Source organism: Macaca thibetana, chromosome 17, assembly GCF_024542745.1.
Source record: "Macaca thibetana thibetana isolate TM-01 chromosome 17, ASM2454274v1, whole genome shotgun sequence".
NCBI lineage: Eukaryota > Metazoa > Chordata > Mammalia > Primates > Cercopithecidae > Macaca > Macaca thibetana.
The window spans coordinates 81,217,547-82,358,390 of record NC_065594.1 but is presented as its reverse complement, the minus strand read 5'-3'; the positions used below and the strand labels follow the sequence as shown (position 1 = coordinate 82,358,390).

At 37.4% G+C, this 1,140,844-nt stretch overlaps 3 protein-coding genes, 1 non-coding gene and 1 pseudogene across 8 annotated transcripts; 3 read left to right on the top strand and 2 right to left on the bottom strand.

The window, feature by feature from the left end:
• The first annotated feature begins 183,937 nt into the window (after nucleotides 1-183,937).
• Nucleotides 183,938-862,126, top strand: FGF14 (fibroblast growth factor 14). Of its 4 annotated transcripts, none has more exons than XM_050766682.1 (5): nucleotides 183,938-184,951; nucleotides 705,066-705,176; nucleotides 711,386-711,489; nucleotides 852,515-852,713; nucleotides 855,919-862,126. In XM_050766682.1, exons 1-5 carry the CDS (start codon nucleotides 184,744-184,746, stop codon nucleotides 856,053-856,055), a joined length of 759 nt encoding a protein of 252 aa, XP_050622639.1. In that variant the 5' UTR covers nucleotides 183,938-184,743; the 3' UTR covers nucleotides 856,056-862,126. The 4 variants fall into 4 exon arrangements, with proteins under 4 accessions (XP_050622639.1, XP_050622643.1, XP_050622642.1 ...); XM_050766686.1 differs by lacking the exon at nucleotides 183,938-184,951 and adding an exon at nucleotides 215,562-216,969; XM_050766685.1 differs by lacking the exon at nucleotides 183,938-184,951 and adding an exon at nucleotides 413,144-416,429.
• Nucleotides 190,686-192,390, bottom strand: LOC126940650 (uncharacterized). The gene has a single exon (XM_050766695.1). The coding sequence runs from the start codon at nucleotides 191,859-191,861 to the stop codon at nucleotides 191,463-191,465; it is 399 nt and encodes a 132-aa protein (XP_050622652.1). The 5' UTR covers nucleotides 191,862-192,390; the 3' UTR covers nucleotides 190,686-191,462.
• LOC126940651 (60S ribosomal protein L39-like) lies at nucleotides 322,484-333,142 on the top strand (annotated as a pseudogene). The gene has a single exon (XR_007720850.1). The product of XR_007720850.1 is annotated as a 60S ribosomal protein L39-like (transcript).
• Nucleotides 798,529-798,694, top strand: LOC126940919 (U1 spliceosomal RNA). Its single transcript, XR_007720985.1, has one exon. It is a non-coding gene; the product is annotated as a U1 spliceosomal RNA (small nuclear RNA).
• On the bottom strand, nucleotides 858,026-1,132,722 carry ITGBL1 (integrin subunit beta like 1). The gene is made up of 13 exons (XM_050766680.1): nucleotides 1,132,663-1,132,722; nucleotides 1,105,605-1,105,943; nucleotides 1,104,437-1,104,654; nucleotides 1,004,473-1,004,619; nucleotides 996,847-996,969; nucleotides 992,991-993,131; nucleotides 989,265-989,405; nucleotides 973,986-974,132; nucleotides 887,285-887,401; nucleotides 871,807-871,953; nucleotides 864,415-864,528; nucleotides 863,307-863,414; nucleotides 858,026-862,275 (listed from the first exon to the last, which is right to left on the bottom strand). The coding sequence occupies exons 2-12, from the start codon at nucleotides 1,105,700-1,105,702 to the stop codon at nucleotides 863,323-863,325; spliced, it is 1,485 nt and encodes a 494-aa protein (XP_050622637.1). The 5' UTR covers nucleotides 1,105,703-1,105,943; nucleotides 1,132,663-1,132,722; the 3' UTR covers nucleotides 858,026-862,275; nucleotides 863,307-863,322.
• Nucleotides 1,132,723-1,140,844: the final 8,122 nt, after the last annotated feature.

Here is a 1,140,844-nt window from a genome sequence, read left to right as displayed (position 1 = left end):
GGGGAGCAATAGGGTGGAGACAGGCAATAGTTTCAGTCAACAGGAAGTGAGTTGTTGGCCATTCCGTCGCCTTTGTAGCCAGTAACAAAGCACGAGACTGAAATGGGCCCCTCCTATCTGCTGATCCTTACCTTCCAGGATTTCTGAAAAACATCTTTTTTTCCCCCCTCTTACACTGAAGTTTCTGATTGCTCTTTACGGCTCTCCACTCAATTATAGAGCCATAATTTGTAGTTTTCCAAACTCACAGTGCCTGCTGTCAGTTGCTGCAAGCTGCGCAGTGGTCCTCTAATGATCTTTATGTCTATGCTCATGCCAGGGTAATCTTAGCCTTTTATTGTGCCAAAGACCCCTTTGACAATTTGGTGAGGCCTGTTTCTCAAGCAGTGTTTTAAAATGCATACAATGAAATATATAGGGTTACCCAAGAAATAAATTATATTTAAATGCTGTTATCAAAAATAGTAAAGGCAATTTTGTTATATAACAATAGCTTTACATGTGGTATATAGTTACAGGTGTGCTTCTTTTTCATTAAATAACAGGAGCTAGGGCCAAGGCTAATAAACTACCATAACTTCAAAACAATGAAGAATAAAATTATTTGGAGATAGCAGTGAAAACTGCACTATGATGAACTGATTTTTATTGGTAACATAACAGCAAATGCTACCCTGGTTTTGCCTACATTCATACTTGATGTGAAAAAAATTAAGAGGTTTGTATCTTTTTTCTACAGAAGTTTTTGAACCCCTTGGATTCTGTCTATGGACACCAAGTTAAGAATACCTGGTATAAAGGAAAGCCTTATGCATGTGGTTTCCAACCCACAGAATTTCAGAGATCCTCCATGAAGTCTCAAAAATTATTCTCATGGCTGTGAGTTTCATGCAATGGTTTCAGCTGATTCCTTGATCATTTATTCAGTTCATAAGTCTTAGAGAAGCATGTTCTCTTTAGTGCAGAGGAAAAAGAGAAAAGTTGAATGTTTTTCTTCTTATTCCCAACTGTTTACCTCTAGAAAAGAATTCAAATTAACACAGAGGAAAACAGAATAACAAACTCGCAGAAGACATTCAATATAGAGCTTACAGTGACAGAATAGATTGGCTCCCAGTTTCAAATGAACCATAGTCCAATCACTTCATTTTACAGATGAAGAAACAAAGTTAACTGTCATGGCTTACAAAACAGGTTAATGAAAACACTGGATATGTCTTCTCACAATCTCTCCCCAGTATGTTCTGCCACACCATGTGCGTGACTTTGCCAGAGTATCACCCAATGAATAAATGGGGAATGAACAAACAGTTCCTTATGAAACCTAAGTGGCAGACTTTTTATTAGACTGCTGTAACCATGTTCTTTAGATTTTTCTTTTCTTTTCCTTTTCTTTTTCTTTTTTTGACGCAGAGTCTCACTCTATGGCCCAGGCTGGAGTGCAGTGTCACAATCTCCGGTCACTACAACCTCCACTTCCCGGGTTCAAGCAGTTCTCCTGCCTCAGCCTCCTAAGTAGCTGGGAATACAGGTGTGTGCCACCACACCCGGCTAATTTTTGTATTTTTAGTAGAGATGGGATTTCGCCATGTTGGCCAGGCTGGTCTTGAACTCCTGACCTCAGGTAATCCACCCACCTCGGCCTCCCAAGGTGTTTGGATTACAGGCATCAGCCACTGCGCCCAGCCAGATTTTTCTTTTTTTGCTTACATATCTCATAAACATGTTCTTTAAAAAATTATGTATCCCTTTGTACAGCTGTAAAATGAAGTCTAAATTTGTCCTTTTTTTTTTTTTCTTTTTGAGATGCAGTTTTGCTCTTCTTGCCCAGGCTGGAGTGCAATGGTATGATCTCGGCTCACTGCAACCTCTGCCTCCCAGGTTCAAGTGATTCTCCTGCCTCAGCCTCCCTAAGAGCTGGGATTAGAGGCATATGCCACCACACCCAGCTAATGTTTGTATTTTTTTAGTAGAGATGGAGTTTCTCTATGTTGGTCAGGCTGGTCTCGAACTCCTGACCTCAGGTGATCTGCCCGCCTTGGCCCCCAAAGTGCTGGGATTACAGGCGTGAGCCACTGCACCTGGCCTGTCATAAATTTTAAAAATTATAAAGGATGTAATTTTTGGCGTAGTATAAATATCGTCTTTCTTTAAGGAAACTTTCATGTTTCTCATGTAAATATACCCAGTTGAATGTAACTCAGATAGCTACCATCAACTATTTATAAAATACCTGAACATTTAAAATCAGACATTTTACATCATTATTTCTTCTGGAAACTTTATTTCCATTCTATACAGAATTTTTTCCCAATGTAATTTGCATTTATGATGGAAAGGCATATTGATAATTTATCATCATCTGCAAAAAAAATATTAATTTTTAAAATTTTCCTGGAAGAAAAATGTTAAACTTATTCTCTTGGGTTATCTTTCAGTTATTACAAAGTTGATTACAACAACATGAGTAAGTCTTAAGCTTTGATTAAAAATTATAGGACAGAAAATTTTTTATTGAAAATAGAGCTCTTAAAAAGATGCTTGGTGTAAATAAGTCATGCTTCCATTAATGACAGGACTAGTTAAAAGGATAAGATTTGTATGTCTGTGTCTCTTGTAAAATTGAATCATTGATTCTCAAGAAGCAAAACCAGGATATGTAAGTATTACATAATATGCCCAGAAAGTGATGTGAACAAAATTCAGACTTAGGTTGAAGCTCCCATTTTAAGGATCACTCATGTGACAAATGTCATCTTTTGCTATATAACCTTTGCTTAAATTGGAGAAAAGATGGATTTAATGAGACAAATGAAAACTGGTTTAACGTAACACACAGCAGAGCATATGCTGTTATGCTTTGGTGTTTGTTCCCTAGCCCTTGTTCCTCATAATAGATTCTGGGATGTTTCAAAAATGCTGTCTTTTTCGCTAATTGTGGTCTTAACAAAAATTGTTCTTGATTTAAAAAAAAAAAGATGAATAGAACTGGTTATTGGACTTTGATATTAAATAGAGTTTTACTGATGGTATTTCAAATTGTCCCTTTATTTGATGCCCCAGATGCTATTACACCTGCAGGTGGTACATAATAGTAAGATTCAGGATGTGTTCCTTTTCCCTAAAAAGGTGCAAAAGATAATCACATCTTTCCACCACAGGCACGCTCTCAGGCAGATAAGCTTAGAAAAAAGTGGATGACTTCAGGCATCTAGAAATTGATTTCGTTGGCCGGGCGCGGTGGCTCACGCCTGTAATCCCAGCACTTTGGGAGGCCGAGACGGGCGGATCACGAGGTCAGGAGATCGAGACCATCCTGGCTAACCCGGTGAAACCCTGTCTCTACTAAAAAATTCAAAAAAACTAGCCGGGCGAGGTGGCGGGCGCCTGTAGTCCCAGCTACTCGGGAGGCTGAGGCAGGAGAATGGCGTGAACCCGGGAGGCGGAGCTTGCAGTGAGCTGAGATCCGGCCACCGCACTCCAGCCTGGGTGACAGAGCGAGACTCCGTCTCAAAAAAAAAAAAAAAAAAAAGAAATTGATTTCGTTGAAACTATCTATTACTTTGTACCAGTTTGAAACCCACTATTTTATATAACCCCTGAAATCTCAATACAGTCATTTACTGTTTTTCTTCAAGCCAAGTATTATACATAATATATGTGCTTACATTTTTTCCTCCTTTGATTTAATGACATTATCACTGGGGGGAATTTTTAATGCTAAGTCAGTTTGTGTGACAGTTCATTGGAAACAAATAGAGAATATAAGTAGAGAAACATGGATAATCTGTAATAATAGATAATAATAAAACAAGGGCTTAGACATAAGAGGAGGAGGAGGAGAGGAGGAGGAGGAGGAGGAGGAGGGGCAGCAAAAACAAGGTCAGTAGGCCTAGGCGTTAGTCACCTTATGGAGGGTAAAGTATTAATAATAGGCTGGACGCACAGCAACTTCTGTCACCCAGCATTGTTCAAAGCAGGAAGCGCTGAGTCAGATGTTTTTCCTATCACCTGCCCCATTCAGGCTGTAATCCAAGGCACAGGTGCGGTGGAAGGCAATAGCTTTCTATGAATCGCCTTCTTTGTAACTATTGCTGCATCCTATCGTTTAGAGAATATTTTAAAATTCAATTTCCCAAGACTAGAGATTGCATAAGCATCCTACATATGCCAGCCTCTGGGCTTTGAAATCTTCCTCAGCATTGCAGCGAGGCCGCACCTCCCGTGGGCGGCTCCCAGCCTGTGATTGATGCGGGAGGGATGCTGGAGCATATCTGTTCCGGGAGGCGGGCAACTTCGTGGACAGCTGTCTCAGGCTCCAGGACTCCCCAGCCGGCTTTGCCAAGTTGGACTGCGTGGACCTCGTGGTGGTCCAGGGCGCTTCCACCCAGCCTCTCTGCCTCTCCTACTTACTCGGGGTCGGACTTGCATCGCGACCTTATGCCTCTCCCAGCTTTTTGTGAACCCTTGACTACCTCACCTCGCGCAGGCACTAACGTGAATCCTTGCTTCTTAGAACCCATCTGTCCCCACCCCAAGGACCGGAAACTAAAATAGCTCATACCAAAGCAGCAGGTTCAGAAGCATGAAGCTTCGCCACTGCTGCCGCCCAAAGGCAAAAGCCGTTGTTACCATTTCTACCAAAGGTAACAGAGTCCAAAAGCCAGGGCGACCTGATCAGCAAAGTTTCAGTCACAAGGCTGTGCCTGGCTGTATGGAAGCCTGATCAAGTAGTTCTGATTTCTTACATGGAGAGCAGGACTGAAAATGTGGGAAATTCCGTCCACGTAGGAAGGACTTTCCGGTGATTCCAGCAAATCGTGACAAATACCCACTTTGCTAACAGATACACCTCCAAACCAAAGTAAATTATACAACATCAAGTTCCAGGTACTTGAGCCTCCAGTAATAAAATGGTAAACTAAGCAATTTGGACCAGGTCTTCTGGTGAAAGTGAGAACTGGACAATGTATGAAAAATATCTGCTTGAAAGATACCTCCCTGAAGGATCAGAGAGCTAACAGCGCGGTGAAGAGTTTGTGTAAAAGACATAAATTCAGAGACTTAAGCTTAACATTTGAGACAGCTTTGCCTTTCAGGGCTTTTGCTAGTGCATAAAGAGGTAGCTGAGAGGCAGATTTTTGTTTGTTTGTTTTTTACAGCCTTGCAGGGCTATGGGTACAAGGGTGGAGGCTAGAGCCTGCCAAGAGTGGGAACAGCATGGAAAACCTGTATTTTGGGTTGAGGCTGCAAAGTCCACACCTGAGAAGTAGGAATAAATTGAAAGTAAACTTCGACTGGCCCCCAGAGGGATATCACATTATAAATAATATTAAATCCTGAACTTGGATCAAGGTGATTATTCTCAATGGTATATGTTCATTGGAATCATCTGGAGAGCCTTAAAAATATTGCTACTTGAGCCCACAGATTCCCAGAATTCCAGATATTCTGATTTAATTGGTCTGGGTTTTTGCCTGGGCATTGAGATATTTTATATCTACCAAGATTATTCTAATGGGTAGCTAAGGCTGAAACCCACTCAGCTAGTGCTACTTGGCAGAAGCAAAAAACTTTAAAATACCTACATTTACTCCATTCAGGAAGATAAAGATATAATTGAGCATTTGGGCAGAAAATCAGAAACTTAAAAAAGACTAAACCAATTTAGAAAGAGCCAAAAGGAAATTTTAGAACTGAAAAATACAAAAGCAAAACAAAATTAAGAACTCAGTTTCTTAATTAAGAATGAGTTTCATAGTTACTGTCATTTAGCCAAAGAGAATTATAGATTGGAAGAAAATACTAAAAAAATACCTGGAGAAATAAAAGGATGAAAAACACAGAAGAGATGAAAAGAGTGATAGATGTAATAGTGGGGAGTTCTAACAAACTTTTAGGAAATGAGAAAGAAAATGCTTTAGAAGCAATAGCTGAAGAGATAATTTATGAAAATTTTCCAAATTGGTGAAAGCCTATATATTCAAAAAGTTCGATGGCCCTAAAGCAAGATAAATTTTAAAAAGCTACATCCAGGGACATCATAGTAAAAAAAAAAAAAAAAAAAAAAAGAAAGAAAGAAAAGGCAAGAGTAGCTGGAGAAAAAAGATTATTTTCAAAGGAGCAGCAATTGATTGACAACTGATTCCAAACAGAAATGAAGAAAACCAGGAGACAATGAGACGACAGCTCACCCATGCTGAAAGAAAATAATTGCCAGCCCAGAATTCTGTAGCTAATGGAAACATCCTTCAAGAATGAGAATGTGATCAAGTGATCTTCAGAGATACAAAGGCTGAGGCCATGTGTCACCAGAAAGGCAGCAAAAAATAAATACTAAAGGATAGTCTTTAGGCAAAACAAAAATGGGCTGGGCGCAGTGGCTCACACCTGTAATCCCAGCACTTTGCGGGGCTGAGGTGGGCGGATCACGAGGTCAGAAGATTGAGATCAGCCTGGCCAACATGGTGAAACCCCATCTCTACAGAAATACTGAAATTAGCCAGGCATGATGGCAGGTGCCTGTAATCCCAGCTACTTGGGAGGCTGAGGCAGGAGAATCGTTTGAACCTGGGAGATGGAGGTTTCAGTGAGCCGAAGTCGTGCCAGCGCACTCCAGCCTGGGTGACTGAGTGAGACTCCATTTAAAAAAAAAAAGACTCAGACACCCCAAAAGCTATGTCAAATTTGAATCAATTTCAAAATGGCGTCCCTTATTGTCAGTTAATGCAAGAAAATTTTTAAAATGCCTTCCTAGGCCAGAGATGGGGAGATGTACTTTTAGCATTATAAGGTTAGGGTTATTACTTTACACAAAAAATAGCCAATGTTATGTAAATAAGAGAAATGTGATTTTTTTCATACAGGAAAAATAGGTGCTTTTGATAGGAAATTAATACTTGGAGTGGTGAGGTGTGTTTAATTTCAGGTATCTCACAAAACACCGTGAAATCTCTCACCATTTTCCTCTAATCTGTGGGACCAGAGCTGCCTTTTCTCCCTTTCTCCCCAACGGCTCTGAACGGCTGTCCCAGGGACCAGAGGCTCACCCTTTCCTCTGCAGAACCAGTAGAAACTGGGCAGAACAGTGAATTCATTTACTTCCAGAGGACACTAGAGACTGTAGGTTGAAAGACATAAGAGAATTATGTGGCAGATGGCCTTGATTCTTTGTGTAGGGCAGATGGTATGTACGGGGAAACACAGAGGCTTAGGCAGGGGCTTCCCTTCGTGGGCAGCACAAACAGATGCAAGCTCAATCCTGGGCATGAGGCCCACTTCTATGCTCCTCTCTGTTGCCTTCTCCAGTTGTGAGACATTCACTGGAATTTTCAGTAAATAACTGCTTGGGACCTCTGTCAATCAGGGATAGTCCAGGCTATGCTGTGGCAGAATATAAGCCCAAATTCCGGTGAGCTGAAGAACATTGCCCATGTCTAGTCATGCAGCATCTCTGCTCCGGTTGGCTGAGAGCTCTGCTCCAAGTTGTCACAGCCTTGGATCCAAGTAAGGGCTGCACTGTCTGGAATGTAGCTGGTCACCACGGCAGGAGAAACAAGAACATGGGGAAACAGGCATCAGCTTACAGACCTTCCATCACTTCTGCTCACATTTCATTAACCAAAGCAAGTTTCATGGCCATGGCCAAGTTCAAGGAGGCAGAGAAGTGCAGTTCTATCATGTGCCCATGAGGACAGTCTTAATCCATTCAGGCTACTATAACAAAATACCGTAAACTGAGTGGCTTACAAATAATAGAAATTCATTTCTCACAGTTTTGGAGGCTGGGACATCCAAGAGCAAGTTGCAGGCAAATTCAGTCTGGTGAAGCCCCATTTTCTGGTTCATAGACAGCTGTCTTTTCACTGTGTCCTCACAGGGGAAGGATTAAGGGAGGTATCTGGGGCCTCTTTTATAAGCGTGCTAATCCCACTCTTGAGGGCTCCACCTTCAAATACCATCACTTTGGGGGATTAGGTTTCAACACATGGATTTTAAAGGAACACATACACAGTCCATAGCAGGAACAGTAACTCAGACTTTTGGATGGTCCTGATTGCCCCCACACCCTCACTGGTGTCCACTTTGTTTTCACTCTAGTGAGCATTGGTCATGGAGGATCTGTGAGGTGGGGGACTGGCAGGACTTATTTCCTGGTCCCAATGAATGAGGTGAAGAAACTGGTAGGAATCAGCAGATGGTGACAACAGTGATTCCTTGCTGCCCTCATTGCTCATAACATAAAACAGTCCCACCAGTGCCATGACAATTCTCAAATGCCATGGCAACAACCCAAAAGCTACACCTCTTTCCATGGCAACTACCAGGAAGTTACCTCCCCTTTCCTAAAAAGTTCGAAATAACCCAACCCTCAATTTGCATTAGCCCGCCCCTTAATTTGCATGCAATTGTAAGTGGGTATAAGTGAGTATAAACACAGTTGCCAAGAGCCCATATGCTGCTGACTCTGGGTGCACTGCAAGGAGCAGTGCTGTTCAATAAAAGGTTGCTGATACGACTGGCTTGCCCTTGAATTCTTTCCCGGGTGAAGCCAAGAATCCTCGCAGTTTTGGTGCTGTCTTGCCCTGCATCATCCACAACAGGAAGTGCCCCCCCTCCATGGTTAGTAACCTTGTGTGAACTGCTAGACAGACAGTGGGAGGCTTCTACTCATGGATAATCCCCTGGATAGAAGAAACTACCCCAGGTCATCTGAGAGTCCTATCTTCTCAACTGTATACCCCCTAGCACTTGAGTGCTTCAGAAATAGTGGTTGAACTACACTATGTCCTCCCTGCCCAAAGAACTGTGTTCTACGATACCCAATGATGTCTCATACTGCTTCTAACTCAGAATAGGTTCTCAAATCTTTGTGCAGTCGCACAATTTATTTTAATATCAAATGTTTACACTATTTGTAATTACTGATTGCATAGTCTCTAACTTACTACTTGGTGTTTTTAGAAGTGAGAAAAAAGAATAATACGAAAACAGTATAACATTATGCGTTGTAGTATCATAGAGAGAAAGGAATGCCCAGAAACATTGCAGCTTGAAGAGTGGAAAATTCTCTAGACTTCAATTTTATATCCTTCCAGAAATGTCGTATGCATACAAAGAATATTATATATATATTTCCTCTTTCCTTTTCTACGCGAACTATAGTATACTATACTCACTGTCCTGCACTTTATTGTTTTCTTTGTTTTTTGCTTCACAATATTTGCTAATGAACATTCGTACATAGAATTTCATTCTTTTTAGTCATGCGTACTATTAATTTGTTTGGATATATCTGTATATTTAACTCTATGTGTTTGTTTTTAAATCTCTTGAGAAGCTGGAAATGGGTACCTTCTTGCAAGAAGTGTTGTTTCCAAAACATAAGCCTTTTGGGTAATAAAAGTCTTCATTTACTTTAGTTCTGACATAGTTAGATGCCTGTATATGGCTTAAGTTCCACTGCCATCCTTAGAGGCATGCAACCCACAGTCCCTGCTAAGTGGGCAGGAAGAAAGTAACCCACTTACCTTCTGGCCACAGATGATGGACCAGGAGTAGAGTCCTGACCTGAGGCAGAGAAGAAGCAAATGGGTATGCAGTGTGTGATGGGGGCTTACAGTGAGCTTCTGGTCCAATCAGCTTCTGCTTTTGGGTTGACAGGTGATTCCTTTGTATCCTTACATTTGACACTTTTATTTGACATCATATGGGATTTTCCCTTACTTAAAGCAGCTTTTGCTAGAACAGGGCATATAGTACTTATTTTGTTTCCTTTCAATTCCTGATGTATATTAATCAGCAAAAACATTCTCTCACTGAATTCTATAACAATAAATCACCATGAGGATGGCAGACATGTATTAAATCAGACAGTGAAGCCATTGTTCCAGGTGTAGTTCCTGCCCTGTGGTGTTTCACTCAATGGGCTCATGCCTGGACTTGCCTAACTGGGACTGTTGTCATTTGCTGCCCCTGCATGGGACTTCATAAAACCTGTCCATCTGCCCACATTTGGAGTGTCAGGAAAACTTGCCAGGTTTAGGATTTCAGTAAAAGGTGAATCTCAGTGATGATCCCAAGCATCCTGAATTGAACAAGAGAAGCCAAGAATATGGTAACAAAAGCATCTAGGCAGGAGTTAAAGTGTTTTGTCTTCTAGGTCTAGGTCTGCCACTAATTAGCTACCTGACCTTTAGCAAGGCCTCTGTTTCCTCTGCCATCAATCTGGAAGTTATATGAGTTAAATGAGGCCGGGCGTGGTGGCTCATACCTATAATTCCAGCACCTTGGGAGGCTGAAGCAGGCCAGGAGGCCAGGAGTTCAAAACCAGCCTGGCCAACATAGTGAAACCCGTCTCTACTAAAAATATAAAAATGGATGTGGTGGTACACACCTGTAATCCCAGCTACTTGGGAGTTTGAGGCATGATAATTGCTTGGGCCCGGGAGGGGGAGTTTGCAGTGAGCAGAGATCATGCCACTGCACTCCAGCCTGGGTGACAGAGTGAGACTCTCTCAAAAAAAAAAAAAAAAAAGAGTTAAATGAGAAAAAATAGCTTCCACGTGCTAATAACTATTTGCTGTTAAAATTTGGCTGTATGCATAAAAAAGGACGAGTTCGTGTCCTTTGTAGGGACATGGATGCAGCTAGAAACCATCATTCTCAGCAAACTATCGCAAGAACAGACAACCAAATACCTCACGTTCTCACTCATAGGTGGGAAATGAACAATGAGATCACTTGGACACAGGAAGGGGAACATCACACACCGGGGCCTATCGTGGGGAGTGGGTCGGGGGAGGGATAGCATTAGGAGATATACCTAATGTAAATGACGAGTTAATGGGTGCAGCACACCAACATGACACATGTATACATATGTAACAAACCTGCACGTTGTGCACATGTACCCTAGAACTTAAAGTATATATATACAAAAAATGTGGTTGTATGTAGTGGAGACTCAATAAACAAAACCAAAACTGGTCAGATTTAGCATTCCACCACCTCAAGTTAAGACTTACTAAAGTTACAGAATTTTTTTTAAAAGAGGACTTTTTAGTTTGCAAGAAATGTTTTTAAAAATCAGCTTAGCCATATAGTAAAGGGACCTTGTTTTCTTGAGGTAAATCATCAAAATTTACTTCATAATTTGTCAAATATTTTATGGACAGATACGTTTATACTGTTTTTAGAATCTAATTTTTTAAACAACATACATGTCTGATCTTGCAGCACTATTCTTTTTTCTTTAATAAAATAATGACAGATAGAGAATTGGTTATAAAAATCACTTTGTGTGTGTATTCATGTGAACTGGGATGGTCACATTTTGGGGCGCCAGATAGAATTCTCTGAAGTCTTCTAAAACTGACTGTAAGTATTCATTTACAACAAGCCAATTCTCAATGAATTCATAAAGCTGTTTTTTGGTGTTTTGGGGGTGGTTTGGGGAAGATAAAAGGAATTGGGAGAAGGTAGGAAGGAAAGAGAAGAGGCTTTATAAAAAATTAAATAATTAAAATTTTTTAATTAATTGATTTCTTGAAGATTTTGTACACATTTTTTAAAACAAAATGTTTAACAAAATTACATTATATAGGCATGTGTGTATACAGTATACAATATATAAAATACACTCACATTTACACATGCACATGCAGACCCTATACACATTTTAAAATCAGCTGCAGATATCTATTACTTGAATGCTAAGACAAATATTTCCTCAACTAGTGTCTCCAAACCTGTCCAAAGATCTGAATCACCCAGCACTCTTGTTAAAAATACAGTTTACCTTTGGGAGGCCGAGACGGGCGGATCATGAGGTGAGGAGATCGAGACCATCCTGGCTAACGCAGTGAAACCCCATCTCTACTAAAAAAAAATACAAAAAACTAACCAGGCGAGGTGGCGGGCGCCTGTAGTCCCAGCTACTCTGGAGGCTGAGGCAGGAGAATGGCGTGAACCCGGGAGGCGGAGCTTGCAGTGAGCCGAGATCCCGCCACTGAACTCCAGCCTGGGTGACAGAGCGAGACCCCGTCTCAAAAAAAAAAAAAAAAAATATATATATATATATATACACACACACACACACACACACACAGTTTATTTACCTGGATTCCAAATCAGACCTATGGAATCAGAAGCTCTTGTAGAAATGCATCATAATTTGTGTTTTAAACAAATATTCTGGGTGATTCTCGTCATCAGGAAGTTAGGAGAACACTGAGCTAAACTATTTATTTGCTGTACTTAGTTCCGATATAGCAGCGCAGTACAGAGAATTAAAACTGGGAAGTTTCTCTAAGATATTTTTATGCCATAGGGCAGTGTGCCAATTGTCAGCTTCCTGCCTCTCCCCTTCAAATTCACCTTCTTTGCTCTGCTTTTGATACTGGAGCTGGACCCTGTACACTTGTCTCCCTTCCCAGATGGCACAAGGTTAAGCTTTACGCACTTTTGACTTGTGTTTTCTCTAATTTAACACCTCTTATTTTCTTAAGAATCTACTAGGATGAAGTTCACCTTTGAAACTGTCTGTTCAAGGACCTCCACAGTGCTGACTCCGAAAGCTGAGTCTCATCTTTTTACTTGACCGTTGTCCATAGCATTTGACATAGTTGAGTGCTGCTTCTTCCTTGAGAGACTGTCTTTGGTTTTGAGAACACTGCTGTCTCCTGGTGTCTTCCTGTTTCGTGGCTTCAGCCTCCTTTGCTAGTTCCTCTTTTTTTTTTTTTCTGACCTCTGAATGTCAGCATGATCTAGGACTCAGTCCTTGAATCTCTTCTCTTTTCTGCCTACACTTACGCCTTTGATGATGAAATCTAATTGCATGGCTCTGAGTACCATCAGCATCCTGAAGATCGTAAAATGCAAGTCTCCAGCTCGATGTCTCTCCTACATTCTAACTCCTGTTTGATATTTCCACTTGGATGTCTAATAAGAATATCACACTTCACATGCTCCAAACTTAACTACTTGTCTTCTCCAGATCTTTTCTTCTTCTAGTATTCCTCTTCTCAATTATAGGAAATTTTAAAGCTTCTAGTTGCTCAGGCCAAAAATCTTGTCTTCTCACTCTCTTGCCATCCATCCAATCCATCTGCAAAACCTGTTAGCTTGATCTTCAGAAAAAGGTCAGAATCTGATTACTTTTCATCACCTCCACTGCTAACGTTTTCATCCAAGCCAACACGACGTTTTGTCTGCATTATACCGGAGCCTTCTCTATCAGGATAGTCTGGGTTATGTTGTAATCAAAATGACCCCCCAAATGCCAGTGACTCCAAACCATGTGTTCTCTCTCTCTGGCATGATCATCACTGATTTATTCCCTGACATCTTCTGTCCAGGCTCTGGCTCATGGAGCAGCTGTAGACTAGAACATTGCTAGACGACCATGTGGTTAATGGAAAACAGAGCATAGTGAATGATATAGTGCTCTGAACACTCTGCCTGGACCTCCAACATGTCCCTTCTGCTTCCATTTCATTGGTGAAAGCATGGACATGCCCGAGTTAAACATGACAGGGAGGTACAGGTGATCCTTGTTAGTCACAGTACTTATATTCTATAAGGTTGTAGCAAATACTGAATTAGCAAGTACTGAAACATTGCTCCCACGCTAGGAAATACAGGATCAGGTTCCTGTGAGCTTCTGGCTGAAACATTTTTGTCAACTGAAATGCCATCCTGTTAGGTAGGTTTATTTGCCAGCTACGTTGTAAAACAACCAAGCCTCACTGATGTTCAAAACCTGTTCTTCCACACAATCCTTTTCCTGCACAATACTTAAATACTTAGCAGGCATTTTTAAATATATATATTGAGGGAGTAGAAAAGATATCAGCCTTATCCTGGGACTGAGTCAATGGCAGCTTCTTGTTCCACAGGGTTGGGGAAAACTATGTGGAAATACAAGTTGTTTGGAAAAATCCAGGTGGCATTGCTTTGTATGTTGTGATGGGGAGAGGGCTGAAGTGAAGTGTGAAAGCCCCTCACACCCTCCAGCTCACCTCAGACTGTGTCCTGGAACCCTGGGCAGAGAAGCCCCACTCATACTCCTGCCTCTTGGGATTACTGGTGGCCGTGTAGTGATGGAGAATGAAAAGTAAGAAGAGCATGCCGCCTGGCATGTGGGTGAAGATGGCGAGCTGCACTGTTGTGGTTGTCCTGGTCAGCTCTGCTGGGCACTGACACTGTCTGAGCACACACTGGAGGCAGGATACCTGGACAGCATCTTTGAAGGCCAACTGAATCCCAAGGGAGGCACTTCGGCCTCGTGGTCAAATCAGAGTGGCCTTTCCAGCCCTGCTACCTCACCTGCTCCAGCAGAGGTTTTAAACATTCTTCCTCAGCCTCTTGATCTGCAGACCCTGCCTCAGCTGCAAGTTCAACATCTCATGCCATCTGGCCTTTTGAATGAATGAGTGAGCCAGCCAGTAGCTGAGAAAGGTTTAACATTTTCCTTGTCTTAAGGAACATGACATAAATGTCTTTGGCTTTCAGCCTCGCAACAATGCTGTCCACATGCTTTTTAAATCAGTGGTTATCTCATCAATCCATGTTTTCCATAGTGATATGGTTTGGCTCTGTGTCCCCACCCAAATCTCATATTGAATTGTAATCCCTTCATGTTGAGGGAGGGATCTGGTGGGAGGTAATTGAATCATAAGGGCAGTTTCTTCCATGCAGTTCTTATGATAGTAGTGAGTTCTCAAGAGATGTGATGGTTTAAAAGTGTGGCATTTCCTCCTCTCCCACTTCCTGCCACCATGTAAGACATACCTTGCTTCCTCTTAGCCTTCCACCATGATTGTAAGTTTCCTGAGGCCTCCCCAGCCACGTGGAACTGGGAGTCAATTAAACGTCTTTTCTTTATAAATTACCCAGTCTCAGCTAGTTCTTTATAGTAGTGTGAAAATGAACTAATACACACAAGTTTATCATACACTGTAGACATAACTCGAGCACTTTCTGGAGTGGCCTTGTATACAGACTGATGAATTTCCACTTCCTTTTCCTGGATGTACCATACTGTTGATTCATTAACATTGAGGTTGTGGCCAACAGCACTGAACTCATGCCTGAATGAAGTTTCTCTGTGTGTTTTCTCCATAAGAGCACATTACAGTCTTCTTGTGCTTAAGAACGGTAGGCAGCACTTCTACTTGGGGGCCATTTTAAACAGCACAATTACCAACAAAATGTGCAAAAAAAAAAAAAAAAAAAAAAAAATGCAAAAACAAAACAAAACAAAAAACTTTGGCATTAAATAGAACCTGAAAAAGATGTGGATTGTTTTCCTGCTTTCCTTTTTGGATAGCTTGTTGTGAGTGTGTAGGAATGCAACTGTGGTTGCCATGAGGCTTGCATATGAGCCTCAGAGCTGTAATAGCCTATTTCGAGATAACAACTTAACTTGAATTGCATGTGAAAGCTCTACGTGTTTACTCCCCCTACCTTGTGTTATTGATGTTAGAGTGTATTTTTATATTGTGTACCTATGAACAAGGTTATAGTTATTCTTAATAGTTTTAACTTTTAACTTTAATACTAGAGTTAAAAGTGGTTTACACAGGGCCCTGTGAGGGAGAATTAAATTCAGATCACAACTGGGATTCAGACAGACATCGCTGCATTTGTAGCACTAATATAAGCGAAGGAAAGAGAGTGATGATGGGCAGCATGTGGTCTACTATGGAGTTAGAAGGGAAAGGGGAGAACCAATCTTGCAGGTTACCTTGAGCCTTGCTCAGAGTGGAGGCAGTGGGTGGGGGTGATTGGCCCATGGATCGCTGATGTGTGCTCATGTTGAAGAGTGGGATTCCTCCACTGTCCTGTCGGAGTAGCCAAGGAAGGCCTTCCGCTTCCAGTGGGAATGAGACATGATGACCTTTACAGTTCCTTCTAACTTTCAGAGGTTGCACACTGCAGTGGTTAAGTGCACAGAGTGGAGTTAGCCTGGCTGGGTTTGAGTCCTGGCTCTCTCACCTATCAGCTCTGTGACTTGGGGCCAGTGACTTAACGTCTCTGTGCCTCAGTTTCCTCATCCAGAAAAAAATAGAGATGCTAATCCAACAATAATACCAATTCCATAGGGATGCTGCAAAAATTAAATGACTTTGTATAAAATATTTAAAACTATCCCTAGCACATCATGAGAGGCAGAAAAGCCTTTTTGCTTAAACGGCTGTGATATTTACAACAGGCCACGATCGATAACTGCAAATCTACATATTGTAAAGAAGCAGGCTGTCCTGAGAGTAAACTTTTAAAATATGTGTTCAGTTTTACAATTATAATTGCACTATAGTTATCAAAAGCAGGAGTACACATTTCTTTATTCTTTTATTGATATACAATTTGGTTCAATATTTATTTTTTGTGTATAATTAAATCCTAGAAAATGCATCTTCAAAGCAATTCATTTAGATTTTTTTTACAATAGCATTGGCTTTGCAATAGTGCCACCTTCTGGTTGAATTCCTTATTTACAAGCCAGCATCTTGTCTAGACTTAACCTACTGTGCTTGGTAAATTGTGATTTTGTTCTAGGAGATACTTGAGTGAGGCATGGTAAACCAGTCCCAGCAGACCACTCCCTGAAGATGTTGGCTTGATATGTGCTGGAAGATGAAAAAGCATACAGAATGCAGGACAACATAAAGAAAATAGAACCAAGAAGTTATGCTAAACATATAAACAAACCTAAAGTATGGATTGGAATGCTGTTTTCTTTGGACTGATCAATGCTCCTTTGGAAATATACAATGAAGCTGGATAAGTTGCAGAAAAGGTCAAATAAAATGATTGTGTCCAAAAGACTAGGGTTTTTCCACAATTTGGAACAAACAGACAGAGGCAATGCAGTGTTTTGTGACTGTTCTGAAAAAGTAATTATGATATTGTGGGATGAAGAAGACTCTCACAGTCAAAAGTTATGAAAGAGAGCCACATTCTACAAATTATAGCAAATTTGGGGACGTATTAAGGTGAAGGGAGAAGGAAAATAAAGTGCGAACATACGATATACTAGGTATTTTACCTATATGATCTAAATTTGTCTAGACAACCAAGCCTTACAGCTCGTCTTATCATCCTTTCAGATATCAGAAAACAGAAGCTCAAAAAGTTAAGTATGTTGCCGGGTGCCATGGCTCATGCCTGTAATCCTAGCACTTTGGGAGGCTAAGGCGGGCAGATCACCTGAGGTCAGGAGTTCAAGACCAGCCCGGCAAAACCCCATCGCTACTAAAAATGCAAAAATTAGCTCGGCATGGTGGCGGGCACCTGTAATCCCAGCTACTCCAGGCTGAGGCAGGGAGAGCTGCTTAAACCTGGGAGGCAGAGGTTGCAGTGAGCTAAAATTGCACCACTGCACTCCAGCCTGGGCAACAGAGCAAGACTCTGTCTCGAGGGAAAAAAAAATGCTACTATCTTAGTCAATTTCATAGAATAACTGACAACTGTGTCTCTGATCCCAAAAGCCATGCTGATGCCAATGTACCATATGTTCCCCCATTTTCATTTTATTCTAATTAAATAATTTTTATTTATTTTGAGACAAGGTCTTGCTCTGCTGCTGAGGCTGGAGTTCAGTGGTGCGATCATAGCTCACTGCACCCTCAAACTACTAAGCTCAAATGATCCTCATGCCTCGGCCTCCCAAATAGCTGGGACCATGCCACCGCGCCTGGTTAATTTATTTTATTTTATTTTTTGAGATGGAGGTCTCGCTTTGTTGCCCATGCTGGTCTCAAACTCCTGGCGTCAAGTGATCCTCCCACCCTGGACTCGCAAAGTGTTGGGATTACAGGCGTGAGCCACCATGCCTGATCTATTTTACTATTGTTTTTTAATTTTTAGAGAAAGAAGAAAAAAGAGGTAATATGAGCTAATATCCTTTCAGTATTTACTTTGTACCATGCACTACACTAAGTTCTTTTACACTTATGGTCTCAGTTACATTCATTTATTTATTTATGGAGACAGGGTCTTCTTACTCTGTAGCCCAGACTGGAGTGCAGTGGCACCATCTTGGCTCATTGCAATCTCTGTCTCCTGGGTTCAAACAATTCTCCCACTTCAGCCTCCTGAGTAGCTGAGACTGCAGGCAGACACCACCGTGCCCAACAAATTATTATTATTATTATTTTTTGTAGAGACAAGGTCTCACTATATTGCCCTGGCTGGTCTCAAACTCGTGGGCTCAAGCAGTCCTTCCGTCTTGGCCTCCCAAAGTGCTGGGATTACACCTGACCCCTCAATTGCTTTTAAAGTTATTTATTCAGTTACTTTTCGTCCTTGCCTATAGCCAAAATTCTCACTCCCATCCTCACAGGGTGCAATTCTAAGGAGTGCAGTGCACACTCTTTTGCATGTGTGTGCTATTGGCAAAATGTGTATTGCTGTTGTATGGTCCTTTATTCTAAGTTATGTTTGTTGTATTGTCTTATTTTGCTTCTTTCTTTGTTCACTCAACACTGTTTAAAAAATATGTGTTGTCCTGTGTACACCATCCGACTACCTCCAACAGCTGGCTAGTGCTCTATCATGAGCTTGTGGCTCGGTTTACCTCTGAATTTCCCAGGAACAGCAGAGCAAGGACCGTCCCCACTTATGCTTCATACAGAGCTGGGTGAGAATTCCTACGAGGGTCACACCCAGGATCCGTCCTTGCTAGGCCACCGTGAGCAGTCTACCTGCATTTTGACAGGGACCAGTCTGACTGCTCCCCAGAATGGCTGCTGAGAATCGGGCCAAGGCTTACCAGCAGCACAGGCAATCCTAGCTCTGTGTCTCTCTGCTGGCAGCGAAATTACCCAGTTTTCTAAGTTCTTCCTGTCTGATTAGTCTACAATGAAACCTCATCATTGCTTTAATTTGCAATTCTGATACCCAATATATTTGGAACGTTCTTGATAAATGTAGTGACCCTTTGTTTCCTAGTCAGATCTTTTGTCCATTTGACTTGTTCTTATTGATTTACAGGAGAGTGTCACATAAGGTTCTATTATTCTCATTTTTAGAGATGTAAGAACGGACTCTCAGTGAGGTTCAGTGACTCGTCCAAGGACATCAGAGTAAGTGGTGAAGCAAATGTTTGAATCCAGAGTCATGCCTCTGAAAGCTGGGTATTAGGGAACAACTTGGTGAGTTGTCTGTTAACCTTAACCTTGTCTTTCTTAACCTTGTCCATCAGGTTAAAAAAACTTCAGGATTTTGATTGTAGAGAAAGAAGATGGCTCAAAACAAAAGAGTGAATTTGTCTTTGATCTATTTGATATCTCCTTTGCTTTCTCTCTCTCTCCCATATTCTTCTTTAGGAAATAGTTTATTTTTCATAAATTAAAACCAAAAGTTTAATCACCCACAATTCTATCAGTGCTAGATAAGTACTATGTCATGCTAAGCGCCATCCTCCCTTACCTTGAAAATATGTATAAGGGTCTGGGAGTGGTGGCTCATGCCTGTAATCCTAGCACTTTGGGAGGCTGAGGCAGGCAGATCACCTGAAGTCAGGAGTTCGAGACCAGCCCAGCCAACATGGTGAAATGCCATCTCTACTAAAAATACAAAAATTAGCCAGGAGTGGTGGCGTGTGCCTGTGATCTCAGCTACCCGGGAGGCTGAGGCAGCGGAACTCGGGAGGTGGAGGCTGCAGTGAGCTGAGACCACCCCATTGCACTCCAGCCTGGGTGACAGAGTGAGACTCCGTCTCAAAAAAAAAAAAAACATATATATATATATACACACACACACACATATATATATGGTATCTAGGATGTGCCATCCCCTGTTCTAGAAACCATGGAAAACAAAGAACACAAAATTTCAGTTAGACTGGAGGAATAAGTGTTCAAGAGATCTGTTGTACATCATGGTAAATATAGTTAATAACAATATGCTGTGTACTTGCAAATTGCTAAGAGAGTAGATTTTAAATGTCACCATAAAAAGATAAGTATGTGGGTTAATGCATAGGCTAAAGAGCTTGATTTAGCCATTACTCAATGTACACTTATATAAAAACAGCAGGTTGCATACCGTATAGATACACGCACAATTTTTACTTGTCACTTAAAAAGAAAGACCACTTTCCAAAAAAGGTATTTAAAATTAAGTAATCCAGTAAAGAAAACAGAATTTTAAAGGCATTAGAATATTTTAAGGAAAATTTAAGTTCTAGTTTGGAAACTGTTATCTTTGTAAATATTATGGCAGTGATAGTTTATAATTCTGTCTCTCTACTTTTCACTTCCTGATGTGTCCTGGATTCAAATTTCATTGAAATGTGTTGATTATATTATTAAAACTATTAATTTAGAATTTCTATCTTTATTTAAATGTTAAACAAAACTTTGAAAAAAAATCAGTCTCCTATAAGAGTTAGGAATGGTGTTTCATTGCTAATAACAGATCTGAAATAACAGTGGCTTAAGCAAAATAAAGGTTTATTTATTTTTTCTAAAACATTATGGAAGGCCAGGCATGGTGGCTCACGCCTTTAATTCTAGCACTTGGGAGGGCCTAGGCAGGTGCATTGCTTGAGCCCAGGAGTTCAAGACCAGCCTGGGCAACATGGTGAAACCCCGTCTCTACAAAAAATACAAATAATTAGCTAGGCATGGCGGCACCCACCTATAGTCCCAGCTACCCAGGAGGCTGAGGTAGGAGAATCACCTGAGCCTGGGAGGTCAAGGCTGCAATGAACTGTGATCATGCCACTGCACTCCAGCCTGGGTGACAGAGTGAGACCCCGTTTCAAAAATAAAAATAAAATAAAATAAAATGTCACAGTCAGATGTAGTTGGTTCTCATTGGCATGCTAGTATCAGAGAGTCAGGCATCTTCTTCTGCATTTCTGCTTTGCACCTGGATTTTTATCCTTAAGGTTTATTCCTGGGTAACAGAGGCCACTGGGGCTCCGGCCTTTTATATCCATGTTTCAAGAAGGAAGAAAAAAGAAGAGAGGAGGAGAAAACGGATGTGCTTGTCAGTTGAGTAAATATTTTAAAATAACTTTCTACTTCTTACACGTTGCTGATCTTCTCTGTTTACAAGGGAGCCTGGGAGATGTTTAGCTGCTTTCACTGACACAATGCAGAGGTTGTTTAATAAGAAAGAAAAATAACTATTGGGTAGGCAACTAGCAGTATCTGGCACAGCTCCTAATTATCTTTTATTCAGTACAAGATCACCCATTGTGAATGTGTACTTAAATATATTGAATAACACATTAAGAAATAAAAATTTTAAGCTGGGCACCATAGCTCATGCCTATAATCCCAACACTTTAGGAGGCCAAGGCAAGAGGATCACTCGAGACCAAGAGTTCGTCACCAGCCTGGGCAACATGGCGAGACCTTATCTCTACAAAAAACAAGCAAACAAACAAACAAACAAAACAAAACAATTAGCTGGGCACGGTGGCTTGTGCTTGTAGTCCCAGCTACTCAGGAGGCTGAGGAGGGAAGATTGCTTAAGCCGAGGAGGCAGAGGTTGAAGTGAGCTGAAATTATGCCACTGCACTCCAGCTTGGGTGACAGAGTGAGACACCGTCTCAAACAAAACAAACAAACAAAATTTAAAGTTCCAAGTATTAAATAAATGTTCAAACCTATAAAAAATCTCTCCCTCATACTACCTGATCTCAAAATCTACCAAACTATAACAATCAAAACAGGATGGTACTGGCACAAACGCAGACGTATGGGCCAATGGAACAGCGTAAGTAGCCCAGAAATAAATCCACCCATGTACGGTCAACTGATCTTTGACAAACTTGCCAAGAACATACAAGGGAGGAAGAATAGTGTCTTTAGTAAATAGTGTTGGGACAACTGGATATTCACACCCAAAAGAATGAAATTAAACTCTAATGTCACACCACATAGAAAAATCAACTCAATATGGATTAAAGAGTTAAATAGCCAATGGGATTACATCAAACTAAAAAGCTTCTGCACAACCACGGCAACACTGATCAGAATGAAAAGACAATGCACAGAATGGTAGAAAATATTTGCAAGCCATACATCTGATGAGGGGTTAATATCCAAAATATATAAGTAACTCAAAGAACTCAATAGCAACATACCCAAATAATCGAATCAAACAGTGGGCAAAAGACCTGAACAAACACTTCTCAAAAGAAGATATACAAATGGCCAATGGGTATATCAAAAAATGCTCAACATCACTAATTATTCAGGAAATACAAATTAAAACCACAATGAAATACCATTTTACATGTGTTAGAAATGCTATCATCAAAAAGATGAAAGTTAGTAAGTGTTGGCAAGGATGTAAAGAAAAGGAAACACTTGTAAACTGTTAGTGGGAATGTAAATCAGTACAGTCATCGTGGAAGACAGTATGGAGGTTCTTAAAAAAATTAAACATAGGATGACTACATGATCTAGCAATCCTACCTTCTGGGTATATATCCAGAGGAAATAAAATCAGTATGTTGAAGAGATATCTGAACTCCCATGTTCATTGCAGCATTATTTATAATAGCTGAAATATGAAATCACACTAACTGTCCGCTAATGGATGGATAAAGAAAATGTGGTATATATATAAACAAGGAAATACTATTCAACCTCAAAATAGACGGAAATTCTGTCATTTGTGACAATGTGGATGAACCCGGAGGTCATTATGCTAAGTGAAATATGCCAGGCACAGAAGACAAATAAAACATGATCTTACTTATATGTGAAATCTAAAAAAGTTGAACTCATAGAAGTAGAGAGTAGAATGGTGGTAACCCGGGCCTGGGGCTGGGGGTGGGGATGGGGAGATCTTGGTCAAAGGGTAGAAAGTTTCAGTGAGAAGGAGTAAGTTTTGGAGATCTACTGTGCAGCCTGGTAAGTACAGTTAATAATAATGTACGGTACACTTGAAAACTGCTAAGAGATATTTTAAATGTTCTCACCACAGAAATGGTAAGTGTGTGAGGTGAAGGCTGTGTTAATCAGCTGGATCTAGTTATTTGACAAAAGCTTCTCCTCCTTTTATTTTGGTAAAAATAATGTAGTGCAATAATTTGTATTCAATATAGCTATTAAGGTTCAACAGTAATGATTATTTACTGCTAAATTCAGATACAAGATATGCATAATTCCCCCACTTCATCATTCTCTTTCTCCCTCAGAAAAACTTATTAACACGAATGAGAATTTCTTTGTTTAAGGAAAACCTTTATTTCCCTCTGACTTGTAAAGCTCAATGACTTTGCCACTGCACTGAATCTTGAGTCCAGTCTCACGATAAGAACCGCCCCCTGCCTCCCCCTACCTCACCTCTCAAACTGCTCCTGGTAACACTTCATTAGGAGCAAAAACTTTCTCGAGACAAATCTCACAAATGATCAAGAGAGTTTCTATTGAGACATATAGATCTCTGATCTAAATGTCCTGAACTCAATGAGTATAGATGCACTATTTATTTTCACTTACTCAGCCTTTCAAAATGTACTTAAAATATCAACATTGTTACAGCAAAGACCACTAGTGGTTTCCTCAATTAATGTCTGGATGCATGAAATTCTTTGTCATACTTTGATACTTTTAAGCAAAAAGGGCATGCTAATTCTCAATTATGGAAAATAATAAAGGGTTTTTTTGAGACAAAAATTTTGAGACAAAAATGGATACTGCAAAAGAGTTAACCAGTAATTTTTTTTTTGTTTTAATGTTGTTGAACTTCTCAATAGAAAAAAAGCAGGCAGAGTTTCTGCCGATCTCACTGTGGGGCACACAGACTGAAATTTAGTCTCGTATTGATATGTAAATATTAAAAAATGCATATGTTTTTTTCCTTTATTCCTTCTCCAAATCTGATGACAAGCAAAGATCTTAAATTGCATGCACATATTTATGTGTCACATGTGAAAACTGTTCATGTCATCTGGATATCAGTCAGTCAGCAAAATGAAAAGTAGATTTGACAGGCCAGATCTGGAGGCTCATAAATGTAGATTTCCTTCAAAGAACAAAGACCTAAGCAGTGTTCCTAACAAGGAAGATCCTGTAGACGTCTCCAGTTTATCTTCTATATTTGCACTTGTGAGATCATTAGTCAACTGCATTATTTATCTCCTACACAAAAGTATTTCAAGGTCTGTGGGAGTTTTCTCCAGTTAAGGTTAATCGATATTTATTACTCTGAGTTTACAGCTTCCCAGATGCTTAAGTTGGTGAAGACTTTTTTGTTTTTAATTTAAGAAAAGAGTTCTTTATTTGTCCCCTTTCAACCATTCTTGAAGACTTGAAGTCACATGACTATTAAAAATGATGAACAGAGAGACTTAGATTTTCATTGAATGTCTCTGAGAAACATCTGCAGCAGAGCATATCATGGTAAAGCAAGAATAAGGGAGGAATGTTAACAGGTTTAGGCTTTGAAACTTAGTATGTTTCCCCTGAACCTTTTGAAAACCCATAAGCTCTACATTTAAACTGAGGAGAATTACAATGTAATTTGTTCAGCTAAATAAATCATTTATACAGGAGGAATAATATTTGTGCTAAGCTCTAATTTACCATGAAACAAAGAGCTAGATTTAATATAATTGTGTTTCTGCATAAAATAAAATCTATACATATATTTTGTCCTAAAAATAAGTTATTAAGGCCGGACGTGGCAGCTCACGCCTGTAAGTCCAGCAGTTTGGGAGGCCGAGGCAGGTGGATCACCTGCGGTCAGGAGTTTGAGATCAGCCTGGCCAACATGGTGAAACCCCATCTCTAGTAAAAGTACAAAAATTAGCCGGGCATGGTGGCACATGCCTGTAATTCCAGCTACTTGGGAGGCTGAGGCGGGAGAATCGCTTGAACCTGGGAGGCAGAGGTTGCAGTGAGCCGAGATCGCGCCATTGTACTCCAGCCTGGGTAACAACAGCAAAACTCAGGCTCTAAATAAGTAAATAAATAAATAAGTTATTAAGCAAGCTTCTGGGCTTCCATGAGACTCTGGGTTGCTACTACAAATGCTCCAGACTAAACTGGATTCCTTTTCTAAAATTGCAGATCAGATTTCCCCACCTTGCCTTTGTATCCTCAGATATTATCTTTTCCAATATTTTCTTCATTGTTTCCCATAAATCAATGATGCAACTAATATGATCTGCAATTTTTTCACCAACAGAGGGAACCATCCACCTGCATTTTTTGCCGCGTCCTCCCGGGGACCCCAGGGCCTCATATCTTCTGTGGATTGCTTTCCGGCTCCTCCTCTGGCTCCTGAACGGGTCCTGCCTCTGTGCTCCAGCTGAAGCAATGCCATTTGTCTTTTCCCCTGCTCTCGCCAATCCTGTCTCCAGCAGGTCCCTTTCAGGATCTTTTTTTGTTGTTGTTATCAGCCAGCTCCAGCAGTGAAGAATATAGATTTTGATGTCTATGCCTGCACTCTAATTCCACTTTGCAGCAAGCCATGGGATTTACTTAACTTCTATATAAAGCTGCTTTAATTTTCTTAAAACTCATGACTTGCATTTAAGTTGATTCTGTCAGTCAACAAATATTCCCTACATACAGCATTTAAACCTTCCTGCAAATGCAATCCAAATGAAGAGTTCAAGTTAAAAGCGGCTTTCAATACACCATCTCAGGAGACTCGGTGGTAGAATCTCATGGGATACAGGCATTCATACACAGTCTGTGGTAATAGTTTCCTGCTGTGGAGACTTTTCAACATCTTTAGATTGAAAAAAACCCATCTTTATATATAAATATTATAATTTTTTGCATGACTTTCAAGGAAAAAGAAATGGATGATATTTTTTATTAGCTCCAAGCCTTAATGGGGGTGAAGTAGTGGAGGAGGTATTTTCTTTGACACAGTAGATGAATTAGGAAAGTGTTACTCACAGGTACATTTAAAAACATGAACATGCGGCCGGGCGCGGTGGCTCAAGCCTGTAATCCCAGCACTTTCGGAGGCCGAGGCGGGTGGATCACGAGGTCAGGAGATCGAGACCATCCTGGCTAACACGGTGAAACCCCGTCTCTACTAAAAATACAAAAAACTAGCCGGGCGTGGTGGCGGGCGCCTGTAGTCTCAGCTACTCGGGAGGCTGAGGCGGGAGAATGGCATGAACCCGGGAGACGGAGCTTGCAGTGAGCCGAGATCGCGCCACTGCACTCCAGTCTGGGAGACACAGCGAGACTCCGTCTCAAAAAAAAAAAAAAAAAAAACATGAACATGCAGAAACTTGCAAAGCAGGTAAATACATAGGAGTTAGAGACTGACAGATAGAGCAAAGAAATGAAAGCAGGAGATAGAGCAAGTGCATTTTTATCTTAGTATTTAGCAAGTATAACCAGGCAGTGCAGGTGACGGCATTGAACATAACGCCGTCATCAGGGTGCTTCAGGATCTTCGTGCTGAGCGAGAGGGAGGAGCACAGCTGTCAGGAACAGCTGGAACAAAATGGTCCTTGAATCACGTGACTACCATGTAACGAGATTGGCATGTATCACTGTTGTACATGATCCTTATTAGACTGTCACCCACAGGTCTTGTGTCTTTTTTATCTTTCACAACTCTTCCTTGCTAGGGATTGCCCTCCCTCTGCCCCAGATTGGACCATTTAACTGAATTCCCCAGGATGCAAAGCTCTTAGTTGAGGATTAAGGAGTGCAGTCACACTCGGAGGCACGCCTTCCAGGGCAGATATCAGCACAGTAAAGACCGTCTTCTTTGCAATTAGGCAAGGCATGGACTGTAGTAATAGCTGCTGCGTGTTGTTAAAACATCTTTGATACAGCAGATTCTCTGATTTTCTGAGCAAACTGCCTTGAGCGGAATAGGTACTCCATAAATATTTATGGTTAATGGTTTCTAGGACTTTCATTATCAATGTCACCTTTGCAGTTCACCATTCTGGCTGGAGAAATGGAAATTCAGAGAAAACAAGCAAGCAGTCCTGTCTTTCCTAGTATGAATATACCTACAGAAATGAGCTAATCATAAATTTCTTACCAGACTGCAATTTCCCAATTGTTTATGCTGAATTCTGTTGAGCATACATATGTGATGACTGCTCAAACGATTCCCTGTGACACCCCCTCAAATGAGAAGGCATCTGTTTGGCCCCAGTTGGGAAAGCATGCTAAAAATGCCTCCACTTTGGCATTAAATCAGCTTATTGCAACAGTGTACACTCCCAAGTAGATGTTTCTTGCTTTTTCCCTTTCAGAGAAGTTATTTCATTTATAATCTATTTCTGGGTAATCCAGGGACTTTACATGTTGCATTTGACCTAAATGCTAAGGTAAGGATAAGTTTCTGCTAGTAAGAAATGATAACTGTGTTTTTTTTTTCTTAGAGTCTCGTTCTGTCGCCCAGGCTAGAGTGCAATGGCGCAATCTCGGCTCGCTGCAACCTCCACCTCCTGGGCTCAAGCGATTCTCCTGCCTCAGCCTCCCAAGTAGCTGGGATTACAGGCATGTGCCACCACGCCTGGCTAATTTTTGTACTTTTAGTAGAGATGGGGTTTCACCATGTTGCCCAGGCTGGTCTTGAACTCCTGACCTCAGGTGATCCACCTGCCTCGGCCTCCTAAAGTGCTGGGATTACAGGCGTGAGCCACTGTGCCTGGCCGGTGGTTGTTATAATTTTAATATAAAGCGATCATAAAGAAGAGTTTCTTAATGTTTGGAAAGACTCCTGAGATAAAAATCATAATGACACATGGATATATTGGTTTAGTAGAAAAATCACTTGTCATTCTAAGCCAACAATATGCTATTTAACAAAATTTAAGCCAAAAGTGGGACTTTCATAGGTGATTTTAAATAATAGTTGAAAGTTTACTTCTAAGCAATAATAATTTAAGCTTCTTATCGCTCCCTAAAGTAATGAAATCACTTATTTAGTTAGGATAGCTAGAACTTCTATGATATGGGTGAATTAACAAGTTATGTTTTTAAAAATTATTTTATTTTATTTTATTGAGATGGAGTCTTGCTCTGTTGCCCAGGCTGAAGTGTAGTGGCATGATCTTGGCTCACTGCAACCTCCACCTCCTGAGTTCAAGAGATTCTCATGCCTCAGGCTCCTGAGTAGCTGGGATTACAGGTGTGTGGCACCATGCCCAGCTAAATTTTGTATTTTTAGTACAGACAGGGTTTCACCATGTTGGCTAGGCTGGCCTCGAACTCCTGGCCTCAAGTGATCCACCTGCCTCGGCCTCCCAAAGTGCTGGGATTACAGGCGTGAGCCACCACACCTGGCCACAAGTCACATTGTAATACTTTAGTGACACACTAGAATTAACTCCTTAATTGATAGCAGCGATGCTGGAGTTTAGTGATAGAGGAGAGTATATGTTGATGTGACAAGAAGAATGTACATGAACATAGTGACATTATAGGTATACACGGTGACTAAAGTTTTGGCAGTGTTGGAATAATAAATATATTCATAGTAGAAGAAGGTCTTTCTCCAAGACAGCCCTGGTAGTCCTCCAATTTTGTTTGCCATCATGAGAACATTTATTACTTTTATACACTGACATAAAACTGAACTCACACTTCATAATTTGGTAGGTGATTTCATGCCCTTTTGTGTTTCTGCTGAATTTAGGGCAGTTACAATTCCCTCCACGGGGCAGCTGTGTTCTCTCAACACCAGGTGAGTGGTCATACTGATGAGGGTTGAGATGTGGGGACCACGGACAGCAGAAAGTAAGCACTCAGGGCAGAAAGCAGTCATCGGTTGGGGAGAGAGAGTGCCTCCAGACAAGGGGAAGCAGCACTGGAGCCTGTGGAAGAACCTGGGAGAGGGAGGAGGAGCTTCACTACAGCACAAGCAGCCTTTGCAGCCAGCGGTGCCTCGGACCATTCCTGATTTCCCTGCCACTTTAGGGGTGTTACCATTATGGCAAGACACCTCAGGACATACCTCTGTTTACTGAAATGTGTGCAACTAGGCTGTGTTACTTAGGAGATTTGTTAAAGATGCAGCGGCTTTCACCTGGTTAGGTGAGAGCTGTCAGCCTCAGAGGGTATCCTCAGAGCTCAGGAAGTATTGAGCTTCCAAAGGTCTTATCAGGGAAGAGATAGAGCAGAGTCAGAGAACTGATGGAACCAGGGAAGCAAGTATCACCAGGGCCTTTTGCCCAGGTCTTGACTCTATGTGTCCACTCAGTAGGTGGGCTTCCTTCTTTCTTATTTCATGCACTTTCTGCACATGACGGGACACGTGTCCACTGAATTCTTGAGTTTTACATGTCATGGTTTCACTAATGAAAGACTGCCCTTTTTTTCTCCATAATCAATTCAAAAGTTTTTTTTCAAATTTTAATGCCAGAGAGGAGATAATTTGGATTTCTGGGTCAGAAAGTCAAAAATTCCAAGGAAATCCCATTGATACAGCCTAGCTCAGGAAGCCAAGCCTGCATAAATCAACTGTGGCCAGAGATTTGGGGTCAGTGAGAGAATGGAGCTGCCATTCTAGCCATGGGGCGAGCAGGCCAGCTCCTCGAAGGAGGGGGAAGCACTGGCAAGAGGCATCACAGATTTCTGGCTATAGGAATAGGGTCAGTCCATTTGGTCATGATGTAGAAAGTTAATTTTTGTTATTACTATTACTGTCATATGAATGATCCCAATTTTATTTTCACCAAATTCTCAGTCCCATCTTTTGTTTCTCTTGTTCTTACCAAAACTCAAGGTGCATAATATGAGCTAAAAAGATATTTGCTAAATTGAACAAGATGTATTTTCATGTCAATTATGACATATACATATTGTTTACCATTTTCGATTAAGAATTACAGAAATTAGTATTCTAAATTTTCTTTCAACATCTGTTACAAAAAGTCTCTTTTGTAAGGAGGCATATTCACTATCCTTTGTATTTGTTTTACGTATACCCATGAAGTTTAGAGATTAAGGAGGGCATCAGCCTACTTTCTTTTTGATATTTACAGTAAGGTGACCTACAGTTTGCAAAGTGGCTATTTTTTCTGTTCCCTGCTGGGCTGGATGGTGGTCCACACAGGGCACCAGCATCACACATCAGGGCTGAATGCCAAGTCCTATGAAGTAGGCTTTAAAGAGAATGGAAAAACAAGGCAGAATCATGAAGAAGAGCAGTCATGGATCCCCCTCCCCACCTGCTTTGTCCAGAGAGAAATGTTCTCAAGTCTGCTGGACACAAAACAGGGGATGAATTTCAGCAGAGTCCCCTTTTTTATGGGATAAGAGTTAAAGCATCAGTAGGGAACACAGCATCTGTTTGAAAACCAGGCAGTCTAGATTTGGATGCCAACTGAAGATAGGAGTTTTTTTGAGGAAACAAGCTGCTCAGAACCTGGTGACTTTGGGGACCTGGGGAAGTGAGGCCACCAGAATTATGGGAAGATGAGATTGGGAAAGGCTCTTGCATGGGGAGAAGAGGATGCTTATGCTACTTGCTTAAGTCAGCTCATTGTCAGGTCATCCAGAGTGGGACATCAGAGTCATGGTGGGGGCTAGGGAAAATAAGGGTGTAGGTGAAAAAAAGACTGCTTCTAAACAGAGGGACCAAGGTGCACTGGATGTTTTCTATTTACCACTCCAGGTCCACTTTCTGTCCTTCTTCATCCTTCTCTTCGCTCTGAGAGAATGACCTTTCTCATTAATGGGTTTCCTTCCTTCCTAGCTCCTAGTAAATGGGAGGCCCTGGCAGAGATGGGATGGAGATAAGACAGGAAGGCCAGGGTATTTATTTCCATAGCTTCACCCTTTAGGGGTATCTGTGGTTGGCTTCATCCTCCCACCAAAAGCTCTTGTTGGTTGTCCCTCTTCTATTGTAACTGTGACTGCTCCCTCTGGTTTCTTCACATTCTCCTTGACCTTACTCCTTTGCCTGTAGTGATAACTGCTGTTGAAGGGGCTGACCCTGAAGGCAGCTGCTGGGCTCTGAGTCACTGTTGTGGGACCTAACTGGCATGTTGCCATGACCTCTGCACCCTTATGGCTTCTACATCTGTATTCTACTTCCCCCATGGTCTTAAAAGTCTTTTCTAAATTAAAATGTCTTTGGTTCTAACTTTAACTTTTTGTTCGTATTTAGTAAGCTAAACTTCTACTGTAAACCTAAAAAAATGGTATTTATTGAAGGCCAACTATGAGTCCAAAAGTATGTTAAACATTTCCATGTATTGTGCCTTTTACTTTTTTCCACAATAACTATGTAAGATGTGTTGTGGGAAGTCAGGGACCCCTAATGGAGGGACCAGCTGAAGCCATGGCAGAAGAACATAAACTGTGAAGATTTCATGGACATTTATCCCTTCCCCAATCAATACTCTTGTGATTTCCTATGCCTGTCTTTACTTTAATCTCTTAATCCCATCATCTTTGTAAACTGAGGACGTATGTCACCTCAGGACCCTGTGATGATTGTGTTAACTACACAAATTGTTCGTAAGGCATGTGTGTTTAAACAATATGAAATCTGGGCACCTTGAAAAAAGAACAGGATAACAGCGATGTTCAGGGAACAAGGGAGATAACCTTAAAGTCTGGCTGCCTGTGGGCCGGCCAGGACAGAGCCATATTTCTCTTATTACCAAAAACGGGTAAGAGAAGTATTGCTGAATTCTTTCCCTAGTAAGGAATATTAATAATTAACAACCCTGGGAAAAGAATGCATTCCCAGAGGAGGCCTCTGAAATGGCCGCTCTGGGGGTGTCTGTCTTATGCAGATGTAGATAGGGATGAAACATGCCCTAGTCTCCTGCAGCGCCCCTAGGCTTGCTAAGATTAGGAAATTCCAACCTGGCAAATTCTAGTCAGACTGGTTCTCTGCTCTTGAACACTGACAGTGTGTGCACAGCAGGACAGGGAAGTTCATTAGTGATTCTAGTTTTTCCCTGACCTTCTGCCTTGTGATCTTTTGTTGCCCTTAAAGCATATGATCTCTGTGACCCACACCCTATTCATACACTCCCTCCCTTTTGAAAATTGCTAATAAAAACTGGCTGGTTTTACAGCTCAGGAGGCATCACGGAACCTGTTGATATGTGATGTCTCCCCTGGACACCCAGCTTTAAAACTTCCCTCTTTTGTACTCTTTCCTTTTATTTCTCAGACCAGCTGACACTTAGGGAAATAGAAAAGAATGTACGTGAAATATCAGGGGCTGGTTTCCCCCAATATGTGGCACCCAACGTGGGAACCTCATGAGGAGGCTCAGAAAGATTGAGATTAAGACACGTGTCTTTTTGACTTGGATACCTGCATGCATAAACACTACATCATGCCTCTTCAACCTTTCATGAAACAGGCAAAAAAAAGCTTACTTTAATTAAAAACAAGGACATAACTAACTCTGTATTTGTCAGTACTGAGCATTGGAGGAAGAATGCTATGGGAAGTCAACGCCAAACAACCACGTTAGAACCAGGGAATTTAAGCTACTCTTTAAAAGATGCGACTTTTTTTTCCAAAAATTATTTTGGGTTTTATCCCTAGATAGAGAGACTTTATTGCTTCTGACTGTCTTGCTTCTATCCTTTCACATATTCAAGTATCTTAAAATTAATCCACCATGGCATCTGAACTTCTTCTTGTTTCTTCATCATAAGCACCCATCTATTTGCCTTTAATTCGATCCCCCATCTCTTCCTTGGCTCTACTCTGCTCTTGTAACCTTAGTATTTCAGATCTCATGTAACAGCCAGTACCTCCTCTAGCTTTTGAGTGAAAGAAGTCACCTCATAGGGGTAGATGTGGTTTCCTTGGCACTGGGCTTGGTTAGAAGATGTTGTTGTCCTTGTAGAAATTAGGATACAGTCCTGAGCTTGGATGGCACATAGTTTGGCTGGAAAAGCATGGGCTGAGTGCCTGTCCCACTTCCCACCTTAGTTGGGTGTCCTTGCTCAGGGCCATACAACTTGTACAACCTTGTATGGTGATCCTTGCACCAGGCAGCCCTAGTTTGGGTCAGCCACCTAACTTTCAGGGTTTCTTTGCTGCTCTACCTCCTATTATATCTATTTGCTTATTTCTCTGAACCTAGAACCTAGTGATCTTGTGAGCAGACCAGGTAGCAAAATGCTCTTGTACTGAAGATTATCCACTAGTCTTTTTCCAGTTGTCTGGTTTTGTTCCTAAACGTTTTTTCATTATGTGCCTGATACGTTTATTATAATTTTCTTTGTATGAGTAAAACAATGGAAACAAACTAGCTATCTGGCTGTTAGAGAATAAGTAAATGATTCACTTGATGTCATGATAAAATAAGAATTTTGAAGTTTTTGGATAATTGTTAATGATAAATGCTAAATTAAAAAAATTCTTTAAAATCTATGTATACTATGATTGCTCCTATGTAAAAATGTGTGTATAAGGTGATTTGAAGGAAATGCTTAAATTGTTATTAGTTGTTGTATTACACAGTTATGGGTGGGCTTTTCTTCATTCTCTAACCTTTTGTGTGGAGAACATTAGAAAAAAACCTAATGCTTTGCTTTTTCCAAAAATGCTCCTTTTGGAATTTAAAAATAAAGTATTTACTTTAAATTACTTTTCTTATTTTTGAAAAGGCTCTATTAAGTTGCCTACCTATTACTTGTCAACATAATGACTAATGAATAGTTGTTCATAAGCTATATCAAGTATAGAATCTCATAAAATACTGTTATATTAGAGTGTTGCAACTCCAACTTGAGGGTGTGGAATTTAGTGTACTCAATTCAGACTGTAAAAGTATAAGTTGGATTTGGATAGATATTGTAGATTCTTAATCACAAAAAGCTGTGTAAGTAAGAAGTTACGTCTGCTAAGTTATTTTTCTGTAAGAAGCTGCTCAGAGAATGGGTCACATTGAATCATCCTGGAAGAAGCTCTCAGCCCTTGACAAGGGATTAATACCTCAGAGGTTGATAAAGATTATCCTCAATATCCATGGCCTCTACTGGGCTTTCTTTCTCTCTAGTATTTCCCTGCACTTACCAGGGGCCTTGTGACACCCTCTCCTTGACAACCCCACCCCCAAGGATGCTACTTATTGGGTTCTTCCTGGAGACACTTCTTATATCTCTTGGCCCTTTATCAGAATGTGCCTGTCCTGTGCCTACTTTTCTTAGTTATTTATGCTCCTAATACCTGTTAATGAGTTTTAGAAATATATTTTAATATCTAAATTTCTATTGTGTTTAGAAAGGATTATTCTTACTTGTGTTGTAAATAACATGTAACTTGTTAAAAGTTTAATTTTAAACTTTTAAAAAATATAGCCTTTACTATTTAAATTATTTAAACTCTTAGATGTGATCAATTCAGTAAAGCTGCAAGATACGAAATCAACATAGAAAAATTAATAGTGTTTCTATACATCAACTATAAACTAGCAAGAAATCAAGAAAGCAATATCATTTGTAAAAAATCTAATTAAATTTATAAAATCAAATTAGTAAATGCTATAGAAAAACATGAACAAAGTTATCGCTGATTCTTTAATGAATATTCAATTAATTTGTAAATACAAATTGATTTACCTTAGGTAATCAACACTACTTATGTACTTCAGACATTCCCTAAGATATTTTAAGTTACGCTTACACAGGAAAATATATGGTTCTCTCAAATTCTTCAAAAGACAGAATTACAAATCTAATAAGAAAGATTTTCTGAGGTTCTTAGGAAACATCTATGTCTTTAATAAATCAGACAAGAAAATTCAATAAATCAAATTATCTTAACTTGTTAGTTTTCAGACCTTTTGGTCTCAGGATCATTTTAACTCTTAAAAAGCTTTGAGAATCTCAAAGAGCATTTGTGTTTGTGTGTTTTTCTGTTGACATTTACTGTATTAAAATGAAAACACAAATTTCAAATTTTATTTATACACTTAACATGAAATGAAGTTTTAATTTTAAAAAAACTATATTTTCAAACACAAACATAATGCGTGAGCAGAGTAGCATTGTTTTAGACTCTTGTAAATATTTTTAAGACTGGAGTTCTGCAGCTACAGGCCAAGGACTCCAAGGAATGCCGGCAACCACTAGGAGCTGGAAGAGGCAAGGTTTTAATCTAGAGCCTTTGGAATGAGTGTGGGCCTGCAGACACCTTGGTTTTAGACTCCTGGCCCCCAGAACTATGAGAGAATAATTCTGTGTTATGTTAAGCCACCAAGTTTCTGATAACTTGTTACTGCAGCTTTAGGAAGGCCTCTAACATATGGTATTTTATTGGGATAAACTCTTATCCATAATTGTATGCCTCTTTAAAAACAGGGTCTAATTTTCAGAATTATATAGATCTGTTGCCTTCAAAGCTATATTTAGGAGGTATAGTCTTATGACTCAAGTGATTCTCTTGATATGGATAACAAATCTCTCATGATGGTCTAATATTTAATCAAGCTTGAATGCACATTGTAAATTTTTATCTTCTATCTTTGCAAATATTTCAAGGTGGTAACGACATTTTTTCCAAATAAACTATCAGGTTTTTGACCAGGTTTCATCTCACTTATTTGTAAAGTCTACTCATATTTCCTGTCGACATCGATCCCCTTCTTCCTAATGGCCTGTCGTTTTTCAGTGTCTGAACTATGTATTTTGGCACATCAATCAAACTTGCTCCTGCTTTGTATAACATAGTACAGGTTAGTCATGACTGGGTAACGATAGCTACCATTTATAGAGCACATAGTATTTATGGATGCTTAGTATATGTCATTTCTAAATCCTTTAGCTATAGCAATATATCTATCTATCCCTATTTATTATATATCCCCATTTATATAAAATATATATGATATGATATATCTCTAGATGTATATATTATATAATATATATCTAGATGTATAAATATATATTTCTATATATCTATAGATATAACTATAATCTGGACTTTACACACATATAAATATATATCTATATATTTACATTACATATTATATATAAATATATATCTATATATTTATATTAAATTTATATATAAGTATATATCTATATTACATATTATATATAAAATATCTCTATAGACATATAAGAATATGTATTTATATTACATATATTATATATAAATATATATTTATATTAAGTATAGTATATAAAAATATATATCTACAGATATATAAATATATTTATATTACATATGTTATATATACATAGATATCTATAGATATATACATTTATATTATATATTATAAATGTAGGTCTACATTTTATACTGTATCTATATAAAACGCATCTGTATTTTATAAATAAGGAGGCTGAGATTCAGAGAAGTTAACTGACAGCAAATATAGGGCAGAATCACAATTGAAATTTACTGTCTCTTTGACGTCAGTCTCAATCCTTTCTAGCAGGCTATTCTGCTTCCTCAGAAATTTCTGTAAGTCCGCAATTTGAAATTTGAACAGAGAAACCATAGCTCCCATATGTTTATTTAACCTACCTGTACAACAATATACGCAGCCATAGATAAATGTTCACACATGAATTCCAACCTGACTTATGTTGAAAATATCCTCCCCAGTGGGGGCAGCAGAGTTTGGGAACTTAAGCTCCCGATCTCTGGAAACCAACTGAGTTCTTCTCGGTAGGATTTCTTGGCAGGATTTCTGATGAGGTAGGGGCTTAAGGTCTTGAAAGAGATCCCAAGGGTTTGGGGAGCAAACTGCTTTGGAGAAGCACCTCACCATCTTTGGCTGGATTAGACCCCGGGCTCCAGAGTGTCTTCCTTCTGCCTGCTACTTCACCGAGAGTTTTGAGGTGCAGTGATTTTGTTTGCAGGCTTTCATTTCCACTGCATTTAACAGTTGATTCTGACGGAGGGTTCTTTCCTCTGGCCAACTGCTAAGTAGAATAAAATCTCACAGCCTTTCCCAAATAATTGATATAGGCACAGAACCCTTTAAGCATGTTTAATGATTTTTAACCATAAGCAGTTATGGAGAAATACAGGGCAGAAATAGGAAAAAAGTAAAAACTTGTAAGAAGTCTCCCTAAAGCAGCTGCCCTTGATGTTTATTGCATATTCAGTCTCTTATCTTTCCCTTGCTACAAACTCATCTCTACTCTTAGGAGCTCCAATCTTCTCCCCTTTTTCTTGCAGAATTAGGGGCTCAGGTCTCACTTTCTTCTATAAAAAAAGCTCCAGCCCACGTCTTCCCTTCTCAATCGCCATCGCCTAGCTCTTGAACGTCGTCCTTTTTCTTTTGGAGTTTTTTGATTAGCCTCTTGGGGGCAGCAATCCCTCAGTACTGGGTGACATTTTCCTGGACGGATGATATTAAATTTCGAGTGAATCAGCGGCGGCTAATTTGTTTTGTCTTGTCTAGTGGAGTTTGTTGTGATGTCACTGTTTTAATTCTATGCTTCAATCCACTAACTAAAATAGTAAACCTATGAATCAAAGTCAGATGTCCTTGTAAATTAACAAAGAACGAATTTGCATGTTCAATGAAAGGAGCAATTGATGAATTGGCTCACAGCTTAATTTAGCTCATTTTCATTTTTCTGAAAATCTATAGAGTAAAATTCAGTTTTTTCATGAAATCACCCAAAGAATTGGATTGTTAACTGTCTTATGTGTTTATTTCTATACCTGACTATAACCTCCATGACGTCAAAGGCGATAAGGTATTTTTTTCATTTGTTTTTTAACTAGCCCAATGCTCATGAATGCATAGGTAATTAGTAATGTGAAAGCTACTGGCTTGAATTTAATTCTCGTTTGTTGTTTGTTTGGTTGTTTGTTTTAGAAACAGGGTCTTGTTAGAGTTGCCCAGGCTGTCTCGTACTCCTGGTCCCAAGCAGTCTTCCCGCCTCAACTTCCCAAAATGCTGGGATTACAGGCATGAGCCACTGTGCCCCACCTCAATTCTTTTAATGAATATTTAAGTGTCTCTTTCAGGGCAAGCATAATGCCAGATAATTGAGCCACAAAGATAAATAAGATATAATCCCTTTATTCTCAAAGACTTCACATGTCTTATTTATTTTTGTGTCCTAAATCTTCATGTATTGATTTGAATCAGTAATAAGGACATGTGATTCCAAATTAGAATGATAGTTTCTATTTATGTCTCCATCCAACCCGCACTTCCAGTCCAATCAATCCCCATTTGGTATCATCTTCAGTAATTCCCGGTGTATCATTTTAGGGTTTCTTTATGCAGATAGAGCACGTGCGTGTACACACACACACACACACACAAGCATTTTCCTCTTTTCTCTTTCTTTCTTTCTTTCTTTCTTTCTTTCTTTCTTTCTTTCTTTCTTTCTTTCTTTCTTTCTTTCTTTCTTTCCTTCTTTCCTTCTTTCCTTCTTTCCTTCTTTCCTTCTTTCCTTCTTTCTTTCTTTCTTTCTTTCTTTCTTTCTTTCTTTCTTTCTTTCTTTCTTTCTTTCTTTCTTTCTTTCTCTTTCACAAAAGTTAACAGGTAAACTATCCTGACCTTTTTTTTTCACTTAATGTATTATAAAGATTTTTAAATATCTTTACACAGAAAGTATTCCTACTCTGTTTTTTAATGGCTGCATAATATTCCTTTGTGTGAATGATTGTTTAACCCAAGATTTCTCACTCTCAGTCCTAGTGAGAATTAGGGCTGGATAATTTTTGTTGTGGAGATTGTCCTATGCAATATAGGATGCTTAGCAGCATCCTTGGCCTTTACCCACTAGATGCCATGAGTGTCCCTCTCTCCAGTTGTGACAACCAAAAATAAATCACTCCTGGTTGAAAACCCCTGATTTAAACAATCCTCTAACGAGGAACATTTTTGTTGCTATCAAATTTTTATCATCACAAACTATGCAGTAATGAGTAATCTTGTACACATGCTATTTTGCACATGTGCAAGGATATTTGTAGAATAAATTACTAGCTATGGGATTTCTGGGTTAAAGTGAAAGTACATTTTTAATTTTGGAAACATTGCAAAATTTCCCCCATAGAGATTGTGTCATTTTGCACTCCCGTCAACAACGTAGGAGATGCAATCACCTTTCTATGTGATAACTGAAAACCTAAAGAAACGTGCATGAATGAGGTATGCCAAAAGGTCATTGCACCCCTTTTGGTAAAGAAATCTGTGTTTGTGCTAAGGAAGTTTGAATGACACACAAATTCCATGTTTTTGTCCAGGTATCCTTCTGCCTAGACTCACACCATCAACCTATTTAGGGAGAGGCCAAAAACAACGTTGAGGCTTTGCCTTCCAGGGATGAATGGGAGGCTTTGTGACTGGCTTTGACCAAGAAGCTGTAATTTCTAGTCTCTCAGTCTTGAAACATAATAAAAAGAAACCTGACTTCCCTCCATTTAGGTACCAAGTGGATGTTCCATGAACTCTAAGCTTAGTAGGAAGGACGTTTCTCTCTACCTTCAACAAAAGTGAGCAGGCAGTACCTCCTGGATGTTCAAACAATTGATGTTTTCCACCTGTAAACAGAAGGCCTGGAGCAAAGCTCAGTATTTCATAAGGAATAAAAGAGTCTAAGGAAACTATGACTAGTTTCTTTCTTTTGGTGTTCTGACATTTCCATCTTATTGAGATCCAAGGCCTAAAATATAGCAATATGTAGTCCAAGGAGGAGAAGTACATCTAATTGGGCAGATCCCAAAACACTATGTAAAATACAACATAGACATACAAGAATGAACACAGTTCTAGGGGAACACAAATAATGGATCAAAAGAGCCTGGGGAAGTGATGAAGGAGAAGGGGAGGAAGGCATTCGAGGCAGAAGGAATGATATCTTCAGCCACAAGAATCAAGACTGGTGCACCTAGACACTGAAAAAGGCTCATAGAGAAGTGGGCAATGATCGGGAACAGTCTCAACATTCTTTATATTTATATTTATATTTTTTTGAGACAGAGTCTCGTGGTCTCCCTCTGTTGCCCAGACTGGAGTGCAGTGGCACAATCTTGGCTCACTGAAACCTCTGCCTCCCATGCTCAAGCGATTCTCATGCCTCAGCCTCCCAAGTAGCTGGGACTACAGATGCGTGCCACCAGGCCTGGCTAATTTTTGTATTTTTATTAGAGACAGGGTTTTACCATGTTGCCCAACTGGTCTCGAACTCCTGAGCTCAAGTAATCCGCCCACCTCGGCCTCACAAGGTGTTGGCATTATAGGCGTAAGCCACCGTGCCCGGCCTGGAAGTCTTTCATGACAAACAAGTGGGTCAGGATTTTATGATATAGGAAACATGGAGCTAATAAGAGTTTGTTAGCATGAGAGTGGGACAGAATAGAGTTCGGTCTGTGTGCAAGACAAAGACGGTGGCTCACTGTCTTTGGAAGAAACTCACCTGAGTGGGAAGAAACTTGTGGCCTGGACTTAGACAGCCGTTGCAATGACCCAGCAGAGAGAACATGGGAAGTGGGCTTAAGCCCACATGAGAGACCAGGGCAGAATCCTCATGGGAGAGGTTTCTCCTCATTCAGCAGGCCGCTTCCATCCTCCTTCTCCAATCTGAGGCTAGAACATAAGTTGGATCATATCACTTCTCTGCTCAGACCCCTCTGGTGGTTCCCACCTCATTATGAGTAAAGACCTAACTGGTTAAAATTGCAACAGGGCCCTATATGATCTGCTAGACTGAGACCCTAGAGGGAAACAGAAGTTTTCCAGGAAAGAGGGCATGTGCACAGGCTTGACTGCTTCCATCCTCACTGGCTTCTCTCCCTTTCCATCTCAGTTACACAGGCCTGGGAAGCACCAGGATAGTTGGTTTCTGGACCAGTCAGGACAGTAGTTCATGTGAGCTTCTTGGGAGAAACAGGGGATTGGGAATTCAATGTGTGTAAATAGTTTCCATCCTAGTGTTTAATGTAAGTGGTAGTGATGGAAGTAGCAAATGAGGGGGAAAAAAGCAAATTAATTCTGATTCTCTAATAGTTGAGATCCTTGGCATGCTGTTGTAACTAACAAAATATATTTTATTCAGACTTTGATTGCCACTAAGTCACAAATAACGTGTGCATTTATTGCAGTAAACTTCTTACCCAGTTTTCTTTTGTGTTTATCTTCTTTCATTCACTATGTTAGTGACCTTTTGTCTTGGATTGTCTTATTGTGGTGGGATGAATGATGGCCCGCAATGATGTCCACATAATCACCTGGGAGTTACCTGTGAATGTTACAGGGAAAAGGGACTTTGCAAATGTACTTGAGTTGAGGATCTTGAGATGGGGGATTGTCCTGGATTTCCCTGGTGGGCCCAGTGTAATCACAAGGTCCTTATGAAAGAAAGGAAGGAGATATGAGAGTCAGAAAGAAGGTGACGCGATCATGGAAGCAGATTGGAATAAGGTGCTTTGATGGCAGAAGGGGCCGTGAGCCCAGAAATGCAGGCAGCCTCTAGAGGCTGAAAACACAAGAAAATGATTTCTCTTCTCAGAGCCTCTGGGAGGAATCAGCCCTGTGACACTGTGCCTTTGGTCCAGTGGAACTGACTTCCTACTTCTGGTCTGTGTTGTTTTAAGCCAATAAGTTAGTGGTAATTTATTATAGTAGCAATAGAGAACTAGCAACCTATTGACAGCAGTTGATTGATTGATTGATTTTTTATGCTGATCTACCTAAGAGGTATAGTCTAGTGATCAAAAACATGGTCTTGGGAGCCAGGATCCTGGCTCTACTATTCACCATCCATGTAGACTTAGCCAGGCTATTATATCGCTTCAAGTTCCATTTTCTTTTTTCTTTTCTTTCTTTCTTTCTTTTTTTTTGAGATGGAGTCTTGCTCTGTTGCCCAGGCTGAAGTGCAGTGGTGTGATCTCGGCTCACTGCAACCTCTGCCTCCTGGGTTCACACCATTCTCCCATCTCAGTCTCCAGAGCAGCTGGGACTACAGGTGCCCACCACCAAGCCTGGCTAACTTTTTTTTTGTATTTTTAGTAGAGACGGGGTTTCACCGTGTTAGCCAGGATGGTCTCGATCTCCTGACCTCATGATCTGCCTGCCTTGGCCTCCCAAAGGGCTGGGATTACAGGCGTGAGCCACCGTGCCTGGCTGTGCCATTTTCTTCATCTATAAAATGGCATATTGATTCGTACCCTACAGAGATTTGTGCAGATTGTACTGTGACACTTGTGAAAATGCTATACCTAATATCTAGTGTGGAGTAGGCCTTCAAAAAATTCAAAATACCAGCAATGGAGAAGTAGCTAAGTATATTAAGTCGCCTTCATCCAGTCTGCTGTGCATTCAAAATAGGGTTCAATTTATTAAAATTCCTTTTGATTCATGTTCTCAGGGACCCAGATAACCTGCAGATGTGATATGTTTTCAAACTATTTTATAGTTGCTTCTTTCCTTCTTTCGTTAGCTATGAAAACCAAACATTTTCAATTTTTGGATCAATAGAGAAGTTACAACTCATTTTGGGGAAGTTGCTGCCTCCCTAACATGTCATTTTTAATGGCTTAAGATAGTAATCTCACTTGCAATATCCCTTACTTAAAAAACAGCACACTAATTTAAACCCAATTTAAATGACACCTTAATAATTTCTTTATGTCTTAAGGATCCTTTCAGCTTCAAGTAACGGAAATCCCAATTCGATAATACAGAATGTATAATCTCACCGTCACAGGACTTCCGAGGCAAGGTAGCTTTCAGGATTTGGCTCAATAATATCTTTGTTGAGCCCTTTCTATCTGCTCTGACCTCTTCAATGCTGGCTTCATCCCCAGGCTGGTGACATGATGTTGCTGCAGGCCGTCCCTCATGTCCCCCAGAGGTCAGAATCCTGAGCCAATGGCTGGCGAGGAGAATGAGATTATACTGAAGACAAAGGCAGAGTCAGCTTTCCCTGTGACCCCTGTGGCTGCCTGAGGAAAGGTACACACTTTGCAGATGTATTCCGGAGGAAGAATGGGAGAGTGAATGCTGGCTGAGCAACCATGATCTTTGGAGAGTTTTTCTCTTTTTCATTTTTCTAATGGGATCCCTCTGTGAAAACTGCTTCAAACGTTTCTAGGAAATATTTCTACTTGAACACTTATAAATGGTTAAGCACAACTTCTGAAATCAAATTTTTAATCTCCTAATACTTTTAAATTTAAAGAGACACACATGCTTTTCTAAAATTTAAGCAAATTCCTTGGGTTGAGATATACTATAGAAAGTTCATGTGAGAGGGTGATTTAAGAATAACTAAGAGCTTATTCAGGGAATATTTTATCACTGTAGTTATAGAGCACTGATGGTCATTGCATACAACAACTCCACTATTAAATAAAAAAGTAAAATTTTCTCTGTGCAACTGGGAAGTGACATGGCAGTGATACACACACACACTCTATGTATGTGTATGCACATACGTGTGTGTGTATACTATACATGGAGGATATATATACCTATGTGTATATGTATATACATCATTATGGTTTCATTGCAATGACAATAGGACTCTGTTCTCATGTTGATAAAATATCATGTACTCTCTTCTAATACTCTCACATGATTGACAAGTTTTAGTTTTCTACTTTGTGGATTTTTCCTCCTATTTCTTCTGGTTCTATTCGACTCCATCCCAAGGGTTGCTCTCTTTGGACCATATTCTAAGTCTGTTATGGTCTTTTATGCTTTATGTATTATAAAAAGAGACTAAGGAGTTAACAATATTTCACTCAGAAAAATAATGTTACAATGTCAAGAAATATTGAAGGGAATTGAAGAAATGTAAAATAAGACCATTTTTTGGTTCTTGTTTCACTTAACTTTGTTAGCAGCCTCAAATTATTCTCTGTTTTTCCATGGAGGGATTATTTAATCACAATAATTGAGGTTTTCCATTTCCAGGGCAATTTAAAGTGTTTGTGAAGGTTTCATTTTGACTCAATATTATTAACTTCAGGGAGCACACAAATGTAAAGAAACAATGTGTAAGTGGAGAAGGCTCTTTAAAACTGCAGAGACAAACATATGAGAATATCAGCTATTTCAAAAATGAGGTGTTTAAAATAAACAGCCTTGGAAGATTCATAAACACAGCAGCTTGACACACAACAAAACTGACTCCGGCAGGCTTTAAATATCGCCGGGACAAAATCAACATGTCTGAACACACTTCAGGTTCCAGATGGTCTTTAAATCACTTTATGTGTAGTGCCCCCTCTCAAAATATGAATTAGCCATGCCAATGTGTATACATGACACCTCTTCATAATCACTACAGTGAAAACGTCAAGGCTAATTACACATTTTTTATATCACGCCATTGATGTGAGATCTTTCCCCACCTCTCTGTGGAAACCTCACTCCCCTCAACCGTCCCCTCTCAAGAGTACTTTAGGGACCCCCAACTCTGCTCTTAAAGATAACTGGGCATCTTTACGTATGGTCAAAATCAACATCTACAATGGTTGGTAATTTTCTTGTCTGTTTCTCTTGAGCATGGAATATCTGAAGGCAAAGGCTGTCTTACTTTTGTGTCTGTCATCATGTGCATCATTTGTGACACATGGTGTTCGGTAAACATATTGAGGAAAGAAAATAAAGGAAGGCGTGAAATACTTTTTCCACTTCAGTTTTCCTTTTAAACACTTCTAGGGTTGTCTTTGAAATATTTGCGTATTAAATAGTACCAGGATTTCCTTGTCACTTTAGCAGATGCTATAAAGGTGTGGCTGGATCTTTCTTTTTGTTGAATTCCTGGGATGGAAAGAACGCGGATGTGATGCCTCTCTGGCTCTCTACAGCCCCAGTGGGAATTACATAGATGTTTAACATAGAAAAGAATTTCCCTGAAATATTCAGATGATCGAGTTTGAGCATATTCAAGCTGTTGTGGAGAGGTGTAGGTTAAGCATTATTTGTTTAATTTAGGTTGAATAGAGAGCACAAATGACTAATTCAAGATAAAGTACACTTTGGGTAATGCCCACATTTTTTTTTTTTCAGTTTTTAGAATCTAACTTTATTGTTTTTAACTAAGAAAAGAATTTTGTGGACATTCTCTGCATGCAGCTGCTAAACTTTAAGATCTCAGGTTCAAGGGAAGAAACCCAAGTAATGAGAGTACTGCACAGTCATTTGGTTAAATTACAAACCCTAAAGCATATTGGTGTGGGGTTTTCTAGCACACTGAATTTAAAATTGGAAAAAATTAATCCTAGTATTGCAGTATGGGTTTCTAAGAATTATAATCGTTCTACTAATTAAGTAACAAGGTCTTCATACAGTCCACATTCCATGACTACAATGCCATTAAATGTACATAGAAATCAGTAATAAAAAAAGATATCCTCACAGGCTTGGGGCAAAAACACTTCTAAAGAACTCAGGAGTCACTGAAAAAAAATCACAATAGAAATTAGAAGACACTTATAAAAAAAAATAAAAACCTTATATAACAAAGCCTGTGAAATATAGCTAAAGCAGTACTAAAAGGATAATAAATGGGAATGAACTTCCATTCACAATTGCTTCAAAGAGAATAAAATACCTAGGAATCCAACTTACAAGGGATGTAAAGGACCTCTTCAAGGAGAACTACAAACCACTGCTCAGTGAAATAAAAGAGGACACAAACAAATGGAAGAACATACCATGCTCATGGATAGGACGAATCAATATCGTGAAAATGGCCATACTGCCCAAGGTAATTTATAGATTCAATGCCATCCCCATCAAGCTACCAATGAGTTTCTTCACAGAATTGGAAAAAACTGCTTTAAAGTTCATATGGAACCAAAAAAGAGCCCGCATCTCCAAGACAATCCTAAGTCAAAAGAACAAAGCTGGAGGCATCACGCTACCTGACTTCAAACTATACTATAAGGCTACAGTAACCAAAACAGCATGGTACTGGTACCAAAACAGAGATATAGACCAATGGAACAGAACAGAGTCCTCAGAAATAATACCACACATATACAGCCATCTGATCTTTGACAAACCTGAGAGAAACAAGAAATGGGGAAAGGATTCCCTATTTAATAAATGGTGCTGGGAAAATTGGCTAGCCATAAGTAGAAAGCTGAAACTGGATCCTTTCCTTACTCCTTATACGAAAATTAATTCAAGATGGATTAGAGACTTAAATGTTAGACCTAATACCATAAAAATCCTAGAGGAAAACCTAGGTAGTACCATTCAGGACATAGGCATGGGCAAACACTTCATGTCTAAAACACCAAAAGCAACGGCAGCAAAAGCCAAAATTGACAAATTGAATGCCCACATTTTTTATTTTAATTTATTTTGTTACCAAATAATCACCAAGTCTGGTTTCTTTTCTATTAGGCAGATGCAAGGGAAACCTTCGCTGTTTTTCAGTTACCCAGGTAAGTGTTTTCAGGTTCCTTTTTTCTTTTTTTTTGATCAACAAGTTTCAGGAAATTAAATTCACTTTCTATGACAAAATGGTAACAAACCAATTGTTGAAACTGGTGAGCAGGTAAGGTGAGAACCCTACAACAGATGTTTCAAGAGAAAAAGAAGGAGATGAATGATTGATGTGGAAACAGTGGCTGTGAGACTGATCTTCATGCTTTTTTGCAATAGCAGGGTTTAGAAATCTCTTTGGCACTTTGGAAAGTAGTGTGAGGCTTAGGTCTTATCAATAATGACCAGATTAAGAAAATGTGGCACATATACACCATGGAATACTATGCAGCCATCAAAAAGGATGAGTTTGCGTCCTTTGTAGGGACATGGATGCAGCTGGAAACCATCATTCTTAGCAAACTATCACAAGAACAGAAAACCAAACACTGCATGTTCTCACTCATAGGTGGAAACTGAACAATGAGATCACTTGGACTCAGGAAGGGGAACATCACACACAGGGGCCTATCATGGGGAGGGGGGAAGGGGGAGGGATTGCATTGGGAGTTATACCTGATGTAAATGATGAGTTGATGGGTGCAGCACACCAACATGGCACAAGTATACATATGTAAAAAAAAAAAAAAAAAAAAAAAAAAAAAAAAAATGCTCCTTCACCAAAGATAGAGAACAAAATAAAAGACAGTAGGTATGGGGAAAAAATAAAATAAAATAAAATAAAATAAAATAAAATGAAAGAAAAAAAAAATAATGACCAGAGAAGTACTTGAGGGAAGATTCAGGGGAGCAGGGGCTCACAGCACTTCCTTTACCATAGATCATTGAAGACTGCCATGAAAACGTAGTTATTGTTTTGATAATACAGCACAGAGGTGCATAGAGGTGAATCAGGTATCTCTGGTGGGTCAGCAGCAGACAGAAGGTTGATGCAGCCACTTAGCACTGCAGGACATCTGGGGGCAGACACCCTGAAGGAGAAGGGAAATTACAAAATAATTGTCAAAATTAAATTTTGCTTTAATTTTTTTTTAATCTTGGGATTAACCTGAAAATTACCAGGAATGGCAGATAGCTCTTCTATGAAATGAGTAAGTGGTAAAATATTTGCTTGAATTTTTCATTTCACATTTATGCCCTAGTTAAATATACAGTGAATTCATTTCAAAGAAATAATTCTGCAAATTTTTCTTACTTTAGCCTTGTCATTTTGTTATTTTTTCATATAAAACATCCAATTAATTATAAGACATTTGTCCTGTGCTATTACTTTTCAATCATTTAAACATATGCAGACTCTAATTACATAATTATTTATTGTTAACATGTGGATACTTAGTTTTTAAAATGTTAAATTAGATCCAAAAAGGATATATGCAATAGAAATGTATTTGTTTTATCTCAATTAGCACCATCAAAGTAAAATAATTGCTAGTCACATTCTACATTGTGTTTTTTTTTCTTAAGGTAGAAGAAGGAAAGCAACTGTTTATCAATTATTCTCATAGTAATTTCAAAATGTTTCAAAACCTATAGGTGTTGACCTACTGAATATCTTTTCAAAAATAAAGTATACAGGAACAAAAATAATATATTAATAAGGAAATAATATTTCCTGTTTGCCTATTTGTGTCTTTTTGCCTATTTTGTGTCTTTCGTTTCATTTTGTTTTTTAATTTTCCATAGGTTATTGGGGTACAGGTGGTATTTGGTTACATGAGTAAGTTCTTCAGTGCTCACTTGTGAGATTTTGGTGCACCCATCGCTTGAGCAGTATACACTGCACCCTATTAGTAGTCTTTCATCCCTCGCCCCCTCCTACCCTTCCCCCCAAACCCCCAAAGTCCATTGCATCATTCTTATGGCTTTGCATCCTCATAGCTTAGCTCCCACATATCAGCAAGAACATACAATGCTTGGTTTTCCATTCCTGAGTTACTTCACTTAGATTAACAGTTTCCAGTCTCATCCAGGTCACTGCAAATGCCGTTAATTCATTCCTTTTTATGGCTGAGTAGTATTCCATAGTTTCATACTACAGTTTCTTTATCCACTCGTTGATTGATGGGCATTTGGGTTGGTTCCATGATTTTGCAATTACAAATTGTGCTGCTATAAACATGTGTGTGCAGGTATCTTTTTCATATAATGACTTCTTTTCCTCTGGGCAGATACTCAGTAGTGAGACTGCTGGATCAAATGGTGGTTGTACTTTCAGTTCTTTAAGGACTCTCCACCCTGTTTTCCACAGTGGCTGTACTAGTTTACATTCCCTCCAGCAGTGGAGAAGTGTTCCCTGATCACCACATCCACGCCAAAATCTACTGTTTTTTGATTTTTTGATTATGGCCATTCTTGCACGAGTAAGGTGGCATCGCACTGTGGTTTTGATTTGCATTTCCCTGATCATTAGAGATGTTGAGCATTTTTCAATGTTTGTTGGCCATTTGTATATCTCCTTTGAGAATTGTCTATTCATGTCCTTAGCCCACTATTTGACAGGATTGTTTGTTTGTTTTTCTTACTGATTTGAGTTCCTCGTAGATTCTGGATATTAGTCCTTTGTCAGATATGCAGATTGTGAAGATCTTCTCCCATTCTGTGGGTTGTCTGTTTATTCTGCTGACTGTTCCTTTTGCCATGCAAAAGCTCTTTAGTTTAATTAAGTCCCAACTATTTAACTTTGTTTTTATTGCATTTGCTTTTGGGTTCTTGGTCATGAAATCTTTGCCTAACCCAACATCTAGAAGGGTTTTTCTGATGTTATCTTCTAGAATTTCTATAGTTTCAGGTCTTAGATTTAAGTGCTTAATCCATCTTGAGTGGATTTTTGTGTAAGGTGAGAGATGAGGATCCAGTTTCATTCTCCTACATGTGGCTAGTCAATTATCCCAGCACCATTTGTTGAAAAGGGTATCCTTTCTCCACTTTATGATTTTGTTTGCTTTGTCAAAGATCTGTTGACTGTAAGTATTTGAGTTTATTTCTGGATTCTCTATTCTGTTCCATTGGTCTATGTGCCTATTTTTATACCAGTACCATGCTGTTTTGGTGACTATGGCCTTATAGTATAGTTTGAAATCAGGTAGTGTGATGCCTCCAGATTTGTTCCTTTTGCTTAGTTCTTGCTTTGGCTATGTGGGCTCTTTTTTGGTTCCATATGAATTTTAGAGTTGTTTTTGCTAATTATGTGAAGAATGATGCTATTATTTTGATGGGGATTGTATTGAATTTGTAGATTGCTTTTGGCAGTATAATCATTTTCACAATATTGATTCTAACCATCCATGGGCATGGGATGTGTTTCCATTTGTTCGTGTTGTCTATGATTTCTTTCGGCAATGTTTTGTAGTTTTCCTTGTAGAGGTCTTTAGCCTCCTGGTTTAGGTATATTCCTAAGGATTTTATTTTATTTTTTATTTTTGCAGCTTTCATAAAAGGGTTTGAGTTCTTGATTTGATTCTCCATTTGGTTGCTGTTGGTATATAGAAGAGCTACTGATTTGTGTACATTAATCTTGTATCGGGAAACTTTGCTGAATTCTTTCATCAGTTCTAGGAACTTTCTGGAGGGATCTAGGATTTTCGAGCTAAACGATCGTGCTATCAGCAAACAAACAGTGACAGTTTGACTTCCTCTTTACTGATTTGGATGCCCTTTCTTTCTTTCTCTTGTCTGATTGCTCTGGCTAGGACTTCCAGTAGTATGTTGAAGAGGAGTGGTGAGAATGGGCATCCTTGTCTTGTTTTGTTCTCTTTGAAGCTATTGTGAATGGGAGGTCATTCATGATTTGGCTCTCTGTTTGTCTGTTACTGGTGTATAAGAATGCTTGTGATTTTTGCACATTGATTTTGTATCCTGAGACTTTGCTGAAGTTGCTTATCAGCTTAAGGAGAGTCTGGGCTGAGACAATGGGGTTTTCTAAATATACAATCATGTCATCTGCAAACAGGGACAATTTGGCTTCTTCTTTCCCTAATTGAATACCAAACCAATAAGAAATTTCTGATTTATCTGACGAAGAATTCAAGAGGTTAGTTATTATTGTCAAAAATAAGAAAGATTGCAAGTGTTGGTGAGGATGTGGAGAAAAGGGAACCCTTTCACACTGTTGGTGGGAATATAAATTAGTACAGCCATGTGGAAAACAGTATGGAGGTATCTCAACAAATTAAAAATAGAACTACCATATGATCCAGCAATCCCAGGACTAGGTATATAGCCAAAGGAAATGAAATCAGTGTGTTGGAGAGAGATCTTCACTCCCATGTCTATTGCAGTACTATTCATGATAACCAAGATATAAAACCAGCCTAGGTGTTCATCATTGAATGAATAAAGAAAATATGATATATATACACAATGGAATAATGTTCAGCTACGAAAAAGGACTTCCTGTCATTTGGGACAGCATGGGTGAACCTAGAGGACGTTATGTTAGGTGAAATAAATAAGCCAGGCACTGAAAGACACATATTGCATGTTCTCACTCATAAGAATTTCATAAAGAGATGAGGGAAGTAAGAAGTATGAGAGATTTCACACTGAGTAGCATAAGAGTACGTTCCGTTTAAATAATATTCAAAGGTCAAGTATTAATAATGGAAACCCCATTTGAGCTTCAACTTCAGCTTGGTGGATGTATGGAAAGAAGATGTTTTCAGAGCTGCTGTTTTGTGGGATTATTTTTTTTTTGTGTAATGAAATATTTGAAAAAGCAAACATATTTTTTATGAATATATTTTCTTCACAAATGGTTTGGCTCATTGTTTTTCAAACTGTGATCCTCAAAGCAACAGCATCTGCATAACTTGGGAACTTGTTAGAGTCGCAGGTTCTCAGGTCTCTTTCAGACTTATTGAATCAGAAATTCTAGGGGTGGGGCCCAGCAATCTGAAGTTTAACGCTCTCCAGGTGATTCTGATGTACACTAAAGTTTGAGAATCACTTGTTTAGTTAAAATAAATCTCAAGGGGATGCTTTTACCCCACAGTCCCTCCTGCGGACATTTGGCAACGTTTGGAGACATTTTTGGTTGTCACAACTTGGGGGTAGTGTAGGGCAGTGCTACTACCATCCAGTGGCTGGAAGCTAGAACTGCTACTTAATGACAAATGCAGCCCCCCACAATTAACCACCCCCCAAATGTCAGTAGAGCCGAGGTTGAGAAATTCTGGAATAAATCCTTCAGGAGGAATTTCACAAAAGTAGCTAAATTTAGTCAACAGAAAGATCATGGATTACCAAAGGCCTAGAATTCAAATTCTGCCTCTGCTAATTAATAGTTGTGTGGTTTCATGTAAATCCCTTAATCTCTCAGTTTCAGTTATCTCCTTTATAAAACGGGAATAATTTCTGCCTATTGCATGGATTACTATGAGGTTCAAATGAGATAATGTGTATGAACACACATTGTAAACTGTAATGCTAATTAAATCGAACTGAAGGATTTTTCCAGTGGGAGGAAGATATAGACCAGAAGTGGGCGTAGGATGCTAAAAAAGGTTTGAGCATCTGACTCAGCTGTCTGAAAATAACCAGATTCTTTAATGTAAATCTGATTTGTGTTGGAGACTTTTTCCCTTAGTGTGTCTTACTTCCTTTCCTTTAACTACTTCATCTCAGCTTTTTTTTTTTTTTTTTTTTTTTTTTTTACTTTCAGTCACTGCATGATACAGAAATAACTTGCTCCTGGCTTCTCTTTATACTAAGGGTTCTCTAAGTTTAGCCTGCGTCAGACCCACCAAAAGATTCTTGTTAAAGCTTGCCAAAACGAAGATTACCGGGTTCCATCCTCAAGTTTCTTACTCAGTAGGTCTGGGAGGAACCCAAGAAATTGCGCTTTCTGACAAATTCCCAGGTGATGCTGATGCTGTTGGTCTGGTGAACACATTTTTAAAAACTACTCTCTGCCCTATTACTAACTGGAGGACAGAAGATAATGGTTAGATTGCTAATTTCTAATTGTCACTGGCAAGCTTCGGCTATGCACATCTCAATGGTTTATTGCCCAGTGTCTTTTGACATAAAGAACAGCTTTTATTTTCCTGGCAAGTGAAACCATTTCCATTATTTATTCCTTGTCTGAAGGCCCATTTATTTCTCTTTCCTATTCTCAATGATGTTAACAATTTTAGCAATTTAGTATTGATAATGACTTTGGCTTGTCCTCGGTTAATTGAGGCCACTGTGCTTTAACAATCATATTTAACAGCAGAGGAGGCACATTTGGATGAAACAAAGACAGAATGTGCTAGTGTGCTTCAGATAAAGAATAGTTTAGTTATTCAGTGTTTGTCCTCAATCCAGGAATCGCTGCACTGTCAGAAAAAGCAAAACCATGAAAATGAAGGGGCAGGTCTGATCTGAAATCTTTGTATTTGGAATGTATGTGTACATAGTAGGGCTTATGTACTATTTGCCTCCAAGTAATTTGGGGTATTTGCTTAAAATGCCCCCCCCCAAAAGTGAGGATGGTTAAATATCAGATGCTATAGAGGGTTTCTGAGAAAGGGCCTTGAACCTGCTGTGCCTCAGATTGAGCCCAGGGTGGGGAGTACAAAGCCCTCCAGATGGTTCGGGGCAGTGGTGGCCCATGGCACTGGGTGGAGCACGCTTCTACCAGCAGAGAGAGTCCTAGATGTCAATGGCACCGTGCCAACACACAGAGGTGCCAAGGTGGTAACTGCTGGCCCAGTCAGAAGGGGCCTTAGATAGTTCTGGGAGTCTCTGATGTTTCTCCTGTGGCACAAGCAAGCCTCCAACAGTTCCTCAGATTCCCAGGCAATAGCTAAGAGACACCTGGTAGGCCTGATGTGACTTTGCCATCAAATAAAGAAACTGTCATGGGCTGGCCAGAAGTTCGTGCCAGGGGATGTAGGTTCTCAGGGTGCTTGAGTTTTGCCTTTGGGTACAGATGAGCTTCCTCTGGGTGGAGGCGAGGTGGGTATAAAAGCTAGAAAACATATGAGCCACCTGGGGGCAAAGACAAGTGACCTTCAGTGGTGCCAGCTGAGAACCTCCATCTAGGCTCACACCTACATTTCTGGGCGCACTGGGGACACATGGAGCTCACAGCCACGTCAGGATCTGCAAGTCCATGTTCTCACATATTTGAGGAAAAAAATAGATTTGTGGGCAACCTTTTCCAAGGGAGGGAGTACACATAAACTAGAAACAAATGTACAAAGATTTATTTTGATAGAATAGGCATCTTTTGGATCAAGGTTATAAACTCCAAAAGGAGTCATCAAAGATATCAACAGCTTGAACCCATTACAGATAAACTGTGTGTAAATTGAAAGTATCTTATTAGGCTGAACATAGCCTCCTGGTTTAATGTGCCAGGTGTGCCCTATTAGGTGTTAAGAACCACCTGAGCCTCACACACCATAAAGAGGGATCTAAGAGAGAGGGTGTGTGTGTGTGAATTTCTGTGCCATCACAGTTGTCAAGGAGGCTGCAACAGGAACAGAGCGCATTCCAGGTATTGAAACTGAGCTATGAAACTGTGTTGCTGTATTGAAAGCGGAAGATTATATCAGCAGTTCTGTGAAATGAATAGGTCTGTCACATGGGAGAGAAATGTGGTGAAGTAATGTCAAGTATTCAGAGTGTGAAATATGTAAGGTATTCAGTGTGGCTTGCCCCCCATGGTCTTGTTTCCGTGGCTTCTCTCTGTATAGGCTTTGAGTCATGAGATGTGCACCCCTTGAAATGAGGGAAAGGAGAAAATCTGAAGAGACTGACGTGGCCAGCAGAATAATGTTCCCCAAAGATGTCCGTGTTCTAATTCCTGGAATGTGTGGACATGTTCCCTTGCGTGCCACAGGGGACTTTGCAGATTTGAATAAGGATCTTGAGATGCAGAGGTGATGCTGGACTATCCGAGTGGGCCCAGTGCAAATGCAAGGCTCCTTCTGAGGGGTAAGGAAGCAAGAGACTGAGAGAAGGGGATGTGGCAGTAGAAATTGGAGTGACGTGGTTGATGATTCTGAAGAAGGATGAAGGGACCACGAGCCAAGGAATGTGGCAGCTTCCAGAAGCTGGGAAAGGGAGATGAATAGACTCTTCCCTAGAACCTTTAGAAGAAGCACAGCTCTGTAGATGCCTTAGTCTTAACCCAGGGCAGCTCCTTTTGGACTTCTGACCTCGAGGAGTGTAAGTTGATAAATGTGTGTTGCTTCAAGCCTCTAAATTTGTGGTAATTTGTTACAGCAGCAATAGAAAGCTAACACAACTGAATTTCAACCTTAACTTCAAACTCACCAATAGTATTCTCTGAACTTTAACAGAGGTTTAAAGTAGAAATTCAGTTCATCGATAGAAAACTGTATTGAGAACTCACTTTAGAGACACTAATTTATAATAACTGCTGGCTTGAAGGTTTAAAATAGAAAATATCAAGCAGGGCAATAATCTTTCCCTATTTATTTGAAGGTGTAGTCTGTTAAGTTAACCATATTCATTTTGCAGCGTGCTTCATCAACTGTATTTCCAGTAAATTGAATATTTAATAATACATATTCCTTCATCCACCTGCCGAGGATGAAGGCATGCCATGCCGCCACAGATATTGTTACAATATTCTGCAATTTGGAGACTTAAAAAATTATTTTACTTGATATAGTGCAATAACTAAGTCTTCAATTCCACTGGCCGTTTAAAATGATCTAGAATGGTGCATTAATGGGTGTTTAATATTTTCAAAATCATATCATCATCTATTAACTGTTCTGTGATGAGGGCAGTCATAGGCAAGATAAGAGTCTGTATTTCATGTAACTTTCAAGAACCAGGTTTTTTGTTTTTTTTTTTTAATCTCAGGGTGTCCTTTCCCATGTACTTCTCCAACTTCTCTGATGAATTAATAGAAATTTAGCATTGAAAAATGACTCTTGAAGACCAGCTACCTCATTTTACCAAGTTCATAGTACAAGGCCATGGATTGAGTATCTTCAAGTGTTCCCAACTAGAAGGTAGATAGGCCAAGGGCAGGGAAGCTGTGATCAACAGGAAGAAGCAGATAGCATTTCTCCTGGCATCCAGGTTACATTCCTGTTTCCCCGCAACATTCAAAGTTGCTTGTCTTTCGCAGCAATTTAGATGGAACTGGAGGCCATTATTCTAAGTGAAGTAACTCAGGATTGGAAAACCAAACATTTATATGTTCTCACTTATAAGTGGGAGTCAAGCTATGCGTATGCCAAGCCATACAGAGTGGTATAATGAACACTGGACACTCAGAAGAGGGGAGAATGGGGGAAGGGTGAGGGACAAAAAGCTACATATTGTGTATAATGTACACTGCTTGGGTGATGGGTGCACTAAAATCTCAGACTGAGCCACTATAAAATTCATCCATGTAACCAAAAACCATTTGGACTCCTAAAGCGATTGAAAATTTAAAAAGTAGCTTGTAATTTTCTCCCAGACTTTTCTCATCCTTGCTCCTCTCTATAACCTGATAAAACTGTGTTCACTGGTGTGCCAGCTGCTCCCCGCGGATGGAGTTCTCCAAGGCAGCATGGCCAGAATGGTATTTGCATTTTAGGGGAGAGCTCTCAAGCACAGAGTAGCCCTGCTGCTCTCCTCTCTAGCTTCGTGCCCTATTTCAGGCACTCGTCATCCCTCACCAGTTAGGGTGGCTTTGCTTTGCTTGCTTTGACTCTGCCCTGACAATATATGTTCCACATTTCTGGCAGGGTTTTTCAATAGTTATAATGGCAGGATCCTCACGTGTCAGACATACTTCAAAGCTCGTTATATGTATTAATTGCATTCTCATAGCAACCCTGTGGAGGAGATTTTATTGTCTCCATTTTATGCATGTTCCTCCTTCGAAATTCAGAGAAGTTAAGCAACTTGCTCAGGATCACAAAGTGGTAATTTTAGGATTTGAACTCAACAGTCTGGTTGCAGAGACTGTGCTAAATTTGCATCTTTTGCCCCTTTAAGTCACATCGCTACTCTGCTAAAAAATCTGTGATGGTTTATATAGCATCCATTTCGCAGTAACTTTGACATTTGGAGAGCAGACTGACCTCACTGCATGCTTGCTTTGTTGTATTTGCTGAGGCACTAAACTGCTCTGTGCTTCTGGCTTGTGTCTGCAAAATGGGAGTAATAAAATCCATTTCAGAGTCATCACCAGGAACTAACCCGACAACACAGGCAAAAACTTTAGTATTGCGCTTAAAGTGCAGAAGAAATCAACAAATGGTAGCCATTTTAATGCTATAAAGTTGTGATTATTTCACATTTGAACTAACCCACTCTCTGCCCCAGGCAATATATTTCTTGCAGGAATTACTCTTCTGCCAATGTTCCTAGTTAGAACTTAGTGTGAATTACTGGCAATCTTTTCAATTTGGGATAGAGCCTGTTTAACTCATTTCCCAGTTGGTATTGATTTGCCTGATTGCTGGGTAGACTTAGTCACCAGTAGTCAAAATTCCCATGGTGCATTGGATAGTTCTAGGTCTAGGTATAAATTTTGGATGGATTAATTGATAAGATTTGAAACTAAGAGATATACTGAAAGGAAAAAACAACCGTAAATGTCAATCATAAAGAGGCTACAGAATAGGTAATTTAGGTATCTAATAATGCATTGAAATATATTTTAGGTAGAGTCACTTCTTTTTTTTTGAGATGGTGTCTCGCTCTGTTGCCCAGGCTGGAATGCAGTGGCACAATCTCAGCTCGCTGCAACCTCTGCCTGCCAGGTTCAAGCGATTCTCCTGCCTCAGCCTCCTGATTAGCTGGGATTACAGGTGTGAACCACTGCACCTGGCTAATTTTTGCATTTTTAGTAGAGGCAGAGTTTCACCATGTTGGCCAGGCTGGTCTTGAACTCCTGGCCTCAGGTGACCCACCTGCATCGGCCTCCCAAAGATTCACTTTTAAGTAATTTAGTTATCTCATGCCACGTACCTTCTCAACTTCTTCTCTCTTGCTTTTCTCCACACAACCTAGGCTTATGCCATAGTTAGTTACTAAAAATTTTCTAAACATGATGAGAAGTTTTATGTCTGTCTGTGTCCATGATGTTACTTCTACCTGAAATGAAAAATCTGAGAAATCCTCTTCATCTGAAATGTACATCTGCCTTGCCCCTGCACCCTCTTTAAAACATTCTATCTCCAGCTAGCACTTACCATAGCGTGGCAAGCATTACATTGGCTAAGTTCAATACAATTAAATCCAACAATAATTTCTCAGTACCTGCTAGGCCATTCTAGCGCTGAGGGGACAAAGACAGACATGCAGCATCTTGTTCAAGGATGTTTGAAATAAATGTTAAGCAAAGCAATTCCACATATTGTGATAGATGCGTACATACTTTTATTGTGGAGATGAAGAGAAGGGAGTAAGTGACTCAACTTGCAAAGGCAGGGGCAGCTTCATAGGAGAAGTGGCACTTGAGTCTTGAAGAATGGGCAGGAGTTTTCAAGGCTCACAAAGGCAAGAGCAGTCAAGTTTGAGGGAACCCCTTTCCAGGAGCACAGAAGCGTAAAGGAGCTTCAGTAAAAGAGGTATATCTAAGGGAATAGCAAGAGGCGACTCTAGAGAAAGAAGCAGGGTAGAGGCAATTTCAGCATCTCAGAAGTGCCCTGAACGAGGGTAATGGCAGCCAGCATGAGGCTGAGATTCGGAAGTGGAATTGACAGGCTTTGAGGCTGCTTAGCGGGTGGTGGTGAGTGGAATGGCGGAGCCAGGAATAATTTTCAGCCTTTTCATTTGGATGAATAAATGATTGCCATTAATTAGGTTTGATAATAGAGAAATCGATCCGATTTTAGGAGATGAGAATTGAATTTGGTTTCTGCCAGTTTAAGTCTGCTTTAACTATGAGATACTCAGGTAGGGGGGTCTGGTAGGCAGTTTGTTGAATGACTCTAACATCCTGGGACCTGGGATGAGGATAGTTTTGGAATCATCTGCAGATTATATATTGATGAATGCAAATTACTTAAAACTAAAGCCTGGCACATGGCAAATGCTATTATGCATGTAGGTGATAGCAAAATCCACAGTAGTGCATGAAATTTCCCACAGCCATCAAGGAGCTTGCTGAGCAGACTCCAGTGGACCTGTGATATCTGGGGACAAGTTTGATGACCTCAGGCCAGCCTGAGATGGAGAAGAGATGGTCAGAGGGAAAGGAGACCACAGAGCACGCAAGAGTCAGGTAAGCTAGACAAAGAAAATACTTGAAGAAGGGAGTGCTGTGTGCCTCTGAGCTGTCTAGTGTCTGTTTTTCCCATCGTGAAAAGGCATTCTTTCCCTTTCTTCTTTTTCTCTCTGTCCTAACCTGGGGCTTTCAACTGAAATCCATGGCAGCTTTGTGTTCCCTACAGAAACAACTCTGGGAATCGGGGATGGATAATAGAGTTCCACTTTATGGGCTGCTAGAAGTTCTACTAGGCATGAACAGTTTGACTGCCCATTATTTTGCATTGTTAATCCTCTGTTTTGTTGTGTGGGATTTCATTCTGCATTTCTTTGTGTAAAATCTCCCTTAGTGTAATTTATGAACACTTGAAGCCTCTAAAACTCAGGCATAAGGGAAATGATCTGATGTTAGAATTTCAATGTTTAGTCACTAGTAGCTCTGAATTAGATCTTTGGGGCATCATCTCTAAGGAAGTGGAGATGATTACATCTCTCACTTTGCAAATTAGGTATTTCCTTGAAGATAGGAACTCTGAACTACCTCTGTCTTGCTCACCATATAAATCCCCAGTGATTATACCTGAGCAAGTGATAAATAGTTTTTGAATAAATCAATACATTTTGTGTTAAAATAATTTTTTCTTCTTACTAGTATTTTTCACAAAGGCAAGATATGGAGGTCTAAAATGGATTTTTTCCCAGTTGGTGTAGTCTGTTGTAACTTCTATTCCTATTTATTTATTTTAATAGCTTATTGGGGGTATAAGTGATATACAAAGAACTGCATCCATTTGATGTGTGCAATTTGATTAGGACATACGCAAGCCCCTCTGATACTGTTACCACAAATCAAGGGAAAAGACACATCCAACACTTCTCAGAATTTCTATGTGTTCTTCTGTTTTTATTTGTTTGTTTTTTAATGGTAAGAACACTTAGCATGAGAGCTACCCTCTTATTAAATTTTGAAGTGCACAATGTGTAATGTTAATTTTGGCACTGTGTTTTACGGTGGGTCTCTAAAATGTATTCATCTAGCATAACAAACTTTATACTTATTGAACAACAACAGGGCTGTTTTTATGTAAGGTACGCAACATAATCAGTAACAAAGCACTTGAACTTACAAGATGTTTGATAGGCCTCCAAAATCAACGAAAGCTCTTGGAGCATTGCTACCTGGTTTCTAATTTTGTTCTTTTTGCGTTATGAAACACGTATGTTGTCCCGCACTGTCAGTGAAGTTCCCTACAGTAGTCACCTGTGGTTGGCATGTGGAGAGAAAGGGCTGTATTCGCACTTTGGGCAGAGATGTGGGAAGGTATAATAGTAGTGCTCAGAATGACTTGTGAAAAATGTCACCAAGGACTTGTGAGAACTTAGCCTCAGAAACATGCAAGGAGGTGCCTGAATTTCCATTGTTACACACAATGAGGCTTAAGCTTAAAGGGCATTAAAGAAAGAGCAGGTGGCCCTGGAAGATTAGAAAACTTGATAGTGCCTGGTAGATAAATGGGAAGAAATTCAAGGGCATGACATGTAGCAGGCGAGCAAGTGCTCACTAAAAGGAAGCGACTTAATAAGGACATACTATCACGATGATTCTCCAAAACTACAACTTGTGTTCGGGTCGCACCTTGCCATGTACATTGTGATGTTTCTTACTGTAGTCCCCTAATAAGCCACATGGGAAAAGCAGGATTAACAATTATCTTGATTTTCACAGGTTTTGAGATAGTGAATCAGAAGTTGTAACTAAAGCCATGGTCACCAAACTTTCTTTGCAGAGAGGACTCAGAGGACGACTTCCATCTCAGTAACCTTAGTGTGTTTTAGTGATGCATTAATAGAGGAAAATGCAGAATTTGAAAGTTATTTACAAGTGCAATTTAAAGAAGGCTTAAAAACCCTCCTTGAGGAAAGGCTTGTGTTGATTTCATTCTTGTAGCCTCACTCTGCTCTGTAGATTATGACATAATGTGTATTTGTTGAGTGAATATTGGTTATATATTAAGGTACATTTTTCATACCTTCATCTCTTAAAATTACTGACTTTTTAAATTGAAAGCTGTTCTGGAGATCCTTGGCTCTCATTTCAGATATGGGGAGGACATAGATGCACAATGATTGAGGTACTTGTTCAAGGTCCTACCTCAAATTAATGAGAGACAGAACCACATCCCAAACATTATTACTTTCCATAGCATTTTGCTGTCATTTCACACAGTTTGGACACAGGACAATACCATTGGCAGTCTTTTAATTAATGTTTCATTACACGCTTATGTTTAAGTAAGGTGTTTTTCCATTATTAAAGGCCTTAATAATTATCTTGCAAATCTGCGACCCCTTCTCTTTGTTTTTTAGCCACATCAAGCTACTCACTTCCAGTCCCTGAACAAAACATTCTCCCATTTACTTATGTGGTCCTGCTCCTCAGAAATGTCCTTCCTTTCTCCTACTCAGTCTTCAAGTCCCAGCTCCGTAAAGACTTCCTAACCTAACCCGATTGATTACTTACTTTTTCCTCTGAGCTCCCGGGCATTCCAAATGTAACTCTAGACTTGGTTATAGCACTTGTCATGACATTGTCTGACAGACACCATCCCCTCTCATAGCCTACTATTGCTAATAATAAGTTGAGGTCTGGAAGGATACAGATGTGCAAACAATTCAGGACCCTGAGTCATTTATTTTGAATCCTTTTTTTTTTTTTTTTTTTTTTTGAGACGGAGTCTCACTCTGTTGCCAGTCTGGAGTACACGGTGCAATCTCGGCTCACTGCAACGTCCACCTCCCGGGTTCAAGAGATTGTCCTGCCTCAGGCTCCCGAGTAGCTGGGACTACAGGCATGTGCCACCATGCCCAGCTAATTTTTGTATTTTTAGTAGAGACAGGGTTTCACTATGTTGGCCAGGATGGTTTCGATCTCTTGACCTTGTGATCGGCCCACGTCGGACTTTGAATCCTTCTTATATAGAACCAGGACCACTAAATTTACCCAAAAAAACCAGATTCTCCTTTTTTTGTCTTTTTTTTTTCTTGCTCTGCTCTGTCACCCAGGCTGGAGTGCAGCGATTACAGGCATAAGCCACTGTGCCTGGTCAGATTCTCCTTTTATGTTGATATGTGGCATATTCAGGTCATGGGACCCTTCTAGACCTTGGGACACAGTATTTTATACTGGATACTTGACTATGCCTCCCTCTTTAAATCCGGCTAGAACAGTATCCAGTACTTAGGAGGTACTGTGGAAGAAATGGCTGTTCTTATTGTTCAAAAGCCAGAATTACCAACATTTTGAATCAAAAGCAGATCTTTTCCCATAGTTTCACTTTCTGTCTAGGAGACTATCACTTTGACACCGACTTCTGCTTTCTGCTCTAGGCCAGCCTTGAGGAGGCAAAAACTGGGGACCACTTCCTAGAGGAGGACATGCTGGAGCCGAGTCTTGAAAAGTTACTAGGAGACATCTAGATGAAGAGGGTGGAAGGGAGAAAAGGATCCTGGTATTCCAGGCAGAACAAAGTTGTGGAGGCACCCAAAAGCATAGTGGCATCTGGAAACCACAGAAAGTTCAGTATAGAAGGAGTGTAAGAACCAAAGAGAAAGAGAAGCTGCTTGCGGAGAAGAGGGAGGGCTGGGTGGTTGGCACTTGATGGAGGACTAGGATTTGATCTGGCAGATTAGTGGCAGTCAAGAATGGACTTTAGGCAGAGAGAATTTCATTGATCAAATTTCCATCTAAGACTTCTGTCAATATTTAGAAATGATTGTAAAGAGTAGGCTTTAGGCTTTAATAGAAGATATATAGCTACAGAAATAGGAAGACTTTTTCTTGCCAGAATGTATGTAATTCATTCTTACTAGAATGTAAGCTATGTAGCTTCAGAAATAGGGAGAATACCTTGCTAGAATGTAATGTATAGTCTTTCTCTCTTGTTTTATTATATACATATAATTTCTTTTTTGAGATAGTCTCATTCTGTCACCCAGGCTGGAGTGCAGTGGCATAATCCTGGCTCACTGCAATCTCTGCCTCCTGGGTTCAAGTGATTCTCCTGCCTCAGCCTCCCGAGTAGCTGGGACTACAGGTGTGTGCCACCACGCCCAGCTAATATTTGTATTTTTAGCAGAGACTGGGTTTCACGATGTTGGCCAGGCTGGTCTCAAACTCCTGGCCTCAGGTGATCCACATGCTTTGGTTTCTCACAGTGCTGAGATTACAGGCATAAGCCACCACGTCCGGCCTCTCTCTTGTAATATTAATGTGTACAGAAAACTCTTAAGTAAACTTTACTGCTATTTATTAACTATTTATGGTAGGCAATTGTTTTTAAAAAATCAATTTGTTGGGCTGAGACGATTCTCTTGTCAACCATTGCCTCGCCTATCCAGTCAAATATTTATTGAACTCCTATAATTTACAAAGAGCTGAAACTGATGAGGAGAATACAACAACAAATATAAGAATTGACTGAGGTTTTGCTGTGTACCTGCGTGCACTATGCTAAATGCTTTATACGCATTTTCATTTACTCTTTGTAAAATTAATTGTATACTTTATTCTGTACAACCTCCTACAGAAATGTTAAATAGCCCATTATCTACAAGCTACTTTTAAACTCATTTAAATGAGAATCACCTATTTGACCTCTATTTCAACAATAGTATCAATACATTACTGAGGACCTTGTATATATAAAGCGTGAAAGTGTAATTTCTGACTATAAAGGTGTTACGTAATCTGGTTGAGTAAATCACATAATTACAAACACATGTGTTATAGGGCATCTTAATGGTGCTATATGTACAGTTGTTGGAGAAATTCAAGGGAAGTAGATATGCATACCGAATTAGGTAATTCATTTGGTTCTCACTAATTTTGACAGGCTCCCCAATATCATATTTAAATAATAAAGCTGTAGCCTGGTTAAAGCTTTTCTTCAGTAATATAAGTAAAACATAAACAAACCTTACTTTTATTTATAATCTGGACCTTAGAAATATACTTTTTATCCACTGGCCTACCAGGTTTATTCTGGCATTCAAACAGAAGCCAAAGATGAAACTGGTGGTAAGTGTTTGCTTGTAACTTACAGGGGAATGTAGGGAGGAAAAGAAAAGAATTTAATTTCCTTGCAGAAACATAGAGCAGCTGCTCTTTGCAGTAAGAGCATTGGCTTCAGAAGGCCATTATATGCAGTATGTATTATGTGCAAGACTGAAATTGTAGAACCTTATAATTTGTATGTATATATGTGTGGACATGTGCCTGTGTGTTTCCAATTGGCCTCCTTGCTGAATGACTCACAGTATAGTTGTCAGGGGGGAAAGATGGAAAGATGAATCGGATTAACCAGCTCCTTTAAGAAGCAGTATTTCCACCTACAAATATGCCAGTTATGGTGATTCTCTTTCCTCAAAGCTTTTCCTTCTTGGAAGTAATTCTTAATAACCTGCAGCAGCACAGGCCATTAAAGTTCACGTGGAGTTTTGAAGAGTTATTTTGAACCTGGGACTACCCGTGTTTTGTGGAGGATAAGTCAATGTTTTCAACAGAATGAAAGAATAGAACAAAATAATGGTTCCATGTCCCTGTGATTGGACAGGTTCAAATGTTAGTCAAGCAAAGTGTTGAAAACTAGTTGCATCCTGAAATTATTCTCGCTAAATAAGCAAACCGAATTTTCCTTTTAAGTTTTTGTATTTTCTTCCTTCCTAGTTATTTTATATATTATGCTAAATGAAAGTAAGTTTCCTCAAATTCTAATATACTCTAAATTTTCTCATTACTAAAATATTATCCTTTTGTTTCATATTTTTTGTTACATTATTACATTATGCATCACAGATCAGTCAAAGTCTGCTAGCTAGATAATAAAGTTTAACTGCTTTCAAATTTCTGTAAGTTTAATTTTATAATCAAGGATAATATAAGAATGTGATTTCTTCTACAAACTGGGCTGATATCCAAGTTGTTACAGAATATATGTGTATAACATATATATCTTCATACATATATAAATATGTATGTGAACATATGTATTTAAAGCTCTGAGTAGCTCCAAGACACTCCTGGATACAAGGTTGTTAGCCTAAAGTCCATGAATCACCTGAAATTTTATGTATACTTGTGTGAATATGTATTTTTATGAAAATTGAATTCAAAGTTTTCATTACTTTCCTCAAATGATTTGTGATTCAAAAAAGATTATGAATTACCATACTGAATAGTATTTAAATGCCTTGATAATGCTACCAGGAATTATATTAATTAGGGAAATATGTTTTTTCTATTAATGAAACTGAAGTATTTTCCCCCCAAGTCTGTGTTATAATAAAAACTTACACGAAGAAAAATATGATTTGACATTTTCATCCCTTTTCTTCTTACAGTTATGATACCTCTCTGTATTCATGATGTGCGCTGACATTTCTGTAGATCAGAGCTTCAAGTTTTATGGCTCAGTAGTTAATTTAAAATAGTCTGGATTTATATCCACACATTTCATATCTTTGAATCTACAATGTCCTGATAGATTCCTCATTATTTAACTGTCTTGATGGAAGATGTCTAAAAAATTTATCAGAATGTATATGCAATTTATCTGGTTCTGTTCTTAATATTGTCTAAAACATAGGACTGACCATTTCTGCTTCAAAATAAATTTTGCCAATACATAAACTATGTAGTGATTTTTTCTGAAAAGGATTTTCCCAAGGTAGTTTCTTAGCAGAAAAGATATTTGTAGAATAGACCTGACCAATTCTGACATTTAAAGATGGTTATAAGATAGTGAAAATTTTCTACTTCAATATATTGAAGGTCTCAGACATTTAGTTGTTCAAAATTTGAGTTCCTGGTGTATTGCTGGGCAGTTTTAGGCACTGAATACCCAGATTAGTGAAACTCAAAGGTGTCTTGCTCCAAATTGCTCATTTTATAAATAAAGAAACCGAGACCGTCCTAGGATGGTCCTAAGTTAGCCAACAGAATTGGAGATCACCTATTTTGGCTTTCTTTTAACCCACTCCCATGCACCAATAGGTTTGGAGATTCACCACCTGGCACTGATGTTATAAGAAAAAAGACCCAAATATTCTGTGTGGTGAATAACAGTGGACGTGGTACCAGCCAAGCAATCCCATGTTTTTCAAGCCTTTGTCATAAACAAGGACACTCATTTTCCAGACATTCTTCCGCTTTTAAGGGTTTTGGGCCACTATATGGCCATTCCAGGTCTCCACCCCTCCCCGACCCCTTCCCAAATGGAATTTAAGTAAAACTAGAGTACTTCAGAGGCTTCAAATACTGTTGTTTGTGAGTTAAGATTATTGGTTATCAGAGTTTCTAAATTTAAGGTCAATGAAAGAATACCAAAACTTATGCACATGTAATTAGAAATGTTCGGAAGCTTATTTTGGAAAACATTTAGGCATATTAAGGATTTAGGTGGTTAACTCACCTCTTTTCAAAATGAAACTTTGAGGCAACTGTGTCATAAAATGTTCCCACCATGAGAATGAAGGCACCATGTCAGGTGGGAAACAGTGGCAGCGTTGGAATTGTTCAGAAGTGGGTTAGAATCCACTTCAGGGCTGTTTTATCCTTAGTCAAATTACTGAATCTACCTGAACCTGTTTTCCATCTGTTAAACAAAAAGTGGGGATGAACAAGGTTTAAATTAAATGTTTCTTGACTATTCAATGGTATATACATTCTTCTCCGTGATAAATGGAAGATGTATAGCCCATGATAGGCACTCCATGGACAGTGACCATGTCTCATTCTATATACTCAAAAGGTCAGACTTAGGATGAGAGAAAAAATTATTTTAACATTTATTTGTATGTCATAAATTAAAATCAAAATTAGGCAAATCAGACTATTAGACTGGTACTTTCGTAATACTTAAGATTATTTAAAGTAACGCATGGACTGAACATCATTAGCAATACATCTTTCTAGCTTCTTTTAGAAGCTGGTACAGATTCTCTGTCTTGCTTAGAATTGAAAAGTAATAATAGCAGCAAAACACCCCCACCTTTATCGGGTAGCTAATATAAATGTCATTCTACAACTTTTGAAATTTAGTTAGATGTAAATAAAATGAGTCTTTGTAACTATAGTTCAGCCAGTAAATAAAACGATTTGCAGCAAATATCATTGCTAAGTACTTTTGTTAAACCTAGACACACAATGAAAAGAAAATTGCATAAATATATGCCTAGAAAACACGGATAATAGCTCCTGGTGCTCTTAACACCTAGTAAAATACTATTAGGATTTACTAAATTGTACTATGTTTGCTTTATAATAGGAAAACTCATAGCAAGTTAAAGTAATATGACTAATGACATAAACAATTGACATTATTCTGCCCAATTTCTGTATAATCATGCCCAACATGTTTTCAGATTTATTTTTATTTTTTATTTTTGGCAGGGGGAAGTCAGTAGGGGTTGTTGAGACTGATTAAAAAGACAAGCTTTGTTTTATCATTCATTCTTGCTCCTCTTCCTTCTTCTTTTTCTGTTCCCTCTCTTTCCCTCTTTTTCTACTTCTCCTACCCCTCTCTTTTTTCCTCCTCCTCTTCTGCATTAGTATCCTAACAATTCAATGTTTATTCAAGAAAGGTTATTTTATGCAATTAGACATGTACCTGGATTCCATGTTTTTAAAATCCAGCACTGACTCTAACACAGTGTCTAGTAGGCATTGAGTAAATAATGTAAAGGTTGGAAGGCTGCTGACACAGGAAGAGGTGATATTTCCACTCGAGCCTGAAGGCAGGGAAAAGCTGAAGTCCCACCTCAAGGCAATCAGGCAAGAATTATTCCCTATTTTCTGGGGGAAGATCAGACCGTTGTGCTATTCAGGTCTTCATCTGATTGGACAAGGCCCCCACCCACATTAGAGAGGGTGGTCGGTCTCCTTTACTCAGTCTCTCCATTTAAATGTTACACTCATCTAAAAATACCGTCATAGAAACACTCAGGATAACGTTTGACCAAAATTTGGGCACCTCGTGGCCCAGTCAAGTTGACACATAAAATTATCCATCACAATGATCTTTACAGTTTTCAAGAATACAGGTCAGAGATTTTGTAGCATGTCTTTCAGTTTGAATTTATCTGATTTTTTCTCATGATTAGCCTGGGATTCTGGGTTTTGCAGAGGAAAAATCACAGAAGTAAGGTGCCAGTCTCACTGCATCATGTCAAGGGCATGTGCTATCAACATGATTTATGGAGGTGGCGTTAACCTTGGTCACCTGGCACAGGGAGGGTTTGTCAGGTTTCTCCATTGCCAAATTTCTCTTCTCCCCTGTTTGTCCTGCAGTCTTTGAGAGGAAGTCACTATGTGGAGCCCACACTTAAGGAAGGAAAAAGAGTTATACTCCACCCTCTTGAGAGTAGAGTAGCTACATAAATTATTGTGAATTCTATCCTCCCCCATTTATTTATTCAATCACTTATTTATATCAGTATGTACTCATAGCTATGTATTTCATACTTTCGTTATAATCTAATGTAATTTCATTGATTTTGTTCCTCAAATTTTCCCAAGTTTGGCCACTGGGGACTGTTTTGGATGGCAATTGATTATGTTTTTAACCAATCTGATCTGGGAAAAATATTTTATTAATTTTGATTTTTCAGGTTACAGATGAGATTGGATAGTTTTCATAGGCTTATTGTTCTTCAGTGTTTGTTCTGTAAAATAATTTACCATCCTTTGCCCAAATATAAATTTGATTGAATTTATATTTGTAATTCATAACTTATATATTTTATGTGTGTATATACACATACATGGCTTATATAATCTTATTCTTTATATTTTATTAAATATGATACAAACATATTATCCTATTTCTTGTCTTTCATCATATAGAAATTACAAGTTTTATACAGTCAAATTTGCCAATACTTTCTTTCAGGGTTACTGTTTTTTTTTCTTTTTTGTATTTAAGATCATGAAAATGTTCTCATATCTTCTTTTATATTCTGCTTTATGTTAGTTTCTATATTAATTTGAAATTTACTTTCTCTGTAGATAAGGATTAAATTTTATTTCAGCTTTTTTCATGGATATACCCAGTTGCTTCAGTAGTCTTCGTCAAACAGACCATTCCTTTTCCAATTATTTGGAATGCCATTTTTTTCCCCTCATAGGCTCAACTTTTCTATGTACGTGGATCTGTTGCTGCAATGGCTACTTTCTTCTGTGATCTATTCTCTTTAGAATAAAATGGTGTGTGTCACTGCAAATTCCAACTTTGTGAAACTGAATTAAAACTTCTATGACTTGACTTTGGACTGCAGAATTCTTGGCCTAGTTGTTGAATATAAGATATGGCATATGGAGTCTTTTACAGTAAAAAATATTTCTGTATGGTACATTTTAAGATGACATGCAGCCTACATTTGTGAATAGCATTTTCCTGAAAAACACAATTATTCTTGGCTTTGTTTAGTGTCCGATTAAGTTTAGTCAGGGTTCAGGTGGGAGAACAAAACCCATGCCAGGAAGAGGAAATTTAGCACAGGAAACCAGCAAAGGGGTTAGAAGTGCTGAGAGAGTGAACAGAGGAAAGAAAGGCAGCCCAAAGAATAGCAATTAGAAGAATGAAAGGAAAAGGGAAGAGGTGGTATTGCTGGAAGAGCTCGAGCCACCTGGATGATACTAGGGTCACCTGACGGTAGTTAGACCTGTGGTCTAAAGGACTGGGAGAAGGAAGCTGGACTGAAGGAGATGCAGCTCCCACTGGAGACTCCTGAAGCAGAGAGAAAGGTGAAGAAATGCTCTGGCTTCTTCACTCTTCTCACCATTCAGTCTACCATCCCTGAGTATCAGAGAGCCTATGGAATACAGACCTGCAATGCTAAGCAAGCAGGAGAAGTTTGGGAATGGATCCAGGTTTAAACAGTCACTAATCACCAGCCATGGCTACATGGTTGTATTACTCTGCCTGGGCAACCATAGGGGCAAAACACTGGGTAGCTTACATAACAGAAATTTATTTTTCATGATCAGGGAATGGGAAGTCCAAGATCAAGGTACTGGTGAGGTAGGTTTCATTCTGAGGCCTCTTCTCTTGGCTTGCAGATGGCCACCTTCTTGCCATGCCCTCACATGGTAGAGAGAGAGAACTCTGGTCTTTTCTTCCTCTTCTTATAAGGACACTAACACTTAAGACCTCATTTACCCTTCTTTTTTTTTTTTGAGATGGGGTCTCACCCTGTCGCCCAGGCTGGAGTGCAGTGGTGCAATCTCCGCTCACTGCAAGCTCCGCTGCCTCCCGGGTTCATACCATTCTCCTGCCTCAGCCTCCCTAGAAGCTGGGACTACAGGTGCCCGCCACCACTCCCGGCTAATTTTTTTGTGTGTTTTTAGTAGAGACGGGGTTTCACCATGTTCACCAGGATGGTCTTGATCTCCTGACCTTGTGATCCGCCCACCTTGGCCTCCCAAAGTGCTGGGATTACAGGCGTGAGCCACCACGGCCGGCCCTCATTCACCCTTTTTTAAAACAATAGGGCCAAAAATTAAAGCCCGTAATGACCACTTAGATCAGTATAAGGTTTTACACTTTCAAACTCTTTTGAATACATCTTTTTATTTGACCTTCACGGTTAACCTTGGCATTATATAAAGGCAATGTACCAGTTAGGGTTACGTTAGGTAACCTAAAGAATAGCGATAACAAGAACGAAAGGAAAAAGGGGGGAGGTGTTACCACTGGAAGAGATTGAGCCACCTGGATGGTGAAGTTAGATCTATGGTCTAATGGCCAGGCAGAAGGAAGCTGGGTTGAAGAAGGAAGTTATTTTAACTTGCTTCTAAGGACACTATCTCCAACTACGGTCGCATTGGGGGTTAGGGCTTCAACACAAGAAATTTTGGGGGAAGTGGGGCACAGTTCAGTCCATAGCAATAGTAATAGGAATATCATGAGTAGAGACTCAGCATACTTAGATATCACCCTGCCTTTTCCATTCACAACTTTTGTAGTTTCTCATCTGAAAAATGAGCATCTAACATCAACCTGCAGAAGAGTCTGCTGGTTCTCCCTCAAAATCCTTTCATCTTTTCTTCCATTGTAGTAGAAACTTAAGTTTTTTTTTAAGGACACATGGTCTCTCATACTAAAACCAAATACATTTGCCAGTCACCTTTGCAGTTCACTGAGGTTTCGAGACTACATGCCAGTCAATAGGATGTGAGCAGAAATGTCATGACGCCACTTCTAGTAACAATATCCCTTATGATACTTAGGATGTGCCCTTTTTCCTTCTTCCTTTTTATATCTTCTTCTGTTTCGCAGTCTCCAACCAATTGTAAATGTAATGAATAGAGCGTTAGTCCTCATCCTGGCCAGGAAGATGAGGGCTCTACCCTGCTGATGTGGAAAGATTGGTCTTGAAGGAGCCTGGAACTCAGAGAATTTCTCAGAGGAGGGTCATGATAACAATTCTGGACTTCATCATGACAGAGAAATAAACTTCTGTCTTCAAGATACAATTATTTTGATCCTTGTTAGCGATGATGAATGTAACCCTAACTGGTACATTGCTCTTATATAACTCAAAGGTAAACTGTGAAAGTCAAATGAAAAGACATATTCAAAAGACTTTGAAAGTGTAAAATCTTATACTAATCTAAGTGGTAATTATTGCAGACTTTAAGTTTTGGTCTTATTTTAGAATTTCCAAATAGATTCGTTTGGTACTCTATAAAGTCATTTTTTCATATATGTATTTTCCAGAGGACTTACTAACATATGTGTCACCCAAGTATGTGTTATCCAAGCAGCAGTTAAATATTTTTATCTCTTTCATTCATATTCAGAAGGCAAAACTCTAGAACTTTGATGTATTTCCAAATGACCTTACCCTAGAATTGTTTGGTAACAGTACATGGAGAGTTATGGAAGAATAGAGGGAGGATATAACCACTGGATGTCAGAGCTGTGGTATTAATTAATGATTCATAGTTCCATATTTATTAAGTATATATGTGCCAAGTACTGTGCTAGGAACTCAGGATAGTAAAGTAAATGAAATAGCTAAGGTTTTCATGGAGCTCAGATGCAGGGTTTAGACAGACACTAGCCAAGTACTCAAACTAAAGGAGGAAGTACCAGAGGTTTGGGGGCTAAATCAGTATAAAGCAGGGAGCCCTAATCACATCTCATGGGTCAGTGAAAGTCTTCTGTAGGAAGTACTATTTGAGTTGAGACATTAAGCAAGAGTAAGAGTGAGGCAGTTAGAGAATAACATTTTAGGAACAATATTTCAGGCACGTATTCTAGGTAAGAAAATAGTTGAGGTAGCAGCATCAAGGGGAAGGAAGTTAGGGCTCCTTTGAGGAACTGAAAAGTCTCGAGCATGACTGGAGGTAGTGTGAGTGGAATACTAAGTCTGGGTCCAGGGAAATGTGCAGGGGCAAGGCCCTGGAGATTTATTATCTGTATGACTACGTTACAGAGTTTGGATTATGTCCTGGAGACTGTGTTGAGCCACTGAAGGGCTTTAAACCAGGAGGTGATCTGAGCAGATTTTCATTTATGAGAAGTCATTTAGTTAAAAATAGAAAGAATGGATTAGGGAGTGAGAAGGAGGGGAAGAAGAAGGAAGGCAGAGAGAAAAGATAGGAGGTCATTGTAATCAGTCTTTTACTGAAAAAGATTCATTTATCATTTATTCAGCTGAGCAAGAGGTGACAGTCTGGAAGAAGTGAGGAGGCAGAGGTAAAAGATAAATGTAGGGATTTGACTTGACAGAATTGGATTGTGTTCGTCTGTTTTCCATGCTGCTAATAAACATATGCCTAAGACTGGGTAATTTGTAAAGGAAAGAGGTTTAATGGACTCACAGTTTCACATGACTGAGGAGACCTCACAATCATGGCAGAAGGCAAAGGAGAAGCAAAGTCAGTTCTTACGTGGTGGCAGGCAAGAGACTGTGTGTAGGGGAATACCCCTTTATAAAACCATCAGATTTCATGAAGCTTATTCACTATCATGAGAACAGCCTGGGAAAGACCCTCCACTATGATTCAATTACCTCCCACTGAGTCCCTTCCATGACACGTGGGAATTATGGAAGCTACAACTTAACATGAGATTTGCACGGGGACACAGCCAAACTATATCATTCCATCCCTGGCCCCTCCCAAATCTCATGTTCTCACATTTCAAAACCAATAATGCCTTCCCAACAGTTCCCCAAAGTCTTAACTCATTTCAGCATTAGCTTAAAAGTCCACAGTCCCAAGTCTCATCTGAGACAAGGCAAGTCCCTTCCACCTATAAGCCTTAAAATCAAAAGCAAGTTAGTTACTTCCTAGATACAATAGGGGTACATGCATTGGATAAATACACTCATTCTAAATGTTGGCCAAAATGAAGAGGCTACAGGCCCCATGCAAGCCTGAAATCCAGGGGGGCAGTCAAATCTTAAAATGATCTCCTTTGACTCTGTTTCACATCCAGATCAGGCTGATGCAAGAGTGGGAGCAAGAGGTGAGCTCCCACTACCTTGGGCAGCTCTGCCTCTGTGGCTTTGCAGGGTACAACATCCCTCCTGTCTGCTTTCATGGGTTGGCTTTGAGTGTCTGCAGCTTTTCTAGCACATGATGCAAGTTGTCAGTGGAGCTACCATTCTGGAGCCTGGAAGATGGTGGTTCTCTTCTCACAGCTTCACTAGACAGTACCCCAGTGGGGACTCTGTGTGGGGGCTTCAATCCCACATTTGCCTTCTGCACTGCCTTAGCAGTGGTTCTCCATGAAGGTCCCACCCCTGCAGCAAACTTCTGCCTGGACATCCAGACATTCTCATACATCCTCTGAAATCTAGGCAGACCTCAATTCTTGACTTCTGTGCACCTACAGGCTCATACCTTGGCCCCTTTTAGCCAGAGCTGTAGTGGCTGGGACACAGGGCACCAAATCCCTAGACTGCATACAGCAGGAGGGCCTTGGGCCTGGCCCATGAAACCATTGTTTCTTCCTAGGGCTCAGGGTCTGTGATGGTAGGGGCTGCCATGAAGTTCTCTGACATGCTCTGGGGACATTTTCCCCATTGTCTTGGTGATTAACATTTGGCTTCTTGTTACTTATGCAAATTTCTGCAGGCAGCTTGAATTTCTCCTAAAAAAATAAAAATAAAAAAAGGGTCTTTCTTTTCTATTGCATTATCAGGCTGCAAATTTTCCAAACTTTTATGCTCTGCTTTCCTTGTAAACATAAGTTCCAATTCCAAACCATATCTTTGTGAATACATAAAACTGAATGCTTTTAACAGCACCCAAGTAACATCTTGAATGCTTTGTTGCTTAGAAATTTCTTCTGCTAGATACTCTAAATCATCCCTCTCAATTCAAAGTTCCACAGATCTCAGCAGGGGCAGAATGCTGCCAGTCTCTTTGCTAAAATGTAACAAGAGTCATCTTTATTCCAGTTTCCAACAAGTTCCCCATCTCCATCTGAGACCACCTCAGTCTGGATCTTATTGTCCATATCACTATCAGCATTTTGATCAAAGCCTTTCAGAAAGTCTCTAGGAAGTTCCAAACTTTCCCACATTTTCCTGTCTTCTTCTGAGCCCTCCAAATGGTTCCAACCTCTAAGTTCCAGAGTTGCTTCCACAATTTTGGGTATCTTTACAGCAACACCCCACTCTACCAGTACCAATTTACTGTATTAGTCTGTTTTTGTGCTGCTAATAAAGACATACCAAAGACTGGGCAATTTATAAAAGAAAGGTTTAATGGACTGACAGTTCCACATGGCTGGGGAGACCTCACAATCATCAAAGGAGAAGCAAAAGCACGTCTTACATGGCAGCAGGTAGGAGAGCAGCATAGGTAGGGGAACTCTTCTTTATAAAACTATCAGATCTTGTGAGAGTTACTCACTACCATGAGAACAGCCTGGGAAAGACCCTCTCCCATGACTCAATTACTTGCTGCTGAGTCCCTCCCACGACCCATGGGAATTAAGGGAGCTATAATTCAAGATGAGATTTGGGTGGGGACACAGTCAAACCATATCGTGGATGAATGATGGGATATCAGCACGAGGATGTGGGGAGAAGCAAGACTGCCCCAGGTTTGTGACTGTGGTAGCCACTGGAGGAGAAGCAGGTTGGAAGGCTGGAGAGTGGCTGGAGGTAATGCTGGTAATAACAACCAGAGTTGCTGAGGGTTTCATATGTGTCAGATACTGTTTAGATATATAACATGTGCAAGCCAATTTAATGGGCACCAGAACCCTATGAAGGAGATGCTATTATTATTCACATTTTATAGTAGGGAAAACTGAGGCACAGTGATTAAAGGCTGTGTTCTAGATTACATAGCTAAGAGGTGTTTGTTAGTCCATTCTCATGCTGCTTTGAAGAAATATCTAAGACTTGGTAATTTATAAAGAAAAGAGGTTTAATTGACTCACAGTTCTGCATGGCTGGAGAGGCCTCAGGAAACTTAAAATCACGGCAGAAGGCACCTCTTCACAGCGCAGCAGGAGAATGAGTGTCAATAGTGGAAATACCAGATGCTTATAAAACCATCAGATCTCATGAGAACTTACCATCATGGGAACAGCATGGGGGAAACTGCCCCCATTTTTCTGTTACCTCAACCTGGTCCCACCCTTGACACATGGGGATTATTACAATTCAAGATGAGACTTGGATGGGGACACAGAGCCAAACCATATCAATCAGCAGAACAAGAATCGAATCCAGGCAATTGTTCTAGAAGCCATACTCAATCTTTTCTCTGTAAATGAATTGGTTTTGGAGTCTGGATTTGGACCTGGGATTAAACTCTGGGCTGCCTGTATGTGAATGATGAAATCACAGAGAGCAGCTTCAGTCATAATCACAGCATTTTAGTTTTTATTCCACCCTTTGGCAGAAAAATAACTGGATGATCCAGGGGAAAAGCATGAAACAAAAATATCAAAGAATTTTTGTTCTAATAGTATCTTACATTTGTTCATAACATTTTGTACTTTTCAAACTGTTTCCATGAATGCTATCTCATTTATTTTGCAGAATGATTAGCAAGGCAATTATTATTATCCCCATTTTACATGTATGAGGAAATTTCAGCTTGGAGGGATTAAGTAAACTCCAAGCCCAAATATCTTATAAAATGGAGCACCCAAATTTAGATTCAAGTCTTCTGATTTCTTTCTATTCAGGATTATTAGGAAGAAAATTGTGAAGAATGCAATACTTTCTAATCTCAGTTAAAATAGTTAATTTTAGATAATTTTCTTCTCACTACAATCATCTTCAAGTGGCTGCTGTGCCATGTCTACTTTATTAATTGGAATTATAGTCAGCCAAAATAATTGAACATTTCAATATATAGAAAGGGAGCTTATGTATTTTCGACATGATTGAATCCAACTTATTAATCACAAAAGCCATCTGGACATTGGCATTCATTATTTCTCTTCTTTGGGTAGATATTTCTAAATTGACTTTAAACAATTGTCTCTCAATCTGTTTTGTTCTTGAGTCAACATTTAAGAAATGCTGTTTGAGAGTGGGCTTTGGCTTTGAATTGTAAAGAGGGAGTAAGGGGGAAGCAAAAAGCTTGACTCATTTCTCCAAATTATACATGTTGAGGAGAGCAGCACAATCAGCATACTTCTCACAACATTTGCAGTGAGTGCTGAAGGAAAGGGCCCATGGTGGTGAGTACTGTCCACCAAGATCACTGTCATTTTTCAACTGGCTAGAGGTTGGACCTTTTGTTCTTGATTTCTGCCAAGGTCCTAGTTTCCTAGCCTGTACACAGTCAATGAACATATACAGAACAATATTAAGGGATTGCAACTTGGCATATGTTTTAATGAGAGCCCTAGGAAGTAGGACAGGATTAGGGTGTATCACAAAATTGAAGATAAGGTTGTGAAGTTAATATCATGTTTCTCTGTCAACAAGAAGCTTAACTAAGGCCTTAGAACCATTGACTAAAAGGTTTATGTGCAAGTGGATCTCAGAGAACTGATAAAAAATGTTTTTAATTGATTAAATATTTATCCACCATTTTCTGTGTACTGTGCTCCATGAGGAGCTAGGGAGATGATGGAATATGAGACAGACTTAATGCTTATACATATACAGTTTACAACTTAATGGGAAAGACACACAATTAAACAAGGAAGCATCTGTTTGGCTTGGCTGCCAAACCACTGGTTATCCAACCCTATCATTATCCCATCTAGTGACTGGACTATCCTCATTACATAATGTGGTGGTATAAGGCCTAAAATTGAGGCCTAGCATTATAGGTGCCTTGACATTTGGGGAAAACTGGGAGGGTCTCAAGTGGCCTAATTGCAAGTTCCACTACTTCTCTGCTCCCACGGATGAGGCCCCCTAGTCAAACAACCCTTCTTGATCATGGGGACTATGCACAGTGGCTATTAGTCCTTGAGTTCTGGACTTCAGTTTCCTTCCAGCCTGCAAATTTATTCAGACAAGCAGTTACACCCTCTGCTGCAAGTTAGGGGTCACCTCCCTTTGCCTCCCATAGCCCCCGATTGTTCACTCAGTTCCAGAGTGCAATCCCTGTGTGGCCCTGCATTGTGTGGCGTCCTTTTCTCCCAGGTTGTGAGTACATGTAGCTAATACACTGCTCTAAATCTCATCTGTCCAGTGCCAGATGGTGTGTGTTTGGTCATAATCCTAGGGTAGGAATCCCTTCCTCAACAATGGGCTGAAGAAGAGGTGATCAAAACAAAGGTACTTTAGACATTGGGTTAAAATTCAGTTTTTAAAAATAATATTCACTTATTGCAGTGAATTGAGAAGTGAAAGGGAGTTCAGAAATAATTGATACAAATGTAGACTACTCTTGGAAGTGGTTGAACTCCAAACAACATACAAAGGGGAACGCTTAATACTGCTGCCCCCTTCCCTCCAAACCTTATTATCATGAACTCAGAAATGGTTAAACAACATAGACACTTGTTTGTTGATTAGTTGTATTAACCTGAGATATAAACCACTAGAATTTAGAGACTTTTTAAAAGGACAGAGATTGAAATTTCATTGTTCAGTTCAAATGGTTGGCTTACTTGGAAGGTTCAATTTTTAATCTGTCAGTTTTCAATCCTAAGTTTGATTTAACAAGTCTTGCAGAAAATTATTCATCTTTGTGTCAGAAATCTGCTGGGAATGGTTGACACACACTTATAATGCATATCAGGATAAAAATGTGGTGGCTTATGCCTGTGGCAATATTACCACTTGCTTTCCTGAAGCAATACTTCCCTGTCTAAGGACAGACTCATCACTTATCTCATCTTAATTAACTTATATTTTCATTTCGGTTAAAAGCAAACACATCTCAGTCTGGCAACCCTGAAGATGGATGCTCTTCAAGTCAGATGCGTGCTGTGTGTGTTTGGCTACATGCCATGGCATCCATGATGATGCTGGTTTATAATTATCAAGGACAATTTTTATTTAACTGGACAAACAGTGATTGGAATAAAAATGCATAACGGTTTAAAAAAGTAATCAAAACAGCTATATTGTGCCACACAGTAATTAGAGTTGAAAATGGCAAATCAAAATTGTACCCCCATTGTCAGCCTTGTATAGTCAGTAGTGAGGAAGGGTCTTATTGAGAGGCAGTGGGACGACACCTTGATCTCCAGGCTGCTTCACTCTTTGATTGTGAAATTCTACTTTGAGTTGTTTCTACCCTGTCCTGGCATCTTTAACTTTAGGGGTATTAGAATGGTATTTTATTAAGCGAATAGATGGGACGCAGGGAGGTAAGAAAGGAGGATCCTAAGGGAAAAACAAGATGAAGCTGGGAGGAGGGAGGCTCTAAAGTCAATTTGTACTCACTTTAACAGTCTGTCTGGAGACCTGCAGATAAGAAAATGGAAAGAAAGGGCAGACGAAAAGACACAGTGAAATTGGATAGGATAGAATACTTATAACTACCACTTACTGAAAGTCCGTGCAGGAACAGGCAGTATACTAGATATTTACACAGACAGTACTAACTCAATAGGGTTTTAAAGCTTGACAGAACCTTGGCATCACCTGGGAAGTTAAGAAAACAAAACAAATCTGACATTTGGGTTCCCTCCTAGAGATTCTAATTTAATTGGCCTGGGGTTAGGCTCCAGCATCTGGATTTTGAAAAGCTTCCCAGGTGATATTAATGTTCAGCAAAGTTCAAGAACCACTCAAGTTAATTCTCAAAACAACCTCAGAAAATAGGTATTATGATCCACATTTTAATAGTGTCACAAATAAATAAGATTCAGCAGGCAAATTATTAAAAACCAGGTGGCCAAAAAGTGTCAAGGCCAGGACTAGACACCTCCTCTGCCTGACTCTGGCCTGTGCTTTTCCTGAGCTAATCTCCTGCTCTGATTATATTGGAGGGCAGGGCAGGCAGAGGAAGGAGACCCTGCTTTGGGTAAATGAGAGCTGACAATATAGCTTTGCTACTCATTATTCATTTTTTATATTAGGAGCAGATTGTACATGTAGAAACTGGGACTTCAACAGCTTAAAAAATGCTACCATCATTTTACATCCCCATGTTCCTAAGTTAAACTGACTTTTCTATATTTAGAGATATCGGAGCTGAGTTTGGTTCTCTGAGCTCCTTGACTGCAAGAAAAGAAAGGTTATATTGGAATTATGCTTCAAAGATTGAAATCAGTTCTCTTCTGTTTTATGAATGAATTGCAGTGAATATATTTGGCATTTTATAATTTGTCTTACCACTCCCATTATCTTTTTTCTAGTTCACTTTTCAAGTGACAGAGTGATTTATTGACTGTCTTTTAAAAGTTCCATTTCACTGAGCAAATGGTGAATATAAAAATCTGCCACTTGACCTAACACTGACTCAGATATTCAAAAGCTTCATTTGATTAAAAAGAACTCATGGAAATGGAGGCCAATAAATGTTAGAATGTAAGGAAATTGAGAAAATTCCAAGATCTGTTCTTTCAAAAATCAGCAGGAGGCAATCTAAATTACATTTTGTTTTGGGGTGACCAGAGGCTGGGTTTGCTTATGCTTTGTAAATTACATGTTTTATGTCACATTTTGTCTATCTCCATTGACTTCACCTCAGGAACCAGAACATATTACCACATTTCAAGAAACACTCTCAATAAACATACCTCCTCTATCCCTCGTGCCCAAATCCAGAGCTGGTTACTTGCAGAAGGACTTGAATGTGTAGCTCTAAGCCAAAATTAAACTTCTATATTCTTTTAGGAGGTATTTCATTATGAAAGGTCTGATAATGACTTTCAAAAGTCAGACTGGAAATAACCCAAATGATCCTCGGTAGAAGACTAGTCTACAACTATAAAATACCCTTATTACAGACTACTATGAAGCATGCATTATGTTATGTTTTTTAGGTGTGATAATGGTATTGTGATTTTGTAAGACAATAGAAAATTTGTGTTACCAACTCCATAAGTGGAGAATGTTCTAGTTTCCGTTGGTCTTGGGGCAATATTACCTATAACCTTTATTGCTTAAAGTAGCCAAGGCACTGTTTAACTGACATGATTCAGTTTAGACTGGCTGAGATTTTAGCAAAACAACGTCCTGTTATTTTAGTGCTGTAAATAACATTGGAAAGGAGACTTGCAAATGTCAGCAAGCTTCTAGAAAGGACTTTTTCCAGGCCAAATTTGAAAGAACCAGTTTGCCTTTGGAAACTTCCTTTGATTCCTATACTATTTGTTTTCTTATTCTGCTTCTTCCAATGCAGGGAGCAGTATGAATTTTCGGGGCACTTACCTGGGTCTATCTCTTTTGTCAGTGCTATGCCACAGGTCCAAGCCACTCAGGACTTCCGTGCTCTTTTGCTACACTCCTTCCTCTTTACTTCTGCTTACCTTTATCTTAAATATATCTGTATTTAATTGGAAGAGTAAGATGTGAAACAAATGCAATTTGGGGGAGCAGAATTGAAGTCTTAGACGAGGTGACACTGTAAAGGAGCTCAAAAGGTCTTAGGCAGGTAATACCTCTGGTTTGCTGCAGACACAAAACATAAATCCTCTCTGAGCAAAAAAATCCTCAGTTATAGCCTCCAGTTTTCTACAGGTTAAGATCAATGAAATATGAGCTTATAATAATCACATTATTAGATACAGAATATAAAATGTTTGTAAAATGTTTAGCAAAATAAAGAGTAAAATTTTAAAAACTCAATGAAGTTATTCAAAAAATGACCAGTAATATATAAATGTAATATAACATGATAGTTAGGTTGATCTTACAAATGCAATGTTAAATGGCACAGACATACTCTGGAAGATCATTTGGCTGTTTCGTATAAAAGTAAGCGTGCACTTACAATGCAAACTAACAATTACACTCTCGGGCATTTACCCTAGAGAAATGGAAATTTCTATTTACACAAAAACATGTGCATGGATGTCCATAGCAGTTTTATTCATCATAGTTCCAACTGGAAACAACTAAAATGCCCTTCAATGAGTGAATGGGTAAACATATGTACTTCCGTATCACATATCACTATTCAACAAGAAAAAGAAACTTGATACATGCAACAACTTGAATGGATCTCAAGGGAATTATGCTGAGTCAAAAAGCTAATCCATAAAGGTTACATAAGGTATGATTGCATTCAGATTGACATGACCACATTATGGAGATGGAGAACAGATAGTGGTTGCCAGGGCATAGGCAAGGGTTGGGGGATGGGTAGGAAGCAACTCTGATGTGTATGCAAAAGGGCAGCCTAACGGATTCTTGTGGTGATGGAATTGTTTTGTATCTCAAATGTGGTGGTTACATGAAGCCACACGTTGTAAAATTACATAGATCTAAATACACACAAACACACATATGTGCACAAATGTGTGAAATAACTGGTGAAATCTGAATATGACAGGGGAAGACTATCAAGGTCAATTTTCTGGTTGTCATATTGCACAATGATTCTGTAAGATGTTACCCTTGGGGAAACTGAATGAAGCATATATAAATTTCTTTGTATTATTTCTTATAATGGCATGTGAATCTATAATTATTTTAAAATGAAAAGATTAATTAATATTACAAAAAAGATACCTTTTTAAAGGAATAAAAATGTAAAGTATGTTGACATAAATTTAACAAAATATGTGCATGAGCTGTATGGACAAAATTATGTTTTTCTGTTGGATTTTTAAATTAAATTTATTTTTAATCTTTGTGGGTACATCTTAGGTGAGTATATTTATAAGGTACACGAGATATTTTGATATAGGCATACAATGTGTACTAAACACATCAGGGTAATGGGGGTATCCCCCTCAACCAATGATCATTCCCTTTTGTTACAAACATTCTAATTGTACTCTCTCAGTTATTCTAAAAAGTACAACAAATTATTGTTGACTGTAGTCACCCTGTTGTGCCAGCAAATATTAGACCTTATTCATTGTATCTAACTATATTTTTGTACCCATTAACCATCTCCATTTCCTGCTCCCTCCTCACTACCATTCTCAGGCTCTGGTAACCATCATTGCACTTTCTACCTTCATGGGTTCACTTGTTCTAATTTTTAGCTCCCACAAATAGGTGAAAACATGTGATATTTGTTTTCCTGTGCCTGGCTTATTTAACTTAACATGATGACCTTCAGTTTTATCCATTTTGTTGCAAATGATAGCATCTCATTCTTTTTTATGGCTTAATGGTACTCCATTGTATATAAGTACCACATTTTCTTTATTCATCTGTTGATGAATACTTAAGTTGATTCCAAATCTTGGCTATTGTGAATAGTGCTGCAATAAACTTGAGAGTGCAGATATCTCTTTGATATACTGATTTCCTTTCTTTGGGGTATAGACCTAGCAGTGGGTCATATGGTAGTTCTAGTTTTACTTTTTTGAGGAATCTCCATACTGTTCTCTATAGTGGCTGTACTAATTGCATTCCCATCAACAATGTACAAGTGTTTCCCTTAACATTCTCACTGGTATTCATTATTGTCTGACTTTTGGGTATAAGCCATTTTAACTGGGATGAGCTGATATCTCACTGCAGTTTTGACTTGCATCTTTCTGGTGATCAGTGATATTGAGCACCTTTTCATATGCCTGTTTGACATTTATATGTCTTCTTTTGAGAAGTGTCTATTCAGATCTTTTGCCCATTGTTTAATAGGATTATTAGATTTTTTTCCTGTTGAGTTCTTTGAGCTCCTTACATATTTTGGTTAATCCCTTCTCAGATGGATAGTTTGTAAATATTTCTCTCCCATTCTGTGGTTTGTCTCTTCATTTTGTTGATGAAATGTTTCCTTTGCTGTGCAGTAGCTTTTTAACTTGATATGATCCTATTTACCTATTTTTGTTTTGATTGTCTGTGCTTTTGGAGTATTACTCAAGAAATGGTCACCCAGACCAATGTCCTGGAGAGTTTTCCCAATGTTTGTTTGTGGTAGTTTCATAGTTTGAGGTCTTAGATTTAAGTCTTCACTCCATTTTTATTTTATTTTTGTATATGGTGAGGTATAGGGTCTAGTTTCATTTTTCTGCCTATGGATATCCAGTTTTCCCAGCACCATTTATTGAAATAACTGTCCTTTTCCCAATGTATGTTCTTGTCACCTTTGGTGAAAATTAGTTCACTGTAGATGTATGTATTTATTTCTGGATTCTCTATTCTGTTCTATTGGTCTAAGTGTCTGTTTTCATGCCAGTACCATGTTGTTTTAGTTACTGTAGCTTTGTAGTATAATTTGAAGTCAAGTCATGTGATTCCTCTAGTCTTGTTCTTTTTGCTCAGGATGGCTTTAGTGGCCCCATGCATATTTTAGGATTACTTTTTCTATTTCTGTGAAGACTGTCATTGGTATTTTGGTAGAACTGCATTGAATCTGTAGATTTCTTTGGTGAGTTTGGACATTTTAACAATGTTGATCTTTTCAACCCATGAACGTAGAGTATCCTTTTGTGTGTGTGTCCTCTTCAATTACTTTCATCAATGTTTGATAGTTTTTGTTGCAGAAATCTTTTACTTCTTTGGTTAAGTTTATTCCTAGGTATTTAATTTGTAGGTATTACAAATTGGATTACTTTTTTGCCTTTTTTTCAGATTGTCTGCTGGTGCCATATATAAATTCTACTGATTTTTATATATCGATTTTGTATTCTGCAACTTTACTGAATTTATCAGTTTGAATAGATTTTGGTGGCGTCTTTAGGTTTTTCCAAGTATAAGGTTATATCATTAGCAAACAAGGATAATTTTACTTCTTCCTCTCCAATTTGGATCCCTTTTATTTTTTTCTCTTGTCTGATCGCTCTAGCTAGGACTTCTAGTACTAATAACAGTACTTCAACTAATACAACTTCTAGTTGAATAACAGTGATGAAAGTAGGCATCCTTGTCATGTTCCATATCCTAGAGAAATGGCTTTCATTCTTTCCCCAACTCAATATGATACTAACTGTGGGTCTGTCATATATGGCTTTTATTGTGTTGAGATATATTCCTTCTATACCCAAGTTTTGAGGTCTAGATTGCCCTTCAGGTTTGTTTGGAATGCCAGAGTGCTTTATCTCACAGTGGTGGAGCTAGCTGGAACTCAGACTCTGACTGCTGGGTCGGACTATTCCCCTCTGGTTAGGGCCGGACTTAATGCTCCCTTAGTGAGTGCTGGTCAAATTCTCTCCTGTGTATGCTTTCTATTGTAACACAGCAGCACTGGGTTCCAATGCAAAGTTCCACAATCACTTTGCTCTTTCTCCCCCAACCACAGAGATTCTCTCTGCACCTGATGGCTGCTGCTGGGGAATGAGGGAAGAGTGGTGTTGTCAGTTCAAGACTGTTATACCTACCCTTTTAGTGTTTCTTTCCTTGATATATTTTTTTTTCTGACCTCCAACCTCTCCTCTCCTCCCCTCCTCTCCCCTCTACTCCCCTCTCCTCTCCTTCTATCCTGTTCCCTCTCTTTTCCTCTTCTGACCTCCTCTCTCCCTCCTTTTCCTTCTCTTCTCTCTTTTCCTCTCCACTTCCCCCCTCTTCTCTCCCATCTTCCCTCTTTTGTCTCCTCTCTTCTTCCCTCTCTTCTTTCCTCTCCTCTCCTTTTCCCTCCCATCCCCTTTCATCCTCTTTCTCTTCTTTTCCTCTTCCTTTCTCCTCTTTCCTCCTTTCTTTCTCTTCCCTTTTCTCCTCTCTTTTCATTTCTACCTCTCCCGTCCCCTCCCTTCACTTGCCTCTCTCCTTCTCCTCTCCCATCTTCTCCTTTCTCTCGTCTTCTCTGTTTTCATGCCCCGTATTTCCTCTCCTTTTTTCCTCCTCTCTTCTCCTTTCGGTCTGCCTCCCTTTTTTTTTTTTTTTTTCCTTCCTTCCTTCCTTCCTTCCTTCCTTCCTTCCTTCCTTCCTTTCTTTCTTTTTTTCTTTCTTTCTTTCTTTCTTTCTTTCTTTCTTTCTTTCTTTTTCTTTCTTTCTTTCTTTCTTTCTTTCTTTCTTTCTTTCTTTCTTTTCTTTCTTTCTTTCTTTCTTTCTTTCTTTCTTTCTTTCTTTCTTTCTTTCTTTCTTTCTTTCTTTCTTTCTTTCTTCTTCCTACTTTCTTTCCTTTCTCCCTTCCTCCCTCCCTGTCTCCTTCCTTCCTCCCTTCCCTACCTCCCACCCTCTCTACTTCCCTCCCTCCCACCCTCTCTACTTCCCTCCCTCACTCCCTTCCTTCCCTCCTTCCCTTGCTCCTTCCTTCCTTCCCTCCCACCCACCCTCTCTCCTTTCCTCCCTCCCTTACCCACTTCTTTCTTTCTCTTCCTTCCTTCCTTCCTTCCCTCCCTCCCTCTTTTCTTTTCTTTTTTTCTTTTCTTTTCTTTCTTTCTCTTTCTTTCTCTCCTTCTTTCCTTTCTTCTTTCATTTTTTCTTTTTTTTTTAAATCATACTTTAAGTTCTAGGGTACATGTGCACAACGTGCAGGTTTGTTACATATGTATACTTGTGCCATGTTGGTGTGCTGCACCCATCAACTCGTCAGCACCCATCAACTCATCATTTACATCAGGTATAACTCCCAATGCCATCCCTCCGCCCTCCCCCCTCCCCATAATAGGCCCCGGTGTGTGATGTTCCCCTTCCCGAGTCCAAGTGATCTCATTGTTCAGTTCCCACCTATGAGTGAGAACATGCGGTGTTTGGTTTTCTGTTCTTGCGATAGTTTGCTAAGAATGATGGTTTCCAGCTGCATCCATGTCCCTACAAAGGACACAAACTCATCCTTTTTTGTGGCTGCATAGTATTCCATGGTGTATATGTGCCACATTTTCTTAATCCAATCTGTCACTGATGGACATTTGGGTTGATTCCAAGTCTTTGCTATTGTGAATAGTGCCATAATAAACATATGTGTGCATGTGTCTTTATAGCAGCATTATTTACAATCCTTTGGGTATATACCCAGTAATGGGATGGCTGGGTCAAATGGTATTTCTAGTTCTAGATCCTTGAGGAATCGCCATACTGTTTTCCACAATGGTTGAACTAGTTTACAATCCCAACAACAGTGTAAAAGTGTTCCTATTTCTCCACATCCTCTCCCACACCTGTTGTTTCCTGACTTTTTAATGATTGCCATTCTAACTGGTATAAGATGGTATCTCATTGTGGTTTTGATTTGCATTTCTCTGATGACCAGTGATGACGAGCATTTTTTCATGTGTCTGTTGGCTGTATGCATGTCTTCTTTTGAGAAATGTCTGTTCATATCCTTTGCCCACTTTTTGATGGGGTTGTTTGTTTTTTCTTGTAAATTTGTTTGAGTTCTTTGTAGGTTCTGGATATTAGCCCTTTGTCAGATGAGTAGATTGCAAAAATTTTCTCCCATTCTGTAGGTTGCCTGTTCACTCTGATGGTAGTTTTTTTTTTTGCTGTGCAGAACCTCTTTAGTTTAATTAGATCCCAGGTATAATGTTAAAACTAGGTACTGTGATCACTCACCTGACTTTTGGTTCCTATGAACGTGCTTTCTTGTGTGAATAGTTGTTCAGTTTGGTGTTCCTGTAGGGGTGATGATCTCTGGAGAGTCCTATTTGATCATCATTCTCCACTTTCCTCAAAATTATTTGCTGTATTAGGAGACACTACGAAAGATATAAATAAATGGAGAGATAAACTCATTAATCTATTAGAAAGCTTACTATTGTAACAAATCACATTAATAGACATTGTACATAAATGGAAATACAAATGTTCAATATAGTTATAAAAAGAAGCTTAATCTTATTAGAATTAGGAAATGCCAGTTAAGACAACAATGAGATACCATTTTATGTTCACTAAACTGGAAAAAGAAAAGAAGTCTGTTAAAATTAAATGTTGGCAAGGAGGTAGAGTCATGGAGGTTTTTGCACAGATTTTATACTGGTATAAAAAATGTACATTGCAACAATGCTTTTTGTTTGTTTGAGATAGGGTCTCACTCTATCACCCAGTCTTGAGTGCAGTGGCATGATCTCAGTTCACTGCAGCCTCGATCTCCCAGGCTCAAGTGATCCTTCCACTTCAGCCTTCCAAGTAGCTGGGACCACAGGCATGCACCATGATGCCTGGCTAATTTTGTTTATTTTTTATAGAGATGAGGTCTCACTATGTTGCCTAGGCTGGTCTTGGACTCCTGAGTTCAAGCAATCCTCCTATCTCCGTCTCCTGAAGTGCTGGGATTAAAGGTGTGAGCCACCACAGCCAGACTAAAACAATACCTTAGAATGCAATTTGGTACTAGCTGGTAAAGTTCAGTGGTCACATAACCTCTGATATGGTTTAGATTTGTGTTCCAATCAAATCTCATATGAAATTGGAGGAGGAGCCTCGTGGGAGGTGATTGGATCATGGGGGCAGATGTCCCCCTTGTTGTTCTCGTGATAGTGAAAAAGCATGTGACACTTCCCCGTTCGCACTCTTTCTCCTGCCACCATGTAAAGAAAATCCTTACTTCCCTTTCACCTTCTGCCATGATTGTAAGTTTCTTGAGGCCTCCCAGTCCTTCTTCCTGTTAAGCCTGCAGAACTGTGAGTCAATTAAACCTCTCTTCTTCATAAATTACCCAGTCTCAGGTAGTTCTTTCTAGCAGTGTTAGAATGGACTAATACAGAACTGGGAGTGGGGCATTGCTATAAAGATACCTGAAAATGTGGAAGTGATTTTGGAACTGGGTAATGGGCAGAGGTTGGAAGAGTTTGGAGGGCTCAGAAGAAGACAAGAATATATAGAAAAGTTTGGAACTTCCTAGATACTTGTGGAATAGTTGTGACCAAAATGCTGACAGTGATATAGACAGTGAAGTCCAAGCTGAGGAGGTCTCGGAGATGAGGAACTTATTGGGAACTGGAGCAAAGGTCATGCTTGCTATGCTTTAACAAAGAGACTGGCTGCACTGTACCCCTCCTCTAGAGATCTGTGGAACTTTGAACTTAAGAGAGATGATTTAGGGTATCTGGTGGAAGAAATTTCTAAGCAGCAAAGCATTGAAGATGTAGCCCGGCTGCTAGTAAAAGCCTATGCTCATTTGGATAAGTAAAGAGAATTTATATTTAAAAGAGAAACAGAGTGTAAAAGTTTGAAAAATTTGCAGCCTGACCGTGTGATAGAAAAGAAAAACCCTTTTTTTCTGAGGAAAAATTCAAACCTGCTGGAGGAATTTGCATGAGTAAAGGAGAGCTGAATGTTAATAGCTGAGACAATGGGGAAAATGTATCCAGGGCATTTCAGAGAACTTCACAGCAGCCTCTCCCATTACAAACCTGGAGGCCTAGGTGACAAAAATGGTTTCATGGACCAGGTCCAGATCCCAGATGCTCTGTGCAGCCTTAGGACATAGTGCCCTGCGTCCCAGCCGTTCCAGCTCTAGCTGTGGCTTAAAGGGGCCAAGGTATAGCTTGGGCTGTGGCTTCAGAGGGTGCAAGCTCCAGGCCTTGGTGGCTTCCACATAGTGTTGGGACTGTCAGTATGCAGAAGCAAGAATTGAGGTTTGGGAGCCCCTGCCTAGATTTCAGAGGAAATGCCTGGATGTCCATCCAGAAGTCTGCTGCAGGGAAAAAGCCCTCATGGAGAACCTCTACTAGGGCAGTGCAGAGGGATAGGTGGGGTTGGAGTCCCCACACAGAGTCTCCACTGAGGCACTGCCTAGTGGAGCTGTGAGAAGAGGGCCATCATTCTCCAGACCCCAGAATGGTAGATCCACCAACCACTCGCACTGCACACCTGGAAAAGCCTCAGACACTCAAAGCCAGCCCATGAAAGCAGCTATGGGGGCTTCACCCTGAAAAGTCACAGGGGGAGAGCTGCCTAAGGCCTTGGGAGCTCACTTCTTGCATCAGCATGCCCTGGATGTGAGACCTGGAATCAAAGGAGATTGTTTTGGAGCTTTAGGATTTAATGACTACCCCGCTGGGTTTCAGATTTGCATGGAGCTTGTAGCCCCTTTGTTTTGGTCATTTTCTCCCATTTGGAACAGGAGCATTAACCCCATGCCTTTACCCCTATTGTATATTGGAAGTAACTAGCTTGTTTTTAATTTTATAGGCTCATAGATGGAAGGGACTTACCTTATCTCAGATGAGATTTTGGAGTTGGACTTTTGAGTTAGTGCTGAAATGAGTTAAGAAGGTGTTGAAAAGGGATAATTTTTTGCAAAGTGAGAAGGATGTGAGATTTGGAAGAGGCCAGGGGTGGAATGATCTGGTTTGGATTTGTGTCCCCACCCTAATCTCATGTTGAATTGGAGGAGAAGCCTGGTGGGAGGTGATTGGATCATGGGGGCGGATGTTCCCTTTGCTGTTCTCATGGTTGTGAATGAGTTCTCACAAGATCCTGTGGTTTAAAAGTTTGTGGCACTTCTCCCTTCACTCTCTCTCTGCCTCTCTATCCTGCTGCCACGGGAAGAAGTTGCTTGCTTCTCCTTTGCCTTCTGCCATCGTTATAAGTTTCCTGAGGTCTCCCAGTCATGCTTCCTGTTAAGCCTGTGTAACTGTGAGTCAATTAAACCTTTTTTTTCCGTAAGTTACCCAGTCTTAGGTAGTTCTTCATAGCAGTGTGAGAATGAACTGATGCAACCTCTTTGACAGAAATTCCATCCTTAGAGTACATACTAGAGAAACTCTTTCTCATGTGTCAGATGTGTATACGAATTCTCTTGACAACATTGTTTGCAGTATCAGAAAACAAAGTAAACCTAAATGGTTAGTGATTAGAAAAAAGATAAACTGTTTTACATTTTATACAGTAAAATACTACATGGCAAACAAATGAAATATAGCTACATTTAATAACTTCAATGAATCTTAGAGAAATCATAGAGTGAAGAAAAGGTAAGCTATACTAGACAATCTTTACTATGCCATCATTTTCATAAATCTTCAAGATAAGCAAAATTAAACATTATATTTATTATGTGTTTGTCTTAGTCCTTTCAGGCTGCTATAACAAACTTCCATAAACTGCATGGCTAACAAACAAACAAAATTATTTCTCACAATTCTGGAGGCAGGGGAAATCCAAGATCCAAGCTGTAGACTTGATCACTGTCTGGTGAAGGTCCACTCCCTGGCTCATAGATGGCCGTCTTTTTGCTGCAACCTCCCATGGCAAAAGGGACAAGAGAGCTCTCAGTTATCTCTTTTATCAGGGCCCCCATCCCATTCATGAAGGTCCTTCCCTCATGACTGAGTCATCTCCCAAAGGCCCCACCTGAGAAAACCATCACATTGGGGATTATGTTTCAACACATGAATTTTGGAGGAAAACAAAAACTTAGTCTTTAATGATATCATTATGATGTATTTTAAAACAGAAATAATAAACAAGAGTAATGATTACCTCTGAGTGGGTGTAGGAACAGGGAGATGCCAGGTAATAATATAAGGAAAGACCACATAGAAAGATGCAAGCTCTCGGCAATGTTCTAGATTTTCAGTTGTAAGTTTATAGTGTTACTTCATCAGTTACATATGTGTTACATATATTTTCACGTATCACATATTAAATAATACATTTTAAATAGAAAAAAGAAATGTCCCATATAGAAAATTTCAAAGACAAGTTCAAATGTCAATAAAAATGTATGTTCCTACCTCATAGCATAATATCTATTGATTGAGAAATTACATAATAAAAATATATTGTGATTCATACACTTTTTGAATGGATTAATACATCATCAATCATAACCATATATATATGTATTTGAACAAAAAACTATGACATAGCTCCTCATACAGTTCTTTGAGGGTTAAAAGAGATAATAGATGTGGCATGCTTAGAATGGTGGCTGGCACATATTAAATGCTCATTAAATGTCAGTTGCCAGTGCTGTTACTTATTCAGTTTAAAGACAAACTTTGGGATACCTATGGGTTCAGCATTTCTGTAAAATCCTTCTAAAGTTTTAGCTCATGTGCAGGGAACCAATGAGTTAAATGCATCTGTAGTAAGCAGAATAATGATCCCAAAAGATGTCCCAGTCTTTAATCCCGGCACCTATAAGTATGCTGGGTTATATGGAAAAAAGGAGTGTTTGATTTTTTAAATCTGCTCTTTTTGTTTCCCCCATTTTGAGGTATGTAGCCTCATAGTCATTTTGAGAATCTGTGGGGGCCCCGGGGAGCAATTACTTTCAATCTGGTGTTCACTTCAGATGCCCACATTTTTCTCAGAGCTGAGTCCAATTGCTGACCCAGTGAGTAAAAGAAACTCCCCTAAGAGACACGTTCTAAAAGGCCATCTGCCCAGGTGCATCTTTTTTGTTTTTTAAGATTCCATTTCTGTGTTCTAAAATATAGGGATGTCCAGATATAGGCATGAGGGCATTTAGGGCCATTCCCAGGCAAAATAATGAAGCTGAGTCTCACAGCTGTTCAGTCTGTGCTTACCCATGCAGCCTCCCTCCCTGCCTGGACAGTTTAATTTTGGCATTCTGGTCCCAGCTCCCTCCCAATGCTGGGGCTGCCTGTACTGCACCTCCTCCCTCCCCCTGCCCAACTCAGACGTGCCCATCCTTCTAAGCAGCCAGGCCCACAGGCTTCCCATTGATTGTCTACATTTTGGAACTTTCTATTTTTTTCCCCTTAATCAAGAGTTATGTATGGATATAAATTGAATTTAATATAACCTGAGTGAATGAAATCTGGTTTTAAGTCTAGAAATGTCTCTAGTGTGGAGCTGAGCTGCTTTCTACCTGCTGGAAGAGCCTGCAGAGGAAAGATAGAGAGACTTTGGGGGTGGGTTCAGAGTCCTGGAGTTAAACGTAACAGTTGCTAGGAGCAGTACTGGTTACTCCTGTCAATTTCTCAAGCAGTCAGGCGAGATTTGCTCGACCTGATGGTTAACATTTTCACAAGGGATAGAACAGTGTTTGGGCAAAAAGAAGTCTTGCACTGTGGCTGAGGGTAAAATTAGGGGTGAGACAGAAAGAAAATTGGTCATGAGAGGTAAATGGACTCTTCTTCTCTGTGATGTGTTTTCCAAATTTTCTACAATGGGCATCTATTACTTTTACAAAAAAACAGTAAAAATATTCAATGGCTGTGTATATATGTCCCAACAATGAGTTGAAGAATGAGAGTTTCAGGCCATATGGAGTCCCATAGGGAAGCTACTATGGAAGGGCATCTGGTATCTTTCTTCTTTTTCTAAAGTATACCAAATATAAAGTGCCTTTCTCTTGAAAAATCAAATTAAACTTGTTCTATTTGCAATAAAGTTGCCCACTGATGTCCATTTGGAAAGCACACTTGACAAAAAGTAAATGCAATATGGATTTAGTGGTAGCTAATGACAAATCATGTTATTTATCTGGATATTAGTAAAGTACCAATAACATGGTTAAAAGCTACCAAGTTTTCCTTTAAAATGTTATATTTATTTCTTTAAAAAGTATACAAGAAGTCATTTTAATTTTTAATTTTTTTTATTTTCATAGGTTATTGGGGAACAGGTGGTGTTTGGTTACATGAGTAAGTTCTTTAGTGGTGATTTGTGAGATTTTGGTGCACCCATCACCCGAGCAGTATACACTGCACCCAATTTATAATCTTTTATCCCTTACCCCTTTCCCCCTGAGTCCCCAAAGTCCACTGTGTCATTCTTATGTCTTTGCATCCTCATAGCTTAGCTCCTACTTATGAGTGAGAATATAGTATATTTGGGTTTCCATTCCTGAGTTAAGGAAGTCATTATTTTGAGTTAATTCCATAGCACTTTAACTTTATAGTCTTTTTCTTTGATAGGTCAAAAATTAATTGTGTCATTCAGTTGAAACATCAATATTGCATAAGAAGGCAAGACATTTTGCAAACCTAAAAATAGTTTACATGTAATTCTTGAGTTGTAAAGAGGCTTACTATTAATTATTTAGAGGCTTTTTGAATTTTTGTGTTGAAATGTTAGTCATTGTTTACAATGGATCACTTATATAATTCTTTCAGATACTCATTTATGCATCAAATATATTTTAGTTCTCAGCTATGTGCAATATATTCCTTGAGATATAAGAATGGGTGCTTCTCTTCAGAGAGCTTACAGTCTAGTAGAGGGGATAGGATGCACACAAAGAATACTGTTAGAATTGGAAAGTGGTAGGTCCTGCAGGAATTAAGATAGGTTAAGGTGGTTGCAGTGTGTGGGCAGGATAGGGACAGACATAGAAAGATCATTTTAGCAAGAGAAAGAGCACAGCAAAGGAAGGAAGGCAGGAAACCCAAGATATGATCTGGGAACAGCAAGTAGAGGCTACATGTCTATAGAAAAAATGCTACTGGCCTCTAGCCACTATGTTTATATAAAGTTAATGGTAGATTTGTGGGTTTATGGTTCCTGTTTTGTAATTACCTCTAACCCACTAAATACGACAAGTAGATTTTCATTTGACACAGTAGACATATACCACTCAGCCTGGAATTTCACTTTGCTGAGGAGTGAGTGTCATTGTTTCATTCCCAAGGCTGTCTCACTTTCTCTCATGGTCGTTGATGAAGCAAAATCCTCTTTCTTGATTTTCATACCTGTGATGGACAGTTTTGCAGGTCAACATTGCCAGGCTATAGATCTGAGCTACTCAATCAAATTTAAATCTAAGTGTTGCTGTGAAGGCATTTCATAGATGTAATTAAAGTTTATTATCAGTTACTCTAAGTAAAGAGGTATAATCCCAGATAATCTGGGTGGGCCTGACTCAATCAGTTGAAAAGCTTTAAGAGGAGAGCTGAGGCTTCCCTGAGAAAAAAGGAATTGTACCTGTCGACTGGAGCTCCAGCCAGTGCCTTCCCTGCCAGCCTTCCCTATTGATTCTGGGCTTGCCTAGCCAGCTCCTGCACGTGTGTAAGCCAATTCCTTTCAATAAATGTCAATATGTATCTCCTAATGGATGTACTTCTATAGTTGAACCATGATACAACACAAAGGTTCTTCTACTCCTTTTTGAAGTTATGCTCCTTGGTTCCCTTTACTGAATGTTTCCCTTTCCCAGTGGTCTAATATATGTAAAATTCTCCAACTTTTCTCTTCCCACGCTTTATTTATTACTTTCCATTGCTAGCTCATAATTCTCTTGCTTTTTGCATGTTTATTTTACTCCATTAATTTCATCTTTACTCCTGTATTAGCCCGTTTTCACACCGCTATGAAGATACTACCTGAGACTGGGTAATTTATAAAGAAAGGAGGTTTAATTGACTCACAGTTCTGCGTGGCTGGGGAGGCTTCAGGAATCATGAAGGAAGGCAAAGAGGAAGCTAGGCATATCTTACATCGAGGCAGGAGAGAGAGAGAGAGAGAACAGGAAAAACTGCCACTTTTTAAACCATCAGACCTCGTGAGAACTCCCTTGCTATCACGAGAACAGCATGGGGGAAACGACCCCCACGATCCAATCACCTCCCACCAGCCCCTCCCTCCACATGTGGGGATTACAGCTGGAGATGAGATTTGGGTGGGGACACAGAGCCAAACCATATCAACGCCCTGGCAATCCTTGGCTCTAGTATGTTCTTTCTCTGTTTTGGTCTTTCTCTTTCATATATTTCAATGTATGTTTACCTTTGGAAAGTCAGTTCCACAGGACAGGGAGTCTTTGATTGGTTCATTGATGTTTGCTAAGCACTTTAGAACAGTGCTTCACACGTAAGAGGTGCTTTTTGTTTATGAAAGTATAGATTTTATTAAATTAAATATTCATTAAAGGACATACTTTATTTATTTGTAAATGTCTTTACACCTGAACATTGTTCCTTGAATGATAATGGCACTGCATGAAACATTTCTCTCTCCCTCACTGTGGGGTTTGTTGGTGCAAGGCAGTTATTTTGGATGTTTCTGCTTTGAAGATTCAAACTCTCCATCAGGTGTATAATCTCAATATCTAGACATAGGACCAAGTATAAGGCAGGTAGATACCCACTGTAGATCTGAGCTCTTCCTTTCATTTCAGCATTAGCGATAACACAGGTAGCTTAACCCCTATCCATCTGCTGTCTTTATTTCTCTCTCAATAAGTTCTAAACTCAGAGACGGTTGAAGAGGTATGCTTAATTCTATCCGCCAAATTTTACAACATGTACTGTGGAACAAGTCTATTTTTAGTCTTCTCTGGGAATACATGCTTTTTCTCTTTTTGGAGAGATCCAATTCCTTTTCCTACTTAAATTTTGTTGTTGTTGTTGTTATAGTAGAATGGCCAATCACACAGTAGTCTTTCTTTCCTCAAACGTGTGTATGATTGCAAGTGAGAATTCTTCCCAGACAATTTTTTTTTGAATTGGGATTAAGAAAAGTGAGGCTGCTCTTCTCTGGTGTCATTCTGATGTTTTATATTTTACCGTTTTTCATAAAATTAAAGGTAATAATATGGCCATCTTTCTGCAAAATTAGTTATGAATTTTGGAAAGCCCCCTGAAGGAAACTGTAGAGGGAAGTGACCAAGCGCAACCTTGGCACTGTATTGGCACCAGTTGTAATGAGACATAATTGCTTCAGGAAGGCCCCAATGCATACTTTTACAGGGTTTTTCTTCACTAATGCCGAAGACGTAAGGACAGGGAAGGAAGTTGTGGGGTGAAACAGGATCGAGGCTCCTAGCTAAATTCAACTTTTGAGTGGTTCAGGTGGTAGGTGGTAAGATGTCACGCAGCCTGGATTATTGAAAAAGAATTTGCACAGTAAAATTCATTGAATGACACCAGTCACTATTTCCTGTGCTCCAGAATGCCTATATCTTTGTCTGCTTTCTCAGGTAAACAATCTGTGGTTACTGTCCTTGGAAGCCTCCCTAGAATTCCCAACCTAGTTATCACATGGGGCATCCTGTTATGGTCTCTCCTCCTGGTTCATAAACGGAATCTGGCACCCACTCAATGTTTCCTTAATATCAACTCTTACAAGCCAAAACCTCTGCTGGGTATGTTAATATCCAGGTTCTTTTACCAGACATAATATTACTTAGTTCCTTTAGTAGTTTAAATCTTTCAAATTGTTCTCTAGTAATAAAATAACAGTGCATTTTTGTTTGGGAGAATATGAAGATTTATAGTCTTTTGAAATATTGAGCTTGTCTTACTTTCATTCAATATAATATTTATCACTTTCGGTCATTAGAATGTAATGTTCATCTCAAAGAAAGTCAATACTTTTGTATGCCTGTGAACATGAAGTGCTGTTAGATTCTAAACTGATTCAAGTAGACAATAGAGTGACTAAGCAATGTGAGTTTGCCTCTTTTTTGAAAACCTCCCACTTGTAGAAATTTGTGATTTATGAGGCAAGCTGAAAAGGCTTATTAATCTCTCTGGTAATCAGATAATTATAGCAAAGAGTACCATAGTTAGAACTTAGCAGAGCGTTATTTGAAGTCAAGTATAGCACAAAATCAAAGGAAACAAAAACAAAACATTAAATTCTTCCAGGTAGATGTAATAAAATTCCTTGTGTTAAGAACAAGAGGCATAAAAGTGTCCCCCGGCCACGTTCCTGCCATCCCTTCTGTTTCTTTGACACTGGTGTACTTTCCAGCAAATGCATTGTCAAGGCAACGTCATTGCTCATTTGCTGAATGTCTGTTGCATGCCTGGCTCTGGGCCAAGAATTCTGTTAAATGTGAACATGCGCAAAACATGGCTTCTTTTGAAGGGGAGCTTATGGTCTCCTGAAGGAGATAGACAGATACGAGGTTTGTAAGTCAGAAAGGTGTCAGCACGTCTGATTCCACCTTGAGGAAAGGGCCAGCCAGGTTGTCCCATGCCGCTGGGAGATTTGGGCCTGCATGGAACAGTGTAATTCCTTGTTATTCTACTGATTAGCACTTGGGGAATTTTCAGTTTTTGGCTATCATGAGGGAAATGATTGTAGTAAGTGGACCAGGAAAAAGGCTAAGGGCTAAGTGAAAATGGCTGCAACTGGAAATCTCAACATAGAAGGTAAAACTGGGGGCCAAGATCTGGGGAATACTGGAATATGATAGGAAGTAAGCAAAATGTCAAGAAGGAGGCAAGAATCTTTAAATATGGCCATGATTTGAACTCAGGTATCAGAGGTTTTCTATTTTTTTCTTTGTTTAAACAATGTTTTCTTCACTTTTTTATTGAAGTATAACATGAAGAGGAGTAACAAATCATAAAATACATGAGTTGTTCAATGAGTTGCTACGCTGTAACCATACCTGTGTAACTACTAGCCAGGTGTATTAGTGAGGGTTCTCTAGAGGGACAGAACTAATAGCATAAATGTGTGTACATAGGAAGGGAGTTTATTAGGCAGATTGACTCACACAGTCATAAGGTGAAATCCCACAATAGGCCGTCTACAAGCTGAGGAGCAAGGAAGCCAGTCTGAGTCCCAAAATCTCAACAGTAGGGAAGCCAATAGTGCAGCCTTCGGTCTGTGGCTGAAGGCCTGAGAGTACCTGGTAAACCACTGGTGTAAGTCTAAGAGTCCAAAAGCTGAAGAACTTGGAGTCTGATGTTCAAGGGCAGGAAGCATCCAGCGTGGGAGGAAGATGAAAGCCAGAAGACTCAGTAAGGTCTTGTGCCTTCTTTTGGCTGCTTTATTCTGGTCATGTTGGCAGCTGATTGGATGGTGCCCACCCAGATTGAGGGTGGGTCTGCCTCTCCCAGTTCACTGACTCAAATATTAATCTCCTTTGGTGACACCCTCACAGACACACCCAGGAACAATACTTTGCATCCTTCAATCCAATCAAGCTGACACTCAATATTAACCATAGCACCAGAACATTACCAGAGCTTTACAAATATTACCAGGGCTTTACAAGCAGCCCTCTCCATCCTTACCCACCTCCTCCTTCCGACCATTACCAGTAGCCCCATGTTTACTCATTTTTGAAATCTGTTTATTAATATATATTTTTTTGATACAGAGTTTATCTCTGTCACTTAGGTGTCACTGGAATGCAGTGGCACTATCTCAGCTCACGGCAACCTCCACCTACCAGGCTCACATGATTCTCCTGCCTCAGCCTCCCGAGTACCTGGGATTACAGGCACACGCCACCACACCGGCCAATTTTTGTATTTTTAGTAGAGACAGGGTTTCACCATGTTGGCCAAGCTGGTCTTGAACTCCTGACCTCAAGTGATCTGCCCACCTCGACCTCCCAAAGTGCTGGGATTACGGGTGTGAGCCACCATGCCCAGCCTGTTTGTTAGTATTTTTGAACAGCATTCCACAGTGCAAATATAAAAACGTTCTTTAAAATTCATTCTATTGATTAGCATTTGGGTAATTTTCAATTTTTGGCTATCATGAGTAGTACTGCTATCAATTCTTATATGTGTCTTTTGATGAACATACAAGTGCTTTTCACATTGAGTAAATGCCTAGAAGTGGAATTTCTGGGTCATGGGATATGCACGTTTAATTTATTAGATGATGCTAATACGTTTTCCAAAATGATTGTAGTAACTTATACTTCTACCAGCAGCAGATGGAAATTCCAGTTGCTCCACATCCTCGTCAACGTTTTTGTTTGTTTGTTTTAGCCATGTAGGCAGATTGTAGTGATATCTAGTGATCTTATTTTGGTTGCAAATTATATTTCCCTGACAACTAATACAGTTGAGCACATTTGGCCACTGACATGTCATCTTTTGTGAAATACCATTCAAATCTTTTGCTTCCTGCCCTTCTTTTTAAAGATTGGTTTAACTTTTTTCAAATTAATTTGTGTGTTTAAAAAAATTCATTCTAGATATGAGTCCTTCAGTCCTGTGTTGAATATGCATACCAAATATTTTCTCCCCCTATCTGGGTTGCCTTTAACTCTCTTAATTGTGCTTTTTTGAACCGAGGTTCTTTACATTAAAAATTTTTATTTTTTTTACGTTAGCACTTTAGCACTTTTTGTGTCTGTTTAAGAAATTTTTGCTTACACTGAGGTCATTAAGATATTCTCTAATATTTTTGCCTAAGATGTCATTGTTCTACCTTTCACATTTATATCTGCAGCCCACATGGAGATAGATGTCAAATTATGTTTTTTTCATGTGTGTGTCCAACTGTCCCAGTAATAATTTATTTAAAAAATCATCCATTCTCCCTCTACATTGCAAAGTCACCTATGTCATAAAGCAGGGCACTGCATATGTGTGGCTCTATTTTTAGACTTCTTGTTCTGTTTCATAAGTCAGTTTGTCTATCCTTGTACCAATTCCATTATACTTCTGTATTTTTATAATAGGTCTTAATATCTGGAGGTATAAATTATCCAGCTTTGTTGTTCTTTAAATTGTCTTGACTATACTTGGCCCATTGGATCACTATTTACATTTTAGAATCAAACTGTCAATTTCAAGAAATAAAATTCTACTGGGTTTTGAATGAATCTATTGTATTAGCTATCTATTGCTGCCTAACAAATTACAAATTACCACAAAACTTAGTGGCTTAAGCAACAACATTGATTAACTCACTCTTTCTGCAGGTCAGGAATTTGGGCATGTTTTAGCTGAGGTCTTTGGTTCATGGTCTCTTGTGGGCTTCAATGAAGGTATCAGCCAGGGCTGTAATTATTTCAAGGCTCCACTGGGGAGCAATATTGTATACTTCCAAGCTTGCTTCTGTGGTTTTTGGCAGGATTCAGTTTCTCACTGATAGTTGGATAAAGGCTGACCTCACTTTCTTGCCATATAGGCCTCTCCAGAATGGCATCTTGCTTCATCAAAGCATGCAAACCAAGAAGGCAATAGAGAGAGAATACCAGCAAGATGAAAGTCTTTAATGGAAGCCACACATCCCATCACTCTTGACATATTATACTGATTATGCACATGTCAGTAGGCACAATGCAGATAAGAGTAAGGTATTTAAAAAGAGTGAGAATAGTAGCAGATTGGGGTCATTGGGAATGTTGTTGAGTTGTAGGCATTTTTAATATATCCTGAATACTAAACCGTAATCAGATACATGGTTTGCATGTCTTTTCACATTCTTTTTACTGTCCTTTTATGCACAAAAGTTTTAAGTGTTAATGAAATCCAATTTGTCTATTTTCTTCTTTTGTTGCTTGTGCTTTTGATGTCATAGCTAAGAATCTATCGAAATTGAGAAATGTGGGCCCTCCAACTTTGTGTTTTTTTCCAAGAATGTTTTAGCTATTTGAAGCCCCTTGCAATTCCATCTGAATTTGAAAACCATATTTTCTATTTGTGCAAAAAAGGCAATTGGGAATTTTGACAGGCATCACATTGAATCTGTGGATTGCTTTGGGTAGTATAGACTTCTTAACAATATTGTCTTCTAATCCATGAACATTAGATGCTTTTCCATATATTCAGGTCTTTAATTTCTTTCAGTAATGTTTTGAAGCTTTATATATACAAGTCTTTTACTTTCTTGGTTAAATTTATACCTAGGTATTTATTCCTTTGGATGCAATTGTAAATGGAATTTTTTTTAACTTCCTTTTTGGATTGTTTATTGTGGTTATTCTTTTGCCTTTTGAGTCTCATGAGAACTCTGCTCAATTTGAGCCTCTCATTTACAATCTCCAAAATTTTCAGATGCCTCTAAAGGAAAAGTGGTCCAAATGCTGCACTTAGCACTTTGGGCTTCCCTCATCTTCTGAATTTTGACCCCGAAATTCCATGCCTATTCTATAGAAAAATATGTTGTCAAGTAGGACGTAGGCCCTGTGGTATTTGGTTGGGTCAACTATGGTTCAGAGCAAAAGGTCAGACAGTGATAATACAAGTTTAGCACATAAAAAGTGGGAAAGATAGAGCAAACAGACCCCTAAGCATCCTGACCTCATCACTCTATTTATGTTTCAAGGAGGAGGTGTTAAAACCCTTTCAGTGTCAAGTTTGTTATCTGAATGGAAATAACTGCCTCATAGAGTTGCTTAGTAAATTAATGATGATAAAGTGAGTAAAACTCTTTGCAAATAGTAGTTATCCTTCCTAATTGCCATGTTAGAGACAGAAAGTAGTGTGAGATTAGGCTGATAAACCCAGAGTAGGTTCAGTTGATCCAATTTGATATATGTTCTTTATTATTTTATAATGCTGCCTATCCATCCTAAAGAATTCAGCATTTGCCAAATTGATCTAACAAGATGTATTTAAAATTAAAAAATAATCTTTTAAAAAATATTACATTCGATAACATTCTAAAATAATTTCAAAGTGAAACGTTTTTCTTTTGAACAAAACTGAATATAAGCGAGTCTTAATTTGGTCCTATATACTGGAATTGGTGTCACATTGGGGACATCCATCAGATATGTGGGCATCCAAATGCTCTATGCACAGCAATAAATGTTTAAAACAGGAAATGGAAGAAAAAAATTAAAAAGAAGCATTAGCACTTAATCATATACATATGGATTTAGATCTCAATTGTAATTATGTTGATTTTTGAAATGTTCTGCAGATATGTTGTACGTTGGTACATTAGAAATTAAAAAATAAGTAGGCAAGCTGGAGCACAACACTTAGACATGAAATATAGAGATATTTTCTAAAGCCTTCAATTTTATTTATTTATTTATTTACATATTATCTATCTATCTATCTATCTATCTATCTATCTATCTATCTATCCATCTATGGGACAGAATTTTTCACTCTTCTTGCCCAGGCTGGAGTGCAGTGGCATGATCTTGGCTCACTGCAACCTCCAGTTCCCAGGTTCAAGTGATTCCCCTGCTTCACTTTCCCAAGTAGCTTGTATTACAGGCATGCGCCATCACGCCTGGCTAATTTTGTATTTCTAGTAGAGATGAGGTTTTACTATGTTGGCGAGGCTGGTCTTGAACTCCTGACCTCAAGTGATCCGCCAGTCTCAGCCTCCCAAAGTGCTGGGATTACAGGCATAAGCCACCATGCCCAGCCAGCCTTCAATTATTAAACAACACTTACAAAATCAAAAATTCAAAAAATGATGGTTTTATTTCTATCCCTGCTTCTGTAAATTTTGCCTGTCTCCAACCTTTGCCAGCTGTAAAAGCAAAGTGTGTCACTTGTCACATGGGCAAAGGGAGAGTAGATGAATTTGCTTATCTCCATCACTACTGGTGGAAAACAATGTTTATCCTGTCCAAATAGTGAGTTATTTTCTCTGTTTTCTTATATAAAAGATAACACATCATTTTTTCATTAGTTCAGCTACAAACCTTTTGAACAACTATTGATAAGATTAAGTGACTTACTGACAATTTCAGCCAATAACATAATGAGGGTGTACATCAACCTCTGACTATTTATTGTTCAAAAGATCTGACTTAACTACATTGAAAAGAAAGTTAAGAACATCTTTAAAAATGCTTTCTTTGTCACTTTATGATTGAAGTCTTAAAAATATTTAAGCATGATACATTTCCCAAGTTTATTTGAGATTTTGGTTGTTATTCTTAAAACATAAAAGAGGTTTCTAAGGTAATGAGTTCTAGAACCTTGGAGAATTCAATCAAGATAACATTTTCTATTTTCTCTTCAAGACAATGCAAATCTGTCATATGAATGTCCACTCTGAATCTCCAGGAAAGTGAGTTTGGGGTGGAACTTACTAGGTATCAGTTCCCAGAATCACAGACTATGTTTCTCAACCTCTTTTCTTAGGAACATTTAGGAGAATTCCTATAAGAACTTGAATTTAAGAGAAAGTTAACTTAGTAATCAATCATCTACAAATTGATCCACTTCAAAAATTTTGTGCTTCAGAATCTAGCAAAAATGTTATTGAGATGTTTTAATTTGATTTGCCATTATCTGTTAGATTCAGTTATAGAGAAAACTCATATCTCAGGATCCTGTATAGTAAGAAATTCAGCATCAATATATGATGAAATGATATGCTAAAAATGCTTTTTTAGTGAATATATTGGCTATGACTCTTTCAATGGCAAGTAATAAAAATTACTTGAACCATATTAAACAACAAAAGAAGGATTTATTGTAATGATACAAATTTATTCTCTATCTAATTTGTTTTCTATCTTGAGAACCCACAGGCAAGAACGTAGTTGGGTGTCAAGATTGTCTAGAACCATGCTGTCTGATAGGAAAATGATGTGAGCAACAAATGTTGGCATATCTGTAATCCTGATTTTTCTAATAGCCGGATAAATTTAATTTTAACAATATTTCATTTAACCCAATATATCCAAAATATTATCATTTCAATATGTAATTAGCCTGGAAATATTTATGAGATATTTTCTATTCTTTTGTTTTTGTACTAAGCCTTTAAAATCTAATGTGTATTTTTATGTTTAAAGAACATTTTTATTTTATTCTATTTTGAAAGAACATTTTAATTCTAAGTAGTTACATTTCAAATACTTACAAGCCTTATGTGACCAGTGGCTATTGTACTGCACAGTGCAAGTCTACAGCAAAGAATGACAAAAATTTAGGGAACCCAGGTAATTCTCTCTCAGGTTTAAAATTGCAGAAAAGTTTATTTTGGTGAAAACATTCTAAATTTATTTATACCTGTTCAAAGGCAAAAAATGGCACATAAGATTGAAAAAGAAATGCATCTCTATGTTGTTATTTTCAGGAATTGCACCTAGAATAGAGGACAAAGTTTGAAAAATAAGAATGCAGAAAAATATTTATTAGGCAAATATTAATTAAAACAGATTAGACTATCACATGACATAAGCTCTCAGGAATAAAGAGGTATGAAACATAATAATAAAGTTTTCAATTCACCAAAAATGTATAATAACTCCACACTATGTACATAACATAGCCCAACACATATACAGGAAAAATTGGGAAAACAAAGACATTCACAAAACAATCGTTTTAGTGGAATATTTTAAAACACTTCTCATTGTAATTGATAGAGGAAGAAAAAATTAGGGAGGATATAAAATATTTAAACAATGCAATCAATTAACAATCTTGAACTAATGGACATAAATAGAACTCTGCACACAACAATCAGAGAATACACATTTTTTTCAAATGTACATTTAAGCCTTTCATTTATGAAAAGGAGCAGCAGACTACACCATAAATCTCAAAGTGACTTAAGAAATGTTATTATACAGAATACAACTCAGTAAAAACTAGTAATAAAAGATAATTAAAAAGTACTACACACTTGAAAAAGTAAATATGTAGCTTTAAATAACATATGAATTATAAAAGACATTTTAATGGAAATTAGAAATCACCTAAAACTGGTAATTAAAACCATACATAACAAAATTTATAGCCCTACATTTTTGTATACATGTTACAGAAAAAAGGATAAAAATCAGGTCTAACTTAAGAAATAAAAAATGAGCAGCAGAAGTTCAAAGAATCCTGGGAGTCCAATTATAGCATTTAATTTTCTTTCCCATGTAAATTTCTCACATAATATTGTTGATTCTACTTTCTCATTTTCTCTGATATCAGTCTTTTCTTCTTTATTTCCCATGCTGTTGTATAGGTTCAGTCTTCCTCATGGCTCCCTCATTTCACTGGCTTTTTTTTCTTTATCACCTGTGTACCTCATGCTTTTAACCCAATCTCCATAACACCAGAGGATCTTTCTAGATCATGCATCTGATAATTTTAATCACCAGTTTAGATTTAGTCTTAGTGTAAATTCTTTACACACTAAAGAGCTTTCCTGCCCTGGCTCCATGGGGTTGTATCATGGTCGGGCTAGTCATGGTCTTACCATAATTTTTCTCCCATCCAGGGATTGATTGAATCTTGGGCATGTGACCAACTCTGGCCAAATACTCCTGAGGATAGTTCTCAAGGGGCTCCTGGGAAATATGCAGCTCTAATAAATAGGCTTAAGAGAAAATACTTCTTTTTATTTGATGGACACATCATGTCTGCTTAACTTGAGAGCTACTGCTACCCTAGTGGATCATAAAAGAGTGTGCTCACATGCTGAAGATGGCAGCCTGAAAAAACATAAGGCTATCTTGTTCAGTGACGTCCTTGTGGCACTGAATTGCCCTATTTCTGAGCAACTTACCTTGTTTAAACCACTCTTAGTTGAGGCTTCTGCTACTGGAAGCTGAAAACATTCTAACCAATTTAGGCTCTCAATGACTTACAGGATAAAGTAAGTTTTTCTTAAAACTGTATGTGAAGACCTGAATAGCCCTATTTTTTCAGCCTCATTTCAGCTCTCTAACTAGTTCTATTGGTCTATTTGTCTGTTTTTATGCCAGTACTGTTTGATTACTATAGCTTTGTAGTCTATTTGGAAATCAGATGGTGTGATGCCCCTAGCGTTTTTCTTCTTACTCAAGATCGCTTTGGCTATTCAGAGTCTTTTGTGGTTTTATACAAATTTTAGAACTTTTTTCTATTCAAATAAAAAATGCCTTTGGAATTGCGATAGAGATTGCATTGAATCTACAGATTCCTTTGGGTAGCATGAACATTTTACAGTATTAAGTCTTTCAATCCATGACCAAGGGATGTCTTGCCATTTGTTTGTGTCTTTTAAAGTTTCTTTGATGAACATTTTGTAGATTTAGTGTACAAGTCAATTGATTCTCAACAACAGTGCCAAGAACACACAGTGGGGAAGGGTATCTCTTCAATAAATGGTTTTAGGAAAACTGAAAATCCACATACAGAAGAGTGAAATTAGACCCTTATCAAATACCATATATAAAAATCATTTCAAAATGGATTAAAGACTTAAATGTAAGACCTGAAACTGTAAAACTACTAGAAGAAAACATAGAGGAAAAACTCTATAATATTGATTTGGGCAATGTTTTTTGTATATGACCCCAAAAGTGCTCAAAAGCATAAGCAAAAAAAGTAAAAATAGACAAATGGGATGACATCAAATTAAAAAGCCTGCACAGCAAAGGAAACAATCAAGAGAATGAAGAGACAACATATGGAATGGGAAAAATATTTGCAAACTATATATCTGACAAAGGATTAATATCCAAAATATATAAGGAACTCAGACAACTGAATAGCAAGAAAAGATAACGCAATTTAAAAAGTAGGCAAAAGATCTGAATAGACATTTCTCAAAAGAAGATTACAAATGACCAATAGGTATTTGAAAAAATGCTAAACATCACTAATCATCAGATAAATTCAAATCAAAACTCAATGAGATATCATTTCACATCTGTTAGAATAGCTATTATCAAAAAGACAAAATATGGCGAGTGTTGGTGAAGATGTGGGGAAAATAGAACCCTTGTACTCTGTTGGTGGGAATGTAAATTAGTAAAGCCGTTATGGAAAAACAGTATGGAGTTTCCCCCCTACAAAATAGAAAATGGAACTATTGTGTGATTCAGCAATTCCACTATTTCATGTATATCCAAGGGAAATGAAATCAGCCTGTTGAAGAGCTATATACATTCCCATGTATGTATATTGCGGCATTATTCACAATAGTGAAAGTATGGAATCAGCCTGTGTCTATTGACAGATGAATGGATAAATAAAATGTGATTATGTATATATCACCCTCTACCTATATGTGAAAAGTGATAAGTATATAACATGTACACACACACACACACATATATAATGAAATATTATTCAGCTTCAAAAAAGAAGAAAATCCTGTCATTTGCAGCAATATGCATAAACCTGGAGGAGACTATACTAAATGAAATATGCCAGGAACAGAAAGATAAATGTTACATAATCTCACTTATATATATTATCTACAAGTTGAACTCAGAGAAGTGGAGAGTGGAATGGTGGTTATGAGGGGCTGGGGGGGTTGGATGATGGGGAGATATTGTTCAAAGGGTACCAAGTTTATTAGACAGAAGGAATAAATTCTGGATGTCTACAATAAATTGTTATTATGTTAATAATAGTTAATAATAATGTGTGGTACACATGAAAATTACTAAGAGAATATATTTTAAGTGTTCTTATAAAAATGTGAGGTGATGGACATGTTAATTAGCTTGATTTAATCATTCCACATGTATACATACATCAAAACATCACATTGTACAGCTTAAATATTTATAATTTTTATTACTTACACCTCTATAAGTTTGGGAAATAGTTCTAAAAAAGTTTACTGTGGTGGATTTTAATATTTTCACATTCTTTATATTAAAAGGGTAGTATCAAATTAAAAAAACAAAATAATAAACATTTAAATCCTTATTTTGGAATTTTCTTTCTCAAGGACCCAGACAAGAAACCCTTTCTTTTTGGTAGCTGATATGGTCTGGCTGTGTGTCCCCACCCAAATGTAATTTGAATTGTAATCCCCATAATCCCCATGTATGGAGGGAGGGGCCTGGAGGGAAGTGATTGGATCATGGGGGCGATTTCCCTCCTTGTAGTAGTGAGTGAGTTCTCACAAGATCTGATGGTTTTATAAGTGTTTGACAGTTCCTTCTTCACGAACTCTTCTCTCTTGCCTGCTGCCATGTAAGACATGCCTGCTTCCCCTTCCACCATGGTTGTAAGTGTCCTGAGGCCTCCCCAGTCATGTGGAACTGTGAGTCAATTAAACCTATTTTCTTTATAAATTACCCCATCTTGGGCATTTCTTTATAGCAGTGTGAGACTGAATTAATACAGTAGCTTTTCTGATTTTATTTTTTCCCTGATAGGGTGAAGTTCTATCATAGTTATTTCCTAGATTAGGTTTTGTTTTTCTTCTGTTTCTCCTGATCATACTCAGTGGGCCTGTTCCAACTGAAAACTTAGGTCTTGCCATAATTATTGAGAATATCTGCTTATAGTACTTTGAATATTGCTTCTTCTACATTCTCTCTAGTCTTTCCTTTGGGTGTCACTAATAGATGGATATTGAAATTCTAAAGTCATCTGTTTTATGTCTGTTAACTTTTCCCCTCACTCTTTCCTTCTCTTTAATTCTGTGAACTGTGTACTTGAGTACTTCCTTAGTTTGATTTTCCAGATAGCCAATTCACTTCTTAGGTCCAGCCAACTCTTCATTTATTGAGTTTTTATATTTGTAGTTTAAATTTTAAACAGATAGGTTTTTTTGGCCTTTTTTATTGTGGTAAAATATGTATAACATAACATTTACCATTTGAACCATTTTTAAGTGTACAGTTCAGGGGCATTAAGTACCTTCACAATGGTGTGCAGCTATTACCACGATCTAGTTCTGGCACTTTTTACCCTAAACAGAAGCTCTGGCCCATTAAACAATAATTCCTTCTCCCTATCTCTCCCAGCCTCTGGTAACTTCAATTCTACTTCCTGCCTCTATGCTTGTTCCAGGTATCTCATATAAGTGGCATCATACAATATTTGTCCTTTCTTGTCTATGCTTATTTCACAAAGTATAATGTCTTCAAGGTTCCTTTAGGTTGTAGCATGTGTCAGAATTTCATTTTTTGTAACTAAATAATATTCCATTTTATGTATATACTCCATTTTTGTCATCCATGGATCTGTTAATGGACATTTGTGTTTTCACTTTTTGGCTATTGTGAATAATCCTGCTATGAACTTTGGTGTATAAGTGTCTGTTTGAATCCTAAACAATTATTTTTTTAAAAGAAATGTTAGGATCTCTAAGCAGTACTTTTCCATGAAAATCTACTTTTGTTTTATAACTTCCTGTTCTTATTTATTATTTGAGTTTCCTTTATGTCTTTACAGTCTAAAGGACACTTTCTTTAAATCTTTCGTTGTTCTCTTATTTCTATTCAGATGTAAGTTCCTCAATTTGTTGGGTGTTGTTTTGTTATTGTGGTTTTAGATACATGCTTTCATGGTGTAGGCATCCCTTATAGGCTTGTTGGTTCTTTTGAGCTCACCTTATGTAATGGAGTTTTCCTACCGGTGTCGTAGTCCGTGTCATTTCAATGGCCTATGTCACTAAATAGTCTAGTCATAGGCCATTAAAGGTACAGTTTCCTGCGAAGGTTGTGGCATCTTATTGGGTGACGATTTGCTGGAGTAGTTTTGATTTAGCTCTGAAGCTAATGTATTAGTACTTCCTCTGAAGTTGCCACAAAGCCTCTGGTGTAAGAATTCCTTCCTTTGCATCTTGAAGGCAAGTATGTATTCATTAATTAAGAATTTACATATATATTTTTCTGTCTCTAGGTATAGAGCAAAAACAGATTTTGCTTTGTTCATTTCTTGATCTTGAAGCTGTCATCCTTTTTCTTTATTATGCCAGACTTTTCTTGCATTATTTTCTGCCTACTTTCTTAGTGACTGTATCTTCTTGAACTCTATCCAGGTATGCTGATTACTCAAAAAGTTTCTTCTGAAGCCTTCAGGAGTGTGCTTCCAGGAGAATGCTCTTCCCTAGAATTTGAGGTTTGGATGTTAACTTTCTCTTGCTCTGCAGTATGATTTCATGAGACTCTTGCTTATCTATTTTAATATATCAAGATCTGATTAGACCCAATGATTGTAGACACAAACAAGTGGATTGTTCTCTGCACCACTCTGTTTGTTGATATTCAGATGAAATTCTCACCTTAAGTCTAGTGTGAGTCTGAGTTGATGTGCTTAGTGGTTATCTTGTCCATTTCTAGCATGTTTTTTACCTCTGACACTACTTTTTCACTATGTTTTTATCTTCTCATAAGGCCAATTCTTGGTTTTATGATCTGACAAAGTATGTAAAAAAAATTGTCAATATGCAGGGGGTTTCCTGTATTTTTTTTTCTTTTTTTGTAGTTCCTTTTTTCTGCATCACGAGTCATCAATCAATCTTCCTATATTTTCTAAATACCCTTTTATCCTGTTTCCACCCTATGCTTTACTCATACAAATTATTTGCTCCAGAGTAAGCTAGCTCCCTTAACCTGCTTGCGTTCTATATGCACACATTAAAGGCAGAACTTCCAGGGGATTTAGTTCTGGTTGGTACCAGATCTGGGTCTTTAAATTCAGGAGCAGATCATGGGAGATAAAAAGCATCTCTTTACAAATTTTTTGGAGTGGATTCAGTTTAGTCAATCAGAGCTGGTTGTATTATTATTATCATTATTATTATTTGGAGACAGCGTCTTGCTCTGTTGCCAGGCTGAAGTAAAGTGGCACAATCTTGGCTCACTACAACCTCTATCTCCTGGGTTCAAGTGATTCTCATACCTCAGCCTCCTGAGTAGGTGGGACTACAGGCATCCACCACCATGCCTGGCTAATTTTTTGTATTTTTAGTAGAGATGGAGTCTCACCCTGTTGCCCAGGCTGGTCTCAAACTCCTGAGCTCAGGCAATCCATCCACGTTGGTCTCCCAATGTGCTAGGATTACAGGCGTGAGCCACCATGCCTGGCCTGTATTGTATACTAAAATCTGTATAGTTTTCAACGTAATTTCTGTACTTTATCAGTAATTACTTACAGATTCTGGTTTTAGGTTGAATGTTGTCTTAGTTTTTGATACTGCAGATAGCTTTCTTAATATCTTCATAATTATTTAGAGCTCTTAGAAAAGACCACATAGGAATGTGCTAAATATACATGAATTTAAAACTGAAAATCAGTAATTCTTTTTGATAGAATAAAGGGATAAAACATCAAAAAGGAGATAAAGTACCTTTTTTAAAAAATAAAAAAGTACTGCTTTTGAATTATCAGGAAATTTCAAGTAACACTGAGTAGTTTTATATTCTGTTGTTCTCACTCTTTGCCTTTTTTTTTTTTCAAAAGGAAGTGTGAAATTACTCCTTTCTGAAAATAGACAGTTATGGTCGGCTTCCTCTACTGCATGTATATACTATATCATGATAATGATTATTCCATGGATATTGAAAAAGGAAGGAAAAATGAAAGAATCTGTAAGAAAGACAGGGCCTAAAATTTATGAGAAATGATTTCAGCAGTAAGCTAAAATCTATAGCAATAATTTCTTTAAAACTCATTATTTAGGAATTCTTTATTTCATTCCTTAATGTTTAATATTGAACTTGGTCTCTATAAGAGATTTTTCTTCAAAATGGTTATAATCATGCAGAAAAACAAGGAAGTATCTCTCTGTTTTTGGATATCTGTTTCAAGTAAAGAACCATAAATAGGGAACCACCTCTTAGCAGGTGGCAAGGCCCCCAGGGTGATTTCATATATATGAGACACTAGCAAGAATAACAGGTATCACAATTCCATTCAGCTGTTTTTCCCCATTAAATAAAAGCGCTTAATAAATGTTGCCAAATAGTTGAAAGTGAATTATTGACTAATAGAGGGAGATTATTTTTCTAATTAGGTGGCTTAATAATAATTTGTTGTTTTCAGCTTTATTGGGAGCTTTAGAAGTTTTATAGTGTTTTGAGTGCAGGTTTTTTTTTTTGTGTGTGTGTATATATTTATACATATTTAATAGCTTTATTGAGGTATAATTCACATACAATATAATTTACCCATTTAAAGAGTACAAGTCATCAACTAACTTTTTTATTGTGGTAAAATACATGACATAAAATTAACTGTCTTACCCTTTTTTTTTGTTTTTGAGACAGAGTCTCACTCTGCCACCCAGGCTGGAGTGCAGTGGCGCAATCTTGGCTCACTTCAACCTCCGCCTCCCAGGTTCAAGCAATTCTCCTGCTCAGCCTCCCGAGTAGCTGGGATTACAGGAACCTGCCACTATGCCCGGCTAATTTTTTAATATTTTTAGTAGAGACAGGGTTTCACCATGTTGGTCAAGCCGGTCTCGAACTCCAGACCGCAGGTAATCCACCCATGTCAGCCTCCCAAAGTGCTGAGATTATAGGTGTGAGCCACCGTGTCCAGCCCATCTTACCCATTTTTAAGTGTATGTAGTTCATTGGCGTTATATGCATTCACATGGTTGTGCAACCCTCACCACTATCCATCTCCAAAACTCTTTTCATCTTGCAAAACTGAAACTCCGTACCCACTGAACAATTACTCCACACCCCTCTCTTCTCCAAGCCCCTGGCAACCACTGTTATTCTTTCTGTGTCTATGAATTTGACTACTTAGGTGCCTTAATAAGTACCTACCATATAGTATTTGTGTGTGTGTGTGTGTGTGTGTGTGTGTGTGTGTAATTGGCTTATTTCATGTAGGAAAATTTCCTCAAGATTCATCCACGTTGTAGGTCATATTAGGATTTTCTTCCTTTTTAAGGCTAAATAATATTCCATGGTATTTGTTTATCACATTTTATTTATTAATTCACCCATCAAAAGATGGATTGCTTCCACTTTTTGGCTATTATAAATAATGCTGCTATAAACATGGGTGTTCAAATATCTCTTTGAGTCTATGCTTTGGATTCTTTTGATTACACCCAGAAGTGGCATTGATAGGGCATATGGTAATTTGATTTATAATTTTTTGAAAAACTGCCATGTTGTTGTCCATAGTGGTTGCACCATTTTACATTCTCACCACCAATGCATAGAGTTCCAGTTTCATCACATCATTGCCAACACTTGTTATTTTCTGTCTTTTACAAAAATGGTAGCCGTTCTAATGATGTGAGGTGGTTAAGTATATTTTTGAGCACATAACATTCAACAGACCTCAGCCAATATTAACGTTTCATTGATTTCTAAATGAAATATCTTCTCAAAGAATTACATAATGAGAATACTAAGTTCAGGAAGCCACTAGTCTACCAACTCTGTGAGGGTAGGGACTGCACCCTCGCATGTGCCTGTCATGTGCCTGCATCTGGGAGAGATCAAGGCGGTCCATTTGCTGAATAAGCGGAGGATGTGTTTCTATTGACAATGAGCTTGGAAATGAATGATGTGGTGCTTGTCATCCTGGGTGGAGGAGACCAATGTTAAACATGCAACTGATGGCAGCAGCCATACTCCAGGTAGCTTGCCGCTGCCATCACGCCAGCTGCAGCAGAGAGGCATGGCTGGGGCTGCATGCTCTGTGGAGCTGGTGGGAGCACCACTCCTTCCAAGTTACGGCAGGAGTTCCCCAGGTGGCACTGCAGTCACCCAAACCATGGCTGTGGATCTGAGCTTCCCTGTGCTCTTGGTAGGCTGGGAGTAGGCAGCTACCCAGACCAGAGCTGCATGGCTGCAGACCCAGGAACAGGCAGGAGCCCCCCTCCACCATCCCTGCACTCTTGGGGGCCCGGGAAGGCCTCCCTGCTCTCACAGGCTTGGTAGTGCCTCCCCCTGCTGTCTGGCTTCTCCCTGCTGTAGGTATCTGCTCCAATGTTGGAGCAAAATCCAGTGAGCCCAGGACCATGAATGGCAGCAGGAGGCAGACAGATTCCTGGGTGAAAAGGGGTAGGTCCCAGTGAGGCCCCACCTTCAGGCCAGGGGGTGCCTGAAGGCTAGTGGCCAGGCCGCCTGTCCCAGTGGACTGGAGTGGGGACCTCTGGTCCCTCTTTTGGGCCACCTGTGGCTGACCATGGACCAATCGGCATGCACTTCCTCCCCGCTGAGGTTCATAAAACTCCTGGGCTCAGCCGGAGCAGGGCAGAGGACAGAGAGGGTGGATGGACAGATGTCTGCAGAGGGGAGTTACCCTTTCTGCTTAGAGCTGAGATGTCTATGGTGACCTGCCTGCAGAGAGGAGCCACCCTCTCCAGGACCTCCTCTCTGCTGAGAGCTGCAGAGACCACAGGGAAGACCTACCTGCAGAGAGGAGCCACTCTCTCCTGGGCCTCCTCTCTGCTGAGAGCTGAACACTGGATGAGATGACCTGCCTACAAAGAGGAGCTGCCCCCTGACGGTCTCCTCTGAGTTGTCCTGACACTCAGTAAAGCTTCTCTTTGTCTTGCTCACTCTCCACTTGTCTGTGTACCTCATTCTTACCCTCGATGCAGGACAAGAACTGAGGCAAAGGCGCCACTGGACACAGAGGTTTCTAGTCAGAAAAGCGACACCCTAAAGATCCCATAACACAATCAGTGACAAACTTTGGGATCAGGCTTATTACCCAGGGCAACAACAGCCTCGAGTTTCTCTTTAGTGGTGGGTGACGTGAATGACTACGCTCCTTGTTGGCATCAGTTGATTTTGAACTCTCAATGGGTAGTAATGAGTTGCCATTCCTTGTGTTCCCTGAGTGCCTGGCTGGTTTACCTTTTAGAGAGGCAGCATAGCGGAGTGAGGAGAAGATGTGGGGAACAGGGCTCTATACCTGCTGGCCGTGTGACCTTTAAGAACTACATCATCTCTCCAATGCCATCTCCTCGCCTGTAAAATGAGATTAGTAATAGCCACTCCAGGAGATTGTTGAGAATTTAAGTGAAATAATGTATGTAAAGTGCAATGCATACATATATAGAGTAGACATTATTGTAAACATATTTTATTTTTTGTTTTAGAACTAGTTATTTTATTAAATGATATTAACACACATTTCAAAGAGATTTCATTGTTGTTGCTTCCAAAGCATATACTTGTTTTGCTTTCTACATTGAACTCATGAGAATATGAATTCAATGTATCTAATTTTGATTTTAACAGGCATCCCTGCTCATTTTTCAAAAGAGGGAGGAAAGCCAGGTGGTGAGGGTGACAGGGGTGGGAAACAGTAATTTACAATGGCTTCAAAAAAATAACAGCTGAAGCTGAATTCTGCATAAACTGGTAACTTCAAGACTGACAGTGAATTTTAATTGTTGTTTTTCCTTTAATGTGTGACTTTTTTTTTTTTTTTTTTTGCTTGGCCTCCCCTTTGTGCCATGAAACTCTCTGATAATTACAAAGTATTTCACTACTTTTATTAACTTATTCTTTTTTTTTTTTTTGCAAGTTACTCTGAAGACACAGGTTGCCACACATAAAGTCAGCGCTCAAGAGATGTTTTATTCGCCAGAGTTCCTCACAATGTGTACTTCAAACACATCCTCAGGGGCTTTGGCTGAGGACATCTGCTAGTTCTGAAGACCAGATTTCAGTGTGTTGGTGACTGGACTCATGCATATTCTGTCCTGTGTTTTGCAGCTCCTCCTATAACAAAGAATCTTCCTCTTAGAATTTAGAAGGAAGCCCAAGTCTTTTATGTTTTATTATCTTTACACCAGTTCTGCTTTGGTTATGCTCCTTTTGTTTCAGCTTCTGCTGTCTCCTGGGTGAGGCAGTGAAGTGGACCCATTCTTCCATCACTGTTTATTGAGAAATGCAGAAACATTTGTAGAGAAACTACTATGGGTTCAACAGATTTCCTGGTAAAAAAGTAGGTAAACCAGCCAGCCAAAGACATTTTGAGATGAGATGTTATCATGTAGCCAACAACTACAAATTTCTAAGAGCTCTTGGTTGAAAATATAATTGTGGCTTTCAAAAATCTCGTGAGAAACATCTGAGCTAGAATGATTTTCAGAGGGCTGTCCCAGAACGCTAAGAGTTTTCTCGGATGATCTCTGTCAACTCCTGAAAACAAAAATAAAAGTTTCTGAAATACCATAATCTTTTATAAAGATATCTTAATAACTTTTAATATAAATAACTTCTGTTAAATATAAAGTATACAATCATATATAAATGATACATATTTTTTTTTTTGAGATGGGTTTTGCTTTTAAATGATATGTATTTCTATAAAAATTATATACAAACTCATATAGATGCAAAGAAGATAAGCTACTACGAGTAAAATAAAGCACATATCACATCATAAATATTTCAGGGTGAGATTGGTCAAACTATGCCTCACAGACCAAATCTGACCCACAGCCTGTTTTTGTATTGCCTGCAAACAAAGAATTGGGATTTGCATTTTAAATGGACTACTTTTAAAAAGAATATGCAGCCCCTTACGGAAAAAGTCTGCTGAGCGTTCATGTAAAAGGTAATGTTACTAAAGCAGCAATTATCTATTAAAACACATATTGTATTTTTCAGAAACATGAAGTGGAAGCTTAAAAATAGCTTGCTCAAATGGGGAAAGGATTCCCTATTTAATAAATGGTGCTGGGAAAACTGGCTAGCCATATACAGAAAACAGAAACTGGTTTCTGGACCCCTTCCTTATACAAAAATCATCTCAAGAAAGATTAAAGACTTAAATATAAAACCCCAAACCATACGAACCCTAGAAGAAAACCTAGGCAATACCATTCAGGACATAGGCAAGAGCAAAGACTTTATGAATAAAACACTGAAAGCAATTTCAACAGAAGCCAAAATAGACAAATGGGATCTAATCAAACTAAAGAGCTTCTGCACAGCAAAAGAAACTATCATCAGCATGAACAGGCAGCCTACAGAATGGGAGAAAATTTTTGCAATCTATCCATCTGACAAAGGGCTAGTATCCAGAATCTATAAGGAACTTAAACAAATTTACAAGAAAAAAACAACCCCATCAAAAATTGGGAAAAGGATATGAACAGACACTTCTCAAAAGAAGAAATTTATGTGGCCAACAAACATAAAATAAAGCTCATCATCACTGGTCATTAGGGAAATGCAAATCAAAACCATGATGATATACCATCTCATGGCAGTTAGAATGGCAATTATTAAAAAGTCAGGAAACAACAGATGCTGGTGAGGCTGTGGAGAAATTACGAATGATTTTACACTGTTGATGGGAGTGTAAATTAGTTCAACCATTGTGGAAGACAGTGTGGTAATTCCTCAAGGATCTAGAACAAGAAATACCATTTGACCCAGCAATCCCATTACTGGGTATATATACAAAGGATTATAAATCATTTTACTACAAAGACACATGCACACATGTAACACTATTTACAATAGCAAAGACTTGGAAGCAACCCAAATGCCCATCAATGACAGACTGGATAAACAAAATGTGGCACATATACACCATGGAATACTATGCAGCCATAAAAAAGGATGAGTTCATGTCTTTTGCAGGGACATGGATGAAGCTGGAAGCCATCATTCTCAGCAAACTAACACAGGAACAGAAAACCAAACACCACATGTTCTCACTCATAAGTAGGAGTTGAACAATGAGAACACATGGACACAGGGAGGGGAACATCACACACCAGAGTCTGTCAGGGGGTGGGTGGCAAGGAAAGGGAGAGCATTCGGACAAATGCCTAATGAATGCGGGGCTTAAAACCTAGATGACGGGTTGATACTTGCAGCAAACCGCCGTAACACATGTATATCTATGTAACAAATCTGCACAATCTGCACATGTATCCCAGAACTTAAAGTAAAAATTTAAAAATCTTGCTCAAAGTTGTCTCATTGATAATAATCTTGTATCAGCACCTTTAACATTTCACTTCATGTAACTTCTATGAGAGTCAAATAGTGAAATATTAGTTCTGAAGGAGTAAGTTGTGACTGATGAGAAAGAGACTTGTAATCTGATTAAAAGAAATGTCAGTTCAGGTCAAGAAAATAGCTAAAGTAACATTGAAGTAGAGTATTATGCTCTGGTGATTGTTGAACTTTGGGTGGGTTTATACTCAGATATTTTTAATTCAACCATCCCCCAAAGTGTGTTGATGTAAGATGACAACCTTACACAGCTCAGCTTGGATGCTGAAGTCAGCAGGTCTCTGCTGCCCGCCAGCTGCCCACACTTTACAACTGTCTCCTTCCCCACCTGACTTGACCTCTTTGCAGGGGTCCCTTCCTCCTTCCAAAAATTCGCTTTTGCTTTGTCATCGCAGCAACTGATATGTAGGAGAACCACAACCCTGATTCTCCTTCTACTTATCAGTGTCAGACCCTGTAACCAGCTTCCCTTCCTCAACTGGACCTCTAGGCACAGGAATCCATCAACCTGTGCTCTCTTCCTGCTCGTCCTTGCCTGGCTGACCTGAGTCAACAAATCTGGTGCCTCCCACTTCTGTCTGTGCTTCCATACACTCTTCTCAGCTTCAAATCTACTAACTCTAATATCTAGACCATGTGTGAGTCTGTTTGGTGTCTTTTTTTCTTGATTATCACTCATATAGTCTTGTCTTTTTCCATTTCTGGTAATTTTTTGTTGTATGCTTAACATTGTTTATAAAACAAGTTCAGAGGCTCCAGATGACATATATCCTACAGGAGAAGATTCTCCTTTCCTCTGTTAGTTAGGGTAGAAGCTTGATCACTTCATCCCAGTAAGAATTTAGGTGGTTGGCCAGGAGGCTGAGGCAGGAGGATTGCTTGAGACCAGGAGTTTGAGACTACCCTAGGCAACATAGTGAGACCCTGTCTCTCCAAAAAATAAAAAAAAAGCTGGGTGTGGTTGATGTACCTATAGTTTTAGACACCTGAAGGTTGAAGTGGGAGAACTGCTTGATCCCAGGAATTCAAGGCTGCAGTGAACTATTATTATTGCACCACTGCACTTGGCTGACAGACCAAGGCCCTATCTCTTAAAAAAAAAAAAAAAAAGAAAAAAAAAAAAAAAAAAAAAAACCCAGAATTGAGGTGGGTTGAAGCAGGATTGCGGTTTTGGCAAGACCCAGCCTACTTCTGGCTTCACTCCAATTTTAGGGGTTGGCCTCCCAGACTTTATTGGAGGTTTTCAGCTTAGTTCTGTAGCCTCTCACTCCACAGAGTTCAATTGCTGGAAAATATATAGAGAGGGACTCCAGGTCTGTGTTGCCTTCCACGCAGCCCACAGCTCAGCAAATGCCCTGTTGTCCGTGTGTTTGAGGCTCCCCATGTCCCTAATTAGTCAACCCAGACCTTGTTAACTGCCAAACCTTTGCTGAGTTTTTTCCACCATGAGATCTCTTCCTGGATTCTGGCCAATCCTCAGTTTATGCACAGAATCAACACAGATCTTTAGAGGGAAGAATTTCTGGAATATGTTAGCTCAACTGGAAATGGGTCTCTCTCTCTTATGCATATAGCAATGTGAAAATTGTAATTTATCAGGCTTTTTTCTCATTGGAGTGTTAAGTTTCCATGAAAACTACAACCTGCATAGAAGCAGAAAGCTTCTGGGAATGACATTTACAATTGAAACTTTCCTTTCACCCCATCTCCCCACTTGTGAGAAGTTACCAAGTTCATCAACTTTACTTCTAATAACTCCCCGATCTGTTCACATCTTTCCAATTTCACTTTTGTCACATTGTCCAATACCATCATATCCTGTCTGGACTTTCTCGATACCTTTTAACACATTCTTTCTCCCTTCAATGTATTCCTCATTCTTCACTGACAGTTACTCTTTATAATGCAAGCCTTTATGTCACTTCCTTGGTTAAATCCCTTCAGCAGCTTTCTATTCCCCCTAAGTTGAAAAACCCTTAAAAATTCTTACTGATGTGGCACCTTCAAATCTCTAGGACTGCAGCTCACAACCTGTGTCCCTTCTCTTTTCTGTATTTCTAACTATGGCAGCTAAGCCCTATTCTGACTCATATGCAGATTCTTTCAGATATGATTTTCTGTTTGTCTTGAACACTCTCCTCACCCTTGCCTTTTCTCCTAGCTAACTCTTACTTATCTTTCAGTCCTACTTTAAACATAAATTTTATAAGGAATCCCTTGTTAATCCCATTAAATAAATCACATATTCATAATACATGCTCTCATAACACTGTATATGTTTTCATTTTAGGATTTATTATGAGTGTAATAATTATGGAAACACATGATTCATTACTTTTCACAAAGGGAGGTACCATGCCCATGTTGTCCTCCACTAATACCACCGTTACAGGGTATCTAGCACTGACTGATTAGGCATTCAATAACTCTTGGTGGAATGAGGGAATAAAGAAATAAATCAATGAACAAATTCGTAAATATTATAGAAACACATCCAACTGTATATTAAATCAAATCAACTTGTGGTGATGAAATGTATTATTTGAGGGTTTTTAGGAGCTTACTATTACTCATACATGGACAGCCATCTTTGCCAGGAAGAAAGCCACTTAGTCTGTTCCCTTTTATATAACCCGTGTTCCCACCTCTTCACCTATAATTTCAACATCTGTCCCCAGCACTTATTCACACACTCAAATACATGCGCATGCGCGCGTGAGCGCACACACACACACACACACACCCCGTGTCATACAGACGGTAGAGGCTGCAGGCAACTCCCCATTCTGCCCTTCACATCCGACTGACTACCCCATCACCCCCTCTCACTGATGCCATGGATCTATTACGCTCTCCCTGCTACTTTCTATTTTTTGCAGCTGTTAAGGCTCTCCTTCCTCTCTCCTCCTCACAGTAGCCAGTTTTGTATACAGAATAAAAGGAAAGAGAAGCTCTCCATCTAACTGAATTGTAAAAATTCCTGGTCTCCTAGTTGAATTCCTACAATAACAATGTTAAAAATCTTGGTTAGGCCTAACACTCTTAGAGTTTAGAGACAGGAAGAAACGAAGGGTCTGTGACGGAAATTCTGAAATGCATTGCTGACAGAAATCCTACCCTCTCTTTGAATGTTTGCACCAGCATAGATTCACAGCGTGAAGCCTCATAACTAGAGAGACCCAGTTAGTCAGTTCCCTGTGTAAAATATAGGATGAAGAATGTTCTATTTTATGGTAGACTTGAAAATCACAAAGAAAGTAGATTTTATGTGTTCTCATCATAAAAAAAAAGTATGTGAGGTAATGCATATGTTCATTTGCTCAATTTAGCCATTCCACAATGTGAATATATTTTAAAACTTCACATTATACCATAAATATATACAATTTTTATTTGTCAATTGAAAAGAAATTTTAAAAGAATTTCCATTTCATGAGATACATTTGGAGGTCTTCTCAAGACCTCCAAATTCTCAGATTCTCCGTTCTCTTGACCCATACAGTAAAATCCTCCCTATGTATTATAAAAATCCTGGCCATAAAAACTATATGTAGGCCTGCTGTCTGATCCCTGCCCCTGTATGTTTTATCTTCTACTTAAGGAACCATCTTTGGCATCCATGGCCAATGATCAGTTCAATCTTATTTTTGGTCCTGGCCAGGGTTGTAGACATCTACAACAGTGATACATATCGCCACTTCCCTTCTCTTTTTAATAATCTGATAGGTAATCACAAGTCTCAATGGAACAAGAGAACTTGAAAAAAATAATGCTAAACACAGCTAAATCAAACTTTCGAGAATGAGAAATGTTTCGATTTTTGGGTGACAAGTTTAGATTTTCTCCTTATATCTCTGGGTCTTTATACATTCCGACATCACCAAAATAAATTTTTGAACATTTTTATTTCTACAAAAAGTGTCCTGTACCCATGAGCAGTTACTGTCCTTCTTCCCTAGTCTCACCAGACCTAATCAACCACTAATCCGCTTTCTGTCCATATGGGTTTCCCTGTTCTGAACATTTCATATCAGTAGAGGCAGACAATATGTTTTCTTTTGTGTTCGACTTCTTTCACCTAGCATGTTTTCAAGGTGCATCCATGTTGTAGCATGTATAAACACCTCATTCCTTTTTATTGCTGAATAATATTCCATTGAATGGATATATCACATTTTTTCATTCATCAGCTGATACACATTTGAGTTGTTTCCATGTTTTTCCCCTTATGAATATGCTGCCATGAACATTCATGTACAATATTTTGTACATATCATATCTCTTGGATATATGTGTGTGTGTATGTATATATATGTGTATATATCTATATATATAGAGAGATAGATATAGATATCCACTCAGGTAGAGAGATATATATAGATATTTCCATGTATCTCTCTATATATACATACATATAAAATACATATATACTATCTATCATCTATTTATGCATTATCTATCTATCTATCTATCTATCTATCTATCTATCTATCTAATCTAAGAGTAGAATTGCTGGGTTACATGACAACTCTATATCTAACCATCTAAGGAATTGCCAGACTGTTTTCTTTTTCCTTTCCTTTTCTTTTTTTTTTTTTGAGATGGAGTCTCGCTCTTGTTGCCCAGGCTGGAGTGCAATGGTGTGATCTCAGCTTATTGCAACCTCCGTCTCCCAGGTTCAAGTGATTCTCCTGCCTCAGCCTCTCAAGTTGCTGGGATTACAGGTGCCTACCACCATGCTCAGCTAATTTTTATATTTTTAGTAGAGATAGGCTTTCACCATTTTGGCCAGGCTGGTCTTGAACTCCTGACCTCAGGTGATCCATCCGCTTCGGCTTCCCAAAGTGCTGGGATTACAGGCATGAGCTACTGCACCCAGACCAGACTGTTTTCTAAAATGGCTGCACCATTTTACATTTTCACCAGAAATGTATGAGGCTTTCAATTTCTCCACATTCTCACCAACACTTATTCCTGAATTACTCTTGTTAACAGCCATCCCAGTGGGTGTGAAGTGGTATCTCATTACGGTTTTCCTGTGTATTTCCTTAATGACTAAGGATCTTGCTCATCCTTTCATGTACCTATTGGTTAGCTGTATATCTTCTTTGGAGCTATGTCTATTCAAGTCCTTTGCTCATTTTATAAACGGGTTGTTTGCCTTTTTGTTGTTGAATTGTAATAGCTTTTTATATTTCCGTATTCTGGGTACTAGACCCTTAGTAGAGTATTTGCAAATATTTTATCCCATTCCATGGGTTGTATTTTCACTTTCTTGAGGGTATCCTTTAAGGCCAAAAGTTTAAAATTTTTTTTCTGTTTTTTTTTTCTTTTATTTTGCTTTGGTGTCATATCTAAGAAGGTTTGTCTATCTAATCTTTTAAAAGCAGCCAGAAGCAACAACACGCTATCTCCTAGAAATGTTTTCCATTTTTGGATACATGTTGCCTTCTTTCTGACTTTTTGCAAAATTCCTAATGAGGATTCTAATTTTATAGCCCCTATTTTGAAACCTTGTGCAGTATCTATGGCATCATCATCACCCTTCCCCACTCCCTGAGTGTCATTATGCTGTTAGAACCTCTTCAGTTCTTCTCTTTCCAGGTCCAACCCCTAACAAATCTTCTTTCAGTCTTTGATTGGCTTCTGACAAATAGTAGATAAATCAGTTGACCCACATAAATCCTTTCCCTTAAATGCCATCCTGACCACCAGCAAGGCAACCTTTCCTGATACCTTGCAAAGTAATTTGACTCTTCTTTATCCTAAACCCCTCTTTCTATACCAGACTCTGGATACTACTTTGTATAATAAAAATGATCATGAAGGTATTTCCCATATGCCCTACACTTCAAAAATGTTTCCACCAAACATTCACTCTTAGAATGGTAAGAGGATGGCAATTAAAAAAATAGTAGTTTTTTTTAATTTTAAATATACCACGTGTCTTTTGGTAGGAAGGAGGGGGACATATGGCAAAAAAAGGAGTAATTTTTTTCGCATCACAATAGAGGTGTCATCAGTGCAATGTGGCTTTGGTATAGTGTCTCATCTTGGGAAAGAGTCACTTGAAAGTAACAGCAACAGTAGAAGAGGGCACCCGGCACAGTGGCAGCATACCTAGTTAGAGTTTTGCAGGCATCATGAAAATAGCTGTAAGACATTTTTACCTTCTATCTGAATATAAGAAAAAAAGAAGTATGTTGAACAAGTTAAAGGAGAGTTCTTGTTCAGAAATGCATGTGAGACACCCCATTGTAATTTGTAGAAATAGTTGGGGAGACTGTGGAAGCAGAACTGCTGATTCTGAAATGACAAGTGGGGTCAAATAAAAATAAAAAAAGGATAATTTCTACAATGCTTCAGAGCCTGCAAAAGGATGGCTTCATGCAGAAGTGAGCCCTTGGATGAAGCTCAGAGGTGGATTGCAGTCATTTCTAATTTAGGAAAATAATAAAATGGAAAACTTTTAAATGTTTTTACACTGACTTACTATAAAACCTGGAAATAAAATTTATAAGTTCCAGGACAATAATTCATTAATTGAATCTGACAGTAGCACCTTGCAGAACATATGTATTGATTTCTCAATTTTTTGAAGTACAGTTGCATTTACTATGATGCTTTCAAGGCTAGACAGAAATTAAAGACTGACAATTGAGAGAACTTATGTAAAATTAAATAAATCAATATGTTCTATCATGCACTTGAATACTTGCTAAAAAGAAAAATCAGCATTAGAAGCATTCTATCATTTTATATTAAGAAAACTATATTTTCTGTATATTTTTGTGGAAAAATATGAAAATTATAGGGCTATAGGCATTCCTATGCACTGATTCAAACAAGGGCCAGTTTGGAAGCATTGTTTACCCTGTTATGGTAAAAGACAAATGTTTTGAGTAATACAGTCTGTCTTCATTTCTGTCTTACTATCATTTCATGAGGTATTATAAATAAATAACAATTCAAAGGCAGGTGAATCAGAACCCCTGATTGAACCATCTAATTCAGTAGTCACTAGCCACAGGTGTCCCTTGAGTCCTTGAAGTGTGACTGACTGAGCGATGTATTGTGAGTGTGACATGCCCTCCAGGCTTCCAAGAAGTAGTATTTAAAAAGATACAAAATGTAACATTAATCATGTTTTTATATCAATTACATGTTGAAAATGTATTGGCTATATGGGATGAAATAAAACAGATTATTAAAATTACTTTGACCTGTTTCTTTTATTTTTGTTAATGTGGCTACAAGATAACTTCAGATAACTTAGTGGCTTGGATTATGTCAGTTGAACAGTCTGCCTGCAAGAATACCAAATGTTTTAAGTATTGTTAGGAATTGGAGGGTGCAGCAGGCCAGCGTGGCTCAGGCGTTGCAGCATCTGTGAGTCCTTCTGCCTCGGTTATTTGGTGGAGAGGAGCTGCCTGCCAATTATACCCACCTGAGCTGTAGATCTGGTTTGATCCAAGACCTTCCAGAAGGGACCAAGAATGCATTGGTTCTACTCTTGTCCAACAGACCAGAACAGGCAACCGTTTGAGGACCTTGACCAGCACCTGCTCAGGCTGCTTTTGCGTTCTCGACAACAGCTTCAAGATGCTCATATCTTGGGTAAAGCCCAAAGACGGCAGTGTTTGCAAGTGGACAAAAAAAGTCTACAAATGGATACGCTGGTATCAATCTAGTAAGAATTTTGAGAAGATTAAAGTAAATTATATGTTGAAAGTCTAGATCAGTTAATTCACTTTTGATGCCTTAGGAGGAAGTATTAGAAACTTTGGGAAAGAATAATAAAGAACCCTGGGTGGTGAAAATATTGTGAGCCATTCAGTCAATGAAGCAATGGTTAACTGTATTGTGCAGAGTCTCAGAGTCGCCTTGAAATGGAGAATGGAGGCCACACCTGCATCAGTCCCAGAGCAACCAGGAAATCTGCTGTTACCCGTTTACATATTAATGCACGTCGTTTGTACATTTCATCAAATATCAACTAAAAAGTCCTCTGCCCTTTACAAAGTTGGATAGCCATTGATTTAAAGAGGTTAAAATATGTATTTGATGTAAACTGAACTGAGTTTTTCAGTTTAATAATGTCATTTTACCTCTTTCTTAATATCTAGGTAGAAATATTTATTTGAGGACCCTGAAATCTGGCATTAAAAAGTTAAAAAAATCAAATGTTTTTACCATAACGCTAAGAAAGCATTTTTATTTTATTTTGTTTTTGGTTTAAGAAGAAAAGGAGCTTATCTAAGGATAGTTCACAGTTCTTGGCGTTTCTGAGAATGTCACAAGAGCATAATGGAGGTGGGGTGTATCCGTCCCATAAAGCCCCCAGCTTCGGCCGCTTAGTGTGAGTGCTTAGGATCACCACCCCGATGATGGCTGCTGAGTGTGGGTTCCTCTGCCACCCTTTCCTGGAGTGCACCTTGTCAGACCCTCCTCCAAATTCTCCAAACCAGCCTCTTGAGCAGGTGCGTCTGATTGGAGGAGCCCGTGCCCTGTGCCTGTTGCAGCTGCGATGGAGGTGTGAAATGTGAGAGATTCCAGCGTCTGCTTTGGGGACCCGTAGCTCATAAAACAGAGTTGCCCAAACATGGGAGAGGCTTCAAAGCCTTCTTCCATACTCATGTAAGCACCTTCTCCGCCATGTTTCTGTATTTCCTGTGCAGAGCCTTGCTTGCCCTCTGGGGTCCCACGGTATTCTGCATGGACCTCTGCCACATTATTCATCAAGTTAATAGTCAAGTGGTCTGCAGCAGTCTGCGAACTCCAACTATTCATGTTTGGATCCTCATTCCACAGCATTGTGCCTGGCACAAAGAAGAGATTTAGGAAGTGTTCGCCAGTGAACAAAAAAGTGAATTAACTGCAGTAGATTAATTTTCCTAAAGTAACTGCTTGCCTCACTGCCAGCTTACCATCAAAAATGCTAGGGGACACCAAACAGGTGCTTGGAGAGAGGGCCACATATGTTCATCTAGAACTACAAAAAGATTACTTTGGGGACAGAAGAAGAAAGTTCTGAGAAAGGCGGATCATGTTTTATTATTACTACTATTTTAAATAAATACATGTATTTAGTTATTACCAACATAACAGCTTACTTGCCACGGAAGGAGATGAGTCTTAGCCCTCTCAGATTTGGCATCATTCAGAGTCGTCAGTAAATAAAATTCAAGGGAAGAAATAGAACTTCGCAAGTTTCAGACCCAGGGTGGCATCCCCTAGTACATGGCCAAGAACAACTAGAATGTGGCCAAGAGGTTGAAAGACTGTGTCCTCCCTCGCCTTTCCTCCTTCTTTCACAGACCCAACCTCTTTCTCTGTACATTTATCTAAAGCATGGAGACATAAGAAAGAGAAAATGAAGCCCCAATCTCACGGAACAGTAGCTGAAATTACACAGAAAAGCCATAAAGCAATGCTTCTATTTTGTTTCATTTTTAAAAAGCTTTACTTTATGACTATAAAATCAGAAGATATTTCTCCTCCCAAATTAGAATCCCATGAACTAGAGAGATGAGTTACTAAGATTTTTTATTTTTTAATTTTTCTGAGACGTAGTCTTGTTCTGTCACCCAGGCTGGAGTGCAGTGGCATGATCTTGTTTCACTGCAACCTCTGCCTCCTGGGTTCAAGTGATTCTGCAGCCTCAACCTCCTGAGTAGCTGGAACTACAGGGGCATGCCACTGTGCCTGGCTAATTTTTGTATTTTTATTAGAGACGGGGTTTCACCATGTTGGCCAAGCTGATCTCGAACTCCTGACCTCAGGTGATCTGCCTGCCTTGGCCTCCCAAAGTGCTGGGATTACAGGTGTGAGCCACAGAGCCCAGTGGAGTTATTAAGATTTTTATATCTCCTTTAAGCACCTATTTCAATGCCCTTTGAATTCCATATATAAGGTATATATTTGGATATGAATACTGTATGAATATATGTAAATATGATCCTGGTTAAATTACACATGATGTAAGGCTTGATGTGCTGTCTTTTTCACTTAATATTCTGTCAGTGCTTTCTAATGTCATTGGAATGTGCTGAATGCTTTATTTTTAATGCCTGCATAGTATTTCTGAATATGAATTCATCATATTGATTTATTTCCCTTTCATGTAATTTATTCCAAATTTGTCATTGTTATAAACATTCAGAGATGAAGCCAGTTGTAACCTTGGCTGTAAACTTTTATGCTGACAGCCAAATCAACAATTCAATGTATCCTGAGAAGAGGAGAAAGGAAGTGAAATTTCTCACCGTGGTAACACTTGATGACTGCAATTATGACATTGATCCTATATCTCATCTCCATTGGTAGATATAGAAACCAAGGCTCATGTTGTTAAGAGAAATGTCCTAAGTCACACAATTAATCAATGGAAGAAGTGAGATTTAAACCCAAGTCTACCTCACGTCAAAATCCACACCTTTTCCTCTGTGGTGTATGTCCTCGTTCTGACTTAGGAAATTTCCCTCCGTAACTCCAGTGGGCTACTGAGTGTAAATGGGTATTGTGAAGGAATGTCTTAGAGCTGCAATCAGTATGACCTGCTCCACCAGGGGTACAAAACAGTTAAATCTCTATTATTCTCCAAATCAAAGGTATGGGACCTCCTCTTACAATATTCGAAGATCTTTTTGTTTTCTTACCCCTGGCATTTTACTTCTATCAATTTTCATAGCTGAAGCACTCATACATGCGTGCACACCACACACGCACGCACACACACACACACACACACACACACACACACACACACACACTCTCTCTCTCTCTCCACATGACAGGTCAAGAATCTCAGGCTATCCCAGTTGAAGTGTCAATCACCTTGCACAGAGGAAACCAGAAATTTAAAGGTTGTCTGCCATCCCTGTAGCCATTGCTGCCACATGGTGTCACTGTTGAAGCACAGGCAGACCAGCTGCCCCAGTACTGTCTCCTTTGTCCCCAGAGCTGGGCATGGGCCTCCCTACCTCCATGTCCCCTCTCTAAATGACCTGGTCACCTGGAAATCTGATACAATCCCCGGCTGTCTCTGGCTCAGACACTTCTTTCCATGGGGCAGAGTCGCCATCATTCATTACACATATATACAAGACACACAGGTATGTGAGCTGCCTGTCTCAGGTGTACAAACTTAGCCCATAGCCTCTTGGACTTTACATACCAGTGATCGAGGTTCAACTTCACCCATTGGTAATGTGGCTGCTTGAATTAAGACAAGTAGTGGGGGTGACCTGCTAAAGATAGTGCTATCAGTTTCTTTCCTCCTTCGGCTAAAAAGCGTTCTTTTTGGCTGTTGGGTACGTGGAGAGCTGGTTTACTCATCCATGGGGAATGATGGAGATTTTTTCACTTCAACCCCTTCTCAGAGAGGGGATAAAAGCTCTTATGTTTTTAGGGTCTAAATCTTATTTTCTCTTAGAGAAGAGAAAAAAATTTCTCTGTGTCTCAAAAGCCCAGGGTCTTGTCTTGGGCAAACATGTTTACTTTTAGAGAGAAAAGGTTGGTGTTTCAGGGGTTGAAATGAAAAGCAGTGAACTGTGGTTATCCCCAAATTCCAGGAGAAAGGGTGAGGCGGGTGTGGATTTTGTTATGGGCAGGTGAAATGCATGTTCTAGCACAGTAATGCCGAACACTGTACCTAGCGCTGTGGCTAGGGTGCCTGATGCAGGTACCACGTGGAAGAGGAGGTGAAGATACGAGCCATTAAAGAACCTGACTGGTCTGAGCCGGCAGGTGGTGACAGCCCTATTTTGTTGTGATTGGGAGGGCAGGTTGCAAAATCAGAGAAAGAAGGGGCACTAGTACCTGTGGGAGCTCAGCGACATCAAGATTTTTCCCTTCTTAGGAGTGCACATTTGGAGGAAGTCATCTCTGGGACACGGAAGATATTCCTTTTCTTTGACTATCTAGTGGGAAGTGGGAGAATCCCCAAGAGTTTAAAAATGGACTTTGTGTCAATCTGCCATTTGGATGCCAAGCCAGATTAAATTTAATGTGGAGACATTAAAGCGATGTGAAATTGCACCCCAGTGTTGAGTAATAGTCTATAGAATTACCCCACATGCATACAACCACCTGTCCAGATTCAAACCTCTACTATACTGATCAATTTTACCTACCTCTTGTCAGAATGGAAGAGACCCGTCTCATCACTGATGTTCAGGATTCCATCCTGTCCAGCTGGCTCGGGGACTTCTCAGTCATTACCTTCTCTTTCTTCTGTGTCCTCAACCCCTTGCTTTGCCTTGATCTCTTTCCCAACAGCTTTTTAAATATACCCTAGTCTCTTCCATCTTAATAAGCTTTCATCATTTGCCAAACTATCTTTGCATTAGCCCCTTGTTTGTAACTAGAACACTGACCAAAGCCTTCAGGAGTGGTCCTGCTCTGTTGTCTGCTAGAATAACTGCTTATGACCTGAGCAACCAGTAGCAATATCAACAATAGAAATGTCTGGGAGCGTAATGGAATGCTAGAGCCCAAAGCCAATCTGCCTTTAAGACATAATCATGACTACCTATAGTATGCCTCAATTCACAGTCTGCTTTGGTTATCCCCAGAAGTCCAAACCTCTGAGAACGTTCGCCACCACTTGAACTTCCATTTATGTTCCTCTCTGTATACCCCTAATGGGTCCCAATCCCACAACCTTCCCCATCACCTCAAACCCCGTCACCGTGCCTTCTGGAATTCCTGCTCTGTGACTGGCCAACTCCTCTTTGTCTCAGCCAGCTCAAGTTGCTATAACAAACCATTGACTGGGTCTCTGAAACAGCAGACACTTATTTCTCGCAAGTTCTGGAGTTTGAGAAGTCCGAGATGAAGGTGCTGGCAGATTTGGTCCCTGGTGAGGGCTCCCTTCCTGGCTTGCTCACGGTTGCTTTCTTGCTGTATCCTCACATGGTGGAGCGAGAGCGAGCTCCAGCCTCTTCCTCTTAAATGGACACTAACACCATCATGAGGCTTCACCCTCATGACCCTATCTAAGCCCAATTAACTCCCAAAGGCCTTACCTTCATATACCATCACATTGGGGATTAGGACTTCAACATATACATTTTAAAAACATTATTTGGACACATACATTTTGAAAAACATTTAGTGCACACATTAGATCCCTGGCTCCCCCCTCTAATTCATGTCATTCTTGCATGCAGAGTACATTCATTCCATCCCAACAACCCCAAAGTCTGAACTTGTTCCAGCATTAACTCTAAAGTTGGAAATCCAAAGTCTCACCTACATATCATTGAAATCAGAGATAGGTAAGACTTGAGGTACAGTTCATCCTGAAGCAAAATTCATCTCCAGCTATGAAACCGTGAACTTGGATATGTTTTGTGTTTCCAAAATACAGTTGTGGAGAAGGCATGGGGTTAGATATTTCCGTTCAAAAAGAGATAAACAGTGAAGTAGGTGGTGATGAGTCCCAAGGAAGTCAAAAACCTAGCAAGGCAAAATCCACTGCATCATTTTTTTTTTTTTTTTTTTTTTTTGAGATGGAGTCTCACACTGTCACCCAGACTGGTGTGCAGTGGTGCAGTGGTGTGATCTTGGCTCACTGCAACCTCCTTCTCCCGGGTTCAAGTGATTCTCCTGCCTCAGCCTCCTAAGTAGCTGAGATTACAGGTGCCTGCCACCACGCCCAGCTAACTTTTTGTACTTTTAGTAGAGATGGGGTTTCACCATGTTGGTCAGGCTGGTCTCAAACTCCTGACATCAGGTGATCCACCCGCCTCAGCCTCCCAAAGTGCTAGGAGTACAGGTGTGAGCCGCTCTGCCCAGCCCCCACTCCATCTTTAGATGGAGAATAATCTTGTGGTTTGATGCTCTGCCTTCTCAACCCACAGGACCCACTGGGGCTGCTATCCTGTCTCCTCAGCTCTGCCAGGAGGCAGGGTGGGGGTTGTGCTCCAAGACTTCCGGCAGCCCCTCCCTCAAGGCTCCAGGGGACCACAATCTGACCTATTGAAATAGAAACTCACTCTCACCCTTCAAAATAGGAGGAGGCAGCCCTGATGATCTCTGCAGAGCCTTCATGGTCATTCTTCCCTTGTATGAAGAAGGGTGAGTCCAGTGGAATAGCTCTGTGGTCTATTTCTGCAGGGTCAAATAAGTCTAAAAACCTTCTTTCATTTCCTCCCATTTTCCCCTCCATCCTCAAATATTTTTTAACTATTTCTTCCAATCAGGGCCTCTAACAGAAACCTGGCTGGTATCTCAGCATACAACTTTCCCCGAAGGCTTTCAATTGGAGACATTTTTTCCTCTTCTTAATTCTTATCACCATTTCTGAATGATTAGGCTCTCTCTCTGTCTCTCTTTTTCTTTTGCAAAATTTCATGCTTATACCATCTGATTGATTCTATCATGGTATCAGTCAGAGTCCCAGCTAGGAAACAGATGGCACACTCAAAGTAGGAATATTCAAAGTGGGGTTTAAAAAAGGAGCATTTACACCATACAAGTAGACTATAGAGAAACTACGAGGAATAGTGCAGGAACCTGGAACTAGTAAGAGTGGTCACCTCAAGGGAGGCATTAGGGAGTTGTCATCAAAACCTAGAGTAAGAGACCCATGTAGAATTGGCTGCTGTATTAGTCCGTTTTCATGCTGCTGATAAAGACATACCCAAGACTGGATCATTTATAAAGAGAAAGAGTTTTAATGGAATCACAGTTCCACGTGGTTGGGGAGGCTTCCTAATCATGGCAGAAGGTAAAAGGCACCTCTTACGTAGTGGCAGACAAGAAAGAAATGACAGCCAAGCAAAAGAGGAAACCCCTTATAAAACCATCAGATCTTGTGAGACTTATTCACTACCATGAGAACAGTATGGGGGAAACTGCCCCCATGTTTCAATTCTCTCCCACCAGGACCTTCCCACAATACATGGGAATTATGGGAACTATAATTCAAGATGAGATTTGGTGGGGGCACAGAGCCAAATCACATCAGCTGCCTTGAGCATTTAATGAACCGTAGCCAGGGAACAATTTGATGCAACCTGGGCAATAAGATATCAGGCCTTCCTCCCTTCATTCTCCCAAAAGTTTCCCCATTGGCTGAACCCCACCAGAAACCAGAGCGCAATGGAGCTTTTTGTGGTGTTCCATGGGGGACTCAGTGGGGCACAGAGCAAGTGCAGAGCTGATCTGATGAGCATACAGACATGGCTCACAGCAGTCATTCTCTTCTTTTCCTCACTGCTGTGGTCTACTGACCTTCTATTCTATTAGACATTTAATAACTTATTATTAAAATTTAAAACCTTATTTTCTCTCTTTCTGTCATGTTTTTTGGCCTGGTAAAACCCCAGTCTGTGATGACTCAACCATCCACGCACGTTTCAGTGCTTACAGACAGACAGCTGAACATTGCAGGAGGAGAGTGATGTAGCCAGGCAGACTCGTGGCTTCCCTTTAAATAAATCGTATACAACTCCAAGGGGCCACTCAACCCTGATTGACAACTCCCCTTGCCTGCATTTGTTTTGTAAGTTGATTTTCTCACTCTTTAAGTGAACTATTTTCTGCCTTTTCCTTTCTCCTTAAACTTCTCATTTCTCCTTCCTATACATTCATGTCTATTCTTAACTTTGCCTCCTATTTCATTTAAATGTAGCAATCATCAGCGAGGAGTCTCTTCATCTTTACACTTCCAAGTCCAGAAATCTACCTGCATTTAAATCCATGTCCTTCTCTCTAGAGGGAGAAAGATCATTTTTATAAAATGCAATGCCCATGTTTACCTATGTGACAAACCTGCACATCTTGCACATGTGTCCCGAGCTCAAAATTAAAATTAAAATTTAAAAAATGCAATGCCTCTACTCTTTCATTTGGGCTCTGAATCCCATATCTTTTTGGCCTTCTCACAAACACTGATTAGATCTCCACCTTCAGCTTACTTCTCTCTCTTTCAACTGGAACCATTTCTGCACAAATATTAACGATCTTTTGTACCTTGTATCTGAAGGAACTAGAGTCGGTCTTCTGACTTTGCCCTTCCTTCCACTATAACTTTATTTCTCTACATCACTTCTTCTGAGTTGGTTTTTTATACTCCTCTCCTTGATTCCCTTCTATGTAATTGGCAGCTTTTCCTCAGGCTCCCTTTTTGGAATCTCCTGCTCTATCCACCCTCTAACTGGATGCGCATCCCAGAGACAGTCCTGTAATTTCCCTTCTTCAGAGCCCCCATTCATTCTTTTAAGTACAGAAAGCCCCAGACTTACACTGGTTTGACTTAATGACTTTCCCACTTTATGATGGTGTGAAACTGATATGCATTTAGCAGGAATGGTACTTCAAGCAAACACACAACCATTCTGTTTTTCACTTTCAGTACAGTATTCAGTAAATTACATGAGATATTCAATACTTCATTATAAAGTAGAATTTGTGTGAGATGATTTTGCCCAAGTGTAGGCTAACGTAAGTGTTCTGGGCACGTTTAAGGAAGGCTGGGCTAAGCTGTGATGTTTCGTAGGTTAAATGTACTGAATGCACTTTTGATGTACAGTATTTTCAACTTAATGATGAGTTTATCGGGGCATAAGGCCATGGTAAATCAATGGGCATCTGCTTCAACTACATATCAATGATATTTTTTCCTCTAAGATTATGCACTGGCACAGGGACAAGAAGGAGAGGAGGAATACATGAACTTGAAAACTTGTTTTCTTGAAAACTTCTGCATACTTCCTGATATTATGCCTTTCTGCGTCCCAGTAGAACCCTCATGGATCAGGAGTCTTACAAAACTCCAGTCATTTTCCTGGAGAGAACAGTTTGCATTCTTGTTGGCTAATCTTCATGGCCAAAGGCACAGAGGGAGGGCAGACCTTGGTTTCACCAGTTCCCACTCTTTCCTCCCGTCATGGCAGGCACATGCCAATACTCTTTCCCAGCTAATTGGAACATAGCCCCATAACCTTTCCCCAAAGAGCTGTCACGTCATCCACTTCCAATTTATTTGGTCTGTCATAGCAGATGAACCTAATTTTCCATCCTTGGCCCAATTTCCTAAATTTAATGATCTTTTCATTAAAGAATCTTTCTACTTCTCCAATTTAGGGAGTCCAATGAAATGGTAAAAAATGTTTTAATATTATGAGTCATTCCATAGAACATCTCTAATATCTACATCAACTAACAACTCATTTAGGTTGATAATGTGAGTTTTTCTGTAGATTTTTTCCTTTCTGAAGGCTTAAGTTCACAATTTATAAAAATCTATAGCTCTTTCCATCATAAAAGGGGTCAGCCATTGTACTAGTCCATTCTCATGCTGCTATGAAGAAATAACCAAGACTGGGTAATTTATAAAGGAAAGAGGTTTAATTGACTCACAGTTCACCACGGCTGGGGAGGCCTCAGGAAACTTACAATCATGGCAGAAGGCAAAGGGGAAGCAAAGCACCTTCTTCACAATGTGGCAGGAAGAAGTGCAAGCAGGGGAAATGCCAGATGCTTATCAGATCTCATGAGAACTCACTCACTATCACAAGAACAGCATGGGCGAAACCACCCCTATGATCGAATCACTTCCCACTGGGTCCCTCCCACAACATGTGGGGGATTATGGGAACTACAATTCAAGATGAGATTTGGGCAGGACACAGCCAAACAATATCAGCAATACAATATCTTTGTTGAGATGTACCAAGCTTGCCTACTATAGGTCTTAGCACAGCACCAAAAACAATAGGCCGGACACAGTGGCTTACGCCTATAATCCCAGCACTTCGGGAGGCTGAGGCAGGTGGATCATGAGGTCAAGAGATCAAGACCATCCTGGCCAGCATGGTGAAACCCCATCTCTACTAAAAATACAAAAATTAGCTGGGCGTGGTGATGCGCGCCTACAGTCCCAGCTACTCGGGAGGCTGAGGCAGGAGAACTGCTTGAACCCGGCAGACGGAGGTTGCAGTGAGCTGAGATAGCGCCACTGGAACTCCAGCCTGGGCGACAGAGCGAGACTCCGTCTCAAAAAAAAAAAAAAAAAAAAAAAAAAAAAAAAAAAATTCCGGGGGTCCTCCTTGCCAGGGCCCAGCAGGTAAGACTGGAATATAGGAAGCTTGTCATATTAATAACAATGTGAAATCCTAGTGCTGATATCAGTCCTGTGCTCTAGCTTGGTGACAGAGTGAGACTCCATTAAAAAAAAAAAAAAAATCCATGTAACCTAAACTACACAGAGGTGTGGAATCTTGTTTGCTCTGTTGGATTCCTTGGAGTAAATGTAATTCTCTTAAAGAAAAAATAAGGAGTCTAAAGCAAAAAGTCCAATCTGCTACTTTTCCTTTGGGTTATCAAAAATGTTTCTAGAAATAGATTCTAGAAAATAACTTTTTTTTTTCATTTCTCAGCCTCAGATCTTCTTTCCAATTACATAAGAAAATATTCTTGGCAGTGATAATATTTGGTGAGCTCATCAATTTCAGTTAAGAAAAAAAGTTCAGAGAATAATTATGGAGCTCTGTCCTCATGCAATAAGAGCTTGTTTCTCTCTATTTTGATTCAATTCCCATTTCCTCCTTAAAATGGATGTGTTTTAAAACTCTCATTCACTAAATAAGATACACTTGGATTCTTTGGATGCTTGATTTAGTAATCATTGTCCCTTATATTCTAAACACTTTAGGTCTGAGAATAAAGATGTTTGCCAATCTACATACCAGGACAGTAGCAGTAATAGGCTTCCCAGAAATAAATAGAGGTTTTTACTTTACGACTTCTATTTCTGAAGTCATGGCATGAAAATTTATATCCCCAAATCTATTTGCATTATTGTTTTCTTATCCAGCTTAATAAACACTTCCACTAGTACTTCTTTGTTTTAAAAATTTTTCTTTCTCCATACTTTATTGGGGTACAGGTGGTATTTGGTTACATGAGTCAGTTCTTTAGTGGTTATTTGTGAGATTTTTGTGCACCCATCACTGAAGCAGTATACACTGCACCATATTTGTAGTCTTTTATCCCTTGTCCCCCCTCCCACTCTTTCCCCTAAGTCCCCAAAGTCCATTGTATCATCCTTATGCCTTTGCGGCCTCATGGCTTAGTTCTCACACATCCGTGAAAACATACCATATTTGGTTTTCCATTCCTGAGTTACTTCACTTAGGGTAATAGTCTCCAGTCTCATCCAGGTCACTGCAAATGCTGTTCATTAATTTCTTTTTATAACTGCATAGTATTATATCATATATAGAATATATATATTATATATTTTATGTATGTACATATCGCAGTTTCTTTATCCACTCATTGATTGATGGGCATTTGGGTTGGTTCCGCGATTTTGCAATTGTAAATTGTGCTGCTATAAACGTGTGTGCAAGTACCTTTTTCAAATGATGACTTCTTTTCCTCTGGGTAGATAGCCAGTAGTGGGTTGCTGGATCCAATGGCAGCTCTACTTTTTGTTCTTTAAGAAATCTCCACACCGCTTTCCATAGTGGCTATACTAGTTTACATTCCCACCAGCAGGGTAGAAGTGTTCCCTGTTTACTGCATCCATGCCAACATCTAGTTGATTGATTTTTTGATTATGACCATTCTTTCAGGAGTGATGTGGTATTGCAATGTGGTTTTGATTTGCATTTCCCTGATCATTAGTGCTGTTGAACATTTATCTAAATGTTTGTCAGCCATTTGTACATCTTCTTTTGAGAATTCTCTATTCATGCCCTTAGACCACTTTTTGGTGGGATTATTTGTTTTTTTCTTACTGATTTGTTTGAGCTTGTTGTAGATTCTGGATATTAGTCCTTTGTCAGATGTATACATTGTGAAGATTTTCTCCCACTCTGTGGGTTGTCTGTTTACTCTGCTGACTGTTCCTTTTGCTGTGCAAAAGCTCTTTGGTTTAATCAGGTCCCAGCTATTTGTTTGCTTTTATTGCATTTGCTTTTGGGTTCTTGGTCATGAAATCATTGCCTGAGCCAATGTCTAGAAGGGTTTTTCTAAAGTTATTTTCTAGAATTTTTATGGTTTCACATTTTATGTTTAAGTCCTTAATCCATCTTGAGTTGATTTTTGTATAAGGTGAGAGATGAGGATCCAGTTTCATTCTCCTACATGTGGTTAGCCAATTATCCCAGCACCATTTGTTAAAAAGGGTGCCCTTTCCCCACTTTACGATTTTGTTTGCTTTGTCAAAGATCAGTTGGCTGTAAGTACTTGGGTTTATTTCTGGGTTCTCTATTCTGCTCCATTGGTCTATGTGCCTATTTTTATACCAGTACCATGCTGTTTTGGTGACTATGACCTATAGTATAGTTTGAAATCAGGTAGTGTGATGCCTCCAGATTTGTTCGTTTTGCTTAGTCTTGCTTTGGCTATGCAGGCTCTTTTTTGGTTCCATATGAATTTTAGAATTGTTTTTCTCTAATTTTGTGAAGAGTGATGGTTGTATTTTGATGGGGATTGTACTGAAGTTGTAGATTGCTTTTGGCAGTATAATCGTTTTCACAATATTAATTCTAACCATCCTTGAGCATGGGATGTGTTTCTGTTTGTTCATGTCATCTATTATTTCTTTCAGCAGTGTTTTGTAGTTTTCCTTGTAGAGGTATTTAGCCTCCTTGTTTAGGTATATTCCTAAGTTGTTGTTGTTGTTGTTGTTTTGCAGCTATTGTAAAAGGGTTTGAGTTCTTGATTTGATTCTCCACTTGGTCTCTGTTGGTGTACAAAAGAGCTACTGATTTGTGTACATTAATCTTGTATCTGGAAACATTGGTGAATTCTTTTATCAGTTCTAGGAGTTTTTTGGAGGAGTCTTTCAGGTTTTCAAGGTAAATGATCATATTGTCAGCAAACAATGACATTTTGACTTCCTCTTTACCAATTTGGATGCCCTTAATTTTTTTCTCTTGTCTGATTGCTCTGGCTGGGACTTCCATACTATGTTGAAGAGGAGTGGTGAGAGTGGGCCTCCTTGTGTTGTTCCCATTCTCAGAGACAATGCTTTCAACTTTTCCCCATTCAGTATTATGTTGACTGTGGTTTGCCACAGATGGCTTTTATTACATTAAGGTGTGTCCCTTGTAGGCCAATTTTGCTGAGAGTTTTAATCATAAAGGGATCCTGGATTTTGTTGAATGCTTTTTCTGCATCTTATTGAGTTAATCACATGGTTTTTGTCTTTAATTCTGTTTATATGGTGTATCACACTTATGGACTTGTGTATTTTGAACCATCCCTGCATCCCTGGTATGAAACCCACTTGATCATGGTGGATTATCTTTTTGATATGTTGTTGGATTCACTTAGCTAGTATTTTGTTAAGGATTTTAGCATAAATGTTCATCAAGGATATTGGTCTCTGGTTTTCTTTTTTGGTTATGTTCTTTCCTCGTTTTGGTATTAGGGTGATGCTGACATCATAGAATGAATTAGAGAGGGTTTTTTTTTTCTCTTTCTTGTGGAATAGTGTCAAAAGGATTGGTACCAATTCTTCTTTGAATGTCTGATAGAATTCCGCTGTAAATCTGTCTGGTCCTGGACTTTTTTTTGTTGTTGGTAATTTTTAAATTAGCATTTCAATCTCACTGCTTGTTATTGGTCTGTTCAGGATATCTAATTCTTCCTGATTTAAGCTAGGAGGGTTGTATTTTTACGGGAATTTATCCATCTTTTCCAGGTTTTCTAGTTTGTGCGTATACAGGTGTTCATAGTATCCTTGAAAGATCTTTTGTATTTCAGTGGTGTCAGTTATAATATCTCCTGTTTTGTTTCTTAGTGAGGTTATTTGGATTTTCTCTCTTCTTGTGTTGGTCAATCTTGCTAAAGATCTCTCAATTTTATTTATCTTTTCAAAGAACCAGGCTTTAAATTTATCTTTCGTATTTTTTGTTTCAATTTCGCTTAGTTCTGCTCTGATCTTGATTATTTTTTTCTTCTATTGGGTTTGGGTTTGGTTTGTTCTTGTTTCTCTAGTTCCTTGAGGTGCGACCTTAGATTGTCTGTGCTCTTTCAGACTTTTTGATGTAGGCCTTTAGGGCTATGAACTTTCCTCTTATCTGTATCCCAGAGGTTTTGATAGGCTGTGTCATTATTGTCATTCAGTTAAAGAATTTTTTATTTCTATCTTGATTTTGTTTTTGACCCATGCTCATTCAGGACCAGGTTATTTAATTTCCATGTATTTGCATGGTTTTGAAGGTCCCTTTTGCAGTTGATTTCTTTTTTTTTTTTTTTTTCCCCCACTGTGGTCTGAGAGAGTGCTTGATATAATTTCAATTTTCTTAAATTTATTGAGGCTTGTTTTGTGGCCTATCATATGGTCTATCTTGGAGAGAGTTCCATGCCCTGTTGAATAGAATGTGTATTCTGCAGTTGTTGGATGAAATGCTCTATATGTATCTGTTAAGTCCATTTGTTCAAAGGTATAGTTAAATCCATTGTTTCTTTGTTGACTTTCTTGCTTGATGAGCCATCTATTGCTGTCAGTGGAGAACTGAAGTACTCCACTATTACTGTGTTGCTGTCTATCTCATTTCTTAGGTATATTGGTAATTGTTTCATAAATTTGGGAGCTCCAGTGTTAGATGTATATATGTTTAGGATTGTGATATTTTCCTGTTGGATAAGGCCTTTACCATTATATAACGTCCCTCTTTGTCTCTTTTAATGGCTGTTGTTTTAAAGTTTGTTTTGTCTGATATAAGAATATCTACCCCTGAACACTTTGGGTGTCCATTTGCATGAAATGCCTTTTTCCACCCCTTTACTTTAAGTTCATGTGAATCCTTATGTGTTAGGTGAGCCTTCTGAAGGCTGCAGATAGTTCGTTGGTGAGTTCTTACCCATTTTGTGGTTCTGTATCTTTTTTTTTTTTTTTTTTTTTGAGACAGAGTTTCGCTCTTGTTGCCCAGACTAGAGTGCAATGGTGTGGTCTTGGCTCACCGCAACCTCTGCCTCCCGAGTTCAAGCAATTCTCCTGCTTCAGCCTCCTGAGTAACTGGGATTACAGGCACCTGCCACCATGCCTGGCTAATTTCTATATTTTTAGTAGAGAAGGGCTTTGACCACATTGACCAGGCTGATCTCGAACTCCTGACCTCAGGCGATCCACCCACCTTGACCTCCCAAAGTGCTGGGATTACAGGCATGAGCCACCACACCAGCCGGTTCTGCATCTTTTAAGTGGAACATTTAGGCCATTTATAATCAATGTTACTATTGAAATGTGAGGTACGGTTGCATTCAACATGCTCTTTGTTGTTTGTGAATTTTGAATTTTTTTGTTTTTGCTTTTTAACTAGTATTTTTGTCTTACAGGTCCTGTGTGATTTATGCTTTATTGAGGTTCCGTTTTGATGTGTTTCCAGGATTTGTTTCAAGATTTAGCAGTTCTTGTAGTGGTGGCTTGATAGTGGTGAATTCTGTCAGTATTTGTTTGAAAACGACTATATCTTTCCTTCATACATGATACTTAATTTTGCTGGATACAGAATTCTTGGCTGATAATTGTTTTGTTTGAGGAGGCTGAAGATAGGGCCCAATCCCTTCTAGCCTGTAGGGTTTCTGCTGAGAAATCTGCTATGAATCTGATAGGTTTTCTTCATAGGTTACCTGGTGCTTCTGTCTCACAGCTCTTAAGATTCCTTCGTTTTAACTTTGTGTAACCTGATGACAATGTGCCTAGGTGAAGATCTTTTTGCGATGTATTTCCCAGGTGTTCTTCGTGCTTCTTGTATTTGCATGTCTAGGTTTCTAATAAGGCTGGGGATATTTTCCTCGTTTATTCACCAAATATGTTTTCCAAGCTTTTAGAATTGCCTTCTTCCTCAGGAGCACTGATTGTTCTTAGGTTTGGTCATTTACCATAATCCCAGACTTCTTGGAGGCTTTGTTCATATCTTCTCATTCTTTTTTCTTTGTCTTTGTTGGATTGGGTTAATTTGAAGTCCTTGTCTTTGAGCTCTGAATTTCTTTCTTCTACTTGTTCAATTCTATTGCTGACACTTTCTAGAGCATTTTGCATTTCTAGAAGTCTGTCCAATGTTTCTTGAAGTTTTGATTGTTTTTTTCTTTAAACTAGCTATTTTCTCAAATATTTCTCCCTTAATTTATTTTTGGATTTCCTTGCATTGGGCTTTTCCTTTCTCTGGTGCTTCCCTGATTAGCTTAATAACTAACCTCCTGAATTCTTTTTCAGGTAAATCAGGAAATTCATCTTGGTTTGGATTCATTGCTGGTGAACTAGTGTGATTTTTTGGGGATATTGAAGAGCTTTGTTTTGTCATATTACAAGGGTTGGTTTTCTGGTTCCTTCTCATTTGGGTAGACTCTGTCAGTGGGAAAGTCTAGGGCTGAAGGCTGTTGTTCAGGGTTTTTAAAAAATTTTTTATTTTTTCCCCACAGAGTGTTCCCTTGATGTAGTACTCTCCCCCTTTTCCTATGGATGTGGCTTCCTGTCAGCCAAACTGCAATAATTGTTGTCTCTTTTCTGGGTCTAGCCACCCAGCGAGTCTACCCGGCTCCGGGCTGGTACTGGGGGTTGTCTGCACAGAGTCCTGTGATTTGAACCGTCTATGGGTCTCTCAACCATGGATACGAGCACCCGTTCTGGTGGAGGTGGCAGAGGATACAATGGACTCCGTGGGGCTCCTTAGCTTTGGTGGTTTAATGCTCTGTTTTTGTGCTGGTTGGCCTCCTGCCAGGAGGTGGTGCTTTCCAGAGAGCATCAGCTGTAGTAGTGTGGAGAGGCACCAATGGTGGGCAGGGCCCTAGAACTCCCAAGATTAAATACCCTTTGTCTTCTGCTACCAGGGTGGATAGGGAAGGACCATCAGGTGGGGGTGGGGCTTGGTGTGTCTGAGCTCGGACTCTCCTTGGGCAGGTCTTGCTGCAGCTGCTGTGGGAGATGTGGGTGAGATTCCCAGGTCACTGGAGTTGTGTACCTAGGAGGATTATGGTTGCCTCTGCTAAGTCATACAGATTGTCAGGGAAGTTGGGGAAAGCTGGCAGTCACAGGCCTCACCCAGCTCCCATGCAAAGACATAAGGGCTGGTCTCACTCCCACCATGCCTCCCCCAACAGCGTGCTTCCAGGTGGAGGGCAAGGAAGAGCTTGAAAACTTTCCTGAGGCTTTCCGCCTCCCAGCTGCAAAGGGAAAGGGCCTCAGTTCTTCCCCTTCCTGTGAAGTCTGCATGCCAGATTCACACCCTCCCCCAAGTTCCGGCCAGGAGGCTTCTTGCCCAGTTCAAATTGTTACAAAGGCCAGCTAGAGAATTCCTTCTCCCTGTGGAGTTTTACCCCCTGCTCCTCTGGCCACCCTCCTAATGGATCCCTGTGGTACCAGGCAGGAATGGGCTGCTTGGGGACCCAGCAAGCTCCCAGGGCCTTTCTGCTGCTTCCTCTACTCCTATATTTCACTGGGCTTGGCTTTTTAACTTGACTCAGTACCAGGGAAAGTCGGAAACTTCTCCCACAAACAGACCTCAGCTTCTCCAGTGGGGGTGTGTTTTCAGGAGAGGAGGGCCTCACTTTCCCACTTCCGTAGTTGGGGTACTCACAGTATTTGGGGTGTCTTCCAGGTCCTGCACGAGCAGTCAGCTTCCTTCAGAGGGTCTGTGGGTCCTCTCAGGATTGCTGGTTTGTTCTTGCAGTTGATCTGGAGCTAAAATTCACATTGCGAGCCTCCACATGCTGCTCTGTCCGGAGCTGCAATCTAGTCCTGCCTCCCGTTCACCACGATCCCTGCAAATCCCAACTGGTACTTCTTAGTTTAAAATTTGTCTTGGCTATATGAGGTTTAAAAAATAATGTAACCAAATGATTTGTGAATATTCTATTTTATATGCTGTCTTGTTTAGTATGTCAGAATTTATTATTTTTTACTCTTTCCCCAAAGCCCGAAAGAAGGGAAGAACAGTTTCTACATTTTCCCTATGAGACCTACTCATGATATATTCAGTTGTCAGTAATGTCTGACACCAGGAATGTTGGGGGGCTTCTAAAGAGAGCTCATTAAAGTAAAGCTATTGAAGATATGTGGAAAGAAAAAAATGTTAATCAGATTAAGTCAACTTAATTATTTAATTTCACTTGTTGAACTGTCAGTATAAAGAAATCTGGGTCTGATATGTTAAAGGTTAAGATAAATAGCAACCAGTCTATTTCAAGGAGATCTAATATTTCCATACCAATCATAGGAGGTAAGGAAGAACTAGGTACTAGGTAACCTGCAACATTAATCCTTTATTAGAAAATATTTTTCCCAAACTACCATTCAGTAATACTAATTTATGTTTACAAATCAACGTGGGTGGTTTCCTTGTTTGATCCAATGAGCCATGTCCTTAAGATTTGACACAGGGATAAATAATTCCAAATTTTTCCCAGGTAAGGCTTTAATACCAGCAATGATTTGTCTAATTATTTCTCTGGTTTTGAACACAAATTAACAATTTCCTCCTTTTTAGATATAATAACAAAATCATTTTAACTTTTTCTAGTTAAATAACACAGCAATGAGCATCTTTGCTTATGAAATCATACTCCGGGTAAGTTATTTTCTTGACAGTGCAATTTCAAGTCAAAAGTTAGTATCTAGAAAAAAAATCCCACAGGAAAAAATAGGTCAAGATTATAGTGAGGCAGGAAAACAAGAAAAAACTCCCAAAACAAGGTGCTATTTTTAAAATCTCATAAAAACAAGAGAAGAGAAAATTCTGTGAGCTTGAAAAAAAAGTTAGTAAAGCTAACTGACCAATCTTTCTTCTAAAATTTGGGAAAATAAAAAGAAGCAGTAAAAACGTATTGTGATGAATCCCAGGCTATAACAAAGAGAAAAGAAGGTGCATGCTGGAAAGACATGTTCAGGAAAAGAAAAAGGAGTGTGTGTGTGTGTGTGTGTGCGCGTGCGCACGCACGCAGTTTCTAGCTCTATCCATAAAGAGGTCAACAAACAATGACCAGTCCACTATGAACACACATTCACAGCATCCAGACTATGGTCTCAAAGATCATTTCCATTTTTTAAAAAGAGGGGTTCTTGGAAAATTGACTGTAGACAGGAAGCGTACAAAACGAAACTGGAACATTTTGACATACCAGATAGCAAAGAAGCTATAAAAAGCTGCTAGGTTTGTGTCAAAAGGACACAAGAGTCAATTCAAAGAGGCTTGTATTCACCAAGGGTAGGGGAATTTGAGCCTTAATAAAGATACAGCTTTCAATGGGTTAAAAACTATCAAATATGTTTAAACCTGAGTGTTCATAATGGCTATCAACAAGAGAATATCAATCATTTATCCTGCCTTTTCTATATAGCCGCTATCCCTGGGTAATCAAGTAGCAGATGAGCGGAAGTGTTGTTTTACAAAATTATTACAACCAATAAGTGAAAACAAAATGACAGAATTAAAATATTACCATTTGTAAACTCCAGTGAATTAAAGCGTCTAGGCATTGAGCATCAAAGGCTGCTAACATCAAGAAAGAGAAAGACATAATGTGCCTCATGATGAATGAACACACCACCACTCTAACCTTGCCAAAGGGATCAAACTGAATCTGATCAAGACTCTGGATCCAGCTGCCAATATGCAGACAAAGGCAACATGTTGCCCTGAGGCATGAGAACTCACTTAGCAAAAGCCAAGTAATGGGAAACTACAGCTCACATGAGTAGGCTCTTCCAACAAATGAGTTAGAAGAGAAGAAAACAGATAGATTGAAAGGAAGTTAAAGGTATCAATATTAAGAAATGAGAAGGCTAAACTAAAGTATCTAGGGATGTAAATTAGGATAACAAAACAATACAGAAATAATGTAAGGAAGTGAGTCCTCTAAAAGCTGTGAGAGTAATTCCTTATGGAGGGAGGAGCTGTGGTTGGTCCTGGATACTCTGGGGGCCTTCTGGAGTGGCTGGAGAGTTCTTTTTCTTTTTTGTCTTTCTTTCTTTTCTTTTCTTTCTTTTTTTTTTTTTTTTGAGTCAGGGTCTCACTCTATTGCCCAGACTGGAGTGCACAGATGCGATCTCAGCTCACTGCAGCCCCTGCCTCTGGGGTTCAAGCGATTCTCCTGCCTCAGCCTCCTGAGTAGCTGGGATTACAGGCGTGCACCAACACACCTGGCTAATTTTTGTATTTTTAGTAGAGATGGGGTTTCACCATGTTGGCCAGGCTGGTCTTGAACTCCTGGCCTCATGTGATCCACCTGCTTGGCCTCCCAAAGTGCTGAGATTACAGCGGTGAGCCACCGGGCCTGGTCTCTCTTTTTTTTTTTTATTGTTTTTGAGATGGAGTCTCACCATGTCGCCCAGGCTGGAATGGAGTGGGGCAATCTCGGCTCACTGCAACCTCCACCTTCCAGGTTCAAGCGATTCTCGTGCCTCAGCCTTCTGAGTAGCTGGGATTACAGGTGCCCATCACCTCACCCAGCTAATTTATTTTTATTTTTAGTAGAGACAGGGGTCTTCCCATGTTGGTTAGGCTGGTCTCCAACTCATGACCTCAAGTGATCTGCCCGCCTTGACCTCCCAAAGTGCTGGGACTACAGGCATGAGCCACCGTGCCCGGCCTCGATAGTTATTTTTCTTCATCTGTGAAGTGGATACAGAGATCTTAAAAGAGACAAAATCAGAAAAAAAACTGGCTGATTTACAAGCAAGAATGGAAAAGTATAGTGTAATGTAAATTCAAGTACTTGTAGGATTGAAAAGAGAACTGTTTCTCAAACCTAATCATTAAAAGATAAAATTGAGGATTTTTTTTTTTTTCGCTTCATCATCCACTGACTCAGAAGCCTAGAGGAATTTTTGGAATACAACCTAACTTTACATCTCAAGGAACTAGGAACAGAAGAGGAGACTAAATCCAAAGTTAGCAGAAGGAAGGAAGTAATAAAGATCAGGCAGAAATAAAGACTAGAAAAACTACAGAAAAAAATCAAAAAATAAGAGTTCGTTTTTTGAAAAAATAGAGAAACCCTCAGCTAGACTAAGAAAAAAGGGAGGAGTTTAAATAAATAACATGCAAATAAATGTGGTGACTAATTAAATCTTAGCATTAAGATGAGGTTCAAATAAGAGCATGGTTGTCACATACATTGTTAAAATTTCTGAAGTGATTAAGGTTTTCCCAGTAAATTCTTTTAGTTGATAAAATGGCTGAAGAAAAAGAGACTAAATATTTAACTCTCTATCTCTGTCTCATAAACACGATACACATGCACGTATATTAGGTGTGGGACATGGAACAAGAAAATTAACTGGAATAAAATAGGCAATAAACTATCTAGATTTTTGAGAGAATTTGGTGTGCAAAGGGCCATCACTTGGACTAAAAGGGGCTGTAGGTGACACTTAAAAAGCCACATGGGCACCCATACTTCTACTAGAAGGAAGCTGGCTAAGAAAGCTGCTCAGCTCTCAAGGAAGACATTTTCTTCTATGCTCTCTCAAGCTGTGGTCAAGGATGATAATGGACAAAAGGAGGACCCCTCAGAGAGCTGAGCAAAGGGGCACAGAGAACAATGGGCTGGGAAGGTCATGCCAGAGAGGACAGCACATCTCACCCTGAATACGAGCCCCTTAGCACATATGCTCTGCACAACTTTGGAATTGTTATTTACTAGTGACTTCCCCTATTGCTGTTCTTTCAGGAGAAGATAGTGTACAGGTGTTATCCCTTCCCATTGCCTTTTCGGAATGTAAAGGGCAGATACTTTGTCTCTAGCTATCAAATCTCCAGATCAAAAGTCAGGTCTAGACTCAATGTAGAGGCTGCTCTCTGCGTCACTCGGAGATCCTGAACTTTGAGAATAGTGATTGGATAGACATTTTGGATATGTCCTTTGGGGAAAGGTTGAGTGTGATTTGCACTGAGAAGGAAGAGGAAAATAAATATTTGGCAGGCCCTGAAAAATTGCATGACCGCTTATCAGTTTCTGGGTTTCTATTTTATTGGATAAATTGCATTTCCTAAATCTATCAAGCTCAAGTGCAGTTATGAGGTTTACCTTAGGCAATGTAGTGTGAGTGGAAGTGATGTGTTTCACATCTAAGAGGAAGACTTTAAATCTGGTGTGTGCTTCTCCATACTCCTCCCCCCCCCCATTCTGCTATAATTACTGAAAATATTCCAGTAGTATGTCATACTATGTTACTGACTGAAGACACAGTGATGAAGTTATCTGAAAAATATTTTGAGGGAAAAGATAGCATTATCTTCCTCTGGAAAGGTTTTTTCGTTTCCTTTTCAGGGGCACTAGAAACAAGGATTCCTTTAATCAGTTCCACAACTTGAGATTATCTGCCCTTCCAGTTGATTTGAACTTGGTTCAGTCATGCTGACTTAGACACAATCCTTGGCTGGCTGGGGACTCTCTGACATTCCCCTACAGCTCTGGCATGTTTTCACAATTGTGACTCAGTCCATGAATAGCTACTTTTTGATAACAAATGCTTCTAGAGAAAGAGGTGCCATACAGAGAGCTAAAATCTCTTGATTCTTTTCAATACTCTCAACCTAGCAATTCTTTACATTTTGTTATTTATTAAAAGGAAGTTGATTCTACAAAGTATACATATTTCAAAACAACATGTTGTACATGATAAATATATACCATTTTTCTTTGTCATTTAAAAGTTTGTTTAATGTCTAAAAAAAGGAAGACACCTTTCACTGGAGTGGTGGAATGACTTATCTAGTCTTCTGTTACCATTAGCTGAAGTAAACTTTTGTGATCTGTATTTCCAAGTTCTCTAGGGGGCATTCACTATGTTGTCCAGGTAATGACTATATTTGGTTTCCTTAATGATCACCTGTGCATTATTATTTACTATAACAACATTTTTCTAATTTGTCATGTTTTTGTTTTTCCCTTGCTTTCTAAAAACTCAAATTTGAAGCTTAATCACATTGGTCCAGCTGAATCTTTGTTGATTTTACACATAATTTTATTGTTCTATATTCTTGCAAGTGCCCTGTAATAAATCAATTTTAAATACAAAGATAAAGAGGCAAGACACAAGTAATTCACCAAAAACACAAGATGCAAATTAAAAAATGGAAATGGTTGATCTTATTTTGAGGGAGCAGGATTAAACATCACACAAATCAAATGAACATGCAAAACATAACTTTGAATATTCAAGAAGTCATTGATAATATTCCAGACATTACTCAATATAATTTTTATCTGAGTATCTCCCTCGCTGCATTTGTTTCTTCTTAATTTTTTGAAAGAAAATAGAGAGTTTCTGATAATACTTTATTAAGTTGTGCATTAACCAGAGAAATGACACTAGCTGTTATCATGCAATCGTAGTCTAAATTTTTAGTCTAGATTGCCTAGCACTTATATAATTCATTGCCGTATTTGTCCCTGAAGTCAGTAGTTCTATGCCAGCTCAGTTACGCCATCTGTTTCATGACTTTGTAAGCTTCTAATTGCCTATATTAAATTCTCTCTTTTTTTTTTTTTGAGATGGAGTCTCACTCTGTTGCCCAGGTGGGAGTGCATTGGTGTGATCTCAGCTCACTGAAAGCTCTGCCTCCCGGGTTCATGCCATTCCCCTGCCTCAGCCTCCCAAGTAGCTGGGACTACAGGCACCCACCACCATGCCCAGCTAACTTTTTGTATTTTTAGTAGAGACGGGGTTTCACCATGTTAGCCAGGATGGTCTCAATCTTCTGACCTCTTGAACTGCCCTCCTCGGCCTCCCAAAGTATATTAAATTCTTAATTCACACAGAGTGATTTCTCTTTCCTGAATCAAACATTGACTGATATAATCTTTGTTTCCACTGAATTTACTTTAATGTTTATTTGAAAGCCATGATGGAAATGTATTCTTTTGCCTGCTAAAATTAGTACTCGCTTCTTTTTTTAACCCCCTCCTATTTTATCTATGTGATTTGAACGAGTGTTGCCATGTTATTAGATACCCAACACCCAAGACTACTTTTAGTTGGCCCAGGGATGGCCAACTCAACTGACCAAAGATGAATCAAGCAAAGCTGGAATCCTTAAATTTGAGTCTGGAGAACAAGTTTTGAGTTTTCTCTATTGGTAAAGCTGTGAGATGTAAGACATAGCAGTTTCCAGCAGCCATTTTTCCCACCCTTGTGAAGGAAGATGCTCTGATAGAATAAAGCTGACACATTGAGAGGAATGGAGATAAAAGGCAGAAAACCCTTTTCCTTTCAACTTTGAGAATCAGTGAAATTTTGCTCTTCTCAGACTTAATGGAATCAATAGAGATGTGTTTCTATCATGTACAACCAAAAACATCTTGAATTAGAAAAAAATCAGGTCATGTGAAACAACTCAGTGGAAATGACCATTCTTCAGTTGGCCAATATATGGATGCTAGACTTTCAGGAAAAGGAGTTTATTAAGTGATAGCAATTACTAAGTGGTCAGTAGAGATGTTAGAGCTCATATTTTTCTTTTGTTGTTGTTGTTGTTGATATGATAAAGTTTAACTGGCAGTATTATTTCTTAATGATACAAAAAATAATGGATCATATAATAATCAAAGGAATCACAGATTTGATGAAATACGGAAGATGCTACCAGAATACTTTGGGAAAGCTGGTAACTAAACATCTCAGGGAATGAATATGAGATTGATCCTTATCCATCTTAACACTTAATTCAATACCAACCCATATACCAGGTAAAAAAAAATCCACTGGTCCTATAATTTCACAGTTGCATTCTAATTCCCAAAAGAGCTTATATTTTTCATATTAGTCAGAAAAGATAGATGCACATCCCTTGGTGCTTCTTCCATTTAATCTTTATTGACAAACACTTATGATTAAAGGTGGGTGAAATTAAGATGGTAGAGTTTAGATGGTTAATAAATGTGGCACAGTAAATAACATCTTAAATTATTCTTTTTGTCCCAATAACATGATTGTGATGGATGCAATATAAAAACCAGAAACCAAAAATTACATAGTCAAGGTAAATATTAAATATTGAAATTTTCAAAGACCAAGGCAGGGAGTGGTGGTTCACACCTATAATCCCAGAACTTTGGGAGGCCAATGTATGTGGATCACTTCAGCTCAGAAATTTGAGACCAGCCTGGTCAACATGGTGAAACTCCGTCTCTAGTAAAAATACAAAAATTAGCCAGACATGGTGGCTTATGCCTGTAGTCCCAGCTACTCGGGAGGTTGAGGCAAGAGGAACACTTAAACACGGGAGGCAGAGGTTGCAGTGAGCCGAGATCACGCTGCTGCACTCCAGTCTCAGTGACAGAGCAAGAGTCTCTCAATTAAAAAAAAAAAATATTTCACAGACCGGAAGTAGAATAGAAACTCCCCAAAGAGATGGAGGCTGAAGCCACAGTGAGATTCAGATTGGGCAAAGGCATCTGGGAGTTTGGTTCTTGAAGGGTAGCAGGGCCTGGAGGCCTGGAGGTGGAATGAAACTTCCTGTTTTGTCAAAGGACTCTGACACACAATTGTGCTTGCTACTGAGACTTGGGCATTTATGAGCCTAGGAAGAAGAGGAAGATAAAGGCAAGTCCTCATGGCTAGGTATTGCCTTGGGGACTTAATTTAATCCTGAGTGTCACTGCATATTGTGAGCACCAGCAATTCCATGCCTTTTATTTTAGACTATGGTGCTAGAGGATGCTAGAGGGAGGCAACCATGTGACAGGGTGAGAGAAAACAAAGAACAGAGAGAACAAAGAAAAGTAAACAAAAATCTTTCTTCCCACTTTCTTAAAGCTGAAATTTGAACACCCATTTAAATTGAATGCTAAGAAAGACTACCAATGATCTCAACAATCAGAATATGAATTCACTCCATATTAAATTTACTTGATGGGACAATGTGATGAAAACTTTAGGGAAGCAAAAGAACAGCTTACATAAAACACAAACAAAAAAATTAGAAAACAAAGACAAAGTAAAAGAGAATCAATATTTCTGATTTAGAATTTCCAATAAAAGAGAATGGAGAGAATGGCTAAGAATAAATATCTGAAGAGATAATATCCAAGAATCTTGGAATTGAAGAAGAGTACCCACTGAATAGAACATAGGCTCAATAAAGATAAATCTACTCATAAGCACACCATAGTGAAACTGCAGATCCTCAAAGAGAAAGGGGGAAAGCTTAAGAGTTACCAGAGAGTAAAATCAGATTACTTTCAAGGGAAAGACAGACTGTGAGTGAGCAGACATCTCATCAGGGACAAGACTGGCCAGAAAACAATGGAATAATAGTCTTAAATTGCCTAGAGAAAAAAGTGTCAACCTAAAATTTTATAGCTAGCCAAACTATCATTTAAGAGTCAGACAAAGAAAATACTAAGAGCATTTTCCAATAATTGTCATTCACTAAAAGAATTGTTAGAGACTACACCAGCAAGATTAAAAGTGACCCTAGAAGAGAGATTTGAGATGCAGAAAACAAGTTTGGCACAGAAACTAATAAAGTATATCAGCAAGTAATTATTGACCACTCAAATAGTAACTAGATTTTGTTCAGCTACAACCAAAACTGTAATTAGTTTTTTTTGTTGTTGTTGTTGTCTTTTGAGACGGAGTCTCGCTCTGTCATCAGGCTAGAGTGCAGTGGCGCGATCTCGGCTCACTGCAACCTCTGCCTCCTGGGTTCAAGTGATTCTCCTGCCTCAGCCTCCTGAGTAGCTGGGATTACAGGCGCGCGCCACCACGCCTGGCTAATTTTTGTATTTTTAGTAGAGACAGGGTTTCACCATGTTGGCCAGATGGTCTCAATCTGTTGACCTCGTGATCCACCCACCTCGGCCTCCCAAAGTGCTGGGACTACAGGTGTGAGCCACCATGCCCGGCCACGTAACCCTGTCTTTATAATGGAATACTAAACAGCAATAAGAATGAATAAACTACTGATTCACAGAACCATGGGATGGAATCCCAGAAGCAATGTTGAGCGAAAGCAGCCAGTAAAAGAGTGTATACTGAGTTAGTCCACTTATATTCAGTTTAGGAAAAGGCAAAAAAAAATAAATAAATAAATAAATAAAATAAAATAAAATAAAATGGTGTAAGTTAGAATAGCAGTTATTTCTGAGGGAGGGTAATGATTAAAGGGGGCTAAAGAGGTTACTATTCCATATCTTGATGACAGTGCTTGTTGTGAAAATTCATCGAAACTTGTATTATAATTTGTGCCTTTTATGCATGCCTGTTATACTTCGAAAAAAGTTTACTGAAAAAATTACTATGTACCAAGTCCTAATGGAAGTCTGAAGACATCATATTCTCTGAGCATAACACACTTAAATAATAATAATAATATAGTCATCAGAGATAATGAAAATATAGAAATTATAATAAAAAGATAATTGAAAGTTTATAAATTATTGTGAAGAACAGCTTAAAAATAAATATTTACTTAATGATTTCCCCCCACAAATTAGTCTAATTTTTAATATACAAATATAATATCGGACAATGCAAAAGGTTAATGAGGCATTTTCCTTAGGACTTGCTAGTTAACTTTCTTCCTATAGTTTCATTGTGGATGGAGGTGGTGGAGAGGAGGTAACAGAAATTATTTGTTGGCCTTGGGAAATGATGTAAAAGCCAAACCTCTGGGATTTTACTCAGCTCCATTTTGCGGAAGTGATCCCAACCTGTATCACGTCCTTACATCACAGTGCCAAGGTTTCTAGAGAGACGTCTGTGAAAACAGTTTCTGCAGACGTCATCATGCCTTTTTTTTTTTTTTTTTTTTTTTTTTTGGATGAGAAAAAAAAGTGGTCACCATAGGAAAACTTAAGTTCAAATAGCTGTGTTTATGTGTGCTCTCATGCGAGTTACACGTTACAGGGACAGAGAGGGGGAAGAGACAGAATTAATAGAGATAGTCTGAGTTTCAAAACTTTCATTGGTTGGTGTTATAAACTGAATGTCAGTGTCTCCTCTAGATTCATAGTTGAAGCTCTAATTCCCAAAAGATAATTATGTTAAATGAGGTTATGAGGAGGGGTCCTCATGATGGGATTAGTGCCCTTTATAAGAAGAGACACCAGAGAGTCCTATGCCCCCGCAACCTCCCGCACCGAGGAAAGGCTATGTGAACTTACCTGGAGCATCTGCAAGCCGGGACTAGAACCGTCACCAGAAACAAAATTGGCGGGAACTTTGTCTTGGGCTTCCCAGCCTCCAGAACTGTGAGAAAATAAGTTTCTGTTGTTTAAGCCACCCAGTAAATGTATTTTGCTATTTCAGCTTGAGTAGACTAAAATAGTTGGTCTCATGTAGACAAAGCCAAAATCTTCTAGAGCCTCAGAAACAGATTTTCTAATACTCCCAGAGACTTGCCAGATTTAATTCTAATGAATTGGCTGGCTAAATGTTGGAGATAAAATCGGCAGACATGGGTGATACGGATTTGCAAAATTAAAAAAATATAAACTATCAGAACTATTAATTCTCCATTACTTTAGTTACAGATAAGTGTTAAACTCTACTTTGGGTTAAATGCCTTTCAATGCTGATTTTTGTATGTTTAAGATAAATATTCTTCACGTACAGAAGATGACGTACCACAGGTTGGAGAAATGTGGTGTTTGAGAATAGACTTGGATACAAAGAATTTAAAAATTTTCAGTGATTAGCACTCACTTTTAAAAGAATGACAAAGAACTTATTAGAATATTATCAGGCACATTATCTGAAACTCTATGATTTATCTTTGAGGCTCATCTTTGTAAATTGATTGAAAATAGCTGCTTCATTTAAGTAGCTGCTTCCTTGTGACACCTGAACACATTAATGTGCAAAGAAATACTCTGAAAGCCAAGTATTTCTCCATTTCCAAAGTGGTAATAAAGAGCATCACCTTTAGAATTTAGTCCTGGATAGAGTGTCTGCTCTACTGAGATGAGTGACATCGGGCAACTCTAAACTTTAGTTTTCTTCTCAGTGAAAAAAGTAGTAGTAGCTTTAGTGTTGTTGAAATTTTAAGTGAGAGATGTACAGATCACTTACCATTGTGCCTGGTACTTAGTAAATGCTCAAAAAGATTTAGTGATTATAATTCCAACATTATCATCACCATCAAGTAGGAAAAGTCTGAATTATAATAGTTATGTATTCTCCCTTCTGAATAAGTACATTTCTAAAATATTAGACACCAATATAGTTATATTTAAATATAAAAAGGCTCCCAAGGCTAACTTACCTCTTAAAAATGATTCATCCTTTTGGAGACATCTTTTCCATTAGAGTAATATTACTGAATTGGTTTGATGAAATGTATCTCGCTATTTCACTTCTACTAATCCTCCATGAACTCTCTGAGAAGACATCAGTTAATTGTACTCACCAAGGGTCTTTGGGAAAATAACCTATCCTGGATGATGGCTCTTCCTGGGAGCTTTGTTACTTTCCTGTTTTGACTTTCAGAGCTCTGCCTCCAAAGCTGTTTTCCATGGCCAGCTGTCTTTCAAGAGCACAATATGCCAAGAATGGTTCCTTCTTTCTTATGGTTCTATTAATTCCAGTGGCTTCAGAATAAAGATTCCAGCATAGGTGCAGGATATGGGATACAGGAGCATTATGGGACATCAAGATATATACTAGGTTTCCAAAGGCTTTTTCTCCTTGTTTTTGCTTTTAATGGATTTAATTTTTTGTTTTAGTTTTTAATTGAACAATTAACAATTAATTGAACAAAATTAATTTTAACAAAATCTAGAGAAGTGCTCAAATCACAAATGTTCAATGAATTTTAAAACGTGTATGTGTATGCCTGTGTAATCAGCACCCAGATACCTTTCTACATTTATTAGTTTTGGGAAGTAGAATATCTTATCTTCTAACAACATAGATTGGTTTTCCTTGCTTTTGATATTTATATAAATGAAATTATACAGTATATACCATTTGCTTCCATTTTGTGTTCTTTTGAACATTATTATGTTTGTGAAATTTACTCAAATGTCCACATGAACATAGTTGTAGTTTTCCCTTATTATTGTTATAATCTATTCCACTATGTGACTGTAACAAAATGTATTTATCCATTCTTCTCTTAATGGCCATTTGGATAGCCTCTTGTTTTGTGCTATTACAGTTGGCATTATTAAGAATGTATTATTAGGTGGTTGGTGCAAACGTATTGCAGTTTTTGCCATTAAAAGTAATGACATTAAAAGTAATGGCAAAAACCATGATTACTTTTGCACTAACCTAATAGTTGCACATTTCTTTTGGGGGACATATGAGCATAATACTTCTGAGTATGCATGTAGGCATGGAATAACCAGATGATGGGCATACCTATGTTCTACTTTAGCTGATACCAACAAGCAGTTTTCCAAAGGAGGTTGTTTAATTTCCACTCCCACTCACTGTATGAATGCTCTAATTAGTATTTTCTCAATATTCTCTGTCTTTTTATTTTCATACTCATATACAATCATTTAAACTATTTTGTGGGGGTGTATAATCTCAATGCCCTTTTGAATGCTGAGTAATTCTTTTGAGTATATTTTCAAATGTTCATTGACCATTTAGATATTCTCTTTTGTGGAGAGCCGGTTCAAACCTTTTGCCCATTTTTCTATTGGGTTGTTTATATTTTCTGTATTGATATGCAAGAGTTCTTTATGGATTCTGGATATGATTCTCTCAATAGGTACATGTTTTGCAAACAACTTCTCCAACTCTGCTGGTTGTCTTTTCACTCTCTTAATAGTGAGTTGTTGACAGGGGCTATTATCATTATCATTTATATTTTTCCCTCATGGTTATTTGTCTTGTTTTTAAAAATGTTGTGTACACCAAGGTCATACAAATGTTTTCCTATGTTTATTCAGAAAGCTTTATTATTTTACCTGTTACATTTAGATTTGCAGTAAATCTTGAATAATTTTTGTGTAAAGTATGATGTATGGGTCAATCTACAGTTTTAAAAATATTTATACAGTTGATCCAGCACAATTTTGTGAAAAGATCATCTTTTTACATTGTAGACAGGCCCACTTTGTCATAAATCAGGTAATAGTCTAACTGTAGGTCTGTTTTTGGATTCTCTGGTTTGTTCTATTGGTCTATTTGTTTATCATTGCACTGACACCACCTTGTCTTGATTGTTATGGTTTAGAATAAGTCTTGATTACTCATAGTATAAATCCTTTAGTTTTATTATTCAGGATTCCTTGTCTATAGTTGCCCCTTCATATTTTCATTTAAGTTTCAGAATCAGCTTGATCATATTATTTTAAATGATGCCAAAGTTTTATTTGTGATTGCCATTAAACTTTGTGTAAAATTGACAAGTTTACAATTTGAGTCTTCAATTACTTGAATACAATATATCTCTCTGTTTATTTAGACCTTTAATTTTTTAAAAATCATTTAACAGACTGTGTGTAGAGGTTTTGCACATCTTTTATTATATTTATTCCTATATAACTGATGCTTCAGGTACTATTGTAAAGAGTACTATTTATTAAATTTTATTTTTCATTTTAAAATATAGCCACCTTAAATTTAGGGACCTTGCTAAAATCACATATTAATTTTAATCTTTTTATAGATTCTACAGAATATTTCTTTTGCCTTCTTGTGTAATGACAGTTTTGTTTCTTCCCAGTAAAACTTTTTACTTAAGTCTCTCTACATTCTACAAGCCCATAACTAGTTCAACTTCCTCCTGTCTACTATAACAAGTTGTACCTCATGAAATGCAGCAGGTGCACTGTCAGGAAATAGAAGACAAATGAAACTTACAGTGACATCTCTGACCTAAATTCAAAACATTTATTTTTTTAAATGCTATTTTTTTAACTTTTATTTTAGGTTCAGGGATACATGTGCAGGTTATGTAGGTAAACTTGTGTCATGGAGGGTTATAGTATAGATTATTTAATCACCCTGGTACTAATCCTAGTACCCAATAGTTACTTTTTTTTATCCTCTCCTTCCTCCCAACTCCTCCCTCAAGTAGGCCCTAGTGTCTGTTGCTCCTCTCTTTGTGTTCATGAGTTCTCATCATGTAGCTACCACTTGTAAGCGAGAACATGTGGTATTTCGTTTTTTTCTCCTGCGTTGTTTTGCTGAGGGTAATGGCCTCCAGTTCCACATATGTTCCTGCAAAAGACAGGATTTCATTCTTTTTTATGGCTGTATAATATTCCATGGTGTATATGTACCACATCTTCTTTCACCAATCTTTGACGGGTATTAAGGTTGATTCCATGTTTATCCTTTTGTGAAGAGTGCTGCAATAAACATTTGCATGCATGTATCTTTATGGTAAAATGATTTACAGCCCTTTGAGTTTATATCCAGTAATGGGATTGCTGGGTCCAATGGTAATTCTGTTTTAGCTCTCTGAGGAATTGTTACACTGTTTTCCACAATAGTTCAACTAACTTACACTCTCACTAACAGTGTGTAAGCGTTACCTTTTCTCTGTAACCTTGTCAGCATCTGTTATTTATTTATTTATTTTTTACTTTTTAATAATAGCCATTCTGACGAGTGTGAGATGGTATCCAATTGCAGCTTCGATTTGCATTTTTCTAATGATCAGTGACATTGATTTTTTTTTCATAAGCTTGCTGGCTACATGTAAGTCTTCTTTTGAAAAGTGTCTGTTCATGTCCTTTCCCCACTTTTTAATAAGATTTTTTCTTCTTGTAAATTTGTTTACATCCCTTATAGATGTTAGATATTGGACCTTTGTCAGATGCATAGTTTGCAAATATTTTCTCCCATTTTGTAAGTTGCCTGTCTACTCTGTTGATAGTTTCTTTTGCTATGTAGAAGCTCTTGAGTTTAATTAGGTCCCACTTATCAATTTTTGTTTTTGTTGCAATGGCTTTTGGTGGCTTCGTCACAAAACTTTTGCCTGTTTTTATGACCAGAATGGTATTGCCTAGGTTGTCTTCCATGACTTTCGTAACTTTGGGTTTTACATTTAAGTCTTTAGTCCATCTTGAGTTGATTTTTTTATGGTGTAATGAAGGAGTCCAGTTTCAATCTTCTGCATATGGCTAGCCAGTTAAACCCAGTACCATGTATAGAATAGGAAGTCCTTTCCCCATAGCTTGTTTTTGTCAGCTTCATTGGAGATCAAATGGTTGCATGTTGGAGATCAGATGGCCATATGTGTGCAGCCTTATTTCTGTGTTTGAAATAGATTCTGTTCCATTAGTCTATATGTCTGTTTTTGTATGAGTACTGTGCTGTTTGGTTACTGTAGCTCTGCAGCGTAGTTTGAAATTGGGTAATGTGATGCCTCCAGCTTTATTCTTTTTGCTTAGCATTTCTTTGGCTATTTGGGCTCTTTTTCGGTTCCATATGAATTTTAATAGTTTTCTCTAGTTCTATGGAGAATATTATTGGTCGTATGATAGGAATAGAATTGAATCTGTAAATTTCTTTGGGCAGTATGACTGTTTTTAATGATTTTAATTCTTACTAGCCATGAGCATGGAATGTTTTTCCATTTGTGTGTTTCACCTCTAATTTCTTTGAGCAGTGTTTTGTAATTCTTCTTGTAGAGATATTTCACCTCCCTGGTTAGCTGTATTTGTAGGTATTTTATTTTCTTTGTGGCAGTTGTGAATTGGATTGTGTTCCTGATTCAGTTCTCAGTTTGACTGTTGCTGATGTATGTAAATGCTAGTAATTTTTATACATTGATTTTGTATCCTGAAAGTTTGCCAAAGTTGTTTATCAGCTGAAGGTGCTTTTGGGATGAGACTATTGGGTTTTCTAGAAATACAGTCATGTTGCCTGCAAACAGGGATAGTTTGAATTTCTTTTTTCCTATTTGGGTGTCCCTTATTTCATTCTCTTGCCTGATTGCTTTAGCCAGGGCTTACAATACCATGTTGAACAGGAGTGACAAGAGAGGTAAATCCTAGATATTTTTAATTTATAACACATGTTCACAACTATTAAAACATTTCCAGACAGTGTCATATTGTCCAGACTTCATATTACCAATGACACTGCTTAGGTCTTTCCCTGGATTTATAATTGATAAATGAAACAAAAATAAAACTTAATAAATCTTGTACTGGAAACCTAGGAAAAAGATAAAAGCAAAATGTTCAAGGAAAAAAGGAAGTCCAAGGCATCACTGGGTAGCTCTTTTTATGGACAAGGAAATAGAGTCTGGTGCATATCATGACAGAGTAGCTGATGTGGAATGAAGTCTTCTGCCAATAATAATTATAAGAGCTGGACAGATCCAACTTAAAAAATCTGAAGGCACTGGAGAGCCATGAGAGATGGCAAAAACGGAAAGGCGTACATCCTTAAAAGAATGAGATCCACATTTTCACAGCTTTCTTTGAGGGTACTTTCTAGTTTTCCATGCTATGAGTGAGTTCTGTGCAATGGGAACAGTTTTTCTTGATTGAGACATAAACAGGAGATCAAGACTGTCAGGGCGGCCAGAAATTGAAAGGCAAAACTTGCAGAAAGGAGAAAGGCACAGAGGAAGAAACAACAAAATCTGCGTGTAAATTTTCTTCTAGTCTTGACTTTTAAGCTACTCAAATACAGCATACGACTACAAAAAACCCAGTAGAATGCATCAAGTTGAAGGATAAATAGCTGAGCAAATATTTTACCATCTGCTTTGTGCTGTAGAACCAGAGATTGCAGTTTAAGTTTCATAAGTTATGAGAGGCTTAGAAAAAAAAACAACCAGGGCTTATAGTTGTGACCTCAGAAGGGCCATACTCTTGACAGGATTAAAATGATCTGCTAATATTCTATCTGTCTTCCAAAATAAAAATAGTTTTTTTTTCAGGAATAAAACAACAGTTACAGTTTCCCCAAGTTTATATACACAATGTGGCATTCAATTAGAAATACAAAGCAAGATATAAAACAGAAACAATGCACTTGAAACTAAGAGAAATTACAAATGATAGAAGCAGACCCAGAGAAGATTTACTTACTGGAGTTTTCAGACAGGTATGTTTGATAATTATGATTCATATATTCAATATAACAGAAGAGAAAAAATTTCAGCAGAGAACTAGAATCCATAGAAAAGCAAAACAAATTCTATAAATAAAACTTAAAGTAACTAAAATTAAAATTTCAAGAGATGAGATTAACAGCAGTATGAAAACAATAGAAAAATATTTGTTATCTGAAAGATAGGTCAGTAGGAAGTTTTCATACTGACACACTCAGAAAAAGACATGTAAAACATAGAAAAGATTTTGAAAGGCACATGGGAAGTTTTGAAAAGAAGTAGCAAATCTGTCATTGGAATCCTAGGAGAATAGAAGAAAATTAATGGGATAAAAGCATTATCTAAACAAATTTCCCAAATAGCTTAAAAGACATCAACTTACAGGTTTAAGAAGGCCAAGTCAAATGAATTCAAAGAAAATCACATCTAGTCACATTAAGTTCAAATGGAAGACAATAAAACAAGGAGAACAATGTAAAAGCAGTCTCAGAAAATAAAACACATCGCCTTTAGGGAGACAGCAGTAAGGATGTTGCTCACTTGTCAAACAAACAAACAAAAAATAGCCCAGGGAATATAAAAAATAGTAGCAATATATTTAAAGTGTTTAATGAAAAACTTAACCTATAATTTTATAGCTAGTCAAAATATCCTTAAAAAGGAAGGTGAGATAAAGACAGTTTCAGACAAGGAAAACTGGAGAATATAACGCAGAAAAGAACAAAGAGTACCCCTGAAAAATAAAAAATAAATATTGATTATAATTACAATACATAATTAAAAACCTGTGTCAATGTAAACTGTATGCAACATTAGTGCAAAAGATGAGAAGGAGTTAAATGAATTTAAAGTGTTATAATTTTCTTGCATTCTTAGTGAAACCACTAATAATGTACTTTAAGTTCACTTAACTACTTGAAATTAGAAATAAATGTCTTTAAAGAAGACATTGTGTTACAAGTAAATCACTTGAAATTAGAAGCAAATGTCTAAAACATTTTTAAGAATTTTTAAAAAAATTATACTTTAAGTTCTAGGGTACATGTGCACAACGTGCAGGTTTGTTACATATGTATACGTGTGCCATGTTGGTGTGCTGCACCCATTAATTCATCATTGAGACAGAGTTTTGCTCTTACTGCCCAGGCTGGAGTGCAATGGCGTGATCTCAGCTCACTGAAACTTCTGCCTCTTGGGTTCAAGTGATTCTCCTGCCTCAGCCTACCAAATAGCTGGGATTACAGGTGTCTGCCACCATGCTTGGCTAATTTTGTAATTTTTCAGTAGAGATGGGGTTTCATCATGTTGGTCAGGCTGGTCTCGAACTCCTGACCTCAATCGATCCACTCATCTTGGCCTCCCAAAGTGTTGGGGTTACAGGTGTGAGCCACCGCACCCAACCTTTAAGAAATATTTTTAACAGAATCTGAGCTTATTTTCTTGGTCCCCTATAAGGAAGCCTATATTTTTGAACACACATACCCAAAGAAAACGATTTTGTGATGAAGAGATGGCAAAAGAAATTACTATTTCACTTATGTAAATTTGGTTACAATGTTAAAAGAAAAATACTCAAAGAATTATTTTACAAAAGTGGAAAGATCTTCAATTAAGCTACCAAAAAATTACCTGGAGAATACAAGATGTTTCTAACAATAGCAATGATCAATTGATTCAAAATTTTAAACATTTCAAGTTTATTGTTAAGCTTTAGATGAGTTGTATAATATAAAATACTGCCCATTTAACACTTTGGCTATGCTTTGTCTCAAAATATTTAAATATTTTTAGAAAGAAATATCAATTTGCATTCTAAAAAATTAAACTCCCGTAATTAATATTTTTGGAACTTTTATATTTTTCAAAGAATGATTTCAGATAGATATAAAAAAATTAGTTCTATCACAGTGGTCAATGTTCCAGCTATGTTAGGTCAAAAATAAAGATTTACTAATATTTAATGTGGGCCTGACATTTCTCCAATTGCTTCATTCTACTGCATGACTCATACTGAAAATATCTGTACTCCAGTTTTTGAAGCAAACTATCAAAAGTGTCATGGATATTACTATTAAAATCATTTAGTATATATGTACAAATGTTATGGATCACCAATTTGCAATTTGTAGAACTGTTGTAAGAAATAAGACAATTAATCTAATAATCTTGGATTTTTTTCTAATGCTCACTTGTTAAATGGTGGAAAAGTTTTAAATGAATTTGCTATAGTTTTGAATCTAATTCTGTATTTTCTTAAGGCAAAAGAAATGCTTGCTAAATATTTAATAGTCAAAGAAAAAAATGACAGTAACTTATGTTTTCTCACTAATATTATACCGCACTTCAATGAGCTAAATTTGAAGTTCCAAGGAAAGGAAAAGATAATTTCTGACCTAACTAGACAAAAGCAAAAATATATGTTGAAATTAAAACTTTTCATCATACAAATGAGCAATAATTATTTCATATATTTTAGCATAAATCAACATAAAGAATATTTTAATTGTTATCAATGACATTATGTAAACTGGCTTCAAAATCTTTAAGCAAAATTCAAAGAATTATTTTTGAAATTCATAAATTTAGAATAATCACTCAATTTACGCAATACTCTTTGAATTAAATATTAAGAATATTGTATTGACACAGATTTAGTAAACTTAACTTGGAAAACACAATTTTGAAACTAATATTCTTTTGCTTAAAAGTCAAGTCAATTTTTATAGAAAAAACCTCAACAAATGCTGTAAACGTGAGTGAGATTATTAAAGGAAAATGATTCTTAGTATTAATTCAGTTACTGGAAAGTGTTTAAGTATATTTTGAACATCTTGGGTATATGAATCTACTTTTTCAACTGTAATTTTATGACTCAATATAAATCAAATAGTTCAGATAAAAAGTTAGGATTTTAAGTGAGGTGTACTGTCAGTGTAAAACACATGCTGGATTTTAAAGACAGGAGAGGAAAAGTAACATATTTCTTAATAACTTAAAATTGATTAAATATTGCAATAGTATTTTGAATATATTGTTTCAAATATAATATATTATTAAAATCAATTTCTTTTTAAATTTTACCTTTTTAAATATTGCCACTAATATTTTAAAATTACGTATGTGGCTCACATTATATTTCTATTGGACTGTTCCGATATAGATTATTTTTATGACAGTATTAAAGGAATGAATCTTATCAACATGTAGAGAACACTTCACCAAACTACTGAATAATATACTATTTTTTAATGGGTTCATGGAACATTTACCAATTAGAACATATTCTGAGCCAAAGTCACTCTTAAACATATTTCAAAGGATTCAATCATATAAATGTTTTTCACTGATCACAGTGGAATTAAACTAGAAATTAGCACCAGAATATAAATAATGCTTGAAAATTAAATAATATACATATTAATAACAAAAAAATCAAAGAGGAAATCAAATAAAGTAGAACTTTTTTTTTTTTTTGAGACAGAGTCTCACTCTGTCACTCAGGCTGGAGTGCAGTGGTGCACTCCAGTGATCTTGGCTCACTGCAAACTCCACCTCCCAGGTTCATGCCATTCTCCTGTCTCAGCCTCTTGAGTAGCTGGGACTACCAGTGCCTGCCACCACACCCAGCTAATTTTTTTTGTATTTTTAATAGAGATGAGGTTTCACCATGTTAGCCAGGATTAGAACATATTTTTAAGTGAAAAAAAATAATATGACTTCAAAAACTACATGATGTAGGAGAAGTCCTTAAAGTGGAATTTATAGCACTAAATGCATATATTAGAAAAATCACAAGGTTGAAAATCAGTAATCTAAGCTTCTTTCAGTATATTGGAAAAAGAACATTAAACCAAACTAAAGAGGTAAATGGAGATAAGAAATCAATGAAAATTAGAAGTTTACCAACAATAAAGACAGTAAAAATAAACAAAAATAGCTTTAAAAAGATACTAATAAAATTAGTTAACCTGTGGCAATAGTGATTTTTTTAAAAGATAAAACTTGAGTGACTTTACTAGAAATAAAATGGGGCATCATTATAGATCCTACAGACACTAAAATCATAGGAGGATGTTTTAAACAACGTTATGTCAATTCATTTAGATAGTGTGAAAAATCCCTTGAAAACAGCAAAACAGAAATAGAAGAATGGAAATAAATGAAAAAATGTGAAGCATTCTATAGTGTTAAATATATTGAATCTGCAATTAAAACCTTTTGACAAAGAGAATTACAAGTTTAGATGAGTTTGCTGGTGATTTTTTTTCATGCATTAGTAAAGAACAATATCAATCTTACATAAATTTTCCCAGAGAAGAAAAAACAGAGCTCACTTTCTAATTCATTTTATGAGTCCAGTATAACCTGATACAAAGATTGAAAGATGGTATTTCATTAAAAATTAAGAACTTCTAATAATTAAAATACAACCTTAGAAAACTGAAAAGGCAAATCACAAGCTGGGAGAAAGTATTTGCAGACCTGGCACGGTGGCTCATGCCTGTAATCCCAGCACTTTGGGAGGCCAAGATGGGCGGATCACCTGAGGTCAGGAGTTTGAGACCAGCCTGACCAACATGGAGAAACCCTGTTTCTACTAAAAATACAAAATTAGCTATGCGTGATGGTGCGTACCTGTAATCCCAGCTACTCAGGAGGCTGAGGCAGGAGAATTGCTTGAACCCAGGAGGTGGAGGTTGCAGTGAGCCAAGATCGTGCCATTGCACTCCAGCCTGGGCAACAAGAGCAAGACTCCACCTCAAAGAAAAAAAAAATGTATTTGCAATACATATACATAACAAAAGATGTGGAGCCATTATGTAAAGGACTCCCATACATCAATAGTAAATACTAGACAACCTAATAAAAAAAAAATCACATGATTTGGAAAAACACCTCATAAAAGAAGATAAACAAATGGCTAATAAGCATATTAAAAGGTGATAAACATGATTACTCATCAGGGAACTGTAAAATAAAACCACAATGGGGTACCACTACACTAGAATACCTAAAATATAAAAAGAGATTATTCCGATGTTAGTAAGAGTATAGGGAAATTGTAACTCTTGTATGCTGCTGGTGGGAATGTAAATTTTCAGTCATTTTGAAAAACTGGTAGTATTTATTAAAGTTGACAATATTGCTAATCTGTAATCTAGGTAACTACCCAAAGAAAATGGGGTATCGCATCCACCTAGACATAAACAAGGATGTTCATACTCCTGATATGTAAAATACTCTAAAGTTAATAACAGAGTGGACAAACAAATTGTGCATATTCACAAAGGAATAGATCACAGCAATCCAAAGAATGAATCACTGCTACATGTAACGATATGGATGGTTCTCAGAGATATAATGTTGAGCAAAATATGCCACCCATGAAGAGTACACTTATGATTCCATTTGCATGAATCTCAAGCAAATGTAAGTTTTGGTAAAAGAAATCAGAATAGTAATTTCCTGTGGGAGTAAATTTACTGGAAAGGCACACAAAAGAGCCTGTGGGGTACTACAAATGTCTGTTATTACAAGTATTGTGGATGCCCAAATATAAACACATGCAAAAAGATCAGTGTACATTTAAGATTGTATACTTCTCTGTTGTATGTTATACTAATTTTAAAAAGATAAGGATAGGCCGGGCGCGGTGGCTCAAGCCTGTAATCCCAGCACTTTGGGAGGCCGAGGCGGGTGGATCACGAGGTCAGGAGATCGAGACTATCCTGGCTAACATGGTGAAACCCCGTCTCTACTAAAAATGCAAAAAACTAGCCGGGCGTGGTGGCGGGCGCCTGTAGTCTCAGCTACTTGGGAGGCTGAGGCGGGAGAATGGCGTGAACCCGGGAGGCGGAGCTTGCAGTGAGCTGAGATCACGCCACTGCACTCCAGCCTGGGAGACACAGCGAGACTCCGTCTCAAAAACAAAACAAAACAAAAAAAAAAAAACAAAACAAAAGATAAGGATAGTAATCATGCCCAATTTTGAAATTAAAGCAGTAAAAAATGCTAAGCAAACATTTTTATTCTCAAACTTTGCCATTTAAAGAGATATTCCAGTGTGGCTTTTTCAGTTTAGTATTTGCCCTGCTCTATACAGCATCCCCTAAATTCATGTAGCTTTTACAATTAAATGGCCATTTTTGGTCTGGCTCTTTTTCTCCAGAATCTCTTCCAATTGTGGATTCCTTGGGCCACAGAAGAAAACTTCCACCATATCCTGCCTCCTCTCTTTCTTCATCTCCTTCATTCAGCAGCTTTTCTGCAAGGTTACCCCAAGTTCTAAGCCAGCTTGCAAACTCCATCTGCTTCCCAGACTCAGAGAACTCATGACTCAAACACTCAGAGCAGGGAGGCATAAAGGAGTAAGAACTATGGAATGAGAGCACACATGTGAAATTCTGACCGTACCACTTACTGGCTGGGATTCTGTGGGTAAATCTTTCAACCTTGTCGAAACTCAGTATCCACAGTTATAAAATGGCCTCCTATTTCATGGTTATTGTGAAGTACCAATTTATACACAGTGAAATGTCTGACATGTATTAATAGTAAATAAATGCTTAATAAATATTAGTTATTGCTTCCTAACATTGTGATGTAGACTTGATGACAAGGGAGATTAAAGCTGAAGATATACACTAACTGGATCCGTGACTAACAGTTTATGAGGCTCGTATGTCAGGGTTCAGGGACTATTATGGTTTCTCTGTGGCACAGACCACGACCCTCCAGGATAAAAATAAGGTCACCATCAAAGCCCGTCTTTAATAATGACTAGAATTTCTCAGAGGGTACCTTGGAAATGATCCTTAGTAAAGTCTTCTTGGGGCTACCTATGTTATTTCTTTTGCAGCCATCTTGAACCAATCAAAAGAGAGACACCAGGAACCAAGGCTATGCTGTGTTTCCCCATGAAAAGGGATGTCATGTTCCCTAACTTTGAGTTATTCTGTGTAACATGCATCCCAAAGTATATGACTGTGTATCAACCACAAAAGAGTACTTACTGGGTGAATGTCACTTTGGACAAGTTACTTAACTTCTCTGTGCTACAGTTTCTTCATTTTTGTGGGATGAAGGGTGCCTATCTCATGAAGTTGTGGTGAAAACAATGTCTAGCATAAATTAAGCCATTGCTAAATCTATCATCACCCTCATCATTATTATTGTTATCATCATATATTGTGGTAGTAACATCCCACATTGTCATTTCTTGTCTGTTAGCTCTACAGATGTGTTATCCATCTTTCTCTGCTCTGTGCCCCACGAGCCTGGACCACAAAGACTGCATCACCTGGGATCCCCTGTCTTCTATTTTCAAGTTGGGTTTGACAAGAGGAGGCAGTAGCTGGAGAACAGTGGCTGGAAGGAAAAAGAAAAATTAGAGTTTTTTTTGTTTTCTTTGTTTTTTCTTTTTTCTGTGTCCTCTCCTCTGTTCCTCCACTTTGGTCTTGGAAGTAGACTTTTCTCTTGACTCATACAGCTCATAATATCATTCTCTTCTTCTACTATTCTGGCTCTCCCTGCAATCCAGTAATACTATGTCCTCGATTTCCCCTTTGAACAGGGTAGCAGTAATGATTTTCCACTGTTGCTGGTGTCTGGTGGACCTCAACATCACTTGTTGGTTTCCTTAACCCTGCTTCTATTGCTACAGATAGTCTCTTCAATAAATTCTCAGTGGGTAAGCCCTTCTGAATGGAACTGACTTCTTACTGAGATTTATTATGAATATAGTGAATGGGAGCCAGCCTCATTGGGATGAACCAGTTAGAAAATGGCAGCCCCTTTGGGATGAGCCTATTAGAAAAAGATGCCTTTCCTAGGCTAGGCCTTTGCCACCCCACCAGAGCAGTTGCTGGGCAAATGGATGCAAGCTGCATTTTAGTTATAATTCGTGCCCTGTTGGTCAGCTGATGCCTTTGAAGTTTCAATATTCAAGAGTTAAACGGCAGTGTTTTGCTGTAAATAGTTCTGTTTCCCCCAATATTGTAGGAAATAAAATAGAAACATTATTGATTTTTTTTTGTCAATATTATTTTTTTTTTTATTTTTATTTTTTTTAAATTTATTTATTATTATTATACTTTAAGTTCTAGGGTACATGTGCATAACGTGCAGGTTTGTTACATATGTATACTTGTGCCATGTTGGTGTGCTGCACCCATCAACTCATCAGCACCCATCAACTCGTCAGTTACATCAGGTATAACTCCCAATGCAATCCCTCCCCCCCCCCCCTCCTCATGATAGGCCCCGGTGTGTGATGTTCCCCTTCCCGAGTCCAAGTGATCTCATTGTTCAGTTCCCACCGATGAGTGAGAACATGTGGTGTTTGGTTTTCTGTTCTTGTGATAGTTTGCTAAGAATGATGGTTTCCAGCTGCATCCATGTCCCTACAAAGGACACAAACTCATCCTTTTTGATGGCTGCATAGTATTCCATGGTGTATATGTGCCACATTTTCTTAATCCAATCTGTCACTGATGGACATTTGGGTTGATTCCAAGTCTTTGCTATTGTGAATACTGCCGCAATAAACATACGTGTGCATGTGTCTTTATAGCAGCATAATTTATAATCCTTTGGGTATATACCCAGTAATGGGATGGCTGGGTCATATGGTACATCTAGTTCTAGATCCTTGAGGAATCGCCATACTGTTTTCCATAATGGTTGAACTAGTTTACAATCCCACCAACAGTGTAAAAGTGTTCCTATTTCTCCACATCCTCTCCCACACCTGTTGTTTCCTGACTTTTGAATGATCGCCATTCTAACTGGTGTGAGATGGTATCTCATTGTGGTTTTGATTTGCATTTCTCTGATGGCCAGTGATGATGAGCATTTTTTCATGTGTCTGTTGGCTGTATGCATGTCTTCTTTTGAGAAATGTCTGTTCATATCCTTTGCCCACTTTTTGATGGGGTTGTTTGTTTTTTTCTTGTAAATTTGTTTGAGTTCTTTGTAGGTTCTGGATATTAGCCCTTTGTCAGATGAGTAGATTGCAAAAATTTTCTCCCATTCTGTAGGTTGCCTGTTCACTCTGATGGTAGTTTCTTTTGCTGTGCAGAAGCTCTTTAGTTTAATTAGATCCCATTTGTCAATTTTGGCTTTTGCTGCCGTTGCTTTTGGTGTTTTAGACATGAAGTCTTTGCCCATGCCTATGTCCTGAATGGTACTACCTAGGTTTTCCTCTAGGATTTTTATGGTATTAGGTCTAACATTTAAGTCTCTAATCCATCTTGAATTAATTTTCGTATAAGGAGTAAGGAAAGGATCCAGTTTCAGCTTTCTACTTATGGCTAGCCAATTTTCCCAGCACCATTTATGAAATAGGGAATCCTTTCCCCATTTCTTGTTTCTCTCAGGTTTGTCAAAGATCAGATGGCTGTAGATGTGTGGTATTATTTCTGAGGACTCTGTTCTGTTCCATTGGTCTATATCTCTGTTTTGGTACCAGTACCATGCTGTTTTGGTTACTGTAGCCTTGTAGTATAGTTTGAAGTCAGGTAGCGTGATGCCTCCAGCTTTGTTCTTTTGACTTAGGATTGTCTTGGAGATGTGGGCTCTTTTTTGGTTCCATATGAACTTTAAAGCAGTTTTTTCCAATTCTGTGAAGAAACTCATTGGTAGCTTGATGGGGATGGATGGCATTGAATCTATAAATTACCTTGGGCAGTATGGCCATTTTCACGATATTGATTCTTCCTATCCATGAGCATGGTATGTTCTTCCATTTGTTTGTGTCCTCTTTTATTTCACTGAGCAGTGGTTTGTAGTTCTCCTTGAAGAGGTCCTTTACATCCCTTGTAAGTTGGATTCCTAGGTATTTTATTCTCTTTGAAGCAATTGTGAATGGAAGTTCATTCATGATTTGGCTCTCTGTTTGTCTGTTACTGGTGTATAAGAATGCTTGTGATTTTTGCACATTAATTTTGTATCCTGAGACTTTGCTGAAGTTGCTTATCAGCTTAAGGAGATTTTGGGCTGAGACAATGGGGTTTTCTAAATATACAATCATGTCATCTGCAAACAGAGACAATTTGACTTCTTCTTTTCCAAACTGAATACCCTTGATTTCTTTCTCTTGCCTAATTGCCCTAGCCAGAACTTCCAACACTATGTTGAATAGGAGTGGTGAGAGAGGGCATCACTGTCTTGTGCCAGTTTTCAAAGGGAATTTTTCCAGTTTTTGCCCATTCAGTATGATATTGGCTGTGGGTTTGTCATAAATAGCTCTTATTATTTTGAGGTACGTTCCATCAATACCGAATTTATTGAGCGTTTTTAGCATGAAGGGCTGTTGAATTTTGTCAAAAGCCTTTTCTGCATCAATTGAGATAATCATGTGGTTCTTGTCTTTGGTTCTGTTTATATGCTGGATTATGTTTATTGATTTGCGAATGTTGAACCAGCCTTGCATCCCAGGGATGAAGCCCACTTGATCATGGTGGATAAGCTTTTTGATGTGTTGCTGAATCCGGGTTGCCAGTATTTTATTGAGGATTTTTGCATCGATGTTCATCAGGGATATTGGTCTAAAATTCTCTTTTTTTGTTGTGTCTCTGCCAGGCTTTGGTATCAGGATGATGTTGGCCTCATAAAATGAGTTAGGGAGGATTCCCTCTTTTTCTATTGATTGGAATAGTTTCAGAAGGAATGGTACCAACTCCTCCTTGTACCTCTGGTAGAATTCAGCTGTGAATCCATCTGGTCCTGGACTTTTTTTGGTTGGTAGGCTATTAATTATTGCCTCAATTTCAGAGCCTGCTATTGGTCTATTCAGGGATTCAACTTCTTCCTGGTTTAGTCTTGGAAGAGTGTAAGTGTCCAGGAAATTATCCATTTCTTCTAGATTTTCCAGTTTATTTGCGTAGAGGTGTTTATAGTATTCTCTGATGGTAGTTTGTATTTCTGTGGGGTCGGTGGTGATATCCCCTTTATCATTTTTAATTGCGTCGATTTGATTCTTCTCTCTTTTCTTCTTTATTAGTCTTGCTAGTGGTCTGTCAATTTTGTTGATCTTTTCAAAAAACCAACTCCTGGATTCATTGATTTTTTGGAGGGTTTTTTGTGTCTCTATCTCCTTCAGTTCTGCTCTGATCTTAGTTATTTCTTGCCTTCTGCTAGCTTTCAAATGTGTTTGCTCTTGCTTCTCTAGTTCTTTTAATTGTGATGTTAGAGTGTCAATTTTGGATCTTTCCTGCTTTCTCTTGTGGGCATTTAGTGCTATAAATTTCCCTCTACACACTGCTTTAAATGTGTCCCAGAGATTCTGGTATGTGGTATCTTTGTTCTCATTGGTTTCAAAGAACATCTTTATTTCTGCCTTCATTTCGTTATGTACCCAGTAGTCATTCAGGAGCAGGTTGTTCAGTTTCCATGTAGTTGAGCGGTTTTGATTGAGTTTCTTAGTCCTGAGTTCTAGTTTGATTGCACTGTGGTCTGAGAGACAGTTTGTTATAATTTCTGTTCTTGTACATTTGCTGAGGAGTGCTTTACTTCCAATTACGTGGTCAATTTTGGAGTAAGTACGATGTGGTGCTGAGAAGAATGTATATTCTGTTGATTTGGGGTGGAGAGTTCTATAGATGTCTATTAGGTCTGCTTGCTGCAGAGATGAGTTCAATTCCTGGATATCCTTGTTAACTTTCTGTCTCGTTGATCTGTCTAATGTTGACAGTGGAGTGTTGAAGTCTCCCATTATTATTGTATGGGAGTCTAAGTCTCTTTGTAAGTCTCTAAGGACTTGCTTTATGAATCTGGGTGCTCCTGTATTGGGTGCATATATATTTAGGATAGTTAGCTCTTCCTGTTGAATTGATCCCTTTACCATTATGTAATGGCCTTCTTTGTCTCTTTTGATCTTTGATGGTTTAAAGTCTGTTTTATCAGAGACTAGTATTGCAATCCCTGCTTTTTTTTGTTCTCCATTTGCTTGGTAAATCTTCCTCCATCCCTTTTTATTTTGAGCCTATGTATGTCTCTGCATGTGAGATGGGTCTCCTGAATACAGCAGACTGATGGGTCTTGACTCTTTATCCAGTTTGCCAGTCTATGTCTTTTAATTGGAGCATTTAGTCCATTTACATTTAAGGTTAATATTGTTATGTGTGAACTTGATCCTGCCATTATGATATTAACTGGTTATATTTTGCTCGTTAGTTGATGCAGTTTCTTCCTAGCCTCAATGGTCTTTACATTTTGGCATGTTTTTGCAATGGCTGGTACCGGTTGTTCCTTTCCATGTTTAGTGCTTCCTTCAGGGTCTCTTGTAAGGCAGGCCTAGTGGTGACAAAATCTCTAAGCATTTGCTTATCTGTAAAGGATTTTATTTCTCCTTCACTTATGAAACTTAGTTTGGCTGGATATGAAATTCTGGGTTTAAAATTATTTTCTTTAAGAATGTTGAATATTGGCCCCCACTCTCTCTTCTGGCTTGTAGAGTTTCTGCCGAGAGATCTGCTGTTAGTCTGATGGGCTTCCCTTTGTGAGTAACCCGACCTTTCTCTCTGGCTGCCCTTAAGATTTTTTCCTTCATTTCAACTTTGGTGAATCTGGCAATTATGTGTCTTGGAGTTGCTCTTCTCGAGGAGTATCTTTGTGGCGTTCTCTGTATTTCCTGGATTTGAATGTTGGCCTGCCCTACTAGGTTGGGGAAGTTCTCCTGGATGATATTCTGAAGAGTGTTTTCCAACTTAGTTCCATCTTCCCCCTCACTTTCAGGCACCCCAATCAGATGTAGATTTGGTCTTTTTACATAATCCCATACTTCTTGCAGGCTTTGTTCATTTCTTTTTTTCTTTTTTCTTTTGGTTTCTCTTCTCGCTTCATTTCATTCATTTGATCCTCAATCGCTGATACTCTTTCTTCCAGTTGATCGAGTTGGTTACTGAAGCTTGTGCATTTGTCACGTATTTCTCGTGTCATGGTTTTCATCTCTTTCATTTCGTTTATGACCTTCTCTGCATTAATTACTCTAGCCATAAATTCTTCCACTTTTTTTTCAAGATTTTTAGTTTCTTTGCGCTGGGTATGTAATTCTTTCTTTAGCTCTGAGAAGTTTGATGGACTGAAGCCTTCTTCTCTCATCTCGTCAAAGTCATTCTCTGTCCAGCTTTGATCCATTGCTGGCGATGAGCTGCGCTCCTTTGCCGGGGGAGATGCGCTCTTATTTTTGGAATTTCCAGTTTTTCTGACCTGCTTTTTCCCCATCTTTGTGGTTTTATCTGCCTCTGGTCTTTGATGATGGTGATGTACTGATGGGGTTTTGGTGTAGTTGTCCTTCCTGTTTGATAGTTTTCCTTTTAACAGTCAGGACCCTCAGCTGTAGGTCTGTTGGAGATTGCTTGAGGTCCACTCCAGACCCTGTTTGCCTGGGTATCAGCAGCAGAGGCTGCAGAAGATAGAATATTTCTGAACAGCGAGTGTACCTGTCTGATTCTTGCTTTGGAAGCTTCCTCTCAGGGGTGTACTCCACCCTGTGAGGTGTGGGGTGTCAGACTGCCCCTAGTGGGGGATGTCTCCCAGTTAGGCTACTCAGTGGTCAGGGACCCACTTGAGCAGGGAGTCTGTCCCTTCTCAGATCTCAACCTCCGTGTTGGGAGATCCACTGCTCTCTTCAAAGCTGTGTCGTTTGCGTCTGCAGAGGTTTCTGCTGTTTTTGTTATTTTTACTGTGCCCTGTCCCCAGAGGTGGAGTCTACAGAGACAGGCAGGTTTCCTTGAGCTGCTGTGAGCTCCACCCAGTTCGAGCTTCCCAGCAGCTTTGTTTACCTACTTAAGCCTCAGCAATGGCGGGCGCCCCTCCCCCAGCCTGTTGCTGCCTTGCCACGATATCGCAGACTGCTGTGCTAGCAATGAGGGAGGCTCCGTGGGTGTGGGACCCTCCCGGCCAGGTGTGGGATATGATCTCCTGGTGTGCCTGTTTGCTTAAAGCGCAGTATTGGGGTGGGAGTTACCCGATTTTCCAGGTGTTGTGTGTCTCAGTTCCCCTGGCTAGGAAAAGGGATTCCCTTCCCCCTTGCGCTTCCCAGGTGAGGCGATGCCTCGCCCTGCTTCAGCTCTCGCTGGTCGGGCTGCAGCAGCTGACCAGCACCGATCGTCCGGCACTCCCCAGTGAGATGAACCCAGTACCTCAGTTGAAAATGCAGAAATCACCGGTCTTCTGTGTCGCTCGCGCTGGGAGTTGGAGACTGGGGCTGTTCCTATTCGGCCATCTTGCTCCATTATTGATTTTTTAAAACTCAATTTTAAGTTTTCTCCTAAATTCTACTTGATATTTTGGCACCTGCTGCCGCTAATTTTCATACCATAATCTGATAGAGATGGTATAAGTTTTATCACAAAAGTACATTTGATAACTTTAATTTTACTGTAACACTATTCCATATGCCTCTGCGTTGAGCATCATTACTTCCAATCTCCCACTACTTGAACATACTTGAAAACCTTACTTTAAAATATTACCTTAATGGAATGAAATCAGACCCAACTGACCAATGGCCTTTTAAAACAGATACATTCCTGAACATGGGAATATCTATATAAAGTATATGCCTATTTTAAAAGGTAAAATGACAACAAACAAAAACATATATCTTAGTGTGTATCAGAGTTTGAGAAATATATATTGATTAAGGGAAAGTAATTGATATTGAGGTTAAAATATGATTTTTGCATACTTTTATTCCAATGTTACCCAAACTATAAATTCCTTAAAAGCAACCTAATATATGAGTCAAGATATCCTTGACTAATTACTTATATACTGTTTATTTTAATATTTATCAAAACAATTAAAACTGAATGCTAAGTAGTATTCTGAGCCATCATACGTATGTGTGTGTATTCTATTATTTATGTCATTTGGACCAGTAATAAAGTAAAAGTGCATTGTTGTCAAGATGCCAGTACTACATTAAACCCAATCAATGTTCAAATGTGACATTTTAAGCATTTTTCACACCTTCATAGACAATTCAATTATGTGCACTTAAATCTGCAATATTATAAATGCTCAAGAGGATCTCTGTTGACATGAAATAGGATTTTTTTTCTCATAATGTAATCCTCTGGATCTATATTGTTGTGGAAATTAAATATTTTGAACAGGAGCAATTAAACGTGTATATATCCGAGATTATTCGGGTGCTGCATTAAGCAAGTTCAATAACCTTAACTTTTGACCTCTGGAAACTTATGGTCCAATGGTCTCCTACCATTTATTTTTTTGAGTATAAACTCTGAGTTGGCATTTTTCTTCATTAAGTTTGTAACCTAAATGTTACAATATATGACACATTTTTCTGAATTGCAATTTTTACATTTATTTTGAATAATAGCTTTATGAATGACTCATTTTAACTTTATGACAGGAACTGTGAGTTTACAAGTGCAATGATTTTCATTTTTTTAAACGATTTAAATGATTTTCATATATTTTCTTATGTGAGAGTTGAATTTGATTTTATAAATCTCTTATTTGAAGAAATATGATACATAAATCCAACTAAGTCATTTTCATTCAATTCAAAGTGAAAAATGCTACAGCTTCAACCTGATTCTTTCCGAAACTGACCTGTTGGAAGCCTATGCTAGGGTTTTCAGTAAGCACTTATAGAAGGAAATAATGCATGTTTACATGTTTCATATTGTATGGTAAAATATGTGCTTATTGGATTGAAGGTCTTATTGTCATACTAGATGTTTAGGGATCAAGTAAACCATTGCAAACTCAAAGCAAATTCCTTATCAGTAAGCTACCAGGTACCTTTAATGGCTTAGAACCTAGGCAGAGAAAACACTGTGTATCCATCTGGAATCAGTTAGAAATACGTTATTTGTTATTTTCTGGTTTAAAAGTGTATACACAGAGGAATTGGAGACTTAGAAAACTGTTGGGAAAGCTGGGAAATCAAAGTCAGGGAAACAATCATCCATGATCTCAGCCTGAAGCACTGAATGTGGGTGCTCTTAAGAGTTAATTGGGAAGTGGCTGAGATTTTTGTCTGCAGCAGCAGAGCGATGGTTTTAAAGAATGTGCCAAGAATTGACTGTGAATCTCACACTGGTTCTGGCAACTGCTTTCAGAGAATAATGACTTCTTCTCTTCTGCCACCCAAATCTCTTGTTTGAGGGCCTCTCATTGGAGAAAACTATCCTGCAAACACACGGAAAGGGTATTCTGGGAAATTTATTCCTGGCTTCTTTAGGTGTGCTTGGAAGGGGGTTGGTGCGGAGTTGACCACAGAAAATTCATCATTCAGAGGGAGGCTCCTCTTCCATTTAGGTACATATCCAATAATGTTATTTTTATTCTCCAGTTATCCAAGTTTTATTACCTATTTTCAAGGGTAAATAATATTCTAAATTTTGAAATATATAAATCTCTCTTCAAATGGAAAAAGTTCAGCTGACAAATTTCTCCTGTAATTTAAAGATGATATATCCAAAGTTGTCCTATGCAATGGATATAGAAATTAAGAAACTGGACTCCATGTATGTAAAATATTGTCTGCCCTTAGAATACTTCAAATCACAGACAACAATTATTTTCAAATGGGAGCATACTTGCCTTGAATAAGGCATCAGAAAAATTTGGATGAGTGGGAAGAAAGTAGAGTGTAGTTTGAATTAGTTTACAAGAGTTACTGTTGCTTTTATTTGGTTTTAGTCAAGGCCTTAAATTCATATTGAAATTTAAATCACATTAATGAAGGTTTAGTAGGTTTATTAATAGGAGGCATGGGTTATTGGGCCTAGAGGCAAAGAGCTATGCTGCATATGTCTGCAAATTTTTTAGGGCCAATTCAACTTGTAAAAAGATCCCCTCACCTGCCTCAGAGGATGCAGAGGGGGTTCTCTGAACTCTTGCTGGGCTGTACAGGGAACTGGGGTTTTATTGTCAGTCATATCTATACAGACTGTGATAAAGTTCATTTCAGTGAGAAGAGAAGCCTGTAGAACATTGCCAAGAGAAGCTCATATTTCTGAGGACTCAAGGGAATTCACCTGCTTTTATCTGTATCTCTTGGCAGGTTCTTCACTGTTTTATTATACTTTCTGAACATAATTGGAACAAAGAAGAATTTTTTTTCTTATATTGTTTTCTAGTATTTGGGGGTCTTAAGAAGTGATCATTAATTTTGCCTTTTCATCCTACTTCTGAATTCAGATTTAATTAAGAAAAATGGCCACACAAGTTAGAAAGATGAGAAAAAAAATATTATTTATATTACTGATAAGGTTGGTTGAGGGCTGGAAACTTGGCCTGAGGGCAAGAATTTGAGTCTCTAGATACTTCCTCAACATCTGGAAATTGCAGTGGCCATCTAAGGAAGGGTTTGGATTTGGAGAGCAGATACATTTATCCAAAACCCCTGTTGTATCTGTTCAGCCCTGTCTTGGCTTGATTTTCCTTAGAGGACAGATTCTGGTGCAAATAATTTACTTGGGAGGGAATAGAGCAGGTGAGTCGGGAGTGGATCTAGGGAAGGGGTGGAAGCCAATAGTGTGGTGATAAGCCAACTACTCCAGTGGAAGACCGTGTCTTTATCCCACAGGAAAACTGTGGATGGATATAAAACACATGATTCATCATTATCCCTCCCAAGAGGCAATGGAACTGGAATATTTAGTGATGGAGAAATTCTCCTAGGGAGTGTTAATCCCCAGTCTTTTCTTTGAGTGCCTAGACAAAGGGCCTTCTGTGGTTTGAATAAAAACCCCCAGAGATCAAATGAGATCGGGTGCATTCAGGGTGGTATGGCAGTCAAAGCAATTGCAACAAAAAACTGACAAATGGGACTTAATTAAGCAAAAGAACTCCTGCACAACAAAAGAAACAACCAACAGAATGGATAGACAACCTACAGGATGGGAAAAAATATTTGCAAAGTGCATCCGACAAAGGACTAATGTCCAGAATTATAACGAACTTAAATTAACAAGAAAAAAGACAAATAACCCCATCAAAAAGTGAGCAAAGGACATAACAGATACTTCTCAAAAAAAGACATAGCAGCCAACAAATGTAAGAAAAAATGCTCAACATCACTAATCATCAGAGAAATGCAAATTAAAGCCATAATGAGATACCATCTCACACTAGTCAGAATGGCTATAATTAAAAAGTAAAAAATGGCTGGGCTCAGTGGCTCATGCCTGTAATCCCAGCACTTTGTGAGGCCAATGTAGGTGGATCACGAGGTCAGGAGATCAAGACTATCCTTGCCGACAATGATGAAACCCTGTCTATACTAAAAATACAAAAATTAGCTGGGTGTGGTGGCACGTGCCTGTAATGCCAGCTACTCGGGAGGCTGAGGCACGAGAATCGCTTGTACCCAGGAGACAGAGGTTGCAGTGAGCCGAGATTGTGCCACTGAACTCCAGCCTGGTGACAGAGCGAGACTCCATCTCAAAAAAAAAAAAAAAAAAAAAAAAAAAAAAGTAAAAAAATAAATGTTGGAGAGGATGTGGAGAAAAGGGAGCACTTATACACTGTTGATGGGAATGTAAATTCATTCAACTCCTATGGAAAACATTTTGGAGATTCCTCAAATAACTACCATTCAACCCAGCAATTCCATTAGCGGGCGTATACCCAAAGGAAAAGAAATTATTTTATCAAGAATACACCTATACTCTTATGTTTATTATGGCACTATTCACAATAGCAAAGTCATGGAGTCATGGAATCAACATAAATGTCCATCAACGGTGGATTGGATAAAGAAAATGTGGGACATATACACCATGAAGTACAATAAGCTATAAAAAAGAATGAAGTTGTGTCCTTTGCAGCAATATGGATGCAACCGGAGGCCATTATCCGAAGTGAATTAATGCAAGAACAGAAAACCAAATACTGCATATTCTCACTTGTAAGTGGGAGCTAAAAAAACGGGTGCACATGGACATAAAAATGGAAACAACAGACACTGGGGACTCCAAAAGAAGGGATGGAAAGAGGAAGGGGTCTAAGGGCTGAAAAACTACCTATTGGGTATGATGGGCACTATTTGGGTGATGGGTTCACTAGAAGCCCAAATCCCAGCATCACACAATATACCCGTGTAACAGACCTGCACATGTACTCCTGAATCTGAAAAAAAAATGAAGAAATCTCAAGCTCAGAGATAGACATACTGGCAGTTAGAGGTGACTCAATGCTGCTCACACGGAAGAGCTGAAGCTGAGGAGTCTAAAAGCTTTTGCAGGCAGGAAAGCTTCTTGCAGACAGAGAGAAAAGAAGGGGCTGGGCCCCTTAAGTTGTTTCTCCTTCACTGAGAAGTTGGGAGGGGAAGAGAGATGAACTCAAGTTACCTTCCTAGACTGTACCCTCCAGGAGAGAGGAGCAGAGGTTTTTTACATCATGGGTAAATGTAGAAACATGGGGAGAGGAAGAACAGGTACTAAAGAGTAGTATAGAGATGTGAAATTTAGAATTATTCCTTAAAAGGTGAAGATAATTGTTAGCAACAAAAATAGAGAAGGAACATGTGTGCAAACAACATAGCTTCATTTTTTTGAAAAAGGTTTACAAGATAAATATAGTCACTGAAGTCCTTATATATACATTGGTCTTTTTTTTTTCTATCTCTAGTCCCTTGATGACCAACTCTTTCAATCACTTTGCCCTTCTACTTCTTTCAGTGATCAAAGCTTTTTTGTCATGGTCATAGGCTCTGAACTGCCATAGGTTATATTTGATGAGCAGGGAGAAGGGCAGAGAAGGAGGCAGGAAAAGTAAAACCTGACAGTGGGATGTTTGCACAAGTGCTGGAAATAAGCAAGGGTGGTTTGCAAGAGGCAACTAAGAGATGAGCAGCTGCTGTAGTGAATGGAAAAGAGAGTGGCAGACTGTGGATAAAGCCATAGGTATATGTTATGTACTTAAGTTCTTTATTCTTTTAAAATAAATAACTAACCCAAATATAAGTGTGTTGTTATTAACACAAGGCCAGCCCATAAGATAGTAGAGAGAATAAGCTGCTGTAACAAATTCACACAAAAACACGTGGTCTGCTATAGATGGTTATGTTCCTCCAAATCCAGATGTTAAAACTGAATGCCCAATGTGATAGTATTGAGAGGTGGGTCCTTTTGGAGGTGACTAAATCAGGAGGGTGGATTTCTCATGGATAGAGTTTGTGTCCTTATAAAAGAGACCCAGGGGAACTTGTTGTCCCCTGCCACCATGTGAGGTGAGGACACAGCTAGAAGTCACTGTATATAGGAAGCAAGCCCACACCAGACAGTGCTGGTGCCTTGATCTTAGACCCCCTGCCTCCGGAACTGTGAGAAATAAATATGGATTGTTAATAAGTTACCCAGTTTATGGTGTTTTGTTATGGCAGTGAGAATGAACTAAGACAACCTCAAACAAGATAAAAGTTGCTTTCTTTGTCAACAGGGCAGAACTTGGTGGGCAGGGTAGGTTGGTGGCTCTGTCCAAGGTTCTAGCTTTCTTGAATCTTGATACTACTCCACTCTTGGTGTATGTTCCTAGTCAAAGCTACTCACACCATTTTCTTTCCAGCTCACAGGAGGGATGCAAGAGAGATGTGGAAGGTGAGCGGCTTCTTTTGAAGAATATGACCAGGAAGTTGAACATGTCACTGCTGCTCACATCTCATTGATTAGAATCTAGTCACATGACCATAGTTAACTATGATGGGGCTTAAAATTATATTCTCCATCTGAGTACCCATGTGCCCTTCCAAAACTGTAGAGGGGGTGGGGTTCAATACTAAAAGGAAGAGTGCAATAGAAGAGCAAAAATTGGAAGCAAATAGTAAAAGCATGCTGCAATAGTTTTACAGATTTTTGCTGACCAATTTCATGGAAGTTCACATGTCCTACATTAAAATAAAATGCAAATGTGATTGTGTCATGAAATTCTGGTCATTATACTTACTTTTAGAATTGTTTACTATAATATGCTGTAGGTAAGTTTGATTTTTAAATGAACTTGTTTATGAGTACTGGGTTTATTTTTAGCCTTGTGAAAACAGTCTTACAGATTTTTTCTCCCATATACTATGAATTTTACTATCAATTCTTACAGTCCCAGATTTTTAAATCCTATTTCTACTTACATGCATTTCAAAACTTGCATTTTCCCCCATAGTTTTCTTTTTTGTCATCTAATATTGATTTGAATGTAGCATGGCAAAGGGTAAACAAACATTCTGATATCTTCCAAAACAAACCTTAACTAATTGTCTGGAATTCAGGTCCGCATCATATGTATCTTTGAATCATCCGTGATCTGGAGGCCCCAGAAACATGGGTTAACTCTCAGACCACCCTTGGTTTTTATTGTATAACTGCAAATCTGGTTCAAGTTCATCACTTAGTATCCAACATGGAGTCTTGTACAGTTATGTTCACAGAGCGGATGCTTAATAAATACTGGTTGAATGACTGAATTGAGCTACTCAGAAAACATCAAAAATTGAGGGTCTTTGGACCAAAAGTAACTTGAATTGGTGTTAGACATCTTTTCCAGACAAAAACAATTGCTTTTTTTTGGGGGGGGGGTTAATGATGTGAATAGTAGTCTATGTAACCTAAGTAAATAATATATCAATAAATATAGAAAAGAAGTGTAGAAAGAGCAAAATGTTATACATCATAAGAAAGTTTCTCATTCCTTTAAATAGTATAAAATATGAGAAGCAGCTAACACATTGCTTGGCATAATAGAGTCTCAATAAATAGTAGTCACAGTTAATTGTGTTTTATGTTGTTCCTTAGGTCCCAAGTCAAAGAAGTTTTCCAGCAACATGTAGCAAAGGAAATGCTAGTTTTCTGGCAGTTATTCTTTATTGCAATAGGGAACAAATTCACTGTCACAATGCAGAGAAGAAAGTCAAATTTTGATATTCAAGAAGAGTTGGTTTGAGACATACTGTCTTTATACACACTACCATTTAAGAAGATCCAATAATTATAGAACATTTCCGCAAATTTTACTCTACTTGTGAAATACTCCAGGGAACTCAGAAAGTTTTAACATAATATCAGAGCCTGTGAGTTTGGAAGGCCATATTTATATTTCAACTCTTTCTCTGGCATTTGCCCAGTGATAATATATTGGCATATTCTGGAACCCCCTAGGGGACACCAACATGTTATAGAAGCAGCTTATGGTATCTGTCTCTGATTGATATCAAAAATTATTTTCTAATTATTTGGCAATGCTCTTCCATTTTTCCTCTTTCAAAAAAGAATTCCACTTCATTTTTTTTCAGTCTGTTTCTTCTTAGTAAGTTTATGGCATTAAATTCAGGTACTTTTAGTCTTCTCTATTTCTTTACCTCACAAACCTTTTTAGACCATATTTAAATCTTAGTAATTTTTAAAAGCTGTATGATATGGTCCTTTTGACACATCAAGGCCATCACCATATAGCTTTCCAATGTCTTAACCTTAATAGGATTTACTGGTTTTAAATTCTTCTATCTTACCTAGAATTGACTGACATTTCCCAGAAGGTCAGGATATCAATGCTAATTTTAGCATCCTAACTAATAGAAAACTCTAGGAGTGGTAAAGATGATTATTCCATTTTTGTTTTATGACAACTGTTAATCAAGGAGTTAGTTGATTTTCTTTAAAATCAACTTTTAAAATCAAATCAGTCTTTTCCGTCAAGCTTCAACTATATAAATCTACATCTAAGTTTATATACCATGCAATAGAGGCAGTAGTTTTAATTTTTTGAAATTATGAAGAAACTTCTAAATATATTTGTTTGAATTAGAGTTAAAATTTTTGTGTCAATTTACCTATAAAAATAGAAATAAGCTGGCATAAGTTTAATTCCTGTACCCACAGAGAATGGGAGTGGTCAATTTTACTTCTCTAAAATCCTTATCTCAAAAATATGATGAAATGCTAATTTTTAAGTTAATTTTGAGTAGCGGGTATGCTGGAGTTTGTTATATTACTTTTGTAATTGTTTGTATTACTTTGCACATTGTATTTTCCTCCAAGTAGAATAAAATAAAATAACACTTTGGTCCAAAATCCTTTGATATTTCTGGGCAAGTAGGAAGCTGGGTTATATCTTGATGAAAACAGAAAATTTGCCTGTTTTGTTAGGTTGGGTTAGTGTAGGTGAGATGTACAGATGAGAAGTAAATGAGGGTGAATTTAATATTAGCTCAATTAATGAGTGCAGAAACATGCAAAGAATTAGGGCGTGATTTCAGCAGGGACTTTCTGCACAATTATTTAAAGGTAATGTGTTGTCTCTCTATAAAAGGCATACATTTTCTCATGTATATATGACCCTCCCCACAAAAGTACAGTTTGCCACCTAGATTTTAGTGGTTGTCCTTTTAAGAGGCTGTTTCTGGTAATATCTGTTATATATCTAGTTTATATTTTTCAAACAGCCCCTTAAGTAGGAGTCCAATAATAAGAATTAAAGGAACTTGAGTTTTCCTTAATGTTTTAGATGCATTCTATGCTGCTTTTGAAAATGTGAAGGTGGAACTAATTTTGGCTGGGTGGAGAAGTATTAAACCCCTGTTTCTCTTTATTTCCCTCCCTCCTCACCTCCAACCTCCCAACATGCATTTTCTAAGGTTTACTCATTGTAATTTTTAATTTTTACTTTTCAAAATTCACTTTTAACACAAGGCTGTTAGATTGGCTCCAAGAGCAAACAGCAGGCCGACTGGTGCTTGCCGGAGGAGGGAGAGGGTCGCGCATTGGGTCTGGGTTTGGGGCTGGGGCTGGGGCTGGGGCTGGAGCTGGCGTGTGGGGAGACTTCAGGAGGGGCCCTAGCAGAGAGACTGCAGTGACACTGCCCTCCCTGGGCTGGTTGAAGCATCTCACTGGTGACGGGTCTGAAAGCACGTGGCTACGTCATGGAAAGCCAGTCTTTTCAATGCAAACTTCAACTCCTCCTCCTCCTCCCTCTAATGCCTGTAACTCACATCCGAGGCTGGGCGAGGAATCCGGAGGGGAGATTTTCCTCATGCTCACGGTTGTTGGAAACTGGAAGAGTGAGAGGAAGGAGGAAGGGGATTTGTGGCGCTCTCTACCTACTACAAGACTGACAAGGGGAGGGGGCACCTAAATTTGCATCTTTTCTTCATGGTGATTGAGAACTGCAGGTTCAAACCGATCCCACTGAGCACTGGCGATTGATTATAAAAAAAAATCGACACTGGGAGAAGGGAGGCTCTGTCTTCGGCTGTCAGACTCAATCTCGGAGGTGGTATTGGTGTGTGAGTGTGTGTGGTGGTTTTTTTTTTTTTTTTTTTTTTTTTTTTTTTTTTTTTCTTTCTTTCTTTCCTGTTTTTTTTTTTTTTTTTTCCTTCTCTCCTAGGGGCTACACAATGGCAGTCTTCTCTCAGTAAGATGAATCCTGCTTTGCCTTCTGCAGATCCACCCATCCTCATAGCGATCAAGTAAAAAGGCTATGGTTTTCTCTTTGGGGATCTTTTGTGCATTACTGTTCTCCCTGATTAGTTTTGATCTCAGTTGGGATCTCTTTGCTTTTTTGTTTGGTTTCATGCTGAAAAAGGATTTTTTCTCCGACCCTTTGGTAATAATCCGGTGGTGATCGAGGGGGGATAAATCATTCACCCTGGCCGAAAAAAAACAATCACTGAGAAGTCTCAAAGAAATATACCACGTGAGGGGAAAAAACTGGGAGAAGATCCGGAATATTATCGTTTTTCCTATGGTAAAACCGGTGCCCCTCTTCAGGAGAACTGATTTCAAATTATTATTATGCAACCACAAGGATCTCTTCTTTCTCAGGGTGTCTAAGCTGCTGGATTGCTTTTCGCCCAAATCAATGTGGTTTCTTTGGAACATTTTCAGCAAAGGAACGCATATGCTGCAGTGTCTTTGTGGCAAGAGTCTTAAGAAAAACAAGAACCCAACTGGTAAGCAAAACATGCATCATGTTATGTTTTTCCTCATAATAACCTGTCTGTTGCTCATCGAGCTAGATCTGCAGTTCTGCTATGCAGGAAGGCAGGGGAAACAACAAGGAACCAGGACAGTGTTGCATATAGAGGTGTTGCATGAATAAACAAGTAACAGCTGGATCGGCGTCTACGAACCCCAAAACCATTATCGGCGTCTCTTGGCTGTGACACAATCCATCACTAGGAGGGAGGAGGAAACTTTTTTTTTTTTTAAATGTATTTGGTTGCCTATGTTTGGTGGAATAGTGAAGGGCTCTGGCTTAAGGTTGTACCCCAGGCAGCTGAAGCTTCGGTAGTTGCCAGGAAAAAGAACCCCAAGCTCCCCTGACTTCTGCAGCAGGTTCGGGGGACGTAGCTGGGTTCCGAGAACCTGCTCTAGACTTTCTGATTAGCTTGCACAATATTCGCCACCACGATCACCTTTACCAAAGTACAAGAGGCCCCCTCCCTCGCGGCCCCGCTCCTCCGTCAGCCCCCGCGCCCTCCCCCGTCCAGCTCCGGGCGCCCCAGTATTAACTCATTCCCCCTGTCTGCCTCTGACACATCCTGCCACTGGGAATACTTGACCAAGGCTTGCGCCTGGAGGGAACTCCAGGCTGAGAAGACAAGCCCAGCCCCTCTAATATTTGTAATTTAATTCCCCCCCTTCAGAAAGCAGTGTCAAAGCCCTGTGTCGGGATCCCACGGGGCAGGGGGTAGGGATGAGCCAGGCCGTGGGTTCCTGCTTTTAAGCCTACTGGTGATCATGCGCCCCGATTCCAACGGGCTCCAACAGGGGAACTTGCAGTACATTACATAAGAAATGCAAATGCATCTGATTTGGGGAGTCGGATCCCAGGGGTTCCCGTCCCCGCATCTCAGTCTGAGGCGATTGGGGGCGGCCGCGGAGCTGTGGGCGAACAACCCAGGGGAGGCCGGCCGGAGGGCTGCATGGTGGTGGTGGCGGCGCTGGCGAGGAGGCTGGGCGCAGCCTTTCCGGGAACCGCTCACGCTCGCAGCCGGGAGTGTGTGGTGTCCCCTGGCTCCATTCAGGGTGGGGAGGGACCTGGGACCGGCTGTTTGTGTCTGGGGTTGTGTTTGAAGCGGGGAGCAGGGAGATCGCCCGTCCCGCAGTGGCGGCCCGGGCTCTGGAAGCTCCTGACACTGGCACTGCGGTGCAGTAGATCATGGCTCTTCACGGCCTCCCTGACACCCTGGGCTCTGCTGGGGCCGCACTGGCACCCAGAGCCCCGGCGACTGGGGCAGCAAGTGGCTGGTGCCCTCCAGTCTCCGAACCTTGCCAATGCAATGTAGCTGGGGTGGCGCGCTCCGAGGGGGCTGCCGCCTGCGGGTGCAGCGGGAGGCGGAGGAGGAGGAGGTGTGGGTGGGCGGGGACGGAGGCGGTGGGTGTGGAGGCTGAGACAGCTTGCGGCCACCATTCCTGCAGCAAAGGAGAAACTGCGAGTTGTTACACAGTTCAAAAGGGCAGAGGCTTCTGTGCTGGGGTCGAGAAGGTTGCCCCCACTTGGTACTTTGGGGTGGCAATTGAGGCTCTGGTAGTAGCCTCTGGATGCTCCTTGGACTTGGTGCTGCAGTGGGCTCTGGGCTCTGCCCTGAGTTCTCCTCCCTGTGTTCTAGTTCTTACACCCTTTCTATTCACCCCCTCTGTTTCCTCCTCCTCCGTCCTTTTACCCTTCTTTCTTCTCAACTCCTCAGCTTTTAGCAACTCTGAAACGACACACCAACCTGAGAATTGCCCAAGGAGAAAACAGTGTTGTCACCTTTCCACCCGTATGTCTAATTCAGCTATGAAGTGTACCCCAAGATGTACTCCAAACCCCCCACATCAAACCTAAAACTTGCTGATGCTTGGTTCATACAAAACCAACTTACGACTGCAACACTATCTCACAGTCTAATATGAAGACCCTTTTTACAAGACTTCTCAAAGTGAGACAGACCAAGGGCTGCAGTGGGAAGGGGAGGGGTGTGACTGCTTTACACGGTAAAAAACAGTGGTCTTTTGAATCCTTCTTGTGTCCTTCTGTGAAAAGATTTAACTCTCTTCTGAGAAAGGAATACTGTAAAAACATTTTTTATTTAGATGTGACCATTTGTCTTAGGGACCTTGAAGTTAGTCCTTCCATAGAACTGGAGAGTGGGAAATAATTTAGCACAGAACAGTAAGTTTCTTTGTAGGCTTTTATAATTTTTTTTTGTATACAATTTTACCAGAAACACTAAATTTCTCCCTATACACAATTCACAATCTTTTTATTACACGTCCTCCATCCCACCCACTTTCATCTCTCTGGAATAGTTTTTTCCCCCCTTCCAAGGCATTTTTGGAAACTGTCGAACAAATGACTATTTTTAGAGCAATGTATTTTGCACCTTATGAATGCTAAAGTATTTTGGTATGAATTGATGGGTTAACACAAAGTGTATCTAAGAACATTACCAACTATTCTAACGGATAATTTAGTCTTAGATATCCAGGGATATGAGTTCCAACCTGGGAGTTAGAGCATTTAGTATATATATATAATATATATATAAAATATATATATTTAAATGGGACATTAATGTGCCACATTATTTATCTTACCTTCTAAAAGTTTTAGTCTGTTAAGCTTGAATCAAACCCATGCCAAGCCATTCCCTTTCAGTATTGTACTTGGTGAGTTCCATTCTCCTGCTATTAACATGAAGCCTAAAATCTTTTGCAGGTTTTTGATCCCAAAATAGCAGTAGAACTAAAAAGTTAATTGGGTAATTAAAATGAAACAAACACTAAAATTCTTGTAACTGTTACAGCCAAAAGGAACAGATTGACTACTACCTATTATGTTATGTTAAATTTAAAAAGAGTACAATTAACTGGTTTCAAACTAAGAAACTTGGGAGAATACTGCCAAATACCAGTGAATTTGGTATAAAGCACCTATTATTATTTCAGAGATAAATATTAGGTTAATTTTGCTTCCTACGTCTTTGGAAGTTATGAAATAATTTACTGATTATTTCCAATTCTTTACACTGTCAACAAGTGTAGGTAGTTCGGTCAAGGGTTCGTGGAATTTCAGAGCACTGCTATATAATCGAGTTGGTGTGAAAATAAGCAGATAATAGAGTTACGAATTTAAGGACAAAGTTATTCATCTACCCAAAAGTTATTGATTAGCTCATTATTAATACTTAAATAAGAGGCATTCATTGAATAGTGTTTTGGGCTTATTTTATGTAAAATTTAACTGGAAGAGAACATGAAAAATGTGTTTGCACAATACATGCTTTTTAAAATAAATTCCAATAGCTTAAAAGTCCTGGATATAAAGTAAATTTGCTATCTTCATAAAAACACCCAGTCTAACAACTATTGTCATAGAACACACACACACATACACACACACACACACACACGCACACACACTTAAATGTCCTACTTTCTTAGCGGAGCAACAGCTATGCATTTAGAATAAATGTTACCTGCTTCAGCTTTCACTGTATGAGTCATGCAAGGTGACTGTATTTTAGTCAAATCATTAAATAGGGAATACTAAGTCCAATGCATTTATTTTGCCTGAAGGAGGCTTCATAGCTTTCTTTAAACCAGTATCATAGTTTGGATTGACCAATGTATATAATAGGCCCATTCTGGAAATAATCTAGGTCACTGCACTTTAAGCTAAGGGTACTAAGGAAAGAAGTGTGGTTGAAAAAAGAAAATCCACAATAAAGATAAATACTAAGGTCATGTCATTGCTGTCTCTTCAGACACATAAATGTAAAACAAGCAAAGGAAGCCACAGACCCTCACATAGATACAGCCACTCAACCATACACAGGATACACCCAAACTTCCACGGCTTGGTAGGATTTTGGAAAACACAGATTTTAAGATAAGTCATAATCTAAGAGGATTTTATTGAGTACAAATGTCAGTGCCAAGTGTTAGTACGAAGCAGATGCCCTAGACCTAGTTCTGCACAGCACACTGAGAACATTCCATCAATTCTCTTTTTCTGAACTCATTCTCCCACTCTGTCATATAACTTCGAGATGGAACACGCAGGGCTTGGTGGGACCAATGATTATGTCCTATTTCCTACTTGTCTGGCTGCCTTTCAGCTCTGCTTTTACCTTTCACTAAGCTGTTTTAGGTGCCAAAACACCTGGTATGCCACTGTTACTCATTTAAATAGACGTTATTTTTAAAAGCTACTTGCTTTACATCTAGGGCTGTCATGGTGTTTGGAAGTGAGAAAATACCAAGAGAGGGAAGAAGAGTGAGCACTTTTTACTCCTCCTCCTTCTCAGCCTACCAACTCATCCTAGGTTCCAGTAGAGCCGGTTGAGCCACAAATGGGCCACAACCTCTGCATGTCTAAACACTGAGTATATTTCAAATGAAAACATCAAATTCAGACTGCATGACTGGAACACCAAACAGATGTAAGTTTCTTCTAACACGCTTGGCTTTAGAGTGGGATTCAATGTAGTATGAGTTGGCCTTGGACTCCATCCAGGAAGCTTTAGTTACTGAGGTAACAAAATGGGTTTTGTAGAGCAGTGCCACTCCATGAACCAAAGGATGGCATTTTAGGTAGGCTCCCGAGTACTGCCTTGTTGGGAGAGTATATTTTTCTTTTTTGAAATGCATATCCCAGTTAATAAGTGTAAAATTCAATGCATGATAATCTAAACTTAGTTTTAACAATGAAGATGACTTTGGCTGTACAACTTGTTCTAATTGTAGACAGCATCCATAACTGAGAAAATTTGTTCAAATGATGCATTGCTTTCTGAAGGTGCTAAAGCTAATTCTATACTATACTTCACATTTCCTACAATGAACCATTCCTTTAAAATGTTCGAACCCAGTCTTCCATGTTTTAGCAACACAAACATTGGAGACTTTTGTGAAGTGTTTTTATACATATGGTAACAAGGACAACAACCAATGTTTTCACTCCTTTGCACATTTTGGCATCATACCTCACTCAAATTGACTCATATGCTTTCTATAAATACCATGTAGATGTCTCAAAATGGAAGCATTTATTCAAAATAGTTTCTTTTGCCTTAAGGGGAAACAGTTGGGATATTTGAACAGTCTAACAGGAGCTCTTCTATTCAGTGTTAAGTCATTGCACTGTGCCTATATTTTTAATAAAATCTTTGAGCCCAACTCGGTATTACCTCCAGGAGGGACTGTGGGACAGGGAAACAGCTATTTACATGTCCGCCTGCTCAGTGCCACAGTCTGTGTGGTCTTCCTTAGGACTTGTGTACCAGGTACAAGGTTTAGTTATGTGTTGAACCTGGGTACTGAAGGGCATGGAGTTTTCTGAGGGAGACTTATTAGTTCCCCGGATACCTCTAGAGATGCAAGAGCTCTTTCGTATCAGGACCGGCTATGTCCTGATGCTTTCCCTGTGTAGTTCTCTAGTTGCCACTATTTGTTTTTTTACTTTGGTCAGAATGTAAAAGGTAAGATGATGAAGGGAAGGGAACAAAAGGAGAGATTCTTAGGGACTTCCTAAACGTGAAGGCAAAAAGGAGGAATGTCGCAGACATGTTTTATAGGGAAGAGTGAAGTTCTTGTTTGATTCATCTGGTAACATCATATAAGAAAGTCACTCAACAACTGCTGGGCACCACTGCCTTTGTCATTGCCTCTTGACAAAAATTCTGTTCATGACACATGGTAGGCTTTCAATACACTTTAATAAAACTAATAGTGAAAAGCAGGTATCTCTAGGATAGTGAACTATGGGACTACAACAGGCAGGACTATACATTTTACTTGGTTAAATTCGCTTTGTTTACTCCTTCCTCAAAGGGCCAAAAATTTGGCTACTAAATAAAGAAAAAAGCTGTTAGTGGCTCTTTATCTGCCACGATAGGGTGCTCTGAAATCCGGTCCTGCAGACGTTCCCTTGGCCCACATTTTATAGCTTCCTTCTCAGTCTCAAGGCCTGTAGTCTACTGTTCACACTCGAGCCTCTCGTAAAATACACAAGCTCAAAAGCTCATGGCGTTCTCCCCATCTGGCATTCTTGGCCTTAAAATAGCAAATGTTAGGGCACCATTAGGTTCATAGTTGCCAGACCCTTCATTTTCTTTTTTAATCTTTAATTTTCTTCTTAACCAGGAAGACATTCTGCAAAGAATAAACTGTTCCTCTTTTGAGAGCTCCTTTCTCTGAAGATGGTAACTGGAACTCTCATTTGTAAAGAACCTCGAGTTACAGTTGCTTTGGAAGGAGTTTCTCGCTTAGTATTTTGTTCTTTCGCAGTTTGAAAAGCAGTCATCTTCCAACTTCGCAGCTCTCTGCACTCGCGCCCACCACCCTGTATTTGGCCTCCTCCTTTTTGGAGCCACTTTAAAAGGTGCAGGGTGCTGGGCCGCTGTGGCCTCGGGCTGAGAGGCGGGGAGTTGGTGTCAGGGACCAGAAAGTTTGGCAGAAGCCACGGCTATGGGCTCAGGCCCCGGGCTTCCAGAGAAGCGTGTCATTATTTGTTTTCTGCAAAGCCTCGAGTGGGCCCACGCTGCAGCTCTGTCTCCAGGCGTGGAGCCCCTCGGTAATCTGAAGCTGAAGCTGGGTTCCGAGTCTGGATTGCTTCGGTTCTGAAGAGTGGGGAGCCCAACGGGCCAGGCACGGGCTTCCTCCTGGCTTTACCTGTTGGCCCACAGTCCTCGCTCCTGCTGCCGCTGCCCTCTGCTCACGGGGACCGCCCCTCACTGCACTCCCAGCCTCGGCTCGCAGGGGGCTCCGCAACGCAATGCGGCGGAAGCGGCCCGTTGGAGCCGCCGTAGCGCGGGAAGTTTCCGTTGCCACGGAGATGACCTCTGACCCTAGGGCGTCTCTGGGACCCGGCATCCGGTGCTGTTGTTGCTATGGAAACCATGGCTGCCGGAAGCCGACCCGCAGGTGCAACTTGGCGCGCGGGTCGGGGCTAGGGCTCACGGTCGGGTCGAGATGGTAGCTCTTCCATGGTGGCCGGGGACCGGGCAGTGAGCGGCCAGCTCTGTCGCCCGCGGGGCGCGCGTTTGCCTGTCACTCCCCAGGCGTTGACGCGAGGGCACTCCGTGTGCACTGCTGGACCTGAGGGATGGGAAAGCCACAGGTGGCTGCCTCGGCCCGCCCGGTCTCGCCTTGAGCTAGCGACCGCTATCTCTGGACTCGAGACCGATCTGTAGGAAAGGGAAAGGAGCTGGCGTTGCTGGTGATGCTGCCCAAGCTCAGGACTGGGAGAGAACGAGCCGAATTCTGGTCTCAGCTTCCCCGCTAGGTACTGGGAGACCCTGGGCAGGTCCTGAAGTTTTCTGGGCTTCAGTCTCCTCGGCTACTATAAGACGGATATTGATTAGAATAATCCCAGATCAGCCCCAGCTGTAATATTCTAGGTTCCTATGACGTTCACACCCAGTCCTGATTGTAAGTGAACTTCCCTCACCCCTTCCCTGTATCTCTCCCGGACTATGTTGGCTATATATTTAGATTGTACTCTAAATTCAGAGACTATCAGAGAGAGAGGGTGACCTTAGCGATCACGAACTACCTGTTCCTTTTACAGGTGTGGCAACTCCTTCCCAGTGGAGGAAGCGACTGCTCCAAGAGCCAGTTTTGGAATTGTAGGCACAAACACAGGTAGAAGCTTTGGAGCCTTGGGTGAAGAAACACATATTTTACTGGTGACACTAGGAAGAACTCCTCATGCGCTTCATAGAATTGTGTGGTTGGTGCTGAAATAGATGGCATTCCATTTATCCATTATATTCCCCAGACACCTTTTCCTTAGAGAGTTTTAAGATTTTCGGGGTAGGGGAGTGTGTCTTCACTAGTTTTTCTTTCTCTCATCTCCATGCTATTGGGAAAAATCTCTTAAATCTTTTCTGTAAACCTCATTTGTAAATTAAGAAGTTGAAAAAGATTATTTTCAGAGTTTATTACAACTCTGAAATTTATGAAGTATTTATTTTAGGTCCATATGCTTTTTATCACTTTGTCAGTAACTACAATCTCAAAACAAAACAAAACAAAACAAAACAAAAAAACCCCAACACTTAAAAAGTGCTACTGTATTTGAACTGTTGATGCTGGAGAGAAGGGTGAGGAAGAGTTCTTTCAAGGAATTGGCAGGAAAGACAAAAGACAGGATCAATTATGATGTGGTGAACAGTTCTGTGTAGGTGGACGAAGGTGCTATAGGGCCGAGGAAGAGGGCCATGGAAAGGTTTCTGGAGGGAATAAAACTCAGACTGAGTCATGAAGAATGACTAAGAGTTAGCCACGTGGGAAAGGCACTGGTTAGGCTGTCAAGGAAGAGAAAAAAGCATACTTTAAGCTTTGGGGGCGTCGAAGATTGTGGTGGAGACCGAGAATATCAAGTACAACTGAGAAATAGAGGGTGTTTGCAGGGAGTGGCGGGTAGTGAGTGGGGTTGCAAGGTAGTGAGGCACTGATCGTGAGCTCTTCCGTGACATGATCGGATCTACCCTTTAGACAACCATTATGACCACAGCGTGGAAAACAGCTCTGGGTTGGGCAAGGTTGAAGGTGGAAAGACCAGGGAGGAAGAGCAGTGAACAGTGGTGAGAGGTCCAGAATAAGGCAGTGACAGGCACTAGAGAGGAAGTGAAGTCCATCCGTCTTAGTGGCCAGTTTGAATTTTGGAAGGAAGTTGAAGGAGGAGTCTGGAATTTTCTGATTACAGGTTTTTGATTTGGACAGTTCTGTTGAGCTAGTCTTCTGGCCGGTTGCCAACAGAACACTTCCATCTCCTTGAGACATGGTTGGCTGTCTTCTGACTGTTTATGCTGAGGGGCCGAGGTATCTTTTAACAGCAAGTAGGAGACTTAGATAAACTTCTCTTTGTAGATTAAAATTTAAATGGACAGTTCTGGGAGAGTTGCTGTGGGATAAAAAGTTCATTTTGATTTCAAACCCGAAAATCCTTAGGACTGGGAAAAAATGTTTCACAATAAAGATAAGCCAAAATGATTTTTAAAAAATGATTATATACAATTCTTTGTCAATAACAGATGTTTTTATGGACACAATACTTTGTTTAGTTTGAGGAGTCAAGTAGTGCAATTAAAAGCCAAGTTTTCAGGTTAACTATTCAGGTCTGGCAAGAAAAGAGAAGGAAGTGTGCACTTTATTGAATTTACATATGTAAATGTGCGCACCTGCTTTTTTAGATAGGAATGAATGTAGTTGCACTTAAAGTGCCTTTTTTTTTCCTTCTGTAACATTTTGTTGTCTGCACAATTATAGTGGATCACTAAAGTGTGTGGTAACCTTATCTGTAATGCTGCATCTTAAAGGTGTAGCTTGGGAGGGATTGTAATATCTTTTCTTTCCACTTCCTGTGTGGAGCACATGGTATAACATTGTACTTTAAAAAATAAGAAATGTGAACATAAGAAGGCTTAACTACTAAAAGAAAAATAGTATCTTATAATTGTAGTCCTTTTTGTTTCAACAGCCACTTATTTGTAGTCTGAAACTCATCTTCTTTAGTGGTATTACTGCTGTATACCAGGTGTTGTAACTTTTAAGCAGAGAAAGGACCCTGTCTGCTAGGAGACCTAAGTCAGTTTTCTATGTAAACACTTCGTTGTAACCATCATTTGGCCTTAGCATTTTATCGTTGGGACGCATTGAAAGCAGTAACACAATATGCTCTTTCCTCCTTCATTGCTAAATGACTTGATTTGTTTACTGAGAATTGATGTTTTCCATTAACTTGATTATTTGTTCTTGTACCTTTAAAAATTTTTTCAACTGACATAACAATGAACATACCTCACATCTCAGACAAATAATAATGACTGTTAAATATTGGACATACTTCTAATGAGATCAATACTAAATGTTAGAGATATTTTAATGATGTAGTTAAGAAATTTGATACAGGATAAAAATTTTACATCATTATTGCTTAGTATTATCTCTTTTTTAGTTTCCTTTTAAAATGTTGGGAATAATTTTAAAGAGCACAATGCTGAGGCCATTCTGGCACATGTGTGGCAGACGTGCCTCTGTATGGGGGATACTAACCCAGACCCCTTGCCCTTTGTTGTAGCAAAGTGCTTTTCCAGCACTGATATTTCTTCCCTTTGTCTCCTTCTCCCTGTATTTGTACTATCCGATTCTAGATTTTGTCCTTTTACATATTTTTTAGTAATGTTTTTCAAAACTTTTGTCATCAACTTACTCTTCAGGCAAGATCAGGATTAGTATTCAGTTGGATTTACGTTCATTACATTAGGAAAATAGACCCAAAATAATAAAATGGTTGTCGGAGAGTAAATGAGAAACATCTGTCTGAACTTGAAACGTTTACCCAAAGTGATGTTTATTTGACTTAAATTTTTTCTTTCTGTACTTCAAATTAACATGTACAAGAACCGTGATGTGGCTGTATTGCATTATTTGATTATATAATTAAATGACTTTTAGGGCATTATAAATATCCCACCTAGTTTTCCCATTAATGAATATATATTATACTTACTAGATTTTAAAAATTATGTTACTCTTTTGCTTTAACAGAAATGTCCTGGATTATTTTGAATCCTGTATTATTATTAGTTGATAACAACTAATATTTAGAGAATGCTTTTATATACTAGGCACTCTACCTATGCTATCTAATTTCATCTTTAAAATCACAGATAGGAAATTCTTTTATACTTCTGTTAAAAATCGTGAAGCCCAAGCGTGAAAAGATTAAGGAAGTTGATGGAGAGTACCTAGTTAGTAACTGAAAGATCTGAGTATAAAACCAAGTAATCTGACTCCAGAATACATACTCTTAAATCCCTGAATTGCAGCTACCACTCTAGAAAGGATGTTGAACAGAATGCTTGTGAAAGTGATCAGTATTTCTCCTAATGTTTTTGTGAATTATTCTGTCCTGAAACTAAAAGAGACTGTGATCTATTCACTGTTTAGCTACCTAGAATTTTTAATGCTTTCTTATTGAGATATAATTTATATACATTAAAATGCACAGTATTTATGACTTGATGTATTCTAACAGTTGTGTGCATCATTGTAACCACTACCCTAGTCAAGATATGGAATATTCCTATCACCTCCCCCAAATTTTTTCTTATTTCCGTTCAGTTCCTACCCATCTCCCCTCTGAGAAGCAACCACCATTCTGATTTGTCTCCACTTAGTTTGGGTTATATTTGTTATGCAAATATACCTATAGTAGAATTTTATATCATTAAATCATGAAGTCTTCACACTTTTGAGTTTGTCTTTTTCACTCAACATATTGTTTTGGGGATATGACATTGCTTGTTAGACATGGAGAATTCAACGTGGTAGCTTCTATTTTATTTTGTGAACTGGAAACTCCTAACATCTAAAAATTTCAGGAACTACCAAGGGTCTCACAGTTTACCCAGTTTGCTAGTCTGCTGCAGTTACATGATGCTGGCAGAAGACAGCGGACTCCTGGGTCAGAGACAGGGGATTTTTTACTCAGAGCATAGCAGACAGCATGAGCTTCATGTGTTTGTGAGTTCCCCATACGTCCCCAAATCCTTTCAGGGGCAATGCTGAGTGTCCCAGATGGATGCTTGCTCACAGCGGATTTGTGTCATCGCTCAGTGGTCTGATATGTGGCCATATCAGGAAATTCTCAATCTTTTAAGGGGCTTCTGGCAAAGCTGCCTAATCTTTCTCTGCAGGGAGGTGTTATCTTATTATCCTGGTCAGGAAACAAATCTGTCCTTAACCTGGAGGGAGGCACCATCTCTAGATGACAAGGTGGTTTGTTATGCAAAGATTTTTGCAAAGACAGTCTGGTACAAAAGCTCTTAGAAGACATGCAGAAATGCCATTAGAAAATTCTCATTTAAATCTATTTCTGCAAGGCAACTCTTTCTTTCTTTTCTATTTCTCTTTGTACTGCCATGATTACTGCTCTATTGATGTATTACTCTTTAGAAAAATAACTGTTATTTGGAAATTATCTTAAAATCGATCATGAAGTTTTGAGAAGATAGTATACAATCCTATATGATAAACATCTGCATTTATTAAGTCATTAATATGTGATATGTGTTAATATTATATGTTAGTTACTGGGGGAGATTTAAAACATTCTATAATGGTTTGGTCTTTGACCCATAAATAATAAAACTACATGTATGGAGAATACTAGATATGAGAGAGAATTCTGCTAGAAGACTCATCTAGGATGAAAGGGGAAGAAGGAGAAGAAGGGGAAGAGGGGGAAATCTTTTAGAGAAGCATGACCTAAGTTGACTCTTGAATGTGTGTTTCCATTGGTAGGAGAGATAAGCATATTCTTGGCAAGAGGAGTAATGTGAATGAAAGTCAAAGGCTCGGCTTATTTATGGATAGAGTGAAAGGTACATGATTGGGGATTTGTGGAAACTTAATGGAATCGTATTTTAGAGGATTAGTGAAATCATATTTTGGAGTCCAAAAGCTTTGTAGAGGAGTTAGCTGGGATGTGGTGAAAATTAGTGAACTAGGGAACTTTTCCAAAAAGAGAAATGACATGATTGAGAATTGCTCAATTATTGGGGTGTGTAACTGATTGTGGGGAGGGGCAGTATGAGGAGGAAGGAGGGATTTTTATATTAAGAAAGCAATAAAATGAAAATGTTTTTCTGGTAGTTCGAAATGGGAAACAGGAGCTTGTATGAAGGGATGGTTCTGGGTATGTAATATAAGCAGGAGAGAAATTGCTCAGTAATTAGGAAGGGATGAATTGAAGGCATATGTTGAGAAATTGTGGGCCAGGAAGGGCATTGCTCTCTTGGAACCTGGAAGGATGGGTGAAACAGAAGGTGTAAATGAGAGACATGGGAGTCACTGTGGTCACTGTGGTACCTCATGGGAAAGTGGCCTCCATTGAATCTTGGAAGTCATAGATGGTTTGTTGAGAATATGAGATAGGAAATGTAGTTAGCAGCTACATTTATGTTGTTGTTACATGTAGTTGATAGTTGTCTGAGCATACATTATACATCTTTCTGTACAATTTGAGCCCACTTTGCACTTTTAATTTTCTTGTGTAATTTAAAGTTACTTTGCTAGCCCTGATGATGCTACTAGCTTTCTAAATAAGGGGAGAATGGCATTAACTACTTTCTTCAAGATGTACTGAACGACTTTGTAGTACTGACATACTCTTCTTAGCATTTTATTTCCCTGTGAAATGATGTGTTCTACATTGAGTACACATGGACACAAAGAAGGGAACAACAGACCCCAGGGACTACTTGAGGGTGGAGAAAGGGAGGAGGATGAGGATCTGAGGATCAAAACACTACCTATGGGTCAGGTGCGGTGGCTCACGCCTGTAATCCCAGCACTTTGAGAGGCTGAGGCATGTGGATCATGAGGTCAAGAGATCGAGACCATCCTGGCCAACGTGGTGAAAATTCGTCTGTACTAAAAACACAAAAATTAGCCAGGCATGGTGGCGTGCGACTAGTCCCAGCTACTCAGGAGGCTGAGGCAGGATAATCGCTTGAACCTGGGAGGCAGAGGTTGCAGTGAGCTGAGATTGCACCACTGCACTCCAGCCTGGCAACAGAGCGAGATTCCATCTCAAAAAAACCCAATCCCCCCAAAAAAAACCAAACAAAAAAAACTACCTATGGGGTACTATGCTTATTACTTGGATGAGAAAATAATCTGTACACCCAACCCCTGTGATACACACTATTTACCTACATAACAAACCTGCACATGTACCCCTGAACCTAAAATAAAAGTTTAAAAAAAAATAAAACATGATGTTTTCTAGCATAGCACTGCAACTAAGAAAGACTAAAAATGTCATAGGCTATTTGGATATAAAGAATTTTTTTTTTTTTTTTTTTTTTTACCAGTTTGGCCCATAATTTTTTCTGTAAGAATTCCAGCATGCTGCTGTGGCTGTAGTATTGATCATATGTTTTAGTAACCTTTGTGATCATTGCCTAGAGGAGATATGCATTAAGGAACAGTTGGCTGAAAGCACAGCTTTTAGAAATAATTTTTGCTTTCGTATTCTTTTCTGTTATAAAATTTGAATTGTGTTTCAAGGGGTCAGTATCTGTCTCCTGGATGTTTGAATGCTTAAGAATGACACAAAATTTATAAAGTGATATTTTAAGGAAGGTAACTTTTGTGAAAATAAGAGCAACTAAATTATTAATGGCTATCCAAACTTTATAAAAATGTAACTAATAATGCCTTATTCTCAGCAGTTGCAATTTCTTTGATTTAGAACTAGAATCCTTATTAGAAATCATGGTTTATAAGACTAGTATTTATAGGGCCACAAGCGTGATTCATAGAAGAAGGGGAAGGGGTCCATTTTAGGTGGTGATAGCAGTAGTAGACATACTGTGGTGGGAGCAAATTGGCAGCACAAACCCGAATTCTGTCATTTTTGTGGGTGAGCGAGTAGTGATTTAATCAAACTTTTTGCATTGAGTGTGAATGCAATAGACAGCTGCACAGTACTAAATCCTGAAGCATTAAATACAAGGTTTGAATTTTGTATGAACATAACTGAATGAAAAAGTAAAATGTACACCCTTTCCCTGTAAAGGTGCCACTTCAGAGTCACGAACCAATCTGTGTCATATGGAAATGTGCACAATTTCCTACCCAGCCTCTCTGGTGCCAACTAACTTGTATTTGTGAGAGCCTGAGGAGAGGAAGTTAGGGTCATTCAGTTCCCTCTGTGTCTCACTTTTTTATTATTGAAACCTGAAGGAGGCATTATGTCTGCGTATCTTGATAACAGTTTTTGCCTAACTATGCTTTTTCCTTTTAGTGTTACAGTTTTAATGTAAGACAAATCTTTGGCCATTTTTTATGTAGCCTTTAAATTTATAATTGGTAGAAATACTTTTAAATATTATTGTAGGGGCCAGGCACAATGACTCATGCTTATAATCCCAGCACTTTGGGAGGCTGAGGTGGGCAGATAACTTGACGTCAGGAGTTCGAGACCAGCCTGGCCAACAAGGCAAAACCCTGTCTCTTCTAAAGATATAAAAATTAGCCTTGCTTTGTGGTGCACACCTATAATTCCAGCCACTTGGGGGGCTGAGGCAGGAGAATCGCTTGAACCCAGGAGGTGGAGGTTGCAGTGAGCTGAGATTGCTCCACTGCACAGAGCAAGCCCCTGTTTAAAAAAAAAAAAAAATTACTGTATATTTTTTTGGGAGCTATTCTTATCTCTCTCCCCTTTAGAATTACAAGAAAATTAAGGAAAATAATAGTTAATAGTGTTAATAAATATGCCAGTGTAAGTTCAAGGAACTTCAAAAATTGTATAAAAGTGACGTTCAGGTAATACACATTGTTTTGTTTTCCTAAATGATGTATTACATTATGGCAAAATGCCTGTATTTTAAGCTGCTAAATAGAGAAATACTGCTTTAACATAGTACGTTACAGTTAAATTGTATTTGAGTTTTCCCAATTTTAAAGGCAAATACAAAGCAAGTTGAATGTATTTAAGGGTGTGCATGTATGCCAGACATTTAGCTTGGGACAAAATTCTAAGTGTTTGTGCACTTACCCCATCTGTTGGCCATTAGAATCTTTCACCCAAGAGAGCTACTCAGAAAGGATTGATATTAATAGTAATTTGAAAACAGTAATAAATAGCTCAGAAGTGGATTCAGTACAAAAATAACTTTTTGCATTTTAAATTTGTGATTTTGAAAATAAAAAATGATATTTCATATCCACATCAATTCATTTCATGGCTTTCAAGTAGCTTTTGTTGAGATTATTTTAAATTAAAATTTAAATGCTGAGATCTACAGAATCTGATGTCATTGCAGAACAAGACATTTTTAAGCATGTCTGTTTCCTGTATCAGGTTTGCTAATCGGGCATCTTGGTTATTGGTATTTATTTATTGGTATGGTATAACCAGCTATTACTTACTTCTTCTCACAGGTAAGTAAGCCACATAGACAACTTAGAAGTAAGAGTTGGAATCTTCAGACATGTGGTATATTTAAGTCACAGTATAGGTTCTTCTATAGGTTCAGGGTTGTCTGATACCATGATTTTTCTGTATACTAGCAGGTATTAGATGAAAGGCAGAAAATAAGATGCAAAAGAAAAAATATGTAGTCAATAGGTCTTTAGGCCATTCAGAACTTCACAGGGAGGAAACAAAAAACGTTCTGAATAATTCTGTTGGCTGTTGTCTCCATATGGTTATTGCAGGAGTTTTAACTTATCCTATATAATTGATTTCTATTGTATGTGGTTAGACATACTTGACAATAGTTGCCAATACTTTTACCTTATAATCCCTTAAGGACTGCTGTGACTCTTTCATATCTCCTTATTAATCTTTTATCTAAAAGAACAAAAGGTGAAAATCTCTGGTTTAGGTGCTGTCCTGCATTATTTTTTGTTTATTTTGTTTGTTTGTTTTTAGTTTTCCTTTAGATACTTTGTAAGCAGGGAGGAGATTCAAAGGCTTTGATTCTAAGACTTCCTTAAAATTAATCAACTTGTGATCACTTTGAGAGCTGATCTCCAAGTTGATCAGAAGCAATGGTTTAATAAAGCAGTAAACAAAATATGTAGACTGTGGCGTGTATCTGTAAGGGTAACATTTAACATTTTTTTTCTGATTAATATTGTAGGGTACCATAATATAGAGTAATCTTTCATTTTTGTGGCTCTGATGCTATAGGGCTCAAGAGGAGGGCATGGCAGGCTTCCTGCGGGGCGTAACATTTTGACTGAGTCACAAAGAATGATTGAAGATTAAGTCAGGTAGGAAAGGCACAAGGTAATTGTTCAAGAAAGAGAAAACAGTAAACCTTAAACATTTTTAGGGGCATGAGAGAGTGTGGTGAGTACCAAGAATGACAAGTATAGATAAATGAGGGATAGGAATTTGAGTTGATTTGCCTTCCAGTAGACCTAATGATATGTGAAATCTGGGAGTTTTGCCTTATCAAGAATATTTATCCTTTGTATCTCCCAAATATACCTCTAGTAGTTCTTTATCATGTAATACAAGAGACAGGTTTGCAGCCATTTTTTTTTATTTGCCACACATGATAGATAATAGTCTCATGTTTAATGAACTTTTATAAATATTTTTTCCTGCCCACAAGTTTTAACTTCCCTTTTTCGCTACATCTAAAAAAATAATATTATAAATCAGGAAACAAAAACGCTACTAGAAAAATCGTTTTGAATATATTTTGATTATAGAAAAAACAAACATTGAAAAACACTGAAACTTTTTTTATTATTAACAAGTTACTTGAATAACATCTTGCATCTGATCATGGCATGTGAGTGATGGGACACCATGATTGAACTGATATTAGATTTTAACATATGACAGTTGGTCTCCTTTTAAAAAAAGATACTAAATTTTTTTGTAACATTTTTAATGTGTGATATCCTATTTCAGATAGTTGATTCAACACCCAACCCTTCCTGAATTCCTTCTACATGAAGGGCAGTGTGCTTGGCCCCGTGGGTAATACATGAATCAGACAGGATCTTAAGCTTTCCAAGGGGATTAGAGGGCACTGGAAAGTTGGATAAAGATGAAGAGTTGCTGGGGATGGTCAATCCTGGAGCTAAAGCAGTGATTGATAGAGGTGGAGGATTAAACGGATCTATCCTCATTCCCCCTTTTTCTCCCATTCCCTTTCTCTCCTTGTCACTGCCAGTCATGGCAGGAGATTCTACTCATTGGACTAGATTAGGAATAGATTTGGACTAGAATATTTCCAAACAGAATGAAGAGTACACGGCTGTCCTTAGATAGCATTTCATAAGTTGGGTACATTTGTAAGTTGAAAAGATAGTAATATAATGAAAATAGTAATAGTTATTACTTCTGTAAAGTAAGTTATAACTAGAAATTGGTTTATTGTCCAACAAAGCTGATTGACAATGCCTTTAGGGCCTTTGTGCATTTTTTCTTTTAAATATGCTTACTTGACCACAAATTAACATATTTGTCTCATGAATAATAAAACAACTTTAAATAACTTTTTTGTTATATAAAAAATCTAAAATAATTTGTGATAACAATTCAATTATAATTGTAATTGCATTTCTTAAACCCAGATTATGAGTTACAAATCTCACTTTTATAACAGCTTTACTGAAATATAATTCATATACCATATAATTTACCCTTTTAAAAGTATACAATTCAATAGTTTTTAGTATATTCACATAGTTGTGCAACCATTACCATTATTCAATTCTAGAATGTTTTCATCAACTTAAAAAAGAAATCCTATAACCTATTAGCAGTAACTCTCTATTTCCCCATCCCCTATCCCCTGGCAACCACTGATATGCTTTCTATGTCTTATGAATTTGCTTGTTCTAGATATTTCATATGAATGGAATCATTCAATATGTGGCTTCTTTTATTTAGAATAGTGTTTTCAAGGTTCAAGCACGTATCAATATTTCATTTTGTTTCATGATTGTATAGTATTCTACCATGTGGATATACCCATTTTTTAAATTCATTCTTCAGTTGATACACATTTGGGTTGCTTTCATTATTTTGCTACTATAAATAATGCAGCTATGAACATTTATGTATATACTTTTACATGGACATATGTTTCAGTTCTCTTGGGCATGTAACTAGCAATAGAATTACTAGGTCAGATGACAATCTATGTTTAACCTTTTGAGTGACCACCAAATGTTTATCAAAACAGCTGCACATTTTACATTCACTCTAGCAATGTATGAGGGTTCTAATTTCTCCATATCTTTGTCAACACTTATTATGATCTGTGTTTTTGATTGTAGTCATTTTGGTGGATGTGAAGTATGTCATTGTGGATTTGATTTGCATTTCCTTAGTGACTAATAATGTTGAGCACCTTTTAGGTGATTACGGACCAATTGTATATCTTCTTTGGAGAAATGTCTACTCAAATTATTTGCCCTTTTTTAATATGGTTGTCTTTTTATTTTTGAGTTGTAAGAGCTCTTTTTGTATTCTGGATAAAAGTTTCTTATCAAGTATATGATTTAGAAGTATTTTATCCCTTTCTGTGGATTTTATTTTCACTTTCTTCTTGGTGTCCTCCAAAGCACAAAGTTTTTAATTTTGTTGAAGTCCAGTTTATGTGTTTATTCTTTTGTCACTTACATAGTTGGTATAATACCTAAGAAATCATTTCCTAACCCAATATCATAAAGATTTGGTCCTAAGTTTTTCTCTGAGAGTTTTAGCCCTTATGTAGGTCTGTGATCTATTTTGACTTAATTTAGTAGATGTTGTGAGGTAGGGGACGAACTTCATGCTTAAGCCTGTAGACATCTAATTTTTCAAGGAACATTTGTTGATAATCTCATGGGACATTAAATTTCATTTTGAGTTGACATATAACCAAAATACCTTTTTAACATTCTTAATTTGTTTTACCAAGGAACAATCTAAAAATGTCCTGGTGTTTCAAAGAAATAAATTATTGTATATTATATGAAGTGATAATCAGGATGCTGTAAACATTTTTGCTAGCAATGCCTGCCTACTTTTACTGTAGCTTAGCTTAGAACTTTTAAAAAATTAATACTCTTATGAAACATATAAGTACTTTCAAGAAATTAATACCCTCCTGAAACTAGAACATATTTTAGCCCATTCAGGCTGCTATAACAAAATTCCTTAGACTGGGTATTTATTAATTTCTCATGTTCCTGGAGGCTGAAAAGTCCAAGATCAGTGCACCAGCAAATTCAGTGTCTGGTGAGGGCTTGCTCTCTGCTTCAAAGATGGTGCCTACTTCCTGCATCCTCACATGGCAGAAGGGAAGAACAATCTCCCTTGAGCCTTTCTTACAAAGACACTAATCCCATTCCTGTGGGATAGCCGTCATAACCTAATCACTTCCTAATAGTAATTGCATTGAAGATTAGGTTTCAACATACTAATTTTGGGGGAATGCAGACATTTAGACCACAGCAAACACTTAGACTATTTGTAGGTAATGGAATGAACAATTTTTATGTACAGATGATTCCTGACTTAGAATGGTTTGGCTTACTATTACTCAACTTTACAATGGTGTGAAAGCAGTACACATTCAGACTGCCCATACAACCATCCTGTTTTTTTACTTTAAGTACAATATTCAATAAATTGTATAAGATATTCAACACTTCATTATAAAATAGGCTTTGTGTTAGTTTTGCCCAACTGTAGGCTAATATGTGTTATGAACGTGTTTAAGGTAGACTGGGCTAAGGTAAGATGATTAGTTGGTTAGGTGTATTAAATGGATTTTTGACTTACAATATTTTACAGTAGGTTACTGGGACGTAACCCCATTGTAAGTTGAGGAGCATCTATATTTATCTTTGATTAAAAATTGTTCTGACTCTTTATCTGTGTTTATTTTTCAAAGCATAGGCATTTCATTAATACACTGACAATATGGTGCTATATTTACTTTTAATTTGTCTGCTTAGTTTTAAAGTTAAATGTAATGAAAGTCAGGATTCACTGTGAGATGTAAATTACACTTCTTGTATTTAAATTTATTCTGGTTTCCTTATTAAATATCTCTTGCAAAACATAAACATTCCTTGATTTGAATGTCATCTAAAGTTGTAACAGACCAGCCTCTTCTGCTGCAGCTCACTGTGCTTTGTTAGGAAAATACCCGATTCAGTAGATTAAAGCCCTGTCATCATAAGTAGGTAGAGCCTTCCTGAAGTAGCTAGACATTCTCAGGGTCAATCATCTGAGAAAAAGTTGCAGCCATGAACTTGAACCCTGAAAGTGGGAGTTAACTAGATAGCAAAAGGGACTTCGTGCTCTGTCTCATACATTTCTTGGGTTTGGATATTTAAGTTGCTAGATATAATTGGGCATTTGGGGCAGGTTAGAGCTGAATAGGAGGCAGTCATGTGCTGAACTTTAAACTGAAAACAGGTAAACTGTATGCCAGATGATTCAGTTCTGTGACATTCTATGTTTACTTCCTTTGTATTATGTCCAAATATTTGGTTATCTTGCATTTAAAGATTTCAGCCTTGCCTTGACTGTGCTCTGAGAATTTAAGAAAAGGGATATTTACCTTTGCTTAAACCAGAGTATTAAATTCAGAGAGTATTAAATTCAGAGCCTCACTCAGTATTCTCTCTTTTGAAACCATCATTAGTGAGCTACCTAAAGGGGAAGATGAATTTGGAGTCTTGAATAAGGCTTTCAGAGACCTAGCTGACTTTCCAGTGACAACTTTGGAGGCTCTTGGTTTATTTTCTTAAGGAAAATGGAAATTTTTCTCTTAAAAGATAAAACTTGTGTTTTATGATAGCAAAAAATATTTTCTTTTCAATTACATTGCTAGAAAAAAGTACAATTATGTGAGATGAGTTGCTTTACCTTTCTAACTTGTTTACTGGTTAGATAAGTAAACAAAGTTGGCCTCAAACTTTAGAAGAGGGTGGACTTGTTAACATGAACATGTTAGCATATACGTGTTCTTTTACCTTAATCTATATGCACATGAACTCCCGACCACAGGTGATCCACCCACCTCGGCCTCCCAAAGTGTTGGGATTACAGGCATGAGCCACCACACCTGGCCCATTATCTGTGCTAGAATATTAAGATACCTGCTTTTCTTGTATGTACTGTAGCATTAGTCATGTGTATATGCTGAAATGGATATTTGAAAATATTATCTGGCTTTTATAATGTATGTATGTCATTTGATTTTTACTATTCTCTTCCCTAATTATTTACACCTAAAAATAATTATCTTAAAATCTTTGAGGTAAATTTTATGGTCATTCCCATTCTCTGATGCTTTTTACTCTAGTTATAAACGAACAAAGCACATATTAAAGCAACCTAAGTATTGAAGCCTTGGCTATGCTCTTGGTGATTCTGCTCACACCTGAACACTATAAATAGCTTGTCCTGTCAATTTTTTATATTCATGCAGATTGTAGCCTTTCCTTTATTCCTACTTGACTACTTTGTGCTCTGTCATTCACTTCTTTTTCTTAGGAAAAAAAAGTGACCTAGATATTTGAAGTCTAGCTTGAATTTGCCTTTTTCAAGGACCTTGTAGGAAACTCTCTGCTCCATAAATAAGCATCCTGTCTTGGGTGGTAGAGAGGTTGGGCCCAATGAGCACATTTCTCACTGCAGGCTTCGGGTCACTAAGGCTGTTCCTCATACCTCTCACACCTGGCACCAGCGGGCTTGTGCAACAAATTTCTCCCTTTCTTGGGAATGTTGGAAAACGTGGAATTCCAATGTGCTCAGAGAATATGGTTTAGAGAAACTCGCATGTGAAGATGACCTGATTCAAAATGCCAGTCAACTAATTAAATAATTGATTTCCTATTGAATATTTAATATCCCAGCAGCAATTAAATTTCATTTCAAGTTACTTCATACTTCCTTGGATATTTTATTTATTTAGAATGTTACAGAATTATAGCAAGGGCTTTCTTTTTCCAGGAGAGGCAATGGGTGAAAGGAAATGTCTTTAAGAGAGCTATAGACTAGACCATTGTGTATGGAGGCCTGGACTATGGAGGCCTGGACTATAAAAGCCATGATGACATCATCAGTATCTGACTGATCGTTGAAAACCTAGGAATGAATGAGGGCATGGAGGAGAGGCAGACAGTGGAAAGAAAAGAGCACAGAACAGGGTTGTATTAGTCTGTTCTCATACTGCTAATAAAGACATAGCTGAGACTGGGTAATTTATAAAGGAAAGAGGTTTAATTGACTCATGACTGGGGAGGCCTCACTATCATGACAGAGGTGAATGTGGAGCAAAGTCACATCTTACATGGTGGCAGGCAAGAGAGCTTGTGCAGGGGAACTGCCATTTATAAACCATCAGATCTCGTGAAACTTATTCACTACCACGAGAACAGTATGGGGGAAACTGCCCCAATGATTCGGTTATCTCCACCTGGCTCCACCCTTGACACATGGGGATTATTACAATTCAAGGTGAAATATGGGTAGGGACACAGCCAAACCTGAATATCAAGGGTGCTTACAGATTCCATTAGTTAATGAAATAAGGGACCCAGCTAGGCATTTTTATTGACAGTAGAACCAGCAGATTTATTCCTTAAAATTTGGATGTCAATGTGGAGATGTACTTTAGATACTACCGCTTCAAAATTAACAGTTTTTTTCATTTCAGTTAGGTTTGACCTCAAGAAGATACTTTCAAAGAAAATATATATTAGTACATCCTGTTCTTTTGGTTATGATTTTTGATTTTACATGTACAGTTTTAAATTTGTTGTTGATCTTTTTAAGGAACAAGATTGGAAAAGCAAACAAAACAGGTAGCTTTTATTGATACTTTAATTGCTGATTTGGGGTTGGGTTCTCTTGAGACTAGAGTTTTTTCTTGCATGAAAAGAAACCCACATGAATATTTTTCCTTACTGGAATTTGGAAGATATAACCTAAAATGGAAACTAAAGTTTATATTTAAAATTGTAGCCTCCCATATAAGCAGTCTTATTTATTGAATTTCAAGTATTCATTTTATTTCACTCAGAAGTTGGGTTTTATATGTATACTTTTTATTTTTTTTACTTATAAAGCCTTGCCTAGTCTTCTACATCATTGTTATTAAATAACGGTAAATTGAGCCAAATAATTTCTTTCCAGTCATTAATTTACTACAAAGTCTTATACTTTCAGTTAAAACATTTTATTATTTGTATTACACTATATGCTGGCTGATTTGATCACCGCTGTGACTTGTACACTGTGCTAGAAATTAGGGTACAGGAGCACAAAATACCTAATCCTGGCTCCAGCTGAGCACCTGCCCCTAGATCGATGCTGCCTAGTAGTGAAGATTAAGACAGTATGGATGTAGATTTCATTGGTGGGTGTAACTGTGGCAGCAGGGCTATTACTTTTTACCAGCATGAGTGACCTTTCCTATCACGGTGTGTTTCCAATTCCATTTGGGTACAGTGAGCTGAAATGATTGGCCAGATGTTATGGCTCATTTATCTAAAGTCTCCCTTTAACTCTAGTTGTGTTATATTACTCTGCCTTTTTGAACTCTGTTTTGTTTAGTTCAAACAAACAAAAAGTTTAGTCATCTGAAGCAGAATTTAGCAAATGTGTATTTATTAATCGAAATTCTCTCACATCTCAAATATTCTTTATCTTGCAGAATCAGCATAATTCTCTAGCAAGCTTGTATTTTTATGACATTCTTTCAAGTTATTGGAAATTTAGTTAAAATTGCAGAAACTACCAATATATCTTGAATCACTTAAAAATTTACTTTAGCCCTTAATTGAAAAACCGCTAGAAGAAATTGATTTGGTTTTGTGTAATGTAATTCCTTTTGGTGAATGTTCAGTGAGGCTAAATAATCTGACACATCTGCTTACTGACATATATGTATTTTATATGTAAGATATATATTTAAAATATATGTGAAATATCACCTGAAACTTTAAAATTTACTTTTACATTTATTATTCTTCAATAAAATGAATAAGGTATGGACTTTTGCACTGATAAAAAGCAAACTTCTGCCTGCCTTTCTCCTTCACAGCTGAACATAATCACTTAAATGAACCATCATGCACTTAGACTTCATACTCACTCCCCTTACTTTTGTAGTACAACCATTTGTGCCCATTAAATTGTAAGTTCCAAAAAAATCTGACTCTGGCTGACTCATTAATAAATGTTCAGTACCCACAGGAGTGTTTTGCTGACAGGAGATGCTCATTATATTTTTAATAATTGAATTGTTTATTTTAAGGTCTCTTCAATAGATAATCAGAACCTGAAAGAGAAGTGTAAATAATAGCAACATTTTCTTTGTACTTTGAAACTACATCTAGGAAGAATGACTGTAACTCTGTATTCCTAATTTGTATATCCGAAGACATTTCAGGTCTATTCTAGTACGATGTCATAGTAGGGTCACATGTACAATTAAACATAGACTTTCAGAGTTGAAAGGATCCTGAAATGTTATTATTCCAGCTTTCCATCCAATGCTTGAGTTCCTTCGATAGCAGTTGTTCCCAACTTTTGCTGTATATTAGAATGAGTTGGGGAGGTTTAAAAATCCCAGTGCTCAGGCCCCATCTCAGCCCACTTATGTAAGCATTTCCAGGGGGGAGACCTAAGCATTGATATTTTCTTAGAACCCCATAGGTGATTCCAGTGCGCATTCCAGGTAGCGAGCCGTTGTTCTACAAAATCTCTGCAAAATATTTTTCCAATCTAATTGAACTCCTCTGAAGATGAGCACCTCACTACCAAAGTTTGACTTGTGTTTATTCCATTTATTCGAATAGTAACTTAATTATAAGTGTGTTTAAATTATAAGCTGGTTAAATGAAATAACACAAATCAAGCTCACCAATTTTAATACTCAGCTGTTGATAAACAACCCTGAAGAGTGACATTTACATTTAAATTATCTTCTTTGAAGTAGCATTGCAGCACTTTTGAATGACTTCCAAAAGGCTGATCATAAAATCACTTCAATCACTTTCAAATTTTACTTTAGCAGCAATGAAGTTATTTGGTATGACTCAGATGAACAGTCTGCTCTGTCCTGGAGTTATTATGGTCATTTCATTTTCTGCAACCTGGGGAAACAGACAAGGAATGAGCAGACTTGTTTTTACATGTACCTTACAGATTTGCCTTGTAGTGTTTATGATTAAAAGTTAGGTAGGCACCTTTAGAAATGTGCTAGCTTCACAGGAAGGTAATTTACCCTGTAGACAATTTTAAATATACTGAAAGAATTGAGTGGAATAGTGAAGGCTTGGCTTTATAAAGCTCTTTGATTTTAGAGTAGAATTTTCAGAGGAAGCGCCATGTGACCACACACACAAACACACAAACCCGTATTCTTGGTTAGGAACTTATCTGTCCTGAGACCATCCACCTGCATGTCAGTTCTTTTGAGCACCTTTACATTTCTTTTGGTTCTTTAGTAGGACCTGGCTTCTAAAAGTCAGTATATGACATAACTGATAAATACTTAAGTAGTTCTAGGGTCTTAAGAGCTGTGTTTGAGTTTCACCTCCCTTCCTACTCATGGTGTAGCCTTGGGCAAATTATTAATTTCAGCCTTAGTTTCCCTATTTTTACAGTACAAAGAATGCCATATATCTTGTAGGAATGTTATGAGGATTTGTAGTAATAATGCATATAAAACTTCACGGTAGCCCCTTCATTATAGAAAGGCCTCATGGACTTAAATTTTGTGATACATTAGAATACCAGCATTGCTGGGCATACTACGATGATAATACATTTTCCTTTTTTTCTCTACAGTAGTAGGAAAAAATCCCGAGGCTAGTTCTGTAGAGAATGTCATCTTTATGCTCTTTTATAAAAAACTATTCTGAGACATGATCTTAGATTGTTCCTTTACCAAAATAAGTTTCCTCTTGGAAGTCCTAATGCTTCAGCACATGGGTAAGCATGGGTCTCTTTAAGGATATAGAGGATAGGGGATGGTTGAAGCCCCTCGATTTTCTCTGGGGAACCAGGAACGCTAGCCTTTCTAGTAGCATACGTCAACCAAGACTTTCCTGGCAGGTCTTCATTGCTAGTCTTCTTGTCTGTTACTTTGTAGAGTTGCCAGATAAAGGACAGCCATTTAAATTGGAATTTCAGATGAAGAACTAGATTTCTGTTAGTATAAATATGCCTCAAAGGCTGCATGGGACTTTTATATTTATTCATTATTTACCTGAAATTAAAATTTAACTGAGCATCCTGTAGGTTTCTTAGTTTTTCTGAATCTGACAACCCCTACCTACATGCTTTGTAGGAATTTTGGGGTTAGATGTTGGGCAGGGTTTATCCTAAAGTAATATATTACTATTTTTGAATGAAGTAGAGAGGAATACTTCTTAGTAAGTGAAAAGGCTAAATTACAGCATTAAAATGTCTTCATTTGTTAAAATACTACAAATATAATTGTTACAAATTAATATCAATAAATAAAAGTAGACAATGCTGATCCACATAGAAGAACATCTTCCTACTTATCTAATCCCAAGAATTTAAGGGAATCTTGAACCTAAGCATCTTCCAACTACATACTTAAGGCATATTAAAGAGAATGTATGATAGTATAAGTGTATCCTTTTTAAAGAAAGTCTGAAATTAAAAAGGGTCGAAGTGTGATTATTCTTTGTTTAAGACATGTACAATCATTTTATTTATATATATTTTACATATTAGTGTAGCAATTCCTAATTACTCCATAACACACTGAATTCTCCCTTCTGTAAACTTGTAAAGCATTTACTTTGTTATTCATTTATTCATATTAAGTAAGCATCTTCTATGTGCCAGGAATTGTGCTGAGTGCTAAGGGTATAAAAATAAGAGCAAATCTCTGTCCATGTGGAGCTCATCATACAGCTCTGGAAACAGATACAATATTGACATTATAATGCAACGTGACAAGAGCTATAACAATGAAATGAATTGCTTCTAAGATCCAGAAAAAGTAGTCTGATGGAGGCTTCACTGGAGAAGGGACATTTAGACTGGATTTTCTAGGAGTAAGAAGCAAATGAGGCTATTTTAGGCAGAGAAGGAGAGAGAGAGATAATGAATAAAAAAGAATAAAAAAAACCCCCCTCAAACCCAACACCCCAGCCTGTGAAATAACCTGCTGTAACTTGGAACTAGTGAGAAGACGGCATGGGGAGGAGCACCCTGGAAACAGGGTAGAATGTAAAGAGTTGGCGATTCGATTTAAAGACAGGCAAGAGGAGCCCATGAAGAACATTTTATATCAGGTTATAAATTCTGTTTTTATTGTATAGTCAACAGAGTTTTAAATAAGACTGAGGCCTTAAGTCAGTAAGACCTAATTGTTTGTTTCAGGAATATATCTGGAATTTGAAATAACACGCGGCCAGAAATTGTTGCAGTAGTTCATGGGATACATGAGGACAAAAGGAATAGTGTGCTTGCACTAGAAGTGGAGAGATCTTGAATGTGAGACATTTCTAAGTTAGAATTATTAGGATTTGAACACTTTTTCTGTTGTTGGTTTAATTTTATTTTTATTGTTTTGTTTGAGGAAGAAGGTATGAGGATAAAAAATAGGGATAGTTCATGTATGTGTGTGTTATTTCCCTAAGGCCTTAAGGTCATTAGAGGAAGGGTCTCTCTCCTAACAAACAATAGTCAATACAGTCTTGTTCAATTTAAACCAGAAACACAAAATGTTTAAGATGGGTGTATTTGTATGTCTGTACTTCATTATTATTTTGACAAATCTAGTCAGTATTACAAGAATAACAGGATGCACATTGGCAAACCCATTTTTATCCCACTTAGTTAAATAAAATAATCCAGTTGTCTGACACATAATGATTTTATCAAAATTAACCTTTGTCTTTGATAACTTCTGCCCTGTGATTGGTATCGTTTACTTTAAAATATAATCATGGCCAGGTGTGGTGGTGTATGCCTATAATCCCAGCTACTCAGGAGGCTGAGGTGGGAGGATCAAGACCAACCTGGCAACATAGACTCCATTTCGTAACAAACAAACAAAAATGTTTGTATCAAAATATCACATGTACCCCATAAATATATATATGTATCTATTATGTACCCATAATCATTAAAAATTTTAAAAAAATATAATAATGTATAGTTCTTTTCATTTTTTAATGTGTCAATATAATTGTTCTTTGGTGCCAGGCATAGGGGCTCACAATTGTAATCCCAGCACTTTGGGAGGCCAAGGCAGGAGATCACTTGAGGCCAGGAGTTCAAGAGCAGCCTTAGCAACGTAGTGAGACCCTGTCTCTACAAAAAATTTAAAGAATTAGCTGGGCATGGTGGCATATGTCTGTCATTCTAGCTCCTGCGGAGGCTGAGGTGGGAGCATTACTTGAGCCTGGGCGGTTGAGGATGCAGTGAGTTGTGGTTGCAGCACTGCACTCCAGCTTAGGCAACAAAGCAAGACCTTGTCTCAAAAAAAAAAAAAAAAAAAAAAAAAAATTTTGTTCTGTTTCATAGGTAAAGAATTCAATGCTGAATAAGTCTGAGATAGACCAAATGTGGACTTTGAATTCATAGTTTTAGCTTTGTCGCTCAGTGTTAAAATCATAAAACCTGCAACAAAGAAGCAACAAGCAGTGATGCTTTATATGGAAGGACTTTCTTGTTCCAAGAAATGTATCACTTTATATACAACACAATGTACTATTTAAATGTAACATAAATTATATATTCCTATGCATTATTTCTCTGTTTATATATATTTTTATACTAAAAAAATGCTATTTGTGAGTTGAGTTTTACATGGTTGTATTAAGGGAGGCGCACCAGTTGATGAGGTGTTGTATGAGGTCTTTAAACACACCCAGACTCTAAGGCGGCAATGAATAACCTTGAACAGGTAAGGAGCCAGGTGGCCCTAGGGTAGGGAGAAAGTGCGACATTGTAACATCCCTTTGAATAATGTCTGCAGCCAGATCCTGTGTCACCATGACTCAGCATCACACAGACATTGATTGCACAGCACAAGGAACACACAGGAAGCAAAGCTGGTCTGTCACATGGCAATTAGTTTGAGACACCACACCTGTATTCCCACCGCACATGTCATTCCTCCATATCTTTGGCTACCACAGAGGAAAGCAGAATGGATCTGGGAAATTTATTGTCTTACTTTCGCTGAGGAGAGGGAGAGCAGGAGAATGCATGCTATTCCACTTTTTCTGTGCTGCAGTGGGCATGTTGGTCATTGCTGGGAGCCCTTCAGTGAAGGAAAGTTACAGAACACCAAAAAGTGTCAGGAGCTTCCATGTGGCTGAAAAACCACATTCCATGGACATCAGCCAGTGTTGTAGTGTTAGGCTGTGACTTAGGCATGTAACTGGGCCAACGATTCCAGTTTTGCATGGAAAAAGCACACATGATTAGTTTTTCAATGAGGAAGTAGACAAGTTGTACTAATCTGTTGACTGAGAGCTTATAATATACTCATGATGAAATCTCTCTGGAGCAAGTCCTATGAAACAGTGTAATGACTTGGCACAGGATGGCTGGATTTGCTTTAAAAAAATTCTCATTCATGTTTATTTAGGTCCAAAGGATCCATTATACTTCAGCTTTATATGCTATTAAATTTAGAGATGACACAATTCAGGACACATCTTACCTTTTGGTGGAACAAAAGCCCTGATAGAATAAGGTGACATTTATGGGCCTTTAATATCAACATTACAGAAGAAGGGGAATTGCATTTTCTTTGTATTGAAAATATGACTAAGTAAAAATGAAATCATGGCATTATTGTCAGGATTGGTAAATCTTTTTTTTTTTTTTTTTTTTTTTTTTTTTTTGAGACGGAGTAGGCTGGAGTGCTGTGGCCGGATCTTCTGAAATGAAATCTGGGACTGCCACCTTAGTTTTTTTGTATTTTTTAGTAGAGACGGGGTTTCACCGTGTTAGCCAGGATGGTCTCGATCTCCTGACCTCGTGATCCGCCCGTCTCGGTCCCAAAATCTTTTTAAATCTTTTTAATTAAGCTATTATCATTTCCGTCATGCAGCTGCATTTAATGTCTTAAGTAGGCAACATGATATTTTCACAGGAATTATCAAATAAACTCAGTATGTTAGCTTCCCAGGGACATGGAAGCTTTGAATATAGAGGAGGAGAAGGTCCGATGAGGGGAAAAAGACCTTCTGAACCCCCTGTGGTCATAATTCCAGGGAAAGAAGGAGAAGAAACTTAAATATTTGTTAACTGCTTACTGTCTGTTAAGATTTTTAATGTATTTTATTCCCTTTAATTTTGAAAGCAATTCTGTGAGTTGAATAATTATTTCCATTTTTTTGCTAATGAGAAAACAAGCTCCTCAGAGAAGGTGAACAGAAACTGACCTATTAAAACCCTATCATGTAGGCACTGTGTAGGAAGTTAAGATGTATTTTCTCATTTAATTATCAAAATAAGTATCATTTTATGAACATGAATTAAAATAGGCTAGATTATACTTTGGTAACAAATAGACCCAAAATTTCAGTGGCCTAATAATATAAAGGTTTATTTTTCACTCACACAAAGTTGACTTTGATGCCAGGGGACTTCCCAAGCCAGTTCCTCCTGTGGTTTCTTGGCATTCGAGGCCAAGGGAAGGGAAGTAGCACCATGATGCGGTCACACTGCCTGGAATGAGGACTCCTTGCTTGTTGCCGCAGGGAAAAGTGACAGGAGAAGACTGCATGGGTTCTTAAGGCCTCAGCCTGGGACTTACGCACGTCCTCTTCCCTCTTAGCCCATTGTCCGGGGTCTAGTCACATGGACTCACTGCACAGTGGGCAGGTTGGGAATCGCGAGGGAGAAGAGGGATAGCAGTGACCCCAACTGGGTCTGCCACGGCACTGTCACCCCCATTTTAAAAATGAGAAGACTGAAGTTCAGAGAGGTTACATTATGTTCCTTGATCACTTCCTTGGTGATCTGTAGACTTAGTTCTTGAAACTAGATCTCTCTGAGTCTAAAGAATCTGTTTTTTTGCCCTCTACTCCATCTCACCCCACACACACTCTGAGTAATTTCGTGGTTTGGAGTTAGGTATGGATCTGTGGTCGCCAGCCTTCAAGATGGCTCCTGTCATCCTCGCCTCCTGGGATTCATGCCCTTGTTGTTCCCTCTGTCAGTGAAGAGGGCTGACCTGTGTGACCAGTGTGGTATTGCAGAAGAGACAGTGTGACTTCTGGGACTAGGTCATAAAAGACAGTGGTGTTTTCATGTGTCAGTGTTTCTCTGTTGGATCCCTTGCTCTGGGGAAAGCCAGCTGCCATCAGGTGGGGACGCTAGAGCAGCCCCAGGGAGCCCCGATGTGGCAAGGAACTGAGATCTTCTGCCAACAGCCAGGACCAACTTGCCATCCATGAGAGTGGGCCATCTCGAAAGTGGGTGAGTCAACCCAGGTCAGCCTTCAGATGGTTGAGCCTAGGCCAACATCTTGACAGCAAACTCATGAGAGACCCTGGGCTAGAACCACTCAACTAAGCTGCTCCCAAATAATTCTTGACCCACAGACATTGTGTGAGGTGATAAATGCTTACTGCCATTTTAAGAAGCTAAGGTTTGGGGTAATTTATTATGTGGCAATAGATAACAATATAAACCTTTTTGGATTATTTCTTTGTGTTTTTCCCGCAACTCTGAGACAATTCCTACTTTTAACGGTGAGTTTTTAAGAGCTAAATGAGAAAGTAATTGCCACACAATGTTATTAAATTTTAGCTGAATACATCTTATTATTTACTTTAATCTTGTAGTCCTAGGCAAGCTCTGTGTGAAGGTCTACACTAAAAAATGATATACTCTGATCTAGTTCAGAAGGGAGAATTTTTGAAATTTACTTTCCATCAAATGTGTATTTTTCTGTTTTGAGATATTACCTGCTTGAGATTATTTTATAGTTTAAATAACATCGTGAAGTTTTGAGAAAGAACAAGCCAAGTACATTTTTATTAAGAGTTTACTGTCAGGAGGAAGACAGAATCTAGAAGTAACTCCTTGCTTTTTTTGCAAGGAGAGTGTTGTCAGTGTTTCAGTCAATGCTTGCTGCTGAGGCAGGAGAGAATAATTGTGTAAAGAGGGGCTCCCGCAGTGCAGGACAGGAAGCCACCATGTGAGCACCACGTCCACGTGCAGGTTGCAGGCTTCATTATGTCCTGAATACCATGCCTCAGCATTTCATGTGAGTAGTCTTAGATTATTCATCAAAGAATGGGTTATGTTTACAAATATAATGGTTTTAAGGAATATTATAATTCAGCATCTTGACCACTGGTACTGGTACAACATGTTACAATATACTGTGCGTTTAAGTTTTTCAATCACACATGATTTACTCTTTAATGTTGTGCAATCTTTCTGAGATCATCTTTAAGCTGGGAATCTTGTGTTTCCCAGGGTACCAGGAGGGGAAGACTGGGTACGAGTCAGTAGTCTGAACTCCAGTGAAAGGCAGCAGGATACAATTTCTATTTGATTTAACATTCTCTTAATATCACTGTTTTAATAACCTTGTGTTGGGTGAGATAAAATTTTCTTAATGAAAACCTTTTCACTAACCATTGATGCCCATTTGCCCCTACCCCCATTAACAAACACTTCCCATATATACACTCTGAACTTTTTATCTTAGCTTACTTTTTGACAGTTGGGCAAATGACAGTGGAGAGAACATTGTTTAGATCAAACAACGTATTATTGTTGGAAATATGGCTGTCTCCTAGAAATATAGCCAAGTCAGGGTAATAGTGACCATATATTATATTCACATATACAGATTTTGTAGGTCTACATATACAAAAATATAGACACATATACATTTCCACATATAACTATATATAAAAAACTGTTAACTGTAATTATAATTACACACACACACATACACACACACACACATATACATAAACAGGTTGGAAGTAGGAGATCCCCAAGGAAGTGGAGACTGAAATTCAGACACAGAGACCTTAGCAAGGTGAGTCAGACAGTGAGAACTGATGAGAGATTCCCTGAAGGAACATCTAACAGATTTTAGTGGACAAAGCAAAACAAAGAATCAAAGATAATGCAAAAGTTTCTAATGAAAAGTCATACTTTAACAAGCATGGGGAAATATAATTATAAACTTTTGATATACATAATAATTTTTATGAGTAGAATCCAGAGAGGTGGCTGCAGCAGGAATTACTGTCACCGTTTTGTAAATGAAGAAACTGGCTCAAAGAATTTTGATTGATTTTTTTTAAGGTTTCATAGTTAGTCGAGGATAAAGCCAAAATTGGAATCTGGGGGTTTTGACTTCAGATCTTTCCATTTCCATGGATTCCTCAACTGGGGGTCTGGGCGTGGCCCTCTAGGATCCATGCAGCGCTATCCTGTCATGCATAGGCTGTGTGTGTCCGTGAATTTTCCCGGTTAGAGGACCCAGACTTTGAGATTCTCAAAGGGGCTGTGACTCGATAGAGCTTAAGAACTTTGTTTCTCCCTAGTGACTGCCTGGCTCAAGGGACCAGAAGGTTGACGAAATGAGAGGGATGGTCCTGCTGAATCATTAGATCATGGAAAAGTACATTCCCACAATGGAGAGACCTAGTTGTGTTGAGAGTCCTGATTGCGGGACAGAAAAGAGCAAGAGTGTTGGAAGTTAGGTAAATTTTTAAGGGAAAAATCTTACTTGGGGCTGGGCTAACTCTGCATCCCACTCAGGAAAACAGGTCAGACTGAACAGTTTAGGCCACATGGGTGTTATGACTAAGCAACAGTTTCGCAGCTCGCCCATGTGCATGTGCTTTCCAGTTTTTTGGATATTTCTCCCATAGACAGTTGTTCTTGTGCTCTGTTGCATGCTGATGCTCAACTGCAGAGGAACTGAATGGAGAAGTTCAGAGAGACAGTGGTTTCTGACCACTGGCTGCGGTGCTGTGGATGGTGCCAGTGAAGGGTGGATGCCTTTTGTTGAAAACTCGCTTCGACTTTGTCATCAAGGTGTCTCTGCCATTTTATAATCTAAAGTCAGATCTGTTTACACTTCATAAGTATTGTTGGGTTTACTTGGCAATATATAGAAATGTCTATTGAGAAGTCCTTCGATTGCCATAATTCCTTTTTTCTCAAGCGTAGTAAATAGGAAATATTCTTAAGCATGAAATAGTGAAGAGCTAAAGTGGGAGGGCTGGAATTTGAAACTGCCTGAACAAACTCAGTCTCTAGAAGAACCCCACTACTGTTGGAGTTACTGTGAATATGTGAGCAACCTTCTAAGGCTGAATTGAGTCCACTATGAGGTTGTGGCTTGTTATACAAATTTCAAAACCATGAAAACAAATCGGCATGAAAGTAGTGTCATGCTAAAGCATCCTGGTTGCCTTAAACCTCAAGCATGGTGCCCAGAAACATATTTTACAGCACAACTGCTTTTGATCATTTGAGTGTTCACTAAGGAAACCATTGCATCGCATTAATACGGATGTGCACGTTTGTCCTGTTGAAATTGACTTAAAAAGTTTAGTGCGAAATCCAGTGGCACTTACAGCATCTTCCTTATAATAAAAAAGTAGCAATAACACCATTTCCTTCAGATCCACAACCACGTACCTGGGTATCCAAATGATCTAAAATTGTTAGCTTAGCTCTGTCTCCATCTCAGGTGCAAACAAGGAAGCTGAAAGTGTGTTTTGGGGTTAAAATATTCAAATGCAACAAAATAATAGTCAAGACCTTTCTTCAGGAAAAGATCCGTTGAAAGACACTTGACAAGATCCTGCAGGACATTGAGTTCCATTCCCCTGAAAAATGGAAATATCTCTCTGTTTAATGTTAGACATGAAGGTAAAGAATCTTGCCTATACATTTGTGGAAGCAGATAGAGAAGAAATCAATCAAACTATTCAGAGTGGCAACAGGACAAATAAAGAGCTCCTGACAGCGGTCACAGGCAGATGATGGAGACATCACATTAGAGAATTAAAGAATAATAGATTTTCTCCGGTTCAAGAAATGCCTTTTTTTCCCCTTGTGGCATAATAATAATAAACATTAATCTTAATGGCAGAATCCTGCTATGGGAAAAGAGCCTTTTCTAACAGAATGCAGTGGCAGTGTACTGGAACACATAGTGTTCTAATTGAGCATGTACCACACCTACATTTTTAGAGCACTTTACAGTTTACAAAGCTCTTTTAACACTTCTTATCTCATCCAAATAGGCTGGAGTCCTATTTCTGATTTCCCAGTTGACCATGTGAAATACAAAAACTTGCTCAACCTCTCCCAGAATCACTTTCTTTTCCTTGCAAAATGAGGAAATTAATGCCATCCCAAATGAATATTTTCTTTCTAAATCAGTGGATGAGAGTATGTTTTCTCTATAAATAAATTAGCAACTCTAATAACTGGAGGTCACAATTAACTGATCTAAATGTTAAGTCGATTAGCCATTCAATTTGAATTTTGGAGTGTGTTAATTTTAACTGTGATTGGTGCAAAATTACTGTACATTTTGATTTCTTTGTTACTTAAATATTTTTCTTTCAGATGTATATCTCTCTTAAAACCATGAATTTTATTGTACTTCCTGTTACCACAATGAAATATTATTAAAGTCAAGTCAGTTTTTATGCCTTAATGGTTTAATATTCTTAACATGCTCACTATTTTTAATGAGTTTTTTCCTATAGAAAGTAAATCATTCTCTTTTTCAACACTTCAATAAAGTAACCTTTTCCATGTGAATTTAATTAACATGTAAGTTTTTTCCCTTCATAATATGATTAGAAAAAGATAATTCAGTATTTTTTTAATCTGATTTTGAAAATTTTACCCTGCAAAATCATTATTTAAAATTTGAGGTTTTTTTCTATACTTGTATGGACTTTAGAAATGAATATCAAAATAAAATCCTTTTTCTTTCTTCTTTTGGCATTGGATAAAATAGTGGTGTGGGGACCATGGGTTCTGTTCTCACTAAACTCATAATTTTTATAAGAAAGAGAGACACAGATTTATTGAATAAAATCTGTGCTGTGTCAACGAAGTGCTATTATACATAGAGGTAAACAGCTGATTTTGCCTGCAGGCAAGATTAACTTCCCCATATCATTCTGTTCATATTGCACTTATCCTGTTGATAAGGTATTATAATGAGAAAAGTTTCCATCTCCTCTGCTAAATATTTAACCTCTTAGAGCAGAAGCACTTTTATTTATCTCAATATCTCTATTCCTTACCTTGAATTATGCTCATTAAACATTTACTGAATTCAGTTTGGTGGAGAGAAGTTAGAAGAGCCCATAGAGGAGATAACATTTAGTAAATGAGATAATACTCGACATAGGCTTGAATAATAATGAGCCAGAAAAAGATAAAATAGGGGTGAGGAGGAAAGTAAAGTCCTAGCAAAATCATGAGGGAATGAAAGCTTGTAAAGTATTTGGAAAAGGGTGACCTAGTGTTAGGGAGTGGCTAGAAATGGAGATGAAACGGTTTGACCCAGGCCATATTTATAAGGGCTTGGACTATCGTGGCAATGAATTTAGATTCTTCTGGAACAAACAGATCACATCAGTGTCTGGCAGTAGTGAGAACACTTCTAGCAGCAGCGGCCCCAGAAAGAAGGGCACGACAATACTTCAAATAAGAAGATGAAGTCCTGAACCAAGGCAGTGGCTGTGGAAATGGAGAAGAGGACATGATACCAAGAGACAATGAAGACTGAAGGAGACTGGGCCACTGGCACCATGAAACCACCATGTCAGCCCGGGACTGCTTTTCACGTCCACACTGTTATTTGAGAGATTAAAAAAAAAAAAAAAAGTCCTATCTTGTTCAAGCAAATGCTATTAGGTTGTCTGCTATGTCAGTTAAAATCGTAACCTAATGAATACAAGGAAGACATCCGATGGGTTCAGTTTGGAAGATGTGAAATCTAAAGTTGTTTTAAGGGTTTAGAATTCAAAATAGTGTTCAAAGGTAAAGATAAAATTTTGGAAACAAATCCCACATGAATTCATAGCTGAAACCATGGAACTGAAGAACAACAGCATTTACAGGGAAGGCAAATGAGGGAGTGGCAAACAGTGCAGGAAACACTCAGGAAAAACGGAGCAGCATTTCTGGAAGTGGATTCTGTTACAAATTCCTGTAGTACTGGCCTGTAGGTGTGCTACAAAAGAAAATTCACAACCAATACACAGCGTGGTTGGAGTCTGAGGACTAAAATCCCCATGGCCAGTCTACATCTCAGGCACCAGTTCCTAAGACATTTTGGCACCTGAATGCTTTCAACATTTTGGGCATCAGGCTTTGATGCCAGGTTAACTTCTGTTCTTCTCCATGCTGTCTTTTCCAACTTGATGTCCTTCAGGTGAATAATATTCTGCCTGTTCTTGGCTCACCTCCTCTCCTGGACCACAGACAAGTCCAAGTGAAGAGTGCTGAGCCTCTGACATGCTGTTGATGGTGACATTTGTTTTTCTTTGAAACCGCTCTGATTTGATGGTCTGTCTTGAAATGAGATGCTCAAAAAAGAGCATATCAATTAATATTGCTGTGTTATATAACTTTTTAATTTACGATCAAGACACTGAGATACTATTTGCTTAGTAATTTCTATTTGGAGATCTTAAGACACACTCCTGTTTTTTCAAAGTTCTCCGATTTAGACAAGCATATAATTTCACTGGTAGATATTTTAGAATTACCTTCAAATGAAACAGCAATCTCATCCCTTCTTTGCTTTGTAATTTATGGCCTTCTTTGCTTTGCAATTTGTGGCTCGTGTGTGTGTGTGTGTGCGCGCACACATGTATGTGTACTGTCCAGCGTTTAGAATGCAGTATACAGTGGGAACTGTCTACTTGGTTAAGACACGAGAATATAAGAATTGTATTCTGACTGAGGGTAAAAGTCCATCTAAGAAGAAGTGTTCTCAGACAGGTGTGAATGGTTAGTTGGACCGTCTGATGATTTTCCTCCTTGAAATTGACTTCAAAAGGTGTTTGTACTCTTCTTGCTAATTTTTCCCAACTTACTGTGGAGGTATTACCTGTGATCTATGTAAACTCTAATTGAGAGTTTATGTTTTCATCTTGTACTACCCCTTAAGGGTAATCATTTTACCAATAACTAGTACTACATGAGATACTATTTTATTTGTCTCAAAATTATTTCTTTAATTTTTAATGGACACAGGCAAGCTCTGTCATTTCTTTTTAACCTGCTCTACCTCATCCATGACAGGGAAAATTTTCAATCACGATGCTGCCATCTAGATCAACATGCTTGGGTTTATTTACCTTTGAGCAGATGTAAGTAGCACACATTTTGGGGCAAGTAATTTAATTATTTTGTAGGCTAATTTTCAAATATGTAGACTGTTCCCAACAAGATCATCTGGAAATTGTATGTTGTGCCATGGTTTTAAAATCACCACAAGTTGACAAAAGGCATGATCTTGATCTTTGATCTTTCTTCAAATGAGGATTTTGCACATAGCATATCCTTTTTGTGTGTATGCCAAGATAGTGACTTTAAATAGTATTAATTATTGCTTAATAAAAGTGAAGTTAGAATGGCTGAAGGGGCAAATGAGTAATGAATCTGTATTTTTATGTGTTATAGCTACTTCTGATATTTATAGCTCTCTAGCTTTGTTTTAAATACATCATCGTATTTTTTTGGTTGAAATTATATTTTTATTCAAAATCCAGCCTACTCATTCTATGTTATTCTATATACTATAACTATATCTATAACTTCTGTTATTTTTAGAGCTTGGAAAAAAATTGTAAACACAGCAAATTATTTTCCCCTTGGACTTTTTATATTTTTTTTAAAACATAAAGTTGATTTTGGTTGATTTCTCTTCTAAACCACTATAGTAGTTTTCCAATGGAATCATGTTGATATTTTCAGAAAGTTAACATATAAAGGAAGTGAATTATCTTTTTCCTACTCTACTTAATGCAGATTTTCACTTAATAAGAGAATTTCACTGAGATCTGAAGGGCTAAAAATGAAGTTTTAATTTGGAACAGCAGTTTGTAACTTTAAACCACTGTACATGTACATTTTCAGATGTACTGTTACCAGTTTTCAAATTCATCATATTATTTTTCCTTAGGACAACCGAATGGTAGAAGAGCTGCCTTTTAGCTGGTGTCACACAGAAAGAAATGCAAAAGTTAAAACTAGCAAGATGTGTAGGAATTCAGATTTCCATGGTATTTTGATTAAATCATCAAAATGTAGCCAGAAATTTATATACTAAAAATTATAATATGAAAAGAAATATTAAGGTGCAACAATAGTGTATATGCTTGTTTGTAGTATGTGAAGCACATATTCTTTTTAATTTAATGTAATTTTAAGTTCTGGGATACATGTGCAGGATGTGCAGGTTTATTACATAGGTAAACGTGTGCCATGGTGGTTTGCTGCGTCTATCAACCCATCACCTAAGTATTAAGCCTAGGATGCATTACCTATTTATCTCGATGATCTCCTTCCCCCCACCCCCACTGACAGGTCCCAGTGTGTGTTGTTCCCTTCCCTGTGCCAATGTGTTCTTATTGTTCAGCTCCCACTTATAAGTGAGAACATGCAGTGTTTGGTTTTCTGTTTCTGCGTTAGTTTGCTGAGGATAATGGCTTCCAGCTCCATCCATGTTCCTGCAAAGGACATGATCTCGTTCCTTTCTATGGCTGCATACTATTCCATGGTATATATGTACCACACTTTCTTTATCCGGTTTATCATTGATGGACATTTGGGTAGATTCCATGTCTTGGCTATTGTGAATAGTGGTGATGCACATTTTCCTTGCAGCTGACATGTATCAGATGATTATAAATCTTATCAGAATCTGACTAATGAAGATTTTTCTAGGGTTTAACTCCATTCATTATAGAGTTAATCTCAGATGATCATTTAAAACATTTGAAAAAGAAAATTTTATTGTCTGCATCCTTTTCAATATCTTCATTATTTTTAATTTTTGGTAAGAAATGTATTTTGTGGTCCATGCAGAAAATGGCTTTGTGTTAGAGAAGTAAAAACAAATACACAGTATATTGTGTTTTTAGGTGGAGGACAGGTCAGAATACACACACACAAACACACACACACACATACACGATACTACTTGTAGATTAACTGATGACCTCAAATCATAAAGTGAACTGGGCCTTAACAGCTTGTGCAGTCTTCACTGTACTCTTGACCTTTGCTAGTTTATTGGAACCAAACTGTTTTCAATCCCCCTAGCAAGACAGTATGTAGTTACAAGCCTGTAAGTTAGGGAACCTCATAAATTTACTGGGATGTATTGGAATATAAAATCGTTATAACTGTGATGGTGTCAATGTCTACTAAGTACAAACACTAATTAAAAATGGCCCTCAGTGAAGGTCACAGACAGTGATGATAAATTACTTGTTTCATATAATTAATGTATTCCTGAAAATATATACATGAAACACATTTTTGTTAATGATTCACATTTCAACTGTTTATATGCAATGATTATTTACAGGACACCAAAGGTTTAAAAAATTGTGTTCTCTGATAATTGTCAAAGGTAAATACTTTTAATATAAAGTTCAAGATTTTTAAATATAAAGTTCAAGATTTTGCCCATTAAAAATAATATTTTCCTGATGTGAGGTCAAATTGGAAATGACTCTGGTTGAAATAGAAATAATTGGATTGCTTTTGGCGAAAAATCTTTCCCTTCTGAAATCTCTACCCATACGATTGTTTGGTGTGTAACTGCTGGTATAATTCCTGTATATCTACAGATATGTACATTTTGCTCTAGAGGACGGTAAGCTAGACCTTGAGGGCTATTGTGTGTATTTCTCTGTGAATGTGGCTATTCTGAGACATTTGTAAAGCGAGTATAATCAGTGAACCCATTTTCAGTGATAACACCTTGCCCACCAGACAAGAACACTAGCAAAGAGTGACATTTATTGAACACATGATCGTCCAGGCACCATTCTAAACACTTCTTCTATACTAACTCATTGAAACCCCACAATGTCCCTGTTATTACTGTCCACATTTTGTAGGCTGTGGAATGAAACACAGAGAAATTACTTAATTTGCTCAAAGTCCCCTAGCTAATAGCTGGTGGATTCAGGGTTCAAATTTAGGCAGTCTGACTGCAGAACATACTGTTTTAACAGCTACATTGAGTTGCCTTTTAACAGAGAATAAGAACTCCAGAATTAAATTAAAATATTTAATATTATTTCTGAACTTTGGCTACTGCTATTGGTAGAACTTCTATGTATCCTGACGGATATATTGTCAGTGTCCTCATACACTCTCCCAGAGGAGACCTCTGGGCCCCACTTCAGGAAGCTCTAGAGTGTGCATGCAGGTGTGGTTCCTTCCTCCTGGAGGAGATCTTGCATGGTACACTGTACCATGAAGGACCATAAGGGACGTAAGATACATGATGTACATCCTACAGCCTCGAGATGTGCAACCTGGTGTCCCTGATGGAATGTGAGGAGTTTACCATGATTAAGAGCTCAGAGGCTTTCATTAAAAAAAAAAACAAAAAACATTATAATGGAAGTAGCCTGTGTTAGAATCAAACAGCTCAGGTTTTATGATTTAGAATGTACACTGGGCCCTGCTCCTCCACCACTTCCTAGCGATAGTCTCTTTTAGCAGTGTGAAATGGAACTTTCCAGATATTTAAGAAGTATCAGATATGAATATCTGTGTGTGTGTGTGTATATATATATATGATATATATATGCATTTTATAGATTAAAATCATACTTTACATGTTGTTCTGGCATTTTGCTTTTACTTAATAAATTAAAATTATCTTCCAGTCTCAGAAGTCCATGTCAGTATATTGGGAATTAGCTCATTTTAAAAATAGCTGCTGGGTATTCCAGAATATAAATCTATGTAGTATAAATAATAATGCCATTAAAAGTAATCAAATAATTTATGTAACCAATGCCCTACTATTGGAAATTAGGTTGTGTCCCAGTTGTGTGATTCAATGGGACAGTAAACAATGGGACTTGGACATTGAGGGTAGAGAGGCATAATCTTGCCCTCAGGCATTGGTGCATTCCTGCCTCTTAGACCATCAGATCCTTATCTAGCAAATTTTCAAGGTTTTTCATTAATAATAATGACAGATTTTAGATAACATATAACTTTTTGGTGGGGAACCTTAATGTACTCTATGTGGTTGATTGACTTATGAACCTTCACTATATTTTGTCAGTCAAGAGGTAGGCATTAACTTTCTGAATCCTATATTTTTAAAGCAATTACAAATGTTTCACACCTGAAGCTGTAGATTTATGTCTAATTGCTTCAGAGTTATCCTTATCTTGCAAAGAACTCTTCAGTGTTGTGTAAAGTTGCATGGTTGGGTTTTAAAAAGTTTTGCTCTTAGTAAGGAGCAAAGAATTCTATTAAGGAAGAAGTGATGTTTTCTGGGTCTGGCTTTGCATTCAACTGAGATGTTTTAAGTGCTTATCAGCAAGTAATCGTTTAAGTCTCCTTTCTTTGACCTTTGTTAAAATGTTCATCTCTTTCTTTTTCTCCAATTCTCCACTTAAAAATCTGTTATGACCTAACATTAATAGTGAAACTATTTTGTGAAAAGTTCTAAAAATAATAATCGTGAGCAAGTGACTTCTAAATGGCAATTAAATTGATGTCTGGGAGAGACGAGGACATTGTGCTAACTCAACTGCTACTCTCTCTGTGCAAAGTCACATGAGATTTTAATAGCATAGGTTGTTACCTGAGATGGAAAAAAATCTTAGGCTTGAATTAGTCCTAAGATAATCTATAATTGCATTATTTTGTTGAATTGATATGAGTAGTTTCTGTAATTTTTAGAAAAATTAATCCAAGGAAGAATTATTTTAAATATATTCACATACATTATGTTCAAAATATTCTGCATAAGGTTTTCAGAGTATGAAGATACAAACTACGGTAGAGACTCAAGTTGTAATTTTTTAACAATTTGGGTAGAGTTACTCAAAATTCTGTTCCTTCTACAGAATACTTCATGCTTGTATGAATTCATGGGAGGGGCAGATTGTGTTATTTGGAGTAACAATTTCACACACCTTGTGACATACGAGATGGGGAGTTTAGACTGTCCTAAGGCAAACATTCCCGTGTGTCAAAGCTGCAAACTTCCAGCCAGCACCACATACTTAACTTTCCAGGAATCGCCATCTGAAGGAGGCCTCAGTAATACAGCAACACCTTGTTAGTCTGGACATATCTCACTGACTCATTCTTTGGAATGTGTCACCAGCATCTGGGCAACTTTAGATGGAGGCCTTCAGTATTGTGAGTGCAGGGATACCTGTGAAATATAATGGTTGTGCAAATTTCATTGAACAGTAGTTGATGTGACCTACAAAGCCTAATACATTTGTTTTTCGTCATGATCTATGTAAGCCCATGCTTTATTGGAATCTGTGTTAGAAAACATGTCAGTCTATTATTCCATTATTGTTACAGCATTTTGCTACTGCCATCATTCATCCCTCACTCAACGAACATTCATTGGGTACCTTTAAAGTAATAGGTATTAGATACAAAAATACAGACGTGAAAAAGATACCTTTTTCCCTCAAGGCTGTCACAAAGGCAAATAGTTCGATGACAATGTGAAACGGGCTACAAAATATGTAACAATATGGGTCTTGATTGCGCAAAGAAGGATATGACGAGCTGCAGCTGAGATGTTAGGGGAGGTCAAGGAGGTTTTTACAAATAACGTAACTCAAGCTAGGTCTTGAGGGCTGAACAGATTTTACCAAATAAATAGGAAGGAAAATACTTTCTCTCTAAAGAGAGAATAAGCACAGAGGTGTGTATTTAACACATTCTATAAAGGGAAGTGCAAATGATTCTTTCAACAGTATTGATGAAATTGTGAATCAAAAGTATCTGAGATAGGACTCAATCAATTTATTTTGCCAAGGTTAAAGACACACCCATGACACAGCCTCAGGAGATAAAAAAGCTACAGTTTGCCTACAAGGAAATTCTTTGTGGGCTTCAAGATGATGACATGTGCCCAATGTGGCTGGGGTACAGCTTGGGTTTTGTCTTTTAGGGAGACACAAGACATCAATCAATATGTGTAAGATGTAGATTGGTTTGGTCTGGAAAGGCAAGACAACTTGCAGTGGGTAGGAGGCTTTCAGGTCGTAGATTGGTAAGAGACAAACAGTGGCATTCTTTTGAGTCTTTGATCAGCCTTTCACTGAATACAGAATTTACATGTGAGAGAGGGGGTAGAGGAAGAGTCACTTTTGTCTTAGTCTGACGCAGTGAATCTACATTTTTATATAAACAGTAGGTGAGAAGAAGCAGTCAGATACGCATTTGCCTTAGATGAGCAGACGGATGACTTTGAGTTCTGTCCTTTGTCCCACACCTGTGAAGGTAAGCTATCAATTTACATTGCCAGGGTGAAATCAACAGAACTCTTTTAAGGTAAAGATCTTGAGTCCCAAAAGGAATTTCCTTGTGGGAAAATTGTGAGGGAGGTATGTAGCTCTTTTAATCTTTGTAGTTATTTAGGAATAAAATGGGAGGCAGCTTTGCCTGAGCAAGTTCCCAGCTTGACATTTCCCTTTGGCTTAGTGGTTTTGGGGTCCTGAGATTTATTTTTCTTTCAAAAAGTGTATACACCAGACATGGTGAATGTAGTCTCATGGTGGGAAGCTACCAAAAGGGAACCTAGAGAGGAAATGAGAATGAAGTCAAAGTAGGCTTCCCCTAACTATCAAAATGAACTTAGAAGAGCCTGATGGTGGAAGTGGAAGCCACAGAAGGATTTTAAATAGGAGACTAATACAGTTTGGAAAAACACGCTGCCGGGTGGAGGATAGATTTGAGGGGTCGAGAGTGTAGGATGGGAAGAGTGAATGAAGAGACTGTTGCAATCAGTAGTCTTAAGTGGGAGGTAGCGAGGTCCAGGAAGTGAGGATGGATTGAAGCGATCCATCTACTGTGCAAGAAAGCAGAGTGTGGGAGTACTGGGGACTGATTCAATTTGAGAGGACTGGAGGTGTGAAAGCTTGAATTACAGCATGATTGTTCCAGGAGGCACCTGACGAGGTACTTCCGTGGAGAAGATAATGCTTTCAGCTTAGGACATTGTGGTAAAGCTTTTCAGAAGGCAGTTGGGTGTATCTATGTCAGAAGCTTAGAAGAGGGGCCTAGGTTGGGGGCACGGCTTTGGGGTGATTACATTGAGCTGGTATTGAAGCTACAGGGGTTGATGAGATCACCAAGTATTTTAGGTGAGAAGACAAGAAACGATACACAGAACTTTGAATGACACCATTAGTGAAGACTTGGATGGTGAAGGGGAGCTGGCAAAGAGATTGAGAGAGAATGCACAGCAGGACAGAAAAACAAGAAGTCTATTAGCAAACTGAATGTATTTTCTTTATGCCTCACTGCTTTCATGACTGTGTCTAATACTTTTCCATGAGTCCAATATACATTTTTACTAGGTATATTGCTTTTATTTTTAGATATAATGGTTTTCAATTCCTTGTGACTTGACACTGGACTCCAATTTTTATAGACAAGACACTTTGGAATTTAAACTATATGCATTCACATAGTGTTTATAAAGGGTGAAAGTAAATCTAAACTCTTGATTCAAGACTCAGGATAGCAGAGATGCACCAGGGGAAGGGGAAGAGGAGTGAGAATTAGAGCAATCTATTATAAGGGAGGATATTTTGAGAGGAAAACTTTTCTCTCTTAAAGACAAATTGTTTTCTTGCTAACTGTATCTCAACATCTTAAAAGAATCCCTAGTTTATGTAATTGCTGATGGCTAATGATAGACATGTCCTGGTGTGTGAGTAAATGTGGATAAGGTTTATGAGCCATTTATTAAAACAACTTGTCTCCTTAGTGGCTAAAATTCCCCCCCATGTTTTCCTCAAGGAGTCATCCAATGCTGTTGTTTTCTATGGAACCCTATAGCTATTCTGTAGGTATTTCAATTTTCAAACGAATGTTGCAGGTGTGTGTGTGTGTGTGTGTAAAGATATAGATATTGTGGTTGTTTGGGTATTTTATAATGGTGAAATCTATAAACTTACAGCTTTCAGTACATTTCAAAGGCTCAATAATAAACCATAATGTTTGACAACTTCCCAGCCATATTCATATAATATGAGGTGTATCTCCTTTAACCAAAAAAGCTGCGTTTTAAACATTTGCTTGTAGTTAGGTTGCAGAACACTTTTCCCCCCATGGAAATAATGTCATAAGTGGGACTTGCATTCAAGCCCTGCTTACTGTGGTTGTTTGAAATATGTTCAGAAATTCTTTGACAAAACCTTCAAATGGTAGAGCTAATTCCTCTCCCTTCAGCATGGGCTGGATTTAGTGACTTACTTCTAACGAATAGAATAAAAAAGCAGAGGCAACTGAATGTGGCTTCAGAGACTAGATGACAAAAGGCACCTTGGCTCTCTTTTCTCCCTTTCTCCTGGATCCCTCGCCCTGGGGCCAGGCAGCTGTCACGTCCTGAGGATGCTCAGGCAGCCTGTGGAAAGGCCCCCATGGTGAGGAACGGAGGTCTCTGACCAAACGCCATGTGAAGACTCCAGCTTGGAAGTTGACCTGCCAGTCCCTGTCAAGCCTTGAGAAGACTGCGGGCCTGGTGATAACCTCACTGCCTAGAACCACCCAGCTAAGACGCTCTGCATTTCTGACCCACAACAACTGTCAGATAATACATCTTTGTTGTCTTAAGCCACTGAATTTTGCAGTAACTAGTTACCCATAACTAATACACCCACAAAACCCTGTTTAATTCAATTTGAATACTCTCTAAAGATTTCCAACAAAAAACTATTAAAATATAATTTCAGGCAAAGGAGACACTGTGAACCTGAATAAATAATGTAATTTGAAGATATGTTTGAGGGGAAAGAAAGCACATTTAATTAGAGAAAGATGAGGAAGAATTTTTGTTTGTTTGTTTACTGTTTTGACTTAGGTTCCAAAGGGAAATCCTGGGTTTTTAACTGGGTATAATTTTATCATACTTGTAACTGTACTTTTTACAAAATTTTTAGTCTTTTTTGATTCACGTAGGAAAGACACATAATGAGAGACTTAGAAGGGAGGGAGAATAATTTTCCTGAGGCAAGAGTTAGAAGAGAGGTAGAAAGGGAGATGGGGAGAGAGTTCCATGAGGCCTGAGAAAGGAGAGGAAGCCCTTAGCAGTTAGTGGTGAGAAGCAGAAGAGAGTGCCCAGTGCTGGCCTGCAGGTCTGAGGAGGAGCAATGTGGGTGTTGTGGTGGATACCTCCACCCCCAGAAGAGGAGAATCTGTTGCTTCCCAAAGCAAGTTAGGTTGGAATGACCTGGAGTTTCCAGTGGTGAGAGGGAGGCCGTGTCCGGTAACTATGCTTATGTAGAAAGCTTGCAGAAGTTGAATGGACATTCAAGGGAAACTTGGATGAATATGGCTGGCTGCATCTTACGCCACTCCCTACTTCAGTGGCAGCTCTGTTATTCCCACATAGCTTCCTTTGAGTTTCCATATCATCATTTTACACCTGACTACCTGGGCAATTGTCAAGAAGTACAATACTTGGCTGACTGGTCAGCCCCTTCCTGTGTTCTGTACAAAGGCCATGGCAGGAAGCTTGACTTTTGCCAAGTACAAAAAGGACTTTTATTTGTCCTAAAAAGTTCTGCAATTTGCTAAGGAGGGTGTGCAAGTTAACCACACAAGATAGGAAGAGAGTTGGGAAAACAAGATCCATCACAGTTTCCACATGGGCAGGAAGTGTAGCAAGGCATCTGCCTTTGCTCCACGTGAGCTTAAAGGACATTTTTGTGAAGCCGATAGATTCTTTCTTTAGACCTGTTGGGGAGGTGATTTTTTCTTTTTTAAAGAGGGTTTCACTCTGTTGCCTAGGCTGGAGTGCAGTGCGATGGCACAATGATAGCTCCCAGCAACCTCAAACTTTTGGGCTCAAGGGATCCCCCTGCCTCAGCCTCCTGAGTAGCTGGGACTACAGGCATGCGCCACCACACTGGCTGATTTTTAAATTTTTTTTGTAGAGACAGGGGTCTTACTATATTGCCCAGGTTGATGTCAAACTCCTGGCTGAATTTTTGAGGTTAAATTACCTGCTATATGCTATCATATAAGGATCTGGTAAATGTGTGTTAATTTATTATTAATGAATGTTTTCACGAGTGTGTGTTTTTAACAGTTCACCATAGTCCATGTTCACTCTTGTCTCTCTTCTCCATTTTCTTCTCAGGTTTGTATTTGAAAACAGTGCAGCATAATTCATTGTGAATGCACATATATAATTATAATTTTCCCCCCTTAGTATCAGCTTTATTCTGAGGAGAAAAATGGGGTTCATCATTTCCATGGGACTACTGATCAGTGAAAGTAATATTTTAAAAATATTTATAGATTTGTTGCACCACAATTTCCCATATAGTGAAAGTACAAATTCCCAGAATTTGTCCTACTTTAACCTAAAACCATGGGTTCATAATATGTTATATTTAGGTAAAACCAAGGAATCAAACACGCTCAGGGTTTTTAACTTTCTTTCTAGAAAAAATCACTTCTCAGCCTTCTGGCTTTGAAGTTTCTATTGATAAAAAGAAAGAGATGCATTTTTATTATCTTTCTGGAGCTAAAGTTTGCAGATTTTTATGACTCCCGATCAAGTGGCATTATTATGGAAACTCTCTTAATAGGCTTATTCAACATGTTCAAATCAGAAAACATGACCTGCTAATAACACGACATCAATTCTCTTTTGGAGTTTGTAAGCAATAGAATGAATATTATATTCATCATTGACATGGAGAATACAGCTGAGAGGGTTGTGTCACCTGAGAAGAGCCACATGTAATTAAATTGAGTGTATGGAGAGCAGACATGGAGAAGTTTGGGTATAAAGGGAAGTTGACTATGTCAGCACAACCAGGATTTCACAGTGCTGGTGGAGCCAGTTTGGGCTGGAGGAGTGGAGGAGCAAAGAGATGATGGTTGGTGTGAATTTAGTTTCCGGGGCAACTGATCTGGATCATGGTTTCTGAACAGCAGCACTAGTGACATTTTGGGCTGGAGAATCCTCTGTTGTGGGGAGCTTTCCTGTGAATTGCCGAATGTTTAGCAGCATCTCTGCCCTCTACCCAATAGGTGCCAGTATCATTACCCCAGTCTCCCAGTTTTGACAACCAAAAAGGTCTCCCACTTTGTGATATGTTCCCAAGGGGCAAAATGGCCAGAGTGGAGAACCAGTGGTCTAGATAAAACCAGAGGGCAGCATTGGGATAGCAACTCGGGCTTCAGTTTTCAGGAAGAGAAGATTGTTGAGTACGAAGTACCTTTTTGCTAAAGGAATGCAAACGAAGTTGGTAAAGAAAAGTGGCCTTGTGTCTGATGTGGCCTCCTACAAACCCAACACCTGGCTAAATTGCTCAGCCTGGGCTGGGGGAGGATTCTTCTTCAGTTTCCTGGTTTCTTGATCTCTCTGATTCATTTGATCCCAGGTGGGGCCGAGAGGGGTTTTATATTTCAGACTGTGGTTTCCAGGTGATGCTGATGCATTGCAAAGATGTCACATTTTGAGAACCACTGCTCTGGAATAACCACCTTTGGTGCTATCTGGTGTTAGACTTTTCTTGATTATCTTTGTGATTTTCTCTATGCCCAGGCTTGCTACCCTTAGTTTTTCTTATGTTGGCTCCTTCTGTTTCATCTTGGCATTGCTCACTTCCTGTAGTCCTTAATTATCTTCCTTAATTCACATTCTGCACTCATGGATGAAGGGAGAAATGCCTCTTCTTTCTTTTTCATCTCTCACTGGTTGTCTGTTTTTTCTTTGCTTCAAACTACAGGAGACTCAGTTTCCCTCATGCTGTATCCCATAACATCTCCCAAGGCTGCTCATCTTTTAGGAAACTGGTTACTTAAGGTTAGGCTACATATATCACAGTTGTCAATAATGTAGAGTTCTTAACATTTTATATGCTGTTTGGACTATAGTAACACATTTTTAGGGAATATCTGACTTTTAGATCCTTTTCTGAGCTGTAACTGATTTCTTGGAACTCATCTTTCTACAGGGGACATTTGAATTATTTTGCATAAATGAATAATTTTACACTTGCCCACATCAAAGCTTATCTGCGAATTTCTTGCCCACTCACACATCCTCATGAGATGTGCTTATCAGATTGCAATTTTTTTTTACCCAGAAAATCTTACTTAGGGTCATATGCATTCTTAGAGATATTACTGTATCTATTGTTTCTTAGTTATTAATTTCTTTTTTTGTTTTAGATAGAGATTGGCTCCTGGGAGATCATTACTGTTTATATTTTTATAAACATTCCCTTTGCTGCATGTTGCTAAATGACTCCCTGTCCATGACAAAACAGAATCATATGATTCCATTTGAGTTTCGGGTTAAAAGCAGACTGTTTCCTCTCTAGCATCACCTAGTGTTCTGGGGCCTGATTCCACTTCAGTAGCTGACCCCAGTGACCCATTGTAAAGCTGACAGTTCTGTCACTCTGGATCTTGCAACATGCTCCTGTTAGGTGTGTTTCATGCCATGCTGTTGGCAACATGCTGGCAATGCCAGGAGTTGGCATTGCCAGCGCTATTAGGAGTCATTGCTTCTTATGCAAAAGCGCCAGAGGACTTCATTAATTTCTGCATCAGGCCTTACTCCCTCCTACTCTACACACTTCCTAAAGCCTCCTTCCACCTTTACAAACTCAGCCCCCTCCTGGCCATGTCAGCTCCTGATCATGTGTCAGGTGTCAGCTTGCACACCTCCACCTCACCACCTCAGGGGGGTCTTCTGTGACACTGAGGACAAGCTGTCACGCTGGGTGCTCCTGGAGCACCTGCATGTCTCCTTTAGGACACTTTGTAGAGTAGAATTATTTAATTATTAGCAATAATGTGATGAGTTCCTCACCCATGAGTTCTCTGAAGGCGGTGATTGTTTCTTCAGTCATTGTAAATGCCTGATGTCAGGCATAGGGCCTAGTACCTAGAAGGACCTCAATATTGACTGACTGGCAGGTCTGCTTCTCCTGTCCACTTCTGGAATAACACTAAAGAACCCAGCTTCTGAACTTTGCCATTTTAACTGGCCATGGTCATACATCTCTCCATGTATTTCCCCTTTATTTTCAGGCTCTGCTAGGTTCCTTAGCTTTTCTTCATAGAACGTAGTCTCCAGACCTCCTACCACCCTGGCTATCCACTTTTGGATGTTCTATTGAACGCAGTGTTCTGGGCATCAGCACAAGACACATGACAGTGGTTTTCTACTCCATTAGAATATGGCTTTTCTTAAATACACAACAGAACTGCTTTAATGATTGTAGCACCTGAGTCACATTGTTGACTAATGCTAAAATTCTGATCACTGCAATGCCTCAGCTATTCATAGGATGCATTTTAACTATACAAGCAATACATAATCACTATAAAAACTAGAAAATTAAGATGAAAAATAATAATTTAAAATCATCAATTAATGCCACTACCAAGAAACATCCAGTGTTGAAATTTTATAACCTTAAAGACTTTTCCCATGAGCCATCTTTATTGATATATATGCATACATGTTACGTGTAATGTATATATGTATATGTATGTGTGTATATTCTGAGCTTATATGTTCTCTCTCTCTCTATATAAATATATATAGCTCTGTAGGCTGCCATGTATGACAAAGTCTCTTTATGTCAGTAAACAGAGTTCCACTCTGCCTTGAGAAGCAAGGTGGCATAGTGGATAAGAATCTAGGGTTTGAATTCAGATGGCCCTGGGCTGTACATCCCATTGCTTACTAATTATATGACCTGGGATGGGTTACTAATCTTTTCTAAACTTCAATTATATAGTTATTTATAGTTAGTTATACACTTATATAGTGTATAGAATTATGTAGTTATAGAACATATTTATAATAGCCATCTGGTTTATTTAGCTATATAGTATTTCATTTTATGAATATACCTATTTATAACATCTTTAAATTAGGTCTACTTTATCCTACCATTCAATTTTTTAATTCTGAAGCTGAATTTTTTATTTTTGTGCTTGTTAAATTTTATTTTATTGATTTCAACCAAAATGCTTCAGGATTTGGGATAATTTAAAGATAGTTTTCAATCTTTATCTTTTGAATCTATGTGTTACTACACATTTGATAATCATTTAATCCAAATGATAGACAAAAATGTTAAGTGTAGTAGAGAACTATATATCCCATCATTGTTACCATTATAGTAACTCTCCCCATTGTTGTCCTAGGGATATGAATACACTAGTAACCACTACACTTTGATTAATGTTATTAATTGGCTATTGAATCTATCCAGCTGATTGGTCTGCTCCTGATTAACACCCTTTTCCGGTCCTAAAGGAGAGCAAGAGAAATCCTGCCTGCAACCCTGAAGGAATAGAATACATAATCTTTGTTGCATTCTCACATTTTGCCTCTCCAAGAAGAGTTTCATAAAAGTAAATAAAGTGAGGTTTGTCTAATACATTTTTAGTAAACTCATACTGCCTCCCTGAAATGTTCACAACTTTCTTAATAATGTAGAAGCCGTGGTCCCATGGGTGAAGATGCTAACTCTTCTAGAAAAGAACAACCCATGGCAACAAATCTATGCCAACATATACATATGAGATAAGCATGCTCTAGCTTTTTACTTTAGAAAAGGATGGGGAAAAAGGCATGCTTTGTAGGGAAAAAGGAAAGAGTGGAAAAAAAAAGATAGGTTGAGAGAGCATGGAGAGAAATTTTATTTGCTTTGTTTTCCCTTGGGGCAGCACTGGTTCTTAAAAAAAGAATGGGAGGACATACCAAAGTAGTGCCATGTTTAATAAACTCATCATCGCATTTGCTCTATAGAAATATGTGCTATCCACTTATGCTATAAGATGTATGTGCTTGCTATTTCTTATTCACCTTGGGTAGTTTGTGTGATGCGTAATACTTATTAAAATGACAATACTCTTAAATAATATTGTGGTTGTGTTCTGCAAATCCTTTTTACTTCTTCAATGTACCTGAGTAGGTAGGTAGAGGGAAGGGAAAGAGGGAAAAGGGAAGAGGGATGTAGAAAGACTAAGTGATTTTCCTCAGATGTTTACAGCAAGTTAGTGCTGGAATTAAGACCATAAACCAGAGGTTATATTATACGGCCCCTCACTTGAAATTCAGTAAAATGTTTCCTCATCCTGTCTTAGGAGAGTGAGTCAGCCTCTTGTACTGGTTCTAGAAGAACATCCAGGTTCCATGCCTTCCCTGCGTCAACAGCCTGGTTTCCCACAGTTTTTCATTCCAGGCACATCAAGCTACCAGTAGTTGTTCCCTGCACCAGTCCTGCTCCATACTTTTGTATGATATTTTAGGCCATGTAGATTCATCTAAATAAAATTCCCTTTGCACCTTCCTTTACCTGGACACATTGCTGTGTGTCAAACTCTAACTCTTCTTCTCCAGGAAACTTTCTTTGAACCTCATGTGTGTGACTATGCTAGCCCTGGACCTTGTCCTTGAGAAGGAAGTGATCTCTTATGTGCCTTTCTTCTTCCTTACTGCAAATCCTTTGTACATTCAGAGACTGACAGGCAGTGAGAGCTCAAATACTGTGAAAGTGGCCTAAACTGACAGATTGTCTAATAACAAGCAGGGTATGAGAGCAAATCTCAATCAACCAACAGATAAATACTCTTGGACTACATTCTACTTAGAAGGAAATTTAGTTTGATTTTTAAAAATACATTTTTCAAATGCTCTGGTAATAGATGTTGTGTTGTTACACATCTAATTAGTGTTTTGCCCAAGTGGGCAAACACAGGTGTTCTTTACCCAGAAGCAACATGTGTTACAATCTCAATAGCTAATAGGTTTAGTAGGGTTCTTTAGGGAAGCGGTTCTATTTTAATTCAGATTCCTTAAGAAATTGGAGGATCTTTACAAGAAATCGTAGCATTTTACAGTATCTATCTTTTTAAAAATATTCTGACATCTAAGTGATTTGATTAATTTAGTTTTTAATAGGTGTGAGGTAATTTTAAAAATATCATAGCCGCAGGATAATTTATTCATGGAGAATCATTTTGTAAGTGACTGAATTTCATTCCTTCTTTTCTGGTAGAAGTAGAAAAAAGTACGTAGATTGCTGCTAACTTAATAACTTTACTGATAACTAAGAATGGAACAGATCTTGCTGTGAATTATATAAGCAGCTTTAAAAGTACTCCATATTCTTTCTGTGACAGAGTATGAAAAACACAAGGCAGAGAATATGGTTATGAGAATGTTTTCCTGCAAAAGCTTAACCACGTTGTATTTAGTAGTATAGTCAGAGAAAGATTGGGTTAGAATGATCATAACAGTCGCTTGAAAAATGTATCTTAATGTCAGCCTTGAATGGGTTTTCTTTTTCCTGCTAAGGGAATCTAACAGGATATTAAAAAACATATTAACCTTCAAAATATGTTTAGATTCTGCGATGCTTCTAAAGAGGCAATATGAATGTGAGAGCTATGTTTAGTACAAGTTTTGACCCATAGAATTCGTAGAAAGGGGTCACTTAAATTTAGTTTAGAAGTCAACAGTCTCGCATATGACTGTCTGTAATATCACACCCTTCTAATCCATTCTCCATGCAGCTGGTACAGTTATCATTCTAAAAGCAAATCTGATTATGTGATTCATCTGTTTAAAGCCCTTTAGTGGTGAAATCTAGATGCCTTAGCTTGGCAGACTAGGTCCTGCTTGAGCAGGCCTTGCAACAACTGTCCTGAAATTCATGCTTGAGCTATAAGTAGGAACTCACAGTGCCCAGAATTCCTCAGCCAGTGGCTACTTATTGCAGCCATCCCCATCTACCTGAAATGCATGGTCTCTGTTCGTCCTCCCCAGGGATTGACCAATCCCTCCTTTGCACCGATAATCTGCCCCTACATCACGGTTCTTTCAAGCCACTCTTAACAATTAGTGTATTCAATTACCCTTCTCTCTTAGACCCTAATCTCTTATTATCTCTGTGTGGTCATTACCCTTCCCTCTTTGACTCTAAGCTCTTATTATCTCTGCATGGATACGCCCTGCATGGCACTTAGTTGAGCTGATTTATAAATAGATTCACTGATACCCAAGAGACATATTGACTATGCCTGCTCTCAAAAACAGTATCCTTCATGGAGTTTTGCCCGCAATTCCAAAATAGTCTTGATCTTACACTTAACTGATTTTGTATTAATGTTGTAGTTGAAAACATTGGCGGTTAGTTGCTTGGGTTTCTAATTTCAATTCTTATTCAAATACTTATATTCCTACAGAAGAAAATACTTTAGGCTAAGAAAAACAGCATTGTTGCTAAAATTCTCAATTTTGAGCCCCACCCACCCCACATTTTATCCATGGAAATGTGCCTATTGACCCATTTTGCCCTCCACTGGTGTTCCAAGGTGGGTTTAGAATTTTGTGGGAAGCATGTAGAGGAAAATGACATCAATATTTTTTAGCTAGATTCCTGTTTGGCTTCCTGTGACTATTAAGATTGGTTCTATGTTATTTTGTTCCTTGAGTTATCACTAATCTTGATTACTGGATTATTGTCATTTCTGAGTTACTTAAATAATATAAAGTCATATATTAGTATGTTTGGTATTCTATGTAGTAATAGAATTAGTCATTGCCTTTGCTGCAGGCTTAAAAGTAATTACCAAAGTAGACACCATCACTGGAATGTAGGTCGAATCAGAGGGTGTTAATTTTGTCCACTTTTCTTTTGTATTTTTTTTTTTAAAGTTTAGAAAGCTGAGGCCCAGAATCTTAAGTAACTTATGTAGGATTTCATGGCAAATTAAAAATGAAGTCCTGTGTCCCATGCAAAACATTTCCAAAGTGCCTTCCTCCCCTTTTGTATTTGAAAATCATTCCAGTAGCACGTTAATGTAGGGACTATTCAGAGACACCAGGCTGGGAGCTGGGAGTTATGCCACTACTTACTTTCCATTGCTTTTCATTGTCCCCCTGCAGAAAAGTGCCCCAGGAATGATAAGTCCTCAATGAATGGAGAGATCGAGCCACGTAACTCCCTTGTAACGAATGGCTTTATCTAAATGGCTTTACACTTGTAGGTGTTGCCTTAAAAGTATCAGAAAACACTGATTTTCTACTTCAATCAACAGAAACTTTGACTGAGTGAGTGAAGATTCCCAGTCTGTTATTACTTGTGTTGACGAGTGGGCTTGTTGTTTCCCTGTAGCTCAGGGGCTCCATATCAAGTAGGTTCAGTTTGGTTGACAACGCGGAGCTATGGAGAAGCTAACCACAGAAGCAAAGGAGAGAAAGCAGCCTCAGAGACAAATGCAAATAGTCTTGGGAATCCTTTCTAAATATATTCACTCATTAGTCTCTCCAGGGCACCTATCTGGTATTCAAGAGGTCAACTATTGTTGCTTGATGGCTTTAACTGTTTTGCAATTTCAAGTAAAACTAAAAGTAATACTATAGCTGTGTGTCAGCTATCTATGTCTTATTCACAGGAGGAAGGACATAAAAAGTTCTTGAAAAACGCCCTGTCTTGGAAACCTTGAAAGATGGTGGCCTTCTCAATCATACAAATATTTCAAATAACAACTTTGTCAGCCTTCCTGCTTTGAGCTCACAATAGGGACGGGAGGTAGGTTGGGGAAGGGGAAAAGAACAGCCCTTAATTATACATCAGCAGCACTTTCAGGGAAGGAACTATATGTTGTTTGTATTCTTCAAAGCCTGCTGTTGTCTTCAACACAAAATCTGCACTTTGAAGGATCTGCTGAATGAATGAATGGGTAGATGAATGGATGATGGATGGATATTGTATATCTACTTTCTGTTATTTGGAATGAAGCAGGAACCCAAAACAAATTTGTCTCCTCATAATGGAATGATTTTTCTTTCTTTTTTGTTTACATAAATAATTGTCCTCTTACTCTTTTCAAGTCTCATATAAAAGCATTTTCTCTACTCTGAAAGCTATTTACCTTTTTTTCTGGATTGCATCCCATCCTACTTCTTTTTTTGTTAGAAAATTGTCGGAAATAAAAGTTTGGTTTCTTCCCAGGCTAGGGGAGTCTTTTCTTCCCCCTTTTACTTTTGTTAATTTTGCCTTGAAGGCACAGTGAAAGTGGCATCTCCTCCTTGAAGCTTCTCATTGGTTATTCTACTTTACTCCATTTCTATTTAACACATATTTAGTTTTCTTACCATAATTACACAGGCAACAAGTGTAATAGCCCATATTTTGCTTAATAAAAATCTCAGCATTAAATTCAGTGATGAGCACGTAGTAGTTGATTAGCAAATCCTTCTTGATTGAGTAAACTATTACGCATGCATGGGATATTCTTGCTCTCTTGAGTAAATCTGATTGCCATTTTATTACAAACTCTGAATGCCCATGAAAGTACATTCATCATGGTAATTTAACTGATTTCCTGGCCTTCAGCTACTGTAATAAGAAGCCCTTTGCTTTTTATGACTGCCTTCTTGATCCACATATAGATTTTAAGTTTTGTTTGTTGGACACTTTCTCTGTTTCTTTTCATATTTAAAGGTCATTCTAGTTGTGAGTTATTGTTTCAGAATCAGGAAATATGATTGTTAGACAAAAGGGCTGATGAGCTAATATGGAATCTCTGATGGTAAATTAAAAGATATTTTGGGATGGCATCACAAGGTTTTAGGGTAAAAGGCTTGTATATTTTGTGAACCTTCTGGAGCTGATGAACACTTTTTTTGGCTTGTGTGTGTGTGTATGTGTTTGTACTGTGGCAAGGATGTGCGGGCAAAGAATTGCTAGCAATCCTAGATGTAACTCAAAAGAGAAGCAAGATTATTATGGCTATGCTTTTCTGTCTTAGTTTCTCTCAAAGAAAAATATTTTTTTGATGTGAAACGCAATTGCTTCTGATTCTAAACTACATGGCTCCCCTCTAAGGGATTCGCCAAAATGGCAAAAGATGTGGGGACGGGCAATTTGAATCTGAAAACATTGCAACGGAAAGAAATTCAGGGCTGTGCACTACTAGACAGAATTGTAAAATGAGCTGAATTTGGTTGAGTTTCCATTAGTCTAGTAGGAATCTGAAGATACTAATTATTGTGTTTTTTATTCTCTCTTTTAAAAAATGAACTAAACAAGTCGAATTGCCTTTGAAATTCTGTTAATCTCTTATCCAAACCGTAGTAGGCTCCTTCCTTATTTCGTGTGTCATTACTCTCAATTTTGCCTCCACTTGCCTCCTAGCAAGCTGGTAAAAATGGAAAATGGAAAATGAATTGTGATGACTGCTTAACTCACACAGTTAAGCAGTCCTTTTTTATTCTTGTTTACTGTGAGTTACGTAGCCCATGTGATCATTTTGCAAATTTCTTTAACTCTTTTTATGTGGGACCTTCTGTCTCTAGGATCTCCTATTGTCTCTTACCACGATGACTTCTTGATAAAGGAAAATAATATGTGATATTATATGTCTAAAACTGTCTTTTTCTATCCTCTTTTTGAAAGGATTGATAATTTTGCCAGGTGCAGACTTATAGAATGAAAATTGTTTTTCCTTGGAATTTTGAGGATATCACTGCATTATATTCTAACTTTCAATAATATTGAGAACTATGATGCCACTTAAAAAAATCCTTTGTATGGGACCTTTGCTCTCACCTCACCGCTTGGAACTTTTAAGTATATGATGTAGATATTTATGGATTTTGTTAGACATTTTCAAGGACTTTTAATTTTAGAGATTTACATCTTTCAGTTATAAAATTTTGTTTTTAAAATTATGTCTTTGATCATTTCCATACAAATTATTTTGTTTGGTCTTTCCTACTCAAACTCCTGTAAGATTTTGGACCTCATAGCTTTTCTAAATAATTTCTTTATGTTTGTTTGTTTGTTTATAAGCCCTTTGTTTGTCTTTTTGTTCTTTTTTGGAACAAATTTCCTTGCAACTAATTAACTTTTACATTTTTTTACTTTCAATTTTTGTTGTTACAGAGTAGGTGTATATATATATTTATGGGGTACATGAGATGTTCTGATACAGGCATGCAGTGTGAAATATGCACATCATGGAAAATGGGGTGTCCACACCCTCAAGAATTCCTTGCTTTTAATCTTCTAATCTTATTGGATTAAAAAATTACATATTTATATTTCTATTTTCAGGGAACTTTTCCTTTTTTTTTTTTTTTTTTCGAGATGGAGTCTCACTCTGTTGCCCAGGCTGGAGAGCAGTAGTGCAGTTTGGCTCACTGCAACCTCTGCCTCCCAGGTTCAAGGGATTCTCCTGCCTCAGCCTCCCAAATATCTGGGATTACAGGCACATACCACCATGCCTGGCTGATTTGTTGTATTTTAAAGATGGAATTTCGCCATGTTGGCCAGGCCGGTCTTGAACTCCTAGTCTCAAGTAATCCACCCACCTCAGCCTCTCAAATTGTTGGGATTACAGGTATAAGCCATGGTGCCTGGCCCTTTTCTTATTTTTTTGTTATTCCTTTTTATGATGTCTTGTTCTTAATTCATGGGTACAACATCACATCTTTGATGATATCAATGACAGATTATTTGAATTTTTCATTTTTGTTTCTTGCTTTTATTTCCTATTCTCTATTTTAAATTGAAGGCTTTTCTCAAACACATGGTAATCCTTGCTTTTCTACTTATGTTCATTAAACATGGATGGGAAGCTTTATGAGAAAGTTACATTAGTTCATTGATCAGCTTTTCTGTAACCAGCCAGATTGTTTTTGGTTGGGGCTCCCCAAATGTCAGTCAGTATGTGTACATTTTCCTCCACTCTTTCCAGAGCGGGATTCGCCAGTCTCCTTCTAAGGAAGCAGAAACTTAACTGTTCACATCCCAAGCTGGGCAGAAGGAGGGGCATGGATGTCAATGTTTCTCACCGTCACCCTCCAATGTTCCTAAGAATCTCAGACTCAATTTCTCCACCTAATATTTCTCAGCATTCCTGAGGGAAGGAGCAATGGGTAATCATGTAATAGATTGTGTTGGAAGTAGGGATGCAAGAAATTAAATGTTCCTTATGGAGACTTTTAAAATATTCCCTTGTATGCATATCTCATCTGATTTTGAAAAAACAACAGCAGCAGCAACAAAAAACCAGACAAAATATTACCATGTTTTTCAATCCTTTCCCTTGAATGTACAGGTATACCTTGGAGATATTGCAGACCACCAGCACAACAAATTAAATGTAGAAATAAAGTGAGTCACATGAATTTTTTTGGTTTTCTAGCGCACATAAGAGTTATGTATACACTATACTGTATTCAATTAAATGTGCAAAAGCATTTTGTCTAAAAAAGCAATGTATACATATTAATTTAAAAATACTTTATTAGTTAAAAAAAAATTGCTAACATCGTCTGAGCCTTCTGTGAGCCATCTTTTTGCTGGTGGAGGGCCTTGCCTTTATGTTGATGGCTGCTGACTGGTCAGGGTGGTCGTTGTCCAAGGTTGGGGTGGCTGTGGCAATTTCTTAAAATAAGACAACAATAAAGTTTGCTGCATCAACTCTTCCTTTCAGTAGAAATTCCTCTGTAGCACATGATGCTGTTTGATAGTATTTTACCCCCCATAGAACTTTCAGAATTTTGACTCAATTCTCTCAAACCCTTCTTCTGCTTTCTCAACTAAGTTTATGGGATATTCAACATCCTGTATTGTTGTTTCAACAATGCTAACAGCATCTTCCATCAGGAGTAGATTCCATCTCAAGAAAACACTGTATTTGCTCATCCATAAGAAATGCCTCCTCATTTGTTCAAGTTTTATCATGAGATTGTAACAATTCAGTCACATTTTCAGGCTCCACTTCTAATTCTAAGTTTCTTGCTATTTCCACCCCATCAGTAGTTACTTCCTCCACTGAAGTTCTGAACCCCTCAAAGTCATCCATGAGGACTGGAATCAACTTCTTCCAAACTGCAGTTAATGTGGACATGTTGACTTCCTCCCATGAATCAGGCATATTCTTAATGATATCTGGAACGGTGGATCCTTTCCAGATGTTTTTAATATATTTTGAACAGGCCCATCAGAGGAATTACTATCTGTGGTGGCAATAACCTTACAAAATGTAGGTCTTAAAGGATAAGACTTCAAATTTGAAATGATTCCCTGACCTATGGGCTGCAGAATACATGTTGTGTTAACAGGCATGAAAACAGCATTAATCTCCTGTACAATTTCCACCAGGCTTTTGCGTGACTAGGTGCGTTGTCAATGAGCAGTAATATTTTGAAAGGAAGTTTTTGTCCTGAACAGTAGGTCTTAACAGGGAGTTTAAAATATTCAGTAAACCATGCTATAAACAACTTTGCTGTCATTTAGGCTTTATTGTTCTCTTTGTAGAGCACAGGTACATAATTCTTGAGGGCTTTAGGATTTTCAGAATGATAAATTAGTATTGGCTTCAACTTCATATCACCAGCTGCATTAGTGCCTAACAACAGAGTCAGCCTCTCTTGGCTGAGTTTGAAGCTTTGAAGCCAGGCATTGACTTATCTTCTCTCACTATGAAAGTCCTAGATGGCATCTCCTTCCAACAGATGGCAGTTTCACATACATTAAAAATCTGTTGTTTAGTGTAGCCACCTTCATCAATGATCTTAGCTAGATCTCCTAGATAACTTACTGCAGCTTCTACATCAGCACTTGCTGTTTCACCTTGCACTTGGATGCTAGAGAGATGGCTTTTTTCCCCTAAACCTTATGAACCAACCTCTTTTAGTTTCCATTTTTAGTTCTGTGGCTTCTTCACCTCTCTCAGACTTAATAGAACTGAAGAGAGTTAGGACCTTGCCCTGGATTAGGCTTTGGCTTAAGGGAATGTTGTGGCTGGTTTGATCTCTATCCAGACCACTAAAACTTCTCCATACCAGCAATAAGGCAGTTTCACTTTCTTATCATTCATGTGTTCGCTGGAGTAGCACTTTTAATTTCCATTAAGAACTTTTCCTTCGCATTTACACTTGGCAAACTGGTGCAAGAGGCCTAGCTTCAGCCATCTTGGCTTTCAACCTACCATCCTCACTAAGCTTAATCATTTCCAGCTTTTTATTTAAAGTGAGAGACATGCAACTCTTCTTTTTGCTTGAACACTTAGAGGCCTTGTAGGGTTCTTAATTGGCCTCATCTCAATATTCTTGTGTTTCAGGGAATAGAGAGGGCTAAGGAGAGGGAAAGAGATGGGGGAATAGCCAATTGCTGGAGCAGTCAGAACCTATCACATTTATCAATCAAGTTCACGATCTTAAATGGGCACAGTTTGGGGCACCCCAAAACAATTACAATAGTAACATTAAAGGTCACTGACTACAAATTACTATAACAGATATAACAATAATGAAAAGTTTGAAATATTGCAAGAATTATCAGAATGTGACACAGAGACACAGAGTGTCTTGGAAAAATGGCACTGATAGACTGATGCAACACAGAGTCCACAAACCTTCAATTTGTAACAAAGCACAGCATCTGTGAAGCGCATTAAAGAGAGGCACAATAAACTGAGTCATGCCTGTACTCCTCCCTCTCATTGTATCTGGTACTTCCAACTCCTAGGCTTTTGTTTGGTTCTTCAGGGTAAAATGGAGTGCATCTTCTTGGTCTCCTTCTTTCATAGGTACTTGGGTTTTTCCTTCTTCTTTTCTGTGAGGTGTTTTCACTATATTTTATTTCTTGGTGGAATGGGGTTTGGGTTGTATCTGCTAAAATTACTTAATCTTAACAGAAGACTGCTCTTATTGAGAACACTTATGTTTATTTATGAAATAGGCCAGTGCGTAGATATAGATGCATAGATAGCAATTAGAAGTAATTTAGAAAATTCATGAGGTTCAAAATCTAACAGGGGTTTCATCAGGAAGGACCAAACAAAATAATAGTGTTGAAATGATCAAAGAATCGTGAAATGAAGGCTAGTGTGGCATGTTTGTGTATTGGTGAAAATGTTGTTTCTCTTTTCGGTAGCTTCAGAGATCGGGCCAAGAAAAACAGGGAGTCTAACTTGGAATGAAGAGAAATAAATTGAGATGTGATGTATTAACAAGTCACCATGAGCTGCCTTCATTGTACAGAGACATGGGGAGGGCCCTGAAGGAATATGGATATGCAGTTATAGGAAAGTAGGTTTTGATGGAAGAGGGTATAGACAGGAAAAAAGCAGAAGATGTGACGATAACTCTAAGATGTGTCTTCTAGTCAGTGAGGGTCTGCTTGGTCACTTGGGGTCTTACTGTGGATTGAAAACAGATCCTTTCTTGAGGATGGAGGGGTGCCTCTACCAACATAACTGCTGAAATGGTCCTAGATCCCAGAAGTTCTCTTGTTATCGTAATGGGTTATTTTGAAAAATCTAGGACATCCTTCACATGATCATCTCAAGGATAACTAAAAATGCAAGACACGTTTTAGGGTACAAAAAGCAAAAATTCAAAACATCTTAGAAAGCCAAATTATTTCTATTTGAGTTCATAAATACTGTGCATATAACATGAAGTTAGAATTCTGATCACAGAAGTCTTATACGAACACATTTTTTTATCCCAACTAATCTGTAGTGATTGGCATTTCTTTGTAATAGATCATAAATCTTGGTGCAATGGGAGGATCATCTTGAGGCAAAAGAGAATGTCTCGTTTGTTTTATTTCACTAAGTAGAACTACATGACACTGCTGTTTCTGAAGAGTGGTCATCATCTGCATGCCTTGCTGCAGAGAGTTTTTCTGGCTGCAGTAATTTAGGGGCATTTGAAAGCTGAATTTGAAGGTGCACTACCATACCATCAGGCTAATGCTAAACATCATGTCTTCTGAGGTGGGTTTCATCTAGTAGGTTGTAAGCAACTTGCATTTTTCTTGACTCATGGGATCTACCCACCTCTATGTCTATCAGATAGGACTAAACCACAGATGTTCAAATCAACTTAACATTTGCCTAGGGAAATAAACTTAAAAATAATTGTGCCTGCCCCAATCCATGACTTGATTGGACTTGGCTGCTAACAGAGAAGATGAATGGGTGGGCTGCTCAGGCTGAGTCTTCCGGTTTACTTCGGGTGGCTCATTAGCGGGGCTGAAGCACACCCCTTTTGACGTCATCTTTCTGTGCATGTTTGGAGAGACTGGGACCTGAACAGATGGCCTCTATATGGGCTCCCATGCCTACGAGGCATGCCAAGCAGGCAGATGAGTGATCTGGCTTGTTCCTTCTCTTTTAGATTGCTGTCAGCCAGGGAAAAGTGGTGAAAATAAATCAATGGCTCCCTCCTCCAGACCCAGCATGTACCCTTCAGTCATCAAAATAAGAAACACCCTGCGGTGGCTGTTGGGTGATTTCTCTAATGGGAAGAGCCCTTTACATGCTGGAGATTACCATAACAAATGACCAAATACCTTTTTTTTTTTTTTTTTTTTTTTTGTCGTGGACCAAATGTTGGCCTTGAATGGCAGTAGCAGATTTGGAGTGAGCATTGTTTATTCACTCCTAGACACTTTATGTCCTTTCTGAATGAGTTCAGTATTTTTGGTAACTGGTTGACAACTGTTTACATGTCCCATCATCAGAACACAAGAAATCATAAACAAGAATCATGCTGAATATCTCTGACATTGCCTATGTGTTCTTACTGTGCCAAAAGCCCAGGGGCCTCTTCTTATGTAGCGTCCATGGTTTTGACTCTTCAGTGAGACCATAGGAAACAGTATAGCAGGCAACTCAGTTTAGAACCAATGACATAAGCTTTAAATCTTGTTTGATCTTCAAATAACAAGTTGACCCTGAGCTAGACTGTTTTATGGGCCAGCTTTCTTTTATTTGGAATAAAGACCTTCCTACCTTGCTTGCAAATCTATGACTCATATTCTCACAGACACACACTGATTTTCTAGTTATAAATCATGGACATTTGATGTGTTTTCAAACAATGAACATTTTGCATATGTGAGAGCCACGTTGGGTTAAGGTAGAAGGGGAGTTTTACTTTTTGGCATGAATTACATATATATAATCAAGAGGCTTTTCAGTTTTGGAAGTTTCATATGGCCCGTGGGTGGCATGTTGGATATCCCAAGATTTACTTAGTGCAGTATGATAATCTAGTTTCCAAATTTTACATATAGCTTAACACACAGAATCTGTAATGTTTCTAGAAATACCGCATATAGAAATATCTTTGTAAGACTTCTACGTTGTGATGTCTTTTAAGTTATTTCTCATTAGTTAGCTAGAAGCATTATGGGACAGTCAGGTCAAGGAATAAAAATTGGGACTTCTGATCTTAGTTTGGATTTGTTTATAACAGAGCTATTTCTTGAGAAATATCACTTATCATGTCTTTTCACTGATGCTTAAAATACGTATGCAAAATAGAGCTGTCTAACTTGCAAAGCTTTTGGGGGGTCTTCTTTTGTAAGTGTTAAGAAACTTATAAGTAAAAATTATTATTAATAACTGACATACTTAGACCTGTCAAGAAGGATGGTAACATTTCAACCAGCACTTGAGAGGAGACAGGTCTGCTGTGAGTTAGTCATCATCTGTGGATGATGTATTTGAGGACATGATGCACAGAAGTTGAATTTATAAAAAAAAAGTTGGTAAAGCTCTTTCTGGAGAAATCATGGATTGCAGCCTTAAATTCTGGGAAGATGGAATTTTCCCTTAGTTTTACAAACATGGCAGAAGGGATCCTCACTCCTGCATTTTTGGATTCTCATTAATGTTTCATACACACAGAGTTAATAAAATCTCTGATAATTAAAAATGCAATTTTAGATTTAAGATATATTTGTAAAATATTAACATACAATGGCATCTCAGAATAATGAGTGTTTTACTTCTGCATCATTTATGCATTTTCTTTGGGGAAATGGACTGTCAACTCTTTATTCCTACTTACTCTTTTTTCAAATGTTTCAATTTTTCTATTTATTGAAATAGAATGTGATCTTTAGAATCCACTGTCCTAGCACAGCTCCGGGAGTCTTAAAAAAAACTTTAAAAAGTTTCTCTTCTTTTCCTCTCTCTACAAATTACAATCAGCCACCTAACATGCCCTTAAGTCGCTGGAACCCTACTGACTCTGCCATTTAGTGCAAAGAGGAGAAAAAGGAGACCAAGAAGTAAAGTTACTTATTCAAGGAGAATTTGGGCAGAGCTGCAACCAGAATTCAGGTCATCATACCCTTAATTCAGTTCTTGCACAAATATTTATTGTGTTGGGTGCTGTGCTGATTGCTATTTCTGTGCCCTTTCTATTCCATTAAGCTGCCTGTCTGTCTCTGCTATGGGGAATTTACTCTGTGGAAGTTTTTCCTTTCCATGGGGAAGCATTTTCTTAATGCGCATTCTCTTCACATAAACTCAGTGGATCTCCTCACTTTCCTCATTTATAACATGAGGATGCTGTACTACCAATTCTAAACTTCTATGATTATCTTGTCTGTTCATCAATTATGTATGAAAAATGCCTTTGAACCCTGAAAATCCTTCATTGTGCGTTCCACATAGCTTGTGTTCATTATACTGTGTTTTAGTTATTTTACTTCACCTTGTTCTTAAAGATGACACAAGAAATAATGCTGTAAATCAAGCCCCTTGGAGATGCAGTGCTCAAAGGAAGAGTGAAGTAATTTTAATCAGATGTTGACATTTTACTTTAGGTCTCTTCACATGATTGTAGTGGTTTTCTGTGCTTTGCTGGGTGGTATGTGCACCTGCACGTTAGGAGCATTGTGAACTGCTGTTCTCAGGGTCTAGCACAGTGTGAAGGTACAATAATGAAGGCAAACATTTAACCAATACATGCAAGCTGATGATGCACACATGTGATGGAGTAGAACAGCATTTCCAATATGGGCCCAAGCTATTGGGATTATACCAATATCCATATTAAATTGCATAAGCTGAAACTATGTCTTTAGGGGCCTTGGGATATTAAAATATGAGAAAATGGAGCAGTTCAGAATTTAGTCATTAAAACGGCTTTGTACCTTTTGAACTGGGACAATGTAAAAGTGGCCATTCATTTGTTGGTTGTTTTCTGTGTCCCAAGGAATTTGCTGACTGCTTTATGTATAACATTTTATTTACTTTAATAATTCTATGACATACTTTATTATCTACATTTTACAGTGGAGGAAACTGAATTGCAGCGAGGTTCAATGACATGTCCAAGCACCAAAGCTGCTGTTCAAATGGAGGACGATCTGATTCCAAAGCCCTGGTGTTAATTAAACACTATGCTATAATTCTCTCACATCCATTCATTAATTTATTTACCACATACTTATTGGCATATTGCTATTTAGATGCCAGAAAAATAGCAGAAAATAAAGTAGACAAAGAATCCTGATTTCATGGTGCTCTCCTACTTGTAGGGGGGAGACAGAGAGTGAAGAAATAAATATATGCATGAAATGTCACATGGTAATGGAAGCTTTAGAGGGCAGTGAAACCATGAAGGGATGAGGGAGTGATGATCAAGTGTGTGGAGCTTGCAGTTTTGAGTAGGGTGGTCAGGAAGGCTTTGCCAAGAAAGTCACCTTGCAGCAAAGGCATGAACAGAGGTATAATTGAAATGGGAGTGAGACCTGATTGAAACTTTATTGTATATAGCTAAAGAGAAACTGGAGGAAGAACTGGAAGGCGCAAGAATATAGGCAGCGTTTTGGAGTTAGGTGTCCCAAAATTAATCCTGTGTCAAGAGAGTGTGGGATTTTTTAAATTTTGTAAGACTCGAGATATTATAATATAATTAATTGGTAAAAGAAAATCGATGATGCAGGAGAGAGGGTTGAGAATTGCTATAGCAATGTTCTTGAGTAGGTGAGATGCGATGGGACCTGGTACAAAAGTGTAGGACTTGATCTTAGATGAGAACAGAGAAAACTGGTTTACGATAATAGGAAGGAAGGCAGAAGATAGGAGCACAGATGCTGGTAGGTGAAGAGATGAACTTGTGGGAGTTGAGGGCATTCTCTTCTGTTTACTTCTATTTTCTTATTGTAAAGGCAAAATCAGATCTTGAGCTGAGAGTGCAGACGGGGAGGCTCTGCTGAAATTCGGAGTGGAGAACAATACTGAATTGTCCTTTAGAAGAGGGTTGGAGTGGCTGAAACACATCTCTGCTGCTTCCCTGCCTGTTACCGTTAAGGGTCCAATTGGGGTTAGTGGTTGTGTGATCAGAGTGAGAATAACTGGTGTGATTGCAGGTTTAACTCTGGGGAAGTGAGCATGATGCTCAAGTCAGTTTCAGGATTCACGGATTAGTTGGTGAAAAGTTAGGTTTAAATGTAGTCAGGGTTTTGCCAGAACAGCATAATAAAGAGCTAATAATTACAAAATATAAGCTGGGAAATGAGGACATAAGGTGGGGGCGAGTAAGGGCCATGGAAAGGGTGAAGAGATGAATGGATTGTACGGCATGGTAGGGTTAAGAGTAAAGGAGTAAGGTGGAAAACAGGAGGTGCTGGTCGGAGCAGGGGTGCTTGATAATGAGGTTATTCGGGAGATTCAGTCTTCTTGGATACAACCACAGGTCTGAGCAGCTGAAGTTGAGCATAGCAGAAGGTTGGAAGAAAGATCCAAGGAACTGAAAGGCCACCATGAACTGAAAAGGGAAATCACTAAGGATTATTTTGAATATTCTTGGGTAGATTGATGATGAACTAAAAGTTGAAGAACTCCAACAGGGAAGGGAATGGTCAGCAGGTGGTTGCAATACAGAGCAAATGGTTGATGGGTTTTAAGGAAGTGACAAAGGTCTGCTCACATTGAGTCCTGCTCACAGGCAGTGCAGAAGTGCTGTAGGTCTTTCGGGAGGGGGAATGGAGAGAGATCTGGCAAAGAAGAACAAGGAGGCTTTTGACACTACTGTTGGGGTCATGTGGAAAAAAAGCAGCCTTCACTCACAGGGCGAAGAAGAAGCCAAATCTTCAGACGAGAGCCGGGTCTCAGCCTTGGAGCAAGAAGCTGAAGGGTAGAGTCAGATAAGTTGATTAAGTAGGGGGTTGTAGTAATAACTATGAGCTTTTGTACTAATAGCCATGAACTTTGATGTAAGCTCATGGGTATTAATGCCACCCTCTATTTGCTCAACTGAAAGTTGAAAGTGAAAGAACTTCAGCAGTTGGGTCATAGCTGATAGGGCCAGAGAGGAGGATGTATAGAACCATATGGGGTGGCAGTGTGAGAGGTCAGGAATGAACTGGAACTCCTGGGCCTCTTAAAAATGGAAAATGAGTTTAGGCTGTAGGAGGCCCAGGGACATTATGGTGGTGAGGCTTGGTGTGATAAGGGGAGAGGAGAATGGGGGATTTGCCAAGAGCATGTAGGGCTTCAGGATTTTCCTATTCCTGCAAATAATGACATCAGTTTCACTGGAACACCAGAATATCTGGAATTCTCTTATAACTCCTGGAATATGAGCAGTGTTAGGGCTCCATCTTAATTTATACAAGATATTTAAGGAACTCATTTTCTTTATTTGTGAGGATGCTCAGCTATGAAAGTAGGGATTTTTTCCCCTTTACCAGTCTACATTATTGCTCCTCCTTCATGTATCACACGATACAGCTATTCTAAGCATCCACAATGTACCAGGCAGTGCTCTAGAGCTTTACGTGTGGGAGTAGGTGGGAGCTCCATGAATGGATAGAATTCTTGCTTTGAGGAGTTCACAGTCTAGAGGGGCAGACTAATATTCTAGCAAATAACTACAAGGAGGATGGAAACCTGTGATTTATGTGGGAAAATAGAGGAGGTAGAGACATGTTTAGATGTCAGTTTTTCTAGAAATATGGGAGATAAAATAGTCTATCTAGAAGACAAATTTCACCCATTTTAGCCAGACCACAGAATTTTATAGCTACTTGCAAAGAATTTGATTTCTGCCCAGTTAGTGCTTCGCACAAGGTTTATACATAGTTCATGTTCAAAATTTTTGATAAATAAGTAGATAAATAATAAATGTACTTATGAAGAACTTCAACCTTCAAGATGGTTAACTTGAATAAGTTGCAGATGTTTGTTTATGTTAAAATTCAAGTACAAAATGAAACAGTGAGACTTCACTGCCTTTTGTTCCAGAAGGGAGAATGGAGAAGACCATTTGTGCTCTGGTTTGAGATAATAGGGAGACTCATGAGTTTTAGGCCACTTTCATTTTTTTTTCATAGCAGTGAAGAGGAGACTCCTGTGATCCCTAATTCACATTCCAGCATTTATTCTAATTTTTTGTTGTTGTTGTTGATCCTTCCACGTTCCTTTATCCTGCCTTTTGCTTATAAACCATTTTTTTTAAAACTAGTCCATTCTTGATATCCTTTTTGTTTGTTTGTTTTGGTTTTGGAGACATGGTCTCATTCTGTCAGATTGGGGTGCGGTGGTACCACCATGGCTCATTGCAGTCTCGACCTCCTAGGCTCAAGTGATCCTCTTGCCTCAGCCTCCCAAGTAGCTAGGGCCACGGGGGTGCACTGTCATGCCTAACTAATTTTTAAAATTTGTTTTTGTAGAGGCAGGGTCTCACTATATTACCCAGTCTGGGCTCGAATTCCTGGCTTTGAGTGATCTTCCTGCCTTAGTGTCCCAAAGTGCTGGAATTATAGGCATGCCCAGCTGATCGCCTGTGTTTTCATGATGGTAGTACAGTTGCCCTCTGTTAGATAAAAGAGATTTATATAAGTGATTTGGCCAAATCTATTTATTTGAATTAAGATAATTGTTTGGAGTTGGAGGCATCTCTTAGTAATTCAATGGATACTTGCCTTTGCATTGTATATTAGTGTAAGAGCTTATGTGAGATAACCATAATAATTTGTGCTGACTTTTAAGTGGTTTTATGTTGTTGTGTGCTGACTTGACCCCCTGCTCCCTGCCAAGTCACCTTGGATCCTAACAGATGTGTTGCAAACCAGCCAAATGTGAGAAGCTGTGTTTATAATTTTATATTAATATTAATGTTACTGAAAGTAAAGAAATAGGGACTTAAATAGTTTATGCAATTTGGAGGACCAGAAATCCCCCCCAGGTAGGCTAGCAGACCATTACTTGGCACTTTTGAACTTTATTTTGATGAAGATATCTTGAAATGTGATCATAGTTACTGGGAAATTCTGTTTATTTAACTTGTTTCAATTTGGGCTTTTGGGTTTTTTCTGTGTTTATCCTATGCTAGGTTGAATTATTATTATGGTTTAGCACATGAGCTGAATAGAACCCTCCCTTCAGGTTCAGTTTCTGTGGGGGAATAATTGGGGTTATCTTGACTGTTTCAAAATCATATTCTACTAGTTCATGTATTTTAGTTTTCATAATCTCTATTTTTTAGTCACAATTTCCTGTATCTGAAACATTGATTTGCTCATATACGTTGATTTGCTCATATACATGTCCTTCCTTCCTTCCTTCCTTCCTTCCTTCCTTCCTTTTTTCCTTCCTTCCTTCCTATTTTCCTTCCATCCTTTTTTCCTTCCTTCCTTCCTTCCTTCCTTCCTTCCTTCATCCCTCCCTCCCTCCCTCCCTCCCTCCCTTCCTTTCTTCCTCCTTCCCTTCCTTCCTTCCTCCCTCCCTTCCTTCCTTCCTCCCTCCCTCCCTCCTTTCCCTCCTTCCTTCCTTCCTTCCTTCCTTCCTTCCTTCCTTCCTTCCTTCCTTCCTTCCTTCCTTCCTTATTTTTTCCTTCCTCCTCCCTCCCTCCCTCCCTCCCTCCCTCCCTCCCTCCCTCCCTCCCTCCTTCCTCCTTCCTTCCTTCCTTCCTTCCTTCCTTCCTTCCTTCCTTCCTTCCTTCCTTCCTTCCATTTTGAGCTATTTTCTTGTGTGCATGTTTCTTCTATCCCCCAAACCCCATTTCATAGCCAACTTATAAATAGATAAGTACTTTTTTCTTCCTTCAGCGATGAGGAAGTAGTGCTAAATATTTATACCATTCATTATTTATTTACCAATCATTAATATGTCCCAAGAAAAGAGTTTACAAGACTGAGGAAATAAGCAGGAGGTCGGTATTCTTCTTTTGGTTTTGATTTATTTAAATTGAACTTAAGCTATATAATAATTCTGTGTAAGTTCAGACTAATTATACTGATAGTTTTATTTGCATTGTGCAGTTTGCCACTTTAGCATATTTAATGGCATTTTTCAATACAATGTTTTGGCTGACATGTTTTCAGTCAAGAAATGTATTGCATTTGCATTTCATGCTTGCATTTGATGCTTCGATTATTATTTCTGGATTTCTGGGCTTATTCTTTACAAATTTCATTTAGTTATTGAGGTTATGCTTTAAAATTTGAATTGAACAAGACTCATAGTGATCTGAATTCATCTCACATTTCAATTCTACAGGTAACAGAGATGATTAGTTTTCCTTTACTCTTAAAGATGCCCAATCAGAAGTGCTAGGCTATTTTGTTTGGTTTTGCTTTTAAGCATCACCTATGTCCATTGGAGCAAGTATGAAAAAAATTATAGGCATTTAGGATTTATTGAACAGACACTTTTTGTTTGTTCACACTAGTCACAGTTTATATTCACCAGAGTACACCAGTGAACAGAAGAATTAAAACAAACACAAATGAAGGCACAAAAATCTGTGCCTTCATTGAGTTTATATTCATTTTGGACTAGGCAGGAGGAAACAGACAAAATAAGAGAAAAACATGGCAGATAAGTAGAGCACATAGTGTGACAGAGGATGGTAGTGTTAGAAGCAAAATAAACCTTAGGTAACTGGGATCAGGATTACTGAAGTGTGGGTGAGGTTGCAAATTTAAATTTTAAATTGTAAGGGCCGTGCAGGCCTCTTGAAGGAAGGAAGGGCCTTACCCATGATACACGTCAGATGACACAATTCCAGGCAGAGGAAACAGCCTGTTAGTATGCCTCTTTGCACATTCAAATAATACCATCGCAGCCACGATGGCTGAGTAGTGTGCACAAGAGCGTGTGATAAGACGCAAGATCAGACAGAAAATGATAATCAAAAGGAATTACAGTCTTTGAATGGCCCAAAGCAATATTGTAAGGACTGTTGGTATTGTTTCTTCTTAATAAAAAGAGAGAAAATTAATTTCATGATAATGCTTTTCTAAATTTTTTTTCTTCTGTTGATAACCTTGATCTAATTGGATGATCTCTATTTCTTTTCAAAATTCTTTGAAAAAAATAATTTCAGATTTGATTAAAAACCCAAGATAATTTTTTCATCTTTCCTTTGAGATCCTCTATTCTTTGTTTCTGTAGGCTGATATTTGACACGTGTTTGTAGAAGTCTGGTCCCATCTCCTATTTTCAGGCTCCTTCCATTTCTGTTGACCATTTTCTCTTTGATGTGCTATGATTGCAAGGATCTTTTCCTCTTTTTTTAAAAAAATCTTTTGATGGTGCTGTATGTGCATGTGTATGTGTGTGCTTATAATATTGAATTGAGAATCACAGTAAAGTTTTTAAAAATTCACTTTCAACATTTCCAAAATTATCAAAGAAAAAAACCAACAAATGTCAATTAATGGGTAGCAGGTAATATGGCACAGTGAAAAGAGGGGGAGTTTTAAGGAGTTATTATTTAAATGTATTCACATTTGTAACATGTTTTGAACACACAGATCTTCTCATATAAAAATGCAAAATCTGTCTTTAATAGAGAAAAACAAACTGCAAATGGGCCAGACACCTCACCTTATTAGCCTTAGTTTCCAAATATGTAAAACAAAGTTAATAACAGTTACCCTATTGTTGTGGGGATTGGAGATCATGTCACCTGACACCGGTGATAATTATCCTCCCAGGAATTGACATTTTTTTGAGGGCCTGCTCTGTTCTAGCCACTGTGTCAAAGCTTTGCATGCATGATCTAATCTAACCCTCACAAGGACCACTAGCATGAAAACTCCACAAGGGGTGGGAAGAAATCTATGGGATTGTTCACTATTGCATCTCAGGATACATAGGGCCCAGCATGTATTAGACATTGAAGACCTGTTTGTTGAATGAGTAAAAAGAAATGCCCCATTTTACAGATGAAGAAGCTGAGGCATGGTGAGATTAGATAAATGACTCAATGGACACACTGAGTAAATGGTAGAAACAGAATTTGAACCCAGTCAGTCTAACCCTAGTGACCCAGCTCTTCATCACAACACGTATGAGGCTCTTATTAGTGTTGTGTGGAGGGCACTAGAGACAGGGTTCTCTCCCTCCATAGCCCACAGCTGCTTCTCTCCACTTTTATCTTAGAGTTAGGATATGGGATTAGGCACACTGAATTCTATAGCTGTGATTATTGTCCTTGAGTGTAAAAATATTATCATAGCTTTCTTTTCCCCATACAATCAGACAAGTATATATTTGGTAATGCCTCCAGATGTGTGCCTGTGCTCACATACAACAGCACATGTACAGCAATACACACACACATACCCCCCACACGCTGGGATCCTTTACAGAGTCCTCTGATATATAACATTCTGTTAAGCAGCAGTTTGAAGGCTTAATGAAATAATCACTGACCTGAACTAAATTTGTTTCCTTTAGTTGTACATTACAAGTGGGAGAGCAGCAAATTAATCTCAGAACCTGAATTCAAATCTCCCATGAGCATGACATTTCATTGCTACTAGGAGGTTAACTTAATTCCAATTTGTTCTTAATGATTGATAGCATATTGATTATTGTAGGTCATTTATCTTTTCAAGGCTCAAAGGTTAAAAAATATAGAGGGAAGTCTGGTAAAACCTTACTGCTGTGTTCACAGAGGAGCCAATCAAGTTTTTAAAAAGACAGGACTCTTGGTAAATTTAATCTTGATTACTACACACATGATATGATTTCAGTTTGGCTCTGAGATAAGCTTTTAATCTTTACCAATGTCATAACAATGCCTTTCAAATGGTGAAACCAGTCTTTTATGTATTTATTGGTTAGACAACTTACATGAAAATTATAAAACAGATGTTAATGAAATTCAATTAGCATACTTCATCAATAACAAAGACAGGAAACAAAAAGAAGTAAGTTAATGAACTACAGAAAATATGATCTTATAAATCCTTTATAACTACATATAATCCTGATTTAATCTGAGGCCTCAGAATTCCAGGTATTCTTAGAGAAATCTGTGACTAATGCAGCTGAAAAGGTCTCAAACTGACATGGAACAGTTTTTCTCAGTGTTTCTCATATACTGCGATGTGTCAAATGCTGACACTGTATTAACAATAATTTATAAATTGACATTGCAGCAACTTTTTGAACCTTACACTTGGGCAAAAAGGGAAACAAAAACCACTGGAGTCAATACTAACCAAATTTACGTTATGAGCAGAAACCACAGGGCTTCCGTTTCTCCTTTACGCTGTTTCCCAGGTTAAGAAATGCTAGCGTAAGGATCAATTTGTGAGAAAAGCAAGGATCAAAGAGGTTAAAGTAGGAGATTTCTTTAGCTTATGATTTGTTTTGTTTTCAATATCACATGGAAACTTTTTTTTTTAATGTTAAGTTTGGTGAAAGACTGAAAGAGGTAGAGATGGGACAGAACACGAATGGGTGCGTATTTGTTTCTATAATAGGGATGTGGAATTAGAACACATGTTATAATGCGTGTTTTAGGAATAATTTAGACACATTTGAGTAGGAAGCTACAAATGTATTCATCCTCTGAAATCCTAAAAGTTCTATGCGACCCTGTGTTTTACACTGTTTTTGCCAAGTCAATGAGGATAATTGTACCAAAAGGAAATCACGCAGAAGACAGCGAAAGAGCTATTGAACCACAACTTTATTGATAAGTATGAGAAGACTTCAAATTTAAGACAAAGTTTTGGATAATTTTTTAGGGATTATGTGCCTCTTAGGAGTCCAATCAATAGTCACTCAAGTGCTCTATCTTCATAAATGCCCATGACTCACCACCAGCTATTAAAATCATGGCAGTTAAGGAATCACCAAAAGCCTCAGGGATAAATTATACATTGGTGTTGTGACAGGCAGGCCTAATAGGTGTTTCCCACCAATAATAAATATGTTCCTGAACTCTATGCCAAGGTACATTTTATTGACTTCCTCTGATACCATGGTGAAGCCTCGGTCTTGGTAGTAAAGGATGTCTCCGTTTAAAGATGCTTCATGGCAAGCATTAAGCCACTGAGTTAACTGCTCAAGAAGTTCATGGCAATACTCTGCACGTCTTAGCATGACATTTAGAAAGCAATATGTAGGTGTGTTTAGTAAAGCAATGCTGAAGCTCTTCCTAGAAGGCAAATCTCCAGCCCATTAGTTTTTCATTACAGTGACTGCTGGAAGGAAAAGGGCTTGTGAACCACCCTCCTTGTGTTCCATTGTTTGGGTGCCTCTCTCCAATCTCACCCTTCCTAGGCTCAATCTAGTCCTGTCTGGGTCAAACCACTCTGGCTTGAATTTGACTTAGGAAATTTGGTCTGCTCCCGGTACAGAGTTGAAAAACATTTAAATGTCACTTTTTACCTTTGGGTTTGAAGACAGTTAAAATGGGACATTGGCAGAGGGTGCTAAGTTAATCTGAACCAATTAGTCAGGATAAACCATGATTCTTTATTAGTTATGGAATCACAAACTACTGAGAATTGATAGAGTCATCATGTACTTAATGCTCCTGATTATGAACCAGATGTGGAATCTAGTTTTGTTGTGTTTGGTATGCCCTACCCAAATTTAGAAAACGCATTAAGACCCAATCAAAACTAGTGAAATGTAAGCAGATTTTAGCAGTAGGTCCCTATTCAGTTACCTTCGCTTGTAATAATCTCACATGCACACAGACATGCTTTAAAAAATAGAGTATGGAAAAGTCTACTAACAAGAATTTATCAAAAATTTCCAATAATTAGCACTTTAAAATATATGAATAAATGAAAATTTGTGTTTATAATGACCCTGGGAAGCATTATGTTTCAAATGCATTTAAAAATTATATTCTATATGTTGCATTGTTAAATACTTGTTTTTTGCATTATGATTCTTTGAGAATTGCAAATTATATAGTAACTCCATATATGGAGTTACATGGTAATTTCAAGTTAATCAAAATGCCATACCATATTATTTATTGACTACCATGGAAATTAAAACAGTCCATATCACTTGAATTTCCAGCACTTAACTGAAAGCTTTTTAGAGCTATAGCTTTCAATTCAGTCATTTTATTGATAAAAAATGTGCTCTATAGCAATGAAGGGGTCTGTCCAAGAATATATAGAAGTCTGGCAGTCAAGGAGACACTGTAGTCTGGCCTCCTGACTTGCAAATTGGTGCCCTTACTTCTACAGCATGTCAGGCAGGAATCAGACATTTCAATATTTTTGAATGGCCAAAACTTCTCTACGTATTAACTGTACCAGCTACCCAGGTTATAAATTGAGCCCATATTAGAGAGAGGCCATTTTGAGTGTAGCCATACTGTTCCTGTTGGGAGTCTATTTGATGTAGAGTTGGCTAAGAATTTAGTGTGAAAGGTGAATGGGAGGGACAAAGGAAATAGGAAACGAGGTATTTCTCCTTAAAGAGTTCACAATGATAATTCACTATCCATTCTCCTATCTTATGTTGCTATTTTTCAGCTTTTGACATAACATGCATCATCTTTAGCCCCTTTCAAGGGAATATGTAGGTGAGTAGATAGATGCTGCTCAGCTGTATCTCCATGTGTCTCTAGGGAGGTCCTCCCAGATTGGCTTTCAAAGAGCACAAACTCCTAGGGGAGGAACTACCTTGCCTCCAACCTCTAATTGTGAACCAGCAAACCAGATCCCTTTCCTTTAAGACTGTATGACAAAATAAGTCTCCAAAACAGGAGGAAATGGGAATGAAAAAGAACACTGAAGAGGAACTTGGTCTAGTCATCATTTTCCCTAGGATAACTCCAATCCCACAGCAGAGACTCAGGATGCAATCATATGGCAACTCCAGTGCAGCACCAACTGAATGCATGCCTGGGAGGTGCCCAGAAGTGTTTACAGGGTCAGGAGGCATCAAGCTCGTCTCCACCTGGGTGAACACAAGGTTGCCTGAAACTTTTACCATTGATTTTTACCTTTGCTGGCTTGTGAAGTCTCATGAGGGTCATTTTGTTTGTTTGTTTGTTTGTTTGTTTGAGTTTACAAGGTTCTTTCACATAATCTCTTTAATTTCACGCTCATGCTTTGGGTCATAGAACTCATTCTTTCCAGTTTTGATCAGTGGCAGGACTGGGACTCAAATCTAGGACTCCTGATTATCTCCCGAACTCTTATCCTGTGCAGTCCCCTACAGCTGCATACACACAGAGGCACATGCATGCATTTTGAAAATGGAAACTATATAGGTGTGTATCTTTCCACAGAAATGCTGTGGTAGGTATTTTCAGAAACAACACCAACTATATGCTCCATAAATTTGGAATCTGTATTTCCATGGTTATTTGGGGAGATCAACAAAGTGGCTTTCGTCAGTATGCATGTGCATATATATGAATATACACATACATACATACATGTATATATAGCATTTGGCACATCTATGTCTATATAATCTCTATTACATATTTCATCATCTACATATCAGTCACTATCCTTAGCTAGTGCCAGGTGCTCCAAAAATGCACAGTGGCTATCAGCATAAGCCTATAGAGTTAATTGTTTTAGAGTTAATGGAAGAACACAAGCGACCTGTCATTTGGCTGAAGTACTGAGCAACTTCTTTACATTCAGACTTTCCTGACACTGCTTACATTTAAGTAGCAATTGTAAGGCGTCACAGCTGGTTTGGCCCCTAGCAGTGACAGCAAAGTTGTTATTGTATCTCCTGGCTGCATGATGCATGCAATTGGTGGCCTCCCTCCCACTGGCCATGCCTCACCATAGGGCAGCCATGCTGTGTGGTTTCTGCACCGCTGTGTGCTGGTGAGGGCAAGCCCCAGAGATGGATGGGGGAAGGCAGGAGGCTTGGCCCTCACAGGACCGAATTTCCAGGTTTTCTGGGAAATTTTCAGAGGTTGTTGATGGCATGTACCTAAGCAGAGCAGGGGGTGTGTTCCCCAGTCCAAGTGTGCGATTGCCAACCTTTGCCAACTATGATTAGACATGGATTCATACATCTAAATTCAGTCCATCATTTGCATATGTAATTAATTATAATATGGTTAGTTCTTTCTGGTCTCCCTTTCCTATAAATTGAATTACTCAGGGACTCTCATATGACACTAAAATCTTTTTAAAAAGTACACATGACATTTTGAAGGATAAGACTAACTGCTATTTATAGCACCCCGACTTCAAATTCAGAGCCTTCTGCTGTGATCAGACAGCGAGGAGTGCCTTCGTCTTTCAGCAAGCAGCCTCAGAAAGCTCCCAGCAACGGCTTCTCTCCTCAATAGTCTTCAATGCTCAATGGTGGTCATGAAAATCATGCCACCCCAAGTCAGAGACTTCTTCACTGGCACTCAGAAAGGATGATTCACTCATGCATTCACTTATTTAACTCACATGTGTATTGAGTACCAACCTACTGTGTGCCAAACCCAGTCTCAGATGATCTACAGGTAGCCATCAATGTTATTGCTGAAGTTATGGGTTGAAACGTGCCCCCTCAAATTTATGTGCTGAAGTCCTAATCCCCAGAACCTCAGAATATGACCTTACTTGGAAATTCTGTTGTTGCAGATGTAATTAGTCATGATGAGGTCATACTAGAGTAGGGCAGACCCTTCATTGAATATGACTGTGTCCTTACACAAAGGGGAAATTTATACACAGATAGGGACTCAGGGAGAATGCCAGTCGAAGAAGGTACAGATCAGGGTGATAATTCTACAAACCAAGGAAAGCTGAAGACAGGCAGAGAAATCACTAGCAGCTAGGAAAAGATGTGGACCAGAGTCTCCCCCCAAGTTCTCAGTAGTCCACCCTGCCAACACCTTGATCTCAGACTTCCAGCCTCCAGAGCTGTAAGACAATACATGTCTATTGTTTAAGCCATTCAGATGGTGGTGCCTTGTTACAGCAACCTAGGACACAAATACATCTGAGTGCCCAGTTTGGGTTGGGTGGATGCTCTAAGGCTGAGGATACGTGGTTGGGACCCCCTGCAGCCAGCAACTCCCATGGCACCCAGGGCGCTCCCTATGTGGGTAGAGTTCAAACTGAATTCTGGCTCTTTCCAGGGGTTTAGATCTTCCCACTGCTTCGCCCTAAATGTCTGCAGGAGTGCTAAGGTATTGATCCTCTCAGCCTTCAAGATACTTGGGAAAGACCCAGGTGACTGGTGCCTCCAACTCCCTCCATTTACTGAAAATGCCAGATACTATTATCAGTTTTTTCAGATATGATGGTAACATAATGAATAAACCCTGGTACAAGCAACCAAAAATTAAAAATCAAGCATGACTGGGGCCAATGTTGAGTTTCAAGGACCTTGGGTGAGGGCCCAGGCACAAGGTAGTGTCAGACTTTGATGTGGCTGATGTCTGTGGTCTTGAAATTGTTGTAGTAGGCCAGATTGTGGAAGGGGTGGATTTATCTGAGTTGGACTCTAAATAGGGCAACTTACTGAAAGGCGCTGGCAGGAACCAAGCAAAGGTTTCCACGTGGTCAAACTGGACTTTTGCAGTCTGGCTGCTGCCCAGTGTGTGGGAGGGGGACAGGAAATCCGTCTCTTAACAGAAGGCCAAGCAGGCAAGTTGTCACATTTGGTAGAAGCCAGAAGGGGTGGGATGTTCCTTCCCCAGCAGTAAAGGGAGGGGCAGATCCTGTCCAGGACTGAGGGATCTGCTGCTCTCCTTGGTTCTCAGCTTACTCAAGCCTCTCAAGTATGTTAAAAATTTGGTCCTATATTTTGGGACGTGTTTAGAAAAAAACACAAAGGTTTAAAAACCAGAATGTCTCAAAGCTATAGAGAAAAAATACATTCATTTATATTTAAGTGATATAATTTATAACAGAGACAGGAGCAGAAAACCAGGAGAAAGGATGAAACATTCTTAACTCTTTCTTCAATGTGTGTAAATGAGGAAGGAACATATCAATTGGTTCATAATATCCATATATATATTTAATTCCTCTTGTTTTTGGGGATCTGTTTTTCCTAATAATTATTACCACTATACAGAACGCAGGTGGGAATAAAGGAGTAACGAAAGAATATAAATTACTGAATTTATCTTGCAAATGTTTATGTATTGTTCAAATTCTTTACTTCTAGAAAAGGTCTTAAGAATCTTACTCAGAACCTTTTTATTCTTATTTTATCACAAAGCTAGTGACTATGTTGCATAAATTAATGGCCTCTTGTAGATTAAATGTAGCAAGCAGTTAGGGTAGGCTAAGTGGGTCCGTGCTAGAGGCAGGCATACTGACATCAGTAAGGTGCCTGTCTGTATCACATGTCTGAGAAGGTAAATGATGAAGTGAAATGAATTAATTAATGGAAAATGGCCTAAAAATGGAAAATTGCCTAAAAAACTGTACAAGCAAAAGAAGTATCATAAGTATCATGAGGCGAATTTACTACATGTAGAGCTACCGTTCCACATCTCAATCATCCTGAAAGATGCCAGTGTTTAATATCAATAAGCATGATGATTACTCTGAGAATGGATTACATTATTTTTACTGTAATTTCTCAGATGTTCCAGAGGTTGTCTGATTAACCATGCAAAAAAGTAGTTACTATTTTCAAAAATTCTGATTTTTAAGGAGATCTGTTTCAGGACATCTGAACAAAAAGGTTAAAGCCTACAATAATACCATGGCTGAAAAACTACATGTCAATATTTGTAATATTTTATATGCATATATATATATACACATACACATACAGAGATAGTTCAAGAGAGCGATTCCAGGCAATTTGTAAATGTGTTTTAAGTTGTCCTAAGTGGTTCTCAAGGCTTTAACATGTTTAGTTTCATAGTCAACTCGCACGATGTGTGGGATTTCTATGTGCAAGATATTCTCCCGTTTAAAAACTTACTCATTTATTTTTAATCGATAATAATTGCATATATGTATGGGGCACAGTGTGATATTTTGCTCTATGTATACATTGTAGAAAGATTCAGTTGAGCTAATTAACATATCTGTCACTCCATCAGCTTACCACATTTTTGTTGAATGTTCAACCCTTGATATGCGTGTTGAGAGACTACTGTTGGTAACATTGCTTTTGACATGTCCCACAACTGATCGTATGTAACATGATAGTGTGCCTTGAAAACTTGGTTGAGTACTGTGACAGAAAGGTCAGGATTTTAGGATTTGAGAAAGTTAAAGTTTTCTCCAGGCACAAAGCTTATTCTTCTGTTAATTTCTGTTATTTTGCAGTCTTCTGGGTTTAATATGGAACTCCAAGGGGGCTCCTAGTTTAGACCCTTGCCTCCTGGCAGGACATATTTTCCCCTAATGAGACAGCACTGGCCGAATGCTTTCTTCTTCTCTGTCCAGTGTAGCTGTGGGATTGCACAGGGCTTATTATGCACCCAACTAGTCATGTCCTAGTTTCTGCTCTTTTGCAGTGCTGGTATATTCATGAAAGAGTGTAATGTAATATACGACAAGTTTTTTTTTTTATTATCTTGGGACGTTGTAAAAAGGAGTAATTTGCTAGAAAGGTAAGAAGAGGGAATTAAAGCTTCAATAAATCTGTGTTAGGCTCATTGCCTTGCTGTATTTGAGGTCTTACCTAGTTTATTTCAAGCTTGGGGTTCTCCCTAAGGCACACAGGACCCAAGCTGATATATTTTAAATGCAATAATATTTGAGACAGAAAATTCCAACTCTTGTTTTGTGAAATGCTAGGGGAACCTCAACTATTTCAAGAAGGATTGTGAGACAACTAAAAGGCAAATGCATTTTAAAATTACTTTAATGAACTAAGCCATGCCGTTGAGTTCCCGTTTTTGCAGTATTGGGTTATGACCCAAACTGTGCCAAATACAAGGCATTTAAACACAAATGGTTCATAGTACTGGCTCTCAGGGAACTTAGTCAAGTAAAAGAGGCCTGCAAAAAATGCAGTGAAATGTTACAGGCATTGCCTATAGGGGAGGGTTGAGAGAGGTGCTAGTTTTTGAACTTGAGGTAGGGCTTCAGGGGACTGTTCTCCTGTCCCCTGAAGGGGTGCAGGCTGGGAGGCACCTTGGAAGCAATATCTTCTGTCTATGAAAGTGTGACCGACTCTTAGAGCAATATGTGTTTCTTTTCAAAAAGATCCCTTTTACAGAAAGGAGGAATGCCAGGTTTTATAATATTTTTTCCTTGCTACTCATTTCTTTGACCTATTTATTAGGGAAGGTGTGTGTGTGTGTGTGAGATATAATATTCAAACAATATACATATATCTTACCACATTACCACATACAAACATATATACATGTTTGTTCATACATGTTTGTATATCCCATGTATATATGCATATATGTATACATATGTTTGTATGTGTGTGTAACATTTATTATGTGAATCTTTTATTATACATTAATATGTTATTTATAATGTATATGTTACACAATATATTAATATAATTATATGTATAATTTTGTACATTTATTATGTATTTTTATATGTAAGTTTTTAGCTAAAGCTAATAGAAGTGAGATCAATAAAACATTATATTTACTCCCATGTCGAGAAATACCAAACCCTTCTGGCAGGTGTGATCAAGTACTTGCTTTCAGAGCTTGGTAGGAAATTCCTGAGTTAATGCACAAGACAACTTTTTTGTTCTGAGAGCAGAAATTAACTTTCAGAATAAAAACAATAACTCTTGTTGTAAACAACTTTGAAAGAGTGATTGGCATTTGTTTATTTGCATGTACATCTACTTGTTTATTCACCAAATATTTTCTGAGTGCTTACTATGAATAATTGTTTCGTGAGTTTCTGTGATAATAAAACTAGAGTTTCAGCTCTCTGAGGGCAGGAAAGCTTTTTTATTAATCTTTGGATCTTTGTATCTAGTACAGTATCTAGAAAATGCAGACATTCCATATAGTATTAATATGTTCGGTTAGTTGAAGTAACCTATACCGTAAAGCCACTTGGAATGGTCCCTTCAGTTCAGAAAATATGTATAGCAGAATTGAGGCCATAGTCAGAAGGAACTAGTAAGTAGTCAATATAGAATGCGCACTGCTTAATTTGTGCATGTAATATATGTTTGGAGCCATCGGTGGAGAGAGACAATTCCAGCTGAATAAAACATGATGCTACACAAGTGAATATACTTTATTGATGACTTCAATTTGTAAGATTATCAGGTCAGGCAAATGACGTTGTTGCTAACTGACTTCAGTAAATTTTGATTGTACAAGCAGCAGAAAGAAATTTGTGTCTCTTATGTTTCAACTGACCTCTCAGAAAATTAGCCATTTTTTTTCTGTACGTAATGCCTCATGAAGATGGCTTGCATGGCCCTTAGAGCAGTGAGGTGCATTTTCTTAAGTAGGCTAAACACTTGGGTCGTCTGTGTGCTGGCTGTATCTTCCGGCCTCAGCCTGGCAGAGTTGTTTCATAATGACTGCATTTTCTGCCTGAGTGATGGAAAACACATTTGGTAGTTTTAGAGAAAAGAATTGGTATTTTAATTTCTCCATCTTGAACGTCTAGGTACTACTTTGTGGAGGAATTTGTGACGTGATATTGTTACTTTCCATCTGGATTGTTGAAGAAATCATGAGGATTGATGACTATGAATGATTTTCTGCGGAAATGAACCTGAACAGTTTTGGTGAAAACTTTCTTTAATGAAAAGAAAAATATATTTCTTCTGGGGTTGGGGCTGAAAATAGACATTTTAATGTCATTATGTTACTAGTTTAAAAATCTATTAAAAGCAACAACGTGAACTGTTTTGAGCTCTTACCCCCCTCCCCCGCCCAACGCCTTAAAAGGTAAACGTAGTATTTCTGAGAGAACGCCCCAAAAATATCTTGTTTGGAGCACTGACTACAATTTTCACTCTCACTTTCTCACCATTTCCTGTAAAATCGGGATTGTTTCATCAGCGATGATCTGCATTCTCTTATGCCTTTACCTGAGACGAGAGTACCCTTCCCCGGCTCCAATGAACAACTCCCGCTTATCTTTCAAGACTGACTTTAAATGTTACCTCGTGAGACTCAGTTTCTGAGTTCTCACTTCTGTTGTAATTGATGAAGAAACCAAGCACATCATTGTAATTTAGCTATTTCCACGGCTGCTTTCCCTGTGTGTGAGTGCCTCCAGGCTCAGGATTGGGTTTGACGTTGCGTGGTGCCTTCCAGGAGCAGTGCCCCGCCCGCAGCGAGGTTGAAGACACTGTTAAGTTGATGGTTGAATAGCCGAATGTGAACCTTGCCGGGGAGCTTTGCTTGGCCTTTTCCCCCGGAGAACCGGAAGGCTATCAGTGCTTGAAGGTGCTCTACTGTCCTTGAACTAAATGTCTGCTCCTATGGCCGTGGCTCAGGAAGGAGCAGGTTGGTCTGCCACAGGAGGAGGAGAACTCCCTTACTTTTGTCAGGGTTGCATCTTCCTCTCTACCCCACTTGACTTTTCACACAGCCCCTGAGTGATATCCCCACGGAGCTCTGGACTGAAAGGAATATCTGGGGCTGTGGACAGAGAGCAGAGGCAGTGCTTGGATGCAAGAGCTAAACGTTTCTTTATTCTTCATGTTTCTGAGGACGTTGTTGATAGCAGAAAACAATCAGCAAGAAATTCCTGCTATCAGAAGCTTCCAAATCCATGCCCTGAGAAAGAAATGTCCTTCTTCTATAAGTTCTCATTTTTATATTTTGCTAGGGTTAGCACTGATGTCTTTATCCCCCCCACCCCACCTTTTTTTTTTTTTTTTTTTTTTTTTTTTTTTGAGTGAGACGGAGTCTCGCTCTGTCGCTCTGTCGCCCAGGCTGGAGTGTGGTGGCGCGATCTCGGCTCACTGCAAGCTCCGCCTCCCGGGTTCCCGCCATTCTCCTGCCTCAGCCTCCCCAGTAGCTGGGACTACAGGCGCCGCCACCACGCCCGGCTAGTTTTTTGTATTTTTAGTAGAGACGGGGTTTCACCATGTTAGCCAGGATGATCTCGATCTCCTGACTTTGTGATCCACCGGCCTTGGCCCCCCAAAGTGCTGTGATTACAGGCTGATGTCTCTATCCTTTTAAGCCATCCAGGGGGTAGCTGGAATTCCTAACAGTGCTGGGATTAATAGTGCAGTGGTATAATGCCATTCATAAGTATTTGTGGGGAATACAATTTCTAGTGGATTTGATTTTTTATAACACATACAGATATTTTAAACCATTGGCCCATGTATTAGTCCTATTTATTCTTTTAATTGACATTATTTTGGTGATCTTGGATCTGAATTTCCCCTTGGTAAACAGTAATAAATATTAACTTCCAAAGTTTGTTGTAAGAATGAAAGACAACTCTGTAAATGAAACTTCTTTGGAAATAGTATTTTTGAAAATTGGTATTGTCCAGAAGTAGGTTGCTAATACAGGCTCTCTCCCACTTAAGTTTTTTTTCTGCTTTCATTTAAATGATCAGTCAGAGTTTGCCTTTGTTTTTGGTTTAGGTCTTGTACTTGTTCATTATGTAATATAATGGAAAGTCGGAGAGTAGAAAAGAGAGGACAATAATGGTTTCATAAATTGTAGACAACCTAAAAGAGAACGGAATACTTTAGCAGATAGGGAACTGAAACTTGGAGTAGGTAACCTACCAAACGTCAAACAGTTCTTAGCAGCACAGCTAAACTAAAACTCAGGTCACTTGGTTCCTAAATTCAAATTTTATTAACACATAAATATGAAACATTAAAATGTGTGTGCCAAATTGAACAAATGTTGGAAAATATGAGCCCCTAGTAACATTCAGATAGTCGTTTCCCTTTGGCTTACCTCAATATTTGAAAGAGACTTTTTAGCACATTGGTAAGTTGTCTATTTATTCTTATGGCAAATGTTGTGTTATGCCTTCTGTATTTCTGAGAACCATAAAGGGATGGGGGATAACTTGTTCAGCTCTCATCTATGATCACAGATATTTGAGAAGTGTTTGTAGTTGTGCTTTAAAATAGCTCAGTTCTTTGTTCGTTTTAAATATCCTGTGTTACACGCTGTCTTTTTAAGCCCTTTGCTTTGCCTGACCCTTAATCTCTTCTGCTTACTTTCCCCTCCTCTTTCCTGTTCTACAGCTTTATTTTTGGTTCTGGTAGTATGACAGCACTTCTGAATTGTAATGGAGTGTTTTTCCACACTTCCAACCTGTCCCAAATGCATGAGGTGACTTTTAAATCGGCCCGATTCAGTTCTGGGGAAGGATGGACTCTTGCCAGCAGTGGCATTGTAGCTAGAATTAAAGACACCATTATTTCTTGGGGAGAATCATTGACAAAACTTAGTTTTACTTTGAAGAGCTCACATAGAAAAGCTGTATTCCTCAGCACTTATCAGATAACTGCCCCTAGTATGTCATAAAGCTCAACTCCCCAGGGCCCAGAAACCAGGGCAAGAGAAACTCCTAATGCAATGTGATCTGTTCATGACCTTCTTAGAAAAGAACATCTTTGTTCTCCCTAAGGAATGCACGTCCAAATGCATCTTTCTTCACACCCTTAAGAAATAACCTCTTCCCTTGGACCACGCTAACAGTAATGAATGGAAGAACACTGAATGAGGGTGCAACGGAGCAGTCTAGCCTAGTTAATGGCTGACTGAATCCTTTTTAAATTGTGTGTGTGTGTGTACGTGTGTGTAAATTTTGATGCAAGTGGGCCATATAGGACACAGCTGGTCATAGTAACAGAGGTAATGCTGGTGTGGTAGAAAGACACAGGCTTGAATTAGGTCACGCCCTGGATGCAGTTCTTAGCTCCTGAAAATGAGACCCTGGCAGTGACTTCCCGCCACCAAGGGGCAACAATCTGGTCTGGAATCTGGCCCCAAATGATCAGTTAACTCCTGAGACCAGGGACTTCAGACCTGGTGGTGGTCAAACTTCCTTTACCTAGACCTTGGGGCTGGCTACCTTAGAGACAAAGGAAAGGGGAGCTTTCTGGCAGGTACACACACACACACACACACACACACACACACACACACACACAGAGAAACGGAGAGAGAGAGAGAAAGGAAAGAAGGTTTTATTCCTTGCCTTCCTCTATCTCCTGGCCCAGAAAGACACTTTTCAGTCCCTTGTGGGCACAAACTCTGAAGACAGATATAACAAAGATGCATATGGAAGCTCAACTCATACATAAAGCAAAAAGACTTCATTCTAATTTCAAAAAGTAAGTTCTCTTCTCCTTTAATATTTATTAGTTCCATTCATTCCTTGTGCTCCTCAAGGTCACTTCTATTTTTAAAATTCGGGAATTCTGCCTGTTAGGATTTCTCACATTAAATAGTTGGTGATCCAAACAAACAAACAAACAAACAGTAAAAAAAGACTAAGTGAGGAAAGGGGGAAGGGGGGGTGTGTGTGTGTGTATGTGCACACACATGTGTTTCATTTTAACCAAGAGCAAAGAGGGCAAGAGTAAAACTATGCTCTTGTTTTTCCTTCTTCCCATCTTCTGGGCTTATTAGAATTAAAGCCTTTTCAAAGTTTTCCCAATTCAAAGCCAAGCCATTTAAAGATAAACTGATGCCAGAATGACAGAGCTATTACAGAAGGAAGCAAACCTTCTCATTTTATAGGGTAAGATAAGGAGTTCTAAACTGGTGAAGTGACAGCTTAGAGTCACACAGAGATGTTTGTGGAAGTAAATGCCTTATATATTTTTAAGAGACATCTATGCATGGGTAAAAAACAATTAGAGGTCATGGAGACCCTATCAGAGGTTTCTATCCAGATGAGTTTGCTAGATTCAAATGAAACTTGTCCAAGAGTAACTGAGATTCAAAGTCTAAAGCAAATGCAGGATGAAGGTTCAGAGAGGTCCCTGCCATCATATATGAAGATGGAGGGGAAGAGAGCCAGGATATGTGCTTTAAGAAGATTTTAAATTCTGAGAATTTTCATTTATATAATCCCTTTGATGGATAAATATGTAGCTGTTTCATCCTTTGAGATTTTGTAATAGACAGTACTAATTTTAGCATATTGTTTATTTAACATTTCAGTGCTCATCTGATTTTTGCATTTGATTATTGAATTTACTTTTTCATGATTCAGTCCTTTTTACCCAAATTGTATGATCCTTTTGTGCAAGAAAAATAACTTGTGGGCAATAAAATGCAACTTTCTTATCTCTTTGATTCTTTCCTAGCAGATCTAGGCAGAATTCTGTTTGCTCTGTGGTACTCTGCAGTACCAGAAACTGTAAAACTGCACTTCCCAGGGCTGGCTAGTGCAGGCTGATAGCCCCGTCATTTCAGCTGGTGAAGTGAATGGCTTTACCTAACTGATGAAAGCATGGGCCTTTGGAGAAGTTCCAGAACCTCCTTTATGCTTGTAGGAGAACGTGGTAGCGTTTCCAGGCATGCTGTGCGCTCAGCAAGTTTGGTGCAGTGCAGCAAGCTTGTGTAATAGCACCATGTTGATCGGCTCAGTGCTCCACTTGAAGGACTGGGAGGCACTCACGCATTGCTATATGAGGAGATGTGTGTGTGTGTGTGTGTGTGTGATATGCATGTATGCATTTGTGTGGGTGCATGTTTACTTTTCATTTAATCCCATTAACCAAGTATCAAGTACATCAGCCATTACTAACATAGCAAGGTTACTATTTCTGGTGTCCCATTTTTATTCAGGTCTTGGAAAACTCACTACATTTCTGCAGATACTTTGGAGTGCTCTTTTTCTAGGGTCTCTTTTTTTTTTTTTTTTTTTTTTTAAAAAAAAGAAACCCTCCTAGTTCATATACAAAGTGACTCCGTAGTCTGGATATTTGCCGTCTTCTGTCCCCAGTAATACCCCAGGTACTAGGTCCCACCCCAGTCTTATTGTTTAGCACATTGCCTGACTATAACCGCTATCTTGTGTGAGGGCAGACTGGCAGATTTCAAAGAGCAGAATCACAGAACTCAGAAGATATTTGAAATATTGTAGACTGATCCTTTTATTTTGCAGATGAGGAAATGGAGGCAGACATAAAATGACTTGTTCAGATCACTCAGGCAGAGCTGGGGCTAGAAACTAGGTCTGCTGCCTTTTAGTCCAATTCTTTTTTTCCTGACATAATTGCATTGAATTTCACTAGAGCATTATAAGAAGTTGATGAGACTTCCCCCCTTGTACATCCTGTAAGTTTCTTTAGGGCCATGGTGTTACCCAAATGTGTTACTGAAGCCCTTTTAACTTCTCTTGAAAGTTATAAAGTATAAATCAGTACACCTGGAGAAATTATACCCATTTGGATGTTCGTTGATGCTCATTATATTGATCTCCTCATAGGGGACATCCAATACATGTTGAATCAGTTTTGTAATCAGGATTGAATTTAAAAAGGGGGAAAGTGATTGAAACTTTTTGTTGTTAAACAGAAATATCCTCAGTTGTCCACTTGGTGGATATGCAGCCCACCCTCTGCCAATGGATAGGATCTTGAGTAACTTAGGGAGATATCTGGCTTGATTCAACGTCTGGAAATCTTTTAACTGAAATAGTCTTCTTCCGGTTCTTAGGGAAAGGACATCTTCATGTAGCCACACATTGTTGATGCCTGCTCAGCCTCTGGTGTCTCGAGGACACGTTGGATGGCTAAGAGGGCCTGTTCTGAGGTCAGTTCTGGCTTTAGCAGCACATTTTTTTATTGTGACACACCTTGAAAGTTATTATACTTTTCTGGGCCCCATGTTTCTTATTTGAAAATGGGGTGCTATTGGGGCATTAGCATGCTAGTGAATGGGAAGTACTTGGCCTATTACCTAGAACACAGTATATTTCTAATAAATGCTAGCTCCTGTCAGAGAGCTGCAGTGGGGATTGAGTGACCGTGGCACCTTATAGATATCCTTTGTGTCTCAATTCCCTCATCTGTAAAATGGGAATGATAACAGAAGTTACTTTATAAGAGTGTTGTGAAGATTAAATGAATTAATACATGAAAATGGTTGGTACAGTGCCTATCACATCCTAACACACACGTACCTATCACATCCTAACACACACGTACCTATCACATCCTAACACACACGTACCTATCACATCCTAACACACACGTACCTATCACATCCTAACATACATGTACCTATCACATCCTAACATATATGTACATATACTAAAAATATAAGTGATTATTATTGCTATGTGAAGCACTTAGTACGATAACCAGTACATGGTGTCTCCTCAATAAATGGTACCTCTTATTAGTCTTACTTTTGCTTCTTTTGTTTCAGAAGAAGTAGTTCATAAAAATAAATGGTACCAACATTTCTGGATATCGTACAGAACTTAGTTTTATAAACCCAAGTTAAAGCCAGTTCTTGTGACTCCATTTTTAAGTGACAAACATAATTGATTGGTATATTAGTTTTTTTGATGCTGCTGTAACAAACTCCTACAGATTTGGTGGTATAAAGCAGTACAAATTCATGATCAAACAGTTCTGCAGGTCAGAAGTCTCCTATGGGTCTCACCTGGCTAAAACGAAGGCATCAGGGGCCTGCGTTCTTTTCCGAAGGTTCTGAGACAGAGTTCATTTCTTGCTCACTTGGATGTTGGAAAAGTTAGGTTCCATGTAGTTGTGGGATCGAGGTCTCCACTAACTTGTTGGCTGTCAACTGGAGGCCTCTCTTATGTTCTAGAAGCCTCTCTGCCATCCTTGTGTGTGCTCTGCTACATTGAATTCGTGTCACATTGTTGTCTCTTTGACTACCGTTGGGAAATCTCCACTTTTAAGGCCTCCTGTGATTGAACTGGGCCCACTTTATAGGATTAGATTAGACCCAGAGAAATGCCCTGGGTCATTCAGGATACTCTTTCCATCTCAAGGTCCTTACCTTTAATCACATCTGCAGCACCCTCTTTGCCATGTGTGATAATATGGGCACAGATTCTGAAATTAGGACGTGGACATATTTGCAGGGGGTGGTCTTTATGGTGCATACAAGTTAGAATGTGAAAGTATATGACTCTGGCCTTTTTCTGATAGATTGTGGATAGTTCCAATTAAGTATACCGTGCACTCCAAATTTCATTGTTCAAAAGGTTAAAAGGCCTGAACACCTTGAGGGAAGGTATGCTAATTTCTTTCTTCATTCTTTTGGCCTTATGGGCCCTTGAGAAATACTTACATGATTACTATTTTTTAAGCAGTATTTTTGGCACACAGTCTTATTTTGCAGAAGCTCCAGCCATGTGGCGTAGGGCCCCCTCTTACCTTGTCAAGAGTTGACTGTCCATTGACGAGCTTCTGCCTAAAGACTAAACTCCACGGTCAGGATTTTCATGACATCCTTTTCTGTAATGCCCTGTTCAGCCTGTTTAATACCCTACTTTTTCCAGAAGGCCTGATTCTTCTTTGTCTTCCCCTCCATCATCTGCCTTCTCTCAAGCATGATATGTTTTCCCTGCCCTGCAACATTTACGCATATGCCTGGGTCTCCCACTGACCATGAGCTCCTCCACAGCCAGGATTGGTTCTTCGTCTTCTTGTATCCTTAGCACCGAATACAGTGCCTGGTAGAAGATAAGGATGCAGTGTGTGTTGGTTGTATTCCAGTGTACTTATTAGAAGAAGAGTATTTGTCTAATCTGTCACTCAGTAGTGATCTATTGGCCAAAATCAGGATGCAAAACTTGGGGCCAGAGGCAGAGCCATAAATAGACACAATTCTGGTACCCTAGGGGTTTACAGCCTACTTTCTAGGGAAGCATCAAAGCGGTACCTCTCCGACAAAATGAGTTGTATATTCCTCATTAGGGGATGAATGCTAAATGCTTTATTTGAGGGCAGGGCAGGTCATTGAAATTATTCAGCTTTTATCTCCTAAATGCTTCCCCAGAGCTTCAACAGAGAAGCCAAATATTATCCTCATGTCTATTGTCTTCAATTTTAGATTTACAGTAGTTCTTCTCTGTAATGTGTGATATATCAAGACCAGAGTAAATATTGGCAACATTAGGTGCATCTATAAGTGGGGTAGACCCTATTTCATCTGTTTACTTGAATACCTGAAAATTGACTGCAGTTGACAATTTTGGTTCACTTGGCTGAGTTCACTCTCCGTAATATCACTCCAAGGAGGATGTCGTAAATCAGGAAGAAGAAAAATTAGCTTAGAATGACTGAACTCATATGTGGAATGATTTATGTTCAAATTTCTAGTTGGTTTAGCTAACTTATATTTATATAAGAAAGTAAAATACTGATCTAATTACAATGCTATTCTGATATTAACACCAAACTTTCATCCTTAAGGCAAATATTTCTGTTTTAGTCTTGGTCTTGATATTTTCTTTCATAATCACACCCTGACATTGTCTTTAAGCTTCTGTATTGTACATCTGTTACTATCCTAGGTAATCCACATTTGATTGGTTATTATTATATTTTAAATCAGGGCTATTGCATTAACAGCAGAAAATTACGCTTCTTAATTTTTTTTAAAGTTCAGAGTTTAAAGTTTAAAATCATTGGAGTTCTGGTGTTTTTTAATTTGTTAGGCTATTTGTGCTACTATACAAACTTATTGAAATACTGATATTTAGGGCTCTACTGACAGAAGAAAAAGTCAGCTAAAAGCTTTTCATAAAGACTCATAATAAAAACTCTAAGGTTTGTAAAAAGACAAAATCATTATTTTATCTGTTTTGTGCACCCAACGCATTTTCAATGCTGAGTTGAATTTCTGCATAATTTTCTTTGTCATAGGACTCATGATTTCAGGTTTACTTTCCTTACAAATGGATTTTGTATGCACACTGTTTTAGTTATTTTTTGCTGCATAATAAATTTCCCCAAAACTCAGTAGTTTCAAACAGGAATAAACATTTATCATTTCACACAATTTCTGTGGGTCAGGAATTCAGGAGTGTCTTAGCTGGATGGTTCAGGCTCAGAGTCTTTTGTGAGGTTGTGGTTAGAGTGCCGACTGAAGGCACAGTCACCTGAAGGTTGACCGAAGCTGGAGCACCCTCTTCTAAGATGGTGCCAGCACTTGGATAGCAAGTTGGTGCTGGCTGTTGGCAGGAGGCCTCAGTTCTTTGCTAAGTAGACTTCATAGGGCTGCTTTTGTGTCCTCATGACATGATCACTGGCTTCCTCCAGAGAGAATAATCTTAAGTGCAAGGCAGGTAACCCAGTGTCTGTTATGGCCTAACCCCAGCTACACAGGTTATCCTATTTGATATGGGAGGGGCCCGTAAAAGAATGTGAATATCCAGAAGTGAGAATCACTAGAGTCCCTCTTGAAGGCTGGTTATGACCAACGATTCCTTTTTCTTACTTCTTAAGCCTGTCTGGCTGAGTAATGGTGATTCTGCAAAATTTGAAAGTACAATTTCAAAGTATTTAGGCTTGAATAGAGAACCCATGTTAGGGAATAATAAGGAGCTGGTAGAACGTAGGGTTAACAGTATTGGATATAGTAGGGCTGAATTCAGGATCAGTGTAGCAACAGGAATCTGAGGCAGGAAGACAATTCCAAAATAGAGTAGATATTGAACCGAGTAGCATCTCAGGGTAGCTGCTTCCTTTAAGCAAGAAGTTTGTGGGGTTCAGAAGGGAGACGGGACTCTAGGGACTGGGTTTCAGAGAAGAAAGCAAGGTGTATACCTTGCTGTTTATCCTTAGAGAAAATAATGCAATAGATTTTTCTTGCTTGTGCATATGATGATGATGATGCTGATGCTGATGCTGATGATGAATTGGGTTCAGTAGTGACTTGGCAAACTGATTTTAATAAGTTGAACATTTGCATCAATAAACACCAACCAACTTTTGAGGTTTGCTAAACTGAAGATATGCTAATTCCAAAGTCACAGCATACATTTAGCAATGAATAAAGATATACTAAATGTCTAAAATTGCTGTTGGTAAATTCGTTGCTTAGCAAGCTATACAGCTTTTTGAATCTGGTAAGTTATCTTTTGGTGTTTTACCTACTGTATGCAGCTTGAATTTTAAAGACACTAATTGCAGATGCTAATTAAGTGTTTAATGTACACTAAGGTCATTATCTAGGTTCGTGGCAGTGACACAACCATAAGATACATGGAATCAATTTAGAAAAACAATGGGATGTGAAGTGAAGCAGGCTTGAGTGTCTGTCTCAAGTCCACCGCATACTAGCTCTAACTGTGGGACATTTGGTGAGTTATTTGATTTCTGTTAGCCCTAACTTTCTTATTTGTAAAATTGGGGTTTAAAAGAACCTACCTCAAAGATTATTGTGAAGGTTCAGTAGACAGTACCTGCAAAATACTGAATGAACCTGGTACATGGCAAACACCCAATAAATGTTAGATTTTATTATTCATATAAATATCTTTTTAAAATTTCAACTCAATTATTCATTTGACAATTCTTTGTTGATTTCCTTTTATTTATAGTTTTGAAATCTGTGAAACAGAACTGAAAAAAATGGTCAAATCCCCATCCTCATGGTGTGTTTATAACCACAAAGTAAGCACAACAATACAAAGTGCTTAAGAGGGTGATCAATTCTATAAAGAAAACAAAACAGAGAAGGAGGAGAGCAAGTGCCGTCACTGTGGAGCAGAGGCTGTTTTGTGTAGGATGGTTAAGGAAATCCTCACTGACATTTGCCCAGAGGACTGAAAGAGTGGCGGAAAGAGCATCCAGGTGTCTGGGGAAGACACTCCAGGCAAAAGGAGCAGCCAGTGCAGAGATGCTGAGGTGGGAGCATTCCTGGCGTGGGTAACATCAAGAAGTCCACTTTGCATGGAGCAGAGTGAGTTGGGGAGAAAGTGGTAGGAGATGATGTCAGAGAAGCAGGGTGTTCTGCGGGGGGCAGCTCATTTAGGGCTTTGTAGGACATAGTGGGGGGTTTGCCTTTAACTCCTAGGGGACATAAAGACACTGAAGGGTTTTGAGTGAAGGAGTGGCATGATCTGACTTATGTTTTATAAGCACCACTCTGGCTACTGTGTAGGAATAGATGGCAGGGGCCAGATTTAGAATGAAATACTAGAGATTGTGCAGGCACAAGATAACGGTTGGGTGGATGAGGGTGGTTTTGGTGGAGGGAGTAGAGAAAGGTCAGATTCTAGACATATGCTGGAAGTAGACTTGACAGGAATCAAAGATCATTCCAGTAATTTTGGCTTGAGCAACTGGGCAGAGAGAGTTATCACTTACTGAGTTTGAGAGTTTGTGGGAAGATACCTGGCAGTTGGGAGCAAATGTCTGGGTTCAGACATGCAAAATTTAAGAAGCTTTTCAGAAACGTCCAAGTGGAGGTGGTGAGCAGACAGTTGGATTTCTGAATCTGGAATTTGGGCACAGGGTGAGGGTTGGGGGTGTAAATTTGGGAATTGTTAGCATATGAGTCCATGGCTCCACCTGGAAATCAGTGTAGATAATGACGAGGCCTGGTTTGGAGCCAGACCATTGGGCACGCTGATGTTTACAGCACAGGGATTTGAGGAGGAGCCTGGAAAAACATCCGATGGGAGGAATAAGCAAGTGTGATTCCTGAAGCCACATGGAAGAGTGTTTCAATAAAGAGGGGAGATTAATTCTATTAAATGCTGCTGTTGGATCAAGTGAGATGTAACTGAAGATTAACCACTAATGTATCTCCAACATGGTTAACTGGCACTCCCTTCAACACTCTGCAGAAAACAATTCAATATGCTAGATATAGTATTTTAAAAACTTTTTGAATTCTCCTTAAGCTGGTAAGAAAGCAAAGAATACTCAAGGAGAAAAACTGCCTGCTCTTAAGCAGGCAGTATGAGGAAGGATCTGGGGTATAGGTGGAGGGGAGGCCCTATCTAAAAGTCTGGACATTTTGACAAAAGTAACAGAAAGGAAGACAGACTGTCTGGACGCAGAGGCAGGTGGCTGTCAGATATGGTGGTGGGAATGTGTTCTTCCAATGACACTTCCCTTCTTTCTCAGTGAAGGCAGAAGTAAAACCATTATCTGAGAGTAAAGGGTGTGTGTGTGTGTGTGTGTGTGTGTGTGTGTGTGTGTGTGTGAAGTACTCGAAGATATGAGAAGAAAGGAGGTATAGAATGATCTCCAGGGAATACTGTAAGATTGCCTTCCAGTACTAAAGGCCCACTTGAGGTTAGTCGTCATAGATTGAAGAAAAGTGTGCTTGTGGATCTGCCTGTTTCCCCCCAGGTGTGCTCATCTGCACGCATGCAGAGGTGGAGGTGGAGTGGGTCCTGACTGGTAAGTGCAAGTTCAAGAGGGAAGGGGTAAAGCAAGATGAGAGGGCAAAAGGGAGAAGACAGAAGCTCAGAAGTCAAAGCCTTCTGTTTTTCCACTTTGTCATGGATTATAATCCACCTCCTTTATTAATTTATATTTTTCTCTACCTACCCCAATTGCTGAGGAGCCCGTGTTTTATCACTCGATGTTTCCAGCATACTCTTAGCAGGTTTTATTGTCTGCAAAGTAGGAAATCCATAACTGTCAATTGAATTGTGTTTTCCTATTTCTCTTAGTCATTATACATCAGCTACATTATGTGAAATTTTGTTGAAAACTCTTTTTAAAAAGTCAGCTCCATATAAATATGTATAATGAACTATTCTGTTCCAAAATGCTGCTTTTGATTATAGATATATCAGCAAGGCTGAGATGAATTAAACTTTTAACAATATGGCCAATTTTGTCAATTAAGTAGATGGATGAAATTAAATATTTCAATAAAGCATTTGGCCTGATCTGTTTCATTTGACTGTTTACATTTTATCAAATTGACACATTGCTTGCCAATTTTCTACTTTATTTTAGGAAAGCCTGGAAGATGAAAAAAAGACAATAGCCTAATAGCCTTTTTCTTTTAAAAATAATTTCTATATAGTGATTATCAATTTGAAATGTTGTTAAGGTTAAAGATGTGTGTGTGTGTGTGTGTGTGTGTGTGTGTGTGTGTGTGTGTCTGTGCGCATATTGGTAAGGACTTGGGGGAGTCAGATAAACAGGGAATATAAGCAAATTTAGATCAGTGTTCTGTGATGGGCAAAAGATCCCTGAAAATCCTCTCATGTGTAATTATGTGAAATATAAAAGGCTAATAACTAAAATAATTGCCTTTAGATATAATAATATATAACTTTAGTCAACAAATATGCACTGTATATCTTCTTGTGCCAGATATGATACTGGGTAATGGGTATAGTATTTCAACAAATGTAATGTTATTATTATGATGGAGCGTACAATCTGATGGGTTTGTAAATTATAGTCCTTACAGAGATAGATTGGACACACTTTGGTAACTGATTAGAGGTGAGGGGTCCGGGGAGAAAGGGTTATAGAAGATTATACAGAAGTGTTGCTCTTGAGCAGCTGAGAGGATGAGGTTGGCGTTAACTTCTTTAGGGAATACAAGAGGACTGTGAAATCTTGGGAAAGACACTTTTCAGATGTTGAATAATTTGCTGAGGGGTACATACGGACATTTGTTTAGAAATGTCCAGCAGGGATTAGGTGAGAGTCTCGAGACATAGATTACATTTAACATGAGAAGAAGACAAATATGTATGATGATGCTGTAGTTTTCAGCTGGAGAGAAGGGAAGATTTGAGGAAGCAACAAGAAGGTTGGTGGGAGAGATGAGTTATGAGCCAGATTCTAAAGAGAAGAATGCTCATTGTTCATTTATAAAACAATCAGTGCTGGTATATTTTAGGTATATAGTTGATTTTAGGCTTTGAATATGGGGTTTGTATTTTCTTCACACAGCTGATTTTAAATTATCTGAGAATGTAGCAGAAACTAGAAGTGTATTTTAAAACTAAGATTTTGGTGGTAGAACAGGTAGCTTAAAAATATCAGTTAAATAAAATTTAATTTCAAACACACGAATGATGAAATACACATATCCTAGAAGTTTGTTTAGAGATAAGTTCAGTGAACTTTTAATGTTTCAATTCAATTTTTGTGTTTAGTTTACATATATGTTTTTCTCTCATATTTGTTTTTACTCATATTTTGTGTTACACAAGTTGATGTGTTCTCAAAAATCTAACCTTCCTAGGGACTAGAGAATTTCTTCTGTGCTGCCCCTCATCTTGTTTACTTCTTTCCTCATATTGTGCTTTTAGTCTCAAGGATAATGCTTGTAGGAAGCAAAGAAAGGAAAAGAAACAGGGAGCCTATGCTATCCTGAGACCTTGCTTCCGGGGCCTCCTCCTTCCTTCTGCCACCATCCCTTTCCCTCTCCATCTCCTGCTGTTCAGCCAAGTCCCCTTCCCTAAATCGGGAAAGGTGCAGGTAGAAATTCAGGCAGCCCCAGTGGTTCTACGCCTGTTTGATTTTCCTCTTGATCTCTTGCTTGCTTGTTGGCTGGGATTTCTGACAATAGTATGCTCATAATGGAAACAGAAAAAGTACAACCAAGCCACACGCTGAAATTCTCGTAACCTCTAAATGTGCACATGGCTTAATCCTAAGAAGCACTGCTTTTGGATTGTTTGCACTGCTTTATATTCTTAAGGTTGGTTGCATCCATTTTGACTGCCTGGATTGGTTTCTCAAGTATATTTTTATAAATACCCTATTTAAAAAATCACTTCTCCAAACCATACTTCAGACTAAACCACCCTAATTTTTAAGAAGCTTTTTGTTTTCGGTGAACAGTTGAATTTGTAAATAACCATTGAATTTCATTCGTTGTATCCTTGGAGCATCTTGCTGTTCTTTTGCTTAGAAAATTCTAACAGCTTGGAACTATTCAACTTCGATTAGAATGAGTTTTCTACCCATGTAGAAAAAACTGCTTTATCACCATCATTGAGAAAGATAGATTCTGTTAAGGAAGGTGAAGTATGTCTTAGTGATCTTGCTCTCAGCATAAAATAAGAAACAGATTCACATATAGTATAATCTGTCTAGTGCAGAATTTTTATTACCTAGAGGCCAAGAGAGAAGCACATCACATTTATTCAGTTCTGATCTTTATTCCTACTTAGAGTTCTTAGAAAATAGAGTTGCTTAATTTTGGAGAAATGATGTTTTCTCAGACACTGGATTTTTAAAAAATAAAACAACATTTTAAAGCTCTTTTTTCTTAGGGATATTTTTCCTCCAGCTTTCACATGGCACTTTGCAGTGTTCATCTAAGAAGCCACTTAACTAATTTGCTTCTTATAAGCAGCACAGTATAATTAGGCAATCACCCTTGTGTCTAGAGTCCACCAGGGAAAACAGGTGACAGAAGTGCACAACACATTTATTATAAAACAGTGCACAATAAAAACCAGAACTTACCAAATAAAGGAAATATGGTAAAAGACATACTGTAAAATGCTAACACATAAAAGGCAAAATGAAAAATCAGCTTCAATAGAATGTCTTTGTAAGTCAATTGGGATCAGGAGCAACTGGTTAATTGAAAAGATAAATTAGCAAAAGTAGAGAGTAAAACAGGACAATTATTAAAAATGATACACACATGCCTTAAACATTTTATTTTATGTTGAATATATAAATGCTCATTCATCAGTACTTTGAGATAGCTCCACCGTGTGTTCTTTGATTAGGGTTGAACTGATCTGAGTTCCTGCAGAAATCACACCCACAATCTATGATTTCTAATTTTGGTGTTTTTAAGTGGAGCAGAACTTGAAGAACATAAGCAAGCTGAGTGCAGCATCATTCTTGATGTTCATGACTTTTTTTTCCCCAATCGTTTATGGCATGAGAACACATATACCTAAATAATTTAATACTCTTAGCCATTTGCCTCTACCAGGTTTTGCCAAATCATCCAATCTATTTTTCATAGAAATAACTCTGTCTTTTGCAATTATACTTGTGATTTCAAAAATTCTTAAGTTGCATAATGAAAATAACAGTACAATGTGTATAAACAAAATTAGGGCCATGTGTTGTTGAGACGAGAACTTCCCTGCATGGACAGTCTGTGAGGGCATCCCAGCCACTGTGGCCAGCTTTCCATGGGCACCATCACATTGATCTGTAAAACAGAAGAGATAAAAAATAGTTTTGGTTCATTTAATAATGCAATCATTAATGACTTCGTGGGATCAAGCCATCCTCCCACTCCCACAGCTTCCCAAGTAGCTGGGACTGCAGGTGTCCTGCTAATTTTTTGATTTTTTTTTAATAGAGGAAGGGTCTTGCTATATTGCCCAGACTGGTCTCAAACTCCTGGACTAAAGCAATCCTCCCACCTCAGCCTCCCAAAGTGCTGGGATTATAAGCATGAACCCCTATGCCCTTTTTTTTTGTTTGTAATAAACCTTTTATTTCAGAATAGTTTTAGATTTACAGAAAAGTTGCAGAGAGTACAGAGAATTCTCATTATATCCCACACCCAGCTTCCTCTTACATAGCCTCTTATGTAAGTATGCTGCGGTTGTCATAACTACTAATGAATCAATATTGACACATTATTACTAATTAAAGTCCACAATTTACTAGGATTTCATTGGTTTCTACCTAATGTCCTTTTCCTGTTCCAGGATCCCATATAAGATACCATGTTACATTGAGTTGTCTGTCTTTTTAAGGGTCTTCTAGACTGTGATAGCTTTGCAAACTTTCCCTGTTTTTGATGGCCTTAACAGTTTTGAAGAGCTTTGGTTCAAGTATTTTGTAGAATGCTCCTCAATTTGAATTTGTCTGGTATTTTCTTCATGTTTAGAAAAGTATTATAGGTTTTGAGGGGAGGAAAATCCGAGGTAAAATGCCAACCTTCTCCTATCATGTGAAGGTTATCTAGCAATACCATCAATATGACTTATCACCACTGATGTTGACTTTGAGTACCTGTCTGAGCTAGCATAGTCATCTTATTCCACTGTAAAGTTACTTTTTTTTTTGTTGGTATTGATTAAATGATTCTAGTAGGTAAATCATGGGTAAGATAACTTCTGCTATATTTGTGTGATTTTTATGCTGGGGTGATTTACTACACTAAAATTGGAACATGTAAATTATTTCAACTATGTTCTCTCCATGATAGAATGCAATAGTTTGGCCTCTTTATGAGGATTTCATGAATAGCTGAAAGGAGTGCACTTAATTTTGTCTTAGCACTGCTGCTGAATTCTAGTTTCCTTGGGTTGTTTCATATTTCTTGAGCTTTAGCATCTAACTGAAGTAAAGACAGTCTCCAAAGCTGCTTTTTTTGGGGAAAGTGGTTTGGAAGGAAAAATGGAGCACTATGGATGCACAATTGTGCTTCTATAGTTGTGTGATTTAGGTCTTCAAGCTCAAGACTAAATATGCCATTCTTTGGTCCAGTTTTAGTTGAATCTATGGTTAGCATTTTGATGACAATTTAAGATTTTTCTTATTACTCTTGAGTGTACTTAGCAAAAATTTACTTGCTAATTGCTTTGCAGTACATCAGGGGATTATCAAGGCCAGTCAAGTGTCCATAAGTTCATTGCCCTATTCTGCAGACCACCCCCAAAATACAAAGTGATTCCAATATGGTGTGCAGAGGGGTTTTGTGCACCAAGCTGCAAACCATGATAACTCATAATCTTATACTTCTCAGAAGAAGTTGCAGAAAACCTAAGAAACAATTTTTTAATGAAGAGCCAGACTCCTACACTATGTCAGTCTATTGGAAAACATTTTAATATAGAACACAAAGAGATCTCTAGAACTCAGAGACCATCTGTTGTCTTTCTGGGCCTGGGAGACATGATGAGAAATGTCACACCAACTTCGTTTTACCTAAATATCTGAAGGGGATGCAAAAACTTTTCATCGTAGAGTTGAAATTTACTTACCTTACTTAAATAACAATGGTTTTCTAACCTTCCAAACGGAACAGAAACAGTGGTCCTGACAGTGCAAACTCAGTCCTACGTAACCAACATTAAGAAGCAACATGACCGAAGCCAATTCTTCGTTTTTTTTTTTTTCTATAGTTCAAAGGGACTTTATTTTTCTACTCCATTTTGGATGGATAGGGAATTCAGGAGTCTATTTTCTCAATCTCTGTGTCATCTGGATGGCCTCAGTGTGAACTTGACCTAGAGCTGCTGAATGGTGTAAATATTTTACTGCCCATTCAGACATTATTTTATCGTTTCTGTCATTTTCTTGGTTTCTGCCCTTTGCTGAGGTATTTGCTTCTATTAATATGGTTGTATGAAGCAATGTGTTTTGGGGAGAAGCAATGTGGTGTTGTGAAAAACCCTTTAGAGAGAAAATCCTAATAAGACTTGGACGTTATGTTTCTCTCTGGTACTTGTAATCCTGTAATCTCAGGCAAGATCCTAGCCTTTGATTCTCAGTTTCCTGTGGGAGAATGAGGGAAGAATTATGCCTGCTTCATTGATCTTTAGAAAGTTGGTTTTAGGATCCATTGTGTAATAATTGTGCAAAGGTATCACAAACCACACAGTTCTGTACAAGTCAAAGGACAAGAAAAAAATTAAGGCTGCTAAAGGCTAAGGAAAACTCTAGAGTAACTAGGAATCCTCTTTGCCTAAACCACGAACCATTAAATATCACAGTGCATGGTAGAGTAAAGATCAGCACTGTTCAAAAAATGTTGATGAGAGGGACAGAGAAGAAAGTGAATTTTTAGATACTGTTGAGAACATCTCCATGCCCTAAGCTTAGATAAAAATGCACTCCAGTGGCACCAGAATCCATGAGAAGTACAACTAACTAAGAAACAAATGCCTGGTGATAATCATAATGATGAAGAACCTCCTATAGAAGTTGGACAACATGATTTTTATGGTTCTTTCTGGTTTTAAACTCCTATGGGTGGCCAACTTAAAATAATCATACGAATTACTTAAACTAAAGTAATCCATAAACTAATGGGAGAAAAATGAAGTAGATTTTTAAAAACATTTTGAATAATGCTTTCACAATGAAATCACTTCAATTTTCAAGTTGAGAATATTAACACAGATCTTACTCTGTACCAGACATTGTTCTAAGTGCTATTATAACCCTTTTAGTCCTCATGGTAACCTCAGGAGGTAGATCAGGAAACTGAGGCACTGAGAGAGCCATCTTTTGATAGAGGTCACACAGATGGTTCTGAGGGAGGCGAAACTTGAACAATGGCAGTCTAACTATATAGACTAGGGAAAAGTGAAACTAGAAAAATTTCACTAGTATTATCAGGAGGAAACAGCTATTTTGACCACTGGAGACATACTGGAAATGAGAAAGGAGGGGATGGCAAACAGAAATTGACAATCTAGTCCCAGCAACCACTCAAATATTCAAACATAAGTGACAGAGTTCAAGCCAAGGGGATGCCACGGGGTTAAAGAATGACCCTGGAACTAATATTTAGAATGTAATTATTTTTAGAGATAACATGAAATAAATTTCTTGCTAATATTAAAACTGTTTTTTTTTTTTTTTTTTTTTTTTTTTTTTTTTTTTAATAAAGCAGTCCTAATAGTTTTCCTAATCATTCAGGATGTGTGGTTTTTTTTGGACCAAACAGTCTTCTAGGAAAAAACGGCAGAAGATGAAGATTAAGCAATGGAGAAAAGACCTGTTATTTTAAGAAAATTAATTTTTAAAAAGTCATAGAAAAGACATTTTATTTGAATAAATATGTTTTCCCATTGACTTGAGTACTTTAGTTGTAGCAGATCATTCATAGATTTGTGCCATAAGATTTTGACTAGAGGAGCCACTTGTATTATGATTGCATAACTTAACTGCTATGTTTCATTTGTTATTTTTTGCTTGGTATTTGTGGATGTTAAGTGTTAGTTAATTTTTTTCATACTTCAGATTTCAGGTTTCTACTTCTACATCTCCAGCCCTGAATACTCATGGAAACTCACTGTACCTGTGACAGGTTGCATGAGTTTTCCCCCTCTGTGGACTCAATTTGTGTATTATTGTATCATATGACATTTTGAATCAAGTGCTGCTAGTACCAAGCTGCTATCATCAGCTGATGCCAGAAATATTCCTTATAACACTTCTCAGCATGCAAGTGAGAGCACTTCAAATCACACAGACAGAATTTCCAGCCATTGTTCTTTTCTTTTTTGCTTATTATACAGCAATAAGAATCAAAACAAAAGGGGATTTATTAGAAAATAAGGCTTCAGTAAAATGTTATAAAACATGAGGTTTATTGTTTGTGAAGGTTGAGTGAAATTCAGTTCCACATTGTAGATACCGCCTCAGAGGCCTATTTTCCCCTTCTTTTATCTATTCCCAGATATTTTTCAAGTGGAATCTTTTTTTCAGTCTTTGATTACATTAAGGTGCAAACTATTTATCCATCTGGAAATAAGCAATACTGTCAACAGAGAACCAGGAAATGAAAAGTGCAGCTGGCCATATGCCTTCTCTATGGCCTCTTTGTGTTACTGTACTGATCAGGACAAATGCAGTACCCATGGTAGCAATAGGGAGAGTGAAAATATGTATTCTCCAAGGGAAGACAATTAAAAGACAAATTCTATCAGGAAGGTTTGTCATTTTCTAATATTGAGAGTGCTGAGCCTGCATCTATCAGCAAATTTCACACAAATTAATTCATTTTATAAAGTGAATGCTGAAACTTGGAAGCCAACTGACAAGATGCCAGGGATGGCATGGCAAGGAAGAGAGAAGCTTCATGGCAATTTTGAATACCTGATCTCTTGCTTTCATCATCTTCTCTAGGGGAAGAAACACGGAGCATGTTAGTTGGGAGGTAAAGAGCAGGAATGGATACCAGAGATGGACAGACAGTGGGGTGGTGAGAAGGGAGCTGCAATTTGCTAATCCTTTTAGTACTGCCTGTCAGTCATCTTGCTTTCCTTATTCATTGATCCTGGAGAGATTTTGAACAAAGGGCTGGTGGAGTTGCGCAGATGTGATCTTCATTTCAGCCTTATGAATACATACCAAGGTCTCTTTAAATCTGTGGTTCCTGCACGAAGTGCTGTGACCTCAGGCTAATAGAGAGGTCCAGATGTCACATGTGCCAATTAGAAAGAAATGAGGACCATGGCTATGGCCCACTGCATTCAAAAGAGATGCAAAAACCACCCATTGGCGTTCATTGCTGTCTAATACTTGACCTATCCTGCTGTTTATTGTGTGTGGTGGCTCCATATTTTAAAAACTGTATTCATAAAAAGATATTTCTCATCCTGCTGAGTCTCAGGCCCATTGTTGTAGGTGAGGTGGTTTCTTCTGTTTGATACATAAAGTTTTGCTGAATTTCGACTTGGAAATTGCAAAGGCTTACCCAAAACCCTGAAGGACAAGCTAAGAATTCATACTTATTAAGCACTTGGTAGGTGTCTGACACTGTAGTAAATATATGCGAGAGCCCAGAACAAGCTGATGTCCATGTATGTATCTTTAAAAAATATAATGATCTAGACTTATCTGTGGAAACTGCTTCAGATACTGATCTTACTGTTTCCCATTACATCTGAAATTCTGGAAGATAATATCCTTAAAGATTTATCCCCAAGAATAACAATATATTAAAATCTCCTGCTTTGAAAATGCTTTGAAATTGTCATTTTTTTTTTTGCTATAGAATATAAGTTAGGAAATATTTGGCAGGTAAAATCAGACATCCTCTCAACTCTGTCAGTTTTTGTCAATTTCTGGGATGATGAAAGATATGAGAACAAGAAGGCTGGTTTAGTACTGACTCCTGGTTTATGTTAAATAATGAAATGTAAGCCAGAAGAACAAATTGGCAGGAGCTCCAGCCAGCCAGTCATTCTGCAAGCGCTTGGGATTGGGCAAAATGAGAGTCCAGGTCACAGACAAGACCGGCTCTAATCCAGATAACTGTGGAGTCAGCATTAATGTGCTGACTCACTGCAGCAACTCTCAGGCATTTCTCTTATCCTTTAAATGCTTCCAAGTTTTGTGTTTTAAGTCTAAGTAGGCACCACAGGCACCATGTGGGCAAGAAGGAGGGTCAGCCTGGGGTCCTACAATAGGTGATAGGACCCCAGGTAGTAGGATCCCAACTCCCCTTCAAGGTGGTAAAAACCAGAGCATTGGAGGAGTCAGGGCGGAGGTGCAGACACCTTCCTGGGACCTGTTGAATCCTTTCAGGTGTACGTAGCTGCTGGCCTCTGAGCTCTGTCTTTTTTGCCAGTCTTATTCTTAGGATCTGATTTTATTCCAGCCAAGTCTTTGCCATTCCTTCCTTGGTTTCCTCAGTATAGCACACCCCATAGTATGGTATTGTGTGGGGACTCTCAGCTTGATGGATGCTGATTTTTCTGGTTCTAAAAATGTTATTTATTGATCCATCTATTTTAATTTATACCTGTGTAGTTATTTATTTACTTTGGTGAATAGAGAACACATTCTTGACACAGGGAAGGAATACACTCCTTTAAGCTTCTCCTAGCACCACTGTGAAAACTTCCAGACTTTTTTTCCTCCCAAATCCTATGAACATGCTAGCAAGTTCCTCTCCACCTTCTACTCAGAACTCAAAATACAGTTTCTCCAAACTGAAGGTAAGACCAAATCCCATGTATGAAATTCCCAGGGTAATATTTGTAAAGACAGTTTAAAAAGAAGAAAAGGCTTAATTGTAACTAGTAAATGACGATTCATGAAGGAATGTAGATAATTTATAAGACTGTTTTGAGTTCATTGGTAGAAATATTTTCAACAGTGTGTAGCTGAAAAGTTAGAAAATTTATGTCAATCATGCTTTTTAGCAAAGCATCTTTTTACTGCTTTTAGAGTCATGCACAAGAAAACATGCAGCTTACCACCTATAAAATACTATTGCTCCATTTTAACGCTGTCTTTGTTTTGATTTTTTCTTTTTATGTGAAAGTGATACAAAGTGAATAAAAATAACATTGTTTTTCAAAATATTATTGGTTATAGAATTTGTACTTGGTTTCTGCAACATCTTATGCTCCCCTAAAGAACAATTTAAACTCTATAGGTTTGCGTAGATCCATAGAGTAGGTCTCACAAAGACAGTTATCCTTTGCTGCTGATATGTCATTTTGTAGGTATGGTAGCTGTGGCAAGGGCTGGTGACCACTGCGTAGGGTGAAAATGACTATGTGATTTAAAGGATTAAATCTGCTCTGGTAGAAGTGACAGTAGACCTGGACCTAGCTCGGGGCGCTACCCTATCACTCATTCCAGAATAAAGCTGAAGACCACAACCAAGTCTTGCATATGCAGGACACAATGCTACATTGGTGCCGGGCTCAGGCACAGCACTAGAATTTAATGGAAAAGTTGGTAGTTGGCACCAGAACAAAGTAGATCAGGTCCAGAGAGTTAAAGATATGTCAATCTTAGGAGACTGTTGACTGTTGCACTCGGGCTGCTCCAGGAAGGTAGCAGTGACTATTTTGATAATGTGCTATATGGCTTATTACCATTTGTCTTAGTCCGCTCAGGCTGCTATAAAACATACCCTAAGATGGGTAGCTTATAAGCTAGACAGAAATTTGTCGTCCAGTTCTGGAAGCTGGGATGTCCAATATCAGTGCACTGGCAGCGTGGGTGTCTGGTGAGGGCTCATGCTCTGGCTCATAGACAGTGCCTTCTCTCTGCTTCCTCAGGTGGTGGAAGGGACAAGGGAGCTGTCTGTTTCCTTTATAAAGGTACTAATCCCATTTGGGAGGGCTTCACTCTCATGACCTAAGCACCTCCCAAAAATCTCACTTCGTAATCCCATCACCTTGGGGATTAGACTGTCAACATGTGAATTTTGGAGGGACATAATCATTCAGTTCATTGTACCATTTGAGTTATTTAACTGAGCTCTTCTTTGAAAACTAAGTCTCTTTCTAAATATCCTGAACTTAATAGAAATAACTTACCCTTTAAGGTAAGGATAACCCTTTAAGAATAGAATAACCCTCTAAGGCTACCATGTTCTGACTTCACTAGAATCTTGGAGAGAGAGAAAGAAAGAGAGAGAGAAGGCAGAGACAGAGAGGAGAGAGGGAGAGGGGGAGGGAAAGAGAGAGAGAGAGAGAGACCAACAAAATCATTCACACACAAACAAGGTAACCATGGTATTAAGAAAACCATAAATTATTTAGCAGTAATTCACCCTCTAAGCATGTGTTGAGCATGTACAATGTATAGAGCATTGTCTAAGGCTTGGACCTATGTTGGCAAATTAAGATATGACACAGAATCTGTTCTTATGGGTCTGTAAGTCTAATGCAGGGGTCAGCAAACTACAATCTGCAAGCTGAACCTACCTCCTACTCGTTTTTGTACAACCCTTAAGCTAAGACTGAGAAACACCAAAAGAAGATTAATATTTTGTGTTATATAAACAATTATGTGCATTTAATTTAGGTGTACAGACACTGAAATAAAATTTTATCAGAACATAGCCATCCTCATTCTTTTACATATTGCCTATGATGGTTTTCATGTTATAATGTCCAACTTGAGTAGCTGCATCAAATAACTTTCGGTGCACAAAGCCTAAAATATTTAATTTTAGCTCTTTATCAAAATAGTTTCAATGGGTTTTCTAATGGGCTAGAAAGCCATTAGTCAGATTATCACACCATTAAAATTAAGCATCTTGGGAATGCTGGGAATGAATGGTGTATAAATATATGAATGTGTATAATGAAATCTAGAAATATAGTGATGGCAAGCAGACCCACGGTGGAATTAAAACCTTCATCACTTTTTGTTTAATTCTTTACAGGGCTCACAAGAGACCACACTCAAGGAGTGATGGATAATTTGTAATTGGTAACGTAATTCTAGTAATACTAAGTGTTGAGGAGTATCCGAATGAATCCCTACTTCTCTGATGTTGAAGGTGTTGTAAGGCAAAGGGTCAAGAAATCAATTTAGTGACATCCTATAATGCCCAGGCTTTCATTGGCTAACCTTGGCATTTATTGGTACTCCTATTGAAAAAAAAAACACCTGACAAATTCACAGAATATAGAGAAAAATGTTGAAGGATACAAGCTTTTAAAAATGAAAAAAGAGGGTGAGGCATGGTGGCTCACACCAGTAATCCCAGCATGTTGGGAGGCCAAGGCAGAGGATCACTTGAGGTTAGGAGTTTGAGAGCAGCCTGGCCAACATGGTGAAACCCCATCTCTACTAAAAATATAAAAATTAGCTGTACATTGTGGCGGGTGCCCGTAATCTCAGCTACTCAGGAGGCTGAGGCAGAAGAGTTGCTTGAATCCAGGAGGCAGAGGTTGCAGTGAGCTGAAATCTCGCCACTGCACTCCAGTCTGGGTGGCAGAGCAAGACTTCATCTCAAAAATAAAGAAAAAATTTAAAATAAATTTTAAAAAATGAGAAAAGACATCAGCTGTATAGATATATTAAGATATAGGAAATGTATTTTACTCCACAAATAAGCAAAAGGTGGATACTTTTGTGTCATGGAAGGACTATTTAAAATTTATGGGAATAATAATTTTCTTCTGAGAGATTCAAGGTACTTGTTTTGTTTTAATTCTATGAATATTATTATGGCATAGTAAAAAAGTAAATCTCTTAGGCTGCACTTAGAATTAATACAAAGTTAGATCTTTGAGCCAGTTTTTCTGTTAATTATTGTGAATAACAGGATATGTGAGAATAAGGCTCACATTATTTGTCAGTTGTGACAAATTGTGTTCACCAGTTTGCAATAGACTTTAGTTTGCAATATTACATAAACATGACCACTTTATTAGCCTTTTATGATTATGATGGAGGAAAATAAAAAAGTTGGAGAAAATGAAGTCATTGTTTCAAAGTAGTATTAATATAAAATAAACTGTCATGGTCATGTAGAAGAGCCTTTGAATTTTTAGACTCTTAGACAGATTCAACTTCAAAGGCTACTTTATTCTCTGATGCAAATGCTTTTTATCATTCATCCTCAAACGATATTAGTTCATTTGTGTGGCTTCAAAAGATTCTCATTTATTTATTGAACAAACAACTACTGAATGCCTACGGTGTGTCAGGCGCTGGATCTGATGTTTGGAATAACAAGACTATTAGAGAGTTTCTGCTGTGCTCAGGTAGTGGGAAGACAAAGGTAAAAAGCTGGACTCCGGTGGCCAAAGGATTATCCCCCCAAAGTTAAGTCTGTAATAAAGTAAGGGGGTTATCATGGAAGTAAATGGAATAATATTGTCTGCATACATTTTTATCTTTCACTTTTAAAATTTCATTTGATATATTTTAGTAGGTCTTCTTGGGCCTTTTAGATTAAAAACAATAATTTAAATATTAAGCATTCAGTATTAGAAATTTGATCAAGTAAGGTCTTTTCTCGTTGTGGAGATATAAGTTACTATGTGATCTTCCCTACTATTCTAATCTGAAATTTAAATAAAACATAAGTCAAAAACATTTTGGAGAGGAGAAGGAAAAAAAGGCATGTCATTAATAGAGATGTTTTCTGAAAGAATTTTCCTCTAAATTGCATGTCTACCTTTTCAGCAGTTACTAGGAAATAGATATGTTCATAGTGATTATAGTGATTATATCCAAATAATGTCATAAACTAAGGTGACTCTGATATTTAATCTCCAGTCACGTTTAATTTCATACTCTTAGTATTACACCAGATGCAGTACACGTAAGCATGCTGTGTACATACACATTTACAGAACGGTCAAAGCAAAACCAAAGCCAGGGACTGTAGCCTTGAGTTACTAGTCGTCTTCCTAATTGCAATCACTATTTTTTTTTTTCTGAAATATGATTTTGTTTTCTGTTTGTTCATTTTTTATTATACTTTAAGTTCTAGGGTACATGTGCACAACGTGCAGGTTTGTTACATATGTATACATGTGCCATGTTGAAGTGCTGCCCCCACTAACTCGTCATTTACATTAGGTATATCTCCTAATGCTATCCCTCCCCCTGCCCCCCACCCCACAACTATTAAAGCTCAAATATCACAACCATTTTCAAGTATGTGTCAAAGATAGGGAGGGAATGACCAGGGATGTCATGTATTCTCACTGGGCTTGACAGAATAAGGAAAATGTTTGCCTTCTTTAGAAAAGAATCCCAGGGATTAGTCCATAGTGTGGCTCCTGTAGAATTACGCAAAGTGCCTTTGACACATATTATTAAATATTATTTATTTTAAATAACTAGCACTGGATTAGGTTCACAGTCTTTTGTTGTAATACTGCAAACAATTTCTGACTCAACAGTGAAATAATTCATTAATCAATGAGGATTTATTGAGCATTTTTTGCATACTACATATAGTGGGTTGATGGAAGTTATGACATTCATGGATACATTTATTTAACAAGTACCCATTAGGCAATTTGTGTAAGCAAACACCATGATGAGCACTGTGAGTTAAGTGATACTTATAGATAGAGAGAAGTAATACTACAGGGTCATTGGCCTCAGATAATTCCCAGGTTAGTTACGCACGCAGAGAAGCAAAAACATTTCCATGAAATATGTGACTGAGTGTAAAATACAGATGACAAATGCTGCAGCTATTTAGGTCTTTAAGAGGAAAGGGGGCATTTTGTGGAAGAGGTGGAACTTGACCAGTTCCTATGTGATGGGTGAGCTTTGGGCAGCAGGGGATTTCTTTCTGGGCAGCGGGAGGGGGCAGACTGGTGAGCTGGGGACAACGTGGTCGGGGAAGTTGGTGCTAAAGAGTTAGTGCTCATAATGCATGCAGAAAACACCAGCTTGTGGACAAACCTGGTGAGAATATGGCAATGATTGCTTAGGAATGCTGGACCCTAAATATAAACATTCATGAATGGGTCTACTTAACTCTGTCTACAAAGTTGGAGTGTGTTGTGAACAATGAGACCTATTTTGCTCTCAGGATGTTTTAGGAATCTCAGACCCATGGTTCTGGATATAGATTCCAGTGAGTTTTCCTTCCTTCTTGATGCTGATTTGCTATTGAATCCTGTTCCATGAGGGGTACCCCCTTCTTAGTCTTCCTTACCAATCCTCTATCTTGTACTACGATCCCTGCAACTCTGCAACCTTTTGCCTTGAAGTATCAGCCTTGACTTCATGTGTTACAAGCTGTTGTAACCTTAGGCAAATTACTTTCTTTCTCTTTGCTTCCATTTTTTCATTTAGAAAATGGGAATAAAAATAGTACCTACCCTATTGTAAGTTGTAAGTATTTAAAATATTTAGAACAGTGTTGGGCACTGATTAAGTGCTATCAATATATTAAAAGGCATCAAAATATTATTTGGCTAGTTCACAAAGATTTATCTGATCCATTTGCTAAATAAACACAGATCTAAAAAAGTAGAGTTTGTGAAGAAAAACCATTAGAAATATTGGAATGTAGTGCACTCTCAAACAGTTTAATATCAAAATACAGAAGAATTCAGGGCAGAGATTGTGTGGTATTAACTCTTAGTGTAACCTTCCAAGTTATTGAAGAACTGACTTTATTGTCGATATGAGTCTCAACTAGCATTTACCCCACCAACTGTTAGTTCAGTCTAATTCCTGAAATTCATGGATGTAAACCATTCCAAGAAAGTGAGTTTTCTATATTTATTATTATGTCCAGAAAAATAGCTACCAGAAATACATTCATATAACATCACACATTCCAGAAATTCTTCTTAATAAAATAATTCTTCACTTCGAAGCAGGATATATAACCAAAAAATTGTATTAATATAGGTACCGAGAACTTTAATCAAATCACCAAGGAGATTTATTATGGTGTCATGAGTATTATCCTTTGCTCTGTAAAAAATTTCCTCTGACATTAGGAAAGTATAAGTAGATGTGTTCTTGTGGCTACAATTTCTAAATGAATAAATATGTTCAATCATAGGGTCCTCCAAGATTCATTATTTTTTCTATACTTTTTATGTCTTTGGTGACTCTTCTTTTCCTCCTTTTTGAAAAATATAATGTACACAGCTCAAAGTGGTGAGAAAGAGAAAGAGAGTGAGGGAGTGGGGGGGGGAGAGAGAGAGAGAGAGAGAGAGAGAAATAGAAAAGGGAGAATGACAGGGTGAGAGAGAGCTAAGACTTAAACATTGACTATTTGCAATAAGAACCAATGATTATATTAATTATTTAGGGTCTTCTTTACTCCTCAGTAAGAAAAACCATTTAATTTTTTAAAAGTAGGATTGTCTGCATCAAAACCATGAGTAAGCATTTATGTTTGATATTCCTGCTGGAATGCTTTAGTTTTGTGTTTCTATTATTTTATAGCTGACTGTCAAACTCAGATGGCTTTCTGTACTTGTACTTAATGCATAGAATTGTATTTAATCTAAAAAAATCACACTGAAATTAATATTGAAAATTTCTTAAACTTTTAGAGTACAAAAATATCTTGAGAGCGTCTAGACCAATTTCATTATTTTTTAAATAATATTTTTTTTCATTTTTTAATGTGAGAGGTGATTGCACTGTTTATTCTTTTTTTGTTCATATTGTACAAAGGTTAAACTTTAGGCAAAGTCAACTTTACTAATTAATTTTTTCATTGAGACTTTGCTACATTTATCATTAGGTTCTGCCTTATTTACCCAGCAACCCTCAATCATTCCCATCATCAACAAATTTTATTGAGGACTTCATAGAGTTCTTCATGAGGGACAGTCCTTTATAAGATCAAGACAATCTTATGAAGTTTTATAATTGATTTTGTCAGAGTTGCGATTTGGAGACATTCTGGCTATGCCATCTGAAATATGCTTTTGTGTATGCAAGACCTATTTCCTAGACTTTGAGATGACCTCAAGAAAGCTGCTGTCTCTTGCGGGGGAAAAAGCACCAATTTACTACAGCATTGCCTAAAGTTCCAGTGCCAGCACTTCTGCATTACCCACCCTTCACTATTTTTTAAATCACAGAAATGGAGAATATTAAGGATCATCTAGTTATAATACCTATTTTTTGCCTGTGAAAGTAAGTGCCAATGATGATTGACTGCCTACTACATACTGACATATATATGCATTATTCCATTTAAACCCCACAACAATACTGCAATATGCATTATTTTCATTTTACAGAGGAAATGAGACTCAGAAATTGAGACCTGGAAAAATCAACTGACTGGCTTATGTTTACACAACTAGTGAATGACAGACCTGAATTTAAGGATTAGGGAATGAAACAAATTATTTAATATAATTTAATGTCTCCCTTTTGTACACACACATTAGAGAAAAGAAATTTTGATTGCATTTTTCAATGAAGTATGGTGGCAGTAGACAGTAGGTTCAGAGAAATTGCTTACTGCAAATCTTTGAAAATATATAAAAATATTTAATAAAGGAATTTTCTAAGAATGGTTGGAATTTATACTAAATTTTGAAAGATATGGTGAAATGAAATTGATGACAAAGGATTGTTTTTCAGTGTGAACGTTTGAAGATGTTAGATAACGTTGGTAAAAGACTTCCTTGTAGATCACTTAATGTGCATCCTCCATAATCTTACTCATATTCATCAAGTCTTTAGCCCAGCATGTCCCAGAAGGGGTTTTGGAGCTATTATAGCAAAGACTACAAATTCTTCTCCATTCTCTATTCTCTTCTTCTTTTTGAAATAGTAATAGAGGTTTCAGCTGAGCATATGATCATGTCCCTAAAGACATTTCCCAGCCTCCCTTGTAGCTAGTTGTGATCATGTGATTAAGCCATAGCCAATGGAATTTTAGTGAAAATAGTGTGCTCAATTCCCAGGTCATTTGCTCAAAATAGTGCAGTATGTCCCCTTCTTTTCTTGTCTCCATTGAGTGGAACATGAGTGTGATGGCAGGAGCTGGGGCAGTCATGGATGAAAAGTTGCCTTTGCAGGACCACAGAGCAACAAGATAGAAGGAGCCTTGAAACCACCATACAAGTTTGGGCTGCTTTTTCTCTCTCAGAGAAAGAGGTAAATGCCTGCCTTATCTAAACCACTACCAGTTTTCAATATAGATAATCTGGATCCTAATCTTTTTCAGATATTAATAAATATAACTTAAGAAAAGGTTTGGAAAACATTTACATTAAGAAGCTAGAAAGGCTTTTTTTTTTTTTTTTTAAATTACATGAATTCTCAGAACTTTCATTGGATAGCTATGTGATCAAGCCTTGGCCAATGGGGTATGAGTGAAAATAGTGTGACCTAATAGTGGTTGGAATGAATCTCCAAGAGGAAGTGTGAAGTGTTTCTAATATTTATTCGATTACAAAAATTATTTTTAAAATGGGGCTTCCGATGGACTTCACATGTATGTGGAGTGGATTTTGAGAACTGCAGCTTTAGGAAGCACAACTTTAGAAATCTCTTAGTGGCTGAGCTTAAGATAAATGTTGAAGGTAGGTGTGGGCATGAGGAAGTTGTGTTGTAGAGAGCCATTCAATTCCACATATCATTATGGAGCACTAAGTGTTAGGGAGATAAAGATATATTTTGCTGGAAAGAAAATGAAATAAGTTATTGTTACAGATACTCAACTGACATTAAGACAGATGAAATAATTTCCAAATAAGAAGTGGCTCAGGTTCCTTATATGATAACCTGTAATAAGTGGGTATAGGAGACCGGGCGTGGTGGCTCATGCCTTGGGAGGCCGAGGTGGGTGGATCACTTGAGGACAGGAGTTCGAGACCAGCCTGACCAACATGGAGAAACCCTATCACTACTAAAAATACAAAATTAGCTTGGTGTGGTGGCGCATGCCTGTAATCCCAGCTACTCGGGAGACTGAGGCAGGAGAATCGCTTGAATCCAGGGGGCAGAGGTTGTGGTGAGCTGAGATCTCGCCATTGCACTCCAGCTTGGGCAACAAGAGCAAGACACTGTCTCAAAGGAAAAAAAAAAGAAGCAGGGATAGGAGAAGGGGCAATGTTAGCCTCTGTGGCATATTCTGCATTTATACGTGTGGGGCTTAAGATGGTAGAAGAAGTTGCTGCATTTGCAATGCAGGCATATGATTTTCTTTCTTTGGCATAGTTGTGAGAGGTGTCTGGTAGAGAAATGATAAATCTTGACCAGATTCATCCCTTGTTGCCACCACTATTTGGGACACACAGATATTGAGTTATTTAGTAAGGTATCTAGATGGACATGTACTGTATTCTTTTGGAAATAGAGGCCTGAAGCTAGGAGAGATGAGAAATCTGGAGAAGTGTTTTTGGAAGTCATTTCAGTACCCCTGAACTTGTACCTCTGAACTTAAAGTTAAAAAAAAAAAAAGTTAGGATCAGAGCAATAGTGGAATACATAAGAAAAACAGAGTCAAAGATTTCAAGGTGAGGTGAGTAGTTTTTATGACAAGACTACACTTCAGGGGCAAGTGTGGAGAGGTGGAAATGAAGAGAAGATTGCTGGTTTTGATCATTAGGAGGTTGTTGGTGACCATGGTGGAGTAGAGTCAGGTCAAAACAATGATAGCGGTAGGGGCTTATTTCCTCTGCTTTGAAGAGTGGATAACTGTGAGGAGGGAGATGAGTTGGGACCAAAACATGCTAGAACGTTGATGAGACACACCCTGTCTTTGCTGGGCTGATGAATAGAGTTTTCAGGGAGAGGGCCACTCTTGCTTCTTTACTGGAAGTTTCTAAATCCAGAAAAGCATTCAAGGACCGATGGCAGCACAGGCTCAGGGACAGCCCTTACTACCTCCTGAGCTTACTCAGGGCCTGCATTCAGGTAACTCCGTTTTGATGCTACTCTATTTTATAACCAGTAAAAAGAAAATCTTACTTTTCATCAGAACAATGGCTTGATTTCATTTAGAATTCCTTAAAATTATTTTATGTTTGCCTCTGTGAAAATATTACTACTGAAACTCAAGAACTTGGGGGAAAAAAAAATAAAAGAAAGTAATAGCAGAAATAGATGAAATCTAAGTCCAGTTCTCCAAGCACGTTGGGAAGCACCTTTTTATCCTATTTATTTTGTACTCCTCCTTTAGGGATTGTGTCTATTCATTCATGGAACTATGATGTTAGGTTCCCTTGAAATGTACACAGAGTCTACTCAAACTCTGAACTTCATATTCTGTAGGAAGCTCAATGTCCTCCCCATGATTTCTCGTGTTTCCCAGGGGTGCCTGTTCTCATGTTTACTCTAGATCTATTTTCATATTCCTACTAAACTCTAGAGCTTGTTTGTTTGTTTTTTAAATCTTAGCTCTTGGAGCTGTTCTTATTCCTTTGTCCCATGCATACTTCCAAAATAAAACAAAAAAACACCATCCAAAGAAGACATTGGTGTGTATAATGGCTGCACTGAAGGTTTGCAGTGACTGAGGCAGTTTAGCTTGCAGAATCAAACACTCATTCAGCTGCTGTCCTGCATTCCTGACTCTGGAAATTTTTAAATTGAGCTCCTTTTCCACATGATCAAACATCCTGTTCCATTGCTGACCACTGCCCCCTCCACTCTCACTCATGGCTTGCCCTCTCTCCTTTCTTGATATCTTCTCCACCCTCCAGATTCTATGAGCATCTCATGGAGCAGTCAACATCAGTTGGTTTTGCAGTGTTTTCACATAAAACATTTCTTTGGGTCATACTCCCTCACTTACAACAGTCTCTCCAGGTATTTTCCCAAACAAAGGCAGTTCTCTCTCTTTGGGAAACTCTGGTACCAGCTGTTAAAATGACATTTGTTTCCAACTTGCTACATAATTTTAAAAAGATAAATATGCTATTTATTCTTTAGTAGCTGACATGTCTGGGAAATGCTGACATAATCGCCTAATTTTCCTGCAGCATGTGGTCTGAGAAGGGACTGTTATTTGAACCGAGTGAAAAAAGGAAAAATAATTATTTAGTATGTATAGAACTGCATCCACGTTATACTTAAATGATATTTGTAATTATTTTACCATGTATACAACTTCCTTCCCTGATATGTTAAATCATACGCAGAATATAGCTTTAGGCCTGGTCTCTGGGCAGCATGTCTCCAAGCTAGTCTGTTTCCAATAGATGTAAATGCAGGAAAGAATCTGTATAACATTAGGGAGAAGACTTGGAAGGCATCTGTGCATTCAGCAGGGAGAATTGATGGCCAGAGATTTTCCAGGGGAGCCTAGGTGCGTTTCAAATAGAGTCCCTAAAGGATTTTATTCTGAACAAGATGTTAATGGTTATATTATAAAGCTTAGAGTTTTAGACTGTGTTGTTTCCAAGAAGGGTTCAATTTTTATTAACTTACGGTTTTTAAGGGGAGCAAAGCTGAGGAAAGAAAAACTATAATTTAGTATGCATTGGTCACTGTGCCCATTATTTATATGTGGCATTTGATTTTGTCCTCACAATAATGTAGAGACATAGCTTAATGCCCCTATTTTCAGATTAGAAATGTGGCACTACAGGAAGTAACTATCTGTGCTACAGTGACATCTAGTAAAAGGGTAAAGTTAGGATTCAACTCTAGTCTGATCACGCCTCAATTGTTCAGAACATGGAAATCAAATTCTCCATATTCACTTCTTGAACTTAAGACTTACTATTCCAGTCTTTCTTTTGAAATACATGAGAACAACACTTTGTAGTTCTGTAAGAGGAGGAGTAAGACAAACGTCATTTGTAGGGAGAATATAATAAAGCTGTTTCAATGAAGTTGAGTCACTATGATTTATTCCCTCTGTATGTTGTTTTTTCTGTTTGTTATACATCAATATTCCTGTTCTTACATTATCTTTTAAGAATGGGAATTATGTTAAAATAGCATGCAATAATAATTGTGCAGTCTTGTTTTTTAGAGAAATGGTATATACTTAAGTGATTCAGAGCAGAGCCCCTGGAGTCAGACTGCTGGATTTGAAAGCACAGTTCATTCTGTATTTACTGTGTGACCTTAGGAAAATTATAGCAGGTTTTCTGTATGGCTAAGTTTTCTTTTTTTCTTTAATGATGGTAAAAGATAACAGTCGTATTATCTCATGAAATTACTGTGAATATTAATGTGTGCAAATACACAGAAAGTACTTAGAACGGTGCCTGGCATACGTTTACTAGAATTAGTATTACAAATTAGTGATCAACAATATATATAATGAGGAACAAAATAATAGACACAATATATTAAAAAGACACTCAAATAATATATAACTCAAAGTTGGAAGGTGAAGAAGCAAACCCTGGCAAATAAATTGATCAAATATAACGTGCATTTTGTTAAAGTTTTGCTAGTTGTAGCGTAGCCAAAAGGTAGAAATAACCTGAGCCTTCAACAACAAGAAATGGTTAACAGATAAGCTTACGTATGATGGTAGCTACTAAAATACCATGTTTTCCATAAAACATGTTTCCATGTAAATATATTACTTGGGAGAAGAATGAAAACTTTGTATAAACCTTATTAAGTCTATCATTTATCTATCTATCTATCTATCTATACAAACATACATAAATATAGAGAGGTTTGGAAGAAAATATAGGTGTATGTTAAAAATAACCTCTTGATGGAGGGATTACGGGTAATTTAAACTTTTAATTTTTCCAATTTTCTTCCACTAGTTCTCAGTACTTTCATAGTCATAAAATAACATTTAAATAAATTAAAACAGAACAATCCAGTTCATACATGTCAAAAATATATAATATTTAGCTTTGCTTTTTGTGACTTTTATATCCAACTGGTATATTTAAGTCACAAAATATGTCACATCATCTTCGTTTCCTGGGCACTGTTGTGCAAGGTCACTACGGGACGCTCAAGATGCGCTCTGTGTTTATACTTCATCATTGCACCCTCGGCAGATGGTGCCAGACTTCTGTATTTGATGGAATTTGATTTCCCCTCTCACAATCGCTGTTTGCTTTCAGTCATTTGTCTTAAAATGTAACAAATGAACATTATGATAGCAGCAGAGAGGGATTTTTCAGAGTAATGCATACACTGGAACTTAATGAAATGTGTGTATATATATGTGTATATGTATTTTACATGATTATATATATTACACTGTATATATATAAACACAAAATGTATGTGGAGTGATGCTTACCTTTGGGGTCAAACATCTAAAAGCCTGAGTTTTAGAGCAACTTGATTTTGTTTCCAGAGGGAATGATGCATTTTGAACCTATGTTCAATCACCCTCTGTTTCATCATCAGCTAGTGAAATGCATGAGTTTATAAAAGACTAACTTCAGGAATGGCTATGGCTGGTGTCAGTAAATACCACTGTATTGTTTGCCCTTAGCTTGAAGCCACCTTTCCAGTTTTTGGCTTGTCCGCTGCTTACTCTGTGAAGGGCAACCCTGAGCCTCAGGAGATGGATGCCAGTCAGCTCTAATTCTGTACAAACCGTTTTACCTCACTGGGCCTCCATTGTTTTTTCATATGTGAAGAAAGGCATTCTTCAGAAACCTTAGCCTATGACTCATTGCCTCTTTTAATGGGCTAGGGATGTAAGTGGGATCATCTAAAGGATTTTAGCTACATTTTGTGTTATTTCATTAGAATTCAATTATGGAAGCTGGTAGCAGAGCCACTTCCATTGAATAATAGGTGGACTCCCACCTTGAATGCGGTTTTAATGAGGCTCTTCAAAGACCACAGTCAGCCCAAGAGAAAAGCATATACTGTAAGGCTTGTATTTGATTTTGGGCCAGTCATTTTGCATAGTGAATTGAGCAGATATGATCCCATTTGTGCAAAATTTGCAGTCCAATACAGGTAACAGTGACTCGAACGGGTATATTAAGGATGTAAATTAAACAAATACACATTAAATTAGGTCAGTTACAAAAGTAGGCTAAGAACTCAGTGAATGCAGGAGCACTTTTGTGGGTTCGCTATAGTGGATGTCAACATGTGGCAGAGAAGGGTTTGAATGGCTCTAAAATTAGTGTAAAAAGTGGAGTTCAGTAGTTGGCTTTCTTCTTTTTTCTCAATAAGATCCAGTAAATGGTTGAGCTTATGAAAAGTCTTCCCTCTCCTGGGATCCTCCCCTGCTTGGGATGCTGTCCAGCGGGGTAATGGGAGGCAGCAGAGCAGAGCCCAGGGCTGGCCTCCCAATCCACCTGGAGCTCCTCCAGGTCCCTCCCCTGGGAAAGGGAATAGTGTCTCCAGGCTGCAGGTTTGGCTGGTAAGTCAAGCTGATGAGGAATCATCAACATAACCCCAGTGGGCATGCGGTGGGGCCGGCATGCTGCTCTTGTCTTGGAGGAAGGGCACTGAGTGCCCTGCACACTTCCCAGAGACAGCTGAGAGAGGGACATTCTCTCCTTTAGGACAGTGAGTCATGGTTTTCCAAGTTTTGAATAACTTTCAGCTTAAGCTCAACTTTAGAATTAACGAGGAATGTGCAGATTTAAAACAAAGAGACACTGTAGTTGTTTTAAATAGGAATATAAAGTGAATAGTGATTTCTAAAATAGATTTTCTTGATAGTCATTCTAAAATAGAGTTTCATCAACCACAATCTCTGGCATCTGTTTAAAAATAAGGTGGGTAAAATTGGCCATATTCTAGTAATGTGGCAGTTGATAAAATTAATCTACAAAATATTTGAACAGATAAAGGAATTAAAATTTAAAATGTTAAAAGTTAGGCAACATATTAACCCTTCCATCATCTTTCTAGGTTGACATGCTTTTAGCAAGCACCCTTAGCTTCATAATCTTGGCCTCCATTAATTTTAGATAGGTGACCATCAGCACAAATACCTGTGAACATACTACCAAGTTAGTCAAAGTCACTTTATCCTATTATTGTTTGCAACACTGAGGCCTCATAATCTCTAACTCTTTGCATAATTTACTGTCAACTTTAAAATGTCATGCTATTATAGTAACTAAACACATCATTCCTGTGTTTCTGGTCGCTTACATAAGATGTTGCTTAAATAAAAAGTTCTCTAAAAACATGAGGGCTCAAACACACCTCTCTTTGTAGTTTGTTTATACTGTTTCAGAAAGAAGACTATGCATACTGTGACACCTGTGTGTTTTGTAGGCAAGTTGACTAATGCACAAAAGGCTTTCAAACTTCTTAAAAGGAAAAATAATTCTTTGAACTGACAGTGAACAATCTTTTCAGAACTGGAGAATTTCTGTTTGATGGCCTGTGTCAGATGCAATGAACATTAAGAAAGTTTCCATACACTAAATATGTCAGTAGTTTGGAGATTTCAAGAGATCTTTGCTGAAGTGCTTTTGATTTCAGAAATGATGAATGAATAATGCATATATATATGTATGTGTGTGTGTGTGTGTATATGTGTGTGTGTGTGTATGTGTGTGTGTATATATATATGTATATTTCCAAGTTAGGAACACAGAAATTTGCAGAAGCCTCTAGTTAGTATTATTCAGTAGTTAAGACAAAATCACTGTTAACTGAGATTTCATCTGTGCAATGGTTTTCACTTATATTATCTCAGAATTATGCAATTCTCAGGCCAACTTTGAGTCTCCACTTAATTAATGGAAAAACTAAGTCTCAGACTGAACAATTTGCTGAAAACCATTTCATAGGGAATGACTCTAACTTTTATAGTCATTTCATATCCCACAATGCTTCCTAAAAGTAAAATTCCACTTTAATCTTTACAGTAGTAAGATAGTAGCTCAAGAAGTAGGTATGAGGGAAGTTTGTTTTGTTTGTTTTTTTACTGTTCATTGCTCTTAAACTCAATTTAAAATTACATTTATTTTATTATTATGTTGCTGAGATCAGTCAGTGGTCTCATTCTGTCTTGTATATATGTTTCATTTTAAATAACTTTTCCTTTTTGCTACTCTTGGGAAGATTGTAGAGGGAGTTAAATTGGAGCCTGAGTTGTCTAAGCTAAGCAGAGGTGACAGTTGGGAAGAAGTATTTTCTTGGAGGATCCAGAATCCTTTGGACTCACACTACTCACAGGACAGAACTTTAGAAGTCCTATTTGTGTTCTGAAATCTAGTTTATTACGCCTAAAAGCCTGAGACCCAGATTCTGTATCTAATGTTCTTTGCAAGGATCCATGTCAGCCATTGAGATTATTGGCAAGTTATTTCCCAATGGAATGCCTTTATGGCTGAATACTTAGCTCTTTACTTTCAAATTCATTTTCATCTTCTTTACTTTTCAAACATTTCAAATGTTATGTTTGATGTAAAGATTAGGAGAGAAATCCGTTCAATTTTAAATACAAATTTTCAGAGGTTATAGAAAAATGTAATAGCCCCTTGTCCAGACGTTATGATTTAAATTCTTTATTAGATAGTATTTTGGCATATTTTTTAATTTATAAAAATACCAAAACAAAAATGACCCCTTTGGAATTTTAGAGTGACAGAGAGAGAGAGAGAGAGAGAGAGAGAGAGAGATTTGCCTAATCTCAGTTAGCAGATTAGTAGCTTCTGCAGGACATTACAGGAAGTATTACCCACAAGGTCAAAATGCAGAGAAAATAGTTAATCTCTGTCATTTGCTATGAAGATAGGACATAATTGAATGCATACAGGAGAAAATGCTTCAAATATATGCTAAGATTCTGTCCTAGGCAAAATATGATCCTGATGTGTTCACAGAACATCAAGATACATTTAGTTATTTTGCATTTTATAGATACTTACGAGTTGAATGCTATTACCATTGTGTAAGTAATTTATTAGATAACAATGAGTAAAAACAAAACTAAAACTCTATATTGGTTACAAGACATATGGGCATGATTTCTACATTCCATATCTGAGGATCAAAGACAGAATACTCCAAGTCAGACATAACCAGAATATGGGTTAAATCACTGGTTTTCAATATTTCTTCCACCAAGGGCCAAAGGCTTCTTTTAGTATGTATGTATGTATGTGTGTGTGTGTGTGTGTATGTGTGGGTTTAGACCCCTTGTTTGACAGGCTTTTAACTTTCTAAACAAGCTGCATTCTTTAAAATATATATATATATGTGTGTTAATCAGAAGTTCTGAGCAACGTTTTAGAAAATTTGGCTTTTCATTCTTCTTATTTATTGATCACCTGCAACCTGCATTTTGCTGGACACAGCATTCAAAATCCAAAGAGACAGCATCCTTGCTTTCATGAATATTAAAATGCCGGTGTGTGTGGGTGGGGGTAGGGGACACATAAATAAGTAGTAAAATTCCAGATCCATTAGAAAGCAACTTGAGGCCGGGTGCAGTGGCTCACACCTGTAATCCCAGCACTTTGGGAGGCTGAGGTGGGCGGATCATGAGATCAGGAGATCAAGACCATCCTGGCTAACCCGGTGAAACCCCGTCTCTACCAAAAACACAAAAAATTAGCTGGGCGTTGTGGCAGGCGCCTGTAGTCCCAGCTACTCGGCAGGAGAATGGAGTGAACCCAGGAGGCGGAGGTTGCAGTGAGTCGAGATTGCACCACTGCACTCCAGCCTGGGCGACAGATAGAGGCTCCGTCTCAAAAAACAAACAAACAAACAACAAAGTAAAAGAAAGCAACTTGACATTTTAGTTAGTTTGTACAAGGTTGCCACAGATACATGCCGCATTCCTATAGAAATTTAAAAAATCAAAATCTTTCTGACACTCAGAGGTACAGGTGCCCCAATGTGGGATTCACTGTGGGATTCAGTGATGTTATTGTATTAAGTATCTAAAAAGCATGTTTGAAGAGAATGAATGATACAGGGAATTGCAGAATGCGGTGGGAGCCCCACGTGTAGCCAGGCACAGGCAAGGGATAGTGGCAATGGCAGATTCGCGATTGAGCATTTGCTACATGGCAGCAGCTTTCCACATGGTATCTACAGCTCTCCGTAAACCCCTATTGCTGTCAGTTTCCTTTTTCTTTTCTTTTTCGCTCCCCTCCCTTCCCCTCCCATCCCCTTCCCCTCCCTCCCTCCCTCCCTCCCTTCCTTCCTTCCTTCCTTCCTTCCCTTCCTTCCTTCCTTCCTTCCTCTCTTCTTTCTTTCTTTCTTTCTTTCTTTCTTTCTTTCTTTCTTTCTTTCTTTCTTTCTTTCTTTCTTTCTTTCTTTCTTTCTTTCTTTCTTTCTTTCTTTTCTTTCTTTCTTTCTTTCTTTCTTTCTTTCTTTCTTTCTTTCTTTTTCTTTTTCTTTTTTTTTTTTTTTGAGACTTCTTTCTTCCTTTTTTTTTTGAGACAGGGTCTTGCTCTTGCTCTGTCTCCCAGGTTGGAGTACAGCGGTGCAATCATGGTTCACTGCAGGGCTCCAGGGCTCCAGGGCTCCAGGGCTGAAGCAGTTCTCCCACGTCAGCCTTTTAAGTAGTTGGGACTACAGGCACTCACCACCACACCCTGCTAATTTTTGTATTATTAGCTGGGGTCTCACTATGTTGCCCAGGCTGGTCCTAAACTCCCAGATCTGTAGAAAGAGAAAATAAATTAAAGATTTTTAAGAGGAGAAAAGCATTTACTATGAATTAGGAAAACAGCTTGATCATTTAAACAAACAAAAATCACTAATTTCTGCTTATGACATTTCAGGTGTTCTACATTAGTACACACACAATCTGTTACTAAAATTAAGTTTGAGAATGTAACTATTTTTTACTTCATTCTTCTTCAGATCACAAAATTTACCTTTCAGCAAGCACAATGCTTATTTTTATCATGTGGCATAAATGAATGCCTTTAGTCGTTTTGAGGGTAGGCCATTCCAAATCTTCTGAAAAGCAAACCTCTGAACAGGTGGCGAGTCTTCAGATTTCCTCTTGGTGAAGGCTATGCACAGGAAGGAAATTACATGTTGTGGATTAATTCTGTCTCATGCTGCTATTTCTTTTTGTCGTGAATTCTATTTCCTATAAACACGATTAGTCGACGGATCAGTGGTTTGCTATTATTAACTAGGTTAGGTCTATTTTTTAGTGTCCCTGTCCAAAAGTTACTCAGCACGGGCTTGAACCACACCATATGTCCAACGTTGCTATGTTTTTGTCAAAATAATGCAATATGGTGATATCCCTTATATTCCCTTCAACTAAAGGAAAAGTCATTGCCTTTTTCTAAGGACAGACATTGGAATTAGCTATCACATAACTAGTTTTTATTTGTTTCACGACATGTCATAGGATATGATATCAACAATGACAACCTAACCTGCTTTATTTTTAAAAAATATTCTTTGAACTCATGAGATGTGTTTGTTTATTAAATTAAAATACATTTGAAGCTGTCTTTAAAAGTCTTATCAATGAATTTTTTTCCTTATTTTAAAATGAGATGTACATAGTACAGTGGTTAAGAAAGCTGGGTCTCCTGTCAGTGTGACATAATTCAAACTCTGGCCCTACATCACTCAATATCTATATGATCTTGGGCTAGTTATTTCACATCTTTGTGCCTCAGTTTTCCTATCTGTAAAATAGGGATAATGACAATGACTTCCATTTCTACTGCAGAGTTTCATGTGTGTATGCATTTTTATTTAAAATAAATAAATTAACACATACACAGTATTTAGGACAGGATCTTGTGTGCCATATTCATTCAATAAATGTTAGATATTATTACTACCGTTCCTACCGTCACCATATCCTCATTTAGGAATATTTACTTTGTACCTGCTTTGTGTCAAGCACCGGACTTACAAGGGTGAAAAGAATTATGGACAAGGTCTCTTCTATCCTAGAGCTTACATTCAGTGGTGAGATACAAGTAATGATAATATTTAAGCAAAAAAGTCAAATAAACAAACGATAAGAAATGCATGAATTAACATAGAATGAAATGATTAAAAGAAAAAGGGGTTTATTAGACTGAGTTGTCCGGGAAAGCTTCTCTGCGTTTGTGATATTTAAACTCAAATTTCATGATAATAAAAAACAAGCCAATAAGGTGAAAGAGGGAAAATGGGGAGAGAACTGTTGGTGAAAAGCCTATAGGACTGAAAACGTAAGGGGTGTTTGAGGAAAAGGAAAGCAGTCAGAGTGGCTGGAGAGTGTGGGCAAAGCGGAGGGAGTCAAAAAGTACGGCCAGGGTTGGCACACGGAGAGCAGCTGGACAGGCTAAGGAGTCTGAGTGTTACTTTTTGTGCAAATGGAAGCCATTGCAGAGGAGAGACAGATTACATGTATGTTTCAAAAAGATTGGGTTGGGGCAAAGGAAGAAGCAGAGACTTAGGTTAGGAGGCTACCAACGTGGCCCATGTGAGAAACAATGGTGACCTGGTCTACAGAGGTGGGAGCCAGGGTGGAAAGAAGAGGAAAGATTAAATTTTTGGAATTACTTTTTTGCCGTGCTGTCTACTTGGCCACACCTCAGACAGATACCCAAAAGTGTTCGATGATAGCGATCGTCATTCATAACATTTATTACAGACCCAGACACTGTACTAGTTATTTGGAGTTTAAACTTATAGTCTTGTAGGGAAAATGGACATATGAAAATTAATAAAACACAGTGTGATATTAACTCCAGTGAGCCTAAATAGATGGTATGAGTACTCAAAGGAGCTCACTCATCTGGGGCTTTCCAGAAGAATTCATGGAAGAAATACTATTGGATTTTAGCTTCCATTGATGATGGGTTGGAGTTTGGCATGTTGAGAAATGGGCAGAAATGCGTTCTGGACAGAAAATGGAGGTGTGTGGCTCAGAATTATAAACGTTCATGGAGTGTTTAGAGAAAATTACATGAATTGCTGTGACTGGAACACGGCAAATGGACAAGACAGAATGGTGAAGAGAAGGATGAGTGTGATGGAGTTCTATTTTGCAGGAAGGAGTGCTGGGGAACTGGCAAACCAATATGAGATATAAAAATTGTTAAAAATTTGGCAAAGATTCAGAATTTAATTTCAGGAAAAATTTCACTAAAAACCAAATTAACCAAAAACTATATATCATAATATTAATTCTGATAAGTATTTACCACAAAACCAAGGGTAATTGACTAAATCACTCCTTCACATAACAAGATGAAACTAATAATATCTCTGCGGAGCATGCAGAGTAACTAGCTAATATGAATACAGGAACTGTGTCCTTTTAGAACCATGTTAACTGCTTATTGTATAAATGTTCATGCATTCATTTCTTTTAGCAAACAGCATAAGCAAGGAAATAATACTTTAATGCATTTATTCAATGGTAACAATGATACTTGCATTAAATCAGATTTGTCTGACAACAAATTTTGAAAGCACTTTACACAGAATATATACCCGACCATCAGTTGCTACAAACATGACAAAGGACTTAGATATTTACTCTGTCATGAATTCATAATAATAAATAAGAAAAACGTTAAGACAAACACATAAATGACAAAGAGCTTGAACAGACAATTTAGTGAGAAGGAAAAACAAATACCCAGACATAAAATGCAATGCAGTGTACAATATATATGTATATGTGTCTATATATTGATGCTCACAGCTCAAATCATGTAAGTGAAATTCAACTTATATTGTTTATAAAAGTAAATTCTTGGCAAGCAGTTTGACAATATGTATGAAGATCCTTAAAAGCTTTTATATATTTGGTAAGTAATTCTGTGTCTGAGAATCTATCCTAAGAAAACAAACCTAAGTAAGTAAAGTGTTACAGTAATGAAAATAGCTGAAATTTCTATCTATAGAGAAATGTTTTGAGATTCAGTGGTAAAGTCATTTCATGTAATATGATACAGATTTTGAAATATGACTTATTAAAATTGTGCAATAACATAGGAAATGCTACCAATAGAGAATAAAAATCAGAGTAAAAATTATGTTTATGCTTAAAGTATATGAAATACCTTAGAGACACACACACACACACACACACAGAGAGAGAGAGAGATGAAAGACATTTACTATGTGGATGTTTCTAAGTGAAGGAATACAGTTCTTTCATTTTTTTTCCTGAATGTTTCATATTTTCTTGAAGCAGCACATAATACTATTATAACATCATTTTACTTAAAATTTTACAACTTTATTGTCAGATGACAGGTTACTTCTATTTTAAATTATAAAAATTTAAGACCAGAGAATTTTTTAAAACTAGCTCAGGCACAATATTAGGTACTGGTGAATAATGGAAAAAAACCAGTCCCTGCCTTTGAGCAGCAACTCGACTCGGGCATGGTGAGATGTACAGCTCCTGGTCAGGCCCCTAGCTTGTGGAAACCATCATAACCAGGCCTTCCAAACAGATGGTATCTATCCACTAGTTTCTGACTTTTTTTTTTTTTTTTTAAAGGGTGAATCTCACTATGTTGCCCAGGCTGGCCTTGAACTCCTAGGCTCAAGCAATCCCCCTGCCTCATTCTCCAGAGTAGCAGGGATTACAGGTGTGTGCCACCACATCTGACTTCCATCAACTTTTGTTAAAGATTGCCAGGGTGGAGCTGGGTGTGATGGCACATGCCTGGCAGTCCTAGCTACTCAGGAGGCTGAGACGGGAAGATAACTGGAACCCGGGAGTTCAAGGCCAGCTTGGGCAACGTACTGAGACTCCATCCCTAAAATAAAATATAATATAATAAAATACAAAATAAAATAAAATAAAGATTGCCAGGGTGATAATTTAACTTGCCCAAGAAATTCACCACATCCCTACTTACATGTGAATAAAATTTTCTATCATATAATTTTTCTTAATCCTGTTTTTATAAGAGATGACAAACAGTTATCACCATTCTTTATATAATAGCCCACCTAATATTAAAAGTAGAATTATGCTTTTTATGGTCTTCCCCAATCTGCCTGTGCTTATCATGCTGAGAGGCACCTTCAGAGTTAACACAAATAACTTTGTTTTACAACTATAGTCTATTGCTGATTGTGAAATTTGTGATATATTAGCAGAAATTGCCTTGACGATTGAATTCGCATATGTCCAGTTGGTCTCTACCTAGGACTTCGTGACTTTTGCTTTTCCTGATGAACTATTTTTCACTTTTCCAATATTTGTGCCTAACAAGTCATTCACTGCCTGTTTCAGACCACATTTTTCTGTATCACCCAAACATTAAGCTTGAATTATGTTTTTCTCAGTTGAATGTTACTTCACCATTTAATGAGAAAGTTGTATCTCTCTAGATTGCTAATTTTTAGGTGATATGGTACACAATATAAATATTATTTTGCCAGCATAAATAACATTTCTATCTTCTTAGTAATCTATTGAACGATCTTCTTATAGAGGCAGATAAAATTGGTTGCCATGGTGAGCTTATCATTAGACTTATCAAAAGATTAGTCAGTCTTTTGATGGAAATAAATTTTTGACTAGAAATTTCCGGGTAACATCTGTAGTCTTTATTAAGTTTTGATTTATATGATTTAAATTATAAAATCACATTCATCATATAAAATTAAAATATAACAGGTCAGAAATAAGGAGTGAAATTCTCTTTCTCCCATCATCCCTGGTTTCCTTTATTAGAAACTCTATTGAGATTTTCATATGTATCTGCATATATTAATCTAGGCATTTTCCTGTATCCACAACATTATATATGTATATAATGTATATAACTTACATAACTTTTATATAGTATCTATATTTTTTAGTTTTATTCAAATGATATCATAGTATAACATTATTCTGCGGCATTTTCACCAAAATTATCATGCAAAAATGTTCACATCAGTCATTTTTAGATCTTCCTTATTGTTTTTTACAATAAGGAAAAAGTTTTTTATAATTACACATTATTCCTTTGTGTGGATTATTATGAACTATTTCACTAACCTTAGTGAGTTAGTCAATGATACCAAGTGCCTGCAATGTGCTTGGACTTATGTTGGATGTCACGGAGACAGTGGTGAACAAAGACCAAGACTTTGTCCTCAAAGTGCTCACATTTTTGTGTCTTTAAGGGTAAGTTTTTCACTATTATGGCAGCTTTTCTATTCAGAGTAAATTTTATTCCATTTACGTTTATTGATTTCATAAATGTGTGTGGTCCTATTCTGATGTCTTAGAAGATTGTATTTCATGATTTATTGTTTCCTTCTTATCTGTTTATAGCTAAATAGAATATACTCTTTTTTTTTTGTATTTTTTGAGGCGTGAAAAATGTCAGCTGAACTAACCAGCCACTTTTAGTAGTTTTCTCAATATCTTTAGATAATACATTTGAATAACTATTTTTTGATTATAAACTTTGTACAATGTCTGTCTGCTTTGAAACTTAGAAATTACTATGTCTGTGTTTTCCTTTACCCCCTAATTTTAGTACTTTACATGATTGTAAAATATCAAGGATTATAACATTTACATTCTCTTCTGTAACCATAATTATCTTGTTTATTTAAATGTAGTTTTTCATTTATATTGATCTAGCACTAGCACTCATCCTTTATAGGGAACACATTATTTAAATTTATCTCTTGCTTGAAGATATCTTTCTCTCTCTCTCCATGCATATATATAGCCATATATATAACCATAGATATGATATATATCCTTTACATGTATATATATATATTAAATATCCTTTACATGTATGATACATAACTTTAAAAATGGCCAATATATTTCATATGTCCTTGAATATTCCAAAAAATATATTATTTTTGTCTATACACTTGACTGAAAAATCTTGGCTGAGTATTCAATGTATGAGTCATATATTTTTTCTGTTAGAATTTTGCCAGCATTTCTCCACTGCATTGGTCATTGGAAGTTGATGTCTGAAATGCTCCCAATTTGCTTTTTCTCCACCACACTGTGCCAAGCACACTGTTCAGTGCTGGAGGCACAAAGAGGGAGAAGTCTCAGATCCCTTCATTGAGAAGCGCCCCTACTAGGGCGTGGTTGAGCCCGAAATCAGTCATCTGGCTCATGGACATAATTCTAACCCAATAGTTTTGAATAGAAAGTTTATCTTTTGTCTTAAGGTCCAGTAACTTCACTAGAATCTTCAGTTAATGTTCCACATCATTTCTTTGTAAATACAGTGTGATTCTTTAACTTCATCATTTTTTTATTTCAAGAAAGACTTCTTTTGTTAAACCATTGAGCTTTTGCCTGTTTCTTTGTTTTTGTTTGTTTTCTTCAAGAATATCAATTTTGACTATTTGGTCACTTTTTGTCTTCTGTTAACTATTGTTTTCTGTCTCCAGTGAGTTTATATGTTTATTCCTTTATTTTTGTGTAATTTGCTTCTTACTGGTTTCAGCAGTATATATTCCTTTCTTTTCTTTTTTAAGTGTAGTTTTCATCTGAAAAATGACTATACTGATATTTTCAATTTATTTTCTGAAATTGGTGAGTTCATGTTTTATCTCTGTTATCTTTGATCCCTCTTTTATATATTTAATATCTTTTTTAAATTCTTCACCCAGAATCCATGGTCCATGTTACGTGTTTTCTTTAGATTCTTTAAGAATATCATTTGAGGCCGGGCGCAGTGGCTCAAGCCTGTAATCCCAGCACTTTGGGAGGCCGAGACGGGTGGATCACGAGGTCAGGAGATCGAGACCATCCTGGCGAACACCGTGAAAACTAAAAAATACAAAAAACTAGCCGGGCGAGGTGGCGGGCGCCTGTAGTCCCAGCTACTCGGGAGGCTGAGGCAGGAGAATGGCGTAAACCTGGGAGGCGGAGCTTTGAGATCCGGCCACTGCACTCCAGCCCGGGCTACAGAGCGAGACTCTGGTATTTTAAATTTGCTTCTGCTTATTGGGAGCAATTCTTTTATAAAATGTGGTATTTATCTGATCTTTGATTCTTTCTCTCCCTCCTGTATTCTCTCTTTGAGATGAGCAGATCACCCACAAAGAGGATTAGGCTTGTTGTAATTGGATGTTTAAATTACACATTTTACTTTTGTAATTTAGAGTTTACTTATCACTCTAAGATCTGGTGACCTTGGTATGCAATTACAAAGAGGGAGGTTCCTCTTTCTTCAGCTCTTCTAACTCCATCTAACTCCATCTTTGGCAGTTTCTTGGTGTCAGGAGTTTTAATGGGAAAAATAAAAACAAAAACAAAAATGGCCAATATTTGTCATTCATCTCTAGTCAGCGTTTTCTACTGTTCTGGGAAGTAGAAGTTAAGCCTACGTTTTCTCACCCTAAGTAAAGGATCACTAATTACCAGTTACTTTTAAGAAATGTGCATCTTGGTCAAGATCTAGAGAGATGAGTTGTCCCTTATTTTTTCTCTCATTTTGTATCAATTCAATTGTATTTTGCAATAGTCTTCTTTTTTTTTGTGGGGTTGTCATAGCTTCCCAATTTCATTGCAATCATACTTTTATCTAATTCTTAATTATTTTAATCAATGTTTTAAATTACAATGTAGGAAGTAAACAAATATTTTTTTCTTCTTATATTTTACAAGAAATCTCCATTAGTATGCTTCAAAATAAAGTAATCAAAGTAAACATTTGCATCAATTAAATTTTTTTTTTTTTTATTTTGAAAAAGAAAACACTTTTCAGTGTTTTCAATTCTTAGGTAAAGTGTTTTCAGTTCTTAGGGACAAATGTATTCTGGAATTCTAATTTTGATTTCTTACCAGCTGTGATTCTTCTATTTAGTCATTAAATTTTTCTCAGTCTTAAGGGGATAAAAATTGCTACTTACCTCACAAGGCTATTTTGTGAGAAGCAAACAGAATAAGACATGAAAATTTGGAAAGCTACCAATTCTAATGCAAGTATCAGGTACAGTCAATATTTACATTTTACATATGGAAAAACACTTCCATTTTTCCACATGGAAAAAACCCCAAGTCATGGCTTATAGAAGACCATAATAGATTCTGCTTTTTGCTTGAGTTGTCTTCGGATGAGCTCTGATTTTTCACCAAGTCTGATGGAGATTGACAATAGTGCGTATCAGTGTGTCCATGCTTGCAATTACTTCCATTTATCCTCACCTTCCGTCATGTTTGCTAAAAGAGATAATGAACCTGGCAGTTCTGTTTCTGAGTGTTTGCGAGGCAGAAATGGATATGGAGAGTTAAGAAGTTTATACCAGAAAGAGCCAAAATTTACTTACACAAAAACATAATGGAGAAATAAAGGGCAGTGGAGACCTCATTTTGGAGGAAAGTTTTGATGGAGGATGAGAATGAAAAAGGAAGAGAGAGGCCAAGTTAAAAAGAGAGAAAAGACATTTTAAATTTGTGTTTTTTCGTTATGAATTGAATTTCTTTTAATATTTTCAAAAGATACAAGTATGTGTTAGAACTATTTTTAATTACTTTGGGATGAAGGACTGTGTTTCTTTATGATACAGAATGACATAGGACTTACATGGGATGCCTCCGATTTCCTCTTCCTATCTATTGTCAGCTCTTCTCCATCCCGTGCTGTGCCCTGGGAGACTGACCTTGACCTTTGGCGAATGGGCTGCATGATCAAGCAACTAGCAGGAGAAGAGTGAGATTGGGGATTTTGTCCTAATACCCTCTTCCTGACAGTCACTGTGGACCAACTGTGTCGTTTGACAATAGGTCATGGTTCCTCTGAGATCCTTCCCTGATTCCAGGTTTAAATAACCACTCCCCTCTTACCCTTTTTGACTCAGGTGTTTTAGCCCCCCACCATCTTTAGCTCCCAGATAGTGTTACTATCCTTTGTGATTTCTGTACAACCTGTATAGACTCGTAAATAATTCCTTTATAAACTCCCTACTCAACAAGAAATGTGTTATTTTCTGCTAGAACCCCAAATCGTACAGGACAAAATGAAGCCCTTAGACTTATTTGGTTTGTAGAAATATGCTTTAAGTGTCTGATATTGTCCTAGAAAAAACACAGACGATTTAATGGCCATGTAACTCAATCAGCTGAAATGGTCAGAACTTCTTTTTTTTTGGCCAGTTTTCATGCTTTATATATTTCATGCTTTCCACGTCAATAGTAGATGCTAATTTTATGGAGAAGGAGCAAAGAATGCAAATTTTTTTTGAGCCTCAACTTTGCGTTGGTGTCAGTGTTCAGCATTTCATTGTCCTTTGTAATCCTGGTATAAATCTCATAAGAAAGGTCTATTTTGCTTCAATTTTATAGATGAATATCATGAGTCTTAAATTGTTTCTCCAACTCTCAAAACTGGCAAATGACAGAGCTATGATTCAAACAGCTTTGATCTCAATTCATCTAAAATTGGTTTCCCAAATTTATTATACCTCAGAAGTACATAGAAATTCTTTTAAAAATACAAATTATTAGGATTATCTCAGATATGCCAAAAAAAAAAAAAAGAAAAAAAAAGGAAAGAGAAAACCTCTAGGGGTTCTCGATTTGGAAAGATTATCTAAGCCCTCACCCCTCACTTGGTGATTGTGATATGCAGCCAGTTTGGAAAGACTAAAGTTTCAAATTGATTCTGCCCCTAAATGTCAATCGACTTTTTCCCCCTGGTTCTTATATTTGGCCTTTCAAATACCTTAAACAGAGCCATATACCAGAGAGTGAATTATTTCACTGTCTAAGAGTGTTTATTCTGATTTTCCCTCTAGGTCACTTCTTAAACAAATTCTGAATTGTAGCAATTCTGCACGAACTAAAAGCAATGTGAATTATGTCCAGAAATATGGTACTAGAAATATTTTTATCTGTACTAACATTATTTAAAACAAAATTATATTATAGTCCATGAAAATACATAGAGCCTAAATTAGTAATTCTGATATATACAAAGTGAGCTCAGTATATGTTTTTGTAAAAGTTGACATAAAATGAGAATATTGGTATTGAATTACTTCATAATCTCTCTCTAATCTTCATGCACAATAGGTACTGTCTCTATTGGAGGTGCCTTTCATGTGTTTAAGGAATGAAGAAGAAAATGTGGTATTATATAAACCCTTAGGACTTGAGACTGAGTCTTTGTCCTATTCATCAAATTATAATACTACATAATTTTTCACTGCCTACTACTCCATTTCTCCATCTTTAAAATGACAGCAAGTCCACCTTACTAAAGTTCAAAGAAATATCCTATAAAATCTGCTCTTTAAAAAAATAAATCATCCTTTCTGTGCCATCGTGGTGTGTGCTTGACTCTGCTTCTCGCCATGTCTTCTCACAAGACTTTTAGGATTAAGTGATTCCTGGCCAAGAAACAAAAGCAAAATGATCCCATTCCCCAGTGGATTCAGAAGAAAACTGGTAATAAAATCAGGTACAACTCCAAAAGGAGACACTGGCGAAGAACCAAACTGGGTCTATACGGAATTGCACATGAGACGGCACACACATTTATGCTGTCTGAGGGTCGCAACCATATTACCATATCAAAATGAAAATGTCACCACTATCTGGAGAGTTGGACATATTTTGTTGGGAATATATTTTTTTCTATCTGAATCTGTTATGAATGTGTTGGTTTGCTGGGTTCAGTAATAAATACGTGAGACCTTTTGTTCAAATAAAAATCAATCAAGCACTGACTTCTGAGATGACATTAAATAAAAGTATCGAAATAAAAGCAATAAAATAAAGGTAAACATGAACTACTGTGGGCTTCATAAAAAGTCCAAATATCAATGAAAGTGTGTTATTCAACCATTGAGAATCCACCGCCTAACGTAATGCTTACCTGTTAGTAGGTGCTAAATTTTGGCTTTACTTGGCTATATTGGATCATTATTATATAATGTAACAGATATGTGCATGGATTTTTTAGAGCTACATTTATACTTGAAAATCTATCAAAATAATTACTCCTGCTAGGAATTTTAGAATGACTTTTTAATATAAACGTTTACCCACCAAGGAACAACAAGGTTAGAAGGGTCTCAGTGATAGGAATTGTAGCACCAGTTTTTCTTGATAAAGTTCCTCACACAGGGGAACAGAGTGAGCATGAAATAAAAAGTGATTTTTCCTTTTAAGTTTGATTGGTTGAAAGGGAGGTCCAAGCAACAGTAGGTATGAAATAATGATTCTGAATTTTTATTTCCGTTGTAGATAGCAAACGTTTGCTTCTGAAAAGCTTTAGAGTGTTTTAACCTAAATACCTAAATATTTCATCTTAAGCACTTAAAATGTTTAAGTGTTATAACCTTAAAATATTTTATTTTTAGCATCTATTAGAGTAAAAACAGTACAAATGTTTCTTGTTCTATCCATGAAAAAAAAATTTTCCCAATAATGTGATACCAAAAATCAGCATCTGCTTTATAACATTCACATCTGTTTGCTCAGTGGAATTTGCCCTGCCCTCAGCCACAACTAGTACTGAGTGAATCCACAAGCCTGCTGCTTCCGGGAAGAATCACGTAGCCAAACACTCAACTTCAATGGGCCCCCTTTCTCCATGCATCCTGATACAGTTGCTAATGAAGCCATGCATCCCATCTGTCAAGCATTTTGGGTGATCACACCAAAGAGGCCATGGGCAAAAAGACTCCTACATATGCCCAGCTCAACAAAACCTACTGGGTACGCCCTATTTTATTTTTAGGGTAATACTTTCTTCTTTATTTAAAATTCAATAGGAAAAATTTTGTCTTTAAAAACTTATGAAAGTCTTTGAAAATTAGACTGTTTAATTTGAATTCTAGGAATGTGCTTTTATATTTCCTTATGTGTGATGTATTTTTATAGAAGACATTGGACACTCAAAGCTGATAGCCACCCTTGTTAGAAAGGAACCATTTAGTCATTATTTCTGAGGCCTGCTGTCATCTTTCCTTCCCCAGTTTGGGAAAGAGAGGGTAGTATAACGGGTTATTTTGGAATATGCAAGACATGTGCTGATGAGCTATAATTACATAGTGACATCTTGGGAACTGCTATTTGGATGCTGCTTCCAGCTAATTTATAATTCTTTAAAGATGCTACATTCACATTGGTTTTCATTTACTTTCATTTTTTCCCATTTCTTTAAAGCTGGTAGCTTTGCTATTGGTTTAAATGTCTCAACGATTTTCTTCTATGACATCCAGCCAAGCTGAATTAAAATTTGTAACAGCCAAGAAGCTAAAGGTAAAGCTCCTTAAATATTTTCCAAAATTATCTAATTGCTTCTTACAAAACTTCTCCTTTGTTTTTGGTGCCTTGTTTTATCCTAATTGTCAGACAGTCCGAGTGGATCTTACTAGGATCCCATGATCTTTTTGCCCTTACTGGGGCCTGATGTCATTTTTTGTAGACACTGATCTAAAATAAAATGACATGAATCTGTTCAGATGAAACCATTTCAGTTATTCACTTTTTGGGTATCTGAGTGTCTCCTATGGACACAGTTTCTTCCCCCAGGTAGCTGACAATTTTCTGGGACAGGGGCAGGGAAAGAGGTGGCAACAATAGCGGGCACAATGGGAGTACTTCTCTGGAGGAGTTAGGAAAGGCGCTGGTAAGTAACTTCTCTGTTGAGACACATGGTATAATAGGCGTCATTCAGAGAAGGGGATAGGGCAAGGAAGAACACTTTAGGCACGGGAACAGTATGTCTCACAAGAAGGAGGTGAGAGCGAGCAGGCTACACTGGGTGTGTACTGCAAGTTGCTGGATAGGATAAAAGTTCTAAAGGCAAACTCAGCCCATTTATAGAATGTCTTAAAACATGGCCAGTTAGTTTTCCCTTGATCCTGATGCCCGTTTTGCTTCTTGGCATGTTACAGCAAATGAACAGGAGTCAATGTGATAGAGATAGCAAAGTTGTCTCTCTAGTCATCCTATTAGCATGTTGTAGTGAATTGGAGAAGAGAAGCAGCTGCAGGTTTGCAGAGGAAATCAAAACAGCAATTGCTGATACTCCCCATGGAACCATCAGGAAAGCTCAGCACAGAGAGGCTCTAGGGAGCCCAGCAGTCTGAAATGCTGCCATGTCAGTGCCTGGAGGGCATTGCTTTGCTCTCCACTGCATTTGATCCTCAATCTTCATTTGATACTGAAACAAACTTCCAGTAAAAAAAGCGTGGTTGGGTTTCCAAGATCAATGGTGAACTGATCTAATTTTTACTTGAGGCAACTTGAGATTTAGTTTTAACTTTAGATAGAAATATCTGAGAATTTGAGTACCAGTTACCCATTCAAAAGATAACTAGATTTCAACTCTGTCCCAAGGAAAATTTACGTAAAATTATTCTCTCCTCCCCTCCTCCCCCTTCTTTTCTTCTCTCCTCCTTCTCCTCCCCCTTCTCTTTTTCTTCTTTTCTGACTCCTCCTCCTCCTCTCTCTTTCTTGCCTGAAGATCAAGGGCTTCGCTAGTGATGTGCTCAACCTTAACCAACATGCAAATTATGAATCTCCTGAAAGGGGGTCAGGAACGTGGGAAACAGCTCCCTCTGTCTGGTGAGGACTGAAGACGTAGTATTTATACTTATGTTTTTAAAAGATGCAGAAAAAAATGCTCCTGCTTTTTTCCAGAGCAAAGATATAAAGCAATGGGTGTCATAGAAATAGTTACTGGAATCAGAGGCAGATTCCTACTTCTGGCTCTATCACAGACTAGCTATGTGGCATCTTGGGCTAGTATGGGATGTTCGGTGCCTTACCTTGATCCATAACTCAGCTTTGTTTGTTCTTCGTATAAAAAACATATGTGGAGAACCTAGAATCTTCTAGGTGCTATGCTGGCTTCTGGGAAATGTGAGGTAAAAACATCCTACCTTGATAGAGCAAAGAGTCAATGGGGGGAAGGCTCCCACAGGGGCGATAAATCCAGAGAGAAACAAATGCACAATGATAGTGGGATGAGGTATATGCTATGAGACAGGTGGACGTGAGTATCTACAAAAACAAGGAGGAGTATCACGTAACAGGGATTGGAGAACCAAGGTTGCAATCAGGGAAGTTTTTATATGCGAAGGGATGTTGGATGAACAACATAGAATGAGACTCTGTTTCAAAAAACAAAACAAAACAAAAAACCAGAAAAATAAAATCATTTAGGAGAGATAGCTGGGGGTGGGGATGTGCTCACAAAGGGAGTGTGGTCTGTTTAGGAGCTGTGAGGGGCTCAGTTTGTGTCCACAGGGCAGGTGTGTTGATGAGTGGTGGGCATGGACCTGGAGGGGTGAGCTGAGGCCAGAGCCGCACGCTGCCTAGCATGTCATGCTTTGGATCTCATCTGGAGAGTGGTGGGAGCCACTGAAGTCTTTCCACAGAGGAGTAAGATCATGATGTTCACATTTCAGGACAGCCTCTTTGTGCCATGGTAGTGCCCTTCACAAAATGAGCAGGTGAATGAGGAGATGATTTCTAACTTTTTCAAATCATGTTCTTTTTGAGAATATTAAAATTTTCTCTAGAAAAAATGCACATACAGGTAAAACTATCTATTAACTTCCTGGGAGGCATAAAAAGCCCCTGAAGTCCAACCATGGATCACCGGCTTATCAGCTCCCCATTGTAAAGGTCTGTGTTTACTTTTCACATTAGTTTTACTTGAATGGTATTTGTCCCAAACCTGCTTAAGAGATCCTGACTTTTTTACATTATTATTTGTATGTTCCTCATTCAGTTAATGAAATCAAGAGCACATCTCTCACAAAGCTCATGTGCAGCTCCTCTGACATTACTCACAGCACAGTAGGTGGAATCACTGATCCCTGGAGATGGCTATCATTCTAGGGAACTTGGGCTCAGGGATGGCGGAACGACCTATCTACTGTCATATTCTTCTCATGGGCTCCAGTCCCCAGACTGAAAGTATGGGGGCAAGAAATCAACACTCATGTAGGGATTTGGCAAGCAATCCCAAGCTCCCAGAGTCCTAGGCAGGCCAGTGTCTAGGGTGAGGCAGTCCCAAAAGGGAACTAAGACAGAGTTCCTCTGCCAATTGTGGCAGAGGAAAGGACACAGCAGCTTGGGCAAGCAAGAGGGGTGGAGGCAGGCAACCTCCACAGTCCCTTGGCCTCCTGGCCTCATTGGTGGGTGGGGCACAGTACAAATGGCTAGTCCCTCATATGTGGGCTGAAGCTGCTGCTGTGCTCCCAGCTTGATGTCATTTGGCTGTGTCCCCACCCAAATCTTATCTTGAATTGTAGTTCCCATAATTTCCGCATGTTATGGGAGGGACCTGGTGGGAGATAATTGAATTAGGGGGCGGCTTCCCCATACTCTTCTCATGATAGTGAAGAAGTCTTACAAGATCTAATGGTTTTATAAGAGGAAACCCCTTTCATTTGGCTTTCGTTCTTTCTTGTCTGCTGCCATGTAAGACATGCTTTTCACCTTCCACCATGATTGTCAGGCCTCTCCAGCCACGTGAAACTGTGGGTCCGTTAAACATTTTTCTTTGTAAATTACCCAGTCTCTTTAAGTATGTCTTTATCAGTAGCATGAGCACAGACTAATACACAGCTATAGGTGGAAGTGGCTGAGGAATTGGGCCAGAAAGGGACATTGGTTAGTTCAGCTTGAAGAGCTAGGAAGAAGAAAAGAAAGGAGAAGACTGAAGGTGGCCCCTCTAGGAACACTGCAGACTCTCAGCCTTGTCAAATGCTTGGGTTCTTGCATGAAGCTCTCCCTTTTCCTTGTGGCTTAGTGGCAGCAAGTATGCAAAATGAAAGTATTGATGGAAAAATATACATTGGCAGAAGATGGGTAGTTGGGGACTCTATTGGTTAGAAATGCACATGCATGCGGCCGGGCATGGTGGCTCACACCTGTAATCCTAGCATTTTGGGAGGTTGAGGCAGGTGGATCACTTCAGGTCAGGAGTTTGAGATCAGCCTGGCCTCTACTAAAACTACAAAAATTAGCTGGGCGTGGTGGTGCATGCCTATAGTCCCAACTACTCACTGAGGCAGAAGAATCACTTGAACCCGGGAGGTGGGGGTTGCGGTGAGACGAGATCATGCCACTGCTCTCCAACCTGGGAGACAGAGTGAGACTCCATCTCAAAAAAAAAAAAAAAAAAAAAAAAAAAAAAAAAAAAGAAGGAAAGAAATGGACATGCATGCAAAAAGGAAAAAAAAAGATGTCACATTAAAACCATCAGCAAACTAATGAAAGAATTTACTTCCAGAAAATGTCCTCATTATTGGAGGCAATGCATTTCTGTCTGTTGGTAGCTATGTTTTTTGTTTTTCTAATAGGTAAACCGTGTATACCTACCATTATATATTCTGATGCTATTGTTATCAGAGAAATGCCAATTTTAAGTTAGCTGATGCTTAGTTTTGTAATAATTTTACTGCCTTTATTATGCCAATTATTATGCAAGCCAGTTCTCCTTTTTCCTTATATACCAGATCAAGTTCAATACAAGCCACCACATTCAGATAGAAACGTGTTAATTCCATGTGAAAAGTGAAGGTAAATGGATGTCATTTCATTGAGCAAAAATACCATTTATTTTTTCAACATATTTTCAGTTCTTGACCAATTATTTTAACTCAAAACTACTTAGATTTAATTTATAAACCTTATATTGCATAACATATAACTTGAAGTCAAACTCTTCTACAGGGACTAATTTTATTGTATTATCAGCATCAACTCTTAATTTTAAATCAAGCAATGTCACCCATTTGTTAAGCTTCCCTTATGTTCTAGCATGAGCAATTACTAGTAAGTTATGTAATAATTTAGGACAGATCTTGTGGAGGAAGTAAGTTCTGCTTAAAATGTGGGAAATTCCAGAAGATGTGTTAACTCTTTAGAGCATCTGATTCAGTAGTTCCCAAGGGAAGTTTGAGAAATGTTCCAACAAAATTTGACAAGTTGCTAGGCACCTCTGTTTTAACTTCTGCATTAGTTACTTTTTTCTTTCTTTTTTTTTTTTTTTTTGAGACAGAGTCTCGCTGTGTCGCCCAGGCTGGAGTGCAGTGGCATGATCACGGCTCACTGCAACTTCGACCTTCTGGGTTCAAGTGATCCTCCCAACTCACCTTGCTGGAGTACCTGGGACTACAGTGTGTCCCACCATGCCTGGCTAATTTCTTTTAATTTTTTTTTTGTAGAGATGGGGTCTCCCTGTGTTGCCCAGCTGGTCTTGAACTCCTAAACTCTCGGTCTTCCAAAATGCTGGGATTACAGGCGTGAACCACCATGCCTAGCCTATTAGCTACTTTTGAAAGACTTCATAGAATGTATGTGACCTGTGTTCTCAATCTTGTTTTCATTTCTCCCTCTCTTTCATCAACTCATACCATTCCTTTATGTTTCCAAATCAAAACACTGCTCCATCCTGATTTAGAGTTTGAGTTATTGCCATGCCTCACCTGTCTCCAAGTTGAAACTGGATGGTCTTGGGTATTTTCCAATCAATGAGTTTTTTTTTTTAAATTATTGTCAAATTCAAGTTTATTTTCTAAAACCTGTTTCTCCACCAGAACCAGTCCCACCATCACGAATGCCTTGTAAAGGTTTCCTGACATTAAGTTTAAAGGAAGATGCATTGAAGTACCAAGGTTACAGTCCTAAAGCAGCATGCTCACTCACAATATTAGCCCGTTAGAAGTTAGGTGATGGTAAGTGTCTCTGCAGACCTATGGTCTTAACTAGCTAGACATGTATAAGATCAGGCACTAGTAGCCTTTTTTCTCCCAGCAGAAGTGTCTGAGACAGAAGGAAGGCTGTTTTTCTTCATCTACTTGCCCCCCAGAAGCAGAATTCCTTGATGAGATAATTACTTACTCACAACTTACCCAGGAAATCACATTACTTTGTGATCTTGCCTCATTTATAAGCAAGGGTAAGTCTTCCATCATAGGACCTTTCTGACTGTATCTCTGCCTGTGGGTTAATAAGACAACTGATTGAACGTGACAGTCTCTTTTCTTTTGTGATTTATAAATCTTATTTATTCCTTTAAATGGGTTGCTTCCCCCTCTCATCTGCTTTATTTCTCCTTTATTTATTGTGTGATAATGTCATGTAAAAAGCAAAGGCAAATGGATGTTATTTCTTTGGGTAAAAATGTTATTTATTTTTCAACAATTTTTGGTTCATGTTTTGTGGCTGACTGAATGGTTTTCCTGTCACTCTACTTGATACCGAAAGATGGTTGGACATTTTGATTTCCCCTCTGGCCTTTCCTCTCCCTTTCAAGATCAAATCGTGCTCAAATTTAATCAGAATAAGTGACCAAAGGAGTAATAGAATATAGAAGAATAATTTACTATCTCTGGAACTCGGTGATGAAAGAGGGAAATTTTGAGGTGGTCTGCACTGTCTTTCTGGTTGATGATGTCTAAATGATTCACTTTTGATTCATGGAAACAGCACTGTGAACAATGACCAGAATAAAAGGGGTTTCACATTTGACATTTTGTTCCAAAGCAAGAATCATTATGGTAAATTTACATGAAACTGTCTCAGATGATCAATGATTTAGAGGTATCACCTATCTATTTCCTAAAATAGTCTATTAACAATTAATTAAAACATGAAGCAAGTTGGTGAGAGGAGTCCATAGCCTTCAATCTCTATATTTTCTCCAGGTCTCCAGGACTTCAACTATGTCAGTGGTTCCCACTGGGAGCCATTTTGCTCCTCAGGGGACATTTAGCAATGTCTAGTACATTTTTGGTTGTTATAACTGAGGGATGATGCTACCTGCATTTAGTGGGTAGAGGCCAGGGATGCTGTTGAATTTCCTACCATGAACAGGACACCTCCCCACCACAGAATTCTTCAGCCCCTGCAAATGTCAAAAATTCTGCTGTTGAGAAACCCTGATCTGTACCAAAGCTAGGACCATGTGGTAGGTCTTCCTTACAGATAGCCTCAAACAGAGGTCTTCTAGAGACTTCTGGCCATCAGAATTCTTAGGAATCTTAATAAAGTATAAAATTGCTTCTGAGTTCAGGGTTATTTGGAGTGACAAAGAAGCTCCTGGACTCTCCTGGAAGCTCCTGTAAACCCAACTATGAGGATCTTGGTTGAGCCCCTGAGCTCCACCTGTAACGTATTTTCAGCTATGACCTCAGATCTGATCCAGAGCTCCAGTAGATCCCCCAGGCTGACTTTGCCCATCTCTAACATTTTGGGACAATGGTCAAACCGTTACAGACACCCTGCATTGTGAGTTTATGCCATAGGCACTCGCTGTGAGATTAACAAAAATATTAACCAAGTTAACTTTATAAAGGCCACTATCCATGTTATGTTTTTGGAAGTTTTGGGATTGTTTGAGGTTGTTAACTTAATGAGCAATTTTTCCAAATAATGGAGAAATTCACCATCACCAACCACTGTTGCCCTCTTGCTGGGGTGGAAACCTTACTACCCTTAGGTGGTGGTACTGTGTGCTGTGTTCATTGTCTGCCTTCACTTGACCTATATTAGTTCAAAATCACATGAGATGAGGGAATAAAGTCTTCATCTTTCTTGAGGGGAGGGACAGGAAAGAGACTTGTGTCAATGAAATGGAAATTTTCCTATCCCGGTTTACTTCTAATCACAAGGGTTCCATAATTAAGAGGCTTATATAGCATTTAAAGTTTATTTGTTTATACAGTACAGTTTACAGTTTACGGTACTTTCACCTCCAGTCAGCTTTCTATATCTGATTCCACATCCCAATCCAACTAACCACAGATCGAAAATATGCAGGGGGAAAAGCCCATAAAGAATAAGAGTACAACAAAAGCCAAAATAGACAATGGTATCTAATTAAACTAAGGAGCTTCTGCACAGCAAAATAAACTATCATCAGAGTGAACAGGCAACCTACAGAATTGGAGAAAATTTTTGCAATCTGTCCATCTGACAAAGGGCTAATATCCAGGATCTACAAAGAACTTAAACAAATTAACAGGAAAAAAACAACCCCATCAAAAAGTGGGCAAAGATATGAACAGACACTTCTCAAAAGAAGACATTTATGCAGCCAACAGACATATGAAAAAAAGCTCGTCATCACTGGTCATTAGAGAAATGCAAATGAGAACCACAATGAGATACCATCTCACACCAGTTATAATGGTGATCATTAAGAAGTCAACAACAGATGCTGGAGAGGATGTGGAGAAATAGGAACACTTTTACATTGTTGGTAGGAGTATAAATTAGTTCAACCATTGTGGAAGTCAGTGTGGTGATTCCTCAAGGATCTAGAACTAGAAATACCATTTGACCTAGCCATCCTATTACTGTGTATATACCCAAAGGATTATAAATCATTCTACTATAAAGTTGCATGCACATGTATGTTTATTGTGGCACTGTTCACAATAGCAAGGACTTGGAACCAACCCAAATGCCCATCAGTGATAGAGTAGATAAAGAATATGAGGCAAATATACACCATGGAATACTATGCAGCCATAAAAAATGATGAGTTCATGTCCTTTGCAGGGACATGGATGGAGCTGGAAACCATCATTCTCAGCAAACTAATACAAGAACAGAAAACCAAACATCCCATGTTCTCACTCATAAGTGGGAGTTGAACAATGAGAACACATGGACACAGGGAGGGGAACATCACATACTGTGACCTGTTGGGGGATGGGCAGCTAGGGGAGGGATAGCATTAGGAGAAATACCTAATGTAGATGACGGATTCATGAGTGCAGCAAACCACCATGGCATGTGTATACCCATGTAACAAACCTGCACGTTCTGAGCATGTGCCCATTTAACCAGAACTTAAAGCATAATTTAAAAAAAAAAGAAAAAATAAGAATACAATGATAAAAATACATATAAGAAACAATGCAGTATAACAGCTCTTTACATCACATTTGCATCGTATTAGGTATTCTAAGTCATCTGGAGATGATTTAAAGTATATGGGAAGATGTGCCTAGGTCATATGCAAATACTATGCCATTTTATAACAGGGACTTGAGTATTTGCAAATTTGGGCATGTGTGGGAGGTCCTGGAACCAGTCCCCTCAGATACCAAGGTACGGCTATATTTCATGAAATCCTCGCCTTGTGAAGCAAGTTATTATTACTGATTCCATTTTATTGATGAGGGAATCGAAGCTCAGCAAAGTTGTACAGCAGTTAAGTGGGAGAATCAAAACCTGGTTTTGCCCCATAAAACCAGTGAGTTTCCCACTCTAGCAGGGCTAGGCCTTGCCTCAGTGGCCTCAGCCATGTAAAAAAGTACATGTCAACCCTTAGGATGTGTCCTGCTCCAGTTCTTCCCATGCTACCTACATTTGGCAAGTGGCTCTTTTTTTTTTTTTTTCTATTTGGTTGCAAAAGGTGCATAAAGCCTTTCCCAGCTATCTTCTTTCCTAACATGGTCCAGACAGATCAGATTAGCCACATCAATATACAGGTGTCTGGGGTCAATAAAACATTGTGACTGGACTGGTACAGCATTATGGTGATAATTAATTTTATCCATTTGTGGGTCATAGCCTCTGTAGGCTGAGATGCAGAGGAACAAAAAAAAATGAGTTTTATGGATTCATAAATTTCATTTCAAATTTATCAGTGATATTTAGATAAGGGTGTGCTTTTGGCAATAAAGGGAACATTGTTTGGGGATTGGATGAGGCTTGGTAGAAGGAGAGATTTGGTAACAATACTTGGAGGATGCAGGAAGAGAAGTCTAAAAAGAGTCATGTAAAGGGTGTGGCATCTGATTTCCACTGAAGCACCAGGGAGGCTGGGTTCCAATTGCCCTGACGTGAATTTGGAAGATGTGCCTCCTCTGGTTGTGCAGAGCATAGCTAGTAGAGAAAACCCAAATCCTACAGGCTCAGAACTGGATGGCTGGCATCTCCACTGGACTTTAGCCCTCCTCACCCCTGGTTTTTGTCCTTTATGTAGTGTACAAACTTTACTGTCTACAGCAGTCCTCAGGATGAAAGAAACGCTGTTTCATCATGAGTTCCTGTTTCTTGGTGTTTTAAAAGATTTAATTTGCAAGTGAGTAAAACAAAATCCAACAAGCCAACAGAAAAGGTTCTTGGGGAACCAACAGTTTTTACAAAGTCCAGAGGCTTGGAGTGCCATAAAAGCTCAAGCCTTCACTCAGAGCCTTCTGACTGGGTGCAGCAGCAGACAGGTGGATTGCAAGACAGGAAATAAAAGGAATTTTCAAACAGACATCCAGGCCTTAAGAAGCCAGCAGCCCGGAGGGAACCTTGTACCTCTATCTCCATAGTTCCCAGAGACAAAGATACCATACCAGTGAGTAGTGATTCGATGTAGCATTTATGTTTATAATGAAAACTTTGTGTAATAAAAATCTGAATGATGTTCAGGGGTTTTATTTTCAATGGTTGATATTTTCAAGTGTTAAAGTTTCTAGGAGAAAGTTCTGGTTATCCAGAAAATTCATGTATGTAAGATTCTTAATTTCTCAATGAGGTTAGCTAAGCAAAGATTTGCAGAAAAAGTACTCTAAAGATATTTTATTATAACATTTATAAATAAAGGAATAACATTAAATAGGTCCTTCTTTGGAATAAGTCATTATGTATGTAGGCATTCCTAAATATGTTTTATGGGATAGAGATTTAGTAATATGCCAAATGTATAGACCAATGCTTTTCAAACTCTGTTTAATGAAATATTAATCTTAGTTTATCAACATATTAATCAGCATTCTTTGAAACAAATATTTCTCTTTAAATAGATTTGGGAAATATCAGGGTTAACAAAGTGAACAGACTTCCTTATTGCAGGATTTCTCAGGGCTTTTAATATATCACAATGCACTGTGATTACCCAGAAGGGGAACATAATATTCAATTCCAGTCACACTTATGTCTGAACTCATTAAAAATCAACTCCACTTTGCCCACCCTGTTCCTTTACACATTGGTGGGGGTGGTCTGCTTTTCCTTTGGAGGAGGCTTGGATGAGGCTGTGATATTTGATCACTTTCAGATAATGAAATTCCTCTTGATATAAAAACAGACTTAATTCCAAAAGTAAATGCACAAATACTGTGCAAAAATTAAGATTCCAAAGAAGTGCATTAACTTTGGACTTCTCCCAGGTCAGAGGAGGTTCACATTGGAAGCCTGTGTCCCAGAGAAATTGTGGCTGTCCTCTCCTTGCGCACTTCCTCCCTTTGGCAACTGCATTTAGCTCCCCGATAGGGCGCAGTGTAGGTAAGAGGCTAAGCAGAAAGACAGTTGTGACCTAGCTCTGTTGCTTTCTGTCAACTTGGCTGATGTTAAAGCTTACTCCTTCCAAGATGGTGCTTTAAGGGGCGTCCTCTCCAACAGTTCCATTGATAGGGAACCCATGTGTCTTTATACCCTGGGGGTGGTCTTCTTACATAAGCGGGATCAAGACCATCTCCCTTTCTTTTATGGCGGGCCTGGTCCGGGGAGGAGTACTCATGCCTCCCACTTAGACTACTCTCAGAGAGGATAGCCAGTCCTCCCAGCCTATGGTAATTGGTTCTAGAGTCCATGAGAGATTTCTCATGAGGAGGCAGAAGAAAATGCTCTGCACTCTAACTCTGAAGAAATCCTTTATGTATCTTTGAATTGCACCAAAGAATTCAAGAGATGTGAAAGAGTATTCCAAGACTGTTGATTAGGAATTGGGGAACAGGAAGGAAGTGCTCTCTTTCACTAGGATATCTGAGGACCACCAGATTGGTAACTCAGTTGAAATAGACACAGGTGAAGTCCTATGTCAACTTTCAGTGTTACATATTTCAACACAGAAGATAACAGAAGATACCCTCGAACGTGAATGCACCCATGTGCGCACGTACACACACACACACACCCCTCTCAGTACCATACCATAATTCTCTGAGCTGTTGGTCACTCTCACACACAGTCTGCATTCCACACTGTCTGCTCTGTCCATGACCCTCAACAACAGCTACCATCATTCTGCAGAACTACTGTCTTCAAGGCCAACGTTTTCTTTCTGATTGTGGTCAATTTCCTTTTTTTTTTTTTTTTTTTTTTTTTTTTTTTTTTTTTTTTAGCACTTATGCTCTCTGACCATTTTAGGAATTTCCCTTCTGATTTGAACATCATTTTGGTATCCAAGTTCTGTCTACTTTTTTAACCAGTTCTTGCTCACTGTATCTCCTTTTCCTTGTTCTCAAGTAAGGGAGTAACAGGGATAAACTCCCACTCCTTGGTAAATCCATCATTTTTGGAAATCTCATCCATTGTGGTAAATGCTCTTAAATTGTCATCTTCAGGCCATGACTTCCCTTTAGCCTCCATTCACATGTTTCCAGATATATGTCTGCACTGAGCATTCCGTGGCTCTACATAGATGCCCCATCGTACCTAGAACCCATGTATCTTAAACTCAATCCTTTCTTTCCCAGGACATTACTTCCTGCACTTCCTTAGTCTATCAATGGCACTGTTATTCTCCTGATCATCTAGACTTGAAAGTTTGGGGTTTGGACTCCTACTGCTCCCTTGCTTTATATGTAATCAGTCATCAAATCTCAATCACTCTTTTCTTTTAATGCTTCTTTCACCTTTCGTTCTACTGCCTGTCTTGTTCAGTTATTTTTCACATCATGAAAGATGGTGTGCATGTTTTTTCTCCCTTCACTTTTTCTTTCTGCATGTAATATGTTTTGTGTATTTCACCTGAAGTCATCCTAAAACATGGCTTTCATTCTGTTAATTCCTGGTGCAAAATACATGGCTCACAATTTCCTGGCGAATTTAATCCAAACTTAGCCCAGAACCCGAACCTCTTGGTAATCTGGCCCCCATCTCCCTCTCCCACTCTGTACTCCACTTTTCCCTTTATACAAACACTATGCTTGAGTCAGACTGTTCTCCACATTTTTATACTGAACACATCAAGTCTACTTTCCACCCCTCTACTTTTACTGGAATCTTGACTATCTCAAATAAGATATATGTACTCTAAACCTCTGTAAAATGCATGTCTATAGCTCTGTCTCATTTTATCTGTTTCCTCATTTTATTTTAGTTGGTAAAGAAATATACATTAATAAGAGTCAAAAAGAAAGGGACAATATTTTCTACTTCTTTATGTATTCCAAAATGCTGAAAGCTATGCGTTACAAGCAAAGCAAAGTATATACTTCAAAAAAACTTTTATTTTAGGTTCAAGGGTACATGTGCAGGTTTGTTATATAGATAAACTCGTGTCATGGGGGTTTGTTGTACAGATTATTTTGTCACACCAGGTACTAAGCCTAGTACCTAATAGTTGCTTTTTTTCTGTTCCTCTCCCTCCTCTCGCACACCACCCTCAAATAGGTCCCAGTGTCTGTTGTTTCTCTCTTTGTGTTCATATGTTCTTGTCATTTAGTTCCCACTTATAAGTGAGAACATGCAATATTTGGCTTTCCATTCCTATGTTAGTTTGCTACGGATAAGGGCCTCCAGCTCCATCCACATTCCTGCAAAGGACACGATCTTTTATTTTATGGCTGTGTAGTATCCCATAGGATATATGTACCATGTTTTCTTTACCCAGACACATATATACGTGTATATATATACACGCACACGTATACATATACGTATATACATATATGTATATATACTATATACACATATACTATATACTATGTATACTATATACTATGTATACATATACATATATACATATACGTATATACACATATATGTATACGTGTATGTGTGTGTATATATATGGTTCCATATAAAATTTAAAGTAGTTTTGTTTAGTTCTGTAAACAATGTCATTGGTAGTTTGATAGGAATAGCATTAAATCTATACATTGCTTTGTGGAATATGGCCATTTTAAGCTAATTTGATGTTGATTGATTGAAACATAATAGAGTCAATCATTAACTGCCTAACAGTCCATCATTAACTGCCTAACAAACCTGGATATAAAATTTCCTCATTTTCCCCAATGAATAACAAGGATTTGTGTTTCTCTGTGTTGAAATTTGCTTTGCCTTCTCTGTCAGTGCCAACTCCATCTGTTTTAAGTGCTTTTGCATGGCGTGGGGATAAAAGTTGAGGATTTGCCATTACACTTTCAAACCAACTCACATTGATTTTCAAAAGGTAGCCTAGACAGTTACATCTGTGTAGCATTGCTTGCTTTCTTTGTTAATTCAACATTTGAACGCTGATTGGCAATTTGAAAATCTTAACAACATTATAATGACTGCCAAGGGGTGTAACAACTTTGATATTCTTGGTCATTTGCTTTATCAATTCTCATATTGAGTATGATCATTCTTAAATTTTTTGACAATACATATAGCAAAAGCAGTAGTCTTGACATAAAGGAGAGATGAATTCTGTGAATATATCTCCCAGTGGCCTATCTGATATCTTGGCTAAATTACTTGAACTTTCTGTGCTTCACTTCTTTTCGAAGACAAGAGAAAATGATAATGTCCACCTATCACATAATCTGTTTTAGAAAGAAAGGAATGAAACAAAACATTGGTGATGTTTTATGTACCATGATCAACTGCAAGTAAAGTTTTTCAAGTGGTAAGTAGGAAAAATGAAGACATCCGGTTTTTACCAGATTGTAAGCTGCTAAGTTTATGTTTTTCTTACTATACTTTAAAATTGTATGCACTTGATCTATCTTGCACACAGATTTGTTCCTGAATATTGAGCAAAAATTTAAATTTTAAATATCAAATGACACTTTAAAAACATATCTCAATTCTCATATTTGTTTTTTGAGGGTAATAGAAGCCCTCAACACATGCAGTGTGCTTATTAAATGAGGTAGTGCTGAGAGGTGTTTATTTAGTCCAGAGGATAGTGTGTGTTCAGGAAATGCTATCATCCTATTACAATTATTTTTCATGAAGTCCTTATAAAATTAACAATCTAAAGGAAATTATATAGAAATATTAATGGTAGCAGAATTTGAGTTTATGGATAATTTTTTTCTACTTCTAAGTTGCTATTATTTATTTAATAAATTTACTCCTTCATTTAGAAACCTTTCAATTGAATCCCTCCTATATGCTAGGCACTTTGATGAGCCCCAGTCATGAAAATAAAAATAAGGCCAACATGATCCTTTCTTGGTGAAACTTAGTCTACATTTTAAAAAGACTCATCATAAATACTTTAAAGACATTTCAGTAATTGTTCTCTAATGTTTTCTAACTACCAGCTTCTAATAGAAGTGTTTATATTTACAAACTGCTATAAGCATAGGGAGACACACCTGCATTATTCTTTTGGATCTGAATTGTTACAAGTAACTCTTAGGAGAGGCTGTCTGTGTACCTTGTCTTTTTATAGATATGATTGCATGACTCACTCAAGTTCAGGTAGGCCATAGATGGCATTTGGGATCATTTAAAGAAGGAGCACACATACAGAGCCGATTTGTCCACTGGTTGGGATTTCTGAAAAGAAGATGTGATAAATATCTCTGCAGGCATTCCCTAAATTGAGAGCAACTGCTTTTCTTATCTTTTGATGTTGATTAGAGGTAGTTGGTAGTTTCCACATTTTATGTTATAAGAATAAATTGGTGTTTTTTCTACTACCTTATTGAAAGACTATTATTGTGAAATTATATCATTTCTGGGTTTAAACACATTAAATCTGTTTTCCTCTGTGTATTTGTGTGTGTTAACGGAAACATAAGTGGTTCTTCCCTGGAAAGGTATCCTAGGATATAAGAGGACGTCCACATGGCCTCTGCTGGGAGGGAGCACAGCTGCTTTCTCTGTACTGGGTCGGGCACATTTCATTGGCATTTTCAATAGTTTTTACTTGAGAAGAAGATATATTTGCCTCACAAAACCAGTTGTGTGATAAAATGGCACCATGATTTTTACCTGAATAAAATATTCAGCTCGTTGTATGCAGTGGCATGAAAAACCTAAAGGACTTGAGATAATTCATATAGATTCACGTGACAGTTGTACACTTGGCTCTCATCCATTGCTTCCTCAAAAGCCTTCAAACTTCTTTAATTTGATGATAATATAATTTTAAGGAAGTTTTTTTTTTTCATTTTAAGTGCTGTGCTTATTTATTTATTTATTAGCTCGTGCAGTTGTGTGTGTGTGAATTGGTCAAAAAGTAGAACCCTAGGAAACCAGAGAGGTTGTGAGAGCTGCACAGAAACCATGGCATCCCTATTTTTATGTATCAGGGATGAGATTTTTACTCCACAACCAACTTGCAAGTTACACTTCTCAACAAAAGAACTCAGGACAAATACAGAACTCAAAAATGCAGAATTCAGACCCAGCACAGATCTATAGTGCTCCACAAATTCCAAGAAGATTCAGTCTCAGAGTAATAAGTACCAGTTTCAATTTTATGGGACACACGAAGAATACAGACTGCCTTTGTAGTATTCTCATTGAAAACTTAGAATTTAGGGAAAACTTTGAAGGAATCACACAGATAAGGAATTAGCACTTACTAAATATAATGATGAGGGGCTTGTACACTGGGAAAAGCATCCCAGTGCAGAACAGGATGGGATGAGAATAGTAAGAGATGCTTGAGAGCATCTGCTTAGTCGAGACAACACAAGAAGAGAAACCTGAGCAGGACTTGAAATGAAAGAGTTCTTATCAACATAGTTGCCAAAAGATTTTTAATAGTGTTTCAGTGAGAGGAACTGTTCTTTGCAGCTGTTTTCTGTATTTATGCTCATTAATTACAGCACTACTGCTAGTAGCTTCACTCTTGCTTACCATCTATTTGCCAGTTACCAGGCTAAACACTTATTTTAACATCATGTGGTGGATTGTCATACTCTCTTATTGCATACATTTCATCAAGGGCCAGAGAAATGTAAAAAAAAAAAATTATCAAAGTCACACAGCTCTTAATTATGAGACCTTGGTCTTCCTGCCTGCTTTCCATTTTACCATACTTTTTATCACACTGATACCCCAACTTATTTTATATCAGTACTTGAAAATTAGTTTTTTTGTTGTTAATTATTTCAACTGAACAATTCAATTATGTGTTGTTATAAACAAATGTCGGGCTTAGATATTTATCACCAATGACTTGGGTTTATACAATTATGTAATCTATTTTGGACTTTAAAATATTTTTGAATTATCAGGATTCCATATTCAAATGGGGTTCCTGCTGAGAAAGGTGGCATTAAAAGGCAGAATTTGGTTGAACAAGTCGATTTCTTCTGTATTTGTGATGGTAAAAGCTAAGCTGCTATGACAAAGAGACAGTCACTTAAAGAAGATAGAAAGTTATTTTTCTCTTATTATAGTTCAACCAATTTAGTCTGACACAGTAGCTTGGCTTTGTTATGTTTTTAAGAGACCCAGCATATTTCCATGTTGTTGCTCTACTATCCTTCAGGGCTTTGTTATAGCTGACCACCATTATGTTCCTGTTTTGGCTTATGAGGAAATAAGAAAAAAGGAATAGTGGAGTTCGTAACTGAGGTTTTATGGCCAAGCTTTGGAAGTAGAACACAATATTTTTACTCACTTCCATTGATAAGAACCTAGTCACATGACTAACCCTAAAAGCAAAGGAGGTTGGGAAATGTAGTCTCTAGCTGTGCAGCCCGATGCCTAGGGCAAGAGTAGAGAACTGATTTTGAGGGAAAGCTTGTCTGTCACACATTGGAAGGAGTAGTATTCTAAAAAGACAGAATTGGTTAAACAAACGGATTTCCAAGCAAAATACTGTGAAAAGGACAAAGACTATATGTAAAGTGCATATGCCCAGAGGAGATAATGCATGTGCTATGGTTTGAATGTGTCCCCCCAAAAGAATATGTTGGAAAATGAATCCCCAATGCAGCTGTGTTACGTGGTGGAGCCTAATGAGAGTTGGTTAGGGCATGAGGACCCTGATGCCACAGGAATGGATCAATGCTGTTATCATGAGAGTGGGCTCATTTTCATGGAACGGATTCCTTATAAAATGATAAATTTGGGCCCCTTTTCTCTCTATCTCTCTTGCTCTCTCTTTGGCCTTCCACTATCTGCTATAAGATGATACCGCAAGAAAGCCTTTGCCAGATGCTGGCCCTGATCTTGGACTTGCCAGCCTCCAGAGCCAGGAACCAATTAATTTCTGTTCGTTATAAATTACCCAATCTCAGGAATTTTGTTACAGCAACAGAAATGGACTAAGACATCATGACACTTCACAGTATGGTCAGGGCTTGGCTCTTCCTGCCTGTCAGATTCTTTTTGTCATATTTACAACTTAAGTGCAACTTAAATGTAATATTTTCTGTGTTTCCTGAGGAATATTCAAGAAAGAGGGAGTTAAGAGAAGGACCACTTAGGACCTCTTTGAGCTAATAACTTATTTACACAGTTTACAAATATTTTACCTATATTTCATTTTGTTTTAGCCTCCCAAACTAGGTTATTCTGATGAGGCTCATTATACAATACTTTATACTTGAAATTCAGACAATGACTTGAAGGAACAGGGGTTTAACCTCAAATCAAAAGCCACTGTACCTTTCATTACCCTCACTTTGGGGTCTTAAAGTCAAAAGAGAGCATTTAGTTGATTTTTGTTATTTGCAGGTTGCCAAGAATAAAGATTCTTTGAATGTTAAATACAAATGAAGCAGAACTTGCGTGGCTTGTAGAAAATTATTTCCTAACTAAAAATAAGACTTCCTGGCAGGAGCTATTTGCTGTATCAGAGCTTTAGGGCTTCTCATTGGCAAAACCTTGTCCCCAGTGGTTTGTCTATCTTCATTGTACTCTAAACAAACTCTTTCTTCATTAAGTGGATGGCTCTGTAGGTAATGGGAGGATAGGTTGGCTGCCACTCTTGGAAAGGATTTTTTTTTAATAATGGAAAAAATAAACTGTCTTGATGCTCAAGTTCTTGAGCCCAAATTAGCAAAGCAGGTGGACAGATCATATTTTTTCTATAGCATAACTCCAGGAGGATTCTGAGCTGTCTTTGTTAGTTGTCCTAGTTTCTTTTGACTGATATTCAACAAAGAAATCTCCATCTTATAACTTTATTGCTGTTTCTTCTAAAGAGTCTTTTTACGGTGGGGAAAGAACAGGGCTGTTGTGTTTGACCACATGGATTGTATGGGGTACAACTGCAGAACGACTTGGGAAAGTGAAGACAACAAGTGACCCCTACCATTTCTTGTTTACTAGGGTAAAGGGATATGGGACTTGAAATTATGCTCCTTTTTTGTTACAGATTTTCTCATACATGCGTGTAGTCTGTCCTATCTAGGCAAAGGGAAAAAAAAATTACCAGGAATTGGATTGCTACTGTGACAGAGTCTTCTAGATAGAATCTACAAGAGTGCCTCTTTCTCTATGAGTGCCCCTTTCTCTATAATGATCAAACCATCCACTGTTCATTATCAATCTGGTGGGATATATAGACTCAAATTCTTTTAACTTGTGTTTTCCTGATTTCTGGTAAAGCTGAACATCTTTATTCATGTTAATTTTACATTTGCATATTCCCCCCACCCTCTGCCACCCCGAGAATTATCTTTTCAGAACCCTTGCCTATTTTTACATTTTGCCCTTTGCCTTTTCTCCTAATGATTTGAGGAAGCACTTTTCATGTTATGGACCTTAAACATTTCCTATTATGTATTTTGATAATTTTTTTAAATAAGAGGGTAAAAATTATTGTCTTGTATTGTTTCTCTGAATTTTGTTTATTCCATTAAAGTTTGCATCTTCAGTCCTTCAGGAATTTACATATTATTCTGTGGTAGGTATTTAAAAAAATGTTTTAAAAGATTTTATATGTTACAAACATTCCAGTTATACTCTTTTAGTCATTTTTAAATGGTAGGTATTTATCTTTCCTCTCCTGTAGCTGTTTCTTCCAGCAATACTTACTGAGTAGTTCATAGCTGAGGAGAACTGGCACTGCAGTATTTGGACTTACAAGTTGTGTGTTTTCCAAGAAAGGGTATTTTTCTATGAAAGAGGGAGACTATAAACCAGATATGGTGGGAAGCAGAAAATTGGTCTATTATTTTGAAAGATGCAAATATCGGCTCTTGGATTTTCTGGGAAATATTTATTTTAGTTGAGCAATGTTAACAGTAGAGGTAGGCAAAGAAAGCATGCTTTGCAGAGTGAAGACATGTCTTTATTATATAATGTGTGAGCTGGGGAAAGCATTATTTTATAGAGCAGGGAGTAGCAAAGATAACAGAATGACTGCATTTGGTTGGCCATATGCTTTATATTCTGTTTTGAATTAAGATCCCTATATATAGAGATATTTTATCTGTACCTTCTAAACTCCTGTTCATAATCTTGCTGAGAGTTATGTATGTTATCTGTAAGAAGTATTTTCTCCCTATGATGCTGATAAAAAATAACAATGCAGGTGCAAGGAGACAGCCAGCATTTCTGGTAATATTCTTGAGATAGACTGTGCTATGAAGTGGTAAAAGCATTGTGTTAAAATTTCCATTGTAAAATAACACATTTTATAAGTGTGCCTTTTAAAGAGAGCCTTTTCCCAATCAGAACAAAATGCTAATATATCCTTTGCATTTATCTTGTAAAATTACATTCTAAATCTCTTGATCCTAATTACATACTTTGGATGATTTTCCTGCTTCCAGTGACATTTGTTAAAGGTGTATTTTCTTAAACTTTGTGTTTAAAAAAAGACTTTCTGGTCTTCTTTTTGGAAGGTAACCTATTGTGAATGAGGGAATCGGAAATAATTAAGATAATGTCAGAAGGATTGCAGTAAGAAAAGTAAATAGTAAGTCATAAAACCCAGGAAAACTGTGTCCAGGTTTTCGTGGTCATTTAGTGGCTCCATTCATTTGCAGAGCTCCAGAAATCAAAGGGACCACTTTTGGTTAGAGGCATTATTTCATAATCATTTTTTTCACTTGTTAGTCACACGTGCAGCTAATGCTATAAATGCATATTCCCCGTTTAGCAGTTTTACCAGCCTCATTCAAATCCCAAAGCAGAAAATTGGTTGGAGTCTTCCATAAGCCTTGCTACTCAGTGGGGTCCTTACACCGGAAGCCTCAGCATCTCTTGGGAGCTGGCTAGGAATGCCCGACCCAGAAGTATCAAGTCAGAATCTGCATTTCTTACAATATTAATGTTTGAGAGACACTTTTCTGTAGCACTAATAGAACAAATATAATTTGGCTTTTAGTTTCTATCATCTTTAGTTCATCTGATAAGTGCACTAGACATTTCTTTGAACAGAAAACAAACAAGCGATATAAACCCCCAAAAACCAGTTTGGCCACAGTATGATGAAACAGAAAAATCTGTACAGTAACTGGGTAATAGACATTTCTACAGTGCAATTGCTACTTCAGGGCTTTGGAGTCTGACAGATGTGGGCTGGGATCTTGGAGATGTCATTTACCGGTTTTGTTACCAGCGAGTTATTGAACTTCTTTCTCTACCTCAGCTGCAATGAAGTGTTCTGCCTCTGAGTTCCATCGTCTTTTGAGTCCACCATGCTTTCCACTCCATTAAGCAGATAGGCAACATAGGTCACAGGCGTACAGAACTATATTCAATCCCGCTATTCTTTTCAGCAATGTACATTTTATTTTATATGTACTACCTTTCTAAGGACAGACACATGAACCAGACACATAAGTCACATAAATGAGCAAGAGGTAAGGGAAAATTAGGGGAGACTTGTGTAAAAGCACTGTTAGGTTATTTTAATAGTTTAAATAGCATTAATAAATCTCTAACTAATTACATTAATAAGTCTCCAGCTAATTCGCTCTAAAAATGAATCAGTGATCCTGGCTGTCTGCCGTATCACCGTCTATACTCTGAATCTGTCTTCTTGGCTCTAACAACGTGGAAGTATTTCTGGTGAAAATATAATGCTCTCACTCATTGACAAATTATAAATATGTACATTACTATAAACTGTGTTCATAAAATACATCTTAAAGAAAGAGGGAAGTTCAGTTTCTCTCTGAAATATCATCTGATTGAGATGTGAGATATATAAATGGCTTTTAATGGAAACAAACAGTGTCAAGCATGCTGATGAAGTGTGTATCTTCTAAAATTTAGAGTAACATTCTGGAAAACAAATATCGCTGCAATGAAAGTGCATGTTGAAAGTATATACAAGACAGGAGAGAAGATGGAATGCTACACATTTTAAATCATCTCTGGAAAAGTAGTTGCAGCCTGTTTTATTTTGAATTGTGGCATTTGTTAATCCTTGGGTTAACCTTTATCTCATCACTTCAAGCCATCACTTTATATATTCTTGTTAAATCCTTTCTTTAATATATTTTAGAATATTTTGACTGAGTGCAGCCTTTACAATACAAATTTCTTATGTCCCAGTTATTTAGTAAGCTTGGCAATTCAATTAAGACACAAATTCAATGATAATAAAGAAAACGCTGCCCATGAAACACATCCCAGGTACATAAACTGTAACTAACTAGATTTAGGGGAGTATAAATAGCTGCATAATTAAAACTTAAGTAGATCTTAAAAACATGACTATTTAGGTAATATGTGTCCTTAATACCAGTTTAGAGTGAATGCCAAGACACAGATTTCCTCAATAGATGTGGTCCAAAAATCTGCATATGTCTAGAATTGTAAGTCAAATCACTTCTTTATTGAAATCAGCACCTCACTTTAAAAAGATGTTTTAGATTTGTTATTTTAAACTCATAATTATTATTTGTTAATTTACAGAAGATTAAGTGCTCAGGGGTCAGTTCTACACTATACATATTTTTCCTTGAAAGGCTGAAGACAAATTTTTAGAAATGTATTTAATTTATGGCTTAGATGACTTAATAATTCTGGTAATAGCAAAAAAATTTTAGCTTGGTTTGAACCAGGTTTGTAATTCTTTTTTTTTTTTTTTTTTAAGTGTAAAAAAACCCAAGTAGTTTAGAAACCTGGTACAAATACTCCTTCTGCTGAAACAGGGTTTGCACCAAAGTAACACATGTTCAATTGTGAATTGTGACATTCACCACTCTTCAAGGTGATGGGCGTGTGAGGGACGAGGGACAGGCTCTATTTCCAGGGATTTCTTCTCTTCCAGAGCCTCTCCCGGGCTTTTGCCGGGGCTGGAGAAAGACACACCCAGCCCAATCCCCTCTCCTGTGCAGAGGGCCTCTTGCTGCTTGGATGCAGGGAACCCACCTCATGTTTTTCAGATGTTCTCAGAGAAAGAACACCGCACTCTACAGACATGTGAGTCTCTAGGGTTTTTGAATGTTGGCAAATGTGAGTGGGAAGGTCTCAGGTGAGTGGGAGTGTGAGATAACGCTCTACCAGAAAGTCTTCCTTGTGGTGGATGACACTAAGCTGAGCAAATAGAGAAGATGGGAGTCCTGCAGCCTGCAGTGTTCCCGGCAGCCTCCTCTAGGCCTGATTTGCCAGCAGTACCTGTGAGGCGTTATCACACAGGAGAATGGCATTCTTGGGACCCAGTGCAGCCCCCTCTGGGCTCCTTTGCAGTCCTGCGCAACCAACTCTCAGCACTCCACTGCCTTTCCAGTCCCCTCCTGCTGGGAGGCCCTCTGAGAGCTCAGCACTCTCCAGCCTGGCTTCTCTGGGCCTTTCTCACTTCGGCATGAGTGAAGGAAATCACCTTGCACCTGCTCTAAGCTGGTGATGCAAATGAGGGTTCTGCATCCTATGTCCATGTGGACTTAGTAGACACCCACTTTACCAAAAGGCTGCAAGAAAACGCACTTACTTGTTAGCTTTTGTCGCTCAATGTGACTTGTTTGACCCCGAACACATTTCTAACTCCTATTCCAGAGGTTCTTTAAAGGGTGGACAATGCACAGCCCTGGGGGAGGGAAACCAGGCACTACCCCGAGATCAGGCTCTTCTTTCCACAGCCTGGAAAACTCCACTCATTTGTACTGTTTGGTTTCCCGGGGCAGTGTACCTTGTTCTATTCTTGCCACCAATCGTTTACTCTTCAAATAGGGTCAGGAATCTTGTTTGCGTCCAGTGAGAGTTCTCAGTCTGTCAAAGGGTCAGCAGGCATTGATGGGCTCTTTACTGCAAGCAAAAGTCTTCCTGAGTCTGTTGAAGGATTTTCCTTCAGCAAAGGCCTGTAATTTTAGGCCGTTCTTAATAATTTTTTCCTGTTCTCATCCCTGATCTGCCGATCCTGTTGCCAGATAGGGGCCCTGATCCAGACCCCACGAGAGGGTTCTTGGATCTTGTGCAACAAATAATTCGGGCAAGTCCACAAAGTAGTGAAAGCAAGTTTATTAGAAAGTTAAGGGATGAAAGAATAGACAGAGGAGGGTGTTCCCCAAAGCAAAAGGAGGGACACACTCACCTTAGGTTTGATGCTTGTTTACATATAAGACAACAGAGCAAAAAGTCATGGGAAAGGTGTGCTCTACTACAAGGCCTCCTAATGAAGGATTGCTAAGCTTTCTGTAACTGTTGTCTTCCACAAGAATCTATGTTACTATCTTTAAAGCGAAACTTATTCTTAAACTATGAATGATTTTATTATTAAGATATCAGGACATCAGGACATTTCCTGGGTCTGTTAAAAGTCCTGGGTCTATACGGTAAATATTACTAATCTGTTCCCTTAATTGTAAACATCCTGTGCCTAAAAATGCCTAACCTGGAAATGCAGCCTAGCAGGTCTCAGCCTCATTTTATCCAGCACCTATTCAAGATGGAGTCACTCTGGTTTCAATGCCTCTGACAATCCCAAAGTTTTAAGGACAGGGATCCTGCATCAAAATATCCAGCTGCCTTGAAGAGACACATTTTTCTCTAGAAAATATGTTTTACAAGCTAAGAAATAATGGATCAAAAAAAGAAACAAATGTTCTTCCCTGATCCTGATCCCTTTTGATCATAAATTTGGAACATTTGTATTGTATATCTTTATATATCCCTAGGACGTCCTTCTCAAATGTTAAGGTGTACACGAATCAGCTACGGGTTTTATTACATGAGATGTAGGTGGCACCTGGGGTTTTCTACCTTGAACAAGTTCCCAGGTGACCAGGGCACTGGTGGCCCACAGGCCAAACTTTGAGCATCAAAGAACAAAGCAAAAAATTTTCAGTGACTAATTGTATTTGGTTATACTGATAGCTGAGTGGAGATTAGATCTCTGAATTATTCACAACTTTAATTGATTCATTTGTAAAACTTTAATGACATACTGGAATTTTAATATTATCCTACATGATTAATGAATCATATTGTTTGGCATGATTAAACATTACAGAAAAATATAAATATATCCCAAAATATAATTTCCAAAGGAGTAAATGCTGCCAAATGATTTTGTGTTTTTTGTTCCAGAAATTCACTGGGCATATATGCAGTAGACTTTGTGAGTCAACCAAATTTATAAATCAGATAATTTTCAAATGATACATTGATTTGACCAGACAAAACAAATCTTGTTCTGTAGGGGCTCTTGGTGTGACAGACACTGTATTCTATGTGGAAACCTGAGATATAGCTGCACATGAAGCAGAGTTCATGTTCCTCTGATAATAGCAAGACTTTACTTCTCCTACCCAAACAGTGCTTTAAAGCATCACTCATCCATACAGTCTGTTCTACACATGAGATCTCCATACGCAGAAAGTAAATGGAATTCCAGGTTCCAATGTCATAACTCATACACATTGCTGGGGAGATAACAAACGTGTATGTTTCATAAGCTCAGATGTAATTTATGACTAATATGCATTCAATGTGTCTGACACATATATGTGTATATATTAATGAAATATGTACAGAACTTGAGAGAATAATTCTGAACACTCTGAAGATAGTAATATAATCTCTCAGCATTTCAGAAAAAAATGTTGAAAATTTCCTATTATTTAAAGAAATTATTTTATTTTCTTTTTAATTATAGTAAAATGCACACAACATAAAATGTGCCATCTTAACCATTTTTAAGTGTATATTTCCATGGTATTAAGTACCTTCACATTTAAGTGTATATTTCCATGGTATTAAGTACCTTCATATTGATTCCATCTCTAGAACTCTTTCCATCTTGCAGAACCCAAACTCTGCCTCTTAAACCACTCCACATTCTCCACTTTCCCCAGTCCCTGGCAATCACCCTTCGACTTTCTGTCTCTGATTTTGACTAATCTAGATACCTCATGTAAGTGGACAGTTGTCTACCATGTAGTAGTTAAATAAGGAAGAGCATAGTTTATTTAACAGTTGAAGATAGATGTTTAAAAACTTGACAGGAAACCAATTAGAAGCACATTAAAAGTCAGCATTATGCAAATAGAGACTTCAGTTTCTCACCAACCTCATTCCTTTGTGTGTCAACAGGAGTAAGCTTCCTGAAAAAGTGGCTGGGTTTTCTACTAATTTATATAGGCAGTATGATATCATAGAAGATTCTTTTATCTGACTCAGTCTTCAGCTATGGGGAGTCACGTATTTCATCTACAGAATTAGGGGGTTGCACCAGAGATGACCTTCCAAGTTCACTCATTTGCTTAGCAATTTCATTCAAGCTCTTCCTAGTAGCAGGCTCTGTTATAGGTGGTGGGGATACAGCTGTGAACAAAACAGGTAAAAGTCCCTGCCCTGGTGGAACTTGCATTCCAGTGGGGGAAGCTAGACAAAAAAACAAGTTAAATTTAAAAATGACACTCGGTGCAGTGGCTCAGGCCTGGAATCCCAGCACTTTGGGAGGCCGAGGTGGGCGGGTTGCCTGAGGTCAGGAGTTTGAGACCAGCCTGGCCAACATGGTGAAGCCCATCTCTACTAAAAATACAAAAATTAGGTGGGTGTTGTGTGTGTCCGTAATCCCAGATACTTGGGAGGCTGAGGCAGGCGAATCGCTTGAGCCCAGGAGGCGGGGGTTGCAGCGAGCCAAGATCACGCCATTGCCCTACAGCCTGGGCAACAACAATGAGACTCTGTCTCAAAAAAAAAAAAAAAAAAAAAAAAAAAAAAAAAAAAAAAAAAGTATTAGATACTGAGGAATGCTTTGGTAGAAAATGAGTCATAAAGGAGTGGTGTGAGGTGGGACCATACAAGGCTGCACTGAGAAAGTGAGGGGGCGAGACCTTAGGGGAAGAAGGGAGGGCTGCACGGATGTCTCAGGCAGAGCATGTCTCAGGCAGAGTGGGCAGCACCGGAAGAGGTGGGGGAAACTCCTTTTGGACCAGCATATAATTTGGTTAAAGCCTCTCTAGTTTCACCTAATATATGATAAGCACATTTCAAGATAAAACTACTACTTTTTATTGTCATCAAATATAAAAGTAATTTTTTATTCAGGGTTTTCTAATATTCCTCTATAAAGGCATTTCTTTCCCACATGGCATGTGTTACATGGTGTTTAACTTAAAGCAATTGTAAAAGAAAAGCCTGAAGAAAAAAGTCTACAACAATTTGCATCATGTTTATTTTTGTGTCTAAATATAGGTTAAAATATACATTATACTAAGGAATCAAGATAAGATCATAATTTCTGTCATGACTTGGAATTTAGAATTCTTACATTTTCACCTAAAAATCAATATGTTAGTTATTCATAATTTTATGTTTTATTTCTATATGTCAAACTAAAAGAAAAGGGTTCAGATTGATATTTGCAAATGCTTCTCTGAAAATAACACATTGTAGATGTGGTAGTTTTTATTTGCAATAAATAAAAACCCTAATGGAATATAATTGTCACTGAATATTTGCCTAGAGTTATTCTTATTTAAATTTCTTGTGATAGCTTGATAGGATATATAGCATTGCAACTTACTGTTTAGGTAAAGTTGTTGTTGTTGTGGATGTGAAAGTTATTTTTAGTTTTATTCTTTTCATCAGCTTGTATCTCCATATAACTGTGATTTTTTTTCTACTTTGAATCACCTAATAGTGAAAATAAAAACATGTTAAACATTTAGTGTTAACTGTAGTTAGGTTTGTGCAATGTGTGTGTAATACATGACTTTGGATACTTAGATGTAAATTCTTGTGGGATTCATTTATTTAATTTCATGTTTATAGTAGTCTGCCTCTTTATATTGATTACCAAAACAAGTGGGAATAAGTATTAGAAAAAATAAAAATAAAATCCCTACATAAACCACAGCACACTCTAATGTAGTTTACACTTTAGTCTCAGGCCATTTTCTCTATCACAATCAGCAATAGCTAATACTAGTATTAGTTAATTGAGCATTTTTTGTACGTCAGAATTTTTGCATGCATTCTTTTGTTTAGCCCTTGTAATGACCCTGTGAGTTAGGAATTACTGCCATACTGACTGTCTTGCAGATGGAGAAACAGAGTTTTAGAGAGCTTAGGTAATTTGCCAAAGTGTTTCAACCAGAAAGAGGTGGAGTCAGGTATCTGAATTCAGACTGTCCTCTTGATATCACTGGATTGATGAGATCTGACTTCTCTGTGCTCTTTCTCTAGCAGGTTCTCATGAGTAATGAGATAGCCATTGGACAAATCACAGGAGGGAGGACGTAACATATGCTCTATTTGGCTGGTTTGTCAGTTACTGAATGCTTAAGAAGTAACATAATTCTGAAACAGCATAATTAGTATATTTCTGTTATAAATCTCAAGAATTATGCCTTACAGTTCTTTAATTCTATCGATGAAGCTGTTTTACCCCCACAGACCCTGCCTTCTGCTCTTGCTTTAAATGATTTTTCTCATTTCTAACATTTCTAGCTTATTCTTGTAGCCAACTCACCTCCTGTCACTGCTGTTCACAAAGAATGTTTTTCCAGATTCACAGGATGCCAAAAGGTGAAGGAGATTACTTTTTAAAGACATAAACAGATCAAAATGCAAAGCAGAGCACTTATTTTATGTGACCTTGATAAGGTGTTGATTTGCAAACTGCTGTTCCATGTAAACAGCTCTTTCACCATTAATTTAAAATTCAGGACTTAAAAAATGATTCATATATTTCACAACATATTAAATTTGTATCTGAGAGACAGAGAAACTGAGACAAATATTTTTAGTGGCAACTTGGCTCACCAGATTAACAGATATCAAAGTATGACATTATAGAAGAAAAAGAAAAGGGAAATAATTCAGTGGCAATAATATATTTTGAATCAAGATACCCCAGATCAGATTCCATCTCCTCCACTTACTACCTCTGAGACCTTGAGTATGTCATTTTAACTCTTTAAGTCTTTTTCTTTACCAGGTGAATAGAGATACCTTCCCCCCAAAATTAGCTTGAATATTAATGATACCTATAAAATATGGCTGTATCCATCTATAATTATGTATTTATTTAATAAAAGTTTCAGTAATATTATTGCATATTTTTTCCAATGCTCTTTGGAATCTGTATTATGAATTTGTATTATTTGTATTATGGCAAATTACAAATAAATGCTCAGAGGGTTTCCATCTACTCAATCTTATAACTGAGATGAGTTAGGGTCTTCCAGGAATAAATGGCACAAGCTCTTTCCAGAATAGCTAGCACAATAATAGACATATTAGCAAAGTGCACACACACCTCCTTTTTCTGGACTGCTCTTTACCCTTTCCACCTGCTACTGCCTGCAAAGTCCCCTGGAGCCACATCCCTCATGAGGCCCACTCCCCAGCCCTGGAATTGGGTGAGGAAGGGGGAGCTGGTATAAACGAGCCACTTTTTCCTTTGTACTCCAAATATACCTTTTTTGGAGCTCTAATATAGGACCCTTTTTATATCAGTTTGTAATTGCAGTATTTGTTTATACCTTTCTATTCTGTGGTAGACTGGGAGCTCCTTTAAGGACAAAGGTTATTTTCTTAACTTTGGTATCTGTCTTAGTCTATTCTTTCAGGCTGCTATAAGGAAATATCATAAACTCAGTGGTTTATAAACAACAAGCATTTAATTCTCACAGTTCCTAGAGGCTGGGAAGTCCAAGATCAAAGCACTGGCAGATTCAGTGCTGTGTGATGAGGGCCCACTCCTCATAGACAGTGGCTTCTAGCTGTGTCCTCACATGGTGCAAGGAACAAACAAGCTCCCTTGGAACTTCTTACAAGAGCACTAATTCCATTTATGAGGGCTGTGCCCTCTTGACCTAATCTCCTCCCCAAGTTCCCACCTCCTAATACCATCACCTTGGGGGTGAGGATTGCAATATGTAAATTTTGGAGGAACATAAACATTCAGACCATAGCAGTATATCAGTGATTAGTACAATGCCTGGAATAGAATCATCATTCAATGAATACTTATTGAATAACAGAAGGCTGTTCAGTTTGAGGAAGACTTCCACAGTATGCTCAAATAATTCACCCTAAGTTCACCTCTGATCTGTCCACTGTCACGATTCAGAGTTAATCTGGAAAATTTGGAATTAAAACTCCTTTAGTCTTCATTAAATCCTAAATCTCCAGTCACAGCCATTGGTAAGCACACACTTAGTAGCTGGAAATGCAACACTTATTTTATTTACCATGACAAGTCCTGAGAAGCCTTGAGGTGGGATAAAGAAGGAGAATCCAGAAGAGGAGGCTGAGAAGGAGGGACTAGAGAGGAAGGAGGGCAGCCAGGAGAGTGGCGTCTTCCAAGGCACGACAGTAGCCCATGTTCAGGTAAAGGCCATTGTCCGCCATGAAAACCCTCATTGGTCACAACTTTAGGATCTTTTATACCTACCCTTCCCAGTAGCAAGAAATAGTGGAAAGAATAATGGACAATGCCCACAAAATATAAGTTAATTTCTCCTATTCATCACCATCTCTCTGCGCCACACATCATCTGTGAAATGGGGATAATAGTCGTTCTAAGCTGTAAACTTGTTGTGGGGATGAAGTTATAAAAGTCAAGTGAGATTTTCTGCGTGGACTCCTGCATGTCTTAAGTAATAAATAAACATTAGCTATTAATACTCTTGTTGGTTGCATGATTTAAATGAAATTAGGAAAACAGAGCTTAATGTAATCATGTAAGATTTTGGGGTCTAGCGAACGAAGGGTATCCATAAAACTCACAAAGTCTCCTGTGAATCAGAACTCCCAGGCAGCATTGGCTCCTTCTGGGTCTTCTAAGTGTTAGGACAAGGTTGGACTCTGACATCTTCCCTAGGATGTATAACCATTCACGATGCAGCCATGAAAAACAGATTTTCTGCTTCCTCAATACAGAAGGAAGTGAGAATATGAAATAAAGTAACATTAGAATAAAAGGATGTTAGGAGGAGAGAAGACAACATTCAGTAGTCTTGAGAACTGTATGTTTAAATCAACCCAAAATATATTTGAGACTGTGCTTAAAATATACTTAACAATGGAAGAGGAGGTTTTATATTTTAATATTCAGCTTGCATAGGACAGAGGTGTGATATGTTTAGAAGACAGTATAGCAGAGCTGTTAAGAGCACACTTTTAGAATCACTGAAATAAAAATTCTGGCACTAGCACTTATTTAGTGTGCAATAACAGGATTCTTGACTTACCTAAGCCTCAGCTTTCTTATCTGTAAAATGGAAATTATTATAGCCAACCCCTTGGGGTACTTTAAAGATGAAACTAGATAATGTTAACAAAAAACTTAGCAAAGGGTTTGGTGCCTGAGAAAGGATCAGTGAGTACAGATAATGTTAGTATAACTGAATAAGATAGATGAATGAATGGATAGGGGGACATTGTTTTCAATCTCAGGGAAAAGGATATTAAGTATTCATCAGGCAATTTTAGTTTCAAACTTCTTTAATCATATGCTATTCAATTAGTTCCTCGGAGTAAGTTTAAGGGGCAGAGGGCACCTTCAGTGTTAGAGAGGGAGGTAATGAGATTTTGATTGACTTTAGTATTCTATTTGTTTCATTTTCACCATTTCCTAAATGGCACCCCCTACCACATAGAAATATATCTTAATTTTTAAGCTGCCATTGAGAAGCTAGAAAATACATTTTGTGTTGGTAAAGAAGAAAAACTGTCCAACATACCTGAGGATAAATATAGTGGGTTAAAGTTAGCATCGTTCATTTTTGATGAAAACAAATCTTTGAAACAGGGAAAACTGCCATGAGGAAGAAATCAAAAGAGCATGTTTCCATTTTGCCATTTCACAGTTAGCAAACATGAAAGAAAATGTTGGTCAACATAAACGTTCAATAAGAAAACTTGGCTGTTATTCAACGAGGGACGAAGAGTATCATATGCAAAGTTTCCCTTGGTAAACATATTTCAAATAAAGAAATCTGGAAGTGTCTGTGAGTCAAAAATGTGGTGCATGCAATATATGATGTAAAACAAAGGCGGGTGGTTTACGTAGCTGAGCAGACAAGACGCCAGATGGTATGTATGCTTGACTGAAAGTACCCACCTGTTCATTCTGCAAACACAATGGGCAGAATCCTACATTTCCTCATCCCCTTTATTGAGGACTCTCATTCTTTCATACTTAATATTTTTATATTACCTGTATCTATTATTCCAGGTTGCAAGAAGTCCTTTTGGGAAGGCAGAGTGTAAATAATGTAGTTTTATTAATAGGTAAGTATCAGTGAAACTTTGCATTAGAAGATGTATGACTGATGTTGGATAGGGTTGTGTGATGTAGAGTAATATTCATGGTGGTACACATCATAATTATGTTTGCCAAACACGAATACCTACTACAGGTCTTTGTGATAGACATCAGGGTTGGGATGCATAGGGGACAAAAACGTACACAATTTTGTGTCTGCTCTCAGAGAGATTACATAGTAGGAGAGGAAGACACCGTATTAAAAAGTAGAATAAAGGCAGGTGCCCGAAACCTTGTCATTAATTTTGACTGGAAGAAAGGCTTATGAAAGATGAGACATTTAAGCATTGCATGGAGGAAAGAAGAAGTAGATCTCCCTTGGCAGGTGGATAGGCTAGGACATTCCAAACTGAGAAAAAGCAAGAAAAAAATTCCATGAAGCAAGACAGTATGTAACAGCCCTAAAGGAGCAGCCTATAGGATTCTCTAGTTGGATGGAGTGGGAGGTAGAAAGAGATAGGGCTTGAGTGTTATTATAATAATATAGACTTTATTTTGAGAAAAATAGGAATCCATTAAATATTAAACTGGGAAGAAAAATGGCCAGGACTAGACAGGCAGTCATATTTGAAAATAAGCTCCAGGAATTTGAAATGATAGAATATAGGAAAATTGGCTCTTAAATGTATATTAGAGAAGGAAATGGAGTTAAATATGATGTTAATGTTCCTGGCTAGGATATGAAGGTTAAAAATTGGTACCATTAACCATTTTCTGTAGAAAATACAGAAAGAAGAGAGGTTTGAAAAGGGGGTAGAGGAAGGAAGGTAGAATGTGTGGTTAAACTGATAAATTGAATTTTGGTGTCTATGCATGAGAAAAATGTGCTGACAGTGTTAGAAGTAAGGATTTGGCTTAAATGGGCTGGCAGACACAGATTTGAGAACCATCATAATCAAAGCGGTAATTGTAAGTATGAGAGTAGATGATGTTCCCTAAAGCGATCAGGTACAATGAGAACTCAAAGGCCAAAAACTGGAAGAATAAGCAGATTTCAGAGATGAAGATAGAACTTATAAAAGGAGACTGAATAATGTTCAGAGAAATAAGAGGAAAACCAGGAGGAAATATTGTTGCTAAAGTATTGAAGCTGAAATGTTGAAGAACATCTCAAAAATATTACATTCCAGAATATTACCTATTGTAAAAAATTGAATAGAATAAGAAAATAAGAATATTGAAATAGGCATTATACAGAGCAGTAAGAATAGTTTTAGCAGATAAATGGGATAACTTTAAAATGAGCATAGCTAGCTATTATTTATGGAGCCCTTTCTTTGTTCCTGGTCTGTTAACTAGAATCCTCACAACACTCCAATGAGATAGGTCTCAGCATTAATTCATGTTTCAGTGGAGGAAACTGAGGCATGGAAACGTTAAATGGCTTCCTCAAGATCATAGAGCTAATAAATGACCAAGTTCTGATTCAAACCCAGACCATCTGGCTGCAGAGCCAACCTTTGTAACCACCACATATAGCATGTTAGGATGAGAAGTCGGATGCCTTGCTGGAAGTGTGCTGTAAGGGATGGGCCAGCCGGCAGGCTTCCTGGTGGACTGTCATTTGGAGGAAATTGCAACACGCATGAACCAGAGTGTAATCAACCCAATGTCAATTCAATGTCAATGTCAATGTCAATTGAGGTTGCCAAGAACTTTAAGTGGACAGGTTAAATCTCTCCCAAGGATGCTTTCACAAATTGAAACAATGAATAAATATGTGGCCACGGCCTCAACTCAGGGACTATCTCAATGACAGTTACTGCAAGTGGTCAGTTACAATTTGCACATCCTATAACTGAAAAGATGCATGGCAGAATCTTGTTTCCAAGGAAAATATAATTTACTTTATTATCTAAATGTTAATTGCTTTAATATGTTTCCAAGAAGTAGTCTGGTTTGTAATATTGCAATAGAAAACCAAAGAGAAGATATATTTTGCAGAGCTGAGAGTCAAAACAGTTTTTATAAACATTTTTGAATCAGTCTTTTAATCTGTAATTTTCTTTTGCCTTTAATGTATACTCAGGGACACTAATATTATCAGTTAGAGGTGTTTGGAAATGAGCAAAATGAAGGACAATTGTAAATCAGTTAACAGCATAGGTTTAGTTCAAATCCCTTCTTGAACTGATGGAGAGACATACAATTTACATTCATAAAAATTGTCTTCTCTAGTGCAGCATAAAATAAAGGAAGATAAAATAATGGTTTGAAAGGGCTTGAAATAATTAGCCTGTCCAGAGGGCTAGTCTGGTCCAGCCCTGAATGAGCGGGTAGTTACAAGTGGAGGTATAGTTACTCTGTCCAGCAATGTCACGTTGAAGGGGTGGATGTTGTAGTACTGGAGATTTAGGGGAAAGTCAGGGTTGAAGGAAGATTTTTGGGGGGTTCCCAGGGCTTGTCCATGGTCTAAGGGGAAAGGCCAGTGAGGAGAGGAGGGAGAGAGAGGGATTGAAAGAGGAGCTGTAATGAAGGAAGCAGGTTTCAGAGCTCTGAAGGTCTGGGGGACAAAACCCACAGGAGGAGGAGCTCTCATGGAGGAGGAGAACTTTCTAAGTCAAGAGGTAAGACAGGGCTGAGATGTGGGGAAGAGTGTGCTGTCTTGGGGAGAGGCTGCGACTGTGACCCTCAGAAGGGCTCCTCTTCAGGAACTTCTGCTGGGAATTGGGGGCTTGGCATGGGGAAGATATTTAGAACATTTCTGTGAAGGAAAGGAAGCAGAGAGTAAAATGTTGATGGCTCAGCATTGAGGACGAAGTTGCAGTTCAGTGCACCAGCTCAGATGACAGTGTGTTAAACATTTCCTCCTCAAGGCATCTTTTAAGACAGCCATGATTATTGTTCATCAAGGTATTTGCTCAAAGGGATAAAACTAAAGCTACTGTTTGAGTAATTATATAACGTCTTATATTTGATGGAAATATATTATGTAGTATAGTTTCGTTAGGCTCAGAGACATGAGGATACTTAGCAGTGTATTGAATAGTTTAAAATCTATTTGGTATACATGACACAAGTTACTATCTAGAAATACTGTCTTCAGCAATCCTCAGCTCTTTTTAAAATTATTTTTTGTGAATTTCAGTTGGATAGGACCCTGAATGTTGCCCTCTCTTTGTCCTAGAACAACTTGTGGAAATGATAAATGGGATCTATTACTTCAACATAGCGACATTCAATCTATAATATGATGGTGCACCAAAGAGTTGACAGCCCTGTAACCCTGAGCACACGGTTGTACACAGTACAATTAAATAACTTCTTACTTAGGAAAGGACCACTTCTCCACCACAGAAGTGATCCTGAAATTATATTTTTATTACTAAAAATATTTTATTACTAATTTTTATACTAAAAATTCCTTTAATCTGGTGTTTCTTTGCAAGCCCTGCAAAGACCCTGCCAGTGTAATATGGGGGAGAGCTCCTTTCATCCAAGGGCTGTTGGAATGCATAGTAATGTGTGAGAACCTTTTGGTGATATGTTTTCTTTATTTCATTTTTTTCTATTAATAATGATAGGAAAAAGTTATATGATTAAAATAATCTTGATAATGTTTCACAACCAAATATCTCTATTAGTTTCAATATGTTTATATATGAAAAGAGAAGCCAAATGATAGAAAAATAATGCCGTTTCAGAGGCTGTAGAGATGCATCTCTCACCATCCTGATTAATCTGTAGCTCAATTCAAGTTCTCATTACCATTATGTTATTTTGTCGTTTATAACAGAATGAAAAATTAAAAAATTTAATATAATAATATTCTAAGGTAGGATGTTTTCTTTTGTTTTGAGACAGCATCTTGCTTTGTCATCCAGGCTGGAGTGCAGTGGCATGAAAATAGCTCACTGCAGCCTCAAACTCCTGAGCTCTAGGGCAGAACATTTTATAAGTTACACTGGTAAACTATGGTAGCAATGTTTGGGGTAGATATTTATAGAGATTGAAACAGACAGGCTAAACATGAATTATGATAGTAGATGGAAAATATAGGCAAAGACACTGATGATTTTTACGTGTTTTAAAAGTGAAGCAAAATCTTTCTGAAAGCCATAGACCATCATAAATGACTGTCACTTTGCAGAGGAAAAAAGCAGAGTAAAACTATCACATCAAATGTAGATAAGAGTGGGCCTAACAAAATTCTAGTCCTTCTTAAATCATGTTTAAACCACAAAGCTGACAAGAGTACTTGCAGTTGTCCCAGGGGCAACACTGAAAATGGAATTAATTTGGAGGATATACAAATAAATAATTTTGGTGCCTTTTGGATCTCCAGTAGCCATGACAGTTTTCACTCTTGAACTGACAAGCTCCCAGTCTCTGTCCATTACCCTCTTCCCCTAGCCAGATACCTGTCTCTGTCTAGCTAGTCCTGATGTTGCTTCCACAGAGTTACCAGCCACATTTTTTAGTAAAGTGGTCTTGCATACACCCTTACCCCCACTCATGCTAAATTTTGGTAAAAGTATGAACTTGTGGCTGTAGCATTTTTCTAGGGTGATTTTTCTCTAGATAATTTGAAACCTATATTTGGAACTGTAGAAAATGAGGTTTTAAACAAAGTGAAAGCTAGCATATTCCAGGATAGTTTAACTGACCCAGATAGCATCCTGATAGATGATGAAAGACTTCTATTGATAGCTTATTTCTACATAGTCTCTTAAAATATGATTTCAATATATTTCCTCCATTTTCTCCTAAGTATGGTCTTGGGCTGCGTTAATGGAGGCCTTGACCTGGATTTTGGTATGTAATCAACACCTCAGGCTGGACAGATGCCCTTAGAGGACCATGTTCATTTCTTATGCAGTATTTCGAAAAGGACGTTGATTAGAGGAGTGTGTGTTCATGAAGAATGATCAGGATAACCACAAAGACTACTCAAGGAGAATGGGATGCTTACCCTGGGGAAGAAATGTCCTGAATGAGACAGGATTGCTGACCTATATCTTAAAAGAATATCCTCTAGAAGTAGTAGAACAAGCTATTCTGCATTTTTCTTAACAGAGTTAGAACCAGTGGGAAGGAGGTACAAAGAAGATGATTTCAGCTCAAAAGAGAATTCTTTAACAGCTGGGGATGCCCTTCTTTCTAATAACTAGGACTGCCTTCGGAGCTTATGACTACTGGAGGTATTTAAACTGAGGATGGCAAACCATTGGTCAAGGTTTCTTAATTTGATATAAGGCTGCAATGCATGTCTTTAATAATGCCTTCAACTTTCAAAATTACATACGTTGCCAAACAAATACTGGTTAACCAAATGTTTGCCAAATACTGTGCTAGTGCAAGGCTGAATATAAAATAAACCCTGCCAGAAGGTCTAGCAATCAATTAGGGGAAATGGCATGTATAAGACTAAGTATAACACACTTAAGCGTAAGTGATATAATAACAATGTAAACAAAGTCCTCGAAAAACCCTAGGAATAGCAGTGGATGAATTCAGCAAATACAGCATACCTACCATGCTATAGACAGGCATTTTGCTATTTTCTATATTCAGAGTGAGACTGGGCTTCATAGTCTGTGAAGACTATGGGGTAAGGAGGATTTGGAGATCTATAATAAGTTTCATAATTGTACCAGTTGTTGAGAATCAAAAAGTATTATTGCTAAAGATAAACAATTTCTGACTCTTAATCGTTTTCTAATCTGTGATAAAAATTTCCAGTGTCTAGAGAATTAAGTGGTTTCAGACAATCAGCTGACACTTATTTATTAGATGCCAAGTTTGTTTTAGTTAGTATTGGAAATATAAATACTAAAGACAAGAATTTTACCTTCAAGGAACTTGTAGTCTAGTTAGGAAATTAAGCAATGATATAAAATAATTAGTAATTTAAAAATTTGGCGAATGTTTATTGCAGTGTAATTCTACATTTCCAGTTGAACTTCAATGTGACTTTCATCCCACCTCTTTGTAAAATATCTGTTAGTTCAAAGAGCTTGTGATCACATTTTCAATTATAATCTCTGTGTGTGTGTGTGTGAAATCATTCATACCAACCCAGCCCTCAAGCATATATTCCGAAAAGCTGTAATGGCCGTGCATGTTTCTAATATATGCAGCCTCCTTTTAAAATAAATTTCCACCTCTCATATATTCAGCTCCTTATAGACAGGGATTCTAGCTTGTTTTTTGGATCCCTTTCAGTGAAGCAGTGATAGAAAATGGGTTTAAATTTATCACCTTATCAAATTAATTTCTTCTTTCGCTCAGTTTTCTTAAAAGATCTAAATTTCCTAAAATTTAACCTTCTTTCTTTTGCTATTGGTGGGTTTGTGTTCATTAGATAATTGTGGCTTCAAATTTATTTCATTAAATTTCCATCTGAAATCATTTAATTCCCAAATTTAGTTCTCTTTTGATAAGAGTTATCTCCATAATGCAGTTTGCCTAAAATCACATCGACATGTTTGCAAATATTCTGTTATTTAATTTTTTGCATTGTTAGAGTACCTAGAGTTAGTTGAACATGGAAGACCAAGCAAGGGCTCTTGTGAAAAATTCTTTCACAGTATCTGTTGTATGTCTACTCTCCTTCTAACATGATGAATGTTAATGCTACCATAACCTATTTACAGAGTGCTCTTAAACTGTCATTCACTTTTATACCTGTTATCTCAATACCCCTGTGTAGTGCATTTCCTTATTTTACAGACAGGAAGAGGAATGTCAGGGAGATTAAGTGATTTGTCCAAGATTATACCGCTAAAGAGAGGCTGAACTGAGACCAACATGCCTGTCCCATGAGCATGAGTAAGAGCCAGCCAGGCTGATGTTAACTTGTGTAATCTTATTCTCTGGAAGGTGTGCATGCCACGAATCCAATAAGGAGCACATTAGTAAATGCAACTTGCAGACATTATGTGAAGTGACTCTTGATGCCAAGAGAAGGTACAGCAACCTAGAAAATGTGCTTTTGAAAAATGTATGTAATGCCTTGAAAAACTCTGTTATTTTAAAGGAAGAATATGGTCAAATATTTTATTTTTGTGCATTAGACAGGGAAGACTAACTAAGGAGAATGATGGCAATATTTTAACCATCTACAGTGATTTGAATTGTATGTTGGTGAGTACAATAAGTAAAATAGGTAAAATATATCTAATGTCTTGAAACTTCAAGATACATAGCTGTCCTTAAATTTCTGTGTTTTAAAAGTAATGACTACATAAAATACACATTTTGGATTTTACTTGTAGATCTAAAGTTTATCCTGTTGATGACTAAAAGTGAGACTTATTTAGAAATTTTTTCTTTGGAATTTATCTTCTTAGTGAATTGCTTATATGACATTTTTATTTCCATTCTTAAATGACACATATAATCACATATTTTTGTTAAGAGAATTACTAAAATAAGATTAAAACTTAGATGCCTCTTCTCAAGTAAAAGCACTTTTCTCTTACAGGGTTGGGTCATATGAGCAGAAAAGTTTAGAATTCAAAAAGACTAAATACAGAAGACATTTTAGAAATTCAACTTTCATCCAACTTTTAGCTTTTATGGAAGGGAAACTGGAAATCCAGAAACTTAAGGTCACTTGCTGGAATATTATTATTCATACTAATAATGATCATATGAAAACTACGTTGTATGGAATTATTACATCACTTACTATTACATCACTTACGCTTATGTTGTATTATACTTAGTCTTATACAAATGTAGTTTTCCTATGATAATTATTAGTATAAATGCTACTGTTAACAAGATTAAATTCAACCATAACCACACTATAAAATACAAGTAGTGTCCCTGGGTTAGGTTCCACAAATATCTATATTTCTTGAGAAGCTCTGAACATGTCTCAGGCTTAACTAAAAGAAAATCTTTTACCTTTTAATTGCCATTATTGGGTTCACTTTGATCATTTTATAGAATTCAGAACTGTGAATTGTGAATTGGGGCTTGAGATATATAAACTGTTTTAGTATCAATTTCGACAGCTGAACACCACCCAAATGGTAACCCAGCCTTCCAATTTCAGGAGGAAGTTAAAAAGTAAACATTGTAAATTTCTGCCTAAAGCATATTACTTTTTCTTTCATGGTTGGAAGTATCATATCCAAATTCCAAACCAATCTCCACAAGCCGAGAAGGTTCAATTCTACAACTAACTTTAGCAAGATTTGAAATAGAAGAATTTCACTCAGTGGTAGAAATCTAGGGAGCAGGGTGATGTCAAGTCCTGGGTGAAGAAGTCCTTCTTCTGTCTCTGGGGTAACCATTGCATGGAGGTAGCAGCCCCAGGAGTTAGGGCAAGGAAATGCACCTCCACGTAAGCAGGCAATGGGAGACTCCAGAGATGCTGGGAATGGACGCAACACCCAAAGGTCCGCACAGGAAACAGAAAATGTCTTTTATCCAACCAGTGTAGCTGCTTTGAAGCAAGAGAAAATGTCAAAAGAAAAAGAGGACAATTTGAGATAGAACAATAGGGTGACCAGAGTCAACAGTAATTTATTGTAGATTTCAAAATAACTAAGAGTATAACTGGAATATTTGTAACACAAAGAAATAACAAAAGCTTGAGGTGTTGGATACCCCATTTTCCCTGATGTGATATGTGATTATTACATATTGTATGCCTGTATCCAAATACCTCATGTACTGCATAAATAAATACACCTACTATGTAACCATAAAAATTAAAATTAAAAATATAAAGAGGACAATGTGAATATTATGCAGACATGAAAATTGATGAGTTAAAAATGAATTTGCTTCTAAGAGAGCAATTTATAATCTTAGGTTTGTAAAAGGAAAAGAGTATACAGGTTTATATTACTACATATATATATGCATATATGTGAGTGTATCGTTTTATGAGTAAGCATAAAAATGAGGATAAGAGCGCCACAAGGTGGTGACATTAAGTGGACGTGCCATAGGTGCAGGCGAAAAGAAAAAGATGAAAAAGGGTGAGAGTTATGGCACCCTAGCTTAATTTGGTGGCCCTTTAACATAGAAATAAGTATGATGGGATTGAACGACGAGAATCCATCATTCACCACCAACCTGAATGATGGAATTTTTCCTCTAATATTTGATATTTTCTTCCTTTTAACTTTTCTTGCAACCAGCCAGAAGATTCCGAGTTCTCCACAATTCAATTAGGAATTCTACCTATTTCTGTTACAGTTTCCAAACCAGAAGCTGTCTCCCCTCAAATTCTAATTTCCCATGGCCAGCTATGCTCTCCTGTGTGCTGCAGGTCCGGCGTGGGCCTGGTGGACCCTTTTCTTGTGGAGTCAAGGTCTATTCTGACGTGGTCAAAGCTCTAGCTCTCAGTAATATTTGCTGAATAAATCAGATGGAAGGAATCCTCTACTTTGTGGTCAGGGCTTTTTATTCAAGCAGAGTTTTGCCACTGAGGAGAAAATACGAATTTGATGAAAGATCTTCTTTCAAGGTGAGATTGATTTCCTCTTGGAATCAATATTGCATTTGCAGAGTTGGGCAAAGCAAAGTTGAAGGTCCCAAGACAGATTGTGCTAGTAAAAAATAGAGTACACAAATACTAGAGAGAGTCCTCTCTTGAAACAGGGGCAGAATTTGGCTTCTGAGGGGAATTTCCTAAACAATTTTAAATACTGATTTGTAAATATATGTGCATATTTTTTTACTGTGCAATATGGGCTTGATCTGCACAACCATGATGGAGTTGGGCTGGTCCTGAACCCTGCCACCAGTATTCCCGGCTTTCTCAGCTTACTCTGGTTAGCACAGTTCTGCAGCAGAGTGCTGCCCTCACCAAGGCAGCACTTCTTCTGGGGCCATCTCAGCTGTAGCGCTTCACCAGTGGACTTCACATTTGCTGCGTTGGTTGCGTGTTGCTCTGCCTGTGGAGTGGTGTGAAACATGGGTGACTTCTGACATCCTTATTAATTACTTTTCTTTTTCTGAGTCAACATCTTCTTTCTCTGATTCTTGTGTTTGCCACTATTCTGGGAAATTAAATTCCAATTTAATCACACAGAGTGGGCTTTTATTTGATCCCCATTAATAATTATGAAATGTAATTTCTTGAGCATTGAAATGCCTATTCATCTCATTTTTGGCAAATGATCTTTTAAAATATAAAAATGATTTGTTAGCTAAGAGTAAATTGAGGTGTTTTCTGCACAGTGATTGTAACACTGAGATTGGGTCTGTTAAATTCTGGACTACTGTTTTTTTTAGAACAGAAATGTCTCTATGAAGGTTTTGATAGTGACTTATTTTTCTCCTTGGAAGAAGATAGCAATAAAGCCGTGTTTTTTTACTCCCAAAGTATCTTAGAATTGCAGTGTTTTAAAGTCTTCTTTAGAGAATATCAAGTTTTCTTTTCTGGGAATTAGTGGTTAGCTCATAAAGTTTTAAATTGCCATTATATGAAGGATGTTCACTACTGGGTATGTAGGTAAAGGAAATGAAAGCAATATATCAGAAAGATACCTGCACTCCTGTGTTCATTGTAGCCCTATTCACAATAGCCAAGGTATAGAACCAACCTAAGTGTCCATCAGTGGATGAATGGAAAGAGAAAATGTACATATACACAGTGGAGTACTTTTCAGTCATAAAACAGAATGAAATCCTGTCATTTGTGGCAACATGAATGAACCTTAGAGGACATTATGTTAAATGAAATCAGCCAGGTTTAGGAAAGCAAATACAATATGACCTCATTCATGTGTGGAATCTAAAAAGTTGTTCTCATTGACTTATCACAAGAACAGAAAACCAAACACCGCATGTTCTCACTCATAGGTGGGAACTGAACAATGAGATCACTCGGACTCAGGAAGGGGAACATCACACACCGGGGCCTATCATGGGGAGGGGGGAGGGGGGAGGGATTGCATTGGGAGTTATACCTGATGTAAATGACGAGTTGATGGGTGCAGCACAGCAACATGGCACAAGTATACATATGTAACAAACCTGCACGTTATGCACATGTACCCTACAACTTAAAGTATAATAATAATAAATAAATTAAAAAAAAAAAAAAAAGAAAGTAGAATTGCGATTGCTAGAGGCTAGGGAGGGTTGGGGGAGAGGGGGATGGTGAAAAATTGGTCAATGGGTACAGTGCTACGGTTAGATAGGAGGAATAAGTTCTGGTGGTCTGTTGCATAGTTGAATGACTAGTTAGCAATGATGTGTTGTATGTTTGAAAACAGCTCTCAGAAAGGTTTTAGAATGTTCTGATCACAAACAGTAAGTGTTTAAGGATATGCTAATCACCCCAATTCAACCATTATACAATTTACACATGTATCAAAACATCACATTGTACCCCACATATATGTAAACTTATGATGTGCCAATGTTTAAAAAAAGCAATGTTTATAATTCAATTTTGCTTTTACTACTGTTAAAATGTTTTATATCTATTACTTAGAATACTGCGTGATGTGATCATAGAGCCTTCCGCATAACATTTGCTAATGCAGTTGATTCTTTACATATGTTACCTCAATCCTGCTATGAATATATGATTGTCCCCACTTTAAGGATTGTCCCCACTTTAAGGAAATGGAGTTTTGGGAGAGTTGAGCAACTTGGTTCAGATCATCTGGCTAGTAGATGGTGAAGCCAGGCACGGCCCGTTCTATCTGGTAGAATGATTTGGCTTTCCCAAACCTCATCCTGTGTTATCTCAGAGCGACTCAGAGGTGTAGAATGAGGCACGTAGATTTGGGCTTTGGATGGAGAGACAGACATAGCACCTGCAAATTCTGTTCATATCCCAGCGATGTGAATCTCCCTTTCTTCTTTTACCATGCTTTCACGGGGTTTTTTGTTTTTCCTTCTACCACTGCCTAACTGTATGCACCCTTTAGTTTCTTGGCTCTTCTGGTAAATATTGACCTTCTCAGTCTGCGCATCTTCTCCTGTGGCTCCATTTCACATTTCCAGATCTAGCTGCACCTCCGTCTCTGACTTTTCTTTCTCTCACTTCATCTGCTTTCGCCACTCGAAAATTACAAAGTCGACTGCTACTCATCAGTGTGTGAGAAGAGTGCTTTAAGAAGTGGAAACCTGTGCCGAAAATAATGAACATAGCATCATCCCTATTCCCCTTTCACTCAAAAATAAAAGAAGAGTTTCAGATGATTCAGAAACTCACAGTCTACTTTTGAAAAGCATATTATCTCAGGAAGGATACAAAATGTTCTAATCAGAATTATATAAATAGCTTAAACATACACACACAGTAGTATGGATGATAAATATGGTTGTGGGCTGTGGGGAAGGGGCTCAGATCTCAGATAAAGGTAGGTTGGTTTAACCTGGATGTTAGGACCAAATATTGCTCAATTAGAAAGGCTTGATGCAGGCTTAGGAACTAGAGATGATTTTTATTTGGGAGCATAGGCTGTCTAGGAGAGTTCTTTTTACCTTTTCTGAGTTCTGAGCCAATTTGCCTGAAACATATGTCAGATTTATACTTTATTTTTAAGAAGTACAGAGAAAAAAAATAAAGGAGTAAAAAACAGTGCCAGCTTCTGCTTAAAAGATTATTTTTAAAAAACTGGAATCAAATCAGTGAACTTCAGCTACATGTGTTATGTTATCAGTTATTCTAACTCAAAAGCCATGACATGCTGATGTACCACTGCCGGAGCACGCTGACCTCGGAGGCTCTCTCACTGCTCTGTGCTCCCTCTGCCTCAGCTCTGTGCAGCTGGACCAGAAGAGTGGGAGCAATTAACCTGTCAGTGTCTCCCATTTTTAGTACCTTATCATTTGCATATGAACCAAAAGAAGAGGTAAATTGTGAAATTTTAAACTTAATTTTCCTAGAAGAGTGAATAGTGATATGTTTCTCCTTCACAGCATGTAGGTGGTGACATTCAGTTCCCACCAAAAAAGAATCTGTTTCCCACTCTTTTCTTCATAGGTGAGTTGTTCTTTCAGGTTTTATGGGAACTCTTCAGGCTGATGAGTAAATGGCCTTTCCATACCAAATATGAGCAAATTAGGCAAGATAGAACATCTAGAACAAGCTCTCTCAACCTTGACTTCATTGACATGTTGGGCTGGATAACTTTTTATCTGCGGGGCTGTCCTATGCATTATCGGATGCTTAGCTGCATGTCTGGCCCCCACATGATGACAGTGGCAGCCCCCAAGTTGTGACAATGAAAAATGTCTCCAGCAGTAGCCAAGTATCTCTCCCAGTTGAGATTCCCTGATCTAGAAATATAAATTATACATAATGAACTTAACAGCACAGTGAGAGGAGATCATTCCAGATGGTTGCCTAGCTTCTGTAGGGAGTGGCGAGTGTTAAAACTAAATGGCATTCCAGGGATTGTGACTTAAAGGATGAATTTAGCACACTTAATGAGTATTTTTGTTATGTTTATTGTGTGATGACCAACTTGCTCAAATAGTTTCATAAAAGGCTGTGGATCCTTCTTGGGGCTACCCAATGATGTATCCTGAGGAAGGAAAACCTATACACATTTGTATATATATATATATATTTAAGTTTCTGAATCTTAAATGGTGGGCCAGAGCCTCAAAGTAAGAATAGAAGGAGAAAATAAAAATGATGATTGCTTCAAAATAAACACAACTTTTACAAATGACAACGCTTCATCATTTGGTTGAAAGTAATTAATGGCAAAGGAAGGGAATTAATGAGCAAGTCCAGGGAGTGAAAGGATCTTCCTGAGGAACAAGGATGGACCAATATTGTTAATTTTGCAAGTGTGGCCAACTCAAGTATTACAAGTTATGGAGCGCAACTCAAGACAGTAAAGGAAAAGGTTGGGCTAAGGCCAAATAACATGCTGCAGAGGATGGACTCCATGCTTGCTTTTCAACTGGTCAGTCATTACAGGAGAGGGGCCACCTTGTCTATAAGACCTAAATCCTGAGCGATGATCTGAATTCTCACCCAGAGGCTTTCTTAGGCCAAAGGTATCATCAGTCTCCCTCCTTCTTGAGGCTCGAGCATCTGAGTAATACCTATTAGTATCATACACTGAGATGTCTCCTGGTTAAAGAAGACAGGAAGACCTACAGGTTGTTTTTCATTAGTGCTGTCTAAAAAGGCTGGTAACTGATGGCTGGGATATATAGGGAGGGTGTGTAGGGTTTTCTCGCTTGGCTTGGCTGTTGGCAGGCAGAAGCAAACACTGTTGAGGCTGCTTGTTGGGGAAGGAGGATAAGGAATGATTCCATTTAAATTGTTGAGTCTATTTCTCCTCACTCATCAGTACCATCTCCCTGATTTATTGCTTTTTTTCATTAACATTGACAACAACAATAATTATCTAAATGTATACAATATTTCTAGGTTTCTGAAGAACTTTCTCCTGTGGGCCTTGATTTATTGGCAGCTGCTCCAACAGATTCTTAACTTTAAAGTCACCTGATGACTCCATTCCTATACTCCTGAAAATTGGCTTGACATATATGCTCCATGACATTTATTTCACCTACCATTTAGTGATACTTTGATCCTACTTCCAGCCCTGCCTATGACAGCTGGGAAATGCAAAGTGCTTTGAGAATCACAAGTCAAAGGAATGTTCTAGGAGGAATTATGTTATTTTTCAAGTTACGAGGTTCTAAAACCTTTCATTTATATTTTTTCCAGTGTAAATTACTGTATTAACATATAGTCTCCCTTAGTGGAAAGAAGTAAAGCTCTGTTAATATTTATTCTGTTTCTAAAAGGTAATGGCAGAATTCCCTGGGTTGTTCACTTGATTTGATGTATACTGATCCTGAAATTGCAAGGCAGACGAGCGAATGCTGGCTGCAGGCATGAATCTCCTGCTTAGAAGGCTGCTTTAGAGCTGTTTTCGAATAAATCTCCATCTTTGTTATTATTTCTTTCAAGGTGTTGTATAATTTTTAAAGTGGAAGTTGCAACAGTATGTAAAAAAGGCTGACAGCTGGCAGCATTCAGCTTACTTTTCTGTCCCTTTTGTAGAAAGCTAAGTGTTTTGCACTGTGGGGGGTGGGGAAGTGGAGTCACAGACTCTATTTGGAGTTAGTTACAGCATGTAGCCTGGTGAGAATAGACTCCTACTGGAGCAAGGCTTTTTGTAAGCTATGCTTGACAGTGCTGGTGGAAGCCCATCACAATTCAGCTCATAACATGTGTTGAGATGGCTGTAATGTCAGGGTATCTCTAAATTTTGAAGAGGTAGATAGTTACTTGCCCTCCTCAATTGTCACTCTTTCAATTAGTCCTTGTTAATCTGATAATAATGTTAGAATCATAACTTCCTGTTTTCTTCATTTGATTTCCAAAGCTGTGCCCAGAGTATGTTATTTGTAGCTCTGAAGTTGTCAAGAGAAGGGGAGGGGAGATATGGTTCCTCACTTCCAGAAGCTTAAAGATGGAGGCAGAGAAAGGGAGATACTGAAATGAACAGAATAGAAGGGGGACAGTGCTGCCCAGGGAGCACTGTGCCCTCAGAGCTCTCCTATGGGAGGTGAAGGGTGGAGGTCAGAGGGCATTCAAGTTCAGGAATGCTTTGAGATCCCTTTGGTAAGTTTCTGGGACTATTGCATTTTAGACGTTGCTGTGTTTGATGAATTTGTGTGATGCTCAAGGTTAATACTCTCTTTCCATTTGCTTATAGCCTGGGAAACAGGTTGACCTACCTTAGTTGTTTAAAAAAACATGTCCTATTAAACCAACAAACAAATAAAAAGTTTTGAAGGAGGCCTGAGACGGCAGAGAAGGAAGTCAGCGGGAACTAGTATGGAATAAGATGCACAAAGGTCACCTATTTGGACAGACCAGTTGTGGAACTGGTTGGGGAATTGGAATCAGGGTCATCTGTTTATTCCCTAACGTCCTCTAATGAGAGAAAACCTGGAAATGAAGGGGCCCTAAATGCTCTTTCAGAAAACAGCTGAGTAACTGTGAAAGGGAAATTTAAGCAAACTCAGGGAGCTTGACTTAACAGAACGGAAATTTAGGATTGATATGAGAAAAATTGAGCAAAATTATATGCATGTCAAATTGTACCAAGAAGCTTTAGTAGGAAAAGTCAGTCTCAGAATTGAAGTCCTATGTTTGAAAAGCGATCTAGAGGGCTCGCCCAGCTCCTCTGCTCTGTCTGATAAATTATTCTGGGTATGAATAAAGCCATTTGTAACTTCGCTGATCTTGAACTCTTTTTGAGTTAGAGTTTAAAAGAGCAACCAAATTTCATTTAAAAAGTATTGAACAAAAGTTAAATGTGAAGTAGATTTGAGAGCTAGCTCTTTCTCTGGGCCCACCAGGTTCCTGGCACACAAGGATCCAGTGCATGTTTATTGCAGCCAAGTGGCCAAAGATGTATTAAGCAGGGAAAAATTGTCTGTTGGCTTTTCCCCCACTTAATTCTAACTTTCAAAAAGTTTTGGAAGTAATTGAACCAAAGTTCTGATTAATTTTGAGGTAAAATGAAAGATGCAAAAATAATCTTTGAAAGTAGTAAAGAGATCATATGAACACATAAATTCTGATTAGGATGAGGGGAATAAGCAAGTTTACAATAGGGCAAGGCATTCTTCAAATGCTGTTTAAAATGTTCTTTAAAATGTTTTCGTAGATAAGAATGGGGTAAATCCACACATATTATTATTAATATGTATTTTTTTGGAATAAAAATAGATATAGGGATTTAAGAGACTGACCAGAGTGTGTCGTTAATTAACTCTTCCTTCCTGTATATTTTGGCCAATCTGTCTCTTGTTCTTGGTAAAATAATGAGTGATTTTTGTGTTGTTCCTTTTTGCATTATAACTATAATATTTTCTTTTTTACTAAGATGGGGTCTTTAAGCAGAGAGAGAGAAAGATTAAAAAAATGAAAATAAAGCGAGGAGGGCAGTAAGAGAAATAAACAAAGGTGGTCATAGTGGTTGCAACAAAGAGAGAACCCAGGGGTCTTTCCTCCCAAGAGGTTGTCCACCGCCTGAGACAAGAGTTACCTCATGACAATAAAATCAATACTGCATTCGGCTTACACTACAATTGAGACTATAATTATTTTGACTCAATACAATGCACTATTTTGCCCTTCTGGATTTTGGTGAGTTGGATTTTTCTCTACCTTGAAACCCCCTCATTTTCCAATATTCTCTGTCCTGATGATTTTAATGTGATCAGTTTTTGTTCCTTTACCATGCTGAGTAGGGTTCTTAAAATCTTTCTTGACATTTAATTAAACATGTTTCTGTTGGTAGTTCTAAGGTTCTGGATAGACAATAATTTCAGGGCCATGGAAAACACACCATTTATAGCAATAAGTAGTTAAAAGTTGGGAGGGACTTTAAAACAGGTGCTCTGTCAACTGTCTTCTTTTGCACTACCCACCCCCAAAATATTTTTGGAAACCTATCTGTCCCCTGCACATTTTTAAATGAAGCCTAAAATTTATATCACAGATTTAAATACTACAGTCCCAAATTATGTAGTTTTTAATGTAAATATTTCCATTTTAAAACAAAAATAGTACATCTCTCTTTTAAGAGCATATGATTATATCTGGAAACTACCGTGAGTTGTTAATTACTGCTATTCACTTAAAAATATATAAATAATCTCTTCTTTAACATATGGAAATTTTTCTATCCTTTCCTTTCCTCCGTGAACTCATATTTCCATTTAACTTTCTTCACAGAACTGAAAGTAATATGTCTATACTTTAAAGGCTTTTATTGATTACTCTTTCATACCTCGAGGCCAAGATGGGCAGATTACGAGGTCAGGAGATGGAGACCATCCTGGCTAACACGGTGAAACCCCGTCTCTACTAAAAAATACAACAACAAAAATATTAGCCAGGCGTGGTGGCGGGCGCCTGTAGTCCCAGTTACTCAGGAGGCTGAGTCAGGAGAATGGCGTGAATCCGGGAGGCGGAGCTTGCAGTGAGCCAAGATCACGCCACTGCACTCCAGCCTAGGCGACAGAGCGGAGACTCCGTCTAAAAAAAAAAAAGAAAAAAAAAATTCTGCATTAGATTTTCATTAGAATCATTGATCAAAAATAACAATTTTAGATTTAGGTTACCAATAAACATAACTACATTTGTTTTAAAATGCATCTCTTAGTGAAACAGATGGGCTTTAAAATTTTTAATTAGTTTACTCATCTGGGATAACATTACTTATTACTAGAATAAGAAAAAGGCTCAATATTAATTGTATTTTAATTTTTTTTATTTTTATAGTTTTAAGTGCTGAGAACAATTGTTTTTATAAATGAATTGATGAGTAAAAGATATATTTGTCTTTCCTGTCTTCTCAGTTTTTAATTAAAAATTTGTTTATTCTCTCTTTTGTTCAGTAGGTGCTTGCCTTTCATTGGCTAGAAACCCTTAATCTATTGTAGGTGTTAAAAGTTTGAAGCAAGATTGCTCTAGCTTGAAATTGTAATAGGTGGTGCTTGCTACAATCTACAATCCCCTTTGTAGGGATACTATGGTACTCTTCCTAGCTCCCTATTTCAGGTCAGAAGCATGATTCCCAGATGCTGAGAAAATGGGCAGCTGATGGCTTATAGCTGCCCCTCATTGGAGAATTGCTCTCATGCTCTCAGCCAAAGGGACCTGTCTGGCCCTAGGTTAACATGCAGGTCTACAGCCATGTCTAGCTGGTGCAGGTGTACAAATGCCTGGCTTCAACTGGGACAAATCTTCTTTCGTTTTTAAAAGTACATTCATTTATTGTATAGTGCAGAAAATCCAAACTTCATGAAGAACATATGTAACAAGGAAAAGGTCTCCCACCTACCACACCCACTCAGCTTCAGGCACCAACAGTTTTTGACAATTTCTGTTTATATTTATTCTGATACTAACCTGCAAAATTCTAAATAATATGCCTAGAATGCCTCCTTCTGGATTCATGATTTCACAAAAGTGGAGGATTTGGTTCATTACAAATATCCCAAGGTTTGGGCTTCAATTGAAACCGTTACCCAGATAAGGAACTTAGTACCCAACTGGAAACAAAGCTGAAGGGTCAGCTCAGCTCTAGAGCTCCTTGTAGAATTGGCCTGAAGCTTCTGTTGCAACCACTGAGCTTTCCCCTCCACCCAGTCCTGCCTTCCTCACATCCTCGCAAGCGTATTCTTGGGAGCACCTCTCATAGCTGTTTTCATCTCCAAGTCTGTTCCCAAGAAACTCATTGTAAATTCCCCATTCAAGAAATTTCACTTTTGGAGTGTGATTCTGCTGAAGGGAGTGAAAAGAATCTTTAGATTTGGGTAGAAATAATACAGTGAGCCTATTTCATATATTGTGACTATTTTTATCTTTTTGTATTGTTTGTGCTATGAAATATCTATATTCAACAGGGGGACAGCTGTTGAAAATATGACCCACCCTTGATAAATACTTTCTTTGGATTTTTACTAATGAGTCAATAATATTTCGGTTACATCTTGGATGATCTCCTTTCATTCCCAAGTGTGAGGTAGGATAAACTCAACTGCAATATTGCTATGTTGTAGTTAAAGATGTAGTTTTTAACAGGAAATATGTACACAAGCACACATATTCCTTAGTAGCATGGAGCTAAGGGAAAAGCAAACTACAGTTCATGAATAATGCAGAATTTTTCTGTTTATGCAATTTCCATCTGTTGTGTGCATGGTATTTATGATATTCACAAGATAAACTGATAGGAGTGTGTGATCTGCTAATATGTACATTTTAAAAGCTTTAATTACTGTTTTTATGGAAGTGTGCTGCTGTGTACTTTGACTCCAGGGAGATGAAAATTAGAGAAAAAAATAGTAACACAACAAACACAAATGCTCCTGAACATCAAGCCTTTTATTTTTAAATGAGTGATACTTGATGTGTGTGTTACCACACTCCAGGATCCCAAAGGGCTTGCCAGCATTGCTTTCTGATTACAGGTTAGATGAAAAAGGAAAACAGATTTGAGTGGAGTGATTCCATCTTTCCCTGTGCGAATCTCTCAACATCACTGCTTTTTGATGGCTATGTGTTGCCTTAGTTGAATGAGGAGAGATGACTTATGTTTTTCAAATGCTATATTAACCTTGGAAATGATATTGGATAATTTATCTTGGAAATTAAAGTTTTAATGAAGTGAGAGTCCCTAGAGAAAATTATAGAGAAAACACATTTTTTTCCTCTATAAATCAAAGGCACACTCCCACTAAAATTTTTGTGAACTCTATAGATTTATGAGCTGATATGATTTAGTGGAATGTAGTGTAGATGGAGGAAATGGCTTCTTCTATCATTGGGTAAGAAAAATCACTGGTTCACTGTGCAACTATGAACAGATCATTTAACCTCTTTGAACTTCATATTGTAATTAGAAAAATGCAGTGTTTGAGCTAGGTGATGTCAAACATTCAGCGCAGACATTTTTGAAAATCCTATATGCACTTTATTTTCACCTTCAAAACTTTCATTTTAGGCTGTTATGTTTGAAAGACCTTCTAGGTCTATAAACATTATCTTTTTTTTTTTTTTTAATGAAAGCAGACCCTTTTTTCTCAAGGACAGATGTTGCAAAACTTGTTAAAATGTCCTTGTTATTTTTTTTTTTCCAGACTAGCATTTTTCAAATGCTTTTCAGATACTTTGACTCTCCCCCTCATTTGTTTTTTGAAAGAATGTGCTAAGTTGTTTTGCTTGTTTATAAACATGGCTTTCTTTGATGACTGTTTTTTGTCAGTTTCCCTGAGTTCAGAAACTTTGAGGTATAAAATGGCTTCTCATAGGTCCTTGCATTAACTGAATTGAGAAAATGTTAAGTCTAAAGGTTTGGAGGGGATTTTTTTTTTTTTTTTTTTTTTTTTGAGATGAAGTCTCGCTGTGTCTCCCAGGCTGGAGTGCAGTGGCATGATCATGGCTCACTGCAACCTCCACCTCCTGGATTCAAGCGATTTTCCTGCCTCAGCCTCTGGAGTAGCTGGTATTACGGGCATGTGCCACCACGCCCAGCTAATTTTTGTATTTTTAGTAGAGACGGGGTTTCACCATGCTGGCCAGACTGGTCTCAAACTCTTGACCTTCAGATCTGCCTGCCTCAGCCTCCCAAAGTGTGGGGATTACAGGCATGAGCCATTGCACCCGACCAGGAGGGGAAAATTTGTTTCTGACCATTTTATCCAATACAACCTTTTACGAATTATTGACATTTAGGTAGTCAGTGGTGTGATTTAGGATGAGATAATGCCCCAAATATTTGGCTTTATACCTGATAAAATGATGCCCTAATTTTCACCTGATTAAAATATTTAGCTTGTCGTATGCAATGGCATGAAAAGCCTAAAGGATTCACGATAATTCAAATTCCTATTGATTCATGTGATATTTTCACACTCAGCTCTCTCATCTGTTGTTTCTGCAAACACCTTCAAAACACTTTAATTTGATAACAATATATATATTTTTTGAGACAAGGTCTCACTCTGTTGCTCAGGCTGGAGTGCAGTGGTGCAATCTGGGCTCATTGTAACCTCCACCTCCTGGATTCAAGTGATCCTCCTGCCTCAACTTCCTGAGTAGCTGGGACTACATGTGCTCTCACCATGCCTGGCTAATTTTGTACTTTTTGGTGGAGACAGGTTTTCACCATTTTGGCCAGGCTGGTCTCGAACTCCTGACCTTCAGTTATCTGCCTGCCTCGGCCTCCCAAAGTGCTGGGATTATAGGCATGAGCCACTGCCCTGGGACTGATAATAATATAATTTTAAGGAAGTTTTTTTTTTTTTTTTCATTTAAAGTGCTATGGCTTATTTATTTATTTATTAGCTCACAAAACTGTGCATCTGAATTAGTCAGAGTAGGACCCTAGGAAACCAGAGAGGCTGTTGGAGCTGCATAGAATTTACTGCATTCATATTCCTATGCATCGAGGAATGAGATTTTTACTGCACACCCAACTTGCTCTGAAAAGTTCCTCTGAAAAAAACAAATAGCATGTAGCGTGTGTGTATGTGTTTGAAAGTTGACTAGTATGAATTAGTTAAATGCTTTGTTTCAATTCCAGCCCCTAAATGAGTTTACCTGTAACCGTTGTAGCTGTAATCAATGGCACTTTTTCACCACAGGGAGCTTCTTGAGCTACTTTCTTGTGGAAGCCAAGTCCCAGTGACTGGTCCACTTCGCCCCAGCTGGTAGTCTAGTGTGTGATGCTCCTCATGGCTTCCACTAGGAGTGTGTGAGTCGCTGCTTGCCTGACCCACTTTCCACTTCCCATTTTGAATAGGGGCTCCTACTTTTTTATTTGTAGACACACTGGATTACGAGGGAAGTTTAAACAATTTATTTATGGAGGTTTTATTGTTTTTGTCTCTCAACCTTTCTTAGGGGAGAGATGGCAAAACGCTTTCATGTTTCTTTCCCTTTATGAAGGCAGTTTATACCCCTCTAGTCTAGTATCTCCCATTTGGAGACCTCTTTCCCTTTGGAGAATATATTCCAGGTTATCAATTTCTTCCTGTGGTTTATTAATTCCTCCCCCTCTGACCCTTGAAGGCAAATTGAGATCAGGGACCATACATTATACTTTGTATCTCCCATAGCACAATATCTATGACGTGTATAATGTCTAATGCCCACATACAATACCTGCAGGTACTTTAGTTAAATGCTTTGTTTCCATTCCAACCAAGTCCAATTATTATATATTGACTATAATAATAGTAATAATTACTATTGGGTTTTTTTTTGAGTGTGTGTGTGCCTTGTTTTATGTTAAGCATTCCATGTACATCATCTCATGTAGACTTTATATCAGTTTTGTAAGGTCAATATTAGAAATATTCTCCATTTTATAAATGGAAAAACCATAGCTCATAGAAGTTAAATAATTCTCAAGTTAATACATGGCATTCATATGCACACACATACATACACACCTAGTGCCATGTGCCAAAGCCCTTCTTCTCTCAGTTTCGGCTGGTTCTTTAAGCAAGGGAGAAGAAAGCTATTCTCAGAATAAGCAGGAGAGAAGAAAACTGTCTTCAAGATGGGGCCAAGTGGAGGTGTGCAGATAAGGAAAATACACATACTCTGATTTGCATCAGTTTTCCCCTGAAGTACAAAATCAACATAACTTGTACCAAGACATTTTATCTCTTTTTGTAGAATGCCCCCACATTGTCTACTTTATCTCCTTGTGTTGCCATGGATTTAATCTTATACTTTGTGATATAATCATCTTGGCCATTTGTCCTTTTCCTGCCTTAATTTTATTATAAAGGTCCTTGCACCAATCCTAGCACTTTGGGAAATTGAGGTGGGAGGATCACAAGGTCAGGAGTTGAAGACCAGCCTGGCCAACATGGTGAAACCCCATCTCTACTAAAAATATAAAAATTAGCCAGGCATGGTGGTGCACGCCTGTAATCCCAGCTGCTTGGGAGGCTGAGGCAGAAAAATTGCTTGAACCCGGGAGGCAGAGTTTGCAGTGAGCCATGATTGTGCCACTATACTCCAGCCTGTGTGACAGAGCAAGACTCTGTCTCAAAAAACAAAGTAAAATAAAGTAAAATAAAATAAAATAAAATATCCTTGCCCCAAATTACATAAAAATGTTTGAACCTACACCAACCACATGTATGGGCCATGCCCAACTCACTGTGGCCTGCCTTCTCTGCTTTCCTGGCCACTAAAGTGAGGTTTGGCACAGAGAGGTGTGGTTACACTGGGTGGCGGATGAGGTTGTCCAGTTTATCCAGCCCAAATTGTAGCTTAGCTATCTGAGATGGGAGAAGAGGAGTATGAGGGAGTGTGTGTGTATTTCTTCCTGGGAAAACTGAACTAAATGGACTGAGGAGAAGCAGTTTTTGAGCAACCATCACCTAAGTTGGAGGCTCAGACAAGCTTGGCTGAAGTGGGTCAGACAGCAGTGTTGCTGAACAGAAATACTACCTACCTCCCAGTTTACCTGGGTCCTATAAAACCTGCCCGAATCTGAAGCTGAGTCAAATCACAATTTTGGATATTGTTGCCATGAATTCAATTTCCACTGTGGTAACTGCAAGTTTTAACTGGAGCAGAAACTTAAAATCCATGTTGTTCTGCAAGAATGGAGACCTTGGCCATCTACAGCACCTGGTCATATACTCTTTCCCACTGAGCATAAACTAGTTGTTCTGTCAGAAGCCACTTATCTAATTAAGTGAACAGGGCACAGAAGGTAGCAATTAGGCTTTAATTAGCGGTTGTTTCCAATCATACAGTCCAACTTTAATGGGGAAAGGGGTGCATGGTCTCATTACATTAAATTGTATTTGTCCTAATGCAAATTGGTGTCAAAACGTGTGTTAATTGGAAGAAAAAAATGAGGATTGTAACTTTATTCCATAAAAAAAATTAGACTTCAGGAAGTACACTTAAAAGCAAAGTGGAACAATGTTTAAAATTCACTGTTTCAATAAAATTGTATTTTTCCTTAATAAAAGTTTTCCAGATAGGAATATTCTAGATTTTAAATATAATAAAACATAATTACATTTCACTAATGTATTCTTATTGGTCTCATTTTGTAATAAAATCAAGAAATTATGTAATATACTTTCAAAGAGGGCGTAGATGCATTGTACTAAATTAGAACTAGAGGATCCTAGGGAAAAGGCTCTGTGCGTGCCTGTTCTTGGGCCACCCTGTGCCTCTCCCCAGAGGTAATAGTTCTATAGTTGCTCTAATATCTTTCTAGGGTTATTCAGGATTTTATTCTTTCTTATAAAAATTATAACAAAAGTCTTCATATACATCACTTAGTTCAAGAGATTTATGACTATGTATTTACAAAGCAGATTCTCTTTTGTCTTTTGAGGGACTGACATTTAATTAGTTGTTGATATGCACTTGGGAGATGCAAACTAATTTATTACAGTATTTACATAAATAAAACAATTAAGAAGACAAATATACTGCTATCAAAACAAAGAAAAACATACACTGTAATAAAACATTGAACTGGAGTAGAATTTGCTCTGTGCTTTACATGATGGTGGCTGTGGCTCTTCATAATGCTGCTGGAATAGGGTTTCCTGTCTTCCATGCCTATCTCTGCCTTGGAGGGACTTAGATAAATCCTGATCTGGTTATTAGTTATCTACACTAAGACTGAAGGTTTGGACAGCACTGCCTCCTGAGCACCAGTATCGAGGCTTGTGGGCTCATTTGCCCATTCTCCACTTCTTTGAGAGTTTTGGATGGGGCATTAAAAGCACAGTAGCACTGCAGTATTTTAAGTCTGAGCCCTTTTCTTGCTGGTGGTCAGAATAATGCCATGGAACTCAGAAAAGGATATTTTACCAAATTTTCTACTACGTAGGGATAGCACTTCTCTGCAAAGGCTTTTGAAGGTTTGGAATAAAAAGTGAAAAACAATAACTCTAGCACACTAGGTCAGACCTTTTCTAAGATGAGAATGTTCTCATTATGAGGCTTCAAAAGGTAGCAACAGCCATACTGCTAAGATGAGAAAGTTTAATTCTGTGAAACAACTGCAAAGGATTTTTCCCGCAGTACAGCAGGATATCATCTGGCACAAACCGAATGTTTTCTGTGTAATATGAACAGGCTAGTGGTGATTCAAAATGTTCTGTAATTCCTCCTTCTGCCCTGGCCATCACCCTCACTTATCACCTTCTCTCTCTGTCGTATCATAACGTTGCTTCCTGCTCATGGGTCTCCTTGTTGTGCAGGGGAATGAGAACTAGTGTTACCAACTTCTATATCACTTCTCATCAATGGCTGCCTCCTTATAGGCCCTTGGCACTAACTGACTGTTCCCCAAGCATGATAATCTTTCTTGGGGCCTGGCTTATGGGAGTCTATCAGTCCATTTTTGCATTGCTATAAAGAAACACTGAAGACTGGATAACTTATAAACAAAAGAGGTTTAACTGGCTTATGGTTTCGCAGGCTGTACAGGAAGCATGGCAGCATCTGCTTCTGGGGAGGCCTCAGGGAACTTACAGTCATGGCGAAGGCAAAGGGGGAGCCAGCACTTCACATGGCAGGAGCAGGAGTAAGAGAGATTGGGGGAGGTGCCACACACTTTTAAACAACCAGATCCCATGGGAGCTCACTCACTACACAGTACCAAGGGAAGATGGTGCTAAACCATTCATGATCCTATCACCTCCCACCAGGCCCCACTTCCAACACTGGGGATTATAATCCAACATGAGATCTGGGAAGGAACACAGATCCAAACCACGTCAGGGAGGCACATTGTCCTTCTGGTCGTATTGTCCATCCCCCAATAACAGAAATAGGGAAGCATTATTCTTTAGTTTTCAATCCCTGCCTCTCTCCAGAGGAAATTTGTCCCTCAGTATTCTCTTCAGCTTCAGGATCACAACAGTGCCAGATTAATATTTTTTTCCAAATATTTCCCTCTGCTATCTTCTTCACCTTGTCTTATACATCATGCTCAGTAGCTCATCATTCAACCTCTGGACCATCTAAGTAAGGTTCTGCATCCTCTAAAATCTTGCTAAAGAATCAAATGCATGTGCTCAAAAGAGATTTCATTATCTGCCCTGGAAATGATTTTCAGTGAAACAACAGAAGAATGAAATTTGTGAATCACACCTTAGAGATTTTTTTCAGCCAATCCCTATTCTTAGGGAATTTATAATCATTTTGGAGGGATTTGAAAACAAATGGTAGCTGCTTTCCTTTGTACACTAAGGGCATTTCTCTTTCCTTTTTCCTGTGAACTCTACATGTTCACTGATAGATTTTACAAATCCCTTGGCACCTTTATTATTCTCCTGCAGCTTTCTGCATGTTGTCTTCACTTGTCATGTAGGGGAATCCTAAAGTAGAGGTGGATTCAAAGGAAACTAAGTAATGTGAAGTAGTTTGAGGAGATCGCCCACTAGATCTTACATTTCAGCATTCTCATTTCAAACTGTTCGAAGGAGACTTTTGATAAAGAAGACTTTTTTTTTTTTTTTTTTTTTTGAGACGGAGTCTTCACTCTGTCACCCTGGCTGAAGTGCAGTGGTGCCATCTCAGCTCAAGCAAGCTCCGCCTCCTGGGTTCATGCCATTCTCCTGCCTCAGCCTCCCGAGTAGCTGGGACTACAGGTGCCCTCCACCATGCCCAGCTAATTTTTTTTTGTAGTTTTAGTATAGACAGGGTTTCACCATGTTAGCCAGGATGGTTTCAATCTCCTGACCTCGTGATCCACCCGCCTCGTTCTCCCGAAGAGCTGGGATTACAGGCATGAGCCACTGCCTCAATGCTGTTGTTTATATCTGCCCACATCTTCAAGTTGTCAGGGTGTTTTTTCATTACAATGACACCCTTCAAATGAAGTTGACACTCCACCTACTTGGTGCTGCCCACAAATGGTAAGTACAGTCTCTGACTGTCATTAGTAAAAATGAAGTCCGATTTATTAAGGAAAAAGCTGACAGACAGAACAGCCTGGTTGAAAAAAAACAAAACAAAACAAAACAAAAACCCTCAAATTGGAATTAGAAGATCTGCATTTGCCAATGGCTGGTTGGCTGGCCACTTTCTTGCCTTGACGTTTTTCTAACATAGAACATGGGAATCATGATTTCTCCCTAGAGGTCTTGGGAATATTCTTACGTATTTGGGGAGCATTTTTTATGGTATATAGCACTGTGCTAGAATCTGAGAAAGAGAAAGATATAAATGAAAAGAATTGCTGTCCTTTAGGAATAAAAAATGTAGTTGAGGAAGCAAAATATACATACATAATAAACCAGTTTAGCAACCGTAATGATTGTTTACCGCTTTAGAGCATTTTATAGTTTTCAAATTTATTATATGTGGGTCTACAAAATTTTATATATGTGTATATAAATGCACATATGTTCATGCGTAAATATAACATAAGGATTAAATGAAATTCTACATATATGAAAGTACATGCATATAAATATATACATATATTTGTATGTGTGCATATATATGTGTGCATTCACAATTTCATGTAATCCCTATTAGCAACCCTATGCGGCAGATAGTAATGATTCCACATCACAGATGATGACACTGAAGCTACATGATATTAAGTAAAATTGCAAGTAAAACAGGATTCTAAGCCCTGTGATCTTTCTGTTGCAGCATACATTATTTTCTTAATTCAGGACAAGGGTGCATCCCCGAAGTGTAATGTGCCCAGTAAGTGCTATGGAAAGCTTGCTTAGAGGAAGTGGGCTTGAGGTACAGAAGAAGAAGGGGTCTCAGATAGGGAGAGAAACACGCTGTAAAGTCTGGCATGTGGCACACTGAGAAAGAAGAAATTGTGAATGTGAAGGATGTGTGAGTTTTGATTTTTCTGAAGGATTGGATTGCATGAGTGAATATATTGTAGGGCATGAGATTAGGGTGTAGACTGGCTGTGGAGTGGGTTACAGCATGGGGTCAGAGAGGTGGGTTAGAGGACTTTTGTACTCTCCAAACAGAAAACGCCTATGGGAAAATATGAAAAAGAAGAGGCTGGATAGACGGACCCATTGGAAAGACCTTGTAATTAATTCATGTAGTCCAGTGTCAAAGATTGGGTTTCTAGCTCCACGACTAACTTGGTTTGCTACCCAATCAAGTTGTTTAACTTCATCAAGTCACAAAAATACCTGCCTCATGGGGTTGTTCTGAAGATAAATAATTCATAGAAAGCCACTTTCACTCACCACCTAGCATTTAGAAACCATTCATTAAATGTTAGCTAGTTATACTAGTATTACAGATAAAATGGTAGAAGGAAAGATATAAAAAGATAATATATTGTATGAACATGTTTTAATTCCTCAGAAGAAAGACAAACGCTCTATTAAATCAAGGCTCTACACTGTCTTAACTAAAAAGCAACCAATACCAGCCTTCTCTGTGGACAAGAATTACTTTAGTTTCAATGGACAATTTCCACTATGAAGCAATATTAGTGACTCACAGCAAAGGTAATAAAACTAAGAACCACCTACACATCTTTACAAACTTTAAACTATTTGTAATAGTGAAATAATAGTGTTTCAGGTTCTGATTTATATCAGCTTAAGCCAGTTCCTCGTAAACTTCAAGACCTTCATCATCATTGTGACATTTAGACATAAGGATAATTGGGGGTTTCACCGAGGCAGTGGTATTTTTAGAGTTTGACAAAGAGTGAGGAGTAAGTACTTTCCGTTTGTTCCAGGAACATAAACATTTGATCCCTTTGGAACAGCTGAGGATGTCTATAAGCCATGTCAGAGATACCACATGAGGGATGCATTGAATAAGCGGGGAGGCTCCCCTCATCCCACAGGGTTGACATTTTAATGAATCTTTAAAGCTTTTGACTAATCAAATAACTTTGGCAGATTTTAATTTCTATATTTAAATGATAGTCAATTCCAAGTGCAGTATTTACAAAGTCCAAAAGGATACAGAGTTTATCAGCTTGAACAGAAATTTTCTCTGGTCTTTAGAAGGAGGACTGACTTTACCACACCCCGTCTCCTTACTCAGAAGGACACTTTGCTCAATTTTCCCATAAGTTGCCTGGCTGCATTTTCCAATTCAGTCTCCTATGGCTTCCTAAAGGCAATTTTAAGACTAGGCGACTGCCAATAGAGTATAGTTTCAGTGGAAACAGAAAGGTCCACCTGCCTGAAATCTTTACTCAATGGCTAGATCATCCTCTCTAGAGGGCTACAGTTAAAATTAATGTGTTATATTTTGCATCGGTGTGCATTCATTTGTCTGAGAATTCTAGTGGGAATACACTTTGCATACCACTGTGGTCTAACTTCCCTTTCCAGTTGAGACAACTGGACCGTCAGCTCCAGGAGATCGTGTTTTATTCCTCTGATTCTTGCCTAGCACTGTGTCGTGGCTTCTGATGGTGCCTAAAAAGCATCACTGTTTGAGGCTGCCACTGCAGCATCTACCTCCAAGAGGTGAGGTACAGAAACAGCACATTGGAAGGGAATTCCAGAGTCAACTCTGGACACAGACGACAACTCTGTGCCAAGGCGGGCAGGGGAAGGAGAAAGCTGGGAGAGGAGGAAAGAGTCAGTGCCCAGTTAGAAGAGGACCATGGCTAGAGAGTGAAAGAATAAACGGTTGTTGCTTCGCCGTCATTTATGAGGCTATTTCTACTCAGACAGCATGTTTCAAAATATTGGTTGCCCTCTAGTTAGAGGTTTCTCGTTGAATAATGCCACCTCAAACCAGGAGTGGGCTACCGGGTACCATGAGGCTTTTCTGTGTTTTGATTCTGAGACCCTGAAATAATTGTGTAATGATCTAAAACTACTTAGGATGGGCTGTTGGGAGACTGCTTCAAAACACTTTTATCATAATATATTTTATTTATATAGCATATGTATATCTATGTGTGTGTTATGCTCCCTATGTATATATAATTACATATAGAGGATATCAATATGTATCTATATATATGTGTAAATATATTGATATTTGTATTTATGGCTTTATTATGTATAAATATATAATTATGCATAAATATATTTATTTTAAAGGAATTGAGAGATTTATTTTATATGATAGGGGCATCTAAAATCGCCGAATTTTAAAGATGCAAGAGAGCTCAACCAGTTCATCTTCCTCCTTTTTAAGGTAAAGAAACAGAGTCAGGAAAGTTGAGTGACTTGGCCAAGGTCTCAGGAAAAGCAAGAGCCCCACCTAGAGCTCAATTTGTACTTTTGAGGCCAGGATACCCTCCAGTGTACCCCTGGGTCTAGGGCAGTAGCACTTGGTGCTGGTAAAGGGGTTAGGCTCTGGGTCTTGAAATTGTTTCCTACTCATGATTCTGAAATGCACCCCCTCATACTTTGACTTGATATACACTTTAGAAGGACCAAAAGGAGAAATGTGAAGAAGTCATTGGCTTAGAGAGAGTATAATAAAACCTCAATAGGAAAACTAAATGTGGTTGATTTGTACATTCATCAAATGTAAATGAATACCTGTTCTTACAGTGGAATGCCTATAACTGTGTCCTGAGAACCCATCCTAGCAGATACTACTCACAGAAATAGGTCTTTCCTTTCTAATTTCTCTCCTTATCATTGAGACCACTAAAGTCCATCTTGCTTTAAGTTTACATTGTAAGAGCAGGAAAAAAACCCAAAATCTGGACACAGGTGTGGACTCTTCTCAAAAATAAACCACTGGTAACGGTCATTCTAGTCTCCACCAGTGATTTATCTCTGAAAAGGGCCTGACGGAGGGGGATGAATGGAAAAGGGGTAGATGTTGATCAAACAGTAAAAAGTTTCTGGTAGACAGGAACAGTAACCTTTAGTGATCTTCCACACAAAATGGTGATTATAATAAATACTAATGCATTACGTATTTTGTAATTGCTAAAAGAGTAGATTTGACATGTTTTTGCCACAAAAATTATATGTGAGGTGATGAATTTGTTAATTACTCTGATTTAATCATTCCACATTGTGAACATATATCAAAACATCACCTTGTATGCTTTAAATAAATACAATTATTATTGGTCAATGAAAAATAAAATAAAATTTCAAAAAAGATAAACCACTACATTTTTCTTTACCAGAGGCTGTTTATAAGATGTCCTTTAGTACCAGGCAAAGGGAGAACCCCACTGTTGGGATAACATTGCTGCAGCAGGAAGTATATTTTTTTCTTTCCTGAGGCTTTTTTGCTCGAATCCAAATTTCTTTACAATTGACTCATTCCTTTCTCCTACCCCTGCCTACTTCTGTCAGCTGTTCTGGGAAAAATAGCAAATGAGTTTAACATTTTCACCCAGTGGCTGGAGGCCACAAGACCAGGGCACTTAATATGATACGGTTAGCTTTGTTCCAAATTAAAATTGGAACCAGTAATGTCTTAATGCTCTTGTCTAGACGATTGTCACGGCTGTAAATTATCATCATAATAGCCATTGTATGGTTTCTAATGACTTCACCAAAACATTATTTGCCAATCCTATAAACTTTTTGAACATGCTGTTTAGTTTATCCTAATGAATCTATTAAGAGGTGACACATACATCCTGCTTCCTCTCTCCAAAGAGACATTTGTGGATTCAATTCCTTGCTTGTTGCTAATGCCACTTTGTAATCTCAATACTGATCTAATTCTGTCTTCTGTCTGTCTGCAACAAATTTAATCAGAAAAATCATTATCCAAATGTAATGTTCTGTGTTAATATAATTACTGATAAAGTAAGCTTTACATCTGCCATTTTGCCACATATGGGTTTTTTTTTTATGGTTGTTTTGATTTGGGTTCTTTTTTTTTTCGAGACAGGGTCTCACTGTGCCACCCAGGCTTGTATGCAGTGGTGTGATCTTGGCTCACTGCAACCTCTGCTTCCTGGGCTTAAGGGATCCTCCAGCCTTAGCCTCCAATTAGCCACCATGCTCAACTAATTTTTGTAATTTTGTACAGATGGGGTTTCACCATGTTGTCCAGGCACATGTGTTCTATATGTCTTTTTTTGTTTGTGTCTCTCTTTTTCCATTATTTTCTTCTTTTATGCTAAATAGATGTTTTCTAGTATGATATTTTAATTCCCATAATGTTAATATTTCTTGAATTGTATTTTTACATTCTTTTCTTAATTGTTGCTCTGAGGATTATAACTAGTATCTTAACAATTTAGTTTAGATCAATACCAATTTAATGTCAGTGGTATACAAAATTTTGCTGCTACATAGCTCTACTTTTTCCCCTTTCTTTGTGCTCTTATACATTATAAGAAGAAATATTTACAGATTATAAGTCTATCAGCACCATTTTATATTTGTTGATTTGTATAGTTACCTTTTAAATAAACAGGGCAAAAATTACAAACCAAGAGTATATTAATACTATTTCTTATGCTTATTTATATTGTTATGTCTACTGGTGCTGTTAATATTTCTTCATGTGGATTTTATTTATTGTCTATTGTCCTTTCTTTTCAGACTGAACAACTCTGTTTAGCATTTCTTATAGAGTAGGTTTATGAGTGACAAATTATTTCAGTTTGTTTATATGGCAATGTCTTAACTTTTTTTTCATTTTTGAAGAATAGTTTTGAAAATTATAGAATTCTTATTTGACAGTATTTTTCTTTCAGTACTTGGAGTATGTCACCCCATTGCCTTCCGGAAACCATAGTTTCTGATAAGAAATCAATTGTTCCTCTTATCAAGGACCCCTGTATGTGATGAGCCACTTCTCTATTACTGTGTTCAAGATTCTCTTTTTATCTTTTACTGTTGACAACAATTTGTTTATGATGTGTCTGGGCATGGATGATTTTAGTTGATCTTACATACATTCTGAGTTTCTTTTATGTACAGTTTAATAATTTTCAAATGAAGTTTTGAAAATTTTGGCCATTGTTTCCTCAAATATTTTTTCTAGTTTTTCTCTTTTACTTCCCTTCTAAAGTTTTCATTTTCATTATGTGGCTATTGGTACACTTGATAGCATCACAGGGACATTGAAGACTTTGTTCAGTTTTCTTCATTATTTTTTCTTTTTATTCCACAGACTAGATAGTCTCAATTGACCTATATTCAAGTTCACTGATTCTTTATTCTGCCACGTAAAATTTGCAATTAATTCTCCCTAGCAGGGGAACAGCACACTCCCTGGCAGGACTGGGACCTGTCGGGGGGCAGTCGGAGGGAGAGTATCAGGATAAATAGCTAATGCATGTGGGGCTTAATACCTAGGTGATGGGTTGATATGTGTAGCAAACCACCATGGCACATATTTACCTGTGTGACAAACCTGCGCATCCTGCACATGTATCCCAGAACTTAAAATTAAATTTTTAAAAAAGAAAAAAAAAGCATTTACAATACATTTTAATATGTATTCAATATGTATTTTAATATGTTTTAAGCTCCCAATAAAAGTTGGCTAATTTTGTAACATAGAAAAGGGCTCCATAGCAAATTTTTTATTTCAGTTATTGTATCTTAGAGCTCTAGAATTTCAATTTTTAAAATAATTTATATTTTAAGTTGATGTTATCTATTTGCTGATATATCATTCTCATGTTTTTCTTTAAATTTGTATTCATGGTTTACTTTTGGTCTTTGAAAATAATTATAATGACTTTAAATTATAATTTAAAGTTATTATTTCAAATTTTTGACTAGGAATTCTAATGCATGGACTTTTTCAGGTACAAAAATTCATGACTGATTTTTCCCCTTGTTTTGGGGCCATATTCCCCTGTTTGTTTACATGTATCATGATTTTTTTGAAACTGAATATTTTAGATCATGTAATGTAGCAACTCTGGAAACCAGATCCCATTCTTCACAGTTTGCTATTGTTTCTGTTTGTTATTATTGTTCTTTGTTTGTTTCATGACTTTCCTGTAAGAATTCTATAGTTTTTCATGTGTAGTAACTGGTTAACATAATTGTCAGCTAATGAATAAACATGCATTTCCTTAATATCTTGAACTAGCAACTCTCCTAGTCTTTCCTGGATAGTTCCATGTATGTTAGGTGCATCCCTTCAATTTACTGGTAGGCAGTTGAGAACTCTGTTACCATTAATTTCCTCTTGCCCAGATACTCAAGGTCAGCAAGAGTTAAAAAATTAAGACCTTTTCAGGTGTCTCAACTTCCTGCACATGTATGTGGCCTTCTAGATTCTCAGAAACATGTTGGAGCTTTTCAAAGTCCTTATTGTTTACTGAATATCTGTGTTCTCTCAAAATGTATATGTTGTAATTACAGTTAGATGAGATCATATGACTGGATCCCTCATGATGACATGAGTGCCCCAATAAGAAGACACCAGAGAGCTTGCTTCTCTTTCCACACGCATGCTCCAAAGAAAGGCCATGCCAGAGCACAGAGAGAAGGAGAGCTTCCACGAGAACCTGACCAAGCGTGCTGCTGGCATGCTTGTCTCATAATTCTACCCTCCAGGACTGTGAGAAAATAAGTTTCTGTTGCTAAAACCACCTAGTCTATGGTAATTTGTTATGGAAGCCCAAGAAGACTAACACAAATTTGGGTGCCAGGAAGTGGGGTGCTGGTGCAACAAATACCTCAACATGTGTAAGTGGCTTTAGAAGTGGGCAATGGATAGAGGATGGAAAAATTTTGAGATGTGTGCTAGAAAAAGCCAAAATTGCAGTGAAGTATTTGTTAAAGGCAGTTGGAGTGAGGGCGCAGAAAGAAAAGAAAATAGCTAAGGAGAATTATCTGTCTTTCCAGAGAATACATAAATAATCATGAAAAGAATGTTGATATCAATATGAATGTTAAAGGCCATTCTGTTGAGTTCTCAAATGCAAATGAGGAAAAAAATTACTGGAAAATGGAAGAAAGGTGATCCTTTCATAAAGTGACATAGCACTTGGATTAACTGTGTTCTAGTGTTTTGTGAAATTGGTATTTTTGACAAACAAAATTAGATAATATTTAGGTAAGACTTTGGATTTTGCAAGCGATAAAATTGGATAATTAGCTAAGGAGATATCTAAGCAAGTGTTGAAGGAGCGGCTTGCTTCTTCCTATTTATGGTAAAATGTGAAAGGAGAGACAGAAGTTGAAGAAGAAATTGTTAAGCAAAAAGGAACCAGAGTTGAAGATTTGGAAAGTTTTCAGCCTATCTATATTGCAAAAAAATAAAAAAGCTTATTGTGAAGACAACAGGAAGGGTGTGGTTGAACAATTATTTGATAAAGAGATAATGGTAATGACTCATGGACTGAATTAGCCATCTCAGAAGAGGCCAGGAATAGAGATCAATTATACAAGCAAAAACACTGTCAATTTGAACTAAGCAGTCAGAAACAAATGAGGTGAAGTAAAGGCTGTCAGACTTTTAGAGCCTACAAGACCAGACCAGAGAGCTATTTGGCTGTAACTTTGTGCTTTTCATGAAAACGAAGTAGTGACCACAAAGGCAATTCAGAGATCATCAGGTCAGTATCCTTTGTGGCAAAGGGTGGGAACATTGCCTCAGTTTCAATAGGCCATATGGCCTCTGACTAAAGCCTTGGGGGCAGGGCGTTGGAGACAGGGCTGTGTAAAAGCCTGGAGGCAGGATCCACTATCCCTGTAGGTCTAGAATAAATGGCACGAAATGAAAAAGAGATATCTTGAGCCTTAAGAGCTAATGGAATTTGCTTTGGTTGGTTTTAGATGTTCTTGCGGCCTGTCTCTTATTCCTTCTTTCTTAATTTTTCCTTTTGGAATGGAAATGGCTATCTCATGCCTATTCCACTATCTGTTGTAATTTGGAAGCACATAACTTGTACGGTTTTACAGGTTTACAGCTGGAGAACAATTTTGATTTTTGGGATAACGCTTACTTATGTTTGATTTAGATACTATTTAGCTGAGACTTTGTACTTTAGAATTGATGCTGGAATCTGTTAAGACTTTTGAGACTGTTGGGATAAAATTAATGTATTTTGCATGTGAGAAGGACATCTTGGGGGTCCAGGGCAGAATGTATGAACTGAATATATGTGTGCCACTCAAAGTTACGTGTTAATATGATGGTATTCAGAGATGAAGTTTTTGGTGGATAAATAAGGTTAGATGAGATCATGTGAATGGGAACTCATGATGGGATTAGTGCCCTTGAAAGAAGAGATACCAGCGATGTTGCTCCTGTCTCTGTGCATGTGAACCACATGAGCACACAGTGAGAAAGAAGCCTGGAAAAGAGGCTTTACAAGAACTTCATCACGCTGGACCATTCTAGCCTCCAGGACTGTGAGAAAATAAATTTATGCTGTTCAAGTGATCAGTCTCTGGTATTTTGTTATGGCAGCCCAAGCAGACAGACCCTATGGACAATTCATTCACCACATTTTCCATGTAAGGTTTTGGTCAGCTTCTTGTTTGCTCAAATTTTATAGATGCCTCAGGTAGCTATGATATTAAACAATTACCACGGGTGGTTTTTGACAGATGTCCTGGGGAAAGGTTGTTTACAAGGAGTGATCTCTAAGTCCAGTCAAGTAAAGACAAGCCCTGCTAGTAGAGGTTTCCATTAACTACCAGTCAGGTCAAATAATAACAACTGGTAAGGGCACTTCTGAGGAGCTTCAAAACTGTTTTTCCCTCTCCTTTGGTTGGTAGGCTGCTGTTTTTTTTTGTTTTGTTTTTTTTTTTTATGGCTATACTTATCACTGCTATTGTATTTACCAAGCTGTTGGTTTTCACAGCTATTGTGGAGCTGAGAAGAGAGGATGGGAGTAGGGCAAGTTAAAACACCAGAAAGGTCACTGTTCTCATTGAGATTCAGCTATTTTTTCTTTAATAAAGAGTCTTAAAATGTTCTTAAAATGTTGATTTACTGTTTTCATTGCCATCATGGAGGAGCAGATATTTGGAAGCCTTTCACTGCAGCATTCTTGCAATGTTCCCACACCCCAACTCAATTAATTTTTGTTCAGTATATTAATTTGACTTTTTGTTGTCTCTCTAACATTGGTTTTATCCTTATCTATTAATGTAAGGTGGGATTTGGAGCTGATCTCACACTCAGATCCAGGATGACCCCTAATTGTTCAAAGCCAACATTCTCACTCTGAACACTGTTGACATTTTGGGTCCAATACTTCTGTGTTGGGCATTGTAGGATCTTTAACAATATCCCTGGACTCTACCAATTAGAAGCCAGTAACACTGTTGCAGTTGTGACAACCAAAAGTTTTCCAGACATTACCAAATGTCCCCTGCTGGACAAAATTGCCTCAGACTGAGAATCATTGTTCTAACCACATTAATATAGTTTCATTTTTATAAACACAAAAGTTGATTCAGGTAAACAAAACGTATGTCCTAAAGCATATGACAATCCCCTGATCACAGTTATTAGTTCAGGAATGGAAATGTAACCAATTCAAACCAGCGAGGTATGAGGAAAGATTGCTGGAAACAACTAGAGGAAGTTTCTTTTTTTCTGTTTTTTGGTTGGGTTGTGTGAGGATGTGAAATCCATTGGATGACCAGCCTTAAAAGGAATCTAAAAATGACACATAATATGTGATATGTTTTGGATGTGTGTCCCCTCAACATCTCATGTTGAAATGTGGCCTCCAATGTTGGAGGTGTCTAATGGGAGATGTCTGGGTCATAGGAGCACATTCCTCATGAATGGCTTGGTGCCATCTTTTTGGTGTTGAGTTCCCACTCTATTAGTTCACTCAAGAGCTGGTTGTTTAAAAAAGCCTGGCACCTCCTCCCTGCTGTCTTGCTCCCTCTGCCATGTGATCTGTGGGCTCCCCGCTCTGCCTTCCACCATGATTGTAAGCTTCCTGAGGCCTCACCAGAAGCCAAGAAGATGCTGGTGCCATACTTGCATAACCTGCAGAACCATGAGCCAAATAAAACTCTTTTGGTTATACATTACCCAGTCTCAGATGTTCCACTATAGTAATGCAAAATGTAGTAATACAACGTGTCTGGCACTGAGTAGATATTAAGGGTTATTATTACAGCACTGATTGGGCTTATGGCATGACTTTTGCTCTTCCTGTGAGACCTATTTTATTCAAACTCTTTGAATTTAAAGGTGCTCCTAAATATTGTAAGGGATTCTACCTGCATAATATCTCTTTCAAGTTCAGTTCTTTTTCATATCAACACTCTAATTCCCGTTTTACTTCTTAATTCTTAATTGGTTAAGTGGAATTCTTTTCATAAAATGTTCTGATTTTTCCTCTCTTCACTTTATCCTGCCATCCTTAGTTATTTTCCTAAAGTGCACCTCTGATTTTATCACTGCTCTGTTCAAAATGTTTCAAAGATTTTCTTACTATCTACCCATTAAACCCTGTATCTCAGCTGTTTTTCAATTTGACTAAAACCAACTTTTCAAACCTATCAGCCTCTACTTTTCTTCTATGATCTAGTCTTTTAACCAAATGGGAATTCTCACCATTTCCAGAGTAAGGTCCTATTTCTTGTCTCTGTTCTCTCTCTCGCTCAGTCTCTCTCAATCTCTCTCTCTCTTTCTTCCTCTCTTACTCCTTCTTTCCCCTTCCTTCCTTCCTTCCTTCCTTCCTTCCTTCCTTCCTTCCTTCCTTCCTTCCTTCCTTCCTTCCTTCCTTCCTTCCCTCCCTCCCTCCCTCCCTCCCTCCCTCCCTCCCTCCCTCCCTCCCTCCCTCCCTTTCTTTTCTTTTCTTTTCTTTTCTTTTCTTTTCTTTTCTTTTCTTTTCTTTTCTTTTCTTTTTTTTTCTTTTTCTTTTCTTTTCTTTTCTTTTCTTTTCTTTTCTTTTCTTTTTTTCTTTTTTTCTTTCTTTTCTTTTCTTTTCTTTCTTTTTCTTTCTGTCTGTCCGTCTGTCTCTCCCTCTGTCACTCAGGCTGGAGTGCAGTGGTGCAGTCTCAGCTCATTGCAACCTCTGCCTCCCAGGTTCAAGCAACCGTCCTGCCTCAGCTTCCCCATTAGTTGGGATTACAGCCATGTGCCACCATGCCCAGGTAATTTTTGTATTTTTGGTTGAGAAGGGGGTTTCACCATGTTGGCCAGGCTGTCTCGAACTTCTGGCCTCAAGCGATCCACCTGCCTCAGCCTCCCAAAGTGCTGGGATTCCAGAAGTGAGCCACTGTACCTGGCCTCTGTTCATTTTCTTATGCTATTTCTGGCACCAATATATAGAAAGTAGTAATTATAATGAAAATACGTAGCCTTTACTTAGCACTAGCCCTCTGCCAGATATTGTGCTTTATCTCATTTAATTATCAAAACAAAAACAAGGCGAAAGAAAGAATGTGTTAGGTACTTCTATTTAGCCTGCTGGCACAAAAGAGGAAATTACAGCTTGGAGAGGTTAAATAATTTCCCAAGGTCACATAGATAATTGAAGTAACCTGAAACTTAAACTCAGATCTTTCCACTTGTTCATATTCTTGTTCGTAGCCATAATGCTATTATTGCTTTCACTTTACTTGTCTTTGTTGTCTCTCTCTGTCATTATCTGTTGAAATTGTCTTTTCCCAGTCTAAATTTTTATGTTATTCATAACATGTGTTCTAGTCTTTTAATCCAGAAACATTTTTTTGGCCTCTAATCTCTCACTGACCCCAACAGAACACCTGGTACTTCATGATAGATGGCCAATATATGTTTTAAATAAAGGAGATGGATATTTAAGTTGGAGCCTAGGTATCTGGTTCTTTTATTTCACAATTGCTGTAAAGAGAAAAATTAAAAATCTTCAGTATTTTCCAGAAAATAAGCACTCTATAAATATTTGTTAAATTGAATGAATTGCTGAAATTCAATAAATCAGCTTCTTAGGTGTCTACTTCTCTTTCGACTGTCCTTATGCAGACCATAGTTATATATGTAATGCAAAATGTCAAATCATTTACCCATTATATGTGGAATACCCATTACTTTCTGTGTGAACTGTGCAGGTGAGCAGACCTGGGGGTCTATTTGTTCTGTCATTGATAGTGGAAAAGGGCCCAGTCTTGAATGTTTGCAGGGGAACTCAGAATTTCCAGCTACACAACCAACTGTAACTATGGCTTTCCTTCCACAGAGGTGCTGTTTTATGGGCTTTCAGAATGAAAACAAATCTGTTTCATGGTATGTCTGTTTTGTCTGTCCTCAAATGTGCATGGTACTTAAGAAGAGCAAGGACAGGGCATGAAGGTGGAAAAGAGAGGAGAAGCGGCAGCAATGAGGAGAAGATGAAGGGCAATGATGGAGACTAGATTAAATTAAATGCCAGAGCTCCCAACCGTTGGAGGCTGTTATGGATGCTGTTGCCCTGAGTTAGCAACATAAATCAATAAGTCAGATCCAGCCGAACTCTGGTGCCCTCCAAGTTCTATTCAAATCAGGAATTCTAGGATTCTGTTTTATAAAAAACTTTTTTAAATTTTTGGACATAGGTCATGTTATCAATAGCAGAGTTTCTCAAACAAGAGTATATGAACATTTTCCCTGTGCCTGTGTATTCTCAAAGAAAATAATTCATTTTATAATTTGATTATAGCCCTAAAAAAGTAATCTGTGCATGTCTGGGTTATCTGGGACTCCTAATGCAGTAGATCAGGCAATTTTTGTAGCACACTTTTGATGAATTGATAATCTGATTAGACGGAGACAGTGCTATTTATTTATCTTGAGTTAATGGGAAAAGGCTAGATTTGTCCTCCATATGTAACCAAGGCATTGCTTGTGTGTCTCCCATATGTACTCTACCTAAATAATTGAGGCATGTGCCTATTTGTGCTCCATATGTGCACCACATGTATAACTCAGGTGTGTGTCTGTGTGTTTTCCATGGATTATGTATGTAACTCTGATGTGTGTCTGTGTTTCCTATGTGCGCTGTGTATGTAACTCATGTGTGAGCCTGTATGTGTACTACATGTATAACTCAGGTGTGTGCCTGCATTGACTGCATATGTGCACTATTTATATAACTCAGGTGTGTGTACATGCTTTATATGTGCCCTGTATGTAAAACTCAGATGTATGCTTGCATGTGTTTCCTATGTGCACTAAACATATAACTCAGGCATTGCTCTTATGTTCTCCATATGTGCACTAAATATATGTTAAACATGTATCATATCACTGATTTTAAAAAAGTTGGAATAGACAAAAATGTTGAGGAAAATTATATGTATAGACATGTCAAACTTTACGTGTGCATGTATACTATCATATTCACATTGAGAATTATAACTTACTTTCAGTGAAATAATGTGTTTATTCACATCAATGTTACTGATTTTCACACTACTTTAAATATTTTGGTTGCTTTTAATGTATAAATTAATTTTTAGTTTTATAGTTGTTGTAATAGAACCATGAGGATAAGACAGGCGGATTATACCTAGTGGCATTTATTAATATTGTTATAAAAATAATTTGTCAACATTGGAAGTCAGTGAGATCTTTTTCCTTTAAAAGTGGTCTTTACATTACTAAGTTTGAAAAGAAACAAAAACTATACCATTTGATTTTGAAGTACGTATAAGTTCTAATCTGTTGACCCCAATAAGCTGTCTTAGAGAAAATATTTCTGTTACCTAGGGAAATACTGAGCTTATAAGTGGCAATATTCCATTTATTATTAGAGTGACTGCTTTCTGGTTTGTAAACTATCATCTTTAGTTATCAAATCATATATCTCTATTTTTTTTTTTACCTGGAAAAAAATCACATCATGTTAATGCTGGTAAATTTTTGAGCTGCACTCAAGGAAATGTGCCCAGGCAATGAACTTTGTCCAGACTGGGTCACCAAATCTATTAAATGTACTTTTATTATTATTATTATTTTCATTTGAATAAATACAGCATATTAATAGCATGAAGAGGCCCTATCAAAGCCCTTTTTCCTCCTTTAGTGTGAAAGGGTTAAACAGTGACTTCACAACGTCGCACTCACTTCCACGTGTATTATCTCATATTATCGCAGTAATGCTGTGAAGATGATGTCATCTCAGCTCCACACATGACAGATTTGTGAGCCAAGGGACTGAGTGAATTGTGTCAGTCATAAATCGGGTGGATCAAGCTCCAAATACAGTGTTTCAACTTCAAGCCTTGGGCTCCTTTCACTATATCATGTACCTCCTCTAAATTAAATTTAAGCTAACTTCCTGATAGACAAATTTATCTAGAGAAGGTGTAATATTAACTCATATGGAGAACTTTAAGAGATACATTTCTCATCCTGTATCTGATATAGTTTATTACTGTGAGTATGGAATATGTCTATATTTCTGCCGACTGCCAGAAAAGATTTAGATAAAACACGGAAATATAAAACAGGTCTTTTAACATGGATTAAAATGCAAAAATCAAGTAATAGAAGAAGAAAATAAGGCTCCATCTTTAAGAATTTATGTCACCATTTCCTAATTTCTCTTTCCATTGTCTCGTGGCCTTTCCAAAATCAATATAGTATAAATAAAAATATTGTTTTCCTGTTACCTTTCTTCTTATGAACATAAGGCCTCAGAACTATGAAAGAAAATGGATGAGAACAATTCCTTTTTATCTTTTGTCTTTTCTTATTATGATGATTATCTTAGCTTTATGTTCTTTCTGAGCTTAAAGATGAGGCATGTGCTTTATAAAGAATTTGGAAAAATATGAAGAATTAGGAAATGTGTTCATTATTCCAGCAGTAATAATTTCTTTGTGTATTTTTAAAACTACACTTTTAGGTTACCTGAGAATATATGCTTTCTTTACTTGACATTTTTAATGTTATTAAATTTCCCAGTATTATTAAAAAGCTTTTATTTTTAATGGTCACAAAATATTCTACCATATTGATATATTCTGTCTTATTTAAGCTTCTACCTAATATTGAATACTTGAGTGATGTCCAATTTCTCACTGTTACTATAAATGCTGCATGTCTGTGCATAACTTTTGTGGGCATTTTGGCTTATGGTAGTTTCTAAGAAGAATTAGTAGGCCAAAAAAGATGAATATTCTGAATTATTTTGATGAACATTACCAAATTTCTTCCCAAACTTTCATACCAACCCACACCCCTATCCACAACGTCAGAGTGCATGTATTTCATGGTGCCCTCATCTACACGGATGTTCTTGTTAATTTCTTTCATTTGACAGGCAAATGCTGCGTCACATTGATTTAATTTGCATTATTTAAAAAGTTGAACTGTTACTGCTCGTATTTACTAGTCATTTCTGTTCTTCTTTTGAAAATTGTCCAACTCATCTTCTTACCTCTCCATTATCATTCATCACCACTCTACTTCAGGAAAATAGAATCATGAAAATTAAAGACATTTAGAGCTGGAATGAGCATGATCAATCCCTCACTATCCATGTGAGTCTAGATAGATTCATAAGTCCCTCCCTAGGATACTGAGTGACTGAGTAATATGGGTGTCTAAGCCTCCTGCCTGTCTTTATTGTCTCCCCCTCCTTCTTTTTACTGACCACTCCCACCTTTCTTCCATGCACCTTCCTTGTGATGATATTCTCTCCTCAGTGTAAATGTTTTGATAATCCAGTAGTATCCTGGGATTAGTAGGCTTGCATGTTAACCTGGAAACAGAAGTCAGTACTGGCCTTTGTTCCAGGTTGTCTGATGTCCCGTCCCCACCTCCTCTTACTCATGACTGTGTGTCTGTGAGTACAGCAGGGGCTCCATTACCAAGTCCCCTGAGTGACAGGGACTCAGTGATTTCGAAAGACTCCTGCAGAATGTGCAAAGAAGGCCGAATGTTCCATTCATTGTATTTCTTAATATTTACTTTACTTTCTGGAAGAATATTCATGGTTAAAATGTACCCAGCACCCTGTATGATGAGTCAAGTGGGTGAGCATCTGTGTGGTTCCTAGTCAGTCCTCACAGCAACACTGCAAGGGAGACGCGATGGTTCTTATTTTACATCCGAGCCCTAGGGAACTGTGTCCCACATCTTAGACTATTTTCCCACCATTACATAGCGAATAAGGAGAGAGTGTTTGAATCTAGGTTTGTCTGATTCCCAAGTTTCACATGGCCTCTCTGCTATATTTCTTTGCCAATCTGGCAGTGGGTAGGGAAATCTTAGCTTGTGCCTGTTCTATGCTAATGTGACCCATAGGTTGACTCACATGGGGTGGGAGCAAAGGTTAAATGCACTTTCCGTTCTGACAGCAAATGACTGAGTTCATTGAGGAACAGGGGTAAGTCTGGGGTTCTTATTCCCAGCGTATGGTAGACACTTAACAACTATTTTTTATTACTGAATGAAAGATGCTTTTCATTAAGCTACCTGTTTCTCTCATGTAAAAGCAGGGTTAACTAGTCTATACAGCAGGGACAATCTGGGAGTACTTACCCTGCTTTGTAATGACTTTGTCTTTCTTTAGCGATTGATTTATGCTCTCTTAACTTTCCGTTCTTCAAAATGAGGCTACCAAACTGCAAGTGGTGTGATTAAGATGAATGTATTTTGAACTCATAGAAAAGATGATTAATTTAACTTTACTGATAATATAATAGAAATTTTGAATTCTAAAAATGTCCTTAGGGGAATGAATTCTGAACATATTATAGGTAAGTCTTTTTTTTTTTTTATAGGAAAATATTTATTTTTCCAGTCTTGCACATTCCTATCAAATGTGTTTTTTATATAGTGCTCCATAGTGCCAGTGCTATGAAGCTACCTGCCTGCAGCCAGGCAGTGTCCCGTCCATCTCTCTGGGATGAGTGGGCTTGCTTGTATTCCGGAAATTTAGTCAACACTCCCCTTTGTTCCAGGTTGTCTAATATCTCATTCTGACCCCATACTTAACATGCACTTGCTGTCCCCACTGCACTATGGTGGCACATCACAGGCTTCACAAATGAAGGTTTTAGATGCATGAGTACAGTCATAGGAATAATGGATATGTTTCTTTTAATTCTTTTTGAGAACTACAACTATACAAATCTTTATAATCGATCTACTTCTCTAATCTGAACTTCAATAAACCATTTGGCAAGAAATGCAGTTTTTATAAATGGAAGAGCTACATTAAGTATTTTCCTTTTAACAAACTAGAAATTTGCTAACACTCAAAACCAGAGGTCAACAAATTGTGTAAAGAACCAAATAGTAAATATTTTAGGCCTTATGGGCCAAGATGCAAAATCAAACACATTATGTAGGCACTTACCTAACAAAAGAGAAAACAAATTTTCACAACATTCAACAAAATTAAAGTATAAAATAATATTAATAATAATAAAGAAAAGTTTTTGTAATACAAATCTCTTGTATTAGTTTTCTATTGCAGCCATAACATATTATCAGAGACTTGGTAGCTTACATAAAAAAAATTGATGATATTATGGTACAGTTACAGAGGTCAAAAGTTCAACACAGTTCTCACTGGGCTAAAATTAAGGTGTCTGCAGGGCTCTGCTCCTCCAGAGGCTCTGAGGTAGAGTCTGCTGTCTTGCCTTGCCAGATGTCAGAGGTTGCCTGCATTCTTTGGCGTATGGCTCTTTCCTTCATATTCAAAGCCAGGAATCATATTCATATTCAAGGCCGGGAATGTAGCGTCTCTGTAAACCTGCTTCTGTTGCCACATTTCTCTCTCTACTACAGTCCGGAAAGGCTCTCCAGTTTTAAGGATCCATGTGATTACACTGAGCCTGCCTGGATAACTCAGGATAAATTTCACTATGCAGGATCCAGGAGTTAGTTTTCCAGGGCTGCCATAACAAAGTACTACAAAATGAGTGGCTGAAAAAAACGGCAATGATTTTAAAACTTTTTCACAGTTCTGGACTATAAAAATCAGAAATCAAGGTTTCAGCAGGGCCACGCTCCCTCCGAAGTTCTGAGTAGGATCCTTCCTTTTCTTCTTCTTTCTTCCATAGATGCAGTTGGCAGACTAATGGTCTCCAAAGACGTCCATGCCCTAATCCCCAGAACCTGTGAATACGTTACCTGACATGGTAAAAGGGATTTGGCAGATACGATTAAGGTTATGGACTACTATGGGTCCAGTGTAATATGTACAACCTAGCAACAGAGTTTCATATGGCATGTATGCAAATATAATTTAGAATTCATGTAATATAAAGAAGCTGATCAACCATAAAGATGTTTTTGAAAAGGGATGGAAGAGCTATGTCCATCAATCCTTGGCATTTTCTGATTTGCAGCTGCATTGCTTCAATCTCTGCTTCCGTTAGCACAAGGCCTCCTCTCTTCCTGTGCCTCTGTGTCTTCTCCTCTTCTTACAAGCCATCAGTTATACGGGATTAGGGCTCACCTTGATGACCTCATCTTAACTTGATAACATCTACAAAACCTCTTTTTCCAAATAAAGGCACATTCATGGGTATCAGGGATTAGGACTTCAAGATATCTCTGTAGGGGACATGGTCCAACCCATAATAATCCATAACCTTAATCACATCTGCCGAATTCCTTTTACCACGTCAGGTAACATAATCATGGGCTCTGGGGATTAGGGCATGGACGTCTTTGGAGACTGTTATTCCGCCTACTGCGTTTAATAATAAGAGCACTGAAAATCTTTTAAACTTTTTCTTTTCTTTTTTTTTGAAACAACATTCTGTTTAATTGAGATTCAAAATTAGCATTCTTTATCATCAAACTGATTGCAAATCTGGAAAAATTATTCTCAATTATGAGTCAAAGAAAAACAGGTAGTGAGCTAGATTTGGCTGGCAGGCTGTAGTTGGCTGATTCTTCCTCCAAACAAAATCTTATTTAGGCCAAAACCTATTAGAATGTTACCAGAAATACCATTTACTATAATGTAAACATGATTTTTAAAATATATTAGGAATTAATCCCAGTTGGGCTGGAATACATACATGGGAGTGAACCACATGATAAGACAGACATGTTTGGGTAATGTGAATAAGGTTTGCCAGATTTAGGACTCACAATATATATCCTTGATTTATTTCAAAGAAATGCTACTATCCAACTACCTGTGTGTATTTCTCCAGGGTAATATGTACAACCTAGCCACAGAGTTTCATAGAGCAAATACGTTCTTCCCAGGCAATTACTAATACAGAATGATATTACTAGGCTTCTCGCTTAGGAAAACACCAGTTAATTGGTAAAAGCACATTTTTAAAATCTAAAATAGCTTCTCTTGGCCAGGTGAGGTGGCTCATGCCTGTAATCCCCACACTTCAGGAGGCTGAGCAGGAGGATTCACTGGAAGTCAGGAGTTCAAAACCAGCCTGGCCAACACGGTGAAACCATGTCTCTACTAAAAATACAAAACTGCGCTGGGCATGGTGGCAGGCACCTGTAATGCTAGCTACTTGGGAGGCTGAGGGAGGAGAATCGCTTGAACCCAGGAGGCAAAGGTTGTAGTGAGCTGAGATCGCACCACTGCAATCCAGCCCAGGTGGCAGAGTGAGACTGTCTCAAAAAAGTAAAAAATAATGAAAATAGCTTCTCTTACTTGGTATTACAAATTTCAACATTTGAACAGAATTATAGCATGGAAATGATAGAAAATAGTCCTAATGATTAACATTCATACTGTCAACAGAAAATCATCATCAATTTTATATGATGTGTCTTTCAAATAAGGAAATTATATCTGTGACATTTAACTGGCTAGTCTATAGTCTTGCCTTAGAAGTCAGTGTTAACCTTTCTCTCCATTGATTTCCACAGAAACTCTCTGTTTGCCAGAAATGCATTAGATTTTTTTTTGCATTAGCAGTAAGACATGAAGTTAGTGGGGCATCTAGTTGGGATGGTTAAGTGGTTTGGTAGGGATGAGGAGTAATCATATTTATAGACATGATTGTGTTTCTCTGGCAAATATATTTTAGAATTCATATAATATAAAGAAGCTGACTAACCGTAAAGATTTTTTGGAAAGGGATGGAAGAACTGGGGTTCGCTTAATCCTATTTAAGAGGCTTTCTTGATGGAAGAATTATATACTTCAAACTTTAGTTATGTATTTGGAGTTTTAAAGATTTATTATTAAGTCTTCACTTGTGAGCTTTAGCATAGAATAGTGATAAAGAATGTGGTCTTTGGAGCCAACATACAGGCGTTTAAATTTGGGACCTGCTACTTCACAACAGATCACTTAACCACTGTCTCAATTTACTTCTTTGAAATGTGCATAAAAGCAGTACCTAAGTATAAAGTGTTTTGGAGAGTGCCTGATGCATAGTAAGCATTATAAAAGTGTTATTCACCTGTTTGTTTATTATGATTATTGGTGGTGATGGTGATGTTAAAAGGTACCCTGTACTTCTGCACATATCTGTTAAGGAATGTGTAGGCCTAGGGCTGACAGAAGAGTGTGTAGTCCCCAAACCATTAAGCAAGTGATTAAGTAGCTGAGAGACCCCAGTTTATGATGGAAACACATGAACCAGGAGTGAACAAAGCAGCTGAAGAGGGGGTCAGGTCTGGGGCCATTTCTGGTATGGAGCATTGGAGGTGGTGGTAGAGGCAGAGATCAGGCCATGCTCTGCAGACACTGGGATAGCCCTGATTCTTGGGAAAAACTGGATGATTTTTCATGGTACTCACCAATTTCTTTACCACTTGCTGCAGGAAGCCAAAGAAAGAGTGGGGACTTCCTGTTACGACTCCACTTCTCTGCTATTTGGTACGTGGCTGTGCTACTGCCATGGGCTGCATGACTGAATCCCGTTCTGCAGACCACGCTTGACATTACTTTTAGTTTTCATTACTTCATTTTTCTTTTTACATTTTTAATGTCCTTATTCCCTCATCTCCTTAGTATCTCTTCCTCATCACTGCTTACTGTTTGTACAATATCAGGTTCCCCACTGGATGTATATATCTCCATGATTACAAAAGTGAATAGATAAGATATTTGCATTTGAATTTAAATTGTGGTGGTAAGTATAATATAAAATTTAAAATTTGTGGTATATATATATACACACACACACACCACAAATTTATATATATATATATCACAACTTTTGTGAGATGTATTTATATACAACACACACACACATACAATAGAATACTACTCAGCCACAAAAAAGAATGAAATCATGGCCTTTGCAGCAACATGGTTAGAACTGGAGGCTATTATCTTGAGTGAAATAACTCGGAAATGAATAGTAAAATACCACATGTTCTTGCTTAGAAGTGGGAGCTACATAACATGTACACAGGGACATAGAATATGGAAAAACAGGCATTAGAAACTTGGAAGGGTGGGACGGTGGGAGGTGGATGACAGACAAGAAATTACTTAATGGGTACGGAGTTCATTATTTGGGCGATGGTTACATTAAAAGTCCAGACTTCACCCTTATGCATTATATCCATGAAATAAAACTATACTTTTACCCCTTATACTAATGCAAATAAAAATTAAAATTATTAATGGTGAATATTCAAGAGTTATATTAGAGATCTAGGTGATTTGAGTGAAACTGGTGACCTAAGCAAAGTCAGTTTTTAGTAGCCATTGGTGTCATATTTTCCAGGACGTGAAGATTATGATTCACTTTGCAAAGTGGGTTTTGCCACCTCCTGAACCATAATGGTGTTTCTGTAATTCCCGCTGTCAGTGGCTTAGGTCTCCTTCTCTTCCCCAATCTTCATTTTATTCTCTCTTCAAGCTGCTGAGGTGGGGCAGGACACTGGGATCTGAGGGAGCTGGTCGAAGAGACTTTAGTGCTATGTTTGTGCTGGAGGTGAGGGTGTGATGCCGGAGGATTTCTGTTTAGGATGTTGCTGTGAGGTGCTGTGGTGCTGTGGTCAGGGGAGGTCTGGGGCATGAGCCGAGAGAGACATGTGCTATGTGTTGAATGATGAATTGATATCGTGGCTTTTGATATTTTCATATATACTTATTGAAGATATAATTAAAGATTTGCATATTTTCTTTAACAACACATTTAAAAGAGTATAGTGATACCAACTTTTGTGTAAAAATCATAATATGAAGATAACTTTTTTGAGATGGAAGTTTTTTTTTCCCTTTATAATTTCTCGCGTGTCACACTTGCTTTAAATAGCTCTTGGTCATAGAGTTCCTTTTGGATGAATACAGGACTTCCATGAGCCATAAGGTTCCTGAGAAATCACTCAATCAGACTTTAAGAGTTTCGCATTATTTTTCTGGGAATAACTTGCTGACAAAACATTATAGGATAGATTTGGCACACAGACATCAGCAGATGCAAAATTGGAAATAGGCAATGCAGAAAAGGAATGGTATTTCTGAAAAGTAACAGACATGGTGGCACATATTAATTGAAAAAGCTGATGATTTTCCTTGGAAAAAAGAAAGAAGCACTGAGTGTTATTCTATAAGTAAAATGAGGAGTCTACATTCTAAGGAAATGAGAGACACACCAGCAGACAGTTTAAAGGACACTAGGGCTGGAAACATTTGAAGCCACTGTCTTTTGAATTTAGCTTGGTTCCTAGCAGACACTGTGTGGCTTCCAGAGGGATCTGGCTTACCCAGACTCAAGCTCTGGCTATCTTCTCTCCACTCTGAATGTATGAGAAAAAAAAATCAATTTTCTAGAAAATTCACATCTTCCAAATTAGTTGTTTGATTATTGAATGCTAAGCTCTATGAAGACATATTTTGCATGGGATCAGGCTCTAAGCATCAATGAATGTGTTTGGTATTTGAGTTCAGTAGATCCTAGCACTTGAGCATGCTTCACCATGCAGTCATTCTTTCATCAACTGAACCATTGTTTGGTTGATGGATGTTTTTATGAAGTAGTAATGGTCTTGGCTACAGCTGACTCCTGTTTTTTAAAACTGACATAGAAAACAGCATATGGTAAGCCCTGATCTAATAATGAGGGACAACTAGTATATTACAGGTTTGTGCAAGTATTTTTTAAATAACTTTATTAAAGTGTAATTAAGCTACAAAAAAACCACACGTTTAATGTTTACAATTTAATGAATTTGGCCAACTGCATTTACCCATGAAAGCATTGCCATGATCAAGGTAATAGACATATCCATCACCTCTAAAACTTCCTTGTGCCTCTTTGTTTTTTCTTTGTGTTTTTTTTTGTTGTTGTTGTTATGGTAGAAACACTTAACATGATATCCATCCTTTTAGCAAATTTTAATTGTGCAATACATTGTTGTTAACTACAGATACCCCAAATCTCAGGAACTTACTTATTTTGTGTAATTGAAATTTTATTACTATTATTATTTGTTATTTCAGATTAACTGGGTATATGTGTAGGTTTATTGCATGGATATATTGTGTAATGGTGAGGTTTGTGCTTCTAGTGAACCCATCACTCAAATAGTGGACATTGTAACCAACAGGCAATTTTTCACCCTACACCCCTCTTCTATTCTCCCCAGCTTTGGAGTTATCAGTGTCAATTATTTCCGTCTTTCTGTTCATGTGTACCCATTGTTTAGCTCTCACTTGTAAGTGAGGACATAATGGTATTTGGTTTTCTGTTTCTGAGTTATTTCACTTGGGATCATAGCCTCCAGTTCCATCTATGTTGCAAAAGACATGGTTTCAGTCTTTTTTTGTGACTGCATAGTATTTTATAATGTATAAATACCACATTTTCTTTACACAGTAAACCAGTGGGGAACATTTAGGTTGATTTAATGACTTTGCTATTGTGAATAGTGCAGCGATAAACATATGAGGGCAGATGTCTTTTTGATATAACAATTTCTTTTCCTTTGGGTAGATATCCAGTAGTGGGATTGCTGGGTCAAGTGGTAGTTCTGTTTTTAGTTCTTGGAGAAATATCCATACTGTTTTCCATGGGGGTTGTACTAATTTATATTCCCACCAACAATGTATAAACATTTCCTTTTCTCCACATCCTTGCCAACATCTATTATTTTTTGACCTTTTAATAATAGCCATTCTGACTGGTGTGAGATGGTATCTCATTGTGGTTTTAATTTGCATTTATCTGATGATTAGTGATATTAAATATCTTTTCATATGTTTGTTGGACACTTGTATGTTTTCTTTTGAGAAGTGTCTTTCATATTCTTTGTCCACTCTTTAATGAGATTATTTGGCTTTTTTCTCTTTTATCTGCTTGAGTTCCTTACAGATTATACATCTTAGTTCTTTGTTGGATGCATAGTTTCCAAACATTTTCTCCCATTCTGCAGGCTGTCTGTTTATTCTGTTGTGCTGTGCAGGAGCCCTTTCATTTAACAAAATCCCATTTGTCGATTTTGTCATTTTTGTTTTTGTTAACATTTGCTTTTGAGGATATAGTCCTAAATTCTTTGCTAGGCCAATGTCCAGAAGAGTTTTTCCTAGGTTTCATTCCAGGAGTTTTTATAGGTCTTAACGTTTAAACTTTTAATGTGTTTTGAGTTAATGTTTGTGTATGGTGAGATAGGAGTCCAGTTTTGTTCTTCTACATATAGCTAGCTAGTTTTCCCAGCACCATTTATTTAATAGGGTGTCATTCCCCATTGTTTATTTTGTCAACTTTTCCAAAGATCAGTTGGTTGTAGGTAGGTGGCTTTGTTTCTAGGTTCTCTATTCTGATGCACTGATCTATGTGTCTATTTTGTACCAGTACCATGCTGTTTTGGTTACTATAGCCTTGTAGTATAATTTAAAGTCACATAATGTGATGCTTCAGTTTTGTTCTTTTTGCTTAAGATTGCTTTAGCTATTCAGGCCATTTTTTGGTTCTACAGGAATTTTAAAATTGTTTTTTCTATTTCTATGACATTGGTAATTTGATAAAAATTGTGTTGAATCTGCAGATTGCTTTGGGCAGTATGGACATTTTAACAATATTGATTCTTCCTATCTATGAGCTTGGGATGTTTTTCCATTTGTTCGTGTCAGTTACAATTTTTTTTTTTTTAACTTCAACTTTTATTTTAGATACTGGCGGTACATGTACAGATTTATTACATGAGAATATTGTGTGATGCTGAGGTCTGAAGTACAGATCCTGCCATCCTGGTAGTGAGCATTATACTTTATAAGTAGTTTTTTAATCCACTACCCCTCCCCTCACCCTCTAGTAGTCCACAGTGTCTTTTGTTCCCCTATTTATGTCCATGTGTGCTCAGTGCTTAGCTCCCACTTTTAAGTAAGAACATGTGGTGTTTGGTTTTCTATTCCTGTGTTAATTTCTTAGAATTATGATCTCCATTATCCACAATTTCTTTCATCAGTGCTTTGTAGTTCTCCTTGTAGAGATTTTTCATCTCTTTGGTTAAATGTATTCCTGGATATTTTATTTTTGTGTGTGGCTATTGTAAATGGAATTGAGTTTTTGATTTGGTTCTCAGCTTGAGTGTTGTTGATATATAGAAATGTAACTGGCCGGGCGCGGGGGCTGATTCCTGTAATCCCAGCACTTTGGGAGGCTGAGGTGGGTGGATCACCTGAGGTCAGGAGTTCCCGACCAGCCTGGCCAACATGGCAAAACCTTGTCTGTACTAAAAACACAAAAAGAAAAAAAAAGAAAAGAAAGAAAAGAAAAAACTAGCTGGGCGTGTTGGCATGTACTTGTAATCCCAGCTACTCGGGAGATTGAGGTAGGAGAATCACTTGAACCTGGGAGGTGGAGGTTGCAGTGAGTCGAGATCATGCCACTGCACTCCAGCCTGGGCAACAGAGTGAGACTCCATCTCAGAAAAAAAAAAAAAAAAAAAAAAAAGAAAGAAATGCCACTGATTTTTCGCATGTTTTGTTTTGTATCCTGAAACTATATTGAAGTTGTTTATCAAGTTTAGGAGTCTTTTGGAGGAATCTTTAGAGTTTCCTAGGTATAAGATCATGTCATCAGCATATAGAGATAATTTGACATCTTCCTCCTTCTTTCCAATTTGGATGCCTTTTATTTCCTTCTCTTGCCTGATTGCTCTGGCTAGGACTTTCAGTGCTATATTGAATAGGATTGGTGAGAGTGGGCATCCTTTTCTTGTTCTAGTTGTAACTGAAACTTCATACCCATTGAACAACTTCCCATACCCCCCTACCCTCAGCTTCTGGTAATCGCCATTCTAGTCTCTGCTTCTATCAGTTTGACTATTTTAGATACTTCATCAAAGTGAAATCATGCCGTATTTGTCCTGTGATTGGTTTATTTCACTTAGCATAATGTCTTCCAACCTAACTATGCCCTAACAAATGACAGAATTTCATTCTTTTGTGAGGCTGAAAAATACTCCATTGTACGTATATGTCACATTTTCTTTATTCACCTGTCGATGGACATTTGGGTTGTTTCCACATCTTGGCTGTTGAGAATCATGCTGCAATGAACATGAGAGTGCAGATATCTCTTTAAGATACTGATTTCATTTCCCTTGGATTAATACCCAATAGTGGGGCTGCTCAATCCCATGGCAGTTCTATTTTTGATTTTCTGAGGAAGCTCTGTGCTGTTTTCCACAGTGGGTGCACTGTTTTACATTCTTACCAACTGTGTATAAGAGTTCCAATTTCTTCACCAATGCTTTTTATCTTTTTTTATTTTTTATGAAAGTCATCTTAACAGGTGCATGGTGATATCTCCTGATTACTTTGATTTGCATTTTCCTGATGATTAGTAAAGCTATTGAGCACCTTTCCATATGTCTGTTGGCTATCTGTATGTCTTCAGAGAGATGTCTATTCCAGTCTTTTGCCCATTTTTAAGTCAGGTTATTTATTTTTTTATTTTTGTTATGGAATTGTAGAAGTTTTTAATATATTTTGGATATTAGCCTCTTATCATCTATATGGTTTGCAAATATTCCAGTTTCATATGTTACCTTTTCATTCGGTTAGTTTATAAGCTGATATGCCCATTTGGCCATCCTGGTACTTCACAGCCAGCCAAACAGACTGATTGGTTTCTGTGTCAAACTGTTATCAAACATATAAAATCTCACTCATATTTGGTAGTTGGCTTAACAACAGTCCAAGAAACTTGTCCATTGACACTTCAGTATCATGCGATAGGTTAACCAGGTGTGCACCTGGGGCTCCCCACCTCTCTAATTCTGTCCCATATTAGCAAGATGATCTCCAGTTCCAGGTGAAAAATACAAGAAGTATTGATGGAGAAAATATTTTTCTTGTGTGAGCAGACAAGGACCTTTAAGACTAACATTCTTCATTGTGGGCTCACCACATTTGAATGAGGGATGAAGAGAGTGCGGAGTGAGAATGGTGGCATCACAGAACTCATGCTGATCACACTCACATTCTTAAGAGATGAGGTAATTCAAGGGGAGAGTGCAGTCTCCCCAGAAGACTAAGTGCAGTCATATTAGGAGGTTTCTGAACACTTTTGCCAGAATGATTCTGATTCAGATTCAGGTATGAGTGGAGTGCAAATGTATGTCACCACATTACCGGCTAGACTAAGTTACTCTAAATGCTCCTTCTTTTCTCCAGCAAAATGCCCGTTGACACTTCAGCGTCAGGATTTAATCTATGTTAAATCCTGCCTTTTTGGTCTTGTCCCCAACCTTCCCTTCTGCCCCCACCCTTCCCTTCTACCTCCACAACTTTCTAAGGATTTGTTATCATTGACACGCTAATAAAATCTCTGACGGAAGGTAATTCCAAACTGGACTGGGGAAAGCCTGGCTTATTTGTGTGGAATAGAGTTGTTTTAAATCACTGGTAAGAATTGATTTAATATTTGCTTTCTTCTCCCTGAAATTTGATATCAGTACTTTATGGTACGTCCTAGAAATATACAGGTTTAAGTTTAAAAGGCGAATAGGGCCAGGTGTAGGGGGTCATATCTGTAATCCCAGCACTTTGGGAGGTCGAGGCAGGAGGATCACGTGAGCTCAGGAGTTCAAGACTAGCTTAAGCAACATAGTGACACTCTGTCTCTATGAAATAAATAAATAAATAAATAAATAAATAAATAAATAAATGGTAAATGCATATCCTTTTTTTTTTTTTTTGCAAAATTTCTTTTGAAATCTCTTTAAAAATATACAGACAGAACAGCAAAAAAAGTATATTTAAAGATTTTGTGTTTTTATTTACTGAAGAATAATTGGAAGGTGGGCAATGTCAGACTCATGAGTATATCTCAGTATCTTGTGGTGTTTCTTAAGAGGATAACAGCTCTCATAAAAATACTGGCATTAAAAATGTTTTACTGACTAACAACATAAATCTTAGCTATTTTTCAATTAAAGAACAAATAATTATTTTCAGAAAAAAAGAATACACTGTCATTTGATAAATGACTTGTTGCTTGCAATGATTTTATTTATGTTTCACACAAAGAATTAAATATTTTTTCCAGAAGATTTAAGTGAGAAATGAAAGACATTAAGTCGTGTTGTTTTATTTTCTTCTATTTATTCATATGCTAAAAAAGAAAGGTAGGCTTTTTGTCTCTTCCTGAAAGATTTCCCAAACAAGAAAAAATTAACCCAATGGAGAGACTTCCTTTTATACCTAGATGAAGAATCTAATCTTAAAAGCTACATTATCATTTGTCATTTCTAATGATTGTAAGCATGTAAGCTTCGGGATTTTTTGAAGACATTATTATCAAATCTATTTCCTGAATGCTTCCTCGTGCAGTCATTTGTGGACCAACTCATTACTGTTCTTGGAAAGTTGTAAGTGTCTTTCTCACAGCTGACAATGGACTTCTCCTTGTTTAGGACTGACATAGGAACAGCAGATGATAAACACTGGTCTAAAAATGCGGGATTGATCAATATATTAAATCTTTGTGCAAGGATTTTTTTAACATGGTTGGGTCTACATTGCCTTAAATGTTATACGTTTATATACCCAGTTTTTTATTATTTTTTGCAGGATGCTTTAAATTGATATTATCCTATAGTTTCATTTTTGCCAAAATAACTTTAACAAAGTCAATCACTTCCTTAAATTCCTATTTTCAGTTTTAAGCTTCCATTGTTAAAGATTTTAAAGCAATGCTTCACATTGTTTTTTGTAAATCACTATGCTTTGTGAGGTATTGACATGAACCCTTTTGCACCAGAAGTGGTTGAAAATGTAGATGGAAATAACACAGAAGTTAGAACAGAAAAATATATTATTAGATGCAGGTATAAATTCACTATTAAGAACACAGAAGAAGGGCTGGGCGCGGTGGCTCATGCCTGTAATCCCAGCACTTTGGGAGGCCGAGACGGGCGGATCACAAGGTCAGGAGATCGAGACCATCCTGGCTAACACGGTGAAACCCCGTCTCTACTAAAAAATAGAAAAAATTAGCCGGGCGTGGTGGTGGTGCCTGTAGTCCCAGCTACTCGGGAGGCTGAGGCAGGAGAATGGCGGGAACCCGGGAGGCGGAGCTCGCAGTGAGCCGAGATCGCGCCACTGCACTCCAGCCTGGGCGACAGAGCGAGACTCCATCTCAAAAAAAAAAAAAAAAAAAAAAGCGAAAAAAAAAAAGAACACAGAGGAAAAACAGTCCCTACCTTCTGCCATGAAAAGAATTTGCCTTTGGTTTCTGTGGTTTGGCAGAATATAGTGCTGGGTAGCTGAAATGTCATTGGAAGTTTTTCGTTTTGTTTTTTAATGTTTTTCAATGTTGTTAAAACAAAACATTGCTTAAGGACATCTCGGCCCACCTATAGTTTTATGAGTACAAAAGCTGCCTTGTGTCCTTGGTCACTGTGGGCCTTTCACCAAACTGCAGCACTGAACTGATTGTAAAATACCTGCTTCTGTGATAGGAGATGTGCTCAGAAATGTCACACTGTGCTTCTTTTGCATTTGTCTGTAAATGACTTTCTCTCTAAGTTAAACCAAGTCAGCCATCTGCTTGGGTGTAGGGCAGAAATAGTAGCCTTGCTGTTAAAGAAGGAGAAGGACAAAGAGGAGGAAGAAGTGCAAGAAGAAGAGAAAAAGGAGGAGGAGGACAGGGAGAAGAAGAGGAGGCAAAAAGGAGAGTTGATATTTCCTATAATAGGATTTTTGTGCCCTCATGCAGATTAATAGACTTGAAAGCTAGGATTTATTGAAACAGAAAATGATTAGTTATCTAAACACCCTTACCTCCTCTTTTAACATACCGGGAGCCAGCCACATTGCAGAGTTTTCCTGTATGCCCCATGTTGGAAGAGTGTAAGCCCCAAAGAAGGGATGGGAAGCCAGGCCTTACCTCCAACCCAGCCACTATGATAAGATGCATGAAGACAAGGGACTTTGCCCTTCTCCTGTCTTCCTGACTGTTTCTGCCACAAACCCATAGGAGCACCTGTCATCTATTCTTGTGGGTTTCAATTCCACAGCCACCAGCCAAATGTGGCTATATAAATTGAAATTTAAATCAGTTAAAATAAAACTTAAAAAAAAACTTCAGCCCTTCAGTCTCAGTAGCCACACTTCAAGTGCTCAATAGTTACACATGCCTACTGGCTGCTGGCCTGGGTGGTGTAGCTGTAGGACCTGCCCATCATTGCCAAGCCTAGTGGACAGCAACTTCCACATGGAGACTGAATTCCTGAAAGAACTTTCAATAATTGGAATAAAGGTTATCCAATTAAATTGCTTCTGAGTGGAGGTTTTAAGCAGATTTAGATCAGTTAACAGGAAACAAACAAGGACCATTTCTTTTAACATTTGCGCATGTTCATACAGTCATGTAAATTTGCAAATATGGTTCTATAACTTTAAAGAATTGAATTATTTGTTTTTCCTTGCAGAGGGGCTTTTGTTGTATTACTTTTCCTTTCTTGAATGTCTTAGGGAATTATAATAATGATTACCTCTCCTTCGATCACTTCCCATCTGGAGTTTCTTATTTCCTTTACACATGGTTCAGAAACACACAAAACTTTGTCTGAGGTTCTAGTCCGGGTCCTGTCCTCAAGGGCATGAAAGAAATTGGTTGCCTGATGAAGTACTAATGTCTCGGGAACCACGGGGGATAACCAGGTGTTGGGTGGAAGGGGTGAGTGGGGAATTGGAAACAGAGTGGAAATCAAGAGGTTTTGGATTGAAAATATTAGGAAAATGTGGGGAAGCACGAGTAAGGCCAAAGGGCTCCACAGGTGAGGCTGTGAAAAGCCGAGCCTATAAATGAGAGCAGTCTTGCTGACTTAAAAGTGTAGACCTTTTCGTGTAATCTAGTTGCCTAAAGCTTACAAATCTTACAAAGCTTCATATATCCTAAGGTGGGATCTGGGATCAATGACAGAATCAGTGCTCTGGTCTCAGAGGATGGAAAGAGTGAACTGTGAGTATTCTTTGTTTTCCTTCTCTGTCTCTCTGTTCTGGATGTAATTTAGCATCTAACTGTGCTCTAATTCTCCATGTTATTTTCTCCATGGTATTATCGTAATATCTTAAGCTCAGGAATCAGTATTTTACAATGCTCCCTATGCTCCTTGCCACAAGGCAGATCTTCAGGGTGTGTTGACTAAAACAGTTCGAGGAGGAATCCCACCTCTAAAGAACATTATCATGGTCTGAGAAAAATAAATACATGGTAGTATGTTCCTGCCTAAATCAATTTTATGTCAGATTTCCCCAGCAATAAAATATTAGCATATTTTCAAGAAGTGACATTCGAGCCTATGGTTTATTATAAGAAATTCAAAGTAAGGAATTCATTGATTCTGCTACATGCATTGGATTTATACAAGGCTATTTCTTGAAGTATTTTTCAGTTCCTACACAGTGTTTCACCACATTAATCAAAGGGTAGCTGTGCTCTAAAACCAATTGTTTGGGGTCAGTGGACTCTTCGTGTTAATGTAGTACCAAGAAAAGAATTAGGCTGGGTGCAGTGGCTCAACCCTGTAATCTCAGCACCTTGGGAGGCCAAGGCGGGCAGATCACCTGAGTTCAGGAGCTCAAGACCAGCCTGGGCCACATGGAGAAACCCCATCTCTACAAAAAAATACAAAACTTAGTCAGGGATGGTGGTGTGTGCCTATTGTCCCAGCTATGCAGGAGTGCAATTCAATTAGCTGCTGAGGATCTGACGTCTTTGCTTGCCCCCCATCATACACACTTTTTTCTTCATTCTTCAGGAACTGTTTACAGTGTCAAAGCACATGGTTTCTATTAATGCCATAATCAGCACTATGCAAACTATGCAAACATAAATTTTCATGTTTAATGAAAAGTAGTGAAGGTTTAAGGAATGGCTGTCAGTGATTTGTTTCACCTGTGGTCTGTTTGACAAAAACAGAATTAGTGGTTTTAAGTTTTTGAAGCTATAATTTCACTGAAAGAGAGTCAATGACTACATATACTAAAAAGCCATGACATAGAGGGCGAGAAAGTTAGAGGTGTGTTGTGTGTGTGTGTGTGTGTGTGTGTATACCTGGCTCTTTTATTTATGTGTCTTTATTGATCCATCATCTAAAGGTTACATGATTTTTTTTCTCTTATGAATTGACTCCTCCTTAAATATGTTTAGCATCTTTCAAACCATATTTATTTTAAAAAAAAGACCTGGCATGCCAGTTTCTAATATCTTAATGACAATTCTCTAATGGATTTTTCAAATCTCAAGGCTTTCAGGATCTAAAAAAATCCCACTTGTATACTGTTACTGACTCAGCAGGTTCAGTGTATTACTTACTTTTCAGACTTCCTATTTGCCAACTATTCAGGTAGCAAAACAGAGAAAATTAGTCTAGGTGGAATGATTCACATAGAGATGCAGAAATTAGAACTCCTATACTTCCTATACCCAGGTTTTTTTTTTAAAGTAAACTATTAGAAATATTGCTTGAATTGTCAGTAGATTAAAAGGAAATAGTCTGAATAAGCAAGCCAAAAATCCAGTCGTAGGTGGCTTCTTTCCAGTGACTATGAGCAAATCTTATGCTTTAATTAAAATAAAATTCTGGTCTGGGACTTGGTACCATGTTGTTTCAATAGATGCAACCTGAGGTAACAATTAATTTGCTTTGCCTTTTTCTTATTTTTATTTAATTTAATTAATTAATTAATTTTGAGACAGAGTGCAATGGTGCAATCTTGGCTCACTGAAACCTCTGCCTCCTGGGTTCAAGCGATTCTCCTGCCTCAGCCTCCGGAGTAGATGGGATTACAGGGGCATGCCACCACGCCTAGAAAATTTTTGTATTTTTAGTAGAGATGGGGTTTTACCATGTTGACCAGGCTGGTCTCGAACTCCTGATCTCAGGTGATCCACCCTCCTCGGCCTCCCAAAGTGCTGGGATTACAGGTGAACCACTGCGCCCGGCCAGTTTGCTTTATTAGCCTCTTAGTGCCCAGCTTCTATTGTATCTCTGTTTGCAATACCTCTTCCCCAAACAGCCAATTCTTGATATTCATGGTAGTCATGTTCTATAAAGTCACTGAAAACACTGAATTAGCAAATACTGAACTGCTGTGTCAAGAGGAAATACAGAGGTAGGTTCTTGTGAACCTCTGGTCACAACATTTTCCTCAGCCCCTCGACCCAGAACGTTGTTTTATATGTGTTTCTATTGGAAGACACCTTATTTTAATACATGTTGTTGATTCATTAGCATTGAACTCATGACCAACGACATTGTAACTCATGCCTGAATGAAACATGTCGAACCCGTGTATTTTCCCTGTAAGGGACAGCACGGCTCTCTTGCACTTAGAAACAACAGAAAGCACTTCAGCACTATGCTTGGAGGCCCTTTTAAACAGCAACATCACCAACTCCAAAAACCCAAACAATATGGCACAAAATGAACTCAAAAAGGACACTTGTGCACAGTATGAGAGCTGAAACGAGAAGGCAGAGCGTTGCCATGTTGGACTTCAGCTGGAAGTGCGCACATCTGTTAGACAACTGGCATTTTCCTCTATGCGGCACTTGTCTGTTAATGATGGAGAAAGTCTCGCAAGTATTGATTTTAGGGTTATAAAATAAATTGTAAAATAAATTTAATAAATTCATTATTACATTTTTAAATTTAAATTTATAAATGTAATAAAGTAATACAATTAAATATAAAAATTAAATATAAAATAAAATAAGTTTAAGTGAACGGCAAATTTGCAAATACAAACTCCACAAATTATGAGAATAGACTGTGCTCCTTTCTATTCTTCCCATCACCATTTTGATCTAGGTCACTCTCATCGGTTGCTGCGAAATCCCCTCGCTATGCTCCTCTGCAGCCATATCTCATTAATTCTCCCTTCTTGCTAATACTAATCTTTTCAGTTACTTTCATATTGTCACTATGCTTCTTAACTTTTGAACTTTTAACTAAAAGAAAATATCCCAACATTCAAAGACTCTCTGGTTCTTTATATTTTCTTATTTTGTATCTTACTTCTCTTAGACTAGCGCTATCCAATAGAACTTTGTGCAATGATGAGATGCTGTCTGTCTGCACTGAGCTAGCTGTACGCAGCTGGTGAACAATTGAACTGTGACTAGCAAACTGAGGAACCAGCTAATCTATTGAACAGCACAGACATTAACTACCGATTAAGAATAGTTAGCTCATTTTGTCCCAAAGATTGTGTACGCATTTCTCCTTTCCTGCCTTTGTCTCTATGACTTTACCCTCTTCCTGTTCCCCATCCTGCTCTTAATTACATACCTGTTTCATTTTTCCCTATTCTCATTCCACCCTGTGGGAAACCATCCATGACCCATCCTATTCAGGTGGAAGCAATTTCTATGCTTTCTGAATTCCCAAAGATATTGTTTGTTTCATGTCATCTCTTCCTGGCATGATTGCGAGTTCTCTAAGGGAGAAAAAAACTGGTCATCAGTAAACACAGTGTCAATATTCAAGTAGAGGCCTAATAAATATTTATTCATTGATTGTCAGCAGTGCTTTTCACCACAAGAAAATAGGAAAAATAAACTGCACACTATTTTGGAGATTTTAGAAGTCAGGCTAGGCTAGTAACAGAAAGATCCCCAAATCTCAGCAACATACAAAGAGAGAGATTTATTTCTTGCTCATGTCCTGTGGTCCTATGGCACTGTAACTTGGCTACAGCTCTGTTATTCCAGGACCTTGGCTGATTGATCAGCCTCTGAAAACTTCTACCTGTAAGTGACATTACACTGGACAAAGCAATATGCCTGGTCACTGCTGAGGTCAACAGGGAGAAAAGCCATTATCCTCCTGCATGGAGGACATCAGACATTTGGTAAAACATGATCATCTACAACGGGAATCAGATTTTTAAGGTAGATTTTCACTATTTCCTTTTTATGTCTGGAATGGCTTCATTTTTATGTCTTTCCATGCTTCTCTTTGTTCCAGACTTTAAGTGGCCTCCAGAATGTTTTCTAGGGGTGCAAGTCTGATTATTTCTTTACCTTGAACTAAAGCCTTCAGAGGCTTCCCATTCTGTGTGTGAAATGCCTAAACTCCTAAACATGGCGTCTGCGAATCTTCCCCATCCAGGCTCCCGTGGTCACTTCCCCACCACACACCCTATGCTTTTGTGTTCCTCAATTGCCTTATGCGTACATAATCTTTGGGACAGAATGAGCTAACTATTCTTAATCGGTAGTTAATGTCTGTGCTCTCCAATAGATTAGCTGGTTCCTCAGTTTGACTCAGTTCAAGTGTTCTCCAGGTGTGTACAACTAACCAAATTACCTCGTTGGACAATGGTCTCTGATAACCATCTGCCCAGATCAAAGTGGCCTCTGAGAACCCCCCAGAGAGATTTCCATCCTAGTTGGTACTTCTCTAAGACACAGTACACACCTCTTGTTATGGAGCATTTCTTAAGTTCATCGTATTCATGAGTTTATACAGCCTTCCTTCCACTTGCTTTGAAGTCCCTCGATGGCAAAGCCTCAACACTGCTTTCCTCACCTTTATAACCCTGGAGCTTAGTTAGTATGGTGCCTGTCGCAGCTGGTGCTTAATAAATCCTTCCTCTATGAAAGAGAAATAGTAAAACTCCTGTTCTAGTAGACTATATTACACAAGGCATGGCGTGTGGTGTGTAATGCCTCTTTGCTAGAGGATAATTTACAAAATAAAGGCAGAAGAGCTATGATAGCCCAAAACCATCCAGTAGGCGTTTATTTGTCCCCACAGGTGTAATTCATCTGACAGGTTATTAGTGGAATTGGACAGAAAACGTTTGCAAGTATTTACAGTATTGAGAGTCTGGCAATGTTTGGAAGCATTGGAGCTTTTTAAAACAGAAAATCAAATATTTTGTATCTTTGAGGAAACTTATGAATCCCTCTATATGAAATATGTGGATGTATTTTTACAGCATGCTTGTTTAGAGATATTTTCCAATCGGATAGGTTTCTCTAAGAATTAGAACCATCATTCATTTTCTCCCTTAGTGTTGGTGCTACTAACCTACATACAAATGAGGTGGACGCTGCTAACCACTGCCAGTGACTAGAGAAAAAGCTACCAGACTTCTAATATCCTCCCAAAAAGGCTTTACTGCACATACAATAGAAAAAACCTGGCAGCTCATTTCAACACAAGGCTGGGGTACATTTTCCACAGCATTCAACCCACTGGAGAAGCCCAGAGAAAGAGCTATGGCTTCTTGTGTAGTTTACTATCTCTGTTATTCCTCTTTATAAATCACATTTCACTCTCAACACATAATGAAGTCTTTTGTTACATTGAAGGATTCCATAAACTGTTGGTTATATTTTTGAGATCAGGACATTTGTCTAGTAATGCATATGATAGTAATAATATAAACTTGGTACTTTAGGCCCTTTTGGTTCAAATCTTTGATACTTTTAATGATATGGAATGCTTATTTGTAAGCCTGGATATTAGTCTCTCTCTCTTTGCATCTCATATAAAAGAATTGATTCTTTAAATGTGAGGTTCATTTATATTAATTGCTTTGGAAATTTGCTCTATGGACTTCATAATGCCAAAGACCAGAATAGCTCATGGCTGCTTTTGCCAAAAATCTGTTTTTCTAAAAGCTTTCTCTTCAATTGCTTTTCAGTAAGTGTATTCCTGTGATCCATTCTTATAATTTATTACCAAATGCCTAAAATAGCAGGCTTTGTTCAGCCTTTGACCAAGAGATTGTGAGTTTGCTGAGACTTCAGTTACCATTGAGAGAGCATCATTTGGAGCATGGTGCCAACCACCCCCCAGTTAGCTGCAAATTTCAGAAACTTGTTCTAGTCCCTCCTCTTAGCATCTTTTAAAAAAACAGGAGATAACACCTAAAAAAGCTTGTTAACTGATAAAATGTCTCCCAAGTGTCAGATTTTAGATTCTAAGTTATAGAGTAATATTAACACGTCAGAAAGGCTCATGGAGGTGTTTCTTGAAACCCTACTGATTACCTTTAGGATAAAAAGATAGTTACAGTTTTCTTTGATAAAGAGATTAAATGAAGATCCATATAGTGAGCAATGTCATTCACTCATTCTCCAGGGTTTTTTTTTTTTTAAAAATTATCTTCTAGATGCACTATATTGGGAACACAGTGATGAATTAAGCAGTTCCTGCCCGCATAGACCTTCATCTTATTTGAGGAATTCTTAAACACATTTCTGTTCTTCGTCTTCTTGGGATACTATGACTAACAGAAAGTTGGTTGCATAAAGCATGTTGATATTTTATAACTAAGATAGAGTTTTCCTTCATTTGCAAAGGCAAGCTTACACTGACTAATGGTTGCTGTCATTTGCTCTCTGGAAAGAAGTATTTTCTGTTTTCTCATCTCTTTATAGCCAGCGGACACTAGGGATACAGTGGTGATGAGAGTCACAGTTTCTCCAGTGGCAACTGGAACAGCAGGATTATTTTTCCCTTGAGAATGATGATAATTTATTGTTTAGGCTGAGTAAAATGTTCCACAGAACACAGACGTGAAATTCTGACAACTGCTGTTCCTTTTTTCCTCTCTTTCTTTCTCCTTAATTTATTTTTTCTTTTACTTACACATTCATCTCTTCAAGATGTTTACTTAGTACCTGATACATTGTAGATATTTTCACATTAATGATCCATGTAAATTTTATGAGAAACAGTTTTCCTTTACATTCTGCCTTCCTCCATTGTTTCTTTCTCTCTCTTAGGAATACTTTATTTTCCTCTCTATTTTTTCCATGCTGATTTGAACTATCAATATGACTTTTAATATCCTCATAGCAGAAATGCCTGCATGACTTGAAGTGGCTTTTAAAACTAACTGAAGTGCTGGGGTTTGGTTGTGAGTTTCTCTGTTGAGTTGTAATTCAACACTACATTTTGAGCTGAAGCTGAATGGAAAAGTTGGACAAGGAGCTTCATTGTTTTACCACTTTATAAGCATTTTTTTTTTTTTTTTTTTGCCACCAAAAATAGATATGGCCAGCCATGAGCATTCAGCCTTCTTCTCCAAGCCCTACTATGTCTGGAATTCTCCTTTACCCTATTCTAGAGACTTTTGCTTTGCTGATCTTGAGGAGATTCTAGTATTTTTTTGTGAAAGGGAAGTCCCTCTGTTTTCTGTGGAGCATGTTTCCATCTTCCCAAAGCCAGTTGAGTGGTGTTCCAGGAGAAGCTGTTGTCAGGCGTAGGACATCTGCCAAGAGGGGAAAATTATACCTTGTTTTTTAGTTGGACATCAGATTAGGCTAAGATTTGCTCATGTGTCCTAAGTTTCTCTGAGATGAAGGGTCAGGGCAGAGAGCTGGGTGTGGGAGAAGATCAGGCTTAGAGAAGACACAGTAGTGGCCGTGGCAACCCTTTCCTGCTACAGGTGGTTTGATGAGGCTGCTGTTTTGGGGGGGGGTGGACTGGATGGTGTAGAACATAGCTGGGCTTGTGAGCCATCTTGCTATGACGGTCTCGAGGGGGTTGTCCTAGGGGAAGAGACCACAGCATCCAGAAACAGTTGGATGGGCCACAGGAGGCAGAATCTGAAGAAGAGTGGAGGATGCTGGGGAGGAACCAGCTGTCTTTGATTACCTGCGAGGAACAACAAGGAAAGAACCAAAATGTATCCTTGTTTCTTTCTCTTCTTGGAGCACCACCCCCCCCCCGCCCCCCGCGATATGGGAGCCTAGGAGAGTGAGAAGGAGGAGGGTGTGCCAGGGCAGAGCATTCCGTGCAAAGAGGAGGCAGCCTTGAATAGGAGATGAGACTGGAGCTGTAAATGGACCTATACTAAGTTTTCACAATGAAATATTCTACGCAGCAGGAAAAAAGAATTTGACACAACATATTTAGGAGTGCTGATTGGAAAAAATAAAACTGTTTTTCAGTGGCATGCCTCACTGAGATGAGATACTTAAATACACTGGTTACAAATGCTAATTTTCTTAGTGTCTGACCCAGATAACTTTTAATTGTAAGATTTCTTACAGAGAAAATTTGAAAGAGGAAATACAGCATCACTAGAAATTCAGCCAACACTAACTGTATGTTGTAATTTGGCACTTAATTAATCAAATGCATGTTAAATTCTACTGCGGGTCAGGTAGCATGCAGGATGCTTGGCATACAAAGATAAATAAGATAGGATCTCATAAGGCAATAAGCACACAGTCATGCTACAGTTTTATAGGTGGGACAACAGAAGAGTGCATGATGAGATCTGCCTCTGACTTTCTTGTTGAGGTGTCTTCTAAAAGCCTGAAACTCCGCTGGAGGTGTGGTTTTCTGAAAGCCCATTTAATAGCAGTGGAGAAGAGTTGGCATTTTCCTTTGGGAACTATGTAAGCTATAATTAATGAGGAATTCTATCATCTGTCTCCCACTTCTGTACTCTGTACTGAGGTCATGTTCTTTCGGCTGTCCCATCTCCCCATTTGGAGAAAACCTATTCATCTTTGAGGCCCAACTAAAACGTCAATGCCATGAAGCTTTGCTGGGTGGTGGCAGGTTAAATTAATGCCATCCTTTTGCCTTTATAATTATTTGTTCATATCACTAATGTTTACATTTGCCATATTCTATTATGGCTAGTTTTTCATATGTTCATGTGAAAACAGATGTGTGAACTCCTTTTTTGGAGACAGAATCTCGCTCTGTCACCCATGCTGGAGTGCAATGGTGCAATCTCAGCTCACTGCAACCTCTACCTCCTGGGTTCAAGCGATTCTCCTGCCTTGGCCTCCCAAGTAGCTAGGATTACATGTGCATGTAACCACACGAGGCTAATTTTTGTATTTTTAGTAGAGATGGGGTTTCACCATGTTGGCCAGGCTGGTCTTGAACTCCTGACCTCAAGTGATCCACCTGCCTCGGCCTCCCAAAGTGCTGAGATTACAGGCATGAGTCACTGTGCCTGGCCGAATGTTGTTAATAGTGGCAAATAATAGTACAATTGTGACTGCTGTTAAATAATTTATAGTAGTTTCCTGGTCTATTCACTCAGATTTCACAATGCAAAAGTTATAAACCAGTTTGTAGATCTCCGGATCTAATTTTGGAATCCTCACGATGAAGTCATTGGATGAGCTCAAAGATTTAACTCTATTTACATTGTTGTTATTCTCGGGGACACCATATAGAATACGAGCTAAACTCAGAGATACTGAAGTTGGATAACCCAGAGACAAAGCCTGCCTTCGACTCTTAACCTCCTTAAACATTGGTTTCCTTGCAGCTAGAATAGAGAGAAGAACAATCCCTACCTCGAAGGATTTTCGTGAGAATTAGATAAGACCATGTTTATAAACTGCTTAATATAATGCCCAAGCGTAGTAAGAGGTTGTTAAATATTAGTCATTTTATTTGCATCTGTGATTACTTGTGATGCGTCCTTCTCTCTCATTCTCTGAGATCAGATGGATTTCCAACTAGAGAGAAGAGAAATATATTGCCAACTCTGAGAGTAGAATGGTGGTTACTAGAGGCTGGGGAGGCAGTGAGGGAGGGACAACTGAAGAAGAAAAATAATATAAATGCATTTGCTACTACTGAACTGTATACTTATAAATAGGGTAAATTTTATACATTTTTTACCTCAATAAAAATAAACAAAATTCTCAAAATGGTAATTGTTTCCTTACAGTTCACATACTGTATCTCATTTGATCCATACAAAACTGTAAAATAAATAGGCTGCACTGAGATGATGCCCATTCTATTGCATATGGAAAAGTAAACCTCAGAGGGGAGCAATTTGCCCAAGGACATGTAAGAAGCAAATAACAGATTTGCTGATATAAGCCAGACTTTATGAGCCAAGAATCAAGTTCTTCCTATTTCTATACATGCTGTTATTCTCCAGATCAATTGCCATCATCTTTATTTCAGAGAAAATATGTATGTGTATCAGGGGTATCTACATGTAAAAATTCTAGTTCTTCCTCTTTCTCTATCAGGAGAGCAGCAGAGCAGCACCTAACCTTGGAAATTAGCTCCGTTCTCTATAATGTTCTTTCTCCTCCAGCCTCCCTTGAAATATAAAAATGTCAGGTATGTCTACAAAAGCTGTGTCCTATTTGAGATAATTTTGAATTTGGTTAATTGCTTCACTCTATAGGCGAGCTCAGGTTAATGCACCTGGAAAGGAGGAGAGCAGCAGCCTTGCAGCTCGCAGCAGCTCCACCCAAGCTGTGCACAGCCTGATGCTAGCAAGGACCTGGGCCTGCCACGGTGTAGGAGGGAGAATGAAGTCACGTAGAAAGTCAAAAAGTGGTTTCCCAAGCAGCCAAAAACAGACCTCTTAAACGGCCCCCTCACATCTTTTAAAATTAAATGTTCAGCAGAACTTGAAACATTAGTAGATTAACATGTCAATACATCTTCCACATCACTGCACAAAGGTAAGCTCTAAGAATAAAATGCAGTGTTTAGATAAATTTTTTAACAGATATAAAAATTACAGGTAAAGCAGAACATGGCATAACTCCAAAAGGATCTTTCTATTTGGACATTGTGGTTTCAGATATTTATGGAACCCAGATCTGAGCTCTAACAAATTCCCTGACACCAACGTTATGGCATGAATTGTGTCCTCCCAAAATTCATAGGTTGAAGTCCTCACTCCCTATACTCCAAAATGCAGCTGTATTTGGAGATAGGTATTAAGTCAAAATTAGGTCACCAGCATGGGCTTTAATCCATTCTGCCTTGTATCCTTATGAGAAGAGATCACGACACAGACACACACAGAGGGAAGACCACGTGAAGACCCAGGGAGAAAATGGTATCTACAAGCCAAGGAGGGAAGCTTCAGAAGACATCATCCTCGATCTTTCGACTCTAACTTCTCATTTGTGAGAAAGTAATTTCTGTTGTTTAAGCCACCCAATCTGTGGTACTTTGTTATGGGAACCCTAGCAAACTAATACAGCCAGTGAAGCCTTTGCTTTGATGTTTAGGAGCTTTGCCAAGTCTTAAATTTCTAATGAAATCATGACGAGAGGTTGTTGTCAGTAGCAAAAAATTAGCCTTGACAAAGAAAACCACCATTTTCACTTTGAGGTATAGAAAACCAGCATTTGTGTTCATGAGTGGGGTGTGATGAAATACCGTAAATATCCGTGCTTCATATTGGGTAGAATGAAAAACCACCACTTGGGAGTCAGGGGCTTGAAGACCCTGTGAGCCTTGTAAGAACATCAACTTCCTGGAAACTTCCTCAGCAGTAAAATAGGCTAATAACGCTTTGTAATCTTGTTTTGGGAAATAATTGAGCTAACATTTTTGAAATGCTAGGTTATTACAAGTTATAGAGTTACGTAAATATAAATGTTATATAAGTGTTATCTACTAATGTGAGTCATTATTTTACATGGACTGTTTACTTGAAGGTAAAAATGGAGGTTAGGCATGGTGGTTCATGCCTGCAACCCCAGCACGTTGGGAGGCTGAGGTGGGTGGATCACCTGAGGTCAGTAGTTCAAGACCAGTCTGGCCAGCATGGTGAAACCCCGTCTCTACTAAAAAACATACAAAAAAATTAGCCGGGCGTGGTGGCAGGTTCCTGTAATCCCAGCTACTCAGGAGGCTAAGGTAGGAGAATCACTTGAACCCAGGAGGCGGAGGTTGCAGTGAGCCAAGATCCCACCACTGCACTCCAGCTGGACAATAAGAGTGAAACTCCATCTCAAAAAAAAAATAAATAAAAATAGAAATTAAAAAAAAAAAAAAGAGGAACTGGAGGTATCTCATCCTCAGCATAAGATTTGACATTAGTATGGATGTTAAGTAATCTCATTTTGGGAGGAGGGGGTCTTTTAAAATAAGGCCTAAGATGATGGAAGCCTCCCAGCATAGCTGAGAATAAACAGGCATCACAGTCTTGCTTTGAGTACGCTGGATCCCCCCAGTATCACATAATCAGCATGGTGCACAGCTGCTACTTCCATTTGGATTCAGCAGTTTCTCCATGACATATACCTCATTATGGTATAAAAGAATCAAAGAACTTAGAAGTTAGCCTCCTGCTGACTTGTACTATCATAAAACCTCAAACACAATAAAGTTTTCCAATAGCATTTCTTCCTCTGCTCTACCAGATAGCTGGGGAGAAAACTAAAAGTAACCTAAGTTCATTGAAAAATCTTAAAATGCAAAACTGCTTAAAAAACATAATCTTCATAATCCTGTTATCTACTGGTAGTGTATCCATTTTCTTTACATTCCCAATACATACTTTTCTTTGCTAAACTGCCTACTTCAATTGCGTGTTTGTCAGCCTCAGCTCTGCTGATATTTGGGGCTGGGTGATTAATTGTAGGGGCTGTCCTATGCTTTGCAAGGTGATTAGCAGCACCCAGATCTCTATCTACAACATACCAATAGACCTCCTAGACCTTTAGCTGACAACCAAAAATGTCTCCAGATTGCCAAATATTCCTTGGCAGGCAAAATCACCTGCAATTGAGAACCACTGGTCTACACCAAGAGAAAGATGTTTTGAGGAATCCCAGGGAAAAGTGTGAGAATGAGATGAGCAGGCTAATGCTCAAATGAGAAAAACCTCTGTGTTCACCCTTCAGTCCTTACCTTCCTTCCTTTCTTACTCCTTGGCTTGCAATGTTTAAAGGAGGCAAATAGAATCAGAAATCATAGGACAAATACGACCACAAAGCATGGAGTGAGAGGTGTGACTTGGAAGAATGTAAGTGGGAATGGTGGGTGCATGAAGAACCCATTGCAAAAGTGGCCATGCCTTAGAGAAATAATGGAACAATTTACATTTATGTTGTTAGTCTTTTATGTTAAATTCTTGTATCAGCTCTGCCAGGTTGATATTATCCCCACTTTATGTCACAATGTTTACTGCTATTATTAAGAAAAAGAAAAACCCTAAAAATACAAATATACAGAAACCACTCTAGAGAATATAGACACTTAGGGCTTCATAGATTTTAGATCGTCCAGCCACATCTCTACCTTTACTGATAATCTCTGTGAGGTTGAGATTCAAAGATGCTAAGGGACTTGACTGAAGTCATGGAGCTAGTGGAACTGAGGCCAGAAAAATTTCTCAGTTCCCTGATCAATGCTCCTTCCACTGTCTCACTCCACTTCAACTAGGCTAGCATTTTCCCCTCAACTCACATTCTAAGACATGACCTAAAGATCCTGGTTCATATCTTAATAAGACTGGTTGTAATGCATGTATATAAATATATAATGACTTTTGTCTTCGAGTTTGTTTACAAGCTTCTCTTGAATAAAAACTGTGCTGTCATAGCTAAGCAGAGGCTGTAGAACAGGGGCCTGCGATTGTCTATTATCCCTAGTAAAGGAAAGAAGAGATGATTTAAAGGAACAAGCATGTCCAAGTAGGGCTCCCTGTATTACCCAGTTCCTTAACTCCCCTTCCAAGGCTTCCGAGCTTTGCCCTGGACTGCTCTTGCTGCCTGATCTCCCTCCACTTCGTCGCCCTGCCTGGGCTCTGTGCCTTTTTCCCTATTACTCCCCCCAACTCCAGCTTCCCCTCCCCGCCCATCAGTCAAGTGGAAAGTCTCCTTTCCAGCAAATTTCACATCTAATCTCCTTTATGAGCATTTTCCACCTACCTGACTCTTCCATGAGGTTGTACTTTGAGTCTTTGTATTAATGTTTTCCAAGGTGTACTTTGTGTGTATCAGGTTGGAGATGGGCTCTAAGATGTCGTGTGTCCTTGCATGAGTGTGATGTCAGGGTCTTCAGTCTCTCGCTTTTACAGAGTACCACGTGTAGCTGTATAGTAAAGGCTTTAAGAAGTGCTATGTCACAGAGGCCTGTTGATTTATTTTATCTTATCCTTCCTTAAACTTAAATTTCTTTTTTTAAGTAATACCTGTTTGCAGTCAAAGAACCTAGTGTTTCTTAGAACTCACCATAAAAGACGCCATTGTATGTCAATGAGTGTTTCAAACATTTATTTATAATTATTTTAATAAATATAAAAAGCAATTAGTTATTTAATAATAATTATATTATTTTAATTATTCATATTATGTTAATTAATGACATGCTGCCTTAGATATTTCTATTTTGACCCATGCAGGTAAAGCACTTAGCATATAGCTTAACACATAGTAAGTACTAGATAAATGTGGGCTATTACTAATAAAAAGTTGCAGTGTTCTGTGTCTCCCTGACCAATGTATGCATATCCTAATATGTATAAAAGTGTATTTGTGTGTATATGTGTGTGGCACTGCAGCACACATTGTATATTCCAGGCATGTGCTGCTCAGTGCTCACAAAGAGGTCAGTGCTCACAAAGAGGCCCACCATCTATCTCCCAGTTTAGAGTCTAGTCCAGATAACCAATGAGTGTGGATTTTTTTTCAAATAATGGAATGAATTAAATTAAATTAATTAATTAATTTATTTTTTGAGACAGAGTCTCGCCCTGTTGCCCAGGCTGGAGTGCAGTGGTGCGATCTCGGCTCACTGCAACCTCCACCTCCCGGGTTCAAGCAATTCTCCTGCCTCAGCATACCGAGTAGCTGGGATTACAGTTGCACGCCACCACGCATGGCTAATTTTTTGTATTTTGGTAGAGACAGGGTTTCACCGTGTTGCCCAGGCTGATCGCTAATTACTGGACTCAGGCAATCCACCTGGCTCAGCCTCCCAAAGTGCTGGGATTATAGGTGTGAGCCACCGCGTCTGGCTATGGAATCTATTTTATACAGAGTACATTGAACCTCAGGAAACTTTGGTTTAAAACTCTATTCCTAACACACACTTGATGCCTCACTCTATACGATATGATGATTTTTTCATTTTTTAAAAGGGCAGCATTGAACCAAATTATAAGACAATTAAAATATATAAGAAAGTATCATGTTAAAAAATCAGGTTAAAAAATTCTTGTATATAATCAATACAACAATTAAAGTGATTTTATAATTATTTTTGCAAAAATAATTTTGATTGCTCAATTTCTTAGTTTGCAGTTTCAAAATGACTTCTTTTTTTCACCCAAATTACATTGAATTTAAATATAAAATAAGATTTTAGAGAGTAACTGCACAGAAGGTAAATCAGCTTCTCATGTAGGATGAAACTCTCATTTTCGATGCAGGGACTGTTGACACATTATCTATTATAGCCTTGGAGGCTCTATGCTTGGCAAAACATTTTAATTCAGATTTATTAAATAAAGATTTTGCTAAAAATTACATACCTTCCAGGTATGGGAAATTGCTCCATTTTGGACATTTGCCAAATTTTGAAGAGTATTTATTATATCATGTGTGTGTGCATAAGAAGTTCTCTACAAGCATGGCTTGGCATACAGAATAAACTAAAACCTGCACACTTTTTTCCTATTAAGATTAAACAAGAGAACCATTTTTGGCATGTGAAACCTTCCTGTGAGACAAGCTCGAGATCACTGACAGGAGGGTAAATTAACTCCAGTTCAGCGTTTTTGTCCTTTCAGCCCCTTTCCTACCACTCCCCTTTTAGTGAAGCAGGCAAACCAGCCACCTCCTCCCCAAGGACTCTGGCTGAAATATTTGCATTTCAAAGGTCTAAATGGGTAGTACCAGAAAGTGGCATTTTGATGACATTTTTGATATGTACAAGAGAGGTGGTTTTTAAAGTTGTCCTTTTAGTAATCTTTTGTATCTCTCCACTGTCATAATATTTAACACATGACAATGAAATATGTTTGTCTGCCTTCCTTTGTGTCACATAAGCTCTTGGAAAGTAGGCACGTCTTATTCATCTGTGCATTACATTCTCCACCAGTGTCAGGCATATGGAAATGCTGAATAAATGGCCTGCAGTATGAACACGTACACCTGCATATTCAGAAGGCCTGGACTGCTTTTGCAACAAGCCCATGAATCTTACCTGGTCAAATTCAGGACAGAATCAATTTGGACCAAGAGTTAGGAAAACCAGAATTTGAATCCTGTCAGTTGCTTCCAGGCTCCGTGGGTCAGTCACTTCAGTCTGATTCTGACTTTCCCCATCTGCTAGCAAAGGGTCTTGACTAGACACAAGTAAGGTTCTTTCTATAAATATTTTCAATAAATATTTTTCCAAGGGTGGCCTAAAATAATTCAACAAAATGCTTTATAACCACTAAATTGTACCATAATATATTCTGTGAGGTTACTAGTGGATGCTATTTATTTATTAAATGAGCTTTGATCAGTGAGCATCACAGATAACTCTTTTGATGTCATAATATAAGCTGCCAGCCACTGGCAGAAGCTAAAATGGAACCAAGGATTGATCATTAAGTTTCCATCAGCACTTCAGACTTTATTGTTTTCCCTCATGGTCCCTGTTATTTTATGTATTGTCTTCCCTGTGTTTGGTACCATTCATTCTCATTAGTGCTCTTCATGAATGTGCCAGATCACCAGGGCTGGTTGGAAAAAATATATCTTTTTATAATTTGAAACTCATGCTTTTTCTTGGTTTAATTAAACACTGGCAGTTTTTTTGGAGGATTTTTATATTATCTGAGTATCATGGTATAGTTGAAAGAGTGGTGGCCTAGACGTTAAGAGATTCAAAACTGAGATCTGTTGCTGACACTAAATACCTGTGCTAGTGTAAATTTCTTTATCTCATTAGGCTTCCATTTTCTCACTTACAAAGACCATGGAAAAGAGTGTCTTCTAGCTATGATATTTCTCTGTAACGTTGTTATAAAGGCAGTTTCAAAAGTATTGGTTGAACGAATTAGGAAAGTAATGACATATTACTGTATTTAAGTTCTCTTGCACATGTCAAACATAAAAAGGGGCCACTTTTATTTCTGTACACCCCATGAGCAAATGGCATTGTCATGCTATACTAATGCTTACCTTAAAATGAATGTGACTTTGTTGCTTATCCCACAAAATAATTTGTCAGTCACCAAAATTGACACTGACCTTAATCAGCTAGTTACTACTTCAAGGTCCTACCATGAGTCACTAGCATCAATCTAAGGTAACATGTACTGCATATGAATTACATGTTACACTGAAAAGGGTAAAATAGAACAAAACTTTTTCCCCCCCCACTGACACTGATAGTCATTGTGAAGTGACTTTGTACAAGCAACCAAGAAGAATTTTATGAGTCACAAGAACAAAGCTTGCAGAATATAAAAGTTCCTGGGTAATTGTCCTCAGTAATTTGCTTTGCTTATCAGAGTGCTAATAGGTTGGATCTGCTCTTCTCTGATATACTCACTGTTTTCTCCTAATGCACCATCTTTGGAGTTTAGTAGAATGCTATTGAAAAATAAATAGGAATGATTTTGCAAGGATGTAGTCTGGTTTGTTTCATTCATAGCAAATGGATTTCATATCTCTTGCACTCAAATAAAATAATGTTTATATACTTCTCTAAGTACCCTCTCTCCCTGTAGGAGGATTTCTGTGCTAAATGCATTAAGATAACCAATGCACTGGTTAATTTTATTATTCTACTGATATTTCCTGAGGTGGTTCGGGGACCTAATGTAGCTGTTGGGGGGAAGGCATATATATCACTTTTGCTATTGCTATGCAGCATAACAACTACAGTGATTTTGCAGTATAAAGACTATCATTAGCAGGTGTAACTGGTACATTGAAGGAAAGTGCATATTTAAAATAGGCATGGATTATGTGATTTAACATATGTCAGTACAAGAAACCAGAAAACCCAGCTAAAATGTTCTTAAATATAAATTAAAAGCCTGGAGAAAGGGAAATTCTAGTGTTGGTTAACTCAGCAGCTCAATGGCATTCGTCTAGGTTCTGTTTTTTCCATCTTACCACTCTGCCACCATGGGTATGTTGACTTCAGCCTTATGGATGCAAGGCAGCTTCAGCAGATCCAGACGTCACCCAACAATGTCCAAAACACCCTCCTTTTCTAGTAGAACTTCTTGTATAGCTCATTGGCTGGAATTGAGTCTTATGCTGACTTCTAAATCAGTCATTGCCAAAAAACCCCAACTACCATGATTATCATAACTTAATTAGAAATAACATGGAAGTGCTAACGAGGGCTCAACCTCCTCCAAATGGAGGATTCATACTCCTACCCATAATACCTTGAACAAAATTGAGGTTCTCTTAAAATTGAAAAAGAAAATAATACTTGTTGGCAACCCATATCATCCATCACATTAGTCAAATAGCAGAAAAAAATCCAGGGATGTTTATTTAGGAATTAATATATCAAATATTACTAAAGAATTACATAGTAGTCTTTGTTCATTTTGCTTAAAACTAAATATATAAGTGGGCAGATAAATAGAAACGTGTTCATTTTTAAAATGATTTACCTTTTCTGATTTAGATCATGTTTTTAGAATCTTTGTTACATTTATGTTTATGCGATGTTCTTTTAGATGAAAATTATTTGAAATACATGTACTTATGATGACTTAAGCTTTATGTGGCATGGCATCAAGTTCCTGTCAGTCTTCTCTTGGACTCTTGGATCAATGCAATTGTAGAATATTGTAAGGCGAACTATTAAATTACCATTCACAATTATTTGAATGATTCATGATTTTTCCAATTCTCTGCAGCTCAGATGTACTACATAAATAAGCTAGAGGAATGACAGAAGGACTATAATTATTTCAAATTTTTGTGTAAATATGGACTCTATTCTCTTTTATTTATATATAACTATCATATATATAATACACTTAAATCAATGATTTACTTTATAAATATCATATAATACATTTAATATAAATTTGATGTAAATGTATATATGATAGCTATTTATAAAGTAAATAATTTATTTTACTGTAATCATTTTTGTGTACTTCACTTCCATTTATTTCTTTTGAATAAGCAGTTCAGTGTAAAAATCTTGATCTAATCAAAAGTTTTCGAAGGAAAATCATGGAGAAGATGGAAGCAGTAGAACTGTTCAGAGATTAGGTTGTAACGTATGCTTGGTGTGGATTTTTTTAGTTTTTTAACCATAGTCTGCATGGTGGGCCAGATACAGTAGCTCATGTCATGTGTGTGTGTATATATTTATATACACATTATATATATACACACACATTTTGTGTATATATAAATTATATATATACACACACATATATACACATATAAATACACAAAATTTATATATATATACACAAAATTTATATATATACACACATATATAAATTAGCCAGGTACAGTGGTGTGCACCTGTATTTCCAGCTACTCAGTAGGCTGAGGTTGGAGGATGACCGGAGTCCAGGAGTTTAAGGCTATAGTGAGCTATAATTGCACCACTGCATTCCAGCTGTGGCAACGGAGAGAAACCCTGTCTCTAAAATAAGTAAATAAATGATATGCATGGTGTGTAGTATTTTGGCTTTAAAATTTGAGGGCATTTCTCATTATAATCTGGACAACTTTACTTTGTAGGAAACTATATAATAACATTGATAACTTAGAGGACCTAAGTGATTCTATGAAATCTGTAAACTCAAATGCTCAAGGTGTGACGGCCAAGAGAGAGGAGGTACCAACATCCCCCAGGCTCTGGAAGATCCACTCCACCAAAAGGAAGCAACCGTTTTAATTTGTTTGTGTATTTATTTATTTATTTATTTATTTGGACAGAGGTCTGAAACACACTGTCTTTGGGGTTAAATTAATTTTGAAGTCAATTTGACTCTATCAAATCAGTAGAAACATGGGTTAAAGCTTGAATAACTGATTCTCAAATCCAGAAATTACTGGGCAAATATAAACTTCCTTTGGTTTCTGCTCAATAGGTCAATTTCTTAGATTATTCATGCACAAGATGAAAAACAAGTGTGTATTTTTTCTCCTCAGGGAGGATGAATTGGCAATATTTTAGTAGAGGGTCATAATTAGTTTCAAAATGTTCACCATATCCCTCAGTGTTACTCTTGAAGGCTTTGTCAGTGTTAATTAGGAAGTTTTATATATACTAATATGTATTTGCATGTAATGTATTACATAAGCACATAGCACACATAAATACACATACTTTTTAAAAAATCTATGTAGAAGGGTTAATAGTTATTTTGCCACCTGGAAGCAGTTTGTGGCCCACCTAACCCCCCATACTTGTGAAAACCATTAATCAAGAAATTCTAGAGGACAAAGCATTTGAAAGTATTTTGAAGAGGAAACTCTACCCTCAGGCTCAGATTGAGATGAGCTGTTTCTTAAAAAGGATTCATATTGCTACATGCATGCCCATTAATGGGAGGATAAGTGGGTATATGTGTCATAATTGCCATTTTCTGTGGATTCAGCCATGTATGGGGATAAACCATGGTAGAATCTCAAGTTGGCATCAGGAGAAAAATGACAAAACCTGAAGCAGGAAAGGACACAGGATTGGACTAGAGGAAAATGTTTATAGAAGGTGCAGAAGGTATGTAGATTTTAGTGGAGCATTTTTTAAAAAGAATAAAAGAATATGTTGTTTTTAAAGGAAATTTTGGAAGGGACTAAGCTGAGTGATTGAATGAACATCTGTTAACTGCTTGTTTATAACCTTCAAAATTTGTGTTTTAGATAAATTTTAATAAAGTGAAGACAATCTACATTTTGATACACTCTTGATGCTACTGTGAATTAGTGATGGGAAACATCAGGGGGAAAATCAAGATGTGAAAGGTATGGAAACTACCAACTCATCACTTTTATCCAATTTGCGACAGCATTTTCACTCTCCTCACGGAAGCCAAATCATGCCATTCACCTTGCTACCCTTTCTCTAGCTCAGAGGCATCTCAGCAGACTTTGAACTTAGTTTGTTTTGGCTTTATTTCCAGTACAATCATTGGCTACCACAAGGCCCTTTTCCAGCAAAATAATAATAATAATAATAACCCTGAAAACAAATCAAGGGAGTTATCAAAACCTAGTCATAGTTATTAGTACTTGTCAGACATCGAGGGTGACAAGATTAGGGACTGTTTGCTTATTCTGGAGAAGTTGGGGTTTTTGTTTTTTCCTTTTCCTTTTTTTTTTTTTTTTTTTTTTTAAGGAGTAAAACAGCTGTTGCAGATGGAGGTATTCTGCGAGCATGACTCAAGCACAGTATTGTGTGAAAATGCAACCAAATCATATCCTATTTTTACCACAGTGCTACATTTGTTAAGAAAAGATGCAATATATATCTAATATTTGCAAGATTTGGAATCAGTTTTGTGAACTGTACTGTGCTTGATGATTTAGGAGAAAATCACTTCAAAGATTCTAAGTGTGGTGTACACAAATATGAATACTTTTGCTAATTTGTGGCATTTTGCCATATTGCTGTAGCAGTGTTTTTATGTGTTCATCTGTTTCTTGATAACCATTTAATTTTAATTATTTTATTTATGTCTAAGTTCTTACGAACCATTGATATTTCTTATTTCCCTTGTGCATGCATACTTTTTTATTTTTGAGAGAAGAGGGAAGAGAACAAAATGGTACATGGTGAAGTATGAGTATGTTTTGATTTTTCTTCTCAGATTTAAAGAAAACATGCATATCTACATATCTTAACTCAGTCACTGTTCCAAAATATGGAATTTTGTCATTTTCAAAACCTTTTCCCAGAAAACAGCCTTATTTGTGCCCTCTAGTGGTAGATGCATACATTTATGCAGTAAGTCAGAGAAAGCTGCCTCTTTTTTCCTTTTGGTACATAATGATTCAGCATCCAAATAACTAAATAGTGTTAACTCATACCTATGCTTAAAGAAAAATCCTATGTAATCGAGCTTAATGTATTTTCCAAATGCATCAAAATTATGTATTGAAGAAATAACCCTAGCACTTATCTAGCTAGAGAAAGCTCTGAAATTACAATAGTATAACTCCTCTGATTTTTAGATTCCTTTTGTCCAGCAAAATGCTGTTATTCTTTGAGGAATGGTAAGCACATTTTCCACAAATGCGTTTTCTCTTCTTGGAATCTGTTTTAAAAACTTCTAAATTGCTGCATTCATTCATAAACTGTTTCTTGTTTTTGTACTGATGTGTATCACTAGAAAGCTACATGAAAGAGAAAACTGTCTGTTTAACGTAGCAATAACCAACCCTGATAGAAAAGGCCCAGATAGAAATGGCTCTTGAACTCATGGCTCCACTGAACATCTACTGGGTGGATAACCAGTTCTGTTTCCTGTCTCTGAAACAGTCACTGTCTTCATTCAACATGTCCAATTTCCTGTGTGACTAAAGTTGATTGGGCCAGGAATAGACTCCCTATCCAAACCAAGCCAGCTAGAATCTTCCCCTGGGATTTCCGAAACTAGCACTGAGAAAGAGAATAGGTCTATTTCTAGTATAGGAAGCCCTACAGTATATTTTCTGAAAAACTGTTGGTAGCCATGTTTTTACTGCCAAACTTTGGTGGTGAGTTAAAAATGGGAAAGAAAATTGTGGTTAACATTCATGCCTCTGGTCTCTGTTGCGGGGATCCAGGTGTCTGCTCTTCCTACAACCCCACTTTTCTTTTTCTGGTCGTTTATTTTGTCCTTGAATTTGGTAACACAATAAATTCTTAGTATGCTTAGGTTAATTTGACTTTGAGTTTAGTTTCTATCACTTTTTGCCAAAGTAATATGACAATACAACAAGACATGTTGTCAGTTTTTATTCTTGAATTTTCTCATAACTCAGTTTCTAGATCGAGTATTGACAGAGAAATCAGGGGGCAGAGTTTCTGCTAAAGTGTCAGGGAGTTCCCCTCAAAAAATTGTGACCTCTTTCATATTCATCTTGAGGTTTTATTAAGTTCAGTTTCTGCTACTTTATCCCTATTTAGAAGTATCACCTCTCCTTTAAATACCTTGGATTTTCCTATTTTCTCACTCCCCTTACCAAAACAGGTAATGATAAATCACACGCACACTGGAGCTTCTTCAAAGCAGTCTGTTAGCTTTTACAGGTAGTTTTCAGTCTTTTGTCTCTAAAATAGTGGAACGATACACTTTGTCTCTTTTTAATGTAAAAGTTGGGGAGAAAAATATGAAAATCCCTGGGTGGCTTGGGCACACATTTCTTTTGCATCTGAAATGATCCAACATCAAACATTGTGCCTACTACACAGCAAGCATTGAGTCCATTTTGGTGAAATATAATGGCAAAGTTATAACATGTATTGGGTATCTACTGTATACCAGATACTGTATTGGGCAGTCATTTTATTTATGTCTAGTACAAGTTTTAACTTTTATAACTTTTTTGAACAACTTTTCAAAGCCCCCATTATTATCCCCCACTATAAATGAGCACAGTTGAAGGGTTTGCCCAAGACCACACAGCTAATAAGCTGTTCATTCTCCAAATCTTAATACTCTGTCACCATTTTCCACCAAAGTACCAAACATGGATGCCTTACCACTTTAAGAGGGGATCTTGAAGAGTTTGACCTAAGGCTGCCACCATAAACTTAATGTTACATGAAGGCTTGTGCATGATGACATTTGTGTGATATTTTCAATCCACTGTGTTTCATGCAAGACAATTACATGACAATGAAAATATCTGGTATATCAGGCACCCCTGGAAGGCGTGCTGTTCCTGCCCTGGCTTGGTTTGTAGCAGGCTGGCAGGTGGAGGGGTTGAGTGGGTGAATTTGTTCCCATAGCTCTCCAGCCCACAGCACTAAGCTGCTGAAAGCTTCTTGGGATAGAAACATCTTCGTCTTTCCTCGCTTCTTCACATAACTGACTATTCTTTGATTTTCTCACTCTTCTGCCCGGTACCCTCTGATTCTAGGAATTAAGAGCTTATTCTGGGTCTCTCTCCTTCCATCCTTAACTAGAATTATCTCTTCCATGCCACCCCCCACCCCAACAGTGATTCAGCAATCATCCATGCAGCATTGCTCATGGGACATACGAGGCGATGAGTGGGGACACATTCTTTGGATTAATAATAATAATATCATTAGCTAATCTCTTTTGCTAAGCATTTTACATATTTTATCATTAATCATTATCCCAATCGTACAAGATATATGTTATTTTCCATTTATCTGTTGTTTTTGTTTGTTTTTGTTTTTGTTTTTTTGAGACAGGGTCTCACTCTATCACCCAGGCTGGAGTGCAGTAGCATGATTTTGGCTCATTGCAACCTCTGCCTCCTGGGTTCAAGTGATTCTCGTGCCTCAGCCTCCCAATTAACTGGCACTACAGCCACGTGTTACCATGCCTGGCTAGTGGTATTTTCTATTTCATAGATGAGAAAACTGAGACTCAGATGAGTTATGAGCTTTCAAACTCCTCCGAGCTCCAATGTGGAAGACCCAGGATTCACACTCAGATCTCTGGATCACAGGGATTATACTATCTTGACAAGGGTAACGATCTCTGCCTTCAAAAAAGTCCACAGGGACATTGGAATCCATTGTTTACATGGAACTTGTAGCAAGGCCATCAAAGGGAATTTTACATATTGGGCAATACAAACCATCACTTTTGCTTTAAAATGTGCATAGTGAGAAATAATTAAAAAAACACATACTACTCAGAAAACTCATAGCTTTTACATTTGATCATAGATCCCAGAGCAATTACAAAGTAAAAACTAAAACACTAAAACGCAGTTTTACTGTATGAAAACAATTCCAGTTGCGATCATTTACATAAGCTGCTAACCATTTGTGAACAACTCCCATATTGCACAATAACTTTGCTTCATATAATGGCACATTTATTGCTAGAAATCAGCACCCTTTAATTTGCCCAGCTCCTTCCTTCAGTTCAGGAGCAAGTACCTGGTGTCCTCTCCTCTGTCCTGTTCAGGACACTGAGGGCTTCCTCAGTGACTGAGGCATTGGGTGGACTGATGCCTCACCACACTGCCCCTCCCTGTGGGCCACTCCTGTGTTGCCACCCTGGCCTTGGATGGCAGGATCCAGCTCTGCACTGTTTCCCATGTTTTCCAGGCAACTTGTTCTGGACTGTCATCAATATCTTACTATTGTGTGATTGTTTTAGGGCCAGAAGTTAGGTCACATCCTTCAAGTGGGTAAGATTTTGTCTGAAAAGAATGATGTTCTCATTTCCAATCAATGAAAAGGATGAGTCCCAAGATAAAACACGGTGACACAGGAGATGGGCCTCAGGCCAGGGCCCTGATGGAGGAGAGAAGTACTCGGCCTAGGACAGGGATTTCAGCTGGGATGGTCCATTTTCCATCACAAGGACTTCTCAGTGCTTCAGTGTCTGGGGCCAGCTGAAATCCCAGTCCTAGGCTGAGGACTTCTCTCCTCCATCAGGGCCCTGGCCTGAGGCCCACCTCCTGTGTCACCGTGTTTTATCTTGGGACTCGTCCTTTTCATTTATTGGCAATGAGACCATCATTCTTTTCAGAGAAAATCTTACCCACTTGAAGGATGTGACCTAACTTATGGCCTTAAAAGACAATAACACAATAGTACAATATCTATAAATTTCCCAAGGCTTGTAATCAGACTTGAAGGGTACCAGTGTATCATGACTACAGTTCATTCAAACAAAGACATTTTGGGAGTAAAATGAGGAGTTATTATGCCTGGACAGTAAACAAGAACTAGGGTGTATGTTTCACCTACAAATTCAGGGTGTTGACAGTCCAGAACAAGTTGCTTGGGTTGCACCAGGCTTAAGTCCATTTCTTTGTAAGGACTCCTCATCTAGGTTTAAAGATTACCAGAGTCCAGTGTTATTTGGGACACATCAGACATATGATCAAACACCTTGGCTGCATATTATTTTTTTATTATGGAGTAATCTACAACTATGTGTAGTTTTGAGATACTTTTGCTCAAATAATTTTATTTGCTTATCCAGAATATGTCTCTCGGAGGTAAGTTGGCAGTTAGTTTTGCAAAGTCAATAAACACTGTTGAGTCATAAATTTTAGCTTTTAACCTTTGTCAGTTATCTCGTTTTGGTTGACAAGAGGGATAGATGTCTGAGATGAGGTTGCTTCAGCATGAATATATTGTGATCACTGGAAAAACCGTTAAAAGCTGGGATTATCATAGAGTGCCCAGTAGACGGTGCCGAAGGAATGGCTGGTGTGGCTGTTTAAGACCTCAGTGAAGCAACCATACTACATTAATATCCAAACTTTAGCATAGTTTAAAAGTGACCTCATTGCTGTTTCTAAAATATAATGAGCAGAACGGTGTAGTTTCAGATTCTTATCACTGTCACAAAGTTCATAAATATTGTTTGACTAAGTAATCTAATATCCCAGGTTTTCTCCCTATCTTGATAAAAACTCCATGACTGGTCCATTAGCCAAGTATGGGAGAAAGGTAGAGCATGGCTTTGGATCTGGATCATTGTTTTCTTTTTATCTGGCTTAAATCAAATATATATGAGCTAGTTAAGATAAACATGGAGAAGAATATGCCACTTTTATTTTGCTAACTGAACACAGTACATTTCCATATTCAGATCAGTCATCCTTACTTTGGATTATTTCATGTGTTCAAGCCTATGAACTCACTTTATCAATCTCAGGGTTTTTTTTTTTTTTTTTTTTTTTTTTTTTTTTTTTTTTTTTTTTTGGTCTTAGACTTTATTTAATCTGTGGGCTGCTTTACAGCTAGGCTTGCTGCCTGTGTTGATCCTAGAAGAACTAATTCTTCCAAGAGGACCATTGTGGTTGCTATAGTGTTTTTTGCAATTAAAGCCGTTTGAATTAGGGAGCCCATTTTCCAAGCAATGCCGTGGGTGTGTTGGAGCTGATTGTTTTCTGTTGATTTTTTTTGTTTGTTTATTATGGAAGGCATGAGCTCGAATGCGTAATGAAACTACCTGAGTCCAACCAGTGGCTCTGCCACTTAATGTGTGATCTTGGACATGCCTCTAAACTTTCCATGCCTCAGTTTCCTCATCTATAAACACAGATAATAATTATGGTAATAATACTTCACAGGATTGCTGTGAGGATTCCATGATTTAAGACACACATAATTGGTAAACTAGTACTTGACGTCTATTAAGTTCATGATAAATATCAACTATCAGTGTTTGCATTCTAGATATGAACAGTATTTTTATTGTTAAGGTGTAAAATGACATAAAATTGAGCATTAAATTTTTAAAATTCTGTCATTATCATTAAGCTATAGAGTTCTGGGTCATAATATGATAATTACTGCTGGAGATCTTGCTTCTTTTAAGAAATATAGCTCTCTGAGCAAATGCATCAAGATATGTAAATTAAGTAAAAAGATTTAGAGCAAAATTCTTATTTAAAATTTCACTGGGGCTGGGCCTGGTGGCTCACGTCTGTAATCCCAACATTTGGGAGGCCAAGGTGAATGGCTCACTTAGGTCAGGAATTAGAGAGCATCCTGGCCAACAAGGCGGAACCCTGTCTCTACTCAAAATACAAAAATTAGCCATGCATGGTGATGCATACCTGTAGTCCCAGCTACTTGGGAGGCTGAGGTAGGAGAATCCCTTGAACCTGGGAGGCAGAGGTTGCAGTGAGCTGAGATGGTGCCACTGCACTCTAGCCTGAGCAATAGAGCGACACTCCATCTCAAAAGCAAACAAACAAACAAAAACAAAAATTTCATTGGGATTGCACTTTAAATCCCACATGTAGAGAAATTCTGTTTACAGGCAGTTTTCCAAATATTATAAACTCCATTATAGAGTTATTAACCAAAGTCCTAGTATCTTACTCATTTTTAACGCTGTACTATTTGTAATAAAAACAACCAATTAAAAAAATTTTAATGAGAATTCAAAGTTTAACTCAGAGGCTTTTTGTAATTGCGTCCCTGTAAATGTGCTATTTGTTCATATGGCTTGTAGAAACTAAAAGCTTCTGAGCTTTCTCATGGTGTAAGCGGACTTTGTTCCACGTAAGTGACTTTACACCAGATCTTAGTTGGGGCACGCTGAGGGATTTTAAGAGGAGACAATGCTGTGTTCATCAAAAAATTGTCACATTTTTTCCTAGTGTATAGACTGTTTCTATGACTTTTATCCTGTGTTTTTCTTTGTTTATTAGTTTGTTTGAGATAGGATCTTTCTCTGTTACCTAGGTTGGAGTGCAATGGTGTGATCATAGTTTACTGTAGATTTGAAGTCCTGGGTTTAAGTGATCCTCTTGCCTCAGCCTTCCAAGTAGCTAGTATTATTGGTGCATACCACCACTAGGATTTTTGTGTGTGTGTGTGTGTGTGTGTGTGTGTGTGTGTGGATACGGGGGTCTCCCTATGTTGCCCAGACTGGTCTTGAACTCCTGGCCTCAAGCAATCCCTCTACTTTGGCCTCCCAAAGTGCTGGGATTATAGGCGTGAGCCACTGAACCTGGCTGATTTTTAGTTCAAAGAAACTTGGTCTGAGGTTACACTGAAGAAGTTTGGTTTAAGAATCTAGAAAGGACCAGGAAACATTTGTATCAACAGAGATTTTTGTTGTTTAATTTAAAAATCCTTAATTTAAGTGACTTTGTAAAATGATAACCAACAAATACTCAGTTTTGAATTCCTCCATCTCAGATTCCATATCAGTCACTATAAGGAACACGCTGGTCTTTGTATTGTTGAGTTTCAACATGGGGCCCCAGGCAATTAGTCCAACTTCTCACTTGAGAGGAAAGCTCTTTGCCAGTTTACACAGTGACCTTTTTCTCACAATTTCTATACCAAGATGATTCAGATTAACTCTATTGTGTGCAAAGGCACAAGTGCTAAGACAGGCTACATAATATTTGATGCCCATCATTACTTTCATTACTGATTCCCGTGGAGGTATAACATACATGCTTGCCTGTATGGGGCTGCCAATCATAGCACTGATTTTCCATTCAGGACAATTGATTATCTCAATTGTCAATTGAGAAGTCAGAGAAATACCTGTATCATCCTCTTGAGCATACTGGGGATAAGCACACAGGTCTGGTCAAGCAACACTGCTTAGGGATGTTTTTTTCCTAAGCAATGGGAAGACTAAGGAGGCGTGAAAGACGGGACTGAAATAACCTAGGGCCTGACTGAACACTCTTCTCTCTCACAGGCTTTTTTCCTACAATGTCCTTCATTAGAATGCATGGCACCTGCATTTTTCTGAAGAGATTTTAGTGTTCATACAGGCAAGGACTATAACTTATTTGTCTGCTCATTACTCAGTGTCTAGCCCAGTGCCTTGTTCAACATATGTGTTTTAATGTAATAAACAGTACATAAAAAGAAAGATGACAAAATACATTGAAGTTTGTTTATTGCTTTTACTTGTTGACATGTTCAGATATTTGCTTAATTTGTGTGTTTTGTAGAAAGAGATCAAGAAAAGTGAAGTGTGTCAGTTTTCCCAGAAGAAACAGCAGGGAAACATGTTAAATAGTCCATTCCCCATGCACGCTGACCAGGTTTATGACATGGGTATTAACCTCCACATGCAGAAACCAGGGAATTCTAAACAAGGTAGCCCATGCTCAACTCCACTGTATGACAAATAGAAGCTAAAACTTGCTTTTTAGAAAGCACAAATGAAGCTAGTAACTAATTAATCCACCTTATATAAGCCAATCGTTAGTTAACAATTGATCTAAAATGTTGGGACTGTTTTAAAAAGATTTGCAACTTAGTAAATCATGATTGATATATTAGAATGAATATTTTTATCTTTCCTTCAGAAATTTTACCTTCTGAATTTCCATTTCTATATAAGTCTCTTGCTTTACATATTATGCTCTGTAGACCATATATTTTACCATATATTTAGTTTTCTATGATACAAATACACACTTCTACAATATATATACACACATAACTGCACACGTATATGTTATAGAGAACTGATTTAACACAATCTGAATTATAGTTCATTTTAATAAGACATTCGTAAGTCTGATTTTCTTTTATTCCTTAAAATATAAACAACCATTCATATACACCTTTCATATACAGACTAGTTTAATTAGGAGAAGCTGTTCCAACCTGATCAGATTATTCTAAATTTTATATAATAACTATGATCAAAAAGCTATTTGGAATAGTTTGATTAAAATCAGTGCAGACCTAGAATTATAATGGTAAAAATAATTATTTCACAGTAGCTCCTCCATTAAATATCATACTGCTGTGCTGGTGGGAAATCGTTGATGAAAATAAGCGTGTTGAAGATAGAAAATAATGGTCAACAATCCATTCCAATATAATTGTAGGAGATGGAATAGAAAGGCTATCAGTTTTGATGGTGTTGGTAGCAGATGTTCCAAAGCTCCCTGCTGGCTATGTTTTCAGAGATAAATGCAGCTGCTCACATGGTAATGTATTCAGGTTCAACAAAACACCTGAAAATCTTTTTAACAATTCTACTCAGTGTTTCGTCACTCACTTTTGGATTTAATTAAAGGATAAGTAATCTTTAGTCAAAAGTAAACCCACTTAAGGGCCGGGTGCAGGGGCTCACTCCAGTAATCCCAAAAATTTGGGAGGCCAAGGCGGGTGGATTGCTTGAGGTCAGGAATTTGAGACTAGCCTGGCCAACATGATGAAACCTTGTCTCTACTAAAAATACAAAAAATTAGCCGAGTGTGGTAATGTGCGCCTATAATCCCAGCTACTTGGGAGACTGCGGCATAAGAATTGCTTGAACCCGGGAGGCAGAGGTTGCAGTGACCCGAGATTGTGCCACTGCATTCAGGCCTGGGCGCTCTGTCTCAAAAAAAAAAGTAAGCCCTCTTAAGAGATGAGACAGAAAACTGACTATGACTTTTACATGACATTGCTAGATTCTGTATATCCACATCTGTCTGTCATTGGCTTCTTTAATTTGGACCTCAGATTAGTTAATTATGTCTTAAAATGTACCAATATGTAATGTTTTGTGTGTGTATGTTTTAAATTTACAAAAGTAGTACTGTGGTAGAAAATATTTTGCATTTTCTTTCTTCTTTTAATGTTATGTGTGTAAGCTCTCCCCGTGTTGTCTCCCTCTGCTACACACTATTCTGCAGTGTGCTTCCAGTATATTTCACAGTTCCTCTTCCCGGGTGGACCCTGGGGTGGCCATCAACTCCCCATTCCCCATTCCCATAGGAGACCATGGAAAACATTCCCATTTGTGTCTGCCGATGGATGTTGTGAGACTATCTCTGGGATATTCTCTCCAGGAGAGAGTGTATTGTATTCTTAAGGCAAAAAAAAAAAAAAAAAAAAAAAAAACCACAAAAAAAACACCTTATTTTCCCAAATCCTGCCAATTTGATCCAGAATGGCTGCACAACTTTATATCTACAAGGACGAAAGAGTACTTAATTCCTCATGTCTTTAGTCACAGTTGGTAATATTGACTTTCCTAATTTCTGCCATTTCGATGGATCTCACATGTTATTTGATCATTTCTTACTGTTGTAATTTGTGTTTCCGTGATTACCAGTGAGTTTGAACATTAGGTTCTGCCTTAAATACTGAGAAACAAGATGTGGGATGCAGTCAAATAGAGCCTAGAACATGTTTGAAGATTAGAAAGAAAACATATAAACAAATTAGGTAGCAATCTCGGTGGCATTAAATACTATAGGATTTTGTAATGTTTTATATTAATCTGAGTTGTAGTGTTTGACCAAGGCTTTATACAGAAAATAGTATTCCAATTTATTCTATTGAGATGGCTTAGAGAAAAGGCATGATTTCAGGCCAGATAACATGAGTGAGACCATGGAGATAGGAATGAGTTGCACATACAGCTGAGACAGCAGACGAGGCTGGGGCGGGGAGAGGATCATGGAGGAGGCACCGTGAGCTCATCTTAAGCAGGAAGGAAGAAGCCACATCACAGAGACAATTAAAAGCTTTCATTTGCACTAATTTTAAATAAACAATGAGAGCTGCTGTGGTTTCTTTACATAAAAGCATTGGTTGAAAGAGAAATTTAACTTGCTCTACCTCTGGTTTGAAAAGACGGCTAGTCACATGATGGATTTCATTATTGGCACAGGAGATATTTCACAAGTAGCGAGTATACCAGCAATATATCCCAATTTTTCAGCTGCTCACTTTCAGAGATTAAGCCTTCATTGCCTGCTACTTTAGGCAGAAACATAAGAGAGAGGCAAGGGAGGGAATTCATGTCTATAAGGGGACACCAGAAATACATCAGTTGGAGAGTTTTGCTTTTAATTTCAATTAGTTTTGAGTCACACTCTAGGTGTGTCGACTGTCCATAATGCAAGAATGCATCTAGTTTTGCTATGCATTTATTCAATTGGTGGAATTTCTATTTAAGCAAGCAAAAAGTGGGGGCAAACATATTTCATCGCTCTTGGGCAACATTTACACTATGAAAAGCCCTTCAGAGTAAAATCTCTGAGCATTTGATCTGTTATTATAGCCTTCAGGTACAGTGGATTTCATTCCTGGGCTGACGGAGGCCTGTCCTTCCCTCACAGAAACTTAAATATACCATGCCCTCAGCTGTTTGTTCACTTCAACAACCTAGATTAAGACAGGTGAATATGATATTTGAAAGTGTCATCCTAGGGCATTTGACTTTCCCTTGTACACTATCTTTTTACTTTATTTTTCTTGTTTCTTATTTTCTACCTGTGGTAGGTAGAACCATCATTGCCAAAGTGTATCCACAGGCTAATTCCAGAAACCTATAAATATGTTCAGTTATCTGACAAAGGAGGTAATAATTTGCAGATTGAATTTAATTGCTAATCTGCTGGCCTGAAATGAGGGAAATGATCCTGCATTATCCAGGTGGACCCGATGTAATCACGAAGGTCCTTAAAATTGGAGACTGGAGGCAGAAGAGGAGCTCAGAGGGATGTGATGTGTGAGAGATTCAACCCATCATTTCGGGCAAAGATGCAGGAGGGGACCACCAGCCAAAGCATGCAGGCGACCTCTAGAAGCTGGAAAAAGTGGGTAGACCCAGCTTCCCTGGAGCCACCAGAAAGAACACAGCCCTGCCTTGACTATTGATCAGTGAGACCCATTTTGGACTCATTTACCTCCACTTTGCCAGTTCTTTTGTCAGACATGGGCATATTTGTTCAGCTTCTTCCCTGGACTGGAGTTCCTGAATGGCTAACCATTTTTGTGAGAGAGTAAGTGTTAATGTTAATGACAATAGTAATAATATTAGCCAACAACTACTGAGTTCCTAGTATGGGCCACTGTTCAAGTGATTTACCTTCTTAACAGTCTTAAATATAAGATACCAGAACTGTAAGATAATACATTTGTGTAGTTTTAAGCCACTACATTTGTGGTGATTTGTTACAGGAGTACCAGGAAACTAATGTAACAGTCTATTGCTGATTCTGGCCCAAGGAAAGCACATTTTATGACTCAATAGAATAGATCTGCAATGGAGAACTTTAATTTACCAGGTTGGCTCTTAATTCTTTATCAGTAAGAATTTTTTGAAAGTTGTGCTTGTTTCTTCCTAAAGAGAACTAGCGCATATACATTGTAAAGAATTGAGGAAGGGAAATACTCATGTAATATACATTTATTTATTCATGTCAAATAGAGGCAGAAATCTATTCCAATAGTGATGGAGTTTTAATATCGATACTCTTTCCAAGTCTTGCTAAAGGAGACAATTGATACCAGGTTCAATGCTCGTCCACTCTGTGGAATTCTTCTAAACGTGTAAAACTGTATCACAACGAATTTATTGATGAACTGCTCTGCTTCAAAGTTTAGTCAATGTCCTCAGTAATCAGTTCAACATGGAGTGAAAAAAATCCTTAAAGGAAAGTTTTAATTTTTCTTTCTTTCTTTCTTCCTTTCCTTTTCATTTTCCTTTTCCTTTCCTTTCCTTTCTTTTTTTTTTTTTTTTTTTTTGGATGGAGTCTCACTCTGTCACTCAGGCTGGAGTGCAGTGGTGTGCTCTCAGCTCACTGCAACTTCTGCTTCCTGAGTTCAGGTGATTCTCTTGCCTCAGCCTCCTGAATATCTGGGACCACAAGTGTACTCCACTACACCTGGCTAAGTTTTGTATTTTTTAATTAATTAATTTATTTTTAGACACAGTTTCACTCTTGTTGCCCAGGCTGGAGTACAGTGGTGCAATCTCGGCTCTCTGCAACTTGCGCCTCCCGGGTTCAAGCGGTTCTCCTGCCTCAGCCTCCCAAGTATCTGAGATTACAGGCACCCGCCACCATGCCCAGGTAATTTTTGTATTTTTAGTAGAGATGGGGTTTCGCCATGTTAGGCTGGTCTCAAACTCCTGACCTCAAGTGATCTGCCTGCCTTGGCCTCCCAAAGTGCTGGGATTACATGCGTGAGTCACCTTGCCCAGCCTAATTTTCAAATTGTAAGAGAACTCAGTATTACTGAAAAGTCTGCCTGTGTCACAGAGAATGCCATTAACCTTTTCCTTCTCTTCAGAATCACTTCTCTTCAGAAGAGAGCACCTTCTTTTTCACAGACGTTTGCTAGTGACCTAGAATGAGCTTCATGCTTCGCTTCCCTTTGTCTGTTTGCAGTGACTCTAGAGTGATAACGTGTTCATGGGGAAGTGAGGGTGGAGTTTTTCAGAATTAGCTCTCACCTTGGGGTGAGTTATGTGGTTAAAAGCCCAGTAAGTTTGATTTGCTAGAACACATTCAAACTTCCTTTCAAAAAAAAGTGAGTTCAGAGCCAAATGGGAATTAGAGAATCAACTTCAGCTTTCTGTTAACAGTAACACTGCAGGGACCTCCTACCTCTACTTGACCAATCCCCTTGTCAGCCACAGGCATATTTGTCCACCTTCTTATGGGGCTGGAGTTCCTAAATGGCTAACCTTTCCTGGGAGATAGTGTTAATGATAAAAGTAATGATATTAGCCGACAGCTACTGAACTCCTAGTATGGGCTACTCTTTGAAGGATCCACCCTCTCAACAGTCTTATGGATTAAATGCTCTATCATCATCTTTTTTTATAGATGAGATAGCCGAGGCACAGAGAAGTTAAGCGACGTGTCCAAGGTTCCTTTGTTAGTAAGGGGTAGAGTCAGGATTGGATATCTGGGATGTGGAGTGAAGACCGCATTATGACACTGAACCCACTGCCTCTCTATGAGAGCCGGGGCAGGCAGTGTTCACAAAGGTGTCCTCTTTCCTGGAAGGGGCAGGTGCTTCCCCACCACTGCGAGATGGGGATGGAGGGATCAGTGGGAGCAGAGCAAGTGTAGGTGAGCCCTGCTCACTTGTGCTGTCATTTACAGCTAGAGACAGCTGATAGCTACCAGGTGAGACTCCATGGCTAACATGATGCAAAAAAATCTTGGTTAAAAATATGTAGCACTTCTAACAATCCCATTGTGAACACCACTTGTGTGTTAATTTATTTTAGTCACTTCATTCAAGTCATTGGCATTGCTCAGTGGTGAGGAATTTCTCCCATTTTGTCTTTCCTAGAAGGAATCTAGGATCAACCAACATTTTATGAATTTAACACTTGTAACAAAAAGAAAAGAACATTAAGACATAAAAATTTTGGATAATAAAATTGTAAGCATTCATGACTCTTTGAGTTAGGGTTTCCTATGGTTTTAAGTGTGAGGAAAAGTTATACAAATCGTCTTTTCATCTGATTTTCTTCCTTATGATAGATAACTGTTACAGATATTAGCTGTAAGTTAACATCATGGGCTTTGACTTTGGGCACACTGAGAGTTGAGGCCTTGCATTACAACTTAGTGGTTGTGTACACTTTTCTAAGTTCATTGATTTTTCTGATATCTACTTTATACTTCATACAGAAAGGGGAAGTGATAATAACACTTAGCTCATAGATTTATTGTTAAGATAATGTGTGTAAAACATTTGGTGCAATACTTAGTATAAATACATTATTCCATAAATACTTCAGGTTTATTATAATTGTAATAATCTTGGTCTCCAGTTTTACTTTTCTCTCTTTTTACTTATGAGACAAATGGACTTCAGTTTAAGAGTCAATATGAATTTGTAGATATACAATGATCACAATATTATATATAAGATTATATATTATATATAAGATTATATATAGATTATATATTATATATAAGATTATATACTCTCTATATATGTGTGTGTATATATATAAAATATGAGTGAGATAGGCATCCTGGTGCAATGGAAGAGCTGGGCAAGTCATTAAGAAGTGAGTTCTAGTGTAACTCTGCAGTTCTAATGACTCTGCAGTTCCTTACTCAGCTTGTTATCTCAAAGCATATTGTTCTAGCCATTGTGGCCCTGATTCTACCTATAAAATGACAAGAGTTAAATATTCTTTAAGTATTTTATACAGACAGAATTTACCTGCCAATCTCGTCCACCACCAGATGGGACAAATGGCTTGATTCTTGTTAGCCTCAGTTTTCTCCTTGGTAGAATCGGGCTAATGAATGGTAACTACTGCACAGAATCACTGAGAAAAATTAGATGAGATGTTGGCATATAGGAAATGATCAATAAGAGTTAGGTACTTTTATTAAAATGATGGCTATTGGTATTTAATTATTGTGATATGAAATTGAAGTATGGTTGCAAATATGTTTTAAAACAATTTTACAGTTTCTCAAAAAAATATAAAATTACCATATTGCCCAGTAATACTACTCCGAGGTATATACCCAAGGGAACTGAAAGGAGGGACGAAAAGAGATATTGTTTTCCAGTGTTGATGGCAGCATTATTCACAGTAGCCAAATGGTGGACAGAAACTAAATGTCCATCAACAGATGAATGAATAAACAAAATGTGGTATCTACGTACAGTAGAATATTTGAGAAATGACATTCTGATGCATGAGTAAACTTCTGCAACATGAGTGAACCTCGAAAACATTATGCTCAGTGAAATAAACCTAAACATAAAAATTTTAAATAATAAAATCGTAAGCATTCGTGAAAAACTGCCACGCTTAAGATCATTCAGCACTTCTCCAGAATGCAAAGTATGTTTAGAGTTAGATGCAGACTTACATGTGAATAAAAGATTTTCTCCAGCCTTACTCTCCAAAATCCAAAGAGTAACAACAGAACAGCAATAAGAAAGAACAAACAAAGTGACATGGAAATAATTTGAGGGCAAAAAACAAGAATGAGAACTGTACATGCTCAGGTAAATTCTGAGAACAAGGTAGTGCTATAAAGAGAGGAAAGAATAGAAAGAAGTATTAATTAATAATCAGTAAAAATTAAAAAGCTGTCCCACTTGAAAGTGTGAACTGGGTTATTAAGAGAAAAGAGAAAAACTTACTGTGGACTGTGCAGTGTGGATCTGGGACAAAAAGTAGTATAGGAAAGCATAATTTAGAGAATAGAAAGCTATATGGTGTTTTAAAAATAAGTGTTAATTTTGACCACCAAAATAGATATGCTTATACTCTCAAGAAAGAGGAAAATGTTGAGGTGTATCCATAGTAGGGTTCTGTTACAGCAAAAGTACAAGACAATAGAATATGCAGCTATTAAAAATTAGAAGAGACAAGGCCAATTTTCTATAGTACTGGAATTTTTTGGTATTCACTAAAATTAAAAATTTAAACAAAAGAAAGTCAGATGTCTCTTACCCTTAGAATGCACCAGTATGGATGCAGTTCTGGAAATGTCCTGTACAGGCATGAGTTCAAGTCCTCTGATGGACCAGATGGATTTTTATCTCCTCATCCAGGAGCAGGAGGGACAGCACATTTCTTGCTTTTAATGATCTGAGGCTTCCAATGTTTTCCTTTTGTCTTTCTGTAGCATCTGTGACTTTTTCTTGAGCCTATTTGCTCTTGCTTCATCTTCCTGTTATTTATATATATTCATAGCAAACACTCTTTAGCATTCATTTTAGGAACAAAAGCTTATGATGGTATATACAATTCTTATCTTTACCTTCCTTCTCTCTATATTGAAAAATAATTTCTTTACCTTTTATTCTTAGAAATACTATGTCACTACTCTAGTATTCAGAACATCCCTCAATTTCTCCAGGTTAAGTTTCTGAAGTTCAGCAAACTACATGAAATTCCAATAATTCAAAATAGAATAACCATATGGTTTCACAACATACTGTTATTGTTTTTTGTTTATCTCTTTTGAAAAACTTTAAACTGTGGATTGCTTCATCTTTTGGTAAGCTAAACTCACAGATATTATTGTTTAATATATACACTTGATCAACTTTTCCCATATTGTATTTCTATCGAAAATTTCTTTTGCTAAGGTTATCAAGCTAGTTCTCCAATTTGTTAGTCAATTATATTTTAGCTTTTGTTGAATTTTCTTATTACACATGCATTTATATTATTTAAAAATACAAATTCAAAGAAAAAAGAAAACATAGAAAACCATGAGTCACTCAAAATATCTCAACTTGCAGATAACCATTGTTAACATTCTGCTAGGAATCATCATTTAGAATCATAGAGCCGCTTCTCAAAGAGTAATAGACACAGCACTTCACCTACTGGTGTATAAAAACTGGCCCAGGAATTAACATAGGTAGAAAGAAAATGCTGGTTCATGGCAACTATTGCTGTGTGTATGTCTCCATCGAGCGCTGGATACTACCTATTCTTCTTCTGGGGATGTGGGATGAAAATCCTCTCTCAGGAGGACACCTGGACAGCACGGCAGAAAAGCCATTTTACATTCAGCCTTTTTGACAAAGAAGTAAGCACTCGAAACATTATTTACGTTTTCTGTTTTATTTTCCAGTACAGCATTCAACTGATTTGAACTGTTTCTTTTTAAAATATATTTTGCATAGTGTGTCATGGTGTAAAATACACAACAGTTATTTCAACAAATATTCATTGTCTAACTTGCCTTTTGGCAACTGATGATGTGGATGTATTAGATGAAATTTTAATTTTAAATAAAAGCTCTGTCATATCATAAGAAATCTGAGGCTATACAATTTTAAAATTCTCAAATTTCAGGGGAAAGCTTGCATGGGGATTGGATTATTTACTTCTCACCCAAACCAGCTCTTCTCTCTCAGTTCCCTGTGTCCATGGTTACCATCATCATTCACTTGCTTATCCAAGCTAAAGAGGCCTTGGCTCTTTTCTCTCTCTTCATCCTAGCCATTATAAAGTGTACAATTCAGTGGCATTAATTACATTCAGAGCATTGTGCAGCCATCACCACTACTTTTTCCAAAACTTTGTTTATCATCCCAAACAGACACTGCCGTACCCATTAAGCAGGAACTCACATTTCCTCCCTCTCCTTTGCTGCTGACAATCTCTAATCTACTTTAGGTCTCTATGAATTTCCCTACCCTAGGAACTTCATACGTGTGGAATCATACAATATGTGTCCTATTGTAAAACATTTAATTCACATAAATGACTATTGTTTCATACTTGTTCTATGGAGTGCCTTACCAGTAGCTCTTTAAATTAAACCTAACATGAGTCTGAGCATGCAAAACACTTAATATCTGGAAGGGGGTCAAGAATCACTTATTTTAAAGCTATCAGTGATATCCACTATCTCTAATACAAAAACTTTGACGATATAGAGCAATATGAAAGTTGGAAAGTAATGGGAAAATGGTAGGGCCATCATCTAAGGACTTAGAAAGCTTCATAGTATTTAAATTTGGAAAACTGGGCAACATTTTGATCACCTGGATTCAGAAAAATTGTTTAGTACTATTTCTTCTTTGTCCACCCCTTGATATTCTGGGTGTTAGTGTCTTGCAAGAAAAATCAATTTTTACTTAATCTGCCTGTTACCTAAATTCCTATAGCAGCAGCATTATATGCATTTTAATTAATTGCTCAAATGCTTTTCTATAATAGGCAAAACTTCATTTTCTAACTTAATTAATTATTGATTAACCTTGCATTCTTCTTTCTACCATCTTTGTAATTTTACTTAGCAAAGTGCTCAAAAGAAAATATAGCTTCTTCTCAATCTAGCAGCAAACATTGTTGGCTGCATATGACCTAGAAAATTCTGTTCCAGGCTTGATTTGATAACCTCCAAGTTCTTGAATCTTTCTGTGATTTGGTTTTGGTATACCAACTGATAAGCTACTTCACATGGAGGTGTCTTCTTAATCAGCTCATTCTTACTGTCCGTCTGTCTTTCTAGCTATCTCATTACCTGTCTATAAATTCTTTGTAAGGCTGCCCCTCTTAGAATCGAATCTCAATTAATCTGATTGCTCCATGTGTCTGCTCAAGTAAATTTTACAGGTAACTTGGCAGTATTTGGTAGGTAAAGGGAAGGCTAAGGCAGCTGGAGATCAAACACTTGCCACCTCTATGACCTGGAGCAATGATTTTCCACTTTCATAAATACCCATCTCATAGAGTTATTTGGGGGATCAAATGCTTTAATAAATACGAAGTATTTAAAATAAATCTTGGAATATTTACATCCTCAATCAGTATTTGCTACTGTTATTTTTGAAATATTTATATCAAAAATCTTTCTAAGACCAAACTGTTCATTTTCCTGCCAGAGAAAATGCAAAGTAGGGTATGTAACTAAATAGTTCTATTAAAATAAAAATGCTTATAAAAAGTTGCATTTTGATTTTCAGAAGTGTAAAACGCTGCCAAAGAGTCATTTGGCAGGCATATAACAACTGAAAGATACCCGCTGGCTTTAACAACAAGATGAAGACTGGTTATTTTGGAGAGATCGCTGTATATGATGAGCTACTCCTGCTGCCATCATATCTATGCAAGGAGAAATGATGTTTGTGGGCACATATGGACTAGGGGCTTGTTAGCAGGAAGCTGAAAGGTCAAGATACCTGCTGAAAGTCAGAGGGGGAGGGGAGGGCAGGGATGGGATTAGGGTTTCAAGAGAATCCGGGTTGACGAGACTTTGGATAATAAAAGAGAATTTCAGCTAGGATCAGAAGTCCTGTTACTAATATGTGGGCTGAGTATAAAAATACCAGCCTCATATACTATGGGGAAATTAGCAAATTCCTGAATGAATAGACATCTTCAGTATGTTGGATGGCATTTTTCTTGGGTGAGTTTGTGAATAAATTAAGTTGCTTTTTAATCTGTTGCTTTTAAATGCAAATACATCCCAGGAGAACAAAACTCATGACTCTGGTATATCCTGTGAATTTGTGCAATTACAAACAATATTTCAATCATTGATGGTTTCTTATTTTGTCTTTGTCAATTTACATTTGATTTCATTCAGTTGAGACATAACTTTTAAATGCCAGAATAAGGTTTCCTCAGCAGAAAGCCATTTTCTTAGGCTACCCCAAAAAAGCTAAACCGGTATTTTTGCTTATGTTAGACATCTTGGATTTTATGTTTAATTGCCTTTAAGCCAGATGAGACAAACCTTTGATTAGGAGCTTGATGAATTTACACTCCATTAGCTTTGTTCAGAACATACTTGATATAGCAGAAACTGTTCCCTGACATTCCCATCATCAATTTCAAAGACACACTTCCAAGTCTTAAGGAGCATTTGAGTACATACAATACATACACTTTAGACTATTGTTAGAGCAAAGTACAAGGGTGTGTAAACTAATATAAGTAAATATCTCCACTTGGATCAAGTCTATAATACATAGTTATCGGCAACAAAATATGATTACAAATAAAAATTTAATAATTTTCATGGGATATAAGGTTTCCGCATTTAGTTTTACTATCCTTATTAGTGGTAAATGATAAATCAAACAGATTTTTTTCAAAATAGTAACTGTTAACTATAAAAACTAATTTTTTAAGGTACACATCTCTTCTGGGGATGGATGGGATAAAAAATGGTGAAGAGTGTGGTCCCTTGGGCAAAGGAGACTTTGCCAACACAAATATTTTGAATTTCCCTTTGATAAGATTTTCCACCTGTAGGCAATGCCCCAGAGTAAGATTCCTGACCACTGAGAAGTATGGCTTTCCTCTGTGAAGTGAGGAGCCCCTTCGTGGAAGGAAGTTGTGGGCAAGCAGATTCCAAACAGGCATGCAACCCCACAGCAGGCGCTGGCTCAAGCAGGTCCATTGTAGAAAAATAGGGACTAAGGATTTGGAATCTGATTCTGAAATCATTCTGGCCTGAGTACCTTGGAAAGTGTTTGTGTATGCTCGGAAGTACTCAGTCCCTAATTTAAAGATCACTTTTTGGCCGGGCGTGGTGGCTCACGCCTGTAATCCCAGCACTTTGGGAGGCCGCGGCAGGCGGATCACCTGAGGTTAGGAGTTTGAGACCAGCTTGGCCAACATGGCGAAACCCTGTCTCTACTAAAAATACAAAAATTAGCCGGGCTTAGTGGCAAGTGCCTATAATCCCAGCTACTTGGGAGGCTGAGGCGAGAGAATCGCTTGAACCTGGAAGGTGGTGGTTGCAGTGAGCCGAGATCGCGCCACTGCACTCCAGCCTGGGTAACAGAGCAAGACTCCGTTTCAAAAAAAAAAAAAAAAAGTCACTTTTCTATGGTAGATGAGCCACAAGGCTACACTGTGTTGTACTGTCAAATCTCTTACAGATTGTGGACTATTAACCCATTTTTTTTGGAAAAGCTGCATTTCACCAGGGTTCTGGGTGGCATCTTTGTGAGAGGTAGGGGAAGCAGAGCAGCTGGGGACACACATATGTGCTGCTTCCAAAATTACTTTCTCTTGTAGTGAAAGCACTGGTAGTCACCCAGGCCTAACTACTTATGTCCTGTGTCCCTGGATCCCAGCTTTTGAATCCCTCAGACAGACAAAGGTCTCTCTAATAGATCTCCTCGTTTAAAACTATTCACGATGCTGACATGAATAAATCCTAAGCATGACCTCACAGCTTAGCGGTACTTTGGGACTCTCACTAGTATAGCTTTCCACTTCTTTGCTTTCTTCCCTAGGTCTTTTCGTTGAGTTGTTTACTGCTTTGTTTAGTGTTGCTGCTTCCCATATCTTCCCCTATGTTTCACATTTGTCTGCCTTTGCAATTTTCTATGACACCTCTCTTTTTGATGAATGTCTTCCTGGTGTAATTTTGTTTGGCCATCCAAAAAGGCCTGTATAGTGAGTCAAAGAAACAGCTTCCCAGGAGCCTTGACTCAAGGGGCTCAATGAGGCACCAAGAGCTCTGAGGAGGTGTCTAGGGCCAGGAGATGCCAGAATCAAGTGAGGTTGGTTGGCAGAAGGGTGGGGCGTGATGGGGTGAGGGTAATGTTTAACACTGGCTGTAGATCAATATCACATGGAAGTTTATTAAAAGTACTGATGCCCAAGCCCCATCCCAGCTAATTTGAATCTCTCTGGGTGGATCCTGCTCTCTGTACTTTTTCTGACTTTTGTGATAAAAATGTTCAAACATACAGAAACATTTAAACATGGGAACAATAAACATCCTTATTCACTATCCAGTTTCAATGATTGTTAACAGTTTGTTACATTTGGTGTGCATGCACAAATGCAGGTAAACACATGTGTGTGCACATACTTATATAACATTTATGTGTGTTCATATGTATAAATAATATATATAAAAATAAATAATATATAATATATATGCACATAGACATATATATTATTTATTTCCCTCTAAACCGTTTGAAGGGAAGCTGTAGACATCATTTTACCTCACCTCTATGAATAAGGACTTTCACTGACATAGTCACATACCATTATTCTCCTTAGAATATTAAAGAATACTTTCTTAGCATCGTTTGGTATTCTGTTCATATTCAGATTTTCTGTTTTGTCTTCCCTAGTTATTTTCTTATCCAGGATCCAATCAAGGTTATTGCATTGTGTTGGTTATTGTGTGTCGTTAGTCTCTCCCAGTCTAGAACAATCTCCCTAGTTACCCTCTCCCCATGATATAGTCTGTTAAGACTCAGCCCGTTGTCTTGTAGAGTACCTGTGTTCAAGATAGATCTGAGTGATTTTTCAAAGTATTGGCTAGTTTGTTTATCTATTTTATTTTCTCTGGAATGAGGAAGGTAAGCCTAAATTCTTGATGAGATTCAACTTAATCATTTTGGCAAGGATGTCTCATAGATGATGCTGTAGACTTCAAATTGCAACACATCGGAGGTCCATGAGGTCACTATGATTGATACTCAAATTGATGTTGGACAGATCCTCCTGTTATAAAGATCGTAGCATCCAGTGATGATGTTTGCCTGAATCGGCAATTTTACTAAATTCATTAGGGGTTATAGAAATCTATGATTCTTCTAAATTTATTAGCTGGGAATGAACTACACATACTCCAATAATATAATACTAAAGGCATAATCATTGTCATTTGACCACCATTTTTTTCAGAGTAAGAATTGTATAACAATTGCATCTAGTAAATTTAATTTCATTTTTTGGTGTAAGTGTGAAATCATATACTTATTTATGCTTTGTAAAGAAATATGAAATACCTTCAAATTTATTTTTTAAGTGACCAAAAATTGTATGTATTTAATGTGCACAACATGATATTTTGAAGTGTATATACATATATGATAGAATACTATTCAATCATAAAAAGAAGGAAATATAGCTAAATTTTTTTTCCAAACTTGCAAAGTGGGAGTCCCTATGAGTTCATACATGAGTTCTTCTGAAAACCCACTGTTAATGTTTGAGCAATTATTTGGTTTCTGGCGCAATATGTCTCAGACTCATCTTGAAATTGTTCTAACATAGATAGACGGACCACCATTTAAGCAGCGCAAGATCCTTTGAGTATAAAATAGTCTGTAGTAACCGATACTTGGGTGACAGAGGCTTTTATTGTCACTGGGGTGTTATGTTTTAAGCCCTTTAAGTTGTCAAAGTTAAAAAATTATTTTTAAATCAAAATTTAATACTTTAATATTATAGGGTTTTCTTAAATTCTTTTTTTTTCTCTCTCTTTTTAATGTTAACAACCTTGGTTCCTAATAACAATATATTTATTCATCCTATACAATAACTACAATAATGTTAAAATTATTTATCATATGCAATATATTTATCCTATACAATGAATATAATAATTTCAAAATTAATATCTCAACATTAGTACTAACAACAAAACTATCGTGAAAATTATACATTAGATTTTCCTTTGTCTTGAATATATACACAGAGTTCTGTGTTAAAAAGTCACTTGAAATAATGTGTTCTCTTGCGATTGGGTACCAATTTGGCATATTATGCAGTTACATTCATTTATTGTAGTTATTAAAATAGGTAAAATATCTACATGGCTGAAAACTGAAATTAAATAAAAAGTTTCACACGGAAAGTTATTTCTTTCCCTAGCCTCTCTACCCATTTTTTCTTTCTACTTAGTAACCGTTTGTGTTAGTTTCTGATTTATGCTGCCACTGTTTATTTTTGAAAAAATAAATACACATATGTAAACTTACAAATGTTTTTCTTATTTTTCCTTGTCCTTACTAAATGTTGCCCACCATATATATCATTCTACACATTTTTTTTTCTTTTAAAACAACTTATCCTTGGGATCACTCCAACACTGCTGTCTTTCTTCATCCTCTTCTCTGGCTGCATAGGGGATGGGTGCGCCACAGTTTATTCTACCAGTACCCTCAGGATGAACACTTGAGTTGTTTCCTGGCTTCTGCTATTATAAACAATGCCTCCTATGCCTATAGTATTTTGTACTCCTAGAGATATGTCTTCAGGGTAAATTTCTACCTTGATTATCAATATTTTTCAAAGCTCTCCAAGTGATTCCTCTGTGAAGCTGAGTTGAGGCTTCCTGGAATAAATTTGGGATTGTGACTTGACTCAGTTAAAAGTCAGGTTCTTAGAACCACAAAGAAGTTTGTGTTTCAGGTATGACAGACCCAGAACATGGAGCAAGTCAGGACAGGAGCAGACTAGAGTTGGGCTACGTGAGGTGGGAGGATGAGAACAGATAAAGGGCAGAAGCCAAGTAAACAGACAAAAAATTTGGAAAAGCCAAATACAGAGAGCTGAATATCCCTGCAAAGACTGGGCCAACCACCAGCACCAGAAAAAATATTATAGAAACCAAAAAGGCAAGCTAGGTAAGGAGAAAAGCAGACAAGAAGCTCGGAATAGCTAAAAAGAACCTGAGGATGGGAGGCAAAATGTAGGCTCAGGTGTTAAGAAAGTGAGTGACCCCTACCTGGCTGGCATGAGGTTCTCAAGGACAGGAGAGTGGGACCTGTCTGTGGGTGGAGTGAGGGGTAGACAGCATTCTGCAGCGAAGGCCATGACCCCAAGTGGGCTGATCATTCATTGTTGGTGTGGGAGGTGAGGCAGGGCCATGTGGACCTAAGAGGAGCTTAACTGGGCTTTTCTTTTCCTGTTGTAGTAAAACACTTGTATGCATAACGTAGTATTTACCATTTTAACCACTTTTACCTTTACAGTTCAGTGGCATTAGTTACATTTGGAATATTTGGCAAACATCTCTACTATGTGTTTCTAAAACTTTTTTATCATCTCGAACAAACTCTGTATCCATTAAGCAATAACTCTTCATTCCTTCATGCCCCTGCTCCTGGCGCCCTCTAATATACTTTAGGTCTTTATTAATTTGCCCATTCTGGCATTTCACATAAATCAAATCATACAAGATTTATCCTTTCATGCCTGGCTTATTTTACTTAGTATAATATTTTCAGAATTCATGTATGTTGTGACATGTATCAGAAATTTATTTTTTCTTTGTGGAAGAATAACATTCTATTGTATATATTATACATATGATTATAAAATATAATTATATATAGAATATGTGTATATTTTCCTATGTGTGCATATATACACATGCACACACACACACCTAGGAGTAAAATTATTGATCATATGGCAATTCCGTGGTTAATATTTTGAGGAACTCTCAAACTATTTTCTGTAATGGCTACGTCATTTCACATTCTTACCAGCAATGCACAAGGATTATAATTTATCCACATCCTCAGCAATACTTGCTATTTTTCTCTTTTTAAATTATTATAATAGCCATCCTAGTGATATGAAGTAGTGGATTGTGTTTTATTCTACTGTTTGTTTTATTTATTTGAGATGGAGTTTCACTCTTGTTGCCCAGGCTGGAGTCCAGTGGCGCGATCTCGGCTCACCGCAACTTCCGCCTCCTGGGTTCAAGCAATTCTCCTGCCTCAGCCTCTAGAGTAGCTGGGATTATAGGCATGCATCACCATGCCCGGCTAATTTTGTATTTTTACTAGAGATGGGGTTTCTCCATGTTGGTCAGCTGGTCTTGAACTCCCAACCTCAGGTGATCCGCCCACCTTGGCTTCCTAAAGTGCTGGGATTACAGGCGTGAGCCACTGCACCCTGCTGTTTTTTTCTACTTTTATTTTTGGTTCGTTTGTTACATGGGTAAATCGTGTGTCACTGAGGATTGGTGTACAAATGATCTTGTCACCAAGATATTGAGCAAAATACTTGATAGGTAGCCTTCCAACCCATCCCCCTACCCTCTCCACTCAAGCAGTTCTCAGTGTCTGCTGTTTCCACCTTGTGTCTATGTGGTAGCTCCTGTCCAGAATCCATAGGAAACTTAAGCAAATCAGCAGGCAAAAAACAACCCCATTAACAAATGGGCAGAGGACATGAACAGACACTTCTTAAAAGAAGTCCTCCATGTGGTCAGCAATGATATGAAGAAATGCTCATCATCACTAATCATCAGAGAAATACAAATCAAAATGACAATGAGATACCATTTCACAGCAGTCAGAATGGCTACCATTAAAATGACCACTAAAATAATCATTGCTCATTTTTGAGCAGTGGTCTTGCATCTGATGATTGTGATAAGACTTGCAGTGGTATGGATATGATAAAGTCTTCCTATTGTAAGCACAAAGAGAGTGAGGACAAGCGGGGAAGGGAAGGAGAACCATGGGGACAGCTGTGCCTCTGTGTTACCTCTGTGACAAAGCCTATTCCCCCTAGGGTAACCTCTAACAAGAAGGCTTTTATTGGTCCCATTCATGCATAAGAAACTGTGCTGTCAGGATCAAGGAAGAAGCAGCCCTCTAAATCATTTACCTGATGGACAGGGGTTCTCCACTCTGATTTCTCCAAAATTATCCTTTACCATTAGTCCCATCTGTCCAATTCAGCCTTTTAAAAGGCTATACAATGAAAAGTTTAACTTATTTTATTTTACTGTAAGAGCATGTAACATGAGATCTACCCTCTTAACAAATTTGTGAGTGTTCAATATGTAATTGTTGACTATAGGTACAATGTTGTGCCGCCAATCTCTGGAGCTTTTCATCTTGACTAAAACTTTATGCCTATTGATTAGTAATTTCTCCTCTCCCCCTTCCCTCAGCCACTGGTAACCACCATTCCACTCCTTGATTCTACGAATTTGACTGTTTTAGATACCTCAGATGAGTGGAGTTGTGCAGTGTTTGTATTTCCATGACTGAGTTATATCGCTTACCATAATGTTCTCAAGGCTCATCCATGTTGTCACATATCAGAGGATTTTCTTAAAGTCGAATGGTTTTCCATTGTATATATGCACCACACTTTCTTTATCCATTCCTCTGTTAATTTATGTTTATGACAATATAAATGTTGATGGACATTTATGTTGTTTCTACATCTTGGCTGCTGTGAATAATGTTGCAATGAACATAACAATGCAGATATCTCTTCCAGATTCTTATTTCAATTATCTTGGAATTGACACCAAAAGCTCCAGTAACAAAAACAAAAATAAACTGTGGGACTACATCAAACTCAAAAGCTTCTTCACAGGAAAGGACACAATCAACTGAGTGAAAAGGCATCATACGGTATGGGAGAAAATATTTACTAATCATATATCTGATAAAGGGTTGATCTCTAAAATAAATAAGAAATTCCTGCAACTCAGTAGTACCCCAAAATGAATAACCTACTTAGAAAACAGGCATAGAACTTGAATAGATATTTCTTCAGAAAGACATACAATAATTAATAGGTATATGTAAAATGCCCAATGTCACGAATCATCCAAGAAATGCAAATAAGACACAATCTTTCAGTTTCATTTTCCTCCTTGGACTAGATTATTTGTACCACTCTCCTTCCCTTGTAGTTTGATCTAATGACCAATCCAGTCTTGTGATATTTTCTTTTGCTTCTTGATGATTGAAGGATCGGATCTTGTTAGGCCGGGACTATGTTCCTCTCTCAGCTCAGGGTAAAACCAGCTGTCTCCACAATGAGGTGAACCCCAACATGGTGGCATTGGTGACTTTCCTTGAATTTCTGTTGCTTGGAGTGTGGTTGCCTAAGTAGTAATGATTTTCCCCATAATTTTATTCCTTTTACTACTTACAAAATTGGAAAATATATAAACTGAAATAGTTTTCTTCAGTGTAAACATATCTTAATTTTAACATCAGCATCTTCTGTTTATGACTCTGAGGGCAAAGGGGTGGGAGGGTCATCTCCCAACGCTTTGACCAGTGGTTCTCAAATGTGGCTACACAGCAGCAACGTCCATTAGGCTTCAACAAGTACCGTTAAGAGGTTTGGAACTAGTGGGTCTGAGGATAGCCGTTGATGTGTGCATTTTGAAAAAGCTCCAAAAGTAATTCTGACTCAAAGTTTTAGGTGGAGTCAATGTAGAATATAGATACATTCATAATCAAATTGTATTATAATTAAGATACTTTCCATGTAGTTTTATTTTACAGTAAGTAATCCCCAAGGATCTTTTTGATTTAAAGAAGGGTTTTGTATTCTGCTATGCCACCTTCTGGGATTGCTGCAGGGTTTGATCGATGTCCTATCACTGAAGGATGTATACCCACCACAGAGGGATGGGTTAGGAAGGAGAGCAAAAGAAAGGGATGAAGAGAGAAGCCCTGGTCTAGGATCCTAATGAATACAGAATCCAAATCAAGCAAGAAGGTAGTTCCTCTTGCAAACTGATTCTGATCTTTTAACTGTTATACCAGAAAATCCAATTCAGTTTATCTGTAGCAGAGCTTTCAACAGAGAAGCATGCTTGTTAATAGAACTTAGATCTTGGTGAAATATTTTTCTTTGTATCTGTTCATACTGCTAATTGAATTCACAGGTAAAAACCAAACTAATTGTATTCCATGAAGATCAACTTCTGATCTAAGTAGATGTTGGTAAAGTGTATAGCTAAATATCTGACCTTTTCTGTAGAATTAAGACCTACTTTTCCAAGAGTACAAGAACTATGTCTTATAGTGCATTGTGTCCCCAGTCTTTGGAGTACTGAACCCTAACTTGGAAGACTTCAGTCTTGAGAGAGCCATTAGAAAATTGCTTAAGGTTGATGAAACTATATTCTCATCTGTGAGGAATGTTATATATCTACCCTGCAGAGTTATTCTGAGGCTCAGAAATTAAAGTGTAAAGTGCAGAAGCTATAAAGTGCTGCATATGTTTTAAAATCAAATAATTTGGTAAAATAATTTATTGTCATTACTATTAAGGATTTTATTAAGATATCCCAGAACCATTACCTATTTAATCATGTCATGTCCCAAGGTAATTTGAGCTATGGTTTTATTTATTTATTCCAAACGACTGGAGCACAGAAGACTTTCGGTAAACGTTGATTGATTCAATGAATGAATAAATGGTTAATTCAAACATGGGTTTTGACAGAGAGTAAATGTACCTTTCAAACGATTTAAAAATCTTCGGGGAAAAAATCAATAGAAAACTTGCAGGTGGTGTGTGAGAATTCCACGCGTGAGATGTGACTCAGATTAAACACTGAGCTGGTTGGACTCAGATTAAACACTGAGCTGGGGGTGGCAGGTGTGGAGAAGGGGTACCTGAGCTTCTCACCCCTGCCCCACCTGCGTAGATTCACGTCTAGCTATGGTAGCACAGTGCAGTCCTGATCAGCCTGGGCTTGTGAGATGGGCTACCTGGGCTTGAAGCCTGACCTTCTATTCTACTCTCTGGGTCAGCTTACCTTACTACCTCTGTGTCCTCGTTCCTAAAAATGATACTTTGCTCAGAGTTTTGGGAGATTAAATGAGATGATAAGTGTGAAGTACTAGAATAATATTGATGTTTAATAAACAAATGCTCAACAAATGCTAATAATTATTAATTGGGTTTAAAGTATGTTAGACTTTATTTGAGCTATGATGCTAGACGTGTAGACTAACCTACCGAGCTGAGGATAACATGAGAATTAAGTGGGGAAAATACAAATTAAATTTTTAAAAGTATAGGAAATATTTCTAAAGAAAATTTCAGTTCTTGCATGACACAGGAGACAAACTACAAAGTTGGTAAGAATAAGGTCAGAGTATGACTATAAGCTCCTGAAGGACTGGTTTTATTTTGTTTTGCTTTGGTTCTTTATACATGAGACTATCTTTTTTTTTTTTCTTCTTTTCGAGACAGGATCTTGCTCTGTTGCCCAGGCTGGAGTGCAGTGGCACAATCTTGGCTCTCTGCAGCCTCCGCCTCCTGGACTCAAGCAATCCTCCTGCCTCAGCCTCCCGAGTAGCTGGAACTCCAGGCTTGTGCCGCTACACCCAGCTAATTTTTGTATTTTTTTTGTAGGGACAGGATTTTGCCATGTTGCCCTGGCTGGTCTCAAACTCCTATGCTCTAGCGATCTACCTGCCTCGGCCTCCTAGAGTGTTGGGATTACAGGCATGAGCCACCATGCCTGGCCCATGAGACAATCTTGAAATGTAGTAAACAGTCAACAATTGCTAGTATTGCAGCTATCCTTAACTGCACATGAGAATATATTTTACACTTAACTCTGCCCAAAGCACTAGGCTAAGTTTTGAGGCTGTCAAGGGACATAAAAGAGTTCTTGCTTTGGTGAGCTTAACTCTAGTAGAAGAGGTAGAAAGGGAACCTCAAATTCAGCATCCACCAATGGAAGGGGATATTCTGCTTCATGTATAGATGAGAGGTGGTGATGGCTGAGGAGTGTGGAGGAAGCAGTGGTGCCTGCAGGTGGAGGAGGCTGTGAAAGGCCTGATTGAAAGGGAGGCATTGTGGGGCAACCTGAAGCAAGGGTGGGCAGGACTTAGGTGGTAAAAGAAGCAGTCTTGAGGGGCAGAGGGCTGTCTGTAAACGGACTCTGTAAATGAAGATCTCAGGAACAGATTCTTCAGGGTCTCCTGTGTCAGGATAAAGATTCTAAAGATTTTCTTAAGGCAAATGGGAACCTTTGTCAGTTCATGGCAAGAGTAGCAGGTAATGGTATTTCCGGAAAAGTAAAGTATTATTTTCAAGTGGGAAGAAATGAGGCAGGAGAAGCAAAAAAGGTAACAATTGCAGGATAAAGAGGAACTGAGCCAGCAATTAAATGAAGAAGATGAAGGGGCGCTTGAAATTCTTTCCGTAGAAGGCTTGGTGACTGTGGGATCTAAGGGGCAAGGGGGCTGAAAGCTGAGGATCACGTAACAAGCATGTATGACAGACATTGAGAAATCAATGAATGTCTAGAGTGAAGATTGGCACACTTGTTCTGTAAATGCTGGTTAGAAAATATTTGTGGCTCTGTGAAACATGTGATTCTGTTGAAACTCTTCAATGCTGTGATCCCAGCCCCAGAGCAGCCACAGACAATTCCTGAAGGAATGGGTGAGGGTACCCTCCAGTAAAACGTTCCTTACAAAAACAAGCTGAGGCCATAGTCAGCCTGCGGTCTGTGGTCTGCAGACCACCAGAGATCCTGCAAACGTGTTCCTTGTTATAACTGTAGCTGTGCATCGTTTTTTGATGGCGGAATTTCTTATAAGTAGATCAAGCAGGTAATTGTGAGGAGAGTGTCACAAAGTGTGACAGAATAGCAACCCCTGATGGCAAACACTGTGCACAGCTTTGTGGAAAAAAACACTGCTTTCTACCAGAAACATTCCATTAAATGTCATTTCTTTTAACAAATCTCATCACATTAAACTTATAAAACAGTCTTTTGAAGCTATTATAAATTTTAATATTAATAGGAAATATCTTTATCTTAGCAAGTAGGCAAGAGAAAACCTCAATTTTATGATTATGGAATACAGAAAAACAACAATTCAAGTTAGAACATTATGGATTCTGATCCACATCCATTGGATCGATTTATCTTTAGTCTATTTTTTTCTTTCTAGTATCTATTTATTTTAATCTTTAGTTAATAATGCAGTGTTTTGCAATCTCTAAAGAATACTTATTGTCTGGCTGTAGCGGCTCATGCCTGTAAATCTTAGCACTCTGGAAGGCCGAGGCAGGCAGATCGCCTGAAGTCGGGAGTTTGACACCAGCCTGGGCAAAATGGTGAAAGCCTATCTCTACTAAAAATACAAAAATTACTTGGACGTGGTGGCAGGTGCCTGTAGTTCCAGCGACTCAGGAGGTTGAGGCATGAGAATCTCTTGAACTTGGGAGGCGATGTTGCAGTGAGTCAAAATCATACCACTGCACTTCAGCCTGGGTGACAGAGCGAGACTCCATCTCAAAAACAAACAAACAAAAAGCAAACAAGAAACTTATCAAGCACTCTTAAAGTTCCTGCTAAAAATCACAAAAAAAGATTATATTATTTTTATTTACAAATTACAATTGTATATATTTATGGTATACAACATGATGTTTTGATGTATGTACACATTATGGAATGGCAAAATGAAGCTAATCACATGTACATTAACTCACATAATTTTTTTGTGTGTGGTGAGAACTTTATTCTCTTGGCAATTTTCAAGTATACAAAACATTGTTATTACTATAGTCATGCTTTACAATGGATATCTTGAACTTACTGCTCCTGTCCACCTGAAATGTATCCTTTGACCAAAACGTCCCCAGGACCACCCCCCAGCCAGTCCCTGGTAATCACCAGTCTACTCTACTTCCATGAGTTTTTCTGAAAATCTTATGATTTTAACTTCAATTATAATTGAGTTTGAGTCAAAGCTATTTAGGGTCACACACAGTAAACAAACTTCTGGAGATTGTGATATTTTTGAAAATGTGATGAAAGACCTTCTCTCCAGAAATATGTTTGCACATGCATGCACACACATGTTACTTATATATGTGTACATGCATACATACAATTTCAAGGGATTCATGATCATCTGTACAACCTAAGTGAAAGCCTCTGTTTTTTTTCCTTGTTAGTGATCTAAAAGATGAGTCAGATTGAGAGGTCTTTGACATTATACACATAAAAGATGAAGTAACATAATGACAGTATGTGTTAAGTTGAATCATCTTATTGTGTGACATGTTCTGAGTCTCATAAGTATTATTTAAAGCCAATAAGGGGCTTTTCTTTAATATCGTTTTATGCTGTTTGTTTTAAGGTAAACCAGATAGATTATAGTAAAATTAAATCAGCCCTTTAAGAATGGAAAAACTTCACATCTATGAGCAAGGGCTGTTCAATTAAATGTGCAGTTATCCATACCTATTTCTATACGTTAACTTATATACACACCCATACATCTATGCATATCCACCTGTATATACACATAGGTTTAAATATACACCTAACCTTTGGGGAGATTAAGATATAAAACCTGTCTTCAAAGGCTAAGAATCTTTAGAAAGAGCTGACATAGTATCTTAACATGTTTCACAGAGATCCAATCTAATTCTAGATTTGACTTTTTGAACACAAATCTCCCCTTAGGAGACATGTCTAACCCTTTGCTTGTTTGACCGATATGTACTACTATGTAGTTCCGTGTCTTTCAGGTATAGTGTCAGGAATACAAACATATGGAAGATACAGTTTTCTGGGGCAAATCACTGAGAAGTAATAAGTAGGAAAATGTGGGTGGTTCATAAAGAACAAAGTTACACCCGCAACACAGGGTTAATGGCATGTAAAGAAAATTTTAAAAATTGTACTCATTTTTTCCAAAATTGATACAATAGATAAGATCAAAAATCTAGAGCACAAAGATAATTTTGATCATTTTCAAAGATGAAAAAAATGGCATAAACTATGTAATCATATTTACTAAATTTCTATTTAATGACTTTCATAAGTTATTAAATATAATCAATTTAATGCCATTATTTAGTCTACATAATTTATAAATGTCCTGAAGAAATGCTATAAAATATATTCACATAATTCATTAAAACCATGAGAATATTTTACATAGTATGAATTTCCAAATGAGATTAAATATCTGTGTGAAAACTCCATAACATGCTATCTCTATGGCTAAGGAAGGCAAAGGTTCCCTCTGTATCCAGCATGCCTATGATAGAGTCAAGCCACACGACTTTCTGTTTTCTGAGTATGTCTTGCAGTTTCTGCTGCAAGTGTGCCTTTGCTTATGCAATTCCATCTGCCCAGAATTCCATCCTTTTCTTCTCTGACTTCTGAATCATGCCATCTTAAGAAATTTTCTAGTGCCAGCTACTTCATTATGACATCATTGCTTCTCTCTCTGCACCAGCTACATGCAAACACACATGACCAATTACATCTCTCTTTATGCATTCCATCATGACTAGTACTTGGAATAGGGTCTAAGGATTAGTAGGTGCTCAATAAATATTGGCGTCCTGATCAGCCTGGGCTTGTGAGATGGGCTACCTGGGCTTGAAGCCTGACCTTCTATTCTACTCTCTGGGTCAGCTTACCTTACTACCTCTGTGTCCTCGTTCCTAAAAATGATACTTTGCTCAGAGTTTTGGGAGATTAAATGAGATGATAAGTGTGAAGTACTAGAATAATATTGATGTTTAATAAACAAATGCTCAACAAATATTGGCGTTTTTCTTTTTTTTATTCTCCTCCACTTCCTCAGGGGCCAGTCTCCTTGTTTTCTTCACCTTTGAATATCTCGCCATGCTCCTAATGTATACTGAATTGAATCGAATTTTACTCACTATGAAAAGTACAACTAACTGTCAATATGCAATTGGGTTAATTGAACCGAAAGAGACTTGCCAAATTTCCAGTGGTCTTCCCTTAGAATTAAAGCCTGGTTCTTCAATATGTTTTTATTACTTCTGACCTGAGCTTTAAATACTGTGGCATTCATTTAAATTCCATAACATCCTGTCAACAGTACTTGGAACCAGATTTCTAAGGGGTCAGCAACTAAGACAGTTGCCAGAGTTCTATACTGAACTCTGTTTAATACTTTTTTTGTTTTTTGTTTGTTTTTTTTTTTTTTAATAGGTTTAGGGATACAAGTGCAAACTGGTTTTTACAAAAGTTGTCTCTAAACCACATCTCATATTAAATATGGCTAGTAGTCATCAAACTGAAGTTTGAATGAGCCCAACCATCAGAGAAAATCAACAGGACATTAATATGTGGTGTTCACATTTTGAAACAGTCCACACTCTAGATGGTTTTCCTAAAATGCTTCCGTGACCTATCAGACTGTTGCCTCAGTCCAGCTGTGGACCACCTGTTTAATTTTCCTCACTCACAAACCACATTTACTCTAATGGAATATTACTTAATTTAAGTAGATGAAATTAGTATGCAGTTACCTTTTATTTATAAACTATAAGCCATAATATATTTCCCCTATGTTCTCAGGAAAGCACATAAGCATATTTTCTCTTAACCAGCCTTCTTAGAAATATGTGAAGATACTGTTTATAAACACAAATAGAAATATTTGCACACAACTGTCTACCTTGTGATCATGTCCTTTGGGGGTAAAGGCTTTTCAGTTATTTCCCTCCCTCCCTCCCTCCCTCCCTCCCTCCCTCCCTCCCTCCTCCCTCCCTCCCTCCCTCCCTTCCTTCCTTCCTTCCTTCCTTCCTTCCTTCCTTCCTTCCTTTCCTTCCTTCCTTCTTCCCTCCCTCCCTCACTCCCTCCCTCCCTCCCTCCCTCCCTCCCTCCTTCCCTCCTTCCCTCCCTCCCTCCTTCCCTCCTTCCCTCCCTCCCTCCTTCCCTCCTTCCCTCCTTCCTTCCTCTCTCCTCCTCTCTCTCTCTCTCTCTCTCTCCCTCCCTCCCTCCCCGCCTCCCTCCTTCCCTCCCTCCCCACCTCCCTCCTTCCCTCCCTCCCCGCCTCCCTCCTTCCCTCCCTCCCCGCCTCCCTCCTTCCCTCCCTCCCCGCCTCCCTCCTTCCCTCCCTCCCCGCCTCCCTCCTTCCCTCCCTCCCTCCCCGCCTCCCTCCTTCCCTCCCTCCCCGCCTCCCTCCCCGCCTCCCTCCCTCCCTCCTTCTCTTTCGACAGAGTTTTACTGTTGTCACCCAGGCTGGAGTGCAATGGTGCCATCTCGGCTCACTGCAGCCTCTGCCTCCCTGGGTTCAAGCAATTCTCCTGCCTCAGCCTCCTGAGTAGCTGGGATTACAGGCACCCGCCACTGTGCCTGGCTAATGTTTTTGTATTTTTAATAGAGACAGAGTTTCACCATGTTAGCCAGGCTGGTCTCAAACTCCTGACCTCAGGTGATCCACCCACCTCGGCCTCCCAAACTGTTGGTATTATAGGCGTGAGCCATTGCACCTGGCCAAGGCTTTTCAGTTAGTAAGAGTGAATTACTGTTAGATCTTTTATATTTAAAGCAAAGTACATGCAAATTATACCTTGGTAGCAATCACTCAGCACTACTGAGTTAATAATGCAGTGTTTTGCAACTACGTTGACATTACTGCACATAAAAATATTCAAACTAAATTTTATTTTATAAAATATGTTTCTCTGGGAATAATATTTTTCTAGCTGATCCATTTTAGATCTCCTTTCTGTGGTCCAGTGTAAAAATATGTTGATCTTTGTGAATGTAAATGCTATAGGTGGAAACCTTGTAATCAATGATATATTTATTACAGTCTGTAATCCACCACCATCTTTCATAAATATTTATTGAGTATGCAAAATATTGATTGCAATATGTTGAAATGTATGTTGGCAATTGATAATAATTAATAGATAATGTCATTGATAATTTAAAACAAACACATTACGCATTGAATTCAGCATCTCCTGAGATTCCGGTTACCTTACTCTTTGGTTGAATGTGCTGAAATACTCTGAAAATTGAGTTTACAAAATGACAGGCAATTCCTATTTAATTTTGTCCACTTAATAAGCTACTGGTTCTGAATCACTGAATATATTACAGGAACAATGTGTCAGCCAAGCCTTATTGGAATAACAAAATAAGTGAAACAGTTTTCATGTCCCACTTAGCTATATTTAACATGGTAATATTTCATGCTTTTAGAAATCTACTCTGCAATAATACAGAAAACTCTCCATTGAAGATACTGATTATCAGTGATAAAAATGCCCAGAGATGCCTCCGAATTTCCACGATTAGGGATTTATAAACATTTACATTCAAGCTAGATTTTCCCCCCATTTTGTCAAATATTGGAAGGCAAATGGAATAAAATAGGTCAGTGTTTCCTCATGAAAAAAATATAATTGTCACCGATAGAGGTCAACCATGGTCAATTAAATAATCAGGGGAAAATGCCTAATTATTTCTCTAGACCTACTTCATACTGGCAGCAATTTTCTTCTTTTCTCTTAAAAAAAATAAGGATTTTTGCCTGAAACAATGGAAAAATACTTTGTCACAATGTGGAACTCTAACCTCCATCAGCAGATCGTAATAAACTGCCTTCAGAACACAATCATTAGTTTACTGACATTAAGAAAAGAGCCGACTAGCCTCATTTTTCTGTTTCTTAGTGAGTGTCCTCTTCATCAAAACAGTGAGGCAACTGTTTGGTTGGAGCAGAACCTCCTTACATTAGAAAATTGATATTTTCCTTCGCATACGTCGTATTTTGCTGTGTATCCTGGATTTGGATTCTGGACACAGTCGTTGCTACAGCCTAATCTGGATTCTGGAAATGCGTTTTACTCTTGATTTAATTTATAAATACCTCTATATATTTGTAAACAGGGCACTATTGCAGGGATGGTGATTTCAGGGACAAAGGAAAGTCTTCATGCTAGTGGCTGCTGAAATTTTACCAGGTAGCTCCCCTTCTAAGAATTTTTTTATATTGATTGATTGATTGATTGATTGATTGATTGAGATGGAGTCTCGCCCTGTCGCCCAGGCTGGAGTGCAGTGGCCCGATCTCGGCTCACTGCAAGCTCCGCCTCCCGAGTTCACGCCATTCTCCTGCCTCAGCCTCCCGAGTAGCTGGGACTACAGGCGCCGCCACCACGCCCAGCTAATTTTTTGTATTGTTAGTAGAGACGGGGTTTCATCGTGTTAGCCAGAATGTTCTCGATCTCCTGACCTCGTGATCTGCCCGCCTCAGCCTCCCAAAGTGCTGGGATTACAGATGTGAGCCACTGCGCCCGGCCAGAATGGTTTTTTTTAGATAGGGTCTTGATCTGTTGTCCAGGCTGGAGTGCAGTGGCAAGATCACAGCTCACTGCAGCCTTTACCTATAGGGCTCGAGTGATCCTCCTACCTCAGCCTCCAGAGTAGCTGGGACTACAGGCATGCACCACCATACCTGGGTAATTTTTTTTTTTTTTGTATTTTTTTGTAGAGATGAGGTTTCGCCATGTTACCCAGGCTGGTCTCCAACTCCTGGGCTCCAGTGATCCACCTGTCTCAGCCTCCCAAGGTGCTGGGATTACAGGCATGAGCCACTGTGCCTTGTAGAATGCAAATACCTTTGGCAGTGAGAGTTCTTAAGTCATTGTTTATAGCTGAAGATAAGTAAATAAATGTCATTAATTGTGTGACTTATGGCAAGTTATACTGTGGTTTTCTACCTCCAGTGTTCTTATGTACAAAATGAATTAATGATAGAATTTTGTATTATGGTGAGTTATTATTCTGAAGATATTATGAGAAGTAAATGGGTAAGGTGCTTAGCATAGTGCCTGGCAAGTCATGCATGTTTAATATATGTTGACTGCTATTACTGTTATTGTTATCGAAACTTCTTTGCAACTTCGGTACAAGTTGGTGAGTATAATGATAGTAGTGGTGCCGATGGCTGGTTTAGGAGAAAGAACAGAACCAAAAGGATCCTTAGTCCTTGGGGATACCGAAGATAAATGTACTACTTTACAGTTTTGACGTAGGTAATGCCTGCTCCATATCTTTTTTTAGGGAGTGGGAGTGTGTAAGTGAGGGAAGGGGCATTACAGGGATGGCAAACAGCAAAAATATAGTGGGAAGTGAGAAGGTCCCTGGAGCAGGAAGTTGGAGAAATAAGACTGAGCCTAGGCCTCTGCCACTAACCAGGTGGATGACCATGGCCAATGTCTCCAGATTTTGATAATGAAGAAGGACCCTCTGGCACTTATAATCCTGGATTCCTTGATGGTCAGTGACTTCTGCATTACTCTGTGGCAGAGAACGGGAGAGAGTCCAAAGCTGGGTGGGGCCAGGACCTAAAATAAAACTTGCTCAAGTAAAGGACCTCTAAAACAGTGCTACTTAGACAGGGTGCAAATAGACCACTGGAGACCTTGTTAAAATGTGCATTATTATTATTGAGGAGGTCTTGTTGGGCTTTGATACTTTGCATTTGTAACGAGTTACACATGATGATGCTTCGTTTTTGCTGGTCATGCCTCTAAACACCAATGGCTTGTTAAAAGGAGGAAAATAACACCTGGAAAAGAATAGGAACATAATTTTACTTATAACGTGAGGTGTACTGCACCATTAGACAAAAAAATTATGGACTCAGTTCATAAAAAAAACAAAAACAAAATCTTGTTTATATCCTAGCAGAGTATCAGAGTACCAGCACCTTGGTTTCACGAAAATAGTCAAAATACTTGAGTGTATCTTAAGATAAGTTTTTTCTTTCTGTTCTGTAAGGCGTGTGATCTAAAAGGACACGGTTATTTTCATTACCCACTGAGAAAGTTGAGGTTTCTTTGCTTCCAGAACTTTCACTTTCTTCCTGGGCAGAGATATTTTTAGCAGCTCTTAGCCTGTGAACCTGTGACTTACCACTGGTATTCATTCTCTCACTTAGTTGTTCTACAGAGTTTAATCAGGGACCTTTACTTATTCTTTCTGTCCTCACCTTTTTTTTTTCTCTCTCCCCTTCAGCAAATTTCATCAGGTTTTGAAGGATGGCAAGTTGTTAGACCTTCAATGTCATTTCTGAAAAAACGGACTTTTTGAAGAAATAATATTTTGCCAAGCAGATGTCATAGATTCTCTTGTGATTTAGATCTTTCCCTGGAATCCTTTCCTCCTGGCCGTGTACAGGAACGAGGATTTGCAGGTGTGGAAGCTGGCCCAAGTATCCCTGAGTATACTGCAGGGAGAAAGGCTGCTCTATTTGAGATTTTAAAGAGACAGTCTTTTACTTGGATATAAGTTACTTCTGTGCTACCGTGTCTCTGACCATCAGTTACCCCATCTGCAAAATGGAATAAATACCTGTTTTACTTACACAGAAAGTTAGAAGGATACCATGAAAAATGCATATGAAAGTTCATCATCAATACATATTCAAATTAATTATCAGTAGTGGTATTTGAGTTACATGGGAGAGTCTGTCACCCACTGACTTGTCTGAATTTTTGTGATATTCATTGGCAGGGCAGGGTTCCATGGAGTCTTGACGGATGTTCAACGCTGATCAAGTCATTGGTAAAATAGTGGTCTTCCGCCCCTCAAACTTTTCCCTGATGAGGAGGTTGGGCAAAAGCTCCTACTCCCCAACTCTGCTGCTTACAACAAGTAAGCATGAGGTTTTCAAGTAAGCATGAGATTTTCTACTTTCTATATTAAGCTGGCAATACAATTCTCCACAAAGAGCACTTCCATTTTTCTGACTTACATTCCCATTACTTGTTAGACTACCACAAGCAGTTTATTAAGCATCAAGTCAGGAACCATCCAGAATAGTAAGGAGCCCACTTCTAAACTCATTATTTCTTGGTGACTTTTGACAAGAAACTGCCTTTCATTGCCATTTCTTCTTACACCTTGTTCTTGATACTACTGGTTTAGAGCTCCCTTAAAATGGTTCAGTTGGGAGCACTTGGAAAATACCTGATGCATATATTATCATTTGTGCAAAATACATCTATTATCATTTGTGCAAAATCACTCATACCAACTTTATTGGATCAGTTTTCAGTAGAGTTTCTCTTTTGTTCCTTGAAGGGATTCTCAGTATGATAAGTATTTGGCAACTTCCTTCTGTTGGAGGGTGTCTTTCATAAACGAAAACTGGGCTGGGTGTGATGGCTCATGCCTGTAATCCCAGAATTTTGGGAGGCTGAGGTGGGAGGATCACCTGAGGTCAGGAGTTCGAGACCAGCCTGGCCAACATAGCAAAATTCCATCTCTACCAAAAATACAAAAATTAACAGTGTGGTGGCATGCATCTGTAATTCCAGCTACTCAGGAGGCTGAGGCAGGAGAATCTTTTGAACCTGAGAGGTGGAGGTTGCAGTGAGCCAAGATCATGCCACTGTGCTCCAGCCTAGGCAACAAAGTGAGACTCCATCTGAAAAAAAAAAAAAGGAAAACTGGTAGAATGTTAAGCATTCATTAGCACTCCTAAGAGTACCTGAGTACATGTTGTAACCTGATTGTTATTTCTCTACAAATTTTTAGACTCTTTGGAACTGCCCTTTGCTTTGGGATGAATGCAAAGTATATTTGAGATAAAGAATGGGTACACTCTATTGCCTTTTAAAACTTGTACCATAATTATGTCTGGCAGACAATTAAAAAGGATGTAAATGGCAAATTTGGCCGACATCTCTTTTTGTGAGGTGTACCCATGAATTATCTGTTTGCTCATCTTTACCTTTGGATTTCTCTACATTCAAAGGAAATCCTCTGGTTATTATATCATATTCTGTTGAATTACAAAATAATTATAGGGAAAGGCCCAAGTATGTATGTAATTGTAAATAGTTAAATTTATGAAATATTTCGTAATATTCCCAAATAACCATTTTTCTGAATAAAAGGTCATTGCTAGAAAGTCTGGGACTAAGTATAAGGAATACGAGGAGTTAACTAAAAGGGTCATGAAAGAGCACAAGGTATAGTAGAAAGAATGTGAACACTAAGCTATGTGATTTTGGGCAAGTCACTTTACCTTTTTTTTTTTTTTTTCCTCTGGGGTTGAGAGAGACGTAGTCTCGCTCTGTCATGCAGGCTGGAGTGCAATGGTGTGATCTCAGCTCACTGCAACCTCTGCTTCCCGGGTTCCAGCAATTCTCCCGCCTCAGCCTCCCAAGTAACTGGGATTACAGGCACCCACCATCATGCCTGGGTAATTTTTGCATTTTTGTAAAGATGGAGTTTCACCATGTTGGCCAGGCTGATCTCGAACTCCTGACCTCGGGTGATCTGCCCCCTCCCATAGTGTTGGGATTACAGCGTGCCTGGCCTCACTTTACCTTTCTAAGCTTCAGGTTATTCTTTTTTAGGATATGAATAATGTACTGTTCTTAACACATTGTTGCAGAATTTAACAAATGAATGTGTGTAAGGTATCCAGTGTAGTGGCTCCCGTGCTGTGTATGCACAAATGAGCTTGCTCTCAATAGGAGACTAAATCATTCTGCTTCCAAGAACCAACCTGTGTCTTGCTGAGTCTCACCAAAGTATCCCCAAGTATCAAGCAGCTTGTTACTAGTGCTCAGACAGTTAATTCTGATCATCGGTCACTGATATCACTGTTACTACTGACAAGCCTTGTCTGTGCACCTGACATGCTTGCTGGACAAACGGTCTGGAAGCACCACCTTCTGTTCTGCAAAGCCAGGAATCTGCTGCTATTGCAGGTCAGCCTTGAGCAACTAACTCCTTGTCTCATATTGCTAGGAGGGCTTGGCGTTTTGCTGAAGGTTGGAAGGGAAATGGCTCCCTCCTTGTAGTATGCTGTTGTAGGGACGGTTCCACAGCAGCATTGCTTGGAACCCAATCTGCAGATATTGAAAAGGGCAGCTTTTTTGGTTTCCGTATATAATTCTTCTTTGACTCTTGGAATATATATTCTGCTTTCATGGCTAGGTCTCAGGGATTTCAAGGTATTTGTCATTTTCAACCTGAATATATCATTTGATTTGATTCTTTGACCCTGGAACTGCATCCAGACATCATACCATACTTTTCTCTCATGATGAATTGTCTTTCATGGAATAAGAGAAACCTAGCTTTTATCTTCTCCTAGCCTCATCCTCATTCATCAAGCATGTCTATATTTGTCTAAGCCTCAATTTAAGACATGAGTCTAATTTTTGCTTTCTTCAGAAGACTCCTCCACGCCTAAATAAATCCATAGCTGTGAATAAATATTCCAGGGAGAGGAATTATCCTGGACATATCTGCATATCAAATATTCCATTGCCAGGGCCCTATAAACCTAACTATATATCACAGTCATTATTATTTTACTAATATTACTGACAAATAATTATTAAGAATTTTATTAAATAAATACTAATATACACAGGCATTTATTAACAAATAATAATAAATAGTGCATTTTATTAACAAGAGATGTTTTGGAGGTATTTATAATGAATTGGAGAGAGCTTGGGCTTTGCAGCCAGGACAAGTTGGGTTTAAATTCCTACTTGCTACTTACTTATTATATGACTTTGAGCCTTTTTTGAACTGAAAAAAAAAATGGGGTCAGCAGATGGTTGTAAGAATTAGGTGATGTAACTGCACAAACTTCCTTGTGCAGTGTCTGCTCAATAATGGATGCTTAATAAATTGGCCCTATTTTGTTTTTATCATTGACAATCTGGCTCTAAGAACTCTTGTGTGTTTAAGAGGCAGTTGGCTGAGGATTTTAGAAAGTGGGATGCAGAGAGACATTTAGAGAACAGTGCTTAGTGGCACAAGAGCACACTGTTTCTCTGCACGTAAATACCCCATTTCGCAGGCATTCTGTTATTTCTATCCTCTTTCCACTAATTTGAGCCTTTGTAAAATATGCATTGCTTGCCTTTTTCCATCCATTTATCTTCTCTCTGTGTCCATTCTTCTCCTGGAAAAACTGACTTTTAGGACCATATAAATATTGTGTATGGTCAGTTGGAGAACACCCTCAGCTGAGAAGGGATGGGGAGCAGGAGGAAAGGGGAATGACCCTCACCTTTGGCAAAGCTGTGAGGTGGCTCCCTCCAGAGCACTGCCCCTCACTGTTATATCCTTTTCTTTTTCTAGAGGCTTCCTTCCTGCCTGCTTCACATATGGCAGTCTATAGTTTCCTTCCCACTTCTAGGAAAACTGAGAGAAATAGTTTTCTGTCCTTTACATCTCAAAGTAGATTCAAGTCAGCCTGTTTTCTCTCCTTGGGGTGTTTACATTTTGAATTCTAAGTTTAATTTAATATAAAACCCTTTACCTCTAGTTAAAATCATTTTAGGCAATAGGCCCATTGGAGGTTACCTGGTTGCAGGAGAACCTTTTCTGTCCTAAAAGCACACTAGTCAATGTCCACTGATAGATCTCTCCAAAATAAAGGAGTAGGGGCACACCCAGAGCACACAGACCTCAGGACTTAGTTCATCCCAGTTCTGAACTCCTCTAGTCTCAGCCATTTCTAATAACAACAACCTTTTAACCTCTTCTGCTTCTGAACAAATGCTTGCTTATTTCACAGCTCAGTATCTAAATCTAATCAAGTCAATTATCATGCACAACCTATTTGTATAAATATTTTAGCAAATGTAGCAAGAGTAAATTATTACTAGCTGTAAATAGAACATCTTTCTAAACTGTCACACATTGCCTTAGCATAAAAACACAAAACATATATGAATTACTAAAAAAATTGACACTTATTTTTTGCTTATGAAATATGATAGATCCTTTGTGAGATACAAATCTTAAGAGATTGTCTTGGTATTACACCTGGGTTTATCAGCTAAATCATCATTCTAATTATAAATATTCAGGGACACGACTTTCTAGAAATGGAGTGCTAAATTAAAAAGCAAACTAGTGACAGATTGTCTGTTTTCTGCATAGACACAGGGTGCTGGAGGTGGAAAAGAAACTCTTGTTACCGATGGTGATATGCAGAACTGGCTGGTGGGGGTCTTGAGACAGTTTCATCAAATGTGCAGAATTAGGGCAGGTCTAGTCACAGATGTACAGATAATGCTGGAGATGGGACTCAGTTCACCCCTGAAGAGGGAAAACCCACACATGACTGTGATGAGACCATTTGGGCTGCATGGTGAGCCCTAGTACATTCCAGTGAGCCGCAGGTCTCCAGACTTGGGCTGAGGCTCAGCAGTTTTTCTCGGGTTGACTGCTGATGGTGACGAATGGGAGCAGGGCTCTTAGCTCATGGTTTTGACACCCATGTGCTCTCCCAGATCTCGGCAGGGAGCTTTACACACGTGGCAGTTGTTATTTTCTGATCATCTCTGCTCTGTTTACACAGAGTGGCTTCAAACACTCCTCAGGGTATTGTCTGACAGATGTGCTCTGGGACAAATACAATTTCCCTGTGTGTGAAGGAGGCGAGGCTGGCAATTTGAAAATGGAAAAATGACAAACTCATTCAGTCGTTTTATACCCAGCAGGGAGTTTTTGTGTCCCCAGTTTGGCCCTCAGCTCCAAAGTTACTTTTGTGCATCTGAGTGTTATTGAGTCAAAGATTTTGGACTCTTTAATCACTTGGACCATGGAGAATATGGCAAAGTGTCAGCCAAGTCTACTTGAGAGACAGAATTGCTGCCTGTTAAAAACGAAGGTGATAAATATGGCTGATTTGTTACTATGATCAAGTAGGCAAAAGAATTCATTAAACCATAAATTTGTCCAAAAGCGTATTAGAAAACTGTTTGTCCCAGACAGATTCACCAAGGGATAGTATATTTCTAACGCTGTCTCCAACCAAATGCTTTTATAAGTATTACCGTTTCTGGAAATTTGGGAAAATGTTGAATTCTGGATCTTTCTGCTCTAAAAGCCTTAGTGATTTTAGAATTGGAGGCACATGAATATATTTTGAAAGCAACATGCTGACCAATTAGAGATTTGATACAGTCAAAATTGTGAAGTAATGAAAGTTTGTCTGAGGCATCTTGTGGTAACCAGCTAGGATTTTTTTGTTCTACCTGGGAGGGATTTTTTTTGAGAATATGGGTTTTTGTTTTTGTGTTTTCTTATGACCCAACACTACAGTGCTTAAAAAAAAAAAAAAAAAAAAAGTTCTCCAGTCATTTGCCTGAAGCAGACAGCTATTTCATTGCAAGTATGGGAATTTATATGAGTACAGACTATATACAAATAGGCAATTACAGCAGCTGGCAGTGGTCATAAATTAGTCTGGCTGAAAACATATCTTGTGGGTAATTTCTTCTTACTATTATTTTTAAATTTTCCCATTGTTCAAGCAAGGTCCTAGCTTATATATAGGCCAGTTTCTTTTTCTTCCTGACTGCATAAGGAATCTATATTTCCTGGTTAGTTGTATTTTGTGCCTACTCTCCTGTCAGAAGAAATATCCCAGGCATGTGTAATGGCAACTTGAAATCTGATAGCTGTGGGTTGAAATCCTGCCTCTGACAGTTGGAAACTGCACGTGCTTGAAAAATTCAAGTACCCTCTCTGAGTCTCTGGGAATCCTAAGATGTAAAACAGGGTAAATACAATCCCCTTCCTTGGTTGTTACAATAAGTAAATACAGTCACATATGAAAACATGAAAATATCATCATAGTGGATATTAAGTTTTCAGTGAATGTTACTTGTTCTTATCAAACAATTTTCCTAAGTTTTTACGTGAGAGTAACCATTATCCAAATTGGTGGTTTTTTTTTTTTTTAAAGAGTATAAAGTATTAATAAACACCAGGACAACAGGCATAAGTCAGACTGTCCTTGGCATACCAGGACATTGGTCACCATTTTTCAAGGAGGACTAATCCACAATTCTAATGAGTAAATGAGATTAGAGCTTCACCACTAGTTAACTCTGCTCATCATCTGGACGTCAGCATCATAAGCATTTACAATTTGGTTTCTTTTTAGTTGACTCTCCTCACTCTATAGCTTATCGTTCATTCCTAATTTTACAGATATTTATTGAATGACCTTTGCTAAAAGGTCATTATTTTTATTTTAACCTAATAACATTTCCTTGATATACTGGATATATAAGGAAATGTATCCCAACTCTAATAATTTTGAATAAGATACAAAACAATGTCATCTATGTCAAATAAGCAAAGAAATATATACATATCATACATTATATAATACATTATATATATACACACACAAATTGTATTTAAATATGTACAGTTGATTGGTGAACAACATGAAGGTTTGGAGTGCTGACCCACTTGTAGTAGAAAATTCATATATAACTTTTGACTCTCCAAAACGTTCACTACTAACTGTTGATTGAGAAGGCTTACTGTTAATATCGACAGTTGATTAACTCATATTTTGTACATTATATGTATTGTATACTGTAGTCTTACTATAAGGTGAGATAGAGAAAAGAAAATGCTATTAAGAAAATTATAAGAATAGAAAACATGCTTGCTCTTCATTAAGTGGACGTGGATCATCATAAAGGTCTTCATCCCCATGTCTTCACACTGAGTAGGCTGAGGGGGAGGAGAATGAGGAGGGGCTGGTCTTGCTGTCTCACAGGTGACAGAGATGGAGAGGTGAAGGAAGTGGAAAAGAAGGCAGGAGATGCAGGCACATTTAGTGTAACTTTATGAAAATACATTGTAATTTCTGTCTACCTTTTTGCTTTTTCATTTCTCTAAAAATGTTTCTATACAGTACCAATCCTTCTTTCACCATTTGCTTTGGTTTCATGGGCCTCCTGTCTCATAGAGGGCCCATGTTGTAAAAGAAGTCAAAAGGAGTCTTGGATAATTGGAACCCTTCTGCCAAACTGTCTGACAACTGTCTGGCACGGATTTGGAAGGACTCGTCTCCATCAAGTCATCTTCTGTTAATTTCTCTACTCTGGCAGTCCATTAACTCTTGAATTTTTCCAAGATCCATTTCAGAAACCCTTCATCCTGACTTTTTTTTTTTCCAATATCCACAATCCTTTTAATGATTTCCTTGATAGACTCTGTCATAATTCCTGTGAAGTTATGCACAACATCTGGACTCAGTTTTCTCCGGCAGGAATTTATGGTTTCTGGCTTGATAGCTTTCAGGACATTTTCTGTAACAATGACAGTATCTCCAACGGTATAATCCTTCCAGGCTTTCATGATGTTTCTCTATTTGAGCTCTCTTCCATAGTGTTGATAACCCTTTCCATAAAGTACCATGTATAATGAGTCTTAAAGGTGTTTAGGACCCCCTGACCTAAAGGCTGAATTAGGAACATTGTGTTTGGGGGCGAGTAGACTGCATCAGTGTGTTCATTGTTGAACTATGGGGTTCTAGGTGGCTAGAGCATTGTTCAGTATTAAAAGAACTTTAAAAAGCCAGTCCCTTATTGATGAGGTACTTCCTGACTTCAGGAACAAAGTCACTGATGGAACCAATCCAGAAAAAGGGTTCTCATTGTCCATTTCTTCTTGTACAGCCAAAAGACTGGCAGCTGGCGTTTACCTTTTCCCTTCAAGGCTTGGGAGTTAGCAGCTGTATAAAAAGTGCAGTATTAATCATAAATCCAATTGCATTTGTGCAAAACAGTGGGGGTAACCTCTCCATCCCTTCCTTCCTTAAATCCTAGTGCTTGCTTATCTTCCTTACTAAGAAATGTCCTTTGTGGATTCCCACCCCCCACCCAAAATAGAGCACTTTCATCTGCATTAAAAACCTGTTCAGGTAGATATCCTTTTTTTTCTCAATTATTTTCTTAATGGTGTCTGGGAACTCATCTGCTGCTTCTTGACTGGCACATGCAGCTTCCCTTGTTATCTTCATATTTTTAAGACAAATCTCTTCCTAAAATTATCAAACTATCCTTTGCTGGTATTAAGTTCTTCAGCTTTAGAGCCTTCACCTTCCTTTATTAAGTTGTCATGCCATGAGTTTGCTTTTTCTTGAATCATATTAGAGTTTATAGATATGCTTTCTTATAACAATTCTGTATCTACATAAAAGCTGCATTTTCATTTCAAGATAAAAAGGTATTTTTTTTAAATTTATTTATTATTATTATACTTTAAGTTCTAGGGTACATGTGCATAACGTGCAGGTTTGTTACATATGTATACTTGTGCCTTGTTGGTGTGCTGCACCCATCAACTCGTCATTTACATCGGGTATAACTCCCAATGCAATCCCTCCCCCCTCCCCCCTCCCCATGATAGGCCCCGGTGTGTGATGTTCCCCTTCCCGAGTCCAAGTGATCTCATTGTTCAGTTCCCACCTATGAGTGAGAACATGCGGTGTTTGGTTTTCTCTTCTTGTGATAGTTTGCTAAGAAGGATGGTTTCCAGCTGCATCCATGTCCCTACAAAGGACACAAACTCATCCTTTTTGATGGCTGCATAGTATTCCATGGTGTATATGTGCCACATTTTCTTAATCCAGTCTGTCACTGATGGACATTTGGGTTGATTCCAAGTCTTTGCTATTGTGAATAGTGCTGCAATAAACATACGTGTGCATGTGTCTTTATAGCAGCATAATTTATAATCCTTTGGGTATATACCCAGTAATGGGATGGCTGGGTCAAAAAAAAAAAAAAAAAAAAAAGGTATTTTGCAAAAAGTCCAAGATTTTCATGCCTGCTGGCATAGCTGCAGCAGTGGCTTCATGAGTCTCCTCTCTCCTCTCCTCTACTCCCCTCTCCTTTCCTTTTCTTTCCTTCCTTCTTTTTTTTTTTTTTTTAACAGTGGTCCTTACACTGGATTCATTTATCTTGAAATGAAACCACAGCTGCAGACCTCAATCTATAATACATACCAAGCAATTTAACTGTTTCTTGTAATGTCATGACTTTTCTCTGCTTCTTAGGAGCATTATCAGCATCACTAGTAGCAGTTTGGGTCTCATGGTGTTATTCAAGGTGTATGCTATTGCATTAAAACATGTTAAAAAAATATTCCAGAAACATGAGAGATCACTTTTTATTGTGATACGTAATTTACCAGAGTTATGACCTGCCCATGCAGAGATGATTAGCATTACATGGCATTTTAAGTGATACTTTTGACACTTGAGCTCACTACAATAGCAACAGGAGTTGGCTATGAAATTACAGTAGTGTAGTATGTGTTACAGTTAATTTTGTGCAGTTATAATTTAATACTGCATCTTTATGGTTGTTTATAATTTCTCTCAACTGCACTGGTGCCATTTTTGGTCAGTAAGTATATACATAAATTTTGATACAATTTACCTTTTTATAATAGATTTGTGTAAGTTTTATGGTAGCACTTCATCTAATAGACTTGTATTGACATATATTTTATGCATTCATGACACACCTAACTTAAGAATTTTTTTTTTTTTATATTTCTAGGCCACATGGTTTCTCTGCATGTTTTTGTAAATTGTCACAAATCTCCACAAATTTTTCTAATAAATTTATTGAAAACATTCCACATAGAAATAGACGTGTACAGTTCAAACCATGTTGTTCAAGCATTACCTGTATATATATATGTGTCCACACCAACAGGTTTCCTGAATAAAAGTACACATGTATATTAAACATGAATGTGTGTTTTCTCCCCTAACTTCACCTGAATCTTGAGAGCCCTCTGATCCTAACCTTATGCTTCATGCTGCCTTCTTCTTCATAAAACCTTTGCTGTATAACATCTTTACCAAGTTTTAGAATCATTTTCTTTCTTTTTCCGTTTTCTTCTCAAATCTTAAATGCCGCTCTGGTATCTTGTGTTAGGGTGCTCCAGGATAACTAGATTGATAAATGTGTTCACTCTGTGTGTCTAAAGTAGTTGTGCCTAGGCATTTATGTGTTATATGATTATGCACAAATATTACTGTTGATATTACATGTACTAGTTTTGTCTCTTATGTTAAAATTAACATACATTGATTTTAAATGTATTTATACAGGCTAAGAATTTCTTTTAGTATATTATCCTTTTCAGAAAAACTGTCTTCATTATAACTTAGACTTTCAGACTTTTGTCAAGTGGAAAGAAGCATGAGGAGATGCCCAGTCAGTGTGGAAGTCTCTTGGGATGACTTATGCTCAACTAAATTCATAAAGGAAATGGCCTCTTCTGCCTCTGCCTTATTTTATTCTGAACAGATATGACATTACTCTAAGACATGATGTGGGCACAGTTTTGGTCACCCATAACTGGGATAAGTGCAGTGGCACTTAGTGGGTAAGAGTCAGAGATTTTAGACAAAGAGCAGTGCATAAGACTGCATTGCTATTTGAACAATGAATATTTTCATATATTGCATGGCATGGCTGTTTTTTACATAAAAACACAAAGTGTATTTTCTACCATGTTAATGTGTGCTAACTTTCCCAGGAATGAAACTACACTACAAATCAGGGCAGATTGTGGTTTCTGTCTAGTACATCATCAAGAGATCAAGAGTTGTTCACCATGTTTGAACCTAGCAATGACAATGCTGCTAGTGGCTTCTCAGCCACCAATGTGTCATCCCCACATCAGTCAGTACCAGTAGCTGTTGCATTTATGATGATTTTATGCATATATATAAACTTATCACCAGGCCTTATTTCAAATGTCCAATAAAATGTTTGTCTCAGGAAAGAAATAATGTTGACAATATTCAGTAGGGGTAGTGGTCAGAGTCCACTCTGGAGACAGAAATGATACCAGCTATTTGAACTGAAAAGATTGAATACAAAACTTCTTAATTAGTAAAATGTTGTCAGCTGGTAACTTAAAGGGTAGGAAAAGAAACTCTAAGGTATTATGGAAGTAGCAACATCAGGAAGCAGTTGCCTCCCACCCCCAGAATTGTGGGGAAAAAAGGAAAACAAAAAACTTAGAGGGAAGGTCTGGTGAAGCTCAAACTCAGACCTGTAAGTAAGGCATGGCTCGGCTGGTGCTGGTATCTCTGAGCTCAGAGGAAAGACCCATGAAGCTGGGATCCAGACCTCTGAGGAGGACCAATGGCTGGCTGGTATTTGAGGGAAGAAGGAGACAATTAACCTGGTTCTCCAAGTGTTGAACAAAATTGCAAACAGTATTCAGCTGCTGCCACAAGGAGGCTCTGCTGTCACTGGGGTGATTGAAGCATCCTAGAGTGATGCTCACAAGATCCACAAGTAGCCAAGGAGCTCTCCCCTAGAGGGACACAGGAAGGGGCAAGTTTCTTCCACCTTGTCCGACTTTGAAGTCTCTGGTGATCCTAGTGGCAGATCCTAACAGAGAGAATCTTGGCAAAGCAGAATGTGGTTTGCAGGGTCTCAGCCCCAGCAGCACGAAACCGAGCATAGAAGAGCAAGTTTAGAACTGAGAGACACAGAGTAAGTAACTAGCACATTTGGCTATTGTTTTACACTTCCTAAATCCAAAGTTACTCATTATAACCCCATCATCTGGTATAATGGTACCTAAGCATTTGCATAGTATGCTGCTACTACTCTATTTGTATGTGTTAATCTCTTACTATTGTCTTTTATGTCACTATTACATTGATTTAAGATTATTCTTGGAGGGAGTTAGCAATTTCATTTCAGAATAACAAAAGAGACATTAACAAATATTTATTATAAAAACGAGTTTCAAATATGATAGAACTGAGAGCCACTAAGTTGATTCAGACAGTATAATATATACTTAGACTTTAGACTACTGGCTCCTAGCCAAATCAATGGCAATGCCATCTGATCTCAGTTTCAAGGCTTGTAAACACAAAGGATCTCATGTGCTGTTAGATTCTGACTTCATTGAGGAAGGCATCTCGCAGTTGGCATACACTGATCTTTTTTTGGAATGGACAGGCATTAATGGAAATGTGAATCTCAGCAGTCATTCTGGCTGTCCTCAGCTTTGTAGCCCTACTTCTGAAAGCAAAAAAGGCACGTAGAGGACGTGGCCTACTTGACCACTGCCATCTGTGCCCGTTCAGTGGCTCAACTCTGAGTGACCATTACAGCCAGAGCCTGGGCTTTTAGTGAAAATTAAACTTAAACACAATGGTTACCAGTGGTTGAGCTTCTACAGCAGTAAACTACTCTGATAAAGGTTGTAAACACAACATTTCTAGGTAGTAAATATCATCTTCATTTTATAGATATGGCGATTGACTGCAGAGGCCTGGAACTTACCTAAGACACAGCTAGTGAGAGAACTCACTCTGCCTCTTTTCTATAACCTAAAAACCATTTCCACTCTGCCTTCGAATAGTAACACAGGAGATAAAGTCATTGATTTTAGGGGATTATTTTTGCAAGTAGTACAATTATGCGACAAATTAATTGACATTGATTACTTGAAAAATTCAATAAGCCTGTAATAGAAATGTCTGACACATGTTAGAGTCTCAGTAAATATATGTTGTATATATGCAATGAATATCCACAACAAATTTTTGTTGCAATGATAATTTTCAAATTGGTCCATTTTGATTTTGACCTTTTTATCTAGGCAGTTTTGCTAAAAAGCCATTTTGCACATATAAAGATAATCATCTAACACTAGAAGACAATTATTCAATAGGGTCTCTTACCATTTAAGCTTCAGATATGGCAAATGGAATTTCACAACACAGGAATAACAAAGACAAGACTTTAAAATGACAATTATTCCCAGAGAGTTTCTAAGTATAAACCTTGGATACAAAATAAAGAGTGCTTTCATATCTACACAGTGCAGAAAAGAACTGCTTGTAAGAGAAAACTAATTAAAATGATCTGCAGAAATTATGTGACTGATAAACCACTTGTCTCAGCCACTCAGAAAATCAGACATCAAAACCATGATTCTTTTCAATTTCCATGTCTTGTAAGTTTTGATGAAACAGAATTGTGCTCAAAAAGTCAGTATCACGAGGCACGTTTGTTCATAGCCCCCTTGCGTACATTGTGTAACAGTTGACAAAACTTTCATAACTGAATGCTAAGTAATGTCAACTTCCTTGAAAGTAAAATTTGGGAAAAATTTAGGCAGTAATATTGACTAAAAATGCCATCTTATGCCAGCTGTTAAAATTAGTTAACTACTAAAACTACTAGGATCAGTTTCCAAAACATGATTTTATCCAGGAATATTAGTGTTTCTTGTAGTCACACTGCAGGGCATGAATGGAAACCCATCTTACTGAAAAGATACTTTCCATTGGAGCTTTGCTTCCCTCGTCTTAAATATCAGATACTGGGTTGAATACCTGCCAGTGTCCTCTTCTGGATAGAATGTAATACATTTATAGACATTTTCCACCCTTTTTACATAGGAGCTAAACAATTTCTCCTTGACCGCAGAGAATGGAAACAATTGGTAATAGAATACAGTCTGGCTGTGTTGTGATCATAAAAGATACGCTAGACTCAAATGAATGCAAACCAATATTTAAAATAGATTACCTTGGTTCTTAGTTTTCCCTACACTCTGGAACACGCCAGTGGGAAATTAAGATTGTATTCTGAATTCTGTATCTATGATGGCAGAAAACTGGGTTTTAGAAATATTTTCAACAGGTAAAATTGAACCAGAAAGGATTTGACTTCCCTTTTACAGAAGCACAATCTTTGAAATCTTAACAGCTTGGCTCCAAATTCTGGTTTGGTGCTTTAGTTTCCTAAGCCACAATATGTGGATCAAGAATGCACCTACTTTATACAGTAACTTTCAGGATTAAATGAAGTACTTTATGTATAATATACTCATCTTTGTATCTGACCTATGGTAAGCATTTTCTATATTTGCTGTGATAGGAGTTTGTATGACACAAACATGTGTCTCTTTTGATTTAATATAAAGTGCCAAATTTGAAAAACAAATTATTAGATTTATGATATATATTTCTAAATATTAGATTATAGAATTTTAAATCTATGTATTTTTTCAGTTTAATACGTATTTGTTTATTTCAATTGTGTATATCAAATACCTTATGGATTGACTTTGATTTCTCAGTTAGAATTTGCAGTGAAGTATCTTTTACTATAAAGCTTGAAAATATGGAATATTTTTGACCTAAATATTATTCCATGTCTCGATGAATAAAAGAACACTGCATTGCCGGGCGCGGTGGCTCAAGCCTGTAATCCCAGCACTTTGGGAGGCCGAGACGGGTGGATCACGAGGTCAGGAGATCGAGACCATCCTGGCTAACACGGTGAAACCCCGTCTCTACTAAAAAATACAAAAAACTAGCCGGGCGAGATGGCGGGCGCCTGTAGTCCCAGCTACTCGGGAGGATGAGGCAGGAGAATGGCGTAAACCCCGGAGGCGGAGCTTGCAGTGAGCTGAGATCCGGCCACTGCACTCCAGCCCGGGCGACACAGCGAGACTCCGTCTCAAAAAAAAAAAAAAAAAAAAAAAAAAAGAACACTGCATTTGGTGTAATTAATTACATTAAATTTCTAAGTTATGCAAATGGTGCATTGTAACGTGAACTTTTTAAAAGTACATGTTACATGCGATGTGTGCCCCACTTTAAGATTCATTTTCATTAAAAATTCTCTCTGCTTATCACAGTTACCATTTTTGTTACTTTTCCCAACTTGGCAGTGATTGTTTTTAAAGTGGCCTTCATTAAACTACAGCATTTCTAAAGTGACAAAATTTCAGGAGCACCTTAGTCTCTGACTGATTGCAGGTTGACAGTTGAGTACCATGTCTCAATTGTGTATCATAGAGAAACGAACCCAAACAGGAACAGGAAACTAACCCACTTACTAAAAAGTAGGATTTTGGCACTTAACCTTTCTGGTTGTAGTTCCTATTACATAAGATAATGATTTCAAATTCCTAAGTTAGATATGAATATTAAATGACAGAACGGATACAAAGTTAAGTGACCACCATAAGTCATTCTCAAAATTACTTTTACATACATATAGAGAAGTAGAAAAGCCATGAGCTTTATAATCAGACAAACATCTGCATACATATCATCTTCTATACTTATTTTTGGAATTTACATTTCCTACCTGTAAGATGGTTGTTGTGAGCATTAAATCAGTTAATACGTAAAAAGTGTAGTATCTGACAGAGAAGGCACAGAGTTGGTAAAGCTAATTTAGACAACGTCTAAACCATTTTTGCATACCACCTGCTTTGTGCTAGGCTCTGTGTTAAGAATTACAGTCTGGGCCGGACGCGGTGGCTCACGCCTGTAATCCCAGCACTTTGGGAGGCTGAGGCAGGCGGATCACAAGGTCAGGAGATCGAGACCATCTTGACTAACACGGTGAAACCCTGTTCTCTACTAAAAATACAAAAGGATTATTTTTGGATCTCTGTGTTCCTCCTAACAAATGAAAAATTTGCCTCCTAATGACTGGTTTCTTGGCCTCAAATGCTACAAGTCAGGCTCATAGAGGATCCAGGTTATACAGAAAGATCAGCCAAGCAGTTTTTGGGGAGTGCTGTGATTCCCAGTTCACTCCACATCATCAGACTGCCTCCTATCTCAATTGCCTTTACTCACTCTACGTAATCCTGGAAAGTTTTCAAAGCATAATGCACGGTTCTATGTGTGTCACCCCATCTTCAAAGAAGTTAGCATTGGACATATTGAAATTCCATCACACATTACAAAAAATGAGTATCTTTCCCCTTCTAAATTGGGTAGATTATTTGGGCCTGAAATACAGAATAAGAGGAAAGAAAAAAGTAATTCTTTATCTAGTACATAGCAGTTCTAGCATACGTGATCTTCAGATTCTGAGATTAAAAACTTTGGGTTTTTTGTTGTTTTATAAAAATTTTCTTGAGAAAATAACTTAAATTCTCATTTGGAAAATGAAAGGCTTTAATAAAATAAGGTCGGAAGCATTTCTTAACCCTAAGGGCATATATGTAATTGGAGTTGAAATTAGCAAATTACATTTAAAATTGAAAGTAACTATAGACCAGGAAGTTAGGTTTGAAATAAGCATTGTTTTTAGCTTTTAATCAAGACTTGTCATTTAGCATAACTTGCTAGCTAGTGCCCTTCTGTTAATTGATCCCTACGTGGGTTTTAAAAGCAGTAGCCTGTCCTTTTGTTTGCTCTGTGGACCTTGGATAGTAAACACAGGCTAAATAACCATTTATTTTTAGCTACAACTTAATACAGCTGAGAAAATATCAGAGGCTTGGTTTTCCAAGACAGCAACTTAAACAAAATTCTGAGAGTAGAATTCAAGATGCCTTATACCTTTGTCTTCAGATTTTCCTCCATATATGAGGTAGAGTGATTTTTGCTTGAGGATTTTCAATCCATCTTAAGGGACTGAGAAAATTTGGTTTTAGCACCTCTGACCTTCCAACAGCCAAAGAAGAAGTTAAGTGGTTGGTTTCATTATACAGGTCATTGGATGCATGAGCTTTTTCTCCCACCTGTGTACCTGAGTACATTTATTCTCACCTTAATAAAAATAAGTTATTAATTCCCCAGGATAATACATTGTCAGAGAAATCAGTGAAATCAATTTTATTGTTCCAGAAATCAAATTAGGAAATGGCCTATGTCTTCCATTGCTAAATATTGCCATAGTCACTGTTTATTCCATTAGAATTATTCTCTTAATAATTAACCAGACAATTGATTGACATCATTTCCATTGTTCTAACAGGAACAATAAATTGATTTAGAAAAATGATATAAAATTTTAAATTGCTAAACTTAGACCAAGTTATTTCTCTAGGATTTACCATTTGAGGGATTTGTGGTGAGGGAATCTTCATTTTAGGATTTTCAGATTCAATGAAGTTGGATTAAGTACAATGCCTGGCACATACCTGGAGCTGAATAATTTTGTAGCTCAGCTCTTCCTTCCTCCCCTTCCCTAACCAGCACATACACATGGAGGTGGGGGGAGAAAAAGGGAAAGAGAAAGAGAAAAACTTAGCTTTAGTCTAAGTAGAAGTGAATTTTAATGATCAAAAAAGTATGTAGAGCATGTATCACACAAAGGGGGCAGAGGAAAGGTGGTAAATGTTAAGGCCAATTATACTCCTTGTTAACGTCCGTTGTTTAACTTTGCTCTGTTTCAAATTTGGTCAATAGTATTTCCTATATAATTTCAGGTACAGTCAAATGATGACTCTTAGGAGTTGTGGGGGAACTTTACACTTAAAGAATAAAGACCAAAACTAGTGATAGTAGGAGGCATTGAAAGTCAGTATTAATAAGGGTTTTGGGAGCCATTTCGGACAGTTTTGCTTTTCGTAGTAAGGAGTATCCCAATTATTTCACTTAACAAAGCACTTCATCTACTACGTTTATGAGAAAATTCATACCTGGGCAAGGAGGCTCTGCTCCATCAGTGCATTTCGCTTATGCTGATCAGGAAGGGAACACAAGTTACCTGGAAACACGTCTTTAAAGTCTTCCTGTTGCTGGGGATTTTATTCTTTTTCTTCTGTGATTGCCTCAACAACTTGCTTCCTTTGACAATGTATAATGTGTATTATTATTATAATAATATTTATTTCTCCGTGCCAGAACCGACCTTAATTGTATGCCCCATCCTGAAATGATTAGCAGATAACGCTAATCATTTTAATGAGTAGTTCACACAAGGTTTCTCCCTGAATCTCTATTATAAAAGGAAAGGAAAGTATGGAATAAAAAATGTCTTGTTAGTAAGAAAGCTAAATGAAAGAAAGAATAATAATTTATTCCTTTATTCATTGAATTTTTTTGAATATTTACCAGTAACTAGTTTTTTTGTGCTTGGGGATATGTCTGTGAACCAAAATAGACCAAAACATCTTACCAAAATGGAGTTGATATTCTAGTAGGCCAAGAATAATTACAATAGAGTATGTTAAAAAAAATCATGAGTGCAAAAGAAAAATAAAGAAACAGAGTTAGAGGTTAGGAAATGTGTGGGAAATTCCATTTTAAATAGGGTGAGCCTCTGTAGGAAGATAATATTAAGTGAACATTTAGCAATTATGTGGGACTTCATCTCTTGAATATGAGACAAGCACATTCCAGGATGAGAGGTGCCTTGAGCAAAGGCTTCAAGATGAGATATAATTTAGGTGAAAAAAAAAAAAAAGGCCAGTTACAAGAGACAAAAGGAGAGAATTAGGAGATGAACTCGGAGATAAGAGACACTAATCTTACAGGGCCTTCCAGGATATAGAGATTTTGGCTTTTACTTTAAGCAAAATGGGACACTATTTCTTCAATTTCATAATTTTGAAGAAATAAATGAGCAATTGCCTTAGATTTAATGATGAAAAATCCAAATGCTGCCAAAATATTTAAAGAGGTTTATTCTGAGCCAATATGAGTGACCATGACCTGTGGAAACAGTTTCAAGAGGTCCTGAGAAAGTGTGCCCACAGCAGTTGACTTACAGTTTAGTTTTATACATTCCAGGGATATTGCAAATGCAGGTAAAATCATAAATCGATACATGAAAGGTATACATTGCTTTAGCCTGAAAAGGCAAAGATGTTGAAGCACGGCCTTACAAGTTGTCAGTGGGTTTTAGAGATTCTTTTGTTGACAATTGGTTGTCAGAGCTAAGCTTTGTCTAAAGACTTGAGGCGTCAGTAGAAAGGAATGCTTAAGGTAAGGGGGTCTATTGTCTGTCATTTAATGCTATACCAGAGTCAGTCTGGAAAGTAAGCCATGTTATATTGGGTTAACTAAAAAATCCCCAACACTTAATGAGATAGTATGGTTTGTAAGACATAATTCCCCAGCCCCCTTAGAAAGAAATCTGGGCAAGAGGAAAAAAAACAGTCAGAGTTCAGTCTTCAGATTTTGAAAGACTGCAGAGTTGAGAATAGGCTGAAGGAAAACAAGGATGGAACAGAGAGACCAGGAAACTTTTGCAGCCATCCAGATAAAATATGATGGAAGCTTGGACCAGGGTGATAGCAATGGTGGTCATGATAAGTAGCTCTAAAATATTTGAAGGTAGAGTAGACAACATGTGCTGAGGAATTAGTTGTGAAATGGAGAGATAGAAAGATATCAAGGAACACTCCAGGTTTCTTGGCTTTGGTAGATGGATGGTTGTGGAAGCTGGATGAAAGAACCAAAGCAAGTGGATTGCATAGAAAACTTGGTTCATTCAAATTATTAAATGAGTTACTAAAGTGCTCTTTAGAGATGACCCATTAATTTGAGTTTGGAATATTTTACTTAGTCAAGGCACGGGAATGTATTCATCTATTTTCATGTTGAATGTTGGCCCCATTTTATTTTATTTTATTTTGTATCTTTCAGTTTTGCATTCTACAGGATTCAGAACACATAATTTAAGCCACTGTTTATCCATTTTTGTTGCTATTGTTGATTTTCTGGTTGTGACTCTGGTTATTGAAATTAATGAGAACAAATCTTTGGGAATATGGATTAAAGTCATTTGGAAAATGCCAGTTCTATATTATCTGTTATCACTGCTTTCTCTTCTATAATGAATACAGGCTAACAAGAGAAGATATGGCTTAGAGTTTTTTTATAATGCTGAGGAATAGCTGTGTTAAAGAGCTTGGCAAATGCCAACTGAACTAAAGTACACTGTATTATTTGTTTTTTCATTAAGCCCCTTCTATGAGATAATAGAATTTCACAATAATTCATAGTTATCTGCATCAGCAGCTCTTTGGAGTGCTGTTGACAAAATGTTGTAGTTTTTTTTTTTTATTTTCCATTTTGAAATTGCATCATGAATTTCTTAGAGGTAATTTTAAATACAGTTCCTGTATAGTAATGTCAGAATGGATAAATTCAAAACATCCTGATATGGAATTTTTGGCTTCCCTGTTTGTTTTGACTGCTTAAATAATTATAGCTAGTTTAAAAAATTGTTGCTTAAGGCATTTTAGTTGAAACAAAATATTGCTGTATTGGTATGATTCCATTTATAGAAACTAAATCTGAAACATTATAATTTCACAGTTGGAAACTCATTCCACTTTTGCTTTTACAATTTTTACCATTAATGTTCTCAATTAATATAGATGTCTGCATAACACTACATAAAAGTTTTGGTGCATTTTACCAATCAGTTATTATCCCTAGAGTTTGTAGTTCTACTTGGAGGACAAAAACACATATCATAGTAATGTAAATAAATTAAAATACATAAGGTAGTTATATAACTAATGAGAAAGGTAAACTCATAAAATGTCAGAGGATGAGTACCTATTTCAATTGATAATCAGGCCACAGTTTATTTTTTTTTTTAAGAGCAGGGATGAAAAATTGCATTAAGTGAAAGATTCTGGAAATGGTAGAGAATATCACTGGGAATATTTTGACCAAAGCCAGTGGGAAGGTCGATGAATGTTTAGCGGCCATGACCAAAACATCAGAGCTAGAGTAAAGGCAAAGGAAAATGTTAAATGTCCTGAACATTTATTGGTATCCTCCAACATGTCTTCCTCTCTAGTTGATGCCTACACCCTATAACCAGAGTGTTATTCCTTTACCTGAAGGTTTTGATGCGTTCTTGAACACCTCAGGTCTCAGAGTTTCAAGGAATCTGTGCCCGAAGGCAAGATGACGCAATTCTTTCTCTTGCTTGGTTTAAGGGTTATGTTTTGGCTGAATGAATGGCCAAGAAGAGCAACAATTTCACTTTAGCCAAATAGAAGAAGAAACCTTCCTCATTCTCAAGTACATTAATTCCGGTATCTTTTATGGTTTGTTTTTTACATATTTTACTATTTTGCCTCCTACTATTTCAGCCTTCGCTTTAAAATGTGTCTAATGGTCCTTGAATGTGAGAGGAAGGTTTCAGGCCGAATACATTTATTAGAACATCCCAACATCCCTCATGCAAAGGAAAGGGTAATTGCCTCCGAGCTGGAGGAAGTCCTCTGTGGTCTTGGTTGCCTAGTGGTTTCCGCTGGGTAGCCTACTGATGCTTAGTCTCCATAGCTTTCTGCTGAGAGGCAAATGTTAGTTGGTCTTTAATTCAATGACACAATATGACAAATCTAATACTTTTCAAAAATGTGGATAAATTAGATTATTCCTACAGAACATGATGAACTCTTCTGGAGCCCAGCTAATCCTCATTCTGCTGTCTACATTGACAGTTAGTTCTGGAGGGAGGAAGAGAGGCTGTGTAGACAAAACACCAACATTTATCCTTTTAGGTTATAATCACTTACAGCACTTTAAAAAATAGCTTGATTTTCCTGCACATTTTACACATTCGGAAACTGGATGGTTGATTTTTAGAAGATGAGTAGGGAATCAAGAGAGTGATTATTAAATATCCTCATCTTAAAAGGAGAAAATGGCTAGCAGGAGAGCCAGTAGTCAAAGGGTGAGAAAGCATATTTGGAGGAATTGAGGATGGCCCCAGCAGACTCGTTTAAAAGGCTTGTCTAAGACTTGTCTAAACAAACTGCGGCACCAAACCTGGGAATCATCCTTGACATTGCCAACACCCACCCTGGTTCTTTTGGCAAAATCTGTAGACATTTCATCAAAACATAACCAGAACGTGACAGCTGCTCACCACCTCCACTGCATAACTCCAGCCCGAGTCACCATCTTCTCCTGGATGCAAAAGCTTGCTAACTGGTCTTTTTGCTTCTACCTACAAAAGATTGTAGGAAATCTTTTCTCTAAGTAGAAACCAGAATGAGCCTGTTAATACTCAAGTCAAATGTTATCAGGCCTCTACACAAACACTCCAGTGGCTTCCCAAGTCAATGAAAAGAAGAGGCAAGTTTGTATAATCTTCCCTCCCACCCCATCCTTGCCTGGTTCTTCATAAATGCATCTCCCAGTTTCTTCCTCTTGCTCACTCTGCTCCAGCTATTATGTATGGTCTACTGGCCATGTCTCATATATGCCAGGCGAGGCACCACTTATTGATCCTACTTGCAGACTACTTTTCTCCCATATATCTGTGTTTCCTCTGTTATATTCTGTAGGTCTTTGCTCAAGGGTCATCTTCAAAATGAGGCTTTTTCCCTGACACACTGTAACAGCAATGCCTTCCCTCTTATCACCATCGGACTTAATATATGTTGACACATCTATCTATATGTATGTGTATATATGTAGTCTGTGTGTATGTATAGTATTTGTGATGTACAGAGTCTGTTTCTTCCCTGAAGAGCGAGCTCCATGGACACAGACTCTCTATGTTTTGTTCACTGCTGTGCCCCAGTATCATGGATTGTATATGGCATATAAAAGACACTTAACAAATATTTATTGAGTCTGGACATGGTAGCTCACATCTGTAATCCCAGCATTTTGGGAGACTGAGGCAGGAGGATCACTTGAAGTTCAGAGTTCAAGGCCAGCCTGGGCAACAGAGTGAGATTCTGTCTCTAAAGATAAGTAAATAAATAAATAATAAAAGTAAATAAATACATATTTATTGAATAGATTAATGAATAACTTATTTTTTAACTTTAATATGATTTCCTCTGGGAAAGAAAATGTGTGAACTCTCTTTTTCCATGACTTCCTGAAAGTTTAGAGTAAACTGCATTTCATTCCATAGAAGAAGCATAAATTTTAAACATGGACTTTTGAAGGGCACTAAGTTGGTGCTAAGGAAGAAAGAATTTAACAAAAAAGAGAGTATGGTAAGACAGGAGCCAGTGACAGAGATCCTGTGTGTCTCTGGGGAAGAGACAGATGGTGAAAATAAAACTGGCCACTAAAATTAACTACCTAAGGGCTCCCTGGGTGGCCATCAGCAAATACTTCAGCTCTGAGGAACAGGAGGACAGAGACAGCTCTGACTGCAACCTAAATCCAACACTATCTGAAGAACCACCAAGTCTGTTGGGTTTTCTTCCTCACCCTTTCTGTGTCCTCTACTGTTCTCACAGCTACTTCCCATTGTCCACAGGACCTCTTACCCATATTCTAGCCACCATGTTTCTCAGAGTTTAACCTTGCCACTTCTTTCTCTACACCATGACTGTAGAACTCTTTCTAAAAGGTGAATGTGATCATGTTATATTCTTCCTTAAAACTCTTTACTAGCTTTCCCCCATTTAATCTAAGAGAATGAAGTTCGAGTTCTTAATATACGTCAAGAGTTTCCAACGTCATGGCTCACCATTCCTCCCGCTTTTAACTCCCTGTAGCTGTGCTATGTTGTCTCCAACTGCTGGGTCTCTATGAACTTCCATTCCTCTGCAGCCCCAAATCTTACCCCTCTGTTCATCTTCCATAGTGCAGTTGGATGAGAAGCCTCCTCTGATACCTGCTTCATTGGGCTAGATGTCTTCATAAGAGTCCTGTAGCATCCTGCATTACAATACAGATTGCACATATTCATAGTATTATAATCACACTAGTCTTTTGCTTATCAGTCTTTCCTCTAGATTATAAGTTTTTTATTTTTTGTGTGTATTTTACTTGTTTTTAGTTGACAAAAATTGTATATTTTTATAGTGTACATCATGGTGTTTTGAAATATGTATACATTGTGGAATCATTAAATCAAGCTAATTAGTATCTGCATCACCTCACATACTTATTTTTGTGGTGAGAACTCCTTAAAATCTTTTGAAATTTTCAAGAATATAATACATTGTTATCAACTATAGTTACCATATTGGACAATAGATTTCTTGAATTTATTATTTCTGTCAAATTGAAATGTTGTGTCCTTTGACCAAAATCTTCTGAGCCCCCACCCCATGCCCCTGGAAACCACCATTATGATGTTCTCAACCTCTGTCTTTTATTTTTTAAGATTCCACATATGAATGAGGCCATGCAATATTTGTTTTTTCTAAACATCACTTACTTCACTTACTATAAATGTCCTCCAGATTCATCCATGTTGTTGCAAACACAAGATACCCTTCATTTTTAAGGCTTAATAATACTCCATTGTGTATTTATACCACATTAAAAAATCCATTCATGTGTTCATGGGTACTTAGGTAGATTTCATATTTCGGCTATTGTGAACAATGCTGCAGTAAATATGGGAGAGCAAATATCTCTATGACATACTGATTTAATTTCCTCTGGATACAGACCCAGTAGTGGGATTGCTGGGTCATGTGATAGTTCTATTTTTAATTTTTTAAGGAACCTCCATAATGAAAAAAGCTGTATTCATTTACATTCCTTCCAATACAGTGGAAGAGTTTTCTGTTTTCTACATCCTTGCCACCACTTGTTATCTTTCATCTTTTTGAGCACCAAAATAACAGGTGTGAGGTGATATTTCATGATTTTAGTTTGCATTTTCCTGATAATTAGTGATGTTGAACATTTTTCATATACCTGTTAGACATGTGTATCTCCTTTTGAGAGATAACTATTCATATTCTTTACCTGTTTTTAAGAATTGCATTCTGAAATGCAAATCAAAACCACAATGAAATACTATCTCACACCCGTTAGAATGGCAATCATTAAAAAGTCAGGAAACAACAGGTGCAGGAAAGGATGTGGAGAAATAGGAACACTTTTACACTGTTGGTGGGATTCTAAACTAGTTCAACCATTATGGAAAACAGTATGGCGATTCCTCAAGGATCTAGAACTAGATGTACCATATGACCCAGCCATCCCATTACTGGGTATATACCCAAAGGATTATAAATCATGCTGCTATAAAGACACATGCACACGTATGTTCATTGTGGCACTATTCACAATAGCAAAGACTTGGAATCAACCCAAATGTCCATCAATGACAGACTGGATTAAGAAAACATGGCACATATACACCATGGAATACTATGCAGCCATCAAAAAGGATGAGTTTATGTCCTTTGTAGGGACATGGATGCAGCTGGAAACCATCATTCTCAGCAAACTATCACAAGAATAGAAAATCAAACACCGCATGTTCTCACTCACAGGTGGGAATTGAACAATGAGATCATTTGGACTCGGGAAGGGGAACATCACACACCGGGGCCTATTATGGGGAGGGGGGAAGGGGGAGGGATTGCATAGGGAGTTATACCTGATGTAAATGATGAGTTGATGGGTGCTGACGAGTTGATGGGTGCAGCACACCAACATGGCACAAGTATACATATGTAACAAACCTGCATGTTATGCCCATGTACCCTAGAACTTAAAGTATAATAATAAATAAAAAAAAAAAGTATTGCGTTCTTTCGTTACTACTGAGGTATATGAGTTCCTTGTATATCTTAGATATTAACTCCTTATCAAACGCATTTACAAATATCTTCTCCCATTTCACAGACTAGCTCTTCACTCTGTTGATTGTTCCCTTACTGTGCAGTAGCTTTTTAGTTTGATATAACCCCATTTGTCTTCTTTTGCTTTTTTGCCTGTGCTTTTGGCTTTATATCCAAAATGTTATTGCCCAGAGCAATGCCACAGAGCTTTTTTTTCTATGTTTTCTTCTAGTGGTTTACAACTTGTGTCATACATTTAAATGTTTAAGACTTATTAGGTTAAGTCTTCCATTTTGAGTTGATTTTTGTATATGGTGTGAGATAAGAATCTAATTTTATTCTTCTACATGTGGATATCCAGTTGTTCCAACACTATGAAAAGACTGTTCATTTCCCATTGTGTGTTATTGACATCTTTGTCCTCAATTGACTATAAATATGTGGTTTTATTTCTGTGCTCTATATTCTGTTTCATTGACGTATGTGTCTGTTCTATTGCTCTATGTGATAGTACCATGCTGTTTTAATCACTATAGCTCTGTAGTATGATTTGAAGTCAGGTAGTGTGATGGCTCCAGCTTTGTTCCTTTTGCTCAATATTTCTTTGGTTATTCAGGGGGCTTTTGTGGTTCCATACAAATTTTAAGATTTTGTTTGGTATTTCTGTGAAAAATGTTATTTTGATAGAGATTGCTTTGAATCTTTAGATTGCTTTGGAAAGTATGGATATTTTAATGATATTAATTTTTCCAATCCATGTTCATGGAATACTGTTCCACTTATTTGTATCTTCAATTTTTTTCCATCAATGTTTTACAGTTTTTCAGTGTACAAATATTTAACCTCCTTGGTTAAATTTTTTCCCCAAAACAGTTGTATGTTGCTTAACAATGGGGATATGTTCTGGGAAATGTGTCATTAGACAATTTCATCCTTGTACAAACATCACAGAATACTTACAGAAGCCTAGATGGTATAGCCTACCATACACCTTTGCTATGTGGCATAGCCTATTACTTCTAGGTCACAAACCTGTACAACATACGCCTGTACTGAATACTGTGGGCAATTGTAACACAATGTTAAGTAATTGTGTATCTAAACATATCTAATCATAGAAAAGGTACTTTAAAATATGGTATAAAAGATTTAAAAGTGGTATACCTTCATAGGGCACTTACCATGAATGGGGCTTGCAAGACTGGAAGGTGTTTTGGGTAAATCAGTGAATGGTGAGTGAATGTGAAAGCCTAGGACATACTACTGTAGACTTCATAATCACTGTACACATAGGTTATACTATATTTATTAAAAATAAGTATTTTTCTTTAAAATGAATTAATCTTACTATGACTGTTTTACTTCATAAAATTTTTATTTTTAAATTTTTGACTCTTTTGTAATAACACTTAGCTTAAACCACAATCACATTGCACAGCTATATAAAAATATTTTTCCTTTATATTCTTATTCTGTAAGCTTTTTTCTAGAATTTATTAATTTACTTTTTTTTTTTACTTTTTAAATGTTTTTGTTAGAACTAAGATGGAAACATATTAGCCTAGGCACATACAGGGTCAGGATCTTCAATATCAGTGTGTTCCACTTCCACATCTTGTCCCACTGGAAAGTTTTCAGAGGCAATCACACGCATGGAACTGTCATCTCCTATGATAACAATACTTTCTTCTGGAAAACCTCCCAAAGGACTCACCTGAGGTGGTTTTATAGTTAACTTATCTATTATAGGTAGGAGTATACTCTAAAATAATGATAAAATGTACAGTACAGTAAATCCACAAGCCAGTTGGATAAATAGTAAATCTATAAGCCAAATAACAGTTGTTTTTATAATTATCAAGTATTATGTGTGTACATAATTGCATGTGTTATATATTTTAAATGACTGGCAGCACAGTAGGTTTGTTTACACCAGAATCACCACAAATACATGAGTAATGCATTGTGCTAAGATGATAGGAATTTTTCAGCTTGATTATAATCTTATAGGGCCACTGTCTTATATGTTTTCTGTCATTAACTAAATTTCGTTGTGCAGCAGGTAATTGTATTTTATGATTTTTGTAGCTATTGTAAGTGGAATTGCTTTCTTGATTTCTTTTTCAGATAGTTCATAGTTAGCATATAGAAATTCTACTGATTTTTGTATGTTGATTTTGTATTTTGCAGTTATACCAAATTATTAGTTCCAAAAGTTTTTTGGTGAAGTCTTTAGAGTTTTCGATATTTAAGAATGTGTCATCTGCAGAGATGATTTAACTTTTTCATCTCTATTTCGGATGCCTTTTATTTCTTTCCCTTGCCTCATTGCTCTGCCTAGGACTTCCAGTACTTTGTTGAATAGAACTGAGGAGAGTGGGCATCATTGTCTTGTTCCTGATCTCAGAAGAAAAGCTTTCAACTTTTCCCTGCTGAGTATAATGTTAGCTGTGGGCTTGCCATATACAGCCTTTTTTGTTTTGAGACATTCTCTCTATATCTAATTTATTAAGAAGTGTTATAAGAGAATGTTGAATTTTTTCAAGTACTTTTTCAGCATCTATTGAGATGATCATATGGTTTTCATCCTTCATTCCACTAATATGGTGGATCGTGTTTTTATGTTTAACTATGTTTACATCCCTGGGATAAATTGCACTTGATCATGGTGAATAATCTTTTTTTCTTTTTTTTTTTTATTATACTTTAAGTTTTTTTTTATCATACTTTAAGTTTTTTATTAGACTTTAAGTGTGCTCTTGAATTTGGTTTGGTGAGACTTTGTTGAGGAATTTTGCATCTGTGTCCATCAGGGATATTGGCCTGTAACTTTCTTTTCTTGTAGTGTTGTTTTCTAGCTTTTATATCAGGGAGATGTTGGCCTTGTAAAATGTGTTTAGAAGAATTCTCTTTACTTCAATATTTTGTGAAGATGTAAACTAAATCTATCTTGTTTACAGTTGTGTTTGCAGTGTCTAACATGATACCTGCCACATGTTAGGAATTCAAAACTTGTTTAATGAATAGTTATATTTTTCCAGGTGTCAATATCTGAGAGTCATGGTTCAGAAGAATACTCCCCAGGTAGGGAGTTGGGTGAAAGAGTAAGTTATTTTCCCCCCAGGAACAAATGTGTAAACCTGGAACTCACAAAGGATAGCCCTGCTGGGTATGGTTGCTCATTCCTATAATCCTAGCATTTCGGAGGCCAATGAAGGAGGATGGTTTGAGTCCAGAAGTTTGAGACCAGCCTGGGCAACATAGTGAGACCCCATCTCTAAAAAAAAAAAATTAAAAAAATTGCCAGATATGGTGGTGCACACTTGTAGTCCCACCTACTTGGGAGGCTGAGGTGTTAGGAATGCTCAAGCCCAGGAGGTTGAAGCTGCAAAGAGCACGAATACACCACTGTACTCTACTCCAGCCTGGGTGACACAGCAAGACCCTGTCTCAAAAATACAAGATAGCTCTTCCTTCTTTGGTGAAACTGTCTCAGACCTTTTTGGGAAGGGCAGAGAGAGAGGGAGTGAATGAGAATAATACAACTATTATTGAGAGTAATACAACTATTATTTCCCTGTTGGAAAAAGCTGTCATCAAGATCTTTCCTTAGCTCCAGGGTATCCCCCATCTCCCTCAGATCAAGGCCTTGGTCTTTCTTTTTCCATTAATTTTTACACAGTTCAACCGTAAATACAGAGTTTTAAACATGTTAATGCAAGTATAATCATAGACCTTTGATATAAAAATTACATGACAGAGAGATCTTCCATTTGATTGTTACTGCTTTTTCCCAATTAGCATGAAAGACTTAGTCAACTAATAAAAGGTTTAAGGAACGAATGAGTCACCAATTTTAAATGTTTTGAAAAATTTCCTTGCATTGAAGTTGGCAATAATGCTTTTCTATACAGCTTTAAAAGAGGAAATATGTTTTATTGGATAAATTTAACTTTCTTGGCACAGTGTCCCAATTATACATAAATATTGGGCTTTATTAGCTGGCACCACTGGAATAGAAAAATCTTGTGACTATTTTAATCCATCATCAGAGGTGCTCCTAAATTCCATAGGAAGCATATGGTGAAGGATGTGGCCTGCTGCCTGCTGCCTGTTGGAATAGGTGTGCATGGGGAGGGACAGACTCAGAAACTACTGCAACAATGTGCTGCCTCACATCTTTTATTAAAATTTATTTTATTTTTGTTTATTTATTAAATTTTTGAGACGGAGCTTTGCTCTGTCACCCAGATGGAGTACAGTGGCATGATCTCAGCTCATTTCAACCCCTGCCTCCTGGGTTCAAATGATTCTGCTGTCTCAGCCTGCCGAGTAGCTGGGTCTACAGGTATGTGCCACCACGCCTGGCTAATTTTTGTGTATGTGTATATTTTTAGTAGAGATAGGGTTCCACCATGTTGTCTAGGCTGGTCTCGAACTCTTAACCTCAAGTTATCTGCCCACCTCTGGCTAGGTGGAGGCAACAGATACAGTAAGAAGTAAGATATATTTTCAGCATTTGCATTTCAGTGTCTTTAGATGGGGCATGAACTCTTCAGTTTGCCACAGATATCACCACTTTCTATTGCCATTCATCAGCCAATTTACACATTCATATTACTAACCCTCCTCCAGTAAGACATTTGATTTTGAGACCTCAATTTACAACTCCTATTTCTCTATTCCCTAACTTCTTTGTTTCTCTTTTTCTGTCATTTGAGTGAGGCTTCAGGTAATTTTTACAAAAGCATAAATGAATAATATGCTGCCAGTCCTTTCTAATGTAAAATAGTCCTGTTTTCCTCACACGTTAAAGCAACTTGGCTGTGGGAAGATTAAGGAGTTGTAAAAGTTTTTCCTTAAAATTCAGTACATATCACTCCCTTATCCTGTGCTACTTGGTTGACAGTGGTGGTAGAATTTTGGGAAGGGCTATCATTAAATTTGTTTAGAACTTGTAGGGCCCTGTATTAAATGATTTCTATTAGTTAAATGTTTCTTTCTTTGGGCTATCAATTGCTACTTTTGTTCTTAATGATTCCTTATGCATCCTATAATTCTGAGAGTGATATTTTGCCCTCCATCCTTTATTTATTTATTTATCCTTTTCTGCTTCATTGTTTACAAGTCAATTTTTATTGATTTTAAATAACTTCTCGGAAAGATTCTAAAAGTTGTTCTGTAAATCAATGATCCAATTTTCCCCAAGAGTTAATGCTACTCTTTGCTATCTCCAATGAGAGTGGAAATTTTGTGTCCTGAAATTCCATCTTCTCTCCCGCTTCTGTCTCTGCATCTTATAATGCCTTTATACATTGCTTTTTCCTGCTTTGTGATTTTCTGTTTCTCTTTCACAAAGACTGTATTTACTTGCATTCTTATGTAAGGCTTTATCACAGCAGTGAGCTCTGCCTCTCAATTTTCATGATTTCCCTCCTTATTTTTCAGTAGTATAAATAGAGTCCATGGTATTTATATTTTCCAGTTACTTTTTGTATGCGGGGGTGGGGGGTTGGAGGGGAACGGCTGTTCTAGCCCCGATAGTTTTGCCAATAGTAAGTCTGTTCATGAGTGTCATTCCCACCACTCCCACAGCAGATTTCATCTATTACAATTTTTCAGGACTAAAATTGGACTTCCTCCTATTCCGATTGCCCAGATCTCTATATAGTTACATCTTGAATGATGAAAAACAGAAACAACTGCCACTATATCATTACTCAGTAGGTATCTCCTATGGAGAAATGAAGAGTAGAGAAGGATCGGATGTGTCTGTATCTAGTTGTCTACAATCGATGGAAAAAGAAGTGATGCAGAAGAGGGGAAGTAAATGGATCACTTTCTATTACATAGGGAAAAATTGCTCATATAAATGGACCCAAGAAAGACAGTGATAAATCTCGGTTTACTGTTGCTTTTGAAGGAAATATTTTTGTTCTGTTGTTTAATCTTAACATGACGATTATAAAAAATACCACGAGGGAGGAAAAGTAAAACAAATAGTAAACAGGGGGAGACCAACATAAAGCAAATTGGAGGCAAATTGATGACTGTCATCAATCTAAAATTGAGTATCCCTCAGAAGATAGCTGAAGCATCAGATAATCAACCAAAACTTCCCTGTGACACATTTTACTGTGATTTATATGTATAATGAAAAAATGGCTTTGGTAGTTTTTCCTTTGCTTATCCACAAAGACACTACGTTTAAATCTGCCCTGCAATCTGGATCTGGTTCTCTCTGCCTTGTCGTGGTGTTACTTTTCCACCCACGATGTACACGCATGTGCTTCTAAGGGTAGCAGATAACTCTTGTTTGGTTATTTGTTAAACATCTTTTTCTCCTTCTGTGATGTTTACCTATGATTTAGAGAGAAAGTAGTTTGGCTGATTTTGTTGCTGGCGTAAGCTCTGACTTATTTCACTGCTAAAGTTATAAGATGGCTGCCTGTTCCCTCAGATGAGCTTAGAAAACATTTCAGTGATGTTTTTTATGTGTGTGTGTGTGTGTGTGTGTGTGTGTGTGTGTGTGTGTGTGTGTATTTCTAGCAAACAAGATTGCAGTCCTTAGAGAACTGGTTACCAACTGGACTTAACCTTTGTTGTAGTTTCAGCTTCATGGCATTATTCATGAAAATAGGATATGAAAATGAGTCTTTTTACTACAGTCTACAGAGGAAAAATTTAAATCCTGTTTTAAAAAGCATGCCTTATTTAACACAAATATCCCATATTTGTCTTATTTTCCATGAAAACTCACTGGTTTAGTTCAATTCCTTTGTCAAAATATTGCTCTTGGAATTTGAATGTGTACATATACATATTTTCTTCATTCATCTGATGACAGACACTTGGGTTGCTTTCAAATCCTGGGTATTGTGAACAGTACTGCAATAATCATGGAAATGAAGGTATCTCTTTGATACACTGTTTTGCTTTCTTTTGGGTATATACCTCTCAATGGGATTACTGGATCATATGGGAGTTCTATTTTTAGTTTTTTGAGGAACCTCCAAACTGTTCTCTATAGTGTTTGTAATAATTCACATTCCCACCAACAGTGTACAAGGGTACCCTTTTCTCCACACCTTTAGCAGCATTTGTTATTGTCTGTCTTTTGGCTATGTCATTTTAACTGGGGTGAGATGATGATATCTCATTGTAGTTTTGACTTTCATTTCTCTGATGATCAATGATATTGACCACCTTTACATATATCTGTTTGTCATTTGTATGTCTTATTTTGAGAAATGTCTATTCAGGTATTTTGCCCATTTTGTAATCAGATTATTCAATTTTTTTCTTACTGAGTTGTTTGAGCTCCTTATATCTTCTGGTTAATCCCTTGTAAGATGGATCGTTTGCAAATATTTTCTCCCATTCTGTGGGTTGTCTCTTCACTTTGTTGATTGTTTCCATTTCTGTGTAGAAGCATTTTAATTTGATGTGATCCTATTTGTTCATTTTTGTTCTGGTTACCTGTGCTTTTGAGGTATTATTCAATAAATCTTTGCACAGATGAATGTCCTGGAGAATTTCCCCAATATTTTCTTTCAGTAGTTTCAGGGCCTGTGGTCAAGAGTTCCACCCGCCAGGTGATCCACCCACCTCAGCCTCCCAAAGTGCTGGGATTACAGACATGAGCCACCACACCCAGCCTGGTTTGCTCTTGCTTTTCTTCTTCTTTAAGATACATCATTAGATTGTTTATGAGATTATTTATTTTTAGATGTTTTCTTATTGCTTGTTAGTGTCCTTTTCTTTTGTATTGAAGAACTCCCTTTAGCATTTCTTATAGGACAGGTCTGGGGTTGATGAAATCCCTTAGCTTTTGTTTGTCTGCAAAGTCTTTATTTCTCCTTCATGTTCAGAGGATATTTTCTCTAGATATACTATTCTAGGGTAACATTTTTTTTCCTTCAGCACTTTAAACATGTCATGCCACTCTCCTGTCCTGTAAGGTTTCCACTGAGAAGTCTGCTGCCGGATGTTTTGGAGTGCTATTATATGTTATGTGTTTCTTTTGTTTTGCTGCATTAGGATTCTTTGTTGGTGTTTGACTTTTGGGAGTTGGATTATTAAACGTCTTGAGGTAGTCTTACTTGGGTCAAATCTGCTTGGTGTTCTATAACCTTCTTGTATTTGAGTATTGATAACTTTTTCTAGGTTTGAGATGCTCTCTGTAATTATCCTTTTAATTAAACTTTCTACCCTCATCTCTCTCTCTCTGTCTCTCTTCTTTAAGGCCAGTAACTATTAGATTTGTCTTTTTGAGTTTTTTGTAGATCTAGTAGGCATGCTTTATTCTTTTTTATTCTTTGTTATTTTGTCTCCTCTGACTGTGCATTTTTAAATAGTCAATTTGATTTTCCTTGGGAGGCGTGCTGGTCACTGAAGTGCTCGATTTGACTATCTTGTTTCCACACTAAATGGATCTTTTTCTTTTGTGCAATCACCCAACTAGGAGTTGAGAAAATGGGAAACAGTATATTTTTATTGAGCAAGGAAAGCATCTCATTACATCCTATTCATCACTATTACCAATGTTTCTAAATTATCTGCATAATATGAAATAATAAAAAAGTGTTTTTCCATGAGGCAGAATTTTGGTTTTGATTTGTCAAGCTGAGTGGTCACTCAAGCTGAGTGGTCATGTACAAGTGGCTTAATTACCTTACCATGCAACTAAATACACATAGTTATAAAATGAAATAATTGATAATTCCCAAATGGTCTTTTGATGATCCTATCAGTTGAAATAAATCCATATATCACATACATGTTGCTTGTTTTGTGCGAACTACTGTTGGAGATGGGCGGGAAATGTGACTTCATGAAGATATGGGGGAAAATGTGACTTCATGAGTTCTGCAATGCTCTAGAAACATAGTTTTAAGAAGTGAGGTGGAGACAAGACCTTTAGTTGGTAAGCAGTAGGAGACACGGTGAGAAGGTAATCTAAGGCCTGACTGTGGAAAGCTTTGAATACAATTTTTTATTTTCTGTAAGCCATGGGAAACCATGCAGCTTTTGAGCAGCACATTTCATGATTCAAGCATGGGTTGTGTGGATGGGGAGAAACTGGAGAGAGCAGCAGAGGCCTGGAGGTTCGTGGACAATCTGGGTACAAAGGGAGGAGCTCTTGTTTTAAGAGGGGACAGGGGTTCTGCAGATTGAAGAGATTTTCCAATTGAAGCATAACTAGGATTCAATAATAATTATAGCTTAGTTAGAGAAAGACACTCAGAACTCCTAAGGACAAGGAGAGAGATGTATGTGAAGAGAAATATTCCCTTGTTAAAACTTTGGAAACACTGTTTGAATGTATCATTTGGAAATTCAGAAGGTTATTGGAGGGAATAAACATTGTGTTATTTATTTGGGTCCAGTAACATATGTAATGGGAGTTTTGCAAACATGAATTTAAACAATAAGATATATTTGATGGTGAAAAATCCATGCTTGTCAATGTCCTTACTTTTAATTGTCATAGGTAAAGTAGTATTGTTATTGATAAGATAATTTAACTGATTCTTTTATTTTTGAGTGCGTAATTTGTAGCCCGTTGAAAATTAAGAACCTGATGCAAATTAGATGTCAGAAAAGCAATAGCTTTTTAATGTGTTCTCAAATCATACGCTACAGTAACAATGATAAAGGACTTCACTTACATAGTAAGGCACTTATTAGATATTGAATTAAGATTGATTTTAAAAATAATATTACCACTATGAATTATCCTCCTATTTTAAATTCTGGGCATTCTACTATAATAATTAGTATGGATTCATGATACATTAATAACCTCCTGCTTTAAATCAGGATCTATTTTAAGCCAAATGTTATTATTAATGTATTACTTAAGTGTATTATTTTGTGCTGACATTCTTAATTAGCTATATATGAAATATGGTAAAATAGCGCCAAGAACTACATCCACTATTCAAAATCAACATCACAAAAGTGGATTGGAATACGTTAAAAACTGAACTGTCTAAATATGATTTTACTAGAATATATATCCATAGGTAATGATTTTTAAAATGTTATTTATTCATTATGTTATTTGATAACTTGGTAAATTCCCAGTCAAATAAAAATGACTTTTATATTTTATATACATATTAACTCTCCATGTTTGGACAATCATATATTAAATATTTATAAATATATAATATGTATTAACATATTATATATGTGGACAATTGTCTAGGTTTGGACAGTTATATATTAACTGTCCATGTTTGGTTGAATCTGCAGATGCAGAATTCAGGGATACTGAGGATTGACTGCATTGTTAAAAGACTCAATTATACAAATTTAAAATGTGTGCTATAGAAAATGCCTTAATTTTAAGGCTACTGTATGTATGTATGTATGAGGTGCCTCCTATTTTTTGCTCTTTTTTGTATTTAAAAATAAACCATGTTATTTTCTGTTATCTTCCTTATACTTCTGGAACCAATTTTCATAATTGTAGGGATACCAATGTACCAGAAATGTCTTGGAGTGTTATAAGCTGTGTCACTGTATACTCAAAGACCCTGTGGACATTGTTGTTGATTGAAATAAGTTATTGGAATTGGAAGAGCCAAGTGTATTGGGTTCCATTTGACTTGAGCTCCTAGGAATGTAGCACAGTAGATCGTATATGAATGATTTGCCTTGAGCCACAAGTTGACATTATAAACCCTTATAGTGATATATAATCCTGGAAGAAAGCGCTATATCCATTATGGTTACTTCTAGAAGTCCAACTTCCTTTCTCCTTGACATAAAATCTATCCAGGCTTAGTAGATGATTATGAATCTGAAGTCTGGACTGAAAGAAATTATTTCAATAATAATATTATTTGGAACAAAGAGCTTTGTTTAAATTTTTGGAATTTTTTAATGGAAACTTTTTCATGTTGAAAAGAGAGGGATATTATATTATGTATCTGATATTTATGATAAAGATTAGCATTCAGTTTTCTTTTTAGGATTCATATACAGTCATCTCTCAGTATCTGTGGCGGATTTGTTCCAGGAACTTCTGTGAATGCTAAAATCCAGGGATGTTCATGTCCCTGATATAAAATGGCATATTATTTTCATGTAGCCTATGCATATTCTTCAATATACATTAAATCATCTCTAGATTGCTTACAGAACCTAACACAATGTACACACTTTGTAAATGATTGTTATTCTTCATTGCTTTTTACTTCTATTATTTTTTAAAGTGTTTTCTGTTCCTATTTTGTTGAATCTGCAGATACAGAACCCAGGGTTATTAAGGGCCAACTATATCGTTAAAAGACTTACACAAATTTGAATTCTGTGCTATAGAAAATGCCTTTATTTTAAGGTTACCTTTTATTTTCATTTTTATGTTTTCCCATATATAATATATATTTATATTGTTTTACTTATATTATTTTGGTTTTTAAAATTTCCATATAATAGGTCAAGCAGTTTTCTTTTTAAAAACTGTCTTGGAGAAGGACCCCAAGTTGTATTAAATGTTATGCAAGAAAATGCAACATAAAAGTGAAAATTTTATGACCTTAGAATCAAAGTGTTCATGTGTAATGTTCTTGAAATTAACCTAACCAGTAAACCTCCTTTGAAATTTTAGGAGCATTCATACCACTTCTAAGCATGGTTACTAGCAAATTGTCTTCAGACCACTGACAAAAACAAGCAAGAGTCAGTATCTCTTTACGCTACTATTAACTGAAGCTCACTTTGCATATGTCTCAAAAGCATAAGAGTTAGGTTTTTCAATTACGTTGCTGATCAGCTAGCTCAGTATACTCTGACTAGGAACCCATCTAAAGGCTATTATATCTGTCTTTATCTCAAATTAAAGATGTTTGATTTTTAGGCCTTACTTCAGCCTTTACTTTGTAAAATTCTGATAAGGCAGTAATTTTTTCTGTAAAGAACTAAGGTACCACCAGGCATAAAAACTGGGACAGGTGGCATAAAAACTGGGACAGTATTTTCTGTCCCAGGTTTTATGCCTGGTGGTGCCTTAGTTGTTTTCTAAGACCCATCTTAAATATAATTTCTTTCCTAAACCCATCATTCATTTAGCTAACGTAATTCTTCAACATCCTTCTGCCAATCTGGGTGACTGGGTAAATTAATATTATTTGCTCAAATCATTAACTCTAGAAAAGACTGATTTCTAAAAGAAGAATAACTTTAGTTTTGTACATTCATTATTTGTATAACATTCCTCTACAACAACTAAGTTGAGATGTCTAGTAAGTAGTTAAATATATTTGGATATGTCATCAAATATACAGATGACATTTGAAGTCATTGATTTGAAAAAGACCATGTGATGTATATATAGTTAGATGAGTAGAACATCAAGTGAGGACCCTTAGACTATTAGAATAAAGGGCCAAGTTAAAATATTAGTAATAATAAAAATAAATGTCTGATTATACTAAGAGTATATGCTACATTAAACCAATTCCTGTATTTTCCATAGCTGCTATAAACAAATTTCTCTTTGAATTGAAAAAATAAAATTAGAATCACCTATAACCTCATGAACTAGAGATGATCACTAATTTTATTTATTGTCATTCATTTCTAAATGTGTACTTAAAGAAACCTTTTAATTATAGCAAGTATGGTTTACAAATTTTATTTTACTTATATGGAAATGTCTCAAAACATTCTTTAAAAACGTTATTGCCAGTGAGCTGCATAATAGTTCATCACATGACATGTCAGCTTAATTTTTGACATAATATATCAAGTCTTTTTTTTAGTTGATTCTCTTGCTTTTAGGGAAGTATATAGGCATATTATCTGCAAATTCTGACCAGTTTATCCACCTTTTATAATATTTGAATATCTTATTCATGTTTCATATGTTATTGCATTACCTGTATCTTCAGTACAGAATAAAATGCTAGTCATAAAAGACATTCTTTTTTTTTTTCATGATTTTAATGATATTGGGTTAATGCTTTAGCATGAAGAATGGCATTGCCAATTTTTTTTTTTTTTTTTTTTTTTTTTTTTTTGAGACAGAGTCTTATTCTGTTGCCCAGGCTAGAGCGCAATGGCGTGATCTTGACTCACTGCAACCTCAACCTCCCGAGTAGCTGAGATTACAGGTGCACCCCACCACGCCTGGCTAATTTTTTGTATTTTGAGTAGAGACGGGGTTTTGCCACATTTCCCAGGCTGGTCTCAAACTTCTGAGCTCAGGCAATCTGCCCATCTTGGCCTCCCAAAGTGCTAAGATTACAGGGGCGTTGCCAATTTATAACACAACTACTTATATTACAGAACTACCTATTTATATTATTACGTTTAGATGTTATGAATAGGAATATATCAATGTTAATTTCTTGATTTTGACATATTTTGTATCTATGTTCAAAGGGAAATTGGTTTATAGCACCATTTTCTAAATTTTGTCCTATGGTTGTTCATTTCACTGTGTTATAGAACATTAATAATATTCTGTGAATACAAAGCATTTTACAGTAAGGAAGGTTTGGAAGCACTGATCTATATACCCTTGGAGATTCATAATCCTCATTATTTTATTATAGATTCAGAAATTCTATAGTGCAACAGCAACAAAAACAAATTTAAAAGCAAATTTCCCGAATTCTTCTTAGCAGAGAACGTATTTTTATTTGATGCAGATGTTATTATATAAAAACTGCCTTGATTAAAATTTAGGAAATACTGTTGGTTTTAAGCAACACCTTGGTCAAATTTTTGAGTGAGAATTATAATATTGCACAAAACTAGATAGCTTTCACTTTTTTAGTATTGCTGAACACATTTTTTTTCTTATCATTGAGAGTGTTTTCCATAATGGTTTGAAAGAATTCACGACTTAAAGAATAGCCTGGCTATGGAACAGATTGTGTAAGTTGGCATGATATTTTACATTTCTTCTCTTCAGGCATTCTACTCCTTGAATAAATTGGAGAAACTGAAATTTGTTCCAAATGATTCATTTCATTCAAATGTTTACATTTACCTGCTTGTTTATAATTTGAAAATGACCTGTATATATTCAGCAATGGTTTTATTCTTCATTTTGATGTTAGTTTTGTTTTTCATTCTTTTTTATTGATTAGACTTACAAAAGGGTTTGAGTATGGCATAGAGTTTTTCAGATCAGCTTAGTAACTGTTAGTTTCTGTTTTACTAGTTATACTTTTGCTGTTATATTCATTAAATATTTGTTCTTTTTGGTTAGGCTTGTTTTATTTTATTTTTTTCTTTTTTATTTCAATGCCTCATATATTATATTGTATTCTTTGATTTTTGGCCTTTTTGGAATTTTATTTTGGATATTTCTTATTTGCTAGTAAGTAGAGTTTTCTATTTTAACTCCATCTGAGTACCTTTTCCAGTTGGTAGGCATGTTTAAATCATTTGCATTTATTGGTACAACTCAATTTCTTGGTTATTTATTTATATTTTATGCTTTCTGTGGTTTAATTTTTTATCCATTCTTATTTTTTGCTTAGACCTTTTGCTGTTGTTGTTAACTGTTATCCAGTTACCTATTGCTGCATAACAAACTACCATAAACCCTGTGGAGTAAAACAAAATTATTTTTCATTATATCTCACACTTCTGGGGGTTAACTAGGCTCATCTAGGCCTTCCTTGCTTTGGGTATTAAAGAGTTTGCAGTCAGACAGTGGTTGTGGCTAGAGAGTTCTCAGATGCCTCTTCATATGTCAGAAAAGTCATGGAGGATGTTACATGAGCAGCAGTGAAGTGTTCAGCCCGAACACATACCTGTGATCGCTCCGTGTGCCCTAGGCTTTTTCACAGCTTAGTGCTTGGTTCCAAGAACAAATGTTTGAAGACAGAGGCAGGCAGAACTCGACAGTATTGTCTTCTGTGACCAAGCACTGGAGGCCACATGTGTCAGTTCTGCCTTATCTATTCAGGAGGCCATCACAAAAACTCTCCGGGTTTTAGAAGAGCACGTGGGATGGAAAATGTTGTGGTCATTTTGGGAAATACAGTCTGTCATGGTAAGCATTGTTAGCAGTGGTTACAAAGATTTGTCAGACACATACTTAAATATCTAACATTCTTTGTCTATAAAAGTGAGTAAAACCCACTATTTTTGTCTTTTTGGAATACCGAAATGGGAGGAGTTTTCCCTTATCCCCCTCGCAGGGTATGCCATGGGGGTGTGGCTCATTTCTTGTGTGCCCCACGCTCAAACCTCTGGGAGGAACATGCAGACGGGCAGGTGGCAGGGCTCTGACCCGACGGCAGCATCTGGAGTTGAATGTTTACACCTCCGGAAGCCCCAGTGGGCAGGTGTTACACTGCGCTCTTTCAGTTTTGCCGTCCGCAAGTGGCTTGTGGTAATCAGCTCAATTAGACCTTCTGCCTTATCTCAAGGACAGAGGGCTTTCTGTATCCTGGGTTCTTGCCCTCGTGTACTGGGAAAATCACATATGAGCTTGGAGAATGAGCGCAAGGTTTTATTGAATGGTGGAAGCAGCTCTCAGCTGATGGATGTGGAGCCAGAATGGGAATGGAGTGGGAAGGTGGTCTTCCCCTGGAGTCCGCTGCTCAGCTGCGGGGCTCTCCTCCCGTGGCCGTTGGCCGAATTCCCCTTGGCGTCCGCATTGCTCTGCCATCGATGACCTGCGGGCCTCTGTTGGTGTGTTCTGCTGCTGCTGTGTTCCTCTTGACGTCTGGTTGCTTGTGTGTGTGCCCAATAGGGTACTGGGTTTTTTAAGACACAGAATGGGGGCATGACGGGCCAGAGTGGTCCTGGAAAATGCAACATTTGGGCAAGAAAACAGGAGTGCTTGTCTGTGGGCACAGGCCCAAGGGTGGAGCCCTCGCCAGGGATCCTGCCCTTATCTACCCAGCACTTCCCTGCCCCCCCCCCACCTCCTGTATCAATATCAAGGATTTTTAATGATTTTCAAATTTCTCCTTTTTTATTTTTGTAATTTAAAGTGATAAAAACATTTATCAGTTAAAAAACATTGAGGCTAGCTATCAAAAAATGTGAAGCGGTGATATTATAACTCTTTAAAACATGTGTTTAGATTTATTTCTTTACAGGTTGAGTATCCCTTATCAGAAATACTTGGGACCAGAAATGTTTAGGATATTGGAATTTTTTTTGAATATTTGAATCGTATTTTACTTACCAGTTGAGCATCTCCGATACACAAATCCAAAATTCAAAATGCTCCAATCAGCATTTGCTTTGAGTATGACCTTTGAATGTCCTGCTGGCACTCAAAAAGTTTAGAATTTTGGAACATTTTGGATTTCAGCTTTTCAAATTAGGAATGCCAGTCTGTATTTAACTGATTTTAGTCCTTGACAATTTATTCATTCTTTTTAATCTTTTGTTTTGTTTTTTCTTTCTTTCTTTTTCTTTTTTTTGAGACAGAGTCTCACTGTGTCACCCAGGCTGGAGTACAATGGTGCAATCTCGCCTCACTGCAACCTCCACCTCCAGGGTTCCAGTGATTCTCCTGTCTCAGCCTCCCGAGTAGCTGGGACAACAGGCGGGCACAACCACACCTGGCTAATTTTTGCATTTTTGGTAGATACATGGTTTTACCATGTTGGCCAGGCCAGTTTCGAACTCCTTACCTCACGTGATCCACCTGCCTCGGCCTCCCAAAGTGCTGGGATTACAGGCATGAGCCACTGTGCCCTGCTTTAATCTTTTATTATTCTGGCATAGCTCATTCACTGAATTATTTAGAAGACTTGCATAGTTCTTGCATTTTCTAAGTCCTTGCCTGTCTTTGAGTGCTCTTTGTTGCTGTTTATACAACCATACTCCAGGCTGTTGAAAAGCCTGTGAGCCACAGTGTTTTCCTTTCAGAGATATATGCCTTGCCTGCTGGTTGGTGTGGTCACTCATTGTGAGAGTGAGTCCTCTGTCTTTCAGTGTGATTGGTGCACTGTAAAGGCCATTGGCTTGCAGGGAGGAAAGAGATGCCGCACTTGGTGGTATTGTTCTGAGGACCATTCCCCTATCTTGCTCCAGTTGATTATATGACAATGCATCCTTCCACTTGCCTCCTAGACATTCTAGACTTTCAGAGGACATTTCCTTCTTCAAGCTCATTCAATCTGCTCTAGGTCTAGAACACATTCTTTATTGGTTCTGGTATGGGAAGTAGCCTCATCATTATTTTCTAGACCAAATACAGCCCCCCGCCTCAATTTGGGAAAACTTGTTTGTTATTTCACTGGAGATTTGATGAGATGGAGCTATATACTTGTGGCCACATAGTCATCTTTTTAAATAAATCTGTATTTTTTTGTTTTTGTTTGTTTTTTTTAGTTAAGACTGATGAGATTCCTGGTCTGTTGAGCAATTCGGTATCATGAGAAATGCGACTATTTTAGAGTAAAAAGCAATTAAGAGGTATGGCAACTAGAAACAATGTGTGATCCTGCATTGGATGCTGACTCAGAAAAATAAGCAGTAGGGGAAATTTCAAGGGCAAATTTGAGTAAGACTGGTTATTAGATTACATAAAAAACTCATTAAAATGGAGATATGGACATCTTAACTGAAAAGAAAATTACAAACTAGGTATTGCATTATCTTATTTTGAAAAAATGCATATTAATGTGAGTGTTTATTGGGGATGACACACTAAGAGGTAATAGTGATGGGAAGAATATAATTGTTTTATTTTCTACCCTTTATATTTGTCTACTCTCTGCAATGCAAATATACAACTTTGTTAATAAAGAAATGCCAGTTTCACTTTTAAAAATAGGAATTATACACTTTATTAAGTTCATGGACTAAGGTAAAGCCCCTTGATGAAAGTTAAGCAATTACTTTTCCTCAAGAGGGAAGAAAGACATGGAGACAAACTTTTGATCCTTATCTGGTAGAAAATGAGTTGGATTACTGAGAAAATCAAAATAGATGTCTTCTTTGTGGGAGAATGTGTTTAGATTTTATTTCCATGTTATTCACTTTCTGTATGTGTCAAGGAAGTCCTTAGAAAACCAAGAGATTGTTAATAAAATAATCCGTTTATCGGCATTTGACTAAAATCTCTGCTTATGTCAGTAGCCATCACATTCATATAAGCAGGAGCCATGTTGTGGTGGCTGTGGCTGTCACAAAGCCTTAGCTTCTCTGTAGCAATGTTTTATTATAGAGGCGCATGTCCTTTGTTACAAGTGCTAATGAAAATAATGAAAGCTTCACACATTTCAGGTCCATCTGCCTTGAATGTGTTCTTGGCAAATTACATGTTCTGAGCTGGTGGTTGAGACACAACAATAATAAAGTAATGTGATTATCAGTGGAGGAATTTCACAGGCTTCCACAAATTAACCCCAAAGTATGCTTAGTGATAGAAGGTGATCCCAACATTCAGCACTTGGAGAAATTAAGACACTTCAAGAATTAACCCAAGTTCTAAAATATTCTATTAATTGAATTGGGAATAAATTCCTTACAGTGGTTAAATGTATTCAATCACTTTATCATCGATCTATTCATTTATTCAATAAATATTTTTCAGTCAGCACTGAATTATGCATTAAGAAATTACTGTCAACAAAAATAAATTCATGGTCACAGATGATTACGATGCACTATTCATGCCATAAATAGCTGTTTACTCAACAAATATTTATTACGTGCTCCCTATGTTTCAAATACTGTACTGGTCACAGAGAATACAGTATTAAAAAAAAGATATGGTCCTTGTTCTCATACCAACTATATTCTGGTTGGGGAAGATAGACTTTAAAGTATTAATTTTATAAGAAAATATTATTATCAATAGCAGAATTACTCCATCCAACTGTGGGGCCTGAGGCAGGACTGCAAATGGAGACCATATTCCACACACGTGAAGAGCTAAAGTTATCAATCAGACTCACAAACTGTTGACTGAAATGTTTTCTTTCCTACCCTGACAAATAAGCCTTTATTATAACGATTTGTAAAATATTCATTAAACTATATGATTTTTATGACTAAAATTTAGCAAAGTACCAAAGGTGACTGAATCTAGTTATCACTGCTTATTTTTTCATGTTCTGTTAATAGGTCAGTTATCTTGTGTTCATAGTATGGTAAAAAAAATGCATAGTTTATACACAATTATATCATTACTCCTTTGAATTTATTTTTTTCTGGTTTCATTTTAGTAAAATCACTAATTAAGCTAATATAAAAATGGTCACATAAATCATATTTTATTGGCAGCAATGATCTAGAGAATTCAAAAATAAAATGTAATTGGATTCAAATTGTATAAAATTTAAGTGTCATAAAAATATGTCAAAGCAAATTTTAAAAGTTGAAAAACAAATTATTTATATAATATACTAAATCATTACTTTTCTAAAATTCAAAATTGCCTATTACAATAAAAGGGAGAATACTAATTATAATACATTTCTACTGAAATTATTTTAAGAATTTCATTATATTTTATATAAATATAAAGTATATTCATTTTAGTTTTATAATACATTTATATCTGTATTATATTTTACATATACATTAACAATATAATTCTGGTATTCAGTGTTGAATCACTGTAGGATCCTGATTCTCATGTTCTATCTAGACCTATTCATATTTAAATTTAAGACTAAAATACAGCTTTTAATATTACGAAATGTTTCTTAGTTGTCATCTGCAACTATTGCATATAATTTGCTGTATTGTGAGTATTTATGGAACCACAAATGAGAACATGAAAAGAAGTAGGAAAATGGGCACTTACCACTTTGGAGAAATTATGTTTTATTATGTAAGTATCTACTGCATCCATATTCTCTGAGAAGAAGGATTTGACAAGTTAATTAACGTGTCTTTTTTATACTGAAATCACAGAAGTGTTAATCTCTGCTGTTGATAGTGGCACAAACTGAAAACTCTTACACCAATTGGACAAAATGTAGCCTTTTCTTTGAAAACAAAGGTAAATTATTGTTGAAATATTTCTTTGAGCCTAAATATAGGTAGTCTCAAGGGCAGATATTTAGAGTTATAGGCTGTGTCAATGACTGGCAAATTTTTCTGTCATGGACCAAATAGTTTTGCCTTTCTGGGCCATTAGTAACAAATACTCAACTCTGTCATTGTAGTGCAAAAGCAATTGTAGACTATATGTAAATGAATGAGCATAGCTGTGTTTCCATAAAGCTGATATGATTTGGCTTTGTCCGCACCCAATCTCGTCCTGAATTGTAGCTCCCATAATTCCCACATGTTGTGGGAGGGACCCAGTGGGAGATAATAGAATCATAGGGGCAGTTACACTGTTCTTGTGGTAGAGAATAAGTCTCACAAGATGTGATGGTTTCATAAGGGGTTTCCCTGTTCGCTTGGCTGTCATGTAAGACGTACCTTTCACTTTCTGCCATGATTGTGAAGCCTCCCCAGCCACGTGGAACTGTGAGAACATTAAACTTCTTTTTCCTTATCAATTACCCAGTCTCGGGTATGTGTTTATCAGCAGTGTGAAAATGGATTAATACAAAAGCTTTATTTGCAAAAATAGGCTGGATCTGGCCCAAACAGCTGTGGTTCACCACCTCCTGTGTTGTGCTATGCCCCCACTGAACATTGAATCTCAAGTGGCGGAAGTACCCATGTCTCCTTTAATAAATGTATCATGGGTGTGGTATTAATATGCTGAAGTTTGGGGTACAGGATAGAGGCCTGACTGCCCAGTTCTAAGGGATGATTTGTTAATAGAACAGGGTAAAGAGTTTAGATTTTATTCCAAGTAGGATAACAAGTCTTTGAATGGTGTTCAACAGGAATATGATATCATCTTAGTTATGTTTTAAAAAGATCCCACTGACTTCTGTTTGGAGAACAAAGAAAGTACTGTGAAAGCACAAGAAAAGACAGAGATTAATACCTCTAGAGAAAAGCGATAAACATTTCACAGAGCAGATGAAATTTATCTGAGTCATAAAGGTTAAGTTGAATTTTCCCAGACAGTAGGCAAGGAAAGGCATGTCAGGCACAGGGAATAGTATGTGCATAAGCAGACAATCAAAAGAGCCTCTGCATGTATTGGAGATGATTTTAAAAATTCAAATTGACTAGAAAAACACATGCATGAGCCATGTGGCACGAAATAAGACTGAAAAACTAGGTTGGATTTTTGTATGCTACAAATGGGGCATTGAACTGTGAGAAACAAAGAACTGGCTAAGTCTTTAAGTGGGTATGGTGAGATTTTATTTATAGTTAGAAAACTGGGACTGGAGAGTGGCTAAAGGACTGGAATGTGAGACATGGATACCTGGTTGTGCAGTGATTCTAAAAGATGGGTGATGAACATCAGAAATGAAGGTTGTGGGAACAGAAAGCGGGTGTGATAGCTTAACAGGATTCTTTTCAATAATATGAGATTTGATGAATGGTTTCATATTGGGGATGAATAAAAGGAGGGATGACTCTGATAACTACCTAGAAAATGTAGAAGCAGTAACACCTTGCTCTGTGGTGGGAGGAGAGGTAGAAAAGGAGAGAAACATAATGACTTGTGTTTTGGACACCCTAAACTGAATTTGAGTTTAGACATCCAGATGCAATGTATAGGAGAAAGGTGAAGAATGATGAAATATTTGGGTATCAGCAGAGGGTGGATAGTAGCTGATGCCACATAGAGTCTGAAAAAACCCAGGGAAAGTCTGAACACCTGACTCTCTAATTAAAATTGATATTAACATATTAACCAATGGGGGACAGACTGAGAAGAGGTTAAGAAAATGGACTCTTTCTAACCCTGACAGTAATTCTGTGGCTAAGTATGCTTCATTCATTATCTTATAGGGTAGATGGACAAACAGTGGTTAGGAATATCTTCCTCACATGACTAAATAGCTTTAGTTAAGTGTAATTTAAATGTATAGCCTAAACATTATGTCCACTATAAAAGAGGATATAAAATTCTAAGAGATAACTCCTCTAAATATATTGATTTTTAAAAGCACTGTTTGTAATAGATTATGCCACATCAAAAAGTGTGAGAAAACGTTAATCAAGATCATAGTTAACTATTATTTCTCAAAATGTACTATTATTCCTTAAGTTACATTTTTAAAAAGTAACTCAGTATTCTATCGCATCAATGATAACAGATTGGTTTTCTGTGCCTCAAATTTATACCATTCTGTCTTGCTTTGTTCTTAAGGATGCTGCAAAATCTATAAGTAAATGTCCATAGCAACGGTGATATATATTTCAACCATGAAATAAATATTGCTCACCTGCCTGCAATATAAAGAAATTTGAGAAGAAAATCTCCTTTACTCAATGTTTTAAAACTAGATGAGTGAGTACTATGTGCCAGGAACTGTGTTAAATGTGAAAGATAAAATGGTGAAACCCTTTACCAGAACTTACAGTCCAGTAAAATCAAAAGAAACAGAACACAAATAAAGTAGAACTTAAGTTCTATTCACTTTCTTTATAATAATCATTCCAAAATCCCAACTCTGCAAGGTATAAGTTCTAAGCCATTATATGTGTTTATTAACTTCTCTGGTTTTTCCTCTGGGAAATTGACGTAATTTTTGTCTACCCCAGAGCTTGTGTGAGACTTAAACATTTGTAAAGCAATAAGCAAATATCTAACACTTAAAAAGCTTTCTTATTTTCTTGATGTAGACATTTATTGCTATACATTTCCCTCTTGGAACTGCTTTTACTATTACCCCATACATTTTCATAAGTTGTGTTTACATTTTTGTTTATCTCAAGACATTTTTAAATTTTGCTTTTATTTTGTTCTTTAATCCATTGGTTGTTCAGGGGCATGTTGTTTAATTTCCATATGTTTGTGAATTTTCTGAATTTTCTTTTGTTATCTGAAATAATTATAGCTACTCCTTCTCTCTTTTGTTTCCATTTGCAAGGAATCTCTTTTTCCATGCCTTAACTTTCAGTCCATGTGTGTCCTTAAAGGTGAAGTGAGTCTCTTGTAGGCAGCGTATAGTTGGATCTTGTTCTGTTTCATTTTCCTTATTCCTTCAGTCACTCTATGTCTTTTGATTTGAGAGTTTAATCTCTTTACATTTAAGGTAGTTATTGATATGTAAATACCACTGCTATTTTGTTGATTGCCTTACTGTTTTATAGATCCTTTGTTCCTTTCTTGCTGTCTTCCTTTGTGATTACATGATTTTCTCTAGTGTTTTGCTAAGATTCCTTACTGTTTATCTTTTGTGCATCTACTATTGGCTTTTGCTTTGTGGTTACCATAAGGCTTACATAAAACGTCTTATAACAGCCTATTTTAAGCTGCTCTACTCCATTTCTTGTCCTATGTGTTATGTTTTTGATGTTACAATTTATATCTTTTTATATTGTACATCAGTTAACATTATTGTAGCTCTTGGTATTTTTGATACTTGTCTTTTAGTTGTCACACTAAAGACATAAGTGATGTACACACCACACTTACAGTATGAGAGTACTCCAGATTAACTGTGTGCTTACTTTTATTTATGAGTTCTGTACTTTCAGATGTTTTCATGTTAGCATCTTTTACTTTCAGCTTGAGAAACTCCCTTTATTATTTCTTGTAAAACAGGTCTGGTGATTATGAACTTCCTCAACTTTTGTTTGTCTGAAAAAATCTGCATCTCTTCATTTCTGAAGAACATATTTGCTGGATACAGTATTCTCGGTTGACAGTTTTTTTTTTTTTTCTTCAGCACTTCAAATCTATCATTTCATTTTCTCCTGGCCTATAATGTTTCTGATGAAAAATTCACTGCTGCCTTATTGAAATTCTCTAATATATGATTTGCTTTTTTTCGCTTGTTAATTTTAGTATCTTCTCTGTCTTTGAAAAATTGGTTAAAATTTTTCAATTTTTCAAAAATTTTCAAAAATCCAATTTTTGAAAAATTGGTTACAATATGTCTTGGTATAGTCTTGTTTAGATTGAATCTGTTGACCTTCTTGTACCTGGATATTTATATTTTTTCCTGGATTTGGAAAGTTTTCTGCTATTTTAAAAAATAAACTTTCCAGCTTTTTATCACTCTCTTTTCTTAACTCCCAGGACTCAAACATTTGCTGTATTGATGTTGTCCCATGAATCCTGTAAGCTTCCTTTATTCCTTTTCACTGTTTTTCTTTTCTGATTATATATTTTCAAATAACCTGTCTTTGAGTTTACAGATATTTTCTTCTGCTTGATAAGTTCTTCTGTCAATGCCCTCTATTTCATTTTCATTTCATTAATTGTATTTTTCAACTCCAGAATTGGCTTAATTTTTAAAATAATTTTAATCTGTTAAACTTTTTGTGTTGGTAATTCATTGTTTTCCCGATTAACTGAATTGTTTCTCTATTTTCTTGAAGTTCATTGAGCTTCCTTAAAACAACTATTGTGAATTTTTATCAAGCGTTTAATGTATCTCCATTTCTTTGTGTCAGCTACTAAGAGATATTATGTTCTTTTGGTGGTGTTATGTCTCTTTGGTTTTTCAAGCTTCTTGTTGACATTGATGTCTATGTATTTGGTGGAGTATTCACCACTTTCAGACTCTATTGGCTAGTCTTGTTGTGGAAAGACCTTCCTTTATGGGAGAGAGGGGAAGTGAGAATACTTGCAGATTGTGGTACAGTAGTTCTGACACCAGTAAGGGTGCTGCTGTGTAGTGTCTGTGTAGCTCTATCAGCTAAGGTCAGAGTTGGCAAAGATTGAAGGGATCTTTAGCAGGCAACAGTGTGCTATCCATAGTGGTAGTGAGCACTGGTAGGGTATTTGGTGGTGATGGCTGCCAAAGTCCTCCTCATTCCTTTTCTCACAATGGCAAAGTTATGGCTCAGCAGGTCCTTTGGGGCACTGAGTCTGGCTTGTGGGTTCACATGAAGTGGCAGTGGTACCTGTGTCTGATGTGTGGTGCCTGTGGATCTGAAGCCGGAAGCACAGACATGTACAGAGTTTCTGTGGCTCTTAGATGTAGGAAAGTAATGGCAGTGATGCTCAGGGTACAGACACCCCCAACTACTATGCTGGTAACATAGTGTGAGGCATGGAAACTTGTGGAGCAGCAAAGAGATCTGGAAATGAGATCACAGATGGGTGGGAGTTAAAGGTTGGAGTGGGGCCTAGCTCTCTATGGCAGCTGAGCCAGTGCCTAGAACATGGGCACATGGAATGAGATGTTTCACACTGTGGGCCCCAGAGCTCATTCCATGTGCCTGAGACATGAGTGGGCTTAATGCAGCCACCAAGCCTGGGCCTGTAATGTGGGCACTTGCGTATTGACCACAACTCTGAGATTGAGATTTGTGGTGGTTTGGGAGAGGTGGTAGCTAATTTCCTAAAGCAACTTAATATGGCTGTGCAGCCATACCCCCCTCTGGTGTTCCCCATTAAGAATGACTGTTGGACAGAGCCCTCAGAAATACTACCACACATCTATAGCCATCTGATCTTTGACAAACCTAACAAAAACAAGAAATGGGGGAAGGATTCCCTATTTAATAAATGGTGCTAGGAAAACTGGCTAGCCATAAGTAGAAAGCTGAAACTGGATCCCTTCCTTACTCCTTATACAAAAATTAATTCAAGATGGATTAGAGACTTAAATGTTAGATCTAAAACCATAAAAACCCTAGAAGAAAATCTAGGCAATACCATTCAGGACATTGGCATGGGCAAGGACTTCATGTCTAGAACACCAAAAGCAATGGCAACAAAAGCCAAAATTGACTAATGGGATCTAATTAAACTAAAGAGCTTCTGCACAGCAAAAGAAACTACCATCAGAGTGAACAGGCAACCTACAGAATGGGAGAAAATTTTTGCAATCTACTCATCTGACAAAGGGCTAATATCCAGAACCTACGAATAACTCAAACAAATTTACAAGAAAAAAACAACCCCATCGAAAACTGGGCAAAGGATATGAACAGACACGTCTCAAAAGAAGACATTTATGGAGCCAACAGACACATGAAAAAATGCTCATCATCACTCACCATCAGAGAAATGCCAATCAAAACCACAATGATATATCATCTCACACCAGTTAGAATGGCAATCATTAAGAAGTCAGGAAACAACAGGTGCTGGAGAGGATGTGGAGAAATAGGAACACTTTTACACTGTTGGTGGGATTAAAAACTAGTTCAACCATTGTGGAAGACAGTGTGGCAATTCCTCAAGGATCTAGAACTAGAAATACCATTTGACCCAGCCATCCCATTACTGGGTATATACCCAAAGGATTATAAATCATGCTACTATAAAGACATATGCCCATGTATGTTTATTGTGGCACTATTCACAATAGCAAAGACTTGGAACCAACCCAAATGTCCATCAATGACAGACTGGATTAAGAAAATGTGGCACATGTACACTTTGGAATACTATGCAGCCATAAAAAAGGATGAGTTAGTGTCCTTTGTAGGGACATGGATGCAGCTGGAAACCATCATTCTCAGCAAACTATCACAAGAATAGAAAACCAAACACCGCATGTTCTCACTCATAGATGGGAATTGAACAATGAGATCACTTGGACACAGGAAGGGGAGCATCACACACCGGGGCCAGTAGGGTAGGGGGAGGTGGGAGGGATAGCATTAGGAGATATACCTAATGTAAATGGTGAGTTAATGGGTGCAGCACACCAACATGGCACACGTATACATATGTAACAAACCTGCAAGTTGTGCACATGTACCCTAGAACATAAAGTATAATAAAAAAAAGAAAAGAAGAAAAAGAAAAAAAGAAAAAAGAACGGCTGTTGGTTACCTCAGTGGCAAGATATGCCAATATCCTCTGCCGATTAGATCATAGGCTGATATTGATAGTGTCCACCTTTCTTCTTTGGTCCTAGCAGTCTCTTGGTGTCTCAGGTATGCTGACCCACCAGTGATCCTTTCTGTATCAATATTCTATGTTTTTTTCCTCTCTCTACTGTATTGCTGCCAATTTTTTCATGAGCCCTTGAGCCTTCTCTGGGTTTATCTGATTTGTGAGTAGCTATCTGCACTTTTTCTTTTTGTGTGTGTGGGGTGAAGGCTTGTCTCTTACTCTGCCATATTTGTGACATCATCTTCGTGACTTGGTGTAGTCCACCATTTACATTGAGTCATAAGGAATATGAAGATTTATTAATTGATTCTATTTCTCAATCCTCATGATTAGACAGAATATCAGTTTATTCCTCAGAAATATATGGACACCTTGAAAGCTGTCAGTTGTCAGATGTTTACAGGGTGCTAGGTGTTGAATATTTGTAGTTGCTACAAGTTCTACAATGATCTATAAAAGTCAGTGGTTATGGTGATGGAAGAGATGATGACCATAAAGGATGACTCCAAAACTGTCTAGTTTTGTTTCTTTGCTTATAAGAGCTTCCCCATTCCCCAAGGTGGTTTTCTGTATAAGATACAGAAAGCTTTTAATTTTATGAGTTGATTAATGTATTTATCTATACTGTCTCCTGATACAGATGAAAGGATAAGTACATCCTAGAAATTTCTCATTTATTTTCCTCTTAACACATTTGAATCATCCACTCAGCCTTGAAAGGAAATAAAGTACCTTGGACTTTGCCCTGTTCTTTCCATATATTTTTATAGCTATTATAACTAAGAAATGGAACACTAAGTCTCAGCAGTATGTTGCTGAAACAACCTCAGTGTGTTAGTTTGCTGGGAGGGCTGTCATAACAAAGTGCCCCAAACTGGCTGGCTTAAGCAATTGAAATCTCTTGTCTCACTGTTGTGGAGGTTATACGTCTGAGATCTAGGCATGGGTGGGGTTGGTACCTTTCAGTCATATGAAATAGAATATGTTTGATGCCTCTCCCCTATATTCTGGTTGTTTGCTGTCAATCTCTTTTTTTCCTTGGATTGTGGACAGCTGTCTCCAATCTCTTCCTTCATGTTCACATGACATTGTGTTTATGTGTGTGAGGGGGGTGTAATATTGCATTAGGGGCATATTTTTCTCCAGTATGATCTCATCTTAATTCAACTAATTATACCTGTAATAATCTTATTTCCAAATAAAGTCACATTCGAAGGTACTGGTGGTTAGAACCTTAATATATGAGTGAGGAGAGTAAGATGCAAACAGTAACACTTGGGCAAGCAAACAATGTTTATTTAATGATGATTTGGACTTTTGGAAATCCAATTCTGTCTCCTATTTTCTTTTGTTGTTTTGAAGTGAACACATTACTAGAAAACTCAAAATCAGTAATCCCATTCAAAACAAAAAGAAGGGTTTGGCAGTGACAGTGAGGCCCAATGACACTGGGTGTTCATTCCTGGAATAATGATTTTAAAGTCAATAAAAATTTGATTTTCAGATTTATTTTTGTCGAGAAAGAGCACATTTATTGACTGGTTAAAACTCGGAATGTAGAGGTAAAAGAAAGGGCATTGAATTGTGCAAATCAAAGTTTATGTCTTTTATTTAAAAATTATATATGGCCTATAAGGATTTTCTGGCATGTTCAAAATTAATATCCTTTTATATTTATGTTGATGGTATTTTTCTTCTATAATTTTCCTTTAAAATGGTTGGTGGGAGCTTGTATGACTATTGATGTTTTACATTGTTTTCTCAGGAGACATACGTCTTAGTTTTTTATTTTGTATCATAATTTTTGCCCTTACTTGGAATCAAATTTTTTTCTCCCATTATCAGCTGAAATACAGCAATATCAAAGACTGCTGTTTTAGGAAGGGAAGTTATTCAAATTTAAATAATTAATGTGACAGTATCTGAGGAATTAGAGTTGGAATTCAGAGTAATGAATAGAAAAATCCTCTTTTTCTCCATAGCTGGGGAAGCAAAGACTAACTAACATAAGGAATGTGCCTGAGTAAAGACAGCCTCAGTTCTGGAATTGGACACAAACTCTGGCTACTCTAAGTTTCCAAAGGTCAATGTCACTCTTCCCCTGGGAATGTTTTCCCAGTGAGTTATTTCAAATAGCATGGGCCTGCCCCTTCTCACACAGGTGCAGCGTCATCATCCCCAGCAGGTAACACTTACATGGCACCAAGTATTGCCCAGGTAGGATGAGGAGTGGAAAGTTCATTCTGGATTTGTAACTGGAAGACTTTCAGATCTGTCATACACGAGAGCAGGCAAGTCACTGAACTTCTAGGCCTTAAGTGGCTCTAATTCTAAGATGGAAATTATAATTTACCTCTCAATGTTATGAGCATGAAGCATGGAAACCAAAGTGAAAGATGTAACAAAAAATGGGAGTTGCCGTATACTAATCACAAGGTATCAGACACTCTGCAAACCCTTCTTCATGTGTCCATTATCCCATACAATTTTCACAGCAACCATGCAGTACAGGTATTTATTATTCCCTCACACCCCCTTTTTTAGAAGAAAAAAAAAAATAAGGCTGGTACTTTTCCTATGATCACAACAGTTTTTGAACAGCAGAGCAAGGTTACGACCTAAGGGCCATGCTGTTTCCTCATCTACCACATCATTAAACAGCTTGAACTGGGCCATTTAGCCAAAAGAAAGCCAGTCACAGAAGCCTAGAGCAAGTCATTTCATGGAATACAAACTCTCTTAATCTCTTCAGAGTAAACTTCAGTTAAAAATGAAACTTTATACCAGCTGCTGCTTTTTTTTTTTTTTTTTTTTTTTTTTTTTTTTTTTTTTTAACATCTAAGATAATAAACCAGGCTTAAGAAAGTCTCCACCTAAAGGAACTGGCACCATACCAACGAAAAGGGTCCATACTCCTTTCTCATAAAAATATATTTTTTACTTCTAAATAGAAGGCAGGAAAAGCATGGGTTTAAATTTCCTTTTTAATGTTGAGAAAAACTACTTGTAAAGATGATGTTTAAAACACTTCAATCCTTATTTTGTCCTGAACAGACCAGTACTTTCTTTTTTAAAAGGTATAGCTAAATCTCCCTCAAAAGCAGAAATGATTACAATAAGAATATTTTAGGTTTGCTTTATTATTCTAATTATTCTTAAAATAAACCCAAATTTTGAAGCTGCCCAGATGTATGTATGTGTATGTGTGGGAGGGTTGGAAGGGGATAAAATGGTTAATTTTTAATGTAAAGCAAAAATGACCTTTTTAGATGACATTTCCTGCTGTCCATATGTATTGTACTTCTAAATTTTCTCATTTAAATATTTTGTTCTCTTCTTATCTAGGCTACAACCAAGAAAAAATATAGTATTTATTCATCTTTATGTGTGAATTTTGCATTTGGAGTATACGTCACCAATTCATATCTAGAGTTGTATGATTTTGATTCTTTGAGTACTATAAAATAACACACTCTTAACAATTTTGCACTAAAATGTAACACTAACCTGACACCTCCCCAATATATCCATCTGCTCCGATGGTTTGGTGACCAATCAATATTTTTTCTGAAGTAATTATGACAGCAGTGCCCATGAAGAGACATTCATTATTGGAGTAGCAACATTTATTCTAAATTAAATTATCAATGTAGAAATTATGCTTCAAATATAGCAAATGCATTTATTTATATTTTTAAAATCACCACTTGCTAATGCTAGAAAAGATATTAGGACTTTTCATCTGTCCACCTCTACTTTTCAACAATTTTCTGAAGGTGTGATAAAGTAATTTCAATAAACCTTTTTAATATATTCCACCTTTTATTGTATATCACCATCAGCACTCACAATTTGTTAATTGTGTCATTTGAAGTAGGAACAATGAAAGCAAAATGGTAGTTTAACAAAACAGTGCATTAAATTGTCAAATAAAGATTTATGACTAAGACCCCAGATGTAACCCTGGGTATCTATACTCACTTTTCCTATTTGCCACAATATCATACTCCTGCTTTTTGCGGTTCCCCATTTAATTCATGTTTCTTTAAAACAGTAATAACATGTGAGAGTTTTTCTCTTAGTGTTCTTTATATTAATAAAGCTCAAAAATTTTTTCTGCCAATATGCATTAATTTTCCCACATCATTATGCACAAACTTTAATATTAATAATGTTTATTTGTAGGTGCAGTTAACTACAATCTATCTATGTTTATAATTCTATGGTATTGATATATGGTTTTCATGTTAATAATTTTAGTGGAATTGTCTTTCCAGAATCATCCCCCTAGGAATTGACTAGAGAGGCTTAGGAAAAAGGGGGTAGGGGGTTGGGTAACTGGAGAGTCAGTGTTTCCTGCCCAGGCAAGAATAAAAGGCATCTCTTTTTTCTTGTGGGAGAAGTGGGAGTTAGAGTAGTGGTAGATCTTGACATTGACAAAAGTCCTTAAGAACCTTCCAAGGATTTTTGTCCATGTCAGGATTTACCACTTCTCTAACCCCCCACAAGACCAATCACTTGGTAATTGCTATGATAACAACTCAGCAATTACCAAGTGATGGTTTTGTGAAAATGCTTGTTCAGCTCTTCTAGCCATTCCACACCATGTTTGTCAGACCCTGGACCCTTCCGCATGAATGACATGCTTAATGCTGTAGTGCCTCCAAGTAGCTACCAGACAGACTAGCCTATAGATGGCAGATGAAAGGTTTTCAGGCTGAATTAAGTAGCTTTAATCACATAGTTGTTTGCTGAACTTAAAACTTACAACCAGAATGAATGGGAAAGAGATGTATATATTACACATCTCTAAACTGTATCAGGAATCAAATATGATTATGAACCAGATACATACAATTTGTGCTTTTTCCTTTTCAAAGATTCCTATGTACAATGTAACATGTTCTGTGTTTCCATTATTCTGCCACTGCATGGTCTTTTAATTTTTTTTCTAGCTTGTTAAGAAATTTTCATGATAGAGATCCCAGTTGCTCCACAGTAATCAAAATCAGACAATGAGTTGTGCTGATGGTTTCTTTATGTGTTACCTGAGTTCTTCTACCACAGCCTTCTGTGCCATTTTGTATTTGCTCCTCACTTTTTATGAAATTCTAAAAACCTAATATTCGTGAAAGAGATCAAGCATTACTGTTTCAGGCATCCTGTGAAAATTGAAACTTCTGTGTGTATTTACATATATTTATATCTGTGGTTACAGCTTTTTTTGTTGTTGTTGTTCATCTGCATAGCAGTTTTCTTTCCAGTCATTCCTAAAGGATGTATAGTTAGCTGATGTAACATACTTAGTCTACCTCTGGGTGCACACAGATACTTGATGGGAAGTGTCTGAGACAACTCTTGAAACTTCATCCTGTAATGTATATTTTAACTACCTAAATTGAATGTCAAAATTATTAGATGAGTAAAATTCAATTGACACTCTCAGACTCTGAGGTCAACTTAACAGATATGGATGAGGAAGGTCAGTGAGGTTATAGACACAGGTTTTTGCCACTGTTGTTGTTCTGTTCTTGTATAAGAATGAGGATGAGTAGACACCTCTATTTGCTGGCCATGGTAGCAAGTCAGAGTACACCAACATCGGCAAAATTTCTCCAATAGATCTAAAGTGTTTTGGTAGACATATTTCAGTATTTCCATTATACTGTAAATGATCTACATGCATCTGGTCAAATAAAATGCTTGGGAATTTTGGTGTTGGAAAGTTGTAGGGGACTGATGATGTACATCTTTCTTCTTCTTGGGTGGTGGAGGACGGTGGAAGGTAATTTGAGATTATGTTTTCCTCCTGAAAGTGCCTTTTACAACAATTAAACAGCTTTGAGATACCATGGGTTTGGAAATAATTAAAATGATGATCACTTTAAGGCAGTTTTTAAACTGTGTTCAACTCAATGCTTCAGAGTATCTCCATGCCACCTGAAACGTATAGAAAATTTTGTGCATTTTTTTTTTGAAGAAAGAGGAGTCTTTGCTTTTATTCCTTTCTCAACAGATCGATGATCTGGCAAACAGTTGCCCCCTAGGATGCCCATTAGGTTGAACGTGTAGCACAGGTCTTTATGGACTACTATTAATTTATTTATATATGTTCCTCTTCCAAAAATTCATTTAATAAAAGTGGTTTTTTAAATCGTTCCAATCGTCTTTTGCATTTTGGGGGAGGAATCAGTTATCTTTTATGGGTAATTTGCAGTTCGACAGCATCTGCCAGGAGGAGGAGAGTACCTGTGTAAGTCAGGATTCATTTGGAAAGTACCTCAGTTGCAGCTCCCTATAGAGTCACGAGGGATGTCAGTTGCCAGTCAGCTGGCCAAGCTGGTCTTGACCCCAGGTGAGATGAAGCAGAGGAAAGCACAACTGTTCCAGCTGTATCTCCTGCACAGATAGATTTCAAGACAAATTAGCATGACTGGCCAGAGCCACCTTACTTTGGACATTGGCATTCACATTCCAGTGTCATTTCTGTGCAGTTCTACTCATAGCATCCCAGAGTTAAAGCTTAACAGAACTCGAGCACTGTAATTTCAGAGATCCTTCTGATGGCTGCACTTGTACAAGGATGGTGCAGCAGCCATGATAACAGTCTAGTTGCTGGGTAGGATGTGGTAGCCGCACTGGTAGTCCACATCCACGCCAGTTAAGCTGGCCTTTGAGCTGGAGATGATCTAAAGTGAGACCCAGAGAGGTTAAATGGCTTGCCCAAATCAACAAGATAAACAGTGGAACTGTGGGAAGGAAAGGCCAGATTTCTTAGTTCCTAATCTAGTTTCATGTTTCTCATATGGCTCACTGTTTCGGTCAGGTATTTGCTTTTACCCTGTCTTGCACTTTACTGGCCTTATTTGAGAAGGTTTTCCATTTTCGGGTCCCATACTGCATTTTACCTCTTTTAAATTTCTCCCTCAAACGTGCCTTTAGAGTTGTAAGGCCTTCCTTTTCACCCCCAGTTTGATCCCTCTAGGGGAAAAATATTCCACTTGCATCCACTGTCAAGTACTTGCCCTTTTAAAAAAGAAACAAATTGTTTCGAGGTTTTGCCTCAGTGTTTAGCAAAGTATCTGGCATAGAGTAAGCATTGGATGAAACCTATTGTTTGACAGTTATTAAACAATTGTGATTTAATGCAGCCAGGTTCCAGTTGGAAGAATAAGCCATCTGATTGGTTAGTGGCTTTAAGTGCGATTGAGGGAAAGTCCTGAAAAGAACAAAGACCACCAAAATATAAAGGCGAACTTGGGCGCTTCATTTTGCTTATCTGGATTGTGTTGTTTAATAAAGTAGTCAGTATGAACACTATTTTCCTACAAGGTTGTTTTAAGGATTATATGCGTCTGAATGGACATTACAGATTAAAAGAGCAATATAAGACATTAACTATTTCTTTTTATGATCAGCACTAAAGCTATTTGCGAGAATGCAAAGATAAATATGGTCCAGACCCTGTCATTCATAAGCTCATATTTTTCTCTTTATCCACTCGTCTGTCTGGTAAATTCGTATTTTTTAGTCCAGTAATTCTCTTGGCACAAATGTCTGAGATATTTTTGTTGTCACTGCTGGAGGTTTGCTACTGACACTTGCTGGTATTGCATATTCTACAATATGCAAAGCCCTCTGCAGCAAAGAATTGTCCAGCCCCAAATATCAGTAGTTTTGAGAGTGAAACACCCTGCTTTTTGAATAAAATTGTATGAGGTATCTTGACTCACTCACTAAAAACATTAGTTCTCTGTTTTTTGTATTCTAGGAATATACACAGACGTGTTGGCACATCACTAATATTAGAGAGATTGTGTTCCATTTTACTGCAAACCCACAAGGCCAGGGGTTTGTCTTTTTGTCTTTGTGCTTACATGGCATTCACACATATTGGACACAGCATCCACTTGTTTATTCATTCATTCTAAACATTTTTGGCTTTGAGCATCTACTCTAAAGCCAGGCCCTGTTCTAGGTTCTGAGGATATATTACTGAATAAAAACGACATGTTGGAAATTACATTCCAACAGGTGGAAGTACTTACTATGACAGGTGCCTCTTAGAGTTAATATTAAATACAAGAATAGACAAGGTCACTGAGGAACAATGATTATGACCCTCTCAATTCTCTGAGCTAGACTGCAGTGACTCAGACGTGAGAAACGGCTGAGTAGATTGTACAAATTCGTTGATAATGATACGAATTTGTGTGCATTTCACAGGTTAGTGTCATGCATGAAAGTGCCTGTTTTACTAAGTGATACCGTATTTGTATAAGCTTTCCTTGTCACCTGCCATGCAGATGCAGACTGCCTCATCACCATCTTTTATGCCACATAGGAGTTCCTGTCATGTGCTAGGTAGTAGGTGAACCAGAACTCAGATGTGAAAATTGATTCGGTCTTTTAGAAAAGAATTTAGGCATAAGGAAATGACTAAGAAAGGAAAGTTTGCTCTTCTTGGAGTATGTTCGTTTGTTACCAAATATTTTGTTGTGTTGAATAGTGAGATGAGTCCTTCGAGTGAACTTTGGCTGGCCTGTTGCAATAGTAAGATGTGCATTCTCAAGCAATCGAACTTAGGAGACATGGGAAGAAGAAATGTGAAGGAAATTAGAGACTTCACTGTGGATGCTGATGGAATGTGAGGAAATCATGTCCAAAGGTAGGGTCTGAAAGAACTTTCACCTAGACAGGAAGTTCTCTCTCCCCACACCCAAGGAGACACTTCCAGAAGAAAACAGGGAAGCACTTCTGGCTTTTATGAGGTTAAGAACCTTCCCCCTTCCAGATGTCTTTTACACTGAAAGACAGTTCTGCACACAGAAGAAGTCATTGCTCTTCACTCTCTGAGTTTCAAAATTCCTGTTCTAGTTCAAGTAAAGGAAACACTTGTTAATAAATTCTCTGTCTTTTTTTTTTTTTTTGTACATAGAAACACAAAGTAATTTTTTCATGGTTTAGCATCCACTGATTTTTTTCAGGAATGCACCTACTATGTAAATCAAAAGAAGGTCATACTATTTTTGTTGATAATTTTACCAAAAGTTCATCATTTTGAAAAATCTTATCACAGATAGCAAAAAGAATAAAACATATATGTATCAGCTTGAATTTGTAACTGTCATAGTCATAATGACTAATTTCACACTAATTACACTCCCATTTTTCTAGCTTATTCTATAACTTTACAACATATAGTTTACAAGGTAGTTAACTATTACTTCTTCTGTATAGTCAAACTTGATCATTTATATATTGAAACGCACATTCTTTCTTTTTAAATAATTATATTTTTCTTGTTCTTTTATATTATAGTTAGAGCATTAAGTTAAATTTTTTTAAAGTGTGTGAAAAGAAAGTTATATAATTATTTTTTCAGATTGGCAAGTAGGTACAACATACAATATTTCTTTGTAAAAGGAGGGACTGGGGCTGCTAGATTAGAAATCACTGACTTGAGTGGAGGAGTTCAATTCACTTCATTATTTGTTGAGTACCTGCTGGGTATGGTAGGGTGAGTAAGTAAACATTGTCTCTACCTCAAGAAGTGTACCAATCTGTGATTAGGTAAGGGATTTTTTATTACCAAGAATGAGAAATATGGTAGCTAAGACCTCAATCTTAATGAGGATCCAAGTGCCTTAAAGTCTTTGCAAAATACGTCAGAGCATAAATTAATCAATAGAGAACCACTGGACCCAACAGAAACAGCAGACAGGCACTGCGATTTTCCCAGGTACTCCCAAATTGATTGCCCAGAAAGATAAAGTAACCAAAATGCTTGTCATAGCTTTTCACTTACGTGTTTTGGCCAAGATTCAATAGTGTTCAGGACTTTAACGCACTGAAGCAGAATTGGGAAATTAACACATCGATAGCCAACAAATAGCCATTCAATGTCCCATGTCCAATATATCCTACAAAGAAGTTTTCCCACTGTTTCACTATATTTTTGTGAAATGATTGCAAAGCAGTTTTTATTATCTACAGTTTACAGATGTGTAAGTCAGGGCTCAAAGACATAGAGTGACATAAGACTCTTCATTACTGTTTGTGTAGCAACTGTCATTGTGGAAATGCAAAATTCTCTGAAATTTTTGACAGTATAGCTGTCAATTTGCTGAACATTTAATCAGCACCCTCTATGTTAAAAGGTATTGTATACCTGGAGATGTGAGAGAAGAAAGACAAATACGATTATTTGCTCTGCCTACAACAAGTAAAATGTGAGCTAGTAAGGAAGACATACTTGATCATGGGAATTATAGGGCAGAATATAAAAAGCTCAACGGTACAAAGGAAACAACCCACTAGGGAGCAGAGGAGCAAGAGAGACACTTTTAGAGTAATGGGAGAGTTTCACAGAGATCACATTTGAAAGAGGCTTGAAGAACGGATAGGATTTTTGTTGCTGTTGTTGTTTATTGAAACAACAACTCACGGATAACATTTTCAGAGAGGCCTGTGGTTTGGTTTGACTTTTGGAGCCCTAGAATGTGATGCATGCTGAAGAGGAATTTTTTTTTTTTTTAACATGTAAACACAAAGTAATTTTTGCTTTGCATCTCAATGGCAGCTTTTAGGCTGCAGAGTAATGAGCCTGGAAGCAGAATTACAGGAAGAAAACTCTAGAGTTTATGCAGAGGATGGATTTCTCTGACTGGGGAAGCCACCCAAAGGATTAAAACCCCAAAAGTACCACATCTTCTTTGCAGAGGATAAGATACTTTACAGGGAATTACATCCCCTAAAGAGAGATATTGGCATCCCTACCTCTGGTACCTATTAATGTGACCTTATGTGGAAACTGGGTCTTAGCTGAGGTAATCAAGTTAAGATGAAATCATTAGGGTGGGCCATAACCCAGTACGACTGGTGTCTTTATAAGAAGAAGAACATGTGGACACAGGCACATCTAGAATAGCATGTGATGACAGAGGCAGGGACAGGAGTCAGCGCTGCAGGAGCTAAGGACACCAGGACTGCTGTCAGCCTCTGAAGCTGGGAGAGGGCCGTGGGATGGATTCTCCCTCAGAGGCTGCAGGACCAACCTGCTGGCACATTGATTTTGGCTTCTACCCCTAGAACTGTGAGACAATGAATGCCTGCTGTTCTGAGCCACGCGGTCTGTAGTACTTCCTTACAGGAGCCCCAGGAGACCCACTCGGAAACTGTGGGCTTTTTCTCCCCCCAGGATGACATACCACTTCACAAACTCGATTATTTTCCATCTGGTGAAAGTAAAAGAAAGTTATCTTGAAACAGGAGAATGAACGGGAAAGTATGAGTGGCTTGGCAAGCTTCTCTTTAATTATTGACAGCAACAAAATAGAGTGAAGATATCATAATGTGTGGGTGAGAGATGGACTTTAAATCTGAATTGAACTCAAGTTCCAGCTTCCCTGCTGTACCCACTAAGGGACCTGGCTGTGTCATTTATCTGAGTCTCTTTTCTCCTTTCTATTACATAATGAAGATAATAGAACATATCTCAAGTGTCTGCTGTGTGAATTAATTGAGCTAATCCATGTCACTACCAGTATAGCACCTGGTATAGTACATACTCAGCAATTGGGATCACTCATGGGACCATTTGTAAGAGTAGAAATAGTATTTATGGGACAGGACAGTTTTTCCTAGAAGCTAATATAATACTTTAAAAACTTTATTTCTTACAAGCAAGTAATAATAAATGAAATTTTGATAGAATGTATATTTCATTTAATCATTTAAAGATATAATATTAAAAATTATAACTTTCACACTGGGTCAAAATATGTTGGTTTTATTTTATGAATGACATAAAATAAAATGGATCTGACTGTCTCACAGTCACTCCCATCCAGGGGTAGAAATCGAGTGCATATAGCAAATACAACCAACTAACGATTAGTAAGATAAGAATAAATAAAATTAAGAAGAATTTATTGCAGGTTTAGGAACATCCCAACTTCCTACTTAATACATTTGTTGAAAACGAGTTATTCATGATGAATGTGGAAATGTATGGTTCCCATTGTAAAAATCAGAAATCAAGGAAATTAGAGGTAGAAAAATGGATAGTGTAACTGTTCCCGGCTGCTGCCTGGAAAATGTTTTCCGTGTTGATTTATCAAGCTGTGCATACCCTAGGAGCAGGGCTTCAGTCAATCTCCTCTGCTGTGCTGTGTGTCATTCTACGGTCAAGGAACTTAACAGTTCCTCGAAATGGCTATGCCCACTAATAACATACATTTCAAAACAAACTGTTACACTGGGTGATATTGTTCCCTTTCCATTTTTGAATAAAATAAGTTAAGATACTTTTAATGGTGGTTGATCCAAACCCATTCATATTTGGCTTTAGAATGGATTCATGAACATATAGTTCAATACGAGCATTTCTAAACTTGGGTAATAGAGCATTTCATGCAAAATAATGAAGTCTTCCTTTGGATCCCAGCCTAGATGTATTTATTTGACTTTTTAGCAATTCTCTAGCTGTACATTATTTCCTTCTGTACCTCACCTCTTCTTACACCAAGCAAGAGATCCATTTTACTCGTATTCATGTCTCATTTACATTGCTTTTCCTTTCTTGCTTGTTCACACCAGATGTATAAAATGGGGAAATTAACATGGAATTTGAGATAGTATTTGATATAAAGGGAAATTTACACTTTCTAGGGAGTACTGAAGTGAGTTGACTTGCTGTGCATTGGGCAAGCATGGTGTCTATCAAGCCTGAGGACAGGAATCCATTACCAGGCTCAATCCATTTGGATACTGGTCTGCAAAGGTTAATGTGCAACTGATTTTCTTTAGTAAATGTTTATATAGTCATTTTGAAACAGGACAATGATTAACAAATTTACCAAACTGCTGACTTTTGATGAACAGAGAACCAGGCACCCACTAGGTATTTATTTAGTGTTAGTAGTTGTGATCCTTTTCATGATCTTTCCCCCATTCCCTTATTTTCTCCTATTGGCAACAGGGTCTTGCAGATGTGATTATGTTAGGAATATGGACACAGGGAGATTTTCCTGGATTATCCAAGCAGCTCATTATAATTAGGGCTGTGGTCCAAGAAGGAGATGAGTTTATGGAGGAAAAGCACAGAGATGCAATTTTGCTGGCTTTGAAAATGGAGCAGAGAGGCCATGAGCCAAGGAAGACAGGCAACCTCCACAAACCAGAAAGGGTCAGGAAACAGACTGTCCCTTAGAGCCTCCAGGAAGGAACAAAACCCTGATTTTAGCCTACCAACACCTGTGTTGGAATTTTGACATACAGAACTGTAAAACAATAAATTTCTGTAGATTAAAACCACTAAGTTTATGATAATTTGATACAGCAGCAACAGACAATTAATATAGTAGAATTATAGGATATACCTTCATAATAAAATCTAGTTAAGAGTTATAGTCTCTCTTTTAATCCATGATAGTAATTAGTCACCAACAAACTCTGAAGAGATAATTTTCTCCAATTGTGCACTGATGAACATGTTTATCCATTAGGGTGATGATTAGATAGAATTTGGAGAGGATGCTTCTCTGAAAATATACCCCCTACCCAGGGAGCATATTTTGTTCTGACTATTTTCAGGTCTGTGATTGCCAAGCAGGAAAAATCTCCTTTCTTTCCTCAAGTTCATCTTTCCAAGAATTTTAAAATATAAGAGGAAATATTAGTATTCCTTTACCTTTCTTTAAGTTAACATTCTTCATTGCTTTCAAATCCGTGACATAGCATTCTGCGTTTCTCAGAAGCTGAATGTAGAAATTCACAGCTTTGACCCAAGGTGCGATGTGTTGTTGTTTTGTTGTTGTTCTTCTTCTTCCTCCTCCTCCTCCTCCTCCTTATCTTTCCTCTCTGATCCAAACTTTAATTTCTTATTGCTTCCTTATATCTTCAGAAATTTGGTATAAATTCCATAACTTATGGTACAGCATCATGGAATGCCCCTAGTGACATTATATGACTTCTGCTCACCACAACCAACCTAGATTGTTTCTGCTCACCACAACCAACCTAGATTGAGCCTGAATTGCTTCTCTCTCTCCCATTTCATAAGCACCCTCAAGTTGTTGGAGGTAAACTTTGTCCCTTTTGGTTAGAGTCTCAGTCATGGGACAGATTGATAGTTCTGTGTCTAACTATCATGTGAACAGGAGGTGTATCCTGCTTAGCACACTGTAGGGACATCTGTGTTGGTGGTGTACATAAGACTGGCTAGCATATCCTCCTTTACCAATAACTCCTTACATATTGTTTCCCAGTAGTCATTTTGATGTTGACATAAGAAATTTAATGGACATATCTTTAAACAAAGGCATTGACACTGTGCTGTAGCCCAGTGGTTTTCAGGCTTCAGTGAGCCTCAGAGTCATTATAAGAAGGGCTTGTGAAAACACGTTTTCTGTGTCTGAAATACCTGGGATCACGTTTCTCTCTCTATTTCCCCACTCCCACATCCCCTCTCCAGCTTACAACCTGTAGCTGTTACTCTTTTGCTCCTGTTAAAAATGTAACTTTCTGTCCTTAATTTATAACACATGAGGGATTTCCCTTATATTGATCTTCCTTTCCCCAGGCTTTCCTTTCTGATTCATGTCCCCTTTCTGTGCTCCACGCATTCTGCTTCTTTGATCCTTGTCTTTAGCACATTTTCCTGGACTTATCAACACAGCACTTTAGAGCTAGAAGGAATATTTATGACTGTCTGGTAAAGCAACTGCATTTTTACCTGAGACACAGGTAGAGAGGGGCCTATTCATCCTCTGACTCCAGAGAAAGATACTGGAGTAAAAACCTTAAATAATTTTGAAGTGCTAAAAATTATCAAGATGTTATTATAGAAATATAGCTTCCTTCCTCATGAAACTAAGGAGAGAAGCTAAAAATAACCCCAGCAGTGAAAAAGTAAAAGTTAGCAATGCAATGCATTTGAAAATGTTGGCTTCAGGTCCGGGGAAGCTGTTGATTGATCAACTGTCCTCAGTCACCTAACAGTAGCAGTAGTCACACCTACTATGAGGCCACATGGGACTCTTCCATATAAAGGCTAGAGCCCAAGAGCAAGTAGCTAATGAGTATTGAAATGTGTTGCAGGACAGGACAGATAGGGCAAGGGTTGAGAGGCCCTTCGTAGAAACTTTGTATTTAAATAAAGCTACCTGACTTCTTTGTACTCATCTTCATCCAAACACATGGCTACAAAAAATAAATAAAATTAAATATAAGTAAATACAAAAAGAGAGCCATACAGTCTCCTCTATTGCCTCATTCTGTGCTCACCCCAGATTTCACCCTTGCATGTCTTTAGAAACTTACTTCTGCTATGAATTTTGTTAACAGGCTCCTATACCGAGACATAGGGCTCTTTTTAGAAAGTGACCAGTGGTTTAATCATCAACTCAGGCATCAGAGAGCCTCACTTGATTTCTCTGTATTATTTGAAGTTCTAAGAATACATTAAACACGTCTTAGAATGAGTTTCATTGTTAGTGGATAATGGCACGATGGGGTAGAAACAGCACAGAAGATGGTGTTAGACATCCAGGATTCAATTCCAGCCCAGATGCTTGACTTTTAAGAACATTGGGTGCCTCATTTGCAAAATGGAACAGTAATGCCAGTCTCAAAATTTTGCATGAACAAAGTGGGACCCTGTTTATAGAGAGTCTGGGGCCATAAATGGACTCCAGCAGGTGCTCAAGGGTAATAGTGCTTTTTATTTTTAAAGCTTCGTGGCATAGCCATCATCTAATGCCACCAACATCCCTGTGAGGGGCAGGACCAGGACTAGGGTGAGCAGGGTGAGCTGAGTGGCACAGATGTAGGATTGTTTTCTCTTTTTAATTTTAAAATGTGCCATTTCTTATCATGGATATTTTTGCATTGATTTTCATTAAAATAGCTCTTGTGTTGGAATACTACCTCGGTGACTGATGTTTTGGCACCTCATTACATTTTTGCCCAAGGCTAGTGGCTCACTTGATTCACCTTCAATGCAGCCCTGGTAAGGGGATTAGATGGGAGGAAGATGTCTTTCTTATTTCACAGATAGAAAGTTTAGATGCAGTGACTGAAACTGCCACTGTCATCCTCTGTTGGCCTAAATAGCCAGTATCATGAAGAAGTCATCTATTTATACAAATCACTTGCTTGATGGCTATGCTTTTAACTCTTAAGAGCCTTCTCATTCATTGTTCTCTCCACAGAATGAGAAAACATTGTGACTCCATCAGATGTTCCAGCTGACTTGTAATGTGATGACTTGTCATGCTGCATTGAGTCAGCTCCCTCTCATTATGTTGTATCCCAGAGTCCTGGGCTTCTGGAGGGTACAGTCTCTAGGGAAATTGAGTTGTAGCCTCTACATTAGCGTTCTCTCCTTTTGTATCTGCTGCCACATCATACAATCTTCTCCTTTCCTGCTGTTAGATAAAATGGTGCATTGATCCCAGAAAGAAGAGAGGCACAGCTGTTGAAATCATGGCAAACACAGCGCTTGCATTTTCCTCTGCTGTGCGGGCCTCACTTTTCTAGGCTCATTCTCCTGAGATGCAGCATTTTGTAATGAATGGCTTTTCAGGCAGACGGCGTGCTGACACCATGCAATATATGGGCCCCACCTCTCCACACTGTACCTCTCCACGCTGTGAGCTGAGCTGATAGAAAGTCTTGGTTTCATGTGCATTGAATTCCAATTGTGAAATTGTTTCAAAGTGTTTTGCTGAAACCAAATGATTCTTTGCAAATAATCCTTAAAATTGATATAAATGCTTTAGAGCCAGTGAGCATTCTTGCTGAATAGACATTGCATCCTAATATAACTCGGAGCCGGGCTCTCCTCTCTTTTCTTAAGCTTATGTTTCAGCATGGGTAGCTCAGATCTTGTCCTGAGAACAGCTTTACAAATCAGGAGAAAGTAATGCTGAGGTGACAAGTCTAAGAGTATAAGCCTTTTAAGTCTCTGAAATTTATGGTGTCACTGTGTGTGCGTGCATGAGTGTGTGTGTGTGTGTGCGCGTAAGCACAGGCTGAAATATTGATTTGAATGGGTCTGTTAAACTTGGTGTTCTTTTAAAATATAGAACACTTCTTTTTCTCCCAGGAATTGATCAAACCTAAGGTTTCCCTTGTCATGTGCCCCACTTTAACCGCCACTTCTCATGATGATTCTATTGTAGAACTATTGTATTTTCTTTGTTATTTTATTTTACTTTATTTGCATACTGGTATATGGTTTTGTTACTGTTTGGCACACCATGATTTTCCATGGTTAGTTACAGTAAGATGGGATTCAAAATATTCTGGAAATCAGAATATGCTTGAGATGTACTGAAAAAGTAACTGATCATGAAGATACTATAAATACTGGCATATGGATTCATGGAAAGGGATTCCAACTTTTAAAGTTTATGGGTAGGGTATTCAAGGATTTTCTTATTTCAAGGCATTTTTCTTGTGTCTGAGGCAATTCCAGAAAGTGAATACACAGTTGTGGTCAAGTGAAGTTTTGATTGTTGTCATGAAGTTTATCCTCTGAAGAGTCTTGGACCACAGTTGGCCCCTGTGATCTCCTTGTCATTGTTCCTTCTCATGTAGGCTTCATGAAGAAAACTTAGGAAATAAAATCTTGGTTGCTTAGAGGTGAAAATCCAGAAGGGATGAATAGGACATAGCTGGGATTGCTGCTGCCTTCCCCATGGTCCTTTCCTCGTGGATGACCTCCGTATGGTACCATCCTGGTATAGCTGTGACAGGGCACCTGCAAGGGTCATTGTTGTTCCTGAAGAGGAGTAAAAAGCCAGTGACAGTGTCAGTCCCCTGCCTGACTCTCCCCCAAACTGTGCCACACTGATATATGGGTGGCCCGCGTAGTGTAGCCCGATTGGGTGTAAGCATTAAAGACCACAAACCGAATACAACCATGCAACAAAACATGCCTCAAAATAAGTCAGATTCTATACTGGGATTTCTCAAATGCTACGGAAAGATAAAAACTACGTCATTGCTCAAAATACCTTAGGACCCTATTAGTTTTCCCTCCCATCCACTACGTTCACCTACTATGGCTGTTCTTGCACCTTTTTTCCAAGGTGTTTTATTTTTCTGTGCCATTCCTCCAGCTCTCATCCCTTTGCTTCTCTTGTTGCCCACTTTGTCTATTTCTTTCTGATTCTGAACCACAGAGCACAAGAAGTAGTCAGACAAACTCTCCTTGCAGAGTGGGAGAAGGAAGAGGCTGAAAGCCAAATAGAAATGCGATTTAGTCGGTAGTGAGAGAAAAGGCTGAAAGCAGTTGCATTTCAGTAATTTTGATTCCATCGTGGATATAAGCTCCCAGTGGGTAAGGTCCTGTGCTGCAGGCTGTTTGGTCTGAAGGGAATGTGCAGCTGTGTTTTGGAGTTTTGGAGTCAGCCATCAGTATCTTCATGTTGAATGTCAAGAGCAGCATATTTCTCACCTTCCCATGATATAAATTCAACATCCCCTCATCATTTTTATGATTCCCATGCCAGGAGACTAATGAACACATTTGTAATGTTAGAAAAGTACAGCAATGGATGTTAATTTTGTTGTTACTCTTAAAACCTGGATGAACAAATGAAAAGAAACCTCATCACCATTATTCCTTAATGTTTCATTTCATTATAAATTGTTTTATTAAGAATTCGTATGAATAGGTTTGACTATAGATTTCTGCCATGGGCTATACATACCCTTTTGGCCTTAAGGAAATACATTTCTAAAGGTCTTATGGAACCCATTTATGGACTCAATGCCCTTCAAAGGTCCAAAATGAAGACTGCCAATATTGTTATGCTTTTTTTCCTGTTTTATGTTTTCATTATATCTTTATTGGGGTTTTAACCATAGTTCAATCAAATAAGAAAACATAGATTTTTGATCTTTAAGCTCTAGAGGAATGTTTACAGTTCTAATATCATAATGAGAGTGGAATGTTTCAAATTTAACTAAACTGTTATTAAATTGAGCATAAGAGGAAGAACTTTTAGTGAAAAAAGCGTGGCTTCCTAGTAACTCAAATCTGAATTATAATCCCCAGTACTAGCTGTACAAATGTGGGCAAATAATTTAGCATTTTTGAGCTTCAAATATCATAAGTGCATAAGGAAACCTAACGCATTGTGAGGAATAAATGGTGTGTAATGTGTTGCTAAGTGCAAACTATATTCTCATTATAATGAACAATTTTAATTTCATTTTTGCAACAAAAATAGTCTGTGCTTAGATCTTTTTCATGATCAGGACTCTAATTATAAAGGGTATGAAATAAGTATGCAGAAGTGGAGAAAAATTGACAGGTGCATATACTCTTTCTGGGTGGTTACATAATAGGACAAAGCACAAAATACTTCATAAAGCATAAATGTAAAACATTAACATTTCTGCCACTTACGATTTTTATGTAACTATATGGGAGGCATGGAAACCAATTTGATTTTGACTTACGTTATAAAGCTGTTGCCAACCATCCTGTGCTTAAGTCATGTTTCATGGGGAGACAGCAATGCCTAGTGCATTTTTATGTAACATGGATCTTAATTTTTACCTGTAAGATCAGAATGACAACATGATTTCATTGAAATTCATACTGAGTATTCGCTTATACCATATTTTTCATTGAGAATAACCTCAGGAGCCTAGATTGTTATGGGAACAAAAGTAAGACAATTACATTGAGGGGGAAAGCTGGAGGGAGGTTTGTAGCTGCTTCTCCCACAGACACCTTTCCTCCAGGCTTCCCTGAAGTCCCTGGGTAGGACTGAGGCTGTCCCCTGACATTGATGAGATAGGGATCGACCCAAGACATCAGTGAAGCCGTATGCCTGGACTCTTCTTGAAATGGGCTCCTACTGTTCCAAGATTTTGCAAAGAAGATCAGAAGTCATCTTAAGGCCCCTTCCTGTGCTGAAACCATGATGTTCATGCGAATATTTCCCCTGAATATGTTTATTTCAGCCTTCTTTCATTGCCTGGTGACTGTCTCAAGAAATTGACCTTTTCCTGTGCCTTTGTTGCCCTTTCTTTCTGCTGGCTGGTTGGTTGCAGCTATTTCACAACAATGATGCTCAAAACCATATCTACACAAACTGACCCTGTGGGGTCCCTGCCTCATCTTTGAAGGCATGTGGGGGCATGTCCTCCCTGGGACATTCATCTCTGGAACCTGGGGCAGACTGATTAGAAAAGCATATTAACTTTTACCACCCAAGAAGACTTTACAGAGTACATTTTTTCTTGGCTTTCAATAAGATTATCTAAAAACAAATTATCCACAAATATGCTTCTTTTACTAAAGTACATCATTGTTTGCAGGAATTTGGGGCTTCAATAAATAATGGTATTATAAATGAAAAATCTCTCATACAGTTACCTAGTGTTGCTAAAAATTATATTGTATACTTGACACATAATACTTTTCTCTCCTAAAAAGAGGAAAAGGCAAAGAATTATAGGAATTACAACCTGCCCTTTAAAAGCTCGTAGTCGCGCGGGAGTGGAAGGACCATAATATTTAAAGAGAATTAAGGTAATTTTATAAGAAGTATTTCAACAATAAATATCGAAGATTTTCTTGTCAAAAAAAAGAGAGGAATCTGTAGTTTATATATTTGTTAACTTGTTTGTTGACTGTCCCCCATGCAAGATTATAAACTCTATGAAGACAAGAACAATGATTTATCTATTGCTTACTCCTATATTCTTAGCATCCAGCATTGAGCCCAATGCATAACAGGGCACAAGACACAAGATGTGTTAAATAATGAACTGAATAATCTGGAGCCTTTTCCCACCGTTCTTACTAAATGGTTATTCTGGTCTCCCAAACATCAGTTCTGTTTCCATTTTGGCCCACATTCTATATGGATAAGTGATGGGAGTGCAGATAGTTTTGTTTCATAAATTATGTTATTCCAAATATTTTCAATTTTTTATCTTATAAAATCTCAAAGTCAATTTTTTTCTGTAGCTTCTGCTTTGGGCTAAGTTCTTCAAAATTATAGCCTGGAGGAGCTGTAATGGTTAGTAGAGATCTTATAGTTAAATGTAGCTTAAGCTTTGAGTTATTTGTAATGACACAATTCATGTCGATCTACACACATGATACTATACTGGCTCAAGTCGTTTCATTTTTCAAATGCATTTATTTCAGAATATTTTGTTCATTGGGCTAGCTCTGGTGTAAGATAAAATATTTGTGATGTAACTGATCAGTAGATAAAAGAGGGGCAGTTTATAAATATGGGGATCTAGTTAATGAGAATGAGATGGAAAAGTCTTGCATCCTAAGTTATATTATTATAAAAGGAAAAATATCTGATACTACATATAGCAACAGTAAGCTTACCAAATCAGCTTTTTAAACATAAGAACATCTGCTCTAAGTAGATCTGGCACTTGACTTTGAAGAAAGACACACACACAAGGCAACATGAGAGTCTCATTTCGCCCTCCTTTTTGAAGTGCTCGTTAGTTGATTTTGGGATGATTTCCAAGCCTGCGAAGTTACCATGTGTGCTGTGACAATCCTGTCACCATTGTTTGTATATAAATCAGGCATGTTTTATTTCTGTACTGATGAGCTGTGGATTTCTAGCATGCCCAGAGAGTGTGTTCTGCTGAGCCTCATTTTTAGCTGAATGCTCCTTCCCCTGTGGAGAGAAAAGGCACATTCTAAGGATAGCAAGACAGGTAGACTTGCAAAGCTCAGGAGAGATGTGAATGCTGTACACAAGATTAATAGTCAGGGAAGATTTTAGGTAAAATGATTCACGAGGCAAAATGTTAATTTGTTTATAGCTCCCAGTTTTTCCTTATTTGATCCTCAATTATTCTGAAAGAAGGGCATCTGTGATTTAAAGATTTAAAAATGAAAAACAAAAAAACCCATATTCCCTAACATGAAGACTTGGGGTCAGTATAATACCTAATTTTCTCAGTGGCTTCCTCAATACATGGAGTATTTACTTAAGTGCCTAGAAGCACTTAATAAATATCTATAGAAGTGTAAGCATCTGAAAAATAGTAAGCATTTTATCAATGCTTTAGTCAACTCAGGCTGCTATAACAAAAATACCATGATCTGGGTACTTACACATGACAGAAAGTTGTTTCTCATTGTTCTGAAGGCTCAAAAATTCAAGATCAAGAGGCCAGCATATTTGATGTGTGGCAAGGCCTGCTTTCTGGCTCACAGATAGCACCATCGCACTTCCACTGGCGGAAGGAGGGAAATCAGCTCCCCTGGGTCTTTTTTGTAAAGACCCAGTCCAGTGTGAATACTAATTCCATTCATGACAGCTGTGCTCTCGCGACTTAATCACCTCCCAAAGGCACCACCTCTTCATACCAGCACATTAGTGACTAGGTTTCAATATAAATTTGGGGGAAGCACAAGCATGCAGACCATTCGGAAAGAAAGAGAGAAAAGGCATCAAAACTTCTGTCTTTTGAAAGACACACTTTCCTTTCCTTCCTCCCTTCTTTTGGGGTTTTCTAACAGTGACAGTTGACAGAGTTGTGTCGTACCATCAAGAACAGATAGCAGAGAGATTTAGGTGTGAGTGGGGTGAAAGGACACCAAATCAAAACCCAGAGGTGGCCACACTCTGCCAATAAAGGGTGATGAATAATCAGAGAACATAAATTTCTATTAGTTTCTCTCTATATAATAATAATTTAAAAAAGCCTCCCTAAGATTGTCACCTCCTTTGGTGTCACAACAATAATAGTCATTGAGAGATGTTGCTATGGGAACACCTGCAGGTTGGCCTGGAATAAATACAGGTAAATAGTGAAAGGATAACCCATCAGCCCAGTCAAGCATGAAGACACACACGTGCACCCACATCCAGATTCCAACAATGTCCTAAATTATTCTCTTCTCTAAAAGGCTATAGTTAGCAAACAAGATTATACCAAGTCAAGCAAAGGATGGATAGCTTAGTAAATAAGATAGCCATAAGCTAGAATTTTCTAAAAAGTTTTGACATTTCTCATAGATTTGAGAAAACTTACTATTTTTGACATTTCTTTTATGTGTGGAATGAGTAAATTGGAGGAATTCAAGATAGTTGTAACCTTTGCAACATGGTGTGTAAAGTATCATTAGAATTATATTTCCTGCTAGCCATTTGGGATAGTAGAAAGAGTATATATTAGAGGAAATTTGTTTATGTATCCCCTTTCTCCTCATTTAATATCCATTTATATTGAAAGAAGAAGAACATTTGTGACTTAAAGCTTAAAAAAGAAAAAAAAGTCCTCTGTGGAACTATAATGATTATAATATGTAGTCATTATCTATATTATATGTAATATATAATGCATATTATACTATTTTATAAATATATGTATGTGTGTGTATTTGTGTATGTGTGTGTCTGTGTGTCATGTTTCTTTTTATTTCTCAAGTTGAGTGAACCCCTGCTAAGTAGGGAGTTGGTTTGCCAATTACTCTTACTAGAAAGTTTGATTTTAAATCCAACCTTGACTTGGGAATTGACTATGCCAAAGGAGGAAAGATAGCCTGGCCTGAGCATTAAACATATTCATAATTTACTCTTCAAGTTCCTAGTTATTCTGATTTCTTAGACAGCCAGTTTAGGTTTATGAGTTTACTACAGAGGGTAGAAAGCTCACATTGTCAACCGATTAACAGAATCTAAGTCAAGCTGTTAATAGAATTTGTTATAAAAGTCTTTCACTGGGTTCAATTCTAAGTGAAATCTGGTTGTGTTACGTAGTGAGAAGCTTCTTTTCTCACTCAAAAGTGACCTTTAAAACAATTTTTAACATAAATAATGACTCAGAGTAAGAAAAAACATGCAAAATAAGGGAAAATTAAACTCTGAACCCTTTATATGTACTGCTCTACCCAGTGATATTAAGATGAAAAATAGTTTTATTTTTAGCCATTAAATACTCTCATTATTCCTGACCAGTTCAACTGGATTAAATGCGTTAAGAACTATAAAACTTATGTACAGAATATAGACGATAAATAATACAGAACACTATACTCAGTTCTGTGAAAAGTAAAATGACCAAAAGATAGCAATTTTTTTAAAAAGCTTATTTTAAAAAAAATTCTACTTAATGTGTTTAAAATTTTTGAAGAACTAGAATAGGAAGAAACACTTACCAATTATTTCAATGAAGTTAATATTACTCTAATATCAAAATAAAAGTATGTTACAAGGAAATAAATATATTAATATCCTTTATGAATATAAATGAAAATGTTTTAATGAAATATAAAAAAATCTAGCAACATATGAAAAGAATATATACCATAACCAAATGGAAGTATCTATCCCAGAATGCATTGTTGTTACATACATAAATTCTTCGAACATATCGACATCAGACTAAATTGTGAAAGACTGAATGATTTCCCCCTAGAATAGGGAATAAGACAAAAATGTCTGCTCTCACCACTTCTATTTAACATTGTATTTGAAGAAGTAAAATTATCTCTATTTACAAATGACACAACCCAGTATATAGATAATGCAAAAGAATTCACACACACAAACACAACTATTAGAACTAATAAATGAATTTGACAGTGTTACAGGATACAAGCTCAATATAGAACAATCAATTGTATTTCTATATACTAGCAATGAAAAATCTGAAAATGAAATTAAGAAAATGGCAGTCACAATATCATCAAAAGAATAAACACTTAAAAATAAATTGAACAAAAGAAACACAATACTGGTTGGGTATGGTGGCTCATTCCTGTAATCGCAGCACTTTGGGAGGCTGAGACAGTCAGATGACTTGAGGTTAGAAGTTTGAGACCAGCCTGGCCAACATGAGGAAATCCTGTCTCTACTAAAAATACAAAAATTAGCCAGGCATGGTGGCACACACCTGTAGTCCCAGCTACTCAGAAGGCTGAAGCATGAGAATCGCTTGAACCCTGGAGGTAGAAGTTGCAGTGAACCGAAATCATGTCACTGCACTCCATCCTGGGTGATGGATCTGTCTCAAAAAAAAAAAAAAAGTACAATACTTGTTCACTGAAAGCTACAGAACATCATCAAAATAAATTATATAATGCCTATATAAATAGACATCCTATATTTATGGACTAGAAGACTTAACATTCTTAACATGTCAGTATGTCAGTAATTGCCAAACTTAAGTACATTTTCAACTCAATTCATAATTCATATCAAAATCCCAGCTGGTATTTTTTTCAGAGTTTGGCAATCTGATCCTAAAGGTTATGTGGACAATGAAGGGACTTATAGCCAAAACAGTCTTGAAAAATAATAAAGTTAGAGGATTCACATTTCTAGATCTCAAAAATTACGACAAACCAAATCAAGAAGTATGCCAGTATATAAGGCATAAGAGTAGACATATAATATATATAATATAATTATATATGTGTGTGTGTATATATATATATTCTGTTTTATGTATATGTATATATATACACACCAGTAAAACTGAATTGAGAGTCTGGAAGTACATCCTAACATTGATGGTCAATTGATTTTTGACAAGGGTACCAAGACTATTCAGTGGGGGAAATGATAGTATTTTAACGAATGGTGCTGGAATTAACAAATGGTGCTGTTCGGTCAATTTTAACAAATGGTGCTGTTTGGTCGAACAGCCACATGAAAAAGATTGAAGTTACACCTTTACCTCACACCATATACAAAAATTGAATCATCAACCTAAACTATAAAACTCTTAGAAGAAAAATTGGTATACATATTCATGACAGTAAATTAGGCAAAGTTTTCTTAGAAAAGACACAAAAATCACAAGTCATAAAAAATAAAATAGATATATTTAACTTCATTAAAATTAAAAATACTTATGTTCTAAGGGAGACCATCAAAAAGTGAAAAACGCCTCATATTATGGAAGGAAATATTTACAAGTCATGTATCTCATGAGAGATTTGTTTTCAGAATATATAAAAAACACAGACAACATTAAAAAGAAAAATAACCCAATTAAAATGGGAAAAGCATTTGAATAGACAGTTCTCCAGAAAAGTTGTATAATTACCAATAAACACAAGAAAAATGCTCAACATCATTAGTCATTATGAAAATGCAAATACAAACTACAATGAGATACCTCTTCCCACTCCTAGGATAACCGAAATTAAAAGTCAGACAAAAATAAGTGTTGACAAGAATGTGGAGAAATTAGAATCCTCATACATTGCTGGCAGAATTGTAAAATGGTACAGACACTTTGGAAAACACATACAGCTCTTTAAAATGTTAAACATAGAGTAACTCAGGAATTTTATTTCTAGGAAAATGTTTATATACCTAAGAAAACTTTTTTTAAAAAAAACACATGTTCATGTAAAACTTGTACATAAATTTTACAGCTGCATTATTTATAATAGTGAAAAAGTGGAGACAACCCAAATGTTCATTAACTGATAAATGGAGAAATAAAGTGTGGTAGATCGACACAATGGAGTATTAATTGTCAATAAAAAGACATTAAAATATCTTGGTTTGGGACGACAGCTATTCTCCCTTCAATATTCTTGTTTATCTTCTCCCACTGGGACCTCATTTAGATTCCCATGTTTATTGACACCTTGTTATTTTATTCTCCTCTTATGCATTATTTCAATGATCCTTATGCCAATGCCCTAAACTTGCCAACTGAGGCCTTGCTGTACCTTGACAGGTACAGTACTGACGTACACCCTGTTATGACATAAACGAACCTTAAAAATTTTTTCTAAGTGAAAGAAGACAGACATAAAAGGCTGCATATTGTATGATTCCATTGATATGAATTGCCCAGTATTGGCAAATTCATAGAAAAAGAACATAGATTAGTTGTTGTCAGGGGCTGGGGAAAGGGAAGATTAAGAAATGATTGATAATGATTATGTAGTTTCTTTTTGTGATGATAAAATTTTTAAAATTAGAGAGTGATGATGTTGCCCAACTCCAACAATATACTACAGAACTCTAAATTGTACATCGTAAAAGGTGAATTTTATGGTATATGAATTGTATCTCAATAAAACTGTTACAAAAATAATTTATTAAAAGCTCTATTAAGAGCTCTATACCCTGAGATGTCTAATCTCATGACTTTTAATCAAGTGTGTTCTTCCCATTATTAAAAATCTGTAGCACTTTAGTTGGTAGCACAGTGGAGTACATGGAGGATCAAATTTGCCTTTAAGTTCACATATTGGTTTGCTTCTTACTAGGTATATAACCTTGAATAAGTGCCCTAAATTCATTTACTTATCTTTCAAATGAGTTTTGAAAGGCTGATACTAGGGTTAAACTGTAACACTTTCTTTAGTAGACATCTGCCAATCAGTTAGACACTGCCTGGCAGTGGTGATCTGTTACGTATTTTTTGTGTGTGTGTGTGTGTGTGTGTGTGTGTGTGTGTGTGTGTGTGTGTTCGAAAATATTTTACTACTTTTGTACAGTTTTCCTACCTGACTGTAAATTATTTAGAGTAGAGCCCTTCCTTTAACTTTGCCTTTGTCCTAGGGAGCCCAGCACAGGGCTTCACACAAGGTACTTCCTCTGATTTGTTAACAGATTGGGAAATTTTCTTAAGGTATCATAATGGGAAGTTACATTTAAAGTTTAATGGACATGGTGAAATTTAACACATTAAGCACTTACACAGAAGTCAATGTTTATTAATACAGAGGCTTTGTACAAAGATACTCTCTTTTTATAGTTTAAAATGGAACTGGCATATATTTCATTTGAATATTATTTTACTATGATACAATTCTTAATATTTTGTGCAATTTCAAATATCTTAAATGAGTGGCTTCTTTGCCTTTCATTTGGCTATTAAACTGACTAAATGTATTGGCCATGTGAGACGGTGTCATCTATTTATGTTCTCTGGCATCCCTCCCATTAATTTATAATTCTCCAGCCATCTTCATACCAATTCAGCAAGACTGGGTTCCTCTGAGCAGATGGAGTGAGGAAAAAATAAAACAGTAACAAAAAAGGGAGGTTGATAATGCCATCTCTTTAAGCGAGCGCGTTTAGCTTGTCATCTCAATGATTCCTTGTTCTTATGACTCCAAGAGACTGAACAGCTTTGTGGACTTTGTTTTTTAAGGCCTGTGATTAGGGAATCTTCCAATTGCCCCTAATTTGCTCCCTCTCTTCTCATTTTCATTTAAAGGGATGAGTTCTGGCAATACAAAGGTATGATGCCTGCTTGTCATTTTTTTGGACTTCCAGGAGAGGTAATGGGCTATGTCCTTTAAAGAATAGAGGGCTATTTCTTGCCCAGATTAAAAAGGAAGCTCTTTTTGACTGTTCACTAAGGCCATTGAATGCGGAGGGTGGGGGGGCTGCTTAACAGCATTCTGGAAGTTTGTAGGAGGGAATCCATGAAGTAAGGTAGAACTAGGCAGGGTGTCTGCCCAAGTGGAAGCAGAGTAGGTATGGCAGTTCTATCTGGGGAGTCCCCGAGAATCATGACATCATTGATCCTGGGAACTGGAAAGGTAATCAGTGATCATCCAGTTAATCCTCACTCATGTTCTAGGTGAGGAGGCTGGGGTTTGGGGTTATAGGTAGTTGCTCATGATCTATTAGTGGAAGAGCTAAGAATAGAAGCCATGGCTCCTGCTTTCTTTTTTTTGCATGATCTGAAAAGAATATGCTGCCTCATGTGTCAGATACATGTATTAGGTCCCAAGGATGATGGACTAGGGAAACAGTTTGGTATTTCTGGCAGTGAGTATAAATTATCTCATCTGTGGACTCTTAGTCAAAGTAATTTCTCACCAAATATATGTTGAATTTAATTGATCAACAGTTTTCTCTGCTTGGTCCAGAGCAAACCAGTTTTCCATATCTTTTGCTGAGTGTCCTTCCGTTAACTTCGACTATGCCAGATACATGGCATCTCTGTCCTGTGACTCAGGGCTGCTGCTGAGTGACAGGCAACACATAGTTACTCATAAAGGGCGCCACCAGAAAGAGTAAGAACTAAGAAACCTGAGTTCCCCTACACTTCTCCCAAAGGGCTCTTTCTCCTCACATCACATTTCCCCAGGATTAGGAAGTGAGTTGCTCAAGATATATACCTTGAACTTCACTCCCAAAAATATATCATTGTTTCATCCTCCTATTCACTATCCATCTTCTGCTCTTCCTTTATCCAAGACTTTGGCACAAGACTTGCTGTCTTCTTAACTCTAAGTCTGCTTCCTCTGTAATGATGCATAATCTCTTCTACTCTGGGCCTTCAGTTATTTGGCGCCCTTATCTCCAGTGTTTTTCTTCCGTCCACTTAAGGCACATACACCCAATAGTCATACCCTTAGCTTGTCATCAAAACTATCCACTTCCAAAACCACTAATCAAATACCTTGTACCCTGACCACAACCTATTCTCCCTCTAACCTTCTTGTTTATTTTCTCCCTGTGAGGCCATTCTTCAGCCTTTTTTGGATCCCTATGTTCATCGACATCTTATTTTCTCATTCCCTTCTTATGTGCCATTTCAATGGTCATCATGCTGCTTCCCTAAACTAGCTTGACTCTGAGTATACATTGTATTTGTCAGGTAACATCCCATTTGTGTAGTGACCCAGTTGTTCACATTCAGAGTTCCTGCACTCTAGTTGTTAAATGCTGCTAGAGAAAGTCACAAACACTGGGAAAATGTTAATCTGTTATGACCAACCTCAGTTGTACTCTTAGCACTATCCAAAATCCTGCTCCGTTCTTCTAGTCATCTTACTTTTCCACTCTTCTGCTATTCTCTCTCTCTTTTGTTTCCTTCCTTCCTTCTCTCTCTCTCTCTCTCTCTCGTTCTCTCTCTCTTTGTCTCTCTCTCTTTCTCTCTCACAGAGTTTCGCTCTTGTTGCCCAGGCTGGAGTGCAATGGTGTGATCTTGGCTCACTCCAACTTCTGCCTCCCAGATTTAAGCAATTCTCCTGCCTCAGCCTCCCAAGTAGCTGGGATTACAGGAATGCATCACCATGCCTGGCTAGTTTTGTATTTTTAGTAGAGACAGGGTTTCACCATGTTGGTCAGACTGGTCTTGAACTCCTGACCTTAGGTGATCTGCCTGCCTCTGCCTCCCAAAGTGCTGGGATTACAGGCAAGAGCCACCGCACCCAGCCTATTCTCTCACTCTCTTACCTCCTCCTTCTTGGCAATAATACGAGTCCAACTCTCATCCTTTTAACAGAAGGACAATTCTGCCTCTCCCAGCTCTGTTTTTAAAGTGTGCAGTTCTTACATAAACAAACAACGGAGTATACCTTCAGTACAAGTACAACATGGAGAGAATTTAATTATGGATGTCTCAGGATTCAGCACCTGCCAAAGGCTTGCTTAGAACATCTCATTTTGGGGAGAAACATTTAATCAGTACACTTTAAAAGTAGAAAAAGTGTGACCTTTAGAATCAGAGACCTGTTTGAATACCTGCTCCATTACTTACTACTTATGGAAATTTAAGCAAGTTATTACTTCTCCAATGGAGAGGCAGGGACATCAGCCTCAGGGTTATCCAGGGAAAGATGGGATGTTTACCTGTCATAGAAATCAGGGAAGTCAGGGGCAAGGCTGGCACTGGAGATGCTCTTGAGTGGGGCACTCAGGACCCCGAAAGTCTTAACTAGTAGAGGAAGGCAGGTGATTAGACACAGAGGATGTCCTGATTGTGCCTGGAAACAGGTCAGCAGAACCCCCGTGAATCATGACATAGAGCCGCAGAAAGCGATTCTTAAAACCCCACTGGCTGATAGGACAAGAGTTACTGATACTCTCTTCTGAGGAAAGTTAGGTGGACTCCAATTCACTTGGAGCTCAAGATGGTTAGGATGTGAGGATAGGGTTTGACCAACTGACTATATTCTCAAAATTGTCATGATTGTTAGGTTGGCTCATCACAAAGCTGAGCATATTGTCGTGATGCCTCGCAAAATGTCTTCATTGAGTTGAAACTTGGTGATTGGTATTTATAGAGGACTGATAGATAAGGAAGTGCTTTGAATGTGGTAGATTATAATGATACATATTCTCAGTCTTGATTGAGCATGCAGCTCATTGTGGGTATTTGTAAAATGTACATGTGCAAGCCCCATACTTGAAAGTTCTGATTCAGCAGGTCTGGAATGTTATCTGGTAGTCTACAAGTTCCACATTGATTCAGATGTAGCTCATTTAAAAAGAGCTGCCATATTTGAAAAATATTACTATGTAAAATGTTGTTAAGCCAGAGGAGATGAACAACTTAGAGACTTAAGAGGAAGAGTTTTCCAAGTTAGAGGAGCTGGATGAAGAGGCTTCAGGGATGGAGGACGATGGAGAAGAGACCTCAGGGCTGGCGGAGGAGGCCTCAAGGCTAGAGGAGAAAGAGGAAGAGGCCTCAGTGCTGGATGAGGAAAAGGAAGAAGAGACCTCAGGGCTAGAGGAGGAGGAGGAACAGACAGTGTTCTGTAAGGAATAGGACTCAACCTTTCAGGGTCATACTTTGGTAGATGCAAAGCATGGAGTTGAGATAACCAGTGATGGCATGGAAACTTTTCATTGACTCAGTAGAGGATTCTGAGCCAGAGGAGGAAGAGGAAGGAAAGGGCTCTGAAATAGGAAAGGTAAAGATTACCTCCCTGACTGAGAAATAAGAAGCCTCACATAGACAAAAATAAATTCCCTTTAGTTATTTGGTTGGGGACTCTGGGAAGAAAATGTTGGTGAAACACCAGGTGGTGTACAAAACCCAGGAGGGAAGAGGAAACAGCTGTGCTCACATGTCAAGGAACTGGCACACCCTGTCTGACTTTATGTTTGGCCTCTCCCTCAAAGTCACTAGAGATAAGTTATGATAAGCATAAAAAGCATTTACATACAAATTTGAGTATTTCAACAGGAGTCAGCAAACTTTTTAAGAAAACAGAATAAGAGAGACACAGAACTCTGCAAACAGAAGAACTAATATCCAAAGAAGCAGACTTAACACAGGAAACAGGAGAAAATTTGAGAAGTATTATGATTAATAGCATCAGAGAGAGATACAAAAGGAGATTGGAAATTTGAAAAGTTCCCATCCAGGTGTGTTGGAAATTAAAAATTCTACAGATCATCTGAGTAGCAGAATGGACATACTTGAAGAAAGAATGAATAGTCTGGAAGATCAAATTGAAGAATTCTCTAAGAATACAGTCCAAGTGACCAAACAGATAATTAATAAAGAAAGGCAAAGAGATAGAAAGGATAGATCCAGAAGCTCCAACATTCATTTGATAGGGATTCCAGAAAAAGGGAATAATGAGAATGGAGCAGAGGACATAATTAAGGAAATAATTGATGAAAACTTTGCAGAACTAAAGAAAGGTTCAAGTCTCGAGATTGTCAGTGCTTGCCAAGTACCTAGTAAGATTGATGAAAAGAGACTGACTCCTAGACATGTCTTGGTGAAATTTTGGAATTCTAATGATAAAGAGAAAATAATAAGGGCTTCTATAGAGAGAAGAGAAATAATCTACCAAGGAACAAGAATCAGATTGACAGCAGACTTATCACTGGACACACTGGATGCTAGAAGTAAATGGATTAATATCTTTAAAGTTCTTCAGGAAAAAGGCTTTAATCCTAGAACCCTATATCCAGTCAAACTGGCACTTGACTGTAGGGGTAAAACAAAGGTATTTTTTGATACTGAAGAATTTAGAGATTATGTTTCACATATGACCACTTTGAGTTAATTACTGGAGAATAAACTTTAGCAGTCTAGGATGACTATACACACAATATGCTTTTCTCCCCCAGCACACATTCAAAAATCAACAAGTAAAACTGGACAATACACTCTACCCAGAAGGATGGACAGCTAACAGCATACTTGGGGATGAGGAAAAAGGAATATTACAGATATTACTTATATGTTAATAAAGTTAAGGGTATGTTAAAAAAATTGGCTGGTCTGAAAGTAGTGAGTTATTTCAATTGATTGTTCACAGTCAGTTACAGATAGAATTCCTTGTTCTACTTGCCCCCTGCCCCATCTCACTACTGCAGTTGACTAGTCTTTTTAGAATTTATACTGTCCTAGCTTGTCTAAGAGTAAACTTCCTATACTACCAGGGGGAGGGGTGCACCTGTCAATATAACCACTCAATGTAGCAGGAAAACAGGAGGAGACAGTAACAGAAAAGCACAGGGGGAAAGATGGCAAGGTTAGTTAAAATAGAAAAAGCCACTGCTGTGCTCAGTGGCTCATACCTGTAATCCCAGCACTTTGGGAGGCCAAAGCAGATGGATCACTTGAGCCCAGGAGTTCAAGGCCATCCAGGGCAATGTGGTAAAACCATCTACAAAAAATACAAAAAGAGGAAGAAGAAAGGATATTTCATAAATTTGTATCATTTGTCATGATGTGAATCTTGAATCTTTATGTTAAATCTTTTTCCTTTGGGAAAAAAAAGAAAAATATTACTATGTAATCTGGTTCTAAGACCTATACAACACAGCTCACATTATGTTTAGGTCTATGTATTTGTATTACTTCTGGTATTTGTATTTATTTTTTATTTCTAAAAATAAAAAATTTTTAGAAAAATCAGCTATAGCAATTCACTAATCTCAGTTATCTCACATTATTCCCTGTTTGTTCTAAGTGGCTTTGTTTAATTTTTAAATTTTAAAATATTTGTTTTGCATTATGTTTAAAATTTTAGAAATCCTTTCAAATTATCCTGATAGTAGGTTAGTTAAATTTTATAATACATATAGTCATATATATTGTGGTACAGGAAGAGAAAATCATTTGTTTTTGTAATTTCCCTAAGCCACAATTTTCTTAACCGTAAAATGGAAATTATGTAGATTACAGTTAAATTACCTCCTAAGGTCATTTGGATGACTAAATGAACTAAAATACTTAAAATGATGCCTTGGCGTATATTGGCCACTCAAATGGAAGTTGTTATTCATGAAAATAATGAATTTTGTTGTCTTTTATTGAGAAGGGATATTATGCCAAAATTCATACAATTCTCTTCCAAAGAGACTAATAATAATGCTCTAATCTCTCAGCTTAGTTTTGGGCACTAATATATTAAATTTTGGAGAGTATTTCTCTTGGTTTTTGCAATTTTTTAATAGCACAAAACTCGCTGAAAATGCTATTGAAGCTGAAAAAATAAGTTTAAGACTATTTCTGGGGAAGAAATGCATATTTTGTTTTTAAGTTGAATTTTTTTTTCTATTTAGGTAACAGCATGCATTGAGCTTTTAATTTTATTAAGAAGGCTGCTTTAGGATCTTTGAAAAAATAGCACAGAAGGAGACAATTTTGGTCCTACCACCCTATCCTCCGAGTCTTGACCCCTTGGGGAGTTTACAGTCTGTACATGACACTGATGCATTGCCTCCATGTTTGATGGGCAGAAAGGTATGTGTGATGATTAGTCCACATATCCTCTCCAGGGAACACTTAGAAACAGCCTACCATGAGTTTTCACGAAAAGAATTTATTTTATAGTCTTTCTTTGCGTAGGAACAATGGTTGATAAGAAAAATTAATGTATAATTGATAGCATATATTTGTAGTGCTAGTCTTAAAGGTAACTATGTTTTTAATTCATTCTTCCACTATGGATCTTTTGACAATCAAGCATTTGCAAGTATAGAGCCTGTGACAATGTGAAATAAGTTAACAGATTAAAAAATATATATTCCTTTGGTGATACCAAAGCAGAACTTTTTTCTATTTAGACAGATGTGTGGTAAATAAAAGTATCTAGAAATGTAAACAAAGTCTAAATTCTGCTGGTGTTTCTCATTATAAATTATAGCAGGCTGAGCACAGTGACTCATGCCTGTAATCTCAGCACTTTGGGAGACTGAGGCGGGTGGATCACTTGAGGTCAGGAGTTTGAGACCAGCCTGGCCAATATGGTGAAACCCCATCCCTACTAAAAATACAAAAATTAGCCAGGCGTTGTGGCACAGGCTTGTAATCCTAGCTACGTGGGAGGCTGAGGTAGGAAAATCGCTTGAACCCAGGTGGTGGAGGTTGCAATGAGCTGAGATTGTGCCATTGCACTCCAGCCTGGGCAACAAGAGTGAAACTCCTTCTCAAAATAAATAAATAAATGAATTTTTAGCAGAACAGAAAAATCTTTTTGACTGAATCTAGACTTCAATCATATTTTACACATGTGACTTTTCTTAATTCTGATGCCTTCTTTCCCTTTTTTTTCCTGCAACAAAGAACCATGGCGATTAATATGAAAAAGAAAATAAGGTCGTCATATTTTATTTGTGTTTTTAGTTGTTCTCTATTATGAAATAATCATTTATATATGAAATAAATGACTTAGGAGTAGAAAATGGAAGACTTGTGTTTTTGAATAATCAAAAGTCATTTTATGTCTTTTTAAAATTCAAATTTCCAACTCTTGTGGACTGCATTGCATATCATTTTTGTTTGCTTTAGTTTACCTGTGCTCCAAGTCAATGCACTTGCGATAATACTTAAAATATAGACACAATCGGCTGGGCACTGTGGCTCACGCCTGTAATCCCAGCACTTTGAGAGGCCAAGACAGGCGGATCACGAGGTCAGGAGATCGAGACCATCCTGGCCAACACGGTGAAACCCAATCCCTACTAAAAATACAAAAATTAGCACTCCAGCCTGGGAGATAGAGTGAGACTCCGTCTAAATATATATATGTATGTAGAGAGAGAGAGAGACCAGAGAGAGAGAGAGAGAGAGAGAGAGAGAGAGAGAGAGAGAGAGAGAATCTTATGACTTCCTGGCTATCTTAGTTGCTTTTTGCATTATAGCTATGTTAGTCAACCAAAATTTTTAAAAGTCATAGAAGAAGAGATAAGAGAGTTTTAAGATCAGTGTAGTGTATTTCAGTACTCACTATTTGTGATTTCGTCTTTCCACTCATCAGTTTAGGCACTATGAATAGTGATTCCAACTGGGCCAGGCTGCTGTGGTTCAAGTCTTGGCTCCATCATTTACCTGTTTGACTCTAATGTTCATTAACTACTCCGTACCATATTCTCCTCTTATTTAAAATGATACTTTTATAGATTTTTAATTTTTTTGTGAAGATTAAATTCATTAATACATTGAAAGTACCTGACATATAGAAATCACTCATTGAACATTAGCTTTTGACCTTCCTTTGTGCTCTTTCTATTGGAAGACATCTTCTCTAAGCCTGATTATGCCTCTTACAAGTTGTTGGACTCTAAGCAAGTCCTGTCATCTCCCCATCCTAAGGTATCCTCAGTTTTAAAATAAAGATAAAATGCTTATTTGACACAATTGTCCTAACAATGAAATAAAATGTCATATATGATTGAGCCTACTAGGTAGTAGTGGAATATGAAACAAATAGACATGAGAAATAAACACTTCCTGGCAACCTTGCGCTTCTGAGATTGGGAAGAAGGCTGATTAAGCCTAGGAAATCACTCGTCGTGTTTCAGTTGTCAAATTGTGCAGCCAATGGATTCTATTATTCAAGAATTGCACAATTCCTTTGGGTTTATGAATCTGTTTATTTATAAATTCATGTTTCAGTGGGGAACATCTTAAATAGCTCCATAGCAAGACAGCAGATAGTTTGTGAGCACCTCAAAATTTGTGACAGAAACCTAAAATACAATTTGACAGTGTTTTCTTCCAAGATGATAATTCTTAGAAAATCTGTAATACATGCAATTAGTAATTTTCTTAAAATGTCTGTATTTTTAACATTCTCATGGTTTCCTCACAAAAGCTTATGATTGATCAAATTTTTAAATTAAATTTTAGCACACCTGAGTAGGAAATACTACATGTAGAAGGCTGAGTGCATTTAATTTTTACATCATTTCCTTCTTTTTCTTTGCTCTTTTCTTTTCCCTGTCCTACTTCTTTTTATCTCTGGTGTTTTTTGTTTGTTTGTTTCTTTTGTGTGTGCGTGACAGGGTTCTGCTCTGTCATCCAGGCTGGAGTGCAGTGGCACGGTCATAGCTCACTGTATCCTTCACCTCCTGGGCTCAAGCAATCTTTCTGCCTCAACCTCTCAAGTAGCTGGGACAGCATGATTCTGTTTTAGTATCTATATTTTTTACTAAAATTGGTGAGGAGATGCTTTGAATGGGTAATTCATCACCTCATTAGCAGTCATGAATACCCCAGCTTGTATCAACTCCATTGTTGATCACTTGGCATCACTTTATGAGAATAAACAGAGATGAGATTAATAAGGGGGCTCAGACATCCAGAAGAGGCGGGTTTCATGTGCAAGCCAGTACTGGGCACGGATGGAAAGGCTGAAAATAGAGAGAGAGGCAGTGCCATGGGAGAGCTGCTCTCTATCCTCACAAGCCCCAGAGCGGGAGGGGCTCCTCTTCTCTTACCGTCTTCATTTTGTCAAGGTCCAAAAAGTCAAGACATTACATGACCACACAACTTTACTTTTATCTATTTAACTTGTTTTGCTTGTTTTTTTTTTTTTTTTTTTTTTTTTTTTTTTTTTTTTTTTTTTTTGGTGTTGAGACTTATTTCATTTCACTGCAAACAGAAATCTACTGTGAAAGACTTTAAGTTTTGGCGCTGCCTGTCCTTTATCAGCTGCCTCATGTTTGTCTAGCTATATCCTGCCAGTGACTAAAATGACCCCCAGATGACAAGCTTTGGCAGGAGCATGTGTATGAACCTTTCAGACACAGACAAAATAATCTAGAGAAAAATTCTCCAAAGGCCCAGACATAACAAAGGCCTGCTAGGAGATCTAGATTGTTACCAGAGAGTAACTACTTGTCACCATAGCATTAAAGACTTTGATTTCTCTTTCCAGACTCAAGCACAGGAGTGAGAAATATTATGATTATAATGACATTTTAATTTTCACAATATTCATGGCTTGTGAAGCTGAGATCATGATCTTTTCTTCTCTGCCCCTTCACCCCCACCCACTCCTTCTCTTCTGTCCGTTTCCACAAGGCACTGTCAGGTCACTGGATTGGCAAATTGATTAGTTTATATTTAAAATTTAGAGACTGTTCAAAACTGAATGTGATATCTCCCTTAGCAGCAGCATGAAAAGAGACCATGGTATTTTACTCCTGTCTCTCGTTTTGGTCTACAAGCTAAACCTAGAAAAATCTCATAAAACAATTATATTTGGGTAGCAAAAAAAAAAAAAAAATGAATTTATCACCACAAATTACCATTCATGAACAAAGCCATGAGTGATTGCTGAAGATGGATGATTTGCTTCATCTGTCCTTTAGTTAAGCAGTTCTCCACTTAATTCAGATTCTGGGAAAATATTTTCTTAGCAGATGGGTGAACTGGAGATGAGTATTTATAGAATCATCATACCCTGTCACATTGTTGCAGAGAACACTCTGAGAGCTGGATGACCAGAGACTTTGCACTTCTGTGGTTGCATTTCTGTGGTCTTTCCGGAAACCTTCTTCTAAGGACTGTCACTCCCTGTATGGCAAAACGTCTTCCAAAAGGTGTTCTGAAGTGATCCTGCCCGGATTTGTCTGAGCTGCTCTCTATGCCCTCAGCTATGGATCAGCTTCATACTCATGCAGCATTAGGAATAGACACTTAAATCTTATCGTTCTCCTAGGTATGATAAGAAAAGGGAAGGAATATGGTTTGTAGGTCAGTTTTTTTAATATATTGGGTATATTTTGTTGGAAGCTTCAGGAGAGAAGGATCAAAGTATGTCATCATAGTACTTTTCTCCAGATTAGGAAAATATAATAAAAAGGCAGTTAATAAAATGTTATTATAACAATACTATCCTAAATGATTCCCAGAGGAATGCAATATAACAAAAACAATGTCTTCAAGTTTTTAAAATCATGTTCCCATGGAGATGGGACTCTCATCTTTTCATAAAGGGCACATCACTAAAATAATACACTAAAATGAACAATGGCATTATTAAAAATAGAAAACCTACTCTAAGTATATTCACTTCTTAAATTTAGCATATTCTGATTTATGTAGGCAATGTTAAGAGAACAAAAACTCACTTTGATATTCTTAAGTGTAAGTTTCTCCATGTTCTCTCATCCTTCATCCCTACCCACGGATGATTGAAATTGAGCAAGTGGCTGTCACTGTGATATACTGCCCCATTGTTTCCTATCTTTCACCATTCTGCCATTTGCTGGTTGCATTAGCTAAAATACAGTAATCTGGTCAGGAAAGCATTGTTATCATCTTTATTTCACAGAAGAGAAAGCTGAAATCGAGGGAAGTTAACGTATCCCAGTATTGCAGCTGGTAAGTGATGAAGCCAGGTTTTGGAATTAAGTCTCCTCAACTTTAAAACCTAGGTTTTTCCAGAAGCTCAGCTGTGATCACTTCCCTAGGATTGTTTAGCATTGACAATATACTGTGCAAATAAAGAAAAGCCTATAATATCATCTTTATAAAAAATAAACACTTTATTTTTTTTCTCAGTGGTTACACCAAAAAACAGGAATTCGATTCTGGACAAAGCTGATTAGTAGTGTTATTAGTTCTGTTATCTCTGTGGGACAGTCTTATCTCTGTGCTCTAAAATGTGGACCCAACCAGGCTAATGTTGTGCTCCAGGCTTCTTCCTCTCTCTGTAGAAACAACCCCAGCCTTTAAGCACTGGTGACATACGCTGCCATTTTAACTGTTTGGGTTGACGGTTTCACATCAACTTTATTTTCTGTTTCAAACCTGTTATATAATATAAAACCCACTGTGAGAGAATGTTCTGTTTCTAAACTAAAGTGAGGAGTTATGGCATTTCCACCATGCACCTAGTAAAAAGAGAATGGCTCATTTGAAGTGTGAAATAACTAAATAGGGCCCAGAGGTAACAGCAGTACCATCTTCTTTTTCTCTGCTCCACTGTTTCTTAATTTTAGAAGGACTTGATTCTTTCCTCCATTTCTCTCTAGGTATATTATTTTCATCATTCAACATTTAAGAACTTTTAGATCATGAAATTTTATAGTCAACCTTGGCAGGGTTTCTATGAATAATTGGAAATATTGGCGTTCTTGTATCATCTCTGTATGGCTTTGGAAGGCTTAACTAATAACCTCTATATTTCTAAAACATGTGGGGAAGGAGAGGAAAAGAGAAGTGACAGTACTTTTGATTCTTTAGATTATTTCCTCTGGAAATCTGGTAACCAGTCTGTAGTTTACCTAGTTAAAAATGAGTTGAATCTCTTATCAAAATTGGTAACACAATGACACATTAAAACAAGAAATAACTAGTTTTTTTTTTCCAAATATAATGACTAGTAATTGTGAAGATGTTCAGAAATTTTCAAGCTCATATCTTCATGGTGGATGTTTAAATTGGTGTAGACTTTTTGAAGGACAATTTTTAATCCTCATAAAAATATTCAGAAAAACATATTTTTGACTAAAATTTTGTTTCTAAAATTATATTGTAAAATAATTTAGAACATGTGTATAGATACTAATATAAGTATGTTGATTACAGTGCACAGTGAAACCACAAACTCATGCACATCAAACTGATACGAAACTATTTCCAACCAATTAACAATAGGAGATTGATTGGAAAATTTACCAATGGAGTTAAATACCATTTAGCCATCAAATATTATATTGTAAATATCTATTACCTTTATATCCACCCATCCATCCACCCATCTAAACTGTTCGCATGGAAAGATGCTTACTGTATATTACTAAATAAAAATGTGTTACAAAATATGATTTCAAGTATGATCTTATAGACATACACAATACACACAAGGACAAATGTACATGGTAAAGCCTGAATGAATATACAACAAGGTGTTAAACATGTAAAATATATGGCTCTTTCCCTAATTTTTAAATCTGTACTCTCCATTTGTTTTCTTCAAAGGATATGTATGACTTTTATATTAAGGGAGAAAATGTTTTTATTTTTTTATAATTTCCTCCTCATAACCAACAAATATGCAAGTTGACCTACATTTTTAAATAGTCTTCTATAAATTGGAATGGATATATTTGATCTTTATTAAGGATATAATACAGATTTAGAATTGGTAAAATTAGATCCTATAACAGGAGTAACTAACAAATGACACTTTCTCAATCTTTGCCACCCAAAAATTAAATTGTGTTGTGATTAGACATCAGTTCCACTGTTCTTAAAAGTCCCTACTGAAAATGTGTTTGATTTATATTAAATGGATGAGTTCCCGTAACAAGTTCAAGAGAACAGCTGCTCACATCCTAGAAAACATGAACATATACATCCATATTGATATTTTTGTTGTTCAAGAGAGCAATAAAAAAACATGTGGAAAGAACTGAGAAATATACCAACCATCTTGTTATTTCAAGTCTGTCAATTATCCTAATGTGTGACCCAAAGGCAAAGGAATTACATTACATTATATGACTGAATGTCACTATCATTGTATTTTCCCGGTGCAAGATGTCAGGTCTTTCTAGTGCCTGACCTATGATATCACAGTTTAATGGGAAGACTTATAGAACCCCAAAATGCGAAGATGCCTTAGGAAGAGCAGAATAGCACTTTTCAGTACTGAGGTCTGTTCATCAAATGAACAGTCAACAGACATGATTTTTAATAAAGGTGGAGTGACTTGAAGCGGTCTTTCCTCACACGAGAAATAATAAGAAATTCAGTAGCTGTGGATCAATATGTTTTCAAGACAGATATGCAGAAGATCATTCCATTGCTTTCAGGTAGTAAAGATTTGTGCCCGTCTCTAGCAGCCCAAGCATACGTAATAGATACACACCAATTAGATGATAGTTGGTAATCTGATTTTCCTTTATTTTTCTCTTTGCGATCATTATAGTGTTGTCTAATAAGATGGAATTAGAGGATCTCTAGAGGATGGTAATTTCTACCTGAATTACAAATAGGGATGCAGTGAAATAGAGTGATTCATTCTCACCTGTAGCCTGGTCTCACCCCTGCCTTGATTCTTAGTGCAATCTTAGTTTGTTGTGTTATACACCCATTCCCTAGTTTATTTATTCTTCATCTGTTCCACTTTATTCCAACAAATAACAAAATGCCTTAGTACTGAAGAAACTCATTATAGCTTTCTCATTATTGTATTAGCTTAAAGACATCCCCAGGAGAACCATGTCCTTTAAATATAGCAATATAGAGTGAAAAGTTAATACCCACCTGTCATTATTTTGATAAAATCAGAGGCATTTTCACAGCTCTTCCCTTTTCAGAGTGAGCTCTTACAGGGATGAGCTCCTTGGCAATTAATATAAAGAGTTTGATGAACATCAGTTGACAAAGAGATGGAGTCACAGATTCCCTGAATGTCACCACCTGTTGGCCAGTGTCAGAGCGAGGTGGGACTCACCTCTCTTACCTACCCAGTTTTGATTCATGCTTTATTGCTCACTAACTAGGAGTCCAGAGATGTGCTCATAGTTCTACACTCTGCCCAGTTTTGTTTTTATCCTATTTCCCACATCTATACAATAAATGCAATGCATTCATAGCTTTTGATTATGAGACACATTTGCCTCAAAATACAACTTGCTAAAAATGCCTCAGACTTATTAATACTTGAACACATACACTATACATGAAGCATTATATTCAGTTTAGACCATTTCATGATCCAGAGGGAGATCATCACAACTGAGTTCATACCTTAGACCCTCGTTACTCATGAAAACCACTACTCCCTTTCCTTTTGTTACCTCTAAAACAAGTTTAGAGGACCATGCTAATTAAAACAGCTGCACTGGGGATTACAGTTTAAAACTTTGTTTATAAATGTGTTATATCCTTTGTTTTCTAGAAAATTGACTTCTTTCTGATTTATCAGTATTTGGCCACACTCTAAGAAGTAAGATTCTGTGACTCATATTTCAGTCTTTGGTGTTTTTCAAGGCCTTTGGTTAATTATTTTGACCTATTGCAGGTATTAAAAGGCCTGTGTCTTTCAAAATTCAGTTTGGTTGCTTTTGGTTAGGGTGTGCTTGGGTGGAACAAAAAAAGGAGTTGCCTTTTAACAAGGGTCAGGAGTTTCTACAAAACTTCTATGATATTTCGTGGTATTTGTAATATAAGTTTGCTTTCAGAGTCTCACTACATAATGACAACAGATTGAAAATAATTGGCCTCAAACTGAGGCAGTGATTTGCCAGATCATCCTTGTGGTTAACTGGCTGGCTTGTCCCAACGCCTCCAGTATTCGCCATCAGTATTGTTGATTGACAAGTAACTCCTGCTGTTCTTCTTCCTCAGCTGTGTTTATTTATGCCTTATTGCTTTACAATTACACATGGATATATTTTAGTTCGCCAAGAAGATTTTTGTAACAATTATTTTCTTGAAATAATTTTAGGTTTACATGAAGTTGCAAATATAGTATAATGAGTTCCATATACACTTCCCCAGGTTCTCCCCTTGTTAACATTTTCCCCAATAAGATCCTTCTTGATGACAGAATATGTCCCATTTGTCTCTCGAGCCCCTTGTAGCACTAAGAACTTGTACCTAGTACTTACTGATTATATTTGAATAAATTGAGGGTAGATAGACAATTGGAGAAGTGATTTCAGCTCATGTACACTTTACAGATAAGTAAGAGTGGTGGTTTTATTTATTACAAATACAATACAAACACCCTACATAATTGCAAGCTCGGGAACAAGCTCTCACTTGTTTTAATTTTTCTTATGACTTTTCAAAATGATTATCATCATGGCCTTAGTTATGCAAAGGCTTTGCCTAATTTAACTCAGAAATGCTTGAGAGATCAAAATTGGTCCATTTCTCCAAACTGATTACAAATTATATCAGGAATAATATTTCAGGAAAGATTGACATTTGTTTCACGTATTATATCAGGTTTATGTGTTTTACTAGCTAGTTTTATAAGATTAATTTATATCATTGGACTTTTCCATGTTTTATTAGTGCTGAGAAGCCTTTAAAAACGTGTCATCTAATGTCCTTTTTTGGATGACTTTGGAACTCTCAGTGGTCATCTTTGTAAATATCATATTTGCTTGTGCTGATGTGCACTGAACTTCAAAAATCAATCAGAGAAACTTCTAACATCATTCAGAAGAACATACATAGCATATTGGAGAGATCCGTGAACTGGCCTTGTTCCTGCTCTGTGGAAAGAAAAAGATGAAAAGCAATAAAACCTTGAAGCCTAGTGCACATTAAATGTTTTGTATGGTGCTGGCATTGAACACAGAAATCTCTGTGCAAGTTTAAAAACTCCGATTTGCATAGAGAATGCTGTAATTCAAGAGCAAAATAGACATTTCTTGGGCTTATTTGCATTTGATTATATATCCATGTAGGGATTTTGATAACAGCATCACTGAAAGGATATGGTAACTAAAAAGAAGTCCTTTCTGTGGAAAACAGATACTAAAGCAAAACTTGCACAATTTGTATTAAAGTTTGAATTACTTTCTCAGAATAAATCCCACTAATACATGAAATCAAATGTCCAAATATCATCCATTGCCTGACATTCCTAATGCAGTCTCTTCTTTGGAAAGGAATTAATGCCTCCACATAAATGCCTGTGTGTTAGTTCATTTTCATGCTGTTATGAAAAAAATACCCATGCCTGGGTAATTTATAAAAGAAAGAGGTTTAATTGACTCACAGTTCCACAGGACTGGAGAGGCCTCAGGAAACTTACAATCATATCAGAAGGGGAAGCAAACACATCCTTCTTCACATGACAGAAGGAAAGAGAAGTGCCAAGCCAAGGGGGGAAAGCCCCATATAAAACCATCAGATGTTGTGAGAATTCACTCACTATCATGAGAAGAGCAGCATGGGAGTTACAGCCCCCATGATTTAATTACCTCCCACCGGATGCTTCCCATGACATGTGGGGATTATGGGATTCAAAATGGGATTTGGGTGGGGGCACAGCCATACCATATCAGCCTGTTTCTCCGAAGGCAACTCAGTCAAGATAATTACTGAGGAATAAGATAACCTCACATCCAATTCCAGTCAGTAATCAGGTTCATTGGTGCATGGAGGGACTATAACTAGAGAGAGGCATGTTGTCATGGAGAGAGAGCATCACTAAAGTTTTCACACATTCCAGTAAAGATCAGGTTGCTTTGCTACAGAGAATACTTTGGCTAAAGTGTCTCTGGTTCCAAAAGAAGGTTCTCAGTCACACTTTTGCATATGCCATGGCTTTGTCTATGTAACTACTTTGTCTATGTAACTATGTATGATGAACCTAGTACATTCCAGTCTGGTCTGATGAAACAACTGTTTTCTACTCCTGCATTGAACATAACATTCTGAAGTGACTCATCTCTTTTCTCTCCTCAAATGTAATCAAACTAGCAGAAAATGTCTAGAATTATTTCTAGACCCTTTTCAAGTAAAAGTTTATTAGAAATGTCACTTTCCCTCTCTTCTAAAGCCATTATATACTTTACCTTCAAACCTGATGGAGCAAATGCTATCTTGTTTTATTTGTATTATTTTGATTGAATAATGCTAGTCAATGCAGAAGCATGGGCTACAAGCTCCCTGATGAAATCTGGGACTCAGCAGCACTTGAATCAACTTGGCAACTTTCCTGTCAGTGGGAATAACATAGAGATAACTCTCTGGGGAGGTATGAGAAAGCAAGAGGGGACATTTGAGAAAACAACAAAAGCACCAGGGAGTTGAAAAGCTGGGATCTCTTCTCCATTTGATCACTAACTGAGTGGTGTCTTCAGTTTCCTTGTTAAGTTCAATGTCTATTTATTTTGGCTATATATATGGGCATTGAAAGCATTTAAAATATCCGCTAGTTCCAACTAGAGGATGCCGTTTTTGAAACCAGAAGAAGGCTGTCAAAGGAAAGAGGAGGCCTTGCTTCTTCAGGTATTTCTTAGCATTATGTGCATTTTCTATGTAAATTGTTCTCAATGCCAAAATTTTTTTTTAAAAAAGGTAATCCCTTGCAACAAAGAAACAAGCAAACCAAACAAAATGAAAACACCCAGACAACAAAAAAACTCAAACATGAACTTGGTCATGATATCTTTGATGTAAGAAACTAATCTTTGGCCTGTGGTCCCCAAATGGGAATATCCTCAGCTTAGTATTGTATGCTCATAGGAATAGATATGTGGTTCCTGAGACAGCTCATCCCTTACACTGCCCTGCCCACTATTAGGCACAGAAACACACATTTATAATCCAGTCAGCCTCATCAAATTTATTTCAGTTCCTCAAGGTGAATTTTTTTTAATTTAAATTTTTTATTTGCTCATTGAAACTGTCAGCATTAAAAATTTACCTGGAATCCCATGGCTCCCTTTATTCACAGGGAGTATTCAATTTCCTCTGTAGTACATGGTCTTCTGGACATATTCTAAGCAATATATTTGTTAGCACAGTAGCTTCAACTGGGTAAAACTTACTGTCAATAAGACTTGAATTTAATTTGTTATACATTTCCAGTGATAACCAAACCTTACGTGCTTTAATATTATAAATTTTAATTCTCTCATTTTTTATATCTATGAATACTTTAATTTTCCAAGCATGACTATTCATAGAACACATTAAAGTAACTGTCTATACTAAATTTTGGAGTTTTTCCATATATCCACTCCCAAGCCTGTCATTCTGTGACTTTGCTATTAATTTCAGAAAACAGTATTGGGTTTATTAATTTAATGTGGGAAAGTCAACTGTAAGGACACAGCTGTAAGGAAAGTCAGCTTGATATTACCCATATCATCTGTTGGGTTTATTAGTTTAATGTGATTATCAATTTGATGATAAGCAGAATGCTATTGCTGATTCTGCAGTGATAGCATTCAGCAGTACTTGCAGGTCAGAATGAAATCCTTTTCCAAAAGAGTTTTAGCTAAGTAAGGTATCTTAGTAGTTATATTGCTCCTAATCACTTGATAAGGGCTCTTTAGCAAAGAAGACAAGATAGTCCTATTAGCGCTAGGTAATAAGGTGCAATAACGTGATCAACAGTCATCTATCGAATCTTAGAATCTGTTCCTGAGATTTTAAACTGTTCTTCAAGTAAAAGGGCAAACATTTTGGCAGCCTGCACATTCCATTTGTGTTGAGAGCATTCAGAGCTCTCACAACTGACTTCAGATTTTCCATTGTATCATACTTGTTTGCAGCTGTAAGGAAAGTCAGCTTGATGTTACCCATATCACAGTAGGCTGCTTCTCCTCCACTTCTTCTGGACAGTTTTATACCTTTCCTCTTCAGGTTCAGGTTATACTCCTGCCAAGAACCGTGATGCTTATCATGTACAACAGCAGCAGAATTTCTCCAAAAGGAAAAAAACTGACTTGTCTTTTAGATTTATATGGGTATGGATCCAGTCTTCTACAGTCAGATTTTGGTAAACATCATTGGAAATTAACTGTGAAATGAGCCCATTTTTTCTTTTACTGTGCTTTTAAAGCCAGCTTCTGGAATCTTGAGGGGTTAAGAATTACTGAAAGCCATTCGCCATTGGCAGTGGGATCAAGGGTCCTGGGCATATTTTATTTCACTTTTTTGGCTCTTGCTGGGTGTGTGCACAGCTGGCATCCATAGGTTTTATATTTTATAGCCTCCTGTGTTGGGAATATACCATTCCTAATCATGAAATTGGATCATCCCAAGAGCTAAGTGTAAGCTGCAGTGCCTGTAGCACCAGCCAGGGATGGTCCCAGGAGGTGTACACGTGGGACCTAGCCTCAGGGTCTCTGGTTCACACCTGCCACCTAAACGAGGGGCACAGGATACAGCATACCTCCCTTGGAATTAATCTTTTTGCTCTTCTCTTTCTCTGGTTTTCTTGGAGTGCTCTTCTCCTTATTCTTTATTCCATTAACAAATCCATTGGTTTCTAAGTTAGATGTTATTTCCTTGACAATCATTCCCAATCTACTCTAGATGAAATTAGGCCTTCATTTTAAGTGGTTCTATAATCACTTGTGATGTCCATAGCATAGGACTTATGTCCCTACAAGGCACTACCATATAATGTAATATAAATAGTATATCTCTTTATCTATATTCCCAACTCTAGAGTTACTCTTATGGGTGTGGGATGCACCCATGTTCTTAGAATGGGCAGTGGACATGTGGATCATTTGATCTCCTTACCCTCAAGGGTCCTTAGCAGAGTTTAGGGTCTCATCCCTTTATTCCAGTAAAAATATTATATTTTCTGAGTGCCCAGGTATGAAAGTACATGATCCAAATGTTTCTTTGAGTTTAATGCTTGCTGGTTTTCCTGTCATAAGGCTTTCTTGGCGAGCATCCATCACTCAAAAATTATGTTCCTGGATTTTATCCCTCCTCTGAAACCAGGTATTATGCTTAGGATGGTTTTCCTTATTTCCAATCATAAAAGACAATGTATCAAAATGTTTTTAGTGTGTCCTCTTCCCAGAATTGTTCTTAAATAATCAATACAATATTTTTCTTATGAATCCTTTCAAATGTTTTCAATTTATTCTTTAATTGTTCTGTTCCTGCTGCTACATATATCATAACAACATTTAATACTCTAGATCTTCCTTCTTGGTTTCCATGATATCACCTTCGCTATTTTTGCTCTCTGTTTCCTGACTCTATTCTTCATCCCAACCCTGAATGATGACTCTCCCCCTAAACTCCAGCCTTGAACTTTTGTTCTATTCTCTACCCTTTAAGGGTTCCTTGGCTTTTGTTCTCAAGGATTTTTCTATCCTCAGTAAATAAATGACTTTCCATCTCATCTCCAGCTGAAGCCTTTCACTTATAGTTTCAGTTGAATATAGGACATTTCCATTGGCATTTTCTATCACAGCCAAATTGTAAGTGTACAAAAAGGAGCATTAGTTCCCTTTGAGATCAGAGGTGTAGTGAGCAGGTGAGCTGAGATCAGTATGAGCATTTGCATTTGGGAACACAGTGATAATGGGAATCAGGGATGAAAATTTAGGGTGACAAAAAAGCCAGGGATAAAGGGAGAAAGTCAAAAGTAATGAACTAGAAAAAGCCAGCTCAGAATATTTCCTTGCTGAAATGTTTCTCTGCTCTCCAGATATCTTTTGTCTTTTATAGTAACAAAAATACCTACTTGTGAAGAATATATGGAAATCACAAAACTATAAATGAGGCTAATTTACCTGCAATATTAGCACCTAGAGTTAATGGTCATTAATATTTTGGTGTATATTCTTCCATACACCCTCTTTACAAGTATTTGCATCATAATGTGCTTACTTTTCATACTCTGCTTTTAAAACAATATATCATAAGCATTTTCACATGCCATGAAATCTTCTAGAACATTACTTTTTTTAATGGATATACTGTGCTTCAGCATATATGTTTTATATCATGCACTTAGAAAAGTCCCTATTGTTAAATCTCAGAGTTAAGAATACCTTTGAAGAAACCCAAGGAATTTGAGTGACCTATGGAGAAACCCCCTTTGAGTGGATCCTTAGTGGCAGAGATGGAGAAGAAATAGGGTGAACCACTAACAGGAACATAGCTTCAAGAGTCAGAAGATAAGGGCCTGGCACTTCACTTATCATATATATGATGGAATCCATTACTTCACATCTCTGAGTCTCTTTTTATCCATAAAATTAGAGTCTTGTGTTAGTTTACCTCTCAAGTCCTTTAGCTCTGACATTTTAAAAAGTCACTGAGGATAATGCGTGAAGAATAGTTAAGTGCATGGCATGAAATTATAGTGGAAGCCGAGAAATGGGGAATTCAGGTCAAAGCTCCTGAAAGGAGAATAAAGTAAATTGTCCCATTTCCAAAGCAGCCACCCACTCATGGATTCTTCTGTCCTCCCAGCCTCTCACCCCTATCTCCAGCAGGCAGATGCTTCCACCAAGAAGAGCTACTTTGCGAAATAGTTTGCTGCTTTTGGAGATATGTGTGTTAAGAGGAGAATGGAATAAAGAAGCTATGAAAAGCAGAAACAGCTGATACTGTGGGTGACCCAGACTACCACACCATGGCCCTCTGGTCTTTAACCGAGTCTCTACACATTGCTAGATTTTTTTCCATTGTCTTTTGACTCTCATCTAGAAATTCAACTCATGATTTCATCAATTTCTTTTGGTGTTTCTTATCACTTATAAATCTATGTCACCTTTGATGAAGATTTAAAAACGCACATTCTTCTTTAATGTCAAATTATAAAATGAATACTATGACTAATTACATAATAAGGTTGAGGTTTTCTCATTGATTGCTTTCTAAATAAATTATACCCCAATCTGCCTCTCCCTAGTCTTAGCATTTGGTTTTTCACTTGGAGATTCTGAGAAGCATAGTTTGTTTGAAATAATTTATAGAGTTAATAAATTAGATGAACCTCTTAGAATACTAGGGTTAAATTTTTGGCTTATAGAGATTTTAGAAAGTATTTTGGAAAAGAAAAAAATGGGCATTTAACAAGCATATACTATAGAGGAGGCACTCTAGGTGTTTTGTGCATGTGTGTAATCTTATGGGATAGGTATTATTCTTCACCACTCACCCCATAGGGAAACAAAGGTGCAGAGAGATCCAAAGCCACACAACTGAGTTGGCATGCAAACTACATTTTGACCACCTACAAAGTTCCTCCTATGACATCATGATCATATGCATACACCAACTGGGAGCCTCCAACCTATGTGCAGATGTGAGGATTTTCAATGTGTGAGGGTAGACTGGAACACTATTTGAAAGTCTTGCACAGAAACTGTAAATACATTTCAGAAATACTTCAGAAGCACAAAACAAAAACCAACTAATAAACAACAACAGTCTTTCAAGAACTGATTTTAACCTAATACAATTTTCTAACTTATCTAAGATGATCATACCCCTTTGGATAGTCGTATTTGATAGCTATTAACCCACTGTAACTAATAGCACCCCATTCTCTCCCAAAGAGCTCTGGTTTGTGTGATAAATAACTTGATCCTTCTATTTATATTATGTTTAATCATTAAATTTTGTATGGTCTTAGATCATAAATCAAAAAGGGCCCAAGGGAAAACATTTAAAGAGGAAATTCCCAGGGCCTTATACTGCATAATTGTACCAAGAAATGCTCCAATATTCTTTAATGTTGTCTTGAGAGTACGCAGAAGTCCTATGGTGCATTCTCCTTCTAAAGATATCTTTCATTTTTCCATTAGCGCATCAATGCTTTTTTAATATGAATTTAGTTTTTTTCGGGAAGTGTATTGCAACTGAATGAAATGGAATATGATATCTTAACCCAATTATCAAATCAAAAGAGTTCCAGACATCTTAAAGATTATATTCAGGATTTTTTGCTAAATGAGTAATTTTAGCTGCTCTGGCCACGCACTCACAAAGGGGTGTGATGATATATTAATTTGCTTCACTATAGTAACTGTTTTGCTCTCTATAGGTATCCCATAACATCATGTTGTGTACTTAAATATGCACAATTAAATTAATGTAAAATTTCTAAAAAATAAAGAAAACTTAAAAAAATGGTCTGAAATTCAACTCCAAGCCTTGGGGACAGATGAACAGTAATCCCTTCTATTAGGGGCCTACTATTTTGCCACCAAAATACTGCAACTTCTAAACTCCCAAACTCTGTACACTTCTGTCATGTTTATGCTACAATTATGTTATAGCTTGGAATGCAGTGGTTTTCAGTTTGGTCCCCAGACTAGCAACATCTCTATCACTTGGGAGCTTGTTAGAAGTAAATTTTTGGACCTGCCCCAGATCTACTGAATCAGAACCTCTAGACCTGGGGTCCAGCAGTCTGCTTTTAAGCATGCTTTTAAGGGAGAAGTGATTCTGATCTATGCTTGAATTCTAAAATCACTGCTATAATGCCTAAAATCTGTAAAATCATGAGTCTTAGCATTAATAATTTTATTTAATTTAGTAAATAAGAAAGGACATAGTTGTCTTGTGATTGAGAATTAAACATGTAGTAACCGATCAACTTGAAAACGCTTGAAACTAGGATATCTGAGAGCTCCAAGTCCAAAATCAAAGCAGCATTCATTCATTTAGTTTTTATTTAAGACTCAGTGCATAGTGGGCACTGTTGTAGAAGCAGATGGTATAGCATTGTTTGTAAGCGAAACAAAGGCCCTGCTCTCATGGAACATTTTGTTTTCTACCGGAGAAAGAGAGACAATAAACAATAAATGCACACATGTTGAGTAGTGTATAGTACCAAGACTAGTGGTGAAAACTGCTAGGAAGTGCTTTGAAGCCTAGTAAAACAGTGCCTGGCTGAGTGACCACTGCTAATTCAGCTGACTGCAGAAGGCCTTCTCATCAGAGGGCGTTTAAATAAAGTGAGAGTGAGTGGTGCCCTCAGCACAGGGAACAGCAGGTGCAAATGCCTTGAGGCAGGAATATGCCAGGCGTCAGAGAGCACCCTTCCTACACTTGTTTTATAATTAGGGTGCTGGTGGATTCCGTTGGTTTCTGTTGCTTCCTCTCTATGTTTGGAAGGTAGAGAAAATTGTTCCATGCAGCAGTAATTTTGTAAACCAACTTCCTTGATGTCACTCATAAGTTTGAAAAGAAGAGCAATAAAAACCTTAAAGGAGATCACTTGAAGAATCAGGAGTGCCTTTTATTTACTGGCCACCAATTCCTAACCTACTTACAAACTAGATTTGTGAGAGAGCTACTACATGAATTTCCAATGCTCAGCTCTTTATTCTCAGATCTGCCTCTCTCTGAGTTCCATTTCAGGGACAAGATTTCAACCATGCCAAAACCCAAGTTATATTTTATCTCATCTTTTTCTTTATCCATCCCCCAAATCTAATCTGAGTTTATCAGCTATATCTCCTAGATGTTTCCGTGATCACTTCTCTTTTTCTCCTCATCATATTTCACCTGAATTACTCTAAAAGCCCACAAACCACTGTCCTTGTCTCCTTTCTGTAAGTCATCCATTTTGCCACTGGAGTCTGATTCCAAAAACAACATAATTAATCATAACCCTCCTCAGAAAGTTTCTCCATCAACACAATGCTCAACACAATCTACTGAGCTCCAAAATCAAGGTCTGCCATAATCTGCCTCAAACTACTTTCCCACTCTCATTTTTCACATATCTGGCAATTTGTACCTATTCAAAACACAAAAAGCTTTCCCTTTTTTGTTTTAATATATTTTATTTATTTTTATTTTTAATTTTTGTGGGTACATAGTATGTGTATATATTTATGGGGTATAAGAGATGTTTTGATACAAGCATACAGTGTGAAATAAACGTTTCATGGAGAATGGGGTATCCATCCCCTCAAGCGTTTATCCTTTGAGTTACAAACAATTCAATTATACTCTTTACGTTATTTTAAAATGTACAATTAAGTTATTATTGACTATATCACCCTGTTGTGCTATTGAATAATAGGTCTTCTTCATTTTTTCTACTTTTGTATGCTTTATTCCTAACTCCCCGCCCCCCACTACCCTTCCCAGCTTCTCATAACCATTCTTCTACCCACTATGTCATGAGTTCAATTGTTTTAATGTTTACGTGCAGTTTTCAAAGTCTCTTTCATATTTCAAGGCCCAAATAACATGCCAGCTCTTCTATGCAGAATTCCCTGATTTGAGACTAAAGAGAGTTGTTCTTCTGTCCTCTTCTGTGGCACAGTAGCTTCATTTTTCTTTAGTACTCAGCCTTCCATTACAGTTACATGTTGCCTTATATATTATCCCTCATTAGATTCTGATCTGTCTTGAAGTTAAAAATGAGTTTTAGTCATTTTTATATTACTCTAATTGGTGAGATAATGTAATGTACCTAAGTACTTGTTAAATTAAATTCAATTAAGTATTAGTTGAAATAGTGTACGTTATAAAATAAATGAGTTAGCTCAGCCCTGAGCAGAATATTTGACTCACCACCACACCCCTGTTTCATCAAAGCTGAAAAACAATTATTCCCCTTTTCCTGAATTGCATTACGTGCATACTTCTGATTTTGTGGTACCTGAGAACTTTTATCTTTTCCTTAAACCATGACCTTTTGGATTTAGGGCCATACTATGTAGAGAAATTCCTCACATAACCATCTTATATTGAGTGGCGCACACATAAAACACATGCATGCAAATATAATTCTTTCAAAGGGTGATGGAAAACCAAAAAAATGAGACTTTCAATGAATTTTAGAAAATTACTGCTCTTCAGATATTTTTATCATCACATGTAACGATTGATAACAGACATTATGATGCTTTAACAATATGTTCTATTCAGATTGCTATAATTATTTTTATCCTGTGGTTAAGAAATAATTTAAAGTAGAAAAATAGGTGTTTATAATGGCCTTGCAGTTTTATTAGTATATTTGTAATTATTAGCCAAATAATGTAATGCATAATTATTAGCCATATAATGTATAATATAATATGCATTATATGTATGCATATGTAATGCCCAATTACATAACAAAATTTGTAATAGGACTGTAACATGTCTTTTGATTATGTTGGGAATATACTATAGAATGCAAGGCATATTTTGAATAACTAGGAAATTAACTCAGGGAGCTTAGATTTTTAATAAGGGATAGCATGAAATACAATTGTTAATTTACCAGAGTGTGTTTATATTAGCTCATTTTTAATTTCACATGCTACTCATCTTATTTCCTGAAGTTCCTATAAGTCTCAAATTACATATAATTACACAATTATATTACTCAGGAAATGAAATAAAAGTTGCACAATTTGTAATTTATGGGTTTACGTGACTGGTGGCTGATGATTTGGTAGTCTCTTGAGGACAAAACCAACTTACAACAGCACTCTGGAAATTGGAGTAAAAATAAGTAACAGCATTACACACAAAACATCTTGTTATTTGTAAATTTGAGGAACAGGTATTATCAAGATAATTGGTAATAAGTCCTCCAATAAGCCTTGAGATTTTTCAAAAGACAACTTAAAGGTTAAAATATAGGTTTTTATGAAGACCTTTGCTGTAAAACCAAATCTACAACAAATAAAATAGGTATATACTGACATTAATTAGTCCATTTATTTATTTTTCTAACTTTTTATTTTATCATGTATTGAACATGTAGGAAACTAGAATGAACTATACACTAAATGCCATATAACAATCATTTAGAATCAACAATCATTGAAAATTTTGTTCTCTTTATCTTTATTTGCACATAAACACATGCACACACACACTGGCTAAATCATTTGAGATTAAGTTTCAGACATCATGACATTTCATTTCTAAATTATTTGCTATGCATCTTTTTAGAATAAAGTCTTAATCCCATGTAACCATTATACCATTATCACATGTAAGAAATGAAGGAATTTCTTGATCTCATCTAATAGCCAACCTATATTTATATTTTCCCCATTTTTCAAAATTGTCTTTCATAGATTTTCTTTGCTGCTTTTCTCCATTTTTTGCCTTCTCTGTTTCTAACTGAGCATCCTATATGATCCCATTTTCTCTTTTCTCTGAGATTATCAATTATACATCTTTTAAAAAATTGTTAGTGATTGCTCAGGAGTTTGCAATATACACTTAAAAGTAATGTTTATCCACTTTTAAATAACAGCATACCACTTCATGTGTATTGCAGGCACCTTTGAGTATTTCCAGTCTCTCCTGCTCATCGCTATTATACTGCTGCCATACATTTCACCATTTCACTATTCACCAGCTATGAATACCTCATATATTTGTTGCTAAAAATATTTTGAAAAATGTTATCTGTTAAATGAAAATACAAAAACGAAAATATTTTATGTTTACTTATTATCTAATGCTCTTTCTTTATTCATTTAAATCCAAGCTTCTCACCAATATTATTTTCCTTCTATCTTAAGACCTTAGTTTAACATGTCTTGCAAGGCAGTTCCACTGGCAAAAAAATTCCTTGTTTTGTTACTCTAAGAGTCTTTATTTCACTTTTGTTTTTGAAGGATAATTTTTTAGGATATAGAATTCCAGGTTGGTAGTTGTTTTTGTTTGTGTGGGTATTTTTTTTTTAAATCAATGCTTTAAATATTTTATTCTACTTTCTCTTTGAGTGTGTGATTTCTAAAGAGAAGTCTGGTGTAATCCTGGTCATCATTTCTGTATGTAAGGTTTTTCCCCACTGTGGCTTCTTTTGAGATTTTCTCTTTCTCTTTAATTTTCTGCAGTTTGAGTATGATATATTTAAGTGTAGATATTTTGCTATTTATCCTTCTTTGTGTTCTCCTAGATTCATGTCTGCAGTTTGACATCCATCATTAATTCTGAGAAATTCTTTTTTTTTTTTTTTTTTTTTTTTTTTTTTTTTTTTTGAGACGGAGTCTCGCTCTGCCGCCCAGGCTGGAGTGCAGTGGCCAGATCTCGGCTCACTGCAAGCTCCACATCCCGGGTTCACGCCATTCTCCTGCCTCAGCCTCCCGAGTATCTGGGACTACAGGCGCCCGCCACCTCGCCCGGCTAGTTTTTTGTATTTTTTAGTAGAGACGGGGTTTCACCGTGTCAGCCAGGATGGTCTCGATCTCCTGACCTCATGATCCGCCCGTCTCGGCCTCCCAAAGTGCTGGGATTACAGGCTTGAGCCACCGCGCCCGGCCAGTTCTGAGAAATTCTTAGCCAGTGTTACTTCAAATAGTTCTGTTCTTTTCTCTCTTCTCCTTTTGCTATTCCAAAAATGTGTGAGATATACCTTTTTAATTATTTCCCAATTCCTGGATATTCTGATTTGGTTTGGTTTTCAATTTCGGAAATTTCTGTTGACTTACTTTCAAGGCCAATGATTCCTGTCCATTTTAAGTTTTCTGATGGGTCCGTGAAATAAATTCTTCATTTCTGTCAGTTTCTTTTTTTAAAAAAATCTTATTTTATAGCATCTACTTTTGATTCTTTTTGGAATTTCTATCCTTCTGCTTAAATTTCTCGTCTTCTCTTACATCTTGTTCACATTTTTTCATTCGATTCCTTAACATATTGTTCAAAATTGTTTTAAATTTCTGGTCTGTTAACTCCAAATTATTTGTTATATCTGAGTGGAGTCCTGATTCTTGCTTTGATAATTCAGCCTGAGGTTTTTGTTTTGCTTTATTTTGCCCCTTAGCATGACTTTGTTGTTGTTGTTGAAAACAGATATGATGAGTTGGGCAAAAGGAACTGGAGTCAATGGCCCTTTAATATGAGGTTTGATGTTTATCTGGCTAACTTGCTGTGTTTACTATTTCCTCTAGCTATGGTGTCAGTGGCTAAAATTTTTGTGACTGGCCTTATTTTTGTCCCCCACCCCCCATCGCTTTGAGTTTCCCAAAAGACTTTTAAAGTAGTGTCTGAGGGCCAGGCGTGGTGGCTCACGCCTGTAATCCCAGCACTTTGGGAGGCCGTGGCGGGCAGATCACGAGGTCAGGAAATCGAGACCATCCTGGCTAACACGGTGAAACCCCGTCTCTACTAAAAAAAAAATACAAAAAATTAGCCGGGCGCGGTGGCGGCGCCTGTAGTCCCAGCTACTCGGGAGGCTGAGGCAGGAGAATGGCAACAACCCAGGAGGTGGAGCTTGCAGTGAGCCGAGATAGCACCACTGCACTCCAGCCTAGGCGACAGCGCAAGACTCCATCTCAAAAAAAAAAAAAAAAAGAGTGTCTGAGGCTTGTAGTTCTTTCAGCTATAATCCTCTATTTTTTATATGAAAGCCCTATTTATATGGTGGTGAGGTGTAGAAGGAAAGCATCTGTAGGCTTATGTTTAGGTCTGAGTATTTAGTGGGCCTCTGCTCCTGGCCTGTGGCCTTTACAAGTACTCTCAGCTATCTGAGAAGAATCGAGGGGGCTGTCACTGGGTATTTTTCTTTCTTCACATGGGTTATGCTTTGGCAAAACCCTAATCAATTAGACTCTGGTGAAATAGCTGGCCTTGGGGGCATATTTCAAAATGGTCACTTTGTCATTCTCCCTGCATGAAGGAAACACGAGGGGATTTTTCTCTGAGAACACGATGAAGCTGCTGGAGGTAAAATTTAAGAAAGTGTGGGCTTCTGCCAAGACTAGCCCCTTTCCTCAGATTTTTTAACTCTCAACCTGGTCCACATTGAGTCTTCAGTCGTTCACCGATTACAGCTTAAGTGTTCCTACTGATACTGGCTTCATCTGTAGGACCCGGCCCTGGATTTCTCTGCCATTTACATGTGATTCTCTGTACCCACCTGTCTCTCCAGTTTGGGAACAGCCATTGTTCCTATGATCTAAATTACCTGATAGATCTAAGCAGTGTTGTTGATTTTTAGTTTATCCAGCCTTTTTATTGTTATGAGAATGGGAGTGACAACTGTGAAAACCTTCTCTTGTCAGACCAGAAACTGGAAGTCTGTAATTTTTCTGTTTCAGACCCAGGAACTAATCACAGGCTACACATTTCAGTTGATATCGTTCCACTGTATTCTCCTTAATCTAGGAACAATCCAACTGAATTCAAACTTTTTTAAAAAATGTCATTGCCATTTCAATTATAGAACTTTTACACTGATTTCATCAGATTGTTTTGTTATGGAAGAGAAATCCTTTGGTGATATTGAAAAATAAAGAATATATTAAGTATTTGGTGGTGATTGTTACCCAATTCAGTATTCTAAAAAATTATTGAATTATACACTTTAAATGAGTAAATTTTGCATAGTATGCAAATTATATCTCAATAAGTTTATGTTTTAAAGCATGTGTTGGATATATAACTAATCTTGAGAAATTCATTTTCTGTGAAAGATACAAAACAAGTTTTTCAATTGCAGGGTTAAAGAAGTGCATTAGTATAAATAGGAGCACATTAGTACTGCTTCTTTTCACTTAAATTTAGATTCAGTTGTGTTAGATGTTATGTTGATTTTAGTTAAATTACCTTTATCAACCCTCATGACAACTTTGTGGAGTATGTTTTATTATCTTAATGCTATATGTGAAAAACTGAGATTTCAGGAATAATGTAATTAAGATCACGTGGCTCCTAACAAGCTAGAATTTATTTAAACAATTTTTCTCTGATTATAATATTATTTGTAGCTAATGAATGCTATCACTCCCGCATTTCTACAGAGCAAGTTATCTAAGTCAGAAACCCCAGAGACCTGTGCATCGCCAACGTGCTGCCCAGGCCTGTGAATGGGCCACCACAAAGCCCCACACTGATGCTGTGCTAGAGATGGCCATTTTTTAGACCTCATGGTCAAGTCCTCCCTCAAGGACAATCATCCTTCAAAGTCAAGTAACTTTGAGGCAGTCACTAAGTAGAACTTTTAATATGTAATTGGACATAGATGTAACTTGCATTTAATTAGAAAAAAATGTTGAGTAAACATAAAAAAGGATTTTGATAACCACCCATTCTAAGGTATTTAAAATTGTTAAAAATCATGCCGTTTCTTAACTACATAGGCCTGTGCCACGAAATTCTAATTCAAGGTTCCAGTTCAGGAAGAGCAAGCAGAATTCACCTGTGTGAAAACCCAATAAATCTGTAGTTGCTGTCTGTGGTTGTGTGTAAGGGATTGTGAGGCCAAAAGTGGTCGGTAACTGACGAATGATGTCTACCATGCTTGGTGTTGGCAGTAGCAGCGCTCAGGCCCTGTGATTGCTAACCCTACTCAAAGTGAGAGCACGAATCATAAAATGTGGACAGAGATTCAATTAGATATTTTCTTGTTTGTGGGTTCCAAGTTTTGACTCATATTGTTTTATGAGCACCACAGCTCATATGATTTTGGAAAGTTATTTCCAAACAAAAAGTTGACAAACATATTTGGAAGAAATGGTGAGACAGAGCTCTTTTAGGGATAATTTATTAATCTCATAATAAACCCAGGTTGTGCTTGGAATGAGTAACACAGAGAACTTGGCAAGAATTTATAGTTCGAAGTTCTCAGTGAAATAGCTACAGGATGACATTCAAAAGGATTAAAAACAATGAGTTCAGTGAGGTCTCTAATTAACTCCTACAAAAGACCCTGTACTAGAGAACCTAGTTAAAGCCCCATAAATGTTACTGTGGAGAAAATCAGAAGGCTTGCTTACCTCTTTGCCAAGTAGTTTAAGACTAAAACATATTTATTAATTAAAAATATTACTACATCTATTAACCTAATTAATGTATTTGTAAGTTTTAAACCAACAAATTTGTATCTATATATGCGAAAACATATATGTGTGTCTCTATGGCATGGTCCATGAAAACTGTATTTATTAAAAGAATTGCTGTAGCATTTCATCAATCAGGCAATATCCCTGTCTAAGGGATTTAGGAAATAGTCACTGTGAAATTGACTAAGAATAGTACAGTACTTATGAGGTATAGAAAACATGTTATAATGTAGGAAACAAAATGTACATCATTATTCTTTATAATCAACATAGAATTATCTACAATCTTTCAGAAAAGTGAAAACTCATGGATAATTGTTTTGCCTGTGGGAGGTGACTATGAAAGGCATAAAAATTCACTTAAAATTATATTTGTGAATTGGAGCTTTTAATACTTACAAATCAAAATTGTAACTTTTTATAATTTAAAAAGTAAAATTTACAAATAACAATATATCCCAAACAGAGAGGATAGTAAATTACTTGATTATTTCAAAACCCATTAATACTCTCGGGCCTATACAGCTGTTTTGAAAAGTATATCTTTAGTGAAAGAAGTGATTATTAAAAGATTTTTTAAAAAATCATGTTTAGTGCCAAAAAGATTGAAAAACTGAGGAAGGCTGGCAAGAATTGTCTGATAGGTATTTCTCAAGCAATCTGAAAATTCATTGTGACACATCCAGATCCTTAAAAGCAATTATGTTTTATCTTAGGGTTGAAGTCTTTAGGTACAAATTTTCTGTCTGGGAGTTAGAAAAAAAAAAACAAAAGAAACTCTACAACAACAAAACATTTATTTGTGTTAGGTTGAATATATCGGAAAATATTGCTTCGTTTAGCGCTATCCATGGTGCTAGCCAGTTACCCTTTCTTCCTTCCTGAGCAATTTTGATGGACCTGCCATCATCCTGTGCTTCAGCTTGTTGGCTTCTTGGCCAACAGTGGTTGCCATCTGTTTCTGCAATTTCACTTTGCTATGTTTTGTTCATTAACATCAGGACTAACATCTGCTGATTTGATCACCATTTGTTTCCATCTCTGCTACAACTAAGACCCTGCTTAATGTGTCTTTGCTAATAATTCAGGAACCTTCTCACCTATCTAAAACTAAATTACTGTATGTTCCTATATAAACTTCATTGTCTCTAAGAGATTTACTTATGGCTTCTTATGCAGGAAATATTTATCTATGTATTTCGTTTGTGATTCTGGAGTGGTAATGAAAATACATCATAGCTATTCAGTCAACACTTAACACATGTGCCAGGATCAGTTGTGGGCACTGATTATATATCCATAAACATAATATATACCTCTGCACTCAGGATCTCATGCTCTGGTGGAGGGAGATGATGATCAATCAATGACTCAGGTGATGTCTACTATGAATTTTCCTTAAGAATAGTAATGAAAACATAATTAAAGACTTCTTAGAGAAAAACATATTATATCTTGTGTTCACATTGGTTATTTCAGTCATTCTTGATAGGATGCCCACATGCAGAACATTGCTGTGGGTACTGAAGATAACGTGCAAAAGAAAAGCAAACGAAGTTATGCTCTCTTGGAGCTAATATTCTGACAGAGGGACATAAAAATAAACTAGTAAAAATACAAACTTTCTTGTGTAAATTATGTGATAAAAAAGATAAATTTGTAAAATTAAGTGCTAAAACTTGCTATGTTTTAGAAAAGGGGGCAGGGAAGTGATGAAACGAAAACACTTCAATATACGGGGGTCAGGAATAGCCTCTCAGAGAAGGCGACATTTTAGCAGAGACCTAAAGGAAATGAGAGAAGAGAAGCAAACATCATGGGAAATGGCGAGTTCTGGAGAAAGACAGACAGCTGAGCAGGAGCACCAGTGTGTTCTCAGAACAGGGAGGGAGAGCAGTAGAGTTGGGAGAGGAAGACTGATAGGAGAGGGGGGTGCAGTCGCTGTCATAGTGAGAGTGTAATATTTTTACCTGGAGTGGGATGGGAAAGTATTGGAAGATTTTGTATAGAAATGTGATATAATCCGAACCTTGTTTTTAAAATAAGATACTATGTAGAGATTAGATTAGAGGTGGAAAGAGTGGAATCAGGGCAAGCAGTTAGCAGACTTACACAGTAATCTAAGCCAGAGTCCAATCATGGCTTGGACTAAGGTGGTAGCAGTTGAAGTGGTAGGAAGAAATTAAATTATATTATGAAGATGGAGCTGACAGAAATTCATGACAGAATGGTGTGTGTGTGTGTGTGTGTGTGTGTGTGCAGATGCATGTGTGTGTATACATAGAGAAAGACAAAGAGACAAAGACAAGGGTGTCTCTAAAATTGTTGACCTGAGAAACTGAAAAGTCACTACTGGAACCAAGTGAAAAGGGGGAGGTTTAAACATGAATAGGTTTTGGTTGGGGGATATCTAGAGTTCAGTTTTAGACAAGGATTCGACACATCTGTGAGACATTCAGTGGAGATTTTGTGATGTGCACATGGATATGTAATGTGTTTTCTGAAGTATCTCAAAGATGCTACTTGCTCCTGAGCAAGGCTTGCTCTTATTAAAAATATTTCCTGGCCGGGTGCGGTGGCTCACACCTGTAATCCCAGCATTCTGGGAGGCCGAGGCGGGCGGATCATAAAGTCAGGAGATCGAGACCACTGTGAAACCCCGTCTCTACTAAAAATACAAAAAATTAGCCGGGCGCAGTGGCAGGTGCCTGTTGTCCCAGCTTCTCGGGAGGCTGAGGCAGGAGAATGGCATGAACCCGGGAGGCAGAGCTTGCAGTGAGCCGAGATCACGCCACTGCACTCCAGCCTGGGGGACAGAGCGAGACTCCATCTCAAAAAAAAAAAAAAAAAAAAAAAAATATATATATATATATATATTTCCTAAGCCTCAGTTTTAAAGTTCTTAGAAATTTGGCAATAAAAACAATAACAGCAAGACCTACGTAACTTTGACTCATTGTTTCCCTTTCTTACTTGACTCAGAAGACTCACTTTCTTTGGGGTTCCTATGAATATTTAATCAAATATCAGTATTCCCGGGGGTACAGCTTGGATATGCTAACTTGGAATGTCAATGGAGAAATATTCACAACTCCAGTGTAAGATTGCTGTAGATTCAACATATGAGAAAGTTATTGAACTATTATTGTGTCATAGCTTTTCAGTAGATATTGCCAGGAAGTAGAGCAGACCATCACAAACCAGAAAGGTTTTCTTTTAGTCCAGAAAAGGAAACAAAAGAAACCCAAGTTGAAAAACTTCTGCACTACTGGTATTATGGAAAATCCTCATGAATAGCTAGAAAATAATAAACAATGTCCAAAAATGATTGTACTTTTTCCAGGTAATAGTGGTTTATTAATCTTATAATAGACCTAAATAATAGTCAACTTGACATTAAAACAAACAAACAAGGATCCTTAAGTATCAAATTGAACTTACAGTGTTTTTTGCTCCAGGCAAAATTAATTTCCTAACCTTGACATTAGATTTTCATCTGTCTTCTGTGTGCATGTAGATCAGTCATTAAGAATCAGAAATGTAAACCCTGATTTTAGGTAGCAGTTGGATGTTTTCTGAACACTTGCAGATTTGGTAGGAGGGGTAAATATGGCATGGCCTAATAAGAAGCTATTTTGATAAATTTTTTTAAGAAAATGGGAAACTGAAAGCTCACTTTATTCTACTTTTAAATACTTAAGCTGCATCAAAGTCCCACAGCTCATTCAGTTTATATTTTGGTTAATTTTTGTTGTAAGCTGAATAGCAATTATTGTTCACAAATTTATGCATAGCATTTTACAGGTTGTCACTAGGAGCTGGAAAAAAGAGCCAGAGATAAAGATGAAAAACACATATTTTCAGGTTTCTTTATTACAACTGTAGACTTTTTTTAACAACAAAGAAAAAGCTATTTCCTTAGTAGATGTTCTCACACCATGAAGGACAGTACTAATGCATTAGGAATATGTCATCTATGATTAATGCTGATGATTCAGTGAAACACAGCAAGATACTGAAATAATGGGATTTTTCTGCCTTTTAGGAATGCAATCATCTTAACACATGGTTCATGGAACATTTTAATATGAGTGCTATGTTTTTTATTTTTAGTAGTTATTTAACACCATAATGTAATGAGTTATGTATAAATAATGAAACACACATACATATAACTCTTCTTTTTCTAAACCGAAATCACATACACATATGGAAGTTCAGCCAGTTTATTTAATTAAACTAACTTAGAAATTGCCAGTGAATTGGGAACTCCCTCTATACCTTAAGCTTCCATTCAGGGTTAAACACCTTTTTGAAGATGATAAAAGTAGCCTGAGGGTCTGCTTCTAGAGGATTAGAAAAACTGTTTTCTGAAACTAATTTCTGAGATAATTTTTTGTTGCTGTTGTGCCAGAAAAGAAAAAAAACAAAAACAAAAACAAAAAAGAAAACCTTGAATTCATGACCAGGTCCTTTATATGCTCATGACAATCCATATGGTTTTATGATGTAGTTATTTTTTCACATTTTAGGTTCTTGTCTTTCCTAATCTTATAAAATCACAGAGTTTAAACCATAGTCCAAGTAAGTCTTACAAAAAATTAGATTTTTAAGAATATTTTTGTGTTTTTCTTATTGTTGATTATCCAGATTCAATGATGCTACCTGCATATAATTGTAATATTTTCATGGCTCAAGCCTGTGTCCCCCAAAATACTTCTTTTCTTAAAATTTTATGAACACATGTCTTCAGTGTAATTTAGTTGTCATGATTTGTTTTTCACTTCACGTATGTGTCTTTGGGGAATACAGATCCTACCTGCCTCCTAAAATAGGCTAGTCCTACCTAGGAGAGTATAGCATTTTATGGAAATTGATAGTTCTGATGGACTTACAAAATAATGCTGGTTAAAAATGGTTAAATAAAAATACAATAATGTAGAATTGAACATATGCCTTCTTTAAGTATTCTTAAAAATTGCAGTTGGAAGTGAGTTTCAGTAAAATATATTTTATTCACTTATACATGAACAACTTTCAAAGAAGAGCAATTTGATGGGGTCCTCCATCTTATTAAACAGATTGAAAATCAGGTACTAGATAGATTTTTTTAAAAGAGAGTTTAAAAAAACTTGATTTATCAATATTGCTTAATGTTCATGGTTACAATTGATGGTTGAATTAATAAATGGTTCTTAGAAAATTTAAGTCTACTAAAACTGATTAAATGTGCATTTTCTTCATATTTTAGTATGAAATACGAAGAAGATGCAAAATGAAAAAACATCACAAGCCCAATCTTGGGATTTATTTACCAGGCCTTTTCTGACATCAACATATCAAGATAGTCACATTTTTTAGCACAAATTCCATAGCAGTTACTTTACCTACGTCTTGTTTAGTCCCCACAGCATTGGCAACAGGAAGGTGATATTATCTCTGTTATATGAATGGATAAATGAATGGGAAGGCTAAAAGAGAAGCTAAGTAATGTATTTAAGTTACAGAAATAATAAGTGGAAAACCTGGGTTTCGAATTCAGTTCTGACTCCAAAGTATGGATGGGAAAGTGTGACCAGTGATCCCAGATCATTAGGAAACATTGTTGCCTGCGTAGCCACTAGCACCCAATCTCTCCTCCTAGGGGAAGCCCAGCTAGTAAGGCAGTTCTATGTGCGTGTGAGCCAGGTAGACATTGGCAGGACCCATTTTTATCCAGGCCCAAGGTGTTATCTTATTTTTCGGGTAGTCGATGCCTGCCCAGAAATCCCTCAGCATGGCCCTGGATTTGAGTTTTTTGAAATATTTATTCTGTCAATACTAACTCAAGGTCACTGGCGGAAAAACATGAAGATAGGTTGTTCATATCCTAAAGATAAAGTATTCCAGCTAATGGAGTAACTAAGACCAGGAAAACAATGTGAATTGCACACGCAAGATGCAATTAACTGGCCTGCTCTTTCTACCTTAGTGGACGGATCCAAGTAATAATCAAAGACATTCAAATGTTTTCTCTTTTTTTCTTGGTTTGGATTCACTACTTATTGCATTCCTATTCATAACAAGGATCTTATTTACTTTAAATATTTAAAATGAGCTTTTGATACATGGCTGAGATCTGACCAACGACTTGAGTTTCAATTGTACAGTGTTGGAAGTATTTTAATAGTAAATGAATATGATAAGTCACAAAGACAGTTGAGTATTTATTGGAACCCTTTATAATTCTGATATAAAATATAGAATTAACCTATATGCTATAGGTTAATTCCTTTGTCAGGAATCCTGAATGCTTTATCAGGAATACTGAGTGCTGATTTGGAGAGATACAAGGGTACAAATGATCTGGGTAATAAGCAGCTGCACAAACGTTTTTTTATAGCCTAACATGTTAATTCTGAAAGCCTCTTTACCAGTTCATTTATTTATAACTCCAAAGAGACAATACACAAACAGCCATTCATATCAACTGCTGGCAGTACTCAATTGATATGCTTTTGTTCGCACATCTGGGTAGATTGTTTCCATGAGAACTTTTAAGTAGAAAGTTCATGCATAAAGGAGCTTCTGTATAGCATTAATGTATCCAAGCTTTTCATGTAGACCTTGTCTCTTAAGAAATACGGGTTTGTATAGGAAAACATTTTTTCCGGTTTTTTCATCTGTTTGCTGGAAGCCTAACTTGGATAAAATGATGCAGAGCCTTTAGAGCTTTCTTCATATTTATGCAAGATAAAATGTTTAAGTCAGATAATAAATAAGGTTTTATGTTGTTTGGTTTTGCTTTCTCCAGGACAGAGAGGTCAACTATCTTCATAGGGTACTTCAGGCAAAATGAGGATAGGGCTTTTTGTCTTTATAACCCAGTTCCTTACGCTTTTGTGAAACCCAGCATGCCTAGCTACCTAATATTTAAAATGCAAATTTGCACTTTTAGATAACGGATGAATTGTTGTGATCTATTTTATAAAGAATATCCTACAAGTTAGACATTCGTATAAAAGATGTTGCCTTTTAATGTATCACTCTTAGGATGGCAGAGTGTGCAACACCTTTATTCTAGAATATGGCAGTATTCAAAGCTTTGCTGGCAATTCTCTTTTGTAGTTCTTACTCTGCAGCATTTTAAATACTTTTCATAGTGTCAAACCTTAACATTTTGAGAAACATAATGAGAAACAACAAACCTTAACATTTGAGAAAGAATTTTTGCAAACAAATACTTTTAGATCTAAACCTGCTGTGTAAAATAGAAAAGCATAATTTAAAACCATGTATTAATTAGAAATATTTATTTAGCATGTTCTGTAACCGTGATGGAGCAGTTTACATCAAACAAGCTTTGGAATGAGAAGAATTAGTCTAGTCTTTTTATACTTGTTGTTCCACCATAATTGTTACTAGCATCACTTCTTAAAATGGTTCTCTTTGATTGTCAAATCTTATGGTCACCCTACTAACTGGTGAAATTAGAGAAAAGCATTCGTCCCCTCATTTTTCACTCAGTCACTACTCTGGACATTAACTAGGCTACATCATTTATTTTCCCCTGAGGTCCACCCTGTAGGCAGTATACATGTCCCTGGTAGCTAAGCCTATGGAACTCGGGGTAGTCTCCTTCAAAGGCTGACTTTGCTAAATTGGCCTAATATCTTCCACTAGCTTATCTCTTGCTGTTCATCCTTAGCTAAAGGTGGAGCTGATTTGTTTCATCTCTGCCCTTCTCAGTTTCTGTTTCACCAGGAGTCTGAAGAGTGTGTTTTTCTTTCATGGAACCTTCCTAATCTTCAACAGACCCCTGAAGACCCCAATTTGAACTAAGCTGGAGAATCAATGGTTTATATTGCCTCTTCCCACCCTAGTATAATTTTGAGGGTTTGTTGTTGTTGTTGTTGTTTAATTATGGCCACTTTCTCTCCTGTGGGTTTCATCTTCTGATCTTTCTCAAACCTGTACCCCTTACAATGCTGGCTTGCTTTACTGGCATGTTGGTTAGACCCCACCTAACTTTTCCATGTCTACCACATGTTGTCTTAGTCTATGTGGGCTGCTATAACAAAATACCCCAGACTGGACAGCTTGTAAACAACAATTTATTTCTCACTGCCCTGGAGGCTGGGAAGTTTAGGATCGAGGTGCTGGCAGATTTGGTAGTTCGTTAAAGCCCGTTTCCTGGTTCAGAGATGGCACTTTCTAGCTGTGTCCTCACATGGTGGAAGGGGCAAGGCAGTTTACTGGGGTCTCTTTTATTTTTATTTTTTTGAGACAGAGTCTCACTCTGTTGCCCAGGCTGGAGTGCAATGGTGCAATCTTGGCTCAATGCAACCTCTGCCTCCCGGGTTCAAGCGATTCTCCTGTCTCAGCCTCCCAAGTAACTGGGATTACAGGTGCATGCCACCATGCCCAGTTCTTTTTTTTTTTTGTATTTTAGTAGAAATGGGGTTTCACCATGTTGCCCAGGCTCGTCTTGAACTCCTGAACTCAGGTAATCCACCCACCTTGGCCTCCCAAAGTGTTAGATTACATGCTTGAGCCACCGTACCCAGCCCCTGGGGCCTCTTTTATAACAGTATTAATTCCACTCCTGAAGGTGGAATCACCTCTCAACGACTCTACCTCCTAATACTATCACATTGGTGATTTGATTTCAACATAGGAATTTTAGGTAGACATAAACAACTCAGACCATAACACATGGCTTGGATATATTTGTTCCAAAAATCTATTCCTTCTACATTCTGTCCTGTGCTGTGAAATGTAGGTGTAACATTAGGAGTTATGCTTTAATGTGTTAACCCTCCCTGATGGCTTGTTGGCACTTGGTAAGGGAAAGATGGTTTTCTATAGAAGATGCCTTGACCCACTGTAGTAAATGTATCGGAATATTGTGGAACCCATAAGAGATGTTTTCAAGGAGGCAGCTGCCTCTTCAAAGACCTTGAAAATTTTAAACAAATAAAATCCACACACTGAAATTTTGTCGTTACCAACTTCTCTCTAATGGAAAATCTATCAAAATTATTATAATGCTCTAGTTTAAATATTGTCTTTGTTTCATTTACAGTAGACTTCTTTTATGTTATTTCTCTACATATATGCAAAGACTAAAAAACACTCTCATAATTGAAAACCTTAGAATGCTTCCTAGCCCCGTTTTTTTTTTTGACATTTTCCTGTAATAAATTATATTATAAAACTAACCACTGAATCGATGTAAAGTCCAAATAAAAAGACTAGCCTTTATCTGTAATTTTTATGTAGGTAACTTAAATTATTAGAACAAGTTACCTCATCATTTTGCAATTTTACTTAATTAAATTAGACTTCATTGCACATTTATCTGTTTATGAAATAGCAGGGCGTTTTATCTACTACAGAATGCCAGAAGTAATGAGATGGCTTACTTGTAGATAATTAATCCTTTCATTCTTTATACATAGTAGCAATAACAGCATGAGTCTTGGCATTTCTAGGTAGTAAAAAGTGCTTAAAAATGGTATTGGTTGCCTCACTACTGAGAGTGGGCAGCTGTTTTCCTTGCAGCAAATAATTTAATGTTGACTGGCAATTTAGATGGGAATCTAGTGTTTGCATTTCTGATGCCTTATCTGGTTCTACTTTGCCCTTTGCTTATGGTAAATGGCTCTGTATTGTCATCAAAGTGAATGTCTACATTGTGCCTGGTTTTCTTGTCATTTTCTTTTCCTCGGTAATCAGTTCTATGTAAAGCTGTTTTGTTTTTGTTTTTGCTTTTGTTTTTCCATGGGGTGTACTAACTTTGATTATATGATAGAAATGAGAGAGACCATCCCCTTTTGCCTTCAACTTATTTAGTATTTGTCTTTATCTGCTGTATTTTAAAATACCTTCTTTCTATTTCAACTTCAGTCCTTTACCATCCTATCCCAGCTTCTATAAGGTTGTGCATTGGAAAAAACAAGCAAATAAACAACACTTCAGGTTTGGGAATGATGGGGACCTGATGTAAATCATGGCGCCCAGGGGAAGTTATTTGAACTCTCTGTTCCTTGGTTTTCTCTTCTGTAAAACAGGGCTAATAACAAGGCCTGTTTTGAAGTTTGTTAAGGGAAATTCAGTGAGATAAAGGAAGTAAAACATCTGTTCCTTTCTCCTTTGTGGGAGCAATGAAAAGGGCAAATGTCAGTAAACAGCCATAGTAAATGTCAGTCCCATTTATTTGTTTACTTACGAAATGTGTATCATACTTGATATTGTTCTAAGCACTTTACATGTATCAACCTATTTAATTTTCATAACTGCCCCAAGAATTAGGTCCTACTCATTTCTCCATTTTTATGCTTGTGAAAATGGAACCACCAAACAGTGCAGCGTCTTGCTGAAGGCCGCATCGTTGCCGAGGTGGGATGGGAGCCAGGAGGTCTGACTCTGGAGCTCATGCCTCCAACCACACCACAACCCCTCCTTGCTGGACTTGCACTCTCTTTATTCCCTGCTTAGGGAAAGGGTTTAAGGTGACAAGCTCTCTTGTCTGATTCGCCCATGGCTGCTCTCTTGGCTACTACTCCTTTCCTTTGGCCCTCAGCTTTGGAATTCCATCACATCACGGCCATTTCTCCAGGAAAGTCTCTGTCAGTTTGTGGCAGGTGTGGTGTGTGATATGTAGCAAAAGCTGGCCTTTGCAGAGCTAGGGAAAATGAATTCTCCTCTTCCAGGGAGGGCTTATCCATTAGAGGTACTGTCATTCTTCTGGAATCACTGTACCCCTTGGTGGCCTGATAAGAGGTAATTTATTCATGTCAATAGAGATACTCTGAAAATAGAACTGGCATTTACTAGAATTATCATTGTTTCCAGAAATGCTTAACAAATTTAAGTGAGGTTATCAGCATAGTAATATTGGAGATATATCCCTAGTCTGGTTTTGTACTTATCCTATTTTAATGCTTAGAAAACCCATTTGGTATTTAATTTAAAAGCCATCTCTTTGTTTTCACCACAACAAATGACCTCATTTTTTAGAAAAATATCATTTGCTTTGGCTTTTTAAAAGCATTGGCAAAAAATGTCTTTGATAACAGTGTTTTTTGGATGCTATTTAGTGACCCTTCTGGCTCCATGCAGTTATGATTAAAATCAGAATCTAGGATGAGATGTCAGGTCTCTTATGCAGATTAGGCAGAGACAATTAAAGAGTGTGATTATAGCAGGCTAGAAATGTCAAGAAAATGCCACATCAAATATCACCATTCTGCACATATTATAGATAAGTGGAAAACTTCATTAGCAAGACAAGGACAGCTAGGAAATTTTGCTTTGAAAATGCAACTCCATTAAAAGAGAATATTTGTCTGCTGCATCTGGAAGGTTTCACTAAACAGAATAATTTAAAACCACAAAAAAGCACCCGATTTTTGTTAACCTGTTTAAATCTCCCTGTTTTGGAAGAGATATGAGTGGAGTTAATCATAGAGTCCTAGAAAGATGAACCAATTATTGCAGAAGCTGGCTTGGCTGATTTTTCTCTCAAATGGAAATTTTAGTTCACTAGCATTTTCTTTCCTGTTGGGAAAATTATATGCTAGTTTGTGTGTGTGTGTGTGTGTGTGTGTGTGTTTTACATTGAGAAATGGCTGCTTTACATTACTGAAGTTTACAGTTAGCTGATATTTAACTGATCTTATGATTTAGTAAGCATGTAAGTTAAAACCCAAATTCAGATATACTCATATAAAATGGGAGTTTATTGGCACACATTAAGGTAGAGTCCAATGAAGATTCAGTGGTTCTAAGATGATACCAGGGAACATTTTTTGTTTTTGTTTGTTTTTCATTTTTGCCAATCTGCCATCTGTGCTGTTGGCTGCATCCCAGGGATCGTTCGGTTTCCATGTGCAAGATTGCTGCCAAGAGTTCCTGGGGTCATCTGCTCTCTTGTCCAGCTCAGAGACACTATCCTATTAAAAACATAAAAAGAAAGAAAGCAAAGAAGGAAGAAGGAGGAGTAGAGAGGAAAATGCTGGGCCCTTTCTCTGACTGGGTCATCTTAGGCCATTTGACTACCATGGCCAGGAAATTCTATGGCACAATTGGTTTAGGTTCAGATAAGAAGTCCACCCTTGAGCCTTTAAACCAATTTGGGATCAATCTGCCCATCTTTATAGCTGCTTCACGATGTGGGAGAAGTAGATGATGATCAGGAAACAGTCATTTGTTTTTTTCACTGCAACTCAGAAATGGCTATGTTTCAGAAAAGTCCAGTATATTCATAAACAGTACTTTCCTGTTTAGGAATCTCATATATGATGTAGAAGTCAGGATTCTGGTTAACTTTAGGGAGGAGGGGAGTAGTGCCTGGATCCTGGCATGTGAGGGATTCTCATGTGTGTTGTTAAAGTTCTACTCCTTGATCTGATTGGTAGTTACGGGGATGTGTTCACTTTCTGCAAATTCTTTTATCTATCTATTCATGATTTACATACCTGTGTGTGTTAATTATGCTTCTATAAAGAAACTGCATGTAAAACTTAATGACAATAGGAAAGTTTCTAAAGTTATTTGTGTACAGTAATTTACATGGATTGTAGTGATAGTATCCAAGGTTCTCAAGCTATGCACTGAGGCACTGCAGGGTACCACAGCAAACTCATAATGACACCATGGGCTACTTTAGAATTCTGAAGGAAACACAGCAGTATGCGATATCTGCTGGTCATTGTGTAAACTGCCAAGTTGGGGTAGTTTACAGCTTTTATATAAGATCATGCTATCTTCCTTTCAATGATATCCTAACTTTACTAATATATTTTTGTTGTTGCCATTCTTGGCAATTGCTGTGATAAAAACCAAGTGCTGAATGAAAAATCAGTGAGGAAAGGGAAATAAGGGTGATGGCACAATGTCCAATCTGATTCTAAGATTTAAGAAGTTGTGCAGATAGACATCGCAGACTACTAGAGTGGGGAAGGAAGAAGCCGGGTATGAGTGGAAAAACAATCTACTAGGTGCTGGTTCACTACTTGGGTACAATATGCCCATATAACAAACGTGCACACACCCCCTTCTATCTAAAATAAAGGTTGATTTTTTTAAAAAGTCAGTTGTACAGCACCCAATAGGAGCACATGGCCCATTTGTAATTATGGTTATTGAAGAATAAAACAAAAATATCATAGTATTCTTTTCAATTGGCTACTAAGTTGCTAGAACATCAATGCTTATTAAATTGCTTAAACAGAACTTATTAATAAGTGTTACTGTTTTATATTCCTTCTGAAATACAAAGCAGATAAGGTATAGAGAAAAAACTGAGACATTAATAGTGCTATGAATTGAGAAACTTTGGGAATCACTGGATTATACTATTTTGGGACTGATCAATTACCTTTCACTGAGGACTGAACAATCAGGTCAACACATTAATGAACTAAAAAATATTAATGACATATTGTATAATTCTCTGCTTTCTAAAGCAGAGCACATTTAATAAATGAAACATTTTCATTATAACCCAGGCTCATGGTTCTGAACACCAGTCATCACCCTGGACTTTAATGCAGGCAAATGCTTAAAGTTCCAAATGCTTCCCACAGAACCAGGCCGTGGTTGGCAGGCCCTGTGGCCCTCATGTGGCTTTGTGTGGCTATTGACATCAATATATTTTAGGCTAATATTTTCTACTTTGTCTAAGTGGATTTTGTTTTCTCCTGTCACAAAAACAGGATACAGTCATGGAAGGGTCATGGGCTTTAGAAAACCTGCATTAGAATTCAGGTTTTCACACCAGCTTTTTTTAAATTTTAGTAAGTTCCATCTCCAAATCTCAGCATCTTTACTGTAAAAAAAGAGGCCAAAAAGGCCTATGTTTCAGCAGGAACGACTTTGCAAGAAACCTGGCAGGTGATAGACATTTAAAACCCTGTCAATACAATTTTTTTTTTTTTTTTTTTTTTTGAGACTGAGTCTCGCTCTTTTGCCCAGGCTGGAGTACAGTGGCGCGATCTCTGCTCACTGCAAGCCGTGCCACTGCAAGCTCCTGGGTTCACGCCATTCTCCTGCCTCAGCCTCCCGAGAAACTGGGACTACAGGCGCCCTCCACCACGCCCAGCTAATTTTTTTGTATTTTTAGTTGAGATGGGGTTTCACCATGTTAGCCAGGATGGTCTCGATCTCCTGACCTTGTGATTCGCCCGCCTGGGCATCCCAAAGTGCTGGGATTACAGGCGTGAGCTATCGCGCCCGGCCAATACAAATATTTTTGATGTAACTCATCTGTGCTCAAGCCCATGGAGGCTAAAACCATGATTAAGACACAGCCCTGTGTTTAAGAAACTAAACCATGTAACAGAGGGAGTCGCGATGTCATGGACGAATGAGGCAGGAAGTGGAGGATGGTGTCTAGAGGTTTGAGAGTGATGAGAAGAAGGAGGAACACAGAATGCCTTCTGGGTGAAGAGAATGGAGAACGTGTTTTGGAGAAGGTGGTGTTCATGGTAGGGAGTCAGGCATGAGCAAATTTCACCAGGTGAAGGTGGATCTGAAGGTACTGAAGTGAGGAGTCGAGGGGGTTAGTGCCGGCTCCCGCTGGAGCCTGCAGCCAGGCCTGTGGGGTCACAGCACAAAGTAGGAGGTGAAAAGAGTACCGTGAGAAGAGGCTGGAAACACAGCTGGGGCAGAGGAGGCTGGAGTTCGGGCTTCCGTCTGTGGTTGAGCGTTCTGAGCGGTACCAGGGAAGGTGTCAGTCATCTTGGAACGTGAACACCCAGACAGGGCATTCAGGAAGCCAGGGCCACCTCAATCAACGCATCCCTTCATCTTCTCTCATCGTTTTTGCTTATTATTTTACTCTTCCCAGCCGGCTCCCCTGCCTCTCCGAGCCTCTCGTATTTAGGCGTATTTCTGGGACGCATCTGTATTTCTCAGCTTCTACCTCAAGACATTTGGCTTCTTTACCCATCACATCATGCTTAGTGAGAAATCTCTTATTTCTGATCTGGGCCTGGACATACTTTCATTCAACAAGAATTTGTTGGATATCTGTTGTTACATTATGTGGGAATTTGATTTTGCATATTATCCAAAGAAAAATTCTTTTTGTACTACCTGCGGTTCACCAGTTTTTTTTCCACTGTCCATGAGATTGTTTTTTAACTGGTTTATCAGAAATCCTTGTATGACCAGGGCTGTCAGAGCGACCCTGCAAGCTCAGTGCTGTACTTCAAGAGGGATCATTCCTGTAGTATGTGATGGGGACAGTGGCCCCTGGAGTTGTGCAATGTGTTTGCTCTGCTTCAGAGAGCAGAAATATATTGTATTAGGGTAATTATATTTAAAATATTGTTATGCTGCATTGTAATTGAGTACAGGAATTTTCAGTCATGAAAGCTAGTTTATATTAATATAAACTAGTCATATAGCTAGTTTAAATGTTTTTTGTGTTTTATGACAAACTAATATGAGAGGTATGCTGCATAGTCATGGTCCTGGGGAGTCCCAGGTCTGCCACTTATTAGCTGTGTGACCTTGAACAAGTTACTTAATGTCTCTGAGCCTCAGCATCCTCATCTGCAATATGAAGAAAATGCTACGAAACTCTGAGAGTTCATGCAAAGATTAGCAACCATAGATGAGTTATAAAGGTGTGACTGTAAGAGGATCTTCAAATGGTAACAATTCATACTTTACAAGGACTGACTTATTTCTGTATTCCCTATTTCTAGATGTGGACTTATTCTCTCTTGACTGAGTAGTAGAGGCTAACACAAGTCAAAATGGAAGAATAGGATACATATAATTTATTAACCAGATTTTAGGTTGTCAATAATACATCATTCAAAGATTGCAATGAATTATATTGCATGAAATATTTGCATTCTAATAAGTAAAATAAACATCAGACCTTTAAAGGAAGATCTAAGGAAGCAGATATAATAGTGACTAGCAAATAAACTGAACAACATCAAATTGAGATTTCTTTATTGTGATGGTTAATACTGAGTGTCAACTTGATTGGACTGGAAGATACAAAGTATTGATCCTGGGTGTGTCTGTGAGAGTGTTGCCAAAGGAGATTACCATTTGAGTCAGTGGGCTGGGAAAGGCAGACCCGCCCTTAATCTGGGTGGGCACCATCTCATCAGCTGCCAGTGCAGCTAGAATATAAGCAGGCAGAAAAATATGAAATGAGAGACTGGCCTAGCCTCCCAGCCTACATCTTTCTCCTATGCTGGATGCTTCCTGCCCTCAAACATTGGACTCCAATTTCTTCAGTTTGGGGGCTTGGACTGGCTCTCCTTGCTCCTCAGCCTGCAGTTGGCCTATTTTGGGATCTTGTGATCGTGTGAATTAATTCTTAATAAATTCCCCTTTATATATATATTTTATATAAAATATATATATAGACTCGAAGACAGTAAAACACGAAAGTTATTTTCCACTATAAAGTGCTGTCCCTTACAAAATCAAGTTAGTAATAACACAGTGCAGCCAATACATAAATGTTTGAAATTTCACACATGTGTATTCTATATGGCAGGGCCTGAGCCATGTTTCCCACCACTGCCCTTGCCGTGGAGAGATCCAAATGGGAGCTCAATGCTTAGGAACACAAGTAGGAGGAGCCAGAAACACTGGGGGAATAACACAAAAGCTATACACACACACACACACACACACACACACACACACATATCTATATATAGATATATATAGAGAGATATCTATATATCTATATCTATCTATATTCAATTACTTCTGTCCCTCTAGAGAACATTGACTAATACATTCATTCAGTGTAAAAGGGAAAGTAAAATAATTACTGTGACAAAGGAGAATATCTCCAAGCCAACCTGCATTATTTCATAAAATATTTATCTTTATACATGATGTTCAAGTTTTCCTTTGAAAGAATGGATATATTTTATTTAAAGGTATTAGCAGGTTTCCATGACTACGACCTCTGGAGGAAGGGGATAACTTTTTTTAAACCTTCCTGTGTACTACTCAGTTCCAATTATGTACCAAACCAGCTGGTTCAATGCATTCTCAAGAACTTTAAACATAGCAGTAAAGGAAAAAGAAAATGAAGCGCACTTTGTGATGTGCTGTCAGCTAGAGACAGCTATGAGAAAAGTGAAGAGAGTTTTCTTCTTTTTAAGTGAAGGAGTCTATGGTACTCAGTGGGTGTTTGTCCAATCCACCGAGCAAGTCAACAATATTTCTGCAAACAAATCTCAGACCTTCTGTTTATCACTTTCTTCATCAAGCTTATCTCTTTCCATAAAATCAGCTCTTTCTCATTGCAACTGAAGCTCTCCCCCAGCAAAGGAAAATCCCTATGCATTAAATTCTTGGGTGTGGCTTACCTGAACAAAGTAAAATAAAATACATCCTTAAAAGAAAGTATTTACCAATAAGATTGCAATGAGCCATGAGGGTGAGAGGAGCATCTTTTTCTCTTTATCTGAAAGTGAGAAAAGAAAAACCTGGAGGCAATGATCTCTCAGGCCACTTGCACTTCCAAATATTTTGAAATTAGAGAAAATTGGAAACAGGGAATATCTGCAGGTGAGTCAATAACAATGTGTTTTTCAGATTCAACTTTCCTTATGCCAAAATATGGTAGCCTCAGGCAAAATTGTCCATGACATCAGGCGCCAATCCTTACGTAACTACAAAAGTGAGACCTTTGTATTTGTTTTAATATTTTCATGTGGCTGCTTTGAAACACTCTGAGTCAGGTAGTTATTCATTGTGCCTCATGAGAATCTGCTGTGGTACCAGCAACCTCGCTCAGCACTGGGCTCGCAGGTGAGACAGGATGGGAATGAGCTCTGTGCTGTCCTCACTAAAGCACAAACAGAGCGCCCCGGAAAGCACGACCGTATTTATTTAAAGCATGTGATCTTTCGTTCCTCTGCCATTGTACTGAGTCTGATTCATCTGGGACTCGTGCTGGAAACTTAAAATCACATTGGTGGAGGGGCGGAAACATTTGTTTAATTCAATGTATTCCCAGTATATGTTTAAAAGTCATTCCCCCAGTGCTCCTGGCTCCTCCCACTTGTGTTCCTAAGCATTGTGCTCCCATTTGGATCTCTCCATGGCAAGTGCAGTGGTGGGAAACATAGCCCAGGCCCTGCCATATAGAATACACATGTGTGAAATTTCAAACATTTATGTATTGGCTGCACTGTGTTATTACTAACTTGATTTTGTAAGGGACAGCAACTTTATAGTGGAAAATAACTTTCGTGTTTTACTATCTTAGAGTCGAATACCAACTCTGACACATCTTAGGTGGCCCAAGTGGTTTATTTCTCTGGGTCCTATTTCTCTCATCTGTGAAATGGAGTGATAATAACTACTTCAAAGTTCTATGCTGAGGCTGGGTGTGGTGGCTGAAGCCTATACTCCCAGTATATTGGGAGGCTGAAAAGGGTGGATCACCTGAACTCAGAGGTTCAAGACCAGCCTAGATGACATGGCAAACTCCCATCTTTACCAAAAGCACAAAAAATTAGCCAGGCGTGGTGGTGCTTGCCTGTAGTCCCAGCTACTCGGTAGGTAAGCTGAGACGGGAGGACTGCTTGAGCCTGGGAGGCAGAGGTTGCAGTGAGCCGAAATCATGTCACTGCACTCCAGCCTGGGCGGCAGAGTAAGACCTATTTCAAAAAAAGAAAACAGTTCTGTGCTGAGACCTTGAAGAGATAATTTATATATCTGGTACATAATATACATTCAATAAATGAGCTCCCTTCCCCACTTTTTCCCTGAGACAACTTGTGTTCTTCAAACTTAGAAGTGTTATATAGCTTTAAAAACACTGAACAGAATTAAAACTTAATTTTGCATACAGAAATTTCTGTACCTCCTATTAAGTAACTGGAAACATCACTGCAAAAACCTATAAAATCAATATTTTGTTATTTTCTTATCTATCTAGGATCTATAGGGGTGAAGGGAACTTTCCACCCATCCTCTGAAGGTTTGATCTCTGTAATAAACTTGGTAACTTGATAGTAGAGAGATTAACAGAAGAAACAGCATACAAATTATTACGTGCATATGCATAGGAGCCCCCAAAAATATGAGACTCAAAGAAGGGCCAGATGGTTGACTCTTAAATACCATTCTGAGCTACAGAGAGAAATAGGGGCTTCAAGCCTCCTGGAGGGTGGTGGCGACAGGCTATGGGAGGGTTGGTGGAGGAAATGCACTATGAACGAAAGTTGTCTTATTACGCAGACAAAGTCTCTTAGGCAGCAGAATAGACGAAATAGAAGAATAGATGAAAAGTCTGTCTGCTTGTAGTGTTTTGATTGGGGAGGTCTTTAATATGCTCTCCTGCACCTTCTCTGGTTAATTTAGATTCCAAGGAAGCAGTTTAGAGCAAATGCAATTTTTCTTCTAGTGGAACTTTCCTTATGATCAGACAGGGAAACTCCAAAGAAATGCCCTTCCTGTGCTTTAGAAGAGGCAGAGGGACAAAAGACACAGGACAGAAGAAGGTCAAAGCAACCTTGATTCTAAGTCTTCTTTAGTTGAAAGTACTCAGCATGTCAAAAAAGGCAGGCCTTGGGGTATTGTTTTCTGAGGGAAGCAGATCCCAGGATCTGAATATTTGATTAATCTGCAATCCTGGAAAGTCACTCAGGGGATCCTCTAGACAGAACAAATTACAAGAGAATCTCAAAAATGTTTTTGGTTGAAGGAACCACATGTAAAGTACAAAATATATTGCGTAGAAGGGCAATTAATTTTAAACCCATACTGGGAATACATTGAATTGAATAAATGTTTCCTGTTGGGAGTTGAAAGATCTGCATACAAGGTCTAGATCTCCCATGCACTGTCTCAGTGAAGAACTGAAAAATATGTAGCCTCTCTGAGCCTCATTCCCCTCATCTTCAAAATATGACACTTAAGTGGGGTCTCCCACAGTTGATAACCAATGGAGTGAATGAGCAAAAGTTGCCACACTATTACTCATTTTGAATAAAAGACAATCAAGAGAGATTAAGAGATTGCTATAAGGCAGATGACAATAAAGCCAGAAGAGAAAGCATCCAAAACGTTCTGACCCAGAAACTACCAACGTTTGCTACTGGCATGAATCATTGAAAGGAATGATCACTCAGTTTTTGCACTTTAAAGGCACTCATGGTCAGGATATGGGGTGTTTTGTGGACTAGAACAATAGAGCAACCTCCACCCAACCCCTCCTTTCACCCCAGTCATCATGACTCAGGGCCTCATCAAATAAAAATTCCTTTTTTCTAATTGGATGCCACTTTTCTACTCTAGGCAGCAAATTTTTCATATAAAATGTAACATAAGCCAAAATTTAAAATTGGTAGAAATATGCAAACTTTGAGTTCAATTTAAGGTGAAAGATAGTCTTATAAGCAGTCATGTGGACATAGTGTGTGCAGTGATAATAAGAAATGAGGAGGGCGACCACAAGGCTATCGAATAGGGTTTCACAAATGACTCATTAGACCCCTGTTCCTTCACCCAATTGAAATATAGTGTTTAGAAGGTATCAGGAAACTTCAAAGGCCAGGAGTATTTTGGCTTTGCCAATGACAAACAGCCAGAAACACTAGACTATACCATTTCTTATCCTTCAATCCAGGGTCACAAGACCAGATGAAATTGTTTATTTGGTAACTTACCCACCCCTGATAAGTGACAACTATGAGCTAAGTGCTGGCACAGGTAGTTATGAAGACCTAGGCAGTCCACCCCTTCACAAAGGTGGATCTATGCATGACTCCAAGACGTGGAACCCACTGGCCAGATTTCCCTTACCTCCCCTTCCATTGACTGTCCTTGTTTCTTTCAACTAGTGAGTTCTATGCCAGCTGCAGGCTCTAGGCATGCCCTTCTCTTCTGTCCATACCAAGGAATTGTGGATGGAAAGCGACCTGGTGATAAAAACCCATCTTCCCGAAATTACCCTCCCTGCTTCCAAACCGCCAGCTTTTTTCAACTGAAACAATGCCCAGATTAAAAAAAAAAAAAAAAAAAAAAAAGGCTGTTGATGGAATGCATGATTACAGAACAAATGAAAAGTGAGTTAAAAGAGTTGTAGTGGAACAAACACAGTCTGGCAGCTGTATGCTCTCACACTTTGGTGGCCGTGACTTTTGTAGTTGAGGTATTCTTAAATATAAAATACAGGAAATATTAAGCTGTATTTTTTAATGTGTTCAGTAGCTGTTAAAATACCATTTTGTACATCCAACAGTTAAAATATTTTGTTACTGTTTGGTATCTTGCAAAAAAATACTTTTTAGACTTCTTGTCAGGCTTATGACATGCTTAATGAATTAGGCATAGCCATTACATAACAATTTCACCTTTATGCATTTATATGAATTTATCTTCATTTCTGAGACAAGATTTATTGACTTATAACTGCACTTTCACTCATTTGAGTAACAGAGGTTGGTTGTATAATGTAATCAATTGTAGATTTCCCTCCAAGTCATCAATCATGCTAATAAAATGAAGACAATCATTTAAAAAATTATTTTCAGGTGTTAGCAGAGAGCTACAAATTTGCAACATGACCATTGACCCAGTGACTCATCTCCATTACAGTTATGGGTGAACTTGCAATTTGGAAATAGAAAATGTTATCTCTGTTACCAGCATGTCCAAGCCATCACCCCATTTTATCCTGGGAGTATTCATGTATCAGATTTTCCTCCTTCTGATTAGGCAGCAGGAATTTATTGGGTGTTTAATGTGTCTAAGCCATGCAATAGGTTTTGTAGAGGATTCAGTAGAGGTTAAAAAGACATCAAGAGCAAAGGCATGCTCTCTGCCCCCTTTTTATGCATTTGTGTTTTACCACCTCCAGGAGACTGCCCAAAGACTCTTCAGTATCATGGAGTTGGTAAAGCACAGATGCATGAAAAATTCAATGTGTAAGATATCTAAAGAGGCACCTTGATTAGAGGAATTGATGAGAGGAGAACATTTAAAAACAGATGTGCTTACTTATGCCTTCCAGTGCTTCCACTGTTTTTCTTGCATTTTGCTTGTGTTATTCATTAGAAGGAATTAGAGGTTCCTCCTACACAACATAAATGTTCTCACTGCATGACCTTGAAATAATCATGCTTTGCTTATACTGCAGAAACTGATATTGGTACACATTTAGCTCAACAATTTTAACTTTGCCACAATCAGAAGGAAAACATTATGAAAGCAGTCAAGTAAATATAGAACAGTGGTTCTCTTAATGTATACAAGGATTATCTATCTGAGATTAGTTTAAAAATGACTTTAGACATTCTGACTCCATAGAATACCCCACCCTCAGACATTCTTATTCAACAGAAGAGGTCACTTTGATTCAGTAGGTTTGGGATGAGCCCTGAAAAATCTGAATTTTAAGGTTCATTCTAAGTGACTGAGATGCAGGAAACCCAAAACCATCCTCTGAGATGTTGTGCTACAAAACCTAATGAATGTCACAGAGATGCTAGCTTTGTGCTGTTTTTCAAAGAGCTGAACATAATAGCATTATGTCAGTCCTGGCTGTTCTTATTAAAAAACTTGGTTTAGGTAACTGCTGATGTTAGTTTTTTTTTGTTTTTGTTTTTTTTTTTTGAGACGGAGTCTCGCTCTGTCACCCAGGCTGGAGTGCAGTGGCCGGATCTCAGCTTACTGCAAGCTCCGCCTCCCGGGTTTAGCCATTCTCCTGTCTCAGCCTCCCGAGTAGCTGGGACTACAGGCGCCCGCCACTTCGCCTGGCTAGTTTTTTTTTTTTTTTTTTTTTTTTTTTTTTTTTTTGTATTTTTTAGTAGAGACGGGGTTTCAGCGTGTTAGCCAGGATGGTCTCGATCTGCTGACCTCGTGATCCACCCGTCTCGGCCTCCCAAAGTGCTGGGATTACAGGCTTGCTGATGTTAGTTTAAACTGACAGACCAAAATCTTACATTCGTAGAGTAATATTCTTTGGCATTCCTTTAAGTTTCTTTCATTATATGAGCCAGAGTCCAGCTACACTTTGCCAAACAATAACGAACTGTCTTATGATCCTTCTGTCTTCTGTCTTTCTAGGTGATCCCTAAGAAAGCATCAACAACTGAGTGGTTTAAACACAATGAGTTATTCTCTAACAGTTCTGTAATCTAAGTCCAAAATCAAGGTTTCTGCAGAACCGTGCTCCCTCCAGAGCCTGTGTTTGCCTCTTCCTAGTTTCTGCAAGTGGCCATTAGTCTTTGGCAATCCTTGACATTCTTTGTCTCATAAATCATCACCCCAATTTCTGCCTTCGTCTTTGCATGGTGTTCTTTTTGCATAAGTGTTTTTCTCTGTGTCTAAATTCCCCATTTTTATAAGAACACTAGTTATATGGCAATAGAGCCCACCCTAATGACCTCATTTCAACCCACTTACCTTTGTGAAGAACCTGTTTTCAAATAAGCGTACAGTCTAAGATGATGGAGTTTCAAACTTCAACTTATCATTTTTTAGGGAGTGGGCACAATTCAATCCAGAACATTTTCCTTCCCCTTAATTCTGTTGTTGGATATATTTAAGCACTCAGGAAAAGTTAGGTAGCAGGAATGGAAAAGTTGATTGTGGCTTGTTGACTGTGATGTGTGGCTACATCTGGCTGACTTCTTATAAAAGTATAAAATTACCAATTATTTTTTCTTTATGGAGTAACACTTTTTAGTTGTGCCCGTGAAAAATGTTTGGACTGGACTGTGTTAAATGAAGGGAACTTGCTGTAACCTCATCCTGGGGTTAAGTCAGTTCCTTAAAATTGATTGCCTTGTATTTTTAGTATTCTTTTTTCTCTACTTAAAGTAAATTGGCTTCTTCTTATCCATCTTTTTTTCTTTAGGTTTTTGGTTTTTTCTTTCATGTTGCTTAAAAAAAAGACTAACACAAAATCCTTTTTAAGATCTCACATTCATCCTAACATTAGATACTGGAAAACAACATTTTATTCTCTCCTTAAATATTTGGATTAAAATAAAATTTGCCAAATTGTCAAGACTTAAAGGCAGAGCCTCTGATGATTCTCTCAGTTGTTCTTAATCACTTAGTTATTAAAAATTTTAAAATAAAATCCAAGTCAGAAAGTTAAGAATTTTTTTTATATTTGATGTTTGGTCAAATTTGACAAAATTTAAATTTTTCATAATTTTATATAGTAAGTGAGCAGACTGTGAAGTTATTCTGCCATGCAGTTCTTCACATAGCATTGACTCATGAAGATCTTTGTGCAGCTTACCACCTGTGAAGGCATGTGTAGGGTTTGCAATAACTTCATTCTGTAGTTAACTAAAAGAGGATTTATTTAGACAGAGTCTTGCTCTGTCGCCCAGGCTGGAGTACAGTGGCTTGATCTCAGCTCACTGAAACCTCTGCCTCCTGGGTTCAAGCAATTCTCATGCCTCAGTCTCCCAAGTAGCTGGGATTATAGATATCTCCCACCTCACCCAGCTGATTTTTTTTTCCTTGTATTTTTAGTAGAGATCGGGGTCTCCCCATGTTGGCCAGGCTGATCTCGAACTCCTGACCTCACGTGATTCACCTGCCTCGGCCTCCCAAAGTGCTGGGATTACAGGCATGAACTACTGTGCCCGGCCATAAAAGAGAAGGTTTTGAAGGAGATAATATGCACAAAAGCCAGAAGGAGAACCAGAATGAGAATGTGCTAAATATGAAAACAGAAAGCTAACCATAACTATTGGGAGTTTCTCTGTCAGGGAAAATGCATAACTATTTGTATCCTGAATAAAGGATAGACATTGGCTTATGAAGCTTGCCATTGAAAAGAAAGAAAAAAATGAAAGTAGAAAAGGAAAGGGAAATACTATTCTTTAATTGCTAGAAAAGAAAAAAGGAGAATTACAGCAGAGAAGATGCCATCTAAAGAGTAATTATTTTTATTATTAACATGGTACTTCTCGGGTCACTGGCACATGGAACAGTCTCAATTCTTTGTCTGGGCTCAGTGATACTCTCTGGATGATGGCTTATGTCATCATATTTCTTTGTTCATGTTGTGTGATATCACAATGATGAGGCTGTGCTCTAAGGACAGGTGGCAGGCACTGACACAAGACAGGATTGAAGTCCTCAGCCCTTGCGCAGCAGGCTGTTCTTCATGGGCTGGATAGACCCAGCTCCAAGAATGCATAGATCAGAAGTCGTGTTTGACAAGTTTTCATTAAACATCATCCTTAGGAAACTGTCTACATTTCGTATCCAGTTGTGGGTATACACATTTATTAGTATAAATAATATATTTTTGTCAAACAAGACATGACAACTTTTAAATACTCAAGTTAAAAAAAATCTTTACAATTAAAAAGTCATTGGGATAGGAATAATTTATCCATAGGAGAAATCCATAATTTAATATATTTAATACATTGAACTAAAAAGAACTTTCTTGATTGTTAAATACTGCCTATAAATGTCCAAAGTCAGACATCCAACGTTGACTTTCAGTGGTCTTGCTGAGGAAATCGTGGTTTTAAGATGGTCATGTTTCATGATAAATTCCCTTATGACTTCATGGTTTAAAAATAAATCATGTTTGAAAACCACTTCAGCATTTATTATTATATCTTTTTATTACATGTATATTGTCTTTCCTCACACAAAGTGTTTCAACTCCTTTTGCCTCAGTACATTACACTATTTTACTCTAAAATTGAATTTATGACATTCCTGCCTTATACTAAGTACTTAAAAATCCTCATAATATCAAATTTTCTATAACTGGAAATGTCTCTGTATGTAGAAAGTAGTAGGTGTTGATTAAATCTTTGTTGGATAATAATAAAGTAATCATTGTGAACACAGAATGAGTTCAATGATGCTATGGAAACCAACATGGCTACTAATAAGTTTATCCATACAGAAAGGTGACAGAATATAAATGCATTCATATCATGGATATTCTTGAAAGCCATGGTCAGGAGCTCATGCATTTATCTTTAGAAAATGGAGAGCTATTGCATATTTTGATTACTACTGTATCTTAGAAAAGCAAGGAACTTCCGGCAGAGGTGGGTGGGGCACAGTTAAGGATGGGGATGAGCATTAGTTTGTGACGTAGGGGGAGAAAAGGATGAATGAGTGCCCCAGAAATGTCAGAATTAGAGAGACCATTTGTGTCATGTAGAAGGTGGAGAATGAAGGAAATGGAACAACTCAATATACCAGTAGAGTCAGAGAATACAGCCAAAACAAGTGAAATTTGAACAAAGAAAGAAGAAAGGATGGAGCACTGCCTAGATAAATAAAATGGGGAATTAACATTTCTAGAATAGAAGAGTCACAAGTGTGAAAACATGAAGCAATCATCAGATGATGTAGGTTAGTTGGAGCAATGGTCCTTAGAAATGAAACCAACATTTCATTCTCTCCTTAAGTATTTGGATTAAAATAAAATTTGCTGAGTGTCAGCAGTTGAGAGTGAACAGGATTGAATGGCATGAAAATGCCATGGAACTTGATCCTGCCAGTAATGGGAGACTGTCAGTGATTTTAAACGCAAGAATCTTGATCATATCCAAAGAAAGAAATCCAGGAAGGAAGCTATGGAAGTTCTGTGGAAGATGAATTGTAGTAATAACAGTTAATACTCAGTTCCACTTCCCACGTGCAAGGTGCGATTGCAAGCAGCTTACATTTATTCATTTAATCCTCATGCCAAAGGACACAGTTAGGGGCTCTTATCACCACCACTTTTCAGATAGCGAAATGGAGCAGCAAGCTGGATGCAGTTCTCTAAATTATTGTGCTATTTAGTCTCCAAACAATACATGCAGAAAAATAAACATGTTACATACAACTGTCATCATGAAGTTATCACATATTTTATATTCAAAATATAAAAAAATTGACTGAAGCTATTCATAAAGTATAGTAGAGCTCTGTATAATTTATTTTACAATTTCAGTGAAAATGAACTTTATTTTATCCTAAATGGATTTATGACAAATTATGTCTGTTTTTCAATAGTGGTTTTTTTTTTTTCATGATTTTCCCTTGAATGCCTTTGGTTTTGATCACAACTTTAGTCATTCTGTGGGTTACTGGGACACATTAATTCAGTTTATGTTTACTAATATTATATCAAAATTATAATCTGATTAAGAAGGGGGACACAGGATATACAAAATCAGTATGCAAAAATCATAAGCATTCCTATACACCAACAACAGACAAGCAGAGAGTAAAATCATGAATGAACTCCCATTCACAATTGCTACAAAGAGAATAAAATACCTAGGAATACATCTAACAAGGGAAGTGAAGCACCTCTTCAAGGAGAACAACCAACCACTCCTCAAGGAAATCAGAGAGGACACAAACAAATGTAAAAACATTTCATGCTCATGATTAGGAAGAATCAATATCTTGAAAATGGCCATACTGCCCAAAGTAGTTTATTGATTCAATGCTATACCCATTAAAACTACCATTGACATTCTTCACAGAATTTAAAAAAAAAACTATTTTAAAATTCGTATGGAACCAAAAAAGAGCCTGTATAACCAAGACAATCCTAAGCAAATAGAACAAAGCTGGAGACATCACACTACCCAACTTCAAACCATACTACAAGGCTACAGTAACCAAAACAGCATGATACTGGTACAAAAACAGACACATAGGCTGTATTAGTCCATTCTCTGCTATGAAAAATACTTGAGACTGGATAATTTATAAAGGAAAGAGGTTTAGTTGACTCACAGTTTCACAGGACTGGGGAGGCCTCAGGAAACTTATAATCATTCCAGAAGGGGAAGCAAACATGTCCTTCTTCACATGGTGGCCCCAAGGAGAAGTGCCAACTAAAAGGGGAAAAGGCCCTCATAAAACCATTAGATCTCCTCATTCACTATCATGAGGAGGTAACCGCTCCAATGATTCAATTACTTCCCACCAGGTTGCTCCCACAACATGTGGGGATTATGGGAACTACAATTCAAGATAAGATTTGGGTGGGGACACAGCCAAAGCATATCATAGACCAATGGAACAGAATAGAGAACTCAGAAATAAGACCAGACACCTACAACCACCTGATCTTTAACAAGCCTGACAAAAACAAGCAAATGGGGGAAAGAATTCCCTATTTAATAAATGCTGCTGGGAAAATTGACTAGACATATGCAGAAGATTGAAACTGGGCCTCTTCCTTACATCTATTACAAAAATTAACTCAAGACCATTTAAAGACTTAAATGCAAAACCCAAAACTATAAAAACCCTAGAAGAAAATCTAGGCAATACCATTCAGGAAATAGGCATGGATAAACATTTCATAATGAAAACGTCAAAAGCAACTGCAGCAAAAGCAAAAATTGACACATGGGATCTAGATAAACTAAAGAGCTTCTGCACAGTGAAAGAAACTATCGTCAGAGTGAACATACAACCTAAAGAATGGGAGAAAGCTTTTTCAATTTATCCACCTGACAAAAGTCTAATATCCAGAGTGTACAAGGAACTTAAACAAATTTACTAGAAAAAAATCCCATTAAAAAGTGGGCAAAGGATATGAACAGATGCTTCTCAAAAGAAGACATTTATGCTGCCAACAAACCTATGAAAAAAAGCTCAACATCAATGATAATTAGAGAAATGCAAATCAAAACCACAATGAGATACCATCTCACTCCAGTCAGAATGACGATTATTTAAAAGTCAAGAAACAGCATATGCTGACAATGCTGAGGAGAAATAGGAATACTTTTACCCTGTTGGTGGGAATGTAAATTAGTTCAACCATTGTAGAAGACAGTGTGGTGATTCCTCAAAGACCTAGAACCAGAAATACCATTTGACCCAGCAATCCCATTACTGGATATATACCCAAAAGAAAATAAATCATTCTATCATAAAGATATATGCAAGTGTATGTTCATTGCAGCCCTATTCACAATAGCAAAGACATGCAATCAACCTAAATGCCCATCAGTGATAGACCAGATAAAGGAAATGTGGTACATATACACTATGGAATACTATGCAGCCATAAAAAGGAATGAGATCATGTCCTTTGCAGGAACATGGATAGAGCTGGAAGCCATTCTTCTCAGCAAAAAACCAAACACCACATGTTTTCACTTATAAGTGGGTGCTGAACAATGAGAACATGTGGACACATGGAAAGGAACAAATCACACATTGGGACCTGTCAGGTGGGGGATGCTTGGGGAGGGAGAGCATCGGGAAAAATAGCTAATGCATGCTGGGCTTATTACCTAGGTGATGGGTTATAGTTGCAGCAAACTACCATAGGACATGTTTACCTGTGTAACAAGCATGTGCATACTGCCCATACACCCCAGAACTTATATCAATTTAAAAATGAAAGGAGACAAAGTAAACATTTATTTAAAGCAAATTCTCAAGGCCAGCTTATATGCTTAATACATACCACTTCTAGTAATTACTGAATTGAAAATAAAAATATTCAGGTTAAGGCAAGTGAAACTGAATTGTGTTAGTCAACAAACAGTTGGTAATTTGACATTTTAAATTCAATAAATGTGTTTGTTACTGTTACATAGATGAAAAGCTTTAAATGGTTAAGCTGACATTATTAAATTAATTTACAGACACCTCTCAAAATTTTCAACTTTAACTGAGCAGTTTGACTTCATCTTCAGATCCAATTTAGCAAATATTTATTAAAATTTTTTTACATACCAAGCAGAGACCAGGCAGTCAACACAGAAAGGAGAGGAGAGACGAAGCATGATTGGAATTCTCATGGAGCTTCTATATGGAGTGAAGAAGTAAAGAAGAATATAAATCACTATAGTGCAAGATCAAATAAAGTAAATGTCAAACAGAGTATGAACAAAACACTGAGAAGGAAGTGATAGGCTTTGACCAGAGAAATCAGAGAAATTTGCTTGTGGAATTTAACCCGAGCTTTGAAAGGTAAACAGGGTTTCAGTAGCTGGGAGTCAGAGGAAGGAAACTCCAAGTTGAAATAACAGCTCAGCACGTGCAGCCTTGTGAAAATATAGTGCATGTTGAGGAAATACAAGTAGTTTAATGAAACGAACATGAGACTGAAAGTTGTGAAACAGAGGGCATTCAACATCACACTGAATTGTTAATGCTTTTCACCCAAAGACCACCAGGAATACACCTGTAGTTAAACAATTTTGTTACTATGCATTGCAGTGAGAGAGAACATACACCGTGGGGAACTGTGGGGTATCTCGGTAGGAGCATGCTAGAAGGAACCTATTAGAGCAGGGTTTCCAACCCTGAAGGCCTGTTAGTAACCAAGCTGCACAGCAGAAAGTGAGTGGTGGCTGAGGAGCGTGACCGCCTGAGCTCTCCCTCCTGTCAGATCAGTGGTGGCACAAGATTCTCGTAGGAACACCAACCCTATTGTGAACTGTGCACTCGAGGGATCTAGGTTGTGTGCTCCTTATGAGAATCTAATTAATGCCTGTTGATCTGTGGTGAAACAGTTTCATCCTGAAATAATCTGCTACATTAGAGGATTGAGGGTTTGCTTGGGTAATTTCAGGGCGATCTAAGGGGTGGGGAGGTGTGCTCTGAATGCTGTCAGAAAGTAATGGCAAATATCTGGGTATCTCAGTAAGTCTTATCTATAGGGAGGAGTGACTACATTGAGAATAGAAATGCAGTTGGTAAAGCCATAGCAATTGCTTTTGTTGGCCAAGAGGGGATGTTTAGTATTTTGGTGGAGGCACAGTGACCTTGATTTTGTCATTGCTTAGGCAAAATTATAAAATGCCCTTGCTTTTTCTCACTTTATTATGGTCTCAGAGTGACTTTTATCTGAGGTGTGTATGTTCTGAGATTGTTTATACACAAGAGAATATCTGAGTGTGAGACTGGCTTCTAAATGACAGGGATGCTCTTTTTTTTCTCTGTCAAGACTAATAGTAGCATTTTGTATGTAGTCAAAGTCGAAGACTTGTCAGGTAAGAATTAATCCCTTCTGACTTCATTGTGCTTTGAAGATCAGAAAGTGAACTGTGGAGAGAACACAAGCCAGAAGAGCCATTGCAACAGTTCAGACAAGAAGCAAGGAGGCCTAAACCAGACTGATAGGCGAGCAGGACCACTGGGGTCCAGGAGGATACACAAGGGCTTTGGACTTATAAGTGGGACAGGAAGAAGTAAAGGAAAGTAAAGGAGTGATGAAGTGAGTTCATAATTTGCCAGGGGCTGGCACTCAAACATGTTTAACATCTTCAGATTCCCTGCCAACACTGGAAGCTGCCAATCATGGGTCACTTTTGATTAACTTCCCTCCAAGGTCATTCAGAGCATTGCTTCTGGAGGAATAGAAACACCTTCCTTTATAGATTGCCAACCTCACAGACACAGAACATGCTTTAGAGAAGCTCTGTGAGTTTAGGAAAGTTCTCAAGTTCTCTGAAAGCCGAGTAGGAGGAAGGCATCATTTCCAACAATTAGATGTTCAGGTGAAAGTTGTTTACAGATGTTGACACGTTTGCCATAGACAGTGTGTTTTATTTACTATAATTTATAGTATATTTTATTATATTTTAAATCGTTATTTTCCTATACTATTTACTATATTTATTTACTCTATTTTAATTCATTATTTTGGACCCATTTGGCCCTTTCATTCCACGTTCTTCACCAATTTTTTTTTCTTGTCATAGATGAATAAGTAACTGCTTTTGAACACACATATGGTCATATATTATGTGGATTAAGAGAGTGATAATGGTTTCCTGAAGTCATGCCACACATCCTCCTTTAGAGTTGAGTCTCATATGTGTTTGCATATAAGCAAATAGTAGGCCTGTGTAAATGGATAAACATTGCCTATGGGAAATGATTTCCTGGTTATGAGATATTAGGGTGGATGGAAAAGATGAGCTCTCATCATAATAGGCCAAAATGGATGGCTCTGAGTTAGATCTGCTCAGATGCTAATATGCATGTGAGTCACTTGGAAATCTTGTTAAAATGGAGAGTCTGAGCTGGTGGGTTGAATAAGATTGAGAATCTGTGTTTCTAACAAGTTACTGACCAATGGCCATGCTGTTGGTCTGGGGACCACACTTTGAATAGCAAAGCTGTTTGTCTTTGCATTTACTTAGTTTGTTGACTATTTAATACTCTGTAAGCTCTGGTTCAGTTTCTCCTAAGGTTCTGTATTTTCTTTGTCTTATTCCTCTTATCTTTCTCTCACATAAATAGTCTCTCTTTATTCCTTTCTTCTACTCTCACCTGCTTTTCTTTCCCTAAAAGAACAACCTTAGTAAATTCACTTACTTTTCTACTTTACACTTAAAAAACACACCCAAGTTTGGAAATTAGACAAGAAAAGTGCAGCATTCAAGGGATGTTGATTCATATATCTGTATTGTATATTCTGTTTTGTATTATACTTCACATATCTCAATGCAAATTTGAGTTCCTGGAGTGAAACCTTGGGAAGATAGGCCCTCCTTGGAGTTCAGTATCTTCTTTATATCCTGGAAAGCATCTGCACTCATGAAGCAGATTCTTGATTAAATTTCTACATATTATCTTGAATATATTGATTATATTTAGCTATGGTCTTGTTATTCTCCTAATTAAATGTGTCATGGTAGTAAAAGCTTAATTTTCTACCTCTAAAATGAAATAATGAAATCTATACGTGAGAAAGAGAGGAAAAAAACAAAAACAGAGGAAGAACATCTCTTTTTCTTCTTTCCTGGGAGCATCTCAGCCACATGTCTTTACAGTCTTTTTTTTTTTTTTTTTTTTTTTTTTTTAATACTTTATGTTCTAGGGTACATGTGGACAGCATGGAGGTTTGTTGCATATGTATACATGTGCCATGTTGGTGTGCTGCACCCATTAACTCGTCATTTACATTAGGTATATCTCCTAATGCTATCCCTCCCCCTTCCCCACAGTAGGCCCCGGTGTGTGATGTTCCCCTCCCTGTGTCCAAGTAATCTCATTTTTCAATTCCCACCTATAAGTGAGAACATGCAGTGTTTGGTTTTCTCTTCTTGCGATAGTTTGCTGAGAATGATGGTTTCCAGCTGCATTCTTGTCCCTACAAAGGACATGAACTCATCCTCTTTTATGGCTGCATAGTATTCCATGGTTTATATGTGCCACATTTTCTTAATCCAATCTGTCACTGATGGACATTTGGGTTGATTCCAAGTCTTTGCCATTGTGAGTAGTGCTATAATAAACATACGTGTGCATGTGTCTTTATAGCAGCATGATTTATATATATATAGTCTTGTAGATTTTCAGTAAACATACTTTTACTTTTTCTCTTTTTTTTTTTTTTTTTGGTAAAGTGAATAATATCTGAAGATCAGGGAGCTTTGCATTTAAAGACCACCGAGAGTGACTCCTTTTGCAAATCAAATAATAGTTATAAAAGTTATTCTGTATGATATGTTACTACTTAAATAGTTTGTGGATATTATATTTTTACCTCATTAACTCTAGCAGATACTTAGGTCCATCCTCATTGTTGTTTGTATATTGTTGAGAACCGAGGCTCAGAACTAAGACATTTTTCCAGGGAGAATCTAGCCAGAGAGTGAGGAAACCAGCAATAAACTGCCAGTCTCCTGATACATTCCAGGCCTTGTATATTTCACCTCATGGAATAATCATTTCCAAATATAGATATTGGGCAAATTCAGATTTTTTTCTATTTGACTTAAAAATATTCACTACTATAATATGGTAGTGTAATCTAAAATTGGAGAGGAGTTACATGATAATATGAAAAGTCACATGTGTATTTTGTAAATAGAGATGTTAAGATCCATCTATCTATATCTATATCTGTATCTATCTATCTAAAGTTTAATATTCATATTAACAGTGCAATTTATCACATGAACTTGTGAACCAATGGGCCATTTTCTTTACTTGGGTAGAGATTTTTCATGCAGCATGCCTCTCATGTGTGGGAAAATAGTGGAATTGACTTGTTCCCCCAGAGAGTTGCAGAGGTTGCAGGAAATATTTTGAGATGATGAAGTGACAACATTTTTATAGACTACTTTGTTTCTTCCTTAGATTTCTCTCTGGGTCTTCATCAATGAACCAATTTGCCAAATACTTAAATGAAAAGTGAAAGTGAAAACATGGGACTTGTTTCTTGCCTCTCTACTTTGTCTGGGTAACACTAGGCAGCAATTGTCTTTGGTTTATGTACCCATCTGAGGTTTATCTTTTTAAAAATTCAGTTAATGAATAAAAGATAACTTTGATGGTAAATAACTCTCTTGGATATCCATGCACCTGTTTCTTTATCAAATGTGCCTTTCCTTTTATGTTGGAGCAAAGGTCTTGATTCCAGATCAATCTGTTAAGAAACATAAATGTTACCACAGTTATTTTACCATAGGGAATACCATCGGAATCAGCTGTCCACATAGTTTCTGGTCAGTATTGGACACTCGTGTTTCACGCTTCCCCTCAAGAGACTTGCATGTGAAGGTGGCGTGTCATGCACATCCAATGCTGTCATCTATAACTTTGACACCTACCTACCTATGCATTTTATAATTTTTTCAACTATCTTCCCATTTTATTGACATGAAGCAGTAGAATAAATCATGTTGAAAGCTAATTTTTATGTCTTTGTGAGCTTGTTTCCTTGCATCACAAATTGTGTCCCTTTGTATTTTCACAAGAAACTAGCTTCTCCATGGCTGACACAAGCCACAAATCATTACCCCACTCACAAAGGCAGGGGACCTTCTGGTTGTGAGAATCATTGAAGCCACATTAGATTAGCAGTTTAGAAGCTAAACCCAATTGCAGTGTAGAATGATTTAAAAGGCAATTGCCTACTAGTTCAAAGAGATTCCTGAAAACTGAGTTCCATTTGGAAAACAACTTTGGTGCATTGCTAAAATTTTCAGACAGTTAAAATGAAAGTGTTCTGGCTGAAGTGGCCATAGCTCATTCTGGCTTGCTAGATCTACCTACAGTCTCCAGCTGGGAATGCCCCCATCCACACTATTCAAGAGTTAGAGGCTTCAGTACAGGTGGAAGCTTTGTTCAAATGAAAGAACCGAAAACAACCTAACAGTTGGTAAAAGCCCCAGCAAGAGTTTCTCTCTAATTTTTATTTTGGAAATAGTCTTCATTTCAGATTGAACTTGGAGAATGGGGGATTATTAGTCCATAGAGACCATATTATTTAATCTACTCCTCCTAAGACACTCTCCTCCAGGCTAAATCTGTTAGCTGAGATGCTTAACAGCCACATCCAATACTGATTTCCTTCAGTCTCTGAATTCTCATAGCTGCTAGAACTTATACTGCTATTTTGTTATCTCTAATGTTTGCTTATCTTATGGGCTGTGCATGTGCAAACACACTCGTGCGCGCGCACACACACACACAGTCAGTGAATTTAGAACTGTCTTCGGCCGAGTTCCCTCAGGGGCCGTGGGAGCATAGCTCAGCCTACCCAGGTTTTATATGTTGGACTTTCCCTTAGCCTTTTATTGAAGAAAGAGGTCTACAATTAATAGAAGAATGAAAACCATTAATGTGTCTCAGATCTTTATTTTCAACTTCTTGCAAGCATAAAGGAGTGTTCTCAATACTGACCATTGGGCAGTAAATCCTAACCTGGACTTGCTTTTACATGTTTCTTCAAAAATTTAGAAGAGGGCCCGTCTTCTCTCAAGCCCATAGTGCTACAATGAATGAAAACTTTAGACCAGGGACATTATTTGAGCAGACTCTAGTTATTCCCTCAAATTCAAATACATTGTTGATGCTCCATGACTCTTCATGGACTGACTAATTTTACTGAACAGAACAAGTCAAGGTCAGGTCTGGTCAGGTTTTTTGATGTTACAGAGATGAGTCTGACATCATCAGCTTCCCTGGTGATTAGTTACACCTTTAGTTCTACAGGAATGTTCTCAACAGTGACCATTGAGCAGTAAAACCTAATCCGACCTTGCTTTTACCTGTTTCTTCAAAAATTTAGAAGGAGAGTCTTCTGTCAAGCCCACAGTGCAGTAATGAAAGAAACTTTAGACTATAGACATTGTTCAAGCAATCTCTAGTTATTCCCTCAACTTCAATTAATCTTTTTTGTTGAGACATAGACAGAGGGTGATGGATGCCTTGATCTAAAATTTATAGTAATAGGTTGGTAAAAATGTAGAAAGCTGGCCGGGCATGGTGGCTCACTCCTGTAATCCAGAACTTTGGGAAGCTGAGGTGGGTGGATCACCTGAGGTCAGGAGTTCATGACCAGCCTGAGCAACATGGTGAAACCCCATCTCTACTAAAAATACAAAATTAGCTGAGTGTGGTGGCACATGCCTCTAATCCCAGCTACTTGGGAGGCTGAGGCAGGAGAATCGATTGAACCAGGGAGGCAGAGGTTGCAGTGAGCCAAGATTGAGCCATTGTACTCCATCCTGGGCAACAAGAGCGAAACTCCGTCTCAAAAACAGATAAATATATTATATACATTATATATTTAACTATATTGTATATAATGTATATAATATGTATTATATATTTAAATATATTATATATTTTATGTATATATATGTATATAGAAAGGTAGCAATTGACCAAGTAACATTTCAAGCAGTAGAAGGAACCTTTAGAGAAGGGTGGTCCAGGAGTGAATGTGACATTGAGTTGGAGTCCTGAAGCCACCTGTCACTTTGCTGCCGTATTTGTTCATTTCTGTCCTACCAGAACACCTCCCAGATCTCCTGCTGGGTTAAACACTCAGGATGTTCAGCTGAGTAGAGAGACTTGACAACTATGTGCAGGTGGTGGAATTAATTAAAAAGGAAAAGTTAAACAGAGAAGAGTCAGAAGAATATAAAACTGTTGGCGCACAGATGAACCTGAAGAAAAGATGGTTTTCAATCTGTGCAAACATAACAGGTGAAGGTAGGACTGAGATGTTGACAAACTTTTCAAAATGACATAGAACAACTGTTGACACTTCTGAGATTGTAAAGTAATAAAGAAACTCTGACCAAGTAGTAGAGGGAGGGTAAAAAATGGGCTATCTATACAACTTTCCAAGACAATTTATTTATTTAGAGACGGAGTCTCACTTTTGTCGCCCAGGTCAGAGTGCAATGGTGCGATCTCGGCTCACAGAAACCTCTACCTCCCGGGTTCAAGTGATTCTCCTGCCTCAGCCTCCTAAGTAGCTGGGATCACAGGCACCCACCACCATGCCCAGCTAATTTTTTTGCATTTTTAGTAAAGACAGAGTTTCGCCATGTTGGTCAGGCTAGTCTCAAACTCCTGACTTCAGGTAATCTGCCTACCTTGTACCCCTAAAGTGCTGGGATTGAAGGCATGGGCCACCACACCTGACCTCTAAGACATTTTAAAAATTTTATGTTGCTCCATTCATCAGAAATAGTTTAGGAATAGTCTAGATGAAGTTTATTTTGGTGCCAGGTTTCTTTGATAGGTGTCATTTGCCTGTTCTTTGCCATGTCAGGGAAAAAAAGAAAGAGCTCTATGAAGGCAGGCACTTGATATGATGCCCTTAACTACCAGTGGAAACAGCCACAGAAAAGTTATTTTTGCCAATTGTGTCATTTCATCATTCAGATTTATTATTCTTATGCAACAAACTAATCACCTCAGACAAAACATTTTTTTTTTTTTGCCTGGGACTTTTTTTCTTTCAGACAATAGAGACGGAAAAAAAAAAGAGCAGCCAAAAATGGACGAAGAAGCAGTTATGAAGACAGCAGTAAAAGAAAAACAGGATCTAGAGAAGTCCTCATTTTAAAATCTAACTTCGTGCTGTATAACAAAGGGAAACATCTGATTATCATAGTGTATGGTAAACAAGCCAGCCTTGAATTTGCAGTGGAAAGACTTGGAATCCTTTCCAAGATCTACTGTACTCTTACAAGATTGTAGACAAGTCATCTTCTTATCCTTCATTTTCTTATCTATGAAATGGGATAATAATGCATAGTTTGCATGCCTATTTCAAAGACAAAATTTTAAAAAATGAACAAAATGTCTTCCAGCATTTAAAATAGTAGGCACTTGACAAATGTTGACTGGGTTTAATTAAATAAATTGTATCACACTTATAAAGCACAAAGTATTAAACACAGTGGGGTCATTTTGTTAATATGATTGGAAAATTCTGTAAACACTAAAGTTGATATATTGGCTATATTCAAATATTTGATGCGTGATTCCAAGAAATTTAATATGATGTAGTATTCTCCTTCTGGTATTAACAAATTTAAGGATTGAAAAGAGTTAGAATAGTCTGGGTTATTAATGTTATTATTAACCATAAGAATGATAAATGATGATAATGATGCACTGTACACTGTGAGGACATGTCCACATAATTATTAATTAGTTTCCATTTAGAATTCTTGTGAAAATCCTGGTTATTATTTGAGAATGACATCGAATTCTGAATTGGTGAATCTGAAGGCTTGAAATCATCTTATCTGAAAATCAACAAGCTCAAGCAGTCATAAAAAAGACAAATAATGTTGAAATTCATCCATTTTAAAGAAACAAGGAATATTAATCTTCTTGGGAAATATAACTTGAGCCTAATTCCTCTACCCTGTTCCTTAATGTTTCCAAACTTCTAGAATTCTTAATAAAATCCCTAACATTGTCCAATTTACAGATTATATAATTGGTTCTAGAAAACTGAAAAAAAAAATAAAGGGATTAAATTATTTCTCTTCCTCTTTCCACTGCCATGCTCTATGGTTAGACTTTCATGACCCTCTTAGATGGGTAAAACATCTGAACTTGTGCCCGTATCGCTAATGATACCTTTTTCATAGCGCAACTTTCTATAACATGCATCAAATCATATGAACGTCATTCTTTGACCACAAACCTTCGGCAATTTTCCATTTTCATTCCTGAATAAAGGACAATGTTCTTAGCCTGATTATAGGATCTTCAATGATATGATGGCAAAGAGCCATTTATCCCACTGCATTACTCTTGAAGTATAAATTTCACCAACAATTCATGCTGTTGCTCTAGTTATTTTCTTTAGTTAGAATTCTCATTATTCACCCCCACATTAACCCAAAAGCCAAAAACCCAACAGAAATTTCTAAACTAAGCTACTAGTAGTTTTACATACCAAAAACCTACCTACTCTTCAGAGCGCAGCCCAACACTTTTCTCTTCTTTAAAGACTAAGTAAGCATTTCAGGCAAAAATAACCCCTTTTTCTTTTTGGTATCATGCCAATTATTTTTTTAAATTTGAACACTTGAACCACCTCTGCAAACCTGTTCTTCTCCCATTAGCTTGAAAATTCCTTAAAGACAAAAAAAAAAAAAAAAAAAAAAAAAAAAAAGATTAGGTTTTCTGTTTAATAGGATGATCACATTTTAAAATTGGCATTCAAATGCAAAACCTGCTGAGAGCACAGGCCTGGCTTAACTAGCTTTTCCCTTTGAACGAAAGGGCATTTTAAAGTTGTGACTACACAAACGTATCTTTGAGAGGCTGGTTTCAGTGATCCTAAGTTGTTTGACATTACTGGGTTGACAGTTATGCAAATTTTAATGGAGTATTTCTGAAGCATCTCACTCTAGGTGTCATGTTTAGAGACGGGATATTAAAAGACAATAAAAGGCATGCTTTCTATCACTAAGGGCTTTACTAACTAATGAAGAAGATTAAAATGACAAATCAACACAATCAAGTACAGCTGTCCATGGAGGGCCTGAGTTAAGCTTCCCTAAGGATAACTAATGTTGCTTTTTATTCACACCTAGAAAATACCTAAGCGTATCAATTAGGATACATTCAGCTACATGTAACAGCGTAGTCAACTACTAGTAGCTCAGTTTAGAAATTTATGTTGGGTTTTGGTTGTTTGTGTAACTTAGAATGTCTGGAGGGAGGTCATTATAGGCTTGTTGAGCGGCTAATGACTTAGAAACCCGGGCTTTTTCTCTTCTTACTGGGCACCTGGTAGGTAGAAGATTACTTCCATAGCTCTGAGCATCTCTTGCTTGTAAGGATGTCCCAAACAGAAAGAAATAGGCCAGGCAGAAATGGATTGTCATTTTATCAAGAAGAAAAATGAAAAAAAGAAAAGAAAAAGAAAGAAAGAAAACTTGCCTATCATCTCTTCTACCACACCCTACTTCCTGCCACCTGCCCAAGACTTGCCTTTAAAAAGCAACTGGCTCCAATAGCTGCACATATCTTCAAGGAAAGCAGCAGAAATGAATTTCTGGAAAAGGGAAGTGAGTTAGCCGTGGCTGGCTTCGAGCAGCTGTGTTTCATTCCCTGGAGTTGAGCACATTGTCGCAATGAATGAGATTGAGGTTCTCTCGACAAAAATGGATGCAATGCTGCTTGGTGAAAACTTAGTGTATTCCACAGCAAGCAATTCGAAATCTTTTACTAACACTTCTTTAGCTGTTTTTCAGTGAGTTAACGTGTTTCTGGGGAAAATATAGGCGTTTGGGAATATGCATGAGCCCTCTTAAATCCCCATAGTACAATAACTAAAGGCCATGCATGTCTAAGAACCAATGTGCCTTTACTGAATTTCTTTTCTGTTTACTTTTCAGCAATTACCAAATTAATGGTATCTGCAAATGGCATCCATTTACTAAATAGTACCCCAGTGGCCCCAAAGAGCTACTAGTTCAGCTCCTCAAGTTTCTGCAGTTCCACAGCCAAGCAGCTGTGAGAGGCACTCAGGAAGAATAGGAAAGCAACTTTCTAGACAGAAAGCACTCCAAGCAGTAGTCATCAGAACTGTGTCACCATCGAAGTCCACACTGGGCAGTGATCGCATTAGAAAGTAGGACAGAATTTTGAGTTACTACCAGGAAAGGTTCCCGGTAGAGAAAAATATTGGGCCACTTTTTCAATTTTGGTCAGATTTCAATCTCCTCAAAATGCAGTTTATTGACCATTTCATAGAGAGAAAAACTGAGGCACATATTTAGAAATATTAATCTAAATGTAAAATAGACAAACCACTGGTGAAAGAGGTTTGTGCCATTATCTTGTAGTTCATCACTCAGTTCCTGTTGCTGCCTATCTCCCCAGCCCCCGACACACCCATACAAATGGAAAAGAGATAGCAAATCAGTATTTTCTCCAAACCTTCAAATTCATACAAATGAGACCATCATAGTCACTTGAATTGAGCTTAAGATTATAGAACACTGATTTTAAAAAATAAAACATGACAAAACAAAAAAACTTTTGCAAAATTGAAGAAAGATTATGTTTGTATTTCAAAATTTCAAGGCAAAGTTGAGCTGGCATATGCCCTATTCTAAAAACATTTGATGAATGTATTTATTTTAAAAACTTTGGCAAATGTGAACATTCTATACCAAACTTACTTTTTATTTGTTCTTTTCTTCATCATAAAAAAACTTTTTTATTTACCATTAACTTTTGCTTCTTTGTCTTTAATGAGGCTTATGTATTGGGAACCCATTTACTATCATTACGAATGAGCTCACTTTAATATCCACATTTGTGATGAAGCTGACTTCTTTAGAGAAGCCTAGAAGTCTGCTCTTCTCATAGTGAAAATGTAGTACACCTATTTCAACCATATCTATTCCCTCTTCTATCTCCCTCTTTCTCTTCTCTCTTTTTCAGTGGTTCCTATAGAATTCTTTAACAACATAATTCTGAATTTACATTTGGCATGCTATATATTGGGCAAGGAAACCTGAGCTATTTTAAAATACATGTTGACGACTAACTACTACTAATAAAAAATCCAAAAGTAACATATAATATGCCCTACAAAGATATGACCACATATCTTTGCTTCACCTTAACATTTCCTATGCATCATTGCTTAATTTCAGCATATTGAAAACACCTTTCGACTACAATGCTAAGAATTGACAAAAGACAAAATGGTAGTAGAAATGCATGCAAATCGCCTACTTGGACACCATCACCTCTCAGCAAAGTTTTTCTTTCTTTAAAACATGAGACTAAATTTTATTTGAATCAATATTCCTTACTTGTCCTGAAAGAATTGGTCTATTTTTGAAAGTCTTGTTTCTACCATTAAGTTGTTCTACATATTATTATTGCCTCTTACATATTGCTTTAATTTTTGGAAGCAACAATTTTTTTCTTCAACTTTTATTTTAGACATAAGGGGTACATGTGCAGGTTTGTTACATGAGTATATCAAATGATGCTGAGGTTTGGGTATGGATCCTGTCACCTACTTAGTGGGAACAGTACTCAGTAAGTAGTTTTTCAATCCATGATCTCTCCCTATCCCCTGTAGTAGTCCCCACTGTGTGTTGTTCCCATCTTTTTGCTTACATGTACTCAATGGTTAGCTCCCACTTATAGGTGAGGACATGTGGTATTTGGTTTTCTGTTATTGCATTAATTCACTTAGAATAATGGCCTCCAGCTGCATCCATGTTGCTGCAAAGGACATGATTTCATTCTTTTTTATGGCTGTATTCTATGGTGTATATGTATCAGATTTTAATCCAATACATCATTGATGGGCACCTACATTGATTCCGTGTCTTTGCTACTGTGAATAGCACTGTGATGAACATACAAATGCATGTGTCTTTTTGATAGAACAATTTATTTTCCTTTGGGTGTATACTCAGTAATGGGATTACTGTGTCAAATGGTAGATCTGTTTTAAGTTCTTAGCGAAATCTCCAAGCTGCTTTTCACCGTGGCTGAACTAATTTATATTCCCACCAACAGTGTATAAGCATTCCTTTTGCTCTGCAGTCTCACCAACATCTGTTATTTGTCGACTTTTTAATAATAGTTATTCTCACTGGAGTGAGATGGTATCTCATTGTGGTCTTGATTTGCATTTCTCCAATAGTGATGATGAGCATTTTTTTTTTTCATAAGTTTCCTGGCCGCTTGTATTTCTTCTTTTGAGAAATGTCAGAAACAACTCGTGTTAAAGAACAATTTATCTTTAGGATTGCGTTATCAGAGAATCTCAGCATTAAGTGAGTAAAAACTTTGGGCACCGAAGAGTTCTTTCTCTAGATATAAAAATATAACCTCACTGGGTTCAATATTGTAAAACCTATTAAATCTCAGGTAGCCAAGTGTCTCAGGAAATGATCCTACCTCCCAAATCCAGAGACAAGCCCCAGTGAATTTATCTAATGTAATCTACCAGTGACAGACTTAGCATCAGCCATGTGACCTAGTCCTAGACAGTGAACTTGGAGGACTTTGGAGAAAAGTTTGTATTCTTAAAAAGTAGTCCCTGGGAGAGACTGTTTTCCTCCTGGATGTTACAGCGACTGTTCGTGGTGCCAGAAGCTGCTGTAATCATTTTACTATTAGCCTGAGGAAGAAAAACTAACTTCACAGATGGCAGAACAGGGAAACGGACAGACCGGAAGGGTGATATCTGAGAACATAGTTGAACTACTGGATCAACCATATGGACTGCATTGCCTTTGGACTTACCGCATGTTAAATTATGCATTTTGTTATTGTTTAAGACAGTTTGATTTGGAATTTCTGTTATCAAAAAACATCTAAACTGCTAGAGGGGGACTTGGGACGCAGCCTCTTTTTTTGTTTTTTTTCATGGAGAAGCAGTGCTTTAATTAAATGAAATCAGAAGGGCAATAGAATAGGAAGTTGGGTAGATGTGGGGACAACAGAGAGACAGTGGCAGGGCAGGACTGAAGATCTGTGGAAACTGCCTGAAAGAGTCAGCTCTAAGGCATGGGAGTCCTGAAGGTGAAAGAGAAAAGGGGAAGACTGCCCTTTGATCATATGAGGCTGAAATAATGAGATCTTAAACACGAGTGAGAACCCTATTGCCCCAACCCAAGGTGACTTTAAATCCAAGGTATAAAAGATTAGCATGGATATTAGTTTGAATAAGGGAAATGAGAATTCTTTATTTGAGACTGAAAAAATGAAAGAATTGATTTTTGATTAAGAATTGATTAAGGCTGCTCAATGATTCAGAGTGCAGGGATGGGAGACAGAATAAATTCCCTAGTGACCCATGTATAAAACAGTCTATAAACAAGAGAATGAGACTTGAGGTCAATGAAAGGTCATCTTGCCCGTGCCACCATGGAGGGCAACAGTGCCACAACACTACGTGGGCATTAACAAGCACTGCATCCTTCCATTTCCTCCCCATGTTGAAAAGTGTGCCGTGTCACAGCAGCAGAGCTGCCTGGGCTTTGGCAGGTCAGGAACACACACTGCTAATGCTTTGGGAGGTAGGGATGGGGATGCTGGCCCTGGCTTTGTGGGAGTGCAGACAGAAGGAAGGCAGAAGGGAAACAGGCTGCTGGGCAGTGCTTGTAATATGGGGTGACCATGGCAGGGGGGCAGTAGCAGACACAAGAGTTGCTTTATCAGGCCAAGGTGCAGGCCCAGAGGTTCATCCTCTTGCCACGGTCCACCAGCATCCCTGCCAAGATAGAGGTCTCCCCCAACTCCAGCAGCAATTGTGTGTGGCTAACTGTTCTAACAGTTCGTATAAAATACAACAGGAGCAGAGCAATAGTGAAGACTTGTTTGTTTGGATTTTTTTTTTTGCCCTTTTATTCAATTATTTTTTTCTTAAAATTGTGTTAAAACAGGCATAATTAAATATTATAACAACTTTTTTGTGTGTGATGGAGTTTCTTGTTGCGCAGGCTGGAGTGCAATGGCACGATCTTGGTTCACTGCAACCTCTGCCTCTCGGGTTCAAGTGATTCTTCTGCCTCAGCCTCCCGAGTAGCTGGGATTACCGGCATGCACCACCACGCCCAGCTAATTTTGAATTTTTAGTAGTGACAGGGTTTCTCCATGTTGGTCAGGCTGGTCTTGAATACCTGACCTCAGGTGATCTGCCTGCCTTGGCTTCCCAAAGCACTGGGATTACAGGCGTGAGCCACTGTGCCTGGCCTGTCACCATTTTTAAGTGTACAGTTTTATGATGCTAAGTGCATTCACATTGTTGTGTAGCCATCACAACGATTCACCTCTAGAACTTTTTTTCATGTTGCAAAACCAAAACTCTGTACCCGTTAAACACTTACTCCCCACTCCATCCTCTGGCAACCACCATACCACTTTCTGTACCTATGAATTCGGCTATGTTAGGTACCTTACAAAAGGGGAATCATACAATATTTGTTCTTTTGTGACTGGCTTATTCCACTTAGCATAATGTCCTCAAAGTTCATTCATGCCATAACTTGAGTCAGAATTTCCTTTCTTTCTAGGGCTGAGTAATATTGATTTGCATGTATATACCACATTTTGTTTATCCATTCATCTTTTAAGGACATTGGAGTTGCTCCCACATTTTGGCTATTATTATTTAATGCTGCAACGAACATGGGTATAAATAGTGAGCTTTAATATGGTAATTAAGTTTTAATCTTTAATATCTTTTTGATAGTCCAACTCAGAGATTGGCAAACTATGACCCTCCAGTCAAATCTAACCTGACATCCGTTTTAATAAATAAAGTTTTACATAATAGGACAACATTGAATTTGGTTTGGGAAGGAAGGAATGTGGTTTGTGGAGAGTAGAGTTTGCATATAAGATTGACCAAAAGAAAAAAATAATGTGTAAATACTTTGGAGGACAGAAATAATCACTTTTAGGGATGTGTTCTGTGTTAAGCATTACAGTGAAATAATCTTTGCATTATTTCATTTAATCCTGAGGAAGACCATAGAGTAGAAATTCCCTATCCATTCCTCTTTTTCTAATAGATAAAGAAAACTGGGCTTGTAAGGTTTAAGTATTCATGCCTCTTTGGCCGTAAAACCTCTGCTCTTTCTGTAGTATGGCACTGTCTTTGAAAATAATCAAACAACTTCACAGTCTAAAAGCATTTAATCCATCTCACAACCCAACCGTAATTGTCCAGTGAAAGTGGTTTTGTTTTATGCCCCCCCCTTTTTTTTTTTTTTAGACGAAGTTTCACTGTTGCCCAGGCTGGAGTGCAATGGCGCTATCTCGGCTCACCGCAACCTGCGCCTCCTGGGTTCAAGCAATTCTCCTGTCTCAGCCTCCCCAGTAGCTGAGATTACAGGCATGTGCCGCCATGCCTGGCTGATTTTTTTTTTTTTTTTTTTTTTTCAGTAGAGACAGGGTTTCTCCACGTTGGTCAGACTGGTCTCGAACTCCTGAACTCAGGTGATCTGCCTGCCTCAGCCTCCCAAAGTGCTGGGATTACAGCCAGCCTTTTGCCATTTTTAAGGGAGGAGATGGAGAGGTTTACGGAGTCTGTGCAAATGTCTGAATGCATGCAGCGGGTAAGTGGCAGAGTCAGGGTTCAAACCCAGCTTCTCTTACTCTACAGCAGCTTTTCTCAACCCCTGCAACAATTGATGTTTTGACCTGGATAATACTTTGTCATGAGGGGCTATCTTGAGCCTTGTAGAATGTTTAGCAGCATCTCTGGCTTCTTTCTACCAACTAGACGTCAGTAACACCTCTTCCCTCTTGTGAAAACCAAAACTGTCTTTAGATTTTGCCAAATTACCCCTGGGGTGGCAATCACTTGGAGTTGAGAACCACTGGTTTATATCCATGTCTTTCGACCATGCCTCTCTGGTTTTCTACTCTGAAGCAATTCACAATCTAGTAGATGGTAGCAGACACACGGTAAGTGTAAAACAGGAGAGTATTATACTGAGAGTCAGTAGGGAACCCAGAAGAGTGAACCTAGTAGTTTCAAGATTATAGGCTTTCCAGCTAGACTGCCTAGTTGCAAGATTCAGATCCCACATTGCCTAGTTGTTATCCATGGACTAGTTATTAGCGTTCTTTACTTCAGTTTCCTCATCTCTAAAATGGGAATAATACTAATACTTGCTTGACACAAAGTAAACACCATGGCTATGGCAAGCTGAGGCCCCCTGCTGTGCAGGGCAGAAAGTGGGGATTAAGAGGGGTTCTATTTTGAGCCCACTACCTGGTTTTCATGAGCTCTGCTGATTGATTTCCATAATGCCAACCCTGAGGGCTGGAGCCTATGTTTCTGGTCTCATTAGGGAAGGAAGAGTTGTTTTATACAGTTATTTTCTGGATAGAGATTAAACAATTAACACCTTACCTGATTATACAAGTGTAGCAAAGGCTTTTAGCTCTAGTCTATCCTGAGAGAGTCATAGAAACACAGACACCAGTGTAGCAGTTCTTGGCCATTTTCTAGTTTAGCTACTTCCTTTACAGACAGGAGATAACTAAGATCAGAGTAAAATGATAATCTGCCCAGAATTGCAGAACTAGTTCCTAGGAAGCGAGAACTGATCCGGACCACTGATTTTTAGCTCAGTTTGTTTCTTTCACTAATTGTCAATGTTTTCTCAGAGAGATATAAATTGCATAAAATACACTCGAGAATGATGGTGATTGGATATTCTGCAGCTAATAGATCTGTTCCATAAATTAAAAAGACAAATAAGTACTAAGTTTTTAAGTGTGCAAAGTTATTTCTTAATATTTTCATGTTCAAGAATAACACTAGTATTTTTTTCTAGATTTCATTTTGTTGTTTTTCCAGAATAGTTGCCTATGTTACAGACTTCTGCTCTATCTAAGGGAATAAGGAGAAGGCATTTCCTGAGACATTAAACAGGCTTTTCCTTAGTTACTCTATGGTGATAACTAGAGTAACAGTGTCCACTGCTGGCAAATCAGATAATTGCACCGCACTTTACACAGTTGCTGTATGTGAGGAATAACATTTTACTTTCACCAGGATGTATTTTCAGGTAAGGGTTTGAAGGCATGCAATATGAAAAGATGCCATTATTGTTTAAAAGAAAAATGTTAGTTTTATATTAGCCCAATAGTCAATTAATGACTGATAAGCAATCAATTTGCCTCTCTAAACCTAAGAATACAACGTAGTAACAATTCCTATTTTAAGATAGTTGAGGTTTAAAATATTAAGAAGGTAAAACATATAGTTTTACAAAACAAGGTTTGTACTTAATGCTACCTAATAAGAAAAATCAATGATTACCATGATGCAAGTAAATTTTGTCGTCATTTAAAACAATTATCAAAAATTTACCTGGATTTATTTATTCTTTTCAGGACACTCATTATAGGTGTGGAAGAGGAAAGTAGAAGACTATGGGAATGGGAAATCTTCCCTAATTTATTTGAAACACTTAAGGACATTTCAATTTGTTAAACTTTTGAAGCACATTTTGTAATCTAAGAATTTAATTTATTTAACTAGACAGTTGAACAAAAGCCTAACTAGAAATGGCCTCTTTTGCAAGATTTCTGTGTGCTTTAGAAAAGCTTCCTGGGTTCAATGCCAAAAACAGGCAGCAGAGGGCCCAGGAAATGTAACTCAGGAGACTTGCTGCAACTCAGGACAGTTTATTACTCCCCCTTTAAAATTTATCCTTGAAATTTGTGCTTGTAAATGGTGAAATATGTATTTTTTTCTTTGCTATAGGAAGAAAAAGTCACTAGAATACACGGATAAAATGATTTTATCACGTTATTATAACTTGTGGAAATCTACAAATAGCAATTCTAGTTATAGAAATAATAGCTTGGCCAGTTAAGAGCTAGTGTGGAATCTTGCTGTTTACTTGCTTTGAGATTGGGTAATTACAGCTGTAGCTGGGAGCATACACTACACATGAAGATGGTGCATATCGATGACAATTGTTAAATTTTGTGAAAAGGTGGTGACTTCATCTATGCTCAGTGTGTCCTTGCTTTGTGATGAATCCCATTTCTTGAGATTTGGAGTTGTAGGGTCTGAATATTAGGACTGAGTAGGCTGAAAACATAAATCTCTCCACAACGTTGCTCTTTTCAGCTCATGTGTTTATTCTTCTATGACCCTTCAGGTTTTCACTTGACCTGCAGGATCAAGCCTTGTTTTTTTATTCTAAGTCTTAGAGGTGGCTCCAGAAGACTCTATCTGTTCTTAACATACTTTGCTTTCATTTTCTGTCTTCTAGATCTTTCCATATGCAAATTTCATTTTGCATATGAAAAATTTGCGTATGAATGAAAAATATTTTTTAAAAAGCTCTTTCAACAAATGTTTATTGAATTTTACTCTGCCGGGAGCAGGGAATAGAGCAATGAACAAAACCTAAGGGGCCCCTGATCTCGTGGAATTTACACTGTAGAAGAGGAAGACTAATCATCAAATGTATAAAGACAAAAATCAAAACGAGATATCATGCTGACAAAAGATTTAAGCAGACAAAGAAAATAGGTGAGGTCTAAAGAGTGCAGGTGGTTACTGTGGATTGTCAGTTACTTTAGATTGGATGGGCAGGGAATGCCTTTCTGAGGAGGTGATATGGAGTAGAAACCTGTATGAAAGGACAGGGTCAGCCCTATCAAGTAGTTCAAGTAGAAAAAAGCAATTTGTACAAAAGCCTCAAGGCGAGCACAAGCTTTTCATGTTTGAAGAATGGAAAGTAGGCCACCCTCTCTGCCTGTACTGTTTCCCATTCACCTTGGAAAGAACAGGTGTGAACAGGGGATATTTTTTACATTCTTCTCCCACTGGATAATTATGGCTCCATTGAATGCTTGAGCCTCCCTTCCTCTCCCTTGACCGCCACCTCTTGTATACCTCCAGAGGAAGAGGTGACCTCTTTTGGGAGACCTCCTGATCACCCTTTTAAGACCCTGTTCTGCACTTTTTCCTGGATTCGACTTGTATTTGACAGCCTGCCTATTTCAGTGTGTGATCCCTGAGTTTCTCAGTAGCCAACCCAAGACACGGATACAACTAGGGATTCACTGCTTAGAAGGACTTGAAGCCAGATCATTCAAGACAAGTCCTCTTTTGTAGGTCAAGAGAGGTGACCTGGCCAAGGCCGTTTTGCAAGTTTAAGGAGAAAAGAGAAGCGGAGGATTCTGCATCCCACCTAGAGCTCTCTGAATTACCTTGTTCTGTCTGTTGTAATATATCCCTCTGCAAAATGTTGTTTTCTCCAACTACTTTTTTTTCCTCCTTCTCTTGGATATCATGGTTCTTTCACTTTTTGACACCTTCATTCATACTATTTCTTTCTAAAGCATGCCATTTCTTTGTCTTATTTTTATTTAATATGAGCTACTGGTGGTTTTGTCTTTAATTTTTTTTCCAGTAAACTAGATTAAATACAAAGATTGTACGTATTGAATCCTCATGGTGAGACTAGTTCAGATGGATAATGCAAGTATACAAAACAGATTGGTGTGTACCGTCTATGAATTAGAAACAAGGAGGAGGATAGAAGACTGCATATTGGTGAGATTTTTACAGAATTTTGTTACTCAAGATGTAAATCTAATAACCGTGGTCAGTGGTGCATTTTAGGGTCTTGCATTAACCCAACACCCTGGGGCTTCCTGGCCTAAGTGTAACATCTTCACTCAACCTTACTCAAGGTAGGAGTTAGGCTTACTGTCGGAGATAATGGACAGAAAGGATGTGCTGTAACTCTTGGAACCATGGGAAGTCAGACAAAAATAAAGTAAGAAATGGACTGAGATTGTTTAGTAAGCTGTTTATGGCTTGCGAAGTTATTTCTAATCATTAAAATGAGTTTGTATAATGGTGCTGTTAATAACTTTAAATGCATTTTTAGGAGAGCTGAAGAAATTCTGCCACTAATACTCAGACAAAGGAAAACAAGAACATCTATAAAACACAGAATTGTATTGAACAATTGTTTCTCTGGAACGAGAAAGTATGACATAGGAAAAGTTAGAGATCAATATAAAACCTGAAAGTTTTCAGGTTTTTCCATCCTCAAACATTGAATGTTTGACTAGGGCCATCCTAAGTTATTCTGATGTTTCCAATCTGCTCACTCCATGCCAGGGCTCCTCAACCTTGACACTATTGGCATTTTGAGCTGGTTAATACTTGGTTGTGGAAAGGGTTGTGCTGTGTGATGTACAATGTTTAGCACATCCCTGGCCATCAGTGCTCATCCCCATTCCATTGTGATAACTGAAAAATGTCTTCAGACATTATCAAATGTTCCTTGGAGTGCAAAAATGCCCTCAGTGAATAACTACTCTCCTTACTGACGGTATCTAATTTTCTAAAAAGGATAATTCTTAATTATCATTTATGTCCTAATTCCAGCAAAGAATTTTAAGAAGTTTATGGGGAAAAAGCAAAGTTTGGTACATTTAAATACTGAAGGTTAAATGAAATGTAGTGATGAGGGAGAGACACACACCCGTTATCTGGGCTGAGGACAACAATTATATTTAAAGAAGGTGCTTAGCTTTGAGATCCAAGAGGATACATTTAGAAGGAAAAATAAGTTGTATAATCCTCATCAATTTATAAAGGGGAAAAATAAATACTAATTTTCTATGAACAAAATTTTCTCTATGGCATGGATTTTATTGGGACAAACGTAGCAGAGTAGTATTTTGGCAGCCCTTTTTATTAGAAACTAAATCAATGTTCTTTCCATAGTCATGTCTAATATTAAGTTGAGATAAAAGCTGAGCGAAGAATTATAAACATTAATTTCATGAAGATATTCTCTACCAGATGTTCATCATAATTAATGTTAACCGTGCTTGAAAAAGAGAAATCATTCTTGGTAAATATACATGACAGACAGGCATTTCTATACCAATGGATGTTTTTTGTTGTGTATGAAGCAAAGGGTCAAATGCTATCTTTGCCTGCAAGGGGATGGTGCTTTTTATTCATAAGTGGATTTAGTCTCCAAGATGAGAGTGAAATCAGAAGTGAAAGCTTGATGGGTTGACCATCCCTACCCCCACTGACGTCGACATGGAAGCACGTGGCTGGCAGAACCCGGTGAGGACCTGGCCTCAGTGGTGTCCTGTCTGAAACCCGGTGTAAAGCCATTGCTTGTCTATTCAGTGCATGAAAGCAGGCATTCTTGGTTTCAGATTTTTTTCTTTTAATAGGAGGGTGAGTTCATTTTCAAATAATGTGTTAGTTTTCTAAGACTGTCATAAGAAAATACCACACACTGGGTGGCTTACATAACAGAAATGGGCTGGGTGCAGTGGCTCATGCCTATAATCTCAGCACTTTTGGAGGCTGAGGCAGGCAGATCACGAGGTTAATAGATCGAGACCAGCCTGGCCAATATGATGAAACCCTGTCTCTACTGAAAATACAACAGCTGGGCATGGTGGTGAGCATCTGTAGTCTCAGCTCCTTGGAAGGCAGAGACAGGAGGATCAAATCGCTTGAACCCAGGAGGCAGAGGTTGCAGGGAGCCGAAGTCATACCACTGCACTTTCAGCCTGGAGACAGAGCAAGACTCCATCTCAAAAAAACAAACAAACAAACACAAAACAGTAATGAATTTTCTCATAGTTCTGGAGGCTAGCAGTCCACAATGAAGGTGTCAGTAGGGTTGGTTTCTTTTGAGGCCTCTCTTCTGGGCTTGCCCATGGCCACCTTCTCGCTGCATCTTCACATGTTTTATTTCTGTGTGTGCACAATCCTGGGATCTCTGTGTGTCCAGATTCCCTTTAATGTGAACACCGGTCAGATTACAATGGGACCCACCCGACAGCTTCATTTTTACTTGATCACCCTGTCTTCAAATGCAGGCACATTCTGAGGTACTATGCTTAGGTCATCAACATATGAAGCTGGGAGGAACATACTTCAGCCTGTAACAAATAGCTTCCATGTTAGTATCATAGATTCCTGGGAATTATTCTGATACATTCATTATTCTCAATTAGTTCCACTAATCCATAAAAAGACATAGATATAAAGAGAGTTATTTTATCTACAGTGGCAGTGGGTTTCAAGTCTGAAATGTCCTTCAGGGCTGAGGCAGGCTTGGAGATGCTGTGACAAGTTAAAGTGCCATCCTTTTTAGCAAGGGGAGTTTGCATTTTTCACAGAGATTTTGAGTTGTATAAAATAATCTTCATTCCGCTGGTGTTTCAAACACCCCCATCCCTACCTTTTTGATCTGACATTTTTAAACAGATTTGCTCCTATATACTCATTAATTTTTCTGTCTAGGAAGAGAACATTCATTTGCAAATACCTTATGGATGGTAAATTAAGGCTTTGTAGCAATTGACTGAATATTCCATTCTGAGCGTATTCTCTCATTTATTCAGTCCTTCATTTATTCTTTCAGCACATATTATTGACAATATACACCATGGGCTCAGTATTGTGGGGAATATAGTGAACAATACCATTCATTGCTTGCTCTGGAAACAGGAAAAAATAAGAGAACTTCAGGAAGAAGGCAGCTAGCTCCCAGAGGATAGATTTCTGGTGCTGACTTGGCATGGTCGTCCTACATTCTAAATCTTTTGAAGCAGGCACTAATTAAAATCTGTTATCCCATGATCCCCACAAACTGTTGAAATGTCCCTGAAATGCCAGTGTTTTCCTATCCACAGTCACCTGCCTCTCATAGTTACAAGGTTGGAAGGCTGATACTGGCAACTGGTATTCCTGACTTGAGTTTTGAAATCAGTGGTGATTGTTACTTAGCGATGTTTAGGGATATGAGAATGGCCTCAGGTATGGACTTTAGGGTACCTGAAGGCAAGTGGCAGGATGTGTGCATCCCTCAAAACTCAGCTCTTCTCAGTAAACCACTAATAAATCAACTGTGAAGCTCTTTTCGTGTCTTGACCATGTAAGTGCCCACAACCCTCGTGGGTCAGGCATTAAGAAGGAGCCCTGAGCTGGTCTCAGCAGACTGCAAACAGCATGACTGTGCCTCATCTGGACAATGGAAGGGAGAAATTCTCCTTTATAAAATTGTCTCAAGGATTAAATAAGATAAGGTATGTTAAAACTTGTTGCTGTGCCTGGCACTCGATACATATTAGTTTATACTTGATGTTTAAGACCATGGAAAGATCCTTTCTATGACTACCTTCAAAATTTCCCCTTCATTGACCTGCCATAGAACCACCAAAATATTATCCTTTTGGGATTTCATACTATGTTTAAAAATCTCTAATCAAGGATTAAAGCCTCTCACCTAAGCAGGAAAATATGATGCGTTTAATGCATCCTCAAATTAATCAGTCACAGTAGCAAGATGATAACTTAGAAGCTCTGTGGAGAAAAGAGACAATTTGCTGGATGGATAGAACATCTGTGTGTGTTTTGTTTTGGAGGGGATATGTTTCTTGGGATTTGGTTGGTGTATTAGTCCGTTCTCATGCTGCTACGAAAAAATACCTGAGACTGGGTAATTTATAAAGGAAAGAGGTTTAATTGATTCATTGTTCTGCATAGCTGGGGAGGCCTCAGAAAGCTTACAATCATAGCGGAAGGCACCTCTTCGCAGGGCAGCAGGAAAGAGAATGAGTGCAAGCAGGAGAAATGCCAGACACTTATTAAACCATCAGATCTCATGTGAACTCACTTACTATCACGAGAACAGCGTGGGGGAAACTGCCCTCATGATCCAATCACTCGCCACCTGTTTTTCCCACAACACATGGGGATTATGGGAACTGCAATTCAAGGTGAGATTTGAGTGGGAACACAGCCAAATCATAGCAGTTGGGGTCAGCTTGAGAATCAGGACCAAGAAGCACCTAGCTGCTCTGTCAGCAGAATGTGAAAAGTCAAAATTGCCTGGTTAGTGAGGACTCAAAAGTGGATTCTAGGGGCCCCAAGTAGCTGCTGCATGTAGCCCTAAAGGGGCAGAAAGGAGGATACTGCTCTCATATCAGCTTGCTTACATTGGCTTAAGCCTCATTTTAGGAAATGATGAGCTTTCTTTTATTATTTCAACTTTAGTAAGAAATATTTTATTAAAATGTATTCTTGTAAATAATTGCCCTTCTTTTCTTTCTTTGAGTTCAACGTACTGTATAGCTCTACAGTCTCCTTTTATATCTCAGAGAGCCTAAAACAAGTTATGCAAGATGTATAAGTTATAGAAGCCAATACAATATGTACAATATCGTGTCTATAGATAACAACACTGTATTATACACATGAAAATCTGTTAAGAGGGCATATCTCATATTAAGTGTTCTCACTGAAAAATATTTTTAAAATATAGAATTGAGTTTCCTTTGTAACAGTGGGAACCATGGAAATACCCAGCAGACAGTCTGCAGCAGGAGAACATTCCATTCTCCTAATCTCCACCAACCATTAGGGGGTCTTCCTGTATAGAAAATGGCAGGGTAGAATGAGGGGCATTTGGGCTTCCAGAGAATCTGCGTGCCCTAAAATTGGGAGTGGGATTGATGCTTCATTTGAGTTAATGGTTTTTTTATGTTTTTTTCATGCTCATTTGGCTTAATGTTCTTATTTGTTTATTTTGAATAGCACTTTATTGAGGTCTAACATATACAAAGTAGATAGGTAAACACATCAATGAATTTTGACAAATGTGTAATCCCTGTAACCATTGCCCATATCAAGGCAAATAATATTTCCAGCACCCCAAAAAGTTGCCTCTTGATGCTTTCCAGTCAATCTCCCACCTCAGAGACAAAAATTCTTCTGATATCTATAGATACCACATTCCATTTTTAAAAATAGAATCATGATTGTGATCTTTTGTGTCTGGCTTTGTAACTACTCAACATAATGATGTTGAAGTTTATTCTTGTTACTGGTATACCAGTGATTTGGGCTTTCTTTACTGATAGGTAGTACTAAAATGTATGAATATACCACTTTGTTTTACATTCTCTTACAGATGACATTTGGTTTCTGTTGTGCTTTGAAGAATCAGCTGCCTTCACCTGCCACTGCAGCTTGCAGACTGCTTTCTGATTTAGCAACAACCACACTTATTTACCAAATCATTTAAATATTTCTTATCTTCCCATTATTTCCTTGCTAGGAAGAAAAGTCATCACTTAAAAATATTAACCAAATTGAATATAAGAGTTGATAATTTTATGCTCTGCCAACAAGGACAATCCAAAATAAATTGTGAAATTAAAATGTGTTTCCTGCTCTGAATTATACATATATATGTATGTGTGTGTGTGTATACATATGTACAACACATACACATGTATAAAGTATGATTTGTCAAATATATATACATATGAGCAGTAATATTTAGAATAATATTTGGTTATCTAAATATAAGAAAGATTAGAATAATATGTAAAATTTAAGACACAGATTAGTTAGATAAATATACCAATATATTATATATATTTTTGTTTGTTTGTTTGTTTTTTGAGACAGAGTCTCACTCTGTTGCCCAGGCTGGATTGCACTGGTGTGATCTTGGCTCACTGCAACCTCCGCCTCCCAGATTTAAGTGATTCTCCCGCTTCAGCCTCCTGAGTAGCTGGAACTACAGGAGTTCACCCCCACCCCCGGATAATTTTTGTATTTTTAGTAGAAACAGAGTTTCACCATGTTGGCCAGGCTTGTCTTGAATTCCTGACCTAAAGTGATCCGCCCGCCTTAGCCTTCCAAAGTGCTGGAATTACAGACACGAACCACCATGCCCAGCCTACCAATACATTATTAATAACTGCAATTCAATAGAATTCAACAGAAATTCACAAAGATAATTTGAAAATCTTGTACTGGATAACTTCTTATTTATTACTCTCTTAGTATTTGTTCTGTGAATGATGGAAGAACCTGTAACCTCCCATTATTCATAGAACAAATGGGAGTTAGAGTTAGACACAGTATGTCTGCAAACACAAGCAAAGAGGTCAGGAAAAGGGGCATCGATAACTTTGGTTAGTTTTAATGCATTTGTTTGGACTTGTTTTGAAGGATAAAAATAATTAAACCAAGTTTTTAAAACATTAAGAACCGAATATATAAAATACCACCCACTTTACTGATAATAATTCAGTCATTTTCATATTTTGATCAAGTAAGAAAGATGAAGATAGAGTGAAAAGTTATGACAAAAATAGACTATTTTGAAAAGAAACACACCTAGGAAGAAATGGGACTTCAGGGCATCACTGTAGCTCATGAGCTGTTTCGATTTTCCCCTCAGCTCCTATCTCCCATCTCACCAAATTTGATCTCAAAATTCATTGGATTGGATTTTTGTCTTTCTCTAAACTTGTCCACCATGTTTAACACTAAAGCCAAATAGATCTTGGCCTGGGATTTCAGAATCTGTTTCTGGTCCTCACAGTTTTTTCTAAGTGCTTTTTTTTTTTTTTTTTTTTTTTTTTTTTTTAAAACTGTAATTTTAAAAGGGAGAGGGATTTATCAAAAGTATATAGGGGCAACCGACTGACAAATAACTTCACTTTAGGAAACTTGCCTATCTCCTAATTCGACTCAGCCAGTAGTTACTTGTGGCTCAAGAAACGTACTACCCTACGTAAATCTGTAATTTTATTATCAATTTTTATGTTTTGTAATTTCTTTTTTTTTTTTTTTTTTTTTGAGATGGAGTCTCACTTTTGTCACCCAGGCTGGAGTGCAATGGCGTGATCTTGGCTCACTGCAACCTCCACCTCCCAGATTCAGGCGATTCTCCTGCCTCAGCCTCCTGAGTAGCTGGGATTACAGGCACCAGCCACCATGCCCAGCTAATTTTTTTTGTAGTTTTAGGAGAGATGGGGGTTTCACCATGTTGGCCAAGCTGGTCTCAAACTTCTGACCTCAGGTGATCCGCCCGCCTCGGCCTCCCAAAGTGCTGGGATCACAGGCATGAGCCACTGCACCTGGCCTGGAATTTATTTTTAAAAAGCAATGAAAAGAGCACCATACACATTTTCCCATGGGCTCAAAATAAAGGGCAGACTGTGTTCCACTAAAGAACTCTGTTTTCTACAAACTAAAAGGAAAATTGCAGAGCAAGGCTACAGGTCAGCATATGAAAGAAATACATTTCCACAAAATATTTGAAAAGATATTGCCTTAATTTTAATGGAATGCCTGATCATTTATATAATATCTTAGTATTTGTCATTGATCTTGGAGAGCTTTTAGGGAAAGTTCTTATAACCAATGCATTATTGGTTATAAGACCCACCCATCCCCAGAGAATCTTTTAAATGTGTCCTATTTGATTCCAGTGGGCAGCTCTTTGGAGCTCTGCTGGACTCAAATAATAAACTAACTTCTAATAGGAAATGTGGTGAAGAAGACTTAGGAGTGACATGGAGCAAGTTTAAAATGGTTCAATAGCATCCTTCAGGTGCTTTGTGAGGTACAGATCCACTGAAATACTTATTCCATTTTCTCCATGGTGTGCATTTCTGATGTGAGGCTTTCACATGGGCATCAGTATCCTGTCCGGCTCACCCAGAGAAAACCAACCTTTCAAAGTTACTCAACAGCTGTTCATTGAATCGCTTCTGTGGGGCAAGCACAATGCTAGCCTCTGAGGGTAGACTGGATATGCAGTGAACAAAACAAAGTCCCTGACTCAGGGAAGCTGAAAATCTCTCATGCCTTTCAAACATAGTGGAGGAGGAAAGAGGGGAGCAGCCAGTCCTAAAGGTTTTCAGAGAATTGAGATAATTGCAGCCTCATTTTGAAGTCTCTTGGTGTTGTGACTAAAGAGAACATCAAAATGTATATTCAAGAAGTGCCAAAGAAAGCGAATGCAAACTACTAACTAAATTGCTGGTGAAAAACCAAGAGACAGAAAAACGAGTGAAGACGTGGAACTGAGACAGTGTGAGGGAGAATGGAAGGGGCTGGGAAGCCAGGACCAGGAAGAACGAAAAAGATGGGAAGGGCTCCTTTGCATTACAGAAACAAGCAGAAAAAATCTACAGGGTTTGTGTGATCTCAGCAATAGCTCTCCTGGATGGGTCAATGTCAGTGAGGTCTCCTGAAACTAAAGGGATAGAAGTAAATAGGGTAGGTTTTGTAAGACCATCATATGGGCAATAAGAGAAAGATGACTGGACATTTAAGAAAACCAGGCTTTGGGGCCAGTTCTGAGAAGGGCATGCTAAAACTCAAGCCATCTGAAAAAAGGAGAGGGGTAAATTTGTTGGACTCTAAATCGTTGGACTGTTTCAGTGGAAAACAGACATCCTCTTTACAGGGTTGTTAGAACACTGTAGGATCAGGTGATTACAAGGCCCCTTCCTACTGAACTTTTGAGCAGAAGAATAAATGTGGATTTAATAAACTAGCCTCTGGAACTCTATGTGAAAACAGTTATTTTCATTTTCCTTGGCATACCTAGAGGGATTAGCAGTATTAGTTTAACTCTGTGTGTGAGTGTGTGTGTGAGTGAGCATGTTTGGAATCTACAATGATATGCAAGGATTGTTACAGCGTAAAATAATTTTCTTCTGTGAAGAAAATGAAGTTGAACTGTTCATACCAAGTAGCCAAGGAAAGTTGATGGAAAAAACTTTGCAACTGACTGAGTTCCTCTAGGCTAAAAAGAAAAACACTGAATGATGGTGTAACCACATAAGGAATGTTAAGAAAATGGAGTATTTCAGTGGCTGCGATTCATTTCTGTGTTTATCAATACAGCATTAACACTAGGATATGGGGACATGAGTGTGCTATAAATACAATGAAGTATGTTTACCCAGAAGCCAAAATATGAACATAAAGAGAGCAGTGTTTTATTGCAGGAAATTAATTTGGCTCTTTTTGACATAAGACCTTATACATACTCTCAATATATCTCTAAAAAGCTATACTGAAGATTGCAACCTTGATTTTTCAAGGAAAAATATTTTGGTTTTTTTTGTTGTTGTTGTTGGGTTTCTCGTTTGGTTTGTTTTTTCAAATGTCTTATTGGAACAGAACTATTTCATGTCTTTGAAAACAGAAAGAGAAGGGAAAAAATTTGATGTTTAAGAACTAGAAATGCAAGGCTTTTGATGTCATATAAATAGAATAAGCTCTCACGTTAAAAGGAGTAATGGGATGAGTTAAAATTTAGAAGTAAAGCCCTCTAATCAGCTAGTGGATAGCCACAGCTTGCTCCGCAGCTGAAGACATTTTCCTTTATGTATGTGTTGGCCCTTTTTTCTCTTTTCTATATGAACACCTATATTAAAAACAAAGTCAACCTTCTATGATTATGCAAGTTGCACATGCTCCTTGTGAAAAATCAGGGGAAAAGTGCAAAGAATAAAAAACATAAAGGACTACAACCTACCACCTACTGAAAAGCACTGTTTATACTTCAGTCTATTTTATGTGAATGTGTGCATGTGTATATATATATGCACATATGTGTATATATTTAATGATGTATAAACACATATAAACAAAGATGCCACATCGTGTGTACATTTTTAAGTCCAGTGACCATGTCTCACACATTAGTAGAAAAGCATGGGAAGAGGTCAGCATAAAAACAGTGAGATGACGTGACAATGCCCAGTTAATTGAGTGGGTCATATTGCAAACCTATATGGAAAATAGCTCTTCAAGAATTATTAGTTAATGTTTATTAGCTTAGCTGGTTCTACAGCTGATACGAATGTCCCCAGTGACATATGAAATTCCTAATTTGGTCACTGACAGGCTTTTTGTATCCTTTCCCCCGACACAGATTAGGCTGCTTCCGCTTACCTTCACAGATTAAGCTGTGCCCGTAATTCAGGGTTCCTCTATTTTGACATTTTCTGACTGCGATCCCCATACCCACCTTGAGGAGCTGGTGACTATCTCCCATCTTTTTAATCTCAGCTCCAGGTGTTATGTTTCCACGAGACCTTTCCTAACCCATACCAGGTGGAGCTGACTCTTTCCACTGTTCTTGCATGTGCTTCGCACACAGCATCTGAGACACTTAGGCACAAGTGCCTATGCTGCCGTCTTCTCCACTGTGTCTGAGCCAGTAGTGGGGAGATGCCTGAATGCTGGGTCAAGTCCAGTGGTGCAGAGTTAGCGCTCAATAGATGCATTAATGTAATGAATTATTTGATGATAAACAAATAAAGGTTGATCATATAAATCAAGAGGTAAATCTTTCTGAAAATTACATTTTTATGAATATATTGACCAAGGGAGGCCTATTTTGCAAACATCGGAGGTAGTAATTCATATCTAACTCAGAGTATTTAAGAATAGTATGTATATCTGCATAGAAAAAATAACGGACTGTGCTTAACAAGAAAAGAGGATAGTCATGTTCCAGAAATGTTCTGGAGAGAGTAGAATGGCCACTCTTCTGCACTGTAGCCAAGGTCTTCTGAGAAGTACAGAGCTGTGATGGAGAGGTCCTGGCACACCACATCAGGAGAGGAGAATTCAGGCTGGGAGCTGCTGCCAGTTAGTCGTGAGCTCAGCAAATTACCTAACCTCCATGAGCCTCAGTGTGTTGATCAGTAAAATTGCATTATTAGTTTAAATCATCTCTAAGGCTACTTCTTGTTCTAACCTTCAGCCTGGCAACAGAGCGGGACTCTGTCTCAAAAAAAAAAAAAAAAAAAAAAAAAAAAAAGGGAAAATAAGATAACAAAGTAAAATTTCAATTAAAAGCCATAAATGAATAAAATTGAGAAATATAATATGAAAATATGATTCTGATGCACAGTGACTTTCCCTGTTGATTGAAGTTAGCAAAAACTACACACATACACACCCCACAACAAGTTTAGAATGTTTTAAGTATACCATTACAAATTTCAAATTGTATTAGTTTTCAGTGATTTGAATAAAAGATGGTCCTTGATTATTATGTTAATATGTACTAAAATGTGTCTTTATTTTCATACTCATTATTATCAGTGAAGCAGAGAGCCTGCATTTGGTTGACTTTCTTCCTTTTCCTTTGCATATGCCATTCTCTTTTATTAAAATGTTAGGAAGATCTCCTGGGCAGCAGACCCTCCTCTTTCTTCCACTTGCCGAGTACCCAGCTCATGGTCATCGAGAACTCCACAAGCCTCTGCCCACAAGGCCTCTTTTAGTGCTTCAAGAATAAAATTACCTTCTTCTAGAGAGGGACTATTTTTCTTTTTAGATCTTTTGAAAAGTTCTAGTGTCACCAGAGATGAAAGAGGGAAATGGGACTGAGGGCATGTGTCTTACCATTGGGTGGAGGATTAAAGACATCAGGAGCAGTCCAGAACCTGGAACTATTCCTTTCTGAGTCTCATCCTCCCTTGGACAAACACTGACTGAGTGCCTGTGGTGGGTCAGGCACTGCTCCAGGCTCTGGGGAGGTGGAGCCCCTGTGATCAGGAGCTGTGTGTTGGGAAGGCCAGGAGTGTGTAGGAGTCAAAGAAATGATCCCCAGAGAAGCAGGGAAGCTGAGAGTGTGTGCACATCATTGACTCACTGAGGGTAGAATGACCCTTCAAAGAGGCCAGAAAGGGGCATTTCCCAGTCCTGGAAATGAAACCTATGACAAAGAGCTGGGAACTAGAGTATTTGAGTATCAGCTTTGACTCTTGCAGCAGGGCAACGAGGACTCAGATCTAAACTTTGTACAGTACAAACACGTTAAATTGCTGTCTCCTATCTGTACTCAAATACCCATGACATAAACGAATCTGAAACTTTTCTTGCTAGAACTAAATCTCTTGAGAGGATCACGAAGCCCATTTCATGGAGAAATGAACACAAGCCTGTGAGCATGGCCAGCACAGGCCTCTCCTGAGCACAGCTGACTGTATCGATTAGGTGTCTTGGGGAAAAAATTCTGTTTGGACAGTTTATCCCTCCCTGTTGGGGAGAGATTCATTTGCTGATATGTCTTGGTGCTTTCAAATATTTTATGTATTTATACAATACATATAAAACAAAACCTGTCAAGTGCAATGACTGCTATTCCTGACGCACAGCCAAAGACTTCTTTTAACGATTGGGTACCCTCATCCCTGAAAGCCGTTTTCAAATCTCTGTAGAACCTTAGAGAAGGGCAAAGAGAGAAACAACACAAAAAGGCCAAAAGGGGTGAAGGAATGAGCAAAAAAAAAAAAAAAAAAAAAAAAAAAAAAAAAAGACTGAGGTGAGCAGGGCTTGTCTTAGGGCCCTAAAATTTGTTTATTTAAAAATCTCCATGATGTTCTCTCTGAAATAATTCTTTTTCCTGTGGTTCCTCTTCCTCTGTCCACATAAAGCTCTGGGAAATATTTCTGATTTCTTTGAAAATCTCTTGCATAAATGGTACCTTTCCGTTTGCAGTCAGTGTCAACCTATAGAGTTAAGGCAAATTCTTACCTAAGGAGCTAATCTAAATTTCTAAAAGGAAAGAGCAATTATCTACTTCCCCTACAGCTATATAAAAATGAAAATGGAATGGGGAAAAAAGACTTGCAGAATCTATTTCCTTCATTTGGCAATAGCCTTAGGCCCCAAATCTCATTTTGCAAAGCATCACATGTCTAGCTTTAGTTTTATTTAGCTGGATTCTATGGTCTTAAATCTCATGAAAGGCATGTTATAATCTCAAGAAATTAAATTCTTCATGGATTTGTGTGGGGCTTAGAAAAATGCATTCTCACGATCCATGGCGGAGCATAATGGTCCTATTTCCACAATCACTGAGAATTGCTGTACATTTTTTTCTGAGAGATGCAATAATTAAAGTCATAAGAAATTCAGGTAAGCAGGTGGTACTAGAGCAGTCCAGCAAATGACAACACGTAACACTGAGCAGGGAGTAAAGCAGCCGAGGAAGCAGGAGCAGGCAATCATTAGAGATTCAATCAAGTAAACAGCTGGTGTTTAAAAAATTATATTGGTAGGAAACAGGACTCTCATTTAAAAACTGGCATTTGAAAGCAGCTATTCTGTCCATCAGAGTGGCGTTGGGTGGGTGACTGTCAAATGCTAGGTAGGGTTCTGTTTCTGTGTGTTTTGGTTACAGGGTAGGTGTGGTAGACGGAATTGCCTCCCCCAAAATGCCCATATCTTTATCCCTGCAACCTGTGAGTATGTGAATACGTCAATTTACATGATTTTGCAGATGTGATTAAGTTAAGGATCCTGGGATGGGGAGATTCTCCTGGATTATCTGGGTGGGCCCAGTGAAATCACTAGGATCTTGAAGAGGGAGTCATGAGGATCAGAATCAGTAGTAGGAAATGTGACAATGAAAGCAAGATGCAAGACATGGTCTGTGAGCCAGGAAGGCAGGTGGCCTCTGGAAGATTAAACAAACAAACAAAAAAGCAGAGAAATGGATTCTTCTCTGAAAGCCTCCAGAAGGCTAGGCAGACATCATGACTTAAATCCAGTGAAATTGATTTGGGACTGTCTACAGAACTGTAAGAGAATAAATGTGTGTTTTTAAAAGCAATTAAGTTTATGATAATTTGTTACAGAAGCAATATGAAACTTATACTGTAGGTTACTGAGAAAGACTCAGGGAAATAATTTAAGGATCTATATTGTTAGTAGTTACATACAAAGTAGAAACTAGGCTCAGGAATAAGGCATTAATTTAAAATTATAACATTTCCTACATGTGTGCACTTTGGAAATTACTTTCCCTTGCATCTTTTAGAAGTAGATTACAAGATCAGAGGCAAATTAATAGCAACTTTGCCAGAACTGGAAGGCTTCTGGTATTTAACTTGACTTTCTGAAACCCTGCACACTAAGGTATCAGTTGTTCCCAGAGATTAGAGCATGCAGAACCTTCAGGAGGAAGTGCCCTCTTAGTTGCAGATAGTTTTTGGAAGAATGTAGAATATAGTAGTCGCTGGTACACTTTCAGATCATATAATTAAAGTATATGATCTTTGATGCACTGGCTTTTACTGCATTTGTGTCTTCTTAGTCACCAAATTGGGCCAAAAATATGATAGCAAATTTGTATGTAAAATAATGTTTTAAAAAACTGGAAAAATATTCCAAATCGTTTGAATGTTGGGATTAGAGGCAATTTTTATTTGTCATTTATTTTTATATTCTAGTTGTACTTTTATAGTCAGAAAATGTAGAATTGGATGTTGTGTTCTCATTCTTTCTTTGTCCTCCTCTGTAGTTGTGGGTTCTTATTCTTGCTTTGCTCATGGGGCTTTTTAACAATTGAGTAAAAATTGTGAACCCTGGTGTTATCAACATGCACATGCACACATTCTTTTCAGCATAAATTTCAGGGGAATCACAGATAATCCTACACCCATTCTTGGAGCTTCTGCAAGTCCTTGGCTCCCATGTAAGAGTTCTTACTCTACGCTGGTCTCTGTGTCGGATACATATATTTCAAATAGTTGTCTGCTGGGTGGCAGATAGTGTGATAGAAAAGGCCTGTGCTTAAGATCTGGTTCTTCCACTTCCTAGCTGTGTAACTTTGGCAGTCATTTAACATGTCTGGGGCTTGATTACCTCTTCTATAAAAGAGAGATCATGATGTCCACTTCACTAGAACTAAAAGCTTTTCACAAACTATTATACACATATTATTTGGATGTTTTATAAACGGGGAGACATATTCTTGTTCCTATTTAAATAATTATGACTGAAATATTCTCTAATTTATTATTAATTTCCACTAACGATTATCCAGAAAATTTCGAATGTGAATGTAAAAGTTCTGTACTGTGAAGGTAGTAATGAAAACAGGTTACTAAGAGGCATGAACTGGGAGTATGAAAATGGCTTTTTTAAAAAAAAAAATCACTATTTTAATTACTTTTAACAGAGTCAGAAATTTAGTTGTGTATTTTGGCACACATGCATACAAGCGTGTGTGTGTAGATGTACAAGTTTACATATGTTTAACTCATGTATGCTAAATGCAAAGAACATAATCTCAATCCAGCTCACTTATTTCCTATGAAAGTGGTCATTCTAAAAATTATTAAAAAGAAACTCATTACAGTGCTAAATATGAAAAAGATTACATCACATGTGCACAGGGACTCTCTTTGCATTGAGATTATAAATGAACTTTCCTTTCTTAAACTTTCTTGGAAATTGAGTAATTTTTTTTTCTATTGAGGTATTCAATAGTGTTAAAAATTCACTGACCTATTATTAAAATGCTTGGTATTTTAATCTTCCACTACTGATTTAGAGTAGGAAAAGATATGCCAATATTCACAACTCAGAAATGACTTCTATGCGCATTTTGGATTCACTTTAGTATTGAAGGCTGGAAGCTACTGAGAATATTTTTTTCCAATGTATTAGCCGGATTAAAAGAAAATCACTAAATTTGTAAAGCTAAACCATCTGCTAGTATCAATCTGGTATTTCTTCTATAGGAAAGAATGTTCACAAGTTTTTAGTATCAATAGTTTCTACTTTTCCTTTATTGAATCAAAACATTAAGCAACAATAAAATTCCTTCCAGTTTTTTAATAGTAGAACTGTGTTGCCTACCAGAAATAAATATATCCAGCAAAATTAATCAACACAACTGCTATAACATTAATGCAATCACTTGGTTTTTGAAAATCTAATTTGGAATTATTTAATATTCAGTTAGATTATCCCTTGATTTTAAAGTAAAGGTCAATAATACTATCACAGAAAAAATAAAATGTGATCTTGAACTTAAACTGTAATGAGCAGATAAGCAGTCAGTCTTAATTAACTAGTTGAAAATTTGCCCCAAGTTAATACTAATATGACTTTTTAAATATTCTTCCAAATGAGTAAAAAATGAAAAGGGACATCAATATTGATTACTTTTCCAAAAGCATCTCAAACATTTTCAAATAGAACCCATTTATCGAGGAAAGAGATGAAAACAAATGCCGATATGTATCATATTTAATTCCACTGAAGCTCACCCCAATAATTTTATAATAATTGTGGGTTTATATCATAATAATTTTATAATAATTGTCGAAAAATAATGTTGGACTTTAATATTTTAGCTTTAATTTGGGAGATGTTGAAAAATGTCAAAGGTGATTCACAAAGGAAACCATGTGACAAAGCGGAGTGAGTCACTTAATGTATGAAAACGATCAAGTACACATCATATTTTAGTGATTATTAGATGCCAATACTTTTTATGTATAAACACGTTTAAAATTCATATGCATATTATAATCTATAAAATAATATAGCTTAATAAAGTGTGTTTATTTCTTTCATCAAAGTACCTAAAATAATCTTAAAATTAACAGCTTCTTAAATTTGACAAATTTAGGAAAAGCAAAATAGTGGCTGTGACAATGGCAGAAATGAAGGAAAAGCAGTAGATTGTTAATTTGGAAAAATAACATGATAGAATTTAATATAGATATCAATGTACAAAATATGTTTTTTGGATTTTTTGTTCATTTGGAAGACAAATAAAAAAATCCAGGCACGTTTTTGTTAGTAAGCCGCATCGAAACTTATCTACTTGGAAGGCAAACAATGTATGCAACAAAGTCATCCAGAACATAATGGAGCTCAGAATGCAATAGGAAAAACTTTAGTAATAAATTCAATTTCAATAAGGCTGCTTCTTGTTTATATACTCTCTTCACTTCGAGTTTATATACTTTTATATTTATAGATAACTTTAACAAATACATTTATCTGGTGTCAAATTCTATAATGGATTACATGATTAGATGTAGCAAGTTTGAAAAGGGGCATATTGTCAATTTATCAATCGACAACCTGAAAACAAGGAGGCAAGATAGAAAACTCTGTGTGTGTGTGCGCGCGCGCGTCCGTGTGTGTGTGTGTTAGGAAGTGTAAAGAAGTGGTGAATCACAAATATCAGAAGTCCTTTTTGATTCATGGAATCAGTCTTACATCCTTCAGTAAGCCCCAAGGGTGTCACTGTTGAAATTCAGAACTCGAACTGCTTGTCATGTTTGGTTGAGCCCAAGTCATCAAGCAAAGGCTAAAGTATTTTCTGTATATCCTATTTATGAAGTTGAGATTGTGTGTAATCCAGATAGAATTTTAGGTGTCTTGGTGCTTAAAGAGATCAAGGATCTCTTTAGATATCATGGGGTACTTCATCCTTGACAGACTGGGTTAAGCAAGATTTTCTGTTCCTCTTATTTGGTATTAACTGTCTATTTGTTCAGATATCCAATGTCTTAGTCCTTTCAATACACAAATCTTTTTTGAGCACCTACTTGCCTGGCACCATTTTAAGCACTGGATATGTGGCAGTAAACAAATGAGACGAAGTCTGTACCTTTATGGGCTTATATTTTAAACAGGGAAGACAGCCCAAATAAATAAGGAAAGTATATAGAAATTTTAAAAGTTGGATGTGCTACATAGAACCATAAAGCAGGATAGCAAGAAGGAAATGTCTGTGTTTATAAGTTGTAATTTTAAATAGATGTGTGAGCAAAGATGTGAGGAAAGAATCAAAGGAGATGAGAGTCAGATGAAACAGCAAGTATAAAAGTCCTGTCGTAGGAGCATGCCAGGTGGTTTGGTGGACAACAAGTGGTAAGTGAAGGGAGATAAATAGAGAGGATGCCAGAGTACAACTGAAGGCAGAAGTGGGGCACAAATCACATGGGGCATGGCAGGCCACTACAGTGAGGACTTTGGTTTTGACATATAGGATTTTTAAGTTACTACTGTAGTATAATTGCCCAAAAGAAGATGGTGGTAGGTAGTAGTGGAAATGGTGAGAGTGATCATATCTTGGATATATTTTGCAGATAGACAGAATAGATCTTACACAAATATATATGGGGTATTCAAGAAAGAACTGACATTAATATGATACTAAAGTTTTCAGCTTGAGGAACAAGAATGAACTTGCCATTTCAGAAGTGGGGAAGATTGGAAGAACAGGTTTAAGAAGGAAGAACATAGTTTGGTCATGGCCATATTAAGCATGAGACACTTACCTATCAGACATATTTTTAGAAATATCAATATAGCTCTGTCTTTATTCAACAATTGCTGGTGTTAGTAGAGAAATTATGAAGTTTTTACAAGGTGCCTTAGATTCAGTGTTAATTAGGGGTAGGTGGTAAGAAGTTTCCCAGAGAAGATACCTATGCTGAGACGTAAAGTATAAGCTCCATCAAGAAAGAACCAAAAAGTCTCTTTATTTTTATTTAGAAATCAGTTGGCAAGGCATGGTGGCTCATGCCTTACTCTTTAGCTGCTGATTTTTTTTTTTTTTAATCACCAAGAGGAGTATGAGGATGGGGCAATAGAAATTTTCCAGGTAGAGGGAACAACATACTTAAAGTTGGAGGACCAAAAGGATCATAGCATCTTCAGGAGATCATCAAGCACAGTGTACTAATTACCTTCCAAACCGATGCTTGTATAGTACTTTAGTGTTTTTAGAAGTACTCTCTCATAGGCCCTCATCATAGTCTCTGAAAGGTGGAGAAATGTTTTTATTATCAATAATCAGTTGGTGTGAAAGTAGGCTCACGGGACTCAGTTCACAAATCTAGTCAATAATAACTAAGGTTTGAACTTGGGACTTATTTCATCAAAACTTAAAATAATTTTGTATGTTTCTAATTATTTAAAATTTTGTCATGAATCCACTGTGGAGAGGGTGAGGAAATATAGGAATACATATATTTTGATATTGAAAATACATGGAAACCTCAAAAGAATTTACAAGATAGAAATGGGTAGTCTGGAAGGTGATGATAATACAGTCATAGCTGTCATTTTCAATTATTTAGGGTGCGCCAGATGCGGTACTAGGATCCTTACATTTATTTACTAAATTTAATCTCACAACAGTTGAAAAGGAGGTTCTGTTTTCATCTCAATTTGAGAGATGAGGAAATTAAGGCTGAGAGAGACTAAAGCAACACATTGGAGGTCGTTATACAGCTAGGAAGTTGCAGAGTCAAGAAATGAAGCAAGAACCTCTGAAATGAGAGTTCAGGCTCCTGATAGCTTGGTCAGGAGCTACACCACCTGGGCAGTACTTTATTTTCCTCTTTATTACGTCAAAGGTGAAATTAACAACTCAAGGAGGTTCTGATGAGTGAGAAATTATTTTCTGAACTACAGTAACCTTTACATTTGTGTTCACCGGTCCTGAATCGGTTTTCACCCTAGCTTTGCACACTCTTTTATCACAGCTTAAGACAGCAGATGGCTCTCTTGCGTTTTCTTTCACTTACCTCCATTCGTAAACAACTAAACAGCGTTTTGGGGAGGTAAAATGAAAACGCAGATATTAAGCTAAAAGACCTTGATTATCCCAATGCTGCCCCCCTCTCCAAGCTCCCTTAAAATAGGAAGATATGTAGAAGAGAAATGACCGCTTGAGGCTCCTGAAATTCACAGCCAGAATAGATGCCGGGAGACTCTGGAGTCCGCTGTTTCAGGCGCTGCGCCAGGGGTCGGAACGCTCGAGAAAGAAAGTATCTCTCAGTTATGGAAAAGCTGAAAGGCTTTGTGCTCCAAGGTGTGTTATTAATGTCGGTAGAAGCTGTGAAGAATAATTTCTTTCCCACCTTGAGGGAAAAAAAGTGAGAAACTGCTTTTAGGGGAGGAAAGTGTCAGAGACCCTCACAGCCAGCGCTTTTCTCAATCAATCAGCGAACTTGCTTCCTCTGGGAGAGGTATGGCTGGGGCGGGATCCCTGTCCGCGGTGCTGAATGTCAGGCTGGTCTGAGGCTGCTGAACAACGAAGGGAGGGCTCTGAGAGGGCCAAAAACTGACCTCCTGACCCCCCAGTCCAAGGATTTGGGGGAAAGACTGCAGCATAAGAAAATACCTGCAAAAATATAGGCACAGCTATAAGAACAAGAAGCTTAATGTCACTCTTTTCAAATTAATATAGTTGGCACATACATCAAAAGGCTTAAAGAACCTTTAAAAATAAACTAAGTGTATTGGCTGGGGAAGTCGTACTAGATTTAAGAGGTCACTATACTTAACATTTTACTTTTTTGAAACACTCACTGCAAGAAGCCTTAGATAATAAACCTGGATGCTTTAATCTTACAGACACTTGCAAATTCAAATCTAGAACGTCTGAAATGTACAGATGGCCTTTCTTCAATAATGGAAACCAAGAGTAGTGACTCTTAATGTTCAGTAGGACTCATTTCAGTGAATTAAAACAACAGACACACTCAGTAGCCATTTAATTAGTTATTTTCCTCTCTCTATAGACGTCTTTCCCTTTTTAAGCAGGACTATAGCAACACAATATAAATGTACACTCACAAAAAAAATGGAAGAAAAGAGACATATGAAACAGAAAATAAAGAGGTAAAGGCAGAGCAAAATAATTAGCATGCCCCTTTTTCTCACTTTTGCTATTTTATGAGTGACTAGGGATTGCAGGTTTCTAGCAAAACAACTCTGGCATATTTCTGTTAATAACTGTAGAATTTGTAGAGGTAACTAGCAAAGTATAGAAAATAAACTTCCACAAGTACACTTTTTAATATTATATATGACATACACAATCCTAAAGCCAATAATGCCTGCCTTAGATCTAAATCTACACATTCTCATCAGGTTGCATTTCCTTCCCAAAAGGAGACTTGTTGGTTAATATGGAGTGAAGGTAACGAACAGCAGCCCAGCAGTGTCTGCTTCCGTGGAGAAGCTGTGGATATGTTGCTTAGAGCAGAAGGTGCCCAGCCACCCTGTAATCTGCTGCACTTCCCCCCAGTTGCCTGGTGGCGAGTACTTTACTGCCTATTCCTGAGACAAAGAGAAAGTGTGTTTTGGTTGAGAACTGCTCCCAGGGCTGCCTGCGTAGTGTGCCTGCCCTCTTTCTGGCTCTAAAGCAGTCACTGGAGAAGAAGGTTCTTGCAAGTCTCTTGATTACCAAGTGAGTCTTCTTTCCCCCTTGCTTCACACTGAATTTCCAGAAGTCTAGTTTGAGCATTTCTTTTTCTTTAGCTGCCTGAGCTGATAGGCAAAGCAGTGTAAAGGGACGGGGAGAAAAGTAAGAAGCCTGGAGTCAGAGCTGCACTTGGTTCTGCCACTCGGGTGTATCCTAGAAACCACGGAACTGTATTCATCCAAGCATGAAGTGTTTCTCTCCCAACCCCCCAACCCCCCAACCCCCCCCGCTTTTTGTTTTTTTCGGGTGCCCTCCACTGCCGCCCTTTCTCTTAGACCTTCACATTTTCAGTTATCCAAGAGAGAACCACTGTCGGGACACAGACAGAAAATCAAGGGGAGACGGCGGCTGTTGTATTTGAATTTCAGACACAGTTCAGATGGCTTTGCTCTCTGACAGAGCTTCTCTGCCCAGGGACACCAGAAGACGACAGCTGAAATTGGAGTGTCCTGTCTGGCTGCTTTTCACTGTCCCTGGAATAGTGTGACATCCGCCTCTGCCCCTTATATTTCTGCCCTGACTTCTTCAATATTCTCCTGGGCGTTTATCCTACCCAGCTGCTGTTCTGTAGCAGCTACTGCGGCAGTCATCTCCTCCTCCCAGGGCTGGGGAGCATATTTGGGAGTGGGGTCTTTCTATCTCCCATAATCACAGCTTCTCTCCTTCTCTTCCCTCCTTTTTGCTCCGTGTAGCCTTTCAAAATGACAAACCTATCCTTCCTGCAGCAGAAAGGAGGGTCCTGCAAGTTTGGGTGGACTAGGTGAGGAGTGGAGGCGCCTCCCTCCTCCCTCCACCCTGGGGTTGGGGGTGGCGGGGGGGCGTTGGTGCCTGCGGGATTAGCAGGGAGGGCGGAAACCACCTAGCTCTCCAACCGCTGCTGAGAGTTTCTGTGCACCGGGAAGCACGTTAAGACCGAGAAGCCCCAACCAAGCCGCGGAAGCCTCGGGAACCAGCGAGTTGCATCTAAGAAAAAGCGCCCCGATGTTCCTTCAATTCCACCTGCTTTGGCTCGGCCTCTTAGCACCCCACCCCTGCAATCCATCTTAGCTTGCTTTCTTATTATTTTTTAATCATTATTATCTTTACGTTTTGTTTCTTTCTGAAGAGGTACATCAGGAGGGGGGACCACATAGGTGGAGGGGGTGTAGTGGGGTGGGAACGGAGCGTTTGATTAGAGATCTCAGGGGAGAAGATTGGTCTCTCCAGATGCTGATTTCCAAAGCACTTGACAATCACTGGCAGAAGCCTAGAGCAGGCAGCGCCGGCGGCGGCACCGGCCCGGGGGCAGCTGGAGCCCGGCGCTGAGTCCTGCCCAGCGCGACCCGGACCGACGGACACGCAGAGACCCTGCCGGGACCCGCCCTCCGGCCGGCCCCCGGGGAGCCAGCGGCCGACCGACTCTACCTCCCGCCCGGGAGGCGGGCAGGGCGAGAAGGCAGCGGGAGTGGCGGTGGCGACCCCCGCCAGCGTTCCGGCAACAAGCGGTGACCGGCAGCGCCCGCAGCCGCGGTCCGGTTCTCCACTCGGACGTGGCCAAGCGGCGGCGGCCACGACCTCCGGCTTCCCGGGATCGTCCGGCTGCGCCCCGGGCGCATCTGCGCGCCTGGTCCCGCGCCCCGCGGAGAGGGCGATGGGTCCCAGTCGGGACTGAGCGCCCCTTCCCCTCTCCCTAGTCCCGCCTGGCGCCCCCTCCTGTGCCCCGAGTGCGAGCCACAGTCTGCGCCGCCGCCTTCCCCTCCGGTGCCCCCGGCTCGCAGTCCTCCCGCGCCTTCCCTCCCCGGACCCATTCCCGGGGCCACCATGGCCGCGGCCATCGCCAGCGGCTTGATCCGCCAGAAGCGGCAGGCGCGGGAGCAGCACTGGGACCGGCCGTCTGCCAGCAGGAGGCGGAGCAGCCCCAGCAAGAACCGCGGGCTCTGCAACGGTAACCTGGTGGATATCTTCTCCAAAGTGCGCATCTTCGGTCTCAAGAAGCGCAGGTTGCGGCGCCAAGGTCTGTGAGGGTCACGGTTGGGAAATGCACCCCGGGTCGCCCCCTCCCCGCCTAAATGGAGCTTCTCCAGGGTCCTTCCCTCCCTCGGTTTTCCTGGCCCACCTGGCCTCGGCCTCCCTTCGGAGCACTCCGGGCGCCGTCGCGGGGACCCTGGAGTCCCCTGTCGGGCAACCTGTGGCCGCCGAGAAGTGCAGTAGCCAGAGCTGGCAAGTTGGCTGCTCCTCCCAGGCGGCTCCTGCCCTCCGCGTCCCTGCGGTCTGGGCTCTGGAAACCTGTTCCCCCTGAGTCTCGGCTTCCCGGGAGGACAGGATCTGGCTCTGGAACGTGGGGTACCCCTTCTTGCCACACCCGGGGTCGAGTGGCTGCTCGCAGTCTGATCTGAGCTGGCGGGGGTTTCTATGGGGTGGGCCTGGCCTCACTCGGTCCCTGGGGTCTCCTGGAAACCCCCCGGGTTCCCAGACCTTGGCCAAGTGTGGGGATCCTGGCGGTGCCCACAGCGGGAGCTGCTGTAGAAGGAGTGGAGGATGTGTGAACTATGGCCCAGTCCGCTGAGGTTTAGCAGAAGGCTGCTTAGCGCGCAGCCCCGGGCCCTGCAGCCCTTCAATCAAATCCTGGGATGGGGACAGAGGCTCAGGGAGTCTAAAGAAAGAATCCGAATTGCGGGGAGCAGGGAGGCAGAAGTAAAAATCCCTAATATGTGTCAGTTTTAATTGAAAAACTGGCGAATTGCCTGAGACACAAGCCGTTACTATATAAAGGTGACTAGAATAGTTACCTTACTACAGGTATTTCTTTGAGAAACTAGTTGCGAGGATGACCTTCTTTCGCTGCCTTTGAAATGCCAGGGTCTGAGAAGGCATCCTTCTCAGGAGCCAGGCGCTTTTGTCTCTCTCCCTGCCTGTCTCTACATCCAGTTGCTAAGGCTGGTGGTTTTGAGAGCATGTGGCGTGTTCTGTGGGGGAAATGGGCATTGCTAGCTTTTCATAACCAAGTGGGATTGGTAGGAAACATTGAAGAATATATTTACGTTAATGGGAGAATATGTTTGCCCAGCACATTACATTCTCGGCTCCCAGCTGTATTTGTTTTAAATGCCCTGTTGTTTCAAAGACGGTGGATAGAAGCATAAGCTATACATGTGTTTCTCAGTGAGTGAGTGCGTGTCCTTACATTTGCAAATTGATGACCAAAAGTTTTGATGCTTTTTTTAAAAGGCTAATGCTAAATATTTTAAAAGGACAATTGCTTGTTGTCAAGTTTAAGAAATTGGAGATTAGTTGCTCTTATCATCAAGCTTCAAAGGCAAAGATAGGAAGAAAATCAGAGTGGAAGTTCTGTTAGAGAAATAAAATTGTATAAGTAAAATAGGAACTTCTTGTTGGAGAATTTGGGATCAATCATACTTTCAGACCAGGGTAGAAGCCATTAAAAAAAATGGATTTTAATTTTCCATGTTAGCCTAGAGCCTTATTCAGCCCACTTTTGTGTAACAAGACCAACTCACCTGCCTTAATCACTGTTGATAGACAGAGGATCAACCTATTATGACTTAAATTGTGCTTATCCTCTTATGCCATCAAACAGACTATCTTTTAGAACACAGTTTTCACCACATACAGCTCCGAATTGGCTGTCTACATGTAGTAAATTAACATACTATCTACTAAATAAGCTTATTTTAATATAAAGAATGATTAAAACTTGTGTGTATTTCTTAAGAATATAGGCAGTAGATTATTTTATAAATATGAACAGTAAATGTTTTGTGCCATATTGGGTGGCGAAGGAGGATTTGCCTTACACTTAATGAATTTTCAGTTGAGGGTTTACTTTTTTGCCAGTATAGAAAGATATCTGAGTTTTCTAATGGTCCATTTCTCCATTTTCAACCCTGACTGCTCTGTTGGTATTCCTGATTTTGAAATGATAAGCAATTTTCAATGTTCTGTAAGAAAAATATATTTTAGGTCACTTTTCTACCTTACTTTTGACAGGAAAGTAGAAGAGAAGATATGTTATAAGGAAATTTTATGAGAATTTTTTATTCTTCTTATATTTCTTATGTATAAGTATATATATTATTCAGAGGAGAAAAATACAGATATATCTCTTTAGTATCAGAAAAGGATTATTAGTATCATTAATTTTAAGCAAAACAAATATTAAGACTTTATGTTGTGTATATTATATATCGACATTTAATGATATGCTTTTATATTATATATAACAATATAATTCATTTATTTAATTAAATATTATTTTAGGACATATTTTCAAGCATATTTCCCTTCTTCTTATGCACTCTTTACATAGGGAATGGCCCTCAGAAAATTTTAAAAAATCATATTTATTAATTTAAAGATACAACATTTAAGTCTGATGGTTTTATATGTCTTTATAGCTGAAAATAATTAATATAACAATTATTGAATCTTTCCAATCTGTTAGGCTTTGTAGCAGGTATTATGTATATACAGCAGTGAATAGAAGAGTTGAAGTTCCTGCCATCATGGAACTCACAAACATGGGGTAGAGAGTCATTGCTTACGGAAAGAAACAAATAAGAAATGATAAAATTCAAAGTCCTGTAAAGCATGAAGAGAGCTGGGATAAAGAATTATGGGGGAGAAAGGGGTGGGGAGAGGGATCTAATTAGATAAAGTAGTTCAGGGTGGGCAACACTGGAGTCCACAGGTTGAGAGCTGACAGGTAAGAAGGATGCAGAGATTTTAAGAGCAGGTGGAAAAAGCAATGTGTGTGCAGAGACCTTGAGGTGGAACAAATCTTGTCCCACTGGGAGAAAAAAAGAGGCATAGAAATTTTAAGCACATTGTCAAGTAGAATATAGTTTGATATGCTTGAAAACAGAATAAAGAATAGCTCCACATTTTGTGTTTTGGGGAAGGGTAATACACATTTTTTAAATGTAGGGTTTTTAAAAATCCTTTATTAAGTAGCAATTTATTTAATGTAAAGATTACCGAGTTGGAGCCCTGCACACACACTCTTTCCTATCTCCATCACCCCTACCCCTATAGAAGAGCGATGTTTGTACCAGTTAACTTGCTCTTATGAAGGACAGAAATTTGCAAGATGGCTATTAATGGTGTGGTAGGCAGCATGACTGTAGCCCACCTTTCCAGATTCAGCTCCATCTACCCTCCACCAACCTCCACAGATTTCAAACACAATTCAGTGCTGCCCCCCAAAAAAATTAGTCATATGCTTTCAAATCCTTGTCCTTTTGTTTGTGCTTTACTGTGTGCCTAGCATCTTCTCCACACTTCTACATTCACCTGTTGAAATTATGAAATTCTTCTCATTTTGAAAAGCTGAGAGAAAATGCAGTCTCCTCTGAGAAGCCTTCCCTCACTGGATACAATTAAAAATAATTCTGTGGCATTTCATACCTCACCGTTGTTGTTTATACCTGATAATAATTCAGTATACATATTCAGTTGATTGTAGGTAAGAAGCAAAGTCTGTGTTTTCTGCATCTTCATAGGCTCTCAAATCTTGATAGAGTGGTTGCCATACACTGGGTTCTCCTCATTGCCCTTGGATTGGGGTGAAATATGGAAGGTCAATAGGCCCAAGCTAAAAAAGAAAGTATCCTTGAACCAGAGTGATCTAACTAGATACTTTTAGACATAAAAATACTTCTCAAATTTTATACCTTTTTTACTTTCCCTAAATAAATATAATTATATATTTTTAAAGAGAATTAGAGGGATTACATATTTGTGGATTATTCATAAGAATGCAAGAATATAAACAACCTCATTTTAAAGCTTCACTAATATATGAACATAGATATTTACATATATTGATTTAGTTAAAGAAAGGGGAATTTATAAGGAAATCAACAGTTTGCAAATAGTTTTATTATTTGGAATCTTAACAAAAATGAAAACTATAGTAGAAACTGATTACAATGATGTATAATGAACATTTTATCCCCCAAAGTGTTACGTTTTTATTATGAATTTTTCAATCAAACAAGAACCATAATTGTTTACAGGATAATAACCTTTCTAAATCCTTGGCGTGGCTGCTTGTTTCTTGAGATTTACTTTTTTGGGGCTGTGATCATAAGAGCTATGGTATTACGTGCCATGTATGTTTAATCAGTAGGTTCATGGGCTTCTTACTAACATTTTAACTAATGTATAAGGAATGGAAAGTGAGATACTTAAAATGTGTTTTCAAGTTAATGCATAACATAAAAAGCAGAAAGGTATATACACCTATAGAAATAAAACTGCTTTGCTCCAGTGTGATAGTGAAATTCATCAGTTATCCTAAGAAAAGTGCCCTTCTTTCTTACAAGGTGCTATGTAAGGAAACAAGTGTCTACCCTCTCAGAAAATAATCCACAGCAAATAGTCATCAAAAAGCCACTGTTTTTTGTGCTACTGTTTTAGTGTCATTACCATGTGCTCACACAAAGACCATGTGCTTGTTTATTTTGGCTGTTTAGGTTAAACTAAAACAAGGGAACATTTTTCTTCAAAGCATTTTTTATTTTTTGGAAGATATTTTCTCTTTGATGTTGATTTTCTAAGGTACCCATTGGAGTCTTACTACATATTAATACTTGTTGCTAACTTTTTGATAATTATAATTTTATTATTTGTTAGTTGTATTAAGGTTAGATCAAATTTTGGTCTTCTAAATTAAAATGTTGAATTTTTTTGTTTTGTTTTTAACAAGGGACATACTATAAATGCAGTTTCTAAGCAGGGAATCTTATGAGAATATTACCAGATTGGTCAATGAAATAATGTTAGAGACAAAAAAGGCGTTCATTGATTATGCATTTTCTTCCTGTGGCTTAATTGTTATGATTTCACATCCATATTTGCTATAGGTTTCTGAAAATGTTTAATACCTCAGTAGTTCAGTAAGTGAAGTGTAAAATAGTGTAGCAGGTTAGGTATAATGTAATTAAACATAAATAACATGGTTTGCTTTGGGTTTAGTTATATCCATAGATTGAGTTGAGCTTACATCTATTAAAAAATACTTAATAATCTATGGCCAACTCTCTGGTGAAGACATCCTGTGACCTTTCCTAACAAGATTTCAGATACACCAAACCTTCTGTCCCAAAGTTACCATAATCAATTATAGGTTTCACTTTACATTTTGAATTTGAATACTTTTACATTTAGCCCCAAACTTGTGATTTTTGTTAGTAATTCCATTCTGTATAATGTTACTGTGAGAAAAAATATTTTCAAACTCAACAAGAACCTCCCTTCTCTTTGGTATAAAGTTATGTCTTCTAAATTGTATTTACTTAATTTTTTTTTAATGGTAGAAATTTAAAAGGAAAGGCTTCTAAATATGATTTATCCACTTACTTCTGGAATTCTATATTTTTCCTAGATATAATTTATATTAATGTCTCCCCAAATGGTGAGAAACTTTAGCCAAAGAGGACAATTATATTTAGATAATACAAATGTTATATAATATTTCAAATATTGTTTTAGCACCCAACAACTAAAACACACACATACGAATCCAGATCTCTAAGAGACCATTTCAGAGACGTCAATGCAATTTAAAGCCAGTTACAGTGTTTGCATTAGAAAACAACTAATTTAGTAGTTTTTGTCTATAATGGTGCAGCATTCAATTTAGTAAACTCGGATCACATGAAAATGTCACCATTTGCTGTTTACCGGGGTGACAGGATAACAGTAGGGACGTGTAGAAATCCAGACACAGAGTCTACACCATTTTATGATAGGTACTACTTTGTCATTCAGAAAAATGTCTCCTTTCATAAAATTGTGTTTTGTAATTTATTTTGTGGGATGTGTGTTTCTCCTTTTGATTTTACGGTTTTTGATATTGCGATTGATAGGAACCCATATGGCATCACCATAGGGAAGGGCCACTTCAAAGTCACTGTCTCACCATTGCCTGGCGTACAACGAACACTTCAGAAGTACTTGTTGAGTGAATGAAACATACCACATTTGTCAGGGCATCTATGCAGCAGAAGCATAGAATACCAATTGAGATCAATGAACACATAGCAATGGCTATAATTGGATAATTATTGATGTATTTAACAACTACCTGCATGACACTCTGCGTCTGTTGAGTACTATTTAATCTTCACAACAAACCCATATGGTAGGTACACTACATTACCCATTCATTAATACACTAAATTATCCAGTAATGGATAATGCACTAATATTATCCATTCGTTCATTTTACAAATGAGGAATCTGAAACAAACAAAATGAAAAGCTCGCATAGCTTTAAAGAGTGGGGCTGGGATTAGGAGAAGGTCTGCTAACTGGTTAGTCCAACTGCCTGTTTACTATTTACCTGCACTTACAAGGCTGAATTTGGCTGAAGAAAAATACACAGACACATTGGTACGACTTTAAATTCACAGTCAGTAACCTCAGGGGGCCCCTTGGTACATTTATTTTTTTTAATCCATTTTCACTTAACTTGATCATATTTCTTAACTTACTTCCCTTCAAACATCTTATGTTTCCTCTCCCATTTCTACTCTCAGCTATGTCCTTACTTCTATTTGTCTGAGAAAGTAGAAATAAGAAATAAATATTCACATACTTCACAACTGCTTTTATAAGTCTATCTGCAGATCTGTCCATTTACTCCTCCTTTTATTTTTTTACTGAACTGGGGGATAAACTCCTAGTGCTGTAATCTAAGGTCAAGATCTCCTCGAATTTAGCATTAGACCCTCTCTCCTACTCAGGGAAATCAATCCAATAATTTTCCCCTCTTCTGCATCATCCTACTGTATTATCCCACATCCTCCTGTATTATCCTCACCAGCATTTAAATATGCTCTAATATTTAGAGCAACTTAAGTAATTATCCCATCTTAAAAAGAAATCCCCTCTTGATCATGCATTTCTCTCTAGCTGTTGAATTAATTGTCTGTTATTGGAAAAACTTTTTGAAAGAGAAATTACAACTCTCCTTCTCCCATTCTTTCTTGGACCTTTTCTAAACAGGTGTTTGTCCGCAGTGAAAAAACTGGTCTTGTCAAGGTTACCCATGACCTGCAAGTGATCAAACTCAAGATTCTGTTTTCAATCCTTATCCTAACTGTATAGTATTTGGCATTCAAATTTCCATAATAAATTTATATTTTTTACTACGAAGTGGTAGAGTTAGCATCGAAATAGTTTTAACCTACCATTTACCCAACCAGTACACTTTATGTGATCATCTTTTTATAGTGACAATATATCTGGGTTTCTAATTGAGAGTATTAATACGTTAACTATTCCATGCGATTTGATGTTCAGCCAAACACTATTAGTACTAGTTGGTATTCGGGTACCATTAGAAGGCAATGCTTGGTGTTTCCTTACTTGGGAAGAATATTCCTTTCATCACATGTATTTGTGTTTGGACTGAGTGACTTGTCTCCATAAAACAGAGGAAGATGAATGGTCTTTCTGAGAATTAGTCTTTATATATAAATATAATAGATTTGTGATTAAGCAATGGCTGCTTTTCAGGCTCCTTAATTACTATCATAGCAAATAATAATTGGCAAACTAAAATATTAGTTAATTTGCTTAATGATAAATATCACTCAAGTTTAAGCATTATATAGAAAGAAATAGTCATAAACTTTGGAAGGGCCATTTACCATGGTTCATTTTCTCTACGTGGAATGTTTTCATGGATAGATTTGCTCCGTATTTTTATGCCTAAGGTTTTCAAGTAGTGATAATATGTTCTACGTCTTCTTTATCTACCTATTGCATAGAGAGACATAATTAAGGTAATGATTTTACATTTGTGTTTTTTTCTATGTTAATTTTTGTCAAAATGACAAACAGCTTCTAAGGTATAAGCAAATGGCAAAGAGCTGGCAATTAGAGTAGATGAACAAATTTATAGACAGAATAATATCTCTTCCAATGAGATTTTCCAGGGGTAACATGTAACTACTGGGCTCAATAGCTAGACATGAATGCACTGTCTTTTCTCAGGAAACTGTTGCATGATGGATGGGTATTTGCTTGTTTGTTTTCTTCAGAATCCAACAATTCTCTTTCTTTTGAACAAGTCTTTAAAATAGTCCAAATCTCATTGCTTAATATCTTTTTATTCCAACACATGCCTCATTTTATCTCTTTGAATTTCTGTAAATAATTCCTGCTTATCCTTGGATACAACATGCCCTTTAAATATTTGTTCATGGCTTTTTTATTCTTCTCACCATTTGGCCAACTTACAATTGTTTAACTCTATTAATCTTTCTGCATAAGTAAATGCCACCAGCACCTTAATCATTTCTGTGGCTTAGATTGTTCAGTAGTTACCTCACCCTTATTCTAGCAAATGAGATGACTGCTGTTTTCATGAAGAGAATTTCATGCTGAGGCCAGACTTTGGGTAGTAGGGAAGACTGAATCCTTTTGCTGTCTCACTTCTCTCTGGGGTAGGATCTGATTTGAATACAGGGATGAGGATATTGTACAAATCTATGCTAGGTAGAAACAGTCTTCTTGGTTTCATACCTGACGAATTAAAGGAAAGTGTAGGGAAAGTAACCAGACATCTTCACTGCATCTGCTCAGATTGGAAGTGTTGCATACCACATCTCATACTTCTCCCAACAACAGGACATAGTTGATATCATTTTCATTTCATGGATGAGAGGAAGTGAAGGAATTTCTTCAGGGACTCATAGTGGCCAGGTGTAGTATCTGAACACAAGTCTGACAAATATGTACAGTTTTAGAATTAACTCAATCCTAAATCATAATAAAGGTCAGAATTATATTCTAGTGTCTTCCTGGATGCACCCCTAGAACAGGCTAGAATGTCAACCACAGGATTCCCTCTGTTCATTCCTACAATTTTATTATTATTATTATTATACTTTATGTTCTAGGGTACATGTGCACAACATGCAGGTTTGTTGCATATGTATACATGTGCCATGTTGGTGTGCTGCACCCATTAACTCATGATTTACATTAGGTATATCTCCTAATGCTATCCCTCCCCCCTCCCCCCACCCCACCCCACAATAGGCCCTGGTGTGTGATGTTCCCCTTCCTGTGTCCAAGTGATCTCATTGTTCAGTTCCCACCTATGAGTGAGAATATGTGGTGTTTGGTTTTCTGTTCTTGTGATAGTTTGCTGAGAATGATGGTTTCCAACTGCATCCATGTCCCTACAAAGGACATGAACTCATCCTTTTTTATGGCTGCATAGTATTCCATGGTGTATATGTGCCACATTTTCTTAATCCAGTCTGTCACTGATGGACATTTATTATTGTTATACTTTAAGTTCTGGCGTACATGTGCAGAATGTGCAATTTTGTTACATAGGTATGCATGTGCCATGGTGGTTTGTTGCACCCATCAACCCGTCATCTACATTAGGTATTTCTCCTAATGCTATCCCTCCCCTAGCTCCCCACCTCCCAACAGCCCCAGTGTGTGATGTTCCCCTCCCCATGTCCGTGTGTTCTCATTGTTCAGCTCCCACTTACGAGTGAGAACATGCGGTGTTTGGTTTTCTGTTCTTGTGATAGTTTGCTGAGAATTATGGTTTCCAGCTTCATCCATGTCCCTGCAAAGGACATGAACTGATCCTTTTTTATGGCTGCACAGTATTCCATGGTGTATATGTGACCCATTTTCTTTATCCAGTCTATCATTGATGGACATTTGGGCTGGTTCCAAGTTTTTGCTATTGTGAATAGTGCTGCAGTAAACATACATGTGCATGTGTCTTTGTAGTAGAATAATTTCTAATCCTTTGGGAGAACATGATGCAGAAGCTCCTGGGACAGTAATGTTACAAATGATGGCCACCCTGCAGAAAAGAGCCTTCTCCAGTTCTGCCTCCCCTTCTTTCTGTTCAATGCATGGGACAATAGTTTTAAAAGCTATACAGGACAGCAGAGTTCAGACACGTTTGTTCCATCATCTCTTAGACTTTCCTTTTGGAGTAAGCCACTAAAAAGGGTGAAGCAAAGTTGAAGTTTTCCTATAATATTTCAAGTATTTCATGTTTGTCCAACTTTTATTTTCTGCATCCTAATGCCTTTGCATTTTGGAAAATTATAAAAAGTTACAAAAGTTGCTGAAGTTTCAAGAATATGGCACTAATGAGCAAAGGTTTCCTGTTCCCATGCTACTGTTGCTGAACTGACAGAATTTTTATCATTAGAAATGCCCCGGTGTCCAAACACTCCCATAAATGTTATCGTTTTTACTTTCTGCATGGTTTATTGTTGTATAGCCAAGTGAAACTGAGATGCATATTACAGTATTAAGTACTTTTTGCAACTTTGTATACTAACAAATCAGGCTAACCTGAAGGTAAAGGTACAATGTTTGTGTCTGTGTGGGTTTTCCTTTTACTCTATGGTAGTAGTTATAAGGAATTCTTCAGCAGAATCTCCCTAGGAACATTCGTTTACAAGCTAAGTCTTTCTATCTGTTCACTTTTTTAAAAAGGAAACAGCAATTTGCAATATCCATTTTTTAACCACTAACTGGTGTCATCATAACTGACTGGCCTCACACTACTATCCCTTCTCTTTTTTGAATTTTCTACACCATTCTCATTGACATCTCCAGAGAGAGAGGTCTGTTGATTTTTTTTTTCTTAAAACATGAATGTAAGAAAATACCCCAGATTTCACCTGCATTGTGTCTCACACATTTCCATCAGTATTATTTACCACTATCCTTACTAGAGCCCAAAGGTCCACAAACAACTGCCGCCCTTCATGGTGTGGTGGGTGCTGGTAAAGCCCAGGAGGCAGACACAGAAAACTCTGGGCCTTGTGCTCCCACAAACTGGCTGGAAAACTTGGGCAGATCTGTCAGCATGCAGAGACCTCTATGCAATGAGCCCATTGAACAAAACAATTTGATAGATGCCTCTCAGCTTTCACTTCTTCTTTTGCACGCTGTGTAGAGTCCCTCATGAATTAGATCTTAGAAGATTGAGGCAGAAGTGTGTTCCTTTGCCACAGGAATTACATGTTACATGAAAAGGCTATCTACATTGTGGTTTTAATTTGTAGGATGGATACTTTAAAAGCCCTGACTTCAACACTATGCAATCTATGTCTGTAACAAAATTGCATCTGTACTCCATACACTCATACACACAAGCAAACAAACAGAAAAGGCCCTCTGGAGAACAGGATTGTCCTCTGGATGCTGACAGTTTATGTTCAGTGTCTGTCTCCCTGTCTCTGCCTCACCCCCTTTCTTTAGGGTTGGCTTTGACTCCATGCTTCCTGTTGGCTGCTCATTAAATGCAGCCTGAAAATAGTTGGTTAATCATCTCTGTATATTCTATAGATTCTACATATTTGTGGCACACAGCCCTCCCTCCTTCCCTGTAGTCACCCTGCTCTATATTTAGGTATGTAAAAGCTATAATTCTCCTATATTCACAGGTTTGAATATTGAGACAGGAAAAAAAAAGCCTACCCAAGTCTCCACTAAAAGTCTGTTTAATGCCTCCCAGTATTTATAGAACTCGATTCTTCCAGACACTTTTATTTGTTTTATCTTAACATGTCTCATTATTTTCTTCTAGGGTTGGAATCTGCACAGAATTATTTTAAAAAATTACAGCTTGTGTACATAAGAGCAGTCACACTAGGTGCAAAGTTAAAACCCATTTAAAGAGAATAAAGCTTCAATGAGGAAATAGGAAATAATGACAAGCCTAGGAAAAGAGGTCTAACTAACATGAATGACCACACACACACACACAGACAGACACACACACCACAATTAGAGTCTCCACAACTCTGGTCTGTAACTTAATGAATGTCAAATTGCCTCACAGGAATTTCAGATCTTCAGTTTGAAGTTCTGGTAGGTAATATTGAACATATTCCTCAACAACAGCATGCATGCTTCTAAATAGCCACTAGAATTCATTTGAAAAGAGCAATACACACACACACACACACACCCAGAAAACTGGCAGGCTGATCTAGATGGCAACATTGGATGAACTAGAAAACTGAGACCACTGGATACTAACCAATTTGAGTTAACAGTATCAGCTAGCTTTCTTTGGAAAAGAGAGAGAGGCACTAAACAAGTGAGGTTCTCAATTTTAATAAGTTTCATTAGTCAAACATAGGACTAAAGCTATTGGATTTTTATTAAAAGTGCCTCCTTTGAAAGAAGGCTAGACTAATGTGTTTCTGATTAGCAATCAGCCAGTGAAATTTCAGATTCTGAAAACTATGACAGGATTTTGAGCAGGAAAAACATCCCTTGGTAAAACTCTCAGTAAATAGTAATTTTTCAAGTGAAGAAAATAATTATAAGTCAAGAGAATTGCTTTATGGCTTCAGGAAGTTAGTTATTCTGCACTTACTGGCGCTTACATTCAAGGTGATTTCATTTAGATTGTATTACACACAGATGGTTTGATTAAACCAACTAAATTAATAGTGGCTGTATCAATATTGGCTGCATCAGTATTGGCTGCAAGCATCTTGTTTCAGGAGGAAAAATGGGGTGTGCTATAAACTGCATATCTTGACATGGTATTTAAAGTTCCAGTAAAGAAACTACATAACACACAGAAATACTTGGTATTTGTCTGTTGGATTTGTTGTTAAGAAATGTATGAGCCTCTTTCATTTAAATACCTCTTGACACTGTAAAGAACCTTAGATAGACACAACAAAAGCCAAGAAGCTTAAAAAAAGGCAGAGCATAAGGAGAGAAAATACTAACATAATAAAAAAGGGAGAGATAAACCTGTAAAATGTAGGTGCCAGAATTCTTGGGATGGAGGACCTTGCATGCTCTTGTGTATATTCTCATGTCAGAGTGGCTCTAAGTATATGGTCCTCTTTAAGCACTTTTCGCTTTGAATAATAATGTGGCTAAATTGATAAAACTGAGATATTCCTATGGTTTCAAGTAAAAAGAAAGCAACCAATATCTTAGCTCATCAAACTTCATCATTATATGCATTGAACTTCACAGAAACTTTGATGTGGTGATGCTATCACAAGTCTATGAATATGTCCAACTCATCAAAATAAATTGCATTTTTGTATGTTCAGTATGTCTCAGTAAAGCTTAAAAAACCATTACAGTAGACAATATTCTCCCTATTTTTCAAGTGAAAGAATGGAAACCGACAGATGTTAAGTAATTTTTCCTGGGCCATATAATCTATGGTAGTAGTAGTGCTTTTCGATTTCTACTGCACAAACTTCTCGGGTTTCTGGTTGGTTGGTTGGTTGCGTTTTTTGGGTTGTTTTTTTGTTTGTTTTTTGAGACAGAGTCTTGCTCTGTCCCCCAGGCTGGAGTGTAGTGGTGCGATCTTGGCTCACTGCAACCTCCACTTGTGGGGTTCAAGCAATTCTCCCCCCTCAGCCTCCTGTGCAGCTGGGGTTACAGGTGCACACCATAACCTCTAGCTAATTTTTGTATTTTTAGTAGAGACGGAGTTTTACCATGTTGTCCAGGCTGGTTTTGAACTCCTGATCTCAGGTGACCCACCCACTTCGGCCTCCCAAACTGCTGGAATTGCAGGCGTGAGCCACTGCACCCTGTCTGAATTCCCTATTTTGATATGATTCCCTCTTTACTTGGGGTCTCTTTGATAACAAATAAGAAAAATGAACAGAGGGCTAGTTGCAAGAAATCAGATTTGGAAGTCACTACTTTGGAAGTGGGAGGGAGATATCAAGAATTATGACTTTAGTTCATCTTCTCCCACCCCTTTCTCTCAAATGTTGCTATTTCAATAATAGGAATTCCACCATATTTTTTTTCAGAAAGACTTTCTTTATATTTTCTTGTTTCATAAAATTTGAAACACCATAAAATCCAGGAGACAACCTAAAAGAGTAAATGTTCTTCCCAACCTTTGGGAAAAATTAGAATCCTCTTTTGTCCATTCCTAGCTTTTATTTCTCCTCCAAAAGGCATTTCTTGTATTTTGATTAGAAAATCCTTTCAGTATTTCTCAAGCAAGACTAAAGCTGAACTAGAGTAGAGCACTTGGGCAGATTTATTAAATAACCTATATAGTGAAGATGATATGGAGGCCATTTAATTCTATTTCATAAATGTTATAGCAGTTTTTACATTCAAAATGCTATTTCACTTTCAAAATAAATATTATTGAGGTATAACAAGCACATTAAAAGAAGTGCACAAATCACATGCAACTTAATGAATTTTTGCAGAGTGAATAAATACACTTGTGTGAAGAGCATACAGATCAAAAATAGAACACTACCAGTCCCCCAAGAAGCAATCCTCATGTGCTTTTCCAATCAATGAAACCTAAAAGCAGCCACTCTCTTGACTTCTAACACAATGTATTAGTCTTGCCTGCTTGAAAAAACTATATATCAGTGATGTTATGCAGCATGTACTTTATTGTGTCTGGTTTCTTTTACCTAATATTGTATTTGCAGGTTCATTCATGATATCTCTGCTAGTAGTTCATAAAATCTGTAGCGATGTCCCCCCTTTTTTTGATATTGACAACTTGTACCTTTTCTCTTTTATCTCATGCAGTTTTGTTTGGGTGTATTAAATTTTATTTAGTCTTTTTCAAAGAAATGACTTTTGGCTTAGCTGAATTTTCCTATTGTAATTTTTTTGTATTGATAAATTTCTTCTTAATTTTATTATTTGTTTTTAATTCCTTTAGGTTAAATTTGCTGTTCTTTTAACTTGGTGCAAGTATAAATTGTAGGCTTGTTGATTTTAAGCCATGGAAGAATTTAAGCATTCATGGAAAATGGTAAATCTACCTGTAATCATGGCTGTAGCTGCACTAAAAAGTAGCGCTCTGTTATATTTTAATTTTCGCTTAGTAAAATATTTTCTAATTCTGTGATTTCTTCTTTCACCTAGGATTATTTAGAAGTGCTTGTTTACTTGCAAAATATTTAGCAATTGTCTGGTTATTTTTTACAATAATAAATTACTAAATTTCTAGATTAAATCTACCATAATCAGAGAACAAATAAAATAGCAAATTGAAAACAAAATGTTTATTTTACTTTGTAGCCAGATACAATATTCTCTGTATGACACTTACTTTAAGTTTATTGATTTTGTAGTTCTAATTTTTATTTTTTAATTTACTTTCTTTTCTCCATTTTTATCGGTTACTGAAGCAAACTGCTTTAAAAATCTCCCATTGCGATTGTGAATTTTTTTATATTTCCTCCAGACCTGTCAGTTTTTGCCTTCATTCTTTATAGGCTAATATAAAATTATTATATCTCACTGGTAGATATGTCCTTATGTCATAATATATTGCTTTTCACTTTCATGTTTACTTTTTATTTCCTATTAGTAAAATAACACCAGCTTTCTTTGGTTTAGTATTTGCATGGTGATTGTTTTCAATGCTTTTAACTTTTCTATGTTTTTATATTTCAGATGAACATCTTGTAAGTACAGGTTTATTTTGTTTGGTTTAGTTTTTGTTTTGAACTCACTCTCATAATCTCTGATTTTAAGTGAATTATTCAGTCTATTTACATTTAAATAAATTACTGATATAATTGAGTTTAAATCTACCATCTTAATATTTGTTTTCTATTTGTCCAATCTCTTCTGTGTCCATTTTACTTTGTTTTCTGGTATTTTTTTTATCAAGAATTTTTTTCACTCTTCTATTTTTCACCATTATGTCTTGTGGCTTATAAATATAATATCTTTAGCAATTACCCTAGATATTACCACATTTAATATTGACAATAGATTCTAATATAAATTTGAATACTTACCACTTTTTGTGAAAATATTGGGATCTTAGTTTTCTTTGTCACTTAATCTCACTATTTTTTGCCCCTTATCACCTATCCTGCTTTTGTTTTTACATATACGTAAAGCTTATCAGAAACTATTTTTATTTTTTAACAGTATATTCAATATTTATTTAGTTATTTACCCTTTCCATTGCTCTTTATCCCTTCCTGGATTTTTGTGTTAACATTTGTGAGGTTTTTTTTAACTTCTGTCTAGATACTCATTCATTCATTCGTTTTAGTATAGTCTATTTGTTATGAATTCTGTCAATTTTGTTTGTGTGAAAAGTTCTTTATTTTGCCTTTATTTTGGTGGAATAATATTTTTACTGGGCATAGAATTCTAGACTGGAAGTGTCATTCTTTTGTCCTCTATCTTCTTGGAAATTCAGCTATAATCTTATTGTTACTCATTTGAAGTTAATACATGTATGTGTTCCTTTATCCCCTGGCTACTTTTAAGATTTTCTTTCATCTTTTATGTCTATAATCTTATCAACATGGTGGTTTATTTGCATTTATCTTGCATGAGGTTTGCAGCATATTCTAAATCTGGGATATAAGGTTTGCATGTCACCTTCATGATTTTTTAGTATCTCCAAATATTCCTTCAGTATTACATTTCTTCTCTCACTTTTGTCATTCTAGACTTGAATTACATTTATACTGGTCTTTATCATAATGTCCCACATGTTTTTACTCCCTTTTTTAGATTTTATACATTTTTTTATGTTCTGTGCTTTCTGGTGGCTATTTTCAATTAAAACATTTTAACATTACTCATTCTTCTCTTGCTATTGGACTCATCCATTGAATTTTCCCTTCCAGTATTATTTTTTTTCCAGTTTTAAATCTTCCATTTGATTAATTCAGCTCTTTGGTTATGTCTCCATCATTTACTTTATTTTCTTAAACATATTAATTATAGTTATTTTAAAATCTGTGTCTGTTAACTCCTATATGTACTTATTTTTTTAATTGTTCCTTTTGGTATCTTTGGCAATTTTAGTAGTTTTTAATTGAGTGTTGGACATTTTAGAGAGAAAACTATAGAAGCTATGATTTTATCTTCTTTGAAGAGGATTTTTTTTCTTTTTATTACAGTTGGGGCAGAAGATTCCAGTTTACTGTAGTATGAAATATATTTGAAATTGGCTTTCACATGTATGTGTGTGCTAGCTTGTCTATTTCTAGTTTGATTTTTGGCTAACGTATAGTTTATAGGGGCTCCAACTGAAAACCTGGATGTTTACCAAGGCTACTCTTTATTGGCAAGCCCTAAACTTCAATTTTTGTCTCCTTAGCATTGTGGATTGCCAAAAGCTTTGCTCTAATTCTCAGCTTTTTGCCTTCCTCCACTTTCGAAGCAGCAAATTCTTGAGAGAAAGAGTAATGTACAACACAGTGCTCATCTCCATATGTTTTCCTTTCTTCCAAATGTTGGCCCCTTAAGTCCTGGTTGCCTTGGAAGCTTTCCAGTGCCATCAACCAATTTTCTTTCTTTTCTTTTTTTAAAATATCTAGCTTTCACATTTGGTAGGAGTGTTGGTCTTATGCTTAATAGTTGGTTATAACTAGCAGTGAAAATTTTAAATCATAATTCTCAGAGAAACTGGCTATTAGGAAATATTATTTCCATGTTGGGTCCCTAATTCTTAAATATAGAAAGACTATCAAATATCTTGACAAAAATAGAGAGGATGTTTTTGTCATATAAAACTCATGACCAAGTCTTCAGCTCCAATTTTTTAATGTAAATTTTTTGAATTTTTTGGAAGAAAAATATTGACTAGCTTTTTATCTGATTTGATCTTTCAGAACATTACCCACTGACTAAATCCATATTCCACTCTAATTTTTAATAAAATCTGGGGCAGAGATGGGTATTTTTGTCAATACTCATTTCTGGGGATGTGTGTGTGTGTGTGTTTTATGTTTCATGCCTTTATACAGGTTGAGTATCTTTTATCTGAAGTGCTTGGGATCAAAAGTGTTTCGGATTTCAGATTTTTTAAAATTTTGATATATTCGCAGTATTCTTACTGTTTGAAGATCCCTCATCTAAAAATAGAAAATTCAAGGTGCCATGGCTCATGCCTGTAATCCCAACACTTTGGGAGGCTGAAGCAGGTGGATCACTTGAGGTCAGGAGTTCAAGACCAGCCTGGTCAACATGACAAAAACCTGTCTCTACTAAAAATACAAAAATTAGCTGAATGTGGTGGCGCACACCTGTGGTCCCAGCTACTAAGGAGGCTGAGATGGGAGGATCACTTGAACCCAGGAGGCAGAGTTTGCAGTAAGCCGAGATTGCACCACTGCACTCCAGCCTGGGGAGCAGAGTAAGACTCTGTCTCCAAAAAATAAAAAATAAAATAAATTAAAAATAAAAATCCTAAATGCTTCAGTGAACATTTCCTTTGAGCATAACCATTGAACATCATGTTAGTGTTCAAGAAGTTTCAGATTTAGGAGCATTTTTGGTTTCAGATTTTTGAATTAGGAATGCTCAACCTATACTTATTTATCATTATTTATAATTCCAGCTGGTAGTATTTTTGTTGTAAAATTTGGGTTATTCTTTCACTTTCCAAGTTCGTTTCCTGGCAGCAACAAACTTGTAGATTATCAAACCACCTTCCAGAAAGTTAAAAACCTATGAACTTACCTGAAAAAGTGCCTTATAAAGATTTGGGTGGGATCTAATTACGACTTAGCTCTTAAAGTTCACAAGAGAGGTTGGAAACAGCATATCTCTTACTCCAGGCTGCTATAACTCTGGACAACGGATGTATTCTTACTCATAAGCACCCTGCAAAGACTGGAGTAGCCCTAACAAGAAATCTGAGTGTTCTTCCCTGAAGCCCATGGTTCATTGTGATGCTGCTAATAGCTTTGGCCACACCCCAAATAGACTTCTATTTGCAGAGCTCTTCCACATTAGGCCTGTGTGCTTTTGAATAAGTGACTCGGCTGCTCTAATCTTAATATTCTTATTTCTCAACTAAGTTTATAATTCTGTCTATTCTGCTTAACTCACAAGTAAAACTTGAATGAGATAACGCATGTGAGAGTGTTTGTTAATTGTCACGCTCTATGCGCATACGCTGAGAAGGGCAAAGGGGACCTAGGTAAATCTTTCCACATGTCTATTGATCAGAGCCCTTTTCTTCTCCTGTACACTTAATAATATATATTCTAGCATACCATGTTTCTAATTTAATTTCCAGGGATATTGATATAAATCAGTTTGGAAATGTGAATTGGGAGAAAAAGATAAAAGTTATTCATCATTTACTTCCATATTTCTTATCCTTATTCATGTTCTAGTATATTTTCTTATGTCTTGCCTAGAAGCAGTTTCAATGATTATCAGTTCAGTCATCTTATTTTGTAGATAAAGTTACCCCAAAACATAGATAAGGTCCAAAAATGTGAAATCCCCTATTATGGTCTCATGGTGAGTCATTGTCAGAGCCTGATGAGAAATAACTCCCCTAACTGGTTTTATTGATTACTGTTGATACAGTATTGCATCACTGCATCATTGTAGATAAAGCACACACACAGATATACATGTCTGCCTATGTGAGTGTAGGTGCACATATGTACTCCAAAAAATAGCTTATCTGAGACTGTAAGAAAGGATCTATTCTATTTTTCATCTCTTCCTTCATCCCTAAGTGACAGGAAAGAAGGGATTTCCTTTCCACTCAGATTCCCCTCTGTTAAAGCATTACTGTTTCCTTTTTGGAGCCTTTTGCTGCCTCTCATTGTTTTTCTTCATTGTGGAGTAGGAGTCACACTATGAGAAAATCTGAATATTAGAAGACAAAAGTCTGTGGATATGACCCATAGGCTTGCTGAGGAGTGATGTAATAGCCAGGGAGTGATGCTAGATGAGAGGTGAGAGATGGAATGTACAGAGTGGGGAGCATAGAAAAGGGAGCTATGGGGTTCAGGCAAGTGCAATGCAAAAGCCACAGCACCTTAGTGTGAGTGCTGTCGTCTGAAACTTTGTCCTTGGTGGTGTGGGAAGCATTGATTTGGGGCAAGAAAAAGGCAAGATATTTAGCTGATACTGACGTGATGATAGGAACACAAAATGAGAAAAATGTTCAGGAACTGTTATTGCTCTACCTTATTAGTAAAAAGAAAGGGAAGGGAGGTTTTTGCTAGCTAACAAACTTTGCAAATGGATGTGAATACCCTTGGAGAACCAAGCAGTACATAGGTATGAGAACCCATAGGTTTATCTTTATGCAGTATCAATTTTAATTATGGTTAAGTAACTTTAAATACTTGATATCAAGCCAAACAGTTATTTAGTAGATTATCATTGTTAGGATATTTGAGTAGAATACGAGATTCAAAAGAAATTCTCGATTACCGGATGCTTTGAGACTCCATCCCTCAGGCTCACCAGCAAACATGACCATTTACTTTCCTCTACCATTGAAAGTACTTATGTAAAAAAATACTTGAGAATAACTAGAGCATTTTTGTTACAGAATATGTCTAAGCACTCCATATAACTCTCACAAATCTCTCCCTTCATTTTTGTCTTCTAAATAGCAAACAACAGATGTTCCCTTTTTAACTTCCTAATGCAAAGTATGGAAAGTTGATTCATTGCAATTTATGCATTCTTTTCTTACATTTTAACTTTTTAAAGTTACTTCTCTCAGGCAGGTGTGTTTGCACTTCAGTGACCCTTCTGATGAGAGTAATCATCTTTCACATGGTTTTTAAAGGTTTTAAAATTTTGAGTGATTCTTTACTCAGTATAAGACAACATGTTACATTCATGTCTAGAATAAGAACAAGTATTTTTATTGTGCAAAATTAACTTTGAATGAATGAACAGAAGTAGGAAGTAACTGGAGGAATGGAGAAGAAATACATAAAATATTTCTTTATGCTTTGCCTGGATTTATATACTGAAATTGACATCCTTACTTTGTACTTATAAAGGACTAAAGGCATTTGTAAGAAAATTACATTATCAGACTTCAGGAACTGTTGAAAATTCAATGATTTCTTTAAAAGTGTTACTTAATATACTTTGTAAAATCATCTTTCCCAAACAGTCATTAGGAATTTAATGGCAGGTAAGATCTCTGAAGCATATACCCACATTAACATGACAAGAAAAGGATGTACACTTTGACCTTTATTTAAAGAAGTCCAGAAATGGATATTAATATTAACAGAATCTCAAAAGTTGAATTACTGAGGATATATTCAGCAAATAATTTAAGAGTTCCAGATTTAATGATTTAAAACATGTCTCCATATTGGATGAACTAATATTCTTTATGTGATTCTTAAATGAGGGCAAAGAACGTTTTCATCTGTTTTATTTTGTTGTCTAAGGTTACAGCAGAATTAATATTTTTTTTCTTTTTCCATGCTCTGCTTCTCCATGCAAATGCAAATTGTGCTGGAAAGGCAAAGTTGAAGGTGGCTAATAAAGAGCAACAATACATTTGTCAGTTTCAATTACAGACACCATTGCGATTAAGTATATTTCTCCTCATCTTCCTTCCTTCTTTTTTTCTTTAATATTACAGTGAAGGAAAATCTTATTATATGTCCCAAACCGTGATAGGAAGTTAGAGAAGCTCAGTTTCACATGTGATGCTCACTCTACATTAATTACCAATAAAATCTGTCAGTGGGTACATGTTAAGCAAGATAACAGGCTATAAAGAGCTTCTTGGCAGAAATAGTATGTTAAAATGGGAGTGGAAATTTCTTCGTCAACTTCGCAGCTGTAGCGCTGGGTGCGGGGCAGGACTTTGTGTTTCCGAGACCGCTTCTTTGTACTTAGGACAAGGATAAGTCTCAGTCAGGTCCCCCGACCGGGGGAGTTCATTGCACTAATAGATAATTCCTGAGATGCTATCTACCACTAATATTTTATGTCTATGGCCCATACAGGTGGTGTTTCTTCAATTAGAAGCACCAGCAAGCTAAACAAAGTATCATGACAGTAATCACACAAAGGTGAATTTAAAGCTTTACCTCTTCTCTCACCTACCCATTTTCATCTTTCTATCTTCTCTTCCATATTTGTATATTTGTAAGTTATTTTAATCATAATGTAGATACAGTCCAATCTTAGCAGGAGTTGTTAAATCTCAAATGGGTTAAGGTATATTAAATCACCTTTAAAACTCTAAAGCCTATTCCAAATGCAAAAGAAGCCTGCTATTATTGTCACTCTTTCTTAAATATCTTTCCATATCTCTGCAAGATAAGTAGTGTGGGGGAAAAAAAAAAGACAGGAAAGGTTGGGTTGGGCTGTTGTGTTCAGTGAAAGCACTTTCGCTAACACAGAGGACCTGCCCTATGATGATGCCTCTGGGAGTCAAAGAAAACACAGGCCCGCCCCTTGAGATGCTAAGAATCTCGTCAAGTGTATTGGTTTCTCACTGCTGTAACAACAAGTCATTACAAACTTCATGGCTTGAAAGAACATAAACTGATTATCTTATAGTTCTGTAGGCTAAAATGCTGACATGGATCTCACCAGGCTAAAATCTACTTGTCAGTAGGGCTCTGATCCTTTTTGGAAGCTCTAGAAAAGAATCAATTTCTTTGCCTTCTTCCATTTCTAGAGGCCATCTACATTCCTTGGCACGTGGTACTTTCCTTGAACTTCAAGGTCAACAATGTTGCATTTTTCTGATAATTACTTCATAGTCACCTCTCTCTTCCACTCTCCTTTTAAGGACCCTGTTATTATACTGGACACACCCAAATAATCCAGGATAATCTCACCATGCCATGGTCCCTAACTTAATCTTGTATGCAAAGGCCCTTTTGCCATGTCATGTAACATAGTCACACACTTCAAGTATAAGAATGTAGGTGCTTTCAGGGAGCCATTGTTCTCTCCACCAAAGCACAGCAATCACACAGATACATAATCACAATACATTATACTTAATGCTATAGCAGCACTTGGCTGCAGAATATTGTGATGGTACCACACAGGCTGACTTCATGCAGTTCAAGGTGCAGGAGCAGGAAAAACCTGCCAGAGGAGATCATGGACAGAGAGCTAATGACAGGATGAATAGGAACTAGCCATTTGAAAAGATGCAAAGACTGGCTTTCAATAGCAGGCAGCCCACGCAGAGAGCAAGCCTCTATTAAAATCCTACTATCCTGCCTCCTACATTACTCTTGCAGTTATGTCCTTGTCATGGTCCAGCCTCTGAGAAAGGATCTGGCATCTATTGCAGGGTCATGGGTATGGCATCATAACTGCATGCATCGTACCCAACATCCAGTGACCACAGCAATACTTCACCTGTCTACATATGATCTTGCCACTGCCTGCTTTAATCTATTGACCTCAACTATTCTTAGGATGCAATTCATTTTTTTTTTTTTTTTTTTTTTTTTTTGAGGCGGAGTCTTCACTCTGTCGCCCAGGCTGGAGTGCAGTGGCACCATCTCGGCTCACTGCAAGCTCGGCCTCCCGGGTTCGCGCCATTCTCCTGCCTCAGCCTCCGGAGTTGCTGGGACTACAGGCGCCCGCCACCGCGCCCGGCTAATTTTTTGTGTTTTAGTAGAGACGGGGTTTCACCGTGTTAGCCAGGATGGTCTTGATCTCCTGACCTCGTGATCCGCCCGCCTCGGCCTCCCAAAGTGCAGGGATTACAGGCGTGAGCCACCGCGCCGGGCCGCAATTCATTTTTTATATAATTAGCAGACTTCCCAAGATTTGGACACTTGGCCATCTTTTCCATCCTCATTCCATGGTGATGCCCCTCGCTTTATCTAAAATAACATATGAGATTCATGCGGCATCCTGTGCTGTCACTTGGACAGATATTGTTATGTCCACATTTCAGAGAAATTCGAGAGGTTGTGACTTACATTAAATCGCATAGCTCATTGGCAACTGAACCCCACTGTTTTCCCGGCACACTGTCGGGAGGCCAGCCTACTGTCAAATGTTCGATTTTGTTCCTGGAGATTTCAGGATGGATTTGGGACAAACTACCTCCTTGTTTTCTGCAAATTCTTTTTCCCTTTAGCCATATAACACTGGATTTGGGGTATTTTGGGGACATGGTAGTGAGTCATGACAAGTTTAATTCCTTTTACTTCACATGTTCAGTGGCCCATGTAATTACAAGGCACAGGGATTTCCTCTCTGCTGTTAAGAGAATTATCAAGTTAAGAATGTCTTGATCTTAATTAGTTTTTACTAGGCCTTTCTGATGCCCAAATAATATATGTGGCTAAATGGTAAACAATAAGGATGAGGCCTATTTTTTGTTTGTTTGTTTCTAAAACACTTTTCAAAGAATGTACAGTGGGAACCTACAAGGAAATCTTCGTCTCAAAAGTTTTTTATATAAAAGTTTAATATAAGGCACTTTTCCTTATGGTAAAATTAAGAGTTTAGATAAGGGATACATTTTTAAATAATAAAAAAAGTAAAAAGACGCCTCTTTTGCATCTTTGGATTGTGTTGTGTTCAATTCCATATTATTTTATTTTCCTTGCTATGCAAACTCTAGACATCTTAAAAATTAGCTATTGGTAATCTTATCAATTCTCCTGTAAGTCTGCCACATAATTGGATAGCTTTTTTGTTTTTTGTTATGTTACATCTTCTTACCCCTAACATGTACACTCTCAATCTCTGTATTTTTTCATAGAGTTCTCATCTCTCAACTTCTGTCTCTATTTCTGATATCCTCCATCTGAAGCATGTATCAGAAGTTCTCTCTGTGATTGGTGGAATAAATTAAAACTGTGTGATTATTTCCTACTGTATTCAGCAGCTCGGATCAAAAGCTTAGATTTACAACTTTCTAACTGTGTGAACATTATCAAATATCTGATTGGGTTAAGTTTCTAATTTTATATGTATATTTATATGCGTGTGTGTATATATATGTATATTTGTATATGTGTGTATATGTAGAAATGTAGAGATCTGTGTGTGTATTTACATAACTAAAATTAGTGCATTAATAATAGATCTGCATGGTTTTCAAAGGATGATGTCAATTAATGTTTATAAAATTCTTAGTAGTGTGTTTGACACAGTGAATAATGGCTAAATGATGGTTGTCATTCTTGTTACTGTTGTTATTACAACCAGCATGGTGACTGCATATGGGAAGATACAGAGCAGCCTATGAGGACCAGAAAGAGAAGGATGCCTTCTTGTATTATTACTAGGCATTAGGTTGCTTTCTGCAAGGTGGCGGCTATAAAGTATTCTGGGATGGCAGTATCTGAATGCTGAGAGCAAAGGGCCCATCTCCAGAGGGCACATCTGGAATTGGGTTATATTCCTCACAACTGGAGAGAGGGAAGGCCAATGTGATGTGAGGGCCCAGGCATTTGGAGCAAGGTAACTGGACTGCAGGGGCTTTTGTAGAAGAAGAGGTACAAAGCAGAGGGTAGTGAGTCTCCTTACACAAAGTATTCACCTCTCTGTATTATGGTTGCCAGTTTCACAGATGTGAACTATGAATTCAAATTTAATTTCCTGTAAAAGGTACAGTGAAAATAAATAGCAAAAGAAGAAAAAATGTTAACCTCAGCTTAGCCTCTGCTAAGGGCCAGGCAACAGTTCTGAAACCACCATCCACTGGATCTTGGTGATCCTACCTTGATGGGGTAGACATTATTCCCCTTGTCTTCTTATCAATAAGAAAAAAAAAAGGCTCCTGAAAGGTGAGATACCTTGTCCAACTCAGGGATCTGGTGAGAGGGTAACTGGCTCCACCTTTGTCCCGATTTCAAGTTCTTTCTTCCTCCACCCCCAATCCCCTCTTAGCCAGAGTCAGTGCTGCAGATGTGTGAGCGAGGCAGGTAGAAGTACATGTGGCTCTGGGCCTGACATCTTGCTGTGTGTGGCATTGCCAGGGAAATGCTCAGCTACAGGACCCCTTGACCTGTCTGCTTCCATGAATGTACAGAAGCGTAAATTCTGCTCTCTGACTGTGAAACATTTTGTTCCCACATGGAGGTTGTGTGAGAGTAGAGCATTGTGGATACACCCCATATTGTTGTAACCTATTTTCTGCTGTTCTTGCTGAGATCTGAGGATTTTTATTTAAAGTTCTGCCTTTCTGGGTTGACCTTAGGAGCTATAGATTTCATTTTCCTGGAGGGACTTAGAGGAACAGAGGTCCCCAAATGGTTCTCCCTGGCTCACTGCAGAGCAAAGCAGACAAAAAGGTTTTTACAAGTCCTGGGCAGTCAGCATTAGTCTGTTTTCCAAGAACGATGTTTTTTTCAGGTAAAACAGGAAATGCTTTTCACACATTAAATGTAGAGGTGTGCTACAGGTGTGGACTGCTTAAGAAAGAAAGAAAGTCATGAGACAAAAGCACCCAAACCTCCTCAGCAAGGCTCTGAAATATGCAGAAAAGCAGTTCCTCTCTAGTATTGAAGCCCCCGCGTAAGTGAAAAATTATATCAGAACTTAACTATTACATTTTTTAGTGTAAAGGAGCTATGCCTTTTGTTTTGTTTTGGTTTGGTTTGGTTTTGCTTTTGTATTGTTTAAGTGAATTGAGTTTTAGAACTCAGCCAAGACGGTTTGGTACAATATCATAATTAGGGAATACAGACTGGTTCTTGACAGGAGAGATTAGAGACTATTTCATAAACGGGGATATTTAAGCTAAGGCTTGATATAGGGCAGTGTTTTGACAGGTGTAAAGGCATAAGAAATCATCTGAATAAAGATGAATGCGATAAAAATGCATGAGTGTAGGCTAAGTAGCACTGCAAAGCAAAGTACTCTCAGAGCCCGAAACGTGTAGAGGTTGGAATCAACTCTCTCTCTCATTAACCAGACAATACTAAGCAGATGATGCCTGTTCTCAGATCCAGATTTTCTCCATGTGTTACATGGAGTAGGTTAAAGATGGAAATAATGTATGTTAGAAATTTCTCGGTTAAAAAGTACATAGTAAAGTTCCCTTGCTCTTTCCTTTATCTGACAAGACATCAGCTTGATGTTTTGCTTTGACGAGTGGTTTGCAATCTATTTCCCAATGTGGAGATGGATGGATTTCTTCAGACATGAGTTTATAAATATGTCTGGTTTTTTTTTTCCATTTATTTATATTTCATATGAGTAAAACCAGCGGCATAAAATAGCTCTACAATTCCATTAAACTTAAAAATCTAGAAAATGTATCATAGTACTTAAATGTTGAGACAGAGAGTGAATATCAAATTCCTTTCTTCAAATACTGTAGTGAATGAGAAAAGGCAAAAACTATCCTGGGAGCCAGGCATTACAGCTCAGATTTTTCTCATCATCAGCTACATAGTCCTCTGAAGTGAAGCCGGTTTTATCTCTAAATCAGTGAACATGGCAGTTGAACTTTATTTTTTTAAATGGCAGTTCCTCTATGAGTCTGCTGGGGCTACCTTAACAAAATATCACAGACTGGGTGACTTCAATAACAGAAATGTGTTTTCTCACAGTTCTGAAAGCTACAAGCTCAAGATTAAGGCATTGGCATGCTTGATTTCTCCTGAAGCCTCTCTCCTTGGCTTGTAGATGCTGTCTTCGCCCTTGGTCCACATGTGGTCTTTTGTCTGTAGTTGTCTGAGGTCCTAATCTCCTCTTCTAGAAGGAAACCAGACCTATTGGACTAAGGCGCAACCTAATGACCTCATTTTAACTTAATTACATCTTTAAGGGCCCTGTCTGCAAATGTAGTTCATTCTGAGCATTAAGACTTCAACATATGAGTTTTAGGGGGACACAATTCATTTAATAATACTTCCTTTGAGGCTTTCACACCATTAGACCCAAGTAAGAAGAAATGCATCTTTGAAGAAGTGTTTTGTTGTGCTCTATCAGAAGGTAATCTTGGAAACACGTGGTCCTTTACAGTTGTCTGCCTTAGAGTTGACCAGGGAGATGCTCATTTATTTAACTGCATGAAAACATTTCAGAAAAATGTTGACAGGGATTTAAAGCTTTGCTATTGTGTATTAATGATCTTGTTATATATCCTCCTATCATAAAGCTACAGAGTAAGCTTGATTAAAAATTAAATTAACCCCCTGTGGAAATGTCAGTAGGAATCATATTGAATTACCTAAAGTCACATAATTTCTTAAAAAGCCTCCCAATTCTTGAGCACAAACTTTAAATTTTACACACACACACACACATATTCATGTATATATTTATATGTATGTATATGCACACAGAAAATGCTACCATTATTCACAGAAAAGCTTAAAATTTCAGAAATAGAAAATTAGAAACACAGTGCAGTACTTTTTCAGGTTAAAATTTTAACATTTATTTTTACCAAGCATCTGCTGTGTGAAGAATAGGTTGCCCCTACCAGCAGTTCCCAGTGTTCTCTAAAATGTGACTTTGATGGGTCACTTCTTGAGAAAAAGATGAGAAAATATGTTTACTATTTCTCTAATGTTCAGTGTGCAAACTTTTAGCTTGAGTTTCATGTGTGCCCAGAGCTGCCTGCAAACTGCTGTCAGCCTCACCTACCATTATCACCAAAGCCTACAAATCCATCTCCCTTCAGAAAATACTTTGGACTTCCTCCCAAGAGGACATCTCCTTACTTGAAAAAGGTACTTCATTCTGTCATCCACATCTTGGCCATCTCTGACTCAATTTCATCTCAGTTTCTCTCCAAACCCTTCCACTAACCACCTGGATTAAAATGACCAGATGTTACAATTTGTATCTATAGCAAACATTTTTATGGTTAATTTTTTGATACATAATGATTGTGCATATTTCTGGGGCATGTGATATTTAGATACATAACTGCAATGTGTAATGATCAAATCAGGGTAACTAGAATATCCATTGCCTCAAACATTGTTCAATTTCTGTGTGGGGAACATTCCAAATCTTTCTTCCTGCTATTTTGAAATATACAGTAAATTATTGCTAACTATAGTCATCCTAATGTGCTATCAAATACTAGACCTTATTCTTTCTATTTAACTGTATTTTTGCACCCATTAAACAACCTTTCTTCATCATTTACCCCTACTCCTTCCCAGCCCCTGCAAACCACCATTCTGCTATCTCCATGAGATCAACTTTTTTGGCTCCCACAAGAGCATGAGATAGCTGTTTTTCTGTGCCCCTTATTTCACTTAACATAAGGTCCTCCAGTTCCATCCATGTTGCTGCAAATGAAAGGATTTCACTCATTTGTATGGCTTAGTAATATTTCATTGTATATTATATAAATTCCATTATATATGTGCATGTGTATATGTGTGTGTATATATACATATATATATGAAATATATTTACATACCACATTTTCTTTATCTGTTCATGCATTGATGGACATTGACCCCCCCCTATTTTGGCTATTGTGAATAGTGATACAACAAACATGAGAGTACAGATTTTTTTTTTTTCAATATACTTATTTCCTTTCTTTTAGACATATACCCAGCATTGGAATTGCTGGATCATATGATGTTCCACTTTTTATTTTTTGAGAATCCTCCATACTGTTTTCCATAGTGGTTGTACTAATTTACTTTCCCACCAAAAATTGTATGAGGGTTCTTCTTTGTCTGCATCTTCCCTGGCATATGTTATTTTCCTCATTTTGATAATAGCCATGTCAACTGGGGTGAGATGGTATCTCATTGTGGTTTTGATTTGCATTTCTCTGGTGATTAGTGATGTTGAACATTTTAAAAATATAACTGTTGGCCATTTGTATGTCTTCTTTTAAGAATGTCTATTCAGATCTTTGCCCGTTTTTAAATTGGGTTTGTTATTTTGTTGTTGTTGTTGTTATTGTTGTTGTTGTTAAGTTGTTCAAGTTTCTTACATATTCTGGTTCTCAATCCCTTGTTAGATAGTTGGCAAATATTTTCTCGTTCTGTAGGTTGTGTCTTCATTCTCTTGGTGTGCAGAAGTTTGTCAGCTTAATATAATCCCATTTATCTATATTTGCTTTTCTTGCTTACACTTTTGAGGTCTTAACCCCAAAATTCTTGCTCAGACCAATGTCCTGAGACAATTCTTTAATGTTTTCTTCCAGTAGTTTTAAAGTTTCAGGTCTTAACATCTTACATTTAAATCTTTAATACATTTTCAGTTGATTTTTTAATATAGTGAGAGATAGGGATCTATTATTGTTTTGCATATGGATATCCAGTCTTCCTAGCACCGTTTATTAAAGAAAGTATCCTTTTCCTGAAGTGTGTTCTTGGTGCCTTTGTCAAAAATGAGTTTGTGAACAAAAATGTGTGGATTCATTTCCGGGCTCTCTATTCTGTTCCATTGGTCTGTGTGTCTGTTTTTATGCTGGTATTATGCAGTGTTAGTTACTATGGCTGTAGTATATTTTGAAGTCAGTCAGTGTGATGCTTCTAGCTTGTTCTTCATAGCAAGCATTTTTAGAGTTACTTCTAAAGGATGATCATCTTCCTTGGCCAGTGACATCAAATAAATTACTATTAAGTGTTTTTCAGTGCTGAGCTGTTTTCTATATAATCCAACCTGATGGTCACATAAAGCTGTAAATATTTTAAGGAAGAAAATACCTTAAACTTCCTAGTAGATTTGGATATTAACACTGTCTTTTCATAGAGCTGAAATTAAAGGAGGAGTTTTTATTTGGTTTTCACACACATGTCCTGAGGCAATAACCTGAAATTTTAAAAGTGGTTTCAAATGTTAGATTTTCTATCTGCTGTACAACTGTACTATAAAATTAAAGGAAACAAAAAACAGGCATGGGCATACGATAATTAGACGGTATTCCCGAGTGTGGTATTTTGAAGTTTTGCGTTACGGTTTCCTCGTGACATTCATTTGAAACCTGGTTCATTGAGGTCTAGCTGCAAACCTTCCAGATCTTGTCCTTCTTTGCAGCTCCAGGTTTCTCGGGCCTATGGTTCTCCAGGACCCTGCATTTTTTTTTTTTTCCAGAGGCCTGTGTCAGATTAGTTACACACACACAAAAAGGCTTTTGGGTAAAGGGAAACTTCATGTACTGAGCAACAAGCATGAATGTAAAAATATAGAACCCCTAGGGATAAGGAATTCAGTGGCTACCTATGCCATTCGAAAGGAGGGTGCCAAAATGTGAGCTGAGTAGTGCCTTTCCCAGCATTTTCTTTTTTTAGAAATTAAAAGTATGGGTCTGATGCCAAAGCTACAAACCATGCATCCAATTTAAGTGAAGGACTTAAATGTACATTTGGGAGAGTTGAGGGAAAGCAGAAAGAGGATCTGTTTCTGAATCACCTCGCCTCTTTCTCTTCCTCCCTCCCACCCTCCACCCTGAAAACATGTCCACACAGTGGGATTGCTTGTTAAATTAGCACACTATGACTATGTAACTATATTTGTGAAATAGAGTCAAATTAAAATTGAAAGAAAATAACTGAAATACAAAAACTATGAAAAGAAAGTTGAATCCATCATCTAGTGCAAATGTTCTTCCAGCTCAAACTACCTCTAAAATAGCCCTGGCCTGCCTACAGCTCCACATCTCACAGTTTGCTTTATGAAGTATCAAAATATTCTCAAACTTTTGACTACGATAGGTTTCCGTGTTTTTAAACTTTTGCTCCAATAAGCAAGGTCTGTCTGTTTTCTTTTAACAATTTTATAAGAAACTGTTTCCTTTTCTCCTCTCCATTCATTCACTCATGTCCACCCTTCCTCGCTTACTAATTATTCATAGTCCAGCCCCTAAGAAGAAGAAAGCCGCAGCGTTTGCCGTACTTAGTGTGTGTGTGTGTGTGTGTGGGGGGGGGGGGGGGTGGTTGGGACGAGGTAGGGAGACAGGGATCCTAAACTAGTGCTTTTCAAATGATAATAAATTTCCACTTTTTAAATAAAGTATGCTTTTTTCCTCAAGATTTTTTTCAAAGCAGCAATTCCCTTCCCAATTCCTGTAGCAAATGACCATCCAACTTCTTGAACACTTTCAGTAACAGGGAACGCATTACTCTGTGGTAGAGTTAATTCTTTCACAGGATAGCTAAGAGTATTGAACATTTCGTTGTCCTTTTTGATTTATTTATTCATATATTAATCATGTATTTATTGAGCACCTGCTATATGACAGGCTCTGTTCTAGGCACCTGGAATCTAGCAGTGACCACAGGGACAGCAACCACTGTCCTTATTTATGTTCCATCTTGGCGTCACTCCCCTAATTTGTCCTAATTCTGTCTTCTGAGGCAAAACTAAATAATTCCACTCCCTGTTTTTGTGACAGCCTCACAAATTGTTGAAAATGACATTTCATCATATTCAGATTAAACATTTTCTTACACGGTTTTCCCCAGGCCCACCCTATCTGTTACTCGTGCCCCTTCATTGTGTGTTTGCATCAGGGGTGGTCTGAGAACACTGGGATGCCCACCTAGAGCAGAGCTGAGTGGTACCTGGGCAGCGTGAGAGGCCAGACCACAGGGGCTTTAACATTCACGCCATCATTTCCTTTTGTGTTGCTCTTGCACACATCACATAGTGACTCTCTGACTCCATTTGCTTATCTTTTTTTTTTTTTCCCCAAGATGGAGTCATTCTGTCACCTAGGCTGGAGTGCAGTGGCGTGATCTGGCCTCACTGCAACCTCTGCCTCCCAGGTTCAATTGATTCTCCTGCCTTAGCCTCCAGAGTAGCTGGGACTACAGGCACGTGCCACCACACCCGGCTAATTTTTGTATTTTTAGTAGAGATGGAGTTTCACCATGTAGGCCAAGCTGGTGTTGAACTCCTGACCTCAGGTGATCTACCAGCCTCTGCCTCCCAAAGTGCTAGGATTACAGGTATGAGCCACCATACCCGGCCTCATTTTCATATCTTAAAGTGAGGATAATAATGCTACCTAGCTCAAAAAGTCACTTTGCATATTAAATGAGTTAGTATTTTTAAAAAGAGCACTTAGAGTCATTTCTGGCCCAAAGTGTATGCTCAGGAAATGATAGCTATTATTCTTACTATTGTTATCATTAGTATTGGATATTACCTTTCTGTTTATACAGCCTCATTGTTTTAGGACTCACATCATGCTCTTGGTTTACTGATGATGTGGACAATTGACAGCAACCTGCTTTGGCTGTAAATTCCTCTCAACTCCTAGCAAAATGCTTGGTCAAAGTATATTTACAATAAACGTCTCCTAAAGGAGCAAGTTAAATATCTTGGCATTTGAAAACATGCTTAAACAAAACATAGACAGGATTTCTTCTCCTGTTTTCCAGTGTAAAATGATGTATTTCTGTGGCTGTGTTGTAGAATTCTAGAGACATATGTGTCATTAAGATTCATTAAGGGTGATGTTACGAACTGCCTTTCTAAAATTTTAAGCCTTAATAAATAAAAATGGTGAAGAGGCATCACTTCCTGGTGATAAAATATGCAGAAACTTAGGGTTTTAGAGATGCATATAAGTGGTTGCAACTGAATTCAAGAGCAAATGCTACAGTATCCTTCATGAAATGTTCACACTTATTTCCAGGAGTATTTTTTTCTTTCTTTCTGTTCATAACATCTGGTTGAAATGTTTTTCCTGTCTGGTTAAAAGTGTAGATGTCTACTTGGATTCACAGGTATCATATCTCTGAATGCCGCCTCTTTTCTTCTCCTTCCCTTGCTGCTCGGGAGATTCTGTAGGGAGGATTATTAATTAAAAAAAAAAAAAAAAAAAAAAAAAAAAAAAAAAAAAAAACTTTTATCACTCCTATCTCCTCCCAGAAGCAGCTAGAAGACAAATGTCTGGAAAACAAACTCAGAAGGGGACAGAGCTCAGATGTTTGCACCTTTCCTTAAATGGAAGTAGCTTTAAGGTGTTTATCACTATCATTTCCAACTATCTATCCATTAGGTGGAGGTCTCTAAGTAGTTCTAGATATGAACAGACAAGATGAGTGATATACTTGCTCCAAAATGTTACTTCTTAAATGCATGAGCCTCAGTTCTGGATGATGAATAGATCAGTCCTTGTCATGTGCAGTTATTTTCTAAATTCACCCACTGCTTATTTTTTAAACATAAAACATTTAAAGAAATGCTTCCTGGCTCTAAAGCAAATGTATGAAAAAAAATCCAGAAAATATATTTTTTCAGACAAAGTTCCCAGTTTACTGCTCTACTGTTTATCTGAAGAAATTGATAAAATGGCACATCTGGTGTAATTCTTGTTTTCCTGGTTAATGCAATATCCTGATGCAATATAACTTTTGCTGAAAGGCTTTTGATTCTGAATTTTATTTAGTAAAAATGCACTTTAATTTCAATGGATGTCTTTGGTTCTTTAACATCTACTTTTCATCATGCTAATTCTATATTTCAGACAATGTAATGATAGCTGAAGAACAAATTAATATGGTCTGCTATAGGTTTAACTGACTGTGGAAAATTCTGTGAATGAATCAAATAGCAGTTTTTCTTCAGATTCTTTAAATTCAGGGAATCCCATTTCTAGTTTCCGAAAGGAGAAGTGAATCATTCTTCATAGTGACTTAGCTGAATATGTTAAATCTGTGTATTAAATTTAACATAATACTGTATCTACAGTTAAAAATGAATCGTATTTAGATAACAAACTGAAATATCTCACATTTCCCTCTTTAGATGTCAATAGCAATTAAGAACTTACATAAAATGCTCTTTGCTTCATAATCTGGGAAATATTTACTCTCTCAGCTGGCAGTGTATTCCTTTCTAATGTTTATGTTAATAGAAGGACAAATAAAGTTCCTGAAAGTACCATAAGTATGTCTTTTAGTGTTTGGTGTCATTGACATATCAACAAGGAGTCTGAAGATGAGTAACACACCCACCTCTGTCAATGCCACAGATGATAACATTGATGGTGATGAATAGATGGCACTTGAGCAACACGCGAGCACCCCAGACAGAGAACACAGCTTCTTTGCCTGCGTGCTTGTGTTCTGGGAAGGAGCAAATGAAATCATTCACAAATCAGGAATCCCTGGCACAGTATAGAATCAGGAAAGCTTTTTCTAGATGGGATTGTAATGATGGATTGACTTGGATCCCAAACATTGTCACCAAAAGATACATGCTTTTCTTACTGAAATAGGCACAAGAATTTTGCTAATTGTTGTATTTTGCAATTACATAATTGATATTTAGGATTTAATTTTGAAAATATGTAATGACAACTTAATAAATTAGTAGGCCAAAGCGCACGATGTTTTATCATACAAGTATTCATCTTTGTAAGTGATGAATAAATAAGGTGGAACAATAGATCTGATATTTTGGCCATTTTATTGTCCGTTTCTGGATTATGTGGGTCATGAGAGCTACAGTGTGTTTCTAATATGTTGGAACTTTGCAATGAGAAAATTTCATTGGAAAATAGTGTTGGAAAGAGTGCTTCTCTGAGTTCTAAAGATTTCCTTCCTTCTGTAGTTTATATACACTAGATACTCAAAAAGCTAGTGAGAGTTCAACCCTGGGCTAGGAATCCTGAGATACTCCTGTTAGGTCTGCTCCTTGGAGATAAGGGTCAAGTATTAAGCAGGATTCTTACAATCTCCCTTCCTTTTAATGATCTCTTCAAACATTTTCCCCAGAAAAGTCTTTGCCCCCAGTCATTTTCTTAGTATACCTTACCTAGAGGAAATGTTTTAGCTACAATAGTTTTTGGGGGAAAAGCTTAAAATTATTGGTGTTTCCATTTCAAAACCCACACTTATCTTCAGCTCAAGCATGCTTTTCTCCAACTCTTAAATACAATACAAAAAGTGCATTTTACCTCAAAGGCCATTTAGGACTTATATATAGATACTTTAAAAAACAAAACAGAAAGTGAATTCGGTTCAATAAATACTAGTTGAGCCCCTGTTCTGTGGCAAGCACAGTGATAGGTTATTTTGAGTGATATGCAAATTATCAAGGGATTTATCATTTATTTGCAGAGCAGAAAGACACACAAACTCACTAATTTAACACATGGCTAATTGATATAAAGCCATATTATAGTTTCTTTCCTCTCCTCAACAAACAGCAAACTCTTTGAGGGCAAGAGCTGTTTGGAGTTTTCTTTGTTTGTTTATTTGTTTTTTTTATTAGTTTGTTTTTGAGACGGAGTTTTGCTCTTGTTGCCCAGGCTGGAGTATAATGGCACACTCAGCTCACCACAATCTCTGCCTCCCGGGTTCAAGCAATTCTCATGTCTCAGCCTCCAGAGTAGCTGGGATTACAGGTGCGTGCCACCACGCCCAGCTAATTTTGTATTTTTAGTAGAGACAGGGTTTCTCCATGTTGGTCAGGCTGGTCTCGAACTCCTGAACTCAGGTGATCTGTCCACCTCAGCCTCCCAAAGTGCTGGGATTATAGGTGTGAGCCACTGTGCCTGGCCTGTTTGTTTTTAATGCAAGATACTATCTCTAGTGCCTGCAGACATAGGATTCTGATAGGCAGAGAAGTGGTGGAGAGATATTCTAGCCTGTGGGAGCAGTGTTAAAATTTAACACACATAATAGTACATTGGAATGGGACCCTGAGTTGGGTAAATCACTCTGAAGTAACTGGAACCAGGTTCCTAAGGGAAAGGGTTCTGGAGGTAGCATTGGGTCAATCCATGAAGGAAATTGAGTGTAATCTTAAGGGATAAACAGAGATAGCAAATTTTCCCATGCCTTTAATTTTATCTATCATTTTCTTTAGTGTCCCTATCCCACCTTTATTTTCTCCGTCCTTTGGATAAGTTCCTGGACATGGTTTATTTTTGTGGTTGGATTATATGATAATGTATATCTTTTAGCAAATTATTCAAATACTATTTTGGGCTCCTGGGAGTGCCAAAATCTAATTAGATCTGCCACTTTTTTTTTTCTGCAAAAATGTATATTACAAAGGTTGTTTTTACCCTATAAAAATGTGTGATTTTCCATAGCTAATAGAAGAGAACCTACGTTTAAGAACCTACACTGATAACCAATTAGTACTGAGATTTATGTGTGTATAAACATAGTTCATATGATGTATATACATTCATGTGTTTGCTACGGAAAAACATATGTCATAGTGTACATTTCTCCGTTGAAATCATAGTTTAAAATATATACACCATTTGATTGATTATCCTGATTCTTCTTTTGCCAGTCTTCCCATTGCATGAAAACCATTTATGACAGTGTTTGATTTAATTGAACCCACTTCTAAGAGAATGAGTGTTTTAATTAAAAATGTTGGGTATTTTCCCCCTGAATATGAAGGCGGTTGGACTGATTTGCATTTCTTTCAGTTCGGAGTGTTGAGGGTAATCTATTATGAAACATCTTTTTTCTTGATATGTATGCACATTAGTTTTCATTATTTCTATTTTAATTAATATCACAGATCGTAGTTAGCACAGAGTTTTGTGCAAGGGGTATCCTCAAAACATTTTTAGTAAAATTATCAGGCACACTAAATAGAAAATAAAAGACAAAACTGGAGGAAAAGGGGAATTAAGATAGGCAAAGAAGAGATTCTAAGTTTTGTATTTTCTTAAGCAGAGTAGGTATTCTGAACACAAATATTTTAGAAGAGAATAAAGAGCTCTAATAATTTTATGAGTTAAGAAGCATTTTGCATTTTTGCATGGCTAGCTAAAATATAGGTGTAGGACTTCAGATATTTATTTATTTTTCTATTATTCATTGGGAATCTGTATTGTAAGAGTTTGGGATACATCAGTATTTAAAACAAAAATACTTGTTCTTGTAGGCCTTATATTTAACATTTACTAGAAAAATATGCAAACCTTCTTATTCTATAAGCTTATTTAAAAATGAGCATGTATATTAATACATGTTTGTCTCACACATGTAATATTTTCACACTTTTATATCTGAAGCTATTATATGCATTTAGGATAAGGTTTCATTTTTTATCATGGTAACTATATTTCAGATTGTCTTTACATTTTCAAACTCCTTTGGCTAATTTCATGTTAGATTTCAATAGATCATCATTTGTTTTGTTATTAGTTTCTGTACTTGCTTTTAACCACAAAATCCATGTAAGAGAAAAGTCTCATCTTTGTTATTTGTTTAGTGTTTATTTTTGCTTATTTTATTAGTATCATGTCTAATCCTTATTATCTCTATGGGATTTCCCCACCTAAACTATTCTAACTTTAGTTAAACTAGATAATATAACTTAAAAATCTACTTAACCCAGAACGCATAAATTGCTACATACTCACCTATGATACTATAAAATTACCATAAAATTGTCCAAAGGAAGAATTTGACCTCATCTGAGGTTTCAAGAAAGTGCTCTTGAGGAAATGGACGTGTTGATAGAACCAGAGTGGGGAGGAGGAAAAGGAGGCAGCTATGCAAAGGTATGTGCCTGTGGGTGCATACCTATACAGATGTGCAAAGGGGCATTCTAATGCAGGTGGCCATATTTGAGATAGATAAGGTTAAGGGAACAGGATAGATATGGGAAATTATGGAATATTTGTAGGTAACCCACAGTGAATCAGGTGAGGCTACTTGCAGGGGATGGGTAAGGGCTATAGTGAGCAGAGCCATCAGATAAGATAGGGCCTTACTACAGTAAGGTGCTTACGTAACTCAGTGGACAGTGAAGAGTCACTGCATATTTCCAGATCTGAGGGATTTGAACAGGAAAACTGCAGGTGGGAAGACCACCTAAGAGAGGTAATGAGGGGCTGGCAGTAAAAATAGAAAAATAGAAAAAGAATGAGAGACACTGTGAAGATACTTCAAAAGGAATTGAGCAACTCATTGGTTTTAAACGTATGGTACTGAACTAGCAATTTTGGTAAGGTTTAAATGGGGCAGAGATGTATTGGAAATGTGGCCAATGGAAAAGTGGGATGGATCTGAGAAGAGGTTTTTCAAGATCTTTGATTCTTTCTAACCTTTGTGTTGCTGCTTTGTAATCACAAATTCAGCTCTGGCTAGCAGGATTTGGGTTTAGACACAGTGGTGGTTAATCTTCAAAATACAAGTTGGTTTTGGTTTTTTAAACAGATTGACTTGCATTTTATTTTTAGTGTTGAAGACATTTTAGTTCAATTATTCCACTTGTAGAGGCTGCATCAGGTAGCAGTTAAGTGGGCAGGGTCCAGAGCCGAGTGATCAGATTCCAGCTATTGACTTACTGGTTATGTGCCTTTTGTCATATTATTACTATCAATTGCTCTGTATCTCCATTTTTTCATCCTCTAAGTGGGCTTCTATTAAGTAAGGTAATGGTGAGGATCCAAGAGTTAAAAATAGAATGTGCTTCTAACAATGCCTGGCACCTGAGAAGAATAAAATCAATGGCGTTATGATATCTAAAAAGGAAAAACATCGAACCGTATGCAACCAGATGAATCAAAATCAATTTGGTTGTATTTTCTTGAAGTTAAAAGAGAAAAACATAATTTTACATTTTATTTGTGCTCCCTCATCCAAAATGAGGCATAATCCCAAGGGGGTCTGTTTGTGTAAGCATGAGGGTGCGTGTGAGTGGGTGGGTAGGTGGCTTCTCACTGCCTCACCTGATCTAGTTAATTCAACTTCAGAAGACATAGTAGCTCAAATAGAAGATTGCTTAGGAATAAGTGATGTCAGAACATAAAGGTTTTACAGAAAAATCGTCAATCACTAATATTCTCAGTATTTTTTCTTGACAAGAGAATAATAAAAAATTCTCTTTTTCACAGTTTTTACTCTTTTTGCTTTTGTTCTCTTCTTTTCCATGCTACGTATTTTCAGGGAAGAGCATAAATAAAATACAGCAAAACTAAGAAAGAAGTCTTTAGTACTTAGCCCAGTCACACACTAGTATTTTTTTCCGCTAGTGCATATCTTAGAATTATGTGATTTGGGAAGTTATAAGCTACAGAATAAGGAATATATGTAACACAATCCAATAATCACATAGAAATTTATTTTTTAAATCCTACTCTTTCAAAAGCTTTCATATTCTAATGTGGCTAGTCACACTGATGTTGTGATGCTCTGCTGTTCATGCATTCTTTTCCAAAAGGATTTTTCCAGTCTTATACCATCTATGAAGCAAGTCTATGTACAATGGAGTCATGTCTCAAATGAGCAGTTTTAAATGATGTGCATAGAAATAGATATTGAAATTCTTTGTAATTTCTTCAGGACTAATAAAGAGTTTAAGGATAGCTCTCAAAAAATTTTTTTTTGTCTTCACCTATTTGCAAGACCACAATTTTTCTGTCGATTACAAGGTGCTAGGTTTCATTACTCAGTAACGTCCGACTGTTTTGACAGCCGGGTTGCATTAGCATGGCCTATTCAGCTGTTGCGGAGAGATGCCAGTTGCCATGGTGAAGATTATGATGTCCCACATCCAATCTATCCCTGAGATGGGGATGGCTTTTGCAAAACCACATGCAAATATTTGTTTTCAAAGGTACAACTGACTCTTTGTGAAGCACTGGATTACTAGAGTGGATGTCTTTTCAATGAATCATCAAACGAGGATCTATTACCACATGATTTCCCTTTTTGTTTAAATAAACTTCCACTGCCCTCTATCTCAATGCCCGTTGACAAAGAATCAGATTTCATATTGTATAATTTGACTGTCCTTTTTAGTTACACAAGTTAATGAGTTTATCTGTTTAACTTGTCTAATTTCTCTATTCGATTGCCTCAGAGCTGACCTCATATGCATGGGTTTGTTGTGTTTCCCCTAGCTCACAAGTAGAGTTTTCCATTTTCCTGTGGATAATGTCTAAGTAGCACAGATACTTCCGTGGAAATAACAATGACCCTTTGAACATCCAGGGGTGTTCTCTGAATTGGGGCTTTTCCTAAGAATATGTATCAAATGTTAGTATGAATGTTTTTAAAATATAGGTATTTTTTGTTTTGTTTGTTTTTAATTTCGGGAATACTTGTCAACTTAAGTAAAAGGAGAACTCCATTAAAAAACCTTTTAATAAAATTTCTGAGAGTCACCAGTTTGCAAAACTCTTATAACTGCCATCATGAGTGCTAATATTGGTTATATTAATTAGTTTATCGTTTAAACTAATAATTAAACTGACAGCTTAATTAGTTTAATAGTTTTCATTAATAATTTAAATATGCATATACTAGTTTTATAAAATGCCTGTTTCTGTGGCTTACTACTGCATTTCCTTTACCTTCTATAAATAGAATACTGCAGGTTTGATAAAGCACAGAAGAATCTGAGAGACAAAATAAAATGTGCTACTTGTATAAAATGTCCTCTTCTGAAAAAAGAAAGAGAAACAGAAAAGTAAAAGGAAACTTGGTGACACACTGTGAGGCTTATGATAACTATGTTTGCCTTTCAGATCCCCAGCTCAAGGGTATAGTGACCAGGTTATATTGCAGGCAAGGCTACTACTTGCAAATGCACCCCGATGGAGCTCTCGATGGAACCAAGGATGACAGCACTAATTCTAGTAAGTGACAACCTCAGGCCACCAGTTACACAGTTGGTAGAAGATACACTGCTACTTAAGTGACTTTTTAAGATTCATTTGCAAATTTTTGGTCATGTTGGTTCATCTTTATAAATGTTACACGCTAGAATGCCATTTACAATTTTATTTACACTATGTGGATGAAAATATTAATGGAGCAACCAAAGAAAACTGTGGTTTAAAGATGATTATGTTAAACAGTTGTCATACCCAGAAAAGTATTATTACTTTTAATCTTATTATTATAAAAGTTAAGTAAGTACACTAGTGTATTTAGGTAAAAATTAATTACATGTTTTCATTGGATGTATTATTTTATCAGGCTCTGAGGTTCTTAATGATGCCTGTGGAAACTCAAAATCTACAAGGAATAGTTTTGTTTTGTTTTGTTTTGTTTCGTTTTACATAGTAGAAATATAATTTAAAATTATTTGCATTTAACAAAAAAAAGTATAGAAAAAACATGAAGGTTGTGTACTTTGAAATTCATTGTGCAAAGTGTTTAACTACTTTATAGAATTGCATCTGTGATAATTTTTAATTAAAAAGCTACACATCTTCCATTGTATTAATGTCTGTGTTCTTTTTCCTATTTCTTTATGTATAACGTTTCTCCGTCTGGTGCCTCTCCTTGCTCAACTGTCTGTGTTTTGCTCTCCCATTTTCTGTTTATATTGGCATTCGATTCATTTTTAATTTAGCATATTAGTTCCAAAATAAGCATACTTTTTACTGTTTGGGGGAGTTAGTGAAAAGCAAAACTGTTTTATTAGAAATATTTAATCATAAGAAACATTACTGGTAGATCAAAAGTAGATATGAATTTTTTAATTAATGTATCTCTTATTCTTCACATATAAACATCATTCCATGAAAAGAAGTGAGGATTTGAACAATACACATAATCAAATCAGAAGGCACTTCCTTTTTTATTTTTATTTTATTTTATATATTTTTATCAGCTCAATTTAAAATTCAGCACTTCCTTTTTTAAATTCTAGTGATCAAATTGCCAGTAACACTGATTCTGACAGTAGTTAGTTATACAGAATAGGTTATTTTTACGTGTGGTTTTGCCATGTAAAATATCACTATTTTTCCAGCCATTGTGTTCACTTTTTATATGTTGTGCATTGCTTCACTTTTATTTTTTCTTCAATTCCTTTTTAATTTTTGTGTTTATCTACATTGTCCTCATCAATTCCTAACCTCTTTACTCTCTTTGTGTCTCATATCACCCTTTTTATTTTAAAATTTTTCCCTTTTATGTTTATTGGTTTACTTTTACTTTATTTCCTTTTTGATATAGGAAAAGAGAAGGTAAAACAATTCAACTACAAAAGAAAGGGGAGGCATTTTATGCCAAACATTATTTGTGCAGGTTTTGTTATTAGTTTGGACTTTCAAAGATAATTGGTACTTGACAATCTTTGACCAGCAAAAGATGTCAGTTTCTTGTGGTTCAGGCTAATACATGTATCTCTGCTCAGTTTCTTTTCCCCTTTAACTCCTTTTGCTGACAAAAACCATTTGCTGACAACAGCCATTTCCTTTCTCTTATGTGTTACTGTTGTGTAGGTCACAAAGTTTAGGGATTCATAATTTCTGATGTCTTCAGTGTTCTCAAATTTTGTTTGGCCTGGGAGGATTAGAACGTGATAACTGGATTCCCATAACTCTGCTCGCTAGATGAGCTATGACACTCTGAAAGATTCATCAGACTAAAGACTGATGCCGTCCATTTTATGACAAAAGTTTTCAAAACAGGACATACACCATAGCTTCATAAACATATTGCTTTATTGGACTACTTGAAAATAATTTCACTCAAAGGTTTTATGTGTTTTTTCTATAGCTTTTTTTCTTTGTGTAATTTTTGTAGTGCCAACCAAATTGGTTACCTCTAATGATAGGAATCAATATCATTTTGAGAAGTGTCTATTAGACATTGCCTTTTAAAAGTCATACTGCTTCAGAATTGAATAAGCACTTTCTAAATATGGAAGTGCAGATTTATTATGTGCACACATACAAGTCTGGTTATCTGAATAATTTTAAAGACTAAACTGGAAAGCTGAGATACTAAAAAACACTCCACCTTCTGTTCTGTAAATGTATGGGGATTTTTTTCCTTCTGTATCTGCAGTAGAAGGAGCAAAAACTCAGAACGAATCTTGAAATTTGTTCTGACACTCTAAATGCTAGTGAGACACAGTCCTGAGAAGGAAGATGAAACAGAATCTCCTTTGTAAAAACAAATCAGGAGAAAATCATGCTCACACTCAAGGGGCTCAATTTCCTATGCAAAGTTCTGGTTCACAGCTTTTCTGAGACATTATATTGCATTTCAAGTGCACTGTAGGCCAGTTAGTTTAGTTTTGTTACTATTTCAACATTTGCAAAGAAATAAAGAAAAACAGTGGGTAAAATCAATGTTCCCTCCTCAAAATGTTCTACAAATTACATGACTATAAAATTTAATACAATTGGCAGAATCTTAGCAGATTTATAAAAGTAATGGAAATTACTAATTAACTTTATTTTTATGTACTCTGACCTATGTAAATTGCAAAACGGTGTTTCTTAGGATGAATTTAAAGACATTTTCTTTTCTCTGGTTCATTTCAGTAGTCTCATGAATCTTATGAAAGATGTAAGCACTGAAAAATTCTTTAAAAATAGGGATGTGCTTTCGAAAGGCTGTCAGGTCGTACTTAGAGTACAGCTCTTTTGTTGTGAGGAGGGAAGTGATGTAATAATGCTATAATCCTTCATAAAAATGTTTCCATTTTTTATAACTCCCTGAATACAAACCATAGGTTAGTTATCCATAACTAGGAAAAATAATTAAAAAAAAAAAAAAACCTAAAACTCACCCAGATAGCACTCTAAAAGTCACTAAATAACAAAATTGAAGGCTTGAACTTTCATATCTTCATGATTTGAGTTCAGTTCATTTCCCACACTAAGTATGAAATTATTTAGAATGAAAAAAAGAAAGAACCATCCTGCTAAACTGCCTTTGTTAAAAATTTCAGATGAATTAAGAGGAGGAAAAAAAGGCCCACTGGTAGATGAACCTTGGTGCCTCTGTTCTCCAAGGGTTTCCAGTCTAAGATCTATAGCTCTCTGGGAAGGAAAAGTAGCACAAAAATCATGGATGTTGGGTAAATGGTTCTGGTGCAGAAAATACTATAGCAAGTCGACTGCTTATTATTGACTACCATAATAATGGAAAGATCTTTCACAAAAGGAAGTGAGCACCTAGGTAACCTCGTAACCACTCTCAATTTCAGAGGTTTATTTCTTTAAAATTCTTCTAAACATCAGCATCCCCATGAACTATGGTATCTTATAAGTGGGTGATTTTTCTTTTCCCCCGGTTTCCTATTGGGGATGCCGTGGATTTTTTCTGTGCTGTTAAACTTCATTGTTCCTATTGACAGACAATAGCTACTACAAGCAGAACAGGACTCTACAGATACCAATACGCTATTAACTGTGGCAATGTTAAAACGTCAGAAGTCCCTCTCACCTTAGAAATTCTCAACCTGGTAACTTGATGTGCAAAATACTTCAATCACTCAGTGGACACCACCCCACAGGATGTCAGTTCTCACCTTAGTTGTATGTTAGGGTCATTTGAGGAACTTTTCAAAAAAAATTCCTTCTGTCCTAAACCCATTTCCAGAGATTGTGATGTAGTAGGTATGGGGTTGAGCCTGGCAACCCTATGTTATGAACACAGCTAGTTTTAATGTGCGGCCAGAGTTGAAAATCACTGTTATATGAAGAACTGGAGTGTTCCATGAATAAACAGAGTCACAAAAACTTCTTCGTTATTCTTACTCCCCTAGGCTTTGTGACATTGCCTTATAATTATGTAAGAAACAAAGAGAGTGGAGAAATAAAATTGTGTCTCAATTAATGTGGGTATCTGTGGTTTTAATTAGCACCAGTTCCATCATGGTCAGCTCTGAATGGTTCTTCACATTTTAGTGTTTATAAGCATTCACTTTCCACTATCATTCTGTAAATTATAATGCCTTGTATTTTATTTTTATTTATTTATTTATTTATTTTTGAGACGGAGTTTTGCTCATTGCCCAGGCTAAAGTGCAATGGCACGATCTCAGCTCACCACAGCCTCCACCTCCCAGGTTCAAGTGATTCTCCTGCCTCAGCCTCCCGAGTAGCTGGGATTACAGCCGTGTGCCACCACGTCCAGCTAATTTTGTATTTTTAGTAGAGACAGGGTTTCACCATGTTGGTCAGGCTGATCCCAAACTTCTGACTTCAGGTGATCCACCTGCCTTGGCCTTCCAAAGTGCTGGGATTACAGGCGTGAGCCACCGCACCCAGCCAATACCTTGTGTTTTATAATTCAGATCCCAACCAAAACCCAAGGGAAAAACACTAGTATTTTTTTCAGTATGATCATTTTAAACTATCTTGTATAATTTTTTGGTTCCCATAACCACATCATTTTGGTGAATTCATAATCTGTTTGTTTTCTATATCAAATATGTGGCACCTACAAATATCATTCAGAGTGTGTGAAAGTAAGAAGAGGAAAGTTAGAATAATTATGTTTGAATTAATTAGGTTAGTGTAGCTCGCGTGGACAGACATATGGTTATGGTTTCCCTCCAAAATTTTGTACATAAATCAGGAATTATTCTATGGTGCCCATTCTTTCAAGATGTAAGGGAGATGGTACAGTTCAGGTATTCTAAACAGGAGTGAATATAGCCATCTCCCACCAAGAAGGAATACTGAGAGTTGCCAACTAGCACAGGTAGCTCCCAGTACTCAACAACTCACATCTATATTTAATATTAAATAATGGAAATGAGGAAAAAAAGAATTCTTTCATAAGAATAACATAATCCCCTAAAATCCTATAGCAGAAAATCTGATATTAGTTTACATAGTGAAACGAATATCCAAGTAACCATAGATGCCCCTGAGTATTTTTCCAGGGATAATATTCATGGCTCTGGCCTGAGGTTTTCCTTTTATATTTATGTAGCACAGACCTCTTGGGATCTTGAGAACTGTAGCATGTAATAATCAAAAGAAAGGGTGTAATTTTCTTCAACCTATTAAGAGGAAACATGTCCCTGAGAATTAAATAGAACACAATTTGTAAAGTTTGTTTTTAATTATGTACTACTTAGACCCTTGGAATGAAGTCCAAATTGCCCACATTTTTCAAATGATTTGCTTTTGTGCAATAGAGAGCCTGAGTCTGGATATTGTACTTACCCATTTATGTCACTATTTTAGTATTTTCATTTCCTGTTCTGTCCTGCTTAGAATTAGACTTAGTTAAGAAGGACTTGAGTAGCGGCAGATAACCTCACTGTAAATAATTAATAGTTATCTTACAAATTTATCTATAATAAAATCTCCAAAATCATCAAGCAGTTATCTCTAAGAATGATGCTAGAAGACCTACTAAACATTCAACATGTAACACTGCCATGGAAATGCATTAAAGGGATATTAAGTTTTTTAATGTTTTAACATTGCTATCTTGCAGAAATAGATAAAATGCTTTTAACGATTTATCAACAGAGAAGAAACAAAACATGGAAACACAAATGAGTAGTCTCTCTGACATTTGCATGCCATTCAGTTTTGATTAGTTCTTTCTAAATTTAGCTCATTGGCAGGTGCACATCTTTTCCTGGCTTTGCTGGCATATCATGTTGGTTCTACCACAGTCATTTAGTTTTGGAATCACCTGTTTAACTTCTGGCCTGATCTCATTGTGGTGACAAATCACACTTTCTGTGTAGAGGGTTAGAATAAACACTCAACTTGGACTTTTAAAATTCTGCTCTTTGAGAGACTTCACAGTTTATTTCTTTTAGTATCTAATGGTGTCAGAGACAATGTTTCTAGAGGCACGATTACAGGCTTGATTCTGTTTATTATCGCATCAGTTCTTCAGAATGCTGTCAGCAAGACTGCTAACATTTAAAGATTGAAGCTGAAGTACTCATTTTACCCATAGCAGAAACTTCTTACTTAAAAAGCGAAATAAAAATTATTTAATTGGAATTTCTTGGAAAGTATCGGTAAAGATGATGTTTCTTAAATAAAATGAATCAGAAAGAAAAAATTACACTGTGCCCTGCTTCTTCCTGCCCACTCATGATAGACCATGTTTATCTTCACAGCGCTTTTCAACCTCATTCCAGTGGGACTGCGTGTTGTTGCCATCCAGGGAGTGAAAACAGGGTTGTATATAGCCATGAATGGAGAAGGTTACCTCTACCCATCAGTAAGTAAGACGCCAAAGATCTTGGCCATTCGTTCAATGCACGTAAAATAACAATGGCAGCAACAACAGAAAGAAAGTTCTGCCTCTATTGTTTCTGCCAGTTTTTGCCTTAGTGTTCAATCTTTGCGAGAATGCTTAGAAGCTGCTTATTTATCATTATCAATGTTTAGTAATATGAGTTTTAAAGGAAGTGTAGTACTATGTCTTAAACAGTGATTTTGCCATAGTTTAAAAAGCAACCTAGTTTACACATGAATCGAATCTTTTGTATTTCTAGTTAGAGTTTCTTGTACATTGTTTTAAAAGAAACAATATGCATTCTAAAAAAAAAGAGAAAAGTAAAAGGAGAGTGTTTTTAAAATCAGAATTCAAAGTGTGTGGATATTTTATTGAAAAAACAACTACTTATAATATTGAAATGTGTATCTCTTGCAAGCCTCTGTGTTTTGTGGTAATATTTATTGGAAGCTGAGCACTTTTCTAACCATACGGCCTCTTCTGAAATATTTTCTATTTACAACTAATTTGCACTCAGATATGCTGTATTCATGCATATAATGTAGTTAGAATTCATTTCTGCCACAGGTTTAAGCAGTAAAGACTCCAGTTAAAGGTGCTTTTTTCTATTATCCCTTGAGCAAAAATTGATGAAGTCTTAAATGCATTAAAATATGCTTCTACGTGTCATCCTCATGTAAATTCTTTAAAACTCTGTCATTGTTAAATATCACCACCAACAAAACTATAGGTAAGCATACACACACATTTCGTGTGTGTGTGTGTGTGTGTGTGTGTGTGTTTGTGTATCTTAAACAGAAACATTCTCCAGGGGGCCTCCCAGAAAATGTAATCGATTTTCTTCAGTCAATTTGGGAAATCCTATGACATGGAAATGAAGTTTGAGCTGTGGATTCCCTTCATGGTGAGCTCAAAAGTGCTGGCTCTTCTTACTCTTGAGCCTTCAATCTGAGTTCCCTGAAGGGTGTCCCCGCACGCAGAACTGGGTCCCACATTATGCAAATTGTGTTCTCTAGCACAAGATAAATATGCAGCATGTTGCCAGCAAGATCAAACTAGAATTCCCTATGCTCCCTTTAGAAAAAATTAAATACAAAAAGGATCACTTCCTAGACATACTTTATTTTCAGATACAACTCAATCTTGTTGATTTGGAATTTGCTCTGTTATTTTTGTTTATTTTCTTCCCAAGTAATATTTTAGAGGCCTCAACATTATTAGATGCAGTGTGTCTGCTGTAGCTTCTAGTTCTACTTTCTGTTAATAATTGCATCACAATGCTGTACTCTGATACATATGTTGATGACAGGGAAATTGAAATGTTTGTCTTATCTTTGTGCTGCTGCGAGAGTTGCTTTTCATTTTTTTATTTTTGTTTTTTGTCATGAGGTTGTAAATGTATGCTATTCTTTTTTAAAGGTAGGGTATATCATTCTGAGTATGTGTCTAAGCCTAAAATAAAAGTACTGATTATGCTTGGTGCCGGCTAAGCATCAGGAATAGAAACAAGAAATGCATTAACTGCCAAGTCCAGTCGCCTGCATTTTGAATACAGTTTCTGCACGCAAGAATCAGATCTCATGAGGGTCACTGAGGGCAATAGCATTTGCCCAGGGTGAGTCCCAGGAACAATTTCAGCTTATTACTGGGTGTGTTGTTCTCTCCTCTCCTCCTTCCTTCTGATTCTCCAGTTGCTTGGCTTCCAGGCCTCCCCTCGGTGTCTTTATTCTCTGACTTACAGATGTTGGTTTTCTCCTCCTCCCATCCTTGACTCCTTGCTCTGAACCCAAAGTCTGGTAAGAGACACAGTTTACTCAGCCCCTACCCTAAGAGATCTCCTCTGCCTAAGCCAGGCCCCTGTACGCCTTAGCCATCTTTAGAAAGAGGACTTAGATAAAAACCAAAAGCAATTATGAATCTGTATTAGTACCTCCTAATTAAACTGCTCTGTTTATTTCAATGTAAAAAATTTTGAACTTCAAATATTTCAGTACAAATAATGTTTATCTGCAAGTATTTATTCCATAATTTGTTACTGAGGCCCTACTAAAATAGTAATATAGAGCAAATATAGCAATTATTATCCTATATAATAATAATAGCTATACCTATACGGTAACAATAGTGGTGATATTTGTACAATCCACTCTGCCTAGCACTGTTCTAAGCACTTTACCTGTATTAGCTCATTTAATTATCCCAATAACCTTTTATAAGCAAATATTATTAAAATAAGGACACTGATAATACAGAGAGTTTAAGAATCTGTCCAGAGTCCCTCGGGTAGCAGATAGAAAAGATAAGATGGGAGCATAGTTAGTATGACTCATTAGCTTACATTTTTAACTGTTTTATTGTACTGCTTTTATGTGCCAGACATTTTTTCATAACACGGTCTGACACCTTTTCTAACAAGAAGTTATAAACACATTATGATGTAATGAAAAACTTTAGGGAATTGTTACCTAGGGAATAAACTGTATTTCAGTGAAATTATTGAGAAGTATAATTTCAAACATAATCTGTTTCCGTTAAAGATTTTTGAGTAAAAATTAAGACCATAGAAAAGTTGTCAAGAAAAAGTTTGATGTTGTATAAGGGGTATTAAATATTTTTGATATTTATTACATTTAGCATTTGAGCTTTAAGTTTTAAAAGCCATGAGAAAAGTTGTTAACTCAACTAAGAAGTTTTGAACTAAAATGAGTACATTTTTGAAAAAATGACAACTCCAGTCAAGCTCAGATTTAACGAAAAAAGTTAGTGGAGATTTAAATTTGATAAATAAATTCATCCATTTTAAGCTATGCCAATTTTTTAAAAAATTAATTTAATTTTTGTGCAGTGTAAACTAGTGTCTAATATGGAATTGATGTTTTTGAAGATCCATAGGTTTAGATGTAGTCGATAAAATACTAAGGTCATTTCAGTTGAATTCTGGTGAATGAATATCACAACGGTGATTTGACTTGAGGTGTATCTTCCTCTATTTTTATTTCAGGAAGTAACTTTCATAGTCCTTTGCTATCCAAATAAGATATTTAATGTGTCAGATAATTCCATCTTCTGGAGACAGAAAAAAAAGTACTTGACTAAGATGTAAGTTCCCATTTCCAATGCTAAAGGTGCCTGTTCTCTGGGGGATTTTTCTTCAATATGACAATAGTTATTTCTTTTGTGTTCCTAATAATTGCAATATAGTACTTGATATTGTGTTATAGGAGATTTAATGTCAGATACAAGCCATTTGATTGAAGGTACAGTGTGGGCTACAAGGACACAGAACAGAAACTGGCAGAGTAATAATTCTGCCAAAAATTAGATAGTTTAAAATAATATTTGTGAACAAAAATGTACTTTAACCACCTATAACTATTTCTAGTGCTGAGAGAAGCAGTCAAGTTTTTTGTTTGCTTGTTTGTTTTCCAAACCTGTGACTTTTGAAAGACTAACAAAATCCTCCATAGAAAGCCAAGGTTTGGAATGTAAATTGTAAACAATAAGGAAAAACTGGGAATGAAAGGAAAACGTCATTCGTCATCAGGGCAGGGATAAAGGATAGTTGAAGTGAGAATGTGTTTCTGGCATAAGAAAGATGGAGAAGAAAAAGAAGGATGGAAAAGAGACTGATAATATAGTGAATAAATCTCTAGGCTTTATTCTGAACACCTGGGTCCTGGATCTGACAACCAATACCTGTGTTAAAACTTCCTAATCTCTCCTAGTCTGTCCCCTCATCTGTCAGATTACAGGATTTCTCTTGAATCCTTCAAGAGTTTAGAATTCTGGTTTTAGTCTGATTGATTTTTCTGAATGATAAGGTAATTTTACATAAAATGTATAAAGATTCATTATTGGTATTTTATCACAGGCTGGCATTTATGAGAATATTATTTTCCTCCTGGTGCCATAAATGCTTCCATGTTCTAGGTGCAGGCATCTGGGTGGTCATAAGTGCCAGTGTTCTCCTGAAATTAGCATCTCATCTGGGTCTGTTGACCAGATTGTATAAGTGGAGAGAAAGATAATCCCTTTTCATGTTAATTTTAAAAATAAACAAGGAAAGTGCACGGCTACCATGTTTTGCAAATATTAGGGCTCATGCGAATCACCTGGAAAGCCAAGAAAAGTATAGATTTCTTGGATCACCCTCTAGATATTTTAGTTCAGTGGGTCTAATGGGAGGCCCAAGAATCAACAGTTTTTAAGGGTCACCCTCCCTCACTTCTGCTGGTTGTTCTAAAGTTACTATTTCAACCGTGGACAACCACACAACAAGCATTGCTGCAATGGTCTCTGGGGGAGATGGTGATAACGTTAGACCAAGGTGATGGTAACAGAGTTGGTGAAAATCAGTAAATGGACTACCCAGGCACTGAAACTAAATATTTGGATTTTCTAACTTTTCTACCACTGAGCTGAAGTTTACAGAAGTTTGAAAGCAGACCAGCATACTGCTTCACTTATGCAACAACCCAGAACTTCTGGAATAGGGGCTGGTCACCTCTGTGGGCTGGCATTACCTCTCCTACCTATCGATACAGGATGAATATGTATATATGCGTGTTACTTATTCAAGGAAAGCAAGATAAATGCTATGTATTCCTCAATAAGCATTTTCAAGGTCCTCAAAGTCTTATCCACTCTACATAAGATAGTGTTCTGATACCATATCTTTCAGGAGCATTTTCAAATGAGCGTCTTCTACAAAAGTGGTTTCACCTGCCCTCCTCTGTGCCAGCAGGCTTCTCTTATTGATGTGTCCTGAGTTGTGTTTCTGTCTGTCCTTAGCTTTTCAAGGGCACCCAGGCATGAAAGCATCCAAGCTACTAACCTCATCCTTCCATGAACTGTTCATCTTCTTGCAGGATCCATAATTCTAGCAAAACAAGGTGGAACAATGTTAATTTCCTCTTGACATTTATTCCTCTGTTCATTGCTCAAGTTTAGGGTATAGAAATACAACTGCTCAGTGTTATCAGTGTGGTACCTATCATCCTTCAGAGTCTTTCTATTCTTCCCTAAGAGTTACACACCCAAAGACATACATGTCCTTCACCTGTAAGTCCACACCCATGGGGTATTGCGTGAATTCATTGCCCATCCCCGGCACCTGTCCTGTCTCTGAGTAACACTTTTACACGCCTATTCTCATAAAAATGTCCGCTATTTACTCAGGCATTGGCAGGGCTTCCTATGCCTCCTCCCCCAGGTTTTATGTTTATTTGTTTTGTTGTTGTTGTTGTTTGCTACCAGGCAGCGCATGTGCTTAATCAAATAAACTGAGCTCCAGTGGCCATCACTGGCCATCAACATCTATCGCAGGCAAACCAAGGACCTTGGTAGCATTTGAGGGTTGCTCATCCTGGGGAAGAGCCTTTCATTCTCCCTGGGAACCCTGAGGCAAAGCTATACCAAGTTCATCTAGTTACACATAGGTGCCCCTTCAAGAATCGAAATTCCTCTATTCTTCATCTTTCATTCTTCATCTCTCTGAACAGGTTGGTTTCTTTATCATATTTTAAATTTGAGATGATTATTAATCTCTCCAATTATTATAATAATCTATTACACTATGCATGTTTTTCTGCACAAACAATATCTAACACTTTTTGAGGATATATATACACATATACACACATATATAATTCCTATATGTATGTGTATGTTTCATTGGAATTATGCATTCTGCTCAAATTATATGTATACTTATCCCATGATTATGAGTGTTTCTGTTTATATTAATAAAATGTTAAATAACAGTTTTAACATCTGCACATACTTTAAAGCTTTACTTGTTACGTTTTAAAATTTTTTCTTTTTTTTTTTTTATAAAGCTTTTCTGTGACTTCTTTCACTTTACACTTCAGTTGGATATATCTGCCAGGTTGAAATGGCTATTATCCTTTCTTGGTATCTTGGCTAAGATAATTTATAGTAATAATAAAGCAAGTATGATACTTCAGCCAATTTTCCCTCCAATGCTAATTTCAACATCCAGCATTCATGTAATTCCCATGACATTGAATATTGATGCACAGAATGTAATTGGTTATGTCCAAGAATGCCATTATCTACCTAGGTTCACTAACTTGAAAGAAAAAGAATTTGATAAACAAATACAGCTAGTAAACTACATTTAACTAATTATAAATCATCTTTTGGACATCCAATTTTTTATTTGTTAGGCTGAAGCTAGATAGATTACTTTGATTACAGAGATTACAGAGATAAATTACTTTGATACTATCCAGATTCCAGTGACATTTTATGGAAAATAAAGAAAGAAGATACTTTATGGAATATAAAGAAAGACATTGGATAGTGAAAAAGATACGGACAGCCTAAGAAAAAGAAGAGGCAAAAGGATAAATATAAAGGAAAGGAGATAATAGAACAGTAGTAGTCAGATGCTTTGGCAGCATTGTGGAAAGAAAAGAGAAAAGAAGAGAAAGGAGAGAGGATGGGAGGATGAAAATGGAAGGAAATGAAGAAAACCCATCACAAGAAGAGAAAGAGAGACCTTGTTTTCCACTCTCTCCACCATGTTCCTGGAGTCCACCTGACTCCTGATTCTAACTTTCTACATGGTGTGGAAAAACAAAACCATCCCTCTTAAAGCCCAACCTAGTCTCCTACCATACCAAAATTACTTTATCTGTTATAGCTCTTTGGCCACATTCACCTATTTCCCCGTCCTGAAAGTCTTCTTCTAGAGTGATGGCTATGCTTGCTTCATGTGAATTTCAGGCAAAACAAAGAACAAACAAACAAACAAAACACTATGATCATAGTTAACTTCCAGAGGATTTCACTGGTGACAGTGAGAATGAGTGGAAAGGGATGTCAGCAGTATCTAAAATCTACTGCAATCGTCAAAATGAGGATAGGTGAAAACTTGAATTAAGAAAGCAAACTAAGTAAGACTTGAAAACTACAAAACATTTGTCATTGTGCTTTCTTGTCTTGTTTTTGGATAATGTGTGTGTGTGTGTGTGTGTGTGTGTGTGTGTCTGTGTGTGTGTTGTGGGGACAGGGATTCTGTGTGATCTGAATGCCTGTAGGTGAGACATGTACTCCACTGCAGCCAAATGGTAACCACTCCTTAATTTTAGAAAGGAAGACACCACACACACAGGCTCCCTTTGTTTCTAAATATATGTTGACTTTGTTTAAGTGCCTGCAGACACTAGTGTCAGCAACTCCTGAATTGAGGGGGTGGAAAAAATGAGAGATATTTAAAAGTTTTCTGAGGGACTGTGGAAAGAACTTCATGGTTGTCTGGGTTGGAGATAGCAGAGTCAAAGTTCACCTGGTAAGACTAGCTTAGAACTAGGTAAGCTGTGATGCTTTTCACTAAGAAAATAAAGCCCAGAAGCAGGATGGGGTGGGTGGATGGAGTAAGATGCTGTATTTGGTTAGGGACTTGCTTAGTTTGCCCACAGAACATCCAAGTGGATTATAGTCACAGAATGACTATTGGATGATGGTGAAGCTCATTGATCCTAGAAGGATCACGTCTCAGGGCTGCTTTGGGAAAGGTATGCAGATAGAATCACTCTGCGACAGATAGTAATTGTTGTTCTATTCTTCCCGTGTGTGAGACAAAGATGAACATGCTGGTTCAGTGACATCAGCATAAAGTTAGATATTACAAAGAAGTTTATTAAATAGCATGAGGCCTTGAGAAATCTTTCTCACATATTTTGATTCTTAAGTATATAGAATCTATATGGTCAATTTTGGATGCTGGATAATAGAGCAGAATACTAGCTGAATTAAATTCAAAACTTGTGTTTCTATAAAATTGATGCTAATAATATATGAAGGGGAATATCAGGGCTTCAGATCCTCTCATAGTGGTTCATAAACATCAACATCTATAAGACTTACTCAAATGGTTTTGCAAATGGCCTGATCTCAGATATTAACAAAACAGAATCCAAGACTCCAATTAAGTGGTTTCAACATGCCTCAAGAATCATAATTTTGAGGGCCAGGCACAGTGGCTCATGCCTATAATCCCAGTGCTTTGGGAGGCTGAGGTGGGGAGATAATTTGAGCCCAGGAGTTCCAGGATGCAGTAAGCTGCGATCACACCACTGCACTCCAACCTGGGCAACAGAGTGAGACTCCATCTCTAAAAAACAAAAAAGGAACCATAATTTTGAATATGTATCCCAGGCATGACTAGTGCTGGTGACTGAAGGAGAGTATCCTTTGCCAAACCAAGGTCTAAACTACTTTCCCACAAATCATGACTTTTCAACTGCCTACTTTTATATGTACCGTTGGTTATTATCAATGCTGTTGTTATAATTTATAAATTCCTAGTTCAGTTCAAGCCCCTTGAAGTAAGCAGAACGACATGACCATACATAGATCTCACCTTTTCCATTAACCAGATGAGTTGGCCTTTGGCGAACTCATCTCTTTGTTTTCACTCTGCATATTACAAAAATGGCAACCAATTACTTAAATGTCAAAAAGGCCAATATATCATACAGTAAATGACAAATCGACGTTAATATTGAAACAACAATTAATAGCCACTAAAATCTGAAGCAAAATTGTGCATCTTTAAAAATTATACACACATATAATAGGACTCATGACTGAAATCTCAATATACCATCTATCCAAGTTGAGTTAAATTATTTTCCTTTTTTTAAAATAATTCTTCTTCTTCCTACTTCTGGGAGGGAGAGTGTATGGGAGCTACCTGTCAGGCACTGTGAGAACCCTGGGCTCTGAACAGATACTGGGTATTTATCTCAGTATCCTCAATGCGGCTCCAATAACTAATCCCATTTCTTAATCACTTTGGAATTATAAGAACAATAATTTATTTTAGAATTTCACAGAAATATGAAAAAAGACTTCAGTTTTCTTTTTTCTAGAGAAACAACTAAAACAATTCTTACTGAAAAGCCAAACTAAACATTTTTCTTCACATGTTGTATACTAAAAATTGGCAAAATAACTCCCTCAGTACTTTCATTGTTTATTCTTTCTTATGCTATTTGTTTCTGCTGATTTTAAAACTATAGTTTTAAAACTGTAAACTGTTGAAGCAATAGTGTTTATTTATTTGACTGAAAATATTGGCTACATTTTTATTCTAATATGACCTGTCCACCAAAATTGATCTAACACATTCTAGAGCTAAGAGAAAAATAATGATGACAAAGATAGACGCAGATGCAGTCTTGTGAGACCTAAGAGTTTCTACGGATGTGAGTTCCATGCACACTACATTTTAAGTTTGACTTCACTACGTTATGGAAAGACATATTGTGTTCTGTGCTATTTAGGGTTTCACTAAATGTTGGTTGTTGGTGTTAAGATAACTCATCCAGCCTGGAATGCAATTTCATGGAAAGGGTGCACAATGTTCTTTTCAGCAGAAACACATTAGATCTCTGAAGGGTTTTGTCCAGGGTTAGACCTTGGTTTTAAGATTTGACCACTCCACCATGTTAAATAAAGAGAGATGAGTCACATGTTAATAAGCATGTCCCAGCCCATACAAAAGCACCATAATTGGTTACTATTTGCTCTTCCAATAGAGGTAGAGACTGAATGGGAATAACGTATTTTTTTGGGGAGGCTTAGGAATAACTAGATTTTTGTTCTCTGACAAGGTAGAAATATTTTATTTGAGCATTCATCCTGGCTCCTATCTATTATTTAGCAGAAATCATTATGTGGGCAAAAAAGATATATCATTCTACTTTACTATTAAGCTGACACTAGTGTCTAATGGTACTAACCCAATAAATGGTGAATATTGGTTTATTCCATGAGAAAAGCATCTGTTGATGTTATGAAATAAATTAACTGTGTGTGCCCTTCATGAGGAAACAATGACAAGATACTTAATGACTCCCGGTTAATGTAAACATCTCCAATGAACTCACGTGCCTTTCAACTGTGGACCTTTTCTATTACTGTTTCTATTACCTACACCTTAGACCATGTGCAAAAGAGATGCCTGTCACAGCAAATTATTTTCTATGGTGGGCAATGCTGTGTTATGGTTTAAAAGTATTGGATTCCTAGCTGTATTTCAGACATAGCTTTGAAGAAATCATTGTCTTTCTTGCTTATAGGTAACGAAGAATAAAATTGTAACATGATGATATATTACCTTTGAGAGTTGTCTTATGACAAACGACTGTTTTATTAGAAGTGAGGTAAAATGCTTACAATGCAAAATGCAAATTTATTTGCGAGTGCCTTCTTTGTGATCAAAATGTGCTCATATTCTTATGGTTGTATTAAATGATAAAATAATGGTAACAAAATTATGCAACTCTGGAAGAAGTCATAACCTCGACCACATTATTATTTAAATATTGCCATTTAACATTTCACTTCCTGTTTTATAATCATAAATTGTTATCAAAAGAAGTAATAACATTTTTGTATTAAAATTATCAGTAGTAATTATTGAATAAAATTCTTCCTCTCGGTATATAGTAATAAATAGATATTACCAGTTGGATAACTCTGCCTCCCATTTAATGGTAGCCACTATGCCTAACTTCTACACTATTTTTCAAAAATATCAATTAGAAACCTATATTTCTAGCAATATTAATAACAGAAAAATCAACTTTTAAGCCATTCAAAAGTTGTCTAGACAATTTTTACCTAGAGGTGAAATAAGAAGCATTCTTTTAATGTCCATGGAGAAATAAACTCTAACTTGAAATATTATATTACAATAATAAAAATTATTAAGAAATTTTTCCACGGATGCCATAAATGGTTTAGCTATTTTCCTAATGCAGTTTGAGTCATTTGAAAGACGGTTTTACAGAGTTAGCAAAGCCAAATGTATACCCAGGAGAAGGAGCAGTGAGACTTTATTTAATTTAAAATTACATTATACAAGAAGGCTTGCACACTGAAGTGGATAGACAGAAGAATTACCTGGGGCAAGAGTTCCCCTGTGTTTTAAAAAAAAAAAAAAAAAAAAAAAAAAAAAAAAAAAAAAAAAACTTGTAGGAATTTGAATGCAGACAAAGGTATTATTAATTTTTATGCATCATTCATACAATAACAACAACCATAAGAAGAAAAGAAAACCATGTCAGCAATATGTGGTTGTTTAAATGCAAAGTATGTTCAATTATACTCTGGTCCTCTGAGCCACAAAAGCCAGTCTTTATTTTACTTTATGTTTCATGGTCAGGCCTTCAAGTCAATTAGAAATCCCTCAGACTTTTCAAATCATGAGCTATCAGGTCCAAAATATGATGCTATTTTACATTTTTTATAAATAATAGCTTCATTTTGTTATGTTTCTAATAGTGATTAGAAAACACTGCTGAATGTGGCACATAGCAGGACTTAATTTCAATTATCGGATATTCCAACCATTTTCTTAACAAGAAAGAGACTTGCCCAGGGGTCTCCTGAAAAATTTCATATCTGGCAAATGATTAGTGTACACTAATTTATTCAGTGGTAGAACGTTAAAATGAACTTAACCATTCTGTTCAATGTCTAATTGCATTTTCTATTGATGTCAGTGTTTTACCTAGAAGCATTTGGTACTTTAAAATAGTTTTGACATTTAAAAAGTGATATGTTGCATTCTTGATTATGTGAAATGCTGACAGTAAGAACAGCAAGTTGAAGATGAAGACACATAAAGCCCAGGTTGTGCAAAGGTAGGAAACCCAAAGCCCAGAGTCACTGTTAATATATTAAGAAATTATTATTGTTAATGTCACTTCAAAGTGAGTTTGTTAAGGGTAAGTCTATAACCTGAGGGGTTGAATGCAGAATACATGGGTATGATACCACTAGAGAAAAGTAAAATTAGTTTATTAAGTATGTTGTGTGTGTGTGCATTTGTGTACAATTATTATATAATCGTGAACTACTAAGACAAAGTCTTTGCTACACAATGAAAAGGGTACACACATAAAATCTGTTATTCTGATATGTACTTATAAGTATTTTTCTCTTTGTTATAGTTAAGGGATTTTCCTGCACACTCATTTGTGGAGGCTATGAAAATAGAATCCATTCTTAGGGCTATTGTATAAGATCTATAATTCACAGCTTCTGATACTTTTAACTCTTCAAAGGCAAATGACTTCTAGAATTCATTTCTTAGGTTACAGAGTGGGATTGATAGGTGGACAGGTATCATGGGAGGAGAAAATACCCAGCTCAAAAGATTGAATGAGAGCTGGCAACAGGACCAGCACTTATTTTTAAGCATTTGGGCCTCTGAGTGACCTTGAGAATTCTGAATGACTTTTTACAACACGATGATGACATTTGAAATGCTTTCCAAGAAATGCGTAAAACACTCTATTACGTTTTATCTAATCTTCAGGTATTGTGATTACATTCTGGCAGAATGGTGGCATTAATTATACTAGGTCAGCAAACATCACCATGTCCATCATATACACATGAGGAACAAGTCAGAATTTCAACAGCTCTGCAGTAAGCCTGGTGGGTTTAGTGCCAGCGTCCAGTATTCTCCTCTCTCTGATAGTTCTTCTAATGCCATACAGAAATCTCAGTGATGAAACATCACTTTAGTAGGGAATGAATGAATGCTCTTTCTTTTCTCTTATATGCTTTGGGATCACTCTTAGAAGTCTTTGGAAGATTAAAATTATGATAACAGCAATAAGTATTTATATTTATGCGTGCATGCAGATACATACTTGCTATAATCTCAAATAAAGATTCCATCCAAACACATGATTCTTCTAAATTGTACTCACACAGTTTGAGTACCTGTAAGATATCTGCAAATGTGGTTAAAGGTAATAATTTCTAACATTGTGTTTGCCTGCGTTTAGGAACATATCTCAACAGTACTGTAAGGTAGAATAGATAGTTTAAATGAGCATTTTTATCTCATATCATATAATAGTGATTCAGCAAATATGATGGTTGTACAGAGATGTTTGGGACTGAAACCAAAACTGAGCTGTCAATGCATGTAATAATTTTGAGGTCACATAATGAGTTTGAAATAAAATTAATAGAGAATCCTTTTCTTTTGATGAGGAGTTAAAATATATACAATGAATACTTCAGTATCAATCTGTAATTTTTTTTTATTCCCCAAAGTGATTAGCAGTGAGGGCTATAATGTGGGGGAACATTTAAAATATTTATATGGCCACGCATGGTGGCTCACGCCTGTAATCCCAGTGCTTTAGGAGGCCGAGGCAGGAGGATCACTTGAGGATAGGAGCTTCAGATCAGCCTGGGCAACATAGCAAGACCCTGTCTCTACAAAAAACAAAATTTTTAAAAATTGTCCAGGTGTGGTGGTGTGCACCTGTGGTCCTAGCTATTTGAGAGGCTGAGGAGGATCATAGGAGCACAGCAGTCAGAGGTTATAGTGAGTCATGATCATGCCACTGCACTCCAGTCTGGGAAGCATAGCCAGGACCTGTCTCTAACTTAAAAAATTAAAAATTAAAATAAATCAATAAGTAAATAATACACTAAAATAGTTTTGTGCAGATGTATCTGATATGTGTGCTATTATTGCTTTCACTATGAAGAGAGAATTTGTTGGTAATAGGCTAGTATTAAAGTTGCTTCTTTCGATGACTGTCAGTCCCTTTCCTTGCCACTCCCAAAGGGGTGATGAGGTCAGATATTTCCCCATGAACCAGAATAGACAGTAGGGTGACAGAAAGGTCATCTTGGAAATAGAATAAGAGAAACAAGGTGGCGGGCCAAGATTGGGTATCCTACACACCTCCGATAGTTATTTTAATCTCTTTATGTGATCATCCCAGGTGATCATATGACTGGGCAACCATCTCTCTCACTGTCTCATACACCTGCATCAAGCGAGGTGTCCCTAAGTCCTAAATATTCTAAATAAATAGCACTTTCCAAGTATCTGCCTATTTCTGTAGGATTCCCTCGAGGAAATTATTAATTTCCTTACCATAGTCATTAATTCAGCAGACATTGATTTAGGGTAGAATTTGCTTCAATTGCTGGTGTTTAAATAGTAACCTAAATGAAATTGTTAGTTTCCTGTGAATATAATCAAGGACACCAAGCTTTCTGGCATTTAAAATATTTCAATTATTATCTGCTAAGCAAAACATCTATTTGCATATGGTGTTGGGAAAAGTAGGTATCTGTCATCATGGGTCCTTGTCTTGGGAAAGGTGGATCAGGTAGGGAAAAAATGAGGAGTTTTGACATCAAGTATTCTCCTTGTACGTCATTAGGCCTGTTGTGGATCTCTGAGCCCTGATTTTCTGTCCTGACAAAGATATTTCCTTTAAGAGGGTGTCATAAAACTTAAAGAAAGGATATAGTTAAAAGCACTTACCCCCAAATCCATACTCAAGTATTATGACTGTGTAGACAGCCCCATGTATGCAAAGGGTGTTACTGTTTCATATTGTCTTGTCATTGACTTTTGTCGGCAAGTAACTTGGGATTGTTTTTTTTTTTCCTTCAAGAAAAGGATAAAATAGTGTTATGCATAAGAAAAACCCCATATTCTTCGTATGGAAGGTTATTTGGAAATTCTACCATTAGAAATATTGTGATGCTTGTGGGTAATTAGGAATTATGATATGTATTAATGTCTTATTGGAAGGATTGCAATGATATGAATAAGGTTGAAATACATAGACCCACATTTTCTTGATGTCAGCTTTTCTTTGAACACTCATGTGTTTTGGTGGCTGGCATTTCAGAATTGCAGTGATATTGATACACACAGCAACCAGCCTGTGATGCAATTATTTTAGTAAAATAAAAATACCTCAGTAGCATAAGTGTAATTTCAAATGTTACTTTATTTTTGCTTCTTTTTTTTTTTGAGACAGAATCTCGCTCTGTCGCCCAGGCTGGAGTGCAGTGGCGCAATCTTGGCTCACTGAAAGCTCCGCCTCCTGGGTTCACGCCATTCTCCTGCCTCAGCCTCCCAAGTAGCTGGGACTACAGGTGCCCGCCACCATGCCCGGCTAATTTTTTGTATTTTTTTTTTTTTTTTAAGTAGAGACGGGGTTTCACCGTGTTAGCCAGGATAGTCTCGATCTCCTGACCTCGTGATCCACTCGCCTCGGCCTCCCAAAGTGCTGGGATTATAGGCATGAGCCACTGCGCCCGGTCACTTTATTTTTGCTTCTAATCCTCCACTGGGAAAGTCTTTTCTATGCTAGCAGATTATCCAAAGAAAAGCGGAATCTGTTCCTTGAGAGCCCCAACCCTAGGCATGGCTGACCTGACCGAGCCTCTGATTCCACCACCTACAAACTGTGTGACTGTGGGAGGTTACTTCCCTTAGTGGATAATAATTGAAATATTTTAAATGCCAGAGAGCTTGTGTCTGTGATTATGTTCATAGGAAACTAATAATTTCGTTTAAGTCACTATTTAAATACCAGCAATTGCCTTGGTTTTCTTTGGTTTTAAATGATGGCTTTACATTGTGACTATTGAATGAATTAAAAGATTAAAGTAGTCAGAATGATGCCTAAGACTTAGCAAGGGCTCTTAAAATGTTAGTAGTGATGAAGATGAAGAGGAGGAGGAGAGAAAGGCAAGGGGATGAGAAGAAGGCAGAGGTATAGGTTGAAGTCCCTTGCTCTTGAATTGCCTTGTTTAAAATCTTTCTTAAATCAGTTTCAATAGAATGTCACTTGATCGTTTTATATTATTTCCTTGTCCAGACTGTAAACTGCTTAAATGCAAGTGACTGGTTGTAGGAGTTTGCTAGGACTGCGGTAACAAAGTACCACAAACCTGGTGGCATAAGCAACAGAAATGGATCATCTCATAGTTGTCGAGGTCAGAAGCCTGAGATCCAGGTGTCAGTACACTTGGTTCCTTCTGAGGGCTCGGAGGGAGACATCTGACCCATACGTCTCCCATACTGAGTTCGCTGGCAATCTTAGGCATCCCTTGACCAGTAGAAGCACCATCCTGACCTTGCTGTCGTGATCACATGGCAGATCCCACAGCACTAGGTAAATCCCCCTGTGAACCTGTCTCTGTCTGTGTGTTCATTGCCCCTCTTCATAAAGACACCGGACATACTGGATTAGGGCCCACTCTAATAGCTCATTTTAACTTAATTAAAATGAGTGCTAAGTGTTAAGCATGGTTCTGAGTACTGTAATGTTTCAACCCACTTTAAAGACTCTACCTCTGAACATAGTCACATTCATTCATAGCTACTCGTGGTTAGGAGTTTGATGTCTTTTGGGGAAACACAGTTCAATCCATAATGCACATCTTATTTAACTTCCTACCCCTCACAAATTATATGCAACACCTTCTGCGTCTTGGAGACTCAAAAACATATTGAAAGAAATGACTGAAAAAATGAAACAGTTTTGGTTAGAACGTTGCAAGTAAACCCCCCCCCCCCCCCCCCCCCCCCCCCCCCCCCCCCCCCCCCCCCCCCCCCCCCCCCCCCCCCCCCCCCCCCCCCCCCCCCCCCCCCCCCCCCCCCCCCCCCCCCCCCCCCCCCCCCCCCCCCCCCCCCCCCCCCCCCCCCCCCCCCCCCCCCCCCCCCCCCCCCCCCCCCCCCCCCCCCCCCCCCCCCCCCCCCCCCCCCCCCCCCCCCCCCCCCCCCCCCCCCCCCCCCCCCCCCCCCCCCCCCCCCCCCCCCCCCCCCCCCCCCCCCCCCCCCCCCCCCCCCCCCCCCCCCCCCCCCCCCCCCCCATATGAAGAAGGGAAAAATTATTCTCATGACTTTTAGCATTTCATATTGAGCAAAAATCTATTGGGCCATAGCTCTGGATGTAGAATACATATTTTATATATATTATATATATAATACGTATATTATATATATAATATATAATGTGTATTATATGTATATTATATGTATATTATATATATAATATATAATGTGTATATATTATATATAGTATATAATGTGTATATATTATATATAGTATATAATGTGTATATATTATATATAGTATATAATGTGTATATATTATATATAGTATATAATGTGTATATATAAAATATATAATATATACATGTATATTTCCTTTTGAGACAGAGTCTCGCCCTTTTTGCCAGGCTGGAGTGTAGTGGCACGATCTGAGCTCACTGCAACCTCCACCTCCTGGGTTAGAATGATTCTCCTATCTCAGCCTCCCAAGTAGCTGGTACTACAGGCGCCTGCCACTACACCCGGCTTTTTTTTTTTTTTTTTTTTTTTTTTTTTTGCATTTTTAGTAGAGGCGGGGTTTCACCTTGTTGGTTGAACTCTTGACCTCAAGAGATCCACCCACCTTGGCCTCCCAAAGTGCTGGGATTATAGGTGTAAGCCAGCATGCCTGGCCAGAACAATTAAATTTTATATCCACTTGAGTCAGAATTTATTTTGCTTACATTGCATTTAGGTAATGGATTATTTGACCCTTCCTTTTCTTCCTGCCCTCCTCTCCCTCTCTCATATTTGCTTCTTATAAATCTCGTAATTTTTTTCTTTATTAAGGGACCACATTTATGAAAAATTCTAACTTGTGTGTTGAATTTGGAATAGCCTACAGTTGTCAGAGCTTTGGTGGTAGCCTTGTCCCCCATCTTCCTTTCATGATGGTGGATATCCCAGAGGAGCTGAATGAGTCTTCTAAGTTCAGTGAATTAATTAGGGGGAGAGCTGGAGTTTGACCTGGCGCTCATGACTCCCAGGAAGAACATTTCCAGGAACTTAATTACCTCTCAACCATGCAGCGATCTGGCATGGAGTTCTATACCATCCCTAAAAGAAAGCTTGTCCAGAATACACCTAAACTATGCTCAGCCATATATCTCTCTTTCGTCCATTTCTTTCTTGGATCTAGGTTTGTCTTGTTTAATAATCATGTTTCCTCATATTTGTCTAGATTTGGTACACAGGTAAGTCATACATTTTATGTAAGTATCATTAAATTATTTGTTGAAAGATAGTTTGGATTCTATCTAAGTTTAAACATCCAGCATCTTCTACATCAGTGCCCCTGTGCCTAGAGAGGGAAAATGTGGAGAAGCTTGAGTTAGAGACCTTCCTACTTTTTGTGCACAAGCGGTTGCCCATGTTTATGAAAATTAATGGTACAGAACTAGGGAGTTAATGTAGTAAAACAAAAATGTTCCTCTATTTAAATAAAATTATAAGCAAACACCTCCTGATTTTGTTATTTGTAAGCATTTGGTTTCAGATCGCTTATGGTGATCTTGTGTCCCTTACAGTTCTCAGAAAACCGCCTTTTCCCACTATAAATGCCGAACATATGTCAGGAGTTAGCAGAAACTACTCAAAGCTGCAATTTGTTAAAAGTATAGATGTGTGAATAGATTTTTCCACACACAGAGACAGAAAAATTCTAACTAGTGGCACATGTCACATGCAAATAATCAGCACTGCAAAAATGTCCCAGTTTAAAATACAGGCTGGAAGAATCGAGCAGGGAAGGAAGAGAAGAAAGGAGGACAGAAGATATAAAAAACGAGCAAGCAAGTAAAAGAAAAATACAAGTCCAATACACTTTTTTTCATTTATACCAACATTTTTATTTTTTCAGGGTAGTTTGCAAAGTAAAGAAACTATTAACATTCAGAAAATTTTTTTGTATGAGTTTCTTTAAATTCCAAACAGATTTTTATTTTTTATTTTTATATATCTTCGAACTTACAGAAAAGTCGTGAAAATACTGAGAATAACTTCTGTATCCTTCATCAAGGGTCAGTAATTGTTTAATGTTTTGCCACATTCACAAGTACTTTTCTCTCCTTCTCTTCCCCTCTCTCTTTGGGTTTATATTAGTACTATTTTCTCAAACCATTTAAGAATTAGTTTGATGATTATTCCAGCCCAGAGTGACCTTCATTGTGATAGTCTCTCTTTTTCTGTTATCCGGTGGCTGGAAAAACTATAGTTCCTGGATTTACCAATCATCTCTAAAACGTGTAACAAATCTAAGTCTCATTCTCACTGAAGGAATGTGTCTCCCTTGGCAGTCACTCATTTCTTTTGACTCCTCCTTCCTCTTGTTTTCCATACTAAATTATTACATTATGCCCTTTTAGGTTTTTGGAACTTGGCATTTTATTAAATAGAAATGCAGTGGAAGGACAACTGGAGTAGGAGTCTATAGAGTTATGTTGTAATTCTGATGGTATATAAGATTACTGTTATGTTCTAACTGTTTTCTCTTTGTTCAACCTTTGGGTCTCTAAGAATACATTCATTCTGGCCGGGCACGGTGGCTCAAGCCTGTAATCCCAGCACTTTGGGAGGCCGAGACGGGTGGATCACGAGGTCAGGAGATCGAGACCATCCTGGCTAACACGATGAAACCCCGTCTCTACTAAAAAATACAAAAAACTAGCCGGGCGAGGTGGCAGGCGCCTGTAGTCCCAGCTACTTGGGAGGCTGAGGCAGGAGAATGGCGTGAACCTGGGAGGTGGAGCTTGCAGTGAGCTGAGATCTGGCCACTGCACTCCAGCCTGGGCAACAGAGCGAGACTCTGTCTCAAAAAAAAAAAAAAAATTCATTCAATAGTATAAAAGGTAAAATGCATATCTTGACAGGGTTGATGAAAAGATAAAATGGCATAAATTTATGTATATTAAATATGCTTTATTTCCTTGATTTAAAAAAAATATGATCATAAGCCTTATAGGAGGTATAAAATGGTTGCCTCCCCAAATGAAATATGTTAAGTTTAGAATATTAATGTAGTTTTCTAACCATCTAAACCATTTTAAAAGTTCTTAGTAAAGATGAGAGTTCCCTGCTTGCGTTGACAAATAGACCCGTTTTCCTACCACATTTAATACTGGTTGTCTCCATTACTCTATTAAATTCAAGGTAGACTGCATTTTAATCATAATTCTCTTTCTCTTAGTTCTTTGTACTTTACATGCTCTGTTAAATGTTTCCTGTGATTGGGAAATGGCTTAATGTTGTTAATAGACTTTAAATTTCATTGGATTTCTTCAGTCTGAAATCAACTGAATTCTGCTTTTTATTATATGGGACTACATTAAAGAGATTCTTCTTAAGGTGAAGCCTATGATATTCTTCAATAACTGTAGATTTGAAGATGTATTAATAAGAATTGGAGTTTCTCTGAAAGGATTAAGTGTTTATTTCATTCATTTCAGAGTATGGCATGAAGTCTTTAACAGAAACTTGATTCCATCAGTCACCCCAGTACTTGGCTAATTATCATGTTTTTGTCTATACAGACATGCTTAATCACAAACATGTACACGATCATGTTCATAACAAAAAGAAAGATGCAGTTGTCTTGTTTTTAACATTTACTAGTTTATTGTCTGCTACATTTGTTCCCATTTCTGATTCAGAGAAAAAAGAGCTAAGTTATACTTGATGTTAACACCTAAAATTATCCTATAGCTCATATAAGAAAGGCAGAGAGAGTTGACACAGATTGAGAGTCTCAGTGGACTATAGCTAGGAGGGTTTTGATAGGCATTCAGCTGCCTTCAATCAGAGGCAGTGATCACTGACAGTGACCCCAGGCATATAAAACTACAGTTTCTTTATAAAGATCTCCAGAGACAGGGATAGTTTTACTAACTTTCTCAACCCAGGTAAGTGTTTCTTCTTTATTTCTAACCTAAATTCTGGTACTGTTTTCTAGGGAGGTCATTTTCTTTTGTTTGTCTCAAAGTTGGCTAGATAGAAGTGTTGAATTTTAGAATGGAAAGGAACATCATCGGTCAAATGTTTTAACTTCTTCAATTGAGGTATGAAAAATCTGAGGGTAAAAAAGGGTGAGGAATTTATCGAGGACCCAGTTGAAAAGGCAGAAAGATAATTCAGATTTATTTTCCATTATACTGCATGGCTTCTTCTCCCGATTAATTGACTATGAAAAATCCATCTGCCAAACTTGGCTCCTCTAAGCCCTCTGTCTTCCCACATAATTCTTTTGTAATGCTAATTTCCTTCTCCACTGAATGAACTCAATTTCCCAAACACTTTTGAAGCCATGAACTTACACTTACCTGGAGGCCTTTAGAGAGGACTTGGTCATGGCTAAAAACATTGATATAATAAATTCTGAAACAGCCACTCTGGCTATCTTAGTATGTAGACATAAGTTATGTCATCCCATCAGGGAGAAATCTGAATTTTAAGATGAATGTTGGTTATGCTGAGGTCATCCTATGTGCCCACTCCTTTCATTCTCCATCTTGGCCACAGCACCACTGAAGAAATCGAGGAGATTACATTTCAACAGAGAAGAGGGGAACATTTAAGAGTAGGCAAAAATGCAGTGAATTGAGGGTGTAGTCAATATAGACTGCACACATTCCATTCCAGAGAAAGAGTCAGTTTATGTAACTGGAAAATGTCTGCATTTTTAGTAGCTCTTAATATGCTGACATGCTACCAAGTAATACACAAATTTTTCTGGTTTTCTGAGTTTCATAAAGGCTTTGACATTTTTTTTAAAAAGATGGAGTAATTTTTTAATGTAGTATTCCAATTAACAAAGTGAGATGCCCATAGGAAAAAAATGACCTGGAGCTTTGTGGTCAAAACGTTTTCTTTTCCTAAAGATGTTTAACTCTGTTCATTTCATTGATAGACATTAGTATTTCTTTATCTCAAGCCTCCACTAATTATTACTATTTTTTAAACTCAAACTACAATGTTAGGTATCATGGTAGCACTATTAATAAATTGTATATATTTAGCAAATACGTTAGACTTAATTTCTATGAAAGTAACTGTCCACTGGACTTTGAGTGAACAATATGACACAATATTGGAAATATATAGTTGCATGTTGGCCAGATTATTGGCACTTTGACCAGATATGTTCACTATACATATGACTATAGTTATATGCACTGAGCCCTGCCACCACCTACCCACTGCAAAGGAAAGTCATGACTCTTTTCTCTGGAATTCAAAGCTTTCTGTCAACGTAATCTATGGAGCCATTCATTCCAATCCCACTACCCCTAATCCCACTGCATCTCAAAACAAAGAATGACTTTTCCTGTTCTTGAAATACTCCTAGCATGTTACAGTACCTCATTTATGCCTCTGGTGTCATTCTTTATTTGCTTATAGGCATTTGTTTACAAGTCTAAGATTATCTCCTGACTACCCTCTTATCTAGTCACCTTCTCTTTCTCTCTCATACTTCATTTTATTGTTTTCTGTCTCTCTCAGCATGCCTTCACTGTCGTGTCTCTGTATTTTCCATGTTGTGCTTTTACCACTGGTCCCAAGTCATAATTAGTTTCTGCCATTGGGTATTTTCAAGTTAATCATTCACCTTTACATTTGCCTTTGTAAATGGCCACATTAGAAGTCTGTTCTTTTCCATGCCAGCATAAATTCCCCCTACCCAGATGTTATAATTAGAGGAATTGCTCCCCAAGTTTTCATAGCAGATCAGAACTGTTATTTGTTGTTTTGCAAGGTCTCTGCAAATAAAGACTTTTTAAGCAAAACATTTATGGTCTAGGATTAGAAATGCTTCGGCATGCAAACATAGACTGTGATAGCTATTGTGACAATTTTTGAAAAACACAGCAAATTTCTAAATATCACCTACGATTTAATTTTTCAGGAAATTTTGCTTCACCGATGAAGGTGTACTGTATTACTGTCTATATTGTCTATTTTCTGAGTTGCTGACATTACCTGATGTTTACAAAGTACTAACAAAGGCATGGCATGGTGATTTATATCTTGTAGGACATGTCCTTCCAGGCTGAGGGTTTACATCTGAAATAGATGGTGGGGATTTATTATTATTCTACCAAGTACCAGAGACAGTCAGCTGAAATGAAACATTTTCTGGACTTAAACCCATCCCCATAAATTTCTACGATATCAGGGGACCCGGGAGTGTTAGTTTCTGGCATTTGCAGTGTAGTCTTCTAGACTCCGCATCGTAACTCTTTGCTCCTAGTTAATTGTTTTGGATTTGCCAAGGTATGCATGTTCAAGCACACACATGTACCCCCATAGAAATTGTTCCTAAGCAAATAGCTGTATGTGATATAGGGAAATTATATTTTTCCTAAACGTCAATGAAAATGTACACTAAGAATGTATGTAATGATTATATTTTATCACTGAGTATTTGGGAACTATAAAATGGGAAAACTGCACTGACCATGTTAAGCCCAGAGTATCATATATTATAAAATTGGTGGTTCTGTTCTGCAAGGGAAAAAAGGAAAAAAAAAAAAAAAAAAAAAAAAAAAAAAGCTCAACCATACTGTAAGAGAACTATAAAATACAATTAAATATGGTTAAATAGAATGCTAAATCCTGTAATTATATGGTTATTATGATAAACAGCCTTTAAATATATGTTCTTCATTAGCCAGGGTTTCAAAGCAGAAAGATTTCTATGGAAGGTGATGCTCTTATGCACGGTCTTCAAGTCAGTTTCAAGGAACGATGTCTTGTGAGGTTGACAGTGCAACAAACATGTTTTCAAACAGTGAGTCTATGTATAAGTAGTATAATCTCAAAAATCACTGATTATACTACTTTTCCATGTATCTGGTCTTCCCGGTTTTAGTAAATCCCCCATTTGTTAGCAATGCAAAGATACATTTTTCATGATTTTAAGACTGTTTCATTTTAGAGGCTTCAGTTTGTGTCCTGATGTTTGTGGCAATAAATAGAAGACACACAAAAAAAGGCTTTTTGTAGTTGAAAGGACTTGTATCTTTGAAACTAACTCTGTCCTTTAACACATTTCATTTACATAATCACTTTCTATCTTGTCCACAGAAGGTCTTTACAGTATGACACTATGGATTAATTTTATGTCTCCTATTAGGGTTCTTTTTTCTAATGATAATTAAAAAATGAAAGATAAAGATAACTGACAATATTTCTTCTATTTGTAGGTCTCATGTTCTTACTGTAAATCCCACCGAGTTTGACAGAGCTCTCTTTACATGCATTTCACTGTCTTTCAATATGCTCTCCTCTGTCTCTCCCCAGGCCACCATTCATGCATTCACTGTCAGGAAAATTTCTATTCATTGACCTTAGATTAGGACAAAGGCCATGTTCACTGATCCCCTGAAGCAGATGTGGTTATTATTTCTTCCTAGTCCCTCTGTCCAGTTACATAATCCTTGTGTTCCTTATGATATCATAAGGATTTGTTTATGTTGCCGTCTTTTTCCTGTAACTAGAGTTTAGTACTCAAGTTAAGTATATATTTCAATTTTGAAAGTAGCATCATATTATGCGTAATTTACTCAAAGTCAACCACACATATGGACTTGAAATACTTACGAATAAATGGTGGCAGAACCTCTGAGCATGTGCCCAAAGTGAGCATCAGTGGGAGGCACTGGCCTGCCCTTCCCTGTCAGACTCAGCTCTGCGGATCCCTTATGCTGTAAGCATCTCTGCACAGTGACTACACTTTGCTGTATAGTAGATGTAACAATATGAAATTGTAATGCACATCGCCCCCTAAGTGCGTGTCTCCTACTTCTTCTGCAATACAATGAGGTGGGGGCAGGGCTTGATTGGTTTAATGCTACAGGAAAAACTAGATCTGTTACCTATGTTAAAATGATATATTAATCTTCAAAAAAATTATAGGCTCAAGAAGCGCTCAAGAATACTTTTGACTACATTTAACTTCTGTCCTGCTTGCTAATTTTAGAACTTGGTTATCCCCTAATTACAGATGCAACTCTATTATACACCCAGCCACACTACAGGTGCTTAATACATATTTATTGTTGAAAGCCTCAATCCTGTGTATGTTTCCGTGTAGATGAAAAGTCATTAGGATGATCGTTTGTCTTAGTTTGGCCGGGACAGTTCTGCTTCACACAAGTTGTTCCAGTATAAATATTAATAGCACCCTCTTTTATCCTCAAAGGTGTCCCAGATTGGAGGATAAATTATATAGTCACCCTAGCTATAGTGATATTTGAAATTATTTTTGTAAGTAATAAGGGAATTGGCATACATGATGTAATAGAAATAATGCTTCAGGCAAAAGACTAAAACCATGATGAAACATGCTTAGTGATGCCTCTTGGTCTCCGAGTCATGCTGCTCAGATCTGCTGGCTTGACTCTGTTCTCTCCCTCTCCTCAATTGTCTTCTTTCCTCTTACTATTACTATTTGCACTAAAATAAGACTCTTTCTACAGCCCTTTTGTTTTCTCAGAGTAGTTTGAACATTCCTACCCAGGCGTCCAGTAGCACATATCCTTTGGCTTCCGGAACATGGTCCTCACATGTATTCACCAATCCTTTCTTTTCTGGGTCTGAATTTGACCTGTCAAAGCCATAAGCTCTTCTGCCTTGTGGGCTTCTGTGTTGAAGAGGATCTTTATTGCTCCATTTACCATTTCTAGAACTAATATTATACAGGCAATAACACTGACAAGTGAAGCTTGACCTTCTGAAAAGGACTGCTAATGTGCTGAAGGGAGGAAAGTCCTAGATGTGTTATTAAGGTAAAGAGAGCAGAGGAAAAGAGAAGAGGCACAAAGATGAAATGAGGATGTGATAGCAACCACTGACGCCTGTTTTTGGAGGGCAGAGAATACTGGAAAAAGGACAAAAGAAATTTCGCACCCTACAGAGCTTAATCTCGTTTTTTTCTATTACCTGTATCTAAAATACTTCAGCAAAGGTTAGATATAAGCCTAAAACCACACCAAATGAGCAATAAATTCTGTAGCTGAGCGACCGTGAATAGATCATAACGTTGCCAAAGAAAATTTAAAATATTTTAAAAGTGAATACATTTAATTATATGCAAATGAGTCATATCCTGCAGGGTAATTAGGTAGTTCACATAAATGATTATAGTGAATGAGTATTCTTTTCACATGCAGAAAAGGTGAGCTCCTGGGGACTGCTGTAGAAAAGGTGGGACGGGCAAGGAATGTTGAAAGAAACAAAGTCTTGCATTTGTAATTCAGGGACACAGATGATCAAAACACTGGACCAATAGAAAATCTGAGGCATGATTCAGAGAGAACACCGACAACAAGACAGTTTGTGTCTCCTACAGAAAGACGAGTCCTGTGAACCTGGCCACCCAGCAAATGTTTGAAGGTCAACCATTCATCTCCTAGTGACTATTACCATTCCAGTGTTCAATCAATGCTGGCAACTGCTTTCCACCTCTGAACACGTTTCTTGCCAGTCTTAGGTTTCACGACTTCTGGGTTATGAGACTGAATTTGTTTGCATTTACTATAATGGGATTTTGCATTATGTATACTCAATAGTAAATAATATGTATGCTTAATAGTAAGTTATTTTGGAAAAATGTCTATTATTGCTACAATTTAACTTAGGTTAACTCAAAGTTTCTTTGACTTGGTAAGCAGTTTAGATACTGGAAAAAAAATCAGAACAGATCTTTGACCTGGAACCCAGTATACGAGTATATAGAGATTATTTGTTTTAGTTCAATTAGTGGCCAATTGGATAGTTTTCTGGTAAACCACTATCCCCTTATGCCGTGTTTACAGTGTATTTGGAGTGGATAACATAATGCAATGAGAAAAAAAATAATAAAATAACGAATTTAAATAGCTTTTTAATTTTTATCTCCTTATTGTATATGCCACTTAAGATTTTTTTAAAATCAAAGGATAACTACTACCATTGAAAGAAGTATTAATTTCCATCCCAAATACCAAGGGGATGCCAAACTTGGACTTCCTTGATTTCGTAGTTTCCTTACAGGAAAACATAATTAATCCATTATATTTACCAAGGAGGACTTTTCCACTTAACCTCCACACTTAAGATTGTAAATTTCCCACACTTGACAGTATAAACTCCTCATTACAAAGAGACCTAGAGGACAATTGCCCTGATAATGATATATTTGTACCAGTTTATGTAGACATAAAAAGTTTAAAACTACTGAACTCAGTTAGACTATTTATTATCCATTGTAAAAACACTTATTCTTGATTTTCTCTAAGTATAAATAGGTTTGAATAGTTAAGATTATGATAAGAATAAAAGCATGTCATTTTAGGGGAAAGGACTCTGTTAGGTGTGCATGCTGACCTATGTGTTGCAACAATTTGGTTGATATACATGCACAAAATATTACATTTACAACACTGCATGAATGATTTAAATGCAGGTAGCAATGCCTTTGACTTCAATCCATGATTTATTTCAGTATTATTTCAATACCATTCTTTTCAATACCTTTTAACTCTTTTAACTATAAATTTATAAATGAGTCTTGTAGCTATTAAAGTTATATGATAGAGCCAGTCAAATTACTATAAAGTATATATTAATAAGTATATTAGTGAATAAGAGTTATTGTATATGCATCACTGAGGGAAATAAAATAACTGACACTAAATATATCTATTTTAAGTAACTGAGAAATAAGAAAAAGTTGTCTTCAAATAATCAAATAAGCTGTGAGAAATTAGGGATTGGTTTTTCATAATGTATTTTAAATGGGGGGAATTAATAAATATAAAATGGCCCCAATAATTTTTGTGAATCTGATAGAACAATAGGGTAGAATAACTGAAAATTAGTTTATAATTTAAAACAAATTTAGAATCCTTTTAAAATAAACGTACTCAGTATTTTCTTTATCACATGACATTCGAAATATCAGGTATCCGTTTTACATTGGAATTAATTGAACTGGTATTTATATTTCAAAATATTTATTTCTCATTTGCTAAGAAGAGATTGAGGCATGGTTTTCCTTCAATAATATCTTCATTATCTTCATTGGGCATTAAATCACGAGTATTTATTAAACTGCTCATGTTAAAGGGACACAAAAACAGGTGAGCTATTCTTCCTGAGTAAAATAGATTTTATTTTCTCCTAGCTGTCTTCAGGAGAGTGAGTTCTAGCCTTATTTCTTTAAGCAGAAAGATCCTCAGAGTGAAGATAGACTTCTAATTTAGTTTTCAAAGAATAGAGGATATGTTACATTTTCTTCATTTTGAGTCTGTACACATGGTGTGATTGTCAAAATCATGTATCATTACCTATGCTTTCTTTAATATTCCATTAACTATAATTCAATTTCAGCAACAAAAAGAGCAATTGGAAAAACACCATAGACGTAATAAATAAGGAAACTCTATATTTCAATTACGATACCTCATTTTCCATGATGTGGTTATCATGCATTGCACACCTGTATCAAAACATCTCCTATACCCCATAAATATATACACCTACTATTTACTCACAAAAATGACAAATTAAAAAATACGTATATATATATTTTTTGAGGCTACCCCAAACCTCCTTTCCAGTTTCTGTGGCCTTTATTAAGCCAAGAGCACTGGTAGTATTACTTTTTCATGAGAGTCATAATTGGCCCAAACCCAATCTGTCTTTTTATTTCTAAATATTGCCTTCAAGTACTAAATTCTATTTTTCCGTAAAGTCAAAATCCAAGACTTTTCTCAGGATCACATTTGTATGTCTGTAAATTAGACTTCACATGGGCCATGATTGCTAGAAGGAATCAAAGAGACCCTAACTTTGCATTCAACTTAAAAGTAATAAAAGGTTTTGAATAGAGCATATTAAAACTGGATGTTTCATCAGACATGGAACAGTGCAGTGAAATGGGTGTTAAAATTATTAGGTTCTAGATATTAGTAGAGATACACCATTTGTATTACATCTTTCATGTTAATTTAAAGAAGTAGAGTTCAGCCTTTTCTACACCTTGGGCGACTTTTAAATTATATTGATGCCTATAAATCTGATATGATGGTTTGGGAAGGGGTCTGGGCATCTGTGTCAATAATTTTGAAACCTCGCTTGATATTTATAAGAGATACCCTGGCTTCATCTACTTATAGTTCTAAGATCAGACAAAAATGTGCCTGAAAAGAAGTGGAAAATATAAGCTTCTGCCTCACTGATTACTGCTGTCCATTGGAATTTTTGCTTGGCACAAATTATGTATCAACTTTTTCATTATTGGGAGTTTTAAATAGGTATAACTTATTTGCATTAGTTGCTTCTCTTGAAAAACTTTTTTTTTTCCCCCTGAGTTAGCTGCCTAGCTCAAGGTCATATTACAGCAATGTTTATTTACATGAGGATTTTGTTTTCGGTCTACTTGACACAGTGCCAGAACTTCTTGCTTATTTGTGTTAGATCCTTATAAGAACAGGAGGCTAAAAATGTGCATTTACTTTAGAAGAGTTCTTACAAAGGTTATGTGATTACCAAGTGACTAAAATTCTTTGCATAAGCACTCAGTTCTACAGCAATTCTCTTTCAAATATAAATTTTAATCTTTGGATAGTGACTCCCATGCACATTTTGGCTTCGGGATGAATCACCATGCCTGGAGCAAAATCTTTGTCAAGGATGGAGCCAAGCATCCTAAAGAGTGGCTGGGAATCACAGGGGAGCCCTCTGTCTCCAGGTCACCTCTTAGGGGAATAACAGGACATCACAGAACAAAACTGAGGGCTGCAGGAAGTTGCAGGGTCACAGATAAGACTTTTAAAATATATATATGTGAACAGGGTTAAGAAGTCCCTATTGAGGACTCTATAAGTCAAGGTTCTCTAGAGGGACAAAACTAATAGGATAGATGTATACATAAAGGAGAGTTTAGGAATATTAAGGAATATTGACTCATATGATCACAAGGTGAGGTCCCACAATAGGCCTTCTACAGACTGAGGAGCAAGGAAGCCAGGCTGATTCCCAAAGCTGAAGAACGTGGAGTCCCATGTTCCAGGGCAGGAAGCATCCAGCACCACGGGAGAAAGACGCAGGCTGGAAGAGGAAGGCAGTCTAGTTTTTCTATGTTCTTCTGCCTGCTTTTATTCTGGCTGCACTGGCAGACTGATTAGATGGTGCCCACCCAGATTGAGGGTGGGTCTGCCTCTCCCAGTCCACTGATCAAATGTTAATCTGTTATGGCAACACCCTCACGGACACACCCAGGAACAGTACTTTGTATCCTTCAATCCAATCAAGTTGACACAATATTAACCATCACAAGGACAATTAGAATATATTTCAGGTTAAATTGAAAATTTCGGAAGTGATTATTATAGCGGGATCGGGGGAAAACCCCACCCCCGATATTTATCGTGGGTTCTTTTCTATTTCCTAAGCGTCTCGGCTGGCTTGAGAAATAAAGGGAGAGAGTACAAGAGAGAGAAATTTTAAAGCTGGGTGTCCGGGGAGGCATCACACGTTGGCAGGTTCTGTGATGCTCTCCAAGCCATAAAACCAACAAGTTTTTGTTAGTGATTTTCAGAAGGGGAGGGAGTGCACGAATAGGGTGTGGGTCACAGAGATCACATGCTTCACAAGGTAATAAAATATCACAAAGCAAATGGAGGCAGGGTGAGATCACAGGACCACTGGATGGTGCAAAATTAAAATTGCTAATGAAGTTTCGGGCACGCATTGTCATTGATAACATCTTATCAGGAAACAGGGTTTGAGAGCAGACAATCTGTCTGACCAAAATTTATTAGGCAGGAATTTCCTCATCCTAATAAGCCTGGGAGTGCTACAGGAGACTGGGGCTTATTTCATCCCTTTGGCTTCAACCGTAAAAGGCGGTCGCCTTAAGGGGGCTGTCTATAGACCTACCCTCAGGGTGCATTCTCTTTCTCAGGATGTTCCTTGCTGAGAAAAAGAATTCAGTGATATTTCTCCTATTTGCCTTTGAAAGAAGGGAAATATGGCTCTGTTCCATCTGGCTCACTGGCAGTCAGAAGTCTTATCTCTCTTGTTCCCTGAACATTGCTGTTATCTTGTTCTTTTTTCAAGATGCCCAGATTTCATATTGTTCAAACACACATGCTCTACAAACAATTTGTGCAGTTAACACAATCATCACAGGGTCCTGAGGCGACATTCATCCTCCTCAGTTTATGAAGATGATGGGATTAAGAGATTAAAGACAGGCATAGGAAATCACAAGGGTGTTGAATGGGAAAGTGATAAGTGTCCATGAAATCTTCACAATTTATGTTCAGAGATTGCAGTAAAGACAGGTATAAGAAATTATAAAAGTATTAATTTGGGGAACTAATAAATGTCCATGAAATCTTCACAATTTATGTTCTTCTGCCGTGGGTTCAGCCGGTCCCTCCGTTCGGGGTCCCTGACTTCCTGCAGCAGATTATCATTAGATGATTTTAAGGAAGTTTGACTTAGGAGTTTGTTAGACATGAACCCAGGTATATAGGTTGAGGGAGAGTTTATAATGTTGCCTTTCTCAAAAGAACAATTTCTCAAAGATCAATATAAAAACCTTTAAAACATCATTGTTGTTAGATATACTTTTCATATACAAATGCCCTAGGGGCTTTATGATGATAGCCATCATTTATTCAGCACATTATGCAACAAACCTGATTGTAAGTGCTTTCCACACATTCTCTCATTTTATTCTCACAACAAACTTTATATTTTCAAAAGTCTGAGACATAAGAGAAGGCAGCAATTCCCTAGAGTTCACACAAGTAATAAATGGCATAGCAGAGCTCACATTTAAACTCAGATACACCTACATTTTTTTAGTTAGGCCAGAAGTGGCAAATCTGACAAATAATGAGAAAATAACTAGAGAATATTAAAATTTAGATAGCCATTCTAACAAAACATGAGCAAGATGGCATACAAATACACACACACACACACACACACACTCACACACACAGTACCAGGTCAGTCACACTTGAAAAATTCAAAGTAAAATATTAGCAACTAACTCCAGTGCTTGATTAGATAATGAACATGACATGCCTAAGTAGGGTTTATTCTTCACATAGTTTAGCCCAACATTATATTAAAAATGTAAAGGAGAACGTTCCTCTCATTATATTCATAGATGCTAAAAGAAAATGTCTAATAAACTTCAGCTATCAATTCTAATTAAAAAATTGTAGGTGAAATTGAAATATGAGCTCTAGAAATATGAACTGTTTATAAAAAGGTCATTATTAAATATTACATTAACTGTAAAATGCAAAATCCAGTGGCATCAAAATGGTGAACTAATCAGGCATGATTTCTCTTCTGTCAACTCTCAAAACTCTTTTGCTGAATCTATTTAATGCAATAGGACAATAAAATAAAGTAATCATTATGAATACTAGAAATTAAAGTTTTAATTTATATGATACTATCATACACTTGGAAAAGATAAAATCTTTAATAACTAGGAACTAATAAGGTATATGAATACAAGATAAATATATGCAAAATATGTATTTTTTACAATTTAGTTTGCTAAACAAGTCATGTAGATGAAGATGAATTTATAAATCAGTCTTATTATTATTCTTCTCCACTTCCAATTGGCTCTACAAACTAATTATTGACTCCTTTGGTTGTTACCTCAGGCAAGTCCTCACTTTTTGTGCTTATTCAGTCACAAAAACTTCCTGACATTTAAAATTTTGGTCCAGTATAGCACTAAATTCCAAATTCTTACTGCAACTAAAACATCTTTATTTATCTAATGTGGGCCTGTCTAGTTATTGCTGAGAAACCTGTAATAACTAGTGGCTATTTTGGATGGAGGAAAATGAGAGCATACAATCAGGTGGAATCTTACTTGTCTTAGAGCAGTCATAATCTCTTAGTCTTTTGTTCTCGGCAGATGCACATTTACCAGCTTGTCTCTTGTTCTCTCCGGTTCCCTCACTGGAGACTTCAAATTGCTCAGTCTTTTACAAGCAAAGTGCTAATGCCACAGTCATGTTCTGACTTACTGTCAGTCGCCTCAGATTAGAGTAATTACTGCCTGTTTTAGAAACATATCACTGCACCAGGTCACTATTCTGCTGCTTATCACTATTATGGATTCTGCATCTGGTCTATGCAAACCCCCCATTTTTAAAAGTACAACTGGCTCCCAACACAGCCCTCTCTCTCTTTTGCATTGTACTTCCAGGCAGCCTCTAGCCTTTAGATTTCTTCCAGCAACAGTCAGACCCCATTGCTGTGGCTCTTAAATATCCAGGAACATATCTTAAGCTTTCTCAAGTTCTCTTGAAATCTTATTTCCTGCTTGACTTTATAATAAGGGAGGCACATCCACTTATTCCCATGGTGGTAGGAGTGGGTAGTGCAAGCGCAGTGCCCTAACCATTCTCTCGAGAGACCTCCATCTTGCCAGTCTCTCCACTTTACTTACAGAGCTTATTGTGTATTGGAGCAGAGCTGGTTTCTCAGACCCTCCACATGTCCTGAGGGGGGGTTAGCACTGCACGTTAGGACACGGGACCACTCTATGCCTATTTTACCCTTGATATTTGGCTACAGCTAAAATCATATCAAAAAAAGTCATATTGATTACCCTGCTATATTGGCAATAACAAGATATAGTCAACCAATAAAATTGGAAAAATATAAGAGCAAGACACTGCAAATGGCATATAACATATTCAGGGAAATGAAAACTAAAACAACAATAAGATAACATGGTTTTTGTCCTTGACACAGGCAAAAATTAACAATTGAAAAAAAATGTGCAACTGTCCAGTTTCATCAAGTTTGTGAGAAATTGTATATTGAAAAAGAGAAATATAAATCTCTCTCTCTCTCTGTCTCTCACACACACACAGTCTCTCTCTCTCTCTCTCTCTCTCTCTCTCTCTCTCTCTCTCTCGGTCTCACACACACACACACATACACAACCTCGAAAGGCTGAGCAGAAGCAGCACTATTACTTTATCTTCAAAGGTTATTACCAACTCCAGGTATCAATCTAAAGAGTAAATTTGAAACCTTCTTATTTTGAAATAATAAGAGAAGTTGAATGTAGATTTATCATAAATGATTTTAAATGCAGTACTCTCCTTCGTCATGATTTACAAAATTATTTCTCTTGTTTCCAGATATCCATATGCCATCATAGTTAACCTCTGTTTCTCCCTGTGAACCAACAACAAATATGTTATGTCTAGTCCATGTGTGGCCTATAAATATAAGTAATATTTACATAATTTGCTTTGACTTGGTTAAGATTAGTAAGAAACTTATGGTACCAGAGCATCTTAACCAGAATACTTAGGACCCTAACACTGTATTCCTTGTATGTAACTCTTGTGCTGGTTAAATATGAACTCTCATTCATATACATTTATTTGTGGCTTATCACCATTGACATCCAGGAGGTTTTGAGTGACTAAGTACCTTCACCAATCTGTTTCCCACCCTTTTTTTCTGGATTGTTCTGAAATGCAGAGGAAGAATTATGTCCCAAATGATTGTCCTGTTGAGAATGGAGATTTAAATGTATTCAGTTATTTTCCCAGGTCTCCCTTTGAAATCCTATTTTAGAATGATACTCAGCCTTCTTATTTCATGTTGAAAACAATAACACATACTACCTGCCACTTAGCACATATAAGTGGGTGTTTGGAAGAATGTTTTGACTGTGTTTAATGAAACAATGCTGAATTAAGTAAAATCTTGTATCTTTTTCTCAGGTAGTGACTCTCTATAGCTAGGGACCACCACATATTTGCCATCCCTTTGCTGATGGTTTGATTTGGGATGAGTCATTTCGCTTGTGAAATGGGACATATTCAAGGTACCCATGTGCTCAGGTGCTTAGATTATAACAATGTTTTGATGCAAATGTGCGAAGTACTCAGAGATCAACACTATGGTCTAATAAAAGGCCATAGCAAAATAGAGCAAATGAATCCTGTGAAATCAGAGAGAAGGCATAAAAAAAAGATGTACTACCTAAAGTGCAAAATCTACTAGGAGCACTTTGACATTTCAGTTCAAGTTCTACTGTGTTTCACTTTTTTTCAGTCTCTATTGTAGTCTCACTTGGAGGTGATTGCTTGATCACTAGAGGAATATGATATTATTCGTTTGAGAAATGAAGCAGCTTTGGTGTTCTCTTGTGAATAGCACTAGATATGAATTAGGATTATGATCTTGTTTGTGTAGAATGTTTCATTAAATTTCAGATATTTGTGTCAAGATATAACAAAGTGCATTCATCAGCTTAGGAGGTTTGCTAACTTCAGCATTCAGCATAAGTTTAGTTACCCCAAGTCTACAATTAAACAACAAGACACAACAACATGCTTTGAATTTTAATGGAAATTGGCAAGATGCTGAATTGCAATTAAACCAGTGAAGATGAAGAATTACTTCAAATTTGAACTGTGTGCAAACTAGCCAACATCAAGCAAATAGTCTTTATGATTTCTATATATGTATGTACATACATACATACACACATATGCATATATATATACACATACCTATCTGTATGTATGTATGTGTATACACACACAGAGAGAGCTGTATTTCTATATAGTCCTTTAAAAAATGTAGGCATCTTGTGTCTTTGCACAACTTGAAAGAGATTATCTTCTCATTGTCTGGTTATAAACTAAACTTGTAGACCTTATTATTTTGTCTGAAGAACGAGAACCCTGTTTCCTCAACTTTGTATCCCCAAGCATTGAATAGTTTATACCCGTAACAACTATTCAGTCACCGCTGTTGAAAATATGTCTTAGCTGAGAATCCACTCCTTTTCCCTCACAAGCTAAAAGATACATACAAAAGAGCAGTGAGGCTGATAAATCTGACTTTTCAGAGGCACTTATCAGACAGAAACTTCCCATTCTGAAAAGTATTTGTGTATCAGACTAGTTCAGACTCATGGCTGAACTGGTTCTTTAAAAGCAAATAAGCTCTTAATGCCATGCCTGTTTAGAAAGGTGCAGAATGGCATATGCACTGTGTGGAGAGACCCTACCTCCTACCCACCCTGGCCTGACATGAGTGATAGGAAGAAGTGGAAACCTTCTCAGCCCTGGGCTACCCATGCTAGACCTCTGATCCCAGGACAGTGAACTTCTGCTTTTCCTGGTGTGTGGTTTCTTTCTGATTGTGGTGCCAAAGAGATCTGGCAAACAAAAGTAAATTCATTTACATACAGTTGACCAGAATGTGTGAGGAAACCACAGGAGAATGGCAACCTTGGAAGTTCTTTTTAAACATATATATTCCAAACCCTTTTATGAATAACTCAAGTGCTTCTTTTTATCTTAATTTTGTGATATAAATTCATCCCATACTACTCCTAAAAACATTCCCTTGAGAATTCTTATGTCTTCCTATCTCATTACTGTTTACTTAAAAGTTCGTGTCCTTTTCACTCCATAATATCATTATCATGGAGCAGTGGTCCCACTGCCAGGGTACACGAAAGTGGGGTAGGGAGGGATAATTTCAGTCTCAGCTGCTACCTTCTTTCTACTTGCTTTTACTTCCACTCTGTTCTTGGGTTCTCTCAATTCTTGGGATTGAAAATGCCAACCATGCTGCAGGACATCGTGTCTTGTCTCCCCCTCCATGAAGTCCGGCTGATCTCTACAATTTCTTCAGAAGTGACCATCTCAAGCTTCTTCTTCCTAGATTTAATGACATTCCTTCTCTTTAAACATTGGAGTTCCCCACCTTTTTAATACTTCCAGTGCGAGTTTCCCGTGGCTGCGGTAACCAATTACCACAACCTTCATGGCTTAAAACAGCAGACACTGATGCTCACACATTGATGCTTCTCCAGGCCAGAGGTCTGAGATCAGTTTCAGTCTGTTTAAATCAAGCTGCTAGCTGGGCCGTACTCCCTCTGGGGCACTTAGAGAAGAATCTGTTCCTTTCCTTTTCTGTTTTCTGGTGGTTTCCAGCATCCCTTGGCCTGTGGACACATCACTTAATCTCTGCCTCTGTGGTCACAGTGTCTCTCCCTCTGCCTTTCTTACAAGGAGACATATACGATGGAACTTAATTCTTACCCAGATGATCAAGGATAATCATCCAATGCCAAGATCCTTAGCTTAACTGTATCTGCAAAACCTTTTTTTCTAATAAGGTAACCTTTACTGGTTCCAGGGATTAAGACCTGATATATTTGGTGTCCATTATTAATTCTACTTTAAATCCCAGTCACACACTATCATGCCCAATATTGGCAGCTTATTTCTACCAATCCTTCTCCATCAGCACTGACGTGCTGTCTGTTTCTCTGCAATCTTAGATTTTACTCTAGCAGAGACCAGTTCTGCCTTTTTGAGCCTGACAGCAGAATGCATTCATAATTGGTCTTATTTTAATGCAGGAATTGATCTACGAACTTTCTAGCTCATTGACAGGTGATTTGAGGCAAAGATCTATGCGGAGTCTGGCACAACAGAAAAGTAAATGGTTACTAAATGAGTGAATAATGAATTCTCAAATTCAGAACATTCTTGAGACACCAAAGCCATTTTGCATCTCCTGGGGAAATTCACTTTCCAATGGTCTAGGATTGTAATTTGGTCTCAGACCTACAGAATCTTCCTGAATGTATGTTGCAGTGTTTTTGAACGGAGATACTGGTAGAGCCTGGGTTTTCTACAACAGGAAATATTCATGAAGCGTATGATAGAAGATGCAATTGAATGGAATATCCTATAACTCTCTGGTGAAAATTCAATAGTAACTATAGGCTGGGTACGGTAGCTCGTGCCTATAATTTCAGCACTTTGGGAGGCCCAGGTGGGGGGATTGCTTGAGGCCAGGAGTACAAGACCAACCTGGCCAACATAAATAAATAAATAAATAGTAACTAACATATGTAATACTTGTTAGACATCTGGTACTTTTCTAAGTGCCTGACATGCTTCATTTCATCCTCAAAAAATCATTTGGGATGGTAGGGTAGGCAAAATGATGTCTCCCACCAAAATGTTCATATTTGAATGGCAGAACATACCCTATTACTATGTTACCTTACATGACAAAAGAGATATAGCATACGCAATTAAATTAACGACCTTGAGATGAGGTTAACCTGAATTATCCAGGTGGACCAGATATAATCACAAGATTACTTAAAAATAGAAGAGAGAAGCAGAAGAGGATCAGAGTGATTAAATGTGATTTGGCTGCCATTTCTGGCTTTAGAGATGAAGGGAGGAGCCACAAGCTAAGGAATGCAGGCAGCCTCTAGAGCTGGAAAGGTGAGAAGGTAGACTCTCTCCCTAGAGCCACCAAAAAGGAACATAAGTCTGCCAACACCTTGATTTTAGCCAGTGAGACCCCTCATAGACTTCTAAACTGCAAAACTAAGATAAATTTGTGCTTCACTGGGCCCCCAAGCTTATGTTACAATGCTAACAGGAGTTAATATAGGAAAAATTAGGAAAATGAGTCACAGAGAGAGGAAGTGACTTATTTAGGGTCAAAGGGCCAGGAGGTGGTAGAAGCAGAGTTCAAATACAGGAAATTCGCTTCTTGAAGTAATGTTCTCAACCTTACGTTAATTTGCCTCTCAGCCCATGTACAACCAGTAACTAAATTTATTTCCTGAATTTAGTCCTCCTTGTCTCATACTGGAACAATTTGATGCAGCTGTAAAATTCAGGCCTGTCAGGGACCTGTACTTCCCAGGGCACTTGGCAAATGATAGAACATCTGGTGCTGCTGACATAAACCCTGTGCCTTTCCTTCTTTCTATCCTTCATCACAAGAATTTCTCTATTATCGCTGTCTCCTCTCCCAGTCCCAGGATAACTATAAGAGCCTCTCCCAAGATGATGATAATGACGTGGAGAAAAAATCAAATGGTTGCTACTAGACTTCTCTAGAGCTACAAGTTTGCTTTCCTAGGTTTCTGCTGCAGTCACAGTTTCATTTAAAGCACCACAACTGTATTCAGTAGGCAGGGATGGTTCCTGTTACATACATTTTACATGTAAGAGAACTAATGCTTCAGGAGATTCAGTTCCCTGCCTAAGGTCTCCCAGGGAGTAAGTGGTGGGAATAATGGCCATCCCTTTTCTCGTCCAGTGCCTGTGCCACAATGAAAAGGACAAAGGTTTTGAAGCCTATAGACTTGGTTTGATTCTAAGTCATAATGCTCAGAAACATCATTTAAATATTCTGAGCCTCATTTTAAGCACCTAAAAAATGGAGGTGAAGAGCCTACCTCATATATTTGCTGTGAGGACTAAATAGAATAGTTGGCTGAAAAGTTTGCCTCAGAGTGAAAATTAATGGAATGCTAATAGAGTTTTGAAATCTTAACCTCTAGTGAATCTAGAGTCTACTGTGAGTCCCTGATGGGGTCATTCAACCAAGGCAGTTATTTCTGAAATTCTTCCAACTCGAACAGATCCTGGTATTTACTTTAGCCCTGGGTCATCAGTTTTCCTAATGAACCACACATTTTTTTTTTTTTTTTTAATGATGACGATGCTGGAAATGGGTTTTCAATAGAGTAAATTCTTATTTGTTCCCAATACCTCCAGAATAGCTGAAGAGTGAACACTTTGAAGAGTGATTGGCAATGCCAACTGGCTAGTGTATTCTTAGGTGGTGCAAAAGCAGTATAATTCACTACTTTTTAAACCACTATTAAAACTCCTGTTTTCAGGCTTTCAGTGCTTGTGATTTATACAATTTTTATTCTCTTATTATGGTTGCTGCTGCTTTGTAAATTAAACTCAGGAGGAACCTGTAATAACACATTATGATATTGCATAGACCTGATTTCACACAGATTCAGTCAAAGTTGATATTACCCTACTCTTTGACATCTGCATCTTTAAAGATGCTTCTTCCACAGGGTTGTCTAATAATCAGGCTAGTCATGAGCTAGCTGGTTTCTTTCCCAACTTTATGTATGCTTTCTGTAAAGACTTTTCGATGAGAATAAAGTTATTCCTTGACTTTGCTTTTCTTTTTTCCTGGATGTCAGTGCTCACCTGTAATTAGATCTATCTCCCAGCCCAGGGATAAATAGCAAAAACTTGAATTTGGAAACACCAGAAACACCGCAGTTACAGACCCTGAGGGGCAGAAACCACAAATGAGTTTCCCTGACCTTGACTTTGATTGCCATCAGCGGTCTCTAACGCCTAGTGTGACATTGGTAATGAGTTTCTAATGAGAAGACAGGAGAGGTGTGAGGGAATTAGGGTGGAGCTAGTTCTCTTTGTCTTCCATTTCTGAGTACGTATATAAAAATAAATGCAACCACAGCAAATCACTACACTTTTAAAAATACATGTTCCTTCCTTTTTAAAGCAAGAGATATTTTTATCTCAACCCAGCATGGATAATTGGAATAAAATTAGAGCATGTATGGAATTGAATTAATCCATGGATTAAACTCATATATTTGGGAGAGTATGGTTATTACTGATCTAATCTAAACATCAGTGCTGGCCATGTGGATATGTGGAACCCAGTGCTGTATGAATGCTAAGAATACAGGATGCCTTTTCAATCTTCAATTTGGAAACTTCATCATGATAATATTGATTATCAGGTAAACTCAGAAACAGTACAAGGCATGCTTTCTCTCATCGCCTCGCAAAAACAAAACCAAAAAAGTCTGTTCTATTTTTAAAGTATTTGAAATAGTTCTATCAATTGTTCAACAATTAATGATTATCATGTGGTCATAGAACAGTTACCAGGGATGAATATGTTCATTTTAAGTGACTTGGAGGCCGAATGCAGTGTGAATATTCAATTCTCGATGAACAGTCTTACAGAAATGATTTTCCTGCACTTTGCTTGACTTAGTCATGTAGAAGAATGGCATTTTGGATATATTGGGGTCTGCAAATTGACTTGTAATAGGTAGTTCAACTATTACATTACAGGAATTGCAAATCATCTATTCATGGTTGTTCTTTTTAAAAGAGAACAATATCTGTATGTGATATATATTATATATGTGTGTGCATATTTAAGATATATATATGTGTTTTATTTGTAATGTATAAATTATTTGAATGACTTATACTTGGGAGATTAAAGTAGTAGATTTCATAATAATTCAGACATGATTTTGAAATTTATATCTTGACATGCCTAATGTGAGCAATACCAGTGCACCACATTTTCTTTTCTTTTCTTTCTTTTTTTTTTTTTAAAGAAATTAGCCACATTTGAAGATGATTTGCTTAAATTCACCTCTAATGATTTACGTTAATGACTGAGTAGTTGAAGATGTCTTATGGTAGGAAAGATCTATATTGGCATGATTCAATTAATGAAATTAAGTAAAGCTCTGTGCTTTGGTTTTACTTAAGTTAGCAGTAATTGTTAATTTAATGTTTCATAATTGTGGTTTCCATGAATAGTCTTAATCTCATAGACAATCTGGGTTATAAAAAAGCCTGGGTTAAAATATGTTGTTTTCATTGTCAAACATTTCTTTATAATAAACCACAAAAATAATTGTAATAATTTTAGCGCATGCTTTCACAGGTATTTTATATATATCTTATGAATAGCCTTACTCTTTCTTGAAGTAAATAAATATAAAAAGCATTTATAAGGAAATTTATAAAAAAGAAATCTTAGATGGTTTTAAATAAGGATGATACACTATACTTTAAAATACAAATATAAAAACTCACATTTATTTTGGAATACCAAACAACTGGAAGAGTTGGAGGTTGATAAAACATTTTATTATCCTTACACTACTTAACAAGTGAGTGTTTGGCAATATACTACCTCTGGTAACTGTTTTGTCAATAACACCAAACTGTGCATTTTAAATATAAAGAAGATTATTTTCTCGTACTGTACAAAATCCATTTTAAAAATATGACATCTACTCTCTAAACATTAACTCTCTAAAAGTTTGCTTTTAAAAATGAAATTTCTATGTATGATTATATTATGTATTGATAAAAATAGAAATTGCTTTTCTAGCCGGAAGCTGTTATGTTCTTAAGAATGTAAATTATCATATAAGTATATCCTTTTATTTCCTACAAAGTAAGATTTACTATTTTAATAAATGTTCACAAGATTAAGTTACCTCTGTACCTATAGTGTCTTTAGTAGTTGTTGCTGTGACTACCAGGGCAATTGGTTATTTCATAAGCTAAATATTTTGAAGTCCTACATGTCAGAAAAGCCACAGTGCATCTACTCTGCATTGTTTGATTCAACTCTCAATACATTAGAATTGTAAATATTGCAAAATATTTTCAGATGACTGTTACATACAAATCTCATACTTAATTTTTAAATGTAGGCTAAATTTAGAATAATTTAAAATGTATTAGTTACATCAATTATCCAGCTTATTTATCTGGCATCAAATTATGTACACCATTTTAGGTACAACTACTAATTAATAGATTTTACTATATAAGAATGTAAGACATTTCTATTTATTTTAATTAGAAGCAAATCTAAGATGGTGCTGTGTACTTTCCATTCCACATACTACATTTTCATGAAAAGCAAATTGAGAGCTTTGGGATATGAGAAGCTTGAGGTGATGAATTCTCTGAAGTCAATATAAATTGACCAATACAATTGGAGATTTAATTGGGAGAGTTATTTCATTGGTTTTCTGTTTATGATCTGTCTACTCAAAATTTGATTAATATCAATGTGGGTATTTAGTGATAGGTTGAAACAAGTGAATCAAATTGTAATCAGCCTCATAAATTTCTATAGAATGTACCTCAGGATAAAGCTTTATTGCTAGATGTTTCTGTGGATCAGGGGAGTTTTAGTCATGAAAGGGTATTTAAGTATGGAGACATTGAGAGAATTATAGAAAAGACTAAAAGATTAATATATTTATGACTGCATGTTTTAACTGTGAGAAAGAAAATTCTCATTTTTGAAATGCATAATTTCTATTCCACTTCCCTACCAAAGGCAATAGAGGTTTAAAATGATAGATAAAAGTTACACAGATACACATTTATGTATAAACTGAATTATAATTTGGTAAACAGGATGTGTCTTACAAATTTATGATAAAGACATTGCATAACAGTTTGACATGGTCTTATAAACCAATGTTAGAGGACTCCTTGTATTATCTTTTAGGGATATATGTGATAGGATTCTTATCTTCAAAAACTTTATATCAGGAAATATCAAATTCAACCCTCTTACAATCCTCATGGGATGCTTCTAAGGTGATTTATGTTTTGGGTGGAGCTGTCTCAAGTTAAGTGCATGATCATCTTACAAATAGCTTGAGACAGTTGAATCTCAATGTATTTTCATAGCACCTGCCCACCTACTTTAGGTTTTGTAAATAATGGATACATATTTATTTAGATTTTATCTTTTATTTGATAAATAATGCATTCTGATGATATTTACACCTTAAAATCTGATTCAGGATGCATGCTTTATATCAGAGTGGATTTTTCTGTAGTGCTAACTATAGTGACAAGTATTATACCATACTATCTGGTAAGATTGGAGGTACCACAGTCTATTCTAGATTTCTTAATAATTGGAAAAGATTGAAAATGTAGAGATGACATTAATGGTATTTTCTTATAGCCCTACTATTTCAAGAATAGCAATTTAGTAAAAGTTACAGAGACAGGATTGTGTTGAAATCCTTGAGTAATAGGAAGAAACAAACCATTTCTTCTCTTACTATACTCTCAAGAATCTTTACTTCTGACATCAGATGTGATTTTCCTCACACACCTCCACTCTCCACTGGACACCAACGGGAGTCCTATAATTCAATTCAATTCAGACACTATCTGCCTGGAGTTAGTGTCAGATCTCACAGGCTAAGGGTTCAGTCCCACGAGACTGCCTCCCACTTTAGATGCTAATTGCAAGTCCCGGCCTCTGGAACTGCTGACTGACCAGCTATAAGTTGTGGCTTCCCAGCTCTTCCTCAGGTTCCATCATTTGCTAGAGTGGCTTACAGAACTCAGGGAAATGCTTTACTAATGGCCGATTTATTACAAAGGACATTTTAAAGGATACAAATTAGAGCCAAATGAAGAGATACATAAGGTGAGGTTCAGAAGGCACCCAAGTGCAGGAGCTTCTGTCCCTGGCATGGGGATGTATTCAGCAACCCGGAAGCTCTCCAAACCTTGTCCTTTTAAGTTTTCCTGGAGGCTTCATTTTGTAGGCATGATTGATTAAAATTATTGGTGATCAACTTAACCTTCAGCCTCTCTCCTCAGTTGGAGGTTGGGAATGAGGCTGAAAGCTAGAATCCTGAAATCACGTGGTCGGTTCCTCTGGCAACCACCTCCCATCCTAAGACTATTCAGGAGGTTTCAGCCATCAGTCATCTCAAATGCACATAAAAAGATATTATTTTGTAGATATCAAGAGTTTTAGGAGCTGTGTCCCAGGAAACCTGGACTAAGACCAAATTTTTTTTAATCAAAAATCATACCTCAATTCTTCATTTTAGTTTTAATACCAAATATTTATTTACTTTAGATGAAAATGGCATAGCAATTTAAAAAATCAAACCATAGAATTGCCATATAACCTAGAAATTTGACTCCTAGACTTTTACCCAAAGAAATGCAAACATAAATCCACATAAAAACTTATATACAAATGTTTATAACAGCTTTACTCATAATAGCTAAAAGGTGGAAACAATACAAATGTCCATGAAAGGATGAATGGGTACACAAAATGTAGCATATTCATACAATGGAATATCATCTAGCCATAAAAAGGAATGAAATTTTGACATATGCTGCATTATACTAAGTGAAATAATCCTGCACAGAAACCCAAATATCATATGTTGTCATGCATGTGTGGGAGCTTAAGAAAATAATCTGATGTGGGTAGAAAGTAGAATGATGGTTACCAGTGGCTGGGAAAAATAGTTGTGGATGGAAGGATGAAGAGAAATTAGTTAATAGGTACAAAAATATAGGTAAGTAGTAGGATTTAGACCTAGTTTTCAGTATCACAACATGGTGACTATACTTAAAATAATTTATTGTATGCTAAAATAACTAGAAGAGTGGCTTTGAAATGTTCCCAACAAAGAAATGATGAATATTTGAGGTGATGAATATTCCAATTAGCCCTGATTTGATTGTTACACAATGCATGCTCTATCAAAATATCACATGTACTCCATAAATATGTACAAATACGCCATGGTCATGAATTGGAAGACTCAATACTGTTAAGATGTTATGTCTCTTCAAATTAATCTAAAGATTCATTAGGATCCATGTCAAAATCCCAGCAGGTTTTTTTTTTCTTTTTGGTAGAAATTTACGAGCTGATTTTAAAATTTTTATGGAAATGTCAATGTTATTGAAGAAACAATTTGAAGTACTTACACGAACAGATCTCAAGATTTACTATGAGCCGATGTTGCAATAAGACAGTTTGTGCTTTTGGTACAAGTATAGGAAAATTTTATATTGGAATAGACTAGTACATTTTCCTGAATTATGGTAAAGTCTCTACTGCAATTCAGTGGATGTGGAATGGCCTTTTCCCTAAAAAGGTGCTTAATCAATAGCATATCTATATGAGAAAGAAGGGAGCCATCATCCCTACCTCCTATTACGTGTACATACACATTTGAAGTAGGAACTTAAATGCAAAAAGTAAGGCAAACAAAAAGTTTCTAAAAGACAACACAAATGACTATCTTAATGGCCAGAGAGTAGACACGGTTTTCCTACAATATATTAAAAGCACTATTCACTTAAAAAATAAGTGAGCAACTGAACTTTCTTAAAATTCAGAACTGTTCATTACGAGACAGCATTATGAGAGTGAAATGATGATATCTGCAATTCTTGTATCTGACAAAGAACTCATGCCCAGAATATTTAAAGTATTCCTATGAAACAATAAACAAGACTGACAAATTACTTAAAAATGGGCAAATAAATTGAAATAGTATTTCACAAAAGAAGATAGACAAATAGCCAAGAAATTTATGAAAAAGTGCTCAGCATCATTACTCATTAAAATACCACAAAGTGATACCATTAGACTCCCACCAGAATTGCTAAAATTAAAATGGCTGAGAATACTGAATGTTGGTAATGTTGTAGAATAGAAAGAACTCTCATGTATTGCTATTGGGATGTCAGTTGGTATAACCATTTGGGAAAACATTTTGGCAAAATCTACTAATGTTAAACATACTTACACATTAAAGCATAGCATGTCCACTCCTGGGTATATATTCAAGAGAGATGAATGTTTCTACTAAAAGTTCATGTACAAATAATGTTAATAATAGCATTATGAATAATGGCCCCCAAACTGGAACAATTGAAATTTCCATCAGTAGCAGAATGGATAAATAAATTATAACATATTCATACAATAGAATACTACACAGCAGTGAAACTAACACACTATTGATACACACAAGAACTCAGATGGATCTCACAGACATAAAAAGGAGCAAAAGAAGCCAGACACAAAAGAATAAATGCTGAACGATCAATATGTGTGAAATTTAAAAACAAGCAAAATCTAATCTTCTATGATAGAAGTCAGAATAGTGGTTACCTCTGGGCAGAGACTGTGGACTAAAAAGCACAAGTGAATCTACAGTGCTAAAAATGTTTTATTTATTGATCTGGTATCTGTGTGTGAGTTGTGTGTGTGTGTTGTGTGTGTGTATACTGTAGCTGTAGCTATAAATTTAATACTTGGGCACTTTAATATGTGTAAGTTATATTTCACTAAAAAAGAAAAAAAGGGGGTATAATCATAGCGTAAAAAAGAACTTTCAAGGTGCTTTTCACAATTCCCCTTGCATAGTCATAGATACTATCTGCATAAATGAAAATATATATGTAATTGTATTTTGATAAGCTTTTATATGAGAAACATGATATTGCTTTAATTCAAATTAATTTTTCTTCTTAAATATTAATTATGACTTCGCTGCACACATTCAACCCAGAAACACAGCCTGAATGTAAAGACTAGTCTTCATCTTGGATATGTTAATTTTAGTCTGATTTCACAATTTTAATTTTGTTATCAACCAGTGTTTTTTATTTTAATCTGTTTTCCATCATTCTTAATTGCAGAATTATTAAAATTATATAGGACTAATCAATTCACTATTGGTGATATGAATAAAGAAATCTTGCTTTAAGTAGTATATCTGCTGAAAAGTGTTTTTTTTTTCCTTGTACAATCTCATTACAGAACACAGCATCATTTATTGTTATAATATGTTTTGTCAAGCATCAGAAACATTTGGTTCATTGATATATTGCTGCCACTGTTTCTCTGACATTTTATATCCTTTGGGGCCAATGAGCAAGTCCCATAGGCTTGTCCCTTGGTGGCTTTATATCAGTGTAATGAATTCTCATCTTAAATCTTTTTACCTGCTGTCAGCCAAGAAATAGCTAGGAAAGCTGATTTTCCAAAACCTTGTGGATCTTAGATGACAGAAATGATGAGTGTAATTTTGAGGCTCATGTACCATCCTTTTTTCTAATTACGCAGCCTTTTCCCTGAAATATCTTTCAGTCACTTACGTCAGGGATGCCCTCAACATCAGAGGGAGAAGTGCATGCCTGTGCAAAAGTGAGGATTTAAAGTCCCAAGACAGAAGACATCAATACATGTTTTCTCTTGTATCATAAGACATGTACTTGATTTATCATGTATCTTCAAAACTATTCTAAAAATCCATATTATAATAACTTTGGGAATGAATGAGTATCAATGCTAGAAAAGAGGAAATACCTTCTTTTCTGATGCCAGAGGTAAAACCAAGCTGATGATTGATGATGCAGTTATTTTGAAGTAACTTGAAAGATACAATTTCACATCCTTAAATTTTAAGTGCCAAAATTGAGCCATATAATTCCTTTTTATTTATTTGTAATTTTGGTTTACTTTTACATCATCGATAGGTAGAACATAATGGAAGATAGCTATCCTCTTACTAAAGCATCCATTTCTCTACTGTTCACACTGAGTCTGTGAACCCAATTTCAGTGCAAGATGCCCCACGGCTAACATGGTTATCATAGGGATCTCTGGATTAATTCATGCCCCATTCTGGGGCTTTCAGTTGAGTATATTTTATTTTTCATAAGAGAAGTAACTGTCTTATGAAGAAAATAATCTTGGCTGTTTTGCTCTCCTTTGCCTTTCCATCTTTTCTTGCTTCCCTTCTTTAGATGATTTAATTTGTCACAAATTAATTTTTAAGACCTCAATTAATTTAAGTGTTCTGAGATATTAGTGACTTCTCTAAGTTCCCTGAGCTTTAGTTTACTCTACTCTAAATTTGGGATAAACGATCCCTACCTTGTAAGCTTGTTATGACGACTGAATGGGTACAACGATTGAATTTTTACAGAAATAAAAGATTAAGTGCCGTTTCAAAGAATATATTGCAAAACCAAGTAATAGCATTAGAGATGATGAAATTGTGTACCTGAAGGTATATTGGACAGAAAGGAAAAAATGCAGTTTGACTGTGCTTTGCTTTTCTGAATAATCTGTCACATTTTTAAATTTGAAGATAAGTCTCAAAAAAGTGATCAGTGTTGACATTTTAGAGCAAATTTTGTATTTAAGGTTTATCCAGAGTTTTATTTCATGCTGTTTCAGGTATTTAAAGATTCTTTGTTAATTAATTGTAAGACAAACTTCATATCTATGTATTAAAGAGAAAAAAAAACAGGAAAAAGAAGGAATCATTTCTTCAGCAATGATTATAAAATAAAGGAGAAGTAGCCTGAGCATTGCTAGTATTCCAATGCCCATTGAGAAACCAGGCCCCATGATCCTGGGAGATAATCACAGTAGATTAACTTATGCACATTTTTGGGAATTACTTAAGTTCTCAGAACAATCCAACGAGAGTGCTCTGTTAGTCCTCTCACAAAATTATTTAAAGAGGAGAGGAAGAGGCAGGTGAGATGTGGCCTGAAAAGTTTCTTTTGAAAGAAGAAAAGATTATTTTACTTAGCTTTCAAAACCTTCCTGAAATGGATAAAAAAGTTAGTCAAAATTGAGTTTTTAAACTTGAGCTTAGCAAAGTAACAATTATGCTTAACGTTACAATAGAGAAAATTTCCCACTGGTAACAGTGATTATCTTTCTGTTGCAGAAATAAAGTGATAATTATTTTAAAATTTACTTCCGTATGATTTTATTTTCTGATAAAAATAAATATTACAAACAATATTTTAGATTTCTCCTTTGTTTAACTAAGAATTTGATAATCAGATGTCTATATAATAGAATTGCACTTATGCAAGAGGGCATAAGAGCATCAGTAAAGAGGTAGAATAGCAAATTTTTTTATTAAAATATGCAAAAGTCATCAGAAGATGAACTGAACTTTTTGTATCCAGTCCAAGTAAATTACTGCTTATGACATATAATTTTTTCAGATCTCTGTAGCTGTAGGGCTTTTCATATAATTTTGTTTTATTAAATCACAGATCAAAACAGTAACCCAGGTAATTATATTTTAGGGAACAAGTTGCTGTTTTCTTATTTGTTAGCCAATTGTATAATTTCACTTTTAGGTGAATTTTTAATCCTTCTCTTTGACCATGTTGGCGGGGGAGGGAGAGCAAGAAGTTACAAATGTCAGAGAGATAAGCATTAAATAATACATTTAACCCTGAAATCTCCCTTTAGATTTCAGGTAAGCCAACTTTTTAATAGCCTTCACAATAATGCCAAAAATAATCAGAGTTTGAGTTTGACTGTTAATTTAGATGAAATTCCCCTTGTCTGTAGCTAAGAGGGCTTATTCCTTCTCTTGCTCATACCCATCACCCACCTGTCAGCACTACACTCCTCAGTTTCTTCCTCATGTCATTCTTGATTTTTGCCCAATCAGGCACTCAGAACCACCGAGTTACCTCTTGATAAAGTGCTTAGGAGAAATCTACATGAGGGAGTATTATCTCAATGGGCTACATCATCCTCTTCCAGCTGCAACTGGTTAGCACCTTGGGTGAGTTGAGGAGATCCCTTTTAAGTCATTGAAGGGATGCAGTCACTAGTGGTGGTGACTGTGATGAGGTACGATGAAGCCCTCACTTAGCTTCATTTATATTGCCTTTTGCCAAAGTATCTCCAATCCACGCTGCTCCCTTCTCTTGTTTTCAGTGCTTCTTAAAATATAAGGTTTAGGGCAGCCTGAAGAGCCTGGTAGCTGCAGCTGCATGAAAGCATTCCAGGCAGGCATCATTGACCTGTTGGAGGGTCTCTGTGATTAGACCTTTGGAGGTGCCATATTGTCCAGGCAATGAGCATTCTTTAAAGACCTAATACTTGACCACTCTGAGTAAGCCTTTCATCTTAACATTACCTCTTGAGTGCCTTTCCTCCTCTGCCTGTCATTTGTTTCCCAGGCTTAAGCACTCTCTCCACCCTCCGCTTAACTCCTCCCACACCAGTCCAGTTATTGTAATTTACCAAAAACATGGATGCTTACTGTTGACTCCCATCTTTTCTTTCTTTCTACCAGCTCAGATATCAGTATCCAGTTCTAGTAGGAAGGTCACTCTTCCTCTAACTCTCTTGTGGAATTGCAGAACAACGTTCTTTCTTCCACTTGATAGCACAAAGCTCCCTCTGTGCAAGCCTAGATACCCACCTTGTTGGCACACATATACTTCTTGCCAGAATAACCATCAGGGGTACTAATAAGTCTCTTTGAGTCTTTTGTTGATGTGTTGGTTTATTTTATTTACATGTTACTTGTAAATCTGACTGCTAATTAATACTTTTCAAAACTATTGTGGAAATACAAAGACTTATATGAAAATGTTTATGGCTGTATTATTCATAGTAAGCCCAACACTATAAAACACCCAAATATCCATCACTCGATGAATGGATAAATAAAACGTGGCATATCCGTAGAATAAAATGCTTACTCACTGATCCCTATAGATTTACCTCAAAAGCATTATGCTGGGTGAAAGAGGCCAAGCGTGAAACACTAAATATTATATGATTCCATTTATATGAAGTTTCCACAAAAGACACAATTAGAGACTCAGAAACCATGTCAGCCATCACTTGGGGGTAGGGATGAAAGTGAGGATTGGCTACAAAGAGGCAAAAAGGAATTTTTAAGAATGGTCAAAGTGTTCTAAAACTCAGTTGTGGTTATGACTGCATGATTGTCTAACTTTATTAAAACTCATTGAATTTTACCCTTAAAAGATAAATGTTATGGCATAAAATTAAACAGTAAGCTGTTAAAAGTTGTGAAGATACATTTTTGAGGTCACATAGCTGCTTTTGCGTAATTTTATTTCACATGTTTTTCAGTTACATTCTCTTTGTAAAAGTCTTTCTACAGTCTTTCACCCCCACCCCAACATGGTTTTTCAGCTCCAGTGTTCTTTGGACAAGGTTTCTTAAACCCTAATGTGCACTTGAATCACCTGGGGATCTAGTTAAAATGGGATTCTGATTCAGCAGTTGTGGGATGGGAACTGAAATTCTGCATTTCTAACCAACTCTCAGGTGATGCCGATGCTTCTGCTCTGGAAACCATGCTTTTTGTAGCAAATATTTAGTTGTCTGTCCACTTGCTGAGCCTGTAAGAGTAGCTTGATTTCTCCTCTGAATAAGTGGAAACATCCATAATTTCATCCAACAGCTTACAACATGGAAATAAACTGTTTAATGAATGAATTCTTTAGTTATGTCAGTACTAGGTCCTTTGCCCTTTAAAATGTTTGTTGCTGCTTTATACCACTTTCAGTAGTCATTTACATTAAGCCTGATGATTCTTTTGGTTTCTCAAATCCCCTATAAAAGGCATGTTGTTGTGGTTTTAGGAACAAGTATCTCTGTGAACAGAGTGTTCTGAAGAAAGAGATTACCTACATAAACTTCCATTAGAGGTAATGCAATTCAAATACCCGATGCCTTTATTTTAACTTTAAATACATCTGTTTCTGGAACACTTTGTACTGGGTCAATTTGAAATACTTTTTTTTTTTCCTGCTCATACACTGTTTGAGGTTCAAATACCAAGGGCATTGTAAATGGTGACTGTCTTCATCTGTTTTTGCTACTATGACAAAATACCTGAGACTGGGTAATTGATAAAGAACAGAAGTTTACTTTTTGCCATTGTAGGGGTTGGGAAGTTCAAGATCCAGCCACTGGCATTTGGTGTCTGGTGAAGGCTTCCTGCTGCATCCTCTAATGGTAGAGTGGGTCAAAAGTGCCAAACAGACAAGCACTGTGTTCTCCCATGGCAGAAGAGTGGGGAGAGCCAACCCACGCCCTCAAGTCATTTTACTAGAGCCCCAATGCTATCCATGAGGGCTCAGTCCTCAGTAACCGCCTCCTAAAGCCCTCACCTTTTAAAATTATCACATTGGCCATTAAGTTTCAACATGGGAACTTTGGAAGACACACTCAGGCCATAGCAGTGAGTTGGCAAGAAGGCATGGCCTGGTGGAAAGGACACTGGTTTACAATACAGGAGATCTGGATGCAGGTAAGGGTTCTTTGGGTACCTCTATGTGCTACTGTAAGGATGTCACCATCTCTCATCACCTGTACACAAGGAATGTTTTTGCCATGAATTTCACCGCTTTGGCAGTCTGCTTAAGTCTTTGACTTCAACATTTAAAGAAAACATTTTGAAATGCACAAAAGTATAGGATTGCTAAGGAAAGCAATTATATTGAAATAGAGTTTTAGCCAGGCATGATGGCTCACGCCTCTAATCCCAGCACTTTGGGAGGCTGAGGCGGATGGATCACCTGAGGTCAGGAGTCTGAGACTACCCTGGCCAACGTGGTGAAACCACGTCTCTACTAAAAATACAAAAATTATGTCATGTACCTGTAATCCCTGCTAGTCAGGAGGCTGAGGCAGGATAATTGCTTGAACTCGGCAGGGCGGTGGAGGTTGCAATGAGCTGAGATAGCGCCATTGCACTCCGGCCTTGGCGACAACAACAAAACTCCATAAAAAAAATTATATATAATATATATACATATGTATTATATATAGTTTTAAAAATATAAAAAATATAATGTGCTTTTTGAAATTAGCACATTAAATAAAATCTAGTGGCAAATCTAAGTGGTGATGATCATAAATATTTTGAGATCTCTGTAACAACTAAATATAATATAAAATATAAAGTTTATGGATAACAAGATATTAGGTTTTGACAATATCACTGTCATTTGCTGCTTATGTCTATAATTGAAAGAAATGCTGGGGTTTAATAAGATATTAGAGAACATAAAGATGTATTATTTCCCACCTTAGTTTGCATTTCCTCTGAACCCTGTTCACTCACAACTTGGGAGTCTATGGTCCTCAGATTAAGAAATCTGCACCAAAAATTCTCTGAAGTCTAAAATTTAGCAATTAACTGATTATTCAAGTAATAACATTTCCAATCCTGCAATATCTTTAAATAATTTAGAATACTATCTCATATCTTCCTGTGAATGACTCTAATGGGGAAGAATGGCATCTTTTCATCTCTTTTTTTATAGATGAAGGAACTTAGATATAATTTGAAGTGGCTTAGCAGAAGTCTTCTAACTGTTTAGTGATAAATCTTTTTGAAATCAGATATGACCATTTCTGGGACTCTTTTTCACATCATCCTTCAATTTAGGGAATTAAATAATGAAATTCACTGGTTCATCTTTCACTGTGTAATTTAAGCCTTACAAAATTACTTGTTAGAGACCTTCCAACTTTATACCTACAAGATAAACTTGAATATTTAGGTCAATTCTTTCTTGTTACAGATGAACCAGTGAGGCTCATTCAAAAAACAGTTTGCTACCACTACACACCTGTTAGAATGGTCAAAATCTGGAACACTGTCAATGTGAAATGTTGAGGAGCAACAGGAACTCTCAGTCATTGTTGGTCGGGATGTAAAATTTTACAGCAATTTGAAAGACAACTTGGCAGTTTCTTTCAAAACTAGACATAATCTTGCCACACAATCAATCCAGCAACCATGTCCCTTGGCCTCTATGCAAAGGAATTGAAAACATATGTGTACACATAAAAAATGCTCACAGATGTTTATAGCAGCTTTATTCATAATTCCCAAAACTTGGAAGCAACCAGCATGTGCTTTAGTATGTGCAGAGATAAATAAATGGCACATCCAGACAATGCACTATTATTCAGCACTAAAAGGAAGTGAGTTATCAAACCACAAAAAGACATGGAAGAGTGTTAGAAGCCTATTACTAATTGAAATAAACCAGTCTGAAAAGGTTACATCCTGTATGATTTCACTATATGACATTCTGGAAAGACCACAGTGATAGAGACAGTAAAAAGATCCATGGTTGGCAGGGGTTATTGGTGGGGGGTGGGGGGGAGAAATAAATTGGTGTAGCAAAGAGGATTTTTCACTTCAGTGAAAATACTCTGTGTGATAGTATAATAGTGGATATATGTCATTATATCTTTTCCCAGACCCATGGAATGTGCAACACCAAGAGTGAACCCTAATGTAAGGGATAGACTTTGGGTAATTATAATTTGTCTGTGCAGTTTCATAGATTGTATCAAATGCACCACTCCAATGGGGAATGTCGATAACGGGGGGCAGGGGGGAGGGGAAATGTGTGTGTGGGAGCAGGATGTATATGGAAAAATCTTCATAACCTTTCTCTCAATTTAGCTGTGACCTAAAACTGCTCTAAAAATTAAGTCTTTAAAAAAAATAAGTGAAACTAGTAAAAAGTAAGTGTCATACCCAAGTTAAGACCCATGCTTTTCCATTTTTTTCCCTACGGCATCTTATGGGAAGGACAGGAATCCAAGATTTCTTTGAAAATCCAAGACAGTCGGAAATATTTGAAAAAGCAGAATATTTTGGAAACTAAATAAAGGCCTTCCTGTCTGTAGGAATGGATTGTGAATCAGCCTAAGAGAAAGAGCTCTCTTGAGGGTTGGGTATTGATGTCAAAAATGTCCTCTCAGGTTTAGAATGCAAAGATGAGGCTGTGAGACAGAGACTGCACAAAGGCAAGAGAAGAGGGGACTTAAGTTATGTGGGAGACTGGCAAGAACAGAGTCATCCAGTCCTGCATGTCAGCGAAGCCGGAGATCTCTAAGCAGCATGACATGTACCAGTGATATGGTCGTCAGCGTTAGATTGCCCACTAAGCAGGCTTCATCTAATGCATCAAATAGAGTATAATGTGAATCAGGGTATTATCCTCCTGATATAAGTGATGGGAAGGATGGAACTATGACGATTCTATTATTTTTAATTCAAAATTTATTTTAACTGTAAGTTCAAAGAAACCATTATAAAACAATACTATACACAGTTGTCTGCATATATCATAAAAAAAAAGTAAAAACCAGAATGCTGAGTGGGTGCTGGTGGTGAAAACTGCAGGGCTAAAACTTGCTCAACAGTGAACTAGAGACCACTATGGCTTAATGAACATGGCCCACCCCTCCCACTAATGGTTTTGTCAACTTTTGGACCTAGAAATTCTAATATGTACATTTGGGAGGTAATGATGAAGTGGGAGTTTTGACATCATGTCTTAGTACAATTGTGTACAAATGACTAAAAGCCACTAATCTGTAAATACTATAGGAACACAAAAATGATTAAGCTGTGGATTCTGTTTTCAAGTTCTTAGGTAGCTAGATCAAAATCTTGATTCAAATCCAAACTCTTCCAGTTCACTAGCTAATTATCTAGTTGTGTGACCTTGGGGAGTCTCTTCCTCTATAAGATGTGAATTATAATGGGAAAAAACCTTATAGGGTGGTAGTGAGAATAAAATTAGTTTATTGGATAGCTGGCTTTGTTTGTTGGGTTGACATCTATCAGTCAACTCCATAACCCATTTAGACATGAGTTAATCTACACAACATTCAGAAACTGCAACATTTAGGAGTCCTATACAACCCTGTTTCATGCTCTGTTATGTTATAATCCTTTAATCAGTTATGCACTCTGACTAGATCTTTTGCCGTAGATCCAGAGTGGGAAATGTGGTGAGCTTGTTGCTGCTTTTCTATACGTCTGTTTCCCTGCTTAAGTCTGCCAGCCTGTGTCCTCTCAATTGGTAATAGTCCACTGTGCACATTTGTAGGGTAATTAGTCTAACTGTTTAGTGAAGCAGCAAAATGGAGTCCCACTTAACTATTGTGAGTTTTGCTGTTTTTAGATTTTCTGATAAACTCTCATAGCCTGCACCTGGGACAGCCTGGAAGTGTGATAACATCTACAGATAGGACATGAGACTATTGACTGCCACCGTAGCTATTGGCCATCAGTGAAAAGGCATAAGATTAAAGATTTTTAATCATGTGTTCCGAAAACAAAAATAATTTTCTGGAAGCCAAATTAAGTTCTTTCTCTCTACATAAAGTATTTTTCTAAGTATGTGCATGTTTATCAACTTATCTTGACATATTATTTTACTGTAAAACACATAAAACAGGTGAAAATTTTTGCTTGAATTGTGAAAAAATAAGTTTTGCTGTCACACTCTTAATATAGGACACATATTAAAGTGAAATAGTACTGGATCAATTCCCCAATTTATCAAAAGTCAAGAACTCCCAGAGATTTAAAAGCATGGATTCAAATGTTGTCTGCATCCTGGGAACTAATTAGAATGGAAGAGAGTAAAACAAATTCAACAGTGGAGTGTCCAGGAGCTGCACACGAGGACTTACATTTCCCACATGATATAGGGAATTGTAAAATTACATTATGCACTAAATTACTATATTTTATGAATGTTTTCTATATTAATAATAAAGTGTTACAAAGTAACATAATTTACAGATATTTCTGTTTTATATCTAGACATTGTCAACCTCATTCAATATCTGCTTGAAGTCTTTGCCTGAAAAAAAAGTCTAAAGTAATAGGTTAGCTCAATCTCTTATCTACTGGGACTCCTACCTCTCAGTATTCATTTCCAATAAGTAGCAGGTATATTGTAGAATCACAGCTATCCAACAAGAGAGTGGGGCCAAATTATAGCTACCAAGTCATATTTTCATTACTAATAGCTCATTTTAGTTTTGTTAGCAAAAGCTGTTTTGTCATTCCTTGGATTGAAGGTGAAGACAGTATTTCCCATAATTTATTTTAAAATCACAATTCACTATTGTAATTTTTAAAGATACAACAAACATTAATTCAGAGTTTTTAAAATTGGGCATAATATAAATTAATTCAAAGTTTTAAAATTGAGCATAATATAATTTGTATTAGATAAAAAATAATTAATGCATCATTTCATTTCTAAATAATGATTAGCAAATGGAGAATGATATAGGTAAAGAAGCACAGAAAGAGGAAGATGGGAGAAAGAAAAGATAATATGAAAAGGATAACAGAAGGAATAGGGATGAGAAACAGAGAAAGCTATCTCTCAGAAGGATATTTAATAGATTCACAGATGCATGTAAGTTACATTAAATGGGTTTATCTTCTTTAAGTACTTAACACTGCAAATCACTTGAGCTATGAGTTTTTATTTGCTACTTTTTTGGAAATATTTATTCATTAGTTTTCTCATTCCATAAACATATATTCTACCTTCTGGACACAAACCACAGAGCTAAACTCCATGTGGGATAACAATATATGGTATATTTCTTGCTTATTAGCTATTATTTGCATCTCTTCAACTGCTCCAACCTTTCAACCATTGCATTATCCGCTCAGACACAAATCATTTCTGGGCTCTACCAGTATTATGCAGAATAATATCATTTCTGTACCGTATAAAACCCTATTGAGGGCCTGAGAATCCAGCATTCTTCTTACTTCAATGACATGTTATTATGGAAGTTATTAAAAGTAAAATTGTAAGCTCAAATCATTAAAATATCTCTGTGATGTGGCAGCATGTAACCATCTTCCCAACCACCCTCTATTTAAATCTGCAATGCCAGCCACTTACTTTCCACTTACTCCTTTGTTTCAAAGTGATATAGATTAAGTATACCTTTCCTGTTATAGAAATTGTATATACTCAGCAATTATTTTCCTTGGCCTAAGGGTCAGGGAATGGTACCTACCCAGAGCATTTATTTTTTATTTTTTTCAAATTATAAAATGTTAGGTGAGATAAATGATGCTTTAATTAAGAGCTCAACACAGCAAAATGTACATATAATCAAAAAAACACTCCACTTAATAGAAGGTAGTAAGTGAATACATGTAGCATATTGTGTGGATACCTTTTAGCTTTCAGAGAGAATATTTAAGGTAAGTAGTCTTCATCCAGTTCCAGGAAACATTATAATATTATGGGTCCGTTGAGCCTTTCTACTTTAGTAGAAAATTCTACTCAGCCAAATTAGCAGCTGGAGGAGCATTTATGAGTTTGTGGATTTGCTCAAGAAATAAGTTAAAGTACTGATGCAACTCTAATTCTTTTCAGTGATCAAAATGGGAATGAGTAGTGATTATGTCCAGAAACTGATACATAAAAGAATATAATTTATGCTCAGCATTGGTGGCTACTCCACTAAAAGTGATGTGCTGTCTGGAGTGAACTGAAAGAATAAGGTTACAGTCAATACTTTTCTTCATTTTATTCTTATTCTCTGTCTTGCACCATCCCTGCCCTTTTCCTTTTTTTTCTTATAATCTTCTCCGCTTCTTTTTGTTTTTCAATTTAGTGTGCTATGTTAGGCTGGATAGATGTTCGCATAGAACGTTGTGAGGAGCTTTTATTCCAGAGAAGTGAAAAAAAAATCACTCTAAGTAGGTATTAAATCTAGTTCTGTTGAATTCGGAAGCTCTATCACTGTGATAGAACACCAAGATTCTTTTCAGGAACAGTAGTCTTTAATCGCCAAACCTAGCATCATTAGGTCCCTTTTATTTCAAGATGGGCCTAATGATGCTATTTGATGATGCTATTAACGATGCTATTAATGTTAGAAAGAAAAGTCTAGCTAGTTTTATTTTTAATACTTTGATACAGGCAAGTTAAATAACATTTTCAGGATATTATAGCACAATTTTATAAATTACTTTACTCCAGTACCTAAATGATTCTATTAAACTAGATTATTTTAAAGCTATATCTCTTTTTCATAAAATATAATTTGTCATTGACTCTTACATTTATCAAATATTTGAATGCCTAATAAATCCCAGATGCCAAGATGATTTTTAAATTATTTTTTGTTCATATTTTGACTTGGAATAAAAATGATAATTTGTAGATTAATATATGTGTGCATGTGTGTGGGTATACACACATTAAATTAAATGAGAGTGTACAAGTGTTATCCCAAGGGCAAGTATCATGATAAATACAGACATAAACTTATTTGAAACCACATTTGTTCCCAAATTTTATCCACAAGCTCATGTGGATAACATATATAATTTAATGTCCTATAAGAAAGTTGCTATGTGTTTAAAAAAATCAGTACCTTATACCTTGCCATATAACAGTGAATAACAAATTGTATGACATAAAATTTATTTTAAAGATTTTGTTTCAGGCCAGGCACAGTGGTTCATGCCTATAATCCCAGCACTTTGGGAGGCCAAGGCAGGCGGATCACCTGATGTCAGGAGTTCAACCCCGTCTGTACTAAAAATACAAAAAATCAGCTGGGCGTGGTGGCGGGTGCCTGTTATCCCAGCTACTCGGGAGGCTGAGGCAAGATAATCACTTGAACTTGGGAGGTGGAGGTTGCAGTGAGCCAAGATCATGTCACTGCACTCCAGCCTGGGCAACAGAGTGAGACTCCATCTCAAAAAAAAAAAGAAAATGTTTTTCTGAATATATATATATACACGTTTCTTTTTTTCTTTCTTTCTGGGACTACCGGTGTGTGTCACCATGCCTGGCTAATTTTGTAGTTTTAGTAGAGACAGGGTTTCACCATCTTGGCCAGGCTGGTCTTGAACTCCTGACCTCATGATCTGCCCGCTTTGGCCTCCCAAAGTGCTGGAATTACAGAAGTGAGCCACTGCTCCTGGCAATATTTTTCATTAATGCTTTTATACATTAAATATTTCCATACCAGTGTGACACATGAATTATATATGTATATACATTATATACATATATTAAGTATATATATGTTTAATATACAATAATAAAACTGATAAATATATGTATATTTACATACATTTTTATACATGTCTATACATTTGTATACCTAAATTGAATATACATATGTCGTATGTATATCCATGTTTAATATGTACTAATAAAAATGATGAATTTACCTTGTTTTAGGAGAATTTTTTAAAACTCCATTTGGGCTTTTGTTTTTTGAAACATTTTTACTGAAGTGTTCTTTGACTTGGGTTGTGCAGAAGTTGGCATCATACATAGTAACAACTTCATAGAGTAACATTGAAGTTAATCTGCTTTGGGGGAGTGGTCAGAATTTTATACTTATTGTAAACTGGTTGTGCAATTTTGATAATAAGGTTGGTCATTCAAAGTTTTTCTTAAAAGGAATATTATATAGCCACATTTCAGATTAGCAGAGACTGGAAGCTATTGCTTCCATACAAGTCTTTAACTTCTCTGTAGGAAGACGCCACTGCATGTTTGGTGCCCTTCATGGCCTTTCATTTGCCCCCAGAATTAACTGTCTGAATTTGTGTGTCTGACATTGGATAAAATGTTTATGTTTCTTACCTGGGAGAAGCTCAGAAACCCAGCAGTAGAAGTGAATTTCAAAGCCTTTGGAACCAAATCACAGTTGTCTATAGCTTTTATATTTCTTATGTTTTAAAAATACCACCATTAATAGAAATTTCTATAACGTTTTAGATATAATAATTTACCGATGATAAATATCTTTATTGACCTTCACACGATTTCCTTTGCATTTTCAACCTTTGTTTTCAAGATCCTCTCAAAAAGGCAACCACTAAGAGAGCTGTTTTAACTTACTGTAGCTGAGAGGTTCTCATCCCTATCAGGCCTCAAATACACTTCATACAGCAAACATTTGAAACTGTCCCTTTGCTAATTTGGCGTGAAATTTATAGACACTATCACCTGCTTATAGTCATAATTTTTTAAACTGTAATGTAATACCTTATTATAATATAAAGAAAATATTGTAGGAGATGCTTCCAAATTTAAAATATATGTATTTCAGCTGTGACTTCTCAAGCATATGCATTACAACAAGACACAATGATGCTGTATGTTTCCATCTTAGGTTGAATCATTATGAATCCAACAGTTACAAATGCAGATTGATGTAGGTGTGTTGCATTGGGTATTCAGGCATTAATGAGGGAACCATCAAAGATGTGATTTTCTTGAAACAATTCTTGGTAATGGTCAAGTAAAACAAAAAATAATCTTTCTTTGGTTTACATGGTAGTTGCATTTTTATAAGAACTAGTATATAGAATATACATTAGTGTATGTACATATGTGTGTGTGCGCGCGTATATATATGTATTTTGTATGTATAAAATACAGTTACCGGGAGGCCGAGACAGGCGGATCACAAGGTCAGGAGATCAAGACCATCCTGGCTAACACGGTTAAAACCCTGTCTCTACTAAATATACAAAAACTTAGCCGGCCTGGTGACGGGCGCCTGTAGTCCCAGCTACTGGGAAGACTGAGGCAGAAGAATGGCGTGAACCCGGGAGGCGGAGCTTGCAGTGAGCCGAGATCCTGCCACTGCACTCCAGCCTGGGAGACAGCGAGACTCCATCTCAAAAAAAAAAAAAAAAAAAAAAAAAAAATATATATATATATATATATATATATATATATACACACACACACACACACACACACACACACACTATATATATACACTATATATACTTATATATACTATATATACTGTATATACATATACACACAGTTACAATTTAAGTCTAGATAATTTAAATGTGTGTATGTGTGCTTGTGTATGTCTAATGGAGTTGTGATTTAAGTGCAGATGCTAATAAGTAGGTTTTTTATCTACCTGAATGTCCCACAAGGCATGGAAAATCTGTGCAGCATGCAGGATAGCTCCCTTCTTGTGTGTGGGACTATCTTCTTGTGTGTAGTAGTGTCTGTGACTTTTGTATGCTAAATACCAGCAGTACTTACCTTTACATACCAACAAATTTACAAAATTCCTTTAGGATGCATTGTAATCCCTCTTCATTACCATTGCTGTAGTTTTTTTCTTACTCCATTTCATTCCATCACTTTCTATCTACTCTGGAACCCACTTTAATGTGGTGTCCACTCTCCTTACACATCCAGCCCAAACTCAAAGAACTGTATTGAAACCACTCTCACTAAGGTCCCTAAGTACTGCAAGTTGTTAAATGCTCATAGCATCTGACTCTGAAGTAACTGTAGACACAGATTCCCCATCTGGACCACCTCAGTGATCTCCATGGTAACACATCCTTTCCATGCTCCTTCTTATTCTCTGGCTTTTTTTTTTTCTCTAAATAATCTTTAAATATTGTGGTTCCTTCGAACTTGATCCTATGCCCTTTCCAGCCTCACACACCTATTCCTATGCCTAAAATTTTCAACTAAATGCAAATAGCTTCTATATATTTCCAGCTTAAATTCCTCTTCTGAGCTCCAAACTTGTATATTAATTCAACAGCCTACTCAAAAGTTCCATATCGATGTCTCACATGCATCTGAAATGCAATATGTCTGAGATTGAATTCGTGTCCTTCCGCCCAAAACCTGGCTTCCTCCCGTGTTTGCTGGCTCAATAAATGCAGCAACATCTGCCTAATTCCTCATGCCAGAAGCCTAGGTGCCATCCAGGACACATCTACAGGATCATATAGTCAATCTGTTACTAAGTTCTATATAGTCTACCACTTATTTTTTAAAATGCATTACTGTTTATTTAACTTTACTGTTTATTAACTTCAGCATTCTAAACATACAAAAAACAACATTGCGAATTATGTTTAAGCACAGAGGTTCTTGAACTTTGATTGATGCTGTGGCTCTTCCCTTTGCTGACAATGAACAGTTCTGCAGTTTGTTTAAGAACAAAGTTTCAGCTGGGTATGATGGCTTATGCCTGTAATCCCAGCACTTTGGGAGGCTAAGGCGTGAGGATCACTTGAACCTGGGAGTTCAAGACAAGCCTGGGCAACATAGTGAGACCCCCATTTCCATAATAATTTGTTTTTAATTAGCTGAGTGTAGTGATGCACACCTGTGGCCCCAGCTGCTTGGGAGGCTGAGGTGGAGTGATCCCTTGAGCCTGGGAGGTTGAGGCTGCAAATGTGCTGTGATCATGCTCCTGCAACAGAGCAGGACCTTGTCTCAAAAAAAAAAAAAAAAAAAAAAAAAGTTTCAAAATGACTGCACTTAACTAAAAAAACTTCCAAACAATTTTCATGCCAGCTGACCCCCTTTGTCCAGAGCAAAGAATGGCAGCAGAATGCTATGTTACTATACACAGAAACAAGACAACCAAAGCTAAATGGAGGCCCATTGCAGTGGCAGCCAGTCCAGCCTCACAGTGCATACACTGAGCTCCAGTTTCTCCAAAAGCTCTTCCCCCACAGCCTCAACACGAAGCCAGGGGCCTCAAGAGTTTGTCTTTATTGTGTTCTTTTTACAAACGATATATATGTACAGTTGGCACCTCAGGATTTCTAGCCTGTAGCCAAATAGTAAACATCACCTTACCCATGTTTTTAAATGTCAGAAACATCTTTAAATGCCGTATCACACAAACAGCAAAGTGCACAGTGTGAAGAAAACACAAGATTGCCTTTTTATTTTTAAAAATGTTTGGAAATACATATAATTTTGATACAGTTTCAGGATGCTCCAGACACCCACGGCCACTTGACATAAACCACTGACAATTTCTAGACCACTTTGAAAACTACAATATGATTCTGATCAGATTTTGTCATTAAGCCTTGTGAGGGCAATAGACACTTCTCAAATAGATATGTCAGTTACAGCACTCCCCTTCTCTAAGGTATTCACAAAGAGACAGATAAAACTGTTGTTGTTGTTTTTTTAATCCTCCTCCTCCACTTCCTCTTTGTCCTCTGCATCTTCTTCATCTTCCTCTTCCACCTTTTTCCAGGCAACTTTAGCGGGGTGCTTTCAGCCATCAAACTCTCCTTTACACTTACTATCAGCAACATTCTTCTCATTCTTCTCTTTCAGCTTCTCCACCTTAGTGATATCAGGCTGCTTTTTTCTGTCACTTAAGTTATTCCACATCTCACCTAGCTTTTTGCCATGGATGCCAGGATTTGCAGATTTGACCTTGAAGTGGACTTCTGAACGGAACGGAAACAATTCAGATGGCGACCTTTTTGGGACATTAGGAGCCTTCTTGCCTTCCTGAGCTAGTCATGGTCGTTCATTTCACCATCAGAACCTACGTTTTCTGCCTTTGCCTTTTATCAGATTTATACTTATCTTTCCCAGACACTGTCTTTCACCTCTCAGAGCACTTCTTGAAAAATTCTGCTAAATCGACAGGGACCTCTGGGTTTTTCTTTTTGTGTTCTTCTCTGCACATCTGCACAAAGAAAGCATAAGCAGACATCTTACCCTTTGGTTTCTTGGGGTCACCTTTAGCCATCCTGACTATACTGTTTGCTAATGTGGGCAGTGTAGGGCATGATGCCTTGGCTTAGTGCTTTCCAGCATTGAGCTAGCTGCCTCCATGAGAGGTCCCTCTCTACCACTTAAATAGCTCTTATGTCCATCAGATATTCTCCATTTCCATTTCACCATCAACACTGAAGTCTGCCAAAGTCATCGGTTCTTGCTGGGGCCTGTGTTTCAAACTAGTTCTTAACCAACCTGTTTTCTCAGATGCTTTTACTTCTTCCAATTACCCCCCTCTAAATAGATCAGTCAGAACTAGCTTCTAAAAACCCCCAAATCTCAGCACATGGGTCTGCAAGAAATGTCCCGTGGGCCAAATCTGGACAATCACCGATTTCTGTAAATCTCTATTAGAGCACAGCTGCACACTTTCTCAAGTAGTATTTTCTATGGCTGCTTTCACATTACAGCAGCAGAGTGAGGAGTTGCAAGAGACTTGATAACTCCCCAAAGCCCAAAATCTGTACGGTCTCTTTAGAAAAAAAAAAAAATTGTCAATATCTGCATTGAGCATATACTGAATACACAGTAAATATTTAATTAATTGTTTTATATCATATTTTCCAAATGCAGCATAGCTCTCCTTATAGACCCTAAGCCTCTATATGGTTCCTCATAGCTTTCCTTATAGACAAAGATCTTGTGTTTTCAGAACCTGTGTTCTGTTCAGATTTCAATCATGTGAAGAAAAGAATTATTCATTTAGCATCAATAACAGCAGATGCCAAAATAGTGATTTGAGATAGCTTTCAAGTTTGTGCTCTTTGAGAGTCAACTTCTAGGTAGCTGTCCCTCCCTCAGACACCTGCTTGCTGGCACCCAGTTTTAATATTTCTTTTAAAGAGAATGTCTGAGCATTATGTCACGTGTTCTGAAACAGTTTAACAGTCCTTCCTCCAGGCAGATTCATTATTAATTCATTATTAATACATAATGATAATAATGATATGAAGGTTCAGGATGGCCTGTCTTTTGGTTATGGTTGTGAAAGTTTTCCTACTAAGGTATGAACTCTATATCCAAAACTCCCTAGAACAAGGTGAAAATGTTCTCCGTAAAGCTGAGCTGTACTTCCTCGGATTGTCCTGCCATCTGTCTCCTTCAACAAAATATGCCAATCAAAAGTGTCTGGACACACAGAAAATAGGAATTGTTGATACATTTTATTTCAATTGTTGAAGTAGATACCTATTTTGTAGATGGAAACTTTTATTGCATTATAGTTAGAAGAAGCATTATGATCGGTTGCTGTTTTTGCATAATCGAGGACCAGAGTTTTAGATTCGTGCAAACGGCAAATGGATAAGTCCCTTTTGGTTTGACACACTTCATGTTTTTTTATTATATCCACTGTTATTACTATTATTTTATATGGATATTATCACATTATTACATATGTAACTTATGATTATCATATTTAGCAGTTAACTTTGAAGAATAGATGTCAGTTCTCATTAGTTTTTATATTTTATATTTCCATATCATTTGTAAGGACATGAAATAGTCTTTGAAATATAAATTACTTCAATTACTTTAGGTAACTTGAGGTTACCCTCTTCTAAAATCATTTCAGTGACAAAGCAGAGGGCAGTCCCACAGGAAAGTAAAATACATTTTCAGCTGACACACAACTCATAATGATTTTCAGATACTCAATTTTTATTCGAGAAACTTCCTGTCTGCATATTCTAAAATGCTAACTCATTAAAATAAAAGGCCATTTTTTTATGTCTCTATGGAGACATGTGTCTAGAGAAGTAGGTAGAGAACATTCTTTAAAAATTGACATTCCTTCTATGTAAAGTTTACCTAAAAGGCAATTTATTTGTCTGCACTAAGTCTGATAAAATCCATATACAATAGTCTATATATGTTATCCTATAACCCTTCTTGTAATTTCCATGAAATCATTACTGTGGATAATTCCGAAGACTATTTTTAGGTGCCCTTTTCCCCTTGAGTTATTCGTTTTGAGCATTTTTATAAAGTCCTTAGTTCCTAATGTCCATTTGTATCACTGTCCTTCCATTGATCTTTTTGCTTTGGGTAGTCTTCCAATTATCCTAAGAACAGTACACTTTGGGAGGGAGTGGGAAGGGTCTGCCGGGTAGAGCAGAATCAATGATCTTCAATCCAGACAGTGAGAAAATGTAATGACTATTGCAGACTAATACATGCATACTATATATTTATCAGTTTCCCCAAACGCTCCAGCTGCTCACTGTTTCTGTCATTGCCACGCATTATTTAAATTGACCTAAAGCCATGTTTTGCTGCCTTAAATCCTTTATTTCCAGCACTAAACTATGCAAAGAGATCTTCTGCTGTGGCAAATCAACTCAGCAGGGCATTTGCCTACACTGCTTGCAGGCTCCCCTCTGCTCACCAAGAGAACAGCAGCTGAGTCTGGAAAAGGGAGAAGACAGGCTTCCAAGATATCACATCAATGTCACACGAAGGCACTGATGTGACTTATCTATCCTTTGGGCTCATATATCCTATGAAACTTCAGGTTTGAAAGACAAAATGAGTATCAGAGAGAACAGCATGAATTTGAAATAAGAAAGATCAGACAGGGAGAAAAAAAGTCTCCAACCTCCCGTTCCCAAATGGACTTCAGGTAAAGAAAAAGCCAAATTATGCTGAGACTTGAGTAGATGTAGAACAATTTTGTGCATTCATGTTGCATAAAACATTCACTGGAAGTCATCCATATGCAGCAAATAGTTATTTTGTGTTTACCATAGATGTATGAGGCAATCTTTACCTTAGATTAACTCATTGCAAAATGATTAATGCTCTAATTATTTATTATTTATACATCTGCCGAGTAGCAGAAAACTGTATAGTTTTAGGAAACAACACTTCAAAATTGCAGTTAGCTCAGAATTTTGCAAATGTCATGCCAAGGTCATTGATGAAGCTGACTTTCTCACTGCTTATGCGAGGCTGCACAGTCATAAGTTTAGTGTACACACACACACACTCACAAATACACATCTCACTTCCTTAATCCTGCATTTCAGTGACTTAAATAAGCACATATCTAAACAGCCTTCCCTTAGACACAGGCAAATGCAACCCGTGATTTCACACAGCAAAAGTGGCAACTTGCAAGATGTACACAATTTTTAAATTGTATTAGCCTATTCATAGCAAGATTGTTCATTGGCCTATGTGCATATTCAATGTCAACCACATGCTCCCCAACCCCAGCCACCAAAAGACCCGTTAGAGATCTCAGATGTGGAAGAGTGCTATTCAGTTTAGATATTTTTTTCTCATCTATTACTTCTAGATGAACTATCATGAGTTAAAATGTCAGTAAGGCCACCTGTTTATCATCAATATAATTGAGCTATTTTAATCTCAAACTATTTCATCAAGATAGTTTTCAGTTCAGAGGCTGAGATAAAGTCCCAGCAAGTTTTCCAGGACACACATCATTAATTAGAAAACAAATTCTTACCTCCTTGTTCGTTGGTTTTACTTACATGACAGGAAACATCTCTGTGGAATTAAATTGCCCACTACATGCTCTTAATCTGTTTTGTTTTTATGCTTACTCCAGGGAAAACTGTGAAAGACAAGTTGAGATCAGGATTTGTTGTTTTCTTTTAATATAAAAACATAGCAATTCAAGTCAGCTTTTTTCTTGTATGAGAATGCAAAGTTCCTTAAGATCTAATATAAAGAAAATAGAGTTATTTAAAAGCACTGAAAGGATATAAAAGAGAAGACATTTTAGACTACAGCTTATCAAAGAACAGCGAGTAACGTTAGCACGTACTCTCTTAACTTTCAAATCTTACCATTTCCTGAGAAATATCATGAGTTTTCCTAATTCTTTCTTGCTGTCTTTATGTCTTTGAACAAAAGACTGCCTTTTGAAACAACCTCAAGACAATGATTATTGAACAAATGATTATTTGGTTATTGGAAGGTTCCTAATTTCCAAGCTAACATTTTCTTATTGACTCTCACCATCTCTGTTTGTACTGAGGTTGAACACACACACACACACACGCACAGACACACAATTCATGACATTTTCTTTAGCTAGTGCCCAAGGTTGAAAATCTTCATTTTCTTTGGTCAGATAGTACATGTTCATAATGAAGAAATGGAGTGCACCTATGAAAGCCAGTACATAACACTGGAAAGCAAAGGCTGAAATCAAAGCTTGGTCAGCCTGCTTATATGATGCACTCTCTCTTGATGAATCACCTACCAATAAATATTTGTTCTGTTAGCTTTTACTGTGGCTCCTCCCTCATGCCCAACCCCACCATTTATATTCTGTAGATATTTTATGAGAAAATTGACCCTCGCTTATGTGCGTCATTCTATTCACCAACAAACGTTTTTATAAAGGAGGCACAATTACATGTGACAAATTAATTGGTCATTTCATTATTTTGTGTCCAGAAAGTACTCTTTGGGGAATCATAGGGCAAGAGCTGTCCTAGCTACCTCGTCTATAAAGATAAATAAACTTAACCTGTATACTCCAGGATCCTGCTACCTAGAAGGAAAAACCAAAAGTATAAACAATCCAAAGTGATGTAGCATAGAGTATGTTGTAATTCAAGAAGAATGCATGCAGTAAGTTTACAAAGAATCGACAACTGTGTTTGCACACATACTGTCTCATGTTGTAAGGTGGGTATTATAATTCTAATTTTAAAGATGAGAAAACGAAGACTTGAGAGACTATTTCCCAAGCTGATAGGCAGCAGAGTTTGGCGCTGGGTCTGGCTTTTGTGATTCCAACCCCAAGCCCTGCACCACAGAGAAGAGAGGATAGTTATCCCTGTGGAGGGCAGGATTTGGAAATACTTGACCAACGAGGCCTTGATTAATCTGGGCATAGAAGGTAGAGCAATAGCCTGAATGACCTTGCAGGAGGGGACAGCAATGAGGATATTTTTGTTTGCTAGGGTTGCTGTAATAATGTACTACCAACTGGGGGGCTTAAAGCATAGAAATGTATTTTTTTTCACAGTTTTGGAGGCTGGAATTCTGAAATCCAGGTGCCGGCAGGATTGTTTCTTCTGAGGCCTCTCTCCTTGGCTCATAGGTGGCTGTCGTCTCCTGTGTCTTTTCATGGTCATTCCTCTCTGAGTGCTTATGTACAAATCTCCTCTTTTTATAAGGATACCTATACTATCGGATTAGGGCCTATCTTCATGATCGTTATTTGTCTTTAATTGCGCCTTTAAAGACCCGATCTCCAAATACAGTTGCACTCTGAAGTACTGGGAGTATGGACTTCAATATATGAATTTGGGGGGGAATACAATTTATCCCAAAACTGATGGTAAGAGGCCACAAAAACAAAATATGGGGGCATAAGGACCCCCAGTGCATACTCAGGCTCAACATTAGAGCAGAGTAGACACAGAACGGGATGGAAGGTGAGCCCCAAGATAAAAAGGGACAGGGGAGGCAAGATCAGAGTGGACAGGTCTGGAAGGCTACAGCAAGGTTTTTTATCTAAGGCATTATTGCAGGTTCTTGCTAGAGAGTGATAATTGAGAGTTTAAAGAAATGAATTTTGGCAATGGTTTTTGTCATAATCTGTTTTGTATATATTAAATGATGTTCACATAATTTAAAAATATTAATTTTAAGCTGTTTACTAAAGAAAAACATGACCACTCAGTGGAACTTTATATCTTGCCATTTCTAAAAATAGTATAGGTTATTTTTCTAGGAATTGGTATTAATTTGAGCCATTACTGCCATATACTTTGGACATATATATTTTTGTTAAGTGTCTGCGATTACATTCAGTATCTACATGTAACACACTTTACACAACCTAAATTATATCATATGTGGCATTTTTCCCTCAATTCGGCTGTATTTTCAGAGAAAACACACAAGATTACAGAGCTATTTCTATGCTTAATGGAATACTGTCTAATGATTTCTGCAGGTAGCAAAATCCAACTTTTATTGGCTACATGTTAATCACCCACTAAATATTTGCAACATGAATTTATCTGTGACTCACTTGATGTACTGTGCTTGTGTCTGCATCCTAAGATGTGATTCGTGTACTATGGTTGGTTGAGTAATTGTCATGGCAGGTTTGCCCCTCTAGTCTTGGCTTCTTGTTTTGCTTTGTGCCGCTTTTCTCTGCTATCTAGGCTGCCATTGCTATTTTTATTTTCTATTTCTGATGGTTCAGGAATATGAAGGCAAAATAAAAAGAAAGTGTGTGTTGCCTAACTGCCACTATAGTATGATATGAGTCAGGGGTATGGAAAAGCTGAACTTTTAAGGAGGCAGCAAACCTCACCAATTCAGGAGATTTAATTTCCCCTCCTCATATCCCAGAAAGTCTAAGTTACTAGTTAACTTAAACAAAAGAAATAATTAAACAAGGGAGAAGACACTATAGAAAAGTTTTCCTTTTCTTTTCTTTTTAAATACACTTCTTGTATATAGTCCTAAAAGGACTTTTCTCTTCTTATAGCTTAACAATGAAACAACAGCTTAGGGCAGCATTTGGCAAACTGTAACTGCTGGTTAAATCTGGCCTGTCCCCTATTTCTATAAATAAAGCTTTATTGGAATGCAGCCACACTCATTCATGTGAATGCATATTGTCTGTGACTGCTTTGGCAAAATAGTGGTGGAGTTGAGTAATTAATATAAGGGCTTTTCAGCCTTAGAGCCTAAATTATTTACTATCTGGCCAACTCACTTTGTGGTTTAAGGTAATGGAATTTTAATTGCACATAATAAAGTACATATTTTAATATGTGGCAATAAACGTTTTGCTGCATTTATGTAGCACGTTTTTGAAATTGAAAATAAACTTGTAATAGGAATATAATTCTAAAGAGTTTCACCAGCTTGTAGATTTTCGATAACTTTTTCATATAAAGTCAATACATTTTTATAGAATAAAATATTTTAGAATCCATCTGGTTTATAGTAAATAGCATAAACATCTGTTTTGATAAACTTCCACTAATAAAGACATACCTTGAACACAAGCTGTTGTTTTGCATTTGCCAACTTTTCCATATCATAACTGTATTAAATTATTAGAGATGGCTTTTTAATCAAAGACATTAGAATATTCAGTTGAATATAACATGGGCTTTGAGGCACATTTTTGTTGTTGTAGTGGTGGTGGTTTTGTTTTTAATTCTCTGCTGCTAGGTAGCACTAAATCCCCAAGGGACACAAAGATGGGAAACAGAAAAAAAAATTTCAGGCTTTGAACTGCTGCTAAAACATAGAAGCCCTGTCCATGATTGCTATTTAGCCCTAGAAAAAGGGACCACTGGCAGTGTTGTATATAAGAGGTCCTGCTTGGTTTGCCCATGTAGTATTTATCTCAGTCCCTTCTGATCAGGGCCAGAAAGTCTACCCAACAAGAACATTCTATATTGAGTAGCACCTGACTACTGACCAAATCAGATGTTTTCCTTTGGTAGATTTAAGAACCATAGAGAAGGAGCCGACTGCAAAGTGCTAGGAATGACTAGAGACTTTGAGAGAGAGCACAGATGCTTACAGAGAGCCTCAGTAGTTATTGGCAGGAAAGAGAACCAGGGGGAGAGAGAGTGAGCAAGAAAAGGAGGAGAGAGAAAGATGGAGAGGAAATAAAATAAAAACAGACGAAGCAAAAAAAGAAATTGAGTCAGAAGAATGACAGAATGAATATGGTCAGAAGCCAACTGCACCCATTTATGAGGACATAACTGCTTGAATTGCTGCTGTGACACTGGAAGTTTGTGTGTATGTGACACAGTGGCATTCCAATTCACCCTGAAGGTATTTACCTATCTCCTGTATATTTCCGTGTATCTGCAAGAAGCCTTATCGCCTATGACAGAGCTACAAACATCAGAGTCTCACTAATATATATAGCTAATTGATAAATTTCAAAATAAAATGTGGAGGGAATGAATCAGACAACAGCCCTATTTATAGTTTAGCAAATGATCTCAAACTCACATGTTTAGGACATCAGACGCGTCAATGAGTGAATCTGTTTGGGTGTAGGAAGTGATGGGTCATGTTGAGGGACAGAAGAGGCTGTGCACTGCTGATGGGACTGTGAATTAGTGCTGCCATTATGGAAAATTGTATGGAGGTTCCTCAAATAACTAAAAATAGAATTTCCATATGATCCAGCAAACCGTCTTCTGAGTATTTACCTAGAAAAATCAGTATGTCTAAGAGATGTCTGCACTCCCGTGTTGATTGTGGCACTGTTTGCAATAGCCAACTTACGGAATCAGTCAAAGTGTCCATCATCACGTAAACAGATAAAAACAATGTAGTACGTACATATACACAATGAAATATTATTCAGCCTTACAAAGGGAAGAAATTCTGTCATTTGCAATAACATGAATGGAATTCATAACGCTAACTGAACATTATGCTAACTGAAATAAGTCAAACACAAATACCACACATTCTCATACAGAAAAGTTTTCCTTTTCTTATCACTTACATGTGGAATGTAAAACACTTTTATTCTCACTTATATGTGGAATGTAAAACAATTGCACTCATGAAAACAGAGGGTAGATGGTGGTTACCAGAGGCTGGCGGGTGGAAGGAATGGGGAGATGATAATCGAAGGATACAAAGCCTCGGTTAGGATAAATAATCGTGAGTCTTTTTTATAGATCTGTTGCACAGTGTGGTGAATACAGCCAATAACTGAGTAATGCACATCTCCATATCACTAAGAGAGTAAATCTCAAATGTTTTTGTTGCAAGAAAATGTCAAATATTTGAGGTGATGGATAAGTTAATTAGCTTGATTTAATAATTCCACATTGTATTCAGAAATCATAGCATTGCTTTGTACTTTATATATATATATATACTTTATATATATATATACACTTTATATATATATACACTTTTATATATATATATATATATATATATATATAAACTGTAGTTTGTCAATATACAAAAAAAGCCAATCAAATTTTTTAAAAAGTGAAAATAGGCAGGTTCTACTCAGCTCCAACTGATTGTTCTGTCAAGGACTATAGGGCCCCTTGCTAAATCTTCTGATTTTTGAAGAGAAGCTAGAAATCACAGCTTTATGTGAATTCTCCTGGTTTTTAAACGTAGAGTTAATTGGTTAAAACAACAAAAATGGTATGAAGGGCAAAGAAAATACTTGTGCACAAGATTTGTTTTATAAAGTTGGATTTACAACTAACAACAATTTTTATTTTTCACAGCCCTCTTGCAATGGCGGTGTATGTGGGGCATAAATCAATAACTCTTTTCTATGATTTTTTTTCCTCCAAGAAAATGGCCTTGCTTCTAGTGCATCTTGTGAAATGAGATTTCACTGTGTTATTCAGAGTTTTCATTTTTGCTGGAGGCTTGCAAGACCCACATCCTCAAGATAGGCAGTGATGAGTTGTGACATGTATCCTGTGCATCAATTGTCAACCTGAGTGACACTAAAATGAAGAGCTGTCATTTTGTACCAGAAACCTCTTAGCTTTATTTCCTGCTGTTTCAGCAATCCAAAGCAATGGTGGTGTTTGGGTGTGGACCAGGGCTGTTTACCTCAAATCTAAGGATTTTGTCTGACAACAGAAAAATAGCTACAGTTCACTGTAGTTGTTAATCTTTGTACCACTCTTGCTAATTTTGTTTTTCTTTCTTTACTTATTCTACTTGCATTTTCCTTAAACTCTACACTGTTAAGAAGGTAGTCTCTTGTTTGGATATTATTTCCTATTAACAATTATAGATCTTTTTACTGTAATCATTTAGATTTACATATATTTTCTCACTTGTCACAAAGGCCAAATAAGGCGTCAGTAACATTTTCTATTTATATTCATTGGGTAGTACATTTCATTGCATCATTCTCTAGGGAAAGTTAGTACTGTGTTAACTTTAGGCTCTAATGCCAATATATAAATACATCCAGTTTGTCATTTGGTATCCAGTGAACATTACTTTTCAAGTGGGTTCTCCCAATGAATGGGTTTGACTCAGTCATCTCATTTCCTTAATGCACACAAGTTTTTAGACACATTTTCACACTGTGGGTTTCAGTGAACATTTGTACATTTTACTCAAAGTTGGTCAGAAGAGTTAATATTAACAATAATGGTTGGAAATGGGGTAGGAAGGTCAAAGATCATCTTGAGTGATCTTGGCTTTCAGAAATCTGTCAATCTGCTGTGCCTTAGCAGTTGCAGAAGGCCATGATTGACTCTCTCCCTAATAATAATCTCCTTGCTTGTAAGGAAGTATTGGAGAAAGGAGTTGAAAATAATATTAGCAAGAAGCCTTTACTAATGAGTAGGCATGCTTGTAAAGTCCCTCACTTGAAACATTTGTCAAATGACTGTCCTTTGTCGACTGCTATATTTTGAGAAATTCCAGAAGAAATAAGGTAAGACTTCAGAACTTACAAAAAAAAATGTAATGTGAAGGTTAGAAGTGGCGAGTTGGTGAGTGTAGAAATGAGAGAATAAAATTGTCAGCTCATTAAGGCTAGAAAATCCAGCATACAATGCCTCACATGCCAAAGTATTCATGCCACCTATATTTCATGCCTGTTACAGCACCTTACAGTACATTTCATTTGAGCCTCACAACCTTTTGAAGTAGGAAGTGCCATTCACAGAGTATACTCAGAGAGGACACACGTTTGAGAGGTTTTGTGTTTATTCAAGGCCACCCAGCTGTAAAGGGGAAAGGACAGAAATAGAGCATGGGACTTCCTTGCCCACCAAGTGTTCCTTTATAGCCGCTCACAAAAAGAGCTAATGCTTGTGTGTTAGCAAATACGTTTCATCAACATTTTGCAAATTCTTTACTTCATCTGACTTACTGATAGAACAAAAGAAAACACAGCATGCGCTTTCAAATGCAAGCACCTATATCTTTGGCACAAATATCGATACCAGATCCACATTATAGTTGGTACACATAAAAACAAATATAACGAATTGTAATGTTCTACAGATTTATGGCTAATTACTCTTCTCTAGTTCTTCATCTATATTTATAATAATGTGATCCAAGATCAAGTTGCATCAAAATCACCAGGATCCTTACATAAAATACTCATTCACCAACATAAGTCCAGAACTATTTAACAAACATCTTTATGGTGGACTCAGGAATAAGGCTTTAAAAATTTTCCAAAAAGGGACAGTGAGGCATGCTGAAGTGTGAAGAATTCACCTAGCTTTATGGAATTTGGTGTTTAACATCTAGGTGGTGTATTTATTTTAATAATGTACACTTAATTATGGAACACACATAGATAGTTAAAAGCAAAGGAATAGTACCCAGTGGGTAGTTTTTTAACCTTTGCACCTTCCCTCCTTACCATCACACAATATACCCGTAACAAACCTGCACATGTAACCACTGAATCTAAACAAAACAAACAAACAAAAAAATGAATAAAGCCAGCTAGTAAATCTACCCCAATTCTAGTTCTCTTCACTCAAATATAGTTGACTGTGCTCTAGACATTATTAGGAATAGCTTAGTTCCTACGTGTTTATGGCCGTTACTCTTATTAGATATAATTAGATAAACGAGGGAATGCCTTGACTACAAATTAAAAAAAAAAAAGAAAAGTAGAGTGGATAAAAGAGGGTGAAAAGAAGTTACTAGTTTTTAAAAAATAAAGCTTGGTAAAAGTGATATTTGGGGGAAATTAATGGAAATTGAAAAAAGAACCCAAAATACTAGAATTAGAACCTCACCTAGGGAACAAACTGAAATGATTATAAGATTTGAAGGTAGAGATAGGACCCAGAGGTAGAATCTGAGGTCTTAATTTCAGAAAGGCATTTAACATCTGGTTGAAGACCAAAAGCAAAGAGAAGAAGCCTCTTTCAGTATATATTATTTGCAAGAAAGAAAAAAATAAGAATAATGTAAGGGCATTAATAATAATAATAATATAAATAATAATAATGTAAAGGCATTTATTAAGGGGAGATTCTGAAAATTGTCTGACAGGCATAATAGAAGCTTTTTAATAAAAGGTCCTTATTAATATATGTAAATGTTACTGGAATTTTAAATTTAATATACTTTTTTATCTTAGAAAACTAATACTATCTATCAAAAGTTTCATATATTCATTTTAAAATTTGTCTTCTCACCCTAGTTTACCTTGGGGTCTTAAGTCCTGAGATCCTTTGAATTTTACTGGAACCTTTTCAAGTGGGAGAACACACGAAACTCCGGTGCACGACAGCTTGCACTTTACATTTTGAAGTGATCCAAATGATTAGAGAAGAGTTTAGAAACTTGCATGAATGAACTTTATGATGGTCAGAGAATCTGTGAAATATGTTTCAAAAAGAGGATCTAATTTAGCAGAGAGTAAGGGGCATGATCTTCCAGGTGAGTCACAAATTCTGTTTTGGGCTGGGAAATGAAGATCAAATCTCACAGGACTAACCTGGAGATCAGAAACTGGGGCACGAAGGCACCTATGAATCTCCGAAAAGCTGATAACATTAGGTACTTGCTGGCCTGTTGAGGAAGAGAGAACCCCTAATGGTTCCAGAATCACAAGCCTGGAGACGCGAAAGAGAATGTGAGTGGTGGGAAGCATGAAAATAGGGAAAATGATGTCTTAAGAAAGAGAGCTCCATTTCAGACATTAATTCTAGATACTGAAAAATTTGAAGGGAGAAATTCTTATGCATGTTCAAATACACCACAGTGGAAGAGAAGTAGAAAGCTCTAAAATCAAAGACATTTGTGAGTCATGGTGGTTAAATCCCTGAAGGGAGATTTGGAAAAGCAAATCATGGGTCCTTCTGTTGAAGGAAAGAAGAGAATCTTGTAATAAATGTACAGAGTAAGAATATATATATATATATATATATATATATATATATATATATATATATATATATATTCCACAAAGGCACAAATAACAATAAAGGATTAGGATTTCCCTTAAATCAGGAAGCACTCTGGGAAAAAAGGGCAAAGAAATATCCAAAATCCTAACAAGAAGGGCTGTTGATGCTTCCAGAACTGAAAAGCATATTCTTCTGGTTAATATCACAAACACAAACTAGAGAATTGCATAGAAAATACACTTTGAGAAATCCAATTAAATGCCTGGCTCTCCTCCACCTTTTATCTAGTTTTGAACTTGATCACATTCAAAGTAAGCAAGGAAGGTAAGCATGTAATGTCCAAGTCACATTAAAGGAATCGAATTTGTCTCTCTTACAACAACATGCTTTGGGTTCATAATAAGTTAATTAATCCAGCATTCTATCTCAAAACTGCCTCTTTTTATTATACTAGCAGATATTTCAGGGTTTTCCTCAGTGCTTACATACATGTGTAAGTTTTCTGTAAGGATGATGCTGATTACAGTCCCCAGAATTAATTTTCCTATGCAAAGTCCTCATTATCATTTACTTGCTCTAATCTGACAGAGACAGCCTGGACAGGGAAGTCAGAAAGCAGACATTTCAACAACCTCAAATTAACTGGGTGGTTATCCCATATCACTAGGTCACCCAGCCCTGGAGTACCTGCACTCCATATCATGCTAGCAGAACTGCCGTATGATTTGAGAAAAAAAAAAAGTGGGGGGGATTGGGGGGGCAGTGGCTCATGCCTGTCATCCCAGCACTTTGGGAGGCCCAGGCAGTTGGATCACCTGAGGTCAGGACTTCGAGACCAGCCTGACCAACATGGTGAAACCCCGTCTCTACTAAAAGTACAAAAATTAGCCGGGCGTAGTGACGCACGCCTGTAATCCCAGCTACTCAGGAGGCTGAGGCACGAGAATCACTTGAACTTGGGAGGCAGAGGTTGCAGTGAGGTGAAATCGTGCCACTGCACCCTAGCCTGGGCAACAAGAGCTAAACTCTGTCTCAAAATAAACACATAAATTAAAAGGTAATTGAAAACAGCCTGGCATTTCTGTGTAGTTTAAGCTTTTCAGTGGACAGAGATGAATAACAAGGTGAAAAGAAACACCAAACCCAAGCACAGTCCCACACATTGCTGGGGTGGGTAACAGCAGAAGAGACTGAAAATATGCTTACATACCACTGTGGATGGGTGGGGACTTGGAGGCACTGGGGAGGAGGACAGAAAAGAAGACTGCTACCTAGAAAGAAATGCAGCTGACATGCTCTGAGGAGAAGCAGTCAGTCATCAGAGAGCACAGTGAGTTTCTCCTGAGAACCATGTAGGGTTATGCATTGAGCAAACTGAGCTGCTTGCAGACACAATCCTTTTTTTCCAGGGGTTTATAACTCAGTGGAAAAACAGATGAGTAAAGTTACAATTAAAATACAGTATAAGAAACACTGTAATAAAGGTAAGTGGAGAGAGTTATGAGATCCATAGGAATGGAAACTAACTGGTTTTAAAGGATAAAACGGCCGGTCATCTATTCATTCATATGACAATAATCTTAAAAATGGACAGTGACAGCTATTCAATATGCTAGATGGTACTTTACAGCTTTCAACACACATTCATATAGAGCTTAACTTTATTAAAACACTATTTGAAATCAGGGAAAGTATTATTGGCTTAGTTTTATGATATCCTCTTGGACAGTGTGTTGAAGGATACATTATTAATTTATAACATGGATGATGTCACATTTTCTGAATTATAGTCCAGTGTTTTTTTTTTTCACATGACCTATTATATATTTTGAATGAGCACCTGGAAATAAAGAGCAGAATTAGCCTTGGAGTCTGCATTTTAGATAATACATAGCAGAGTGGAATTGGGAAGACAAGACAGATTGTATATTAGAAGGTGGGACAGGATTAAATAGCAACATGACGTGAGTCATCAGTGTTGACCTCCCTGGCTTGTGTGTTCAGAAAATCCAGTGTGGAGACAGTTGGTTCTTTTTAAGTTTCTTAAAAGACACAACACCATCCAACTTCTGACAGCCTATATAAATTCTGTATGGTTTAACTGTCAGCAACAATAAGAGAAAACACAAGAATCAGATGAACTGGAAAAAGAAAAGCATTATGGGTTCAATTCTGCCTCCTTCCCCTCAAATTGTTGAGGGTACGTTGCATTTGAAGATGAGGCTTTTAACGAGGTAATGAAATAAAAATGAGGTAATTAGGGTGGGCCCTAATCCAATTTGATTGGTGTCCTTACACAAAGAGGAAATTAGGACACAGACATGTACAGAGGGAAGACCTGTGAGGATACGGGGGAGGATGGCCAACAAGAAGAGAAGGCTAAAGGAGGGAACAACCCTGCCAACACTTAGACTTGCGTAGACCTTAGACTTTCTTAGAGTGTGAGGAAATACATTTCTGTTGTTTAACTCCCCATCCCCCACCCCTCCAACCATGGTATTTTGTTATGGCAGCCCTAGAAAGCTAATACAAAAAGTATTTTCTCTTCATCATCAAGAATCATCAGAAATCTCTATGCAAATAATTAAGTCGTTGCCTATGTAAAAGTTCCTGTTCTCATAGAGAAATGGGAGAAAACAAAACAGAATAGGTAGTTCATGATGACAGACAGACTTAGTGAAGATGAGTTCTTTTAGAATTCTGTGAAATGAGGTAGAAGGTGTGGTCTAATCTGTGAGCTGGTGCCTTATTGCCAGCACATCAGACCAGCAATGGGTACTTTGGTGGTAGTTGTGAGCAGCCAGCTCTGTTGGTTGGTTATAGAGAAAGGGTGACATCCAGTGGCTGGTTCTATCAGCCAGGCTCCTGGACACTGACTCAGGGTACATGCTAGATGGCAGAGAAGGGTCTTCAGGAGCATGGATGAATCTTATGTCCAGTTCAGTTCCTGGCAGGTAACAATGAAACCTGGGCAAGATGCAGTGATCACTCTATGTCCTAAAACATAGGGAGTAGGGTCCACAGCGTTATTATTAAAACATTAAGAATACACTGAGAGCAAAGAGAAGCACTATAAATTAACTTAATCTTCAATACTCCTTACACTTAATTCTCTCTATCCCATAGAAAAGACTCAAAAATGATTTATGAAAGGAGGGAAAAAATACCTCTGAACACATATGATACTATCGAGCCAGCTACCTTGATAATAGAATACGGTTACAATATATAATGTATCTTACTTTAAAGATAGATAGATATTGATAATAGATGTTAGATAAATAGATAGGTGATAGATAGACATAGATAATGTATCTTGGTTTAAACTTAAAGTTTAATTTGTAGTACCCAGTTACTCATATCAAGAATGGCTTAAAATGACAGAGCTGCAAAACCTATATACATCAAGTTGCCCAGCACTTAGATAATATTGTTTTACTTTATAACTTCTAATTGCTTTTGCTTTTTTTTTTGTTTTGGGTTTTTTTTTTTTTTTAAAGGTTTGGGAGAAGCTAGGCTTTGAAACTGTGGAAATTTAAATACAGTCTGTCACGATCAGCTGGGGTTGCTAACCCTCACCGCAAATATTGTTTACAAAGCAGAGAGAAGGCATGCTCCTTGCCTTTGAATAATTTACATATCTATATATAATTTTAAAAATATTAAAACTAAAGGTATACCAATGTCACATCCATGTATGCACTGTATGTACATTTGGAAGATGTGTGCTTTTAATGTGGCAGATATAATGACTGCACTTCTCATTCTACTCAAGTAGAGTATCCAGGAGACAATGTGAGACACTGAACGCGTTTTAGCAGATCTGGGGTTGGTTGCTTCCTCTTCACGTGGAGCAGTATAAATAAAGCTAGAAGTGATCCTGAGAACTATGCATGAATTAGATGTCTGGGGCCCTTTTCATGACCTCACTAGCCTACTCTTAAAACCTCCTTAGCATCTGATACTTCCGCCTTGCCTCACTTGACCCCATAGGTTGTGTGTACAATGATGTGAGTGCTGCACCAAAGCAAAGATCAAGTCTAATTCATTCAACACTGTGTGCCTATTGTCTTAAATAGTCCAAGACACATAGCAAGTGTTTAAGAAACACATGCTGACCCTGAAAAGCCATGAGTAAAATTGACAAGTGGGACAAGAGAAAGATTAGATAGGAATGGGAAAATAGGTGGGAAATGGGAAGATTATATTCAGTATATGTGACCATTCAAACAGTGAAAAAGTTAAATAATCTTCAGAATGACATCAATTAAACTTTACATAAGACTAAAGTCTAAAGGGAAGAAAGGGTCATATTAGAAAGTAAGCAAGAAATTTGCTCCCTGGAGCACAAATATGTTAATGGTGTCTCCTGGAATTAAGCAATATGGCAACCCAATCAGAAATGGCTTCATGAAGGTGGGTCATAAGCAAAGCCTTATGGGATCTGAATAAATTGAGAGAAGGAAAAACTATATTCCCCAAAATGATCAGAATGTAGAAAATTTTCTGGCAGCAAAAATGCATAGGGCATATTTAGAAGACTTCTCTGAACTGGAGGATATTAAAGAATAGTAGAAGTTAAGATCACAAGGTCTGTTGGAGCCACACTGTGGATAGCTACTAAAGCTGTTATGTTCAGACTTTGAACTGTGAGCAGTGACTTGTTGAAAGAACTTTAAGGAATGCCAATTTGGCACTAATGTACCAGATAAATTATAACAGAGTTATCAGGAAACGAGAGATCAATCAACAAGCTGCTACAGGACTACAGTATCCAAAACAGCATGGCTTAGGTACAAAAACAGACACATAGACTGATGCAACAGAATACTGAACTCAGAAATAAGACTGCACACTTACAGCTCTCTGATCTTTGACAAACCTAACAACAACAAAAAGCAATGGGGAAATGATTCCCTAGTCAATCAATGGTGCTGGGATAACTGGCTAGCCATATGCAGAAGATTAAAACTGGGCCCCTTTCTTGCACCATATAAAAAAATTAACTCAAGATGGATTAAGGACTTAAATGTAAAACGTAAAACTGTAAAAACCAAAGAAGACAACCTAAGCAATACCATTTAGGGCAATGTCAATAAGGGAAAGGTTTCATGACAAAGATGCCAAAAGCAGTTGCAACAAAAGCAAAGATTGACAAATAGGATCTAATTAAACTTAAGAGCTTCTGCACAACAAAAGAAACTATCAACAGAGTAAACAGGCAACCTAAAGAATGGAAGATAATTTTTGCAAACTATACATTCAACAGAGGTCTAATATCTAGCAGCTGTAAGGAACTTAAAAAATTTACCAAAAAAAAAAAAACTCAATGCCATTAAAAAGTGGGCAAAGGATGTGGACAGATACTTTTTTTTTTTTTTTGAGACAGAGTCTCGCTCTGTCACCAGGCTGGAATGCAGTGGTGCAATGTCTCAGCTCACTGCAATCTCCGCCCCCTGGGTTCAAGCGATTCTCCTGCCTCATCCTCCTGAGTAGCTGGGATTATGGGCATGTGCCACCACACCCAGCTAATTTTTGTATTTTTAGTAGGAACGGGGTTTCACCATGTTGTCCAGAATGGTCTCCATCTCCTGACCTTGTGATCTGCCCACCTCAGCCTCCCAAAGTGCTGGGATTACAGGTGTGAGCCACTGCACCCGGCCAACACTTTTAAAAAGAAGGCACACATGCACCAACAATCATATGAGAAAAGGCTCAACATCACCGATCATTAGAGAAATGCAAATCAAAACCACAATGAGATACCATCTAACACCAGTCAGAATGGCTATTACTAAAAAGTAAAAAAATAACAGATGCTGGCGAGGTTGTGGAGAAAAAGAAATGTTTATACACTGTTGGTGGGAGTGTAAATTAGTTCAACCATTGTGGAAGACAGAGTGACAATTCCTCAAAGACCTAAAGACAGAAATGCCATTTGAGTCAGCAATCCCATTACCACAGGAATTACAAATTGTTCGATTATAAAGACACATGCAGGTGTATGTTCATTGCAGCACTATTCACAATAGCAAAGACATGGAATCAACCTAAATGCCCATCTATGATAGACTGGTTAAAGAAATGTGGCACATATACACCACAGAATACCATGCAGTCATGAAAAAGAATGAGATCATGTCCTTTGCAGGAACATGGATAGAGCTGGAGGCCATTATCCTTAGCAAACTAATACAGGAACAGAAAACCAAATACCGCATGTTCTCACTTATAAGTAGTAGCCAAATGATGAGAACTCATGGACATACAGAGGGGAACAACAGACACTGAGGCCTTTCGGAGGGTGAAGGGTAGGAGGAGGGAGAGGATCAGGAAAAATAATTAATGGGTACTAGGTTTAATTAATACCTGGTGATGAAATAATCTGTGCAACAAACCCCCGTGACACAGGTTACCTGTGTAACAAACCTGCACGTGTACCTGTGAACTCAAAAGTAAAAATAAAATTAAAAACAAAAAAAAAAAAAACGCTATTATAGCAATCGAGGTGTGAGTGCATATGGATTTGAAACACGATATTGGCAGTGAAAATAGTAAATTTGATATAAGTGCAATATATAGACATAATTTAAGGAAGAATTAATAGGATATAACAATTATTTGGCTAAGGAATTAAATATGGCTAATGCTTACTGCCTGGGAAAGAAAATTTAGGACAAGGAGCCAGTTGGGGACACAGAGTAATACTGACTTTGAGGACATAACGAAAAGAACTCAAAGTGAGAATGTTCACTAGACATTAGGAGACAGGACTGGAATTCAAACTGAAGGTCAGTCATAGAAATGCAAAATTAAGGTTATGAAGTCATCAAAAAGAATGAGCTCTCCATAGACCGAAAAGAACATGTACTGAATTTTAAGGGATACCTTTATTCAAGGGAAGTTGGAAAGAAGGAGAGCCAGAGAAAAATGAAAGCATAGTAGGCTTTATTGATTCAATTGCTGGTTTGGCTCTTTGCTTATATAAACATTCATTTAATTATTTCTCTTATCCCAGCTGCTAAATCAATTACCTTGTAATAATAACCACTTAACTAAAAATCAACAAAGTCTGTAAACTCTCTAAGCTTCTTTAAAAACTATTTTACATCTGTGTTATATGGAGACAAAATCATCAAATTTGGAATCTAAAACCCAGGGCTTAAATGCTGGCAGTCACTTCCTAAGTGTATATCTTTAGATTGGACAAGTTTAGGTTGGACAATTTAAATTCTAAAATCAGAGGCTTCAGCTCTAAAACAAGAATGAAAGATACTCCATTTTTTTTTTAATAATTAAATGAGATAATACAGTTAAAGGAACTACGTCAGGCCTCTGCCATGTACCATGCTAGTCCCTGACTCTTTCCTGCTTTTTTAGAAAATCAACAATTGAAAGTCTACTATTCGATATACATATGACACTAGTGTATTTATTTAGTCTTTGAGTTTCTATCATGGTCAGGCACTGCTCTGATGCTGAGAATACAGTAGAAAAAAAGACAACGTCCAGTCTTCCTGAGGCCAGAGACTAGTGGAAGAAAGACTAGTGGAAGAAACAGTGAACTGAAAATACACAGAAATTCAGGCAGTGATAAACTCTTTGAAGTAAAATAGAGCAGAATAAGAGAATGGCAAGATCAGTTTGGGAAGGCTCTATTTCAGATGTAACACTCAAGGGACACATACCTGAAATGAGAGAGAGAGAGACAGACAGACAGACAAAGACAGAGAGCAGTGGGGAGCATGCCATGGAAAGATGCTTGGGGAGGGAAAGCATGCGGAGTGGACAGCAAGTGTAAGAACCATGAGGTGGCCATGAGTAGCAAATGCAAGGATCATTAGGAAGATGGACATGTGTGGCTGACGTGGCACGGGCACGAAATAGAGGCAGAGTTGTTGGCAGTGGGAAGGCCATGCAGGTGTACGGACTGTGGGGAGACACTGGAGCTCTTAGAGCAAGGAGCTGTCTGCTTCGGAGGAACGTTAGTGTTCCTAAATTCAAACCCCTGCATTGTGCTTCTCCGTGCCCCTGATTTCCCCTTCCCCATAGCCTGTGTATCAGTGCTGTGCGATGAGTTCTGTTCTGGGTGAAATGCGCAAAGTTCCTTCAAAGTTTGAAGGGAGTGGGAAAAAATTAGTGTTAAAGGTTTAATAAGGGTTTCTTAAAGAAAAAGAATAAAGACATGTCAAATGCACAACCCCTTTCCCCACCTGACTTCAAACAAAGAGAAAATCCCACTGTATGTCATTCTACACAGTGTCATTTAGACAAAGACACTGACCATGACAAGTCAATGGCAGAGATTTGGACTTCATGCGGAAGAATTAAAGTAGCAAAGACTTTAAGTTGTAGATTGGCATCTTTAGATTGGCGTTGGCATAGTGACTTCATTTTTTAAATGCTGCCAGAATTTCTTAGAAAAAAAAATTAGAGCATATGGTGATTCACAAGTGCCTGCTGGAAAATTATAAAATCAGCAGCAGTATTTCTGGCTGCTGAGATCCTGTGAACAACAACTACCTTCAAAAGATAGAGGGTAGCAAAGGAACCAAGGGTGCCTTTCTAACTCCACACGGTGTGTAGTATTTTACAACTTGTTTCCCTTTAGCTGGTACTGGCAGTTCTATCACTCTAACAAGAGAGGCACCTTATTAATAATTATTTATTTTAGTCATATCTCAACTTTAAATAGTAAGTACTATGCCACCACCAGTCTATCCTTTCCAGATACCCAAACTGATGCTCAGAGATGTTAAATGAATTGCCCAGTGCCACTCAGTTAAGAAATAGCTGAATCATAATCTGAATGTGGGACCATCGTGTTTCAGAGTCTATGCCCTTGATACTTTACCACAGAACCACAGAGAAGGGAGGTTTTCCAGGGCATGATACTTACTGAAAATAAAAAGATACAACTTTAAATTTGTCCAAGAAAAAATGACTAGAGAAACACATAGCCCATGCAGTTTTCTCAGAGATTCTACGTGACATTATTGTTTGCTAGAAAGTAGGGTGCTAGTTGTTCCTTTTGTAAATATAACAGTCAAATCATGTTACCATTAGGACACATTAAAAACATCAAATTACCATGGGACCTTATGTGAACATATTAAGATAATAATGATAGTCTTCAGTGCAATATTCAGATCAATAGTTTAAACCCAAAATATTTATACCTTCAGATTAGATGTAGGCAAATTAATTCATTCATGTGTCTTTTATGTGTTGTTTACAGTTTGAGAAATATTTCAAAATGGAATTCATATAAGTTTAAACACATAATAGTTTTATGTAAAAATATTGTTAAATTACATTTTCCCCTGAATTGTTATTTCTTGGAAATGTGCCTTAGTCACTGAAATATTCATACATTAACACAATGAAAGAAGTGAACCTTACTAGGCTTTGACTATCAGATTTGCTGTTGGTTTTTGACTATTGTGAAACTATGTTCTGATTTCTAAATTAGGAAGAAACCTGTATTGTTAATATGGACACATGACATATTTGTCTGCCTGACTTTTGATCCCAGCTACACCCTCTGGCCTTTCCAAATGATGCTTTAATATCACATAAAGATAAAGGGAGTTGAGACAGCTAAAGGGGGTGATTCCGGATTAGGAGGTAAGGGAGGCCAGATAACATGGTGCTGTGACATCTTCTGTGACTTTTCAGTCACTTATTTCATTAAGGGATATATCTCACTAGAAGCGAGGTAGAATATAACAAATCCATGTTTGCTGGGCATATTTTATGACAACAGAGAAATTCACAGACTGGTCTTACCTGGCAGGGGAGATGGCATGATCATGAAAATGGTTTTTCCCAGGGTGAGCTTCCCCATTGCATTCTGATGTGCTGATTTCCGTGATCTCCCCAAATGTGGGAAACTCACTCGGCTGCGTCACTGGTGGTAGTGGGGGCTGTGTCATGCTCTCCCCTTGATGTCAGGGTTTTATTCCCTAAAAACAAACAAACAAACAAAAACAACTGGTCTCAGACATTTTGAACAAAACAAGTAGAAGCTGTTTTCTCTAAGAAATTACCAGCAGTGTCTATCTATAGATACATACATATTCACACATGCTCATAAAAACACACAACCATAGCAAAACCCATGCTATAATCTATAAACACTTTTTAGAGAAGAGGAGAGATTGTGTGGGCCAAAAGAGCCAGGTGGGGCAGAACCTAAGAGGACCTCGAGAATGACTAACATTGGATGGCGGCAAGCAGGAGAGGAGGAGAAGGACGTTACAGTCAGTGACCATAGCATAGGTAAAAGCAAAATGGGTGCCAAGGAGAACACTGTACAGACCATTCAGCAAGGAGCCCTTCCTGACTGCCAGGAAGAGGCTGCCTGCAGGAATGGCGTGGAAGACCATCAGCTGCAAGCTGAGGCAAGGCGATGGAGGTTTAGGTTTGCTTCAGTAGGTGAGCTACTTACACAAGGAGAAGCATGATGGAAGTGGTGCTGTAACATTCACATGGTGTGGGTTGTACTGGCAGGAGATGGATGATAGGCTGGCTTAGTGACGGTAACGGGCATCTTTAGATGAGAAGAATGTGCATGAGATTTCAAAAAAAGGATCAACAGAATTGAACTGTATTGAGCACTAAGCTAGTACAGGCAGACAGTTCTAATTGGGTAGAATAACATTACAACCACTTCTTAAGTAAATAATTTGGCAGCCCAGACTTTCTTTTGCCTCATTGACTGAGGCAAGCATCCCAGACATTTGATTTACCAGGCACTCTCATGAAGTACCTCAAGGATGTGCTTCCCTGCATATCTTTTATCACACTTTCATTACAGTGTGCTTATAGATTCTTCCCCTCTGGGTTTTATTTTATTCTATTTTGAGATGGAGTCTTGCTCTTGTCACCCAGGCTGGAGTGCAATGGCACAATTTTGGCTCACTGCAACCTCCACCTCCTTGATTCAAGCAATTCTCCTACCCCAGCTTCCCAAGTAGCTAGAATTACAGGTGCCTGCCACCATGTCCAGCTAATTTTTTGCATTTTTAGTAGAGACAGGGTTTCACCATGTTGGTCAGGCTGGTCTCAAACTCCTGACCTCAGGTTATCCTCCCGCCTCAGCCTCCCAAAGTGCTGGGATTACAGGTGTGAGCCACCACACCCAGCCAGATTCTTCCCCTCTGGGGTTTTAAAGGCCATTTGGGGTTTAAAGGAAGTTTAAAATCTCTCTCTAACCTTGAGATTAAATTAATGTTATTTTAGATTCAAAACTTTCTCCTGTACATAGCAGATAATTAATGTAATTGAAAGAGATTTGATTCCCAGATGTTTATGCATTTGTGATCCCAAAGGCTTCCCTCAGGGAGCCATTCTCATTTGCAGTTAGAAACAAAATGGAAGGACAGCCTCAAAGCAGGCAAACAGTGTCAGTTAAATTCAGATGTCAAACCTGGGTTTTGGTGACAGCCCTGGAGTGTAACATAGTTATGCTAGCTCTCACATCACCTTCTGAATTTTGCCAATTATGACATTCCCAAGACTGCCCAACAAAGGCTGGCATCTTAATAAAAGACCATTCTTAATTGCTCTTCGTCTGTTACTCACTAGTGGCAGAATACAATCTTTTTATAACAAAAGAAGTTTGCACTGACTCCCATCGAGAGAAATCTAAGTAGAACAGGGGCTACAAAGCAATTGTACTCAGGGCCAGGAATTTAGAAGTTAGATGAAAAGTTAAGACAAATACTAAATACATGCCAAAGGCCCCACCTTCTAATACCATCCCCTTAGCGATGACTGTTTCAACATATGCATTTTGGGGGAATAAAACATTCAGATGATAGCACTATACAAAGCCTGAAAAGTTATAACACTTCTGCTTTTGAAATATCTGTAATTAGAAGCCAAATAACAAAGGTCTTTGGGAGGTGATTAGGTCATAAGGATGACACCTGCATGAATGGGATTAACAACTTCATTTTTTAAAAGGCCTGAGAGACACCCCTTGCCCTTTCCACCCTGTGAAGACACAACAAGAAGGCATTGACTATGAAATGGAAACCTTCACCAAAAACTGAATTTGCCAGTGCCTTGAACTTGAACTTCCCAGTCGCCAGAACTATGAGAAATAAATTTCTGTTGTTTAGAAGCCACCCAGTTCAAGGTATTTTTAGTGTACAAAGACTACCGAATGTACTAAGACAGTATTGCATAGAAATTACCAGGAGACACAGAAGAGTAGCTATAGAACATGCTTCATGCAACCGGATCTCAGCACTGGGATGTGCTTTGGAAGAAGCATGGGTTTTGTTCTGTGACTGGGATTTTCTTATGCTCTTCTTGCCTTTCAATGACTCTAGCTGGAGCTGTGGCCTTCTACATTTTGAAGGAGACAGCGTTGAAGGCTGCCTTTTGCCAGCTGAGATCTAACACTGATTTGTGTAAATTGAGAGGTGATTTAGTCTATTGTCCCAGAACTGAGGATGGAGTCCCTGAATGGCAAGCTTCAGATGAAAATACAGTCCGATGATTATCCATGTGCGCCCTGTACGCTGCCTTGAGAAATGCATCCTAATGATGATGGCTTCACGTTACGGTGGTCATCACAACACCAGGCAATTTTCATTTTGGCGTTTCACAGAATGTCTACCTTTCCAGAGGCCAGTTCTAAATTTTAATAGCTTCACGTTCTGGCTGATTAGCTGACAAATGCAGTTAAATAACAAGCTTTCACTCAGAGAGAGATGATGCAGAAAGAAAGCTGCCCTCTGATATCCCCACTGATAATAATGTGAAGTGTGGAAGGCCTCAGATGTCTTTTCTGGATACCTGTGTATAATTTTCATCTATATTAATGGAACTCATAAATGCACCACGTGAATAAGAAAATGAATCTGTAGAAGGTAGTCCCTGTTGACTAGGCTGGTTTGGAATTTCAGAAAGTTGCGTAACACTTTCACGAATTTTTCTTTATCTTGGAAAAACATTGCCATGTGATAGATTTTATAATGACTTTCAAAAATACAGGGTTTCTAACTGAGAAGTTTGTGAACGTGGCCTGAACATTCTAGCTCATGTGTGTAATTGACAGCAGTGAATTATTTTAAAAAGTTAAGATGGGTCCACCTTGGCTCAGTAACTATTAATATCAAATGAAAGCACACACTGGCATCAGGGGGAAACACAGCCTCCTCACTCTTCCAATTTCATTTCACATTACCTGCCGACTTCCAGGAAATCCTTTAGGCATAATTGCACTTATTCCCCTAGGCTCCTTACCCTCCTTTAAGACTTCCACTCTGCTATACTAACCTGCACAGGGACAGGGAAGTAACTCTTCGTGCATCTCTTTTCTTTCCTAAGATATGTTGCATAAATGTAAGGGAAAACTACTTGGCAACTCTAACACACACACACACGCACCCTAGAATTTCTCGGCTCTTCACAAGAGTGTGTTTTCTCTTTATGGAAAAGTTGATGTGGTTCCATTTATAAAAATAGCAGCTATTTAAATGGGAAAAGCTTTTTCTCATATCATCTGTGGGCCAAATGTTTTTCTAAAAACATACATTCTCTTTTTCTAGCAGAGAAGACAGATTCTAAATGGATTCAAGGTTCATCAAATCGCTAAGTTTTCTGTGGGTTAATGCATTTGACAATCAAGTTCACACAAGTGCCAAAATGAAAAGAAGTAAATTAAGAACTGTTCTGTCTAATTTCTTTATGCATTGTGTGTGTTTTTCATGTGTATGCATGATATTTATAAACTGATGCGATTAATATATAAACTGTGTGTTAAATCTGCAGTTATTTTTATTTCCTACATAGAATTTTATGTCATGATTTTTAGGAAGTTGAGACAAATAATATAAATCGTTTCTTAAACTCTGTTTTCTCTACTTCAGGGAAGCAAAAAGAGAAGTTCATATCTCTTCTTTCCAATCCTTTTTTTTTTTTTTTTTTTTTTTTTTTTTGAGATGGGATTTCATTCATGTTGCCCAGGCTGTAGGGCAATGGGACAATCTCAGCTCACTGGCTAATTTTTGTATTTTTAGTAGAGACAGGGTTTCACCATGTTGGCTAGGCTGGTTTTGAACTCCTGACCTCACGTGATCCTCCTGCCTCAGCCTCCCAAAGTGCTGGGATTACAGGCATGAGCCATGGTGCCCAGGCCTTTCCAATCCTTTTTAAGCACATGTATTCATCGCCGCCTTCAAAAGTTCCAATTTCTCTAGCTTATATTCAGCTGAATATGACCTTGAATTTCACAGATTCACTTTTTATCCAATGCAAGATTCTGTCTATCATGCATAATCACTGCTGTTTAAACATTTCCACTAGTGATGACATCAGACTATGCAGGGGGATGGGGTGGTGTAGGGGTTGTGGTAGGCAGGGCTTCCAAACCAACAAGACTTCCCTCATTCCTTTGGCCACATTAAATACCTGTAAGAGCTAACTAAAGCATTAGATTGCTATGTGATGAATTGGTTCAAGATTAGTTCATTACCTCTGTCCGCCTCTAGCACCAAGGCTGCTCTAGGCTTTAAGCCTCCCAGTGAAAGACTCTGGATCTCAACTGGTTTCCAAGGATAGAGAGAAAATTACAGGATACATTCTAATTATTAATATTACAGATGTTGTCCTTACATTGAGACACACCTGCCTGGACAGTGGTAACCATCTGCTCCTCTGGAACTACATACAAAGACGGGTCCAATCCCTTAAATAAAATAGTTCTTCAGATATTTGGAGACAACTCTATTCTGCGAATCTTAGCTTTTCCGGGCTGAACTGTATCAAATTCTCTAAGTATTATTGGTAGCATTTCTCAATAACAGTAGTAATTGCTTATATTTCCACAGCACTTTGGAGTTTCCAAAACACTCTCACAACTGTAGGTTCTTAATTTTATAAATGAGAAAACTGGCACTCAGAGAGGATAAGTTACATTAGCTTAATAATTGATTTAACAAGTACTAATGGAGTGTCTACTGTATGCCCGGCACAGTGCAAAATCCTAGGATACAGGAGAGAATACATCAAGAATGGTGCCTCCCTTGTAGCTCTTATGATCTAGGAGTGGAGGAATACATTTTTAAAAATTACAGATGATACCCAGATAATACTCACAACCGGTTAGGACTTTAGCCCAAGTCTTCTGTCTCTAAACCAAATTAACAGGCCATTAATTTCAATACAGCAGACACTGCACTTGGATTCATGAAACCCACTTAAACTAGTCTTTTGGCAACTAGTTGTCCTGGTACAAGCTCTTCTTAAGATGTACCTTCTTCATTCCATAACTAAATGTGTGAGGAGTCTGTGCATGTGTGGTTAACTTAGAGGAGAACTCTACACTAATTTCTATAAAATTGTATTTTGCCATTTTCTTTCTATCTCTCTAACTTGCCAACCTTCTTTTGAACTCTTATTTTATCATTTCTCACACATTAGATCTTCCTCTCAGTTTCTGTTCATCTGCAAGTTTTATGAAATTGTGTTTACCTAGATCACTGACAAGAAAAAAAAAATGCCCACAAGTGCTTGGTGTGAAAGAAAGAGCACACATTTGTCATTAGTCGCAAATTAGATTTCCTATCAGCTAAGTGACCTTGGGCAGATAGCATCCTCTCCCAGAGCAACTGATTACTCATCTGTGAAATGAAGAAAGAAGGCTGGAGAATTTCTGGGGGATTTCCCTGTATTAAAAATTTTAAAATTCAATATGTTTTAAAATGCAAGGCTGAGTTTTAAAATTCTTCCCTTCTGAGTATGGAGAGAAGGAAATGCAGAATATATATACTGATATTTACTGATAGGCACTACCTCCTGCTTTACTAAAGGAAGGAAATAAATCAGCAAACATTGGCGCAAAATTCATACAACAGTGGCACTTAAGCAGAACAGCTACCACACCTTTCCTGAATCAAAAACAATGGCTTCATGAAGTCCCTGATAGTCTCTTTGCTATCTATATATTTTTTATATTTAGAAGTCAACAATGAATAAATTGATTATAACTAAGCCAAATAAATGATTAAAAATAGTTAATAATTTGGAGTCTTCAGTGAGCCCTCTCTTTCTCCTCTGTGTAGGAAAATTATCTTTGATTCTATTCTATAAGTGGTAGCCTTCAAAGGCTTCTTCCAAACATTTGCCTAATAAAAGAGAATCCGTATTTTCTAACCTTAACAGAATGCCAGAATTTATTTTAGTCTTTGAACTTGAATAAATTTGGGGGTCTTCTTTCTTAATATTGCTTCATTGCCACATAATGTATCTGTTTTATTCAGTCTTATTTGGGTTGCAATATGTGATATAATTTATTCCTGTCATTGTTTTAAACTTACCAATTAGAATGAATTCAAATTTAATTAATAGAAAATTTCACCCACATTTAACTAGAGATAAATGAGAAGTAATTATAGAAACCAAAGCTTTTCTAGCCTGAGAGAAAAGAAAATAAAGAGAGCATTCAACCCAAAACATAATTAATCATCTCTTCTACATGGAAAGTCTGTCCTGATACTATAGTTTAAAAACAGACTGTCTAAAATGCATGTCTATGTAAAGGTATGTTGCAACTATTTCATTTTTCTATTTAGAGACGATTTGCTATTAATTATATGAAACCCTGTGGTGGCTTAATTAGCAGGCAACAATGGATTGGCTTTTAGATTGTGCAGTTAGAAAATTCTGGCACTTTTCAGTTTCTAACTTGAAAGCTAGAATTTATTTTTGTCTTTGAACTTGAGTAATTTGTGGGTTCTTCTTTTTTAATATTGCTTCATTGTCACATAATGTATATGTGACATAACATAACTGTAGCCGAATGTTCTCTGGTCTAGGAAGCCTCCCCAGTGTCCTCCTGATCACAATAATTCATGTCCTATTTCAGCAATGCCTTTTCTTTACTGTGAAAGTGAATGGCTGTTGTATTTGAATATATTACTTATGTATTTTGTTGAAATGTATCAAGGGGAGAGAGAAAATAACGTCTGTTTGACAACATTGTTTTATACAAGTTTATGCACAGGAAAGGTGGTGCAAGTACTTAACTTCAGGGTTTGTCTAAACTCTCAAATTTAGGAGAAAAATTTTAATCTCTGTCCTTTAAAGTGTGTATATTTTTATTTCAAAAATCATTAAAATGTGTTTCAGAAAAAGAATCTAAAACCAAGTACGCAGAATCCCTAGAATTCCACACAACTCGAGTGGAAAAAACTTCAGAAGTTTTACCTGAAAATGTTTGCAGCCCATTTCCTGAATTCATAGATCAGAAAATCAGGCTGTAAGTTATATATTATGGGCCAGGTTAATATTAATTATTACAACAACCCTGATTGAGTAAGCATCCAGATGTGTATGTGCCTGAAATCTAGAACTTACTACAGATATAATTTCATTGAAGCTCTCAATGCCATATTTAAAGTTTTCATGTTAGTTGTGTGCATAGACTTACTACTCAGTAAAATTGGTCCACATGAGTAGCAATAATCTACTAATGCTTTAATCCTGATGTTTAGCCTAGCCATAAAGAGAATAAATCTTTTATTAGGTCAATACTTGGGTGGGGAGGCATTTTTCACATTGATGATTAAAGCCTTGTAATATGTTAAGTTAACCTTTCATGATGCGTCTCATTAGCCTCAATTTATTTGCCGAAGCTTTCTTCTACTCTCTTTGTGGGTGTTGAGATAGAATGCTACCACACTGCTAATGAAATATGGTGCCAAGTGGAGCTAACCCTGTAGGGACTTGAATCTTTCGGTGGGAAAGAATATGAAGACCCGTGCTGATTTGCACCAAAACATCCTTCTGCACTACAGATTTGCTAAGATATTTACGCAATAGGCATCCTCTACAATATCTTAGATTAATTAACTCAACATTGATTTTACTGGCTTGAAAATATTCATACACTGTTTTAATTTAATGTAGTTTAATATAATATAGTTTAATATAATTTTAAATCTGTGTGTTTTGTTTGTTTAATATAGTTTTAAGTCTGTGTGTTTTGTTACTATTTGTTATATATTTCCTCAATAAGTTCCTTGATAGTCCTGTCATTCTTTGATTTCAAATAATGTTCCTAGAACACTGCAGTAGATCTTTCAGTACTATTGATTAGGTTGTTTAGAAATGCAGTGTGTTGGCCAGGCGCGGTGGCTCATGCCTGTAATCCCAGCACTTTGGGAGGCCAAGGCGGGCGATTCACGAGGTCAAGAGATTGAGATCATCCTGGCTAACACAGTGAAACTCCGTCTCTACTAAAAATACAAAAAATTAGCCGGGCGTGGTGGCGGCGTCTGTAGTGCCAGCTACTCAGGAGGCTGAGGCAGGAGAATGGTGTGAACCCGGGAGGCGGAGCTTGCAGTGAGCCGAGATCGCGCCACTGAGCTCCAGCCTGGGCGACAGAGCGAGACTCCGTCTCGAAAAAAATAAAGAAAGAAAAGAAAAGAAATGCAGTGTGTTCTGTCCATTTGCTCCAAATTAACAATTTTTAAAAAAGCATTAGGTGTAGTATCTATTATGCTAATGCATTTTCGCTTTTTTAGTTCTGTAGTTACAGGAATGTCATACAAGACAAGAAAACAATTAGATGGCTGTTTTGTCTTATTAATAATTTAAGTACTTTCAATTCTGAGCTGAGATAATAGGACTAATACTAGTATTTCAGGCTATTCTTTTTTAATGCGATATTTATTTTATTAATCATTAAATGAAATTTACTCTGTCATTCATTATCCAATTGTTTGTTTTAATGAATCCCACTTATAAAACGGTATTTAATATTTCAGTTAAAATGTTTGTGCTTTTTAGTCTCACTAATATACACAATAATGAGATAAATATACAAATATATTGCAAACACAAGGAAATTACTAACAGCATTAATGTAACAACACACATTAGCCCACAATAAATGGTTTGTATAAAAACTACGGTTAGACTCAAACAATTCACAAGTGATTCTGCCATTATGAATGCAGGAAAATCCACAGGAATAAAATCTTGATATAAACGTACTTTAAAAAAAGACTTTATGTTTTTACAGCACTCTTAGATGCTCAGAAAAAGTGAGCTGAAGGCACAGAGATTCCCCTTATGCCCCTTGCCCCCCCACACATAGTGTCTCCTGTTACCAACATCCCCCACCAGAGTGGTACATTTGTGACAGTTGATGAACCTACATGACACATCATTAGCACCGAAAGTCCGTCATTTACATTAGGGTTTATCCTTGGTGTTATCCATTCTGTGGGCTTGGACAAATATATGAGGACGTGTATCCATGATTATAGTATCATACAGAGTATTTTCACTACCCTAAAAATCCTCTGTCTCTGCCTATTCATTCTTCTCCCCACCCCACTTCCTGGCAACCAGTGGTCTTTTTACTGTTTCCATTGTTTTGCCTTTTACAGAATGTCATGCAGTTGGAATCATGTAGTATGTAGGCTTTTAAGATTGGCTCCTTTCACTTAGTAATACACACTAAAGTTTATTCCATGTCTGTTCAGGGATTGATAACTCATTTCCTTTTAGAGATGAGTAATACTTCATTGCCTGAATGTTCCACAGTTTACTTATCCATTCACCTACTGAAGGCCATCTCGGTTGCTTTCAAGTCCTGGCAAATTATGAATGCAACTGTTATAGATATTTGCATGCAGGTTTTTGTGTAGACAGAAGTTTTTGGCATTTTAGGGTACATGTCAAGGAGTATGACTAGTGGATCACGTAGTAAGACAATGTTTAGTTTTATGAGAAATCATCAGGCTGTCTTCCAAAGTGGTTGTACCTTTTTTTTTATTCCCACCAGCAGTGAATAAGGGTTTCTGCTGTCTAATATTTTCTTGTCAGTATTCGATTGTGTAAGTTTTCTGGATTTGAGATTCCAAATAGGCGTGTAGTGGTTGTTTTAATATGCATTTCCCTGATGACATATAATGTGGAACATCTTTTCATATGTTTATTTGCCATCTGTATATCTTCTTTGGCAACTTATCTGTTAAGGCCTTTGGTCCATTTTTAAATCAACTTGCATTGTTTTTTATTACTGGGCTTTAAGAGATATCTACATACTTTAAATCAGATATTTCTATTGCCAAAAAACTTCCTCCCAGTCTGTCACTTCTCTTCACATAATTTTAACAGTCATTTGCAGAGCAGAAATTTTTAATTTTAGTGAAGTCCAGTTTATCAATTATTTCTTCCCTGAAACATGCCTTTGGTGTCGTATATAAAAGTCATAGCCCAAACTAAGTTCATCTAGATTTTCTCCTAGGTTACCTTATAGGATTTTTATAATTTTATATTTTACATATATTTGTGTGATCCATTTTAAGTTAATGTTATGAAGGATGTATGATCTATGTTTGGATTTATTTTTTGCATGTGAACATACCAGTTGTCCCAATACCATTAGTTGAAAATCCTACTTTTTCTTTATTGTATTGCTTTTGTTTCTTTGTCAAAGGTCAGTTGACTGTATTTTTGTGGGTCTGTTTCTGTGCTCTTTCCTGTGTTCCATTGATCTGTTTGTCTATTCCTTCATCAATACTTCAGTGTCTTGGTTATGGTAACTTTACAGTGAGTTTTGAAGTTGGGTAGTGCTAATCCTCTCACTCTGTTTTTCTCCTTCAATATTGTGGTGAATATTCTGGGACTTTTGCCTCTAAAGGTAAACTTTAGTATCACTGTGTCAAAATTCACCAACTAAATCACTGGAATTTTGATTGGGATTGAATCAAATCTATAGATCAAGTTGGAAATAACTGATATCCTGACAATATTGAGTCTTCCTACCCATGAAGATGGAGTATCTCTTCATTAATTTGGTTCTTTGATTTTTCCATTAGAGCTTTATAGTTCTCCTCATATAGACCTTGAACATGTTTTGTTAGTAAATGTACTTTTAAACATATTTTCTTCCCACTATTTTATGTGGACATTCATCAAGCTTTTTTGTTTTTTGTTTTTTGTTTTTTTTGCTTGATTCAGTCTTTTCAGACAGAGTATAATGATTTTAAGGTATGTATTATTTTTAAAATAACAGATATTTTATCTTATGTGCAGTTAGAGACTTCCCTGTTGTCACTAAAATATTTACATGTTGTTGCTTATTATGGTTTCCTTTTATGTTCATTTTAGAAACAATAATAACTTAAATTATGAAAACAATGAAATACGAATATGGGCATCAAAGAGGAAAATGAAGAAGCCATTTCAAGCTGTCAAGAATATATTCTTAGCTCTGTATTCAAAAGTACTTCATTTGTATAAAAAAGTTAAATTCAAATCCACACTTTAAATTTTTTAAAAAAGTAATACAACTGTTTCTGTCAAAATATGTATGGTCAAATGACCACTTTCTTCCTTCTGTGTAGTTGCTTATTTTAGAAAGCTTTGTCCCAACAGGGTAGCAGAGAGATAATGATTCAACTATTGTCTTAAATTCTTACCTGCTTCTCTGCCACTGTCATCGAACCACTCTCTCCAAACTTTGGTCTGCTCTGCCCTAAATCAATAAGATATTGCTATCTGTCTGATGCAGGTTGTATTCCATTATCTTATCTTCCCCAGTTTGCATTGCAATAATATTGGGGTAAAATATTGCATGGGTTTATAAAAGGGATTCAGTAAAATACAAACACACATTTAGAGCTTGTTCTTGGATTTTATTTGCATTGTCAATTTAGTGCCTTCAGGAGTCATTTCACATTCTTTGCTTCAGCATATCTGCTTTTAGTAAAGCTTTGCTCTATATTGGTAGCTTTCAACCTGTGCTGCACTTCTGAAACCCTAGGGAGCTTTTAAAAACAGAATGATCTCGTATCACACCAGACCAATTAAATCAGAATCTCTGGAGGCTGGCATTCTGGCATCAGTACTTAAAACACCTCCCCAGGAGATTCTCAAAGGCAGCGATGGTGACAAACCACAGCTCTGTACAATAGAACAGGCCGCTCCTTTATAATTATTAATCATAGTGTATATTAATTCATCATCACATACGTGGCTAGAAAAAAATTTGGAACAAAAGGATATGTGATATGTAAAGGGCTACAATAATTCAGACTGCTTTGAGGAGAGCTATTATTTTATTGTTATTCTTATTCTATCTTTTGTCAATATAAATTGAGAGAATAAACAGACAAACATTACAAATGAGTGATAAATTGCATTTAAAGCCTAGTTAAGACTATTTAAGACTATTATGCATAATACAAGAAAACTATCTTTATTATTTGTGGGGGGTTCCTTCTGAAGGATCTGAAGGAGAATCGGTTCTATGCCCCTCTCCTCATTTCCAGGGGGTGCCTGGAATTCCTTGGCTTGTAGACGCATCACCCTAATGTCTGCCTCTGCCTTCACATGGTGTCCCCTGTGTGTGTGTTTGTGTCTCTGTGTGTCTCCTCTTTTTATGTGGATGCCAGGATGTGCTCTTTCCTGTGTTCCATTGATCTGTTTGTCTATTCCTTCACCAATACTTCACTGTCTTGGTTATGGTAACTTTATAGTGAGTCTTGAAGTTGGGTAGTGCTAGTCCTCTCACTCTAAACTAGTACAGCTTTATTTAAGCCTAACTAATTACATCTGTAAAGACCACACTTGCACATAAAGTCATATTCAGAGTTCCAGGTAGACGTGGATTTTTGGAGGACACTCTTCAGCCCAGTACTGCACTCATATTACTCAACTTCCCCACTGCTTTTGATGCTGTTCAACACTCTTCCGATAACTCCTTCCTCCCATATCTTCTGTGTCTGTTTTGCCTGTTTTGCTCCCTTCTGTCATAATGCCCCTAACAACATATTGCAAGAGTCTGCTAAATAAATATCTGCTTCCTCCCACAGTCTGTGCAATCCTGGAGGGCAGGGAGTTGACTTATTCAGGTCTGTGTGTGAACACCAACCAATTTTTGGCTCATGGAAGCCCTTAATAAGAATTGGAAAAAAGGAAGAGAGGAAGAAAAAGAGAGCGAAGGTTGTGGGTTCTGCCTCCATGGGTGTCATGAGGAAACACACACATGCCTTGACTTGATGGACCTATACAATTCATTTTTTAAAATACCGACATTTTGTACTCACATCAAATATCTTGTACCTGAATGATGTCATGCCAGCTAGTACAGTTTCTGGTTATAAAATCGTAGATCAGGACTAATGATTATTGAACCCAGTTTTCCAAATTATTGAGCCTCACAATTTTGGGAACTGTGATTTCCATAGATTTGTTTAAGAAGTAAAAGGCTGGCCAGGCAAGGTGGCTCATGCCTTTAATCCCATCACTGTGGGAGGCTGAGGCAGGCAGATCACCTGAGGTCAGGAGTCCGAGACCAGCCTGGCTAACATGGCAAAACCCCTCTCTACTAAAAGTACAAAAATTAGCTGGGCATGGTAGCAGGTGCCTGTAATCCCAGCTACTCAGGAGGCTGAGGCAGGAGAAGCTTGAACCCAGGCGGCAGAAGTTGCAGTGAGCTGAGATCGCACCCCTGCACTCCAGCCTGGGCGACAAGAGCGAGACTCTGTCTCAAAAATAATAAAAAATAAATAAATAAATAAATAAATAAATAAATAAATGGCTTCTATATACACAGAGGATTTGTTTTACACGTTGATTCTCCTATGTTATCTTCATTCCACAACTATATGAATCTGTAGCATGAAATACATATTTGGCAAGCAAAGATTCCATAAAGGAAAGAGTAGGAAGGTATAACGAACCAATTCTGAGACTTCCCTAAGCAATCAGTTCACCTGCTTGCCTCCATGAAGGCCATCTTTGTCTTCTAGCACAATTTGTGAGAGACAGCAAGGCATCTTTTTACCACTATTAACCTAATCCATGGCAGTGTTCCCAGGGACCAATGTTGTCAGTTGTAGAGTAATGCCATTTAGAGGCTGGATGGGTTTATTTACACTTGCAGCCAAGCAAGAGTCTGCATGGAATTGGCCCAAACAGGAAATTTTCAAGTAATTTCTCTATCTTCGTATGTGTGAGTTTTTTAGTAGTCAATTCAGTTTTCATTAGCTTGTCAACTCTGATATCTGACAACTGAAATATTAAGTAGGGAGGGAAAAGAGTAGAATTAAGAGAAGGAATATGTGTGCCAGAGGCAGAGTATTATCATCCTCCTGATGTAGTCACGATGACCTAAGTCATCTTTTGCTATTGCTTTCATATAAAGGTTGTAAAATATATGAACCAAATCAAAATGGGACAAGGAGAGTTGCTTGCTCACAAAATGCCTCTGATCTATTGTGTGCACGAAGCATGACTTTATGACAAACACATAGAGACTCTAGATGGGCAAGTTCCAGTCCGTGAGTGATTTTCATATTCAACCCAGTGGGATCACTATCATTTAGTGGTATATTAAAATGCTAATTATCATCCAATGTCAAATCCAACTCCATACAAGCTGTTTTAAAATTCAGAATTGGTTGCTTTATGAAAAGTAAATTTGAGACTATTTGGAAATAAAGACTATTTGAAAATGTCTGGCTTCCTTAACTTCAGTAGCTCTTGCCATTGGGTCACAACTTCCGTGTGGCGGGGGAGGTGCTATCTTCTGGGTAGAGACCAGGAATCCCACTAAGCTTACATTGTATAGGATAGCCCTACGACAAAGAATGACATGGCCCAAACGGCCAGTCATGCCAAACTTGAGAAACTGCTCAGAATAAGCAAGGAGAATGAAGAAGCAAGCTGATGCTCAAACTAGTGAATCTCATTTTGTTGTTAATCGCCCGTTTTCTGCAACCCTCATGGGTTAGGGAAAATAATTCTAAAGCAAGAGAAAAGACGGAGTTGGGAGATCACCAGTGAGGTTCAATTTTCCATCACATTCACCCTGCTCCACACCTCAGATAATCATGTGCTTAACTGTGCGATTTGCTTGACAATTACAGAACACTTTCTCGCCCATTACTACCTTTGATCCTCACAATTCTGTGGGGTAGTAGGAGCAGGTGCTGAAATTGCCACATGCAAATCAGTGAACTGAAGCTTAGAGACCTCCAGCAGGGGTTGAGGGTCAGTGGAAATTATCCCAGGGTTCAGTCAACAGGAAAGTGTATTGGAATCAGAGTATTAGAATAATAAAACCAACTAAAATTTACCATGCTTTTTATTTCCACTCTGTGCCACCAATTCTTAACAATGTCAGTGATGGAACCCTGTGCCCCAGGGGACAGACTTCTCACTAGCTTCTGCCACTTTGGTCAGCTGCTGCTCTGGGGAGGTTAACTTTCTTACTTCAAATTAACGCTAGAGAGGAAAAGGAAATGCATAGACATAGGATGAAATTTCACTCCTGATGTCTCCACACCCAAAGCTTCACCATGCCCATCTCAATCTGCTGCTCTGGGGAGGTTAAGTTTTTTGTTGTTGTTGTTGTTTGTTTTTTGAGACAGAGTTTCGTTTCTGTTGCCCAGGCTGGAGTGCAGTGGTGCAATCTCGGCTCACTGCAACCTTCGCCTCCCAGGTTCAAGCCATTCTCCTGCCTCAGCCTCCCAAGTAGCTAGGATTACAGGTGTGCACCATCATGCCTGGCTAATTTTTGTATTTTTAGTAGAGATGGGGTTTCACCATGTTGGTCAGGCTGGTCTCAAACTCCTGACTCTCAGGTGATCCACCCCTCTCGGCCTCCGAAAGTGCTGGGATTACAGGCGTGAGCCACTGCACCCAGCTGGGAAGTTAAGTTTCTTACCTCAAATTAACGCTAGAGAGGAAAAGGAAATAAATAAATATAGGACCAAATTTCACTCCTGATGTCGCCACACACAAAGCTCCTTCACCATGCCTGTGTCAATCTGGTCATTAAAGTAGTATTTCCTTATTAGGAAAAAAAAAGAACTAGATCCTTAGAATATTGTTTATTCCATCCCATGGGTTGAGTACATTACATATTGACAGTGGTACATTCCAGCCACCAGAGACAACCAACCTTTTTATGTCAATCAGTGCTACAGAGAGCTCTCCTTGCCTTACAGCTGGCCTAACCACAGCTGGGGATGATTGACTGGAGAATGTTGTGATCTTTGACTTTGTCACAGGTAAAATGGTGTTTCTAACTGTAATCACAGGTCTCTGTGCTGTACCTTTCATTTCATCACACTCTATTCTCTCTAACTCCAGCCCTGCCAAACTCATTAGGCCAAATTTGCGTACTTCTGTGCATTCTATACACTTCCAGCAAACCCTTTGTTTGCCTTTCCTTGTGATGATAAAGAGAAATGGCAGTTAGTGGTCTGAAAGATAGCCTCTGACCTTTTTATGATGGGACTGAAGGCTGGACGCTGGAGGCAGAATGTGTGTTTGGTGCAGCACTGATATTCCCTATGGCTGTGTCAGAGCCTGCCTAAATACGAGTTACTGACTAGCATGAAAATACTCCTCGGGGCAAGAGGGAAAAATGTGACACCATGGGAGGTAGGATTTGACATGATACAGATTTGGAAAAATGAAATGTGACAATAGTTGATTCCATACAGTTCAAGGAAAACTGGCATATTTCAGATTCCCAGCAGGTATTTAATATTGAAGTGTAAAGAAAGGTGGCAGACTCACAATTATTTTGATTGCATTATGGTTATCTCCATTCAACTAAGGGAGCGTTTGCAGCAATGCTGATGGGCCAGCTGTTTTGGTTTGGCCATATTGTTTCATTTCTTGACTCATGTTACATAATCACTCAGATCAACAACAGCTGACTGAATTGTTATTATATTTATATGTATTACCTAAGTTTATATTTCCTGTTAGTCTTTCAATGGATAGCTTAAAGCAGATAGAGTGAGAAGGACAATTATGCCTTTGCTTGCTTTACTTGAATATAATGCCCCTGACAAAGGTATTTTTGGTATAATAAATGTGTGAGTTTCTTGTTTAGAATCTTAAACTTGGTCCAAAAGTTGGGATTTTGCAGAATGGGGTTAGAATAATTCACTGAAAAACTTATCCAGCTGAAGGCATATATTGCCAATTTCATATTTGTGGCTTACTATTTCAAAATATTGCATTGCCAGGCAAGATTTAGTTGCAGCATTCTGTAGCTTAATCCTCTTTCACATAGGCACACACCCCTCCAAGCTTTTCCAAAGCATGTTTAACAATACTGTTAGAAACCAGACATAATGCTCCTACCATTTGGATTTTGGCTTTACCAAGTTTGTTAAGTCTCTAGCAATGGAACAGGCTGTTCACAGCACAGCACAGTACCTCACATGGTTGCTACACAGATCATCAACATGTACTGTTTAGTATTCAAATATCAAAATCAACAGAAACAAAAAGGGCTGGAGTTAGCTGGTTCCTGTCTAATTCTAACTCCCTGGTGGCCTCTCTCTCAGGGACTCTTGTGTTGGTTTATGTTCCCAGAGATGGGAGCCTTTAATTGTGATTTTATGCCATTGGATTATGAACTGAATAATGGCAGTATTTAGGCAAGTTTACTCAATTGCCATTAGTGAGGACAAGGGTTGTTTTCTTGATAAATTGTAATGTTTTAATTTTTTAATTGACAAATCATAATTGTGTATATGCATGGGGTACATAGTGACGTTTTGATATGTACATAGTGTACAGTGATCACATCAAGGTGATTAGCCTACCCATCATCTCTAACATTCATTATTTCTTTGTGTAGGGAACATTCAAGTCCTCTTTCGTGCTCTTTGAAACTGTGTATTATTGTTCACTGTAGTCATTGCTGCTAACTTGACCAAGAAACCTAAATAAGCATTTGTCTATAGTCGACCTTTCTGCATGCCTCAGAACACTAGAAGGGGACTTGCTGACAGAGACCCATGGTCACGTGGGGTCCAAGTTTTGAACTTTCCCATGACTGGCCAAGTGACAGGCAGCAGTCACTGTGGTCTTTAACATACCCCAAAATACAACACAGATGGTGGTATAGCTTTCTCATCTGAGTTTTCCAACTGGCAAGAAAATCTCTATCTACGTGTGTCATTATCTCTCGTTTTTCCTCATTTTTAGACAGTATATAAGTTAAAGAATTTGGTTTGTGTTTTCTCCTGCCTATTCCATGATTTATTTGAAGGTTCACAAATTATATAAAACTAAAAGTTATTTTTACACGTAAACTAAATAGAATCACATAGCATTATTTTGCTGTTTTGCTATGACAAATGCCTCTAATTTAAGGCATTGGGCCTTATAACCTTTGTTAGTAAATAGAATTAGATAAGAAGTGTGCCAAATTAACGTTTTTGGTTTGAAACATAAGATTACTGTCTTAGAATTTTATCCAAGGACTAAATTTTTAATAGGGGATTTAGGTGAAGTAATACTTTTTTAAAAATCCTTCAGGAGAGTAATTAATTCTACAAAATATTAAGCATGCTGACTTTGAATATTTTAAAAATACTTTAGATTTATTAGACAAATGCTCATTGTCTACATGCTGTGTGCTACTGTAGGACTTAAATTCTAGTGGAAGAAGACAGACCACAAACAAATAAGTTTCAAACATCAGTGGGTATTGGGAAGAGAAAAATAAAGTAATGGAAGCAAGACAGGGAATACCAGGGAGGCTGGGAGGAATTAAAGAAAATACTAAATCAGGTGATTAGCATGCAATAGATGCTCGGTAAGCACTTGTTACCATTTGAATGAGTACATGGATGGATGAGGTGGTTGGTTAAGGCAATTTCAGAGTATCACATGCCAAAAGCATTTTAAGGGATGGGGAGCCACCGACGGCTTTTGATCAAGGGAACAGCATGAACAGTTCTTTGAGCACCTGAAACACTGGAAAGCCATTTTAAAAGTGCATTTTATGCTCACTTTTCCTCGATTTTGTTGCCACTTTAACTCTCCCTGAGACAGTCTTTGTGACTCTGAAAATTATCATGTGAATAGGCATCATTTAACAATAGCTATTGATAGGGTGAATATTAAGTCACCAAATAAGTGGAGGTCTTAGATAAAAGCCTTTTTAATAGAGGGTGAAAGCTAGACAGGAAGCAGTGAACATAGAGTAAGCCCCAAATAGATATATTTTATTTCTCAGACTCTAGGAACTGAAATGCTTTCAAAGAATCTGATAGGAATAGTCTTGCCTTTCATTCTCAGGTACTGGTTCATATTTCACTCGGGTTTGTTTCTGTCGAAAATAGTTACATCTAAGGATGCTTTGTTACCCTATGTGGTATGAAAAAGTAGATTTTCTCTTTAGTTGCTAGTATTGTATTCTGTGCAGAAAGGACCATTGGAGTCACCCCTATTTTTTTTCAGGCTCGGGGGTTGGTATCAGATGAAGAAACACAAGATTTCTCTGTCAGTTGGGAAATCCTTTTTCCTCTTAGGAGTTTATTAGGTTTTTTAGCTGCCACTAAGTTTAGCTCATAAGAAGAGATGGAAGCAGCTTCTGAAACTTCCAGGCTGATCCTTTCATTTATCTAAATTCCATTTCTACTTCTGCAGAAAAGGGCTAGATAATAAATCGGATCCTCTTTTCTCTACAGTAATAGCTCCCACCCAAAGACTATTATAAGGCTAAATAGGACAGGATCTTAAGGACTGAGAAGTGCCATGGAAAGCATTGCCTCCTCCCTCTTAATTTTACAGCTGAGCAAACTGAAGCCCAAAAGATTAAGTTATTTCCCCACGAGTCACATCAGTAGGAAGGTCATATGTAAAATTAAAATAGGTGAGACAGTTATTCATTGAACAATGTGAACCTGTCTTTCGAACCTAGGGAATAGAGGTTAAGAACTATAACAATGGGTTGACAGGGTAAAGGGCACTCAGAGAATCTGTATGAATGCCAGGCAACCAAGCTACAATGGGAGAGAAGAGAAATAGCCCAGCCAGACACAGTCTGCATGGGCTGCACCACTGGCACCACCTCTGCTAACTGCTCACTGCCCACTGATTCATTATGATCTTTAGCCATCTGGATCACTCTTGGATTCATCACTGCAATCTCAACTCCATCCCAGTTTCCCTAGTACATGTACATATATATGTGCCTCACCCCCTCAAGATTCAGACTCCCAGTTGAGAGCATCTGATTGGCCACATAACATCATCTGCAGTTCCCTAATTGCTGGGGTTAGTGGAAGGGGACAGAAAAGTTAGGGATAGGCTCTTACCTCTCACCTGTCTTGTGACTCTATCCAAGTGTTTGGATAGAGTTGGATGTGTGTTTGGATGCAGAATTGTCAAAATGACAATACTCACGATAACTCTGCACCGTTGTAGCTCTGTTCTGCACTTGACTCAGAAAGCAGTCATAGTCACAGCTCTGGCATGCTCTAAACCAAGATCTGGCTAGAAATTTGATCTCTTACGGAAAAGTTGCTTTTGTTGTTATTGTTGTTGTTTTCTCATGGTAGAAGCAACCAAACATCTGTTGAATCTTTAAATCAGATTGTCTCAAAGCATGTTGGAAACACCACCTACATCGGAATCATCTAGGGTGCTTATTAAAGCAGATACCTGGTGCCCCAACCCAGAACTGCTGAATTGAAATTCATGGGGGCTCAGATACGAATGCACACTGAATTGTGAGGACCGTTGATTTATACTCAGTCACTTCATATGCGCACTGAATTGTGAGGACTGCCGATCTACACTCAGTCACTATATATGCTTCTGTAGGATGTTACATCCTTTCATGGACTTTTGCAATTCGTTGCCAACCACATAGAGAACTAGAAAGTTAGGTCAAGAAATAAGAGAAAGTATTAGCTTTAGATTCCTGGGTGCCAAGCAAGCCCTGCAATTATTTAGTTATTGTGTCTTTATGGTTACTATATCTTTACTGTTACTAGGTCCACATAGTTACCATGTTATGCTCTACAAGGGCAGAAGAGTAAAATACATTAGGCTACTAGCAAGTGCTCATCACACTCACATTGAAGGAATTAGCTAGCAAAAGCCATATTTGCATTCTAACTTGGTGCAGTGATTGACAAAGTGTGGTCTCTAGACAAACAGCATCAGCATCACCTGGGAACTTGTTAGAAATGCAAACTCACTCCTACTCTGTCCCCGACATATATTTTAACTAGCTTTCTGGGTGATTCTGATGCATGCTAAAGTTAGAATTGCTGCTCTCAGCTTCCATTTCCTTGTCTGAATAAAACAATGATAATTGATCCTTCACAGTTTTCCTTTAGATTATTTTCTGTTGTCATTATAAAACTAAGATAAAGTACAAAAAGGCACTTAGGTCAAGGTAAGTGTTCAATAAATAGTAAGCACATTATTGGGCTTATATTTAATTTACAAACACTGCTCTTATTTTCTAATTGTTTAACTTCAAGGGAATCCACAGGCCTACAATATAAGCAGTCATATTAGACATTCTATGTATAAGTTCTCAATGGGATGCAGAAGTTGCAAAATTGTGATGCTTAACCAGGGAAATGGCAGATTTTTATTCTTCCATTTTAGAAATTAGGAACAGGCTACTTACTTTTCTACTGTCATTTAAATCCACTTTAAGTTATTCACGATGACTTTAACATGACATTAATAAGCTTAGTGGGTCTCTGAATTTCTTAATCCCAGTTTCCTGGGGCTAAATACAATAATCTGTATCTCTTCATCTTTGACACGCTGATAAAAATCCCTGAACCTGGATTTGCATTTGGTTTTCAAAATCAGTCCTTTTGCTATTCAAAGGCAAGGCAGTTGAGTGAGGTTTGAGATTGAAATACGTATCAACCCCACTAGAGGGTGACCTTTATCTAAATCAGGGTGCAGACAAAGTAAGGGCATCTTCTGTAGCCATCTCATAAAATTGGATTGTATAACTGCTTACTCAAGGTGAGGGAGAGGCTGAGAAGTGACTCCTACATGAATAATTAATAACTTTCAATTTCTAAATAATCTAGTAGTCTTGTGGGAATATTTAAAACCAAGTTATTGCAAATTTCTCAGTTTGTATTTTAGGATAAAATTCCTTATTAATAAATTCAGCTCTGAATTTTAAAATTGTGTGTTTCAATTCCAATTCAAAATATATTTCCCCCCTTTTCTCTCAAAAGACACATACAACTAACCATATGAGAAAATAGAACCCCAAATTTGTTTCATAAAAACAAGCAAACAAAAGTCTATAGGACTTTGTTAAGTTTTATACGGTAACTTAAAAATAAGACAAACTTATTCTCTAGATAACAAAGAAGAAAAAGGAAATCCAAATGTTCACATAGTCAACCTTAAGAAATTAATGTTGAAAACCATATTTGGTTTATCTTTTCTAGTCCAGATTTAGAAAGTAAAACATTTGTGTTATAACTCCTCTGCTAAAATCTCTCGATTGTATATCAGAGTTCAATGTTATTCTTAAAACCACCTCAGTAAATATCTTTTTGTAGTATTTAAAATTTCGGGGCCGGGCGCGGTGGCTCAAGCCTGTAATCCCAGCACTTTGGGAGGCCGAGACGGGCGGATCACGAGGTCAGTAGATCGAGACCATCCTGGCTAACACGGTGAAACCCCGTCTCTACTAAAAAATACAAAAAATACTTAGCCGGGCGCGGTGGCGGGCGCCTGTAGTCCCAACTACTCGGGAGGCTGAGGCAGGAGAATGGCGTGAACCCGGGAGGCGGAGCTTGCAGTGAGCTGAGATCCGGCCACTGCACTCCAGCCTGGGCGGCAGAGCGAGACTCCGTCTCAAAAAAAAAATAAAAATAAAATAAAATAAAATAAAATTTCAACATAAAATTTGCAACAAGTATTATTTGTATATTCTGAGCGCTTTATATACTAATTTAATTTTTAAAAATTTGATCTTTAATAATGATTGACAGAAAAAATCTGGGCTTGGGATAGTGCTGATTGTATGAAAACATGTAGATTCAACTGATATTTGCTTCTTTTCTAGGACAATTTTTTTTTTTTTCGGCCGTGGAGGAAGGAGTCTTGCTCTGTCGCCCAGGCTGGAGTGCAGTGGTGCCATCTCGACTCACTGCAACCTCTGCCTCCTGGTTCAAGCAATTCTCCTGCCTCAGTCTCCCCAGTAGCTGGGATTACAGGCGTGTGCCACCATGCCTATAATTTGTATTTTTAGTAGAGATGGGCTTTCACCATGTTGGCCAGGATGATCTCAGTCTCCTGACCTCGTGATCCACCCATCTCAGCCTCCCAAAGTGCTGGGATTCCAGGCGTGAGCCACCATGCCTGGCTCTAAGACTATTTTAAAGAGTGTTTCTAGAACACTGAATGGATATCTTACAAACAAAAAAACCAATTAACCTCATGCAAAACAAGACTACAGCAATTAAATTGGATTCTCAGGTACAGATGACTTTCATTTTTATTTACCTCTACAAACCAGAAAAATACCATACTATAAAAATGCATTTCTATTAAAACACAAAGAAAGGTTTTATGTGGCATGAATTAGTCTACAATAAGTTTTTAACTTTAATCTAAGTTCATAAGGAGATACTAACTTTGGGAAAAGGTAAGTCTTTGAAGGACGAGTGGCTTTATCGTTATTGTATTTTTGAAGGAAGGTTGCAGTCTGCATTGAAATCTTTCTTCCAAGAAAAATCAGGCTGCTGTGGTCTCATATTAAAATAGTATCTGTACAATGGCATATGATTTTTATATCGAATTGGGAACAGCTATACTAATAACTTTTACAATCTCTCTTGTTCATGTATTATTTACCTGAGAATAGCCACTCCTATCTTTAAGATTAGATACTTTTTCCATTAATTAAACAACTTCCATTTTAAAACTATGGAAGGTATTCTTGAAAAGTATATGTGGGTTAAGAATAAGCATATACTCTTACCAATAACCCAGTCTAAACCTGACATGGGGCTAAACTCTGCTTTGCAAATTAGAGTTGAAAGAGAAAAAATGCAATTCAATTACTTCATGAGGAAGCCACTCAGACTTTCCCACCAGTTGCGGACTAATGAGATGACAAACATGCCTAATTGTCAACTGATATGATATGACAGTCCTGTCCATGTGGAGAGCAGTTTCTTCAATTCTTTCTCCAGTTTGAGATCCAATTACCCCCATTTTTCTGAATTCCTTGAAAGTTTGATCCAATTTGTTTTTAGCCAACTCTTTTGATCATTATTTTTTTCTTACTCATTTTTTTTTAAGAGATGGGGTTTTACTCTGTCACCTGGAATGCAGTGGTGTGATTAGACCTCAGTGCAAACTGAAACTCCTGGGTGCAAGTGATCCTCCTGCCTCAGCCTCCCAAAGTGCTGGAATTACAGGCATGAGACACCATGCCCCACCTCTGGTTCTTCATGTGTAACGTAAAGTTTAAGAGGCAGTTGACAGATATAAAGAAAATTGGAAAAGAATATACAAAGATTAAGAGGGGTGGGTAGTGTGAAGTGAGAATTGTCTCATTTTATTCTTATTTGTACATCTTTGTGAAAAAACCTAGATAACATGAGCTATTCTAAGTATTTCTAGAATGCCTTTTCTGCATTCTTTTGAACTAAACCCAAAAGTAATTTTAACCCAACCTTTTGTATTTCCAGACATTGTTATGATTATTATATCACATATAGTAATGTTTCTGTAGTATTTGTTTGTATAAGTTTATATGTACATACTTAGATATTTACTCCTTCCTGTTTTCTTCCAACAATGTTGACTGATATGCCGTATAAGTTCTCAGGCAGAAAGATATGTCATTTAACTTCCATTTCTTTTAGGAAGTGTATTCTACTTAACATTTTAACCCAAGTTTATAGTTAAATGAGAACTGAGAACTGATTTTTTTCTCCAAGTTTAATAACTGTCATCTTCCTCTTCATCATTATTATGAGTATTTCAGATTTTCAGATTCTCCATTTATAGAATGGAAATCACAGGAATTGTTCAACTATTTTTGTTAAATATATATATATTTAATACATATATTTGTTAAATATATATATATATTTTCACAAAGATGTACATATATATATATATATATATTTTTTTTTTTTTTTCTCTCTTTTTGGTGTGGGGTCTTACTTTGTCACCCAGGCTGGAGTGCAGTGGCGTGATCTCAGGTTACTGCAATCTCCACTTCCCAGATTCAAGCAATTCTCCCGCCTCAGTCTCCCCATTAGCTGGGACTACAGGCACATGCCACTATGCCTGACTGAGTTTTGTATTTTTAGTAAAGATGAGGTTGCACCATGTTGGCCAGGCTGGTCTTGAACTCCTGACCTCAGGCAATCCACCTGCTTCAGCCTCCCAAAGTGCTGAGATTACAGGCGTGAGCCACTGCACCTGGCCACTGGTTATTGTTAAAATGAAGATATACTATAGTGATATGGCTTAAAAACATTAGAAACACTGACAAAAATAGGGCAACAGGGAAAGATACTGTCTGAGCAGAGCTCCATGATAACTCTTGGCAACAAAGAAGAACCTGGCTTTTTTCTACTTTTTTATTAAGGCGGGGGAAACACACATGAGTGGATGGCTCCTTTGTCCCCACCATCAGCACTGAAACAGTGACCATGCAGCACCCTGGATCAGCCCCTAGGAGCCCCAGCAGCTGAGGCGCTTCAGGGAGCCAGAGAAACAGCCTAGGAGACACCTAACCCAACTCTAAACTAGGAAGATGACAGCATTTATCCTCAAAAGATTCTTAAGAGTAATCTAGCTAGCACAAAAGGTAAAGAAACAGGGCTATTCCAGGCACGCAGGCATACATGGTCTCCAGACTTGACTTCGTTCTTACTTTGTTTTCTATTTTGTTTTGTTTTTTTCATGGGCAGTGTTCAATGGCCTCATTTGGCTACTTTCTTCAAGCATAGGTCTCCCTGCCTGGCATTTAAAGGATGTTTTTTGAGCTTTTACTCAATAAAAGTACCAGAAACTCTCTTACACTCTTGAGATAAAGAAGGAAATTTTTATTGATTGATTGATTGATTAATTGAGACGGAGTTTCACTCTCGTTGCCCAAGCTGGAGTGCAATGGCTCAATCTCGGCTCAGCACAACCTCTGTCTCCTGGGTTCAAGCGATTCTCCTGCCGCAGCCTCCAGAGTAGCTGGGATTACAGGCATGTGCCACCACATCCAGCTAATTTTTATTTTTAGTAGAGATGGGGTTTCTCCATGTTGATCATGCTGGTCTCAAATTCCCGACCTCAGGTGATACACCTGCCTCGGCCTCCCAAGGTGCTGGGATTACAGGCGTGAGCCACTGTGCCTAGCCAACAAGGAAATTTTGATAAGAAAAATATTGGCTTATTTACATTTTCAATGACAACGATAAAACTTCGCAAACCACAAAATCCAAAAAAGCAAATCAATATTTAGGAACAAAATACTTTAAGATTTTAAGATGAGAAGGTGGAACTAAAATAGAATTTAGGTCTTCTTTTACCACCGTTCAAATTACAGACTGTGTGCGTGTGTGTATGTGTGTGTGTATTTGGTCATATGTAACATGTGGATGTGGCATTACTGAACTGCATTTGCATGTCATATTTTTCATTAAGTCATACCATTAAATATATATCACTCATCTATTTAAAATGTTGCAAGAGAAAGATAAAGTTTACTTTACCTTAATTCTAAAAGAATTCCTTCACCCTCACTAACAGAACCTGCTTTTATTAGGGGGCCATGTGTCCTAATTCTGGAAGTTGATACTGTTTGGTGAAAGGCTATTAAACAATGATCAAACCATGATGAAACTGTGATTAATATATTTCATTTTTTATACCTGTCATAGCAGCCCTACATTGCTTATCCAGCAATTAGTCTAGGTGTAGTTATGTGCCCCTGGTTCTGAACATTAAGATAAATAATTTTTTTTCGAAAGCTGCTGAGAAACTGTTCTTTTTCCAAAAAGCCATGTGTTTGGCCCTGCCCTCTTCTAGCCTACTTGGGATGCTACTCTATGAAAATGTAATGTTTGGAGCTAGAGCAACCATTATGTGTGAGAACATCATCAGTAACTAAAATGGCAGAAAGGAAAAAATAGAACATGAGTTCCTGATGAACTCAGAGGCGCTGATCTAACGGAAGCACCAACGTTTAGAGACTTTCTGTATGAAAGGAGTTCACTTTCCTCTGCGTAAACCACTGCAATTTGGGTAATCCCAAATTCAGCTACAATTCCCTTGTTGCTAAAAGCATTTTGAAATGATACAGAGACTGACGTTGCCAAGTACTTTAATTTAATATTATCATTCATAGTATTATTTTTAGCTTAATATAATCATTCACAATATTAAGACTTGTTGGTATTTTATACATGTAGATTACTGTTCTTTAGTATTTTATGCAACTGATTAAAATTTGTATAGAATATGTTAAAAATTCATTTACATCAAATCCTAACTATTTCATTCTTCTCTGGTCAACCGACCACTGAAAAGATAAAGATGATATAAATGTGTTTTTGATGTAATTTCTAGTGAAACAAAAACAAGCACTTCATATTTCTATTTTTCTCTGTAATGGTTGACATTTCTTTCATTACAGACTTCATTTAAAATGTGCCCATGTAGATTTACTGATAGGAGTTAAAGTGTATCAAAGGTGATAATTAAAAGTGAAATAAAATATATAGTGTAGAATGCTGTTTAATCAGCTACACAATTGAGTTATTTTAATGAATCAACATGAATACTGTGTTACCTCTATAGATCAGATTGAAAAAAAAGAAACTTCTCCACAATCATCTCTGCAAATCTCATATTCTCACAGGAATGTGTCTAAGGATGGAGTTTTTTTTTCACCCCCCCAGAGAAGGTCTCCACATCTCAGCATTTTTTATATATGTATATATGAAACATTAGGGAATCCCATGAATGCTATACTTAGCCAATATGAACTAGAGCAGGAGTCAGCAGACATTTTCGGTAAAGTGTCAGTTAAGTGTTTTAGGCTTGTGGGTCAGATGGCCTCAACTGCTACTCCTCCTCTGCATCTGCACCTCAAAAGCAGCCTTAGGCAATATGTAAATTAATGGTCTTGGCTGTCCTCCAACCCAACTTTCCTTAAACAGTTGGCAGCCTGTGTGTGACCTAAGGGCTTCTAGTTTTCTCAGTCCTGACCTAGAGATTCCGTTTTTGCTTCATCAACCTGGGCTTTCAAATATGGTTCTTGGAAACTTAATGTATGTATTTTCCCTGATGCATAATTGCTGAGAATTCCTACTGTGGAACTTATTAAGACATTAGTTGGGCAGCCTTTGTAGCGCCTGCAATAGTTCTGTCTCCAGACCAACATCCTCCTCCACCCTGAGTCAAATATTCTTTCTCTTTTAATTTTTTCAATTAATAAACTTTTAAAAGCAATTTTAGCTTTACAGATAAATTGAACAGAAAGTAGAGAGTTCCCATAAGCCCCTTTTGCTCCCATCCCTCCCTCCACCCATATCACTCATTCACATCTTACATTAGTATGGTACAAATTTCATAACGAATGAGCCAATATAGATAAATGAATATTAGCTAACATCCATAGTTTACATTAGAGTTCACTCTTGGTGGTGTACATTCTATGGGTTTTGTCAAATGTATAATGACATGTACCTACCATTATAGTAACCTACAGATAGGGTCACTGCCCTAAAAATCCTGTGTGTTCACTTACTCATCATCCCTCTCTCTCTCCACCCTCCCCCTCTCCTCCAGACGTTGGCAACCCCTGATATTTTTACTGTCTCCATTCTGCCTTTTTCAGAATATTATATAGTTTGAATCACACAGTGTATAGGTTTTTCAGACTGACTTCTCTTACTTAGTAATATGCATTCAAGGTTTCTCATGTTTGTTGATGGCTTGATAATTTTCCTTTATCACTTAATAATATTCCATTGTCTAGAAAGTTTGTTTGCATATTCCCCTGTTGAAGGCCATCTTGATTGCTTTCAAGTTTTGGCAATTATGAACAAAGCTGCCGCGAACATTTACATGCAAGTTTTTGCGTGAATGTAAGTTTCTAACTCATTTGGGTAAACCCCAAGGATCAAGGTTTTTGGATCATGTGGTCAGTTATCTTTTCTGGTGACCATACTAGCCGCATCGTTCCCAGTCATTGTTTGCATTAGTTTTCATTTTCTACGTCACATAACAATCACTCCTGTTATTCACAATTTTTTTTCCTTCACAAAGACTTCTCCCGCAGAAAAGAAGATGGATGAATGCTGTTCATCCCTCAAAATTGGAACCTTTCCTCAAAATATGTGTTTGTGTATGTACTACTATTTAAAAAAATTTTATAACTTGCAGTTTGTTTTCATCCTTAAAGGATATTGTCAGTTCATCCTGCATTTTTTTTGTCATTCTGTATGTATAGTGAAATATAGTCAGGTGCTCTATATCAGTAAGTCCGGAATGTTCCATGCTGGCAGTTATATGCTGGGATACATAACACTATTGCCCAAGCCAGAGTAAGTGTAGAGATTGCTGTATCTTATTTGCGCTCTGACCATAGACATGATCTTATTCTATTCAGGCTGCTACATGAAAATAGTATAAACTATGTAGCTTATACACAACAGAAATATATGTCTCACAGTTCTGGAGGCTGGGAACTCCAAGATCAAGGTGCTGAAAGACTTGGTATCTGATGAGGGCTTTCTGGTTTAGGGACAGTGTTTTCTTAATGTGTCTTCACTTATTGAAAGGGGAGAACTCCAGTCTCTTCAGTCCCTCATAAGAGCACTAATCCCATTTCAGGAGGGATTCATCGTCATGGCCTAACCACCTTCCAAAGCCCCACCTCCAAACACCATTACAGTGGGGATTAGGTTCCAACATATTAATTTTGGGAGGGACACAAACATATCAGGTCACAGCAAACACCAGCTTTAGTAGTCATCTCTTTAATTATTTCACAATAGTTTATAATTTTTTTAACTATCTGATAGGAAGCTGTCAGTTGGACTGTATTTTTCAAAGTCCATCTGAAGAAAGGGCAAATAAAATTCTGATTTGAAAAGTAACAAATGTTCTCAGACGCAACATTTGCTAAACTGCATATCTTTCTATAGATTTACATAGACAGAAAGTCAAACATGTCTCCTAACCCTAACATACGTAGAGAACATACTGAATTCTGAACATGGAGGTTGTAAAATAGGGTTTATTTTCCTTTTGCATACTTAAAATTTCAATTGTGATAAAAAATATAAACTTTACCATCTTAACCATTTTTTGGTTCTCTATTTCTATATTTTTGTCAGTTCAAGAATGTTACATAAATGAAATGACAATATGTAACCTTTGGGATTGACTTTTATTGTTGTTTTGCTCTGTGTAATTCTCTAGAGATTTATATATGTTGTTGCATGTATCAGTAGTTCATTCCTTTTTATTATTGTCATATTCCATGGTATGGATATACCACAGTTTGCTTAATCGTTCCATTTTTAAATGTACGCTTGAATACTGTTAGGTATATTTACATGGCTATGCAACAGATCTCCAGAAATCTCACCCTGCAAATCTGAAACTCTTTACCTATCAAACAACTTCCCTTTCCTCCTCTACCTAACCACCAGCAACCGCAATTCTCATTTGTTTCTATGAATTTAGCTACTTTAGTTACCTCACATAAGTGGATTTGTATAGTATTTGCCTTTTTGTGACTGACATATTTGACTTAGCATAATGTTCTCAAGGTTCATTCATGTAACATGTATCAGAATTCTTCCTTTTAAAAACTGAATGATATCCCATTGTGTGTAGATACCACGTTTTGTTTATTCATTCATCCATTGATGGACATTTGGGTTGCCTTCACCTCTCAGATGTTGTGAATAATGCTGCTGTAAACATGGATGTGCAAATATCTCAACTCCCTGTTTTCAATTCTTTGGGACATATACTCAGAAGTGAAGTTGCTGGATTATATAGTAATTCTATTTTTTTTTTTTTTTTTTTTTTTTTTTTTTTTTTTTAGAAACCGCCACACTCTTTTCCTTAGTGGCTGTAAGATTTTATAATTCCACACAAAATGAACACAGACTCCAATTTCTCCACATATTTGTCAGTACTTGTTATTATTTTTCTTTGTATAACTTAGGGGCTTTAAGTACTGTGTTTTCTTTATCATTTTTTTTACGTGGCTGTATTGTATAGTAGTAAAGTATGGGCTTTTAGTGCACATTGTTCCCATTAAAGAATTTCTTATCTGTCATCCCCCTCCTATCCTCCCATCCTTTCAATTCCCCAGTGTCTATTAATCCACACTCTATGTCCCTGTATACAGATTATTTCACTTCCACCTATAAGTGAGAACATGTACTATTTGGCTCTTTGCTTATGAGTTATTTCACTTAAGATAATGACCTCTAGTTCCATCCATGTTATTGCAAAATATGTAATTTCATTCTTTTTTTATGGCTGGATCGTATTCCATGGTGTGTGTGTGTGTGTGTGTGTGTGTGTGTGTGTGTGTGTATACATATATATGTAACATTTTCTTTATCCAGTCATCTGTTGATGGACACTTAGGTTGACTACCTATCTTTGCTATTGTGAATAGTGTTGTTATACACATAAAACTCCAGGTGTCTTTTTTATATAATAATTTTTCTTGGGGGGGGGGTGTAAATCTAGTAGTGGGATTGCTGGATTGAATGGTAGTTCTGTTTCTAGTTCTTTGAGATATCTCCATACTGTTTTCCATAAATACTGTACTAAGTTAAATCCCCACCCACAATGTGTAAGCTTTTTCTTTTCCTCTGTATCCTCTCCAACACCTTTATTTGTTGACTTTATAATGATAATTATTCTGTCTGGTGCAAGATGATATCTCATTGTGGTTTTAATTTGCATTTCTCTTGATGATTAGTGATGTGAGCATTTTTTCATATGCTTCTTGGCCATTTGTATGTCTTCTTTTAAAAATTGTTCCTGGCTGGGTGCAGTGGCTCACGCCTGTAATCCCAGCACTTTGGGAGGCCGAGGTGGGCGGATCACGTCAGGAGATTGAGATCAACCCGGCTAACATGGTGAAACCCCGTCTCTACTAAAAATACAAAAAATTAGCAGGGCGTGGTGGTGGCGCCTGTAGTCCCAGCTACTTGGGAGGCTGAGGCAGGAGAATGGCGGGAACCTGGGAGGTGGAGCTTGCAGTGAGCCGAGGTTGCGCCACTGTGCTCCAGCCTGGGCGACAGAGCGAGACTCTGTCTTAAAATAAAATAAAATAAAATAAAAATAAATTGTTCCTTTCCCCACTTCTTAATGTGTTTTGTTGTTGCTGATGTCGTTGTTGTTGAGTTGAGTTCCTTGTAGATTCTGCATGTTAATCTTTTGTTGGATGCATAGTTTGCAGATATTTTCTGCCAGTCTGCAGGTTGTTTGTTCACTCTGTAGCCATCCTAATGGGTGTGAGATGATATCTCCTTGTGATTTTCATTTTTATTTTAATGGTGATCAGCAATGTTGAGCATGTTTTCATGTTTGTTGGTCAGTAAGGTGAGTTTTTGTCCTTTTCTTCGTCATCAGCCTCATGTAAGTTTCCTAGTCTACCTGCAGTCTTGTCTCATCCCTTAACAATTAGAAGGAGAGTCATCATTTAAAGAACTTGCCAAAAGTAATTAATTAAATCTATTTGAATTTTTTAATTTTCAAACTAGCATTTTGTAACTTTTTTTCTGTCTAAATTTCCCAGTAAACATCACTTCCTTGAGGGCAGGAAATTATATCTTTTTCACTTCTGAATCTCTGACACTTATTATAGAGCCTGCCAGTTAATGGGTGCCTAATACTTGTTTGCTAGATGAATCACAGAGTCTTGATAAAAGACATTTTTTCCTCCAGCATCTATCATGTACTCATTAGCAGAGCTCAGTCACTAAATTGTCTTTACCAGAGGCTATTCTGAGGCTTCGTTCTTTGGCAGGTACTCATCTGTTTCTTATTTGGGGCTCATTATCTAATGGAGAAGAGCTTCATTGACAATGCCCAAAATATCACTTTCCTGCCACAAAATGCCTTATACACCATAGAGACTTTAGTTACCAGGCAAACCTGGAGGCAAATATCATAGTTTAGACAGTCTACCCAGAATGAAGTGTATTTTCCAATCTAATAATCTAATGTTTTCTGAGAGTCACAAGGTATAGAATGCTATTTCTTGCTGTAACTATTGCTAGTTTCCAGAAATGAATACAATTAAGCTTATAAAGTATAACAGAATTATGGCTAGAGAATGCATTATGATAATTTTAAGGGGTTTCCTATGTGAGTGTCCATGATAGAAGGACACCATATTTCACACTGGACAACCTTGACTGCTTAAAATGTAAATAATCACTCAGGTTTAGTAAAGCACATTCCTGGTATTGATAACGTACCTTTTCCTGCCTCCGTGGTGTTTATCATCACACAAACTCTACCTGGCACTTTATACCGTTTGTCCCTCCCTCCTAAAATAAAGCAAGAGAAGGGAAAATAACCAGCTTCATCTACTTACCTAGTTACTTAGACCAACGATTCTTAACTGCACTCTCTAGGAGTATATGAACATATTGAAATTGCATTCGACATTGCATGAGTACTAAATTTTGGGGGGGGAGCACCACTAAGCTAGAGTTTTCAGTATTTTATAATAATAAATACTGTCAGTACAGAAGATGACTGAGAAGCATGTAAATTGAGACTGAGAACAAGAGAGAGAATGTTGTCTGGTGATTTGGGGCATAGATTTTGGTCTCTCCATGCCTTATACGTCATTACTTTTGAGAAGTTTCTATCTGAACTCGGTAAACCTCTTAGCATAATCCAGTTTCTAAGTGAATATTGTGAATTAGTGTCTAGACTTATAAAATGAAGAAATTGCACAAAACCTACTTATTAAGTTTCCAAATAATGAATGTCAGCCACATTTGAGAGAGTTGGGCTCAGAGGAGTCCAATGTGACAATGTTAAACATTTCTAATTGCAGGGAATTTAAAATTTCTGTAACATTCAAATATCATACATAATAACTTGACTTTATTTTCTTCCTCCGTCTATCCTGCATATCTCCACTGAATTGATCTGTTCTTTCTTTCTATCACATTCTTTCTAGGACACTATAAATGAATCAGTCTGAAACTTACTTCCTTTTCCACTTTTACCTCCATCTACAATCCTGTGAACATTCTGCCCAAGCAAACTGTTCCCATCTTCATTCCCCTAAATGTGTTCTCAACCTTCCACCTCCACATGTAGGTTCTCACCAGGAAACCCACCTACACTCCACTCCACTCTTCTCTCCATACAAGCTTTATTCTTCAAGACATGGTCAAACCTACCTTCTTTGAAAAGTTCTTCCAAATCATCTACATTTAAAACAGTATCTACTAATGAGCTATCAAGCCATGAAAAGAGATGAAGGGAGCTTAAATGCATATTGCTAAGTAAAATAGACCTACTTGTAAAGACTACATACTGTATGATTTCAACTGTATGACGTTCTGGAAAAGGCAAAACTATGGAGACAGTAAAAAGATTACTGATTACCAAGGATTAAATTAGAAGGGAGGAGTTGATGAATGTGTGGGACACAGATATATTTTAGGCAATGAAATTGTTCTTTGTGATACTATAATAGTAAGTGTGACATTATGCATTTGACAAAACTCATAGAATGTACAACACCCAAAGTCATCCCTAATGTAAAGTATGTACTTTGAGTGATGATAATGTGCCAGTGTAGGTTCATTTGTTGCAACAAATATACCACTCTAGTGCAGGATGTTGATAATGGGGAGGAGTTAAGGGTGGGGCAGTGGGTATATGGGAATTCTCTGTACTCTGCTCAATTTTTCTGTGAATTTAAAACTTCTCTATTAAATAAAATGTGTGTATATATATCCTTACTAAAGCACTCACAGAATAAGTGTTCTATGTAATTCACACAGCCAGCAAGAAAAGACATGAATAATCATTTAACTACATTCTTATTATTTAAGTTCTTACATATTAATTCTCTCCCAATTAAAATGAACCTCTACAGAATCAGTAGCATATAATTCTTTCTATTTTCTGCTTTCTGCCATTCTTTTCTTTCTACTTTCTGCCATTCTAATCATAATTCTGACCACATACTAGTGTTCAAACATTTATTTGACGTTTGGTGCCTTCTTTTTCTCACTACTGAAATATAAGGTCCTTGAGGGCAGGGGATCCAGCTTACTTTGATTATTCATGAATTCCAAACACCTAGAAGAGAGTCTAACACAAGGTAGCCACTCAATAAATACTAACTGAATGAACATAGAAACGTGTCAATAAGTAAAATGAAATAAACTATTTAAAGCATCAATTCTTAATAAAAATTACATGTTTGTTTTTGTTTTTCAGCTCTAGATGTTAAAAGTATACAATGGGGATATTTATACCCCCTAGCTCTTAGATTTGAAAGCTATTTCTTTTAGGCTGTATTCCCCAAATACAATCCTGGATGCTCAGAGAGAACATTTTTTAAAACCACTTACTCATTCATTCATTCATTCATTCATTCATTCATTCATTTAATACGTGTTTATTGATCATCTTCTGTGCATTATTCTAGACACTGGAGATTCACTTGCAAGGGTGACTGACTAAGTCCCCACTCTAATTGAATATAATGCATTATGCTAAAATGAAAACAATGTAACTCACAAAAATAAGATGAATAGTGATTTCTGGATGTTGAGGAGGGAGATGGGAACCTACATAAGCCAGATGGTCAGGAATTGTGACAATGTCCCCTAGAATTGTATGACATAGCAGCCCTGAATTAGGTAGTAACAGCCCTGAAATAGGTAAAGTCTCACTGGATGTAGATCTTTAGGATTTTTATAAGGATTTATGGCCAGGCTCTAGCATGCTACTTTCAACATACGCAATAAAAAAATCACACACAAGCCCCCAGTGAAAGCATAAAGCCATAAGTTTATATTCCTAGTGTGCATTTTAATACTTTAGTAAAATACAAATGATTGCAAATGTTATTGAATTAATCCTCAACCATTTTAGCGGTCATAGGAACATGACCAGGGGTTGCTCACAAAATCATTTCAATTTTACAATGCGGCATTTCCTTAGGATACTTAACTCTTATTTTGGAACTTTTATTTTGGTTTCTATTCTAATTTCCTAAAACATGTGCAGTATATTTGTAGACAATTTTGAATTTAATACTATATTCAAATAGAGTGCTCTAGCTTTTAAATACTTGGTGCAATTATATATGTGTATATACGTGATTTGTAAACTCTCTTTAAATACGGTTCAGTTTTTAAGAAAATGGTATGAATATCTTAAATCTTTTAAATAAACTTATGGCAACAATATCTACAGATATGAATATGTTCAATATTTATTTTCTCTTTCAAAAGAACATCAAACTTAAATATAGACAGAGCATAGACATTGCTTCGTTGTGTATGTTTCCTTATCTGAACATTCTATCATTGACAGTGTGAAGGCAAGAGAAAAATCATTTCTAAATGATTTTCAAGTGATACTTGCCTTCTTTATCAGTTCTTCAAAGAGAGGGTTTCACCCTCATTCAGTTTTTTATTAATATTTCGTTACAAATTAAGCAATCACAGATAACAATGTTTTGATGATCGTTCCATCCATAGCATCTTCCAGCAAAGAAAAAATAATAGCCTTAAAATTTCCTCCTTAAACAACAAGCTTATGTTCACATTTGTGGAATTCCATGATTGGTAAACAGATCTGAATCCACTTTATTGATCTCCCTCGCAATTATATGAATTCTGCTGGACAGTATTACAAATCTCTTCATTCTTAGTCTCTGTAAACCAAAAGGTACCTGAGACAGGTCTCAGTCAATTTAGAAAGTATATTTTTCCAAGGTTAAAGTTGTGCCGGTGACAGCCTTAGAAGGTTCTGAAAACACGTGCCCAAGGAGGTTGGGGCAAAGCTTGGTTTTATGCATTTTAGGGCTACATGAGACATCAATCAATATGTGTAAGATGCACATTGGTTCAGCCTGGAAAAGCAGGACAACTTGAAGCAGGGAGGGGACTTCCAGGTCATAGGTAGATAAGAGAAATATGGTTGCATTCTTTTGAGTTTCTGATTAGCCTTTCTTTGAATGCACAATTTACAGAAATAGTCACTTATGCCTTCATCTGGTTTAGTGGAACAATGGGGCAGAGGAAGCTATTAGATACGAATTTGTCTTATGTGAACAGAGGTAGGACTTTGAGTTCTGCCTGTCCACAAGGAATTTCCTTGTGGGAAAATTGTGAGGGAGGTATGGAGCTTTTTTATCTTTGTAACTATCTTATTTAGGAATAGAATGGGAGGCAACTTTGCCCATGCATTTCCCAGCTTTACTCTTCCCTTTGACTTACTGACTTTGGGGTCCTGAGATTTATTTTTCTTTCACGTCTTTTCATCATAACTAAGGCTAACACTTATTGAGGGGACACTTTGCACCAAAAACTGCCAATTCTCATGAAATTCAATAATTCCATAGAGGTAAATATTTTATTTTGAAGATGGAGTGATGTTTCCAAGATAGTTGTTAGTAAGATGCTAGGGTGGGAAGCAAATCCAGGTCTATTAAGTTTCTAAATCTTCAATCTTTTTATTTTCTAAGTCTTTAATCTTAACATCTGTGCTATGCTTAGGGTTAGCCATACTCAATAATCACTGGTTTTTCATCTGTAACTTTCTTTTCTTGTTCATTCATTCTTGATGACTTTAATGTAATGTTACTGCATTCATTTATTTTTATTTTTATTTTATTTTAAGTTCTGGGATACATGGACAGAACACGCAGGTTTGTTACATAGGTGTACATGTGCCATGGTGGTTTGATGCACCTACCAACCAGTCTCCTAGGTTTTAAGCCCTGCACGCATTAGGTATTTGTCCTAATTACATGGATGAAGCTGGAAGCCGTCTTTCTCAGCAAACTAACACAGGAAGAGCAAACCAAACATTGCATGTTGTCACTCATAAGTGTGAGTTGAATAATGAGAACACATGGACACAGGGAGGGGAACATCACACACTGGGGCCTGATGGGGGTTAGGGGGCAACTTCATTCATAGGTATTGATCTCTAACTCCAGCCACTTCCTGACCCCTCACCTGATTTAGTTTTCTTTCTCTGCTTTTTTCTATTATCCTTAAAAGTGTAGTGCTTCAGGGACCACTCATTCCCCTAGGGACAGGCTCAGGGCAGCTATGTAAAAAGGTGTGCTGATACTTGCTAATTTACTTTCAATTTTTCCCCTTAGGGGGCCCGCCTTTTAGTTGGCCTTTTTAGTTGCAGCAGCAAATTGGACTGACCAAGAGAATAGAAGAACTAATCTATGAAACCAGATCTGAAAGTTTACACAATTTAATTTGGAAAGCTAAATGTGCCAAGAATAGAATCAAAGTATACAGAATAATAAAAGGCAGGGAAGTGCTCTGATGGAATTCTTTTTCTTCTTCTTCTTTTTTTTTTTTTTTTTTTTAACTATAATAAAATGTGAACATAACGATTTTTAAAGGCTCACATGAATTTGTAAATGGTGGATTTGCCATTGACATCTGTAAGAACCATATCTCCTATATTATCCTGAAAAAGTTAAGAAGTTTACTTCAGCAGGGTTTTTTTTTTGGTCTTTTGCTGATATGTCTAATGGATTCACTGACTAGCAGTAGAATGGTTTCCTATGGAAATAACATTTCTGTTTACTTCTCACCATTAGTAAGCTGATAGTCTCCTACTATAGTACTGCTCATGAGAGAAACCTTTTGCAGATTGATTGATTGATTGATGGATTGATTTTGAGATGGAGTCTTGCCCTGTCTGCCAGGCTGGAGTGCAATGGTGTGATCTCAGCACACTGCAACCTCTGCCTCCCTGGTTCAAGCAATTCTCCTGCTTCACCCTCCTATATAGCTGGGATTTCAGGCACCCGCCACCATGCCCAGCTAATTTTTGTATTTTTAGTAGAGACAGGGTTTCACCATGTTGGTCAGGCTGGTCTTGAACTCCTAACCTCAGGTGATCCACCTGCCTCAGCCTCCCAAAGTGCTAGTATTACAGGTTGCATCCAACTGGGAAGTCTATCATGGCCATTGTCCTCTTATGTTTTAGTGGTGATGTGGGAACCACTTTGCTTACTGACTGGAGACTTTTACAAAACATAAAACCATAAGAAATTTAAGGAACTTTTCCCCTCAAATTCCAGTTCTTTATCTTTCAACTTTATTTGCTCTGCAACTAACAATATGTGATTTGTCTTAATTATAGGAATGTGTGAAGATTTTGGAAGTAATTTGATACAGAAAGAAAAAATACATACCCACCAAAAAATAAAAATAAAAAAACAGGTTACTAAGGAAAAACTTAAACATGCAACATTGTGGAAAATTACCCTATAGATATTTGAAATGATATTCTGTAAAAGGACAGAAAGCACTCTGGAAACTTACGGTATACACTTACGCTTTATTTTGCCCAAGAATACAAAACTGCAATATTTGACCTTTCAGAAGCAGCAATGAACATGGACCAAATGTCATCCAGTTCCACAAGCTAGAAACCTGCACACTGCTTGACACTCTGTTTCCTCCGCTGCCATATACAATTACATAGTGCTGACCTTCTGACCTCCTAAATATTTCTCCAATCGGCCATGTTTTGCCCACCTCCTTTGCCAATGTCTTTGCCTACGCAACTGTTATGTTATTTTTTTCCTGTTACTATAATGGACAAACCAGAATTCTTATATCAGAATTGGCTCTCTTTTAGGCTTCACATTTTGGCCAGAGAAGCCTTTCCAAATTTGTACCTGCGTGTGACAGGCTCCTGCTTAAAACTTTTAATGTCTTCCCATTGCTTTTAGAGAACGATGAAAACCCTTAATGTGACCACTGGTTTCACTCATGCCTAATACCCAATTCCCAAATCCTACTACTCTCTGTTCACATTCTGCATTCTGATTTCATTGTTTTCTCTTTTTCATTCAAATGCCTTGTCTCTCCTCCTGTCCTAGGGTCTTTGTATATTATATCACCCTTTCCCGGAATATTCTTCACCCTGCTCTTAGTCTAGTTAACTCATACTGGTGTTTCAGATCTCAGTTCAGAATTCAGTGCTTTTCCTTACCACCCAAGCTAGGCCAGATTTATCTATGTGATCTCATAGAAATCATTCCTTTTCTTATAAGAACCTTTCTTAACTTGTAATAATATGATCATCAGTGTAAACATTTGTCTCCTTATTAGACTGTATACTCCAAAAGATGTTAAACTATGTCAACTCTTCTTTATTCTAACCTCTCAAGATCAAGAACAGTGACCGCTAAATACTAGGATCTCACTAAATATTTACTGAATAAGTGAATGCATGAATTTTAGACATCATTAAATAAAGAATAGATGGAAATTTGTTTCCATGTGTTCGCAGTACTCAAAAATTGTAATTTGTTATTTAAAATCTGGTAGACAAATTTTAGCATTTGTAATGGTATATATACATACCATTACAGTGGGGTGTGTGTGTGTATATACATATATATGTACCTGTGTGTATATATGTATATACACACACACACACATACTGTTAGAGTGTGAGACTATGAGGTGGGAAGAATCATCTTTGTAATTGGTACACACACACACATCTCTATATATAGATAGATATATACACACACACATATAAACATACCAAATGGCATATATATATACACACACATAATACACATATATACCAATTGGTATATACACACACACCGCAATTGGTGTATGTGTGTGTGTATATATGTGTGTGTTTACAAATACATTGATTACAAATATTATGATTACAATTACAAATATTATGATTCTTCCCACTTTATAGTCTCACACTTTCCACTAACAACCTGGAAAGTAAGACAATATAATTCATTAATTTCTACAACATTTCATAATATAATATGAAAATTCACTGCTGATTTCTAGAGTACAAAATCTATAGCATAGTGAACTTTCATGGCTCCAGCTTTATCTAGTTAGAGTTATTTAACCCACAGGTTGACATTCTCCCCTCCTCAGGGGCTCTCTTTCCCAGAAGGTATTGCCTGTTTTCTTGCTTTCCTGGCCTCCCTCTTCAGTGTTTCATGTTTGTCCTTTTGTATTAACCTTTGGAATTATCAAACAAGTTGTTGCCAGAATCTGGGGACTCATGGCCAATGTGTTCCCAGCTAATAAAGCAAAACCAAGAGAAAATAATCCTCAGCATTGCATTTCAGAACTATGTGGGCTTCCTTTGTATTCCACAAATTCAGTGTTGGTGATTAATTTCCTCATATCCCAGTAAGATGATTTATTTGGTGCCCTCGGGAAAAAATTAAACCCCTTTTATCTGTTTTGTATTTTCAACATTGTAATCATTAATAAATATTTACCAAGTAGCAGCATGATGTAGGTGAAATATCACGTGGGTAGAAATAAATGCATCTTAATCCATTATGTCCTCTAAGACACAAAATCATCATCTATGACATGGAGATGGTGCTGTCTTTCTTCTTAAAGCATCTTTTACAGCATTATTGTATCAAATTTAGTATATGAGAATAGTCTTTGAAAATCATAAGGCTCAAGCCGAAATTATTATTATTTGAAGAATACAGTATTTTAGGAGAATTATAGAACCTGCTTATATTTCCTTCATTTTTCTATGAAAGCTTTCATTTTAAAGGTTGGCTAAACAGGTATTTTTGATCCTTTTGTTTCATTTGTATTTGTATAAATAAGTGGTTTTGATTGGGTATGTTCTTATTAGGAAAAGTTTACAACATATATGCTTAATATAAAAATGTTTGATATAAAGGTCTAATTTAAATTGAGGTTGAAAGAGAAAAAAGTAGAAAAATCTTATATATACATGTAGACATAGGCCTAAGGAGAGAAGCATATGGAATAACAAGAATATTATTAAAATACAATTCAAATAGTAAAGTGTAGGAAAAAATGTGATGGAAACAAGTGGATTTTTATTTATAGACTCCAGCAGAGTAAAAAATCACAAATTTGTTTTTTTTTTTCAAACTATGTCATTTTTTATTCAATTATTCAAGACAGAACAGGCAGAGAAGTACAAGGAAATGAAAGAAAATATTGATAAAGGAAGATAAAGTAACCAGACTAGATTTTGGTAGGATATAGCAAGACATAAAATCAATATATTCTAACTACATCAACTAACATACTCCATTTTTTTGCACAGTAAATTCTGTTCTTGTTCTAACAAAAATTCTGTTGGAGTAAATTAAAACTGTGATCCTATCACTTTTTTGTTGGACATAAGAGAACTAAATATTTTCCATAACATCTGTTCCACTCAGGAGTATCTTTCTTCACCTCCACTCCCATGATAATTGCCACCATTAAAACTGTTATTACTAAGAACACAGGTTTTTGTTGTCTTTTTCCAGATTCTTGGAGTCTCTTGATTATGCAGTAATTTCTTAAATTATGCCTCCCTTTATCTTTCCTCTGTTTTTGGTATATGTAATATCTAACAAATTTAGACCAGGTAGACCGTACACACCAGGTCACATCGTAGGCCCAACCCAATGCTTATAAGACATAAGGTTAAAGTAACGAAATAAGATTAAAAAATAGAATAGTCAGTAAGACTGATAACTTTTAGAAATAATTTATCTAAACAAATTAAATAATCTTTAAATATCTCGTGGTTGCCATTGCTGTTGTTAAGCCACATTTCCCTCTTTGATTTCCTTTTAGAACTGTATTGGTTTGAGAACTGGTATAATTAGTGATTTAGAGTTAAAGCTGTAGACTCAGGTTGGCATTAGAACCTGCTCTGCCACTTACTAACTATGCAAACTCTCATCAAGATATTCAACTGCAACATGACATTCTGTTAAAAGGAATGCAATGAGGTAATGTGTGCAAAGCCTTTAGCATAGTGGTTGTCTTAGACCGATAAGTAAGTAAATATTAACCATCACTAATTCTCACCTTAGCTCTCTTTTAATTAGATGTAATGTATATTCATATCCAACCCCATGTATAATAGAGCAGTGGCCCTCAGACTACCTGTGGTAAAGGACAGTACTTTTATTAATTGCCAATCTTTTGTAGAAAGATAATATCATAAAATACAGTAAAATTCAATTAATAGGAAATGTAGAAATATACAAAATGTAAGCCCAGAGATTTTATTGTTATATTCGACAAATATAAAAAACACTCTGTTAAATTTCTATAGAAGTTTATAAATGTTTTCACATAATTTCTGTATTTGCTTTATTGCAGAGGGGAAATAAAATCTATAGACAGGCACAGGTTCCTCGATCATACTTCCATAATGAAGAGTGTATATTTTATTATTTTTCTTTTGAATAAGATAACCCTATTTCTAAAATATTCAAATGTTCATTGATATGGTTATGTATATATACACTTATGTATATAGACGTAACAATACATACACACATATATATATTTGGCTTAATGTGATATTTGTGTTACAACAAAAGTACGAATCACTGTCTGAAGTGTCCTTAAAATGGAGGATGAGGCGAAACTGAGCATCTGGCTCTAGGCTATCACTGATCTCTACTTTGATGCCTGAGTATTTGTCAAACAAAGAAACGTCTTGCATATTACTGTGTATATTTGTTCTCTAGTGACATGATTTACTCAGATAACCCAGAAATGTTTAAAAAACTCATGGCGGCACTTTCTCTTGATTTTGTTACATATGTACAGTTTGATTTCTTTCACATAAAGCGATATCAGGTTTACATTTTTCTTTTAGGCAATGTAATAAGGTAATAAGTTAGTATATTACCCTACACATGCCCAAAAAGTGTACCTTTGAGAAGTTGATGTATGACCAAACATGTCTGATCTTAGAGCTAAATTTTACTCATACCACCACCCACTATGACACCCTCATCCCATTCTACCCCTTCCTAGGGAGTTAATAACAACAAGGAGCTTTTTTTTTTTTTTTTTTTTTCCCTAGGTGGATAATTGGCAATCGAGGGAAGCCAACCCAATTTCTATTTTTTTCAAAGTTTCTTTAATTCATCAGTGAGGGGGAAAAGGTGGATACAGGTTGAGTGAAGAGGAGGAAAGATTCATTTTGAGTACCCATAAATTTTTTGGTACTTTCTTAAAAACTGTTCTTAAAATATGCTTCTTTTTCTTTACCTTTTTCCTCCTTATAATTATATTTGTTACCTCTAAGAGATGTGTCACCTCTGCTAGCGTGATAGGCTATATAATTCCTTACTGCTTTCACCTATATATTTTTTAATCTGTAGGTATAGAGATAGATAAAAATCAGCAGCATAAAATACATATTTTCCATGTTTAGTTGAATGAGTGATTCAGTGAAATTGATAATTATACATATCAGTTATCAACTGTCTAATGAACAACCACAAAACCTGACATGAAACAATAAGTGTTTGTATATCGCTTGTGAAACTAAGACCAAGTGGGCCTTGGCTAGGTAGCTCTGTAGGTCTCAGCAGGACTCGATCACCTCCAGGAATAGGTTAGTTTTGATTGAATCAGCCTGGCTCTGCTCCCCTCTGTCTCTCCTCCAGCCAGAGTAGCCCAGGCATGCTCTCACGGCAGTGAGGAGGCACAGAGAGAGGGCAATCCCAGCTGCACAAGCACTTGTTAAGCCTCTGCTTTCTTTATCTTTGTTCATAGTAAGAGAATGCTGCAAATTACATGGCAAAGGTCATTGGTTGGGAGGAGGAGGATGAAGAGATAGAACCATTTTTGCAACTGATCACATATCTTAAAAAGTAAATTCTTTCAATTGAACAATATGATAAATGAGTAGGAACAGTTAAATAATTATGTTTTTCTTGATGAAAGTAATGTACTTGGGCAAGTTACTTAAACCTTCTGTGCCTTGGTTTCTTCAGTTCTAAAATGGGGATAATAATAGTGTCATCCCATAGGATTATGGTGAGGTTTAAATTAGTTGATTATGTTGTGTGTACAGCAGTGCTTAATATAGAAATATGCATAATTTAAGTGTTAACTGTAGTTAGTAACATCATTATTATTGTTAATATTGAGGCAACACAGTTGAACACTGACAAATGTGTACAAATGATATATGGTTGTCTTAATACTTTCTTGAGCATATTTATTTTGTGAATTTTTGGCTAATATTTATAGCACTAGTGCCATCTGTTCATCTTACAAGGATTATTATTTTAGGAGTTTATACATGTGTATATTCCAGAGAAAACGATTTTACATTATAGAACAAGTTTGGACATATTTTTATTTATAATCTTAAAATGTCTTACTTATAGACGTAAATACCACAGATTTTTGTTTCCATTTTCTTGCTTTTATAAATTTTGTACTAATGTTAAGAAATGGTAGCAATCTTATGACTAATGTCAATTTAATTGATATTTCTTAAAATGTAATTGTGAATTGATTTGTTCTATGTAGCAATGAGAATATATGCCAATGCATCCCAATTTTAATGTGCATACAGTCACGTGGGACCTTGTTAAAATGCAAATCCTGATTCTGCAGGTCTGGGGCAGGCCTGGGATTCTGCACTTCTAACAAGCTTCCGGGTGATGAAGTTGCTACTGGTCCCTGAATACCACATTTTAAGTGTACGTGCGCGCGCACACACACACACACACACACACACACACACGCAGAGACATCTCCTTATGTATATTTAAAAATTACGCACACACATATAATACATATTTTAAAATATATAATACATACTTATATTGAATAAGTGAAACATTAAATCAAATTATTTTATATTCAGTTATTAAAATAAATGTTATAAAACATGTAATAAACATAATGAAACATATAATACTTAATAAATTATTGTATCTAATGATGTGTTAATCTCTAAATGTTGAGAAATATCTTTACTGCCAAAAAGTGCTTTAATTTTCAATTTTGTTTCCCTGGAAACTACTTAAGAAACAGAATTTGGCCCTATAAATATAAGTTGCTGTTGAGACTGCTTTGTTGGTAGAAATATACTTATTCAATTCCCTGGGTCCTGTAATTAGGATAAAAGTTCTTTTTTTTTTTTTTTTTTTTTTTGAGACGGAGTCTTGCTCTGTCGCCAGGCTGGAGTACAGTGGCATGATCTCGGCTCACTGCAACCTCTGCCTCCCGGGTTCAAGTCTCCCGAGTAGCTGGGACTACAGGCACGCGCCATCACGCCCAGCTAATTTTGGTATTTATATTGGAGACGGGGTTTCACCATGTTGGCCAGGATGGTCTCCATCTCTTGACCTCATGATTTGCCTCCCTCTGCCTCCCAAAGTGCTGGGATTACAGGTGTGAGCCACCGCGTCCTGCCAAAAGTTGTCCCTTAAACTCACACATAATTATGCTTTTGTTTGAGGTACACACACAACCAAGTCACTAACTTTTTTTCTCCTGGGGGCATTAGTCACAGCCCAATATTATAAATATTCAACTACATACAACTTTATATAAATAAAGTACATTAGTCATCTTAATTTTCTGCTTTTGAGTGTTAACTACAAATATTTTGTTTCAACTTCAGGACTGTAAAATCTTTCTAAAAGTTCACAATATTCTTTCCTTTCTAAGTAATCTTAAGAGTGGTCTGCCTTTTTGTTTTAAAGAAGTGGTTAATGTCAGAACAGTAGCATTAAAGGATACAATTGATTTCAAAACTGTAAAAGATGAAAGAGATTGGGATAAATCTCTGCTGACCTCAGGATAAACTCTAGTAGATCATATCTCCAAACAGTAGAAAAGGGAAGAAAAAAATTGAGAATTCAGATTAAGTGGATCCGAACATGGGAATTCCCATCTAAAGGTATGTCTAATTAAGTTGAAATCTATTAAGAATAATTAAATAACAGCCTCCTTCATGGTGACAATCAACATTTGAGTTGCACTTTCAAACTGAATTTATATCGTCAATATAACTACAGACTACAACTTAATTTCTAGTTCACAAATTATTTTTCACCTCTCTTATCTTATTTGATAGTTGTAAGAACCCTTTGTTATTTAATATTATACTCAAAGTAAGAACTTGGACTTGGAGACCTCCTCCTCTAAGTTGAAGCCTCCTCTGAGGAGACAGACTCGGAAGGAGTCCAGGATAAGGGTCCTTATTGAGCTGTTAATGGGAGGGGACTGAATTTTGGGATGACTCTGGAATACAGAGGTTAGTAAAATATTAGTAGCTATTATTTATCATGTATTTATTATGTACTATTGAGAGACAGGACTAGCTGGATTTCCTAGGCTGACTAAGAATCCCTAAGCCTAGCTGGGAAGGTGACCGCATCCACCTTTAAACAGGGGACTTGCAACTTAGCTCACACCCGACCAATCAGAGAGCTCACTAAAATGCTAATTAGGCAAAAAGAGGAAGTGAAGAAATAGCCAATCATCTGTTGCCTGAGAGCACAGCAGGAGATATAAACCCAGGCATTAAAAAAAAAAAAAAAAAAAAAAAAAAAAAAAAAAAAAAAAAAAAAAAAAAAAAAAAAAAAAAAAAAAAAAAAACAGCCAGCAAAGGTTACCTCTTTGGGTCCCCTCCCTTTGTATGGGAGCTCTGCTTTCACTCTATTAAATCTTGCAACTGCACTCTCTTCTGGTCCATGTTTGTTAGGGCTGGGGCTTTCCCTTGCTGTCCACCACTGTTGTTTGCTGCAGTCGCAGACCCGCTGCTGACTTCCGTCCCTCTGGATCCGGCAGGGTGTCAGCTGTGCTTCTGATCCAGCAGGCACACATTGCCGCTCCCAGTCGGGCTAAAGGCTTACCATTGTTCCTGCAGGGCTAAGTGCCTGGGTTCATCCTAATCGAGCTGAACACTAGTCACTGGTTCCACGGTTCTCTTCTGTGACCCATGGCTTCTACTAGAGCTATAACACTCACCACATGGCCCAAGATTCCATTCCTTGGAATCCATGAGGCCAAGAACCCCAGGTCAGAGAACAGGAGGCTTGCCACCATCTTGGAAGTGGCCCGCCACCATCTTGGGAGCTCTGGGAGCAAGGACTCCCCAGCAACACTATTTGCTACTGTGTCGAATATCGTTTCTCTACTTCCTCTTTTTAAGTTATTTTGGAATTGGCTCGTAATCTAAAAAATGTTGTGAATGTGTTCAGAATGCCTCTTTCATAGTTTTCCCTTAAGTGGTGGTGGTGGTGGACAAACTTGAAGACATTAACAAAAACATCATTTTCATTTAGTCTTAGATAACACCAAGATGACACAGTAAGTGGAGTTGGTGGGCTAATTCCTAATGGAAGCCCGGGCACATAACAGAACGTAAAGGCTTTTCCAAGGATGAATCACTGGGGAAGCTTCTCCTTCAGGTTGTATATGTTTGCGTGTGTGAAAATATGTACAATCCAAGTTTAACTTGGGAATGCTTAGCTCCTTAGGAATTTGCTGTTGGGTTAATAACTCTTCCCTCAATTACCTAGGTTGGAAAGTCCTCAAATTTTACCTTAGCTCAGGATTGGCAAACTTTTGGCAAAGGGACCATATAGTAAACATTTTAGGTTTTGTGAGCCATAAAGATCTTTCTCCGCCACTCAGCTCTGAAATTTGTAGTGTAAATGCAGACACAGACAATATATAAACAAAGTGCCTGTTTTCCAATGAAACCTTATTTACAAAAACAGGTGAAAATTGCATTTGGCCTGAGAGCCAGTTTGCTGGACCACTGGATTAGATTCTCAAGGTCACTTTCAATTCTGAGGTTATGGTTTTGCCAGATTATCAGAGTTATTCATTCCTCATGAGTTATGGCAAGAGAACTCCTTTCATCTTGAAACCAGAAGTCTCTCTTTGTACATGCAAATGGCCCATCAGGGTATTTTCCTAAACAAAGGCATTTCCCTCAGAAGAGGAATTCTGCTGCTACTGTTAAGATAATAAGTACACCACAGATGGTGCTTTCATTTCAAAAACAACTACAACATAAAAAAGATATAACATTTCTGTTTAATTATTGCATTTCTCTATCCTATGATTTGATGATTTAGTTTGTCAGTGGTGCAAATTAATATTCAAGCTTCTGCTGGAACTCATCTGTTGTTGATTTTGTTGTGGTGGTGGTGATGGTTCTAAACATAGGCAGGAGGCAAGGTGAGAAAAAGATACATCAAACTTCTTATCGATCTCGTTTTGGCAGATTCAAAGAGTTTATATTTAAGCCTAAATTTAAATAAGCATTTTCATATTATCACTGCCAGTTTTAGAGTGTTTCACTGGCACAATAATTGTATTATCCAACTGTATAGGAACTATCAATTAGACGAGGACTGCTTTGAGAAGGAAAGTAGGGCTCCTCTTTGATTCTTGCTGCTTTGAATTGGGGTCTCATATTGAAGGCTCACAGGCTTCCCCGTGGCCCCTTGACCCACTCAATGTTGAAAAACAAAAACTAAGAAATAGTTGCCAATGTTAAAAGGAGAGTATATGTAGAAACTTACATTTCTCACTTCCTTTGAAAAATCAGATCTTCTAAAGATCTAAGGTTTTTATTTTCACAGGAGAACAATGTGAGGGAGAGCTGCTTTTTGAAAAACTCATTGCTTCTACCACTGTCTTCATCTCCTCATCACAGCGCCTGAGTCAGAGGCCATTTGTCCTCATTATGGTGCCATGATCATGCCAGCTTGCCTCACTCCTGTATCTGCCTGGTCATTTGAGGCATTTGAGTTTGTGGCCTGTGCTGTGCACATTATCCCTGGAGATCTCATCAATTACAATTATTTCCACCTACTGGACTTTAAGTAGTTCTACCTATTGGACATTTTCATTGCAATCTATCTTCCTAAAGCATACTGCAGGATTGAAGCACAAAGTATGACTGTGCAATTACTCTCAAGAGCATTTTTGTTTATGTTGGTCAATGTCACTTTTTTAGGTCCCTTATAAGGAAATACCTTTGAAAAGTTCATGCCAAGAAACTTTTCATTTTCAAAAAGGAAAATATTTTCTTTCTTGAATAATTTTTATAGCATATAGTCTTTCTCTTTCTGTCCTGGCTACCAGAAAGTTCAGAAGTCAGTGTGTCATAATCCTAGTAATATTTCTCCCCTTACTTTGTGTGTTCTGGTTCTCTATTTATAATATTAATACTCACCATTAACATGAACACACACATACTCATGTTCTACAAACAACTTTCAGGTTCATCTTGTGAGAGATTAGGGTTGAAAACATCAGTACAGACATGTTCTTAACTTTTCGAAATCATCCTCCACACTGACAACAGATTTGTATTTATAAAATACTAATCAGGCCATATTATTATTCCCTTACCTATTCAGGAATTCAACATGTCTTCCTCTCACTTATAAGAGATCTAATTTGTTTATTAGAGTGTCCAAGACCCCTTATTACATTTCTCAAACCTATCTTCCCATCCACAACATTCTCCAATTCTGTCCCACAAAGCCTGTATCTCAGTGATGAACTACTTACAGTTCTCCAAATGTACCAGGCCATTTCCCACCTCTTGCCTTTCACAATACCATTTACTCCCCATATAATCACTCTAGTATTTTATAGATAAGTCACTCATAACAAATATATTGTTCTGTCATTTTTCCATGAAATGTACGACTACTCTTATTTATCTTGGTATATTTCGTGCTGAATCCAATATTTTGTGTAAAACTGTTTTCATTGACTAATTGTGTAGCTGACTTTTGGTGAGATTTTCACAGAATTGAAGTAACTGATCAGGATACATTTTTTGACTATAAATAATGAGAAACTTTTAAAGAATAATTATTGAGTGCTTACTGTATACCAAGTTCTCTTCTAAATGTGTAATATGTATTCATTCACTCGATCACCCTAACTACCTTATTGCCCTATGATTTTTGTCCTCATTTTAGAGATGAGGAAACTGAAGCCCAGAGAGATTGAGTAATTTCCCCAAGAACACACAGCTAGACACTGAATAAATTGTCTCCTGCATGAGACAGCATTTGATAATTCACACTTTTATGGGAAATATTGAAAGGAAATTTCTACATGACATTAGGTCATGTTCCTAATTACAGTTAGTATCAAGTTTTAGTTTTTAGCCCCTAAGGAATATTTTTCAGAATGGGTATACAACATTTTTAGAAGAAAAACAAAAGTTATTATTTTCTGCAATAATAAAATGTTAACTTTTATTGAATCATACGGTCTGCCTCCACAGGTGATGTTTATCTGCTCCATTGCTTCCCATTTACATGTTGAAAGTGTATCACTGATGACACCAAATAGTAACTAACCTCCACTTCCATTGGTTATATTGGTTCTACAGGAAACGCTGGGGTTGAGACTTCAATATTGGAGGAACAGATTAACTTCTCAAAGTCTTGAGAAAATGTATTAGACAATAACATCTTTGAATGTAACATGTGCATGTGTGTGTGCATTAATTATTTAGCCACAAACAAGAAGGCTGAAAATATACCAGTCTCCACTATCACAAGCAACTAAAGGCAGTAGTTCTCAGTTGTGGAAGACAGAAAGAATCACCTATCTGTGAAGTCACAGGCACAGCTCACAGAAAGGTGTTGTGGAATTGACTTCCTTAGAGTCCTAGGATGTGAACATTTCATCTGAAAAGATGTAGTGTCAGAAGTCCTTAAGGTATCCACCGAGAATAAACTGCTTCCTCTACATCAAGCATCTTTTTCTCTTTCATATTCAACATAGTGGATTCAGAATGGAGACAATACATCCCTAAGTTGCTGATGATATTGCAAGCACCATTCATCATGTTTTGGACATTAAGGCAGTGATGATCAGAAGGGAATCCTGTGGACCTACGTTTCTGGTGTTTGTAGCAACAGGATGAGCATCAGTGAGCCAGGTTCTAGGCAGAGACACCTGAAGCCCAGGAGGCGGAGCCAGGTTCCTCTGACTTCCTCTAAGTTACCCACTAGGTCGGCTCTTACCATCTCACTCATAGCTGATTTTGAGATAGGTTTTTAACTAGTAAACAATATGCTTAGATGCCCTGGCCTGTCTCAGTAAAAAGACAAGTGAAATGCCAAAGTCTAATCCTTTTCTTTTAGAAGGTATAATTTCAACCAATATATTTATTAGTCTTTTGGGGAGAAGCCAGATTTATAGCTTTCCATTTTGTTTTACTCACCATAAATGCATGAACATGTACTGTTTTATCAATCTTTTTTTTCTGGCGCATGGCCTGGACATTGACTCAGTGAGACTGTCATTTAGTAGTGATAAAACTAATAGGAGGATATTTGGAGATGCAGAACTCAGTGGAAAGCCAGAGCATTTATTTGGATGGGGTCTTATTCTAATCTGAGGTAGCATCATCAAGAAGAAATAAAGATCTCCATAAATTGCTCCAGGAGAGGGCTAAATCTGTCATTTGGCTATTGCAATTTCATCGAATTGATCACTGTAACTGTCATCTTTGTCTTGAAAAGCATCTGCCACTAACAAAGCCTGTTCCCCTTGGAAAACTATTAGCTCTCAGTGAATTAAAGTTATGTAGACACTGAATAAATTGTCTCCTGCATGAGACAGCATTTGATAATTCACACTTTTATGGGAAATATTGAAAGGAAATTTCTACATGTCATTAGGTCATGTTCCTAATTACAGTTAGTATCAAGTTTTAGTTTTTAGCCCCTAAGGAATATTTTTCAGAATGGGTATACAACATTTTTAGAAGAAAAACAAAAGTTATTATTTTCTGCAATAATAAAATCTGTTAAAGAAAAATGAAAACTTTGTGTATATTTTGTAGTCCAGTGGTATTTTTAAAAAGATCAAGGACAGTAAGGATCTATTTTCCATCTATATTTATACACATATAGAATAGCACAGTGTTAGACCTATTTAAAACTAGCTAAGTGTCTTTCATGGTTTATAACCAGACAGGTTGAATTTCAAATTTACTTTTAATAGAGGACTATCAAAAATGCATATGTAGATTGTACCTTTATCAATTTTTTTATTAATGTTGCATGGGATTATATTCATTATTATTCATTCCAAAGTAAGAAGTATATAAAAATCAGCTATGAATATTTCTGACATTAATAATAGTTTGTAGCAAGCTTTGTGCTGCTCATCAATTAATGTAGTCCATGGCATTAAGCATAGTAGTATTTAACAAACTCTATGCTTTCCGAAAATGCTGGTGGTTTTTCAGTTGGAGCAGCTTTTGATGTTTATCTTCAAGAGTTCAAGGTTTGGAGCCCCATTGAATTATTTTCAGCTCCTGTCACTATGACCAGCTAACATGACACCTGACCTCATCTGGTATACAACAATAGCTCTAGTGGCTGGCAAGTAAGCCAGCTGATTGTCATGGTTTTAGTTTGAGGTTTCAGTTTGTTCCTTTGGAAGTAAAATGTATCACCCTACGATTTCAGTGATCCAAGGAACAACTGGCAGCTGTTAAGAGTATCGTATCACTGTTCCTATGGAAACATGTAAAATGGGTTATAAAATATCTGAAATGTGTATTTTATTTGGTTCACTTTATTGTGAATATCTGATGCTACTTTAATGATCCCTTTCTGATTATACTCTGGTTGAACTGTCTTCTGTTTAAGTTAAATCTTTAGTTTGCTCATGTCTTCTGTTTTCTTATGATATACTTTTGCTTCTGTATATTCTCAACAGTAGCAGATTCTTCTCAATTTATTGTATATTTAAAAAATGTATAGACAATTATTGTGTGCAGGAAGGGGTATATCCGGTCCTCCATGCCAAAGGACTCTTTCACCATGCTGGGAAACGTTCTAGAGAATGAATAGAATGTACAGTGAAGATCAAGTTCCTTCCTCTAACCTTTGTTTCCTTTTCTCTCCACAGGAACTTTTTACCCCTGAATGCAAGTTTAAAGAATCTGTTTTTGAAAATTATTATGTAATCTACTCATCCATGCTGTACAGACAACAGGAATCTGGTAGAGCCTGGTTTTTGGGATTAAATAAGGAAGGGCAAGCTATGAAAGGGAACAGAGTAAAGAAAACCAAACCAGCAGCTCATTTTCTACCCAAGCCATTGGAAGGTGAGTATTATGTATGCATTATTATTACACAGACTTATTACACATTTTATTTTTCAAATTGATAGGTCTACCAAGGCTATAAGAAAACCCTCACAAATGCTGGAAATGTCATTTATTTTGATCTGGGTGATGCTTGCACAGATGCCTACTTAAGTTATTCATTTAGAATTTGTGCCCCTTATATACTTTACCGTATTTGCATATGTATGTGTACCAGGAAAAATTTCTTCTCTGCCACTTCCAGTGTCTCAAATCCTCACTGCTACAGCCACTCTAACTCTTAGATAATTTAATTAATTAATTTAAAACAATTTTAAATATGTAATGATACAAACCTGTGATAAGTGTATTAGAAAAAGATAATACATATATTAGAAAAAAATAAGTTTTGAGTGTGGAATCAAAAGTGTTTTCCATTTTGATATTATCTAGGTGAAAGTAATTACTTACTTGTGAATTATTGTAATTACAGAAAATTAAGAGATAATAGCTTGACTCTTAAAAAACTTGCTGATGTTACACATCTGCTTTCAAACTGCGTAATTCTTCACTGTATACAGTTGTAGCATTACTTCTTTTACTAAAATAATTTATCCACATTCATTTGTGTACAGGAAGGGATATATCTGGTCATCCATGCCAAATGAATAGAAACTTCACATTTACTTCAATCAGATACCCAAAGAGCAGGCTACAAAGTTTTTTTAATTAATCAACAACATCTGCACCTCTGTCATTAATTATTCTGCCAAAAGTGCCATTTACTTTTATCTATGTAACATTTGAGAATTACAAAAATATTTGATTTTAGGCTATTCACATGTGTTTTCTATTCAAGTACTTTTGTTTACTCTTTTGCAGAAGATCAGATCTACAATAACTCAATAAATATTTTAAGCTAGCTTGGACAGCTCATTTTTCTTTTTGTGTTTTATTCCTACAGGAAAGACTTAGACATCAAGAGAAAATGCATATTGTTTTCATAATGCATATTCTCTATATTGAAATAAAAAAATTAAAAAATTTGAACAGTCAATTCTTCATTATCTGTGAGTGTATAATTAAGTTTCAGTTTGCCTAAATTCAGAAAATCACTCTTGTTGGCTAATACTACTTTTATAATTTCAATGATGTTGACTTACTGTCACTCTTAATTATATTTTTCTGTAGAACAATTTATTGAAACCGAAACAGCCACCAGGGCCTATGTAGGAAAAGACAAATTATTCCATAGTCTGTAATATGAGTGAATTATCTCAGTATATAGTGGATCATAAGGATGATTAGAATAGAAAGAAGTTAGAGGATTTCCCTGTACCTCCCAAAAAACACATCAATGATACACTTTCATTGTTTTAAATAAATTTTGATAACATTGGACTCACCAATATTTAAATGCAAATAAAAAATGTAAAAATAAGGCCACAGATGCTCTAACAAGACCATGGTTTATTTGCCACCTTGCTTTATCTCTTTTCACTCATTTTATGTTTTGTTAACAGTTAAGAATTGACTAGATTTTTAGAACTTTACCTTTTAGCTGCATAAATGTAACAAAACCCAAAAGGGCTGTTATGTCATTTAACCGAGGTAAAATTTGGGAACCAGTTATTTTGCATATCCCATAGAAAATATCTGAGACAATAATGATGTAGTATAGAATGGTATTTGGTATTTCACTCATGTGTTTGTTATGTGTATATGAGTGTTTTGTGTGTGTGTGTATATATATATATATATGAGAAAGAGAGAAACAACAGTTTTCATTTCAAAAAATTAGAAGTACTCTAAAAAGAGTTAAGGGGGTAGGTACTATAATGACAGAGGTTATCACATTGTTTACTTGATAGAGGAAAATTAATTCCAAACTTTCAAAACCCATGCCGAATATAAATTATGTTATTGGAAATGTTAGGACAAATTAAGTATCTGGTTGATTATTGGTACTCTAGGGCGTTCATATCTTTGATACAACTTCACTACATAGAAAATCAAGGTCAATGCTTCATGCTTTTTCTCCTAATTTAATTAATAGTAGGAGTGAGGGATTGGAATGTGCTTTCAGAATACGCATTAGTTCCTTTTGCTACCTTAGCAAGTCATTTAATAGAAGCCTTGTGTATATTTGCAGTTTCAAGTACGTGTGCTGATGAAAACTCACGTGCCGCATTGATACTAATGGCCACATTCTACCCCCTTGAACATAGAGAATGCATATGGTAGTTCATCTTAACTAAATCTAAGAGCTCTTTGTAAAATACCTTAAACTTTCCAAAACCTGAAAAGCAGTTTGGGCAGCTCGAATGCACTTGTATTCCTGATGGCAGATGACTTTAATCCCTAGTTTTCCCCAAGCATTAGTCACTCTTATATGTCCTTTCCCGGGACTTCCAAAAATCATTTTCTAAAAAGCCACATGAACTACTGTGATTATGTCACCAGACACTATTTAGATAATTCCTCAGATTTTATTCAGGTAGTTTCAGTTGCTATCTTGCCATTCTGTTTCTGCCCCTATATCATGTCAATTATTAGATTTTTAATAACGTAGCAGAAAATGAGGTGTTGCCTTTGGCTGCTCAAGGGTCTCTTTCCATGATTGTAGGAAATGAACATTGAAATGATAATCTCCTGAAGGCTCTGGCTTATGGGAAGAGAGTTACTTGTTATTATTTTGTGTAGCTTTGAAGTTGACACTAGTATGACTATGTTGCTTTTGAACCACATGAGAGAAAGTAATTTAATGTTCTAGGATGTAAATACCGCAGCTCGCAAAGATTGATTGAAGTGAATGAGAAGTTCAGGTGTTGACATTAGTGTGCAGTGGAAGGGAAATCTGAGTTTTCTTTTTTGAGAATTAAGTTAAATGCCTGTCATTTTCCTATAGAGTGTGTGTGTGTGTGTTTTACATCATGGACCCACAAAGAAGCCATAGCTGCCATTTAAACCTTCTGTCCTACTCAGAAATCCATGCACACTCGTGTACATGTTTTAGGTATGCAGACCAGAGAATGTGAAGGGAGTAATGTCCTCTGCGGGCTGGAAATGATTGCTTTACCACAGGAATTCCTTCTCAATGGAATTGCTTTACTTCAGGCAAAACAGAAATGGGCAAACCGCAGTGGTCTGTGCATGTATGGATGGACCATTCTCACACCTAACCAAGCAATGTTTGCTTTTCCTCCTCCTTTCTTCCCATCACTAGTTGCCATGTACCGAGAACCATCTTTGCATGATGTTGGGGAAACGGTCCCGAAGCCTGGGGTGACGCCAAGTAAAAGCACAAGTGCGTCTGCAATAATGAATGGAGGCAAACCAGTCAACAAGAGTAAGACAACATAGCCAGATCCTCACAGGTGTTGTGACTTATTCGTCCTGAGCACAGTTGAGTGATTTATCCTCACCAGACATTCCTGCTCCGTGGCTGAAGAGCAGCAGGAAGTAAGCTAATGCTTACTCTTTGCTGTCTCCGAACTTCTCTGTTGCAAGTGGATAAATCTCAACCTGTTGCGCCCCCCACAACAAGAAGACACCTGGATAACCAGCTAAACTCAGACCATGGAATGCCCTACCAGATATGGAATGCCTTTTTAATATCTTTTCTGTGACTGTGACACTTCATGTGAATGACATACTTCACAAGTACACTCGATACCTTGCCTGCTGACAGCTACCCATAATCCTTTTTGAGTCCTGTTTCAGCGAAATCTATGTGTTTAAGTTCAATTTTGTAGCACACAAATAATATTGAGTAATTTCTAGTTAGACGCTGTAAACCTGTGCTATTATGGATTTCTCTTCTTCCCATTTTTACAGGGCTGCTCGCTCCACTGTCTGTGACCTTTTGCAGGGATTTTGTTCCTCTAAATCTTAAATGTTGCCGTTGGCTTAGGTTGGAGAGCAATCAGGGAATCAGGAAGCCTTCTAAACCTATTATTACAAATTGCATCTATAAAGATTAAGATTGTTGTCTCTGGCTCACACTATGGATTAAACACACATATACGCTCTGTTCAGTAGCAGATACTGTGCTCCCAAGGTCGGCATTGCCTGGGTGGGAAAATGGCTCAAACACAATCCAGGGAAGCTCTCTATGATATGTGTTTGACATCCCCCTCTAGTTTCTTTGTGTGTGTGTGTTTTATACATATCACAAGCTTACTGGTAATGGTAACATTTGCCTTGCCCAGCGAGCAAGACCCACTGGTTTTTGAGAAAGTGGGTCCAAAGATTTCTGTAGGCCTTGTAGGCCTGATTAAGGTTCATTTTTCATCTATTAATTCTCATTATTTGGAAAAAAAACAAAAAAAAAAAAGGAAAACCAATAATTACAACCTACAAGAATTGCGCTACCTAAATCCATTTCAGATATACTCCGTCCTGTTTTTAATGAACCAAACTTAACGCCATCCCCGTTTCTGGCTGCGTTCCCCTCATACTCAGCAGAGCATGGGCAAGACGGCTGTTGTGTTCTTTCCTGCAGCAGCAATGCAAACGTTAGTTATAAATTAGACTTTAATATTTTTGGTGTTTAATGACAAGTTTTTAAACTGGACATATTAGGAAAAATATTTTTTTTAGCTCAGCATGCTGAGTCCGGTACTGTGTATTTCACCAGTACATGCCTCTAACTCAGCATTTGGGACTCCTGTTGCCCAGTGGCTGGGTTAGAGGTGCCTTGCCATGATCTCAGAATACAGTCTGTTGAATTATCCTAGATGAAAATAAAGGCAAACCAACACATCCATCCATCAGGATTTTGGTCCATTCCATTTATTTATTTCTTTTTGTTTTATTTTGCATTCTTAATTTCCTTTTTAATTTAATACTGTTTGTTTGAACTCTGAGCTTAGGGAAGACAACTACCAAGAAAGGCCAGGAACAGTTGACTACACAGTGAAGATTCCATGCAAAATGTTCAATACTGGATCTAAAGGGGTTCATACTAAACTGTTTGGGAATATATTTGTTAACTCTGTGTACACCTAATAAAATTCAATGTTTTCTTCTCAGAAGAGTTCATTGAGACCAAACTGAACCTCATTTATTGAAAATTATATGTGGGATCAATGTACTGGCCTCTTGTTATTCTTTCTATGTGGGAGGATGACCCAGTCATCATTTTCCCCATCTGCACTGTATTTATTGGGAAATTATTTTGTCACTGCTTTCATAAATCTTCATGACAGCCCTTGCCCAGCATTAAAAAATTCTGGCCTGCTTAGCTGATTAAAGGTTTAGTATAAATTTAACTGTTTATGCTTATTTCATTTTCATATTGGATTCTACTTGAATAAATAAAAAGTTAGCAGAATGTTTGAGTAGATTTATTGTCAATGATGCTAAATTACAAATATAACAAAATGATTCCTTTGGTCATTTTTGATTTGGTGTTATGTCATTTTGAAGCCTATTGTTTTTTAACAGGATCAGTTAAAATAACTTCCATTAACCAATTATTTTCAGAAAACATATATCCCATAATATGTGGCCAACTATGAGTAATAAACTTGTAATCCAATCAAATGGGCTTATAGACACTACTTATAGCAACACATCACACACACATACACACACGCGCGCGCGCGCACACACACACAACAAACAGCCCCAGCTGTTTTTGTGACTGATAATCAGCCCTACTTGCTGGTTTCTTTGTCCCCTGCAAGTCTGTTTATTGGTTTAAATTAAGATAAGATTTATTTTTGTAAATGACTGAGATTTATGTAAATGTGTATCTCTGTTGTGTTTTATATATGGGGTGTCTATAAGGGCATTTATCCCTATGAAGGATGTCAAATACTTTCTTCTAATATATGTTTAGACATATTGCAGAGGGGTCCTTGTTATTTGTAATTGAGTTAGGTCATTTACTTTGTGTCTGGTCTCACCTGTTGCATGGGAAGAGGACAGCACTGATGAGCTGCATGTAGTAGGTACCTGTGTATCAAGAACTGTTGGTATGTATTGCTAATTTGCATACAAAGAGTTTGTCTGCATTGTACAGTTTCTGTGTTTAATATCATTTGTTGTATTCACAAATACAACATATTGAATAAAATATTTATATGAAGGCATATTCAAAAACATCAAACAACTTTATGTAACAAAATGGCATTGCATTACCCACCAATATAGAGAAATGTCATGTAAATAAGTTGGTAAACTCAATTTCCCCCTTTACCATGCCAAAGAAAATTTTAGCTCTTTGATGATACCTCTCTTGCTATTTGTTTGGGATAAGACTTCACCATTTTTTCCCCTCAGAAATTAAGTTTGCTGTTATTAAGTAAGTGCAATCTGTCACTACTGATGTTCCGTATAGTAAATCTGATGGAATTCATTTGTATTTAAAGGCCGTGTGTTTTGTACCTCCATGTGCATATGTCCATTGTATCAAGTCTCTATAATACTCCGTTCCTTCTGCATGCATATCTGGTGTGGGAGGGTTATTTCTACTGATTTGTTATAGTCGCTGATTGCTTTGCCAGTCCCTCAACAATGCTCGGAAATGTCAATTGTTTTGATATTTCAAGTGACAACATTTTTGTTTTCTAATATAAGATTGCTTTTTAAAACATTTTGCTACCACTTTACTTGGAAAAATTAGAGAAGACATGCAAATTCTCCACCCTATGTAAAGAGCAAAATGGAACTGAGCATTATTTCATTACAAATCCTGAAGAATTTGGAGATTCCTGCTCTAAATGTTTGCTTGTCCTGAATGTTTTTGGGTAGGAGTGGCTTAAAGAGATACACAATGGGTCCAAAGGACTCCTGCTCCAGTTCTTCTAATAGTTTGCCTCTTGGGGAGCAAGCGGAGATTCTTTATCATACGTAGCCACTTGCTTAATGCTTTAAGCACTAAAAGTTATTTTTATCAGGATAAACAATATCAGATTTGGTTGTCTTTAAAAGCAAAAACCAAAAACTTCTTAAAGTTAGACATGTATCACTTCATTTAAAATTATCCCCCTAATATCATATAGATCATTAACATTTGATACATAATCAAGAAGAGACCACATTGACTAACATTCAGTTGAGACGAAGATGAAAAAATAATTGAAATTTTTTTTTCCATTTTAGTTCAGAACAAGGCTATATCGAGGGAAAGCGATTGGGCTAAATCCTCAATATTTTTTTTCCAAAATGCAGGCATATCAAAATCCAGGATGTACATTGTCTTACTTTTGAGGGAAATAGTAGTCATAGCTTTGGTTTCTTAGCCTACAATGTGGCACATAGGGCCTTTCACTCTCTTGAATACGGAGTAGGGTTTCAAAGTGTTGACAGTTGAGTCTGCAAACTAAGCCTGAGTTATATTTTAGTTTTTTTTTTTTTTGTCTTGGTTTTCACTAAGTCTAATTCCGATATCTACTGGCAGAGATTGTATTTGCATTTGAAGTACTGGAGGGCAGTACTTCCAAAGTGCTGTTGGAATCCAGATAAACTCAAGGAGCCCAGAAAGACAATGGGTATAATGGCTCTCCTCTCATGACTTAGCACTTTAGTTGACTTTTTTGAAAAAGTAATTGGGTAGAATACCTCAGTGATGATTTGCCAAACAAGCAGGGTTAGTGCCAACACCTTCTCTAAACTTGTTGCATCTCTTCCAATTGACATTAATCCCACAGCAGCTTCCTAAAAAGCAGGAAAAAGCCAATGAGATTTGCTTCTTTTCTCTCACCCATTACAAGTTTGTTCTTGCCCTGCTTGTTTTTAGGAGGGAGTTTCTATCGTAGAGTTGAAAAAGTACAAAATCATATTTAAAAAGGAAAGAGTCTATGTCTTTACATGTAACTATTTTATTCTTTCCAATCTAAATTCAATTACTTCTTAACAGATATATTGGTGTTTGCATTGCTGGCATCAAAACCACACATACACACACAAACACACACATACACACAAAGAAACATAGGGGATAGAAATAAGTAAAAATAAAATATTTCTATTTTCAAAGAAAAAGCATTCCTTAGAGTTTAGGTACCATGAAACTTATGCTATAATACAGTTCCAGTACTATGGTTTCCAACTAAATGAATACTAGAACAGAGCTGACTATATTTTCATCTTTGAACTTTTAGTAGAGATGGAGTTTCACCATCTTGGCCAGGCTGGTCTTGAACTCCTGACCTCATGACACACCTACCTTGGCCTCCCAAAGTGCTGGGATTACAGGCATGAGCCACCATGCCTGGCCTATTTTCATCTTTGTCCTAAATTTTAGATGAGTCACATTTTGAACTTTATGGTATGATAATTTCTCCAATATCTAAATTCTTTTTCTGAAAAAACAAATGCTGAGGACATTTTTGACACTCTTACATGAGACTATGAAAAAGAGCAGCACTTTTGTTGTAGTTGTTGTTAATAAAAAGGATAATAACATACAGAGGATTATAAGAAAAATAAGACACACCTAAGGTTTTCTGATGAGCCGTGGAGAATCAAGGACAGTTCCAGTGGCGCTGAGGCTGACAAAGTACTGCCCAGCTGCTAGCCAAATCCACCCTTAATTTGTTTTTGTACGGCCTGGAAGCTCAGAAGGAATTTTTATTTTTTTACAGCTTTAAAGTATTAAACAGAAACCAACAAAGAAGAATATAAGACAGGGATGTATGTGGTCCATAAAGTTTAACTTTCTGGTCCTTGATGGGAGGATAACCGCTGTGGTAGGGAAATCCAAAGGTCATTTGTATTACGATAGCTAGATAATATAATGAATTCCAATGTCTGTGCATCAGCAAATACGTCATCAAAATTGCTACAAAACAATAATAATAGGTTGTTTGCAGCTTAAAATGTTTAGGTAGTGAAGAGGAAAGAATATAACCTACATTATTTATTGACTACTTATATTTCCCTCATTTTACAAAAAAGATATATCAATTTACATAATAAGAGAACTACAATATGGTTGCACTCCTTAATCTCAGGATAGAGATAACAATTTTATAAATCTATTACATTATGAGAACATTGTTAGGACTATAAAACTCAGCATCAGTTAAATGTTCTCTTAAAATAATTTTCAATATTAAATTTTTAAGTAACTCAGTGGATGCATATTTTCCTTATTTTTGGAAATTTGACTTATAAAGTTTAAGCCATGACTCTAGAATATTTACATCATTAAAATAAAATTTCCAAGTAAAAATTTTCATTTTAAAGTAATACGGAAATGATTTTGCTACATTATTCTAGGATTTTACAAAATAATTCACCTTTAGAAAAAAAGTGTTTTTTTTAGCTCTAAATAATTACAGGTTGCCTAAACTAATGTGTATAAGTAGATTTACCTGTAAATATGTAAGGGAAGTCCCAATTATTGTACACTTTCATAATTCAATGTGAATTTCATACAAAGCAAAGTTTCACCATAAAGAAAATAAACATTTTTGTTCCTATCACTGAGTGAATATTTGTAATTTCTATTTAAGCCATTTCTAGATTTTTTTTTTTTGGTCCTTTGTGAGCTTCTGAGATTGGTGCCATTTTATCACAGTATTTCTCTTCTTGAATTCTTTGCATGACCTCAGGTTTCCAGTAAGTTATCCTTAGAAAAAAGAAAGTATTTTAAGGGAAACGGATGCATACTTCAGGCCCATTATATATGTAACTCAATATTGTCTTTTTAAAAGGCCACATTACCATGGAATAAATTAAAATAAAAAGTCAGATTTCTTGTACATATAACCCCTGCCCAGTTTTTAAAATGTGTTATTTCTAGAAATCTAAAATAGATCTCCCTAAATAACAATTCATTTTTAAATAAATTATCAGCAGGTAAATATATACTGACACAGAGTATAAACAACTTCTGTCACTATTTATTTAAAATGTTAAATTGTACATTTTTCATAATTTTTTTCTTTAAGAGAATCTTCTTTGATGAGTTTAAAGTGAGAGTAGACAAATGACTTAGTGGCTAAATGATTTAATGTCAAATGACTTAATGACCAGTTTTTGCCCTTGATCCAGCCCCAATCTGATATTCTACTTCCTGTGTGTTTGTCTTCATTGTCCCCATATTAAAATGTTGACTGATATGGAATTCTGGAAAAATCTGATCGATTGATTAATGTGAATATGCATGTTTTCCTTAGATTCTAATATGGTCTTTATTGTGTAAGAATATGGATTTCTAATAGCCATATAATTCAATGTTTCTCAATTTGGGCGCCACTGACACATGGGGCTGGCTAACTCCTTGTTTGGGGGCTGTCCTGTGCACTGCAGGATGCTGAGCAGCATCCCTGGCCTCTACCCACCAAATGCCTACGACATACTTCCCCACCCCACCCAGTGTGACAATCAAAGTTGTCTGTAGATGTTGCCAAATGTCTTTTGGGTGGAAAAATTGCTCTCGTTAGGAACCACTTATGTTAATTATGGAAGAAACATTTTTTTCTAGTGTTATTTGCATCTGAATTTGCATAACTCGTTTCTAATAGGTACTCAGATTTCCTTCGTAATTCAGAATAGAAAAATATACAATGGTCTTTTTAACCTGTCCTAGTGGTGATTATACAGGATTTTCTTTGCATTTAAATGTTCTAATGGCCTAGAAAAAACAAGAATCCAGACCTCTCTCGTGTAATTGTTAAGGATATTCTGAGCCAAGCCAGATTTCACATGCATTTCCATTCCATCCATCCCAGCATTCACAGTTTCCACAGCTACAGATTCCATTCCCTGCAATAAAATACAATTGGGTATCATGATCATGATCAAAACGTGCCAAATTTAAACATGCTATTATAAATCACAAGTGTCCACAATGAAATCATTTCATTCATCCTTGGTAGATTTTCTTACTGTGCAATGATGTTATTACTACATTTTATTAAGCAGCTGTGAGACATCTAATCTTTCAAACAATTAGTGGCATTTATTTGGTGCCACCCTTTACCGACCAGATAGTAACCATCGTGTATCACTCCAGCTAGGCTTTTAGGTGACATATTTTGTTTCCCTTATAGAGCAAGTTATGTCTGACTTATGAATAAATACTGAAAAACATAAAGCTCTTTGACATAACATGAGGCAGGCCAAGTAATCAGCAAAGAGAGTCTTATGTAGTAAGGATGGGCAGAAAGCAAGGGTCTAACTTAATGACACTCAGAGTCATCTTTTACCTTCAGCTAGAGCTGAAGAGGACAAGTATACATGTCTCTGTTTCCTCTGTAACTTGGCAAAACAAATGAATTTATAATTAATTATGAGGGACTCAATAAATTAGGATAGCAGTGGCTATGACACAGCTGAGCCCTCTTTATACCTCTCCCCCATACACACATCCAGTTCCCTAAAAGCAACCAACACATCAACTAGTGGTACTCAGATTCTGTTTAAAAGAATATTCCATTCCCTATACCATGTTCAAAGTAAAATGTGCCAAGAAAATTCTTTTCTGTGTTCAATATATAACTAGATACATGTGAGTTTGAGGTGGGGAGGTTACTTTGTGGAAGTATTCCAAATAATCACAAAATTTAGCTTCATTGTCTTGTATTCTTCTACGCCCAGGAATAATGTGAGGGCTTTTTCCCAAATGCCCACTTTGCCTTTGGTAGATATGCCATATTCACAGTTGGCCCTGTTGGTCCGGCCATCTAAAGCATTGCATGATGAGTGTCCCTTAGCTCTGTAACAAACTGTGGCATAGAGCAATTAGAAAAGGTTAATACTGCACCTGTACAAATGAGACCATCATGTTTGTCGCAGTCTCTGTCATCACAGTCACAGAATTCCCCAGAAATATACCATTCTTCAGCAGAACAAATGCACTTCCCACAATGACAAGAACCTGAAATTACAAAGGCTATTACTCGCCATCACTGTATAACTAAAGGTTTCCATCTCAAATACAATCTCGTTGACACACTGACAACAGGCTTCTAATAACCCATCATCCAAAGGTAAAAGTTTATTGAATGGCTGGTTTCTCAGAGGGGAGCTTTACTTACTGTAATTCATAAAGGTCACCCAGGAAAGCCTTCATTATGGATCTAGACAGTTGCAATTAGCCTTGAGCAAATGTCCCATGGCCCAGTCTGGTTGAAATGTCAACGAGAGCAGGATGGGGTTGATTCTTATAGATGGTCTTCCAAAAAAGTATTCAAAAATAGATTTTTTCCCCCTGAATTGAATCATATTTTTAAAGTGCCTCTTCTTTAAAGGAATTGAATAGGGAATTGTATTAAATTAGGTTGCATTTCTAATGAAAACAACTACTAAAGTATTGTGCTTATGATTTTGGATTTTCGTTTACATGATTTTCTTGGAGCAGGAGCACACCTGCATATTGGGTGGCTAATTAAAGTGCTAAAAGTGCACACAATCACTCAGTACATTTGCCTCGTGAGACTGTATCCTCAGGACTGTCATAATCTAGGATAGCTCAAATTACTCCCAAAGTTCATCTTTTATGAGACTCTGGATTCAACTCTTTTTCCCTCCACCCATTTCTCCTCCTACCTAATTAAAACACTTCCTCTTTGGTTATTTAAAATATCTTTATTTACTGAGTAAAAAATTTTATTAAAGATATATTTAAAATAAAAGAAAATAAATAAGATGAAGGGCATCCAACACAGAAGTAAGTTCTCTCAGTTTAAACAGCTTTCCATGACAGGCTAAAAACCCTTACATGGAAAAACTGCCTCGACGACAACAGGAAAGACTTTACAATGAAAAAGAAACAAATAAAAAGGACTTCCTTTTCCTTCTATTTCCTTGGGTTGGTTGTTCTTTCCAAACATGAGTTTCCTTTACTAAAAGGTGGCTATCAGTAATTTTTTAAGTCAAAAGTCATGTTGAAAGATTGTGCAGTTGAAAAAAGTATTTTGACATATTTAACAAAACTGTAGAATTGGTAAGTTCAAAACACATTTAAAAGGGACAAGAATCAATCATTAGTGCTTCTTTTAAAACACAGTGATTAAAAATGAGTTAACAGCCTAGGTGATTAAAGTGATTATGGAAAAGGAGTTGCGGTCATCACAGATATCATGAAAGGATTCAGGTTCATGTGTCTCAACTACGTGATATTTCATATCAGGGAAACTGGTATATGCATTTTAGCTGCAAAACTCCCCAAAATCCAAATTAAATGTTTGCCATTTCTTGACACACTTCTCAAGGTAAGAGTGCAGTCAGAATTATTTATATTGTGACAATTGTGTTTTCATTTATTTTTAACTTCTTGAGTAGCTATGGCATAATTCTATTTAGTCTTGACTTGTTTTCCTGAGGGTCCAGGTTGACTTGCATGCTCTTGAGCAAAATATACACATTTTCTCAGTTTTAATAACTGACTGACATCCCGGTGGTTTCTCAGGACCCAGGAAGGTGCTCCTCCCAGGTCAGTCTGCAAGGGATGCTGGTTCCCTTGTGATCTCATCAAGGTGAGGAATTTTCTGATTTTAGAGATTTCTTTATCCTAATTTTAAAGACTTTATTTCACATTTCTAGGCATAAAAATGTGCAGCACTCTACTGCTTAACAAATGGATAGTGATACATCTGCCAACAAAGACCACATGGAGTACTTCATTGACTATCAGAGTCGTTTCCTCAGAAGGCACAATACTTAGTGTTTTATTTACATGAGTGGAGAAAGATTATTTGAAATATTTGACTGTTTTGTTTCTAAAGTAGTGTCTGATTTTATATGCCCATAATATTCATATATACACCAAGGATATCATTTTATATATGTCACAATTCATGAAAAGATCTTATATTTCATCTTCAAACTTATCCTCTGGCCCTGGAACTATTCTAATCACTGCTCTTGCTTCTGGAATGCTTAGCTTCATGCCCTAGTAAAGTGTTTTCAGAAAACTGGTAAGCTCAGCTAAAGTTAATATGGCATATATGGATAGAGCATTTGATGAGTAAATTCCAGTTCTGAAAGTCTACTAGTCGCTGAAATACTTAGAATAAAAAATAAGGATTGATTTTGTATGTGTCATGAAACAGTAGCTTTTCTAGGTCAGCATTTTCCCAGCTGTGTTATTCTTTCCTGTTTGTCAATGCTCAATGCATCTTAGAGGTAGGAAATTCTTCTACTGCTTGTGAAACTAGAACTAGATAGCATATAGTAATAACACAGTGTGAATACTTATTAGGACCTATTATAGCACCTTCCTTGTAGCACGCTCTAACTGTTTTCTTCCATAGTAGGGGTCAAATTGTGCCTCTCTTAAACGGGAAACACATAGGGAGAGGGTTCCATCAGACAGACGTAGACTGCATGACTATCAAGAGGGGAGAAATGGTTCAACTCAGCTGGCCAAGACCCACTCACACCCCTGAGACCCAGCCCAGCCAGAGAACGGCTGGCTGATCTTGGCAGGAGTTTTAGGGCGGAGAGTTCATCACCATAGCACCACTAATCCATTCATTTTCTTTCTCAATATAAGGACCCTTAAGAATGTTCCCATCTCCCTTCTGTGCATTTTTGCTGGCTTCCTTCCCTGGGGAATCAGTCACATTTTCTCATGTGTCTTCAGGGCATCTTAGGACATAGAAAGGGGAAATAAATGAAATTTTACCTTCAAGGATGAGAATGGAAGAGAGAATAAAGGAAACTGCCCTGGACCTCACAGGCAATAAACAAACAGTTAACTGAAGACTTCACTCTGATTCAATCCACTCTTCTTTTTAGTGATCTGCCTATCTGTGATGTATCTCCCTGCAAAAACTTTCATATACAGTAGTTTAAAAATAAGCTGTTTCTTCCTGCAGGTCTGACTGCACAGACATATTGAGCGAGGCAACTTGAACACCAGGCTGAGGCTGATTTTGTGAAGCATCTTTCACTCTTTCTCTTTCTGGGGATGTGGGACAGGTCACGGGTGGGTGAGTGAGTGTATATGCTGGACTTCTTTGGGTGATGTGGGACCCAAGAAGTATCACTGAGAGTTTAAGGAGACAATTAATGACGTGTTTACAGCCATTGTCGCACAACAGCATCTGTAAGAAGATTGGATGTGATTACCTGGATCTAGCTTGAAGTAATCAAGGCAAAGATAAAATTGTATAGTCTGGGATCCAAATAAATAAATCCCCAAGTGAACAAAACAACCCACAATGGATTATATCATGTACTTTGCAAAGGTAGCTAAGCTTAGGGGAGACCCGGCACGGCACTAACCTCATCTCTCTTGGTTATTCACAAAAACTATTTGAGTCTGAGGGCAAGGCACCTTTGTCCGTTGCCCATTCCATTACTAATGTTGGACTTTCTTTTTCATTCAAGCCTGACAAAATGCTGCAACCTGACATCCCAGCAGGCAGTTTTCACTATTGTACTAACTACTCCATCTGTTATGAAGGTCACAACAATGTATCTTGTTTTAACTTTTTCTATGGAGTGATTTATTGTCTTGGCTATAAATTTGTAAAGAAATAAAACGCTATTTCTTCATCGTCTCCTGAGGTGATGGCTTTATTGACGCTCATGGGAAGTGCACGTTTCAGCCTTTTGGTGGGTACAGGCCACCAAGTGATGCGCCATGGTGGTCCTGTGCCCACTGCTCAGATCTGTCCCATAATCAAATAAAGAAGGACTCTGAATATCTTTTGTGACCATCAGGGTGAGGGACTTCTTCCATTGACAAATTTGAGAAAAGTTATAGAATATTTGGACAAGTCCATGAGATTGATCAAGAAATACATGGCCCCCGTCAAAAAATCAGAAACAAGTTTTTCTTTTCCATCACCACGTTAAAGCCCCTTAGTCTATTTCATGCGTTACTTTTCCTGTGGTTCGCAGCGTGGGTTGTGGGGTGGTGCTCCCCACTGGAAACAGGAGTAACTGTGGCATCCCCATTATCCTCTGTGCCTACCATACATCACAGTTCCGTGATCCTGGTTTTATCCCCTTTCTTCATCGATAATCCAACAATGATGTCTCCATAATAGGAGAAAAGAAGGGAGATCACGATCAGCTGCTGCCAAAAGTCTGAAGGCCCATCCACTAACATGAATGTCAAAATGTGCAGCCTTGGGGCAGCTTTTATATTTCCTTTTGAGTTTAAAGACTCCCAAACTCTCTATCCATTGAAGGATAAACAAATAGTTTAGACAAATATGCTTTCAACCCTTCATTGATCTCTGAATATATTGCCACCACCCAAAGCAAACAATTTGCAAAGGTATTAGCTAGAGAGACTCTTTGGCTTTGCTTTGTTTTGTTTTGAGGAAATGCCTTTAAGTCAATATTTAGTCATCCTATTTTTTTCTTTGTATTTTCTACATTTACGATGCTGAAAGATGAGAATCTTTCCTAGGGCTGTAATGACTTTCATAAGAATGTTTATTTCTTGAAAAGAAACAACTCTTGTTGCATGACCTTCAGTTTAGGAAATGGAAGACTGCTATTTGTTACCCTGGAGGGTATGACTTTGTGTAGTCTTCCTGTACTCGCAGTTGGACGCGTCTTAAGGACGACCCGCTTATGGACAGTGTTCATGATTCAATAGTGAGTGTAGTAAACACATAAACACAAACACTAGTTGACTTTTAAAATAAACAAATATAAATAAGCACACTAGTGTTTTAATACATATGGGTATCCTCATTCAGTAGGCAGCTTCTGCGAAAAGCTTCTATTTTTATCCCAATGACAATGCTATTACAGAAAACCAAGTCAAAAAGTATCTAAACTTAAGTGCTCTATGTCTGAAGCAATGCTCAGAGGAAAAATAAATCTGATTCAAAAACTATTCATTCTTGGTATCTTTTTATACACAGATCATTCCCTTCTAATCTGATAACATCTCTTTTATTCCCTTCTACTTCTCTCTTGCAGTTTAATTCCATCACTGCCTCCTTTTCTGCTTTTCTTCATTAATCTCCTTCTCCCCAATTCTTTCCCTTGTTTTCTTCCTTTTAACCTTTCTTTCTTTTTGGTTCTCCCAACACAGCTTGAATTCAAGGTAGGTGTTTCTAGGGGCTGAGGCCCCCTGAGAACAGAACTGGTGGAAGATTTGTTTGGGGCTTGAAATTAGATTGAATTAATGAGAGAACAAACAAGGCACAAAGCGATTGCTTTAAACTCATTTTCCACCTGCCTGCTGTAATGGCATTAGGTTGAAGGCATGGCCTCCTTGCCTGAGCATTATAAACACAAGTGTTGAACACAGAATTCCTGGAAACCAAGGACACTGTCATCTGTTTAAGTGAACATGTTTGCATTCATTTTCATCCCCCTTCTTGGCACCACAGATAGTCACAGCATCCATCCTCTTTGATGTCTGAAGTTCTGCCAAAAAGGCTCTTTCAACCTGATAGCATTGGTCTTGCGTACGAGGCAAAACAAAAGCTACTGTTTAGGGGACAGAGGGCACATCTTGCTTCAGAGACCTCCTTCCCTTATGTGTGTGGCAGCCTCACTGGTGTGGTTCTTTGGCAACAGGATTCAGTGTCTCTAGTACACTTCTGCTTTGCTGTCTTCTTCAGAAAGTTATTTACATGGTCATCCTGACCAGCAGTAAATGAATCTTCAGCCAGAGCTGTGCCCTGTCTGAAAAAAAAGTGTGTCTGTTGTGTAAAGAGGATACTGAGCTGAAGAGAAGAGCTAGGAAGCCCCATAACTTCAGTTTCTTTGAAGCGCTGCTCCCCAGACATGAGGTGAGAATCTTTCAGGTTCCCTGTCTTCCCAGTCACTAGCAAGGAACACAATGGCTTTCGAGATGATGCCATATGCACTACAATGGCAGGATTTTAAAGTCCCTTCAAGAATAGTATACAGAAACATCAAAATCAAGGTGTTCAAAATTTAATCTATTACTATTCTTTACTCAGGGGAAACCTCTTCCAATTTTTCTGTGTGTGTGTATGTGTGTGTATATGTGTGTGTGTGTGTGTGTGTGTGCGTGTGTGTGTGAGTGTGTGTAGGATGGGAGATGGGGAAGGCTTGCTTTTTCCTTGAATATGTTTCTGTGGCAAATGTTTTATTGGGTTGGTGGCTTCTCTTCAACCAACTTGTAGGTTATAACCGTTTGGCAGGCTTTTGTTTAATTATTACATAAATATATATATATATGTGTGTGTGTGTGTGTGTGTGTGTGTATATATATATATATATATATTTTTTTTTTTTTTTTTTTTTTTTTTTTTTTTTTTTGGAGATGGAGTCTTTCTCTGTCACCCAGGCTGGAGTGCAGTGGTGCGATCTTGGCTTACTGCAACCTCCCCCTCCTGGGTTTAAGCTCTTCCCCTGCCTCAGCCTCTCAAGTAACTGTAATTATAGGTGTGAGCCACAATGCCTGGCTAATTTTTTGTATTTTTTTAGTGAGTAGATTTTTGTATTTTTCACCATGTTGGCCAGGCTGGTCTAGAACTCCTGACCTCAATTGATCCACTTGCCTTGGCCTCCCAAAGTGCTAGAATTACAGGCATGAGCCACGGTGCCCAGCTGAACAATCACCTATTTTCTTATATCAGGCTGCACATGTTCACTTGGAACAAATGGTGATTTTTAGGTCAAAGAAAATTCCTCAGACTTGTGGGATACTACCCTCCCCCATAGCTTTTCTTTCCTTTTTAAAAAATTAAACCAAATTAAACTAAATATTTAGTATCCTTTTGGTCTTCTCACACCTTTAATCCTCCCCTGATCCACATACAGCTAAATAATTGAGCCCCAGAAGTTCCCAAAGTCATACCTTTGGGCAGCTCAGATGCTAGTGGTTACTTTTCTGCAGTTCTGAGTGGTGTTGTTTCAGACATGAGCCCAAAAATCATTCTTTTGCCTTTTTCCCCCTTTTTTGGGTCCATTTAGTACCCGGTATATTTTGTTGTCCTAATTTCTTCATAAAAGTATTAATTCTATTTCATTCAGCAATAACTTTGCATACAAGGATATTTTTGCATGAATCTTCTCACATGCATTTCATTTTCTTAGATCCAAAACTTCATTTGGTTAATCTTCAAGCTTCAAGTTGGGTACAGCAGAGGACATAGTGGTTTGCTTTCATGCAAAGTTCAGTCTGGGAAAGACAGTTGCTACATGCTGTTCTACAAATCATGTGTCAGAACAGGAATCGAGTCCAGGCTCCAGCAGAGATACTCACCCTTCCCCGAGCACAATATGCCATCTGCTGATTCACACAGATTCTTGCTTTGTTCTTCCGTCATGTTACACTTCCGTGGATGTTGGCAGAGCTTTCCAAACCATCCTCTCTCACAAATGCAGCGACCACAGGAACATGTGCCGTGGCCTGTGAAGCAACCACAGGGAGGGAGTGAGAGGAGAGGACGAGGAAATTACCAGCTGAAGCAGAGAGTTTTAAGAAAGAAATGTGTAAACCATAGGATCTCATTTCCCATCCAACACATTTTTCTTTATGCATAGTCAATTTGGCATGTAATTGTTTAAAAGAACTTACAACAGAGTTCTAGCTTAACACAATAAATTGAATGTAGCATAGGAGATGGACTTGAGGGAAAGAAATCTTGCAATAATTTAAAATGGAATTATACCACCCTTTCTTGATAGAAAATACTTCTTCATTTGCATTTTTATCAGTATGGAGTCTTAGTGCTATTCTTCCTTGCACACACCATGGCACTCAGACCAATTTGCAAGGCTAGTCACATTACCACTGCTGGCAGTATTTATTGATTGTTCTCCTATTGCTTACTAACAAAACAAAAGGTTAACTTTCATACAAATGGCATTTGGCACTATATTACTTTATCTGTATACCTCTCTGCTTACTAATAACAACAGATATAAGTGGAAGTTATAGTGTCTCTCTATTATTGCATAAAAGTTGACATCAGCTTGGATTCATGTTTGGCACATTTTTTCTGGTTTGGTTCCTGACATTGGTTCCTGGTTTTTAAGATGTTTATCTTTTGGTATACATGCAACATTCTATTTGTGACATCTATATAACAGGATGTACATCTGTTTACTTGCTTGCCACCAACATACCATTAGATTGCATGATACTCCATTTCAATTTCTTCCATTTCAGTTTCCACTCAACCCTTTATTCCTTTTCCTGATAAGTGCATTGCCTTACAACAGGGTCTCTCTGAGTCAACTATTTGCCTAGCAAAGAGTTACTGAGTATCTGTTATGAACAGAGCATTGTGCTAGGCAATAGGGGATACAAAACCAAGCACCATGGACAAAGTGGTCCATGCTCTTCTTCCAGGTACAGATACGCTCATCATTCACACTGATAAGCCTCTCTGAAGCTGTTGACACCATTCTCTCCTGACCATTCGCTCTGGCAGGACCCTCAGGAGGGAACCTTGCTCCATCTGCTCCCCCTCCATTCAGCTCTGCACAGGAAGGATGAGTAACCAATGCTTAATGCTTTGGAATTAATTATTATAATTATTTTTTCTTTTTTTTTTAGCAGTGATAGGATTTTAATTTCTACAGAAATCCCTCTAACAATTGAGTGGAGAATGAAATAGATGGCTGTGAGAAATGGGAGCATGTACCTGTGCAGATTGGTGGAGAAGCCCAGGTCCTGGCATGAGAAATATGGTAAAAAAATGAAGTAGAGTAAACGGAGTGAAGGACACTTGGGAGAATGCAGATTGGTAGGAGGTGGTGAGTGGCTGTGGTGAAAAGAAGGTTTCTGATCTCAGAGAGGTAAGCAGAAGCCTCCTAGAGAGGGTTTCTTGGAAAACTATTTTTTTTTTGTTTGCTTTTTGGTGTTTTTTTTTTTTTTTAATTAAATAAGAGAGATTTTTTCCTTGGGTTATACCACATCCCTGCCTCACAGGTCATGCAACAAGTGCCTCCCGACAGCCAGAGAAGGTCTGGGAGAGAGGTTTTTTAATCCAGCAGATGTTGCTCCCCTGGAGAAAACCGGGATCCTGAAAGAAAGACAGGGTACTAGGAACTTCTGACATTCTTTTAAAGAAAATTCTGGGAAAAACATCAGATACCAATGGGGGACTATTAAATTTGCAAGAAAAATGTCGCTGCCATACCTTTAATGTGCACTCAGTCAGCAAGTGCTCTGGCACTTTCTAAGGCTGATGACTGTTCTTGTCACACAGGTTAGCAAAAAAGGAAAAAATAAAATAAATGAGGTAACTTTGGTCTTTTTCACCTAGCTTGATTTAAGTGCTAAGTAAAAACAAACAAAGAAACAAACAAAAAACCCCAAAACCGAAACCATTCAAGTTTAAAAGTAGCACGCATGTAAACATGTGACCGATAACTGGCTCAGCCTGAGGAGCTAAGGGAAGTCTACGAAGTGAAAACCCACCATGCAGTGTGACTTGGCTTTGCAGAAGATGAAATAAAGATATAAATGGAGATAACACGTGGCGATGTTTTAAACTTATTCTCAATACAACCTTGAAGTTTGGTATTACCCATTTTACAGTCAGGCAACTGAGCTTCAGAGAGATTAAGCCCTGTAATTTGCTTCTCAATCACATAGTTCAACCACACAGTATCGGAACTGACTCTAGTTCCTCTGATTCCAATGTCTACACTCTTCCCAAAGTGTTGCTTTGCCTCTATATTTCACTTTAGAAAGTGAGACACAGCAGGCTTTTCTTAATTCTTGTCTCTTTCAACCACCACATCATTTGAAGGTGTATATTTGATATTCACAGGCACTTTCTCCTTGCAAGTCTCTTCTCTATTGGCATGCCACAAAATTCTCTTTGCCTCATTCAACACTCCTCCTTTGTCTCTGTTTATTCTTCTACCTTTGTTTTGTTTTTACTGAACCAATAAGTGCAGGTTTTCACCCATTGCTTATCTTTAATCATCTTTTTTAATCTCTCCATAATTTCTCTTTTGAAAAATCCATAAATTTTGGGCTTTCAGATAACCACCAAGACCACAGTGCTGTATCTCCAGCCCCTGATTTTCTCCCACATTCCCCTCTCATGATTCCACACTTTGTGTTCTATTAGCATCCCCACTTAATACCTCCAGAGCTACATAGGCAGGGTCCGACCCGCAGACCCTGGCGGAACGACAGATGAACAAATGCTCCCAGACACAGGTATCCAGTGAAAGAGTGGGCTAGGGGACCAGGCTGCTCACAGACACCAGACACCAGACACCAAGGAGGGTGCTGTAAAGAGTCAGCAGCCGTGGCCCTGACAAGCTGGCACTGCGGGCATTTATTCAGTATAGATTTAATGACAAAGGCTTTGAGTCAATACATTTGTGGGCAATTTACATGGTCACTCCTCTCCCTGGAGAGAGTAGTCCTGCACGCAGAGGATTAAAGGCCAGGTTCTAAGGCCTAAGTTAATTTAGATTAGTTTCACTGGATAAGAGAATCTGGCTGCCTTCAGCCAAATCCTTTTCCAAAACTTTTGTAAAACCTTCCAGCCTTCCAAGAAGGTTTTCATCTTCTACAATTTCTCCCACACACCCTGACCGACCGATCTCCTACATCCATATATGATTTTCTTTCCAAAAGCTGCTTTTTTTTGTCTTTCTCATTTATTTTAATGTAACATCTATCCTTTCAATCAACCAGTTCATGATGTCTTGAGTCTTATTTGAATTTGCCTTACTGCCCTCATCCAGCATGTTGTCAAGTCTTGTGGAAACCACCTCCAACATTCCCACTCACATCACCATCACAACATCGGAGAAACTTTCCTGTCATATGTCTCCAATACTCTGGCTTGTAGATTCCTACAGCACAACTTGATGCTCATCGCAGCCTTGATATCTAGTCCTGTATAACTCCCTGAAGCTCACGGCATACAGTTTACGTACTCTAGCCTTTGTTATGTTTTAGCTTCTTGAAACACAGAGTCCCAAGCTACATTTCCAATCATATTCCTTCTGTTCTCTCTTTAACCAAACTGGCCATTCGTTCGTTTCCTGCACATTTGTCATGCTTTTCTGACCTCATTTTTGCAGAGGTAGAAGTACCTTTCCCTTACTATACACATTCAGGTTCTGAGTAATTTTCAAAGCTTAACAAAAAGTGACTACCCTTCTGTGAAGATTTTCCTAATATCCCTAAGTGGGACTCATTGTCTCTCCTCTAAATTTCTATAATATCTTATTTTTTACCACCTGTGGAACTTTTTTCAATTCCATCTCATGGTATATAGTTATGCATCAGGAACTTTTTTGACTTCCATCTCATGGTATATAGTTATGCATCAAAGGAATCCACTACTCTACTATGAATTTTCTGAGTATTACTTCTGTCATCACCATAGTCTTATAGACACCAGAGTGCCTAATGCAATGCCTGAGACACAGCGGGTCTTCAAAAACTTGGAGGAGATCGAGATTGTCTTTTTCAAAACATCTTTCTCATTTTTACCCACAAACCAAACTGTAGAGTACAGCCAAGTTAGAAAATGAGTAGACAGCTCCTTAACAGCTATCCGCTCAATGAGTCATTGTTAAATTGAGTAAATCTTGACTTCTCCATGAAAACCAAAGTCCACTTAAAGTCCAGATCTCCTGAAAGAGTTAAGTAAAAAGTTGTCCATCTTTGGAGACAGAGAATCTGTTGTACGAGAAACCAAAAATAAAGAGAAAGAGAGCTTCTAGTACCAGCTCAATTGGACTATGAACTTCTCAAATGCTCATGTTTCTTACTGACCCTAGGTTGGTAAGAATTGTCAACAATTTGACGTAACTGAAATCATTTAATCTGTATTGCACAGAAAAATATTCTGTCTTTTTTTTTGTTTTCTGTCTTCTTTTTTTCCAAATTTAATTAGTGCTATATGGAAAACGAAAATACATCTTATGAAAATTTATAGGATACAGCAAGAGTATTATTTCGAGAGAAATTTACAGTATGAATGCAATCAGAAGCAACAAAAAATATAAAATAAATGATGTATTCTTTCACTTTAAAACACTAAAGAAGAGCAATATAAAACTATATTGGTCATAAGAAAAGAAATACAATCAATTCCATGACAAATCAATACAACTGGAAGTAGAAAATCAACAGAGCAAATCAATAAAACAAAAGTTGGTTATTTGAAAAGATCAATAAAATTGATAAATATTAGGCCAGGCTAAACAAGTAAAAAGAGAGAAGACACAATTGTTTAAAATGAAAAATAAAAGAGAGATCATTATATCTTACCTCATGGACATTAAAAGGATAACAATAGAATATTATAAACAATGATTTGTCCAAAAATCTGATAACCTGGATCATTTGGACCAATTCCATGAAAGACACAATCTATTAAAACCCACATAAAAAGAAACAGATAATTAAAGTAGACCTATAGCTACTTTTTTCTACAATATTTTTTATTATGGTAAAAGAGATATAACATAAAATTTACGATCTTAACCATTTTAAGTGTAGAGTTCAGTAGCACTAAGTATATTCTCATTGTTGTACAACCATCACCATCATTCATCTCTAGAATATTTTCATCTTCCCAAATTGAAACTAAGCACCCATTAAACAGTAAGTCCCAATCCCTTCTCTTCTCAGCTCCTAGAAACCACCATTCCAGCTTCTGTCTATGTATCTGACTACTCTAGGAACCCATATAAGTGAAATCACACAGTGTTTTTCTTTTCATGGTTGGCTTATTTTATTTATCATAATATCTTAAAGATCCTTCCATGTTGTAGTATGTGACAATTTTTTCCCTTTTAAAAGTTGATATTCTGCCTTTGATTTAAGATATTATTGAGAATAATTTTTTGGCACCTCACTGCAAATAATATAAAATGTTATGCAAGAAAATAGATGATTTTTTATTTATTTATTTTTTTTTTTTTTGAGATGGAGTCTCACTCTGTCACCAGGCTGGAGTGCAGTGGCAATCTTGGCTCACTGCGACCTCCGACTCCTGGGTTCAAGCGATTCTCCTGCCTCAGCCCGCCAAGTAGCTGGGATTACAGGTGCATGCCACCATGCCCAGCTAATTTTTGTATTTTTAGTAGAGATGGGGTTTCAGCATGTTTGCCAGGATGGTCTCAATCTCCTGACCTCGTGATCTGTCTCGGCCTCCCAAAGTGCTGGGATTACAGGCCTGAGCTACCGTGCCTGGCGATGATTTTTTATTATTAGGTAATTTATTATATCCTTCCACGAAGTTAAGTTGGTATCTAGCTCAGGCAATCATCAAAATACATTAATATTTAAATGTTTTGAGTTGTCATTTACATTACTTAAGAAAACAACAACTTTCAACACCCTCTTTTCCATAAACTCTAATAATTTAGTTATCTCTTCAAAAAATATTTTCTATGTATCAGGAATTGTATTAAGAGCTTAGAATAAACAGTAAATAAAATAGGCATTGACCCTGTCTTCATGGTAACTATGGTCTACTAGGAAAGAAAATAATGATAAGCAACATTTGAGTAACAGAAGACAAAAAGAAAATGCTAGTATATTCAACAGCGAGAACACTGTTAACTAGGGTAGTCAGGGAAGGGTTCAGTGACAGCCAAGGGATGAGAAGGAGCCAGACAGCCAATGTTCTAGGAACAGAGCCTAGAAAAACAAATGAAAAGTTCTTGGGACAAAAAATAGCCTGGCATGTTACAGGCAGTAAAAGAAGGCCAACGTGTTTGAAGAATAGTAAGTTAAAAACATTGAATAATGAAGGTGGAGAAATTTCCCTTCTCAGAAATGAGAACATAGCAAATGGTTTATTCTTGGTAAAAAATCTAAATTTATTTTAAGAGGATTGAGAAACGACAGAAGGGTATTAAGGAAGGGAGTGATGTGATAATACAGTTTACACTTTGCAAACTCATTTGGCAACTAGGTGGGAGAGATAAGGTATGTTGGGAGGAATGAGTATGGGGAAGTTAGAGGGTTCTTGCTGTTTTCCAAGTGAAAAGTGATAGAAGCTTAAAGGACAGTGGTGGCAGTGGAAACACAGAGAAGTAGATGGAAATCTATTTTGGTGATGGTGCCTGTACATGTGGGACACAATGTTGGATTGGATGTGGCAAGTGAGGGAAAGAAAAGACAAGTTTTCTAGCTAGAGGAAACTGTGAATAATGATGCTGTGTATTGGGTATGGGCACTTCAGGAGAAAGAGGTTGAGGGCAGAAAAATGGCTCTGTTTTGAACCTCTTGTATTTGAGATACTCTTAAGACAAAGAGATAGTGAGGTCAAGTGAGCAGCTGGGCACAAGCTGGTGCTCAGAGAACAGGTTAGCTCTAGGCATGCACATGTTGGAGCTTACAAATGTAGATGACACTTAAAGCCCTAGAAATGAAGCAGCTATCTGGGGAGAAATTAGTCTTGGGAAACCCCAATATTTAGAGTTAGGTAACGAGAAAAGCCAGACAAGAACATTCAGTAAAGAAGGAGAAAACTAAGATTGTGTTGTCTCATGAAATGACAAAGGAGCATGTCCCATACTGGAGGTCTACTAAGTGGAATGTTCCTGGAAATTTGAGTTTAAAAAATAAGACCATAGAAGTAGTTTTATTCATCTTTTGTCTCATCGACACGACTGTGTTGCCACTTAGACCTGTAAGAGGAACACTCAGGGCAGAACTGTTAGAGAATCATCTACATAGACCATTCATTGATAATAACACCTGTGTTTAATGGTACAGTTGGGCCTGTGTTGTCCAGCATAATACAGTAGTCACTAGCCACATGTGCCTATTTAAATTTATTAAAGTAAAACTTAAAACTCAGTTTCTCAGTCTCACTAATCACCTTTCAAGTGCTTGATAGTCACATGTGGTCAGTGGCTACTATGCAGAACACTGTAGATATAGAACACCTCCTCCATCTTTGAAAGTGCTATTGGACAGCACTCATCTAGATAATGACTTTTTTCCATGCAATCCATTGGCTCTGAGGCACATTTCCTTAAAACACTGTGATAATGGGTCCCAATAGGAAACTGACTTATGAATAGACATGGATTCAATCAGATACTACATATTGCCTATCCAATATCCTCCCTCCTTCTTAATAACAAACAATTCCTCATTTTTTTCAGGGAGGGGACACTATGCCTATCTGGGAAGTGACTAACCATGCTCTCTTTGACCTGAAAGCACCCATATGACATAGCTCTAATAAATGAGAAATAAGAGAAAATCTCCTGGGTGAGATTTCTAGGAAACTATTGCCTTCCAAAGGAAATGGGACAAACTCAGCCAGCACATGTCCTTTGCCCTTTGTCCTATTTCTTCCTATTTCTTCTTCCCTGGAAGAAGGACACAACTGGAGGTTGCTTATGAACATGATAATTGTATTAATCCATGTTCATGCTGCTGTAAAGAACTGCCCAAGACTCAGTAATTTGCAAGGAAAGAGGTTTAATTGACTCACAGTTCTGCATGGTTGGGGAGGCCTCAGGAAACTTAAAGTTATGGTGGAAGGGGAAGCAAATATGTCCTTCTTCACATGATAGCAGGAAGAAAAAGTATGAGAGTCGAGTGAAGGGAGAAGTCCCTTATAAAAGCATCAGATCTCATGAGAACTTACTATCACGAGAAAAACATGGAGAAAACCAACCCCATGATTCAAGTATCTCCCACTGGATCCCTCCTACAACACCTGGGGATTATGGGAACTACAATTCAAGATGAAATTTGGGTTGGGACACAGCCAAACCATAACAAAGACAAACGTTATACTGGAAGGGCAGAGCAGGAGAAAGAGATAGGGTTCAGGGACACTGTGGTGCTCAGGCAGTCATCTTACCATCCATCCCTGGAATAACAACCTGGAGACTCAGGATTTGTGTCCATCCCCTTCAGCCAAACGCAGGACTAACTGATCCACTTGCAAATTCACAAAACAGGTGTGCAATTTTAAGATGTAATTTGGAGACAATCACACTCTGACTGTATTGTCCATTTAAGAAAGGCTTAGTCTGAGTATGTGGTCTGATCTCTTCCTCACACAAGAAATCCATCAGTGCCTGGGAGTTACTGAATTCATACTCTCAGGTGGCATGATCTCCTTCAAATTGCAGCGACGAACTAGAGAACTCCCTGAAGAAATGTGAACTGATTGTGTAATTAAGAGGTGGCTCTTCATTATCCCTTCTTGTTTTTTAAATTGGACTCATGGGTAGCTATTCCAGGAGCATAGAGGAAAGAAGAAAAGCAATAAGCAGCCTAGTTCTTATTCTCACCCTGGGTATATGGCACACAGGAGGGAAGTCTCTGATTTAATTTATATTAGGCTAAACAATTAAACACACATGCACCAGTATGTGAATATATTTTACTTGTGTCATCTTAAAATAATATACCAATAAAATAAATAAACCTTAGGAACCATCACTGGACAAATCATGCTTTTTATAAATAGTGACTTATCTGATAATAAATCCATGCATGCATAGGTCACGTAACATTTTCTTTTAATAAAGATGTTTTGAGAACATCCACAGACAGTCTATGATGATTGAACATGACTCACAAGTTAATTAAATGAAGAATGATCTCACTTCATGCTGATTTTCTTTCTGCTAGTCATTTTCATGACTCTTTTTCAGGTTGTAATTTTGGTGTAATCAAAACTGAACTGTAAAAATTATGAAATTAGTTACATTCACCTTCAGGTACAATTGCTAATTTATCCAACCTATCAGAATTGGTTTAATCATCTTTAGGGTTATTGGTAGGAAAGGGGATACATACTATTGGCTCTTAGTTCTCATGCATCTGCTAATCAGTTAAGTTTATACATGTTTTTCATTTTACTTATTTGCTTGTTTGCTAAAATGCTAAGACAGTCCCTGGTTTTGGAGTCACGTACCATATTTCACTCTCTGGCCACATGTTGTATGTACAGATTTTATATCCTCCATGTGAAAGGCCACAGATCTTACGGCTTAGTGTTTGATGGAGAACTAAAAAAATTATCAAAATGAGTCACTCTCTATTTTGTTATCCTCTGAAGCGATAACAGAGGGATGGTGTCTGTGTGTTTCAGACTCTCATATTAGTAAGATTTGTTCTCCACTGGCGAGATGATGGGGGGACTAATTGCTTTGGAAAAACCAGCTGTGATTTCCTCCCCGAGGTACAGAGCGACTGATTTGTGTGAGTCCAACTTCCTTCCAAAACACTGCAGCTAGTGCTTCCAGATACCTGAGACAGATGTATTACTTTGTTCTGCAATGCAGACGGCCATTACAATCTTTTATTTTCATCACAGATACAGGGCATTCGTCAAATATATCATGAATATATTTGATGTTCTGCCACATAGTACCAGGCACATTTCCTTCTTTATGTCTCATTCTTATCATAAAGCCAAATGGATTATTATCCTTGTTGTGTACAGGAGTAAACCAAGGTAGAGAGGCCAAATAAATACATAGGTAAACCAAAGCAGAGAGGACAACCTGTTCAAGTTATTACAATAAGCAGGAAATAGAGCAAGAATTAAAATCCTGGTCTGTCTGAATACAGGGTTCCCATTCATTTTGCTGTACGGCACTGCCTCACTTAATTCCAAAGAAAATGGTTACTTCTTCTCACTTAAATCTTACGTGAAAAAATGAAACAAAGTGTACACCATGTACACTAAAGCAACTGAGGATACATACAATGTGGACTTCATCTAGACAAAATATCAAAATACCCAAAGAAGATTTATTTTTTGTTTGTTTCTTATTTTTTTGAGATGGAGTCTCACTCTGTCACCCAGGCTCGAGTGCAGTGGCACGATCTCGGCTCATTGCAAGCTCCTCCTCCTGGGTTCACACCATTCTCCTATCTCAGCCTCCCTAGTAGCTGGGACTACAGGCACCCGCCATCATGCCTGGCTAATTGTTTGTATTTTTAGTAGAGACAGGGTTTCACCGTGTTAGCCAGGATGGTCTCTCTCTCCTGACCTCGTGATCCACCTGCCTCAGACTCCCAAAGTGCTGGGATTACAGGCGCGAGTCACCATGCCTGGCCCCAAAGAAGATTTATGAACTTACATTTTGAAAATAATTTTACTCCTCGGAAATAAAACCTAGGAAGAAACACAACATAGTGTCATCATTTATTATTCTAGGATGATCAATTAATGGGTGATTTTTATTTTGTTGTTTCCATTTTTCTCTACTTATTTTCTTTAATTTTGAAAGCAAAAACATTAATTTAACAATATTTTTAAAGACCTGATATCTAAAGATGAGCCAAGTATAATAAATGAAGGTACAAAATATGTATTATAAATGACACGAGTAAGTAATCTGTGAAAAAAATCCTTTCTAATGACGGGTACAGAAGCAGCTGAGAAAGAGCTCTTGATGTAAAAAAAAAAAAATGAAATAGATACATTCCTTCAGTATCTAATAAATATCTTTCACCTTTGTGCTTTTGCTCTGCTTTTCCAGGCCTAAAATGTTCTTCACATCCTATTTCTGCACATCTAAATACTAGCTGTTCAAGGTTCGAATAACATCCTAACCTCAACTTGAAGAATCCTGTATCCAAAGCTGGAATAGTCCTTCCTTTCTCATTCTCCTTAACTTATTGTGAATCCTTTACTTGATCATTTATTCAAATAAAAACATTGAGCATTAACCTTTATCCTAGCTTTGACAATATGAGAATGAGAGAGAGATTGATTATATCCATGAGAATTGTAGACTTAAAGAAAAGGGACACAGGGACACTCTCAACACAACCACATCACACTACAATGCAGGTGGTGCAGTATAGAAGAAGTAGGACATCATTTCAGAAAGACTTCCTAAAGGAGATAATTTGGAAAAATCATGGAAGAATGGAAGGACGATGAGAAGTCATTCACAAGGAGAAGTGATAATAAGGACTAGAATGTCAGGGAGAGGGAACAAATATATCCAAGGGATATGTTCCAAAGGGAGCAACATATCCAAGTTTCTCCATTTCTGTTGCTCTCTGTGAAGAAATCAATTTTTCAAGAAATGGAGACAACTGGTCAAGAGAAGCATAGTCTCCTCCACCATTCAATTGCTCAAACCAGAAACCTAGCATCACCCTTGATCCTACCCTGCCCCTCATATTGTGCAATCATGAATTTCCTTAAATACTGCTTGTACTCTGGGGAGGGAGCTCCAAGTTTCACCTAAGCTTTCTGGCTGACACTTGCCACCAGTCTCCTTCGAAAGCTGTGGGACAGGAGCCACATCTTACCAGCAGGGCACTGTCAGGCAACAGGATATACCCATGGGAGTCCTTGCAGGAGTTCATGAGGATGAACTCATATAATTGGGGATTATTTTTTCTTGGGATAACACAGCCCATATGCACAGAGATGAGATCCACACTGCACAGATGTTGAGGCTTTTCTGGCTTAGAAGAAGTCACACGCCCAACAGGAGCCAAAATCTTTCCCGATGATTCCGTAAGCATAGCTTTCAGGAAACCCACAAGGGACAAGACTGTTGGCAGAGTTACGACACTTGTGAAATCCAAAAGCATGATGTTCCCATCAGCTGCTTATAGTTCAATTCATCATCTCTTCCAAGGTAGTAGAAACTTATCAATCATAAGTCATCATGACCATGAACAATGTTGCTTGGTAACACTGAAACACACCATCTTCATCTGTTGCCAGGGAACCAGAGCTAGGAGTTTAACAGAGTGGTGGAGTCTCTTGCAGCAGGGTGAAGGCTTTTGTTAGCCTCTTGGCCACACTGCTTCTAACATGTTCTCCAACACATTCAAGATCCTCCACCTTTACTGTCTTCCATCCAGCTAAGGCACCTTTGTCTCTCACCAGGGCTCATCTCCTAACATCCAGATTCACCTACCAACCAACAAACACACATAGTCCTTGCAGCAATCCATACTCAACCTGACAACCAGAAGTGCTTTTTAAAATACTGTGATCACGTTTAAGCTCTGTTTAAGCCCTTCCTTTGGTTTCCTGTCACCTTTGGAGTAAAGCCCCAAGTTATCAACATGTTTACAAAACACATCACACTCTTTTCCCTTTGGTTTTCTAATCTGCAACAACACAGGGTTTTTCTCTAGTCCTCAAATGTTCCTGGCACACATCACACACTCTTTTCTCCCACACAGCTAAGCACAAGTTGCTCTCTGACTGCATCCCACTTCCCCTACCTGGCCAACTTCCATGTATCCTATTACTATCAAGTATTGTTGTGAGGTGTAGTTAATACTTGTAAAGCACATAGTCTGCATTACTTAGTTGTTATCCAGATATGAAGGCATTAGAGAAGCCTTTCTTAGTCTTCAGCCTATGTTAAATCCCCCTGTTATGTATATTCCCATTGAATCAAGTCTCTTTTCAGATCACTGAGCTCCTTTTCATTCCTTTCTCAATGTCCTCCCTTCACGCTCAACAATAAGCTCCAGGAGAGCAAATGCCTCTGTGTTCACCACTGAATCTCTAGTGCTGGCAAATAGTAGATGCTCAATGAATATTTGTTTAGTTAATGAAGAAATAAATAATTACTCCAGTTTAAACCATGTATAATTTGGAGGATCCATATGAAAACATCTTATTAGAAATTGAAAAGAATCTAAAGCCAAAAATGACTGATTACTGATAAATCATTTTGAGAGCCATTGACCTAAAGATGAAAGTGAAAGATATTGAGATTACTCCAAAGCAACAAATAGGCAGCAAAAACATTAAAAAGCCATTCCTGGCCAGGCTTGGTGACTCACACCTGTAATTCCAGCTCTTTGGGAGGCCAAGGCAAGAGAATCCCTTGAGCCCAGGAGCTCAAGACCAGCCTGGGCCACTTAGTAAGAGCCCCCCTATCTCTACAAAAAATAAATAGCCAGCTGTGGTGGTACGTGCCTGTAGTCCCATATACTCAGTAGGTTAAGGCCAGAGGATTGCTTGAGCCTAGGAGTTTGAGGTTTCAGTGAGCTATGCTTCCACCACTGCACTCCAGCCTGGGTGACAGAATGAGACTCTGTCTCAAAAAGAAAAAAAAAAAAAGAAAAGAAAACAACATTGGCAACAAGAGCAGAGACATGTAGATGGCACTTTTGAGGGGTCAAGCAAGCTTTTTATACATGTATATGTATATATGCATACATACATATTGCTATGAGAATTAAATCAGTTAATATATGTCATGTCCTTAACAAACAGAGTAAAACCTACATAGGTATTTCTTGTAACTAATACCAGTGAATAGAGGATTTAACCTAAGAATAATATTGACATATTGTGAAAACACTTTGGTGTCACTCTAGGGAAAACTGTGACATAAGGAACAATCTGTGAACTAAACATCAGAGCTGAAATTCTGGGCCTGCCACATTTTAGCTATGGGATGTTAACTTCTCCAATCTCACTCAATTTTTCATTTATGAAAGAAAAAATAGTAGAAACAATCTCTTAGAGTGGCTGCCATGACAATGGCGTAAGATAAACCACCCAGCACAACAGATATTTTATGAATTTATGCCCAGTATTCCATTATTGGAAAGCTAAGCATGTGGGAGTTATTTATATCCTACTGCTCAAGGTCATCACCAAGGTCTGACTGCAAAAATTCAAAAAATTCTAACCTCAGGCATAAACAGGTTAAAAGGGCTTTTCCCCTCAACTCACAGAGAAAGGAAAGAAGAAAGTATTTTTGTCAGGTTTCAAATGTCTTATCGTTGGTTAGAGAGAGAACAGGCATATAGATGATTGATATAGACAGATAATAGATAGATGATAGATAGATAGATAGATAGATAGATAGATAGATAGATACATAGATAATGATGGATGGATGGTGCCTCAGCCTTCCAGTAAGACACACATTCTACTAACCATTAGTTATTTTACCTGATCCTGTCCCTCATCCCACCCTCCACCATCCAATAGGACCTATGTAACAAGCCTACATATGTATCCCTGAACTTAAAATAAAAGTCAGAAAAGACACACACTCTGTTTGTTTCCCCCAATAATAGTGCCCACTGCCTCAAATAATTATCTTAAAGGGATATAATTATTGTCTTGTAATGTGATTCCATGTCCACCTCCTTTCATTGATACTGGAAACGTGGAAATATCTATAATTCACATGCACCAACCTCAGCGATATGAATTTTTTCAGGAATGCAATACAAGAATAATGTTGACCCACATTCCTGGCCATGGAGGTGCTCAGATCAGCACTCTACTCCCGGGACTCTCAGTTTTGCAGGTTACCTTTGCTCACTACCCTCTATCTGCCTCACTCATTCTCTAGACAGTTTATTAATGCCAGTGAGCTCTTCTTTGGGTACGAGAGGCATCATGGAATCTGAGCATACGCCGCTTGTGATTTTTAAGTGTAATCTTACTCCATTTTTTCAAGTTTGTGGGTGATACTATACTTTCTCCTACCAGTGTTTATAAATAACGTAATGAAAATCATGTTAAAATGCTGACCTGCCCCAAAACCTTTCACTGTCATAAAGTATCCTAGTACTTAGATGCAATGATCTTTTATTGATAGTGTACTGCGTACTTTCACATACCTGCTAAATCAAGAGTTTGGGGAAATAAAGGTCATTACAAACCTAATTGTATATTGCTTTTAGGTTCAATGGTATATTGCTTTCTGTTTATCTTATTTTTAACAGCAACTGAAAAAGCAAGAGTCAGTAGAATAAGAAAGGCAGGTAAAGCATGCAGGTAGCATACAGCTGTGAGAAAGGTTACTACCTCCACAGACCACACCATCGAGGTCTTCACAGCGGCGATCATCACACTCACAAGTCTTGCCATACACCCGGCGATCTCCTGGAGGGTAGCAGGTGCATTTGCCACATTCACATTTACCTAGAAAGTATAAAGAAAGTGCACACTTATGAGGAGAGTCCCAGAATCACTAAGGCTTTCAAGGAGGCAAGCACATTATTAAACCCAAATCTCCTAGAACAGTTCTAGTCTGTGCCTGAGAATAGTTACACAAATACACATTTCCAACTTCAAAAAGAAATTCTGTGGTGGTATGGAGTGGAAGTGGCAGTCGCTGTCTCAGAAGTCATTCACATTTGCTATTCTCTAATTTTTGTTTCATTCATTTTTGCATAAATCCATTGTAAAACTCTCTGGCTATTTCATATACAACTTAGCTTGATGATTCCTTGAACATAATACATTATATATACTGACATAATTTAGCATAATGTGGTCATTTTAAAGGGTTTTAATCTTGGATCTAACTACTCCATGAGAAAAAAAAGTATTCACAGGTATGTTTCAATGTGCTGTTTTAGTGATTATTTGTAATCAGTTTTATAATTCTTAGAACTTATTTTAGCACAGAACATATGTCAAAGCACATAATCTAAATATCTTTATTATCCTCATCTTAAAATTTAAAATTTTAAATATTTTTGCAATGAATTTGGTTCATAGTTTGGGAACCCCTTAACTAGTCCCATTATGCTGAGTTTCATCATGATTTCTTGAGTGGTAACTATGTGTAAAACACTATAATTCCCCGCATGACATCAGTTCATTTTCCAGTACCACACATTGACTAGAACCATTTTACTAAACAGGAAACCAAGATGTATAGAGGCCAAGTAACTTTCCAATGGTGAACCAGCTAGGAAGAAATAGATTCAAAATTTATATCCATTCTCATTAACCTCAAAGTTTGTGCAACTAACCATTAAACCACATTGCATCTTAATGTACACCTAATGCAGCACCAGAAGGCTATATGAGAAAGTAAATTTCTTTTGTTTGAGGAATCGCTACTGGTTTGCCAGAAATTCACTTGGGTGGCAGTGCTCTGAGACATCTGTTACTCTCTGTCATTAGCCCAACCATCATAATTACACACCCACTGAAATAATCACAAGATGCTTCAGGGCTGACCTTGCAATGTTGTTAGTCACTCTGTTGCTGAACTTGTATCTTGTTAAAGAAATTCTGAGTTGTGGATGATGGGGGAAAGAAAAATTAGTATCTAGGATCATATAATTTCAGAGCTGTAATTAAAGATAATCTAATGTAATGATTCATAATATTTTCTAGCTGACATGATGGGGTCACGATCCCTTTGAGAATCTGGTGAAAGACATGGCAGTACAGTGTTGTGCTGGCTGACCTTCGACTAATCTCTACTTGGAGGTAGTTCCAAGTTCAGCAGGAGGCAGGGGGTTCCCTCCTTCAATGATACTCCCTCTTCCTATACCCTGGCAGCCAGAACAGGGACACATCAGACACCCTTGGTCAGGGCTTTGATTCTTGAGGGTGAAAGCAAAGGCACAGCGTCCGTGGGCAACATGGGAAGTGCAACAGCATAGCAATGTCTGGGAGCCATGAAGCTCAGCATGCAGTGGCTGACATTCAGAAGTGATGGCAGCAGGAACTGGTCCTTGGCAGTGACTTTCTTCCCCAGGTTGCTGCAGGAGCTAATTGTTCAAAGTTGCATTCGGAGTCTAAAGCCTTCTAATAAAATATTTTTTATCCCTTTTAATGAAGTTGGTTTCTTTATTTGCAATCAAGAACCATAACTGGCAGAACACAGATCTGTCCCTGGAAAGATATACCAATACACACTTTTTAGGTAAAATTTCAGAAGGATCCATGACTTCCTTCAATTTATTTAATAGATGAGGAAACTCAAGCATGATGGGGCTAAATGATTTTTTCCCAAGGCCAACTCTCTATCTATTAGTAGTGTTGGTTTTAGAACCTAGATTTTCTGAACTCCAGTCACCTTCCGATGTGCATAAATGCTCTAATATTTTTCATGGGTGGATGTGCAAATGATTCCAATAACGCAGGCTGTGGGGAGAGAGAAGCAAACTGTAGTACCATCAGCAGTGCGGTCTGGATATGGTGAACTGTTCTTTCACAGACAGATGTGGGAAGCCATGATCATCAGTTGCATTATTCCTGAGCGGCAATGCATTCCAGTTACACAGACAGAATCAGTTTCTACGTTTCAGGGCATACGTATTTATGGTGACAAATTTATTCACATTTTAAGGCATATAATAATTTTCCTGAATATGCTTTATTGGCTTCTGTGCCTCTTCAGAAAAGATGAACTAAACACTGGCATATGTGTTCAGATTTCAACATTCCATTGTTTTCATTGTGGATAATTTCTGTCCTCTATTTTTGTGTAAAGTTATACAATAAAGTGTTAATATTCTGCATCAGCACATTTTCTTTCCTGATAAATTACAATCCACTATCTTTTTTAAATGTCAGAGAATATATTAACCAATGTCCAATTCTTTTTTCACCATGTATCTATTGGAGTTTTAAAATGACTAATATTAAGGCAACTATGAGATGAATTAACTTTTTGCATGTAATCCTAATATAGTTTATAAGATGCAGTGGCTTCTGACAAAAATCAAAAATAATGCATTAGGATGGGCACAAAAAATAGAATAAGACGTACTGTTTGGTAGCACAATAGGGTGACTACAGTCAGTAATAACAATTGTATATTTTAAAATAACTTACAAAGTGTAACTGAATTATTTGTAACTCAAAAGGATAAATGCTTGAGAGGGTAACCCATTCTCCATGGTGTACTTATTTCAAATTTCATCCTTTGTCAAAACATTTCATATCTCCCACAAATACATACACCTACTATATATCCACAAAATTTTTTAAAAATTTAAAAATTAAAATACAATGCATAAGGAAAGGCTAATTTATTGCAGACAGAGAGGTTAAAAAAAAAAAGAGTAAATTCTTCAGGCACTCCATATTTTTTTGTTTGTTTTTTTAGAGACAGAGTCTTGCTCTGTCACCCAGGTTGGAGTGCAGTGGTGTGATCTCAGCTCACCGCCTCCTGGGTTCAAGCAATTCTCCTGCCTCAGACTCCTGAGCAGCTGGGACTACAGGCACAACCCACCGTGCCCAGCTAATTTTTGTAAGTTTATTATTTTGCTGCCTCAGTTCACAGCTTCTATTTAGCCTCTACCACGAGTCACTACCAATTTTGTTTCAGTCATTATCGTATACCTATCAGGTATATTTCCAATCATTCTTCAAGGTCCAAAGAAAACTTCAACAAATCTGTGACACTGACACCCTCTGACTCACACACCTTCACAAATTCAATAAAATTAACTATGTTTCTTACGTGTCCTCATATTTTTTTTTTTTTTTTTTTTTTTTGGCAGAGTCTCACTCTGTCACCCATGCTGGAGTGCGGCGAGTGCAGTGTTGCAATCTTGGGTCACTGCAACCTCCGTCTCCTGGATTCAAGCAATTCTCTTACTTCATTCTCCAGAGTAGCTCGGATTGCAAGCATGCACCACCACGCCCAGCTGATTTTTTTTTTTTTTCTATTTTTAGTAGAGACAGGGTTACACCATGTTGGCCAAGCTAGTTTCGAACTCCTGGCCTCAAGCAATCCACCTGCCTTGGCCTCCCAAAGTGCTGAGATCACAGGTGTGAGCCACTATGCCCAGCCATCATAATGTTTTGAATCAATATTTATTGAACACGTGCATTAAACAATAATCATATATAAATACTATAGAAATATTCACACAATACATGAGCATTAATGGTAGAAATTGAATTTGAAATAGTATATCTCTCCCAGAATAGATATTCATTTCCAATTGCCTGAATACCTTCATTTGTGTTTTCCATGGTTAGATCAATTAAATATGTCCCATGACAAACTCATCATCTGTATTCACAAACCTACTCCTCTTCTTGGGTCTTTTGTGAAATTTCACATAATCCGCTTTCATAAAACATATGATTATGTAATTCCCTTGCATAAATCCCTCTGATGGCCCCACGTAACCTTCAAAGCAAAGACTAGATTCTTCAACAGAGTTTTCCACATAAGGTCCAACTTACCTTTCCAAGCATATATCCAGGAATTATTGCGCACTCATGTTCAGAGAGTTTATGTTCCCTATTTCTTCCCTCTGTGGTGCTCACCGCCATTTTCTCTGTAAAGTCCTACTCAGTGTCCCATAGCCAGCCCAAATCTAATCTCCTCTCTAAAACCTTCCTTGCCATCCCTGGTTGGTTACCTGGAAGAACTGTCACCTCTCTGATCCCACAGCCCTTTGTCTATACCCCTAGTAGAACACTGAATGCAAAGTTTAAACTAGATAAGCAAGTGCCTCAACCCAATGTAAGTGATAAAATCACTATGGTCCAGACTAACAGTAAGATTTGTATCTTGTTAGCAGCCAACTAAGTTCTCCCTTAATGTAGTAGAAGGACGCTGACATACATGTTTATTGACTTGATTTCAGATAAGAAATTGAGTCCAATCTTTTTCTTTTGTTTACTAAATGATATTATTATTATTTCAGTGATTGTTTTACTGCTATGGAGATACAACTGTGGCTTCTGAAATCGATATCAAATTAATACTCTCATATATGAGAAAGAAGGATAATGGAAATCTGCCTTTCCAGCACTGTGCTATTTTATACAACATATTTAAAAGAAAATGTAAAAAAAGAGATACCCAAAGAAATAAAAATAAAGCAAGTAATTTGCAAGGAGACAATTCAGTAACAGACAGAAAGGAGCATAGTAGTAACTGTGTGAGAAGAAATTAATTCAGCCAATATCATCAATATCATCCAACCAAACTTATCTGAAATTTACTCTACACTGAGTCTGCCTCCTCTTATTAAGTTTTAATAAAGTAGATAATCTTTAGGCACATACAAAATCATTCCAATGATATCATTTCATAAAGAACTGCAATTTTTATGAATTATATTTTAAAGCTCATTATAAGCTATCAAAGAAGAATAATGAACTAAGGCAGATTTTTAGAAGTTCCGATCAAAATAGATTTTACTTAAAAATTCAAACAAGCTCAGACTCTGAACTTGTGTAAAATACAGACAAATTATAAGTCAAGATATAAGCACAATTTATAGCTCTATGTGCAGGTAATCATTTTAATAAAAACTCATAATTTAAATCTCTTTAAATTTATATTTTCCCAGAATCATTAAGATATAAGATTCAGAAAAAGTGTCTATTTTCACCTTAGAATATTTTTTTTTCGTAAGAACTAGATTAAAATGTGAAAACCTTGATTCACTTACTCCAAAATATTTTATATAAAATTCAACAAATATTTAACAATTTGTTTTGTATGAAATGCATGATTAGATATGGGAGTGCATTGTTAAATAAAAGATATATATATGCCTCTAAAGTCTGCGATTCTATAGCATTTATCTCATTTTACTGCATACTGACTACCAAAAATGTGGAGGAATGATTGATTATATCACCAAAATTAAACCCTAAATATTTTGACCAGCATTACTAATTTCATAATAAAAAAATGCTACTAGTATAAAACTAAAAGATCACAATATATTTAATAATTGCTTTATAGAATATATAGACAGCTAAAATTTACTAGGACAGGATCTCATTCTAACCTTAAGCCCAATCTTCTATATAACTATCTCAAAATATTTAAAGTATTCATTAAAGAGGAAGCTTAACATTTTAGAATGTTATATGTATTCTTGAATAGCATTTTGTATATTGAATATATTATATGTAAAACTAATTCTGGAAATAAAACTCTGCTCTTGGTTTATAAAATAGTTGCCACTTGAATATTTGTCTGAGGCCCTTCCAGACCTCACCTATAGACCACAGCACCCTCTCCCACTAGCAATGAACTGCCTTCAAAAATTATCTCAACATAATCCACATTATCTCATTCTTACCTTAAACCCAATCTTCTATATAGATATCTCAAAATCTTTAAAGTATTCATTAAACTGGAAGCTTAAAATTTTAGAATGCTATGTGTAATCTTGAATAGCATTTTAATGCTATTAGATTGAACATATTATATGAAAAAATAATTCTGGAAGTAAAAACTCTGCTCTGGGTTTATAAATCAGTCAGCACTTGAATATTTGTCTGAAGTTCTTCCAGACCTCACCTATAGACCACAGCACCCCCTCTGACTAACAATGAGCTGCCTTCAAAAATTATCTTGGCATAATCCATGAAAAATATATCACATTATTTTTTCTCTTTATATGGGTGGCATATATGAGAGATTAAACCTCAAAGGTAGCTAAAAAGAGAAGCAGGAGAATAAGGAGGAGGAGGAAAAGGAGGCTTAGCTAGAACTGCTTCATTCTAATAGGGGAACACCATGGTGGTGGTGGTTGCTGGGAGGAGTAACATAGGAACAGTGCAAAACATAGATGAGTAAAAGATAGAAAGCACCTTGTGTTGCAAAAGCATAGCAGCAAAGCACAATTTAAAGCAAACTTCTCGAAAAGAAGCTTGCTGTTGTTCTCTTAACTCCAGTCTCATCTCAACCCAATCCAATTATCTCAAGATGCTGCTATGTGACAAGTACTTCCTCAGCAACGTCTCCAATGACTCCAACACAGTGGCCAATGCTCTGTACCATCTTATATAACCTCTCGGAAGCTTCTGAGAGTTGACCTGGCCCTTTTGGGAAACACTTTCTTCTATTACCTATTATTAGATTATGAATTCTTCTTAGGCTATATTACTGGATTCTCATCTTTATACAAATATCTAAATCTTGGATTGACCCATGGCTCAGCCCTAAACCTTCTTTCCTCTATATTTTCCAAAATTTCCTGTTATCCCATGGATTAAACAACTGTCTTACATGATGAACACTGTCAAATATATCACAGGCCTAGAGTCATCCCCTGAGAAGACACTATTCTATAAAATTGCTTAAATAATAATGTCAACAGGTATATATAATAATCCTTTCAAAAGCTATCCAACATTATGTTTAACAGGGAATGATCTAAGTTAGAGATGGAAGATGCTTATAATAACCATTGCTATAGTTTAAGTGCAATTTAATAAAAATTAGATAAATAATATAATAAAGAGCCAAGATCATTATTAGCAGATGGTCTGTCTTTATGCCTAAGATTTTAAAAATTACGAATGCATTTAAAGTAATAAAACATTTTGGCAAGGTGTCTTGTGACAACATTAACATACAGAAATGATAAAATTTTTATGTGTCAACACTAACCCAACTTAATATAATGGAAAATTGTTTCATGTACAAAAATATCAGCAATGTAAAATAAATGAACTTATAAAACATTGCACTATAAAGTCATAGTGAGGGTCATAGGAGAAGACTTATAATTTTAAAAAGGACATACTTTCTTATTGAGTAAGAAAAGTGTCTGATTTTTTCCTGAATTAATAAATCAGTATTGTACCAATCAAACTCACTGAATATTTTCAAGTTGATGAAATGATTCTCAAATTTGTCTGAAATAACAAGTATGGTAATATTCAGGAATACTTTTAAAAATAGAGTCTGTGTGCATCTATGGAAGATAAGTGGAGAAATGTCATAACGGGTAAGTTGAACAATGTAAAATGACGCTTTTTATAAGTCAAAAATAGCCAGACATCACCAATTTTACATTATTAAACTAAATAAAATGTCCTCTAACTATAGTAAAGTGTTTTACTAGTGAAAAAGGAAGAAAGAGGAAGAGAGAAAAAATGTTAAAGGAAATGCACACACTTAATAATAATTGGTTGGTGCTGATGATAAACATTTTAAAATCTTCCATTTGGATTAGGAATAAGAAAAAGATAAATTTCTCTTTTAGTTCTATTCAATATTGCACTAGGTATTTTTGTTGGTAGAATATGGTAAGGATAAAAAGATGACATAAAGAATTGAAAGAAGGAAACAAAAATTACTTAACCAAAAACTGTGCATGTAGACAATGCAAAAACTACTAACAAATAATATGGATTATTAAGAGAGTATATTAGTTGCCCTATAGCAAACATATATACAAAAATAAATCACATATGTATATACAGCATTATACAAATGAAAACTGAGATTTAAATGTGAAGAAATACTGTATGTTTATTATTCAATATTGTTAAAATACCAAATGTCCCCTAATTGATCTATAGCTTCAATATAATTACAACCAAAATCTTACCAGGATTTTTTAAAGCTTAAAAGCCAATTATAACATTTATACAGAAATGGAAAGCACCAATAACCAAAATACTTTTGAACAAGAAAAAGGTAGAAATACCTTTTGAAATAGATATCAAGGCTTATTTTAAAGGCATAGTAATTTTAAAAGTTGGATTTTGGTGGAGGTGGAGACCAAGTAGAATAGAATAGAGAATCCAGAAACAGCCCCTTGCATATACGAATACCGGATTAGAACAAGGTGACACTGAAAAGCAATAAAGGAAAGATGACCTTTCACATAAATGGTGCTAGAGTAAATAACTAAAAAAGAAAATATTAACCATTTGAATTATAATGAGGAGCTTTAGTACATTAGAAAATAAGAGAGTGAAAAGGTGAGCCACAGAATGAGAGATGATATCAGTGACCCACATATCTGACAACCGTCTCATATCCAAACTATTTAAAGAAGTCTAACGACAACAACAACAACAACAATGACAACAAATACATAAAATCCACTAAAGACATGGGCAGGAGATCTGAATGGGCACTTCAGAAAATGGGATTGTATGGCCAGTAAATGTATAAAAATACACTCCTCCTCTTATTCATATGGGAAATACAAACTAAACCACAAAAAGATTCCATCACAAACCAATTAGCATAGCAAACATTTTAAAACTGACCCTAATAAGCATTGGCAATGGTTTGGAAATACCAGACAAGTCTTTTGCAGAGGGCGAGAATATAAATTGGTAGAATATTTTGGGGATTGTTTGGCATTATCTAGTGAAGTTGGCATGCATAATCTAAGAATCAGCAATTCAATTCTTGGTTAAGTTCCCTAGAGAAAAGCATACACATGTGAAACAGGGTATGTTCCAGAATAATCATAGCAACATTATGCTTAGCAACTTCAAAGGAGAAACGCCTGAAGTGTTCATCAATTGTGGAATACTTGCATATCAGCTATATTCTTAAATGAAACACTACAGTAATTAAAAGAAAGAATTGCAAATACATGCAACGTACTGCCTGAATCTTAAGAATATAATGTAGAGTGCGATAACTCAGTCATAAAACAATGCATGCTGTTTGATGAATTCCAAAAAAGTCAAATCTAACTATCATACTGTCTGGGAATATATACCTAGGTGGAAAACTTTAAAGAAAGTTTTGGAGGTGATTACTATGAACATGAGCATAAAGGTTATCTTTTTAGGCAGAGAGTATGCTGATTCCAGAGAAGTGAGAATGGAGCTTTTGGGATTCTGGCATTCTTCTATTTCTGAACCTGGGCATGTGATTACTTTATAATGATTCATAATGCTATAAATTTATGTTATATACTTTTCTGGGCATAATGGATTATTCAAAAAATAAGTTTGATAAAATTGGTGAGTCATGTTTCAAAAATATTCATCCCCTTCACTTAACTCCTTACAACTAAATACATTTCCAGGGGTTTCAACATTCAAATTTAAAGTTTAAGTCATAAAACTAGACAAGAATATAGGTGAGAGTTTTCATAACAGTTGGGTGAGAAAAACTATTCTAAATATGACACCAAATTAGAAATATAAAGGACAACATTAATAAATTTGACCATAAAATATTCAATATTCAATTTCTATAGAGCAACAAATAACCTAAGCAAGACTAAAATATAAACGATAAATAAGGACAAAATATTTGTACAAATAATACAGACACTAAGAAAACATTACTACATGTATGATCTAAAGTAAAAACAACTAATAATAAATTAGCAAAAGAAAAATGAACCAAGGACGAAAATGGGTTCTTCACAATAGAAGTAATATGCATTGATCATTATGAATATGAAATTACTTTTATCTTTTAGTAAACACCATGGAAATTAACTGCTAACTTGAAATAATTACACTTTTTTTGGAAAGTTACCACGTTCATTGAAATATTTGAAACTTCTGAAATCTTTGTTACTAAATTTTACTTGATATAGCCTGGAAGAAATTCTCATTCACAGATTTTTTGGAATGTTATCCATAGGATACTGCAATATTTATATAAACAAAATACTATTATTTTAATACTAGAAAGACAAAGTCGAACTTTTCTTCTGCTTATAGGGTAAGTCAGTATAACTAAAGTGTAAGATAAAATGAAAAAGAGTAGCTTGTGACCTTTATAAAATGCAGATTGCCTCATTTGCATTATTACAAATAGAAAGATTAAAACTGTAGTAATTTCATTGGTTTACATCCTGATTAATTGCTGGAGTGCAGTTACAGTACAAATAATCATTTAATTATTTCATAAAATCGGAGACAGACATAGAAGAGTAACGAAGAGTGATCAAGCCCAACTAGCTCCACAATTTACAGATGTGGAAAACTGAAGTTCTGAGAGTGACATAATACGTGATTTGCTCAAAATTATAGAGTGAACCAAAGATGTTTAGGTCATCCCTCAAGGTCAGAGGGTAAAAGAAGAAACGGAAAGGTCATCTGTTTTTCCACAATCACTTATTTAACTATTGTCTGTCTTATTTTTTAATAGGTAAAAATTCTTGGATGAGTCATATTTGGAAGCATTGCCTTATGGAAAGGTGTCAATTTCTGGTAGAGGTTAATTTTCTAAAACTGGTATAAGGTAAAGATTGTGAAATTGTGAAGTGTGACATTTGTTTTTCGAGCTATATTCCTCTTCCTCTTTTCTCTCCCTCTCTGCCTCTTCTTGATCCTCTCTCTACACCCTCCCTTTCCCATCTGAGTATTCTCTCCCAACACACACACACACACACACACACACACACACACACACACCACCTTCACTCCTTCCCTCTTTCTTCCAGGTTTTTCTTTTCTTCTTGAATTCCCCCTTTTTCATAATCTCAACCACAACCAATATCTCAAGCCTTAGACTTTGACATCTCCTTCCCTCACTTTCTTTGATTTTCTCCTTTTAAGGTCTCATTTCCACAGGACACAGGCTTCAAACCAGCAGGGACTAAGTTTCTAGATCTTAGATGGGGAGATAAGAAGACAAAGAAGACAGACACAGCCGCCCACTAACCTCACGGATTAACAATCAAGAGAGTCCTCAGATAACTAATTCAGGAAAGTCATTCTTTATTCAGGACCAATTACATCTCTTCTGCATGACCACCAGTAACATTTTTGCACATTTGTGAAAGGGTGAAAATCTGCAAAGTCAGAAGCCACAGGGTAGATGCCTGGACTTGAACTGCTAGTGTTAAAACTTGTAATCATCTCCAGAAACTATGACTGAATATGCGACACACACACACACACACACAGAGGCACATGCACACACATACACACACACATTTTATCCCTATATGGTCACATTTAAAGTGTTCAGCTGAAGAATACTAACTTCCTTCTAACTACCCCACATAGAGAACACACATGTTCTTGCTCAAGAATAGGTTCAGCAGGGCTCACAATCTTAAATGTCTGCATTACTTTGATCATTCCCCAGACACATTTTGACTATCAACTATGGGGTAAGTATCATGCTAGATATTGAGATACAAAAGAAAGATGTTTAAATACTTTTACTAGCAGGGGAAATGAAGATAAAATGCACACGCACACAGGGCCGGCAGGGTTAGAGAAAGTTTCTGGCAAAGATAATGTGGGGTTGAGCCTTAACGTGTTTGTTTAAGTGTCTAAAAGGGAAATACATTTTGTGGCACACATAACAATTAAAATCGTGGGCACTAACTTTTAACAGGTCTGGATTTTAATCTTGGTGCATACACAACTAAATGTGATTCCTTGGAAGAACAAGTTAAACTTCATTCATTGTGGCTGCATAATGGGAGTAAAAATAATACCCATAGCACAGGATGATTTTAAGGGCTAAATGTTGCAATGTGTACAAACTACACAGTACAGGGCTTGGCACATAGTAAGTGTTCAACAAATATTAGATATTATTATCATTATATTTTGATAAATAAAACACAGCTGGGAGGCTTGGAGTTCAATTACTCACATACAATTTGTTCACTTCCTTTTTCATTGTACTTTTCTGTGCAAACAAAAAATAAGTGTATTCCCCGACCCAGAATGAGATGATTTCAGGAGACCACTGTATCATCAAATGCACCTGCTGCGGTGGTAACAGGAGGCACACTCTCCATGACCTTATTTTTTTTTTTTCACTTTTTAAAATGATAAAAACCACACTTGCAGTACATGCTCAATAGTTGGGGAGTAATTAGAGGCTCACATAAAACAGAAAATAGATGAGCACTTTACTAACATAGTCCTTCTTTGCCTAAAATAATAGGTTTGCCATAGCAACCTGATTGCACTAGAAAAAGCGCCTGCCAAATGCATCCTAAGTTCCCTTGCAATTTCTATGAGAAGGAATTAAACACTTGAGAACTATAATATTCTGTACCATTTCAGCTAAGTACAAATATTTTTGTGAGAATAAAGTAATCTTCCTTCAGACATTTGAAAGTGAAGAGGCACCTTCACCTTCCATTTCAAAACAGGCAGTAAAACTTCTTATAATGCAAGCCACGTTGACATTACAGATCAATCGTTAGCCAAGAAAAAGTTGCTCATGACTTTAAAATGCAGATAAATGTCGATTCTTCTATTTGTGTTTTCTTAGTACACAAGGATTAAAGTAATTAATCATGGACTATGTGAGGAACCAAGACATTTAAGCAAATGCTGTACTAATATAATTTTCTCTTCTCTGTCTTAGAGTGTCTAAAATTGAAAATGGGAAGAGAAATACCAGGCCACACTCATCTCTAAAGGTTTTCTAAACTATGGAGCAAAATATCACAGAGGAGGTCATTTAGTACTCTAACAGATTATCTCGTTATTTGAACCTTAAGGTGGCTTCTACAACAACACCAAAAACTATTCAAGATTCACTTTTTTCTAACAAAAAGGCTATAAATTAGGCAGTAATATTATACTCACATACAAAAGTAACTTTGATACTGAGCGACAGGTCCAAGTTTAAAAAGTCAATGAATGACTGAGCTAGGATATGTAGAGCTGAAGTTCTTGACCAGTGTAGTCCACCATGAAGCAGCCCATGTAAATTAGAGTAAAAAAATCTCCTTTTTTTCTAGCTGGCAAACCCCACTGATTGGTCATCAGGCAGTGCCCTGCTTCTGAAACACAGCTATGGATTTCTGAATACGTAAGTCCTATGAAATACTGGCTGATCTTGGACATTGACTTTAATGATTTCATTCCAGATTGTAAACAAACACACTCAACTGTAATTAACCATAAAATTACTTTATGAGATAAATGCTGAAGGAGACACACAGGCAATCAATGCCATTCACCAGTGAAAGAAAGTGTGGTCATTGATATAATCAGATAAATGTTTCTATAGAAAGTGTTTCTCGGCCAGGTGCGGTGGCTCACGCCTGTAATCCTAGCACTTTTGGGAGTCTGAGGCAGTTGGATCACGAGGTCAGGACATGGAGACCATCCTGGCTAACATGGTGAAACCCCATCTCTACTAAAAATACAAAAAATTAGCTGGGCGTGGTGGCACGTGCCTGTAATCCCAGCTACTCAGGAGGCTGAGGCAGGAGAATCACTTGAACCGGTAGTCGGAGGTTGCAGATCACACCACTGCACTCCAGCCTGGGCAACAGTGAGACTCTGACTCAAAAAAAAAAAAAAAAAAAAAAAAATGTTTCTTGAAGATGAGTTTATTTGGGGAAAGGAGAAAGGAGGAGTAAGGTAGAATCAGGCCCTAGTCACTCTGAACTTCTTGGTACTGACGCTTTAAAACATTAAAAAGTGGGCCGGGCACAGTGGCTCATGCCTGTAATCCTAGCACTTTGGGATGCCGAGGCGGGTGGATCACCTAAGGTCGGGAGTTTGAGACTAGCCTGGCCAACATGGTGAAACCCAGTCTCTACTAAAAATACACAAAATTAGCTAGACATGGTGGTGAGCGCCTGTAGTCCCAGCTACTGAGAAGACTGAAGCAGGAGAATTGCCTGAACCCAGGAGGCGGAGGTTGCAGTGAGCCAAGATCATGTCACTGTATTTCAGCCTGAGCAACAAAATGAGACTCCAATTCAAAAAAAAAAAGTGTCAGTGAATCTATCACTTCCTTAATACACATTTCAGATTTTAGGAGTGCTAATTAAACTGTTTTCTTCCCAAATCTGCGATAATTAGCAAATATATCTTACAATTAGAACAATGAAATCAATAGAAAAATACATAACATACTTTCCCTCACAAATAGGCTAATCTTTTAAAATTAAGAAAAATTTACCATAAAACAACAGTTTCTTCTAGCCTATCTTTTATTAGTCTTTGTTTTTGACTCTACCAAAATATACTTCCCCAAGTCGCAGACATTAGAAAGAATATTGCATACATATGAGTTTACACATATGTGAGAATGTATGTGTATATGTACATGTGAATTTGGGATGATGCAAATTCATGTGAGCAACTTATCCTCAAATAGTTTATGCAAAAAAGCTCTTTGTACTATTCTTAAGTCTTCTTTCTAAGTTTGAAATTATTTCAAAATAAAAAATAGTTTATAATTTAAAAATACATAAGTAAAACTCTATACATAATTTATGTAGTCAAACGGTATTTTCAAAAATAAGGTCGTATCAATAATCATATATACACCTACTCATACATTTTATATCCAATTTTGGAAAACAGTTTTTAGAATCATATTCAGGATGTAAGCCGTTTTTATCTATGAAGCCGTGTCAAACATATGCAGAGCCTGGGAACTGTATAGCCCCAAATGCCAGAAACATAATAAGCTTAAGTGTAAGGATATAGTAAATTTGCTTTAACTTTGCCATTTTACAGCACATTCATCATAGGTAGGATTAATAAGTAAGAGTTACAGAGAAGTAGAGTTTAACATACTATAATAAATAGGATTCTACCAACCAGAGTAGTCCTGAATGGAATGGATTAGCACAAGGGGAATACATTTCTCCTCACGGATAGAAGTGAAGCCAGGTTGAAGTGAAGTCATAAAGGTTGATCGTTTGTGCTCTGGAGTATGAGAGATCTAGGAGAGAATTCCCTATCTACCACTTAAAAGCGCTATAATTTCAGGAAATAATGATCCTATTTCCAAAAATTCAAAATTAAGAGTATCTACATAACTGTCTTTAAGGAGGTTGAAATAGAAATCTGTTTTCACAAGTACTACTATTTGGATTTTCTGGGTACCACTGTGATATAAGGTTGTGGTACAGTGCCTGAACAGCTTTTGAAAATTCAAGGACTATATAACCTAAAGAGTAAAAGCCTTCCACAAATAGACCTACACATATTATATTTTATATTTTTGTATATGAAAGTGGTATATGGTTTTTTCACACCTAATAGGTTTCTCATTCTACAATGAATTTCTGCTTTCTTCTTTTTTCCCCTCTGCCAACAATATGTTTCAGAAAACTCATGCTTCCTCTATTAAGTAGTGCTAATTCTTTATTTATATATTTATTTATTTAGAGACAGAGTCTCACTCTGTCACCCAGGCTTGAGTGCAGCAGTGTGATCTCGACTCACTGCAACCTCCACCTCCCAGGTTCAAGCAATTCTCGTGCCTCAGCATCCCGAGTAGCTAGGATTACAGGCATGTGCCACCACGTCCAGCTAATTTTTGTATTTTTAATAGAGATGTAGTTTCAACTGGAGTTGGCTGGTCTCCAACTCTTGGCCTCAACTGATCCACCCACCTCAGCCTCCCAAACTGCTGGGATTACAGGTGTGAGTCAATGTGCCCGGTCAGTAATGTTACCATGCTTCTTTAATTTAATGGTAATTTAAATAATATCTTAAAAGAATATCTTATACTGACATTATTCTTCAACAGACTCCTTTTGCACCTTGAAGTCCTATTGGAATTTTTGTCTCTATTGTAAGAAATAATTTTTAGATTAGCAAAAATCCAATAAACAGTATTAAGTAAACCCAAAGGCAACCAGGATTTAAGTGGCCAAGATACTAGAGAAAAGAGGACCATTGGAAAGTGACTTCTACCTTCTATCCAAATAATCTCTTTGATGCATTTGTCAATTCTGAAACTATTCGGGGCAAGAGGTTGAAATGCCAAGGAGAAAACAACATCTAAAATATGAATAAACGAGGCAGAGCTTTTGGCTTTTCGCTCTTGCTGCAAATACAAGTTTAATAAGCAGAAGAAAGGAGAGAGGAGAGCAGCTGTCTCTCTCTTGCCAGAGAGAGGTGTCTGAAAAGGAAAGACCTGCTGGTGGACCTGCTGGATTCTATAGGCAAGCTTGAGAAGGCGATGTCTGATTTATGTAGGACCCACAGATTGATTGGATCAGGTGTGACATTTACGTTGTGTGTGGTAAGGCTGGTCGCCGCACCCTAATCTTATTAGGCCAATGGGCTTTCCACTTGGCCAGCGCCATCTTGTTTGCTCCTTACTCTACTTGTGGCTGGCAAAGGGAGGATGGAGCCGCCATTTTGAACATACCTATTCCCAGGTAGTTTCTTTATATTGGCACAACTGCCGGCAACAGGCTGCTGTTTGTAAGAAAATAAAATGATTTGGGGGCTGCTTTTCATTACAAGGAAAACTTTACTGAGGACTCCCGTATTCTCACTGTCTGCCTAAGTAATTTCTTCTTAACTCCTGTATCAGAAGAATTCAAGATCCAGTCTAGGCTACAGATAGGTAATAAAAAAGAAAAAACAATGCACAGGGCCACCATCTAACAAGTATATTATAGTTTTTCTTTAGAAACATAATTTTTCTCTCTACAGTCATCCCAATCTTTACTAAAGATAATAAGACTAATTTGTTTGTAAAATAAGTTTAATTTTGTCAAATGTGACTGAATTATTTACATAAATGCAGCAAGAATAGTGATTAAACACATAGTAATCTCAGATTGGGCCCTTAAATATCTCTTGAGACTAAAAAGCCAAACCAAGGCAGTCTTCAGGTTTTGTCTGTAGTACCTATAAACAACTTAAATATCACATCTCAGTCAAAACCTTTGTAATATAGGCGATATTTCCAGTTCTACGCTGTTATAAAGAGAGCAGATTCTTATTGAATTTATGCAAATATACTGCCATTAAAAAATATAAGAATACTCATGCAGTTCTGAATTTTGATGGGATCAAATAGGGATAAAAAGTAAATTTTTCCACTTTTGTTTACAAAGGTATACTTTACCAAATAGCCGTAAACTATAGTTAGCTTAAGAGACAAAGTTTCCTTAAATCTGCAACTGAAACATTTAAGAACCAACAATGTTTCAAATAAAAGTCATAAGACATCATCTTCATTAGTTATCTCACTTCATGTAATTAATTTTCATTCTGCTTGATTTTGATTAGCAGTTTCATGAATGTATCAGTTTCTTTATCAGAGTTCTGGAAATTTTTGGTTGGCCTACCGAGGTTAGGGTTATTAGAAACCTGTAAGCAAGAGTAGTTACCAGTCTTTTCTAGGCATCTGAATGCAGATGTGTTTAGAGAAGAAACAAAAATATAACTGTAGATGACAAAGATTTAGAATAACTATGGTTTAAAAATCTGATGAATTTGAACTCTGTAGAGTTCATTATGATAATGACACAATTGATGAAGAAATTCAGTTATTTCTATCGCATATAACATTTTAAGATAACCACCAGAATGATGGTTGACAGCATCCAACCAGAGCCATCAGACTTCTATAAATTTTACATAATCTTTAGAACATTCACATCAATAACATATTCATATAAACATAACTTGAAAAAGATTTAGCATCACTCTATTATTTGACAATGCTTCCCAGACAACCCAACATATTAAATAAGCCTAATTCGTTTAATAACTCTTTCATAAGATGAGAGACACATCCTTCAGAATTTCCTGACTAGAAATTCCCAAAGTTAATTTGAAGTCAAAAAGACTTAATTTAGAACTTTGATACTGGGGAAGCTTGCCAAAGATATCAAAAGGTTTAAAACATTTAATTAAAACAGAATCACATGTCATCGTGAAATAATAGTTATTCACTTAACTAGAGTGACAAAAAATGTCAAAAATAAATACAGAAAATTACAAGGATGTAAGAAAACTTTAACTCTTTCAAAGCTCAGTTTTCCTCACTAATGAAAAATCTAGTAAGACAACCTAAAGCACAGGGAATTATCTTGATAAAACACAAAATATTTGTTTCTTAGGCCCATCACCAAAAGGTTTAAAAACACACACAAATACAAACCTCCTGCACTGTGATTGTGTCTCCTTATGGAAGTCCATTTAAATAACCTGGAAGTTGAACCCAATGAAAAGATACCAGAATTCTCGAAGACACTGGAATTGACTGCCCGAGATTATGAGTGCAGCTGATATCATAGAAGTAAACAAGAAAACGAGTACCTTGAGCAGGGTAATTTGTGGCTCTTACAAAAAGTAAAAGCATGCACAATTGCCTCATTACATGGAACAATTCAGACACATCAAGAAAAGCCAAGAGAACAGAATCAAGTTATCCCAGAGGAAGACATTGCTCTTTGGGCCTTCAAGACATTTTCCAGTATCAGACCACAGAGGCAGAGTAAGAACTGGAGGGCGAAAAAAAGGCAGTAGCAGCTGACTAAAATGTTAATGGAGAGAGTCATGACTTTAACACTATGAAAAGATGTACCTCTGCAGGAAGAGAAGGAGGAAGAGCTAGAGGCAATGATGTGTGACCTGCAAATTATGTGCAGTGAGATACAGCAAAAAGTTGAACTTCTGAGACAGGAATCTGAAAAGCTTCAAGAGGAAACTCCATTTTGTGAAATTAAATTGGTATTTTAAAAGAAGAACGTAGCAATTTAAATCTGGAATTGGGAAAAATAAATAGAAACGGACAAAACATGCAGTTCAGAAAATGATCGAAAATTAAAAGAAAAAAATTTTACAATTAAAAATAAAAACTTTCTGCAAATTTCACTGAGAGCAGATCAATAATCCAAGAAAACTGTGTTGCTTTAAACACAGAGGACTAGATTCTGGTTTTGTATCAGTGTATTAATGTTCAATTTTAGAAAGAATTGTAAACAATTTTAACTTAAGCCAACTTGATCGCACACAAATTCCTTTCATAAGATTATACTTTACAAACCTTTGCATTCTCCTCAGACCTTTTATGACTTGGTTAAGCCTTCAGTTTTCTCCTATATTTTCTTCTTTTTAAATTCTACCTTAGCACAAACATTTATTTTTCTTATTTCCCTTTATCATTCTAACCACACAATATTATTTTTCATATTATTCACTTTCTGCTTTTAACTTCTTTACCTAAAAACACTTCCTCATAACCTTCTCTGCAGCCCTCTCTCTCCCCTAATTACTGGCTTCTTTTTGCTTTATTGTTACTTCTTTTAATACTTTGAAATAACCCTTAAATTAGACAAAATTATCCTTTCTTCCCTACCAAAATTTAAATATTTCCCATGTTTATGAGTTTTTTTTTTTTTTAACAAAAAAGGTATCTTACTTCTCTGTACAATTTACATATAGAATTATATATATATATTAATTAAAAGGTTTATCTCTTTGTAGCTTTAATTTCTAGTTAAAGACTAGGAGGTAAGCATTTTGAACGATTTGTCATATACCAACAGCTTATGAATATATATCTTATAACTTCTAGGAATGTGTGCTTCCTCATAGAACAAATTTTTAATGTGAAACATTATATAATTTTTAATAGATCCAAATATATTGTGTTTTCCTACAAAATTTAAGAAGCCAAAATTAAATAAACATGAACTTTTGATCAGAAATTAATGTTTATTATTTTATCTTATTTGGAAAAATCCAGTTTATGAACATTTATTAATTCAAAATAACATAATTTTAACATCTGAAAGTACACAAAAAGTTAATTTATACACATTTATACCATTTACATTCAACTAACCTATTTATTTTAAACAATTACACCAGATTACTCATGAAAACTGAGATATTAAACAAAGCTAGTTCTCATTTCAAGTTGATTCTCTGTAAACTATTTTTGTAGCCTGTGAACATCAGGTGTTCATCACCCAAGAAAGAACCTGAAATACATGGGCATTTTGCCAGTAACTTGGAAAACAAAGCTGTTTTTCTTAAATCAACAATATTAGTCTTCTTTTTTAAAGAGCTACACAAACAAAAACTATTTTGCTATTAAGCTGAATTTATTTTATTTTATCTATTTTTTAAGTTGGAATTTCACTCTTTCACCCAGGCTGCAGTGAACTTGCATGATCTTGACTCATGGCAACCTCCACCCCCTGGCTTCCAGTGATTCTCCTGACACAGCCTCCTGAATAGCTGGGATTATAGGAGGCCACCACCATGCCTGGCTAATTTTTGTATTTTTAGTAGAGACAGGGTTTCACCATGTTGGCCAGGCTGGTCTTGAACTCCCGACCTCAGGTGATCCACCCGCCTTGGCCTCCCAAAGTGCTAGGATTACAAGCATGAGCAACTGCACCTGGCCTAAACTGAATTTATAGTTTTATGACAGTAAAACATATAACAGAGATCAATGTAATCCTGTCTAATCAGCAAATCCAGGCAATAAAATGTAAGCTAACAATTCTGAACCGAATTTTTATTTTACCAACAAATTTAAAACCAATTTACTTACCAAAGATTCATTTGAATCACATAAGGTAAAAGGCATTTGGGTTTTTTTTTTTTTTTTTTTTATACCTTTAAGTGTCATTTACATATCTTAATTCTAAGCCAACTTAAAAAGAATTCCTTAAGGGATTTCTGGCCAACTATGCCAGATTTTATTATGTATATACAACATACAACATAACACATGTATGTGTGTCTGAACACACATAAACACATATACACACACAGATATTATAGCTTTCATTTAAAAATTTTAGTCATGAGACAGTAAAATAGTAATATAAACTCAATATGTTTATAAGAAGAAAATTGAATCCAAATTAAATTTCTGACACAATGGAAACTGTTCACATGGCTAAACTTAAGATTTTCATTTGTCCTGATAGGTAATATAATGAAGGCTGTGCACCAAATTTTGGGTAAAGCAGTTTCTCTAGCAATTTTGTTTTAATAAGTCCCTTTTATCTTTCTTTTCCTTTTTTTTTCAGTGTTAAATTAGATTAAGGATTAATTCCTTGCTCTTTATATTTCATTGAAATGCCATGAGAAAAATAATCTTCAAGCAGACTTTGACCTATTTTAGTTTCAAGAACAATTGCAGCAGTAAATTTCTATTCCAATACAAGCAAAATAGTAGATTCAAATAGGCAGAGATAAAATAGAAAAATAGAAAACTTAAAAGATTACATGTTAGCCCTCTAGTTGCACTTTTCTAATTCATTTCTGAGAAAAACAAGCTTGGAAGCCTGAAATAATCTCCATAATGGCCATACATTATTCTTGGTGTAATCTTCCCATCAGTTAAAAAAAAAGTTCATGAGAATGGGCCATAAATTTTGAATGGATAGCAGTCTGAGGGTTTGGCATGCCTTATAATTTCAGATGTCATTCAGTTTCTTATTAATCTCTGGAGAGCAACAGAAAATCCTATAAATGCTGTCAAGGAATTTTAAGGATTTGGACAAATCGTTTTCTTTCACAAGTGTAAGCGGCACAAAATTCCTTTTTTTTCATAATTGGCAGATAGCTTGTGCCCTAATTGTTTGACCTATGACCAAGTTTCCTTCATTGTGTAGAATTTTTCTTGGAACTGACTGGGTTCCTGAAGGTGACCTTGCCTGTCCATAACAGTTGATCTTGACATGGGAGACTTTTTCTTTGAGACTCTTATTATTAAGGTGCCACATAGATGGTGGTGACTGCTGTAGTGACTTTCAGTTTGCCATCCCACATCCACTGTTTACAATGCCTATTTTTGCTTTCAAAGATGTTCATAAACAAGAGGGAGAAAAATATAACATTGCTAAATCATTACAGACACATGTAACCAAACAAAAAATGAAACAAAATTTTGTGCTCACAGAAATTTTAAGCCAGTGGTACAGATCAAACAAAATATTAAATCAAGCATGCAGAAAAAAACAAAAGTAAATTCACCAGAAAAAAACTTGCCTCATAAATAACATAAGTTCTGCAGAAATCCAAGAACTCTCTGGAAAGATACTTGTCCTTCTATTAAAAATAACTTGCCAGAGAAGACAGGCTCACAGTTCCAAGAGGGATGCAATATCTTCTACTTGAGGCAACCGGGTAAAGCAGTGCGGTCCCAAGTAAAGTCAAAAGAGCTCACTAAAAAGAGGAAGTCCAAGAATTTAAGAGGAGAATCACCAGGGCAGAAAAGGAGACTCCTGGAAGCAGAGAGTGCAAAGGGTTCAGTTGGTACTGCACTTGCTTCCAGGGGCTGCCCAGCTGTTCCAGGTGAGCTTACTTCAATCCCATTTCTTGATACCAGATTATGTCAGTCTTAATGTCATTAAGCAATACAAGCAAAAAAGTCAGTAGATTCAAATAGGCAGGGATAAAATAGAAAAATAGAAAACTTAAAAGACTACATATTAGCCCTCTAGTTGCACTTTTCTGGTTCATTTCTGAGAAAAACAAGCTTGGAAGGCTGAAATAATCTCCATAATGGCCATACGTTATTCTTGGTGTAATTTTTCCATCAGTTGATGTCATTAAGACTGACATAATCAATGGACAGAAAGACAAACATTCTCCAAAGATAATAAGTTTATCTGGCAGTGGGCATTACAGCGTGGAATAACATAGGATAGTAAACTACAGACATCTTCACAGGAGGAAAACCAAAAGACAAGGGTTTCTGAAGGTAAAAATGAGCAGGTTACAGAAGCTATTTTGAGATAATTATCCCTGGCTACAAGGATCAATAACAAAGCCAGTGTCTATCCAAGGTTAGGCAGGCAGATATCCTCACATAAGTATATATATTTTTGTGTGTGTAAGGCTGTGGTGGTCTTCGTGCAACGCTGCGGTTTTGGCAGTCTCTTGTGATAGTTCCTGTTATTAGGCAATCGTGCATAAGAACCCTCCCTTCATATTCCCCACTTGGTTTTGTCAGGGTTTGACACACGTGATTCCATTTTGATTCTGATAACTTTCACAAAGCATTTTCTCAAAGACTGGGAGCAAGACAAGAATGCTCACTATCACTACACCTAACCAACATTATACAGAAGCCATAGCTAATTGCCCCAAAGCAAGAAAAAGAAACACAAATAGTACAGAAAGGAAGAAATGCTACAGTCATTTTTCACATATAACATGATTATGTAGGTGGAAAATACAAAAGACGCTACATACAATTAATAAGAAAATTTAGCAAGGTCCCTAGATATAAGTGATTAATAATTTTAAAATTAGTTATATTTTTATATAGTAGCAACAAACATTTAAAACGTAAATTTTTAAAATTATGTCATTTATAATAACAAAAAAACAGAAATGGGAATATTTATGAAATATATCAAGACCTCTATATAGAAAACTACAAATTATTAAGTGAATTAAAGAATATACAAATAAAAAGGAAAGCTATAGATTAGAACATCAATGCTGTCAATTCTCTGTCAATTGATTTATAGATTTAATGCATCCACATCAAAATCCCAATAGGTTTCATGTTAATAAAATTCACAAGTTTATTCTAAAATTTATACATAAATGCAAAGGCATACAAATAGCCAAAGCCTTGTTGAGAAAAAAAAATGGGTATACAGATTTCAATATCAGATTTTAAAACATACTGTAAAGCTATAGTATTTAAGAATGTATTGGCTGGGCGAGGTGGCTCATGCCTGTAATCCCAAGGCAGGTGGATGACCTGAGGTCAGGAGTTCAAAACCAGCCTGATCAATATGGCAACACACCGTCTCTACTAAAAATACAAAAATTAGCCAAGTGTGGTGGCGGGCACCTGTAATCCCAGCTACTGGGGAGGCTGAGGCAGGAGAATCACTTTAACCTGGGAAGCAGAGGTTGCAGTGAGCTGAGATGATGCCATTGTACTCCAGCCTGGGCAACAGAGTGAGATTTCATCTCACAAAAACCAACCAAACAAGAATGTATTGCTAGTACTAGATCAGACAAATAGGCAAATGAAACAGAACAGAAACACCACAAACAGATTCATACACATAAGGTCACTTGATTTATGGTGGGCTAATGTTACAGTGCAGTGAAAAAAGTTTATTTTTCAACAAATTGATCCTGGATCAATTATATATCCCAATTGCATTTAAACAGTATTGTTTAACCCTTACCTTACATTATAGACACAAATAAAAATAAGTATAATTAAACAATATTTTAAAAAGGAACTATATAAATATTTTTCAGAAAGTTATTGCTGCCCTTTACAATTATTATAATAGAAATCTCTCAGGTTACCTGTAAATAATTTGATTCAAGATTTCCGAAATCATACATTTTGACTATTATTCATCATGGAAGTCCCATATATTATGTCAATTTAAATTGATTAATTGGATGATGCTATCTGATCTGACACTCTGTGACTTTATATTAGGTGAATAGAAATGTTAAGCTCCAAATTCTCCTTCTCCTAATTTTTTTCTGGAATCCAGTTACAAATGTAACACAAAAAAACTGCTAAGTTAGTCCAGTCCACTGATTTTCAGAGCCTTTGTATTTCACAAATAACACTTTTCAGAACATTAATTTGATAAAGGGCTGCTACCACACTACCATTTCAATGTTCACATGGCTAATTTTTGACATAATGATTACACTCAATCTGCATGTACTTTATGTCTGCTGACCTCAAGAGCATTTTGAAATTATTATGACAATAAATCTGCTGTTTCTCGAGAGAGAGAGAGAACATTTTAAAACAGCATTTCCTCTCTTTCCCTTAGACCACCTTGAATATTAATGTAGTTCAAGTAAGAAAAATATTTTGTGGTGTTCTTTCTTGTTCATTGTTTTTAAATTGTTTTTTCAATCACCGGGCAAGTTTTAGTGTAGTGTTTATTTTACATTAGTAGTAACAGAGACAAAATCCAAAGTGTACACATTTGTTTTCTTCCTGGAGACAATTAATTAGAGAATTTAAATACGTAACTAATACTCAGGATGCCTTGGCCTCAACCACTATCTTATCTGCTTTTGAGTGGGAAGCCTTGTATGACAGTCAAATGGAACATTACTTCAATTTGGATTATAAAATATAAATTTCAAGTTTATTGTAAGGATATGAACAAGAAATGGTAGACAGAGTGGAATATACCCAGGCCTTCTGATAGGAAAGTAAGAATTGACACAAGAATCAATGGTTGGTATGGGCCAAGCACTGTGATGGCAGCTGGAAGGCCCATTTTGGTGACAGTTTTCATTAGCTAGCCTGGATAAGCCACTTTTGCTTCTCAAAGATTCAGTTGCTTGTTTTCTGCACAAAGAGATTGGATCAAGTGATCTCTAACGTGTCTCAGATGTAATAGAATTAGAGATTCATAAAGCTACACCAGTTGTAACTACCAGTCCTGTTTTCTACTTAAATGTTCCAAATATGTACAGTCAAGTCATATAATCTATTAGACTCTGATAGCACCTATCATAGCATTATTTGCATTTTTCCCAGACATTTGCTATTATTAGTATGTAACGTAATTATAAACATCATACGCATTTATTCAACTTCTATTTAAATATTGAAATTATCTTTCATCACAGATAGAAAGCAAGCTGCTTGTGGTTCCCTTCAAATCATCTTTTTTTCCCTAAAGAAGCTAAGATAGAGAAATGCTTTCTGCCATTCACTAGTAGTTAAGTATAGAGGTACAGTCCCAAATAATGGAATTTACTGGGGCAGTAAGTGATCCAGAACTATGAAAATTAGATTGATAAATAACATCCTAATCGATATTTTCTACAAAGGCAAAAGCGAATAGTCAAAAAGTCATAGAAATTGTTCAGACACTGTGGGAAGACATATGAAAAAAAATTTATTGACTATTGTTTTCACTATTCCAAGATAATTAAAAATGTAACCATTAAAAAGACCAGAAACTTTCAGGGACAAACTTAGGTACCTAGAAAAACTGAATGGTGATCAAATAAATTAGGGTGCCCGATTTTCCTCACATTCTACCAGATAAGAGGAAATACTCCACTTTAATAAGAATATCAAAGTGGAAGGGAAGGAGACAGAGGAAGAGAGGGAATATGCTTCCAATTACAGTAAAGAGAAAGGGAGGGAGGCTGTTGGAAGAGTAAGAACCACCAAATGCATGTGATTATGTCTTTATTGACAATGGAAAAATATCAGAAAATAGAGGAATTTGACATGCAGGTCCTACATGCAAGCCCTCATGTATCCCTGACTATAGAAAATGTAGAATAAATAGTATTTTCTTGAAATTGAAATTAAACTTACTTTGACTCCCATCATAGGAGTTAAACTGTGCTTATGTCTCACTCATTCAAATATTCAATAAAATCAAAAGAGCTAATATGGAAGAATAAAAACAAAGTAAAATTTTAAAATCACGTGTAAATGCTAATTGTCAAGAACATTCTTGACATTTTTGGAAAGCAGTGTCTCATTGAAGTAACAGGAAATTGCCATGAAATGACTTTTGCTTTCACCTGATGGTTATCAAAATAAATAGACTATTCAATCAGTCCAAACAGTGATAGTTAACATCATACTGCAAAAGCTATTCAGATAATGAAATGAAGGCAATAAAGGAGAACAAAGAATGCCTACGAAATTCAATGCTTTAAACAATGATAAGATCTATGTCACATAAAAAGCGATGTTGGAGGAACCCTGATTACTTTTGTCTTGAATTATCTTTGGCTTAAATACATCTGATTGCCTGAGAGTACAAAGGATGTATTGCTTGCCCATAATGTATTATGTAATGAGTCACTGCATTAATTCCACTGGGAATTTTAATTTGCAGTTCATTTTTATCTGTTCAGAAAATGACAATTGCTTTTTCAGAAGTATAATTAATAAACTTTCTAAACCTAGTCTTTTCTAAGTTACTCGTTTATCTCCCACTTCATTTTTACTTTTGAAAAAAAATAGTGGGGGGTGATGTGATCTTAAATGTCAGTTTTTAGTAACTGTCACATTCTGAAATAGCATGATGAAAGATGTATTACAATGAAGCATACAGTATATGGGCTTTAGCTTCCAGCAATGCAAAGACAAAATAATCTATTATACCAAATATCAATTGTTTATTTTATTACTGGACTTATAGGAAGTAACATAATCCTTCAGGAAACCCCAAAACAGGAGCTATAAACTGAAGCAAGAGAAATAAGCCATAAGCTCGCATGAAAGCAGCCCTGTGGGTAAATTCCTACATTAGTACTTCAGGCAATAAAGGTGGAAAAGATAGATGCAAGACTACCTGAGTAAGCTGGGGAGTAGGTATCATGGAATGAGGAGTGAAGAGGTACAAGATCAGTAACATTCTTCTCAGAAATGGACAAAAATGCTTATTGGAAAAAAGGGTCCTGAATTTAGGTTTCAAGATATTCCAGAGTTTAGGATAAGCTCGAACTGAAGACCAAAAAATACACACACAAGGAAGCAAACCACCATGAGTGAAAGTCAGCAAAAACAATATTCTTTGAGTTATCTGTACTTTAGACTGGATATTGTCCAATTACCCATAGTGCCATTTTTTTTTACTATGTTTGTTATAGTTATTTAAATATCTATATCTGTTAATTCCTAATAACTGGGTCATTTATGCATCTACTACTATTGTCTGTTATTGTTTCCTTAGTCCTGTTTCGTATTTCTTTGACTGAATGTCAAAAGTTGTATCGAAAAGACTGTACAGCATCTGGATGAAGTACTACCCGCAAAATGATTCACCTCTTGGTAACAAATAGAGCAGTGTTTTGTGCTTCTCAATCCCAGACAACCTCCCACGCATCCCAACCACCTGCCTCCAAAATGCCAGACATTTGACAATGTTTGGGGGCATTTTTAGATATAACCATAGAGAGGTCCTGAAACTGTCTTGGCAAAATTATGAAAGTAAGAGAAATCTGACATGGTTGAGTCCATCTTGCTTCTAGACTCAAGGGTGGCTGTCTTCACACATTTTTGGGCATGGGCAAAGTTAACTTAGGGAGAAATTTAGTTTGTAGTTTAAATGATAACAGCCCTTCCCAAAAACTAAACTGCCCTTGTAAAACTAAAGAAAGTCCACCAGGTTAGGAGGATGAGAGGGGCCTGAATTCTGCTAAGAGGCGAACATAGTTACATAATTAACTGCCATTATTCCAGAGGTCATAAGATTTGCAACTTCTCCAATTTCTCCTGCAGATATTTTTGCTATTGTAGAACCTAAGATTGGCCTTTTGAGATGTCTTTTCAGGATTTTGCATTTCTGAAAACTGGATGGCCCCACCAGCGTTTGCCAACCAGTCCTGAGTCCTGTGGCCCCAGGAACTGGCTTAGTGCAAGAAAACAGCTTTAACTCCCTATGGTTTAATCTCTGACCCAACCAATCAGCACTCTCCACTTCCTGGGCCCCTATCCACCAAACTATCTTTGAAAAAACGCCTAACCTCTGAGCCTTTGAGGAAATTGATTTGAGTTACAATTGTCTCCCACGTTCTTTATTATACTCCTTCTTTACTGCAATGCTATGGTCTCCATAATTAACTTTCTTCAGTGGGCAGGAAGAACTTGTCTGGTGGTTACAGTGCTACTGGCATCTAGAGTGTGGAGGTCAAGGATGCTCCTAAATACCCTACAATGTACAGAAGAACAGTCTCCAGAGTAAATAATTAGTTGGTCCAAAATGTTAGTAGTGCTGTTATTGAGGAACCCGGGAATGAATGAGGGTCGATTACCTTAATTAACCCTGTCAGTGATTGAGCTCATCTGAGGCTGAGCTGCATTTATCTCTTGCTTACCCTCCCCTTCCTCAGAGGTCCAAACACACTGGCGTCTGCACTCCTACACACGTATACATACATATGCACAGATACATGGTTGTTTAAAAATTACCTCACCAGGCTGAGTGCGGTGGCTCACGCCTGTAATCCCAGCACTTTGGGAGGCTGAGGTGGGTGGATCAGGAGGTCAGGAGATCAAGACCGTCTTGGCTAACACAGTGAAACCCCGCCTGTACTAAAAGTACAAAAAATTAGCTGGGCATGGTGGCACGTGACTGTAGTCCCAGCTACAGAAAAGGAAAGGATGGCCAATTAATCAAGCTTAAAGTAAATTAATCTGTATTTGAAATTCTGTCAGCAGGAAGAATTCAAATGTGTACTTTGGCTGGTACCAAATATATACGCTCCTTTTAAGAAACAATATCATATTTGGGGATGAAGTTCAATGCAATTTAAGTATTGAAAAAAGGCTACTGGGAGAATGATCTTAATTAAAATAAATCATTTTCAAAGTGTTCCTAACTAATATATTTGTTATAATGTTAGATGAAATTATATTGCATTGTTTACTCATATCTGGAAAAATAGGTATAGTTAAAATACTAGAAGAAAATCTATTGAAACATTAACAGTATTTGTTCCTAAAGCTATGTTTAATCAGGAATTTTCTGTCTTCTACTTATGTGTTTTAAGTAGATTCAGGAGGCTGAGGCAGGGGAATCTCTTGAATCCAGGAGGTGGAGGTTGCAGTGAGCCGAGGAGCTGAGATCGCCCCACTGCTCTCCAGCCCGGGCAACAGAGCGAGACTCCATCTCAAAAAAAAAAAACAACAACAAAAGCTGGAGGCATCACGCTACCTGACTTTAAACTATACTACAAGGCTACAGTAACCAAAACAGCATGGTACTGGTACCAAAACAGAGATATAGACCAATGGAACAGAACAGAGTCCTCAGAAATAATACCACACATCTACAGCCATCTGATCTTTGACAAACCTGAGAGAAACAAGAAATGGGGAAAGGATTCCCTGTTTAATAAATGGTGCTGGGAAAATTGGCTAGCCATAAGTAGAAAGCTGAAACTGGATCCTTTCCTTACTCCTTATACGAAAATTAATTCAAGATGGATTAGAGACTTAAATGTTAGACCTAATACCATAAAAACCCTAGAGGAAAACCTAGGTAGTACCATTCAGGACATAGGCATGGGCAAAGACTTCATGTCTAAAACACCAAAAGCAACGGCAGCAAAAGCCAAAATTGACAAATGGGATCTCATTAAACTAAAGAGCTTCTGCAAAGCAAAAGAAACTACCATCAGAGTGAACAGGCAACCTACAGAATGGGAGAAAATTTTTGCAATCTACTCATCTGGCGAAGGGCTAATATCCAGAACCTACAAAGAACTCAAACAAATTTACAAGAAAAAAACAAACAACCCCATCAAAAAGTGGGCAAAGGATATGAACAGACATTTCTCAAAAGAAGACATTCATACAGCCAACAGACACATGAAAAAATGCTCGTCATCACTGGCCATCAGAGGAATGCAAATCAAAACCACAATGAGATACCATCTCACACCAGTTAGAATGGCAATCATCAAAAAGTCAGGAAACAACAGGTGCTGGAGAGGATGTGGAGAAATAGGAACACTTTTATGCTGTTGGTGGGATTGTAAACTAGTTCAACCATTATGGAAAACAGTATGGCGATTCCTCAAGGATCTAGAACTAGATGTACCATATGACCCAGCCATCCCATTACTGGGTATATACCCAAAGGATTAAAAATCATGCTGCTATAAAGACACATGCACATGTATGTTTATTGCAGCACTATTCACAATAGGAAAGACTTGGAATCAACCCAAATGTCCATCAGTGACAGACTGGATTAAGAAAATGTGGCACATATACACCATGGAATACTATGCAGCCATAAAAAAGGATGAGTTTGTGTCCTTTGTAGGGACATGGATGCAGCTGGAAACCATCATTCTTAGCAAACTATCACAAGAACAGAAAACCAAACACAGCATGTTCTCACTCATAGGTGGGAAGTGAACAATGAGATCACTTGGACTTGGGAAGGGGAACATCACACACCGGGGCCTATCATGGCGGGGAGGAGGGGGGAGGGATTGCATTGGGAGTTATAGCTGATGTAAATGACGAGTTGAGGGGTGCTGATGAGTTGATGGGTGCAGCACACCAACATGGCACAAGTATACATATGTAACAAACCTGCACGTTATGCACATGTACCCTAAAACTTAAAGTATAATAATAATAATAATAAATAAATACATTTAAAAAAATAAATAAATAAAAATAAAATAAAAAATAAAACCGTTTTATGGACACTTGTAAAAAACAAAAACAAAAAACAAAATTACCTCACCAAAATTTACTTTTCATCTTTTACACTGATCATTTTCACCTCCTCTAAGAAGCACTGCCTACCACTCCCTCAACCTCTGTAACCAACCACCACTCTAAGACCTGATTGAGGGTCACTATAATGTTTAAGATAGAAACGTGGTAATGCTGTAGTCTAACAAATATTGATTTATCTAAAATGTACTCTATGGTGTCAAAGTTTGTTTAATATATGTATATTTTTATTAAATTTTTAAATTTATTATTTATTACTATTATTTTTTAAAAGCTGACTTTCAATAGATAGTAGTGAGGGAGATACTCTGCTACTTAGGAAACCCCAACCCAGAAGCAGGTTGTCTGTAAATGATTTAGCACCAAGTTCCTCACATTTTTGCATTTAAGCTGCTCATTTACATCTTTCATTCAATGCTTGTACAGGTCATTAGCACTTTTATGCCATTACCTGAGATTCCCATCCACTACATATTTTTAAAATGTATTATCCCAGTTTAAAAAATCACTTCCCTAATTGCCAATTCAAAATTTTGATGTAAGTATATAAGACACATATGCATATACATGTATGTATACACATGTATGTATACACATACATGTATATGTACTAAAATCACATTTTTAGATTATAATTTAACTGATTTAAAAGTATTATCAAAGCAATACATACATAATATTAAAGCAATACATGATCACTTTAATTTTTTTAAAACACGTAAGTAGAAGGCAGAAAATTCCTTATTAAACATAGCTTTAGGGACAAATACTGTTAATATTTCAATAGATTTTCTTCTAGTATTTTAACTATACCTATTTTTCCAGATATGAGTAAACAATGCAACATAATTTCATCTAAAATCGTAACAAATATTTTAGTTAGGAACACTTTGAAAATGATTTATTTTAATTAAGATCATTCTCCCAGTAGCCTTTTTCAATACTTAAATTGCAGTTGAACTTCATCCCCAAATATGGTATTGTTTCTTAAAAGGAGCATATATATTTGGTACCAGCCAAAGTACACATTTGAATTCTTCCTGCTGACAGAATTTCAAATGTAGATTAATTTACTTTAAGCTTGATTAATTGGCCATTCTTTCCTAGTGAAGAGAGAATGCAGATGTAGTGACTTAAATCACTAAGTAGACCATTTTGGGGATAAAAGCATCCATCTTTCTACAGAAGTCTTTTAAAATTGCTCATGAACTCTCTCAAATGGGCTTCTTTCTCTTATGTGCTACCCAAAGGGTAAGAAGAGCTGTGAGGGCCGGGGACCCTTGCTCCGCCCACTTCTTTCAGGACTGCTATAATGCTAGATTATTAAAGAGAGGTCATTTGCTCCTTGCTTTATTACTTGCAGAGACAATCATTAATATTCATCCACATGTGCAGCATTCTAGGTATTTTACAGAACATGTAGAGTGTTCAGAATGTAAATCAGAGTTTATGAATAATGATGGCCCCATGGGGGGAATATTACCCTGCAATATGAAGTCCAGTTTCAACAAGTAGAAAACCAATCTCAAAATATTTTGTAACTTTAAAAAATCTACAACAACACCATTAGAGTTTGGGCATATTTAGCTAATTTGTAAAGAGAATCAAATGTAATAAAACAAGTCAAAATCAAAGAATGGGACCCAGATAAAATGCAGAATGGGACTAAGATGTATCAAAAGGGTTTTTTTAAAAAAAATGTTTGATGGGCACTTAAGGAGTCAGGTGAAATTATACTCTCTGTATATGTGTTATCATCAGACCACTTACCTAAAGCTAGCATATCATCATTGAGTAAAGAGGGAATATGTTTGATAAAAGCTTAAAACAATGAAGTTGAATAAAATATTAATAATAAATCATTTTATCAAGAAGCAAAATAATTTTTTGTGCAACTTGAATTAAAAACTGATGATACACTGGGTTAAGCACAGTAAAAGTTCATTAATTTAATACAACACATATAGTAATTATATTCATATTCAAACTTACGACACAATATACATTGTATAAGCTTCATTATGTTTAATGAACACAGTCTAATTAAATAAAACAACACTATTTGAGCTAAAGAGGAGCCTGAATATATATTTAAAATGTATTTTACTGACAAAAAGAAAAATAAGTAAATAAGGAGGATGCAAAAATAGATGAGGTAGACTTGGAGCTGCAATCGATGTATTACATACTCTTGAAAGACATGTTTGATAAAGATTAGTTATCCATAAATGAAAGAAAAATATTGCCACCTATTACAAACAAATTAGAATATGAGTGGATTCTGAAGGAGTAGAGCGTTAAGTGGGTGGTCCTTACATATTTTTTAATGAAAATGCATCATATTCTCTGAATATTAAGGACTAAGCTCTGAATTTTTTTTTTTTATCTTGCCCAAGTTCCTGTCTAAGTGGTCTAGAAAGTTATGCCGTATAAACCATAAATTCTCATCAGATGGATTTTATTTAACCCTATATATTGTGACTTACTTTCCAATCTGACTCAGGCACAACATTACAAAACAAGGAAGAAAATAAAAATATTTTACCCCAAAACATGTTTCTCTGCCATATCTTAAAATGGCCCTGCAAAGCTGTTCGTTGTGGGGGGAAAACTGCATCAGTAACGAATCTCTACTAACGTAGCTAGATCTTTTTCTCTCAGGTCCTCCCAATCCTGAAGAGATTAACTAAAAGTCTAACACCTTTTAAATATCTGAATAGGAAACCTTTGACATCTTTTGTCTCTAAGGGCAGCCACTATAAAACTTCAAAAGAACCTTGGTCTCCACAGTCTTTTATCTTCATCTGAACATTTCCTTTCTATCTATCCCAGGTCTTTAGACAAACTCAACCAATTGTCAACCAGAAAATCTTTAAATTTACCTTTAGCGTGGAAGTCCCTCTCCCCCCCTCACTTTGAGTTGTCCCACCTTTCTGAGCCAAACCAATGTATTTCTTAAATGTATTTGATTTATGTCTCATGTCTTCCTAAAATAGATAAAACCAAGCTGTACCTTGGGCACATGTTCTCAGGATATTCTGAGGGCTGTGTCATGGGCCATGGTCACTCGTATTTGGCTCAGAATAAATCTCTTCAAATATTTCACAGAGTTTGACTTTTTTCGTCAACAATATTAAGGCTTTCATAGCATCTCTTTGGGCATTGCCAATTATCACTTGTGGGAATGGCCAGCATCATAAGATCTGCCTCCATACAATCAGTTCAGGTACCACAACACAGCACATCAGAGAGTTGTGACTACCCAATTTAACAATGGAGAAGCAAATCAATGTTGTCAGGAAGAGTGGATGCTTTAAATGTCAAGAGATAAGATCTAGCATTAGCTTCATAGAAAGGGGAAGTGAAAATTGGTTTCACAGACAGAAATAATAGAAAGCATAGAAGGGAACTTGAAATTTTTAATACTTCTTTTCTTTCACACCAGGTTGTTCTCAATTCCAATACTGTGGTTCCCCTGTGTTATCAATGCTTTAATTACATTTGTAGAAATAGGAAAATAACTACAACAGGGATTGGCATTTTCTGAAGATAAATTATTAACGCATAAATTTGACTAAATTTATCTTGTCTATCACCTCGCGATTCAGTACATTTAAATGTGCATGTCTGGCAACTGCTTTTTGAAATATGTCCACTCCTCCCACATAAGAAAATAGAGAGATAAGATAAAACAAAACAACCATTCTGTGCCATCAATCTAGTTTCAATCTAGCAGTGCGGTGAGATTTCAAGGGCAGGGTCTTTGGTGCTTTGATGAATTGATTGTCCTCTTTCCCAAGATCCCCGCCTTCATGGCACACTTTGCTTTTAAGCAAGTGCATCATTCCTTGCATCACTTTCACCTCAATCATCTTCAGAAATCCAAGTCTCCAGATTGCACCCCACCAAAAGGAAAAGTGACACTATTCTGATCTATTCCTCATGGCCCCTTCTCCTCTGCATTCCTTTCCTAATGTCTGTGAAATTTAATCTGTCATCACCAAGGTCATCTATACCCATACACCTTTTTCTTGGAACACTGCTTTTATCTTTTTGATCTAACTGAAATCTGCCTGTTCCTCAGCACTGCTTTGACCCTTTCTTCTTGGTTTCCAGGAGGTCTCTCCTCCCAGACCTGGAAATGTTGCTTTGTCCCCAGCCTTTCCCATAACTTTGTAGACTTTCTCCCTGGGTGGTTGCATCCAGGCCCAGAACTTTACACCAATCTGCATTCTGAAGATATCACATCTACATGTCTAACACAGACTTCTCTTTTTACTTTCAGATGTATGTATTGAACTTCTCACTTTATATCATAAGCACCTCAAATGTAACATGACCAAAGGAGAACCACTGATTTGCCCACACCACCATCAAATCAGCTCCTCAATGCCTTCTGTTTCTCTGTTAATGACATAACTCTTGAGCCAGAAACACAGACCAAAAATGACCTTGATTCCTCCCTTTCATTCATACTCCAAATCTCAAACCTTTGGTAAAATGGATGTCAAATGGAAATTATGATACCACTTCCACTGCTCCCAGTCTAAGCCACCATCATCTTCTACCTGAACTCCTGTTATGTTTCTTAGTTGGCCCTTGTCCCCACCTTTGGGTCCCTGGAGGCATCCACCACATAGCAGTCAGGGTGATCTCTCAAAGGAAAGAAAAGTATGTCACCTTCCCTTTCTAAAAATCTTCCAAGGGTCTTCATTAATTTAGAATAAAATCCAAACTTGGACTTCAGGGCCCTACATGGTCTGTCTCAGAACAAGATCTGAACTCATCTCTCTGTTCCTCAGCCTCAGTTATGATCATCTGAACACAGGGATCCTTTTCATTCCTGAAATCAGCAAACTTGGCATTTTTTTATTTGATGTTACTTCCACTTGTAAAGCATTCCCACCACATTTTGTTCACTGTCTTGTCATTTATTTCTCAACACATAAGTCATCTTAAGAAGCCTTCTCAGGCCAGGCGCAGTGGCTCATGCCTGTAATCCCAGCACTTTAGGAGGTAGAGGTGGGCAGATCACGAAGTCAAGAGGTTGAGACCATCCTGGCCAATACGGTGAAACCCCGTCTCCACTAAAAATACAAAAAAAAAAAAAGTAGCTGGGCATGGTGGTGCACACCTGTAGTCCCAGCAATTCAGGAGGCTGAGGTAGGAGAATCGCTTGAACCCGGGAGGCAGAGGTTGCAGTGAGCCAAGATTGTACCACTGCATTCCACCCTGGCGACAGAGTGAGACTCTGTCTCAAAAAAAAAAAAAAAAAAAAAAAAAAAAAAAAAGTCTTCTCTACCATCCATATTCATTTCTTACAGTGTGGCCATAGTTCATACATAGCACTTGCCAAAAGCATGTATTGTCTTGCTGCCTATTTACATGTTCTTGAAGCCCTCTCCTTACGAATTGAAATGTATGCTACTTAAAGTCAAAGATTCTATTTTGAGCACCAACGTAATTCACATATGTGCCTAACATGTATTTGTCGACTAATTTTGTTGATTGATTTTTGTCATGTTTTTAGTGCTGCATTTACTTTTCCCATTTATTCTGAACCCTTCATGATCCCAGAATTCCACTTTTCTTCCTTCTTACTCTTAAATATAATGAATCTGATAAAATCAGTGACATCCCAATATTCACCTGAATAAATTCAGAAGTATCTCTTATATGGTCAATCTCCTTCATCTCAACACTAATAACAGGCTTTTCCATCATAATACTGGCCTCAGTTAATCAATAGCACAAGTTTCTTTCTCTCTCTTTCTTTTCTTTCTCTCTCTTTCTTTCTTTCTTCCTTCCTCCCTTTGCTCCTCTCCCCTCCCTCCTTCCTTTCTGCCTTGCCTTGCCTTGCCTTGCCTGGCCTGGCCTGGCCTGGCCTGCCTTGCCTTGCCTTGCCCTGCCCTGCCCTGCCCTGCCTTGCCTTGCCTTTCTTCCTTTCTTTGAGACTGAGTTTCACTCTTGTTGCCCAGACTGGAGTGCAGTGCTGCAATCTCAGCTCACCGCAACCTCCACCTCCCAAGTTCAAGCAATTCCCCTGCTTCAGCCTCCCGAGTAGCTGGGATTACAGGCATGCGCCACCATGCCTGGCTAATTTTGTATTTTTAGTAGAGACGGGGTTTCTCCATGTTGGTCAGGTTGGTCTCAAACTCCCGACCTCCAGTGATCTGCCTGCCTTGGCCTCCCAAAGCGCTGGGATTACAGGCATGACTACCATGCCTGGCCGCTCAAGTTTCTTATTCTGTGATGATCACTATATTGAGGTAACTTTGGTGAGTCTATTTCCTTCTCGTGCATTTTGGGTGTTTCTGAGGAGACACTTCTTGAACCTTCTTCCAGTCTTCCCCATCTAGAAGTTGATAGGTTTAAATAATTGAAACAAAGCTCTTGTAAGGGAGTAGATATTCACTGATACCTTCATTGTCCTTAGGCAAAAAATTTGGATTTTCCACGTATGGGTTCGAGACCTGGGACTTCTGAAAATTTCCTGAAACCACAGGTTTGCAAGAAAAAGGCATGCCCTGAAGCAACTGTGTGACTATGACCAGTCAACTATTTGACTGGCATTGTACTAAATATTCCTTGTCCACTGTTTGATTCTTCTCCACCATGACCCTATAAAGAGGGTTCTGGTTTTATTAGTTTTTCAGACGAGGCACATGGACTTACAGGGTTTAGGTAACTTATATAAGGTCACATGGCCACCCTGTTGCTGAAAAAATGTAAAAAATTAACTAGGTGTGGTGGCATGCACCTGTAGGCCCAGATCCTCTGGAAGCTGAGGCAGGAAGATCTCTGGAGTCGATGAGTTTGAGTCTAGAATGAGCCATGAATGCACCACTGCACTCTAGCCTGGGCGACATGGCTTCTTCGTCTTTTGGCTAAGATCAAGTGTAGCCTGAACTACACAGTGAGATCTTGTCTCTAAAAATAAATAAATATATAAATTAATAAATTAATTAAAAATTAAAAAGTCACATGGTAACCAAATCAGCATGTTACTGGTACAAAAACAGACACATAGACCAATGGAACAGAATAGAGAACTCAGAAATAAGACTGCACACCTATAACCATCTGATCTTCAACAAACCTGACAAAAACAAGCAATGGGGAAAGAACTTCTTACTTAACGAATGGTGCTGGGATAATTGGCTAGCCAAATGTAGAAAATGGGAACTGGACCCTTTCCTTACATCTTATATAAAAATTAACTCAGGATGGATTAAAGACTTCAATGTAAAACCCAAAACTATAAAAACCCTAGAAGAAAATCTAGTCTATACCATTTAGGACATAGGCCCGGCAAAGATTTCATGACAAAAATGTCAAAAGCAATTGCAACAAAAACAAAAATTGGCTAATAAGATCTAATTACACTAAAGAGCATCTGGACAGTAAAATAAACTATCATGAGTGAACACACAACCTACAGAATGGCAGAAAATTTTTGTCTTCTATTCATCTGACAAAGGTCTAATATCCAGAGTCTACAAGGAACTTAAATAAACTTGTAAGAAAAAAAAAATTAAAAAGTGGGCAAAGGACATGAACAGAAACTTCTCAAAATAAGACATTCATGCGACCAATAAATATATGAAAAAAAAGGTCAACATCACTGATCATTAGAGAAATGCAAATCAAAACCACGATGAGATACCATCTCATACCAGTCAGAATAGCCTTTATTAAAAAGTCAAGAAACAATAGATGCTGGAGAGGTTGCAGACAAAAAGGAATGCTTTTACACTGTTGGTGGGAGTGTAAATTAGTTCAACCATTGTGGAAGACAGTGTGGCGATTCCTCAAAGATCTAGAAGTATAAATACCATTTGACCCAGCAATTCATACTGGGCATACACCTAAAAGAATATAAATCCTTCTACTATAAAGATAAATGCATTCATATGTTCATTGTAGCACTGTTCACAATAGCAAAGACATGGAATCAACCCAAATGCCCATCAATGATAGACTAGACAAAGAAAATGTGGTACACATACACCATGAAATACTATGCAGCCATAAAAAGGAATAAAATCATGTCCTTTGCAGGGACATGGATGGAGCTGGAATCCATTATCCTCAGCAAACTAACACAGGAACAGAAAACCAAACACTGCACATTCTGACTTATAAGCGGGAGCTTAACAATAAGAACACATGGACATATCAGTGGGCTGGTGGGGGCAGCGGAACACATACTGGGGTCTGTCAAATGGGGGACATGGGAGGAGGAAGATCATCAGGAAGAACAGCTATTTGGTGCTCGGCTTAATACTTAGGTGATGGGTGGATCTGTGCAGCAAACCACCACAGCACATATTTACCTAGGTAACAAACCTGCATATCCCGCACATGCACCCTGGAAATTAAAGTTGATTAAAAAACAAACAAACAAAAGAATTCACCTGGCCAGCAGATGGGGAGCCAGAACTTGACCCAATTTTTGTATTTCTCAAAATTTGCATTTTAAATCACAGGTGATACTTATTTTTTTATTTTGGACAAATGCCAAAGAAAAGTAATATGTTCAGTTACCATACATGTTTTTATGCTTTTCAAAATGAAATAACAGTCATGTTATAAAAATTTCTCTCCATCAAAGGAATATACTGGGAAAATATATAATACAAATATTCAAGTATTTACCATAAGGTACAAGAAAAAAGAATGTATATCATCTCCTTACAAACACATTTGCAAAACGATTATTTCATTTCAACACAAACTAACCTAATATTCTTCCTAAAAGAAAGTAAAATTCATCTCCTAACGCTGTTAGTATATATCTGAGAAAATATAAGACCACGGTGCAGAGCAACAATTACATTTACTTTCATCAAAAAGTTTTTGGGCATTTTAGAATCTGATGAGAAAGTTGAGACCCAGCAGTACCAAGAGCATTAAGAGGACAATGCATTTTTAGAAAAAACAGCTAATTACCTCTCTCAGTCTCTCTCTTGCTTTCATTCTTACTCTCATTCCTTCTCACGTGTCTTATACTTTGTTGGGCAGAGCAGACAAATAATCCCACATGTTATAACACAAGGTGGTAAGGATGTGGGAAATGTAACTAGACACAGATATCTGATTCCAGCCCTGAGAGCTTCTTGAAAAGGTCACACTTTCACTGAGGTTTGAAGTTAAACTAAGAGGGTATGGGAGAGGAAAGGAATTTAGACATGTCCTAAAACGTCTTCATAAACTTTAAGCTGAAAAATTAGAAAATAAAATTTTGGCCAGGTTATCTTGACTGTAGTGTGGTGAATGCATAAATCAAAGTGTACAAGATGAGTAATAGGCTGATCAGTAAAAGCAGCTGAGAGGCTCTTGAGCAATACAATTGAGAGATGATGATCCTTGCTAAGCTTGTGACAGAGGCATCTAGGGGATCAGACATTACCTCATTGGACTGGAAAAAAATATCTAAACAAGTATAGATTTCCATGAGAAATCTATTATGCAGGTCCATTACCTTGACAATATTTTTAAAAATCTCTAATTCAAAATGTAGCTCTGCTATTCACACTTTCATTTTTTTACTCATTTAGGAACCCTACTTACATTGACCTTATAGTCTAATTGAGAAAGACAGAAATCCACAAGCAGAAAAGGAAATATTAATATATTTCCTTATGTAAACAAGCCACCAGTGCAAGTTGCTGATTTCAGGACTTTATTGTACTTCCTCCTCATAAATAAGAAGAAACATCCCTTGTGTTTTGAATGATTTCTCAGTTCACAACAACTGTCTCATTTCAGAGTTGACCATAAAAATATGAATCAGAGAAACAGATGTGTTTTCGCATTTAAATTTCAATAAAAATTGAATATCTGTGAACCACAAAAGTGAGCAGATGTTTAAAAGCCAACAAGACTCTAAAACTAAAATTACCAATTTCTTGATTCATATGTATACTCCTCTTTATTAAGAATAAAAGTGTGTTAATTATAATTTTAATTATGGTCCTTATCACTCTTTAAAATCTTATGTAGATGTCTCACATTCCTAGTATGTCAATCTTAATATCACTTATCATGCATATACAGAGAAATGCACAAATCATGAATTCATGACTCGATGAATTGTCATAAAGTGAACAGATCAATTTAACACCCAAGTGAAAGAAAATAATGTTACTAACACCCCCAGATTTCCTCTTCTGTCCCCTGCCAACTCCACCACTAACCTAGCTTCTATTACTATAGACCCATTTTTGAAATTTTTGTAATTGGAATTATGCAGAATATACTCTTTCATGTCTAACATTGTTGCTAGGATAGTTGTACAACTAATTTTTTCTTATATTCTTATTTTCTATGAACTTTATTAATAATTTTAATGCTTTTCCAGAAATTACTTTATGTCATTGGTGAACAATAACAGTTTATTTCTTCCCTTCCATTTGTTATGTCTTTTTATAATTTTCTTGCCTTTATGTACAGACTAAGTTTACTAAAACAATGATGAATACAAGTGGTGCTATCAGCTATCCTTGCCTTGTCCTCAATCACTGGGAGAAAGCTTTAAATATTTCATCATTAAATATCTATCTTTTATTCGTTTTGACTAATTCTGTCTTTTGTTATGCCCAGTCTGTGTTAAACCCACTACTTGAGTTCTCGATCTTAGTTACTGCATTCTTTTATTGATTCTAAATATCTTTTGAATTCTACACCTTGTCCTCTCTTAAACATAGATCACACATATTTGATAACTCCATTATCTGTCTCACCTGTCTCTTTTTATTATCTGTATTTCCTAATAGTCCTAGTTTGTTGTTGTCTGCTTATTTGTTTTGTTTGGACATATTTTTATGGAATGTAGGACACTGTAGAAGCTCTGAACGGTGTAATAATTCTCCTGAAATAATTTATCCTATTGTCTGGCAGTCATCAAAATTAGGGGTAGATCTCACAAGTCCAATCAGTGACTGAGCTGATGCCAGGTAGGTGGCAGTCTTTGCTAGGTTTGATCTCTCTAATTCACCAATATTTCCGCAGGCTTCTGTAAGAATATGAGGTCCATGCTTCTTCGTGGATGTTGAAATTCAGTGTTTGTTTTCCAAGCACCCCAGGGCTCCCGCCAGTTCTAATCAGTTTGTTAGTCACTTTCTTCTTGGCTTCTTATTCCCTAATCTTTCACTGTTCTTGAATTGACAAATGCTTTGGAGAAAAAAACTACGGTGGAATAGTTGGCTCACTTTTTTGCACTTCCTTTGTCTCCAAGGTCATGATCCAAAAGGGCTGGTGGCTTTAAAAGTCTCAACCTTCTATATTTTCTTCCATCCCTGTAAGAACCCAGAAAGCTCTGACATCTTCTCTTCTAATATCCAAGTTATCTGCTGAACTTCTCACTCTCTTTCTCTGCACAGGGTAAAATTCAGCAAATGGCCTGAGAGGGAAGCATTGCACACCCAATTCAGATTGGGTTTTCCCGATGAGATCTGGGCCTCTCAAGTGCTGGTTGCCTTAACAGCATTCCCATTCCTTCAAATAGATTTTTTTTGTTGGTATTTTATACAGCTTTTCTGGTTGCCTTTGTCAGTAGCATTGGTCTGCTAAAACTATTTCATCGTAATAAGAAATTGAATCACATATTAATTTTTAAATGTATTAACAATAAATTTTTTCAATAAAAATCTTGTATTATAAATGAATTATATACAAATATTTTCTCATCATAGATGGTTCTGAAAATGAAATATATTAATTTGGATAACTATTTCTATTACTACTGAATTACTTGCTTGAGGTTAATTAATTTCTATAATTGTGGTAAACAGAAGTCTAAAAGTCTATTCTCATGATTATGTGGCATTTCTGTCCTCATCTGTCCTAGAAATAGACTTCAAATATTTCAGTGAATAATAAACATCATGCTAACTAAGATATTTAACCACATTTTAATGACTGAATAAATACAGATTCACTGTGTAAAATTGGAAAATAAAAAAAAGAGAAGAAAACAAGAGTAATACATAATTGTACCACTCAGAGTCTATTACTTTTACATTTTTGGCCTATTTAATTTCTATTATTTATCATGAACAGATTATGTACGATATATGTTATAAAATTCCAGGATTTAGCTTTTGATATTTGAATTTCTTTCTCCAACTGAACTTCTCTTGCATCTTTGAATCATACTTATTTTACGTATTATATCAGTAACATCTCAAGTCTTTCAATATCCTTTGAAAAGTTTTTTCCTCTTTGTTTTGTTTTGTTTTAGTGTGGTTCAGCATTCTACTTATTTAACCATTTAATTCTCTTATTAGATTTTTAGGTTGTTTTCCTTTTTTCCATATTAGAAATTAAATTTCAAAGATTATATTAATATATATAGAAACCTTTGCATTTTTTAGCATTTACTGAGGTAGACTCTGTAAAATAAAACTATTGGGCAAAGGCATATAGATTTTTAAGGCTCTTTAATTCACACTGACCAGTAACTCCACAGAAACGTTATATCCATATTCTTCATGTTGAATTCTTATCAACCCTGAATGTCACTAAAAACATCCTTCCAATGTATAAGTAAAAAAGGTTCATATTTCCAAATTAATGGAACTTTTACATATACATTTTAATTACTTTTTTTTTAACTTTGGGTAAGTTATTTCTTAAGGTTCTTTGACCATTCGTGTATATAATTTGCAATCTTAATGTATTTTTTAGGCTTTTTCACATTATTATTATTATTATTATTATTATTATTATTCACTGAATTACAAGGTAAAATAATCACACCTGGTGGCTCTCAAAAGGAAACACCCATTACTGTAAAAGACGTTTATTCACAGAGAAACTCAGTGGAATGGTAGGATATGTGAGAAACTGGTGGACTACAAGAAGCATGCTGTCCTCAAAATGGTGCCTGCAGTTCACACCATTGCAGATGCAAAGAAACAATGGAGGGTAAAAGCCAATGGAAACACATCAATCAAAGGTGGATACTGTCCAGCAGCTCTGTTCCTCCCTCTGAGCACACACTCTTTGGCATTAATCATTATTAATTGCTTTCATTAGGCAGAGAACAGCATTATATTGCTCCTACAGCAAAACTGGAGACCGTTTCTGAAGTCAGGTGCAAGAGAAGTTCAGTTGGAGAAAACAGAAAATTCAAATATCAAAAGCTAAATACTAGGCTTTTACCCCACTTAATTTCCCCCCCCCAAAAAAAATAAGTAAATCATCCCAGAAAGCAAAATATGAGAAATGAGAATTTACAAAGCACATTTAGCCAAACTCAGTCTCTTTACCACATGTCCCTCCTGTGTGAGACAGTTATGGGGCATGAACCTCATGCTGTGACCATCCCCGAGCTCTTCATCTTCAGTTCTCAGAGCCTGTATTCAGATTCCCTGTCTCACTCCATGGCTGCTTACCTGACTCACCCCAGAGAAGGCTTTTGCATAGAACCTGCAAACTATGCCTCAAGGTATTGATTATACTTAATTTCCCCAAATGAGAGATAAAGCAAGGAGAATGCTAGTTGCCTATACAAGATAATGACCCCCTTATTTCTTAGAGACAAAACTTATTTTTTTCAGGTTTATAACGTGCCCAAATACAAAGCTGTATTCCAAGGCTCATTCACAGATAGGCATAGCTATAACCTGTCAAATGCAATGAAAGCCTATGAAATATAAATGAATGAAACGGAAACAGAAGCCACTGAGTGGGTTCCCGAAAAGGTGGCTTTAAAGGCGTCAAGTTCTTTATTTAAAGAACAAGCAATGTTGTTTTGTTTTCCCTTGGCATTTTACCTTCCTCCTTTCTGAGACTCAGGGATGAATCTAGGTCCCTGCAGATATCTTAGAGCATGAGGGCAAGTTTGGTTCCATCCTACAGACCACAGAGCCAAAGCAAGCCTGGGTCTGTGATAACATGTTGCACAGTGGTCACACCAGCCCTAACCTGCCTATCTTTACACTTCCTCAAAATAAACCCTCCCTCAAAATTTGTTTAAACTGCCATTTGATTGGGAAAAAGGATGTCTGTTATTCAGAGTCAAAAGTTATTCCTGAGTGATGTGATTCTCCAATTTACCTATCTGATCTCCATTTTCCGTTGCTGCTTATTTTGCTGACATTCTTCTTCTATTTAAAATCCTTTGATCTGAAACTGACAGTATTTTCTCTCCCAGAATCTAGTTCTTAAGGTATTACATGAATTAGAAATCCTTGCTTTATACATTCTAATATTTTCATCAGGTACTCCACATATCTAATTTATTCCTTTATTTGTCAATTGCTTATTCACATAAACGAGTAAATATTACTCATCTAAAAAAGAGTTACTGGATTTTTCTTAGACAAATTCAGAGGCATAGTTACATTTTGTTCAAAATGGTTACAGTGCATTTTGAACAAAATATAAATGTAAATATAAGGATGACTTCGCTTTTCAAGCATTTGCTGAATCCCTGAAGAGGAATTTAAATCTTTATTTGGCAGATTTTGTTTACTTTTTTCAATGGAAATTTGATGAACTTCATTTTCCTGCTGTGATCTCACTGTGAGTATAGAGTAGTTATAAATCTGAGGATATCTTACTTATCCAAGGCGACATCAGTGTCCACAGGCATCGCAATCATTTGATCTCACCATTATCTGAGGTGGACATTAGACACTGCTTCTAATATTTGAACTGCTTTTGCCCTCTCCATGAATATCACTCGGATTCCAAATGCAATGAAAAGGATAAAATCGAGCCTAACCATCTACATCTACTTTATATATAAAACTCCATTGTTTTATATTCTGGTGGGGAAAGAACAAACTCACATACCTACAGCGACCAAAGTAGTTTTTATTGAAGGTGCAGAATCAGTGTTTTATTCTCCGTTAGACTGTACTCAACAAGTATGAGGGTAACTGGAAGCTCCCACTAAGGTTCAGGTAAGGGAGCAACAGGGAGGGCCAAGCATGCATCCTTCAAAGACAGCAGCCTCCCAGGTGGCATGGCCAGCCAGGGATCTGGGCCAGTGTTGCCAGATCTTCCACTTTTCAAAGAGTTTCCAGAAATCTGGATTTGGCTCTAAGTCTGAAATGGAGCTAACATTGTGTGGGCCACTTTGGAGGACCGCCAGTTTACAACCCCAGAAAGAAGAGAAAGAGATTGGTATTTATTGAGAAGTTATAGCACTTCTCATTGCAAAACCAGAAATGCTGAACACAAAACTCTAGGGGACACCTTGGAGTGACTTATTTATAAGAACTCAGGTGAAGGGATAGAGAAATGAAGAGATCAAGCGACTACCCTACAGTGGATCCAGCTGGTTCTCAAATAGCTCCCCTGTACCCTGTATTAGAAATTTGAGGGGCTGAAAGCAGCTCATTCTCACTGGCGACTTAAAATTACATATGAGAAAATGAAGTCCTAGACTTTATTTTCCACAAACCGTGTTCTGTGATCACAAAGGACTTTATTCCAACGTACTAATGCAATGGAGAAAGACACATAAAGGCAAGTTATGAAGGAGTATACCCCAAAATTGAGAATAAAAACCACAATGACATAGACAATCAAAAAATCAGAGAGGCTTTAGAAAGCACACATTTTAACTCCTTTGTTATATAGACAAAGAGGAAATAATTTAAAATATACAAAAAATAAAAAGAAATATACATGTATTTCTTCACCTTATTCATAAACAGATTATTAAAGTAATGCATTTATTTAACAACCATCACTTGACACCTACTGTTGCACCCAGACATTGACTCATCATTCCTTCATTGCACACATTTACATTTCGCTGCTCATCTATGTCAGCCATGATAGAACTCAAAAGATGAAGCTATTGCAAGTTCCTGCCATCAGCATGTTTGCATCCTAATTAAGAAAAATAACCCATATATACACATAAAACAACTGAGGAATAATTACACTGAGAACATAGGCATTAAAAAAGACCCATGAAGTCCTGCAGTGCAGATTTCAAAACCTTTAGTCATAAGTGTCATGGTAGTAAAATGTACACTAATACTAAATAAGTAATGATGGATATTTTTCATTCCTTCAACGTTAGTCATCAGCTATTTATTAGGACACTGGAGTACTTGACATGCTAATGTACTGCTCTCAGGTTCTCATTTATGAGTGGGAGCTAAACATTGGGTACTCATGGGCATAAAAGTGGGAACAACAGACTCTGGGGACTACTAGAAAGGGAGAGAGGGAGGGGACAAAAGCTGAAAAACTACCTATTAGGTACAACGCTCTTTGCCTGGGTGATGGGATAATTCCTACCCCAAACCTTGGCATCACACAAGGTACCCATGTAACGAACCTGCATGTGTACCCCCTGAATCCAAAACAGAAGTTGAAGGTTTAAAAATAAAATAAAATAAATGCAAATTAAAAAGACATAAAGACGACAAAGGTAAATAAGAAAAGTGCGCATTCTTCTGTAATTTTTATCCAGAAAGGTAAAATAGATTTCTAGAAGTAAAAAAAATATATATGCTGAGATTTCAGGTAGTAAAAAATGCACCCAGGTAGAATATACAAGGGTATGGGATAAATCAAGAGAGTACCTGGTGTGATCTAAATTGAGTGGTCTGGGACTTTGTATTCTTCTCCTAAAGTGAAAGTTTCATTTTCTATCAAACAGACTGCCTTATTTTAAAATTTAACTTTAATCCAAGAAAATTTACATCTGAGTAAACCAAAGTGTTATCATGAATAATTGATTTTCTTCAACTTGTGATAAACAAGTAATAACTTTAACTTGTGATAAACAAGTAATAAGTTGAACCCTTAAATCCTGAATGCTTTATACTCTGAGATAATTTTTTTTTCTCAAAAGCAATAGAGTACACTGATTTTCATGGACTTCTTGTCTTTCTGAAAGTTGATTCAAAAATTAGTGTGTAAAGTTCTTTCTTGTAAGTATAATCATTTTCCCTTGTGAATATGAGCAGGGAAGATTATAAGTTGTCAAAAATTTCCAGAGCTTCTGCCCATGACAGAATGATGGGTCCACATGCTGTATTTAAAATCCAGCTGAATGGATAAAAATAGTATTTAACTTTTATAGTCATTATGAGCTGAAGCAATTTATTGAACCCTTCAATCAGTAAAGAAACAAAAGACAGGAAATGGGTGAATGACTCACTTCTTCATGTGTTGTCTACATAGTGCTATTCTGATAATTGGATGATCTGGAGTTTAAACGAAATTGCATTAAAGCATTTTAGAGGAGAGGCAACCACAAAATATTTCAAAAGCAAAACTAAAATGCCCTAAATCGCTGAGAGAACCCAGTGAAACATGGCGTGTAATTGGAAACACACAAGATGGTGTGTAATGCAGAAGAATAAAGGCATACTAAAATAAATTAAAAATTAAAAGTAAGGAAGACAGGTCCTACTTATACCTAAAGATCCAAATTGAAATCTTGCATCTATTCAATGTACTATTTTGTTTTAGAATAAATCTTAAAAGTAAATATTTAATTTATTCTTACATATATTTGAAGGAATTATAATTTCAGAAATATCTGTGAGCTGTAATTTAAATAATGGATTTGATTATATTTCATATGAAATAACTTGAAGATGACTCACCCAATTCCAAATGACAATTAGATATGTGTATCTTCCATTCTTGTGCACCATTATCGGTCTTTCCAAAAATTGATTGTTCAAGCAATTATTCTATCTCATGAACTTCAGAACAAAAGAAAACTTGGTCTCAGGGAAATATTGGCCATGAGTAGAAAATATGGTGTAGAAAATCTATGAGATGTCTGAATTTTTTTGTAATTTCTAGATAAGATATTTAAAGCGAATACTCTGAATACTATCTTCCAAATGTAAACAGCTATTTTAGGTCTTGACTTCAGGTAGGGAAGGTTGATGTGTAGATGTGGGTTCCTAGAGATGAGGTAGGAGACAGGACTGGGGCATTTCTGAGAGAAAACTATGTGCTGTAAACCACAGCATCTACTTGCCTATAACACTGTTCATTTCCTTTCTCTTTTTTCTTAGTTTGTTAGTTGTTACTTTTTACCATTTCAAAAAATTAATAATAAATACAGTTAAGCAAAACATTCAACACTATGACTGTTCATGACTAAAAGCCAAAACTTATTTGTAGTCAAAATGCAATATTAAATAATATTCATTTCAATCTCACTTTTGCATTTGATAATAATTACTCCAAATAATAGTGATATGGTTTGGCTGTGTTCCCACCCAAATCTCATCTTGAATTGTAGCTCCCATAATTTCTATGTGTTGTGGGAGGGACCCAGTTGGACATAATCGAATCATGGGGGCGGTTTCCCGCATACTGTTCTCATGGTAGTGAATACATCTTATGAGATCTGATGGTTTTATACAGGGAAACCTCTTTCGCTTGACTCTGTTGTGGAAGGTGGAAGGTGCCTTTCACCTTAACCATGATTGCGAGGCCTCTCCAGCCATGCGGAACTGTGAGTCCATTAAACCTCTTTCTTTTGTAAATTGCCCAGTCGTGGGTATATCTTTATCAGTAGCATGAAAATGGGCTAATACAAATGGCTTTTTTTTTTTTTTAAGAAAGAAGGTAAATATTGAAAGCCTAATATCTGCCAAGCTGCGTGCTAGCTCATTTAATCCTCAAATCAAACCAAGAGGTAGAACAGTATGCTCTTTCCTTTGACCTTCAAGTGCTATCCCTTAAGGGCAGCAGCAACTTGTCATGCACATACTATGCAGCAATTGCAGATGTAATGTTTTTGCTTTTATATGGCATGAATTACCTTTCATTTCTACAAAATCCTCTGTAAAACAATGGCATTGACTCTCTTTGAGGAGGAGGACTTGAGCTTCCAAAGCATGAGAAGTATCCTTTCATTAGAGCCTCTCAAAAAACTCTGCAATTGTGTATAATGACATGTAAAACTTTACTTGATATATTTTACAACAGATCCTTCCTTTCTTCTACCATCACAATATCTGGTAATATATTTTATAATGCAACAAGAATATTCCTTTCAAGTAGAGTATTACTTTATTTTATAAGAGTTTACTCTTCATAATCATTAAATGGGGCAATAGAAGTAAACGAAGATTTGTTTTTCATTATAGATCTAAGCCTTACTGCACAAAATCAACTAAACTCAGCCACGAGCTGCTAAATGACCTCTAAGATTGAATGTTAGCATTGTTGGATAACGTGAAAGTGTACTGCTGACTCCTGGAGAATTTCTCTGTAGCCAGATATGCTATGCCCATGTAAACCAAGGGTAAAAGAGATAGTTGGCTTAGAGTGATGGCAGTATTTCTGTTGGTGTGATGGCAGCCAAGATGTCAACAATTAATGTTCTTAAAATTATTGTTCTGCCGGGCACAGGAGCTCATGCCTGTAATTCCAGCACTTTGGGAGGCCAAGGCGGGCGGATCACGAGGTCAGGAGATCAAGACCATCTGGCTAACATAGTGAAACCCTATCTCTACTAAAAATACAAAAAAATCACCAGGTATGGTAGCACGCACCTGTAGTCCCAGCTACTCGAGAGGCTGAGACAGGAGAATCACTTGAACCCAGGAGGCGGCAGTTGCAGTGAGCCCAGGCTGCGCCACTGCACTCTAGCCTGGGTGACAGAGTGAGACTCTGTCTCAAAAAAAAAAAAAAAAAAAAAAAAAAAAAAAAGACAGTGTTCCAATCATTTTGACTTTGTTGTCCCCAGCGCTGACTTAACTTCAAAGCAAATGCATGCACATGTACATTTCAAGTATGGTTACATATATACACAACTTTCTTTGTGTATATAACAAACATTGAATTGAGGTACGCTTTCAAATTATTTTATTTGAAAATATCACCTCCAAGTCATTGAAAATGCCTATATATATGGAAAATTAGCAAACTTGTTCTACATAACTTTGATGCATCTTCCCATTTTGTTATTTTTGGTGATACACACATGAACAATTAATAACTATAAAAATAAATTGTCTAATTAATACCCATAGAATTTTCTAGATGTAGTCAATTTAAACTTCAGCCCCAGTGAAGAGTTGCTTTCAGAATTAAGTGGATGTGATATTTTGATATAACATGTAAAATTAATTTAATTAAATTCCTTCATAAAAAATTTGATGTGATGAGCTAGAACAAAATTTATCAAAGCAGTAGACTGAGTCTTTGGCACCCAAATAAATAATATGAAATAATATATTCAACATAAGATATAGCAGGATCAATATCAGAAACTTTAGAGATGATAGAATGTATTTAAATATTGAAAATCATCAGGACCAGTGTATTACACACTGTAAGTGAGGAATAATTATTTTCTTTAGCTTCTCCTTCTCACTCTGCAAAGCACAAGCTGCAGCTATTTTTAAGTAGTTTAATACTATTAATCTTCTGCTAACCTAGGAGTAGAACTTGGTGTCTCCAATGGAAGTCAATAAGAAGGTTCCAATTAATTTGTCAATAGTCCTGTTCATGAAAAATACTGAAGAAATATAAGTAACATATTGACAAGCCTATAGTCTATACATATTTTAATAGGCTTCTAAACAAATATGGAGATTTTATATTGATCCAGAGTGCCAATTCCTCCTGTTAACCCTTGATTAAACATGTCGTAGTTTTTGATTTGTTCAGAATAAAAATGAATATTATGATTAAATGATAAATATATGCAACTTTCCCACTAAGTTGATACATGTTTGAGTGTTAAAGGAATAGGTGACTCTTGGATCCTTGCCACTGGCCGATTAGAAAGGAGTTTTTCCTCCTGAAAGTGTTTGCAGTAGGCTGTTGGTGCCCAAAATCAAATTTTTAGAATTAAACATTCTTCTATTCTGAATTGCCATTGGGAATCTCTTGACTAACATATAGGGACAAACATTCTGAAATCTCAAAAGTATATTGCATGAAAGAATAAAATACAAGGAAAAGTAGTAAATATGGTCTCAGTCTTTTGGGATAAAAAAGTTCTCATCACTGAGTAAACAATTAATTTGCAGAATTGTTTATGTTCTTTAATTTCTAATAGTTCACTGGAAATTAAGTCATTTAAAACAGATATAACTTGGCTAGGTAAACGGTAATTGTTTCCTCAGTTTTCTTTAGACACTGATTGAATTATGCCACAATTAAGTCATGGTAAATATAAATGGTGGATGCAATTTATGATCTGGATTTCATTCAGTTCCATATGAGAGTAGAAAATTAGCCCAGATACTCTTTAAAGTATTTGAAGTGACTTAATATGCCCATTTTTATGCATATATAATTACTACCTCCTTTATGGTTTGGGTCTACATTAGTCACTGGGGCGAATCCTAATGCACAAAGAGCTGCACATTTAATCTACAATACCTGAGTGCAAACAGATTAAGAAATGTATCTTCTGTCTTCACCATGGGAATCAGCAAGTATTTACACAATAGCACTCACTGAAATATGGCCACATTTCACATCTATGAGCAAATAATACAATTGTACTTCCTTTAATAAGCTTTGAGACTGATTTTTTAAACCTCACACAACTACATGGCATGTAGTAATATCACTATGACTAACGTGAATTATTTGTTTATGACTAAATTGGAGTCTATTTCAAAGAGATTATATTGTTACTCATTCTATTGAAATAGATGTTATTTTCAGTTATTTGGTTTATTATGCAGATATTTAACATGTGTTTTATTTCCTTCTGTACGACATTCTATTTGGAGGGAAGGCCGGGGTAGAAATAACTCAGTGACTAAATCTTTTGCTCCACAGGATATTTTGTGCCACAAAAGCTTGAGAGACTCTTATTCGCCGAGGCAATACAGATAATTTAGGCAACCAATTTTTTTTTCTAAAAGTCTGTATGAATGATATGAAAGCTTCCCAGATAATTGTACATTCTCATTTTCTTTTGACTATATAACATACCATTTAGCATGTTTCCAGCATAGCTGTTACAGTTAAGATACGCCTATAAGGCTAAAAAAAAAAAAGGAAATTCGAATTGAAATTGAGCATAATTGCCAATAAAACTAGAAATACACATACACACACCTTTTGCTTATATTGAAAGTATATCTATGCTTCCTTAATTCATTCGGGTCTTAGATAAAACATTGGTTCCTCATCAACTCCCTTTTCATTCACCCCATCTGTCCCCCTTCCTCTTGCAAATACTATTCCTGCCCCTTGCAAATAGCCAAACTCAAACCCCTCTTCCTTTATCATTTTCTTCATTGCACTTGTGATTTTAAAAATGAATTCCTTTGTTTCTTGTTTATTTCCCACTGAAATGTAAGAGATCTGTGAGAACAGGATCATTTCCTTTTCACTGCATATGACACACACCTGGCACTCTTAGCAGTGTAGGTCCACTGTAAAAACGTATTTAAGGAACAAATGAATGAAATATTTAAGAAAGCTAGTCCCAAATGACTAGTCCAGTGGATTCTCAAAACTTTCGTCACATAACATCTTTATTGAAATCTTTCCCATCTTAATGGGAAAGAATCGTACTTTGCATATCCCTAAACTTAATCGCTTCATTAAAACCAGACTCCTAAGCACAAAACTTGGATGTCAAGGCCTTTTATTATGTCTCCTATGAAGTTTTCATTTTCTGCCTCATTAGCAACCAAAATATCAATGATCTGTTACATTCTCATGTTGACTTACTTGACTAAACATTTCTTAACTAGGCTAAGGTCATCTCCCCATTGGAGTCTATCATCTTCCACTTTCAAAGACCAAAATCTCAGTTCATTTACTCCAAGAAAGCTAATTAAATTGTACTCCGAGTTTTGCAGAGTAGAAATTTTTAACTGGAACATTTTGCTTTCAGTTCTTAAAAATATATTCGATTGAATTTGAATGAGAAAACCAATTCTGATGAAAAGGAGTTTCTGCTATTGCCTATAATTGCATTAATTCCGTCCATTGTTTATAATATTATAATTAAAAGGTTAAACCAATACTATTTATTAATAACTTTTCTCATATTTGTACAAAATCTTATTTACTCATATTTCATAATTTTACGCATCATCACACCACAGTACATTTGAAATAAATCTTTTCCCAGAATTAGCGTTGTCAACTCTCTGTAAACCTTTTCTACCCTATAATTTGAGAAAAATTATGTAACCATTATTGTGATGACTAATGCAAATAAATACATAATCAGCCTCGCCCAATACCTGACACCAGGTACGAGATCTAGACTATTTGTGGATTTTTTCTAGATTTTGCCACAATAATAACCCCAAAGTCTCACTGAGATACAATTATTTATTTCTTGCTCAGGTTACGTGTCAGCTGCAACTCTTCATATATTTTTCTTACTTTGGCCGAAGGATTAGTCACTATCTGTGACGTGTCATTCTAACTGCAAAGGGAAAAAGCGAAAGGGTTGAGAAGCCACCTGAGGCTCTCAGAGCTTCTGCTCAGAACTGTCAAATTCACATTCCACTTGTTTTTTTTTTTTTTTTTCTTTGGCTGACAACTCACACGAATTTCACAACAATAGAAGTCACAGGGCAACATGCATGGATGGAAGAACTGGGCACAGTCATGAAGCCACCATACCATTCAACCTATTTCAGGAAATCAACGACAAGGCTTAAGAACTCATACACTTTTTGGAACCGTTAACGCCAGGTCAATTAGAAGATACAAAACAATATGCAGACCCTTCTTAATCTAGCTCATTGTTTCACTACTGCTTCTCCTCAGGTCAAGCAGAAAGGAAAAAGGTCAATGTGGGGCAAAAGTAGATACATTCATTATGGAGGTGCCTAAAATGGCTTAAAATGAACTCAGACAGGAGTCCCATCTGTGATATGCCTGAAAGGGCAGGCTTCACCACGCTCTGATAACCATGTACTCTTTGAAATACAAATTGTGAAAAACCATTCTTTTCAGCCCTTCCAATTCCAACAGAAAGTTCATTATCCAGAGCACACATCTGTCCTGGACCAGCATTGCCAGCATCACCTGGGAACTTGTGAGAAAAGAGAAATCTCAGGCTTCACTCCAGTCCAGCTAAATCCGAAACTCCAGCAGATCCTCATGCATGTTAAGGTTTGAGAACCTCTGCTTTGCCATTCACAGTAACTATCTGATCAAAGCAGTATCATCAGGTGAAATTAAACCGAAGACTAGACTTAGTCTATGACTCAAAAGTTCTCCTCTACTGAAGTGATGTTTTAGAAGACTAACATTCTTACTTCTAAACTTGAAAACCTGATAGTCTCTTTCAAGAAAAACTCAGGAAAAGAAAGAAAATGTGTATCTTTCCCACAAAATAAGTAGGGAGTTTTGATGAATGGAGATAAAATACAAGCTATATAAATAAATCCATATTGTTGTCTTTATCAGTAATTTGTTCCTCTTTATTATTAATATTCCACTTTATGAATGGAATAACTGGTAAGTGGTGGTTCACTTGCCAATATATATTTTTTGCAGACTTTTCTGTTGGGTTAACACCTATGTGACATTGCTAGGTCACAGAGTAGGTGTGCACTTTCTCCAAAGCAGGTGTTCCATTTTATACTCCCAACAGCAATGGATGAGAGTTCTGGGTTTTACAGCCTAACCAATATATTGGTGTTTTCAGGCTCTTTAATTTTCTCAATTCTAGTGGTTGTGTAGGGATAATTCATTGGGGTTTTAATTTATATTTCCCTGATGATGATACTGAGCACCTTTCCAGGTGATTACTGGCCAAGCATATACCTTCTTTTTGTAACATCTGATAAAGTCCTTTTCCTATGTAGTTGGGTTGTTTATCTTTGTATTATTTAGTAATACAAGTGGTTTATATATTTTAGGTATAGGTTGTCAGATATATATATATATATATATATATGACTACACATATGTGTGTGTATATATATATATAGAGAGAGAGAGAGAATATTTTATCCATGTGTGACTTTCTTTTTCGTTCTCTTAAGAGTCTGTCTTGATAAGCCAAGTTTATTGTTTTTATTATAAGAAATTCAATTTTTATGGTTTTTGTTTTTTTGTGTACCATATATAAATCTTCATCAATTCAAGGTCAAAAAAATTGTTTCCTATTTTCTTCTAGATTCTATTGTAGACTTTTACATGTGACTGTGTATACTGTGTGGAAGGGGTCTATTCATTCTTTTTCAAACATTTATGGCATTGTTCCAGTACCATTTGTTTAAAAGGTTTCCTTTACTCATTAACTTGCCTTGGCAACTAGCTGTAGTTGTGTAGACCCTCTCGACTTTCATTTTCCAGATACTTTTGTGTAAATATCTTTTCATATTCTATGTAGCTGTAAAATAATGGAGCAGAATTTTCATGATACACAAAAAATGAGTCATTGACACTTTGCAATAACCCTCTCTCGCACACAGTTCTTCAATTAGCAAATGTAGGCAAAAACATGACTTCACATCCTCTAATTAGCTCATTTGACATATTTTAGTAATCCTTTGCAAAATGTCAACATGATCTATGGTAGTAGGACAGTGTAAATGTGTTTGCACTTTTCTTTTGCAGTTTCTCTGTGGAGGTGTCTGAAAATGTGTCTATACAAACTCATTGAATGCCTTTCCTCCTCATTTGAAGAACTATGAGATATAGACTTAACATCTACAAATCGTTTTTACATTGCAAGAAAAAAATCACTGGGAAACTGCATCACAATTTCTTTTCATTTGTAAAGAAAATGTAATTAAATAGAAAATCAAATAAATTAGCCTTAAAGTGAAGATGAATATTACTGTATAATTATAGCAGTGAAAGAATTCCCTAAGGTATTTACTAACTATAAGATGACATATTTTTAACCATTTGTGGTCAAATATGATTTCATGAAACAGTAGCTCTGTAAGGTGTTTCATGGGGAGAAAAGTTCCAGGATCAATTAATTTCAGGAAATATTGGTTGGACGGAGTTAAAGAGTTTTCTTACTACAGGATATATCAGAGTCTTTAACTAACCAACAACTGCTGAACATCTCCAAGAAGAGCACAGAGGGATCAACATATGTCTGATCAGTCGGAGCATAAGATAGAGCTACAGAACTAGCAAAGCGACAACTCGAATTCAGAACACATGCTTCTAAAATTATTTTAGCAGAAACACTAAAAGAAGTCTTTGTCTTTACTGATTGCAGTAAAAGATACAGCTCCAATTAATAACAAAAACGCCATACAGAGAGGCAACTAAGATTACAAGGGAGTGGGTAAGAAAGAGATAACAACAAAGAAAATAAAAGTACACTGGTAAAATTAAATTTGCCATAGAAAACAATGAACAGCAGCACTTACCAGGGGAGATCTAACTATGATTTGGAATACAAACTGAAAAATATTTCAAAAATGCAGAGAAGGCTGGGTGGGCGCGGTGGCTCACGCCTCTAATCCCAGCACTTTGGGAGGCCGAGGCGGGTGGATCATGAGGTCAGGAAATCCAGACCATCCTGGCAACACGGTGAAACCTTGTCTCCACTAAAAATACAAAAAATTAGCCAGACGCGGTGGCGGGCGCCTGTAGTCCCAGGTACTCGGGAGGCTGAGGCAGGAGAATGGCGGGAACCCGGGAGGCGGAGCTTGCAGTGAGCTGAGATTGTGCCACTGCACTCCAGCCTGGGCGACAGAGCGAGACTCCGTCTCAAACAAAAACAACAACAACAACAACAACAAAATGCTGAGGAAATGAATAAGGGAAAATCACTGGAAGATGACAATAGATGTAGAACTAGCCAATCTAGGAGTTACGGGTCTTCTCTAAGAAAAATCAAGTGCAACAGTACCAGATGTGAGGTTGAAGAAACCATTGAAGTACACATTTTGTACCTAAAACCAGGTCTAAATGTGAAGTTAGAAACAATTTACCATGCTCCATGGATAAATCAATTAAGAGATTCACATCATGACAGAATTTAAATATTTAAGTGGGAAATACATGTAGACCACCTACAAAGGATCAGATTTCTTACAATTAAAACAGTAAAAAATGGAGCACTTAGACAGAAATATTGTCATTCGAAATACTGAATGATTTGTCATTTATTTTATTTTCAAAATAAATATTGAATGACAATACTTACTTTGAACCCCAAAGGTAAACTGTGTTCATGGCTAGGGCAAAAGAAAAAAGTAATCTTAGGTATTGAAGGTTTTAGAAGACAAATTGCCCAAATAAAATTCTTTAAAAATTTACTTTGAAATTTATAACAATAATAATAATAATAATAATAAGGCCAGGTACAGTGCTCAAGCTTGTAATTCCAGCACTTTGGGAGGCTGTGTGGGTGGATCACGAGGTCAGGAGTTCGAGACCAGCCTGGCCAACATGGTGAAACCCTGTTCTCTACTAAAAATGCAAAAAAAAAAAAAAAAAAAAAAAAAAAAAAAATTAGCTGGGCGTGGTGGCACATACCTGTAATCCCAGCTACTCGGGAGGCTGAGGCAGGAGAATCACTTGAATCTGGGATGCTAAGGTTGCAGTGAGCCAAGGTTGTGTCACTGCACTCCAGCCTGGGTGACAGAGCAAGACTCCATTTCAAAAAATAAATAAATAATTAAATAAATGGGCTCAAAATATGGGAGAATTGGCAAATGGGACTGTCTATATTATGTTAATCAATTCCTATAGTAGTTAGATTTAAGGACCACTATAAATATGGTTATACAACTCAATAGAAATGTCAGAATTAATGCTTAAAACAGAAGCACTATAAAATAGTTAATATTTTATTTTATTTACCTAGTTATAAAAAGCAAAGTTTATACTAATAATTTCCAGTGAGAAAAGATGGGAGGAAAACTGAAAAGATGTTGGATCTTTATTTTAAATAGATGAAGAACAAATGACACCATTAAATTTGAGACCTTGATATAAAATAAATACTGACAATGTTTTTAAAATAACATAAGGTAACCATTAGGATAAATAAAAATATATATTTATTTGCAAAGGATTGGGCATTAAACTGTATGCAATGTATTTTATAAAATAATTGAAAGAAGACACAGAAAATTAAAAACAGCATGAAGAAAGGATAAAATAAGTTGGCAGGAATAAAATCAAATATATCAATTATAATAGTAAACTCAAATATTTTAATTCCTACCCTCTTACAGCAAAGATTTGTAGATTAGGTAAAAAATTAACAAAATTATAAATCAAAGTGTATGTTGCTCACAAGTGATAAATCTGACTCAAAGTAATGAAGAAGAATAAAATTTAAAGGGTTGTCAAAGATTTATCAAGCATATAGAAAAAATGCATGGTAGCCTAAATTTCAGACCCAGCAGAATTTAACACAAAACAACTAAACAAAACAAAAAGGTCATACGATTTTCTTTTTCTATATTTTGAATGTTAACGAATATGTGAAGTCATGAATTTTTGGTCAGTATCACTCGTTATCAAGATATATGACATAAAAACTGTTAGAAACAGATGAGAAATTGATTACTATTATGAGAAAGTCTAAGCAGTTATTACATAGACTCAGAACAAAATAATTAATAAGAATAATTTAATATGTCAACTTCACCTCTTACTCTAATCAACCTTCTCTAAACTATCGACAGAACATTTATCAAAAATGGATATATCCATCATATACTAGATCATGTAAAAAGCATTGATTTATCAAGAGAGGGCTTGGCATGGTGGCTCACGCCTGTAATCCCAGCACTTTGGGAGGCCAAGGTGGGTGGATCACGAGATCAAGAGATCAAGACCATCCCGGCCAACATGGTGAAACCCAATCTTTACTAAAAATACAAAAAAAAAAAAAAAAAAAAAAAAACCCAAAAATTAGCTGGATATGATGGTGCGTGCCTGTGGTCCCTGCTACTCTGGAGGCTGAGGCAGAAGAATTGCTTGAACCCGGGAGGCAGAGGTTGCAGTGAGTGGAGATCATGCCACTGCAGTCCAGTCTGGGTGACAGAGCGAGACTTTGTCTCAAAATAAAAATAAAAAAAAGATAAGAAATATCAAGATAACAAAAAGATAAGTCATAGACAAGGAGAAAATATTTGCAAAAGACATATCTGATAAAGTTGTTATTTTAAATATACAAATAACTCCTAAAACTCAACAATAAGAAGAAAGCAATTTTAAAATGGCCCAAAGATCTTAACAGATGCCTTACTGAAGAAGATATACAGATGGCAAACAAGTATGTGAAAAGATATTCCACATTATATATTATTTGTCATCAGGCAAATGCAAATTAATACGATGAAATACCACTATACGCTTATTAGAATGGCTCAAATCCAGAACACTGAAAACACCAAACACTGGCGAGGATGTGGAGAAAACACAGACTTTCATTCATTGCTGGTGGGAATGCAAAATGCTACAGCCTCTTTGGAAGACAGTTCAGCAGTTTCTTAAAAAAGTAAACATACTGTATGATCCAGCAATCACACTCCTTGATATTTACCCAAAATAACTGAAAACTTAATGTCCCCATGAAAACCTGCACACCAATGTTTATAGCAGCTACATTATAACTGCCAAAACTTGGAAGTAACCAAGACGTCCTTCAGTAGCTGAATAGATAAACAGTGGTACATTCAGACAACGCAGTATTACTCAGCAATAAAAAGAAGCGAGCTCTCAAGCCATCAAAACACACTTAAAAAACTTAAGTGCATATTCCTAAGTGAAAGAAGCCAATCTGAAAAGCCTGCACACTGTATAACACTCTGGAACATGCAAAACTATGGTAACAGTAAAAAGATTGGTGCTTGCCAGCGGTTGCAGGGAGGGAGGGGTGAACAGGTGGGGCACAGGAGATTTGTAGGGCAGTGAAACTGCTCTGTATGTTACTGTCATGGTGGGTACGTGTTATAAAATTTACCAAACACACAGAAAATATAATACCAACAGTTAATCCTAAGGTAAATTATAATAATTACTTTGGGGGATAGTGCTGTGTCAATGCAGGTTCCTGACTTGTAACCAATGGACCTACTGTGGTGGGGTGGGGGGATGACGATGGGGGGGCCATGCATGGGTGACAGCAGCGAGTACATGGGATCTCTCTGTACTTTCTGTTCAATATTACTGTGAACTTAAAACTGCACTAAAAAATAAAATATATTACAAAAACATTAAAATATCATATGTTTTCTACAAGCTACGTTCTGTGGTCATAATTCCAAAAAACTTGTAAGAAATATAAAGAAATTTACATGATAGAGGAATCTTATAACTCAGAGTACTCTTTGAGAAGCAGTGAAAATGAAAGTACAACATGAAACCTGTTACAGAAATGAGTGAAACAGAAAACTCCCAAGTTTTAATCCTTATTTAATTCTCACAAGTGTTTTATCTTTATTTGTAGACAAGATAAAGGAGTCTCCAAAAGGTGAAGTGACCTCTGCAAAGTCATACAGCCTATAAGTGTCTGAACCAGGATTTCACTGAGGCCTTCTGCCTCCTATTCCAGGGCTCTTTTTAAGATATACCACTGTCTCCCTATTGAAGAAACACTAGGATCAAAATTGGAAAACATTTAATTAGCCAATCCCTTGACTCTAAAACGTTGTTTTCATATTTTAAGGTTTCTGAAATTAGAATCAATTTTAAAATGATTTCTTTACAAAAAAGATGTACTCCCATTGTCTGGGAATTGGCATATTAACATCAGTAAAAGTATCGACTGATTAGATTTTCTCCACAACTAAATTATCTTTAATAATAATGTGTGCAGCTGGATTTTAATTTAAATTCAAATCCTTCATTTGTATTAAAAATATCTTTAGAAAGCACTGAAAAAGGCCATCATATATACAAAGGACTGTCACAAGCAAAGCGATGCAGATAAAGGTAGTAGAAACTGCCACGTTTCCTGGAGTAGATGGTAGTTTTTAGAGACAGATGAAAGATCTGACTGATACAGTAAAAGGACTATCTCTCCAGGACTCACATCAATCAGTCCCAAGCTAATTTCTAAGGTAAGCTGCTTATTTTGGAGAAAATTGTTATTCACTTCCTATGACATTTTTCTAAAATTAAAATGTCCACAAAACTCATTCTTTTCTGTGCCATTAAATTGTAGTATAATTTTCAAAGTGCTTAATAGATCAAAGATGATGAGAAAGGCTATAAAAATCCATGGGTGGTAGTGATCCTCATTTTAAAATAGCAAAAGCATTCCAGAAAAATCTATAGGCACTGTCTATGAAGAAGACTACAAATTACTTGGGATCTCTTTGGAATGCAAATTCTGATTAATTGGGTCTGAAGTTGTATCTGAAATATAATTTGATGCTGATACTGTTAGTCTAAAAACCACAATTTGAATAGCAAAAGTACAATGGTTAAGAGGTCCGTCAACCCAACTGAGTCAAAGTTCTACCATTTATTAGCCATGCGATCAGATACAAGCCATTCCCTTAAGTTCTACTTTCTCCCTGGGTAAAAGAGAATATCTACTGCATTTTTAAAATACATTATAGGGTTGATGAAAAATATATGTGCAGTCTTTAGAACAGTGTCTAACACATCATTAAATGCTCAATAAAATTAGCCATTACTGGCTGGGCGCAGTGGCTCATGCCTGTAATCGCAGCACTTTGGGAGGCCGAGGCAGGTGGATCACCTGAGGTCAGGAATTCAAGACAAGCCTGGTCAACACGATGAAACCCTGTCTCTAATAAAAATACAAAAAATTTAGCTGGGCATGGTGGCGGGCTCCTGTATTCCCAGCTACTCGGGAAGCTGAAGCAGGAGAATCGCTTGAACCCAAGAGGCGGAGGTTGCAGTGAGCCTGGATCATGCAATTGCACTCCAGCCTGGGCAACGAGAGTGAAATTCCATCTCAATTAAAAAAAAAAAAAATTAGCCATTACTATTATTAGAAACAAAATAGTGAGTGGGGCCTGATGAGCCCTTGCAGCGCAGTGTAGTTAAACAACTATCGAGCTACCACTGCAACACTTAACCTACAGAAGAAGCAATATCATCCCTTGAAGTCAAATTAAGTCTGTTATGTGATTTGTACCTGGCCAGTTGACTTTTCACTGGCAAAGCAAAGACATACGAAGTCTTAACTGGCAGGAATATAATGAATTTAGAATTTGAGGTCTATGAAGAATCCACCCATTTATAACTAAGAAGTTCCTCAACGGCTAAAGTCTGTGCCAAGAGTGTTTACTAAGTCAATCTGTACACAGCAGGGCTACTGTCACGGGGCTTATTTCTGTCACTTTGTGACACCAGTGCTCCATCAGGCATGATGATTACATCTACAACCTTTCATCTGGTAAAACAGGAAAGGTAATTGCAAGAGTTGCAATTGCATCAATGAATGTCTTTTGCTTTAAAAAATAAATATATTGCCTTTGCCTCTGCATGTATCTACCGGCCTGGAACCATTATACAGTGACAATATTCTGTTTCAGAAGCATTATCTCTGAATAATTACCTGCTCCTTGTCTCCATGGAAAGCTGTACTGCAGAACCTCTTTTAATTTGGTATATGGCAGGATTCACGGATGGTATTTTACTACTATAAAAAAAATACCTTTCTCCACCCCCTACAAAAATGAAGGTAACTGTTGACCACGTCGTGAATGATGGATGCTGCAGTTTGGGACGTTTGCAGCCCGCTGATGGAGAGGTTCTCCTTCACCTTCCGGAAGCACTCATCAACAAAGGGAATCTGTGGGTGGCTCTAGCTGGTTGCAGGGACCAGAATTTGAAGGGAGAGGAAATCCCTGATGCTGGGCCCTCCTGCCTGATTCTCCAAATGGTGACAGGGATAAAACACAGAGGGGTAGTGAGCCCTGTGGCAGGACTCAGCAAAGAGAAAGCACAGATGTTCACTGAGCTCTTCTCCCTTTCATTTTATTCTACCTCTGTTTTTCTTTTGGTCTCAATTCATGAGCAACCCCAGGTCAATCTGTATCCTGAGTCCTCACTCACCTCCCTTCCACGGACAATTACTTCATTTCCTTTGGAATTACAGACTATTTTAAAATGCTTTCAGGTGAACACTTCAAGGATCAGAGCAGGGAAAATAAAAAGAAGTGTAGTTACTGGGGCATACAATGTAAATGTTTATCTAGAGAGGAGTGGTTAGGAGGGAGGTGTGATTCAGGAAGTAATGGTGTTTACTTTCGCTAAAGCAACAGTTTGCACATTTGCACAACAGAAAGAAACCGGCAGAAACGTTTTATTCTAAATGAAAGTATTAACAGATCCATGCTAAATAAAACATATGTAAGTGAATTTGCCCAGAGGAAGCAGTGGGTAGGGTAGGTAAAGCTCAACAAGCCCAGATTTCCTCTCACTCTCCAACGCAACCTCTCTAGTAAACCTGTAGGAATATCTCCAGGAATTCTGGTGGCTTTAGGTCACCCTGTACAAATCACTAAGCCACATGAATATAAGATATTGTATACATTGTAAACTGGGCAGGGGGAGATGTTTAGCCAGTCTAATGGAAAGTTTACAAAATTGGTTCTTTCAGCTGTTTTAAGCAATAGGGTTTTTAAAAATGGGATTTAAAACAGACCCAGAAGGCCAAAACCAGGCCTAGAAGGCCAGAATGTATACTCAAAAAAACTTTCATTCCTTTAAAATATTCTAAAGTCAGACTGTTTACTACACTGCCCTGATGATCTCACCTAATGTGAAGGAGAAAGGTCATTTGTTAATTGTCCACTTTTAAATCATGAATCTCCCTTTAAATTTGTGCTCTGTGAAGGTTAAGTGTGATTACAACAGATTTCTTCACATCTTTGAACTACAGTGACTCACGGTGAACCCACTGCCTGTCTTCAGATGAAAGTCAACAGTAGATTTGGGTTTTATAATTTTATAGAATCATCTTGCCAGGAATCTGTATGGGAGCCACACGTGAAGGAACAACTGTTTTATCAGCCTTTTATAAAAATAATGACATAATGCTTCTCCACGTGTAATGAGAAGTGTATGTATCTCATAATAAAATGAGAACTGTATATGAGATAATTGGGTAGGAATAAGAAACTAATTTCAGTATACAAAAATATGAAACTTGATTTTATTTCACAAACATTTTTATGGCTTTTAGAGAAAAGTGTAGATAATTTTATTACTGTGGGCCTTAAGAAGTAATCTCTGAACATTTCTTACAAGTTGTTGATTATATAGTCAATATTAACTTACTCTGTCATGGGATCAAGCTCGATTATAAACCTCAGATTCCATTACCATACTAATATTTAATATTTTAAAATTTGTAGAAAATTATTTTTAAAAGGAAAGATCAAAACATACAATTTAAATAGATAATAATATTCATCCTAGTAACATTAACAAGTGTCAGTGATTTCCAAAAATCACATGTTATTAATGAATTCAAGTTGTTTATCTGCAAAATATAATCTAATCTCAATTAGAGAAAAGAAGCATAAATAATGAAAAGTTCTCATATTATCTGTAATTGTCTTTGATATTACATCACAACCACAGGAAGACACATGCACGCGCAGACACACACACACACACACACACACACACACACACACATCCCAGCCTCATTTCAGATTCAATTTTCTTTTCCCTTCCAGATCACTGCTGGGGAACCTAGAAGTAACTGAATACTAGGCTAGAGGCGTCGTATTAAATTAAATAAAGATTTTCTATTTATGGATCTGTAACTATGTAAGAATCCATGCTAAGAACCAGTTCTGTAATTACTGGTACATGATCATTTATTCAAAAGAAGAAACACTGGATTCATCTGTGTGCTCATGTAGTCACTCATTTCACAGTCAATCATTATTCTTTACTCTGAGTCAAATATTTGCTAGATTCTAGGTTTTAGAAATACAAAGAAAATCAACACTACTCATGGAGCTAACAGTCAGAGAGACCAACATCAACAAACAATTAGAGTAAACGGCAAATACAAAACTAAAAGTGTGCACCAGTTTAGCTGGAATATGGAGGAAAATGTGATCACAGCTACATGTGAGGTTGCATTTTTTTAAACTTACAAGGTGTCAGTGGTTATTCTAGACAGAGAGAAGGGCAAAATCAAGAACCTGGACTGAATTGGTATTGATGGAAATAGGAATGATTAAATTTATATAGACAGAGAGAGAGAGAGAGAGAGAGAGAGAGAGAGAGAGACGCTGGTGTTACTAGCTGTGTAGGGATAATCATGATACTATCATCATCATGAGGTTGATGAGATTGTTAAATGACATATGTCAAACATTTAGAACAGTGCCTAGAACTCTACAAGTACTCATTTAATGTTAACTACTATTATTCATTAAATCTTCCATCTAATATTAGAAACATTGCTTAAGAACAAAAGTTTAATCATATAGATGGATTTTTGGATATGGAGAAAGGTTAAGTCAATCAACAAGCCTCTAGTAACATACTGAGGCTCAGTGCAGGCAAAGGAAACACAATAAATAGAAACCCCTGCCTGCTTATTTATATACCAGCATCTTAAATGTTTTAAAACATTTCCTCCCATTTCTTTCTGTTCTATTATTTTTCTTTGCTCCCAACCAGCCTCAGTTCTTGACCTGAGGGTGTGCATCTTCACTCAAATCTATGCTGCCTCTGGCTTATTTCCTTGTCTGATCCAGGCTTTGGGGATAATCGGCCATACTTTTCCATTTCCTTATTTCAATTATCCCCTCAAAACTTTAATTTGTCATTGCCAACAGTCTCATTTCCTTTTGACTAAGATAAAGGTCTGCCTTTTCCCAAGAGAAGTCTTTCTGAGACTAACGTTTTTGAAAAAGCTTTCTTTTCGTACTGTCTTTGTTTCAATGCATTAAGACTGAAAAATCTCCTGTCTCCAAAGTCTTAAGAATTGAGATGGACAAGAGCATTTTAAAAGGTGGAATAAAAATTCTAGAGTGTGGGAACCTTTTTCAATGGGTATGCAAAGCTCATGTTAGGCTTAGCAGCAATCTAGGTGGGTTAGTTTCTTTATCCCTTTTTAAGTGGGAGAAAAAAAAGAAGGGCTCTAACTCTGAGTTTCTATAATAAAAGTCTAGTTTTTCATGGACAGTGAAACTAAGGCTCAAGGTCATGTTTTCATTTTGCTGGAATGTCTGCAAGGGGTTCAGGTGAGAAGCAACACTCTGTATGACAAATAAACAGAAATGGAAACACTGAGGCCCCAGGCTACATGCTTCCAGATTTTTAAAAAATGTGTCTGAAAGCTGATAAAGTGGTAGATGTTTCTAATTCCATACACACCCAGGGAGTGGAAGGATGCCTGGGATGGAGACGTCCACTTGTACAAAGTTATTTATTCAAACAGATATTTTCCTGTTAATATTTCAGAAGAATGTGTATGATATTAGCATCAAGCAGCAGAAAGCTGCGTAGGTACAAAGGTATCAACAGTCCTTTGGGAGACCATCATAAACCCGGGCAGGCTTCACCTTGTCTGGTGATATAAAGAAAGACTGAACCACAGCACCTGCTCCATCTTCGCAATTGATGTGCTTGTTATTCTTTTGGAGAGGAAAGGTGGAAGGTCAATGACAGTCACGACACAGAAACTCACTGTTCTCCACTTTGGGTACAGCCCCAGGTGCAGTTGTTCAGTATCAATCATCAAAGAGACAGGCACATTCGCCATGGAACTAACAGCAATTCATCTTCAGATTTCCTCACTGGTGGGAGTCTCTGGCACTGGGAAGGACCATGACAATAGATGGCATACATGTTTTAAATTTTTCCAAAATAAGAAATTTTGAGTGAATTAAGATAACCGACTCTCCTTCTATTCCAACTTTGACTCAGCCACATTTCCTCTCATGTCCAGTGGCTCTGGAATGACTCCAGGTACTTCTGAGATTCAGCCAAAGAGAAGGTGAGTTGAGGACACATTCATTTTGAGATTAGTAGGGTACCATCACTTCTGTGGCTTTTCAGGGTATAGAAATGCCTTCTAGAAATAGTGCTGTAGACCTCTTGGGTCATGACAATTTAAGACCAGAGATCGCCGGGCGCGGTGGCTCACGCCTGTAATCCCAGCACTTTGGGAGGCCGAGGCGGGCGGATCACGAGGTCAGGAGATCGAGACCATCCTGGCTAACACGGTGAAACCCCGTCTCTACTAAAAATGCAAAAAATTAGCCGGGCGAGGCGGCGGGTGCCTGTAGTCCTAGCTACTCGGGAGGCTGAGGCAGGAGAATGGCGTGAACCCTGGAGGCGGAGCTTGCAGTGAGCCGAGATCGCGCCATTGCACTCCAGCCTGGGCGACTAAGCGAGACTCTGTCTCAAAAAAAAAAAAAAAAAAAAAAAAAAAAAAAAAAAAAAAAAGACCAGAGGTCAAGTAATAAAATTGTATGCATCCTCTAATGCACAGCCCACATTTAGGAAGTTGAGAAGGAACAAGTTTTGAAGTACACAGAGCCACTTACAACAGATGTGTAAGATTATAATTACATCTCCATATTCTAGATCTTGTGAGGTTTATGGTATTTGTCTGATATAAAAATGTAATTTGTGTTGATTGCCTTTTCATCCTAAGTTAGTATTCACCTTAACTTCGTACTTTTGATTTTGAATTCATTTTATTAAAAAGGACTCCCAAAATGTAAACCCTGCAAAATATTAATCTACTTATCTATGTTAGACAAAGACATGCATCCCAAATTGCAATGTAGAACTGTGATGTAAAATTAGTAAAAAAATTTAGATAATATTAAAATATTGTAATTATGTTCATGGACTATTTAAATAGAATAATTGATTAAATGACAGAATATAATGCATATTACGCTTGGTCAAAATATCTTAATATAATGTATAATCATTAAAAACAATGTACCAAGATTATATTAAAACATAAAATAAATCGTAAGATTTCAAATAGGTGCAACAGGTAAGCTATAAAGTTGTGTTTTAAAACTAGTTATAAGAGAACTGGTTTCATTTTAAGACAAAGCAAGAAAAAAGCCAAGAAGAAACTAATCTATGTTTACACCTATAGTTGACATACTCTCAGTAAAGAAAATAATCTTTTATACATTATTCTTTTTCAGAATTTTTGTAAAAAAGCTTTTCAAAATACATGGGAATACATAATTCAGAAATAGCTTCTGATGTATATTCTGTTGACTATGCCAAAGAATATGTTCAAAGATCACTGTATTCACTTCCTAGTCCTGCAATAACAAATTACCACAAACTTTATGCCTAAAAACAACATGCGTTTATTATCTTACAGTTCTGGAGATCAGAAGTCTAAAATCGTTTTGCTGTGCTTAAATCAAGGTGTCATCAAGACTACATCCCTTCTGGAGGCTTTAGGATCTCTTTCCTGGCCTTTTCAAGCTTCTAGAGACATGCTGCATTCCTTGGCTCTTGGCCCCCTTTCTCCCTCTTCAAAGGCAGTAGTGGTAGGTTGAGTCCTTCTCATGCTGAATCACTTGATTCTGACCCTTTCTTCCCGTGTCCACTTGTAAGGGCCCTTGTGATTGTATTGGGTGCACCCAGATGATCCAGTATAACCTTTTGATTAGCAATCATAACTACCCTTTGCCATGTAATCTAACATACTCACAGATTCAAGAGATTACAGGGGTGTCTTTGATGGAGGCCGTATTCTACCTACCACAATCATCAATGAATTCTTTTGTCCCATCATGCTGTCATTTGGTTATAAGTCTGAAAATAAGCTATGTATCATCTTTGTTACACTAAGAAGGTTGTACACATAATCAATGAACCTCAAGATCAATATCAACCTGAATGCAGTTGTATCTACTGAAAACTGTGGTCTTCTCAGAAGGACTCCTTAAAGTCTTACAGTCTGGCATCTCATTCCCCCAATTCCCACCTGCCCCCAGTGGTGACCCAAGTTTAGAACACTATCATCCCTCTATCATCAGTGATTGGTTCAAACTTGACCATTTCATCCAAGCAAAGTCAATCCGAGTTTTTCCCCTGAATTGTTTTTCTCCCTTAAACTGCTAAGGAAAAGTCTATAATCTTTCTTGGTCAGAGCATAGTAAAACTATAACCTTAGATGATGCTAAAATTCATGTTCCTACTGTATGGAGAAAAATCCATCTGCAATAGACAAGATTCAGATTAAAGGGCTGATAAAAGCAGAAATGTGTGTGTTGGAGGCTGCTGTGTAAATCCATGTGCATGTATGTGTACATGGGTGTAGGTGTGATAGAGAAAGTGAAAGAGTAAGAGAGTCCATGTAAGGTTGTCTAAGTCTCTTTACCATTCTTCCCCAAGGTCATCTGTACCCCTGTCCTTTTTGGTTGGTGAGCACATAAATCATGTGTTTGTTTCTGGTTGTTTGAATTGGGATTCTGCCACTTTCATCTAAGGCCTTTTAATTAAAATAGATGCTGTATAGTTTTCTTACATGCTCAGCACTGTAATTAATGACAAGGGATTTTAAAACATAATAAAGAAAGCTAGAATTCTTTTAGGACAAAGAAAACAAAGAACAACTCTATATGTCCCAAACTGGAGATCGCTGCTAAGTGTGATCTGGTACCGGCAACACCATAGCTTTTTGTTGCTAAGTCTTTGATCTATAGTAGAAATCAACCATGGTCTCTTGAACAGTTTCCTAATCTATTGCCTATGTTGAACAAATAAATAGCAAATATTCTCGCTAAACATAATTTTCCCCCATGTAGCTAGTTAATAGCATAGAAACAAAGTCCATGGAATCAACCAGAATCTATAAGCAGCATATGGAGAGAGGTAAATAGCAGCAACCCAAATTATTTCATTAAAATGAATACTAGGAAGATTCTCTCGTCATCTTATATTGCCAATGTAACTAATCCCATTGAGTGAATGATTAAGTAAATGAATATATAGTGAAAAAATAGTTCTAAGCCCAGGAGGTAGGCCCTGGATCATTCAATATCAACAAATCACTGTTACTGCTGCTTCATGATCCATTAATATGTATTCACTATTGTCTCCTCAGGTTCTGGGTGCTCTGCCACACTGAAATTGTCTTTGACAATTTAGCCATATCCCACACATTCACAAGATTCATAAGGATATTCACTAGCCAAAGTTAAAACCATAATAAGGCCGGGCGCGGTGGCTCAAGCCTGTAATCCCAGCACTTTGGGAGGCCGAGACGGGCGGATCACGAGGTCAGGAGATCGAGACCATCCTGGCTAACACAATGAAACCCCGTCTCCACTAAAAATACAAAAAAAATTAGCCGGGCGTGGTGGCGGCGCCTGTAGTCCTAGCTACTCGGGAGGCTGAGGCAGGAGAATGGCGGGAACCCGGAAGGCGGAGCTTGCAGTGAGCCGAGATCGCGCCACTGCACTCCAGCCTGGGGGACAGAGCGAGACTCCGCCTCAAAAAAAAAAAAAAAAAAAAAAAAAAAAAAAACCATAATAATATGGCTGAAGGTTGAGTTAGCCAATCTATAAACTGGCTAAATATTAGGTTAGAGTCATGTAAGAATTGCAAAGCACCAATTATATTTTGTTTTAAATTTCTATATTTTTAATAAAAGACTATTTTTACATAATGAGATGGGTCTGCTTAAAATACTTTCAACTCGATTAGCATAGAAATTAAAATTATTTCTCTTCTTGTTTCTGTATTCCTATTATTTCTAAAATGCCAGGTTGTACTCTTATGAGCATCCAGTGCTTCCACATTTATTAATCAGAATAGAGATCCTTCTCATGGATACATCCTAAAACCTAAGGAATTATGGAACAAAAGTCACTCTCTTATGAGAGTAAAACAGGAGAGGAGTTCTTTTCTCTGCTTCAACTTTTGCTTGTTACCAATTATTCTAAAACGAAACTTCAGTGACAAATTCTTATCACTTACAGTAAAATAATTTGGGGCTTGGTCTACCTTTTGATTCAAATATTTTTTAAAGCAGAATCAAAAACTATAAATAAAACTGGGTATCACCAGGTACTTCTATGTTTGACTACCTTTTGGATAATATACTAATTTACTTAGTAAACAATACAGTACCTAGTTAAAGTGTATGTAGCTCAAAATATGTCCCTTAATAATCTATTGTGACAGCTAAAAGTCTTTGTTTGATTTTATGCAGAGATGTCTAAATCACTGCCACCTTTGTTGATATTATGGAGCCCTTTTATAATCCAGCCAAAGAAGCTATGGACTCTTTCTGCACAAAAATATTAAAAGGCAAACACAATATATTTGTGCCATTTTAAGGGGTTCTCATTGTCTGATACCCAACCATCCTCTGGGTTGCATGAATTCCAGGCTAAGAGTCCCTGGATATGGGATTCCCCAAATCCCTCATTACAATGCATATTATTCTGGCCAAGGAAGCACATCAGAGAGTAGCTCTCAGAAAACTAGCTATGGGCGGCATGCAGTGGTGCACGCCTGTAATCCCAGCACGTTGGGAGGCCGAGGTGGGTGGATCACTTGAAGTCAGGAGTTTGAGAACAGCCCGGCCAACATGGTGAAACCCCATCTCTACTAAAAATACAAAAATTAGCCAGGCATGGTGGTGCATGCCTGTAATCCTAGCTACTTAGGAGGCTGAGGCAGGAGAATCGCTTCAACCTGGGAGGCGGAGGCTGCAGTGAGCTGAGATAGCGCCACTGCACTCCAGCCTGGGTGACAGTGAGATTCAATTTCAAAAAAATAAACAATTATAAAAAGAAAATGAAAGAAAACTAGCTATGAAGGCAGAAAACAGATCTCAGGGTTCTGAGCAACTGAGAACCACAAAAGGAAAGTTTTATGAAACAGATTTATACCCCCAGAATTTATGCCTAAATACTTCATATTCACACTGGAGATCTACTTACAAATAAAGACTCCAATCCTACCTTGGATATACATAAGCTGGATGAAACAATTACCTGAACTTATCATATCCTTTCATCTTTCTGTGCTTCGTAATGGGATTTCCTGTCTTGGACATATTCTTCCCCATTTCTCCAGGAGCAAACTTCTGACCATTCAAGACCTCCCTCACCCTCTCAATTTTGCAGGCAGAGATCGCCTCAAATATCTACATCACAGCATTGACTACATTCTACTGTAATGATTTATGTTTTTCTCTTTCTTTTTTATGCTGTATCTAATTGAACTTTGATACTTGTCTCTTTCCATTCGAGCTGCTATAAAATATACCATAGATGAGTAGTTCATAAACAACAGATATCAAGCTTTTCAGTTCTGGAGTCTGGGAAACCCAAGATCAAGGCACCGGAAGATTCAGTGTCTAGCGAGAGTCTGCTTCCTACACATAGATGGCACCTTCTCACTGTGTCCTCACATGGTGGAATTGTCAGGCTAGCTTTCTGGGGTCTCGTTTGTTATTTATTTATGTATTTTTATTATTATAATTACTTTTAGAGACACGGTCTGTCACCCCGGCTGAAGTACAGTGGTGCCATCATGGCTCACTGCAGCCTCAAACTCTTGGGCTTAAGAAATCCTCCCACCTCAGCCTCCTGAGTAGCTGGGACTACAGACATACCCTACCACACTTTGGGTTCTCTTTTATAACAGGACCATTCTCTTTCATGAGGACTCCACCCTCGTGACCTAATCACCTCCCAAACACCCCAACTTCTAATATCATCGACTTTGGGGCTAGGTTTCAACATGTAATTTTTAAGAAGGGCACAAACATTCAGACCAAAGTAATGTGCACAAATCAGCAAATAAAGTAGTATATGGTGGATAAGACATTTATTTTCTGAATAAGTATCTCTGGTGGAAGCAGGCTTCATTTCCCCTAAGAGGGTATAATCAGTTGAATAGTGTTCCTCAAAATTCATGTCCACCTAGAACCCCAGGGTGTCACCTTATTTGGAAATAAGAGTTTTTGCAGAGATAATTAAAGACTAGAGCTGAATCATCCTGGATTTAGGGTGGGCCCAATTGTGCTTATGGGAGAAAGGAGAAGGAAGCTTGGACACACAGAGAGGCAGGTAAGACAGCCTCTCTGAAGGCTGTCTCTGAAGAGAGAGGCAGAGAAGGGAGCGAAATGCTGTCACAAGCCAAGGAATGCCAAAAGCCACCAGAAATTGGAAACAGCAAAGAAGGATTCTCTTCTAGATCCTTAGGAGGGATCCTGACATTTTTCCATTTCAAATTTCTGATTTCCAGAACTGTGAGAATAAATTTCTGTTGTTTTCAGCCATCAAATATGTGGTCATGTATTTTTGCAGCCCTAGGAATCTAACCTGAGGGCAGGAGTGGGGTATACCTCCCATGTGAATCCCAAGGGGTCACCTGCAGCTAAGAGGGAAGGGGTGTTTCAAAATCGGGTTCTTCAAACAAGCGCTGTGCAAATGAAGGGTTTCTGGGGAGCATCTGAGGACAACCTAACTTTCTCTGGGCTATTTCCTAGCATTGGTCCTGAGGAGCCTCTCTCTGGACAACGTGCAATGGTTTTACTGCTAACCTAGCATTGGCTCATTGCTCCCCCGAGCATGCGCCTCATTTCTCGGAAGTGTCACCTCTCACCATAACTGCGAAAGCCCAACCAAAAACCTGGGGACAAAGCAGACAAGGAGCCAGCTTAGCAGTGGACCAAGCAGGAAGGCTGGGCTGGGAACAGATCACAGGGAGCTGATATGGATCCGCTGGTCAGTTCTTTGATTAAATAATGGAAAATGTGCTCAAACTGCACCTACTCAGACTCATCCACAGAATTCTTAGTTTCACTAACAGGGAAAATATAATCCTGAGGAATGCCTCTCCTCAACACATAAATAATATGCATGGGAAAAAAGACAACATGGAAAACGATTAGTCCTCTTGTGGTAACAGAACTAAATAATATTTTATTATTAAATATCACCATGGCTATTCTAGGAAAATGAGTAGCTAAATACATTCCTCCATATTATTTTTCAAAGCAGAAATTATCTATGGTGAAAACCCAAAATGCATTTCTGACAAAGCCCCTTTCCTGAACTCTTTGACAATTCTATCTATTCAGCCAATTATCTTTCATATAGAACAAATAGTCATTGTTCTGTATGTTGATGGTATTCAAACATGCCTAAGGTGGATCATTGTTCAAGATCTCCTCTCTCTATTTCTCTCTATACCCCTACCAGACCCATCCACCGCTCTTTCCGCTGACTCATTCCTTTCCCTCCTATCCTTATTCAACAAAGCTTTGGGAAAGGACACCACAGAGCAATAGGTTTTGTGCAACTTTTAAGCACTCCCTAAAGCCCTGTTTGCACAGTGGGAAGTAGGGCAAAAACTAAAGTGTCCATCCCGCTGCAGGACCGTGCCTGTTATACAACCCTACAGAGTGGTGAGTCTTCATGTGGCTGCTCAGCAGAATCACCCAGAGAGCTTTTAAAATCCTGGACGCCCAGGCCATCTCACAGACAAATTAAATCAGGTGGGAACTCAGCACTGGTATTTTAAAAATACTTCCGCAAACTCTCCAAGTGCTCTCATCTCCTCTATGAATTTTTTAAGGATGAAGCCCACCTGACTTACATCTCCTTCTGGAAAACTTTATCCCTTGAATCTGAAATTGTTTTCCTGTTTCCTCTGCCATCTTCCCTGAGTTGTTATTCGGTCCACTTTCAATATTCCAATCTGGCCAAATATGACTTCCCGGGAGAGGGCCCCTGCCCACCGTACTTACAGCAGTCCCCAGACTGCATCTTGGCCACGCTCTCACATTCTCTTGATTTCCCTTCTCAAGAGAATATGAGAGCTACCCGAAATTACTTGTTTTCTGGTTTAACTTATTTTCCCAAACTCTATGACATCAGTTGCCTCGTCTCTTTTTTTCTCAGCACTGAGAATGGTTCTGGGAACACAGGAGGACCCTGGTAAATATATGTTGACTGGGTGAGTGAATGAAGGAGTGAATGTTGACCTTGTTTTCTCTATTAAATTGTATGCCCCGAAGGTCATTTGTATGCTGTCTACTTAAATCCCTTGTAAGCCTTTACAATTGCGTATTAAAGTTAACAAAGAAGTTTCGTACATACTATTTCAAGTGTCTCTCACAACATTTGAAAGAAAACATCAATTGTTATAATGCCATTTTTACAGATAACAAAATTAAGGGTCCAAAAAGTTTTTTCAAAAAATACAAAACTCTACAGAGTCGCACAGATAATACATGGTGTGAGACATCAGCTCTGTGACGACGTCATGCAGCCACATGGCCATCTCTTCCATCCCTGCCCCCTCAGAGCACATGCCCTCACAGTCAGTGCCTGGCTGCTTTGATAAGCTACGGACGCTGAGGGAAGCCATGGCATGGGCAGCATGTGTATCTTTCTACCCAAACAGGAAACTGATGCCTGTTAGGAGTGTTTCCAGGGACCATGCCAGTGAAGAGGGGAGTATCACTGATGAACAGATGAGCAGGGGTGAATAGTGTCAGTATGTGTTCACCCTATCATACCCTTGTGTGGTCACAAGACTCCAGGCCTCCTAACACATCCAAAATCTTATTTACTAAGAAGCCTAACCTAAAAACTGCAATCTCTCTGGGTTTTTCTCTCTACGTAGGGTTATCCAGAATATATCTAGACTCAAGCATATATTATGTATATTATGTCACTTGGATTTTGCTACCACCTTTTTAAAATAATTATATTACACTACACTCGAGAGGGTGAGTTTTGCAATTCTCTCTCACCATTGCAACTATAACTCAACAGTATCATTAACCATACCCAGACTTCCAGCAAATTAAAGGAAGCAGTAGGAGAGACTTTACCAGGCACTACATACTTCATATTTTCTCTTTTTTTTTCACATTCCTTTTAACTTCCTTTAGTTAACTATTATACAATACAGGGATCCGGAAAGAAATCTTGGCAAAAGAGTTAACGTCCTTATAAAGGACTTTACACATGACCTCAAAATATTTGCTGTTTCACCCTAGAGACTACCCAAATCTTAAGCAGCTTACAACTGTACCATGCCAGGCCATTTGGCATTATTTACCAACATCCACATAGCATGAATATTTTGAGCATCGAAGAGACCAAAATTATTTATAAACTTAAATAGGAAGCCAAAGAATCCTGCCTTTTTGCCTTTATCCAAATAGTAGGCAACACATGAAAAATAAATATTTATGGAGAACCAAAATCTCATCCATCTTAAATCATTATATTCCAAAGGAAAGAATGTCATAACTGAAGAATATATTAGTTTGAATCCCAAGCAGATTCTTGGTAGAAAGCAGAGTCTGAAAGAATGATGGGTTAGTCACATGGTTCTCATGAGACGTAGTCGGATCTTAGTCTGTCTATAGTTAGCTACGCAAAACCAGATCCAAAGTCTGCTATGAAGGTGAGTCAGAAATGACAGACATGGTGTCCATTGAGTAGATATAAAATCTAGGGGTCCAGATGAGTCAGAACACAGTGTCAAATTCATTTATTGCAAAGAGAGGTGAAAGAGTAATTTCAGGGTCACCGAGAAGGGTTTTGCTTCCAGTTCAGTGTATGCCTTGCTGGGTCACACAACTGGCTAGTGACTGAACCCAGACTAACTCAGGGTCTACTCACCTCTATCCCAGTAGCTTACTGTTCAACTAACTGCTGCAACATGTCCCTTTGCCATTTTAAACATGTAGGCATCTATATACATACCCAATATCTAGATAATAGCAATCTCATTCTCAAAATACAAATTTAACTGCTGACAGTTGTCATTTTAATACTTTGCTGATATGAATGCCTTGGAATAAAACAATTTTGGATTTTTGCTTGTTTTCTCATCTTCTGTCAGTAGTTAAGTAAACATGATACGAGGTACAGAAGGGCACATGAAAGGATGCTAAAGTATTTGTCTTGTTCATGGAAAAATTTGAATCTCAGTAAATTCAGTTACATAAAACTTGGCATTTTAGCAATGACCCAATGGATGGGCATGAAACAACATTAACCTGGCATTTCTGTGACATCATTTTACTAACAATTAACCTCATAAGACAATTATGACATAGAGAGCTCTGCAGAGAAGTGGCTTTTTCTGTCTGAAACCTGTCAATCACGCAAGAAGAAGTTAGGTAGCTGGGGAGAGACATATTTCACCCCAGGCTGTCTCCCACCATTTTCTTATTTTTTCTAAATCATCACAAGTATGCTTCCTGTTCTTTACACGTTATTCCCATCATAACTCAGAGTTTCTGCCCCTGCTGTTCCTCCTACCTGGGATGTCGTTTTTTGTTTTGTTTTGTTTTTTTGATTTTTTTCTAAATTATTATCTGGCTAATATTACTACTCATCTCTGCAGACACCCTCTAGGTTCACTCATTTCATGAAGCCATATTTGCACCCAAATTGAGCAAATGTCATCTTCCTCTGATTCTCAAGACACTCAGTCCCTTCTCCCAACATATCTGTCACAATTATCACAAATGCTTAGCTCAGGGGTAGCAGGCTTTTTCTGTAAGGGGCTAGATGATAAATATTTCAGGCTGTGTGGGCCATGTGCTCTCTGTGGCCACTACTCGACTTTGCCATTACAGCAAGAAAGTAGCTACATGTAAACAAATGAGCATGGCAATGATCTAATAAGACTTTATTTACAAAAAGAGAATGCAGGCCTAGCCCTAGTTTTCTGACCACTAGCTTAGCCCAGAGATACATGGTGGTAAGATCAATAAATATTAGATGGATTAACTATGATAAGCAACATCATTTATGAAAATATGATGTACATGTTGTCTGTATGCTGTGAGTATAGAGTATCTGTATTCATTTTGCAACTATAGCACAATGACCAGCCCTATTAAATTTTGTGTATCCTAAGAGGGGCATCACAGGTTCTGATCAGCTATGTGACTCTACAGGCTACACAAAGGGATAACACTCTGCCTCACTGGTTTTCTATTAGAAAGAACATCTGCTGAGGCTGATTCTATGAAGATTATGGCTGATAACCAGAGCAAATTGTTTCCCATAAAAGTATCTGGTTTGCTTGTTTATATTGAATGAAATCAGGTAAATAACTGCTAAAGCTCTCCACTACAATCTGCACTGTAATTTTAGTGTTTTAATAGAAATAAATATATAATCATAGTAACAAAATTGTCCTAGCTGTCACACATGTATTTTAAGCTTGCTTAGAGAAATTGGAATTAAATTCAAGTCCAATTTTCTACTTTCATTTCAAATAGATTTTGACAATATTGGTTGCAGTCTTTACTAGGAAGTTATCTTAGCCAAAGAATTTTACTGGTTTTCAACTTACAGCATAAAAATAATGTAAAATGTAATGAAACTTGTCTATTTATTTGGATCAATTCCTGTCTTTGATACAAATTGTTCTGTTGCTGTAGATAAAGATTGTTTATTTAGAACAGAAAAAAAATACTCTCTCTTACTTGGTAGTAATACAGTTTTCAGGACTATTAGTTAGAAAAACCTCAGTTAATTAAAAAATATTATGTTTCTTATTTTCCACTGAATTATTTTCTACCATCTCTTAAAAATAAACAAAACTATTAAATTCAGCTTCTGGATTCTTCTTTTCTCTCTGTTCTGTTGAATATAAAAATAGCAAGATGAAAGGCAAGATCAAACACAAGAGGAGAAATAAGGAACATAAATACTCATTGCAAAGGGGAGTCCCTGAAAAATCAACTTGCATGAGATTATCTCTTCTATTTAACAAGGCTCTTTCCCATTCCCTTTAATAATTTCCTTTCACATATGCAGATTATGTCATTAGCTTAGTAAATGCTCCTTCATCATATGACTGAGAGATTTAATACTGGATTTAACTAGGACCTTCAAGTAGACAACTACTCTGAGCACCTGCACCTTTGGCTGCCTCTATGAGAATACACAATGTCCCAACACAGAGAAATCCAAGTGCACCGTAAAGATAGATAAAGGATACCAGAAGCGCCCTATTTAATTCTCCCTCGATCCCAGTCTTCTCATATCAGTACTATCCTTAATAACCTCTTAATAAATAACAATTACATGCCTGAGGTGCTCTGAAATGTAGGATGCATATACAGTTTAAGATATCATAATGAGTACAAAGAAAGCAAGTGATAAACTGATTCTTTTATTTCTACATATAATATTACTATTGTGGGCTATTGCACGGTAATAGAGCATATACAAGCCGTAATAGTGGGCACTGTCAGTTCGAAGCATGCTCAAAGGTTCATGGAAGACTCCCTGGTGGTGTGCAGGCTTATTCTTGTCATTTAATGTCCATAACATGACAAAGTCCAGGCCTTTCCTTCTGAAACAATTCACCAATTCATTTACATTTCTCCTCATTTGATGCACACGAAAAGCACAACCATTCCTCTTGGATAAGAAATAGTAAATAAGTTAATTTTACAGGGTCATTTATTTATCATCTTTGGCTACAGTTTATAAAAAACTAGGTTTCAAATGGCATAATTCAGTGCATGACTACTCCAGGGTCCTCTAGTACTGGCAGAAATAATGAATCAATCTAGCAGAAAGCTCAGAATGGAGTAAATCTGAACCCCACTTGCTTTCTCAAAGTACTACTGGAAGAACACATTGGGGTTCCCTTGTCACCTAAACACTCAGCACATTTCCTGCAGCAGTTAACTCACGATAAGATGGTTAATTAGGCCACAAAGGATTTTAAAATATAATCAGAATCACTATATATGGTATGCTGCCTAACTGAAAATGTTTGAAGGACTTCCCATTTTTTTAAACTTTCTCTTTGCTCCAAATAAATAACCTCTCTGTAAACATGAATAAGAAAGGTAATGATTCAATTGTCCAAAACTACAAAGAGTAAAAAACAGACAGGTTAAAAAAAAAAAAAAAAAGGAAAGAAAACATGTATCATGAAAACTTCTCTGAAAAATAAAACAGGAAATTAAAGATGGGTTTTGCCAATAAAAGGGAAAGATAAATTGTGACTTCATTGAAAAATATCCAGATGGTGAGAATTTGGCATGCTATTATTCTTTGAAAGTATGTTCCTAGGTAAGGGAATTGAAACAATTCTTAATTCATTAATTAAAGCATGTTAATTGATAAAAATGAGGACATGGTTTCTATTTTCTAGAAGTTACAATATTAAATAATTAGCCTCCATCTATCATTCTTCCTCCATTTCAAACCTTCCCTTATGGGGGTGTATGGTTACGTGTTTAAGGAACTAAAACATAAGCAATACCTCTTAGAACAAGTCTGATAAAAGAAAACCAAAGGGCAAACCGGACAGATAAGAAAAGCACATGGGATTGCAGTATCAAACAAAAGGATGACTTAGACACAAGGACAAATGATGATCAAAGAAGGCAAATACTGAAAACACAAGCCTCTGAATAATAATGCCTGCAGATAAATCATTCGTTTTGATGATTATAGAAGTCAATGAAAGAAGTTTGATAAATGGCAAAAGTTTGTAACACCAACAGCAAAATACATTGAGAAGAGCTAGCAGATTATTTAAATTGTCACTACTAGTGGGTGAAGAAGACTTTTCTTATGCCCCTGGCAGGAGAGCATACCTGTATAATCTATTTTAGATTTTTTTCTTCAAAATAGTTTTTACTGTTTTTCATTTAAAACCTATGTATTCCATATCCAAGAATTAATACTAAGAGATTTGTACATGAATCCTGCTGCAAGAATATAAATTATGGCATTTAGAACTTGAATAAGAGAACATATAGATATCTAATAAAAAGAGGATTGATTGAATTATTTTGCTACAACCATATAATGGAATATTATGCAGCCATTTCAATGACTCTGCAGAATTACATGTGTAACAGGAAATATGTTTAATATATATTGTCCAATAAATTGGCATGTAACAAGAACCTGTAAGTTATCCAAAACAACAACCTTGGAGTCAGAGAACATGTATTATTTTTTTTTAAATTTGCACCACTGGAATTATGTAAAATGGCAAACTGTTCAGATATCTAATTTCTTTTTCTGCAAAAAGAATAATAATTATACATCTTCCTACCTCATTGTGTTTTTAGGAAATTTTAAAAAATGTATTATTCAATGTTCTGATTTTACCTGTTGACTAAGTGCACATAAATGCTGTTGATAGAACAGCATAAATACATCACTTATAAAATATATGCATCTTTTTTAAACCTATGTATTACATATCCAAGAATTAATACTAAGAGATGTGAACATGAATCCTGCTCCAAGAATATAAATTATGGCATTTATAAATTATGTATATAATATAAAATATAAATTATGTAAGTATGATTTTTGTTGTGTTTGCTTACCTTGACTTAACCATATTCCCTACATTTTATATGGGGAATCAGTTATCATTCAGGAGTTCTCCTGCAATAACACCTCCCTCCAAAATCTCACTTGTTTAAAACAACAGGAGTTTCTTTCTCACTCACATCATAGGACCTTGGTGGATCAACAGAGATTTCTGCTACCCATCCTCATTCAGAGACCCAGGCTAATGGGTCAGAGACGATCTCAAGCACTGCAAATCCTCATGCCTGAGACAGAATGGCAGATTTTTCACTGCCTCTTATAGCTTCTGCTCAGATGTGATGCAAATTAATTTTACTCACTTATTTTTTTTTAAGTCAAAGTCAAATTCATGCTCAGGAGAACATCGATAATAATAATAATGATGTATTCTTAAATCAGGAAGAATGTAAAACTAATGTTTAGCCTATCATAAGCCATTACAGTTTTTGAGCAGAACACTAGAAGACTAGATAAAGTGTTTTCCCACCTTTACTCCCAGGAACCGAAATTAGGACGAGTGTCTTTATATCTATATTGGCTACATGAGATACATCTCATTACATGAAAATATATCTACAGCCAATATGGCATAGAAATTAAGGAATCACAGGATGCAGAATGTAAGATGTCATATAAGTTATTCTACCTTCAAGACATAATGATCACACTTAGTCACCACCAACAGAAACTAATAATTTAACTTAATTTCTGATATATTTTATATATTTTATATATATCAGATATATATAAAATTATAATATATAATTATATATATAAAATATATAATATATACAAAATTTATATATAAAATATAATATATATTATAGATATATATGTAAATGCATTCACCTGATATTTATATAAAAATATATAAAAATATCTGATATATATATTTAAAAATATATAATATATACAAAATTTATATATAAAATATATAAAATATAATATATATTATAGATATACAATGTATATGTAAATGCCTTCACCTGGTCCCTGACAAACTTCAGTATATTCTACTAGGATTTTTTTTTCCCAGCTTGTGAGCTAATGAGGCCCTCAGGCTTGAGAAACTGATGGGTCTTATAATTGCTTTCCTAACTCATGTAACCACAGCTGCAGTTTTCATTCATAAATTGCAAAACGAACTCTTTGAAAGTTTTCATACTGGTCACGTGCCTCAAAACATCCAGTGCCAATGAGTTTGCAGATGTAGCACTATGAGAAAGAAAGGGTATCTGACCTTGACCAAAAGCACTCAACTGGCCATCATAACTTCTTGGTTTTCGTTTTCAAAAATCTTACATAGTGTCATGATTTCCCGCGAAATCACTTTGCTCGTGTAAGGAAACTGATAAACTTATTTAGTTTCAAAGTACTTCTAGAGGCTGAAATGAATTATAAATAATTTTAAAAACCATAATTCTATACATTTATTCAATACCTTTTTAATAAAATAAAGTTTAAACATACTCTACTGCTTAAAAATGGTAGCTAAATAAGTCAGTGAATCTCGAGAAAGGCAGGAAATACGCATGTCTGAGGAAAAACCTAGTGGAGTATATTAAGTCCCCAATAATTTTATTTGACTTGTTCTACATATTAAACAATTTAGAGACAAACGAAAAACCATTGGTAAAAGTATATACTTACAGTGATTTTCTCTGTTTGAGAGCTATTTTGTGTGCTTTTCTTATTTTTCCATTATATGGTTTGACATTTTTAACTTCAAAATATGAAAGCATTTGTTAAAAGTATACATTTTGTTCATTTTTTTTGTTTTAAAATGTAAGTGTATATCCCTATTGGTTTCTGTTCTGTTTACTTCTACTGGCGACATAACCATTTGGAGTTTAAATAATTTTACTGAATGTGAACTCTTTAACTTAAATAATGTTTTAAGATACCAGACCTCCCTTTGCTGTGTTTACCACTTTAAGATAACAGCAAAAATCACTGTACCTGAAGTTCTCTAACTTAAATGTAACTGAAAAAGATTCCTCAAGATCAAAAATCTATTTTTGAGATAAAGTCATTTTCTTTCCCTCCCAAGGTTTTCAATTTGAAATGGAATTGTCCCGAGGATTATAATACATTTTTGAAAAGATACACAGATTTTTTTTTAAAAGACACTGGTTAGCCTTCCTATGTTCATTTTTTTTTTTTTTTACATGGTTGGGCCCAATAGGTAAAGCTTTTTGTAAATGTAAAATAATAATGTAAAATTACTTTTTGCTGTAGATTACAAGTGTTGGTAAATCAGCAGTCCAAGGGATATGAATTTTAATCTTTGTTTCTTTAAAAGTATGATGGCTTATGCAGCACTATAATGACAATATTACAATGCAGATAGAACAATGGTTCCTGTCTGGGGTTACTAGTGAAATACAGGGCTAGTCAAAAATATTTCTGAAATTAAAAAAATATATATATATATTATACCCATATCCTAGTCCTCTACTCTTCTACCTACAACCATGAGGGGAAAATGGATATGAGAAAATACCTATGCTGCAAACAATCTGAGAGACTTTATGGAGTTTTCTTTATAAAGAATACTGTAAAAAATCAAAAAGACAGACAATACCAAGAAATGGCAAAGATGTGGAGAAACTGGAAACTCCACACGCTGCTGGTGGAATGTAAAATGGTATCGCCATTTTGAAGATGGTCCTGCGGTGTCTCAAAAGGTACAACAGAGTCACTCTAAGACCCAGCAATTCCACTCACAGATACAGATTCCAAAGAAATTAAAAGACATGTCCACCCAAAAACTTGCACAGGAATGTTTGTAACAGCATTACTCATAATGGCCAAAAAGTAGAAACCCCATGTCTAAATGCCCATTAACTGATGAAGTGTTAAATAACTGTAGTGTATCCATACGACAGGGTATTATTCAGCCATAGAGGAATGAAGGACTGACATATGCTACAACTTTGATAAACCTTGCAAACACTTATGCTAAGTGGAGAAAGCCAGATGCAAGAAGATCACATATTTTATGATTCCATTTGTATGGAATATTCAGAATAGACAAGTTCATAGAGACAGAAAGTCGACTGGTGGTTTCTAGGGGTTCTGGGACAAGAGAATGGGGAGTGGCTGCTATAGGCTAACAGAATATTTTATGATGATAAACATTTTTTTTTGGAATTGGACAGTGGTAATGGCTGTGTAATTATACTAATATATTAAAACACTGAGTGGTATGTGAATTTTATGGTATGTGAACTATATCCCTATTAAAAATACATTTAAAAAAATGCAAGGTAAAATTAAATTTCTGATCTAATGTTCAAGTGAAGAAACTCTGTTTCCTCTTTCTTGAACAAAATTGGTAATAGTGTCAATTACGAGTTCTTCAAAAGTATACTTCATATTAACTTCGCTATTGTCATGTGAGAAGTGAAATTGCATTTCTTGTTTTGATAAATCAAGAGGAATGGAACCTGTGTTCTTCTAGATGAATTTGTCCTTCTCCAATTTGTACTGATCTGATACCAAGAACACACCTGAGGCTACATGCCTTCCTTCTAAAATGACAAAAGCTTATTCATACCTATTTGTTTATACAATGAATTTTCAAAAGCCAACACTGTCCTCAAAATAATGTTACTGGGTTTCATAAATGTCAGTGGACAATTAGATGGTCTCATTCAGAAAGCTTTAAGCAAACGTCTAAACTGTTTCTTTTTTTGATGTCACATTGAACTGAACTGAACTGAAACTGAACATACCTTAAGGCTAAAGTAGACTGACAGTGAGTGAGAGAGAGTGTCTGTGTGCGAAAGATATATGTAGAGAGAAAGAGAAATATATTTCTCCGTGTACTTTCATTCATGGAGACTGGATTTATTATTAGTTCTAAAAAGACTAATAGCCCCTCATTCAGGGATCTCAGCTGTTTTTTAAATTAAGATGTGTGTGCATTGAATTCATTTGAATCGTGATGGAAAGGCCGTGGCAAGCCCTGAGAGACCTGACTTACCCCTCCCAGAGCAAGGCAGATCAGAGCTTCCCTGGCACTTCCTGATGCTCTCCTCAGGCGACAGAGTGCAGGACTGTGGGTGCTCACACTTCTTCCCGTACCAGCCTGCTTTGCAGTCACATCGTCCACAATTACACTGTCCATGACCTTCACGGTGAGAGCGGCAAAAAATAAAAATGTACATGAAGATAATGAGGTCGGAATTAGTTTTCATTCTAACAGCAAATATCACAAATGAGTCAGGATCTCGATGAATACAATATAACACATTAAGGCAAAGGCATATTTTTCTCAAATTCTTAAATAACTGATTTATGTGAATTGATCTTGAGGGGTAAAGGAAAGCAACCACTACAGATAAGATAAACAGTTTAGTAAGGCTATAAACTTCAAGCTGTCAAATTCCAGGAGCATGTGATTGTATTGGTCTGCTGGGGCCTTAAAGGAGTATTTGGGCTGGGCACTGTGGCTCACGTCTGTAATCCCAGGACTTTGGGAGGGCAAGGAGGGCAGATCATGAGGTCAGGAGTTCAAGACCAGCCTGACGAACATGGTGAAACCCTGGTCTCTACTAAAAACTACGAAAATTAGCCAGGTGTGGTGGCATGCACCTGTAATCCCAGCTACTCAGGAGGCTGAGGCAAGGAGAATCGCTTGTACTCGGGAGGCTGACATTGCAGTAATCTGAGATCACGCCACTGCATTCCAGCCCGGGTGACAGAGTGAGACTACATCTCAAAAAAAAAAAAAAAAAAAAAAAAAAAAAAAGAAAAGAAAAGAAAAAAAGGAAAAAAAAAGAAAGAAAAAACAGAAGGAAGTATTTGGTGGATTTGGCAATTAAATCGCATGGAGGGGAGTCACAGGGAAGGGCAATCAATATACTTTTGAAACAGGATTTTTTTTTTTTTTTTGCCCTTTAGACTCTATTTTTTAATATATAAATGTTCCTTTCTCAGTAATTAATGCAATAAGTGAAATTAAAATCAGTATGGATGTAAAAAAATGGACATTAACAGCCAAGTAGACATACTTAACATTTATAGAGCATGTTACAAACAATATCAGAGAGAGTACATATTCTTTTAAGACTTAGGTTTTTTTTAGAGCAGTTTTAGGTACACAGCAAAATTGAGAGATACGCAGAGATGTTCCATATACCTCCTTCTCCCTCACGTGCATAGCCTTCTCCATTACCAACAATCCCCACCAGAGAAGTACGCTTGTTATAACTGATGAGCATACATTGACACATCACCATTACCCAAAGTCAATAGTTTACATTAGGGTCCACTCTTAGTGTACACTGTATGAGTGTGAGTAAACAAATAGTGACATGTATTCACCATTGTAGTATCATACGGAGTAATTTCAGTGCCCTGAAAACCCTCTGTGATCTTCCTAGTCATCTGTCCCTCTCCCACGCCTTTCCCCAATCTCTGGCAACCTGATCTTTTTACTGTCCTCCATAATTTTGCCTTTTCCTCAATGTTATATAGTTGGAGTTATACAGTATATGTAGTCCTTCCAGTTTTTTTTTTCAGTTGGTCATATGCATCTAAAATTCCTCTATGGATAAACACACTGTGGTACATCCAAAGAATGGAATATTATTCAGAATAGGATTTTTTTAAATAAACGATTTAATGTATTGCTATTTATTAAGGTCTCACAACCACAGTCAAATTGGGGGTCACAAACTGACAAAAAGCAAGAAATCTAGAATTCAGAAGAGGTCGCTCTTTTTTCCCCCAGATTTATTGAGGTATAAATGACCAAAAAAATTGTAGATACTTAAAGTATGTAATATGATATTTAGATATGCATATGCATTGTGAAATGATTACCACAACCAAGATAATAAACATATCCATCACCTCACACAGTTACCTTTGTGTGTGTCTATGTACAGTGAGAATATCTAACATCTACTCTCCTCATATTGCAAGTAGACAGTATTACCAACTCTAGTAACCATGCTGTACATTAGATCTGAAGCATGTATTCATCTTATAACTTTGAAAGTTTGTATGCAAAGTCTCCCCATTTCTCCTACCCCTCAGCCCTGGGCAACCACCCTTCTACTCTGTTTCTAAGAGTTCGACATTTTTAGATTCCACATATGCGTGAGATCGTGAAGTGTTTTTTTGTCTACGTCTGGTTATTTTACTTAACAGAATGTCCTCCAGGTTCATCCATGTTGTGCCAAATGAAAGGATTTCCTTCTTGAGGGACGAATACTATTCCATTGGGTATGTGTGTGTGTATATATATATATAGATATACAGATTGATGTAAATATATGCATATTATGCATATGCATATCAAATCATGTTACATTTATATCTATATATAGATATCTCACATTTTCTTTACCCACTCATCTTATAACAGACACTTGCGTTGTTTTCATATCTTGGTTATTAGGGATAATGCTCCAGTGACCATGGAGTGCAGACAGCTCTTCAAGACAATGATTTCATTTCCTTTGTACATATATCCAGAAATTCCTAGATCGTATAATTCTCTTTTTGATTTTTTAAGGAAACTTCATAATATCGTCCATAATGGCTGTATCAATTTACATCCTCACCAACAACATGGAAGTTTTCCTTTTCTCCACATCCCTGCCAACATTTATCTTTTGACTATTTGATAACAGCCATCCTAACAGGTGTGATGTCATATATCATTGTGGTTTTGATTTGCATTTCCCTCATTAGTGATGTTAAGCACTTTTTCATATACCCACTGGCCATTTGCATATCTTCTTTGGAAAAATGTCTATTCCGGTCATTTGCCCATTTTAAAAAATCTGGTTATTTGACGTTTTTGCTACTGAGTTGTATGAGTTAGATACAGTTTCAACGTTTGTCCTCTCCAAATCTCACATGGAAATGTATTCCCCAATACTGGAGATGGGGCCTGGTGGGAGGTGTTTGGACTATGGGAGCAGATCCCTCATGAATGGCTAAATGTTGTCCTTTTGGTGATGAGGGAGTTCTTGCTCTGGTAATTAACCTGAGATCTGGTTGTTTAAAAGAGCGTCCCACCTTCTCTCAACCTCTTTTGTTCGCTCTGTCTTCCTCTCTCTCGCCATGTGATGCACTAGCTCTGCCTCCACTTTCAGCCATGATTAGAAGCTTCCTGAGACCTCACCAGGAACAAAAGCTGGTGCCATGCTTCCTGTACAGGCTGCAGAAACGTGAGCCAAAATAGACCTGTTTTTGGTTTTTGGTTACTGATTTATTTTTTTGAGACAGAGTCTCACTCTATTGCCCAAGCTAGAGTGCAGTGGCACGACCTTGGCTCACTGCAACCTCCATCTCCCAGGTTCAAGTGATTCTCATGTCTCACCCTTCCCAGTAGCTGGGACTATAGGTGTGTGTCAACATGCCTGGCTAGTTTTTGTACTTTTAGTAGAGATGGGGTTTTACCATGTTGGCCAAACTTGTCTATAACTCCTTTCTTCAACTGATTTGCCCACCTCGGCCTCCCAAAGTGCTGGGATTACATGCATGAGCCACCATGTGCCTGGCCCAAAATAAATTTATTTTCTTTATAAATTACCCAGTCTCAGGTATTTCTTTGTAGCAATGCAAAAATGGACTAGAACTCATATATTTTGAATATTAACCCCTTATTGGATATATGGTTTGCAAATATTTTCTCTCATTCCAGAAGTTGCCTTTTCATTTTTGTTGTTTCCTTTGCTGCTGTAGAAATCTTTTAGTTCAATGCAGTCCCACTCATTTCTTTTTGCTTTTGTCATTTGTGTTCTGGTGTTACATCCAAAAAAATCATTGCCAAGACCAGCAGCATGGAGCTTTTCTCCTATGTTTCTTTGAGTAGTTTTAAAATTTCAGGTTTTACATATAAGTCGTTAACCCATTTTGAGTTGATTTTTATACACAGTATAAGACTAATTTCTTTCTTCTGCATGTGGACATCCGGTTGTCCCAACACCATTTATCAAATAAACTGTCTTTTCCCTATTCTGTGTTCTTGTCATCTTTGCCTAAAGTCAATTGGCTATAAATGTATGGGTTTATTTCTATGCTGTCTATTCTGTTCCATTGGTCTATGTATCTGTTCCTATGTTAGTACCATACTGTTTTAATTACTATAGTTTTGTAATATAATTTGAAATCAAGAGCTATGGTGCCTTCAGCTTTGTTCTTGCTGAAGATTGCTTTAGTCATTTGGGGTATACTGTGGTTCCATATGAATGTTAAGTTTTCTTGTTATTACTATGAAAAATGCCACGAGAGTTTAAAAATTATTATATGTACATATTTATGGGGTAGAATTACATGTTTTGATACATAGATAGGTTGTATTATGATCAAATTAGGGTATTTCACATGACCATCACCTTATGCATCTATCATTTGTGGTAAGGGCATTCAAAAGCTTCCCTAATTATTTTCTAATTATAATATGCCATGTCTTACTGTTAACTGTCCTCACCCTACTGTGTAATAGAAGTTGAACTTATTCCCGCTATCTGATTGTAACTTGGACCACAGACCAACCTTTCCCCATCCTCCCATCATCCTCCTCCCGTCTCTGGTAACCACATTTTAAACTCTCTGCTTCTATGATCCCAATTTTATTTTTAGATTCCAATTTTTTAGTTTTTGAAATAAGCTCTTTCTGTGTCTTATTTCACCTAACATGACGACCTCCAGTTGCATTCATACTGTTGCAAATGACAGGACTTCTTTTTTTAATGGTAGAATTATCCATTCTGTATATATACCACACTTTTTTATCTATTCATCTGTTAATGGCCACTTGTGATTCCATATCTTGACTACTGTAAATAGCGCTGCAATAAATAAAGAAGTACAGATAAATCTTTGACATATTGATTTCGCTTCTTTTGGATATATATCTAGTAGTGAAATTATGGAATCATATGCATATTATAGTTCTATTTTTAATTTTTTGAGGAACCTCCATACAGTTTTCTATAGTGTTTGTACTAATTTACGTTTCACCAACAGTGTGTCAGTGTTCTCTTCTCTACCTCCTTGCCAACATTTGTTTTCTTTTGTCTTTTTTAATTATAATTCTATAAAAAAAACCGATTCTAAATGGAGTGAAGAGTATCTCACTGTGTTGTTGATTTGCATTTCCCTGGCAATTAGTGATCTTGGTCATATCTTCATATACCTGTTGGACATGTGACTGTCTTCTTTTGAGAAATATTTATTAATGTATTTTGCCTATTTTTACTTGGGATGTTTTCTTGCTGTTAAGTTCCCGATGTATTCGTGATATGAATCCTTTGTCAGATACATAGTTTGCAACTATTTTCTCCCATTATGTAGGTCTATTTGTCATTCTTTTCGTTGTTTCCTTTTTTGATCAAAAGCTTGTCAGTTTGATGTCATTCTATTTATTTTTGTTTTTGTTGCTTATGCTTTTGAGGGCTTAGTTTAAAAATTCTTGCCCACAGTAAAGTACTATCCTATGTTTTCTTCTAGTAATTGTGTAGCTTTGGGTTTTACATTTAAGACTTTAATGCATTTTCAGTTGATTTTTGTATATCATGAGAAGTAGTGGTTTAGTCTCATTCTTCTGCATATGGATATCCAATTTCTCCAGCATCATTTATTGAAAACATTATCTTTTCTCCAATGTGTATTCTTAGCACTTTTGTTGAAAATCAGTTGGGTGTCAGTCATTGGACTTTTCACAGAAATTGCAATGAATCTGTAGATCACCTTAGGTAGTGCGAACATTTTGACAATATTTATTTTTCTGATCCATGAACATGAGATATCTTTCCATTTATTTGTGTCTTCAATTTCTCTCATCAATGTTTCATATTTTTTGGTGCAATAATCTTTCACATCCTTGGTTAATTTTATTTCTAAGTATATTATTTTTGACACAACCGCAGATGAGATTGTTTTCTTAATTTCTATGTTGGTTACTTCACTAAAGCAAAACGTTATCTTATGGAGTCTCCATACTTTATTTTCACACACTTTTAAGCAAATACTAAATGTTTAGCCTAGAGATCCTTAGAGTAAAACCGGTAACCTACATGCAGTTTACAATCCTTGAAGATTAGCCTAGTGTATACAAAAGAGGTCAGAAAAGACATTAAATTTTTTGACACATGAATATACAGTTTGCAAAGAATTGTGAGAAACAGTGGTATGGTTTAGCAAAAATCGACCTACATTATCAATAAAATAATGGGTTCAAATCCTGGTTCTGCTTCCTACAAAGTGGGGCTGGTCAAATGACCACCTCTGAGTTTCAGTTTCTTCATTTTAAAAAGGAAGAAAATATATTATCAATCCACATTTATTGGGAAGTATATTAAATAGTTTAAATGCTACATAAAAGGGAGCTACTATTACTTGTATTCATCAGATCCCACATTATAAGCAGGTAGAGGAAAGCACAGTTTCAATGAGCTTTCTGTAATTCCTAATAAACATGAAGCTACTCATCGCTGCAGATGCAGAAAAAAGTAGATTTCTATAATTGCTGCAAAAATGCATGAAGAATTTTAAAAGTGGAATTACACTATTTAGAAGTACATATAAATGTTAATGGATGAAAATGCAGACTATCTTTAGCATCTGATATTAATGTATATCATCCAATATGAAAATTGGCCTCCAGTGAAGACTAGTCCCTTTTACTAATATTCCTTGAGGTTTGTGGTTCCATCTTCTGAATTTGAAGAAACTGGACAATACACGTATGTGGAAGCTTTTCACCATTTATTTAACTAATTTTTATTTTAAAAAAATCACAAAATCATAAATCAAAGTGGAATGAGACATTAGGGATCACTGAATTTAAATCTCTTATTTAACCCCAAATTCAGTTCAATTCAGATGCTCATTTGTTGATCATCTGTATGTAACAGAGTCTATTTGACAAATTGTTGCCATAATTATCTACTCTAGACCTCAGTTGGAAGGAAAAGAAAATTGTTATTATTAATAAACATACATGACATACAAATATGATTATTTAGACCTTACATTATGGGAATTTTTGTAACAGTTTATGCTTATTAACAATTATATTTCATATGTTGTTGGGTTCTATGGCTTTTGCCATTCATTCACCTCAGTTTAAGAAGTTCCCATTGGGTGTGGTGACTCAAGCCCATAATCCTAGCACTTTGGAAGGCCGAGGTGGGCGGATAACCTGAGGTCAGGTGTTCAATACCAGCCTGGCCAACATGGTGAAACCCCATCTCTACTAAAAATACAAAAATTAGCTGGGCGTGGTGGCACATGCCTGTAGTTCCAGCTACTTAGGAGGCTAGGCAGGAGAATCGCTTGAACCCAGGAGGCGGAGGTTGTAGTGAGCTGAAACTGTGCCACAGCACTCCAGCCTGTATGACACAGGGAAACTCCATCTCAAAACAAAAATAAACAAACAAACAAAAAACAAGGAAGTTCCTATCTTTATTTTCAGTCTTCAGGTAAGGTTAAGGACAAACATTGCAAATAGATCTGCACTGGAAATGCATATATAAATAATGATTTTAACACATATATCTTTAACATTTAAAGTGCAGTCAATTCTGTTGTTTCATAAGAGCCAATGGCTTTGAAATTCTTGGGGACAAGTGGTTTTATTTCAGAGACAGTTATATCTGTTGTGAGGAAACTGGGCAAAGTACAGAACATGCTGACATTTGTGAGAGACTTGTTGACACTGGAACAATAACATCGCTTGTTGACACTTTAACAATAACATTGAAAACCAGATTGAAGATGGAGAAAAAGTTTCTCTACTCTTGAAAGTTTAATTGCTGTGAAGGTTAGAACAATACATCTAGCAGATGCAGACCCCGGGAAATCCCTAACTACCCAACAGAATGTCCCTGCCACTACAGCCCACCTGAATTCACAGGCAGTGATTCCCCCACAGGAGGATTCCCTCCGTGGAGAGGGAGAATAAAGTAGAAACCTTGGGGGCAAAGGCAGGTACAGAGGGAGACCCATGACTGAAGGGAGAACGTTCTTAAGTTGCATAGTTGGAATCCATGTTCAAAAGCAACCATTATTCTCTATCTGAAGTCCATTCACATGTTGACATCAATTAAAAAAAGAGGGCAGAATAAAACTAATCCTAAAGACAGAAGTTATTCAAAAGAGATTTTTAAAGTTAGAATCCCATCCAATTAGTAACAAAAGTCAGATTAGTTGTGGAAGCCTTAATACATTTTTTTAAGTTCAGATGCTCTAGACCTGCAGGAAGAAATCATTGTCAGTCGTTTACCTTTATTCTGTCATATGCACGTTCTGTTTTCTTATCATTTTATTTTTCTTGGTCAGTTTTTAATTCTCTAAACCTTTTTCCCCTTACATAATTCTATTATTGCAGACTTATTTTTATATCCCATTGCTATTTCTGATGCTGTTCTACAAATATGAGGGGGAAATAGAGCCTATAAGCTCTCACACCTCTTTTCCTGTGTACTTAATGCAGCATCATGAACATTCTCCAGGATCATGCTTCTAACTGCATGCTTCACCTCCAGGCACTGCCAACTATAGCAAAGCTTGGAAGAATATATATGTATCCTTACTTTGACATGTGTGTGATGACTCCTTAATAGCCTTCTCAATAACACACCTGCAGCCAATTGCTTGCACACTGGGATGAATTTAAGAGATTGTGTCATTGCTGCGATTGGCTGAAGGATAAAAGACCTTAGCCCTAAACAGGAAAATATCAAAGTGGGAGAATATTGTTTAGTTCAAGATGGCCAATGTTCCTCCTCAAATCATCCCCTGATATGTCTTCTATGCCATACCACCAGGATTTGATATCAATTGAACAAGTTCAAGCTGAGGAAAGAAGAGGCATTTAAATATGAGTGACATACGTAAGCCATCCATAAAGAATGAAGCTCCTGAAAGTCAGTGAATGTACGGTAACCAGTTTAAGTGAGAAAATAGTGGCACAGAAAGTGTTTGATGGTTTTATTGTTTGGGGAGAGTAGAACTGGTTTTATTGTTTGGGTAAAGTAGAATTTTCTAAATAAGATATCTCACTGTATTTCATAGAAGAAGCAAGCCTAAAAGTACATGGATAAAGTTTCTATAATTCTAGCCTACTATAATAAAAAATAGTATTGATAACAGTATTGCCTAATTTAAATGGTTATTACAGATTGACAGAAGTTAAAACATAAACATAACTTTTGCTTTTTCAGTAATAAAAATTATATCCTACATATTTCAAGAAGTTAGTCATGTGCTTTCAAAATATATTTTAGAATATTAGAGATATCACTTTAAGTGAAACTGTATATGTCCTATAACATCCTTCATGATATTTAATTGGTAGAGTTTAAAAATCACTTACAAATGTCAGGTATTGGTACCAGATTCTCAGGCAGGTATTGGGCTTTTCAGATAAGACAGAAAATTATAAAACAAAATTGCAACTTTTCTTGTGAAGTTACCAGTTTCTCAATTCCAATTTTAAAAGTTATGCCAAAGAAGGAATCATTTGGTAAAGTCAAGAAGATGAAAATGTTGGGTTTTGCTATATAGAAGAGTTTAAAGATAATGACATCTATTTAGCATGAAAACCCTTTAGACTGCCAGAACTTACATCAGGGTTTTTTTTTTTTTTTTTTTTTTTTTTTTAATAGACAAATCGTGAAAAGGTCATAAAAGAAGAAATCAGGAGACTTGTGTCCTTCATCTAGATGTGCTGCTATCTTTTCTGGGCCTTATCTCAAATTGCTTTATCTTTCAAATGAAAGAACTAAAAGAAGATAAATTTGCCGCACGGGTCTGAAATGCGATGCTTCCATGCTAGTTTGTCAAATTTATGTGTATGTTAAGCCTGCAGGTTTTAGTTTCATTACTTCTAACCAGTATTCCTTTAAACTGTGTAGGTAGAAGATCATGAAATAGAGATGAAAGATTCAGAGTGGTGCTGTTTGTCCCTGATATCAAACATCAGAAGAATTCAAATAAGAGAAATGCTATATAAAGACCTCTCTGTATGTATATACATATACACATGCACACACACACACACACACACACACACACACACACCCCAATGGCAGAACAATACAGTGCTTGGTGTTGGTATAATCTACCTACCATAAAAATGACTGCAGCCCAAAATACCCATATGAAAAGGAAGATTTGCAGCAAAAGCAGCCACCAAAGTGGCCCGAAGACCATGCTGGGAAGGCAGGAGTTATTAAGGCTCTCAGGCCGTTATAGGAAAAGGTGTTAACCAAACCTTTTCTTGTTTATTTGTAGCTATTGTGTTCTTTGGAGTTATGCTATCCAAACTTCAGAAACAGGTGCAGGCATTTCAGGACAAGTGCAGCTGCATCTATTCCAGACAAACACTTCTCTGTTTTAGAGGATACTTCTTTCTTTTTAAAGGATCAAAAGATGCGCGTGAATTTGAATCTGATGTTAACAAGCCTGTTAACATGCTTCCAAAGTAACATGAAGACAATCAATAGGGAAAAGCCTTGGGGAATAACTTAGTGCTTGCTATTTTTTTAAATTCAATATATTAATGAATGTTTCCTTTCAAGAAAATGCAGTCTGAATATACTTAATCATTTCCTTTAGTTTCTTTTCTTAATGCTTTGGCAATCCACAGTGACAAATTTCGCCACATAATATGGTTCTATCAAAGATTCCATTTTCCAAACTAATGTAACCCTAAGCCAAAACTTTCCTTATATTTTCATAATTTTCTTAGGCAGGGGAAGCTGAACGATAAAGTTTAAGGTCACATTGCAGCGTATTTTTTCAGTTAAGGGATTTGGGGAAATAGACCTGAGTGGCAAGCAGCCATTAGGAAAAAAGCAGTTATATTAGAATCAGAAAGTAAATTGGGTGTAACAAAGAGGACAGTCGGGACACATCAGGATGCCTGTTCATGCCCTGATCATTTCAGTCACACTCAAATTGGGTCAACAGTATTATCTTTGAGGGGTGCATGTATGTGTGTAGTAAAACAGTCATGTTGGTGCATGGGCGAATGAACATACAAAAACACAGGTATTTTGTGGATGATGAACAACAGATCGGATTAAAAGAAGTAAATAAAATTTATTTATTTGGTGGGTGCAGGGACCGTGTTTCAACATATTTGTGTCCCCTATATTCATGATGTGTTAGGCATAAAATATTTACATTTAAATGCATTACTGAATAGATAAATGGAAATAATGTGAATGAATGAATAAAATGGGAATGTCAATTAAAAGAGCTAACTTAAACTAATCCTTCCAGAGATTTCCTTGGACTTAACTAAGACCAATACTCTCAGGATGGCAAGAATAGGAGCTAAAAATAAAACGTCATTTCATCCGAGCCTTATTATATTCTAGTCGTGCATGAATGACTAGAGAATATTGATGTCATTGGGTTACTTCTATCTCATAACACAAAGGTATTAACATGCTCAATAATCAACTATATGGCACTCTTCTTACACTGCAACTTAGACTGGTAATTAGGAAAAATTTAAAGACTAATAATTCTCTAAGCGTAATACCATACAGCATATAGAATTCTACAGATTCTGTAAGAATGATAAAATACTCCAGAGACTGATGTCTGCTACAGATCATAATGATGTTCAAGAAGCTTAGTTTCATTTAAAAAAAATAAATCTGAGTACCCAGAGGACAGTTCTTCCTCAGAAAAATAAAGTAAAATTGGAGAATTGTATTTGCATCACCTGGAGATTAAGTTACATGAGTAGTCAGGCTATATGTGTTTACAGATGACACTTTAATGGCAGTATGAACTTTATCAGGTTACTTAATTTCTCTGAACGTATTTTCTCCTCTGCTAAACTATAGACAGTAATGCCTCCCTGTCTGAGTTAGTGTGTAAATAAAGAACTCAGTAACGGTCCAATAGAGTAGGGTATCTGTAAATACGAGTTTTTTCTTCTTTCCTCAATTCCTCATTCTCAGTGTGGGAGCCAAGCTGTGGAAAGCTGGCCACGTTCAATTCACTTCAACCAGTGGATCATAAAATCACAATAATAGATTGATGTCTTCTTGTCCAAACTACAGTCAATTGTGCCATCACCTCTTCCTACCCCTACCTGTCCATACCCACTGGGTGGAGTCTCATAGGGTACGGAAGAAAGGAAAATGTGAGAAAAAAGAAAACAGGGAAGAGGGATTGGAGGGGAATAGGGTGAGGTGGAATATTAGATTCCAAGGCAGCCTCCTTAATGACACTTCACCTGCTCAGCCTAGAGTAAGCACTCCAAGATTAAATGACTCACTGCAGGAATTGCACACAAGCTTACACAAGGATTAAAGTGTCAATTCAGGAGTCATCACCCATCTGCACCCCATGACCCCACTCCCTCACAGTGAGATGCACTGGCTCATAGGGCCCTGAATTATCACTGTAATGCTGTTAGTTTGAATTTTTCAACCCAGTCCAAAATCAGGATCAACATCAGAATTATAGATTTCACAAGAAAGTGAATACTCATGGGAAAAAGGGGCTCCAAATCAGCAAGTCACACACTTACAATTTTAACATATAGCCTTTTATATGCCTCCCTTATTTTAAAATTGTGTCAATTCACATTTATCTCAAAGGCAATCTCAAAATGACACTGTGGCCTGGCGCAGTGGCTCATGCCTATAATCCCAGCACTTTGAGAGGCTGAGGCGGGCTGATTATGAGGTCAGGAAATTGAGACCATCCTGGCTGACATGGTGAAACCCCATCTCTACTAAAAATACAAAAAAATAGCTGGGCGTGGTGGCGGGCGCCTGTAGTCCCAGCTACTCGGGAAGCTGAGGCAGGAGAATGGCGGGAACCCAGGAGGCGGAGCTTGCAGTGAGCTGAGATAGCGCCACTGCACTCCAGACTGGGCGACAGAGCGAGACTCCGTCAAAAAAAAAAAAAAAATTACATTGTCAAATGGCATTTCCTGAATGCCAGCATAGTTTTAACTACCAACTCTATGCTTACAACTTGAAATTCTCTTGGTTTAGCCCTGACCCTGACTCACATATTCAACAGGCTTGGAAAAAAAATATAAACTTTGGCTTACCTTTTGTCCTCTATGCTGGAGATGTCTAGAAACAAACTTGACAGCTTCCTTCCATATTCCCCATTTCAGTAAATGGCACCAACATTTTCCTAGACACTCAGACTAGAAATCTGATAACGATAGCACTCTACTGCCTAAAACCATCATTAGCTCCTCATTGCCTTTAAAATAAAACCTGGGTCTGCAGGAAGGTAAAAAAAAAAACCCAGTTCTTGTTTCTTAACCAACTTTACCTTTTACCACATGCTTCCTTACTTGGCATTCTGGTAATTTCAAACTGAATCTGGTCCCATGCACAGATTCTATCCCTCTGTTCCTTCTGCTTGGAATGCCCCTCTCATCTTTCTTTACCTGCAAACCTATTTTATTTTTTGGATGAAATCCACATGCATTATGATCCAATAACCTCCTGCAATGCACGAGCCCTACATCGCCACCACTGTGAAGAGCCATATCACCCTAATTAAAATGTCCAAGAGCCCTCTTCCCCACGATTCTCATCATCTCTTTGGAACATAGGCGCCACTCACTAGTCATGAGCTCTTTTATTACCACTGTGTTGACAGCAACGATAATGAAGAACATGAGCATGTATAATGAATAATAGAAAAAATGCCCTCAAGAGAGTAGTGTTCACAAAATGTTTAGGAAATCCTCTGGAGCACAAGACATTATCAGAAGAGGGAAACCCTTCTACAAAGAGAAGATTTAGCAGCAGGCTTTCCCCAGTCAGTCTGGAGAAGGCTTTGAAGTTGCACACTCATAATTAAATGGGGCAGTTCTTTTATCTCCCTTTGCTGGCAAACTTTCAGGAGACCAGAGGAGTTTGTATCCATCTGCATGCACCAATCAGGCAGTCAAGCTTAACAAGATGTATATATGTATGTCTCTACCTTATGGATTATCAAATAGAACTGGACTGAAAATCTATAACTCCATTTTTGCTAAATGATACCTTTTCAGATAGATTTCTGACTGCTTTCTTTTTCTTTGTACTTTTAGACATCCTGGACTTACGTATTTTATTTCTTTGCATTTAGATTGCAAACTCCATGAAGTCAAAGATCATGGCTGTCTCCTGTCTGCTACTGGCTTCTACCACACCAGTAGCCCAGATGTCACTCAGTCCCTAACAGACAGTATCTGCCCCCTAGTATTTACAGTCAAAGATTTTTGAAACTACTAATGGATATTTAATTATAGACTACATTGCAGAATAACTTTAGTTTAAAGCCTGTCAAAGAGTTAATGCACAAAATAACCCTGGGCGTTGTATTATCCTGTTTTGTAATACATTAATACAGCTGTCCTGATGGCAACTATCCTGTTCATTGTCGACAGCTCTGCGAGTTTTGCAGTCTCAGAGTTGAACTGAGTAGCTATCTAGAGCTAATGGTTCTCCTGGGTGAGGAATTAGACTAACTTGAAAAGAGTGGGTGCCCTCTCATCTCTAGTCTTCGCCAACTTCGGGGATTCTCTGGAGGTTTTCCAAGTCACTAGTAGGAGCACTGCAAATATAAAATGCTTTGGAATGCACATTCAGTTTCTTTTACAGGGTCTGTGAGAATCAGAAATCTTAAAAACAGGAAAATATGTATTTATTTTTATTCATTACTTTTTACATTTTTGTGGTTGAACTGAGTAGCTGAGTAGCTATCTAGAGCTAATGATTCTCCTGGGTGAGGAATTAGACTAACTTGAAAAGAGTGGGTGCCCTCTCATCTCTAGTCTTTGCCAACTTTGGGGATTCTCTGGAGGTTTTCCAAGTCACTAGTAGGAGCACTGCAAATATAAAATGCTTTGGAATGCACATTCAGTTTCTTTTACAGGGTCTGTGAGAATCAGAAATCGTGAAAACAGGAAAATATGTATTTTTTTATTTTTATTCATTACTTTTTACATTTTTGTGGGTACACAGTGGATGTATGTGTTTATGGAGTACGTGGGGTGTTTTGATATGGACATGCAATGTAAAGTAAGCACACCATGGAGAATGGGGTATCCATCCCCTCAAGCATTTATCCTTAGTGTTCCAAACAATCTAATTATACTCTTTACATTATTTTAAAATGTACAATTAAATTATTGACTATAGTCACCCTACTGTGCTATCAAACAGTAGGTCTTATTTATGCTATCTAATTTTTTTTTGTGCCCATTAACCATCCCCACTTCCCCCTCCAGAAAAATAGGAATTGAAAGAGCCCTTACCTGAACAGAAGTCATCAGAATATCGGTCATAGACAGCTCTACAGTCCCTTTCATCGCACTCACAGGTGTCCCCATGAATATCTCCCCAGTCCCCAGTTGGATCAACATCGTGACAGGTACATTCACCACATACACAAGTCCCTAGGTGGGAAGAAGAATTTTATAAGAATCCAGTCAAGAAAAACCATGAAAGAAAGCATTTCACATATTTCTTATTATTTTCTGCTGCTTACTTTGTATTTGAAAAAAAACCACATATATTAGATAAAAATAGTCTAAAAAGGAAAAGCACCATCTAATATTGGTAATAGAGATTCCTTAATAAACAAAAGTTATTATATATTCTATAATTATGTGAGTTGGTAGAATGTGTCATTAGTATTGTGTTAGTTTCCTTCAAAGATAACACTAAAACAATTTATATAAGATATAATCTTTTCCCTCAAGAAGCTTGCAATCTATTTGGCAAAAAGAAAGCTAATAAGAAAGAAAAATTAGCAAACACTAAAAACAATGTGTGACTATTTTGTAAACTAAGACATGAATGCTCTAAGAATTTGGAGAAAGAGGGTCAATGAGGGTTGCAGTAATTAGCAGTGGATGGATTGGATAATACGGATTAGAGGAAATGTTCTAGGAGACATTGGAGGTAGAACTAAGAGAAAGTCAAGAAGAAAAGACTAAGCAATGAAGGGTAGGGATGGGCATAGGGACCCTGAGGTGCATGTTAAAAAAAAGACTAAGAAGTAAGGTTTGCTAGATCAGATGAGTCCAGATTATAAAGAATGTTGGAGATGAGATTGAGAGATATAAACTTGGTCATTTGCAGACTTGCAGAGGGAAATACTCATCTGTAAATCATATTTACTCTGTGTGGATTATCAGTAACTATCTTTAGGGCAACCAGCTAATCATTTGATAGAGACATAAAGTTAAATCCTTTTCTTACCTCTAACAACAAAATAAGTACCAGTTGGATTAAAGATTTAAATGTACAAAATAAAACTGTAGAATATGAACTAAACTCTTTTTATTCAAGACCCCCAATGCACAATTACTAAAAAAGGAAATTGAAAATTTCCAAAAAAAATTGAAAATTTTGGTTGGAAACAAAACACTATAAAAAAAAACAGACTGATAAAGCTGAAACAAGTGGTTAATATGTCTGTAAAAGACAAAGAATACTTACAAAAACATATAAATAAATCATAGGATTGAATATAGAAAGGATTAATATGCCCAAAGTGAAATAGACAAAACCAAAGAATAGGAAATTTCATACAGAAATAATGATAGATAAAGATGAAAAATGTTTATCACTCAGTTGACCACTACTAAGCGGGCAGCAGTGGGAGAGCTTCAAAATAATCATGATTGGCAATTATTTCAGATGTCAGATTGTCAGAGGTGGAAAATATTGCTTGGATCCAGACTTGGTAAAGGTGTGGGACAATGGGTACTTTCTGGCCCTGAACAGAATGTACAAAATGGTACAACTTTCTGGGTAGGGATTTTACAATATGCACTTTTTATATCTGTGTTATTATTTAGACGTATAGCTCGCTTTAATTAATGTACCCAACAGAAATAAAAAGTACACACGAGTATATGTTCAGAAATATATAGTTGTATTTATATTTTTGAAAAATTACTAGTGACTGAAATATTGATCAATGAGGAATTAGCGCAGTAATGGTACACACATATGGACTAGCTGGCAATCACTGAGTAATAATTAGGTTTTTGCTCCATAAATATGGAAAGATAAATAACATATATTACAAAATAAATAAAAGTGTAAAATTACAAATCAGCATGTACAGTATGATTTGATATTTTTCTTTAATAAGAAGGAAATACAGGGATAGGGCAGCCACACAAGTGAATTTTAACAAATAAATACGGACTGAAAGTTCATGTGACAATATGTAAAAGGAGGTTACACCTGGATGTTAGGTTTATGGGTCATTTTCTTATTTTTCTGTGTACTCTACTTTGTTATCTAGACTTTTAAAAATGAATATGCATTGCTTTCATAAGAGGATAAATGAGTTTGGTCAAGAGGAACAGGGACTAGGAGCACGCAGATGTGAAAAAGCAGCAGCTTCTCAGCCATGTGTAAAGGGGTCCAATATGAAACTCAATAAACTGGGTGGGCAATAGAGGACATTTGTTCTATTAATGGCTATGTCTGCGACATTGGGTTTTTGGCCCCTGAAGATGGGGAAAAAGGAAGACAAGATAGGTATGTGCAGGGACCAGCGTCTTTCTATTACCTATGGATGCAATGGCACAGAAACGCTTTCAGGGTAGTCAGGCGTATAACCTTTTTAGAAAAAACAATGACTCATCTCAGCACCCACTTCTGCCCTGTCTTCATGTACCTCTGAGTCTCAGAAGCGGTGAGTCTCATTGAGGCAAGCTGCTTCCTATTATGCCTCTGCCAGATCTCCAGGTCAGAACGCTCCCAGCACAGCAAAGTGGGAGGCAGGTGGCTTAGCTTATGTTTCTGAAGGACGCCGTCTCTCACAGCCAACGTAACTCTGCTGTGGAACCTGACCTTAATCCACGGCCCAACCAACTCCATTTTCCACCTCTCTCTTTTTGACAGCTAAATAGTCATTTTCCACAGTACACAGTTCAAGCTTCATATACTTATAAATGGTAACTGTGACCCCTACTGCATAAAAGGACCCAGGCAGAAAACACATCCTTATACATAAAAAGAAACCATAAGGTTAATTCGTATGATATTGTAAGATTTAATCCTCACAAAGAGAGGATTTCATGATTTTGTTCCAAGTTCCTGCCTTTTTATTTATTTTCTCTATGTAAAGAAATGTGGCACATTTTGTTCCTCTATGTCAGTTTCTGAAAGGCGGTATGCTACGGTTTCTGTACTAGCATTATCTATTACAATGCATGTATAGAAACGAAAAAGAAGTTTTCCACCTATCTGATTTTTTTAGTTTTAAAGAAGTATAGTCACTTTTTAATGTCATCGATAGGCAATGAAAAGTTTAGGATGGCTCTCTTTATCATTATGACAGAGGTAATATTAAGTATTTTCAAGGAATTTTAAAACTATGTTTAAACTGTTTGATTTTATATCAAAAGTTAGTTAACTACCTTTAAGTTATAGTTTAGCAATATTAATATATTTGTTAACTTCCTTTGTAAAGTCAGTGTACATTTCATATGGCTATTGGATACATACTTTGTAAATCTATTGCATTCAATATCACATTTTTATTATTGCACACAGAAGTTAAATTAGTCCATATAAAATCTGCATTTCAACCAAGCCTTCCATTTACTCATAATTAAGACAAGAGGGTTTTCTGAATGCTCTCTGGATAATTAGATGCTCATGCTGTAGATGGTTCTGTTAGTCAAGAGACATTTAACAGAAGTATCTACAGGAATTGCCTTTTAGCTGTACTGTGCTATTTCTGGAGGGCTGCCAAATAAATTACAGTCCCTAAGTTAACTGTTTATTCAGTGAAGCTTAAAGAATGACAGCAACTTTCTTATCTTTCTCTTTTCTACTCAATAAAAAACAAGACAGAAAAGACTGTTGATATAGTAAATGTTGATTTACATCAAAGTAAATGATTAGAAGATAACTTCCTCCCACACTAGAGGACATAGAGAAGAAAAGAAGTGTTAGCAATTAAAAGCTTTGTTTGCCTCCCCATTATGTAGTAACATGTATGAATGACACACCTCTGTTACTGCAGATTTTGCCATCTGGAGATGTGCATCTTCGCTTGCTTTCCCAGGGGGTGATATCGCACTGGAATTCACATTTATCTCCATGCCAACCAGCCTTGCAGTAGCAGTTTCCACAGTAACACTTCCCATGGCCTTTACCCAAAATGAATTTTATACAGTGAGGAAAAAAGCAACTTTCATAAGCAGAATTAACTTTCTATCTTTTTGTGATCACTTTTGCCTTCTGAAATAATGTCACAGTTCAACATTCCTTGCCTAAAATCATCAAATTATACAGCTTTCTCCAAACACATCATGGTTGTGCCTTTACCTGCTTAATTACACAAAAAGAGCAAAGTGTCCTTTAACTTGGCCTACACAGAGAACTGACTGAAAGTATTTTTAACGAAATGACATGAATGACCATGAGAGTCTATTACTTTCCCATCTCAAATGCATGTATCAAACCCAAATATATATGAGCATTCACTCTAAGGACGTTTCTTGAATTAGTTATTAAAATATTTCATTTGAAATCAACTATTGAGAAACCAATGGTGCATATTTACCTAGATACACATTATGAAGGACCAAACAACTCTTTAAAGCAGAAGAAATATTTCATCTTCTCACTCAACTGTGTCCCACAAGCTGTTGGGTTCTACCATGTGAAAGAGGTTTTCAGCCTAGTCCATGTTTAATCCTCATTTAGACAAACAAAATACCACGGGCCCTCGGCCTCACGATCAAACTCCCTTTCGACTTGTCAAGGGGATACCAATGACAGCTAAGGGCACTCATCATTTTGTGTCCAGATGCCCTCTTTCAGCTCCTACCTCTCTGTAACCTGTCACCTGCTCATCTGCACTTGCCTCCAAGCCATCTGTGGTGAATTATCCCATCATTGCTTTCCTCATCCACATCTAGCAATCCTTCTGCAAATTCCCCAAAGATGGCATTTATCCCAAAATTTACTTCTTGTACTCTCATCTTTGTGGTTATATCACCTAAGCATAAATGTAGGTCCTTGCTCTTGTTTTGTTTTTAGTCTATTCTTTCTGTATTATAGGAGCTTGTGTTTTATCAGTCTATGGCTAAAGTCTTTGTCCTTTCCATCTCCCTTCTCTTACAGTCAAAATCCCCCAAAGACAATGCAAAACTGATTATGAGACTACTTTTCATTGTCTTATAAGCATATTTATCATTCTAACGCTATGGTATCTCTGGCCAATGGCAAGAACTTTAGTAGGACCTGTAAAACTCACATAAGAAGCAGGAATTACAATAGAATATTCTGGTCTCCTATGCTATTCACATCCAGCAGATGAGGCTTCCATCAAGAAGACATACATGTGAGAGACAGAGACAGACAGATAAGGAGAAAGAGTGCTATAGTGAGACACAGAGAAAGAGACAGGGACCCAGTGCCATGTTTTCTGTCTAAATAAGTTATAATTGGGATATTCAAAGAAAATCACTTCTTAACCTAACAATCAATGACCATTTCCATAAAGAATCTGAATTTTAAATTTGTTTACTTAAGCAAGTGCAAAGGCTGTCAAGTGATTTAATCGGTACAGAAGGTATCATCTATATATTTTATTTATGAACTTAAAACGGTGTCCACTTGCACACACAACTAAATCACATCCTAGTGATATATCACAGGCCTCAATAACTCAAGGATTACACTGAAGAAAAGCAATAGTGTATATTAATTGCTTTTCTTAGGAGTCAGGTTTGTAAGATGCAATCACCTTTTTAGACTACAGAATTTATTTTCTTTGTAATTTCAGAAAATTTATACAGAAGGTGCTACATACGTAAGGCTTACTATATTAACAAATAATAGAAAATCTATATTTCTCACATCCAAATTCTTTAAATATTTATACAAGTCAGTATCGAATTCGGGTTCTACTAAGAAACCTTTGAGTTAGAGGTAAATAAGGAAGCAAAAATTATGTAACGATACACATCTATGCAGATATGGAAAATTAAACAGATATCCACATAACTCAAATAAAAATATTGAACAAGACACATCTGAATAATTGAGATTAAAATGTGTGCTTTAGGACAATACATATTCCACACAATAAACATAATTCTTTGCTTTGTGCAAACTGATAGAGCAAGAAAATCTCTATTTGTACTGCTTCACTGATGAACTGTAGAATCATCTCTCAGCAGATTGGTTTCATGTGAATGACACATGGAAAGATTTACAATCCCAGGCAATGTCACCCCCAGAGGGTGTTTACTAGAGTGCTGGTGTCCTTGTTCAGAGACTTTGCACCATGAAATTGCTTAAGCCTCAAACAAATGGAAATAACAACTAGAAAGTTTGAAAGTTAAACATTTTCTGTTGTGTTAAGTTACATGTTTCTATGTATACATGCAAATAGACTCTGCTTTGTTGGTGTGTGTCACCACACACTGGCCCCAAAGCATGTTCCAGTCTTCTTTTTTTTTTCATCTGTAATAATTAGAAACTAAACTTGAAGAGGACAAATACATATATTTTTGGATGGATTTGTCTAATTGATCTAATTATTTTGGATTGAGCCCTTTAAGAGAGACTTGTCTGAGCAGCATCTTGCTTAGGTCAGTGGCTTGGAAAAATGAAAACAACAATTTTGTGTTTGTTTGCTTTATCCAGGTGGGTTGTACAGCCAGGAGATCAAGGAGGAAAGGCCAGTCAGGCCTAAAATAAGTGTATTTGTATGACTCATAGGAATTGAAGCTACCAAAATGTAAACAAAGGAACAAGCTTGTCCTATGCTAGCCACACTTTCTCAGGGGTCTCTGGTTCCACCTGGCCCCATTGGGTCCTAATCCTTCTAGAAAAACAATACTTCTAAAACTACTATTTCTGCATGTGGGGCAGTATTCCTTCAGCTGGAATCCCATCAGATAGGAGTCAAATATAAGTTTAATCATAGCAGAGAAGAATTTACCTAAACCGAATGATTCTCTCTGCTTTCTACTTTCCTTTTCCTATGCCAGTCAAGGTTGCAAATGGAAACTCTGGGCACAGGCTTGCAGGTTGAGCAGAAGAGATGAAAACTACAAGTGGTGAGGAGAGACCCCTCTTGTGGAGCTCTGAGCTCTGAGGCACTGATGCAGTCGGGAGTGGTGAGGCGTCAGGAACACAGACACGAGCTCAAATTCTACTATCATTGGTGGACTGACCCTGGGTTCATTACCTAATTTATTCAAGTCCCAGGTTCCACATCTATCTATGAACATAAACATAATTCTTACCCTAGAGTGATGTTGTGAGAGAAAATATAATGAATGTAAAGCACTTATTGCAGAATTTGTCACTAGCAAACATGCAAGAACTGCTACAACAGAAAAATGAATTCAGTAATGGTGGTACATAGAAAAGGTCATTGGAAATGTTATCTAAGTGTGTAGGGACGTAGATGGAGAGGTAAACTCTAGGCTAATAACCCTATTGACCTTCAGTGTCCCCAGTAGGATGTGAGACGCATGTTCTAGCAAGGGAAAAACAAAGAAATGAAAATATACACTTAAGAGAGTAGGAGAAAGGAGAATAAAAGTGGCTAAGGTGAGCAGAGGAGATGGTATTCTACTAGGACTACTTCAGAGCTATGCAATTGGTCTGTTGCCATAATGACACAGCTCTCCTCTGGGGATAATTTGGCTTTGCATCTAAAAAGTACTAGTCTACTCTTAATGCCATAGTCTCACTCTCCTTATGTGAAATGTTTTCCAGATAAACATAGGTTTAAACTGAATTAGTACACCTAGAGCAGAAATTTATGTAGAGATAAAAGAACAATGTAATAGGTGAAAAAACAGGTACTTTTATTAATTTCTACAGAGCCAATATACATACCTCCACATATTTCTTCTGTTTCATCATCTATGCATTCTCTATCGTCACACTCACAAAATTTACCATACACAAGTCCACTTCCATCTGAATTATCACACTTACACCTGCCACAGTGACATGTACCTAAACCATGAAAACAAAAAAGACTATTTGTTACATGCATATAAAATTATAATTAATGGATTTTTATACCCATTCTTTTAAGAGAGTAGATAATCCACATCGATTTAATATTTCAATTAGATATTTCTGTGGGCATGGTGAGGTAAAGTGCATGCTACTCTTTCTTGAGGTTACTGTAGCATGGCAATTATATTTTACATCACACAACTATTATTATTGACCTCTAATGGTTTAATGAATGTAAATTTGACCTCTTCAAGCGCAGAGCTACTTTACACATAGCCATCCAACCAATGCATGAAGGTCTTCTGATCACACCTGGGTCTGAAGTGAAATAAAGCAGGAAATTCTAAGCTTTGGGAGGGAAACAACCTTGCTTATCTTCCTCACCAGTATTTATTCAATGCTTTGCACAATGTTTGAACATACTATTTATGTAGTAAATATTTGCAGAAGTAATTTATTATCAAATGCATAAATAAAAATCATATGTGCCCTGATAATTTCCCCTCCTCAGCATTAACTTACACTGATACACATGTCCTTACAATAATGGAACCAGAGTGGATTTCCTTAGGCATGGATTGCTGGGACCTCACCACATTCTCAGGGGACCTCAGAATTAGAGAGGCATGGTAGTTATCTGGTGTACCACGAGCCACATACTCACCCAAGTCTGAAGATTCTACCACATCCCCCAAAAGTAATTTCACCAACATTAACATTGCACTCAAATAATATTGACAGGTAGAATGCCCACTTGAGAAATTCCCTTTTTAATGCATCTATTTTGAGTTTTAATGCTTATCACAGCCATCAACATGTATCCACCGAGACTTGATCACTCACAAGAAACCACCCCGGACTCTGAAAATCCAACAGGGATCAAGTCAGCCATAACCCTCCTCTCAGAGTTTTATATGAGCAAAAACCAATGTGATAAAATAAATACAGAAGTGCAAAGTGTTGCAGAAGCACACAGCAAGGGGATTTAACTGAGACCAAGAGGTCAAAGTCAGAGTCCCTGAGGAAGTAGTTGAGAACTAAAAGCCAAGTGAAAAAGCATAGTTAAGAGAAGTGAGATGGCAAAGAGGCTCACTTCCAGCACGAGACAATAGCACAGGCTCTGCAATAAAAAAGGAGGTGAAGAGAAAACATCACATGGGATTGAGGTATACAGAACAGCGTGAAAAGTGGCATGAAATGAATAAAGCAACCCGAGGTGCAGTTCATGGAAGTCTTATAAGTCATGTTAAAGATTTCCAGCTTTAATCCAACAACAAATGGAAGACACAGAAGCAAGGGAGTCCTGTGATCACATATGAATTTTAACTAGATTACTCTGGTTGTCAGGTAACAAAAACTAAATGAAGCAATAGCATATGAATGCATGAACTAAAATGAGGCAAAAGTGGACACAAAGAAATAGGTTAAAGGGCTGCTAGATTTATCTGAAGGAAAGAAGACAGTGGCTAGATACATGACGCGTTAAGTTTAGAAAGGACCAAATGCATTCGGAGATATTTTTAGGAGAAAGAGTAGAGGGCATTTGGTGACTGACTGTAAAGGGCAAAGGATGGTGAGGAACCAAAGATGCTGTTTATAATTTGGTTTGAATTACTAGATATTGGCAAATCCATATGTGATGTATTAGAAACAGCATGAACTTGTGAGTAAGGTGGAGCTGTAGCTGAATTCAGAGTTTTAATCTTCATGAGCTATGCATTTTTAAAGGCATTGCTTTCATTTCTAATTCCCAGATTCCATATCTGCAAATAATCTCTGCTTCATAGAACTGCTGCCAATACCAAGTGATGAATATGTACCCAGTCATGTTTCTAGAAGCACTGCTGAACCTAGTACATAGTAGGATTTGAGAAAATTCCAGGTTCTTCCTCTTCTCCCATTAAGATACAGAGTATATTTGTCATACTTCAAAACATTTTCTCCAGAAAATATATTTACAGACGCTGACAATATCCTTGTTTTCATATCCTCTGTATGATTCTGTTACCCAGATCACTTGTAACTCACTATTATCTATAAAATTTTCTCTCATAGTTACATATAAATGGTGATTTTGCCAAATTTATTTTTCTACCTTGCAAATACTCATGTGAATTTTCCTGCTATTAAACTTCATTTTATTGCATTTTTCCCTAAAAGCTATCTCAATTCATAAAAGTAATTTGAAATCTAATGCTATAATTTATGCTATTGCTTCATCTAGTTTTTATTTTCTAATTATCACCCTCCTTTTTCATTTTCACATTTATTCATTCTGTCTCTCAACCACCCACATATCCAGCCATTAAGCTTTCTTGTTATCTATTATGCTATTGGCAAGGAACTAGGTGCTATAGAAAATAATGAGATGCTTAAAATTAAGTAAATCATAGACCAGGAAGAAAGAGATACCCTATTAATACATTTCGTATAGCATTTGCCACAAGTCTATTGCAAAAGTCTTTGTGTCATATGTTTTCTTGTTTTATAAATACAAATATAAACCTATATAAATATTATACATGTAACAATATATAATATGGGTCTCTCATATGCAATATGAGAACAGGAAGTCACTTGGTTAGGGTTGTGTATGGGGAAGTTTTTCAGGAAAGATGGTAAGGAACAGCCTCTGTCTCCAAATTCTATGACTCCTCACTGAAGTCCCCCATAGGCAGCTTCCTCTCATCCACACGTCAGAACCATTCCTGGCTGATGTGGGAAGTTTACAACAGCTCAGAGACTTCCTGTCTCACCCATAAAACAGAATTCACAACTGAGCCTCCAAGACATGGCATATGGACACCCAGGCAAAAGCTCCAGACTCCTGTGCTCATGCTACGACACACAGCTTCTCTCTCGTGGTTGCCAGTTATTTCAGCTTCTACGATTGGTCTTCTGCCTTACACTAGATTATTTTAGCCCCTATTTCTCATAGTGCCCAATAGAGCTGACTCTCTCTAGGATGACTGACCAGACGTGTACAGCAGCCCACACCCCTGTGCAGTGGTGCTGGGGCCTCACTCTGCTCTGCACACTAGACCTCTCTTCTAGTTTTCCCAGAAAGTAAGCCTCTGGAACACTTTGGTTCCCAGTTCTATCTCATCCTGCCCTTCAGTCTCATTCCCCAATCCATTTAACTCCTCTTCCCCTTCTGCTCCAAACTACTCGAGAAAACCACACCGTGATATGAAAGGGAAAGATTAATAGAGAGACTTCATAGGCTAATACGATTTGGGGGAAGTGGTCCTGAACTCGGATGGTGGAAGTGGGTATTAAAAGAAAGACAGGGAGAATGAGATTGCCAAAGTAAACATGAAAGGCTTAGATATTTAGACAAGAGTAAATGAGACAGAAAAGATTAAATGTAACACTGAATACAAATGTATCCTTTGGCCAATTGCATTTCTGGTAATTTGCCTTGAATATACACCTCCAAAAATATAAAAATATATGTACACTAGATCATTCTGTGCGGTATTATTTACAATCCAAAATACTGACAACTGTCTAAATGCTCAAGCATAAGAGCTCAATTGAATCAATTACATTGCGTACATAGAATCCAGTCTTATGTTTTTGAAAAAATAACCAGAAGGATTTCTATTAACTGATTTGGAGTGAATTCCAGGAGATTATATTGAGTGGTAAAAGCAGAGTGCAAAAGAACACATGGAAAGCACAACCATTGCACAGGAAAAAAAATGGGAAACAATAACACACAAATATTTCTATTTATCTTTACACAAAAAGAAATACATGCACAGAAAAGGAAGAAAGCGATAAAGTTGGTTATCTATAAGGTGAGGGTAAGCCAGGTGCAAGGTTTGACGAAGAGAGTGATGATTCTCTGAGTATGCTTTTCTGCATAGCTTTGACTTTTAGAAGCAAGTTAGTGTACTATACATTATAAAATATATTAATACAGATGGGAAGGGATTATAAAACCTAAAGTTGAAAGTGATCTGAAATAAATAAGCCAACTTGTATTTCAAACAAGTGCCGTAACCACGTGAAAAGAGAAGAAAATAAAATAAGTCTGAGTAACTTATAACACAGTATTCGATTACATGCCCCAATCTTGGGCATGATTGAGGTACACTGAGTGGGGGGAAGTGGAGAGGGGTGGACTGCAAATCCTAATCTCTTCTGGTAGATTTTCTTGGTCTAGTGGTGTGTCTGCAGCACTTCTAGAAGTAACTAGAGATGTAGTATAGGATTGAGCAAATAAGTAAATATGTTGGAGGTATTGGGAGACAGGGTTCTCCCTGTGAAAATGGGACATGCAAATATGGAATGGAGAAAACAAGAAGTAATCCTGTGAGGATGGACTAGAATTAGATGTATTGGTGTAAATTCATGATTTCTAAAATATGCATGTATGTGTACATGCATATCTTTGTGCAGGTATGCATATATGTATTTGTGTGTATATGCACAGGCATATATTTACTAGTGTCAAGATAAATTAAAATGGAGACAAGGCCTAAAGAAGCCCTGAGCAGACTAAGCCATTGAGGCCCCATAAACAATCCTAACTTTGCCTGATACTCAAAAATAAGTGAAACTTACCTTAAGTTATATCTTGTAAATGTCTACATTAAAGAAGAACAGAACTTACGTTTAACCAGTCAGAAGCAACCAACAAACTTATAATTATATAACTAGGGACTTTCCAAAAGGATAGACTAAATAAGGCAACCATATAATGTTAGCCAATCAACTATTTTTCTTTGCTTTCTTTTTCTGTTCACCCTATAAAAGCCTCCCACTTGCATTCCCTCAATGAAGCTCCTGTACCACTTCTGATTTGGAGCTGCCTGATTCACGAATCATTGTTTGCTCAGTTAAAATAAAAATTGTATTATGATTCAATCTACCTTTTTGACACAAGCCTGTTTGCAGAAAGGGCCAAGAAGCAAATACACTCCAGTGGAAATAAGCATTCCTAGTGCTCACAATTTTTATTCAAATACCATTTTCACTAAAAGGAATCAGGGCTATTTGGATAAGTGGCTGATTCCAAAGGTGTGGTGAAGCAGGTCCAATATGACCCTGGAATGTGTTATTATGCCAACAAGAATTGCAAAAACAAACCAAAAACAAAAAAAAAAAAAAAGGGAGGCATGTCACAAAAACACAAAAGCTAGCCCGATGGGCTCTAATACCTAATCTGGAAAACTCTGTGCACCAGAATAATTTTGTACAAAATGAATAACAAATCACTGAAATAATAAGAATTGTGCTTCTAGACTGATAAGAAGTCACTAAGTAAATGAAATATCAAATAACTGGTAAATGAGAGAGGATTCCTGTTTGTGATAGAATGCTGAGTGCCAACTAGTCCATTCGGAGAGAATGTTACAGTTCTTAAATCATCATTTTCCAGTCATCATTGTCAATACTGTATCAGGTTATTGTCATCAGTGGATGATAAATCTAGGGTAATTTTAGTGAGGAATGTGATACATGTATGTTTTTAAAGTGTTTCCTCATAGAATGCACATTTGTGAAGAGGGTAAGTCAGAAATAACACAGTTGAGACACCAGCCAACACCTTGACCATCTCATCAAAACTGACATCACCACTATGAGCATATGGACATCATGTGCTTCCATATGAAACATTTGGAGAATATGAAACCATTTCTCCAATGTTTTACCTCAGAATGTGTATGATGAATCTAATCGTGGGAGACATAAGACAAATCCAAGATAAGTACACTTCTCTTTTAATAAAATGGGGACAACTTTCTTCACAAGTTTCAATGCTCCAAAGGTAAAGTCTGTGGAAATGGCCCAGCTTAAGGAAGACTAAAGAGAGATATAAACATAACACTTTCAATAGACTGAATCCTGCAAGGAGAGAAAAATGCTATAGAGGACACTATTGGGTCACTTGACTAAACCAGATTATGAATAAAGGTATTGCATCCATGCTTAAAAAATGAGAGAGTACAGATGTCCTAGAAATACATTTATATTGTATTGAATATGTTTTATCATCCACTGAAACACTTCTGTATGTTTTCTCCTTTAAGATATGTTAATGTGGTGAATTACATGTTTAGATTCCTTAATATTAAACATCTTTAGAATCCTAGACTACTGCATTTGATTATAATGTTCTTTAAAAAATAAAACCCTAAATTTGATTTGCAAACAACAAATAAATAAATCAAAAAATAGATTTCAAACCCAAAACAGAATTCAGGTCTTGTTTCTGAAATAAATTTGAAAAGAATTTTTTCAAGATGAAAGACACTATGGGGGTGTGTGTGTGTGTGTGTGTGTGTGTGTGTGTGTGTGTGTGTGTGTTTGGAGGGGTGGGTGTTATGAATTGGAAGTAGAGGAATCCTACTAAGAAGAAAGAAAGACTGAAGTGCTAGAGAAATATGATGAGAACATCATGAACACAGAAAGGGACCTAACTGCTAAGACCATTTGTCATGACCCCTGACGGATCCACTCACACCTCGCTTTGGATATGGTCCTGATTCCTATTAGCAAAACACCTTTACTGAGCTCAGTCTAAAACATACAATCTGTTGCAATCAGACTGTGGGGAGTTCTCAGCTCTAGTTAGAGGTGGGCCCTACCGACAATGTGAGCTTCGGGAGGAAAGGTACTCATTCGTGAAGTCAAATCCTCACCTTTAGCATTTAGAGCAATGGGTTGCACACTCGATCTATATTAAAATCACCCAGAGAGCTTTAAAAAAACCACCAAAGTCAAGGCCAGACACCAAAGCACTTGAAACAGAACCTCTGCTGTACTACACAAGAACTGACGGTTCATTCCTTTCCCCTTGGGATGCTGATGTTCAACCATGGTTGAGAAAAACTGATTTTGAGGTTTCACCTGCCCAAATGTAAAAATAGTATTTAATTTAGGTAACACTCACTAAATACCATTGAAACCTAAACTGCAACTCTTTTATATGATTTTGCTAATCAATTTTAATAGCATCTCTATAATTTTGTAAAAAGTATTTTCGAATAACTTCTATAAAACAAAAAATATTTTGATCAAACAAAAAATCTTTCTGAGACTATATCCTTCAAGGAGTTTATAACCAGTATATCTGAAACTTCTATCAGACTTAAAGTATTTGGTTCTATTTTGTGAAGGTAAAAATTCAAAGCACCCTTGATCTGTAACAGAAAATAATTAAGTCGGTTTATATAAATCCCTTTTAACAGATGTAATCCGGTATTCAATATCATGGCTCACAATTTACGTAAAATGTTGTTGGGATGTTGTTTCCAGTGAATATCCTGCTAGAAGGAGGCATTTGGAACAGCTGGAAAGTATCAGACTTGCCTGTCTCAGCAAGATGGCATTTTTTTCTATTGATTTATCTGAATTTCACTTCTAAAAAACACACTCAAAAGCAGACTCACTCAGAGATTCGACATTTCTCCATGCCCACATATTTCCATTAAAAACAAAATTTGATTATTTCACTTAAGCATTTTCACAGGGTATACCTCTTACCTGCATTAGAGCAGATGATGTCTTGTGAATTCTTGCACATTTGGTTACTTTTCTTCTTTGTCAAGTCACAGTGAGTTGGGTACTGGCAAGCATCCCCATACCATCCCTGGTCACACTTGCACTTGCCACAGTCACACTTACCATGGCCTGAGGATTGAACAACATCTAGTCAGACTCAAATTGTTTTCCAAAGATAACCATTACTATAACACATACTCTTAACAGTGACATTGATTTGGGACTGAGCTGTAATAAATTGAAACTCATGTATATCACAGTGGCTGAGGGGTAATGCTATTATATAAAATGCAATGGAATGTGAAAATTTTATTTCAATAATCAACTGATAAATGATTGTGAAAACATTAATTTATGAAGACATTAGGATAATACATTAAAAAGCGTAATAAATCACATGGTCAGAAAATTCAGCACTGAAAAAACATTCTATCCAGCATCTCAGTACTTAAGAGACAAAAGTCCAATGAAAAAATACTTGTACTTAACTGTATTTTACATAACACACTAAACCACAAACCTTGAATGAAGATTCTTACATGAAACTCTACTAAACACTGGCCTTACAGTTACTCGAATTAAGCATGTAATGAAATTTATGGATATATTATATACCAACTTCAGTAATATGGTCATAAAATATGTATATATTTTGTTTCATATTCATCCACCTCCACAGAAATGTCTCAATCTTCAATGTTCTCAATAGTCATTTTGCTTTAATGCATGTTGTTTTCATTGTTGTGATCAGTAACGTTATTAAGTCCTGCTTGATGAAGCCTACTAGTTTTTATTGATTGCACATTAGTCTGACAGAAGTACAAAACATGTGCAGTACTTAGTCCTTGTCCTCAAAGAACTTATAAACTTCAAAGTCAAGGCTAATATACAAAGAAGCTGATGTGATTTCAGCCAGAAGTGATTGTCACCTCGAGTTAAGTTGAGCGATATAGTCTATGACCTATAGACATAATAGTAGAGACTTTCTGGACTTCCTTGACGGTTAACTGGCCCTTGAAAGTTGAACAGATTTTGAATGAGTTACAGGAAGAGTGTACATACATTACTCAAGACAATACTACTATGTCTAAATGTCTAAGATTCACAGGCCACATGAAGTCATTGATCCGATTCAACGTGGTAGCTGAAACCCAAGGGATAAGGTCCAGATGTTGGTCAGTATGAATGGCTTGGAAGCTGCCCATCTGGGCATGTTCGGCAGAGTCTGAATCTGTGATTGGCTGTGACTTTAAAACTGCTCTTTTTGTGGCCCAGTCCATGTAAATGTTCCTATTTCTGTTGCATTTATAAAATTAATTATTCTATTGTATAAACAAAACCTTGCAAGTATCTTAATTGAAATTCATTCTATTCGGCACACATTACTTCGCCAAATTGATTGCATCATTTTGCATTCCTACCTGGCCTTACAAGATATTGTCAATCTTGGCCAACTTGGTATCATTTATAAGCAAAAGTGATCTCTCCTGTCAACCACCTAGACTATTTATAAAAGCATTAAGCCAAATTCCTGCAGTGGCTAAGGCTCTTTGATAAATCAACTATCTTGGAAACTGTGCTGACTCTTTAATCACATTACTGTATTAGGTTGAACCATATGGAATTGCCACTTTCATAAGTTGAATATCAGCTGTTTCTTAAGGTTCCACACCAATAAACAGTCTTCATATAAACATTAAAGAAAATAGAAACGATTTAGAAGATAAAGCATTATGGTAGCAATAATTTGGTGAATCAAGAATGAAAGACTACTTAACGTGATTTTTAAAATTTTATATTGAATAGGACATCTTAGATCCTAAAGTATATACAATAGAGATGGGAAGTAATTTGCAGGTCAAAGGTAACATCTTTTTAAAGGTTAGAAGGTTAAAAATAGAAAGATGGGGGAAAATAAACAAAATGTATACAAGATAGGGAGAGATGCATCCCTTCCAAACTGACCCAATGAAGCATCAATAGAAGAAATATTCTAAGTAGCTTATCCCCTGAAGTGAGTTCATGAAGGCTCAGTTTCATGAAACTCTCTTCACAGAAGATTCTAGAGTAAAGTAAACACGGAACAGACTCTGCTATCTTCTGTTTTAATGTGTCATGATATACATCAGCACACTAATGAGCCTCATATGTCCTATCATGAAAAATATTTTTAATTTTTTTTAGCTGAGAATTTGCAAAACTTTGGCTAGTAGGCCCCATTTTCTCATAACCCATATCAGCATCTTAGGCACATGCTTAAACTAACACTGTGTCAGACACTGTAATGTGTTTTCAGCTTCTTCCTTAGCATCTGTTTGGAGGCAAAGATGACAGCTAATGTCAGACAGGGCCATCTGCCTTTACATTCTTTCTAAACCTTATGCCCAGTAAGGGTTCCATGATTCATTTTCTTCCATTTAGGAAAACTCATTGAATAGGAATTGATTTCTGACTGTCAAGAATTATCAAACAGCCTGTGTAACCTTGTTTAAAAGTAAATATATCTTTAAAAAATAGTATTCAGACTATCTTTTACAATGTTTTCTAAGGTTAGTAAGAGCTTTAGCAGACCTCAGGGGATTAGGTTGCTATATTATTGTGGCAAGGTAATCTATGTTACAGTGTTAATAATATGGCTTCAAAAAAACCTCATTTTTCAAAATAATTTATTTGTTACGTGTTAGTTTCCTGAATCTTCCATAACAAAGCACCACAAACTGGGTGGCTTAAAAAAACAGAAATTTATTCTCTCACAGTGATGAAGGCTAGAACCTGAAATCAGGTTGGTTATTTCTGGAGGACTGAGGGAGAAATTGTTTCATGCTTCTCTCCCGGTTGCTGGTGGTTGCAGGTAATCTTGGGCATTACCTGGCTTATGGCAGTGTAACTCTGCCCTGATGATACTGCATATCCTTTCATATGCTTATTTGCAATACATCTATCTTCTTTTACCCATTTTTGTATTGAAATTTCAGAGTCATTTTTTTTTTTTTTTTTTTTTTTTTTTGAGACGGAGTCTCGCTCTGTCACCCAGGCTGGAGTGCAGTGGCCGGATCTCAGCTCACTGCAAGCTCCGCCTCCCGGGTTCACGCCATTCTCCTGCCTCAGCCTCCCAAGTAGCTGGGAATATAGGCGCCCGCCACCTCGCCCGGATAGTTTTTTGTATTTTTTTAGTAGAGACGGGGTTTCACCGTGTTAGCCAGGATGGTCTCGATCTCCTGACCTCGTGATCCGCCCGTCTCGGCCTCCCAAAGTGCTGGGATTACAGGCGTGAGCCACCGCGCCCGGCAGAGTCATTTTTATATATGAATATATAACATATATAATTATATATACATATGTACACATACACATACAAATATACCTATATTTCTACATATATGTTTATAAATTTATATATACATGTATATGTATGTTTATCCTGGATGCAAGTTCATTGTCATATATATGTATATATAAAAACATATATGTATATCAACATATATATGTGCACATATATATATCCAGGATACATATGTATATACACACATAAACTGTTATATATACATTTATGTATGGATATATATGTATACACAATTTGTATACATATACATATATATATATGTATGTATATCCTGGATAGAAGTTCATTGTCACAAATGTAATTTGCAAATATTCTCTCCCAATTTGTGATTTGCCTTTTGTTCTATTAACAGTATCTTTTGAAGAGTAAAAGGTTTTGATCTTAATCCAATTTATCAAGTTTTTTCTTTAATAGTTGTTTTGTGGTATCTACCAGAAAAACCTTTGCCTAACTCCAGGCTTATTCTTCTGCTACAACCACAGTCTTGATTACTGTAATTTATAGTAAATATGGAAATCAAGTATTCTGAGAACTCCAACTCTGTTCTTTTTAAAACTTATTTTGGCCTTTGTAGTTCCTTTGATTTTCTATATAAATTCTAGAATCAGTATGTTGACATCAGCAAAAAGGCTTGCACAGATTTTGATAGGGATTGCATTGAATCTATAGATAAAAGTAGAGAGAATTGCCAATCCTAACAATATTTAGTCTGTGAATACAGTGAAATACATTGGTTGAGTTTTTAATGTTGTATCAGACTTGTATCTTGAGACATACCTCATTTGGTTGTTAAGTATTATATTTTTATGTATTTATATATTGGATTCCATTTACTAATATTCTATTAAAGATTTGGTGGTCTATGTTTATAAATCACACTGGCAAGTAGTTTTGTTTGTTGTAAGGTCTTTGTCTACTTTTAGGATAAGGAAAATGTTGCCCTAATGAAGTGATTTGAAATGTATTCTCTAATCTAGTTTTTGGAAGAGGGAGTATAGAATTAGCATTATTTTATCCTTAAGAGTTTGGTAGAATTTGCTAGTAAAATCATAGGAGCCTAGAATATTCCTTTTTACAAATGTTTAACTATGATTCACTTTGCTTGACCAATATTGGGCTATTCAAGTTATCTATTTCTTTTTAATTGATTTTGGCAGATTGTGTCTTTCAAGAACTTGGCCCATTACATTTAAGTTCCTGAACTTAACAGGCATAGACCTGCTGATATCATAAGCTTACTATCTTTTTAACATCCATAGTGTTGGACATTATGTATGCTATTTCATGCTGATGCTAGTAGTATTTGTATGTCTTATATGTTTCTTGATCAGTCTGCTTAAAAATAAATCAATTTTATTATTATTTTCAAATAATCAGCTTTTGGTTTTGTTGACTTTCTTTATTGTTTTTCTCTTTTCAGTTTCACTAATTTTTTCTCTAATCTTTATTATTTTTCTTCCTTCTCCTGTATTTGGATTTAATTAGGTCTTTTTTCTATTTTCTGGGGTAGAAGTATAAATTAATTTAAAACACTTATTCTGTTCTAACATAAACATTAAATTCTGTAAGTTTTTCTGTAAGTACTATGTTAGCTGCAATCCACAAACTTTTGATATGTTATATTTTTATTTTCATTCAGTTAAATATTTTTATTTATAAATTATTTTATTTTCATTCATTAAAATATTTTTAATATCCCTTGAGATTTCCTATTGACCTACGGGTTATGTAGCAGTGTGTTGTTTAAATTTTTTTCAGATCTATTTCTGTAATTTCTAGTTTAATCACATTATTATACGATCATACAGTTTCTTTTAAATTTCTGAAGGCTTCTATTATGACACAGAAGATGATCTATCTTGTTCAATTTTCCTTATGCATTTTAAAATAATGTATCTTCTGTTGTTCTGTAAATGTCAATTTGGTCAAGCTGGTAATAGTTTTGTTCAGGTTTTCTATATCCTAATTTTCTATCTACTTGTTCTGTCGACTATGATAAAGGAGCATTGACATCGACTACAATTGTGGATTTCTTCCCCTTTCAGTCTGTCATTTTAAAAATTTATGTATTTTGAAATGCTTTATGTGCCTATATATTTAGCATTTTTAAACTTAGGATATAATTACTTTTTCATTGTGTAATATCTGTCTTTATCCTTGATATTATTTCTTGTCCTAAAGCCTACTTTGTCTAATATCAGTAAAGTTGATCCAGTTTTCATCTGATGGGTGTTTGCATAGAATACCTTTCCCATTCATTTATATTTAACCTGTCAATGTCTTATCTTTAAAGTGGTTTCTTATAGATTAGTCATGCCTCAGTTTTTATACAATCTGACAATCTCTACCTTCTAACTGGTTAATTTAAAGAGGTCACATTTAACATGATCTTTTACATTGCTGGATATAAATCTACCAACTTTCTAAGCAATTTTCATTAGCTTTATCAGTTCTTGTTTTTGCCTCTTTTTTCTGCTTTCTGTTTTGTTTATTGAGCATTGTTTTTTATTCTATTTCCTTTACTATTTGTATACTTTGATTTTTAGTGGTTGTCCTATTGTATACATTACATATCTTTAATCAACCAGAGTTTACATTCAAATAATATTGTACCACTTTACATGGAATTTAAGGAATTTAAAACATTAAATTCCAAGCTGTTTCCTCTCATTCTTTGTGCCATTTTCCTTATGCATAAACACACACACGTTTCCTATAGACACACAATCTACTGCCATTAATTTTGTTTTAAACAGTCACTTTTAGAGCAACTAAAAATAAAACTATAATGTTATTATACTTTAATTTATTCCATTTCCATTGCTCTTCATTTCTTTGTGTAGATTCAAATTTGTCAAGTATCGCATTCCTTTTGTCTAAAGAACTTCCTTTACATTTATTTAGGGTAGGTCTGCTGTAATGAATAGTCTCATAAAAATCCTTAATTGTTTTCATGTTTGGAATATACTTTTTGCTGGATATAGAATTCAATGCTAACATCTATCTCTTTCAGGCCTTCAAATACATCACTTCATTTTCCCCAAGCTTGCATGGTTTCTGACAAGAAGTCCCCTGTCACTACTATCTTTGTTCCTCTGCATATGTTTCTTTTTCTGTAACTGCCTGTAAGAGTTTGTTTTTGTGTTTGGTAATTTGAAAATGATAAGTCCACCTCTTTGTTTTTGTGTGATACATATTCTTCGTTATTTTTCTATGTCGAGCTTTCATTTATGTATGTTCCTGTTTCCTTCCCATAGCTGCCATGGATACTCACAAGTGCTCTAAGAGCAAGAAGATTTATTACCCTTCCCCCAACAGTAAAAGATTTTGTTTTATAGGGGAAATAGGTACCAAGTGTCTGGATAGTTTCATGACCATCCTGGAGGAGTTGCTCCTCTCTTCCTTGAGTTCCCCACTTCCTGGATCTGTTTTCAAAAGCATCCTCCAGTCCTTTCTGTGAGAGCTTTCAATGGGATTTATAGATACAAATCTGAAGAGGATGTGGACTCTCTCAAATTCTGCAGCACCCCAGGGCTTCATGCTCATTCACAAGGGCACGTTTGGCCGCTAACAACTTTTCCACCACCCTTCTCAGCGCCTAATTGTGTCTACCCAGCTAAGCCCGAGCTCATTTCTCTCTCTCCCTTCATCTGCTTATCTATCTCCAGATTTTGGGCCAGTTGCTTTTCCTGTGACTTCAGATCTTGGATGAATTCACAAACACATGGGGATTTTTAATTGTCCCACTTTTCTTCAATGTAAGAATGGGAATCACACTTTGTAACTTTCTACATCCCTAAGTGGAAACCAGAATCTTACAGCCACTTTGCAAATAAGTTCATTAAGGATAAAGAATAACTAGAGCTCACATCCCCAACACCTGTGATGCTACACAGCCCTGCATTCACATGTATATTGGAAATAATCAATTATAGCTCAGAGATTGTAAATACAAAAAAAGAGATAACTTGAGTTACTTGTATTTGTCTTTTTAACCACTTGGAATGTTTATTTGTTTTTACATTTTAAAACAGCATACAGAGGGATGTAATGTGTAACTTTTGATGTAGGTGTAAATTTTTGTTCATGTATAAATTATTTAACTTAATTTTATAATATCTTTTAAAAGTAAATATATTATTCTATACACATTATAATGTGTTTTAAGACTAAAAACAACTTTTAAAAATTTGATTGTTAATTATCTTTTCACGATTACTACTGGCAACAATTTTATCACATAGAGAAGGACAGACATTAAAAATTTATTCTCTCTGTGCATCAAATAAGCTAGGTGTACCACTGCTATAGCCTCATGATAACCTTGAAATAGAGATATTTTAATTTGAACACTTAGTTGACTCTGCCAGCTAAAATCCATTTGCTTTGTTCAAATATGTAAATTCCCAAAACCTGTTTTGTGTCCTATTTTCCAGGGTATTCAAATATGCTCAGTTTATAATAGACAAACTCAATTTTTCTCTAGTCATTTTTGAGCCACCTTCCTAAGCCTTCTCTAGTAATAAGAAACAAAGAAACTATGTCACATTCTAAGAAAAAATTGTGAAATAATTATTTATCTGATATTACAATTATTTCATGATTTGAGACAGAAACTACACCATTTTTAAGACAGGGCACCAGTCCCTGGCTTGCTTCTCAAGCTGAGGAAAAAAAAAAAAGTTCCTTAGATATTTCTGCTTTTCATTCCTGAGAACACTTTCATGTGGACAATGTAAGAATACAGAAGATTCCACTGCCTCGAAATTAAAAGGTCTCTACTCTTGTCCTGCCTGGACACTAACTAGTTATATAATCTTGACAGGAAAAAAAAAAAAGAGAAGAAAGGGAAACTAATAATTATTGGCTTCCAGTACTATGATGAGTACTTTATGCAAGCTAGTCTGATTTTCATAATGAGCCAATAAGATGGGCTTTGTTTTTCCATTCTACAAGTGAGAAGACTGAGCAGAGTTTAAGTGTTTGGTTTGGCTCAAGGTCATATAGCTGGTAAACTGAAAAGCTACATTTTTCCCATGACAGCCAACATTATCTGTTTAGTTCTGGAATTTAGCAATGGACTTGAAAGGACTCTTTTGCTCTAGGAAGAGTAGTGCTAGCAAAAGCTATGGATTGGTTGTTTGATAGCACTGGTTTTATTTTTACTGCTTCCTTTGAAACACACACGCTTAGAACTGGATTATTCATAATGCTTGGTGAAAGAACTATAACAGTCAAGTTATTGAACTTCACCATTTAAAAATGAATAATGCTAAAACTGGTTCATAAAATAATTCAGAAACTAGTCATGAAATTTTTCTTGAGCTACCTCACTGGCTCATGTGCAAAATTAAGAGATTGGATTGAATAGCCCCAAGATTCCCTTCATCTCGAAAATCCCATATTATACCCTCAATTATTTTCTTTTTCTCATAACAAAGTAGTATTTTCAAATTGGGCACTTAACCTATTAAAACAAAGGGGTGACAGACATCAATTTATTGTGATCAGATCTTGCTTGCTACTAAAATCAATGATAACACAGTTAAAATTCTATGTGTCATTCAAAGTATCCATTAAAATATTACAGATAATCAAGATATGTTTATTGTTAAGGTGCATTTGCATTCATACTACTAAAACTGGGGGCTGTAAATATTAGAATTCTAATAACCTGTAACTGAAGGATGAAGCTGAAATTACAGTACGCAAAATACAATATTTTGGCTGAACTGAGAAAATTTTATAAAGTCAAACATATATTCATGTGTATCAAATTCATGAAAGTTATACAAACACACACACACAAATACAAATACACAAACACTAGTTTGGGATTCAGGAAACCTCTAGGTGTTAGTATAGATGATGTCACTGCCAGCTCTGTGGACTTCAGCCAGCTGGTTAATCTTTTAATGTTTCTGGTCCCAATATTTTTGTCTGGTAAATTAAAAATGTATACGAGATCAGAATTTCTTGAGAGAGGCAAGGCATGTCCCTTTAAGAGGGTATCTGAATTTTTTCTTCCTCTGTCCTGTTCCATCCACATAAATCCCAAAAACTTGGTGACGCTTTCCCTACCAGAGAATCCATGATAATAAAAGAGAGTATGGCATATCTCAGGTGTCCCGAGAAGGGAACGAGAGAAAGGGAAGACCACTAGATTTGATGACAGACATTCTCCGTTCTCTTTGTTACCTTCTAGCTTTCAGTTCTAAGACTCTATTTGTCAGAAATCTTTTTTAAAAATTTTAGATTCAGGGGGTACCTGTGCATATTTGTTACGTGGGTATATCGCCTAATGGTGGGGACTGAGCTTCTAGTGCACCCATCATCCAAATAATGAACATTATATCCAAAAGGTCACCTTTCAACCTCCACCTTCTCCCTCCTTCCCCCTTTTTGGAGTCCCCAGTGTCTATTACGTCAATCTTTATGTCCCTGTGTACCCATTAGTTAGCTCGTTCTCTTATAAGTGAGAACATGCAATATCTGACTTTCTGCTGTATCAGAAATCTTTAAAGATTCCTCCACCTCTTTTGCAATAAAAACAATCCTCACTTTAGTTTCTTCCTTGGTCTTTTGCCTTCTCGTCGTTGGGTTTTTTTTTTTTTTTTTTTTTTTTTTTTTTTTTTGAGATGGAGTCTCGCTCTGTTGCCCAGGCTGGAGTGCAGTGGCCGGATCTCAGCTCACTGCAAGCTCCGCCTCCCGGGTTTACGCCATTCTCCTGCCTCAGCCTCCCGAGTAGCTGGGACTACAGGCGCCCGCCACCTCGCCCGGCTAGTTTTTTGTATTTTTTAGTAGAGACGGGGTTTCACTGGGTTAGCCAGGATGGTCTCGATCTCCTGACCTCGTGATCCACCCGTCTCGGCCTCCCAAAGTGCTGGGATTACAGGCTTGAGCCACCGTTTTTTTTTTTTTTTTTTTCTTAAGACGCAGTTCGTGGCGCTATCTCATCTCACTGCAACCTTCGCCTCCCGGGTTCAAGCAATTCTCCTGCCTTAGTCTCACGAGTAGCTGGGACTACAGGAGTGCACCACCATGCCTGGCTAATTTTTGTATTTTTAGTAGAAACAGGGTTTCACCATTTTAGCTAGGATGGTCTCAATCTCCTGACCTCATGATCCGCCCACCTTGGCCTCCCAAAGTGCTGGGATTACAGGCGTGAGCCACCGCGCCCAGCCCCTTGTGGGGCATTTTATTTAAGAGAGTCTGTTAGCATCAGATACACCAAATGACGAAGCCTCTCAAGCTGGAGAACTTAACATCTATTAATATTTATTGGTCAATGCAAGTGAACTTGATAATGAAACAAGAATACAAGACTCTTGAAATGTTGTATCCAGAATAGGATACCCGAGATAAGTGAAATCTCCCCAGTTTTACTGAAAAAGAAAAATGCAGCTTCACAAATCACTCTTACTTCCTCGAGGCCTCACTGTAGAGGGAGGAAACTATGTCACATCTAGAATTCTAAGAAAAGATCATGAAAGAATTCTTTATCTGATATTATCATTATTCCATGGTTTGAGATAGAAACTTGACCATTTTTAATACAGAGGCACAAGGAATCTGGCTAAATGAATACAGGCACATTTATGTGTGCATATATGTGTCTATGTATTCACATATGTACGTAAGTATAGGCACAGGAGATCAGCAAGGCTATAAACTTTATCTTTTAAATGGTGACTCAAAGTAAAAGCATTGCATAATGAGATGATATTTAACACTCCTCCCAATGTTGAAAATGTTTTTCAGAACTCTTTGAATGTGCATCTTTGATAAACATTAATAACATTCTTCATCTGACAGTGCTGCTGTGTTCTTCATCCTGAGTTCCACTGGTTGCCTAAGGAGCAATCTCTGCCCACAGCCTTATTCCCCATTCCCCAGCAGGAGCTGTGCATCAGCATGGCACCGCTCTGTCTGTCCCATGAGGAGGGATAGGCAGGGCTGTGGAGTGCAGGCTCCAGTGACAGACTGCTTGACTCAGATTCTGCTTGTATGACGTGCTCACTATGTAACTTTAGGCAACTATTTAATCCATCATATTAGTTTGCTAAAAACTGCCATAACAAAGTCCCACAAATCGAGTAACTCCAGACAACAGAAGTGTTTTGTCTCATATTTCTTGAGACTAGAAGTCCCAAACCAGGTGTGAACAGGACCAGGGTCTCTTGAGACTCTGAGTAGAATCCTTCGTTGCCTTATTTTGGCTTCTTGCAGTGACCTACATTTCTTGGAGTTCCTCAGCTCGCAGTTGAATCACTCCGATCTTTGCCTCTCCAATCATTCCAATTACATGGCCTTCTCCAGTCATGTCTCTGTGTGTCTCTTCTTCTTCTTCTTCTTTTTTTTTGAGACGGAATTTCCTTCTTGTTGCCCAGGCTGGAGTGCAATGGCTCAGCCTCCCGACTAGCTGGGATTACAAGCATGTGCCACCACCCCTGGCTAATTTTGTATTTTTAGTAGAGACAGGGTTTCTCCATGTTGGTCAGGCTAGTCTCGAACTCCTGACCTCAGGTGATCTGCCTACCTCGGCCTTCCAAAGTGCTGGGATTACAAGAATGAGCCATCATGCCCGGCCTCTTTTCTTCTTCTTATAAGGATACCAGCCATATTGGATTAAGGGCCCACTCTACTCCAGTATGATCTCAACTTAATAAATTATCTCTGCAAGGCCCAATTTCCAAGTAAGATCACATCCTGAGGTACTGGGTGTTAGAACTTCAACACATCTTTTGGGCAGACACAATTCAACTCATAACACTTCTCATGATCTCTGCTTCTTCCTATGTGAAAAAGGAGCTAATAATAGCACCTCGCTCAGAGAGCTGTTAAAGGTACGGAATGAGTCAGTAACCACAAAGCACTTAGAACACTGCTTATCAATAAAATGATAGCTATTACTATCCACACTGAAAGTGTTTGGAGAGCAGGTTGCCCTAACACAACTGTCCTGACCATCACAACCCTAAACTTAAATAAAGAAGTACTTTTGCAAAATGAAATAAAGGACATTAAGTGCAAATTCTGAGTCTGAGTCCTTCTCTCATATAGCACACAAAAATCCCTGATCAAATACTAATAGTGCATCTGGGTTACAGAGATATGAAAATTTCCTGGAGAATGTCCATAAAACTGACAGACAAATTACTAAGAGATGAATTCAAAATCAACTGGAGCCAAATAAGAATTTAAAGACTTTAAAGTGCTAACCAATGTTTTATCTATATAAAAACATACACACACACATAAAACACTGAAATACATGCACATATATTTTCTTGTGTGTGTTGTCAGTATATTATTTTAAGGTTCCTAAATGCCACCCCTTCCCATATCCATATTATACCTTGACATCAGCTGCCTTTGGAAAAGCAACAGAAACATAACCAACAGCAAAAATTCATTTTTCTGTGTTTTTCATCTTTAGAGCAAAGGTCATGATACAAACTGGTGGTTTCCAAATGTAGGGCCCTCACTGAGGGAGTTTAAAAAAAAATATTTGGTATACAAGAAGAAAACACTGGAATTAATACTTATGCTTATTTTTGTTTTATCTTTAAAAACGTTTATTTTGCACATTTTATGTGCACAACATGTTGATGTAAAATACGCCTATATAAATTATAAATGAATATGCATATATGTGTAAATTTCACTTCTGATGTATAATCAAAAAAGTTTTGAATTGAGGTAAGCATAGGTTTGCAAAGCTATAAGAAAAATTCCATTTTTTAAGCTGGGCGATGAACACACAATATTAATATCATTATTTTTTATACTTTAGGATAATATTTCACTCAAAAATTTTAAAAAGGAAAAAACATATATGTTACAGTCTTTCTATAAGCAATAATATTAAAGATGTTGTTTAACAATGATGGTGTTTTGGGATTTCAATGATATCAAGAGATCTTACAACTCATAGTATCCTGACATATTCGCAAGTCACTGCCTGGGGAAGACAAAGTAATACTAATCTTTGCAAGCCAAGGGGCTGTGAAGAGCCAATAGAATGTAACTACTGACTATTTAAATGAAAAGGACACTATTATTCAGAAAAACGTTATGCCAGTATGAGAAATGTATAGAAAAGCTATGAATTGTGTGGCACTCCACAAAAGGGCCCTGTCCCCTGCCCCACCCCAGGAGGGGTGGAGTACAGACAGGGAAAGACAGAGCCTGAAGTCCAATCTGCACATCCCTGGAGAGGATTTGCAAATTTTCTCTGAATCATCTCAGAACAATTTCAACAGAATAAACTTGTGGCTGTTGAGGCCACAAGTGCCTGACCTAGGCCACCAAGTGTCCCACACACCCAACATGGCTCAGGAGAACAACCATAATTGCTTCAAAGGAAGGTTGCTGTCCAAAGAGGGCCTATGGTGAGAACAAGTAGATGGGCCCACAAGGACTGCCAACCATTGACCACATGAGAAATACAGATGTCATCGTGTAAGACAGCAACTAGAGAAATGAGACATAAGCAGGGACCAGGTAACAGTGACAAAGCCCTGTGAGCAGTTTACTCCCAAGGATTATTGTCTTGACTCCAGGGAAAACCCACATTGATTGAGAGCAACCTGAATGGAATTTAATAACATTCTGTTATGAGCGGACTGAGAGCTGTTATGGGCTAAGTTGTGTCCCCCTACAATTCATATTTTGAAAACTTAAACCCTAGTATCACAGAATGTGACCTTATTTGGAAATAGGGTGGTTGTAGATAGAATTAGTTGAGATCACACTGGATTAGGTGGGCCCTTAATATGATATGACTGATATTCTTATAAAAAGGGGAAACCTTGGCTGGGCACAGTGGCTCAGGCCTGTAATCCCAGAACTTTGGGAGACCGAGACAGGAGGATCACCTGAGGTTGGGAATTAGAGACCAGCCTGACCAACATGGAGAAACCCTGTCTCTACTAAAAATACAAAAGTAGCCGGGTGTGGTGGTACACGCCTGTAATTCCAGCTACTTGGGAGGTTGAGGCAATAGAACCGCTTGAACCCGGGAGGTGGAGGTTGCGGTGAGCCGATATAGCACCATTGGACTTCTGCCTGGGTAATGAGAGACACGCTGTCTGAAAAAAGCGGGGGAGGAATCTGGACACAGCAGCAGGCACACAGAGAATGCCTTGTGAAGATGAAAGCAGGGATCGAGGTGATGTGTCTACAAGCCAAGGGTCATCAGCTGCCAGAAGATCCCAAGGGAGCACGGAACAGAGCCTCTCTCACAACCCTCAGGAGGAACCAAGCCTGCCAACACTTTGATCTCAGCCTTCTGGTCTCCAGAACAGTGTGACAAAAAAATTTCTGTAATTCAAAACCATCCCATTTGTGACACTTTGTTATAGTAGCCCTTGCAAACCAAGGCAGAAGCTCAACATACAGTCTTCAAAAATTATAGGAAAATGAAGATATACTATTTTGCATTTCTGAGTTTACAGTTTCAAAAAGTAATTGCCACACATTGACATATTCAATGCATTTTAATCTATATGCTTAAGAGGTGACCTCATAAATGAGGGTTGAAATTTATATGAATCTTGGCAGAAATAATTACATCTGAATATTGTACCTGGGATACCCAGGGCCATCCTGAAAACAACATCGGAAGGCAAAAACTTCTGAACCAAAGTATGTATTTCTCCTTGCTAAAGTGTGTCTAAAGGCAGTAGGGAAAAAAAGCAATAGAAATCTCCCATATAATGAAACACAGCTGAGGCAATCACTAAGTAACAGGCCAAATGCCTCTCTATGAGTTTTCTTTCTAATTCTACTTGGGATTCCTCCATTCCCAAAAGTTTGTTGTCTAAAAAACAAGACCACTTTCTTTGTCTGAAAAATATGTCGGTCCTCTCCTATTAACAACCCTGCATCACTAAATTCCAGTGGGCTGTGTAAAGAATCCCCCACACAAAGCTTACAAATTATGGCTGAGGAGTAGATGTTTCATAGGCAGAGAGAACATTTTTACTGCTCCTTCAGATAAATTTGTGACATGGCTAAAACAAAGATTACCAATAATCACCTTATGCTCTACAAATGTTACGATCACTCAATTCTTTGGAATGTTATTTTCTCCTCACCCAACTGGAAAGGAGAAGAGGAGAAGATTGCAATAATTTATTTTTCTTTCCTTCTCACTCAGTTCAAAATTAACAAACGTTTATATTTTGAGTTAACTTTATTGTAAATCCTCTAATTGCAATGACTTTTCTATTAACTCTAACTCCCTAGGGAACCGTCACTGTACGCTGTTGTAAAGTGGGTAGTTAATAAACGTTATTGACAGTTTGCTTGATCTGACTTAAAACAAGGCAATTATTCTCTTGAAAGCCAACAGAAGGACTTGAAGGCATGAGTTTTCCTACAAAACAAGATCAGCTATCTCAAAAACATCTGCGCTTGGCATGGGGACTAAAGTGAGTTCATTGCTATTTATTCTTAAAAACTTCGTAACTCGTGAAGTAGCTCACAAGATTTACAAAGCAATTCATGGACAAGGGAAAAATATTTCAAATGAGTTGTCCCTTTTGATTCTATTTTTAAAAAACACCTAGATCAGTAGACAGAAAAATTAAATTGAGAATAAATCCATAGGCCAAGCAATATTTTGCAGGATGTGATACCCTCTCTCTGCTCTGATGCCCCTATCTCATTTCTTGAGGACTATAAACTGGACATAGTTCATTCAACAAGTAGAACTCTCATAGAAATAATGTATTTTGGTAAACGGACTGAAAACTCTACTCAGGTGTATAGTTAAGGCAAGGTTGCTACAGTAGCCAGTATGCACAGATGTTTTGAAGCCATTTAAAACCAAGGCACTTGGAGATTGAGGAAAGAGCATGACAACAGTGGTAGCAATCACTTCGACAAAAAGGAATATCTTCCCATGAAAATATGATCAGTTCAAAACTCACCACCCCCATCAAGGCTGCCGTCCCTGCTCTTGACCCATGGGCTACATCACCCCCATTCTGAAAGTCTGTCATGATAGATAATCTTCACTTAGTTTTACATTTACAAAATATCTCATTTTTAATCATTCTAATTAATACATCTTGTCTTCCTTTTTGCATTGGCATACCAATATTTACTTTGGAAAATAGCTTTACCAAGTTTATAATGCATAAAATAACATACATATATGTTAATCTTCTGAGTTACAAATCACTCTGACTTGCAAAATGGCACGAAAAACAGAAAACATAATCATCTTCCTCACTTATAGAAAAGGAAATTCTTGGTGAATGTCTTTTCATGAGTCCTCCAAATTTTTAGCCAATCTCTCAAGTCACTTGCCCAGCTCAGGTATCCTGGAGCTGAGGAGCAAGACAGAAATCCCATCCCTTCCTGAACTTTCTTCCTGATCCATCTTGCTTCCTTTTCTCCAGCCCCTAAGGCCATGTCTAGGTCCATTCCTTTCAAGGAGCCTTAACTTCTTTGCCTTCTGGTTCTTTGGGTCCCGAATTCCTCTCTCTTCTCTATTTCAACCTCAGCTCCATTTTTGATACCTCCCCTTAAACCATAAAATTAAGCAGTGTCTCCTGTTCTTTACAAAATATAATCAATACTATATTAGGCAAAGGTAGGTTTCGTTCCAAGTCTCACCTTTTATTTATAATCAGATTTCACCATCCTACTGACATTTCTCTAAGATAAACTAATACACTTTTTACTGCTTGGTTCAATTGCCTGTTAGATCCTTACCTCATTGGTTGCTTCTTTGTCTTTTGACAACTTCTCCTTTTCCTCCTACCCTCCCCGTCCTAATCTGTATCCTCACCCCTCTCCATCATGCCTACATGATGACAGGGCGTCAGCAAAATCCATACACCCCAATGGATCCAAGAAACGATGAAGCAAATAAAAGAACAAGACTGGAACATGTATTCTGAAGAAAGTTAATTACATCTAAAGATATTCTTCACATGACTGAATCACACTAAGTTTTAAGTAGGCTTGAACTAAGTTATGTTTTATTAAGTTTTGTTCTATTTTTTTTCCTGGCATTCAGTGAACACTTGGAAAATAGGAAGAAAGCTCATGAGAAACATCAGAGAAAATAGAAAGGAATTAAAAGAAATATTTTCTTTGCATATTGAAGATAAAGAATGTGAAGTTTAATCTTCCACAAGCACACACTTACCAGTTTTCTTAAATTTAGTACTCTACCACACATACTGTTCTGAGCCTTGATTTATTTTTCCACCTAAAATATATCTTGGAGAACTTTTGTTGAGACCTGTGAAGGGGGACTGAGATTAGATTTCGCCTTACTTTCAAACTAACAAATTAGCCTGCCACGGTTTCATGGATTCTGGCAGAAGACATGAGACTCTCGAATCAGCATCAAGGGGTTTTATAACAGCAAGAGCGGTAACTGGAATATCAATTTGAGCTAATTATCGAGCTTTACTTCCCAAGGGGTAATACAATGAGAACCAAGTGGTGTTTGAACATGCAGCTGATTGTGTTCCAGGAGAGGAACCCTCAGGATAGGGGGTCCCGACTCTTTCACAGTGGGCAGTAAGCATTCCTGAAGGAGTGCTTTGCCCCAGAAGGAGACAGTGGTTTATTATATTAGGCTATAAATATACTTTTTTTTCTCCAGAGGAAGGCACCACGTCTGCCTTCTCATGCTGTTCTCTGAACAAACAGCCATGAAAAGATGGTCTGGAACAGAATTAGTCAGGGCCTATGTTGACAAAAACATGCAAACACAAGAGTCCCATGGAGAATTTTCTCCCAATATCTAAACATATCTATATCCCAGCTCACAGAAAAACACTTCTTCTTTTGAATAGATGCATAATTTGTGACTGTATGTAGTATATAGCCATAATCAATTAGCAGACCTTTATTAATGTACATTTAACTAGTTTTGACCATTTACTACTACAAATTATATCGTCATAAATATTCTTCCCTACACGAGCATCTTTGTGCAGAAGTATGAATAGACCTCTGGGATCAATTATTATATGTGGAATTTACCAATAAAAGCATATGTATATCAACACATTGTTAATAGATATGGCCAGATTTGTTTTCAAAGTTATATTAAATATATTTTCACCAACAGTGTGTAAGAATACACTTACCAACACATAATAAAAAAATTACCAAATAACTTGTGTCAATCTTGGCATTAAACATTATACAGGATATTTTCATGGACATGTGTCAACTGTGAATAAGATTCAAAATCTTCTCATTGGTTTACAAATCATTTTTGTTATATAAACAAAAATCTTTTAAAAAATTTTATTAGAAGTTCTTATATATTTGGTTTATTTTCTATTGAGTCTTGAACATTTTCATTATTTTTACGGGCATTCAATTTTGTATGTTGTTTTCAGCCTTTTACTTCCATCATGTTGCAGCTATTTTTCAGTTTATTTTTGGTCTTTTTACTTTTAATAAATGGCATTGTTCCATAAAATGTTAATATTTATTGCTTTAAAATTAATTTATGAATTCTAAGTTTTGTGACATATATAAAGTTGCTTACACTCCTAAATCGTATGATCAAATTCTCTTATGCTTTCTTCTTGAAAGTTTGGTTTTATGCATACATATGGAATTTTTATACTGTAAGAAGTATGGTTACTATCCATATTTATTTTTTCCATATGGCTAGACAGGTTTTTGAAGGACCATTAATGAACAACTTATTTAATTAAAATGTCACCTTTGTTAAATACTACATTCCTGAATATTTATCTTTTTCTCAACTCTATAATCTTATGTTGATGTCTGCCAATCTCAATGTATGCATGAATTCATGTGTGACTGCCAGACTTTTAAATGTTCAAGTGTAATAATGTATTTTTTTAAATAATTGGTAGATCTGATGTCCCTTTTGTATTCTTCATTTTAAGCCTTTATCTTTCAACTCAGCTTATTTAATACCAAAAATAAATCTTGGAATTTCTTGGAGAGGGTAGTTAATCACATTAAACATAAAGATTAATGTAAGGTAAATTCACAGATATACAATAATTTATAATATAGGAACAGTGCCAATTTCAATAAATTGTATACTATATTCTCTTATTACTTCTAAAAATCCTTTTGTTTCAAATATTTTGTTTTCTTTTGCTTTAGCTGTATAATAAGATCTTTATCAAGTTATTAATCATTAAATAGTTAACTTTTTACTTATTTTGTTATTTCCCCTTCTACATATAAAACAATGTTTAAAATGATAACAGAAATGGATATATGTTTCTTATTCTTCACTTAAATGCACTAAACTTAATGCTGCTTTTTGGGGAGACTATGATATGTATTCTTTTCATATATAGAAGTATTCACCCATTTTAGTTTATTGTCATGCATTTAAGGCATAAATTAAGTTAAATTTTATTAAATAGCTTTTCAAGCTCTGTAGGAATGATCACATGATTTTTAAAGTAGGTCAATCTATCACTATGGAAAATGATATTAAAAGATACTAAGATTAAGCCAGCCTTCCCTCTTTTGTACTGACACCATTGGTAATAGTATAGTATCCTTAAACATGCTGTTATTTCTATTTGCTAATACATTATTCAAAGGCATAGCAATTCAGTGAGTTTGGTATAGAGTTTTGTAACATCATATTTATCTGGGGATATAGTCAATGTTTTGCAGACTTGAGGAATAAACTTCAGAAGTTGACCTTCTTTTCTACATTCTAAAAGACTTTAAGAAATAATTAAACTTATTCTTAAAAGTTTTATAATATTTATCTGTGAAACACTTTGTCTTTTTTCAGCACTTGATGGTGATAGAAATTTTAAACATCTAAAACAGTAACTATGGTTAATAGACCTCTTTAGAGTTTGCTTTATCTCTTTGTGTGTGTGTGTATGAATATATATATACAGAGATATATACATATATTTAATGTAAGAAAGCATTTTTTCATTTTCCTTTTAATTGTTGTGGGTGCATAATAGGTGTATGTATTTATAGGGTGCATGAGATATTTTGATACAGGCATACAACGCATAATAATCATATCAGGGTAAATGGGGATCTATCACCTCAAACATTTATCCTTTCTTCGTATTAAAAACAATCCAACCTTTTGGTTATTTAAAAATGTACAATACATTATTTTTTACTGTAGGCATCCTTTTGAGCTGTCAAATACTAGATCGTATTCATTCTATGTAATTATATTTTTGTACCCATTAACCACCTCCAGTTCCCTCCCCACTACCCTTCCCAGACATCCATTTTATCTAGGCTTGCTTTAATATTTACTTGTATAAAGATTTTTTATTTGCAATACTTTCAGATCTTTTTGTATACTTCCAAAGAGGTGTTAAGGAAAAAAACTGTCTTTTAAAATATTTTTCTTACTAAACAAGAAAAAATAAAATTAATCTTTTAATTAAAAATAAAGTCACTAAATATCAATTCTAAGAAAAGGAGAAGGACTAATTAAAGATGATAGCAGAAGTTAATAAATTAGAAAATAATCACATGAATATATGAGCTTAACAAATTCCATAGCTAGTAAAATGACAAAGTCATTAACTTTCACAATAAATTCAAAAAGGAGGAAGATAGGTATACACCAAACAAACAAGAAAAAATTAGCAATAAATTCTAGAAGGAAAATAAAGTGCTAAGTAAGTCCATAAAAGATATAAATAGATAGGTTCTGATATTCAGGATTTTCATTATTTTTGTAATCTTGGTGGTCTGCAGTCTGGGTTTGACTTTTGTTGCAAGATTTCGAAGAGAGATTTTTAATAATCAATAGGATTTTATTTTGTGTTTTATTTTCTCTAGTTTTATTATTCTTTTCTTTCTAAAATTATAGAGATCTACTGATACCAAAATATTTGAGAATTGTTTTTCCTTCACATTGCTATGCTATTTTGACTTCACTTGGTAGCATCTTCAGTAAAATACTAAAAACAGTTGTGATTATAACCCACCTTATTTAATTCCTGATAGTTTACCATGTTCTATCTTTTTTTGAGTCAGATTAAAAAATATTTCTGGGAAATTGAGATTCATCTAAATTAATAAGCTTGCTAAGTAAAATTTGCTTGCTGTATTCTTAATTCTATGCTAATTCTATAGTTAATGTATACAGTTTCATTCTTAATATATTTACCTTTTTTTTTTCTTTGCTTTTCTGTTAGGTTTCTTTGTTGCTTTTCACTTTTGTTTGTTTTGTTATGGGTTTGCTAGTTTTTAAAATTAAGTTTGCAGGAAGACTGTACAAAGACTTAACATTTGCGTTTTTAAATTCTTTCCATCATTTTTGTTTTCATTATCTTTCTTTCCTTTTCTAGGTTTATTCTGTTCTTTTCTTACTTCGATTTTGGACCCTTAAAATGTTCATTGGTTTCATTTCTGCTATGTGAATTGTTTTGTTACACAATATCATGAACACTAAAGTGTATATATAAACCCTGTCTATGGTTTAACACCTAATAATGAAATTAAAGCCATGTAACCACCACCTGGACAATGAAAACAAAAATCACAATGAATGTCCTATGTGGTCCTCTGCAATTGCACCAACCACCCTGAATTTTATGTTTATAATTTCTTTGCTTTTCTTTACAGTTTTATTGAACTTGTAAATATGCGTAAGTGGCCAATTTAACTTCACATATGTTCTAATGTTCATAAAGGAATCATACTACATGAACTCTGTCACTCAAAGCTACCATTTTTATCATAACATTTTACCCAATATTATGTTTGTAATATTTATAATATTGTAAGATTCATCCATTTGGTTACTTGCAGCTGTATTTCACTCATAAATACCTTAATGTATTTCATTGTATGATTTTTTTTTAAATTATTGTTTATTCTGCTGTGGGACTTTGGGGATTACTTTCAGTAGTTGTCATACTAGGAATGTAATTATAAACAGGTATGATATTCAAAAAATTTAACTAGGAGTAACCAATCTGAACACATGTCAGTCTAGAGGCTCACTGCTTTGCTCTGCCTTCTCCCTTTAGTTGTTGAATCATAGGCAGGTCCATGAGTCCCAGGGGAGGGCCCCAGTGGAAGAAAGGCTGGAGAATCTTAGAAAACGTGGGGCAACATTTTCTCACCAATTGCTAGAGAAGTATGACAGTATTAACAGTTATTATAATTTAATCAGCACATAACAGGTGAATATCACCCTGGCCAATAAGCATTGTTGAACATAGTTTTGGTTTTTTTTGTTTTTTTTATTAATTAATTATTATTATTATACTTTAAGTTCTAGGGTACATGTGCATAACGTGCAGGTTTGTTACATATGTATACTTGTGCCATGTTGCTGTGCTGCACCCATCAACTCGTCAGCACCCATCAACTCGTCATTTACATCAGGTATAACTCCCAATGCAATCCCTCCCCCTTCCCCCCTCCCCATGATAGGCCCCGGTGTGTGATGTTCCCCCTTACCGAGTCCAAGTGATCTCATTGTTCAGTTCCCACCTATGAGTGAGAACATGCGGTGTTTGGTTTTCTGTTCTTTTGATAGTTTGCTAAGAATGATGGTTTCCAGCTGCATCCGTGTCCCTACAAAGGACACAAACTCATCCTTTTTTATGGCTGCATAGTATTCCATGGTGTATATGTGCCACATTTTCTTAATCCAATCTGTCACTGATGGACATTTGGGTTGATTCCAAGTCTTTGCTATTGAGAATAGTGCCGCAATAAACATACGTGTGCATGTGTCTTTATAGCAGCATGATTTATAATCCTTTGGGTATATACCCAGTAATGGGATGGCTGGGTCATATGGTACATCTAGTTCTAGATCCTTGAGGAATCGCCATACTGTTTTCCATAATGGTTGAACTAGTTTACAATCCCACCAACAGTGTAAAAGTGTTCCTATTTCTCCACATCCTCTCCAGCACCTGTTGTTTCCTTTTTAATGATCGCCATTCTAACTGGTGTGAGATGGTATCTCATTGTTCTTTTGATTTGCATTTCTCTAATGGCCAGTGATGATGAGCATTTTTTCATGTGTCTGTAAACAGCATGGTACTGGTACCAAAACAGAGATATAGACCAATGGAACAGAACAGAGTCCTCAGAAATAATACCACACATCTACAGCCATCTGATCTTTGACAAACCTGAGAGAAACAAGAAATGGGGAAAGGATTCCCTATTTCATAAATGGTGCTGGGAAAATTGGCTAGCCATAAGTAGAAAGCTGAAACTGGATCCTTTCCTTACTCCTTATACGAAAATTAATTCAAGATGGATTAGAGACTTAAATGTTAGACCTAATACCATAAAAACCCTAGAGGAAAACCTAGGTAGTACCATTCAGGACATAGGCATGGGCAAAGACTTCAGGTCTAAAACACCAAAAGCAATGGCAGCAAAAGCCAAAATTGACAAATGGGATCTCATTAAACTAAAGAGCTTCTGCACAGCAAAAGAAACTACCATCAGAGTGAACAGGCAACCTACAGAATGGGAGAAAATTTTTGCAATCTACTCATCTGACAAAGGGCTAATATCCAGAACCTACAAAGAACTCAAACAAATTTACAAGAAAAAAACAAACAACCCCATCAAAAAGTGGGCAAAGGATATGAACAGACATTTCTCAAAAGAAGACATTCATACAGCCAACAGACACTTGAACATAGTTTAATGTTCTATTCTCCAATTTATTTTTCTCTATACCATTGTTTAACTAGAATATTAGCTAAATGAGAACCAAGTTAGTTTTGTCTTGATAACTGTATCTACAATGCCTGGGAAAGGTGTTTATTAAAGGGGCTCATCTGTTACTTCCTTGATAGAAACGTTTTCTCTCATAGTTTCCCCAAAATGCTCTGAACAGGATATTCTTTCAGTTCTTCAATGTGTGAAAATATCTCTTTTGCGCATATGTCTGATTGATTGATGGCTGTTTACTATAAATTCCCTGCACAAGATTTTTTTTTATTGTTTATATCTAGCTTGGTTCTCCCATTAGATTTTTTCCTTATCTTTCAAATCTACTAATTTTACCATGGAAGACTTTACTGCTGAATTATCTGTTGTTGCTTTTTTTGAATTTTTGTTTTCCTCCGGGACTTATTTTTCCCTGCCTACAGATAAAAGTGTACATCTTTTCAACAAGTAATCTTGAATTACATCTTTGAAAATTGTTCCATGTTTTCTGTTCTCGTCAGTAAGTGCACCAATTATGTTTATGTTGGATCTCCCTTTTTTCCTTCTTTGTATATTATTTTCTCTCTACTCATTGGTCTAACACTTGGTTACACTTGGTTACTTTTCTTTCACTTCTACTAATATTTTTAAGCCTGTGTTTCTTGTTCCCAAAGGGCCTGGGTGAATCTATTCTTCTTGTCACTACATTCATTCTAATATTCTTCATCCTTAGAGTATTTTTATGTTTTCCCTATATTTTCCTCCAAAACACTGCCAGTTCATCTTACTGTTTTAGAAGCAGCACAGCATAAATCTCAAAGTCAAAACTCCGCAACTGTACCACTGATGGCAAAGCTCCACTACATGGATTTGCTGTGTGAACTTCAGCAAGTTATTTAACCTCTTTGTATATCACAGAATACTCATCCATAAAATAAGAAAATGGTAGTATTTGCATTATAGAATTTCTATGTAAAATAATAATTATAAACTGCTTAAGAGTGCTTGTCACATAATAAACACCATATAAGTATTTCTTAAATCCTTTTAAAAAAGAATGTCTCTCTGCTTTCATGTATTTCTTCCCTTATGTGCCTAACATTTCTCCTTTGAGCTCTTATTTCCAGGAAGTAACATATCCATTAGCTTCTTAGAATGAAACACTTTCTTTTTAATTTTGTAACATAAAATAATTGTTCATAATTTATAGTTCCATAGTGAGATCTTTCAGGTGCTGATTTTTTCTGGAGTTTTGCTTATTATGTTCATGTTATGTATTTTTAAAAATCAATTTCTAAAGGTAAATTTAAAAAATCAAATCTTCATATGTAAGTTTAATAGATATGGCCTTAAAGTTCTTTAAAATGGTTATAAGCAATTTTCATTTCTACCAACAACTGTAAGTCAGTGTTTCTTCTTTTTTGTTTACTACTTGAAAGGTTTCTTGACACTCAAATGGGAGAGGAAACTTTTCTAGGGCCCCCAGTATGCCTCCTCATATTCATTACTTCTAGTCCATTATCATCTCTTTACATGGTCCCCCAGCCCCAGTAAACTGTTTCCTTCTTCAAAACTAAGAATTCATCTTCTTTAGAACTACTTGTTTATGGGCACACCATTGATAAATAGCAAAAGTAGAATATGAATCTAGTTTTTGTCTCTACAAATCCTGTTTTTCTACTACACATTTCCTTAGTTATACCAATATAAATTTTAAAACTTGAGTCTAGGTAAAAAACCTGTTTTACATACATGAAATTATAATTGTCCTTCAAATGACTCTTATAAATAACGTAGTTATCCTAATACTGATAAAATTATGATGTATGTGTACATAGACATTAATAGGCTTTAATTAGTGTGAAACTTTAAAGCATGATCCAAACGTAGTTTTTATCTATGTAACCAAAGTTTGACATAGGATTAACAGTTCTTCATGAAATTATTGTATAATTATTTAAGTTGATTAAGCTGCAACTAACCACCTGTCAATAATCATGACTAAAACTCAGTTGATCTTCATGCAAACAATCTTAGAATCCACTAAACAAAGCTAAAGATATAGACTACCTGTAAGGTTCATAGTAAGATAAAAATGACTGGGAGTTTATTCAAGCAATTTAATACATTGTGATCCACATGACAATTTTAATTCCCTGGGAAATGTGTGTTTTTAAATTAACAATTTAGTTTTGTTAAGATGATTGAATCAACCTTGAATCTAGGAAGTTTAGTGAAGGTACCATACTGCTCCATGCTAAGTGAAACAAACTACCTGTCATTTAAAATGTATACTTTCATTTTAATTTGACCTTTTCCAAGGCCACAGTGAGCAACAGCATCCCAAAATTGCCATATATCCTTAGGCTTCATGGCTGAGTTCAAAGCCTTCCTTTGAAATGTTAAGTTTTTCTAAAGATTAAGTTTCATATAAAATTATTTTAATATCATCTATTTGTCACTCAAAATATGTATTCTATTTTAAATATTTCCTAAGTTACTTGACCAAAATTTGTTTTGGTTCCCAGTTTTCTTCTCAAATAAGATGGAATGGCCTGGAGAGCCAGTCTCTGACTGCTAAGATGTGGTTTGAGGCAGTTAGAGCTGAAATAATTTTCTTGTGTCAGGACTTAAAACATACAAGTTGATTAGAATATGATGAATTTCACATGTCTCAGGAAGCTGATCATGGAATGTTAGAGAAGGGACAACTTTAACCTTGTCACCTCTATATGCTTACATATGTTTTATCATAATGGGGAAGAGAAACACTGGGTGCTAGCATAGGTTTAGGAAATAGTTTATTTTAAAATGTAGATAGTTTTCATCACAGACAAAAGCATCCTTCTCAAAGTAGAAATAAGCTAAGAATATCTATGTATTAAGTTTATTAAATGTGATACATTTAAATTAAAACTTTAAATGCCATTCATTTCTTAAATATGTACCAGTGACATCTGCTCCATATATTTTCTGGAAATAATTATTAGTATGAGATTATAATAAATTAATTTGACCAGAAATCATCTTCTGTATTGAAGGGTATTATTTGCTAGTGAGATAACCATAGGGAAATAATAGAAGGCTTGCATCAATTTACTCAGAAGTCTTTATGAAGCAGATTTTAAATCCTGAGGGTAAGAAAGGAGTACCTATTGTACCTAGGTCCTCAAATTTATTAGCACAATGAATTATTGGCCACAACTTATGAGTTGAGAATGAGAAAGCCAACATTTAAAACAGGGAGACCAACTGACTTGCCTCAAATCGTAAAGTTGTACTCAATCTTAATATCCACGATCTTCTCTTTTCTACTATACTACTCAGCTTCAACAATTGCTCTCACTTTTGCCTCTTCTCAATATCACTTTCAAGAAAATGAATGCCTTCATGGTTATTTATTTTACAATTATGTATGTTTAGAAATTATGCTAAATAATCTTTCCTCTATTAGTTACTCTGGGGATAATGGATGTTGCTTTATGTATTTCTCTTCTGGAGACTGAAAGCTTCTAGAAGTTTTAAAAAAAAAAATGCAACTTGTTCTATTAGTAAGCCTGACTTCAGGGAAGCATAGGGCACAAATATTGTTTTTAGAGGAAACGAGTATATCCTAGTCTTCTGATTATTTGCCAGGCAGAGTCCTTTTAAAAGAAAAAGGCCACCAACCTTTCCCAGATATTTATATTTAAGGTAAAGAGAATATATTGAGGATCAAATACAAAATCTATTTCAAAAGCTAAAATACAGAACTAACCATGAGAAATATACTTCAAAAACTCTATTTCAACACAAATTAAGCCAATTATCAATGTTTAACTTATAGTTCCTAAGAGCTATATGAAAACTTTTATCTTGGACTTTTAAGAATGATTATGAAGAAGACGTTTGACTTGGAAAATCTTGCAAGAAAATGGTTTTTTTTTTTTTAAGACTCTGCAAAAGTTTTTGGAATCAAATCGTCTTTGAAGAGCTTAAGAACATATTGGAACAGGTTGTTGTTATTGTCATTGCTGTTGTTTGTGAAGATTATGTCAATTAGCTTCAACATGTTTTCAGTTCTGAAATATGAACTCTCAACTTATCCTTAAGGAAAGAGTCTGGACCTAGATTAAGTTTAGATAAATTTGCACAGGGACAAGCTCTGAGTCAGCCCAGATTCCCTCAAGTCAGAGGAATTTTAGAAAATCTTCTCTCACGATTTTAATAGGGATTCAAAGATGTTTTGAGAGAGGCTGAAAGTTCAAGCTAAAATAATTTGACCAGGATGTCTCTGGCAGCTAACATCATGTTCTCCAACTAAGGTCTAGCATTAACTCCAAGCACTCCCAGAAGAACACAGCCTCCTGGAGCTCTGAAAGAGTGGGTGAAGCCTCATCAAAATGTAATGTCTGGGAAACATCAGAGTACACTTTTCCTAGTCTTCTGCTTGAGTAGGTAAAAGTTTGCTTTTTTTGAGTTAATGAAAACATACTTAAGATTCCTAAAATATCATCTGTGAAGATTCACCTTTAATTGGGCATTATCACCAAGTAGATAGATTGAGCATAATGCAGGTAAGGGCTAATGACAGCAGAGAAAGAAAAGATTGTTCTAATCTCTTTCTGGGGTCAATTCAGGAAAGCCAATCCCAAGTGGAGTAAAAGCAATGATGCTTCTGATGAAGAAACTGTCAAGTCAAGAGGAATATGGCAAACAAAGCTACAGAATGAAGGCAATAAGCGTGGTAGTCACAATCATCTTTGACAAATGCTCCATCTCTCTTTGCCGTAGCACCAACAGAACAACCGATGTTGCACTATTTTATTCTACCCTAGGTTAATTTAACCATCTCTCCTCTTCATCTGGATTAATAATTACTGCTGGAAAAAAAGTCACACCTATGTGCAGATTTATGGAAAGAAAGCCATGGTCTCCAGATTTCTCTGAGCACTCAACACAGCTTAATAAGCCCTTTATGGCCTTTAAAAAAAAAACCTCCAACACCTTCCATCAACTTTTTGACCTTTCTGAACCTTTAACACCCCCTTCTTCGTCTTCATCCTTTTCAGTCCTAACAGGCTGCCTTTTTTTATGCTTCATCAAGAAGATGGAGGCCATCATGAACTAAGATTTATTCTCACTGGTCCTGTCGGTTGTGACTGTCCAACCTCTGCACTGACCCTTTCCAGGGTCTTTCCATTTTTAGAGGAAGCAGGAAGCTGCCTGTTGATTCCTTACTGGTGTATGTGAATCTTGGAGTCCTTTTTCCTCCTGGATTTGAGTCCATCTTTCTCTTACACTTTTAAATTGTCATATCTTTTAGTGTGTTGCCCTCAACCTAAAACCATGCCTATCTATTTCTTCTTCTTCTATAAAAAAAAAAAAAAAAAAAAAAAAAGGCAAACATGAAAGCAACCTTTCTCAACTCTAAGACTTATGTATCTATTTCTTGTTTTATCCTTTCCTTCCCAACCCAAGCTTCTGGAAAGAGTAGACTATGCCTACTGTTTCTCCTTCCTCCCCATCCATAAATGGTTCTCCCCTTCCAAACTTTTGCTCTCATTACTCCTTGAACCTATCCTTTTCAATGTTGACAATGACATTTGTGCTGTGGATACAAGAACTGTAGTCTATATTTGTATAATTAGACTGTGCTGATTATGATGCTGTTGGGCCAGTTACTTATTTTTTCTTTGAAAAACAATCTTTGTCTTGCCTGACACACTATTTCCTGAATACCTTTCTGTCTCTGATTATTTCTTCTTTGTTGCCTTAGTGGCTTCTTATTTTTTAACTTGGAAAACAGGCAAAGATTTGAACAATTGGACCATTTCCTACTTCACTAATTTAATGTTTTTAATGGAATATTTAATCTTCTTTGATTTCAAGGTGTCCAATGTAGTAGCCAAGTAGATTGTTTTTATTAGAAAAGAATGTTTTATGAATCATATTAGGAAATCACTAATGTTAGGCCTTAGCCAAGATGCTTAGCCAAACTCTTATTGCACTTCAACATTGGAAATCATAATACTCAATTACCTGCTGCAAAATCTTCTCTTTTATAAAGTTTAATATCATACCAAATCAGTTTCAGAATGTGAATAATATGAACAGAACTTAGTGTTTGGATTTACACTCAACTTCTAATAAAAAAAAGTTTTAACCATTACATTTAACATTTATTTATCATCAAATATAGGGAAGGATCCAGACTTTAAGGATTATGTTTCTCAATGAAGGAGTAAAGCATCAAGAGAATTTGTGGAAAATATAAGAAATCATGTTGCAATTTTAAGTCTGCTTCTAAAAATATTCAGAAACCATTTCTACCAACACTGCGCAGAGCTTTGTTTGAAGACAGTGCGTCTAGTCCCTGGGTTGCAAAGGAAGTAAAGTATTACCTGAATAATTTTCTTTGAGAGAAGAAGAAAAGCTTGATAATGTTGTTACTGCAACACGACCACTAGCAGTAAGCTATACTGGCAAAGGTTGGTCTGGCTCTTCCAGAGACCCAAGTTGAAAGTCAGTGTCCCTTTATAATGGCAAATGTGCAGCAGGGTCATTCCAGAAATAATCACATGGCAGTGCTGAGGAACTTTCACCCTATATTACAATGCCATGATTTTGAAATTTGACCATAAAACCTTTTAACGATAAAATTAATATCATTAAAGTGTTAGTCACTTTCGGATACACTCTTATAATCCTAGAAGTGTGTCCTATGATGATGACATTCAGCTTTGGCCTATGCTTAGTTTGGCTCAATGTTGATTTTAACACCCAGCCGTTGGAAATATGGCCCCTTTATTATGTATTGTTAATTGTGTTTCCAACAGTAGTTCTTTATTTTCTATTCTGATAATCCTAGGTTAGTTTAATTGCATGTCTTTGAACAACGAGGCTATAAAAATTGAAACTAATATTAGGAGTTGGGACCTAATGCTCTAGGCTTCCACTGATAATTACAATCATCCTTATGGCAGTGAAATGCTATTATTTAGAGTTGTTACTTTGGTCAATCTTTTCATTTTATCAAAATAGTGTTATGCAAAAGAAGACATTTGCAAGGCAATGGTTTAAAATTCCTTTGCATATGTACAGTTTCATTTGATAATTTCATGTTCAAAGAAGAATTTCGTTTGTTCAGTTACTTTACTTTTTTCTTTCTAAAGTACCAGAGAGTGAAGAAGACTTTACCAGCAGAAACACTATTTAGAACATCTGCAATAAGAATAATGTTTATAATCCATGGAACTTACATTTTAGGAAGAAAGATGAACTTGCAATTAGCATCTAAAGATGCTCATGCTGAATTCCAAAAATATATATTAATATATATTTGGAATCTGCTAAAATATAGTTAAGCATCTATTAAGCAGAACAATTATGAATTTGATTTTTAATTTGCGGTGAATAAACACACTACTTGACAGATAATGTACTGAATATTTACTCTGTGCAGGTTAAGATAGAAATTACCTTCTTAGATAAGGAGAGAATTACTGAAAATGATTTTGTGTACTTCTTTACATATTTTGTTTTAAAAATTTATTCAACAGCAACCATAAGATTAAAAATAATATCTTCAAATAAATAACTTCTAAGGAATAACTTGGAAAAATTCGTTCTTTAAATAGAGGAATACAACTTAATTTCAAGATGTGCATGTTGAATGTCTTGAATGTTGGAGAGTAAATTAAAAAGTATAAAACTGGCCGGTGTGGTGGCTCATGCCTGTAATCCAAGCACTTTGGGAGGCCGAGGTGGGCAGATCACGAGGTCCGGAGATCAAGACCATCCTGGCTAACACGGTGAAACCCCATCTCTACTAAAAATACAAAAAAACAATTAGCCGGGTGTGGTGCCAGGCGCCTGTAATCCCAGCTACTCAGGAGGCTGAGGCAGGAGAATCACTTGAACCCAGGAGGCAGAGGCTGCAGTGAGCGGAGATCACGCCACTGCACTGCAGCATGGGCGACAGAGCGAGACTCTGTCTCAAAAAATAAATAAATAAATAAATAATAAAACAAAAATAAAACTTCAAGAAAAATCAAAATCACTAATAAAACCTAAATTACTTAAGAGATAAAGTAAATTCCCCCCCAAAAAATACACTATGAAGTTAATTGGGTGCAGCAAGTTCCAGAAACCAATCACCCCTGTTTTCGAGTGCAAATATCTTACTTCCAATTCTGCAAAATCCTACTCATTGACCTTGACCTCATACTATATTGTTAATGGCTATTTTTTAAATACTTTCCAGAGTATTGCTTTAAAACAGCACAATATCAACTCATAAAAGTAGCAGGACTTGGATAAATATTTAACAACTGAATAAGTACATGAATGTTAATGATTAGCAAAAACTGAAACTGAAACTTTAAGTTACAGTTAAGTTAAACTGCAGTTCAGTGTAGTAGCAGCAGAAATATCAGAGCCCTGAAAACATATCATGTAAACAATTGTTTACTTTTTCATATTCCGTAACTTTTAAAGTCATTTAAATTACATAAAGTAATATTGACGATCTCTGATTAGAACTAACTAGTATAAGCTTTTTGTAAAATCAACAGTTACAACTAAGTATATAGTATACCCATTTCAGTTAAATTTCATAAACTTAGCCATTATTGAAAGTTTATCCTATATACCTCCAAAGTTTTTAAGATAAAAAAAAATCCTCCAATATTTCTTCCTATATTGCAGCTCTTCTAGTAGTTCAAAAAAAGAGAGACAAGAAACCTCCATGGACTTTCAAACGTGATTTTACTTTTCTTAGTGATTTTTTAAGATGAATCTAGACCCAACCAGACACTAAGTACATGTGTAAGCTTGCAGAGCAAAAGATGTTGGACACAGAAGAGTACAATGTACATTTTCCTTTTATATTACATTGTAGGAAATGCAAACTAACTTTTAACAACAGAAATTAGCTCAGTGGTTGCCTATGGGCTGATGGAAGGAGAGATGAATAGTCAAGGGACATGAGGAAATATTTTGGGGATGATGTTGTTTTGTATCTTGACTGTGAAGGTAGAATCAAACATGCATGTATGGCCAATATGCACTAAGGTGTATACTTTAAATGGGTGTGATTCGTTGAATTCAAATTTTAGCTTAAGAGATGTGATTTTTTTAAAAAGAGACGAAAGAGACATAACTAAATAGGGTGTCTGAATTTTGGTTGGCATAGAATAAAAAGGAAATTCACTTTAAAAATATTCTGGAAACAATGGGAAAATTTTACTTTAGATATTATATTATATAAGAAATTATTGTTATTTTTCTTGGGTATGATTATGGCATTGTGCTGATAAAGAAAATGTTCTTATTTTTAGTAGACGCAAGCTGACTATTTAGGGTTAGAGTGCCATGATATCTGCAACTTACCAAATAATTCAGAAAAAATTATAAGCAGATAATACATAAATCTATGATGGCACTATAGATGAATAAACATAAAAACATATAGAAAAATGCTAACTAGTGTTTAATTTGGGTGCTAAAGGTGTTTATTTTACTTTTCTTACAGATACACACACACACACACACACACACACACACACACGCACACATACACATAACTCCAATGCTGATTTTTCAGATTTCAAAATCAAACCAAAAGAGTGCCTAGAAACTAGCCTTTGGCTTTCTGTTCCTGTGTTAGTTTGCTGATAATGATTCCAGCTTCATCCATGTCCCTGCAAAGGACATGAACTCATCCTTTTTTATGGGTGCATACTATTCCATGGTGTATATGTGCCATGTTTGTTTTATCCAGTCTATCATTGATGGGCATTTGGGTTGGCTCCAAGTCTTTGCTATTGTGAATAGTGCTGCAATAAACGTAAGTGGGAGTTGAACAATAAGAATACATAGACACAGGGAGGAGAACATTACACACCAGGGGTTTGGGGAGGGATAGCATTAGGGGAAATACCTAATGTAGATGATGGGTTGATGGATGCAGCAAACCACCATGACACGTGTATACCTACGTAACAAACCTGCACATTCTGCACATGTATCCCAGAACTTAAAGTATTAAAAAAAAGAAAAAGAAAAAAAGAAACTAGCCTTTGGCTCCAGAGTTCTTACTGCCACAGTTTCAAGTAAAATGTTTGTATTTGAAGGTAGAACAAACTAAAGGTAAGAATGAAACAGACTTCTTGATGTGAAGCAATCAAAATAGGGTTGTTATTTTTCAAAAGTAAAAATAAACAAGTATATCAGAAATATTTATGAACATATACATATACATATGAAAATGTAAAATTTATGATTAACTGATATTGATTTGGAAAAATACAGAGAAGAGAGTTGTGAGGTACCACATATCAAAACCCATAAAACAGTCAAATACGTACATATGCATATATATTTAAATGCTTAATAATGACTAGAGGTGTTACTGCTTAAAGAGGGCTTTAGTTTTAACTGTAATACTTTAATGTTATACAAATGAGAACGTTTTCATGTGTGCACATATTCCCTATTTTTTATAATAAATAAAAATTAAAATAGAAATAGTAACTGTAAAACATCACTGATTGCAATTATTTGTGCTTTCTATGGGAGTAACGCATTTCTCTTCAAAATAGTTAACATTTATTAGAAAACAGACATGGAATACATCTGGAATAGTGGAAGAATAAGAAAAAGAAACCTGATTTTTTTCCACAGTAAAAAAAAGGTGCCTGTGTAATCTAATCAGAGTAATCTAAAGCCAGAATAAGGCGGCCAAGAAAGAGATAGGAAAAGGAGCTGACAAAAATGTAGGTTTGAGTCAGTTCTATCTTAGTTACAATAGATAAGATGACCCCAATTGACTTTTTATACTACTCTTACTTTTCCATAATAAAATTATTTCTTAAAATAGTTTTAGCCATTTGTAATTAACAACGAATCAAGTTTTGTGAGCAATGCTTGAATGAAAAGGAATGAATCCCAAACAAGAAAAGCCCATTAATCAGGATGTAAATTACATAAAGAAGGTTGTCCTTTAATATCAGTCATTTTTCTGTATACAATTATTTTATTTTTAAATACTAAAGTCTATATATGAACTTGTATCAGTTCAATAAAAGAAAAAACTTTGTAATATCCAAGACTGCTTAAAACACACTGAGCACCCTTATGAAGGAAACTTTTTCTCTATAGCTAGAGGTACTCAAAAAAGCTTGGACAAGCACTACAAAAAGAAATTGCATAAAATTTCAATAATAGGTAGTTATTCATCCATCCTTTCACCAACAAACATACAAATGGAGTGCCAACCATGTGCCAAGGTTGTGTGTGGCCCCCCAAAAGCAGTGCTGAGTCGATGCATCTGTGATTACCTCTACATATACCTGATACTACAGTAGGAGAAACAGATGTTAATTAAATAATTACACAAACAAATGCAAAATTACATCAGTAATGACAGCTATACAAGTATGTCAGTTGGCATCATGACCACCAATATCTTTCCCAAATAAATGTAGATTCATTTTTTTCACAGTCTACTCTACATATCAAGCCCTGGTGTCATTTTTAGTTTGTATTCAGGAATACTTGCCAAAAAAAAAAAAAAGAAGAATAAGAATACATTGAGTTTTACAATCTATCTCTCACCAGAAAAGAACTTATTTCTTTTATAAAATAAATTAGGAGAAGGGCAATGTGAGATGATTAAATAGAATCTGAAGCACCTCATGAGTGGCATTGTTTTTTGAAAGGCTATGCTCCTAACGAGGAGAATTTCTAGCAAAGGAGCAATTGTTCCCCTCTTTCAACCTTCTGCCAGAATAAGTTGTTTAACCTGCAGTGTAGAGGAGAGCTAGAAAAAAAAAAAAAAGTTTGTTTCTCCCCTTAATCTCATTAAGAAGACACAGATTAATCACACTGCACTGCAGTAAAATGGTGCCGTCACCTCTCGTTCGCCCACTTACGGCCAGAGAATGACTACTCATTTGGCCAGAGTCTACAAGTCTCTCAGCCATCTCATTTTGCCTCTACAAAAACAGACATGGTCTGAGAAGCAGTGAGTGAAGCTTTTGGAAAAGTCATCCTGGACCACACAGCAGTTGCTTATGGCAGCATGAAATGTCCATCCTTTCTACCACCTGGTCCTGAGTCCCTGGAAGTGACACACACTGCTTCTGAGACCAAACTGAGGATTACTACGATGGAGCAACACATGAGCACATGATTTGATTTCCTTTCTACAGTCACAACCCCTCCAAGAATCGGCTTGTGTGCATCCATTTTAAGTTCAAAGTTTTGTCAAGTGAATAAAAATAAGTCATCTTAAATGTGAACAACATAAACTCCTCTAGTGAATAAGCAACATCTTTAGTTTTGACGTTTTGGAAGTCATCTGCACTAATAACAAGCTTACGGGTTTTTTAACATGAAAAACCAGCAGTCTAGGATCAGCATTACTCCAGAGCAGAAGGTTCACTGTCAATAAAGGTACACATATTTTTGTCAAAATATGCCGTATAGATAGCAAAACCTCATTAATTTGACATTCAGTTAGCAAAAACACTTTCAGCTCACAATATAGTGGGTGGTGAACTGCACGCTCCAGGACATCTTCTAATCCAACTTGGAGCCGGACTCTCACAAAGAGGATGGTTTGCCAAAAAAAGGGAAGTCATGGGAAAAATGAAAAGGCCTCTGTGTTTGTCATCCAGGCCTGGCCTTCTCTTATGAACAGGTAATTTGGGGTCATTCACAGATTACTGAAACATGTCCAGCAATAAATTGAATTTCCTAAGAAATCCAGGAGCTAGGGCCAAATATTTATTTCAAGGACAAATGGAGCTAGGATGGACAAATAACTTTTGTTTCATAGAACAGATATGTACTAAGAAAGGTAGCTAAAGATTGAATTTTCATAAAGCAGCATTATTTCCATTTGTCTACATTTTTAATTTGCATAAAAGAAAAAACATCCCTGAGCGATCTGAGGTGAAATCTTTGGACGCGAGAGGAATGCATTTTGAGATGTCTGTCCATTTGGCATTATTTTGCCCGCAGCTATGTAACCAAAGGCTTTCTTGTCCTTTGTAGACATTGCTTCATTGTCCTAACTCCAAGACTTTATTCCATTCCTACTCTCTGTGCTTGCACTTTGCCTCTTGTCTGCTTGGATCAAAACAACATCTTCTTGTGTCTGGGTTTAAAGCTCCTCAAATCTGACTTCTCATCATTTTTATCAAAGGCAAATAGCATGAGCACAAAGAGCCCTGACTTGCTCCTGGCACCTAGAACTGGATAAATGTGTTACAGTAGATACAGGCACACCATAGACACTCAGTAAATACGTGCTGACTGAGGAAACCTGTGCCAAAGTCCCACATAATAGTCACATCGGTGTTACAGTAGATACAGGCACATCATAGACACTCAGTAAATATGTGCTGACTGAGGAAACCTCTGCCAATGTCCCACATAATAGTCACATCACATTTTTCTTAGAGTACTCTAAAATCTACTTGATAAGTCTCCCTTCTCCTAATCTTCCTACCTCCCACAAAGCAGTTCATGTTTATCTTCCTAAATCATGGTTCTGATCAAGGTATATTTCTCAGAAGGCTTAAATGACTCTTCACAGATGAACTCAAATTTCTCTATGATATGTGTTAAGAGTAACAGAAATCATAACCTCCAGGGCTGGCCCAATGGAGGGAGGGAATAGTAACAGTGTCTTTCCTCTTCTTCTTTTAGTGTAGCTTTGTGGATGCAAAGTAACTAGTCTGTAAGGTCTTTAGTATAATATAAAATTTTTTAATGCTACAACTTTAGTTCATATACTATTATGGGCTAAATTGTGTCCCCCCCAACATTTATATGTTGAAGTCTTCACTTCCAATGTGGCTGTAAGCAGAGACAAGGCCTTTTAGAAGATAATTAAAGTTAAATGACATCATAAGATGGGGCCCTGATCTCATAGAGCTGGTGTTTTTATAAGAATAGGAAGACACCAGAGCACTCAACCTCTTCTCTCCTCCCTCTCCCTCTCCCTCTCTCTTTCTCTCTCTTTGCCACTGTGAGCATAAAGACCATGTTGCCGACACAGCAGAAGGTGCTCTCTGTAAGCCAAGGAGAGATGCCTCACCTAGAAGCCAATCCTAACAGCACCTTGATCTTGAACCTGAGCCTCCAGAACTATGAGAAAATGAATTTCTGTTGCTTAAGCCAAAAAGAAAAAAAGCAAGAAAAGGAAAGGTAAGGAGAAGGAAGGAAGGAAGGAAGGAAGGGAGGAAGGAAGGAAGGAAGGAAGGGAGGGAGGGAGGGAGGGAGGGAGGGAGGGAGGGAGGGAGGGAGGGAGGGAGGGAGGGAGGAAGGAAGGAAGGAAGGAAGGAAGGGAGGGAGGAAGGGAGGATGGGAGGGAGGAAGGGAGGGAGGAAGGGAGGGAGGGAGGGAGGGAGGGAGGGAGGAAGGGAGGAAGGAGGAAGGAAGGAAGGAAAAGAACTAGTCTAGAGGGTCAGCTGTTGTGATCTTACTTGTGCGGATTGCAAATGGATACGTTAGGAAAGGGGCAGGGTGCTCTTCTGCACTCCCGTGGGGATCACACAGGAAACAAGGCCTTCTCCATGCTGCCCAGGGTGGAGAAGCAATCCTCCTCTGTCCAGGTCTTGAGGCTGGTTCCATGAGACTCCACGGTATCCTCTGTCCCCACCCATCGCTCCTCTGACGTCATCTCCTCCCACTCTCCCTCTCATTCCCTTCGGTCCAGGTACACTGGTCTCTGTCTTGTTCCCTGGACACAAAAGTGAAGTCCTTTGAATTTGCAGGCCTTCCCTGGCCACCCAATTTAAAATTGCTGCTCTCATCAGCCCAACAATCCCTGATCCTTCCTCCCATGTAATTTTTCTATAGTATTTATCACCATCTAACCTACTTTATTTTTTACTTCTTTTCTCACTCATTGTCTGTTTCCCATATTACAATGAAAGCTGCATGTAAGCAGAGATTTTCATCAGTTGTATCTGTTACTATGTCCCCTGCTTCTAGAAAAATGCCTGGAAATGAACGAAGAAGTGAAATAATGAGTGAATAAAAGGATGAGGAATAACTTTTCAATATTATTTCAGACTGTATGCCCCAAACACAGCTCTTACATTAGCAAAGTTCTCTTCTTTTGAAACTACCCAGAGTTTGTAAATGTACTACATATTTTTCCATTTCAGCACTTTTTATCCCTCTTTCACTTGGTAACCCTTTATTATTTTATTTCAGTCAAAATCCTATCTCTCAGTTGGCATTTTGATCTAAGACAGGAATCAGCTACAAAAGGACTATGTTCAAGCCATCTGAAGGATGTGGGTTAATACTGCATCATCCTGCTTATGACTCATTACCACTTCCTTCTGAGGCCCTTGCCACCAATCGGTTAGAATGGAAGCCCATCTGGCCTCTAACATGGTGCATTTCCACCTCCTTTAGGCCCCATAGGTTCGTGATGTGTCCAGCAATCCTCTGGCTTTTCTCTTCTTGTTTTGGCGTCTCAGCAAATGACTTGCATTCTCAGCTCAAACTTGCTTTTCTTTCCTAGCATTTGCTAAATCCCGTGGTTCCAGCGAGGCAGCCTTGCAGTGGCTCACATCCTTCCAGTATTCCCCATGGAGACAGCAAGGTGCCCTGAGCAGAGCAGTGGTTATCCTTTAAGAACATGATTGGATCCTATCACCTCCATGGAACTATGGCAACAGTGCAAGATGGAAGTCGATACATGACTTAGTCATGCTGACACATACGTCCAAGCCAGACGATTACTTCTTCCATTTTTATTCCCTAGGAATACTGGATTTTCTCTATCATCGGCTACTACTGCGCTCATTGAAAAAACTGGGCCTGAAACTCTCTCACTGCAAGGTTAAACAAAATAAATGCCTCTCTCTAAAAAGCACTGCTAATAATTGGTTAAAAAAGAGATGCGAAAAATAATCTCATCTGGAGTTTTGATCGTACTTAACCACCGATTCTAATATCTTATTTAATTTATTTTGTATCGAAAAGTTGTGAAGAAATCCCCCCAAATTTATGTTTTTCATTAAATCTTACAGTCTTTCATATTATTTTTTATGGGAACTATGATAACACAGAAAGAGAAGTAGATGGAAAAAGAAGACAGGAACTTGAGTACAAACTCTATGTGATCTGCAGCAAATCCCTCTCACTAAATTTTCATTTTATTACTAGTAACACAAGTCTAATATTTCAACCCTATGCTCAAAAAGCATATGGACATGCTCAAACATGAGCAGTTACCCCATACTCATAAATCACTGTATACACACATGGCTTTACTGACAGAAATTATATTACTACATCAATGAGTAAAGATCTGACTCTTTTTACCACATGAGACACTGATGTAGAAATGGGGACCTCCTTCTATCCCATTTGCTAAATGAATACAGCATTGGTATCAGTATCACCATCATCATAATCATTATCATTACCAATGGATCATCATTTACAGCAGGAAGTCTACTTGATGCTTTACATATATTATCTAATTAGCTCTAAAAAATTACCATCAAAAGGACCTGTTATTATTTGTCTCATTAATCCTAAAAATGATATAAGTAGGTGTTGTTATTTACTGTTTGCATTTAATAAGGAAAAGCTCATGCATTTACTCAGATTATTATTAAAAAGTGAACTTTCATTTGTCTGTTCCAAACTTTATGTTTATTCTCTTTATTGGAAAGAAGGAAGAAGGGAAGACAGGAAGACAGGCAGGCAGGCAGGCAGGCAGGAAGGAAGGAGCAGTGGGAGTAAAGGGAGAGAGAGAAAGAAGCAGAGTAAGTGCAGATTAGCCTGTACTTTGTAGTACCATAGCTAATAGCTACATATGACTACTTAGATGTAACCTAATTAAGGTTTTAAAAATTAAAAATTCAGTTTTCAGTTTGCACTATGCTTATTTCAGGTGCTCAACAGACAACCATACTGGGCATTACAAATGAAGAACATTTTCATCACTGCATATAGCTGTATCAGGCAGCCCTGGGGTAGACTATGGTGCCCTTAGTGCAGTATTCTCATATCAAAAACATTTTTGAAGAGACCTGGGTACTCTCTCTCATATTACCCCCGAAAAGGTTTATTTCCAAAATATTTCCAGGCTCCCCTTGATATTCCACTATGGATTTGAACATATGTATTTTTAATGCATACCACTAACTTTATTTTTGAAGTTTTGTACCTACTAGAAAAAGGAGTATTTTCTGCATGTGGGTGTGCATGTATCTGTCTTTACAATAATTAGTTTAAAACATCAAGAACTGCCTTCAACTTGTATGTCTAAGTATAATGGCTGAAAACATACTGCAAGTCCTAACTGTGGTAACTAGCTGAGTAATTGGAAAAGTGATTTGAGCAATTTCCTCAACTGTGAAATGGAGATAAAATAGTAAATATCCCCATGAGATTATTTGATTAAAGAAGACAATGTTTACAGTGTACTAATATGGTCTCCAACATATAGTAAGAACATAATTAAATTATTGTTACATTGATAAAAACATAAATGCCATTATTTGACTTAGACTTCGTATGACAAAATTACATTTTCTCAAGGCCAATATTATACATACCTGGGGGATCCCTGTCTAAGACAAACTGAGATGATATACTCAGTAATGGTGCTAATCAATATACTGTTCTTTTTCTCACCTTGAATTGGCTTTAAATGTTCACCAAGTAATTAATCCAAATCAATAATTAAGAAGATTCAGAATTATAGGAGCAATAATGCTGATTGGATTAAGATAAATACTCCGGAGTAGACATCAGTTGATGCCATTTTAAATGTGACTCTTACTGTTTAGACAGATGACAAAAGTACCTTAGGAAAACAGAGATGAATTAGATTGATCCAGGAACATAACAATGTATGCGTATGAACACTTTATGTATTATGTATGTTAACATAAAAATTGATGGTAATATACTTTTTAGTGATTATGTTTAATCAAATTATTGCATGCTAAAAAAGTTCCTTCAGGACAAAAATGCATGATTTTATGGTTCCTTATAAATGAAAAAAGGAATTTACAAGCTTTTCCTTTAAAAAGAAGAGGAAACATTGGTTGTACTGACCAGGAGTCTCAGTTTAATGATTGGTTCCTTTCTTAACATTTTCATCTGAGGTCAAATCTCTGAGAAACAGCAAACATGTAGTCATTTTCTCAAGTGTGGGGAAGACTGAAGAGGAAAAATTTTTGAGGGACACTTCATGGCAGGTACACGCCAGCTCACTTCATGCCATAACATGGCATTGGGGAAGGAAAATGTCCTGTAGGTGGGGTAAAGGGGCAGTGCTGTGGGGACTTGGGCCACCACTGACCCGCCCTCTACAGACGCCTTGGTGCACATTTCAGCAAGGCTAGCACAGGTAAGTAGCCACCTAGGACAGAGTCCTTTCCAGCCCTACCCCCAAACACTGTATCATCCTCTAAACCCACTGAAATTCACTTGCATTCTTACGGAAAGGAAGAATCCTGAATTGGCCAAGATTAACTCTTCACCACACTGGCTGAATTACAGAATTTGGACCACACAACTCATAATCAACCTGTATTTCTTGAACATCTGGATTTGCAGTCTAAGATCTTTATCCTTTACATACGTCAGGATGTAGAATTATGATATCATTTAGTGGTCCTGGTTTACAAGACATGGTTCTCAAACTTTGAGTGCTTCTCAACCCATAGTGTAGTCACAGTCATGAGAGAGAGCTTACAAAACTACTGATGTCTGCTTGAATCCCAGTCATTCTGATTTAATGGGTCAGTGATGCAACCTGAGTATTAGGAATTAAAGAGCACCCCTGGATGAGTGTAATGTATAGCCACAATTAAGCACCAGTATTCTAAGTTAAATTTCATGTTTGTTTTTTGTTTGAGAGGCTTTAAACTCTTGAAAAAAAAAAGCATCAATAGCTTTAGATAGGAAGGTCTCTGGGTACCATTGGTGGCTTTAGGAATAGGTACTGATGTAGGATTTAAGAGCTGGGTGATGCAGGTCCTCTCCCTCGCCACTGTCTCTCCACGTTGGGAATTCAGTTTTTTGGTCTCTTGCCAGAAATGTAAATATCAAATATTGCAAGGGGCAGACAGAGGCAAGGTGAGGTTGGCATATCCTCAAGTCATTCTTTTCTTCTCATACCCAGAATCAGTGAAGAGAAAAGCCACATTTCTCCCTAGTGACCAAGGAAGCTTAATGTCACCTTGAGTGCAAGAATATTGGCCATAGAAACCTTTGCAAATAAATGTCAGGAGAAGCTTTTAAGCCAAAGTTCATTCTCTGCCAATTTGATTTCACACAGGCTAGATAGGAATAAACTTTCTCTCTAAGTGGTAAATACGTACAATCAAAACTAGAGCAATTATTCAGGAAACTTAGGAACACAAATCAGTTTACATGGAATTGTGTGAACATACTAATTAAAACATTTCCAGGTACTTTTTATTCCTAGACATTATAAACTTAGAAATAATATGACAATTAACAAAGATGTTCCTGAATAAAATCTATCTAACCCAGAAAATTTGCCTTGCTTTTTAATTCGAAGACTTCTAAGAGGAACATAATAAAATTAGCTTGTGGGCTATGATAATATCCAATCACTATCAACATTGGTTGTTGCATTTTTTTCTATCTTTTCTTTTGCTTGTGCATATTTTTAAAATGCAGTCAATTACTAGTTCTAATATTGTGGATTTCCTTGAGCAGAAATTGAATGCAAATGCCTGGAGAATATTATCAAATCAAAATCCCATTGAATCATCAGGACAAACTGGACTGGATTTGTTACTATGTGATTCTGAATAAAACTATTTCAATTTCCAAAATAGATTGTATACAAAGATAGTTTTATAACCACATTTCATTTAGACATGATAATCTAACCCTAGAGATTAGAGTGCTTTTTAATCACAATTGTCTCATGAAGAGAAAGCAAAGGATGGGACAGAGGAGGATTTAAATAAGGAAAGTCTGCTTTCAGAAATACTGTTTTAAAAACACGTACCAAAACATAATTCAAAACACTGCTGTAAAACTATTTCAACAAATACAAAGTACACCAAAATTAGCTCATTTTTATTCTCTTTCTCTAAAGAAAAAGTACAATCAATAATTCTCAGACCAGAATAACATAATGGATAAAAAAGGGGAACAGATTGTTTTATTTTCTTCTGCAACACAATATTGCAGTCTCACAGTCAAAAAGACAGCATCTAGGTGTGGGTGTATAATTGAGTTAGTTAATCAGGCCTTCCATGTTGTTATCCTCTTTGAGGCACTTTTAAGTGCAGAAATAATAAGTAATGTGTTCTAGAAGAAAAGCAACTGAAAAAGGTAGACTGGTTAAATGCCATTTTCAGTTACTGATGATAAATGAATTGTAGTTTTAAAAGTACATCCCAGAGAAGATCAATCTGATGACTTATATGAAATATTTCACCTAGATTCAAAGAGTTCCTGAAGAAACTTCAAAGTTTGTTCCACTGTCAATTACAACAGTTTCACTATCGGCTAATCCTACCCTCTACTGCATAGCAGAAATATGTCTGCGTAAATAAATACTTTGGTCAGCATTTGGTCAGTACAAAACGAAACAAATTACCATCAATAAAAGAAAAAGAAAAAAATGGCAGATAACTTTGCTGCTTCTAAAACCCTGAGAGGTATCCTGGCATGTCTCAGTAACTGCAAACAGTTCTTGGCTAACACAACCCAACAGGAACTAGTGGAAAGACTCACCAAGGAAGCAATTCTTTGTTCTTCTCCAATGGAACTATTTCTTACTACCAACACACACTTAAAGAAACCCTACCATCTTGTTGTCTAAAGTTTTGTGTACCATCAAAATTCTGGGATAAAAAAAAATACCCAGAGTTTTAATTGAGGATTATTTACATAGCTAGCTTGTGATAAAAAAAAAAAAAAAAAAAAAAAAAAAAAATTGTACTCCAATGACTAGAATCAGTTCTATTTTACATCATTCATATATAAATAATAGATTTACATCCAAATTTACAAACATTAATATTTCAAATGTGGAACCACCAATTATTATTATAAGTCATACCATAACCTCCAAAAACAAAGACAAAACCAAACATAATTTAATAACTTTATTTTAATGACAGTGTTGAGTATCCCAAGTTTGTTCATTCAAAGTATTTTGTATAAGAACACAATAGGTTTGGAACAGAGAACTATATCATAAATTCCTACAATATTTTCTATTTGATGGTGAACTTTATGTTAGTTGCACTTTGTATTTTCATACTTAGATGGAAGGAATATGGGAGCCCTCTGGTGGCCAATATTAAAGTGCTTATTAGTACAACCCAAATTCCCCTACCTGGGACCTCAGGAGCAAGGATGGAAGGAATGGAAGTCATCTAAGTTTGAATAAGTGAGGGTACACACATGCCACACCTATGTGTCTTCCAGTTTTTAAGACAATATATTTAGTGGTCATTTCAGGTTCAAGGTTAAACTTTCATATATGAGAGATAACAAAGGAATTGAAATTCAGACAATATATAGATGTGATTTTGACAACAGCCAGGGGGAGAAATATGGAAATTTCATAATATTAACAGATACGGTTATTAATAGATATTAATTTGTTTTTATATTTCTCATCATTTGTAGAGTACTTAGCTTATTAATATCTCTCGCTACACAAATGACATTAAAGAAGAAATGAGAGACTTTAGGAAATAAATTATCTCCTAAAAATGATTCCTAACCAAAAAATAACAATAATAATTCAATGTCATTCATCAAACAGCACCTTTGTGACTTAGAAAAGTTTATGCACTTCTAAAATGATTAGCTTTTTCCAAGGGAGATAATTATTCCCTCTAAGGTACTAAGTCATGGCAATTTCAATGATGAAACTTAGCAAATTTTTAACAGATGTCAACATTCTGACCGCTTTCAACTGCAAGTTTCCCTTTATCTTCCATCAAGCAATGAATTTATATCTAACTATTATATTAGCATACACCAGCCAACACACCTCCTCATACAATGCAAGAATACGGGGATGTTTAGGATAGAATATTTAGGATATAGGTAATTTTGTCTCACTTTAGAATGTGTCTCATTTATAGATCATCAAATGGAAACACAGATCATATGTTTATGTGTTTAGAAATGTTTTAACTATCACAATACAAAGTCACAATAATGCAGAAGATAATAAATTTAGGGCATTAACTTCATATGATGAAATTCACATTGAATAAATGAATACTATATATATATTTGTTTATATATGCCCTTCATTCTCGGTTACTGTAGAAAAATAAAAATAATTCTACATTACTAAATTGTTCTTTGAGATCAGGAGTATTACATGTATGATATTTTCCAAGATCATTTAAGTCTAGAATATTATTGGTGCAAAATAATTACTGCAGATGTGAATAATGCATCCTTGTTAAGAATTCATTACTTGTAGGTCAATTTCAGAACTTGATTTCATTGGGTCAATGGTTCTTCATTAATTTGAAGTGTAATTATTACTGACCATTTTAAAGGCTTTAGACTTAGAAGTGCAAGAGCATTATAAAGGCAGAGAAATTGTAGCCATAAGTAATTTTCATTAATGAAAATTATTTTAAGGAGTATATAATTTCTCTTTTAAAATTGTAACATTCTCTTAAAGACATAATACATTGGATAAAATTTTTTGGTGTTTTGTCTTATCACGATCATCATGATCAACAACAAAATTTTGGCACCATGTAATAATTTTCTGAAATTTCAGTGTACATAGGCATCACTTGGGAGGCTTATTGGATCCCCAAGCTCCATACCCAGTAATTCTGATTTAGTCTTACTGGTCCTACTTTGTACCTGCCTTATGCCATAAGCAGTTGCACACCTACCCAGACTCATCAATATCACCTTCACAGTATAGCTCACATCTGTCACATCTGGTAGGCATTTGTTACATACTATGGGGGCAACACTTTTTCATTTTTATTTTTCAATATCCCTCTTCACACTCTCTGGAGTATCAGGCAAGTCCCAGGTTCCACTGAAGAAAAAGGAATTACACAAAACCATGACTCATAGAGGGTTCCTTAGGGGTGTGTGCCATAGTACTGTACACTCAAAGGCTGTTCCTTTAGAAGTTCTCATTGATAATGCCTAAATAGGTGGACCCATAGTTTTTGCAAGTTAAAGTTGTTAACAACATGCTTGCCAAGTGAAAGAAAGCAAGATTTTCAGCAAAGAAAGAAGCCCCAGACAAAACAAATCCACCAGCACAAACAAAAGAATTTCCTGACACACAAATGGGCAGGACACCAAACCACTGCTATGTCCTGGTACAGGAAACACCCAAGCAATCTTCATAATTTATTCTGTTATAATATATTCTGAATCTCAGCTTCCGAGAATGAGGCACAGATGCGGGACCTGGGTGAGGCTTTGGCATGCAGATTGACTTAAGGGAAGGTAATCATAGATAAGAATCCATGTACCTCACAATGTTCAGAACAGAAAAGACATCTTCCAGTCAAAGAATAACTAAATTTCCTTGCAGTACTCTGGCTCTCAAAACAAAGAGTCAACCATCCCATGGGAATGGTCCTTGTGCTCACTTACAACCTATGAATTACAATCCCACAGTCCTAGATCTTGGATGAGGTATTTAAATAAAATCTGTATCCAACTACAGTGAAAAGCTTCATGTCCACTCAAGGTTACACAACCATTTGTTCACTGCTTCTCAAGGAAAATAAGTAAATTTGTGAAATATAAATCTCACAAGGCAAATAGACCTAAATCCACATTTCTAAATTTGAAACATCATTCAGAAAATGGAAATTCTTAAGTAGAGGTAAATCTTAAAAGAGACATGGAGACAGAAATTTCCTGCATGGTGAGTGGCCTGAGGAGGAGCATGAGTGGACCCAGAATGGGAATAAAAATAGAAATAAGTGAGAAGTGAGGAAGAAATACAGAAATAACCAGGCAAAGGCAAAGTAGAAATAACATGCAGAATAAGAGAGCAGATCATTAAACACAAAGGCAAGTGGAAGACGGATAGCCATCTGAGCTTGGATGTAAAACGACGTAAATGAGGATAGAAAAAATAGGACGAGTAGTCAAATTACAAAGAAACTCAAAATCCACAGGAGTAACTGCTACTATTAGTCAGAGGGGTATTATTTCAAGAAAACTCTCTGACATTTTTTAATCAGTGTCCCTTTATAAAAATAGTCCACAAAGAAAGAAGTACAAGGAGTAACATACCAGTTCTTCAGACATGAACATCATTTCAAATTAGAATGACAACATTCAGATTAATCTGCAGACTGAAAAAGAAATTGCACATTTTGGTATGTCTGAGAGAAGGCATTCTTCCTCCCTTAGCTGATGCCATCAAGGAGACCTCTTGTTTTCATTTTCCATCGTAGCATAACAAATGACCACAAACAAGATGCTTAAAGTAACATCTATTCATGATCTCACAGCTCTGCAGATCAGGAGTTGGGGCACAACTTAGGTGGGTTCTCTGTTCAGGAAGCTGACATGAAAGTGCACGTCTGGCTGCATTCTCATCTGGAGGCCTTTACCTCCCAGCAACCACAGGTTGTTTGTGGAATCCATTTCCTTGTGACTGTAAGATGTATGAAAACTTGCTTCTTCAAAGTCAGGAAAGGAGGGCGAGAGTCTCTGCTGCTTTGAATCTCTAACTTCAGGGCAGGCCTGGCTTTTCCTAATTTAAAGGGCCTACCGGATTTGGTCAACCCCACCCAGTAAAATTTCTCTTTAGGTTAGCTCAAAACAAAAGCTAGGGACTTAATACTTCTGCAAAAATCCTTTCACCTTTGTGTATAAGTTAACAAAATCACGGAAGTGACATTCCATCACTTTTGTCATATTCTAGTGGCTAAAGGCAAGTCTCAGGTTTTACTCAAGAAAAAGGAATTATACAAGGGCATGACTCATAGAGGGTTCCTTAGGGGTGTGTGCCACAGTACTGTACACTCAAAGGCTGTGTCTTTAAGAGTTCTCATTGATAAGGCCTAAATAGGTGAACCCATACTTTCTGCAAATTACAATCATCTCCCTTTCTACTCCTGAAGTTTCGTTTTTTCAAATTAGAGTAGAAGAGAATGATTATTCTAAGAAAGAAAATAATAAATTAGGAAAATTGAATGTAAGGCCTCAAACTATAAAGTTCCTGGAAGATAATCTAGGAAATACCCTTATTGACATCAAGCTTGGTAAAGGATTTATGGCCAACTCCCTAAAAGCAATTGCAACAAAAACAAAAATTGACAAGTGAGCCCTAATTAAACTAAAGAGCTTCTGCACAGCAAAAGGAACCATTAACAGACTAAACAGACAACCTACAGAATGGGAGAAAATATTCACAAATCATGTGTCCAACAAAGGTCTCATATCCAGAATCTATAGGAAACTTAAACAAATCAACAAGCAAAAAACAACCCCATTAAAAAGTGGGCAAAAGACATGAACAGACACTTCTCAAAGGAAGATATGTATGTGATCAACAAATATATGAAAAAATGCTCATCATCACTAATCATCCTCGAAATGCAAATCAAAACCACAATGAGATACCATCGCACACCAGTCAAAATAGCTATTATTAAAAAGTCAAAAAACAACAGATGCTGGGAAGGCTGGCAGGAATAAGAGAACTCATACACTCTTAGTGGGAATATAAATTAGTTCAGCTACTTTGGAAATCAGTTTGGAGATTTCTCAAAGAACTTAAAACAGAGTTACCATTTGACATAGAAATCCCATTACTAGGTATATACCCAAAGGAATATAGATCATTATGTTGCACTCATATGTTCGTTGCTGTTCTATTCACAATAGCAAACACATGGAATCAACCTACGTACCCATCAATGGTGGATTGGATCAAGAAAATATGGTACATATTTTCACAGAATACTACACAACCATAAAAAAGAATGAAATCACATTCTTTGAAGCAACATGGATAAAACTGGAGGCCATAATCCTAAGTGAATTAACACAGGAAGAGTAAGCCAAATACCATATGTTCTCACCTACAAGTGGAAGCTAAACATGGAATACACATGAACATAGACATGGATATAACAGATGCTGAGGACTACTAGAGGTGGGGATGGAGGGAGGGAGCACTGGTTTACAAACTACCTATTAGGTACTAAGTTCACAACCTGGCTCCAATATACCCATGTAAAACTCCTACACATGCACCCCCTATATCTAAAATAAAAGCTGATATTAAAAGATAAATTAATTAAAGCTAATACTCCTAAAAAAAAAAAAAGAAATTGGATTTTTTTGTAGTATCTTTTGTTCTTTCAAGGTCACTCCATAATTTATGTCTAGGAAGGCACACTGTTAAATTAAGTAAGTTAATTGTTATAGTAACCAATAATATTTTTTAAAACATTGGAGATTTGAATTCTGACATGAAGTTAATAACAGGAAACCTGAGAAATGGTGTTTTTCAAAGAGATTAGACTAAAGGAGTTTATTTGATAGGTTAAAACTTTAAAAAGACTATAGGAAATCATTTCTGTTCACTCTGGAATCAGACACAGAGGATGACTGGCTTTGTGCATCACTAAAACCAAAATTTCCCCATTCATTTTTTCTTTGGGAAGTCACTATGATCAGTTTCAAACCTGAAATTAGGTCCTTGTACAAACCTAACCATACAACAATAATAATGATATTGAATATCTGTTAACATTGAAACAATCACAACATGTGCTAAGTAAACCGGGTCCAATGGTATTATTCAATTTAGAACCTGGATAGAATATTAATTCATGTTTGTTAATAAAATCAAAATGAGGGATGAGTGTTTGAATGTGATTTTCAGACTTGCTTAATGCTGGTGCAAGAATAAACAGATATAAAAGACTCTATGGTTTGGCTGTGTCCCCACCCAAGTCTGATCTTGAATTATAACTCCCACAATTCCCAGGTGCCATGGGAGGAATCCAGTGAGAGGTGATTGAATTATGGGGGCAGGTCTTTCCTGTGCTGTTCTGGTGATAGTGAAGGCGTCTCATGAGATCTGATGGTTTTAAAAATGGGAGTTTCCCTGCACAACTCTCTCTTTGCCTGCCACCATCCACATTAAGATATGACTTGCTCCTCCTTGCCTTCTGCCATGATTGTGAGGCCTCCCCAGTCATGTGAAACTGTAAGTCCATTAAACCTCTTTCTTTTGTAAATTGCCCAGTCTTGGGTATGTCTTTACCAGCAGCGTGAAAATGGACTAATATGACAGATATAAAAGCTTTACTTTTATTTTATTTTATTTTTTGTTTGTGATTTATGTTTGGCTCCTTAGCCAATGTTTTGTATTAATATGAGCCAATGTTCATTACTAATAGAAGCCAGTTTCAAATTTGGGAAAGGAGAAAATTTTTTTAAAAACCTTAAAATACAGTTTATTACAATAAATTTGATTTAAAAAGTTTCTCAAAGAGTTGAAATATTGAAAAGATCAAAGAATCAAATATGGAATATTCATCTGAGCTCTGGACAAAAACTTTCTTAATAATGAGAGAAATCACAAAGAAAAAATCAATTGATTTCACTACATATAAATTTAAGACTTCTAACATAGAATAAAACAATGTAAATTTTATATTAAAAATATGATCAAGCATAAATATCCATAATATAATAAAGCTTAATAAATATTTATCAGAAAACACACCCTCTAAGCTTTAGTGAGAAAAATTAGCAAATACTTAAATATGAAAATATTCAATTCCAGTGATGATGTGATAAAATGGAAGCTCACACTTTGCTGGCAGGAAGGTAAATAGAACCATATTCTTATAAAGCAGTTTGGCAAATATAAGATGTAAGATGTTCCATACCTACCAATTCAATAACTCTTATCAATCTATCTTATGAAAATGATCAGAAATGTAGACAAATATTTTTATACAAAGATGCTTATCGTTGCAGTTCTTATAGTAAACTGGAAAGAAACTAAATGTATAACTTTTGGTGAATTGATATTATAAATGTGTATAAAATACATAAAGCCCTGGCAAAATGTTAGGTACTGAGGATACAGTATTGAAAGACAAAGTTCTTGCCTTTATGGAGCTTACATTCTAGTAGCAGAGACAGCCAAGAGACATAAATAAATAATTACAGATTGTCAGTAACGCTACAAAGAAAATAAACAGAGTAATAAGGTAGAGTCACTGGGAGAGGCAACCTGTGAGTCAGTGAGCAGATCAAGTCTCTCATCTCACCAGAGGCGACTTTTGAACTGAGGCTTGAAATATGTCAATAGGTTAGTTGTAGAGCCAGCTGCAGAAAGAGAGGTCCAGACAAAAGAAAACTACAAAAATCAGTACACAAGAAAAGGTTTGGTGCATTAAAAACTACATTTCCCATACTCCCTTGCAAGCAATGCCCTGTGTACAATCTAAGTTTTATGAACACAACTTGGAAAGAGAATAGGATAAACGTGAAGTTATTTCCAAAAGCTTAGTCTGAAAATCTCTGCCTTCAGTTATTCCAATGGCTCTGTGACCTCATTATATCTATTTTGCCTTAAAGTTATTTCCAAAAGCTCGATCTTAAAATCTCTTCCTTCAGTTGTTCCAATGGCTCTGTGACCTCATTATATCCATTTTGCCTTAAAACATCAGCCAGAAAGGACGCCGTATAAAAATGATGTATACAAAGAAGACAAGAAAGACTACATAAAAGAATTAACAGTTTCCTAACGTCGATGATATTGTGGGTGCTTTGCTGCCTCACATTATTCTATATTTTAAAAATACCAAATAATTTATATATTTTTATCATTAGGAAAGGTAAAAAAATCATTCTACAAAAAGGTATTATTTGAAGCAGGATGATAGGTGAAGAAAAAATCTTTTTGGTCAACACAATCACAAAAATAAAAGCATTTATTTGTAAACAAAAGCATTTATTTGTAAATAAGTAAGTCGTTTATTTGTTCAAGTATTTTCTGGATGTCCACTCTACCACTCTACCACTCTACCAAGCGCTGTCCTTGGTGCTGGGGTAAAGCAGAGAACAAAGCAGCCTGTCCTCCTGCCCCCATGGAACTTCTGGTAGGAAAAGCAGAAAGTAAACAGCTCTGAATTCTCAACAGATAAATGAGGAATCACTATCTTCCTGAATATTTCATGAAGTTGCAAGGAAAAGGGTTGACACTACATTATGTGGGAAGACTTTACAGGGGCGTGGAGAGGGAATCTTCTCTACATGTATTCCTTTTTCTACCAAATGTCTTCTTCAGCTCAGCAACCAGGCTTTTCTTATTTCCTCTTCCTCCACCCCGACAGTTCTTCTTCTCCCGGATCTTCCCCAATGTCTCCATATTTCCTTTCCTCATACACAAAAGCTTACCTCTTCCAATTACATCTTCAACCCCCTCATCTCCACTGAACAAACAATGACTCTGAGATTCACAGTTCTTGGAAACTGGAAGCATATTTTGTTTGCATGTCACAATGAGTAATCAGTTTACAGTCAAGAGAGATCTCAGGAGACAAGGATCCTACATGTCACACAGGTCAAAGGAAATAAAAAATAAAATGCAAGTCACAGGAAAAAAAGAGAAGGAATTCTTTAAGCTGAAGCAAATTTTATCTCAGTAACAATACTTTTGTGTTTCCTCAAGAGTCAGGAATCATTCTTCATATGGAAATGTGTGCAGCCTGCAGGTGACAGTGGGTAGAGGTATGGAAGCAGGGCAGGGACAATTCTGGCTCTGCCTACCTGGCTGTGCCCTGATTGCCCACTTGTGTACCTGCTACTTCACCCTGAATACTTGGCATGTCTTCTAAGCATCCGAATACCTTGCTGCATGTGGTCTTTCCAAGTCACTATGAAAAACAATGCCTCCCATCAAAACCACATTGCTCATCTGATACACATGACTCTAGAAACTTATCCCAGAATGAGCAAAATAGAGAGATTAAGACATTGTCTTTGACACATTTTAGTTTTGTCTTTAACAATCAAACAAATTTAACATTTCTTCTATCTTCAATGTCACAGATGCTAGATAAATGTAGAGAGATATGCCTCCCGGTCTTTTGTCCTAAATCAAACCAAATTCCAAAATTCGACACATCAGGAATGTCTTGTTTGGCTCAGCAGTACATTATCACATTTTAGGACATCTGAAGTATTCTTGAATGTCCTTAGGTTAGTTCCATAGTGAGCACATAGTAGTAGGCTTGCCATCAAAAGAATATTCACTTGGTAGGAAAGCCCACCTCTTCAGAAGCAGCTGAGTCTCTTGCTAATAGATCTCTTTCTCATGTCACTACTGCACTGTCATCCCAGGGCCAACATGCAGCCAAAAAAGGGAGCTCAGATGCTGGTGCTCTGCTACTGAAGCAACTTTCAAACCTGCAGGTCTAGTCCCAGCAAGCTCCGCTTCTTCTCTGTTGCCGGTTTAATAGTTTGTGAAGAGCTGGAAAGCTGCCACCCAAAGTTGTCAGTGTCCTCCTATTCAGTGGCCAGTTCAAACAGTGGTAGAATTGCTTTGGGGAGTATTAGCAAGCAGGAAGAGAAAGGGAAAATCGGCTATTGATGGTTTGTCAGATGGAGAGAAAGCCTTGAGTTCGTTGGCTGGCAAGGAGGGTAGAAACCTCAGATCTTTTGCAGTTCTTGACACTGCTCTCTTGTCACCCGTGTATTCCTAGCACCAAATACAGTGCCTGATGTACACTGAAGCAATCAATAAAGATTGAATAAGATAATAAATGTTTTATCCATTTCAATAAAGATTGAATAAGATAAGGAATGTTTTATTCATTATTACTCCCCTAAATCCTGCAGGCCGAGTTAGCCACACCTGCTTAGGGTCCCCAGGGCAAATGAACATCTTTCTCTCCAACATTTCATCACATTCTACTCTACAGATTATTTATTTACATCATCTGCTAGATTATGAGTTCTTCAAGAACATGCACATCCAGTCCACAGTAGGCACTCAGGAAATGTTCATAACATAGGTTAAAAAAATTCCATTTACATGCACACTTCTACTACAGGAATCTTCATCATTCTGATTGTCAAAGACAAATGACATGGAGAGAAGCACAAATATCCTTTGAGACAATTCCACTGACAATCCATCTGACAGCAGAGAAATCTCATTCAAATACATTTTCCTTGTGTGAATGTACTCACCGTTAATTTTGGCCTTTTGTAAAAGTCTCAGCTTTAAATGTTTATAATAAATAAGTAGGCAGGCTTGAGAGATGGTAACAGCTTAAAGCACAGCATGAACACCCAAAATGCCTCAGTATTAAACACTTCCTGGAGAGATGACCTGCTGAATGTTCTATTTTGCCCTTCCCTTCTTCCACTTAGTTAGAATTATTCCTAATTGTACAAAAAGGCTGTGTGATGATGGTTTTTTTCTTTGACATTATGTGAAGATTTCATTTTCTCCAAGTATGGTGCAATGCACATTAGAGGAATTTGCCAGGTATATTTTCCCCCTAAAACACAGACAAGACAGAAGCAGCAGCTACCAAAGCAAGTCAAAGCAGTGAGTCAGCCAGCCAGCTTCTTTATCTTTCCACAGAATAGGTACAAAAGGCTAAGGCAAGACGCTCATGAAACGGTTCTGACTTCACTATTAATATTTTCACATAAAATATATATATACAGGCTGTGTTTTAATTTACCTAAAATTAACTTATTAAAATGTTGGTTGTAAATATTAGTCATGAATGGATAATAACATTTTGATGTTCTTGATGAATAATTTGATATAGACATGGAAGGAAATGCACAGAACATTTGCTTTATTAGTGAATGGTATTCTACTTGGCCATAAGGTTATGATGCACTCTTACTATCATCTTATTTAATCTTCCAAGCATTTCTGAGAATCAGTTAGTTAAGAGTTTGGACTTGGGTGTCAGATTGTCATTTTCAGGTTCTTTGCTGGATCGTGACTCTGAGAGGCCATGATTCCTTTCCATCCACTTTGTATCTCTGGTGGCATGTGTCAAGCACAGAAGGGATGAACAGTTTTATAAGAAAAACAGATCTTTAGGCCGGGCGCGGTGGCTCAAGCCTGTAATCCCAGCACTTTGGGAGGCCGAGACGGGCGGATCACGAGGTCAGGAGATCGAGACTATCCTGGCTAACACGGTGAAACCCCGTCTCTACTAAAAAATACAAAAAATTGGCCGGGCGCGGTGGCTCAAGCCTGTAATCCCAGCACTTTGGGAGGCCGAGATGGGCGGATCACGAGGTCAGGAGATCGAGACCATCCTGGCTAACACGGTGAAACCCCGTCTCTACTAAAAAATACAAAAAAAAAAAAAAAAAAAATAGCCGGGCGAGGTGGTGGCAGCGCCTGTAGTCCCAGCTACTCGGGAGGCTGAGGCCGGAGAATGGCGTAAACCCGGGAGGCGGAGCTTGCAGTGAGCTGAGATCCGGCCACTGCACTCCAGCCTGGGCTACAGAGCGAGACTCCGTCTCAAAAAAAAAAAAAAAAAAAAAAAAAAAAAAAAAAAAGCCAGGCGAGGTGGCGGCGCGCCTGTAGTCCCAGCTACGGGAGGCTGAGGCAGGAGAATGGCGTGAACCCAGGAGGCGGAGCTTGCAGTGAGCTGAGATCCGGCCACTGCACTCCAGCCTGGGCGACAGAGCGAGACTCCGTCTCATCTCAAAAAAAAAAAAAAAAAAAAAAAAGAAAAACAGATCTTTAACTTTTTAAAAAATAAGTGTGTGTATCCTAACCACAGTACCTTTGATAGTCCTCCTGGAAATATATGTTTATAAGGCAAAATAATTATTTTTAACAATTATTCCAACATTTAGCAAAAATATGTCTTCATTTACAGTTTATTTTTTAATTGCCTTTATCTTTTACAGATTGAAGGACATGCCCATGTTTAAGCCACAACCTGAATTTTTCATGTAATCTTTACCAAGTCAAATTAGCCTGAAACCATCAAAGTGAGAATAATGATTACAGGATTTGGAGAAAGCCAGATTTGAATACTCCCTGTCTTCCTAGTGACAACTGCTCCAGTCTATCACAGGCTGCTATTTAGTTATTGGTTGCTCTGATGTCTCAAGACATCATCATCTTTAACAGCATCCATCATCTAGTCCATCATCTTTAACAGCAAAGAAGGAAAGTCTCACCTCTACCATTCATCACTTCCCCGCAGTTTTAGCTATCGAGACTGAAGGAAGATTCTTCCCTTCCAGGGACTAACCCCTCCCCACAAAGAAAACAAGTTCTTTCTGTTGTCAGTGGTTCCTCATTTTTCGGGAAACTCAGGGTGTTCTCCCCTAGGGGGTATGTTGGAGGTCATTTCAGGGGTGCCTACCAGAGTCACTTCTAAAGGCATAATCTCCAAAAACCATGAACAAGCTCTGCATGGATCCAGCCCAGGTGAGTTTCTGGCCCACCTGGGGGCCCTTTCTTGATCCCAGCCCCCAAGGTAGGAATGTGGTCTCTTTTCCTTCATTATTTCAGAATAGTGTTTCCCATTCCTGGAGTCTAATTCTTCAAATTCTTGTTAGCATTTTTTCCACAGGTTCAGCAGCCCCTTCTGTAGAGTAGACACCTCCTGAACCCCTTAAATGGTCATGCCAATGAGAGCCTCACTCCCTGACCCTGAGTACAAACAGTCCGAGGAACAGAGGGTTAGGAAAGATGTGTATGACACTAAGTGCGCAACCATATTTCTTCAGGTGATCCAGATCCTTCTGCCTCAATCCTAATTTTACCTCCCTAAATTTCACAGTATAGGAAAACTTGGAGGACTTTAAAATTGATTTCCCCATATTTCTTTTACCAAATATGACATATGGCTGGTGGAAAATAGCACTTGCTTCAAATTTTGTGTGACTTTGAACAAACCACTATCAGATTAATGCCATTTTATTGGGTACACATAAAATAAGTTCCCAAGAGCACTGCATTTGAATTGGAGGGAGGAAATTGTTGGAGGGCACAATCTGTAGATGGAGGGGCATAATGGAAAAAGACTAAGGAACAATCCAATATATCTTGCCTCATTCTCTCTTCTCTCCAAGGGAATGACTGGTGTAGAAAGAAACATATCCTAAATCTTTTTTTTTTTCTTCCTGAAACCAGGCACATGAGAATTTAGGGGAAAAGGGCCTCTGGCATTCTTACTAGTAACACTTCCTTTGCATTATGTTTGGATAATGTATAATCATTGTAGAAGCAAAGACTGTGGTTTACTCGTATCTCTCATAATTATCAAACAAGGCATTAAATATTCAAAGTTAGCAATAAAAGTAATTTAATTAGTAAATGTATGAACCAGCCTACCTGTACCCAAGTAAACAGAACAACCATATAACTAGCAGTTTTTGAGAATAAATTTGCAGGCCAGGATAATAAAATTAATTTAGAATGATATCTCATACACCTAAGAGGCCATTCTGAATGTTTCAGATGGAAAAGATTTGACATATGCCAGGTGCACCATAATGCTTGTTGAATAAGTGAATAAATAAAGGAAGGAATAGGCACCAAGATAACGATCTCTTTTGAAGAAAGAGAATGGGAACAAACAGGATGGGACACGGGGCTCCAGCATGGCCACAAACTTTAATTTCTTAGCCTGAGTAGTGGGTGTAAGAATTTAACATTCTGATAACTTATTATATCATACTGTGTGGTTTTCTTAATATGTGTTTTATTTAATGAAGCAAATGTTTTAAATTGGAAAATAAAAAATAATAATTTGCATAAAAATTAAAGACTTAACAGCTTAAACTATCTATCTTATATAAGGTTTAAGCTATCAAAGAGCTTTGGTTTTTTTAAGTGTGTACTTATATATCTATGATATCCATTAAATCCCTAAATTAGGGTGTCTGCTTGAGGTCCAATACACATTCTTACATTTTGTTTTGTTCATATCCCACTTTCTTTCAATGATGAGGCTCACACAAAATGCCCTTTCAGGTAAGAGGGAAGCCTCTGGGGAAAAGGAACTGGCTTACATTCGACCTGGTCCTCAATTTCTCCATCTTTATGATAAAGGATTCCTAAAAATTCAACCATGAGCCACTTCAGGAAGCTGGTTAGGGAGCATGTGCTGCACCTGTCCTAGTCTGCTCACCACTGATCTAAAAGTTTATCCATTAGGACAGACCTTGGAGATGTTCTGACCTTATGGGAACACAACAATCAACATTACAATATATTCTGTAGAACAAAACTGACATTGCTAGGGAGGACAGCCTAAGGTCATACGGCCCTTACAGATCTTTCTATCAAAAAGTAGGAGTGGTGAGGGACTTTAAGGGCTATCATGGGGCATTACAATTCTCTGGAACTACTATAATTCTCTGTTCCAGAGAATTGTAGTGGTTTCCTTGCTGTGTAATATCTGAGATTCATTTTTCTTTTTTTACAACATTGTATTTTTGTTTACTGTAATCAAGGTATTTCAAGCGTCATTGCGGATGTCGGTGTCAGCTGCATTCTCAAAAGGAAAGCTCTTCCTTGGTTTTGCCTGGAAATTGAATTGACAGGGCACTGCACGCCAGGACTCCCATTCCACTGGGTTCCTGGGAACCAGCAGATAAGGTGGCAGAATAAGTCCAGCCACGCCAGCAGTAGATAACAGGACAATCACTCTCCATACCATGGTCAAACATTACTGCAAGGATTCTGCAGAGGAGTGTAATTCAGGGAATTCCGGAAGCCTAGGCCACCAAAGAAAGATCAGGAAATATGGGAGGAATTCTTATCATCTCTTCATTTCACCCTTCCTTTCCTGAAGAAAGGTCATCAGATTTAGGCCAGATAGCCTGCCAATCATCAATTAAGCCAAAGAGCAGGAGCCAAAAAGTGAACCACCTATCAAACTAAACTCTACCCATTGTGAAGCAGAGCAGGAGACACACAGTAATAATCAGAATAACAGCCACTAATATATATATATCCCTTTACTGTTTTAAAATAATTGTCATTGTTATTTCATTTACTGTCAGGAGGAAACAGGAAGAGCAATTAGGTTAGATGGACGGCGAGTACATTCAGCTAGGCAACGAAGTTGGGATGGGATTCCAAGTTTAATTTGCTTTTGTCCCGAAATGGTTCAAAGGCACCCTCAGACTGGATATTGCAGTAGACTCTGATCTCTTATCTAGACACAAGCCTCACAAAGGACTTATATATGTAACCAAACAGTTTTCATTCTTATTATTTTTGGAAAAACAATCTGCTTAAAGGCTGTAAAATGCTACTTCCAACCAGGATGCCCTTCTGCATCTCCGACTGACTGACATGAAAGTGCAGGAAAAAAGCAATTGAGTTGTTACTGACCAACCCAGTATCGGAGAAGGGGCAGTTTCCCTTTACCAATGGGTAAATCTGCTCAAGTTCTTTCTTTTTCTGAGAAATTTAGGAGGATTAATTAGTAAATGATTTTTAAATTATATATAATTTGAAAGAATAATAATCTCTGAAGAATTTTGTAGCAGTTGGTTAATATTCAGAAAGAACATTTCGCTCCTAAGAAAGGATTCACACAAATATAATAATATAGCATAATTAATCTCATTGACAAAGAGCAACATGACATTTTTAACTTGGCAATGCTTTAATTGCATCCTTATAAATGAAACTTTCATTTCCAATATCAGTCAGCAGGAATTTCACTACATTAAACTCTGTTCTAAATGGGAATCCAATGGACTCCACTCATAACTATTCAAGAAAACAATTTATAAAGAGATACTGCATAATATATTTTATTGGACTTTTTTTTTTTGCTGGCTCATGGGAGCAGGCAATGATCAAAAATGATCCTAACCATGAGGAATTAAATAAAGTGTATTCTGGATTTACTGTCTTTATCCTTAGGTGTTATTTTGTGAGACCACAGAAAATGCAAGGGTCTAGTGGCCAGTTTTAATAAGACAAACTGATGGTGGAAGATAAACCAACGGCCTTCAGTGGGGGGAGGCATCAGATGAAAGGAGTGGTGACAGGCCCAAGGCCAGCCAGTGGCCACACCTGGAAAGCCACACTGAGGTTCACGAGGTTGAAGAGCCAGTGGAAGGAGGCTGACGCAGCAGACAGCAGGAATGTCCTTCATCTCAGGGGCAAATTAGGGGACACAGGCATCAAAGCCCTGAGCCATCTCTTATTTCTTGTTTCTCTTGTCCCCAATTATTTTAATCAAAAATTTTAAATATAGAAATCTCTTTTTTTAAAGTCAGAGTAATCCATTAAAGATTCCTATGAGGATATGTTACAAATAGAAAAATCAGTTGCCAAAGTCTGTTCATTTCTATGTGACTCACACTAAAGCGACAGGGAAAGCATGAGACATTTATTTGCCCAAGCAAGAAGTGGCAACTCTAGATCACTTCTCTTGTTCTCTTTGCTCCAGTTCCAAAATTGAGTCAGGGCATTTTATAGTGAAAGTCAGAGTCAGGAGAAATGAACTTAGGAGAAGAATATCTGAGGGCTAGCAAACAATTTTCTTTATCCATATAAAACCATAAAAATTTGTACTGCCTTCTACTGTAAGGTAATCTCTGCAGCCATCTATGCTGCTGATACAATATATTTTGTACTGAGTACCTCTATGTAATTGCAGTGTAAAGACATGAGGGAGGGACTGACAGAACGAAAGAAAAGTAGAAGCCAAATCAGAAATATCCAGCAACACCTGGTCTTTGATAACTAGGATAAAATTTGTAAAGCATAATAAAAGGATATGTGGCAAATGCAGGAGTCTGAAACTGCTTTTTATTTTATTTTATTTTTGCAGATAGCCAGGAAACAAGCAGCATGAAGTTAGCGCACAGATAATGCAAGGCAAAATTGTGCTTGAAGAGGACATTCAGAAACTGATATGGTTTGGCTGTGTCCCCACTCAAATGTCATGTTCAATTGTAGCTCCCATAATTCCCATAAGTTGTGGGAGAGACCTGGTAGGAGATAATTGAATCATGGGGGCAGTTTCCCCCAGACTGTTCTCATGGCAGTGAATAAGTCTCATGAGATCTGATGGTTTTCTAAGGGGCTTGGTTCTCATTTCTTTCCTTGCCCACCACCATGTAAGATGTGCCTTTTGTCTTCCACCACGATTGCAAGGCCTCCTCAGCCACGTGGAACTGTGAGTCCATGAAACTTGTTTTTCTTTATAAATTACCCAGTCTCAGGTACATCTTTGTCAGCAGCCTAAAAACAGACTAACACAGAAACCTAGGTAAAATCCCCATCTGTGGCCATTCGTGCTATTAGGCTCTAGGAGAAAGGACTGGAGGTTTAAGCTGAGTAATACATCGTACACCTATATACAAGTATACAACTAAACAAATTATTTAGGTCACCTGTATTTTTTTAAACTGAATGTTTTATGACATTTAACCTCTTCCTATTTTTTTCTTCATAAAATCATAAAGCCTTGAACAAAAATTACTTGAATTCTAAACTAACACTACTACAGATCTCTAGATGCAAGCTGACACAAGTATCACCCCTTACCATCTGTCCTGGATAAACAAGTCACCGGTATTAACTTAAATACAAAAGAAAAATTATAATATGTATATGTATTTATGATTAAAAATATGCCACATATTTCTACCCTAAGACAAATCATCATAAAAGACTATTTTAACAGTCTTGGATGTACATCTTACTTGACAAGTTAAAAACAAAAAGCTTGCTCACATCTGCAAGGGAAATACATTCTCATCAGGCCATGTGGAAAGCAAGGCCACTCACTGGGATTTCAAAGGAAATGTAAGTTTGAAATGGAGACAACTCCCAATAGAAGCTATATGAGGTCTCAGAGAACATTCCTTTTGGTACAAAATTTTAAAAAAAGAAAAAGTGTAACAGAGATTTAAAGTGAAAGGTCAGATACATGAAGATGTGCATACCAGCAGTACCAAATCATAAAACTGAATGGAAAACCTTACTGACTGAAATCCCAACACAGAACCAGGCACTACTTTTGGAAAAACATTCTGATCAGACAAAATCTGCCCCAACCTGTGCTGAAACTGTCGACGTATTAAACTTTGCAGAAGGAACACTCATCTTTGAATCCAAAAGCAAAGAATGTTGTAGTGGCCCAAAAAGGAAAAAAAATTATCAGCTTAATTATTGTACTGAGAAAAGAAGAGACAAAAGGCTATTTGCCTCAAGAGCCCCTCCACATCAAAGTTAATTTCCAGAAATCTTCCCTACAGACCATTTGGTCATCATCTGGAGAGACTGCCCTTGAGGAGTGTGACATGGTCACTTGGGGAGTAAGGACTGAGAACTTCCATCTCAGGACAAGTACCACTAGAGACAGTGAGCACCTTTGCTCAGGAACTGCTGGTGGCCAACTTAAATTAAAACACACCAAGTGGAATGAAAATTTGTCTTTCATTTCTAGCTTCAATTTTTCACTACTCTGCCCAATTACATAGAACTTTTCAGACTCTGGCTCCATGGTTTATACGTCCTAGTCCAACTAAACAGGAAAAATTGCAATTATATATTTTGGAGATGGCATACAGACTGTGGGGTAAGCAGAAGAGAAAAGAAAATGTCATCTCCTTATGTCTAAAGCCGGCTCCATCGCCTGCTACTCATGTGCCTGGGATCAAGTTTTCAGAACTCTCTAGTACCTAGATCATCAACCTACAATGTAGGGACTCAAAAGGATTTACTTAAAAGGAATAATGTGAGGAGTTAAATCATCCACTTACAGTACTTTTCACAGTTCCTTGCACATTTGTAGTAGTCAATGAATGTTGGTTATAATAATTAATATGATTGTCAGGTAAATTTACTTACAGAGCCAGAAGGCTACTTTAGAGGGCCTCAATTCTAGCTTCGCTCATCCTGTAAAGCCAACTCTCCCTCTCTTTTCCCTCTGACCTCAGAACCTCCAGGTGGGTCAGCAGGCCCCCAAGCCTCTCGCACTGTGGGCTTTTGCCCTCTGCTACGCTCGTTCTGGGCTGTCCTGGCTCCTTGACATCCCCTTCACTGTGATCTACATGCCTGATACTACAACATCCCAGGCTGTCCACAGGCCCCTGTGAAACAGATCCTATTTACCTAATTCCTCCATGTTCATCTCTGGATTTTTAAGGACACCTTTATTCAGGATATGGCAAGAAGCTTCCACCAAAGTACCTTTATTGGATGAAAAGGAAGGATATGGGAGAGGACTGTCCTACCTGAAAGTGAGAACAGAGAGAATTCACTTGTGCAGGAATTAATATTCAACATAATGGTCTCTAATATATGTGTGTATTTGTGATTACTGCTATAATGACAGAGAGCAGTGGCAAGAAGGAAGTTGAGGATGGTAAGGGTAAAAGGTTCCAAGGAAAAGTCAAAGGCTATTGATACTGATTATCGATATTTAAAAAACCAGTAAGATGAGAAGTGGAAAGACTTAAAAACAGATTTTTTCTCTGTAGGAGTAAAACTAATTACAGCCATTCACTGTGCCCCACTTATCATGCATGCCTAATTATCATGCAAGCACAAGCACAATTATGCCTATTGTTAAATATTAAAATCCTAGAACCAGAATTTTTAAGCTTGGGGAGACTTTTGAGATCATCTAGGTCAAGCCACTCCTTTTACAGTGAGGGAATTTGAAACACAAGAATTTAAATGACTTATAAGATCAGAGATCCGTGCTCTGGCAGAGAAAACCCCAGCCCAAGTCTCCCAACGGTCAGCCCAGGGCTGTATCCCTGCTGAACACTAGCCTGCCAGGGAGCTGATCTACCTCTGGAGTACATTGGATTGGGGTGTGAAATTCTATACTGAACACTATCTGTTGTCTTCCAACAAAAACAGGTTATATATTAGCAAATCACTCAAGTAGAAATATTCTGTAAGGAAAAGCAACTCTGGAGAAATATAGACTGGAATATATGTATCTGTCAGAAGGGGTGGGTATCTGCATGTAGATAAATTGTGGAATTTGAAGCTGGTGGGAAAATTAAAGAATATTAAGAAAACCAATATAAGACAAGTAAGCTTTCAAAATGTCTCACTATATTATGAAATACACAATGTAAGATATATCAGTTTCTCAATGAATTGCTTTTACCTAGAATTACAGTATTATTTTTCCTGTCTTGAGATAAAGGAAAGCTATACCAGCTATGTAAACTGTAAATTTACCTACACGAATGGGAAAGCTTATTCCTTACCATGTCCCAGACAGACACCATGAAACCTCATACACCACCCTGGTAGCTCCAACTAAAGACCCCTCCTAATCCTCTTTTAACTCCCCTACTCATGCCTATCCTTCTGGGAGGTAGGCCCTTCATATAGAATGATTGGAAATGTACCAAAAATCATTTACTTAAAAAAAAATCCCTTTTGCTAGTTACCTCTTTGTACAAAAAAACAGTGTGGACCCAGAAGATTCCTATACAAATGGCAATCCCCCTGTTGAGGAGCTGCATGGATTAAATCCAGGGAGTCAGTGAGGCAGACAGTCAAACCTTGAGAGGATGAGATGAGAACAAGCACATTTTCATAAGAGGACTCTACGAAGGGAACAGAAAAGCACACCTTGTGGGGGTGACCCTGTGTCTGTCTGTGGAATAGAGACAGAGCATGATCTGTGTGGGGCCTGGGAAACAAATGTGAATCAGTTCACAGCTACAATAATGGCCAGCTGAGATCCCACCATTTCCAACACTTCCACATCAGACATTTCTAAGTAATGAACACTAGGAGTTTTGCCCCAGCCACCATTCCTGCTACTTATTTTGGAGCCCATTTAAAGTCAATAGTCTTTCTGGACAATTACTTTGGAATATAAACTACCATAAAAGTTAAAAAGGGTTGGCAACTTCCATGCTCTTGCTGATCACTTGATGAACATGAAGAGCTAACTGAGAAGGATTCAAAAACCTTCTACCATCAATTAAGAATGTCAATTATGGGAAGTAGAGAAATATAGCACTTGTGTGATATAATCACCATCACTCTTTGTCTAATGCATTCCCATTCTTTGTTAGTGGGTATCATACTACTGTAATCCTGGTGTGTTATGGAACCAACATTAACTTAAAAATATAAAAGTAGAAAAGCGCTTATAATATCATCAACCTAACACTAAGTATTTCACAGACTTTTACATTTTTGTCTCATGCATGTATACTTTTCATATAGTTGAAAGGAAAGTGAACACAGTGGTTTTGGGTTTTTAAACTCAATTGTTCATCATATTTCCATAAATTGTCTTCATACTCATCATTTTATTGACTGTAAATTACCACACTAGTTAACATGCTCTCATTTATTTTATATTATTGGATACACAATTTGCCTACAACACTTTGCTATCATAGCCATCATATGTATAGCATTTTCCTTCTTCTGGATTATTTTCTTACGATAAATCTCTGGAAAGAGCTTATTGTTGCTGAAGTTAGAGCTTTGTATGTGAGAAAGTGCATATGAAGCATATGTAATAAAAATATATTTATTTGTATAGAGGTGTGTGTATCTTTGAATAGTTTTTTTTCTGACTGCAGTATTATATTTTAGTCTGTTTCCAATGTTTACTAGAATATAATTTTTACAACTGTTTAAAGATTTGTTAATCAAAGAATCATAAATAAAATCTGAAGAATAAATGGTCACCAAAACTTCAGTTCTGTAGCTGATCTAGAACATGAAGGCAAATTTCATCTGAAATATGAGCTAATTTTGAGACTTTAAGTAAGCTGCATAACCTCTCTGAGTTTCAATTTACTTATCTAAAACAAAACAAAACAAAAATAAACAGGAACCTCTAAATCCCCTGTTTGCTTTTTGGCTGTCTATTAACAGGCATGATTATTTGGTGACTACCAAATAAACACATGCCGCATGTAATGTCTTACCACAGTAAGTGGCAGGTAAACAATGTGTCTCCTCAAAATGGCTGAATAGTGAATTATTCTGATAAATGATACTGAAAAGACAAATCTAAGTATGTGATCTTGGGTTAAGTACGAAGAAATAGAATTAGTTATAATGTCTATATAAATCTAACCTGGCAAATCTCTTAAATGGATCTGAAATTAGAAACTAGCAACAGATGGCAACATACTTTGCACAAAGCCAAGTTTCCTATAACCTTGAAATTCTGAAAGGCCCCCAAAGAAGAAACATCTGATAGCCGGGATTGTCCTCAAGACAGATGAAGCTAATGGACTTGTGTCAAAAGAAAGAAAATGAGATCGATGTTCTACAGGCTTAGGTCTCCCGGGTGCAGGGACATTTTGTCATCAGGCATGTGGAATAAATCTTCGGGTGAACGGGAGGACAGATGTGGAAAAAATATTGGCAGGATGAACAGGTGATGAAGGTGCAAGTCACATATCACTCAGGAAGAGAGCTGTTGTGCGGCTGAAGCATGTCCCGGACAAAGAAAATCTTGATGCTGATGTTATCACTCCTCCCATAGATCAGAATCACTCCAGACCATAAAAGTGAGTGCAAAATGTAACTTCAGTCAAAGCACTGCATAACACAATTTACTGCAATATTGAGAATCGTAATAAGAGTACATGACATGAGAATTATTAAAACTATGTAATCGAAATAGCTTTAATTTTTTTTTCAATAAGTGACACAGTTGGTATCTTCTTAAAGATACCCAGCCTTCATTCAGTTCATCATCCTTCAGCAAATCTTTGGGATAGAGGATGAAAGACAAAAATGAAAGAGCTCCATTTCTGCTAAGAAACTCATACAGTTCAGCTGGCCCTTTATTTATGAAATAGTAGAAGTGTACCTAAGCTCTAAATATCAGCTCCTTGAGTAAAGGATGATTTGAAATCTACTCATTCCACAAAGTCTGTAATTTCCACCTCCCCTCCCACCCATTAACCCGTGGATTTATTTATACAATAAACTTTTTACAATATCTACTTTGTAAACTTTGTACAATATCTACTATGTGCTTAACAGAGGATTTACTACCAGAAAAGTTCTGGGAGTAAAGGAATTCTTAATAAATGCATTTTATCCTTAGGCAGGCTGAAGCTTTCTCCATTTGAACTTGGAGAAGGAAAGGGAGTGAGGAAGTTTAGGATTATTACAGAAGCAATGCAAAGAGAAAGAAAGAGTTAATATTTGGCTTTGGGAATTCAAAAGAGGATTGTACAGTGAGAAAATATACTTGAGAGCCAAGACAAAGGATTGTCTAAATTCCTCTGGTAGCTACCATTTATTCCACCAACAGCTGAGGCTGGTGAATTACATAATGGAATTCCAGGGAGGGCAGCAAGGGAAAGAAAAGGAAAATCTCACTCTTCCAAGCTCTGAGGAATTCGGGAAAAGAAAGGCAAAGAAAAGAGGGAAGAGAGAAGGAGAGGCAGAGGAGTAGACCCACAGAAGTGAATCCAGACCACCCTCTTAGGTCATAGCTCCAGCTTCTGTTCCAGCAACACAGAAGCTGCCATCAAAAACTCGAGCAGGAAATTAGTATCCACTGTAAATTACCAAAAGGTCCTAAAAACTGCAATAAACTGTGTCAGCTCCATTGAGCCAAATGGATTTCTGGACTCTAATAGCAACCACATTCATTTCATAGCGCTGTTCTCAGAAAATAGCAAATCACCTCCTAAATGAATAACTGCTGAGCAGAACCACAAATACCGTCATATATTGACTTAAAGCCTTTGAACTTTCAAAAGAAGGAACTGCATTTATTCCAGACACCTCTGTAAGAAAGCAATGCACTAGATCCTTGAGGAATCACTACACTATCTTCCACAATGGTTGAACTAAGAACCAGAAATACCATTTGACCCAGCAATCCCATTACTGGGTATATACTCAAAGGATTATAAATCATTCTGCTATAAAGACACATGCACACGTATGTTTATTGTAGCACTATTCACAATAGCAAAGACTTGGAACCAACCCAAATGCCCAACAATGACAGATTGGATAAAGAAAATGCGGCACATATACACCATGGAATACTATGCAGTCATAAAAAAGAATGAGTTCATGTCCTTTGCAGGGACATGGATGAAAGTGAAAACCATCATTCTCAGCAAACTAACACAGGAACAGAAAACCAAACACCTCATGTTCTCACTCATAACAATGAGTTGAACAATGAGAACACATGGACATAGGGAGGGGAACATCACACACCGGGGCCTGTTGGGGGGTGGGGGAACTAGGGGAAGGATAGAATTAGGAGAAATACCTAATATAGATGACGGGTTGATGGGTGTAGCAAACCACCATGGCACGTGTATACCTATGTAACAAACCTGCACATTCTGCACATTGTATCCCAGAACATGAAGTATTAAAAAAAAAAAAAAAAAAAAGAAAAGAAAAAGAAAGTAATGCTCATCCAGGTGACTCGAATTTTTCACCTTATAAATCAGCTTAAAAATCATCAGAAGAATGTGTGGCGTAAGAAAATGACAACGTATGATGGAGAAGTTGTTATAATTTGGGAGGCCACACAGGCTGTCTACCATAATGAGATGAATTATAAAATTCCTTCAAATGTAATAATCTGAATAAAACTTCACTACTTATACCTGCTAGATAAAGTTGCTCATAATGATAAACGATTTTCAAAGTAGGTTAATTTGGAAGCTATCTGCTTTACAGGGTAAGTTTTGTAGTGATGGTAACGGACAGAAGGTCTAAGGAGGGTCTGAGGATGGAGTCTTTAGAGAGTGCTAGAACTGGGCCCTGATATATCCTACCCCCTGACCTTGCAGAGGAGAATGTAGGACAAAAAAGACCGATGCATTTTATTCATAATCTTTAATCACAGACAGAGAAGCAGATAGTTTCATTAAGGACAAAATTATTCACAGTAATTTACATAGTTACAGGTGGGAGATATATAAGCACTTACAAATTATATTGCAGAAAAGTCATCAGAACCTGAAAAAACCATTTCTGTAAACTTTTAAGTGGTCCACCAAAAACCAAAAAAGACATTACACACACAATGTGTGTCATACCACTTATTAACAATGGGACCAGTCTGAAGATGTTCTAGAGGTTCTTTACTAAATGTCAATAAGTGTCCGTGGCCCTTGGGCAACCCTAGGGATTCCCAGCTAATCAAGGGAAAAACTTGTTATTCAGCGATGATTTCTCAAATGAACAAGAAACTCTGCCCCTTCTCTCTATAAGTCTGTCAGACTAAAATTGAGCAGGAAGATAAACAGAGCCAGAATTACTGCATGTGGCTTTGCCTACATGTGTTAGGTTTGGCATATTTTGTCAAAACACTTATTTGAAGTTTAACCTCTTCTCTGTGCCCATTTCCAATTTCCTATCTTCAGAAGCTATACCATCTCAAGGTTACAAATCCCTCTCAGTCTTCAAGACTCAGCTCAAACAGCACCACCCGCAAGATAATCCCAGGCAGAATTAATGGCTACTTACTATGTGTGAAAAACACATTACTCACAGCCTTGTTAGTAGTATTATTTTAATCAGTCTTGTCTTCACTGGCTTCAGGGTTAGACTGTTCTTTATTGCCTAAGAGGACTCTGTATAGTAGTTACTTATCAAGTGTGTCTTAGTCAGCTAGGGCTACTACAACAAAAATACCATAAAAAGGTGGCTCAAACAATTGACATTTATTTCTCACAGATCTAGAAACTGGGAAGCCCAAGAACAAGGTGCCAGAAGATTCAGTTCTTGGTGAGGGCTCTCTTCCTGGCTTGCAGATGGCAGCCTTCTTGCTGTACCCTCACATGGTGGAGACAGAAAGCTCTTGGTGTTCCTTCCTTTTCTTATAAAGGTACTGATCCCATTATGGGGCCCCACCCGCATGTACTCAACTAAATCTAATTATTTCCAAAAGGCCCTGCCTCTAAATACCAACGCACTGGGGGTTAGAACTTCAACACAGAATTTTTGGGGTAAACAAACATTCGGTCCATAACAAAATGCTAGTAAAAATTAATGGAAAACACTACTTACCTTTATTAAATGCTCTCATCACTGCAACTAAGTTCATGAGACAAAGTTTTAAGTAAAAATATTTTGTTTTCTACTTGTTCTAAAAGCTAGCAACCATCATACCAAGACCTTTAGTCCACCTCTCACTGGTTTCTATTTTTCACCAATGAGTCAGACAAACTGAATGCTATTTTATCAGTTTGATCAGTATCGCAGCATGCTCTGATATCAATGACCTCATCCCTACCAGGACATTTAGTTGCTTTTTTTCCTGTACTGTGAAAAATAAAATAAAAGTTCCCTAAGTCTCTTCTTTCAGAATGGATCTTACCAAATGTTATTCAAAAGCATGCTTCCCTGGAATTATTTACATTCACTCTTTTCAGAAAACTAATTCTTCTGCTACAGATGCTATGCAATATTTTTCTAACCCTAAATCTGATATATATTCATCTATGTCAGCTGCTCTCTGCAAATCACATACCGAAGTATTGAAGAGGAACTAAATTATACTGAGCCCCTCCTGTATGCTGTGTATTAATAGACGAGGAAGGGTTCCATAAAAATTTAATGGGTGTGCTGAGGTGAAAACTGTCGTTTCAAAGCTATAAACAGTTTACATCTCAAAAGAAGTAGAATTTGATTTCTACTTTGGAATGATTTTTGTTTGATTTTTAACACCGCCTGAATCAGACCTCCATCTACCCACGTGTTTATCCATCTATCAATCCTTTATTTCACATTATTAGAATAGACTGGAATGCCAGGGCTATACGAAGTAAAATTTTATCTGTGTACAAATTCAGTAACCTTTAATTGTTGGATCTGTAGATTGACACGATGAAAGCTGTCTTGTAACACATTTTAAAACACAGTAGTAGTAATGTAGCCACCCATTACAGCTTCTATACTTAAAAATATACTTTAGAGATAAATCACATATTTTCATTTGGAGACATTAGCATCAAGAAATACATCTTACAGAAAAGGCAAAATAACCACACCTCCTAGCTTCTTTAGTGTGGTGTTTTGGCTCCTACTGGTAAACAGCCATTAACATTTGCAGCTGGGCCACTTCCATGGGATGCAGGAAAAAATGGCTTCCTGAAAACACCAAAAGATGAAAATGAACAGCCACAAATGAAAGAAAAGGAATATAACTCCCTTTTGTTGAGAACTGGGAACCTAATATTGGCATGGCTTTAGTCTTCTTTAATCTTTAATGAGTCTAATCTCATTATCACTCACACATAAACAAAAAATTCCATGAGGAAGATGCACAATTATTGCCGTTGTCAGAACATAACACATGTCTCCAGAGGTTGTAGTGGGGGGCTCATGAATAAGACATAGGGTACTTAGCACAACTCCTGAGCACACGGTACATGCTCAGTAGATAGCACTTTCTATTAACATGTTCTGTTCTTACGCTTAGACAAGGAAACTGAGGTGGTTAACAGCTCTCTCAAGTTAGAGTTGACAGCTTAGGTCTTTCCTGGTTCAAAGCCTGTGACCAGGAAACTCTTCCACTGTCAATTCCTGAAAGCACTCCAGTTTTACTCCCCTCAATGCAGTGAACGTAGGAAAACTAAGCAGGCATATGCCTTAGTCCACTTAAAGATAAAGAAATGAACTTGGAAATGCCATGCAGTCCTCTCTGCCATGATAGTTAGTTAAATGTATATATAAACCTAAAAACTAGACTCCCTTTAAAGTGATAGCAGAGGATGAACAGATTGCTCTGAAAAGGCTGTACCTTTAATGTAAAAAGCAATTGCTCCTTTGTCTTCAACCTCATTTGGAATTGTATACTCCCTCGAATGTCAGTGCTAAGGCTGGCTCCTGGTTTAGAAAAGTATGAGCTATGAAATCCAAACATCCTTCAAGAAAAACCAGTATCTGTTTACTGTAGGTCCCAATCCCTGCCATCCTCCATCCCTTCTCTCCCTTCTCATCACGAGGGAGGCCCATTTGATCTCCTCCTCCAAACCCCAGCATTCTTACCAACACCACCTCCTCAGCCTCAACCTCCCTGCGTGGCTGTTTGCAGTCAGGCTCCCCTGTGCCAGTTTCACACTGAGCATAAACCTAGTTAACTCTCCTCTGTCTTCTGAGCATCATTTGAGTTAGAAAGATTAACCCTTCTTTCTGACCTTAATGAACTGTAAGGAAACAAAGCCTACAAGCTGAGATTGAACATACTTCTATGAGTTCTCTGCATCCAATTTCTTAAAAAGCATGAGAATTCCTTACTTTAGACCAGTGTGTTGCCAGTATATCTGATCAGGAGATTCACTGAGGACACTGGCTAAACTGCACATCTATGGAATACACTTCAGAAAAGGGGCTTAGGAAACTATATTGCAGAAACACACCACAGGAAATGCTTATGATCACTGAAGCTTGGAATGCATGGCTTTAGGCCATCAGTGATAACTTTATATATTCCTGAGGTAGTTTAACTAAACATCACATTAATTTATATTAAATAATTATTTTGTCAAATATAATTGCCAATTTCAGCTAAATTTTTGCTACCAAGATTTCAAAAATTACAACCATATTTTTGAATCCTAAGTTTCTCTTTTTAATGACATTGTGTAAACCTCCAACATGGGTTTTACATTTAAACAAGAGGGTTGGTAATGTGGCAAGTTTGGTATTACTTTAGGTCACAGGACAAGGACAGGCTGTTATCAACAGGTTCCATATAATTTCCTGTGTTCCTCAAACATCTCCCAGCAACAGACCTGATATGATTTAAAATTAGCCTGAGCAATTTGACAGGATCACAACACCTGCCTTGGAGCTGTAACTACACATTTCTCTTGTGAAATGTAATATGCCTGGTAATATGCTAAGCCTGAACATTTATACCTAATAAAGATATAGTAACAAACAATAAGATAGGCTATCAAAATCACTATGAGAACCTTGAAGCAATAAAATAAATCCAAGGTTTATAAAGAAGTATTATAATTTTTTTTATTATTGACCTTACGAATGTATTTAAGTAGTTCTTTACATATTTTTATAAGTCTTCCCATTTGGCTGATGCAATCTAGAAAGCATTAAAAATAAGAGCTGACATTTAATACCTACATAGGCATTTTTGGGTGTGTGAAATTAAACCAAATAAAATACGGACTACTGGATGTGTGCTTATGTTCCTTCTAGCGTTAAACAAACATGCATTGACTGAATACATGAATAGTAATATAGCCACAGAGAATAGCAATTAGCATGATTAAAATTACCATTATTTACAATACTAAACATGACATTTAAATAGCATCATGAAGTTTTAAAGCTGCAAGAGGTATAGACTTTTAAAATACGAAATCCATGTGGCAGATTTGCATTATTTACCATTTTTGCCTATTTCTCAAATAATCCTTATCTCCCCAGTAACCTACTCTCCTATGCTTTCCCCAATATCTTTTATCACTTATTTTTTGATGGGGGTCTTATTTCCCCCATATTCTTTCCCTCTGATTTTTTTTAATTTTAATTTTTATTTCAATAGTTTCGGGAATCAGGTGAAGTTCTTTAGTGGTGATTTCTGAGATTCTGGTGCACCCATCACCTGAGCAGTGTACACTGTACTCAATGTGTAGTCTTTGGTCCCTCACCCACCTCACACACTTCCCTGTCCCAAGTCCCCAAAGTCCATTATATCATTCTCATGCCTTGGCATTCTCATAGCTTCGCTCCCACTTATGAGTGAGAACAAATATTTGGTTTTCGATTCCTGAGTTACTTCACTTAGAATAATGGCCTCCAGCTCCAACAAAGTTGCTTCAGAAGACATGATTTCATTCCTTTTTAGGCTGAGGAGTATTCCATGGTGTATATATACCACATCATTTTTATCCACTCGTTGGTTGATGGGCACTTAGGTATTGTGCTGCTATAAACACGTGTGTGCATTTATCTTTTTCGTCTAATGATTTCTTTTCCATTGGGTAGATACCCAGGAGTGGGATTGCTGGATTGAATGGTAGTTCTACTTTTAGTTTTTTAAGAAATCTCCACATTGTTTTCCATAGTGATTGTATTACACTAATTTATATTCTCACCAGCAGTGTAAAAGTGTGCCTTTTTAAAAAATAGATGCCTACCAACATCTATTGTTTTTTGATGCTTCTTTAATTATGGCCATTCTTTTTTGTTTTGTTTTGTTTCGCTTTGAGATGGAGTCTCACCCTGTTGCCCAGGCTGGAGTGCAGTGGCATGATCTCAACTCACTGCAAGCTCCGCACCCCGGTTCACGCCATTCTCCTGCCTCAGCCTCCCGAGTAGCTGGGACTACAGACGCCTGCCACCATGGCCAGCTAATTTTTTGTATTTTTAGTAGAGACGGGGTTTCACTGTGGTCTCGATCTCCTGACCTCATGATCTGCCTGCCTCAGCCTCCCAAAAGTGCTGGGATTACATGCGTGAGCCACCGCGCCCCGCCTAATCATGGCCATTCTTATAGGAGGGTAAGGCAGTATCTCACTGTGGTTTTAGTCTGCATTTCCCTGATGATTCGTGATTTTGAGCATTTTTTCATGTTTGTTAGCTGCTTGTATTTCTTTTTTTGAGAACTGTCTATTCATGTCCTTTACCCACTGTTTTATGCAAATTTCTCTTTAAAAGACATGTGAATAAAAGAAAAATGCACCATATATATTCACCCATGTAATTACCATTTCTAGTTCTTTTCATGACTTTGTGTAGATTCATCTTTCCACTTGGCATGATTTTCCTTGTGCCTGCAGAACTTCTCTAGCATTTCTTCTAGCTCACATCAACCAGTAATGATTCTCTTTTGTAAGCCTGAAAAAAGTCTTAATTTCACATTTGTTTTTGAAAAGTATTTTGCTGAGTTTAGACTTCTAACTTTACATTTTTTTCTTCAGTCCTTTAAAGATGTTGTTTTACTGACTTTGAAATAAGAGAAACCTGCTATCATCTTTATTTTTCTTCCTCTGTATGTAATATACAGTTTTTTTCTCTGGATGCTTTTTAAGATTGTCTCCCTGTTAACGGTTTTGAGCAATTTAATTATGACATGCCTCAGTTTAGTGTCTTCAGATTTGTTTATAGTTCAAGTTTATTGAACTTCTTGTGTTCATGGGTATACAATGTTCATCAAATTTGAAATATTTTCATTATTATTTCTTCAAATATTTTGCCGGTTCCTGTCCTTCACAAATTAAATTATACCTCAATTAGATCATTTAAAATTGTTTCACAGCTAAATGATATCCTATTCATTTTGAAAACCTATTTTCCGAATAGTCCTAGGATATGATTACACTAAAAACCCAGACTTCCCCCACTATACAACATATTCATGTAGCAAAACTGCACTTGTAATCCTAAAATTTATACAAATAAAAATATTTTTCCGTTTTAATTTGGATAGCTTCTAATGCTCTGTCTTCAAATTCACCATTTTTTCTTCTGTGATATGAATCTGCTGTTAATCCCATATAGTATTTTTTCATATCAAATATTGTGGTTTTCATATCTAGAAACTCATCTTGGGTCAATTGACAATGTTGGAATAGAAAAATGACTGCGAATTCTTAAGAATTAAATAAACCGTGTAGAAAACCTACACATAATCACTGATAGGATAAATAAAAGTAAGTTCATGGCAGGAAATATTTGAAACCAGAAATCATTATCATTCAACTCTAGGTATTTTGTAATTCCCTTCATGTTTTCCTAGGGTATTAGAGAAGTAAATTTTTTATGCTGATGGGTTTTTACCTATCCTTTTTAACCACAAAAAATAAAAATAAAACTTAGGAAAATACTAGGAAAAATTAGCTAACATGCTGCTTCTGGAAGTTTACTTTTCTTTTTCTTTTTTTTTTTGTATTTGCAAAAGTATCTACAATAAGCAATATGTAACTAGTTAGACAAAAAGCAGAGAAAAAACAAATATGCCATCCACCCAAAAGAATGGAGATTGATAAAAAAATCATGACAATACTCCACAGAGCCTAAACTTTGAAGTACTGTTTTTCCCTTTCAAGACTATCTGCCGTATCTGAGGCCCTGCTGTGTGAATGAAGGATTTCTGATTAAGGCTAAGCTTCCTTTTAAAAAGTTAATTGATACTTTAATTATCTTAATGATGACAAAGCCTTTATTATCCTTTAATTATCTGAGTTATTTAAGCCATTCCACTTAAAGAAATATGTGATAACAATCAGATTAGATTTCTAAAATATGTGGTAAGATAGTAAAATGAGAATAATTTTTACATTAAGAAGGAAAAAATTGAATTTTATAAGGAAATACATATTCAAATAAATGTTATTTTACAAACATCAAGCCTATCCTCCACACTAGCCCAAATAGCCCAGTATGAATAGTGTAATCAAGATTATGAAACTAAAATTGCCCTCTAGGTAATAGGACATTGGAAAGTGGGACTGTGCATTTTCTGTGCAAGTGAATATTTTTCCCCTTCTCCAGTCAAGTGATTGACTTCTAGAGCACCTCTGACTTTTTTTTTCCATCAGTAACTTCAGTTAAATAAATTTTGGCCTGAGGTTGTCTTCTGAAACAACTGAATCTTTGCTGTTTGTGACATATTGCCGATGATATTCTACATCATCTTCTCCTTCTTGTGGCAATGCCCCCATACTAAATAATTGCAACCTTGGAGGTGGATGATACAACTAGAATATGACAACTAGAACATCCTACTTACTCAGCATTGTGATTGGCTAAGGGATAAAGATAATCCCTGAGTCAGGCTACCCAGGAACATCAGGACAACTCTAGGTGAGATAATTTCTCTGTCCACTGGACAGGGTGCTCTGATGATATGTATCTAATGCTGTCGTTAGCCACCATGTGAATCCTGGATATGGGGCTATCCCACTGCCTAGCAGAGTCCACATTTAGATCCTCGTGGTATCCCTTGAACCCTAAGTTAATTTGTACCCAGGGACAGATCCAGCCCTACACCAGTGTTTCTTAAACTTGACTGTGGAAGCATCAGAAGCTGGAGGACTTGTTAATGCACAGGCTATTGAGCCCCACAGCCAGAGTCTCTGATGCTGTGAGTATGAAACTGAGAATTCACGTTTTTAACAAGTCCCCCATTGATGCGTGTGCTGCTGATTCAGCCTCCTGAGTAGCTGGGACTACAGGTGCCTGCCACCACGCCTAGCTAATTTTTTTCTATTTGTTGGTAGAGCCTGGGTTTCACTGTGTTAACCAGGATGGTCTCAATCTCCTGACCTCGTGATCCGCCCGCTGCGGCCTCCCAAAGTGCTGGGATTACAGGCATGAGCCACCATGCCCGGCCAATTCTTTGTTTTAAACTGATGACAACACTGATTGCAAAAAATGAACTAACAAGCCAAGAGAAAACTAACGTAAATGACAAGTTAATGGGGGCAGCACACCAACATGGCACATGTATACATATGTAACAAACCTGCACGCTGTGCACATGTACCCTAGAACTTAAAATATAATTAAAAAAAAAAAACAGAAAACAAATAAAAACTCTACACTTTAACATCATCCACCCATTTTTTAACTTTTTATTGTTTCTATTTATGTTATATTATGTCTTAAAAAGTTACTGGAGTTATTATTCTTGATACGTTCATCTTTTAGTCTTTCTACTCAAGATATAAATATTTTACAAACCACATTACAGTGCTATAATATTCTGTATTTGCCTGTTTGCTTACTATTACCAGTGAGTTTTGTACCTTCAGATAATTTCTTATTGTTTGTTAACATCCTTTTCTTTTAGATGGAAAAACTAGCATTTCCTGTAGGACACATCTAGTATTGACAAAATCGTAAGCTTTTATTTATCTGGGAAAGTTTTTATTGCTTCTTCATGTTTGAAGGACATTTTCACCGAATATACCATTGTAGGGTAAAATTTGTTTTTGTCCCCCTTCCTTCTCCCTCCCATCAGCATTTTAAATATGTTGCACCAGTCTCTTTTGGCCTGTAAGGTTTCCACTGAGACGTCTGCTGCCAATGTATTGGAGTTCCTTTGAATGTTACTTGTTTCTTTTCTCTTGCTAATTTAAGAATCTTTTCTTTACCGTGGACCTTTGGGAATCTATTAAATTCCTTGAGGTAGTCTTATTTGGGTTAAATCTATTTGGTGTTCTATAACTTTCTTGTACTTGAGTATTGATATATTTCTCTAGGTTTGGAAAGTTCTCTGTTATCCCTTTGAATAAATTTTCTATGCTTATCTCTCTCTCCCCCTTTTCCTTAAGGCCAATAGCTCTTAGATTTGTCCTTTTAAGGCTCTTTTCTGGGTCTTATAGGCATGCGTCATCCTTTTTTATTCTTTTTTTCTTTTGTCTCTTCTAACTATTCAAATCACCTGTCTTCAAACTCACTAATTCTTTCTTCTGTTTGATCAGTTCTGTGGTTGATAATACTGATGCATTCTTCAGTATGTCAACTGAATCTTTCAGCTCCAGAATTTCTGCTTAATTTTTTTATTATTATTTCAATCTCTTTGCTAAATTTATCTGATAGGATTCTGAATTCCTTCTCTGTGTTATCCTGAATTTCATTGATCTTCCCCAAAACAGCTATTTCAAATTATCTTTGACAGGTCACATAACTGTCACTCCAGGATTGGTCCCTGGTGCCTTAGTTTGTTTGGTGAGGTCACAGTTTCCTGGATGGCCTTGATGCTTGTGGATGTTCATTGGTGTCTGAGCATTAAAGAGTTAGGTATTTATTGTTGTCTTCACTGTCTAGGCTTATTTGTACCTATCCTTCTTAGAAGGGATTTCCAAGCATTCAAAGGGAATTGAGGGGTGTTATCTAAATCTTTGGTCATTGCAGCTGTGTCTGCATTAGGGGGCACCCCAAGCCCAGTAATGCTGTGATTCTTACAGACTTGTAGAGGTATCCCCTTGGTGGTCCTGGGTAAGATCCAGGAGAATTCCTTGTACTATCAGGCAGACTCTTGTTCTCTTCCCTTACTTTCCTCCAAAAAAATGTAGTCACTCTTTTCATGCTGATCTGCCTGGAATTGGGGAAGGGGTAACACAAACACCCCTGTAGCAACCACTTCTGGGACTGCTGTGGGTCAACCCCAAAGACAGCATGGTACTAGGTCTCACCCAAGGCTCACAGCAACCACACTGCCTAGCTACTGCCAATTTTATTCAAAGCCCGAGGGCTCCTCAGTCAGCAGGTTGCAAACTGAGCCAGGATTGTGTTCCTCCCTTTAGAGCAGCAAGTTACCCCCCGGCTCTGGGCTGGTCCAGAAATGCTGTCCATGAGCCAGGGCATGGAGTCAGGAAACTTAAGAATCTACTTAGTGCTCTGTTCTGCTGTGACTTGAGTTGGCACCCAAGCTGCAAAACAAAGTTCTTCCCACCCTTCCCTCTGCTTTCCTCAGTCAGAAAGAGTGTCTATCCATGGCCACGACCACCCCAGGACTGGTACCAATGTTCACTCAAGCCTCAGCTTGTGGTGAATGCTACCAGGCCTTGGTTTCTCCCTTCAGGGCAGTGGGCTTCCCTCAGGCCCAGTGTGGATCCAGAAATGCCATCCAGGAGTCAAGGCCTAGAACTGTAGAACTGGGGACTCCAGGGATTCACTTGATCCTCTATCCCACTGGGCCAAGCTGTAAGACAAAGTCCCCTTTACTATTCCTTCTCCTTTCTTCAAGCAAAAGAAATCTCTCCCCATGGCCACCACCCCTTGAAATATGTTGGATCACACCTGAATCTAGCATGACCCTGGGTCTCACCCAAGGCCCACAGCAAGTACTGCCTGGGTACCATTGATATTTATTCAAAGCCCAGGGACTCTTTAGTCAGCAGGTGATGAATTCTGCCAACACTGGGTCCTTCCCTTCAAGGTAGTGGGTTTCCCTCTGGCACAAGGAACTAGGGCCTGGAATGGAGGCTCTGGTACACTATTTTATTGTGGCTGAGCTGGTATCCAAGTTGCAAGACAAATTCCTCTTTACCCTTTCCTCCTGGAGCTATGAGTTGCAGCTGCCTAGGGTCAAAAGAGGGGTGATGCACACACTCCCTTGGCTGCCCTGGCTGGTGTCTTATGAGGTCACATGCATCCCACATCCAGTGGCTCCAAGCCCAGTACAGAGCAGGACTTGCCCAGAAATCATAGTTCTTATGGTCTAGACTGTCTTTCAAGTTTATTTAAGACACCAGAGTATTTTAGTCCACAGTGGTGGTGCCTGCCAGAACTCAGGCTCCAACTGCTGGAATGGATGATTCCTCTCTGGCTGGGGCTGATCAAAATGCTCTGTCTGTGGGCATCAGCTGAATTCTGCCCCTTGTTGTACAGGGCAAAACTGAGTTCCGATCCAAAGTTCCACAATCACTGTTCCCTCTCCTTCAAGCACAGAGATGGTCTCTCCATGCTACATGGCTGCTGTCAGTGGATGGGAGAGGCATGGAGTGGTGATTCACGACTGCCTTTCCTACCTCTTCAGGGCCTGTTTCTTTGACATGGTAGTGAAACCAGGCACTGTGATCACTCATCTGGTTTTTGGTTCTCATAAAGGTGCTTTCCTGCATGGATAATTGTTCTATTTGGTGCTCCTGTAGGGTGGATGATCACTGGAGGGTTCTGTTTGGCTATCTTGTTCCACTTCCCACTCAAGAATCATATTTAAATCTTTATAACCTCTGCAGCTACAAATACAGCATCTTATAAATAGTAGTTGCTTAATAAATAACTGTTGATTGAACAAACAACATAATTACACACACAACATAAATATATACAACTCTTAAATTATATCAATATATAAATCCTTGGCTCCATATATGAGAAAGTAGTCCATTTTTAGAGTTTTAATTCTTAAAGATTGTGTCTATTTGATATGGATAAATATGTTTGTCAAATATATCTATACAAATATGGACATCAAATCAAAATATATCTTAAATTTCAAAATTGATGAAACTTTATGGAAATACTAGATCCTAAAGGACTTAAAGTTCCTCATTAAAAATATGAAACAATCCTCTGCATTAAGTTAATGGACTTCACAATAGCATTGTCAGTTAATTTACAATAGTTGACTGGCTACCCAATGTCTGTGTGACAGCTAACACCATTTAAAACCATTTACGCTTTCCTTTCTTCTCAAGTAAGTTGAGTTATATGGTTTAAAAAACCCCAAAACAGAAATTTGAAAAATAAATATGTTGACTGCTTCCACCACTCTTGAAGTTCTCAAGAAACTCTTAAAAGTAGCTTATTCAAAGATCTAAGCATATTATCCTACATAAAATATTATGTTAAGGTAGAAAAAGCATGAAAATTAAAGTAATGTAACAAAAAATAGGTAAGTGACTTACTGAATGTGCATATGAAAACAGACAACTATTGAATCTGTCTCATAATTTGTACCAGTAGTTTGGTTGTAATCTTTGCTGTGCTTTATGGGATTTGTAACACTCATTTTTACTAAGAGCATTTGGAAGGTGCCATGAAGTGGCATATTGGATATATTTCAGTGCAGTGTTCTTTAACTCATAAGACATTAAGTCTACATTTAGGAAATTAAGGATTTTTGTGAAGGGACATGAACATTTTTAAACAAGTAAAAATATATCCAGAAGTTAATACATAAGAGAGTTCACATCAATCTCATAAAAATGAATTCCCTAAACATAGACCTAGTGTCTTATGATGTCAATGTAATTTACTATGTAATTATTAATATTGTTATACTTAAAATAAAAATAAAATGTATTTATTTCCAAATTAAATTTAAATGTCAGATATTTACGATCATGTCAATAAATTAATTTCACTGAATATTTGAATATCCTTTCTAAATCCTACTGATGGTATTACTGCTCTGAGCTCCTCACTCACTCCCACCATGCCACCATGCAGAACAGAGATCTCTGGCTTGGGCCTGGGGCTCCTTTTGCCCAATGATATTTGGATATAAACTGCAGGTTATTGGTTCAGAGTCAAAGCTTTAAGAGATCTCAAGCATTTCCTCTCCCTTTCCAGTGATCCTGTGATCCACAATACCGAAAACATAGCTTGGGTAGCATAAAAATAACAGGCAGTAGAATGCAGCCAGCCTTCAGGCTGAAGTCCAGGCTTGCCTGGCTGAGTCGTAGTTCATTTGCACACCCAAGAGTGAGACATATATATATATATATGCAATGTATATACACACACACACACATATATTTGTATTGCCTTTTTGTAAGGCACTAAATGTTGTGGGGGTCTGTAATGAAGCATTCTTGAAGCAATAATATCAAAGACCTAAGAGAAAACCATACAGAAAATCAGATACTATTCCTGCCCTTGAGGAGTATATAATTTAATCATAGTTACACGGGCATGGCCTGATAATACTGATAACAAAAAAAGAAGCTGTTGCTGAGGATTTACTACCTGCAAGGGAGTTTTCTCAATAATAACACTATGAGATGAGGAAACAGAGGCACAAGCAAATCAACTAACTTCCCAAAATCAACAGTTCACAATAGGCAGAGCCAGTTTTGGAACCTGTATAGTCTTTCTCCTTCAATCTCCTCAGGATTCTGCCTCTCACACTTTCACATATGAAAATGACATTTAATTATGGTAGATTAATACTGCATGTGATTATTCAAAATTCAGAAAAGAGATTTAATACTTCTTGGGGCATTCATTAGCCGATGTCACTGTGCTAAATGGTGTAATAACAAAGTGACTGATGGCACAGTCTTTATGTCAGACAACATGTGATCTTAAACATTTTATTTAATCTTTTTGAGGTTCATGCTTTTATCTTTAGAATGGTAAGATGATTTATCCTGCTATTTGTTTATTGGGAGAATTTAATACCACACAAGAAGTATATAGAAATTCTAAATAAATGTTAGCTGTATTATCATTACCTTATTTCAAAATCGTAATAAGCATATAGGATGATTCTAATTAAATAGATTTTTAAGGGCACCCCATAGAATGTTGTCCTATTAGAAAAGGAATTATTTTTCCAGACTATTGCTGTTCTCTTCTAAACACCCCTCACACCGCTCCCACACACACCTCATTCGTTAGTTGTTCTTCAAAGTCATGGCTCTCTCGCTAGGTTGCCCAGTTGACTTTCATATAAAGGGCAGTAGAGACTATCATGGTCTTTGATAACTACACACCCAGAGGGTAAATGTTGAGATGCACACAAATATCATTACTTCGCTGTGCTTTAACAGACCGTGTGCATATAGTTGGGGAATTAAAGACAAACACCAAGTCTGCCGTATAAAATAGTAATGCCTAGGCAGGGGAATCACTTGAACCCAGGAGGTGGAGGTTGCAGTGAGCCGAGATCACGACACTGCACTCCTGCCTGGGTGACAGAGCGAGACTCCATCTCAAAAAAAAAAAAAAAGAAATAAAATAGTAATGTCTATATTATAATACCTTTCAAGCACTGGACATGCATTAAATAATTATTCATGGATATGAAAGTTCTTAAATCCTGAAGGAAAGCAGAGCTTCCAAGGTTAGCTAACAGAATATTTTGTTTTAGCAGTCAACTATAAGAAAATTATTTCCACCCTTTTATCAAATCTGCAGTCACTGGATTCAGCTCCTGTTGCCTTCTGATGGCTGAAATCTCACAGCTAATGAAGCTAGGTCTGGTCATAAGATTTCCCTGTTCTTCTCTAGACATCCTTTTGGAGATGTTTAATAAGTGCCTTTTGAATTTAACTGAACTGAGACTCAGAGAAGTTACGTGATTTGTGCAACATCACACAGGCAGCAGCAACAGTGGAGAAAGATCAAATGGCTTTGTTTTTTAATTTCAATTCCCAAACATTTTTCAGAGCATTCTGCCTCTGCATTTTCATCCTACCCAAACCTTCCTGCTTAGTTTTCCTAAGGAAAAGATTGTTAAATTCAGTAAAGACTGTACTATCTTTTAATAAAATATCAGTGCATTGCCACTCGTAGGTCTTAAAATTCAACATGTTTTGTTTGTGTGTGTGTGTGTGTTTTTGTTTCTTGTTTTTTGTTTTTTTAGATGGATAGATGGAGTTTCACTCTTGTCGCCCAGGCTGGAGTACAATGGCATGATCTCAGCTCACTGCAACCTCCACCTCCCCGGTTCAAGCAATTATCCTGCCTCAGCCTCTTGAGTAGCTGGGATTACAGGTACCCACCACCATGCCCAGCTGATTTTTCTATTTTTAGTAGAGACAGGGTTTCACCATGTTGGCCGGGCTGGTCTCGAACTCATGACCTCAGTTGATCCACCTGCCTCGGCCTCCCAAAGTGCTGGGATTATAGGCATGAGCCACAGCACCCAGCAACAACAGGTGTATTAACAGGGATATCTAAAATATTGAAAGATCACAATATCCAGAATCCCAGGTAGGCAGGATGTCCCCATAAGCCTTCATATTATGACCCACGGTCCACCTGTTCATTTCCAAGGTGCAAAGTGAACCTACATGATGATCCAACCAAAACTGTTCAGTTTTCTATAAATGCCTTTCTTCTCTCTCTTTGCAGTATTGTTGGCTCACATTGATTTCATCTCAAAAAGGCTATACATATATTAAAATCTGCATATCTTTAAATTTTTTGAGCTCACTTCATAAAAATTAGTTTTATAAGAACAAAAGAGAATCTCTGATGTGACTTATTCATAATAGCCAAAATATGTAATACACAAAATAATATAAGGTAATGCCCAAGGAAATAACAAATATGTAGAGTCAACTCTCCTACCTTCCTTTTCTTTCACTTTTATAGACAAGAAAAATTAGGTTATGGAGGAGTTCCTTCAAAGGCTCACTCAGGAGGATCTTCTTATTTGGATATGGTTGATGTTAAATGCAATCTCTCTAAAATCTTCAACTACAGCTGAGAAAATGCTCATTATCAGTACAAGTAATTTTGCCCCAGTGATTTTGGTTATCTCAATTTCTTTAACATTAAATGCATAAGGGGTTCTTTTGCCCAGTACTTTCTTAAGATTTGAGCTTTTACACGCACTCTCGAAGACAAAAGTAGGAACCAAAATCTACTTTTCCAAGAAAAAATTCAAGAGAAGTTATATTTTTTAATGTAAATAAAGTTTCTGAAAATTATGCTTTCATTTTAGTACTCCAAAATCCATGAAGAAATTATCCCCACATATATGGTTTTAGGATAACTTTATTATAGTGCTGAAGAAAACCCTTCTATTGATTTGGGGTGGGAGGAATTTCTCCTCAGGCTTACTTAGCACAATAGTTGGAGAATAATTGTTTTGACTATCTCTTAAAAGTTATTACAAAAATTGAATGAATTCATATGTATGAAAATATTTTCCAGGATAGTATACTCAAATATAGGTAGATACTCCTCTTATTCATTTGTATTACGAATGTAGCGTTAATTTCAAGGCTTAAAATTATCCAAACAGGCAACTGAAAGTAGTCTCTCCAGTACACGGTTAACAAATCAAATATTTTCTTTCTTCAAACAAATGAATTATTTCCACGTCAAGACAGCTCTTAGAGCTTATATAACGAATGGTGTTGCCCAGAAAAGAAAAGAAAATAGAAGTCTATAACAAAATACAAGTCTATAACTTGTCTTTTGTATTTTGGAGAGGAAACCGCTTAAATGGCCAAGACACTTTGTTTATAAAAATAACTAGTTTTTGTCTAACTATTTCGCACAGCAGAAAATGATAGCTTTGAAGGAGCAGTAATGAACAATTAGGAAATACATTTACCATGTTTTCATTTTCTGATTTTGGCTCCTTACTCTACCCCATTGACTAAGTCGTGAATTTACAGTTAATACCTTGCCATAGGAGAAGTTTTTAAGCAATGCCAAAACTCATTGACCTCTTAAAAAAAAAATTAGCCTACCTTTCCCTAGGAAGTTTCCAGATAAAATAACAGAACGGGAAACTAGAGTGGGTAAGTATTCACTTTGAATAATTCGGTGTTTGAACTAGTGACTATGTACAAACAATTAAAATGATAGGGCTCTTGGCACAGGGACTGACTTTATCGTATACCCTAAGAGTGGGGTCGTACAAGGTCAAGTCAGTAAGCACCCTTATAAAAGTCTTATTTTTCTTTTCTCTTTATAAAGCCCTCATTCTTATACCCACCCTTAAGTAAGATGATTTAAAGTAGATGGAAGAATGACTTCTATTACAAAATATAGTTTCTTATTTGCCAGGAAATGTGATTCTTGGAAAGACAAAGCACTCCTTTTCCAAAGAAAATGAGATTTGCAACCTCCATGCAGCTCTCTATCTTTATCAATTTAGAAGTTAATAGAAAATAGCTTGAGAATGTATCCACGTAGAGTCCCAAAAACGCCCTGGTAAATTCCCCTGATACTCTCAGTCTAGCGGTGCCAGACTTTTCCACCTCCTTAGACGTGATTCTTGCCTTTAAATCTCAGACCAGGTTTGGAAGCTAAATTTCCCAAAGAACAAAGGCTTCAATATCCCCGTCCCACTGATGTGAGGTTTCCCTTGGCCAAGGTCAGCTAGTAGACCGGCTGCTATGATGCAAATATTGACCCATATTTTGGAACCTAATCCCCAATGTGACAGTATTAAGAAGGTGGGTGGGCCTGTAGGAGGTGAATAGGTCATGAGTGCTCCACCCTCATGAGTGGGATTAGTGCCCTTATAAAAGAGGCTTGGTGGAGCTTGTTCCCCCGCCCCCCCAACATATGAGGATGCAGGAACCATCCAGGAAGCTGAAAATGAGCCCTCACCATACACTGAATCTGCTGATACCTTGATTCTAGACTTCCCAGCCTCCAGAACTGTGAGCATTAAATTTGTCCTCCTTCTAAATTATTCAGTCTAGGGTATTTTGTTACAGCAGCCTGAATGGACTAAACCATCTACCCTGCAACAAATTCTGGAGTCCTTAGGGTTGACATAAAAGGACAGTAGACAGTAATTCAAAACCACACAAAGCAAGTTCCAGGAAAGATCGATCTGTATTGTTTACTCAGAACTGTGCTAAATACCTTTTTTTTTGTGCTAAATATGTTTGTTTTTAGTTTCCAGAAAAATATGTGAGATGGTGCTAGTATTCAGAATATTCGGCATATTTGTGAACATAAGAAATGTGAAATCGTGAAAAATGTGTTTGGTGTAGACCATATTAACTGACAGTGGTGTTAAGATCTAACTAGACAGATGGGAGCATACAGGGTGAGAAAGAGGAAACAGGGTCAGCATGCCATTAAAGAGGAATCAGATTCTAGAATGTCTTAATGGCCAAGGAGATTGGAAGCCAAAGTTTAGAAAGATTGGAATCCATAGTATATACCCTGCGTGTGTGTTCATGAAGTAAATCAAAGCAGGGGTACAGAATAAGTGGCCAGTATAAACGGTTAGAATGATCTTTAAAGGGAATTTGTAAAAGCACGGATACTTGACAAAATGTCACTTATGGTGATTCACCAAGTGGTGGTACACAGGATAGACAGAATGGAAGACAGCCTGAAGCCTGACGTGATAAGAACTTAACTATTATTAATGTTCCTTGTCAAGGGAAATGAAGGCTAAGCTAAGGCACTAGCAACAGAACAAAATTCAGCAGAAAATTAAGTAAAAACATTAGCAATGTTGGCAGAATATGAGAGCAAATGAAAAGGATGAGTCAAAGTTGGCCATGGTTTACTTGGATGACTAAGAAGATCCCCATCCCCTCCAAGTTTTCTTGGCCTTTCTGACTCCACGTCTTCATTTTGGTTGGCTTGTCAACTGTTTATCAGTAACATCACTACCTCCGCTCTTGAAGTCATGAGCGTCTTTATCCTCTACCCTCTACATGGTTACCACTATCCTCAATTATTAATCTTTTCAGATGCCTTTACCTAAATATTTATTCCACAGCCATGATGGTAATTTAAATAAGCTGAATCTCATGTATTCACTGAACATATATTTACTGAGCCCCTACAAAGTGCCAGTTACTCATTGCAGGGATCCTCAACCTCATGCCTTCCCTTTGAAAAAGTCAGAAGTACTATACCAAATATAAATGGGTGACTGAGGCTTAGGTGGATATTTTTGTTATTTGCCAAGATCACATAGTGGATCACATAAGTGGAAAAGTGGATAATAGGGCCTGTTTCTCCTGTCTCCTAATTCAGTTATTTTTCCATTGGTGCAAGCTGCTTCTTAAGGCAGAAAGTCTTAAATCCAGACAAATCTAAAGCTGATTTATCACATTATTTCCTTTTTTCTTCCTTCTGAGATGTGACTACAAAATTCAGAGTCGTTTAGCAAAGAATAGCATATCTGTTCATAGAAACCATAATTTATTATTAGAATCAAAATAATACAAGCAGGTATTATTGCCTCAAAGATAGAGAAAATTTATCATTAGTTTTATATTTTTAAGACTAAAATATAAAACTTTGCAGATGTCTAAAGGTTTCCAGCAGAGAAAAAGAATGAAAATTCCAAATTCAAGGACTAATTACACAGTTCTGAGGGTAGGGTTCTGGAGCGTTCCATGAGATCAATTATAATGGTATAAATCAGAGTGTAGATGTCAGGGACAGGAACACAAAAGGCAGGTTCTGAGACAAAGACATATACAAGACTCAGAAAGTTGGCAGTGCGGTGAGTTGGGGCATGATGCAGTAAGCTCTACAGATTCCTCATGCTGGCCAGGGCTGAGGGCACACCCAGCCCCGGCACTATAGAGCAGGCAAGCTGGCTGGGATAGAATAGTTCAAAGACTACCAGAGTAATTCCAAGACATGAATTTAGCACTGGAGGAAGATATAACGTGGAAAGAAAATTGCTTATTTGAAAATAAATATCTTAGGACCAGGAATTCAGCTAGGGTAGGAGAGGGGTGTCTAGCATATTTAAGCATAAAAACTCCAGTGATTTGTTAATCACTCCTATGTGTTTGGCACTGTCATTATCCCTATTTGGTATTACTATTGCCCTCTTTTCAACCATAAGGAAACGGAGGTTGTCACCTCTTGGGTAACCTCCCCGTAGCACCACAGTGGGCAAGTGACAATGTCAGGCACTGAACGCAGGCAACTGTTGGGCTTTAAGTCCCTTCTTCATGCTTTAGAAAGACACTTAGTGTTCCTTATCAGAAATGGTGTGGAAAAGGCCAGATGCCATGGCTCACACTTGTAATCTCAGCACTTTGGGAGGCCAAGGCAGGTGGATCCCCTGAGGTCAGAAGTTAGAGACCAGCCTGCCCAACATGGTGAAGCCCTGTCTCTACTAAACATACAAAAATTAGCCAGGCGTGGGGGCGTATGCCTATAGTCCCAGCTACTCAGGAGGCTGAGGCAGGAGAATTGCTTGAACCCGGGAGGTGGAGGTTGCAGCGAGCTGAGATTGCTCCACTGCACTCCAGCCTGGGCTATATATTTATATATATATAAAATATGGAAAAGACTGGGGCCAGAGCAATTAGATCATGTAGATAACCTCAGAAAAGAAGGAAAAGACTCGGCCCTTGCATCACCAATGGAGCATAAAAAGAGCTAGACGTGAATGAGTTGGAACCTCTCCCTTGCCATTCACACATGCAAAGTCCCCTGCACTTTATAGGAGGGTAACTATGCTGAGAAGACTATGGGCCCTTCAAATATAGCCATACTCTTGCTCCTGAAACCTGTAAACATGTCACCTTATGGCAAAAGGCACTTTGCTGATGTGATGAAGTTTATGGGTCTTGGATAGGAAGGTTATCCTGGATTATCTGGGTTCAGTCTAGTTAAAATAGTCCTTAAAAGTGGAGTTTGTTTTCCAATGGTAGTAAGAAGGGACGTGACAATGGAAGAGGCTCTGGGAGATGACAACCTGTTTCCGGTTTTGAGATTTGGGAGTGGGGTACTTACTTGTAAGGACCCAAAAGCAGCTTCTAGAAAACAAGAGGAACCCCCACCTGACAGCCAGCAAGGAACTAGAGACCACAGTCTTACAACCACACAGAACTAAATTATCTCAACACCAATAACCAGGAAATAGATGCTCTCCTAGAGTCTCCAGAAAAGAACAGAGCCTATCAACACCTTGGCCCGGAAGTCCCATGTCAGGAGACCTTGAGACCTATAGAACTCTAGAAAAGACATTTGAGCTGTTTAAGCCTCAAGGTTTGTGGTAATTTGTTAGAGCAGCAATAGAAAAATAATACAAGGGCAGGATATGAAGCTTCGCAAAATGTCTTGTCTTACTTCATAAGTTTGCAGACAGGGAATTCCCTGAAGAATGATAACGGGGTTCTCTACTCCCAGAGAATTTTTTATTTTTTTGAGACAGGGTCTCATTCTCTCACCCAGGCTGGAGTGCAGTGGCCTGATCATAGCTCACTGCAGCCTCAATCTCCCGTGCTCAAATGAGCCTCCTGTCTCAGCCTCCTGATAGCTGGCACTACAGTCACCCACCACTGTGTCTGGCAATTTTTTTTTTTTTTTTTGAGACGGAGTCTTGCTCTGTCGCCCAGGCTGGGGTGCAGTGGCCGGATCTCAGCTCACTGCAAGCTCCACCTCCCGGGTTTACGCCATTCTCCTGCCTCAGCCTCCTGAGTAGCTGGGACTACAGGCGCCCACCACCTCGCCCGGCTAGTTTTTTGTATTTTTTAGTAGAGATGGGGTTTCACCGTGTTAGCCAGGATGGTCTCGATCTCCTGACCTCGTGATCCACCCGTCTCGGCCTCCCAAAGTGCTGGGATTACAGGCTTGAGCCACCGCGCCCGGCCGTGTCTGGCAATTTTTAAAAAATTTTTAGTAGAGAGCAGGTCTCACTATGCTGCCCAGGCTGGTCTTGAACCACTGGGCTTCAAGGATCCTCCCACCTCAACTTCCTAAAGTACTAGGATTACAGGCGATGTGAGTCACTACACCCAGCCCCTCCTAGGGCATTAATCACCCACCTCAAGAACATGAACATGCTGAGTCACAAGGTCAGATGTAACAATGTGTATCCTGCCCAGGCTGGTCTTGAACCACTGGGCTTCAAGGATCCTCCCATCTCGACTTCCTAAAGTACTAGGATTACAGGCGATGTGAGTCACTACACCCAGCCCCTCCTAGGGCATTAATCACCCACCTCAAGAACATGAATATGCTGAGTCACAAGGTCAGATGTAACAATGTGTATCCGAGGCCCAGGGAGCTGAGCAGCTTTTGTGGGGGTTTATGATATCAAGAACATGGGATGTCAGTTTTAGCATCGTATTTCAAAATATATTGAAGACTCTGAGAACCTTATGAGGGAGGTTTATGTTTTGCAAATTTAAAATTTGTAATACAAATAAATTTGTTTCCATATGTTCCTTTCTCATTCTGGGGAAACTTTACACAGAAAATAACTCCTGAACTTCGCACATTTATACTATTTTATCTCAATACCACAATGCTATAAATATGTTCCTCTAGATCATCAGGGTGCAGGGATGACCTAGTCCAGGGCAAAGTATATCTGTCTCTGTGTGATAGAGTTTGGATGTGTGTCCCCACCAAATCTTATGTTGAAATGTGATCCCCAATCCTGTAGGTGGAATCACGTGGGAGGTGTTTGGGTTATGGGGGCGGATGCCTCATGAACGGCTTGGTGCCCTCCCCAAGGTAATGAGTGAGTTCTCGATTTGTTCACAGGAGAGCTGATTGTTTAAAAGAATGTGGTGCCCCTCCCTCTATCTCTTGCTCCTTCTCTTCCCATGTGACATGCCAGTCCCCCCTCACTTTCCGTAAGTAAAGGCTTCCTGAGGCCTCACCAGAAGCCTAGCACATGCTGGGGCCATGCTCGTACAGCCTGCAGAACTGTAAGCCCAATAAACCTCTTTCCTTTACAACCTACCCAGTCTCAGGGATTCTTTTACAGCAACGCAAAACAGACTAAGATACTATGGTAGAACTGCAGAGCCTTGTCCAGATAGAGCAATTCAACTGAGGAAAATTGCTGTGCACATTTGGCACTTTCTTTTAGAATGAAAACATTTAACTTTTATATGTCACTTGGGCTAAGACGATATGCATTTATCCAACACAGATGAATGTAAGAAAGCAGAGCTCCTGAAAAATGGCTACATGAAGTAGGTGAGCTAATGGTGGAGAACTCCTGAATGTGTTTCCAAAAACTACCAGTGGTGTGAAGACCATGAGGAAAACACAGGAAAGACGCAATGTGAAAGCCAGTCTGTCTGTTCAAGACATTTATTTACTGGTGAAGGGGATTTAGGCAGATAATGTTCTTATGTGCTTGGTGCCTCTGACTCAGAGACAAGGAGGGGATATTTTGTGAAAGAGAGGGGGTGGTAAATCCAAGGTGGGCTAGATGGAGGTAAAGGAGTGGGCAAGGAAGTCAGGATGAGGATTGAAGGAAGGGAGAGAAGATGAAAAATAGAAAAAGACTAGTGAAGAAAAACCCCGAGTGAATCGACAAGTAGTCTCGGAGGGAAATCGTTCAACAATCTAAGAAAAATGCAATTGGAAGGGAAAGGCAAGTCAAACAGTCCTCAGACAGCCTCAAGAGCCAGGAATTCCAGTTCTCATGAAAAACCACATATAATTCCCATACTATTTACTTCACAGTGTAAAAGTCAAATATCTTCAAGAAAAAAATTCCTAATTTTTACATATTAAAAATGTTTCAATGTATTCTAATTATTTTAATTGTGTTATATTGTTAATGTTTACACATAAAAATCAATATTTACACATAAAAATCAATGTTTATAAGAATGGCTTATATTTATTTTTTTATTTTTATTTTTTATTTATTCATTTAAAACAGCACCTCCCTCTCTTGCCCAGGCTGGAGTGCAGTGGTATGATCATGTCTCACTGCAACCTTTGCCTCCTGGGCTCAAGCCACCCTCCCCTCTCAGCTTCCCTAGTAGCTGGAACTTCAGGTATGCACCATGCCCAGCTAATATTTGTATCTTTTGTAGAGACAGGGTTTCACCATGTTTCCCAGGCTGGTCTCAAACTCCTGAGCTCAAGCGATCCCACCTACCTCAGCCTCCCAAAGTGCTGGAATTATAGGTGTGAGCCACCACATCCAGCTAAGGATGGCTTATAGTCTGAATAAATGTATAAGTGTATAAAAGATATGAATATTAAATAAATTTATACATATATATATATCATGCTCAGTGTCACCAAGAATATAAAGTTCTTCATATCCATAAGGATACTGTTGCAGAAAAAGGCACTAAATATCAGGTAAATTAAAAAACTGGCTCAAGGTTAACAGTACAAGCAAGTTAGCCCACGTTAACAATTCAGACAAGATTCCCATCCTGCTCCAAATGTGCTGGTCAATGAAATAGGAATCTCTTTCTGCTAGCATTAATTTTTCATTTTCTATCAATTCCACTTAAAAGAACTATAAGTCATGGATTTGGTTATCTGATTCTTTCCTGTGATTTCTTGATTCCATCAGTTCCATCATACTTCCAATCTAGCAGGCTTAAAAACCCAGCATGAGTTTTAATTCATCTTACTCACCCTTGGGCACTAATTCATATTGATTCTACTTTTAAATGGTCTTTAAAAATAATAATAATAATTCTGTTCTTATTGTCTCTCCCATGGAGTTCCTCCCCATTGGTTCTCTACTTTAACTTGCCATGCTTTGGGGCACCATACAGTCAGCCCTCCATATCTGTGGGCTCCTCATTGGCAGATTAAAAATACTCAGAAAAAAATAACAGTGTAGCACAAAATAATACAACTAATATATAATAGTTGTATATATAATATAACTATTTACATAGCATTTACATTGCATGAGGTATTAGATGTAATCAAGAGATGATTTAAAGGTTACTGGAGGATGTGTATAGGTTACATGCAAATACTACACCATTTTATATCAGAGGCTGGAACATCTTTGGTATCCACTGGTGGAGGAGGCTCCCTGGAACCAAGCCCCAGCAGATACCAAGGAATGACTGTATTTCTTTCCATGAATCAGAGCACTATTGATCGCTCCCATATTTGAACTCTTAATAGCTCTTATATGCTGTTTAATCAAGAACTCTCTACAATATGATCAACTGTAATTCTCAACCTATCTATTATTATTTTCCTTACAGCTCTAAGATCCAGCCAAGCCAACCCTTGTAGCCTTCACTATTTCCCAAACATCCACATGTTTTTCTGCTTCTACACCTTTGCTTAAGATTTTCCTTGCTCAGAATTCCAACAGTTCACTTTTTCGATTAAAAAATCTCCCAGTACTTAAGTGCTTATGTCAAATGCTACCTCTTTCTCAAGAACTTTTAACCATAATATATAACCCCTGGCTCAATGGAGCCCTCACAAAAATTTGTACAAATGATATCTTGCATTGTATTATAGATATCTGGTATTTCTCTTTGTCTCCCTACTCAATGGTCAGCTGCCTTCTATCCCTCATCTTTACACTCCCTTCAACAGGAGAGAGCCTAGAAAATATGCAGTGCTTCACAAGTGTTGCTAAATTGAATTATATTAGCTCTTCCTAATTTACTAAAACCGAAACTTTTTTGGTGATGTATTTCAACCGCAATTTCAAAAGATTTCTAAGAAAACAATATATTATTTAAGTGTCATTACAGCTGGTCATGGGGGCAACCAGGAATGCTTTGGAAATATCAACTGAAAGTTTCTTTCTATGCAATCAAACATTTTGCCATTCTTTCTTTTTTTCTCTTTTCTTTTCTTTTTTCTTTTTTTTTTTTTTTTTTTTTCCCTGCAATGGAGTGTCGCTCTGTCACCCAGGCTGCAGTGCAGTGGCACAGTCTTGGCTCACTGCAACCTCTGCCTCCTGGGTTCAAGCAATTCTCCTGCCTCAGCTTCCCGAGTAGCTGAGACTACAAGGCGCACACCACTACACCCAGCTAATTTTTGCATTTTTAGTAGAGACAGGGCTTCACCATTCTACCAAAATTATTTTACCCTTTAATAGACCATCATATCCATAGGAACACTCACTTGCCTGGATCTTTGTGCTATAATAGTCTGAGGAAGATGCATGTGCCATGAACAAGTGGACAATGGAAGAAATAGACTTCTAATGGCGAGAGCCTAATCACTTTCAACCAGCACCAACTATAATAAGTACGTTTCTTATGATTCACAGTATAATAATCCCAATGGACTTAACTTTAAAAGGGCATAGTGTATCTAATACAGCTGCCCTGAGGCTGGGCCAAAATAATTATCCTTACTTGACCTTTTGGGCCTTGAATCAATAACAAGCCCAGACTACATGAAGAGAACTAAATTGCTCTCACTGTATTAAATGCCCGACAAACACCAGGCCAGCTATCTATCCATCTGTCACCTCCATCCACCCGTCCTTCCATCCATACTAGCCCACCAGTTATGCGTCACTGTAATAATATGTAATGTATATATATATTTTAATATGTACTGAGCACTTACTTTGTGTCAGATGGTAGTCTAAGTATTTTACGTATGTTAAACCTTACAAGAGTACTGCAAGGTAGGTACTGTTATTCCCATTTTACAGATGAAGAAATCAAGGTGAGAATGTTTAAGTAACTGCCCAAGTTCATGCAGCTATTTTTTTTTATTTAGTTTTTATTATTATTATGCTTTAAGTTCTAGGGTACATGTGCATAACGTGCAGGTTTGTTACATATGTATACTTGTGCCATGTTGCTGTGCTGCACCCATCAACTCGTCAGCACCCATCAACTCGTCATTTACATCAGATATAACTCCCAATGCAATCCCTCCCCCCTTCCCCCTCCCCCTTCCCCATGATAGGCCCTGGTGTGTTCATGCAGCTATTGAGTAGTAGGACTAGGATTTGAATCCTAGAAATTTTCTCCCAGAGTCCACACTTTTTCTTTTTTCTTTTTCTTTTCGAGACAGTGTTTCATTCTTGTTGCCTAGGCTAGAGTGCAATGGCATGATCTCAGCTCACAGCAACCCCCACCTCCTGGATTCTCCTGCCTCAGCCTTCCGAGTAGCTGGGATTACAGGCACGTGCCACCATTCCCAGCTAATTTTTTTGTATTTTTAGTAGGGATGGGTTTCACCATGTTGGCCAGGCTGGTCTCGAACTCCTGACCTCAAGTGATCCACCCACCTCGGCCTCCCAAAATGTTGGAATTATAGGTGTAAGCCACCTCGCCCAGCCAAGTTTATTTTTATTTGTTTAGAGACAGAGTTTCACTCTTGTTGCTCAGGCTGGAATGCAGTGGCGCAATCTCAGCTCACCACCACCTGTGCCTCCCAGATTCAAGCAATTCTCCTGCCTCAGCCTTCTGAGTAGCTGGGATTACAGGCATATGCCACCAAGCCTGGCTAATTTTTGTGTTTTTTAGTAGGGATGGGGTTTCACACCACGCCAGCCAGGCTAGTCTTGAATCCTGACCTCAGGTGATCCACCCAGCTCGGCCTCCCAAAGTGCTGGGATTACAGGCATGAACCACCACACCCAGCCCAGAGCCCATACTTTTAATCACTCCATGATATAGTACTATGAGAGAAGGATTTTGTTTTCTTCTTAGAAGTTGGAGAGGTCTCTGGAAGTTACTCTATTTCTGGAAAGCACCTACAGGAAATTTCACGGAGGTGTGCACAGGTGCACATAAACATAGAAAACCTGCTATGTTTCCATATTACAGTGATAAAATTGGAACTATTTCTTAAAAATAAAACTGAGAAGCTAAATTTGAGGCACGGAATACATTGATGAGCTCGCAAGGCAGCCCTGTGTGCTACTTGTAGGGATCTTCACATGGGCCTCACAAACGTGGTCAGGGCATTTGCGAGGACAGATTCTGCTCAAGGCCCTGTAGAGTAGGCCTTGATGGGCATCAGTCAGCAAGATGAGAATAAAAAATGAACTTCGTTATTCCATTCAGTCTTAAAGAGAAGCATTTCATCTTTTATAGAAGTGCATGCATAACCAAACAAAACCATGCTTAACTCAGTCCTGCATTTTGTATCAGGAAGGAAGGAATGCAGTGACTAAGATGCTATGAGTAAACAACAAATCATTTTCTATGGGAGGGGAAAAAGAACGCTGTCTACCACAACATTCCTTCTGCATAGTTTTGGGGAGAAAAGCACCAGCCTAGGTTCTTCAACAGAGAAAGTGAATCTGATGGTACTCAGAACTCTCCCCAGTTAAAGGCTGCATCTTACCTCTTACGTCTGTAATAAAACAAGAGAAAATGCCCTGGAAAATTTGTTCAAAATTCATGATATTGAAGAGGGTTTGCCAGAGGCCATAAGTCAGAGAAGCCAAGTAACAGTCAAATTCGGAATAAAATATTAGGCGATAACTTAGCTTTCATTCCAAAGGGCTACCCTTAATAATACTGCAGCTTGTAGGGCTACAAAGTTAAATAACAAGTTGTGGTGTTCAATATTTTCATTTTATTATTTATTGAGATGAATTCTCAATCTCTGTCACCCCGGCTAAAGTGCAGTGGCATGATCTTGGCTCTCTGCAACCTCCGCCTCCCAGGTTCAAGCAATTCTCCTGCCTCAGCCTCCCAAGTAGCTGGAATTACAGGCACATGCCACCACACCTGGCTAATTTTTGTATTTTTAGTAGAGACTGGGTTTCACCATGTTGGCGAGGCTGGTCTTCAACTCCTGACCTCAAGTGATTCGCCTGCTTTGGCCTCCCAAAGTGCTGGGATTACAGGCGTGAGCCACCCCACCCAGCATCCAGTATTTTTAAAGGGTTGATTCACAGCCTTCACAGGGAAAACAAACAAAGTAGATGCACCTGCGCCCCTCCAAATTTCTTCTATGACTATTTTTGCATTGCCAAGCAGCCTGCATGTTAAGTAACCTAACTTACACACTACTGGGCCCAGGTTCCAAGAAAAAACTATTTTGCTATAAACTCATTCTTGATCTTTCTATGTTAGTGTTGGCTGACTTATTAGTCTTAGCTACACTGAGGGTAAAATAAGTGGCTAGTTTCTCCTACAAATTTGCCAAACCCTGTCTGGAATGCATTGTGTTGTGCTTTCACTAATGGAGTTCTGTGTCACTCACAAGGCACTAATTGAAGCTCTTGGCCTTAAGTAAAATGACACATTTATCTGAAACAGGTGAAGAGGTTAAGGGTGTTCTCTGGGAAGGAATTTTTTGACCCTTTCCAATATCAGAACCTGAATCACTCCTTAAAAATGTGCAAGGAAAATGAATGTATTTTCACTCCACCCTTAAAAAATACCAAGTTTCATTGCAACTCAAAAATTCAAGCAGCTAGAACAATGCAGAAACAGTCGCTTCTAAGTAAATATGTGCCTGTTTATTTTTTTCCTTATTATCATTTTCTGATACGCACTCCTGCCTGTGAACTATATTCTAATGATGAGAGGGCTAATCAGGCTTCAAAGGCAAAACCTGCCTCCCTAGAATGGAGGAAAATAATACATTCCCCCTCCCACTGTTTCCTATGTAAAATAAAATACAGGCCTAAGATCTACAAATATTATGATTAACATTCTTGATAGGGATAGGAGAACCCAGTAAAATAACTCTATTTGTGAGGACATTGGGGAATTTAGTCTGTAATGAGGAACTTCAGAGGCAAGTGAGATTTTAGAATTAAGCAAATGACGGCCAGGTGCAATGGCTCACGCCTGTAATCCCAACACTTTGGGAAGCCCGGGAGGGAGGATGGCTTGAGCCCAGGAGTTGGGGACCAGCCTGGGCAACATAGTAAGACCCCATCTTAAAAAAAAATCATAATTACAATAAAATATATAATTACAATAAAATATATAGTTAAGTGAATGAATTTTTAAAATATTACTTCAAGTTCGGAGCCTGGGGGATAAAAGTATTGTGATAAATGATGGCAGAATTAACTAGCCAAAGTGTGACAAGTGCGGTAACTTAATTGGTGCTTATGTGAAAGGAGGCGTGTCCCCACCCTTCACTCTTCTAGGGAGTGGCAGAAATCCCAAAAGAGGAGTTCCTACCTCCCGAAGGAGGAGACAGCGTCGCCCCCTTACCTGCACAGGTGCTCCCGTCGTAGGTCTCGCACACCCATTCGTGGCATTCACACAGGGGCCCGAAGAACATGCCCGGCTCAGTCACATGGCAGATGCAGACGCCGCAGTCGCAGCGGCCCCGGCCGTGGCACAGCGCGGCCCCCGGAGGCTGCCCAGGTGCGCGGCAGCGGCGCTCCGACTCGGCCCGGGACAGCCTGCAGGCGGCGCCCGGCCAGCTCCTGCGCGGGCAACAAGCAACCGGCAGGCGGGGTCAGACGCGGACACCGCCCCCTGCCCCGAACCCACGTTTCCTCCCCCGTGTCTCCTCCAGGTGCAGACGCACAACCCCAAGAACAGGAAGTCTGAGGCCCACATCTCCCTGCGGTCCAAGCGCTGCCTGGAAGGGCTATATTTTCCCAAGCAAGCAGGTACCACCCACCAGAGAAATGACCAGGGCCCAAAACGTGTAAGGCGGTTACCTGCCCCCCGGACACAGGTCCTTTCTCCAGGTGAACAGAGGTGATCTGCCCTGCTCTTTGGTAGTTTGTCACTGAATCTCATATGCACATTTAGATTAAATACAAAGTAATCCAAGGTATGGCACTCAGCTGACTTTTCAGTTTTCCTTTAAAAAATGTCCCACTGCTATCTGATGGCCAATGGGCAGTTATATTATGGAAGAGAAGAGGTGAATATATAGAAAGAATTAGACATGTTATGATAGCATCGGGCATAACTTGCATTAAGCAGTCTTTAGGAACTCTACTTTTAAAAAGTTTAGTTTCACTATTGCAATGTGCCTCCGTCTCTTTCCGAATGTGATACAAAATGTAATATAGACCTGTTGCTGCTGTTGGGAAACAGAGATCATTCTGCTTTATAGATTGTGAGAAGATACGGGTACACATAGAATTTTAACTCGTGGCAGAAATTCCTCCTGATATATATTTGCAGGAGTATAAATTATATTTTTATTCACTGATTGCATTTTTCCAAAGGAAAAGCAAAAGGACAGACATGAGGCAATGCACAGTGTAGGTATAAGGAGAGGGAATGGAACAGGTTGAAAACAGTTTATCCCGTGTCCAATTTAGTAACAACTCTTGGCTTAGGGCAGCCATCCTGCAAGCTTGAGCCCTGCCACATAAGCAGGGCAGGTCTCTACTGAAGAATAACAAACCAAACTTACCTCAGAGATGGCGAGAAGCTTTGAGGAACAGCTGACAATCCAGCAAAGAGAAGGGAGGATGCCAGCAGCAAGAAGTTCCTGAAGCCTGGGGGATGCATGCTGAGCTCCTGGGCTGCTCTGGGCGAGCTGCACTTCTGCAAGGTGGGGTTCACCAAGGGAGGCGGCAGGAGGGAGAGGTGCCACCAGCAGATGGCCGGGCAGACGGACCCACGGACACCCAGGCTTGCAGGTCCGGGACTCCAGCCGGAGTTGCAATTGCGTTGATGAGCTGCCTGCGAGGATTTGGGCAGCGGCACTGCTCTGGGCGGGGTGCTGGTGCCAAACCCCTCAGTGGAGAGTCTAGGCAGGGAAGTAATTAGAAACAGTTGTACAAGCAGATGGTTTATTTTGACATTAAAAAAAGTGTCCTGTTCACAGATTTGAGAAAATCATTTCTTTCTTCAAGTACAGGCCCCAGAAATATTTGACAAGAGAATATTTGGACTGGCCAATATTAAAGAGACCTTTAAAATAACCCCTGAGTTGTGAAGAAGAAGGGTGAGACCAGTGACTCTGGTGTGAACACTTGGGTAGGGAATTAGTTTCACCACACGCTTTTAAAGAAGATGCACTCTTTAGAGTTTGGGCTGGGGCAAGGGCAAGGAAATCTGGCAAATACAACATTTTCTTGCCTTTATTATCCTTTGATTTAAACTGGATATTTCATTTCTTTAGTCTTTAAAAAGTGTGTCATGCTTCCAGCTGTTGAGGCCAGTAGCTTATCACACCACATTTTTTTCTTGACTTGGACAGTTTAAATTGTAGTTGTCTCAAATTCACCCCATTCTCCCCATATGTCAAATATGAGAAAAGAAAATTAAATATTTATAGCATAAATTGCACTGAGAAACAATCGGTGTCATTTACTAAGCACCTATTATGTGCCAGTCATTTAGTATGTGTTCTCTAATTATGACAATAATCACACATTTATTTGTGCATTAGCAAATGGGGATTTAGCATCTAGCAGGTGCCAAGTTTTGTGCAAGATAGAATGAATGTAACAGGGAACTAAGCAGACATAATCCCTGCTCTCTCAGAGTCCAATGAGCTATAAAGACATTAATCAAAACAAAACCACAAAAACAAGGACAAACGGTTGCAAGTGCAATGAGAAGTTACTTCCAGATGAGATACAGGCACGTGATCTAATCAAAGATGGTAGCATTTGAACACAAAACTGAAAATGGCATCAAATTAAATTGGGTGGAAATAAGAAGGAGATGGAAGAGAACAGGGAGGCGTTCTTACTCCCATTTTAAAGATAAAGAAACTGAGGGCAAAAAGGTCAACTTACTTGCTCAAATTCATACAGGAAGTTAGTTGTATTTCAGCTGAAATCCAAAGCACATACACTATCCCCTACATTTGTGGTCATCTGAGAAAAGTGTGTAGAGGGTTATATGGAAGGAGGAAAACATTTTTCATTCACCCTAAGAAGAGCACTATAGATGCAATGCTTCGTCATGAAATAGAACTATTCAAGAACCGCCTGTGGTCCCAGATCCTTAAAATCAGGGATGAGTCATAACAGGATGGGATTTCTCCCTGTCATTTACATAAGTAGGTATAAGGGCAAGACCAACACTACACTTGCCTGCTGGAGCAAGAAAACAATGAAGGTCCTATAATCATAGTCCATTTATTTTCTGTTTCTACTCCATTCTCCACCCTGTAACAGGGGAGGTTTTGCATGGGGCACATCTGTGTGTCCCCCTACCCCCCAACCCCTACCCACACAACTTAAATTATTTCAAATAGCTGATTTTCTGCCCACCCTTAGATACAGGTGTGTACACACTGGTGGAGTCTTCTATGGCAAGGACAGACTGGGGACAGGTATGCACAGTTTTGGGAGGATGTCTGGACCAGTAATTCTGGGGTCTTGGATACCCAAAGTGTGGCTTAGAAAAAAAGGACACAGGTTCTGAGTTGGCAGGTTCCCTAAGTCACAAGAACTACAACCTGTGGGGGAAGGGTCTGTCTAAAAGAGGGACAGAATGGGAATTACTAAGTCAGTTGTTGTTAAAGTGTGGTCCATGGACCAGCAACATCAGCATCATTTGAGAACTTGTGGAAATGCAAGTTCTCAGGCCCCAAGCCCAGCTCTAAGGGATCACAGAGTGCATTTGAATAATATCCCAAGATATCTATTTTTACATAATAATAGCTTGAGAAGACTGTAAATCACAGGGCTCAGGGCTGAGCCTGAGGGTGCCTGGATCTAAGAGTGGAACTTCCACCCACCTTTAGTACAAATTCTAGAGTTACATTTTATCCTGCCCACATGTGATAGTACAAGGACATAGGAACAGGCTTTCCTGTCAACATCTAGAAACCTAGTGACTCAGAGAATTTGGTAATTATAGAAGGGAAGTATCTATTCCAAAGCCTGACTAGGAATTTGCAATAAAAACATGGAAGCTTTAATAAATGAGTCATGTATTGTTTACTCCTTGCATATTTTCTGAGGGAAAATTTGTTATGAAATAGGGACTTGATAGTTGAACATTTTTAATGAATTTAAGTGATTTTTAACCTGCAGTATTTTCATACAGTGTAGTATTCAATGAACAATATTATCTTTAATATATTATTCAGCTTTGAAGTGAAGTTAGTATGTACTAGGTGACTGAGAAAATGTAAATGTTCAGATCATTACATTACTGTGACTCAGAAATAATATTCCTAGTCAGTTGAAACAGTTATATTGTGGCTGACTTGGTGACTCAGCCGAAAGTCTTGGATCCACAGAAAGTCTGTCAAAATGAAAGGTTAACTTTAAATTTATGCCTTTTAGCATTCTTTTTTTTTTTTTTTTTTTAAACCAAAGTATTGAATGCCTTGGAAACACCTACTCCTTCCATTTTCCCAGTTTTCAGAACCTCAAGGACACACATGTGCCAAGAAAGGTCCTGAGTTTCTCACTTCTGCTGGCTGGGGACACAGCAGTGGGTTGGATGCATAATGAATGGTGCCCGAAAGGACCCGGTGCATCTGGAACTGAACTCAAAAAGATTGAAAACACCCTAGTCCTTGAATGTAGTCCTTCAGTCCTCAGGTTACACAATCAGAGAATTTCAGCATTCAAGGTATTTTTTAAAGGTTGTCTAGTTCAAAACTAAATTTGTTGATAACATACCGTATATTTGCCAAGTAATTAGGTGGCCATGGTAAAAAAAAAAAAAAAAAAAAAAAATTCTTTTCTGAGAATTGCTTTGAAGGTTTCACCCCTTGGTTCTGGGTCTACTCTAAAAAGACATTTAAAATAATATTCTAGCCACAAGCCTTGAATCAAATATTCAATGATGTAATAGTATATTCCCCAGTCTATATTACCCCCAAACAATTCTACACCCAAACAATTCTACACTTCTTGAAGATAAATATTTTCATTGCCTTCACCTCTTCCTTATGTATTATAACTTTAAGCTTTCAATGCCCTGATTTTCTGATTTTGCTTTTTCTGGGATGGATGCCTTTTGGAAAGTATGATGTATACAATTGAAACCATTTAGTGGCCTAATGGATGTGGAACAGATCAGTACTTTCAGTATTCTTGTTTCATATGCTATATTTCTACCAATAAAACTGAAGGTCATATTCGCTTTTTTGAATGCCACACTGTCCCAGTTGTGTGCTTTTATAAGTGTATTTTTCCCCAAACACAAATTGATTTATTATTTTTCATCTAAACTTAGTTCTTTTATCCAGTCAGTAAAAATAACTATGGTTACTTGTGTTATATTTATTTCACCCTCTCAAAAGTAAATATGATGAACACACATTCTGTACCTTTATTCAAATAATTAACAAGATATTTGAAAAAAAATTAGGCTGAGGACCAAGTTTAGATACAACCTTTAAGACAATATTAGCCTCTTAGCACATATTGAATAGGCCATCCAACCACTTACAAGCGTACTGAGTTGTCTGATATGAACTTATTTCTTCATTTTGCCCAGAAAAATATTTTGAAAGATCCCATCAGTTGCTTTGCTATTCTTAGTTTACCATGTAAATAGGCTACCACTTTTTTTGCCATTATCTAAAATAGTGCCCTATATATATTACATTCTTGATATATATTTATGGCAAAAATAAATTAACTAAATGATATACAACACGAATAATAAATTTATGAGTCAACAAAAGATGCAGGTGATATAGTGGATTCTGGATCAGTTGTCAGATGACATTTTGGCCTTAGGTATCCCCTGAGATGACTGTGGATTCAACTTGAATCTATATAACACCAGATCCTTTTCCTATATTCCCAATTTTTGTTAATTATATCATTTTAACTTAATCCCTGTAGACACAATTGTGAGAGTTACCTTTGGTACCTGTCTACAATTCATCTGGATTTTCTGGTAAATCCCTGAATCACATTGAGCCCACCTCCTAGTAACCTAGCCTTCCACTTCAATGTATTTATTTCAGATCTTCATATTGTATCTTGTACACTATTGCTATAGCCTCCCAACTGTTCTCTCTGCATTTATTCTTATCTTTTTGTGTCTACATTTATCCTGCTCCCTCGGACATCTTTCTAGCATGCAAATTTCATCACATCCATTCCCTGTTGAAAATATTTTAGTAGCTCTCCATTCATGTATAAAGCCCAAATACTCTCTGAGTTCATATAGGATGCTTTGTGTTTGGACTCTGACTGTCTCCCTAGTAGATGTTGTGGTTCCTCCCAGATCACCTCTCCGGGGCCCATGCACCCATCCATCTAGCTGATGACACTAGTAACTGCTGATAACTCACAGCTGCCCCTCTCACTGAGACTTTCCCTGTGCATAAGAGGACAGGCTTCCCGGAGGCTGATCACTCAGATTTGAGACAGTTCCCTAATCTCTTCCTCCAACAGTATTGACATCATTAAGCCTCTCGTATTTGGAAACTGTAGAGCTGGACAGCTCCATCATTGTGCTTCTTTCAACAATGCAGAAAAGACTCAAAAACTCAAAAACTGAAAGCGATAAGATGTGTGAGGTGTGAGGTTAACAAGAAGATTTGTACAAATACTTTTAGAGGAGAAATTTGACCTCAGATCTTCACCTATGATCTTTCAGATAGGAAGTTACCTCTTTACTAACTCCATTGAGACCCCAGGCTATAGACTCAGGAATACTGGACACAGCAGAAGGCAGTATGAAATAAAACAGGAATTAAGTGAAACTGAACCATCTGAACAGTGATTCTCACCCCGTCTCCTTACTTGGCCTATACCAGTCTTATTTCCCTCAGGGGCTATTGATTAAACTGTTAGTTTTTAGAAAACTGAACATATATATGTAAACAAACAATGGATGTGAATGTGAATATTTGAGGCTTTCGTGTAAAAAAAAAAAAAAAAGCTATGATGGAGCTCACCCTCAATAGGTCCTACTAACATACTGTGAACTTACACTTTTACTTTCAAAACCACACTTTTCATAAAAAGATCACTAAGGATTACTAGGCACCAGAACTTCAAGGAGCCCCTCCAAAATAAAAGGTGCAAGTCAAAAGAAACAAGCAACTAAAAAAAAAACGCACAAATGAAAGAAACTCAGATGACATAGATGATGAAGGCAACAGGAAGCAACTTAAGAAAGTATAATCCCTCTTCTCAGAGATCTGAGAAGATCTGGGCTTGCAAAAATGTGCAGCCGTAAGAATAGGACAATCAAAAACGAATGAAGTGCCCAAAAAGTGAATTATAAATTAGCTGAAAAGAAGCCACTAAAAGGGTTGAAAAATAAAGGAGGAAAAGTTTCCTAAAAATGAAAGCCAAAACAGAGATACAAATAAAGACTAAAAAATTAAATGACTGATTTATGAGATTCGACGTCTAACTGATAGGAGTTCTGGAAAGGGAATAGGAAAAATAATAAAGGGGATAAAATTATTGAAGAAAAATTCAAGAAAATTTCCCCAAACTGAAGAACATGAGTTTCCATATTGTATAGTCTCATTTAACAGGTAAAAAGATGAATGAAAAGGATGGAAACCAAGGAACATCTTGGGGAAATTTCAGAATGATAGGAAAGTAATTTTTTTTTTTTAACTTTCCAAACGAGAATAAATGATCACATACAGAGAACCAAGAACTAGAGTGGTATTGGATGTTTTAATAGTAACATTGGAAGCAATTTTTTAAAAATTCAGAATGATGGTGATTTTCAGACCATAGTTCTATTTCCAACATACAGGCTAATTAAAATACTTTCCGATATATTGGTTTTTAAAAATGTTTCATGCTGGCACTCTTCCTGGGAAGCTGATAGAAGATCTGATTCACTAGTCTCAGGTCAAAAAATCAAGAAAGGAAAGACAGGAGATACAGGAATTCAGATAAAACTTGGAAGAAAAATGAAGATAAGAACAAATAATGAAGTTAAGGGGAATTTCAAAGGCACGTTCTATGTTGCAGAACAACTAGTCTTGACCGCTGTATAACAATGTGCGGCTTTAGAAGGCAGATCTTCAAGAAAACAGAAAACGGACCTACCAGATCTCACCTGATAAATTTGACAAGTAGAAGTACTGGATTAAGAGGAAAACGAACCATATGTACATAGACAACCAAGCAAATAGAAAATGGGTAATATCACCAAATTGGGAAGCAGGGGTACAGAGGAAATGGAATGGTAATATGAGAGAGCTAAAGTCTTCTCTACCACAAATCAACTACAAGCAGCACAAACACATACTTAGAAACATGGAGGTAAATGCCACTGGGGAGAATGGCACTGCAATTGATTCAGGGTAGAGAAGTTGAATGTTCTTGCCTCAGGGTAGCCACACTGGAGGAGGTAGGAGGATGGGACAGGGGATTCCTACATAAGTCTATTAGTAGTGCATCATTTGGCTTTTAAAACTGTTTTCAAGGATCATATTCCTTTAAAAATAATGAAATTCATATGTGTACCAAGGCCACGGAGTGATGAGGGATGATCCAGTTCTTAGGGCATGAATTTCTATTCAGTGAAGTCCACTCTGCACGGGCAGGGCACTACCCCTACCTCTTCTCTGAGGGTGCTGGGGTCTTCTTCCTAGCATCACCCAACAGTCTCTTGTCTACATGCATCAATTAATAAACTCATTGTGCAAACACCCCCACTACATAAAGCATTCCCATGACTCTTCCATTTCAGGGGCTGAAATGCAAGCGTAAGATGATAAATTTCCTCAAGATTTTAGTAGGAAATGACTGGAAATCTTGGTAAATCCAGTCTTTGTTGCTTCATTTCTAGTCATACACTTCTATTCATCATTGGAGATCAAAGCTCTTTCTAGGCTAAACCCTTCCTTTAATTATGGCTTGTCTGGATATAATCTCTCTTTTCTTTTACTTTAAAGTGATGCCAAGCTTTAAAAGCAAGCTGAATTGTGAGATATTAGGCATTATTATTATAACTTCTCCAGCAGATTATTCGGGAGAATATGACAGTTTGACCTCCTTCAAGCTTCTCCAAGGACTGGTCTGAGACTGCAGAAATGTAAATGTGAACCAACATGACAGCAGTTCTTACTGTCAATCAAAATGTGGGTGTGGATAAAGATCTCTCCAGGACTAGAAGATCTTAAATGATCATACCAAGCCCTGTTGTTCACTTGTTTGCTTTTTTTTTTTTTTGGACACTGACTTAGTTGACCAACACAAACTGGTTTGGTCATTCAGAAGGATTTTTGATAACATCAGCAGTGTCAGGTGGTTCCCAACAGAGGGACAAAGGAGAGCTGTAAGTTTCTGCCCCACAAACTATTAGGTATTTATCACAAAGAAAGCGAGCCTCAGACCTGAAATAGCCAAACACGTAGGCATTTATCAGCAAACACGTAGGCATTTATCAGCAAACATGCAAGAGTGGTCACACAGCCTATCTGGAAAAGTAATATCCCTACCCCTCTGTCTTCTGATATACCAACCTGAGCTTTGTATAGAAGCTTCCCTCTGAATCTTCTGAAGCATATTCAGTGGCATTTTTACCACCCACAGGATTGGCAAATCTCTTGTGGTCAAGGTCTTTAGTGAATATAACCAGAACCCATGGCCTCCAGACCTCATGTACCTCAAAGCTGGTGTAACTGATGGGCTGGCTGGTTTTAACATTTTATTTATGCAAGAGCATCACTCCAAGCCAACCCCTTATCTTCAACAACATACATCCCACCAATTAAAAATGGATTCTAATATTCATTACACTGATAAAGCACATCTAAAGTATGATACCAATAAGGATCAATGTATGCACACACACCACACATTATACACATGTTGAAGCAATTCAAAATAACCACGAATACAGCTAGTACTGGTTAAAGCAGATTCAAATGTGTGTTTCTCTTTTTGTGAACTTGCTTCTGTTTTCCAGCTGCCCCCTCACCTATTGTATTACCTATATAAACTCAGACCAAGGTATGCCATGCTCTGACCATGACTATCCTTGGAAATGGCAGAATATTCTTGTTCAATTCAGTTCTAGGTACTTGTAATTTCTCTGCAAAATCAGCATTTGTATCTTTACACAATATCTCCCTTCCTTCATTCCTTCCTTCCTTCCCTCTCCCCTCACTCTCTTTCACTGATTCTTCCTCCCACTATTACATTGCTCCATAAATTTCTGTTGATCACTTACTTCCCAAATCCTACAAAGCCTTGTGCCATGTGGCTCTGTCAGCCTGTCTAACCTCATCTCTCATTACTGTTCCCCTTACTCACTCCTCTCCAACCATTCAGAGCCTTTCTGTTTCTCACATGTTTCTAGAACATCCTAAGCTTGTTCTTTGCCTCAGTGCCTCCTTTGCAAGGATCCCTCTTCCCCAGGTCACGTGCTGAGTGGCTTCTCTTCGAATGCCACCTTCTTAAAGAGCAGACTGATCCCCGATTGTGCTGTCTAAAGCCACTCCCTTGTCAAGCACCCTTTATCCCATTTTATTTTAGTGATAGTACTTACAAGGATCTAATATTATTGTTTCCATTTCTTTATCTACTTGTGAATAATCTACTACTCCCCGATTTCAACGTAAGTTCCATGAGAGCAGGGACCATATCTCTCTTGTTCTTTGCTGTAACTCCAGTATCTTGCACAGAGTAAAGCCTCAACAAGTATTTGCTGAGAGAATGAATTACAAAATAAGTAAGTAAATAAATGGTTTTAAAATTTTGATACATTTTGATTAAACTCAACCTTTTGAACTAAATGAGAGTATTTCAAGCTTAATGGAAGGAAAAAATCAACGTACAGTAATGAGATGAACTTAGGCAATTAAAATATAAAAATCAAACAAAATTCTATCATGAAAAACATCAAGAAAGTCAATCTACAGTTAGATAATAAACAGCACCTACTAAACTCTCCATATATGTGCAGCACTAATTGTTACAATCACTTACAGTCAAATGTGAAGTTTAAAAAAAAAATCTCAATTTCACTCAAAACCTACTTGAATAATATTTTCACTCAAAGGCACCTTCCAGGTTTTCAAATAGTAAAAGGCACACCAAAATTTTCAGGAAGGCTAAATATTCCCAGGCAGCAATAAAAATAAGTTTGCATTTCCAAGAAAAAGAGCTTCTCAGCTGAGCCAGATCTGTGGAATTAGAAAAAAAAAAAAGGTGTATAGTTAACAACTTTTCCAGATGTTAGCACAGAACCAGAGGGCTTTTTTCCCTCCCACATAGCAAAAACACCTGGAAATATTAGGAGTCTCTGGGATAAGAAATATTCTTTCACTCTTCTGAATATTTCTGCAGTTCTAGTTGATGCTAGAAGGAAATTTTAAGAAAAAAATCTAGGAGTCATTTTCATTGACTTTAGGGGAAAAGAAATTTATCACATAAATATTATTTTATGCCAATGAATAGACTTTTAATTCTTAAAGTGGTATTGAGCTGTTAATAAGCAGGAGGATATAACTAGGTACACAAGTGGCATGGAGACTTAACTGTTCAGAGATGAATTCTGCTGCTGGCTTTGTCATCCAATAGCTGACGGCCTTGGCCAGGTTTCTTAACCCGCTAAATTCCAGTTTCCACAATGGCATGCTTGAAGGGAGTACCAGTTTTCTCTAATGCTGAACTTCTGTGATTATATTTTTACTATGTATTTGTCCACACTGTCTTCTAGTAATAGATGAAGAACAGATACACATACACACACATATGTACACATGTGTGCACACACACATTATATACACATATACAAACTTATGCATATATACATATGTGCATGTTTTATATATTTATATAATTTATATATAAATTATATAAATATTTCATTTTCAACTCTAATATGTATGTAGGTTTTATATATGTTTTATATATTTTTTAATATATAACATAAGACAAAATATTTTATGTAATATTAAATATATATTACATATAATATATAAAATACATTATATAAAATATATATTATATATATTTTAAAATTTTTATTTTAATAGGTTTTTGGGGAACAGGTGGTATTTGGTTACATGAGTAAGTTCTTTAATGGTGATTTGTGAGATTTTGGCGCACCCATCACCCAAGCAGTATACACAGAACCCAGTTTGTAGCGTTTTATCCCTCACCCCATTCCTACTCTTTCACCCCAAGTTCCCAAAGTTTATTGTATCATTCTTATGCCTTTGCATCCTCATATCTTAGCCCCCAACTTATGAGTGAGAACATACGATGTTTGGTTTTTCCTTCCTGGGTTACTTCACTTAGAATAATGCTCTCCCATCCAGGTTGCTGCATATGCCATTAATTCATTCCTTTTTACAGCTAAGTAGCATTCCATATTGTGTGTGTGTGTGTGTGTGTGTGTGTGTGTGTGTGTATCATAGTTTCATTATCCACTCATTGATTGATGGGTGTTTGAGCTGGTTCCATATTTTTGCCATTGCAAATTGTGCTGCTATAAGCATGTACGTGCAAGTATCTTTTTCTTATAATGACTTCTTTTCCTCTGGGTAGATACCTAGTAGTGGGATTGCTGGATCAAATGATAGTTCTACTTTTAGTTCTTTAAGGAATCTCCACACTGTTTTCCATATTGGTTGTACTAGTTTACATTCCCACCAGCAGTGTAAAAGTGTTTCTTGTTCACAGCATCCATGCCAACATCTACGAATTTTTATTGTGGTCATTCTTGTGAAAGGAAGGTGGTATTACATTGTGGTTTTGATTTGCATTTTCCTGATCATTAGTGATGTTGAGCATTTTTTCATATGTTGGTTGGCCATTTGCATATCTTCTTTTGAGAATTGTCTACTAATGACCTTAGCCCAGTTTTGATGGGATTGTTTTTTTCTTGCTGATTTGTTTGAGATCCTTGTAGATTCTGGGTATTTGTCCTTTGTCAGATATATAGATTGTGAAGATTTTTCTCTCACTCTGTGGGTTGTCTGTTTATTCTGCTGACTGTTCCTTTTACCATGTAAAACCTCTTTAGTTTAATTAAGTCCCACCTATTTATCTTTGTTTTTGTTCCATTTGCTTTGGGGTTCTTGGTCATTAAATCTTTGCCTAAGCCAATCTCTAGAAGGGTTTTTCTGATGTTATCTTCTAGAATTTTTATACTTTCAGGTCTTAAATTTAAGTCCTTGATCCATCTTGAGTTGATTTTTATATAAGGTGAGAGATGAGGATCCAGCTTCATTCTCCTCCATGTGACTTGCCAATTATCCCAGCACAATTTGTTGAATAGGGTGTCCTTTCCTGCTTTACGTTTTTGTTTGCTTTGTTGAAGATCAGTTGGCTGTAAGTATTTGGGTTTATTTTTATTCTGTTCCATTGGCAGTTGGCTGTAAGTATTTGGGTTTATTTCTATTCTATTCCATTAGTCTGTGTGCCTATTTTTATGCCAGTACCATGCTGTTTGGTGACTATGGCCTTATAGTAGAGTTTGAAATCAGGTAATATGATGTCTCTAGATTTGTTCTCTTGCTTTGGTTGTGTGGGCTCTTTTTTAGTTCCATATGAATTTTAGGATTTTTTTTTTTGTAGTTCTGCGAAGAATGATGGTAGCATTTTGATGGGAATTTCATTGAATTTGTAGATTGCTTTTGGCAGTATGATCAATTTCTCAATATTGATTCTACCCATCCATGAGCATGGGATGTGTTTCCATTTGTTTGTGTCATCTATGATTTATTTCAGCAGTGTTTTGTAGTTTTCCTTGTAGAGGTCATTGACCTTCTTGGTTAGGTAATATTCCTAAGGTTTTTATTTCTTTATTTTCATTTTTATTTTACAGCTATTGTAAACGGGGTTGAGTTCTTGATTTGATTCTTAGCTTGGTCGCTGTTGGTATATAGCAGAGCTACTGATTTGTTTACATTAATTTTGCATCCTGAAACTTTGCTGAATTCATTTATAAGTTCTAGGAGCTTTTAGGAGGAGTCTTTAGGGTTTTCTAGGTATACAACAGTATCATCAGCAAACAGTGACAGTTTGACTTCCTCTTTACTGATTTGGGTACAATTTATTTTTTTCTCTTGGCTGATTGCTCGGGCTAGGACTTCCAGTACTCTGTTGAAGAGGAGTGGTGAAGGTGACCATCCTTGTCTTTTTCCAGTTCTTAGAGGGAATGCTTTCAACTTTTCCCCATTATTATGTTGGCTGTGGGTTTGTCATAGATGGCTTTTATTACATTAAAGCATGTCCCTTGTATGCCGATTTTGCTGAGAGCTTTAATCATAAAAAGATGCTGGATTTTGTCAAGTGCTTTTTTTTTGCATGTATTGAGATGATGATGTGATATTTGTTTATAATTTTATGTGGTATATCACATTTATTGACTTGTGTATGTTAAATCATCCCTGCATCCCTGGTATGAAACCCACTTGATCATGGCAGATCATCTTTTTGATACGCTATTGGATTCAGTTAGCTAGTATTTTGTTAAGTATTTTTGCATCTATGTTCATCAGGGATATTGGTCTGTAGTTTTCTTTTTTTGTTATGTCCTTTCCTGGTTTTGGTATTAGTGTGATGCTAGCTTCATAGAATGATTTAGGGAGGATTCCCTCCTTCCTTATCTTGTAGAATAGTGTCAATAGGATTGGTGCTTTGTTTATATATTATATACAACAGATTAATAAACATATATTATATATATCCTACATACATATTAGAGTTGGAAATGACGAAAACTAGTATGAGTCTTCTGCAAATAGGCATTCATGTAGAGCTATTTTATATAGCATAAGTTTCCACAAGTTAAAAATATATTTCATTCATGTGTATTTTGATCTGAACTCTGTGCCAATACCTTTCCTACTACACAGTGGTTCACTAGGGCGACGCTCGGGAACCACAGGCCATGAACTCTATACAGGTTCCATAGGTGAAGAGAGATGCTCATGAGGTTGTGTGCCAGTGCCAGGGTCAAGAGACTCTGTCCTAAACTGTGTAAGACACTAAAACGTGTTACGGGAATAATAATCACAGTATGAAAGCCCATATGAGAGCCTAAGCATTTTCCTGTAATAATATTCAACTTACAAAACTGACATTATATGGATTTTGGTGTAATTTCTTTGGCCATAAACATTGCCTTATTGTGATGAAAATTGCACACAAAACTTTTTCATTTTCGTAAACAGAAAATGATATTTAGTCATAGATATTTTTATTTGATATAATAATCTAGATAAATTACTAAGAGCAAGATATGAATTAAATTTCTTTAAGAAAAAAGGGAGGGGTAATAAGACCAGTCACAAAAAAAAAAAAAAAAAAAAAAAAGAATAGAGTAGCTTGAGTGAGAAAAGTATTGAATGATAAAGCCAGCAACTTGTTACCTCCTCTGTGGGTAGCCCAGTCAATTACCACTTCTCCTATCACCTTCTGCTTTCCTTTTGACCAGGCAATACAATAAATTACACTTGCCTTTCAAGCTCTAGTTGAAATGGTCAAGCAACTTGTTCCTTTAGTTACTTTAGCTCCTAAATCAGTTTGGCATTGTGGAGTCAAATGAAGCTTCACATTAAACGGTTCTTGAAAACCTAAATATTCTTAGAAGTGTCCAGATGTACTGAAAGACTGTTTAATACAATGGGAAAAAATGCAGTTCATTGTTTTTTAATTGTCATGTTTTAAATTAACTGTCTTGCTAGGTCTATTTATAATTGATTAGATGTAAAAGCAGAAAAAAAGAGCATATACTTCTTTCTGTTAATGAGAAATCTATATTATGGAACAAGAAGATAATAATTGGATGGTTTATCTTCTATATTTTTATTTTCATTGTGTTTGTTATTTTAAAGAATTCTTTATAATGACTTACCTAAGTTATTCAAGATTGGTAAGTAACAACTAATAAAAAAATCAAGTCCATTCACTTTCATTGAGAACTTATGATATATCAATTACTTTCCATGCCATATTTATCAAATATAATCATCCATTGAGAGATTTTTCATCATTTTATGTACCACTGTAAAAGAAAAAAAATGTGCCTAACTAAACTATGACACGTGTTCTTATCAGATTTTAGCTTTGTGTTTATTGAAAGAGACCTTTTAGGCTTATTTAGAAGTATATTTTTTTCATATCTCCCTATTACAGTTCTGCATTGCTTAACAACAGAGTCGGCTCAGAGACATGCATCACTAGGCAATTTCATCACTATGTGAGCATCACAGAGTGTACTTAGACACACCCTGATAGCCTACTATGCACCTGGGCTGTATGGTGTAGCCTATTTCCTCCAGGCTGCAAATCTGTATGGGATGTTACTGTACTGAATCCCGGAGACAACTGTAACACAATAGTAAGTATATGTATATCTAAATGTATGTAAACATAGAAAAGAAACGTAAAAATATGATTTTATAACCTTAATGGGATCCCCATCATTTGGGTCCCTTGTTTACCAAAACATTATACTGGTATATTATACAGAAATAAAAAGAAAAACGCAGGTGAAATAAATTAATTGAGATTTTCCTAAAACTCCTTTGGAGATTCCAACTAGTCACTTTTCAACTTGGAATCGTACGACTGTGTTTTTCATCCTCTGATGATATATTGTCCTTAAGTGCAGGTGATGCAGTTTTACTTAAAACAAACTATAAAAGAAGCCAAATCCCTTTGGTGCTGAGTTCTCTGTATATTTCTATAGCTGGCCAATTTTTTATTCCTACTTCTAGAAGTTTTCTGAACTCAGTTGAGTCACCATGGCCCACTCATACTCAACACACTCACTTGCTCGGCTACTGTCTCGGAATTTTCTTGCAAGTTCCTGACACCACTTTTGCAGATTTCAAAGTCAGAGCTTTGGATGTTTGTACATCATCATGACTTACCAACAGAGATCGTAAAATGCCATTCATTGCTATTGATCCAATTTCAAATCTGTCAAAAATGTGAACAAAATAATTGCCTCTTGGAAAAAACAAGATGTGATATTTTATCTTGTTTAACTCTTCATACAACAACTTCATGAGGTGGAAACATGATGCTCGCAAAAGTCAGGCATACAAACCAAGATAATCATGCTAGTAGATTATAGAGAATGCATTATGCTTACAGTCAATTGCTTCTTTTGGAACGGAATTAGCCTTAGTTCGAAGAATAAAGATGGTAAAATTTATTCTGCACCCATCTGTTTTCCACTTCAATTACTTCTTTCTCCTTCCCTGCCACCTGCCACGTGTTCTCAGGTAACTCAGTTTTCTTTGATTCACCTGGAACACTGGATCATCCCCATACCCTTCCCATAGCAACAAGTACGTGCCTAGACTCATTCAGTTATTCTTTCAAAAGAAATTCAGTGTGCATCTATTAAGTGCTATCAAGACTGACACCAGGTGTGCAAGATGATGAGAAATACACACAAGCAGGACAGACGCAAGGAATATTTCTCACAATCTGTAATATTTCTTATGATTACCAAGGTGGTTTCTATTCCATTACAAATAGTCTATAATATTGTCTCACAAGCATTCACATAATTTCTGACATTTTGCACTTAGCTAAGAGAACAAAAATAAAGCTATATAGCGTAGAATTCCCTTCAGAAAAATACTTGTTAACCAGCTGGGAGGAGTAGGGTAGACTGAAAGCCACCAGCTGTTCACCCCTTCAAAGACAGGTTTGAGTCAAGGTCACACTACTCTCAGGATGGTCTGTCTCTGACTGTACAAAGCAGTGATCTGAGGGTCCAGCCATTTGAGCCAAACGTAGTATCCTCTTAGGGCAATCATGGATCAAGGGCCTCCCATAGGGCTGGCACAGAGGCAATGTGAGGTCAGCACAGAAGTCTGATGGCTCCCCCTGCCCAATCTTGCTTCTTCCTTTTCCCAGCAAACCTTGTGTACTCCTAATTCCATCTCAACACTTGTTTCTTGATCCTCAGAAATCTTGCTTTTGCATCTACTTGAAATGCCCTTACTTCTCCATGTACTTATATCTTTCACATTTTTAAAGACCTATTTAGTTCAATGTCTGATCAGTGTCATTCAGCGCATATGGTTAATCTTCACAGTCTCAATTTATGTTGAGTGTGAAGTGTCATTAACTAATGACAACTAGTTAATTAATTCTTGCATTGCACTGTAACTGCCTTATATGTGTTGGCTGTATTTTCTCAGCATCTTGAAGGCACCTGCCATAGGTAGCAGACATGGCTGCTGCCTTATCCAGGTCCCCTGAGATTCACAGCTTCTGTTGGTGTAGGTGGGATGTGCCAGCTCCTGTAGAACTTCAGGTCACTGCCCTCAGACTATCGGAGCCACTTTGTCAACAGATGCAGAGTAGAAGTGCCTAAATGTTTATTTTTATTCCGCCCTCCCTACTTACCTTCCTAAAGCCATTAACTAATGACTGTTGGGTGAAAAACTGCAAGTCTGCCTTAGGTATAGACAACTCTGGGGTGTAAGTTATAACTGAGAATCCTCAAACATAATCATGCTAAGTTCCAGTCCCTGTGGGTCTTGTGCATAAGACTGAACAGTTCTCTTTTCTACCTCCTATCCTTCTTCTGCTTCCATGTCAGTCTGCCCTGGGAGCACTTGTTTTAAAATTAATTGCACACAAATATTCATCTCAGAGCCTGCTTCTGGGAAATTTAAACAATGATGAAATATCAAATAAGAAAACCATTATTTGAGTCCAAAAATTTAGTTACAAAGATTTATTGCACCAATTGTTTGATGTGATAAAAACATAAAAATCAGATCATGTCTGTAATTTTTATTTTGTTATACAGCATCAAGAAAATTTATAGCTAAAACATGTTTATAAAATAGTTTTCACTGAAGATTTTTATTTAAGAAAGGCAACAGTATTTTCGATATGATTTAGTTATCATCCTGCCTGGAAGTAGATGATGAAGCCAACAGCCTCTTAAGGGTTTTTCCAGTCCTACCATGTGAAAATGTTTTGAAGGCTAATGAGGACATACTTATTCAACATCATCCTCTATTTTATTTTCACACTAAAATAGGAAGCTTTGGTTCCCTGATGGTTTCATAATTAGACATTATCATGGCTGTGTTTTGAGATTGATTTCTGGTCAGGGAATGGAAAATTTTTAGTTCCTAATGTAAAAATATTTGACTGTCTCCCTAAAAATATCCATTGCATCAAAGGGATCATTATTCATACAAAGCACTTAAAACTTGAACAACTGAATTTGTGACTCAATTGGTAGTTAATTCATTAAGCAAATACCAATTAAGCTCCTTACAGGGTTTAAAAAAAAAAGTACAAGACACAGAAAAATAGACTATGTGAAGGCTTACAAGGCCCTCTTTTTCAGGGCCTCAAAATCTAAATAAGAAGATATATGCTAATTACCATAAAAGACAGTATCGAACCAAGATGAGGCCAAATTGATCCTTTGGAAAATATTAATGTAGAATAATGTAGCCAGCCAATGAATATATTTCCCATATCTTTTACTCTCTAATAGTCTTATGTTTTGGTAGAGTCCAGCTGTAAACATCTCAAAACCAATTGCATAGTTTATCACTGAGGTTAATGAGGTTCAATGGTTTTGGTGCTAAACCACATGCTTTTTTCTTAAAGAAACATTTTATTTACTTGATGTGGTTCCAAATGGTTCATTTATTCCCTTGATGATACATATTTTCATTTTTCATCTTTTCTCTGACGATAGGTATCTTTCATGAGCAGAAGGGCTGATGAGTTCTAAAAGCTCTATGCTAGCACACAAGATACATTGACTTGAGAAAGTCACATGAATCTGATTTAAACTTCTTACGGGAAACACAGCCACAGGAGACATTGCCACAATGACACTGGACTTGAAGATTTTTGTATTACTCTCCAGACCATACCACAATCCTGACAAAAGCAGACTGCATCATCATCACATTCACTCACATAACCGAGCAAGGCAATGACAAAAATGTACATATCTCGATTTATATTCATGATCAATTGTTTCCAGTGGTTTTTAAAAAATATTTTATTAAGTTCTGGGATACATGTGCAGGACATGCAGGTTTGTTACCTAGGTAAACGTGTGCCATGGTGGTTTGCTGCACCTATCAACCCATCACCTAGGTATTAAGTCCCATGTGCATTAGCTATTTATCCTGATGCTCCCTTCATGGGTTCTTAATATTTCTAGCAATCACCCGCAGTCCAACCCAGCTTCTCCTCCATTCCTCTCATTGACTAATGCATAACCTTCTTTTCCCCAAACCTCCAACACGTTTTCTCAATCCTCACCCTCACTTAATGAGTTTTTTCCTATTTCACTGACATAAAATAAAATCAATTAAAAGAAATTTTCATGAGCTTGTGTCACCTAACTACCTACTCCCTGTCTTTAGGACCTTACACTCCGCCTTCTTTCCTGCTAACATGAATGAGTGGATGAATCACCTGCCTTCTTAGTGCAGGACAGCCTGGATCCTATCCCACTCCTTTCCACAAGGGCAATGCTTGCTTTATTTACCAGTCTTTGCATTATCATGTTTTGCCTATCCACTAGATTAGCATAAAATGTACTGTTATGTCTCCATCTGTAAAAAAAAAAAAAAAAAAAAAAAAAAAAAAAAAAAACCAACAAATTCTTTGATTTACTTGCTTCTTCAATTGTCACATCATTTCTTTCTCTCCATTTATAGCAAAACTCCTTTAAGGAGTTGTTTATGCAGAGTGTCTCCATTCACATCTCCTTGGTCTTGAAACTATTGTATGTCCTATGCTTGGCCTTGGACCACTTCTCTTTTATGTTTCTATATAGAAAAGAGATTTCCTAGGTGGTTTTATCCAATTTCTTGGATTTAAACACCATCTGTATGCTGAAGACTACCAGATTTATAACTCACATACACTCCAACATTACCATTTCTATAAATGATATATTCATATATATATGTACACACATATATACACATACATACATCTATCTTTTGTGATATGTCTATATTACAAATGCTACTGAGAGTCTTCTCTTGGAGATCTAACAGGCATCCAAAGTTTTACATGTCAAAACCAAGCTCTTGTTTTTCCCCTACCCCACATCTAAACCTGCTCCTCCTACAGCCCTCTCCATCTAAATAAATCATAACTTCATTTTTCTAGAGGCTCAGGCCTAAAACCTCAGAGTGATCTTTGACTCCTCACAGTCCATGTTCTCTCTCATTGCCCACATGCTATCCTTCAGTGATTCCTGTCAGATCCTTTGGAAACGATTTTGCATCAGAGCACATCTCACCATCCCCACCGCTCCCACTCCTACTCAACATCTGCTCTTGCCTGAATAGCGGGAGACAGCTAATCAGGTCTCCCTGCTTCTGCCCTTATTCCCCTTAGACAACTTAGCCAGAATGATTCTTAAAGCATTATTTGACCACTACACTCTTTTGCTGAAAACCTTTTCATTTCTTGGGGAAATATTAAAAAAAAAAACAAAGTTTTTGAATGACCTACAGTCATTCCATGACCTGCACCTCACCTGCTTACCTCGGCGCCCCATCTCCTGCTCCTCTCTCCCTTGCTCACCTTATTCCAATCACATGGAGCCCTTTACTCTTCCTTGAGATTGTCGGATGCACTTTAACTTCAAGTCCTTTGCACTCTGTGTTCTCTCCACCCAGAATGTCCTTTCTCTAAATATCTGTAGACTCCCTCTCTTTAAAAGCATATATGGTCATTTATTTCATTTCAAAGAATTTAAGACATACAAATAAGACAAAAATGTCTTTCTTGTTAATATATTAGATGAGGCTATTTATTTTACTTAAGTTAACGTGCACTTCTAAATCTCATTTGTATCCATTGGTTCACGGGGTGCATCCAACTGCTGGTAATTGAAAACCTAGTAAAAGATGGTATAAAACTATTTTACAACACAGTAAGTCTCCCGGCAGGGAAATTTCAGGTTAATTTTAGCAGCTCACTGTTGACATCATGGGGCCTAGATTCTTCCCCTGTGTTTGCCCCTCATCCTCAGGCTGTTGGCTTTGGTCTCAGACTTGTCCCTTCATGGTTACCAGATGGCTGTGTCTAGTCTAAACCTCACCAACTCATAAAACTCGCTCAGAATATCCTCAGGGAAGTAAAGTATGTGTCTCTGACTTAATGTTCCTTTTTAAGAGTGAAAAAGATCTTTCTCAGAAGGTCTGATCCCTCTAACTCACAAGTCTCGTTGGACAAAATTATTTCATATGCTTATGTATGCCTAACACAACTACTGAAGGTGGAAACAGCATTAACATGGCTGTTCATTTGACTTGGCCCTTGCCCTGAGCACATGGCCAAGGGAAGAGAGAACTAATTGGTCAGACAACCACCAGGGTCTGCTAGCGTGTTTTTAGAGGGAATTTTGGATAAGAATCTTATCCAAAACTCCTAAGAATGACTTCTGCATGAAATATATGAAACCCATATAAGAGAAAATACATCCATATAATGCAAACTATCAAATTAGACTTCAATGAAAAGGGCTATGCCATTCTTCTAGACAATAACAAAGATGTCAGTTACAAAGTAACTCAAATGCTTAATGAAATGCCACTCAAAATCTTGAGTCTTATCAAAAATTCCCTCTAAATACAAACTAGTAGACACTGCAGACAGTAGACTCCAAAGCCTATAGATTTGTCAGTATCAGGTTATTTTTATCCTGTAGGCAATTTGACTTCTCCAAATTTATATTCAACAGCAATAAACAAATAGATGTTGAATGCTACTATTTTCTAGTCCTGTTCTAGGTTGTAGGGATACAGAAATGAAAAAAATAGATTTCATGTATGTGCTGAAGGAGCTGACATAAGCTGAAAGCTTTTTTGACCCAGTGCTATTTACTTCTGACAATTTTTATATATAACAGGATTGAAATCTCGCAATCTTCTTGAGAAATTTCTTCTGTGGAAATGACTCACCATAACTCACTCTGTGGTACTCATTGGTTGAAATTATAATGGACATGAAGGGGTTAATATGGTTTCTGCCAATCATTCCACATCCCCAGGTTCATGCAAACTTCAGGCAAGTCTATGGTCTGGGAAATAGTTTTTCATTAGAGGTAGACCAATGTTAAAATCATTCAAGAGAAAAGAAAGTGTATGTTCTTTTATGCTTCATGTGAAGCTTGGCAAAATAACAGCAATATACCTGAATCCAGAAGGAACTAAATACTTTTAGAATTCTTAAGAGTTCAGAAATGTAGCTTAAGAGTTCAGAAATACAAGATAAATGTACAAAACTAGATATCTATGTAAAGCAATAACAAATTTGTATATATAATGGGGAAAATCACAGAGCCAGTGGTTATCCAAATATTTAAAACTCTTAAGAATGACTTCTGCATGAAATGTATGAAGCTTTTATAAGAGAAAATACATAAATGTAATGTGAACTATCAAATTAGAACTCAATGTAAAGGGCTATGCCATCTTCCTAGACAATAACAAAGATGTCAGTTACTCACAAGGTAACTCAAATGCTTAATGAAATGCCACTAAAAATCTTAATATGTTACTTTTGTGGATGGCATAAAATGGTTTTCTAAAATTAATTTGCAGAAACAATTACAATATGACTAATACATAATAGAAAAGAACTATAATAATGGCAGTTGGCAAATAGACTTTTTCTTTTAACTATTTAAGTGCATTTTATGGGGAAGACACTTAAAATGGAATAAATTTTGTGCAAGAGTTAACATTTACATCATACCACAAAAAAAATCAAAATTAAACCTTATATTCTAAATACAGTAAATGTTAATGGTTATGATGAAATATTTGGACAGCTATTTTTTTCAAAATAAAATGACCTAAGTTTTCAGTTGATACCAAACTCTAACTAAATTCTAAATGGAACAAAGCTAGATATAGATTTATAAATATATATATATTGATACATGTTGATAGCATAAAAACAATGGGAAAATCCACAAAGGAAAAGGCTAACAGAGTTTACTGAACTTTTGATACATCACAAAAAAAGTAAAACCTATACTAAATGGGAGAAATATTTATAAAATTTATGAAAAAATTATTAACAATTCCTAATTTAAGATTTTGAAAACAGTTTTTCACTAAAAGTCTACAAATGTTAGAACCACTGAAGAGAAAATGTATATTCTTCCACGTATTATAATAAGCTTGGCAAAATAATAGCAACATGTATGTCTTCATATACATAATTTGTGTGTATGTATAAATGTGTACACATTTACACATATATAGCAACATATATCTTATCAAATTTTATAAATTGATAGTAAAATGGTGGTTTTCCAACAAAATAAGCAAATTGTAGAAAAAGACACGTCATAAAAACAGGAAATACATAAAAATGTAGTTCAAAAGTTCAAAATTACCAGGTAAGCAAGAAAAGGTAAAACAACAAAATAATGAGATATGATTTTTCATCATTTCAACTGGAAAGACTATAGACAATAATGTTGAAGAGGATGGGTGAGGCAGGCTCACCGTACACCGCTAGTAGACATGCAAATTAACATTCCGGAAATCCATCCACACATGAGCTCGCTATATCGGATTGTGCAAGTCATGCTCTGCCTAGACACCTGGCTCAGGGAATGCATGGGGCTGAAATCCAGGCCTTGCTATATTTTCTCCAAGCCGTAATCCCTGACATGTGTTGAGTCATCCCATAATAGAGGGTGCCGTTTTCTTCACAGAAAGGCTGGACTACTAGTGGCTCCATCTAAATATGCACAGAGCATACCTTTTGCTACAAGTGACTTATATACCTCTAAATTACCCTGATAGGTAGTCAGAGACTTAAGTACAAAAGAGATGCTTATTTCTGCAGCAGTTTTTGCTTTGACACCAATATCCACTTTTCTATAAACATTGTTCACTGAAGACGTAATTCCCTGTGGCCTGTCAAGACATCCAGTTAAATCATGGGTTTCTACTGACCATCCCACAAAAAGACTTGCTGAGTAAGCTGTGGCTAGATTCATGTCATAATCATAAGTATAATTTAATTTACTCAACAATAATGTCAACATCAATATTCATAATATCACGTATTCAAAAAGTAAATATTGCGCACAATACAATATCTCTTTTGAGGGAGAGAATATAGCAGTGAACTAAACTGACAGAAATCCCTACTCTCAAAGAGCATACATTTTAAATTTTAAAAAGTAAAACTATGGGAGTAGGGAACAAATCCTCTGAAATAATATGCTTTGTACTGTTTATGCTTTCTTCTTCCAGTGCTAGGTACACTCTCTTCTACAACTGACCTGCATGATTGGTTGCTCTCCTGTTTAAGCTATCGACAGATGCCTTTGTTTGCCAGAGCCAAAGTTTAGCAAATTATTTATTTTTAGCTCTAATTTGCTATTCCAACATTTCCATAATAATTTAATTGTGCTACATCAGTTCTGCATTTCTAAAACACTAGTCTATGTCCTTATAAGACAGGCTTCAAGACTGCAGTTGTCCCTTTATTCATTCAACACATATTTTTAAATGCCTAGTATGTGCTAAGCTCTGTTCTAGGTGTTAAGGATAGAGCGAAAGGGTGAAACAAAACCCTGCCCTGACGAATCTTCTATTTCAGTGGTGCAGACAATGAGCAAGATAAGTAAAATATAGAGAACGTTGGGTATCTAAAAGAACTAAGGAGTAGAGATTATTTTAAATGAAAAAATAAGAAATACGGATTGGGGAAATGGCATTTTAGATGGGGTAGATGGTGAAGGTTTGACTGGGAAGTAATATACAAGAAGTGAAGGACTTAAGTGAACAAATGCAGAAACAAGAAACCAGAACAGAAAACTGCATGTTCACACTTACAAGTGGGAGCTAAACATTGGGTACACATGGACATAAAGATGGGAAAAATAGACACTGGGGAATACAAGAGGGAGGAGGGAGGGAGGGGGATAAGGATTGGAATAAAACCACTTATAGAGATTAGGCACGGTGGCTCACACCTGTTATCCCTGCAATTTAGGAGGTCAAGGTGGGTGGAACACCTGAGGTCAGGAGTTCAAACCAGCCTAGCTAACAAAGTGAAACCCCATCTCTACTAAAGATACAAAAATTAGCCAGGTGTGATGCCTCATGCCTGTAGGCCCAGTTACTTTAGAGGCTGAGGCACGAGAATCACTTGAACCCAGAAGGTGGAGGATGCAGTGAGCTGAGATCATGCCAATGCACTCCAGCCTGGGTAACAGAGACTCAGTCTCCAAACAAAACAAAACTACCTATAGAGTACTATACTCACTACCTGGGTGGCAGATACATTTGTACTCCAAACCTCAGCATCATGCAATGTACCCATGTAACAAACCCTCACATGTTCCCCCTGATTCTAAAATAGAAATTGAAAAATAGACCAAAGAAGTGAAGGATCAAGTGAGCTCAAAAAATTTCTGAGGGAAGAGTACTTCATAGGAAAGGCTAAGTGCAAAGGCCCTGAGGTAGAAGCATGCTCTATAGTTCACAGGACAGCAAGGAAGTAAAAACATCTACTCAAGTATTCTGTGAAAGATTCAAAGAAGTGTCCAGTGACTTCTGTTTCTGGAGAAAAAGTGGTCTAGATTTTCCAGACAAGCTTCCTGGTAAATATAATTACAAAAGCTAAACTAAATATTAAAAATTTTAATTCTTCCTAAAAGCATCCAAGAGTTGATAAAGACAGTCAGCAATCATCAGGCGAAATGCAGGCAACAAGAATGAATACTGGAATATAAGCAGAGGTTGAAGGCATTTCTAACATAAGGGAATTTGCCTATCCAGTTGAAATTAAACTTTTGTTTATAGCAAAAGAAAAAGCTTTAAATCTTCCATTGAATTCCATAGACTTGAGAAGTCAGAGGACCACAAGGAGATTTGTCTTGAAGCTGAGCATGAGGAAGCGTTGTCCCCAAGGATTTATAACTAAGAGCAAACACTAGCACAGAGTTTTAAACAAAATGCCTTCCCATAGGTGATACAAAAAAATTACATGCCATGAATTTTGGTCATCCTTGTACTATGGACTGTTAGTGTCTTTAGGTGTCTGACAAAAGCTAAAACAAATCCTCCCTAGTGAAACTATTTTCATTCTAAGTCTCAAAAAATTTTGTGAAATATTTTTCAGAGCGCTCTTGTTGAAAAAATAAGCAACACAGAGAGAAAATTAGACACCATGATGAAGAATCTTCAGAAAAAAATAGACTGCAAAAACAGATCCATAAAATATTTAGACTTTGAAATTGCCAGACATAATATAAAATAACTATTATGTTTAGAGCACAAATCAATAAAGAGCAACCTAAAAATATCTGTAGGAAATAAAAAAAACAGCTAGCCTTATAAAAAATCAAATAGCATTTCAAAAACTAAATAAATACTTGAAATTAATAACTGAAAAGACTGGTTTAATAGCTTATTAGATGCAGCAAGGTGGATAAGTGAACTGAAAAACAGGTCAGAAGAACTATTCAGTATACATAATAAAGGAGCAAAGGAAATACAGATCCACAGACGTGAAGGATAACGCATGATGGGCTAATGTACAGAAACTGGAGTCCCAGAAGGAAAGGAGAATGAGCAGAAGAAATAATTAATACGAATCCATGAGTTCCGAGTCTAATAAATCTCAACTAGGATAGATAAAAAGACATCCACACATAAATCCATCATGGAGAAATTCCAGAAAACCAAACACAAGGAGTAAATATATATATTTTAAAAAGATCAATAGAAAAACATATAGATTGAGCACTGAGTTCTCAAAAATAGAAACGTTTGTTAGAAGATGCTGAAGTGGTATTTTATATTCAATGTGCTGAGATAATATAAATGCTAAACCAGACTAGGAATTTACTATATCCGGACAAATTCATCTTTCCAGGCTTAGTAATTAATGACATTATCAAGTAAACAACAAAAAAGGAACTATTTTCCACCAGCAGGTTTTCTCTAATGGAAATTTGGGCAGATCAATGATCAAAATACTAAATCGAAAGACAAACATGCACAATCAGAAGTATATCAAAAATTAGAATTCAGAAAGGTTGAAAGTAAAAAGATAAAAAGTTAAAGTTTAAATAATAGAAAAAAATGTTTAAAGAATAAAAAGTGAAAACTTAAAAGGATGAAAAATATATAGCAGAAGAGAATTGGGGCAGCTACACTAATATTACTTCAAATAAAAAAGCTTACCAGGTGTATTAGTTCATTCTCACACTGCTATAAAGAATTACCTGAGACTGGGAGGCCAAGACGGGCGGATCACGAGGTCAGGAGATCAAGACCATCCTGGCTAACACGGTGAAACCCCGTCTCTACTAAAAAATACAAAACACTAGCCGGGGGATGTGGCGGGCGCCTGTAGTCCCAGCTGCTCGGGAGGCTGAGGCAGGAGAATGGCGGGAACCCGGGAGGCAGAGCTTGCAGTGAGCGCGATCCGGCCACTGCACTCCAGCCTGGGCGACAGAGCGAGACTCTGTCTCAAAAAAAAAAAAAAAAAAAAGAATTACCTGAGACTAGGTAATTCATGAAGAAAAGAGGTTTGACTCACAGTTCTGCAGGCTTAACAGGAAGCATGATTGGGCAGCCTCGGGAAACTTACAATTATGGTGGAAGGAGAAAGAGAAGCAGGCACTTTCTTCAGATGGTAGCAGGAGAAAGATCAAAGTGGGAAGTGCCACACACTTTTAAACCGTCAAATCTCGCGATAATTCACTGTCCTGAGACCAGCAAGGGGGAAATCTCCAGCCATAATCCAATCACCTCCTACCAGGCCCTTCCTCCAATTTGACACGAGATTTGGGAGGGGACACAAATCCAGACCATATCACCAGATATAAAGTCACTTTGGAATGACCAAAGTTTTATTTCATTGGGAAAATATAGCAATTTTAAATTTGTATGCACTTTGTAACCGCCTCACATCATATAAAGCAAGACTGACAGAAACACAAAGAAAGATAAACCCTCAGTCATAGTGGGGGATTTTAATACAAACTTTTCAGAAACTTATAAATCAAGCAAACAAAAATTAAGATGCAAAAATACTGAACTGCATGATCAGCAATACTGACTTCGTTGACACACAGAACACACTACTGAGCAATCAAAACTGCACAGGGCATGCTCCTTTCAAATATATGGGGAGATGGAGTTCAGCTTCAGCCTGGACCTCCAGGGAGCTCTGGAGAAGAATGACACACAGAGCTGGTCCACCTGGAGACAAGAGGCCTCGCTTTTGTACAAACATGTCCATTGTCACTGACTTCAGACTGCCCCTGGATCAGGGTGGGGTTATGCCAACCCATATAAGACATCTGCCTTTCAGAAGAGGGTCATTCTCTGGGGAAGAGGAGAGTTCTGAGAAGTTAGCAGACATCCTAACACAAGTTGGGTGATAATTGCACTGGCCTGTTAGGATCTGGGTGTCGTGTCAATAGTCTCCAACACTGTCTACCTCCTGTTTCTCAGGTTACTCAGATCTACTTGCTTCTCTTATTAAGTTTTTTTTCCATCCAGGGACAATTTGTCCAGGATCTTTGTTGGTCCTGATTTCTGGGCAACGTATAAGAGGAGAATTACTGAAATGAACAACAGCCACTGCTGCTACAGCTGGCCTGAACTCAGCAAATGATGCTCATCCCCTTTCTTATTTGGATCCCTCTTCCCCTCGACTCGTGCTTTTGAATGGTCGTGTCTCATGGAGTGACCCCAGCCCGTCAATCCTGAAGGGTCTGAACACCTGGTTATCCTGTACTTGCTAAGATACTGTAATGCAATAACTGAGTTCTTCACGGTTATTTTTGGAACCAAAGCTTTACTCCTATCTTGTAGCAGCCTTTATTAAATGGTCAAAATATGCTTCATTTTGTTGCTGAGTGATTCACTTGAAACTTGACCTTTGTTTTTAGAAGTCCACCAGTTCCTTTAGGCTATTGGCTCAGCTGTGGCTCAACACAATGAGGCCTCTGTTTTGCTCCCAGCATGAGTGCTTAATTGGCATTACTGTTTACTCCTGATTTCACAGGCTTCCTTTTGTTTTTTTCTCTAAAACCTAGTTTCCTCTGAAAATATAATTCTAAAGTACAACAAAACGGTGATGTAGAAAATATTTTTGATTAATCTATAAAGTATGCACAGTGTGAAGATAACACGTACTTCTCCAACATAGGACTTTCCAAGCCCAGTGTGTCCTTCATCATCTCTCCGATTTCATTAAGTGGTTAATTTTTCCATAAGAAAAATCAGTTGCATTTCTTACCCACAGATATTTCTGCCCAGTATAAACATCACAGCTTCTGTCTCTTTGGGTTTAATAGCATCTTTCTAGGAACTCACCCTTATTTTCTGTTGATGGGTATACTAATCCTGGCTCCCATCCACAGCTGATTTCAATGACACAATTAAAGGCCATATGCCAACCTTTCAAAGACCTCCACTCTGACTTAGCAGATGGATTTTTACCACCTACTTGCACTCACCTGTTTTTAGTGCTTCAGCTAACACAGCTACAATATAAGTGCAGGGTCTATAGGGGTTGCAGAACTGGTGCAGTTGATGGCTGAAGCACACAGACTTGCAGGACAGGGAGGAAGGTAGGCAAGTCCACCTGGCCTGTTAGGAATGGAATGCCTGTGCATAGGTCCCAACCACCGGAACAGTGTTGCTTAGAAGTACACCTGTTTTATAAAGAGGAACTCTCCACAGTTGCCTTTCCTACTCCAGAGATACCTAATGAGAACCTCTCTGGAAATAGTTAAGATGGGCCACGTGATCCTTATTATCAGAGAAGTTTGAGGAACATAGCCTTAGGGAAAAGCGACGATGTGCTGTGTCTTTCAATACCTTGAAATATTTAATTATGAATAAATGTTTTGTGGTTGCTTAGAGATGCTGACTTACGAGAAGACTTACTCAAGTTTTTCATCTAGAATATCACTGGCAAGTGAAGACCACCAACCCAGCAGTTCTTTCCTCAATAGAAACTTATCACACTTGTTACTTCCCTCAAGATCCAAGACAGAGCTACATAAAGTGAGGTTGGTCTTTGGGGCTACAAAACTTAGCGACATCTCTTCTGGTAGCTCTTTCCTTTCCCCAGAGACACTCCACATCATGTTTCCTGCTGGGAGATCTGGGAGGCAAACCGCCTTAAATTTCCCCACGCACTCCATTATCAAAACGCATCTATTCTGCCAAAGCTGAATTCTGTACAAGCACATCTCATTTTATTGTGCTTTGCAGATATTGTATTTTGTTTTTACGAATTGAAGGTTTGTGGCAACCCCACCTCAAGCAAGTCTGTCGGGCTGCTTTCCCAACAGCACGTCCTCGCTTTGTATCTCTGTGTCACATTTTGGTAATTCTCAATATTTCAGACTTTTCCATTATTATTGTATCTGTGATGGCAATATGTAATCAGTGATCTTCGATGTTACTATTGTAATCGTTTCGGAGTATCATGAACCATGTCCATGGTAGAGAACCTAATCAATAAATGTTGTATGTGTTCTGACTGCTCCGCCAACTGGCTGTTCCTCCCTCTTTCTCCCTTTCCATGGACCTCTCTGTTCCCTGAAACATGGCAATATTGAAATTAGGTCAATTAATAACCCTACAATTGCCTCTAAGCATTCAAGTGAAAGGAAGAGTTCCAAATCTCTCTCTTTAAATCAAAACCTAGAAATGATTAAGTTTCATGAGAAAGGCACGTCAAAAGCTGAGATAGACCAAAAGCTAGGCCTCTTGCTCCAAACAGTTAGCCAAGTTGTGAATGCAAAAGAACAGTTCTTGAAGGAAATTAAAAGTGCTACTCCAGTGAACACATGAGTGATAAGAAAGCAAAACAACCCTATTGCTGATACGGAGAAAGTTTTAGTGATTTGGATAGAACATGAAACCAGCCACTACATTCCCTGAAGCCAAAGCCTGATCCAGAGCAAGGCTTTAACGCTCTTCAGTTCTATGAAGTCTGAGAGAGGTCAGGAAGCCGCAGAAGAAAAATCTGAAGCTAGCAGAGGTTGATTCATGAGGTTTAAGAAAAAGAAGCTGTCTCCATAACATAAAAATATGAGGTGAAGCAGCTGATGCAGAAGCTGCAGCAAGTTATCCAGAAGTTCTCACTAAGATAACTAATGAAGGTGGCTATACTCAATGACAGATTTTCAATGTAGACAAAACAGTCTTCTATTAGAAGAGGATGCCATCTAGGACTTTTATAGCTAGAGAGAAGAAGCCAATGTCTGGCTTCAAAGCTCAATGGACAGGCTAACTCTGTTGTGACAGGATAATGCAGTTGGTGACTTTAAGTAGAAGTCATTGCTCATTCACCATTCCCAAACTCCTAGAGCCCTTAAGAATTATGCTAAATCTACTCTACCTATGCTCTAGAAGTAGAACAACAAAGCCTAGATGGCAGCACAGGTGTTTACAGCATGGTTCACTGGAATTTTATTTTATTTTACTTTATTTTTTGAGACAGAGTCTTGCTCTGTCACCCAGGCTAGAGTGCTGTGGCACAAACACAGTTCACTGCAGCCTCGACCTCCTTTGCTCAAGCGATCCTCCTGCTTCAGCCTTCCACGTAACTGGGATTACAGGCATATGCCCATATGCCTAGCTAATTGAATTTTTGTAGAGAGACAGTCTCACTTTGTTGCCCAGGCTGGTCTCAAACTCCTGGCTCAAGCAATTCTCCCTCCTTAGCTTCTCAAATTGCTGGAATTGTAGGCATGAGCCACCACATCCAGCTCTGGTTTACTGGATATTTTAAGCCCACTGTTGAGACCTATTGCTCAGGAAAAAAAAAAAAAAAAAAAAAAAAAAAGATTATTTCAAACTATTACTGCTCATTGACAATGTACCTAGTCATCCATGAGCTCTGCCAGAGAGGGGATGAATATTATTTTCATGCCTGCTAACACAACATTCATTATGTAGCCATTTTAACTTTCAAGTCTTATTAAGAAATACATTTTGTAAGGCTGCTATGTATAGTTATTCTTCTAATGGATCTGGACTAAGTAAATTGAAAACCTAGAAAGGATTCACCATTTCAGATGCTGTTAAGTACATTCCTGATTCATGGAAGAACATAAAAATGTCAACTTTAACAGGGGCTTGGATAAACTTGATTCCAGACCTCATGGATGACTTTGAGGGGTTCAAAACTTCAGTGGAGGAAGTAGCTGCAGATTTAGTGGAAATAGTGAGAGAACTAGAATTAGAAATAGAGCCTGAAGATGTGACCGAATTGCTACAATCTCATGATAAAACTTAAATAGATGAGTTGCTTCTTATGGATGAGCAAAGAAAGTGGTTTCTTGAGATGGAAGCTTCTCCTGGTAAAGATTCTGTGAACATTGTTGAAATGACAACAAAGGGTTTAGATAAACTTAATTGATAAAGCTGTAGCAGAGTTTGAGAGGAGTGACTGCAATTTTGATAAATGCTTTATTGTGGGTAAAAAGCCATTAAATGGCATGGCATGTTACAGAAAAATCTCTCATGAAAGGAAGAGTCAACCAATGTGGCAAACTTCATGGTTGTCTATTTTTAAGAAATTGCCACAGCCACTCCAGCCTTCAGTAAGCACCAACCTGATCAACCGGCAGCCATCAACAATGAGGAAAGACCCTCCTCCAACAAATAGGTTATGAGGGGCTGGGCACAGTGGCTTACGCCTGTAATCCCAGCATTTTGGGAGGCCAAAGCGGAAGGATCATTTTGAGGTCAGGAGTTCAGGACCAGCCTGGCCAACATGACTGAACACCATCTCTACTAAAAATACAAAAATTAGCCGGGCATGGTGATGCATGCCTGTAGTCCTAGCTACTAAGGAGGCTGAGGTAGGAGAATCGCTTGAAACCAGGAGGCAGATGTTGCAGTGAGCCAAGATTGCACCATTGCACTCCAGCCTGGGTGACAAGAGTGATACTCAAATAAAAAAAAAAAGGTCATGACTCACAGAAGGCTCAGATGATCATTTGCATTGTTTGGCAATAAAGCATTTTTAAGTTAAGATATATAAATATATATATACATTAGTATACAGTACAGTGTAAACATAACTTACACTTGCACTCCAGCCTGGGTGACAAGAGTGATACTCAAATAAAAAAAAAAGGTCATGACTCACAGAAGGCTCAGATGATCATTTGCATTGTTTGGCAATAAAGCATTTTTAAGTTAAGATATATAAATATATATACACATTAGTATACAGTACAGTGTAAACATAACTTATATATGCACTAGAATATCAAAACAAATTGTGTGACTTGCCTCATTGTGATACGTACTGCATAGAATTGGTCTGAAACCAAATTGCACTATCTTCCAGGAATGCCTGTACATGTAAATCCATGTTAGTGAGGCAACAAGCAGGAGATGACTATTAGTTAGCCTGTTTACATTTTTAGGTGTGTATTCTAAACCTTAATTTTCCTTGCCCAAAGAGCATCTAAAAGTTCATCATAGCAATATTTGGTGACATGTGGGTCTTGAAATCACAAAACATAATTCAGTGTATACAGATTAAAACTAATCTTAATGAAAGTCTCAAAAAAATTGGAGTCTTGTGTAGTTACTAAAGCATAATCTACTCATAAACCAAATGAAACATAATTATATTCGAGCAGAATTCTTCTTCAATTAGACTTGGTGCCTGTATTTCCATAGAGCACTGGACAGTCCCTCCATGGACTTTCAAATTTCTCTTTTAGCATGCCCATTGTTTTCTCAGAAACTCACCATGGTTTCCACTGAAATACTAATTTAAGGTGGAAATAAGCAGTAGGAACAAATGAGTTAGTGAAAAACAAATAACCTATTTTCATCAAATTCTTACTGTCTTGCATTTTGTAGCTACTTCCTGTATTATTAGTCTTTTCTCATCCTGCTGAAAAACACATACTGGAGACTGGGTGATTTATAAAGAAAAAGAGATTTAATGGACTCACAGTTCTGCCTGGCTTGGGAGGCTTCACAATCATGGTGGAAGGTGAAAGGCATGTCTTACATGGCAGCAGACAAGAGAGAAAATGAAGACCAAGAGAAAGGGTCTTATAAAACCCTTATCAAACCATCAGATCCCATGAGAGTTATTCACTACAACGAGAACAGTATGGGGGAAACCGCCCCCATGATTCAATTATCTCCCACCGTGTCCCTCCTACAACACATGGGAATTGTGGGAGCCACAATTCAAGATGAGATTTGGATGGGGACACAGACAAACAATATCATTTTCATTCCAAAGCACTTGCAGGACCATGAACATAATTTCCTTTAAACCAAAGGCTACTACTGTCTTGGTTGTGCATTGGCTTGGCTTCATCCTCTTTATTGTAAAATAAATTCCTGTATTGACTGCTTTCTCTCTGACATTATCCTTCCCCCAATCTCATACTGTCAAATACAGATTTAATTGTACATGCAAAGACCTTCATGCAAAGACCTACATGCAAAGACCTTCCAGGGCCAGGAATTGAAGCAGGCTGGGGACATGGAGGCAAATGGGAAGTATATGCCCACCTATGGGAGGCACAGGATGCCCCTAGTGGCCCCCTGCCACTTGGAAGTGCAGAACTGACCTGGCCAGATCTTCCTTTTTTTTTTTTCAAGACTGAGTCTCACTCTGTCACACAAGCTGGAGTACAGTGGCACAATCTCAGCTCTGCAACCTCTGCCTCCCAGGTTCAAGTGATTCTCGTGCCTCAGACTCCTACAGGCGTGGTGGCTTAACCTGTAATCCCAGCACTTTGGGAGGCCAAGGTGGGTGGATCACCTGAGGTCAGGAGTTTGAGTCCAGCCTGTCCAACATGGCAAAACCCTGTCTCTACTAAAATTACAAAAATTAACTGGGCATGATGGCGAGCACCTGTAATCCAGATCTTCCTATTTTTCATGACAAACTAAAATTCTTGTGGTTTCCAAATGTTGGTAATTGATCTTAATTTGTCAACAATATATATTGCATCAAACAAAACACACCTGAATCATATTCCCATATTATATTGAATCCACAGGCCAGCAATTGACTTTCACTGGATTCCAGCAATGAATGTAGTTACAGGGCCAATTCAAACTGGAAAAGGTATTTGTTCATCCTTTCTACTTTAACTTTGAGGCTGCAGCGAGCTATGACCACATCACTGCAGTCCAGGCTAGGCAACGGAGATAGGCCTTATCTCTAAAAATAACAAAGAAAAAGAAAAGAAAACAGAAAAGAAAAGAGATACTGAGCAGGCAGAAGGGGTACTATGATATTTTGGACATACTTGTTTTTTAAAATGATTGTCTACTCTAATATACAGTGAATCCTTGTGCATTAGGATGAGTATGCTGGATTCCATGGCTTCCTTGAAGCCCATGAATTCTCTGAAACTGTCTCCATCATCATTGGGATTTGTCTGTCTCATAAGTATGAATTATAGAGACTTAACAGAGGTAGTTCAGCCAGGGACAGAGAAGGGTCTGAAATGCCTGTTAGGTGAGGTGTGGCACTGAGATTAGTAAAAATCACTGCCTTTACCACTTCAGAACATTATAAATATCTCGATGTTTAAATATTTCATTAACATAATTTTCTAACAGATAATTCAAATGAATTTCAAAGAATAATACACTATCATTCAGCTATCACATATATAGCTATATATTTCAGTTTGTAAAATAAACTAGTATTTAGATCAAGCAATTAAGACCTGCAACTAAAGATGATGAAACAAATAGGTAAATACTTTTTCTAAGCAAACTGGTTGTAGATTTACCATTGTTTAAAT

Coding starts and splice junctions, on each gene's coding strand:
- FGF14 (XM_050766682.1), top strand. CDS start 184,744: ATGGTAAAACCGGTGCCCCTCTTCAGGAGAACTGATTTCAAATTATTA. Junction 184,952..705,065: donor GAAAAACAAGAACCCAACTG/GTAAGCAAAACA, acceptor TTTGCCTTTCAG/ATCCCCAGCTCAAGGGTATA. Junction 705,177..711,385: donor GGATGACAGCACTAATTCTA/GTAAGTGACAAC, acceptor TTATCTTCACAG/CGCTTTTCAACCTCATTCCA.
- LOC126940650 (XM_050766695.1), bottom strand. CDS start 191,861: ATGCCGGGTCCCAGAGACGCCCTAGGGTCAGAGGTCATCTCCGTGGCA.
- ITGBL1 (XM_050766680.1), bottom strand. CDS start 1,105,702: ATGCATCCCCCAGGCTTCAGGAACTTCTTGCTGCTGGCATCCTCCCTT. Junction 996,970..1,004,472: donor CATCATCTGCTCTAATGCAG/GTAAGAGGTATA, acceptor TTCATGGTTTAG/GTACATGTCACTGTGGCAGG. Junction 871,954..887,284: donor CGATGGTGTGGTCTGTGGAG/GTAGTAACCTTT, acceptor GTTGCTTCACAG/GCCACGGCACATGTTCCTGT.